Here is a 953,806-nt window from a genome sequence, read left to right on the forward strand (position 1 = left end):
TTCCTCACTGAGACCCTTCCAAAAAAGCCAATCTCCTTTACTGTGTAGAAGTACTCAAATGCCACTATTATTTTTGATTTGTTATATACCGATCTTCGCTTGACAGTGTGTATTCTTTTAAAATCTAATGACTTTATTATGGGGTAGGCGAAAACATTTGACCATTAGTGTACTTTCAAGAGGAATTGAATGATCAATCATTAATCTAGCTGAAGTCTCCGCTACTGAATTTGGTTGCCTCTAAAGCTCTTCATGTCTGTCCATAACTACTCATTGATTTTCAATATTTTGAATACATATTCTATTAGTGTGAATTGGTTGGCATAGCAGCCGTAGCAAATCAAGATTAAAATTAAAGACATTTTTCTATTAACGCCTACCCATATAATCAAGATTTTTTCTTCCTACTATATACCCAGATCGAAACGGAAATTATTCATTTACTTGAAATCACATAAATCATTTAACAGAAATGTGCGGTAAATGAGTTGAGAAAGACAGGAAAACAGAGAGAGAGAGACAGACAGAGATATAGAGACAGAGACAGACAGACAGAGGGACAGTGAGACAGAGAGACAGACAGACAAACAGGCAGAGATATAGAGAGAAAACAGACAGAGTTACGGAGAGACAGAAACACAGAGAGGCAGTGATATAGAGAGACAGAGAGAGAAATAAAGGGAAAGAGAGAGAAAGAGAGAGAGAAAAGCTTTACAGAATCATGCCAGTTTATGGTAGATTGTAGAACTCTGCCCTTTGTCGATCTCCGGAACTTATTAAATGTATTAGTCATTTTGAAAACTGATGGTAATTGAATTTTTTACCTTGTCTTCACCATGTAGAATTTAAGTAACCAAACATTTTTATGCATATGGTGCCTATTACAATTCACGTATTTTTGTATTTATTTTCATTGGCTAGTTCAGGTATCAAATAATTGTTTAGTTATATAATTTTCACAAGCTCTTTGTCGGATTATTTTGTTAACATTAGGAAATATTGTTTTTTGTATATTCTAAATCTAACTCAATTTTTAATTTATGTATATATTTGAATCTCATTCAATGGAAAAATATTAATTTACTAGTCGAAATGATCAACCAAAGTGTTTTTAAATCTTGTATAAATTTCTTTCCTAGCGGATTTTCTTTTGTATATTTTTTCTTTAATATTGTTTTATATGAGCTCATGTGTTTAAATTCTTAGTTTTGTTAATTTTTTGTACATTTTCATCATTTCTTAATATTATCTTATTTTTTAGGAATAAATATAGTTTTGTTTATTAATTGTTTTCTTTATTTTTATTTTTGTTACAGACCTACCTAACAGGAATAGTAAGAATCATTTTTTCCATTACATTTAGATTAAAACATGTAGAAATTCAGAAAATATTTTGAAGTAATTGCTGATTTTTGATTTTGATAAATAAAAATTATACAGACAAAATTGAAAACGAAGCGACTGAATTAGCACCTACAGTTTGAAGACAACAAAGAAAACTAGGACTAAATAAGTTGTTTTCACTTAATACGCCCTGTTTCTAGTTTGAATAGAGCTTAAAGAGCTTTTAACTTGAACTGTATAGTTTACACTTAAATATATCAAAATATTGTACTAGTACTTAGTTTTTCCTTTCGATAATTAAACACATTCACATTTTCTGACTCTTTATCTAAAAAGGTCTGTGAAATAACGTACCCCCAATATATCTCGTAACTTATACAGTATGTTTCAAAATTCATGCGACAAAACTCAGGATGTGATTGTTCGAATGAAATTAAGATGGCAAAATTTCCTCACCCCATCCCTTTCCGAGATATCCTCTTTAAAGGGTGGTAACTAAAATTGAGTTTTTATTTATTTTCTAAAATTTCAGTAATGCTATAAACATTGTAAATTAGCAACCCTTACTTCACTTCATATCACGAGGCTTTTTTCAAGATAAAGTTTCATGGAATAAAATTGTAACTTAAAATCCTTGTTTTATTTAAAAATATTTTGTATTCTTTAAGTTTTTCCCAGTACTAATAATTGCAGAGAAAAATCCTAATTTATATTTGTTTTTGTAATAAATTCAGTAAAAACCAGAAAATATGCAAAATGTACTACGTTTCCTAATAAATGTTTAAAAGTAAGGGTTGTTAATTTGCACCCATAGTTCTTTTTGAGTGCACGATAATTAGAGAGTTTCAAGTTTCAAAAAAAAAAATAAAATTTAATTCTGGTCATCAAGTTTAAACTGTGATGTTTCGAAAAGGGGTAAATAGACCCATCCCAATTTCATATGGGGAATCATCAAGCAATTGAAGTATTTTTTTTAATAGTAACAAAAACATCAGTAATAATTATAATTTTACAATTGGACAGTATCATTTTGTGAATACTTATTATGGCGTTTGAATTGATTATAATTTTATTATAGTATAGTAATTAGGGGTAAGGCACATGGGACACCATAAAGTGGTTCTTACTATTTTCATATAAAACTCGGACACATAGGGTATTACAACTTAATTGTAGATGTGAGAAAAAAATACCAAAATCAAAACATAAATCAACCATCACAATCATTTGTAGAAAAGGAAAGTTGAGTTAAAAATTCCGAAGAGCTTTTTTTATTGTAAAAATACTGTTAGATGAATTGTTGTTTGTGGATATTTTTCTTTTATTTTTATCAAATCACATTCCACTAAGCCTTTACGGCGCCTGATATACCCTTATGTCAATAATAACTCCAGGACTAACGATCACGATTACCCTTGTCAAGAGGTGGGTCGAAGCTAGCGTCGCCCATCCCATCCACTTCCCATTATTTGATGCGGTGTGGGATATTATTTGAAGCATTCTTGTGACGCATTTTGATGTGAATCAATTAAGAACTCCACTAAAAAATTCATTAACTTACAAATTATAACATTACCCCTTGACGCTTTATTTTTTCTGTTTTGCCATTCGTTAATATTGATCTCGAAACGCCATTCCTCGTGTGCTTAAGATTATAATGTTCTGGACCAAGTGGAACGGGGAAGATCGTGGTTGTGATAGTGATTGTCTTGAGTACTTAGTGGAATACGCCCATAAGGGTAGCAGATATGTATATTGAATGTTGTAAAAGAAGACTATGTTAAATAATCTTCTTTTGTTTATCAGTGATAATAAAAACATCATTCACACAAATTTATTAGAAGCGAATAGTATCTTCATTGTTGCTGATACATTGCTTTGACTTATATTTTCAAGAATACAAGTTATTAAACTGTATAAAGTGAAAAGTTTAATATATTCTGCAACTTATTTATTTTTAGCAGCATTTAGTAGAAGTTTGCTAAGGTTTTAATTATATAAAGGCTTCAGAAGTTGAATAAAATAAGTGAGATAACTTTAATGAAACAAATTTTTAAAATATCCCACACTTTGATATGGAAAGTACCCCAATCAATAATAAAAACCCAACATTTTTAAACTATTAGGTCGGTGACAAATAATTTCGGTGTTGTAGTATAAAATAAAACCCTTTATTTAATAAAGAATTGTTTTCAATCAATCAATTAATATCTTGCCATATTTTTTTTATTTCATGATTTCATACAATTTCTAGTCCTTAGTTTAAAAATTCAAAGAATTCTGCAAACTTCAAAATAAATGGTAATTAGATGGTGCCAGATCAGGGCTGTATGGGGGATGTGGCATCACCTCCTAACCAAGCTCCAATAGTTTTCCAGGAGTTTTCAAAGTTGTGTGAGGCTTTGCATTATCATGGTGGAACCCTAAACCTTCCCGATTTGACAATTGTGCACTTTTTTTTATTGCTTCATTCAGCTTCATTAATTGTTGACGGTAAACATCAGAATTGATCGTTTGGTTCCTTGGACCATGAGTTTTTTTGTCGTTTTTCAGTTTTCGATGTGGTTTTCGCACCATGTTACTGTACAGGATCCATTTTTCATTACCAGTGATGATTCTTTCCAAGAAAGTGTCGGTGTCATTCCTTTTAAGGTGCATATCGCAATTGTAGATTCTTTGTGTTAAATGAATTTCTTTCAATTCTTGAGGTACCCAAATATCAAGCTTCTTAACTAGCCCAAGACATTTTAAGCGTTTTTCAATTGTGTGCGATACACAAGTTTTTAAAGGTTCCGAAAAATGCCAAAAAAAATCCGCAAACATACAAAATTGTATAGAAATGCGTGCTGTGGTCTGATTAAAGCCGGTACCACACGATGCGTCCAATGCTTTCAACGTTGGACGTATGATCAGACGCATCGTGTGATCATGAGACGAATGTTTTGCTTCCAACGTTGGCATTGGAACTTTGGCCATATAAAATCGTTTTTTCTGACCCACGTGAAAGAAGTACTCAACATTGAAACGAAACTGGAACCTACACTTGTTGTACAACTACACATACTTGTCTTCTTGCGCATGAATGCTACATGTTTTGTAAGAAACAACAAAGTTTCTTTTATTTAGCTAAAGTTCCAGCCTTCATCCGATGTTCAGCCAACATTGGAAGGTGTATCGCATCGTATAGTTGCAGCACTTCATCCAGTCTCCCGTCCAATGTTCAGCCGTACGCGCTAGAACGCTAATATTTGTGCAATAGTTAAACGCATCGTGTTGTACCGGCTTAAGTTACGTTCAAATTATACAGGTACTCAATTGGTACAACTACCGTTATGGAACTAGCGGAACTGACAGCCAAAAAGGACATTTGATGGAACACTTAATGAATAAATTGGAATAGCTGCTAGTGATTTAGATTATTAGATTTAGATTATCATATCTTATAAAATTGATTTAAAATCGGAATTAGTTCAGGAAAGCGTACCCCTTCGAAGCTACCTTTTACTTCTTATTGTTTGTTATGTGTAAATCAGCACAAACCCTTAATTTTCAAATTATAAACTTGATAAAAAATGTAATTTGAATAATTGTGAACTGAGGAATCGATTTTCAAAGGTCATTATAGGCGACAGTAGATTAAAAGTCTACAGGTGGCCAATCTGTAAATCCGCCACTGCTTACATGATATGAGGGCTTGTGTCTTATCTGAATAATTGATTTGTGATATACTGAAGATCAAAAATAGTATTTACTGTTATTTCTTACATCAAAATACTGATTTATATTCTCAAAATATTGTTAATAAGAACAATGTCTTAAGTTGTAGTAAATTCTGTCTATGGTGATTTTGGAGACTGTTTCCAAATGGTATGAATGATATAAAATATAAAATGAGTCAGTTAACGACGAGGAACAGTAGGGACGTCCTCCTACCTGAAAAAAAAAGATGAAAAAGTTTGTTCAAACGGGCGATTGAATAATCGAGACCTTGAAATCTTGTAATGGTTCGTTCAGAGCATTTTACTCACCAGATTTAATAGGACGCAGATAGTAGCTATTCCGGATTGCTTGTAGTCATGGATTCAATGTGTAATACTAGCAAAAAACTAGGAAATTTATACAAATCTAATATTTTTTATCATCTGTACAAAGTTATTTTGCCACGTTCAGTTACAAAATTTGTTACACGTTGTTCGATATTTGTAAAAAGTGCAATCAAGAAATTTTTCAATTAAATTATAAATAAATATCCACATGCAACCTAAAATTTGTAAATAGGTGTGTAGAAACATGGACACGAAACTAATACCTTCCATATTTGCCAATATATTAATAGTTGTAAAAAGTGCCTTTATAAATATTATCTAATAACGAATCTATCATAACACCATGTATGGTAGGTTCTCCCATATAATTTTCCTCTAATAAATGTTGTAAGCTATTATAATTTATTTGGACATTTTGTTAATGAGCTATCAGGTATGTAATCGTATGTAATTGTGAACTAATTCAGCCTATTTTTCGGTTTATAATAATACTTTGATACATGTTTATCACAAATTATGATGTTCAGAGAAAGTAGATATTCACAACGTAAGAAGATTTTTAAGTAAATGTACTTCTAAATAAATCTATGCAAATACCCTAATTAGATTATTTTCATAAATATCTAATAACTAAGATTGCATTTCCAAATTTTTTCTTGGAGTTGATATAAAATTGGAATGAAATGTTTAGTTGTGGTGCTCAAATTTTTCACAAAAATTATCTCTGTAGTTGGTCAATACAGTTTAGCGAAAACGCAATTTCACCGAGACAACATTAGACTTCATGTAGTACGTTGCATTTTCCTAGTGCTTCCTTATTGATATGTGACTATGTTTCGAACATTCGAACAACTTTGTTGCATGAACAACGACGTCCACTGATTCGAAAAATTTCTGGAATATTTAATGGAACTTATCCCGCGCGCAACTCAGAAAATCGACCTTGTCTCTAGGTGGAACTGGCTTTTTCCGTTCTCCTTTTTCAGTCCATTATTTCAATAACTTTCTTTCGAAAATGGAATTTCTAACATCCACGGTGATTGAATGGTATAAAAATTCTCCAAAATTTTACTAAAAAACTAAGAAAGTGGTTCAAATATTTAATATAAAAAATTTTATTATAAGTTATATAAGAGATAAAGTTTTTTACTTTTTTTTTAAAATAGTCTCTGTCACACTTTACATATCTTTGCCATCATGTCTTTTTCGTAAAAATCTCTCCGTTTGTGACGGTAACCTTCCTCTCAAGTGCCTTTTTGATTAAACCAAATAAATAATGGTGACAAATCGGGTGCTTCCCAGCCTACTTCGTTCAACGTTTCCATCGTGTGCGGTCTGCATGCATGCACGTTCACACGTTTACGTTGTTCAGAAAATTAACCGCAATTCCCTCTCTCGTGTCCCAAAATACGGTACACAACACCTTCCCTGCTGACAGTATAATCTTCGTTTTAACTGGCACCTATTCGTTATCCTCCACCCCATAGAAGCGCGTTTACTTTTTGGAATATAGTGAAGTACCAAAGTCACGCCTGTGGTGAAAATTGGGTACAATAAATTTCCTCCCCTCTCTTCATATCGCTGCAAGAAACGCGTGCAATTTCCCAGCTTGTGATTTTCTGCTCAAACTTGGCACCCAACTGGCTGAAATTTTTCGGTGACTGAGCCGTTCAAGTATTATTAGCTCAATACTGCCTATGCTGACGCTCAATTTTCCAGCCATATTGTGAACAGTACTCCGTCGGTTCCCCAAAATGAGTTTTTTTTTACATCCTTCTCCTTTCTCATCGGTAAAACTTGTTCTGGGGTGCCGCGCAGATGGCAAGTTTGCAATCACTTCTCGACCTTTTCGGAAAGGGGAATTGTGTAAAGGAACTCATCCTCGAATTGCTATTTTCACGGATTTTACATTTTCTTTGACCAAAAAACGAATAATGATGCGTTGCTCAACAGACATTAGTACATCCTTCTCCTTTCTCATCGGTAAAACTTGTTCTGGGGTGCCGCGAAGATAGCAAGTTTGCAATCACTTCTCGACCTTTTGGGAAATGGGAATCGTGTAAAGGAACTCATCCTCGAATTGTTATTTTCACGGATTTTACATTTTCTTTGATCTAAAATCGAATAATGATGCGTTGCTCAACAGACATTAGTACATCCTTATCGCTCATGGTGGCTATAAGTATACTAAAAAGCGAGGTTACACGGTTCCGGCTATTCTTTACGCTTCTTACATACCAGTTTGACATCCAGTGCAGCCACTTTCATGATACTAAAATTTTTGCTTGATTGTGAGCAAACGCGGTACTAATCTTACATATAATTCACTCTAGTTCCCTCACTTTCAATCCGTAATCGTCCAGTACCATTTTGTGGGATTTTTTTTATCTTTTTCTGAGTTTTTTTTTTCAGCTCTTATATTAGTTACCTTCATCTAGGCAACAATAGTCAACATGTAGTGTGCTACATGTTAATCCAGTAGCGTAATCTATCAATGACGAACTAGTTTCCAGAAGCGAAAAACTTTCAATTAACGGAAACTTCAAGGTCAATAGTATATAGCAATATGGAAAAATTCTTTGGAATAGCGATAATAGTGTGAAGGAAAATGACTAGAAGACTTTTTGTTACCGTTGGGGCTGAGCCCGTCAAATTCATGGAAAGTAAACTATTCACAAAACGACGAAGATCAAAATGGAGATTAGACCAGTAATTATGTACTTAACTGAAAAAATGACACTAAGTAATAACGATGAAGAAAAATTGAAAAGAACGGAGAGAAAGATGATTAGAACAATAATGAGGCATGCTCCAGCTAGCTGTCCATCATAATTATTACCCTTGTTGCGCATGCGGGGCAAACCAGTCTTGATAAGATCCAGGTCCTGAAGGCGTTCCATAACTTTATTGTTGCGGCGAGGTACCGCAACCTTGATAACTTTGCGTCATGTTGTGTTACTAAATTCGTCGGCGGTCCGCCCATCTGTCCATTCGTTCCTTGCATCATACCCATAAGTGTTCGTGGGGGTTCCCGAGTTGACGTCATTTTATTTCCACTGGATCCGTAACGCCTTTCGGTTTTTTTTGATTTGGAAGTGGAAGTATACAATAAAAAATAATAAAAGAATCCTGTAATGAGTTTTTCACTGGATATTCTCTTTTCTAAAGTGTGTATATAAATTTCTGACGTAAATGAACGTTAGATGATAAACTTCCCAGGAATACTTTTGGATAACCTCAATCTTTATCAGGTTTCTGCAATGTTCTGGGATGCAAGGTTTCGGGCCAATTGTTGTTTCGTCTATTGCATGTGCAAAACTCACTTTACATCTCATCTTACAATCCTCTTGGTCTTCCTGATTCAGCGTTCTTCATAACCACACAGTCATTTACTTCTCCGTATCGAGAGAAATATCTTTGTGAGCTATCCTGGGTTGTCTTCCAGGATAATCATCCTACAAAGAGCTTGTTTCTATCGTCGTCATTAATAACTTCTTGTTTTAGTCGCACTATTTTCATGCTATGTTCCATACAGGTTTTCAAACACTATGACTCAGAGGCAAAGGAAAAAGGAAGCTTGACGAATCCTTGGGGCATATATGAAGAGAAGGAACAAAATCTATAGCATAAAATTTGATGCAATATGATCCCTGTTGTAGAAAAGTAAGAGTAAGAAGTTTTGGCGACTTACCCTAACAAGAGGCGATAATTAGAATGTAATGTGATTCCAATAACCGTTTCAATAATTTGAAGTTTCATCAAAATGTTTCATGCAATAAATGATACATTCTTATATATTTTTTTGTGGAAATTGTACATGAAAAATGATTACGTATCAATAATTATCCAAAAAACTGATTTAAACAAAAAAATAGAACCATACATAAACATATTTGCGTATCGAATTTGATAAGGTATCACCTTGTGAAACGTGAATCATGATCCGTATCAATTTTAACGTCGTATCTACAAAGTTTTCATTGATGAGATACAAAAAATATTAAAAAGTTTGTTATAATACGATTTCAAATCTGACAGTTACTCAATATGTATATAAACGCATAGATGGTAATTATATTGTAAGTTATTTTCAAGAATCAAAAATTTGAATTCTAGATAACTTTTGAAACTTGGAAAAAATGATTTCGTTTGAAATATTTTTTTTTCAATGGGATGCGCGCTCATGTAAAATACCAACCGTTAAAATGTCCATTCAATAATCTCTTGTATGTATGTTTATCCATTACCAAATATTGTTAAAATTTATGAATATTAAACGCTGATGAAAATACTGAATTTTTGTTTTATTTCAATACCTTAATCATACCCATTCATTCAACTCAACGGATGAGCAAAATCTCTTAATACCCATAAATGCCATTAAACTGTTATTTGAGAAGGACTTTTTGATTATATTTCTATTATTAGATAAGTTACTAGAAAACGTTAAATCCGTTTATCAAAATGATTACAATTAAATTAGTTACTGGAGTGGGCTGGAAGCAATCTGATTGAGTTTCATGCACCAAAGATCGAGGCTGATGTTTTTACAAAGAAGATTGGCACTGCAACTCAGAATTTGGTCCAATCTGGTTATAAAATATAACCATCATACCATAAATTCGCTTGTTGAATGTTGAGGAATGTTGAAGACAATAAGTTCCGTCAACGAATTAGCTAAGGCAGCTTCATAAAAACTTGGAGTCCTCTTTAACACCAAACAGCTATATACCATACAAGGTCCAGATTTCGCAATATTTGGAGTATTGTTCCATATTTGGAGATCGGATTCCAGGTGTACTCGATTCACTACAAAAGAAATCAATTCGACATATAGGCGACTCTGTTTCTGAGCTGTCCAGTATAATCTAACCTAGAGCAGTATCTGCAAGACCCCCTACTCGACACGCAGACGTGACTCTTGCACAGCGAGTTAACTTGCAGACGCTCAGAACTTCAATTTATCTGGACTTCTTTCTCAAGAGAAGTGCAAGTCTGTGGAATCAGATACCAAGGAATGTTCTCTGGAACACTACAACGTACAGAAGATCAAGATCGTGTTCCTTCAATAAATTTTATTACATCAACTTGTTTCGGGTTGACTAAGTTTCTTAGGTGTAAAGCTTTTAGATTACGTGGTGACTGGCATTCAGCACGTATCTGGATGTAAGATTTCTCCACCCATATAATCTTTAATGATTCTCCTCCACCAGTTTCGGGTTTCTTAAAGTATCCATAAAGGTCACAATGCACTGTTAAAGCTTCTGCCAAAAACTTTTAGTACGAATTTTTCAAGACAAAATTTCCCAGTTGTCCTTTCGCTTCTTTTTATTGTGATTATGCTCATTCCACAGAATGGTTATTGTTCCCTGAAGGGTGTTGGATAGTTCACTTTTGTCACCTTCTTCTTAGTGCCCTGGTATCTACGAAATTATATCTATGTTAATCATGTCAAGTTCGTTAGGTAAAGATGCCCAACCAATATCATTCATGCCCTACTTCTTATTTATATTGAACTATTCAAATGGAGTAAATTTCCTTTAGGAATTTTGTTGGTATTTTGATCCAAGCTTATATACTATCTCTAATTTAAAGTTAATGTGTGAAGATGTATGAAGATAATATACTTTTTTCCCATCCCTTTCTGTGGTTATATCCAGAATTATTTTGATCTAACAAAGTAGAATTATTTTTTTCTGTATAACTTCTTTCGCACTCAATTTGTGTCTTATACATTTTGATATACTTTCTACCACAATACTTAGTAGTTTGACGATCTGAATTACTTCTTTAATTGCTGTAAATTATGTTTTATTTGCTGCTATTATAAATACGTAAGGTAGCCTTTGAATATTGGTTAGTTTGTTTCTTGTTGACCATAGCTTGTTTCTGCTACCTCAAACAATAACTCAGTACAAGTTTTCTCAAGATGGTAAAGGTTTGAATACTTAAATTACAATCCTGCAACCTTTGTACGCTTTTACAGCTATTTTTATCGAATGTTATTATGGAAACTGGAATCAATATTCCATATTATTTGTTTTAGAGATGAATCCTCTAATATTGAGTAATGAAAAATGAACTAAACACTTCACACTTCATCAGTCCTACTGATTAGCAAATATTGAGCCTCTAAAAGTTATCCTGTCTGCTATTCCAAAAAAGGTTGTCAGAAATTCTTCCACTCATGAATTCTACGATTGAATAAATGCAGTAGCTGCTGGTACTTTGAAGAAAGTTGACTCATATTTTCTTCTTAATATTATTTCTTCCATAATTTGTCTATCGTATGAGACTTTTCGATATATTTCATCATTCTATTACCCTATTTCTTTTGTGGTCGACCTCTACTCCGTGTTCTAATCAGAGATTTATCCCTCGCTTCTCTTATCAGTTTTTCGTCTGGGTTATATGCTGGTTCCTTTGTTTATCTTCGTGGTCTCCAAGAGCTTTTTCGTTTTTGATGTTTCCTTTTTGTTTCTAATGTATTAAAGGTATGATTGCAGCTTTGCCTTTTTTTTCTTTATAATACGTTCTGAAGACATCTCTCTACCTTATTTGCTCTGGCTACTTGTCCTTTTACCTCGTCTTCTACGTCTCCATTACTAGTTATGTCAATTCCAAGGTACTTGAATTTCATTCCCTGTTGTATTATTTGACGTTCTAATTTTGTTTTGATTAAAATAATGGATGTTACTTTAGGAACTCAAGGTATAGCGCATCTTAGTTAAATATATTACACAATGTAACCTCATGTATGGTTTTAAATTCTGCTGATTGTAAGATCGCTTCCTAGTATGGATGAGAAATAAATTTAGGTAAAACACTACCTTGCACGGTAAAGTGCTAATATTTACATGCTTTTTATCTCAATGAAAACAACGGTGGCCTTTAAAAAGCAGACAAGGTTATCGCAAGACTGAAATTAACAGTATTGATTATATAGATCTACCCTTGAAGTCAGATTCACCTTAAAAAAAAAGGGACGTACAAATCCCCACTTATTACTTAACTTAAACAAAGTTAAGTGCGATAATATAAATTAAATATGTTTATTGCTTATGAAGTAATTCCACTCCAAATTAACGTATAAACAGGAGTAGAACATAATAGTTAGATAGTGAATAATAAAATGCTAAGACGTCTCATAATAGGTCTCGGAATATTTGTTTTGGCGACAGGAAATGTCCAGTTTAATAATTGTAAGTTATATGAATGAAATTATATTTTTAATTCCCTTTTTATTTTCGTTATCTTTTTAATAGACACTTTAGATATTTTTTTTAATTATTGCTTTGTTTCCACAAGATCTAGAATCCCTAATATTTCTTTTAATTTTACAATTTCGATCAATAAATTTATTTTTAAGACTCTTTTCTTCAGTTTAATGTCTGTTTATTAAACCCAATTATGTTATTGATTATTGTTTATACAATTTGACACACTTTTCTTTATTCAAATATTGGAATTAATGTTAAATACGTATATGAAAGGTATAACAGCATCGTATTTTGAAAATTTTGAAAAAAGCCGCTAATTAAATAATTTAATTCACAGCTTTGGAAAAACTATTTATTAACATAAAATAGGAATAAATTTACTATTATATCTGGTCTCTATTTTGGTTTATTCTCTCTCAAATACTGACTCTATTGTATACAAAGGTAATAATTAATTATATTTATGGTCGTCACGTCACATTAAGAAAATAAGTAATTTGGTAAGTAAACGGAACTTCAAGTGTCTTACAACACAAAACGAATAGTAAGTAGGTAGATTTATGATTCTTTACAATCACAGTAATATAAGACAGAAATTAGTTAAATGGAGCATAAAATAAGAGACATATTGTATAACTTAATTATGGTTAACAGGTCTTAAATGGTTTCCATCAGGAGTGGTGAGGTTCCAAGTATACAAACTTTAATATAGTTGATGAGTAGGTATACATATTCTAGGTTTGATTGGTAAACATAATCCAGATAATAATTGTATGTTTGAAACAAAACATTGACAAGTAGAATGAAGAATTTTCTATATATAGTCTCTTTTCTTTGCAAGCACGTTAAACGTCTTCAAAAAATTTGCGCGGGTTTGTTGGCCCACGTACACGTGCTTTTGAATTTATCGGCGTCTGATTGAACCTCTTAGATTATCGAATCCGACCTGACCCCTCTCTAGATCTGTGCCTCATGCACAATCATTTGTATGTACAACAATTTTTTTTAGTAATTTTAATAGAAATATGTGGATAAAACTTAATTTCTCCGAATGTTTGAAAACCCACCAGAATCACGTTCATTGTTGTACTGAAACTGATTGAATTAATCGGGTCGTCGCGTGTCTGGAAGTATTCCATGTGAAGAAATCATGAAAATATTGTTCGAAAGATTCGAAAACACTTTTTAGCAATTGGACATTTCTGTCTGGACGTGTCGACAACTAAATCTAGAAGTTGAAAAAGCTCTTATGAAATGTAATTAAACAGCAGAAACTATTAGAGTTCAGATTTGTATGAGTTAGATCTATATACGTTCATATTTTTGTGAATTTTTATATGATTTTTTGTCGTACATTCAAGTTATACCAATAAAGCATTCCAAAGACTTATAATGTTTCAAAGCATCAGTTGTAGTTAAAATTATGGAACAAATTAATATAAACCATCACTCCACTGCAACTACTTTTTGTGATTTTTCTAAGGCTTTGGAATTTAGACATCAGTGGTAAAATATGTCTATTTGCAGACGATACTAGTTTTTCTTGGAGCAGCCCTTTGATAAAACTGAAGTTTTATCAAATAAAAAACAGATTTCTGCACTTTTTATCAATCAATCAATTCTCAGGGCTTGTTGTGGACAATTCCTTGAAATCCTCTTGCTTTGTGCCGAGACCAGTTTCTAAAGAACCGAACTTATCCACCTCCTTAACAGTTTATTATTTATTAATTAATTTATTTAAAAATTCCAACCCTTCTTTCTTATTCATCTCTGAATCTGTTTGCCTAATTCGTAAACAAGCTTCCCCAATTTCAGAAAAGTCGTTCCACGTTCAGAATTAATTAGGGGCTCAATATTTTACAATGAAAATAAATGCACAATCACTTGCCAATTGAAATCAAATCGATATCATCTTTTCCTATATTTCGCAATAATTTGAGGGCATATTTAGTGAAAAGTGCCTTCTACTTTGTAAACGACTTCTAATAATAATATTTGATTCTGGTCTTGCTGCCTACTGGTTTAATTTTGTTATTATATACTAATTATTACCTATTACAATTACCTATAATTTTGTTACTCATTGAGGTTTTCTTCTGTATATTGTGATTTCATTTTCTTTGTATCTTTATTTAGTTATTTTCATGTTTGTTTTTTCAGTATCTACATGCTTTTGTCTACAAATTATAACAAAGCATTTCTCTCTGTTATCAGTTGTAGCAGAAATTATGAAGCAAATTAATGTCTGTTGGTCGATGTGCCACATAATCACTTTTTCTTTCAAGCTTTGATCCAATTCAGTTCAGGATATCGTAGATCAATTGCTTGTAAATCATCTTTAGGTCAAATCAATCACATATCTACTATTTAGAGAATGACTAACTGAAGTTTCCGATGGGTTCATTGAAGACTGCGTTTTTCTTCAAACATTTTTCTCTTTCAAATTTCGTTCAGGCATAAACTTTACTTTGGAAAACATAAGCACTTATTGAGACCTTTCCTTAGGCAATGGTTGCATGATAACGCCGTTTCGAATCAATAAAATGCAGGAATATTATCTTTGGATAATAGTTAATCAAGTTTTGGTAACGTTGAAGGAGCATTAATAACTGAAAAACAACAAACTAGGAATCGTATAATGAAATCACTAAAACCTTAAAATCTCTAAATAATAATTATGAAAAAATCGACGATTATGCCTGAAGAAACCATCGCATGATACGTATACGTTTTTCCTTCATTATCTTGGATAAAATTGCTTGTGTGGCAATAATTCTTGAAGACCCAAACGAATGAAAAATGTACATTTGGTGTCGAGGATTTCTCATTGGTATATTCCCAGATCATATAAATATTCAGAATATAAACATAAACTAGTTTAATATGTTTCCGGAACTGATGGCGATATTTTTCTACATCTAAGGCAGAACTTGAATACTTTGTTCAAGTTCATTACCAGCATTGTAAGTTTTGTTGCTGGTATAAGTTCAAGTTTATTCCTAGCAACCAGCATAATTCTATAATCGATGGCTGTCGATTATGAATGACTAATCGTAAAAAGGTTCGGAACTATGAAGGTACTATTATAATATGTAATTGTAGTTCCGCGAAATGATGAATGTATTGAAATATTTAAGGAATGAACTGTTTGTTATCCTGTGATGAATGTCTAACAATCGCAATTTGAATTTCAAAAACCTCATATGTCATGTTTTAATGTATTTATGTTACATAGTCATAATCTCCATCATTCTCTTCAGGATTATCTTTAACATTTGCAGTTGTTTCAAATTGTCTATTATCTTTCTATTAATGGACACTTTCAAATCATAGGCTTACTGATGAATATTTGATAAATTCATCAATATTTTCCTCGGCTATGATACTTCGAAGGTGAGAATGACTTTTTCTGATCCTTTGGGACTTTTCTTCCATAAAAATCAATTGACAAACATGTTTTTTTGTACGAATTTGGCCACCATTTCTAAAATTCTAAAACATCTTCAGTTTTTAGCTCTATGACTGTAAATGTTCAGCTGGATTTCGAAACCAAATCAATGTACTCTCCTGGGACGTAGATACGATCATACTTTCGAAATATTTTTCTTATAACAACAAAATCACGGTCATTTGGTAAAAGACCACGTATGGGAAAATATTGATAAACTTTTTCAAATCTTTTAGAGTCAGTAAAAGCAAACATAAATCTCAACAAAGATCGTTGCACGGCTATCCACTTAAGAACGCGAAGCACGATCTTCACTCGCTTACTCCACGTTTAGAATTAATTGAGGGCTCAATATTTTACAATGGAAAAAATGCACAATCACTCGCCAATTGAAATCAAATCGATATAATCTTTTCCCGCATTCCGCAATAATTTGAGGGCATATTTACTATGTTAATGTCTCCTTTGTTGCCAATGCCTTCATTTGTCTATTTTAAAATCCTCAATGCTAAAAAAGTGAGGCACAGTATTTGCTTTCGAGTGGTAACCTCTGTTATCTATAGGACTCTTCCCTTTATTATAAAAATTACAAAGTTTGCGAACTCTGACTTCAGTAACTCCATACAGGCTGATAAATGCTCTCATGCAGACTTTAACTTCATCAGTTTGTCTTAAAACAGAATTTAAAATTATTTTCGAGGACGCCTCTGTTTTATATGCAACTTATCAATGAGTGTTTGAAGAAATATATCCCGCTCGTTCTCTGTTGAAAGAAAGTTTAGTTTTGAAATGCAAAAGTCCATATTGCTTGCAATTTTTTATAACATTTCTTTTATATTGCAGGATTACACGTTCTCTTCTTCTTTGGTTCACCATCACTTTCATTTACAGACATTTTTCAAACTAAAAATTACTTCTCGCACAAAATAATTTAGTAAATGAAAATTGTACTTCAAATATGACATTTGCAGACAAGCAAATTTAAAACCGTCCAATTTAGTCACAAGCTTCTCCTGCCATTTAGTAATGTATGCAAAAACCTCTTAAGTTGTTGTTAATGTTAATGTTGTTTATGCAATGAACGTCTTTCATGGGTATTTTTGAAAAAGGAAAGAATATTTTGACGTACGGGGTCTTTTCCCATTCGCATACGCATCTCCATTCCATTCCAGCCAACAAAGCATTTTGGAAAAAAATTAGAGGTTTTTGAAACTGATAGAATTAAATTCTGTAATTTTTATTTATTCTATAATGACAACACTTTTTGTAGTTGCTGATACAAGTTGCGGAAAACGGAAAATCACTTCTCGGTATGGTAAAATTGTTGGAGGAGAAAATGCAATAAAAGGGGAATTTCCATGGTTGGTGTCTTTGACAAGAAGAGGAGGGCATGTTTGTGGAGGCACAGTCATTTCTAAAAAGTTTATTCTAACTGCTGGGCATTGTTTATGCACGTAAGAAATATTTTAGAAACATTATACCATAAATGCAAATAATATTTCATTTAAATAGTCAGTTTTAAGTTAACGAATGGTACATTTTTGTTATGAAATGAAATTGCTACTTTTTCCGTTTTGGTTTGGTTTGTTTTTTTTTTATTTTATTTTAAATACTGACTGTTTTTAGTCATATGTTGTTTTTGTCGTCTAAATGCGATAATTTCCTAATTAAAAATGAATTTACATTTTCTTCTCTACACTCTTCTAGACGAATAAATTACAATGATTGTATAACTAACGCGACCGGCCGTTTCGTTTTGAACGGGACTATCCCTTTTTATAATTACGAACCCTGCTGTCCCCAAAACTAACTCTAGGACGCAATAATTTGAAAAGCACACTACCTGAACTGCCACGTTTGGTGGTACACCTGGACTGGCCAGTTGTTCCTCTTGCTAATTGTACTCACACACTTTTCTGGGTGTATCACACACTATCAACGTCAGTGTAGGAATTTTCTAAATCGTTTGCAAAAGAATTAAACTCATTACTTCATTGAAATTAAGGAAACTATTGATATTCATACAACAATCTTATTCAAGGCCGTGGGAGGTCAAGTGTACTTTGAATTTAGCACAATATTCAGTTGAAGATGCCACAAGTATTTTTATTTCATTGTCATCGGAAGAATTTACTTTGGCAAAAAGGTTAAACGTGATTACGATGCAATAAGCATAGAGGCGAAATTTATATCATTTGACCCACGGTCACAGTGTCCCTACATTAGGTAATAAAAGTCATACACAGAGACGCATGATTCAAATTATTAAGAAATGATACGATTTATTAGCATTTTATTTCATCTTATGTTTATACCTTTCATATTAAGATATATTGACTTAATTATTCACGAGGTTTTGACGAGTCTATTTCTCGAGAGCTATTTGATTGAATAGTATAACTATATTAAGCCTAGAGGGATGTTATGTTGAAATGTCAGACTTTGGGTCACGTTCTTTTTGAAATTTTCAACAGACGTTTTCACTTGTTGTTGTTTTTTGATAATAAATGATGACAGAATGACAGAAATGAAAGACAGTTATGTGAAGAACAATAAATATTTCATAAATACGCACCGGCACTCATAACAAATTAAGAGAAATGAAAAATAATGTTTACTTCCCGTATCAAATAAGTAACAAATCGTGAGTCCACGTGGACTCATTATCTCCACTGTTTACCAATGAAAATTTATATTCTAATTTTTATAATTTATATTTTATATTCCAAAACAAATTATGGACTGTAGAGGACAGGAGGATTGTCTTGATAGGGGGGAAGCTGAAAAGTATCCATCTGTAAACAGCAAATTATTGTTTAAAGGCTCACCAAATTAGCGCTGATGTAGAGAGTGGAAAGGATCTGAATTTAGCTGGGTGGAGTGTACTAAGTCGAAAAATTTCACATTTTACTTGACTTATGTAGTTGGAAATTAAACAGCAATCAAAATCTCAACTACGTACGTAGTCAAAAATAATTTGGGGATTTGGGGAGTTACATTGACAGTGCTTTTCTATTAAACAACCATGTCTGAGTCATTATATTAATGCTATACTAACTAAATTTTAAAAAAATGTTGGTGTAGACGTTATTGCGTATGATAATCCATATATTAATCATTTTATGTACAATTTTCTTCCGGATTTGTAAACTAATAGTTTTCTTCAAGCTTTCAAATGAGAATTTCATTCACTATCCTACTCTAATAATTTCTGTTCCTGTTTTTAGAACCTTTCCGTTTGTTACTAAAGCGTCACCACCTCAATTTGCTTCTTTTCCACGAACACTTTTCGAATAACTGAAATGGTTCTCTTCACTTTCCACTCTCCATAAAATAAATGTTGATAAATGTGCAAACCTTCCTTAAACCTAAAAATTTTCACAGATATGACTCAAATTTTTTTTCTCAAACAAATCATTATTTTTAAACTACCGTCCATCTTAATGTTCTGCTTCCAAAATACGAAGACTTCTCCCAAATGAGACTACTTTTTTGGGATTCTTGTGTCCCATTTCCCTAGGTGTTGGTACTACTTCTTGAAGGTACTTGCGCCTTTTAGCGAAATGAGCAGGACACTCGCAGAGTAGATGTTCTGCTGTTTACATGGTTTGCTTGCAGAGCCTGCAGTGTCGTCCTTCGCCACACCCATCGTTTTCAGGTGGTATTTAAAGGGGCAGTGACCTCTCAGAAGACCTACCATCAGTTTCATGTCGTTTCTGGACATCACGGGAAGTTATTTAGACTTTTGAGCTTATACGGTTATGAATCTGTGGATTTTCTTAGTCCTGGAGTGTTTCTCCACTAAGACTTCATCCATTGATTTAGCTAATCGTTCAAAGTTAATGATGTGACATCTTATGAGGCCACAGTAGGGTTCTGGTCCAAAGTTTGGAGTCGTTTCCTCTTTTTTTTGGAAAAGCTGCCTGTTTTCTCATTTCGTAGCATACTCCGGTGGCCTGGAAGCCTCATTAGAGTCACTTTTGTTTTTGATAGCTAGTGCTTTTAGAGTTTGCTTGCATTTCTACACTAGTTTGTATCTGCACTCAATAGCTTCCAGGATCTTCAAGGCTCCCTGAGAGAATATAAATGTGCTTTTTAGAAAGGTCTCTATACAAACACTCTTAAGCACATTGTATTGCAATAGTCTCCATTTACATACAACACTCATAATAGTGAGTTTTCGTTATCCTTTTGACAATAGTTTCAGTTAGGTTTAAATTGTAATATTATTTTTCAGTGGATTGAATCAAGGCATTTTCAAGCCAGCCGCTTTGAAAGTTACCATGTCACAATACGATCTAACTATAAAAAACAGTGAGGCATACCAAATGAACGTGAAAGCCATAACTATTCATCCAGGATACGTTTGTTCTCAACCGAAGGATGATATAGCTATACTGGAACTGGAAAAAGTGATTCATTGGTCAGACAGCGTAGGTCCTGCTTGTTTACCAAGTGGAGAAGAGTCCCAAGCTGCTAGGAATTTCGTAACTGTAGCTGGTTGGGGCTGGACACATGAGGATAGTAGCAAAGGTAATATCAAGTTTTCTTTGGAGGTGTCTGTCGAGGAATGTCCAAAAATTTACTATAATTCATTGAAATTTTTTAACATTACTAAAAAAAAAAAGAATGGAAAGGTATGTATTTTGTTGAAACATGAAAGGTTTATAATTCTTTCCAAATATTTGTGGGTTTTTGTAATCACTGTCATAATTGATAACCTTCAACAGATCTTCAGAAGGACCTTGGAAATATTAATTTATTAATAATTGTGATTGAATCCAGTTTACTAGCATTGCCTTTTTTGAAATGAAGTCTTTTTGCTGGGTACTTTTGTAGTGTTTGAATTTATTGGTAAAATAAGTGGAATTATCTAGTTTCCCTTTTTAAGAAGCAAAAGAAGTTTTCCAAGCATCACGATTCTTGACAGAAAAAGATACAAGTTGAAAAAAATTAATATAAGCTATTCAGAAGTATGCTGAAATAATCTGTTCTTGATTTAAGTTATATAATACATTATTCGATTTGGAATCAAATGGAAAACTTTTTCATTATTACATTTTAGAAAAATTTTTTCTTAAAAAACAAAATGGCTGCCCTCAAACGAAGACGCAGTATGCTAAAGGGTTAAACTTATTCAATAAATTATTGTTTGTAGTGAATTCAAAGCGTTTTTTTGTTCATTAATAAAGACTATGATTCATATAATTCAGGACAGCGAGCCACCATTCTGCAAAAAGCAAAATTGAGCTTAATCAATATGAGAGATTGTCGAGAATGGTACGCATCGCAAGGAAAAGATATAAAAATTCAAGACAGTCATATTTGCGCAGGTTACAAACAAGGTGAAATCGATGCTTGTTGGGTGAGTAAATATCGAATATAATCAACAGAATCGCTTCTAAAAAATTATTTAATAACCAGTTTTTATTAAAATTTAATAAGTTTTCAACATTTAATAAATACTTTTTTGTACCAAGGAAACCTCAACTTTCCCAAAAAGTATTAATTAACTATAATTATTCAATAGGGAGATAGTGGTGGCCCTTTGATGTCAAACATCGATAAGAATGGAAACCAAACCATCGTAATTGGAGTGGTATCAACTGGAATAGGATGCGCAAGGCCTTATCTTCCTGGATTGTATACCAGAATTTCTGACTATATATCTTGGATCCAAAAGACAATTCAAAAATAAATTTACACTCTGTGATATTTTGTGATACATTAAGTTTTACTACACTCTAGTCCGAAATTTAAGCGACAATGGATTGAATTATCTAGAAAGGTTCAAAATTATACGAGGGTCGCTTTGTTTTCAACCTTCGATCGCTACGCAGGCAGAAGAAAGGGGGCGTCAGTCGGCGTTGTGCTACAGCCACGTAAATATGTCCGCCATTATTGATGCTCCCGTCAAGTGTGAATTGCGACATGTGATTCGTTTTCTACAAGCTGAAGACCATAATGCTGCAGATATACATCGAAAAATGAGTCGTGTGTATGGGGATAACTTCATGAGTGATGGTGTTCTGCGCGAATGGTGACAAAAGTTTGAAGAAGGCTGTAATGATGTGCATGATGACTGGTTTAACGAGTTTAAAGATTTACCATCACTGCTCTGTCTACGGAATTTCCAGATTCAAGGTATGTTTTGTTACTGAACGGTTAGGCTACATTGGCGACAACTTTTTTTGAAGAGGGTATTGAAAAGCTTGTCCACAGATTTCACAAATGTCTCAATCTCTTCGGTGATTATGTCGAAAACTAAGTGTACCAATGTTTTGGTAATAGAATTATTCTTTTATATGAACTTTTATTTATAAACTATCGGAGGTTGAAAAGAAAACGGCCGTCATATTTAGAAAGCTACAAAATTATATATTTAGGTAGCTACTTCTTGTCATCGTTATATTTATCGGTTTATCTTAATTTTTCAGAGTTTGAAAATTACTATGTGTAATCAAAAAATTTTTAGTTATTACAAGAACCATGGACAATTTATTTAGATTTCACCAATTTCTTCACTTGAAGTATTTACCAAAACATCACTGGAATTGCGATAGCAAGTCTCTTAATTTTAAATCTTCCATAAATGTTAGAATTGAAGGTAGTTATTATGAAAATATTGTCGTTTTGGAATTTTGTAGTATTGGTTGTTGTCGTCAAAGATGGACGGATGATTCACATTACTAATTTTTTATTTAATATTTCTATGGTACTCTTGAGTCAGTTTTAGCAGTTCTTGTAAATTCTTTTCTTGTAAATAATTTCCTGTGACAAGATATTTAGATTGAAGGGTCCTTTAACTTTAACTGTCCTCTTCCAATATGTGTTATTAGAATAAGAAACAGAATGAAATGTAGATTAACTGGACTAATAAGTTAATTTAAAATACTGTTGACATATCGGTAATTTATAGCAGTCAAATATTCGGAAAAATTAAAAAGTCGAAAGGATTTTCAATGCTCGTTCTGAAAATCCTAGCCCCGAATTTTCTCGTTGATTCGATAAAAAGGTATTAATTAAAACCGCGGTTGCAAATTCAGATTAGACAATATTTTTGATTTCCGGACCTTAGTGTCCTCTGGAAAAACTAAAAACACCTATCAAATATTCCTAATTCTCTCTTTTCAAAAATATTCTAAAGTCTTATGGATACCTAACAAAAAATTAACTAATTATTCAGGATTATTCATTGCGCCCAGGCTCAGGGTCGGAAATAAAAAATATTTTCTAATCTGAATTTGCACCCACGGTTTTAATTAATATCCTTTTATCGAATCAACAAGAAAATTTGGGGTTAGGATTTTCAGAACGAGCATTGAAAATCCTTTTGACTCATATATTTTTTTTAATTTTTCCGAATATTTTGCTGCTAGTTTGATGGAGAAAGAAATTCAAAAGTACAAAATATTTTTGTAGAGTATTATATTTATTACTGTTCATAATAAAACATTGTTAAATTATTGTATTGTGTTTTTTTTTCTAACCTTAAAAGTGTATTTACAAATTATAAACAAATATTAGATATGGTGAGATGTTCAGGTGTGAAGCAATGTGCTGATGACCTTGTTATAGATACGTTCATTTAATGATGAATGAAGTTGTGAAGTCGTGATATAATTATAATTGGGATTTTGAGTTGTATCGAATTAACAATGGTATAAGTTAAGAGGTTGATAGAAATCAAATTGTTTCACCAATAATATATTGCATATAATATTAGGAAATAACGTTGTTAGTCTCATAATCAACTAAAAAAACATTTAAGGATACGTTTCATTGCCTTTATTCGCGGTATATAATAATCGTATTGATCGATGGAAAGCAAAAATTAGATCGTTGTGTCAAAAATGTACCAGCAATGAAAATATACGACGATTTAGAATAAATTCGTAAGAAAAAAAATCTAGTCAGGCGACACCCCTGCAATCGAAAGTCACTGGAAAAAAACTAAACACAAAATTGTATTTTCCCCTAGAAAATCTTGAAGATAAGGGTATTGGCGTCAAAATAATATAAATATTACAACGCTTCTTGCTCTCACTGTCCAACAATGAATTAAAATCATCGATTAGAGATAACTGACTTTTATAAAAGATTATCTACTTAACCCAACACTATCAGGTAATCATCAAATGTCAACGATACAAATCTTCGTTAACAACAAACAAGAATGGATACAACAATTGATAAATCCGCTCAATCAATCGTCTGCGACAAGACCAAGGGTCAGCAAAAAGTAGCCAGTGCTTCTGTTTCCAGAGTTTACCGACGTTACCAAGAGATTGGTATCTTTCATCGAAGACCCGGTTCCAGAGGAAAAAGGTGCACATCCGATTCATTGTCAGCAAATTGTTCAAAAATCGGATTATCACTGGTGTACAATCTAACAAGAACTCAGAGATAAGCGAGGAGTGGTTGTAAATAGCTGGACGGTCAGAAGAAGCCTTAAGATAGCTAACCTCAATTCAAAAGGCCAGCTACTGGTCCCAAATTGACTCCAGCCCCGATTTGCCAGACAAAACGTTGATTGGACTAACCAACAATGAGGCAGATTATGCCTGCATGGTAGCTATAGAAGAGTACGAGTCTAGAGAATACCTGGTGAAAGATTCGCGCTGTGTTGGATAAAAGAAAACATGACTACTAGGCAGGTTCCTGGATGGTTTGGGTGGGTATGTCAATGGATGTAAAAACCATTTAGTTATAATTGAAAATGGCGGTGGAGCGCAAGGATTAACGGCAAACCGATACATAGAAGACATTTTAGGAGATCACCAGTTTCGTCGGGCGGGAACTTAATTTTAATGTAGGTCAATGCCTATCCACATACTGCAGTTTTACAGGATATCGAAATTGCTGATAAGGATTGTCCAATGCGTAGCCCGAATTAAAATTTCATCTAGCATTTATGGGATTTAATTTAAGGAAAAAGTTGAGGCTAGAAATCTTGTACCAGCAACGAAATCGCTTCTCAAAATGGTGTTGACTAAAGGATGAGTGAAGAAACTTATTCGGTCCAAGAGAAGGCAAAAGGGCAACGGGCGAAAACACTAGATATTGATAAGCTAATCATAATTAAATTATTTCGAAGAATTTGTGCTTTTATTTTTTGTACTGTTAATTATAACCACTTTTTCATTGTTTAAGATTCCTTTTCTTTGATATTTCCTCTTTCCAAAAAAAATTAATAACAACGTAGACCACACATTATAAAGCTGATAGCTTTGAGATGCTAAAATCAAAAAAATAATGGAAACTATAGATTGTTTGCTAAAGCGAATGATAAATCTATTTTATATATGGATGATTATTGGGAAAATGACAATTATACTCAAAAGTATGTAGTAAATTATTCCTAATAGTGTTCTTATATATCAAAGGACTCTGATCAAAAGGACGAATAATGGCTATTCCGAAATAGCACTATCGAGCCGTTTTTAAATTCGATTTTCCAGCTTTGATTTCAATTCATGGTCTAATTTTAGAATAAATAAAACAGTAAATTTTGAAATTTGCTTTGTTTCCATAGAATTATTTCATATGAAAGTTTCCGTATATTTTCGACCCACTTATCTACATTTTCAAATTGCAACGTACCATTTTAAGTAAACTATTCTGAATTCTCCATTTTTTGTTTACTCAATTATACGTATTGTTTTTGTCATTCAAGTATATCCATTTATGAATAAATGACTATAAAAAACGATAAAAAGCTAGTTCAAGGGTTCGAGAACATCCCATCTGTTGAGAAAAATATTTGCAGAATGTCAGTTATTAGACAGGTGATCGAATTGCAAAATATTTTTTCTATAAAGAAATTCGAAACCAATATAGCAATTGACGTTTCGATAGTTGTATATATATTTATTAAAAAATCAAATTGTCTAGCATAATTTCAGCAGTTTGATGAAAAAATATTTTTCTTCATTTCGGGGCTCCATTTTATAAAAATAAATTCAAAATAACATGTAAAAATTTGACTCACCTCCACCTTTATCAAAATATTTTCATAAAAAACGAAGTAAATCAAATGTTAATATGCTATGAACTGATTTCCATGAAATCATGAAATCATGACAAATTATCAAGAAAAACAATTAAAAAGGTTAAAGAACTGGAAAGATAATAAAAAATATTTATAATTACTATCAAATAGAATAGAGGATAGCTTTAGGAAAGAGACTAGCAGGAAAAAAGTATTTTTTCCTCAACCCTCGTAACGGGAGTCGCAAAAAGCGTAAAATGCTGACTAATATACGATTCCCATCTATATAATTTTTATTTTTCGTGAGATTTTCCATTCCGATTTTTTCCATCAAAGTTTTAGTATATTTTTTACACTGCATTTCATTGAGTTAGTGAACATAAGACACTGTTAATATCATATTTTGATAACGACTAAAAGAAGTGGAAACGTCAAATGTTATTTAAAAAATTATATAAGAAACTGATTTTAAAACACAAGAGACCTAAAATCAAGAAAATATTGAAGCATAATCATATCAAAAGCCTTAAGAAATGAGAAACTAAAGAAACAAAAATAAATGGAAGAAACTACTAGAATGCCTGCAAAGACTGTTGAGTAGTTTTATATATAAAAACTACTCAACAGTCTTTGCAGGCACAAGACTTGGAATAGTTCTACTGCTTTCTTCCATTTATTTATCTTCCTATGCTTTTATCCTTTTTTCCGTGGACGCCCTCTTTTGCTTTTCGCCCCTTCTGCACAATCCGAAAATACTTTTCAGTATTTTTCCCTCTCAAATGTTTATTTTTATTTTTCATCCATGGTTCAACACTGTCTTATAAACACGTGAAATGGAGGCTCTTGAATTCTTAGACCTCGAAACGTTTTGTTCCTTCTCTTCAGTCTTTTATCGATTTCCCTGGTTTCTTTGATACATTTGGTACGTTTTTCATTTATTTGTAGTCCATATCCTTTTGCTTTCTGTTTAAAGAATAGAAATATTTTCTCAAGATCCTTTTTGGTTCTATCACACCATCTGCGAAGCCAAGAATTTGTGTTTTGTTGTTGGGTTCGGATCATTTTCAGTAAAAGTTGAAGAGCAGTGGGTCTGATTGCTCTTATTTTTTGTATTTGTTTCCGATAGGCTTCCGTCGATAACTACCTCATTGTCGGTGGTATTTAGTGACATTTTTACAAAATCTAGTAATTTCTTGAGTATTTTGAGTGTTTCTAATACCTAAAACTAACGTTTTCTATTGATCGAATCATTCACTTGCTCGAAACCCACAAGAGAAGCTTCAGGTTAAACCCTTGGTCATAGCTATTATTCTCAGTAAGTTATTGATGATCTTGCTCAGCTTCCTTCGACATTCTTCTTTTATCTATATCTATAATTGTCGCTTCCTTTTCATTATTCTTTCAACATTCAAAAATAAAGTGAACTGAAGATTAACATCTTAATTTTTTTCGACATTGGTGAACCTGAGGTTTCAACTCTTTACCCTGCATTTTGGTATCTAAATCGTAGTCTAAATCATCAATGATTCATCTGTTGTGACTAATTTTTTAAACACATCTTCTTCATCTTATCTATATTACATTGAAATGATACTACAATTGTATTTTGAAAAGAAAAATGATGAATGACTCTTCTAGATCGTTCTTTATCTTGAAAGTAATTACTTCTATGGGTAAGATCTGTCTCCACTTAGTTTGGATCGAAGCAAATAAAAGATATATCAGAGACTATACGTCGGTAAACTATAATCAAACCCAAGAAAATGAAAGTGATTTTCTATGAGGATTATGCAAACCATCGCGCCTGAATCCATCTTCATATTTTCATTCTTCGCTAGCGTTCGGTACGAATAAAAACTCTTCAGTAATTATTAGACATTCAATGTATCTTATAACTAGTTAATTAATTGTGAAGTATCGGTCTCGTCATTGACCAAGTTATTATCGTTACGGTTAAACGTGTAGATTCAATTAAAATCTAAAGATGCGCTAGTTTTCATCTGAATGAAAACGTATCGATCATTGAGGGAGTGCTCTGTTACCTTGACGTACTTATTGTCTTAACTAAAACATACCGACTCAGAATAGAAGATAATGACCAAAAATTCCGATGGGTACTATACCATATTACCCAACAAGTCTAATTATCTTTAACGGTTAGTACCAAAGACGATCACTTCTATCTATTTTCAATGATACTCATCGTCAATTACTTTATTACTTAATATGAATTCTTATATGCCGTAATCGTACTTAAAAAAATGTTATGAGATATACGGTAGGTTAAATAAAAATTGGTGAGGGGCACAGGGGACCGGCGGAGCAGAGAGATCTTTTGCTTTAAATCGTACCAAAATATTGTTGTGAAATAGTTCTGAAAGTGCTCGGAAGTACTCGTCTATTGCTCGCCTCGATTCGCTCGTCTCGCAATATTCAGACTCGTCCAACAAAGTAGTATTTCAGCCTAGCCCAACACAACATTTTTTAGAGGACGCATAAGATCCAAAACTTTTTCAATTGCACTGAGGAAAGAAAATAAATAAAAGAGAATTATAATCATTTTATTTATTGAACAATATAATGTACTTAATGATATTTGCTATGTCAATATTAATTTATTGATGATTTTTTTCATCATCATTCATTGTTATTCATTAATGTAGACAAAACTTCTGATAAAACAAATACTTTCAGAATATTAAAAATTTAAGGTTATGCAAAATCATCGAAGTCAAAATGTCAACATTGAAGTGGCTACTCTAGAGCGTCCCGAAAGTGTTTTGCAGTACGGAACTGTCACTTTCACTACATGGAACACTCAAAACGCAAATCATTAAGGTTATGCAAAGTCAAAATGACAACTGCCAACATTGAAGTGGCTACTCTAGAGCGTCCCGAAAGTGTTTTGCAGTACGGAACTGTCACTTTCACTACATGGAACACTCAAAACGCAAATGATTAAGGTTATGCAAAGTCAAAATGTCAACTGCCAACATTGAAGTGGCTACTCTAGAGCGTCCCGAAAGTGTTTTGCAGTACGGAACTGTCACTTTCACTACATGGAACACTCAAAACGCAAATCATTAAGGTTATGCAAAGTCAAAATGTCAACTGCCAACATTGAAGTGGCTACTCTAGAGCGTCCCGAAAGTGTTTTGCAGTACGGAACTGTCACTTTCACTACATGGAACACTCAAAACGCAAATGATTAAGGTTATGCAAAGTCAAAATGTCAACTGCCAACATTGAAGTGGCTACTCTAGAGCGTCCCGAAAGTGTTTTGCAGTACGGAACTGCCACTTTCACTACATGGAACACTCAAAACGCAAATCATTAAGGTTATGCAAAGTCAAAATGTCAACTGTCAACATTGAAGTGGCTACTCTAGAGCGTCCCAAAAGTGTTTTGCAGTACGGAACTGTCACTTTCACTACATGGAACACTCAAAACGCAAATTTCGGTATGAAAATGAATACAGAACGAACAACTTTCATATGGCGTCGTCTAAAAAATAAGTTTGGAAAGAAATTGAAAAAGAGGTAATCCCGTTTCTAGGATAGATAGAAAACTGGTACATCCAATGAGATTTTTTTATAGAGGGCGCTACGGTTCGTACCAAGTAGTATTGAACATAACTTTTTCAATATTAGACTACCCATAATTATTCAACTTAGAATTTTACACGGCAATAGCCAAGGAAAACTGTCATTCATTGATAGTTATGACGTTGAGTCAATAATAATCACATTTCTGGAACCTTGTTATTTGTTAAATTAGATGTTGTTAATCAAAATGTAGTCAAATTTTGAATACACTGACATGTGAGTGGCGAGTGTTTAAGAAATTCTAGTGCAGCTGTTTCTTCGAGGAAACAAAGTAAAAATACATTTAAAGCTGTTGAACGACGTTGTCGAGAAACTGTGAAAGTGGGAACTGAAAAAATTAATTCTGGTAGGCCAAGAACAACAAAAATCATTAATAAAAGAGATTTAATTGAACAACTCTACTCTAAGAGGCCTTGCTAGACGATCTATCTCTTTTACGTGACAAGGTATGTTTAACTCCCATAATGTACACTACTGGTGTGGTAAGAGTCCACATGTACCCACTCGTTTAAACTTAATGTTTGGGAAGCAGCTTTAGGTAACAAATCAATAGGTTAGTCACATTCCACCTAGAAATTTAAACGGTGATATGTATCTGGATTAAATGAATGAAGATCTCTATTTTCTATGCACAGTTCCACCGCACTTTGATAGAAGGTGTCGTAAATGGTTGAGCAACCATTTTAGGAATCGATGAATTGATAGAAGTCCAGAGGCTCCGATTCATTGGCAAAGTTTATGCTACTATTTTCACTGAGCAAACCCCAAATAGTTTTCAGTTTTCTATCTATCCTAGAGACGGGATCACCTTTTGTTGAAACATCCTGTATAAGAATAATTATCTTCAAAAATAATTTTGTGGTTGAACATTAAGAAGAATACTGTCTTTGGGGCACAAACAACTGGTGGATTTGGGGGTACCTAGATGGGACTGCTTCTTTTGGTTTTGTCGATTTATTAAATTTTAATGTTTTGCAGTTGATTTGTAATAATAAGAAGAAAAAGCCAAGTCCAAATTGAACCAAAACTTATGGAAAACGCAGTTTCAGCTGTAAACTCTATAGAAATGCTGGTAAATTTTGTATCCAAAAGATTTGAAATCACTAAAGCGCGCCTTTTACGAAGACTTAAAAATAATGATAAGTAGAATTGAGCAGTCAGAGATATTGCAAAGTTTTAAAAACCGCATAATGGAGGACAACATTTTGAGCATCTGCTGTAATCGCCTTTACTGTATATTTAACACAAACATTTGAATATTTGTCTTCAGTTGGTGTTGGCATTTAGCGCCATAATTTGGATAAATATTTTACTGACATTAGACCTTGTTACGAGATTTATATTTACACATAAATTATTAAAGAATATTCAAATTAAATGAGTATTCAATCGTAGCCATCTAAATGTACAATATTCATTGTAACTTTAGTGGAGATACTGTAAATGTAGCTACAACTATATGATCTGACAACAATGTAAATACCTGCAGTATCACATAACCCTTGAACACAAAAATTTATAAAAATCGTTGATTCCGAGATAATTAAGGAGTTCCATACATAAAACTCACTCTGTATATGATCACCTTATAATATTTCATTAGATACTATCGAAGTTAAATATGCAGTAAACAAAAGTGTTTGTAAATAAAATATAAGTTTATATTTTTTACATAATTATGTTCTTCGAGTATTTAATAATAATTATTGACAGGTTTCTATTTAGTTTTATTGATATTACCGTTTTGTAAACTCTAACTAACTAACATCACATTCTGCTTATCTCCTACATTTCTCAAAATAACGATGCTGTTACCTAATTTACACACAATAAAAGTATTTCTCCTTTAGTGCACAAGCATGTGTATCATCAAAGGCAAGTTGTAAAATTGCAATTTCAAATTTCATTATGTGTTTGACTGCATCCTTGTCCCAATAGTGAATGTAGATAAATAGAAATTTGATATTATTATACTTTTTGACCTTTTTTGATGCATCTCGCAAGTGTACAAATAATGACTTTATTGCAGATGTTGTCTTAAAGAGCAATTTCCATTTTAGAAAAGAATTACACTCAGATTGTAAGATAATTTTATGAGGAATTTATATAGTTTGAAATGATTATATCAATGATTTTGAGCAAGATGCTCGGACACTTTGTTATTTTATTATAATATTTATATAACTATTATACACAGCGATGCTAAAACGAATTAGGATTATTCTTTGGTTGAAATAGAGTAGAAACTGAAATGATAAAATGTGTTACCTCATACTTCATTAGGACACGACAGTACAGAATCATCTATTATTATGAGTAGTTTAACTTTCCAATTCAGTGGATCTTCTAGAGTAAAAATATATTATAGTATACCGTGTTTGAAATAAGTAATTTAAGAATAATGATAGTAGACTATTATTTTTGAATTAAAAGATAAATTTTGCTGTATTTTCAAAAATTTTAGTGGGAAAATTGAATTTATGGAATTTAAATATATTTTTTCGTTTTTTCGAGAGATTCCAGATCTCACACATCATTTTTTTACTCCTCTACTCTAAGTAATTTTTTAAAATATGTATTATTATCAATTCAATGATATTCGTAAAAATACAGATTGTTCATTGAAGTACAAATAGGAATGCAGCATTCGATAATATTTTATTAATCTTGACAAATTATAACAAAAGTTTACAGATTCAAGTTCAATTTGTGCTTTTTGAAAGAAAAATCTTTGAAAATGTGAATTAATTTCCACCGAATGATAAAGAAAAGGTCACAAGAGACGTAAATAATTTATTGTTAGTAAAATCAGTCAAATTATGCAAAAAAATTTATTCTCAATTTATGAAAGGACAAAAATAAGGGTAGCAGCTTTTTAGAAAGCCTGGTATTTGTTTATTTTAATAGGTTATATAAAAAATTGAATTCCCCAAAGTTTACGAACAAATTTTTTAATTTTAAAATCCATAAATTACATGTTTTACTTGAAAGAAACTCTGTAGGGTATGAGCCTAATAAGCTGAAACGTTTCATACCAAAAAAGTAAATCCTAGTTTTTAACGAAACGTAAATATGAATATAAAACAATTTCAATATAAGTTTAATAAGTTTTGAAAATAAAGTGATTGTTTATCATTATTATGATCAACCGTAGAAACAATGATGTACACAACTCGCAATTTATGGCTAATAAGATACTCGTATTCATTATGGCATTTGTCAAAGGTTCTGTTTTAACTTTTATACATCGTGTCTTAATAGCATTTATTAAATCGTGTTGCAGAATACAATATTTCATTATTTAGTCCGGTCAATTTAGACATAAAAATTGTGGTCAAAGTGAAATATTCGTAGAGAGACACCATTACAAATAAAGTTTTAAAAGTTCCCATCGATCCTATGTGTGCTACAAAATTTATTTGGGGTCAAAAGTAAAAACTTGAGGATTTTTCTCGAAAACGGTTTTACTGAAAAAAAACCAATTTTCAAAACATTTATTCAAAAGATAGTCAGTCCCTAATTGAATCACCTCTACCCACGTGGCCTTGAAAAACATTGGCTATTCTATTGTCCAAAGGCATCGTTTTTTTACCAGTTTAAGTGAATACCCGTTTCTACCATTTGGTTATTTGCGCGATTTTATAACTCAAAAAAATGTCTCAGTTTGTCAGTAATGTACAGAAGGGGCAATACGTCAGTATTCAAATTATTCGAAAAATCAGATTTGACTGATTTCGCTTAAGTATTTACAGAAATTTACCTCAAATAATAATTACGAAAGGAATCCGATTTCTTCTTGGGGTTTATGGAACTCCGGAAAAAATACTTGCTTTGATAAATACTGATACTTAACTTAACAGAAGAATTATCCTGAAATTGTCATGACTGTTAGTGGAGTAGGCCTACAGGGGAAACCACGTAGAAATTTGTACAAACGCGATATCTCAGAATGGTAACATTTAGAGAAAATATCATAGAAACTAATTTTGTAGAGGATATTAAGACCTACAACTTTGGATTAAGATTTTTTTTTTGATTAAACTTACCGTTTTTCAGATAAATCTAAAAACTTTCACCTTTGACCCCGAATAACTTTGGTAGCATACATAAGATCGATGTGGATTTTTTAAAACTTCATTTGTAATATTAAACCCCAGCAATATTTGACTTTCCGGGAATTTTTGTTACTTTTAACAACTATATTGACCGGACTAATATGGCAACTTTTCGGTAATATAAAGTGTGCAATATCCCATGCATTCAAAACGTTTTTTTCTTAACAGCCCTACGTATATTGATCTACAGCACGCATAAACTTCTTTTTGAAAATCATTTTATCTGCAAATTGTTTTTGATATGATTTAATAAAATATAATAATGAGGTTTGTTAATTTTTGTCATCATCATTACTCAAATCAATAAAAAAATTATTTGAGGTTATGTTGTAAGGATCTTGATAATCTATAACTGAGTCAATAATATATTACCAATTCGAATTTACGAGTCTCTTTACTATATTAATCAATCTAAGACATCGCAAAGTTATTACCGTAATAAAAATTTCTCAACTAAGGAACATATTCCATATTTGTGAGAAAAATTTACTCGTAACCTTGCTCTAATTATGAGTGTGTAGAAGATGTGAGTTAGAAACAGGATTTTTGTAAATGAAATATTTCACAATGCCTCTTAAGGCACGAACTAGACGCAACAACGATACAGAAGCGTTCATCCCACTCCAGAATAGAAGGCTCCAACAATATTACGGGCCTTTTCACTTTTTCCCATATATAACATTATTATTAGATGTATCCGAGTTTGATATTCATTAAAATCATAATTAAGCATCAATTTATATGATAAAATGGAAAATATGAATTCATTATTGCATTAAAATGGTTTTCAATTGATTTAGTTTCTCCTCTCTACTAAAATATGTTCTATAATGAAACATAAGATGAATAACTGTGTTCAAAATTATCCCATGTCAAAATGGAAAATTTATTATTCAATATATTTGATAAATAAATTAAATTCTTCTTCTATATTATTGGAAATTGTTTTAATTTTTTTAGTTTACTTATGTACACTATAGCTAAGCTGCTGAATTTATTTTGTGTTTGAACTAAATAATTAAACTTTTGGGTACACAAAATTCGAAATGCTTCCATTGATTATTACTAAAAACTAAATTGCTGTCCAGCAATATTTAGATAGATTGCAGAAATTGAAACCATTTTTTACAGAAAAAGTCTCACTGTAGTAGTCACTGGATTTAATGCAAAAAAATTTATCTAATTAAAATTAATCCTAAATATAAGCGTCAAATGTAAAATGCTTAAAATCAAGAAAATATGTATTTGTGCTAAAAATACTGATTTTAATGTGAAAATTATAATGCTCACTTTAATCAATTATTGTGGCTAAATTGAGGTTTTTCACGTGAAATAATAAATTAGAAATAAATATTTAAATACTTGGTTTAAGTTTTAAAGGGTTTTGATATATTTAAGTACCTCAATATTTAAATCAAATCATTGTAAGAAGGTTGTTTGAATTTATATTAATATATATCAAAATGGAAACTATAAAAAGAATCATCTCTCGGTTCTTTTGTGGCCTTTTTAATATCGGAACTGTACTGATGTTAATGGACAGCAAGGTTTTTGGCAGCCAAAAGCTCGTGAAAAAAAGCGATTCGTGTCATGTGACATTGTCATGATAAAAAAGAATGTCGTTGGTCTATTTTACTGGTATCTTACGTGGCACAGTTTTTTTGCTAATGTCCTCAGAATCGAAAAGAGCAATGGGAAAAGCGGAGCACGACCTTTACCTATCTACTTCACGTTCAGAATTAGTTAAGGGCTTAATACTTTACAATGGAAAATAAATGCACAATCACTTGCCAATTGAAATCAAATCGATATCATCTTTTCCTGTATTTCGCAATAATTTAAAGGCATATTTACTGGAAAGTGCCTTCAACTCTATAAACTACTTCTATTCTAATAATTTTTGCTTGAGACTCATATGCTAATTTTTACCTATTACTATTACCTATAATTTTGTTATCAATTATTGTTTTCTTCTTTGTAGCTGTATTTAGTTATTTTTTCAGTTTTTGCAAGCTTTTATCTACAAATTGTAAAAATTTTTTGACTAAAAAGTATTTCTCTCTCTAATACTCAACTTTAATTGACAAATCGCTCTGAAAACTCCGATTTTTATCCCGGCATCATCATTTTCATCTCCTGTATCAATGATATTCGGATCTATTGGAAAATCATATTCCAATTCAATTCTAATTGAATCACGAGTTTAGTTTTGTTGATCACTCAACATGTTTGGTATTATCTTCTCGTATGCTAATATCAAATTAAAAATCAAAATATTTTACCCGAATTTTACCCGAATTCGTGCCAAATTGTGATTTATTTACTTTGATTAATCATGTACTCGTTCGCCCAGATCGCTCCTCATCCTTAACTAACTTGTAAATAGTCTTACAACTCACTTTATTATCACTACATATATATTTTAACATTTCTTTAGTTTATTTGGCTTTTTATTCAAATTAAATCACTTAAATGTTAATAAAGTCATCATCAATTTTAAATAAACTAATTATCCACGCTCACCAGTTTCGTTTTATTCAGAATTTCCTAGCTATTCGATTTTTCAAAGTCTTTGCTGCTAATGGTACTAATAGTACTAGTCGACTTATATACAAAATCACGGTGTTCCCCCAAGGGTCCGTTCTAACCCCCATTCTATTTAGTCTAGCTATTGAAGATCTCTGCTCTGGTCTCCTTTCTTCTATTAAAAATGCTTTATGTACAGACGATCTAATAATTTTTAGGATCTTCCATCTCAACTAGTACTAGTCTAATTCAGTAGATACTCAAAAAAAATTCAAGTCTCTTAGAACTAACTCTATTCGTAACAAAATCCGAAATTCAACTTTCGCCTTAGTTGGAAATAGCATATCATAGAAATCAAAGGCAAATGCTACAAAATATTAAATATCAAAATCCTCTCATATTACCATTGGGGAGCTGACGAAAATCCTTCTTCTTCTTCTTCCTCTTTCAATAGGACCAGGTCCTGTTCAATCCTGTACGTTTAATCCTCTTCTTGGATCTTCCTGAGAAGCTGATTTCCAGCTTCTCAGGAAGTAGACGCAGACCTGTAGGCAGATCACCTCTTTGGTGTTCTGCGTGTGTTCGGTCTCTGAGTTTTAGCCCAATATGTCCATCTGTCTTCTGGAATTCTTCCTACGTTATCCCTTCATCATCTTTTTCATGCCCTGACCCATTTCACCACATCCTGTACGCCCAATTCTTCTCTTATATCATCACTCCTTATTCGGTCCCTGAGGGTGACTCCCTTGATGGTTCGCAGTATTTTCATCTCTGCGGTTTTGTTGATGTCTCGGCCCTGGTTTCTGAGGCATTTGTGAGAATAGGTCTCACATACGAAAATACCTCGTCTCAAAATATACAGAGCCCCAATTCGCTCAAAATTAAATTATGGTTGCCTCCAAATCTAACATTGATCTTTCAAACTCTGTGCATAATACAGATTTACGTCTTTGTCTAGGTGATTTTCGATTTAGCCCTATAGAAAACCTTAACTATGAAGCTAATCAGCCTCCACTTTGAATCAGACGACAGCAACTACTTCTTTCTTCTATCATCTAACCTCTTCAGCCCTGTCTACTTTCTATTCATAACAACCACTAAAAATGTATACCAATCATCAATGATTCCTTCTCGACGGTATAGACCTCTCACAAACAAGCCGTTTTCCTACTCCCACTACTTCACCTTCCCAAATTCAATAAATTCCTTACGAGATACTACAAACACTCAACACCAAAACATGGAATCGATAAATAATACTTTCAAAGAAGTAACAACTAGTAGCAGCTGATCTACGGATGCTTCCAAGAATTAAACAGGAGTAGGCTGCGCAGTTACAACGTCGCAATTTCCAATCAAATCATCTCTAATTCCATCAACTTGCAACGTTCATATTTAGCATTCTACAAACCAGCAATTTTATCTCCTTCTTATGAGCAGATTGCAATATGTACAGACTTCACTCGCTTCAATTTCATCTATCAAAATTATATACAATGACTCATATTTATCACCCACATGCCAAAAATGACAGTTACTATCATCTGGTTACCTTCCCATATTAGAATAGTAAAAAGGGACGTGGCATTAAAACTTCTTTACACTCTATACATCATTCTTTACCAGGTAACTTCGCGGGCCTCTCCACACAAGGCTTAACCATTGGAAAAAGGATAAGAGTTGGTCACTCAAGACTCACCCATGATTATCTAGTGTCTTCTAGCGCCAGATTCATTTGCGCCAGCTGTAGCTCTAATTTGACAATGAAACACACTTCAAAGATAGCAGTTCCAGTTCAAGACCAATTACAAAGACATCTTTAATCACTTGGAGCAAATCTTTTTGGTGATTCAATTACTAACAATTATATATTGATAAGTGGTCATAGTAGCCAAACACTTTGGAAATGATTGAAAAATTTGATTCTCTATTTCTGCAAATAATCTAATGAATAGTTATAAAAGGTAGTCCAACTATAATACACGATGTTAAATATGAGTCGCACCTTAACGTCAAGTTTTTTGCCCTACTTAATTTGTTATTTCTTTGTTTCAGTGTTTGACAAATTCAACCATGGAGAGATAAACAATTAAGTAGAGCGTTAAGATTGTTGAAGCCTTTTGCGAAAATGGGCGTTCAAATCAAAATGTATTTCGTGCATTTCGTGATTTTTTTGGTCAGCATAATCGACCAAATGTGTCCACAATCGGGAGAATTGTGCGCAAATTTCAGCAAACCGTGTCTGTAGGAAATGTGAAAACACCTGTGCATGCTCGCCCCGTTCGTTCTGCGGAAAACATTGCTGTTGTTCGCGATAGTATGGCAGAAGAGCCTCCAACCTCGACTCGTCGTCGTACCCGACAATTAAACATCTCACGGACATCACTAATGCGAATTTTGGATAAAAATTTGAATTTACACGGTTACAAGGTTCAATTTACTCAAGAGCTGAACCCTGCCGACCATTTCAAGCGTCGTTAATACGCCGAATGATTGGTTGAACATACTTTACAAAGAAAATCATCTTCATCAGCGACGAGGTACACTTTCACCTCCGTGGATTCGTTAACAAGTAGAATTGTCGCTTTTGGGCAGATGAGAATCCACGAGTGATTGTTGAAAAGTCGATGCATCTACAAAGTGTGACTGTTTGGTGCGGTTTATGGGCTGGCGGCGTCATCGGACCGTACTTCTTCGAAAATGAGGACGTCCAAGCAATTACCGTGAATAGTGTTCGCTATCGCGAGTTGATAACGGACTTCTTGTGGCCAGAAACTGAGGATATGAACCTGGACGATATGTGGTTCCAACAGGATGGTGCCACTTGCCACACAGCCAACGAAATAATGGCTCTTTTGTGCGAGAAATTCAATGGTCGTGTTATCTCACGTCGTGGCGATGTTAATTGGCCGCTACGATAACGTGATTTGACACCGTTGGACTTGTTTCTTTGGGGATATTTGAAAGAAAAATGTACTTCAATAAGCCAAGAACAATTCAAGAGCTAAAGGATGAGATAATTCGGCACATTGACGACATTGAACCTCAATTATGTCTCAGAGTTATTGAAAATATGGACCAATGGATAGAGGTATGCCACCGAAGCCATGGCGAGCATTTGGCCGATATTTTGTTTCATACATAATTGTCATAGATCCTTCTATCATCATAAAAAATGTCAAGATAATTCTCTGAAAACTTTTTGTTTTATTTACAATTAACATCGTGCATTTTGGTGCACCCATTATTAAGTTACTTCTAGTATTAAGTATCGAAATATATTCTGAATAAGGAGTAGATCTACATATAAAACTATCAATTTATTCCAGATTTATCACATAATTCATCTTAAAATAACAATGATACTTTGTTATAAAATGTCAATTAACTTGACACAAAATTATACAAAGCATTATAACCAACGCTATGGAAAGTTTAATTCTAATAAATAAGAATTTGGAGAAATGGAAACGCTCCGTAACAAGTCTCGAATGTTCGATCCAACGCATCCACAAATCCATATAATGCAACTTGAATTTGAAAAGAAGATACACTTTTGTCAATAGCTGAATAAATAATCTATTTGTACATGTGAAAGTTACTTTTGAGTATCTCTGTGACATTACGGTCGTCTCATCTAGATCCCAGAGGGACACAAAACTTGATTCCCCCATCGAAAATACGATTAGCGTATAAAAATTATTGCAAAAAAATCGAATACGGTGACTGCACTAAATACATGATTCTGAATCACGATTCAATGAGTATATAAACAGAGTCTTCTTCAAATTCATTCATTCACAGTTTGGATACATCCTTCGGGGTTTAGTTGGTTTTTGTTACGTATGGTTAGAGGTTAACGAATTTGAAAATTCTCTTTGATTTTAATAGAAAAGAAAATGGACAAGGTAAGTGTGAATTATTTTCGCTCCAAATATATATTCGCAAAATTGATTATAAGACTACGGTCCAAACAAGAGAAAATTCTACTGGTTAGATATACCTTTAACTAGGGAAACATTTACCAAAATTAGATTATAAATAATTAATTGTCATTTGACGAGAAGTTGTGAGACTATATTTCAAGCAAATTCTGATCTATATTTTTGAAGATTTTCTAGTAACTGAAATTAGATTCAATATAGTTTTTCCTAGAGACGATTTTCAAAAAATTGATTTACACAGATCTCTATAATCTAATGCGAAACTTGGTCGCTTCTATAACTTTGTGATGTCCTTTTCAGGTAAGCTCAGTGCCTATCTTTTTAAACCTCGTTGAACGCTTGTCTTCATTTATTATTATCCATAACCGCCATTTTTTCTCCAATCCCTCACCCCTGTCTTTTCCAAATCTATATCTGCTTAATCGATCCATCGCGATCTTGCTCTTTCACTTTCCGTTCACTCTATCATCATTTTTATCTCTGATTCCGGTCCAACTCTCCATATATATCTCACTAAACTTACTTTTGTTCTTTTATTATCCTATTTCTTTATTTTCTTTTTCAATAACATCTGTATCTTTCTTTGTATCCGCAGCATAAGTCATGTTGGGTTTTATTATTGTTTCATATACATATTACTGACCATCAGCATTTTCTATTCGTGTAAAGTACTGCTTTTATCTTCTCGCTTAGTTCTTCTGTTTTATCTCGGCGTTTCATTATTATTATATCTGGATACTTTTCCCTAACAGTTCAAACTCATATCTTGTATAAACTTTACCTTTTCTTTCTTCTCTTTAATTCTCATACCCAGTTTTCCATTAATTCCTCCAAGATCTCTTTCATAACATTTTTATTCTTAGCTACTAATGCTATATCGTCAGCGTACGCAATTACTCGCCCCCTTTATCCCTTATTTAAGTCTTTTTTGTGATTTTTCTGTGGCAAGTGTGTGGAGGGTATTGAGACAACGTATTTAATAATACTGATTCTCAATTATCTCAATCTCAATTATCAAGTATGAAGAGTTGGCTAGCAACATACTTCTTCAACAACGATACGGATCTTAGCTTGTTGTAACCAGAAGAAATTTCAAACTTGACTACTATCATGATAGTCTTACGTGGTTTAATTACCACTCGTATGTGTAAAAGTAGAATTTTCGTTCTGAACTTTCTAAACAGATCTCGTACAACATTTGGGAATAACTCGATGTATTTCACTTTACAGGTGCTAGCATTTACCATCTTGTTAACAAGTACAGCAGTCAAAACAGAACCACCAGTCAATTCATATTTACCACCACAAAGTAAGTACCAACAGACGTTAGAAGTACCAAATTACAGACATTGCTATTAATATATTTTTCAAAATAATTGTATCAAAGAAAATCTCCTATTTTATTTTGATAAGTATATATAGTATTGAAGATCCATAATTTTAAGTCAGAAGGTTGATATGATTCCTTCTCATTGATTGATTGATTTTAAGAAAATAGCACGATAATGAACTTTCCTAGATACTTCAGAATGTACGGCATTAACTCTTTCTATCATGATTTGAACATAATCAGATCATAGAAACAGAGAGAAAGAAAATGATTTCGAGATCTTCTATAGTCGAGAAAAACTTACTTCATATTAAAATGCTGGATTTGTGACAATAATCAGTTTCTCTTTAAACTTAGTCTACAGTCTTCAGTCTCTGAAGACGATAACTTGGTTATCAAAACGCACGTCATACAGTGGAAATGTGAGTGTTGATATAGTGGTGGTGTAAACACTGTATTCAGTATGACTGTTCCAGAAATTCCAACTTAATACAACCGAAACTCATTATTTTTTCTTCAGATGGCAACGGTAATCCAAGCTCAGTTTACGGACCACCTGGATACCAGCCTGGGATTCCAATAGGCCCTGGCAATGGTAACGGAAATGGAAACAGAAACGGCGATAGAAATGGTGGAAATGGTAATGGTAACGGATACCCTTCTCCAGGAATAGTATATGGACCACCATCAAATGGAAATGGCAACGGTAATGGTAATGATGAATCTTATCATAATCTTAATATAATATAATATAATATTATTAATACTTCCAGGGTACAACAACTATGATTTAGATAGCGATCAACTACCAGGAACTAGCTATCTTCCACCAAACGGAAATGGAAATGGCAACGGATATAGTAATGGTAATGGTAACGGAAACGGCCATGGAAATGGAAACGGTCATGGAAATGGTAATGGATATAGCAACGGAAATGGTAATGGATATAGCAATGGTAATGGTAATGGTAACGGCAATGGAAAACCAAACGGTCTTTATGGTGCACCAAGAAGCGGGAATGGTAATGGTAACGGATATAGCAATGGTAATGGATACAGCAATGGTAATAGCAACGGCAATGGTAATGGTAATGGCAATGGAAAACCTAACGGCCTTTATGGACCACCTAGAAACGGAAATGGTAATGGTAACGGATATAGTAACGGTAATGGTTATAGCAATGGTAATGGTAACGGCAATGGCAAACCAAACGGCATTTATGGACCACCTAGAAACGGAAATGGTAATGGTAACGGATATAGTAACGGTAATGGATATAGCAATGGTAATGGTAACGGCAATGGCAAACCAAACGGCATTTATGGACCACCTAGGAACGGAAATGGAAGAAACGGCAATGGTAATGGTAATGGATATAGCAACGGTAATGGTAATGGAAATAACAATGGCAATGGCAATGGTAAACCGAACGGCCTTTATGGTGCACCCAAAAACGGAAATGGTAATGGTAACGGATATAGTAACGGTAATGGTTATAGCAATGGTAATGGTAACGGCAATGGCAAGCCAATCGGCCTTTATGGACCACCGAGAAACGGAAATGGAAGAAACGGCAATGGTAACGGTAACGGAAATGGAGCGCCCAATGGTCTTTATGGACCACCAAAAAATGGTAATGGTAATGGAAACGGCAATGGTAACGGTAATGGAAACGGCAATGGTAACGGTAATGGAAACGGCAATGGTAACGGTAAGCCTAGTGCTACATATGGGCCTCCCTCTACTACCTATGGTGTTCCTGTAAACGGAAACGGTAATGGCAACGGTTACAAGAATGGTAATGGAAATGGGTATACAAATGGAAATGGTAATGGATATCCCAGTGGTGGTCCTAATGGAAATGGTAATGGTGAATCTGATGTGAGTATGTTTGTCCATCTTCGATATGATAAAAGCCAATTCCAATGAGATTTTCAATTTATTTTATTTCCATAAGCAATTTTCAATAATTAAATGTATACAATTTCAATCAATTTGTATTAGTCATAGGATTATATGTTTTTGTTGATAAATCTTTCTGCATTTAGTTACAAAGACTTTTTTAAACAGAAAATTTTGACCTACCAAAATATTTGGTAAACAAGCCGAAACATCAAAGTTATTTTTATTGAAAAAAGCCTTTGTAAATAGAAAAGACAACTAAAACATATAAAAGAGGTCTAAGAAGCGAAAAGTGAAAAGAGATTTATTTAATTATAACATATCATGTTTAATGTAGGAGCCAGCAAAATATGAGTTTGAATACTCAGTCAAAGATCCAGAAAGCGGTAATGATTTTGGACACAAAGAACAACGAGATGGAGATTTGGCAACAGGTGAATATTATGTCTTACTTCCAGATGGAAAACGACAAATTGTTACGTACGAAGCTGACACTGATGGTTATAAACCGACAATCAACTATGAAGGTAAAATAAATGTTTGAGGTTAAGATATATATCTTAAAAAATATTTTAATATGAAAGTTTATCTTATAAAACAATCCAATACACACTTTTCATTCATTCAAAATATATTAAACATTGTCATTTTGTAAATACGTTTATTAACGACTTAATTTCTTAATCGTTTCTGGAAAAAGATGATTTTTTACTAGTTAATCTATAAATAGAGCGGTATTAACATGAATGGGAAAGAGCAGAGCTGAAATAAATATAAAAAGATTGTCTTATGAAAATTAAAATATTTGTAGCTCAAACCAGAATTTTGTGAGAAAATTGAAGTATCGAGACAAGGAAGAATAGGTTTGAAAAAGGAAGATCGTCTAGCGATCAAATTTTTGTGTAAAAAACAATAGCCATGAGCAGGGATTAAATTTGAAGCTATCATTTATCGACTTCAAACAGACATATGATATCAATATTAAGAAAACGCTTGTACCAAGCTTTAGCCAAACAGGGAATACCTAAGGAATTAATACGATTGGTGAAAATCACACTGAACAAAATCGAAAACGTATAAAAAAGGCTTAAAAAAGGGGACCCGTTATAAACACTAGAGGTGATCCTCGGGGATAGTAGATTACGAACCCAAGGAATGATTCATAATAGCGAAAGGCAGGTACTAGCAAATGCAGATGATGAACAGTACAAAACAGGAACTACAAAAATTTTTTCTACTATTTAAAAAGACAGCAAAAAGATATGGCCTACATATCAACGAACATATACCAAGTTTATGGTAGCGATACAAGAGTTTGAATTCCTGGAAGTGACTGTAACAAGTGAAGAAGACGAAATAGAAGAATTCGACAAGAGATTGGCAAGAAGCAATTAAATATTTGTAGCTCAAGGAAACCTATTAAGCTCCAAAGATATTTACCAAGGGTAACGAAGCTTAGAATTTACAGGACAGTTATACAATCTACGGTGTGAAAAAAGCCTTAACAAGGCGTAAAAAAAGAAGTAGAAAGTTGCTAGATGCATGTAAGGAAGGCTTAAAGAAATTAGGGATAATGAACTTGCGCAGTACAGCCGTGAACAGAAAGAGTTGGAGAAAACCAGTACAGAAACTCCAAGCCATAAGTCTATAAGGCCTGCTGTGCTGTTTTATTTACTTATGTTTATAATTGGCAACAGTGCTAAATATATGGCTTAGGGAAAAGGTTTGACAGTAGTAAAATAATCAATCCGTAAACAAAGAAAATAAATCAACGATATCATTTAAGAAATTAAAAAATAAATATTTTCTTTCCAAATGATTATCGTATTTGCAATTCAAGAAATTGTAGCAGTTGAAATAATTTTATTTTTGTAGATGAAGGTACAGCTAATGGTAACGGAAACGGATATGTAAACGGCGGTTATCCAAGTAACGGCAATGGCAATGGAAACGGCAATGGAAACGGCAATGGTAACGGATATGTAAACGGCGGTTATCCAAGCAACGGTAATGGTAACGGAAACGGTAATGGAAATGGCAACGGTAATGGTAATGGTAACGGAAGCGGTAATGGAAATGGTAATGGTGGATACGCGAGTAATGGTAATGGGGGTTATCCTAGAAATGGCAATGGTAATGGAGGGAGTAACGGAAATGGAGGATACAAGTACTAATTGTAGTTACTTACAATTATTTTCAGGCTACTTGTCGAATTTAATTAACTTATCTGGTCTATGCTAGTATTTTATTTATTCAAATCTTCTTAATTAGAACAATTTTTATTTCTATATCGAAAATCAAGAAAGTATTGCAGTTATGGCATTACATATATCTATTCCTAATTATTTTATTTTAGTAAATTAATTTATGTAATGTAATGTAGCTGGTGTATATTATGTACAAAATAATAGGATGTCTAAGTCAATGACGCTTAATCAAATTGTATATAAAACCTTGCCGATAATTAGTTACCGTAGATATAAGTATCCATTTTTTTACTTACTTCATCCATTTCAAGATTAATCACTTCTATTAACGACGACTGCAAAGACAAAAGGCATTGATATTTTGAAATAATGTTAGATATAAGTTTATAAATAAAGAATTTCTTTGATCACTCACGATTTTTATTTTAGCAAACCATTATTCCGTTTAAAGATATTTGTAGGGACCATCATTGTTTCTAGATTGATTTACATAAGTTCCAATAATTTCTTACTAGGAAGATTGAATTGAAGAATATCTTCAAAAAATTGACTGATCTAACCACAATTTATTCAAATTTGTTCATTTTATATCGTAATATACATAAATTTGACATATAGAAGTATTTTGAACAAAACAACATAAAAAAAAGATAACGTTTTAAAAATAACAATATTTACCTAGAGGATTAAGTAGACTCATGGCTCCTTTTTCAATTTCATCTTCGTCGTTATCTTCTAAATCAACTTTAGAGTTCTGTTTCTCCAATTCATTCAACATTACAAGTAGATCGAAATTTGTTTCGTCCTTAATTAATTTCGCTATCAAAATAATCAACGCCATTGTCCATTCAAATTTACTGTACAGTTTCCAAAATAATGGTCCCAGAAATACCTGGTGTGACCTAGAGATGGTGGTAGTTACTTGAAAAATAATACCGTATTAGAAAGTACACAATCTATATGTTCCAAGTTTGAAAAAAGACCACGTTATTTAGTATTTGTTTGGCAGCCATCAATATTGAACGTTTTCAGTATATAAATAAAAGCTGAACTAGATTCTACTGTGGGTGAGATTGCTTCTTCGATATCATAAGTAAAATCTTGGGTAGCAGAGATTAAACGAGGCTTTACGACCTTCAAAGACCAGCATCTCAGTAGTCGTCCAAATGAGTTGACGACTCCAGAAATATTGAAGACAATCCATAAAGCGGTATTAGATGATAGTCGATTGAAAGTGCGCGAGCTAGCAGAGGTAGTAGGCATTCCAAAAAGGCAGTACACAGCATATTAACAATGAGAATTTGACCATGAGAAAACTTTACTGAAGATGGGTGCCGCGTTTGCTCATATTGGAATAAAAACAGCGTCGTGAAGATGTTTCCATCGAGTGTTTGGCAATGTTTGCGCGAAGAAATCAAGCCAAATAGCCACACGTGGCCAAGAAGAAAGTGTTGTTCCATCAAGATAATGCACCAGCTCACACATCATTTATTACAATGCCCAAAATTAATAAATTAAAGCTTTAATTGCTACCCCATACACCCTATTCGCCAGATTTAGCCACGCGGAGTATTTTTGTTTCCCAGACTTGGAAAATTGGCTCGAAGGTCGAAGATTTTCCAACAATAAGCTATTTTGAGAAGCTTCACGATTCTTATTATGAACATCGCTCGGAAAAGTGTGTGAAGCTAGAAGAAATGTACGTTGGAAAATAAATATATTATTCCAAATACTAACTCGTGAATACAAACAATTGAGAGAACGTAGAAAATAAAATGATTTGACCGTCCAATATTATTGATTAATGCATATTTTCATCTGCTAACCATACCATTTCATCGATCGCCATTCAACTAAAAGAAGAATAAAACATTTGGGACACAGACTTTCCTCTGTATTCCCCAATCAACTCTTCTTGTTATTTACCAATTAAGTTATAATTTTTGGAACCTGTTAGTGATTTAGTCAAACTAAATATTCTGTTTTCGCTACCATAACAATTATGTTTCTAGCTTGCATTTTCAAAACTAATTTGAAGGACTCAAAGTCAGTGAGTTGAGAAACACTTCTTGGGATATTGTTTGTAACATGCCGTTCGGCTTTTTCTTCAAACATTTTGAATATTCCTTTGTTCACGTATTGCGGCACGTATAAATTGATTCAAATTCTCTCTCTACTTATCTACACTTCAAGAAGAAGTAAATTTTATTAAATTTGTGGTAGTTTTATTCATTATAGTCGCAGTTCTACAGTTGCCAGGTTGGGGGTTTCCACAACAATCACCAGACTATAAACTCAACCTCAACTCCAGCAACTGGGAATTCAGTTGAGGGCTGCAACCATCCCGGATTTCCATAGATAAGTCCTAGTTTCATCTTCATTATATAGACAAGTCTGAGAGCGAATTTATTATTTTTGCAATAAATTTATTTTTTGCTGAAACTTTTTCTATTGTAATTAACAATAAATTTAATTTGGATAATCGTATCCGGGGATAGATTTAGATTGTTTTGAGGAGTTACCAGTTTTTTCGCCTTTTTAAAATAAGTTTTAACGTCCTTCGTTATAAAGCTGGTAGCGTCCAATTCAATATTAATTGTTCACCCCATCTGAGTACCAGTTTTTATATACTTCCTGAGGAAGAGTATCCTGCAGGGGATTCAAGATAAAATGTTTAACTTGATATTAAATAATTCCAAATGTCCCAGTAATTGAAAATCCTGAAAATGTTATCATTATCTATTCGTGACAAAATAAGCTGGATAAGTATTTCATTTTTTTATCAGATAAACTTTGAATATTTTACTTTAAACAGCTCTGGGTGAACTAATATTTTACAGATTATCAAGAATAATAATTAAAATTCTAGATTACGTTAGTCAATGTTGAGATTAGGCTTGTATCGATTAAGATTTTTGTTTTGTTTGTATAAATATTTATAATATCGTTAACAAGTTTATTGGATTTCTCATTGTATGCGATACCCCATAAACCACTTACATGAAGGAAATGCCAATCAAATGGAATAATGGTGAAGAATTAATTTTTATTAAATATCTCCTACACTCTCTAGATTTGATTTGGAAACATTGACAAGATTTACCGGTAGTCGAGTAGAAACAACAAGGAAATCTTTAACAAATTGACAGCTCTTTGTGAAACAGCGTCGAATAATGTCCATTCTGAATAGTTTATTACGCCATCCCATCGCTTAATCTCTCATCGAGGCATTAATCGTAACCACCTGAAATGTACTAACACGGCACGCGAATCAAGTTGCTTTCGAGGAACAATAATTGGAGGACGAAACACGATTTATTCAAATAAATTTTCATGAAATGTGAAAATTGCATCTCACACGACGTACTAAAAGAAAACTATATTTTTCGTTGATTCAAGGAAAATGAAAATAACGAAATGATTAACGAAACTCGATACAAATTAACATTCAGAGCGCTTACCAAGAATATATAAGGTGCTTTTAAATTTTCGACTTAAAATTGATACTATACTTGGTAAAAACATTTCTTAATCTGAAGCTTTTTGTTAAAATCAATAAATGTTACGTAAAATACCTCAATAGTAGAGTAGTATCAGTTTGGTACATTTGATCAGCATCTTAAATTAACAAACTGAATTTCACTTGTCAATTTGTACTACTACTTATTGATTTATCTGTTTTCTTTTATTTTAATTAACGTGTCTCGACAATTAGATCATTCACAGTTATAATACAATCATTCTTTATACCTGACACTTTGATATTAACATTAACAAACTGTTTGGATTACATATATCAAATATTATATTACGTTATTTAAACTTTCTTGGATCGTACTTCCTAGCTACGGTGCTTATTGTAATATTGTGGACAACTTGTTAGTATGTGGTTGACTATCTGTGCTATTCTGCTGTGCTGACATTTGGATCAGAAACGGCCATTAAACGTCCGTGAGTCAGTCTCATATGCCCGATGTGTTGCGTACAATAACTGAGTCCTTACGACTCATGAAAGATAGGTTTCTGAAGTCGAAGTACCGTTGATTTCATGTAGCTTAGGGTTGCAGCTTGCTCAGTAGATTTAGCTCTTATGCTATCTATGACATCATTGTGGATTTGTATCTAGTAGAGGTTAGCCGTCGAAGCTTCTTTTGCAGCTTCATCTGCAAGTTCATTACCATGTATACCAGAGTGAGACGGTACCCATATTAAAGTAATGGTATCACCAGACACTGTACTGCAATATACAGCTTCTCCTAGGACAAGACACCATAAGCGGTCACATCATAGATCCCACAGGAATTAAATACTGAACCAGTCAAAAAAATTAAATTTCCTTCAACTTTTTCTCCTAAGAGATTTATATTATCAAGCTTTTTTAGCTTTATCTGTATGTGGGCTTATGATCTTGTGGATTTGTGAGCTGGTAAGTTTGTTTGTAACTCTTCTTTGTGGCTTATCACTGTTAGTATATCCCACCACTTTAGTTGCGTTCGTTAGCCAGATGCGCTAAGGAAAATATGTTTTTTCGGTAAATTTTTTTCAGAAATTATCGCTGTAATTTTCTATAATTTTTAATTTTGAGTTTGACGTGCTCAAAAAGCGTGTTTTTTAGTTTGTTCTGCTGTAGCTTATTTGGGGAGGAAATTGAAGCTCGACAACTCAGCTACAAAATATATACTTCAATTTTCTCATTATTTTGCGAAAATGGCTGCTATTTAACAATAAAAAAGTAACCAAACTTGTCAACTATGAAAAAATCTAACATTAGTAAAAGTATTTTTTTTCCCATCACAGAGTGAGCTCGAATTTATAATTGGTGTCATTTTAAAGGTAATCGTCTAATTAACGACCTCAAGCAAGGGTTCGCTGCTGGGTGTGTCACAGACATATGTGTTTTAAGTTTACCCAGGCAACTAGCAGAAAACAATCCCGTTCGTGTTGTTTTCCAAGAAAATTTTAGTCTGAATGTTTTTGCAGATGCAGTTGAAAAATAGAGACTCTAACGAGTAAAATACACTTTCTTTCTTCCCGAAATGTTGAGTTTTCGAGGAGATACAGCAGTTTCTTTCAGTCTTTCAGTCGGGGACATAATTTCCCTCAGACTCTTTGTGGCACGAAAACTTTTTAGTAAGATGCGACCTCGAAGTTTGAGCGCATTTTACTAAGAAATGAGAGCTCTTACGAAAAAATTACAACAAAACTTTTTTGTAGAAAATTTCTTAAGCTACATTTTTTGTTCTTTCACTTTTTCCGAAATATTGCATAGATTTCGAGTTATTTGCAAAGAATCCTGAGAATTACTTAGATCCAGAAAATCAGGCACATAACTAATTTTCGTGGGTAAGAAACTGTGATCACTGGTCTATTGTTCGTATTCTTATTTTCTGCCTGGTGAAATTATTGAAGATATTCACAAGAAAACAGAAGAAAAGCCGATGGAAAGAGAAGCCACTCCGTGTTTCTCGAAAGGAGTTATGTCTACATCGTTATAAAAAAAACCCTGCGAATAAATCAAAATACATTTATGTCCTCTCATTAAAAATGTATTCATTCTAATCATTCCTTTCCTTAATTGTAGTTTTACTCATAAATCGAATTAAATTGTTTTTTCAATAACTTTATTTCTAATAGAAAATATCAAATTCACTATTGCTAATTTAATAAAACCGATTATCAATTACTCACTTATCGGTGATTATTCATCTGAATAATTGTTTGTAGACTTAAAATATTTTAATTTTGATATTAACGAATGATTTTTTCTTTAACCAACCTAAATCCTTTTCACAATATTTTTGATTCGTCTTAAAAGATAATAACTACTTATAGAGTTTTAAACTAAGGTCAGAAAACTTATTCAGTTACGAAATTCAGGAATAGAATCATATATATAAGAAATAATTTCAATTTTTCCAATCATTTCCCCAATATATGTAAAATAAATTGAAAAACCAACGTATCACAATACCTTTTTCTAGCTTTACGCACAATCACCCAACAACTACAAAAACAGAAACACAAGGAAAATCTGTTACTACCTAATCCTATTCCAATATCGATTAAATATTTTTTTATTTGGGCAGTTAGTGACAAAACTCTTGATATAAAAGGTTGAAAAGTAATTTCATTTGATAAACTCCAATTAAATAGATTTAATCAGTCATTATTGGACCAATATGTGTTCATTCGATTTCCAATTGAGAGATAATAACTCCAAAGATGTCGATCATGAAATATATAATTGCATCGGAAGTTTTGATCAATGTATATCGATATTTCAATTCATCGATGATTACTTGTTACACAATTTAATAAAAATTGCTTTTTGTTCAACATAAACCTGTAAATGTTCATAATTGGCACCGATCAAAAGAAAATATTCGCATCTATAAAAAAGATTTTACGGTAAATTTCATTTAGATATCAAGGATTACAAGAAAATATTCATAATTCTCATTTTAATAAAGAATATATGTACAAGAAATTAGATTTTTAATATACTAAGTGATCCCGTCTCTAGGATAGATAGAAAACTGAAAAATATTTGGGGTTTGATCTGTAAATAATTTTCATAACGCCAATCAAGATAAAGAGCGTTGAAGAAAAATCGTTTTTTATGATTTTGCCGTAATTACTGGCAACATTGAATTGAATTAAAGAAGAAGGATAATAACAAATAATAGAATTCAATTAGAGTAGGTGTTCAAAATATCCTCCGACTACACAATTTCATCCTTTTTTCTAAAAAATCCATTAATCTGGGAGTCAGCTATAAGGTCATTAAAATGATGTTGAATTCTGTCTTTCAGTTCTTGAGGGGCATTTACCTCCTTAGCATAAACTTATTTTTAATATCCGACTAACCAAGAGATTAAAATCGCATAATCGAGGAGACCAATGAATCGGCGCTTCCGCACCTCTACTAATCCGTAGATTCCTAAAATAGTTACTCAACCAATCACGACATCTATCAAAGTGCGGTGAAGCTCCATCGTGCATAAAAAATAGAGATCTTTGTTTAAAAAATCCAGGTACATATTGACCACCATTTAAATCTCCAGGTAGAATGTGATCACCTATTGATTTGTTACCTAAAGTTACTGGTAATGTGACCTTCAACAGGTTTTGGCTCTTCACCTTCAGATTCTTGCTCTGATGAAAGAATCATATCTAATCAGAGGTTTTTACTTTCGGGTTTATTTGGTGTCGAAGTTAAAAGATGTGGTTTTCTCCTCTTAGGTATAGTCTCACGAGATGTTGATGACTGTGGCTCTTCTTTAAAATCTTGATCTGATTGGATCACCTCCTAGTAAACGCCGAGGAAAGTGAAGAGTATCTCCCTCCAGCTCACTGTCAGAATTGTCGGAGGCCTCATCATAAGGAACATTTTTTCCCTTGTCTGATAGACAAATTATTATATTGATGAGAAGTCCAGATTATTTTTTTTTCCTCAAGATTGCTGATACGTTCAATAAATATTTTTTTTCCAGTTTTTTCTGAAAAAAGTGAAAAAAATTAGTTCACTCAAGTGTCCAGAGGCAAAATTTGAACATGCAATTTTCATACGTTAAATTTTGTTGTTTGATTTTATTTCTTCGCCATAGTAAAATGAAAGCTTAACACTTTTCTCGATGAAGTTAAGCAGGTAACCAGCAGAAAAGGGAGTTATCCAAAACAACCCGCTTTATTTATGAGTCACATAGTTTTGTCAACTAAACCACATGTTCATTCTTTACCTAATAGATCCCTTTGGACATTATAATTCTTCCAATATCAATTAAAATTTATGAAAAACAAATTTTTGTTTGATCTACCATAAGCGTAGATACCTCATTTTATAAAAAAAGGCCCACAAATCATTATAAATGCACTTAGTCTCACTTGGTACTTATTATACCTCGTTAACCTGCTACAACTAAATATTAAATTTAATAATTCTACGTAAATAGACGTAAATGTAGCTGCCTGTAAGGGAGTTTGGTTTAAACAGGGTACCAGACATGAACTGAGTCCTTTTTGTAACCAATTCGTTTATTAGAACATCGGTTATTGCCATCCGTTTATTCAGTTTTTTGTGTTCAAAACCACATGCGGACAAAACTTGACACAATGTATCTAAATTGGTATAATTGTATTCTGGATAATCTGCTACCTTTTGCTGTATTACTTCTAATGTCGCAACCCTATTCTGTAAATGATCCACAGCAACCCTTTTCGTGACAACTCGATAAACGGATAATTTATTTACTCTAGTTAATTCAGTAATTCTTGTTATGATTTCATTATCAGATTGCTGAAAATTTTCCTTCTTCAAACATTCGAATATATTTTGAACAACTTGCTGTGTTTGTATATCTAAATCTTTATTATTAAATTCATACCTGTCTTTATTTCCACAATTACATTGTCTTCATTCGTCCATTGTCTAATGAACGCCAAATTTCTATTTATTCAAAGACATTTTTAAATTAAATAAATCTGACCAGGCCACGGCACTGCTTATTGCAGACTGTCTAGCAGGAATATTTCAAATAAATTATGTACATACGCTTTCTGACAGTTTCGTCCAATTGAAATGCATTTATGTTTACGATTCGATTTTTTCATTGGTAAACAGTGGAAATGATGAGTCCACGTGGACTGACGGTTTTATAGATGTTTACCGAATTTAATACGGGGAGTAAATATCATTTGTCATTCATTAGTGCGTATTTATGAAATATTGATTGTTCCTCGCATAACTGTTTTCTGCAATTGATATTGGAAGAACTATAAAAGTAACTCTAATAGCTAAAACTTGAATTTTTTATTCCCAAAGGCCGCTTGATATGATTCAATAGAGATTAGGAATTTTATTTTTACTGTTTACAGAGACTTGGATGCAATGTCTTGCAAGTTTTATTGCCTTAAAAAAATTTATCGTGCAACTTTAGTTGCGGCTGGTCACTAATCGGTTAACATTCTTGAAACTTCTGGTATTTTCTAGTATATTTTGGCAGCCACTTTTAAAAAAGAACGTGACTCTCAATTAACATTTAATTAAAATAAAGTTAGGCGAAAAGTTCAAGATCACATTGTCCGTTTTGGAAATGAGCTTTTGTGCTATTTTATCAACAAAATGTTCGAAATAAGGCACGCACGATGTGTTAATATTTGTTACATATAAAAGAGCAAGCCAATCTATGCTACATAATTTAAAATTATATACGATAATTAACGATTAGATATTATTATGAAAATATCAATAAAGTTCATTAAAAGAAAGCGCGTTCAAATATTTCGAGAAATATTGTAAGAGAAATAAAATATTAGTTGGGTTATTAATTATAACTTTCAGTTTGTTGAAATAATAATTTAATAACACAAAGTAATATCATATCTATGTTTCTAATTGAATTCAGGACGTCATAAATAACAAATGCTTTCCTATTATTTCGAATATCAGAAGTGGGAATAATATACAGTTATACACACTTTTCAGATTCTCTGCCATTATAAAACTATGATGCATCTTTAGAGTCAAAATGTTCGTGATATTCATACTGAACACACTGTTTACATTACCACTATACCATCACTCACAATTACACTGTCTGACGCTCGTTTCGACAACCAAGTTATCGTCTTCAGAGACACAATTTACCTTCAGTCTCTGAAGACGATAATTTGGTTGTCGAAACGAGCGTCAGACAGTGTAATTGTGAGTGTTGGTATAATGTTAATGTAAACTATGTGTTCAGTGCGGAAAATGACGTTAAATCTTCTACCTCTTAACTCGACCTTCAACTTTGCAAACAAAAAGTAGTCTGGTGGGGTCAGATCAGGGCTATATGGACAACGACGCAATGTGGACTGGAGCAGAGACATTTTTGCTAATTTTTCGACGCAACGTAAGTCAGAGTAATAAGATGCGTTTTATTTGATTTCTCAAGGTGAATCAAAATGATACCATCGCAATCACTATTGTAGCCATCACTTTTTTGGTGTTTTTCGTGACCATTGCTTCGTTTGGCACAGTCTCTCCTTTTAATTGCCACTCCATGGAATAGTTTCATCACCAACAATTTATCGGACTACAGTTTCTAGGTCCTCACGGCAAAGCTCTAAAAATCCCTCACAACATTCTACTCGATATTGAGACTTCGAGGCACCCGCTTTGCACTATTTTTTGTCATATTTAAATGCTCATGTAAAATCCTTATTTTGGATTTGCTGGTCTGTTGTTTTTTGTTTTTAGCCTCCGTAAACAGCCTGAGTTCTGTTTTTGATTTGTGTTGGTGTTAATCGTTCTGAAGTCAGAAATTTTATAACAACAAAGAACTTAATTTAAGATATTTGTTCTACTTTATTTATACGATTTCTATTCGTGGGGTGAATTAATAGTTTATTTAAGCACTATACTAACTAATAATTCCCTTATCACTATCACTTAATGAACTTAAATAATTTATTTAAATTCTTCGATTACTTTGCTGATTCGTTCTGTTCACTACGACTATTTATTATAAACTGAACTAAACCGCGCTACAGAAACTCCTTATATATGTGGTAAAATAATTATAAAAGTTCTAGATAATAAATAAACGAAACAAGTCAATAAATAAACAATCTGCAAAAATGTTATAATAAAAAGCTAAATAGAAAACAAACGACGCGTTCGCAGAATTTTAGAATTCTACCGAATCCAGACAGGGCCGGCTCCAAGGCGGAGACGCGCTCTTAAGAGAATTAACGTGTTGATACTTTGTGTAAATCTTGTGGAAAATTTTCACTGATTTATGCATAAAGATTTTTGCTAACGCACTCTACTCACTATATAAGGTTATAGTAACGTTTGAGAATCATGTGGTATAAAACAGCGTGTGAAAACATTGCATAGAAATGGGCTCGAAATTCTGGAAAGATTCTTGCATGATGTAATCTGAGATTTTTTTGCATGTTATGGCACCAGGTTTCAATCGGCAAAAGAGCTGGGTTACGAAACGTCCACTAGTACTTTCACGATGTCCCTCACTTCACTAGCTGACGTGAATTCCGAAATCATAATAGAAGCTAGCTCTTTAAGATAGTCATCCTTAAAAAAATTTTATTTAGAACTTTCATATCTAACTTTATAACTCCAAATAATGAGTTAGGGAAGGTTAATTTCTGTTCTTTGCCCACATCAATTCATTTTTCTTCCAAATATTTGTCTATGAAATACTGATGTATCCACGTGCATGATATTATAATCTTTTCTCAAAATTTGCTCAATTTTTTTCATGAAATATTATATATAATAATTTTTTAAGATTAATATGATTTTTTGTGTAGCTCATTTTAAAATCAAAAATCAAATTTATTTTTTTAATTTATTTATTTGCTCCTTGAAACCATTCGTACATAACAGGACATGAGTTTAAATTTTACTGATGCGATATGACACAGTCGTTACATCATGCTTGATATAGAAGCCAACAACACGACCTTGGACAGTGTTACATTTCTAGATACATTTCAGTTCCCCAGGTGATTACAGAGCCGGCTTACAAGATCTTTCAAATGATGTATGATTATCAAAATCAATTTTAAGTATATAATTGCAGAAAGATATATTTCATATTAATTATTCCTTTGCAAATAATATCCTCAACTCCTATCCAATAAATTTCTTTGAGTTTTAAGTGTACTCTAAGTAGTACATACGAGGATGGTTCCAGAAGTACCTGGCCCAACAAAGAAAACAAAAAATTTGGGAAAAATCGTCAATTTTGGCTATTACGATAACAGATTTGTGAGCTGGTGGATTGCCTTGATGAAAAAACACTTTCTTCTGAGCCAAATGCGGTCGTTTCTTCTCTCAAACGTTACAATAAGTTCGCATACTAATATCCGTTGATAGTTTTCCCTTTATCAAGATAGTCAATGCAAATTATCCCCTAAACACCCCAAAAAACCTTGCCTGCAGATGGAACGGTCTTTGCCTTCTTTGGAGCCTGTACTCTCTTTCCAGTCCATTGTTTTGGTTATCCTTTTGTTTCGGATGTGAAGTGATGGACCCACGTTTCATCCATTGTTATGAAACGGCGCCAAACACTCGATGGAAGCATCTTCACGACGCAAACGCGGCATCCATCATGCGCACAGCTTTCTCATGACCAAATTTACAGTTAACATACGTTGTATTGGACTTTTTGAAATGCCTACCATGTCTGCTAACTCGTGCTATTTCAGTCGACGATCATCATTTTCTTTAACATTTCCGGAGTCGTCACCTCATTAGTTCCACCACTGTGATGCTGGTCCTCGCAGGTCGTACGGCCTCGTCCAAACTCAAAAATGCTTTATTTGATAGACAAATAGATATATAGACAAAAAGATGGAAAATATCCTATAACAAAGCATGACCCAAATAAATAACCACATCAAACATTATCTAGAAAATAATTTGAACTTGTTTCTAATTGAATAATAGTTTACAGTTCATATTTCTTACCTCAAATTATGCGCCTACAACATTTAGATGTTCGTTGGAATGGAATTTGATTCCTAAGTATCCATTTATGAAAATAAATACTAAGTGTAAATATTTAAAACACACAGAACCAGTTTTTTTTCTGTCTTGAATTATAACGTATTTAATTTTGCTTTTCAATTGATTAATTTTTTCATACATTTCCAAATACGTCACTGTATCTCATAAATCTATAAACAACGATGTGAAGTGAGAGTAATTTCACAATATTCTTCGATCAGAGACGGATTAAGTATATATGTTACTAATAAGGAGAAATTAATTGCTTTTTCAACGCACACATACTGTATTTTTTCACTTAAAAATTTTTCTTTTGATTGTATTTACAGTTATATTCATATTTCATCATAAAAAGAAAAATAATCTCAATCAGGCAAGTTTTTCCAGCTTATAGTAGTGCCAACCTGGAGGGCTAAATAATTAAAAAAGGCCAAGCTACTTCTTCGGGAGCAATGGGAGACGTTTGAGCTGAAGTGGAAACTGGTGATGGCTTCAAAATCAGCTCCTTTGGGTACCAAATTACTTGTGCAACAAAGGCAACAACTGGACTGGTGGTCCCAGAATCCAATATTGGTGTAGTCAAAAGTGTATATTACTAGGAGTTATGATGCTCTCAAGACGATGTAACTTGAAAAGGTCTGTTGGTTTTTAAGAATTCTAAAGTCTATACAAAGTTTGTATCATCAAAAGTCAGGATATTGGAAATTGACGATTCTGTTTATAGTTCCAAATCATTCAATACCTACGCTTGAAAGCAGGTTTCTCATGTGATCAATTCTGTAATATTAATCTGATTTCGACCAATTTTCAATACAATTGAGGCTCTAAACAATTTTTAAATTACTTTTGAATTCATGAAAATATATATTTTTGAAATATTATATACACGGCAATACTTTCAAGATTGTTAATGATCCCATTAAACTCACAAAAAATTCATTCGCTTATATTTCATCTTCTACCCAAAAATTCTGAGTAGTAAGATTAAAAATTATGTTTTTTACTTGAATAAATGTTAGATAGAAATTTTAAATATATTTTTGGAGAGTAATTACACATTTGATTGCCATTTATCGGTGGGTTTGATCAAATTACTAAATGCGAATATACATTTTACTTTTAAAGCCAATACATTTGAAAGAAAGTTTTTTTTGCACTATATATTTCTTTATATTCTTTGGTGTGTGTAGAATATTGAGAAATTATCAAAATTTCTCTCTTCTATGTTTCAACATTAGTTCACGGACCGTGACTGTACAAGTAATTTATTTAGTCTTCACATTCCTAAATATGGACTTCTCGGATGTGTTAATATTTTTTATAATGCTTCACTTCAACTTTTACGTTTAATAAAAATACCTCATTGAGTAATTTTATGAAAAAAATATCTAAATTTGATTTTTTTATGAGGCCGTCATAAGATTTTTGCTTTTTTTTCAATTACTTCTTTAACCACAAACCTAAAACTTTTGACTGTTATACTGAAAACTCCTAATCTAGTTCAGAAACTTTCACTTTCCCTTTTTCGTTGTAAAAATAGAATGTTACAACATTTTTTTTAGGATACTATTAACTAATTCAGAAACATTTTAGACTATAATTTCACTCTACAACAATTAGGAACCACTCCAGGCCCAAAATGATGGCTTATTATAATTAGAATCGATACATACTTAAAAATCAGCGAAAAACCTATAGAAATTACGAGGAGCTACGATTAATTCCGCATCCTAATGCACAAAAAGGATCAGACTCCTTTCCTAAATATGGAATCCGATAAATGAAACTTTGAGCAACAACTCAAAACGGACATTTGGAGCTGAATTGATTATGAACATCAGCTTAATCGTCATGAAGAATGCAAGGTTGGTTTTCGTAATTTCTTGTGTTGCTTTATAATCAGAGCTCATATAAATGATAACAGATTCTATAATTCTTGTTCGATCCATACATAACCGTGAAATAAATTGCGCAAAAGTGTCTTTTGCTTCCCATTTTTACAATTTGTTTTAGACTCGAGAAGTGGTCTCATTCCTTCGATGATGAGGTTCAGTTTCTGTACTATTTCTTTGATGATATGTATCAAGGTCTGGTAAAAATGCTTCACAATTTCGGCTATATGATCTCTTCAATTTTTTTAGCAATTTATACTGGGTTGTTCATTGGTGGTCACATATAGTAACCAGTTAGAGCCCTTGGGTTATTTCTCCAGATGATGGCCTCTAGAAAGCATGAAGCGTGAACACCAAAGCTAGTTATGGTAGCTCGGCGACAGAAAAAATTTCGAGGAATTCTTGGAGCGGATTTTTTATAATGTCTATTAATTATTATTCCTATTTTTAAACACAAGTACTGCCACAAATGTCCCAGCTTTTGATATAACGGTAGAGGATTTACCGAAGGATCTAAATGTACAAAATCTCTTCAACCTCTAGAGAGAAACCTTTTCTCAAAAGGTTAACACTCATATTAATATTATTTTGGATTCGTTAATTTGTAATAACCAACTAACAAATTTTATTTTTTGAATCTTAGAATCCAAGTTTACTACGAAGATTTTAGAGAAATTGACCAAATCTAACAAACTTAGAAAATGTCATCAAAGTACAATAAGAAAACGAAGACAGATCAATTTATATATGATATGATCTGAAGAGTTGTTAATGTTAAAGGTGTAGTTTTCTCTTAAATTTTGAGCATAGGTTTGTGAGTTGTCCATATGATTTTGGTTATTAGAATATTTTATTTATCACCAATGATTACAAAAATTCGAAATTCCAAACTCTGAATATATTTCACCAAAGCAACTATTTAGTATCTTATCAAAACCAAAAGAAGGGAAAGACTAGGAGTTTTCGAAAACTATTACCCGAGTACAGGCGGATCACCTTCTAGCTGATCGAGGATCCTATGCCAGAAAGACTTAGATCACAGTTTTTGAACGTCAAGTTTAATTTTTGTTGGAAATTTTAAATCTAAAACATAATTTGTAGGAACTTTTGATTTTCATTATTTTTTTTTGTTCGTTAATTCTTCTATGATATTTAAATTCTGGAAGTTTCATATTTGATAATTGAGCAGTTATCAAATATTTATCCCCTCTCACGAATTTTGCGCTAAAGTTTATTAAGAGGAATAAATAACTTTCAAAGTTCAAAAAACCATGGACAAATGAGACAATCCTTCAGTTGATCGCCATTTCCCTACCGGGCTACTAAGGTAGAAAGGATCATATAAGTTCAACCCGATTTACTCGATCAATTTCCGATTGCCAAAAATTAACGATAAGGATCTTTGGCTTGTAAACTTGAGCTGTTCTATTACCTAAATACGGTTCTGTACCACTCGAGGAATACTTTAAAAATGTAAAGTATAGACATAGCGACGCGAATAGAGGATTTTGCATGAAGAAATTGCTGTGAATTTGTGATATTTTCACCAATATTCAATTCATGGTGGTCTGTCGGAGAATGCCCTTAGGTCGATTAAAGCAACATTATTAATCTTCGGATATTATGACTGTCACTACTGCGCATTATGAATACAATAAATCTACAAGTCAAAGAAAAGAATCGTATTGGTAAAACTGCCGGAAGGTACATCACGAAATCAACTAATCATAGCGCATTATCGAACAAGTACATATTCGAAAACTCATTAGAACAACATATTCAGAATTCATACCGATGAATTTTGAAATTGTAGCACATATGAAAAAATATGATTGAAATCCGTTGGTAGCTGAGGGATCTTTATTGTTAATAATAAATCGAATGGTAATAGCAAGGCCATATAAATTACAGATAATTGTAGGAGCTATATATTTTTTCGTAGTATAATCATTTCTGATGTATCTAATCATAAACTCATAGAGTTTTTAACCAAAATTCAATCATGTACTTACCTATGAAGAAAAGATATTTCTCTTTTTATTTTATGAGCTTCGATCGCTTAGGGTCATTAGCACTTACAAAGGTATGTTATTTTATTGTAAATCACATATGAGGGCTGCACTGAAACATTTTTGATCAAACAATCAAATTTTGATTGTCGTGGTTTCAAATGATTCGTCTTCTGTGATTGGTTTCCCTGATTTTTTCGAACACTTCTGGCAAACAAATACTGGTATACCATTCAGAATAGATCGTTCTATCTGGCTTCAGTTGAACGGTGGCGATATGTCCAACAAAACAGGCGACCATTTGCTGCGAAGTGCTTCGAGCGCGAGCAACTTTTGTTGGATTTGGCTCGTCTTGAAAGACCCATACAGTATACAGTCAATAGTTTCGGATTCATATGCATACATCCATGATTCGTTGTCTGCCACGATCTAATACAGATTTTTTGAAGCACCGCGATTAATTTTTCTCGGCATTTGTTTGCACCAATCGAGACGAAGTTTTCTTTGAGCGATTGTCAAATTATGCGGTTTCCAACGCGAACAAATATTTTTGACAATCAAATGTTGATGCAATATTCAATCTATGCGAATGGAATTAATGCCCAAGTATGTCTCAATCTCATGGGATGTCACTTGGTGATCTTGCAATATCAGTTTCCTCCTGTAGCCAAGGGCGGATCCGGGGTATTCACAAGAGGGTGGTCATTAGTATTAGGAGGAGCCCTCCGCCAAAGATATGGCATTTTAATCCTTTTATCCGCAAAATATAAGTTAATTACGTTGTTTTTGACAAAAATTTTTACTTTAAACCTTAATTCCTCATCGACTTTGAAACAAAAAACCAAGTAGCAAATGTAGTATGAAGTGAAAGCATGAAAATTAGCACTTTTTTCGAAATATTCTGAATGTTGTAAGATTAACAAATATAGAATTAGAACGAAAATCTTGAATAATATCCAATTTGGAGTTGTCTTCATTATAAATATGACACAGTCTTTGTACCAATTTCTTTCGCTAATTTGGAATATAACTTTGACAAATTTGGTAACCCAATCGAATCAATTAAAAAATTAGAAACAAAATTCGTTTACGTACATTTACAAAAACTTTCTGAAGGAGTAGTCGAGGAATACTCCTGATCTTTTCTCCAATATTGTACCTTAAATCTGTCAAATTTCGTGGATTATTCTCCTAGACCACGCTCTTAAGATAACCTCAGAAGAAAAAGTCAGGTGGGGTCAAGTTGGGCCTTCGAGGTGGCCATTCAATATCAACTCTTTGTGGAATCACCTTTTCTGGGAACAACTCGTGCAAATGCAGCTAATGAGGTGTTCGAAAAATGCGTATCGTGTCGTCATAGCGTAAAGAAGTTACAGTCACTATTATCTTCATAAAAGAAGGGCACAATAATGCAGTTTGGCTATGAAACGAGCGTTTATGCAAGTTCTGTGGATACTTTTCTCACTAAAAACGACAATTTTGGCGATTTAGGTATCCATCCAAAAGAAAAGGTGCCTCATCGCTGAAGAACATGTTGTTGAAATAGTTAAATCTGTTATTGCATTCACAAAATTCAATCTTATAACGTAATCTTTCATATAGAGCTTGCACAATGTGAATTTTATAAGCCTTTAGGTGTAAATCAGATCGCATTATGCGGGGGATTATCCCTCTTGATAATCCCAATTGAGACTGACGCTTTCCGACGCTGAATCGACGCTACTACTGACTTAAATATTACCAGGTGTTTTTGATGTCCTTGGACGACCGTGACGAATTTCGCCAATAGTGTTTCGAGTAGTATTGCGCACGCAAAACGAGCGTCGCACTCCCGCGTACTGCTTGATGGCAACTAAAAATTTAAGGAACGGTTGGATCGTTCTGAGACACTCTATATAAATTATTTTTATGATATACTTTATTAGCTACGGTTGAACCCAACCTTTTCTTTTAATATTTCCTGTCAATTACTCGCAGCCTCGCTGTTTTTCAAATTAATACATACATCACATGTTAATAAATTTGAGGTAATTAGAAACATTCATTGAATCATTGTAGGTATATATGATTGGTAAGGAGATAACATTACCGTTATAAAGATGTTCTCAAGGTAAATACGTCGCCAACGAAGAAGCAATTAAAAGATTATTGTAATTAGTTTATAGATCATCACGATCTGTAGCACGCCAATCATTATTAAAGAGTGTTCATTTAATATTTTCCTATATAATCTTATGCAATTTGCTATTAGATTCTGCCAAGTGTATCATTAATTTTGTGGAACGGTTTTATTCATTGCGAGTCGATTCTGAATTAGATCATTATTCATATAATATGTCTAAAGTACCTGATTATACAAATAATCGACTATTTTTTCACAAGTTCTACTTGAGATGGAATATTATTTTCAGATAAAACTTCTCCGCAATTTATAACCTATGTCGTATTAAGCACAAAATTAAAAAGTTTGAAAATAGGTTGCTATATTATATAATCTCAAAATGGCTTCGTAAATAAAAAATTAGTAGAATAAATAATTTTGTTGATTATCTAGATTAGGTTACACTCCTCCGATTTCGTTAAAATTTTAGTATGTTATAAAGAAAATTAGGTTAGGTTTCAACGATTAATTTAAATATTACAATCACTGAAAAATCATTACAATTATTTGATTCTTTAAATGCAAGAAAGTTGCATCAGTTGCACTAAAATATCTCATAAGTTGGAAATCAGAGAAAGCATTTACAATTTGGTTGGACAGATCCCTAAGCCTAAAATAGTTCGTTTCTTCTTCTTGTTTGTCTTTTCTAAAGACTTGTTTTTTCTAGGATTCAACATCCTGAGAAGTAGATGTCCTGGTTTCGTACCATCTCTTGGGATGTACATCGATCATCCATCATTGTTATGACGTGATCTCGATCTCGTGGATCCTGAATTTTCAGATCTCCTCTTATAGTTTCACTTCTTATGATATCTCTCTCAGAAAATTTGACAAGAGAAAGCTGTTCGTAAGCACAATAAAACAAAAACAGTGTCGTGAAGATGTTTCCATTGAGTGTTAGGCAACAATGGATAAAACTAGGGTCTATCTCTTCACATCAAATACAAAAGAACAATCAAAACAAAGGATTGGAAGAGGAGAACCGGTTTCAAAGAAGGCAAAGACCATTCCATGTGCAGGCGAGGTCATGGTGTCGGTTTTTGGAATGCGCGTGGGAAACTTTTATTAATTTTCTTGAAAACGGAAAACTAATAACCGCGAGTATTATGGGAACTTATTGTAAAGTTTGAGCGAAGAAATCAAGCTAAAAATGCCGCATTTCACTAAGAAGAAAGTGTTGTTTCATCAAGAAAATGCACCAGCTCACACATCCGTTATTGCAAAGGCCAAAATTGATGAATTAAAGTTTGAATTTGTCAAATTAAGTCCTCTCGGATTATTTTCTGTTCCCAGACTTATATAGCTCGGCGGCCAAAGATTTGCCAACAATGAAGATGTGACAAGTAGAAACTACGACATTAATGAAAATGGAACGACACACGCTTCAACAACGCATTCGAATTATTGAAATTCACTATAAAAATGCTAAAAGTTTGGCAGAGACGGTTCGTAAAACTAAAACATTTTTGGGTCGACGTGAAGCACCTTCTCGGACGGCAATACAGAAATTGGTGGAAAAATTTGAGCTGTTGGGACAAGTTAGTGATGTGAAGAATAAAATCCGTGCACGTCGCTCAAGAACAACTGAGAATATTGCTGCTGTAGCCCAAAGTGTTGAAGAAAACCCAGGTTTGTCCATTCCTCGTCGTTCTTTGGAATTAGCCATTCCACAAACGTCATTACACCGTATTTTGCATAAAGACTTGGGTCTTATATACCTCGGCGGCCAAAGATTTGCCAACAATGAAGAGGTGTATGGACCTAAAAGGAGATAACGTTAAAAAATAAATACATATTTTACCAAAATTTCTGTTCTAGTTCTCTTAGACCCCTGTCTCTCCACTTGTTTTGTTAGTTTTCTGCTACAGGTAATATTAAAGTCCTTGAAGCTGATTTACTGTCTGGCAGTAAAGGGATTTCCTACAACTTTTAGAAGTATCAAGTCGAGTTAGAATTTTTGATATCCACTGCAACTCATTCTCATCTGTAAGATCAGCATCGTCTAATAATTTTAAGAAGTTGGTGGCCTCTAGAGGAAACTCTACTTGACTGAAACTGTCTTATACTACTGCTACTGTTAGTTCCTATGAAAATTTGTTGACCAATCTCTTTAGAGATTTTAGAACGTCTTTCAGTCGAACTCACTGAGATTTAAAATACACAAAAGCAGGTTTTTTATGATTTTTATCATCAATTCCAGGATAGTACTTATGAAAAGTATGCAACGGTAGTTTTTGGAGTTCGATTCAGTTTTGGATCGTCTTTCTTTAGAATTTATACGAAAAGAACATAATAATTAGTAGGAAATTAATGAATAAAAATAATATATTATTGCAACTATCATATCGATTGATATTAGGCACAAGTTTTTACTAATTTTTATTTATAAATCCTTCTTCTAATCTTGAAAAAATATATAGTCTGCATTCCTCGATGTAGTAATAGATATTATATCATGTAACATAAACAAATTAAGTCGACGCTTCATAAATAGGAAAAAAATGTTTCATAAACTTAATGATATACATTAATATTAATTGCAAAAGAATCTAGATATAATCATACCGAATACTTTAATGTTCTGTATAAATATTTTCACATATTTCAAGGATGATTTTTATTAGTTATTTGGTACTAAAATATAAGTAATCCAGTCAAAATGGACATTTGACCCGGCCAAAATTTGTATAAAATTGAAAATTTTACCAAAAAAAAAAAAAAAAATAAAAAAAATCTTAACCTCTTCTGAGAGATTCTTTATAAGGACATGATTAGGGACACCTGATGGAAAATTAATTTATATTATATAGATTTATCCTGATGAGCTCCAAGCGTGGACATCGTCAGATCTGCCCTAATGAGGTCCAGTTTGTTTCAACCTGATCAGGTTATTTTGATGAAAGAAATGAGGAAAAAATTCAGTGCCTCAAAACATTTCTTTTAATTGGTTTACTAACATTATTGATGTCACATGTAATTTGCACTTTTCGTCAAGTTAGTAATTAATGACTGCATATATGGATATCTGAAACTAGAAGATTAATATGGACAAATAGATATTGAATATAATTATTTTTCCATATTCAAGTACATTTCTAAGGAATATCAAACAAAACGCGCAATGCCATATAGGTTTTAATTCATAGTTTTTTTTTCAATTTATATCGTAATAGCATTTCGTTTAATTGATTACTTGTAATTAAATTTGAGGACGTGTTGAGTGTCCATTTTTGCATTGCATACGTACCGGTAAACATCAATGGAGTGTAAAAATATTTATATAATTAATATTACTTCTATTGAAATTGGTGGGAACGTTGATATGACAAGTTTATAAGAAGATGAAGTGAGCTTTCAAGGTGGACCATATTATATTCCAATAATAGAAGAAAATCAGTGCACCATCACGAAATACAATGTACAAGCCTTGAAATGCAATGTGTAGTAATACAGCAAAGTCAGATTCGTAGCCACTGAAGTGCAAGATAATTGATTTTAATGAGTAGCGCTTAAAAATATTTTATTTTAATTAATATCGTAGATACTTCTTTTCGATGACTTCATTATCGGTTTGGGTTTAATCCGGTATGACATTGAAAAAATTATCATGCATAATTTCTCCAGTTTTTTTCGGAGAATATTTTTTATGGAAAAAATGAAATTTCAACTGATATTCTTCATTAATGGGATTTCCAATAAGAGGTGTTATTTTGAACAGCCCGCTATTTCGGTAAATGTCACTTTTGAAGATGTCATTTTTTGACATTTGACAAGTAGAAACTACGCCATTAATGTAAATGGAACGATACACGTTTCAACAACGCATTGAAATTATTAAAATTCACTATAAAAACTATAGAAACGGTTCGTAAAACTAAAACATTTTTGGGTCGACGTGAAGCACCTTCTCGGACCGCAATACAGAAATTGGTGGAAAAATTTGAGCTGTTGGGACAAGTTAGTGATGTGAAGAATAAAACCCGTGCACGTCGGTCAAGAACAACTGAGAATATAGCTGCTGTAGCCCAAAGTGTTGAAGAAAACCCAGGTTTGTCCATTTCTCGTCGTTCTTTGGAATTAGCCATTCCACAAACGTTATTACACCGTATTTTGCATAAAGACTTGGGTCTTAAGGCCTATAAAGTTCAGTTAACACGGCCGATCATAAACAACGTCGTGTCTTTGCTGATTGGGTCCTTGTAATGCATGAAAATGATCCAGAATTTCATCGAAAAATCATCTTAACTGATGAGGCCCATTTCCACCTTTGTGGTTACGTCAATAAACAAAATTGCCGAATCTGGGGCTCGAAAAACCCAAGAGTTATTGTTGAAAATCCTCTCCATCCTCAACGTGTGATTGTTTGGTGCGGTTTATGGTCTGGCGGTGTCATTTGACCTTACTTTTTCGAAAATGAGGCTGGAGCAACAATTACGGTGAATGGATTGCGCTATCGAGAGATGATTAATGATTTTTATGGCCGGAATTGGATGGTATTGATTTGGACAACGTTTACTTCCAACAAGACGGCGGTACGTGCCACATAAGCAACGAAACCATCGATCTTTTACGGGAAAAATTTCCGGACCGTGTTCTCTCTGGAAGAGATGATCACAATTGGCCACCGAGATCTTGTGATTTAACACCTTGCGACTTTTTCCTTTGAGGCCACGTGAAAGATAAGGTCTACGCCAACAGTCCAGCATCGATTCAAGACCTTAAAGATGGAATTCGTGAGGCTACCGAGGACATAGGGCAGCCTCTTTGCAATTTGGTTAAGGAAAATTTCATGAAAAGGATATGGTCCTATAAGCGCAGTCGTGGCGGCCATTTGGCTGATGTTGTGTTCCATTATTAACGGCATACCTTCCTCTTTATAACGAAATAAATATCCGATCATTTATCTCAAAAAATGGCATTTTTCTTTGAATATCAAAATAACACCTCTTATTGGAAAACCCGCTACTATCACCAAGTGAATAAGTGTGGAGATTTACACACTATTCCAAAATTGTAGAAAACATTTTAAATAAAAATGCTTCAACATTTTTTTCAAGAAACGACAATCTTTTAAACTAATTTTTGATAGTTTATTTTGAACTATTTTCACAATGGTTTATCTGATTTTTAGTGGTTTTTTTACTAGATTTTTGTCCGGCCGTCTATTTGTAGCAGCCGTATCTTCTCACAAGAAGCATGTAGCAAACTCTGGTTTTTCAGATTCTATTTCTGCATACCTGTTTATTATCCAAATAGATAGAAATTTTGGTCATTATCGAAAAAGAAGTAATTAAATTACCAAAATGTGATCATGTTGATCTATTAGACGTCAGTTTGCTTTTATGGACGTTAATTCATCTCATTTAATCGTTTTCGTTAATATTTACTAATTGCTAACAGTAAAAAATGTGTTTCATGTACCTTATATTTTCTTTCGCCTTCTGTGTTACCGGCAGTTGCTTGAAATTATAAGTCAGTGTTCTTAGATATACATTGTTACCTGTATTCACGTAGATTGTTATTTTGTCTAAGCCAATCGATAGAATTTTACCGATTTGTGCAGCCATTTTATTTTTATTTTTACTGTTGTCATTGTAAAACTTGATCGGTTACCAGGTGCGACCTTATTCAGTTGATTATAACTTAAATCTCTCATATTTTCCAATTCCTATTTTACTTTTAGAACATTTGTATTATTATGACGTATAACAAATGATGCATTTAACAATCATTCTATACTCTTTTCTGTATTGTTCGAAAAATGTTTTCCTTACTCGTAGTGCTAAAATTTACCCTTCCAATTACCAATCACCAGAGTACTTTTGTTACATCTCCTCTAGCTATGATTATTTTTGCAGTGAGAAACCAAAAAGTTTGGACAGTGAGTATTCATAGCAGGACCCGAATAAACTGCACTATATCCACCATCCTGCACACCGCAATTAATTATTGTCAAACTCAAGTTGATTTAATTTCTTTCTTCGTATGCCTCAACAAATATCCATGATTCAATATTTCATACACACAGTATTTTCATTTATTTCCATAAATTTTATTGACGTGAATACTTTTGACATATTTTGCAAATTTAAATCAATTTTATGTCAGATTGACAAGAATAATCATTAATCTTTGTCCATTTAATCAACATATGAATACTAAGATATTAGTGGCCCTAAAATTCACTGCTCATTTTTTTGAAAAAAGTAGTTAAATAGTTCAGGAACCAGCTGTATCATTGTGTTTTTTTTTTAGATTTATTAGTCAGTGTGATTCTGGCCCAGGGCGCAAAAAAACTTTGTGAAAAGCTTAATAATCCTGAAATGGAACTTGTTTGTATGCGTGGTTCTGTAGACAAAGATCGAGTCATGTCCCAATTTCCTGAAATGAAATTTTATCTGCTAAAGCATATACCGAAACATATGGAAATGATAATTTTAGAGATAGCAGGAGCTGGATTTGTATCTTTCGAAAAAGGCATAGTCTGCGTGCTTTAAAGGTGTCCGGCGAAAAACCATCTAATGATTAAAGTGTCGTCAATCCTTTCTTGACTAGATTTAAAGAGAAGATGAGACAATTAAATTTTGTGGCTACTCAAATATACAACGCAGACGAATCGGTCTTTTACTGAAAAATGTTGCTGGAAAAACGCTGACTCGTTCTCAAGAGAAGACCGCACCGGGTCGAAAAATAAGCAAAGAACGGGTAAAATTATTAGCTTGTTGCAATGCAGATGGGTCACATAAACTAAATATGCTAGTGATAGGTAAGGCGAAAAATCCACAAGCATTTAAAAGCGCAGACATTCCTGTTGAATACAAATGCTAATGCATGGATGACTACAAAGATTTTTATAGATTGGTTTCATCAATCATTTATACCTCAGGCTAGGAGGCATTTAAGAAGACATAAATCGCCTGAAAAAACGCTGTTAATCGTAGATAATGCTTCAAGTCATGGAACTGTAGAAGAGTAACTAGTGAAGATGGAAGACTTACAATATTATTCCTCCCACCAAATTGTACAGCACTTTTGCAGCCTATGGATCAAAATGCTATCAGATTAATAAAATTATTTTACCGAAAAAGCCTTTTAGCTCACATTTTATCAAGTAACGAACACAGCGTTGTTACGTTATGCTATGCAATGCTTAGGAAAAGGTCTCTTCTGAAGTCTTGCAGGAGTGATGGGACAAAATTATGTCCGATAACGATGAAGACATGAATATGACGCTGAAGATCTCAGTGAATTACGCCTTAATCTGCTTTCTTTGGATGGAGATATGGGAGGTAAACAAAAATGTTTGTTGTTGTTTGTTATTTGTTTTTATTTAACTATATTTTTTAGATGTTGCTGGAATGCTTAATATTTTGGCAGAACCAAATCTAACAAACGTGGAAGTACGTAATTGGGTTGAAAATGATGAAGATCTGTTACCGCTGGTATAAGCAGATGGAAATGAACCTGAAGTTAGCGAGCATGAGGGCTCGGAAGTAGATACTAATCAAAACAAAACTGTTGAGAACGCTGAAGCAGCTAAAAGTTTTAACCTGTGTTTAAAATTGACCGAAGAAAATGATATTTCTCTAAATGATATACTTGTACTTCAAAGATTAGAAAAAACGGTCTTTATGAATAATCAAAGATGCAAGCGAAAATTACAAATTTTAGTGTTACTTATTCGTAATTCGTAATAAAGATTTTGATGAGAAACAACTGCTTCTGTAATTCGAATTATTTGTTAATCCGAATCGCCTTGGTTTTTATTAGTTCAGATTATCGAGTCTGCACAATATAATTGTAATCAATTATTGTGTTTAATTTGAATAAACATCTCTGTAAAAAATATATTTTTTTTAAAAACATTCCATAGTTTTTGACATTCAGCGATTTTTGCTTCTTTTCTTAAACAATTTTTCCAAATTTTTATTTTGTTTCAAACTAATCGTAAGTGTATTTACTAAGCAATATAAAAAAATTCCGAGTAGTCAGATCAGTTCAATAGGGCTTAGTTCACGATTATATAGTGGAGGTACAGCCACGGTTTTCTACAAGATCTAATTTTTGAATTTATCTTTAGCCGTGTAAATTTATAATTGGTGCCCTTTCTCTTGAACTTCTACGGAGAAAAAAGAATCTTACTAAATGGAATGAATCAAAATTTGCTTGACTTAACTTACGATCTGCAAACTTTTCTAACAACGAAATGTGTAGGAAGAGCTCTCTGGTTATTTCCTAACACAAATCATAAACGAGAAAATTTTGAAACTACGACCTTTGAATAATACTTATGTCATTTAAAATTGATAAATATTTTCATATACATACATTTTTTCGTTTCAGAATTTGATTTATGGAAATAATTGATTGTTCATTTATTTTTGTTGTAGGAGAACAATGCAAAGGCTTTACAATCTCAAAATCTCGTAAGAAATTCAACAATTAGGTTCTTTGTGCAATATAATGAACAATAATTTAGAAGTACTCTCATAACATCGATTAAATTCCAATTAAAACGTGTTCATCCTTGATCGTGGGTGGCTGATTCGAACTGGGTTGAATGTTTTTATGATATATATATATATATATATATATATATATATATATATATATATATATACATACCGAACTTCTTATTTTGATGACTCGTTTACAAAGAACTCATGATATTAGAATCCTTTTTTTGATGAAATAAAATAATCTGGTTTCGTAATTTGTCAGTCGACGACGCAATTGCCAATAGCACTGGCCCACGTAAAATAAACAGTTATTTTCCTATTGCTAATACTTTCCAAATTATAGGAAAAATATTCACGAAGCTTTTTGTACGTACCACTTCAATATGAACGGAAAATGAATATTTGTCTATGAAAAATATTGAAAAATAGTTCAAATGTATCAAAAATAAGTGTTTCGCCCACTGAAGCTTCGAAAAGTATATACAATGATCGAAAACCAATTCTTTGTCTATGGAAAAGGGTAGAAAACTTGCGCTTTACCCCGAAAATATCGAAAATTATATAAACCGAAAGATAAATGAATGTTTTTCTATGAAAAGAGGTCCAAAAGTAGTTCAAATATAACAAGAACAATTATTTCTTTATAAAAAGAACGAAAACTATCCTACTTAAGTTTTGAACAATTGTTGGTTAATGGAAAAGGGTGGACAACTTATGTTCTACCGCGAAAATGATATGAACTGAACGAGAAATGTATCTTTGTCTATGGCGAAAGGTCTAGAATAAGTACAAATGTAACAAAACTATTTATTTATCTATGAAAAATAATGAAAAATAGTTCAAATGTATCAAAAATAAGTGTTTCGCCCACTGAAGCTTCGAAAAGTATATACAATGATCGAAAACCAATTTTTTGTCTATGGAAAAGGGTAGAAAACTTGCGCTTTACCCCGAAAATATCGAAAATTATATAAACCGAAAGATAAATGAATGTTTTTCTATGAAAAGAGGTCCAAAAGTAGTTCAAATATAACAAGAACAATTATTTCTTTATAAAAAGAACGAAAACTATCCTACTTAAGTTTTGAACAATTGTTGGTTAATGGAAAAGGGTGGACAACTTATGTTCTACCGCGAAAATGATATGAACTGAACGAGAAATGTATCTTTGTCTATGGCGAAAGGTCTAGAATAAGTACAAATGTAACAAAACTATTTATTTATCTATGAAAAATAATGAAAAATAGTTCAAATGTATCAAAAATAAGTGTTTCGCCCACTGAAGCTTCGAAAAGTATATACAATGATCGAAAACCAATTCTTTGTCTATGGAAAAGGGTAGAAAACTTGCGCTTTACCCCGAAAATATCGAAAATTATATAAACCGAAAGATAAATGAATGTTTTTCTATGAAAAGAGGTCCAAAAGTAGTTAAAATATAACAAGAACAATTATTTCTTTATAAATAGAACGAAAACTATCCCACTTAAGTTCCGAAAAATTGTTGGTTAATGGAAAAGGGTGGACAACTTATGTTCTACCGCGAAAATGATATGAACTGAACGAGAAATGTATATTTGTCTATGGCGAAAGGTCTAGAATAAGTACAAATGTAACAAAACTATTTATTTATCTATGAAAAATAATGAAAAATAGTTCAAATGTATCAAAAATAAATGTTTCGCCCACTGAAGCTTCGAAAAGTATATACAATGATCGAAAACCAATTCTTTGTCTATGGAAAAGGGTAGAAAACTTGCGCTTTACCCCGAAAATATCGAAAATTATATAAACCGAAAGATAAATGAATGTTTTTCTATGAAAAGAGGTCCAAAAGTAGTTAAAATATAACAAGAACAATTATTTCTTTATAAATAGAACGAAAACTATCCCACTTAAGTTCCGAAAAATTGTTGGTTAATGGAAAAGGGTGGACAACTTATGTTCTACCGCGAAAATGATATGAACTGAACGAGAAATGTATATTTGTCTATGGCGAAAGGTCTAGAATAAGTACAAATGTAACAAAACTATTTATTTATCTATGAAAAATAATGAAAAATAGTTCAAATGTATCAAAAATAAGTGTTTCGCCCACTGAAGCTTCGAAAAGTATATACAATGATCGAAAACCAATTCTTTGTCTATGGAAAAGGGTAGAAAAAACTTGCGCTTTACCCCGAAAATATCGAAAATTATATAAACCGAAAGATAAATGAATGTTTTTCTATGAAAAGAGGTCCAAAAGTAGTTAAAATATAACAAGAACAATTATTTCTTTATAAATAGAACGAAAACTATCCCACTTAAGTTCCGAAAAATTGTTGGTTAATGGAAAAGGGTGGACAACTTATGTTCTACCGCGAAAATGATATGAACTGAACGAGAAATGTATATTTGTCTATGGCGAAAGGTCTAGAATAAGTACAAATGTAACAAAACTATTTATTTATCTATGAAAAATAATGAAAAATAGTTCAAATGTATCAAAAATAAATGTTTCGCCCACTGAAGCTTCGAAAAGTATATACAATGATCGAAAACCAATTCTTTGTCTATGGAAAAGGGTAGAAAACTTGCGCTTTACCCCGAAAATATCGAAAATTATATAAACCGAAAGATAAATGAATGTTTTTCTATGAAAAGAGGTCCAAAAGTAGTTAAAATATAACAAGAACAATTATTTCTTTATAAATAGAACGAAAACTATCCCACTTAAGTTCCGAAAAATTGTTGGTTAATGGAAAAGGGTGGACAACTTATGTTCTACCGCGAAAATGATTTGAACTGAACGAGAAATGTATATTTGTCTATGGCGAAAGGTCTAGAATAAGTACAAATGTAACAAAACTATTTATTTATCTATGAAAAATAATGAAAAATAGTTCAAATGTATCAAAAATAAGTGTTTCGCCCACTGAAGCTTCGAAAAGTATATACAATGATCGAAAACCAATTCTTTGTCTATGGAAAAGGGTAGAAAAAACTTGCGCTTTACCCCGAAAATATCGAAAATTATATAAACCGAAAGATAAATGAATGTTTTTCTATGAAAAGAGGTCCAAAAGTAGTTCAAATATAACAAGAACAATTATTTCTTTATAAAAAGAACGAAAACTATCCTACTTAAGTTTCGAACAATTGTTGGTTTATGGAAAAGGGTGGACAACTTATGTTCTACCGCGAAAATGATATGAACTGAACGAGAAATGTATATTTGTCTATGGCGAAAGGTCTAGAATAAGTACAAATGTAACAAAACTATTTATTTATCTATGAAAAATAATGAAAAATAGTTCAAATGTATCAAAAATAAGTGTTTCGCCCACTGAAGCTTCGAAAAGTATATACAATGATCGAAAACCAATTCTTTGTCTATGGAAAAGGGTAGAAAACTTGCGCTTTACCCCGAAAATATCGAAAATTATATAAACCGAAAGATAAATGAATGTTTTTCTATGAAAAGAGGTCCAAAAGTAGTTAAAATATAACAAGAACAATTATTTCTTTATAAATAGAACGAAAACTATCCCACTTAAGTTCCGAAAAATTGTTGGTTAATGGAAAAGGGTGGACAACTTATGTTCTACCGCGAAAATGATATGAACTGAACGAGAAATGTATATTTGTCTATGGCGAAAGGTCTAGAATAAGTACAAATGTAACAAAACTATTTATTTATCTATGAAAAATAATGAAAAATAGTTCAAATGTATCAAAAATAAATGTTTCGCCCACTGAAGCTTCGAAAAGTATATACAATGATCGAAAACCAATTCTTTGTCTATGGAAAAGGGTAGAAAACTTGCGCTTTACCCCGAAAATATCGAAAATTATATAAACCGAAAGATAAATGAATGTTTTTCTATGAAAAGAGGTCCAAAAGTAGTTAAAATATAACAAGAACAATTATTTCTTTATAAATAGAACGAAAACTATCCCACTTAAGTTCCGAAAAATTGTTGGTTAATGGAAAAGGGTGGACAACTTATGTTCTACCGCGAAAATGATATGAACTGAACGAGAAATGTATATTTGTCTATGGCGAAAGGTCTAGAATAAGTACAAATGTAACAAAACTATTTATTTATCTATGAAAAATAATGAAAAATAGTTCAAATGTATCAAAAATAAATGTTTCGCCCACTGAAGCTTCGAAAAGTATATACAATGATCGAAAACCAATTCTTTGTCTATGGAAAAGGGTAGAAAACTTGCGCTTTACCCCGAAAATATCGAAAATTATATAAACCGAAAGATAAATGAATGTTTTTCTATGAAAAGAGGTCCAAAAGTAGTTAAAATATAACAAGAACAATTATTTCTTTATAAATAGAACGAAAACTATCCCACTTAAGTTCCGAAAAATTGTTGGTTAATGGAAAAGGGTGGACAACTTATGTTCTACCGCGAAAATGATTTGAACTGAACGAGAAATGTATATTTGTCTATGGCGAAAGGTCTAGAATAAGTACAAATGTAACAAAACTATTTATTTATCTATGAAAAATAATGAAAAATAGTTCAAATGTATCAAAAATAAGTGTTTCGCCCACTGAAGCTTCGAAAAGTATATACAATGATCGAAAACCAATTCTTTGTCTATGGAAAAGGGTAGAAAAAACTTGCGCTTTACCCCGAAAATATCGAAAATTATATAAACCGAAAGATAAATGAATGTTTTTCTATGAAAAGAGGTCCAAAAGTAGTTCAAATATAACAAGAACAATTATTTCTTTATAAAAAGAACGAAAACTATCCTACTTAAGTTTCGAACAATTGTTGGTTTATGGAAAAGGGTGGACAACTTATGTTCTACCGCGAAAATGATATGAACTGAACGAGAAATGTATATTTGTCTATGGCGAAAGGTCTAGAATAAGTACAAATGTAACAAAACTATTTATTTATCTATGAAAAATAATGAAAAATAGTTCAAATGTATCAAAAATAAGTGTTTCGCCCACTGAAGCTTCGAAAAGTATATACAATGATCGAAAACCAATTCTTTGTCTATGGAAAAGGGTAGAAAACTTGCGCTTTACCCCGAAAATATCGAAAATTATATAAACCGAAAGATAAATGAATGTTTTTCTATGAAAAGAGGTCCAAAAGAACGAAAACTATCCCACTTAAGTTCCGACCAATTGTTGGTTTATGGAAAAGGGTGAACAACTTCTGTTCTACCCAGAAAATGATATGAACTGAACGAAAACTGAATATTTGTCTATGGCGAAAGTTCTAAAATAAGTACAAATGTAACAAAACTAATCATTTTTCTATGAAAAATATTAAAAAATAGTTCAAATGTACCAAAAGCTTCTTTGTTCAAAGCGGAATGTGACAGGTGATGAAAACAAACCTTAACCAAACCTAAGTTAACTTAAGCTAACCACATATGTGGGCTATATATGGCTAGCGCTTGGGGCACCTACATTTTCCTTTATTGGGATGAATTACTCCCCTTGTTTTTTTGTTACATTTCTTATTGGTTCTAGCTTCATTAGTCAGCTTTCTCCATTCTGTTTCTGCATATGGCTTTCCAGTCTACTATTTCTAGGATTCTAGTATCTTCTTCAATTTGGTTTCTCCAAGTATTTCTTGGTCTTTTCTCCATAGAGGTATCCATTGAGTTAACCTCCTCACCATTTCTGTAGCTTTCCTTCTCATGTCCTCTCCAATTTATTCTTTGTGCTTCGACATACCTTATTATATATTCTCCTCCCAGTTCTTCTTCTTTTTCTTTATTTTTTTTTCAATCTTCTCTCTCCATCTCCTGTAATATTTGGTATACTAATTCTCAGTATTTTTCTCTAGATTATCTTCAGATCTTCTTCTTCCTTTTAACAGTGATATGGGGATGAAAGTTGTAATTTATCAATGATTTTTGGGCGAAAGTTGTCGATAAAGCGAAACAATTAGTTTTTCATGGTAAAACACATCTTCAATCAATTAAATTCATGTCTTCAGACTGCGACGAGTTAGTTAAAAGAATAAAAAATTTTTTTGAAAAAAGTTGTAAAGCTTTTGTAAATGGCAAATATCTCTCAATAGTTTTCTGATACACTGGCTGGCACTGGAGCTTAGGATTTGGTTATCATCATCACCGCAAATTCTCTTGTTGAGAGTTGACGTTGGGAGCGATATATTCTGGCATATGTGGCCGAATTAGCTAAGGTAATAGCTCCACAATAACTTGGAGCTCTCTTTAAGACCAGAAAGCTGCAGCTGCTTCTAATCTTCTACCAGGTCCAGATTTGGAATACTGTTCGTACATTTGGATCTCGGCTTCCAAGCGTATTCTGAAGATGCTCGACTCGATACAAAAGAGAACAGTTCTACTTATAGGTGATCCAGAGTTGACCAAGGACCATAGAAGAAAGATAACCGATATTACCTCGGTAACTTCTGTTTCAAATTGTGCGCCTAGAGTAGTTTTTGCAACACCTACTCGACAGGCAGATGTGGCTTATAAACGTTCAGAATTCCAATTTATCGGGACTCATTTCATTGGAGAAGTCCAAGTCTGTGGAATCGGCTACCAATGCGAGTTCTTTCTGAGTACTACAACCTACAGAAGTTCAAGCTCAATATCTACAGGCGGGGCCCTGGAATTACTCGAGTGGAAACCATCTTATGATTACTTTTCACATAAAAAATAACAATTTGTGAATTAACTTGTAGGCTATTGAGGAGCTTATTAACAGTGATACGTAACAATGTGACAAACAATTATTGCAATACCTCAAGTTCCGCACATGACTCATTTATGTTATATCCTTTTGAACTTCGTTTTTTTTTCTTGATTTATAAAGGTATTCAAGCGAAGCCTCTTCAATTTATTATCGACGACTTTAGCTCCGCATTCAATGTTCTTGTCTTACAATAAACTTTTGTTTTGCAATAGTTAGTGCCAATGGTAACGTCTATTCACACGTACCTACATATATAATTGTTGCATTACTAAATAATCCATATAAAATAAAATATTTTTCTTCTTTAAAAACTGACAGAATCGTGATAGAATCTTTTTATGTGCATTTATCATTCAGAGCGTTGAATGTACATAATTTTCCACGCTTTGCTCGACTAACTGATGGGTATCCAAGATAAGTAATTGATATTTGATATTCGTTGCAGTTGTAATTTACAAAGGAGTATCAGGTTTTGTAACTGAAAACTATTTCACCACAAAATGGTCAAGTTATGAGTCCAATATACTAATTAATAGGCTTCGTGAAATATGATATGGAAACTGCTTAAATTTATTGAGTCAACTATGTCAAGTAGTACGAGATTACATCATACTACAGCCCGGTTTAAAATTATAACTCAAGAGAAGGAAGACACTGCTGGGATTGTAGATTTGGTACCGGTGTATTTGCTTAAATAATTAAATAATCTAATACTTGAAAGATTAAATCATAAATCATATATTTTGAGAGAAAAGAAGAAAAAAGCCACCCTCACAAAGTTCAGTTAATTCAGGAGTTAAATGAAGATGATCTTGATAAAAGGCTATAATTCTGTGAATTGATGATGGACAGAACGAACGAAGATTTGCAGTTCATAAACGAAATAGTTTGTTTCTGATTCAATCTCAACATTTAACAAACAAAACTGTAGATACTGAGGGAAAAATATAATATCTTGAAAGAGTTACGATAAACTTTACATGAGTTGTCTAAAAAACAGAAGAAAAGAGTAAAATACGAATGGATAGTTGATTTATAGTAAGAACCAAATGTTAAAAAAATCAGCTCCAAATAAAACGCTTCCAGGTTCTAGATTTACAAACCAAACAAAATTAATTGCAGGTTTTCGAAAACCCAGAAGAGAACAGCAAACTAATAGTTCCGTATCTCCAGACACGCGAGTCGAGAAATCGAGAAATTGTATTTAGAAAATGTCAAAATTAGGTGCTTTTTAGGTGCCAAGTTCAAAAATTAGGTCCTTTTTAGGCGCCAAGTTCAAAAATTAGGTGCTTTTTAGGTGCCAAATTCAAAAATTAGGTGCTTTTTAGGCGTCAATTTCAAAAATTAGGTGCTTTTTAGGTGCCAAATTCAAAAATTAAGTGCTTTTTAGGTACCAAGTTCAAAAATTAGGTGCTTTTTAGGTGCCAAGTTCAAAAATTAGGTCTTTTTTAGGCGCCAAGTTCAAAAATTAGGTGCTTTTTAGGCGCCAAGTTCAAAAATTAGGTGCTTTTTAGGTGCCAAATTCAAAAATTAGGTGCTTTTTAGGCGCCAAATTCAAAAATTAGGTGCTTTTTAGGTACCAAGTTCAAAAATTAGGTGCTTTTTAGGTGCCAAGTTCAAAAATTAGGTCCTTTTTAGGCGCCAAGTTCAAAAATTAGGTGCTTTTTAGGCGCCAAATTCAAAAATTAGGTGCTTTTTAGGTGCCTAATTCAAAAATTAGGTGCTTTTTAGGCGCCAAGTTCAAAAATTAGGTGCTTTTTAGGTACCAAGTTCAAAAATTAGGTGCTTTTTAGGTGCCAAATTCAAAAATTAGGTGCTTTTTAGGTACCAAGTTCAAAAATTAGGTGCTTTTTAGGCGCCAAGTTCAAAAATTAGTTGCTTTTTAGGTACCAAGTTCAAAAATTAGGTGCTCTGTAGCTTTCACAGCAACGGAATACTCAAAATAATTAAGGTGCTCATTTTTCTAAGATCTGTCGAGTGAAATTGATAGTCAAACTATTTGCAAAAGGATAATTATTCTCGTCAATCTAAAAACAGGCACTTACAGTTGAAAAACCAGTTTCAAAAAATAAGTCGTGATTACTTTTAAATCAGTGATCCTCTTAGGAAATATTATAGCTGATGATTGAGTGACCACTTATTTGGCACCTTCATCCTATGGTAGTTTTTCAAGATAAAAAAATTTTACCAGGACTTAGTACATCAGGCATGGTGGTTTTAAGGTTTTAATGTCGCCAAACACTGCAGAAATGATATTTCTCGACTGTCTCCTGATTTTTTAGTGAGTATTCGATTAGCACCTAATTTTTTGTCAGTTTTCAAAATGGAAAAATCCTACAAGGACTTAATACGTACATAATTAACACCTAATGTTCCTGCTTCGTTGATACCTGATTTTAGATTCGTTGTCGCGCGGAAATTAACTCGTTTATTAATTATTTGGGTTCTTTCACGATATCGACTCTCCAGAATTTGATAAGCATCTTATTTTATTACCTCAACAGGTAGCATCACATTCAATTTTTGAACTTGGCACCTAACTAGCACCTGAAAAGCACCTAACGTTGGCATTTTATAAATGCAATTTCTCGATTTTGTTGCTGGCGAGACGAAGTTCAAACTAATAACTAGCAGATACAGATCCCTTGAGCGATTTACTGCATCCTCGTTAATAATATTATAACTTGTTCAATACGATGGTTGTTACTGAAGTTTGGTGATACAAATACAAACAAATATTTATAAGTATTCGAAGTATTCTCTATTAAATCCAATAAGCCATTAAATCTATTTTTCCAGCGTATCCAACATGATTTGCATCACAAATTGTCAAGGTTTCTATACCATTCTTCGTATTCTTCCGTATGAGTACATTTTTACTTTTCTCTTACTTCACAACTCTTACAATCAGTCGATTTTACGATTTTATCGATAATTTTCTTACTATATTTACCCGCAAGAGTTATAACACCGAAACGTGAAGTGGGGCCGCATTTTTTCCATGTTCTATCTCCAGAAACTGTTAAACAACAATCCATACCTTCTTTTACTTTTTTTTCGATTATGGCTTTCTGTATACTCCATTTTTAAATGGTTTCAGCAGCTTGAGTTACATTTTTAAAGCATCCAACGAAAGTATTATTACTAAATTTCGCTAGGACATCCATCAAGCTACAAAATAGATTTAGTCCATTGATACCGAGCATTATCATCAATTGTAGGTCCAAAATTCATATACGATATACCGTTGGTGTTTTTTTTTTGCAATTTTTCCAAATAACCAAAGCACTGAAAGCTGAGAAAAACTCGATAGAAGAGTATCGAGTTTTTCTCAGTTTTGTTCAACGACAATTTTGTTATTTCCAGTGTGTAAAGGCCTTATCACACTAGCGGATTGCGAGCGTCTTCAAAGCGGAGCGTGCGCGCAACGATCACGCCACGCACGCGCTTAACGAGACACGGATGTGAAAGGACGTATCATCACTCGTATCGTCATTGGAGATTTTGATTTATTTATAAGTGAAATTCAAAATCGTTATGTAATAAGCCTAACCAAAAAAGCAGAAAAATTAGTGATAATAATTAAAACAAAAGGCATCGGAAGAGGATAAAATTATTACAAAGTTAATGCAAAGAATGGACGAGAAGATAAATAAAAACAGCGTTTTATCCGGTTGAAGATTTAAAATGTAGATCATGGGAGTTTTGAAAAAATACAAGCATATTTCTAACAGCTATGCTCCAAACTATCCAGGATATTTTACAAGCCCAGAGCCATCCCGGAATAATTCATTGTAGCCAATTAATTCTTCAGTATTTATGACGAGAACAGTAACGCTGAAGATAGAACTTATAATGAGTTTTTTCTGCCACGAGTCCGCGGTTCAACCGCGGCGTGTTCGCGAGGCATTCGTTGCACGCTCGCTCCGCTCCGAAGCAGCTCGCAAACCGCTCGTATGATTTAACTGTACTAGTATTTGCGGTTGACTGTTCATATGTGAAACGATTTCCCGAAAATTTTTTCTCTCTACACATCTATCTAGATAAAGGATTATCGTGAGAGCCTTTTTGGACTCGTTTTCGTTACTGAAAAGACGTCTAACAGCTCCAAAATATATTTTCAACGGAAATCTACTAATTTCAACGATCGTATACATCTATATAGGCCCCCTATATTACCTATTTTCTGTTTACAATGGGACAGATTCTAGTGTTTGCTCGCTAACGCCCATAGGCAGATGGAGCGGTTTATATCTGCGATTGGTCGCTCTTTAGAACGCTGCTATTCAAAAACTATTTAAAATACGACCTTACCGCTTGCACAGGATATTTTTGAAGATATTAACTATCGAAAAAGGCAAAATTTTTTGAAAGTATCACACTGGATCAATTGTCAGAGCAATATTTTCCATTTTGTATAAGTATAAGATATCGCAACTTTAAAGGCGAAAAGTCCTATGAGAATTTTTTTATGTCATAGCATTATCTTAATCTATTCACTCTGGAATTTTTCGTATCAAGTCCCTGAATACCCCGGATGGTGTTCAAATTTTTAATCAGTTAAATTATCTCGGTCCGTAAATCTACGTGAATTATTTAGTTTAAAGACCAACTTATACGTGTCCAATAAAATACTCCCGTGTTGTAATAAACATGTAACACGCACTTAAAATAGTATTCTAAAAATGGTTCGGTAATCGAAAAACGTGCTTTATCTATAAAACAAACTGAAATTGTTTCATAGCCTATCGAAGCTTACCGATGCAATTGTATGCGACGTAGTGACTATTCAGCGACGTAAGTGGTGCCGTCTAACGTGCAATTTAGATTTATTTGACTCAAATTGCTGTGTATAACTTGGTCTTCAGTAAAAGCTATTCTTTAGAAAATTGAAACAAACATTTATTGAATTATAAAGATGAATTACAAAACATGAATATCGAATGATGCCAATATAATGTGATATGCAGTCAAGTTGGGTATTAAATTTTTTTGCGCTCATGAATGAACGTGACAGAGTTGTTACCATAGGATGTGCTCTTTTCAGATGAATAAAGCAACATATAGAAAAAAGAAAAAAAATTCTCTTACTGTATCTTCCCAGGCTTGTTACCCTGTGTATTTTGGGGGTAGTAAATCCGGCGAGATAGCAAAGATGAACTTTTAGTGTGCCGAATTCGGCTAGAAAAATTTGGCATGCAATATTTTTACATGTAAATTTGGCTTTATTATAAAGGGGCAGTTTAAAACAGAAAAAAACTAACCCCAAACGGTTAAAAGCTATTGCGATGATTACGATTATCCAAGAATGTTGTTTCGTCTATACTATACTATACTTATATATACTTTTAATCCACTTATTAAATAAATGCAAATCTAAATTAGAGAGTACTGATTTAGTGAAAACCATTGCTCCTTCTCCGTTTTCGGGTACCTCCCTGTCTCCTGTACCCGTGACAGCTTTTGGCTGAATTCACTAGTGAATTCAAAACGATCTTTGTGAAATTCTAGGTCAGGTAATTAATTTGGCGGAACTGTGGTACTTGTACCTTCAACTGCTACTCAGGCTCAGCTTTTCTGTCTATGTTGGGAAACTGTTCTAGATATTTCAATGTTTGGAAGTTATTCGGCAATTTTCTATTAGTTAGCATCTTTCATATATAGAATAGACTTAACCAAAATTGTCCAGATGTCCAGATGGTACCAAGCAGTAAGTGAGACCACATAAGGAAGAACTTGCTTTCAAAAGAGGCAATTTTATATTTTGCAGCAGATCAATTTTTGTAGGGTTTCTCACATTCTTTTCTTCATTTTGTTTCAAGTTTGTTTGTGAGTGAATTCTGCGAATTGCGACTCAATTTTGATTTAAATTCTGAGATACATAAACACCACAAATCCAATTTTTAAACAGTTATATAAAGAGTACATATTTTTGGTTCCTAACAATCAATTTTGATTAAAAAAGATCATATTATACACAATGAGTAATTGAAATAAGCCACTATAAGTTCCTCGTAGAAATGACTCAATATAATTTCACTTAGATACCTTTGTTTCCACTGAATTCAATTAGACCCGTGGCTCGAAGGATCTCTACTGATTTTCTCTAGCTCTTTATGTTCACAACTAACTTCTGTACGTCGTCTTTATATGCATCTATCCATTTTGTACGTGGACGCCCTTTTCTTATCTTTGCGCCTTCTCCACTTATTGCCACCCACCCTCTTATCTTGTTCCACTCGTTTCCCTCCAAAAATTTCTCCTTTTCTCCGTAGGATGTATAAATAAGTTTCCTGGAGCTTCAACTGTTTTATTGCCTCTTGCCAATCTCTTGTCGAATTCCTCAATTTCGTCCCCTTTATAAAATAGTAAAAACATCACGCAATAAACAATAATGGCATACAATGAAGTTTTAGCATCTCTGATTGCCAAAAATACTATCAGTTTTTGTTACCAACCGAAAGTACTGGAGGTACTTTGCCTAAATGCTCCTGCAGGCATCAATAACGAAGCAACCTGATAATTTTTATATGTAATTGCTTACTTATTACCTGATATTACAGTTATAAAACATAAATTCCTTGAATAGTTATTCTATTGTCTGATAATTTATTAGAAACAAATGGATCGGGTACTGCAGATAACGTCGAAATCAGGCTTTTAGACTTTTTTTTTTTTCAAATATTTAGAATGTCTTGAAATTATGTTTTAATTTGGTTTCAAAATATGAGAATTCGAATGAATTGAAATAACTCTGAATGCAATAAAATGATTGTTTGATTATAATATGTGAAACATAACTTAACCAGATAATATCTAACAAAGAATATTATATTACAAAATTGGGTGATGACCGCGGAGATTTTCCTAAAGAAGCAACATGTACGATTATCACACTCATTCTGTTTTATTGTTTTCTTTGAATGTTAAACTTTACTAAGATTTTAGCTTAAGAGAAACAATGATATCCATATCTAGCAGCTATATATGAAATTTATTATTTAACATCAAAGTATATTCACAATATGGGACCATAAGACTGCCGATAAAAACGCTAAAAATGCATAAAACTTATTTTATTCTACTTTGAAATTTCCAATCTAATAACCAATATATTGGCTGTAAAAAACAAGCATAAGAGTGCAATTCGAGTGGTGACTTCTGCAGGGTGTAGTGTTCAGGAAAGATGTGCCTTGGTAGCTGATTCCAGAGATTTGTACCAATGGAATGATCCCGATAAATTGACATCCTGAGTGTCTTTAAGCGAACTCACTTGTAAGCTTGTCGAAAAGGTCGTGCAGAACCTGCTGTAGGTAAAATTATGCTGCACAAACTTCTGGTCAACTCTAGATTACTCTATGTATTGAGTCGAGCATCCTCAAGGTTGCTTGGGGGCCGAGCTTCAAATGTGCAAGCAATATTCCAAAGATAAACGAATCTGGGATGCCCAACAAGCGGATTGCGTTGATGGTAATATTTTATGTGCAGACAGGACCAAATTCTGAGTTGCCTAACCAGCCTTCTTACTAAAAACAGCAACCTGGGTTATTGCTGCATTTAACTCAATCGGATCGCTTCCATTACACTCCAAATTGTTCTCAAGATCAGAATTGATGGTGGCGATCAGTTGGTGTCACCAATGAGCTATCGTCGTCGAAGCTACAGATCGGGTTTGCTGTTTTGTCGAGTAGATCTTTGATATAGAGGAGAAAGAGAGTAGGTGACTAAATGCATCCCTGGAGAACATCAGCGTTGACCCCACACTTTCTGAAGTGTATCCATCGATAGTAACCTGGATGGATCGGTCTTTGCGAAATATACTAAGCCAGTCGACAAGATAGGATGACAAACCGTACGATCTAAATTTATTTAGAAGTTTGCCAAGACAAACTCAGTCAAAAGCATTTAATATATCCATTGCGATTGCACCGGATTCCATGTATTTTTCAGCTCCAGTCCATATATATTGTGTCAATCAACCATTCAAAAATAATCTGTAAAAAGTTGACTATTGTACTAAAAAGTAATGTAACATTCAATTAACGCCACGTTTTATTCCATTGGAGTAGAAAACTATCAATTTTCGTTCTAAAGTATTTTGAAACACCTTTACTGTTTATCTCTATCACTAATCAGCTACATATATACATTCTCTGTTGTCTCTGTTGTCATTTTCTGCAGCTAAATTTTTAAAAATAGTATTTAGTAGTTGAAATAGCTGCCGCTCAATACTTTCCTCATCCACTTCATTATTATTGACTGCAAGCGAAAAGTTTCTCTTTAGATCATCGGCCATTCCATTGCTTTTCTATTTATTGTACTCCAACAAAATCATAAAAGGGCATGATTAAATTATTTACTGCTTGATCTTTACAAGAATTCGCAAGGTCCAAAACCACATCTTTCAAGTTTGTTTCTTTCAATCACTGCCTTTTTGGCGAAATTTGTAAAGGAAAGTTCAAGATTGGTTTCAAAAATGAAACACGGAAGTTTTTACTTTTTAGTTCGTCTTCTGTTTTTCCATATTTGGTCAGTTTTAGTCACTTGCTTCGGCACGGTGAACAGATAACTTTGTAGACAAAAATTAGTGCAACAAGGAACTTTCTTCGGCATTGTAAACTTGTTTAAGAGCTAGAGCTAGTTCCTCAAAGTTTCGAGTACGAGTTATCTACAGCAGCATCACAACTTTTTCGCCGTAATCTTACCTAAAATATATTTGCTTTTTTTTAAAGCTAATCCTGATATTGGTGCTTGCATGTTTCTCTTGAACAGGCCAAACATACGTTATAAGCAATTTTCAACCTAAAGAAACTTTTTTAAAGTTTTTCTGACCACTTATATTCATTATTTCCAAAGAAATATTCATTTGGTGGGTTCCGCAATGAACGGGAAGATTTCGTAAATAATTTTATTGTTGAAAAAGAAAACTAAATCTGTTAGATGTCGTCCGTTGATCCATTCATGAAGTCGAGCCAGAAAGTTCTGCATAACTCTTCGCTGCAATCTCGTCACATATTTGTTGTTTGATGACCGGGATTGTCCTGGATGGATCAGTTACAAACACTTTCGTTTTTAGATAACCCCATAAAAGGAAGTCCCCGTTTCGAAAAACGACACGCCTTGAGAAAAAAACTTTCAACGCATACATTTAAATTCTTGCAGTGTGGCTTGTTGCAACGTCTTGTTGAAAAAGTGTGTTTTCATTAACTGGAAAGCGGTGAAGCTCCGAATCATTGCAACGTATTAACGGTAAAGGAATTTTTAGATTAATCCTCAAAAAACTACGAAGCGATGATTCCATTTGCCGATATTGCACATCATATTGTCACTTTCTGAGCATGAAGGTGTTTCATGAAGCAAAAAAGGGTTCTCCTCCACCCAGTACCTGAATTTTTGTTTGTTTACAAAACCGGCGTGCGTCATCACTCATCCACAAGTTGTTAATTTCTTCATTTCTTCCAACCTCACAAAATCTGAGACGCTGTTAATAATCACCCGGGTAAAGAGGTTGAATAATCTGTATTTTATACGGGTGATATCGAGGATATTGATGGATTATCCTTCTCACGAAGTTGGTGCCAAAAGATCACAAAGAGACCCGATTTGAGTCGTTGGAAGCGGTAAAGCAAAAAACGGCAGAGCTTCTGAAGGCACTCACCGAAGAAGACTGCTTCAATCAATGGAAAAAAAGTATGGAAAGTTGTGTGGCGAGGGGAGGGGAGTATATTGAAGAGGAGCGTTCGAATTTTCGTAACCAGTCTCGTTATTTAATATCCCAAAACGATAACAAATCAGAGTTGCTGACTATCCTGTTTATATTTATTAGCAGTGTTCCTCTTATTTGTGATATCTTTTATAAATCGTTTTGGTTCATAAACGTTGAATATTTCTTTGAGCGATTACATAATAATACTAGTTAAAAAACATTAACTTCCTCCTAAACTTTTGACAGTAATCTTTTGTTTACGTTTACTTTGAAGAAAACAAAAACAATTTGAATTTTGATGGATAGATTTGACATGTGAATTAACCGTTAAAACAATGATATTTGTTGGGATTTCCTGCAGATTTCAGCATTTCCATAACGCATATGTGACCTAGTTTCATTAAACGATATGAAAAAAAGTAAATTTTTGATGTAAAAGAAATATTAAAGCGATATTGGATGGATAATAAATAATACATTTTTAGCCGTATATATTCATAAATTCACTATACTTTTATGAAAATTCTACTAGAGAATATGTCTATTGAAAAAATGGTTACAGAAATATTAATTTATTTTTATATCGATGATATATTTCATATCATCAAGAAAAGAATTGAAGGTTTATAAATTTTTTTGCAAAAAACGATTAATATATATAGTATAGTATATAGTTAACTTACGAACTTAAAAGAACCCATAGAAATATAATGAAAACTATAACATGACACAGGAGGGAGCCAAGACAAACGATAAACTAAAAAGAAAACAAAAATAGAAAACCTTTTTAAAGCTCTAAAAGCGATAGCCATAATCCGAAGGATTGAAAGGCTTGATCACGATGATGATGATGATGATGATGATGATGATAGTTAACTATTCCATAAGCTGATGTCAACGATTATGGAGCTGATACAAACAGATATTATGTATTAATCTATATCAGGGGCAAGAAAGAGTTTTTGTATTTAAATTTTTCATGTGTTTTTTAATCAGGTGGAAGTTAAATATAATTTGTCAAGAATGTCAAGCATTTAAACCTCCACCCAAGTGAAACACACTTTTCACACTACCGCTACACTAACACTCAAAATTACACAGTACGACGCGTGTTTCGATAACCAAGTTATCGTCTTCAGAGGCTAACGCAGTTCAGTTCTCAATATTTCATAATACCATAAGACCTTTCGAGCGTTGGTAACAAAATAATAAATTTTGGAGCTCAAATGCAAAAACAAAATAAAGACCAACCGACATACGAGATCGGGCTTCACTTGATCCACCATAGTTTTTTTATTTGATAATTTTGGAGGTGTTATTTTTAACTTTGATGTCAGTTTCTTTAATTATTTATGCAAAAGTATCCATTTTTCCATTTGATTCCAGCTTGATATAATTTATTGGTATAACTTTCCTTGATTCAATTGATAATTGTAGAGCTCAAGCGTGTATTTTGAAATGTATTCATTTTGTTTCGGCATAGGATAACAGGAAAAATTAATTCTTAGAAACCTTCAAGTTTTATTATTTCTATGTAGAAGTATAAAATGTCTTACATATGCCAAAGTACTACATTAACATCTTCAACCTCATTTGAAATTGTATTGATTTTGATTAAGTTCATACAGCTAAATAGAAAGAAGGAAAACAATTTTTTGATCGGGAAAAATCTCCCAATAATTTCTTGTATTTCAAAAAGTTGTTACCAACCTGTAGCACGTCTAGCATTTTTAAGAATTGAAAATTTGGCGTTTTCAAATAAATTTCTAGCCCTTCCATACTGTCACTTTAATTATGCAAACCAGCAATTTAATCAACGTTTTTCCTCACCCTGTATTGACATCAAAAAAATTATCAAAAAAGTATTGATTACCCTTAAATTCTTGGGTGGTTACAATTAATGCCAGATGAAGCATATATCTCTTTCTTAATATTCATTAAGTTTCAATTAACAATATACGAAAATCTTAAATTTTTCATATCAACAAGAAAGTCAAAGTTAAGAAAATTTCGATGGGTGTTTTCTCATTTGTCCCAGTTTGTATGAAATGAGCTGAGTCCATAATTTCTCTACTAACCAAGCTTTCTATTGTTCTTGCAGTACTGCAGAAGACTTTTGGTTCGTTATATTCTATGAAATTTCATTTGCAAGTTCTTTTTTATTGTTGACACTCTCCGCTACATAGCTTTCCGAAGTAGATACAGATTCCAATCTGCCATGTCCCTTGAAACCTAAGACATCAACTTTAACTATTACAGTAACCGTCAATCTTTTAAAGGAGGGTACAGAATACTCCTTGAAGTTCTCATGGTTCAGAAATTCTGTAATCTTACTTGCAATTGAAGAAATCGAGTTTTTGCCTCAGACAGACTGCGTTTCCTTTGGCTGTTATACAAATTAATAATTTCAATCTTTCTTTCATAATGAAAATTGATAAAAATCTAAGGATAACTTCCTCGAAAAGAAGACAAAATCTCATATTCATCACGGGATGTAATTATATTTAGATCGAATACACACAGATCAATTCGAAAGAAACTCATTTCTGACGCACCTCACTAAGCAGTTTCAGTAACAACCTTTGTATTTGAATGGGGAACTACAGATGGAGCAACTGATTGCCAACCCCAATTCGACCTGTTGATTCGCTAGCAGCTTGAATCACCCGCCTCTCAAAAGGTTTCAATGGACGAAGGTTAATTTGTGCTCAATCTGATCACGACAACACGAGTTTTTCACTTCAATAGGTCTTCATTTATTTATATTTTTTTTCTTGGAACTATATTATTTTTTTTTAAAAAGCAAGCACAAATGATTAAACACTTTTCCAAGAAATTCGAGTGATGCCTGTCGTGTGGAGAGACATGTGATTAATCCTTCTGTAGGCTGTAGTGCTCGAGAAAGACTTGCCTTGGTTGCTAAATCCACAAGTTGGGACTTCAAAGAAATGAGTCCCGATAAATTGATGTTCTGGGCGTCTGTAGAAACTCGATGTTGCCACGTCTGTCTATCGAGTATCGGTACAACAGGCAAGTCAACGACCTTTTTTCTATGCTATAAGCTGTCTAATTTTCTGGTTAACTCTTGCTTGGGGGCCCAGCTCCAAGCGATCATTATTCAAAAGACTTGAAAAGGGGATGTAACATATCTCCTGTCACTTTGTTAGAATAAGTAAATAAATATGTTGTTCCAATACAATTATTTATTTGAAAAAAATCTGGAAAGCTCAAAATTGTTGAAAATTTTAATTACTTACTGTTTATTTTTGAGTCAGTCAGGTTTAAGTCTGTGTATTGGGCCTAACTATTCTCGAACCTCATTGCCAGCCTTTGTTAAGGTAAAGACTCTAAATCGTCTCGACTATACTCCATTCGGAAAGAGTGTAGAGTAATTAATCAAACCCTCTCCTGGCCACCATAGCCGTAGTCACATATAAGGACAATGTATTATTTTATTTTATTAAACCTTAGCAAATGAATCCAACATTCAAATTTCCAACTAGGTTTACTTATCGACCAAAACAATTCCTTTGAGGTTTTTTATAATTAAATAAAAATAACTGTATATATTAAAAAGCAATAAGCTTATCTACTTTTGGGGAGATTCAGAGGTTGGTGTGAAAGTATTAAAATAGAGAGAGAAATAAAGATATCATTCAATGTTGGAAAGAAAAAGATTATCTAGGTAACCGCTTACATTTTAGTACGGTCAATTATGGGGAAAATATATCTCTATCCAGTTACGGTAAAGTACCGTACTAAAAATTTCAGGGTTTTGCATTTATGATGAGCATTTATTACTCTACGCTCTTTCCAAATAGAGTACAATAAATATTACTTAAAATCCTTATAGTATAAATAATGATTGATATGAAACTAATAATATCTGACATGATTAAATATTTTTTTAACACATTTTTGATGATGTGTAGATACAAACTTTTCTTCTTTCTAAAATATATAAATACTCAACAATATAATGAGTCGTTATTTCAATTTAGCTTCTCGGTCTCCCTCACTATAACGGATAATAAAGAAAAATCGAACTCCATGTACTGGTCATAGATGTAAATAAAGAAAAAAAAAATAAATTCTAGAGCTAATTTAATGCCAATTAACGGTAAATTAACTTAAGCTTGATTTGGTAAATCGATCCGTTTGAAGATGACGAATCGACATTGGTTCAATTTAAATAACTTTGAAACTGGTTCCTGTTAAATGATGTCAATCCTTTCTTGGAATATGCGCAATCAAATAACGCAAATCAGATTCTTTTGTTAGAAAGAAAAACAAGTAGTTATGGTATTTTTATCAGAGCATATAAAATTTTTTCTTCAATAATTTTGAGAAGGAAATAATACATATTTCATCATTACAAACTGTAGAAAAAAATACGATTAGCTTTTGAACCATAACTTTTTCAATTTTGATGCTATAACAATTTATAAAAAACGATTTTGAAGGTAATTAAAAAAGCTTCAGCTTTTTTCAGTACAGTATATAGTGAAAAACCTTTTATTTTAAAACTGTGAAGGGTCGAAGGGCTCGAGAAGATTGTGATAGCGCTGCCGCGCGCTCTTTAAACAGTCATATATTCGATAATTTTTGTGTAACAGAAAAAAAACCAAATTTTTTGTTGTTTTTAGAAAAAGACCTACATTTTTCGTAGTCATACTTTTTTACGTATCTTTCATCATTTTTGAGATATTATGAAAAGAAGTGGTTTTTTTACAAATTCGAATTTTTTTTCTTAAAATCGTGTTTTTTTGAAAAATATGTGTTCTAAAGCAATCAACCTGCTGGAATCCATCAAACTCTCTATATTAAAGTTAATTCTAGACGGAATAGGATTAATTTTGATTTTGGTGGAAATGCCACTTGGTGGAAACTCATTGATTTAAAAGAAAAAACCATTAGATGTTCCTCTTATTTGCCTCTCAGCTCACTCATTTTACGTGCAAAAGACTTTTAGCAGTACTCATTTTGAAGCTTATTTCAAGCACAACAAAACCTTATTTCAGTAGAATGCATAAAATGTAATTGTTCGCCGCTACGTGGCATTGAATACATCGATTAAATTTCAGAGATAATAAAAAACGGCTTAAATTTTCAATATCTTGCTTAATATTGCACTTAAAACGCTATATAAGAAACCGATTTGCTCAGTTTTTCACCTACTACAATTTTTTCATAATAAAATTTTTGTTAAAATACATATTTTTGAGATATTGTCAAAAATACGATGAAAAACGTGAAAAAATTCCGAATTTTCAATTACCAATAACTTGATAAGTATTGGGTTTTTTGGAAAACTTTATAGAACAATTTTTTTCTCAAAATTATGTCTTCTACCGCCATCTCAGGTTATTTTGAAAAAGTTCATTTTCACTTTTGAAGTTAAAATTTCATACAAATCGGTTCACACACTATTATCGCTTTTTGACTTTTGCGGTATTAACAGCGATTATCCTCTACAAGATTGAAAATCAATTTATTACTTATTTTCAAGGGAAATTCAAATAGTAGCAAATATTCTGGCATAACTTGATTTCAAATGACAGAATAAGAATTAATTTTCGATTTTTCCAGTTTATTTCACAACGAAAGTTATACTTATGTAACAATCTCATATTTTTTGTAAAATTAATATCAATATTTACGATATTCATGTAAAAATAGCAATAAAAGAGAGAGCATGAAATATTCGTTGATAAGTAGACTTTACAACAATTGTTTTATATTATAATACGAGGGGTACTACTTGAGTTTTGAGATATGGCAACACTGATTTAAATATGTCAAATCTGATATTTGACATTTTTTAAGAATCAATCGTATTCATTGGTGCGCACAAATGCTGAAAAATTTCGTGACAGGCGACGAATCATGGATCTATGTATATGAATCCGAAACTATCGACTGTATACTGTATGAATCTTCCGAGACGAGCCAAATCCAACAAAACAACAAAAGTTATTTGCGCACAATGCACTTCGAAGCCTGTTTATTTGGAATAACTGGAGATGTTTCCACCGTTTATTGTTATCTTAAGAATCAAAAAATCCAAAATCAGAGGACGACTGCACACATCAGTTCAAACAAAAACGTTTCTGATCGGTCAAAACATCGAATTGCGAATGAATAGCGAGGTCAACGTTTTTCTACACCTAAAGAAGCGGTGGATAACTTCAAATTAAATGTATTGATCCTAATAGAGAATATTTTAAAAACGCCACATCCAATTATGAATAATTGTTTCTATTTGTCTTCACAAACTTCAAAATTTCTCACTATTGTCTGGTACTGGCAATGACAATGATGGACCAAGAATGAAGCAGTTCATATACTTTTCTTCGTAATTTAATAAAAATAAATGAAGAAATGAATTTCTCAAATGTATGTTATGTGATTTTATTGAGTTAGTACCGACAAGATGTACTTAGACACGTCCGCGTCCTCAAATCAAACGCTTCAGCTAATTAAGTTAAACTAGATACGATTCGCCATAAAAATTACAACAAAACTATACATTACTGCTCACATTTACTAATTGAGTAAATTTCTTAGATACGTGGATAAATAACTACTAATTTTCAGAATCGCGCAATTGGGCATGAGGACGAACGCTTACAATGTTAAACTAAGTAATTATTTGATATTAGTAGGTTCGATATAATCGATTGAATTCCTCTTTAATGCCGTATCTTCTAGATATCTAATAATCTAATAATATTTATATATATGTAATATTTATATATATCAACGTCAATTTGAATATTGAATTTTGATTAATTATTTCCCAGACGATGAATACATAAACATTCGAAAGCTTGGAAAATATATTAAAGTTAGTCCACTTTGATGTTTCATTGCCACGTTCCCCATAAGAAATCGCTCATAATATAGCTGGCAAAGACTTCTTTAATTTTCACATACAAATATGGGATACTTTCAAACCATCTCAAAAATCAATATTTCAATCAAGTTCAATTTGAATATTGAATTTTCAAACCTATGAATTTTAAAATTTCTTACAAGATTACGATTGAAAACCACCGAAAATCTTGATTAATTATTTCCCATACGATGAATACATAAACATTCGAAAGCTTGGAAAATATATTAAAGTTAGTCCACTTTGATGTTTCATTGCCCCGTTCCCCATAAGAAATCGCTCATAATATAGCTGGCAAAGACTTCTTTAATTTTCACATACAAATATGGGATACTTTCAAACCATCTCAAAAATCAATATTTCAATCAAGTTCAATTTGAATATTGAATTTTCAAACCTGTGAATTTTAAAATTTCTTACAAGATTACGATTCAAAACCACCGAAAATCTTGATTAATTATTTCCCATACGATGAATACATAAACATTCGAAAGCTTGGAAAATATATTAAAGTTAGTCCACTTTGATGTTTCATTGCCACGTTCCCCATAAGAAATCGCTCATAATATAGCTGGCAAAGACTTCTTTAATTTTCACATACAAATATGGGATACTTTCAAACCATCTCAAAAATCAATATTTCAATCAAGTTCAATTTGAATATTGAATTTTCAAACCTGTGAATTTTAAAATTTCTTACAAGATTACGATTCAAAACCACCGAAAATCTTGATTAATTATTTCCCATACGATGAATACATAAACATTCGAAAGCTTGGAAAATATATTAAAGTTAGTCCACTTTGATGTTTCATTGCCACGTTCCCCATAAGAAATCGCTCATAATATAGCTGGCAAAGACTTCTTTAATTTTCACATACAAATATGGGATACTTTCAAACCATCTCAAAAATCAATATTTCAATCAAGTTCAATTTGAATATTGAATTTTCAAACCTATGAATTTTAAAATTTCTTACAAGATTACGATTCAAAACCACCGAAAATCTTGATTAATTATTTCCCATACGATGAATACATAAACATTCGAAAGCTTGGAAAATATATTAAAGTTAGTCCACTTTGATGTTTCATTGCCACGTTCCCCATAAGAAATCGCTCATAATATAGCTGGCAAAGACTTCTTTAATTTTCACATACAAATATGGGATACTTTCAAACCATCTCAAAAATCAATATTTCAATCAAGTTCAATTTGAATATTGAATTTTCAAACCTATGAATTTTAAAATTTCTTACAAGATTACGATTCAAAACCACCGAAAATCTTGATTAATTATTTCCCAGACGATGAATACATAAATAACTAAAAGCTCGGAAAAGATATTAAAGTTAGTTCACTTTGGTGTTTCATTGCCACATTCCCAAAAAGACATCGCTCATAATATTCAATGACAAGCCATTTAAAAGTGAAAATACGTGAATAACTGAAAGTTAGGTAACTATGTGAGGTATATGAGTTGTCATGGAGTGGTACTCATGGAAAATATCCACAGCTTGTTATACTACAAAAAAAAAATAAAATAAAAACGAGGAAGAGAGAAGAACGCGGCAAAAACTTGGTTGTTAAAATCGACCATTTTTACCTAGTATGTAAAGGTCGTAGAACCATCGATAATTCTAGAAGTACAGAATGTCCAAACGAGATTTTTACACCAAAAAAATCATAAAATTCAAATAAATATCAAAAAACAGCTAGTTTACCAATGAATACTGTATTTCCCCAAAATGGAATAAAGACAAAAATTGATAGTACTTTTTGGACCTGCTAAATAAAAATTGAAATTCATTTTTTACATGAAAATGTGACCTGAATAAAAAATGGTAAATTGAAATTGAAGAAGCGTGCTTACGAATTAGGCAAACGAATTCAAAGATGAATAAAGAAGGAAGAGTAAAAATTTTTAATCTTTTCAAACAGTCGCTGCAGTAGCTCTGCTGTTTATTCCGACTAATTATCTAACAGTTCCCTTTTGTATTTTGAAGATTGAAAGGCATATCGGAGATGCGACTCAATAAGTGCATAATAAACTGTTAAGGGGGTGGATAAATTCAGGTCTTTGCAAACTGATTTCAGCGAAAAGCATGAGGAACCTAATTGTCTTAGATAAGGCGACTCCTATTTTAAGGAATCGTCCACGACAAGTGCTAAGAATTTTATAGATTCAATGACGTCAAATTCGAAGCGTACATCACCAGAGAGCGTGTTTTAGTCAGTTGTTTGACAACGGTGTTTGAAGTTTCGAAAAATTTTTTCCGAAACGATACGGCATTATTTGCGAGAATCATTTTTAGTATTGAATGCTACCAAAAATTTTGTTTCATGCTCGGAGAGACTCGAAAGACAGTTAGTACAGTCATTCAAGCTTAAAATCGACCGACTTCTTCTTTTTGAAAATTTGGAATTATGTTCATCTTACCCTCCCCTTCAAACCTGACTTGGTAACAAAGTATGCTTTTTATTTTTAATGGGTGAAAATCACCCCTGACTCCAATAAATTGAAAACTGATGAATTAAAGCGGTAATGGACTATAGTTATGTTCAAATATAATAAATGTTGATAGTTTTGTAACATAACTTTATTATTTTGATATTTTACAGCTCACCTACCCTTAAAAGCAGCCCCTTATACAACGATTATTAAAAAAATGTGATGAAAAACAAGAATAAATACTCCAAAAAGATCAAAACTTAGATGATTTTTTCATGATTTTCCAGCATTGTCTCTTGAAACATGTATTCGGTTTTTTAATAATAACTCGGCTTCCCTTTAAGCTTTTTCATTCATCCATACATCATTTCGTAGGGAATTTCATAAGCTACAAAATCATGATTTTCAAGCTACGTAAGTTTTGAAAAAAGGAAAATGTTCAGTGAAATAAAAGCTAAAATTTAAATTACAAAAAAATTTATTCGTTCATCCAATAGTTTTCGAGATATTTTGAAAAATATACGTGTTTCAAACCATCCAAACTTTTTAAACGTGTTGTTAGGGCTTGAACAAAGGTAATTTTACATGAGCTGCGATTAAATTTAATTTTGCCGCACATGGTATCAAATTTACCGACATTTTTTTTCTCAAATTCGAGTTACTTTATTTTCGTCACAGCTCGCTTAATTTTCATGTTAGACAGTTTTATAAGAGCTCATTTTAAAGGCTCGAAAAAGTAATTTAAAAATGTTTATAACAATTTTTTATGAAAAATTGATAGTTTTTCCGTTATTTGAGCTCAAACCTCTGCATAAATTTACTAAAAAGAAAAAATTGTCTTTCAGTGACTCATAAGGTGCTGAATATTATTTGAAAAATTTAATTGAAACTCACTAATTTCTTTGTTTTTTCATAAGCTTCAATTTTGATAAGACTATTTTTTCCAAAAAATGCGCAATTTTCGAGTTTTTCGTGAAAAAATGTTGTAAAACGTGTTTTTTTCTTTTAATTTTCAATCGCGAATAACTCAGAAATTATTGAGTTAAATAAAAAACTTTATTCTACATTTTCTTTATAAAATTCAATTCTCTATCTATTTACGGTGTTATTTTGAAATTTTATGGATAAGGAATTTGATGGTAATAAGAAATATCATGAAAAAATTAGTTTCTTAATGAATAATGTCATCAATAATATTTCATAACTCTTCACGTTTACAAAAATCTATAAACGAATAAAGTAAATATTAATTGTTATAAAGAAATAGTTTTGTTTACTCCTGATGTTCATATTTGTATAATTACCAATTTTGATAATCACCTTCACTAAACTCATTTATGTAAATTTACATTTGCCTAATTAGCCCTACAGAAAACCACATTTTAAAATTTGAAAATTGACTGGTCTAAGCACAGTTATAATCTCAATATCTCAATAATAATTGAACTATTTCAAGGCAAGTATAGATCTTCGACGAGAAGAAGGCGCCAAAATGGAAAATAGAAGGGGGGCCGCCTCTCTGGTCCTCCCTGTGGATGTCAAAGCGTATCGAGAAGAACTGGTAGGGTGAAATAAGTTTTTCAAGTGAAGGTTTTGGGAGGAAAGTGAAATATTTTGTGTAAGTTCACCCACTATACGCAGATTTTATAGTATAAAAGCTTCTGTGGTAGCTATTTTAATCAGATCACTTTCATTCTTCAAACAGATACAAAGTCATCAATTTATTTTTTAGAATATATTGTGTGGAACGTGTAGTGTATCTTCCAATCAATTTCAACAAAAATATAATAGTAAATATGAAGGTACAGTATTAAATTTTTCATTTTTTCGGGAAACTATTCTTAACAGAAATCGACTATTGATCCTTGAAAAATATTTTTATTCTTTTATACCCTTTTCTAACATCGCAAAGTATGTTCATAATATTATATCATTCGATTTCAAATATTAATGTTTTAGTTTTTGTTATTAATGATTCAATTTGATTTAACTCAGTATTATATATGCTTACGACTGAATAGATTAAATTAAAGTTTAAATGAAATATTTCGCTCGAAAAAGTACTAAAAACAAACTTCAAAAGACTCTGGTTTGACGAAAAGACATATCGCAAATAATTTGCAATATTATGAAATTGCAATAAATTAGAAACTAAACTTGTGTATTTTTGAAAAATCTGCAGTGGTAAAACCAAATCAGTTTAAAAGTTAATACAACAGAAATAAATTTTAATTCTCTTAAATCTCGACAAAAACCCTCAATTGTTGTTAATTCGACTAAATGGATAACATTAAAAGACTATCATTGCACAAGAAGTTTGTAGCTCAGACTTTCAATATCTTGAGGTTAACTATGAAATGCTAAAGAAAAATACATCGAGATTAAGGAATTGATAGATCTATAGATAACATTGTAAATATCTGCAAAGGGTTTACACTCATTTTATATCTCTATTTGGAGGTGAAAAGTGGAAATTTAGAGAAGAAATTGGAAACTAGGCATGTTCAAAAATGGTTTTGAAGTAATTATAGTGCAAAACAATTTACTTATAGCATATTTTTTATCAATTTCACTTAATAAACAGAGGAAAGAAATGTGTTCCAAGAAATTATGGAACTATATTAAAAATAATGCGTGATTTTTCAAAATTCAAATTTACCTATCGGGACCAATTTTTTTTCGTTATTTGCTCTACTTTTACTTGGTATTCTCAGAGTTAGCTTTGATTAGGAACTGGAAATCCGGAAAAACTAAAAAATTTTTTAGAAACCCGATCTTTAATTTGCGTGAGTTTTGGGTATGTTTTCCAGGAACCCCTGATCTACCTATTTGCTAAACGATGGTTAACTGAAATGTCCCGTTCGGAAATTACGGGCCCGCAAAGAAAATGTCGGTTTTGACCTATAATGGCGGCCGTTTGAAATGAGTGCACCATTTGAAATTCTTAAATAACGTTTTCACAACATGGCGTCTTAGTGCTTAAGAAAAGTTTTTCGGGAAAATGAAAGTGGCCATCGATTTTTTTTGTTGCGGGAATCCATTTAGAACGGGCCATAAATGGTAAAACTGTAAAACCGATTCAGACCAGCGACTTAAGCCGAACTTTTCCGTCATCGAACGAATTCAAATTTATTTGTTTTTCTGGGACGTTTCTGTTGAATTCGAATGAAACCATTTTATGCGAAACGATAAAACAACGAGCCTGAAATCCTGAGATCCATTCAAAATATAGTAAAACGTTTCTCCATCTATTGTACGCAAAAAACATTTCGGATTAATACAGTAATTGTGGAAAAGCGTAAGATATTAATCAAATCTCTATCTGTAATGATAAATTCCACTCATAACACTTTTAGTACTAAGCAAGTTTCTATCAACAAATAGGTTTGTACATTCATAAGATTAGACACTTCATATTGTGAAGCAATATATAGAATATTTAGCCGCGTGGTATGCTACCTATTTCGTGATTTCCACCGAAAACGATTATAAGGGTTTTTCCAATAAGAGGTGTTATTTTGATATTCAAAGAAAAATGCCATTTTTTGAGATAAATGATCGGATATTTATTTCGTTATAAAGAGGAAGGTATGCCGTTAATAATGGAACACAACATCAGCCAAATGGACGCCACGACTGCGCTTACAGGACCATATCCTTTTCATGAAATTTTCCGTAACCAAATTGCAAAGCGGCTGCCCTATGTCCTCGATAGCCTCACGAATTCCATCTTTGAGGTTTTGAATCGATGCTGGACTGTTGGCGTAGACCTTATCTTTCACGTGGCCCCAAAGGAAAAAGTCGCAAGGTGTTAAATCACAAGATCTCCGTCGCCAATTGTGATAGCACGGTCCGGAAATTTTTCCCGTAAAAGATCGATGGTTTCGTTGCTTATGTGGCACGTAGCGCCGTCTTGTTGAAAGTAAACGATGTCCAAATCAATACCATCCAATTCCGGCCATAAAAAACCATTAATCATCTCTCGATAGCGCTATCCATTCAGCGTAACTGTTGCTCCAGCCTCATTTTCGAAAAAGTAAGGTCAAATAACACCGCCAGACCATAAACCGCACCAAACAATCACGCGTTGAGGATGGAGAGGATTTTCAACAATAACTCTTGGGTTTTCCGAGCCCCAGATTCGGCAATTTTGTTTATTGACGTAACCACCAAGGTGGAAATGGGCCTCATCAGTTAAGATGATTTTTCGATGAAATTCCGGATCATTTTCATGCATTTCAAGGACCCAATCAGCAAAGACACGACGTTGTTGATGATCGGCCGGCTTGAGTTCTTGTGTTAACTGAACTTTATAGGCATTAAGACCCAAGTCTTTATGCAAAATACGGTGTAATGACGTTTGTGGAATGGCTAATTCCAAAGAACGACGAGGAATGGACAAACCTGGGTTTTCTTTAACACTTTGGGCTATATCAGCAATATTCTCAGTTGTTTTTGAGCGACGTGTACGGATTTTATTCTTCACATCACTAACTTGTCCCAACAGCTCAAATTTTTCCACCAATTTTTGTATTGCGGTCCGAGAAGGTGCTTCACGTCGACCTAAAAATGTTTTAGTTTTACGAACCGTCTCTGCCAAACATTCACCATTTTTATAGTGAATTTTAATAATTTCAATGCGTTGTTGAAGCATGTATCGTTCCATTTTCATTAATGGCGTAGTTTTTACTTGTCAAATGTCAAAAAATGACAGCTTCAAAAGTGACATTTACCGAAATAGCGGGCTGTTCAAAATAACACCTCTTATTGGATATATAGATCATCATTATCGATTTATCACTTTCGGCCGTACACGTCTAAAATTAAATTCTACTGAAAACGATGTCACTCTGACCGAGACCTAGATGTAAACCTTCTAATCTTCTAAATTAAAAACACAATCGTCTGCATTTAATAGTTCAATTTGAAATTAAATTAAAATTGAAGTAGTAGGTTTTTGTCATAAATTGTGTTGAAATGTCATAAATTATTCTTCGTCATTAGTGATATTTATTGTAAAATAAAAATTTAATCATGTTCACCCAACATGAAAGAATTCTCATGATGAGAATTTACGGTTATTTCAGAAAAAAGTCATATAATGATACGTATCCAAATCGCTGCCAAATTTTTGTAACTCCAGTCAAAGACCGTATCAAAATCTTTATAACATGTTGTTGGAGTAAAATAGTATCCGGTTGCAACAACACTATTATAAAGTGAAGCTAGAACATGAATATTTGGAGATAATTATGACTGATTTGGAGATAATCATGACTGATTGGAATGTTTTCAAAAAATAGTCCAAAAAATGGATGCAGATCATCAATTTACAAGTTAAATAATCTTTTCTGGTGAAGCCCATTTTATTTAAAATAGTATAGTCAATCTTAACAGTTGTAGATAGTGCAGTGACTCGAAACTTGAATGGATGCGGGGATTTAGAACACAGAAATGCCTTAGAAAGTTGATGTTTGCGCAGGTATTTTGGGCTATTATTCTTTGTAGAAGGCATTCAGAAATATACGGTCTTGGCAATTATAAATACAATATATACAACTATGTGAAAAAATATATAACTTTAATTTACTGAGAAACTATTACTCATTAAGTTTTCGGTTATAGATATTCCTAAGCTTGATTATAATCTATTTATATGAATCAGAGAGTAATAAAATGATGAAGCATTCGTATTCCATAGGTGTATCACTTCTTTAAGTAGACAGTTGAAATATTTTTTCGAGTATACCCCGAGTATTTTCATACATATAATGAATATATCGAATGTACAATTATATTTATATATATTAACTGAATTTTCTCAGTTTTAACATTGTTTTTAAGCCTCCAAAAACAAGTTTAACATCACTCATTTCAATCGGGTTTAGTTCCCAATGATTTAATCGTCATTCCACAATTTTCTGTAATGTCATCGATTTAAAATGTTTCGCAATGCAAATAATACTATTTTCTCAAAAAACTGGAATGGAATATTTTTCTTTAAATCTTTTTTTAACCACCGAATACTGGGAAAGTCTCGAGAGATAGCTTAAGATTAATCATTTTTTCGAACCATTCTTTAAAAGCATTAGCATTCATGTCCTCATGGAATTTACCGGAACGAGTAGATTCAAAAGTCGATATACCTTTCAAAAAATGATTTGAACTACGGATACAATTATCAGTTTATCAGTAGATAAATTATTTGTAAGAACTTATCTTCGATTTATAACAGTTTCATCTTGCCAAAATTTATTTGATGTATATCCGACATTGATCCATGTTTCAACTAAGTAAAATATATTTCTTCTATGGTCTCTCATTTTGTGTATTTCTGAGGTTATTTCTTCTTCATACTACAATATCATTTCTTTTTATTAAAATAGATTTTCTGAAATGACCTTTGCAACGAAAACCCATTTGTTGTAAGAGTTTTTATTTCGACTCAGTTCAGGGTAATTCTTGATCATCATGAACCACTCCATCAATTGTCGGAAATTGTTTTATAAAGAAGAACGCATCTACTTTTCTTTGAAGTCTAAATTATTTTCAATTTGAAACTTTGGTTTTTCAAGAGCCCTACGTATTGTTTAAAACTGATTCCATTTCTCTGAACTAAACAATTTCTAACTTAATACACAGGGCTTTGGACCAGTCCAAACCTCTCTCTATCGATATAAAGGCCTCTGGGTTTTCCTTCTTTTTGTAGGGTTCCTTCAGGTGCGATATTGAAATTACTGCGATTTTTCTTCTTAGGTTACAGGTTTCCGATGTATTTATACATCTTTGTCGTTCAAAGATGTTTTTCAAATGATTTTGGGCGCTATGGCGTATTTTTTCCTCCTCTTTCTGGGTGTCCTGGGTTTTTATTCCAGTATTTTTGGTTTAACTCCCTTTTTTCCAATGGCAGGTGTTTTTCCTGCAGCTGGTTTATTGCCCCCCGCCTCCCAGAATCCGTGGGGCAGAAATAAACTAAGAGAGTCTAGTATTGAATTACAAATTGATAAATGCTAGTTATTAATAATAATAAATAGCATTTCTTGCCAAATTGTAATGCCAGGAGGTGTAAAACTAAGCCTAGATAAAATTCTGGCAATACAAAAATTTGCTATACCAAAAATTTCAAAAGAATTAAAAGGATTTCTCGTATTTTTTGGTTATTTTCGAAAATGGAGGGATGGAATTATTAATATAAAATTCCGATTGTGTCGAATGCTTTGAAAAGTGTGGGAATCTGTTAATTAATGAACCAATACTTCAATATCCAAATTCTATTAAACTTTTCAACTTAACCACAGATATAAGTAATATTGCTTTAGATGCAATACTAAGACAATTAAAAATAGGATCTGACCTACCTGTTGCTTATGCCAGCAGTACCCTAAATGACGAAAAAGAACTTCTTGCAATGGTCTGGTCCTTAAGTTTTTGGAAGAAAGTTTAAAGTACTTAGCGCTCTAATGGTTATTCTCACACAAAGATCCAAGTTCCAGACTTGGCGCTTGGAACTTGAAAAACATGACTACAATATTAAAATACAAAAAAGGAGCTTCAAATACTAACAGTGTTTGTTCATCCCGAACTCAAATAAATATTAACGAAGCAGCTTTATAGATATAAAAGAATTAAAAACGGGAAAGCTCCTTCATAAGAATTTCTGGAAGTATTTAGATTATTGTCTTGGCCTAACACAAAAATTTTGTAAGAAAATATATATATTTATAGATTCGATACCCTTTTTATAATCAGAATCATCCATGTCCTCAAAATACCCTTTAACTGCCGACGTAACCTCTTCAAATCTTTGACCATCGAGCTATTTCAAGCCTGGGAACAGAAAATAATTCGAGGGGAGTAAATCCAGTGAATAGGTTGCATGAGATAGCAATTCAAACTAGATGTATCAGCTGCTGTATTGTCTTGATGAAACAACACTTTCTTCTTAGCCAAATGCATCCGTTTTTGCTGCAGATGGGACGGTCTTTGCCTACTTTTTAATACAGTGGTATTTTTCAAGGAACCACCACCATCTCTCAGTCAAGTCAGATCAAATTCTTCTGAGACCATCTTCGTATAAAAATACGCTATAGAAACATCAATGTGACATAAATGAATATTTTTATCAATGTATCAAATAAGGAAATAATTCCATGTTCGATTTTACACGTTTTGAAGTATCCAATACACATAAAGTTTTAAATACGGAGAAGTGAAAAGTATTTGAGACCATAATTCACATTTATGAGATAAGCAACTACTAAAAAAACCGTTTTAATTAAAATATAGAATTTGTTTCATATTTTCTAATTCATGTTACATGCAGTTACATAATCGTCATCCAACTTTCAAGCATTTCAACTAATAAAGAATCTGAATGTCACTTATTCGAACTACTTTTTATTTATTTATCTATACATTAGGTCATCGTAACCTTAATATATGCACTAAATAAATAGAAATTAATATAATACTTATTCGGCATTATGCTCGAGATTATAAAATAATTGCACATCTTCACGAGTTATTAAATTAACGTTGATCTCGTTTAGACGCCCATGTTTGGAGGCAGTTATGCAAAATTGAACACGATGGTTGAGTGCAGGTAGTGTTATGTAATTTCAAATCAATTAGGTTATTAATGTTAGAAAATCTGACTCAATAGAAACAAACATTGATTAATGTTACTTTGTTTTCAGAAGTTGAAAGAAAGGAAAAAATATACATATATTAACAACAAGTTGAGCTGCTCAAAACTGCACAACAGTATATCAAATACGTATATTTGGAACGTTGATTCAAATAGCTGATATTTTATAAATTTGCTGGAGAGGAACCTGGAAATCATCTGATACTCACTTAATAAGCCGTGTATTTATCAATGTAATCTCCTTCAAGAGCACTACAATCATTCCAACGCCGTGCTTGTAGAAAGATTTGTCTTTTGCTTCAAAATAGACTTCAGTTTCAGTAATTGCTTCTTCATTTGAGCTGAATTTCCTCCAGGTGACCATTTTTTTGAGATCAGCGAATACCCAGTAGCCACTAGGTACAAATCTGGACTATATGGTGGATGAGGAAGCAATTCGAATAGTAATTCGTTCAATTTAACCATCGTTGCTATCGACTTGTGAATCGGTGGTTTGTCTTCGACATTGAGTCCGTATTCGTTTGATTTTTGCATTCAAACGTTCCAAAAACTATATGTATTATTTGCTATTGATTGTCCCTCCCTCTTGGTGATAGTTGATGAACAATATTCCAAGCACATACCAAAATACCGAAGCTATAACCTTCTCAGCTGACTGTTGCGCGTTTGGACGCTTCGGACGTGGTTCATCGGTTGCAGTTCACTCAAATGATGATCGTTTTGATTCTGGAGTGAAGTTATCAATCCATGTTTCATCCATTATCATATATCGGTGCAAAAAGTCAAACACTGCTCTGAATCATCAACATGTTGGTGTTCTTGATCCATTGTGAGTAAACGCTTTCTATGATCAAACCTCTATGCATAATTGTGAGCACACTGCCTTCTGATATCTTCAAGGTCTCAGCTATCTTACGCAATTTCAATTTACGGTTAGTTATAACCATTTCTTGGACTTTCTTTATGTTGTCTGTTGGTTAACCAAAACGTTTACCATCATCGGTGTCGAACGACCGCGTTTAAATTCAGCAAATGAATAACAAATGGTTCTTTTCGATGGAGCAAAATCCAAAAAACACTTTTGAGCTTGTTTATCAAGAAGCAATGACAAATTAACATATAAAATTGTTTTGAATTGGTACTTCATGAACGTCATATGGATTGCTATCAATATATTGGGCTTCTATTATATTGACTTAAAGTTATAGTTTCAGTGCCAAAAAAGCTAGACGACCTAGATAATAATAAAGAATCGTTTATCGTGGATTTTGTACATGAATCGCACTAATTCACCTATCAAGAAAGCGAGATTTCTATTGATCCACATTCTTCTATAATATAGGAAAATGCTCCAATGAGTGAGAGTTTCAGAAAAGAAGGAATAAACTGAGAACACCCTGAAGGTATTTTCTTGATTCGGATACCTCTAAAAACTTATATCGGAATTATAATGATATTAGATTAGAAAGATCTTACTGCACAAAGCTCACAGAGAATTTCCGTGCCAGGTAGTACCTGAGGTTTAGCAGAAACGAACGTTTGTTGATGTGGAGTAAGATGTAGATGAAAAAAGATACATTTGCGTATCTAGTAGGAGTGGAGATCTAGCCTTCCTGAAGCCAGAGTAGATACTGGAGTTGATTAATAAACTGGAGTCGTAAATGTTGGAATCAGGTCTATTGAGGACACAATAAACCTCAATCTAATCACTCTACATCTTTATTTACATCAGTTATATGCAGAAAGACTACACACCTTCATTGATATGGTGAAAAGAGATTTTTTTAGAACATATAAAAGAATTGATGAAAGATATATCCTCTAATTTCTAGTTTGACGTTATTTTTTATAATTGCCCTTATTGTTGAGTGTGGAAGCAATAAAATAGCTCAAAACCCTTTTCCAACTGTCCTTTTGTCTTACCAGTGCATTGTAACTTCTTTTTTTAGTGAATATTAACCATTGGAGGAAATTAAAACATATATAATTCTGGACTGAAATAACACTAAAAGTTACATTTGGTTTCAGATTGCTTTGATAACTTTGTTCGCATTCGCTTTGGTATTAGCTGAACCCCCAGTGCCAAGCAACCAATACATTCCTGCCAATACTTATTTAGGACCAAAATTATCAACGCCAGCTAGTACTTACGGAGCACCTGCTCAAACAGAAGCTATTCTTAAACCCAGTAGCAGTTACGGTCCACCCACTAATACTTATATCCCACCTAGCAACTCGTACGGTCCACCTAGCAACACCTATGGACCTCCTAGCAACACCTATGGACCACCCAGCAACACCTATGGACCACCCAGCAACACCTATGGACCACCCAGCAATACCTATGGACCACCAGGATACGGTGGACGAGATGAAGAAGAATCGGTAAGATATTTTAAATCTGTTTAATAATTCGTAGAAAACACCCAAATGTATTCACGAATGTCAATAATTTGATTGGAATAATTGATGGAAATCAAAATTTTTGTGATGATACATCGATAACATTTAAATCCATAATATGATTTATGAAATTGCTACCACTATAGGTAAAAATTAAACCTGGTAGACATAACAAAAATTGGAAACGATCTTTTGATTCAATCATAGAAATTGACTTTGTTAAATAGATTCTGTTGGAAATTATACATACTCGTGTCAGAATTTCAAAAGTTCTAAAGAAAACAACCAAATTATTTAACATGAAAGCTACAATTGTCCTTGCTTGTTGATAATCCAATTTGTTTCAATTATATCAATGAGGCAAATCTTGTAGCCATGTCTTAGAGCTTGGTGAGACTCTAAAGAATTCTATCAATGCGTATAAAATCGTTTTATTCACTATCTCCTTATAATTGGAGATTTACCCATACTTATGTACCGTACAATGCATCATATTATTCAATATTGGAATGATGTATACTAGGGGAAAAATGAAAAATACAATTTTCATTATATTTTACGTATTTATTGTTAATATTAACAACAAAACAAGTTTTGTAATTGCACTACTTGGTCGCTTGGTATGGAGCGATATAACATGCAAGAAATTACGAAAATCTTGTGGTTTTTTGACATTATGAGCCTTTTTATAGTACATAGGCAACATAGGTTTATAGTACATTAATACTAGCAATGAAAATAACGATGGACAGGAAATTTATCACAAAAGGCGAGAAGGTTAGTTTCAGGAAAGTATATCAATCAATCAGCTGAGCAGACAACTGGCACCAAACCAATACAGTTGCAAATGCGAACTCTTGCACAATTGATCAGCTGTGCTCTATCTTTGCATTCATTTCATCAAGATACATTGGTTCCTGCATTGTATTAACTCTTCGATTGAAGCACTTTTATAAAATTGACTTAAATCTAATCCTCTGGTTGCTTCGTGTTGTTGGCGATTATTTTCTTTACTTTCAATTTAGGAATGTTGGCAGCTACAAAGAAGAGAAGTTTTGGTTTGTGGTAACCATAATATACACTATAAGAAGCGGACATGGTTAAAAGTTTCAACATATTTCCACTTTCGTCACAGTTATACAGTTTAGAATTTGCAGGGTTGATGCAGAGATAAATTTATGATGAATCTTTGGTTGAGCAGGTGATTAAAAGTCGTATTATTTATTTCAGGAGCCCGCTAACTATCAATTCTCTTATCACGTAGAAGATGCCGCTTCAGGAAACGACTTCGGTCACGAAGAAGAAAGACAAGGAGACGTAGCTAAAGGAAAATACTTCGTTCTTCTTCCCGATGGTCGTCGTCAAACGGTTGAATATACCGCCGATTTGGATGGTTACAAACCCAAAGTAACTTATGAACAAGTTGGAGGTTATCCTTCTGGAGGTCCAAATGGATATCCAGCTTCCAACGGTGGTTACCAATATTAAAATTTAACTACTTAGGTGAAATATTTTCGAATTACTTCCGATCTTGGTATACGTAGTTTATAGTTGAATTAAAACAGTATCGAATTGAAATTTTTTTAAGAATTTTGAAATATCACAAATATTTTCATGAATTTTGAACAATTTCAGCATTCATTCTTCATTTTCATTATTTGAATCGAATTATTAGCGTGTACATACTTCTATTCATGCAATATCTCGCACCTTCCTAGGGTGCAGTTGAATATTATATTGTTTAAACAGCAAAAAAAACAAAAATTATCTACACACCCAATAAATACGAAAAGGTACATGTTTGGAGAATTTCATCATCTTTATAAACAATTAAAGGAACACCCTACAAAATTTATGGATGAAAATAGAAACCTTTGAAAATTCTATTCGAAGAAGAAACCTATTGTGGCGATTTTTATATTTTTGGTCCCCCGAAGGGGCTCCAACAAATATTTCACCGACTAAACTATCGATATCAGTGCCAACCAACCACATAGTTGTTTTATTAAATTATTTAACTGATATATATATATTGATGATAAAATTACTTCTCTCTTCCTTTTTATGTATATATGTCAAAATTATGTAAGAAATATCAAAAATCATTAAAATTTGAATGCAAATTGTTTTCTATATGTATGAGAAACTATATTTTAAAAATTGCAATTCCGTAGTTGTTTCAATTTCAATTTATATGAACTAGAAGTTACCAATTGTATTTATACGTAATGTAATTATCTTTTTTATTTCTTATTACTTATAATGTAAAAACAGGTCAGTGTAGAATATAAAAAGGCTTCCAATAAATGACTTCGAGTTTGTGTAGGATCATCATTGATTACTACACAAATATTTGTACTTCAAATATATATTCATTTTTGCCATATTTAATAAGTAGTTTATAGAAGATGAAATATATTTTTATAATAAAACAATAAAAACGTATTGCAAGATACTTTTGTTTTTTTGTAATCCCTTACATTTTATCTTATATAAAGTAGGAAACAACTAAAAGAAATGGTATCAATAATTGATCGTTGTTTATCTCATTTCAACAAATCTTTCAGATCGACGTTGGAGTGTTCTAAACCATTTAAACCAGTATTTTTTCGTTAATATATACGAGAGATCCTACTATAATTTTGAAATATGACAACACTGTCAACTCGATTAAACTTTTGGTGATAAAGCACCATCTCGAACTACCCTAAATCGTATTCGAATTCAATCGTAGTCGCACTTAGTTACAAATCGCCTGTTGTACCAAAAAACTTCGATGCTGTGCTTAAACTGATATTGGAAGATCGTTATGTGACATACCGTAAGATTAAGGCATACCTGGGCGTTAGTTTCACTAGCATACCTTCAATATTACATAAACGTTTGACTGTCAAATGGATTTGTTCGCGTTGGATACCGCATAATTTGACAATCGTTCAAAACAATCTCGGGTCGATTGGTGCAAAGAAATTCTGAACAAATTGAAGCGCGGTGCTTCAAGAGACGTGACAGCCGACGAATCATGGATACATGCATATGAATCCGGAAATAAACAACAATCGACACTGTTTGAGTCCCTCAAAATTAGGCAAATCTATAAAAATTTGTTCGCACAGGAAGCACTTGTAAACGAATGTACGCATGTTTTTTTGTAATAACCGCCACCGTTCCATTAGACGTAGAATGGTCAATTCTGAATGGTACACCAGCATTTGTTTACCAAAAGTGTTCAAAAAAGTCAGAGAAACCAATCGCATGAGACGATTCAGTCATCAGCTGAACAAAAATGTTTTTGAACAGTTAAAACATCCAGTTGATGGATCATCCGGCGTACAGTCCTTGTTTGACACTCAATGATTTCTTCTTATTCACAAATATAAAGAAAATTGCGAGGTCAACGTGTTTCTACACCTGAAGAAGCGGTTGAATCGATCCAATAACATGCTTTGGAGGTGCCTCAACAGGAATAGAGAAAATGCTTCGATAATTAGTTCGAACGCATGTAAGATTTGTTGAAAAACAATAAAGCCATATCTAATTAAATATATTTTTTAATCTTGAAACTTCAGTACCAACCCTCGTATTTGAATAAAAGATTTTGTAGCATTTTATTGATACTATGAAAAGTTAATAACCAAATTGTATTCTTCCCCGGCATTGTCCCTTGCAAGTTCCATTTCTTCACAATTTTTTTATCAGATCTTCATCTATTATCTCATTTCCAATATATGTTTCTCATCCCAGAGTTAATGGTCCTCTACGTCTTCTTCTTTAAGGCTTCCATTATGGTATCTGCTTTGACCCCCAGTAGCATTCTTTAGTCGTTACCATACCATTGGAGTGTTATGTTTTCTAGTTTATTTCATCGATTTTTTAAACACATTCTCATATAATCCAATACGACGATTCTTCTGACCTATTCAATATATTTTTCCATTGCATCATCTCTTTAAATGCCTTTGATCTTTTTGGCATTAATTCCTCGTTTTTAGTCTATGCTCTAAATCCAGGAGGAGTACAACCACTCAAATCGATTTTTAGCAATTTTGAGCAACATTGAAAGATTATAAACTGTATGTTTTGTATTCGACCGAAATATAGATAATTTGATTTAGACAAGACAATTTCAAAATCCCCATCGATTTTTATTGGTTTTAAAAACTAATTCTGTCTCGGAAATAGAATGCCAGTGGTTAGGCTAGTGGCTACATTGGCCACGACAAAAAAGTATATTAATGTCTATTATCCATTAAATATCTTAAAGATTTGCTTTTCAGTCTTCAATGAAACTCGATATTAATAATTCACTTACTTATTTATCTTGGCGCATAATTACTATATTCCCTTTGGCAGATGTTTTGAATATTTGGTATCAGAATAACCTAACCTAACTAATAACCTAGACCAAGAAAGAAAAAAGTGTTTTCAATAGAAAATGAAACCTGGCACTTCCACCATTCTCAAAATTATTCATATCTTTTATATTATTATGAATATGACAATAATTTGTATTGAAATAAAATATATTAGGAATTCTGTGGAATTTCAGAATTGTAGATCATTATTAACTTCAATAACGTACAATGAATTATAGAATATTTCGTCGTAATATTTGGCTTGTAAACATCTAATTATTTGGATGGAAAACATAAATTATGTTATAGGCAACACTCACTACATTGTACAAAGCTATTCAAAATCGTATATAGTCTTGGTTGCATATCTACTAGTTGATATAATAAATATTGGATGATACCTATTTTTAGAGAAATTTTTACTTGAAAATGATTAAAAAAAATGTAGTATGGAAAATAAATGATAGTTACCTGATTAAAACTGATTAATCATAGTAAATGCATTTATTTTCACATAGTGTCCTCTTTTGTTGAGAGGTATATTCAAGGTCTATCCTTATAAAGAAATCTGTAGTTATTTTGACAATGACAATTTGAAACAATGACGGAAATGACAGTGAAAGAACTTGGGGAACTTGGCTAATTTGTTTCCGTCATAAGTTATAAATAAATTGTTATTCTGTTGATATTTACTGTAGTTGTTGTGCCAAAATGCGTAATTAAGTGATATATATCGTAAGGTACGTTATTGCATGGTAAAATCAATTCCGAAGTGGCCTGTAACCCTTGTCACTCTATTGAATGACCCTAGTGTCAAAAGAATGATGGAAGGTTAATAGTTTCTGGAGTCAAAGTTCTCCAAATAACGCATTACGCTTCGACTGATTATCGAAATTGGCTTGATACAATCAAATTTATCATAGGACATAAACATTTGCTAGCAGAATTATTTTAACATAAAGAACGACATGTTATTTATTAAGTTTGATAAGACTGATAACTCCGTCCTGTTTGTTTTGCTCAGCATGCTTGTTCCCTTTAATATTAACAGTTTGCAACCGCATGCCTAGTGTAGAGTTTCCATTATTTAGTGTACTAAGTGCTTCAAAATTATTGTCAACATGCAGTCTTGTACTGGAGTAGATGCCTCAAGTATGGGCTCTGTTTGGAAGAGACTGCAAAGGGTCAACAAAAGAGCCGCCAAGTTTCAATTTACCGTCTCCTACCATCAACTCGCAGTGGAATTTACTCCTAAATGGTAAGATTTATTCAATTAATTAAACTGTCAACTAGTATCATGTAGGGTTTTACAGAATTTAATGAAGGTGAACAACTATAAAATATATTAACATAGAGACAGCCTTCATATGAATGGAAGCAATAATAGTTAATTACATATAAACAACAACAATGCCCAGGTACTTATAGTGAACCCAAAAATTGTCATTAAACATTGTTTTATTCTTATATCTTTACACTTTTATGATGCAAAATTAATATTGATATTCTATATTATCTCTTCAATTAATCAAATGAACAGCTCTTTATATCACAATTAAAAACTTATCCAATACTCGTTAGTCTAAAAATATGAAAATATATATAAGATAAGTAACAACTGAGATTGCTATTTATTTAACTATTTAGAAGATAAAAATAATGAAAATAATCAAAATCTATTCTTTTATTTGAACTTATAAGACCTTTGTTTAATAAATATAATTCTGCAATTGGAAAAACAAGTACCGGGATTATTGTCAATTTTATTGATCTACATACTGTATATTCCTTTTCACCATTTGATTGATTTTTTTTAAAATATCCCTTCGATTTCATTACTTCCGTGAGTGTGGGAATTAAAAATATATGATTCAATGTAAATATAAGTGATACAATTTCTTTTAATACACTTTGTACCAATTCCATGAGCCTTGGCCTCATCCACCACAATTCTCCAGTCATCACAGTCCAACTCTCGGTGTCTCCACCTCCTCTTCAAACCTGGCTCCCGAAGATCTTCTTCAACATTATCCATTCATCGTTTGCGCAGTCGCCGGTTTTCGGGGTTCTGCCGAGACGCTTTGCTCCTCAGGAATACGCTCCTAGCATTTGAGTCTAACCCTCTTGACTTCTGTCGCCAGGTTGACCAGGTCACTAGTGATCCCAAATACATAGAGGCCTATTTCGAAAGTCCCCTGGGCATTACTTTGCTTTGGACTTGTTTTACAAGATTCCTCCTCCACCTGCTCAAATCTTTTCTTCCTATTTACATATTTATTGATAAAGTAATGGGTCAAGAAGATGCACAGGAGTTTCTTGATTATTTAAACACACATTCCCTCAAGTTAAAGTTGGTGCCCAGAAAATTTTAATTGAAAAATGTAACAGGAGCCTACTTCAAGTCAAATTTCTTCGCAATAACGTGATGGTGGAAATAGTTTTGATTGGTCCAGCAATTGGTCATTCTTCGCATCCCAATGATTCCAAATGATTGTTAAAAAATTCAATTTTTCGTTAAGTTATCTTCTGTTGTAACAATAAATCACAGTATACTCTTTTGTCACATGAAAATCAAACTAACATCGTCATTTACACAAAAAATATATTCTTTTAAAAAATTCTTTATCGCTATCATAATAACAGAAATTGATGATGTCGTGGGCTACAGAAGTAATGATAAAATTAATAGGTAATTTGAAAAGTAAAGATAAGAAATACAGGAATGTATGAAAAAAATGATAAATTGAATTCAACTGTAAAGGTCTGACAAAAATTAAATTAAACATCAACGTTTTCCACATCCTTATTAAAAGAAAGCTTTTGGAAATATTATATAGTTTGAGCACAATATTCCCAAATATAAATAAAAACCATTCATATAAATTAGAAATTCAGGATGTGACTAGAGGACAGATGATAATAGTTTTATAAATATACAGGAAGTAGAAGAGAAGCATACGGGGAATTATATGTGTTCATATCAATAGGAAGTTCATTTTTGTTTTGCTTTGCTGACTGTAAAAAAAAACAATGACTTGTTTGATAAATTACGTATTTTTTAGTTATATTCCAACACATTGAACTTGATATTTAACGAGTGGATCGCTAGATATATAAAAATCGCATAAATGTTTATATTTTACCACAAATAAAAATGCTTGAGCTGTGAATCATTGTAATTTTAAATAGTTAATTTACATATATAGTTGCTGGATTTTAAGGTAATATCTCAGATTACCTATATTAAGATGCATCACGACAATATTATGGCTTGTATACACTGCAACGATAAAACTGCACAGTTCATTTGCATCACGACAATGCTTTGGCCTGTATAGTACACGGCAACGACAAAACTGCACAAACGAACTGCATAATTCATTTGCGCAGTTTTATTGTTGCCGTGTATACTGGACATAATATCGTCTTGATTGGTTTTACCTTTTTTTAAAACTGAAGTTGAGGGAACGAAAACATTTAGTACCTATACGAACTTCGCAAAAAGATGTCTTAGTCCAAAAAGTATAAATCACAGTAAGTTTTTTCGTTTCACAGTGCTAATTGGGACTAATCTACAATCATAAACACCAAAGAAATAATTCACAGTTAAAGAGTAATAAACAAATTAGCTAACTTGTAGCATTCACCACATAATATACGACAATGGTCCCAGGAGTACGTTGCTCAACAAAGTAAATACAAAAATTTTGAAAAAAAAATATATATTTATCGAAAAAATCTCATTTCAGCTTCATATAATTTTCCAAGTGATGTTCAATAAACTCGAAACCCTTTTTATAATAAGAATCTTCAAAATTTTAGACCACTAAGCCATTTTTTAAAGTCTGGGAACAGAAAATCATCTGAGGGAGCTAAATCTGGCGAATAGGGTGCGTGAGGTATCAATTCAAACTGTAATTCATTAATTTTGGACATTGCAATAACGGATGTGTGAACTGGTGCATTGTCTGAAACAACACTTTCTTCTCATCCAAATTTATCCGTTTTTGCTTAATTTTTTCGCTCAAACGTTGTAATAAGTTCGCATAATACTCGCCGTTTTTATTTTCTTAAGATAGTCAATGCAAATTATCTTTAAAGGTCTCCAAATACTAAACAACGCGGCGTCTTTAAACTTCAAACATATGCTGTTTAGATGCAACTACCGTTATCACTAGGTCAGGTCAGGTACTTCTGGAACCATCCTCGTAAACAAGTAAATAAAGGACAATATTAATGTGGGGTCTGTAAGAGTCCGTTTCCACCTTTACTTGAGTATATAAAAGAGAAATTTGTTGAAAGGTATTCTTTTGAAATTTAATGAATGGATTATGGGATGGGCAAAAACTTTTGACTGGTGTAAGAGTTTTAAAGTATTATTTAATCTTGTTTTTGAACTTTGAAAAGTCTTCAAAAACTAATCTAATATATTTATACGACAATAATAATTGTAAAAATTACTAAAGTGCTTCAGTTCCCTCATTCTTATAAACAACAGTTGCCCAATTTCATGTTTTTCTTATGCTTATCTATCTATCTACAAGTACATATTATACAGGGTTTGTCCGGAAAGTAATAGGACTGAGTCGATTTAAAAAAATTTATTGCGCCAATCGTTACAATTCTTTGAAAACTTTCAAAATAGGCTCCTTCTGCGTCGATACAGCGCTGCCAGCGCGATTTCCAAGCATTGAAGGCGTCACGGAAGGCATTCTCCGGAATAGCCTTGAGAGCCGCGGTGCATGCTGCTTGGATCCCCTCTGTCGTCTCGAAATGCTTGCCTTTCATCGGCCTTTTCAGGCGAGGAAACAAAAAAAATCCGGGGGGCCACATCTGGACTGTAGGGCGGCTGCGGAAGCGTTGGAATGCCGGCCTTAGTCAGGTAGCTGTTCACAAGAAAGGCGGTGTGAGCCGGGGGGTTGTCGTGGTGCAACTTCCAGTCTGCTGCGATGTCTTGTCGGACCCGATTGACCCTTCGTTTGAATTTCTTGAGCACTTCGACACAGTTGACGGTCTGTGTTCAAAACTTTGCGCACACGAGTCACATTGTCGGTGTTTGTCGAAGTCGAAGGTCTTCCAGCACGGTTTTCATCGGCGACCTCTTCCCGGCCCTCAAGGCCTGGTGCCACCGAAACACACCACTTCTTGCTAAAGCAACATCTGGGTAAGCCTGCTTGATCATATCAAACATCTCGCAGATTTACCGAGTTTCACACAGAATTTAATCGCGTACCTCTGCCCTAACGAACGCTGCATTTTCGGCTTGCACAACTCACAGAAACACGTCGCGCGAAAATCCTGTCCTGACACTCTCCAGGTGCTCGGAGACAGCTGACCAGCCGCTCGTTTGTTAGTTAGGAACGCCCTCTACCGAATCCAGTCGGTGCGCGCACGCTCTGAAGTACAATCGCGGCGGAAGAAAATCAGTCCTATTACTTTCCGGACAAATCCTGTATACTGGTCCGATTTGTCTAATTTTGGTCTTTAATTATTTGTGGAAGTCCAGAGAAGGTTTAAAAGGTGGAATATATATGGAAATGCTCGAAATTAAATAGAAACAACAATTTTGTTTTTCCTTGATGTTTTGTTGTCACAAATTAAATTTCTGAGCGCAACCAACTAATATGTCGATCCATCCTCAATGTCGATCGATACCTCAGATACCGTCTATCTTTATGAGTGATAATCACCGCTACGTGCGCGAGAACTTTTTTTACTTCGGTGATCCTTTGTGATAGTGACATTTCAAGTTATGTGCTCTTTTTTTTGTTGATCTTTTGTGTTAGTGACACTAAGTGCGCGGGAACTTTTTTCACTTTGATTGATTTTAATTTACGATGCCGAGGAGTCACAATCATTAAAATGTGCGAAGAGCTACCGCACTAATGACCAGATAGAGACAAATCAAGAAAATAGTCGTATTAGTATGTCAGAATTGCGAAGAAACATAAAGGGAAAACACAAAGGAGATATTAAACGTTTACAATTTCCGGTACGTCTGGCCTTTGCGATGACTATAAATAAATCGCAAGGCCAGTCGTTGGAAGTTCGCAGAAACAACTTGGAGTTTCCCTGTATCGCGCATGGACAATTATACGTCGCGTATTCGCGCGTCAACAAACTCATTTTTGTTTATTTACGCATTTATTTACAAAACACAACAAAAAATATAGTTTATCAGAAAGCTTTAAATTGATTAAGAGACTATATCATAACTGTGTGTGTATCAATATCAAATTGAAAACTTAAATAGCCAGTATTTCACGAAAACTCTGTTTTAAGCAACATAATTTGTGATTAATCGAAAATAATAATAAAACTTTGCTTTTTTTTGTTATAAGTTTATTTTATACAAAAGTTTAGGTCTTTTTTTATCGATTTAGGCAGTAAGAATTCTGCCGGGTCAGCTATTTGACCATTTTGTATTAATATTTTTCATTGGTTGACATTTTTAGACTTAGCTGTATTAAAATTTACCACCATATCATTCGGTGATCAGTTGAAATAAAATTTAATTTCAAACAAATCAGATCATAATTGACATCTTCGGATCCCTTGCCTTGGAGCACGACATCTTCCAATTTCAAAAATTTCAATTGCGATCGTTTGCGACATAAAGCGACGTTCACAGATCATTTTGCGGTACCGCCTTTTACGATAATGATGACGTGCTCCAAGTTAACTTAACCTAACCTAGCGATTCGGTACAGAGCCGTTATTTCCTACCCATTTTCCAAAATTTAATAGATTTATACTAATTTGGGAATATACTTCATGCTAAATTTCTGATTCTTATGTATATACTAGAGAATTTCATCTGTTATTAACAATTTGACACATTTGCATTAATTAATGTCAATATGTAATGAAGGGAACCACACAAAATACTGGTAGTATGGTCGAGACGATCGAGAAGGGTAACTTCGGTACCTATGGAATGGGAAAGAACTCTGCAAAGCCCTTATAAAGGGTTGGTAGTATGGCCTGTTCCTGAAAATCATCAAGTAGCAGTTACATTATTTAAAGATCCTAGAACAAATGAACTTGAGGATAAAGATTGGTCTTTTATCATTGAAGATGTAAGTACTTCAAACTTTATAAATCCACATTTAGGCATTCCCAATTACTTGCTATTATTTTCTAACATAAATTTTAAAACAACTGAAACTTAAAAGATTCTTGACCAGTACAAATTAGAACTTAAAAAAAGAAGAATCAATGATTGATATATTAAGGTAAAAGCACCAATTGTTGACACTTCAACTTCAAAATGTAAAAATAAGGTATTGAGGCACTGTAGGTACTCGAAATTGGCGTCATTCTTCTGATAAGAATATAGTTATTGAGTTACAACTAGTTATAACATGCGATACAAATCATCTAGCTGATATTGAAGCCGATAACAGCTGTAGCAGATACTGCCTTGCATATTGGTGAGGTAAATCAACTTTTTAAGTGAAATATTGTGAGTAAAAATTACCATTTCACATCCTCTGCTCTATGAATAACATAAGGAAGAATGCGTAAAGCATTAATGCCCTAATTATTAGATCTCACGAAATAGTTTAGTTGATTTGGTAATATTTGGAAGTGGAACCATAAGTTGACATCGTCTGGTCCCAATCTTGACATCTGGTTCCTAAAGTTGACATCATTATTTTACTTGCATAGATAACTTTATTTCATCAAAAACATTAGTGATGAAGCTCTTCTAAATGGTCATCCACATGCTCAAAGTACACTGTCAAGTCCTTTCAAGAACTCTTTACTTTGGCCGGAGGGGAAAAACTGTCACCAACAGTCGAAACAACGGCAGCAGAAAAAGGACCAAGCGTTGTAACATCGTATAGTTTTTCACGACAGAAAAAGATGGAAGCGGAAGCTACCAAGATTGAAAAATCTGGAACGTATTAAGAAGAAAGAAGAAAGGGCCCAACAACTCCAGAAAAAAAAAGAGACGATACAAAAAAAAATAAAAGAGATGAAGCGCCAGAAACAAGAAATGAAGAAGAAAAAAGAAGGACTAAAAGTTAAGAAGTCGCGGCCGCTCAAGAAAAGTAGAGAGAGCGTAGGTTACTCATCACCATCAGATAGTTCAAGTGAATTAAAGTAGTGGCACCGAGGACGCTGCAGGTCTGAAAGGAATCGCTGCAAGAAGATGAGCCGATACCATTACGAGCAGGGAGCAGCAAACAAAGCATACCTTCAAACATTATATTCGACCAGGCAAAATAAAGTCTACAGCTCTGTGTTGCTGAGAAAACCGCCACCCTGGAAGAAATAGAACGTTGCGTCGTGACAAGGAAGAAGTTGGACTAATTAATGAAGGAGACATGGTTGTGGCTGTGTTGCCTAACAAAAAAAGTGAACCGAAATGTGTTTGCTTGGTTGTCAAAATTGATTTTGGAGATAAAGCTGAAGTAACACCACTTCTTCCCCGCAACACTTTGAGGAAGGTTTTTAAGCCTTCGAGCAAAGGGAATCGTCTCCTATCGGTCAGGGGGGATCCCTATAAATTTGTGTTCCCTATGTCTGTGTCTGTTCCTCTTTAATTTAATTTAATTAGGTAGTTATGCTAAAAATTCACTTACCTCCCTTTCTGAACCCGTCTTGAAATATATTTTAACATGTTCTGAATATATTTTGGTCATTTAGGTCTTTAGGAAAGCGAAGGGTCAATATTTAAATTGGTGTCAACGTTAGGAACTGCACAATTTATAATAATTACTTATAAGTTTTATTTTCTTGAACACTTTCGTAGAAAGCGAAAGTGAATGATGTATGTTTCTTATAGTTTCAACAATTGGTGCTTTTACATTAAAGGTTTTCATATAAAAGCTGCTTAAAAATGAACTATACAATAGGGTCCTTGCTTCGTAATTTGGTCGGTAATTTGGGTATTTAACATATTTAAAAATTAATATATCACTTCTTATTTATGAACTCAGTTTGAATTATATTATAACTTGAAATATTATAAATCGCAAATATAAATTGATGATCATTTGAGTAATAACACGTGACAGAAAACGTGTTTCTATGTGGTTGTGACGTAGAAAGTAAGTAAATACTGAAACGTGGTCGCCTTTCAAACGCCATTCTGTTATTGTGAATGGAGATAATTAGTTGTTTGGTGCGATTTGTGTTCTTGTAAGAGTTTCAAATACTATACTAATTGAAATGATGTCCGAAATAGGATTTATCGAAGCAAGATCGGACAATCTATCTTTGCTGCTTTGCAGCAGTTTTTTTACATTTTTTTTTTGCATTGAAATGGTCTTCACATTGGTTTGACGCTCGTATAATCCCTTTCCTTTCGAAGGACTTTCACGAAAACTTTATTTGGTGTTTTTATACTAGTGTTTGTACATTCTGGTACAATACATCAACGATACGTCATCTTGTATTCTTCAAAATTGAATACTCACAGCGGTGCGAGTGTTTTTTTTTTTAAAGAATCCCGACAACTCTGTTCAAACTATATTTACTTCTAACCTCACTTAAGTCTGTTTACTTACTTTCTACGTCACACTCCCTCATGTGATAACAAATGCGTTTTGGCGCGTCATTTAGGGATTTAAATTTATTTATTTTTATACGATATACTAAACTTAGTTAAGTATGTATGCAAGTACCCTATTTGCTATATAAAAATCTGATCCTTGCACGTTACATTTCACAATAAATTTGTCTGTGATGACAAAACAGCGGATACTACGTCACCATTATCTGACGACTTGATCAGTGATTATTTCTAATTGCAGAATATTCCTTACTCGTTCAGTTTAAGTCTGAGACAAATTTGAATTAATGAAAAAGTAAGCGAAGGAATTGTTAATATGCTTATAAGTTTTGTTGGTGATTATTGATGATTGTTTATTTGATTGAAGGTGCCTCTAGCGGGAAAGAGGAGACAACTTGCCGTAGCGCACGTCAACATGCGAAAATATGCAAGTATAGAATCAACGCAAACTGAACTTCAGATAAATTTCAAACCGACTACCAAAAAAATTTCCAGTGCCAAATTAGACTGTACTCTATCATGCGTGTTCCTTAGAGAAGGAAAAGCAACGTATGTTTCATCACTTTTTGTTTATTTAAATATTTTTCACTAGCATTGTATCATCTATCACCTCCAATCTCATATTATGTGGTCTAATCAAGTCGTTCATGTTTTTTTTTTTTTCATTTATAAAGTGGGAGTTGTATGCGTTTGACTTTTTATTAGTGCGATCAGCATATTTTTCAATGCACTCTTTTTATTGTCTCATGTTTTTCTCTGAGTTTATGCAGCTTCTAAAAATCCTTGTTTGTTTCCATACTTGTCATAATGACTTATGGTTGTATTCTCCCATGATTTAAATGATTCATTTTGTGAAACAGGGTTTAAATAAAACTTTCAAAGCACTCAACAAAACCCATATCGTTTCAAAAACTGCATCTCAAAACTCATATATGTAGATGTAGATGGTTTGAGGAGTCGTTTTGGTCACTCTGCACCGATACCTAGAAGATATTTTGTACAAGACTACACCTCATTATTCTATTTCCACAATGCGCCGACTCCTCCCATAGGAAGATATTTTTTGGGGGTTTTTACCTCCCATTTCTCAAGGTATTAATACTACTCCTTTTACTTAAGCCTTTTAGGGAAATGGGCGGGACATTCGTAGAGTAAAAGCTCTGTTGTTCCTATGGCATGCTCGCAGAATGTCCAGTTGCCGTCCTCTGATTTACGGTCTTAAGGTGGTATTTGACGAAGCAGAAGACCTACCACGAGTTTAATATCATTTCTGTTCATCACAGCATGCTCTGCTCTTCAGACTTTTTAGCTGATAGTTAGAAATTTTTTGGATTGTCTTAAGCCTCGAGTAAGACTTCATCTGATACTTCAGCCTTCCATTCAGTTCGTTATTGATGTGGCCACAGTAGGGCTCTGGTCCTTGGAATGTAGTGGTTGTTTCTTTTTTGCTTCCTCATTGCCTGGCATATCCTAGTGACTTATTAACCACATTAGGGTTACTTTTGTTTTTGTTATCCAGTGCTTTTAGAGTTTGTTTACACTTCCGTGCTGGTTTGGAAGTACTTTCAGGCCCTTTAAGGCCGCTTGGATATCTGAGAGAATGTGAAGGTACTTTTTAACATTCTTGGAACACATTCGTTATTACTAGCAACTCTCCATCCAGCTCCTTCGAACCGTCTATTACCGGAGATATATATTTCGAGCTAGCGGAAAATTTTTATTGATCCATGATTAGTAGGCGTTAATTACCACTTCTATTAGGATATCATCATTGTCCATTTGGCCCATTGGCTTGTAACTGCTTTCTAGTTTGTGAAGTAGCCAGTGGACGTCACTTTTTTGATTATAAGGTGAAGAAGAGGTTAGATTTAGTAGCTGGTGTGGAGCAGAATGTCCTGTAATACCCAGATAGATCAGCCTTTCAATTTTGTTCAGCTTTTTTTTAAGCTGTTTGTTCAGATTTTCCAATGTGATCATGTTTTATGACTGCTATAAGCACTAAAGCATTTTAGCATTCAGTGACTGTTGAAATTATCTTGTCTAGGTGATTGTTGCAAGTAAGTGTTCCATCCAGGATGGTTAGATCTTTTGCTTGATTGGAAAGTATTAATTTAGTTCCATTAGGTACCGTCTTTGTTCTTATAAATGTTGTTTTATTGAGAATTGCTCTTCACCTCTCCAGTTTATGTCTTCATTCCTTGCCTCTCACTACCACTACTAGATCATCCGAACTGTAAATCCAGCGCTGCTAAGTCTAGTGAGTATTTTGTCCACTACCAATGACCACAGAGGAATAACCGGACTCCTCCCTTTGTTCCATTTTCATTCCACCTTCTTCTAACAAAGTTTGTCATTACATTATATTTCAATATTGTAGGGATGAAGATATGCAGTCTATGGCTTCTTTAATGTCTGTAAATAACAACAGTGATGATATTGCTGCTTTAGAAGACATTGAAGATGAAGATTTTTCGACAAGCGATAATGCTATGAAGAATAGCATACATGAGGTTACACAACATCTTCAACTGATGACGAACAGTTTATCTGGATCAGATTTTGCAAGTACTCCAATTAGTGGTAAGTATGAAACTGTAGATATTGAGGAATTGATTTATTTATGAATATTTAACTGATTTTTTTATCTACCCTGAATTGAGCTTTCAACAACACAGTAACCCTTTTCCTGAGTTATTGAAAATAATGTATCCTTATGTGGCTGCTTACTTCGGATAACACTTGTTGTAGAATAAGTTCTAGTACAGTAAGCTTCTTGTTCTTTTCTTCTGTTTTTTATTGAAATAATTTTCATTTATTTCCCTCGCCGATTCAAATAGTTTTTCGCTCTAAATTTTACTGAACAAATCCGCAGAAGAATCAAAATATTGATATTCAATAATTTTCTTGAAAACCAATAGTAAAATAACTTTTCGCTTGAACTTGAATATTTGTTTTGTTTGATTTTAGTTGCAAGTATTGTCTTAGACGACAAAACACCTACGGCCGAAACATTTTCACCTTCTAACGAAACAGGTAAACCAGCTCGACCACTTTCAGTACCACCCCCGAAAGAAAGCGATTTCGTTGTGAATGAAAAAGATATATACTCGGAACAGTGTACAGAAACTTTGGATAATTTGGAATTGATTGCCGAAGAAGGAGACTCGAGTGATCCTGTTCTAAAATCGACAGTGGAAAATGAGAAACCTAAAATAGTAGACGTTGACATGAAGAAGAACGTTAATTTGCATTTGCAATTGTTAGAATTGAAAGAACAAATCGAAACGCCTAAAAATCAACAAAAACTTAGTACCCCAGGTAATACATTCATTTTTCGTTAAGATGAATTGTAAGTATTTGTTAACTTTACATTTTTCAGTATCTTTTAACAAATATTTTTAACCCAATCTCAGTATATCCTCTTTTTAAAGAATTGTTTATATAGGACAGACATCCAATATCCAGGAAAATAGAATAAAAAGTCAACAATGCAAAAAAAATTACAAATCAAGAAATAGCAAACACATTTGATTATAAAAATTTGGAAATTCTCGAAACAGTATCAAATATAAAGGAACAAGGATCTTTCAAAATACAACAAGGATTAAGACAAGGCGACCCCCTATCAACGGTACTATTTAATCTAGCTTTGGAATGCATAATAAGAAGTAATATCAACAGAATGAGCATGATATTTAACAAAAGTTATCAATGCTTAGTTTATGCTGATGATGTGACGTTGAAGAAGTAGAAGAAAGCTTGAAGAAACCACAAAACAACTAATAACACCAGCAGAACAAGAGACAGGCCTACACTTCAATAATTACAAAACGAAGTTTACTGAAATAAAGAATAAATGTGGAAGCAAAAAAGAAAACAATTTCGAGGTACATAAACATGATGGGACGTTAATAGAATTTGAGGAAGTAAAAAAATTCAATGTATTTGGGTGTACTACTAGGTAATAAATGCCAAGAAGAAAAGAGAATCGAATGAAGAATTACCAAAAATAACAGTATTAGAAGAATATTAATATCTAAAGAGGTATTCAGATCTACGAAAGAAATTATAAGACAATTTTGAGACCACCCTGGTATACGCATGTGAAACTGCACAGAAATTGGAAATCTGGGAGAGAAAAGAATTTTTGGAGGAAAGCAGACAAAATTAGGACGGGAGAGAAGATCAAACCATGAAATTTACACACTTTTTAATGAGGCACCAATTATATTATAAAGACAAAAAGGTTGCAATGGCTACATCCAGAACTATATATTAAAAACAAAACTGGGACTAATATATGGAAATCAGGTATGGTTGCAGCCCCCAACTGAATTCCCAGTATTCCCAGTTGTTGGAGTCGAGTTAAAACTGCGGGAAAAAAATAAAATATGGAAGGAAACGGGAACACAGATGGAAATTACTGAAGAAGGAATGAGTAGATAGAACAGATTTGCATCTTTTATTGTATCTATTGATCCCAAATACATCAAATTCTAGCCTATAAAAATGGTAATTAGGAAACAAAGAGCAGATGAAAAATTGCAATATGTAATATACAAATTTGAAAAAACAAAAATTGATACTGCCAGAATATTTGTAATGCGAGCTTTTTCAAAAAAGCAACAGTGACTTCTATGAACTATCCTAATGTATATTTAAAATATAATAATTTCAAAATGTACTGTAGCTTTTGTCGTTCTAATTTAAAAAAATTATTAATCGATCCATAGGTCAAGATTTATTGGAATGGTGTAAGGAAATGACAAAAAATTACACAGGTGTTAAAGTGACAAATTTGACTACGAGTTGGAGAAACGGAATGGCATTTTGTGCTTTGATACATCACTTTGAACCAGATTTAATGTAAGTATTTCCAGTGACGGATTCAGGCTTCTGCCCTAGGCCCCGTTCGATGCACCGCCTTTTTTCATAAAATGTTTAGATATAGTAAAGAAATTGTCAAGTTCTTGTAAAGTAGAGAAGGAGTCGATTGCTTCTGTTATATGGATTCAACTACACAAGATCATAACTAAATTCAATGAATTGGCGGCACAACGAACATAAAGGATTAATTGTTTTGATTCTTGTCTGCATATATTGCTCACCTTATTATACAATTCACCACGACAGTTCATTATATATATATCAAAATCATTATGTTCTAGATATTCCCACAAAAAATTTGAGAAGTTAGGTTAGGTTAGGAAAGCATCTTAAATTTGGGAAATTTGGTAATTTCGAAACGCTTTATCCAATAACTTTACTCGATAAAGACTATAATTGATTTATCGAAAAATGAACATCTTACTCACAAATTAAGAATTATAATACACTGAAAAAACTGTTAACTTCATTCAAGTAAAAAATCCTGAAAACATAAAAACTATTTTCTAAAAGAAAAAATTTACACCAACCAAAAAACGTTTCTTGGTGCAAATTTTCTTCAAGGTAACTGATTTTTCAGTTTATATTGTTATATATGATATATTGTATATAAATGATTATCTTCACTTATTCCGTCTCTAAAATTCTGGTATTATAAAAATTTTACAGTCCTTCAAATTATTAATCACTGAGCACTTCACAATTATTCCGATTGTTATTTTCTCATTTAGCAACAGTTTAATAAATTTGAATCGAAAAATTTATTCGGTTTTAAATATTTTTTAATACTTCCAGTGATTTTGATTCATTATCACCACATGATGTTAAAGGAAATTGTAAGACAGCGTTTGACGCCGGAGATAAACTCGGAATACCAAGAGTGATTGAACCCACAGATATGCATATGTTGGCGGGTAGGCGTATATCTTTTGATTGCAATTTATAGTTTTATCAAAATTTTTTTTTATTTATTTCAGTTCCTGATAAACTGGCTGTTATGACATACCTCCATCAACTTCGTGCTCACTTTACGGGACATCAATTGGAAGTGCAACAAATCGGCAAAACAGCAGAAGAATCCAATTACGTTATAGGAAAGTTCAATACTGACAAAGATACAGATATCACTAAGCAAGTTTTTGGTCAAGAAATAATGAATCTTCGAAAATCTAAACAATTTAAAAAACAGGATAATAATAAAGAAGTGGAAATGAATCTTGCCAATAAGATAGATCAAAAAGGGGATGCTTCAAAATTGAGATTACCGTTAAAAATGACTACTGAGCCGGAACCTGTTAAAGATAATAAACAAAAATCTCCTACTATCGTCAAGGATGTTAAAAATATTATTAATAAGGTACTGCTACCTTTGTTCTAGGGTTGGTATCCAGATTTCAGAGATTGCTACATCTTCCTGATGGGATCAAAGTTGTTATTTACTTCTTTCACTTTTATTTAGGTCGTTTGTCTTAGTTTCCCAAAAAAACATGAAAAAAAATCGATTTATGCTAGTCCTGTATCTTTTATTTTAACCTTTTCACTGCTTCATGAGGTGGAGCCGATTGTGCCTTTCCCACATAAACTGAGTATTTCTACATCTGTTAGGCTTAGATTTATATTCAAACAACCATTGTTTCTACTATAATTCACATTTATTGTAAATAATTTCATTTAGCGTTAATTTAATTGAAAAATATTTTGAATCAAATTACGAAAGTTTGAAAATTTTAAGAAAGAAAATGTAATATAACCAATTGCGACTTTTAGTGAGGATTTCTATAATTATTAAAGGGCCGACCAAAGAAAATTTAGCGGGTAGCAGCAGTTCTACTTTGAAAATCTTGTGCTCAACTTTAGACATGGTCCGCATCACGGAACATTCGTTCGTAGCATGCTGGTAAAGCCTTACTGGATCGACTATAGGAGGGCCTCGCAGTGAAAAGGTTAAAGAACAAACACTTTTCAGCTTATTTCAAACTAACTAAAGAAGAAATTCAATTCGTTCCATTTTGAATTAGTAGAAATTGCTTTATTTTATATTTGCATATTTATGAACTATTTTGTAATCCCTAGAAATCTACTAGCATTCAATTACTATCTGTGAATAATTTGCTAGCGCGCTGGTGTCCCGTATCAGACCGATATTAATAATGATAGAACCTTTGGCGATAGAACCTAATGTCGTTAAAGACGGTAATGAAGAGGAAGGAAGTTGAAATTCTGCAGCAGAGAGACGATGAAGAAGAGAATTGAAATTAGATATTTTTATTAATTTTGACAATAATAAATCCATTAAATAACTCGTTTGATAAAAACATTAATAAAAAATTTATTTCTTCTATTAAATAAATTGACGATGAATTCAATCTAAAAGTTAATGAAAACCTTAATATAACGAGTTTTTGATCGCGACTACCAGTTAACCTCAGATAATTCTCTGACCGCTCGCTCTAAGCCATCTATCTTAGAAAGAGTTCAAGGTATAACAAAATGTTAAATACAAAAGTTGTAGAGAATTAAATTCTCTACAATATTGATAAAGATTACAAATAGCGTACAACCCATAAAAAGCGAGATATTTACAAAAAATGTGAAAAAAAGTCTATTTTTGTTACTTTTGACCCCTGGCTTTAAAACTTGCGACCATCCAATTATATGTGAATTTTGAAAATATTTTTAGGATGCCATAATAGTTTAAATATTCATTTTGTGTTTTATCAAAGGTGATTCCATCTCCTGTTAAAGATAAACAGGAGATGAAGAAAGAAGAAAAGAAACAAGAAGAGAAAAAGGAAGAATCGAAGAAACCCATACTAATGACGAGAAGGGAATTAACTGATCCCTTCGGTTCTGACGACGAAGATACCTCCCCGGTGCAAAACTGTGTTACAGATAGTAAAATTGTAGAAGCAAATGGTGATATTAACAATAAATTAGATGTAGGTGATAACAGAGATAGCGATAAAAAGGACGATCTGTTTACAGATTTGCCAAAACCAAATCCAGTAAGTGACTACTTTTTTGTTACTTTTATGCTACAGTACATGCTTATTAATTATTTATTGTCAATATCAAGTTCATTTTCAATTTTGTATGCTAATTTTTTATTACTTCCATTTATTTTGGTTCGTGGCTGCTTCACGTCATTTCTTCTTAGATCTTCTCTACATGCTTCTGTCCATTTTTTCCGTGGACGCTTTCTTTTCAGTTTCGCTCCATGTCTCCTTAATAAGGATCTTTCCACCCAACTATCTTCGTTCTTTCTGTCTATCTGCTCCATCCAACGTAGTCTTTTCGTTCTGAGCAGATATCCCATCACTGCGTTCGTTTTTCTCTTCCACTAGTTTCGTTCCTGCTCTACTCCGAAAATTCTTAGTAACTTTCCCTCCAATATGTTTATTTTGTTTTCTTCTTTTTTATTCATGATCGAACACTTGCTGCCATACGGCACTGTTGGTTGTATAATTGTCTTGTAAATGCTCAATTTGACGGCTCTTGAAATATCTTTTGATTTAAATAGTCCTCCTAGGGCTCAAAACGTTTTGTTTTTTGTGAATATTTTGTTGCTTTTCCTGGCTTTGCCTCCTTCTTTTGTCACTGTCATTCTCAAGTATTTGAACTCCTGGACTTTATCGAATTTATACTCCCAGTTTTGTTTCGTCACTTTTAATTGGTTTTTAAATTCGTTCAATTTATGTACTGGAAGTAGTTCTACAGTCCTTGGAGTAAATGCATTTAATTCATTCGATTTATGTACTGGAAGTAGTGCTACAGTACTTGGAGTAAATTCGTTTAATTCATTCAATTTATGTACTGGATGTAGTGCTACAGTACTTGGAGTAATGCATTTAATTCATTCAATTTATGTACTGGATGTAGTGCTACAGTACTTGGAGTAAATGCATTTAATTCATTCGATTTATGTACTGGATGTAGTGCTACAGTACTTGGAGTACATTTATTTACTTTGCGTAATTAAAATACTTAAAAAAATAGTTACTTTGTATTGGGTACTTGAATTGTTAGTTTCAAGTAAAGTTACTTATTGCTCCAAATAATTTTTTTAAAAGTACTTGTACTCATTACTTGGGGAAAATAATTTATAAGGCTATTTGCACTGGTTACTGGGAGTATTTTTTTTGGTACTTATGACAACAACTCTGTTTTAAATCAATAAAAAATCTACCGAATTATTACCAGATTTTTATAATTGAAAATTTAATATATGCGTACGTCAAAGATCTAAAAGGGCATACACTTGAAAAGTTGATATGATTTTAAAATTTATATATTTGGTGTAAAGGTTTGGCTTGCAATTAAAAATATTTTGACGCGTCTACAGCAAATACTCATGAGGCATTCAGAACAAAGAGAAAGGGCTCGGATTTTGCTTGAGAAAGTGAATAAAGAAGGATCAAATCCAACTTCACCTTCAAGGGTATGTATATAAAATAAAAAACTATCAACAAAGGAATTACTATTTTCGGTATTGGATAGTTGTGTGATTTTGTAGAATTTTTTTTAGAAATGACATGAAATTATTTTTACTTTTGTACTAATAGACCAGGGGAGAAACTTTTAGAAATTATAAAAAGTGGAAAAAAAGTATAGTGGGATTAAACACATTGGAAAAGGAGGAGAATATAATAAAAATGAAAGGAAAAATAATTTAGTGGGGATCTGAGGGAGGAAAGAGGTAGGGGTGAGTTTTTAAGGGTAAAAAGTCCAATGGAAAATAGTTAAATAGTCAAGTTGTAGGTAATAAGAAGATTTACAACTTTTGTATCCACACTTTTTTCACATAACCTCAAAAATCTTGTGAAAAATTGTAGAGACCAAGCTTTGGTTTTTTATTTTTTATATTTAACAAAAAAACACTTTTTTTTTCATTAAATTTGATGAAAACTTACTTTTTCATATCCCAAATACATTGTAATTTATTCGATCTGAAATATATATTTTTTAACCTTATTTTGACTTAATATCAAAAAAGCTACCTAATTTTCAATAAAAAATTCTTCCGTCAAAATATCAACTTTTTTAAAAAGTCGATGAATTTTTATTCCTTGAAATCTACTTTCTGATGCTATAAATAAAATATCACCATCGCCACGGTAAATTTTCTCAAAAAGGCAAAAATTTCATTCGATCGATGATTTGAAATATTTATTTTTTCATTGTGTTTTTTGTGCGTTGAAAAAAGTGTAAAAAGAATATTACCATCACCATGGTAAATTTTCTCACGAAAAGCAAAAAAATCACATCCAAAATTTTTTCAAATAATTTGTAAAATTTTCAGATATTTATTAAAATTTTACACTCTAGTTATTTATGTTTATCGGTGTAACTCACATTTTTCATATTATTGAAGTATTAAATTTTAATAAACAATCAAAAATTGTACAAATGACTTTTTTTCGTTTTTTCTTGCCTTTGCTGAGAAAATTTACTATGGCGTTGGTTACACCATCAAACAATAGAGATTTCAAGGAACAAAAAACTCAACGACTTTTTAATAAAATCTAATATTTCGATGGGAGAATTTGCGATTGGAAATACAGTAGAACATAAAAACATAGAACATAAAAAGGTAAGTTTCCATCAAATTTCGTGACAACAAATGTTTTTTCTAAAAAGATAAAAATAAAAAAACGAAAAACTTCTTTTTTGAAATTTTTATATAAATTTTGAGGTTATATGAAAAAAGTGTAGATACAAAAGTTGTAGATCTCTTTATTATCTACAACTTTACTATATAAATATATTCCAGAAAACGAAATAAACCGTTTATTACCCTTAAAAAAATCACCCCCCTTTCCTTTGTTATTATATTATCCTCCTTTCCGAATGGGTTTCATGGTTTATGTTTCAAAAATTGTCGACTCTGAACTACAATTATTTTTTCAGTTGTTGTAATAAAATATTCGAAAATAGTAATTCTTCAAATTTTTTTGATAATCGGTTCCATTTTAAATAAATGTAATGTCTAAAAAATAAAACACGATAAATAAATTTATAGCTGAGCTTTTAAATATTCCCAGTTCCATGGAGAATCGTTCAGTCTCATTATTTCCTGTGCGAAAAATATGCGTGGAGTAGATGTAAAAAAATGCAATATGGGTAATTAGTCCTTGGTACTATTCTTTACACTTCTTTCCATCAATCTAGGCTTTTAAAAGACTAAAAAAAAGGAATTTGGCATAGTGTTAAATAGCAATTAATATACATTTTCTGGTCTGTCAAACTATTTATCTGTCCTATGAATACAGTTCACTATAGCGCAGTACACCATCTTTCAGTAGTTCTTTAAAAGAATTGTAAGACAAATATATGGTGCTATGGTGACCGCTAGATGGCGCTCGTGTCACAAGGACAAAAGAATGTAACCCGTGAACCCCAAGAATAAATCGATGGAGTGAACATTTGAAGTTTTAAAGAGTTTTAAATCTGAGCTGATTTTACTTTTCCTTATTGTATTAGAGCATAGATGATTTACAAATTATTTTTATTGATCTGAAGGCATTTGTTGGTTCCTTTTTTAATTTATGTGTCAGATACCATTACAGAAATTAAAATTGGAAATTATTAATAATATTTTATTGTTTTGTTACTATTTTAAACTAGATCATAAAACATTTTAGTTAGATGTGTATATAACTAAACTTGAATCTATCCTTTAGTCTGAAGAAGATAGGCAAGCAATCCTTCGCGAAAGGGCGAAGAAACTCATTGCCGAAGCAAGAAGAGGATCTGGTTCCACTATGGAAATAATCAAAATTAGTCCAGATTCTTTAAGAACGTACGTAGAAACCGATGAAAAATTAAAAAAATTGGATAACGATATCCAAATAGAACGACAGAATAGTACAGGTAAATTAATTTGAAACGATAATGTTGTTGTTAATTAAATTCTCATGTGTTGCAGGTTCTGAAAAGAACGGTAATATATACTCAAGTAATGTAAATAATTTAGAGGATTCCTCTGTGAAATCTAGTCCAATCGAAAACGGCAAAGAGAGAATTACTCCTGATAGGTTACCAGATGCATTAGGTTTGAAAGAGGTACGTCTTGAATTATCACTTAATATGATAGAATCCTAAGAATTATATCGGTCACAACTTCAATACAAGGAAAGGATGTTTTAATCGATTGACTAAATAATTGAAGCAGGATGATGGAGTTTCTCCTAACGAATTAGGATTTGTCATAATCATAAATGAAATTGGGTCGGATGGTGATGGGACTGGTCATAAGTGTGAATGAATTTGCGATAAATGGAGTGGAAGAAACTGTTTTGGCATCAAAAAAATGACAGAGAAGAGCTCTCCTCCACTTCCATCGTGAATTGTATACAGGGATGTACGCCATAGAGATTTCGTGGAATTCTAACCCCTCTCTCTTGGTAATTGGTTCAAAGTGGAAGCGGAATCGTTGACAGATCTATAATAATCAAGCAAAACGTAGGCTAGGCTATTAATGAATAACAGTTGTTATATTATCATTTATACAACTAATTTCTGTAATAGGAAGCTGTAGTTTTAAATATTAATTTTTTCACGGAAGAACAAACAGTTATAATTTGGGTGTTAGGTGAAAATATGTAGAACTCCCGAAATATAAAATACATCAATACAAGATTTTTTAGCAACATTCCATGAAAATAGAGCTTGAGGACAGGTATAATTCAATATTTAAAAATAATCAGTTTTACTTCACAAGCCACCTGGACATTAAAAGAAAATATGGATATTAGGGTGGTATCGTTAGAATCAGGTATTACTTTGACGATCGCAGAAACGGCGATGGAAATCCTAACGTATTTCAAAATGATATCCACAACCTCTTCTACCATAAATGTAGATACGATATTTCTTCCCCTTTTGGTTCTGTTATTTGCTTTCTGTTGAATCTATCTCCAAGTGGTGTATGGTTATGTTGAAGAATAACGCTGTACGTTTTATGCCCCACAATCAGGAATATAAGATGGAAAATAACGACATCTTCTAGATCACTGACAATATAATTATTAGGTCAAAAAAAATTATTTGCAGTTGCAGAGGATAGATATTGTAGGGTCCTCTTCGATTTCACAGGATCAACAGCAGTTGAATTGTTCCAAGCTTGGCAAGGTGATCGGTAATTTTATTGCCCTTGAGTCCTTTATGTCCAGGGAAAAAACCATTTTATATACATCAAAAAGATAAATGATTGGCATAGAACAAGAGGGAATAAGAAAAAAAAGAAGGCCAAAGAAAATTTGGTACGCGGAGGGGATTGAAGATTTATGATAGAAAGGAATTTAGGACTGGAAAACGAAAACGTAAAATAGGAAAAAGTAGAAGGGTCTAAAAGGCTTGCATGAAGCACCTATATACATCATTTATTTATTTGAAACTTGTGAGCTATCGATTTAATAATTTTTATTGAATTTATTTTTATAGATGGGTATAGATGTACATTCGTGGATAGATAAAGAAATGGAAGACCTTGAAAGAGAACAAAGAGCTATAGATGAACAAGCTGCCATTTTGGAAAAACAACTCCGAGACGTAATGGAATCGAGGGAAAATAACGTCGAAGAGGAAGAAGCGCTCATGGCAAAATGGTTTATGTTTGTCAATAAAAAGAACGCTTTGCTAAGGCGGCAGATGCAACTTAATATTTTGTAAGTGGGATTTTTCACCTCTACATTTACATACAAAAAACATTTTTTTTATTGTATTTTCTCCATATCATCAGGCTTGTTAATTCGAAATTTTTGTTAGAAACATAAAAGTTTTGAGTGTCCAAAAACATTTTAAATGAAAAAATGGAATTTTCAGTCCTTATTCTTTATTTATGCTTGGTTCTGAAGCTTCTCTTAATTGTTTGACTCGTTTTAGAGAAAAAGAAGCCGATCTTGAAACGCGGTATAAGATGTTAAATGAAGAACTACAAAAAATTGCGTCGATTGAAGATTGGAGGAAAACTGAAGAGCAACGTAACAGAGAACAAGTTTTACTTGACGAATTAGTTCAAATAGTTAACAAGAGGGATGAACTAGTGCATCATTTAGATAGTCAAGAAAAAGCGTAAGTATTTTAATTCAAGACAAAATGGAAAATTTGGTCTGATTTTTGTCAATTTATTCACCCTGTTAAATATTTTTTTCTACTTCTGTCAGTTTCGTCACCTATTCCTAATTTATAATGTCAACTAAAAAAATGAGAAACGAGTTTCGACACGATAAAAATCTGCGTTTATATGTATATCCCGATCATTTAATATTAACGAATCAACTGTACCATCGACAAAATAATCCCAAAGTAAAATAAGGTCGTTTATAGCGTCAACTTTACTGTCAGCGAAAATTGTTCGTGATCCAGCATTAGAAAAAATGAAAGTTAGGGATCCTCAACCAAAAAAGGATGTTTCAATAGTCCGGGGGAAAGACAAAGCTACGTTTATTTTAAAGCACCTGATGGTAGGTGTAGTCGAGGATTTCAACCATCGGAAGCTTGTTTCAATAGATTTAAGTTGTGACAGTTATTGCATAACATTAAAATCGTTGGAGAAGCAGATACTACTGCAGCAGAAAGATATCCAGAAGAATTTGCAAACCTAGTAGCTGATGGAGTATACAAAACTGATCAAGTTGAATACTCTGGATTTAAAAAATCAAAACAAAGACGATCTACTAGGGTTTCGGAGTGCGAATAAGAAAGCGTTGGTTAAAGCCGCTATTTTTTATGACTGTTTCTGTTGTTCTGCTCCCCAATCCAGTCCAATTTCTAATGTTTCGTAGCTACGATAACTTTTTAAGACATATCTATCTTCTACCCTCAATGTCTCACCAAATAATTGATCTTTCTTGTTTTTTTTATATTAATTTTTGATTATTAATTTTTCAGAATTGAGGATGACGAGATAATCGAAAAGGATCTATCCCACATCGAGTTACCAGCAAAACAAAACTGTGTGATATCCTAATTTACTTTTGTATACTAATTAATTTCAGGGAAAGCATAAAGAATAGGAAGATGTTTGGTATGATTTAAATTTTTTGTTTATACGAAAAGAAATCATTGGTGCTTCATGTGATATAATATTAATTAACTTTCTTTTTAAATATTTTTGTGGGATGGTTTTCGAATGAGTCTAATAAATAAAATTAATACACAATTTATATCTAAATCTTTTCAAACTAGGATTATTTCGAGAAACAATTGCAGTTTTTTCTTTTTTTAAATTGTACCAGACATTGAATATAGCTGATGGCATGAAACTCTCCGTTATGATAGTTCTGTTATATGTAATCTGAAAAGGATATTGTCCGGTTTTTAGCAGGATTTAGCAGAGTGTCTTAAAACACATATTTTTGTAGACAAACTAATAAGGAACTACTGATATTTTCAAGACATGCCTTAATAATTATTTTATGGTTAGTGTTACATGCTCATTATGGTTTTTTTATGGCGTTATTTTTTCTTAAATATATCGAAATTATTGTTGGAAATGATGAAAAAAAATCTTGTGAAAGCCATAGCTCTTAATATTAATATTAAGATATCCCGCGTGATAAATTTCAATTTCCCCTTTGGTTTACATGGAAAAACTTGATTTTTTGAGTTTAAAATTTTATTTAATAATTCTTCAATGGTTCATAAAAAAAAATGGACAAAATCATTCTTTTATATATATAATTGAACGCTCTACAAAAAAAGTTCTCTTATAATTTTTCGGTAAAGTGACATGTTTCGAAGTTATTCAATAAAATATCATCTATAAAAATTCGCAATTTTTTAAAACGATCAATAAATCTTTTTTTGATTTCTAATACCATTGTATCTTAATTTTCCAAAAAATTAAAATTTATATATAGAAAAAATTCCCCTTCAGTCCAGATTAAATTTCAAAATTTGTATGCAAACTAATCACAGTCACAAATCATTTGTAGCCCATTTTTTTTTTTCGGTTTAAGGAGGTCGAAGAACAGAGCTGATTTTTTCTTCTTTGGCTTAATTTCAAAGACAAAAGAAGAAGAAGGCTTGCAGCATTTTGGAGTCACCACCGTGCCCATTTTAAAAAGTTTAGATGCCAATTCTGCCCTCCTAAGAAAGAAGGCAGTATCCCCTTGTTATTTTTGAGATAAAGCAGATTTTAATAAACAAAGCTGGGCCACCATAAAAATATTTATCGATTCTGGAATTTTTTAACTGTGTTGTAGTTCTTTTGCTTATCATTGAATGAGTTTATATTATTATAAAATATTTAATTAAAATCTAGCATACAGTGACATGATATAGAAAATGAGCCTTGAGCTATTCCCTATCTTTCATGAAAATTTCAAGTAAATACAGGCGAGTCAAAATGCTTCTTTTCCTGGATTAAGTATGAAATTTTATTATTTAAAGTGCATCTAAAAAATTTTTTTCAAATTTTAATTTCTTACTTTTTACAATAATGCAAATCAGTTTGATGGACCTTCTGGGGAATTTTGTGCTCTTCGAACTCGCTCTAGAGTTTTTTGTGTAACTCCAACTAATTCACAAATAGGAGAAATAACTTTTTTTCAAAAACTGCTCCAATTGGTGAAGGTCCATCAAACTAAATTGTATTATTGTAAAAAGTAAGTATTAAGAATTTGAAAAAAACTTTTTTTTGAAAGTACTTAAAGTTGATATTAAGAGCTCAAACTTTGTTAGAATTTTTTTTCTATATGTAGATTAATATTTTGCTTTACCCCCGAAAAAAAAATTTGTTTTCAGAAACGAATTCCCCTACTACCTTTGTTTAGTCATATATATATATATATATATATATATATATATATATATATATATATATATATATATATATATATATATATATATATATATATATATATATATATATATATATATATATATATAGAGAGAGAGAGAGAGAGAGAGAGAGAGAGAGATATTTATGATAATTTAAATAATGTGATGTAATTATTTATTTATACATTTATTTTGCCATGGCTTAGATGTAAATTCATAGCAATGGAGTTAATAAAGGAAAAAAATGACTGTAAATAAGATCCATCCACTCCAGTAATTCAATACAATTATAAATTTTTTATAATGTTCAACATTTGATAAAATTGTTTAAAAAGTTCAAGGAAAGTTTATTTAATAAGTAACTCGCTACATGATTATTACAATTTTTTCAGAAACTTTGCATAATGATAGTTTGAAGCAAGCCGATTAAAAGTCTCAATGGACACGAAACTACCCTTGGAGAGTTCAAATACTATAAGAAGAGGGATTTCGGTCAGTTTTTCTAAAACTACCCCTGAAGAGTCCAAGGGTACCATAAGAGGAGAAGTTTGAACAAGTTTTTATGAAACTTGGCAAAAAAATAGTTAAAAAACTGATCAATATTCTGGATGAACACGAAACCCCAAAACTACCCCTGGAGAGTTCAAATACCGTAAAGAGCGGGCTTTCCGTTAGTTTTCCTGAAATTTAGCACAATGATAGTTCAAAGAAAGCTGATTAATACTCTCAATAGGCACGAACCTCCAAAACTACCCCTGAAGAGTCCAAGGGTACCATAAGAGAAGGGGTTTGGACCAATTTTTATGAAACTTTTCATAATAATGTTTCAAAGAAAACTGATTAATAGTCTCGATGGACACTAAACCCTAAAACTACCCCTGGAGAGTTCAAGTACCATAAAGAGCGGGCTTTCCGTTAGTTTTTCTGAAATTTAGCACAACGATAGTTCAAAGAAAGCTGATTAATACTCTCAATAGGCACGAACCTCCAAAACTACCCCTGAAGAGTCCAAGGGTACCATAAGAGAAGGGGTTTGGACAAATTTTTATGAAACTTTTCATAATAATGGATCAAAGAAAACTGATTAATAGTCTCGATGGACACGAAACCCTAAAACTACCGCTGGAAAGTTTAAATACCATAAGGAGCGGCTTTTTCGTCAGTTTTTCTAAAATTTGGCACAAAGATCTAGACTTAATTCACTGATTCAAGTTACTTATGTAACTTACCTACCCCATTGACGACCCTGTGAGATTTCAATCAGACTGTTCAAACTATCGTTGTGCTAAGTTTCAGAAAAAACTGGTCGAAATCCCTTCTCTTATGATACTTAACAGGGGTAATTTTGGGGAACTTAAGAGGTATTTGCGGAATCTCTAGCTTATTGAGACTCTAAATCGGCTTTCTTCGAAACTACTCTTCAGGAGCAGTTTTGGGGATTCGTGCCCATTGAGACTTTTAATCAGCTTGCTTTGAACTATCATTGTGTTTCAGAAAAAAATTGACCGAAATCCAATTTCCATAGGGATTGAGCGGGATCTTTTTTGTAAATGCAGTATACAATTCGTTTATAATGTGGCACTAAATTGAAAATGATTGTAATGTTCAAAAAAATCATATCTATAACTCAAAAAATCTGACATGTATAACAATTTAGAGCTATTATGGAACTTCAAAAACTATTTATACATTTGTGGATTCTGTTGCAATGTACTATATTGTTGTAACGAAACTAATTTGAATTTTAATATAGGTTTTCAACATCATCTAGTCAAAACAAATGGAATTATTTTATTTATTTAAACTGTTATTAAAAGTGCGGTGATTTTATACACATTGTCTCTACTTACTCATTTACACTAAAAACACTAAACTATTCACTAATTTATCCACTCAGATTTAACTATTCACTAATTTATTTAAATTCGTTGTTCACTTTTTACCATTACTTGCTAATAAACAAACGCCTTTATATACACAACGGATTTTTAGATTATTCGGATTCTAGAATGTAAACTAATAGAAAGCATTCTTAAAAATAATTTCTATAAAAACGACCACAACATCTTGTAAATAAATTATAAAAAAATAAAAAGAAATTGTCCCCGTATATAAAAAAATATAAAACATCCTTCTGGAATTTGTCCACTGCAAACTTTAGGTTCTATTAACATAATAGAACAGCACCGTCTTCACGATTTACGTCAATAGATTCCAAAAGTATGTAGTAATAATTTTTTCTTACACAAATACAAAACTACTTCCTTCAAATTTCGTCGAATCCTTAAGACCTTTAGTCTATTAACAGTGAAAAACAGCGGGAAGGATCCATATACGTGGCTCGGTTGGGGACCACGTTTTTTGGGTTCGTATAGTTAGACCGTTGATGGAACCGAACAGGTGTAAAGTCGTTCCGATTCACTGGAATTTAGTCGAGAACGAGTGAAATTTTTATTTTCTCATTCTAGAATATTTTCCATCTTTGTCGATATCGCTTGAAACGCCAATGAAAACTGATAATTCCAAATTTTAGAATTCTTCGTTGTTACTTTGAGCTTTCGTTCAAACAGGTGCAAAGTTGTTTCCATCCACAGATTCACATTGTTGTGAACGAATGAAATTTTTAATGAAATATATTTTTTTTTTTTCGAGAATAAGGTGGTCATTGTCGATTTGAAGATCTTGCCACATATTACACATTTCACTTGTTAATAAGCTAAGCTTAAGGTCGTTTTTTAGATGCGTTTTCGTCAGAACTTGGACGAATAATTTCGTTATACTTCACAATAGTTGTATCGTCGACTGAACAAGCTTATCTTAATCAGTGGGTTTTGGGAAACTGTCTGCTAAATAATGGATGAATATTTTTTGGAAAATGATCTTTTTTACTCTATTTCACAATTTAAAAAATGATGACGTGCAAGACTGACGACGCCAGGTCCAAGCTATTGCCCTTAGCAAGTGTACAAATTTCTAACTTTACAGGAAGACCGGTTACTCGGAGGGTTCACCAGCTCTTGGACTACTAGGTTGTACAACATATGCACGTTGAATGCGAATACTATTTATACTTTTAATTGGTTTACAAATCCAAAGCAAATTTTTTTTTACTTTTGATCTTAGAATATGGTACTTTGCAAGGGAATCAAGTAATCAATAAATTTCCTTACTATGTGTGAATAGACGTACATTTATAAAAAAAGTTGTAATTATTTTTCTCCCGTTAACATAGAGCTTATGGTTGTAAGCTTGAGTGGTTGTATGTATATGTAATGTACAATTTTTTATGTCGTTTATTTTAATATGTAAATAAATTCACTTAACAATCTGCAGTTTTATTAATTGTTCCTCTTTACTAAGGGAAAGAATTTTGTTATTTTACCTATTCTTAACTGACGAACCAGAAGATGAAATTACATTTCCAGTAAAAAACTAACAGAAGCTTTAAGAGTAACTTGACCAATTTTAAATGGAAAAATTCGATATTTTATAAAGAAAATTCAATTTCGGCTATCGATACAAATTTCTATATTTCTTTAAATACACCAGTTCGACCTATTCCTTCCAGAATTCGTTTTATTCCAATGGTGAGAAGTCCTGGTTGTAATCTTCTACCAAGCAGTGTTATGTATTTTATCTATTGCTTGTGTACAAAATTTATCATTAACAATTTTAACTTTGAAGGTTATTGTTCATTCTTATAAAATAAAATATAAACGCAAATATGAAAAAACTAATTTAATACTTAATCACAAACTAAGACATACATCTAAATACAGTCTTTCTCTCAATATTTGAACAATTTCATTAATTATGAATAATTCAGTCAAAGGGTCAAGTGCTTCTAAAATGGCAGTCTCATCTAAAGAACCAATACCTGTATTTTTCTTCAAAATATTGCCAACAGCACTTGCTAATTCAATTTTTTGGGATGTTGATAAACTCTTGATAACATCATCAATTGCTTTAATATGTCTATTTCGATTTAAAGATTTTATTACAGTGTACCCTAAAAAATGAAATGTAATCAATCATATATCAAAAAAAACACTAATTCTGCTTATAACTATTTCTATCAGTATTCCGAGAATTTCATTCAAATCACATACAAGTATGATAGCCATCGCACATGCGAATCTGCACATTATTCAGAAGCGCCATTTTTGTCTTTGGATAGCCTCGCACTTACAGAGGAGGTGTTCTGTGGTTTCCTTTGCTTTCTTACAGAAACGACAAGAGTTTCTTCGATGTTCTTCAGATGGTAGATCACAAGTCAATGTCCAGTGAGCATACCAGTAACTCGGCTTAGATCAACTTTATTCAATTAAAGGGCCTTCTGACACCACTTGGAAGAAAATCTTTTCTATTGTTTCAAACCTGAGATTTCTTTTCGTTTTCCAACTTTTTTTTGACTTTGACTTGATGGCTTTTTGGGAAACCTATGAAAGGTTGTGGTCCTATGAAAGGAATTGTACTGCCCTTTTTCGCCAAATGATTGTTTAGTGCTGTGTACTACAGTGTGGCTAGGAACCCACATAAAAGTAATTTTACGGAGTTCAAAGTTTCGATGCAGTCCCATACTAGTTTTGACTCAATAGCTTTCGAATTTTCATTATAATTTTATAGATTTTGGTAGAACATAGTTGGAAAGACAGATCATATCTATGGGTATTTTCCATTCCTTTAGAATGCTGGGATACCTAGTCAAGTCGCCGGGCTTCATGTTCTGTTCCTTGCATGCCTTTATTGCTTCACTTTTTATGAAGGTCCTCAAAAGTGGATAGTCTAAAATGACTTGTAGTACTGCCGTAGGATATGACCGAATCGTGCCTGTTATCTAGATTTGTTTCAATTTTGGTGTTTGTTTTTGGGGCCTCCATGTGAAAGCTTCATAGCTTATCATAGATCGCACATTGAATTTGTAAATTCAGTTCATCATTTTGGGTTTCAAGCCCCATGCTTCTTCGACCATTCTGCATAAGTTGTACAAAGCAATTCATGCCTTATGGCTTAAATAGTACACTCTGATCGAAGGTCTCCTTGAGATATCCATTGTCTGACTTAACAGCAAGTTAGACCCCGTTAAATCTGAGGGTTTTTCTTTCTCCTAGTGGATGGAACTAACGTGGTCTTTAAGAGGTTTATGCTCAGACCTTCATTAACAAACCTTCTCTAAGCTATTATTGGGGCAAATTGCATTTGATTCCATACGATACCATCAGCTAATACCTCAATTATCGCTAAGTCATCTGCGTACCAGCAGACTCCATATCCAAATAAGTACAGATAATTTAAAACTTGAATTAGAATTTAAAAAATAATTACAGGGTTTCATATTGATAAATTCCAAACTGGAAGCTAGATTCTCTTGTATGAATAAAGTAATTAATTTTGAATAATTTTCTTGAAATCAACAACTGTTTTTAATTCAAACATTTTTTTTGTACTTAATAGAAAAATCTGGAGGGAGAGGGTCATTATTTGATTATATTATTTATGAGATCAGATATATCACTATCAATTATAATTATGTTATATATTTATTTCGTTTAGCATATTAAAGAGTAAAAAGTATACGGAAAAAATTTAAATTAAGAAAATATGATAAAATATAATATTATTTTTACATTAATCTCAAAATTATGTTTACTTATATGATATTGAATCAAACGTTTTGGTTAACTTATTCAATTATTCTGAATACTTACTTAATTTGATTATTGTAACTTTTTGTTAAATTCAAAATAATTTTTTAACATACTTCGTAGATATTTGTGGATTGGCTCAGCACAAAATAATTTCTGACACCATTCATACCATATATGTAATACTCCTATATGGACAGTTGTTATAGGAAAAAACGTTCCTAAGTTACGGTGCCGACAATATTGATTTTCTCTCTCTCATTCGAGACACTTTATCTATACTGCGCATGCTTAAGAATTCGCAGAACCAAGATGAAACCTCGGAGGATAGAGAAATCGTTGTCATTCTGTCTTCCTTAGTCGGAAAGGCTTCCTCTTATAGAAACTGTTCATATAGAACTATGTATGATTCATACTTAAATACTTATATGCAGTTATTTTATTATATCAGGTAATTACCTATGAATCCAACAACTGGTACAGCTAAACCAAATCTTCTAGGTAACAAACCTATTCTATTCGCCAATAGACCTCCTCCAAATAAAATAACCATTCCTCCAAAATGTTTCGCTCGTGGTTTAAATTTGTTATAGGGTATTTCTGCATTGAGGTTATGTTTTTTTGCTAATTTTTCACAAACACTTAATATTATTTTCACAGAGTCACTCATTTTTGAATCTATGTACACAAAATGTAATAATGTTCAATGTGGAAGTTACAAACTATATATAAATCCATTCTGATTTCACATTTTTTTATCAGTAATTCTGAAAAGTCTACAGCTGGCTAACATAGGCGGGTACAAATTTTTTTTCAGATATATATAGTTGAAGAAAAACTTATGGAAAATATTAATTAATGCTGGTTAATGTAGACAAGTGAAAATATGTTGCAGAATTCGTTAACAATGATTTTAAATAAATTATAATTATAAAAATAATCTTAGATCCATTACTTCTTGTTAAAAATGTTTCTCAAGTATAAATTATCATACAAAGGGTGTTATGTGATGAGTTTTTTTAAGTATTCCTGAGTATATTATTATTTTATTGTAATACTGATATTAATGTGGAATTCTCGAAATATTTTCTATATTTCTAAATTATATTGTATAATGATTCGAAATATTGGGCTTGTACCAACTACATCTACAAGAGGCTTTATCCAAGATATGAAAATTTACATTCCCATATAAAACTTTTACGCTAAAATTATTTTTGAAGACTTTAGACATTATGTACATCTATTTGGCGCCCAGGGCAATGCCATTGGTTAGATTCGAATTCAAAACCAATCACAGTTCGAGTGCGAAATGTTTATACAGAATGTCACAGACGCGATGGCGTTACTGTTTATTTATATAGGTCCAGGAAAGTGTAGGGCCTAACCTAACCTAACCTAACCTAACCTAACCTAACCTAACCTAACCTAACCTAACCTAACCTAACCTAACCTAATCTAACCTAACCTAACCATTTTCTCGCGTTTTCGCTAGCATTTAGGTGGCCTAGCAGCATATCTGCGTGCGGCAAACTGTGACGACATTCCTTACGCGCATTTGGCACCGATTTACATTCTGTATACACATTACTCGAACTGTGAATAGTTTTGAATTCAAATCTGACTAGTGGAATTGCCCAGGGTGCCAAATAGATGTACATAATGTCTAAATGCGTATCGAAAAAGGTTTTTCAATAATAAATTTAAATTCTATGTATCACCCGCTACTGCAGGTGACCTAGAAATATATGTGACTCATATAAAGTCATAGGATTCCAAAGCGAGACACGATTTCATAGTATTATATTAACTTGCATCATCCTAAAATTAACGTAGCCATGAACTTGGAGAACATTGATTTGTATTAATCACAGTTAGGGTCATTAGATTTATTATTAATTTCACATATATCTATATTATACGAGGGCTGCTACTCAAGTTTTGAGATAGACAAATAAACATAAATATTTATTATTGGATACGGCTTTATTGTTTTACAAAATATTCTCCATTAACCTTCAGTCGGGCGCATTTAATCTATAAAATGAGTGATATGTCTTTTGGCGTATCAAGTTTCTGTGTTTCACAAACAGAGAGCAGAGCTTCCAGCTTTCTATGAGTTAGAGACTTGTAGTCACAGAGGTAGCTGAATTCAAGAAATTCATCGGATTACTTTACTTGATTGAGGTACTAAGGAGTGATTGGCAATTCTACGAAGAGTTGAGAGATTATTAAAGAATCTAATTTCTTTTCATAAGAACTCGATTTTATAATATTAACATCAGATAAGCTCAAGAAAAAATATTATTGTAGACAACTAGATATTCCCTATTATGTGGATCTGGCAATGTCGCAATTAGAAGCATTGCCACATGAAGATATTCTCAATATTGCGCAGCTGTTAAATTTCCACGAAAGAAATAAGAACCAACGAACCTTTCCCTAACATAGTTTTTTTCTGGGCACTGGGTATGTTTTGATTGTTTCCAGTGGGGCTTTCCCCAAGTCCAATAGCTAGAATTGTGTCGATTCACTGTACCACTTACACAAAACGTTGCCTTGTCTAAAAATACAATTTCTCCCCTAAAATTTCTTGAACAGGTTGAACTTTGTGTGGGTATAGTTGTTCATTTTGTTGTTGGCCAATTACTGTTATAGTTGCGTGACGATCGTTTCTAATGACAGCAAAATATCTAACTTTGTATCGTCGCTTAGTCCTGTTCTTCCAGATTTTGGAGCATCCTCACCCACAAGAATTCTGCTTACTGAGTAGTCTTATATTAAGCATATATTTCTTTATAACTTCAAATTCGAATTTGTACCCTTTCTCTTTCGGATAAGATAATAATAAATGTACTTTCAGTCCCAGATGAATTGTGTCCGACCAGGATACGAATCATAATGCGCCTATCAGAGGGTTAAGATGCATGCGTTTAATTCAATTGTCGAAGCATTTTTTTCAAAGCATGTGATTTGAATATATCAACCACTTCTTCGGTTGTAGAAAAACGTTGACCTCGAAAATTATTTTCAAATATGCGAGAATAAAAAAAAATCATTGGGTGCCAAACAATGTATGGTGGATGACCCATCAATGTTTTGACTGTTCAAAAACGTTTTTGTTTTACTGATGTGTGAGAGCTCGTATTGTCGATGTGATGAATGATTTGTCTTTTACGATTGGTTCTTCTTTGATTGATATATTTAAAATTTCGAGTTTTTATTTGCGCGTTTGTCAAAATTTTGCACATTATTAACATTTTATTTGAGAATAGGGTAAACTGCTCAATAGCGAATCAAGAAAATATTGACAATAACACGAACGACAAATCTCTCGGTGGATTTGCTTTTTTATATGTCGAGTGATGAAATATATCCATTGAAACTTCAAGTACTTATATGGCGAATATACTTCTTCATCTCGCAACGTTTTCGAAAATTTCCAGTCCACATTTATGTTAACTTACCCGAGTAGAAAATAAAGATCTTAACTACCATTATGCATTTTGATTTTTTGAAAACAATGTAGTTTTCCAAGAGTTAGAGCACTTTCCATATGTGCCTGGAACGTAACTTGGCTTGAATTCGTTCTGGCGGGAATTCGCGAACGGATGCTCCGGCTTTCGGCGTTGAAGGAGAAATAATGACTCCAACAAAAAAATAACTCAAGACTTCTTTGCGCTCTACATTTTTTGTTTGGTTCTTTTTTCGAATTTATTGTAGTTTTCGAGTTACTCGCGATTCAAAATATTTTTGAGTGCATAAACCCATTTTATATTGAAAATTTTGAGGTTAGGAACAAATACCTAATAAACGTTTTTGTAGAAAATTTTGTGCTCTACATTTTTTGTCCTAGCAGTTTTTTTCGAATTCATTGTAGTTTTCGAGTTACTCGCGATTCAAATTATTTTTGAGTTCATAAACCCATTTTATATTGAAAATTTTGAGGTTAGGAACAAATACCTAATAAACGTTTTTGTAGAAAATTTTGTGCTCTACATTTTTTGTCCTAGCAGTTTTTGTCGAATTCATTGTAGTTTTCGAGTTACTCGCGATTCAAAATATTTTTGAGTTCATAAACCCATTTTATGTTGAAAATTTTGAGGTTAGGAACAAATACCTAATAAACGTTTTTGTAGAAAATTTCGTGCTCTACATTTTTTGTCCTAGCAGTTTTTTTCGAATTTATTGTAGTTTTCGAGTTAGTCGCGATTCAAAATATTTTTGAGTGCATAAACCCATTTTATATTGAAAATTTTGAGGTTAGGAACAAATACCTAATAAACTTTTTTGTAGAAAATTTTATGCTCTACATTTTTTGTCCTAGCAGTTTTTTTCGAATTTATAGTAGTTTTCGAGTTATTCGCGATTCAAAATATTTTTGAGTGCATAAACCCATTTTATATTGAAAATTTTGAGGTTAGGAACAAATATCTAATAAACTTTTTTGTAGAAAATTTTATGCTCTACATTTTTTGTCCTAGCAGTTTTTTTCGAATTTATTGTAGTTTTCGAGTTACTCGCGATTCAAAATATTTTTGAGTGCATAAACCCATTTTATATTGAAAATTTTGAGGTTAGGAACAAATATCTAATAAACTTTTTTGTAGAAAATTTTGTGCTCTACATTTTTTGTCCTAGCAGTTTTTTTCGAATTTATTGTAGTTTTCGAGTTATTCGCGTTTCAAAATTTGTTTGAGTTACAAGTTTAAAAATTTCGAAAACCTATTCCCGTAAAAACCTCTGAGAAGCTAGAAAATCATAAGCGCATCGGTTAATTAGATATTCGAAAGCATTTCTAATACTAAAGTCAAATTTGGTGTGAATGTTTCCTAGTTTGAAATAAATCATATCTGGAAAGGAACGTTTTTGAAACATACTAGTATTGAGACGTTAGGTATACAAAACGCGCTGAGGAGACAACTGTAAATAATGAGGAAAATATTTTAAATGTATTTATTAATAACATGTATAACACTATTATTTTTACATTTAAATTAATATACTACAAAAAACCATACTTATTTTAACAAATATCTATTTTTCCTTTATAAAATATATTATCCAACAAAATATATGACACAAGAGTTATTTAAATTTAATTCGCGATAAATATTTTGATTTTATTACTCCTAATAATGATAATAATAATATAATTTTTACATTTAAAGCCTATAGTAGCACATCTCTTTTATATCAATAGTCATAATTTATTGTAACATCACATATATTGGAGGATATCTAATATTTTACAATCCTGTCAAAGGGGACTGTTTCAGTCGATAAAGTCTAAGGAGAAAACCACTCGCTGATGCCTCAATTTTCTGTAAATCTGTATAACTCATGAACAATTGACTTTATATAAAAAAATTATTGAGAAAATGTAAAGATTCTTTTTATAAAAATGACAAGGGAGGTTGATATAGATTACGAATATTTTCTCACGAAAAATCCGGTTGTTTAATAAGTAAGTTGAAATTTGTCTTATTTCTTTGAATTTTCTCATTTTCTTTAGGCTAATTTTTCGTAATGAAATGCCTTAATAGTTTGTAAAACCCAAAAAAATATCATTGTTAAAGTTTGAACATTGCTGAATCTATAATATAAAATGAAACGCTGAATGTATTGCTAAACGCAAATGTCGAGAACAGCGGAACCGATTTTGCTATTTTTTCTTTATAATATTCCTTCAGTATCTGAACGCGTTTGCCAAAGCGTTGATCAAAACGCAGGGAATGCTCTGTTCTTGGATGCACCTGGGGGAACAGTGGAAACTTTTCTTACAAAAATCACCTGGCAGATGTGCGAACACAAGGAAAAATAGCTCTCGCGGTTGCTTCATCTGACTTGCTACCAGGAGGAAAAACAGTACACACAATGTTTCACACAAATTAGGACAGTAGAGTGGACATTAAAAGATATACGACAAAGTGAGGAATTCATGGGTGGTGTCACATTTCTTTTTTGTGGAGATTTTAGGCAGTTGTGCCTCGAAGAACAAGAGGGGATAGAATAAAAGCATGTTTAAGAAGTTCCTGTGGCTACAAATTGGCGAGGTCAGATACCACGGTAAAATCGTTTTGCGTGATAGTTTATGCCGTAGGGTTGAGTGGTTGACCAGACCTCATTTCCGTTGTTTATGGCAATGAAATTGAAATTTCTCACGCAAGCTCTTGGCTTTACGAAAGAACCATATGACTCCTCAAAACGATCGAGCTGCCGATGTAAACTGACAGATACTACACAAAATTGAAGGAGATTCTGTTGAGTATGTCTCCATAAACCGAGTTATGGAGCAAGACGACTCGACGAATTACCCAGTGGAATTTTTAAATTCTTTGTGCGCGCCTCATTTGAAAAAAGAAGTTCCAATCATATTATTGCGGAACTTAAGCCCACCCAAACTTTGTAATGGTACAAGACTTAAAATATAGTCACTTGAGCGTAACCTGGCAATAAATCGAAGAAGTGATTAGTAAAGAAGACCCAAATTTCTTAATTTTTTGGAAAAACCAATATCCCCTTTATTATAACACAGGTAAATGTTATCGTTAATTTTGAATTTTTTTTTGTGTGTTTAAAGCTATAATTTCATAGTTTCTGTTTGAATTTCAATATGGAATCTTCGACGTCAGGTATGTAGCAACATTTTAATAAAATTATATCTGCAGAAAAGTTTATGTTATTATTTTTGTCTGTGTATCGATGAAATAAGATAGTGTAAGAATGTTTTTATTTTATCATTATTTTATTTCAAGAACGAAATCAAACACTATGTTTATTTCAAGTAAAGAACTTTTTAATATTCTCAGAATTTCAAATAAAAATGCAAGTGATGAACAATGTGATTATTTAAAAGGTTAAATAATGCAGCAAACGAAATGTGAAAGTGAGGAGCTTTTAAAGCGCTCAAATAAAACTTTATCATTTTTCAAACCACATCTTAAATCACGCTGGATGAAAGCATTCAAGATAGAAAAAAAGTTTCTCAAAAATAATGCTTAGTGGCTTGATACATCAACTTCATTTACAATAAGAGAAGATGTAGACACTCCTAAAAGGAAAAAAATTCGCCCAGAAATTCCATTTGAATGTAGTTCCGAGCGAACGAAACGACTAAAAACAAAATAATTTAGAGAATGTACATCAATAAAAATATTAAATTATGCCACTCAAATGAGTTTAAGAGCTACTGGACAAACGCAATCTTCAAAAGGGTTAGATGATAGAGACTCCTAAAAGGAAAAAAATTCGCCAAGAAATTCCATTTGAATGTAGTTCCGAGCGAACGAAACGACTAAAAACAAAATAATTTAGAGAATGTACATCAATAAAAATATTAAATTATGCCACTCAAATGAGTTTAAGAGCTACTGGACAAACGCAATCTTCAAAAGGGTTAGATGATAGAGACTCCTAAAAGGAAAAAAATTCGCCAGGAAATTCCATTTGAATGTAGTTCCGAGCGAACGAAACGACTAAAAACAAAATAATTCACAGAATCTACATCAATAAAAATATTAAATCATGCCACTCAAATGAGTTTAAGAGCTACTGGACAAACGCAATCTTCAAAAGTGTTAGATGATAGAGATTCCTAAAAGGAAAAAAATTCGCCCAGAAATTCCATTTGAATGTAGTTTCGAGCGAACGAAACGACTAAAAACAAAATAATTCACAGAATCTACATCAATAAAAATATTAAATCATGCCACTCAAATGAGTTTAAGAGCTACTGGACAAACGCAATCTTCAAAAGTGTTAGATGATAGAGATTCCTAAAAGGAAAAAATTCGCCCAGAAATTCCATTTGAATGTAGTTTCGAGCGAACGAAACGACTAAAAACAAAATAATTCACAGAATCTACATCAATAAAAATATTAAATCATGCCACTCAAATGAGTTTAAGAGCTACTGGACAAACGCAATCTTCAAAAGTGTTAGATGATGATAATATCTCTCCGAAAGTATTTGAGAAGTAGGTTGAGAAACAAATTATGTCAGGTGAAGTAGTTTTAGTGGACGCGAAGTTATCTTGACACCAGTATGACATAATCAGGATGAGTGCTCCAGGAAAATTTCTGTATATAATAGCTGTATCTTTTTGAATTAAAATAAAACTCAAAATGTTAACTATGAGATTTATTTGTAGTAAGAACACATCCTATTAATAATAATCAACTTTGGCATATATTTACCGATTTATTGCCAGGTATAGGACCTTTTTGCCCAAGTGTGCGGCGAGCGGGTGTTTGGATGTGACTATCAACAAAGCACAGGGGCAGACTCTACGCGTTTCAGGGGCGGACCTTGGTGTAAACTGCTTCTCACTCCCGAGCGAGTGAAGCGAATAAATTATTTGTATACATCCCGACAAACAAAACGTCCAACGTTGTATATAAAGAGGCATTGTAAATACTTATTATTTGTATATATATTATGTTTTGAGATTTTTAAGTTAAGTGCTTAATATATTGAACTGTTTATATCAAACATTGTTTCTATTTAACCTTGGTAATGGTAATCTATAATAAGAGTTTATGAAATAAACCCTTATTTACGTGAAAGAAGACGTGGGTACAGCTAGTTTAGAATAGTTTGGTAATGTTTTCAATTTCTTATTTCTTATGCCTTTTGATATGTTTATGTTTCTAAATCTCCTTGATATTTTAGGTCTTTCCTATTTCAAAATTGATAGTTTTTAAAAGAAAGATAAAATTTGACGTTTTGACTCTTTAAAGGAAAGTCGAAACGTCAAATTTCATCTATCTTTTAAACATTATTAGAAAAAACTAATTTTGAGACCTAAAATCAAGAAGATTTAGAAACATAATTTGTTAATTTGTAATCAATAAGTCTAAAGTAACGTCTTTAATGATATTTTTAATGAATCTATTACTCATTCTACTTCAGTTGATCAATAATTACATTCATTGTTCATATTTATTTCAAAATTTGTTGCCGTTTTTTGCCACTGTTTATTAATATATCTAGTGAAAATGCTACAAATTCCAAACTCATTTTTCATTTAATTTCATGAGTATCGTATTGATGTTGCTTTTTGGTTTTTTCTTATTCAATTTTCGAGTCTATGATAATTGTTGATTCTATTCATTTGTATAGATATGTTTCAAAGAAATGGATTGATTCTAATAATGCTAAGCGAGTTCAATACAGAATAATGATGCAAAATTGTATATCAGAGTGTCATTTCTTTGATTGTTTGGCATTTTTATGATAGAAGTTTTTTGTTTAAAGACAATCTCGATATACAGATATCCAGAGAGATATTCTCCTTAACTTGGCTATAATATTCTACCCCGAGTGACTGGACTATAAGACTAGTCGACATAATTCAAAGATATTGTGCCAAACAGAATTTTCGTCTCAAACCCAACTACATATTTATGTAGATGCGTTTCAGAAAAATACGTTAATTCACAGAAAACTGAATTTATTATTATTATCAATTTATTCACAATGACATTATTTTTGAAAGATATAAGAGAGAAATGATTTTAAATGAAATAATGATATTTGACACATTATATTTAAATTTCTAGTCAAATTAAAGTTAGTTTTTTATTCTATGATAAAAGTATTAAGTGTTTTAAACTAAATAAATATATAGTGGTATAATATTCTTAGATCGGGTTTTTTTAACAAAATTTAAAAGCTAGATGAAGTGGTGAGGCAATAGTTAAGAACAATATTAAACATTTTTATGTGATTTCTCCAAATAAAGTAGTCATATTGTTGTAAACAGAAATTTGAAATAATTATAAGACAATTTTCATCATTGTTAATGTTAGAGTTGAAAGTAATGATATATTTCAAATTTCTTGATATAAAATAATTATTAGTATTAAGAAAACATCAAAATGTTGAATCATAAGAACAATTTTTTTTATTCTATTATCTTTGAACTGTTAAAAAGTCATTAAATTTTTCGTATCTTTAAATTCCTTCAACTGTCAATTCTACAAATACACGTTGAGGATAAAGTACCACGGATAAACACTAAAAAATGTAAATTAACTGAAGCTATACGATCTCTAATAACTTCCCCAAACTATAAAAATTTGTAATGTATTCCTGCCAATAGGTACTTAAATAGAAAAGTTCCATACAATAACTTCACATTGTGAAACTTATAATTTTCAATTCCAGAGTAAAAACGCGGTTTGCCGAAAAATATTTAAATGTAATAAAAGTGGTTAGAATATTTTTGAATTTCAATTATTCAATTTGGGGTTACAAATATATAATCTAGTTTTTTTCATAAAATGGCGAGCACCTCAATTCAAATGCCTACGTGAAATGTGAATGTGTGAATGAATGAGTGAAAAAATGTGAAATATCGATGAGGCATATTGCAAACAATAAAGAAATAAAGATATAGGAAAATACATTCATAGCTCATGAACTAGATTGAAATTTATTCTGATGTTTCATAAGGAAGTTTAACTCACTTCAGTATCCTAGAATTTTCAACCTCGGATAGGCTTTAAATAAAAGACAATTTCATATGAAACAATATTTTATCACTAAAAGATTGGTACAATTACGGTTATTTTTCGACATGGTCACCGAAGAGATTGAGACATTTGTCATAACTGTGGACAAGTTTTTCAATACCCTCTTCAAATGAAAGTTGCAGTAACAATAAAGTACAAAACAGACCTTGAAACTTCTAGAAATTCCGCAGTCAAAGCAGTAATGGTGAAACTGCGGTTTTCTTTAACCATTCTGTTGAATCGTTGAACCAGGTCATCTGAAACGACACATCATCACGGTCTTCCTTAAACTTTCGACACCATTCACGCACAACATCATCACTCATGAAGTATTCCCCATACACACGACTCATTCTTCCATGGATTTCTGTAGCACTATGACCTTCAGCCTGCAGAAAACGAATCACACTTGGCAGGAGCATCAATAATGGCGGACATGTTTACGTGGCTGTAGCACAACGCCAACTGACACCTGAATGTCAACAATGGCGGAGTGTGTAGTGCGAAAGCCTCGCAATCGTCTACAGTGCATGCCCACTTTCTTTTCCCCGTCTGCACAGAGCGATCGGAGGTTGAGAAAAAACGGCAGTATTTATCTTTCTCTATTTATCTTTTATCTATAGTATAATAATTTTTTCAGCCTACAAATGTTTCGGTGAATTAAATTTATTTTTTACACTTGAAGACGAATGCAAATTATTAAAATACTTCAGAAAGGATTTTTCGGAAACTATGATCGATTTTGATCTGAGTGTTCGTAAAGTAACCAGGATCACGTTCACTGTTGTTTGGAAACTGATCGAATTAATCGGGTCCTAATCATATAATAGGGACCTTTCTACCCTGATAGACTTATGAGTAAATTCTGACGGGTTCAGCATAAAAACAGTCTATTGGTATTATTTTTTGGTACAAAATGTAGGTAATTCGTTCAATACCAATTATTAAACATCTAGAATCTATCTTACAGCTTACTGAATAACATGAAAATATTAAAGCACTGAAAGATGATACAAACTAATGGTTTTTTAGATAAAAATTGAACACGACATTCGAAAACTGTGATCAAAATCTCGTTCTGGATTAGGATTCACAATCAGCTATCTAATCCAAGGTAGTAGTATCCGAAAGTTTGTGATTGTGGAATTTGTGTTGGGAAATAACCGATTGGTTGTTGATTTTTTATATCATTATTACTAATATTTTTTTTAACATTTGAAAAGAAGCTTCTTAAAAAATGTGTGATTTTGAATTAACTGACGAATCGAAAAAGTCCGAGTGTTTTGAGCCAGACGCAAATTGTGACTTAGACTTTTTTGATATAATTACAAGGAGTAGGCACAGATCATAAGGTCACTAATAAATAAAAGCAAAACAGTTCATCAAATGTTCATGTATTGGTTCGACGAGTTCAAGCTAAAATGATGTAAATACCAATTCCAAATTACCGTGAGCTACAATACTGAAAATATTGAGTATGGTATGAAACCATTTTCTGTGTAATGCTCAAATAGCATCTTTTTAGTTTAATCCAGAGGTGTCAAACGTAATTTTGCAGAGCCAGATTGGAAATTTAAAAAAAAATGAACTGAATCCTTATAACATTTTATCTATTAAATTATATAAATATATAATATACGGTTGTTAAAAATCATACCAAAGTTATGAAAGAAAGCTCTAAAAAACATTTTCTTTCTAAGAGACATTGGCCCAGGGGCCAGAAGCGGCCCGCGGGCCGTATATTTGACATGACAGGTTTAAACAAATAGAGATACAAAAAAGTTGCTACGATTGAGCGGAACTGTACTAATGAAGCTTTTATAAGGGCATTATTTTATCGAAGCCGACTTTATTTGCTTTCGCTTTTGATAAAGTCGACTTTAGAAATACAGTTATCCTAGTATTGTCGCATTTGACACATAGCTGCTATTTTGTCTTTTTTATAAAGTAGTGGTATGGTAGTTAATTTTAATTTTTTTCTACTCGATACACACAATTTTCTTTCTTCTTTCTAAAAATCAATATCGTCTTCATAGTGAAAACGAAATCGTGTGTGTTTGGACATCGTATCTAAATAAAAAAGGAAAAAAAACTATACAATAAACACCGAGAATTTGATTACCTATGTATTAAAACCAATATTTTTTTTTGTCTTTATTTTGAAACCATGAAGCTGACGGCACTAATTTGATTATAAACACTTTGTGCGCGTGCGTATCCGTCAAATATGTCACATATAAAGTCGATTTTACTAAAATCGTCGTTTCCATAATTTCCTGTTAACCGCAAACATTTTACCTAAAATTGTGAGCAAAATTTCGAACTATTTGAGGTAATTAAGAGTATAATTCAAGGATGCTGGTAATAAAAATAAGTTTTACGAGTTTGTAATCAATTACTTGGCTTATAAGTTATATTTTTTAAAAGTTTCTGTTTTTATTATTAAATATTACTCGCCGTAGTTACTATTCTAATTAGGTACAGTCTTCTTCTTCGTTATAAACCTATTCGCCATACACCTAAAAATAATTTAACTACTAAAATAAATAATTGAAGATGAAATGTAAACAAAACATGTTAAATGATTATAACATTTTGATTTTCTCTCAACAATTGATAAAGTTATAGATTATATTATTAAAAAATAATTGTTATTGTTTACAATCTTTTCTCTATTCAATATTATTACCTATATTTGGAGAAAATCACCTTTACATGCATTTTCGAAATTATTACACAATAATATTTACAATGTACAATCTATTTACACTCAGAATTTTCAAGATTATAAATTTCTATTATAGTACCAGAATTGAATGTTTTTTATTCAAATTACACTCGTCCTACAAGCGTTTACAGAATTTTGAAAACTATAAAGTACGATTTTTACAAATTATTAATTTACAAATAGGTTTCAAAACTTTTTATCTGCCGCCAGAATCAATATTCCAATACGATATATCAAGCTATAAACTCGTATAAACTTGTGTTTTGATATCCTAAAACTGTTCTTAAAATTCAGATTTGATTCAATGTGAGCGACTTTATGATTCGTAGGTTACAAAATTTTATTTTATTTTATTCTATTTGTATTTATGATCAATATTAAACTGATTAAAAATCTACACAATTTTTGTTTAAAAATCAGAGAGAGCGGGCGACTAGAATAAAATTTGGAGTCAACTGGTAGTCCCGATCGAAAAAAACTTGAAATTGAGTTTATTAACTATTGCTAAATCTATAATTTTGGATAATTTGCTTATTTTAAACTATTAACTATGATTTTTGTGACCTCCAAATGTCACAACGAATCATATGAGAATTTTGCGTCTAGTTTTAAGATGTCAAAAAGTATACATGAGTTTAAAGCTAGGGATCGGAAATTCTCTCTTAAAATGACTGCACTAGCAGTCCTACATCAGGATGGAACCTATTGCGTGTGTCATCAGCTCATAAAGCTTAATTCATAGCAACCTTCTTCTTGGAATTATCAATTTTTGAAACGCATGCTTCTTCTCACGATTTTCATTCTTGCGAATGCTGCCTCTTTGACATATCGGCGTTTTAGAAGTATCTTTATTTTTTTGACTCAATCTTAATTAAATTAAATTTCATTGCTCAATAAATCTAATCTTTTTTTTTTTCATAAAAAAGGCTTCATCAAGAACAAGTGCAACTGTAAGAACCACAAATACTAAGGAATATTCTAGGTGTTTCTTAGTATATTTTGAGGAATCAAGAAACATGTGGAAGGGTCCATAAAAACCTCATTGTTGTCTTCAATTATAGTTGTAGTATTGTAGTATATACGTTTTGTAGAAGAATTTGTATAAATTGAAAACAGTTATTTTTGAAATATATCAGAATTCATTAAAAACAAACAAACCCCAAAATATCGTGAAACATAGTTTTTTCTATTACAGTGTTGAAAGTTGTTCAAAATTAAGAAACTAACTATAATATTTTTATACTTCCAACTAATTTCCTCTCTATATCAAAGTTTCAGATTAATTTTTTTGTTAAAATTAAAAATGAAAAAGCATTTCATAGCAGAGACAACGATTGTTTGTAATTTTGTTATTGTACGTACTGCTACGGTTTTAATATTTGAAATTTTATTGTCTTCACTTTACATAAAATATAAATTCTTTTGAAAACTCTGAGTCGAACATCAAAAGCACAGTTTTTGGATGGATTTCTTTTCATTAACTTTTTCGATGTTGTAACGAAACTTCATAAATCGGTTTTAATACATTTGATTTATATATTTCCAGTTAAAAAAACTTCTTAACATTGAGTCTTAAGAGTTGAAAAGGGATTGTACCATTTCATAAGTGAAAAAAAACTGGAGAGTATTCAGATTTAGATTGGTACTTCTGGTATTACTAAATTTCCTTCATTCTTCAAAATATTTAAACAATTTGTAATGACAGACATATTTAGTTTTGTGATACAGTATTTCGTGTTTTTTCTTCGATGTCTAAAATACGATTTTTAAATGTTTCTAGACCAGTTATTTTTACTACTACTTCCACAATTATCAGCATATCATCAAAATTCACTTTTGTACAATATCCTCATTCAATTTTCTTCCTTTTCATATTTTAGGACTTACTGTCTTTTCTTTAAGGGTTTCGTATAGTGCGATAATTTTTTTATTTAAGACCACATCGGTAAAATTCTTTGTATTTGTCATGTATGGTACTAAACACATTGTTCACACTACCACTACACGTTTCGTTACTTACCAAGTTAACGGTAGTTCACCTTCAGTCTCTGAAGACGATAACTTGGTTATCGAAACCTCAGACAAAGTAATTGTTAATTTTGATGTAGTGGTGGTGAAAACAGTGTATTCAGACTGAATATTACCAACTTACCCATCCGTGTTAGTTATCCCAAACATACAAGGGGGGAGAGGATTAATAAGTTGGTGATACGTGTTTTACTTAAGCTCCAGGTAGAAAAATGATTAACCAGAATCCAAAATTCAAATATCGATAAGCCTTGGAAGTATAATTAGTTTACAGAAGTATTTCTTGGAAGGGACGAAATTCATATACGACCCTTACGGTAACCCGGATTAAAATTTGAACGCGAGTCGCAACTCGTATGCAACCTTGTTATTTGGGTGGAGTCGGATAAATTTCGGGGTTGGCTCATTATGGTAGTGGGTCGTTTAGCTGTCAAGTCGTCACGAAGTATCAAAAAAAATGTATGACCTGATTGGTAATTTTGTTTATCATATAATTAGCGAATAAAATCGTCGGATAAAAATAATGGTTTATTTGACGTTTCTATATGCATTACACGTGTAAAGAAATAGTACAAATTCAAAAGAACAACTTCTCGATTCCAATTCTCGATACTACCGATTCTTGGACATTGGTATCGGTATCGAGAATCGATCGCAAAAAATCGATACCGATACCATTAAATGGACGGAAACATAATTTTTTAATCCAGTTTATATTGTTATGAAAACGAAATTATCATATTTTGAAAAATCATTTGTAAAATATTAGTCATTGTTTAAACAACAGGCTGCCTTGATATATTAGGTGTCGAGTGTAGAAAAATCCCGATTTTAAAATAACTTGGATAATGATTTTGATTTTTGATATAATAATCAAAAAACCAAAAAGCTTAACGTAGACCTTGTGTTTCCCTTTATTAAGGATTGATCCAATTTAATTTCAGAATAAATGGTTTTATTCAACCATTATTTGTTTTTTATTTGCGAAATTCCCTCATTTATCCTCGAATAGGCATAGATACTTTAATATTGGTTTTGTAGGTTGTTCAAACAAATTATGAATATATTTCTAATAACAGAATTCTTTTTACAAGGGGGGAGAATCCAGAATCGGGAATCGAGAATCGGGAATCGAGAATCGGGAATCGAGAATCGAAAAATTTTGGTATCGACACATCTCGAGATAAAAGATTTACAGGAAATTGACAATCGACTGCGTAAAAATTGCCCAACAAGGTTTCCATGTTATAGTAAAAATTTTTATGGTGGATTCTGTTAAAATTAGTCATATGATGATTTTTTTTATAAATTTAACATATTTGGCGTATCCTACACGTCAAGTGACCTATTACTTTTTCTCAACACATTTTTTCACTTTGATTTTCACTACTGATTGGAATAAAATTCAAAATGTGGTTATGAAGTTTTTTTTTTTTATAAAATTGACAATTTTGTGACGGTTTGCCACCCAAGTAACAGATACAAAGCGTTTCAATGGTGTGATTACAAATAAAAACTTGTAGCTGGGCCCAAGTACTATTGGCAAAATTGTTATTATGAAGATTACCTTAAAAATTATCGTTCAAGCTGTTGAGGAATTTTTTTTCACTTTTATTTCCACTATTGATTGGAATAAAATTAAAAATGTGATTATGAAGTTTTTTTTAATAAAATTGACAAACGCACCGATACCATAATGTACACAAGTCCACCCAAATAACAGAACCATATCTTTCTTTATCGTTTGAGTCAATCTCATTTATTTATTCTAAAGTTTCGTGTTTAATATTCATATTACGAGTCAGGTTTTTACCTAGTACCATTTTGAATTGAAAAAGCGCATTAAATTTCAAATGTAAGACTGCACTTCAATCTACTTTCCAACGTTACTTCGACTAATATTGAAGCACTTGTCATATTGTCCAATTAGTTTTTGTATTTGATCTTCAAAGAATTCTGTCACTTGTTTTAACATAGTCCATGTAATCTTTAATATCGTCGTCGTCATCGAAACGCTCACCGCTCGAGTGTTTCTTAAAATTCTCCGATGAAATCTTGGATTTATTACAGCATTATCATGAAGTGAAATTGTACCATTATGCCATTTTGTTTTAAATAGCACAGCGAAGTTTTTGCCATCAAAATGTTCACCAGAAACTCTTCTTTCAGTTCCAAAGAACAATACTCATGATTTATAAGACTGACGATGTTTTTTAAACTGTCACTATCTAGCTCAATACATCATAGATGCTGATAGTTTCTCCTGTAGTGGAATTTCTCTACTAAAGAGTCACTGATCACAGAAAGGCGACTATCGCTTTCCTTATTATGCACATTGCTGGTGTTTTAATCGTTCTCTGCACTGCCTTTACGTCGACAATCGATTGTTTTTAAGTCTCTAGGACAAACAAACCAGATCACAGATCACAGACTCTGAAGTCGGTGGAACTATTGATTAACAGACGCAATTTAAAGTGTAAACAACCGTTTTTGCAGCTATGCGTTTGCTGTAGAAATCATAACCTCAATATTTTATATCTATTCATCTCATCACTATTAACCAAAGATTATTTTTCTTCTTCTCATGTCGTCTTCTTATTGAAGTTTGTCGACTACGTTTTTAAATGCGTCTCTGTCCCTTGCAACATGAAGCAATGCTCTGAAGCTGAGATTTGTTCATTGCTTTATGTTACGAAGCCAGGATCTCTTCTTCCTGTCGATGCTTTTCTTTCCCTCTACTTTGCTCTGCATCATGTTCTGTAGTATTTGTCGTTGCACAAAATATGTCCTATGTAAGATGTTTTTCTTATCTTAATCACTGCTAACAGCTTTCTTTTGCGACTAAAAAGCGTCTTAGTACTTCGTCGTTGTTGATTTTGTCAGTCCAGGGTACCTTCAGATGCGTCTATAGAGCCAATTCTCAAATGCTCAAAGTTTTTCGATCATTTGAGCTTTCAAGATCCAGGTTTCTAGTTTAATTGTAGAGGTTTATATTTCTGTTTGCAAACGTTGAAGAGTACTTGACAAATGCCTTTTGATCCATTCGAATTCTGATGTTGATTTTTTCGTCTGCATCAATTTGAGCGTTTATGACTGAACCAAGATACTAACATTAATATAATTAAATTCATTATTTCTGTACCTTAATTGTTTAAACTGAATATGAAATTATTCTATTGTGAAGTCGATAAGAACCAGTTTTTTCACATTATTCCTGGTAGTATAAAAAATCATAATTTATTGCTAGATTTTTTTAGATTTATGATAATAAAACGTAAGTATTCGATCCAAAAACTGTGTTCATGTTTTATAATCAATACCTATTTACAATTCAGCATGTTCTAAACTATTGGGTTGATAGAAGAAATCAGTGCCTATTCTATCATCCCTCTTTGGAAAAACATGGTCGTAATATTTTTCATGTTCATACTGCAAAGGTTTTGGTCTAGCCTTATCTTTTTTGTTATATTTTTTGTTACTTCTAACATATTTGTTATCGTTTGGCAGTGAATATCTGTGAGTATTGAAACCAGCTGATGTACCATACGACCAATTGTCTTTTGATATTGAGTTTGTGTATCTATTAAAGCTATAATATTTGTTTTGTCGGCAATTATCGGTATCGTTATCAGATTCGAAGAAGTCGGTCGACAAGATACGAGTGTTTGTTCTGTCTGTATGTGTATCCATCAGACTAGAATAGAAGTTTTCTGCCTTTTGTTTCGACTCTCCTAAGCTACTTCTACCATTGAATGTAAGTGTAGTGGGTTGTTGATGCTATATGTACAGCAGTATGTTAGATTTGTTAGTATAAACCTGGCGGCTGAAACGGACGATCTGATTTCAAAAACATAATTAACACACATATTTCAAATAATCTATTAATACCCTTTTATTCATGAGTACTTTTTAAACAACATTTTTTAATTTTCATAGTTTCCGAACGAAAACAACTTTTTACTTATTATCGGTCAATTTAGACATTCGTTACATAACTTTACAACTAGCTAGAAATTGGTAGAATCGTTCAAAATATTATTATAAAGATTCTACAAATTTTCTCTATATGGAAAATTTTTTTAATCAATGTTAAATGTTACAAGAATGAGTTTTTCGTGATTTTCAGCCAAATGGTGAGTTTTATCATAAAAATACTCCAGACAAAAATTGTAGAACATAAAATTATCTACAAAAAATGTGTTGATAATTTTTTTCATACGAGCAACTGTTTCCGAGATATAACGATTCAAAAAGCTGGAATCGTCATTAAAATTTTTTTTTACTTGGTTTTTCCAATTAGTCCGGGAGCGGTCAATGTTGCCATGTGCAATCATATATCCAAGGATAAAACAGTTGTATTCTTATGTATTTTGAGCAGCTGAATCCAAATATATCCGGTGTTTTTGCGAAAAACTGATACGTTTTATTTAAATCGCAATTGTTTAAACAAATTATGAACAAATAGTTTTTTCGTTTCGGATAATTTTTTTATGCATATATGGCCCATTTCAAAAAGATAAGGTCTCTTGTCTTTTTACCTTATAATGTATACGAGTATTTAAAAATTTATGAATCAACGATTTTCACCATCTTTCGATGTTAATAAGTCTTAACCAACTAAACATTTTTAAAAATTAAAAAATCGTACTTATTCTTTGAACCTTGGTTTACAAATTGGTATACTTCGATATTAATGCAGGTCCGACGTTTGGCACTTATCGTAATTGACAATTAAACGCTTTATCAACGTTGTAGATCGTGGCGACAAGCCTCGATCACCGCGAGCCGACCGCGAGCAGCTCTGTTCTGGTGAGCATTTTATATTGCGCGGTGTGCAGATTTTTTTGTACTGACATTCTCTCGAAGTTCAGAGTACTGAAACTGGGAGCGTATGAAGACGAAGATCTCTGGCAACTACAGCAATCCCATATGTAGCGTCTAGGTTGTGCGACTTTGCTTAGTTTCGTCTAATAAGGGCCTAAGCATAATAAAATATTTAAAACTGATCCTTTGATTTTTTTGATGGTTCCATTTTTATATAGTCAACAACCAGGATTATTTTCGGCTCAGAATTATAAAGAATTAGTCACCAATTTATAATTTTTGGTTACTTTCGGAAAATCTGCTGCACCTGGGTTTTAAAAACAGTTAACTGAAAGTTTTTAATAACTTTTGGTTGGTATAAGATCGAATTTATGATTAGATATTAGATTAGACAAAATGTCAAGGATTGAGTAGCGGATTTGTTTGAAAAATGATGATTTCTGGGCCAACTGGAGATATTTACATCCATATGTAGATACAAATTTATATATGCCTGTTAATGTATATTCCAGAGGGTAATTTGATAACTAAGTTGCTCGAAATTTAGCATCCAGCCTCATTGAATACATATAAATCATCCATTTGAATAATCAGTCTATCACGATCCGGGAACATATTCAAATTTGAAGAGCCGTTTATTCATTAAGTGTGAAAGTGTGAAAAATAGAAATTACTCATTTTATTTTATATACTTTGAATTTCTCCTTCTCAATTCATGGTATTTTCATGTTATTAGTTAATTAGATTATAATTTGAAGTTGCTTTTCTAAAAAAGTTAATTTTTTATCAAAGAAAATTTTATGTTATATGTATATTAAATGTCAAGTCGGTCTATGAAATTTTGATTTTATATTGGAAACTATGATTTAAGGAAAGAAAATCATATTTTATTGTATAATATTCGTATCGGTTTTAATAATATCGAATTCATAGTAAAATTTGGAAGCAATTACGTATTTATAGAATAATATTATTTGTTTTCGAAAAAGCATTTATTCTACCTATATAAAAATAGATAAGTATATATACAATCAATAATATTTTTCTACTTTAGGTACCTATAACATAATTCTGAGCATCCCTATTATAATCCGAAAACCCTTCATGGCATCTCCATTATCCATTTAGGAAGGTTTGAATCCTCGTAGGAGGGTTTTGACCCTAGTAGGAAGCTCGATTACAAAGTAATGTGATAGGTCCTAAGTTGAAGTGACAAGTTATGAATGATTCTAAATTTCTATTCACGAATTTATTCATTTTATTTTTATTATCAATTTTACCTAACTTAGTATTTCAGATCGTTCGTTTCCATTGTCGCCAAGTTCGAGATATACAAGTAGTGTGATAATGATAAAAAATCTAAACTAAAGTTACAAATTTTACCCTCAAGTGCCGAATGGTATTAGAAGTAGCGATAAAAACAATTAACGCAAAATAGTAAATTGAAAAAAAAAATGTGTGAATGCGATGTGATCGGGCTGATACTGCTGATTCCTCGGCGGCTCAGATCATTTAAAATCAAGTAAGATGGTTTGAGAATGTGCTCAGGACAGGAGTCTGCAGAGTGTTTAAAAGAGTGTCAGTGTATGAATACGGTGTATGTACATAGTAAAAATTATTGTGGATCAAGAAAACTCAGCAGTGATAAAATATTTTACTAGAAATCAAAAATATTCCATGTAAACTAAATTTAAGCCGATACGTTGAATTATATTTTTCTAGAATACACTTTTTAAATTAAAATATCCCAAATATCAAAAGTTTAAAGGACTGTAACGAGATGGGTAGTCCTTGCTGACCAATTTGAGCTGCAACCAAAGATATATTGAAGGTTGCAGTAAATTGGAAATGGAAACTGTTTTGTAAACATCTAATCCAAGTTTTCGTAACAGTTTCTTCTATGATCAGAAATAAAGAACAATACCTGTCTTGTGATGATTTTGTAGCTTTGTAAATACAAAAATTAGTGAGGTAAGTGTTGAGGACATTTTCATCATATTATTAGCATATTTGCTGCTGTTATAAACTTAAGAGTGGTGTTGTTTGAAGCCAAAGTACAGTTGCGATTTTTGAGACATTTTAGAACAGCAAAGTTGGTTTTTTTGACTTATAATGGTGTTGAACTGTGTTGAATATAATTGCAATAATGTGCATGACACAAACAAGGCTCTTTCTTTTCAAACGTAAGTCTGTTTTCGATATTTCTTGCCACAAATATTTCTAACCTTAAAAATGTTTTTGTAGTTTCCCTTTTAATCGTACAGAAATTTTTAAATTTTAGATAAGACCCTTATGCAGATTGGAATCTGTCGAGAACAAGTAGATTATTCGGGAACATTCCCTACCATCAGATTAGCAAGATTTAACTGGTAATAAACGAAAAGTGTTAAAACTTGATGTCGTTTCGAATGTGTTAAATTTTTCAAAACATCTCAAAGACGTCACGGAATCTCGAAAAGAACCAGCACGACTAGTAAATTTTGAACGATATTCAGAACCAATGGAACTAGATCCTAATTTGAAATGTAGAATGCACCGTTATTCCAAATTGTGGAATAATGAAATTCATGGAAAATGACGGAACTAATTTTAATCAAAAATTGCTAAAATGTTTTAACGTTAATGAGGTTTTAAGGTTAATTTAAGCAGTAATTGGGGTTTTAGATAGATTAGACTGAAGTTTCAGTTGTATATGTATTTTTTATTTGAAATATAATGCTTTTATTTCTTAACACCTTGTATAGTCATACTTTGACTTTGTATACTTGATAATATTACGTTATTTTTCCCAAATATACGTTTAGAAATTCCAAAATGTAGATTTTATTATAGTAGCGACGTAAAATCAGGAAGTCCATTTTATTGAATCAACTATTGAGTGAATCATATCATTCGGCCCCACTTTTGCAGCGGTACGTACCCGTTCCATTAATTTATCGAGCTCTATGATTACCATAAACCAAACCATAGACAACTGACAATTAAAATAGAGAGCAGAAATTTCCTATTGTTCTAAGTCGATGGTTCAAATTCAATCAATCAATTCAAGTAATCAACTTGTGGCTGAGGCTCATGTTGAGAGGATAGCTGATATTTTTCACAAGACCCTCTACAAATCGTTGACGATTGAGAAAAGAAAGAGAAATTTTCAAATGATCAGTTGATCTTTGAAGATGAAATTGAAAAAAAAACTAGATGATAGGAAAAAGTTTTCCAAAAACTTTGGATTCGTTGTTTAAAGGAAAGTACTCATTTCCAATTTGCTGTAAACTATATACTATATGCTATTGATAATAATGAAAAAAATGTTCTTAGATCGTTTTTCATACATCACGCATCGTCTTTATTAAAGTATGAATATTCTGAAATAAATGTTTTAGGCTTTGGAGTGTTTTTTAGAAATTACTTCGATTTTACACATAATTTTTGATTTTTTCGCTAAACTGTGTTGATCAAAATAGGTTTGAGCAATAAACCATTCAGAAATATTATAATTGATGTTGAACATTAGCTAATTCAATAACGATTTTAACCAATTTTTTAACTGTCAAATTATGAACATCCAACCAATTTTATATAAACACTAGCTTTTACCCGCGGCTTCGCTCCCATAGAATCTATTAAATAAGTATCAGAAATCATTATAATAGAAAAGAACGAACTCTGTAGCTATATTAGAACCTGAGATATAAATCTTTGAATTTAGAAAAATTGCCAAAAACCTACAAAAATCCATAACTCCACATTGAATGTCCGCGCCTAACTCCTCTCCAACTCAACCGATTTAAGTGTTCAAAAACTCAAAAGAAAGAGGGTATTTCGTTGAGTGTTCTTAAACTAAAACGAACTGCGTAGCTATATTAGAACCTGAGATATAGATCTTTGAATGTAGAAAAATTGCCAAAAACCTACAAAAATCCATAACTCCACATTGAATGTCCGCGCCTAGCTCCTCTCCAACTCAACCGATTTAAGTGTTCAAAAACTCAAAAGAAAGAGGGTATTTCATCGAGTGTTCTTAAACTAAAACGAACTGCGTAGCTATATTAGAACCTGAGATATAGATCTTTGAATGTAGAAAAATTGCCAAAAACCTACAAAAATCCATAACTCCATAGTGAATGTCCTCGCCTAGCTCCTCTCCAACTTAACCGATTTAAGTGTTCAAAAACTCAAAAGAAAGAGGGTATTTCGTTGAGTGTTCTTAAACTAAAACGAACTGCGTAGCTATATTAGAACCTGAGATATAGATCTTTGAATGTAGAAAAATTGCCAAAAACCTACAAAAATCCATAACTCCACATTGATTGTCCGCGCCTAGCTCCTCTCCAACTCAACCGATTTAAGTGTTCAAAAACTCAAAAGAAAGAGGGTATTTCATCGAGTGTTCTTAAACTAAAACGAACTGCGTAGCTATATTAGAACCTGAGATATAGATCTTTGAATGTAGAAAAATTGCCAAAAACCTACAAAAATCCATAACTCCATAGTGAATGTCCTCGCCTAGCTCCTCTCCAACTTAACCGATTTAAGTGTTCAAAAACTCAAAAGAAAGAAGGTGTTTCAGCGAGTGTTCTTAAGCTAAAACAAACTCTGTAGCTACATTAGAACCTGAGATATAGATCTTTGAATGTAGAAAAATTGCCAAAAACCTATAAAAATCCATAACCCCACATTGAATGTCGGCCTAGCTCCTCTCCAACTCAACCGATTTAAGTGTTCAAAAACTCAAAAGAAAGAAGTTGTTTCAGCGTGTCTCTATCTTGAATAGAACCTGAGATATTGAGGATAGAACTTGAGAATGGTGAAAATTAGATGAAATCCGATGGTTGATGGCTGATCTGTGCATCAATACCTTTCATTGAAAAAAAAAATTAAGCAAATCGGTTGGGTAGAACGCCTGAACGGACTCGGAATGAAAATCATCATTTTTTTAATGTATAAGATGGCCTTAACTGATAAAACCTAATAAAGCTAGCTTATAGTAGAAGATCGAATTCGAGAGAGCTATATATCACTATCAAATCGAATCCTGTTGAACTACGTGTATTCGAAATAGCTGATATCAATGAACATTCATAAAGATACGTTGAGGGAATTTACATCTTCTTCTACTACGATGCCATTACGAGGCTGTCGATCCAAATGGCTATTATCGCACGAGAAACCGCAACTCTGAAAATTTCTGTAGACGTCTATCCGAGCCATCTGCGCAAGTCTTTCAGCCATTAATTTTGTCTATGGCCAACCGATTGTTTTCCTTCGATCTTCCCTTCTATTATAATGCGGTACTGCAAACTTACTCTCCTTCATTGTCGTGAGAAGTTACCCATTTGCTGTAAGACCTCTATGTTTGTCTTATGTTCCATCCGAGATATCAGCAGGATTCGTCTGTAGACGTACATTTCGAACGCATCAATTTTTTTCTCCGTGGTCCAGCTTTTGCATCCGTGCAGAAGAAAAGTGAAGCATTCTGGTCGGGAGTTCCAGGCTGAGTTTGCAGTTTGCCAGAAGCGTTCTCATGTTGTTCAGAGTTTTCCGCGCTTGCTCAATTCTTAATATGATTTCGAGTTTTGAGTCGCAATTGGTGTATGAAGAGCGTGCCCAGACATCTAATAGATGACACTTGTTCAATGATCTCTCCATGGAGTCTTAGGGTGGCGTTTCTTGGTATTTTTGAGAATACCAATAGTTTGGTCTTAGACGTATTCATATAAAGACCTACATCATTATAGAAAAATGCGATAGAACATGTAGGTGGAGCCCAACCACCACTGAACACAAAAATTTAAATAAAGTCCACGAATTCGTGTTGCAAGTTCGCCAAATAGTTGACGATTCACAAGTTGATGGAAACGATCGTCAAATTAAACGAATTATTCTTCGAATTGCTTCATAATCCATCGTATAACCCAGATCTGGCCTCCAGTGACTACTGGCTATTTACTGATCTCAAAAAAATGCTCGTCGGTATGGAATTCAGCTGAAATGAAGAAGCAATTGCTGAAACTGAAGCCTATTTTGAGGCAGAAGACAAATCCTTCTACAAGCACGACTTCTACACGAGAAGTAAGAGATTGTATTGTTCTTAAAGAAGATAAAATTGATTTTTGGCAAGGAAAATGTGTTTTCTTAGTTAGTCATACGACTTATTGAGTGATGTGTTCAAAATTTGGTTCCAAATTAGATGTTTAACTGTTTGGGATTAAAAAAAAAGGTTAAAATCGATAAACTTCTACGTGAGCCTTCCAGTCTTAATTTATATTATAAAGTTGTAATCAATATCTGTTGAGTAATTAAATCACTAACAGGAATATTAGAATTACTTGCAATATTATAAAAATTTTTGGAACTTTGAAGATTTTGCCAAGATTGATTCACAAAGTTGTTTCAAACTTATATAATCAATTAATTCAATTTCAATTTAAATAGAATTTGTTCATATGCTGGAAATCTTTTTTTTTTATAAAGAATCATTTTTATATTCAAAAATATATATAATATTGCCACACCCACATTAATTTTGTGTATATTTGGATAAATTTAATATGAATTTCATTATAAAAGTCGAAGGGGTTTTTGTCATTTGACCGAAGTTGCTGCAAATTGTTATACCAAATGGAAGACTTGTTATTTTGAATGTGTTCAATTGGAAATTTCCTTTTTGATAAACTGAGTATTTTCATAAGAAAGTTTATAAAAAATTAATGATTTTTAGAAGAATTTTCTTGTTCTATTCCTTGTGATATTTTTATAAAGACTGTGTAGGAAATGCGATAAAAAACCTTGAAGTTGAAACAGTGATAAAATTTTTCCAAGATCTCCATGGAAGATTTTCACTATTTAATGATTTTCTTATATATTTCTTTAATGGCTTTATAATATTAATCCAAAAATTCTTAAGAATACGTATGAATCAATTAGGATTCGAGATCATTGTTTTTCTTGATAAAATAGTAGGTGGAATGGAAACTCATAATAAATGGATAACGAATTGAAGTGAAGTTAATTCGATATACTAGGTACTACTAGTATAGTACCTAGCTAGTAGACATAGTAGACATTTCAACAAATGCGTTACACCGAATATTAACTGAAAATTTGGACATGAAAAAGCTGTGCGCGTTTGCTCTTAATGGAATAAAAACAGCGCCGTGAAGATGTTGTCATCGAGTGTTTGGCCGTGTCTCACAGAAATAAAGGCGTTTGATAACCATGGATGGAACGAGGGTCCATCACTTCACAACCAAAACAATGGACTCAAAAGAGAGAACCGGTCCCGAAGAAGGCAAAGACCGTTCCATATGGAGGCGTCGGTTTTTTAGGATGCGCGTGGGATAATGTTCATTTAATATCATGAAAAAGGCAAAACTATTAATGACGAGAATTATGCCAATATATTGCAAATTTTGGGCAAATAAATAAAGCAGAAACGGCCGCATTTGCCTAAGAAGAAAGTGTTGCTTCGTTAAGACAATGCACCAGCTTACACATCAATTATTGCAATGGTCAAATTGATAAATTATAGTTTTAATTGCTACCTATTTGCCAGATTTAGTCCCCTCGGAGTATTTTCTGTTCCAAGATTTTGAAAAATGGCTCGTTAGTTAAAGTTTAGCCAGCAGGTGATATCGGCAGTTGATGGCAAATTTGGGGAGCTTGACGATTCTTTCTACTTTTGGTACCATCCTCGTAGAAGCTTATTTTATTGTATCTTTGCCATTCTTGCAGGAACAGACGGCTTTTTATATAGTCTCACAAGAGAAAAAAAGCATCTCAATGTTTGAGGTGGCCTGCAGTTGGTTCTCCTTTGCCTCATAAGGGCATTGTAATAAACTGAAGCACCATAATGTGAAAATTTTTGATACGTAATCAAAATGGAGGAAATGCTTCACAAAACATTCAGATTCATAATAAAAAGAATCCGTTTTTGATTATTTTACAATTAATTTAAACATTAGATAATATCCTCCGACTTACTACTTGAAATAAATAACTAAACTTATTTTTAAGTACAACGACAATTTCATTTGCAATATCACCAAAACTATAGTGGAAATTTGTTTCATTCTTTAATGTATTCATTCGAAAATTTTTCAATTAATTAAAATTTGAAAATGGATTGATCATTCACAAAACATACTACGATTTTATGTAGTTTGGATTGAAGCGGTAATTTAACTTTCCATTTGATAGAACAATTTTCACAATCTACAAAATAACATGTAGTAACCATTTTAGAAAAATATCACTTTTATTCTCTTGAACCACAATTCTTTCAACTTTTTTCATATACCAATAAGAAAATTAATTTAAATTTCATTGTATTAGCAGAGTTATTTTCATGTTAGTAAAAGTACCAAGATACATATTCAACTTTTAAAATTGACACACCGATACTTATTAACGATATACATTCAATAATTCGATTTTAATAAAATATTGTTGCCATTCATGTGGTAATTGTTGAATTATTCGACAGAATTTTGCAACTGATTATCAAATATTCAATTCGTCGATCATGTAAATTAACGAAGAGCTTATTAAAATATTTTCATTCAATTGCGCACCACTGAAAGCTTCACGAATTTTCATTGTAGCGTTATTCCCAAATCATTTAATGATGACGTTATCAATCAAAAGTATTCCTACAGTTTTTTGGTTTTCTATCCACATTATAATGGTAGGAATGTCGCAAAGAATGAATTCATTGCGATTTTAATGATCACCAAGAAAATTATTATACAAAATTGTTGTAGAGAAAATTGATTTCCTTCTCGAGTTTTTCCATGATTCTTTGTAGTAATTGACAATACTGTATACCATTAAAAAAATTTAACTGAAACGAATAACCGAGTACAGGTCATAATTTCTGAATCGATATATGTTAATGTTAATACTGGGGTAGCACAAGCAGGGATTTAGAGATTGAGTCGTCGCAGATGGATATACAAGGGAATACCTTGTACCTAGTTAATTTTCAACTAAAAATACAGTTGAGTACGAAAACTTATTTTGAACGTTCTGAGCAAATCCTGTAATTCCATAAAATTGTTTAGTGCTGTTTTCCTAGTATACCATATTCTTTAAGTCCAAAAAGCAATATTTTTAAGCACCAAAGTGCTTTTTACCGGTTCTTTCATATCGAATAATACAAATAGATTGCGTTGTTTGCTGTAGATAAACCTTTCAAAATATTTTAATTTGCATGTAATTATCCAACTGGAAAAATTACGGGTATATGCCGCAAGAATCATGTAATAGAACTCAATCTTTTTTGGTATAATAAATAACTTATAGATAACTAATCAAAGGCTGAACAGACAAAAGTCACACTTCCAGAATGATTTCTCGATAGTTTACTCAGATTAAAATGAGTAGGTATGCAGATGTCCTTATGCAAGTCTTAAAAAAAAGTCGAAACGTCAAATTTTATCTTTCTTTTGGAAATTATTAAAAAAAATAAATTTACGTCTTAAAAAAAAGTCGAAACATCAAATTTTATCTTTCTTTTGAAAATTATTCAAAAAAATAAACTTAGGTCTTAAAATAAAGTCGAAACGTCAAATTTTATCTTTCTTTTGGAAATTATTAAAAAAAAATAAATTTACGTCTTAAAAAAAAGTCGAAACGTCAAATTTTATCTTTCTTTTGAAAATTATTCAAAAAAATAAACTTAGGTCTTAAAACAAAGTCGAAACGTCAAATTTTATCTTTCTTTTGAAAATTATTAAAAAAAATAAACTTAGGTCTTAAAAAAAAGTCGAAACGTCAAATTTTACCTTTCTTTCAAAAATTTAAAAAAAAAAATAAACTTAGGTCTTAAAACAAAGTCGAAACGTCAAATTTTATCTTTCTTTCAAAAATTATTAAAAAAAAAATAAACTTAGGTCTTAAAACAAAGTCAAAACGTCAAATTTTATCTTTCTTTTAAAAATTATTAAAAAAAATAAACTTATGTCTTAAAAAAAGTCGAAACGTCAAATTTTATCTTTCTTTCAAAAATTTAAAAGAAAAAAATAAACTTAGGTCTTAAAAAAAAGTCGAAACGTCAAATTTTATCTTTCTTTTAAAAATTATTAAAAAAAAAAAATAAATTTACGTCTTAAAAAAAGTCGAAACGTCAAATTTTATCTTTCTTTCAAAAATTATTAAAAAAAAAAATAAACTTAGGTCTTAAAACAAAGTCGAAACGTCAAATTTTATCTTTCTTTCAAAAGTTATTAAAAAAAAATAAACTTAGGTCTTAAAACAAAGTCGAAACGTCAAATTTTATCTTTCTTTTAAAAATTATTAAAAAAAATAAACTTAGGTCTTAAAACAAAGTCGAAACGTCAAATTTTATCTTTCTTTCAAAAATTATAAAAAAAAATACGTCTTAAAAAAAGTCGAAACGAAAATAAAATTATTAAAAATAAACTGATTTCAAATCAGAAGAGACCTAAAATCAAGAACATTTAGATCATTGAAATGAATAAATATATAATATATTTTATAAGGAAACAATAAAGGCGTCGAACGAAAAATTAAGCTCATTTTATGCTAGTAGGAAAGATATTGTATGCAATTCGTGTGTAAAGGCGAAAATAGAGCTTTACACACTTGTTACATTACATAGATAACTATTTGATTGGGTGTTCGGGTTTTGATATCAAAGATTTTTATTAATATAACAATCGATTTTGAAAACAGTTTCCTTACTGCTTTTGGGTAAATATAGCTTCATTTTTAGGGAGCTAAGATTTGCTATGTCTCCGATTGAAACGACATTAAGCAAAAATAGTCCCTCATATACAAAATTTGAAATTTCATTAACCACATATTAATTAAAAAAAAAAACATTGTGTAGGTACGTGTGTCAATTTAAAAAGTTAATTATGTTATTATTTTCACAAATTTGGGTGCAATTTAGAAATCCCATGGGAATAATTGAACTGAATATGTCTGATCAAGCTACCGTGTTCGATGTGCATGTGCATTATATACAGGGTGCATTCAGAGTGCTGTTAGTGTTCACATAATACATCATCATTCTCTAATATGTACAATTGTCTACATTTTGTTCTCCATTTTTTCTTAAGTTGATCTTAAGGACAAAGTTAATAATGTGATCAAACATAAAAAAGAGATTTCTTACCCTGTATACGAAAATTTATTGTCCATACATGAAATCGATAAGAGAATTTATTTACAATAATAGTTAAAAGAAACCTCCTTTTTCGGTGAAACACTATGTTATGAAAATGAAAATTTAATAACTGAAAATCAAATAAAAACATCAAAATATTCAACTACTCATTAATAGGTACAAAATTCGATTTTTTAATAACAATGCTACACTTACTAACGAATATTACTTTTCTAAATTCTTATGAAAACATTTTGAATCATAAGCTACGAAGCCAACACTAATCTGAAATTCAAGTCTTACCAACATAACTCTAAAAATAATATAAAAATATTTATGAAAATGTTATGAATTTTTTCAGCGTCAGATTTATATGATGTGATCACAAAATATAAAATTTAGTTCTCCAAATTTATATATTTATAAGAAATTTATGGTAATTTTATAGTTTCGTGGACCTCTCATTTTTTAGCTCTAGAAAATCGAAAAATTATCCGATTTAGATAATTTTTTTCACAAAATCTTCGTGTCTACGGTTGATTTACGAAAAAAATTATGAAAATAAAAAAATGGAAACATATATTGGTTTCAGGGCTTTAAATGATCATGAAAATGCACTAATTCACGTATAATTGTTGATTACTTTTTTCCAGATAATCAAATGAAGTTGTTATATTTTTTTTCATAATTTACACAAAAAAAAACAAATAAAAAAAATTGTACAAAAATGTTGATTTATCAGGTTTTTACAATTAAAAATAATAACAATTCCTCTTAAACTGACCTTTTCTCACATATAATCGTTTGTACTTTTTTTATTAACTAATCATTCAAGATATATGAACAAAAACATTCTTGAAATCACTTATTCTGATGAAGTGTACAAAATCAAAAGTTAATTTTGAAAAATTGAAAATTTCCACCATTGAAATAATGGTATCTTACTAAGGTTGACTGTTAAAGAGAATTTAAAGTCTTAAAACGATATAAAATCTTCAAGTGAGATATTTTCTATATATTTTCACATAAATTCGCCGTGAAAAAGATTTTTGGAAAAAATTCATCGAAATCGGAAGATTTTTTGATTTTCTAGAGCCAAAAAACTAGGGGACCGCGAAAGTATGAAATTACCATCAAAACTTATTATCAGGGTGTAAGAATAGAATTTATTTCTTTGAATCCTAGAAGTTGAGCAAAAATAAAAGATATTAAAAATTGACGAGGAAATTACTACTAGTCGATATTAAAAATATTGGAAAAAAGGTAATTATTTCCAATTGGGGCTCCAAGCAAAAATCGCTTCAAAAATTCTTTCCCCACCTGGAAACTCTTTTGAGTTTTTATGGGATTTCATCGAAACAAAAAAAAAACGATTTCAAGGTATACTATTGATCTTATTACTTATACTATTTAGTATATTAGTGACAAGGATGATGTGGGGGACTAAATAATTTTGTAATTAATAAAAATATTTATGTCCTTGTCAGTTTATTTTTTAAGCTATACCTATACCTAAAAATCATGTTTATTTCGATAAAACCCCATAAAACACATCTTCCTCCATTTATATATCTAATTATCTACCAATTTTTGTCAAAAGTTTCAATTCTAAATAATTTGCAAAAATAGGAATAATACTCTGAATAAACAGCAAAGATAAGATTGTACAAAAGTGATTACGCCGATCGTACCTCATGGATGTGAGTCCTGGGTGCTAACCCAGAAGAGTCCTGAAGAAATAGTACGATAGATAATGAGGGCTTGAGAATCAAAAACGAGTTATGGTAAAAAAGAACAACTGCTGGGCTAAAAGAAATATATAAAGAGCTTAGGAGTTACACAAGTAGTTAGAACCCAAGAATTCAGGTGGTTGGGATATGTGGACAAAATGAATGCAAACAGAATTCCCAAAAAAGCACAGACGTAGCGCGAGGAAATCAGGAGAAGAAGAGATAGACCAAAGAAGAAATGAATGGGAGAGGTAATATCACATTTGAGAAGAGAAGGAAGGACATAAACGAATGGAGAGGTAAAGTAAAGAGAATTAAGGAAAAAGAACACAACAGAGCTTAAAGAGTTTCATTATAAACAGATTCCAATATATATTTTCTTGATTATCTACGATTTTGATATATTTGATTTCGTATACATCATCGATTTGATTTTTACCTGACTAGTAGTTCACATTTGGAAGTGAACTGGGGAATGTTCAAGTACACGAATCAAATAGCAGCGCTGGCTGGTAACGAGAGATGCTACTCTGATGAGACGCAAGAATGTCAAAACTAGACAGCGTTTACAAATCTTTCCTTGTAATTGCGATCCATTAAGGATGTTGATATCGACAAAAAGGTCAAGGAACATCACGATCTTCAACGGAAATTCAGATTATTTTTTCGAAGTGATAAGTAGCAATCATATATATACACTAAATTGTATATAAATGAATGGAATATCGTTGGATTTGAATTAAATATTAATGGAATGAGAGGTTTTACATAGGTAATTCAAAAGTAGAGCAAGGTGTTGATATTGGGAATCCTAATTGAAAAAATGAGAATGGAAGGACTGTATGTAATTTATATGATTTTAGAAGTGATACAAGTCATGATGATTTCGTAGTCTTCAATAAGAGCTGCTCAGAAAAATACCTGAGGAGATGGACATGGGCTGGGATAATTAATTAATACCAATTTATTAAGGGAATAGAAGAAAAAAACAGGTGAATGTAGGGAAATTACTATAAGAAAACAGTAAAAAGCAACTGTAAAATTGAATGCAGTTCTATTCTTTCAACATAATATTATACAAATCAACAATAATGTTGATTTTCCAAAATTTATTCAATTTATAGGACAAAAAAGGGATCGTGAAATGATTATACACTATTAGAATATACAAATTTTAGTGCGTAAAATTCAATAATTTTCCAGTTATATTGGTTTGACTTATAGCAAAATATTACTAATAAAAAAAACCACAAACATCTATTTGGTTAGAAAAATGAAGATGAATTTTTTCCGTAAAATTTTATGAGATGAGTGTGTGCGCACAGTGCCCAAAAAAACAGTTCAATCGGCAGTAACAAAGGTCTATCATCGTTCTGAAACGTTTCGTTGTCTCGAAAAAAATCTTGTTTCTATAATATATTTCGTAATAATAGAAACGTCAACAACAACTTTACATTGTTATCATGTTTTTGAACCAAACTGCTATTCCCGAATTTAAATAGAATCGATTAAAATAATAATAATTAAATATATTAATTTCACACTTCGATGTAGTAAGCTAGGCAATTGAGTTTCACTAGTTAAAAATGATTAGAGATTAACGAAGCTTTTTCTTGAAAATACATGTTACATATAATATTCATGTATATAATAACTTCTAGAGCAAAAAACAGCATCCAAAGTTCATATTTTGGTCAGAAGTTGCTGTCACTATTAAACTTTATTCAAAGTAAGTTGAAGAGAGCCCCATGTATGGAGATTTTTTATTTTTGTTATTTTAACTAATGTTTACAAAATAATAAACATCGAAAAGACCTAAAATATTTATTTTGTCGATATTTAGCTACGAGGGCCGTTTTTTTTAGGCTATAAATAGAAGACAAGTTCATATAAAACAATAATTTTAGTATCAAAAGATTGATACACTTTCCAACATAATCAACGAGGAGATTGAGACGTTTGTCATATCTGTGGGCAAAGTTTACCGCCAATGTAGTCTAACCGTTCAGTAACAATAAAGTACGAAACAGACCTTGACACTCCTGGAAATTCCGTAGACAAAGTAGTAATGTTGAATCTGCGGTTTTCTTCAACTATTCTGTCAACTCGTTGAACCAGGTAATCTGAAACGTCCTTGGCCCCCTTCATTATGAACATCATTACGACCATTTTTCAATTTTCGTCACCATTCTCGTATAACACCATCATTCATGAAGTTTTCCCCATACACACGACTCATTCTCCGATAGATGGCCTTCAGCCTGTAGAAAACGAATCACACTTCGCAATTCACACTTGGCGGGAGCATAAATAATGGCGGACATGTTTACGTGGCTGTAGCACTACGCCGACTGACGCCTGAATATCAACAACATCTATTGAGGAACAAACAGCTCTCGTATTAAATGAAGTCATTACTCAATTCTTTTGTTTTCAAATGAAATACTTGTTTTATAAACGACACAAAATAATATCGATAAAGAGCGAATCATTTCAGCTCATAAACCAGAAGAACAAACTTAGTTCTTGAGATTAGCGCAGGTTCCAAATAAAAATACCGGCCTATTTTCCCGAAAGAAAAAAATTGGCGGAAAAACTTCATGTAGTACGCGCGTCAAACGTTTCATAACTTTGTTTGAACGTCAAATAAAAACGCTGTAATAGCGTAAGTAGTTTTTCAAGCCGGAAAACTCTCGCAAGAATTTATCGAAAGTGTCTGCAAATTCATGCGTTAAGTTCGGACCTCGAATAAGGGCGCTGCAATAGTGTAAGAAGTTTCGCAAGTCAAAATACCGTCGCAAGAAGTAATTGAAAGTGCCGGATCGAATTTTTTAAAACAGCACTGGAAAATCCTACGAAAATCACTGATTATTTTGGAAATAATTGTAGTCCATACACGTTTTCTATTCAGTAAAATATATTTGATAGAATTAGATTAAAAAAATATTTCTTAAAACTACTTTGGAAGCAATCGATACATTCTACGATAAATTGTGTGTTTTCTGCGAATTTGTGTCAAAAACACCCTTGCCTGTTAACTCATATGCCCCACGATTAAATCATTATTTATATACCTACATGACAAGTTTGTTTGTAACGTGAGGGAAGTACATGTATGTAATTACTTTCGGTAAGTAAATATCTTTTAAATCGCGTGGCTTGTGTTATTACATTATTTTAATAAGTGTTGCCTTTTGATTCATTTATATCATACAACATATGCAAACGTGTTGTATTTATTTACATACTTTCTCTTGCTTATAAATATCACTCATTTCACTAATTCGTCCTTTTTTCACTACGACTATTTATTCAAAACAAACTTACTGCATTTACACAAATCATTTATATATCAAAATAAAACTCTACAAAGTTCTAGAATAAAAAGAAGCAAAAGAATTAAGTGAATAGACGTTTCTAGGAAATATTTAAAAGAAATAATGTAAATAAACCGCCTGGTATTATAAATAGTTCTAAAAGGAAAAGAAAAGAGTCTTACGCAATTCATATAAAGTAAACGACGCCGCGCGAATTCGCTGAATCTTTAACATTACAATTAAAATACACTGCGGTTTTTGTTTGATTTCAAAAAAAAATTTAATCAAAAAACAGACAAAGTGATATATGAAAACGGTCAACATCTGAAAAAGCCTATGCAGATGATTCCGTATTAATAGTTAAAGTCACAAACTGGAAAGTAAAATAAGTTTTAGGAACATTAACATAAAGATTAACGAAAAGAAAACAAAGAAAATGATTATATTCAAAGACGGAAAGGTACATGAAATATATTGAGATGAAACGAAACTAGAACCGGTGAATCATAACTTTAAATAACTAGAATCGAAAATAACGGAAGACTCTAGTATCAAGGATGGTATAAAGTGGCGGCATAAAGACAGAAGTACCAAAAAAGCCTTTCTTGCAATGTAAGAGATACCAAAATGAAGAAAAATACAAAATTTTTGTAGAGTAGCCACTCCTATACTGACAGGGCTAAAACATGGCTACAAAAATAGAGAACAGGGAGCAGGAGATGATATATCTATGGAAAATATAAGGTAAAACAATCAGACAGGATTTATACAAACAGGAAACATCTAAGATGGTTTGAATATGTTACAAGAATGAGAAAATCTAAAATGGTTAGAAGAATGTACCCAATAAAAGCAGCAAATAAGAAAAAAGTATGACCAAGATAAATATGGAATGAGGAAGTAATAGACAGGAAAGATTTGAGGATACTTTGGAGGAGCTGTACACCCACTAGACATGTTTAAGATCAAGTAGTGATATAGTACTAGAGAATGGAACTAATCAATATACATTTGATTTCAATATCAAAATGAAGAGATACATCGACTGATCTCAATCAACATCTTGTAAACACCGCAATTCACTGATAGGTTGAGAAGTGATTGTTGCTGATACAGAGGAAATTTGTGTTTCTTGTGGATCTAAATTTTTCATTTATAGATTCCAAAGGTCAGTGGTTCGAGTCAAGATTAATGGCAATCATGAAATCATACGTAATAAAATGAAGTTTTGGCGATACCGTATGGATAAGTTGGCAGTGGTCACATATAATTTCGGTGACAAATTTCACGTGTATCTATAGAATCGTAGCTTTAATAAGTTTTACTCTACATTTCCACATCTGTATTTATATTGTTTATCGTTGTGAATTAGTTAAAAGCGATTCTAAATATACATACGGCTATCTGTTGGTGAATTTCCTCAATTTCGAATCGGAAAGTCTGAAAGTGAACGTCGAAACGAGAAAATAATATTATTATTGATGATATTATTTTTGCCACCAACTACCTTTTATCTTGGAAAAATCCCTAAGGGTTAGCATCCTTCAATATAACCAAGCATGTGTTGGGACGTTTTTCAAAGGTACTAAAGTAAATGTTCGAAGGGTCGGATTAGTTTGTCTGTCCAAATAAGGTAAACAACTTTCCTGGAAATTTTAAGCTACATTTACTTAAGGAATAAGGGCTTTGCGCAAAATTCAACATTCTAGGGCAGGGACAAAAAAATAGATAAGAGGATTTTCAAACAAACCCCTATTATAGTGACGTTCTTTTTTATTTTTGAATAAATTGAATAGATATGGAAGTGAGGAAAGTACATTTGATAAATACTTTTTCATTTTATTTACTTTGATATAATTATATTCAATATACAGTGTGTTTCCAACATAAAATGGAATATTATTGTGAGCGAGTCCTAATTAAATTTCAAGATTATAAGGCTGCAGAATCTGATTTTCAATAGGACTTATTTCGATTATAATAATACACTAGTTAAAACTAAGCTCAAAAAATACTAAAATGGTTATAAAAAATGAATGAGCATTAAAATAATACTTCAAACTATCATTAGAGGTGACTCATGAAAAAAAATTGAGTCAGTTAGAGATTTTACTTTTGAAAATACTTTTTAAAACAACTTTATTGTTACAAAAATTATAATTTACAATTTTGTAATTTTACAAGCGAATGATCTTAATTAATTACACGATTGATTTAAGCAGTTTCATCATTTTATTATTTACCACAATCTTATTTATAATAAAATAAATGCTGATAGTTGTTCATGTAATTTACTTTCGCGTAATTTGCCACATTCATATAATTGTTTCAGACTTTTAACAATCCTCAAACTATATTATGACTGTTTTGAATTGAGATTTGGATCACTTTGAAATGTAATAATGATTCCGTGTATTCACCGATTAGTACTTTTGTCTGCGAAAGCTGGATACTAACGTACGTAAGGTCTTGGAACGTACCAAAATAGACAAGAAGCTAGAAGATAGAAAAATTGATTATACGGCTACCTGAGATGAAGAATGAGGAAAAGGTCTAGGAAGTTACAAAGCCAAGAAGACAAAATATGAAGATCAGAAAAAGACACCAACCACATGGAATCGTTTATTACTGATGACAAGGAGTTAATGACACAGATGCGATCGTAGCAATGGATAGAAGAAAAAGAACAAAAAATTATGCTTTTCTTTTCCGATTTATATATCTTTCTTAAGAACGTTCATTTTTCAATAAAGATTAAGCTTCAAATGAAGATTCAACTTCGTTAATCCGTAATTTCACAGTTTGTAAGTACAAAGTTAGAATAGTTTGTCGAGATTGTAATTAAATACTCTCAATTTTTAGTAGTGACTCTGATGGTTTTCGAAGATAATGATAGAGAACATTCCGAATTGATAAACACTATTCATCACATAACTTTTGGTGTTTTACCAGTTATGGTTTCATTTTGGAATCTCTATTAAGTTATTTCGTTAAATCAAGTACGACTATGTGAATGAGAATAAGGTTCTGGCAACTATTTATCCTCCATAGGTTAATTGGGGATCTTCTACAAGGAAATTTTAAACGTACTTAATATTGTTACGAACAACTCTACGACATAAGCCGTGGAGCCGCTCCTGTCCGGTTATAATGAAGCATTAAAATTTGGTGAAAGTGGCGGCGCTTTTAATATGCTTTTTCTATAAACATCGGCGAGTTGTGTATGTTATTTTTTAAGAACTGATTTCTAGAAAGTTCTTTTTATTCATTTGTTTCGTTTTTTTTTGTTTCCCAGAATTTTTGAGTATACAAAGTAGTTTGTTAAGCGGAGTGAGTCAGTTTATAACTAAAAGTCATAATGATCGAAACGAAATAGAAAAGAATTTGAATAAATTAGTAGTTAGTTAAATTTAGTGTGAGTGTTCAAATAAATTGAGTGCGTAAGAGACAGTGTTTATAAATTTACCTCACCGATGGATAGATAATAAAATATTACATTATGTGAGCTTTTTATTTTTATGTACACTGCTAATAATTTCTATAAAATCCACCAATAATACTAATTTTGCTGTTACCGGTCCCTTTTCATCAAATATTATATTGTGAAATTACTGCTCAGATTTTACTAAAAGCTTGAATCCAAAAGTATAATCCGTAATATTATAGGTTAGTTAGGTATGTTCAGTTCCAAATTTGGAAAAAGTAGAAATCAAATCCTCACATTTGAAGCTACAATATGAAAACTATATTTCACTAATTAACTAATTTTCTTATTCAAAGTTAATCATTTCCCACGTACATTTTATGTTTATAATGACTCAATCAGTACATATTTACAATACAAATTCAATAGATTGTCTTCAGAGAAGTGAGACATTGAAATTGAATAACATAATTATCAATCTGAAACCGAGCGTTGTGTCCAACAGTGATTTAGTGACAATCCACACAAGCTGAATACCAACCTTGTTAGAGGTCATGTTTATTAATGCTGGACATGTGTGATAACACGTTCTGCCAACAATCAAATACTATTTGTTTATTGGCTGGAAAATGTTCGAATACAGTGTTTAGGAAACACCGATAATGTTCCTTTATAGGTAATATCTATATGAGGGAACTACATTAATTGATCATATATGTTTATTGGATTGTTTTTCGAATAAATATTATGAACTGGACTTATTTAAATTACATAGAAAACAGTTTCACTGTGAAATTTCACAAAATGCAAAGTATTTTTCAATTTTAAAAAAATAGGAAACCAAAACAATGATCAGTGCGTGATCAGCACGTGAACGTAACGAGCGAAACGCGGCTTTGCATCGTGTCTGCCGCGTCGCTTAAGAAGCCGTTGGATCAGGTGGATTACAAGGCATCGAACTGCATTATTTATATTTGTCTGTTGCATAATTTGTGATGACCTGAAACATTCAACTATCGAAGAATTACATTTGATAAGTGAAAAAAGTGTATACAACATGTCCAGGAAAAGGTTGAAACTAAAATGTTGAAGACAGTGGAACTTCAATTGTGTCTGATGGAAATAAGGATACGAGGTCTGGTTATTAAATAACGAGACGCTGGGTATCTAGATATCGTCCCAAAACACGTTTTCGTTGATATTAATCTTAAATTTCTCTATAATTGGAAAAAAATCCGACTGAGTGCTATAAATCATTGCAAGAGACCTACGGGGACAATTCTCTATCTAGTGCGCGTGTTTTTGAGTGGTGTAAGCGCTTTATTGAGGGCCGAGAGAGCACTGAAGATGACCAGCGTCCAGGTCGCTTTGTGACTGATTCAACTCCGGTAATAGTGACCAAAATCAACCGAATTGTGCGTGCAGATCGTCGAATGAGCATCCGGATGATTGCCGAAGCTGTAAACACCGATAAGGAAAAAGTTTGTGCGATGTGACTGAAATTGATATCAAAAAGGAGCCCAAACATCAAACTTTTTATTTAGTTTATTGCTTATTGACTATTGTCTGTTTCCAAGGAACAAGCTTACGAAATCGATGAGATTTCATGAAAAACTACATTTTGATTTCAGAAGTAGATAGGTTTCCTAAATACCTGTATTTGCATTTATTGGCAAAACAACGAAATTTTCGAGGTGCTTGTATAAAAAGTGCATGAATCAATAAACAAAACGTGTTCCTCAGTTAATATCTACACTTCAATTTTATCATAATGTATAGGGTGAAAGTAAAAATTAGAACATTTAACTGGGAAATAACACCATGAAAATGTATAGTATTTGAATTAGTGAAATGGAAACATTGTAATACAGAAAAATTTTTTTTTTGTAATTATTCACAGCGAGTTTTGAAATATCAAGTCTGAACTTTTGACAAACATAATACAAAATTTTTCCTTTAATGTGGAAATTGGGAAAAAAATTTCACTAATTCTGATGAATTTCTGAAAAATTACATTGTTGATTTCAAAAATTATATGATACATATTTCACTTCATAATTTTTCTATAAAAAATTCTATAGTTTTGAAACTATATGAAATATTGATGGCTTTACCTCATTATGCAATAGATAAAACGTGTTTCTTATTTAATATTCAGATTTCATATCTCCGATTTCTACTCAGTCAACGTGTTAATGTTCAAGGACCGAAATAACTGAAGTAATAATAAAAATAAACCACATGGAGTTTGTTTTCGCTTTCAAATGATTCAAACCTGAAATATTTTCGAAAATAAGATACAAAATCTACTTTTCGAAAGAAAAATGAAGAACTAGAAACACTCAGTCAACATGTTAATGTCCAAGAACCGAAATAGTTGAAGTGATTTTACTAAAATGGAGAAGAAACAAATTAAAATACACGAGATGAGGTTTGCTTATGCTTTCAAACGTTCCAAATCTGCAATATTCTCCAAAATAAGGTATAAAACCTACTTTTCAAAGGAAAAAAGGAAAACGAAAAACATTAATTCAACGTGTTAATGTCCAAGAACCAAAATAGTTGAAGTGATTTTATTAAATTAAATAAAAAAACAGATAAAAATAAACCACATGGAGTTTGTTTTTGCTTTCAAACGATTCAAACCTGAAATATTTTCGAAAATAAGGTACAAAACCTACTTCTACAAAGAAGAAAAAAAACAAGAGACACTCATTTAACGTTTTAATGTCCAAGAATCAAAATAGTTGGAGTAATTTTACTTAAATGAAAAAAAACAAATAAAAATATCGTTCAATCAATCGTTCCAAATCTGAAATATTCTCCAAAATAAGGTATAAAAACTACTTTTCCAAGGAAAAAAGAAAAACTAAGATTACTCATTTAACGTGTTAATGTCCAAGAACCAAAATAATTGAGGTAATTTTACTAAAATGAAGAAAAAACAAATGTAAATACACGGGATGAGGTTTGTTTTTGCTTTCAAACGTTCCAAATCTGAAATATTCTCCGAAATAAGGTATAAAAACTACTTTTCCAAGGAAAAAAGAAAAACTAAAATTACTCATTTAACGTGTTAATGTCCAAGAACCAAAATAATTGAAGTAATTTTACTAAAATGAAGAAAAAACAAATGTAAATACACGGGATGAGGCTTGTTTTTGCTTTCAAACGTTCCAAATCTGAAATATTCTCCAAAATAAGGTACAAAACCTACTTTTCGAAAGAAAAATGAAGAACGAGAAACACTCAGTCAACATGTTAATGTCCAAGAACCGAAATAATTGAAGTAATTTTACTAAAATGAAGAAAAAACAAATGAAAATACACGGGATGAGGTTTGTTTTTGCTTTCAAACGTTCCAAATCTGGAATATTCTCCAAAATAAGGTACAAAACCTACTTTTCGAAAGAAAAATGAAGAACGAGAAACACTCAGTCAACATGTTAATGTCCAAGAACCGAAATAATTGAAGTAATTTTACTAAAATGAAGAAAAAACAAATGAAAATACACGGGATGAGGTTTGTTTTTGCTTTCAAACGTTCCAAATCTGGAATATTCTCAAAAATAAGGTACAAAACCTAATTTTCGACAGAAAAATTAAGAACGAAAAACATTCATTCAACGTGTTAATGTCCAAGAACCAAAATAGTTGAAGTAGTTTTACTAAAATGAAGAAAAAACAAATGAAAATACACGAGATGAGGTTTGTTTTTGCTTTCAAACGATTTAAACCTGAAATATTTTCGAAAATAAGGTACAAAACCTACTTCTACAAAGAAGAAAGAAAAACGAGAGACACTAATTTAACGTGTTAATGTCCAAGAACCAAGACAGTTGAAGTGATTTCATTAAATTAAATAAAAAAACAAATAAAAATACAGGACATGAAGTTTGTTTCTGTTTTCAAACGTTCTAAACCTGAAATATTTTCGAAAATAAGGTACAAAACCTACTTTTCGAAAGAAAAATTAAGAACGAGAAACACTCAGTCAACATGTTAATGTCCAAGAACCGACATAGTTGAAGTAATTTCACTAAATGGAATTTTTTCGAACAATTATCAATATCCGCAAGTTGATACTACTGAATATTTAATCCTATTACCACCGAGTGAAGCGTGAAATATTTTTTTTTCAGATTATTGAAGTTTTTGAAGCTTCTCATCCACTGTTAATATTTACTAGGCAAGGAACATTCGTTATCTGATATCTCACATTAATTTAGATTTCCTATGCACTTTTCAGAGTTAATATTTCTCTAATTCTGGGAAACCATCAAGTTGTTGTTAGCACGTATCAATAGCTCATCTGTTTATCAAGATGTCAGATAACCAAGAAAAAATAAACTTTTTTGTCAAGGTATAAACAGAAAGTTGTTGAAAAAGTTATTGGAAGTGTGCTAGAAAAAATTATAATATAATCCGGATTTAGATGAACCGAAGGTGGTGTATGGATCTGTTATTACTTCCATGTTTCTGAATTTGCAGCTTATTCGTGCTTCATTTAAGAAGTAATACGCTTCGTAAATAAATTTTTTTATTGCATCTCAATTTTAGACACCAAATATTTATTCGGTGTGATCTTTCATTTAATATTATCCTGAGATTTACCAAATTTCTCCAACTGATTTGTACGACATGTATTTTTAAGAAAAAACTGTTTTTCATCATTGAAAATTTTTTCTAGTCTATTAGGTAAACGTATAAGGAAATGAGTGAAGTGTGAACATCAAGTTCAAGTAAGTAGAATAACATATTTTCGCGCAGATTCTCCGAGAAAAACTAACAAGATTCAAGTACGTGATATATCAATATCAAAAAATAAATGGACCGGAATTAATTTTGAAAAAGCAAAATAACCAAGATATTCGATCAAATTATTCGTAGAATTTGAGGCAATAATTTGATCAAATTTACGATATGCAAATTGCTAATTTTGAACAAAAAAATTGATCTAAGGTATCCGAATGATTTCAAAAACACAATAACAATTCATGGAACTGAATACTCCATTTCAATATTACTGTAATCAATGTCTACCACAAATTCCTTGAACGAAAATAAGCCGATACATCAGTTCCAAGTCGTAATTGATCTGGAAACGTTGGTGATATTCTAACTGAACACACTGCTTACAAAACAAGACACAATTACACTAAACCAGTCTCTGAAGGTGATAACTTCGTTGTAGAAACGCAGGTCAGACAGTGTAATGGTGATTGTTAGTGTAGTGGTAGTGAAAACAGTGTGTTCAGTAATTTATTATCACTCGGTTACTCACCATGCGGCTTTGAAGTGAACACCAGGAAACTATCAGATTTTTTACTGTTTATAGTAGAGATCATTAGTGGAATGAAGAGTTCTTATTTACTGGAAAATAACACATATAATATGTCTTAAAAACTATTGGAAGTCATCCGTTTACACGTTTTCAAAGATTTGTAAGAAGTAAAAAAATGTGGTGAAGCTCTGAAACAGACTGTACACGTTACTACTATACCAATACTCACAATTACATTGTATGAACTGTTTACCCACAGCTCCGAAGGTGATAACTTGGTTTGGTGGTAGTGTGAGCAGTGTGTTCGGCATGAATATCACCAAATTTCAACTTAGAGGTAGAATTTCATCATATATCTTTGAAATTGTAGACAACAACAAAAATAATGCCGAAATGAAAATTACGCGTTGGAATTATTGATCTCTATGGCGAGTTTCAATCCATTAATTCTGTTATGGTTACGAAAATAAAATAAACAGTCGTTTTGTAGAACAAACTTTATCTATAAAAAATAGTTTTCCCAAAGTTTTAATCTGATTCTCACTGGCGGAGTCATAGTATAAAAAATCTTGTAGTGCTATTTTCTGATCTATTTCTAATTGTCTAGTTGTAGAAATATTTATCCATTGTTGTTTTGAAATGTTCTCTAAAATTTCTTTGTGAACTATATGAACTATAAAAGCATGTGCAAGAGGAAGGAACAGATATACTAAAGTCGTCACCCGCTGGGTGACTTGATTGATTCACCGATTTGGAAACTAAGGAAAAAATAAATTTCTATTTTTATTTTGATATTCATGATGTTGGTGATCTATCGATTAACATAAGTAATCAAGTTGTCAGTGCCAAAATAATATTTTGATGGAGATAGTCGAAACGTAAAAATTTTTATCTATCTTTCAAAAATTATAAAAAAACGAGACCTAAAATCAAGACGATTTGAAAACAGTTTGTGTAAGTTTTAGGTATAGAGAATATTATGTAAAAATTAATTAGTATTTCCTAAGGATTTTCAAAAATATATAGGGTGATCTATTGTTATTTTCAGTGGGTTTGGGTTCTTTGTTGAGAAATGTTGAAGTTGACAAAATGTTCAGTTCAGAAGAGTTACAAGAGGTACACAAAAATCAGTATCTAACCTTTTAATAAAAAAAAATATTCAGGACTTTCTTTAAAATTCTTACAATTCTATGAAAGAAAATTAATGAACAAAGTTTTGGCATTTGATACGAAATAAACTTGCATTTTGAATCGTTTGATGATACTTGTTTCAATTAACAAAACTCTTGCTAAATAATTATCGGATTGTTGCTCAATACTTAACCATTCTTGAGATTAGAAATTGGAGCATGTTTGATTGTCGCCATTTCATTTCACTTTTTTCGCTGTCACGTGAACACATCAAAAGTGCTTATCACTTGCCAACTTGAGTAAATTAAAAAATAACATGGTTACCAGCTTTAAAGTAAGGATAGGGTCAAGGTCTGGATAGGTCGGGTTAGCTGTCAATTTGTTTAATAAATAACAAAGTTAATAATTTTTTAGGAGAAAAAGAAAGATCTGACAACGATGTAAATACCACAATAACTCTGGCGGCATCACAAGACAAAAATTTATGAAAATCGTACAAGCCGTTTCCAAGATAATTGAGGCGTTCTATACATGAGAATCACTTTTAGCCGTTTCCAAGATAATTGAGGCGTTCTACACATGAGAATCACTTTTAGCCGTTTCCAAGATAATTGAGGCGTTCTACACATGAGAATCACTTTTAGCCGTTTCCAAGATAATTGAGGCGTTCTATACATGAGAATCACTTTTAGCCGTTTCCAAGATAATTGAGGCGTTCTATACATGAGAATCACTTTTAGCCGTTTCCAAGATATTTGAGGCGTTCTATACATGAGAATCACTTTTAGCCGTTTCCAAGATATTTGAGGCGTTCTATACATGAGAATCACTTTTAGCCGTTTCCAAGATAATTGAGGCGTTCTATACATGAGAATCACTTTTAGCCGTTTCCAAGATAATTGAGGCGTTCTATACATGATAATCACTTTTGTGATCACATGTTTTTAGGTCTCTTCCGTTTTAAAATTGGTTTTTCTCAATAATTTTTGAAAGATAGATAAAAATTTTGAAGTTTCGACTACTTTCAGTCTTAATCAAAATTGGCAAAGTGATTGGAACAGATCCCAATTGATATAAAAACTGTAAAATCATCCTTCAACAATGGAAAACAGTTTTAAAAATCGTACGGACCAAATAAAAATCGATTTTTTAAGTCTAGAGTACATAATCGAATCTATTTAACCGAGGAAGCGTACGAATACTTAACAATAATTGTAATAACACAAACTTAATGAAATATAAAAAAAGACACTCAAATATATCACAAATTGTGAACACACATGTCACTAATAACGAAGGTGATGCCACAAATTTATGAAAAAAATATATTTTTCCAAATATTTCTCGAAACAAAAAATACGGAAATTTTGCTACTGATATAATTTGGTACTTTTCAAATACTCTCCTACAGGCAGTAAAAAATCGTATCAACTTTCTAAACATGACAAAAATGTTGTTAAAGTTTCCTCAAAACCTACGTTTAATAATACTAACGGACCAAACCAAATTTTATTGAAATATTTATAAGGAAATTGGACTCAATTTCTCTTAAATAGGGTGATTTTGTTCAAGGAATGTGTGAAGAACTTTTACATACGTATTGTATAAGTATTGGAGTCCTAGTTCGTTTCTACTATCATAGTTTTTCTTACTAAAACATTATATTTAGTGAATGGGATTCTGAATGTCGAGAATAACTGATGAAAAGTGTCAAAACAGGCATAGGAAAATATGCGATTACTATATTTTTCACAGAACAGATGCATTATTCGTTACTTTACCATGACACACTTGAAATTCATGTAGGTATTGAATGTATATCAATTTAAAATACGTTTCAGAACGATAATCAACACTTGTACTCGATGACCGCCGCAGGTCGACCGCTACCAAGTACAGGCAAGGTGACACGGGGCAGTCCGAGCGTGCAGTGCTACACTCTAGTGGGAGGTTGCACCACCATAGCGGCGAGACGTACCTTCATAGCTTCGGGGCTTGAACCGTGGTGATTCGGAGGAAGGTTACCGGTCCCGTTCCCGCTTCGTGGTGTTGTCGTGTAGATAGCGTCGGCGGGAATGCCTCCTGGACCAGTGGCAGTTTTTTCAATATCAATTTTCTGCCTAAAACAGAATTCTATTATTAGCAATTTTTAAAAAGAATATTCATTTCAATAATGTAGCATCAAACAAAATCATTTCGACAATAATTTTTCGTTCAACCATTACCAAATGTTTTGTCCAATTTTTTCAGAAAACACAATAAAGAACAATCTCACATTGATGAAGGGTGTTCAATTTTTGAGCAAGAAATTATGTTAAATACTGCATTTCCATTAACTATAATAAAAAGGACTTAAAATTCGAAAGAGACCCCGTTGTTCGGGTATTTAGAAATCATCTCAAACACTTTATTAAGAAAATGCGAATTATATTACTCAAGACGGTATGTCTTTAAATTAATTCAGCGGCACTCGCGGCCCTTATCACCGACAACGTTGAGGAAATTTAAATGTCAATTTATTTTACGTTCTTTTCACTTTTTCCTTGTTAATTTTTAGATACTGGGACGCTAAACGGAATCCTAGTAGAGGTGTAACATGAAAAGTAATATATTATAAATCATTGATAGAAATTTCTGATTTAAAATTCAAAATACAGTTCCATCATTAATGAAAAATTTCATTATGTTGATTATACTAAATACGTAGTGCAGTTCATGAGTTCTTGGACTCGCAAAAATCTTCATACACACACAGTCGGTGACAGTGATCTATTTCTTCGAACAAGTTATTTTGAAGAGGTCTCGAATTGAGTTTCGAGGTTTCATGCAAGGATTAACACCAACACAAATAAAGAAAAGAATGGTGGCTGCTTACGTTGACTCGTGACCATTATTTTTAACAACTACAAATTGATCTGAGTTGTTTCGCTGGGAACGAGAATCAATAGAAGATGATCTGCGTACAGAAAATCCTGTGACCGTGACTGTGACCGTATTCCTCAAAACATTAAATTAGTTAAAGAAATTATTGTTGATGGCACCTAAAAATTTAGTGCAAGATGGGTGTCTCGATATCTCAGCGCAGTTTGAAGTCAGTGTCGAATAGAATTTTGTGACCGATTTTTATAGCCGTGTCGTGAGGATCAAGAAAGTGTGAGGAACTTGTGGTGTTTCACCATGATCCGACATCCAGAACAAATGGATTTCAAAGAATTGAATACAACTGTAAACGCATTGTATTACCCTGACTTACTAAGGCAGTTGCATCAAATAAATTATCAGAAAAAGAAACGGAAAAATCAACTAAGGTGTGCGTTAAAGTCCATGACAATGCTACTGAGCTTTCCAAGAATTGAAAACTTTTTGCTGAAGCTAAAGACCGAGTGAGACATTTAACAGCGACGATGTATTTAAACAGGAGGTAAACCAGCATTTAGTATATTAATAGGGGTATTGGGCATAGAAGCTTCAGTGAGACGTTCTGAAAAATGTATGGAAATAACGAGAGAATATATTGGAAAATACTCGAAGTACATTTTAGAATTGCTCAATAGAATTTGAAAACAATCATCCGCTCAATTAGTGACATAACTGAAACAATTGGAAATTCATCGTCTAAAAAGTGGAAAATAAAGTATATTATAAGGTAGATTCAATGTTTAAGAAAATTGTTACATATTCAGTTCAATTTCATTATATTTTGGAAAGTTTCACTTGAAAATCGAGTTTATAATACCGGCTTTACTGAAATATTTCAATTAAACATTTTTTCGTACCGTATAGCGGTCGAATCATTTGTACATATTGAGAAACGTGAACGGTAATGATATGCTAATATATTGAATTCAAATTTATTATTAATTCATCTCATGCATCTCAATACATTTCTGGGAACTCTTCGTTTACAGCCATTATTTGATAATTTCATTACCCTGGTTTCTTTCAGGTGAAAATATATTTTAGAAAATGGTTATTCGACCTAACTTTCACTTTTTTCTAAGCCCCACTCTATCTTTAAATAGAAACATAGTAACTTGGAGTCAGTCTTGAAGACACAGTTAGTCTTCGTCAACATTGAATGCAGGTAACCACTAGCAAGATCGCATCCCGTCGAAAAACTAAATATTGATTCATTTAGTTAATTTCGTCGACTTAATTTCAAATTTGAAATAAGTTGGTGAATGAAAATATTCAATACGAACACAAAATTTAGATTTCCTTCGTTGTTATGTGATCTTTCCAAGATTTTATTGTTGTCATCAACTTATGTTTTATCTTATCCCAATGGGTAATCATTGTTTAACACCTATAATATTGTACTACAAATCTATCACAGTTTTATTATTATTTTCAAGGAATCGTACGTGTTTTTAGTATAAATTGACTCTTATATTCAGACACTGAACTAAACTTCTTCAGTCTCTGAAGACGATAACTTGGTTATAGAAACGCACGTCAACCAGTGTAATTGTGGGCGTAAATATCACCAACGATTCCAAAAATTCCAAGTTAAATCTGTATATTATCTTAAACGTAGTATATATTATTGATATGAAGTATAATCAATACGAACATTATTCCACAAACCCTTTTTTTCACATACCTCCTGAAAGGGGAATATGAGAAATTTATGTTGCATCGTTCATATAGATTTTTTTCCCTATGTTGTGGTAATGAAGAACTCCCTTAGAGAGATGTAAATAACGTGTCGTTATATAACAGGCACCAGGAAACTCTAAATTATCCTTGTCGAAACATTTTCCGTGTTGGTAAATAATGAATTTTCATGGGCATGTGAATAGTTAAAAATTTGATTTACTCCTGACGATGTGATAAAGCCACGAAATGTGTATATGGAAGAGAAATAAAGTTCATGAAGTGGAGTATTTATGTTTCCCGAAATACGGCGATAAGGCAGATGTTTTTGGAGGCGATGGTTCGTTATCTGTTGAAATGTATCCACTAAGATATAAAATTTGTTGCGTCCAATACCTCAACTCCCAATTTAAGATGATTGATTGATGCCAGAAGGGTAGTTCCGTCCAGAAGATGTACTTGATTTTCTATTATTTCCATGGTCATAGTTATATGGTGTGGAACAGTGGAATGGAATAAATAGTCTAATTTAGTGTTAATGTTATATATACTTGTACTCGATAATCTGTCAGTTTGTATCTATATTTTAGAATATTTTGTAACGAAAAATGAACTATTTAACCTAATGCCAGGAAAAAGTGAAGATATAAGAGGCTAGCAATCTTCCAATACAATAAATATTGAAATATTGATTGGAATTTCTATTGCAAAACATGAGATATTCGATGATATCACAAATTTATTCATAAAAGCACATCTAGTAAATACGACGTTGCTTTACTATATTTCATTTTTAGAACGAAACTTATTTCAAATCTAGAGATTAGTAGAACTTCCCAGAAGCTTGAACATCAATAAAACCACTTGCCCCGATGAAATACCACCAATTTTATTATAGAATTGCGCAGCTGTAATAACAAGTCAGCTATACAAATTCTTTTCCCTATCATATAGAAGAGGTTTCTCCCCTTTAGCTTCGTGATTTGCTTTGATTCAACACATACCTTATAAAGGGTAGTAGACAATTCCCATAGCTATCCATCCAATTGCTTTAGTTCCAGCTCTTGGTGAAATCATGGAGAAACTCGTTAACCAGCAAATCTCAACATATCTTTTGTATTCTAACATCTTCAGCGACCATCAATTCGGCGTAGATAAACTGGGGATCTCCTGATATGTGTATGGACTGAAGCTATAAAGAAATGTAGGGAATCACAAGCAATCGTCCTGAAGTCGAAGGGTTTTAACAGACTTGAGCATGCTAACCTTCTAAAGAAATTAAGATCAATTATCGACTGGCTTAGTAGCTTCCTCAATGACTGATTTACCCAGATCGCTATCGATAGATATGTCTTAGAAAGGTTTTAGAATCTTGTCACTGACTGTTAGAGGTGCTTCTTCGGGATAAAATATTAACTTCGCAGTACTTCGCGGTTATTCATTTGAAGAAAATCACTGATACAATGATCAAGAGATCTAAAAACAGTTGAGTATGGTACCGTCGAAGTTTGGTTTGCTTTGTCCTCTTTGGACAGATCATGGGAGGCAGCAAGTGAGTCCTCTTGAATATTCAACCAAGATCGGTTGAGGGTTTCTCGTTCTTCTGCAATTAGCGTGTCGATATCTAGTGCTGTTGGTTTGCCAGACGAAAATACAGGGTCTAGTATTTATAAACATCTAATGCACTCTGGTTTTTGGTCACAATTGATGCATTGCCACCATTGCGAAGCTCATAAAGCTCATAATACCGAATATGCTCTTTTAGGATTCATTTACTTAGACGTGGACAAGTCACAACAACCGCAAAATGTCTTTGACATGCCCTCTAAGTATGTAATGAGCTAACAAATTACATAAATACACAAAGCCATTCGTAATATATAAATATACTTTGATTTCCACGAATAAGTAACTAAAACAATGTTATTTATTTTATAGAAACTATTTGGAGCCGTTGAGGTGGCAATTTTATCTGAAAATAGTTTTTTGTTCTTCTCGTATATTATTACTTCAAAGATGAGTTTGATGAATGATTATTTCAACGAAAACAAGATTATTAAAATTCAGACGTTCATTTTTATTGATAGAAAATATTTTCCACGGTGTTTCTAGCCACTTAAGAACAAAATTCTTCACTGCATGTTTGTACGAATGAGAGTTTCCAAGCAATTTGCACGTTCATCTGGCCATCCTGTACAATTTTCTCATTTTTCCGAACAAGAGGTTTCGAAAGGATGAAAAGAACTTGGAGTCGTAGAAAAATGAGATGTTCTTTTTGAAACTTCTTTTTGCGGTACTTCAGGTATTTTATGCACATACTTCTAACACTGTAAGAAACGTACAATGACACTCATTAAAGTTAAATAGCGTAATTTGAAGTGCACTTAAATCCTTCAAAGCGGGAATAAAGCTCTCAAAATAGTAGGCATCAGCTGTTTTGCATTACATTATACTGGAAAACGAACAATAAATGGAAGAGTGAAAGTCTCGAAGAAAGCTCAAACAAACGAGATCCGAATAAATATGGATGCCTTTCCTTGCCTCTTATGCTTTTTCGGTGAACAGGAAAATCTTTACAGATGTTTCAGGACTCGGAGAGCGTACAGGCTTTACAAAAAGGACTTCGCACCTGTTAGAAAATTTACATTTTAAATGTTACACTCTAAAAAGCTTTTAATTCAATTTAGGAACTTAAAAAGACGAGCAGTGAAACATACAAGTCTCAAATATATGATACAATTTGATATTAGGAAAATTTCGAAAATCAAATCGTTACACGACGGTCGCTACTTGAGTTTTCATGGATATGTCAAATCTGACATTATCTTCATAAAATTAGACATTTTTAATGGTAAAAGTATTTGTTACATAAGTGCCATTTGAGTTGTTTACAGATATTTGAGACAATCAATTTCGTCAAATTATTTTCTATGACTTTCGACGTGGATTAAACCAACAGCAGAGTGCCCATCAACTCTCTTCGTTTTTTGGTGATAATGCATCATCCTCAACCACCGTGTTTCGCTGGTTTTCCGAATTCAGTCATGGTCGAACTTCGCTATAGGATGAATTCCTGCTCAGTACAACAGGAGCCGCAGCTTCCGACATTTGGTAGACAAAGAAGCCGTGGGATTATGCTTGAACACCTCTAAGGCCGTATCCTCCCTAGTCAAAGGTGGCAACGATATATCTTGGAGTTCCGAGAGTCGAAAAGCTGAAAACTTTGTTGCAGTCATCGCACGAGCCCTATATCTATTCAAAGATGATTTGTTGGAGGTGGCATCAATGTTTGTTATGTACGACGGGATCTTTTAATAGACACTTATGGGTAAGACAATCATTTCGATGTTTGCACTCGGAATTTTCTGTAAACGGAATCGGTTCCACTCCCATATATTCAATATTGCATGAACATTTGGCTGTCAAAAGGATTTATTCGCGGTGAATACAGTATAATTTGACAATCGCTCAAAAAAAGATCGTGTCTATTGGTGTAAAGAAAAAGTTAAATCGCATGGTTAAATCATGCATTTATGCACATGAATCCGAAACTAAACAACAATTGACTGTATGGGTCTTTCAATACGACCTAATGATTTTTATTTTTCCAGAAAATCACAAATAAATTTCGAGTTCGACGTTTTTCTACACCCAAAGAAGCTGAATTATTTTCTATATGCATTCAAAGATTTCTCCACGACTATATTTGGAAACGAATTTTAATATTAATACCTCTCTGAACGCGCCACGAGATCATCGATTATGAACTGTATTGGGATGATTTACTGGAAATAATATTTCGACCATATGGACCCCACTTTGTTTTCATCATGTCAGCATTCTTAGTTATTCATTAAAAAATATTTTCCTATGATATATTTTGGTTTCTGTTACCTGATATCAACACGAAGAGCTACAACCGATCAGATTGAAAAAACATCATACTTCATGAAATGTAAACATTGGTCTCAAAAGTGTTAAGCGTTAGTATTCATTCTTTTGGTGGATTTATTAGGGTTCTCGGATTAAAATTACGTCGCCACCAATTATTTACTGATTGTGACAAACTTCAATTCGATTCAAGAAAATAAACAAACAAAAAGGCTTCATCTATAAAAATAATAACAACACGATGTAAACATTCTATAAGAACTATACGAAGGATGCCGCTCTATAATTGTACCCGGCGCGTCCACCAATCTTAGTGTCAACAATTCAAGGGTTCAAGGGGACTGTTCTTTTCAATAGACGAGTTTGTGTTAATACATTTTTGTGATTTTAATTCTTTAAAAGTGAACAAAACTCTCATTTTTTCAATAAAAAGTATCATAACATATTATTTTAGGAAATAATATGTTACATGACTAAGTCCTGTATTTTCATCAAGGGTTTGCCAGGAGTAGTTGGGATGCTGAGGACCAGCACCTTATAGGTGGTCGTCCAGGATGTCGAGTTGTGTCTGGTTTCTTTTCCTTTGCAATTTTTGCTAACCGTTCATTTGATAGATATGATATTTGTTAATAATAAATCTGGTCTTGCTTCGTTAATTACTAGATATGAGGCGGAAGTATAAAGTAATTTGTCACTCACTTAGTCTAACAAAGAAAAATAAATGAAATTAGTTGTGTGAAACAAGTTAGTTAGCCAACGAATTCGGGATTTCAACAGTTGGTCATGTATTGAACAAAATTCCCACTAACTTGAAAAACGTAACAAAGTTTTCATTACAATGACTTTTCCAAGAAAAAGTTTTAACGGTTTTCATGTTTCTGTTAGCAAACATGTAATAGACTTATCGATCTACTATATAAAAAGAACATAAAACGGAATTTCTGGGAAAGGTTAACGTCGGAAATAACGTATACGGAGCACAACGAGGAGTAAGAGGTAACTCAAAATTGATGAAATATACTCTGAAACTTATTTTTTTTATTTAAATTCTCTCAATCCTTGAAATAATTAGAAATAAAAAATCAATTAACATCAATAACTAGACTTTTATTCTCATTTTTGAATGCTAACAGTAATAGTGCAGCTTCTGTTATCACAAACATTTATTGTAGGAATTACTGGATGTATTTCACGCCCTTGATTCATTTTTTTCGCTTTCGACGGATTCTTTCACATATTTTTCACCCACTGATGAACTCTTCTATCCCATCAATCAATACGAACCTTTAACTGAGTACCGGTATTCTCTATATCGTCTATTTCTAAATAATGAATGTTTTCCCTTCGACGACCTTTTAGTATTATTTTGATTTTCATTTTAAACCGAAAACAGTATGAAAAAAATATATTACGATATACGTACGTGAAGCTATTATTTCGGTACTCGATTAGATATTCTTGAATCGGCTCTACATCTATGTAGTACTAAATCACTTCCTGGATTTATAACTTGAATAACTATTGAATAACAAGATGCAAATATATCTCCGAAGAAAAAAACGACGAAGAGATCAAAGGAATTTATAAAATAATATGAAATAATGAAAAAGCACCAAGTTTGAAAATATACCAAATGTATTGTTGAAATATTAGGAACACCGACTAATGGTGAAGATTATTCAGCTCTTGAAGAAAATATTAACAACCAAACGAATTCCCAGTGATTATGATAAATCATGCAAGGATACAGGAAATCAGAGAAACTTCTTATAAAGATTTTCGGTGCTAGTATTAATTTATCAAGAACTTCTGAAATTCATTAGAATGCGTTCATGGCACTTTTTTAATCAGTTGCAGTAGCGAAATGTTGAAAATCTTGCGCCAGATTCTAGGGATGGTACTTTCGTCTAGACCAGGGGTCTCCAAGCTACGGCCCGAGGGCCACATCCGGCCCGCGGACAGATTTTGTCCGGCCCGCGGAGAGCTAGCATACTTGAAAATCCCTTTTTATGTTGAATAATTATTATTATGACATCTACATTGATATGGTCATGGGCTAACTACTCATAACATTGTTGTAGGCTTATTGTTATTGTTTTTGTGATAAGTAGGATAAAGAAACACAGAATTGTAATGACTAAAGACATGTATAATATGCAGAAAATTTAACTTCGGTATATAATAACTAACAAATTATTATTAAAATGAATCCAACTGACATTTTATACATTTTAAATGAAAACATAATTTAAAACAAACATAATGACATATGAAATACTAATGAGATTTATGTAATTGAGATTTTCCACTGACAATAGTATTTAATTGTGGACTAATTTTACTAGTACCAATTATTAAACGAGATTCAAGATGCTCATCAGTTACTTTAGATCTGTAAACATTTTTTGTGTACTTCATTTTGGAGAAGGTCTTCTCACACAAATAAGTAGTACCATAAACAAAAAACAGCCCACGAGCAAATTATCAAATTGTGTTAGTGGAAGACTTATAAAATTCCAACAAAGATGAATTTTGATATTTGTTCTTAATTATATCACTGCACTGTAGATCAATCATTTCCATTTGAAGTTCCGGGGCTAAGGTTTCAATGTCAGTATCAAAAGGATTCTGAAAAATCTTATTTTGATTCGCAATGGCATCAAAGTCCGAGAAACGAGTATCAAAATTTATTTTCAAACCACTCAAAGTTTCGATTGCAAAATCGATAGGAAACTTAGTCTCAGTGGTGTGGCTGAATATTTCACATGTTTTACATTTACTTCGAAGTTATGATTGAAACAGTATCAATTTCTTTCGGAATGATTTGATATTAGTGTATAAATCAGGAAGATGCTGGTTTTCTCCTTGCAATCTCAAATTTAGTTCGTTCACATGTTTTGCCAAATCAACATAGAAAGCTAACTTCCACAGCCATGAGTTGTTTTGTAATTCAGTAAGAGGGCGATGCTTTTCATTCAAAAAAATTTCTATCACTGCTCGAAATTCAAAAAAGCGCTGAAGGACTTTTCCACAACTAACCCAACTTACGGCAGTATGATAAAGTAAGTCATTTTCTCCAATCTCCTCAATAAATTGTCGGAATTGTCGGTAATTCAGTCCAAAAGATCTGATAGAATTAACAGTTGATATGACTGGTTTAAGAACTTCAGACATATCCAAACATTTTCCGCACAAAGACTGTTGATGAATGATACAATGTAAGACTAATGGTTTTGGACCACCGTCATTTTCTACAGCCTTTGAAACAAGAGCGATCACTCCTTTATCTTTCCCACTCATGTTTCTGCCTCCATCAGTTGTAATACATTTCAAGTTTTTCCATCGAAGGTTCTTTTGATCAATAGCCATTTCAACTCTTATAAAAATATCTGTACCAGTAGTTGTGCCATGAATACTATACATATCAAGAAGTTCTTCATGCACTTTTATCTACTCCTCGAATATAAATCAACACCTGAGCAGTATCTGAAACATCCGTTGACCCATCCAAGGCAAAAGAAAACCACTCGACATGTCCATTTTTGTCAAACAGTTTTCTACCCTCGAGCAACAGTGTTTGCCGACATACTGACAGTTTTTAATAAATTTCTCCATCGATGAATGGTTTTCCACGTTTTGCAATTTCGAGAGCCACACGAAAGCTGGCACGAGTTGCAGCCTCTTGTTCAGTTTTGAGTTTTGTAAATGAGGATTGCTGCGATTTCAATCCGCGCTTCGAATTTTTCTGTCTGCAAACTTCCTGTATATTTTGAGTAATTTCGAAAATGTTTTGTTTCCTAATGACGTTTAATGTTATATTCTTTGAGAATAGCTATGCTTTCATTGCAAACCAAACATAGCGCCTAGTTACTGGACTCAATTACGAAATACTGAATGTTCCACTGGTCTTTGAATTTCCTCATTCACTATCAATTTTTCGCTTCTTTTCCATACTACAAAATCACACACAAAAGCAACAATTTAAATCAAAATACTGTGACAAAGATGTCTTAAACTTAAACACGCACAAACACGTTTTAAGGAGGTACGCACTATTTTATTTCACAACAGTGTCATAGGAACTGACTTGTGGTTGCGCCACTAGCCTTCTTATATATTCCAATTACTGCCATCTAGAAGTGAGTGGAAGACACCAGAACTTTCTCGAACGAACAAGATTTTTCTGTACGTGCTATTAGCGCCATCTGTTAGCGATAGAAGGTACTACCTATTTCCGCTTGTGTCCACCAGATGTCATGTCACGTTATTACTCATGGTTCGTACTCTACGACTAATCTCGAAATTACAGATAATGACAAGAAAATTAATAATAGGCAGTGTTGCCCTTTTGCGGACTTTAGTCCGATTGGCAGCCTTTTTTAAACGTTGCGTAGTTTTTCGGACTTTTTTTTTCATCAGTGGACTATTTCACTTTTTACAAGCGGCAACAATGATAATATGGTTTCGGCCCTCGAAGCTTACTGAAGTAATCAGTATGGCCCTGAGGCTGGAAAGTTTGGAGACCCCTGGTCTAGACCTACTAAAATGGAGCAAAGCCGGTAAAGCTTCATTAGCACCGCAGTAAAAAGGTTAAAAACAGTATTGGGCTAAATTGTCAATTTGATAAAAAAACACAAACATTCAAGAAGAATCAGGCAACCACATATACCTCAAATCTTGAGACGATTGAGCCATAATACATCTACTCAACAGTCAATCAATCAAAATGTGACACAATAAACACATCTTTCCATCATAATAATGTGGAGGCCAAAGATACAATGAGTTAAGTCGTTTGATTCCCTGGGGAAACGAATATTCTCAATTCAAAATTGAAATGATAAATCAAGTGAATTGATTGAAGCTTACAACGTAATGTTCGATACGGCAATACTAAAATGACACAAGTTAGAAGGCCGACAGTTGCATCGAGTGTGAGTTTGAACTTGATTTGATATGCTGTGAATAGTCATTGTTTTTGTAATTTAGAACAACGATGTGCTTTGATGGTATACAAAACTGTTAACTATTAAAAATACTACCATAACATCATCGTTGTTGTCGCTAGAAATAGTTAAAAGAAATGTTGAAATTTAAGTATTTTATAAAAGGTGATTGGCAATGAGTTCAGGTAGAATCAACTACATTTGTAAAATAAGCAAGTTCAATGTTGAATTTGCGGTATTTTTGTGTAATCACTCAAGAGTAGTGAGAATTTAGAATTAAACGTGTGTGTTTGATTTGAGTAGAATCGAACCTACGCCCAATTTACATCACAATAAAACGAGGAATCTTACAAAACTTTAGCAGACCAGGCTGTTTCGGTGATTTGAGGCATTGTCAGAATGACGAGAATAATAAAAATTCCATTCATACCGCCGATTGAAAATCAGACTGATAAATGAAAAAGTGAAATTTGAGTGTACTGTCAAATTAATGAGGTTTTGAGGTAAATTGGACGTCATTTTGGAATATTCAAATGACTATCTGATATCAGTAAACGAGTTGCAATACTACGATGAAGAACTGAAGAGCTCTAACTAGCTTCTAAATGAAATAACATTCAACTAGTTACTTTGATAACTTGAGTAATTAGACGCATAGTTTGATAAAAGATCTAGGAATAATTGGAAACGACATACATTCTTCCAGCAATTGAAAGGAAACTGATTGGAAACATCTACAGTTTAAGACACAATAGAAAAAATAAGGGCGTGGGGACAGTACAAATTTTTGGTTTCGATTTAATAATTTTCACAAGACTTCATGAAACAATGGATATTATACTATAATTACACATTTGATACAATTAGAATAGCACCCAGTCGGTTCGTTTTCCTAATTTTTGTTTTTGAATGTTGCTTCAAATTATGAAATACTGATACTGGCTTTTGCTGGAGTTTGATCCAAGTTTTTTTTTCATTTCGGCAAAAACGTTCAATTGTCCAAATTGAGGTGAATTAAGAACATTTTTGGTCTCTAGAAAAACAGAATATCCAAGCCTGAAACAAATCCCGAAGCGTCTTTTGTATAATAATAAATTGTCATATTTGGCAAAATATCTTTACGAACTGCTTCATTCTAGATCTTAACACACTCTTTTTCATAAATTTTGGTGGTTACAGATTTTTCAGAAGAGCAAATGTATGCTGATGAGCATCCACCAAAAGATATCGCTAATCATATCACCGCTCTCGAGTTGAAGTTTCTGTGTCTTTCAAAATACACTTCTGAATTCTCTTCCTCGCTTTTTAGACAATATTAATTGTTATTATTCGCCTTTTCGATACGATTCATCGTCGATAGTAATTCCCAAACCTTCAGCGAGCGAATACTTACTGTGACTGAGACTTCTAAGTTTTGATTTTTGTTCCATATTTTGTTGCTTCTGAGAATATTCGGGTGTCGATTTCCTTCATTTTTGAACAACATTCTATTTATTTAGAATGTTGATCACATATTTCTGATCGATTTTATGACCAATTTTCGCAAACCAACTCCCAGTTTTCCGTGAGCCGCTCTAATCAACGCTTTTATTTTTTTTTTTGACATTTTTTTGCTTTTCTGCCTGATCATTTTATCGAGCCGTCTAAACACATCTACAGATATCATAAAATGTTTGTTCGGCTTTTCTCATTATTACAAAGTGATTAAACGTAAGCGATTTCGTCCAATCTTGATTTTGTTCATCAAATTCGACAATTATCGTTCGTTTCTTTTAGATTTTCCATACTTGAAACTAAACTTATAACAGAGACGTGATGTTTTTACTTGCGATATTTGGCAACTGTCAAATTACGAGAAACAAACAACAAATAGTTGCTAACCCATCAAAAAATGTATAGGGTTTTTCGCCCCCACACCCTTATTTTTCAAAAATGTGGTCACAAATTATCCTGTACTTTTCTCTATTAAGATATTGTAGTCAATTAAATTGACACCAATTCTGTATACATTTATTCAGTAAGCGCTTTTGAGGATTGCGAAGAACTGTAGACGATCGTGTTTTAACCAACAACGTGACGGTGTTGATGGTTTTGAAACATGACAGGAAGTCATAAATACTAGCGCAATTTCGGAAGTAATTAGTAAATCACAGCGATCGACCGTAATTAGCAGTAATCATTTATCGATTGCCGCAGTGGTCCGACGATGCCATTACTAATCATTTATGTAATTATAGAGGGTTTATAATAAAATTGAGTGGCATCGGGAGGTTAGAGGTATGGACTGAATAAGTGGATTTGATTCATATATGAAGATTATTCTAATTGACAAATAAATATTGAGAAAATAAAGTGATTAAAATATGAATTCATGAAAATAGAATATTCTCAAGTTCATCGCGAATTATATTTCCTTTGTTAACTGTAGGGTATTCGTTGCTTATTTTAGTAGTCTTACAATTGGTTTATCACCATTGATTTGTTATCTACATAATCTGGTCAAACTTATTCTTCTTACGTGTCTACGTGTTCAGTCCATCTCTTCTTCCTTAACTTCTTTTTCAACTAGCTTTAGTGATGTATATTACTCGCGTATACTGTCTCGTAATTGCCACACGCAGGCTTTTTAGGTCCTTAGCTTGGAAGTCATTCCCTTCCACTCTTTCCTATTTATTACATTTGTTTTTCAGTTCATTCTCTCGCTTAAATCTTCCATCACTACTATGTAACATGTTTTTCTCGATCTTTCTTTTCTCGTTCCTTCTTGTTCTATATCAATAACCAAATTATTTCGGTTATTTCTGTTTCTCCAAATGAATACCGTTTTTCGTTGTTTGTCCTCACTTCTTACCTCGCTTTTACTCCCTAGTATTCTAAGTATTTTCATATATTTAACTTCTCTTTCCATGCTTTGTTAATCCACGTTTCTCTTTAGTAGCTCACTATTGGTCTTATTATTGTTTTGTACAGATATAGTTTAGCCTTTCTGGTGATTTTTTTGAAACTTATCATCACATCTAGTGATCCAAATTATTTACTTCCCGTTGTGATCGCTGCTTCCAGATTTTTTCCCGTTCACGTCCTCCTTGATAACCACCCCAAGATTGTTCTAAGTATTTTCTTATTTCTTCATTCAGTTGCATTGAAAAAATTTTCATTGCGTCTTTTCTTCATGGTATTGTCATTATTATGACTTTGATTTATCTTTGGTTTGCCTTTATATTTTTGATTTATAAGCTTTTTTGGAATGTTGAGAACGTTTAAAATGCTGTACACCTGGTGTCTGTTCTTAGTATCGTGAGATTTCGGAAAATCAACGGAAACTGAGTAAATTGGCAGATAATCAAGAATATAAAATATCTCTTAAAACCATTTTTCTCTTATTCTATTCATTCATATATGAATGAAGAACATTATTTGAGCAGGATGTTTTGAAAGATGTATTCACATATCTATGGAAGAGTTTCGAAAGGAACAGTTCGATGTTCAAATATTCCTGGAAGCTGTAGGTTTAAATATATTTGATCTATGAAATGACCAAAGAAAAAAATAACTTAGCTAATTGAAAAACGTGTAGAGATGGTTTACATAAACATTTTGTGATGTTGAAAATTTATTTTATAGAAATTAAAGATATTTCTGGAGTTATTTAGAAATCTAGAATTCCTAATCAAAGATCTAGCTAGTGGTGCAGCAACTCCACCAAAATTGAAAGTAACAACTTTCTAATGAAGATGGATTCCTATTTTGAAAGTATTTGTACACGATGTTCTGGAAGATAGATTAAAAAATCTATGGAAGAGTGGAAGCTGCAGGTATAAATATCTATCAAATGACCGGAGATAAAATAATGAAAAAGACTAAAGATATTCCTATAATTATTCGGAAATCGAAAATTCCTAATCAAAGAGCAAGTTTGTAGACGAGTTTGGATGTAATTAAATATATCTTGAAAAGGGAACTGTCCACGTTTTTACTCCTTGTTTTTAGTACAAATAATGGTGCACACGCCAGCAACTCCACCAAAACTGAAAGTAACAACTTTCTAATGAAGATGGATTCCTATTTTGAAAGTATTTGTACACGATGTTCTGGAAGATAGATCAAAAAATCTATGGAAGAGTGGAAGCTGCAGGTATAAATATCTATCAAATGACCAGAGAAAGAATAAGGAAAAAGACTAAAGATATTTCTATAACTATTCGGAAATCGAAAATTCCTAATCAAAGAGCAAGTTTGAAGACGAGTTTGGATGTAATTAAATATATCTTGAAAAGGGATCTGTCTACGTTTTTACTCCTTGTTTTTAGTACAAATAATGGTGCACACGCCAGCAACTCCACCAAAACTGAAAGTAACAACTTTCTAATGAAGATGGATTTCTATTTTGAGAGTATTTGTACACGATGTTCTGGAAGATAGATAAAAAAATCTATGAAAGAGTGGAAGCTGCAGGTATAAATATCTATCAAATGACCAGAGAAAAAATAAGGAAAAAGACTAAAGATATTTCTATAATTATTCGGAAATCGAAAATTCCTAATCAAAGAGCAAGTTTGAAGACGAGTTTGGATGTAATTGAATATATCTTGAAAAGGGATCTGTCTACGTTTTTACTCCTTGTTTTTAGTACAAATAATGGTGCACACGCCAGCAACTCCACCAAAACTGAAAGTAACAACTTTCTAATGAAGATGGATTCCTATTTTGAAAGTATTTGTACACGATGTTCTGGAAGATAGATTAAAAAATCTATGGAAGAGTGGAAGCTGCAGGTATAAATATCTATCAAATGACCAGAGAAAAAATAAGGAAAAAGACTAAAGATATTTCTATAATTATTCGGAAATCGAAAATTCCTAATCAAAGAGCAAGTTTGAAGACGAGTTTGGATGTAATTGAATATATCTTGAAAAGGGATCTGTCTACGTTTTTACTCCTTGTTTTTAGTACAAATAATGGTGCACACGCCAGCAACTCCACCAAAACTGAAAGTAACAACTTTCTAATGAAGATGGATTCCTATTTTGAAAGTATTTGTACACGATGTTCTGGAAGATAGATTAAAAAATCTATGGAAGAGTGGAAGCTGCAGGTATAAATATCTATCAAATGACCGGAGATAAAATAATGAAAAAGACTAAAGATATTTCTATAATTATTCGGAAATCGAAAATTCCTAATCAAAGAGCAAGTTTGAAGACGAGTTTGGATGTAATTGAATATATCTTGAAAAGGGATCTGTCTACGTTTTTACTCCTTGTTTTTAGTACAAATAATGGTGCACACGCCAGCAACTCCACCAAAACTGAAAGTAACAACTTTCTAATGAAGATGGATTCCTATTTTGAAAGTATTTGTACACGATGTTCTGGAAGATAGATTAAAAAATCTATGGAAGAGTGGAAGCTGCAGGTATAAATATCTATCAAATGAACAGAGAAAGAATAAGGAAAAAGACTAAAGATATTTCTATAACTATTCGGAAATCGAAAATTCCTAATCAAAGAGCAAGTTTGAAGACGAGTTTGGATGTAATTAAATATATCTTGAAAAGGGATCTGTCTACGTTTTTACTCCTTGTTTTTAGTACAAATAATGGTGCACACGCCAGCAACTCCACCAAAACTGAAAGTAACAACTTTCTAATGAAGATGGATTCCTATTTTGAAAGTATTTGTACACGATGTTCTGGAAGATAGATTAAAAAATCTATGGAAGAGTGGAAGCTGCAGGTATAAATATCTATCAAATGACCGGAGATAAAATAATGAAAAAGACTAAAGATATTTCTATAATTATTCGGAAATCGAAAATTCCTAATCAAAGAGCAAGTTTGAAGACGAGTTTGGATGTAATTGAATATATCTTGAAAAGGGATCTGTCTACGTTTTTACTCCTTGTTTTTAGTACAAATAATGGTGCACACGCCAGCAACTCCACCAAAACTGAAAGTAACAACTTTCTAATGAAGATGGATTCCTATTTTGAAAGTATTTGTACACGATGTTCTGGAAGATAGATTAAAAAATCTATGGAAGAGTGGAAGCTGCAGGTATAAATATCTATCAAATGACCGGAGATAAAATAATGAAAAAGACTAAAGATATTTCTATAATTATTCGGAAATCGAAAATTCCTAATCAAAGAGCAAGTTTGTAGACGAGTTTGGATGTAATTAAATATATCTTGAAAAGGGATCTGTCCACGTTTCTACTCCTTGTTTTTAGTACAAATAATGGTGCACACGCCAGCAACTCCACCAAAATTGAAAGTAACAACTTTCTAATGAAGATGGATTCCTATTTTGAAAGTATTTGTACACGATGTTCTGGAAGATAGATTAAAAAATCTATGGAAGAGTGGAAGCTGCAGGTATAAATATCTATCAAATGAACAGAGAAAGAATAAGGAAAAAGACTAAAGATATTTCTATAACTATTCGGAAATCGAAAATTCCTAATCAAAGAGCAAGTTTGAAGACGAGTTTGGATGTAATTAAATATATCTTGAAAAGGGATCTGTCTACGTTTTTACTCCTTGTTTTTAGTACAAATAATGGTGCACACGCCAGCAACTCCACCAAAACTGAAAGTAACAACTTTCTAATGAAGATGGATTTCTATTTTGAGAGTATTTGTACACGATGTTCTGGAAGATAGATAAAAGAATCTATGAAAGAGTGGAAGCTGCAGGTATAAATATCTATCAAATGACCAGAGAAAAAATAAGGAAAAAGACTAAAGATATTTCTATAACTATTCGGAAATCGAAAATTCCTAATCAAAGAGCAAGTTTGAAGACGAGTTTGGATGTAATTAAATATATCTTGAAAAGGGATCTGTCTACGTTTTTACTCCTTGTTTTTAGTACAAATAATGGTGCACACGCCAGCAACTCCACCAAAACTGAAAGTAACAACTTTCTAATGAAGATGGATTTCTATTTTGAGAGTATTTGTACACGATGTTCTAGAAGATAGATAAAAAAATCTATGGAAGAGTGGAAGCTGCAGGTATAAATATCTATCAAATGACCAGAGAAAAAATAAGGAAAAAGACTAAAGATATTTCTATAACTATTCGGAAATCGAAAATTCCTAATCAAAGAGCAAGTTTGTAGACGAGTTTGGATGTAATTAAATATATCTTGAAAAGGGATCTGTCCACGTTTTTACTCCTTGTTTTTAGTACAAATAATGGTGCACACGCCAGCAACTCCACCAAAACTGAAAGTAACAACTTTCTAATGAAGATGGATTTCTATTTTGAGAGTATTTGTACACGATGTTCTAGAAGATAGATAAAAAAATCTATGGAAGAGTGGAAGCTGCAGGTATAAATATCTATCAAATGACCAGAGAAAAAATAAGGAAAAAGACTAAAGATATTTCTATAACTATTCGGAAATCGAAAATTCCTAATCAAAGAGCAAGTTTGTAGACGAGTTTGGATGTAATTAAATATATCTTGAAAAGGGATCTGTCCACGTTTTTACTCCTTGTTTTTAGTACAAATAATGGTGCACACGCCAGCAACTCCACCAAAACTGAAAGTAACAACTTTCTAATGAAGATGGATTTCTATTTTGAGAGTATTTGTACACGATGTTCTAGAAGATAGATAAAAAAATCTATGGAAGAGTGGAAGCTGCAGGTATAAATATCTATCAAATGACCAGAGAAAAAATAAGGAAAAAGACTAAAGATATTTCTATAACTATTCGGAAATCGAAAATTCCTAATCAAAGAGCAAGTTTGTAGACGAGTTTGGATGTAATTAAATATATCTTGAAAAGGGATCTGTCCACGTTTTTACTCCTTGTTTTTAGTACAAATAATGGTGCACACGCCAGCAACTCCACCAAAACTGAAAGTAACAACTTTCTAATGAAGATGGATTTCTATTTTGAGAGTATTTGTACACGATGTTCTGGAAGATAGATAAAAAAATCTATGAAAGAGTGGAAGCTGCAGGTATAAATATCTATCAAATGACCAGAGAAAAAATAAGGAAAAAGACTAAAGATATTTCTATAACTATTCGGAAATCGAAAATTCCTAATCAAAGAGCAAGTTTGTAGACGAGTTTGGATGTAATTAAATATATCTTGAAAAGGGATCTGTCCACGTTTTTACTCCTTGTTTTTAGTACAAATAATGGTGCACACGCCAGCAACTCCACCAAAACTGAAAGTAACAACTTTCTAATGAAGATGGATTTCTATTTTGAGAGTATTTGTACACGATGTTCTAGAAGATAGATAAAAAAATCTATGGAAGAGTGGAAGCTGCAGGTATAAATATCTATCAAATGACCAGAGAAAAAATAAGGAAAAAGACTAAAGATATTTCTATAACTATTCGGAAATCGAAAATTCCTAATCAAAGAGCAAGTTTGTAGACGAGTTTGGATGTAATTAAATATATCTTGAAAAGGGATCTGTCCACGTTTTTACTCCTTGTTTTTAGTACAAATAATGGTGCACACGCCAGCAACTCCACCAAAACTGAAAGTAACAACTTTCTAATGAAGATGGATTTCTATTTTGAGAGTATTTGTACACGATGTTCTGGAAGATAGATAAAAAAATCTATGGAAGAGTGGAAGCTGCAGGTATAAATATCTATCAAATGACCAGAGAAAAAATAAGGAAAAAGACTAAAGATATTTCTATAACTATTCGGAAATCGAAAATTCCTAATCAAAGAGCAAGTTTGTAGACGAGTTTGGATGTAATTAAATATATCTTGAAAAGGGATCTGTCCACGTTTTTACTCCTTGTTTTTAGTACAAATAATGGTGCACACGCCAGCAACTCCACCAAAACTGAAAGTAACAACTTTCTAATGAAGATGGATTTCTATTTTGAGAGTATTTGTACACGATGTTCTGGAAGATAGATAAAAAAATCTATGAAAGAGTGGAAGCTGCAGGTATAAATATCTATCAAATGACCAGAGAAAAAATAAGGAAAAAGACTAAAGATATTTCTATAACTATTCGGAAATCGAAAATTCCTAATCAAAGAGCAAGTTTGAAGACGAGTTTGGATGTAATTAAATATATCTTGAAAAGGGATCTGTCCACGTTTTTACTCCTTGTTTTTAGTACAAATAATGGTGCACACGCCAGCAACTCCACCAAAACTGAATGTAACAACTTTCTAATGAAGATGGATTCCTATTTTGAAAGTATTTGTACACGATGTTCTGGAAGATAGATAAGAAAATCTATGAAAGAGTGGAAGCTGCAGGTATAAATATCTATCAAATGACCGGAGATAAAATAATGAAAAAGACTAAAGATATTTCTATAACTATTCGGAAATCGAAAATTCCTAATCAAAGAGCAAGTTTGAAGACGAGTTTGGATGTAATTAAATATATCTTGAAAAGGGATCTGTCCACGTTTTTACTCCTTGTTTATAGTACAAATAATGGTGCACACGCCATCAACTCCTCCAAAATTGAAAGTAACAACTTTCTAATGAAGATGGATTCCTATTTTGAAAGTATTTGTACACGATGTTCTGGAAGATAGATAAGAAAATCTATGAAAGAGTGGAAGCTGCAGGTATAAATATCTATCAAATGACCGGAGATAAAATAATGAAAAAGACTAAAGATATTTCTATAACTATTCGGAAATCGAAAATTCCTAATCAAAGAGCAAGTTTGAAGACGAGTTTGGATGTAATTAAATATATCTTGAAAAGGGATCTGTCCACGTTTTTACTCCTTGTTTATAGTACAAATAATGGTGCACACGCCATCAACTCCTCCAAAATTGAAAGTAACAACTTTCTAATGAAGATGGATTCCTATTTTGAAAGTATTTGTACACGATGTTCTGGAAGATAGATAAGAAAATCTATGAAAGAATGGAAGCTGCAGGTATAAATATCTATCAAATGACCGGAGATAAAATAATGAAAAAGACTAAAGATATTTCTATAACTATTCGGAAATCGAAAATTCCTAATCAAAGAGCAAGTTTGAAGACGAGTTTGGATGTAATTAAATATATCTTGAAAAGGGATCTGTCCACGTTTTTACTCCTTGTTTTTAGTACAAATAAAGGTGCACACGCCAGCAACTCCACCAAAACTGAAAGTAACAACTTTCTAATGAAGATGGATTTCTATTTTGAGAGTATTTGTACACGATGTTCTGGAAGATAGATAAAAAAATCTATGAAAGAGTGGAAGCTGCAGGTATAAATATCTATCAAATGACCGGAGATAAAATAATGAAAAAGACTAAAGATATTTCTATAACTATTCGGAAATCGAAAATTCCTAATCAAAGAGCAAGTTTGAAGACGAGTTTGGATGTAATTAAATATATCTTGAAAAGGGATCTGTCCACGTTTTTACTCCTTGTTTATAGTACAAATAATGGTGCACACGCCATCAACTCCTCCAAAATTGAAAGTAACAACTTTCTAATGAAGATGGATTTCTATTTTGAGAGTATTTGTACACGATGTTCTGGAAGATAGATAAAAAAATCTATGAAAGAGTGGAAGCTGCAGGTATAAATATCTATCAAATGACCGGAGATAAAATAATGAAAAAGACTAAAGATATTTCTATAACTATTCGGAAATCGAAAATTCCTAATCAAAGAGCAAGTTTGAAGACGAGTTTGGATGTAATTAAATATATCTTGAAAAGGGATCTGTCCACGTTTTTACTCCTTGTTTATAGTACAAATAATGGTGCACACGCCATCAACTCCTCCAAAATTGAAAGTAACAACTTTCTAATGAAGATGGATTCCTATTTTGAAAGTAAATGTACACGATGTTCTGGAAGATAGATAAGAAAATCTATGAAAGAGTGGAAGCTGCAGGTATAAATATCTATCAAATGACCGGAGATAAAATAATGAAAAAGACTAAAGATATTTCTATAACTATTCGGAAATCGAAAATTCCTAATCAAAGAGCAAGTTTGAAGACGAGTTTGGATGTAATTAAATATATCTTGAAAAGGGAACTGTCTACGTTTTTACTCCTTGTTTTTAGTACAAATAATGGTGCACACGCCAGCAACTCCACCAAAACTGAAAGTAACAACTTTCTAATGAAGATGGATTTCTATTTTGAGAGTATTTGTACACGATGTTCTGGAAGATAGATTAAAAAATCTATGGAAGAGTGGAAGCTGAAGATATAAATATCTAACCTGAGAAAAAAATAGGAAAAAAGACAGATACTTCTATAGCTTCTCGGATCCGTCCACATTATATTTCCCTGTTTTTTAGTACAATTAATGGCTCGTACGTCAGCAAGTCCACCAAAAGTAATAGTAACAACTTTCTAAAAAGGTGAATTCCTATTTTGAAAGTATTTGTACTATAAAGTGAGTGTGGTAGGTTTGATGCGAGAGAAATAGGTCACTCTCTCGCATATATTATATTTTATTTTGTTCACGTATGTCTTTGAGAATTAAAATGCATAAAACATATTATATTAACTCATGTCAAGTTATATTTTGAAGAATAAGTCCTGTTAGATTCTTCCGGCACAACACATTGTTACAATAGAAAAATTAGCCGATGGGACCATTGAAGTTGATGGGAAAGCGTCTAGGGTTTTTACACTTTTGTGGTATTCAGCTAGAAGATGATTAGATCCTACTACGCTTTTTCATATTTTCATTTTGTTTTTAACAAAGTTATCGATAACAACTATATTCTATTTATAGCCCCAATCAAGAGTTGAAAAATCAATAACTAAAACTGTTATACTTTTTACCAAATTTGATTTATTTCTACTGTTTTCTACGTTTCCTATTTTATGATTCAATAAAAACGTGTCTGGTCTATACATAGTAGTAGCTTTGTATATGGCAATTTCTTTCAAATATCCGAGTCAAAATATTCTTAAATTTCTCAAACATACTTTCGTTTTATCAGGTGCACAATTCATAAAGTTACTCAAAGCGATTTCACATTCTTTTGTCGTGATGTATTGATATTCTCCAATGAAAAATCGTCAGTGCCATTAGAAAAGACTTGGTTTATCATAATGACAGTTAAAAATTGAGGATACTTTCGATTGTACAAGATATTTTCTGTTTTGGTAACATCAATATACTGTATTTCTTTATGTAAATTGAATTTCATTTTATATACGGCACTGGTGACTAAAACGACAGAATCAATCCTATTTATCTAACGAGACTAGGTGAATAACGATGTAGGATTATCAAAATGACATTAGAGGTACTTACCCATCTATCTCTGTTGGTTTGAAGTCGCCCTTTCCTGAAAATCGACCAGCATGAGTATAGATTCGAACTAATGATCTAATTTCTAATAAAATATTGGATAGGATGCAGTCAATTTACGGGATTGTGATTGCGGTCGGTTCGTAACGATTGATCTACATAATGAATTTCACAAAATATACCGTGGGAGTAGATACTTTCGACTTAAATGACACGCGGTGAATGTTAATTGTACATAATTGAAATAATTCATTTCAAACTCTGAAATCGCTTTTTAGATCAAATCGTGATGACATTTCGCCACAGGATGAATTCCGTGAAATTCGTTCAAAATAGGCCAGGAAACATCAATGCTGTGCGTGAACATTGGGCTGTCAAAAATATTCTTTCGCTTTATTTGACAATCGCTCAAAAAAAACTCGTGTCGTAAGGTGTGAACAAATGTTGCAAAAATCAATCGTACTGCTTCAAAAGATGTTCATAAGATCGTAACAGGCGACGAATCATGGATCTCTTTATATAAAACCGAAACTAAATAACGATCGACGACTGTATAGGTTATTCAAGACGAGTTAAATCCTACGAAAGCTGGAAAGCACTTTCGTTTCTTTTTTTGGACTAACAGGACATATCTCCATCGTTCCATTGAAGTACCGGCATTTGTTTGCCAGAAGTGTTGGACAAAATCAGGAAAAGCAATCGCATTGCAGAAGACGAATCAAAAACGTTTTTGAACAGTCCAAACATTGAACTGATGGGTCATTTGCCGTATAGTCCTTGTTTGGCATCCAATGATTCCTTCTTGTTCCTACAAATCGAAAATGAAATGCGGGATCAACATTTTCTTAAACTTAAAGGAGTGGTTAATGCGGTCTAATCACATGTTTTGTAAATACCTAAATCAGAATGGAAAGCATGATTGGACAATTGGTTCAAAGACATGCATAAGTGTATTGATCTTAATAAAGAATATTTTGGAAAATAATAAAACCATATTCAATTATAAATATTTCTTCTTATTTGTCTATTTCGAAACATAAGTAGTATTGATAATTTTTTGTCCTATAACTTTCACATTTAAGGTAATAAAAAAATGTTATTGCAATTAATGATATATAATGAAATTCATCAAAATATTTTGATAAAGTTTTAAATATAATTCAACACGTCAATTGTTGAATTTTTTTCAAAAATTATTCGAAAAAAACCTAATTCAAAAACAGAAGACACCTAAAATCAAGAGCCTTTAGAAGCATTAATATATTAAAAGGGCTAAGAAATAAGAAATTGAAGAAATTCATCAAAATATTTTGATGAAGTCTTAAATAAAAGTAGAAACGTCAATTGTTATATTTTTTCGAAAATTATTCAAAAAAAACCTTAATTCAAAAACAGAGGACACCTAAAGTCAAAAACTTTAGAATCTTTAATATGTCAAAAGAGCTAAGAAATAAGAAAATGAAGAAATTCATCAAAATATTTTGATGAAGTCTTAAATAAAAGTAGAAACGTCAATTGTTATATTTTTTCGAAAATTATTCAAAAAAAAACCTAATTCAAAAACAGAGGACACCTAAAATCAAGAGCCTTTAGAAGCATTAATATATTAAAAGGGCTAAGAAATAAGAAATTGAAGAAATTCATCAAAATATTTTGATGAAGTCTTAAATAAAAGTAGAAACGTCAATTGTTATATTTTTTCGAAAATTATTCAAAAAAAAACTTAATTCAAAAACAGAGGACACCTAAAATCAAGAGCCTTTAGAAGCATTAATATATTAAAAGGGCTAAGAAATAAGAAATTGAAGAAATTCATCAAAATATTTTGATGAAGTCTTAAATAAAAGTAGAAACGTCAATTGTTATATTTTTTCGAAAATTATTCAAAAAAAAACTTAATTCAAAAACAGAGGACACCTAAAATCAAGAGCCTTTAGAAGCATTAATATATTAAAAGGGCTAAGAAATAAGAAATTGAAGAAATTCATCAAAATATTTTGATGAAGTCTTAAATAAAAGTAGAAACGTCAATTGTTATATTTTTTCGAAAATTATTCAAAAAAAACCTTAATTCAAAAACAGAGGACACCTAAAGTCAAAAACTTTAGAATCTTTAATATGTCAAAAGAGCTAAGAAATAAGAAAATGAAGAAATTCATCAAAATATTTTGATGAAGTCTTAAATAAAAGTAGAAACGTCAATTGTTATATTTTTTCGAAAATTATTCAAAAAAAAACCTAATTCAAAAACAGAGGACACCTAAAATCAAGAGCCTTTAGAAGCATTAATATATTAAAAGGGCTAAGAAATAAGAAATTGAAGAAATTCATCAAAATATTTTGATGAAGTCTTAAATAAAAGTAGAAACGTCAATTGTTATATTTTTTCGAAAATTATTCAAAAAAAAACTTAATTCAAAAACAGAGGACACCTAAAATCAAGAGCCTTTAGAAGCATTAATATATTAAAAGGGCTAAGAAATAAGAAATTGAAGAAATTCATCAAAATATTTTGATGAAGTCTTAAATAAAAGTAGAAACGTCAATTGTTATATTTTTTCGAAAATTATTCAAAAAAAAACTTAATTCAAAAACAGAGGACACCTAAAATCAAGAGCCTTTAGAAGCATTAATATATTAAAAGGGCTAAGAAATAAGAAATTGAAGAAATTCATCAAAATATTTTGATGAAGTCTTAAATAAAAGTAGAAACGTCAATTGTTATATATTTTCAAAAATAATTCGAAAAAAAACTTATTATAAAACATAAGACACGTGAAATCAAAACTTTAGAATCATTAATATATCAAAAGAGCTAAGAAATAAGAAAATGAAGAAATTTATCAAAATATTTTGATAAAGTTTTAAATAGAATTCAACACGTCAATTGTTGAATTTTTTTTAAAAATTATTCAAAAAAACCCAATTCTGAAACAGAAGACACCTAAAATCAAGAGCCTTTAGAAGCATTAATATATTAAAAGGGCTAAGAAATAAGAAATTGAAGAAATTCATCAAAATATTTTGATGAAGTCTTAAATAAAAGTAGAAACGTCAATTGTTATATATTTTCAAAAATTATTCGAAAAAAAACTCATTATAAAACATAAGACACGTGAAATCAAAACTTTAGAATCATTAATATATCAAAAGAGCTAAGAAATAAGAAAATGAAGAAATTTATCAAAATATTTTGATAAAGTTTTAAATAGAATTCAACACGTCAATTGTTGAATTTTTTTTAAAAATTATTCAAAAAAACCCAATTCTGAAACAGAAGACACCTAAAATCAAGAGCCTTTAGAAGCATTAATATATTAAAAGGGCTAAGAAATGAGAAATTGAAGAAATTCATCAAAATATTTTGATGAAGTCTTAAATAAAAGTAGAAACGTCAATTGTTATATTTTTTCGAAAATTATTCAAAAAAAAACTTAATTCAAAAACAGAGGACACCTAAAATCAAGAGCCTTTAGAAGCATTAATATATTAAAAGGGCTAAGAAATAAGAAATTGAAGAAATTCATCAAAATATTTTGATGAAGTCTTAAATAAAAGTAGAAACGTCAATTGTTATATATTTTCAAAAATTATTCGAAAAAAAACTCATTATAAAACATAAGACACGTAAAATCAAAACTTTAGAATCATTAATATATCAAAAGAGCTAAGAAATAAGAAAATGAAGAAATTTATCAAAATATTTTGATAAAGTTTTAAATAGAATTCAACACGTCAATTGTTGAATTTTTTTTAAAAATTATTCAAAAAAACCCAATTCTGAAACAGAAGACACCTAAAATCAAGAGCCTTTAGAAGCATTAATATATTAAAAGGGCTAAGAAATGAGAAATTGAAGAAATTCATCAAAATATTTTGATGAAGTCTTAAATAAAAGTAGAAACGTCAATTGTTATATTTTTTCGAAAATTATTCAAAAAAAAACTTAATTCAAAAACAGAGGACACCTAAAATCAAGAGCCTTTAGAAGCATTAATATATTAAAAGGGCTAAGAAATAAGAAATTGAAGAAATTCATCAAAATATTTTGATGAAGTCTTAAATAAAAGTAGAAACGTCAATTGTTATATATTTTCAAAAATAATTCGAAAAAAAACTTATTATAAAACATAAGACACGTGAAATCAAAACTTTAGAATCATTAATATATCAAAAGAGCTAAGAAATAAGAAAATGAAGAAATTTATCAAAATATTTTGATAAAGTTTTAAATAGAATTCAACACGTCAATTGTTGAATTTTTTTTAAAAATTATTCAAAAAAACCCAATTCTGAAACAGAAGACACCTAAAATCAAGAGCCTTTAGAAGCATTAATATATTAAAAGGGCTAAGAAATAAGAAATTGAAGAAATTCATCAAAATATTTTGATGAAGTCTTAAATAAAAGTAGAAACGTCAATTGTTATATATTTTCAAAAATTATTCGAAAAAAAACTCATTATAAAACATAAGACACGTGAAATCAAAACTTTAGAATCATTAATATATCAAAAGAGCTAAGAAATAAGAAAATGAAGAAATTTATCAAAATATTTTGATAAAGTTTTAAATAGAATTCAACACGTCAATTGTTGAATTTTTTTTAAAAATTATTCAAAAAAACCCAATTCTGAAACAGAAGACACCTAAAATCAAGAGCCTTTAGAAGCATTAATATATTAAAAGGGCTAAGAAATAAGAAATTGAAGAAATTCATCAAAATATTTTGATGAAGTCTTAAATAAAAGTAGAAACGTCAATTGTTATATATTTTCAAAAATTATTCGAAAAAAAACTCATTATAAAACATAAGACACGTAAAATCAAAACTTTAGAATCATTAATATATCAAAAGAGCTAAGAAATAAGAAAATGAAGAAATTTATCAAAATATTTTGATAAAGTTTTAAATAGAATTCAACACGTCAATTGTTGAATTTTTTTTAAAAATTATTCAAAAAAACCCAATTCTGAAACAGAAGACACCTAAAATCAAGAGCCTTTAGAAGCATTAATATATTAAAAGGGCTAAGAAATGAGAAATTGAAGAAATTCATCAAAATATTTTGATGAAGTCTTAAATAAAAGTAGAAACGTCAATTGTTATATTTTTTCAAAAATTATTCAAAAAAAACCTAATTCAAAAACAGAGGACACCTAAAATCAAGAGCCTTTAGAAGCATTAATATATTAAAAGGGCTAAGAAATAAGAAATTGAAGAAATTCATCAAAATATTTTGATGAAGTCTTAAATAAAAGTAGAAACGTCAATTGTTATATATTTTCAAAAATAATTCGAAAAAAAACTTATTATAAAACATAAGACACGTGAAATCAAAACTTTAGAATCATTAATATATCAAAAGAGCTAAGAAATAAGAAAATGAAGAAATTTATCAAAATATTTTGATAAAGTTTTAAATAGAATTCAACACGTCAATTGTTGAATTTTTTTTAAAAATTATTCAAAAAAACCCAATTCTGAAACAGAAGACACCTAAAATCAAGAGCCTTTAGAAGCATTAATATATTAAAAGGGCTAAGAAATAAGAAATTGAAGAAATTCATCAAAATATTTTGATGAAGTCTTAAATAAAAGTAGAAACGTCAATTGTTATATATTTTCAAAAATTATTCGAAAAAAAACTCATTATAAAACATAAGACACGTGAAATCAAAACTTTAGAATCATTAATATATCAAAAGAGCTAAGAAATAAGAAAATGAAGAAATTTATCAAAATATTTTGATAAAGTTTTAAATAGAATTCAACACGTCAATTGTTGAATTTTTTTTAAAAATTATTCAAAAAAACCCAATTCTGAAACAGAAGACACCTAAAATCAAGAGCCTTTAGAAGCATTAATATATTAAAAGGGCTAAGAAATAAGAAATTGAAGAAATTCATCAAAATATTTTGATGAAGTCTTAAATAAAAGTAGAAACGTCAATTGTTATATATTTTCAAAAATTATTCGAAAAAAAACTCATTATAAAACATAAGACACGTAAAATCAAAACTTTAGAATCATTAATATATCAAAAGAGCTAAGAAATAAGAAAATGAAGAAATTTATCAAAATATTTTGATAAAGTTTTAAATAGAATTCAACACGTCAATTGTTGAATTTTTTTTAAAAATTATTCAAAAAAACCCAATTCTGAAACAGAAGACACCTAAAATCAAGAGCCTTTAGAAGCATTAATATATTAAAAGGGCTAAGAAATGAGAAATTGAAGAAATTCATCAAAATATTTTGATGAAGTCTTAAATAAAAGTAGAAACGTCAATTGTTATATTTTTTCGAAAATTATTCAAAAAAAAACTTAATTCAAAAACAGAGGACACCTAAAATCAAGAGCCTTTAGAAGCATTAATATATTAAAAGGGCTAAGAAATAAGAAATTGAAGAAATTCATCAAAATATTTTGATGAAGTCTTAAATAAAAGTAGAAACGTCAATTGTTATATATTTTCAAAAATAATTCGAAAAAAAACTTATTATAAAACATAAGACACGTGAAATCAAAACTTTAGAATCATTAATATATCAAAAGAGCTAAGAAATAAGAAAATGAAGAAATTTATCAAAATATTTTGATAAAGTTTTAAATAGAATTCAACACGTCAATTGTTGAATTTTTTTTAAAAATTATTCAAAAAAACCCAATTCTGAAACAGAAGACACCTAAAATCAAGAGCCTTTAGAAGCATTAATATATTAAAAGGGCTAAGAAATAAGAAATTGAAGAAATTCATCAAAATATTTTGATGAAGTCTTAAATAAAAGTAGAAACGTCAATTGTTATATATTTTCAAAAATTATTCGAAAAAAAACTCATTATAAAACATAAGACACGTGAAATCAAAACTTTAGAATCATTAATATATCAAAAGAGCTAAGAAATAAGAAAATGAAGAAATTTATCAAAATATTTTGATAAAGTTTTAAATAGAATTCAACACGTCAATTGTTGAATTTTTTTTAAAAATTATTCAAAAAAACCCAATTCTGAAACAGAAGACACCTAAAATCAAGAGCCTTTAGAAGCATTAATATATTAAAAGGGCTAAGAAATAAGAAATTGAAGAAATTCATCAAAATATTTTGATGAAGTCTTAAATAAAAGTAGAAACGTCAATTGTTATATATTTTCAAAAATTATTCGAAAAAAAACTCATTATAAAACATAAGACACGTAAAATCAAAACTTTAGAATCATTAATATATCAAAAGAGCTAAGAAATAAGAAAATGAAGAAATTTATCAAAATATTTTGATAAAGTTTTAAATAGAATTCAACACGTCAATTGTTGAATTTTTTTTAAAAATTATTCAAAAAAACCCAATTCTGAAACAGAAGACACCTAAAATCAAGAGCCTTTAGAAGCATTAATATATTAAAAGGGCTAAGAAATGAGAAATTGAAGAAATTCATCAAAATATTTTGATGAAGTCTTAAATAAAAGTAGAAACGTCAATTGTTATATTTTTTCAAAAATTATTCAAAAAAAACCTAATTCAAAAACAGAGGACACCTAAAATCAAGAGCCTTTAGAAGCATTAATATATTAAAAGGGCTAAGAAATAAGAAATTGAAGAAATTCATCAAAATATTTTGATGAAGTCTTAAATAAAAGTAGAAACGTCAATTGTTATATATTTTCAAAAATAATTCGAAAAAAAACTTATTATAAAACATAAGACACGTGAAATCAAAACTTTAGAATCATTAATATATCAAAAGAGCTAAGAAATAAGAAAATGAAGAAATTTATCAAAATATTTTGATAAAGTTTTAAATAGAATTCAACACGTCAATTGTTGAATTTTTTTTAAAAATTATTCAAAAAAACCCAATTCTGAAACAGAAGACACCTAAAATCAAGAGCCTTTAGAAGCATTAATATATTAAAAGGGCTAAGAAATGAGAAATTGAAGAAATTCATCAAAATATTTTGATGAAGTCTTAAATAAAAGTAGAAACGTCAATTGTTATATTTTTTCAAAAATTATTCAAAAAAAACCTAATTCAAAAACAGAGGACACCTAAAATCAAGAGCCTTTAGAAGCATTAATATATTAAAAGGGCTAAGAAATAAGAAATTGAAGAAATTCATCAAAATATTTTGATGAAGTCTTAAATAAAAGTAGAAACGTCAATTGTTATATTTTTTCGAGAATTATTCAAAAAAAACCTAATTCAAAAACAGAGGACACCTAAAGTCAAAAACTTTAGAATCTTTAATATGTCAAAAGAGCTAAGAAATAAGAAAATGAAGAAATTCATCAAAATATTTTGATGAAGTCTTAAATAAAAGTAGAAACGTCAATTGTTATATTTTTTCGAAAATTATTCAAAAAAAAACCTAATTCAAAAACAGAGGACACCTAAAATCAAGAGCCTTTAGAAGCATTAATATATTAAAAGGGCTAAGAAATAAGAAATTGAAGAAATTCATCAAAATATTTTGATGAAGTCTTAAATAAAAGTAGAAACGTCAATTGTTGAATTTTTTTCAAAAATTATTCAAAAAAACCCAATTCTAAAACAGAAGACACCTAAAATCAAGAGCCTATAGAAGCATTAATATATTAAAAGGGCTAAGAAATTGAAGAAATTCATCAAAATAATTTGATAAAGTCTTGAATAAAAGTCGAAACGTTAATTTTTATGTTTATTTCAAAAATTATTAGAAAAAACTAATTTTAAAACAGAGAAAAAGCTTAAATCAAGAGCATTTAGAAGCATTACTATATCAAAAAGTTTAAGAAATAAGAAATGAAAAAAAATTGTCAAAATATTTTGATAAAGTCTTAAATAGAAGTCGAAATGTCAATTTTTATCTTTCTTTACGAAATTATTAAAAAAAAAAACAGAAGAGACCCACAACTAAGAACATTTAGAAGCATTAATATATCACAAGGTCTAATAAATAAGAAACTAATTATTACCCATTACTATTACCTATAATTTTGTTACTCATTATGTGTTTCTTCTGTATATTGAAATTTTCTTGTATTTGTATATTTATTTAGTTATTTTTTTGTTTATTATTCAGTTTTTACAAGCTTTAATCCACAAATTGTAACAATTTTTTGACATTAAATCATTTCTCCCCTCTCACCCTCACTTAAATATATATGTGATTTCCGATTTAAAAAAAAAATGGTGCATCTGCTACAAATACTTATGAAAGGAGTTTACGTGAAGTTGAAATGATAAATAACTTCTGCGCTTTTGTCTACTCTGTATTTATGAGAACGTTTTCATAACTAAAAGTTTTTTATCCACACCCTATATCACCACACTATGAAGTATGTCCAAACATGAATGTAACGGTGTCACACACATAATTACTCATCTACTGAATGTTAATTTGGCGATGAATCAAATTTTTTATCACAACAGAAATTAACCTCATGGCTGTGTAGATGCCAGCTTCGCATTTCGCTCGCCATTGTATCGTGCTTACAAGTTTGAATTGAAACAATGCGACCACCAAACACGTTTTGTTCATTTACGGTGTCAGAATGATGGAAAAAATATGAAAAATTTAGGTGTGCGAATGTGTTTCTGTCAACTGAAAAAATAAAAAGTGGGAGAAAAAATTCAATACATCAGGTATGAAGCCGCTGCAAAATTATGTCATGCATTTCAAAACTTGGAACCGCATTCCTTTCGAAATCTACGTGTGATATTGAAAACCAGGCTAATCGTGACAACAGCTGATATTTTGGTGATTATTTTCATATTATTAGATAGTGGATTGAAAATCGTTTTGTAGGGAAATTTATAATCTATTACACTGAATAGGTTTGGAATACATTGAACCCTTTCTATTTTTTAGAGGGAAACGTTCAAAGGGCTCCAAAACTGTACCAATCACACGCCAATTTGAAATTTCAAACTTCAATTCCTCTAAGTAACGAGAAAAACGGGGACATTGCTGCAATTTTGCCTGAAATTTTCTATGAAAACCACGTTAAAAATAAGCATTTCTAATTTTAGTCAAAAATATGCAAGTTCAATGATACTTATGTCTTGCACTTGAAACGTTTTGACCACTTTGATGATTCTAAGTATTTTTCAAATAATACACAAATCATTTCTTTCGTGATTAAACACTTTTATTTTCGAAATATTCTCAAGTTTTTGTTAATTCTGTTGATTCTGAAGTTAAAAATAAGTTAATAATAAATTAAAAAATTCAAGCTTCTTCTTGCTTAGCAGTTTTAACGTATATTTCCCATTTTCAAGTTATTTTCAATAAAATTCGAAATTTTGGAAAATTGAAAAATGCATTCTCTATTGTAACCATAATTTTTTTCAGAATCAAACTCTCTGAACCATTCAAACTTCTTCATCCTATTATTTGTATTCAATTAAAGTGATTTCCAAATTCATCAATTTTATTTCAATTAGGGCGGTAATATCAAGGGTAGAAATGACCTAACCTAACCTAACCCAACCTAACCTAACCTAACCTAACCTAACCTAACCTAACCTAACCGCACACAAATATTTGGTAAAATACAATATTTATCTATGCAATATATTGACCTTGCAGTTAATTGCATGCACTTTCTTGCATATTGTCTTGCATCATGTCAAGCGACGTGCAATATTTTGATCTTGGAGAAAATTGCGAGCAATTTCTTGCACCATGTCTCAAGTTTTTCAACAAGCAGACAGAATCATAGATTAGATCGAATCTGTTTGCTTAGCACCCTAAATATTTCCATCTCAACGCATATATTCACTCTGTTATCACTTAAATCCGCGAGAAACAATTTTTTTCAATTCCCTCCAATTTATAAAGAGTGAAAATTATCATGTAATTTGTAATTGTCATATAACTTGTGAGAGTTGGTGTGGTGGTGATGTTCAGTCCTTCGTGGTGTATCAACATCATCAATTTCATTCGAGCAGGTTCACTGATTCCATGGTTCCGGTGAAGCTTCCATTTATTTCAAAATTTACGTTTTCGTCTCGTATTATTTTGACACATTTCAATTTGCTTTCGCAACACTGGATCTTATTTTCCAACGCTTTTCAATTTACGAGAGTTTTTACGAGTATCTGGTTATGGGATCAGTATGATAAATATGGTTTTCAAGAAAATGTTGTCTATTCCGTATTCTGTATATAGTTATTCATACATGTAATTTTTTGCTCAACTATGAAATAAATTGCAAGTGGTGGTGTAATTTCTCTTATAGCTGCAGCTTTCAAAAGTCATTAAAAACGTTGATGGATATCTTTTTGATTTATGCTATAATTACACTGAGTAAAAATTGTTAATTACGTTGTTAAGGTATTAATTTTAGCAATAATCAACAAAGCAGAATACAAACAGAAGCTTTGAGAATTTATGTATACTAAGCAACTCCATGTGGGATAATAATGCATGGATAAAATACAGTATTGCTGGAAGGTGTAGTGATTCTATTTTTTTTATCAAATAGATATGAAATGTCAGATTCTTTGAATCTGCTTGTCTAAACAGTATTTAGAGTTGTTTTGTATTGTTTTTCCGTTTAATGGTACTTAGAGGTGTCCAAAGATACTTTTTAGATTTGTATCATTGAAACTAATTTAGTTGCAACTCAGTAATTTCGCAGTTTTTGTTTAATGGGTGTTTCAGTAAGGTTTCAAGCAATTTTGGGCACTTTTATCCATTTTGTGATTAAATTACGGAATGTTTTAGACATTAATTGTTGCGTTAAAGGATATAAAAAATAAGTGAAGGTTTGAAAGCTGACAAAATTTCGGTGGAATCAACTTTTCATTAGATGAAAAGAGGTTTAGTCAGAATCCTGCTCATTTTCCATATTCTTGTGTTTCAGACTTTATTCGCCACTTGCCTGCAATGAATACAACACTGCAAAGTGAAAAAACCGACAAAGCTACATTTCTAGGAGAAAATCCAATAAATAAGCTCACAAATCAGCAACTGATTTTGACTATTCATTAGATCACTTCATATGATCAAAGTGACAGGGCAAATATTCAGTCTTAATATCACAAGAATTCAAAAACTGTACGAAGATGGCCCCGAAGTACCTGACTTGGCCTATAAATGGCGTTAATTGCTTGAAAAATATATACACCATTTGTTTTGAGTTTGAAGACGCTACGTTGTTTAGAATTTGTTTGGCAGTCATTGATTATCGTTATATATTTATTTTAGGTGACGACTCACAATAATTATCACGCCAAACTTTTCCGAAATTGATGATAATGAAAGTTTATTGAATATGTTGAGTGTAAAATTGACCATATTTTTAATTTTACTTGGAAATTAATCCTCCCGGGGTACGTACATGATTGTAATTTTTACCATTATGGATTCAGTATACAGATGTTTTTTTTATTCCAGTATTCTTATTATACATTCAAGGTTTGTACAAAAATCAATTTTTTCTTCAGTATTATAATGATGACCCAGTAACAAATTGATATGGCAAGATCAAAAAGGGAGGCCAAAGTGAAGACAGTGAAGACAGATATTTTACTTTCTGTACTTGCACCAAGAGGGGATTATTCACAATATGGATAATACCAAAAAAAGGCTGACAAACCCACGTTTATTATTTCATCAAATACTACAGTAACAAATTTTAAATTCTGTATAATAATTTTGGCAAAACCACTGAGATACTGTTTGAAATTTAAACTAGTACAGTCAGCTTGTAGAACGGAAACCAATCCATTCATAACACATGTCAACACAAAATTATAGATTGAAATTACACAAAAAAAATTATATAACATAGAATAGTTTGCTTTTGTTTGCAGAAGACTGACTAAACGATATTTTTCAAAATTTGTGGTTAATTGAAGATAGATCTACACAAAAATTTTTATCCAGCTTTACAATCAAAAAACCTAACAAAAAAGTGAGAAATACTTTCAAAATGTACACTTTTACTTTTTCTTTTATGCTCATAACTGCTTTGTTTCAGTAAACCCCCATAATGTTTTCCTTGTATTAGCCTTGATAACGATGTTCAAAGTTCACAATATCCTGATGATAACGTTTTCCTTGCTCTTCTGAATACGCTCCCATATTGTTTTTAAATTTATCTAAATGGATATGGACCATATAAACTTTCAACGACATATCTTCAATTAACTTTTCGTACTTTTCAGTTTTGTTGTTTCCAGAACCAATTGCTTTAAAACTGAACTCGCTTTTGGAGTAGGATTCAGTAACTTTGGAAATTCTTCGTAGGCGAAAATTTGACTAATTTGCTAACCAACAGAAATGGCAGCTTTAACCTTTGCTTCTTATAATTTAGGGAAAAACTTTTTGTCTGTTTTGTGTTGAAGAAAATCCACAAAGCAGTACTGGACGATTGTCGACGTACTGTACGCAGGCATTCCGAAAAGTGTGCCGCATTTGGTGACAATGGAACAAAAACAGCAGCGTCGATGTTTTCATCGTGTTTTTGACAATGTTTCATAGAAATAAAGCCGTTTGATAACCAAGGATGAAATGTGAGTTCATCACTCCACATTAGAAATAAAAAACAATCAAAACAAGGTTTAATATATTAATCTGTTTATATCAAACATTGATTTTATTTATAAATAATAAGAGTTCATAAAAATAAACCCTTATTCACGTAAGTAAGTTTTCCAGTTTTGTTAACTTTTGGTGTTAATTTTTGTATTATTTCACAAATATATGAAATTGTCACTAATAACTTTCCAGTTTTCAATCTCAAACTGTTTTCTTTTTATTTCTTTCACTCTGGGTTTATTGTTCCTCATTTCAATTAAAAACAGACGGACGAGCAGGAACAAAGAAAGCTATAATATAAAAATTAATTTTGCACGTAGGGTCCTCGATTGTTTTGAGATATGGTGTATCGGACAGATTGACTAAAAAACTTTATTAAAGTCACACAAATATCCGTCGGCGTCGAGAAATACGAAACAAGGTGCTTTTCTTTTTCATACAAACAATAGAAACATGAAATGTGAAAAGATTCTGGAAGAATTGTTTCTTACAGTGACGTACTTTTCATTGAAATCATGTGGAAGCGACAACCATTAATTTCCACACACTATTTTCATTAAATTTCAAGTTTCATTTACAGTTTTCCAAGTATAATGTGAAATTTCACAAGAATCCGTTCCTCTGTTTTCAACAAACAAACAAAGACAATTGGTTTGTCTACAGACACGGTAGACATCGGATTCAAAAGATTAGGCTTGAGGCTCAACAACTGACAATCGTTGCATTCGTACTCTTTCTGTAGCAGTGTCATTATTCAATAGTCACACCTCGTACATAAGTTCCATTGAGGATTGGACGAATAGTCTTTGGCATTATTGACTTTCTTTGTGTTTCTCAACCACCTACTTGCTTCTTTATGCTTAATTGTAGACTAACTTTCTCCATAGTCGTCAAGTTTTGAAACGTGTGGAATTTTTAGTATAATATATCAATAATAAGATGAATGTCTAATTTATCTCGAATCCTATTTTTTATTATCTTGTCTCTTTTGGTTTATAGTTCAAATATCGTAATATAACTTCTAACATTGAGTTTTGAAAATATGAAACCTGTTAATAAAACCTTTAGCTCAATGGATAAGTTTTATTTTTGCTTCTTTTGAAATTACCTCACTTTATAATATGGTATGGATATAATTTGTTAGTTGTGATCTTATATATTAAAAAAATTGATGATTTCCATTCCGAGTCCATTCAGGCGTTCTACCCAACCGATTTGCTTAATTTTTTTTTTCAATGAAAGGTATTGATGCACAGATCAACCATCAACCATCGGATTTCATCTAATTTTCACCATTCTCAAGTTATACTCAAATACGATTTCCCCCTATACATTACTTATGGGAGTTTTTAACATACACACGTTCTATCCTCAATATCTCAGGTTCTATTCAAGATAGAGACTTCGTTTTTTTTAAGAACACTCGCTGAAATACCTTCTTTCATTTGAGTTTTTGAACACTTGAACCGGTTGAGTTGGAGAGGAGCTAGGCGCTGACATTTACTGTGGAGTTATGGATTTTTGTAGGTTTTTGGCAATTTTTCTACATTCAAAGATCTATATCTGAGGCTTTAAAAAAGCTACAGAGTTCGTTTTAGTTTGAGAACACTCACTGAAATATCTTCTTTTTTTTGAGTTTTTGAACACTTAAATCGGCTGAGTTGGAGAGGAGTTAGTGGCGGACATTCATGTGGAGTTATGGATTTTTGTAGGTTTTTGGCAATTTTTCTACATTCAAAGATCTATATCTCAGGCTATAATATAGCTACAGAGTTAGTTTTGGTTTAAGAACACTCGCTGAAATACCTTCTTTCTTTTGAGTTTTTGAACACTTGAATCGGTTAAGTTGGAGAGGAGCTAGGCGCGGACATTCAATGTGGAGTTATGGATTTTTGTAGGTTTTTGGCAATTTTTCTACATTCAAAGATCTATATCTCAGGTTCCAATACAGCTACAGAGTTCGTTTTGGTTTAAAAACACTTGCTGAAAGACCTTCTTTCTTTTGAGTTTTTGAACACTTGAACCGGTTGAGTTGGAGAGAAGCTAGACGCTGACATTTACTGTGGAGTTATGGATTTTTGTAGGTTTTTGGCAATTTTTCTACATTCAAAGATCTATATCTCAGGCTCTAATATAGCTACAGAGTTCGTTCTTTTCTATTATAATGATTTCTGATACTTATTTAATGGATTCGATGCGAGCGAAGCCGCGGGTAAAAGCTAGTTTTTTTAAATTGGTCTGTATTTTCAAAATTTTTTCAAATAGTGATAAAATAACAATTTAATTAGAAAAAATTCTTTATTATGAAGCCACTGGTTTAAATTTTCCTTGTTCTCTCCTCATAAAGTCTCAGTGACGATTTTATCCAGTTCAGAGACTTTGCCATTTCTTATTTGCAAGACAGTAATTTGAAATTCATATTTTTTTGTCAAGTAACTCTTTAGAATTTTATTCAGGACCTTTCTTTTACAATTTTCTTGGTGTTGTTATTCAGTTCGTTCTTAGAAATTGACATATTTGCGGTGGAAAAGCTCTACTTTTTTCAATGTTGTATACACATATCGTTCTTTCGTCCTAGTTCTATATTTAGAGGAATTGATTAGCACCAGGAACTATCCGTTTTCTTCATATCATTCATTATTTGTTCTCTTTCGGTCTTCCCCTATTTTTATTACACAAAGTTTTGAGAATAATGAAGTGAATAAATAACGAAAATTTTTTTCTCAAATGTTTCCATTTTTCTCACATGATTTTGATAAATAAAATTCTACAAACGTGTACGATTACCCGAGACCATTTGATCAACTTTTTTTCAAAGGAATCCAACAAATAAGTTCACAAAAACGTTGGGCGGAAACATTTGTTCATCCCACGGCAGTTAATTCGATTTTTGTAACCAATGAATCATCTATACATTTTTCAATCACTGAATAAGTCGACTAACAACCCCCATGTCTCTTTAGGGTTCTAATATCGCTACTTTCATCCTCCAAGCTTGTACTGATTATAGCAGATTTGATACCTCTTTTGAGACTCTCTCGATCAAAGATTTGATATACTAAGCTCAACCTAACCTTACCTAACCTCCAAAAAAAACGAATAGCAGCCAGATATTCCATTGAAATGTTCCTTCTTTCTCAATTGCTATGAATAAATGAAATTTCCAAACAAGTACGATTACCCCACACCATGGTATTTCCCTCTAACTTTTTTTGTCTCAATTGAAAACCAGAATTGTCTTTTTGATCAATTTTTTTCCAAACAAATCCAACAAATAAGTTCACAAAAACGTGGGGCGGAAACATTTGTTCATCCCACGGCAGTTAATTCGATTTTTGTAACCAATGAATCATCTATACATTTTTCAATCACTGAATAAGTCGACTAACAACCCCCATGTCTCTTTAGGGTTCTAATATCGCTACTTTCATCCTCCAAGCTTGTACTGATTATAGCAGATTTGATACCTATAACCTCCAAAAAAAGAACAGCAGCCAGATATTCCATCGAAATGTTCCTTCTTTCTCAATTGCTATGAATAAATGAAATTTCCAAACGTGTACAATTACCCCAGACCATGGTATTTGCCTCTAACTTTTGATTAACTCTTTTACAAATATTTTGCAATGGTTTTTCCCAATATAACCTATCAAAGATCTTTATATTGTTACAGATTATATCCAAAAAATATTCAAATCTAATTCAATAAACTAGTTCATAACCAAGCATTTTTTTATACTTCTTAAGCTCCCACGTGATATTCTTGATTACAAAGATAATTAACAACGAATCATGTGTTTCAATATAATGAAATGACTACCGGAATAATTCGTTACGTTCCTGATCACAACCATAAAGGAAATATCAAAAAAAGTCGTAACTTACTTGCGAAGCAGCATTTTTCGGCGCGAATTGCGTATACGCAACCACAAATAAAAAGTAGAAACGCCACCAGCAAAACTCCTGCTACGCTTACAAGCGTGCTCATCTGCAGAGGCTCTGAAACAAACAAGTAAATTGAAAACTGACTCGGGTTATTCGATATTGTTTGACAAATAAACATTTTTCATTACGTTGAACACCAATAATTCTATATTCATGCAAAACAGAGGTCAACGATATACACCGGAAATCTGAAATTAAAACTGATATGAGTATTTTTTTGATATCCTACCATTCCAAAAATATTTCTAACGAACATATTAGAATATTTTCTCCCTAATGCAGCTTCTAAATATTGTTAGTTTTTTTATAATTATTTAATTTCAAATTTGTTCCATAAATTTGCTTCCTTTTTCTATTTTTTAGCATCAAAATCCATTACAAAAAGCTGATATGGACTCCAGAACTGTTGTAGAAACACACTCCGACTAAATAAACGAACAATTGTCTTTTAAAGCTGAATACTAATATCATTTTATTCTTCTAAATGTTATTGGGTTTAGGTTTCTTAGTTTTTCTAATAATTTTTTAAAAGAAATGTAAAAATTGACGTTTTGACTTATTTCAGTCTTTTTCAAAATATTATATTGACACTGACAATTTGTTTATTTTTATAAATCAATACATCACCTATATAAAAATAATGTTTTTTTCATGGTTTCTTAATACAGTTTTACTTTTTTTATCGTATTGATAACCTTTTAGTCTATTTTCTGAATACTGAGATGTTTGCCCCATTTTTTTCCAATAATTAATTTCTTTCAAAGCAGTTTTTGCTTTTTGAATAGCTAATCATCTAAATTCAGGATCTTATCAAGTGTCTGGTACTAATTGTGACGCTCTCTGCATAGGGCAGACATCTCACTATTTACAAAATAGACTGAAAGGTCATCAATACGATGAAAAAAATAAAACTGCGAACCATAAAATATCAAAAAATATCAAGGAAATCGAGAGAATCTAAATTCAATTATAAAGATTCGAAAATTGTTGGAACGGAATCTAATACACGAAAAACACAATTACATAAAACGAAAAAGCTGTAAATGATAAAAAAGATCTAAATAATTCAAGTGAAATCTATTGGTTTATTTTTCTATTTTTATTTTATCCTAATTTTGATATTCTTGATGTGATCTATCGATTTATATAAATATACAAATAGTCAGTGTCAATATAATATTTTGAAAAAGATTGGGATAAGTCGAAAGATCAATTTTTATCTTTCTTTTAAAAAATTATTTGAAAAAACTAATTTTAAAACAGAAGAGGCCTAGAATCAAGAAAATTTAAAAGAACAATAAATAGAAGGTCTAAGAAATGAAAAATTGAAGAAATATCATTTCATATAGAGCAGAAATATGATAAATGACAACAATAATAAGAAATAGAAAAAGAACGAGTGACTATAAGGTGCCTATAAGTCACAAGGATTGACAAAAAACTGTAGAAATACAGCAACAAATGAGAGGTTCGTCACGTCTAAAAAATACCAGAACATAGATAGTCAAAACTAATACTGGAATGAGAGCCTCCAAGAAGGAGACGTAGATGATAACAACAAAAATGCTGTTTTTTGTGAAAGACACTCAAGTCCTAGTACATAAAATAGAATAAATTTTTTTGTCACGAGATATACCTACAAGCAGACATATATAACAATTGTTCAAACGGATCAAGGTCTCTAACGAAAGCAACAAGTCAAGTCAACAATTCCACTATTTTCTGAAGATGAGTCAATTGCAGTGATCGCAAAAGAAAAGGTGGACTTGTGGAGTCGCATGTTTATTTTAAATTCAACTCGCACGGAAAACTACGACTCAGCTTGCCTGGAGCTGGTTCATCGATGCCAGAAGTAGAATTTCGACACTGAGACGTGGCCAATCTTCTCAAAGGCTTCAACATCATCAAAGCCACCAGTCCTGATAGAATATCACCAATCGTATTGAAGAGAACTAACGAGTTCTCTGTGCAAAATCTTTTCTATATCAAATGAAAGAGGTCTTTTCTCTACAATTTGGAAGCTTACTCAGCTTCAAAAATGAAAAAAGACGATTCTCAATTACTACCGTCCGATTGCTTTAATCGCAGCTATTGTCAAGGTTATAAACAATAATGACGGATCCATCCAGGTCGCTATCGATGGAAACACTTCAAGATTTGAGGTCAACTTTGCGGTTCCCTAGGGATCTTTCTTTCTTCTATACCTCAACGATCTACTAGGCAAAACTACAAACCCGAACTAGCTTCGCCATTGAAATCAGCTGGCCCAATAAACGTGGTTAACTCTACCACGGCAAATGCTCTTCAAACATAATCTCGCCTAGAGCAGTTTTTGCAAGAACTGGCTCATGAGCACCGAGTTCACCTGCAAACTCCAAGACCTTCAATTTATCGGGAATGGTGAAGGAAAAAACAAATAATCCTCGTAGACTTGTGTAAATTAAAATTCATCATTAGAGTCAAATATTTCAATTCAAACCATTTGTAATAATGTTTCAGACATGCCATATTTTCTATTTGTAAAAAAGTGGGATACAGATGCAGGTTTCTACGAAATGAGTCCTTAAAGTTCCTTAAAATTTGTTTAGTAAAGCTGAATAACAGTATGGAATGTTCTCTGTGGCTCTTCAGTATTATAATATGTTTTTGTGAGCCGAAAGCAAGAGCTAGAGCCGCTATAGGTGAGATGGATGTGAAGAAATTCATCAACTTCAGAGGATTCAATGAGCTTAAATTCCAATTAAAATATAAATATGAGTTTACTTCAATTTAAATGAAATTATCAATAAGTCAGTTATTGATTATGAATTTTCACAGTTGTTTGTTGGGAGTACCTACTGGACAAAAAATTGATCACAAATTTAGAGAAGTGACATCATTTGTTGGAGTTTCTATAAGAAAGTTTTGAAAAGTTAATTATATCTTGTATCTGTGCATCGTTACTATGGTCTAATTAAAAATTGAGTCAATTGTCGAAATTGTCTATAAATGTCCTAGTCATCCGTACTAGGTTTTATTACTCAGTAAACAATGAAAATAAAGAATCGTTTTGCATTAAGGGTGAGTCATAAAATTATTATCAGTTCCATAGAATATTTAAACTCAGGGTAACAAGCAATTAGTTTAGTATAATTGAAGCACACAGTATATTGAACACAATCAATGATTTTCGATGATTGGAAACATTTCATATTGAAATTTGTGGCTCAATCAACAATTTTCACTGGTAAGCTATTTAGATGAATTCAACGTATCCATCCGGTTAATCGTATTGATGGTCGTTCAATTATCTTTATCGCCATTAGTGCTTTCGGATTGAATCCACTATAATATTCATTTCGAATCGATTTAGTGACCAAAACTAAGTTTCGTTGGTTAAACTGTGACAGCAGCTGGATATTATAAATACGTGAACGGAACTTAAATGAAATAACTTTCCAACAACTGCGTCTTCATAAAATAACGAACTTGCTAATATTTCTCTTTCTCTTAAGCTTTCAAAAATAAAATATTGAAAAAAGTTTTTAAAATGATTTAGGCCATCTGCACAAGTTGATTGTCAACATACAAAGTGTACAATTACTCCGAAATAACCTTTTGACATATAATATTTCTTCAATAATGAATCCTGTATTTATTTTGAATTTTTCATCATCTATTGTATCAAAAATACAACTTAGAAGAGAGCATAATTAAAACTACGGTTCTGAACATGATTTAGGGTAGTTCTTATGAAAAAATAATTAACAAGAACTGACAATATATCTTATTTAATTAGATCTGATAATTTGACAGTATCAAAGTGTTATTAGTTAATTCATTTTCAGTTTATCCCTATTATAAAGTTCTGTTTATTAGATATACCAAGAGAGAATAATCTGAAGGTGATAAATCGGAGTATCAGGCTGGTCACTTTATTGTGTCTCTTCTTCTAATCCATCTTTCTCGGAAAACTAAATTTAAATTTGTTTAGAAATAAACAGAGAATCGACAGATCAATTTCTACTTGGTTTAAAAAAAGTTGGTTTACTTCCAGTAAGAGATTAGCTTGATAATAAGGTTCAGTTCAAAACAGGTTGAAATTAAATGCAGATATAGTAAGGAAATCTACTTGGTGTGCTACTTTCTAAAACTTCTCTTCTACTTCTCTACTTTCTTCTCCAGGTTGTCTGCTCGAACATGTCGAAGGGAACCGCAGTTGAGCAATTAGATAAGAGGAGTCTTCATCTTACGTGATGCTCTTCATGTTGAGGTGTTGCGCTGTACCAGCCGCCAGTTATCAAGCTGGTGATTAGTACCAGAAGATATCGTTTGAATAGGATGGGAGTGTCCCACTATACCTTGGACGAGTGTTGTATGTCGGTGATGTCCAATCACCTGTTCTGCTGCGTGCAGCTTTTCTATTTATTGAACTTTTGCTGTAGCGCAACCATCTAACCATCCACACATCTATTTATCTAACACAGAATGTTTAGGAAACCACACAAATATATAGTTATCTACCACTACCATTCCGACCCGAGACTTTATTGGTTGTCGCAGCAGATATATTACGAGTTGTTACAAGAAGCTGTTTCTGCTCCTAGTTGTGCCTTTGACCCATCTGCATATCAAACGAGCCCTTATAGGAAATTGGCAGAGTCATCTTACTACCCCTACCTATCTGATGAGATAATTTCAAATTGCTTTTCAAGTTGTAGAAGCTGTCACACCCTCCTCTTCGAAACGAATAGTCCGCTGCTCTCCAGAGTCCTTATAATTGAAGCATTTTGAACATTTTTACCGCTAGATACAAATTATGAAGCTAGTGTGGTTCCCGTTGCTAGCATGAGGGTGGTTTCAATTGCCCCCGCAATTATAACTATTGCTAATCGATAGATCGAATATATCTTATCAACATTTATTTTATTTCCTAATGTAGTTCGTCCTCGTTTTTTGGAATTTTTATTTATTAGTAGACCGTTTTTTTACAAAAAGTTAACTTCTATTATCTCAAGGTAGTTCATAGTAATAACAATATTAAACGCGAAAATAAATTAGATACGAACCGTTCACGTATAATTGGACAGCATGTCGATCCGTTCCTCTGTCGTTTTCTACAGCCAAATAATACGCTCTGGAGTCTGTTGATGTGGTGTCTTTGATATGAAGCGTTGCAAGATAACAGTCTTCCCGTTCTTCTTGTGTAACATCGTCTACTCTATATTTTCCTGAAAAATAAGGAAACATTAATATCCCGTTCGCTCATATTGAAATTCAAAATATTTTTTCTATCATCTCAACTTTATACGAAATTCTCGTTATTAGGATGAATAATGGAACAGTCTCCAATTTTTCTGTTAGCTGTTAGTGATTAGATGGAGAATTTTGTGACTGGAAAGTGTTTTAGTTTTAAATATATGTGAAATAGTATAGGTACAACACTTGTTTTTCTGTGTAAACTATGTGCAAAATCAGCGAAGACTGATTCTGATATTTAAAATTAGTTTTTCTATTTTACTCTTATGGAAATATTCATTTTTTCAAAATACAATTAAAGTTAATTATGAGAAAAAACTACAACAAAATTAGTATATTTAGGAAACGTTGGTGTTGATAGTAACATTCATTGTACAATTTGAATCATTGCAGGAGTCCCTTCAGTATTTCATTCTTTGAACTAAAGATGTTAAAGCAGACAGTTCGTTTCCTGACGGAATGTAGCAGACGTCATATTTTGCAAGTGAGATGGGTGAGAGAATGTTCCTGATACTTCCATTTTTCTTTGTATCGATTCTTCTTCATATCCTTCATGATCTATGTTTTTGCAGAGTGCGCAAATCGGCGCTACTTTCCAACAACATCCTTGTCTAAGAATAGCTCAGCTTATTTTCGATATATTCTTTAGGATTTTCCAAATTTCAGGTATTTTGCAATAAGTTTTGGGACAACGCTGATGGTATGGCATCCAAAATGTTGGGTATAGCACCTACGATTTCGGCCTACAACAAATACTCTTCTGCTGTTCATATTTTAGAACGTAGAGCTGCATGTTCACGATAAAGTGCACTGGGTCCTAATATACATTCTTCATAATTTTTTCCATCTTTCAAAACACCAAATTAAAGCGCCCATTATCTTTCACATCGTTCGAACTGAATATATTAGATGTGGTTACTTCTTTTGCCGTTAATACCCTGGACTTTTTTCGTATACAGCCTACACCTTGGTAACTCAGAAAAACAACAGGTTTTGGATTTGTTGTACTGCCAGCAATTTATTGTGTAATTTTACAACTAACCTAACCTAACCTAGCCCAACCTAACCTAACCTAACCTCACATAACCTAACCTAACCTAACCCAACCTAACCTAACCTAACCTCACATAACCTAACCTAACCTAACCTAACCTTAACCAACCGTACCAAACCTAACCTAACCTAACCAGAAGAGCCTTTAGAAACTATTACAGATGATTCAAAGTAATTTTCAAGCAAGATAAGAAGTTAGAACTCTTGCTTTCAATTTTATTGATTCATTTCTATTGTCATGATTTCTGAGACTTATTTAATGGCGTCAATGCGGGCGATACCGCGTGTATAAGCTAGTAATTCTATAAAAAACATCTATCTTGAGGCTCCAGATGATTGCGACTGGGAGATTTGAATTGACTTAATAAAATGGAATATGATATTCTTCCATTTTTTATTTTAAATTTGCTTTGTTGATTGTTTTAGGAAATAACAAATGAATTTATAAATTTATTAATACATCGCCGATAGTTTGAATTTCAATTGAAAAATAAAATTCAATTTCAGTGTTTCTATTTTTTATAAATTGTTAAATAATTTAATCGCGAGTGCACTAGCTGCAATGAAGCGTTATTTCGAACAAAAAGCCAATAACAACATTACATTCTATGTATCTGAACCTGATTACATGGCGATGTGAATTTTATAAGTTTTATTATAAAAAAAAAATAGTCCTTTCGATCACGTTCAAATTGGAAATGGTTAATTGTGTTTCTGTTAGAATTTATCAGTACATAATTTCCTGTTGCAAAAACTCCTTCCTAAGAAAGGGCGGATGTTGTGGGCAAATAAAGATAAGTAGAAAAGATATCGTCCGTTAGGACGTAACTCGTGGAAGTTATAGGGGAAATTTCGAGCAGTTGTAAGTAAAAAGTATAAGATTATACCGGTACATCCTTTTACGTCCCAGTTTGTCAGCATCTCGAAGCAGTCCTCATATTTATTGGTAAGATTTAGTGTACAATCAGATATTTTTATGGTCTCTGCTATACACGATAAAACATAGGCGTCGGTAATTCACTGATTTTCAATTTTTTTCCTCGATGTTCGACAGTATACAATTTAATTACAAATGTTCGATTAAGTTTCAACACATCCTGTAAGTGTTATCAATAAATAATTACAATTTATGATAATTTTCTTCAGAATGTCTCTTTATGGTAAGCGGTTTCTCCTAAGCCGTACTTTTATCGAAATAAAAAAAGTACCTCTTTATCAAAAAATCGATTGAAAAATCCATTTTCGCTGTCTTTGGATTTTACAGGTTGTCCCTGTAAAAGTTACGAACTTCAACCATTGGACTAGAGCCGCTCCTAGCCCTTAGACAGTACTGTAGAATTCTTCATTCCAATAAAAATTTATAATGAATGAATGTATGATTTAGAAAATATATCCAAATATTAGTTCTCATTTTGCAAATTTAAATGTCCATAACTCAGGAGCCAGGATTATTTTCACATAATCTACTCACCGCATCAATTCCCGGAACACCCTGTATAGGAGAAATCTTTTTCTAATTTAGAACTGCTTTTATTCGTTTTGCTTGAATAAGTAGTTAATGAGAATTTTTTTATTTTTTTAATAAATTTATTATTTCCTGGAGACTTTCTTATTGTTCTCAGAAATAAATATTAACTTGGAGAATCGTGTCCGGAGATAGCTTTTATTAATTTAGTTCTTAAGGTGTTGCCAGCTTTTTAATATATAATACTTTATCTTCCTTCCTGAGGCAGAGTCTCCAGCTGATGTAGTAACGTTACAAGGTATTCCATTTTTTGAGGCGTCTTAGGATGTTGAGACAACAATTTCTATCTTGTACCATAATGTTTATTCACTACCGATTCAGTGCTGTAGGCAATAATATATTTAAACCCCAATAATAGAGCTGAGCTATTATTTAGAGGAATATTTAATGGAAAAACAACAATATACAAAAATGTTTGTAAATATTGCAACGTTTTTCGTACTTATTCACATTCTTTTTATTCGTGGGGCGAATTAATAAACATTATCTCTAGCTTTCTTGATTTATTTACACACTATACAATACACTTAACTCATAATAATTTACTTATGAATATCACTTAAATAATTTCTGCGATTACTTCCACTAATTCGTTTTTTCACTACTACTAATTATTCAAAACTAAATAACTGCGCTTCATTATGTACTTATATACATATTCCAAAAGAATTCTCTGGATTTATAGAAAAAAGAAGCAGAACAAATAAATAAATACACCTTCTTAGAACTTATTTGAAAGAAATACTGTAAATGTGCCCACAGCTATAATAAAAAGTTCTAGAAGGAAACAACAAAGGCACCTCCGCCATTTTTCAAAATATAAAGGGTTCCGCCCCAAAAGCACCGCGCGGATTAGTCGAATTTTCAAAATTCCATAGTAGCAGGACAGGGTCGGCCTAGGGAACTGTCGGAGGACAGTTTTAAATCTTGTAGCAAGCTCAATATTGTCCAAATGTGTTAAAAAAAATTCAATAAACTGAAATCAGATTTACCAGATAACCATGACTATCAGGGGTGACGAGTCAATAATCTTTCCACAAATTTGATGTTGATTAATTAATTTTTATTGGCAATATCATTTATTATCCATTATAATCGATTGTTAAAGTTTTTTCTGTCAATTTGATATTCTGTATTACAGTCTCAATAATTTTAATTCCAATCAATTGGTTCTTATTTCAGATGTTTTCATGATTGTCAGATGATTGTCATGTTTAAGATTCATTCCAATAAATCCTATTATGTCATAATATTCTTTCCAGATTTTCTAGTTCATAAATAAACTTTAAACTATTATTTCGATAGCTTATATTGAAGTTTTTTAATAAACCTATTCTGTATGCAGTTACTAATTTAAAAATGTTATCATCAAAGGAAAGATGTCTTCGTTTGCTTTATAGACTACCAAAAAGCGTTTGACTCCATTCGGCATGACTTACTATTTGACATCGTTAATAATGTTGATATTGATAGTAAAGACACCAGGATCATACAAGAGCTGTATACAGATCAAACAGCGTAGGGAACTAGCACCTTCAGATACTTAGGGGACTCCGTTAGGGATGCATACTCTTACCCATGATGTTTAATATATACGTAGCACGCATTTTTCGGCTGGCATGAAAAGACCATCAAGAGCTAGTCAATTCTATAAACGAAATTGGAACCAAATACGGACTCACAAAAAACGCGTTTAAAACCAAACTAATTTCTTGAATGTATATTAAATGGTATTGCGAAGAGGAAGTTAAAACTCGGATAGCAAATGCAGAAACAGCTTTTAATAAGTTCCTAATCCGCCGAGAGTCTTAGATTGAGGGTGATAAAATGTTGTAATTGGCCAATCCTTTTGTATGGTGTGAAAACATGGTTCTTGAAAGTGAGGTACTTGAACAGAATAGAAGCAATAGAAATGTATGGAAATGGAGTATCTTAATTGGGTCACATCCTGCTACGACCGATATATTCAACTCTCAAGCTCATATTGACGGAAAAGATGGACGGAAGGAGAGAACCAGGTCGTAAACAACAATTTTTCGTCGTGCAGAAGTGGGGTACCTTCAGATAATAACTTAGAAGTTTTGGACAAGGGAGCCCCTACACGCTGCTAAGTGTGCTAACCTTCTCCCTGTTTAGAGCTCTCTAGGATGAATCCCTGAACTCGTTACTGATAATGACAAAGACATTTATTCCCAGTTTTCCAGAAACTAACCATCAGATTAGTATCGATTAATTCAATTAAAATAATTCTCAAAATATATTGATTGTATTTGTTTCTTCTGGAAAATAATTAGACACGGAGTTATCAAGGTATTGATATGATTACATAGAACTGATTATGTCTAGTTCAATTTCTTTCAAAACGTCAGTAATTATGGATGATTTGGATAAAAACATGTTTCTCTGTTTTTTCTGTAGTAAAATTCCATATTATATATAGTATTGATAATGGTTTTAATGAACTTAATTGACCTATAAACTTATTTCCCATGTTTCCCATGGTAACGACTATGATTTGTCGACTTGTATCTTTAAGAAGAAGCCGTAAAAAACTCCCAAGCAAAAGACGTAAACATTTTAACGACTGAAGGGTGCTCAATTTTTGCCGTATATCTCACATATGTTTCCGCATCAGAAATCACTAAAATGTGTTGCATTTAAGAATTTGCCATCTCCTCCGAGCACGATATGTATGAAGTGAGATATTAGAAAATCATTAAATTTGAAAACTTTTCGAATCGAAGTTGTCAATATTTCATATATGTTGGATATAAGCTTTGAACTCTGAAAGGATTTGATTGGAGTGCTTATAAATAAACATGTTTTTAGAAGCTTGACATTGAAATTTCAATATAAAATGAAATTAAAGCAAGGAAATTGAATTTAATAAGGATTACGAATCCAGAGAATGGAATCTTTATTGGAGAACAACATTAGAAACAATCTGAATAACAGGAAATCAAGAATATCTCCCAGATTATTTGAAATTAATAGACAAGAGTTGCTGCTGAAGTTTTGAGATTTGCCAAAACTGATTCTCATTTTTCTGGGCATTAATTCGTATATATAATTTATGTCAAATGTTATCTTTCTCTTTACAAAAACAGGATTGAACCAATAGCTGTGTGCCGATCGCTTGGACATTTGGTGATGCAGTAATATCTGGAACTACCGTGTTTAGCTAGTTTAGGTCATCCAAAATCAGCTGTTGTACCAAAAAACCAGATGCTGTTCTTGAATTGGTATTGCAAGATCATTATGTGACACCGTGAGATTGAGGCATACTTGGACATTAGTCCCACTCGTATACATTAAATTTTGCATGGAAATTTGGAGTCAAAAAGACTTGTTCTCGTTGGAGACAACATGAACTGATAATCGTTAGAAAAAAGATATAAGATCATGACAGGCGACGCAATATGGATTTATGCATATGAAATCGAGTATATAGGTCTTATAAGACAAGCCAAATTCATTAAAAAGTGTTTGCGGACTAGGCATTTAGAGCAATTCTGAATAGTACACCAGCTTCTACTTACCCGAAGTGTTTGAAAAAATCAGGGTAACCAACCAATCGCAGAGAACGAATCATTCACCACATTTGCCTTACAGTCTCTGTTTGGCACCCACTGATTTATTTTTATTCCCGCAGATAAAAAAATTGCGAGTTCAACGTTTTTCTTCACCTGAAGAAGCGATTGATGGGTTCAGATCAATTATTTTGGAAGTACCTCAATCGGAATGAGAAGAATGCTTCGACGATTAGTTCAAACGCTTGCAAAAGTTTATTGATCTTGATACAGAATATTTTGAAAAACTATATTCAATTATGAATATTTGATTGGAAAATAATTGACTACAATTTGTACTTACCCATCTCGGTACCAGCTTCTAGCCTCAGAGAGCCCCATTCCCAAGCAACAAGCCTAGGACGCGGATCCGCGCATACAACCATACTTAAATCAGCTGATTGACCTCTTTCTACAACTACCTCGGGCATTACAGATTGTCTTAAGACTTGAGGAGCCCCTATAATAGAAAATTAATAAAAAATCTACACTTTCTAATGTACTAGCAACGAAAATATTTCATCATATTATATTTACTAGTCGTACAATGATTTTTAATTTGATGAATTTGATGATCGCTTTAAATTTTTCTCATTCAATTATATACTAGTAGATTTTGCAGTATTTCACTTATTTGTTGCCTTATTTATTTGTTAATTGAATTTGTCGTTATGCCAAGAATTTTTATCATTATTATTATAAGGATATATCATCCTAATGTAAAGGAATTGGCGCGTTACTGGGAAACACAGACGCAAACGATGTTGAATTTACTAATTTGCACGTCGATATCCAATTTTCAGAATAAAGGTACATACGGGTCGGAGAAAACCGCACCCATTGCTCGCATAAATTATCATCATCCGAGTGGGATAAAGTCAACACAGGTGTCTGTGGCTTATGGCCTGAATTACATGAATTACAATCAGGCATACGTAAAGGAGTTTAGCATAATTAACTTACTGTTTTCTTTGCTTGGTTCCACATGTCGGAAATGGATACAGCTGTATCTGCTTCAAGGAATTTTTATTTACCAGCTTAATAGAATTTATAATTTCCATATAACATCCTAGTTTTCACTAAGATATAATAACAAACGAACAATATAATAAAGTTGAGATAAAATGAAGTAGTATTGCATAAACTCCGATAGAATAGATTTGAATTTAAGAGGATGTACAGTATTTTTCACAATCTTTATTACCGAAACCTATATAAAATAGATCATTGTGCAAGGCCGCGCGCTATTATAAGAAAATAAAAGCTGCCGAAGATATTTATTATAGTAGGAAACCCGCCAATTCATTGTGAATGATCTAAGGTTTCTTCATCGAGCATAATCTTTACTTCACCTGATAACTTCAATGATTATTTTATGCCCGTAGTTTCAGCAGAACTTCGTAGTAGAATTAATGACCTCAAAAATAAATATCCATCTGGAACTGATGAACTCTTCCCACGTTATCAAAGATCGTAGAAATCAGTTTCCAAAGAACTGGACTTATTCAAATCCTTAACAGTTTATTATGCCCTCATTGAGTCGCATCTCCGATATGCCCTTTTCTTCTGGGGTACGTGTGGTGCGACTCAATTTGGGCGTACTACAAAAGAAGGCTGCTAGATATTTACTCGAACTAAACAGCAGGAATTTCTTTAAAAGATTAAATATTCTGATTTTCTCTTCCTTGTTCATCTTTGAATCTTCTCCAATATTCACTTCGAAACCGGAGCAGACCTTTACCTACCTACTACGCGTTCAGAATTAGTTAAGTGCTCAATATTTTACAATGCAAAAAAATGCACAATCACTTGGCGATTGAAATCAAATCCATATCATCTTTTTCCGCATTTCGCTATAATTTTAAGGTATATTTAGTGGAAAGTTCCTTTTATTTTCTTTTATTTGTTTTATCTTCATTCATCAATCAATTTCGCTATGGCCACTATTTTAGAAATGAATAAAAGTTTTTCCTAGGTTAAGAATTATTTATATTTGTGTACATAATCTATGTAAGTTCTCAAATTTTCTCACGTATTGAATACAGTTTCTCCAGTCCTCAACGGTAACATTTTTAACTTCCGTCTTTATAAACTCGATAACACCTGTACATTAGACTTTAATTTATGTCCTAATAACTCGATTGAATGGAGAATACAATAATATGGTATAAGCCGAATTACTTCTTTGACCTGCGTCTTTTATATTTTGGTCGCGAAATATTCCTCTAAAAAATTACAACTTTCTACAATTTCTAGCAATCGTTGAACATTATGATGTTGATTGATTCATTTTGGAACCAAAAACAGATATTCTGATTTCTATCCTTCTCACCACGCATGTAGAACTGTTGTCTTCATTAGACGCAGTTTTCTTGTACCATTTTTCTGAACTATAATCTCATCCTTCACTCGGTGTTGCTGGTCTAGGTAGATTATCGTTTAGTTTTTTGATCTAGTTGTATTTATTCTATTCTGAGTTATTGCAAGAGCTTTTACTTCATTAAAACTTGCCTTTTGTCTGTTATCTATATAGATCAAAATGAATTGCTGTTTGTTAGTCTAGCCAAACCTCGAGACCGATTTGGCTAGCTTTGGTCTTGAATTATTTGTGGAAGTCCAAAGAAGGTTTAAATGGAGAATAAATATGCAAATGCTCGGAATTAAATAATAAAAATAATTTTATTTTCCCTTGATGTCTTGTAATGAATTAAATTTCTGAACGCAACCATAATATTTGACATTTGACAACCAATTAAAGTGTGGATTCATCTTCCATGTCCTCAGACATAGAGTTCATTCTTCTATCTTTGTGAGTGATAATCATCGCTACGTGCACAACTCTCCTTACTTTGATCACATTACAGACTCAAAGGAGGAGCTTATTCAGCGAAGATGTCGAAGATCTCAATGCGAATGTTCAGAATTTTCTTCTGGAACAGTTCTTCAAATCAGTCGACAACCAGGATGACCTAGTCAACTATTCCACGGAGTTTTTAAATTCACTGGAATTGAGTGTATTACCATCTCAAAATTTGCACTTAAAAGTCATATTGTTGCGTAACATCAATCAACGTCGTCTGTGTCATAGAATGAGACTTGCTGTGAAAACGGTGATCAATAACGTCATTGAGGCAACAATTGTGAAGGGAAAATACAAAGGAGAGGATGTCTTGGTCCCTTGTATACCGATGATTCCAACGGATTCACTATTCTAAAATTTTCGGTACGTCTGGTCTTTGCGATAACCGTAAATAAATCGCAAGGCCAGGTTCCCTGTTTCGCGCATAGCGCGTCGAAAAACCGTCATTTTTGTTTATTCACGCATCACAAAACAAAACAAAGAAAATAGTTTATCAGAAAGCTTTAAATTGATAACAGACTGTGTGTGTCCATCAAAATTAAATTGAAACCTTATAAATAGCCAGTATTTCAGAAAAACAAGGTTTTGAAAATGAGAAAATAATCATGTGTGATTAATCGAAAAATAATAGAACTTCATTCATACCGAGAATTTTTCTATTTTTTTTAATAAAAACATCATTTTATACAAAAGTAAAGTTTTTTTTTATCGATTCAGGCAATTTAAAGTCTGCCGGGTCAGCTAGTTTCGGATGAAAAACCCTAAAGAGTGAAAATGATAATGGCTCGAAATGAACTGACACAGACAAAGGTGTTAGGACCGATTATAATTCGACCAAATTGAGATCTGGTATAAATAGAAGAGTGCAGTCTATTCTATTTTATCTCATATATTAATTGGAGGCTAGACACTTTAGTTTAAGTAAAAATTCTTAGGTTGAGATCTATTTGACATAAATTCCGAAGTTGGTGTATAATTTGAAGATTCACTTATGCAAAAAAATTAAAAAAAAAAGTGTTGAAGACTATTCATATGACTGAAATATCACTATATATGAAATATACCAACATTTGAAAATAAAATGAAGATTTTGTTCCATTTCCAAATAAATTTAAATGTTTGGAATAGGATGATATAATTTTTTCTCGGAAATTCTGTTTGTGTATGGATCTGAGTAGAAATAATCTACGTATATGAAGGGATACTGTTCCTTCAATGAGCACCTTTAGACAATATAAATGAAAAACAGTGGAAGACGCGAGCCACCTTTTTCTCGCGTTCTGTAATCGCCATAGATCATTGGATATCATGCACCAGGAAACCGGTACGAAACGAAGTGAAGTGACAGCAGGCGAGAGGATAGAAGCCAACCATCCACACTCTCGCAATCCCGTTCTCTGTAGCCTACTTAACAATCTGGGTTAGGCTCTAAACATCAGGGGTAAAAATAAAGCGAACAAATAAGTTTTCTTTGTAATAAATAATCTTGCTTCATGAGAGTAAACAAATGAAAATCGTCGAGCTTTTCCTTACCATGAACTTGAAGAATGATAGGCTCACTTATTTCTGTTCTTTCTTCTCCTTTAATTATGTTAGTAACTTTGCATCGATATTCACCTTGGAAATCATAAGTTACATTACTTATGTAGAGTTTGGCATCTCTGCCTCTTTCTATAACACTTTCCGAAGGAGTTGGTCTCTTTTGGATCCATTGGTAAGTCGGGGGAGGATTCCCTTCGCCTAAACATTCGAAACTTGCCGAAGAAAAGAGAGTGGCTGTTTTAACACGTTCTCTTCCTATACTTATAATTTTTGGAGGATCTGAAACAGAAAAATGATACATGAAGATGCAACCATCTCATTTTATTGAAGCCTTTTTATAGTTCAACTAATTTTAAGATATTCACTTCTAAGAACTATTTTGTATTTTTAGTTTGTTGGGACTGAGGATTTTGTAGGGAAATAAAATGAAATAGAATTTGCTAACGAAAAGTAGGAAGATATAGTATACAGAAGGTTCAATGAAGGACATACGGTAACAAAAATTTTATTCAATTGTAAACGGCAAACATCAAGTTTGATAGATCAGGTTTATTCATCATAATGTAGCTGATGTTTTTGTTTGAAGAAATTGTTGAATCTTTCAGAAGGTTTTCCTGTTTGTTCTAAGCATTTCAACGTCTAAATATCGCTCGTATATACAGGGTGTTTCAAAACGTTCGCATGCAAGTAATATCACGGCATTAAACGAAAAAATCGATTAAGAATCACCAAACATCACATGGCTATAACGCATAGATTAATCGCAAATTAACAATAAGGTTTAGCCAATCAAAGCTCGTGGAACGTTTAAATTCCTCCCTATCGAGCGGTTGAGAGAGCTAAAAAACTATTTAGCTGCTGCCGCATTTTTGAACTTTGCGTTATAGACATGTGATTGTTTGATGATTTTTGATCGATTTTTTTCACTTAATGCAGTGATATAACTAGCATGCGAACGTTTCAAGCAAAATATTAATTAAAATAGTTTAGATTAAAATTCATTGACTCTTTAAATCCGTTTGCCCAATTCGCTTTTCCAATTTTAGAAAGATCATTGCACACCTATCCATGTAGGAACACGTAGCACGATCTTTACTCACCTACTTCACGTTCAGAATTCAGTTGAGGGCTCAATACTTTACAATGGAAAATAAATGCACAATCATTTGCCAATTGAAAACAAATATGTAACATCTTTTCCAGCATTTCGCAATAATTTGAAGGTATATTTACTGGAAAGTGTTTTTTACTCTGTAAACAACTAACCGTCTAGTTAATTCTCACATGTACATTTTCAAAGTTGATTTTGTGAATAATAAGTACAACGCTGTTATACAGGGTCTTTGTTTAGTTGAGAAATGGTTTACCCGCCGAATTAATTTTTGATCAATCGATTTTTTAAAAATGTTCGATTAAATGTGAAGAAGTTTCTTGAATATTTATAGGTATTCGAAAAATTTGATTGTGGCTCCTTTATAACGAATATTAGCATATTTACATGTCGGACGCGCGTTTCGATAACCAAGTTATCGTCTCCAGTGACTGAAGTTTACCTTCGAAGCGGTTAGGTTAGGTTAGAAGTGTTGGTGTAAACCGTGGGTTCAGTATGAATATCACCAACGGTTCCATAAATTCCAACTTAATTCCTAGGGAAAACGTCTATTTATTGGGATTCACTTCGAGCTTGAATTTTTCACAGTAGGATTTTGGAATCTCAAGGTTTTTTTTGCAGCTTTATTTGATACTTTGCACATAAGGCGATATCATTGGCGAACAAAAGGATATGAATATTTCATTTTTTATCCAAAGCGTCTCTTTTGGCTCCATGATTTTGAAAGTAGGTTCCCAAATCTAAGAGTAAATTTGTTAATGACATCTTCCAAATGTCTACAATGTAACATTTCCATTTCTGACAGTTACGCGTTAATAAAAAGAAATTGAATACCATCGATGAAATCTGTACACGGTATATAACATTCAATAAGTTGATGTAATTTTTTATAAATAAATGAAAAGGAAAAATTTCACATAATTTTTGAGCATATTGCGCTTTATCTACATCGTGAAACATTCTGCTCGTACGTGAAATACGAAATTTTCTATTTACACTAGCACATGTTACTTGCTATCCCTGCAGTACATAAACTCTGCACTTTAGATGATATTAGTTGCCATACATTTTTAGATGTGAGACCCTGGAGATGTTTTAAATTTTAAATGGTTTATAGTAGGTTTGAAATATATCAATTCATTTCAGTTTTTGTTACAAATATACTGCAATTATTATGAAAAATTTTGGAAAGAATTTGATTAATAATATTTGGATAATACTAATAAATAAATACAATAAATTGATAACAGAAATATTGGAAACCTGTTTATATTTGATTCTATTTTATGGCTGGTAGCTTCAAGAGATTCTAGAACTTTGATATATTCTCAATAGTCTGTGAGTATTTGCTTGATTAACGGTCTTAGATTTGAATAATCTTCATGTATAATAACCTTCCCCCAAAGTTATAATGAAAAACAAGGAAAAATTACTCTGGAAACATCAAATTAGTCAATTCGAGGTGTTATGATCAGTCGTTTAAGATGACCAAGTACATATCAGCAGTTTTTATTGGTTTTGTGTTAAACCTAACTAAAAAATTGTTAGCATATGTTTCTACTTAAACCAGTAGTGATCTGCGAACAATCGTATTCAAATTTACACAGTACTTTAATTTAAAACATCAATTTAATCGTCTAAATGTCTCTAAATGCAAGGTTGATTGATGAAAAATCAATAATGAAGTGCAGATTTTTATTTCTTTTTGTAACATTTATAAAAAATTCTACCTTAAAAAAAGTACAGTAGTATCACCCTGTATTACCATATTTGTTTCTGCCACGGTTCTAGTGACATTTTTTCAAATTCCACTCAAATTTTATATTCATTTATTCAATTATTCCTAATTTTCATATAAGAAGAACAATTTCTGTTATTGGATAAATTTGGAGGAAAAAAATGAGTGGTAATAAAATATTATTTGTTACGTGGAACAGTCGAGGAAACAAGGAAACCGTTATTTCATTTTCTCCTGACAATGCTTCTGTCCACGGAATTATTATTCAAGTGATTCTACAATCTTAAGAGTTGCTACCTATGATGACAAACTCTAAGAAAGTCATTTACTGTAACTATTCCAGCAATTATTGGTAAAATCCGTATGCAATATTTCAAATGAAACATTACTATGAAGATGCTATCTGCAAGGTGGGTGCCGCGTTTGCCTAATGCTGATCACAAGCTCGCTCGAATTGAAAATTTGGGATCACTAATCTATAATTATACAGGATGTTCCACGATGACTTAAAACTATCTGTATATGGCAAAATACTCATTAAAATCATAAACTATCATGAACTTGTGTGTGAAAATATGTTGAAAATAACTTTTTCATTGAAAAGCGACTAGCAATCTTGGATCTCACACGAGTGTATCTGATCACAAAAAGTAACATTTATGAATGCATCCTTATCCACATTATGAGTTGAATAACATCGTATTAATACTGACACTGACACTGTTTACTTTACTTTCAGTCTCTGAAGATGATAACTTGGTTATCGAAACGAGCGTCAGACAGTGTGATTGTAAGTGTTGGTGTAGTCGTAGTGAAAAGAGTGTGTTCAGTACTTATTTTGGCAATATTATAAAATCTAGTACCTGATAAGTCTGCGTTTCTTAAGTGACAATTGACACACCATAAAACCATAATCATTTAGATTTTGATAACTAATTTTTTTGATAATTTATTGGTATAAAGGAGAGTGATAACAAATTTGAAAACATATTTTAATATCCACTGTTTCGAGTGCCGCTAATAATTAAAATCAATGAATTCAAAATAAGTCATCAGACAACGATGTTTTCTTATAGTTCGGAATTTACAAAAAAACTTCCAGCCTTGTAAATCAACTCTAATTGAAATTTCAAAATAGCTAAAGCTGAATCTCGGCACGGGATGTATGCAGAGGTCCCAGTTTGAAAACTCACTGCATAAAAGATGTACGTACACCTTTATGAACTATTTGGTCCAGTACAGAATGTTCAGATTTGCTCTTAATATGTCCCATAATCAGATAAAATAATAAATATTGATTAACTTTAGCGTATTCAAAAATAAGATGCATAATTGTAGAGATGATGGAACTATAAAAAGTTTTATACCGGACAAAAATCAAAATAAAATCAATTCTTTTCTTTTGAGAATTTTCTAATGTATAATATCTATTTTATCGCTGTCAGTGCGACATTTAAAGGTGTAGAAGAAACTGTTGTCTATCTAATAAACATATATACTAACTCTGAAAGTTGATTAATCGTTGATGCTCTATCACATTTTAGATGAATCAGATCTGCAATAAGATATCCTTGAATGAGCTAATTTGTCACTTTAGCTTGAACACTTCAACGATATTCGACTTTTCTATGAGTTTAAAGTTGCTGGTTACTCATCGATGACATAGTCTGCAATTTCTTCATATTCCCATGCATCGGGCACTAGACGATGACTCTTGGACAAAATATGAAATATATAACGACTGATCTACCCCATCCAACCCGGAGAAACAAACAATAACAATAATCCAGACATATGGCAAGACAAATAGGACAAATCAGACACTGGACGCAAATCATACGCGATCTCAAAATAATTAGAAAATCACCACCGATATTGTTGGAGGTTGATTCAACTCATTACAGGACATGAACGATTATAACAGACGTTTTAATCAAAGAGACACTAAAGGCAAATGCTACAACTTTAACGAGATTGAAGACCTTAATTATTTAATTAATAAGAGACAAACCGCTAGATATATGTTGACAAAAAGACATGACATACCCCCCAAGAATTATCGATATAACTAACACATAAAAATATTTTTCTCAGAAAAGGAACAGGGTCTTATTTTCCCGATTTTTGGGATGCTAGAATGGGAGCCGTTGACAGTTGTTTCTAAAGCTATTGGATGGAAATGCCCAAAAGTAGTTGGGCCGGATCCGGATTTGCCTACAGCTGTATGTAGCGGGGAGAAGAAACCTTTCCTTTCATGTCCTCATTGCACCATTTTCTATAGTCGAAAAATTTCTATGTTTACATACTTACCGATAAAAGAATCGAAATATTGTTTTGCGGCTAACATTAGCTTCACTGTTAATGCTGGAAAACCTCTTTTTATACCTCTTATACTTTCTCCTATAATATTTCTCCTTTTTCGTAAATGTAAAGAGTATGAACTGGTCTATTTGTAGTAGATTATTCTTTTACAGAATTCGCTCAGTTTTTACATACAGGCCTGCACTTTTAAAACGTTCCAACGTAAAGCTATTAACGTAAGTAGAGAGATGAATGTAGATTTGTTGGATACACATAAAGATCACAGCAATCCAATTACTTGTTATTGCGCTTCTGGGAATTCTTCTTGTTTCCATTTTTTTTTTGTGTATAACGTCGAATTCGAGAGTATTGCGAAATTACAATAAATCAATTCAGCTTTTATTTGAAGAGGATTTAAAATGGGAAATTATGAATTATTCAATAGTAACTAACTATAGTTGTTTGAAACAATTAGGGATTTGAACAGAATTCCACCAAATGTATATACACGATTATGGGATTACAGATATATAGTGTTATTGAAATGGAATTCTTAATTTGATTTGATAGTTCCAAGAACTGAATCAATAGTACCATTATCTCTGAAAATAAATATATTACACACGATTGGAAATTTCTTCAAAATTTGTAGTTTTCACATTGATATATCATAATTGTCCACACAAAGAGCAAAATGATATTGTTAACTAATCAACGAATTATGTTGTAAGTTCTAAGTACACTAACACCGTTAATTCTAGATCTAGAAGTTTTTTGTGAAGCTGAAAACCCGTATATTTATCTTCTCTCTCGAAAGACCCATTCAGTGGTTGTTGTTTAGTTTTAGGTTTTTTCGCATAGATCCATGAATCGCTGCCTGTCACAATCTTGAAGCATTGCTATTGAACTTTTTCAGCTTTCCCTTGCACCAATCAACACTAGGTTTTTTTTTAACTATTTTCAAATTATGTGGAGTCCAACGTGAAAAAATCTTCTTGATATCCAAATGTTTATGCAATATTTGATGTATGCGTGAAGAGCTAATGCCCAAAAATGAGACATGACGATGTTTTTTCTGGCACAGCAGCCAATTTTTGGTGACCATCACGAAATTTAGTCTATAGCGAAGTGCTCAGGATGGTGCTTCATCACCAAAAGTCGAAGCGAGCTCTTCGGCACTCTGCTAATGGTTTAATCCACGTCGAAAGTTTGTCCAAAATGAATACTTCGAGTAAACAACTTAAATAGCATTCGTATGACATGACAACTCGAAAAAATTACATTTTTCATGGTTGTAATTAAATTGTGCAGAAAAATTGAGCGTATAATGAATGAAAAATTTTCTTGTCCGAGAGGAAACGATTCTGTGAATCGCCGTATCTCAAATGGTTCTAGAATGTTCCAGAACGCGCTCAGTATTGTGAAGAAAGGATCTCTCAATCCAGGTGAATTATTTTCCGTTTTCTGTTACATTTCCTTCAGATTCTGTGTCAATTTTTTCATTATTTCAACTTCTCCGTAACATCACAACTTGAAAAACATATTATCACTAAATATTTTCAGCTTTAGGTTTCCTTAAGGAATACATGCAGTGGACTACTTTACAATCCAAGTAGAGTAATAAAGTTCAAGTTAAATTTCGATGACGAATATGTGGAACTCTCAAAAATAATTGGATTGGATTGAAAAAAAGATGTGACATTGCTAAATTCATGTTATTCCATCGAATGATAAGCCCATTAGCATTAGACTCGAAAAATATAATCATTCCCAGCTGTGGAAGGCTGTTATACCAGCATTCTTTTTATGGTGATCTTCCCCATAAGTAGAGCTCATAGTTTTTTACGCCAATGTATACCAATTGGGCTCCCAAGCCATTATTTATTATTATTATTTTTTTTAATTGTTTCAACTAACTTACAATAGTCGAGTGAAAGAAGGAAAGAAAGAAAACAATGTGATCTAATAATTTTTCAAGTTTTTGTACCTTTTCTAGTCGATCAAAATTCTTCAAAATCTAGACATTGTAAACTAGAATATTTTGTATCATTAAAAATTATTTTGAAAAAATTATAAATTTAAATTTGTATAAAGTTGTTTTCTTGAAACTTGTTCCATCACAAATTGGAATTTGCAATCTTTCCGCAATCTATTGATAATTATTATGACGAAAATCTACATTAGTAGATAATGATAATTTTTCAATTAATTAATATAAAATTTTCGTGTCACGGTGTTTGTAATTGAACTCCTCCGAAACGGCTTGACCGATTCTCATGAAATTTTATGTGCATATCGGGTAGGTCTAGGAATCAAACAACTTCTATTTTTCATCTCCCTAAATGTTAAGGGTAGTCCACTCCTGATGTTTTTTTATTTTTTAAATAATACAGCATTAAAAAATACATACAACCCTAAATTTTGAACCCTCTACGATCAACACTTATTTTTCCATCGTGATTTTGCCATTTTATCCATAGATCTACAATAGGATTGCAATATTGCAATGGAATAAAATAATTATACTCAGATAAATTCTTGTTTATAATTTCAATTTCCTTTTTGTATCGATCGTAGCAATGACTGTTATACGTATAATTTTGATTTTTCTGTGCGACTCTCATGATAATTTCACTCTAATCGTAAATTTATGATTGAGTTACAGTGTAATAATTATTTATTAATAACTGGAAAGGCAGTTTTTACTATCATGTGAATAAACACGTGTTGTGAACTCCCGCTAACAGCCATTATCGTACCTGTACATATTGTATTTAACATTTCTTGCAAATAATTTCAAATCAAGATAGAGAATAGAAGAGATCAAGAAGAGAAACGCGTAGATTCATAGTGAAGGGACGTAGAGGAGTTGACCAAGAATATCAACAAGTTCTTTGAGCATTTACATCAGATTTATTTCTTGGACTACCAATCGAGTATGAGCCTCATGTAGAATATTAGGCTCTAAGCTCATTCCAAAGTTATTATTGGACTTTTATATGTGGCATATTCTTGCCCAATTAATAGTAAAACTATAAATAGATATTTTTAATGTCTAGACAGCTAAGAAGAATTTTAATTTGAAATATATTCGTTACTTTAATGAAGAATACTTTATTAACCTGAATAAAGCATACTTCCATTGTCTATAAAACGCTTTCGATTATAAGTACATCCCTATACACTTATATTAAGTTAGTTATTTTTATTGAACTAGAAAAATATTTCTTAGATATAATTCATATGGCAGAACAACGTAGTAATAATATTCATATGAATAATAATTATTGAAATACATCAAATGAAAATGTACCCTATTAATTAGTAACAAAATAAGTGTGCCAAACTAAAAGTAAGTCATTTATAGTTGAGTTGGAAGCAAAAATACATTTTGAAACCTCGCTATTGACTTTTGCGGCGGTTTTCCTTTTCCTGGAAAGTTGCAATATGATGATTTGTCATATTCACAACCCTTGTAACAACCGACAGCAAAAAGATAAAATTTTTAGCTCCACATGTTTTAGTCTTGTCAAAAAGGGTATTTTCACAATAATTTTCCTCATTCTACTTTCCATAGATTTTCAATTTGGTCAATTAAATACCAAGAAAGTTTATAGAAATCAAACCTGTTCTATCTCATCAAAAAAATAAAAAATATTGAATTTTTCAAGGGTTTCTAGGTAATGTATATTAGAATTTTTGTGTGCTTGAAATCATTTTCAAAGTTAATTAATGAAGGACTCTGCTAGTTCCTGATGTATACGAGAGGTATTAAGAAAACCGTAAACTTGTGGATATCACGGATTAATTTAGAAAGAATTTTAATAAAATAGTGAATTTTCAATCTACGTCAACCTTTTAATAATTATATTAAAACAATGTTGCCTCTAAAATATTCCTTAATATAACGTGGTATGTCCTGAGTTGAAAAATAATGATTTTATAGAAGGGAAATTGGTTGGAATATTTCATATTAAAATAGAGGTAAGACATTTTCACGGAAATTCAAATAATGTATAATTGAGAGAGATATTAAATAGTTTCAGCTCTTAATAAAAGTTTATAAGGATATTGAGGATTTCTCCCTATAATGAGAAAAATTGCTTCCACAAGGTCATTTGGATTCAAGAAGTGAGCAATCACCGAAAACGAGTAAAACAGACGATAGTAAAATTACATCACTTCTTGAATGTCTGCAGAGTCTTTAAACTTATCTGACTCAAAAGATTAAGTTTTGAGATGAGAAAATCCTTATTTTCCACACCTCACACGAGGATACAACACAATTATTCCAATTTATTTCTAGACAGAGTCTAGAATAGCACAAAGTGCAATTCTCATCGGGTGCTCTAGAGTATCCTAGGAGCACCTAACTGACGATGATAACACGAAGAGTTAGGAGACTATTGACCAAATTCACGATTGGAGTACAACCTAGAAGATCACCAACGCAAAGGAGATCCAGGTATTATTCTTGTTAGATGTGAGGAAGATACCAGAAGACAAGGTAGGTAAAGAATCGCCTGGAACACCAAGGCAAAATATTGGGAGTCATCCCGAACCAAGTATCAACATTCAAGGATATCCGTCCACTGGTACACAACATGAATAAGGCAGTAAGATGACTGGAAGGACTCATGGGAAGATGATATAAACATATACCGCCTCTATATGGTGAGCATAGACTTGAGTTAGAATAAGATTGTTGATGATAGTACCAGTTTATTTGAAGAGTTGAGAACCCACTATAACCTCGAGCTAGTGTAGCTCGTTTACTATACCAGAAAAGACTTCACCGGGAATTCTAAGATGAGAAAACTGACTAGGAATGAAACAAAAACAATAAGAAAGACTGAAGAAATACCACTGATTGCGGGGGTTTCTAATCCTAGAAAATTTTCATAATTTTAAGAGAGGACAGTTTCAACTGAATCGTAATAAAGCTAGGAATATCCTATTACAGAGACTAAGGAAAACATATTTAAGTAGAAATGGAATTTCATATCCTCAAGTCCGCAGCTTCTTCCTCAACTGCCCAGGCTGTCTAGAATGAGAAGTCTCTGAACGAAGATTCTGCTTCAACACATCCTCAATATCTTGGCCGATGACTGATGAAGTGTCGTGCTTAAAACGGAAGCAATCGGAATCAACTGTGCCCTGATATCATTTGAGTCAAATAATAATTGATCTATCCATGCTCACGATTCATCAAGTTGTGTAATTATGAAATATGACGATGAGTTCATCGTCCATTTTCCGAGTTCAGCTTGGAATAATTCGGCAAAACCTTTTCGCCGCTAGGGGGCACTTCCCAATGCATCAGCTCTATTTGAAGCCATAAGTGAGTACAGAGGTAACTACAAATAATAGTAATTTCCTATTTTTTTGCTTTGGACCCCGCATGTTGTATTAGTCTTGCTAATACTGTGCTGACCATCACCGCTTTGTCTCTCAGCTACAAAACCTGCTGTTTGGAGTTAAGAAAAACGTCAATCCTGTCACCTAGGTAGTGAATGTAAGGCTTGGATGTTATTTCCAGCTGCTTTCTACTAGTAATAAGCATTGCTTTACATTTTTATTCAGCCAGTTACGAGCCAACCATGTCCATCCATTGGTTGATCGTGTCGAAGGCAATGTCAAATGCTAAGTAATCTCTTGTAGACGTTTTCCTACGATTATCACGGCAACATCGTCGGCGTGACATGACATTCCACAGTAGCGGAACTAGAACGGAACCTTGAGGTACCCCGTCCAGTGATCCTGGACTCTTTTGGACCGGTATTGGTGTCGTACTTCAATATTCTCAGCGGAGTAGTTTGTCACTGAACTTCTTGATTTGTGATTATAATGTTTTTGGTATTTATATTTCGAATATATCTATAAACCTCAAGATTAATCATATAAATCAGAATTGATAGCTATATCTCTTAAACGTGGCTTGAATTGGATATGCGTGTTTTTTCAAGACATTGATCACCTCCAATAATCCCCCCAGCCTTAATTCTGGGGCTTTCAACGTGACCTGCTACAGTATTTCCAAACTGTTTTAAACTTCTATTCAAAAGCTTAGAAAACATATTAATTTCTAGGAAAAATTTGATGACAACAATTTTTCACGGCTTTAATTTGATTTGATTTAAGTGCTCGAAAATAATATATATACATGCAACTATGTAGAGCGGTCTCAAATATTTGAATGAAAACTGAATGAATACTTTCCCAAATTATGAATAATAATTTGGTGAATGTTGTGGTTAGGTCACTTTATAACTATTTCAGCGATGTTGGATTTTTTTTCAAATAACTTTGTATTTGCTTGGTTCCTAGGAAGTAAAATGTTTGATGCCGCATTGCAGTCTGTTAATTACTGAAATTACTTTTTGTCATCCTTCACCTAACTTTAATAAATACTTCAGGTATGCTTTCCTACGAATTCAATTACATTTTCTGGATTCCAGTGCGTTTATTCGATTCCAATCTGTAGTTTAAAATAGCAGGTAATTTAATTGACGGTTATTCGTTTCATCCTCTCGACAAAGACATATTCCACATTCCACTTAATTGTTGGGGATGTCAAAAGTTCTTTTTGATATAACGATTTTTTCCAATAAATCACAAATGGAACGTTGCCTAATTTCAATACAAATTATATTCAAACTAGACCATTCATCGTTTCACCCTCGTTAAAGGGAGTAATTGAAAATAAAAGTCATTCCATCATATTTTTCGGATCATAGGAATGTTTGTTGAACAATTTGAACTTTGTTCCAATTTTACTACGAAGTAAACCAATCAGTATGAAAATAAAGCTGGCATACGTCGAAAACTGGGCAAAATATTTTGGAATGAGATTATTACCGTTGTCGTAAGAACAATAGATGAAATTTCGTGTGATTGTTATTTATTAATACGAGAAATGTTGCAAAAATATACTGTTTAGTTTACTTGGTATCCCAAAAATTTTGACAGGACGATATGACCGAAAAAGAGCAAGAAATCTCGACTGTTCAGGATAAAGACTTTGTGGTAGAATTACAACTTATAAATTTTGTCCCAGTCTGCCAATCTGGACCGTTGTTGGAATGGTTATTGGAAGCGTTTAATTGATATTTTCTGCGCAATCTCCTGCTATGCACGGTTCTGGTGACAGTACTTGGAGTATAAAGTAGACCGTCCAGGAAACGGTTCACAAACAATTCCTTAATCGGTTGGAGCATGAATTGTTATCATACCAAGGTCTATCTATGTGATGAATTCCTATATGGAAGAGCTGAGGAGAATGAAATTCCTTGAGTCGTTAGATTAGATCAGCTAGTGCATTGAGGCTGTAAGTCAACCATCTATTATTTAGTCCAGACTGTTTATCAGTCAGGTAGCAAAATGAACTGACTCTCTGGGGCTCACTTCTTCTGATTTCAAAAAGTGCGATTGAATGGTAGTAGCAGTAAGAGTATTAGTAACTCTCCTTAGCTCCCGTTTGCTTTATTAAAGGATCATTTGGGTCCAGTTAGTGGAATTTTCAGATTTGGAGGTTCAATCCATATTTCTAATCCCCCTCCATTTTTCCCTTTTGTTGTGATCACCACTTTATGTGAAACCTTTAAAGGTTTGTAGTCCTACAAAGGAAGTTTTCCTGCTTGTCCATCCTTATATTAGCTACAACTCAATATTGGAGTCAAGTGCTTGGGTTGCTGCTCTTTTTTTTGAATGACTTACATACCCGCCTGGAAAATAGAAGATTCTGACTTATTTTCCCATCAACATTTAGAATAGTTTGATGGTTACCCAATAGATGAAGCTACCCACCATTTGTGAGTTATGTGGATGAGTGTCTCCAACACAATTTGGGTGACGCTGTCTTCTAAGAGAAGAACAAAGCAAGCATTGCCTGCGTTTTTTTAGAAGAGGAGACTGATTACCCCGAATACAATTTTTGGTCTCTATGTTTTCCTCAAATTAGTTGAAGAAACTCAAATAAATCTTTCAAAATTCTAATTTTCGAATTTTATATAAATGATATTAAAAAATAGACATTGCTAGTATATGTAGATATACAGTTTATCAAGTTGAACATTTTCGTGTCAACTTGAGATAAATGACGAATTTCAAGATTTCTCGTGAGAATGATATAGATGACGGCTGTGACTGTCGTACATTCACAGTTAAACTAACTTATTCACTTCACAAACATCTGGCTTCATAATTAGTTGAATTAAAGTTTCTAGAAATACTTGTGTGATGTGCGCTGCTGGAACTGTTACACTATTTTGCAGGCTTCATCAAGAATTATTTTAGGAAAAAATAATGAAAATGTTTATGATAAATCTAATCTAAAATAATTTTCATTTCAAGTACTGAAAACTCTATTTGTTTCAACGTATTTAGTCACAGTGAGTGGTCAAAAATGTGAAAACATATATTTCTGTCCTTTTCTAACGCATAAGGACTTCTCAAAATTCATGGATTTGTCTAGAAAGTTCTGAAATGTGTTGAAATATTCTAATCGATTTAGAATTTTGTATAAACTTCTAGTAAGTTCCAAAATAAATGTAATTCATTATGATCGACTAGGAATGTTCGAGAATTTTTAATAAACTTCTATAATAATCTGGAGAAATCTAGAAATTTCTAGAATTATCTAGAAAGTTCCAAAATGAGTGAAGTTTATCATGATCCATTCAGAATGTTTCAGAACGTTGACAGGAATTTCCCAAATGATCTGGAAGGTTCCAAAATGAGTGCAATTTAATATGATCGATAAGGAATAGTTCGAGAAAATTCAATAAACTTCTAGAATAATTCAGAGAAATCTAGAAATTTCTAATATCATTTAGAAAATTCCAAAATGAGTGAAGTTTATGATCTTCTATTTAAAATGTTCGAGAACGTTCTAGAAATTTTCCGAATGATCTGGAAAGTTCCAAAATCAGCTCAATTCATTATCATCGATTAGGAATAGTTCGAGAATGTTTAATAAACTTCTAGAATAAACTAGAGAAATCTAGAAATTTCTAGAATCACCTAGAAAGTTACAAAATGAGTGGAGTTGATCACGATCTATTTAGAACGTTCTAGAACGTACTTGAAATTTTCCGAATAATCTGGTGAGTTCCAAAATGAGTGAAATTTATCATGATTCACTCAGAATGTTTCAGAACATTTTAGGAATTTCTCGAACGATCTGGATAGTTCGAGAATGTTCAGTAAATTAGAACAATCTGGAGAAATCTAGAAATTTCTAGAATTATCTAGAAAGTTCCAATAACAATAAAGTGTATTATGATCCATTTAGAATGTTCGAGAACATTCTAGCAATTTCCAGAATGATCTGGACATAATCAATGAAATTTAATATGATCGATTAGGAATAGTTCAAGAATGTTCAATAAACTTCTAGAATCATCTAGAAAGTTCCAAAATGAGTGAAGTTGCTCATGATCTAATTAAAATGTTCCAGACCGTTCTAGGAATTTCCCGAATGATCTGGAAAGTTCTAAAATCAGTGCAATTTATTATAAGCGATTTGAAATGTTCTAGAAATGTTTTGATTGATCTGTGATTGATTGATCCGGTGAAGAATTTGGTTGGAAGACTTTTTCCAGGTGGTATATGCATAAGTATATGAAGTGAGAATTTTGAAAATTTAGCTACTATTTCAATCTCTGGAATATTTACATTGCAGTCTATCAATATTCAGTATAGAAGGCTTGAAGAAGTCGGAATTCCTATGAATATTATTTTTTCTTCATTACTCGCTTACAGCTGATTCGATATCAAGATTTTTTTTCTGCCTATGTAGATACCTTGGATTATTAAACACACATTAACTTCGAAATGATGATCTGAAAATGATATTTTCTGATATTTAGTCGTGAACAATGTGTTTGAGTTATTCTCTTAATCAACTAATTATTTTTTTAAATAAACATTAACGTAGAAATTAGGGTCCAGCATTCTTACAAATGTTTTACAAGAGGCGTTAATTAAAGGTTCCTGCAATCTTATATGTTGTGGTGAAAGTTTCCACATTCTAAGGCAAACTTTAAGGATTAGAAACCAAGAATTTGTTTCTTGATTACATTCACTAATTTGGAGTGGACCTTTCCACCGTTTACTTAGGACAGACCCAAAGGCTAATAGCGCCTCACGGCTGATTTTTAACCTTCGTGTCTTGTTTATTTTACTACCTACTGAATCCGCTATTTTTATAAAGATTAGTTTCTATTGTCACTAGGTCGCTGGTTTTTCTCTCACTTGTGATTCGATTAAATGACTTTGTCAATAAACACGTGTAATGGAATAAGATAATTTTTTTTTAACAAACAAGTTTTGAAAAAATATGTTGTCATTTGAGATACACGAATTATATCACCCATTCTCTAGAACACGTATAGTAGAAGCTGACGACACTATTAAATTTGAAGTAAATAATTCACATTACGTATAAATCCTAATGACATATCAAGGCAGTCAGTTAGTTGACACATGATTGCGTTCAATGATTTCCCAAACAGGTCCAATCGTCCGATATTAAACCCCAAGGTTTAATATAATGATTTTGTTTTAGAAAGGTTATAGAATCTTTAGAATGTTGAACATTTTCTTGGCGGAAAATGATAAGAAGTTATTGATCATCTTGTTTTCTCTAACGGAATTTCGCATTAAATGATTTACATAATGCTTCCTAACAAACAGTGGATCCCGTTTATTATCACATCACCTTTCCCATTATTGCCATCATAGATTTTCGTACAAAATCAGAATCAGAATCAAAATTCTCAATATCAACAGAGTAGACGAAAACATTGATGGCCTGTGAGGCGGCATCCGGTTGGAATTGTATAAAAATTATATCAATGTGCACTTACCAGCTACGGCTGGTTCTGTAACCAATCGCAGTCCGCTAAGTTTCTCTTTCAATGTACCAAATGAATAATAACTGCATGGCAAAAAATCGGAACTATGATAAATTTTGCGGTAACTAAGCCGTTCATGAAATACTTGATCAATACTACTACTACGCTGAAGGTAAATTCTTCAGAATATCACGTACAGTACTGCGTCGGTAGTCTCCCAAAATGAGTTTTTGTACAGCGCTAACATTCTCATTAGTAACACTTGTTCAGAAGTCTTGGATATGCACTAATGATGTCTTGCTTAACAGATAATGATACATCCTTAAGTAGGACTCGAGGTTAAGCGATCCCAGGTGCTCTGTACGCTTTCTAATAATACAGTTTGCAGTACAGTATTTCTTGCAGAAGCACATCATCGGTTTTAGTCAAAACTACACCTATAATATTTCTGTCATCACTACGTCCTCTATCAACCTAGTGCCTATAGGTACAGGATTTAGCATTTTTTCAGCCTGTTATTGTAGGTTTTTCTCAGCACTTTGACGATTATCTTGTACTTTATATTTTTTTTAACGTAATGGACACAAAACTTCGAAATCCTTCATCGGATGATTCTTCAGCAACAGCGCAAATAGCGTGGATTGCACATCCACATTCTCTTTATGTTTGAGCCCCGCATACCCATTGCTATTTAGACAATGTACAGATTTCCTAAGAAATTTGTCTAATATAATTTATTTTACACATTTCCGAGCGATTTTAGGAATTACACACATTTCCTAACAATTGTATACAATGACGGATTACATACATTTTCAGCACCATATCTTCTTTGAGTAGTAAGTCCAAAATATAAGTTAATTGTAGTTGTATAATGTGAACGATTTATGAAAACTCTCTTTTTCGTGTATTAGATTCCAAGATTTTTGAATCTTTACAATTGAATTTGTGGTTTTTTTTATCTTTCATGGTTGGTTGATGCAGTCCTAATTTTTTTATCGTATTGATGACCTTTTAGTCTATTTTCTAAATACTGAGATGTCTGCCCTATATAGACGTCACTTAATATATACGTCTTTGTACGTATAGTGAGGAGAAATATTTTATGTTCTGATTTTTTGATTCTATTTTGTTTTTAAATTGATTATAGTATTTTTTCATTCTTTTTTTACAATATGTTATTTATCAGCTTTTCTGGATAATTATATTCTTTTAATACAAACATTAAACGATTTCCGCGGTTTATAGAAAGTATGTCAAAGGCGCCGCGTGCCCTTGCCAAATTTTAGAATTCCAATACATCTAGACAGAACCGGCTCCAGGGTGGAGACGCATTCGTAACATAAATATGAAATATAGAAGATTTCTCATTCAGAGAAAAGATTTAGAGCAGATATGAGAATTATATTAGAGTGAATGAGAGAGACAGTTGGTATAGCCAGTAACCAGAATAGCGAGGACCCAGTGGAGCAAATTGATTTTTGCAGCTAGATGATGTGGAATATCCCATTTAAAAAATTCTGATGATTCGAAACGTGACAGCATCTTGAAAAGGAAAATTTTATTTATCTCCAATAGATCTTACATGAGTGTCCCAATCTTCTGTTGGTATACGGTACATGGATGAATATTGAGTTAGTCTGAATAGGATTAAAGTCAGCAGTGGATCTATTTTATACAACTTAATCATTATAACTTCTTCCATTAATTTAATGACTCTATTTATGTCAGAGAAAATAAATGAATCCATTTAGAAATATTTTGAGCTTCAATATAAATTGTTGTTTGTTTTGGCATTTATTCAATGTAAATTTTACTACTACTATTAATAAGAGATGTCAATATTTTTTGATTTTAGCTTATTTTCATTTGTTTTCTCAAGGAATCTATATCTATGAGATAAGATAATTATTTCATCTTATATGATATGTTTCCATTAAAAATAGAGTATATTCCAGGAAAATTCAACAAATGTGGTTTAATTAGCAACACAAGATAACGATGGACAATACATCACAATCTGTATCTGTATATGACGAGACCGGTTCATTCTAGTACCATAAAATGATGAGGGTCGAATAATTAGAGTCCGAATACGTGTACACTACCCTCAATTGGTAATATTGAAATTTAGTAAATTGAATCAATTAAGCGAGAGAGAGTGTCGATGATAACGAAGGGATTGTACTGGAGTAGAAGGATGCAGGATTAGCATTCCGGGACTTATCGCTCTCCAATCAAGTTGATTGTGTCGTTTTAGGCCAGGTTTCGCCTAAGTACGCGAGTAATTGGAGAATTAGAACTGATAATTGAATAAGGTGACAGAAAATTGTGTTGTGTGGAGTAACATTCTCTTTGTTCTAAGTAATTGTTAAACTTGGAAAAAGATATAATTGAGAAATAAAATTAGTATTCATTGCAATAAGCGATATGGAAATAATTTGGAAATTTAACAGATTTTAGGTCATTCAAATTTCAAATATTTAATAAATGTACTATAAGATCTCAATCTATCTCCAAAAAAATATTTCATTCACTAAAAGTACTGCTTGTGATTTAATATGATTTGCATGAAAATTCTTGATGACATAAAATCTTCAAGACACGATTCTAGTTTTTACTTCACGCTCTTGGTCGACATTAGCATCGAATATCCTAAGGAAAGGGAGAGCGCACGTCAAATTAATTTTCGTGTTTCCAAATCTATCTACTGCACTTAGGATTATTGGTCAACGTTGTCATAAAGTCGATCGACAAATTAATCGTTAGTGAGAAAGAAATATGAGATTGAAATTCAAGTCAGTGACTTATTTGAGGATTTTGCTCGTGCAAAAGCACGAAAACTTCAATTAGGTAGGTAAATGTTATAATTTAATCTTCATTGGTGTTATTAACTTCAGAATTTCAAATTTCTAGATTTTATTTAGCAGTAAGCATTTTTAGATTTTCTTGAGCGTGTAGAAATTTTATAAATCTCAACCTAACTTAACCTAATTTAATTTAAAATAATCTCAACCAAACTTAACGTAACTTTAACCTAACCCAATATTAAACCAACATAACTTAATATCAACCTAGGTCACCTATTCTAAACCTAGCCTAACCTAATCTTAACCAAACCAACCTTCATGTAACATAATCAAATTTCAAACTAATCTAACCAAATCTTGACTTAATCTAACCTAATCTTGTCCTAAGCTAACCTAATCATTAACTGACCTAGCCAAATCTTCACCTAACCTAAGCAAATATCAAGCTAACCTAACCAAATCCTAACCGAACTCATCCAGATCTAAGCTAATCTTGATTTTATTTTATTTAATTTTGACCTAACCTAACCTAACCAAATCGTCACCTAACCTAAGCAAATCTCAAGCTAACCTAACCAAATCTTAACCGAACTCAACCAGAGCTAACCTAATTTTGATTTCACCTTATTTAATTTTGACCTAACGTAACCTAATCTTGACCTAACCTAGCCTAGCCTGACTTAATCTTGCCCTAACCTAGCCTTGACCTGAGGTTAGGTTAGATTATATTTGGTTAGTTAAGATTGGGGTGAGTTAGATTTGCGTTGTGTCATATACGTTAAGATTATGGTAGATTAGGATATGATTAGGTTAGGTTGGGGTAGGTTAAGATTAGGTTGGGTTAGTTTGAGATCACATTTGGTTAGTTAATATTGGATTAGGTTAGGTTAAGATCACGATAGGTTAGATCAGTTGAAATTCTAGCTACTGAGAAGAATCTAAGAATTCTAGCTGCTAAAAAATATCTAAAAATTCTAATAGATTAGAGATAAATATAAAATTTCTGAACGCTAAGAAAAATCTAGAAATTATAACCGACAATTTTTCAAAATTCGTACATAGTTGTATTCTGTAGTTTCTATTCACCGTTCTATCCATAAAATTCATTTTACCACTGTAAGTACGGTGAATCTTTTCAATCTTCTCAAACTTAAACTCAAATGTTTCAAATCACTGATTGATTTTGAACTCTGTGAGTTATTTTTATTTGTTTTATTTATAGTTAGACAAGAGGTCTAAGTTATAGAGAAGAAGGTTGCTTCCAAACAAATTTTTGAACTCAACTTTTGAAAATAGTCAACAAATTACAAGTTGTTTTCTACACAAAAAGTTTGTGGTGATTTCAAGTACTGTTTATTCCATGTTAACAGTCATTAGGACGCTTGCCTTTGCTCAAATGGAACAAGAAACTGTTAACTCTTAATGTTTTATTTCAAATTCACGACTAATATTGTATTAAAATATTCTTCCAGTTTTAAAGAATAACTGTTGAGCTTTGGAGTACGTGAATTCATTATTAATGTTAATCATTTATGAAAAATTAACCTTTTTTTGAAAAAGATAATTCTCAATAAACATCTAATGGCATTTAGAATTTGGAATGTATAAGATTGAATGAAGTAGTTATATCATATGAAATGCGAAAACAAAAAAATCTCCTATGAAAAACTTTTTATTTATACACATTTCTGTTTTTCATACAAAATACACCTCATTCATTATTTCACTTGTTTGTTATTTTCATTTTAATAACTATTTACGACTATGGAAATTGTTGTTTATTCTGATGATTTATCATCCAGTGCGCATACCGTTATGCAAATGAGATGTGGGATTTATCTCATACACGTTTTGTTGCATATGAAGGGTTAATTTTTAAACAAGGTTAACTACGATAAATCTATTTTTCCACCCAAAGATCCTTCTATTAGTTATTAGTTATATTCATAAAAAAAATTATTTATTTGTAAAGAGCAGGCGAAGTTACAGTAGCCTTATCAATGTTTGAGCAGGATCCACGAGGTACCAAGATCAAAGTTGTTCAATGTAATAGAGGAGGATTTGAGTAGAATGGGATCAAGCGGTGAACAGGAACTCAAGGAGAATAATTACCGAGAGAGAAGAATGAAGAAACACCTCACAAAAAGAATCTAGTAAACATCAGCACGCTCAATCCCTATATGTATAACCCTTCATAGGTTATTTGAGGGATATATTTATATTACAAACCCCTTACAATTCCATCTGACATAGATATAAATCCATAATTTTTTATAATACTCTGGAAATCATAGAAATACTTCTTTTTGTATTTGTTGTCTCGCAGAACCGTAAGTGGTGCACTTTTCCAATTTTATTACACAAAAAGAAAAAGTGAATTACGAGGCAATGTATCCTCCAAAATAGAGACTAGTTCTATATGGGTTAGGATGTTGAAAAGTTCGTTTGATATATTTTGCTGTTTATTGCCTGAAAACTCGTACGTTGAATAGCACAGAGAAAGATGCATCCGAGGGTTTGGTTTATAATCTATTAAAGTACATCGACGTATTCAAAATAAAGTTTCAGTTTGTTTTCTTCGTTACTTTTAATCATTTTTATTGATGACGTCTTTGTTTGTTACTTGAAAAAGGAAATGATGTTTGGCGTACAATAAGTATTCACTTTTCATTTATATGATTTATTTTTTTTTTGAAAGAATTTATGGGGATACACTGCCAAAATATCAGTTAAAACATATGATGCAATGTTTTAGAAAAATGAAAGTTAAATGTGACAGAAATTCTTCTATCTATTAATGAAAGTTTATGCTCACTTCTGATAATTTTATTCTGTCCCTAGTGGAATTAATTAATCCTTCTAGACAAGTCTTATCATCATCTTTTTCCCCAATCCTCCTTTTCCCTGTATATTTCCTTTTATCAATCTAGAAGCAAATGGCCCCTCTAGCTCCGAATCACATGTCCTAGTTAAGCTTTTTACCAGTTTTGTTTCTTGTTTCTGTAAATTCTCAACCACTTATATTTTATTAGAACAAGGAATTCTGAAGGAATTTTCATCAATCTCTTGGGGTTTAAATCGGTTTACCTAAATAAAAATTGATTTGAGGGGCGAAAATTAGGGTTTTACCAACAGACAAAGCTAAGCTCAACCATGTGGGGATTTCGACGAAGTCTTAACTTCTACACGCTGAGATTCGCTAGCTATCAAACACGTTTTTTAGTTATTTTCACATTGTATTGGAGTTCTTAGAAAGAAAAATATCCGAATATAATGAAATTTTAATGAATTTCTAATATAATTATTATGTCCAGCACATTCTCTTTCTAGTCTCCTCAGATTTACTGCATTAGGTTTTCTTGCCGTCCATAGAACTCAAAATTCTTTGGTAGATCATCATCTCAAATGCCTCCAATCTGTTCATGGTGTTAATTTTCAGTATCCAACCTCCCATACCATACATAGCATTTTGTGAATCCTATTTTGATGTTGAGGTTAAATTTAGAGTTCGTAAACACGTTTTTGAATCCCTTGAATAACCTCCTTGCCTTTTCTATCCGGAGGTCGATTTTTACGTCTGGTATTCACATAATTAAGTTTGCAGATACTTAAACTTTGTTACCCGTTCCATCACTTCACTATTGTATGATAATTTTACATTCTGGAACTTATCTAAATCTAACCTTTCTTCAACCCGCCCACTTCTTTCGCCTTCTTCCCATTCTTCGAAATTCTGCATAGAAATCCTTCGACCTAATTCTCTATGCGGATGCCTCCAAAGCTGAATCTGGTGTCGGTTGCGAAGTCACTACAAACCACGAACTCAGTTCTTTCCGATTACCTTCGATGTGTAGTGTTTACTATACAGTAACTGTCTCTCATCCATACAGTAAATTAAAACCATATTCACCGACCAACCAAAACATTCACGACATCTACCAAACCCTCATTGATATAATAGTCTCTCTCATCTGGCTTTAAGAAATCCTTCTGGAATTCCAGGTCAGCCAATGATCAGAAGACTACAAAAAAGTACTACAGCATTACATAATATCCACTCACATGTCCCTAAACTTTTTGAATAGGAGAGAAGCTGTCACAATAAGAAGACTTCGCCTCAATCACACAAAACTTAATCACGGCTAACCTGTTTCGCAAATTTGTCACGTTCTTGTGTCTGTTGAGCACATCCTCACATACTCTACTGCATACCAGCAGTTTGATATGAAAACCATCTTCAAGAAGACACACTGAACTACTGCCCAACAGAAATGAAGAAAATCCTAGGTAGTTCTTCTTAAAGCCACCAAGCTGTATGAGAAAATATAATTCATTTATCTATTATAATAGATTTTGTTGCAGTCCTTTATTCAACTTTTGTCTAATCATATGATCATTTTTGTGTGTCATTGACCAGCGCTGTCGAGGCACTTTAAACTGAAATAAAAAATTCAGTACGAGCATAATTTTAAAAACTTTGTTACTGGAATAGAAGCAGTGGTAGGGTTTGGAAGCTGTACATCAAATTAAAGGACAGCCTTTTAAAAAAAATCGATTTATAGATACCTAACAAAATTAAAGAAGCACGTTTCAATTGTGAAAATGACAATCACTTCAATATTTTCAATTATCAAAATTCAATTCAGAGCTACGAGAAGTCATCGTCGATTGAAAGTATATTTATATAGAATTTCGGTAGATTTTTTCATATTTTTGTAATATAAACGTATTTTCAAATCAAATTATTCGAAAAAAATACCATTATTTGAGGCGGGGTTACAACGAGATACAACACCGAAGAAAAATCCAGTTGCTGTTTTTTTATTTTTGTATGAATTGTTTCTTTTCGTATTACCTGCAGTTTTGCAAGGTAAGACATTCAACATTCAAGACCCACATTTTGTAACGAAATACTATAAATGTACGAATGAAAAATGGATTATAATTAGGATATTCAACATCCTTATAATCTTTAATAAGAAAAACTAGTAGTAACATAGCCCGTTGTTCTGTAAATTATTGCATGTGTACGTTGCAACTGAGAATATGACCAGGAAGGAAGTTAACGGAGTCCAATTGGCCCATCTGGAAGATTTGTAGCTATAAACACGTGCCAAACATGTACAACGAAGTATCCGGAACCGTTTCTTGCATAGCGCTATTTGCACGATATCATTACCAGGACCGTTACACAAAATTTAAGTTGTTATAGTTAGAAAAATCTTGATAATAACAGCGAAAACATTAATTTTTAATTTTTAATTATCATTTATCATTCATCGAGCGGTTTAATAATCGTGCCTTAAGAATAGTAATAAAGTCATATTAAACTTTCGTTACGTAGATCCCTTTGTTCAGTTGTTACCCTCCAGCTGTCATTGAGTCAGTTCTTTACATGAAAACACTCTCATTCAAGTTCTTTTGAAAGGCGGAATCTTTGTAAGAGTACCTCACGAATCCCCTTTTTTGCGACTTTTGTCAACATCATTTCGAATTTTTATACTTTTTGGTTTAATTACCTCCATTTTAAACAATATCTATATCGTCACTTATCAATCAAAATGTTGATATTAATATTAGAAGTCATTCGTTTCATATTTGTTATCAGAATATAAAAAAAAATATTTTTCTTTAGCAATTTGAATCATACCTAATGTCTCATCTGTACTACTCTATCTAATTTCTTATTTCTTAGACCTTTTTATATACTACTAAATAATTTCTGATATTTTTTGATTCGTTTTATTTCTTTTATCGTATTGGTGATCTTTTATTCTAATTTTTATATACTGAGATGTCTGCCCTATGTAGACAGCGTCATCGTATAAGGGAGTTGATATATTATATTACTTCTTTTGTTTTTTATTGTTTTAGATTCTAGGTTAGTATCGCATAATTTCAATAAATAAAATATTAGGATAATTCATAAAGGAATACGTTATCCAAATATTTCACTAAATTTAAATCTAAAACACCAAAAAACAAAAGATGTGATATTATATATCGTGTACCTTGTACTAATTGTGACGCTGGTTACATAGGACAGACATCTCAGTATTTGGAAAATAGACTAAAAGGTCATCAATTCGATAAAAAATAAAACTGCATCAACGAATCACGAAATATCAAAATAAACAAATTTATTTAATAAGAACATTCGAAAAATTCTTGGATCGGAATCTAATAAACGAAAAAGAGAATTTTTAGAGATGATTTCCATTCATAAGAATAGAAAAGTAATAAAAAATGATAAAAAAGACCTAAATAGTTTGGATGACATTTATTTGAGATCCAAAAACTGAAAAAAAATAGTCTTTTCTGTTAAAACAAATTTCTATTTAGATTTCATTCTCAATTTGATATTCATGATATAGATGGTCCATTGATTGATATAAATACGCAAATTGTCAATATCATATTTTGATAAAAAGAGTCAAAACGTCAATCTTTCATCTGTTTCCAAAAATTGATGGAAGAAACTGATTTTAAATCAGAAGAGACTTAAAATCCAAAACATTTAGAAGCATAAATGTCTCATCTCTTGAGTGGACAACATTCAGTTGCATCCACAATGGAATGATTTAGTCCAATAGACTTTTTTAGACAAGCCTTGGTTCTACCCATTGAAATCCTACTTGTGCAATTCAAGTATCTAATTCTGGAAGGAATCAAATATATTCGCACTAAACGGTTAATATATGAACTACATTCGTAAACTACAATCTGTATCATAACACAGAGATCAATAAATAAATTCTAGTAGACAACAATGTTTTTGCCTAATCTCGCTTTATTCATAGGAAATGTATAATTTTCATTCACTTGTGGTTTCCAGTATTTTTTTCTTCCTTTTAAATGAAAATATACTAAGTGTATCAGTGATTGGTGATAACCTTGGCAGGGATTGTTTGGTTTTGCTCGCTTCGGACAGCTCTCGATGAGTTCAATACACGAGGACAACTGCTGTTTTGATCCAGGTATATGTGTCTTCATACTGAATTCTAGATTGAAGTGTTTTTATTGTGCCCAAACATCTTTAAATAGAGCTCTAAGTTATCAATTCTACTCTACAGAAAAGTTACCCCAGTTAAAAACAATACTTTTTCGACACACGACGTGTTTTATTGTTCAGATAATTTTCAAAAACAGTCTATTGGATTGAAAATTTCACCGTTTTTGTTGGAAACATGATACTTTTGAGAAAAACAATAAAAATTAGATTTGTGAAAACCTTTCTCTCAGACAGAGTTCTTTTATGATGACGATGTTTTTAATATCGTACAAGTGTACCAAATAATACTCAAGAATTTATCTGTGTTTAAGTATTAAAAACGCATTGAATTTAGTAGGTTCAGAATACTAGTAAAAATTTTAGAAAATACTGTCTGAAATATTGAAAATACTTTGAAATGGCAAGATAAATCTCATAATCGTACAAACTTTCCATTATTATGAGATCTAAAGGTGGTTAAAGTTCAGTTTCCACTGGCGAACATCATACGAAGTATTTTTATCAAAGAGAGAAACGATAGAGAAATCCCCAGTTAGAGAGGAGTTTTTTTAATCCAAAAACCAGATTGGAAATGTTATATTTTGAGACATTATAATGGAATAGGAACGAAAACCTACAGTTTTGCGTTTTGAAATATATAGATAATGAATTCATTACTAAGAAAAAAAATGGAATTGTCTTCATAAACCATTTTGGTTAATGTGTTACTGGTGGATAAAAGAGAGTTTGATACGAGTTTGTTGATGTCGATCTTTTATGAACGTAATTGCATTTTTCAAAGGCTAGGTCTCGATACGGCCCTGTACTAAGACATCAGTATCAGTTAGTAAGTCAAGGAAATAGGGATTTGTTTGCGTGAACCGCATTCTTAGGACTTTTCGGCTTATTAGGGTCTAAGCCAGGAGCTCGGTTATATTTGTGAGAATGACTGCAAAAAGTAAATCGCCATACCACTAGCAAACATTTTATGAACACTTAAGCTGGACTCTTTTCGTTTAACTTTTAGTTTTTGTTGGGTCATTTTCTTTAATTGGTCATGAACTTATTAGATATTTCATCGGAGCTACAAAATAAAAACCACAATTACAGAAAGTAGTGATAGTTAATTATATCAAATATTTGAATGGAAATTAGGTAATTATCTAAAAATATCCTCCACCCCCTATCGACTTGGAGTTGTGTTAGAGGGAGGTAATTACAATATATGGAAGGTAGAATTAGCCGGTCATTGTTTTTAAGTTAGGTTAGGTTAGGTTAGGTTAGATTAGGTTAGGTTAGGTTAGGTTAGGTTAGATTAGGTTGGGATAGGTTGAGTTAGGTTAGGTTCTACTCAAGACCACTCATTTCATATTTGACGTATCATCAAATAAAACATGTAAGACTTTCAATTGTGCATCAAGTTTGTTTATCAGTATTTCCACTCAATTATAGTTACCATAGTTTGAAATTTGTTCAATTTAAATTAAAAAATGGGAGCAAATTAGAGAAAAAATTGTATTATCCTTTTTTATAAGACAATTTTGTGGCACTTATTGAAGTTTGTCCGGAAAATACGTATAAAAGTTGAGTAACAGCTTTTGCAGACATCGCCAGGCTGTACTGGTGCTGTAGATAAACCTATTAACGTTCAGCTCGAGTTAGAGGGCTCTTGATGTAAGTAGAAGTGAGTGGCATGGAGCTCTCTCTGATTAAAGAATAGAGCAGTTTCTTCCGAAGCTAGACAAGATTTTTGAGTGTTTGAAACAGGTTTACGGAGACAGTTCTCCGAAGGAACTAACCGCGAACAAGTTTTTTAAAAGGTTTCGAGAAGAAGTGAAAGGAGATTCTCGTCTAGGACGCCCGTCGACATTGACTTCGGGATTATGTTTTGCAATACTGAATAAACTGTTCACACCACCATCACCACCGCCAACTGTTCAGAGACTGGAAGTAAACAGTTTACTGGTCTTACGAATTCGATGTGGAGCTTAAATCTCAAAATAAGAAATGGAACCGAGAACAAAACAATCCAAGATCTAATGTGATTGTTTTTTTTTATTCTAGGATCATTATTCAAAAGGAATTTTCACGTTGAGGTTTGGAGATCTCGTATGGCCCTAGTTCGACAGGATTTAGCACATGGAGCAGGTGGATCCTTCATCACGACAATGCGTCTGCTCACATGTTGCTCGTTGTGAGTGAGTTTTTATCCCAAAGCTCAATCACCGCGACAGACTACCTTATTCACCCGATCAAACCCCTTGTGACTTCTCCTTTTTCACGAAAAGAAGCATGAAGCTTCGAGGGCGGCACTTGGAACGACATGGCGACTGAATAGCATCAAAACTGAAGACTCTCACCATGGGCAGAAATGTATTTTGTCACAGAAAGAGTAGTTAAGAGGAAACCATATTGTAATATCTGAATAATAATAGAAATGAAATTATTGTTCAACTTTCATTCGTATTATCGAGATTCGTTGTGTAGGAAGCTGTTTTCGAGAAAGTCATTAAAAATATGGAATATTATCCAGATCTCACTGGAATTTTCCACGTTATTTCTCAAGTTTTATTTCATGTTTGATCGTGCAAACGAAACTTTCAGTTCAGAGCTTGGATGGAAATAATAAAGCTCCAACAGTTGATCATAAAACAGTAAGTTTCGCTTCATATCCTTATAACCCTTCGGCATCTCTATATTATTGATAAAGCACGATAAAGATCGTTTCCAATGGGTTGAAAAGCCAACACGAGAGAGCTTCATTTGAAATTTTGTTCGGTACATAACTAACGTAAATAGTGTAGGGTATTCCATATTTACACAGTATCTAGAGATGAAATTAATCTTGCATAACGCAATTGATTTGATATACCAATATTTGACAATAAATCTGTCGCGTGAATATAATTTTTCTTCACAAAAAATTTATATTCGTTCTTATTTAGACAGATAGGCAAACGTTATTATGTTGATATCTACTTGTATGTATGTATGGATTTGATGCCTCTTAAGCAATGTGACCCAAAGGATCTAATCCGTCTCCCTTTCTTGCTACGGTACTGGACAACTCAATATTTACAGCTGATCCATCAAACCCAATCCTTCTAAGGAGTCTAGAATGTGGGATTGCCAGAGATCTTAATCTTGTATTCGAAGCGCTTCCTGGTGTAGTGCTCTGGAGTTCCTTCGAGTTCTACACTTCGAGAAAATGTGCTTGCTCCTGTTAGCAATCTGCAGATCTACTCTGGTTGTAGTTTCCCAGAAGAATCTTTGCCTGTCTCAGCCCCTAAAAGTTCTGGAATCCATTGTAGGGTAATTTTGTATATCTTAACTAGCTCGTTCAATTTTTGCGATAGTTCCTCTCTAGATTGAACCAAACACATTTTTGAATTGCATAAATTTCTGCTTGAAAAACACTTGGTGCGCTGCCCAGACTTTCAGAGCGTTTGGTTCTGGTCCAGTACACTCCTATTCCAATTCCGTCTGCTGTTTTTGATCCATCCGTATACCATTTATAATATATACTAAATTTTGTGATAATATCATTATATTTTTAATGATTTTGTGATACTACTCTGTATCAAAATGACCATTTCTTTATGAAGCACCTGGTACGAAACAAGAACATGCTACTTAAGCAGTTGGGATATTCTGGTAACAGAATTAATAACCTGAATTAATAATTAGTAATATTATTAACAATGATACAAATTTCTTTGAACAATTTGTTGGATAGACCTTCTTAAACCACTGTTTACTTTACTGTAACTTTACAAAAATTAATGTAAATCTAAATATCAAAAAAAATTCCTTACATTTAACGTCGATGTGAACTCTGATGGGCTGCGAATCACCTGCCTTATTTCTAGCATGACAAGTATACAACCCAGAGTGCTGTCGAATTGCTGGAGCAAATTGTAAAAGTTCTTGTAAACTAGCTGGCTGGTTTTGGCCCTCACGACGCCATACAACTGAAGCTCTTGGATTTGCAGTTACTTCACATCGAATTGCTATGGAATCTTTAAGGTCTTCGACGTCAGTCGTTGGGATACCGGTCAATCTCGTTTCTGGTACATCTGGAAAAAGATATATTCGATTATGTGACAAATAGTTTAACAGAAGGTGAGTGCAGGTAGGTTGTTGGATATGTCTACAACATCTTCTGAGGAAAAATAGTATCATCAATAGAGTCGTTAGCACTCATATTTGATAAGACCACTTCCTTGCAACTGATCAACTGAAATGACCAACTGAAAACATTCAAATCTAGCGGTGTGTCAACATTGTCCTTCTGGAAAATGTGTTTTTTCACCACATCATATTACATCAATCTGAGGCTCTAGACATGACTCTACGCCAATTATTAAAACCGCATCTCATTTATTATTTCTTGAATCTCAATCCAAAAGAGGAGTTTTTCATGCATGAGTTTCTTGAGACGTGACAGAAGCCAGAAAGTCTGGTATATTGTGTGAATGTTCAAATTTTACTCTTATCCACTGTTGTTCGCTATAGTTTTTTTATCTTTATGATATGAAAATTTTTTTTCTGCTTTCTGGTGTTAAAGCACATATCAATGAGTTGACTGATCCACGTGAAACTTCACACATGGTCAAGAAGTAGTACCACTTTGGGAAACCTGAAATGAGGGAGGTGCGGATAAGTTTTCAGATATTTTGTTTTCAAGAATAGAAAGTAAATTACTGTTCAAAGATAATATTCAAAACAGTAGATACTAATAAACTTATTTTAAGATAAAGACTTTCTTATTTTGATTAGTCTGAAATTGAATTCAGGTAATAGAAAAAGTGGCTGAATATACAATGGATAAACTAAATTCGAGTACCGAATTGAGTGGCGGATATTTATGTTACTAGTGCCGAGCTATTTTTTCAAGTCTGAGAACGGATAATAATCCCAGAGGGCTAAATTTGGCAAATAGTTTGTATGAGGTAGCAATTCAAACTTTAATTCATTAATTTTGGTCATTGCTTGATTTTTTTTGATCAAATGTTGCAATAAGTTTGCATAATACTTGCCATTGATAGTTAATGAAGATTATTTCACACCGTCTTTGTCTCATCTGGAGCCGGTTCACCCTTTTCAGTCCATGGTTTTAATTATTGTTTTGTTCTAGGTGTTAAGTGATGGACCTACGTTTCATCCATGGTTATGGAAAACATTTGGCTTTATGTCTATGAAACATCGACTTTTTGTTTCATCGTGAGCAAACTCGACTCCTATCTTGCACACAGCCTTCTCACGTTCAATTTCAGTCGAAGATCATGTAATTTTTCAAAACATTTCCGAGATCGTCACCTGATTTGGTCGACCATTGCGAGGCTGGTCTTCGCAGGTCATACAGCCTCGTTCAAACTCCGCTACCCAATATTTCACTGTTGATAAAATGCGTAGTCTCACCCAGAGTAGGATCTAGTTCAGCTTTTATATCGGTTGAGCTGAACCCTTCAAATAAAAATTTTGTATCACATAAGAATGACCAATTTTCTCCATGTTTACGAATTCACTGGAAACGTTCAATATTGATGGCTGCCAAACAAAAACTAAAGAACTTGGTGTCTTTAAACTTGAAACATATGATTTATATACTGTGTACTTTCTAATACAGTGGTATTTTTCAAACAACCACCGCCATCTTCAGTTCAGGTCAGGTACATTTAAGATCATCCTTTCAGGAGAGGATTCTCGATTCTTCCGATAATTGATGGTAATATATCACAGGGAAAATATGTCTGTGCTCCTCGCTTCACTAATTTTATTCTAACCTCAATCCACATACGATGAAGTTTCATTCCAGTATATTCTCAAGACTGCAATCATTTTACTGCTTCAGTTATAGATTTCGCATGACCCTTTCGATTCGGTTTATTGTATTATGTTCATTATGAAATATTAAAACCTTCAGTCTAATTTGTTTTCATTGTAATTGAATGAACGTTTGAACAAATAATTCGAGTAATCTACAACGCAGGTATAAAACATTACAAAATTACATTTTCGGGCTCGTCTAATCAATTATGTATAGACAGAAATTACCTGTCGATTTATGTACACTTACTTGAATTATATCCTGGATATTTTCCTAAGGGCATAAATTCCCCAAATTGAATCCTAAATCAATGCTTAATGTGTTGAATAAATCTTGTTATTTAAAGTTATATTCACTGAAGGATTTATGCCTCATTAATTGGCTATAGAGAGAATCATATTTTGACTGCAATTTACAACGTGAAAAAGGAGAAGAATGTATGTTCAAACATCTGACAATCAAGCAATATCTTAGTAATTATCAGGCATACAATAATTTTATGATATTTCTCATGTTGAATACAAAAACTTGAATTGACCATTTAAGAAACTCCTTTGAAGATATTTTATGTATAATATAAGAATGTGAAGCAAAGAATCAATTGTTATTTTTTAAATTTTACCAGTACAGTGAATTTAGAAGAGGGTGGGAATCGCTTGGGGATGAGACATGTGGGTCCAGTAAATTTAATTTGTGAGAAAGAAAATGCTACTCGAAACGATAGAAATACTAAATAACTTTCGAAACTAGTAGCAGAGGATGGAAAATACTTATCGTTCTATGATGTTCTGACCATCAGTGGAGCCAAAGATTTACCAACACTAACATGTACCCAATGAAAGCAATTGAGCACTTTAAGCAAATTGATACATCACAAAAAAATTTTATGTATCTCAAAATATATAATGTAAACAGTATGACGTTGAAAATATCAAAACAGGGTTTGTAAACTTTGACCAGTTTCGACGTTATTACGTCTCAACAGGTTGGTTTAACAACCCTCGTTCGGGCTTGAGACCCGAACTGGAGACAACGTCAAGGAGCTTAGCTATTTGATTAATGTAGTTAGAAGAACGGCATAGCATATTCTCAAAATAATAAATTTTGAATTTCGAAATACTAGGAATCGTTTGTTTTGGTATATTTCACATACCTCATTTACCATCAGAAGCTATATTATGAGTGACTACGGCACTGCAAGCTGTTGGGGATGTTGATATCGACAAAAAGGTTTCCAGAGGAGTTGTAATCCAATATTCGTCGAGGAATTAGCCAAGAAAGTAGTTGTTTTCTCCTTTGAAGAACGGTAGAATAAATTTTCGAGATTTTAAATTTCAGAAGTGAATAGCCAATGATTTGTCAACACAAATGTATACCCATTGAAAGCAATTGAGCACTTATAGCAAACTGAAACATCACAAAGAGACTTGTATCTCAAAATATATAGTATGATGTCGAAAATATTAAAGCAGAAGAAAAAGAAGATGGATGGATGGATTGATTAGATTATATTTCTCATAAATAATAAGTTCAAATATTTTATTCGCAGACCGTAATCATTTGCTTCAATTTTTGTTTGATGATGATGTTCAAAATGCCAATTGTTGTACTTTTAAATAACAAAGCACATTGGAAATATTTTCGCGAATATAAGTTATCTATATATCATTAATTATAAATCAAAACTCCTATTGGGCTCTCAATTTCGAATTCAATTGATGCTCATTCTCTATCTCATATATTGCTCAATTCATTCAGAAAATATACGAGAGTAGTAATTCTATATTGTTTCAATTCGTCCAATATTTGATAAGATTTATCTCAAGAATTTCAGGCAGCATAAATAGTTATGAAGAATCACCTAATTATCTTCACTTTTAACGTCACGTTCAAAAGAACGGTCTAATTGTGGGATTGTAGCAGATCAAACACCAAAATGTACTTATTTTAATATTTATTCCGAGCTTTCAAATACTTATGTATCCATCATCGGGTACTGAAATTATGGTCAAACTACAACATTGCCAGCATCAATTGATCGAGAGTTACAGTGTTCTTAAATTTCTCTATAAAAAAATATGAAATTATTTCAATTGCAAGATCAATATTCAAATTGACAGGTCATAAATATGGAACTTTTTGATTCTTGTCGTTATTCAATATCAATAAAAAAAACCTCCACATTTATGTCTTGTGAATTTAAATATTGTGTGTGTTTGATTTGCTACAATCCCACAACTAAAACGTTTATAAAATAATGGGCGAAGACTTCGTTCTATATATTTGTTCTCGGAAATCTGTCAATTACATTCTGAAATCTCTACGCATGTTATTATTTTTGAAAAATCGAATGGAAAAAGAAAAAATAAGTTAAGAATTTTCTGCATCGTCACATACAAAAGCAATTTATCGTGAATACGTTCCAATAAATCCTTTGGCGATAAAGGCTTAACAGCTACAGAGGAAACTGAAAAGGTATATTTGAATAATCCTATGACATATTGAAAATTACCAGAGTGGAATTGATTTTGTTTTGAAAAATTTACGATCAACGAAAACGTAGTTATCACAATTATTTTGTGATTTATTTCCTATAATAAAAAAATGGATTTACCACCAGATAAGGTATTATTTTTTATTGTACAAATATATTTGAGAGGAACTCATTCTATTTTGTAATAATGTTTTTTTCTAATGTATGTAACAAAAGTTGCCTTCAACGTAATTGTCAAATTTCAATTTAGTTATGAAGTTAGATATCAGAAAAAGTATGTACAGTTTAGTTGGACCATAGCATTAATAAACATTCCAAAAAGTGGGCAGCTTGGAGCTTTGACTAAAGCCCATACAAATAGATTGGTGGAATGTTCAAAAGACAAAGTAGGAACATCAACTCGAGGGTTTTCTCACCTATTTCGTGTTTCCCCATGATCATCAATCGAGAGCTAAGAAGAAAAGGAATTTAACATCCGAAAAGAAGGAAATGCCTAAAAAATATTGAAGATCAGTTGGACAAAAGTTCATATTATCATAATTAGAAATTGAAGGATGACATAAAAGCTTGGTCCAATGACGTGAAATAGGAATCCAAAAAGAAATTTGAAGATAAAGTTTTAGTCTGGTGTGCTATAACCGAAGCAGGCATTTCACGTCCTTATGTGAGGGGTGAAGGAAATGTCTTCCAAAATTGGTTGATTTTATCAATGCAAATCATCTCAAATAATAGTTTGCCCGTTTCTAGCTTCTTGTCAATTGGCCAGAACTACCAGAGATTAGTTAGAGGCTCACGACATACCATTTACTCCCCGACTCGCCCTGTTGAAGAGTTTTTGACGACATTGAGTGGAAAAGAGTATGATAAGGGTTAGGAAGCCGAAAATAAGCAGAAGCTTGGACGAAATTTATAATCACATCATACAGCATATGATAAAACTTGTTAAGCAAAAATTACGCAAAGTTGAAGAAAATGGCATTTTAAGTATAATTCAAATTGTGTTTTTTGTTAACTAAATATTAAGAAAGAATTTTTAACTGAATGAATTGCCAACATTATTCCGTTAACCCAAGCTTGAACTATAAATTTTTTACGTTAACTAGATCTATCAAGAAATAACATCCTGTAGAAGTACTAATAAAAAATTCCAACATATTTTCCAAATGCTGTAGATAGAAAAAAGCTGTAATAATATATTCCGGCTGCTAGTTAAATATTCCAAAATATTCCAAAGGATTTGAATTTTATCAGGAATATCAATATTTTGTGTTTCGATAATTTACATCTTTGATACCTAATTTACTGTCTTCAGGCGTAGTAATACAGATAAAAATTTCATTTTAAATATATTTATATGTATTCTCTTTTATTTTATAAGTAAGACAATCTCATTAACATGTCAAAAGTTTCATCCTCTCACCCAAACATCATGGGAAAATTATTTCGAAAAAGAGTGGATCTGACTGGATTATATTCAGTAGACTCACATGTTGAAATTAAAGGATTTTTTGCAAAAAATAACTCGCCTCTGTGATGTAGATCAGATATTTTTTCGAAAATATATTTCTGATCCTATTTTATTTCGCTAGTCAACAAAAGCCCTATCACAAAAACTGTTCCAACAGATTTGTAGGTTTTAAAAAGAAGTTTATTCACAGGAAGTGCCTTGTGAAACGGTGTAATAAGTTATGAGTAGCGCAAAACCAAAAAAGTATTGTCAGCGCTCAAAAAAGAAGACCATCCATTTCACCAGCACTTCTGATGAACTATATTGGTTCCGGTTTATAAGACAACTAAGTACTTTTGCTGAAGAAACGAACATTTTTGGCATATTTCCATTTTTTATTTCCTTGAAAGAAAGCTGCTGCGGCTCACAAAGAACTATACGAAGTTTATGGTGCTGATTGCTTGTACGGGTCCGAATTGGTATGAACAATTCCGTTCTGGAGATTTCTTCCCCAAAGATGAGCAACGTTCTGGTCAGCCTACTGGAGTTGATGATGACCAAATCAAAGTTTTATAACATGCTACATGTATAGCAAACATTGATTGAAAAACACTTAAAATGTCTTTGGATAGTTAAGCTCGAAATTTGGGTACCTCACGAATTGAAAAATTGAAAGAAATTCATTTATTTTATGATGTCAGTTCAGTGGAATTACAGAGATGTTCTGTTTTTGGACTGCTTCTCAGGAACCAAACAATCAACTCTGATGTTTACTGTTATCGATTAGTGGAACTGGATAAAACAATCAAAGATCAGAATTGTAAAATCAGAAAGATTTAGTGTTCCACCATGATAATGTAAGGCCTTAAACATCTCGTGGAAAATTTTTGAAGCTTGGCTGGGAAGTGATGCCACATCTCCTAAACAGCTTTGAGCTGGTACTATATGATTACTATTTATTTCAAAATTTGCAAAGTGAGTTTCAATCGCACCTGGTTCAGTTTTTTGATGATAAGAACCAGAAATTTTATTTGCGCGGAGTAACAAAGCTGAAAGAAAGATGGCAAAAAGGTCATTGAGCAAAATGGATAATATATAATTGATTAAAAACTATTTTTTGCTAAAAACCGAGATTACTCTGCCGCCAATAATAATAGTTGCGTTGTATTATCGGATGCAAAGTTGTCCAATTGCTATTAATTATCTACAGAGATATCACTGAATATTTAAATTTTGTTATTTTCGAGAATGATTTGTGGTGTTCAAGAGCCGCGAAATTCAAATCAACATTCTGTTGTCAGATTGCGAATTCACTATCAAACGCAATAGCAACGCAAAGTGAATGTAAATACATTGACGATAATTGATGAAATATTTCAATGTATGTGGTTTCATTGGATAACTATCACTTCAGTTCTTATTAGGTTCATATATTTTTGAGCCTACATTTACATTCAAACTTTGGATGATCGGGACAATCCAATCACTTAAATTTATCAGTTTTTTTACTTAAAGAGGATTTGAATCGTTGGAACAGACTCCACATAGAACTCTTCAGCTAAAAAACGATCCTAATCCGTCGATTTTTATGCATGACCCGGTTTTCCCGTACGTTCTCTATATAATTTAATCTTTTCATGTTTTTTTACGTTCTCATACACAAATCGACAAACGGTCAGTGCTTGTTTTCTTTGTATGAATGTACGACCGAGCCATTTTCGAAATCAGTTTTTTTATTGTTTCTAGAGACCCATAGGTTTAGTTGGTTTTGATGACTGCAAATATCGTAAATTGTTCGTTGTTTTTCGTAACGAAAATAGTATTGAATTTGTTTATTGTACCAGATTTCCTAACCATGGGATTTAGTAATAATGGTTGATCAATAATTTTGTTCTTTCAGCGACAAATCTATTGAGTTTATTAAGATATTTTATCGTTTGAACGATTAGAAAATCAATCTTTTAACAAACATTAATTACAAGAATTTATAATGAACAACAAATTTGGAAAACAAGCTGAATTCAATCAAGTAAGTACGAGGATAGTCCCAGAAGTACCCGTCCCAACAAACAAAACACAAATTTGGGAAAATATGTATTTATTTTTTAATGTAATTTCCTTTTGGCTTTTGGCACTTTTCACAGATATGTTCAATTATTTCGATACCCTTTTTATAATAAGAATCGCTAAGCTCTTCAGACTAGAAACTAACTGCTGACATCATCTCTTCATTATTGAAAAATCTTCGAACATTTAGACATTCTTTGAAAGGACAGAAACCAATCTAAGGGGGTTATATCTGGGGATTAGGGTGCTTGAGGTAGCAATTCCAAACGGATATGTCAGCCGGTGCATTGTCTTGATGAAACAACACTTTCTTCTTAGCAAAATGGAGCCGTTTTGCTTGATTTCTTCGGTCCAACGTTCATAGTTTTTCCTTTTTGGAGACATTCAATGGAAATTATCCAACGCGCATCCCGTAAAAACCGACACCATGACCTTGACTGCAGATGGAACAGACTTTGCCATATTTGGAGTCGGTTCTCCATTTTCAAGAAGTAGTCTCACCCGGAGTAGAATCTCGTTCAACTTTTATATTGGTTGAGCTAAGGTCATTCAAATAAAAGTATTGTATTACATAATGATGACCAATATTTTTCCATGTATACAAATTCACTCAAAACGTTCACTGTTGATGGCTTTCAAATAAATTGTAAACAACGTGGCGTCTTCAAATTTAAAGCATTTGCTATATAGCAATATTAAGCAACTACCGCCATCTCTAGATCAGTCCAGGTACTTTTGGGACTATACTCATACTACAACAACAACAACATACTACAACAACCTTTGCAATAGAACTTTTGAAAAGATTTTTTTCGCTTTTTTCCATAATTTCAATCTTCAGCTTAACGACTATATTTTTGTTGGAAATATCTATGTAAACTTACAATTTTTCTACTATTTCGATAAAATCAACTAATGATTGTGAGCTTTATCAGACTTACAGAATAAAAAGTTTTTAAGGAGATCTTCACGTTTATTTTACAGGTGTTTACAATCTTTGAATTTCCTCAAGGAAAACATTTCCTCGGAGCGCAAACTTCTTGCCGAGTTAACTAACTTTGAACTTTTACAGATCGTTCAAGTTGAAAAACTTTCCTCTCAGTTTGAACTATCTTCAGTCCATTAGCACTAGAAATTTGAGTTTCCATGAAAATTTCTTAAAAGCTCCTTCTCAATTAACCACATCTTACAATAAATACATGATTATCTTGAACGATTAATTAATTATTCAAATAAATATCCCGTGAATAACTTTTTCCATATTAAATTGAAACGAAATCGTTAAAAAGAGTTAACGAGTTGTGATATAGATTCTATCCAATAATCAGCAAACGAATGTGTATTACAAGGAGCTTTAGAACAAATGAATAAGCATAAGGAAATAATGTTGCAATTTAACATTGCCATCCGCCTGCTTCGAAAGCTTTAGAAGAACAGTACCATGTTTATGATAATCCTGCAGGCTCTGACACCTTCGATAGTTATAGTGGATATCAAATGTACAGAATTCACCAGATAAAGTAGATGTTAATAAACATAAATCCCTGAATCTGCACGTTAGTGAATCCTCAAATAAGGTTTTGGGGGTTACATTCATTAGCGCACAATCAATAACTTGCTGGCGTCTAGTTTATCATCAGAAGCTTTCATTGCTGCTCCAAAAAGATTCATTTCTCGAAGAGAATTACTTTTGAGACGCCGAAAACAGAAAGGAAACTATTCTAGAGATTTTTCAGCTACTAGGGAATTAAACTGGGGTGAAATCAAATAAATTCCTCTAAAAGAGTGGTTCTTAACTTTACACAAAAATCATCTCTTAATAGAGAATCATTTTTCCTATTTCTATCTCACACCCAATCATTTTTCAATTGGGGAAATCATGACTCCAGTACCTGAACTGATCTTAAAATTACCGATTATCGAATTAAAATTTGGCTACACTTGTTGGCAACAATTTGGCTTCTGATCTTCTTAACAGGTATTTGACCAAAATGAACAACTTATTGTAGAAGATGGAACCCTCCATTGTCTTGGAACTTAGCGTGTATAATTGAATTGAAACCCGGAAAAGACAAACTGGTCTGGAAGGTAGAAATTCGTAATCAAAAAGGCGGTTATTATATACCACTAGTGAAGCTATGGCTACTGCGATTCTTCATTGCTGATGGAACTTTCTAAGTAGGTGGGAAGGTTGTTGCAGCTTAAAAAAGTGCTAGTTTGGTACCTAGGCTACGTCAAAGGATATTTCGATGACTGCTTTAATAACAGGCAGCAGAGCAAGAGTAACAACCCACGAACAAATAATTGAGATGTTGAGAGATTGAATGTCTCATGGTCACATTGTCTTTGTCTATATCATAAGATTACAACGTTTCTATAACTGTTAGTCAACTGTATGAAGTTATAATTGCAATTAATTAGTTTAAATACCAGTTTTCATCGTTATACCAGTCGACATAATCGAATATAAATTGAAGGGAGGTTGAGACAATCCTAACATTTATGAAAACAGATATAAATAACATGCCTGAAGATAGGCAGGCAGGCAGAAACGTAACTGTGAAAATAATACACGGAAAACTGATAAACTGTCAGATCTACGAGGTCTGGTTATTAAATAACGAGACTGCGCGTCTAGAGGGCGCCATAGACGGGTGAGATTAAATCCGTCAGTTTCCGTCAGTATTATAGTTTTTGTACAGTAAGAGAATTCTCTATCTCGTGCGCGTGTGTTTGAGTGATGTAAGCGTTTTAATGGGGGCCGAGAGAGCACTGAAGATGACCAGCGCCCAGGTCACCCTCTGACTGTTTCAATTACGGAAACGGTGACCAAAATCAACCAAATTGTGCGTGCAGATCGCCGGATGATTGTTGAAGCTGTAAATGCCGATAAAGAAAAATTTTACACCAGAAATTACACATTACAAAAGTCTGTGTGAAGTTGGTGCCAAAAAATCTGACTACAATCTAAAAGCTCTTGCGTCAACGGGTCTGCTGAGATCTCCTTAAAAGCTAAGAAAAAGATCTGCTTTGAATGGGATCCGATTTAAGTCGATGGAAGCGGTAAAACAAAAAACGGCAGAGCTCCTAAAGGCACTTACCAAACAAGACTTCCAGCATTGCTTCGATCAATGAAAAAAATGTATGGCAAGGTGTGTGGCGAGGGGAGAGAAGTGAATTGAAAGGGAGCATTCGAATGTAGAATAATTTTTATGATAAAACCCCTTTTTCGTAACTAGACCTCGTATAATTAAAAAGTCATCTATAAGATATTTATCAATTTAATTGAGAAATGATTGAGAATAAACGATAAAAATATTGGATACTACTAAACAGAAAAACACATGCAGTTTTCATTGATTTGAAAAGCGCCTTTGATACAGTATTTAAATATGAAGTGATATAGCAAAAAACTTAGAAATAATTGAGATTTCAAAATAAATATACTGATTAATATTATTTTGATAAATTCGAGACCTAGAGTCAAATTTTTGAATGTAATACATTTAGTTTAATAATAAAATAACAGAGTAAAGGGAAGATCCGTTTCAATAAATTGGTCAAAATAGAATATATATTATTGGTATGGTCCATAATTTGCTATAATTGAACAGTTTGACTTTGATAATGAATACATTATATGGATTCATATTCATATAATCAAAATTGATTACAATTTTTTCTAGATTTCTCTCAACTAGTATTCTTCTCTTCAATATAGGATTTAAACTCTGTTCAATTTGTTCTAACAAACTGAAATAACTGAAGATGAAGCTTCGATTTAGAAATTCAAACCGAATTTCATGACAATGTAATTCATCACAATTTTTTTCTGGAAATTAGTTAATTTGTAAACTGATTGAAAAAGGTTCCAATGCGCGCGGTAATCCTGACGTTTTATCACAACAATCCTTATATCATAAAAAAAATTAACTTAAATCGTTTTGTTCCAAATCTCGCCTGAATTAATTTGAACCTTTTGGAGACAAAACCTTGAGTTGATATTCCGCCCCATAATTGTTAGCTTTTTATGAATAATCAGTGCAAATTTCAGCCTGTCGAGGCCTTTTTTTTTATAAATGTATCCTCGGTTACTGAATTTAATGGAATCCTCTCTTGAATTGGAGTATTCCAGACACTCCCTTCAGAAGTTATTTATTCGAAATTAGAATAGAGGCACAACCGACCTTCAATTACGTCATGGAATGGAAAAGTAGAATAATTAACGTCAAATACAATGAAATTTTAAACAGCAATAACATTATTTGTAATTAAATCTAAAAATTTTATTTTAATAAACTGGAATTTTGTGGTAATGAAAAAATAAACCGAAAATGCAAATATGTACACATCTACCAAGAACAATACGGAACATTCTACTAAATTTATGGCAGAATTTGAATGAGGAGAGCTAAATTATGATACAAGGGGTTGCTACTTAAATGGTGAGATATGGCAACGTGTTATCATACGAGTGCTATTTGAGTTGTTTATCTTTGTCAAAAAATGGAATTGAATCGCAAACAATCGTGTTCGCACCTCGCTACAGGATGGATTTCGTGAAGGTCGTTCATAATCGGTTAGTGTGTCAGAAAGCGTCGATGCTATGCGTAAGCTAAGATTTGATATATCGTGAAATTGAGGCATACTCAAGCACTACTTGGGCACATTTGACAGTCAAAAGATTTGTTCGCGCTAGATACCATATTATATGAAAAAAACTCAAAACAAATCTCGTGTGGATCAGTGCAAAGAAATGCAGAAAAGATTTAAACACAGTGCTTCAAAAGACGACTATAATATCATGACAAGCGATGAATCATCGATGTATATAAAACAGAAATTGAACAACGATCGATTATGTTTGAGTCTCTCATGATGAGCCAAATACAACGAAAGTTGTTCGCGCTAGAAGCACTTTGAAGCAAATGATCGCCTGTTTTTTGGGAATAACTGGACATGTCGTCACCGTTCCAGCGTAGAATGGTCAATACTAAATAGTACACTAGTATGCAACTGAGATAAACCAATTAAAAAACAATAAAATAAAAAAAAACGTTTTTCTACAGTCAAAACATCGAATTTATTGGTCGTCTTCAGTATAATCATTGCTTGGTAACTAATTATTCCTTCTTATTCTTCCCGCAGATTGGAGATGAATTGCGAGGTCAACGTTTTTATACACCCGATGAAGCGTTTCTTGCGTTCAAATTACATGTTTTGTAGTACCTCAATCGTTATGGCAAATATGCTTCGACAATTGGTTCGAACGCATGAAAAATTGAATTGTTCTTAATGATTATTTTGAAAAACAATGATGCCATATCTAATTATAAGTATTTGTTCTTAAGTAGCAACCCTCATACAAATGAATTGCAAAATGTTCGATTGATAATATGTATAATATTAATCAGATGAACCTCAAGAATATATGAAGTCCATCAAAAAAATTATAAAAATTATGAAGATATTCATAAAACTAGTGCAAAGGGCATTGCACGGCGGTGTTATGAAATCTCTCAAATATTGTAGATACTTTTAATCAAAGTTTTATTAGAAATTGGTGATCGTAATTTAATAATATTTTACTCAAAACTAGGTATTGTTTTATTAGCAATAAACAATGTTATTTAGTAAGAAATTCATGTTGTGAAACATGATATATTTTGTTAAACTAGGAAGATGAGGAACAGAATGTAGCATTTCACCAACAGAATTCAAATAAATCTACAAAGAGCACTTAGTGCTGTGAAAATTATGAGAGAAACATTTCTCCAATAACGGAAGTTGTCGACATAGTTCTCAACATCCAATATATCATTGGAAAGTTCGTAGATAATATATTGAAGCTTAATCGAGCTCAAAATCACCATGCATGTTGTAAGTATCAAGTGGATAGGTTGAGGGTATATGTTTCACACCCAGGGGTCGTTCAGGGTGACTAACTCAAAGGCAACATAGAAGGTACAGATAGGAACAAGTCTTTTGAGTTGAGTAACAGAGGAGACTGAAACTAGCTATATTAGAGTTTTAACTTGCACCTTCTAATGAATTTTAATAGAAAGACAATCAGATTGCTTAATCCCAGTAAGCTCATATATTAATTATATAAAGAAAAATGTGTTCCAAGGCGCATATACAGTTGAAACTGTCGCATATACAGTTAAAACTGTCGCATATACAGTTAAAACTATCGGATATACATTTGAAACTATTGCATAAACAGTTAAAACTATTGGATGTACATTTAAAACTGTCGCATATACAGTTAAAACGTCGCATGTACAAATAAAACTGTCGCATATACAGTTAAAACTATCGGATATACATTTGAAACTATTGCATAAACAGTTAAAACTATTGGATGTACATTTAAAACTGTCGCATATACAGTTAAAACTGTCGCATGTACAAATAAAACTGTCGCAAAAACAGTTAAAACTATCGGATATACATTTAAAACTGTCGCATATACAGTTAAAACTATCGGATATACATTTAAAACTGTTGCATAAACAGTTAAAACTATCGGATATACATTTAAAACTGTCGCATATACAGTTAAAACTGTCGCATGTACAAATAAAACTGTCGCAAAAACAGTTAAAACTATCGGATATACATTTAAAACTGTCGCGTATACAGTTAAAACTATTGGATGTACATTTAAAACTGTCGCATATACAGTTAAAACTATCGGATATACATTTAAATCTGTCGCATATACAAGTTAAAACTATCGGATATACATTTAAAACTGTCGCGTATACAGTTAAAACTATTGGATGTACATTTAAAACTGTCGCATATACAGTTAAAACTATCGGATATACATTTAAAACTGTCGCATATACAGTTAAAACTATCGGATATACATTTAAAACTGTTGCATAAACAGTTAAAACTATCGGATATACATTTAAAACTGTCGCATATACAGTTAAAACTGTCGCATGTACAAATAAAACTGTCGCATATACAGTTAAAACTATCGGATATACATTTAAAACTGTCGCATATACAGTTAAAACTATCGGATATACATTTAAAACTGTCGCGTATACAGTTAAAACTATTGGATGTACATTTAAAACTGTCGCATATACAGTTAAAACTATCGGATATACATTTAAAACTGTCGCATATACAGTTAAAACTATCGGATATACATTTAAAACTGTTGCATAAACAGTTAAAACTATCGGATATACATTTAAAACTGTCGCATATACAGTTAAAACTGTCGCATGTACAAATAAAACTGTCGCATATACAGTTAAAACTATCGGATATACATTTAAAACTGTCGCATATACAGTTAAAACTATCGGATATACATTTAAAACTGTCGCGTATACAGTTAAAACTATTGGATGTACATTTAAAACTGTCGCATATACAGTTAAAACTGTCGCATGTACAAATAAAACTGTCGCATATACAGTTAAAACTATCGGATATACATTTAAAACTGTCGCATATACAGTTAAAACTATCGGATATACATTTAAAACTGTCGCATATACAGTTAAAACTATCGGATATACATTTAAAACTGTCGCATATACAGTTAAAACTATCGGATATACATTTAAAACTGTTGCATAAACAGTTAAAACTATCGGATATACATTTAAAACTGTCGCATATACAGTTAAAACTATCGGATATACATTTAAAACTGTCGCATATACAGTTAAAACTATCGGATATACATTTAAAACTGTCGCATATACAGTTAAAACTATCGGATATACATTTAAAACTGTCGCATATACAGTTAAAACTATCGGATATACATTTAAAACTGTTGCATAAACAGTTAAAACTATCGGATATACATTTAAAACTGTCGCATATACAGTTAAAACTATCGGATATACATTTAAAACTGTCGCGTATACAGTTAAAACTATTGGATGTACATTTAAAACTGTCGCATATACAGTTAAAACTATCGGATATACATTTAAAACTGTCGCATATACAGTTAAAACTATCGGATATACATTTAAAACTGTTGCATAAACAGTTAAAACTATCGGATATACATTTAAAACTGTCGCATATACAGTTAAAACTGTCGCATGTACAAATAAAACTGTCGCATATACAGTTAAAACTATCGGATATACATTTAAAACTGTCGCATATACAGTTAAAACTATCGGATATACATTTAAAACTGTTGCATAAACAGTTAAAACTATCGGATATACATTTAAAACTGTCGCATATACAGTTAAAACTGTCGCATGTACAAATAAAACTGTCGCATATACAGTTAAAACTATCGGATATACATTTAAAACTGTCGCATATACAGTTAAAACTATCGGATATACATTTAAAACTGTCGCATATACAGTTAAAACTATCGGATATACATTTAAAACTGTCGCGTATACAGTTAAAACTATTGGATGTACATTTAAAACTGTCGCATATACAGTTAAAACTATCGGATATACATTTAAAACTGTCGCATATACAGTTAAAACTATCGGATATACATTTAAAACTGTTGCATAAACAGTTAAAACTATCGGATATACATTTAAAACTGTCGCATATACAGTTAAAACTATCGGATATACATTTAAAACTGTCGCGTATACAGTTAAAACTATTGGATGTACATTTAAAACTGTCGCATATACAGTTAAAACTATCGGATATACATTTAAAACTGTTGCATAAACAGTTAAAACTATCGGATATACATTTAAAACTGTCGCATATACAGTTAAAACTGTCGCATGTACAAATAAAACTGTCGCATATACAGTTAAAACTATCGGATATACATTTAAAACTGTCGCATATACAGTTAAAACTATCGGATATACATTTAAAACTGTTGCATAAACAGTTAAAACTATCGGATATACATTTAAAACTGTCGCATATACAGTTAAAACTGTCGCATGTACAAATAAAACTGTCGCATATACAGTTAAAACTATCGGATATACATTTAAAACTGTCGCATATACAGTTAAAACTATCGGATATACATTTAAAACTGTCGCGTATACAGTTAAAACTATTGGATGTACATTTAAAACTGTCGCATATACAGTTAAAACTATCGGATATACATTTAAAACTGTCGCATATACAGTTAAAACTATCGGATATACATTTAAAACTGTTGCATAAACAGTTAAAACTATCGGATATACATTTAAAACTGTCGCATATACAGTTAAAACTATCGGATATACATTTAAAACTGTCGCGTATACAGTTAAAACTATTGGATGTACATTTAAAACTGTCGCATATACAGTTAAAACTATCGGATATACATTTAAAACTGTCGCATATACAGTTAAAACTATCGGATATACATTTAAAACTGTTGCATAAACAGTTAAAACTATCGGATATACATTTAAAACTGTCGCATATACAGTTAAAACTATCGGATATACATTTAAAACTGTCGCGTATACAGTTAAAACTATTGGATGTACATTTAAAACTGTCGCATATACAGTTAAAACTATCGGATATACATTTAAAACTGTCGCATATACAGTTAAAACTATCGGATATACATTTAAAACTGTTGCATAAACAGTTAAAACTATCGGATATACATTTAAAACTGTCGCATATACAGTTAAAACTGTCGCATGTACAAATAAAACTGTCGCATATACAGTTAAAACTATCGGATATACATTTAAAACTGTCGCATATACAGTTAAAACTATCGGATATACATTTAAAACTGTTGCATAAACAGTTAAAACTATCGGATATACATTTAAAACTGTCGCATATACAGTTAAAACTGTCGCATGTACAAATAAAACTGTCGCATATACAGTTAAAACTATCGGATATACATTTAAAACTGTCGCATATACAGTTAAAACTATCGGATATACATTTAAAACTGTCGCGTATACAGTTAAAACTATTGGATGTACATTTAAAACTGTCGCATATACAGTTAAAACTATCGGATATACATTTAAAACTGTCGCATATACAGTTAAAACTATCGGATATACATTTAAAACTGTTGCATAAACAGTTAAAACTATCGGATATACATTTAAAACTGTCGCATATACAGTTAAAACTATCGGATATACATTTAAAACTGTCGCGTATACAGTTAAAACTATTGGATGTACATTTAAAACTGTCGCATATACAGTTAAAACTATCGGATATACATTTAAAACTGTCGCATATACAGTTAAAACTATCGGATATACATTTAAAACTGTTGCATAAACAGTTAAAACTATCGGATATACATTTAAAACTGTCGCATATACAGTTAAAACTGTCGCATGTACAAATAAAACTGTCGCATATACAGTTAAAACTATCGGATATACATTTAAAACTGTCGCATATACAGTTAAAACTATCGGATATACATTTAAAACTGTTGCATAAACAGTTAAAACTATCGGATATACATTTAAAACTGTCGCATATACAGTTAAAACTGTCGCATGTACAAATAAAACTGTCGCATATACAGTTAAAACTATCGGATATACATTTAAAACTGTCGCATATACAGTTAAAACTATCGGATATACATTTAAAACTGTCGCGTATACAGTTAAAACTATTGGATGTACATTTAAAACTGTCGCATATACAGTTAAAACTATCGGATATACATTTAAAACTGTCGCATATACAGTTAAAACTATCGGATATACATTTAAAACTGTTGCATAAACAGTTAAAACTATCGGATATACATTTAAAACTGTCGCATATACAGTTAAAACTATCGGATATACATTTAAAACTGTCGCGTATACAGTTAAAACTATTGGATGTACATTTAAAACTGTCGCATATACAGTTAAAACTATCGGATATACATTTAAAACTGTCGCATATACAGTTAAAACTATCGGATATACATTTAAAACTGTTGCATAAACAGTTAAAACTATCGGATATACATTTAAAACTGTCGCATATACAGTTAAAACTGTCGCATGTACAAATAAAACTGTCGCATATACAGTTAAAACTATCGGATATACATTTAAAACTGTCGCATATACAGTTAAAACTGTCGCATGTACAAATAAAACTGTCGCATATACAGTTAAAACTATCGGATATACATTTAAAACTGTCGCATATACAGTTAAAACTATTGGATGTACATTTAAAACTGTCGCATATACAGTTAAAACTATCGGATATACATTTAAAACTGTCGCATATACAGTTAAAACTATCGGATATACATTTAAAACTGTCGCGTATACAGTTAAAACTATTGGATGTACATTTAAAACTGTCGCATATACAGTTAAAACTATCGGATATACATTTAAAACTGTCGCATATACAGTTAAAACTATCGGATATACATTTAAAACTGTTGCATAAACAGTTAAAACTATCGGATATACATTTAAAACTGTCGCATATACAGTTAAAACTGTCGCATGTACAAATAAAACTGTCGCATATACAGTTAAAACTATCGGATATACATTTAAAACTGTCGCATATACAGTTAAAACTATCGGATATACATTTAAAACTGTTGCATAAACAGTTAAAACTATCGGATATACATTTAAAACTGTCGCATATACAGTTAAAACTGTCGCATGTACAAATAAAACTGTCGCATATACAGTTAAAACTATCGGATATACATTTAAAACTGTCGCATATACAGTTAAAACTGTCGCATGTACAAATAAAACTGTCGCATATACAGTTAAAACTATCGGATATACATTTAAAACTGTCGCATATACAGTTAAAACTATTGGATGTACATTTAAAACTGTCGCATATACAGTTAAAACTGTCGCATGTACAGTTAAAACTGTCGCAAAAACAGTTAAAACTATCGGATATACATTGCACGCATATATAGTTGAAACTGGAATTGAAATCCCATATTTATTTTATAACTTGAATCTACTTATAGCAACAATGCTACTTCGAGGTAACTGATAGCTCCTATACCAGTTCTACCTGGGAGTTTCTGAATGTAATTCTGTATCTGGGTTATGGTTTCATGATACAATATTTGTATCAAAAGTGCTTCCATCCTTCTTTAAACTTTCAGAACCTTGACTGAAATTTCGTAACGGATATTTTTTTATTATGCTAGAGAAATCTGCTTCTTGGCATGAGCTTAAGATTTGAAATAACCTCACAAAGAGAAATCTATAAGTGTTACATCGAAGCTCATGTTCCCTCTCCTAGAAATCGATTTTCCAGGAAAAATTTCACGAACCCGAAGCAAAGATCTATTGAACGTATATGAAGCTGCTCTTTTCTGCTTGAACCGTGTTTTTGGATTAGAACCATTAAAGTAATGTAGTTCAGACATCTGTTCAAAACGCTCTGGTGACATCGCAGCTTTTACAGTCCAACCAACTGAAGTTAGGATGTAAAAAGCGAAGGAATGAAGATCTACGCACGTTTAAGGTGATGGAATCATGTTTTTTTGGTTGTAACCATTAAATTAATGCAGATCAGGCACGAATAAATCGTTTAACATCTGCTCCAAACGTTCTAAATTCACTTTAACTCTGCGTTTCCTTCCATTTTCAAAACTGTAAGGTCCCGAAATTTCTCGTGGTGAAATCGCAGCCCATACGGCACTTAGCATTTTTGCAATAACGGAAATTGTCGACGACAATTACCAAATCACATATAAGAAATGAAAATTCCCTGTATCTATACGTATAATTGTTTTCCTTATTTATATTAGTTTCGCATTTCTTGAGTGTAATCTTCAACAATGTTTCTCAACATCCAATATATTATTGGAAAGTTCGTAGATAATATAATGAAGCTCAACCGAATTCCCGCTGAAGTTTTAACTTTCCAAAAGATAACCGCATCAAAAAGACCAGAGAAATGATTTTGTGTGAGGAACATTCGTGACAGTTTATATTCGCACAAATGTAGAGGCCCAGGAGGTTCACATGTAAATAAAGTTGTTTTCCAAGCCAAACAAAAGCGACAATCCTGGACATGATATATTAAAATCCTTAGGATAATATCGTGTTTCTCATCTGTTATAAGCAGTTTGTCATGGCAACGATTTTTATGAAATATATTTGATGATTGTACAACAACGTGCAATCAATGCAAAACGCAAGAAGTTCAGTGGAATGCAAGATCTTGCACTTGCAACTTTATCGGTTTGATGCCATTCTAATTGCGTTCACGTTGCAATTCTAGGAAGAAATGAGTTTCTGATCTGCTCTGATCTGATCTCATGCCAAGGATTTCTTATTGACCCCATTTTATTTTCCATAAGAGTATTTCAAATGTTTCTTCATCTACCCTCAACTGATTTTTGTATATTTTCTTGTCTAATTTTCTAGCAAAATATTAAGTTTTCCTTTGTTCTATGGAGCCAAAGCCTGGATACTCTTTTCTGTCCATTAGACTCCAAATGTAAGCTAGCAGTCGCAATAATAATAATTATTGCCAGTGATGCAATTTCTTGTTTACTTTTGATTAACGGCAACCTTGATGCAATTGCAGAAGACTTGCTTAAAGTCAAGCTACGTGCAATATTTATCCATGCAATATATTGACCTTGCATTAAATTATATGCAATTTTTTGCACGTTGTTTACTTTTCTATCGATATTTATGCGTATATAGCGAATTTGGAAATAAAAGGTGGTACAATTTAATGCTATAGTATATTATTCTGTTGTTTTGAGAAATTTTCCATGTGTTATTATGGGTCAAATGATCAAGCAATCACGTTATTTAAAAACTACAAATTTAAATATTGTACAATTTCCTGAAACTAATTCTTCCCCATCAAAACTTCTTTCTTCTTCTTTTTATGTTATTCAGTTACCAGAGTATTTATTCCTCTCGAAACATTAATCACTTGATAACGCATCAAATGAATCACTTTGGAAATTGGTTGGATAAAGTATAACTGTTCAAAAACGATATTCATAATGGAATTTATTGAGTAAATTGAGTTGAACTTACACATTACATCCAGTCGGACTTCAATGCTGCTCGATTTGGTAGAATAGGATTCGTGAACTGCAACGCATCGTAACATCCTTCCGTGGTTATCCTTCGTAATTGTCAGTTCTAAAACTGAAAGAGCTAGCCAAGTCCTCGGATTATCCAGTTCAGTTGTATTAGTTTGTTTGCGAGTTGGAGTGATTTCCGTTTGATCTGGAACAACAACAAAAATTTGGTATCAATTGCCTCAACTAGAGATTTTATGATGAAAATATATTGTTAATTATTCATGAACTGAATTATTAAACTATTCACCCTCAGTAGTAATTAAAGCATATTTATCTCCATTTCAATCAAACAGACGTTAGTTCAACTTAATTGTTACTTCAACCGAAAATAGAGCGATCGAGAATTTATGTAGCAAGTTTCTTAAAGTTAAAAGCTTTATTTTGAATCTACCAATCTTACTGTTTCTTGATGTTTTGAATTACAAACTCAATTTTATATCTAAACACTTATTCCGCTGTGATATTTTCCCAACAATTTATTTCCAGATCTCCTTTCAAATTCTGAAATTTCATTCAAGTTTCCATTGAAGAAATTACACGATGGTGTCAAAATTATGGACTGATACTGTGTCTTTTCCATTTTCAATTCAATGGTTCAAGTTAGTGGCATGAAGATTGTAATTGAGCGTCGAACATAGAGATCTTATCAGAAATTGCATTTATTCGTATATTTATTGTACAACGCAATCTCCTACTAGCTCCATAGTCTTTTTCCAGCGATGTTCAATAAGATCCATAACCTATTTATTCCGAGGGGGCTAAATTTGACGAATAGGGTCCATGAGGTAGCAATTCAAACTTCAATTTATCAATTTTTGGCCATTGCAATAACGGATATGTGAGCTGGTACAGTGTTTTGATGAAAAAACACTTTTTTCGTTTGATTTTTCCGCTCAAACGTTGCAATGAGTTCGCGTAATACTTGCAGTTGATAGTTTATTTTTTTCAACATAGTCAATGATAATCATTCCAAGCGCATCCCAAAAAAACCGATGCAATGGCATTGGAAGTGTTTTTGACTTCTTTGGAGTCGGTTCTTCCATTTCAGTCAATTGTTTTGATTGTTCTTTCGTTTAGTTTCCTCCATGGTACTGAAACGACTACATTTCTATGAAAAATCGCCAAACACTTGATGGAAACATCTTCAAGACGCTGCATTGTGAGCAAACGTGGCACCCATCTTCAGCAAAGTTTTCTCATGTCCAAATTTTCAGTTAATATGCGATGTATCGCACTTTTTGAAATACCTACTGCGCCGCGAATTCGACGCATAGAATAGTCTTCCAGATTGCTACAATGAGGTGCAGAAGCTGCTAACTATCTTCGGATCGTCATATTCCATTTCCTGGATATAATTAGAAGTAAAGTAAGAAGTCAACTAACAAATGAAAATTTATACTCTGGGCCAAATTTACTCAAACTTTCTTAAACCAAGTTATTAAAGTATCAGATAGATTATGAGTGAATATTTAATTGTTTCAACCCTCATAAGGCTAAGAGGGATACAAACGTAATCTCAATCAAAATTATTATGCCTTTTCTAGCAAAAAAACTTTCTTAGGGTCTGGTAATGTTTAGCTCAATCTATTACATACTTTTTCCAAAGATGATAATATTATATCTTTTTTCGTTAATTGTTTATGACTAAAATTTTGTTTGAGGTACTTCTGTACTCCATTCAGCCTTATTTTATTTATTGAACTGTATAGACAAATGCCCTGAAGTTTTGGAGGAGGGTATTCCCTTCGTGCATGAAGGCATAGCCTCGGTATTATTTCTTAAATGTAAAGATTTGTTTTTATAGAGTCAGTTGCTGTAACAGAAAGTCTGTTTGTTTATGCTTTGTGTCTACAATTTTTATAACTGCCTCTAAACGACAGGAATCTAAAAAATCTGAAATCTGAAAAACTAATTTATTCTTCATAGAATGACGACCCGGAGTACGAAGAATTGTTAGATTAGTGGTAACGATTAGTGGTAACGATGAAGAGGAAGAATTATTTGAAGACGAACTTGATGGTCAAAGATATATTGGACATCCGAGTAGAAGAAACAAAGAAACAAAGGCCTAGGCACTTTAAAAAAATGGAATTATGATCAAAATTGTGGTTTATATAAGTAACAGGAAAAAGCCTTTTGCTATTATTCTTATAAGAAGCAACATCGCCGTTAGATAAATATCTTGATGTGAATAAAAAGCTATGGACATTTTGTTTGATTGTAAAGGCCGAGGCATTGTAAAAATAATGGAATTGTGATCATCTAACAAATAAAAAGACTGCAAATATACGATTAATGGAAAAAAAATTTCCATAAATGAATAGAAGATAAATTTTTTCCCACAAAAATTCATTTATGTGAGTATTATTTGTTACTACCAAAAAATATTATGTGGCTTTTCACAAAACTTTCTAAGTTGTAATTTTCGAATCTCCTGACACAAAAGGTTCGATATCCAACGTTTATTGTCCGTGATTATTAAAATCGTGAAAATTGTTTCCATATAAGTTCTTGAAAAAAAATTGTTTGTAGTATCTGTTGGTTATATCCAATTTTTGTTTGGTTGCTGGTGAATTGTGAACCGTTAAAACTTTGAATAATATTTTATGCATACGACAAACTCGAAAAGCGCTAAAACAGAAAAACTGGAAGTAACTTCTTTGTAGTCTGCGATATAATTCGATACATTACGAAATTAAAGGTTACCACGATATTTCGTCGAGCGAAGCATAAAACCAAAGTTTGTACCCCTGGAAGCGAACTTCAGGTCTTAATAAATCGAATTTATGTCTGTGTTTAGTCCAATATGAAAGTAATAAACTGTGAAGAAGATGAGAAACAGTGTTCCAACTTTAGAAAGTGCCATATTCTTACTCCATAGGCAGCGGCAAAATGATGACAAATTAGAGACGTGAGCGACAGAGATGGATTAAGAAAAATACAGCGAGTTTTTGATGTTTTAAGAAACAATTTTTCATTAGATCTACGACAGTCATAAATTACTATCATTATATTCAGACGTTTCGATTTGGAAGAACATTAAACAACGACCGTAAGTGAATTTTACAACCGTAGAAAATTTTCATTGGAAAAGTATGAGTACGTCACCTCAAATTTTCACATAAAATAGTTGAAATTCTGATAAATTTTTCACGATTTTTAACTTGAAATTGTTTTTTTTATAAATAACAAGAAAAATATTTTTGTTATTATTCTTTTGAGAAGCAACATCTCCGTTAGATAAATATCTCGATGTGAATAGAAAGCTTCGGACATTTTGTTTGAATACCTCTCACAAAAATATTGATAACATTAAACAGTTAAGACATTATTCAATGATTTTTTTCCTTTCATTGCCTTATCTGTTGTGACCTTGGCTATTAATAAGGATAATCTGATATTGTTCACTGCGATTCTAAACAAATTAACAGATGACACTCCAAACCACTGACGTAGTTGGTGCAATCATAAATGCAGTTTTCTCTCTGCAAAATACGGTATTTATCATTTCTTAGTATGTGCCCAAAACACTCCAGATTCGTTTTTTTACGGTGAAGACGACTTCCTTCTGTTTCCCTACTCTCTGCCTGAGTTCTCTGTTGGTGATCCGTCTAGGATATTTAAAAATGAGATTTGTGTGCATGGGCGTTGTCCTGCAAAAACAAAACAACTTTGGATAGCTTTCCGCGTCTTTTCTCTTCAATTTTCTTACGTAGTAATGTCGAATAGTGATCTCCAGTTATTGTTCTACCCTTATCCAAAAAATCAATCATGATTACTCCATTGTAATCCCAAGAAACTGAAGCAAGATCTTTTCCTGCAGATTTTTAAACACGAAACTTCTTAGGTCTTGGGGAACCAGAGTGTCGCCATTCCATCGATTGTTGCTTTGTTTCTGGATCGTAGAAATGTATCTAAGTGTCATCCATAGTGACAATTCGGCTTAAGAAGTCTACATCATTTTCAAATCGAACGAGATGCTTCTACACTTGCACGCTTTTGGTCAACATTCAAATATTTGGGGATCCAGTTTGCAGAAATTTTTCTGATGTCCAAATTGACGTGAACCATATAATGAACGCGTTCGTGTAAATATTCAGTGTTGCAGATATCCGTTTTAGCCCAATTCGACGGTCTGATGAAATCATGTTATGAACTGCATCGATATTTTCGGGGACTGACACAGAAACTGGCCTTCCCGATCGATCATCAACTTCAATGGAAAATTTACTTCTTTTGAAGCTTGCAGTCCAATTTTTCATGGTCACATACCAAGGACATTGATCACCATAACCCTTTCAGATACAGGTTCTTGATGATGGCTCGAAACTCAAATTTTTCGATTTGCACAATTTCGGTGGACATCTTTCTTTTTAATTTATTGCTTAACTCTGGTTTACTTTTTTAACTTACAGCTTTACACTGACACTTCTAGTAAGTTATTGTTCGTTGCTATGGTAACTAAATATTTTGTTTATGCACGGAACTAGGCTAATTAGATATCAATACATCCTCGTATCTACGAAAGACTTTAGTCTCGGTTGTGGTCCAAGCCTTCACACCATAGAACAGAAAATATGTAGAACTTGAATAGTCTTTAATTAATTAATAATTAATATAGTTTCTTCATGTTGTTAAGCGCAACTCAAGCTCTTTCTATCCTTAATCATATTTCTGATGCTTGGTGCAATTTCGAGTTATTGCGTTTCTGAGATTCATATCTAATGTTGTTAATTACTTCTTCGTTTATTTTGATGCCATCTGTCAGTACTTTTCTAAATATTTCTTCGAAGTAAATGTTGACTGAAATAGGTGACAGAATGCAACCTTGTTGCACTCCCTTATTGACAGCAATCTCTGTTGTTGTTGTTGTTGGAAATCACCGATGTCATTTGAAAAAAATTATATACAGGGTGCAATAGTCGACACGAATGTCTAAATTAATGTTTCTAAAGCTGGTTCGGTAATTTCTAAGTTTAGATAGTACCAGTCGAATGCTTTATAGTAAACCTGTGTAAATACTATAGCCAATTGAAATTTGTGGGCAAATTCACAAATCACCCTGTTAATTAGTAAAAAAGTTGTTGATACTTTTCAGTAGCCTAATGGTAAGATGACAAGAATAGTAGTATTTTGTTTCTTTCATTTAGTTGTACTTTTTGACACGACTCTGAATGAATTTCCGTTAAAACAAAAGAACATTAATAATAGTTAATCCTTAAGAAAAATGGCCAAGCCAAATTGCTTAATTAAGGTTCCCCAAATTTCGGTTACTTCCATGTTCTTAAAAGTGTCTACCCGTAATCCCAACAAGCAGGATTATTTTTTAACCGCATTACGATTATGTAAAATTTAGTGAGATTAATAAAAGTCTGTGCACAGGAGTCATCTTTATGGATTAGTTGGAAAAGCGTTTTAGAAAATATCAGACGGCGGTGCTAAATTTTAGTTATAGACCTCAAGAAAAACTTTATTAAAATTTAATAAGTAGTACGGATAACAATAGAGTGTTTGAGAAGAATGTTATTGTAGTAAAATTCATGCACAAACATTGAGAAAATACTCTAAATCAAATTCCAAATTTTACATGAATATTTGGATTTGGATTAGGAGTTATCCTTTCCTATAATCTTTGACAAAAATCCACTCTATCCGGTAGATCATCTGGCAAGAACACTTGGACTTTTCAGTAATGATAAGGATCAAGATCCTTGTTTGTCTTGTAACATTCCCGACGCTATTGGGTTTTGATCAACTAAATGTAACTCATATTTTATTTATTAATGTTCCTTGTTTCTCTTGACCTACCACAATTTATTTTTTTAAGTCATTCAATGGCTGTAAATGTTTTTTTACTTGGTTAGTTTCTTCGAGGAATCTTTTTTGCATAACGCGTAACAGCTGTACCAGAACTACAATACATGATCTTCAAATTGTTATTTCCTTTAAAACTAAGGTCTCTAAAAAATCAGTGCCTTTACATATTTAACTTTGAAAAAGAATATCCTTTATTCATTAGACTGGACACGTCACAAGAAAGGTAGCCCTCGGTTGCATTTTTTTTTAAATTCATCCGTTTTAACTATTTACAAAATGCTTACTAATTAATAATAATTGATACCTTTATTAATAGTTCATACCAGCATCGGTTATTACTTCATAATTTTCAAATCAAAATATTCCGAAAACGGTACACAATATCAAGTTTTATCACGAGTAACTTTGAGGTGTGAAATTATATGATGTGAGAAATGTCTACAATTTTTTTCTTCAACGCCCCATATCTTGAATCCGGATAATGTTATAAAAAATTTTCACTGATCAAACCCCAAATATTTTTCAGTTTTCTATCATATCCTAGGGACGAGATTACCTTTTTTGAAACACCCTGTATGTATATCAGTTGATTTGATTCATATTTATCTTAGTTTATGCAACGATGATTGAAACTGAATTGAAATTAACTTTAAACTAAACTTTCTTGATTATTAGGTTTTGTTTCATGTAGTAAATTAAGGATAATCATAAATTAATTAGAAATTCCCTGTACGGATCGTTTTTGTCATACAAATATGGAAAGATCCTTAAACTATCATCAGTAGTTGTCGAACTCTCAATTTAATTTCAATTTAAATTATCTGTTAAGTTTTTGGATTAACTACAAGTAGCATTTTAGTATCTTTTAACTAATACTTTATTAGTTAAATAGTAATTTCTAATTTTCGTTTCATAAACCATCCTTAAAAATATGTTTTTGTGTCGTTTACTCAATTGCGTTAAAAATTATTAGTCCTCGTCATTTCCTTGCAGGGATATTATCATAATCAAACATTATTGTTAAATGATATTTCTAGTAATTAATTATTTCTTTAAACAATGATCAATTTACTAATGATGGGCAATTTCGAACTTACCCAAAAACCACTTGAGCACCGGAGGCGGGTTGCCATAGTGAGATACACACTTTATAACCGCTACTTCTCCGTGAAGGGTGGTGAGGTTATGCCCGGGCAACACTTGGGTACCATTGTATTCTATGCGAGGTCTCTGGGGAGGCACTGAAACGAAAACAGATAATTAGTTACTGGTAGAGGTTTGCTACTGGACTTTCCAGACGATATATTTTCGGATTAAGGGACTGAAACAACATTTTCATTATAAAGTCAGGGCGGTATCAATAAATTTTCCGTTCCGTATTTCACTGCATGAGATAGGTATTGTCAATATCCACATAAAATTTCCATGGATATTAATTGTTGATTGAGGGATAAGTGTTAACCTGATATTATGGTGATAAATTCAATTAATGTTGATACCAGTAACTACATACAGTATGTCTTATATCCTTATATACCAGAAGAAGTAGTTTGATATGTCTCCGGATAGTTACTATAACTGTTTGAATGAGATCATCTAAATACCGTTCAGTATTTGCATAGATGAATGATTTGAGAAACGGTTGAAAATTTTTATGTACATAATTATGTTCACAAAATAGTATACAAGTCTTTGTAATTTTTTAGCTGTGTAAATTTACTTGACATTTGTTATCATGTTTACCAAAGTTATCAGTTGATTATTTACAATCAGCCATCTTCCAATTTGGTGATAACGACAAGTATCTGAATGTCAGTTAACCGAGAAGGCATCAAGTACACTTTTACTTCACCTGAACTTAAATTAATCATTGAATTATTTGTCACTGACAATGGAAGTAGCATTGGGTGGGAATTTTGATTTGATCAGGAAAAATTTGAGTAAACACTTCGTCAGTGAACGGAAATGTACAAAAAATTCTCAGTTGAAACATGATAAAATCAATTTCATCAATATCCACGAGGTAACCTCTGTGAAGAGATAAGTAAATGACTTATTTTCTTTTCTCAAACATTAGGGCTGTCTGAATTTTGATTGTGTTTATCCATGATCCTCTACGTGGGATATTTAACATGGTTTCGTTTTCCAGTCCTGAATTCACCTTTCTCTCTTTCTCTCTTAGGTCTTCCAGCACCTTTGTCTACCATCTTTTCTTTGCTCTTCATTTTTTTTTGTTCTTCCCTGTTCTATGTCTATTCATTTATTTCTTATTATTTCGCTAATTTTTGCTTCTCCAAATAGATTCCTCATTTCATTCTCCTCAGTTATGATTCTATCTCCTTTTCCTAGTATCCTTCTTTCCCATTTATCCAACTTCGATTCTTCTGATTTATTGAGAATCAACTTTTCGCCTCCGTATCTCATGGTTTCAACATTGTTTTGTATAGATACAGCTTGTCCTTTCTGGAGATTATATTGGATCTTATCATCGCATTCAGCGCTTCTCCTCGTCATCTTCCTTTCCAGATTTCCTCCCTCTCCACCATCGTCCTGGATTACCACCCTCATTGCTCTTTTCCTTTGTGGTGTTGTAATTATCATGAACTTCGGTTTATCTTCGTCGACTCGTAGATTCACTGTCTCTGCTATTTCTATGAAGGCTCTGCAGGTTCCCTCAAGCTCATTAAAAGGATTATTACATCGTCTGCATATGCCAGTAGTTGCGTTGTCGAATTCACGTCCCATCCATTCTAATACTATATTGAACAGGTTTTGTTGAGTAAGGTTAAATTAGAGGAAAGGAATCAAATGATTGTTGGAGTAATAATTAGACGGCAACAACAAAAAACAAGATCTAATAGAGTTTCGTTACATCATATAGCTGTTCCGGAAGACTAATGACGAAGTATTAATGGAAATAAGTTTATGGACAACATTAAAAACATACAAATGGAAATATGGATGCAACTGTAGTTCCAGTTCTACTCAAGACAATCAAAAGGTTATGCGTCATAATCTGAATATTAACATACTTTACCTTCGTTCAATGAAACATCACGTGGTTGCGCTCAAAAATGACACGATATTAGTCGTGTTTCGAACCGCAGTTACTCAAATTTATGACGACAAAAATCTCTAAGTAAAATTGATGATTTGATATTTATATCACTATTTTTAGGGAACGGCGATATATAAAAACATATTTTCGATATTAAATTGAATTGATATTACTACTTTATATATATTTTGGATAAAAATTCGATCAAACTTATTTTTACATAATGTTGGATGGAGTTTATTCCATTCAACAACAATAGGATTTGTTTTCCTCTCAAATAATTTCTTACAAATACTTGGAATTAATATATCTGAAAATGTGATCCTCACAAAAAGTTTTATTGAAAGGAAGTCAAAACTTAAACCTCTTCCAAGTCATATGATAGGAAGGCTGCTTTGTAAACATAGATGATTTATTCTTCCCTGTCCTTTGTATAACTTTTCCACAAGTTTTAAAAGTGGACGTCCAAATTTCATGGGTATATTTGGAATGTTCTATACAGTGAAATTATTTAATACAAAAATAATTTGAAACAACAGATTGAATATTTTCTAGTTGAAGATATTTACATATACAATTAGAAGAATTGGATGTAAACAAGCAATGAGAATGGACGAATAGATGATAGAAATTTTGATGTAGCTGTGAAGATTGAACAGCATTTAAAGAAATTATGTACACTATCAATAAGTTGAGTACTAGGCAGCAGGACATAAAGATATTGCACTCCGAGCTCCAAATATTGGCCTTTATATATGAAGTTTCACAGTAGACCATAGGCTGGATGCTCAGAAAAAGAATAGGATTTTATTTACTATTGGCTATGCGGAAACAATCGAGCTGATTTTTAACTTTTCACACAAGTTCATAAGATTTGGTGCGTGTCTTGGTTATCTAGAAGTTTCAACATTTCGTCGAAGTCATTCTTCGTTACCTTCAGCCTTCAGACTGTTCTTATATTGAGTTCCAGGTTAAGTTTCTTATTAGAGACATACCATGGGGTGTTACCTATATTCCTTGGTATTCGTTTTTGGACTCTTTGCATTCTAGGATAGTTATTTTTACTAGTAAAATGTAATGTAAATGTAAACCAGTCCACAATGGAGTATTTGGTGAGTTACAGAAAAATGGAAAAGGCACTGGAGAAAAAAGTAGATAGGAGCTGAACCAATTACTGGGAAAACCTACAGGGACTGAGACAGTCAAAGACTTCTAACCATAACCAGAGTAGAGCTGCTGAATGTATCAACCTAGGTAAGAACAATCTAACAGATCTAACATAAGTCCTTGTGGGATACTATCGCCTTAATAAACGTTTGAAAACGCTGGACTTAGCAGATAATGCGGCGTGCAGATTTTGATGCATGGAGAACAAAGTATTTATTATTATCAAATGTTGTCAACTCTCGAATGATTTATCTAATAAATCTAATTTTGAAAAGAAGAATGTTTAACGCGTTGAGTTTCGGTGAGGTCCATAGGTCCGCAAATAAACATTCTCCATAGCCCGGAGTGGTACTATGGACCGAACGAAGAATTTTTTTCAAAACTTGCTCTACGGTCAAAGGGAATGTAGTTAAATGTGTTTTACAGTTTGTTTGGACTGTCCTGGATTGATAACTTGGACTTGATATTTTTTAATGATCTTCAACTCCGTTGTAAAATAAAAACCTTCATAGTTTTTTTCTTTTCTTCAGAATAATTCAAATATTACTTGATTAAAATTTTCAATTTGTATTACCTTGATTTCGTACAATATTTATCAAAACACATCGTACATTTTTGTACACTTCACATAAATGCATAAATCGTCGTTCAAAGGATAGAGAAGCAAAAAAGTAGTGAGTACCTTTTAAGCCGAGGGGAGAGTGAATCAATTTTGGTAGGGGCTCAAAGAATTAAACAATAATTAATACTCTCTGTGACTATCATTTGTCCATTTTTTTGGCATGCTTTCAACCTAGTAGTGAAATTTTTTGCCATTTCTACTCAATAGTTTGTAGACTTTTGTAGGAGATCCCAAGCATGATCTATGGAATTCAGATCAAGTGACCTGAGCTTGAGCAGACTATGATCAAAAACAACCGCATCTCGATGTGATCTGATACCTATTATCTATTAAATAGAATAAAGCACACTTATACATATTCTTTCCATAACAAAAGGGTAAATTTCTTCAGACAGATCGTTAATGCAACTTTATTTATTCTTTTCTTTGGTCTGAGAAGAATATATAACTAGACTCATCTAAGAAAATAGAATTCTTTGATCCACCACTCCAAGTATTGATGTTCCAGAGCTTATATCTGTTGCCTTGGCTGAGGTGTCAATTTTATCACCCTGAGAACTCGCCTGAATCATAAATTAGAAGATTAATAATATAGGAAGAGTCAGAATTTCTAATCTTTTGAAGAAATCCTTGCAGTGAGCCCTGCTGTTTAGTCCTAGTAAATATCTAACAGCTCTCTTCCGTAGTTTGGAGATTCGATCAAATTGAGTCGTACCACACGTACTCCAGAAGGGAGATGCGACTCAATAAGGGTATAAAATACTATTGAGGAGGTGGCTAAGTTCAGTTCTTTGGAAACTGATCTCAGCGCAAAGCAGAAGCAGTTCGGTTCTTTGGAAACTGATCTCAGCGCAAAACAGAAAGAGTTCAGTTCCCTGGAAACTGATCTCAGCGCAAAGCAGAAGGAGTTCAGAATTCAGAAGAATTAATTTTTTAGATACGGTGGCAATATGTAACTCCAAGTTCAAGGAATTGTCCACAAGCCCTAAGAATTTTACAGATTAAATGACGTCAGTGGTGGTGTTATTCAATAAAAAAGGCCGCAATGTATTTTTATACGATAAAATTTCAATTTCAAAAACATTGAGACAAAGAAGATTGGGATCGTGCCATGATTCCTGATGACTAGTATCGTCTGCAAATAGACTTATTTTACTACTGATGTCTAGATAGGCTTTGATGAACGGAGGAAACAAAATAGGGCCTATTACTGAGCCTTTAGGTACTTCACATTCTATTGGCTTGCAAGAAGACATCGTTGTATCAACTCTTACAAGCTGACTTTTGTTGGTAAGGTATAACTTAAACCCTGCGAGAGGTGTTCCCCTGAAATCATAGTACTGCAATTTGTTAATCAAAATATTATGATTAACACAATCGAAAGTCTTAGAAAAATCATTTTCTGTACGAATTTTTTTATAAAAATGAAAATAATCAACCCTTATCATATATTTGAACAATGAAATGAAAAAAAGCTCAAAAAGTAACACAACAATAAAATTCATCCATTTTTCATTTAGTGATGGACATTTACAATGAATAATTCCAAACAAATCGATTTAGTTCCGAATACATGGCGATTTAGAAAGTAAGTAGCGATTTTTAGCCTGTTATATTTCAAGCAAATTTGATTTCATTGTTCAATGAAAGACATATTAAACTCCTTTCTCGTCAAAGCATTCAACTTCGTAGTACCGTAGACTGCGAATGGTTCTGATTCGGTTATTGTATCCGTTAAATAATTTGTTCTCATTTCAGTATTCTAAGTAATAATTCTTGAGATTATCAGTTCATTTAAAAAGTTAACCTGAAACATTCTTTTCTATGAAAAAATAATTAAACTTTCGAAGAAGCCTTACAAGGTACAAAGAATAAAGTAAATATTGTTCTACGGAGAAGCAAACAACAATTTAATTCTTATTCTGCTGAAACTTCAGCAGATTTATTAATTAAGTTCAAGAAAAGCTCCGTCGGTATCGGTACTTAAAACCTTTAGACTTGTATATAATACGTAAACTTCGCAAAGAAACTTAAGATTAGACGAGGTACAATGTTCGTGTTATACGTGGAGCAGCGAGTGGAAAATTAAAAATGTTCTAGAAAAATGAAGGAAAAAGTTCGCGCGTGTTGGAAATTTTTACTTGAGACCGATTAGAATACTTGAAAGAGATTTGAAAAATGTTTTTTATTAAATTTCTCACGATATTCTCCCGTACTTTAGGATATTCTCAAGAATCTTACGACGTATGAATTATTACATGAAAAATATCAACTACAGCAGGTGCAACATCTCTGATCCCAAATCTACTTATCTCTGTGGTAATTTCATCTTTTAATTCCTGAATATTGGCAGGTTTTATTCCATAAACGATGTTTTCTAAATGACTCCACAGGAAATGGTCTAAAGGATTCATGTCGGGTGATCGCGGGGGCCATTCGATAAACCACGCTTTCCAGTCCATCTTCTAGGAAACACATTATTTGGGCATCGCCTCACCACACACGCATAGTGAGGTGGGGCACCATCTTGTTGTAGCCCAATATTGTCGTTTAGGTCGAAAAATTTCTAATAATGAAGTTTTGTTTGAACTTAATTGAAAATATTACCTTGGATTTGGAAATATCCGAACCAACTCAAGTTTAAATCTATATACGCCCGATTATTTAAGTTACCCTCAATGAAAAAATGACAAATCACTTATCATTTATAATTCCAACTCATACATTCAGTTTCTCGGGATATTGGGTATGGGATTCACGCATTCAACGAGGATTGTTACGTGACCAGTATGAACCAACGTTCTTTTGGACTAATTTACTAAAAGTATATCTTGTTATGGGATTTCGGTTAGGATATAAATTATTAAAGATATTACACGTTTATTGTTGACTTCTACGCCTATCACTATCCGTTCTTTTTCAGATAAATGATCCATTCTGACTAAACTTCAACAATAATAATTTACTGAAACGTCACCAAAGGGCCGGTTCCTTCACGTTCTAATGAAGTGCCAAGTAATTATTAGCCAAACTAATTTAAAAAAATTTGTCACTTTATTATGTACTCAACAAATAGTCTAGTGTTGGTAATACCATGAAATAAGCGGAAAAAAATGGACGATTTCCTATGATCTGTGGTTGTGACAACGATCTGTGCTTAATTCTATTTGCACGTGTTTTGTTAAGGTTAATGTTGAAGTAGTCGCTACTTGGAGAAAGTTGTATTGGTCTGAAAATTATAGCTTATTTTGAAAATAATTGATAGGAAAGGAAAAAGAAAACAGTGAAAAAATTTCATCCTCGAACCAAAAATTGTAATGATCAATTTAATGATGAACTGATTAAGCTGGTTCTTCTGAAATTTGCTGTATTTCCTCAATCAATTCCTCATCAAACAAATCTTCGAAATTTTGGAAAGTATCCATATCAAATATTCAATTATTGATATGACGAATACTTCCAAAAATGAACTGATCAAATGTAGGTATAATAAACAAAAAAACCACTTTGGATATACAATATTTTAGATTAAGTTTGTTTTAAATTATTTAATTGACAGTTGTGACTACCTAATAACTTATTTGGCAAATAGCTCGAGTTATTCGGAGGTTTAGAAGCTGAAGAAGTGAAGAAACCTGGCCAAAATGTATTATTTTAACTGCGGCGGAGATATCCGAGATAACTCCGAAAGCATGGCCTTTAGGTATAGGGTACCTTAGATGAAAAATGATGGGTGATCCATCCGTAAAAACAAAGTTTATTATTCTTCCAGAAAAAGGAAAGATCTGACAACAATGATTTAGACGTTTCCTTCCCCTTAATATAAACCACAAAGTAATTAGCGCATAATAGGGAAACTTTTCACTAATTATTTCCTTTGGGCAACTTGGGACGACTGACTCATATCCCAGAAATAAAATTGATTCGCTTAATTTCCCTTCCGAATCTATTAATTACCCTTTCTATTCATACATCAATATATCCGAATGAATATGTAACGATTTCAATCTCACTAATGGATGTTTGGACCCACCGACCTCTGAATAATATCACTTAATGTTTTATGGATGTTCAAAGTACGAAATAATACCAACTGCACGTATAGTTCAGTTTTTGCATAAACTGTTAGGATACATTAACGAAATTTAATAATATCTTCTAGCAATTTTACAATTTCCATCTGAAACCTAAGTAGATTGCACAACGTCTGTTTGCATGGAACCGTATATCATTATCAGCCATAAAACATAAGCGTAGCATATATTTTTTTTTATTTAATTTAGAGAAACGAGAAACTAGCGTATTTTTTACCATTAGCAATGCGTAGAAAGATCAGTACCAACTTATATTGAGTTTAACAGCTCTTAATTTGGTGACTATAGTAGACTATTGATTCTGTAGCTTCACTCATTTTTTTTACCAATAATATATTTTCAAATGTATCTAAAATCCACATAATTCTACCCTCAAAAACACCTTTCCACCCATTAAGCATTAATTAATCTGAATAGTATCTTGATATTTTGTTATCTAACAGGCTACGATTTTCTACTCTCAAAAGCAATTTTCGTTTACTCCGACTTAAGAAAATCCTATTTCAAATCCAAGGGTGTGCTACTAACCACATTAGAAATATCTGGTTTGGATAAATATCACATTATTTACCCGCAAAATTTTTATTATTCACCCTTCAACTCAATGAGTTCAAATATTTTCATTGTGGTGGCCATAGTAGACTATTTAACAATGGTACAACCCTTTTGATATACGAGGGTTGCTACTTATGTTTTGAGATAGAAACAATACAATTTTGTTTGCATTTGAACCAATTATTGAAGCATTTTTTCCATTCCGATTGAGGTACCTCCAAAACATGTGATTTGAATACATCAATCGCTTCTTCATGTGTAGAAAATAGTTGACCTCGCAATTTATTTTTGATCTGCAGGAATAAAAACATATCATTGGTTTTCAAACTGGTAATATGTTGATGGAACCTACAAATTTGATGTTTTGACTGTTTAAAAACGTTTTTGTTTGAACTCATGAGTGAGAACTGGCATTCTCGTGGTGGAGAATTATTCGTATTCTGCGATTGGTTTCCCTGATTTTTTCGAATACATCTGGTAAACAAATGCTGGTGTACCATTCAGAATTGGCCGTTCCACTTTGTTCTAATGAATCGGTGTGCAGTTATTAAAAAAAAAACAGGCAGCCTCGTGTGCAAAGAACTTTTGTTGGATTTGGCTCATCTTGATAGATGTGGTTTGAAGCACCACGATTAAGTTTTTTCAGCCAATTTCTTATTTCTTTGAACCAATTAACAAAAATGTTTTTGAGCGATTATCAAACTCGGTGGTATCCAACGCGAACAAATCTTTTTGCCACCCAAATGTTCATACCATATTGAATGTATGTTAGTTGAACCAGTGCCCAGATAAGCGGTAACGATTCCAAAAACACGTGGATTGAACCAACACACTGCTGTTGGTTCAATTCACGTCGAAAGTTAGAGAAAATTCCATTTTTTACCAAAATGAATGTTATCAGTAAATCTCAAATGTAAGTTCACCATTAAAATTGTGAAATTTCATGACGACATCTTCTTCATCGTATGTTAGGACTTAGTCCTATGTTTGCATCAATGGTTACCTAGCTGCAGCTGGGATGATGAAGACCAGGTTTCACACCATCTTGTAGGTGGTCGTCCTGGTGGTCGGGATGTATTCGGTTTAGTTTCTTTGCAATCTTTGCCAACTTGGCATATTCACATCAATGTTGCCATATCTCAAAATTTAATTAGCAGCCCTGATATTATAATATGTGTTCGAGATCTCTATCCAGCTTTTTGCTTTGATTTTACAACTTTATTGATGATTAGATATTCAAAATGTCGTTTATCTCCTTCTTTGTAAATGCATCTTGACACAATGCAATATAACGTGCAAGAAATTGCATGCAAGTCTCTGTAAGCAGTAAAAGTAAACAAATTCCTAACCTCAAATTCTTACATATTTTGTACATGGTTTAACAATGAAAAAAAGGAAGCTGATCTGCATGGTTTTGAACAAGACATGTTGCGTCTTGTATTGCATCATGTCAAGCGGCTTCAACAAACAAGTTTTCAGTGAAATTTTTAGTATAACATAGCGTCATGTGCTGCGGGTGTAATAATTCTATTCCTAATATCGTCAAAATTGTTATATCACAATTATTAGATCATTTTTCAAAATATAATGAGAATGAGCTCCATTTATCGATCTTTTAATAATTCCATTGTTTGCAAATTGCTGAACAATCAAAATTTCAAATATATGTATCGGGTAGGTTAAAGTACACGCGACCTTTCGTGCTTTTATCGAGCCTACTCCCCCAAGTTTCATTTAAATTGCTATTGTCCTTTTCAACTTTCACAAACTGACACGTTTAATAACTGATTTCAGTTTATTGAGTGAAACTTTTTGCAATACTGAAGTATGTCCAGCATTTAAATTGTCATTTTCTTTGCATCTACTAATATAATAGGTAAATGAGTTCATGTTTAATTTCAATAATTGCTTTATTCAATGGAAGTAAGATGAAAATTATTTCGTAAGAATAATGTACAGCGTGAGTAAACTGCTGACCAAAATAATTTGGAAAAAGTAATGAACAAAATAGGAAACAACAAAGTTTCAGAAAAAATAGATTAAAAACTCCATTGAATAGCTGACGTCATTGATATAATTCGGAGATACAGGGTACCAAAATGATAAGAGGTTAATATCACTAAATACCTTTGGAAAATATCCCCCTTCAATATTTAGTTCCTTATATCAGTTGTCTAACGTATGAACGCGGGATTTCTGACAGGATGGGCAAGATAATGGTACTTTGATTTGTATAAAATCAGCAGTCTATCCATTAGAATGATATATTTGTTTTACCAAAGCAAAATGTATTATATTTGGAAGTGAGTAATCGAATCTATAAACTGAATTGGAAGACGCAGAAATTGATTTTTCAGTTAGTGATTCACGTTTGTCTAAACAACGAGAAAAATGTTTAATGTCTACATTGGAAGAAATAACTTTCGGGATAACGATGGAAAGTTAATTTGTTTACACACTATTGCGATTGGATATGTTCTAACATTGGGGAGCTATTAAAATTTTGGAAAAATTATACAAATGGAAAATGATATTCATTCGTCGATGGTTCAGGAACAAATTTAAATTCTGCTAATTAGAAGACAAATTTCAAGTTAAATAATATTGATAATGATTTATTATATTGGCCAAAAGTTTTTTCTGTAAAGATATTTGTAAATTGGTTTCGTTAATGATTTGTTTGTGATTCTGCTGTAAACTTGGAATTGCTTTGTCGTATCTCTCTTCATCAACAGAATCGAGGGAGCCGAAAAGCCATTTGTTCATTTTTCCTATGACGTTATATATGAATAAGTGTTTAGAATTAATTCTTTTACAGGATCCTAGACTGGTAGGTAAAGAAACATTATTTAATTTGGTTACTTTCATATCTTCTGCGTGGCATTTCATTTGAAGAACTAGGAATATCGTTGTTATTGCTGACAACTTGATTTTGATTATTAGAAGTGTTACAGCTTCTTCCGGATTTTGGTCTCTTTCTGCATATTTTGATTTCTTCCTAGCTTCGTCCTCCACTGAAGTGTACGTTCTCAGGATCCGTGCTTGAGCGTTGAAACACATGTTTTTCTACGACCCGCACGAATCCTACTGACTGCGCCAATTACGTTTTTTCACGATGAAAAAATTTTTTTAAAAAAACAAATAACAACTTCATTAATATATTATTAACTGAACAAAAGTTATTTTAACAAAATCTCTACCAAAAATCTGCACCAAAAATCATAGTCTAAATCTAAGATACAAGTATGTATATAATAAAATATATGCTGAGTTTAGAATTGATTATTTTAGGACAGTTCAACAGTTTCCAGGTCCGTAACTTGAGTAAATGCGGCAATCTCTTTGAAAAAAGGTTCGTCATGGTCAAATGAATTAATGTTTTTTGGAGTAACCACATCAATTGGGCGACTAAAACGTTCGCCTCCATCGGTGTTTGTACGACCACGTTCAAATTCAGCAAACCAAAAACAAATGGTTCTTTTCGATGAAGCAGAGACCGATTTACACTTTGGAAGTCATTGCTGAATTTTTACAGTATTTTTTTCATCAACAAGCAATGATAAATTAACGCACTTTTTAAATCCATTGTCACTTCTTTCTGCCTAATCGAAATGTCACGTAATCTGTGTCACACTACTTATCAAGTGATGTATTAACTAATTACGTATTGAATAAATAAAAAATTGCTTTCTAATGTCATATACCTACTGGGATTTATATCTTATCAATCTGTGGTTCCAAGTCCAGTATTTCGTATACATTACTTGGTATCATACTGTTTATCAAATTACAAAATACCGTTTTCACATGACAAACCTAGTTTCTCGTTATTCTTGATCTATGATATTCCTTATAACGTTCACCTAATTTCCAATAGATAAATCAAACTGAAAGGCATTGTTCGTATACATAAAGTATAGATGTTCACTCAAACGTATACGTATAGGTTTGACTGTAACATTACGGAAATTCTCGAAGAAACTTTCGAAATCTATCAGTAACTTCTTCATGGCAACTTACAATAACTTATGTTCTATCGGTAAACGATTCTTAAGTGAATTATTCTATTACGGAGTTTGTTTTGCACCAGTTTTGGTGAAGAGAAGTTTCAACTATTTCACAAACTTTGGGAATGTATCATATCTTTGTTACGAATTCACACGATAATGCAGCATTTACCATAGAAACTCCATTCTGTGACAATTTCGAAATAGAGAAAGTCACTTCAGCTCGCATCAATAAAATTTACATTGCAAATCAAAGTTTTTATAGCTTCTCAGTCAGAATCTTTTTAAAAGTAACAGTCATTGTAATTGATCACTCTATACATACAATATATAAACATGAGCTCAAAAAATCATGAAAGGATGTTGATGATTAGTCCTCTTAAATCCTAATATAACGGAATATTCTCAATATAATATAATTAGAATCATTGGATTGGCGATATTTCAGGTGTTAACACTACTTGAAGTCGAACCACATGGCGAGTACCTCACTAGGAAAAATCTATCCCGCCTAAAAAAATCAAATTCTCTTATTCTTCTTCTTCCTTCTATAATAGGTCTAAAGCCTGTTCCTTCTCCGATATCTTTCCTCAAACTGGTTCTAAATTGTCACTCCAACCTCTACTTCAACTTCTACTCCGTGTTCCAGTTGGAGATTTATCTCTTGCTATGTTTATGTTTCCATCGTCTGTCATTCGATGTTGGTTCCATTTTTTCTTAGATCTTAATACCCATCCTCAATGTTATTTACGTTACATAATAGTCTGATGTTATCGCTTATTTCTCGATCTAATAGTGTTTTTTCCCGAGATCCACCTGAGAATTTTCATTTCTGTGATGTTGTTTCGTTTCTGATGTGTCTAATGTATAGGTGATTATTGGCCGGATTGTCGTTTTGTAGTTTCCTGTCTTTGATTCTTGTCCTAGGTATTTGCTTCGCCATATTACGTTCTTAAGACATCCCACGACCTTTTTGCTTTAGTTATTTGTCCTCTTACCTCGTCTACTACGTCTCCATAACTGATTATGTCAATTCTAAAATACTTTTATTTCATTTTCTGTTGTATTATTTGACCTTCCAGTTCTAATTTGCATCTAATGGGCTCTTTTGATGTCTGTCTGCTCTGTTGAGTAGCCTAGTGGCACTGGAGGGTTGAGAGGCGAGGTTAGTAGCCTACCCCCAGGAAACTAGCTCAGAATACCGTTAGAAGGTTTCGAAATTGTGATATTCTTTTTCAAAAAATATATCCTAGATGTATATTTTGGCACGATATGGAACGGGAGAATGATAAGAATTCATACAAAGATGAGGCAAAGCAAATGGACTGAACTGTTAAACATATAACATCATCTTGATGTCGTCTTTTGACCATTTTAGTTACAATCCTAATGTCTACAAGAACTTTTGATAAAATAGTAAATACTCTATGTTGATGATGTAGTAATCATATTTCAAGATGGACGGTATCTAAATAAACTGGAAGGTACAGGGTCCTTCATGACGAGCTGAATCGTTATGTATATTTTCCAAAATGCTCGTTTCAGCTAAAATAATTCCAGTTTTCTAAAACCTCCGGTTTTACTTGAAGTGGATCCAAACTTCATTATTTTAAACGGAATGCCATAGTTTTTATTAAATTTTTGGAATCTAAATTTCAATATAAAAATTTCTGGAAACATGCAGCCCTGCACTAAAAAAAAATATATTCCTAAGTTTAAGTGAGACAGGTCTTAAATTTTTGGGATTTGTACAAATGAGACTTACAGTTTTCAAAATATGTGAAAACCTTGATAAAAATTTATATAGGGTGTTCAGAAAATGGTGACGAATTTCGCTATCTAAAAACTTCAAAAATTTCATTTTTTAAAACGGCAACCCCCATTTTTCTCTTCACCATTGGATTCTACGATTCATATTAAGGGGACTTCGTTAGTAAATTTATATATCTCAAATTAACGGTTTTTGTAAAAACTTGTCTGGAGCAAGCAAGCAAGCAAATTTTCAGAACACTAGTCGCAGCACTTTCCCATATACATATTGATTCAGCTCGTCGTGAAGGACCCTGTACAAACCAACGAACTATTATAAGGAATATAAAGGACGAAGTTGAAGCCGAAACAGCGGGATCTTCGATACCAGGTAAATTGATGTTTGTAATTACAACAAATGAGCGTCATAAGCAATTTGATCATTTATACTGTTCAAAAAGATACTTGGGATTAGATAAGAAGAACGAAGAAAGGAATGTTGCTAAAATTTTTTCATGGATTTTATCTGAAGTGAAAAAGGATTGCTAGAGGATACCAAAACAGAATATACAACTATATGAAGAAATTATCTGATCAATGAATTATAAAATATATACTACTAAATTAGCATCAGTAAAACAGAGTGAGGTCGGCGAACTTTCTTCTATGCTCTAATTTGTCCAAGTTTCTGGTCAATTCTGGATCTCCTATAAGTGCTCCTCTTCTGTATTGAGTCGAGCATCTCCACAGTACGCTTGGAAACCGAGCCCTTGTAGAGAATTAGGAGTTGTTGCTATATAGGTTTTTGGTCTTGAAAAGGGAAAAGTTTTTGTTAAGCTGTCTTAGTCTTAGTTTAATCGACCACGTGACTATGCTAAGATATATTGCTTCTAAAATCAATTGGACCACAAAATCCCAAGCAGCAGCAATAGCCTTATTTGTAAAAAGAGAAACCTGGGTTTTTGTAGCATTGCAATATCAATTAAATTGCTTGCAGCCTACTCTAGAATGTTTTCAAGATCGGTATTGATGGTGGTGATCTGTTATTGCCTACGGATTTGGGTGTTAGCTGAGTTTATTTGGAGTGGTTGATTCGAACGACGAGAGTAGGTAACAAGATGTATCCCTGGAGAACATCAGCGTTAACCTCAAATCTTTCTGTGGTGTGTCCATCGATAAAGACCTGGATGAATTGATCTTTCAAAAAACTACTAGGCCAGTCGATAAGTGAGGACGAAAAACTGTACGATATCAATTTATTTACAAGGTTGTCATATCAAACCCTGCCAAAACGCCTTCGATATGTTCAGTGCAAAACCTCTGGATTCCCCATATTTGTGTATAGCATCAGTCCATACGTTTTTGACATCTGTCTGTGGTTGATTCAAGCCGTATTGTGGTGGCTGATGATGTTAGCAGACTTATCTCAACATTTGCTGGTTGACGACTTTCTTCGTGGCGTTAGCAATTGCTGGGAATGAAGCAATCGGACGGTAGTAGTTGGGAACCGTCTTATTTTCTACTTTTCTTTATCTATTGAGAACGAGCAAATTTTCAATCTGATAGAGTTCAGCTGAGTAACGATTGGTGGTATTCCAGCTGGACCAATCGCTTTATTGATGTTCAAATCTTTGAGAAGTTTTTCCACATTCTTAAAATATATTTCAATATTTTTTTGAAAATATACTAGAGAGAAAATCGTAAGTAAGTTTATCAAACGAGATGAGTACTAGATAGTTCAACAAATTTCCGTTCAAATTTTGTTTTTGTTATAATTTGCCAGAAAGTTTTTGAATATATCTTTGAACAATCAGAACTTCTGAAACTGTACTTTCCACTAAACTTTGTTCTTCCATATAAATATTATTATAATTATTAAATTTATACAGAAGATACATCGCTGGAAACTAAAGTTTCGAGACAGTTCATATTCAATGTGTCGAGTTTGCGCATAGTTAATTATCATTATTTATTTATTGGATTGAAAACCCGCTTCGAATAGATAATTATTTTATTCAATTCAAAGGAAATTTTTGAGCTGCTGCGAAAACTTCACAAGGCATATGATATATTAATAATACATCAGAAACCGTAATTAATTATAACATTAACACACACACTTGAATCACAAACTGATTTTTATAACTATTCCTCCGCAATGATAATCAAAAATCCTATGCTGTCGTCTGTTGACTTGAATTGTGTTGGTATTGATGTGAGGATTTCCGTTGCCACAGGGTTGTTTTTCGATACCAAATGGTTGATTGGAGTTGAATAATACAGGAGGGAAATGTTAGTCTCTATAATAGAATCCCACAATATTTTGTTTGTTAAATGGAGATTTTTAAGCCGAAATATTAATGATTTTGAAATCAAAATACGTCCAATCAAAAATTGAGTTCGCTTAAGTACAATGCGTTAAAAAATCGCGTAACAAATCATAATACAACAATAAAAAAGAAAAATGTCATTTCGTTCATTTTTCAAAAAAAAAAATTGATTGGATTTAGCTACTCAACAGTTTTTGTTCAATACAGATCTAGAGTACACATTCTGTGTTTTATTAGACATTTTCGAACTAACATTGACTGAAGAAAACAGTGAAAACAGCAATTTGAATTTTGAAAATGGAGATATTTTACTGACCTGCCACTAGCACATAATTCAATAATTGCTTGATTTCTATTGAAGTAATTATGTACTTAATGTCTTCTCAGTTAACTGAAATGCATACATATGCTATTATTCCCAAATTGGAAGATGACTGGTCTATCAAAAGACCGGCAGAGTGAAGAAACTATAAGAACAAGATAGGACCTTGCGCCCACAGATTGAATCTAAGTTGTAATTTCAGATTTGAAAAGCTGTGCAAGTGCTAGGAAAGAATCGCTTTCAAATTAGTACAATTGTTCCAGAATTGTGTTTGCACTTGATCATGTGTATGGAGATCTGGACTTTTGGTAACGATTTGTCTGCACACATTCAAGTTGTGTAATTTCCAGTAAATATTTGGGCTTAGATGACTATCAATGAGCCTGGCGTATGTTGGTATGGCTCCGAAGTTTGTCTCAATATTCTAGACAACATTATGTTACCGTCGGTAAATCGAAGTTATGATGGAAACGATTTCACTTACCAACATGATTGTCCTGTCCACTCCATAATTCAACAATGGTACTTGCAAACTAAATTGAGACTATAATGTGGCTGGTTAATACCTCCATAAATCCCATTAATAATTTATGGAGGTAGTTGGTGAAAAGAATTTACAAAAGGTATTATTTTCCCAGAAATAAAATATATAATAAAAACTTAATTCACTTCATGCCAAGAGGATTTTATTATCTAGTATCATCATTAAAAGTATTATTGTGGATTCTTCTAGTTCAGAGACGGATCTATCTGCCAAATATGCCATTTCCATATAGGATTTTACGATGGGCCCAGTATAGGCCCAGACTTGGGTCAAGTATATACAAATCTTGCCCTAGATTGGAAGTTATTGATGGCCCAGACTTGGTGGGATTCTGGGATGAAGACAATATTCCTGGCTTGGTTTGCAATCCTGGACAAGGCCTGGTTACTTAGATAAACCCTAGGACAGGCTGGTTGCTTATAAAAATAGATTTTTAATATATTGTTAATACAATTATAGTTTCATAACAAATTTCTATCATTGCACTCTACGAATTAATGTACATGAAAATATTAGTTAAATAATTGAACATAAAAAGAAATGATACTTTTGTTATTATTCTACTTTTATAATTTTTTATGCATAGAAAATTGTTACTTTTAATGTTAAGATATCTATTATGGTTAGGATATTAGAACAAATTTTCATTTAGTTATTCAGAGTTCTGCCAAGCCTGGTCAACTATAGGATGGTCGAGGTCAGGTTACCCAGAGTTTAGCCAGGCGAATATGGCACGGCGGAGGTAAGGTTACATAGAGTTCAGCCGGGCTTGGGCCATTATTGGTTTCCCAAGTCCGGGCTTCCCAGCGTTGGTTCAAGCTAAGTCTCATCGTTCAAGTCTGAGGGCTCCTACATTGGTTACCGGAGTCTTTACGGAAATCAAACTAGGATGCAACCGAATTCGTTTCAATGTTTTTATTCTGTAGTTCTCTCTGGTAATAACATCGAAAGACCTCATCGTTTTAACTTCTTTGTTCCAGTGTATATCAATATAAGAATTTTTTTAGTGCCCAAGAAACACACTTTTGAATCAGTTGTCCATATCATCTCAAAGTCTTCCAGATCAATTCAGAAAGATGGGGTTAATGGAGTATTTAGATAGAGGAGCAAACTGAGATTTTTTCAGTATTACTGAATGATGGACTGATTTTGCTTAAGTAGTCTGTAATTCTCAAGAATACCTTGTAACGGACAAATGAATTTTAATGGTAAGGATCAACCAAGTCGGCTGGACTGAGAGGATTGATAATTATGGTATAATGAAAATTCTTAAGTTTCCACAAAAGCTTGAGAAAAATTTCATATTTAAGATATTTATTAAGAAGCATGGAAACAGTGTGAATAAATATATAATGAGCAATAGATTATGAGAAGCGATTTGCTCAAAATAATGAAATTAATTTCTTAACAGAAAATTTTGAAGAGATAAACTTCAAAATAATTCAAACCCAAACATATGGAATGCAAATTTTCATCAATTTCTATATTATTTTATGGATTTTTATTTCTAGTTTTTTCGTAATATTTCTAATCTGACTAAATTCAAATCAATAATCTTTTTAATTCCAATAGCTTATGCGTAGATTTGTCAGAAAGTTGTATGACACATTGAAATTTGAGGTTTTTCTTGTCGACATTTGTATGTCGGAACAAAACTTTCAATACATTCCTAGGTTGTGGCAAGAATCGATCAATGAGGTAAACTATACTAAAAACTCAAATTAAAACCGCCGAGATTAATTAAAGAAAAATGTATTGCGGCACTCAAACTTTCTCAATTAATTTAAAATAGTACAAACTTTTTCGAATGGAAAATCGACAAAAGATGTTTCTAGTTAAGATACCAGTGGTGAGGATGTTCGAAAAAACTCTTAGTTTGAGTTAAATACTGATGTCAGTCGAGATGTGAAATTTTAATGAAACGAACTCCACAAAAACTGCAACGTTGCAAGAATTTTCCATTCGGAAAAATTCAACCGTAAAGTTGTAGCTTAACATCCCTAGAGAATAAATCTTTTTCAAGAAAAAACTATAAAGATATTTTTTCAAACATAATACACTGAATTCCAAACTTAATTAAAAGCTCTTTAATAAGAAGCAGATGATTATAAAGAACCCTTTGAAAAAAATTTGGTCAAGTTTATAAGGATGTTAAGTAAGTGAAAATTATCAATGATCATGACGAGAAGACTAAAATTTGAATATTTTTCAAATTACAATAAATATGATACGTACAGGGTGACCAGATGAAAGTTCAAATTGCTTGGAATCTATTCCATTTAAATTGTCCAAATTTTCGAAAGTATTTTTAGATGCCATGAATTTAACTATACTTTTCATGTAAATTTTCACTTTAAGTCCCCCTAGGTAAAATAAGATATATGTTTTTCGAAAACTGAACTTCATTTCATTGAATTTTGTCCAATACTTTTAATGTACTCATCAAATTGAAATGGAAGGGTGATTCGATGTTTTTCAGTGGTAGTTCCTGTTGTTTTATCAAGAAAATATTGTTGAAATAACATTTGAATGGGCTCGTGAAATCCCTAGTTTGAATAATAAGAAGCAGTATATTTAGAAAAAACTTTTGTAATTCTATATTTTTCAATGAATAAATTTTTCAAACCATTGGTAACTGTTTCAATACATCAATAAAAGCGAAATATTTCTCAAAAAGACCTCAACTCCAGCCGAAAACTTTATATCTATATGTAGAAAAGTTAGAATATGTGGAAGAAATAAACTTCCTAGGAATGATACTCGATTAAAAATTAACATGGAAACTACACATATTGATATTGAAGAAAAAATGCCAACCTACAAATAACCTACTTAGGTCAAAAGCATTCAAAAACTGGGGTAAGATTTAAATTTGACTAAGGAACGACTGGCTAAAACTCTGGTAAAAAAAACTATTCATCAGTCACTGGAAGTTATTACAGCACTACGCATCTGTTTGGGTCGCCATCGTACAAGTCCCATCCAAAGCTTATTTGAAGAAACTAGAGAGCTACCACTTTCGTACTGATGTTTCCCGTAAAGTAGGAATCTGCAATTTTCAAATAACTATGATAGATGTTATCTCTCATGGAAATAACCCTCTGTACTACAAACCTAGAACTTGCGCTCCTCAATAAATCAGAAACACCAACAATCTTAATAAAACAACTAAGAACCTTATGTAGATACGACAACTTTTATAAGGTATACAGAGATGCTTCAAAAAACCAAGACGAAATTGGAGTCGCCTTCTACTCCGAAAACCTGTCAAAATCCTTTGAATTCCCTCCAATTACATCTATCCATTATGCTGAATTGTTTGTTATTCTAAAAGCACTTGAGAAAGTTTTTTTATATATATAAAATTAATTTATTACGATCTGATCAAACTAGATCTATGAGTAATTTAATCAAACTTAATCAAGGTCTGTCTCTTTAGCAATCTTTAGGTTATGACAATTATTTACACCAATTTTATCGTGCAGTAGCTCAGAAGGTTTAGTCCTCTTAAATCTTTTGTTCAAGTTTACATTGTCTAGGAGCTGGATTACCTCAACTTTGGTGTGGTGTAGAAGTCGCTGTTCGTGGCTTCCTGCGAATCTTTTGATGGTTTCTGTAGTATCAAGGGGCGTTGACTATGCTCCTCAGCACTTTACTCTGGAATCTCTGTATTGTGTCTAAGTTGTTCTTTTTGGTACATCCCCAAAGCTGTTAGCCATATGTTCAAATTGACTTAAGTAGATGGATTACCAAAAAATTCATACAACAACGAGCAATCAATAAAGAGTAATTATATACCGATTTCATAAAATTTTTCAAAAGAAAGAAATTTGAGAAAAATGGCAAGAAATAGTAAATCAGAAACACCAAACGTGAGAAACTATTGAAAATTATCACAACTATCTAAAGTAGGCCCTAGACTTTGATCAGATTGATTGTATCAAGCGTGATTGATAGTTTAGAGACCAGTTTGAAGCTTGAAGCAAGCATTGACAGTGATTGATAAAAACCACCGTCTTTTTTTCTTTTTGTGTTTTCTCCCTTTCACAGTAACCAATGTAAAATCCAGGAAGCTCAAATCTACATTTGGCATCATTATAGGATCTACAATTCTCCACTTCTCAGCTTCGACTTCGAGAGTTTTTATCAAAATATATATAAGTGTTGATTGAAGTGCGCTTCAAGCGCCCATCAATCGGAGCCTCAAGCGTTTGATCAAGCCGCTTGATAGTGTAATGCCTCCTTAAGAATTAAACACTCGTATCACACATGACTAACTATTAGCGAGAAGTGCAATAGTGAGTTAACTGTTTAAAATATGACAAGGAAAGAAAAATTAAACTATTACCACAATCACTGGAAAAGTTACAACAAGAAGACTGAAAGAAACTTGAATGACTGCAAACTAAGTACTTAAGTAGAATCTAGATTGTAAACGTCGCCTTGCGTGGTTGATGCCGGAATGGAAAAAGAGAAAATTAAAGTAACCAATTGTTTCCAGGTGCTTCGTGCGCGAACAACTTTTGAAGCATTGCTATTTAATTTTCTTTTCATTTCTGTTCACTAATGGACATGAATTTTTTTGAGCGATTTTCAAAATATTGTCTGTCGCGAATAAATATTTTTGACGGCCAAATGTTCATGCATTATTGAATGTATGGGACTGGAACTAGAGCTCAGATATGCCCCATTCTGACAGTATGTTGCACAAAGATCTTTCAATATCAGTTTACATATAGTATCGATGTATTCTGGCGCAAAAACTGATTTTGGACGACCATCTCCACGAAATTAATCCAGTAAAGAAGTGTTACTACGATTATAAATCCAGCGAATAACTTTTGAAACATTACTATTGAATTTTTCCAGCATTTCTTCTCCTCAATGGACACGAGTTTCTTTTGAGTGATTTTCAAATTATTGTCTGTCGGGAGTGAATCATTTTGACGGCCCAATCTTCATGCAAATTGAATGAATGGGACTGGATCTAAGGCCCAGATATGTCCCAATCTCACAATTTATCACAAAAAGATCTTGAAATATCAGTTTACATATAGTATAGATATTTTCTGGCGAAACAGCCGATTTTGCACGACGAGCTTCACGAAATTCATCCTGTAGCCGAGTGCGACCACGATTGAATTCGAAAACCACCGAAACACGATAGCTCGAGGTGGTACTTCATCACCAAAAGTCGAAGCGAGTTGATCAGCATAATGCTGTTGGTTTAATCCACATCGAAAGTTATCGCACGACAAATTCCATTTTTTGAACAAGAAGAATGTTTCATCTGTGAACAACTCAAATAGAACTCGTATGAAAATATGTTCTGAGTACGTTTACCATTAAAAATGTCGATGATGGCAATGTCAGATATGACATATTCATTTCAGTGCTGCAATAACTCAATTCTCGTTTACAAATATCTTTCAGTGCTATTGATACAGTGGAAAGTGGTAGCCCGAACCAAATACCGTTAACTTAAGGCAATGAAACGTGAATTTTTTCAAAAGAACGATTCTGTACATATACATCTATCCGTTATCTTGAATAATTAGGAACAATCTCGTTCACCGCATATACGTATGTTTAATTAATGAAATGGCCATACATCATCAACGTACGGCTTTTAATGAATGAACCTTTGCCGTGTATATTCTGATTCTAACAGTCGTTATTGTCGCATTAATCATACTGTGTCTCTATATAAATTTTCAGTTCGTTAGTAAACATTTGTTGAGCATGCAAGTATGATATCGTAGGTAAAATTCGTATACTTAATTAGTTTGTACAATCGAATTTAGGACAATATTTTCAATGTACTTAGTCGAAAATACTGATAGCAGAAATTTGGGAATTTTTGGAAGAAACTATTTGTTGAAGGAGCATGCCAAAGCGTCATTGTTCAAGATAATTCAAGCGGCATTTGGAAAAGGAAGAATTCCAAAATATGCTACGGTCAAACAATCTTGTAACTTCCAGTAGATCATTAACCTAAAGCCTTAAGAATTTTGAAGAGAGCTTCGTAGCATTTCTGAGTAAAAACAGATTTCATTTGATCAGATACCTTACCATCAGTATACTCACAAACGGTTACTAATATATGGGTGAAGAACCAAATTCCCCGAATCAATTGTTGCCCTACCGTCACCTTCTAAATGAAAGTTTTAGTCAAAAGCTCTCCCAAGCACTTGAATGGAAGTCTATGCTTGAGACTGTTCTCTAAAAGTTTCTACTAGTCAAGTTTCAATCAACATACCTACTAAAATACGAATTTCAACGGACAACATGTTTGGAAAGCGAGTATGTCTCAATCTTACGGTATATCGAATGACGATTTGTCAATAGTAGTTTTCGCACAGGATCGATGGTTTTTGGCACAACAGCTGATTTTGGACGACGACTTTCACGAACTTCGTCCAGTAGCGAAGTATGACCGCGATTATATTCGGAAAACCAGCGAAATATGTGAATTCGATGTAAAAATATTGAATAATTAACGATTAAACCATATAAATAACCGTAAAAAAATTCATGCCTGCATGTGCGCACCCGCTACGTTTGTCGCGTCGCGACTGCATATTAAGATCTGAAAATCCCCACAAAACTTCTTTGAATTGTAATTTTTAATACTATGAATTCATAAAAAGGAAATTAAAAACTTCATCACTCAACTTTTGCATTAGTATGTACTTGTAAAAAGTCACAGTACCGCATGAATGATTTTCTGAAATTTCCTGTTTGGTCGGAAAATGCTTTGGGAAATTTAGACTAGTCTTTCTTCTTTCAAGTACGCTCTAATATGATGGCATTAAATTTTCATGATAATATAACGATTAGTTACAAAAATACAGCGAGTTGAACACGCGAGGTTGCAAAATATTTTTAGTGAAAAGCTCGATTTTGACCACGTAGCCCCAATTTTAGATAAAAATATATATCATATTCGGTTTTTTACTTTCTAAGCGACTTTTTAGGGGCGATCCTCTCCTCTAACGGTAGTTCAACACAACACTACACTGCTGTTAGTTTAATTCACGTTGAAAGTTATAGAAAATGTTTCAACAGTCTATAAACAACTGGAATAGCACTCGTTCTAAGTCATTCGCCATTAAAAATGTCAAATTTGACATATTCACATCAGTGTTGCCATATCTTTAAGCTAAAGTAGCAGCTCTTCCAAGATATTATCTCATTTGTTTTCAACATAAAAAACTGCCGGGGCAGTTATGAAAGTCATATCATAAATACCATAAAATCATTTTTTGAGTAAGATCATAGCTGAAATTATTGTAATTGCATGAAAAATAGAGAGTTCAAGTGAATTCATATTGTCATGTTGGGATATTGTACGTCATATCAAGATAAATTCTTAGAAATGTAATAAGTTCTCGAAATATAATTAGCAGCACCACAACTCTGTGATTTATTCGATATACTTTGGAGTGATGTTGTATGAAGACGTATTTTTAGATCCAATTGTCCACATATCATTATTAATACCAACAAATATCCAACTGTTGTTAAAGAATGTTAGTGATAGAAGACACTTTTTCATATTCATACAAAACAGCATCAAAATCATTCTTATTTTTCTCTTGTTTCCTTTTGCCCTTTGTAATGTGTCAGAAATGTATTTCTTATCCATTTACCTAGTTCTCCCAACTTTTCCTGTCCTGTCCAAGTATAATCTTTTGCTTTATTGTCTGTTGCGTTTTCTTAGTCTGCCTTTTCACCTACTTCCTATAGTTCTTGCTTTCCATATTCGTTCCGTTAGTTTATCATGTTTCACGCTTGTTAAATGCCCGAATCAGTTCAAGATTTTCTTATTTATTTTTTCTATCATTGTTTCTCATTCTATCCATCCTCTTCATTTTCATTAGGTGCTTTCTCTTGATTGTGTTCACTTCACTATCTTCTTTATTGTTAGTTTCAATTCCATCACTTCATAGATTTTTCTCATGTAATTCCATAAATATGTAGAATGTAAATATTATTTCATAAATTAGTTTTCTCGAATTGAATTCATGTACATTTTTAATTCCAAGTGAATCTATACGGATCGATTTATTTTCATCAGAAGTTTCTTTGTTTTTAATAGAAAAAATGATAGTTAAATACGTTTGAACTTAGTTCATATTTAATTGTCCTTGTTTATCCTACTAAATATCATATGTAATCTTACTAATATCCTAGCTAGCACCTAAATGTTTCTAACTCGTAATCGCAATTCCAAATAGATTCATATAAAGTTACAGCATATTTTCTAGACAGCCTATTCGAGATTTACTTAAATGTCTCTGAAAGTTCAACATTTTAATCCCCCAGAATATGGATTCTTGCTGTAAAAGCACTTCGTTAGAAGATTAAAGTGCTTTGTTCAATGTTTCAATTATAAAGTGAAATCATAAAGTTTTCGTCAGAATCAAAATATGTTGAAAGTAAACTTCAAGTTTATGTTGATGCAAACTGTGAAAAAATATTTGAAAACTTATTATTTTTTGTCGTACTTGGCATTCGATTTTCAGATATCAATAAGAAATCGATAGCTAGCTTTTTAATGTGAATAATTTCTAGTTAATTTACGTTTAATAGTATGTTTGACTCAAACAATACATTGAAGGACGTAAATATTATATTCAAGATATTTTAAAATAGAATCATAACTGTTTCAAGAGATTTGACCAAGTAGTCATTTCTAAGAAATGAATTAAGAACTTGAATATGTGATAGCTTGCATAGAATTCGCTGCTCAAGTATTTTGTTGATTGGTGTACAAACTTCATCATGATGAAACGTTGTTTACACTATCTTCTTCTTTGCTTTCTATTATTAGGTGTTAGCGATCACTAGTAACCATTTTATTCTGTCTCTGGTGGTATCAAAAGCAGATTTACGAAGATATTCTTAATACTCTTGGTGATCAATCTCCTTCGTATGTGACGGTGAAAAATTGGACTGCAAGCTTCAAAAGAGGTAAAGTTTCCATTGAATTTGATTATCGATCGGGAAGGCCAGTTTCTGTGTCAGTCCCCGATGCAGTTCATGACATGATTTTATCTAAACGGATATCCGAAGTACTGAATATTTCATACGAACGCGTTCATCATATAGTTCACATCAATTTGGACATGAGAAAAATTGCTGCAAAATGGATCCCCAAATGTTCTAGTATTGACCAAAAGCGTGCAAGGGTAGAAGCATCTCATTCGATTTGAAAATGATGTAGACTTGTTAAACAGAATTATTACTATAGATGAGACTTGGGTACATTTCTATGATCCAGAAGCAAAGCAACAATCGATGGAATGGCAACACTCTGGTTCTTCAAGATCTAAGAAGTTTCGTGTCCAAAAATCTACTGGGAAAGTTCTTGTTTCAGTTTTTTTGGGATTGCCATGGTGTAATCATGATTGATATCTTGGATAAGGGTAGAACAATAACTGGAGATCACTATTCGACATCACTGACTACAGGACAACCCCCCTGCACACAAATCTCATGTTGCCATGCAAAAAATTCGTGACTTAGGGTTTGAATTACTAGTTCACATCCCTTATTCACCAGATTTGGCTCCGTCCGACTATCATCTCTTTCCTCGACTGAAAAAAAGTTTGAAAGGTAGTAAATTTCCTTCCAACGAGGAGGTAATAAAAGCTGTGGAGGTCTGGTTTCTTCTTCATTTTTCACCCTCTTCAATTTTCTATCTTGTTATAAAACTGAGCAGAAATATCTCAACTTTGAGACATGTTCTGAATGCTTTTCTTCTGTTGTATGTGTGATATGATATTATATCTTTTTCCCAATTATAATAGTCTTTGTTTATTCCCACATCAATCTTTTGTAGTAGCTTTTGGTTCTAGCATACATCTCTAGATTATCTTCCCATTCCCCAATTTTCATCTTTGCTTATTTAGTTACCTCCTTGGTATGAGCCCGAAGAGATTCATCCATATTTGACAAGTTTATGATAGTGCAAAGTACAATGTTTTCAGCTATCTAGATCCAAATAATTCAACCGAAGAAGTCACGAAAGCTCCACGCCAAAATCATTCTATTTAATATGGTTTATAGTTTATTTGTATTTAGTAACATTCTTTGATATAAATGTTGTCTAGCAGCTGAGTTAAAAGTCTAAAGGAAGTTTGAGAATTTCCCGAAAATGTATGAAATTCAATTAAATTTAATTCCACATGTTTGCATGATGAAATGTACGTTAAAGCTAAGTATTTTCTAGATAAAGCATATACAGAATAAAATTATTCAAGTTACGATTATAACCCGTTATGCAAAGTTTCATATCAAGGTATATTTTGGTGAAAATCCTCTGGCTGTAATCATTTTTAATTTAAATAGAATTCCAGAGGCAAATGGATGAACTAATCAGGATAACGACGCCGTGGATATGGAAAAGGAATGTTATATTTAATTATGTTAAAACAACATAGCTCTTGCAGTGAAAAGGTAATTACAGCTTTCAATGAGAAATAAATTAGTCAAGAATACGTGCTTTATAACATTATGGAATTTCGGGAAACTATAACCCGAGTGCAGATAGATCATCCATCATCTGATTAGGGATTATAACCAATGAAAAGCTTAAGATCACAGTTTCCGAACGTTTCGTTCAATTTTTGGTGGAAATTTTACAAGAACTTTTGATTTTGATTACTTTCTTTTGAATTAATTCTTAGCTGATATTTGTTATTGAGTAGCTATCAAGGAATTACCCCCTCTCACGGATTTTATATTAAAGTTGAATATTCCGAACGTATAAAAACCACAAACCTCAGCAAATTAGCAGCTACTAATAGTATTAATTAGTGATTAGTAGTAGCCATTTAAAGAAAATAAATAACTTTCAAGTTTTAACAAATGAAACAACCCTTCAACCGATCACATAAACTCCTCGCTCCAGGGTAGAAAGGATCATAACATATGACCACGCCCCGATTCATATGAAATGATACAGGTTAGTTTCCGAAAATTCAGATCATGATCAGGTTAACATGATCATAGTTTCCGAAAAGCCCTAAAGTGTAAATCTTTAAGATACAAAAAAAAATCTTGTTTCTGGTACAGTATATTTGCAGATATTATTGAGCACAACAGCCCACAGTGAAAGTGCGACAATCATCACAAAGAAACCCGTTCTTTCTGTCATTTGCATCTAACTCGATTTTCTAAAGGCTCTAGTAAGCTCCAGACAACCGACAATTTAAAACTCATGAATATTTTGGTTTTTTCAAGTTTCTATAAGTACCGTTAACGAAGGCCAATTAAATTAAAGCGTAGAATCCAATGGTGAAGAGAAAAATGGGGGTTGCTACCTAAAAAAATTAAATTTTCCAGGTTTTTAGATATCGAAATTCTGCACTATTTTCTGAACACCCTATATAAATTTTAGTCAAGGTTTTCATAGATTTTGAAAACCGTGAGTGTTATTTATCCAAATAACTCAAAAATATTGGACCTGACTCACTTAAACTTAGAAATATAATTTTTTAGTGGATTGCTGCATGTGTCCAAAAATTTCGAAAATGTGAAAATTAAAAAATGGTGGACTTTAGGCATGCGATGCCTCATATAAATATATATATTGAATTTTTGCGTAGAATCCAAAAATTTAATAAAAACCATAGCATTTCGTTTGAAATAACGAAGTTTGGATCCACTTCCGGTATAACGGGAGGTTTTAGAGAACTGAAATTATCTTAGCATTTAGCATAGCATTTAGCATATTATTTGGATTTGATCACATCTTTGATGATAACGACGGTTTATTAAATGATACAGCTTTCATTTAATTTCATTATATTATATTCAGTAGTGAACTCCAGCCACGATGGCAACGAAGTGCACCTACGGCATCGTAAAACATTAAATTTTGACATAAACGACTATCTAATGCACCCTCTAGGTATATTAATGTCGAAACTCTAGTTTATGATATCACGCAGATATTCCTGAAAATTATTTCTAGTGCAATAAATCAATGTACTTCATTCTACGATGGAGTAGTCGATGAGTTTCTGATGAAAATTGAGTTTTTCCACTGTTTAATATGCAGTTGCATCCAAGGCTCCATTCAAGAAATTATCAGAATGAACTCAACTCTTCTTATATTAGATCCCGAAGATTCTAAACAATATGCATTCTACATGACCGATATGACCTCCATATTTGTAAACCTAGTGGTATAGAATTTTTCAGGATCTTAGAAAGTGACTAGCCCAGAACATATCCTAAGAAGAGATGCAAATTTAGTTGTCATTCAGTGGAAACAACATGGCGGATTGTCGATACCAGTGCCCTCTATAGTACGCTATTTTCGCGATTACGTTTAAAGGTTCCTTGTAAAATGACTGGTCTATATCAATTTATCACAGGAATAAAAAGTTGTATAGACTTTTTTTGTACATAGAAAGTTTTATCCCGTATAGTTTTGCAGTACTTTGTTTATAAACCCGATTTTTGTTTGTCAAAACTACCAGTTTCCTTTGTAACAAAAGAATTTGAAAATTCATTTGAAAACTCTTCTACAGGTAAATAACCAGATGTTAAGGCACTCGAGCTCTTCGACGATGGTATCAGTATCTAGCGGGTTTTCCAATAAGAGGTGTTATTTTGATATTCAAAGAAAAATGCTATTTTTTGAGATAAATGATCGGATATTTATTTCGTTATAAAGAGGAAGGTATGCCGTTAATAATGGAATACGACATCAGCCAAATGGCCGCCACGACTGCGCTTACAGGACCATATCCTTTTCATGAAATTTTCCGTAACCAAATTGCAAAGCGGCTGCCCTATGTCCTCAATAGCCTCACGAATTCCATCTTTGAGGTTTTGAATCGATGCTGGACTGTTGGCGTAGACCTTATCTTTCACGTGGCCCCAAAGGAAAAGATCTCGATGGCCAATTGTGATCACCTCTTCGAGAGATAACACAGTTCGGAAATTTTTCCCGTGAAAGATCGATGGTTTCGTTGCTTGTGTGGCACGTAGCGCCGTCTTGTTGAAAGTAAACGTTGTCCAAATCAATACCATCCAATTCCGGCCATAAAAAATCATTAATCATCTGTCGATAGTGAAATCATTCACCGTAACTGTTGCTCCAGCCTCATTTTCGAAAAAGTAAGGTCCAATGACACCGCCAGACCATAAACCGCACCAAACAGTCACGCGTTGAGGACGGAGAGGATTTTCAACAATAACTCTTGGGTTTTCCGAGCCCCAGATTCGACAATTTTGTTTATTGACGTAACCACCAAGGTGGAAACGGGCCTCATCAGTTAAGATGATTTTTCGATGAAATTCCGGATCATTTTCATGCATTTCAAGGACCCAATCAGCAAAGACGTTGTTGATGATCGGTCGGCTTGAGTTCTTGTGTTAACTGAACTTTATAGGCCTTAAGACTCAAGTCTTTATGCAATATACGGTGTAATGACGTTTGTGGAATGGCTAATTCCAAAGAACGACGAGGAATGGACAAACCAGGGTTTTCTTCAACACTTTGGGCTACAGCAGCAATATTCTCAGTTGTTCTTAAGCGACGTACACGGGTTTTATTCTTCACATCACTAACTTGTCCCAACAGCTCGAATTTTTCCACCAATTTCTCTATTGCGGTCCGAGAAGGTGCTTCACGTCGACCCAAAAATGTTGTAGTTTTACGAACCGTCTCTGCCAAACTTTCACCATTTTTATAGTGAATTTTAATAATTTCAATGCGTTGTTGAAGCGTGTATTGTTCCATTTTCATCAATGGCGTAGTTTCTACTTGTCAAATGTCAAAAAATGACAGTCTCAAAAGTGACATTTACCGAAATAGCGTTCTGTTCAAAATAACACCTCTTATTGGAAAACCCTATACTATACCTGTATTCACAACATATGTTCTTGGTTTACTTAACAGCCTTCATAAATTGGAGTAGATAATGAAGGTAGAATTCTTTCCATTTAGAACAAACATCAAGAGAGCGTTTTTTATCTTGACAATTGACATTGACAGTTATGACACATTTTCATCGCACTAGTGCCTCGATTGATAAGTGGCAAAACTTAATTGGTGCTGCCGACATTTACCTTCTTGTTAGATGTGATTTGTAGTGAAGAGCCTCCAGTTAGTGTATGAGATGTAATAGAATAAAAAAAATGGTTCTGCTCAGATAGAGGTTACGTATTTTTTGTTATATTTTGTTGGTTTATGATTGGTAGTAAAGTGAGCGGGTGAAGATGCGACTGCATTATTCCCTGTCATCGGCCATTTGGTTGGTGAACCGATTCACCATGTTACAGTCCATGTTTATTCCGAGCCATGAAACAAATGTCTACCAAGCAGTGCAAATATTTGCCCGTTAAGGCAAAAATGAGTGGAAAGATAGTAAAGCGAGGTCACGAAAAATACTTTTTATTGAAAGTGACTTCGTCTTTAACGAACATCCCTAATAGTGAAGTTTGGAAAATTGTGAATATTTCTATAATTCCTGAAAAAAAATCAAGAAAAAACAATGATTATTGATTTCGGTCAAAAAGATTTCATTCGCCGCAATCTTTATGGAATGTATGCAGAACAAAAAGTGCCAAAGTTATTGATACTTTCAATAGAGGCAGTTTCAGGAAATTGATGGTGTGAATAATTGTTCGATGGTTTTATTGGAACGAATATACAAACGCCAAGTTATAATAGAGTCACAGCGCTTGCAAAAACTCGAAAAAATTATCACAGTTCTCAATAAATGGCCATTTCAGCACATTTGGGTCTTATACAGTTTTATATAGGTTTCGGTGTAGATTATTGTCAAAACTGTGGAGTTCAGAAATAAAACTGATCTTAAATTCTAAAACTTACAAAGGACATAAGAAAGATTCATATTATTGGTTATTTATCATGAATTATACATAATAGCTTTGCTTTTTTTTGACAATTTATTAGATTTAGATTTCCTTTAACGTGCAGTTAGCTATAGGTAGTTGATTCACCTACAATTCTCAAACAAACGTATCTTCACCTCTAAGAGGTCTATCGTCACAAAAATTTGAGGATATTACAGGCATCCACAACTTTTATGAAGAGTATTTATCTTTAAATACTCAAAATACCAAAGTTTGTCGTAACTGGCCCAAAAAAACATCTTTTTTTTAACAATGCTATGAAAATATCATCCATGATGATAAAAAAGTAATCCCTTCATTCCGGAATCGAAACGATTATCATCTGAGTAGACTACAGCCGGTGAACCACGTCCGAAGCGTCTAAACGCACATCAGTCAGCTGGGAAGGTTCTGGCTTCACACCGTATAGTCCATATATAGCCCCTAGTGTCTACTGATGAAACTGAGGCATATTTTGAAGCAAAATACAAATAATCCTTCTACAAGCACGACTTTCAAATTATTAACTTCGAAAACACTTTTTAAAAACTTTATTTTACACAAACTAATTATAGAATTCTGATTTATCCAACTGGATTTTGAAATTGGATTCTCTGAGTCGATCAAATACACATTTTAGTCTTTCTACGTGCTCCTGCAATGAAGTTGAGAAAACGATTATATCATCAAGGTAGACAAGGCGTTTTTCGTTTTGTATACCTCGCAGTATATTGTCCATAGCCCGCTGGAAAGTAACCGGGGCATTTTTAAATCCGAATAGCATTCTGAGAAACTCCCAGGGTCCGGATTCGGTACTAAAGGCTGTTTTCTCTATGTCCTATTCGAGCTGATGGAATCCTGAGGCTAGATCTAAGGTCGTAAAATATTGGCATCTGCCTAATTTGTCTAATAAGTCTGTCATATTAGGTAGAGGGTATTTGTCAGCAATCGTTTTCTCGTTGAGGCGTCTATAGTCAACTACTAAACGAAATTTAGCTTTTTCGGAAGCGTCTTGTTCTTTCGGAACTACCCATATGGGCGCATTCCAAGCACTTGAGCTCGGTCGGATATTTTTGTGATCTAAAAATTTTTGAAATTGTTTATCCACTTCGTTTTTGTAGACAAAAGGATATCGATAGGTCTTAGCGTAAACAGGTATTTTCGTCAGAAGTTCGTATTTCATGTTTAATTTTATTTGTAAAAGTAAGTGGTGTATTTTCGTTATAAAATATGTCAGAGTATTCAGCACAAAGTTCAAGTATAGGTAATTTAATTCGAAATCTTGAAAATCATTATAATCAAATATTTCTACAGGAAGTGGTTCTGAAAAACTTAATTTTACTGGATTTGTGGTAGCATTTAAGATTGTGGTGATAACTTCTCCGTTTTTTGCGATTGATAAAGATTCTGGTATTTCACAACCGTTAAATTTTTGGGGAGGGATTATAATTTCGCCATTTTTTACATTGGCTTTTATTTTAATAACTTTTTCCGTTCTAGGTTCAATAGTAATAGTATTTATGTCCTTTAGAGTTTTGTAATAGTTTAATTTTATTTCGCTTTGTGGAGTGATTAACCATCCGCCAGAAAAGTCCAGGCTGGCTTTTAGCAATTTTGAATTATCTAGGCCAATAAGCCCTTTGAATACATAAAATTTAGGATTCAAATTATCAGAACGGTTGAAAATTTTTGAAGAAGGAATTAAAGTGCTATATTTATGGGCAGACTCTTGAAAAACTGATTTAACAATAAATGGGACATGAGTTAAATTTTCTGAAAAATAGTGAAATGCAATTTTGGGATCTATAAAGGATCTTGTTGATCCAGAATCTATTGAGAGTTTAATATTATACTCAGGGAATATTATATAGAACAACTCGCTATTATTACTTAAATTCAAAGATATCGATTCTGGTGTTTGATTTCTGAGGTGTGTCGGGAAAATTTGTAGAATTTTGATTGTTTTGTTCTTCAAATTGATATTGCTCTTCTTCAAGGAATGAGTCATCAAAATAATAATATTGTTGGGGTGCTTCGTCTTCAGTATCGGCGTTAAACAGTTCTTCTGCTTTGAAATTATTTTGTGGTCGAAAATTTCGGGAATGGTTTGGATTTGAAGGTATTGGGTGTGAGTTCCTGGAAGATGAACTCATTAGATGATTGTTCAGTGTATTTCTTGTGGAAATACTCATTCTACTACAGTTTAAAAGTTTGAGCATTCGTTGGAAACCGTTGGGGCTGTCTCGACATGATAGGACGAATGTGTAAAGGTTGAGATGGAAATGGTCTTTGTTCTCTAAAGAAATTATTGAGTTATGAGCATTGAATCGAACGGAATTATGATTATTTAAATTGTGTCGCTGTGTAAAAGGTTTAATCGAGTATAGTGGTTGCTTTATATTTGTTTTATGAGTATAATTCTGAAAATAATGTACATTGTCCTCTTTCAACACACATTGTAAAGCTTCAGCTAAACTATTTGGTTTCATACATCTAATACTAGTACCTAACGGTTCTTTTAGTCCCGATAAAAAAGTTGTCGAAGCTACATTATTATATAAATTTCTTTTTAATATTTTCGATTCATTTTCAATTTTATTCAAATTTTATGAGCATCTACATAACTACACAAAAGATTGAGAACTCTATAGAACTGTTGTGGTTTTTCATTTGATTGTTGTCTCATCATTACTAAATCTCTGTTAAGACAAGTTTCGTCTCTCTGGTCCGCGAAATTTCTGGTTAATACATTCTTTAACTCGTTCCAAGTAGATATATTTTGTATATTTAGGACTAATTTTGCGTTTCCAGTTAATTTGGATATCAGGCAGTTTAATAAATAAATATTTTGGAAACAATTTGGCGTGTCTAATCTATAAAAGGTATCAATTAATGATTTACATACACTCAGATATCTGTTAAGGTCGTTTGAATTGCCATCGAAATCGAATTATTAAGTTATTATTATCTCTACTCATTAAACTTTGACTTGAAATTTCTGAGTCAGCTGAAAGTCTTAAATTTAAACTTTGAAATATATTTGTTGGATCGTCAACTTCAGATATAAGTACAGTAATAATAGTATAAATATTTCAAATATTCCTATACACTCCAATTCACCTATTTTCGTCTTCTTCAGAAGAATATCTCTGCGAAATCGGACTATTTCGGTTCCAATTCCCTTCTACGGACTTCTTTGCACTTGAGGTCGTTTCGGTGTTCGATACAATGGGCTGAGCTGACGTTCTATGGATCGCACTAAACTTCCACTAGTACAAAATAACTGTGTCCGTAGATTCGATATTCAGTCAATCGTTAAAACGAAAATCGGCGCGTTCGATATGCGTATCAATCCCGAATATCCTACTGACTGCGCCACTTGGTTAGTCATTCGACTTATTGGGTGTTTGGTTAACCACATCTCCCCAGAAAATGGATGCTATTCACCATAAACATCCAATAAAATGATTCTATTTGTTTGATAGCATATGGAAAAGATTTATGCTGATAGATGACAATAAGACAACACAGTTTGCACAGTCTAATGAGAATACACAGAGGTTATTTTGAGTGTCGCTTAAATTACGTACAATAGTGCCTTATTATTCAAAGTATTGTTGTTGAGAAGTTTCTTTAGTGAAGTTCTAATAGTAATCACACCATAAACTTCAAAAATAGCCCCAAGTCAGTTACTTTAGTTGCAGTTGCTAAGACTTATAGTAATATTATCTATTTGCCTCACGGATTCACCTATGTGGATGTTTCTACCGAAATTTCAAATGTTATAATCTGTTTGGAAAATCGATAACAGTAACGAAAAGTTCATACTTTAGAGTATTTTGAGTGAATAGTTTAAATAAATGTGGAATACTTTTGAGGACATTTGATATTTGATAGAAACTATAAATATCATAAAACTGAGTGATTTATTTTCAGAATTTCCAGGAGTGTTTTATCGTATTTCGCCCATCAATTGTCTATGAGAAAATATACAAACATTTCATCGAAATTTGTAAAGAATCGTCTTCTTCAAGGAAGTGATAATAATTCATAATAATACAGAATACGTCTACGCAAATTTAGAGCTGCTGTTTCACACATGTTTCACTTAGCTAACCAATCCTGGAATATACAGGACGTGAGGCTTGAAAATACGAACTAAATTTACGATACAAGTAGAGATTTAAAGTTTACACTATGTTAGAAAATCATTTTTGATTGGCTATGGATCTAGATATTAAATATTTCATATAATATGGAATGAAATATCAAAAAAAAAAACTAGAAAGTTGATTAAAAAGATGTAAGATTATGAATAATGTTCAATATTTGCTGATGCATTGACAATAATTAGTATTTACTCTATGATTAAAACGTAAATTATGAAAACATTGACATTTTTTATGTATGTCTTGAGTTTGTACACAACTGTGTGAGAAATAAGCATCTACTGAGTTGTTACAACATTTTTTGCAGTTGTTGTGTTGAATTAGGAATAGAGTTTCTGATAATTCATCATGTATATTAATGATGTGTGCAATTTGAGATCTGTATGTTCTACGATATATCCGATAAATGGTATCAACACAAACTACCGAAAGTAGTTCATCATCATAAATAAAGAGGCAGAAAAAAAACTAGGATACCAAGGTCTGTCATCGAATAATAGAGAGAACTAACTTTACCACTAGTCATCAGATCCACAGGGTATGTTTCCACAGAATTTCGCGACCTGGTAAAAATCGAGCTGAGAAGATCCATCAGGTGCAGCGCATATACTACGGAAGGTGTTGTCGTGAAAAAAACCCGAAATCCTTAATAAAGTGAAGTATACTATAATTAACCACTTCCAGAGGATATACCACCCGTCCGAGACTCACTTCAACGTCCAAAGTGTAAGTGAAAATTTACTAGCAAACTGCTGAATGTGGAACAAGATAATTATCGGACGTTTTTAATAGCGTAGTATCATTTTATTAATTGTTTCATTGTTTTATCAACTTTTTTTATTTGTTTTATCAAGTATTTCACTATTTTATTGATAATTTTTATTGATATTCACCAACTATAGTATCATTTCATTGATTATTTCACTATTCTATTGACATTTTCTGAAGTATAGTATCCTTTTATTGAATATTTCGCTGTTTTATTGATTTTTCATTCAATTCATTATTTTATCAACTTTTTTCATTTGTTTTATCAAGTATTTCACTATATTATTGATTTTTTCTGATTTTATCGATTATAGTATCATTTTATCGATTATTTTACTATTTTATTGCCATTTTCTGAACTCTAGTACCATTTTATTGAATAGTTCGGTGTTTTATTGATTTTTCATTCAATTCATTATTTTATCAACATTTTTCATTTGTTTTATCAAGTATTTCACTATTTTATCGATATTCACCAACTATAATATCATTTCATTGATTATTTCACTATTTTATTGACATTTTCTGAACTATAGTATCATTTTATTGAATATATCGCTGGTTTATTGATTTTTCATTCAACTCAGTATTTTATCAACTTTTTTCATTTGTTTTATCAAGTATTTCACTATTTAATTGATTTTTTGATTGATATTCATCAACTATAATATCATTTCATTGATTATTTCACTATTTTATTTACATTTTCTGAACTATAGTATCATTTTATTGAATAGTTCGCTGTTTTATTGATTTTTCATTCAAATCATTATTTTATCAACATTTTTCATTTGTTTTATCAAGTATTTCACTATTTTATCGATATTCACCAACTATAATATCATTTCATTGATTATTTCACTATTTTATTGACATTTTCTGAACTATAGTATCATTTTATTGAATATATCGCTGGTTTATTGATTTTTCATTCAACTCAGTATTTTATCAACTTTTTTCATTTGTTTTATCAAGTATTTCACTATTTAATTGATTTTTTTATTGATATTCATCAACTATAATATCATTTCATTGATTATTTCACTATTTTATTTACATTTTCTGAACTATAGTATCATTTTATTGAATAGTTCGCTGTTTTATTGATTTTTCATTCAAATCATTATTTTATCAACATTTTTCATTTGTTTTATCAAGTATTTCACTATTTTATCGATATTCACCAACTATAATATCATTTCATTGATTATTTCACTATTTTATTGACATTTTCTGAACTATAGCATCATTTTATTGAATATATCGCTGGTTTATTGATTTTTCATTCAACTCAGTATTTTATCAACTTTTTTCATTTGTTTTATCAAGTATTTCACTATTTAATTGATTTTTTGATTGATATTCATCACCTATAATATCATTTCATTGATTATTTCACTATTTTATTTACATTTTCTGAACTATAGTATCATTTTATTGAATAGTTCGCTGTTTTATTGATTTTTCATTCAAATCATTATTTTATCAACATTTTTCATTTGTTTTATCAAGTATTTCACTATTTTATCGATATTCACCAACTATAATATCATTTCATTGATTATTTCACTATTTTATTGACATTTTCTGAACTATAGTATCATTTTATTGAATATATCGCTGGTTTATTGATTTTTCATTCAACTCAGTATTTTATCAACTTTTTTCATTTGTTTTATCAAGTATTTCACTATTTAATTGATTTTTTTATTGATATTCATCAACTATAATATCATTTCATTGATTATTTCACTATTTTATTTACATTTTCTGAACTATAGTATCATTTTATTGAATATTTCGCTGTTTTATTGATTTTTCATTCAATTCATAATTTTATCAACTTTTTTTATTTGTTTTATCAAGTATTTCACTATTTTATTGACATTTTCTGAACTATAGTTTCATTTTATTGAATATATCGCTGTTTTATTGATTTTTCATTCAATTCATTATTTTATCAACTTTTTTCATTTGTTTTATCAAGTATTTCACTATATTATTGATATTTTTCTGATTTTATCGATTATAGTATCATTTTATCGATTATTTTACTATTTTATTGCCATTTTCTGAACTCTAGTACCATTTTATTGAATATATCGCTGTTTTATTGATTTTTCATTCAATTCATTATTTTATCAACTTTTTTCATTTGTTTTATCAAGTATCTCACTATTTTATTGATTTTTCTTATTGATATTCACCAACTATAGTATCATTTCATTGATTATCTCACTATTTTATTGACATTTTCTAAACTATAGTATCATTTTATTGAATATATCGCTGTTTTATTGATTTTCATTCAATTCATTATTTTATCAACTTTTTTCATTTGTTTTATCAAGTATTTCACTATTTTATTGATTTTTCTTATTGATATTCACCAACTATAGTATCATTTCATTGATTATCTCACTATTTCATTGACATTTTCTAAACTATAGTATCATTTTATTGAATATATCGCTGTTTTATTGATTTTTCATTCAATTCATTATTTGATCAACTTTTTTCATTTGTTTCATCAAGTATTTCACTATATTATTGATATTTTTATGATTTTATCGATTATAGTATCATTTTATCGATTATTTTACTATTTTATTGCCATTTTCTGAACTATAGTAACATTTTATTGAATAGTTCGCTGTTTTATTGATTTTTCATTCAATTCATCATTTTATCAACATTTTTCATTTGTTCTATCAAGTATGTCACTATTTTATCGATTTTTTTTATCGATATTCACCAACTATAATAACATTTCATTGATTATTTCACTATTTTATTGACATTTTCTGAGCCATACTATCCTTTTATTGAATATTTCGCTGTTTTATCGATTTTTCATACAACTCATTATTTTATAAAATTTTTCATTTGTTTTATCAAGTATTTCACTATTTTATTGATATTTTTCTGATTTTATCAATTATAGTATCAATATACTATAATATCAATTATAGTATCATTCTATCACTATTTATTTATTTCACTATTTTATTGATTTTTTTCAATTTGTTCCAGCTATAGTACAATTTAATTGACTTTTTGTAATTACAACATAGTTTCATTGGATATTCCATTATTTTATTAATATTTTTTCTGATATTACCTACTATAGTATCATTTCATTGAATATCATCATTAATATTTCACAGAGCACTCAACTGTCACGTACCTACACTCTATATAAGATACTTACAGCCTGTATGACAGAATTTTTAGCTACTCAAGTTTTGACTAATAAAAACGCATATTTATAATTGGATATTGTTTTATTGCTTTTCAAAATATCCTTTATTAAAATCAATACACTTCTGCATGCGTTTGAACTTATTGCCAAAACATTTTTTCCATTCCGATTGAGCTACTTTCAAAACATGTGTTTGAACGTATCAACTACTTCTTCAGATGTACATAAACGTTGACCTAACAATTCATTTCTGATCCGCAGGAATAAAAACAAATCATTGGTTTCTCAACAGGGAATGTACTGCGGATGACCCATCAATTCTATGTTTTGACTGTTCAAAGACTGATTTTTAACTGATGAGTGAGAGCTCGATGAGTCGTCTTCTCCGAATTTGGACGACCTTCTCAAAATTCATCCTGTAGCAAAGTACGTCAGCGATTGAGTTCGGAAATTCAGCAAAACACGGTGGTTTAAGATGGTGATTCATCACCAAATGTTGGAGCAAGTTGATCGGCACACTGCTGCTGGTTCAATCCATTTCGAAAGTCATAGAAAATCATCGCACGAAAATATTGACGATCTTATTCCTTTTTTTGACCAAGTTGAATGTTTCAAGTATCTGAAAACAACTCAAATAGCACTAGTATGATAACACGTTCTGAGTACGTGATAAATTTCACTTTGAGGCGAGTTAAATTTATTTAAAAGACATTTTGAGAACTTAATTCTTCGATAAATAAATATTTGAAAATCAATAATCTCAACAGTTATTGAGGTTTCTTCATACTTGATATATATATTCGATATTCGTGCATCTATCAAAACTTTTTTGAGCTGTAGACTACAGTCTTGTAATTGAACCAAAACATGATTACTTTGAGATATTTTAGTGAAAAATTTAGTCCAGCAATTAATATAAAATGACAAAATTTCAGTGGTAACGTGTTTAAACTGAACTGAAATATTATAAGCTCCCAGCTGTACAAAGAAGTATTTAACTTTCATCAACAATGATATTATACATAGAATATATATTGTATATGAAACCAAAGTTATATCAATATTTGTTCTAATACAATGAAATATTGACTAAATCAACTATTTTGAATAAATACCGATGTCAAATATCCTTTTATTAATCCTCACGATTCATGGATTCATACATTCCGATAAACTGTACACCCTATTAATTCATTGTGGTATTCGGCACATTGATTTTATCTAATCAATAGCAATTTCTAGTTGTTGTGTACAATTATTCCACCAAATGAAAATAACTAGTTAATATTATCCACAGTTGAACTCAGTTTTTTTTTAAATACATAGAAGATTAATTGTTTTTTCACTGTCTTTAAGTTGGCTAAAATATGCACTGTTCTATATATAGATTTAGGATAATAAATCGGTCCATCACATGCAAATTACATGTGAAGAACTACAATTATCTCAAGTCCAATTTGTGGAACTCTTTTATAACAATATCCTCAATTTAGACATGCTGTGGTGGTCACTGGAGAATCAGAAGAATTACTGGTGGCCTTGTGAGTATGAATAGCACACGTTTCTCAATTAAACCAGTACATTGAAGTCATCATAGATCAGGAAAGTTCTAAGAAAATACATATTGTGAATACCTGTGAAAAAACTGAGGTATCTATGATGGACTTTAGCCACTCATTGCCAAATCTCAACCTCTTGAATACGGTCACTCACTCAATTATGTTATTTAGAGCTCCTTACTCATATTCCAAAATTACAGCGCAACATGCTTAAGAAGAATCGAAGAAAACTAGACATTAGAATTTGCAGCGCACTTCGAACAGTATCAATTGAAGCAGTAGATTGACTGACTGAGTTGATACCTATAGACTTACTGGTAAGGGAAAGAAGGTTAACATATGGTGAACATGATGTAATTAAAGTAGAGGAAAAAGAAATATACGTGGAAAGCTATCAAAGACGACGTAACTGTCGAATATGTCAGGAGAAACGTGGAGCAAATATGAAACAAATCGGTGGTTTATTGTAACCGTTGTTACATAAAATGATAGCTACCGAGGAAGTCTTGAGAATCCATCTGATATGATGATAAAAATAATAAAACAAAAAAAGAAAAATTTGATAGATGGACTAAGATGAATCCAAGCAGTATGATTCCAGCATTCAACATATATTCCAAAGATTTTTCCTTTCACAAAAAAAATCAATCTTTATCGATATTTTACAGTATTCATTTTTGATATAAGAACGGACACAAACTGTCATGTTCCAAACAAGTTCAATTTCCCCATCACTTCATTTTTTAATACGGAATATTCCATGTTTTGCTCAAAAACCTCCTGCTAGAAACAATTGAGTGAAAGAAAATTCTTTGAATCGCCTTACAAGATGCAAAAAATGGAAGAAATAGATATTTTGGCACAAGATTTTAAATAGCAGATCCTGATAATAACAAAATTGAGAGATTGTACTACAAATCCGCTTTTCAAAAAAATTGTGTGCTAATTCTAATATACATAATGTAACAGAGTTAAAAGTATTTAAAAAGGTGTGTGAAATTTTATTCCGCTCTTTTTTGAACTCAATTAAATCTAAGATTCAAGTATCAATATAGTATTCTGTTTCGTATATAATTGTTTCAATAAATATCAAGACAGTAATTAGATTAAAAATTAACGGAAATTCGATTAAGAAATTATATCGGAAAAAGCAAATTAACAAACCACAAGAGTGTTAAATAAAGTGTGGTAAAATCAAATTATAACGTCGCAATAAATTAATAATTACGTAATAAGAGTTTGCTTAACATTTTCTGTATTATTACAAAATTCGCATCAACCATATACTGGTTATTAGCAACTAATTTTTTTTAACAGTATAAGTTAAATATTGAATTTTATTAACAGATATTCGTTGAATTGAATTTTCATAGTCAATTTACGATTGTAGTCACATTAAGGTTCAGGTTTAGCATCATCTAAGCAGCTAGTGGTCTGTCGCAAATAGCAAAGTCGGAGACGCGTTGAAAGAATTTCATTTCTACGATTTTTCGGTAGCATTGACCATGATTTCGCCGACTCTTCAATTTCACGAAACTTGTATGTGGACGTTGACCATTTTTTTCCCTTTAATTGAGTACTTTACGTTTTAGAGTTGATTTTATATCGGCACTAGTTAGAAAGCTCACGCACTCCACATTAATTTTGCTTGTCCATTTGAAATTTTTATCAATCAGTTATTGAAGGTATATTCTTTTGGAGAAAAAGATTATTTTGACGTTTTTCTTTGTTTCTGTAAACGCGATATGTGTAAAAAGGAGGAGTTTATTCAATTAGGTTCATGAAGACAAGCAAGTTCATCATTCTCACTTGTTAGAACTAATTTCGCCGAACAAAGTCTGTAGGTAAGCAAAAAAATCTGCGAAAATAGTATTAGAACTAAAACAGCAAAAATACCATCGTTAAGTTATATTGAATTGGATTTAATAATAAATACAAGAAAATCTACGAATTTGGTTTTAGCAAATAACCCTTCGTAGGGTTTTGAAACACTATATATTTCATTTTCAATAGATCTATTAGATAGAGGAAATAAATGAGGATAACTAGGATTAACTATAAAATAATTGCGAGATTATTATTGACGAAATCAATGGTATAGTAAATCAACGTTACTGGGTTGACGGAGATCCTAATCATTAGTAAACCCAACCTGCAAAGCAAGCATGAGATATTTTATTTTGATATTCATCCATCTATTAGACACGTACCTCATGACGCTGGCTCCTAAGCCTTCAGAGATAATTATTATACAGTGGAAGCATAACCCGTGCAAGTTTTCGAGTGCAACAGCAGTAAACAAAAATATTTTATTTCTCAGAAAGAGCACAATGATCTAGATCTTGATTTAGATGAATCCCAAACAGGGCGCAATTGCTTGGATTTTCAAAAATTGAAAGTATCGGGATAGGCAATTTATGCTGACCATTTTTTTCGTCACTTTCGGTTAATAGAAACATGAAAAGAAAAATGAATGAGTTGTTAAATTAACCAAGTACATATTAGAATGAAGTACAACACAACTGACGTCAGAATATTGAAGGATGTCAAAACCTTTCAAAATGCAGAGCTGTAATATTTGTTTCACTTTCGCTCCGTGATCATCTCTTGTTGAAGAATTTGCCTGAGAGCCCTCTTCCAAGTGTTTACCTGGAATACTTTGCTTTGTTGTGGTGTCGTCTTTTATCGAATGACATTCTGGAGAATAGATACTGTCACTTTTCTATCGCAGAGAATTTTTCCAGTTCCTGTTACATTCCGTTTCTTTTATCTTCTGGGAATCTTGTTCTGTGCCAGATTAACACAATCTACATTTTGATATTACCTCCGACCACAAAAGGTACGTCAGTTTTTGCAGCTGATTGAGCTTCGCTGTTGATAGAATAGCAGCTCTTCGATAATTAATAATTCGATCAATTAGGTTTGGCTATTGGGAAAACTCGTTAAAACCTACTAATAAGGTCGTATGGAATATGCTTTTCGAGTCAACACTGAACTGTTGGTTGCACAATTAAGTTAGATAACAGTCTGTTTGGAAGGAGGCTTAACTTATTTTCATAAGTTATGGATAACCGCTCTAACCGTTGGCATATGGAGGTCATGCCCTGTGACAAAGTTTGGCACAAACCTTGAAGCATCTACGATGGTTCGTAGGATTGGAATCGCTCCAGAATATCAATGTTGGATTGGCTGCTGATATAATAAGACTCCGTAGATCCTTACGGGGTTGAGGATTGCTTTGTAGCTTATTTATAGTGACTTCTGGATATTTGCCTTTAGTTAAGGTTACCTGAACTGATTTAGATTCGTTAATTTGTCATTTTCCAGCCATTTTTCTATCTTGTTGAGATGAAGCTGCAATGTATTTGATGCAATTATAGGATCTCTGTGTGATGATAGTATGGCGAATGACATAGCCAAAGAAGAAACATGAACCATTTTCCAAAATACCAGAGAAAAACAAGATCATAAGAGATGATGAGACACAAAGAAAAAATAACGCCCGGTAGCAACTTATTGACTCGTAAACACATCTTTAGTACAGCTTCGAATCTCAAAATTACATAATTTTTCATAAAATACACTCTATATTTATCAATAATGTCGTTTTCCGACAATTTCCTTCAAAAAGTAATATAATACGTTGTCGACGTTTTCATATCCTCCAATTACTTCATGAACATACCTGATGATTGATCAAAATGAAACCTTCGACATATAACTTGACAGAGCACCACTTTGAGCACGTATTAAATCTGTCAAATAATAAAGTAATACATTGTAGGCTAGCAATGTATAGTGCCTTTGTATCTTGTTCGAAGAGATTGATTGTCGTCTGCAGTTGTAATGTAGTTATAGTCAGGGACTAGAACGCAATACAAAATTAGTAGATACTGAAAACTGGGTGAAAATTTGTATTTATGAACTTCATGATTTCATACACGTTTCCTAATGACTTTCTCATTGTAAGTGATAAAAGGTAGTTCAAATATTTCTTGAATGTATCGATGTACCATCAGATTTTACTGATGAAGACAAATGAAAGGCAAACGTTGAGACTCAGGGTGATTTGTTACAATATTCAAATCAATCTTATTACTATAAGTTTATTTATAACGTTTTTTTATCCAAATTCGTTCAACAGTTTAAACATAACACGTTTAAATGTTATAAAAATTTTGAAATTTAAATTTTCCTCGAGTAGAAAAATAAAAAATGGTATAAACGCGACTTGAACCTGGGACCTCTTGCATGTAAGCCTCGAACTTTAACCACTACACTACGCAGACCTTAATAATGCGTTTTTTAGGTACTACTGCTTAAAATATGTTTCTTTACGCACTAGAAAGTATGTCTAGAGTATGTACTCCACGCACGGTAGTAGAAAATATTATCGAGTGAAGAAGTAGTAGTAGAACTCTTAAAGAATACATAGAAGCTGAGAAGTACCTTGCTTCAAAACCAATTCAAACGAAAGACAAGAGATAAGATGCTTAGGAATCGCAAAATAAAAAGTATGATAATATGAATGTCCTTCAAGGAGCTGCTTCGATCCATATCAAAAAATATTTTGCTAAAGAATGGAATAGGTCGAAGAGTTAATCTTTATATGTTGTTTCAAACTGATTTTCGTAGAATTTCAAGACAAATCATCACGAAAAACATAAAAAATAGTCTAAGAAGTGAGAATTTGAAGAAATATGTTATTTATATTTATTATCACCTCCACTATATAACCCTCCTCTATCTCTACATAGCTCAATGCAAATATTCCATTGGTCGAAAAACTGCAGATAATCTTTTTATGTTAGTTCTTTCAAAGCTTCAACAGCCTCAAATCATGTTTCTTTCAATGCAGATTTGATTCCACATACGTTTTTATATTTTCTAATAAGTTTGCGAGCTTTTCGTTCATCGAATTATTCTTTTTAATGAATTATACGTTTTAGTTGCAGTTTCTCAAGGTTTCATGTGAAATTTCACAATATTCCGTTGTTATATTTTCCCGTTGACCATTTTTGAGGCTACATTGACTTATCTACAGGCACGGAAGACATCGCATTGGAGAGCGTTAGCTCCAGGTCTTGTTACTTAATAGTCACAACTCGGAATTAAAATTAGACCTACTTCAAACTATAAAAAAATTTCATCTGTGCTGGTATTGCAATTAGAGTCACACCAATTTTGTTATTATGGTTCTTTTAACCATAAGAAAACAATTGTAGAAACTCTACTGATGGAAGGTTATAGCGATAAGATGATGCATGTGATTTAGATAACGCAACACATTTCCAAAGATATCCAGTTGCTAGAATCGTACTTAGTAGATTTTTTGCAAAATGGTTAGCCTAACCTAATCAGAAATGAGCTACAATCTAAACCTAGATATTTTGCTTTAGCTGCTAATAAGTCCTACCACCCCCAAAAGATTTATGTTTGAGAACGAATTGTCAAGGAGAAATTTTTTGGTCGCGGGAGTGGTATTCTATCTATTTATGACAGTACTTCCAGACATAAATGTGACATTTTCGGATCCAATTCAAAAGGAAAGCTTGGTATTTAAAAAGTCTAGTCTCCACTTACCAACCATTTAAAATACTTAATGAAATGAATTAGACACTCGTATATCAGCTCAACCAATTCCTCTGAGAAATTGTTTTGGTTGAATAGTTTGTTTGGTTAATTTCAAAGCTTGGATCGCAGTATTTGTTTCTAACGAGATGGTGCGCCACAACAACCGGTTTGAAGGAAGGTGGATTCGAAGACGTGGATCAATTAAGTAAGCACCTAGGTGGCTTAATCTGACTCACCTTTGTTTTTTGTCTTTCAAAAGTCTAGTCTCCTATAACGAACTATTTAAAATACTTAAAGAAATGAATTAGATATGGAATAACTCGCATAGCTGTTCAACCAATTCTTGTAAGAGATTGTTTTGGCTGAATAGTTTTTTTGGTTAATTTGAAAGCTTAGATCGCAATATTTGGTTTTAATAAGATGGTGCGCCACTACTTTACTGTCAAAAGGCGCGAACTTTTTCTCAAAAATGAGCACGTTTTATGAATTTGATGTATTACTCATAGCTCTATATATAATGGTCGAATGATTGTTGAAAATCTCAAACGGATCCTGCTGAATAAATATAATATTGATAATGATTGTATTTAAATATGCATCAATGAGCTCAAATTGCTGCAACACAAAACAAAATTAATCAAAAAGCAAAATACATAATATCTATTTGTATCAGGAACAATGTATAATGGTCCACGATCCAAAAACATTCGAAAATGCCCTAACTGCACCATTTATTTGTACTAGTACGAAGCCGCTCTATCGGAACTAATTTTCATTGAGTATTTTTAATTAATTCTTTGTGTAGGCTTTTAATAAATCGGCGAAATATTACCATCGATATAACTTTTAATTAGAAGTCGTTTTGGTTTTTATTTTGGTGCGTTTAGTCATTAATTGAAACTATAAATTCCATTGATCTAGACTCTGAGTGTACATAGAGGAAATTGAAATTTGTATTATGGACGAGAATCAGCTAGAACTGCATTGTAGGTGTTTTATTTATTCAATTTTTGAATAACATCAATATATTCAGAACTTAATTGATTGACATCGAATTCTGAATTTATCGATCCGCACGACGTATTTTCACCAACTAATTCAACGTATATAGAGCAAGCGTAGCGAAAAAACAATTAATTTAATCAGAATTATGAGTACGAGTATTAATCATAGAGAAAACATTGAAGAGAGAGCGGCATCTAAATGTAAGTACTATTGGACGAGAGAGAAAAAACATCGATTTACCACTATCTATCTTCCTCTACTTTTCAATCAATTCGAAACTTCGGCGTCATCTCGATCCAATCAGAATTTAGTAGAGAGAAATGGAGAGTGATATACCGATGAATTTTCCCTCTCTGTCAACCGTTCAAGCACGAATACTTCACTATTTTATCTATGGTATTAACAGAAAATGTCTGAATACAACTATATGCAGTTCTAATGATAGGTAAATTATGAAACATACCTCTTATAAAATTAAGAAGTACTTGGTTTTTCACTATAAAGTGACACTCTCTATTCTAATGTTCTTTTCTTCTGCTAGAGTGTATTGTGTTCTTGAATTTGCCATATCTTCATCTAACTCCTGGATTTTCTCGTCCACGTTGTCATTTTACTATGAATACCCGATTTTAGTGATGATATTTTTTCTCGACTTGAGGCAATATCAATTTTCAATGATAAAATATCTGCATATGTATATATTGCTTTCCATAATCGAAGTACAGTCCTCTTTGGTCGAAATCGTCTGGTCTTTATTAGGAGAAATAATATTCTTATCAGAAATATCGTTCTTCATAGTAGATATCTCATCCATCACAGAAATCGACAATATTAAGGTGGAAGTCTTTGAGTTCTATCCCTAGTGCTTCAGCCATATTTACTTAACTATTTATTCACATTACCCCTAATCTGACACCAATGGAATGTCTTATTTATTTGGATAATCTTTATTTAGAAAACGGTGATGAAAATTTATACTCACGGTGTATGTTACTTCATATACTAATAATTTACTAGCACTTACTATCCCCACTATAATATAAAATTGCTTACTAAACTCCCAACTTCTAGAAAATCATTTTATAAATACTAGTATCATATTCTAGAATCTTCCAGTTTATTCAAATCTCTAATTTGTCGTTAACAAACAAAAAAGACTTCTTACAAATTGTCTCTATGTATACAGACCACAAAAAACATAATGTAGGTAGACATATCTTCCAAAAAATAACCGGCGCGTCTACTAAATTTAACCTGGACTACATATTGAAACAGGACCGACTTTGCTGTCTATACCAGTGGACGAGTCAATGACACTGATAACAGAAAATGACGCATAATATTTAAATCAGATTCTTGGTATACTTTTATAATAGAAAAAATCCCACATAATTCTAATCCAAATTTAATGTTGACAATAATATTTTCTACAAACATATTTTCTCGTGTAATCCGATGTTGTTTTTACATGATTGGAATAAGTTATTTCATTACAATTTGGGCATATCCAGAGCCATTTATCGTATCTCGTAACTTTCCTATTGACCTTAACTCAGAAGTTCTGCATATCGCTACATGAATAATATTCAGTTTGTGTTCCTTGGAAAACCCAAAATTTACCTAAGGATGGTGTAATGGGTCATTATAAGTATATTAACTTCCATGTTAATGGATTTCTGCGGATTTGATAGGTCCTTATCCATAATCATAATTTGGTAACGTAATAACGTCGATATCTCAACATTTATAAATATTTAATTATAGTTAGCTTGTCTTCAACATAAACTAATATGTCGAGCTATTGATATTCATTCCCTGAATCACTTTTTTTGGATCTTTTTTGGACCTCCTCGTGTATCAAATTTCTCGACTTCTTTGCGATTCAACTTACATTTGATAGAATGAGAGATGAATGGTATACAGCTACTAATTCAGTTGACAAATGAGAATTATGAGAGCCTTGAGATATGACAACGCTGATGTGAATACGTCAAATCTGACATTTTTATCGTAAAGTTTGACATTTTCAATGGCGAAGTACTCGGAACGTGATACGACTGCAATTTGAGTTGTTGCAGATACAGTTTCTAAAACTTTCCACGTGGTTTTCTAAATTCAATCGTTGTTAGTCTTCGCTACTGGATGAATTTCGTGAAGAGCGACCAAAATCGGCTGTTGCGCAAGAAAAGTCACGTGACATACCGTAAGATTGTAGCATACTTTGCATCAGTTCCAATTCGCATAAATTGCGCGAGAATTTGGCTGTCAAAAAGATTTTTTCGCGTTGGATACCGCTCAAAAAAAAGCTAGTGTCGATTGTTGCAAATAAATTCTAAAAACAATTAATTCCGGTGCTTCGAAAGACGTCTATAAGATCGAGACAGGCAACAAATTGTATGGGGCATTCAACAAAAGTTGTTCGCGCTCGAAACACTTCGAAGCAATTGGACGCCTCTTTTTTTTTGAATTAGTTGAAGATGTCCAAACTGTTCCATCGGTTAATACTGAATGAAACACCAGTATTTGTTTTCCAGGAGTGTTCGAAAAAATTAGGGAAACCAATCGTTGAAGACTTAACCATCCTCCACCACGACAATGCGAGCTCTCACACATCAGTTCAAACAAAAACTTTTTATTCCCGCATATCAAAAATAAACTGTTTGGTCAACGTTTTACAACAGCTGATGCTTCCAAATCACATGTTCTGAAGGAAATAATAAAAATAATGCGACTACCGGTTCAAATTCATGCGGAAATATATTGATATAATTATTTGGAAAAATGATGAAGCCATTTCCAATTATAAATATTTGTTTCTATTTGTCTATCTTAAAATTTGAGTACCGCCCTCGTACTTTGAATAATATAATTTGAGCTCTAGTTTTAATGCTGATAATGATCAACATTTAAGTTATAATGAATTTTGAGGAAAATTTTATTCACAGAACTTCCTGTGCCTTAGTTAAATTTTCTAAATTTCATAGAGGTTTCACCGGACAGAGAAAGCTTCTTGGCATACAAAAATTTGTGAGAATAGGGACATCTTGCGTGTCTCTATTGGTTAACAACATGAGTAAAATTATTGTGAAACATGCGACCCATTATCTGGAAAATATTTGGCTTATTTCAAACCTGGTAACAACAGTGAGATGTTTATTGCGTTATATCAAAGATAAGCGGTATATTTGATCAGATATTTTCGAAGAATTATTTGAAATTTTTTGAGAGAGTTAACTATCCACAAAAATTTCGTGTGAAATATTTAACAACTCTTGTTCTTTCTAGCCTTGATATTTATATCTCACTGTCTTGAAACTGTCTCTGAAAACCGATTTAGAACCGTAGAATGAATTTATTTGGAGCTTAATCTACTCTTGTTTGAATAAAACTAATGGTTTACACAGTGTATCAGCTTCCATAATTGATCTACGAGTAACAATCTACGGAAGTTCGTACGTTACTTGGAAATATAGCCTAGATTTATTTCCACGAACCGGTCAATTTCCGATTTTACTTGAAATCACTTTGTTAAAATCAATTTGGCACAATACGTTCAATGTTACAATGTGAAAAACGAGTCGCAGACATAGAAAAACTTCTACCATTGTGAAATACGTTGAATCAAAATAATTTCTTGATTTTATCTCTTTTTTACAACTCAATGTTTGAAAATTGTGGTGTTAGTGCAGTGATTCATAATTAAAATTAACCAAAGTTATTTGATTTCACAATTTAGAATAGTTTTCATTGAATATTTTCAAAAAATTTGCATGGTAAACATATTATCAGAAATTTTCAGATATGCCGAACAACCATATACTTTTCTCAAAACCTTCGAGAGTTTTCATCACAAAAGTTCTTCGTACTTGAAGGAATTTTATCATAAATGACTTTTGAATTATCCAGGGTGTCCCAATTCTTCAGTATCGACGTCAACTTTGGAATTTTAAATGGAATGACCCATATTTACAGAAATCGAAACTTATAGGGTAAAAAAAGACAACTAGTATGATTTTAGACTTTTAGAATTACGAAAATTTGAAGTATACTGAAGAATTGGAACACCATGTATAATCCAAAAGTAAATACTCTAAAAATTCGTTTAAATACAAAGAACTTTTGTAATTAAACTCTGGTTTTGATAAAAGTATATAGGTCACCTTATGTTTGACACCCTCTACATAAATATTGATGATGTTTTGAAGGGCTATTTTTCAAATAGATCAATAACTATTTCGATTCAAATACTAGTATAAAGTAGTAGAATTCATTCAATGAAACAGTCTACCTAAAGTTACGTAAATTATTAATGAAAATGATAGTCGCATCCAAATTTTGAGCATAAATTTTTTTATATTTCCTTATAATATTCCATTGTTTTGCAATATTGGCAAAGATAGTTCTGATCAAATTTTTAAACCTCATGAAAACTGAAAATTGAATTGTCAGGAAATTCGACCAGAAGTAACTGCTGATATAAATTTGACAAAATATTAAGAAAATCACCATGAACGACTTCCAAACTAAACGCTGTTGAAGAAACAAGGTCTGACCAATTGTGAAATTTACAAATTTGTCTATAATTCGAAGAAAAAACTTCTTGAAACTGTAATATTTAACAGCATATCGTCCTAGATAGAGTCATACCATAGATGAAACTGATAATGAGCGATTTTCATTGGGGTTTTATTCATTACTTTATGACTTTTTCCATTTTCAGCCTAAAGATCATCCATAAATCATAGAGATCAAGGGGTGGGAGAGGGTCGACGAAGTGGGAAAGGAAGTTTGACCACTGACTTTCGCGAATAAAACAACGTCGTTCTTACTTTTGGTATTTTGTGATTTTTAATGCACGAAACAATTTTAAAATGAACTGAATAATCTTTTCAGTAAACTATATTTTGCATCATACTAAGCCACTAATCAACATCATCAATTACATAAGAAGCAACAAGCTTTACCTATCGCGAAGCTTCGATCTCAAAGACTTGCTACTAGACGTGCCAGAAAACTTCTTTGTGTGGGTGATGACGAAGATGCTGTATATTTGGATAGAAAAAATATTGACATAACTAATATTACTAAAATTAACAACTCACACGAGAACGAAGTGGCTGCTGTTTCAGTTACAAATAATTTAACACGTTGAGCCCTAACCAAAAATTGATAATTCCTGGACCCAAATTTTTTTTCTGTTCTCACACTCCATATGAGGTATTTAAGTATTTAAGTACCAATAAATCATGTTTTTGTGTGCGGTTCATAGGCTATCTCTGGGTCCGAGGGTAAGTTTACCGCTAAAAGTTTCCCCAAGGCTCAGAGCATAGCATGCTGATGAAACAGTGAGCATTGACAGACGATCATCAGTTATTGTGAAGCCTCAAGCCCAGTAGACTATAAGAAAGACAAACTTCCATACATCTAACTGAGTTACTGAAAGAAGAAACTACGGATGTTGCTGACTAAGAGACGCCAAAACAAAAAAATTGTGTGTGTCAGCTCCGACGCACGACTGGAGTTTACTCCTTAAGTTCGATAGTCTAACCAGACGCAAAAAGAGTTTATTTAACCTAAAACAGATTGGTTGATTGCCAGAATATTTTGGGCTTCCTTCATTAATTTTTTTTAATCTGTACGCTCGCTGCCTCTCGGCTGGAGTTTTTGGAGGTATAGATTTTTTCCTAGTCAAAAATATAAAAAAAAATTAGAAAATTTATAAATGCATAATTATAAAAATTTTAACCGACTTTAAGAAAATTGATAAAAAAAGGTTTTTATAAACATTTTTTTAAAATTATTATAATTAATTTTTTATTTAAAATATAATATTATCTTAATAATTAACAAAAATGGTTATAAAAAGATAATTATGTCACTAAATATTTTACATACAATAATAAATAGTACATGAAAATTATTTAAATAAGCTAAAAAATAACTTTTCGAAAGGAAATTATATAAAAACATTATTATAATAAAAAAAATATTGTCGATTTTTCTGATAATATTATTGAATTATTGACTACAGTTGTTAATATTTAAAAATTATTTACAAAATAAATCATAATAACGTGGAAGAATTTATAGACATCGAATTAATTTTTGGTTAGGTTAGAAATTTTCCATTTTATGTGGATGCGCTCGATAATTCATATTGGGTTGATTATCTAATTTTATGTGTTGTTTTCAAATATATATTTATATGAACTACATCGATAATTATTAAAATATTAAATAAATATAAATTGCACATGCTCATACATATAGTACATGAATTATAACGTACCTTGCAACCACGTGTTTTTTAGATGTTCCGGCAATATAATCTACACCTCTTTCTGCCATAGTTATTTGAAAATACTTTCAGTTCACTTTAGCGGAACACAATGATAATAAAACTTCACAATGACAGCAATATGTTGACACTGACAAATTAGAAAGTTGCGCATCATAGGGTGCGCACCAAAAACGTAACGAGGTCATTCATCGATAGATTTTACTCCTCACATTTTTCTCATACCGGGCCCCTTATATATGCAAATCGATTCTTAAGGAGTAAACTCCAAAAACTCCTTGCCTATTGAAGAAAGATGATCTAAATTACAAATTGAGAAAAGATTGCGTAGGTTGAATTAACAAAAATCAAAAAAAAATTATTGTAAAATCAGTAGTGAAAAATGTGATTACTTTTTGCATTGTTTGTTTTGGATACTCACATTATTGTATTCCGCCTTTTGCGGAAAAATATTTTTTGTCGTAGTATTAATATTGTAATATTTTATTATAAAAGTTTCGCGTTTAAACATTTAATAAAAATGGGTACATGTAGTGTAAAGATAGCAGAAATTAAAAATATCCATGTTGAAGAAAACTTAAAAAATATGAAAACTAATGTTTTTCGTTTTACAATGAAATTGAAGATCACAAAAAAAATTAAGTGGACCAAATGTAGGGTAACGTTCCAAGGATCCAAGATGATCCGACCAATCTGTGAAACATATTTAACTACGGTCACTTGGGCCGTAGAGAAGGTTTGAAATAAAATAATCGTGGGGTAGTCCCACAAATGTGATTAGATGTGATTAGGACGGGGTAAAGGGCGGGTAAATCATGAAAATCGTGTGACGTAATTTATGTATGACCCTTTATTCACTGGAAAAACAATAGTTGAGTAGAATATGAAATGGTTCGAGGAGAAAATGCTGAGTAGAGTAGTTTTAGAATTATAATAAATTATATTGAGACTCCGCACCATCAATATCAATTGTTAAATATGGCTTTCATGATTTGATAGTAGCTTAAACAGCAATTTTAAAAAAAAAGGACTTATGATGTATGTAAAGCATTCCGCAAGATGGATCTTGCGATTGCGTATCGACTGCTATTATGTGATAAGTTATCATGGTGTTTGGCGACCTTCAACCTCCCTATGGACGAGATTTTGCACTGTTTGATAATCGTAGACGGGAATTGGATCCATATTAACAGCAGAGACCAACAGCAATTCGGTAAATCGGTACCAAAGAAGGCCAATGTGTGTTTACTATGACGACTACAACAAAGATATCATTTTTCTAAAAAATAACTGTTGAAATGATTCCTTTTTTCAAAATTTTGAAGAATTTTGGATATTATATAGTTCAAATGGGAAAAAGTTACAGAATAAAATGATTTGTTTCACAAAACCTTTCGTGAAAACACCGAGACTCATTGACACTCCCTAGTACGTTTAAGATCCAAGTGCTTCAAGGAGATGTTACAAAATATGATTTTATTTTACATCATGTGTAAAAGTTGGTATTTTACACTTATCAATGTTAGAAATTTGAGCAGTTGAAACTAATTGTGAATTATTTAATAGTTTCAAATGTTTGCATATGCAGAAGTAAAGACCTTCTACGCAAACATGTCTGCAAATAATCTTTCCAGAATGTTTAATATATAGTAAACAATTAATTGTGATCCATTCTCCTCACATGATATTCTACTTTTCTTAATACCCTTGTAAAAGCAGACTCATAGGAATAAATGTCATTGGAAAACCTCTCAACAATCACACAGCTAATGATTGAGAAAGAGCTCATGTATTCTCTAGGTTTCTTAGAGGTACAAATGCCTTGATAGCTTGAGAAGGCACTTTCACAACAATACCGTGAGAAAACATGCAATCATTTTTCCTTTGAGGAAAACGCTCCGCTCAAACATTTACAATACCTTGAATTTCATTTCCAGCACTGAAGCGGGTACAGAGCTGTGACGGAAAATGAAATTTCCACGAATTCGAGAACTAAATTCGGTCAAACAAATCATACCTCTTTACATGTACGAGACTGAATTTCCTCAAAAAGATATTTTCTAAAATAACTGGCAGAGTAGCTATTTATATTCGTTTATGAAAATGATTATTCCCAAAATACCGTTAAATCTGGAATTTCCTACTTTCTATTTATCTATTGAGTCGTTTGCGGTTTCGAAATTGGAATACTATACAAAGAAGTTTTAATATACTGAGTGATGCTAAAACCCACAAAGTAGATAAAATGGTAGCTTCTTTCGGTTATTTGAGTAATGATAAAGGTTTAATGGGGAAAATAGTATCATAAGCAGTATTTAACGTTTTAGATACACCAAACCTTCTTGCAATATACTCAAATTGAAATATTATTTGCACATACTTCAGTAAACAAAACTCATGATATTTGTATAACTTGCACACTTCACTTTCCACTTTTTCACTACACTTAATTAATCCAGGAAGTTTCTAAGAACAAGAAAATATTTTGTTTAGCTTTTGTTGATTCTGTTTTTCTCTGAAATCGCTTCCTATGAACGAATTGTCATTTTTTTTAAATAAATAAGATCATTTTTTCCCAAGTTCGAAGTCAAAACGTGTTTTTTTTCTCTAAATAATCAATAAAGACATTTTTATTTCTTTTCATATATTATTGCATCTAAATGTTTTTAATTTAGGTCTCTTCTGTTTTAAAATTTTGATAAATTTTGACGTTTCTACTTAAAGAAGAACATTTATATGCAATAACATGATTTTATAGGCACAAAAAACGGTTTTTGCTCCTTTGGAAGTATATTCATTGAATGAAATTCATTTTTTCGACTGCATTTTGACTTCAGGGCTCAAACATGGCATTTTTGTAAGATTTTTCATGCAAATATTGCATATACATTCCTTTGAAATGTATAATTCTCTTCTCCAACTTATTTTTTTTGTTAGGAATCGCCAAGTTTTGAAAGCACGTATTTTGTTAACCATTTTTGTAGTATGAACCCTGGATGACGGTCCGAGGTTTTCAGCATTAAAGCCGGTACCCACATGTCATATTTTACTTCGATCCGATTCCGATCCGATTGTGGCCACTCTCGCCAAACTCATTTCAATTAAAATCGCGAAGGGTTCTGTGCGCAAAAATTTCAGCAACTGAGACTTAGTCGCAGATTAAGATGAGAATTCGTTGAGTGGCCTCCACGGTCATGTGATGTCGTCCTGAGCGGCCTTCTCAAGGACCGAGTATTTGCAAAAGGACCATGCACCCTTTCCGACCTCCGAACTGCAATCGAAGAAGATTTGGAAATTCTTAGCGGACTATTTAACATGCTTTGCCAGACCTGTCTCTCCATTGAAAAACGTTGTCGTAAATGCATTGATCAAGATGGGCATTAATTTTTAATCTTGGTTATACTTTTTCAAATTCTCCTTGTAATTTTAATTCTCTTTCTCTCAATGAACATTTTTTGTCCGACTTATGTCGGCCTCTATAATAAAATGATCATAAAAACAACTCCAGCTATCTGTCCCTTATCTTTTTTATTTTGTTTGGTATCAAACATTTTTTGTAAAGAGGTTCTTTGACACAAATTCTCATATTAACTGTATACAGCAGAAAAGTAGTTGAAAGCATCGACACAACGACATCATCAGGAGTATCTACATCAAAGAGTGAACGTTGTCGGGCTATACTATTTTCCTTAAGAGAGTCGACAAAAGCAGATTTCGGTTCTTTTATTGCCTTGTTTATACTAAAAGTTCACGCATTTTATTGTTGGGCTATACAAGAGGGTTAAATTGGAAGAAATTTGATTTAAAATGTAATTTGATTGATACAATATGTTTTACAATTCGATATGTTTAAAGGAGGATGGATTTTCAATATCAATAAAATCATCGGGATCTTTTAATTGAAGGCTTTGAGGAATAGGGGATCTAAGTCACGATTTTCAGAATTTCGTATTAGGTATACAAAAAGATTTCTTTTCGTGGTTTTCACGTACCAGCGAAATTTCACACCTATCAGATTATGCATGTTTAAATCACTTTTTTCTCCATGTTAAATACTTTATAATTTTCTGTTTAATGGAGTTATAAGCGTCATCATTGTATCATGGCTACGACGTGCAATTTGAGCTTAATGGAAATAAATCATGGTAAATTTTTGTGGGTGTATATAGGGCTGCCAGCCTATCGATTTGAAATTGAAAATAAAGTATTGAATAATGGAAAAACCATGGAAATTTTTGCTGAAATAAAAATCCAATGAAATCAATTAATGAAGTCATTTGATTGAAGACAACCAATCAGTACAACATTGTATTGAAAACAGATCCCATGGGTGGTTGACATTTTATCACATTTATTTCTATTCCGACGTTTCAAATATGTAATTTTTCAAAATGTCACGATTTGATTATAACATTAATGAAATTATGGAATCAAACATACCAAAAAATACCGTTCACAGTACAAAAATTGTATGAAAAGCATTCATGGATTCTTGCAATAATAGATAGTATAAATTAGATTTGCCCTTCGTTTTGAAGGATTGGTTTGTGAATATAAGAAGAAAAGATGGTACAGAACTGTTGAGAATTGATTAAATTGACACCTGACCCGACCTATTCCAACCTTGACCCTATCCTTACCTCACACTATTTTGTTTGATATAGAGTTAAAATTGGTAACCATGTTCTTGTTAATTTTAAATTTAGTTAAGCTGGGAGGCGATAAGCACCTTTTGATATGTTCACGAGACAGCGAAAAAACAGGCGAACGTTCTCCAATTTGTAATCTCAAGAATTGTTAAATATTGAGCAACAATCCGACGATTGTTTAGCAAGAGTTTTGTTAATCAAAACAATTATTGTCAAACGATTCGAAAGGTATAGTCATTTCGTATCAAATTAAGCCTCATTTTTTTTGTATTCAAATCTTGTCGCCACATGCCAAAACTTTGTTCGTCAATTTTTTACTACAGAATTGTGAGAATTGTTAGCAAGCAAGTTGCTTTTATATAGAGTCCTGAATATTCTTCTTATCAAAATTTTAAAAGCTAGGTACTGATTTTTGTGTTCTTGACAGGTACCTTTTCAAACTCTGTTCAATAAACTGAGGTTTTGTCAACTTTGGACTCCATCATTTCTCAACAAAAAACCCAAACCCACTGAAAATAATAACAAGAAGTTAGAGAAACTACTGTCAAAGCCATGTGGGACCTAACAAGTTACATATACATATAATACAGAAATGAGGGTTATTATCGACCCATTCAAAAGTATTTTATCTTAACAAACGGGATCTGCCGCGATTTTGTATGACGAAAACTCCTATCATAAACCTGTGAAAAAAAAGAACATTCAATAGCAATAAGTTCCGTAAAAATAACGAAAATGATAAATGTATGCCCTTGAAAAATTCTATGACATACCCGCGGTAAATTGGCTTGACGAGGTGGGGAAGCTGCTGTTTGCTTTACTGACTTTATTTGTATCGAATCAAACAACGATGGTTCTGTAATAAATCGAGTTGAATATAACCCTGTATTTAGCAAGATATGCCCAGGTGGTTTAAGGATGTGTACTGAAAGCATATTTCTAATAAAAAACAAAGACAGTAACGTTTGTTCTGTTAGATTATAAAATTTAGGGGCCCAAATATTGAAATTAACAGATTTTTCTTAAGAATAAATTCTCACTGGAAATCCGCAAATGATCACGTATCACTAAATACTAAATCGACTACTGGTGTTGTTGGCTTGAAAACCAAGGAAAAAATGACTAATTACTCCAATAGATCGACTGCGGTTAGTCGATTGGCCGAAAGTGGTGTACAAAAGCAAGAGCTTATGAAAATTTCGATTCGTAGGAGACATAGTTGAATACCTGTTCAGATAATAAAAATAGAAAAGACGAAACAGTTCAATAGGTACTAATATTAAGAAGATTAGTTTGATATAAATCTCTTTTTCTTTTGTCTAGTCGCTCTAACTACTACGGTTATTAGCGACAGAAGATTCACAATTCACCACAGTATATTTCAGAAATAAGGCCCATACTTTCATTTTTTCGAACCCTGAGGCGCCATGTGGAAGTCTACGTTGTGAATACGTTGTTTCAATTGGAACACTCATTTCAAACGGACGCCATTATGACCCATATTTACCTATCAGGACCAATTTTTTTTTTAAATTTGCGTTATTCATACTTTCAGCCAGTGTTCTCATAGTTAACATTGAATCAAAATTTTTTCGAAAAATTTGGAAAAACTGTAAAACTTTTATTTCTCAAAATCCTCACATTTAATTTGGACGAATTTTGTATATGTTTTTCAGAAACCCCTGACCTATCTTTTAGCCAAACGACAGTTTCGGAAAATACGGTACCACAACCAAAACGTCGGTTTTGACTTATTCAAGCCTCACATACATTACTTATTTCTCTCTCAGCCCTTATAATGTAGATTTTATCGTAAAACTAATAACTCAATCGTATTTTACGTGAAAAAATATATTGAGAACATATATCACTGTATTTAGAAACATATTTAGTGACACTTAGCTTTTGTAAACAAATAAAAATCGTCAAACGCCACTCATTTACAAATTTCCTGATAAATCAAACATTATTTCCAAAACCTTTCATAATTTATAACTTTGCTCATTTATTTCGAAAATAAAACAGAAAATTTACATTTGGGGCGTATCCACCTTGCATAATTAGAAGTAATTTCGCCTAAATTCTTTACTTTGAGCCACTGAAGATGATAAGTTGGTTAGCGAAACGCACATCAGAAATTCATCGAAATCGGATGATTTTTCGATTTTCGAGAACCAAAAAACCGCGAAGGTATGAAATTACCATGGATTTTTTCGGGGTTTTGTAAATGATTTTTATTTGTAAAATATTTAACTTATGTAAGGCTTGGATGGGTCATGTTCGTTGCGGGGCCAACATTCACCAAAATTAAGGGTGGGGTTTTTAAGTAATAGATTTTTGCAAATTGTAATTTTTCAGTCTTAGTAACGAATTAAGGAACGCTTTAAACACTGTAACGTGATTAGTAATTTTATGACATTTGCCCCATTGAAAGGACCATACAACGCATCTGTAGACCGACAACTGATCTGCTCATAAAGGACTGTGCTGGTACCACCTTATTTTTCTTAGTTTATAATTCTCAGGATATTATTCATTTCTATCCGGGATAATAGCATCAACGAAAACTGTGTTAGCTTCTTCATCCATGATCTCAGTAATAAATACTGTTATTAATTAGATCGTCACAAATTCAAAAGATGTAAATGTGAGAAGGCTTATCAATAATTTAGTACCTCCTTCTATATTTGATATTTGTGAAAACCACTCTGCTGAAATATCTTATAATCATTTGATATTATCTTTTGCTTTATCATAAATTGTTTCTTTATCTTCACCACCATCTCCATGCCTTGATATTAATATTTTATGTAAATTTGATTTAACCGATACTATCCAGGCTCTATTTGGTCGTTATTACTATAATTATAATAAAAAAATATTTCGCTAGTGGACATATAATTGAATTTATTTCCCACGTATACAACCTAATTGATTTGAGCCTGTAATATACCGAGTATACCGAGTTTTCATGCTCTTTCCCAATTAATTATTGATGTAAACGATAACAGTGATCATTTTTTGAATAAATTTGACTATTTTTTCAATGTAGAATAACTGGATTTTTATTATTATTTATGAATTATTTATTGGTTCGATAAGACGCTTTATTACACAACTTGCATAATTAGGAATCTCTGATTGGAAATTCCCATATTAGACGAGTAGAACATTTTTCAGGCACAAAAATTCCATATATTGCGGGTTTATGGGCAATAATATCATCGTAGATCTGTCGAATAGTAGATTGATTGTCTGGTTTACCTTTTTTTTCCAAAGTATCACAACAGTCAGATGATCGAGTTTTATCTACGATATGAAATCGTGGTATTCTAACCATAGGTGTGATTTTTTATTGTGGTCTATTTGTAATAGTTCATCAAACTTCACAATGTAACAAGAAGCATACATAACAAATTTTTTAACACTGTTACATCAAGTTTCTGAAGACTATAATTCAGTCATTCATGCGTTTTAGTTTTCGCAAACAATTTGGAGTATAACATGACTTAATATGTCATGTGACTCACACACAGATGGCGCTGCCGTTGTCAAATCCATATGACGTTTATGTAGTACCAGGTTTCAAAACACTATGTGTGATGTTTCATGACATTACGATTAGTCAGAAAAAAGTGACAGCTATTTAAGTGAAGCTATTTTTGGTTTTGGTCGTCCAATTGAGGTGGTTACTCCAGAAAACATCAAAAAGTTCACAAATTCCTTATATTTGATCGTAAATTGGATATTTCTAATAATAGCTGAGGAAGAATCAACCATGAGAAAGCTTTTTTCAAAGTTGGTGCCACGTTTACTCAAAGTCGTTCAAAAACAACAACGTTTTGATGTTTTGATGGTTCAGAGTAGTGCTTCGCTATGTTTATAAGTAAAAAATCAGATTTTTTGCATCGATATGTGACAATGGATACAACATGGATTCATTACTTCACTTCGGACTCAAAATGATCATCAACTGAGTAGACTGCAGCCGGTGAACCACGTCTGAAGTGTTCAAAGGCGCAAAAGTCATCTGGAAAGGTTATGGAGTCAGTATTTTGGGATGCGCGTGGAATATTCTCCATCGACTATCTCCAAAATGGAGAGACAATCAATAGCGAATACTAGATAGAGTTGTTTGATGATTTGAATCTAAACATCAAGGAAAACGGCCCCATATATGGAAGAAAAATCACTGTTTCAACAAGTCAATGGCAACGATGGTTAATTTGAACGAATTATACCTCGAATTGCTACTTCATCCACCGTATAGTCCAGATATGGCCTCCAGTGACATAGGACTATTCGCTGATCTCAAAAAAAAGCTCGCCGGTAAGAAATTCAGCACAAATGAAGAAGCAATTGCTGAAACTGAATTCTATTTTGTAGCAAAAGACAAATCCTTCTACAAGCATGGCATCGAGAAGTTAGTGAAACATTGGAATGATTGTATTGCTCTTGAAGGAGATTAAATTGATGAATCAAATCGATTTTCAGCAAAAAAAAATGTGTTTTTCTTAGTTAGTCACACGATTTATTGACTGATGTTTTTAGCATGTTTTTCGGAAGGAATATCGATGTTTTATAAGTTTATCGATAGAAAATTTATGATATTATCAAAATATTTGAGATGTGAGAAGGTCCTCATGTTGTTTTATTGATCCCGACTCATATTTTACACAATTCCAATTAAAAACAAAATATAAAATCGACTAGAATCTTTTGGTAATGCTTAGCTGCTTAGTTTGACCTAGAAGTAAGTGTGTGGTGCTTATTTTTTCATTTATTATATAATTTAATCCAGGTCACATTGAGCTAGATTCTCTGCCCAAACCATTTCGCCTCAATCTCCTCTATCTCCATATTAGAGCATAGTTAGGTGTAAAGGACGCCTAACAATATATTCCCTTTCAAATGAAATATCGAAAAAACTTCTTTGAATGATGAATGTACAAATATTAAACGACAGAAAAAATTAGAGACATTGTATATTGTCTCTGTCCAGATTGATTTTTCTACAAGTCTATGAGGCATTACAAAAATTTATTGCTCGACTACACGCAATGTTTGCCACATAATTAATATTATTTTACATCTATGGTTAAAAAATGTAAATTATAGGTGACGATGCTGAGCGTTAATATGAAATTCAAATATTTGTGAACAAGAGAATTATTTTTGAATCGTGTGGTAGAAAAATTGCATGTTATGGATAATTTCATATCAAGAGAAGTTCGAAAGTTGAATATATTACTACTAGAATGAATTTGCCGTGATAGTATCGGTCAGACAAAAGTCTATGCTCCAAGTTGTCCAAGTTTCAGGTCAACTCTGAAGCTCTGTATTGAGTCTAACATATTCAGAGTATACTTGAGATCAGAGCACACATATCTAAGGTATCTGAAGATGACTACAGTGTAATTCTCAATATTTTTGTATTGGTAGTATTCAATGGTGTGTTCTGTATTAATAAAACCACCTTTTTGGAACCTTTAACATATTTCTGTAAAATATTTACCGGACTATTATAAATCTATAAAAAAAAACCTCACATGAATATTCTTTACAATTTTTATCAAAGTCAAAGAATTTTACTGATCCTTTCACCGAATTGTATCTTTTTTATCGATAGATTAGGTATTATATATGTATGACCAGCCGTGGCATGTTGCTTTATGTTCTATTTTCGTGCAAATTTGGGGTTTTCTTTTGAGAACGAGCTGATGGATAGAAATCACTCTCGCAAATTCACAGCACGAGAGTCAAAGGACATGTCACCTCTGTAAAGGGAATAAATCTCCCATAAGTATGTTTTGTTGTTAGTCTCGAGTCTCATATCAAAACTAAAAGTAGAAATAAATGATATATGATTGTTTGAATTACGGATAGCAATAATTTAAAATTTTTATAAAAAAAAATTTCAAGTTGAAAGAAATATTTCACGAAATGTCATCAAACTACTTATAGCACTTTTCAAAATGTTGTTTATGATTGTTCGTATTCGATAGACATCAAATTGGATGAAAAAAGTAGAAATAAGATTTGAATTCTATTAGAACTGTTATTCACATATATAATATCAAAAAAGTGTCATTCTCAACTATATAGCTCAGGGATGAGCGCAAACGGTGTATACAGTGCAATTAAAAGGTTCCGTCTCATCTTTATTTCTGGGGAATATAACCAGGAGTCCTCTCGGAGCCTTAAATGTCACCTAAAGAAGCAAGGTTTGTCAGAGAATGCAACGTGCATAAACACCCTGAACTACTACTGCACCATAACCACTTTTGCATGCGTTTTTCCTATTCAGATTGAGGTACCTCCAAACTATGTGATTTGATTTCATTAACCGCTTCTTTGGATGTAGAAAAATGTTGACCAGCAATTTATTTTTGACCTGCGGGTAAAAGAAGCATTCATTGGGTGCCAAATAGAGAATTACCCATCAATCAGATGTTTTGACTGTTTGAAAATTTTTTTGTGAATGATTCGTTTTCTACGATTGATTTCCGTGATTTTTTCGATCACTTCTGGCAAACAATTTTGATGTACTATTCAGAATTGACTGATCTACGTCGCTCTAATGGAAAGGTAACCATTTGCTGTGCGCGAATAAATTTTTCTGGATTTGGCTCGTCTTGAAAGACCCATATAATCGATTGTTGTTTTTCTTACATCTTAAAACTTAAGTAGCAACTTTCGTACATAAATTAGTCAAACTTGGAAACCGACTATTGAGGATTGAAAAGATTGTGACAAAAAATTTTAAATAGAAACATATGACAACAGGCATCAATTATAAAAGTTTTTTGAAATTGATGACAATCTATTCTAGGAGTGAAAAATCTGTTTTATACTTCTTAAATTTGTCTTCGGGAAGAGAGTTTATGGAGTGTGAAAGAAGAAGAGCATACGACCAAAGATCTACCTTTATGATTCATTATTATAGCTTTGAACTACACTTACTATATGTCGGCTGCTGAGATCAAAATTTTATGAGCTCTTGGGCGATCTAGGATCTCCTCAGAAACCAAATTGATGAAACTTACCCTTGAAAGAACATCGACGGGATTGGAAGAAGAAAAGATCACTAGATCTATTTCAAAACAAGATCTAGATCAGGGAGATCCCTTATTCACGGTTTTATTCAATTCTTAAAAGATATAAGGAAGAGTTTATGAAACTGAAAATGAAATGAATGATATTTTCAACATTCTGCGATAATAATCATAAGCATAAGTGTAAATACTGGTGGATATTTCTCATTTAAATACTATCTCCATGCACCATAATACTGTGGTGGATCACCATTATGTTGTAATGATATTTTTTTAACTATGGAATCCATCCACATAATCCAGCTTCTTGTTTCACGGAACTTGATCAAATTTGCGTCACTTCTACACCTCGTATTCTCATTCATATTTATTTCCACTTTATAGAGAATATTTTCTTCACTGAATTGTCAAGACCTATTTTTGCTGTTGCTAGCTTTTCGTGTTCTTATTCCCACAAAATTGTAGTCCATGATCAAGATCGTCATCTAAGTACTGTAGAATCATTTTTACACACACTCGTATCATGTATTTTGACTGACTTCATAAGTAAATGTTTGATTTATTACGAAATTAAAATTTAATATTAATTCTCCCAGTATCAGTTTTTTCATGAAAAATTTGTGGTCTGCCACATCGTAACTACAATCGCAGGATTCGGGACCTTCAAAGCTCATTCACCGCAATGATTATGTGGGTGGTGCCCGGATATTGATGGTTTTCTAAGGCAACCTCGTATCTCATGAATGACAAAAGACGTTTCATAATGAAATTAAAAAATTTTTTAACAATTTTTTTTATTAATTTAGGAGATAATCACTCTCTTGATGAATTTTCAAGATAAGTTCAGTATTTAAACCATTTAATCATTATTTTTTCTTTTATTTTCTGAGATACGTTTTTGCTGGAGAAGAAAAAGTTTTGTTAATTATTTCATTTTTCGAATAAATTAACTTTTTAAATTTCTCAATCGAACAAAAGTGTTAAACTTTGGAATAATAAGAATTCTTAATTACTACATTATATTACTATTTTAAATCTAGATAAATTTGTTGTCTTGATTCTAATATTAGTATTAATATCACATAGTTTCATTAATACTTTCAATCACTTTCATCGACTTTTCGGATAGAATTATAAAATCAAATAATCATAAAATATTATTTTTTTTTCATTGTCTATACAGACAATATTGTAGTTTTTCAAAAATATCATTTTCAATTTTTATTATTCACGTATTCTAAATTTTCATAAAAAGAGTGATAGTCCTTAGGTAGTAATGGTTTGAGAGATAATAAGTCCATGTATTTTTGCTTAGTTAACGGGATTTATTTGGAATATAAATCCTCAATTCAAGTATTGACAGAAATTTTCTAGTTCAAACATTGTGGAAGAATATCCCATTTATTATCAAAGGATAACTTAAACATTGTCTTGTCTTGACTATATTTTGATCATCTCAACTGTAGTACCGTTGGTGAACAAGTTTCATTTCCGGGCAGAATTGGTTTGTAGAATTTTAAATCAGAGTCATTTTTGAAAAATTTATAATCAAGATATTTTACTTTGTACTGTTTTTTAATTCCAGACTCTTCAATAATTTGTACAATGTGACACGGTGCATACAATTGGCGATCTTTTTCACGTCTTTCTATAGTTGCATGAACCGAATCACATTCCATTTTCTTGTGACGTGCGTAACAAAATATTTCAATATTATGTTTTGCACCGAATGGATATAAAGCATTAGCTATAGTGACATTGCGGTTTTGAGCACTGCAACAGTCACTGTAAAATACAATCGGCTTATCAAGCTCATCTTCGGTTTGAGAAAAATCAAGAAGACAAGACGCAAAAACGTTACCATCCATGCCACCTTCACCTTCGTGTCATACACAATACATATCCATTTGATATATTATACACTGTGAATTGATGACACTTCAATTTCTGTTTAAAGTAAAGAGCACCTGCTGGTAAATGTGGTGTCATTTGCACAGCCTGGACATCTTCAGTGAATGCCTTGATCTCTCCAGGAATAGCATTTGTTTTATCTTGTTCTTTTTCATCCCGAGCACGGTCTTTTTCTTTCACATGATTATTGTATTCTTCTATAGATATATTTTTATTTTTAAAAGCAAAACAAGTATCACACAAATCTTAGGCAACTTTTTTAAGAAGTCCTCAGCATGTGATAGCTTTCCTTTGATTTCTTTAGACTTTTTCCTAGTGCTTTTGAATTTAGTTTTTTCCAATAAGCCGCAATCACTACTTATTTACCCAGTTTAGAACTTGGGTTTCTCCTAAACTCAATGTACTCAAGAACATTTTTTTACTTACTAATAACCTTTGATTATTGATTATCAGATAATATTTAAGAGTGAAATTCCGCCGAGAGTTCCTTGAATTTTCTTTTCGAGGAATAATTTCTTTGGTAATAAGAGAGATCACGTAGGACTTCTTCTGGTCCCAATTTATGTCCTTTTTAATTTATGAATTTAGTATTTATGGCATTATAATAATTTATTTTTTCTATTATATATATATCTACATCTTGTTTCCCATTTTCGTATATTATTGTTCCAAGGTATATGTAGTGTTTAACTTGGTCCAGATTTTTTGTATTTGTATTTATATTTTGGTCCCTTCTGCTTCAATCACCATCACTTTTGTTTTGTTCTTATATCCAATGCCTATAACTGCTTTGATCCACACAATATTTTTTTCACTCAACACAGTGAATCTTTCTATAATCTCGTCCATGGATATGATGAATAGTAATTAACTTGAACCTTCTCCTTGTTTTAATCCCATATTTGTAGTGGAGCTTTTTGTTATTTCTTTTAACCGCATTTTAATTGTTCTCATGAATATTCTGTATTTTCTTTATAACTAACTTCTCTTTCGACCAGTATCTTCCATATTTTTTCTCCAGGTACTCTATCAAAGGCTTTTTCAAAATCTAAGAAGGCCACGTATAATTTTTTCTTTTCTCGTATTGCTCCATATATTTCATAGTATTGGATGCTCCTTTTCATTTGAAATCCACTCCGAGATTCTTCAAGTGTATCTTCTATTGTTAATATAAATTTTTTCTCTCTAACTATTGTATAATCTTTATGATTACATTTATTCCTTCTAGATACTTCTGGACATTGTTTTCATTTCGTAGTTTGTGAGTTTTTATAGATTCAAATGATATGTATCCTTTTTTGTAGATTTACTAATGTAGCTTCTTCTTTCTTCTTCTTCATTACAACTAATTTCTTCTATAGTGGATTCATGGATATATTCACGCCATAAGAATGTTATCGATATTATCAACTTGTTTATTAGATAGAAATTCATCATTATCATCCATAGTTTTCAATGACTGTTTCATTTTATATTCTTTATCTTCTAGGCTTATCCTGCCATTAGAATCTCCTATTTTATGCAATCTTTCCTTTGATTCTGTTTATCCCAGAATATTTTTTTGTTGTTAATTTCATGATGTTAGTTTGGACCTCAATTGTGGTTATCTTTTGGTTTTGCTTCGTTTCCATTTGAATTGATCTTGATCTTCAACATCTTCTTCATACGTTTTCTCTTCTTCTGTTTCTGTTATTCCAATTATATTAACAAAGAGGTAGATGTAGATGATATTTTTTTTCTTTTAGATATTTGGAAAACGTTTCTCATATCCTAAGTAGCCTTCGTCCACTATAATTTGACTGAGGACATCATTAATGAACATGTAGTGGTCTAAAGTTTTATAATATTAGTTGTGGTTGAGTACTTCTTCTTTTTTTGAAAAATAGGCAGTTTACAATTGATTAGTTTCTTGCAATTGATATATAGTCGCTCATTCAAAATATGGAATAACATTTTTCAAGAAAAGGGTTCGATATAGAGGATTATAAGTGATGGGCCGAATAAATAATATAAATCTATAAAAAACTGATAACTTCATAGGGTCTAACAAAAAACTTTGCAGCTCGAACACCGTTAATATATTTTCTTTGTTACAACTCCTAAAATATCATCTTACTGACTACTAAACTAGACAAGACGACTTTATGGAGCATGTCCAATTTATCAGGAGTTTATCGGAACGGCTATAACTCAGATAACCTTAAAGTTATTTATTCACTTCCTGCCTCCGACACCATATCCATCGATTCAGAATTGATAAAGAAGAAAGATAAAAGAACGGGCGAAATATTTAGCGAAATCATGATTATTGTAAATATATTTTTGAATAGCGTGCTTTTCCGCTTCCCGCTCATTTCCATATTTCGCTTACGAAGAAATAATTGAAACAGCTGTCAGAATATGCTGTGTTAATTGGATAGGTGAGAAATAGTGTGGAAGACTACAAGATATAATCATCTAATTGACCGTAACTCAAAATATACCATCGATCAATCAGTCCCTAATCTGGGTTCAAATTGTTACTTCTTTCACATGACAGATCAAATTTTGAGGTCTTCGTTACTAATAGGCAATTTATTTATAATTGAATATGTTATTAACCGAAAAATAAAACTCAGTTCATGGAAGGAATAACATCTATTGATTTAAAAGAAACATTCGACTCAATAGACAAAAAATGAAATTGGATAATATGAGACGAAACAAGATCCAGATAGCTTAGGATGAAGATATGTGTAGAGCTAAGAGACAACTTCAGTCCTCTTCCATTCATTTTAGCTATTAGTCATGGATAGGATGATGAAAACAGTAAAAAACAAGAATCAGTAGCTGGAGACTATTATCAACTACAGAAAGGAAGAGCTGATAAAAAAAGATGATTTCGGAAAGGTCATAATGATAAAAGGAGAAGAAAAAATAATATTCTGGTGTTTTCTATATTCAAATATCTATCAATTGTAATTTATACATAGAATTTAGAAAACTGTCATATATTTTCCTTGTAAAACATAGTTAGTTATGAAGCCTCATGTTCAACAACAAAAATTCTTTTTAACATTATTTTTCTCATTAGCCTATTCAATTGGTTTAATTACTAAGGCAGTGACGTCAAAAATTATCGAAAAAAGGCTTGGAAAAATCAGCCCAAGTTAGTATTTGCTCCCATTCACACTGTTTTTTGTTCCCAATTCTTCTGTACACGACACGGGCTATCATTTAGATTAAACACCCGCTTTATATCCCTGATTTGTTCCCATCCGACTATTTTGTGTACTAACATTTTTAGTTTAAAGAGAGATATATTTTTATAGTGGCATAGAAGCTTTAGTCAGATGTTCTGGGGAAGATTATATTGAAAAATTGTTCTAATTATAACTTTTCTTTCTATGTTAGGCTGAGAACTTATAGATAGTATTATGTATTTCCAAGTCCTCATATAACAAGAGAGATTTTATATTCGTCTGGAACAGTCTTAGAACAATTGATATTGAGATGCTTGTTGAAGAACATTTAAATACAGTTTTGCCCCAGGTCTATTTTTCTTCCCATGACATTTTCAGTTTCTTCTATTATATTTACGATGCTACCTAAATATCAGATACTCACCTTTTGAATTTCCCCACAGTATTCCCAATCATTTTAACACAGTTTGTTAAAATCTGCATTATTATTGGCATAATGATGATTATTTGTTTATTGGAATGATTGAATGCGACTCCGGACAACGTCGTATTTCCAAAATAGACTTAACATCTGCTGTTTTAGTGTTAGCAGAAAAGTTTTAACGTATTTCGCCAGATTTTACACTCTTTAAGATAACCAAAGGCTAATTCAGAATATTCCTCAATCACGTATATTTAGTACTTATCATTTTATTATAATCAGGCTCGTCGATAACGTCTTCGAATTGATCCAATTTCTTGAAAAACTCAGAGCTACCAATTTCTCTATAGAAGCTTTAAAAAATGATTCGGAAAAGTTAATAAACCCCATAAGGAGTATATGTGTTAATGGGTATGTTGAATTTGAATTGATGAAACTCCTTTAAGATGGTATAAAAGGTTTTAAAATCTGTATCATAGATTATTCAAATGTTACCAAATATATGTAATAGTTTTTATGGATTTTTAGAAAATGATCATGAAAACAACAAAAGCACAGAAATGTTTTATTGCATCTCTCGAAAACATACATTTAAATCTTTTTCTTTCCAACATAATCGGTTGCAAATGTTATCCGACTTTCTTGAACGACTTTCCTATTAATTTGAATACGATGGGATGTTAGACTTCGTGTAGTCGGCAATCAAAAAAATTATATTTGAGATCGATTCAAGGTTCAAAGTTTCTGGTATGAAGACATGATAATTGATGAGCTGGGAATCTAACATATACGCTTCTAGTGGTTCAAATGGAATCACTGCTTTTACTTACAAATTTAAAAGAATAATATAAAGACATTAGACCACTGTTTTACCAAATATACAAGATAATACTTTGAAAGGAGTCCATGGCGAACACATCTAAGATTTATGAAAGCTGCACTCTCTGGCATAAATGAGATTGTGGAGAATCATTTAATAAAATATCCCATAACAACTTTTTCTTAAAAGATTTAGGATACCATTGAAATCTTCATCTCCAAAACATGTGGTTTCATTCAGATGATTCATCAATTCGATATTTCGATTATTCAAGAACGTTTTTGTTTGAATTCATGTGTGAGAACCCGCATTTTCGTGATTCGTCTACTGCGATTGGTTTTCCTGATTTTATTGAACACTTTGGCAAAGAAATGCTGGTATACTTTTCCGAATTGACCGTTCTACCTGGAAAAGGTGATGAAATATTCAGTTATTCCAAAAAACAGACGATCATTTACTTCGGAGTGCTTCATGCGCGAACAACTTTTGTTGGATTTAACTCGTCTTCAAAGGCACATACAGTCGATTGTATTTCACTTTAGAGCTTACCTCCATGGACTCATGATTCGTAGTCGTTCCTCATCAAACGACAAGAGCGATTGTCAAATTATGCGGTATCCAATGCGAACGAATTTTTCTCACAGCCAAATGTTTATGCAAAATTGAGTGTATGCACAAAACTGTTCTTGATTTGTTTCCTTTCCAAGATTTTCCATATAATATAAGTTAGCTTATATTTCATTATGGGATCATCATTTTAATACAATACTGAATCTGTACTCGTTGAGTATCTTTAATAACCCCTTAAAATCTCATTCTCACAATTACATTCACAATATTAAAGCGTACTCACTTATTCATACATTTCCCAGTTTCAGTATTGAGTTTCTCTATATTGCTTCGCGGTAGTCCTCAAATAACCAAATGCTAGAAATGCGAAATTGGAGTTGAAACAGCTCGCTAACATTCTAATTTACTTTGAGTGAAATTAAACACAATACAATACTATTTTGGCCGAAATAATTAAAACCCCGTTAAGTTCTATTATGCTTTAAATCCAGCATATTTAGCATTCAGACGGAGTTCAAAGAAAATTTTATGAAAGCCCGGCCCAGACGTAATTAGATAGCTGAAGAATTCGAGGATTAGCTTGTTTTGTAGCTACCATAATTAACAGATAGATTAAACACTGTTGTAGTGAAAACAACGGCGGAACTAACAGGTTTACGTTCACCACACTCTGATAGAAGGAAGGGTCATTAAAATCGGCTCATCAATAAATTATATCCTTCAATAAGTATAATAGGTATGCCAGTAGATGCTCTAGGTGAGTACGGGGACGGAAGTGACGTTTACGGTCTACGTCGTAGTATCCTTATCGCCACGTCTAACTGCAGCATCGAAATACGGACTGCGTTAAGAAAACGTTAAAATTGAAATAGTGGGTATGTTAAAAAGAGGTAACGGAGGCGTGTTTTGCAAGGTGATAACGGCCTACGGGGATATGTTGAAAAAAAGCGTGGCAAAAACGGTGGGACGTACGTGTTGTGTTAATAATGATGGGATATACATCAATAGCTATTAAATTCAAGAGGTGTGTTTAAATAAACTTGGTAGAACAAGTTAAATACCTAAGTTCAAATAAGTCTTCAGTAGAGTAAATGAGTAGATTTGAAGAATTTGTTGTGAAAATCAGCAAATTGAATAGAGAAGTTGTTTTTTATCAATACAAACGTACGGTTATAAAACAACTCAAAAACCTTTGTTTTGTTCATTCATCGAACATCGAAATAACGCAGTTTAATTACAAAATCAATTGGACACCTGAAGAATTGGAGTAGTAGCATTCCCAGTTACCTCAAACAACAAGAAATGAAGTCAAACAAAGAGTATAACTGAAGTTTTAGAAATCGTACTTTTGGAGTAATTTCAAGAAAAATCTTGCAGTACCCGAGGTACAACAATTTTTTGTTTGAAATTTCATGAAGTCCCCCGTACTTAAGGGGGACTTCAAAGCGGGATAATTCTTGGTTATTTATAACTCGTACTTTCTGATTTTATTACTTAATTTTTCAATAAAAAAGTTTCAAGTTTCCTTTATTGGCTTAATTTTCTAATTGGAATAAACTTGTGACTTCAAGATTGAGAACGTTTATCAATACTTTTTACTGTGATGCGAAAGATACAAATTTGGCCAAAAGGCAAAGGGGAATTTGATATAATGCTGCCTAAAACCAAGTGTGATTCTGATGACACATCGGTTAATCATATTACCAACTTCCAGAGGTACATTATTGACATATTAGACCCGAAAGTTATGATTTGAGCTTCTCTTGCAGGTGAAAATTTTTTTTGCAAAAGAATGTTTCACACATCTCAAAAACATCCAAAATGATCTTGAAAAACTCGAAATTCGATGGTATAACCCACCAATAGGTGTTTTTAAGTAAAATTGGATTTTGTTTCAAACTCTTTTCTGTCAAATCTTCGTACTTTCTACATTAGAAATTAAAATTCTTTTATGTGTATTTATGATGTTTCAATACAACTTCAATATACAATTTTATATTAAAATTTATTGTACTATTTTTCCAAATTAAAACTTTGAAATTGTTCATGGGAAGTGTATTTTTGTAATTCGTTTCTGTACATAATCTCACTTTACTTCAATAATTTCTCTTTATTTTTCAACATTGAAAGTTCGACAAACTTTTCCTATTTTTTCCAATATAAATTTTTATTTCTTCAATTTCTTATTTCTTTAAATATATTAATGCATCTAAATGTTCTTGATTTTAGGTCTCTTCTGTTTTAAAATTAGTTGCTTTTTTTGATAATTGATTTAAAGAAAAGTCCAAACGTCAAAATTTATCTTTCTTCTAAAAATTATCAAAAAAATCGAATTTCAAAAAAGGGGACACCAAAAATCTGAAATCAAGAACATTTAGATGCGTTAATAAATTTTTATCTGATACCTGATAATTTTAGAACTAATTATTTATATTTCGATAATCAATGAGAATAATATCGAATGTCTTGAACTGAACTAACAACATTCATGAAGTTTTTAAAAGGAAAATAATGCAAATAATGTAATGCTCACGAAAATTCAAGATCCGAAAATGTTTGTTGTTATTTCTAAACCATTTTTGAGCAAAGGAATTTCAATCTTTGGTGCCACCTCGACTTTAAATCAATAAAGATTTTATTCTGATCCACATCCTAGCATACCTAGCATACTAAGTAAATCGGTTATGTTTTATTCGATATCTAATAATTTTTATACTAAACATAAATAATTCGATAATCAATATGAATAATATCAAATGTCCTGCGCTAAACCTAACAACAATCATGAAGAAACCAATTGAGAAAAATATCCAATTATATGAGATGAAGGTTGCCCAAATAAGAAATTTTTATTAAATATTTTAAATATGCAAAAAAATGAAATGGATCAGATGTTTCAAGGACCCAGAAAGGTCCAACCAAACTTTAGAGCATATTTAAATACCGTGGAGAAAGTTTGGAATAAAATACGTCGTACAGTCTTTAGGACAACTCCAGATTGTGAGGAAAATTCACTTAATTATGGACTTCACCGAGGCTCAACGTATTAAACTGATAATTTCCAAACTAGTCTGGTCAGGTGAGCTGAACTAACAAAAATTATGAAGTTTTAAGAATTTAATAAAGAAATAATGTCAATGCTTATGCAAATCCAAAATCTAAAAGGAAGGAAATTGCAAATTTGGCGCCTGCACATCCACCACCTCTACTTTGATTCAATTAAGATTTTATTCTGATCCACATCCTAGCATACTGAGTAAAGTGGTTACATAAATCAGACTATAAAATATAAGCAGTAGTATGGGCTGTCTGTTCTAATAAACTTTGTCCTAAGCTTATGCAGGGCAAAATAATGCATTAAGAAATCCAAGAATAAGGCCGTCGGAATGAGATCGTTCATCAGAGTTTATGTGAAAACCGACTGGAATAACTTGAACTCTAAGTGGATGCGCAATTTTCATACACTCGCATACATTTCAAAATTACCTCTAAAAGTAGAATACCACAGAATATGAAAAATTATTATCGTACCATAATGTACGGCAAAGAATCCGTAATGAGTTTTACAAGATGTCATAACTACGAATGCAAATATACTCCATCTAAAAGAGCATTTTGTCTTTGAAAGGATACTGGCATACAAAAAATCAGGATGAGAGTATCACCCATATGTTGAAATATTTGTTACCTAGTTTAGTAGCAGTTTGATCATTAAAATTACACTGGCCGACAAGATTTTCGTAATACAGGCGAGACTTTTATTTTTAAAATTGAAATATCCGTCAAATAATAGAAAAAACATCTATTGAACACTAACACGTACCACTTTTCAATAGCTTAATTATCCCTGTTTACATTAGCAGGTAGGTAATTTTATAAAAGTAATAAAATGCAATGTTTAATGCAGTTGAAGCAAAATCAATCGAATTTTCTGCTTAATAAAAACAAACATATCAGGCATACAATCTACCGATTGCTGTTATATTCCATCGAATTAAGGATAGAAAGAATGTTGTTACCATCATTAAAGACACCATACCATTTTAGATCAACTTTCATGGTTACTTACCATTGGAGTTTCATGGCATGACACCCAAATTTTCCATCCAAAAAGCCTTTGGAGGAAGTTAGAAAGGATTCACGTGAACCATTCGTTGTATACGGTTTTTATCATAAGTTCAAGGAGCAAGTTCTGCAGATTTCATTGAATGATCCAACTGAAGCTAACTTACTATTTAATACAGACGAAAGTGGATTTAATAGTAACCCTTGTAGGGTACGATCAATCGGTGGAAAGGCAAAAACATTATCTAGAGTACAAGAAGGCTCGGTTAGAGAATATATCAAAGTTCTATCTTGCATAGCAGTAGATTTCATTAATTCTCTTCAAATGATGTGATGTGCAAGCTCGTTGTCTATCAGAAAACAGATTTCTAGGCACGCTGAGTACACCATATTCAAAACCACTTGTATTTTATTTCTACGTCAAACAAAATTTTCACATTTCCCCTATAATATGATTAATTTCGATTTTTGTACAAATTTTTAACTGTATATACATGAAAACACCCACAGGAGAAAGCTCGTTGAAATTTTTAATGCATCATTACTTTCAAAAATATACTTCTTTAAAATATTTTTTCTAGCAATAGTTTACAATCACCCCAACTAACCCTGATTTCTCGTTAAATTTAAATCATTCTCTAATATTCCGTTCCACCTTTTGCCTTGTCCTGTATCCGTAAGACCTCGGAATATTTCCAAGGTTTCATCGACAAAAGGTTTATTATAATTATCCGGGAAAAAAGCTAGCCAATCAAAAACATTTGATGAAAAGGGAGAATTCTCGTTACTAAAAATATCACAGAATCCATAAATTCCGTTCCGACGCAATATAAACTGACCACTCAGCGAGTCTTTCATCCAAATCGAAGATAAATAACGAAATGAATCATCGATAAAACTCACAAAAGTGCTAGTAGTCCATCATCCTAATTATAGTAGTAATATTTTATACAATAAAATAAAATATATGGGTACATTTATTTTTTCTTGGTAGTTTATCTGAAACGAACGACTTCTTGAAACGGGCAGCTCGACATCTTTCATATAGAGAGAGTTTAAATAAAACAAATAATGGTTTGACACAAAATTCCCGAAATTTCCAGTTTCCATGCAGTAAAATTAGATAATCTGCTCATTTTCAAAAATAAATATGGAGGTCTCTCAGCTCTACAACTTGTTTTAATCGACGAATATATTACTAGTCAACTTTTAGGCTTTTCTTATAACAAATACAAAACATATTGTGACGTTTTTTTTATTAATTTCTACACCCTGTCTCTAACTTATTTTGTTTATTCAAACATTTATCCTAGACTTAACTAATTCATTTGATACAATCTTCGGCTTAGGCCTAATATTTATAGACATGTTAACAGAGCCCTCCATCTTGTTTCTTCTGTTCCTAATCGATTACAGAAAGAATTCTAGACATTTTTAGACATTTCTAGACATTTCTAGACATTTCTAGACATTTCTAGACATTTCTAGACATTTCTAGACATTTCTAGACATTTCTAGACATTTCTAGACATTTCTAGACATATCTAGACATTTCCATACATTTCTAGACATTTCCAGACATTTCTAGACATTTCTAGACATTTCTAGACATTTCTAGACATTTCTAGACATTTCTAGACATTTCTAAACATTTCTAGACATTTCTAGACATTTCTAGACATTTATAGACATTTCTAAACATTTCTAGACATTTCTAGACATTTCTAGACATTTCTAGACATTTCTAGACATTTCTAAACATTTCTAGACATTTCTAGACATTTCTAGACATTCCTAGACATTTCTAAACATTTCTAGACATTTCTAGACATTTCTAGACATTCCTAGACATTTCTAAACATTTCTAGACATTTCTAGACATTTCTAGACATTTCTAAACATTTCTAGACATTTCTAGACATTTCTAGACATTTCTAAACATTTCTAGACATTTCTAGACATTTCTAGACATTCCTAGACATTTCTAGACAGTCCATATTCGATGATCTTGCCGACCAGTGAATTTTTGTTATCATCTTAGAGGGAGTGATTCACGCCAATACTTCTGATGACTTATTAACAATAAACACAGAACATTCCATTCTCAATTCAATTTACAGGGTGAACCAAGAGGTATCAACTTGAAAATTTCGACAATTTCAACTGAAGAGATAAACTATATCGAATTGCAATGAGGACTAATACCAAACAATGAAAAAAAGTAATTAATGAAAATAACGAGCAACAATTTTGAAACAATGACTAAAATTGTGAAGAATAAATGCAAAAAAGAATGATAATAATTTGAAATACATTCTTGAAACAAAACCCAGCAGCCTTTATAAATGTTTGTTGCCGAATTGTTGATATTGAATTACATATACTCCAATTGTCGATTATCAATATTATCTCTGTGAGCAAGTTGTTTCAATCGTCCTCAAATATGATAATTAACAGAAGTGAAGTCGGAGGATCCTGAAGGCCACGAAATAGGACCTTCACGTCCCATCGACCTGTTGCAATAAACATTAAAAAGTGAGGAACTGTTCCATCGCACTGAAAATAAATACATTTCATGGATAACAACGTTTACGTTGACAAGAAATTTCGGCAAAATATTCCTGCCCTCTTAAGGGAACATCAAAAAAGTAAGGAACTACTAATTGGTCATTTATGACACCAATCCACGCACGATAATCGAAAATTTAAGCTAGAAACGACATTATGGAGATATATAGGATTTTTCTTCTGCTGACACTTGTGACATATGGGTATTATTCAATCCATCTTGTAAACTGTGCTTCATATATAAATAGTGTCCTGTACAGTTTTCGTCGATGATTATAAATCCATCTACAGAATTTCAACCGAATGGATTTTATCTTCAGAATGTAGTAAATGAAATATAAAACAGCACAGTAGACCTTATAAGCCCATGGCTTGAGGTTAGTAGATTGGTCTTTTTTATTTGCATCTAGCTATTTTCTACGTGGAATACCTCTTCTTCTTTTTGAACCTTCTCCATTTGTTAAGGCCCTTTCCACCCAACTGCTTTCTTCCATTGTGGCTATATACCTCAACAAACGCAATATTTTTGCCGATCTCTACTACTATATGTTGTCCTGTAAATTCTAAATTTTTCTATGATTTCTAAATTGATTGAATACTAGACTTACTTGTTTGGTGCTCATTTTAGGGTTATCCTCCTATATTCCATTTAAATATTGTTGTGTTTTTCCATTAGGAATATTGCCATTTTCTTGCAATCGATCCAAATGCTGGATGACTGGGTGTTTTACGATCAGGAAATCTCAAGCAGTGGTTCTAACATTACCATTACAGAACCCATAAAGGAAAATTATGTCGACATATAAAAGCTCTATTAAAGCTAACGAAATATGCGTAACATAGATACACACATCTAAACAACGGTTCATATGTCAATAAAACATCAATTTCCAGTTGATACAATGTATTATTATATGACATAAATTTTTAATCATAACACGTACACTTGTCTCCGGTAACTAAGGATATGGGAGTATTGGGGATCTGGTATATTTATCCGAAGGAAAGTTGTTGGTAACATCAGCTTCAATCCTATTTCTTGTCATTTATTTTCTAATATAGAGTGAGGTATAGTTGGGCTAACATTTGATATAATTAGTCGCTCGAAAGGACAATGGTATGCCCATGTTTACTCAGAAACAGATCGACTATTTCTGGACTTGATAGGTACACGTACACTCTGTTGTTGGATATTCTTGAGCAGAAGATGACATTTTTGGGGCCGATAAGTGAACCAATATCTAGAATATATTCGTGAATTTTTGTTTCATTCATAGCATTGAATATTATGGCTTGGCTTTTTTCTGGAAAAGTTGTTGTGGCTGGTTGGTTTAATACTGCTCAGTATTGCTTTTTCATATTTTGATTGAGATTATGTGTCTGTGGATGCTGCGATTGGTGAGAGCTAGTCAGAAACCCTCTCGTTTGAGGTAAACATTGCTATGGATTAAGACAAAATATAAGTTGTCCTGAATGCGATCCTGTCTTCATTTGTTTTGGCGTTTTGACCTCATATCAGTTTCTGTTCGTATCAGATTTAATTGATGAATTTAACAATTGTTAACTGATGTAAACAAATTTTCCACTTACTACTTTTGGGTTTGGATTGTCTCGTCTTTTACCTCTCTAAAGGTACAAACTTCAACAATAACTTTTGTTTCGGTACTAACTTTTGACGTCAATAATACGGAGCTGAAAGAACAGTGTGAATCACTTATACGTCCAGAGCCGGACTCAATATTTGTCGTTTTGTTTTGTTTATTTGAGTAGTTTAGAAACAACACCTTGCATATAGAAACAAATATTCAATAAGAATCCAAAAATTGATTTGACCATAGCCAATCCTCTAAGTTTCACAAGCTTTGTGAACATAATAACCAATTGAAAGGTACGTTCAATTTCAAAAATAACCCCGTACATAAATAAAGAAGAATTGATATATTTTAGTAGCTTTATGATATTCTCCTTGAGGAACTACAAGTAGTAGTAAATCATTGAGATAGAGGGAGAGAGGGCTTGAATTAATTGATGATCTTATTGAATTCCATATTTCATTCCCTATTACCACATTTCTAATACAGGGTCATTCACGGGAACCGGATGTTTTTAAAGTGGGTTGTACAAAGGCGCTCGTAGTGGGAGGGGTACGTGACTGGTATCTAACGTTTCCTTTGTTCATAGCATTTCATTTCAGTCATTGAAATGGAGCTGTGGACGCTAGACCAACGCTTGTACTCGTATGGTAGTTTTGTGCGAAATGATGAATCCGCAATTGCTGTCCACCGGGTCCCCAACAAACTACTAGCACTCCGGAAAACATTGAACGAGTAAGAGGGGGCTTTGTCAGAAGCCTACGCTGCTCTATTAAGAGGCATAAAGCAGCACTTCAAATGAACACAAGTACAGTAAAACGAATTCTGCATACAGATCTAAATTTCCTTCCTTCTGGAGCAGTTGAAAGAGCAAGATTCCCAACAGCGATTACAATTTTGTCGACAAATGCTTACCATTTTTGAAGAAAATGAAAATTTCATACTATACATACTGTGGAGGACGTAAAGGCTACAACAATGTATTGCCGGACATAATTTTTCGTAAGTGAGTGAATGCTGTGATTTAACAAGTGTTTCTGTACCAATAAAACTTTTTTAAAGTAAACATTCAATTTTGATTATTTTAAAAACATCCGTTCGCTTGAATTACCCTGTATGAGCTTATTGCCACATATAATTATGGATAATTAATTAAATAATGTACAAAAGGCTTATTTATTAGTATTATGTGTATAAGGATCCACATCTACATATTATTTACGGTATAACGGCGCGTAACTGACATAGTTAAACCCCTGGCAGTCATCTCGTTTACCATTTAGTGCAGGTGTATGATATATTGTGGGGATTTTAAATATTGTACCTAGAGCGAATATAACGCTACAAAGAGTGTGATTAATAGAGATATAATTCAACCTCTCTATGACACATCAGTTTGAAAATGGGTTTTGTATTACAAGTGTTTTATCTGTAAGGCATTTATAAAATCACATTATATTCATAATTCACATTTTTAGTGTGATGAAAATCCAAATAAAAGTCATTTGGGTTGCGTATTATGGCTCAATAAAAAAATTAATTTGGTAATGGTGTTTACTGAAGTATATTTTCAGAAATAGCCGCCGTTCACAAAATAAAAAGTTTTCTTATTTCGATCAAATACAGTGAAGACTAAATTTAATGTTTCAAGGGTTGCCTCGGTTCTAAAAAAACAATCAATTATGTAGATAACGACGACAGAATCGCTTTTATGACGCACATTCTTAAAAAATAATTTGAATTTACTGTTTGAGTTACTTTTGCTAATATTCAAACTGTAACTCTATAACAATCAGAACCACTCATCAGCTGTTTTCATCTATTACTACCTCTAACCGTTTACGCAGTTTCTTGCAATTCGTTTTATATCATCACTTATAACTTTTACATATATATCCCAATATTTTCAATATATTTTGTTTCACTATCTTCATCATTTTCCACTTATTTTTAAATAAGAGTATATATTGAAAAATTCTCAGCCTACTATAGAACCTAACAAAATTTCAATGTCAAAATATTTTTTTACTCCACATATTCTTCTCTTAATTGGATACATTTAACAGCGAACCTGCAACGTCTCTTGATCTTTCAAAAAAATGTTTCTTCTTGATCTACAAACCAGACCTCCTCGTTGGAAGAAAATTTACGACTTTAAAACTTTTTTTCAGTTGAGGAAAGAGATGATAGTCGGACGGAGCCAAATCTGGCGAATAAGGGGGTGTTCTAGTAATTGAGACACTAACTCACGAATTTTTTGCATAACAACATGAAATTTGTTTGCAGGGGCGTTGTCCTACAAAAACAGAACATCTTTGGATAGCTTTCCGCGTATTTTCTCTCCATTTTTTTCCCGTAGAGTGGTAAGTAATGTCGAATAGTAATCTCCAGTTATTGTTCTACCCTTATTCAAAAAATCAATCATAATTACTCTATGGTAATGTTAAAAAACTAAAACAGGAACGTTTCCGGCAGATTTTTGAACAAAAAACTTCTTATGTCTTAAAAAAAAAGAGTGTCGCTATTCCATCGATTGTTGCTTTGGTTCTGAATCGTAGAAATGTATCCAAGTCTCATGCGTAGTAACAATTCGGTTTAAGAAGTCTGCATCGTTTTCAAATCGAGCACAGGTCGAACGCGATACTTCTACCCTTGCACGCTTTTGTTCAACAATCAAACAATTGGGCATCCATTTTGCAGCAATTTTTCTCATGTCCAAATTGACGTGAACTATATAATGAACACGTTGGTATAAAATATCTGGCTTAGCCCAATTCGACGGTCTGATGAAATCATGTCATGAACTGCATCGATATTTTCGGGGACTGACACAGAAACTGGCCTTCCAGATCGGTCATCATCTTCAATGGAAAATTTATTTCTTTTGAAGCCTGCAGTCCAATTTTCCACGGTCGCATACGAAGTACATTGATCACCAAGGGTATTAAGCATATCTTCGTAAATCTGCTTACCTCTTAACCCTTTTAAATACAGGTAGTTGATGATGGCTCGATACTCCAATTTTTCGATTTTCACAATTTCGGTGGACATCGTTTTTCTTTTAATTTATTACGTAACTCTGGTTCACTTTTTTGTAGTCAAACTTTACACTTACACTTCTAATAAGTTATTGTTCGCTGCTATGGTAACTGAATATTTTGTTTATGCATGGAACTGGTCTAGGCTAAATAGATATCAATACATCCTTATTTTGATAATGTAATTGAACGTTTGATGATGGTCCCAGAAGTATTTGGCTCAACAAAGAAAATGTATTTTCCAACGTCTAGTCTCCTAATCATCCAAAAACTTTAATTTCAGTCGGAGCTGCAATAGTTATTTGTAACATATGTAAAGTAAGCTCTAGTATCTAGATCTATACCAACTGAAACTATTTGATGAACTCATGCAATGTTTCCTTGTGTCAATGTGTCAATGAGAACTTAACCCAAATCCTGGGAAAATGAAAATATAAACTAAAGAATCAAATTAAATGTTAGTATAAGATTGGATCACCTCTTCCAGCAGGGTCAAAAAAAGATTAGTTCAAATAGTGATAGTTTTCTTATTTCGATCAAATAAATTGAAGCCCAAATTGTATTTCAAGAGTTGCTAACGATGAAGCGGTGCTTTGTTGTAAAAAAAAACTATCAATTACTCAGATAACGACAACAGAATCGTTTTTGTGACGTCTAACGCTATGAGAAATTAGCCCAAATCCTGGAGGAATGAAAATATGAACCTCCAGACGTCTAAAGAAACAAAATAAGTGTTGGTATAAAATTGGGTCACCTCCTCCAGCAGGGTCAAAAAAAGGTTGGTTTTCAAACTACAAAATCAATATAGCAATGGAGTTGAAGCGGCTGCGTTTATATTATATTTTCAAACACACGGTTTGACGAATTTTGTTATAATAGTAAATAATTTTAGCACAATTAGACGTTAAACAAACAAAAGAGCTTTTCCTTTGTACTACTTTTATGAAAAGTTTTCAAAAAATGTTGAATTTGGTAATAAATATCCTAAAAATAACATTCTACTATTGAGATTTATACATCATTCATTCACATAGAGAAAGCAAATGTTGAAAAATAAATGAACATTGATGGAATAACGGATATGTCATTTTCATGATTCATAACATCAACAAATTATTTATATTTAATTAATTGTCAGATACACCATTATTTTTTTATTTATGTTTTGGACATTTTGTATTCATTGATCATAGAATATTTACAGAATTTCTATTGAAATTTGTGAGGAATTCTACTGGAACATTGAGTTTTTGGACATAATTCAATAATTTCATCATGAATCAGTGAATAAACCGAAATCAAAAGTTTGGAAATTTCGAAAAATTATCAATCAGTTTTAATTACACGAGAGTTTCCGTATGTATCAAATTCCAAACAGCTATAACTGTATACATATATGGGAACTATAAAAAACAGATATTATTGGTTCTAAATAGTTTTTCAAAACAATAAATTACTTGCTCTATACAGTATGTTCCGTGACTTGATGCAAACAATGCGAGAGTGAAAATAATGCTGTGACACGGAAAAAGTTTCTCATACGACCCCTCGTTTTTTAATGGATAATTACGTACGACCACGTAGAATATTTGACGAAATAAATAATTCCACACTACTATTTGAAAGATAGAGACGGCTCATGCTAAAGGTTAACAATCAGTAACTTTTATAGGCACAATCCGTACAACTTAAAGATATCAAACCTGAATTTTTCAATCGATGTCTTAACGAAAATGTACTTTTTGTTTAACTTCATAAAACTTATGAGGTTTTTAGATAGTTGTACATGCCTTAACCGTTCGCATAAACTTTCTGAATAAAGCTAACATAAATTGTCATTATTCATTGAAAATACTTTAGATTGGAACACAATGAAACATTTCTTGGAGACCTAATTAATGTATAAATAACAACAAAGCGAACTCCAGCTTTAAATGTTTCAGATGCAGTTAAAGGCGGGTTTACACGGAGTCGTGAACTAGGCGAGAATACTACTCGTTATGCGCATGTCTCACGACTGTTCGAATCTCCAGTTCACACGAATTAGTGTCTGAAACGAACCACCGCTAAGATCTAGTTGTTCATGGTACGTTTTTTATTTATTCGTGTTTTTATTGTGTTTAATCATGGCTAAACATGAAAGTTCAAACACTGTATGTGAACTTTCAATTAATGACTTACAATGTTTGCAAAATGTTAAGAAAAAGTAACAAATGTGAGTCCGTGATTTGATAAAAAAGAGATTTGTCGATTACTATCTTAGAATGATCAAAGTGGCTACAGAATATTTTTTAGAATCAATGTAAGTATACATTCTTATTTGCTCAGTATTTAGAAGTAGCGATTCAAAAAGAAAACTCCAATATGAGACTGGCGATTCCAGCAGAATCTAAACTCAATATCATCTTAAGATTTTTAGCGACCGGTGGTTCAATCTTCAGTTTATTTATTTAAAATACCAAAAAACACTATAAGTACATTTATTCCTGAGGTATTAGACGCGATTTAGAGTGCTTTGTTGGACTTTTTGAAGGTAAGTTCATTGAAAACATTAATAGTGAGAAAAACAAAACAATTATACGTTAGCAAATTATCCTTTTTTCACATTTTTAGGCACGATTTCATTTTTTATAAGCATTTTAACTTTAACTAATATTTGGTAGGTGGGTAAGGTCCGATCTATTTTTGGTCGTCGACGACATCCACTACCACGACTACCAGGTCTCACCAAGTAGTGATCATGACTAAGTAACAACGCTGAAGCGGTGAGCGTCGAGCGATGCCGCTTTTGCTATGTCCTGTTCAAATTGGTTAATCGTCGTTTTAGTTATTTTCTAGCTTTCGACGTAGTGAATTTGGTATCCAAACGATTATTACTTATAGAAAGTACACCACTGCGAAGGCTGATTTCAAAGAAAAGCAAAAAAAGGCCTTCATGAACTTAATAGAAATAGACATTCCAAAAGGGTGGCCCGGTTTCAATTTCCGATATTAATAACTCACGATCAACAACGTCATTTTGCGACATCATTTTATTAAAACGTATAGATTGGTCGCACTTCGACTCCATACTGAATAAAAATTTAAACATGAGCGCACCACAAAGGTGATATAGCTCAAAAAAATGAACAAGATCGAAGCTCGATGCGATGCGTAGCATCGCGGCACCTTGAGCGGTGGTCTTTAGCAACGTGAACACATTTATTTAAAGTCTATAGCCAGAAAGATGTTTTAACACCGCTCGACGTTCACCGCCTGAGCGGTGCCAATGTGAATGCACACTAACTTCCCTAATAGTAATATTCTCGCCCAGTTTACGACTATGTGTGAATCCGCCTTAATGCTGATCCCACAACTAGTGTACTCAAAATGTCACTACAAATCCAGAAAGTGCATGCTATGGAAGTTGAGGATTATCCAGCAAGACTGGTCTTCCCTCGTTTGTTTCAAGATAAAGCTGATAACACAATTGTTGGAAAAGTCTAATGATAAAATTGATGACACAAAACATGGTTGTATCAATTTTCAAAATGAACATTTATGTGCTGATAAAAATAGATAATAATAAAGTAGATCTATATTTTTTGAAAAAAACCTGAATAACATTCTCAGAGACATGTGGTTCATGCACGATGGAGCTTCTCTGCCCTTACTGAATGATGTGAAAACTCATCTTAATAACATAATAGGTGTATTGGTCTGGGAAGTCCACCACGATATCCTAAATTAAGTACAATGGATTCCTTTTTTGAGGATATCTTAAAAGCTTGATATATGCAACACCGGTAAACACTAGAAACCAAATGATCAAAAAAATAAACTTCTATTTCGACTTTATAAGGCACAATCTTGAAATATGAAATGAAATAAACAAGAAATACAAGAAATTTTTGTTATCTTTAGATTGTATAGGTTGTCCCTGCGAAAGTTACGGATTGTTAACCATTAGGCATGAGCCGCTCCTGGCCTTCAAATAGTAGTAAAGAATTATTTATTCTGTCGAAGACACTACATGGACATACGTGATCATCCAATGAAAACTTCAAAAGCCTGTAAATCAGAAACGAGGGGTCGTCCTATAGCATGGAAACTTACTTTTCAAATCGGCAAAATTTTCAAAATGGTGAACAATGGGACATGGTGTATACTTTCGTAATTTGTGAAACTACTTTATCCACATCTAAGGCCATACTACATTGACATATAAAAACATAAGAAGAATAAAATATCAACATTTCATCAAAATCATCATGGATTTTGGACAACTTATCTATTTCCATTTCCAAATATGATTCTATAAGTTCTCCGTCATGAAATAGTAATTTTTTGTAGATTTTTCCTCAATAACGCCTTGAATGTTAATTTCGAGTAACTTATCATTCAAAATTTATCACTCCCATGAATAAAAAATGCATTATCTCCACAAAAGGATACTATAACTTATTTAAAGACCTTCCCATGAAAATCGTTATTTGCAGTTCACCAAGGAAGAAGAAAAAAAGAATTATTGCCCGTTAATGTTGAACTACCTGACCCTACCCTAGTAACTCTAAAAAACTGACTCACTGCGATTCTCTTAGTCCAGTCAAAATAGACATTTGATTAAACCGAACTTTGCATACAGCTGAAAATTGGCAGAGAACATCATTATAAATGAAATGTCAAAAATCTCTTTCGATCTTAGTTCTGCAAAAAATTTTATTCAATATCAAAAGTACAACGTCTTACGTCTCACCATTCGTGAGGTATCGCGGTTTTAATCATTAGAAAATACATATTTTACATAATATGCATACATTTCCATCTATGTGGTAATGTACTTGGTGCATTTTTTTAACGTAATTTTCCCAGTAGGTATTCTCCCCAAATTATTGTAATGAAGAAAGTTTGATCATATCGTATGCTTTTGATTGAAAGAATGTTAATATTGCTAATAATCAAAGTGGTATAGGTTGTTTTCTTCTACATGTTATTATATTAGATAATTGTCTAATTCTACTACGACAATTATTTCTTCGTCTTCATTTTATTCTTCTTGCAGAATTTGTGTTCGCTGTTCTAATGAATTCTAATAAATTGTCTCTCCATTAAAATTATAAATATCTTCATCTGTATTATTTGTTTTAATATTGGAACAGGTCTGACCCTGGCAATTGATACATGATGGCGAAAAAAATAATCTCACTTTTTGACAATTTCCAACCCCATCATATCTTTTAGCTCATTGCCTAACCACACTTGGAGGCAGTGTTTCATTGTTCCTTAAAGATTCTAGAAATCTCAAATATGTATATTTGTCTATGGAATCAATTTTTTTTGAGCACAATACTGCTACGTCTTTTTAAAAATTGCCGATGTAGTATCGCAACCAGTTATTTCATTTAAAAATAAAATATGAGCTTGACATTTCTGATATACAATTAGCCTTTGTGGTGAATATATTGTTGATTGTATTTGAGCTTTCCCAGGTTTCAAAATGTGAATAATTATATCATTTGGAGTCCGTGCTATATAAACAAATCAATATCTTCATCAACAACGACAGTTGTATTTGAAATTTTGAAATTTTCCTCAATTCTATTCCGGTTTCAATTATAAGGACAGCAGCAACATTATCAGCTTGTTTTATTGGAATACCAGCAGCTGTATTGAGTATTTGTTGGTTTGTTATAACTTTCATAGATCGATTAAAAACGATATCAACAGATAAAGATGCTTTTGTATTCTGATGACGTTGTTCGGAAGCTATAATATTTTTCGTATGGTAGGTATAACCATCAAATACAATCGTACTGTTATCACCAAAATGTCTTGGTACATACAGAAGATATTTTTCAAAAATAATATGAAATGTTTCTTAAGGTTACTGACGAAGGGAATTAGTATTTTATACTCATTCAATTTATGGTGTAATTACCAAAATCCAATAGTTTCTTAGTTTTGTTTATATTGAACGTCCGATGACGTATATTTTAGTGTTTATTATGTAAAGCAGGGGTGTGCAACTTGCACGGTACCAAGGGCCAAAACTAAAACCTTTGATGTGGTTGCGGGCCATATAATAATTTTGTTAAAGTAATAAGGTATAGAAATAATTAAAACAAAAAAAGAGTATTATCTCTTTTGTTGCTCATCGAGTACGTTTTTGTAAATGAATGGAAAATTTATACATATTTTTTTTGAGAGCTAAGAGAAACATTGCAATAATAATAAAAATTTATATCTAATGTGAAGACTGTGGTCGATCGGCTTCATCCACCAATGAGGAAATGTCCACCTCCAGTTCAGTTGTAGACAGTCTCACGAGATGACGTAAGGAAGAATCGGTGAGCTGGCTTCTGTTTTGGTTTTTAATGTACTTCATGGAGGAAAAGGCACTTTCACGTGTATATGTGCTTCCGAACATTGATGTAATCTTCAGTCCAAAATCTCGCAGATTTGGAAATTTCTCTTTAGACAGTAATTTGAAAAATTCAGGTCCTTTTCTTGTCTGGTGATTATAGGAACATGTCAGCTTGAAGGTCTCATAACTCAATTTGTAAGTCGGATGGTTGCTCCAAAAGGATTATTATAAAGCAGTAAACTGCTTTTGAGACTTTCGATTTCTTCAAATCTTGTGCTGAATTCATCAATAACTTGTTGAATTTGTGAACTGCAGCATGAAAACTCAATATTTTCCTCACTATTGAATTCTTCTGCTAGTTGTAGACAGCTAGGGAAGTATGTCAGGTTGTTCTTTTCCAAAGCATGTTGAAACACGCTCAGCTTATTCCGAAATCTGTTTATTTTTCCGATTAAATCTCCATACTCAGCCTCTGTTTTCACTAAAAACTGCCTAAGTTGCCTGAATAGAAGGGATCGATTTCCACCTCTAATCTTATTTATAATCTTACTCACTGTTTGAAAAACTTGATTTTGCTTGACTGATTCTCCACATAAAGCTCCCTGATGTATAATACAATGGATTGCAGGACGAGTAACACCATTCTCTCGAAGCAGACCCACTAATCCAGTTTTTTTACCTGTCATTGATAGGGGCCCGTCTGTTGCTATTGCTTATCGAAACCTCCAATTCTATCAACTGTTTTCTTCACAGCCTCATAGATGTCTTTTCCTTTAGTCGTTCCATAGAGAGGGCAGATATCAAATAACTCCTCTTTACTGGTAAAATCGTCAAAAGTAGTACGCACAAATATTAGGATCTGACTAACATCTGATTGATAAGTGCTTTCTACCAGACAAAGTGAGAAATATTAACTTTTTTTAACTAGGCTAAGCATAGACTTTTCTACTTGCTCACCCATAGCAACTATCCTTCTTTGTATGGTTTGATGTGAAAGTGGCACTGATTGAAATTTCTCCGCCATTTTAGAATCTTCAAAAGCTTTGGGCATTTCAACGGCACACTTTTTAATTAAATTGCCATCAGTAAAAGGTTTTTTTGCCGTTGCTAGCTCAAGCGACACGGCATTTTAATGTTGTAAGGTATGTAAGGATGAAGAAAATATAATCCTCTCCGTAAAACATTTCGTGGGCCACAACGAATGGCATGGCGGGCCGTATCCGGCCCGCGGGCTGCCAGTTGGACAACGCTGATGTAAAGTATGAAAATTTTAAAACCGTGATATCTCACGAATATTGAGTCGTAAGACAAAAAGAGACTTGACTATTTTTGTGGAAAATTGTATGATCTAAAACTTTTGTCTCGCCTATTTTAACGATGATACTCACCGTTTTTTGACCTTGACTTGACCTAGAATTCTTTGCAGAAGTAGAATCGGAGGGGATTTTTGAAATTTCATTTATAATGATGATTTCTGTGACTTATTTTTGTCTATTTCGACTGGATAATCTATGAGATTTCCGTCAAGAAGTTAGACCGGTCCCTTAAGAGAATCTTGCTACAGAGTATTATATATTTAAAGGAAATTGTTTCTTTTCTCGTGGACGGTTCTTCCTTGAAATTTCCTGAATTCCACGGATAACTTAGGAAAGTAGTTTATTACCACGATACAGCGAATTTATTAGAATAGTATGTAATATATGATAGTAATATAATAACAAGAAAAATCTAATTCTAGTGCCCCTTTTCTATTGTAGGTTATAATATGATTGATTATCATATTTCAATCCCGTGTTTAAGAATTCTTCAAGAAAAACTCTAAATTATGTGAATATTTACTAAAAATCAACGTTACTTACAGTGTGTTTCTATTCAAGAGGTGATTGCTCATAAGAAATTAAGATGAGTCGCTTACCCCTTTCCAAGATATCACCCTTGGACTGAGATGACTAAAATTGAGTTTTTATTTTTGTTTCAGGAAAGTTTCAGTACAGCTACAAACTTTGAATTTTGTAATTCTCGTAAACTCACAAAGGACTAACCACGGATAGATTTTCAATATTTCTGTTACATTATACGGGGGTGAAACATCAACCCTTACTTTATTTTACTCTATTTCGTATCAAAACTGTTTTCAAGATAAAGTTTTATGAAATAAAATTATAATTTAAAATCTTTGTTTCATTTAAAAATGTTGTTAATTCTTAAATTACTCTCACAAAGCCGAGAAAAAAAAATAAACACCATAATTTCTGATTTTTTGATAAATTGAGTGGAAATCAATGAAGATGTGAAATATACGATTTATTATAATTGCTGAGAATGTCACAGAATTCAGAAATTGGTTATTCCTTTGGGAGTGCAGGAATTTCGAGTTTCTAACTTAATTAAAATTTTAGAAAAAGAAATAAAAATTCAGTTTTAGTCACCACCTTTTGATGGTGATCTCTCAGCAAGAGATGGATTGAGAAAATTTTAGTGAGGACCCATCTTAGTTTCGTACCAGCAATCATCTTCTGAATTTTATCGCCTAGATTTAGAAACACTAGATTTTGAAATATCAAAAATTGTTAATGAAAAAATAAAAGATTTGTTTAAAGTCGAATTATACAGAGTGTTTCGTAATTCTGTTATAAAGCAAACATATGTGTTTTTAAACGAAGTCCCTGTTATATCGATATAAGATTTTATATAATATACAGAGCCATTCGGGAAGTATATATTTCAATCAATCCAACAATTTTTTTCATCATTTTTCATATCCTGGTTGTACGGAAAGTCAAACCTTCCTTTTTCTTGTTCCAAATGCAGGACCCAGAAGTATTTATTGAGCCCTAAGTTTAATTTCGAAATATCTATTGTAATACATAATCTACAACAATTTCAATCTGGAAATTTTTGACCCTTTGGTGACACGCGTTTCTATAACCAAGTTTTCGTCTTCGGAGACTGGAAGTAATTTGAGTGTTGGTGTCGTATTAGTGTTAACAGTGTGTTAAGTAAAAATTTCACATGAAATTCACTCGTTTATGTTTGTATATCATTTTGTAATCTTCGAAGCAGCATTAATCGTCGCTTGCATTCTATAGTTGTCTTTTATATAGTAAGGAATATCTAGGAATAAGAGTGGTAAGTTGTCTTGTCAAAAAAATCTTATTTTTTGTTTGTACCGGAGTTTTACAATACTGTTTATAGTTTAATATGATTTCAAAATATAGAACTTAAAGATATCTATCATTTTTTTCGATAAAATTTTATGAAATTCCATAAAATATGCCATATTCCGAAGTTTGTTTTGAGATTGGTACACTCTGTATGAATAGAAATCAAAATTTGTTTATTCTATCCATAAATTCCATTTTTTTTGATGGTTCGGAATTTGCATGTCGACGGATTTTCAATGAATCGCCCTCCACCTCTAATCGTTTATCTAAAAATTTTTTAGTGATGTTGATATTTGCATTTTTTATAGAATTTACATCTCGCTATACAGGGTGTCCCACGACGAGTTAAGACCATCTGTATATGGCAAAATACATATAGTAGAATCATGGAAATTTCTAGTTTTGGGTTTTCAGATATGATCTTTTTAACTTAAATATTTTCAAATATGGCCGACTTCCGTTTCTACCGGAAGATGACTGTCACTTTGTTATTTTAAATAGAACGCCCTGTATATTAATACATTTTTGAAACTTACGTGAAATTTAAGTATGCTTTTGTTCGAAAATTTTTTTCAAAAATGCATACTTTTTGAGTTATTAATTTTTTTCGTTGCAGACCCTTATAAATTATTTTTTATGAAGTTACACTTATAGATATGAAAACGGTTTCTATTTGGTTGTGTTTGGCAAGGTCAGACGTATTCGAATACATGCAGAAAATTTTTTTATTCTATACAGGGTGTGTATAAAAAGTGTTCAAACTTTAACTTCATAAATATCAAATTTCTTCATTTTTTTAATAGAACCACCCGGTTTTTCTATTTGAATGCATTCAGGGGTGAAAACTAAGGAACATCCGTATAGACTTTCTTATACCTAAACCTCACTGTTATCCAGATATTGAATTTTTAGAAATGCAGGTGTAGTCTAAATTTTATTTTGACCCTTTTATACAAACACTAAGGAATAAAAAAGTATTTTTTTTATCTTGTCAAGGTCTGTGAATAAAATCAAATTGTATTTACTAATCCCATTCCAACTTTTAGTCATTTCCGAGATATTTGAGGTTTAAATTATTATTGTATTTTTTAACACGTTTTAATTTTTTATCGATACTTTTAGTGGGCTTTATAATAAATGACACTTATATAACTGTCATTACGTAGATTTCAAGAAAGTATCAATATACAGGGTGATCTATTTAAAATAATAAAGTTACCATTACCATCTTTGAAAATATTTTAGTTAAAAACATCGTCTCCGAAAACTAAAATTCCTATTATTTCACTATAAGTATTTTACCATATACAGATAGTTTAAACTCGTCGTGGGATACCTTCTACAATAATTTCAATTAAATTTCATCCCCACAATTAGTATTCTTTTTGATTCACGATGAATCTATTTTCTCCTTTATTATGTAGAACTGAAATGAATTTTATGCAGTTATAAATTCAAAGTCGGTTCTGTCCATTGAAATATTTTTTCTTCATATTCAAACTTCAAAGGAAATGAGGCTCCTTTCTACTGTCACTTTTCTGTTGTAGAATTCTGGCTTTCAAATAACTTCAGGCTAATCGAATTATATTGAGATAATAAAAATTTCTGTACAAACGGCATTCACAAACTTGGGAGTAGAAAATATTTCTGAAAATTATATTAAATATGAATGAGACTTTTGAGAGAAAATAATATCAAAATATTCGGTCCAATATTCTGCTTTTTTTGGTAAATATGTATCAATTTCCAAGTCTGTTTGTCTGTAGAAAATTTTCTACCCAAAGTTTCTTGTACTTCGAGATACAATTTATTTTGTGTCAAAATACAATGTCTTCATTCAAGATTAACCAAAATTTCTTTGAACGTAGTCAATCTAAGAATTCAAATCAAAATAATTTTGTCGTTATCTTTTATAATAAATTTTACTCGACTAAATTTTTCGTGTCTTCGTAAAGCTCGTTTAAAAGAGTTACGCTATTCGTTCTCTATATTTTTTATTTCTGATAAACAGGAAAAACTTTTTCGTCTATTAATATTTTTATGTTAATGAAAAAAATCAACACACAAAGTTCTTCATTTGAAATAACAAGTTAAGTACCAATCCGATCTATCCCAAATTAATTTCGAGAGTACCAAATGCTACGTGCTCGTGTCATTGTTTGTTGTAACACAAGATGCGGTTCCAGTAGTTTGCGGTTTAAAGTCAATTGAAGCAACGTTTCGTATTATTTAATTACAAAGGTAACATTATGTTCAACCAAGAGTATATCAATTAGCAGCCATCCTCACTTAACAGACATCTGTTCGTTCCATGGAAAATGAACACTGACATCACTCCTGAGTTAGTTGTGTTATATTTCTCGGTAGAAGATGATAATATGATCCTTGTTAGTTTAAATTAGTTTCCATATTTTTTCAACGAAGGGACGGTAGCTTTGATCAAAACTTTAGTAGTAGTAGTAGTAGTCCGCAATATCCGTTGCTGTTTAATAATGTTTGGTTTGATTCAATTTTGAATATAATTCAACGATTCTTGTCTATAAATTTGGATTATCGATAAAGTTATTTAGTTCAGACAGTTCATACATCACCAATATAATTCAAATACTTGAAAAACATTTGTGAGACAGAGAAATACATTGTTCCGTTTAAGGAGCTGTAACAATCAATCAAAACATATTTAATTTTCAATTCTTATGGAGAAAAATGTCTATAGGAATCAGAGTTTATCAATTTTGATGATTATTGGTTGTCGGAGCAAAAAATTTGGCAAAAACATCATCACCATAAATTCGTTTGTTGAGTGTTTAGGTAGAAAGCAATGTGTCCCTTGTATAATTACGTGGACGAATTAGCTAAGGCTGCTTCACAAAAACTTGGAATCCTCTTTGAAACTGAAAAGCTTTAGCAACAGCTTCTAACCCTCTGCAAAGGCCAGTTTCGTCCACCTTTGGAGTATTGCTCGCAGATTTAAGGCTCGAGTATTCGACTTATAACTGATCTAGGGTTGATCAGAAACTTTGACAGCTAGAGAATAGAAGAAAGGTTTCTTAGCTGATTTTGTTTCACCACATAATACCACCTAGAGCAGTATTTATAAAACCTACTGGACATGCAGAAGCATAGAACATCAACTCTTTGCAAATCCTTTCGTCGGAGAAGTGCAAGCTGAAATCATTATTAACCATCGGATTATTCAATTTTCATCATCGAATTCATCTTCATTTTCTCCTAATAGTACTCTGTTTTGTTCATTCCTCAATTTTCAGCCTCTTCTTAACTTCTTTTTAACACGATGATTTCCAGCTTTCATACTATCTTTTTCGTGTCTAAAAATTCTGATTTGACCCCTTTTTATGTATAAACCAAGTACTTGTATGGAGATACCTGTGGATATTCATCCTGAACTTTTGTAGGTTGTAGTATTTTAGGAAGACGTGTCTTGGTAGCTGATTCCTTAGGTTTGCACTTCTCCAAAGAAAGGAGTCCCGATAAATTGATGTTCTGGGCGTCTGCAAGCAAACTTTGTGTTCATGAGCCACGTTTTTCTGTCGAGTGAGTCTTGCAAATAGGTGAGAATATGTTGGACAGCTCAGAAGAGCACCAGCCTTGATATTATCGGTAAAACAAAGACAAGTCGACTATCTTTCTTCTATACTCTAAACCGTACAAGTTACTGGTCAACTCTGGGCCGCCTATAACTCGAATCGCTCTTTTTTTCATTGAGTCGAGCATCTTCAAGGTTTGCTTGGGAGCCGAGTACCAAATGCGAGGCAATGCTCCAAAGTTTGACGTATCTGGGTCTTGTAAAAGAGTAGAAATTGTTGCGGGATATATAGCTTTCTGATCTTAAGGAGAGCTCCAAGTTATTGTGGAGCTAACTTAGCTAATTCGGCCACATATGCCAGAATATATCGCTCCCAACGTCAACTTCCAACAACAAGCGAATTTGCCTAGTGGTGATATATACAGACAGGACCAAATGCTGATTTGTAGCGTCAACTTTCTTTTCTAAAACATCTAGGATGATGTTTTGAACTTGCTAAGGATTATTCAATGAATTTATGAAATCACCACACTATAATTCAATTTCACCTATGTTGCTGTGTACACAGCTCTCAATATTTATTTTTATTGAAGGTAAAGTCATTATATGGTATAAATAATTATGAAGCCATCACCTGTTATTGATATTACATAAAAAATGTGTTCATACGTCGAATTGTATTATTAAAAACGATAGTAGCGGTATTGCTACTTTCTTCTTCTTCTCCTTGCAAAGAAAATCAGCTACCAATGCACGTCTTTCTCGAGTACTACAAATTAGAGAAATTGAAAATTAATAGGGCATTTTCACACTTAGTGAGAAACTAAAAATAATGATCTGCTCTCTACTTCACCACAACTACTGCTGAATAACTGTTGTCGCTTTTTGACCAATAAAACAACTTTTTTCCATTCGTGCCAATGTTTAGTGCGAACGAGCATTCGATTAGCATTAAGCAATCGCGATACACACCTTGCCAATAGTAGATCAAATTTTGATGATGAGAAAACATGAGAGGAACTTAAAATCTAATCACGTAGCTAATGCATCGTCCATCAGAAAGTTATTTTTTCTCCAAACCACCCCCGTGAACTCTGTTTTGTCAACTTTATCTGCGGGAAAAACTATAACAATTCTAAGAAAAACCCTGAATATGCATATAAGTAAACTTAGACATGGATGATGGAAATTAGCTCATAATATGATTGAAATAATAGGTTAAAGTGAAAAATTCAAGGTCTCTAGTGTACAAGAACTGTTTAAAAAGAACCGTAAAAAATATATTGAAAATAAGTAGGGGATAATAGAATAAATATTCCAAGTAGCATACAGAGAACTGTACGTCAAAAATTGTTGCTGCAACCTAAAGATATGTTTCATTGAACCCTTTTTAGGAAGCAGTCCATTGTAACATTTCACTGTATTTATAAATGTCTCCATGTTTATTCAGTTTTTTCACTTTCGTGATATTCATATTCTATAAACGTCCATCAAACTTTTCATCTTGTCTTTGGTGTTATTGCTTTGTATACAACTGGTTTGAACTATGTTATATTTCTCAGTTTATCATCTTCAGTTCTTCTGTGAACTTATCCTTACAATGTCATAAATCTTCTCATTTATTCTATTCATGTTTACACAAGGCCATGAATTTTCCTGAAAACTGTTATTCCAACTCCTAAATTTACTTTTTTTATTAAATTCGATATGTGAGTGTAATCATTACTACATATATTTATTTTGTTTCATTCATTTTCAGCAGTTATCATTTGCATTTAGGAAAAGTTCACTATCTTGACTATATTTCTAATCAATTTCTAATGTTCTTCTGTTATGTCTTCTAAAGAAGATACTTTCATACTTCCATTTTCGTTTTATTTCAATTTTTCTTAGTTGCTTCGTTTTGGAAAACAATTTTTTCTCTATTCATCTTCATCTAACCCTTCTCAACATGTTTTATTAATTTCAAAGAGGTGTCCCTCGGTTCTTCCATAGATATTTACATATTAAGCTTATTATTATCTGTATAAATATTCTGTTGGGTTAATTATTATTCTCCATTTCAAACCAGTAGATCCATGGCTTCATCTAAAGCGATATTGAAAACTGTTTTCGACAAATTGGAATTCATTTGTTAGTAATTCTGTTATTTTTTGCAGTCATCTGCTCCCCAATGTTTCCATGACAAAACTGTTCATTATCTATGAATAGGGTATTTTAATCATTTGTTTCTGTTGAGATTTTGGATCCATGGTCGAATTCCATTTTTTAGTCAGTTGTTTTTAGTCTCTTATCTTCCTTTCTATCTGCCTTTCAAATTTGTTTTCTAATTTTGTAGGCTGAGTTTAAAAGAATGGTAATTAATCTATAGTTGGTTAGGTTAGGTTAGGTTAGGTTAGGTGAGGTTAGGTGAGGTTAGGTTGGTTAAATCAAAAAAACTAACAGTCAAAGTCAAATTGAAAAAAAAGTTCTCAAAAGATTAAGAAACTAAACCATTTGTTAGTTTGAAGGCTTAAAATGGAGTGAAACAAATCAAAGGAATCAATTTTATGGAACCAAATATCAATAGGTAACAACTTTAGGTATTAGATTCAAAAAAATTGTTTATATTACTCATGTTTCACGTCCTAATCTAGAAAGTTCGAAAATATATAACATTCAATTAATAAAGATGTGTGGAGATGTTGAAAACCTGATCTAGATATTAAATTATCCATTAAAACATCTCAATATTCAACTATTGAAATATTCAGGTTTTCTAATACAACTAGTTCAACGTACTTTTATTCCAATTGGTTAGTATCCAATTAAAACATTGGAGCTCAAAGTTTTTTTCTAAAAGTATTTGCCGCGAGTCTCTTTTAAATTGGACGAAGTTTGTTGAAAACTCTAAAATTAGTTTCAATGTTATTAAAGTATCAGCATTAGATTAAATCTAGATACAAGTTTGTATGGTTCCTTCTAATCAAATTATCTTGGATTGAATATCAAATTAACAAACTTGGAAACATAACTAATATTCTGATTGAGATTGTCTTGATAATATATTTCTTCAATTTGAATTTATTATTAATTCTGTGACTAGGAAACAAAATAAGTAAGAAAGCAGAAACGGAAATGGTAATAAGGGCAAGGTGAATAAATACATGGTGTAAACGTGAAGAAAATTGATTTTTAAAAATGTTGAATCGTAATAAGTTTTGTTAGAAATAGTTGTCATCGACATCGACATTATTAAGCACATCTGGAGTCAATAAGGATTATTTGAAGTAAATTCTGGTAATATTTCTGATTATTAAGAGAAAACAATCAGGTCACTGTTCACTATTGTCCCAATTCATCAATCTGAAAACAAAAATGAGGCGGCGTCATATTATTTTGTGTTCCAATAAATTATTGCTGTCTCCAGAAATATGGTTAATCATTGGATCGATATAATTTCCAAAGGACATAATCAACGATATCTATAGGTTACTAGGAATAACGAATGATTCGATAAGCAGTCCCCAAACTGTGTATGACCTCCAATAAATGAACGTCGAATAGTTTGAATCTATTACTTGCGATTGCTTCTATTGACTTCATCATCCAACTACTTCGCAGTGTATTAGAAGTCTGAGTTTCGTTTACTTATTGAGTATTATCCGAAAACAGTCAACTTCCAACTGAACTTCTAAATTCTTGATCTTGATTGAGATTAGTATTGTCTGTTATAAAGTGCATTGAATGGAAGTTAATACCCGCGACAAACTATTATGTTTATTCATCACTACACAACCAAACGCAAATCATAATGTGATTTATTACTCCTTCTATTCGTGGAGTGAATTGATAAACACTATATCACACTTTCTTAATTTATTTACACACTATACAATGCTCTTAACTCATAATAATTTATTTACAAACAACAATCAAATAATTTCTGCGATTACTTCCACAAATTCAATCTTTTCACTACGAATTTTCATTTAAAACTAACTAACTGCATTTACACAAATAATTTATATATCTAAATGGAACTATACAAAGTTCTAGGACAAAAAGAAATGAATGAATAGCCTTTCTTAGGAATTATTTGGAAGAAATACTGTGAATGAACCACCCGATAGTGAAAAAATTATATACAAATAAACATCAAACGAGTTCCGTCATTTATAAAAAAATGTGCACCACTCGAAAAGCACCGTGCGAATTCGCCAAATTTATAAAATTCCATAGTACCTAGACAAGGTCAGCCTAGGAAACCATTTCGTGAACTTGTTCGTAACGACAAGTTTTTTAACAAAAAATCCTAATCTAATCAGTTGGTTTATTTGGGTGATTTCAATTTCATATTTTTTCCCAAAGAAATGAATGGGAGATGAATTAACTAAAATCGTGATATATACATATTTTATGAGTTCAAAAGTTTCCGGTTTGAAATCGAGGCTGCTTTCTACAGCAATTTTTTTGGAAAGTTATTCCCAATGCAGTTATTTAGAACAAGTTGTCTTCGTTTCGACACAGTATGTAACTATTTGTCTCAATTTCCTATTAATAACAATAAAAACTTTGACATCCCCATAAAAGACGGTAACAGCAGAAATTGTAAAATCCTTATTAAACCCACTGTTAACAACAGTACTTAAGTCTGAGAAATGATTCTTCCGGAAAACGGTATCGAATTAATTTCATACTAACATAAACTGTTTACTTGGAAGAAATCTCACCATAAGAAATACGGTTTTAGTTTTATATGTCATATTAGAGTAGTATAACCGACGTCTTAATTGCTGTTCTGGAGACACAACACGACAATAAAAAACAAAGTAATGAAAACTAACGAAAATCTCTCTGGTCTGGATGTTTAAGAAGCCCGACGCAAAATACTTCACAGGATGATCCATTCTCCTGGTATTAAACAAGTCATTTCACCTTTGTAGCAACTAGAAACTTGAGTAATTATATTTCCACTCTCCTCTTCTTTTCCTCATACGCTTGAGTTGAAAGTTTAGGTATTTAGGTCAATTGTTGAAACTAACATTTCCTAAAACGAATTCTGTTCGTTCATCGTTCAAACACTCTCGAAGAGGACGACACGTTTCCATCTAACTCAGGTACTCTACCGATAATTAATAGAAACTTTAGTCTTGTGTATTTGGAGGAAACGTGTCAGGGATTGATTGTAGATTAACATCAGCATTTAAAATTGAATTGATTGAACGAATGAATGCGAAACAGTTTCGATAAAATATAAAAAAGTGAAAATACAACATATGCCTTTCAGATTGAATGAAATATTTGTGTATCTGTTGCGCAACACGTAATTGTTCGTTTTTTGATCGAAGATAATAATATATAAATTGTTGCAAGAGTCCAATGGGGACGATTCTCTATCTCGTGCGCGTGTTTTTGAGTGATGTAAGCGCTTTAGTGAGGACCGAGAGAGCACTGAAGATGAATAATGTCTAGGTCGCACTCTGACTGTTTCAACTCCGGAAACAGTGACCAAAATCAACCAAATTTTACGTATAGATCTTTGAAAGAGCATCCGGATGATTGCCAAGGCTGTAAAACGCCGGTAAAAAACTGAAAAAAATTTTACACGAGGAATTACACAAGAAAAAAGTCTGTACGAAGTTGGTGCCAAAAAATCTGATTCTCTTGCGTCAACGGGTCTGCTCAGACGTCCTCGGAAGGTTAGAAAGGTTAGAAAAAGATCTGCTCTTTGAAAGAGAGCCGATTTGAGTCGATGAAAGCGGTAAAACAAACAACGGCATAGCTCCTAAAGGCACTCACCGAAGAAGATTTCCAGCACTGCTTCGATCAATGGAAAAAACCTACACATTTTCGCAACCAGTCTCGTTATTTAATATTCAGACCTCGTATAACTAGTTTGTTGATTGCATTTGATTCTTTGAAACCCTCTTCGTTCTTTCGACTGGATAGTTTACATCCTGTTTAAAACCGTTCTTTGTGAGGTGTATACCGCATCTTTGATTAAAAGATGAAATGGAAATTATTCGGCGGCTGAAAAAAGGTGAATAGGAAATAGGAATAAAAAATAATTTCGATTCAATCACCCTATTATATATATTGAACATGAATACATTGAAAATAAATAAAATTCTTGATAATCCGAACCACCTCTGACATTAATTAGGTCGTATAAACGACGCTCTACTGTATGCATATATAAATCAGATCTAAAATCAATTAACGTCTTCGATTTGATAAATATGATATCAATTATATCAAAATTGTTCCTTCAGCTTCCATATTTTTTGTGTTTTGCTAAAAAGCTCGTGATAAAATGCAGTAGGAGACGATTCATAACATGAAATATAAAGTGCAATTGCAGTTTACAAAAAAGAACTATAAAGAATATTTTATTATTCCCCGAGAAAGTAATAAAATTACGAGGATGTTCACATGGGACTAAAATATATACTTGTGAACAAAAAATTCAATTTCGAAACAGAGTAGTTGAATATTAGGAAGGGAATCTCACAATGATGGCAGACTGAAGAATGTTATTACATTTTGTATGATGTTTTTAACCCTAATTTTCATTCTGATATTTACGATTTGGATTTTAATCAACTTTAGAACAAAGACTGATGTTTATTTTCAATAGTCAGAATCAAATTACATTCAGATATTTTGCATAAATTTATACGAATTCCTGTCCACAGTGGTGTATGAGAAACTTGTGTAACGCAGGAATTGTCAATACAATTCGTTACAATTAACATGGAAAAAATATTAAAAAAACCATAATACGTAACTTTTATCTATTCTTTGATTTGATTTACCTTTAAGAACAATTTAATTCACGAATTTCGACGTTGTGAGTGAATATCAAGACAATCAGTAGGTAGACCCCCTATAATAGTCCAGGCAATCTATCCAAAAATTTACTAAAACCGGACTTTGTAACCAAAAGTAATGATTTTTGGCACACAAATAGTTTTTGAAGAATGTTCTGCACGCGAACGGCAATGGAAAATGGAGAAAACCACCGGAAAATTAAAAAAATTGGTCAATAACGTAGAAGGGATTATAAAATTCCGATACAATGTATAGAAACAAGTATTTAGAGTGTGACCATCCTTACAAAAAGCAAAATATTGTGAATTTTGGAGATACCTTGCCCTAAAGTGTGTGTTTTTCAGTAATGAACCCCTGGTGAAAAAGTTAATTTAGCTCTAACGTTATTTTAATAGACTGAAATCAGATTCTCATAATAATTGTTATATAATTGATTTGCCAGTTATATACAATTGATATTTGTTAATTCAATTCTGAAAATAGCATTCACAGTTATTTTTCTTTCAATGCATATTCAATAATAGATGTGGATAGATATGGATTGAGAGTTATATATCCTGTAGTCCTGTCCACTGCCTGATTTTTCGCAGCCAAGATATTTTCTTCTCGGGCAAGATATTGACAGTTCGTCGAAATATTTCTGACCTAACAGTATTCCAAAAAAGGTTTATGAGAAATTGGAATTTTCCGACTGGAATAAGTGAGAATGTAAAACAAAAATTAGTAGTACAAATTAGAATGACTAAAGATGTGTTCATTAATTAATTTTTTAAATGATTTTGAGTAATCATCCGAAGTACATCATTGTAATTCAATTATTCAAATATCAACATTATCTTCATCGTCACTAGCCTGAGATTACCAAGAAAATAAAGAAAGTCACCGCGAGAAAAAGCAGGTTCCGAAATACGAACTCTCAAGAATTTCCATGTGTAGAAAAAAGAATTAAAACTCTGTTATCGCACGTTCTTAGGCACATATCAGGGTCTTGGAATTAGAATGACATGTTCCTTTTATCAACAATCTGCTCTCCATCTGGCAAAGAACGCGATCCGAGAAAATGAGCAAACTAAAAAACAACGTATCTTGGAACAGACTCTGCTTGTCGAAGTAATCGAGTCAATAAATATAAAAAACTAGTAAAATTCTACTGTATATTTATTAAACAAAATTATTTCACCTCTGGATAAGAAATTTTGACGGGTCTTGCCAGATGTATATATCAATTGCTCAGAGATTTTCTTTCAAAATTTTCACGCAAAATGATGGGAGTTATAGAGATTTTAGTCGAACGTCACGGCAAGTCTTGAAGTATTCCGAATTGAACTCATATTATCAATTATAGCTCATTACCTCGTGAAGCATTTTCAAAATATGTACGGACTTTTTTGTACAGATTCTTACGTTCTACAAGATTAATCATATACATCGTATTGAGATTTACATGTTATTGAAAAAATACCAATTTTCTGGGGTCATTTGGGAGTTCTTTCCAGTTTCCCTAGCCACTTGCGTGCGGATCAATTGTTTTTATTGAGAACCGCTTGTATACCAAAAATAATCTGTACTGTTTTTGTTATCAGGTTAGAACGCTTAGTTACTAAACTATATGTGATCAAATACCTAAATTTGCAATCTACCATAACACCTGTTCCTTACAATGTAGCCGTACCTGTCCCGAACGTTTGTCAACACCAACTTATAAATAAATAAATTCAAAAACTACCGTATATATATGCCGTTTTTTGCCGTTCAATTCCTATAAAATGCCGTTGATTAAATGAAAAAATGATGAGGTGGGTCACTAACGTGCCACCCTCTAAAATATAGCTCTCCTTTACATAATAACTAAAATTGATTAAAAAGATAATTGATGCTTGGTTTGCAGTTTGAGAAAATATCGTTGCTGACATCGGGGGCTGTCTGCATCCGGGGCAAAACGGCAGGAATAATTTCTACATGTGAAGTCTGGAATGCTTTGATAGTGAGAAATAGCTTTTTCTTCATACCTCGACCGGCTATGAAGAAAAATCGTATACACTACACGGGCCAAAAGTTAAATTTTCGGTCATTGCAATGTAATATACTAATCTCAACTATTGTAAAAACAAGAATTCTATTCTAGGGGGTGGTGCACACAATTTTCATACTCAAGTTTGCGAGTTACCCCATTATGTTTGAAAAGAATTGGAGGCAAATTGGCCGTTTTGAAGCTTGACAGACTTCCGTATTGTATTGTATTAGATAGTATAGGTTCTTTGAGAAGATCAAAGGAACAGTGTACTTAGCTCACATTCATTCTTGCTTCCAGATTCAGCAATCCAAATTTGATTGTTCAAACAAAGTTGAATGAATTAGTACGTGATTTGTAGTTGTCAACACAGCAATCAGAACTTCTTGTTTCCTATCATAAGCAGTGGAACTTACTTGCCAAACAAACGAAAATTACAGATTCTAGAAAACGCAATATAGATAATTGATGCTTGGTTTGCAAAGAGAAATAGCTTTTCCTCGTTTGACCCTTGACGCCGAGGAGCCCCGGGGATTACCAATGATATTTTCTTGAACGACAAATCAAATATCTGAAAAGGAGAACCATATTCTAGGGGATGGTCCACATTATCTTCATACTCAAGTTAGCGAGCCATCCCATCATTTTTGAGAAGAATTGGAGGCAAATTCTGGAACTATCATAGCAAAAATCCGCCGTTTTGGAGCTTCACAGATTTTACTGACGACGCTTTTGGATTTGCAAGCTATTGTATTAGATAATATAGTTTCTTTGAGAAGGAACAATATAATACAAAGTTGAATGAATCAGTATGTAATTTGTTGTTGTCAACACAGCAGTCAGAACTTCTTGGTTTCTATCAAAGCAGTAGAACTTAGTAGCGAAACGAAAATTACAGATTCTAGAAAACGCAATATAGATAATTGATGCTTGGTTTGCAAAGAGAAATAGCTTTTCCTCGTTTGACCCTCGACGCCGAGGAGCCCCGGGGATTACCAATGATATTTTCTTGAACGACAAATCAAATATCTGAAAAGGAGAACCATATTCTAGGGGATGGTCCACATTATCTTCATACTCAAGTTAGCGAGCCATCCCATCATTTTTAAGAAGAATTGGAGGCAAATTCTGGAACTATCATAGCAAAAATCCGCCGTTTTGGAGCTTCACAGATTTTACTGACGACGCTTTTGGATTTGCAAGCTATTGTACTAGATAATATAGTTTCTTTGAGAAGGAACAATATAATACAAAGTTGAATGAATCAGTATGTAATTTGTTGTTGTCAACACAGCAGTCAGAACTTCTTGGTTTCTATCAAAGCAGTAGAACTTACTAGCGAAACGAAAATTACAGATTCTAGAAAACGCAATATAGATAATTGATGCTTGGTTTGCAAAGAGAAATAGCTTTTCCTCGTTTGACCCTCGACGCCGAGGAGCCCCGGGGATTACCAATGATATTTTCTTGAACGACAAATCAAATATCTGAAAAGGAGAACCATATTCTAGGGGATGGTCCACATTATCTTCATACTCAAGTTAGCGAGCCACTCCATCATTTTTAAAAAGAATTGGAGGCAAATTCTGGAACTATTATAGCAAAAATCCGCCGTTTTGGAGCTTCACAGATTTTACTGACGACGCTTTTGGATTTGCAAGCTATTGTACTAGATAATATAGTTTCTTTGAGAAGGAACAATATAATACAAAGTTGAATGAATCAGTATGTAATTTGTTGTTGTCAACACAGCAGTCAGAACTTCTTGGTTTCTATCAAAGCAGTAGAACTTACTAGCGAAACGAAAATTACAGATTCTAGAAAACGCAATATAGATAATTGATGCTTGGTTTGCAAAGAGAAATAGCTTTTCCTCGTTTGACCCTTGACGCCGAGGAGCCCCGGGGATTACCAATGATATTTTCTTGAACGACAAATCAAATATCTGAAAAGGAGAACCATATTCTAGGGGATGGTCCACATTATCTTCATACTCAAGTTAGCGAGCCATCCCATCATTTTTAAGAAGAATTGGAGGCAAATTCTGGAACTATCATAGCAAAAATCCGCCGTTTTGGAGCTTCACAGATTTTACTGACGACGCTTTTGGATTTGCAAGCTATTGTATTAGATAATATAGTTTCTTTGAGAAGGAACAATATAATACAAAGTTGAATGAATCAGTATGTAATTTGTTGTTGTCAACACAGCAGTCAGAACTTCTTGGTTTCTATCAAAGCAGTAGAACTTAGTAGCGAAACGAAAATTACAGATTCTAGAAAACGCAATATAGATAATTGATGCTTGGTTTGCAAAGAGAAATAGCTTTTCCTCGTTTGACCCTCGACGCCGAGGAGCCCCGGGGATTACCAATGATATTTTCTTGAACGACAAATCAAATATCTGAAAAGGAGAACCATATTCTAGGGGATGGTCCACATTATCTTCATACTCAAGTTAGCGAGCCATCCCATCATTTTTAAGAAGAATTGGAGGCAAATTCTGGAACTATCATAGCAAAAATCCGCCGTTTTGGAGCTTCACAGATTTTACTGACGACGCTTTTGGATTTGCAAGCTATTGTACTAGATAATATAGTTTCTTTGAGAAGGAACAATATAATACAAAGTTGAATGAATCAGTATGTAATTTGTTGTTGTCAACACAGCAGTCAGAACTTCTTGGTTTCTATCAAAGCAGTAGAACTTACTAGCGAAACGAAAATTACAGATTCTAGAAAACGCAATATAGATAATTGATGCTTGGTTTGCAAAGAGAAATAGCTTTTCCTCGTTTGACCCTCGACGCCGAGGAGCCCCGGGGATTACCAATGATATTTTCTTGAACGACAAATGAAATATCTGAAAAGGAGAACCATATTCTAGGGGATGGTCCACATTATCTTCATACTCAAGTTAGCGAGCCATCCCATCATTTTTAAGAAGAATTGGAGGCAAATTCTGGAACTATCATAGCAAAAATCCGCCGTTTTGGAGCTTCACAGATTTTACTGACGACGCTTTTGGATTTGCAAGCTATTGTACTAGATAATATAGTTTCTTTGAGAAGGAACAATATAATACAAAGTTGAATGAATCAGTATGTAATTTGTTGTTGTCAACACAGCAGTCAGAACTTCTTGGTTTCTATCAAAGCAGTAGAACTTACTAGCGAAACGAAAATTACAGATTCTAGAAAACGCAATATAGATAATTGATGCTTGGTTTGCAAAGAGAAATAGCTTTTCCTCGTTTGACCCTCGACGCCGAGGAGCCCCGGGGATTACCAATGATATTTTCTTGAACGACAAATGAAATATCTGAAAAGGAGAACCATATTCTAGGGGATGGTCCACATTATCTTCATACTCAAGTTAGCGAGCCACTCCATCATTTTTAAAAAGAATTGGAGGCAAATTCTGGAACTATTATAGCAAAAATCCGCCGTTTTGGAGCTTCACAGATTTTACTGACGACGCTTTTGGATTTGCAAGCTATTGTACTAGATAATATAGTTTCTTTGAGAAGGAACAATATAATACAAAGTTGAATGAATCAGTATGTAATTTGTTGTTGTCAACACAGCAGTCAGAACTTCTTGGTTTCTATCAAAGCAGTAGAACTTACTAGCGAAACGAAAATTACAGATTCTAGAAAACGCAATATAGATAATTGATGCTTGGTTTGCAAAGAGAAATAGCTTTTCCTCGTTTGACCCTCGACGCCGAGGAGCCCCGGGGATTACCAATGATATTTTCTTGAACGACAAATCAAATATCTGAAAAGAAGAACCATATTCTAGGGGATGGTCCACATTATCTTCATACTCAAGTTAGCGAGCCATCCCATCATTTTTAAGAAGAATTGGAGGCAAATTCTGGAACTATTATAGCAAAAATCCGCCGTTTTGGAGCTTTACAGATTTCGTACTGACGACGCTTTTGGATTTGCAAGCTATTGTATTAGATAATATAGTTTCTTTGAGAAGGAACAATATAATACAAAGTTGAATGAATCAGTATGTAATTTGTTGTTGTCAACACAGCAGTCAGAACTTCTTGGTTTCTATCAAAGCAGTAGAACTTAGTAGCGAAACGAAAATTACAGATTCTAGAAAACGCAATATAGATAATTGATGCTTGGTTTGCAAAGAGAAATAGCTTTTCCTCGTTTGACCCTCGACGCCGAGGAGCCCCGGGGATTACCAATGATATTTTCTTGAACGACAAATGAAATATCTGAAAAGGAGAACCATATTCTAGGGGATGGTCCACATTATCTTCATACTCAAGTTAGCGAGCCATCCCATCATTTTTAAGAAAAATTGGAGGCAAATTCTGGAACTATCATAGCAAAAATCCGCCGTTTTGGAGCTTTACAGATTTCGTACTGACGACGCTTTTGGATTTGCAAGCTATTGTATTAGATAATATAGTTTCTTTGAGAAGGAACAATATAATACAAAGTTGAATGAATCAGTATGTAATTTGTTGTTGTCAACACAGCAGTCAGAACTTCTTGGTTTCTATCAAAGCAGTAGAACTTAGTAGCGAAACGAAAATTACAGATTCTAGAAAACGCAATATAGATAATTGATGCTTGGTTTGCAAAGAGAAATAGCTTTTCCTCGTTTGACCCTCGACGCCGAGGAGCCCCGGGAATTACCAATGATATTTTCTTGAACGACAAATGAAATATCTGAAAAGGAGAACCATATTCTAGGGGATGGTCCACATTATCTTCATACTCAAGTTAGCGAGCCATCCCATCATTTTTAAGAAAAATTGGAGGCAAATTCTGGAACTATCATAGCAAAAATCCGCCGTTTTGGAGCTTTACAGATTTCGTACTGACGACGCTTTTGGATTTGCAAGCTATTGTATTAGATAATATAGTTTCTTTGAGAAGGAACAATATAATACAAAGTTGAATGAATCAGTATGTAATTTGTTGTTGTCAACACAGCAGTCAGAACTTCTTGGTTTCTATCAAAGCAGTAGAACTTAGTAGCGAAACGAAAATTACAGATTCTAGAAAACGCAATATAGATAATTGATGCTTGGTTTGCAAAGAGAAATAGCTTTTCCTCGTTTGACCCTCGACGCCGAGGAGCCCCGGGGATTACCAATGATATTTTCTTGAACGACAAATGAAATATCTGAAAAGGAGAACCATATTCTAGGGGATGGTCCACATTATCTTCATACTCAAGTTAGCGAGCCATCCCATCATTTTTAAGAAAAATTGGAGGCAAATTCTGGAACTATCATAGCAAAAATCCGCCGTTTTGGAGCTTTACAGATTTCGTACTGACGACGCTTTTGGATTTGCAAGCTATTGTACTAGATAATTTAGTTTCTTTGAGAAGGAACAATATAATACAAAGTTGAATGAATCAGTATGTAATTTGTTGTTGTCAACACAGCAGTCAGAACTTCTTGGTTTCTATCAAAGCAGTAGAACTTACTAGCGAAACGAAAATTACAGATTCTAGAAAACGCAATATAGATAATTGATGCTTGGTTTGCAAAGAGAAATAGCTTTTCCTCGTTTGACCCTCGACGCCGAGGAGCCCCGGGGATTACCAATGATATTTTCTTGAACGACAAATCAAATATCTGAAAAGGAGAACCATATTCTAGGGGATGGTCCACATTATCTTCATACTCAAGTTAGCGAGCCATCCCATCATTTTTAAGAAGAATTGGAGGCAAATTCTGGAACTATCATAGCAAAAATCCGCCGTTTTGGAGCTTCACAGATTTTACTGACGACGCTTTTGGATTTGTCAGCTATTGTATTAGATAATATAGTTTCTTTGAGAAGGAACAATATAATACAAAGTTGGATGAATCAGTATGTAATTTGTTGTTGACAATACAGCAGTCAGAACTTCTTGGTTTCTATCAAAGCAGTAGAACTTACTAGTGAACCGAAAGTTACAGATTCTAGATAAAGCAAGGCCGTGTTTTCCACATTTTATAACAATTTCTGAAAGCTGTGAATAACGAAGGAAAAGGATTTAAATACCTTAGACCAACTGGGCGATATTAATTCTATTGGAAGGAATTCCTAAGTAGTCGCGATTGTTCAAGCACTTTTTGAAATTTTTATCTTCGTATTATAATACCCCAGCGCAACTTGAATAGAAAATACCTAATTCTGATACATTTTAAGGGGAAACTATCAATCAATATTTCGAACCAGATTTCAATTTATCAGTAAAAGTAATGAAATTGATTGCTATTACCACAATTTATATTCTTAGCGAGATATTGGAATCCTCCTGATTTAATAAATTAGATGGTTTTCATGAATAATTTGTTAGATCAAAATCGCTATTTACCAACGTTGGAGCATAGCGTATTCAAATCCTCCCTTATAAATTTACACTAGCTTAAATATATACGAGCAAAGTAGTAACTCAGCTTGGGAAAACGAATTCTGAGGCACATTGTGAAGAACGTTGTTTTGAGATATATACCCTGAAGCTTCGAACTTAATAAAAAATGGACTAACAAAACGTATATTTGTGTTGAGGGCACAAAGCGATGTTTATGTGAAAAAAACCGGGGTTGAGTAAACATATATACGCCCAAGGCGATTATGACGGAATGTAAGTAACTTTTCACATCAAATAAAACGGAACAACTGAATAACTGAATTTTTTCATCGTCCTATTTGAAAAATAGAATTTCATGATGTATGAGAAGGAATTTTTCAAATAATGTATACATAGATTACTAATCATTTTACAATGTATTGAAAATTAAAGGGTACAGATATAAGATGAAAATACAAATCTATCAAAAATCATAATCAATAAACTAGATTGGAAATTGGTTATCAAGAAACGAAAGAATGGTTAAGCAAGACTATATATTATTTGACCTTTTGCCACTTTGTTTCCCTTATGTTTGTAATCAACGAGACTGCACTGAAGATACAGGAGAGAGTGAAAGTTGATGCTGAAATCCCACCTACTCAGCAGACGCACAAAAGAGAAAATCTTCGGTGCATCTACAGCCCAATCCAAGACCAAGAACCAAGAAGAACAGCGTATTCGGTCTAACGCTGAGTATGGAGAGCCCAACCTGGTAGCAGAGATCAAGAATGCAAGACTAAGATGTCTTGGTCACGTCACACAGATGCCAGAGGGGCGAAGGTCAAACTTACATACCGACAAAAGTCGGAAGACTACCAGGACGATCTTGCCAGATTCGGCTGATTAATACGTTTTAAGACGTCTTTTTGTGAAGTTCGTTTGGGTAAATGTTTTCGTTTTCGTAAATTCGGACTGTAAGTTTTAAAATTGGTAAAACTAAGGAACTATCCGTTGAAAATCGTGCATTAATAGCGAGTCTTCATAAGGTAATAATAACCGTACCGTTGTCGCCGAATTAACAAAATCCCGACGTACCATGGACTACAATGTGAAAAGCTATGCTTCTACTACAAGTTTTGGCGATAGAAAACATTTTGGGCGACCTCGAAGAACCACAACTGCTGAAGATAAACGTATTGTACTAATTGACTCACGGTCCTAGAGATAGCAGCTCAGATCAATGGTTGATTTATGGTTTGATGAGTGGAAGGTCGAGGTCGTTATCCAGCAGAGCCAGATTCTTCAAGGCCCTTAGCACCAATTGGTAAGGTATGTGTTTATATTTTGTCCGTATCGGTGCTGATTCAATTATTATTGCTTAATTTTTCTTAAATGTTTATGATTATAGTTTAGTCCTAGTTTGGCCTATAAGACACAAAAACCTGTGGTGATTAATACTTTTTTAACCAAGACATCTTTTTGTGAAGTTCGTATGGGTGAGAAATGTTTTAGTCCTCGTGAATTCGGACTTGTGAGTTTTAAAATTTATTAAACTAAGAAACTATGGGTTGCGAATCGTACTTTAATCGCGATTTTTGGAAATCTAGGCATAAGTAATCGAACTGTTGCCACCGAAATGGAAATACTTTGACCTATCGCGGACTAAAAAAATAAAATTATGCATCTGGTTGTAGAAAACATTGAATGAACAATGAATGTTTTATGGAGTGATGAGTCAAAAGTTGATTTTTATATGGTCTATTAAAACAGTGTTTGTGCGGTTGAAGATTTGATGAAAATTGAAGGAATCTTGGAAGGAAGAAGCTATAAAAATATCAAAGGGAAATATTTTACGTTCTAGCCAGTGCCTGATCCGAAGAAAATTCATTTTAAATTAACACAAGCATATCTCAAACATTTCTCGAAGCAAAGCAAAGAGTATTTGAAAGAACTGGAAAGGACGAAGGTACTGAAAGTAATTATTTAGACGTTACTGTCGCTCGACCTCGAACCGATTGAGTTGTGGGATTGGGAAGTTAGAAAACAATGTCTTACCAAATAATCATGACTAATATATCTTTAAATATATATATTTTCTTCAAAATATAAGTATCAAAATTAATTATATTGTTTTTATTTCTTGTATATCACGCAAACTATAGAGTGTGCAATAACTTCACACCAGTGGTGTAGAAATGACAGAAGTTTGGATAATTTATACCCATTATTCATGAACTTTGGAAATATTGAAAAACAGCATTATGAATAAAATCTAATATTTCACATACAGAAAGTGATAAGATGAACCCAGTCAAAAACTTGGAAACACAGTGGTAAAGAGTAATCAGAATCAAACATGTTGCGAAAGAAAACATAATAATCTGCAGCAAATATTTGACATTTGTATAAAGAATATAGGAGAAAAAATAGGAAGGGAAACGTAGCATGAGAAATCATAAGATCCCTTGTCGAAGGAATCTGGTGGAAGAGGTCACATATCTTGTTGAAACAACTACAAAAAAAGTTTGTCAACAACCGCCCAGGGAAAGGAAATTTAAGAAGAAAATTCAACAATAATAAAGAATATTCAACAGTAATAATATCACTGTACTCGTCTATTCATTATGAACCATTTTGTTTGTCCAATATTAAAATCTAAAAATTTCAACCTCACGTGTATAATCAAACATGTGTCGGGGTGGAATGACACTATATATCCTGCTGGAATGGTACATTGTGAAACTTGCAATTGGATTTCAGCTCGTTACATGAAACGCTGCCAGCTATACTCCAAAATGAGGTATAATAAGAATTGTTGATTCAAGACAAATTAAATTAGACGTCTATTTTACCGACGAAGGCAGAAGCTTTGTTTAGAAAGACTCAACAGCAGTATATGTTTCTAGAGGAGACGAAAAAAAAAAATGATGATTGGTGCATGACTTCTCTATGAGGTGATATAATAACTAGAGTTCCTCGTGATGATGAGAAAGATCAAAAATATTTTTCGTTCGATAACTAACAGTATATTATCTTATGATGTTTTACTTTTAATGTACTTGTTTGATTGATGTTTCAATTTATGGATTCCATCTCTGAAATAAATTAAAAAACCGAGAAATGCCAAGAAATAGCACGGAGGTTTTATTCAATTATTCGAATGGAGTGGAAGGTACATAATAAGTTAATTTCTTAAAAATTTCATAAGTTGTAGGCTAACCAACTAAATTTAACCACATTTTCTATTTTTTCTTTATCTAATCATAAACCATGTTCGATATTTGATTGTGTTTCAATACGTATTTCCAATAAATAACTACAATTTAAGATAATTTTGCAAGAATGTCTCTTTATGGCATGTACAACGATCTAAAAATCTACATATCTTCTAAACCATAAATTTCATCGAGTTAAACAAAGAGTGGGTACTTTTTTGTTGAAAAATCGATTGAAAAAGCTTATTTCCACATTTATAAACGAGTGATCGTATGGAATTCGAATTTTTTTGCATCGAGTCTATGTAGAATCAAGATTACCCGAAGGCCTATATAACGTTTTTCTGGTATCATGCATCTTCAGATATTCTCCACATCCATGGAAAATGGTACATTCTAAAATGTGCATATTTATGGAAGTTTCATGTTTTTTACCAGTGTAGAAAAAAATTGAAGAATCATCTACAGCGTTAATTACTACAGTTTCCACACTTTATGCATATATACATTATAAATGTACTCTAAATTGAGCGTACAGCACGATTTAATAAAAAAGCTTCGATGGAACGTTGCTATTGGTATTTGTGCTGGCTCAATAAATTTTGTTAGGGTTCGATGCAGAGCACCGATTTCCAAACACAATTCGTAACAAGCAATAATCATAGTTGTAACCAGAGACGCATCCCTGCAATTAACAATATTTGTTGAGTGGATTTTCCGAAACAATTCATGGAAGGATGGAAATAGTTTCCTGATAAGCATGACAGCTGTGTAGAAAATTATATTTTATATTGAGAAACTTTGTATTTTTGATACAAATTTCGATATATCTCTCTATATAAGTTAACAGGAAACGAAATTATTTTCCATCTTTAAGAACAGATTTTTTTTCATTGTAAACACACACAACTTTACGTAGGATGAAATTAAATCTTCATAATAACCATAATTCATTTTTTGACAATAAGGCGAGTCGATTTTCGACTAGATTTTGGAACTCTCGTACATTATTATAACTTTGAAATTAGCAATATTGTCTGGTCTATTAAAATATACTTTAGATTTTGAATAATTAGAAAGTAATCGAGAGGAGTCTAATCGGAGGATCTAGCCGGCCATTCGATCGTTACACGTCTTCCAATCCACGTTTTGAGAAAACTCTCGTTTAAATAATTTCTTGCTGTACGTGCAAAATGCAGTGAAGCTCCGTCTTGTTGATAATAAATCTATCAATCTATCCCATTTTGTCAAGTCTCAAGGTATGTCATCAGAATATTTGCTAGAAAGAGTCATAAAATATTTGTAATTGACTCAATTCATGTATAGAATTAATATTTGTTTAATTTTTATATGTAGTAACCACGTAAGCATCTAGCTACTTCATTGTCCAAATTCCAGTGATATATAGTGCCACTGTGTGACTAACCACGAACCGATTTCGAAACAAAATTTTCAACGAACATCAACAATAGTTGAAATAATCAGGAAGTAGGTGATTTATGAGCGAGTACAGGATGTGTGACAGGAGGCAGTTCGCTAACACATTTCATAGAAGCGGTGACGTTTAATGGCACGAAAAACTCGTTTTAAATTTCTGTGTGTTTTCAATTTATTTGGACACCGAGAAATAATTCAAATATAAAAGACATGCAATATATTACATTACATAATAATACCATTCAACTCCATTTTATATTTGTTTGTAGTCATGTGTTAGTGACTATTAAATCAGTTCTTCTACAGTAAAAAGTGAGATCCCTATTTAAAGGACCTTCTGTCTTAAGTTATTATGAAATCACCAACTCAGCTAACAATTTCATGTTCTATAAAAATCGTTTTCAAAGCAAATTTTATAGACCACTGTTGTTCTAAGAATATTTTCAAAACGTTCTTACAACACTAATTATTCTTCAGCAAGGCATTTTGTTTTGTGGTACAAGTTTGTATTGCATTATGTTCTGTTTAGAGAACTTTGGAATCGTTTAATTGTATTTATTGAAAACACAATGTTGTATCGCATTATAGAGTGCTCTGCTCATGTCGGAAGTTATATGGAACTAGAACCAAAATCTAATCAACCTGCGTAAGAGTACTCAAACCATTACGAATTGCTTGTTTGGTTTTGTATAGAGTTTATCTCGAAGCAGTAAGTTTTGTTGCGGAAAAATTTATTATAATTATCGTGAAATATGTGATACATAATAGTTGTTTGTTTACCAAGAACTGAAAGTGCTACTTTGTTGGACGAGTCTGAACATCGCGAGACAAGCGAAGCGAGGCGAGCAGCAGACGAGTCCAACAAAGTAGCACTTTCAGACGCGGCGAAAACAACATTTTTTAGACGACGCTTAACATCCAAAACTTTTTTAATTACACTGAGGAAAGAAAATAAATAATAGAGAATTATAAACATTTTATTTATAGAAGAATGTTATGTACTTAATGATATTTGCAATGTGTTTGTGTCTTCGAATTCGTTGATTAATTCGTATTTGTGGTACAATAAAGTTATGCAAAATCATCGAAGTGAAACTGTCAACTGTCAACATTGAAGTGGCTACTCCAGAACGCCCCGAAAGTGTTTTGCAGTACGGAACTGTCACTTTCACTACATGGAACACTCAAAACGCAACTTTCGGTTTGTAAATATATACAGAACGAACAACTTTCAGATGGCGTCGTCTGAAAATGGTAATTTTTTGACGTGTTGTCCGTGTACCTCAAATTACCCATGATGTTAGAAATTTTCAATATTTATATTTTTTCTTCAATTTAATAATATTTAGCAACCAACTGTATATAAAAATAGTGGAAAAGTGAATATAATTCATATTATTGATATCACCTATACATTTATATTGTATTTATTTTTGAAAATATTTTTTTTCTTCCTTCACAATATGGCGTAAGAAAGAAAAATTTTATCATGTACTTCCAATATGAATTCCTCTATTTTTGTATCAATTGCAGCAATTATAGAGAACATATAATAATAATAATAATAATAATAATAATAATAATAATAATAATAATAATAATAATAATAATAATAATAATAATAATAATAATGATATTAATAATAATAATGATAATGATAATAAATATAAACCAAGGGTCAGATTTATATGCTTCGTAAGCCGCTACATCTATGCCATTTAATATTCACAGTGTTGTCAAATTGTAAGAAATTTCCTGGACCAAATAAGGTTGTCTACAATATTCGATTTTTTAAATTTATATTATTTCACAAATATATTGAAAATATAAGCCTTTCGACGATTTTCACTGTTTATGCTTTGATACATCAAACAAATTTCCTTATATCATATTTTTAGATTATAATCTAAAAAAATTTTATAGTTACACCATTAATATTGAAATCTTCTATGTGTGAACAAAATAGGTTGACTTGTCAATTGCATGGAAGTTTAAAGCTCGAACTCTAGAAATTCCAGCTATATCCATGTTATCAATTTCATATATTTAGTATAACAAATCGATTATTCCATTCAGCAAGGCTTTCACTGAAATATAGTTATAATCACAGGGCTGTTGTGTTTTTTTTAAATGTAGGCTTTCTAGGTTTTTTCATAGCTTCTCTTCATTAAACTTTTTTTTATGAAATATTCGAAACTTTTCACTTGTTCCCACTGTATTCCAACTATTTCTATTTTTTGGTCTTCTCTGTCTTCTCTATATTGATATTATTGTTCCTCGAATTATTCCCATATTAATAAATGGATAACAACAAATTTACAAATTCCAACCATTCACAAGTTTCTGTATCCTACTTTTATCTGTTTCACTTCTTTCAATACATCTTTTATTATTATTTTCATGAATAGCGTCGGACGCTTTAGTACTTTCTGTCTTAATTCTTCTTTTGTTGTAGAATTCTCTGATTGATTATTAGTTTTCCCCGCCTAATTCATTGTTATTTCATAAACCTTGGAAATTGTTTCTAAATTTGGCTCCAATTCCCCTTTGTTGTAAATTATTCCAAATTTGCTGTCTCCGAGTGTCAAGTCGTTTTTGAATATACTTCATGATTTATTTTGAGTTCTTTCTCTATCATCAGCCACAATGTAAATACATGATATTTGTTCTTTCCTAAAACTGCTTTCCGATTCGTCTATTTGGTAAATCGGTAGATTTTCCGTAGTAGAAAAATTGAAATTATGAGTTCGATTCGAGTTAATCCGATCGAAGACATTTTCATATAATTTTCTTTCTCATTATCATTATCATTATCATTAATTATCTTGTTTCTTATAACATATATACATACAATAATGTGATGCTATTAAACTGAAAATACCCTTATAATTTACCTGCACAAGCTGTCTTCAAAAACACCTATAAAATTTCCTGATAACATCGATTCACATTGTACACATAATCCCACTTATTCCATTCAATTTGCTGCGCAATTGTCTTGGTGCTTTAATGCTTGAGGATTCTCATTTTCAACTACAGCATATTGAAAATTACAATGCCGTGTAGCAATACCGATACTTACATTCCGACATACCGGTTCTTTCAAGTCGACAAAACTGGGGCAATACAAATTGTACACTACGAAAAGTTAGTTGCCGAAAGCGACGAAAATCAACATCGACTGCATATTTAAAACAAAGTTTCTTTTTATTAGAGATCTGCTCTAATTTTTTTGAGAATTGCTCAGTGTAAAAATTTCTAGATCACTGTATAGGAAACAAAATAATGAGTCCTCATCGATTTTGCATATTTATAACAAGGTCTATTATATTTTATAAACCATGGCCTTCCAGAATTTATTTTTTTTAAGTCTGACATTCCCAGTTTCTTGACAACGTCGTTCTATGGCTCTAAATGTATTTTTACTTGGTAAATTTCTTCAAGAAAACTTTTCCTGTATGTAATTTAATTATTATTGACTCAAAGTTATCAATGAATGACAGTTTTCCTTGACAAAATGCTGTTGCCGTGTAAAGTATAAGTCAAATAATTATGAGTAATCAGCTATTGAGGGCCTTAGTATGAAACAAACTACAGTTTGAATCCCAGAACCGCAATACACGATAATCAAATTATTGTTTGTTTCATACTAAGACCTCCAATAGTTCATTGCCGATCTTATTTACCTTAGACTGGATTTTTGTGAAACGTTACAAGAAACGAAAGCCCTCAGTCCTATTTTTTTTTAATACTGAAGTTTATTTTATTTCCCATATACATTTTTCTCTAAGCTCGACTAAGATAAAACTATTTCCAAGCTTAGACACTTAAAACATCACGCTTATTTGCTTATCCTACTCTCGGCCTTCAGACTATGTATTCCCTCTAACTAAAGTTATTGATTGTCTTCCCGAATTTCACGTCTCTTTATTATCACTTAATTCCTTGCAAATTCTTGATTGAAGTGTGGGTTTAATGAGTCACACATTCGAAATAAACATACAAGTGTGGGAACTCAAAGATTTCGTTCACTTCTCCTTTACTAGATATATCTCGCTAACAAGAAGTCATCCCAAGAACCAGCGTAATCGTCTTTCTCTGATGTTTCAATATACAAGGTGATTGATTAGTTTGAAAGAGTTTTGTCTTTGAGATAATAATTTGAAAATTTGAGGGATTTTAGCTATTATTAGACCTCAAAATTATTTACAATGTTAGAAGGTATCCCAAAATGCTGTGCCATATCAAAGTTACATTTTTTTAAATAAAAAATCCTTTATTTTATGGTATATTTGGAATCGCAATAATATTGAGTTGTGATATGTTCTAGAATTTTTAAAAAAGTTATAACCAAGTTTCCATAAAGATCCTAATAAGTTTAATACACTGTACAATTGAAAAGAATTTCAAAAATGAAGATCCGTCGTAGTCAAAGTATTCGAATAGTAGTAAAAATTCTGGTAAAGTGATAATTTCGTTAATATTATTTCTGGTACAAGGTGAATATGAATCAAAACACTAATAAAATATTCTTTCGCTTTTTTCAAATTAACCCTGTATTTTATTTGAGTACTGAAAATTACACCCAATATACTTTTGTCAAGTATTTCGAATACCTAAAATTTCAAACGCCTAGAGCTCAGAAATTAGGAGTCTTATGAGAAAATTTTTCATGCCATCTAGTCATTTCCGAATTTTTCGCATCAAGACCCTGTATTTAATGTTTTTGTCTTGGTTATTTTCAAATTTGCAAACGACAAGTTTTAACAATTTCTTTGTGTTCACTAAAAGTCTCCAGCTGTCTTATAAAAGGGAACTTTATCCTTGAAGGCTAATGTATCCGCTCATTTCATCATTATTTCTTTTGAACTGTTCTTATATTTAACTATCTCAAAGCTTTCAAATGCATCAAACAAATTATCAGTGAATACATTTTTCATTATTCATATTTATTTCGTGATAACGGCAGCGTGATCGGTAATACCTAGTCGATTTCTCATATTTAAAATGAGCTATGTGCTCCTTAAACCGTACATTAGTGGATCTCTTAGTTTGTCCCACATACTTCCAGTCACAATCATTGCAGCTCATTTCATAGATACACAAAAAATGTGAAGATAAAGAGTGTTATCTATGAATTTATCTGCAACGATCGTGACGGGAAGTATGTTGGACAAACTAAGAGATCCATCAATGTCCGGTTTGAAGAGCACACAGTTTATTTCAATTATGGAGGTACTGAAATATCAAGTATTGCCGATTGTTTCCCGTCCATTGTTGAGAAAATTTAGTGAATAGGTAGGTCGAGTTAATAGGTTTTAGTTCGTTATCGAAACAGATCTCAAACAATGTAATTGCGAGTACTGATTTAATGGTAATGTAAACAGCGGTCTTCAAGCTGTAGTCATGGAATTATCTCTTCGTTTTTATCATTTATATTTTCTAATATATTTCAAATGTTTGTTAACGTTTTTGGTGAGCTCGTGAGATGTAATAACATGATCAGAAACTACGGAAGCTTCCAGGAAAGTTCCTTTTTATTCAAGATCTGCTTTAATTTTTTTGATAAGCCTCGATCTGCTTAGTGTAAAAATTTCTAGATCACGGTATAAGAAACAAAATTATGAGTTCTCATCGATTTGGCATATTTATAACAAGGTCTATCATATTTTATATACCATGGCCTTCCAGAATTTATTTTTTTTTAATTCTGACATTCCCAGTTTCTTGACAACGTCGTTCTATGGCTCTAAATGTATTTTTACTTGGAAAGTTTCTTAAACATAACTATCAATGACTGACAGTGTTCCTTGGCAAACTTAGAGAAAATGTTGCCGTGTACAATCAAAGTCAAATAATTATGAGTACTCAGCTATTGGAGGCATTGGTATGAAGCAAACAACTGTTTGAGTCCCAGAACCGCAATACACGATCATCAAATTGTTGTTTGTTTCATACTAAGACCTCCAATATTTTAGTGCCCATACTTATTCAACTTTTTGTGAAACGCTACAAGGAACGGAAGCCCTCAGACCCAATTTTTCTAATATTGAAAAGTATTTTCTTTTAAATATAAGTTTTTCTCTAGATTGTTCATACTCGACTCCGATTTTCCATAAAAATCCTAACAAGATTAATACACTGTACAATTAAGAAGAATTTCAAAAATGAAGATCTGTTGTAGTCAAAGCATTGTAATAGTAGTAAAAATTCTGGAAAATTATTGATTTCGTTGAGAAACATTCTGATACAGGGTGAATTTAAATCAAAATACTAATACAAAATTGCCTAGATCACTGTATAGGAAACAAAACTATGAACTTTCGTCATTTCTGCGAGAATCCATGATAATTTGTATTCTGTGTTTGCATCCACTTGAAATTTGTATTCGCAAATATTGCAGTTTTATTTTTATTATGTTGTCACCCACTAATTTATCCTCTCTCGTTCGATTATCCACTTCTGTATCCATAACAGGATATTTTCAATGGCTACTCGACTACGACATAACTCATTCAATCTATTTTTACTTATTTCAATGCGATGACTTCGTTTCAAATTTGAATATAATAAAATCTAACACACCCGTCGCTCTCTGTAGATATCCAAAACGTGAGAGAAGCGACATTCTGGAAATATTTTTCAATGTGAAAGGAACGGAATTATTTCCGATACACAAATTTCTAAAGAAGCTCATTAATATTTGATGAAGCAATCCCGAGGAGAAAAATACCGTAATATTTTTGAAGGTACTGAAAGGAATGCCCCATATATTTTTTAAAGAATATCCTGTCGATCGAATTTTGTACGAGGAAAATTTCGAAAACTTCTAGACGTAAAGAATTTATCATTTTAACATGGGGAACTGGAAAATATTTAGTCTAAAATAGTGTTTTTCATTTCATTGCTAGTGATATTAGTTAAACACGTATATTTTTTATACTATTTGAATTTTGTAACAAACATTCACATCACCATAGTAAATAAAAGTTTGAATCAAAGCTGCTGAACAGTTTGATAGAGATGTTTTGAAGACAATATAATCGATTTAATTGACGTAAGACGATAAAGTCACATCATGTAGCTTGAAGTCAGGTTTCATCCTGGATCGACTTGGTTAGCAGTCAGTTTCTTCCAATTTTGCTAAACTTGTGTATCTCAGATCTGTGTATACAAACAAAAGTGTACTGATACAAGTAAGTACACCAAGTGTCGCCTGACTAATGGCATATTGTTGTGTCTAAAACACCCAACCCCGTGTCTAGAATATACCACAATGGGGGACTTCAAAAGCAAACTTTTCAAGACCAAACCTGTGAGTGTTGATAATTTCCTGTTTTCGCCCCATTATTATATAGTATAGTAGGTAAACAAGGGGCGAATTTAATGGTTAATTAGATTTACAAATCTTTTTTTATGGTTGACTTGAGAAGCAAAGTTTTCAAGACCTCAAAGTGCTAATTCTCAATATTTCAAAATGGGTGGGAATTATAATAAAGGACGTACGTATTCAGGATAGTATCAATGGGCGGCATTATGAGACGGTGCTTAATTGAAATGATAAAATTTGATTATTTGATCCCTCTTGTAAATATATTATATTATTTAATTGATGGTAAATATGATAAATGCTGTTCTATACATTCCACAACACATTTGTAACATGTTTTTCTTCAAGCGTTTTGAATCCTTTGTTCACGTATTGTGACACAGTAGTCACTTTTGATTTATTATAAGACTTTGGAATGTATTCTAAATCGCCCTCTCCCTATCTACACTTTAAATAGAAGTGAATTTCAGTAAATTTGTGGAGATGGTATTTTCCATATTTGCTGGTAAGTTTCTCTATGCTTTTTTTGTACGCACAAAAATTCCAGTTAACTTTATGGATTTCCTCTTGTTTTAGGCAAACTTCATTTGATACTTTTCATATAAATTCTTATTTTATCTTTATTTGGAGAACATAACGCATAGAATAAAACAGATTCCTGTTTGGCACTTTTTATTCAAACCTGTTCTATCTACTCGTTCCTTCTTCAGTTATTTCCATTTGTGCTCTCGTTTTCCTCCTTATTTTATTTGGTAACCGCAGTTCTACAGCTGCCAGATTAAAATTCTCAACCACAAAGGATCCAAGGATTTAACTCACTCCAACATCTGGGAACCCAGTTGAGGGCTGCAACCATCCCGGATTTCCATAGATAAGTCCGAGTATTGTCTTTAATATATAGAAATCTGAGTTGTTTTTAATTTATAACTGCCTTTTTTCGTCGTGCTCTTTTTGATAAACTGTTACTGCGAATTTATTACTTTTTATTAATTAAATATTAACGTCGTTCGTTTAAACGCTGGTGGCGTCCAATTTAATATTCAGTCTGCTGCCGATGAATTTAAGGTTTTATACTATAAAATTAACCATAAAAATAATTATTGACTAAATTATATGACTTAATTCATATAAAAAAATGTGATTGATTCCAATTTCCACTCACATTATGTCTAATAAACTTTCTGAAACGATTTACTGGTAGGCTTACACAATTTTTGCCGTCGAAAAAATGTTGAAAATTCCAGCACGTTTATATTGTAAATTATTTACCGTCTTGAGCACATGATTCCCAAAACAGCAATAAAAAAGTGAACTGACTAACAGACTATAACTAATTAACACTGCACCAGGAAAACGAGTACAAACAGCAAAATGAAGTTGATTTGTTACTTCTTTCATCTTATATTCATAGAAATTCAGGAAACAGCTGAACTCAAGATGATATAAATAACATGATAAGATGAAAATTTCACTTCTACCTTAAACCCCACGAAATAATGGTTGTAGCGGTAGAATTTTGGAATTCTGATCTTTATTCCTTTTGATAAATGTATAACATATTGTTTGTATCATTGTATTTGAGTAATACTTCGAAAAAGTTCATCTATAATGATGTAGTTTTTTGGTATTTCAGGTTTTTCCTCGTGATTCAATCTAACTAATATATTTTGGTATGTTCATAAACTTCATATGAAAATATTCAGAGTCGGATTTGTATAAGGGCATGAATATGCACTAACTGGTTCTCATTTCCACCCTAGAGCCAGTTCTGCTTGGATATAGTAGAATTCTAATATTCGCTAATGCGCTGCCATTGATGAAATACCCGAACTCATTTGATCTTTGTTTTTATATCAGTTTTTCATAGCAAGCGGTTTATTCACATAGTTGCTTTTAAATAATTTCTATTCATTCATTTGTTTTGTTTCTTCATTTTTATAGAACTTTTGGAATTCTTTTGAGATATATAAGGAGTTTGTGAAGCGCAGTTTAGTTCAGTTCATACTAGAATAGAAATAGAATGTGATAGAAAAATTTCAAATAAATTACTTAAGTTAGTTAAGTGTTATTGATAAGTGAATTATTATAAGTTAGTGTAGTGTATAGTGTTTGAATAAATTGAGAATGTGAGGGACAGTGTCTATTGATTCACCTCACGAATAGGAAGATTGTAAATAACATTACAGTATCAATCTGAGCTCAACAGTAATTAAATGATAGGATCAATAATGAAAATCAACACAAAAATGAAAAATTCGATCTACAACTCAATCAAGAAGATAGTATACAGGTTATCTCGAGACTTGATGCCAAAAATGAGTAGATGACGTGGAAATAATTATGTGGCAAGAAAAACTTTTTCTAATAGGACCTCTCGTTTTTGTGACCTCAAAGCTGCAAAACATTAATGGTTATATCCCAAAACCAGCACTAAGGAACAGCCTCACATACGTCCAGAAGATTTTTACCACGAGTTCGTGAAAGTTTTCCTGGAAAATTGTTCTCCTGTAGAGGTGACCTCCGCGCAGTCCTGATTTCACACTTATGGACTTTTCCAGTGGGTTTATATCAAATATGAAGTTTACGCTAACGAACCAATGTTCCTGATACAATTAAAAAAAAATATCCCTCAGGAAATGGCAGCCATCACTGTAAATAACTGCCGAGCCGTCACAGACATCGGTTTACTTTTGGATGATGTTATTTGCAAGAAATAAATTTTCAAGTAATAGGAATTTCAATTTTACAAACTCATCTACGACATGGACAGTGAAGCTGCACGACATGGACAGTGAAGCTGGTCCTGTTTTGTTATACTAGAAGCTTAAAATTTGTTTTTTTAACATAGCGGTCATTTGTTCGCATTTTTTGTAAATCCTCGTCCTTTTTAGTAGAAATATCACTCTCCATTTCAGAAATTAACCAAAATGAAATGAAAGACTTGTCTTTGAACAAAAGTTTTTCTGCATCAATGCCGTCACTTACCAATTCAACTTTGAATCTTTTTTCTGATTCACTTTCCCTATAGAACGCTTCCAATTCGCAATTCTCCAGTTCTGCATTTAGTTTCGTCAATTTCAGGTCACCAAGTCTCTTCGCCATGTTTATGTCACTATTTAATTTTTGTCTTAATTTCCGATTTATTTAAAATGTATCTAAACTCTCACTATAGACTTGAGTAATTTAAATAATAATCATTATCCACTACTTATATAATCAACTATCCACTACTTTTATAACTTCTCTAATTTATTTATAATCACCGGTTACTTTTTTATCGTTTTTTTTTTCGTTCATTAACTCTCGCTGCTAGCCAGCTCGAATGTATATCAGAAAACAGAAGGAATATCTAGGATTGTGGAAAGTGAACGGACAAACGAATAATTGAAGAGGTCTTCTTAGAAATAACATGAAAAAAAAACAATACAAATAAATGTAGGCTATGAGGAAGAACATAAAAAACATCAGACGAAACGGCGTATTCGACAAATTTTAGATTTCCATTATTATAGAAAGGACCGGCTGCACGGTAAAGTTCGTGGACGAGTTGGTAACATAACAAATATTTTCCATACTTTTCTTGAAATTGTTTTTTCTGATGTAAAATTCTTTTGAGGCATTTAAGATATAACAAAGAATTCAATATTAACCATATACCTCATAATAAATCAAAAACATTAATGTTTTCTACTCTATCCTGGCAACTTCCTGAAATTCCATTCTTGTCTGTACGATACAAAAACAGGCTGAAACTTCTAATGCTTTGGTTGGCTGTAACTTTGAGGCCATATATACGAGAAAACTAGATTAACGTTTCGAAGAGAAATCGCCAGGCAAATATGATAGATTGAATTCTAATTAATGTCGCCCTAGGGGCATGTATGGAGAAATAACATTCGATCCGACTAAATTAGTCGACGAAAACAGGACGGGAGATAGGTGATTCTAGCGATATGGCGTTGTAATGTCTTTGTAAATCACCGAAATCCTTTGTTGAAATGTGTAAGTGGGTCGAAGACGTTGCTTCAACAAAACTTTAACGATATCTCACAAGTTCTAGAGAATCCACGAAACAGACTAAACAGGTTATTGTTTCTCAAATTCAATTATTGTTTTATATTTTCAGTCGGGTGGGTATATCAACAAAGCTTCATATAATACGAACCAGTCATGTGTGAATATTAAATTTCGTGAAATATATTACTCATATCATCCCTTGTAAATAGTTAGTACGAAAGTTGAAATTTTCAGCTCTAGATATGATTTTAGGAAAAATTTTTTATGCTCAATCGAATGAGATTAAATCAGAATGAAAGCCAATAATCAACAACTAGAGCCACAGATATAGACCGAAATTAGATAGTTTCACCTTAGGTATGGATAGAAATTGGGGAAAATTGCTTGGAAATTTGCCATAGAGTTAATAATAAAAATAGAGAAAGCTTTAGTATGAGAGCTTGTTCATTGATCCTGAACTACTGATAGAGACGAAATAATATTGAGAATTCTCTATCTCTCTATTGTAAAGAAATCAGAAGCGAGTAGAGAGCGTTAGATATTGGTGAACCGATGTTCTACCTCTCTCTTCCAATAGTACAATTCCACCTCTATATTCATTATTGTCTCTATGTAACATACCCGTGTTAGACAAATTTTTGTCAGTATTATTTGATGAGAAAAAATTTCCTTCCTTATCAATATTTCATTACTTAAGATCACAAAATTTAGGTAATTTTGAAAGTCAAAACTTTCTATGTATGTATATATCATGTTTTTGGTAGTTGAAAATACACTACAGGTGAAAAGTTTTTGATCACCCTATAGTTTGCGTGATAGATAACAAATAAAAACAATATGATCGATTTTGATATTGACATTTATAGATAAAAATTTCTGTAATTGCTACATATTTAAATTCATCGATCTAACTTTCTTTTGCTTTTATTATATTGGTAAACAATTTTGGGATTCTTTGTAATAATTTCGACAAAAATCGTCGTTTATTTGGTTCCAATAGTTTCCCAGGATATTTTAAAGATGGCATTAAAGTGGAATTAGGACACTGCTTTCTGACTTCCATATCCCGGTATCTCACAACAACTCAATCGGCCAAATCACTACTTTCAGTACATTTTTCCGTTCCAATCCTTTCAAATACTTTCTTCACAGCTTCGACTGATACTTGGGATTGTTGTCATACTGGAAAATAAATTTTGTGCCAATCAGGTGCTGGCCGTACTCCATTCTCTGGTAATATTTTCATAGCCACCGTTTTTTGAAACCCTTTCAATTTTCACTGCGTCTTCAGTCGTCCTTCCTCCAAAACAACCTCAAACCATCACCGATCCTCCACCGTATCTCATAGTCTGGATTACAATGGATCTAATATTCTTTGACCTGCACATAAACATCAAACTTTGATTTATCACTCCATAAAACTCCCGACCACTCTTCGTGCGTTCGATATTCAGCCCACTGCAACCTTTTAATTTCATTTTGACGTCTTCATTAGTGCCAACTTTTCAAAAAAGCCAATATCAATATCCTTTTCATTGCAGAAATACTGAGAAACAATCCTAGAATCATTGGTTTGAGCTCCTATCTTTGAGTCCACGGTTGTGGTTTTTTGGGGCCTCTCTGAAAGTTTTCTACTTCCGAAGAATATTTTTTTAACGCTGTAATTCAAGTCGAGGGTTTTTAAATTCGACGGCAATGGTAAGCTATGAAGACTTGTGATGAATGCATGAGTTTCAACTGATAGTATGTTGGTTCTACTCATTTCAAAAGTCATAAGTTCGAATTTGCGAGAGTGAAAACAATTTGTAAACGAACCTTACAAAAGGATGTTTTGATTCAAAAAGTATAAATTTTGTGTCTTACTGGGCTAATAGGCTTGAAAATATCACAGAAACTAATGACAGAAAGTATAAATTCAATTCAAAAAATGCACCACAACAATGATCAAATAATGGAAAGTATCCTGAAGATGTTAAACTTACCTCTAACTACCAACCGAACGGGATGACTGGTGAGAGCATCTTGAGTGTGAAAGTCGCTGGCTGTAACTTGACATTCCCAGCTTCCATCGTCAAACTCCAATTGAGCTGCTCTAACCCATATAGAGCAGTCGCCATTTTCTTGATTTGGACTAGCCCATTCGTATTTGTGTGGATACATTCCCATCGGCTGAAACAAGAGATATCATGAACTGATCTAACTCTATCGATTCCAATATTGACGTATCGAAACAAAAAAATAGAAGCAGACAAAAAGAAATAAGTCAAGTTATAGGTCAAGCAGTCATTTCCGTATGTATGGAAAAAAATCCGATTGTATAGGAATTCAACATCTAATGTATGTTGTTTTTTCTTCTGTAAAACGTGGAAGGATATTATTGAGATAGCAGAAATAATATTAATCGCCAAATAACCTTTTTAATGCATGACAAATCATTCTATTCGGAATTTTACTTAAAATGGAGCGTCTTATAAAACAATACCAGCTCTCACAAAAGTGATAAAAGCAAACAACAGAATACTTTTCATTGTTTGGCTACGGATCCTTTTAAAGAAAGTTACCTTGCGTTGAAACGCTTCCAATGTTATATTCTAAAGTTTAAATACATAACAGGTAATAATTCAAAAATTTTGTGAAAGCTCACACCTCTAAAATGAATTTTGAAGGAAAGGAAAGAGCCCTAGAACTGAGTTTTCATTAGGAATAAATCATTTAGATACACTGGAAATTTCGTATAAAAGGACCATTTTACTTGATAAAACTCATCAAGTTTAACTCTTGCTTTAAAATAATATCCTTCTGAAATCGTTACAATAGCCAATTTCGTGATGAGAGCTCACAAAGTTTAGTTTTAAAAAACTTAGTCGAAACCGGTTTTAAATTTTAATAAGTAATGAGAAGGGTCTAAAGACTAAACTACCGTTATATTACGAGGATGATCCCAGAAGAACCAGGCTTCACCTATGGATGACGGTAATTGCTTGAAAAATATCACTATATTGGAATGTCCACAATCTATACATCAGGCAGCCATCAATTGTGGACGTTTTCAGTTGGGAAAATTGGTCATCGTTAGACCAGCATTGCAGTGGTCGACCAAATGAGGTGACAACTCCAGAAATGTTAAAGAGAATCCATAGAGTGGCACTGGATGATCATCGATTGAAAGTACGCAAGCTAGTAGACTTGGTGGCATTCAAAAAGTGAAGAACATCACATATTAACTGAAAATATGGACATGAGAAAGCTGTGCGCAAGAAGGATCTGCGTTTGCTCACAATGGATCACAAACAGAGTTTCCATAATACGGATGAAACGTGGGTCCATCATTTCACACCCGAAACAAAAGAACAATCAAAACAGTGGACTGAAAGGGGAGAACCGGTTCCAAAGTTGAAGACAGTTCCATTCGCAGGCAAGGTTATGGCGTCGGTTTTTTGGAACTTGAAAAAATGGGTCGATATTCGAAGATTCGTGGAAGCAGAACTAGATTCTAGTCTGAGTGAGACTGCTCCTTCCTTATCAATAGTAAAATATTAGCTTGTAGAGCTGAAGCCAAGCCATACGCATTTCGAAGACGTGCAGCGCTGAAGTAAATCTAAAAAGTGATATTGGATGATCGTCGACTTGAAGTGCATGAGCTGATATCACCATGTTATTGGTGGAAAAACAAAGCGATGAGCAAGACCAGAATCTATAAAACTATGAGATCTGTTCTCATATGCCTCAGAAACCAGAGTCGAGACATCAACAGCAAAAAAAAATAATGAGAACCACAGAGAGTGATGACATAAGAGAAGAATTGGGCGTACAGGATGTGGTGGGATCGCGTAGAAAGAATGCCAGAAGACAGATGGGCAAAGTGGGCTAAAACTTTAAGACCGAACACACGCAGACCTGTAGGCAGATCACCAAAGAGGTGGTACGAGAGCTGGAGTTCAGCTTCTCAGGAAGATCCAAGAAGAGAGCCAAACGTACAGGATTGGTCCTATTGAAAGAGGAAGAAGAAGAAGGCCATGTTATTGGCATCACAAACAATTCGAAATATATCTAGTGCATAAAAAAGAAAAAAATCATGGACCACTTCATCACAGAGTGCCCAGAGTTGACACTTGAAGTTTAAACACAAAGATAAGACCAATATTTCGCAAATTGACGATAAAAGATTCAACCAAAGTGCCTGACCAACTTTTCTTAGGACATCGAGGTTGGTAGATACGAAAAACTTCCCAGAAAGCTTATATGCGCAACGGTCCTTGACCACTAAGTAACTGGACTCGAACTATATACTTTACTGTATCCAGAGTTTATTGAAATTGGTACCAATTCGACGATAGAATGTGAATTATCAATATCAATTACCAAAGTTATAAATAATGGATGAAAATATAGAAAATCAGAGAACAAATTGTACTAAATCTTCAAGTTGTAATTTCGTGTTTAATCTTTTGTAAGCTATGTTCTGTATTTCTTGTAGTATTCCAACTTATAGGTAACTGATATTGTCGGGCTCATTACCCTTCAGGTATGTCGATTTGGAAATGTTTTGTCTAAAAACCGCACTTCTATTGTGAAATGTGGTCGGGCTCATCATTGCGGTCTATACTATTGGTTAATTGAATATCAGGAAAAAACTGAACTAAATTACTTTGTAGTTGATTCGGATGAAATAATTCTATTAATTGTGTTTACCCCAATACCGTTTGGCATTATTGTGTGCAATTTGGCTTTTCAACCTAACCAATATAAAGTATTTGTCAGTGAAATCACCCGTTGACTATGAGCGAAGTAGTAATCAAACTAGTTTATGACATTATTCTTCATAATAAGCATGTAAACAAAATAATTATGTTATCATACAGGTTGTGTCTAAATTCTACTACCAACGTTCTAGAGGAAATTCCTTTGGTCAAATTATGCTTATTGGTATACTTATGTCCGCAAATGTTGAAGTTTGAAAAATAAAATGTTTTTTGTCGATAAATTCCAAATAATGTGATCGAATAATAGTTAAATCACTTGCTCTAACATGAATAGATGATTCCTAGTTTTTTCCAGAGGCGTGTAGCAGTGCTAAGGACCCTTTTTCCACCCCTGAATTCTCCGCCGATGGATAAAATTTGTTTTTTCTATTTCTCAATTCTATTATCATTCCCCAATAAGAAAGTAGTGACATTTTTATACGCTAAAACTAACCGTTTTCGAGAAAAATATTTGTTATCGCTCTTATTTAGAAACAGTTTTTTCCGAAACAACTTACATCGATTGGTCAATTATATCCTAAAAACGATATTTGTTCGTTAAACTACACGTTTTATTCGAAAAAAATTTCCAAAAATTCAAAAACTGATAAACAGTTAATCCAGTGGCGGTGAATTTAGAAGTGAAAGCCTTGACCCCTGCTGCACGCCTCTGGAAGACAAAAAATCGTTTTATTATTCAAACTTCAACACCCTGTATCTTGTAAAGCATGCTTCCCTATACCGATATGTATAATTTGACCCAAGAAATATCCCCTATAACCCTGGCAGTCGATTTCAAGGACACCCTGTAACATTAAATTATTTAACATAGAATAAATTTCCAAATTGTATTTTCATTCATCATATTTTTGAAGTTGATAGAATCTATCAATAAATTAGCGTTTATTGATATGAAAAATTCAGACTGTTAGATGAAAACAGAATTTTTCATAACACGATCTGATCAAAATGCAATTTATTTCCAAACTCCCATGGGGATTTCAAACTGGTGCTGATTTATTCATACATATTTATATTTGGAGTGCATTGAAGTTTGAAAAATGAAGATTGCATTCATCGTGTTTCACGTAAAAGTAATAACGAAATCAATCTGGTTTTTCTAATACGAATAAGAAGTCATCGAATCAATCCGCATTTTCATTGAATTTGTATGAAATCACGATGATTTAGTGTACCACCAAATCGAAATCGCATCGACAGAAAATGTTATTAGTAATGGGAGAAATTGAATCAACATTATTCCGAACGAATTTTAAAGATGGAAAGAATTTTATGATAACGGTTTGAATTATCGGAAAACATTTATATTACTTAGTAGTTCTCAGCTTTAGTGATTCACTGTAAGAATATTTTTTGTAACTACTGAATTTTAGTCTAACATTAAGGTAGTTAATTCTCTAGGAGACGAGAAGATATATGTCATCTGAAAATCTGAGTTATGTCACTAGCTATTTTATAAACCCATGAAATTTTTCGTTTATTCTAGTGCCATGCAACCTTAAAACAGTAATTTAACATAACAAAACAGGAAAGTACAGTTTTTTTCGGGGGATTATACAAGATTCTAGGGCGAGTCGCAGGCGAGTCAAAACAGTTTTCGGTCAAGATAAGTACATTATTTTTTCAGAAACCTTTAGGATTTGATTAATTGGTTATAATCAACGGGATCGATTTATTTGGTATACTATATAATAATGCTTGTTATTCTCAGAAGATATAAAGAAGTGAAGTATCCGAATCATATTGATTGTATTCATGAAAGAAATTTTGTATGCTCTTAGATTTTGATTTTGTTTGCATGTGAATTGCCTATATATCTTTTGGCGACATTGTCAGATCTAACCAAGTATCTTTTTTAATTTGTGATACTCCTACAATCATCAGCAAATGATGTCGTTGAAGTTCGACAAAGGCAATGACCTTTTGTTATTTCTTCTGCAAACTTGAGCTCCAAATTTCCATAACTGTGAATACCAACAGGATGAATCGAACATTCTTCTTATAATATATAAATAATCTGTTAAGTGGAGTATGGAATACCGTAATAACAAATATTTCTTATGTAATATCAAATTTTCGTTTCCAATCACAAATATTCATTCCATGTGTTCTTTCGACTCTGGTATTTTATCAGCGTGTCGTTTATCAATAATTGTTGCTACCTGAGAGTAGAAACAAATTATCCTGACACTTTTTTATTACAATTGTTGTGATTTGCTATCAAATTAACTTTAGCATTAGAGGTAGTAAAGTAGATTTTCCACAGAATAGAAAGTTAACGCCGTTTGGCCTGATGCAAGACAATGATGCAATTTCTTGCAAGATCAAAATAGTCGGCGGGATAAGCCCTAGCACTGGATAAGAAAACGATTTTTTCGCACTAAATATATCAATTAAACATCTGTATGTCCAAGCTAATGAAACTCATTAACTTAAACTCATTAAACTATTTCAAACTGAAGAAATTGTTTCATTAATAGTTATGAAAGAAATGGGAAAAAATCATTGACAACTACTTGGTGAATTCGATGATTTATTAGATTCTCTTATCAACGTTAATCTCCATGATGTACCTAAGACTTGAAAACATTCAGTGAAACCAACTATAAACGCGAAATGAGCAGACAATTATGGTAAATATCGACTGTTAAGTAGCCAACGCCATTTATGTTAATGTCTGCTCACGACACAAAAGTTTCTTTTCCAAGATTCGATACGTCGTGCAGAAAATTTATGCAAATGGAAGCAATGTTTTAGTGCAAGCCTCAGTTTACAATCCTTGCTAATGCTTTTCCTCCTAGAACTACGAAACTTTTTCGGAGAGTTACAAATTACTGCCAAGATTATTCGAATATTGAAAATGTTGCCAGTTGAAATTGGCAGCGCAAATAGCATAGATTACCTCAGTCAAAGGATGCATTAGCTAGACCTCAACATCAATAATACGTGGAATATTGAATGCAGCCGAAAACTTTTTTTTTAATTTGAACAACTCCGGTCATTTTATTTTAGTTTATAGTATTAATCCACTTTTTGTATGAAATATTTTTTCAGTCACTTACGAGTTTCAGCCATATGGATCAAAAACAAATGAAACTTAAGTATTCTGTTTTCGTGGAATTTAAAGGAAGACTGAATAAATAATTTCCTTCATACTTTTCTTAGCAATGTTCAATAAGTTCGATAACTTTTTTATAATTAGGAACATCAAGATCCCCAAAATAGCCATTAACTGCCATCACCTTTTCATTTTTGGAAAATCCTTGACCATCGAACAATTTTTTCAAACCTGGGACAGAAAACTATACGAAGGACCTAACTGTGGTGAATAGATAGCAATTCAAACTTTAGTTCATTGATTTTGGCCATTACAATAATGGATTTTTGAGCTTGTAAATTGTGTTGAAGAAACAAAACTTTCCTCTTACTTAAATGTTCGATTTTTTAGCTCAAACGATGCAATAATACTCGCAGTTGATAGTTTTTTCCTTTTTCAAGATAGTTAATCGAGATGATCCCACGCGTATCCCCAAAAACCGACGCCATGACTTTGCCTCCAGATGGAACGGTCTTTATCTTCTCTCTCTTTTTTCAGTCCATTCTTTTGATTATTTTTTTGCTTCAGGTGTAAAGTTATGGATTCATGTTCTATCCATGATTATGAAACAGCGTAAAAATCCAGATTTATTACTATGAAACATTGCCAAACACTCGAAGGAAACATCTTCACGATGATGTTTCTGTCCATGTCCAAATTTTCAGTTAATATGCAATGTACCGCACTTTTTTAAATGTAGTAGTGTAGAATCCAGTTCTAGTTTTATATTTTTCAGTCTCAGGCCTTCCAATTGAAAGTATTAATTCACATAAGGTCGACCAATTTGACATTCACTGAAAACGATCACTATCGATTTCTGCCAAGTATTTTGCCAGTCATACGAACGAGTTACATTCCATGAGAAATGAAGACAGAAGATTACAATGAAGCTCAATATACCTTTCACCCAAACAAAGACATCGATGTGGTTTACCGTGCCAGGTAAACTTTACGAAACTTCTTCAGACCACCTAATGCACTCGACTTTGTTTATGCCACCATACAAAAATTTAAAATAACTAAGCTAGATGGTATAGTATGCTTCTGAATGTGGAGATCCTGAATTTTCAAAAACCACTAAATTCAGTGATTATCAGTGGCAATTTGGGCTACCGGAGTAGTGATATCAGATGTTGAAAATCAGTCGTAGTTGCCGAAGGTTCCATTGACTATAACATGATAAAACGACAAAGAAAAATAGTCATACCTGAACCCAACTTGGTAAGAAAATTATTTTGGGGTTTTATATTTTTGTCATGGTTGTTTAGGTAGTTAAGTGAGTAGCAGCATTTAGTTTTCAAGAAGTTACATCATTTGGAAATTAAAATTAACTAATTCCATTGAAAACCTTTTTCGTGGGTCGATCATCAGCGTAAGCCCTAAAAGCAGATGAAGTAGTGCTTCAAAACAACTACTAACTTTCCAACCGTCATACGTAAGAATAATTTTGAGAGTTGTTATAGTACTATTTCAATTATTATCTTCATCAAATGTTCAGAATTATTAGATGATGGCTTACGGGAATATGTAACATAGAAATTTGAAAATTTTTCCGTTCAAAGAAAGAGAGCTCCAGACGAGATAATCACCTCAAACTAAAACAAAATGAATGAGCAGGCAGCTATGAGTAAAGGGACTGTTAACAGAAAGAAATGCCTCTAAGAGCTTTATACCAAGTCAAGAACTGAAACAGGGAATTCTTCATAGTGTTAATTCAATTTGTTGCTGGAGGATTCACACTAAATAATTCTAGAGCTCGTCCACTGACGTAAATCGTGAAGCCGTGAACCTGAGGGTTCAATAGGACTTCCAATCTCCATCGCTACAACAAAACTTATTACAGAAAAAATATTCTCTAATATGGGTTGGAACTTCAGCGGATGGAGTACTGTATTTGAATTTGGATGTCTGGGCATATTTTTATTTATAAGTAGAAGCACACACAACAAAGAATGCAACTGATTTTGAAAAAGAAGTAGTTTTACTTAAGCCTCTATTCCATTTTTATGTGGGATTGAGAGCTTGTGTGTTTGTTTATAATTCTTATTTGGGCTTAGTGCAAGTAACTCATTTAATATACAAAATCTTCAGATATAGAATTCGAACCTCCAGTCTCCTTGTTGGAAATTAAGCACTTCCACAACCTTACCAGCTACATCGTTATGGCTCGATACAAGATTCGACGAGATGTAGTTACATAAGCAGAAAAATATTTTTTAAACAAATGTGTACTGTATTTAACATTCATTATTATTTTAAGCTTATTTAATATGTGGGAATTATCCATTTTTTTTTAGATGGAAGTGATTTAAAAGAGTGTTTTTTAGTTCTTCAGAATTATATTTATTTCTTTTAAATTAATTACCGACTCTTCTCCTTATAAGCACTTAATTGAATGCATTAAGAAAGAGTCGATTCAGTACACTTTAAAATAGAGTTGATGTAATATGAATCACCCTGTAATATATCCGAGAAGAATTATGGTGGCATTACGTGAAATTTCAATATGTTCTAAAGAAATATCGTTTTCCATCGTATCTGCTATACACTGTATAAAATATTATAGGAAATAAATTACATTGCGAATCCTGAATAACTCGAAATGTCAATAAATAATAGCTTTTAAGAATTGCTTTTTTAAAAAATGGTTTCAGTTGAATTTGTCTGTAAAGTGTGGGATAAAATATATTTTTTGATAGATTGATTGCTTCCGTCTACAATACATAATAGGCGGGATTTACGATGAGTTATTTCATAATATTGCAATAATTCTTCGATTATATATATTTGGGGTCTTTCTCATCACATCGTACTTTTATTTTGGAATGAATTGGGGATGTAGAATGAGTTTCAGATGAATTATTACGAGGGATGAATACAATGATAAAAATTTGCAGTCTACAAAACATAGTTTCCCCAGAGTGGAGATAGATTGCACTACTTGTTATACAGCTGTTCTGCGGATAGTTTGTATTCCTAGACAGGTAGGGATTAGAAAATCAGAAATTCTTGGAAATCAAGTAACATAAAGTAACATGTCACAGCTACTTTACATCAATCACATCATTACAAAAGATAAAACTGGAATTTTGTCATTAAATACAACACGTTGACTATCGATAAATAATATCCTGATATTACCAAAGGATTTTAAGACGGCATTTCAATGATGACATGCAGGAATTGTATAAGAATCAGTTGATCTGAAACTGGAAATTTGATTTGAGAATGTCCGACATAAACTAGCTACAAGGAACTCATTAGTATGATAACAATTTGGTTTTGCGTTTTAATAATAAAGTTTTCCTTTTGTAAAAATTCGATTTGTTTCTTTTATGTATCCAATTAATCATAGAGGAGAGTAGCATTTCCGTGACGCCGCGGATTTGGCTTAAATAGGCCAAAATAAATCGAAAATGAATAATGAAATTTTTTGATATCTCGCTTCGTTTTCGAGATATAGATACTTAAAGTTATAATCGAACGTTAGTTCAAAATTCGCTTTATTTAACAGATGGCGTTCAATACTTCGTTTCAAATGAATATTTTATCAATTCAAATTCAATATGAATTTTGTAATTCAATGAACGGAAGATTTTTTATTCAATTTTTATATTATTTACCCTGATACTTCAAAATTATATTGAAAAATTAGTTTTTTATAGCAAATTGAGCCATTTTTGATAACTTACATCACTCTGTGATGAATTAAACTTAACATACGATAAATACATAAATAATTTGATGTTGAAATGTCGGTTGTTTTTTATTATTTATAAAATAAAAAAAATATTTAATGATAGTTTGAAGATTTAATTAGTAATTTAATATAAAAATATCTATCTTTGGTGCAAAAAGTACTTAAATAAATAAGAAAAATTGTGTTTAAATGTCTTAGAAATGTACACATGGCGTAGGTGCAGCTGGGCCGTATATAAATAGACTAGACCTCTCACAAACGAACTAGACAGTTCATTAAAACACAAGTTTTTACACATACAGACTAATATCCTTAGTCCTCCTCTATACGGACTAGTCCTTTTAAATATGGTCTATTTTTCATAAACGGGCTGTAACACATAAATTCAAGTTTCCATATCTCGAAAACGAAGCTGGATATCGAAAAATTTCATTCTTCATTTTCGACTCATTTTGGATCGATTTACAAAATGGCAGGCGCCTCGGAAATATATTTCTTCTGAGACCTGATTCACGAACCTTTCAATCCAGAATAACATTTTATTGATTACTGGACATTAGGGTGGGCCAAATATTTTTTTCATTACTTAGCTTGAAATATCGTTCAAGATGATGGGATCAAAACGTTGTAAAACTTTGAGCTCTTAATATTAATATTAACATAAGAATATTTCGAAATTTCCATTCCCCATCCAAATGTCGAGAGAAAAGTTCAGTTTAGAATATATTTACTCAACAACTAAGCTTCGAATTGTTGAGAGCATTGAAAATGTTATTGTTGCAAATACTAACAACGAGCACTCAAAAATTTTTGGATATAAAGTAGAAGAACTCATTTACACAATGCAGTAGAAGGTTACTCATAATGTTAGTTGTTTTTTTTGTCGCAGGTCATCGCAGTCAAAGATCAAAAAATCTGTGTTTTTATAAATGGCAGACGCGCCTTTGATGAACTTTCTATTATAGAAGACGGTTTATTACAGTATTTCTTCTAAATCATTTCTAGAAAAGTCTATTCATTCATTTCTTGTGTTTATTTTTGTTCTAGAACTTTGCAGAATTCTATTTGTGTTATACGAATATAAATTTATGTAGCGCAGTTAGTTTTAAACAAATAGTTGTAGTGAAAAGATCGAATTAAGAAAAGTAATTATATGAGTAGAATATTATAAGTTAAGTGTACTGTATAGTATGTGAAAAAATTAAGAACGTAAGGGATAGTGTTTATTAATTCACCCCATGAATAGAGATCGTAAATAAATATGAAAACCGAAGAACATACTTTTGAATTCATTTTTGAAAAGGCAACTAGTCATCCATTTAAAAATAGAAGTTAACGACAAGTTAATGACTTCTTTTATTACACGATGGTACTGACTTTATTAAAAACCAGATAAGTCACAAATATAATGGATTTTACTCAAATTGCCGTACCCAAAAATATCTCAAATTTTTACAGAATTTATTTTTCATCGTTTTGAATAATTTTTTTGATGTAAATAATAGAAAAAGTCCACTTATTTGGTTTCCTCCTACTGGACATTGTACTGTTGTCACAAGAAGTGCCCTTCTATGACGCAAAAAAGACTTTAAATACCGAGAGAGCATGCGCGTAGGAAGCACATTGTTATAATGTGAATAAAAAATATGGAAAAACAAAATTTTTCAAATCTATTTATGTCATTCTGCTTAATCCTTCCAGCCCTGGATACTAGAAACCAAAATTAAGCTCCAGGACCTGGATTCTTGTTTTTGATAATTTTATGATTTTATTCTATCACAAAGGGTTGCAAATTCACCTTAATTAATTTGTCACAGAGCACAAATTTCAAGAAAATGAGTGATGTCAAGCACGTGTCAAAAATACTATAATTCTCAAGCTCCAAAAATTTATTACTGGCCAATTTTTTTGATTACAAAGTGCGACTCATGATGTTATATCACTTTTTCAAAAAATAATTAGTGTTATATTTTTATTTGATTTTTTTTATTCAAAAAATTCAAAATTGTAGCATTTCGTTTTTTTAGGTATATTATTTAATTCAAAAAAAATTTCGGCGATTCTCAATTTTAAAAAATTCATAACAATTAATGGGTTGGATATACGATAATGAGTGTTGCGACTTTTTTATTCGAAATATTGTAAAGAATATGAAACAAAAATAATTGTTTGCAAAAAATGCATCTGTTCTATTTTGTTCAGTTTAGGATAATCTCTACACGCCTCTGTTGAAGACTCCAATGTTAAAATTAAGTGCTTGTGCTTTTAGGAATTTTTTTCGGTACTTACAACAAGATTCGACGTTGGGACTCAACAAAAAAATAGTTAAAAAAGCACCCTTTTGTGCATATCAAAACAAAAAACAAAAAAAGGCGCCAAATTATATTCAGAGATTTTTGTATAAATTCAAGTACTCACAGCTAGACAAAATAATTCTTTGATTACATGAATGGGCGTTTATTACGTATTTAATTCAATTTAAATCACATATTAGTTTGTTCTTTACTAATTCCGTAGAATCCCAGGTGCACAAAAACCAATTTTCAATTTACATTTGGAATGAAAATGGCGAATTTAATCCAATAGTGGCCTGTAAATTTCAATACATAGGGTATTATCCAGGATTAAACAGAAAAGGGGTCATTCAGATTATCAAAAATACGAAGGGATTCGCTCAAAGCCCAGGAAAATGATAATAAATTGATTACCGTCTCTATCAATATCAATTTCAATAAATTAACTTTCTACAATGAATTACAGAAGTAATCGTAGATTAAACTCAAGTTATAACAATCATAAAAGGTGTAAAAGTATTATATTGCTGAATTATCAATTGTAATATATTCAACATTTTCATTTTCTTCATTTGAACTGAATATCTGATATGAAGATTATATGAACCATAAGATGATCTAATTCGAAGATTGTGACTCAATTGAATGAGATTGACCAAATTTCAGCATTCATAACTGTTATATTGCAGAAAGACTGGCACAACTCAAACATTGCTGCTTTTAAGTGGAAACATTTAAAATCTTTCAGTATATTAGACAAGAGTGACTGCTTTTTCAGAAAAAAAAAAATATTTTTGCGCAAATATTTGAGGTTATAAAAGTTCCATATACTGGAAAATATTCATTAGTCATTGTCTTAGTGAATATACAAAACAAACATTCTGTATCACAATTCTCGAGATCTATTTTCCTGATGAATCTACTTTCGCCATTCTAATCACAGACAATAATATAATCGATTTTATATAAATAATCATTTGGTCTGATCCAACTGGTCGTTGTAAATCACTGATAGTTCAAATTTCACCAGCAAAATTGTACATAAATCATTTTTCCAAAATACATTCTAGGATTCTCAACATCTGCTTTTTTATTTTCAATATTGTCAAATAATTTTTCAATATTCTACACTGCATCAACGTTATGATATTCAAAATTTGTCTTCATTATTAACGAGTTTCTGGGTTATGTGTTTTGAATTTTTTCGCTGGGTGGTCAACTAACTTAAGTATACGTATTTCTGGACCTGCATAATTTTTAGTCAAGATGTAACATTGTTGGAATATTCCATGGAACGACAAAAAAGGTTGAAATAAGCATCAATTATATAAAATTTGAATAATAACTCAATTTTTATAAATTGCAGGCGCCACCAGCTGGTGTAGCCAATCCCACCAATGCTCGGCTAGAGTCAGAGCTCTCTGCGTGTAAGTGTGAGTGAGCAGCTAGTTTCTGGAAGTTATCCTTCTGCACCTATCGTCACCAAAGAGCTCTGTCCAATTAAAAGACAGCAGCATCAAGTTTATAACAAAGCTAGGCAAGAATAGCTATGAGATTTTAGAGTGTTTTAAATTGAAGCAAACTGGGAACAAGTGGTTGAAAAGTCGAGAAGAAACTCTCGCCTAGGACGCCTTTTGATCACGAATTATGATGAAAATGTTGAACGGATTCGTGCTTGTATTCTTAAAGACAGATTGACAGCTAGAATGATAGCTTACGAGCTGTCAATCCCAGAAGCAATCGCTCTGACACAAAAAGATGATATGAAAAAATTCTTTGCGAAAGTCGTACCGAAGCTCTTGGCTACAGAACAGAAAGTGAAGAAGGTTGAGTGCTGTGTTGGAAGCAGAGGATGTGCAGCTCAAATCTCAAAGCTTGAAGACAATGTTGATTGTTTTCTCCGATTATAGTGGCATTGTTCATAAGGAATTTGACCCTCCAGGTCAAATAGGAAACTCAGAGGTCTCAGAGCTCGTATGGTCTGAGTTCGATCAGATTTGGTACAAGTTGTTCGTTGTGTGTGAATTTTGGTGCAATGCTTAATCATCGTGACGTATTCACCAGATTTAACCTCTTGTGACTTCTTATTTCCGAAACGCAAAATAGTGTTACGGGGGCGGCATTTGAGAGATGTGGAAGGCAGAAACGATATGGCAACTGAACAGCATTATAAATGAAGATTTTCTGCAATGTTATCAATAGTAGAAACGGCATCTTGTCTCAGGGGGAGTACTTTGAAAGAGACCATATTATAATACCTGAAAAATTGTATATATCCTTCGTATATCAAAAAGTCACTATTCTACTTAAATTAATCGAGTGAATAATTCTTATATTTACTTTAACAAGAGGTACAACTTGAATTGGATTGAATTTTTTGAAATTATAGTGTGAAATTTTCAAAAAACAGATAGAGCACTTTTGTTTTGTGACAAGATATAAGATTTGGTGATATTTCGTGACAGTGGCGCAGAGCGGTTGTTATTTATATCAAAGTTGTACCAATTTTTCTGGTAATAAAGAAGAATATTCTATATTGAATGCCACAGAAAACTGGAAAAAGTATTTTTCCGACTTGTTTCGGTCTTTTTGGAAAATAGCGATGTATAATTCTCATTCGTCTGATATCGTCAATAAGAAGAAAACCGTAAACCATGGCTGTCATTCAAATATTGTTTTTTTCAATCAAGATACTGCTGGCAGCCCTTTATTACGCTGTTTAGACTAAGTTTGTATTAAGAAGATTGGTATTTGTGAGGCTTCTCGTCAGTTTGGTGGTGAGAATGGAGCTGGTGGTGGTTATGATTGTTAAACATAAGGGTTATTAGTAGGGTACTTGACAAAATTCTCAACTCTTATCGTCTCAAATGTTTCTTTTTGATATAAAAAAATCCTCACCAAAGATGAGCCTAGTAGCTCACATCTAAGGGATTGCTATTTTCATTTTAGTCCCCCATTTGATTAACACGAGTAAAGTTCCTTTGTTACTGAAATTGAATTTACAAAGTTCATGCAATAAACTACAAAAAACCATTTCACATTTTCAGTTGAGTCTTCGAACTATTAAGAAAATAAAAAATAATGTAAGATTTCCATGTCATGAAGACTAGTTGATGCCATTGAGAAAATTAGTAAATTTGGAGAAATATTTTATATTTTTTATTGCATAATTTCCTAAGATTTTCACTCAAATTGGTAGTTAGTATTATATTTTTATGGATTATAAATTTCAAAAATGTTCTAATCCAATAAGAAACTGAAATAAAAACAGCGACATTTTAGAGTTGATTCTTGAAATGCAAAATGGTATTTCGGGGCGGTATGCGAGTTTAGTGAATGGAGCTCTATCGTGTTGAAAATGCAACTTGTCAAGTCCTATTTTGAATCAATTTAATAGAAGACTTAACGGCTTTGTTTATGTTTCTTTTTCTATATTTTATGTTGATTTTATTGTTATTTCACTATTGAAAATCAATCAAATTTTGATTAGGTTAGGTTAAGTTTGTTTAGGACTGTGGACCAAACAATCAATTTCTATTCAGCCTATTTGCACACACATCGTGTTTTTACTGGTCAAACAATCTATTGCTTTATTGTAGTAGGGGGAGTAAAGTCACCAAAACTTCCACCCGTAACTTGGTATAATTTTTCTTTCACCCGGTATTCGGACGGTTTATAAACCGTGTATAAGGATTGGAAGTGGGTCTTCTAATCCGTAGGAATGCAATAAAACAAAATTTTGAAAATCATCGATAAATTTAGTATCTTCTACTTTATAATTTGAATAAGCTCATAAGAAATAATCGAGAGGAGTCAAATTAGGGGATCTAGCCGGCCATTCGATTGTTCCACGACTTCCAATCCACCTATTGGGAAAACTTTCGAATAATTTTTCAATTTACGTATCAAATGCGGTAAAACTTCATCTCGTTGGTAGTAAATAGATCGATCTATCTCATTTGGACGATTAACATCATGGAAAAGCCTTTGTAAGTTCCCAAAAAATCTAGATAAACCTCACCAATAAATTATTTTATTGTTTATGATACCAGCTGAAACGCTCACTTTTTTAGGATATTAAGTATGAGCCTCACACATCAGTTTGTTAACCGTTCCGTTTAAATGAAACGTCGCTTCATGAGAAAAAACTGTTCTGTAAATTTGCGTTCATTCTGTCCATCATCAATTCACAGAATTCTTGTCTTCTATCAGGATGATCTGCATTTAACTCCTGAACTAACTGAAAAATATTTTTTACAAGACCAGTTTCACGAAACTTTTTCCAATTTTGCTAGCAGTAGACTGCGAAACTTGTTGACCAGCGAATTTATTATCAAAAATTTCACAAACCTCCTTTTGAGTTCTTGTTTCAAAATTGAAATGTCTGTTTATTTTAGAATGTGAATTATCCAATTTATTCCGTGTAATAAATATTTAATGTCAAATCAAACGGTTTTTTTATATTTTAGTATCGATAAATTCAATTCGCTAGTATTTGAAATAAATCGTGTCCAGCTGAACTTTATACCGACCCTTGTTTACAAAACATTATTTGTGTCGTTTTTAGAGTAAATAGTAATTCGTTTATCCATCAGTAAACGATAACATCAATTAATATATTATATAAACAAATCAATTTTTTACTACAAAGCTGGGACGAATTTAAATGATACATCAAATCCAATTAATTATGGAGTTGTTTAATTTTCATACTTGCTGTTAAATAATTTTGAGTCGCTTTTCGAATAAGAAAGATGAAAGGAAATCATAATCAAACGATTAAAGATTTTATTAATTTGCTTTGGAGTTATATGAAAACATGAATATTAATAAGTTTTACGGAAAGCGAATCAATTTATAAATTTGTATTATGAATGATTGGAATTGAAAAATCTACTCAAAAAAATTTTATGAAAAAATATGTTATTTTTTTCGAATAATTTGGATTTCTGCACCTGCTGGCAGCTGTATTAGCATTCGAGATGGGTAAAAAGTATAACAACCAGCGATACCATCGAAAGATTTATCTAATCTAATGGTACATTCAGAGCGCCTGAAATGTTACTTATGACCTCATGATTAACGCTCACAAAGACCTATATCAAGTGGGTCGAAGTGAGCTCAAAGCAACATAGACTGTAAATAAGAATCTATCTCATTATTTGCTACGATGAGGGATATTATAAGTACTTTAGAAGCATTCTTGTGACCAAATCTGTTACTATAGCCGCAGAAGACATTTTGATTTCACTCCAATGTATATTAGTTGAATATTCCAGAAAATTCATTGAATTACAAATTGTAACATAACCTCTAACCATTTTATAGTATTTATCCCAAAGCTTGAAAAGCTTCATAATCCATTTAGCACGAGTCCACGATTATAACACTCTGGACTAAGTGGAAAAAACTAACTAGAGAGAAGATGATCGTGAACGTGGAATGTAATAGCTCAGGATGACCGTCATATTGAGGTTATAAAGAAAAAGTAGGCTAACCACATATCAATAAAATACAATAGAAGATTTTTGGCAGCAATTTTCAACCTTACTTCAATCAGCTCCTACCCTGTTCCTCTCTAAAGTAAGAAAACAAGTTTGACTGTGTGTCTAATCTGAAAGCAATTCGTGGGAAGAGAAAAGATTGTCCAGTATATATTTTCCCAATAAAACGAGAATATTGAGAGAAAAATGAGGAGAAATATATAAGGAACATTTTCTGGGGTATTATTACGAACTCTTCCACTACATGAATCGTGAAGCCGCTCCTGTCCGTATAATGGAAGTCTAAAATTTGGCAAATACTCCGATTTACAGCGTCTTCGATATTTTATTTTTTATAAACAGCAGCAAGTTGTATAATATGTTTTTAATATCTATAGAGGTATTTTTTGTATTTTTTCACTTTCTAGAATGTTAGAAATGTCCATTTTGATATATATTCGAGCTTGTTTAGCGACTACTATAGTTTATAATTAGAGAAATTGACGAGACGCGGAACTCGTTGAGGTGCGTTAAATTCAGAAATGAATACTAAAATAGAAGAAGACGTTATGGACACACTTGAAGGAATGTTAACAGTTGAAAGAGAGTTTCAGGAGCATGGAAGAAAAAATATCATATATATTTGATAAAAATTGAAATAAGAAAATCAAAGCTGCATCTAATGATAGCCTAATACGAATATTCAAACAGAAAAATAAGACGCAATAATATGGTAATTTAAGAAATTAAAGATGGGAAAAATGAGAGCCAAAAGAAATAAAGGAAAGTTCCAAATAATATTGGAAAAAATAGAGGTGGAAGTAGACAATGAAGCTGATTCAGTTAAATGCAACGGAATAAGAGTATTTAGAAGAAACAAAACATGATGAATTCTAGTAAAAACGAAAAATTAAGAATTATGAAACAAGTTGAGGAACTGAAAGGTACCAATACATGGATTAATGAAGAGAAGGAAGAATTGAAAATTGGAAGTAACCACATTTGAAATTGCCAAAATAAAAACGCTCAAATTCAATGAGTTAATTTTAGATAATAAATTTATTGACACAGGCATTTATGGAGCGAAAAAAGGAAGAAAAAGATGACAAGGAACGTGCAGCTAGTGATCTTTACCAAGAAAATGGAGAGAGGAGTAAAAAGAAGAATTCAAAAAACTAGTGATGGAAGAAAAGAACATAGATTATGATGAAATTAGAACAGAACGGTAGGATATAGTGAGAATGACAGTAAGAGTCGAAAATACTGTGATGGAATTAGGAATATATAAACAACAGATGTAATGTCAGAGGATAATAATTAGTGAAGTTTATAGACCAGTGAAAGCTGAAATAATGAGTATAGCGATGTTATGAACTATTAAATTGAGAATATATTGGAGAATGATGACATAGTAGACACCATTAGAGAAAAAAATGACTAAAGCACAATAAAAGAATGAAAAAAAGACAGAGGATAAGGAAAATTACAGAACCAGAAAGTATTGCCAAGTAGGACTTGCGCCAGCTCTTGATTTTAATACCAGTTATAAAATTTTAATCACTGTTACAATTTGCCAATTCGTGATCGTGGGTATCATGAAGATTAGCCAACTCGTGATTGAAGATTATGCAGCTCGGAATTTTAATTATGAAATGGAACAAAAAATAAAATATATACCTAATTACAATGTATTTAATAGAATTCTTACATTCTAAATCATTTACAAGAAACCTTACCATGAGTAGTGACATAGTTACAATAACAAACTCCACAAGAAGTTTTCTAATCGTTACAGTTCACTTCCTGAATGTTGCTGATGCGAGTCTCAACTGCTGTTGTCTCACTGCCAATTATATGACAGGGATAAAATATTTTTTCGAGTATTTTTTTAGGTATTAATATATATTACATCAAGTGTGCTTACTATTACTATACTGTTACTTTTCAGGGACATACAGGAGAATATATTGAAGATTGTTTTGAAAATATAATGAGCGAGTTTTCTATTGATAAATCGCAAATTGTAAATTTCTCAACCGACAGTGGTAGTTGCTGCTGTAAACTTATTTTTGGGAGCAAAGAAGAGGATTCCTTGTTTTGCGCACACCATAAATTTGATCATAGATGGGGTTTTAAAGAAAAATGAAAGTTTTTTAAACTTAGCTGATCAAATAAAATCTATTGTGACCTATTTTAAACACTCAGTTAGTGCTTCTGATCAATTAAGATCTGAGCAACTAGCAGAAGGAAAGAAAGAAGGCCAAATATTGCTGCTCATTCAAGCAGTTAGTACTCGCTGGAATTCTTGTCTGGACATGATGGAAAGATTCCTAAAATTGTCTTCGTTTGTCGCAAAAGTATTAGCATCTACATAGAACTGATATGGTAGCTACTTCGCAATTAACGATTTTGCGCGATTTAGTAGCGCTTCTTAATCCATTTAAAACAGTAACAGGAGATCTGAGTGTCGAGAAATATGTCACAGCTGGTTTAGTTGTACCACTAACGAATTTATTAAAACAAGAAATCGAACAAACTAAAACATCAACTGCTATTGGAGCGTCAGTACAAAATGATTTATTAAATGGTATTCAAAGTAGATTAGTGCCTTTACAAGATAATACTTTTTTGGTCAAAGCAACTGTCTTAGATACCCGTTTCAAAAAATTACATTTCATGTCAGCATTGGCTAGTGCTAATGCATTATTCGATCTATCAAAAGAAATAATTGCAGAGCACAAAATAAGAGGAAATCGTTCACCTTCAGTAGGCGCTTCTACACACGGAGAGAGAGAAATAACTTCATCATTATGGGATCGACATGAAGAAATCCTCTTGATAAATATGGCCAATGCCAATAAAGTTTCTGGCAGAAGTTTTGGTACAATGCCTACTGAATTAAAGCAGTATTTCGATCAGCCAAATATTTCAAGGTCATCAAACGCCCTGAAATTTTGTATTAATAGTATGCATTTTACTACCATCCTATCAGAAATACCACTTGAATATTTAATTTCTTCTGCTACATATGTAGCATCTGAACGAGTTTCTTCTACAATCAATCTTTTAGTGCCTAACAATCGTAGTAGCCAAACAGCTGAACATATAAAACAAAGAGTATTTTTAAAACCTCTTACTGAAAAATATTGATATACATAATTGTCTTATTTATATTTAAAAAATAATTACTAAGAACTATAACCTAATACTTATGTACATTCATAATTTGATTTGTTCAATAAATCTACTGGACTATAAATTGTGTAATCATTTTTGAGCTGACTTACGATTCTTTTTAAATAAACCGATATATCGAATTATCGATATTTTTTTTTTTTTCGATATATCGCACTCCGATATTGATATATTTAAAAATATCGATATATCGAAAATCCGATATTTTAAAAAATATCAACAGTTCTATTATAAATACAAAAAAAAAGTTACATTCTTTATCTAAAGGAGACCTTTTACAGAAATTGTAATTACTGACTAATTGTAACTACTGACTAGTTTTGACGTTATTACGTCTCATCAGAGCAGTTTAACATCCCTCGTTCGGGCGACTACGCTAGATTTCTACCTGATCAGTGATTCGCGGAGTTGAGGATGGTTACAGTTAGCGTTCGCTGGGGAATGTTTAACTACATGAACCAAATAGCGACGTTGTCTCAATGAATCCGTCACGGTTTGTATAATGTACTCGGACTACCTTTTCATTTACCTGAAATATCCTCGTCCCCTCATTACAACGGGTTAAAAATCGTGAAGAGCTGCAGCGCACCCGCCAGCTGGACCAAAAAATAGATGGGAAGATCAGATTGTACAAGAAATGCAATGTATAAGAGTACATGACTGGATCAAACAAATATAGGACAGACAGAAATGACGATGCTGAAAAAACATGCATAAAGCTAAAATAAAACGTGAGCTAACCCCCACATAATACATGATCAAAAAAGCTCAATTGGAGCAGATATTATTCTAATTATAATGCAGAACCCTGTATATAATGTACTTATATTGTATTACAAACGAAAGTAGGTATCATATAATTTATTATGGATAGCAATTTCAAATAGTTTTGTTTGTAGAGAACGCATTTAATATGCTTGTAGTACCATTAGACATGACATCCAAATAACAAATGATTGACTGCACTTGCTTATTCCATTAGTTCTTTTTTTCTCGTTTATTTAGTGAGAGAGCACATTTCTGAACAACTTTAACATGTAACCTTTCAGAGACCCGTAGAAAATGATTATTCCTCCCAGCTTTTAGCAAAATTTCAACGAGGGCGGGTATATATGTAGAACTGAAAGCAATAACGAACTAGGTACATTAAATATTCCGAAGTTGGCGAATAAAGCTTAACCAGTAGTATGAGTATGTACTACTAGCATTACAGCTAAAGGTCATTAGTATTCCTTTCTGGTCCCTTTCGAATCCGGTGAGCGATTTTTGTTGCCGCACTAGTCTTGCCTCACAAACCGCCCATTTCGGACTTGGAGAAAATTTCATTCTAGTTATTATTTCCACTTTACTCCTCATCAAAATGAAAGATAGTCATTATTATTGGGAGAAAATTCGCAGGCTGTCTTAAAATATTGTTTCATATTTTAGAAGTTCGTTTAAGATGAGGTCTGTTCCGGCGGCTTTTCTGTTTTTGAGTTTTTCTATTTTTATTATAACCTCTTCTTCGTTAAGTGATATTTGATTATTTGTCGTGTAGTTTTCTATGCTTATGGCTTATGGTGTTATAAAGTATTTTTCCCATACGTCTTAGGTGACTCCTTTTGTTTGCACAAATTCGTTTGATGACTTTTTCCTGTTCTTGAGTATCTTCCACACTCTCTTCTGTGCTCCATGTAGGTTATGGATCCATGTCGCTTGTAAATTTTGGCCATTAATCTCCTTTTTATGGCTCTAATTCTGGCATTGATTCTATTTCTCTCTTCTGTATATTAGGAGTGATTCTCTGGTGTTGGTGAGCTCCTGGATATGATGATTTCTTTTTCTGTTGTGAAAGTTCTTTAACTTCGCAACAGAACTAGGGTTTTTGCTGTTGTCCTATATATTCCAGATTTTTAGATGTCTTCTCTTTATAAACAACATCACAATCATTACATGAAATTTTATCTATAATATCACCTCTTATAATTTCTTTAACATTTTGTTTTGAACCTCCTGAGATATGTTGATGCTAAGTACATAAAAATTATATCCATACATCTAATACAGACTACTCTAGATCCAACAAGAGGAAGTTATACTACAAAACATACTGAATAAAGACAAAAATACCCCAAAGGAGCGTTTTTGATCTGATACTCGATCTGTTATATACCTGTGATGTATAAAAATCAGAACAAACCACCTCGATACCTTCGTAGATGATAGGAAAATCCTAGAAACAAAACTGAACATCCTCAAGAAAACTTCAAATACATTGTGACACACTATATGAATAAATCTTCATATCAAATATTGGAAAAATAGGTAAGACTCTTCAATCGTCACGGCAGAAATTATCACTCATTCTATAGAATCCTCAGAGTCATACAAGTATCTGGAAAGAAATAATCTGCCCATTTCTTTCCGAAAAGATCCGCTTATACTTATGAAGAGGCTTATACATCTCTTTCTATGTTCTAGAGAGACGTATTAGAGTTAACTTCATCCCCAAATCAGGAAAGACCCAGTTCCTATCGTCATTCCAATCCATATCCTTTTCTTTTGATGGGAGGAATTATGGATTCCTACATTAGAATGGAACTGTATACAAAGATCCCACTACACAACCATCAATTTGCAAACCAAAATGGTAAATCGACTGAGAAGTCGAACTAAACTTGGTGGCTTAGATTATTGCAATCCTGGATAGTTGCATTGTCAATATCAATCAAAGGGATAAAGCAAAAATTGCAAAACCTGAGGGCGAATGTCCAAAGTGGCTGCCTATCGCCAGTACCATGGTCAAAAGTAGTTGATCATCTGATTTTAATTCCACCCAATGCATGTTATGGAGTCTGCGGATACGTCGATGACCTGGCGATAAGCATGAGGAATAATCATGATGATATCGAGTGAGCATAAACGCCCCAAAGAAGACTCATATTCCATATACCAGGAGGAATAAATACATTGCAAAAACCTTTAGAATGAAGTGATCGAACTAGCCTATAAGGAAATAACAATCTGGAGGTGACTTTAGAGACCGATATGGAGACAATGCTTTCAAGCAGTAAGCCATAAGGCACGGATTACTGTAAACAACTGAATGGTCAGAGAAATATGGGGCTTGGAGCCCAAAATGATGAACTGGATGTACAAATCCAAACCATAAGCTATGCAGCTTCTATATGGTGGCAAAGAGCAAAAACAAAAATTGGGGAAACAACTCTAGATAAGTTGGAACGAACAGTCTACCATTTTAAACCTTTTTTGAAGAAACTTATGCAATTAAGTAGGAAATAGAGGCATACAAGGTACATAACCTGAAGCCTGGTACTTCAGCATCCTAAGGTACACTTAAGCTTTTACCTGAGTGGTTTACAGTCCAGAGTACACAACAGATCAATAGATCAGAGCATTATCGAGATAGATTGACGACCTTCATCCCATAGCTCATCTAATCAAGATGAAATCCTCTAGATTCTTTTTCTGTTGATAACCATATAATCAGGATTATGGAATCATTGGTTCATATATCCAGCAAGCTACCATGTGGGTTACAACGTAAGTAATTTGGACATTGGTTTAGATGCGTATCGGTAAAAGTTCATAAGGAAATATGTTAATGTATCAATTAGAAGATCTAGTTTCAACGAGAGAACGTAATTTTTTTAGATAAATACAGTCCTTCTCATAAAAAAATACGGGCTTCGTTTTATTATTATTATCATCACTCAAACACAACCGATTTTGGATCTTTAAAACCTCAATGTATATTTCACAACATTGTTTTGTTTTAGTTTCACTTTATGTGAAGTGAAAGGATGGATTTGAAACTACTAGTTTCTATTTTTCAAAATAAAAATTCATGTCCAGTTTATTCATTTGTTTCACAGAAAGTAGTTGGAATGCTCATACCATCATTTTAACCTTTAAATTATGAAAATGGTTTTGCTCCTGCCTAAACCACGATTCCAAGTAATACAAATGTTCGGAGCCGAATAAAACTACAAAAGGTTCCATGATACAAATAAAAGGAAGTGGCTCCCTAGCAATAAATTTTGATTTCGACAGAAAGAACGAGCTCGTGTGTGTCCATTAGTGGTTAACTTTACTGTTTCACGATGAAAACAACATAAATATCAGTTGCAAAGTAATGTGTCACTAACGGCCATATAGTAAACTGTAAAACTTATCGATTTCAGTTTCTTAAATCCCTCCAAACACAAGATTTATCGAATAATCAAGTTATCATCTATATCTAGAGGTTTAACGGCAACCACTACATGTAATTTTATATTTAGATATTGTAGTTTGATAAAAAACCGTTCTTAAGATTAAACTATTTTGAAATATTTATATTGTCATCTTTCTATCGTCATCCTTATTTATAATTCCTCATACCGGAAAACCACAATGCCCAGAATGGACAATACAATAAATGGATATTTTCCTTGAATCTCCTTGTATATGCAGATGAATTTACGGTATTAGTTTTGTATTATTTCTGCAATTGCTTTGATGAAATATTAATCCTCAAATTCCATAACTAGACCAGCATTTTTACTATCTTTGACCTAGTTGAGTTTTTCGGCCTAAACTTATAATGTGGCAATCAATTCAGATACTTTTAATAGCAGACTTTATACCGATTTTTTCAAAAATCGCCGTTAAACTAGGCCATTATTTTTTATTTTCTCCATTTTCCAATAATAATCAAGTCTTGGAAGTTTGGATAAAGTTATATAAGTGGACAAAACTTATAGAGAGAACTGATATAACAGTTCAATAGAACTCAAATTTGCTATTCGAAAAACAAACAGCTGTATAATCTACGGAAAAAAAATTTGAAATATTCCACCTTTCACACAAATACTCTCGTGGAGTCGAAAGAGATACCGGCGGTCAAGGTGCGTTCGGCCATTATTATGGTAAATGATCCTACCAACTCAAATTTCAAAAGAAGTATTAGACCAGATGAAATTGAAGATGACATATTTTTCACAGCACAACTAGAAAGTCGAGTGGGATTAACCAGAGTATACATTTGCACCTTATTGAGTCCAAGCTAGATATACTTCACAGGATACCTCCAATTGGGACTATAAGATAACCTCATTCGAAAATCTCAAACGAGAAAAAAATCTAGCATGATGAGGTTTTTCTTAATTGAGATCCCAGTCAACCTCAAGAGGAAAAACCTAACCTAAATGAGAAATCATAGCCTCAATTGGGTCTCGTGTAGGTATTGATTGGAATTTTCCTCCGATTGGGCCCCATAAGAGCCCCAAGTGAAAAAACCAAACGAAAAAATGACAAACTTTGTTAGTTTTTTCCATTGTGATATTTTTGAGAATTGATAGCAATTACTTCAGTCTCATAATTTGTCATAAATAAATGCTAAATAGATATTTCCAAATTTGGACTAGATAGTGATTATTTTCAGGGTAAAAATCGTTCCAAAAACAAATTTTGGTTACGCACTTTTCGGTTTAAAGAGTCCTGCTTTCTTTAAAAAACTAATTTAGATAATTTGCGTGATTTCTCAGTACGCTGTTTCTGAAAGGAAACAAAGCAGGAAATCCCAACCACAATCTCTAGTCGAGTGATTCTGAGAATTAAAAATCGAAATGAGATGCAGCAGATACTATTCTAGTGATTATTTTTATTGTAAAAATCGTTTCAAGAATAAATAACAAAGTTTGTTTATGCACCTTCTCGGTTTAAATTATCCTACACTTTGAACTATAAGGGCCTTTTTGTTTTCAGCCTGTAATCGCTTCGTGCAGACGCATGCGCTGTAAGCAATTGCGAAGCTCTTGCACTATACACTCTGCAATTTTTGACATTCAGGCGTCAGTCGGCGTTGCGCTACAGCCACGTAAACATGCCCGCCATTATTGAGACACCCGCCAGGTTTGAATTGCGAAGTGCGATTCGTTTTCTACAGGATAAAGGCTGGAAGTGTCGAAAGTTTAAAGATGATCATGATTTTTCACACATCTTGATGAGATCTAGCGAACAAAGTTATCCATGGTTCGATATCTGTTAGCCTTTCTGAGATAATGGCCACTTCCGGTATCTCCTGAAGTAAAATTTTTCTAGTAAAATTTGAATAGAATATTTTTTGAAAAAGTAGAACTTGGAAGACTGAAATATAATGCTGCGCCTTCCAAGATTCTACCAATAAATCCTGTTCATTTCTCAAGTTCACATTTTCTAGAGCAACTAGTAGAGTAGGAGCCAAATATGGGGATATTCCCAATTCAAAAAAATGACTTAAGAAGTGTCAACACCTTGTGAAAATAGATTTGAGTTAAGAGATGATGCAGGCCACAGTTAAAGATATTTTAATCTGCAAGTGAGCACATCGATAGTTTTGACATTATAGAAACTAATAACTAGTGATGACAATGATCACAGAACTCACCTGGAAATAAAAGATTAAGTAAATGATGAATGAAAACAAAAATGAGCACAAAACACAAGTCATATTCTACTAAATTGCCTAGACTATGTAGTTAATCATATTTTCAATGCAGAAGGATGAGGAGCTTCAGATTATTTGAATCTAATGATACAAAATTATATCAAAATTTTTTAGCAAGTTCCGATCACTTTTATAGTGAATAATTATATACTTCCATTTTTTAATATTTTGAAGTAGGACGCTTTTCTTAATTTTTCAATTCAATATTCCTTCTTGTTAGTCCTTAATTCCCATGAGTACTATTTCAGGGTCCTACAAAACTCATTCATTCATGTTAACGTCAGTCAGAAAGTTATCGACCAAGGAGTAATTGACTTTATTGTATTTTTCGCAGGATGATTAATAAGTGTGGATCGGTTGGAAATGACAAGAAGCCAACTTTTAATTTCAGAATTGATTATTAATAGATGGTACGTCAAAAGCGTACATTTATCATCATGGTTTAGAGAAAAACAAAATAATTCTTAGCAAAGATCAATCTGCCAGGATGTATTGCATAAAAAACATGGATCTGGTGGAAATTGGTTTAGTTAATAGTTGTTAATATTCTACTACAATGAAGCTTTATCATATATATACGACGAGGACCATATAGTTCATATAAAACAATCATTTCATTACCAAAACATTTGTACTTGTGGTAACTTTTCGACATAATCACCGAAGAGATTGAGACATTTGTCGTATCTTTGGAAAAGCTTTCCAATACCCTGTTTAAAGAAAGTTGCCACCAGTAGAGTACAAAACACACCTTGAAACTTCCGTAGACGAAGCAGTAATGGTGAATCGGCGGTTTTCTTTAACCATTCTTGTTCAACCATGTCATCTGAAACGACAAATTTGCGTATTTCACCTACTTCATCATGCATATCATCTATCTTTGCACTTTCGACACCATTCACGCACAACACCATCACTCATGAAGTTTTCCCCATACAAACGACTCATTCTCCGATGGATTTCTGCATCATTATGGCCTTTAACCTGTAGAAAACGATTCACACTTTGCAATTCACACTTGGCGCATGCATTAATAATAGCGAACATATTTTCGTGGCTATAGCACAACGCCGACTGACGCTTAAATGTCAACATTGGCGGAGTACGCTAGAACTAGAACAAGAGCCTCGCAGTCGTAGACGGAGCGATCGAGGTTGGAAATAGAAACGGTCTTCGTATAATTATTATTATTCAAATTAATATGAGCCTAAAGATGTATGAGATGGATGAGATAAGAATAGAAAACATGACAGCAAATTAACCTAATTTGAAATAACAGAATTCTTTGTTGTTTAATGAATTTCAGCAACAACTTCCGAACTTGCCGCTAGCAAATCGTTCAACAGTGTAGACGACGTATCAGAAAAACGGGCTCTGTTGCCGACGCGCCTCGTTCTGGAGTACTGGTATCTCTAACAACTAAAGAAAATATGGAAATAGTGGCGCTGGTGTTAGTTGAGCAGCCGAACCAATCTGCAGTGCGGCTATAAAAAGAACTCCAACTATCTGATCCTTCTTTATGACTAATGGGGAAACGCATGCACTATCGAGGTATTAAATGAACACCCGAAGACGCTAGAATTAACAAATAAAGCGGCGTGCGTATGAAATAGAAGACGAAGAAGATCTCTACAGCCATTCCATATTCTAAACTTTCTAGAACCAGTGGGATCAATAGATAAGCTGTAAACACTAGATTACCCAAGAAAGTGAATTTCACAGTGTCTATTCTAATGTTTTTCATATTAATTTACAATCTTTCCATTCGTGGGGTGAATTAATAAACACTGCGCTACATAAATTTATTTATATAACAGGAATACAACTCTCCAAAGTTTTAGAACAAAAAGAAACACTAGAAATAAATTAGTAGACTTTCCTAGAAATTATTTGAATTCATTCATATTTAAATTTCATCAACGGCGCGTCTGGTATTTATAAAAATTAAATCAAAAGTGCCGCGCGAATTTGCCGAATTTTAAAATTCCATTGTAGCTGGACAGTGCTAGAAAAAAAATCCATTTATCGAGCTTGTTCGAAACCGTATTAAACTCCAATATCTACATACATATATGCATTCATCGGTTGGATTAAATTCATTTTAGTGTTATGAATGATAGTGGATATAAATTCTTGAACCTATTAGTTTCTTTTACCACTCGATTAAAATTTTTCTGTGTTCGTTTCTGATGTTTCTCTTGTCCCTAGGTCTCTAGGTTCCTTCAAGCTTTTATTGTTCTTTCACAAATAATTTTTGAAGTTAAATTCATGATAATACCATCAGAAATATAGAAATATACTATTTCCAAGAATTGAAGTTTCAAATATTATAGTGGATTACATTTTTGATAATTGAGGTTTACTTTTATAATGAGGTCAAATAAACTGAAGAATTCACACTAATTAACATAACTAACGTGTAGAGTCCCTTATACAAGTGCTGTTTAGAATGCTTTCCGTCGAAATCAATAAATAGGAATGCGGAATTGTTCACGGCACGTTAACCTTAAAATATATGAAGCGATTCCATGGTAAACAGCCAATTAACTAGCTTAAAGTTTCTCTCTATTCAAGCACATTAATATGGAATCTTAATATGTTCTGTTCACAACTATAATGTTGTGAACGTACCATAGTCTAACAAACTACAAATGAAATTAGACGGCTGCAATATCGAACACAAAAACATCCATCTAACTAATCTAAGATGAATGTTTTTGTGTACGGATTTTGCAACCGTCTAGCTTCCATTGTAGTTTGTTATACTATGGTAAGATGAACACGTTCACAACAGATAGAGTTAGATCAAAAGACGTCCAACAAAGTAGCACTTTCAGTCCTTGGTATACAACTATTCTGACAGTGGGAGCAATATTTAGTTTTAAAATTGAGATAGTTATGAGAAATACGTCGCTTTTCATAGCAGTTGTAGAGAAAAATATTTCCAATTCAAAGTTTTCATTTTCCCTGTTTTTAATGATTAATTTTAACTATTTTCAATATAATAGATGATGACATGCGTAATCGTAATGGTAACGAAGAGATATACATTAAACACAACACTATACGTGCTGCAGAATACATTCCTAATACTACAGCTATTTCATCATTACCAGATCGGATTTCAAAGTTTCCAGCAGACATAAAATATATGTCTACAGCGAAGTTGCTATATGATCGACAGTATCTAATTGAAGTGAAGAGCGAAATTCATTGGATACTAGTTGATAGCGAATCAGACCTCATTCCTAGTTCGAAGTAATTATATTGACAGCTCACCAGAAGCTACATAACATACGAATTTGTGCATAACTAATCAAGGAAATTGCCAATCAACAAATATTGAATATTGCAGAGTATCATTAAATCATTTAGAACATTCTATTTACAAATTTCAATGATGGGATTAATTAGACCATTTATTTGTATTCAGAGAAAAGATATACGAGTTGTTATCACATAATACGGGAAAATATTTTATTAAAGCAAAAATTTGTATTTGAATTACTAGCAGTAGTCCTATTGTGAACTAGTTGGTGTGAGTAATTATAATTAAATTTCATTTTCGAGTAAAACTAAAGATGGCAAGGTTGTGAAACCGATAAAATGGACGAATAAGGATTAAATTTTAACGTTTATAAATTCGAGTATCAGAAACAACACAGTTATGATTTAGAAGAAAACCTACATACTTTCCATTAATCACGTGGAGAATTTGGCACTCACATTGTTCCTTTTGGAATTATGCTATCAATCTGAGAAGTCAAGGAGCAGAAATTTTTATACCACTTATAAACATAAATTTAAATTACTTTGTATATTATTATAGTGAATAGATCTTAATATTTCATGAGCTGTTTAGTAGATTCGCGTCGATGTCAGCCGTTTTCTTAAGTCAAAATTGAACCAGTTGTTGACAAAGTAAAAAGCACTTAAAGCACTTTCCAGTAAATATGCTCCCAAATGATATAAATTTGATTTCAAATGGCAAGTGATTGTGCGTTTTTTGTGCATCGTGAAATATTGAGCCCTCAACTAATTCTGAACGTTCTGAAATATCTAACAGCCCTCTTTTGTAGTTCAAAGATAGACTGTCGAGGAGGTGGATAAGTTCAGTTATTTGGAAACTGATCTTAGCGCAGAACAGGAGGAACTCAATTAGTATTATATGTAACTGCAATTTCAAAGAATTGTCCACAACATACCCTAAGAATTTTACAAATTCAACGACGTTAATGGTGTTGTTATTCACTACAAAAGGCAGTACTGTATTTTTTAGATGAAAAATTTTAGTTATAGAACCGTGTTTAGAGAAAATTAGTGTCGCATCATGACTTAAGGGTGATTAGGTCACTAGATATGGTCATATGTGAAATTAGGGTTGCATTAAACTATAAAAAAGAGCTGCTAGATATTTACTTGGACTAAACAGCAGAGACTTCTTGAAAAGATTCAAAATTCTGAATCTTTTCTCCTTAATCATCTTAGAATCCGTTTGCCTAATTTGTATTCTTAGAAAGAGTGTTGCACGGCTATAAATTTAGGAACGCTGAACCCGACCTTTAATTACCTACTCCACGTTCAGAATTAGTTAAGGGCTCAATATTTTACAATGCAAAAAATGCACAATCAGTCGCCAATTGAAATCAAATTGATATAATTTTCTCCCACATTTCGCACTAATTTGAGGGAATATTTACTGGAAAGTTCCTTCTACTCTGTGAACGACTTTTATTCTAAAAATACTATTCAATTCCGGGCATAATGCATACTGGTTTAAAATTTTTCTATTCACTTCTATACGACTTCTATATACTAATTATTACCTGATACTATTACCTATAATTTTGTTACTAATTCTGGTTTTCTTTGACAATAAATCATTGTCAAACTATGCGGTATCCAACGCGAGAAATATTTTTGACAACTAGATGTTCATACAATATGCAATGAAGGCGAGTGGAACTACTGCCTCAATCTCGCGGTATGTCTTATCTTATCTTTGGACCACCTTCACGAAATTTATCTTGTAGCGAAGTACGACCAAGATTGAATTCGGAAAACCAGTGGAACACGGTTGCTCGAGATAGTGCTTCATCACCAAAATGTTCACGAGTTAATTCCATTTTTTGACCAAGATGAATGTTTCAAATAAACAACTCAAATAGCACGTTCTAAGTACGTTTAAACATATCAAACCCCATGATGACAATGTCAGATTTAACAAATTAGCAACCCTCGTATAAGATATCTCATTCTGAACCAGACCAGACCAAACCATGAATTATGATAAAGTTAATTTGGTTGATTGACTGTATTTGTGTTTGTTTCTTCGATTGATATTCATTTATGCATTTCTAAATGCAGAACTTCAACTTTTTAATCGAAATCGTTATCAAAAAATAACCTGATGAAATACGCAAAGATTACAGGTATACAGCAGGTGTTACTTGGAATTATATATCATACAAAATCAAATTGAAATTATATAAAATAAACTCAACTTACATTATATCGTTGGCTGTTACCACTCGTAATAAACTACGGTGAAATGATTGAAATAATCTTGCAGTTGCTTCATCAAAATAATTATTTACTTAGTATCTTTCGACCTAGCATCACATTTTCTTCATTCTTGTTATTTTTACCAAATAATAAAACAAAGGTTCAAATAGAAATTCGGACAAATTAAAACAACCTTCCCCTGAATCATGTGGACTGTTACAAAATATTACTGGAAAAATATTTAGGTAATGATATAATTTATAGAGTACTTAGTTTCCTCTACAGTCAGAACTCTTTTTGATTTTTTCTCTTCTTGGTTGAAACCTGCTTCCAGCTCACCAAAATACAAGTTTCTGTGTTATCAGAAACAACTCACTCGAAATATAGTGTCTAGAGATGATTTAACTTTTGCCGGAATCGAAATAGTTATTGTCAATTAGTAGGGATCTTTTCATCTAAATTAAACACTCACAAAAATCAATCTCAGCTCTAATTCAATGTTACCAGTGGGTGAGTTTTCAAACTATAATTCACGTTAACATCAAGAGTGTTTTGAGTGTGTCAGATATTCTTCTAATAGCCACCAGGATCAGAACTTCTTCGTTATAATAGTAAATTTTTCGGACGATTTCACGAGAATAACTTTCTGTCGCACAAAACATAAAAAGATTATTAATAATTCATTTTGTTTGGAAAGTTAGACAACAAAAAAATAAGCGTGTTAATAATAGCATTTTTGTGATGCGATGCTCCAAAAAGCGGAACTATATTATACTGAAAATAGTCTCTGCACATGAAAAATATCACAAATCTGCTTCACTTCGTCTGTTTCTCTTTCCGTACTCTGGGAAATAAAAGGAATAACGTAGTTGTTTTTTCCTCGAGGAGTTAATATCACCCTATTAAATGGTAATATTTCACAAACGGAGATATAGTTGGAGTTTGCCAATATCACTTGAAAAAAAAACTGTAGAATGAATTTGATATTGAGTACTTATCAAAAAATTGCTTATTTATATAGGCATAGCTTTTTGTTTCAATTGTATTAACTTATAAGCTCATAATTTCCTGTTAAAATGATTCTAGCATGGTGATACCTAGATAGTTATGAAATTTTTTCATCGATTTTCAATTTTATCTGGTACTTTTCAAGTTTGAGACGAATTTATATATTTGTTGCTACGATTATGTCGACAATAAAAGTCTTGATTCATATATTCGACTTGCATAATATTAATTACATTCGTTCACTGCAAAATTCTCCCACAAACAAAAAGAAAACGTGAATATTTTTTTAATACCATTGAAATCGCGATAACAACAAATTACCACATACCATGATTGTGCCAGAAGTATCTAGCTCAACAGAGGTAACACAAAAAGTTTGGAAAAATAATCTCCAAACATTTTTACCTGCGATGTTCAATAAGTTCGATACCCTTCTTGTATTAATTGTATCAAGGATCGTCAAGTTTCTCAAAATAGCCATTGACTGGCAACATCATCTCTCTTCGTCAAGTCTGGAAACAGAAATTGATCTGAGGGTGCTAAATCTGGCGAAAATTTTGGCCATTTGTTTCTTCGCTCAAACTTTCCAATAAGGTCGCATAATACTCGTCGTTGATAGTCTTTCGTTTTTAAAGATATTCAACGAAAATTGTCGCACGTGGGTTCCAAAAAACCGACGCCATGACCTTGTCTGCATATGGAGAGGACTTTGCCTTCTTTGGAGACAGTTCTCTCATTGTTTTGATTTTTCTTTTGTTTCTGGTAAGAAGTAATCGTCTGTTTCTTTCAGGGTTATGAATCGGAGCAAAAATTTGGCTTTATTTCTGTAAAAAATTACCAAACACTAGAGGAAAAATCTCCACGACGTTGTTTTTTAGTTCATGTGCGATATACTGCCTATCCGAACCTTTCACCGCCCTAACCAGTATTCCACAAGGCTCTTTCCTAGCCCCATTTTCATATATAATCTATACATATGATACCCCAGTTTCTCATGACTCATCAGTAAAGGTCCAATTGTATGCGGACAATACCGCACTCATCGCTTCCAGTGAAAATCTACTGATCCAATTTCGGATTGGTGCAGGCAATGGAAGCGACCCTCAATTACCAAAAGACTCAAGCCATCGTCCTCAAACATCCGATTGCATGCGCAAACATCCTCAACCACAAAACTTCCTTTTGAGACTTTGAAATAGGCTCAAAATCCGCAGAGAAGCCGTCTTTCTGGCAGTAAAATTCACTCAAACTCTCAATTGGGCGGCTAATGTGAACAATACCCGAAACAGAGTATAGACGCGAGTCTGTAGCATCAAAGCGTTCGGAAGAAAATTTGGATGATCCTTACTTCATACGTACAAATAAATTCTAACCTGCGAGGAGTCCATTCTCAAGTAGTGCCGATATAGATGTTGCTTCAGCCCCAGTAACACAGTTTATGTCAATACAGATATAAAGTCATTTAGACTAAGCCTTCTAAATGACCTTCTAGCCTGCTGGTTCTCCAATATGCGTCCAAACCAAAAAGAACAGTTTTTTACTTACTCTAGCTCTCTCTTTTGGTTTTTTTTTCAGCCAAACCCCGCGCAACATTCATAATCCCAGCCCTGCAGAGGAGCAGGTCAAGGCCAACTTCAACAACTTTCCTCCTATAACAAATTTCACTTATCCTTATCTAAAAGTTTTTCAACGAATCTTCCTAACTTTTTTCATGTACTACACTTTTTGGAATGCCTTGTGTGTCTGCTAGCTCGCGCAATTTTAGTCGACGATCGTCCAGTGATCTGCTGAATAGATAGTTGTACTTTGACAAGGAATTTTCACTCTTCAAGACCGAAACCAAGAAGTTCTGACTGATTCTTTGGTAACCCTAAATTACGTACTGAATTATCTATGTCGTTTTGAGCATTCAAATGTGGCTGGCACCAAAACAATATCTTGTCGCACAAAAATAGCAATAATCAAAATGATTGGTGGGCTCTCACCATACCATTGGAACTGCAAACCGCTTTCCTTATCGTTCCACTGAATGAATGACACGCTATAGCTGTTAGAGGGTGCTTACTACATATCTTCATCTTTAGAAAGTGCTCTTGCTTCTGAGTTCATCTTCAACTCTCCACTAAACTTTTTAGAAGAAATTATGCAACTGCGGCGCGTATGAGTTGCCATTTATAACTTTAAAATCATTTCTCAACTTCACAAATTAATTCAATTCAAATGTACATTGTATAAAATATCAAATAAATCATTTTATAAAATATTTTATTTATAAAATTTACTACCTGAAGAACATAATGAAATCTTAATGACTACTTTCGCTAAACACACTGTTTATTTATGACTACTATTAGAAAATATACATAACTGCTCTAAATCTAAATAATTTTTTGTAGTTTCTGTAATATTCCATTAGAGAGTTTTCAATTTCTTATTAGACTCCATTAGAGTTATATGAAGAAACGGAATGTTTACTACGACATGGCAATTACAAATGAAAGCATGTGAAATATAAGGAACGATTGTAAGTTTTGAATGAAGGATAATTAGAGAACAATTATCTGTTACAAACGTCCTTTTTGTGAAACTTGACAAAGCCTCTGTAGTTATGTGGAACTGTTGAATTTTGAATGCTATTTTCATTATCAAAACAACACTACTGAGAATTTCAAAGACGTTAATGGTCTATTTGGAAGAAGTTGGATTCTACTCTAGATTATAGATGTTTCAAAAATTGAAAAGTAAGTTTATTTATATGAAATGGTCATGATCTTACTGAATAATATAGTAACATGATTAAGCGTTGCTTCTTAACTAAGATCAATCTTATTTTTACTTCAATAAAAATAATATTTAATCAGAAACGAATTTGGTTACTTCAAGATATAATCACAAATAAAAATGGTTCGGATTTCCTTGAAATGTATTGAGTTGCGATTGAGATATGAATGACAAGGTTACATGTCTTCTTCTTCTTTCTAAAAATGGATGCAAGATTTTCTTGGAATACAAAGTTCAGTATTCTCGCCATCACTTAAACGTGTGGTCTTCATTCTTCTGGGTTGTTTATTTTTGAGCTCTTCCATTCTTTTTGTGTGTTTGCTCCAGAATTTTCATCTCTATCTTACCCACCTTCTTATGTCTTGTATTCTACTTTGCTGTTTGATATCTTCTTCAATAAATGGAAGTTATGTTCATCACGACAGCAACTGTATATGTAACAAACAATCCAAAATATACAAGAAATCAAAAAAGTGATGTTTAAATAATTACATTGTCGATGATGAGGTAGATAGTAAAAAAAGTCCGTTATTAGATATTTACATATATAACTTATATTACCTTTTTCTGTAAATCAAAGATCATTCTAATGTCACCTGTAGTGAGCTCAATTTGTTCATTTACAACCACAACAGTTCTAAGGAACTGCTTGATGTATTCTTGACTAAAGTTTTTCCAGAATGATTGTCATTGAACCTCCCTGTCGTAGCCTAAAGCTGTGTTCACACTATATCGATCGAGAATGCTCGTTCGACTTTGATCCGGAACTAATTTGGGTTTGGTTCGACTTGACATGATATGGATGGACAAAGTTGGTCTACACGTCCACAATCTTTCTACAAAGTCGAATGATGTCTAATGATGACTAATTACCCTCTTCCTCCAAGCCCCTTAAATCTTCGTGATGGCATATTTAGGTATAAGATAATTCTTTGGCTATTAATTCATCATCAAATGATGTAATCAGTTTAATTTTTTCATGAAAACTTTATATTACCATGAAAACTGATATTATTCTTTCCAATCCATCAAACTCACGTTTGATTAAAAACACTTTTTGGCTCTTCATTCGCTTTGTATTTCGAGATTAAATAATTCATATATAAATATGTTTTTAATCACAATTCTAACTGTTATGTAAACTGGAAAATGCAATTATGCTAAATTCTATTGCACAATATATTTACGTTTAGGATTAATTCAAAATTTATGTGCGATATTCTAAATTTATTTAAGAGTATACGAGGATGGTTCCAGAAGTACCTGGCCTAGACTAGAGATGGCGAAAGATGCTTGAAAAGTACCATTGTATCAAAAAGTACAGTAGAATTTGTTTACTAGCCATCAACAGTGAACGTTTTTCAAATTATACTCTGGGTGAGACTACTGATTGGTACTGAATGATCGTCGCCTGGAAGTGCGAGAGCTAGCTGACATAATAAGCATTTCAAGAAGTACGGTATATCGTACATCAACTGAAAATTTGAACAAGGGAAAGCTGTGCTTAAGATGGATACTACGTTTGCTCACAATAGAGCGAAAACAGCATCGTGAAGATGTTTCCATCGAGTGCAATATGGGTCCATGACCTCACACAACAATCAAAACGATGGACTTAAAAGAAAGCTCCAAAGAAAGCAAAGACCTTACTTCTGCAGTCTTGTCATGGCGTCAGTATTTTGTGATGCGCGTGGAATAATTTTCATTGACTATCTTCAAAAGGAAAAAACTATCAACAGCGAGTATTATGAAAATTTATTGCAGAGTTTGATCGAAGAAATCAAGCAAAACGGCCCCATTTTGCTAAGAAGAAAGTGTTGTTCCATCAAGACAATACAGCAGATCACACATCCGTTATTGCAATGACAAAAATTAATGACTCAAAGTTTGAATTGCTACTTAATGCACCCTAATCGATCAATTCAATCCCCTCGGATCATTTTCTATTTCCACACTTGAAAAAATGGTTTGGTGGTCAAAGATTTTCCAACAATGAAGAGGTGATGTTGGTAGTTGATAGCAATTTTCAGGAGCTTTACGATTCTTATTATAAAGGGTATCGAATTCCTTTAACATCGCTGGGAGAAGTGTATGAAGCTCAAATGAGATTACCTTGTAAAACGGGAATATATTTTATCCAAAATTTTTGTACCAGGACAGGTACTTCTGGGACCATCCTCGAAAAGTTATTTTGAATTGATATATGATACTCTGGAAATAGAGTATACGCTACATAGAAACTCCTGTCACACGTAAGCAGGAGAATGAAGTTAATTAACCTCTCTCAAAGGAGCTACCGCTCTTTGAAATCAATGCTATTAAGGGAGTTTCAAAAAACCCTACCTATAAACTGGGTACATTATAATAACCTGCAGTGATAAGTTAAGAGTATAGAATTACATAATTATTTAGTATAATGGTTGCCTCTTTCATTTCATTCCAAGCATTGAACGAGGAGATTCATCCAATTGGTCTGCAAAATTGTTGGCTTCTAATTAATGCCATTCTTATTTCAAAAAATTGAAGAAAAGCTATCCTAACTTGAAAATAACGAACAATCAATAGTAAAAGAGTGAATACCATTGATAACATGGTAAAGGATAGGATAAAAACAGATGTACTCTATTGTAAGGTAGTGATTTAGAAAGGATCTGAGATTACCGCTACAAAAAGATGAAGTTGAATGTTCATAAGGAAGTTCTTAGGTCAAGTAAAATGTACAGAAGGTGAAGAAACACAGAATAACATAGTAATAATTCTCAAGAATCATTATGTTGTCATCCTATACGAAACAAATAAACATTAAACAGGAAAAATTATTTCAAGAAGATAGTTTATTAATGGTAATTTGGTTACATTGCTTGCATCCTTACTCTAACGATCAACCAAATGCGACCAAATTATTTTTTGTCAAGAATCCATGCAATTTTGTTCCTTAGTTTGTTGCTGAAATGAACTGTTAACAACTTATCACTTTGTTGGAAGAAATAAGATCTGTTTTGGATCAAAAAGTAAAAATTACCACAACATAGAACTGAACATGAAGCTGTGGAAGGAACTGCTCTTCTGATATCATTTATTTTTATAAATTACGAGGATATTTTCAAAAGTACCTGGCCTAACTAATAAAACACAAAAAGTTTGGAAAAAAAGAATATCTATTTTTCTTTCAGCTTCATATACTTTTCACAATAAGAATCTTCATTTTTGTAAAATTAAACTTGAACTTAAAAAACCACCGGAACATTTCTTTAAGTGTAGGGACAGAGAACAATCTGAATGGGCTGAATCTGGTGAGTAAGGTGGAGGTAGCAATTCAAAATTTTATTCATCAATTTTGTTGGCTATTGTATAAACGTATGTGTTAACTGGTGCATTGTCTTGATGAAATAAGCCTTTTTCTCAGCTAAATTCTATCGTTTTTGCTTGATAACTTCGCTGAAATTTATTCTTTCTCAATATAGTGAACGAAAATGATTCAAAAAAAACCAACGCCATGACCTTGTTTGCAGATAGAAATTTGAAGCCGGTTCTGCCTTCTCACTCCATTGTTTTTGATGTTCTTTTTTGTTTCGACGCAAATATTTGGACTTATTTTTGTGAAACATTCCCAAACATTCCATGGAAACATCTTCACGATGCTATTTTTGTTCCATCTTGCGCACGGCTTTGACATGTCCATATTTTCAGTTAATATGCGTGGTACCGCACTTTTTGAAATGCCTACTAAGGCTGCTATCTCTTGTACTTTCAGTCTACGTTTATTTGGTACCACTTTCTGGATTTTTTCCTCGTTACCTCATTTGATCGACCACTGCACTCGATGTTCACAAAGTAACTACCGCAATCTCTAGGTCAGACCGGTTACTTCTGTGACCATCCTCATTTATTACCAAATATTTTTCATAATATAAATATAATTTGATTTTCTTGAAGATGGTTTTACTTACCTTAATGTTACAGTCAATTTTGGTTGTAAATTTATACACTATCGAAAAGTTTGAGTGTTTTTGAAGTTCCATTTTAACAGATTTAAATATATAAACAAATGTAGAAGGTGGAATACGTGTATATTCAAAAAAGTTCTTGTCTCTAAGCTCTTCATTTGATCTCTCAAATTCCTGTTTTCACTTCTAGATGCGAAATACTTGAGAACAAATACTTTTTTATTCAAATTTTCCAATAATATAAACTTCATGACAGGTGTGTTTAATATAGAAAGTCGTGAACAGACAAGTTCGCAATCAATTCATGTGAATTAATTATCTTATCCAATGTAAACGCAGCCTAACGTATCCAAACTTTGCATGTCTTATTCCTGAATTATACCCTAAACTGATACAACATCAAAATCAAAATTTAACTGTATTAATGTTTTAAATATAAATGAAGATCAATTTGTTGTACAAATCGTATCGCGTTCTCGTATCATCGTAGCATTTCGTTTGACGTGTTCAGACCGAACTCAATCGAGTATTGTGCTAATCTGTAAACATGCTTCAATAATTCACTCCTATCTGTATTCGGAATGAGATTCAATTGTGATTCAATTACATATCCGAAATATATATGGCTTCAGCCGATGTCTGGATGTTCGATGAAATGTGTTTTCGATTCACATTTTGTGATGATAGATAAAAAATAGCAAAAAACATCAAAATTATATTGTACATTCGAGAAAAAATAATCATCATGATAATCTGAAGCAACACTGTAATGTTTTTCATATTTGTTCACACTTTTTTATTTGTGGGATGAATTAATACAAAGCAATACTGTAAATAAGCCGCCTGCTATAATAAAAAGGTTCAAAAGGAAGCATCAAAGTCACCAATTATAAAAAGCAGATGACGAGCGCCGCGCGAATTCGCCTCCTTTGATATAAGTTCCTCCTGTGACTCATGGATAGCCGAGACTGCTTAAATCGGACTTTCAGGTCATATAGATATAACAGAGGGTCTTTATTGAGTTCTGATGATAGGGTGGATAGCCAAAATGTATATGTGCACCTCAGTATCCTGAAATATCACATCTACCATGTTCTTGATGACCAGGCAGTTACTTGCTATATTGGTTATAGCCAGTTTCTTTTTGGTTTTCAACACAAGGTCGCGGAGGCTTCGATGCGATTCCCACACATCGCGATAGGTGGATTGATCTTGAAATTAATTTTTGATTACCAGATAAAAGATGTACAACGAATCGTATTTGATTTTCAGCGTCTTGCCTATGGCTGGGATCTACTCTTCAAGTTTCATTATGTTTAATGTGTTCTTTAGATCCCTTTTCGTTAGCTCACTTAAAATGAATGGATTTGCGTGATTAATTACAATGTTTTAACGATAAATATGACAAGTTTCACGCGGGGCACTTTATGGAGATTTCATAGTTATGACACATGCCTGACAATTTTCCAAAATGTCCCTAAGTGCTGTGTGCCCTAAATGCTAGTGCAGTGTGGGGAAGGGGAGAGGAAAAATACTTCAAAAAATGCACATCAAATATCACTTTTTGAAGGATTTATTTCCAATAGAGTGAATTATTAATTGGTTAAACATAATTAATGGGAAAAAATTATTTATTGTAATAATAATTTATAGTAAAGTTGAGGAAGAGTAAGTCTCACAAAATATCCCGAAGATATTTCTTCTAGAGTTGATCCCACAATTTCATCAGATAATTTTTTTGTAGAAGATGTACAATCCAATATATTGCTGGGAATCTCACTTTTTGGACTGATGAACAACAAGCATCAATTACTTCAAGATGTATTGAGAGTATATATTTTTAATCTATGTAAATTCACAATCACAGTTGTACAAAAAATGTTGTTTATATTTCGTGTCTTCATGGCAAATTCGAGAGAATCTTTATCCTTGAGCTACGAATTTTGTGTTATACAGCCATAATGTGTAATTTCTGCTGGTTTTTGAAAAGTAGGAAAGGAAGAAACGAAATTAAGAACAAATTAATATTTTTAATTTGTTAATTTCATCTCAATCATACGAATAAAGTCGATAAATTACATTCAAAAACTAGTCATTTTCTAAATAAATGTGAGACATGAACGTTCTGTATATGTTTCAATCGATGTATCAAAAATACATTACGTGTTACAGATTTTTGCTGGCGTTTTACGCAATGAGGTTCATATTGCATCCCAAAGTATGGTATTCAACTATATGTTACTAAAAGAAACATTTTTTTGTCTACTAGTATAATCAACAATCAACTGCAAATTATTAACACTATTCCTACCGATACTTCTCGAATATTTATTCCTACTGAGGTCGGTTATTTCACAATTTATATTTCCAATATATATTCCATCTTCGAGATTTAGATACGCCAAATTTGGTGCACTTATAGGTCCGTTCCAACCCATCATCCACCCACCGTCCTCGGTACGGTGACGATGCTTGGTTGATAACAAGTACTGTTTCAAGAATCGTGCTTAGCCGGAGATTGCGCAGAAAATATCATTTAAACGCTTCCAATAGCTGTTCAAGAACAGTGCAGACTAGCAGGTTGGAACAAACTTATTGAAAATAAACCAAATATTGCGCAGAAAATATCATTTAAACGCTTCCAATAGCTGTTCAAGAACGGTGCAGACTAGCAGGTTGGAACAAACTTATTGAAAATAAACCAAAGATTGCGCAGAAAATATCATTTAAACGCTTCAAATAGCTGTTCGAGAACGGTGCAGACTAGCAGGTTGGAACAAACTTATTGAAAATAAACCAAATATTGCGCAGAAAATATCATTTAAACGCTTCCAATAGCTGTTCAAGAACGGTGCAGACTAGCAGGTTGGAACAAACTTATTGAAAATAAACCAAATATTGCGCAGAAAATATCATTTAAACGCTTCCAATAGCTGTTCAAGAACGGTGCAGACTAGCAGGTTGGAACAAACTTATTGAAAATAAACCAAAGATTGCGCAGAAAATATCATTTAAACGCTTCAAATAGCTGTTCGAGAACGGTGCAGACTAGCAGGTTGGAACAAACTTATTGAAAATAAACCAAATATTGCGCAGAAAATATCATTTAAACGCTTCAAATAGCTGTTCGAGAACGGTGCAGACTAGCAGGTTGGAACAAACTTATTGAAAATAAACCAAATATTGCGCAGAAAATATCATTTAAACGCTTCAAATAGCTGTTCGAGAACGGTGCAGACTAGCAGGTTGGAACAAACTTATTGAAAATAAACCAAAGATTGCGCAGAAAATATCATTTAAACGCTTCAAATAGCTGTTCAAGAACGGTGCAGATTAGCAGGTTGGAACAAACTTATTGAAAATAAACCAAATATTGCGCAGAAAATATCATTTAAACGCTTCAAATAGCTGTTCGAGAACGGTGCAGACTAGCAGATTGGAACAAACTTATTGAAAATAAACCAAATATTGCGCAGAAAATATCATTTAAACGCTTCAAATAGCTGTTCGAGAACGGTGCAGACTAGCAGGTTGGAACAAACTTATTGAAAATAAACCAAATATTGCGCAGAAAATATCATTTAAACGCTTCCAATAGCTGTTCAAGAACGGTGCAGACTAGCAGGTTGGAACAAACTTATTGAAAATAAACCAAAGATTGCGCAGAAAATATCATTTAAACGCTTCAAATAGCTGTTCAAGAACGGTGCAGATTAGCAGGTTGGAACAAACTTATTGAAAATAAACCAAATATTGCGCAGAAAATATCATTTAAACGCTTCAAATAGCTGTTCGAGAACGGTGCAGACTAGCAGGTTGGAACAAACTTATTGAAAATAAACCAAATATTGCGCAGAAAATATCATTTAAACGCTTCAAATAGCTGTTCGAGAACGGTGCAGACTAGCAGGTTGGAACAAACTTATTGAAAATAAACCAAATATTGCGCAGAAAATATCATTTAAACGCTTCAAATAGCTGTTCGAGAACGGTGCAGACTAGCAGGTTGGAACAAACTTATTGAAAATAAACCAAATATTGCGCAGAAAATATCATTTAAACGCTTCAAATAGCTGTTCGAGAACGGTGCAGACTAGCAGGTTGGAACAAACTTATTGAAAATAAACCAAATATTGCGCAGAAAATATCATTTAAACGCTTCAAATAGCTGTTCGAGAACGGTGCAGACTAGCAGGTTGGAACAAACTTATTGAAAATAAACCAAATATTGCGCAGAAAATATCATTTAAACGCTTCAAATAGCTGTTCGAGAACGGTGCAGACTAGCAGGTTGGAACAAACTTATTGAAAATAAACCAAATATTGCGCAGAAAATATCATTTAAACGCTTCAAATAGCTGTTCGAGAACGGTGCAGACTAGCAGGTTGGAACAAACTTATTGAAAATAAACCAAATATTGCGCAGAAAATATCATTTAAACGCTTCCAATAGCTGTTCAAGAACGGTGCAGACTAGCAGGTTGGAACAAACTTATTGAAAATAAACCAAAGATTGCGCAGAAAATATCATTTAAACGCTTCAAATAGCTGTTCGAGAACGGTGCAGACTAGCAGGTTGGAACAAACTTATTGAAAATAAACCAAAGATTGCGCAGAAAATATCATTTAAACGCTTCAAATAGCTGTTCGAGAACGGTGCAGACTAGCAGGTTGGAACAAACTTATTGAAAATAAACCAAAGATTGCGCAGAAAATATCATTTAAACGCTTCAAATAGCTGTTCGAGAACGGTGCAGACTAGCAGGTTGGAACAAACTTATTGAAAATAAACCAAAGATTGCGCAGAAAATATCATTTAAACGCTTCAAATAGCTGTTCGAGAACGGTGCAGACTAGCAGGTTGGAACAAACTTATTGAAAATAAACCAAAGATTGCGCAGAAAATATCATTTAAACGCTTCAAATAGCTGTTCGAGAACGGTGCAGACTAGCAGATTGGAACAAACTTATTGAAAATAAACCAAATATTGCGCAGAAAATATCATTTAAACGCTTCAAATAGCTGTTCGAGAACGGTGCAGACTAGCAGGTTGGAACAAACTTATTGAAAATAAACCAAATATTGCGCAGAAAATATCATTTAAACGCTTCCAATAGCTGTTCAAGAACGGTGCAGACTAGCAGGTTGGAACAAACTTATTGAAAATAAACCAAAGATTGCGCAGAAAATATCATTTAAACGCTTCAAATAGCTGTTCAAGAACGGTGCAGATTAGCAGGTTGGAACAAACTTATTGAAAATAAACCAAATATTGCGCAGAAAATATCATTTAAACGCTTCAAATAGCTGTTCGAGAACGGTGCAGACTAGCAGGTTGGAACAAACTTATTGAAAATAAACCAAATATTGCGCAGAAAATATCATTTAAACGCTTCAAATAGCTGTTCGAGAACGGTGCAGACTAGCAGGTTGGAACAAACTTATTGAAAATAAACCAAATATTGCGCAGAAAATATCATTTAAACGCTTCAAATAGCTGTTCGAGAACGGTGCAGACTAGCAGGTTGGAACAAACTTATTGAAAATAAACCAAATATTGCGCAGAAAATATCATTTAAACGCTTCAAATAGCTGTTCGAGAACGGTGCAGACTAGCAGGTTGGAACAAACTTATTGAAAATAAACCAAATATTGCGCAGAAAATATCATTTAAACGCTTCAAATAGCTGTTCGAGAACGGTGCAGACTAGCAGGTTGGAACAAACTTATTGAAAATAAACCAAATATTGCGCAGAAAATATCATTTAAACGCTTCAAATAGCTGTTCGAGAACGGTGCAGACTAGCAGGTTGGAACAAACTTATTGAAAATAAACCAAATATTGCGCAGAAAATATCATTTAAACGCTTCAAATAGCTGTTCGAGAACGGTGCAGACTAGCAGGTTGGAACAAACTTATTGAAAATAAACCAAATATTGCGCAGAAAATATCATTTAAACGCTTCAAATAGCTGTTCGAGAACGGTGCAGACTAGCAGGTTGGAACAAACTTATTGAAAATAAACCAAATATTGCGCAGAAAATATCATTTAAACGCTTCAAATAGCTGTTCGAGAACGGTGCAGACTAGCAGGTTGGAACAAACTTATTGAAAATAAACCAAATATTGCGCAGAAAATATCATTTAAACGCTTCAAATAGCTGTTCGAGAACGGTGCAGACTAGCAGGTTGGAACAAACTTATTGAAAATAAACCAAATATTGCGCAGAAAATATCATTTAAACGCTTCAAATAGCTGTTCGAGAACGGTGCAGACTAGCAGGTTGGAACAAACTTATTGAAAATAAACCAAATATTGCGCAGAAAATATCATTTAAACGCTTCCAATAGCTGTTCAAGAACGGTGCAGACTAGCAGGTTGGAACAAACTTATTGAAAATAAACCAAAGATTGCGCAGAAAATATCATTTAAACGCTTCAAATAGCTGTTCGAGAACGGTGCAGACTAGCAGGTTGGAACAAACTTATTGAAAATAAACCAAATATTGCGCAGAAAATATCATTTGAACGCTTCAAATAGCTGTTCAAGAACGGTGCAGATTAGCAGGTTGGAACAAACTTATTGAAAATAAACCAAATATTGCGCAGAAAATATCATTTAAACGCTTCAAATAGCTGTTCGAGAACGGTGCAGACTAGCAGATTGGAACAAACTTATTGAAAATAAACCAAATATTGCGCAGAAAATATCATTTAAACGCTTCAAATAGCTGTTCGAGAACGGTGCAGACTAGCAGATTGGAACAAACTTATTGAAAATAAACCAAATATTGCGCAGAAAATATCATTTAAACGCTTCAAATAGCTGTTCGAGAACGGTGCAGACTAGCAGATTGGAACAAACTTATTGAAAATAAACCAAATATTGCGCAGAAAATATCATTTAAACGCTTCAAATAGCTGTTCGAGAACGGTGCAGACTAGCAGATTGGAACAAACTTATTGAAAATAAACCAAATATTGCGCAGAAAATATCATTTAAACGCTTCAAATAGCTGTTCGAGAACGGTGCAGACTAGCAGGTTGGAACAAACTTATTGAAAATAAACCAAATATTGCGCAGAAAATATCATTTAAACGCTTCAAATAGCTGTTCGAGAACGGTGCAGACTAGCAGGTTGGAACAAACTTATTGAAAATAAACCAAATATTGCGCAGAAAATATCATTTAAACGCTTCAAATAGCTGTTCGAGAACGGTGCAGACTAGCAGGTTGGAACAAACTTATTGAAAATAAACCAAATATTGCGCAGAAAATATCATTTAAACGCTTCAAATAGCTGTTCGAGAACGGTGCAGACTAGCAGGTTGGAACAAACTTATTGAAAATAAACCAAATATTGCGCAGAAAATATCATTTAAACGCTTCAAATAGCTGTTCGAGAACGGTGCAGACTAGCAGGTTGGAACAAACTTATTGAAAATAAACCAAATATTGCGCAGAAAATATCATTTAAACGCTTCAAATAGCTGTTCGAGAACGGTGCAGACTAGCAGGTTGGAACAAACTTATTGAAAATAAACCAAATATTGCGCAGAAAATATCATTTAAACGCTTCAAATAGCTGTTCGAGAACGGTGCAGACTAGCAGGTTGGAACAAACTTATTGAAAATAAACCAAATATTGCGCAGAAAATATCATTTAAACGCTTCAAATAGCTGTTCGAGAACGGTGCAGACTAGCAGGTTGGAACAAACTTATTGAAAATAAACCAAATATTGCGCAGAAAATATCATTTAAACGCTTCAAATAGCTGTTCGAGAACGGTGCAGACTAGCAGGTTGGAACAAACTTATTGAAAATAAACCAAATATTGCGCAGAAAATATCATTTAAACGCTTCAAATAGCTGTTCGAGAACGGTGCAGACTAGCAGGTTGGAACAAACTTATTGAAAATAAACCAAATATTGCGCAGAAAATATCATTTAAACGCTTCAAATAGCTGTTCGAGAACGGTGCAGACTAGCAGATTGGAACAAACTTATTGAAAATAAACCAAATATTGCGCAGAAAATATCATTTAAACGCTTCCAATAGCTGTTCAAGAACGGTGCAGACTAGCAGGTTGGAACAAACTTATTGAAAATAAACCAAATATTGCGCAGAAAATATCATTTAAACGCTTCAAATAGCTGTTCGAGAACGGTGCAGACTAGCAGGTTGGAACAAACTTATTGAAAATAAACCAAATATTGCGCAGAAAATATCATTTAAACGCTTCAAATAGCTGTTCGAGAACGGTGCAGACTAGCAGGTTGGAACAAACTTATTTAAAATAAACCAAATATTGCGCAGAAAATATCATTTAAACGCTTCAAATAGCTGTTCGAGAACGGTGCAGACTAGCAGGTTGGAACAAACTTATTTAAAATAAACCAAATATTGCGCAGAAAATATCATTTAAACGCTTCAAATAGCTGTTCGAGAACGGTGCAGACTAGCAGGTTGGAACAAACTTATTGAAAATAAACCAAATATTGCGCAGAAAATATCATTTAAACGCTTCAAATAGCTGTTCGAGAACGGTGCAGACTAGCAGGTTGGAACAAACTTATTGAAAATAAACCAAATATTGCGCAGAAAATATCATTTAAACGCTTCAAATAGCTGTTCGAGAACGGTGCAGACTAGCAGGTTGGAACAAACTTATTGAAAATAAACCAAATATTGCGCAGAAAATATCATTTAAACGCTTCAAATAGCTGTTCGAGAACGGTGCAGACTAGCAGGTTGGAACAAACTTATTGAAAATAAACCAAATATTGCGCAGAAAATATCATTTAAACGCTTCAAATAGCTGTTCGAGAACGGTGCAGACTAGCAGGTTGGAACAAACTTATTGAAAATAAACCAAATATTGCGCAGAAAATATCATTTAAACGCTTCAAATAGCTGTTCGAGAACGGTGCAGACTAGCAGGTTGGAACAAACTTATTGAAAATAAACCAAATATTGCGCAGAAAATATCATTTAAACGCTTCAAATAGCTGTTCGAGAACGGTGCAGACTAGCAGGTTGGAACAAACTTATTGAAAATAAACCAAATATTGCGCAGAAAATATCATTTAAACGCTTCAAATAGCTGTTCGAGAACGGTGCAGACTAGCAGGTTGGAACAAACTTATTGAAAATAAACCAAATATTGCGCAGAAAATATCATTTAAACGCTTCAAATAGCTGTTCGAGAACGGTGCAGACTAGCAGGTTGGAACAAACTTATTGAAAATAAACCAAATATTGCGCAGAAAATATCATTTAAACGCTTCAAATAGCTGTTCGAGAACGGTGCAGACTAGCAGGTTGGAACAAACTTATTGAAAATAAACCAAATATTGCGCAGAAAATATCATTTAAACGCTTCAAATAGCTGTTCGAGAACGGTGCAGACTAGCAGGTTGGAACAAACTTATTGAAAATAAACCAAATATTGCGCAGAAAATATCATTTAAACGCTTCAAATAGCTGTTCGAGAACGGTGCAGACTAGCAGGTTGGAACAAACTTATTGAAAATAAACCAAATATTGCGCAGAAAATATCATTTAAACGCTTCAAATAGCTGTTCGAGAACGGTGCAGATTAGCAGGTTGGAACAAACTTATTGAAAATAAACCAAAGATTGCGCAGAAAATATCATTTAAAACGCTTCAAATAGCTGTTCGAGAACGGTGCAGATTAGCAGGTTGGAACAAACTTATTGAAAATAAACCAAAGATTGCGCAGAAAATATCATTTAAACGCTTCAAATAGCTGTTCGAGAACGGTGCAGATTAGCAGGTTGGAACAAACTTATTGAAAATAAACCAAAGATTGCGCAGAAAATATCATTTAAACGCTTCAAATAGCTGTTCGAGAACGGTGCAGATTAGCAGGTTGGAACAAACTTATTGAAAATAAACCAAATATTGCGCAGAAAATATCATTTAAACGCTTCAAATAGCTGTTCGAGAACGGTGCAGATTAGCAGGTTGGAACAAACTTATTGAAAATAAACCAAATATTGCGCAGAAAATATCATTTAAACGCTTCAAATAGCTGTTCGAGAACGGTGCAGATTAGCAGGTTGGAACAAACTTATTGAAAATAAACCAAATATTGCGCAGAAAATATCATTTAAACGCTTCAAATAGCTGTTCGAGAACGGTGCAGATTAGCAGGTTGGAACAAACTTATTGAAAATAAACCAAATATTGCGCAGAAAATATCATTTAAACGCTTCAAATAGCTGTTCGAGAACGGTGCAGATTAGCAGGTTGGAACAAACTTATTGAAAATAAACCAAATATTGCGCAGAAAATATCATTTAAACGCTTCAAATAGCTGTTCGAGAACGGTGCAGATTAGCAGGTTGGAACAAACTTATTGAAAATAAACCAAATATTGCGCAGAAAATATCATTTAAACGCTTCAAATAGCTGTTCGAGAACGGTGCAGATTAGCAGGTTGGAACAAACTTATTGAAAATAAACCAAATATTGCGCAGAAAATATCATTTAAACGCTTCAAATAGCTGTTCGAGAACGGTGCAGATTAGCAGGTTGGAACAAACTTATTGAAAATAAACCAAATATTGCGCAGAAAATATCATTTAAACGCTTCAAATAGCTGTTCGAGAACGGTGCAGACTAGCAGGTTGGAACAAACTTATTGAAAATAAACCAAATATTGCGCAGAAAATATCATTTAAACGCTTCAAATAGCTGTTCGAGAACGGTGCAGACTAGCAGGTTGGAACAAACTTATTGAAAATAAACCAAATATTGCGCAGAAAATATCATTTAAACGCTTCAAATAGCTGTTCGAGAACGGTGCAGACTAGCAGGTTGGAACAAACTTATTGAAAATAAACCAAATATTGCGCAGAAAATATCATTTAAACGCTTCAAATAGCTGTTCAAGAACGGTGCAGACTAGCAGGTTGGAACAAACTTATTGAAAATAAACCAAAGATTGCGCAGAAAATATCATTTAAACGCTTCAAATAGCTGTTCAAGAACGGTGCAGATTAGCAGGTTGGAACAAACTTATTGAAAATAAACCAAATATTGCGCAGAAAATATCATTTAAACGCTTCAAATAGCTGTTCAAGAACGGTGCAGACTAGCAGGTTGGAACAAACTTATTGAAAATAAACCAAATATTGCGCAGAAAATATCATTTAAACGCTTCAAATAGCTGTTCAAGAACGGTGCAGACTAGCAGGTTGGAACAAACTTATTGAAAATAAACCAAATATTGCGCAGAAAATATCATTTAAACGCTTCAAATAGCTGTTCAAGAACGGTGCAGACTAGCAGGTTGGAACAAACTTATTGAAAATAAACCAAATATTGCGCAGAAAATATCATTTAAACGCTTCAAATAGCTGTTCAAGAACGGTGCAGACTAGCAGGTTGGAACAAACTTATTGAAAATAAACCAAATATTGCGCAGAAAATATCATTTAAACGCTTCAAATAGCTGTTCAAGAACGGTGCAGACTAGCAGGTTGGAACAAACTTATTGAAAATAAACCAAAGATTGCGCAGAAAATATCATTTAAACGCTTCAAATAGCTGTTCAAGAACGGTGCAGACTAGCAGGTTGGAACAAACTTATTGAAAATAAACCAAAGATTGCGCAGAAAATATCATTTAAACGCTTCAAATAGCTGTTCAAGAACGGTGCAGACTAGCAGGTTGGAACAAACTTATTGAAAATAAACCAAAGATTGCGCAGAAAATATCATTTAAACGCTTCAAATAGCTGTTCAAGAACGGTGCAGACTAGCAGGTTGGAACAAACTTATTGAAAATAAACCAAAGATTGCGCAGAAAATATCATTTAAACGCTTCAAATAGCTGTTCAAGAACGGTGCAGACTAGCAGGTTGGAACAAACTTATTGAAAATAAACCAAAGATTGCGCAGAAAATATCATTTAAACGCTTCAAATAGCTGTTCAAGAACGGTGCAGACTAGCAGGTTGGAACAAACTTATTGAAAATAAACCAAAGATTGCGCAGAAAATATCATTTAAACGCTTCAAATAGCTGTTCAAGAACGGTGCAGACTAGCAGGTTGGAACAAACTTATTGAAAATAAACCAAAGATTGCGCAGAAAATATCATTTAAACGCTTCAAATAGCTGTTCAAGAACGGTGCAGACTAGCAGGTTGGAACAAACTTATTGAAAATAAACCAAAGATTGCGCAGAAAATATCATTTAAACGCTTCAAATAGCTGTTCAAGAACGGTGCAGACTAGCAGGTTGGAACAAACTTATTGAAAATAAACCAAAGATTGCGCAGAAAATATCATTTAAACGCTTCAAATAGCTGTTCAAGAACGGTGCAGACTAGCAGGTTGGAACAAACTTATTGAAAATAAACCAAAGATTGCGCAGAAAATATCATTTAAACGCTTCAAATAGCTGTTCAAGAACGGTGCAGACTAGCAGGTTGGAACAAACTTATTGAAAATAAACCAAAGATTGCGCAGAAAATATCATTTAAACGCTTCAAATAGCTGTTCAAGAACGGTGCAGACTAGCAGGTTGGAACAAACTTATTGAAAATAAACCAAAGATTGCGCAGAAAATATCATTTAAACGCTTCAAATAGCTGTTCAAGAACGGTGCAGACTAGCAGGTTGGAACAAACTTATTGAAAATAAACCAAAGATTGCGCAGAAAATATCATTTAAACGCTTCAAATAGCTGTTCAAGAACGGTGCAGACTAGCAGGTTGGAACAAACTTATTGAAAATAAACCAAAGATTGCGCAGAAAATATCATTTAAACGCTTCAAATAGCTGTTCAAGAACGGTGCAGACTAGCAGGTTGGAACAAACCTTATACAATTGAACAATCTCCTGTGTTAAGGTGTCTTCAATTTGTACAGAGTAGTGTATTGAAATGAGGATTAGGAACTTAGTTCCTGATGTGACATTGTTAGCTTTCAACATACAATTATATGAGCGATTGAGTTTGATCGAGAAAAGTGTCATTTTTGTCCTTTTTTAGTTTCGCCAGTCCTGGTAACTCTTTTCTATTGGCTCTAATTGTCCCAGCAATCGGAGTTCTTCTAAAAGTTTGGTTGCTAAATGTTGGCGCATGAAAAAGTTGTCCGTGGCATTTTTCCACATCCTACATACGGTTTTACTATTTTCTTATTGACAAACTCTTCAAATGGTGCTTAAGGTTTTCTACTTTAATATTTTCCAAAGATGGAAAGTCGTTTATTATATATTTGCTACGTGCATGAGATATTAATCAAAATTTTATTCCAAATTTGTCTGGTTCTGGAATGAATGGTTCCAGTTTATTGTGTGAAACTTCGGAAATAATACCGAATTTATCGGTTTGTAATCATTGACTTCGTTGATTTATGTCGTGAAAACTGATAAATCTCATAATTTCCTCAAGTCATCTCTGTAGATGGTATTTGAGAAAAAAACGGGCCTCACTTATTATTCCATAGAAGTGCTATATTCATATTCTTAGCCTCATATAAGCCGCGCGCATATGCAATTGCCAAAAATGCATATAACTTTGCAGTATATAGCTGCAGTTCATATCCCAAAACTCTAAATGCCTCTTTCTCTGTGCACTTTCTTATAAGTTGGATTGAAGTCTTCTTAATCATTAGAGATAATGCCGTCCTAACTATAAAATATAGATAAGCAGTAATCTAACCATTTTCTGGAAAGCACTTTCCACCTTTCGTTTTGGCATTGAGTCATAGAGATAAACTATTGGGGAAATGTATAAATCGTACTACCGATCCTACTAGGTAATGCAAACTATAGATTTTTCTCAGAAAATAAACAATAAAAAATAATCATACATATATATGAGAAAAAGTTTCACAGCGCAGCGAATCACTAAAATTGAATGTAGGAAATTCCAAATGATAATTTAAAAACGGACGTTTTGACGGGTCCTGGTAGGAAAGGTATTCAAATGAGATTATGTCCATAAATTGAATGAAATGGACGCCTACTACCACTACTACTATACTTGAATAAATCGATAGTAAGCATTTTTATTTTCCCCGGAATTTGATGATAACGAAATTCAAATCAATGTGAAACGCGGCGATAATTTATACAAACTCAACCGAAACACAAAATTCATATGAAGTAACTCCGAGTTTCTGAAGTCAATTCTCGAGCAGATGTTACAGGATTTTTTTCCGGATAAATCCCTGAATGAAATATGCGATTCGAGAAAATTTAGAGTCCTTTTCGTGATTTTCCTGACCACGCACTTTACCTTGCAAAAGTAATATTTATGCCACAGGCCGACATATGCAGAAAATGAACGAATTTCATTTTTATGGGATTAGTGATTTATATATAGGAGTATTTGTGATTGTGTATGTGTAAACTTTTCTGCAATAGGTTATTTAACCAAAATAAACCCTGGTCCACTAGAGGTTTACGTATATCTGCAAAGAACACGCGATCTTTATCTCACTTAAGGAAATTCTCTGATATTGTCTTATTCAAATCAAAAATCACGTGAAACTATACAGAAAAATTTATCATAAGACAATAGAAGTTGCCAAAGATATTTATTATAAAAAGAGATTTGCCCATTCTCGTAATGTTTCTAAAGAAACACGCTTCATCAATAATTGATGATAAACACAATTGAAAGGCTCAGAAAAATGACGAAAAGTTGTTGCAGTGGAGTCAAGGCTATTTAGGCTAAAAAGGAAATTTTAGTATATCAAAAAAATACAGGAAAGAAGTTGTCATGATAAAAAATAAGACTCTATGATCAATTTTTACATCTCTTTCTTCTTAATTATGGTATAAACTGCTTCTTGTGTCCCAAAATGCATAAAAACAGTCCCAATTAGAGCCCTTTCAGACCTAACAATACAATTCGAAGCCATGGACACAGATTATCCTCAACGAATTGCAATATGAACCGACTGACCATGCAAAAATCTAAACGCAAACGAAAATCTTATCGTTTTGATGGGCAGTGAACAAATAGTACCTTAAATCGTTAATAATAAGGGCTTATGGGAAGCATCAGGTACAAACAATTGACAGAAGACTTTAAGCTCCACCACCACAATTTGGTACATGGATCAAAAAGGTGAAACACCCAACCAATTTCCAAGCTATAATGGAATGTTAACTTGATTGATGCCATATAATGGATAATAGAGCTGCTGGAATGGAACCGTTGGTGGTCTAACTAATTTGGATACTTGGTGGAGGAAGAACCATCCGATCATGTCATCTGTGAGTGCACTATGAGCATTATAGTTTGCCTAGTGACGCTGAAAGGTTGAAGACAAGCTGTCTGGTGATTTGTTTAAAAGATGACGGTTTGATGGTTTTAAATTGGTACCAAAGGCTTATCTTCTTTTTGACCAATCTTTCTACGATCCTAGATAACGTGGAGGATTGCAATTGGGCAATAATTCGATGCTTGATTTTTATCTCCTCCTTTATGCAGAGATATATTTATAGCCGTCTCAAGACAATTGGGAGAAGTGCCATTTTGAAACGATAATAAAAATACTGAGGTGATTTAATGTGCAATTGGGCAGACTCGAAAATAACTTTAATGTGCGCACATCAGTTCCAGATGAGTATTTATATTTGATGTTAATTATACTATGAAGCTCTGCTAAAACTACGGACATAAAGAAGAAACTGGTGATTTAATATTAGCATCAGGAAAATATGAAAGCGGATCATGAGGAGTTGTAACATTTGATAAATTTTTGGCTACATTTACAAAGTAATTATTGAGGTTATCAGGTGAACTAGAGAGTCTGCTCGATGTTCTCACTAAGTGAAGTTGTTGAAAAAAAGCAAATAATTATGGAAAAAACTAATTCTGTCTCGACTCGCCTTCCTCAAAAAATTGAATATATGGAATAAATAGCAACCGTTTTCTAATTATTGATGGTGACGAATAAGAAAAATAATTTGAAAAATGTATATTTAACATAACACTTGCCGCGGTAGAACTGCTATCTGAAAATATCAGCATGACCCATCCATGAATGAGGTAAGTAGGACGTGCCTAGGGCGAATAGAGAAATGGAAATAATGGAAAAAGTCTCGTATTCAGCGCTGATGCGAAAATTGATTTTTTTGTATTTCACAAAATCTGTGTAATGGAGAATTTGTGTCACATACTGTACTTGTTAGGTATTCGCGGAGGAGTGTGATGCAAATAAGAGAATAGAGTTTAGGGAGATCTACTCAAAAGATACTGACAAAGGGATTTCGAATGAGATGAGATGCTTACGTGTTTGGTTAAATTTGACAAAAACTGAACGTATTAAATTGACGTCTGCTCAAGATTTACTATCAGTAAATATATAAATTGTAGTTAAGTACATTTTATTATTTGCTCATTGAGACTCAACATTCCTTAATTTCAGAATCCTCAAGTAAATTGGATAGAGATTCGTACATGAGAAAACGTGAAAAAAAATGTATCCATCAGGAGTTTTGGCGACAGAAAATATTCTGGGTGGCCTAGAAAAACTACAACTGCTGAAGTTAAACTTATTTTATTGATCTACGACTCACGGTGCCAGAGGTAGCAGCTCTGTTCAATTAATCTAGAAATCTGCCTTTGAGAATCTCTTGAAGGGAAACGAGATTAGTAGAAGCTGGCTTTTTTGGAATAGTGACTCTTTCAAGACTTCAAAATGAAGAGTATTTGTGTGAAGGTCAAAGGAAGAACGGATGATAGATCCATGTGTATTCCTGATTGTATGACACGGCAGAGACTCGGTAATGATTTGAGTGATTTTAAAGAAAGATGGCTACATATAATGTACATAGTCTGTTTTGAGTTTTCCAGCATATCAGCGATCTCAAAATAAACAAAATTTCAAAACTCTTTAGGTAATGATTGGATTGGTTTTTCCCACGATATTAACTCCAAATTTTCTGACTTTATCGAGGAAATTATCAGCTGCTACAATTAGCATTTCCTTTCTGCCGCGGTGAAATCACGGTCTGCGGAAGGAAATCGTAGATAGAAACTTGATCTGTTTTCAATGAGAAACAAAACGCGTTCAACTAACACTATTGATCTCGACCAAGACGCACTTGACAATTATTCCGTGACCCTTAGTGAGAATATCACCTCTAACATATCCCCATGTCGTGATGATCTTCCTTTTCTAATTCCTTCTAGAAAAATAATTGACTGTCTCTTCCTTACACCTGTAAACAAGACTGCGGCATCGATTGGTTATCAGCTAAATTATTTTTGAATTTTCCAGAAGTGATGATTAACGTCTAATGTTTTCGAATCAACTAATTCTTTGAAAAGGGGCTTTTTCCGAGCTGTCTAAAAACAGCTAAGCACAAGATTGGTGTAAAAAATAACACTAACAGTCTACAACCCTTTTTTTAAAATAAAATTTCGATTGCTCAACAATTTGGTTTCTCACCTAATGAATGTTTCAATGACGCTTTGTTTTCTGTTCTCAACGACATATATTCCTCACTTACCAATTAATTTTATACGAGTTTCCTTCAGAGTTCAGTTTTGTGTCCATTTCTTTTTTTTTGTATTCATTTATGATGTCACAGACTTATGAATTAATGGTAAATTCACTTCATTTGCAGATGACACCAGTGTAACCTGGAGTGGTCCAGATATACAAGCTTTACCTTCCACCATAAGTAAAAATCTCATTTCTGTTAAGTCCTGGTCTGACGCGAACAGTCTCTGTTTGAACAACGAGAAGTTTTATCGTATGAAGGAGCTTTACCATCTCTAAGACTCAACAGCGACTTAATACGATCCTCAAATCCGATCAAATTTATTGGTCTACATATGGACGGTGCTCTTCAATTCGAAACAAACTTACTGATCGTTGTTCGTTATATTTTGGGTTTGAGTGATAGAATAGATTGTGAATATTATTTTAAAACTCTTTTCAATTTAGAATCTGTTTGTTTGGTTTGCAAATACTTTCACAATTCAACTTATAGACCCAATCATGCCAACTCTACTGGAAGAAAGAGTTTGGACATTTACTCAACTATAACCACTTCGGATCTGGTGAAAAATTTGATCATCTTCAGCTTCAAAAAATTATTCAATCAGCTACCTTCGAAATTGGAAATGGCAAATACATTTAAGAAGTTCCGAAGATTGACAAAGACATTTTCTTCTTGGTAGACCTTATTGGGGCCACAGGGCCCATCTTTAGAGCATTGATTAAGTACATCGAGATCTCGGTTTTCACTTAATAAGAAACCTTTTGGTCAAATTATCTGAGCAACAAATTATGGGAATTTGATTTATAGAAACATATTTTGAAGATTTTTTAATTCTCTACAATATTGCCCAAAGATCGAGTCTTGCATAGGTTCAGCGAAAAACGCAAAAAACAAAATTTGTACCGATTTTTTTCATGTTTTTATTGTTTAACTTTTATTTAACCCCTAGAACACGATGGGGTTTTTTTCTATTACTAATTTTGTCACGTAATTTCGTAAATGCCTTGGCCTAGAATAGATTTGGGCATCACAACATAAATAGTTTTCCAATCCGAAGGAATTTTCAAATCTTATGGTGTAGAGTATTATCTAGTTAATAGAATAATTCGTCACGTTTTCCATTAAATTTTGATCTTCCACATATAGTTCTTCTTTCATACATTCTCGTCCAATTTATTCCTAGAATTATTATCTCATCGGAATAAATACGCGAGTCACCATCTATAACACAAATTGTTCCATATTAAATAGAGCAAAGTAATGGGCGAGTGAATTAAAATTTACTCTTGTAATCACGTTAGTAAGATATCCGGAAATTAAATTTCAAAGTGTAATCTCGCACATATGTGCATCTCACGGATGCTCACAATTTCATTAGACAGCGTCTCAATTAGTCACTAATAGGTGTTCCTGCTCGAGTTACCAAAGCAGCTGCTTCCATATGATTCCAAAGACAACTAATAAACCTTTAACTCATAGTTAATTGATATTCCAGTTTCTACGATGCACATTTCTATTTAAATAGCCCAATTAAATATTAATTTTCATTTATTAGGGGTATATAATTCATTTTAACCAACCAAAATTCTTGCTTTGGGTGCGGATTCAAAATTTTAATTCCTATATTGATTCTATATTCATATATTCGCTACGTGAATGAATGGTCAGTTTGTACTTCTTGCAAAACCCAAAATTTACCTAATGCTGGTGTTATTAGTCATCATATAGATGTTAATTCTCCAAGGAAATGGATTTTCGCTCATTTAGTAGGTCCTTATCCAAAATAAAAATCTGGGAACGGAGGTTACTTAGTATTTGGTGTACTAAATTATGTCTCGTGTATCCAGTGCCCAACGCAAATGCTAAGGTTATTGTAAAGTCTGTAGAAAACAAAGTTTTTCTTTGTTTTTGGTGTTTCACAGATATTTTCGCAGTATAAAGTGCGATTTTTTTTGTTATGAACCTGGTAATCCTCCTCAAGCAAATGACACAGAGGAAACAAATAAGATTATAAGGCAGCTCTAAAGAGTTCCAGGTTTTGTTCGAAACGTTTCGTTAAGTGGAGATTTTCACGGTGCAATGTCTCAAAATGCGATTAGACAATACACACAATTGATTAATGATGTTCAAACCTTGCTTGAAATGGTGATAGATCATTTCTAATGTATCTTCAGATTGTTTCAATGTGATTCTGTCTCTATGATCGATAGAAAATTTGTGTTATAGATGGTAACTCAGGTATTGATTCCCATGAGGTGATAATTCTAGAAATAAATTGAGAAGAGAATCTATGAAAGAAGAACTATATGTGGAAGATCAAAATTTAATGAAGAACTTGACGGATTATTCGATTAACTATATAAACCATAAAAAATAAAAATTTCTTCGAATTGGGAAACTATTTTTGTTGTGAGGCTCAAACCTATCCTGTTTCAATGGTGAATAAATATTTTTTAATGTTTCATAATCTGAAAAAATGTCAAAAATGTCAGCCACATACACTACGGTTTGAAAGTTTGCGTGATACATAACAAAATAAAAATAATACGATCGATTTTGATATTTACATTTTTGATAACATTTATAGATGAGAATATAGTTATAATGAAACTACAGTCGTCTATTTTGCTCCATTGATTTTTCAGGATATTCCAGAAATGTGAAGTGGTAGTGAGAGACTGCTTTCTGACTTCCTTCTCATACCTGTCAATACTAATTTGTCCTACAACAATTCCGTCCGGTTGATGACGGTCAAATTATTAGTTTCAGTACATTCTTCCTTTCCAATTTTTTCGAATACTCTTTGCACAGCTTCCAGGAATGCTTGACAGAGAGAGAGACATAAACTTTATTGTCATTGTAAAATTTTATAATTTTTAGACAGAGCGATACAATTTTATACTTTCATAATATAAAAATATTAAGAATATAAAATAATAATTTCACTTCATATAATAATTATAATATCTTATTTCACACTAAAGTGAATTGTGCTATTGTATTGAGTCTATGGTAAATTGTAGAATTCTCCCATACCATAATCAGGTGTTCCAAGCAGAAATGTCTTTGTCAATCTTCGGAACTTTTTAAATGTATTTAAACGATGATCGAATTTTCTACCAGATCCGAAGTGGTTATAGTTATAAAGTCCAAATTCTTTCTTTTAGTAGAGTAGACGTGACTGGGTCTATCAGTTGAGTTGTGAAAGTTTTTGCGAACCAAACAAACAGATTCTAAAATGAGCTGGGAGATTTAGAACTTTGTGTTTTTTTTCAAATTAAATTTATAATCTGTTTTATCACTCAAACCCCAAATATAACGAGTAGCTCTTTTTTGTAATTTGAAGATAGATTCGAAGAGGTACAATTTACAAGACCCCCAGGAAGGCCAACCATAGCGAAGAAAACCATTGAAGAGCATCGTCAATATTTGGGGTTTGCTCACTGAAAAATTTTCGTAATTTTATCCATAATCAAGATAACGTTGTACGTTAACTGTTGGATTTTGATTAACTAATTTCAAAATCATATTTTCTTGTTCTTGGCCTATCAGAATTTATTGTTTCTTGACGACGTCGTTCAATGGCTCTAAATATATTTTTACTTGGTAAGTTTCTTCGAGGAAACATACAAAGTGAACAGCTGCATTAGATTTTCTTAAACACTTGCCTAAGGTTGATAACATGTCAGAGTATTAAAAATTTGAGTATAATGTCTAATTTAACAAATAACAAAGTTTCAAAAATTCATTTAATCAGAAAATTAATTCAATATACCGGCTTCCGAACATATTCGTATAAAATTTCAATACATTGTTGCCGCAAAATCGTGAAAAATACGTATATATTTTTTTCTATCCCCTTTATCTTGAATACGGTTGGCGTTACAAAAATTTTTACTTAGTAAACTTCAAATATTTTCCAGATTTCTATCTATACTAAAGGTGTACAAGAAGTGGAACTAAAAACAAATTTTAACTGATCAATGTCTGAAGCGACAAAGCAATACTCAATGTAAATTCATATGAAGTTTGAGAAAACGGCATATTTATTACTTCAAAATACTTTTTTAAATAAACTGGAACATACATTGAATGTAGCAAGTGAACGAAAATAATTTTGCACAAAAACGAACATTTTCATTGAATAAATTCCGAATTTCACTCAAGCATGACATTGATATCATAATTAATGAAAGTTTTTATTGAAAACCGAAATGATGACATAAAATTTTGAGCTTTTCATTACGATAGAAACCGTAGCGCATGGTCACTGATTTATTCATCTTCTGAACAAATACTCTGAAATCAAGAGTTCAATGATACGTGTTTAGTTAATTTGATGGATTGATCAAAAAATAGTTACTTATATCAAAATTGAGTATTTGATTCTATAAGCTCTGAAAATTATGTGATTTTCTTCAAGTTTTTTAAATAAACTGAAACATACATTGATTGTAGCGAATGAACGAAAATAATTTTGTACAAAAACGAACTTTTTCATTGAATAAATTCCGAATTTCACTCAAGCATGACATTGATATCATAATTAATGAAAGTTTTTATTGAAAACCGAAATGATGACATAAAATTTTGAGCTTTTCATTACGATAGAAACCGTAGCGCATGGTCACTGATTTATTCATCTTCTGAACAAATACTCTGAAATGAAGAGTTCAATGATACGTGTTTAGTTAATTTGATGGATTGATCAAAAAATAGTTACTTATATCAAAATTGAGTATTTGATTCTATAAGCTCTAACAATCATGTGAATTTCTTCAAGTTTTTTAAATAAACTGAAACATACATTGATTGTAGCGAATGAACGAAAATAATTTTGTACAAAAACGAACTTTTTCATTGAATAAATTCCGAATTTCACTCAAGCATGACATTGATATCATAATTAATGAAAGTTTTTATTGAAAACCGAAATGATGACATAAAATTTTGAGCTTTTCATTACGATAGAAACCGTAGCGCATGGTCACTGATTTATTCATCTTCTGAACAAATACTCTGAAATCAAGAGTTCAATGATACGTGTTTAGTTAATTTGATGGATTGATCAAAAAATAGTTACTTATATCAAAATTGAGTATTTGATTCTATAAGCTCTGAAAATTATGTGATTTTCTTCAAGTTTTTTAAATAAACTGAAACATACATTGATTGTAGCGAATGAACGAAAATAATTTTGTACAAAAACGAACTTTTTCATTGAATAAATTCCGAATTTCACTCAAGCATGACATTGATATCATAATTAATGAAAGTTTTTATTGAAAACCGAAATGATGACATAAAATTTTGAGCTTTTCATTACGATAGAAACCGTAGCGCATGGTCACTGATTTATTCATCTTCTGAACAAATACTCTGAAAACAAGAGTTCAATGATACGTGTTTGGTTAATTTGATGGATTGATCAAAAAATAGTTACTTATATCAAAATTGAGTATTTGATTCTATAAGCTCTGAAAATTATGTGATTTTCTTCAAGTTTTTTAAATAAACTGAAACATACATTGATTGTAGCGAATGAACGAAAATAATTTTGTACAAAAACGAACTTTTTCATTGAATAAATTCCGAATTTCACTCAAGCATGACATTGATATCATAATTAATGAAAGTTTTTATTGAAAACCGAAATGATGACATAAAATTTTGAGCTTTTCATTACGATAGAAACCGTAGCGCATGGTCACTGATTTATTCATCTTCTGAACAAATACTCTGAAATCAAGAGTTCAATGATACGTGTTTAGTTAATTTGATGGATTGATCAAAAAATAGTTACTTATATCAAAATTGAGTATTTGATTCTATAAGCTCTGAAAATTATGTGATTTTCTTCAAGTTTTTTAAATAAACTGAAACATACATTGATTGTAGCGAATGAACGAAAATAATTTTGTACAAAAACGAACTTTTTCATTGAATAAATTCCGAATTTCACTCAAGCATGACATTGATATCATAATTAATGAAAGTTTTTATTGAAAACCGAAATGATGACATAAAATTTTGAGCTTTTCATTACGATAGAAACCGTAGCGCATGGTCACTGATTTATTCATCTTCTGAACAAATACTCTGAAATGAAGAGTTCAATGATACGTGTTTAGTTAATTTGATGGATTGATCAAAAAATAGTTACTTATATCAAAATTGAGTATTTGATTCTATAAGCTCTAACAATCATGTGAATTTCTTCAAGTTTTTTAAATAAACTGAAACATACATTGATTGTAGCGAATGAACGAAAATAATTTTGTACAAAAACGAACTTTTTCATTGAATAAATTCCGAATTTCACTCAAGCATGACATTGATATCATAATTAATGAAAGTTTTTATTGAAAACCGAAATGATGACATAAAATTTTGAGCTTTTCATTACGATAGAAACCGTAGCGCATGGTCACTGATTTATTCATCTTCTGAACAAATACTCTGAAATCAAGAGTTCAATGATACGTGTTTAGTTAATTTGATGGATTGATCAAAAAATAGTTACTTATATCAAAATTGAGTATTTGATTCTATAAGCTCTGAAAATTATGTGATTTTCTTCAAGTTTTTTAAATAAACTGAAACATACATTGATTGTAGCGAATGAACGAAAATAATTTTGTACAAAAACGAACTTTTTCATTGAATAAATTCCGAATTTCACTCAAGCATGACATTGATATCATAATTAATGAAAGTTTTTATTGAAAACCGAAATGATGACATAAAATTTTGAGCTTTTCATTACGATAGAAACCGTAGCGCATGGTCACTGATTTATTCATCTTCTGAACAAATACTCTGAAAACAAGAGTTCAATGATACGTGTTTGGTTAATTTGATGGATTGATCAAAAAATAGTTACTTATATCAAAATTGAGTATTTGATTCTATAAGCTCTGAAAATTATGTGATTTTCTTCAAGTTTTTTAAATAAACTGAAACATACATTGATTGTAGCGAATGAACGAAAATAATTTTGTACAAAAACGAACTTTTTCATTAAATAAATTCCGAATTTCACTCAAGCATGACATTGATATCATAATTAATGAAAGTTTTTATTGAAAACCGAAATTATGACATAAAATTTTGAGCTTTTCATTACGATAGAAACCGTAGCGCATGGTCACTGATTTATTCATCTTCTGAACAAATACTCTGAAATCAAGAGTTCAATGATACGTGTTTAGTTAATTTGATGGATTAATCAAAAAATTGTTACTTATATCAAAATTGAGTATTTGATTCTATAAGCTCTGAAAATTATGTGATTTTCTTCAAGTTTTTTAAATAAACTGAAACATACATTGATTGTAGCGAATGAACGAAAATAATTTTATACAAAAACGAACTTTTTCATTGAATAAATTCCGAATTTCACTCAAGCATGACATTGATATCATAATTAATGAAAGTTTTTATTGAAAACCGAAATGATGACATAAAATTTTGAGCTTTTCATTACGATAGAAACCGTTGCGCATGGTCACTGATTTATTCATCTTTGGAATAAAATATTTGAAAAAATAATGAAAAATCACAATTTTTAATTAACGATTGTAACGAAATCCTAAACAAATACTCTGAAATGAAGAGTTCAATGATACGTGTTTGGTTAATTTGATGGATTGATCAAAAAATAGTTACTTATACCAAAATTGAGTATTTGATTCTATAATATCTAAAAAATCATGTAAATTTCTTTAAATTCTTATTCCTCAGACCTTTTGATATGTTTATATTTCCAAATAGTCTGAATTTTAGGTCTCTTCTGATTCAAAATCAGTTATCCCAATAATTTGGTTGAAACGTCAAATTTTCATCTGTCTCTGAAAAATTATCAGAAGAAACCTAGAATCAAAACGATTAAGAAACATAAAGAATCATATAATCACATTTCTTGGTTTTTAAATAATCTGTTTGTTCACACTATTGTTGTACTTTATACTATTTCCATGTAACAAGCTCTTAAGTCTGTTTGGATGAATATCCGTATCGGATTACCCAGTGCGTGGCTGAGATAATCCCTATTTAGAGGGGTGTGTTAATGTGAATCGCGATTTATTCATGAGAAGTGAAAATAATGTTTAGTATTGAAATGGCTATAAACGTTATCATTTAATTGCAATATTCGCAGAAATTCCCATTATAATATGAACTATTTCCATAACAGGTATTTGATCTCTATCGTTACTGCGATACTCGAATTTTTCAATTTAATTGCCTTGTTTTGTACGAAAACTCAAGCGGTAACAGCGTTGTTAATTTTCAAGATCTAAAGATGTTATTTTGCTTGCTATTTCGCCTGGTTTCAAGGTTATTTACATATGCAAACACCTAATAATATTTTCGCTGTTAGAATGTTAGTTTTGATTTAACATTGCACTGTTGCTGAATTAAAAGCTGTAGCGAATAGTTTCACTGAATAAACTCATTAACTAGAAACCTAATATTATCTTACTTACCACGCAGTAATATTATTGCATGGGTTTAGGGAAAGGGGTGTAAGTTTTGTTCTAAAATGGTCGCACACAAAGTACATGTGATCAGAGCTGAAAACGCCAAAGCCGAGCGTGTAACAGGACGACACTTAAGAAATAATTTGCGATTGTGAAGTTTGGAATGGATACAAAGTGAAGGGCCAAATTATGGAACACGTTCTTTTGAAAATTTGAAAACATTTGAATAAAATCTTCATTTTGTACCTCAATAAACACCTATCCCTATACATTGAGCTTCTACTGTGGTCATCGTTCATTATAAGGGGCTCAACTTGCAAATCAAAGACAATGTCTATACTCCACATTTTGGTTTCAACTTTTTCCTGGAAATTTGGATAAACTTTTTCCATTTATCAATAGCTTTATGAAAAATATTCTTAATGCCAGAAAATTTCAATGTTTTATTTTTTTTTATTATTTATTTACATAAATATCGATATGAAACATACAAATGTTCGAAATGGAGACTTCGACAAGAGGCGGATCATAGATAGAAGTATAAAAGTGCGTACCGATTCGACAATCGACTGATATTTGCAAGCTCTAGAGCTTAGTGCACATTTTGTCTTGCTACCTTCCATATGCCGTGTCGAACTGGAAACTTAGAGCTGGAAAATAGTTGAAAGAATAAAGAGGAAGATTAGATGGATGAATTGGCTGCGCAGAGGCTGCACAAAAGCTTCACAGTTACAGAGAATACAAGGCTCGGTAGGGTATGAATTATTTTCTTTTGATTTTGGTTCATTTCATCAATAATTTTGAAGTTATACTTATTTCTATGCCCTTTGATAATTTGTATGCCAGTTGAGACAGAAATAGGAAGATCGTGTTCCATTTAACACATCCTCAAAATCAATTATTTAAGCTCTGAAATACTGTAACCTCAAATAATTTTTGTGATTTCAAGTGGTTTGAGAAAAAAATGTTTTGGATAGTCTATATACAACTTTTATTATATTTTTTTTTCTCTGATCAATATTTATATTAAAAAAATTATAAAAAATTCAAAAATTTTGTAGGTAGTTTGAACATTTCAGTGAGGCTACCATAATGCATGATATTATAGATATGAAATGAACACACAATAAACGATAGTTTCGGTTATTATAGAATAAACGTTTATATTAAACTCTGATTAATCTGAAAAATGGTATTTAAATCGTGTTTTGAGCCAGGATGTGAAAACACCACAACTAAAACACCTTATAAAGCTTTTTTTATGATGCCAAGAAATTCGAATAATTAAATCAACTTATTTTAATATCTTATGGTGATTTAGTTTATCACGCTTCCAATTTTTAAGGTGATTATGAACTAATGTGAGAATTTAACCTATGAAAGGTTTAATCACTTTATTTTTATATATAGAAAAATGTTTTGTTTATAATATAATATAATAGATAAAAACTGTACTATAAGAGCACACGCCTTGTTCCCGGCAACGATAACCTCGTAATCATCAAATAAACAACTGCTAAATGTTTTCATTAATCCCATGACGTCACAACTAAAATCCAATGAGAATCGTTTTCTTATGTAGTTAAAAATTTCAAATTTTTGCGATTTTCAATGGATTATTTGGATATTATTCACTTTCTGATATTATTTCATATCAAGAACTTATGAAATAAACGAATAAATGAATAAACGTGTCTCATTAATTCGGTTTTCGAGTGGGTTTAATAATGTATTATTCAATAGAAACTATCTTTTCAATTTTTCAAAAAGTCATGAACCGCCTTAATTCTTAATCGAATCGCTCCGAAATAGTTTCAAATTTTAAAACAATGGAATTTTCAAGACCTATCAATACGTTGAAAGAGAAAAAATGTGATCATAAGCAGTTTTCGGTATTCTATGAAAAGCGAGAATTTATTGTATAAACACATCGAATACCACTGATTCACGTTCTGGTGATTTTTGCGAATTACGTTTCGCTATTCATAAAATAATCTATTAGTTACCTAGTTTCATGTGCTACTATAAATCAATAAATTCATTAATATTCATAAACATTAATCATCGGAAATTCGGCCTCTTGACTAAATTCAATCATTTCTTAATTTGTTCCAGGAAATATCCACTGAAATTTCACCTTTTTTTTTGTGAAACGTCTAATCCAATCATATATTTTGAGAGTTAACGAGGATACGAACGTTAAAAAGAGAGAAAGGAGCTATTTGGGTCAATGAGAACAAGAAATTCAGTCATTAACATTTTCAAAGTCGAGCGAAGTGGTTACAAAAAAGGTCTCGAGTTAAGTTATGCAATCGGATATGTACTAGAATCAAATTATTTCACAACACAGTCACAGTCACTGTCTATATACGTTCACGGTGAAAACACTGTTTCAAATGAACATAAGATTTGAAATTATTTTCCACAAAACTATCTGTGTTTTAGAAAATATCTATATATCATCAAGAAAGTAAAATAATATTCATTTTATTAATTGGAAATAAATTATTATTCTGAGGCTCTCAAAACATAATTAAAATGTAATTATCCCGAACCTCTAACGATATCGATTTAATAATATTCAGGTGAGTGAAACAGATTAGAAAGAGATTAGGACATGAGGACTTGTGAAGATATAACCCATCGACGGGAAAGAAAGTTTCAATATCTCAGTTTTGGAGAACCATAATGAGTATAAAACAAATATTATTTTGCACACTCCCTCAATTAAAAAATTTAGTATTTGATTAATTTCCACATGGAAAGACAAAAATTTAAGAAAAACGATTCCCCCTACTATGTTTCTGTAAATACTTTTTGAAACCATTCTTCTTGATATCGCAACTATCACAATAGTTCTTGTCTTCCCTTGATTCTTCTTCAAAATCAGTTGTTCCAAAACATTCAACTTTTTTTGTGGTGTTTTATCCAAGTTTCTTTTGATTAGATTGCTGTTAATCTTATTGTTGTTCTAAGTCTTATGATTCTCAGAATTTATTTTGACTAGGATTTGATGTAGCCTAGGAGGAAAGGCGATCTGTACTTTTCTCTCTTTTTTAGCTCAAAAATCTCATTAACTTTTTCCTTAATGTTTATTCAGGCCTATTATTTATGCTACTTTTATTAATCTTACTAATTTCTCTGCTATTATTTTGAGTCTTCCTCTTTCCTTACTATGATATTGTTTGTGAAAGTCAATCACTTGTGATTTTGCTTGTAGACTGCTTTAAGGCACAATACATTTTCTAGTCTCTCGATTAACATTATTAGGCTAAAAAAATGCTCATGTGCATAATTTTTGTTAATTTTGTTTTTTTTTTGATTTCTGTTCAGAAATATATTACACGAAGATGGTCGCAGAAGTACCCGAACTTACCTAGAGTTAGTTATTTCAAAAATGCCACTGTACAAGAAATTACACAGTCTATACAGTAGGTGTTTCAAGTTTGGAGACGCCACATTGTGCAGTAATTGTTTGGCAGCCATCGATAGTGAAGGTTTCCAGTGAATTTGTAAACATGGAAAAGGTGGTCATCCTTATGTGGTATATTGGTTTATTTTGAAAGTATTAGCCAAACCAATCCAAAAGGTGAACTTGATTCTACTCTTGGTGATACTGCTCCTTCATTATCAACAGTAAAATATATATTTTGAAAGAGACCGTATAACCTACGAAGACCAGTATCCGAGTGGTCGACCAAGTGAGGTGACGACTCCAAAAATGCTGAAGAAAATCAACAAAACGGTACTGAATAATCGTCAACTGAAAGCCAGCGAGCTAGGAGACATAGTAGGTATTTCAAAAAGTACAAAACATCGCGTATTAACTGAAAATTTGGACATGAAAAAGCAATGCGCAAGATGGACATGGACAATGGAACAAAAATTACGTCGTGAAGATGTTTCCATCGAGTGTTTCCTAATGTTTCACAAATTTTTCCGAACCATGGTTGAAGCATGGGTCCGTAGCTTCACACCAGAAACAGAAAATTAATAAAAAAATGGACTAAAAAGTGAGGAGTGGCTTCAAAGAAGACAAAGACCGTTCTATCAGTAGGCAAGGACATGGCGTCGGTTTTTTGAAATGCTCGTGCTATAATTTCTATTATTAACCTGAAAAAGCGAAAACTACCATTAGAAAGTATTGTGCGAACTTATTGCACCGTGTGAGCGAAGAAATCAAGCAAACACTGCTGCCTTTGGCTAAGAAGAAAGTGTTTTTGCATAAACACAATGCACCAAGTCACACATTATTGACAATAGCCAAAATTATCGACTTGAAGTTTGAATTGCTACCCCGTGCACCCTATTTGCCAGATTCAGTACACTCGGATTGTTTTCGTTGTTCAAAGACTTTCTAATAATGAAGAGGTGGCTATTTTGGGGAGATTGTAATGTATAGAGCTGAAAAGAGATTACGTTAAAAATATAGTTTTTCCCAAAATTTTCTCTTTTCTTTATTGGGCCGTTACTTCTGGGACCATCCTCGTAAATAGTTGAAAAATAATTGTTGTCTCTGCTCAATGTGATTATCTACTCTGTTCCTCACATCACGTTTTGCTCAGAAAATTAGATTGCGCTTTAACAAAACGAAATTCCATATTTGTTATCTGATCCTCACGCGGAACAATTTAGTGTTGGACATTGTTTTTAGTAATCTTGGAAAATATTATTTTGGAACTACCTCGAGGTCGTAACAACTGTTTAACCAAGCCAACCATAAAACGTTACACCCCTGCAGGTTTCGTATATTGCAACACATTTACTTTTATTAGTTTCTGACTAAAAGTTCAACTTATATAGGAAGTCGAATAAATTCACCTCATATCTCACACTCAACAAAAATCCTAAACAGTTTAATTTTTTTTTTGAACCCATTATAGTCCGGTCAAATTAGACCAAAAAATAAAATTGCTTAAAATACAATTTAAAATAGAATTAGAACGTTTTTCATCATTTCCGTGTATGCAAAATTTTTATTCAAGGTCAAAGGTGAAAAAAATGAGTTTTTCAGCAAAAAGGTGAGTTTTATCATGAAAATACTTGAGACAAAAATTGTAGATCATAAAATTATCTACAAAAAACGTGTGAATTCTTTTTCCCCACGAGCTACCGTTTCTGAGAAATTCAAAAAATTGTAATGTTTCAGATTTACTGTCTTATTTACTGGCTATAATGGTTGTACGAGAAATATCAAAACTGTAGAACAACATCGTCGAACTTTAGCAACATCTTCGTCAATTGATAATTTATTTGATGAACTTTGACATTTCCAACCAATCAACAGAAATTTCTTACAAATATTGACAAGTCTCTGTTCATATCAATGTTGTAAGAAAAGTTTACGGCTGAAAATATATTAGTGACACCATCAAATACGACAACTATTACAAATTTTTAGATCATTATATCTCAAAGAACAGTGGCTTGTAAGAAAAAACTGTTGATACGTTTTTTGTAGTAAATTTTATGATCTACAATTTTTGTCTGAGGTATTTTCATGATAAAACTCACCGTTTTGCTGAAAATTGCGAAAAATTCATTTTTTTGACCTTTGACCTTTAATAAAATGTTTTCCATACACAGAAATGATAAGGAACATTAAAATTTTATTTTCAATTGTATTTTAAACAATTTTACGGTTATTCAGCTTAATGGGAATTTTATGTAACGAATGTATAAATTGACCGGATTATTAAGTACCTGTATCATATGAAAAGGACAGCTAATATAGATTTTTTTTTTTGAAGAACTCACTTTGATATTTAAAAATATGGGTTTCTATCAAAGCTTTGATTTTCTGAAACCTGCAAGTTATTACACAATATCAGTTCTACGCCATTAACAGATTCTTCACTTTTATATTACTCCATAACTATTTCATTTATTTGAATTTTCATAAATCATATTTCCTTTTATAAAACTAGATGTCATACAGTCAGAACATAAGGATGCTTCATCAGTTGATAGCTTAAGTTAAGTTTAAAAAATAAAATGTAAAAAGTTTCTTGATGACCTGTATCATGATGTAGATAATGACGATAAAGAAAGTATTTCCGAACTAGAAGCTGAATTTGAATGAGATAAGTTTTGGTACAAAATTGAAAATAACGATTCCATAGACGTGGTTGTAGTTCCACAAGAATCTGATTCTTTTATTGAAGCAGATAAAGGCGACGATGATGTTCTAGATCTGATGGATGCTTATGATACACCTGGTACGTACATTATCAAGAAACAGATGAAGCTGAAGCTGGGGAAACTATAAAGCTGTCGAAAAGGTTCCAGATAGTACTAATAGTGATAGAAAAACAGAAAAAAAAAGAAGAAAATCAAGATTAGTGGTATCAAAATGGATAAAGGAGAATCCTGTTTGTGAAAACGTGTTTCAAACTATTGAGTCTGAGCAAACTGAGATAGAATATATGTATGAAGAACTTGCTAAGCTTACACCGCTTAAAATATTCTTGAACGACGATTTTCATCAACGTGTTCTCTCTGAATCTATTCGCTATGCAAAAAGAGTGAAGAACAATTTTCCTATCGAAATTGACGATCTAAAAGTTTTGTTGGCATATTATTATTTACGAGGAATCATACTCTGCCATCTAAGAAATTATATTGGTCATATGATGAAGTACTAGGCAATTGTGCAAAAACAATGTCAAGAAATACCTAGGTACTTGAAAATAAAATCAGTACATTTTGTCGATACCGATCAAATAGGCTCTGAAGATAAAAGTTTCGAAGTGCATCGTCTAATTCAAATGATCAAGAAGGAATAGCGGTGGTGGATAGTGAGTCCAGTGCAAAAAATCGAACAACAACAATATGGATAGGCAGAGCCAGAAGGAGAAGGAATGTAAAAAGGAGAGTACTTCACTGGAGACGAGCTAAACAGGAAGCGGATAAGTAAGTAAGTGAGAATATTGTTAATATAGGTCATTCCTGTAAATAGAAACGAAAATTTTGTAGAATAGAATCCAACAATATTTGTTTCTCATCATAATATCATCATAAGGAGTCCAATTTTTGGTAGTTCCTATTCTAATTTATCAAAACGTAGCACGAAATCAAATCAGTGAAATTGAATGCAAACCGACAGAAATTTATGGGGCCATTTTTATCATGAAATTTTTATTAAGAATCATGGAGTTATTAGAGACGCGATTTGTCTCACCGAAGGTCATAAAAAGCCAATAAGAACTGAGTTGAACCGACACGAGGACAAGTTTAATTACAACCAAAATTGTGTTCATAATATTGTTAAACATCTAAAAGGTAGTTATTGTACATTTAGGAATTCATGTAGATATCAATAATTGAACCATACTATAAGTCTCAGATAAGGACCATGTGATGAAAATATAAATAGATTCTGGTACAATTTTGAATATAGTTGAATAGTTGTATACAGTAGTATATAGTATACAGGAGTGTATAGAATTGTGTTTAATTGTACATAGAAGGAATGTAGATAGAAATTGCATTTAGTGTGATTATAAACCCACCCTCTATTTTGTGGGTAAGTCTTCATTTACATTAACCAGAGTTGGCATAATGATGGTATACCTTTAGTAGAGCTCTGATCTAATACCTTCATAAATAGTTCCGTAGACAATGGACAGAAAAATGCTGCAGTGGTTTAAATAAAATAAAAGTAGATTCGAATAGACATTCTCAAATTTTCTGAGTATCAACTTTAAAATCTGATTCATTTAAACGTCAAATTCAATTAATTTCCATTCGATCACAATAAATTACAATTTTCGTAAAATTTGTGACAAAAAAAGTGAACGATGTGTTGTTTCCTAGAATATAATAAATATTAATAAAAATGGGAGTGCATTTTTTTGAAAAATGATAAAATTATGAAGTGATTGATTCGAAATATGGAAAAAATGTTCTGGTATTCATATATATTCCATTTCTATCCGTTAATAAAAAATCTGCGGCATTTATAATGTTTTTTCAGCTTCAAAATAACTATATGTAATCAAAATGCGAACGAAATTTCACTTTAAATCTCTTCCGACTCATTTGCAGTATCTTGTTCAACTTTGTTCCAAGATACTTGATTTAAAGATGCGAATGTTGAAACTAAAATCAAAAAGCTAATATAACAAATACTTCAATGATTCATTTCGATGACATTCGGATTGAAGAACGAAAAATTTCACAGAAAAAGCTACTTTTTCGAAGATAAAACGTTGATATTATAAGTTTTTCATTCGGAAGTGATCTCTGTTCCATATAACTCATTTTTTGTTCGAGATAGATGGCCATGTCAGACCCCCATTAGACTTGATAGGAATTGGTCATTCTTTAGAACGAAAAACACACATTTCAAATAGTCAGAGCAATATTATATACGCGATAGCTCTCTATTTTGGTTGTCATGTTATAACGACACTCGTATTTCATGCTTAGTGTTTCACTGTTCCAGATATGAATGAGATTTGTAAATATTTTGTACGTTATGTTTATATTAGTGTTCTATAAACTAACAAAGCTAGTGAAGTGGTTTTTCTTTTTTGCTTCATCCTTTCTCTTATCGAGTATAATGAGCTTTCTAGCGGTCTATTCAAGATTATCAACAGCAAAAAGGGTCATAGCCATTCTTGAAATGATAACGGTTTTTAAAGTGATTTTTTATGCAACATCTTAATCCGGCATTAGGACTGGTTTATTACATCAATTTTCCGAGTAATCAAATTTATGGGCTACGTCATATAAATAAATTTTCATCAAGATATCATAGTAGGTTGCCGGATCTCTTATCTTACATCAGTTGTTTATTAACACGTTGACTGCCAAGGCAATTTCCACAATTCCATTTAATCCCATTAAATTATTAAAAATGATGAAAATTGATCACTGAAAAGTGTAGAAAACGTAGAATTTCAAAAGAACTTTCATTTCTTAGTTGAATTATACAAAAAAACTTAGGGGAGGTGAATTATGAGTTATTTTGTAGTTGGCAGTCAACGTGTTAATCTCATCTTGGGATTTATCGGCATGGCGTTCAAGGACTTCCCAAATCAATCAATCTCATAAATTCTGAGCAGAAAGTGTTTAGCAGATTCCATGATTATGCTTATAAGAAAATTGTGTGCAATCAAAATATTAAAAGTGTAATACAACAATTTTAATTTCAAATTTAACAATTTTTATCATCAATTTCAATTCAAACACATGAAGAAACTCTTATTTGTAGGATAAATACAGTGTACTACACGTTTGTGTATGTGATCCAATTCAGTGGTTTCAACCTGCCTATTCCAAGTAATGAATTTTGGTTGATTCTAAGGCAACAATCTTTGTACTCCTTGGAATTTCACCAAGAAAATAAAACATAAACATAAAAAAATATATAAAAAGGGTGGAGATAGATGCAAACGATAATGCTTTTACCTTCAAGAACACAATCACTACTGATCTTGATCCAACTAGTGATCTAGCTGTCTAAACTTTGTTAATATGAGGTATCTATTATAGCCTTTGCTCATAGCACCATATATGAGCATTAACCCGGCTTAAGGAGACCCAGAGCTATCGTCTCTGACCTCACTTAGGCAAATCCCAGCAGGCGCGTCCAAGTCGCGGGGGTGGGCCCGACTCAAAAGAGTCGGTGGCTAAGTTCTACTGAGGACCCAATGTTGCGGGGTATAACGCAATCCCCTACCCAGGGATACGGGTGAAGACCACACCGGCGGAGAAGGCGAAGAAGAAGAACTTCAGCTCGGTGGATCCGGCGCAAGTGGCAACCCTTGCTTCTAGGGTTAATAAAAGAGGAAAGTGGGTAGATAAAACTCATTAGCTGCAGAGAAAGCAATTTATCTAGGAGAAGGCACTCCGATTTAAAACCCTGGTCTTCCAGGTTGGGGGTTGAGGCGTCGGGCCAACCCCTCGTAAAAACAAATGAAGGTTAAAAATCCCAGTCAAAAGCCTCGGAATCGGGAAAGTAGAAAATTAAGACGACCAAAGTAACGGAAACGGAAAATGAATTTAGGAACATGGAACGTACAAGGCCTCTCCACCAAAATCAAGGAAGTTCTACGAGAAATAAGACAACTAAATATGGATATAGTGGTGCTAACGGAAACAAAGAAGAAAGGACAAGGTTCAGAAAATTTGGGTCATTATGATCACTTCTATTCGGGAATATCTAAGGACAAACGAGCTCAGAAAGGAGTATCTATATTAATTAAGAAAAGTTTAAGAAAATACGTGTCATCGTGGGAAGCAGTCAATCAACGAATTATCAAAATAAATATATCTATTTGCGGAAACAAAACGACAGTCATAGGAACATATGGGGTAAATGAAGACGACACAGTAAATAACAAAGATGACTATTTTGAATGTTTGTCCGAAGAAATTTCTAAAGTAGGCACCTCAAGAGAGGTAATTATCCTAGGAGACCTAAATGCAAGAACAGGCAAGAAAATAGACGATCAGATAGTAGGAAGATTCGGGGAAGAAGTAACAAATGATAATGGAAACAGACTTATTACATTATGCCAACAAAATACATTAAAAATACTGAATGGCTTCTTCCAACACAAAATGATACATAAATACACATGGGTACAGCATACACGGGACTTAAGATCTATTATAGACTATATAATAATGAGACAAAACACAAAAATTAGAATACAGGATGTTAAAGTACAAAGAGGGGCAAAATGTGGCAGCGACCACTTCTTGCTTAGAACAAAAAATTTACCTTTCATGCAGATAAATAAAATAGAAAAACAGCAACAAGAAAAAGCATTTGAAATAAAAATTAATAGATTCAATCTAAATAGCTTACAAGAGGAAAGTGTAAAGAACTTATATCAAAAACGTCTACATGGAAAACTGGTACAGGAAAATTTTGACAATACGGAACAACACTACAGCTTTATCAAAAGAAGCATGATTGCTGCAGCGGAAGAAGCCATGGGAAGATCCGATAACACTAGAAGACCAAGAACGTACTGGTGGGACAAGGAAATTGAGGATCTCATAAACGATAAGAAAGTAAAGTTCTCCAAGTCTCTATGCACGAAAAATGAAAATGATAAAAGAAATTTTAAAGAAGCACAGACAAAAGTAAGAAAAGCTACAATAAAAAAGAAAAACGAGACATGGGAAAAGACCTACATTCAAATAAACACCTACCTAGGAGGCAGCAGAAACACAGAAAGTTGGAAAACCTTAAAATCTCTTCGAGAAGATAGATCAAATAATCTTATATCGCCAATAACATCAGAAAAATGGGATGAGTACTTCTCTAAATTGTTTACAGAAACAAGACCAGAGTTCAAAAATCAAAAACAGGACAATATAAACATCATCACATCTCCGCTTAGAATTACAATTAAAGAAGAAGAAGACGTTTGTCAGTCACTAAAGAATCGAAAATCTCCAGGCCCGGGTCAAATAGCACCAGAGTTAATTAAAAATGGCACTGAAAAACTTTTTTCTCATCTGCAAATGCTTTTCCAGAAGTGTATAAATGGTGAAGCGCTACCCCAAGAGTGGAAAACATCTTATATGACTACCGTATATAAAAAAGGGGACAGAGAAAATTGCGACAACTACCGGGGACTTACAGTGATGTGTACAATATCCAGAATTTATGGAAAAATCATAAAAAATAAAATCGAACAGGAATATTGCAACATGGAGGCAGAAGAACAGGCAGGCTTCAGAGCGGGGAGGTCGACTATTGATCATTTATTTACGATTTCGCAAATAATTGATAAGAAAACCGCCAAAAATCAAGAACTCCACCTTTTGTTTGTTGACCTTAAAAAAGCATATGACAGCGTACCGCAAACAAAACTATGGGATGCCTTGGAAAGAACAAATATAAATGCGGCCCTAATAAAAGCAGTACAAAAGCTTTATGAAAACAGTAAATCACAAGTAAAAATAGGAAACAAGGTCTCAAAAGGATTCTCCACCAATAAGGGGTTAAAACAAGGATGCTCTCTGTCGCCCACACTCTTCAAGATATACCTGGAACACGCACTAGCACACTGGAAAAGGAAATGTAAGAACATGGGCATTCCACTAATCGATTCCACACTATATACCCTGTGTTTTGCAGATGACCAAATAATCTTGGCACAGGACTACGAAGACTTAGAATATATGACAAGAAAGCTAGTAGAGGAATACAGGAAATGGGGTCTAGAAGTAAATTTTAGTAAAACGGAATATATGTCTATTGGAGGAGAACAACAAAATTTAATACTTGAAGAAACACAATAAAAAATAAGTCATTGTACAAAATACAAATACCTAGGCATGATCATCACTAATTATGGAAGATTAGATGAAGCAATAGCACAAAGAAATAACCAAGGAAGACAAGCAAAAAGACAACTAAATAATGTATTGTGGGACAAACAAATATCCAAGGAAAACAAACATCGAATATACAATAGCATAATAAAAAGTATAACAACATATAGTAGCGAAGTCTGGCCTCTAAAAGAAAAAACAGTCAAAATGCTTGAAGCCACAGAAATGGATTATTGGAGACGCGCGGCAGGAATATCAAGACTGGAAAAAATAAGAAACGACAGAATCAGGGAGATCATGAAGGTGCAACACACGATTACGGAAGACATTAGGGTGAATCAGTTAAGATGGTACGGACATGTCCAAAGAATGCCTGAAGACCGCATACCCAAACAAATTTTAAATTGGGCACCACAAGGAAGAAGAAAGAGAGGAAGACCAAGATTAAGTTGGAGAGAAGGTATCGAGAAGGATATTCGAGAGAGAGGATTGGAAGAAGATCTTTGGGAAGATCGAGAAAAATGGAAATTGGGAATCGTAAGACGGCAAAGAACGTTTTAACCCGATTAATAAAAAAAAATCTATTAGAGAATTTTTTCTTTTTGTGTATGGGAAGTATATTATTGACGAAATGAGTGTCTTCTTGAAGAGCTTTTGGAAAAAAATGGCACAGGAACAGACCAAAGTGACATCGGAAAGAGGTAGATGAAGAAGATGTTTCCTAGTTGAAGGTAATCTCTGCTTGTATTTAGAGAGATTGTGTGTCCGGTAGAAAGGTTAGATGAAATATCGGAATTGATGACAGACAACGATTGTTCTTTTGCACTAACGGAAATATTGAGGCCATGGAGTCAACCAAAAAGAGGTGATTCGTCACGTTGAGTAGGCATATTGAGACAAAGTCCCTCCTCTGTCGAAGTGAGAACTGAAATATCTAGAATATTCAATAGTCACATAAAATATTTGCACAAAGTCGTAACCTATCAAAGATTCCGTTGATAATATATCAAAATATTTTTGCATATTCCAATCCCTGTTCAAAATTCAATTCATAACGGGCTTTGTACAGTGTTTACTTAATTGTATGTGTAAGTGAAAAATGCCAGTCCATTACCATGCTCTACCAAAACCAAAATACTTTTTCTTTTCACTTATACGGTTAGGGCAGAATGTCACTTGGTAGTTATTACAAAATAACTTCAAAGAAATTAGGTTTTAATATGTAAAGATGACATTAATTATGACAATACTATTTCGTACATATGTTGCAATGAATATATCGAGCAACAAGTGGGGAAGGTTCAACGTTTCTCCCGAATGTGGGTTTACGTAGAGCGAGCCTCGATGACAAATTCCACAAAAACAAGAGTGAGAAAGGTACTTTCCTTTCCTCAAATGTTCCATATTTTACTTTTTCTATGAGTGCACAAATTTGTATAATACAAATAAAGTTATACAAAGGTTGCTATTCAAGTTTTGAGATAGATAAATAAAAACAAAACTTAATAATTTAATATGACTTCATTGTTTTTCATAATATACATACAAGCACACTTCTGGATGCGTTTGAGCCAATTGTCGATGCATTTTGTCCATTACGATTGAGGTACCTCCATAACATGTGAATAAGATGAAATCATTGGGCGAATGACCCATCAATTCGATGTTTTGACTGTTTCAAAACAGTGGAACAGTAACAAAATGTGCAGTTATTCCGAAAACATAGGCAGCCTTTTGTTGTTTTATTGTTTAGTTTTTAATTCATATTCATAAATCCATGATTTCTGTCACGATGTGTTTTGAAGCACCGTGATTGGATTTTTTTAGCATTTCTAACAGCTAAAGTGAGTGGAACTAATGTCCAAGTATGCCTCAATCTCACAGTGCCTCACATGACGATCTTGCAATATCAATTTAGGCACAGCAGCGATGTTTTCTGGTACAACAGACGATTTTTGACGACTTCTAACGAAATCCATTCTGTAGCAAAATGCGACCAATAATAAATTCGGAGAACCCACGGAAAATAAATTGATTACCACATTGCACGAAAATTTTCGTGATTTAATATCTTCTTTCAACAAAATTGGTGTTTCACTTTCCAAGTATATGTAAACAACTCAAATAGCTCACGTTCTGAGTACGTTCATGATTAAAAATGACAAACATCTTCACATCAGTGTTGCCATATGTCAAAACTTTGATAGCAAACCTCGTATAACGATACTATTTACCATATATAAATCAACTCCACAATAATTTCTTAAAAACAACTTCTAGAATTTGGCAGATATATTAAATAAAACTTGAAGAAGGCTTTTTATTACAGCAAGAGTTCTAAATTTGGACACGCATAGCGCAAGTAGCCGATGGAACAAATACTGGAATGACTTTCCTCTATTTACCTCATATATTTATAGAAAAACTGTTGAAAATACACATTAAAGAAATTACACCATAACGTAAGTGATCGGTTGGTAGCACTGATTCATGCTTGACAGTTAAATTTAAAAGTTATTAACTTCAAAGTTAGATCTTTCCAAGAAACTTCTTTACTGTAAATTTATATGTTTTGTCCATATTTCATGACTTTATCAACTTTGTCAAAAAACTATTCATAACTCATTGTAAATAGTATCTTGAAATTCAAATAACCTCACACCGCCTTCATACATGACCGAATAATGCTCCGTTCAGTCAACTGTCAAAATGAAACTTTTAATCAGGTTTACCAACCCACCACAGAAAATATAGGTTTGCTACTTAGTAATAATGATATAAAGATATAGGAGAAGTATTTGTCTATGTACATGGAAAAATTAGTTTGAAATGATTTTGTAAAGACATAAATTGTTTCGATCCACTCGGCTACCAAGTTTTTTACGACATTTGCATTCGTCTGAAATCAATATAATCAATATAATAATCCCTATAATTATTCAATACAATAACTGAAATCTGCAATAATTAAATGAGGTTTTTATAGCACCTTTGTGAAGAAGAAATCCATTCTTAAGCCATTCTGTTACTTCTCATATTTTTACGCCGTTGGCGAATATCTGATCGGTAGTAATTTGAAACCCTTGTATTCCACATTTCGATACTCCTAATCGTGCCAGTAAGGATCTTTTCCACATTTAAACGATAATAATTGAATATATAAATATCCTTTTCAACCCTTTGGCTTATGAGAATTGGAGACATTAATAATGGACATCGAACGTCTCTAAATAAATAAAGGTAGTTGTATATCTTCTTATTTAAAATTCAAATTTACGATTTCCCTCGAATTAAATGCACCATTCCGATTTAATACAGATTTATGGTATTGAATTTTCGCTCAACCAAAAAGGAAATATTTTATCGTTATCCAACACAATACAAGATAAATAGCTTCAACTCACAAAGTTAATGTAAACCCAGTAGAAAGAAAAAATATAACCCATTATCAAGTAAGCATCTTCTCAAGAATATGATCCGGCGAATGCATTTGTATTGACATTTAGTATAGTACGTGTAAATACAAGGATCATTTCAAAAGTGCAATGCACAGATTTTCATGGTTTATCATAAAATTCTGATGAATAAACCGATGAATAAAAATTGGAAAATAGACTTTTTCTAAAATATAAACCTCTATAAGTGAAGTCCAGTAGAACACGAAAGAAATTTATTGAGATAAGTTGAGGATATCGGAGTAAAAATATATACAAGGGCCGTTTTCTTTTCAGCCTCCGATAGGCCATAAATAGAAGACAAGTTCATATAAAACAATAATTTCATTACCAAAACATTGGTACATTTAGTTTTCGATATAATCACCGAGGAGATTGAGACATTTGCCATATCTGTGGACAAGCTTCTCAATACCCTCTTCAAAAAAAGTTGCCGCCAATGTAGCCTAACCGTTCAGTAGCAATAAGGTACAAAACAGACCTTGAAACTTCTATGAATTCCATAGACAAAGCAGTAATAATGAATCTGGGGTTCTATTTAACAATTCTGTCAATTCGTTGAACCAAGTCATATGAAACGACAGATTCAAGAGTACAAAATAGACCTTGAAACTTCTGGAAACTTCGTAGATAAAGCAAAAATGATGGATCTGCGGTTTTCTTTAACCAATCTGTCAACTCGTTGAACCAGGTCATCTGAAACGACATATTTGCGTCTTTGGACCCCTCCATCATTCACAGCATTACAGCCTTCTTGAAACTTTCGACACCATTCACGCACAACACCATCACTAATGAAGTTTTCCCCATACTCACGACTCATTGTCCGATGAATTTCTGTAGCACTATAGCCTGTAGAAAACGAATCACACTTTGCAATTCACACTTGGTAGGAGCATTAATAATGCCGAACATGTTTACGTGGCGGTAGCACGACGCCGACTGACCCCTAAATGTCAACAATGCGTGTATTGTTTTACAGAAACTGCTCTTGTTCTTTAGCCCTCAACTTCTCAAGCTATTGATAAAGTACCTGAGCTTCCAGTACGACTATCGAAAAGTAAAACAAGTTAAATATTACAATAAATATATTCAGTTATGTGAAAAATATTGAAAGATTTTTGAAAGGTGTAGATGAAAGATTAAAAGATGGCGATCTTTTGTTTAAAATGGCATAGAAAATAATAATACAAAAATAACCGGTATAGTGGTAGTTTCATGATAATTATTTATGTCTCTGTAGCCTCGATGGATATCTTGAGATGCTAGATTTAGCACAAAATGCAGCATGTACATACTAGATCATACTAGATACATGTCCTAATAGTCCCAATAGATGTGTCGCGGTGTATATGATACGTACGTACATATATTTATCTAAATATTTATGGTTCTTCTTGAATTTAATAAAAAACTGTCGTTTGACTTATTTTTTTTTCTTCTTTCTCCCCATAATTGGAAATGAGAGTATCTATAAGATCACGATCGTATCGGTTGGTACAATTCCAATGAATTACTTCGAAAAATAGTTGGAGGAATGATTAGAATTTGGAATATACCGCAAAAAGTAAGAAGGAAACTGTTGTTTTCATGTATGTTTAGTACTACTAATGAATCAAGAGATGGCAGTGGAACGGTAACTCGAATTAGTTATCACAGACACGCCAACTCAATCCATATGCATGCTGCTGGATCTATCTTTGTTTAGTAGCACGAAAAATGTAAGTAATTTCTTACTTTCCTTGGTATCTATGGAATCAGACATGGTCATTAACAGATAATTTGTTTATACAACTTTATAATTATTATTATAATCATTTGAGTTTTGGGTTTGTCTTAACTTTGCAGGAAAATTTATTATGATTAATCAGAATTAATTAAACGAAATATTTATTTTGATCTATCGCTTTTCCTAATTGGCATATCGTTAATTTGATTTTTTCTTGTTCAAACTCCCTGTATCCATAAAAGCTCCTAAAACGATGCAACGTATTTCTGTGAGATTAGACTATAATAACATAAACCAACAAAACACCATCCGCATAATATGTTGCCGTCAACCGGTATACCTAATCTCCTTAATTGGTAATCTCCTTCCGAACAGAATATTTAGTTTGAAAATTAAACCATTTTATTGGATTTAGTTCCATTATTTATAAATTAGTGATACATGGGTAAAAAACATATTTTGTTGTGTGCGGATAAAATTTCCTCGACTATAGCCTATTATAGAAATTAACTTATTCATAAAACGGAGAATATTGACCAGCTTTTGACCTGTGATAATAGTTTTGTGATAGTGATAATAAGGAATTGTTATTGATAATATATAATAAACTCACCTTGTTGTCCTTTTGCCAGGAACAGGATCCGCGCTTGTTGAAAACTTTGCAGACAATAAGCGCATCTTGTCCAGGATTAACTTCCGTATACGTAGGTTGTTGTTCAAATCTTTGAACACCGACCGTTCCTGTAATAAAAGAGTGAATTGATAACGTATCGTACAGTTGATTATAATCAATATTTTGCTTATGTTTTCCATCACAAAATGGTGGCCATCAAGTTACAACCCAAAGGGTGACTAGTCGACATCATGGAAGAACAGTCTTTTTCTGTTTACCTAAATATTGTAGAGTTACTTAGTTTTCTCTGCTATTTTTGCTATAACCATCTCTTATTATATTATTCTCCTTTGAATTGATTATCATGATCATACGAGGAGCGGTTATCAAGTAAGGAGACCGGCTCTACTACAGAAAAAGTATCAAATATTGCAGTATCAAATAACCTCTCAGCTTTACTGCTTAAGATACTAGCCTCACAAGGGTTTGCCATATCAATGATTTAACCAAACCTATGTAAAGCCTTGTCCATGAACGGACGACACATTAGAACATTAAATTGACAAAAAAAAAACAAACTGTGTAAATGAATGATTATGCACCATGGCAAGAGATATAACTAAATTTCATTAACCCAGAGTTATATATAAGCTACCTATTTTTTTAAAGGTCATCTTTTAACTTGAAGCACATCTTGAAAAGTTGGAAAAACTTCCAAAAATAACCTTAAAACAATAAAGAACAAAAAATACTAGTGAAAGTATAGCGCAAAGTGCTCCAGGCTGTGAAGCTTATTTAAAAAAATATTTCCAAATTCTCAGTTCCATGTGCTTTAAAAGCTTGTTTCTCAGTTTTCGTAACCATATTCCTTTTTCAATTTTTAGTTCCATATGTCGTTACAGGAATGATGGTTTGCTGTATAATATACTAATTGTAAATTTCCTAAAAAAGAGATACACGGAACAAATTCTAATTAAAAAGCCATTCAACAACCTTACCAATTATACGGCTCGGTACAAGTTTCGACGAGATGTATCAATTAAAAAAACAACGCTAGATGATAGAGATTCAACAATTCTTCCAAATCAAAAAATACGGTCGAAACGGGACTAATGACTTGCAGACAAACACGATTTTTATATTTCTTGTAAGTCTTCGGAAGCTACTTCTTGTACGATCACTATTCATCACCGGAAATTCAACAATAACTGGATGCTATTTAGAATAAATATGTGCGCCTTTTTGCTACGTCCCGTATAAAATATTTTTCCGTGTCGCGAGTTCGCAACGTCATTTTCTCTATGGCCCATTTGACAATAATTACACCCCGCGTTTTTTATTGATACATCTCGTCGAAACTTATACCGAGCTCTATAGTTGGTAAGTTCATAGAAGTGCTTAATTTCCAACACGGGGATCGAAGGTTCGAAATTTTCATCAAATAAACCACTTAGTTCAAAAGACAGTTATAAAAACAAACCCACATACAGGTGAAGCGTGTGAGATTTGACTGATTTTTATTATATGATGGAATATTAGGCTCTTCTTTACCAATTTACTAATTTAGATTACTCAAAATAATAATAGTATTGAATAGTAAATTGAATATTGATAAGTGTATACTGAGTGATATAATTCATCCCCCACATAACGGTATGATGGTTGGAAATCTAGCAATACTGTCCTCTAAGTTGGAATATTTGAAATTATTGGTGATATTCATATTAAACACACTATTCACACTAACACTTCACTAACTTGGTTATCGAAGGTAGTGTAATTGGGAGTGTTGGTTTGGTGGTTACCTATTTTTGGGCTCAAAAGAAAAACTCATTCTTTTGACTTGTACAAAATACAATTATTGTTTATAATATCCCAAACGTTGCTGTTGCAATACTTATTAAAATAGTTGACACAAATTATTGCTGTTTGCTGTGTATCGTTTGATATTGAGTCGGTGTGTCAAAATAATTGGTCACAAATAACATATTGTATTATTTAGTTACTGTATAATAATTATTAGTATTCTGGAACCCCCTCGCTTTAGTACTTGAAGTGTGTATGCTGCTCATAACGAAATTCCATGTAAATAGAGGCGACTATGAAACTGGTAATCCTTCAGCGGGCGCAATAATCTAAGCCCATGTTTCGATAACAATAATGGTATGTTTGCTCACACTAATCTCGGATATCAACGAACTGAAGCTCAACATCGTTTCACGTGTAAATTTAGGGGAAAATTCTGTAACAAGTCTCGCCTTTTGTTTTCTTCGAATATAAATTTACAAACTCAACTCCTCGCTTGCATGAAATTTTAGGCTAGAAGCTTACCAGCACTGGCGAATTTCCAGATTTGTTTGAATATGTAAATTTCGGGAATATTTTTGGTAAAAAACTCACTCTGATAAATTTCTCGAATGATTTGAGCGAAAAATGATACAGTGTTTATTATAATTTGTGAGAAAAATCTCGATGTAATACTGAAAATAGAGTATAAGGTTAGTGCAGTCCATATCTCAGGAACGGATTATCTTAGAGCTTCGGGGGAAAAAATAACAATAAAATTAGCCCAGAGTGAAAAATAAATATAGTTTTAGGAGGTAATCTGATTTAAAAGCCTAAATTTTAGGCATTTTTGTTATTTACGTAAAAAAATTTCTAGCATCCATTTTGTTATTTGATATTTATTGAGTCAGAATTTCAATAAATTAAAGGCGGGTGAAGTGGGGGCTACGGTGTACCCTAGTTTGACATGATTCCAGCTCTTGTAGTGATCTGGAACAAAAAAAAATTGAAAATTCTTTATTTGTAAAGATATCGCTATCGCATTGACCTTAGCAAAAAAAATTACAAAATGGAGTCGACATGGAATATTACAAATTCGGCGATTTACCAGAGACTTTCGATTTGCCCACACTTTTGCACACAGCGTCGAGTGAATTTAGAAGATTCTCGTAGAAAATGAATATTTGGTTGATAAATACAAATTATATATAAATTCTAAGCAATCAAATTGTATTGTTTAATATATTTCAGACATTGTGATTTCTCTCAGCAAAAATTAGACCTTAACTAACCTAATCATTTCTGGTGACATATTTTTATATATATAAATTTAAATACAGTAGAGTGTCGATTATCCCAACTAATGTTGTAAGAGGTAGTTAGAATAGTTAAAATCTTTATTTATTTTCCATCTATTTCTATCTGTTATCAAAATTAAAGCTGTGGTATGAAGAATGTCTTAATAGTTGTCTGCTTCAATGTCGACTTTCTCTAAATAACAACTAGATCTCTAATTCTCTTCAGTTGTAATAACCGCCTCACCATGAGATGGTTCCGAGTCATCTTCTTTCGGTTCCTCATTTCAATTTGCCGTATCCTATGTCGTAATTTGAAATTTTTCAATCAAAAAGAACTTGGGATGAAATTTGGGTCACCTCCAGGCTTCATGTTTAGTTCTAGTGCTTTTTAATACAAAATGGACCCCGATATGGGCATCCCAGAAGACCGTTTCTGCAAAAACCAAGTGTATGCAGCATTTTTCACAACTTTTTCACTTTTCCCTTTTTCCGTCGTTTCACGATTTTATCTGGTTTGCCTTACTGTCAAGATTATGCGTACTTAGTGATTGGTATTTAAAGCTAATTTCATATTAATTTTCCGTGGAAAATATTTTTCCTGCGGAAAAATGTGTTATAACATTTTTTCGTAAAATTCTGTCACCTTAATTTTCCTACAAAAGAATTTTTCTATATTTTGCCCCTTTAACAAGACAATAGATGAAAAACTGGAAAAAACGTTGTTTCTGAACTAATTATTTGGCTTTTCTGTAAACAATTGCGATGAAAACATTATTTCATCTTCAATTACCCCTTTTGAAGTTTCCTTAACAATAATTAGAATATCATGGAGGTACTTGGCACTTGGTAATTCTATACTTCCTTTCTAGAACTAGAAGTGAATAAAAGAATGATTTCTTCAGATGTTAGGTTAGGTTAGGTTAGGTTAACAATAGAATATGCAGATGTAATTTGTTTTTCATCAATCTCATGGGGTTTCGTTACAATAAATAGATAGTTTAGTTGTTTTGGCAGAGGACATTATACCGAATTGACATAATGGCGATACAAGACACTAAGCAGAAAGAGGAAAAGGTAATACCAATTGAGGATTATACCTTCTTCAGTAGCGGGGGACTAAATAGGCGTCTAGAAACAGGATTTATAATGAATAGAAAGATCCAGGACTTGCTATAAGTATGTGAAAAACAAGGAGTATAGATTTGATAATGTCCAGGAGTTCGAATAGCTGGGAATGACAATGACAAACGAAGGAGTTGATATCAGGGAAATCTGCAAAAAGAGTCGTTTGGAGCCTTGGAGGACTATTGAGATATTTCAAAAGACACCAAGTTACGCATTACAAGACAGTTATACAACCAACGGTGGTACTGTATGGTAGTGAGTGCTGGATCATGAACAAAAAATATGAAAACAAAATAAACATATGGAAGAGAAAAGTACTAAGGAGGATTTTCGGAGGAGTTGGGAAGAAGAACAACGAACACAGAGATCAAAAAACTGTATAGCCAAGTTGAGATGGAATAGATGAAAATAGCTGGGTTAAAAATCTTTGTTAAGGGAAAAGAGAGCGAAAAAGGAAAGATTTGGAAAGAATAGGCAAAAAGAACTTGCGTTAAGCAGCCACGAACAAAAATAGATGGAGGAAAGCAGTAGAGCGACTCTAAGCCTTGTGCCTCTAAGGCCTGTTGAGCTATTTATATGTATAATGTTGTCTTAAGCTATTGACCGGCAGTGTATTGTATGTACCTAAAAATATGAGAACTTTTAATCACGTTGGTATTAGAAATATTATATTGTATTTGCTCTACGCGTGAGCTTTCATTTGAAATTGATATCTCACACGAAATAATAACATTAATATTCATCCAGCGAACAACTTCATAAATAGTAAGCGTCATGCCAATGTTAAAATATTTCTTGAAGAATAGAGTTCAATCTAAACTTCACGAAAAGCTGTGGAAGTTTACTAATTAACAAGAAAAATAGTTTAGTTGGTAAGTTAACTGAATTAAATGGAATTTCACGTAAATGAAGTTTATTTTGAAATTTCAATAATATCGGTATAATTCAGAAATTTGTCACTCAAAATTAATTGAAGGAATACGTATTGAAACATTTAGGGGTGGATCATGAAAACTCAATGTGGAGGAAGCAGCTTTAGAATTGATTAAAAATCGAATAATAGAAACCACTAGGATGGTTTAGATACAGTTCTTGAATAAACGTTGCAAAATCATTAGAATAATTTGGGAATGAGTGCTTCTTCAAAACTCTAATCTATGAATGATGTTCCACTTTTCGAAAAGGCCAAGAAGTGGTAGTAAACTCGCAATACTGCTTTGTTTTCATACAATCAGCTTGTCTTCTATTACATTCTTTTCTCCACCCTTCTTCATTGTTGATTGCGAGTGAATCCAAAATTTTGATTGGAATTTTGAGGTACTCAAATATTTTTTTCAAACCCAAACACTGAAAAAAGCTTCATTCGGCCCCAATTATGAATTGAAATAAACACTATAACTTTCACGTGGAAGTAAATACTCTTTGCACAAATACGTATATTTAAAATTTGATATTGACACTCAACACACAATTTATAGTATATCTAGAGCATTAATCTAAATTTGAAACGAATGAAATTCATTCAACTCACGTATTTAAGGAAAAATATGGTTGAGAATTCATTTTCATGTTGTATTATAGTTGTAGTTGCGTTCTACATCGTGTTAATATCAAATACAACACGTTGTATAAACCTAGGAAAATGATATATAAATCAGAATCAAATATCAAACAAAAATTATGACGAATTCACAACAGACAAATCTTACTTATAAATAAAAGAGGAAAACACACATCTTGAAATAAGGCTACACTTAGAGAATGATCCCAGTACGTAATCTCCTTTTAGCTCCACACTCGTTTCCAAGCGTTGTTCAATAAGCTCTATACTTTTTTTTAATAAGAATCGTCAAGCTTCTCAAAATAGCCATTAACTGCTGACACCACATCTTCATTTTTGAAAAAGCTTTTTCGTAGGTGTTGACGAATGTTCTGTGCTTGCGGATCAGATTTGACTGCTGCAACTGCTAAAAATAGTCTCGTAAACTTATTATAATGGATTTCAGAAATTATCGATAAAATAGAAAATAATATTAGCAGTGAAAAAGACACCACTTTTTTCTCGGCCAAATGCGGTAGTTTTGATTAATTTTTCTGCTCAAGCGCTGCAATAAGTTCACATAATGATATTTTTTGGAAGTTGTTTCTTTTTCAAAATAGCTAATGCTAATTACCCCAAGCACATCTCAAAAGATCGATGCCATGACCTTGCCTGAAGATGAAACAATCTTTGCCTTCTTTGAAGCCGGTTCTCTTTTCTCAGTCAATTGTTTTGATCCATGGTTATGAAACTCTGCAAAAATTCGACTTTATTTCTGTGAAAAATTACCAAACAAATGGAAACGTATTCATGACGCTTTTTTTGTCCAATTGCGACTTAACGCGGCACCCATCTTGCGCAGAGCTTCCTCTAGTCCAAATTTTCAGTTGATTTGCAATGTATCGCACTTTTTGAAATCATCTCCAATGTTTCTGAAGTCGTCACCTCATTTGGCCGACCACTGCGATGATGATCTTCGCAAGGTCTAAGAAGCAGTTTCACCTAGAGTAGAATCTGTAACATAACGATTACCAATATTTACAAATTCAATGGAAACATTGACTGTTGATGGCTGACAAACAAATACTAAGCACCGTGAAGTCTTCAAACTTGAAACATATACAAGTAACATCTCTAGGTCAGGCCAGGTATCGCTGAGATCATGTTCGTACAATCTCATCTGAATGCACCTGCAGGTGTTATATCTTCAGATTATAATTTGAAAAATTGGTAATTTTTATTCTAACAAAAGTACTAAATAGTCACATTCATTTCGACACATTGTGTATGCTGAACACACAGGGAAATATTGTCTATAATTCATGAAAAGTCAATCGATATCAATGGATTTTTCAAAGAGGCCTCAGCTTATAAATATAAGGCCTTGTCAAATAAATATTACGATGTTCTTGAACTAAATATGGGCAAACAAGTACAATTGTGATTGCTACGCTTTGAAAAATATTTCGGATTTCAATCTCAAATGTTGAAAAAGGAAATTTCAACCTTTTCATACCGTCGAACTGATATGCCGTATTGAAAGTATTTGACGCGGGGATTTGTATTTCATTCTTTTGGCTTTAAGAATATGACAGTTCTAGCGGGAAAAAAACGCTTCTGAATCATGAAAAGGGATGTTTATGCCAGTTTCAATACAAATACGACGTTTCAAATGCAAATGGAAATTATCGATTCTCCTTATTTCTATTTTAATGAATAAGTCTTTTCGTATAAATCGAAACCGATTTGAAATATTGAAAAATTTTCTACAACAAGATTGATTGTATTCTTCTGGTGATACTAATTACGTATGATAACATTATTTTCATCACAAATCCCATGGATAATGAATAATATATTAAGAATTACTTGCGTTTTCAAGGTGATAAAATGACAGTTTTTCATTTTCTTTTCTTTTGGGCTCACCAATATCAGAGTATGAAGACATTTTTTTTGGGGTGAATGCTTCACTTGATTGTTGATTTATTGAACGAGGGTTGCTACTTTTGAGATATTTGTTCGCGTGGATACCGTATAATTGGACGATCGCTCAAAAAAAGCTTGTGTCGATTGGTGTGAAGAAATACTGAAAAAATCAATCGCAGTGCTCCAAAAAACGTCAATTTTCCAGTAGATATTTTAAATGCTAATATCTCATTTATTTTACAAGTAAAAAAAAATTAAATAAAAAACAAAATTCTTCAATTTTGGTGTTCTTTCACTAATCATATATTGCTTTGTGAATCATTTTATAAAAAAAGATTCTCTATACCATAATTTTGTTTTCTGCACTATTTTCGAGAAGATGCGTGGTTTTAGAGTTATCGCGAAAAATACTTTGAAGACGTGGTTTTCTTCAATCAAAATTCCAACTTTCCAATCGTGAATATCTAAAAATCTAACTTCCCTAGAAATTTTACTTCATAAATCTAATATTGGAAAAGTTCAATACTCCTTGGTAAGAACCGTGTAAAATTTTTTTCTGAGCAAACCCCAAATATTTATCAGTTTTCTTTCTATTCCAGAGACGGGATTTCCTTTTTTGAAACAACCCGTATAATTGTGATCATAGGCATTTGAGTAGAAAATTCATTATTCATTAATCAACTCATTCTCTACTGTATTATCAATTTTCAAATGAAATGCCACATTAATCGTATTCTAAATCTACCATAAATGGAATGAGCTAGTTCTAAACTAGAACAAAACTAATGTGTTGATAATTATCTCATATTTTCCAAGGAGGAAACATCCTCATTAGTAATAATTATAAAGTAACACTCCAATTATATGTTCAAACAAACACAATTACTCAAAAACGACCGGAATAAAGTCGGAGACACATAGCGTGTTGGTTGACCATTTATTTTATGTTGTGTGGCGAGTACGAGTTGGAAAGAAGGTCTTTCCTATATATAGTCCAGGAAAATTATCACGTTTTGTTCCTTATTTCACTTGTATATGGCAGAGTTCCGATATGCAATCTCTAAGCCGTAATAAATAAAATAGAATCCACCCAAAAAAAAATTGGTAATTGATTTTCGAAACAATTAGATTCTGATGACAAGACTATAAAATTTCAACAATTGAGGAAAATGAAAAAACGTTTTAATATATTGAGGTTTAAACTTCAAAGAACAATTTAAAAAACAACAATGAACAATATTTGTCTCACTGTTTCAAATGACCAAAGTAAAGTAACTAATCAAAACTTTATTCACAAAAAAGAAACAGTTTTTTAATATTGAACCGTGATCTTAAGGATGTGGAATGAATTCGGGTGAACAGACAGAGGACGAATGAGGAATAAACAAGATTCATGTGAATGGGATATTTTCTTAGAAGCTCTATAAAATTCAGGAATAAATATAACGGTTATGAAAAATTATCTCCATAAAAAAACCATTGCTTCGGAAGGAAATTAGTTCATCAAACTTAATTTAGCGAAATAATAAGTTATCTGGAGGGTATACGGTGATAATGCTGCGACTAATTGTACCGTTGTGGAAATTTAGTTGTGGACTATTTGCTTCACGCTGGTTGATTTCCCTCTAAAAACGCCCACCAAATATTGCAGCTGATTTGATCTATAATGCGGTGAGCTCAACCATCAAATGAATGTCTTAAGAAACACATTTCTGTGCTCAATCAGTACTTAACATTCAAAATTCAATGAAATGTAGTTACTTTTCGAAACGGTTACGGATAAACAACGAGAAACTGATAAAATATAAGAGTATTAAATACAAAAACGATAAAATACGAAGCCCTGTTAGACATTCCGTGAAGTGAAACTGTGTGTATTTTTTTATGACTTATGAATATCCTTCAGAAAAAAATAAACATCTCACAGTCTGAGAGAAATAGTTCATTCAAATAAAGACTTCGTATAAAAATTAGTCAATAAGTCGTATGACTGACACAGTCTAACTTTTAAAATTTCACGACATTTCGAATAATCAGTGACAACTATCCAAGTGAAACTACTTTCAAAATAATGAATTCAAAACAATTCAGTGTGTTATCATTGCTTCTTGATGGGAAAAATATTATACAAGTTCAGCAATAGCTTCAAAAGTTTTACCCAGACTGCTTCATCGAACAGTACCATTGGTTATTGGTTTGCTGAAGTTAAACGTGGTCATACAGACCGTAAATTAAATTTGTGTGAAATATTTGGATGGAACATGGATGTATCACTTCATTTTGGAATCAGAACGATCAGTAAGCTGGAAAAGTTATGATTTCAGTATTTTCAGATCATTATCTCTAAAATAGCGAGTTTTGGGATCGTTTGAATGCAAAAATTAAGCAGAAACGACCGCATTTGGCTAAGAAAAAAGTCTTCTATCACCAAGACAATGCACTTATTCACAAGTCCATGGCAACGATGGTTTATTTGAACTTAAATTCAACTCAAATGAAGAAGCAATTACTGAAACTGAAGCCTATTTTGAGGCAATAGACAAATCCTCCTACAAGCATACTTTTAAAGGAAATTATATTGATGAATTAAATCTAGTTTTTCTCTTAAATATTTATTTGACTAATTGAGTGTTTTATAATGAGTAAATCCATACGATTTAAACGGTTGAATCCAACGTCACTGCTATTTTGTACTTAAGTCTTTGTTGCTGCCACTCTCAATAAAATTAACGGTTTTTATGTTGGTTTCAAATTTTTTAAGGAACTAAGTAAGTACCTTCGATATTTGTGTGGTTTTATTTCTGCGAGATCCGTCTATATTCAACTGAAAAATTTATTTTTGAATCATAACTCTAAAACTTTTGATGAAAATTAGACGATTTAATACAACTCTACATATAAAACTGACTTACTAAGTAAGTGCAAGGATTTAGAGTTTTAAAAATGAACAATTTCTCATACTAAGATCTATACCCATAATATTTGTTTGTAGTAAATCACGTTTTGTTATAAATTCAATCATAAAAATTGTTGATGATCATTATCTCTAATGGCATGGTATATTCTTCATTTAATAATACTTTTCGTCCATATAACAAATATTTTAAAATCTAATGGACTGTTTTCTGGAAAACTGTACCTTCTTTATTTACAGAATACTTTCTGTGAGGATTTTTGTGTCCTATCCTTTCAAATGACCTATTTCATTTCTTCATTTCATGTATCCACGTATATATAGAGCAAAATTATCAATATTGGTTTCATGTACACCTTTCTACTTTATTTAATTACTATGAGGTTGGAATAGTTCGTAATTTCGTGTTTGCCTTTGACCTCAGTAATAGATCTCAGTTGATCTTGCGGTTTCTCAGCATCGACCCTCAGTTTGCTATCCTGTCCCTGGGAAATTTGAATTATCTGCAGGTGGCATACCTGAAATGTTCTTGTTCTACCAGCTTGCCGCTAAGACAAATAGAAACTTATCGATTCACCATTAGTTTCTAATGGCGATGTGTTGGCAACGTTCATACCTTAAGTTGATTTATAATTATTATCAGTTCTGTCGCTCAAATTATTCAATTCACTTTCTCGTGAAAGACAATAAATCTAATAGTAGTTTCACTACTTTGTGATTGTTGACTCAAACTCCATTCTATACGAGGGCGGTTTGACGAACGGTTTACTTGACATTACCGCTGAAGTAATCACTAAGTCTTTGATGTAATCTGATGAAGTTCTACATAAATAAAATATCATTCTTGTAGTTATTGATATTTTTCAGGTGAAAAAATTGAAGAAACCGAAGGAATTCGTTAAAATCATGACATAATTTGTACGGGGTCCTCTGTTTTTGAATGTGGATATAGATAAAAAGGATGTTGATCGTCTAGAATCGTGATCTACTGTTACTAACATAACTGATAATAAAATCTTGTATCTTGTAGCAATCGTCCAACGAAAGCTGATGGTATTCTCAAATTATGCACGATAAATAACTCAAATGGAATGACAGAAATATTTTTAAAAAATATTTGAATTATATTCAATTCAAAATTGAAAATTTCGACAAAAATAACGTTCAATTTCCACCGGCCAAGGTTTCAAAGGTTATAGAAAGGTGATTCGTATGCCCAAGAAGTCCAGATCGCAAATCCAGATAATCCTATGGACGCTGCCACTCCTTATTATGCTTGGAGCATGCAATGCTAAGATTTGAAAATTATCTTAATTCAGAGAAAGAATAATGACTTGCATGGAACCCTCAAATATATTTATGAATTTTTTTTCTTCTTCCTTGTGTTGGACTTTTGTTTTTTAAACATTTTTTAGGACTAGAATATTTATTTTTGAGTATTTTTTGTGTTATTTTGATTTCGAGATGATTGCTCAAGAATATAAAAGTATAACATACTGGAAAATTTGTCAAAAGAAACGTTAAAATTTGGAAAATGAGATTTCACCGACCCCACGTAGTTACTGGTGTGAGAATTTTCTGCCTAAGTAACGCCGGGTTACGATGTGCAAATTAAAGTATTCTTCTTGATTTACAAATACTCAGTCAACATTTGAGCAACAAATATCTCCCAATAAATGACTTAATAGTGAAATTATTGATTGGTACACCAAATCGTTTAATACAAAAAAATATTTGGCATGCGTAATGTATTTCCAAAGTGGCGAGCAAGATCATTTGGGTCGGCCATCCCTGCATTAGAAAATATGTGATCAGAAAGAAACATAGAGTTGATAGAGTGACGGAGAAATTATCTCAGAACGTATTCTATACAAGAGGATGCCGATTAAATGTTGTTTAGAAATAAAATTGAATCAGTATCTGTATCAGAAAAATTCGATAACTGTATAAAAAAACAAACAGTGAAGTTAATTCAAAGTTAGTGCTTTGTCGTCATTTGTATTGCTTGAAGTCTGAGTTGTTGACTATGATAAATAATTTGATGTAATATTACTTTGCTTTATTTGATTATATATATGGAAATTTTTTTAAACAACTGGAAACAGTCTATATCTTTCCACAATTACAATCTATCGACATTTTTGTATGCAGATATTTTCAACCGGAGATAGAAGCTTGAAATAGAAATTGTTTGTTTTTTTTATGAATGTTTTCAATAAAACAAATTAGCAAGTATATCTCAGACAATTCAATAATAGTTTCAGTATTTAGGGCTCAAAAACTCTGACCTTAAGCATTTTATTATCATAAGAGGACACAATCATCGATTTACGGTAATCAATGGAAATTCATAACGTTAGCGTTTCGAACTTTCCAAATACTACTCTTCAATTGATTTGATAATCTTTATAGCACATCCCCAACGGATGTAATAATGTGCAATCCGATTTAGAGATAACAACTCATTACTAGGAAATTATCGGCGCCGTGGAATAGTTTGTACGTGGATTAATCCCTCCGTTTCTATACAAATGGTATCGATTCTCTGTCAGATAATCCTTTGAAATACGAATGGCAGACTAGAGATAAAACCAATGCAGGATACATAATACTCAAATAATGATTGTAATTCATTCAAGTTATTGCAGTTTTCACTTTATCCTATGGAAAAATTATTATTTATACGGGAAAATTAGGGAGGTATGAGAATATTTGTTATTCTATCAACACATTCAGACTCATTTTTTGTGAATCACCTCAAATATACCCTCACGTTTGATTTTTTCTAGTTGCAAAAATAATTTTTCTCGTAATTCCATATTACTTCCCTAACAATATAGAACTTATCACATTGGAGTTTCAGGAACCGTTGGAGCTATTCACACTGAGCACACTGTTAACACCAACGCGCGTTTCGATAACTAAGTTATCGTCTTCAGAGACTGAAGGTGAACTTTTAACTCTGAAGACGATAATTTGTTTATCGAAACGCGCCTCAGACAGTGTAATTGTGAGTGTCTGTGTGAATGTGAACCTATTAACAATACATTGTGATATTATTATTTCTTACAATGTCGAAACAATTAATGTTTTCGCACGTGCCTGCTCAGTTTTTTCCGTTGGTGACTGAAAGGCCCAATATCACATCGAACATTTGGTTGGTTAAAAAGTTTTATTCTATATTCAAGTGCCCTTTGCAATAGAAACCTTGACAAAACATTGGTATCTCAATTTCTAAACAAACGATGTACTTTTTGGATTTTCGTGTCATGAAATATGTACAAAAACACATTCATAAAATTTTGTTCATCCACTTAATCTTCATTTTTTGACAGTAAATTTATGTAGCCTATTATAATGTCAGTATATTGTTACGAACAAGTTCACTAAATGATTTCCTAAGCCGGCCCTGTCCGACTATAATCGAAATTCTAAGATTTGGCGAAGGCGCCAACTAGTGATTGTTATTGTAAATTTCGGTAGACGCGCCTTCTTCGATGTTTGTAACAATTTTTCATAGCAAGCGGTTTATTTACATTGTTTCTTTTATAATACTTTCTGAGAAGGTCTATTTATTCATTTGTTTTGTCTCTCTATTTTTCTAGATCTAGAAAATTCTTTAGGTATATAACAAATTTATGTAGAACAGTTAGGTCAGTTTATAATAGTCGTAGTGAACAGAACGAATTAGCAAAGTGATCGAAGAATTCAAATAAATTATTTGAGTTAGTTAAGTGATAGTGATAAGTGAATAATTGTTAGATAGTTAAGTGTAAATAGTGTTCACAGTTTACAAGCCAGAATCTACCATCAATGTGAAGCGAATCAAAGCGATACCCAATTCCGATTTCGCAAAGGTCTAGGAACATGGTAAGCACTAGCCAGCTTATTAATACTCTTCCAGAAATGTCGATACATGAGGAAAGATGTCTATAGCCTGTTCCATAGACTACTAGAAAGTCTTCAATCGAGTTAATCATACCGTCCTTTTGACATTACTACAGAAAAAAGGGTTAGACAAACAAGACATCGAGTTTATTATAAATCTTTATTGGAACAAGAAGCGACGGTTAGATATGGACAAACGACATCAGAACCTGATTATTCTGCGTGCATATTTAACCAAACAATAGGCATTAAAGGAGATGGAATGAAAATTGAAGGCATGACATTAAATATCATAAGTTATGCAGACGACACGGTTATCATTGCAGACTATCCAGAAACCTTTCAACGCCTAATCAACAAAGTTGTAGGCGTGGGAGATCAACTAGATATGAAAATTTATCTAACAAAAATAAAAGTAATGTCCAGAAGAAGACTTTCAAACCAACAACTGAACATTAAAATCTATGACACCGCAATAGAGAAAGTTGAGAAATTCAATTATCTTGGTAGCTGCATAACGAAAAATGTAGACCCTAACGTCGAAGTGAAATCACACATAGAACAAGCTAGAGCCAAATGCCTAAAGGTGAAAATCCTATTATGTAACGCAACCTTGAACTTGAACTTAGGATAAAGTTTTGTAAAGACGTACGTGCACTCGGTTCTCTTGTATGGTCATTAAAAGTGGATACCATGAACAGACCCGAAGGTTTTGAAATGTGGATCTTCCTTAGACTATAAAAATATCATGGACTCAACATATACCTAACCATCAAGTGTTCAGACGTTTGAGAAAGGAAAGAGAGTTACTTACAAAGAAAGACCGCTTATCTGTGCCGCATATACCGTATACTGAAATTAATAAAAGAAGGAAATATCAAAGGAAAACGTGGACTTGGTCGCAGACAACATTGAATAACATACGCGATTGGACTGGTATGAACACATCATCTTTATTTCGCACCATTCAGGACCGAAATAAGTAAAAGGAGATGGCAGCTGAAAAGATGTTAGTGCTTAAATAAATCAACAACGTGATATACAGTGATCATTAATTCACCCCACGAATTGAAATAGTAGAAATAAATACGAAAAACCTTACAATCTGTATCCACCTATATTATTAGCTTATGATTTGTATAGTTTTGTATACAACTTCATGATTTCTCTACAGGTAATTGAGCAGAATCAAATGCCAAAGGACTTGAGGAAAAAATTACCTCCAATTGTTATCAACGACCATTGAAAAATAAAACCATGCAAAGAGAATATGTCGTTGAACATAAAATTTTTTTTGTAGAGAAGAAAAGGTATTAATTGAGGTGTTCTTGCTTGTACTATTTCAAAAATAATAATTGCCTCAATATATGGATTGTTAAACTCAAAATATCAACATTTCGGCATTTTATCATGAAAATTTTCATACTCAACGTTAATTTACTATTATCAATATGTAAATATCCAATTTCGAATTAGCTCTTCTTAACAGAATAACCAATAGTATTTTAGTCTGTTCGAATCTTCAGCAACAATATTGCTTGGAGCGGAACATCAATCATACGTCTTAAAATAAATATTGAATCTCTGTATTCATTATTCTAAGTGATAAATTTTCCCCAAAAACTCATTCTAACCAACAATAACTCATGTTAATTGAAAAACAATGACCGTACTCAATGACAGCGCCCGTCATGGAATTTATATGGAAATATGAAGTTTATCCAGGAATTTCATTGGTAGGTTGCGTTCAGGGAAACGGAAAACTCCCCGAATTCAGAATCGCCGATCGTTCCTTTCATTTTATTAATTGGAGTTGTTGAGTCGCTCCGGAAAGGATGTTAATTAGAAAACTTTGATAATTGTACAAAGCGCCGTGTTAATAAAACTAAAATTATTGATTTGAGCGATATAATATGAGAAAGAAAATATTTTTTATTCGAAACAAGAGAGAATACAATTTTTTGTACATTTTGGGAAAAACATATCTATATTACTATTTGTTTAAGGTTCTAAATGATCGTTATTTTATAAAAAATTATAAAAGAAGCTAATTTTAGAACAGAGACCCAAAATCGAAAACATTTAAAGAAATTTAATACATTTGATAACACTTTATAAAAGTTATGAGCTGGAATTTTTGAAACTGTTGGCGATATTCACACTGAAAACATTATTTACACTACCACTACACTATACTGGAACTCTCGACTGAATTGCTTTTCAAAATGACTCCATTTTATAAAATTTGTCACTAAAAAACTCTTTGGTTTGATTGATAGGTTTTCGAACTGCTTCTTCTGGGAATATGGTCTGGTCTATCAGAATATTCTTTAGATTTTGAATAACCTCATAAGAAATAACCGAGAGGAGTCAAATAAGGGGATCTAGCTGGCCATACGATCGCTCCACGTTTTCCAATCTACCTATAGGGAAAAACCTCGTTTAAATAATTTCTAACAGTACGTGCAAAATGCGGTAGAACTCCGTCTTGTTGGTAGTAAATATATTGATCTATCTCATTCGGATTATAAACAGCAGGAAAATGCATTTGTAATGTAGGCACTAAAAAGTTGATCAAAAAATCTAGATAAACCTCACCATTAATTGTGATCTCAAAAAAATGAGGACCAATTTTTCTATTGTTAATGACACCAGCCCAAACGTTCACTTTTTCAGGATATTGAGTGTGAGCCTCACGCATCCAATGAAGATTTTTTCTGCTCCAATACCCACAGTTCTGTTTCTTAATGTTCCGTTCAAATGAAACGTCGCTTCATCAGAAAAAACTATTTTATTTATGAACTAATAATCTGCGTTCATTTTGTCCATCATCAATTCACAGAATTCTTGTCTTCTATCAGGATCATCTTCATTTAACTCCTGAACCAACTAAACTTTGTAAGGGTGGTGTTTTTCTTTTTGCAAAACTTTCAAAATAAATGATTTATTCATATAATTGTCGACGGCAATTTCTCCCTGGTTTTTCAATGTTTTTTACATGTCCAGTTCCACGAAACTTCTGCTAACTGTAGACTGCGAAACATGGTGACCAAGGAATTATTATTAAGGACTAAAATCCCTTTCCAACAAGGTGCCATGGGACTCCCTGTCTTATTTAAAACTTTCGAGAGTGTGCTGAAGGGAGATGATATTTTCATATTGTAAATTGACAATTTAAGAATAAAAATCGAGCTGTTTCAGATTTTTTCCACATAGTATTTTCACTGTAGTTTTCAATTCAAAACTTTGATTCGCTCTTCCCAATTCATTAATTAGCTGAAAACTTTCAAATTTCGATCTGCTCTCCTTGATTCAGAATATTTTAATGAAGATCTTCTCCTTAGTTCACAAAGGACACATGAGTTTCTTCCATCTATTTTTTTATAGTTGCAAAAAGTTTTCAGAAATGAACGGTTAGCAAAAATTGCAAAGGAAGAGAAACCAGACACAACTCGACCTCCTGGGCGACCAACTAGAAGGTGCTGGTCCTCAGCATCCCAACTACTCCTGGCAAACCTTTGATGAAAATACAGGACCTAGTCCTAACTAAAGAAGAAGAAGAAGAGAAGAAAGTTTCAATAATCACATTCAATGTTCAAATTGAAGCTTCGATATGTTTTCAAAATTAGTATTAAGTCATTGTTGATATTCTTTTAGTCTCATCTGATCGTTTCAGTTGATACTAATCTGCCTGATAAACATTAAAACTAAAACCAATATTATTCATCTGCTTCTGCAGTCGGAGATAAACACAAAATGAATTCTTACAATTTTTTTCGTAGTTATATACGTTTAAATTCATTATCACTTGCGGAAAACCTTTTGTTGTTGAATGTTAACTCCAATGGTTGAGAATTTGGAAGAGCTGGAAAAAACCCATAGAATCATCAAATTAGAACACTCCATATTTCATGAAATCAAAAAACTCTTTTATTTTCACTGTTTCTAAACAATAAGAGGAACTTATATCGAGAGATTGATTAATTTATTTCAGTTAGAATCTAGTTGAAACCTTTCGTGACATACAATTCGTTTTCATCGATCTTTGAAACTTTTCTTAAAAGTGTTTCTCAATAGTCTATCGATATCATGTTGTGTCCGTCATGGATTTATACATTTTCATGAAATATTAAATTTTATCTCAGAGAAATACATCCCGATTTCGATTTAGCAGGATTTGTAGAACGAACAATATAAATTGTTATATTCTCCCTATATATGACTAGTATTTCAGAAATTCCTATCTTTTCATAGCTCTGGAATAAAATAAATAAGTTTTGCTTGAAGACTTGCTCATTCTATTTACATATTTTCAACATATCAGAGGTACAAGAATAAAGAGGGTAGTCCTATCGCAAGAAAAAAATTCTATTCGCCAAAACAGTGAAGGAGAAATAACTTTTTTGTAAGTTTGAGATTCGAAGTTTGAATAGATTCAGTTTGTGGGTGGCTAGTTTTATACAATTTAACATAATGCGTCCAAAATGATTATGGTTTGTTTCAAATTGAAAAGTCGTATTCTGAATTTTGAATAGAATATAATTAACATTAATTATACAAAAAAAAAAAAGAAATTGTTTGTACAATACGAACGTGAAAACTTCTCAATACTGTGAATGTAAAATGAGTAATTGAGCCAACGAATGCTGGAATAGCATGATAAATATACAGGACAGAAAATTAATGAGTTTTAATTATCCAACTATAAACTTCAATAAACGAAAGCATACGGAATCGCCATGTAAGGAACTAAGAAGATACCTCATAGCATATTTGATTATCAATTAATAACAAAGCTTTGAGTCACCTTTTCTTGGATTAACTGTTACAAAACTTAATTACACCAACCACAAAAGTAGGGATAACTTTCCCTCTATGTCATGCTGGGTGAACGTATTAGAGTCATGGAAGCAGCAAGTAAGAACATAGAAAATTCTAAGAAAATGGCCACAAAAACTGTGTCAATGGCGGAACCATTCTGCGACGTTATTAAATCATAACTCACCAATAGAAGTCAGCTTATAAGGGTTGATATAACGATGTCTTCTTGCAAGCCAATAATAGAATGTTGAGCAAACCTGATCTCACGGTACTTCATTAGAATCATATCTAGTGACCTAATCACCCTCAAATCATGATGTGATTCTAATATTCTTTGTCTCAATGTTTCTAAACCCAATGTTTTATTATCTAAAAATATATTGGTGCATTTTTTATTAAATAGAACAAAAGCATTGACGTCGTTGAATCTGTAAAATTCTTAGTGTTGTTGTGGCCAATTTCTTCAAAAGGTAGTTACGTATAATACGAATTATGTTTTTCCTGTTTAGCTCTAAGATTAGTTTCCAAAGAACTGAAGTTATTCACCTCCTTAACAGTTTATTATCCACTTCCCTTCTATGGTCGGTTTGAGCGAATCTCTAAACTGATAGATATCTACTCGGACTAAACAGCAGGGACTTCTTTGAAAGATTAAAGATTCTGACTCTTTCTTCCTTATTCATCTTTGAATCCGTTTGTTCAATTCGTAAGCTTAAGAACGCCGAGCACGACCTTTACTTATCTACTCCACGTTCAGAATTAGTTAAGGGCTCAATATTTTACAATGCAAATAAATGCACAATCACTTGCCAATTGAAATCAGATCGATACCTTCTTTTGATGAAGTGTTAAGTCCCAATGGTACCTGCTCAAGACGGGAGTTGAAGTTACCGTGTACCGTAAAATTTACAGCTCATACGTTGATTTATTTTCTGAAGATAACGACGTAGTAAACTGTGATGACATTGTGGGCTTGATCTTGAAACTAAGATATGAACATACGTCAGGGGAATGGAGACTCTTCGATGATTCCATGAAGTCTAAAGGCTGTACTTCTCCATAACGGAAATAAATTTAAGAGAAACATTTTAAACATTCCGGACTTCGAATATAGGAGACGTGTGGAACGGAAAATGTTTTTTAGTGCTAATAATGAAACTGGAGTTCCATTTACAAGGATTTTTGAGAAAAATAGATTTATTTCTCACGAAAATATGACAAAACTCAATTTTTTTCACCTTTCTGAGTGATTTTTTCTGTAAGAATTACAATTCATATATATCATATCTCATCCACGTTTGATTCCCAAAGAAAATTTTTGGGTAATTTTTTCATCTTATAATAATTATTCCTCATTTTATACATAAATTGCGGTACATGTCATGCCACTGGTATTTTTTTCTCACACCCCTCAAGGAATATATATATATATCGTTTGTTCTGATCTTCATACATTCAGTTTTGTATCTGACATTGCTGGGTGTAAGTTATTCGTGACGTGCTTAGGAATAGTTGAATATATTCAGATTTTTTCAGAAATAATATTCTGTTGAAGTAGTAGTAGTTGTAGTCCTCGGGGAAAGTGTTTTATCACAATTTGCATTCTCTGATACCAGTTTTTTTTTCAAAATATGTGACCTTATCGCGGCAATACAAATCAACTCAAACGTGAATGGAAATTTAATATCTTGGAATGTTTTCTCATCAAATATCGAGATTTTATCCAACTCTATCGATTTCTTGGATTGTTTTCTTCTAACAAATATTATCATATGATCTCAGAGATATGAGGCTTATGAAAATTTATCAATTATAAAAATCATGAAACTACTGATGATGAAAATTTTTTTCTGGATAAACATTTCAACTAATTTATATCATTCACGTACAGAACTAATTAGATTAATTCAAATTAATACTGAACTGAATTTTCTTGGTGGTAATTTTTTGGTTTATGCAGTAAATTAAGAATAATTATGAATTAATCAGGATGTATCGATGTTGGAAACAAACTAATACCACCAGACTAACCTAACTAACATATTTTGTGCTCATAACCTTACAAAATTAAGGAATTTAACTAAGAAATTAAAAGCTGGCGAACTTTTAATAGTCCGGTCAGGTTTTAGGTATCCCCATTGATTCTAGGTGAGCCACAAAAGTTATTCGAGGTCAAAGGTGGAAATTTTGAGTTTGAGGAGAACATGATACTTGTACTTGTTTCTTGTTTAGCGTATTTTTACAAAACTGAAGTATCGGTGTTACTGCAAGAAGAAAGCGAATTCCTTCCTTAATTTTTGATATGTGGCTTATACGTGGCTTATGAGAAGGGTACAGGAAAAAAGCAGACATGTCACAAACTAAGTAAACACCAATTTAATGTGGAAAAGGAAATATTTTTATTCTAAATTTAGAAATAATTGGAATGTTTCCAGAAAACCGAAATTACATTATAGCAAAATTTTATGATTATAGTACTAAAGTTTTGAAAATTCTTTTAACGACTTTGTTGTCAAGACAACAAACGAAGTTCTTGTTTTTCAGGGACGAAAGCAGCTACGTCCTCTAAAACAAACAAGAATCACTTTTGTCACAATTATATTTATAACAGAAAATATAGGAACAAGTAGTTTTTTTGAAAATTATTTGTTTATTTTCGAACTTTATTGCTTGTTAGTTATGTGTTGGGTTTTTGAAAAATGTCACCGCTCTTGGACTACAAACGGCATGAGGCTCATCATGTGTGCAAACTTGAGATTTGTAAGCGGTACAATAACGGAAGATTTGGAAATTTCTGAATTTATCTCTGTAAATCTGATCACACACCATCGTATACAAGAGGAAACAGCATAAACTCCCCATTTTTCAAACCTATGTTTGTGTCAAAATGTTTTTCATTATTCCAGGTAGGACATGTCCGTTGTAGGTGGAACGGTAGTAAATAAGACGGTATATTGTATATTGAGTTTACAATTCAAACAAAAGGTTTCTGACACACTCACTACGATGAAAGGCGATGGTTTGAAGAGGGAATTTTCAATAACTTCGTCATATCAAAAAACTTATCAAATTCCCACATTTTTGTCATATTCCAAATAGGAGTGTCTCTTACAAGAAAGTAATTTTAGCTTCTCTTATGCCATGAATTTTATTGTTAACAATAAAATGGATAAATCGAAATATGACAGAATTTTTATTTTGTCCTCCTGTTGGAGGAGAAACCACTTCATTTGATGCTTTTTTGGCGGTTCCCTCGTTAATAAATCTAGTGACCAAAAGAAAGAAAATGAACGTTAAAAGCATACATAGATCACTGCCATTTATAATATACATCATTTGTAGCAATTTTTGGGATGAAAATATTTTTTTGCAAAATCAATGCAGATGGATTAGTTTTTGTAAGTTTTTTTGCAGCTCTTTATGTGTTTCTCTTATGTAGATCATTCATTATAGTTAATTTTCCAGTATCATCTGTATCTTTTTCAGCTAAAATACTTATCTGAAATTCGTCACGTGTTGCACAAGTATCAGTTAGGGATTATCCAAATGCTATATTAAACTCGTTGTTAAAAATAGTTCTGTTTGTTTCATACGAGACTTTAGCATTATTTGGATGCTTTTGATCAAAGAGGTTGAACATTTTTATAATTGTAAGTTCTTTGGGTAAATAGGTTCTTTTTTCTGCATCATGGAAAATAGCAGTGGATTAATTTTGACGCGGCCTTCTTTGTTTGACACAGGAGTTTCTTTGCCCATTGTCAATCACAATAGGTCCAGGTTCATGTCTCTTTCTTTTATTTTGTGTCAATAATTTTGTATTTAATTGACTCATCTGACTCACTGCTAGCCATAACAGTTAGCTGTGAAAACGAACAACAACCCAAACGTTCACCGAACATTAGTAATGCGTTATTCTATTTGACATCGCTCGTTTTTTACCTGAACACTTGGATAAATCTGTTTCTTTTCCTGTACGTTATAGATTGAATATTAATCATCTCACGTCTAGGTTGATTTATTCACTTTTTGACTGTTCTAAATTAAGTATTTTTAACCGGGAATTTAATGGCGTCTATACCTAAATTTTGAATAACAAGTGACATGTGTGATTTTTTCCCTGTACCCTGTACATATCATGTGTAATGTGACTCTTAGAATCGCGAAATCTCAGGAACGATAACTCTTGGAAAAAAATTATAGTGATCACTTTTATAGAAAATTCTATAATCTTCAAATTTAATTTGAAGTTTTTTGTGATTAAACTTACCGTTTACGTGAAAAATTCCAAAAAACCTCCAATTTTGTCCTTTGACTTCGAATAATTTTTGAAGCACACGTAGTATGAATGTCTAAATTGACCGGACTATAGTTTATAATTTCAATTTAAATTTACCGTTAATTGTCTGCATGAACTGCAAGTACCATTTTATTGTTTTTTAGCTAGTAAGTTAGTTTAATGGTCATTTTTAATTTTTGCCTCATAAACCAAGTTTTAGTGATAGCTAATATCCGTTAAGTCTACTTTGAAAAAGGTCTATTATTAATACACCGTTGCGAGCCTTTGAACATTTTAATATCTAAAATTCCTATTGCCATAACAAATACAAAGTTCTGGGTTGGGCTACTACAATGGAGCTTCAATATTATTATGTCATGTTAATAAATGAGTAATTTTAATATCCCATAATACTGTAATTTTTTTATAGCGTGTACAGAACAGGTTCAAAATAATAGTGTTGTGAAAATACAAAGACACATTTTAATTACACCTCTTCTTTGTAGTTGATTTGTTAAAATAATTATTTTCAAATTAAGTTTGTAGCTACACGATTATTTGATAGATACCTACTTCGTTAAAACTTTATTATGAATACATTTTCATTATAGACGGTTAAATACTATCGAATACGAAATCATATCAAGATTACGAGCAGAATGAGAATAATAAGAAACATTCCAACAATATTATTATTCAGATTTTCTCAATAATACTATGCTGAAAAGGATTAGGGAAGGAGAAACTGGGTATGCGATTAATTAATATTAATCAAGAAACAACTAAATTTGTTATACGAGGTATTCCTTTTTCTATTTTAATATCCTAGGGACAAAACTTACGAGCGACCTCTGTTAGTTATGGGCTTCACCAAGTTTTTACGAACCTTGATGTGCGCTGTTTGTCGTAATAACAAAATTTGCTTTCATACTGGAGAAACATCAAGGTTATTACTAATATCTTGATGATGGATCATTGGTTTTAGGTGTTAGATCAAAAGAAACTTATCAAAGATGGAAAATTGCTTTATTACGACAATGCGCCAATGCCAAACATTCAAAAAAGCATTATGTCATACACATTGCTATCTTTTATAGCCTCGAAGTAGTTTCCTGTTTTTTATTAAATTAAAAATGTTATTAGTTTCGATGACAAACGTTTGAAACTCAAGCGTCGAATTCACTGAACAGGGAAGCTGACTTCTGAGATCGCCTAAGGAAGTGGAAACATCACTGGAAACACTTTAAATGGAGGTAGGTATAGCTCTTCCAATATCAAATGCAGAAGACGGTTTTGCGAGGAACAATAAATATCTCGTAAATACGCACGCACTCATACCAAATTAAGAAATGAAAAATAATGTTTAATCCCCGGTAAACATATAGCAAACCGTCAGTCCACGTGGACTCATAGTCTCCTGGAAATTTTCCTGCTCGAAGGTCTGCGACAAGCTTAGTGATTTCAATTTAATTCATAAGTTTTTTTGAATAAATAGATTTAGACACTTATCTAGATGAAACATGGTTTGACAGTCACCCTATAGAGTTAATATGGGCAAAGAAAGTTCTAGCAGCAGAACGTCAAAAGCTTTGGAAAAACTGTATTGAACATATTATCAAAGTAGGAGATGAGAATGTGGTATCACCCTCTTCAGAACTCTTCATAATTTAATCAAATGGCTACTATTTTTATTTATAATGATACTTTGAATTGAAATCTTTTTTTCTTCTGTTTCATTTGCAAAGAATTTATTTGCCTTTATGCCTAAAACTTCTCATTTTATATAGGGTGTGTATAAAAAGTGTTTAAATTAATAAATATCAATTTTTTTTATTTTCTTAAATAGAACCACCCGGTTTTTTCTATTTTAATTCATTCAGTGGTAAAAAATAAGGCAAATTGATGTATACTTTCCTATATCTAAGCCTTACCTATATCCGTATATTAAAAGTTTTCTGTAAATTTTTAGAGATACAGGTGAGGTCTAAATTTCATTTTGACCCGTTGATACAAGCACTAAGAAATAAAAAAGTATTTTTTAACTTGTCAAGGTCTGTCAAAAAATCAAATGAAATTGTCTACTAATTCTATTCCAAGTTTTAGTCGTTTTCGAGATATTTCAGGTTTTAAATTATTATTGTATTTTTTAACAAAATTTAATTTTATATGTATACTTTTAGTAGGCTTGTAAGTAGTTTTAGTGAGCAAGTATATATGAATTTGCCATGTTTTTTATCTCTGTATGCATTAAAATAGAAAAATCCGGGTGGTTCTATTTAAATAAAATAATAATTTAAAAAAAATTGAAAAACCCGCCTGCATGGATAACTACAATCAAAATTCAATTATAAGGTATTTTAAAAATATAATGATTAGGTACTTAAAACCAGAAACATAAATCGAAACAGTACCAAATCAATGTACCTGCATATTGTACACTTAGAAATATCAGCGCGTTAGTTTTTTCACTTTTTTGCAACATTATAAACAGAATTACATTCGGAGGCATGCACAAAGAGATAATAATTTATCATAGCATTCAATTTCATGCCTCCGACTGCAATTCTGTTTATAATATTGAAAAAAAGTGAAAAAACTACCGCGCTGATATTTCTAAGTGTACAATATGCAGGTACATTGATTTGGTACTGTTTCGATTTATGTTTCTGGTTTTAAGTACCTAATCATTGAATTTTCATCTTGTTTCAGTCTTTTCAGTTGATTTTTAATTGTAGTTATCCATGCAGGCGGGTTTTTTGTTTTTTTTTTAATTATTATTTTATTTATGTCTTTTCAGTTAAGATTACGTAACCGGATTAATTCCTTGAATGAGTTTATGTCATGTGATTGATTAAGCAATTTGTTAGGGCCAAGAGAAATAATAGCAAGTCCGGAGAGAGTCTTCACTCTGCTCAAAACAACGTAAGCTCGACCTTTTGCAAATAAGTTTCTACTTAAATCTACAACTGCTCGGTCTAAAGTTGTGCCCTGTAATTTATGCACCGCCACTGCCCAGCATAAAATTAAGGGAAGCATTCGTCGCTCGATCTTGCCTTTACCACGTAGAGCATCAAATTCTGTAGCACAAGGCTCCAATACCAGGTCGGTTCCCTGTTATATTTGGGTCATCGAACTCCACAAATACTGCTTGTGGCGGTTCTCCCGGCTCCAACTGCTCTCTGCGTAGTGCTGGCCAATCTATTCGTCGGATAACACCCATAGCACCGTTAACCAGCCCATTGTTAACATTGATGTTCCATCTTAGAAGAAGTCATAACGATACCGCTTTTTAAAAACCTAGTGGGGCCATGTATCCGCACAGGTCTGAATTATTTTGATTAGCTATTTTTTATCGTTCCATTTAATATTAAAACTGCAAGTTATATACATATTTACAATCAGTGTTTAAAATCCTTCATTTTGATAACCAACTCGTTATGCTTGATAGTAAAAAAAATTTTTTTACCTCGCAAGTGGCATCCAAAATCCGCCATTTTGGTTTTTTTTAAATGCCTCGTATCTAAGAACACTTGGGCTAATGAAACGAATCTAACGATACCTCAAATGTGAAAATCCGTTTAGCGGCAGTCGGGTGAAAAATAAAGAAATTTGATATTTATGAAGTTAAGTTTTGAACATTTTCTATACACACCCTGTATAAAATGAGAAATTTCTGAATATACATTCAAATACGTTTGACTTTGCTAGAAGCAACGGAATTTTCATATCTGGTATGCAACTGTCAAATTTTTTACAAAATAATTAATAATCCAAAAAGTATGCATTTTTTGAAAAAAATTTCTAGACAAAACTATACAAAGATTTCACGTAGATTTCAAAAATGTGATAATATACAGGGTGTTTCATTCAAAATAACAAAGTTACAGTCATCTTTCATATTCGAAAACCCAAACGTAAAATTTTTCATGATTTTACTTTAAGTGTTTTGCCACATACAGATAGTTTCAACTTAATTTTTTTACTGAATAATCAATTGCATTAATGAGAGTTTTTGAACCGTAGTAACTCTCAAAAAATCATCTGCTGTTTAAGAGATATTGGAAACCCTTTTTCAATGTATTTAAACTCTCAATTCGACATTGTCGACAAGGAGAAAAAAATATATAAGGGTGGAAAAGCAAGACGTTATTTTTGCACGTTGCAAATTCATCACGATGACTTATATTGCACCTGTAATGCCCCCATTGCTATCTTACAGGCTTAAAAGCACGCCTCATCAGGATTCGGTCGGGAAGGACCATTCGTCTTGTTCTTGACAGACTACCGTTACGCCATTCTTTTTTATACATCCGAGATTTTTTAGCGAGGACGTGCAGGAATGAAAGTTGACGAAGGAGACAGAACGAAAGGATTTACGTTTGGAGAGTGAAAGTAGGCGATTTTTCACAATAGTGTAAATTCGAAATATCATTTATTCGTTGAACGTTATTTGGTTACAAAAAAATTCTATTTGGATTTTGTACAAGGTCGACCATTATTCATGACTATATATGAACATTACTCAAAAATTCGCGTATAAAATTAAGAATAAACATTATTTTTTACGCAAGGCGTTTTCATTTCACGAAACATAATTTGAATTCATTAATATTTTGTGAATAAAGTGCTACTGGGATAAATGAAACTTTATTCCAAAAGTCAATTTTCAATTACTTGACACGATTTATAAACAAAAAGCATCATCAGAGAATGAACAGTTTTTCAACTCCAACAATTTCTGTTATTAACCCAAAGAGTAATGTTTGAATGCGTAGTTATCAATATATTAAATAACTTGAGTTACAAATATATCTGGTTCTCAACTTTCTTCATTCAAGTACCCTCATCTTAATTTTCAAGAAATCATGAGAGGTAATCCTTCTTCCATTATCCGGTATTTCAATCTACAGGCATGTCATAAGATCTAGGATCGAAATACCTTTCATTGAAAGCACTTTTGGTAGGCTACAGACATTGCTTCAGAAGGACTTTGTCAAAGCTGTTAGCCAACGCTGGGGATGATATCAATGTTTTAAATGACATTTTGTATGGAAGAGTTTATTAGTGATTGAAAGATATGTAAGAATCCGTCGAAAGCAAAAAGAATACGATACGAGGGGTTGAAATTTTTATGCTATTGTTGAACCAAACTACGCATCTTCCAGCATTATTGAACATAAAAAAGTACGTCCAGTAACTCCTACAATAAATATTTCTGGTAACAGGAGCTGCACCATTACTGTTAACATTCGAAAATTAGAATGAAAATTCAGTTATTGATGTTAATTTATTTATAAATTATTTCAAACTGGATTTAAGAATTTTATAAAGTACATGGATTCTGTGAAGTGCCATTTTCGGAACTCAAATCAGTAGTAGTAATAAGAATATGGTGGATGGAAGTCTACGAGGGTAGCCGAGGACTCTGTTGATCACTTCATTGTTAACAGAAAACAGAAAAAATTCTCCCATCCTCTAACTACTCAGCAAATTTCGGAACGTCATAATTCAATTTATACTAGTTACCATGGTACTGCGATTCTAGTAACTTCTTCCTAACATCCCGAGACATTTGTTCAAGTTGTCAATTAATATGCATGCATAAGCAATGATAATAATAAATATTGATAAGACGAATTTATCACTATAGTAACAGAGATAAAAATTAAGATTTGCGTATTCAAAGAGAAATTTGGATCGTTCCTAATTAAATGTAATGAAAAATTCAACAACAGCATCTATATACATTTGAGTTTAACCTTCATCAGAGTGACAAGATATCTCCATAAAGTTTGTATGTAATGTTAGAATTCCAGATTTGTTCCTATTTTGAATACTTTCATTATTACACAAATTAATTTCGGTGTTGTAGTATTTTAAATTCAAATATCTGGTCCTTATCCGCCAAAAACTGAACCAGGTACGATTTAAAATCATTCTCATTTGTGAAAGTTTGACCAGTCAAAGAATTCTCTAGACTTCGAAATAAATGATCAGATGGTGCTAGATCAGGGCTGCATGAGGAATGTTGGTAGTAAATATCAAAATTGATCGATTGGTTCCTTTGGAAATAGCTTAAAAAACACAACACCTTTGGTTTCCCACCAAACTTCCAGCATGAGGTTTTTTTGTTGTTTTTCAGCTTTCGATGTGGTTTGTACTGGTTCAACGTGTTTGCTTCATGATCTTTTTCGAACTGTATTACTGCACAGGACCCATTTTTTCATTACTTTTCATCATTTCGTGAAGTAACAAAATATCAAGTTCTTTTTAGTGTTGTGAAAAAACTGTATTTTGTGAAAATATGTTTTGGTTTTTACGAAACATTGGCAAAAGTTTATTGTGTCATTCAATATTAAAAAAATATAATTGATAAATAGTTAAAAAGTTTTTAGAAATCACAGCTACCTACAGAGAACAAAACATACTTTCCTTTGGATTTGGAAGTTCTGAAGGTACCCTCATAAGGGTTAAATCAAAATGGAAAAACAACAGATACAACAAAATTTAGGACACCGGTTTTAGAATGAAAATTGGTAATTTTATACTTTCGTGGTCCCATCGTTTTTTTGGTTGTAGAAAATCGATAAATCATCCGATTTCGATGTATTAAATCTTCGTTTCTACGGTGAATTCACGAAAAACATTATGAGAAAAAAATGAAAAGTTATATTGGTTTCAGGGCTTCAAATGTTCATGAAAATGAACTCGTTCACGTATAATTGTTAAAAACTTTTTTATACAAAAAACAGAACAAATTTATAGAAAATTTATACAAAAATATTGATTAATCATGTTTTTACATTAAGAAATAGTTATTATGTATTATTTTTCCTTCCATTTTCATTATACTATCTCTTTTTTTCAATAAGTTTTTACCTGGTATTATTTCCTATCATTTTTGACCATTTTCAAAGGCTCCAGCCTTGGTCTATACCAAACACGTCGAACTATGATTCCATTTGAGACGTTATTTTAATATCAAATCTCATTTAAATAACATCTGGATGCAGATACAATGACTAATTGAAGAGATCAATATCAGAGTAACTTTCAATTTCCAGTAATCTATGTTTAATTTTAACTTTCAATCATTTTTTAATCTAGTAGCTTCGTCCAACGTGACGGTACATTTAGCAATTATTCAACGATTTTTCATTCGATGGCCAAGTGATTAATAAGTGAAATTCGAAAATCGATTGTAATAATGGAATTTGAGGAGACGAGCTCGTTTAATTCCAGTTAAGTTGGTGTTATTTATTCTAAGAAAAGTTAATCGGTTTTGTATAAACTCCAGCGAACATAACGAAGATTGTCGCAGTCTTGATTGCTTCTTTATCTTCTAGGTTATCGAGTTTTTGTCTCCGAAGAGATATATGTCTGTTTCTTATATTGCAATGATCAATTTTTGAAAATTGATCATCACTATATATTCTAGACAATTGTGCATATTGAACTTAGATTAATAAGCAAAATATTTATTTACATTCTTTGAGCTGGCGTGTGCTGAATAATCCAACTTTATGAGGTTCACATTCAGTGGTGTATCTCAATCCTTTCGCGTTTCTTAGTCTTAACAACTCCTATAGTAGTGGATTTTGGGTGAGCTGATATAGTTTTGCGATGTTTGATTATTCTTTCTTGGACAACTTCTTGTACGGTGGGCATTGCCCGGTCCACGTGAATTCACCATAGAGCATCTACTAGTTGATGCAGAATAATATTTATATCAGATTTGGAAGCGTAACCCCTCAGCTCAATTCCATATGTCAAAATAGGCATGATATAAAAAGTTCGAACTTTTCCTCGATAACTTTTCTAGTGAAGCTTCTGGTAATTAGTTAAGATTTCAGAAGTGGGTATTAGTTTGAGGGAGAATTCGTTTAGTTTTATGTAGCAAACCTTGATGCCACCTTTTGTCAGGTGTTTGTCAACAAAGCAGCAGTATACTTTGTTCTTAAGGGCTTGGTTTATTTTCTGGGTTTCGGTGTACTTGTTACACTTTAAAATGTTTGTAACTGATTCCTAATTGATGGCAAGTTATTCATTCCTTTAGAGGTAGGTATTCAGTTATGCTATGTACGAGAAGTTTATTAACAAGTCTGTATGTTGTTGTTAGCAATCTTGTTAGTGCAGGTATTCGAGCTCAAAATGGTGTCAAACCTCCGAATTCTTTAATACAGCTCCGATTTTCCTGAAAATTTGGAATTGAGCCTACCTTACCCGCCATATCAAGATTTATATGGTTGCAAGGTGTGCAAATTGTTTTTAAGGGGTGAAAACCGCCCCTTATCGACAAATACCAATATTATTTGAACGATTTAAAACATTGCAATTCCATTTTTACTGTTCAAGCAGTTTAATAAATTTTAATTCCTTATCAATGTTTATTATTCAACCCTTGAACACTACCTCTTTGCAGAGAATGATAAAATAAATCTAATGACTGCCAACTTTTAAATTTTGTATTCTTCTGTCTCTACTTGATGTAATTTCTAATTTTCTATACCCTGTCAACCCTTGAATACCACCCTTCTGATAAAAAATAAAAAAAATTTTTCAATGACTGGTATTGTTCTGATTTTGAAATCTTTCGGTATTCGAGTGTATTTTCCAAACACGAAGTGATTTTCCATTCTCTACATCTTGACACCCCTTAAGTTTATAAGTATAGCATCTCTTGGTATTCCGAAATGTACCTACAGACAACTAAGCATCAACAGAAAAAATCCGTGCTTCAAAACTTGAGACTTTCTCATATCCTATAATTCACGAAAAGGATTTCAAATTATTATTTTTTATGTAACCCCATTAATTTTGAAGCAATCACATCCTCTAAGGAACCATTTTAAAGGTAATTTTAAAGGATACAAGCCTATGTTTGTTAGAAGGGCTTGAGACCTTCCACATTTTATTAATAAAAGGTCAAAGGGCTGAGGATATGCAATTCTCGCACTATAGTGACAGATTAATTTGGTTATAACTACAATTTTTATGCTATAAAAAAAATAGAGAAGCAAAATAATTGTTATCAAAAACGATTGAATTTGACTGATCATTTGTTTTTGTGTCTCTTATAGTTATGGAGAAAAAATGAACAAAAAAAATTTTTTCAAAAATCAAAACAAATTACTATTTAATACTCATTTTTTTCAAAATTATGCATTTCTGATCAGCCAAATTTCAAGATATCATGAATAACCCAAATAAAGTATTTGGTACAAGGAATAAGTTTATTATTAATTTTCAATTAAATGGCATTAAGTTTGGTACAATTTTTTTCTCAGCTTCAACTATTTTACATCATATCTCACTGAAATTCCAGTCGAAACCACTTTTATCAGTAGTCATTTGGAAGGTCTTTTTAAGCTCTTTAAAAAGTAATACATGACTTTCTGTTGAAAAATGTACCCTTTTCCCGTTATTTGAGGTTACATTCTCAATTATGTAAAAAAAAGTATCTATAACTTGCTTTAGGTAGAACATTGAGATCTCAAAATATAACTCAATTTCTTATTTTTTTATAAGCTTCATTTTTGTTCACTACAGTTTTTTTGATGAAACGCATCATTTCAAAGTTATACGTAAAAAACTATTGAGAAATGCGTTTTTTTGACGAAAAATCGTACTTTTCAATTGCGAATAACTCAAAAACTATTGATCTGGCGAAAAAACTTTATACGAAATTTTCTACTCTAAATTGGACATTTTATACTCGGGAAAAGGAGTGGCATCCCCCCCAGGGTTGCACACTTCGACTTCATGTAGATTTCGCTTTTTGGATACACAACTATCAAAATTTCAAATAAATCGGTGCTGAATTAAAGAATTCAGAGGGAAAATGCTTGAATACCTGGCCTAAATTGGATAGTGAAATGACAAGTTGGTTGGATTATACCAATCAATATGATTCTGGCCAGTACGGAGTCTTGAGATTTTTTAGCATGACCACCGCTTATGTGGTAATTATCTCAGCACTTCGTCGCTTCTAGCCCGTCATTCCTGCTCGTTTTCTCGTACTGATTGGGCCGTTATCTCAGACTTTTTTGAATTTTTTCATTGACCTCCGGATGTAATTATCTGTTTTCTATAATTTAGACAAATAGTGCATCCCTTAATTCATTAAGTTTTTTCTTTAATTTATAACACGATTTTTGTCTGGTGGAGTCTGGCTCCTTCACCATCTTGCCTGACTCTGTCTCTTTTAAGTCACTCTATTTCGAGTAGGACTAACTTTGTTTTCTTTTTTCTGTTTCATGTTTGATGTAGCAGTTTGAGCTGCTAGCTGAAGTTATGAGCTAAATAGTTCTATTGCCCTGTCGATATCTCCTGGTATTTCAAGCCTAATCTTCAAATCGTTCCATTGAATCGTTTTCTATATACAGCGAGGACTCAGCAGTCTATGCCACTGTAGTAAATTGGAATAATGAAGTCAAACGTAGCCGATGTTCTATCCAGAACTAAATCCGTGAAGGTTGTTCAAAAATAATTATCGTACGGTTCTATGCTTGGACTAATTGAATGAAATCATCAATACTCCAATCGATTGGTTCACAAAATTCGTATCGAAGGCTCTGTATTATTGTATGGAACTTTTGAGACGACAAAAATCCAATAAAATGAAGGTGCACATCGAAGTTAATGATTTCCTTTTTTGTCCAATTAACAATGAAGTGAAATATACTTCGGTTCACTTTGAACAGTGCACAATCACTTGTTTGATAGATCTAATCAAAGAAATTCATGATGACAATGAAATCATACCAGTACTTGATCAATTTTGGAACAGCCAAGAGGTCAAGGTGATAGGTAGAAGTCAAACGTTGCAAGATCTGGTGAATAAGTTGAGTGGTGAAGGCATGGCTGATGAAATGTTTTTGTAAAATTTGCAGAACAGTCTTCAACATCTTCTCAGTCATATTGGAAACATTTAAACTAATAAATTAACTCGTGGATGCGACAAACATTCATTGCCATATATTTTTTTAAATAAATGATAAGTTTTAGTTGCAGTTCTTACCAGTTTCATGTAAAATCTCACAACTATTTGATGGTTTGTTTTTACGTCGATCATTTTTACGGCTAATCAAAAAAAATATACAAACGAAGACCACGCTTACCCTGGTTTGCCTGCAGACACGGTAGAAATTGTATTTGAAAGAGTAGGCCTTAGGCTAAACAGATTACAGTCGCTAACATTTGGAGACACCTCAGTCCTTCAGTTGGAGGTTCAAACGTATGAAAAATATATTGAGTTTTGATCATACATTTTCTCTTTATTACTAGACCAGAAATATGAATGAAAATTCTTTGTTATATCTACTTGAAGATTGAATTATTTTAATGAAACAGTTGCTTACAATTTAAATAGCTTTCTTTCTAATTATTTCTCACCTTTATAGAGCTACAGAAGCGACAAAAGATATTACAACCCTTAATAAGTATATATTTTTTTCTAAAATTCATTTAAAGACGTATTTCGTTCGAAGCAATACTATTGATAGCATTTCCGAGTTACTTTCAAGTATCTTTTTGATGATATTTATGAAAGCCGGGATAAAAGTCAAAATTTCCATTGTAAATTCAACTTATTCCCAATATCTTGTTAGAATCTTTGAACAAATCGATACCTTTGATGAGAAATGTCTCTTTCGTTCCGCATAACGAAAACGAAAAGTTTGGAATTAATTCAGGTAGTTTAATGATTCGTGAAAATTCCTCAGTTTGACATCCAAGAAATTGCTTCGGATGTCGGAATAGTCGTTTTATAATATTCGCAATTACATTTCCACGAAATCAATTACAGTATTTGATAGATCTCGAACATTCTTTTAGTTTCTTCAATTTATGATACTTTCGGCGAGAACATTTTAGGCGTAAAGGAGGAAGAAAATAATTAAAAAGTGACATTTCCAGGTTCAACTCTAATGTTCTCTGGAATCAATTTATACTGACTTCTGTGTAAATTTTAAATCGCCTACAAGTAAGTTATGAATATTGAAACGTAGAACCTGATTTAACCTTATTAATTTTCCTTTTTAAAGGAATATTAATAATGCGATTTAAGCTTGAGATTCAACTCCTTCATATAGGCTGAAAATTGTATTGTTTGTAGAAATAATTGATGTTCCAGGTCGAAGATGTTAGCATTAGTTGTCTATTTGTGAATGAATTCACTATAAGTATGTCATGTTGAGAAAGAAAACAGAAAAAGTAAAATTGAAAGTTGAATTTTGAGAACATTAATGAGGTCCAAATGTAAATTGAGAAGACAGACACGTCAACTTAAGTTACGACTTTAGGACTACTGTGTATTTCATCATGGAGTACTTATATCTACCATAGATGTTATCATTTCTGATTATTATCAGTTTCAATGAAAAAATGATTTCATTGAATTTTGTTTATACCGAAATGTAATTTTGTGTATAGGACAACGCAGCATGATTTGCAACTTATTATGTATGTTGAGTATCGATTGTGAAAAACTAAATATCAAATCTCAAAAATACTTATTTCTGTAAAAAATATGCAATTTCAGATGTAATTTCTAGCACTTGAATAAATTGATAATTGTAACTTAAGTAATCTTTTCAATCTTTCCTTTTCTTTTTCTCTAGAACCTCTGAATGCACTAATAACATCAGAGTATTAGGTTTGTTTTCAGTTTTCAAACTTGTTTTATCTATTTCTTCCACTTTTTCAGTCCCTTACTATTCCATTCACTTGCCCTTTCTTCTCCCTTCATGTGCAACTTGGTCTAATCAAGTTTTCTTTTGTTTTTCTTTTTTTGTTTTCTGATTTACCTAATTTCTCACCCTATCCATCGTTGTTTTTCTAGTTATTGTCTGTCTCTGTGTCTTTCTGTGTCTTATTCTCATTATAGCTTTTAATATTGTGGTCTATAACTTAATTCGTGCGTTTTTTTTACAAAATTTGAATGTTTATTTAAGAAAAACATGTACAATAGTATTATTCAAAGTATTGCCCATCTGAAGCTATTAACTTTTCCCATCTTTCTGGCAATTTGTGGATCCCATCCCAACAGAACTGCGCCGGCTTGGCTGCAAAGAATGAATCAAGCCAGTTTTTGATATCTTGCTCTGATGTAAAAGGTTTTCCAGTGAGGGGATCCTGCATCGACCGGAACAAATGGTAGTCAGAAGGGGCAAGGTCTGGGCTATAAGACGGGTGAGGTAAAACTTCCCATCCACTGTTTTCCAAGTAGCTCTTAACCGGAATAGCAACGGGGGGGCGAGCGTTGTCATGATGGAAAATTATTGTCTCGTGTCTGGTCGCACATTTCGGGTATTTTTCGGCTATTGCTTCCTTCAAACGGATTATTTGTACAGTAGCGTTCTCCATTGATGGTTTCACCCGGATTTAGCAGCTCATAATACAGCACACCCTTATAATCCCACCAAATAGAGAGCATTGCTCTGTGGATATTCGGCTTTGCCGTTTAATTGGCTGGGGCTTGGGATTGTCGTAATGGATCCATTTTTCATCATCAGTAACAATCCGATACAAAAATGATTCCCTTCTCTGGCGTTCCAGCAGCATTTCGGATATGCAAAACCGCCATTTGACGTCTCTCGGCTTGAGTTCATGTGAAAACCAATTTCCCTTCTTTTGAATATATCCAGCTGCTTTGAAACGTTTTGAAATGACTGCTTGAGTGACACCCAAATATTCTGCGAGCTCTTCTTGTGTTTGGCAACAATCTTCATCGAGTAATGCTTCCAGCTCTTCATCTTCAAACTTCTCTAGCTGACCAGGACGTTCATCGTCTTCCAAGCCAAAATCACCACTTGTAAATGGTGCAAACCACTTTTGACACGTTCGCTCAGCTAGAGCACGTTCACCATAAACTTCCACCAAAATACGACGACTTTCGGCAGCATTTTTCTTCATATTAAAGTAATAAAGGAGAATCCCCTGCAAAAACACTTTTTCAGGAAAAAAGTTCGACATATTTGAGCGAAAAAAAAATTATTATTGTTAACGCTTCAAATATATGACAAATATAGAAAAGACGTACAATAACATCAAAGACAATCATTATAATGACAATTGTAAATATATATGAGTGAAGTAATTCAATATGACTATAGATACTCTCACGGCACAACTATTGCTGCTTAATTTAAAACATTTTTTTGATCATCCAACATCAACAGTTTTTTCGAAATTGAACAATTTTGCATGGAAAACTATTCCAATGTCCATATTATGTTTTCCAGTGAATCATAAAAATGTTATTTGAAGATTGAATTCTATACACATCCTCCTTATTGAATTTTCAAAATAGCATGAAGCTACAACTGCAATTTATTTGGTGTTTATATGACTTCTCTTGTTGTTCCATGGTGAATTTATGTTCCTCCGGCGTCATACGCGACATCTAGCTGCAATCTCATAAACAGAGACAAAGCTTCGGCGATACCTTCGGTAATCAAGGAGAAAGATATGCCGATTACTTTTGCGCTTTTCCGAAAATAATAACATCAATCTTACTTTCCATTTTATGTAGGATAAAGCATAAACTATAAGTTATTCCATAGGATTCTCCAATTTCCTTAAACGAATGATTTGTTTCTTTAAAAATACTTTGTGACTCGCTGTCTCAATAAATATATTTTCACAATCAGTAGTCTCATTAACACGCTAAAAAATAATAGTTATTTCAATGGAATTCTTTCACTATTTTTATTTGAAATAATAGAATTTGTTAGTTTGAATATCATCTGATGAATAACATACATTAAAGTATCCATTCCATTCAATAAAACGTTTTCCCCCTTCTGAAGAAATCCTGCAATTCACTTTTAGGAATAAGCCTGTACTGAATTACGTCACGTTGGTTTTAACCTCCATTTTGTTATCTTTAAAGTACTTTTGAAATGAGAAAAAGTGATAAGAGTCACCAGGAAATACATCGGGACTGTACAGAGGCTGATAAAGCTGTGTAACTTACCAGCTTTATTGAATATAGTGTGGATGATGATGAATTTAATGACGCATATGTCGAGGTAGTATTCTTCAGTGATCGTGTAATTTTTCGGAGCATATACATGGTAATGAATATCTTCATAATCAAAGAAAAGCGAAAGAATTGACATCGGACTATAACTTGTTATAAAAAAAGGTGAATACAGTAGAATAAACATCTTGATGAATGTTCAAAATGTATATCAAAGAATTCTTTTCCAGAAATATTAAAAAAAAAACGGTTTTACTCTTTTACTATTAGTCAATTTATTGATAACTTTCAACCGAATTGAATGTGTTTTATTTAAAATACCTATTAACGTTTATTTCTGTACGCTAGAAAATCTGTTTCAGCTGATAACGTTAAACACCTTTCGTATACAATAGGACAAAAAGTTTAATACGTTGATAACGCTAATAATCCCGAAATGATTCTCATTCCCGCGTAGTTTGTCTTTCATAGAATACACCAGAAGATCGAACAGATATATTTAGCTAGTGTATTCATACATGAAGCGAAGTATACACAATGTATTTAAAGCGAGTGCATTGTTGAAGAAACTATGTACAAATCTATATCAAAGTTGATTAAACCTACCATTAGTCCAGGAGGTGGAGTTGCAAACAAGGTAGTGGTTCAACAGTGATTACTTGAAATATTTTTCGATGTATTTCTAATTCCTTATGAGAGAATCAAGCGTCATCTAACGCACCGTGACACAGATCTAAGAAATCCTCATCTGTATTTTGAATTTAAAAATAAAACACGGATGAATTTCTACTTTTATAATTAGAAATACCAGAACAATGGATAGTTGCTTGTGTAGTGGTGGAAGGACCGTCAAAGAATGTAGTGAAAATATGGGTCATGAGGAATATTAAGGCAATAGACAGTATCTTCCAAGATCCAGCTAGAAAACTCCTTTGTCCGCTCCACTGTTCGGCAATCGTAATTGTTCAACTACCAATTTCGCGCGCGTGGGAAAGACTGTTCATCCCCGAATAAATCCGCGGTTGAATGCCAAAGAGAACATCCATCGCTTCCTGTCATTACGACAGGACCTTGTCTTTTTCACGTCGCAGTTTCGCATTCGACTCCTTCCCCTCCTCTTAGTTCTATGGGACTTTCTGAGGAGTCTCATCTGTGTTTGTTTCTGCTGCCTCAGATAAACCCTTTTCAGCTCGGCACTTGCTTATGAAGTGAGGATTACCGTGTCGGAGGATGTCCTCTTGTGGGTTGTCTCGGGAAACCTTTTTTTATGTGTTTTTTATTTTCTTTGGAAAAATTTATGTACCTATCTTAACCTAATAATCTTGTTGTCCTCTGTTTAAACCCTAAAACGACCAAGGTTTGACACTTACTGTTTTTACCACGTGAACATAAACTGCGTAGTATAACGTCGTACTTTTTCAATTAAACTCAAAATCGGTTGGCTAAAAACTGCCAAGCCTCAGTCCAACACGCTCCATCGCAAAGTCGTCAGCTGATTTTTGTTTTCGTAAGTTTTGTTCACTTTTCTACTTGAAATCCGCCCGTGTGTGTTGCTGACTCATTTTTTGGTAAAAAATTTGCAAATAATAGTAATAATAGTTTGTTTTTTGTACAAAAGTGTTCAAAGTAAATCCTTCGACAACTAGCTTCCTTTTTTTCTCCTCGTGTGAATTTTTGTCGTCAATTCTTAAATGCGTTATGACCTCGTTAATTCTCCTTCAAAATCTGGGCACCTCCCACAATATTAATCATGAATTTGATTACATTCACACCACAGGAATCAAAATGGCGTTTGTTGGCGGCTTAAAAATGTTTGTTTGGTTGAGAATAATGAGAAAGCAATTTCAAGCGGATCTCAATGTTCAAACGCAAATTATGTCCAAAACACCTACATTTGTGAGTTATCCAGACCTTCAGGCGTTTCTGAAAAAGAAAATTTTACCGGTCAAGTATATTTGCTACTCTAGTTTTGAGACGAAACATGTGGTTTGAATGCATCAACCGCTTTTCAAGTGTAGACAAATGTTAACCTCACATTTTTTTGATATGTGGAAATAAGAGGAAATCATTGGATGCTGTACGGCGATGTTTTGATTGTTCGAAAACGATTACATCGCATTATCCTGGTGGAGTGTAATTCGATTGGTTTCCCTGATTTTCGGCTAACAAATGCTGGTATTCCATTCAGAATTCACTACTCTACGTTTCTATAAAGGAACGGTGGTTACGTGTTCAGTTATTCCTGAAAAACAGACGATCATTTGCTTCGAAGTGCTCGAGAGCGACCAATTTTTTTTGGATTTGGCTCGTCTTGAAAGACCCATACAATCGATTATGCATTGATCCATGATTCGTCGCTTGTCACGATCTTATAGATGTCTTTTGAGGTACCGCGATTTACTTTTCTCAGCACTTCTTGGTACCAATCGCCACGAGCTTTTTTTGAGTGAAATTATGCGAACAAATCTCTTAGATAGTCAAATGTTCATGTAATATTGAACATACTCAAGTGGAACTGATACCGATTTATGCCTCAACCTCACGGTACATTACATAACGATCTTGCAATATTAGTTTTAATACAGTGTATCCCTAAAGTCTAATAGAGAATAAGCAAATATCTCTGCTGCATATTTTTTCTATATTTTCTACTACTATCATGGAAACAACGTATTCAAATGGACTCCATGCTGAGTGGAATTACATGAAACAAATTTTCCGACTTGGAGTTATAATCAATAGTTTGAACATTATAGGAGTTGAAATTATTCCAGTACAATGAACATTCGAGTTTACGTTTTAATAACAATTTCAAAATGAAAATTAGATTGTACTAGCATCTCAAGTTTTCCAAATTATTATTTAACATGTCATGAAGTATCCATTCAACGATGTGACATGACTTATACTATTTTCAAATTTACTCTGATGAGATTCATGAGAATCTTTTCGCAAATTGTGTGCAGAAATTTAAACGTTTTGCTCCAAGGGATGTAATATTTAAGATTCACGTTCTCAGTACCTTTGTACTAAGTTAAAATTCATTTTAGAGTCACAAGAACTAATAAGACACCTATCAAATTATTGTCTTTGTCATCTCGGTATTTATTTGCATTAGTTTGCTTTAAATTTTTGGAATCAGCTTAGCAAAAGAAAACTGCGAATTGAAATAAGAAAGGGAATTGTCACGGTAATCTAAATCGAAAGAGAATTTACATAGTTAACAAAGGAAATCTTAATAAAAAAATTTATTAATTCTTTAGGTGCGTAAATGTATATTCACAACACAATAACATTGATATTCGAGTATAAATTCCATAACAAAATAGATATTGAGGTGTTATTGAAAATTTGTGGACGGGTAGATAAAACAAGGGTCTATATGGGGAGAATCCTTGGGGATGGACGTTTGAAGTCCTGCGGGAGGATCAAACAGGCTTTCGACAAATGTTCAGTCCTACTCAGCGAATTGTGAGGGATAAACTATTTAGTTACAAGGGCAAATGGGTTTCGTATCCCCAATAATTATACAAGGACTTGTTCGTATAACTGAAGATATGAGATCAATGGGTTTACAGTTGGGGAAGTTTTCACATGGAAACAACAATTATCAATTAACAGTATCAATAACAATTAAGAAATTATTGCATAAATATTTGCAATTAGTACTTTAACTTGATACAAATACAACAATTTGATGCAAATGTTCAAACCACGTAAGTTTAAAGAAAGACAAATAAAATCAAATATTTTAATATTTGATTTAAATATTATTTGGATATATTGGTTTCCAAAATATTTTCGATTAAGATCAATAAACTTTTGCATGCGTTTGAAACAATTGTGGAAACATTCTTTCCATCCTGCTTAAGGTGTTTAAAACACGTGATTTGAACGCATTAGGTTCAGACCTAGTAATTTTTTTTTCGATTTGAGTGAATAAGAAGAAATCATTGATCATCAATGTTTCGTCTGCTCAAAAACGTAGGCCAGGTATTGAAGCTTTTCCCCTCCGAATTCTTTAATGCAGCACCAACTTATTTGAAATTTTGACAGATGTTTGGTATCTAAAAAGCGAGATCTATGTGGTGCCGAAATTCAAAAAGAATAGAAAAGCATAAATGAACCACAACTGGTGGAAGTTAGCTCTAATAAATGTTTTGCCACTTTTCTTTTGCTGAAGAGAATGGGAGAGTTACCAGTCCATATAACTTATAGTCTGGCAGAGGCCAATCGGTACAACGTTGCCACATTTTCATACGTCTCATATATAGAACAATGACAATAAATGTTTGATTCCAGATTAGTGGTCTATTCGTATACTTGATGACCAATTTCAATTAATAAATTCTAAAAAATAGTTCGCAGTGTTAATTTTCAAATTTGGTTTGAGACTTGAATAACTTTCTACTTCCTCACGCGTTTATTGAAAATATCCTTGAACTATTTTATGTCTAACCACTGCATACTGATTTGAATAAAACTGACAAAAAAATTGATAGTAACTCCCAAGGACTTGAATTTAAGCATTTCCGGCAAGGGTGGGCCCCATAAATATCCATTAATTTCTTTTTTTAAAACAATGGTGCGTGTTCCTTGTGTAAAATATTTTATTTGGATGTTATTCACGATATCTAAAAGTTTGACTGTTTAGAAATGCAAAATTTTGGGAAAAAATGACTATTAAATAGATCTTTTTTTGATTTTTCAAAAAAATGATCAAATTGAATCGTTTTTTATGACGATTATTTTGCTTATTGTATTTTTTTAGCATGAAAATTGACGGAATTATAACCATATTAATCTCTCACTATAGTCTGAGGCTTATCCACAGCCCTTTGACCCTTTATTAATAAAATGTGGAGGGTCTCAAGCCCTTCTAGCATACATAGACTTGTAGCCCTGAAAATTATCTTTAAAATGGTTTTTTGTAGGATGTGATAGCTTCAAAATTAAAGGAGTTACATATATAAAAAAAGAATTTGAAATTTTTTTTCTGTATTATAGGATATGGAAAAGTTTCAAATTTTGGCGCACGGATTTTTTCTGTTGATGTTAAGTTGCCTGTAATTACCAAGAAACGAGATTTTTAAACAGTGGTGATCTCGAAGAACATCTGTTAACCATCTTTCCGTGTATATGAATACATTTGTAAGTGAAAGCTGCTGTTTCAGTGGTGATTCTTAAGGGTTGACAGGGTATAGATAATAAAAAATTACTTCACATAGAGACAAGAGACTTTAATACCACCAAAAAAACGCAAAATTTGGAAAGTGGCAGTTATTAGATTTATTTTTATTTCATTCTCTACAAAAGGGTAGTTTTTACAGGTTCAATAATAAAAATTAATAATCAATCAAATTTTATTAAAATGCTATGAATTTTTCACAGTAAAAATGATATTGCAATGTTTTAAATCGTTGAAAGATTTTTTTCTATATTATTTTCATCGGGAGGGTAGTTTTTAAAGATTTTCGAGGGTTGTTACTTCAAAATATATAAATTTCCTATTATACAATATGTTAAGATATGGTAGAGATTGACATGGAGGGTAAGATGGACTTAATTCTAAATTCGCACTAATGTGTGATAGCTCGCATCGTCGTGTTGAAGAATGATTCTTCTCCAGCTTTTTTGAGCGATTTTCAAATTATGCTCATGCAATATTGATTATGTGCGAGTGGAACTGATGCCGAAGTATGCCTCCATTTCGTCACATGACGATTTCGCAATATCAGTTTTGAACGATCCTCAAGAAATTCATCCTGAAGCTCAGCACTCCCATGACAATACATCAAACGTGTCAAATTTCATTATGGCGATGTCAGATTTGATTGTAAAAATGACGGAAATAATTCCTTCCACAGGAATATTGTTTGTTACCTCTTTTGCGATCAGTAGTTGACATTTTAGTTCCAAACGATTCAGGACTTTTCGTACAAATGTAACATTGACTCGCTTCATACCCACAACATGAGCAAAATATGTTGATTCGGTCTATAAGAGATGTCGAGACCCTCTGCTATCTTTCGGATACCGAAACGACAATTTTCGAACACCATTTCTTCAGTTTTTTTTTTTAATTATGAGCTTTAGTATAGGTGGATGGGCGACTCATTAGAGGCAAGTTTTCGATGATTCCAAGACCTTCACTGGATGCTTCGTGTCATTCAAATAAAGTAGATATATCCAAACGTTTCCGGAATATTTTCAACGTTTACTTCACTGTAATTCCATTATAATATCGTCTGATAAATAGACTGAATATGTACAAAAACCAGAATGTTACCATAAGTTATAGTGATGTCTTGAATATGCAAGTTTTGTATATTTTCATTGGACGTTTGCCCGGTGGTGGATTAGTTAGAATTTCCGTCAATTTTTCTCTATCAAACTTATTCGCAATTACGAAAGTATAAACCTTTAATTTTATAAGTGTTACCACACTTGTTTTATTAATAACGTGCTTCAAACTGAACCAGTAAATAAATCTATATTGATGGAAACCGATTTATAAACACGCTTTCATCCTCCTCCACGCATTTTCTTCAGAATTTAGTCAATTTTAGAAAGTTCTAGAATGCCTATTGAGATTTTCTTATGAATAAATTCGATGACACAGCATCGTTGGAATTTTCTGTTGATCTTTCTATAAATTCTCCGATATCTTGAATCACAATACGGGGTATTCCACGAATGAACCAAAATATTTTTCCTATACAAAATTTCAATCAATAATTAAAACGAAATAATGTTCATATTTGATATGGATCTAATATTGAGACAAAGAGCAATACAATATTTCACTTTCTTCCATCTAATCTCATTTAAACGTGATTTGTGCATTAACTATTCCGTTAGAGCCAGAAAATCCACAATATTTGTCATTGTAAATAACAGTGAAAAAATTTGAATCGCTTAAGAGAATATTTCTGAATAAAAGTCTTCATTTACAATATCTTCCTCTAATGCAATCCATTAATTGAGGTTTGCGATTTTTTATTATTTTTCTATACCTCGTGGCGTTTAAATCGCCCATAGGCTTGTCCAATATCATTTTGACATTTTCCATCTTCCAATCCCACTCCGGCCCTCGATTTTGTCCTAAATCAACAGTTGCAGGAATTGATACTTCTTATTTCGAATTACGTGCTTTAAGTAAGTTAATCTTAATCATAGATCAGATCGAAGTCTCATAAATGCCTGTCGGACATATTCGATGCGGCATTTTGTTTCTTCGTCTGATGTCCAGTCTTCAGAAAGCCATATGCCCAAATACTTGAATTTATTTACTCTTTCTATGAGACATTAAAATGTAGTGCTGAAATTTTGTGTTTATATATAAACCCATTGTTTTGCTTCGTTCTCCTACATTTGGCAGTCAAATTTTCACGTCCTCCAGAACCTCTAGATATAAATTAAAGAGTAGAGACGGTACACATGCTAATTCCTATTAATTTTTATGATATTGGACATATTGTTACTTATTTGTACTTGTACTGTTCGGTTCCAATCTAAGTTTCCAATGCATCCGATATCCTTCTGATCTATGTTGAGTCTTTTGAGGAGCTGTTTCAGTTTGTGGTTTCGTACACTATCGAATGCCTTCTATGAAGCATAGATCTACAACTATTTGGTCATGGTAGTTCTGGACTAATACTTGCGTGGTGACTATCTCGCTTCTCCTTGTCTTAACCCAAATTGTGAGTTGCTCTATATACCTCTATTGCATTTTTGGTTCTGTGGTTTATGATTTCAAGGAATATGAGTGTTGACTCATAAGGCTAATGAAACTGTGATCTGAGCACTTTTTTGCTTTGTTCTTCTCAGTTCTGGTACATCCCTTTCATCTAGAAGTTTCTGTATTTCTGAGAGAGACTGCATTTGAGCCAAGTACTTTATCATTTTTTCAATCTTGTCTTTAGGTATTAGTCGTAGTATTAGTAGAAAGATCTTTAAATTCTTTAGGTTCCCTCTTCACAGTTCATAGTTTTGATTGTTCTTTTGTTTCGGGTGTGAAGTGATGGACTCACGTTCCATGGAAACATCTTCATGATGCTGTTTTTGTTCCATTGTGAGCAAACGCTGCACCCATCTTGCGCACTGCTTTCTGATGTCCAAATTTTCACTTAATATGCGATGTACCGCACTTTTTGAAATGACTACTTTGACCTTCAAGGCCTCTTGGCTAACTGAGAGAATTTATTTGTTTATTGCTAGCAAATCTACCTTGAAAATGGTGAGCGATGTTCCTAAAATTATGGAGAGCTTATATTTTGATGCAAAAATTTCCAGTCCAACTCCTCGCGCTAGCTTCGAAACTATCTGAGTACCAGAGAGATACATTTTGAGCTTGCGGAAGATTTTTGTTTATCCATGATTGACGGTCGTTATTCACTATTTCGAATAAAGTATCTGCCTCCAACATGCATTTGATCCATTGTTTACTCATGGCTTTTCAGCTTTATTAGCTCCAGAAGCCTTTGGTGACCTTTCAGCGTCCTGGGAGCGTCTCTAAATGCATTTTTCTTTCCTATGAGGAGACGCCACCGAACCTAGTAGCGTCTCTAAGGCTGTAGTAGAACAGGTAGACATACTAGCCTTTTAATCTTGTTTAGTTTGTTCTGTGCTGTTGTTCGTTCAATTTTCGACGACCAAACAAGAGCATCATACTCGTATGTAATCATGGGTTTTATGACTATTTGATATATCCAGAATACGATGTTTTGTCGACAAGATTGCGTAGTAGGACTAACATGGATGAACTTGTTTCAAACTGTAATTGTGTGTGTTGAGGTGGTTATGGAGATAATGAAGGATGAAGATTTCAATCAAAACTACTCGGAAATCGAAGATTGTAGTAGCAGTCGAACCATCAGAAATTATAAAATTCTACACTTTAAAAAGTCATCACAAACAAATAGTTCTAAGTTTTTCATATTCAATACTTTGCAAAGAAAAAAATTGTGATTATGAATAAATCACTCCCTTAAGGAGAATTTCGGTGGAAAATTGGTAATATAATAATATATTAAATGAATTATGACAATAATAAAAACTGGATAAGATAAATCCTACGATGAAAGAACCAGAAATTAACGAACTCAACGTACTAATCTGTTTAGATGTTTCCTTGGCACATAATTTATTTTTCTTAAAATGTAATAACTTTGGAAAAGTTGTCACGTTCCATTCAAATTAATGAAGGGACGAGAGAAAGTTCGTCATTATTACAGTTTGTGCTCTCCTCGACTGACTTTGATGGAAGATGTGACGCTGTTTACTGATTAAATACGAATATGCGACGGAAAGGCGTATTGAAATAAAACTTAATTATTTTTCACTTGATATACAGTTTATGTTCGTCTCATTGAAGCAAAAGCGAAAATGATACTTACTCAGATTCAATTTGTTATCAGCTTCTCGATTTGAAATAGAGAAATGACTAATTATCTGAACAAAGTGATAAATAACGTATTTAAAAGAACGATAAACAAATTCTATAATCGATAAAGCAACAAAAAAGTTCCTAAAACTTGAAAATTTAAACCTTCTGTTACCATATGTATAAAGACTTACCCAACAACTTTCAAATTTTATTGAAAAATGATTCTGGAGAAGTCATAAAAAGAATTTGAATACCGTTAATTCTCTGATCAGAGATTTTATGTCTATAGAGAATACGATCACGAAGAAAAGTTGCCAAGTCAAAGCCAAGTGACATTATGCACATTTAATTACTTTATACAAGGAGCAGGGTGAATATATTGAGCAGGATCCAGACACAAATATCAATATCGATACTTATTTGGCCAAGGGAGAGAATGTGTGATAATAAAATTAACCAAATTAGTGGAATCAACTTCAATTGAACAATGTTCTTAACAAAGAATTAGACATTTGATTTACTAATCACATTAAACATTAACACACTACATCATCCTTCTCTGAAATTTGAAACAAGAGTTGGTTTAGCGTCATTACACAATAATATATGAAATTAGAATGACATTGTACCAAATGATCAAATGTTCTTCTCATATATTTAATACACCTGGAATGGAAAAAAGGTCTCTACGTTACGGTGCTGACAATATTCATGTTCTCCCTCGTTGGAGTCACTTTATCTTTACTGCGCATGCTTCATGCGCGCAAGGTTCTTCTATTATGAACGTTGCTATTTAAGTTTTGAAATATGGCAACACTGATGTGGATATGTCGAATCTGACATTGTCAAGATAAAGTTTGACAGTTTTCATGATGAACGTTTTGTCGTACGAGGGCTATTTGAGATGTTTACAGATACTTGAAACATTCAGCTTGGTCGTGTGTCGATCCACAACTTTTCGTACTACCTAACCATGTTTCGCTAGGAAGAATTTCGTGAAGTTCGTCCAAAATCGGTGGTTTTCCAAAAAAAAAAACATCAATGCTCAAGGAGTTCAAGGAGGCTCAAGGAGTTCGCGCACGAAGCACTTCGATGTCTGTTTTTTCGGAATAACTGGACATGTCACCTTTTATAGTATCGTAGAATAGTTAATTCAGAATGGTACAACAGCATTTGTTTGCAGAATTGAGCTACAAAATCGGAGAAGCCAATTGCAAAAGACGAATCATTTTTCATTCACGACAATGCGAGCTCTCACACATCAATTCAACCAAAAACGTTTTTGAACAGTCAAAACGTCCGCCGTACAGTCCTTGTTTAGCACTTAATGATTTCTTTTTTTCTTATTATCAATAATAACTTACAAGGTAAACGTTTTTATACACCTGAAGAAGCAGTTGATTGATATATTTAAATCACATGTTTTGGTGGTAGCTCAATCGGAATGGAAAAAATGCTTCGACAATTTGTTCAACCGCATACAAAATCTATTGATCTTATTTATAGATATAAGTTTTGTATTTTGCCATAATTAGGATAATTTCCATATTATCTATCTATCTATGTTACGTTCAACTAAATGAACATGTTTTAATCATAAAATAAAACTAGGCTTCATCCTTCTCCCACGTGAAGGATACAAATCCTGGGAAATATAACCAGACGTATCTGACAAGGTGCAAAGTTTAAACTAATTCGATTACTCAAAGTATGGCAGATTTGAGTCCAAAATAATTTAAAAACATACAAGAATACAAACATAGGGGTGAAATTAATAAACTCATGTTACGAATCGTACCAAACAAAAAAAGTTCTGACTCATATCGTGATATTGACATGACGGCGACCGAGAAGATGAAAATCATTTCCAAAGGAGCCCCCATTCTTTGTGATTTCCACGTTCGAAGAAGTGCTTTGCTAGCCACAGTCAGAAGATTAATTTCAATTTGATGTTATGAAATCGAAATATTTAACTAATAACGTTGCTTTTCGTATGCATCCTTTGTGAAACTGTACGTAATCCAGACTCAGACACTTCTTGAATCTACGAGAGAATTGACATTATAAAATTCAATTATCTCCAATACTAATTTTAGAATCATGAAACTCCGTTATAGTAATTGCGTTATATATCTCAATCTGTGATGAGTATGGAAGAAAATAGAAACAAGTACGTTGTAGGGTAAGTTATTTCTATAAAAAAGATCCCCTACACTATTTTTGTAAAAGCTATAGTTTTTTCGAAAAAAAATCTAGAAAGTGAACATACGGAATATTGAAACCGTGCATTCTTAAGCTGGAAATCAGAACTTTTCTATACATGTATTTATTTTTTTAATCGGCTTAAATATTGAATAAATAATTGTACATTGATAACGATTTTCAATTTTCTTTCAATTCTTGAATGTTCATTAAAATATACATAAGTATGCATAACTTTGCTCAAACTTGATCGATTCGAATGATTTTTTTTCACATGTTGAGAAAATGAAATACTTTAAGAAAATATGAGTGTAAGATTCAGGTCTGCTACAACATATACAAGGGGGCTTAGAGAGTAGAATGTGAGGATCGTACAGGTAAGAAAGTATCCAGGTACCAAATACAATGAGCCCGAATGTTAGTATAAAATTCAGTGGGGACGTTGTGACGATGAATCTGAGAGTGAAAAAACATATTCCGTTATCGAAATTGATGAAAATATAGATTATAGATAATTTTTATATATTTTAATTAAAATATTATATAATAAAAACAAATCTTAATATGTATTGATTTTTTCCATATTGCGTAGAATGATTTAAAAAAAATTACAAAATTTTCGACTGTTTGCTTAAAAAAACAGAGGAATTAATTTCTACAAAAATGATTTTATGAATGATTCAATGGAAACTGATAATTTTGGCGTCTTTAGGGGGTATTTAGAAGCTTGATTACCTTAGAAAAACAACTTGATGAATTTACGAATTTTTTCCGGGAAATCACTAGCTTTCACAAAAAAGTGAATGGGACCGATCTTATCGAGAAAAAATTACTGTTCAACGTGCTATTTTTTATTACCTTCTATCTTAATCACAGTCTGGAATAATGTGAAATTTTGAAAATCACTCGAAATATTTTTTGACTTTGGGAAAGTTTTTCTTGAATCAATTAATATACTTTGAAGTACATCAACCTTGTTGCTAACAACTTATTCTTCAGATGAAAAATTGCTTTCACCGACTGAGCTATTTTAGTAGGTGTGAATATCGAAACAGAAATAAGATTACGAAATAACGAACTCAAGTTTTGTTGGAAATTAAGCATGGAGAACGACTATAAACCTTCAGTTTATTGCCAACTATTGTTCAGAAGAGCCAGGGGCTGAAACATCCACAAAAGTTACTCGACTCATAATTATTGTAGGAACCTCAGATTCCGTTGCTTTGATATATTTCCATTTCCTTTCTTGCGGCTAAATTATCGTTTCATGCCATTTCCACGTTTCAGATGAGTATAATTATTCCCTAATTCTTCTAGAATTATTTTCCGTTATCACCAGCTTTCATTCAGTATAATAGCCTCCATTATTTTTTTGATAAAATGGAATTAAATGATAATAATTATTTGATAGTACTTATATGTGATGTAATTTTGTACTGTTGATAGATAAAAACCGATTTCATTACAGTCAATAGCACAATTGAACCAGAATGTAGCATGTCCGGAATTGATCAATTTTTATCAGAATAGAAGTCGTTTACAGAGTAAGAAACACTTTCCAGTAAATATGCCTTTAAATTATTGAAAAATGCGAGAAAAGATTATATCGATTTGATTTCAATTGGCAAGTGATTGTGCATTTTTTTGCATTGTAAAGTATTGAGCTTTTAAGCAATTCTGAACGTAGACTAGGTAGGTGAAGATCGTGCGTCGCGTTCCTTAGTGAATAGCTGTGCAATGATCTTTCTAAAATAGGACAGGTTTGCCAACGGATTCAAAAACTAATAAGGAAGGAAGGGTCAGAATCTCTTAAAGAATTCCCAGCAGTGAGCCCTGCTGTTTAGTCCGAGGGAATATCTAACAGCTCTCTTTTGTAGTGTGAATATTCGATCAAATTCTGTCAAACCATACGTACCATAGAAGGGAAGTGCATAATAAATTGTTAAGGAGGAGGAAACTGCGCGAAGTAGGAGGAACTATTTTAGATAAGGCGGTAATATGTATTTCAATAATTGTACACAACGAGTCCTAAGAGTTTTACTGACTTTGATAAAACTTTGGTTTTAAAAATGTTGAAAGAGAGAAGATTAGAATCGTACCATGATTTAACGGTGATTAGTTCACTAGATATGGTCCTATGAAGTGCCATGAATTCAGGTTTTCTCCAAGACTAGTGTCTTCTGCAAATAGACATATTTTACCACTGATATCTAGATAGGCGATATTTATAAGCAAAAGAGACAAAATAGGGCCTAGTACTGATCTAAATTCTATTGGCTTGCAAGAAAACATCGTTCTATCAAATTTTACAAGCTGACTTCTGTTTGTGAGGTATAACTTAAACCATTCGAGAGATGTTCCCCTGAAACCGTAGTACTGCAATTTGTTGATTAAAATCTCATAATCAACATAATTGGAAGGAAAATCACTCAAATTTATGATTTAATGTGCAAACATTTTTGATGTAAGTCCATCAGTTGAATATTATTGATTTTTCAGACAGTAATCGCATTTTTTATTCGAAACTCGCCAAAAATCAATCTAAGAGAAAATTCGCAATGCGTAAACTCAAAGGGAATTAGATTTTCCAGAAAAGAGCCTTATTAGTCTTCTTCTTCTTCTACTTCTTGGAGATCTGTCGATCTGTTAATTCTGAAGCTGCCTCTGCATCTTTTCCTGAGAGGTGGATTGCCAACTATCTTTCCACCTTTTAGGTGGTCTCCCGGGAGGTCTTAAGCCGGGCGGGTTGATTTATAGGACTATTTTCGGAAGTCTGTTCTCGTCCATCCGTCTAAAATGGTTATACCACTTCCTCTTAGACTGTCTTCCCCATCTCACAATGTCTTGTATCCCGCATTGCTCTTTGACATCTATATTTCTTACTCTGTTTCTTCTTGTTTTCCCCACTATTGTTCTCAGTGTTTTCCTCTCGGCCACCCTTAGCATTTGTTTCGTCTTTTTGGTGTCCTCGCGGACTTCCGTACCATACATCATTATGGGTCTGATACAAGTCTTGTAGATTCTAATTTTGCTATCTTTGCGCATGTACGAGTTGGACCAGACTATATCTCGTAGGCATCCTGATAGTGCGGATGCTTTGTTAATCTGGCTTCTTAGGTCTTTAACTGGGTCGTGGGTACTTGATATGTCTATGCCCAGATATCTGAATTGCATAACTTGTTCTATGGGATTATCCTCCACCACCAGTTTACATCTGAGCGGATACTTCGCGATTGTCATACATTTGGTTTTGCTGATAGAAATGTTCATATTGAGTTGGCGGCTTACCAAGAAGAACTGGAAGAGTTATCTCTGTAGGTCGTTTTCTGATTTGGCGATGATTGCTGCATCATCGGCGTAGCATACCATACTCTTTTGTTGCCCATTCTGTATCCGAGGTTGATACATGTTACTTTGTTTATAATTTTATCCATGAGGAGATTAAATAAGAAAGGACTTAGACTGTCACCTTGTCTAATTTCTCCCGGTGTTGGGATATTTTCAGTGAATTGATTGATATTTAGGTTATGGATTATCTTCGTTATGTTTGCTGGTGCCTTATTTTCCATCAATATATGCAAATTGTCTCCCAAGCGGACCCTATCAAACGTCGTTGTTAGGTCAATGAAACAGATATACGCTGGCATATTGTACTCTGTAGCCTTTTAAAAATAAAATAAAAAGAAAAGGCCTTTTCAGTGAATTAATTTAAACAAGTCGTTTCCTTGTAATTGTACTTTGAACATCTATTTTTCCAATTCGGTATTTCGATTTAGGATTTTTGTAACCACCAGAAATATTAATTCAAAATAGTCATAAAATTTTTTCCTATATCTCGCTTCGTTTTGGAGATATCGATACTTGAATTTGGAAAAATTTTTATTTAATACTTTTATATATCAACCCAACCTAACCTAACCTAACCTAACCTAACCTAATCTAACCTAATTTACCCTAACCTTCTCGTGGTGAACTTTGAGTGTAAAATGTTCAAAAATCGTGAATTTTTCACAACCAAAATTGTCTAAAAAAATTTTCTTCGCGTCAAAATTATTTTAATTTTATTTTATTATTATTTTTGTTTTCTTATGGGGGGCTTTGCTTACAATGTAACAAACGTAACTTAATTAAATACTATCGTTATACAGTCGCCTTACTTATTTCTTATTGAAATTTTAGAATCTCCATGTGATATCTGTCAAGCTGTTTCATTTAACAAGACCATGACTTTTTTTTACTTCTTTCTATTTGGAAAATAGAATTATCAACTCTTGAACTCGATCTTCGAGCACTTCAGAATGTTAGATTGATTCAAAATTGTGTCTAGAAGCTGGTACATTGGAATATTCCGATAAATTTGTTCTTTATCTTTACCAAGTTCACCAGAAAAACATAGAATATTCACCAGGAGCAAAGTCAGAATATATAAGACCTGTGTGGGACCAGATGCGATAGACACTAGAGCATTGAACACCATTAACAAAAAACTACTGAACGCCAGATTAATAATGGGACAAACATTATTTAACCACAAGAGAAATGATGAAATATGTGACATCCAGGATGTAGTGAGATGGGTGAGGAATCGGTGAAGAGAATGGTGAGAACACATGGACTGATTGTCAGATGACGGGTTGGCAAAGACCAAATACATCTCGACCACCAGGACGACCAACTACAAGATGATAAGATAGTCTTCATCAACCCAGCTGCAGCTAGGTAATCATTGATGTAAACACAGAACTAAGTCCTAACGTACGATATAAAAGAAGAAGTTTAAACGAGAACATATATTCAAATCTCTTTTATCAATGACTAATTTGATGATTTGGCCACATATTGCTCATAGAGATCGTCGGATTAACGATTTCCATAGATTTAAGGTCTGATAATCGTCGTGGATGAATTTCTATCTTCATAATTATTCACTGCTAGAAAATCTAGAAAACACGATTCTGAATTCTACAAAGGAATAAAATGAGTAGTGAAAACATTAATGGCATTGTTGGAAAATCTTGCAGGTTCAATATTATTGGTTAAAATTTTCTTCATAGTTTTTCATGGAAATGTAGATTCACATAAAGTAGAGAATCATCTTTCAATACTTCATAACCATAAGAAAAATAGTTATAGGAAGCGAATAACAAAAACCAAGGGACGAAAGAGGAAACGGAAATATTCAGATACAAAATCCAAAAGTTCAAATACTGTAAGGAGAGATTTTGGAATGAAGAATATGATTTGTAATCGCACCGATTACTTTTGAGAGTAATTTTTAACCTAAGAAATGCAGGGAGTGATGTCCGAACGGTAAGGAGGCTGTTGAAGCGACATGGTGATTGGTTCAATATTGTTGTACAAGTTTGGTTGAATGCGCATTGTCATGTTGCAGCAGATTTACTGAGTACTCCTTTCAAAATAACGAATTTAAGTTACTTATGTTTTGAGTAGCTTTTGGTGGGAAATTAAGAAGGTAGATTGAGAAAGCAAAATTAGGTAGGGCAGATACAACAGATATAAAAATTTTTATATAATGCTACCATCTTTTGATTGATTGATATTTTCAAATCAAAAAATGACATCGTACTTCACAGTACTAGATATATAGCTAGTTCTCAAAAAAAAGATGCAGCTCATTTGAAAGATTTTTGTCGGTTTCATTTAAAAAAGTCGGTGTCAAACGAGTCCAATCTGTCACTGGTACAGCGTTTTTGGCTAAGCGCCAAAAGCTCCCATTGAATAAACGTAATGAGTTAAAAAGTCAAAGGACTGGAAGAGTGAGCCATTAATTTTTGTAACAAGACTACAAATGTAGGGTTTAGACGGTATCCGACAATAAATCAGTAAACTGTAACTGAAGGAAAGTACGAAAGCTTAGGGTTAATTGACCGTCAGAGAGAGTTAGTGCTTGACCGGACCGTTCTAATTTCATTAAACTGTAAATCTGCTTTATTCAACGTATTATAGAGAAGAGAGGGATTGAAAATCAAGATTTATTATGTTTGTTGTTCTAAGACTGAAGCTACCGAGCATCCATGTCTAGTTAAAAGGCAATTGCAACTTTTATTAATGATCCACACGTGTCTGACACGTTCTGTTTCAGACATCGGAGAGCTATTCGAGAGCTTGCTTAGACATATATGTGTAACCTACGTTAAATTCATCAGTCTTCACTAGATGTCTATTATACGAGGTTTGTCACAAAAAAATACAGCCTAGCATCATATCTCCCTGTTGGTGTTATTATTAATCAATCAGTGAATGACATTCATGAAATAACATAGTTTTCAAATGACTGGTACGGTATGGAAGCTGTTGAAGCTGTACATGGTGCTTAGTTGAATATTACTGTACAAGCTTCGATGATTGCGCTGGCGCATGTTTGAGAGGGCATTCCAATGGAAGCAAAAGCCTAGTTGGTTTGCATGGAAGTAGGGAAAATAACAACGAACGGATACAGTGAAGAAAAACTTCATCCGATTTAGGATAACGTCCGTCTACATACTCCAAGTTTCGAATGTCGCACTTAGACCAAACTTGAATCTTATCGAGCAATTATTGACTGACTGACTTTAAATCCTGCACTAGCCATGAAATAGGTCAGAAAAAGCGATTGGAAGCTGTTATCAGGGCCATTGGAGAAAGCACTATAATAAATCACAATTTTGATAAAATATGAGCTTATATTTTCTTTACTCTTAATCATAACCCTTCTCGATTGTTTATTGGTGTATATTCGTCATTATAAAGCTAAAAAAAAAGTTATAGTTTTTTTCTTAAACACTTTTGACCGCGAGCGAGCTCGAGTCGATTTTTTTGGTCACGAATGCATAACTATGTTCATTTCCGTATATTTATCAGTCGCAAATCGTGCTCATTTTAAGCCCCTCTAATATTAATGATCGAACTAATAAATTTTGTTCATAGTGGATTTATAGAGTCAAAAAACGACAGTATAAATTCTAAGTCGATATAAAAACTTGTATTTTTTTTTATATTGGACGTTACAACAAAGCTTCTAACGGCATACAAAAGCTATAGAAAACCAAACGCGATGCCAGATTGGATCTTTTTTACACTTGAACGTCACTCATTCGTAACAAATACGGCGTTGTTTTGATTCTGTCTTTTGTCTAGAGTTCTTTGTAGATCTGAGCCATTAAAAACATACAATAGTCGGAGATGTTTTCCGTGTTTCCAGAAATACTAATGTGATCGATTTGACAATAAAAAATCTTATGAAAAATATCAGATTTTACAAAAGTGTTTGAATGGATTGTAAGAACTTAGTACGTTGGACACAGGGCATGTTACACCATGAATGTTGTTTGTGTTGTGTCTTAAATGGAAAATAAAGCTCTCAATCTTGTTGATAAGAGAATTGAGGCAAATAATCTTAAACAGTAAAGGCTGAATTATGATTTGTGTCCTTATTGGTACTTTGAATTTTACGATACTACTTCTATAGATTTGACTCAAATCCTGAAGAGAATTTATAAGATTAAAGAGGGCTAGAAATCATGTACGAATTGGAGCTCAAAAAAGCGCTCACTGAAAAATGGAATGGTATCGAATAAAAGATGGATTAAAGAAACAAATTATTTGACCAAGTACTTTCTTCACAGTTAATTATAATCCTTCAGGATTCCTTTTCGTTCGATATTTTTTCTTTATCAAAAAAATAACTCAATAACATATAGACCACTCATCATAAAGTTGAAACTGAGGGATTTAGGATGCTAAAATCAAAAGAAAAGATGAAAGCTACAGATTTTTTACTAGAGACCTTTGTTGTTTGAATTTAAACAGGTTTTGAGGAGTTTACAGAAGAAAGATGATAAATGAAATTATGCATTCTTCAGTGTCATTGAATAAAATACTTCTGAACAGTATTTAAATGTTCAATTATTTCTATTTTATAATCAGAAAGATAGAGAAAATTTTTAATTACACCTGATGTAATAATTGGAACTTAACACGGAGATATTGAATTCGGTTCTACCTCTATAAAGAATTCATAATTCCTTATTAAGTTTATTTGCTTGTGCTCAACTCCACGAAAAATTTCAAATCAAATAACAAGTGCTGAAAATAGTGAAGTCTTTTCATAAAAGATCTACTCAATTTCACAATGTTGGGTTAATAAATGTAATGAACGTGAAATGAACCGTTTAATTATTCCTTTCTTAGCTCCTCGAAAACCCATATTAATTTTTGGTTTAATAGCCAAGGGATCCATTAATTTATTGCTCATTTAAAATTCTCCTTAAACGTAAAAGTTAGTCTCTAATTGACGGAAAATTATACGTAAACTTTTTTGGAATGTGCACATTCTCTGTTCAATTTTTATAATTTTATCGAGAGTTTAGTTGGCTAATCCAATCCAATTTTATCAAAATATTAATACGTAAAATGGTAAGGTTAAGTTAGGTTAGGTTAGATTAGGTTAGGTTAGGTTAAGTTAGGTTAACTTAGGTTAGGTTAGGTTAGATTAGGTTAGGTAGTTAACACTTGTTCTCATACAAATTCTAAGGATGATCCTCGTATTATTAACCTTATCCCCCCATAAAATTTTCTCATGTTATCATTAAGATAGAAGATTGATTCCTTAGCGATATATTATGTTGTCATCTTCTAGATTTTTATGATATTGTTAATATAATTTGTATTTTTTTCATTTGAAAATAGATACGTATCGCTAGATTACGAATTGAGCTACCGGGGAAATAACTTTATGATAAATAAAAATAGGAACATCAGATATTGGTACTACCCTTTCAGAAATAGTTACTGCAAATTATGCGCTCAGTTTAACCCAATTCAAACTTTGTGACTCAAACGTTGTGATATATTTGAATTTTTCTCTGGGATGAATGCAATTTTGTTCCATGAAGCTTTTTCTGGATGCCAATACTTTTCGATTGATTTTTAGTCAAAAAAACACGTTTTAGAACGGTTTCTAGCAAAAAAAAACTTGATAAATATTTATTTATTCGGAAAATCTATTGAAAGTAAGATCATAATTTATAGAAAAATGAAAAAAATCGTGCAATTATGATATTTGCAGACCCAATACAAACAGAATTACTGCTTGTTAAAAGTTGATTGGTATTTTTAAACGCCAAATAGGAAGTTTTTACATACAGAAACCAAAAATTCCAGAAACCAGAAACAAAGTTGATTTTGTATGGTTCTAAAGGTGAAATAACAAAATTTCAATAATAATATGAATAATATAAGTATATTATGTTGTTTAAACTATCATTATTACATGTTATTTACATACAGCTTCCTCTTTATCATCACATTAACTGTCTTTTTAATTTGTTACTATTTTTTCATCACATAAATACAGAACGCAATCCACGGTCTTACATATGGGTCTTGAAACCGAAACCAATTTCTACCCAGCGACGTGGTTGCGTGGTTGTCATGTTTCAGGTTAATAATTACGTTAATCTAATTTAGAACTGTTAAGCTTTATTGCGCATGCGCTTATTATCCATCCCTCGATCACAACGCCGACCTGACGGCCATGTAGTAAGATAACTAAGCGGCTGTGGGATGAACCATCCCCGTTACCCTCGTTTTAAAACCCGTATATAAGACTATGACCCAATTGAACAGTTCTAACTGTATTAATGTTTATAATGGAATGGAATTTTCAATTATATTAAATGAATTTTATGAATCATGTACTAACCAATTTAACAATACGTTGAATATGAAATGTTTTGAGTCAATTCCACTAACCGCCAGGATTTGTTTTATATAATTCAGATAATCAATATAGATACGTCTTCCAACTCGTCTTAAAATTGTTTTTTCATCGGATAGATTATCTCATGAATCGAACAGCATTAGATCAGTACTGAGACAGTTAAAAGATAAATTTAATTGTAAAATATACACCCCGCAAAAATTATCGCATCACACATTCTATTTCAAATATTTTATTTTTATTACGAACTAAAATACGAATAGATACGCCTTTTGTAACATTTATTTTATATCAGTTTAATCTACAGAAGACAAAAAGTTTGATTTACCGAACCATACATAACATGTATACAAAAAAATGAACGGTGTTTAAACTAAAACCAGCCAATGAATTTCTAATAGCGTGTGTTGCCGCCCCTCGCTCTGATTGCAGCTTTCTTTGTTCCTGGAACGTTTCTAAGAAAGTTTTGGACGTATCCTTAAGGCATGTTTTCCCAGAAGTTAAAAAGAACATTTTGAAGATCATCTAGTGTTCTTATTGGTGCCGGATGTTGCTCAATTTGCCATCCTAGATGGTCCCAGACATACTCTATTGGGTTAAGGTCCAGGCTACGTGCAGACCTCTTCTAAGTACTGCCGAACCATTCTAGCAGCCTGTGGACGAGTATTATCGTGCATTAGTATAGAGTTGTCACCGATATGAGGCATATAGAGCACTGCATGGGGTTCTAACCACGTCGTCTATATACTGGTACACGCCTATCTGATGAATACAGACAAAATCTTGATTCATCCGTGAATAAAATATTGGACCAATCTTGAATATTCCAATTTGCGTGTTCTCGAGCAAATTCCAATCTTGCTACTCGATTTTCTCTAGTAAGATGGGGACCTCTAGCTGGCACTCTATTTGTAGGCATCTTCGGGCATTACGAACAGCCAACAGATCTCTAGCCTTCGAGCGGTGGTATGCACAATTCTTAACGACATTAATCTCAAATAACGATCGTATACTACCGAAGTTACCCTTCCGTGGCCTTTTCCGGGTCCTCTGGTTAGCTGTTCTGTTTCTTGGTAGCGAATAACAACTCTGGATATGGTGTTTTGTTGAATTCCAATTACCTCAGCGACGTATCTTTGACTGCGGCTAACTTGGTATGAGCGCGATGAATCTAGCGGCTTCTTCATTCGTCACATGTATTATTAAACGTTGAGGCACATCCATTATTAAAAAAATCAAAATTTTCACTATACAATAACACAATTTGCTTAGGAAGTTCTCGATCTCAATGCATTCTCCAAGACAGAAATGATTTACTAGAGCATTTTTGCTTCCAAAAAAATTTGTAAGAAATTGTGATATTTTTTGCCCATGATAAGAAACCAGAAGTATCTATTAAGTTGATACATATACAGATTGTCCAAAAAAAATGAAATTAAGTATTAAAAATATCCTAAACATTGCACATTGCACAAGTTTTCCTTCCGTTTTCCTCATCGTGAAAATATGCTCTAAGACTAACTTTCCAGATCTAAACTCACATGGGTAGTTTCTGATTAAGTTTTCTCCATATTCTCTAAACCGTCTTTCTATGGTTTTAGCCATTATTTTGTAGCGCTTTTCTGCATTTATCCCTTTTCCATGTATTGGTACCATGGTACCATTATTTATTTTTAGGTGAAAATATATTCATAGATAACGAAATGATTATAATTCATGAGGGGTGATTCAAATCCAGAAGCTCAATGTGTTGATGATTTTTCTTTACATATTAACTTTTATTGAATCGATAGATTATTCAAAATTAATGGTTCAAATACACAAGCGTACAAGGTAAATAGCTAATAACTTAATTAGCTTCAAAATTATCATACAAAGTTGATAGTAATGAAACTAGTTAGTAAACAATACTTATTTGCCGAGTTGCAATTTATCAAAGTTTCCTCCACACTGCTGCGAATTTTACTGTAAAGGTAAATTCACCATTAAATTTGCATTGATTATTCATTATTCACCAACTTAATGCTACAAAGTATAATAAACTGTTGGACACGTACATCCATGGAGGAGTTAATTTCTAAATAATAATATTCATAGTCGTTTTAAATGGTATTAAGAATAAATTGAAGTGAGCATTTTGTTGTATTCACGAGATCTATGTTTATATATCGGTTTCTGGCGTGATGTTTATGTTGTTTTGGAAATATGCGAATTGTATAGTGAATAAACTACAGAGCAAAATCAGAGCAAACGCTAATTTTCAGTAATAATTATAAAAATATATCTCAAGAATCAGCGTTTACCTTTATACTTTCATGTAAGTCTTTTTGTTCTGTTTTTAAATGCTATTTAAATTAATAAAAAGACTTTTTTTATTTCGATAAATGTGCTGTTTGAACATTGATTATTCTTTTGTAGGGATCAGTTTTCTTGGTCAGTATTCAATAATAACTCTGAAGTAGTCGTGCCCTGTTTTTTGTAAAGTATAGTCTCATATTGAATACATTGTTTACTATTCAAAATTGATTTTTATTCAAAATTACTCAAAAATACTATTGGACAATATTAGCCAGAGAGATTATACTTAACTAAGCTGGAAGAACCGTTGATATTATTCATAATGAAGACACTGTTTGTACCTACACTGTCAGTGCCGTCTTCTACCAAAGGTTTGCGACCATCATTTGATAGACTCTTCTCTATTTTGGAGCCATCGCTCAGGTTATTCAGCCAGGAATTACAAGCAATTCTAGATCTGACTAGTTACTCTATCAGCCCAAGGTATTCTTAAAATGCGTCTATACAGACACATTTCAAAAGCTTCTAATTTTTGGATTGCTGCTAATTATAGTGTTCACCCTTCCACACCGTAAAGCACCATGGGGAGTACGTAACATTAGTTGGCTCGCCATCGGGTACCAATGCTCAGGTTGCGGTTGCTCAAGAGGTTTCTTATTTCTATAAAAGTGGATCTTGTCATTTCAATTCTAGTCAAGTCTTAATCTCTAAATCAGGGTTCCATTCATCATTTATTGTATATCCCAAGTATTTGAAGCGATGTCCTCTCTCAACATTTTGTATTTTACTCTTACTAATCACCATAAAATTGGTTTTCTTTCTGTTTCTTCGACGTTCGACCGTTAATTTTGATGCCCTTATCACATTATTCCAGTGCCTCTATAAATATTTGCTCTGTGTACAAGTTGAACAGCAATGCAACCCTGCCTAACTCCCCTAGCAATGCCTAAATCCTGACTTTGCATGTCTCCGTATCGGATATGAGCTGTTTGATTCCAATTCTGATTTTTTGTAATCTGAATATCCTTGGTGTCGAGTCCTGAACGATATAATAGTTCTGATACTGGAAGTGAACTGAAGGTAGTATTTTTTCCTATCGAAGATGCCATGTACGGCGAATGAACCATCAATTCGTTCTTTTTACTGTTGGAAGATGGATTGGATGGATTTTTTAAACTGATGTGTGAGAGCCGCATTGTCTTGGTGAAGAAAGATTCGTCGCCTGTCATGATCTTCTAGATGTCCTCTGTTCAGAACTTCTTCGCACCAATCGAAAAGAGCTTCACAATATTGAAAGTGTGCGAGAGGAACCGTATACCTCCATCTCACGGTATATCACATGACGATCTGGCGGAATAGTCAATTTTGAAATACTTTCACGAAATTTATATGGTAGCTAAGTGCGACCACGATTGAATTCAGAAAACCAGCGAAACATGGTGGTTCGAGATGGTTATCATCACCAAAAGTTTCGATTTGTCGAAATCATAGAAAATCAACGCACGTATGTCAACACGTTCAATACGCTCACCATTGAAAATGTCAAACTTTATGATGACGATGTCAGACTTTAAGTTTCCAATACTTATGAATAAGCTGATGGAATTCACAAACTCCACACCTCTTATCGTAATTATATTTTGATACAAATATTTTGATGTTCAACAAACTAAAAATTTTAAAAAAAACTGTTGTTTGATGGTGATAATTGAAATCATAGCTTTTAAAATAATCGAATTGAGATTTTTAGATGTGGGTTAATAGAGTTAATGTCACCCTTATTTAGAATCAGTTTCAAACCCTTAGGACCTACAGTCATTACTTAAGAGTTTATTCTAATCAAGTTGAAGAATTTTAAAGTAGAATCAATTTCATCGAATCATTACTTATAAATGTTCCGAAGCGGTGTTTTCAATTAGTAGTAAGTTATTGTCAATTCCTTCTATTCATCGAGTTCGATTTGATTTATTTTCTTGTAGATTCTGCAAAATCATAGCAATTCAATGGAAAGTTTCTGATATGGAAACTGTATTTTTAGGGTTATTGAGGGCACCACAAATCATTTTCTAGCAACTTAACGCAATAATTTTCCAAACTATTCGAATTTTTATCGATAAGTACAAATCGAATTTAGACATGAACTTTGAAAACTGTTTCATCAAGAACTTCAGTCGTGGATAGTTAATAATTGAACCAAATTTCGTGATAAGACAAATTCAAGCTTGAGGGCTTTACATATCGTAAAACAAAACATACTCACTCTGTATTTTAGTATATTTTACAAAAGTTAGCATACAGAGTGAGTTTTATTTATGGAACGCCTCAATTATCTCGGAAATGACTTGTAAGGTTTTTAAAATAATACATTTGGGTGTCTTCTACTGCTACAATAACAAATTTGACGTTTCAACAAATTATTATTGTTGATTTTTATTGAAAGTCACAATGCATCGTTTATCTGAAAAAGAACGAATTTATATTCTAATGATATAAGGATATGATGTGAGGCGTGGAAGTCTACAAGAAACTTTTAATAATTTATATCCTAACCGAAAACAAGATCCACTGTCAGTGAATTAGTGATAAAGTTCAACGGAACTGATTCAGTAAGAGATTTATCCAAATCAGGGCGCAGAAAAACTACATCAACTGAAAACAAATCTTCAGATGTTTTGTGCTGTTAAATTTAATATTTCGCAAATATCCTTAATGAAACTTTTTTGTGATAATAAATTCCATCCATACAAAGTAGCGTTGGTTCAAGCGTTGTTAGATGACGATTTTGATAGAGTTTGAAGAGTTTGCAGACCTAATAATGAAAAACTGTTGGAATCAAACCCAAATTTTTTTAGTAATGTCATGTTATGGAATGAGGCCACATTTTATATTAATGGAAACGTAAATCGGCATAATTATAGCTACTGGTCACGTAACAATCCTCGTTGAATGCGTGAATCCCATACCCTATATTCCCAAAAACTAGATGTATGGTCTGGAATAATAGGCGACAAAATAATTGGTCCCTAAGGAACTTAAATGTTCCGGAGTATTTAGATTTATTGGAAAATAGTATTATATCTGATTTTGCTCGGGTACTTCCAAATTCAAGTGAGTATTTTCAATTACATTTGAAAAGAACTTCAGACAATAGCAATACACCAAACGACAGTCTTGGAATGCGTGGTTTTATCGAATGGCCTCCGTAATCATCCGACATGACTATTTCCAACAAAACCTGCCAATATTTAGGAATTAAAAGATAGGATTAACACAAAATTTGCAAAATTTATTGCAACATCTCTGAATTGCAATTTACGTCTTGAAAATCGCCTGGTACAAAATATATAGGATGATCTATTTGAAATTACAAAGTTCATAAATTTTCCGGAAAAAAAATAAAGAAGTGGAAATATTCCATGAAAAATAACAAATTATCATTATCACTACTCGTATCATGATAGAAATTTATAGAAGAGAAAAGAATTTAAGCACGGCTGGTATGCAAGACGAATCTGTATTGTGAGAGATTTTTGAACGTTGAGGATTTTCAAGGAAGCAGTTTCTTGCCTTATGAATTAGAAAATTGAAATGAAAGAGCATTTATATCGAGTTTTATTTTGATACATTGTTTTATGATTACTTCACTTCTGTCGGTTTCTTATTTTTGTATCATTACAGCAAAATGAAATTCTCTCTTTTATTACTACATCCATTTCAGGAAATATAAAATTGAATACCATATTTGCATAGCATACAAAATTCCAACAATGTTTTTATTATCGTCTGTTTTGATTCACTTCAAAAGTCAATTTTCTTCTCCAGATAATAAAATGAATGCTACGTACCAATTTATTCTATTATAATAATTCAGTTGTTCTGATATTGAGTGAATGTATGACACCAGTCATTCCAGAACAAATAATTCTATTTATTATTCTCACGCGAAACAAGAACGGTTTTAGCTTAGAAATTTCCAGTTCCAACGAACAGCTTCATAGGAAAAAAAGCACCAACAGAAAGAGATCTGTGAAAATTTAATGGATCTAACGACAATAGCGATTAAATACAAGCTCTTGCAATATATCCAATAATTTTTTATAGAGAGAAAACTACTATTGTGTTAAAACCTCAAAACGAGCGAATTTGCTTGGGTATTCTCTATTATTATTAAAAAGTAGTGTAGTCTAAAATTATAACTTGAAATCCTTGTTTCATTAATATTTTATATTTTCAGATTTTCAAAATCTATACTTTTCGTGCGCTCGGGTATATGTATTCTCTGCTTATGGCTTCTTCGACATACATTTTCACGACACCAGACCAATTTCCCAAGCGTCTTGCCATTTCAATGGTCCTGAACTGTCTGAAAACTCTGAGTACCAACCTGCTACGTGGTAAATAAGTTGTTTCAAAATGTTGCGACTTCACACACACACACACACATTTCCCTTGAGACCAGCCCGTCCCTCTAGGCATCCACCCCCGGATAAATCCACGAGTGGGTGCGAAGAAGAACATTCCAACCACCCCCTGTCACTTCCGACAGGTCCTCATCCTCTTTCACGTCGCAGTTTCGCGTGTAGAATCCCTCCTCTCCCCTTAGGTCTATGGGAGATTCTGGGATGTCTTATCTTTTTATTAAGAGATTAGCCTGTTGGCTATACACTCTTAGCTTCTTGTTCTGGACGTCTTCGTGTGTGTGTGTGTTTCGCGGCCTCGGGTAAACCTCTTCCTACCTCATGTCGATAGGAAAGGATCTAATCCGAGTGGTCCTTCGCCTTCTTTATAGCTGTCCCCGATGTATAACTCTAGATTTCCTTGTGAAATGCAGAATTACCGTGTCGGGGGGTGTCCTCTTGTGGTTTATTTTTGTTGGGCGATGAGTGTTGCTATGAGTATCTGCATATTTTGCAACATACTCAGTAGCTCCGGTGTTTTTTCTTCTGCCTTTGTTGTTTTTTTCGCAACTTGTGCGTAAGTGCGTCCTGTTTGCGTGGTGTTCCTTGCTTGGTTGTTCTCCGTCTTTTTCGGGTGTTTCGGGCACCCCTTGTAGTTTGCGGGGTGTTCTCCTCCACAGTTCTTGCAATTCGGTTTTTCCGTCTTGCTGAGCGTGCATTCCGCCGCTCTATGCGCTCCCGCGCATCTCACGCAGTGCACGTCCATGTTGCACGTGCTTTGTCCGTGATGGAATCCCTGACACCTGTAACATTGTACAGGTCCGTCGTGCCTTTTTTGTTCTACCACACTTATTTTTGTGTGGCAGAGGTATCTCAACTTCTTATAAGTTGGTTCTTCTTTCGGTTCTATTACTACCATGTATATAGGTAGTAGTTTTCGTGTGTTGTCCTGATTTCTTTGAGTACGGCTTGTCAACTGCCATACTTTCTTCGGTCTAAGTCCATTTTCCTTCAATTCCTCCTCTACCTCCGACACTGGGGTGTTAACAGCAAGTCCTTTTATGACGAGCTTCCTCTCCTTTTCTTCATTGAGTAGGTATGTATACCACTCAATTTCCTTATACTCGCTCAGGAGCATCTTCATCTTGTTAAAGTCGTCTTTCGTTGCCGTCGTTATTTTGCCCGTGTGTATTCCCATTTTACACTGGGCATCGATTTTTCTTTGCACTAGCTGTTTGCGTAGTGCTGTCCACATCAGTGGGGATTTTAGAATTATCGGAGGTGGCCTTCTCTCCGGTTTTGTCTGTTTCCTTTGTTCGTCACGTTTTATCTTCTCCAATTCTTCTTGGATTTGATTGTCCGTTGATGTTTCTTCTTCTTCATCTGAGGATTGTTTATCTGCTTTCTTCCTTTTTTTTTGTTTTTTACTTCCGTGAAGTCTCCTTCCATAGGGCAGTCTTCGATTTGTGTACATTCTTGTATTTTTTTTTTTCATGAGTTTTTATCTCATCTCTCAATTCTACAATTGTGTCTGCCAATTTGTAGTTATCGGCATTGAATTCTCTAATAGTGTCCTCTAAGGACTCAATTTGCTTGTCTTTAACGATTATCGTTTGTTCGTAATTTCTCATTCTTTCTTCGAGGGATTTGATTTGCTGTCCCATCTTCTCAACCAGCGCTTCGTAATCAGCTTTTTGCTGAAATATGATTTTGGATAATTCATTTTTCTCCCTACTTTTGGAGTTTTTAGGCTCCATGCCTGTTGCTCTCTGTCCCGGTTTTCCTATTTTGATTTGGTATCTAAAGTTACCTAAAAGAAAAGTTTAAGCCGTACTGATAAGTACGGCTGTTTCGAAAAAACGGATAATTACGCACAATCAAATTTGTGTTGATAAACACAATTCTTTCATGCAGAAATGGTTTTTAGCATTATAAATAAAAGGCTGTGTCAAGGCACAGCTACCTGCTGAAAAGAAAAAGGAAAGTTTTATCAGTGTCTCACCTGACTACCTGAGTCCGCTTTCACTTCACTTCACTGTCACACTTGTTCACTCGTCGAAGTCTCGGAGTCAACTGCTTCACTGTTGCGACTTGTAACTTCAACCCTAATATATATAGAAGTTATTTTGGAATTTCTTCATTTACTATTGGTTGGTATCACTAACCAACTAGAGGTGATATTTTTGAGGGTTATAAGGAAATTTTGTTATAAGAAGAGCCCATCATGACTGAATTTGGAAACATCCTGTATATGTTTTCTTGATTTTATTTTAGTGCAAGCAGATAAAAATGTTCATGTAAGCATATATCGTTTGAATAAACTAGAGCTGCTACAAAAAGAGTTATACTGATCCACTGAAAGTTTGACTTTCTTCTAGCTAAACATGGGGTTGTTTTATTGGTCTCCTAATAGAAATCACTGTTAAAAAAGCTTTTTTGATCGTTCAAATGAATCCTGAATTATTGAAAGCGACCGTACATAGGCCACTTTTTGTAGGCGCCGCAGCAATAAATTTGCAGATAACTAGTTCACCATGGGATATTTGATAACCATAAGAGCGTTTATGGGATGTAAACCAACATCTGTGATCCCTGCATTTGAATTTTTTAGTCAAGTAGCTAATATTTGAATCCTGCAATAATCAACAACGGTAAGTATGTGAAATGAATTGAAATGTTGCTTTTTTTCTAAAGTGAATCAATAAATCGAGGTATGAGGAATTTTTGCATATTTTCAACATTTTTGTGCATATTTTGCCTATATGATTCACATTTATATACACATATTTGGGTTTTCCATTTGAATATATGGGTTTCTTCACTTGGGTGTATAAATAAGGACCGTTTAATTGATTATTATCAATTATATTCACTAAATACATGATTATATTCGATGGTTTGAGGATAATATACAGACATAATTCTACATGCAGGATAACTTCACGATGATATACTGGTTGAGATTAATATATAATATGATCCATATTTTGGTGATTTATGGTAATTTTCGGTATTAAAGAAGACAGTACTCATTGCCAATGTCTGCAATTTTTTTCATTTCCAATGAAAATCAAGAAAACGTCGTTTATTGTTTGACAAAAACTGTTAATCAAATTTGATAATACTAATCCCACTCATGAAAATCCCATACTCTTCTTCTTTCTCTTTTATCAAGATTCAGTCTTGTTTCTTGTACTCTTCAGTCATTTTTTGTACATTTAGTCCATCGATCTTGTATCATTTTATCGTCGTGGTTTATCCAATATCGACGTCCCGATTTCGTAAATCGAACTATTTTTTTTTCTTGTTTTTCTTGTGTTTGCATATCGGTGGACATATATTTGTTTTTCCATATGAAGTCCCGCAAATAACCAAATATTCTTGAGCCCTCATTGTCTTGCGTACCTCTTGTTTTAAGTTTGTGGCTCTTGTGATCTCGACTCGACTGAGTACGAGAATGGTCCAAGAAGTACCTTGCGGAACAAAGAGAACACAACAATTTTGGGAAAAAATCAGTTTATTTCTTCTTTGTCAAACGCGCTCGTTTTTGCTTCATTTCTCCGCTCAAACCTTGTAATAAGCTCGCATAATACTAGCCGTTGATAGTTTTCCTAATTATCCCATGCGCATCCAAAAAAACCGACACTAAGACCTTGCCTGCAGATGGAACGATCTTTATCTTCCTTGGAGCCGGTTCTCCGTTTTTAATCCATTGTTTTCATTGTTCCGTTGTTTCAGGTGTGAAGTGATGGACCCATGTTTCATCAATGGTTTTGAAACGGCGCTAAAATTCAGCTTTGTTTCTGTGAAACATTGTCAAACACGTTCACGACGCTGTTTTCGTTGAGCGGCACCCATCTTAGCCCAGCTTTCTCATGTCCAAATTTTCAGTTAATATGCGATATATCGCACTTTTTGAAATATCTACTATATCTTTGTTATGCTGGTTTTCGCAGGTAGTACGGCCTCATTTGAATTCTCCCATACAATATTTTTCTGTTAATAAATAAGGAACAGTCTCATCCAGAGTTGATGTTATTGATGGGGCCAGAGCCTTTCAAATAAAAGTACTGTATCACAAAACAATGAGCAATTTTTTCAATGTTTACAAATTTGGAAAAGTTCACTATTGATGGCTACCAAATAAACATTGAACAACATGTCGTCTTCAAACTTGAAACATTTGCTGTATATATTGTGATCTTTCTAATTCTCATGTACATTGCAAACACATAATTTCTTAACTATATTTTCGTGATACCTATTACTAAGGTGATACAACCAATAGAATAAAAGTTATGAATTTATAATTTATAAGTCAAGTATTGCCTGAAGTACATATACAAGTATCAGATATTTTTCCGAAATTTTAAACATTGAATTGCTCAAGATATACCCTAATATCCCGCCCTGATGATTGCTATTAACTCGAATCTAATTAAGAAATGTAATTAAAATCCGATATACATTTTTAATTTGAACTAAGATAACATACAATTCAACAATTTCTCGAGTCACGATTACCATTTAACTTATTCCATTATTTCAACCTCGTAAAGCTCACCCAATTCAAACAGTAATTCACAATTAAGATTACTTTCAAATTAAACTGATGGTCAAAGTTAAATTGCAGTCTTACCAAGTTATGCGGCATTCAAATTTCCAGAAATCACGAAAATTATTAGCTAAATAGGTTTGAACATCGGCACCGAATCTGTTCCCGAAATTATTCATCTTCGATGATAATACCAGTATGTGTATATACTGTGTGACTCTTCAGATTTAGAACAAAATTTCATTCAATGATTCCTAAAATGATTCAAAATAAAATCAAGTGAGGTTGAAGGTATTTTTGGTGACAGTTAAGTTTTGTATCTAGGTTTTATGAACAGTGGAAAACTCTGATATTCCTAATTTTGGTGGAAAAAAATGAGAAATGATTAAATTGGAGCTAAATTATAAAAAATAATTGACTTAATATACATTTTTTACGGAAAATTGTTTTTTGAATTGAAAAACAAAATCGTTTCACTGCTTCAAATTCACTACAACAGCTTACAATGAAAAAATTCCAATATAACCTTAACATATAAGATTATGATATATGCCTATTTTTAGTAATTAGCTCTATTCCACTCTCAGATAGAGCCATGTTCATAAAACCAAAAACTAAATGCCCAACATACAAACATAAATATAATCCAGTGCTATGCTCCAACCATTGAAAAACCTGATCGAGAGGTGGAAACATTTTATAACAAAAAAAAGTAATGACATGAAAGAACTTGAAGACATAGATACACAGACAAAAGCTAAAGAACTAACAAATGAAGAATTTGTAACAATAAAGTCAACTACAACACCAGATACTAATATATAACAAATAAATAGAAAAATAAAAAAGAAAATCCGAATAGCAAAAGAAGAGTGAATGAAAGGAGATTGAATGACATCGGAATAAACAGGACAGGATATGCCACGAATATTCGACGGGAATAATGATTGTCTAGAGGCTCCAAAAATACTAAAATCAGAGATAATCAAAGCACTTAAACTGTGATGTTCGATCTTGGTATTTTATATTTCGATATTTGCACCTTCTTTGATGTTTGTAACAATTTTTCATAGCTAGCGGTTCATTCACATTGTTTCTGGTGGTATAATTTCTGGGAAGATCTATTTATTCATTTGTTTTGTCTCTCTATTTTTATAGATCCAGAGAATTTTTCCAAACTCACATCGAACATTTAAATAAACATAAAGAAACGAAAGAGTTTAAATAAGAACACAAGAGCTGCAAAACCTTTACCATTAGTTGAAAAGTTTTATTCTATATTCAAGTGTCCTTTGCAATAGAAAACTTGACAAAACATTGGTATCTCTATTTCTAAACAAACGATGTACTTTTTGGATTTTCGTGCCATAAAATATGTACAAAAACACATTTATAAAATTTTTCTCATCCACTTAATCTTCATTTTTTGACAGTAAATTTATGTAGCCTATTATAATGTCAGTTCACTAAATGATTTCCTAAGCAGGCCCTGTCCGACTACAAAACGAAATTCTAAGATTTGACGAAGGCGCCAACCAGTGATCTTGGTATTGTAAATTTCGGAAGACGCGCCTTCTTTGACGTTTGTAACAATTGTTCATAGCAAGCGGTTTATTTACATTGTTTCTTTTATAATACTTTCTGAGAAGGTCTATTTATTCATTTGTTTTGTCTCTCTATTTTTCTAGATCTAGAAAATTCTTTAGGTATATAACGAATGTATGTAGAACAGTTAGTTCAATTTATAATAGTCGTAGAACAGAACGAATTAGCAAAGTAATCGAAGAATTCAAATAAATTATTTAAGTTAGTTAAGTGATAGTGATAAGTGAATAATTATAAGATAGTTAAGTGTGTGTATAGTGTTTACACTTTACAAGCCGAAATCTACCATAAATATGAAGCCGATCAAAGCGATACCCAATTTCGATTTCGGGAAGGTCTAGGAACGAGGGAAGCACTAGCCAGCTTATTAATACTCTTCCAGAAATGTCGAGACATAAGGAAATATGTCTATGCCTGTTCCATAGACTACTAAAAAATTTTCGATCGAGTTAATCATACCGCCCTTCTGACATTACTACAGAAAAAAGGGTTAGACCCACGAGATATCGAGTTTATTAGAAATCTTTATTGGAACCAAGAAGCAACGGTTAGATATGGATGAACGATATCAGAACCGGTGTGTATAGAAAAGGAGGTACGATAAGGTTGTGTTTTGTCGCCAATACTGTTTAATATTTGTGAGTTCGCAACTGCATAACGACAAATGTAGACCCTGACGTCGAAGTAAGATCAAGTATAGAACAAGCTGGACCCGTACTCAACATATACTAACTATGAAGTGATTAGACGTTTGGGAAAGGAAAGAGAGTTATACTAACAACAATAAAGAGAAGAAGGACCGCTCATATGGGCCACATACACCGTAACAATAAGTATGATATACTGAAATTGGAAATAGAAGGAAAAATCGAAGGAAAACGTGGTCGCAGACAACATTCATGGTTGAAAAACACACGCGATTGGACTGATATCAATACATCATCTTTAATTCGCATCACTCGGCAATTGTCGCCAGCCTTCATTAAATGGAAACGACACCTGAAGAAGAAGATGCCTACTTCTTAGATCAATCTATCACCAGTTGAAGCAAATATATCTTTCCACACATTATGGTTAGTTTTAAGAGTAAATCCACCACTTCCGGTTGCGCTCGTCGTGTACTAAAAACGTTTATGACAAAAAATAGTGTTTTTTAAATATGAATGATATATAACTAATTTAAACTAGCAGAAAGAACTTCCTGTGCAGCAACGCAGTGTTTTTATTCTGCTTGTCAATATTTTACGGCTATTTCAAAATTTAATATCCATTAATCAAAATTTCTTGCCAACAATGGTTGTTCCTCATATCAGTCTGAAGTACGGATATAAATCTTCATCACTGTGAACCGTTTTATCAAAAAGATCATTTCAATGTTTTCAAAATTTAGAATTACACTACACTACACCGTATAGATATAGGGATTTTGATTAATTTTTGAGAGGTTAGGCATAAATTTAATCACAGGCACCACTAACGCTTCTACCTGACGGCAAATTCCGATATCTCCCTGATTCAATATTGACGATACGGTTACAGCGAAAACCAAATTTTATTACAGACCATGCAAACTGTTAGAACAAACAATTTTGAGAGGTAAATCCAACGTTAATTTATCGGTATAAATATACAATTCTGTTAACTAACTTTCAATAGGGTATTTAAATTTTTTAAAAAGTATTTATTACTTAACCTAACCAAATTTTTAACTACATCAGAAAACGGTTCTCATTGGTCCTAGGTTTCATAAAAACATTGAGTAGTTGTCTGCTTGAAGATCACGAGGTTATCGTTCCCGGCAACGTAGCGTGTGCTGTTTTAATACAGTTTCTATTTATTAGTTACGTATAAATAGAACATTTTTCTTCATGTAATGGAATTAATCACTGAAAAATATTAAAATGAGTTGAATATGAATCTTAGTCACATAAACATGATCCTCGGAGACAAAAATAATTACATCTCGCGGGATCGTCAGCACTTTCAAACCATTTTTGTTGTATATTCGATTTCCTTATCGGGTGTTTTAGTCGTGGTATTTTTGAATCCTGGCACAAAATACGATTTATATACAAATTTTCAGATTAATCAAAGTTTAATAATATCCATCACTTATTTTAGAATAATCGTGAGAAAAACTGTCGTATTTACTTTGTATCATATGTTCAGTATTTATTTCATACCTATGACATCACGCATTATAGGGGCCTTACTGAAATATTTAAACTACCAACAAAATTTTTGATTTTCAATATTTTTTTCTCTATAAATATTGATCAAAGAATTAGAGAAAAATTGTTATAAAAGTTGTATGGAAAGTATTTTTACTATTTTTTTCCCAAACCATGCAAGTACTTTATTATAATTCAGTGTTTTGTCAGTTTAAGTAGTGAAGACTTCCATCCATCATAATTATCTTATATCACTATATTTTCGTATGAAACTAACCCAAAATTGTAAATCATAGGATATCTTATTGTATTGGTGGTTGTTTGTATATATTGTACGTTAATGAGACGAGATTGTCTACAGGCAAGTTTTGAGATGCTCTGATGATACTCCGAACAACTTTCGGATGTTGAAGTTGAACTTGAAACTACATTCCTTCAAGACACGGAAAGATAAATTACTGTGGTTGAAGAAATGTTTCCAAATAAATTTATCTCGCGCAGAGGTGATATTCCCCAGTCTCCCTACAGCCCATATCTATCTCCAGTTGATTTTTTATTATGAGGTTTTGTTAGAAATAACAATTGGATTGAAGCAGAGCATTCGTCAAGTCAAGTAGTAACTATACATACCAAAGATATGTCTAAATAACGATATAAATTTGCAAAACTTTGGCCAAACTCTTGAAGATAATTACATCGCTATTATGTACTCCTCCCAAGATCAGATTAACACAAAAGTTTTCTATTGGAGGCAATCGTTAGATTTTATCTGTACTGAGAGAACTGTCTTTGTTTATCGTCTCTCGAGCTATTCCTCTCCTATCCACATGACTTATCAACTTCTGTATATTTTGGAGGTTATATATCCACAAGTGTTAAGATGTGTGAAGCATCCGGAGGTTTGCCCCTGGTCCTTATAACTTTTAGGGAAATTTACTATAAATTTCATGATTTTTATGCCATAAGCTCAATTGAAGCTACTTCACTGCTGATTTTTTTTGTGTCCAGGGGGGAATTAGAATTAAATTGAGAAAATTGAAGACAAAATATATAAACAGAAGTAATATATTCCGCAATGATGATAAGTCTGGATCTAGGCACATCTCTCTTTTCTTCTCTTCAAGTAACTGTTACCATTAGGTTAATCATATAGTTAAGTGATTCAAAGTGTCCCTTATTGATGCCTACTCACCACTCAAACCCCATTAAACACTCAATACATATCAACATATCGTCTCCAATTAGTCACTTATATTATATATTTATAGTTATCATTGTATACGATGAGATTTAGTATTTAAGGCATCTTGTGCACTAAAACTGGGTTGTTAATAGGTTGATCATTGACTTTCGTTCGATGCTAAAATTCTTCTTTTTTGTTATGTAAAGGTATATAATTGCGTCGTCTTTATCATAATGTTCGCTGGTAGTATCTTCTATTTCAGTTTATTGTAGTATAATTCCAAGATCTTTGAAAAAACATCCATTTTCCTCTCTAATAATAAAGAAAAGAAAACACTGACCGTGCCAAACAAAATATTAAAAACACATTTTCAAAGAAATTCCCGTGCACACAATTTTCTATTACTTCAAAACTTGTATTAATCTATGAGTTATAAGTTATGTTGAATTCATATAGAAGAAGTTATTACGGAACCCTGTATTTGTTTATTACCACAATATGAACAAAGTCTTCTGATTATATGAATATAAAACTTCAAAGCTGTATCAGGGTATATCAGTATCAGAAAGTATATTTTCTAGGTTGAAGACGTAAAACTAATTTTCAATTTATTTGCATTTTAAACAGATTTTGTCGTATCTACTTGTGTTGGTGTAGAGCGGCTTAGGGAGTATTTGCGTGTTGATTGCAGTCGAGGAAAATCTTTAAAATTATCTAGTGCTTCTTGTGGCGGTTATGTCGAAATTAAATTTCAGTAATTTGTTTCAAATTACAGTCTGAAATTGAATATTAAACGGCTTATTATTAAATTCTTCTACTGCCTGATACATCGACATGAACTAGTAATAACAAACTGACACGAATGTTTATACTTTTATCAATCCAACAATCAACATGAGGATATTATGAAAACGAAATAAAATATACAGTATGTAAGCTCATCACGTAACAAATATATGAACTGACTATTGAGATCTGTCTGGCATTGCTTCCAAACCAGTTCGATTGATTTCAAATTTGATATTGATAGAGGTTGCAGATTCAGTTCAGTACTGAACATGCGCAGTTTAAAATCGTGCGTGCAAACTTGTTCCGAATACGTCCAATGTATCCTCGAACCGTACTTTTGCATAGAAAACATTTTTAACTGCCACATAATAATAGACAATCGTAAATCGTTCATTAATGACTGGATACTTGAAACATATTCTAAACAAAGCATATATGCAATTGAAAGTTTTAGAATCATACCAAAATTTATTGGGAATGTGTTCAAAGTAAACGCTAATATTAGTAGTTAATAGATGACAAAACATTTATCTCTAAACGTATCTAACACTCTGTATATTTTCTAATTTGATTTCAATCCTCAATCTCCTTCTTTCCAATATACAATTTTACCAAATTATATAGGGTATTAAGAAAGGTGTTACGGTTTTTATATAGTTGCTGCAAAATAAACCACCTGTATATAAATAAGTAGTGAATCTTGTTACGAAAGCGTCTCTGTCATAGAGCCGGTCCTGTCTAGATGCATTGTTATTCGGTGAAAGCGCGCGGCACTGTTGACATATTTTTTTATAAACCGTTCGATGTTTGTTTTGTATAAGTTTTTATTGTATCAAACGGTTCAATCACATTGTTTCTTTTGAATAGTTTCTAGAAAGGTTTATTCATATTTTTGTTCTGTTTTTTTCTATAGAAGTTTCGAGAATTTTTTGGAGGTACATATAAGAAGTTCGTGTAACGTAGTTTAGGTTAGTTTATAATAAATAGTCGTAGTGAATAGACCGAACTAGAATTTAAATAAATTATTTGAGTTAAATAAGTGATAGTGATGCGTGAATTATATAAATTAGCTAAGTGTAGTTCACTTAAATATATTAATAACGTAAGAGATAATGTCTATTAATTAACCCCACGAATAGAAATCGTACAAATAAAGTGGAAAAACATTAAAATAAGTTACTGTTGGAGCGATGACTTAGCTAGCTGTCTAACTAGTTGGATAAACTAAAATTTTGTTTTATTTGATTTTCTTGGGACACGAAAATTCATCATTTTTGCACTAATCAGTTATTTTACTCAACTCATCTGGAATATTTTCATAAAAGACATCCAGATTTTCTTTTAGAGAAAACTCCTTAACAGTTTATTATGACCTTATTAAGTCGCATCTCCGATATGCCCTTTCCTTCTGGTGTCCGCGTGGTGCGATTCAATTTGAGCGTAACTTCAAACTACAAAAAAGAACTGTTAGATATTTTGTTTCTGACTCTTCCTTCTTTATTTATCTTTGAATCCGTTTGCCCAATTCGTATGCACACTTCTCCAATTTCAGAAAGATCGTCGCACGGCTATCCGCTTAGGAACGCGGAGCTCGACATTTAACTATCTACTCCATGTTTAGAATTAGTTGAGGGCTCAATATTTCACGATGCTAAAACATGCACAATCACTTGCCATTTGAAGTCAAATCTATATAATCTTTTCTTAACTATACTTTTGGTAATCATTGTGGTTTTCTTCTGTATATTGTAATTCTATTTTATTTGTATCTTCATTCAATTATTGTATGCTTATTTTATCTTTTATTTTAACCGATTTTTCAGATAACTATATGTTGGACCTCTTTTTCTTAGGTCTTCTATGGATTCTAGTAAAATGGAATGATGGACGGTATCGAAATCCTTCACCAAATATCCCTATTATTGGTTTATCTTCATATATGCATTCGTGAATAGTGAATAGTGGATAGTGTTAATAATAATAATAAGTAAATCTCCAATTAACTGGAACTAAAAGAAATTAGATAAAACAAATAATCGAATAGATTCCTACTGTATAATACTTTCTACCAAAATCCAATCAGTCTGATTCATACTTCACATGTATGTATATTAAATAAGCATTTCCCAAATCCAACGCATGGTGATTCATTAACTTAAAACCTTTCCTAACTACTCATAATGTTCTTGTGATTTTCGCTATTAGATACTTTTCATGAGTGCTTGCTGAGTGCCTTTCTTACTCATTACTTTCAAGCACCCTCATCATCGTTGATGGCATGGCATACTACTTTTCTTAAAGGTTAAATGAGAAGTGTCTACTCAACCGTCGTACGGTATTTTCGATGAAATAAACTACCAGATCTAATTTCCATTTTCATTGAGTAATGTTGAAAACGTAGTAGGTGAATCATCCAGGTACGTTAATTAGTTTGAGGAGAGTAGATTCCAGCATTTTTCACCAAGAAATCGATTCAATGAATTTTATTACAACTAATTTAGAGATAAAATGGAAAGAGATATCATCAAAGGCTTCTCGTCCACTGAATTTAAGAATTCCTGGTAATTCAATCGTACATCAAATGTTGCCACTTATGCCGAATCTAAGAATTCCATAATAGCCCGACAGGACCGGTTAAAGGACCCGTGTTAATATTGCTCGAACTGGTATATCCTTAAACTTCTATATCGGGAGGCTCTAGAATCATTTACATATCATCAACTTATTTCGATTTGATAGTTAATAGATACAGCAGTGGACTCTTGGTACATGCTCCATAGATGGAGCATCCTCTTCTCTTCTTCTTTAATTTCTATTTGAGTTACTCTATTCTCTTGGTTGACTGTAGCATGATTTTTACCAAAGTCAATTTGGTGAGAGGAATTATGCACAGAAATATCTTCCAAAAAAAATTTCATATAATTGGTGTATAGAATAAAAGCTGAGAGAAAACAAATTAGATTTCGTAATATTTCCACTGCTCGCATCAACAACTTTATTGAGTTTTGTTGAGAAACGCAATTTTTTCGTTATTAACCAAGGTGGAAAGATACAGAACCTGCTTGATTAGGATTAGATGTCAATTCCATTCCTAGTTTTTGAAAGTGTCTCTCCTTCTCAAGAGACCAAGGTTAATGTAAGAATCGATACAAAAACAATGGAACAAGTTGAAACATAACCAATACCTAGGAACAATAATAGACGAAATTGGAACACAAAAACCAGATCGACAGAAAAGTAAAATACTTCAGAATTATATAGAGGAAAGACAACTAGAATGGTGGAGACACTTACAACGGATGAATGAAGAAAGACCTGAAGAATATGGAAAGAGAAAACAGAACGAGAGGTTGATCAAGAAAAACGTGTTGCGCATACACAACCATCAACACTCTACACCATTAAGTGGTAGAAGGGCTTACAAATTTTACATATCAATTTATACATGCAATTTAACCCTTTCCATGAAATACCTGTGAATCTATAGCAATAGATCAACTTATTTGGCATGTGTTATAATCTCAGAACTACTACAACCACCAAAATTTATCAGTTTCATCAATCGAGACCATCATACAAAAATTATAGATTTTGAATTACATTTGACAGAAGCATGGATGATTTGTTGATAAGGAGAATTTCAAAATCCGTATTTTGATTAATTTAAAAAACTAATAATTTCAAAAATAAAATGTGAAAGAGTAGATATGACTTAGTTGTGACGGGTAGAGATTCGCACGCTATCTAGCACCGCCAGTTATATTCTAATATAATGAAAATTATAAAATATGGTGAGTGGCTCCACCTATCATCGTATAAATATGTACCATTTACTAGATATTTCCTGAAAAGAAGTTAACTGTAGTTAAGCAGAAGCTTCTAGACAAAATCTTTCAACAAAAGGGCATATAAAAGGCAGAAACTCACATTAGAACAACTATTGTTAATAACTTATGTAATAAATAATGTATTTTAATTTAATTTTACGATTTCTCGCTCTCAATTTGTTTAAATTCTTCGATTACTTTCTATTTCGGTCTGTTCACTACGACTATTCATTATACACAGAACTCAACTGCGCTACACGAACCCATTTTATGTATACCAAAAGAATTACTAGAAATTATTCGAAAGAAAAAATGTAAATAAACCGCTTGCTTTAAAAACTGATATAAAATCCAAGATCAAACAAATTCCGGGTATTTATCGAAGACGAGGCATTTACCGAATTTTATAATTCTACTATGTCCAAGCAGGATCGGCTCCAGGGCAGAAATGAGTTCGTAACATTGATGAAGTGTGAAATTAACTGGTACTATTTGAAATATACTACTATGAAATATTGAGTGACAAATTTCATTAATGGGGTTAAGTTTTTTTGTGAAATCACCCATTCAACTATGAGTTAATTCATAGCACTTATTTCCTATTTAACCAAAGTTCTTTATTAATCGGTATTATTAGGTTTTCGTAAACATGGATGTTTGTGCAGACATTTCCATTACCCGTACTGTTCGAGTTGGAATTATCCTTACAGAAGACTTTTGCTCTAATAGCTGGTAAACATAACCCTTACTGCGAGTTTTTTCCATTGGTACATATTCATATTAAAATATTACTATGTTATAGAGGGTGTCTAGAAATTCTCCTGCCAAAAGCAAACTTCAGATACTAGATGTTCGTTCAAAAAAAAGCGGAAATTTGAGTTATTTGAAGACGAAATTTGTAGATCTGTTTTTGGAACATATCTCAAAAAACTACCCATACACTTGATACATTGTATATGTATGTAACGATGAATTAGTCACTATTTAATCTAAATTTAAAGACTTTTAGATTGAAATTAACAGTGTTAATAGATCTATTATGTCAAGTAGATGCTTTTGCTATTAATATTTGAATATGGTTTCGTACGATTGGTGCGTACGTGAACTAATCTGGAGGTTAAATTTTCACACATTCTTTGTATTGCTACAAGTTATATTCCAACAAACACGCATCCACTATTTCATGAATTTATCTTAGAGTGAATTACCACATTCTAAATGAGACACAAATGTGGTAATTATGTATATATGTCACTCATCGTTCATTGAAATGTTTTGATCAACAGCATTTCTAAGAATATTACAGAGCCATATAGTTCACCAAACAATTAGTTTATTTAGGTGTAATGATGTTTGAGCCACTGTCCGTGTATATTCATCGCGCCAAATTTGTCCATTCTGTTTATTCCCATGGACAATCAATCAAATTTTGGCATCACTGCAGAGGGATTTCAAATGAAATTCTGGATCATCGATAATACTTTCTTCAGCCCATTCCGTAATGTACAATTCTAACTATTAGGGTGGGATTTGAAATCTTGCACAAGCTGAATTTTATAGACACGCAGAACCTAGATCTTTGTGTACAATTTTTCATGAAGTGGATGCACACAAGTTCACTGGTTGAGAGCCTTTTCTTTTAAAATAAATTGGAACGGTTTCAAATCGTTGCTCTAGAGCGAAGAACTTTAATCTTAGAACTCTAGAATTTTTCAAAAATTAACAGAATTTAGCCAACGCCCTCTTATTCCCGCTGAACGTTCAGGACGGGATCTTCCTCGGGATCAGCTTTTGGATGAAGATGAATCAGGCTAGATGGATATATATACTTTGCGTTTGAAGAAGATTTTATTGTTACCCTTTTTAATGTTTGGGATGAACTACTGGTCATCACTTATATTTTTAAGATACGAGGGTTCTCCGAGAAGTTTTCGTCCTCAACCTGAGGATGTTGGAAAATGGAAAAAAAAGAGTATTGAGCTACTGTTAAAGATTAGTTGTTGAAATGATGAGATTAGTTTATGAAATGATACTGGGCGTCCATCCTAGTGAAGTTACAGACGGATTCGGATGACATTTACCAGGTCTGATGTAATCTAAGCGAAATAAGTCAAATGTTTGGCGTCGTTTAATACTACAATTTTGAAACGAAACAGATCTGGCCCCCAGTGACTTCTTTTTGTTTTCTAATATGGAAATATCACTTGCAAGGTAGGTATTTTGATACGTGAACCTCTCAAAGAATAGATCAACGACCGGGTATAAGGAAAATTCCACATTGGAGACCAAAATTCAAAATATTACAAGGAAGACCAAACAATATATAGGGAGATCAGATTGTATGAGATATGCCACGTCTTGGGAACAAATAAATGCAGAAACCTCTCAGAAAATACAGAGTCACAAGAGCCTTGTATATATGTATCGAAAAATATCATGTTTCATGTTAGATCGAAAACTCTTTCTCGTATATCGTTAATAGTTTGAATATATTCGTTGCATTTCATTACTAGACACATATTCTCTCCAGAACGCGTCTGACACTGAGATAATATCTGTATGTCCATTATAAACAAATTTTGAAATTTCCTTTGTTGGTGAGTAGTCCAGTGAACTAGGGTAAAAAATGGTATCACCTCAGAATTCCATAGAGTCGCATTGATTTGCGTCATATAATATATTTACATTTTATTATATTTCTATTATGTAATCGATATTTTGTACCACTTCGAACATTCCTATGTTCATTTTATTATCTTTAGATGAGTGAAAATACTTTCGAAGTAGTTCAATCGTAGCATCTCACATTTTTATTTCACAGATGTTCGGTACACTCGACGATTTCCATTGAGAAACACAATGATATCCACTGTTCACATTTATTTTGAGACAACTGTACTAAACATATGAGAAGTGGGCGAAAATGGAAAAATATAGTGAAGCTTCCATAAATATTTTTCTACTAGTCTGTGGATGATAGGACAGAAAATGTAAATACAGAAAATATCACAAAAACTCTTTCAGTTATGAAACTTTGTAAAAGAGAATCGTAATAATAGAATTTACGAAAAGGATCACAAGTCATATTTTCGACGTCCGGAAATATGTTTTTAAAAATTTGTTAAATCCAAAATTACAATAATTTTACAAAGTCGAATGAAAAGAATTGATTTCACAAGCGAATTAACTACAATTCATTAAAAGTTGTTCACAGTAATCCTATTTTATATTAAAATAAATGCTGATACTGCTGATAATCTATATTTTAGATCTAGAAATAACGGAGGTATTTTTCAGATCTTTCCCTCTTTCTTCTGCAAGTTCATATTCTTCTTTCTTCTTTTTTTCAATTTTCTGTTTTCTTGAAAGTTTTCTTTTATATTTACGAATTAACTAAAATATTGAAATAGATACAGAAATTATTATTATTATTGAAAATTGTCCAATTGATACATAGCTCTGCGGATTTTGTATTTCGTGAATCGGTTTATTGTTTTTTATCTATTTCATAAAGTTTTTCAAAATCTATTTTATTTAAGTTTGTAGATTTGTATATTTGATTATTTAAAAATTTAAAATCTATTTTTGATTTCCCTTTTTTAACTTCCATACGATTACTACAAGTTTTTGGAATTTTAATAATTGATGGATGTTTTATTCCTAAGTAGCGGTCCGAAACACATTTAGATATATCACTTCAAATACTAAATTTGGAATCATTAAAATTTCATTATTTGTCACTTGTTCCAACATAGTTTCTTGAAGATTCACGTCACTAACGGAACAGTTTTTAGGAGAGTGGCCTTTTAACAGTACAATTGTCTTTTAATTTAAATTTGTCTTTACAATAATATTTTTCTTCCAAAACAGAGCATTCTTCTTTAATAAAATTCACTTCTTCTTGATTTCTGACCAAGTAAGGTTGAGGAGGAATAAATATTTTATGGTTTTGAGATATAAATGCAAAAATTCTCAGGTTTCATGTTTCAAAATTGGTACATTGGTAGCAAAAATGATTTTGGATTTGTAAAAAGTTACTTGTGAGCCCAGAAAGAGATAATACGTTGAAATGTTATTAAATTTTGGAATATGTCTTCTTCGTAAATAATGTTTAGATATTTCTTCATTTCTAAAATTTCTTTACTTGATATTAGTGAATTGTGAATTGTATTTAATTTAGAAAATGTTATTGCGTTTCGATATTATCAATTAGTGTAATCAAACTTTGACAATCAGATTAATTTATGAAATTGTACTATAAAATTTTTCCAAATTATTATAAAGTGTTTTCTGATTATTCCATAAAGTTTTAATTGATTTATTATGATGATCAATCTTTTTTTTATGTAATGATATTTGTAAATTAACTTCGTGAATTATCTGTTTTTGATTTTGTTGTGAAACATTCATTGCATTATTATATCTTTCTTCCTCATCTGAATCTAAAGTTCCAAAAAGCCATTTATATATTTTTCCTACAGCGTTTATTAAACCTTTTTTTGATCTTAAATGGGGATAAATATTTTCTGATTTTTTATCTAAATTGTTAATTAAAATTTCTGTTCTACTAATTTTTTTTCAGCCAAGTTATGATACGAAATAGGATTTGTTGCATTCGCTTTTATTAAACTATTTTTTAAAGTATAATAAATTGTTTCAAATTTGTTTCTTGATATCTACTAAATCTATATAATATATGAATGTATGTTTGGTATAAATAAGGTTATATAATCCTAAATTAATTGGTAATAATTGTTTATTATTAATAATTTCCGTTCTAATCCTTGTAAATTATTAGCAGTATCATTGTCCTTGTCAACTTCATGTTTAGTTTTCTGAAGTCCTGTTCCTCGATGAACGTAGATTCCGTGTTTCTGCACAAATACTTGTCGAAACTTTTGACGCACTATGCGTAAAAAATCCCCACCGTACTAATCCGAATGACTGCGCCAGTAATATTCTCGATGTCCGAAAATATGTTTTTGAAAATTTATTAAATCCAAAATTACAATAATTTTACGAATGAAAAGAATTAATTTCACAAGCGAATTAACTACTAATTAATTAATTACTAATTCATTAAAAGATGTTTACACTAATCCTATTTTATATTAAAATAAATTTTTCCTTGTAAGGCCGTACGATGAAAATATGAATCACTGCTATTTATTTATTAATAGAGAAGTAAAAACATTAAATTTCTAGAGATCTTAACAAGCACCAAACAAAAAAAAAACGTTGTAGTTTAATCCCGAATCCGCAGTTTTTCGTGGTGAATTATTTTGAGTCACTGTCTTGTACCTTCTGAAATATCAAGCGATCAAATCGGTTCTATATGATGTCATCGAAACAATACCTTGTATGTAAAGGATGGTATGGCTCAAACAAAATTTTTTTGTCAAACCAAACAATAATATATCAATGAAAACACAGATATTTCTTAACATAAAATAAACAGCTGTGATTTCGTGATTGTTTAGCTTCTGGTAGGCACCTTTCAAGTGTCCAATAGTGATCTGCTAGCATTTCTGGACCTTTTTCCCTTGATAGCCCTTTTCTATTAGAGAAATGTTGTTCCTTACTAACAGCACCCAAATTTTCGGGGAAGAAATCCAGATAAGAATGTATTTTTGAAAACATATTAGATCACAAAGCTTTATATGGAATTATAAATTCATTGATTAAAAGGATCCTATGTTTTCAAAGTCAATCCACTAGGTAACTCCACATTTCATATACAAGTGCCGAGCTATACATTGAGGACACCAGTGAAGAAGGAGAAGGACCACGCGGATTAGATGTTTTCTTGCCGAAGAAGGTTGTAAATGGTTTACACGAGGCAGCAAAAACACACACATACGCATTAAGACGTCCAGACAAGAATTTATAAACAACAGGCTAACTCTTAACAAAAAGATAAGACTTTCCAGATTCTTCTATAAAACTGTGACGCGAACGAGGATTAGGACGACCTGTAGAAATGACAGGGGGCGGTGGACAGATTTATCCGAGAAACGCACACGTGTGTATTTGCAACGTTCATATCTATTGTTATGTAGCTTGATCATCCTAATTCTGGATTGCAGCTTCAATTTAACGTATGCAAACTTCTTGCAATAGAATTAATAATTACTAACTGGTAAATATATTTTGTATCGGACTCCTAGCAGCGTAATAGAATTACAGAGTTTCGAACTTCAGTATATTTTTGAGTGATAATTCGTTGAAATTAGTTTAAGTTAATTAAAACATGGCGTATGGTATGAATTTTCCAAAATTAAATTTGATTACATCGACTTTTGACGAAGCTGTGAATGTCGTGTTCGAAATAAGCGTCAACTAGTCAACTCGCAACTCGTTTTAAGCTTGTGAGTTTCGGAATGATATAATGCTTGATGTTGACATAATGAAATGAGCCGTAACAAAGTTAAGTAGTCGTATTATTATCAAATAAATAATGTTAAATCATATTTTAACAACAAAAAATTGCTAGAAAAAATAGTGGAATACTTAGAAGAAATTGATAATATAAGAAAAAATTATCCATGATGAAATATAGTTTGAATATTTGTTGTTAACTTTCTAAATAGTTGCTCAACAACATTAAATAATAATTGTTTTCCGACGATATATGGAAAAGCTGATCTCTATAGCAATTGGACAAATTCTTGAATATTTTAAGAACCTCAGAACTACTCAATAAACCTAAAATAATTAAAAATGATTAGGGAGAGTGGTCTGAAAAGATTAAGAACTAAAAAATAATCATTTTTATCCGCGATTGAATGCGAAGAAAAATTTTCCACCACTCTCTGTCATTACGACAAGACCTTCCTCTCTCCTAAATTCTATGGAAGATTCTAAGAAATGTTATCTTTTTATTAAGAGTTAGTCTTTTGGCTATGCACTCTTGTCTTCTTATTCTGGAAGTCTTAACGTGTTTGTGTTTTCGCTGCCTTGGATAAACCCTTTCCAACCTCATCTTTCAACATAGTCTCCATTCATGTTTTTCCTCTCATTTCAACCAACGCTGTTACCTTTTTCACTCTTCCAAAAAATAATTGACTTCAACACAGTTTACGTACGAGGTAACTCTCTCGTCTGATAGAAATCTCCTTCCTTCAAGAAAATTTGTGAGTTTAGAAAACGTTGCTGATGGCCAAATCTTTCGTATACGGTGGATGGTCAAACAATCAACCAATTTGAAATACAATTCGTTAATTTGAGCTATGAAAATCAGTATGAGAATGTGCGTTGTCCTAATGGAGCAGTACTTCAAATGCGGTCGCTTTTAGCAATTTATACCGTATCAGGTGATTATGCGTATTACTCTGTTTTTGTTTCACATTTTGGTAACCCATGACTATGCAAAAAAGCTGTCTCCGGCCTATGGAACCGTCTTTATTCTAATTTTGGAATGTAGTGGTGAATCCAGGTCTCTGATTTTCCTCAGCCAATGAATAAGGTCTAGGAAATGTTCGTTCTAAAGCTATTTTGGACTAAAGTAAACAAGTAGGTTACGGATGCATATAGCAAATGTGTTCTTTTGACGAATCGATAGCCTCTTCTTTCCCTCCAACCCTAATCCGATGGTGGTTCAGTACGATTTGCTAAACTTTTTTGATGATATCACTGATTGTCGCAGTTTTTGGCTAAATCAAACACTCATTCTCTGTCAAGCTGATATAGTCACGTTCTAATTAAGCTACGGTCGTAAATGATGGTGCAGAGTCTCCGTAGACGTCATTATTTTCAAAAACAAATATCTAATGTCATCATAATAATCCTATTCTCAAACATAGACGTTCACAATGAGTATGTCTCAACGTATGCGCAAATATATTTCATCGATAAGTGCTGACATCTTCAGATTGAGGTCGTAAACTTTTTAGATAAACCTCGTATATAGTTGTTAGAAAACCAAAGACTTGTATGATCCTCAGGGTCGTCTCTAATTCAATATTAATTTTAAAAATAGAATTTGGAGCTTAACGTATTTGATGATTTTTTCACAGGTTGGATTTGTTTGATTTTGTATAGTCCAAAATGATTCGTTTCCTAAGTAGGGCTTGTGTTGGGAAACTTTAAAATGGAGTTTCGCGCATGTACATGAACGGTTTCGTTGGTCAAGTTATTTATGGGCTAAGCTGGAAATCACTCGTTCCCAATGGAGAGAAGGGCTACAGCATTTTCCATTAATTGAACATTTTATGATGTAGCTTGAATTGTGAATTATAATACATGTTCAGAAAGTAGATATTATTTGAAAAATGAGATATACCAACTCAAAATACGACTCCATACGGCTTCAAATATGAATATACATTCAAGAACTGTGAAGAAATCGTGAAAATTTCAAAATGGAGATAACTTTCAACCCCTATTTGAAACTACCATTAAATTGGTATAATTAGACTTCGTATACCTCAAAAAATAAATATTTATTTAATTGAATCCGCCCATGCTTAAAATGACATTACGTTCCTTGTTATTTCTATAAAACTAGTTAAACATCTACTCATTTCCCCTTGAACAACAAAATACTCCCAATTACCTTTTGTTTGGTTTGCACACATGGGGTTCTAGCGTAGACCGGTAAAAAACTTTTTTCGATATCAATTCCGGGTATAATGAGCCGATTGCAAGTCGACTTTTTTGTTTGCAAATGACGCTTTCTATTCGCCAATTAGACCGGGATTTGGCGGACCGTCGTAGAGCGACCGTCATTGGTTTTTTATTCGGAAAGGTCCGTTAGGTTGTGGCTTTATTTGAGTACGGCGGACACCTGCACCCTTCATTTTCACTTTATTTCATCCAAATTGCTTTTAAAATCGATATTAGATTTTTTTATTGGATATTTTGCTTGTTAATGTCTAGTTTATCCGTTAATGTTACATAAGGTACACATACAATCAAGCACCACACATAGATTTCCAATATATAATTTATTTAATTATCAAACGTCTTATCAAACAATCCTAAATTATAGTCACAAAATGAATAAATATCGGTCAGTTAACTCATTATATGGTGAGAAAATTTGAGTTATTTTGTGGTTTTTTCCATTTTCATCGTTTCTCGGAGAATTGACAAACAAATATGAGTAGCGTTTTCCAATCTACATTATATCCTGATGAAATCTTTCAGCATGTTCATCTGATACGACTCCACGAATTTCAAATCTATTCAAGTCTAAAAAATGAATCTGGAGTGACATCTTGCATCCGAAACCTTGATAAGCAGAAAGAAGCTCCCGAATTGCTTTTATTTTCCCAAGAAAATTGTGACAAACTTCCACAATAACCTCCCAAGATCTTTTTTGCTTCGCTCAACTTCAAATCAAAAGCTCATGAGCTCACGTATACGCGGACTTACAAAAATTCCGACCTATATTTTGCGTAATTTTGCTTTTAGATATCGAAAACCCCTCCCGGTCTAATAAAAGCTTGAATATGGGATTTTATCGGAAAAATATAAATTTTCAATAACCTACTGTTACAAACAAGCTGGCGAAAAGGGTCCTCAGGCCGGCCCTGCTCAGCTATGATGGAGTTTGGAAATTCGGTGAATTTGTGCGGCGCCTTTAATCTGTTTTTTATAAATTGCGGACGCACTTTTGATGATGAACTTTTCATTAAAGAAGGCACTTTATTTAGATTATTTTTTTCCAAATAATTCCAAGGAAAGACTATTTATATTTCATTTAGTCATATAAATAATTCTTGTAAACGCAGTTAGTTAATTTTAAATGAATAGTCGTAGTGAGAAGATTGAATTAGTGAAAGTAATCGCAGAAATCATTTAAGTGACATTTATAAGTAAATTATTATAAGTTAAGTGTAGTTTATAGTGTGTAAATAAATGAAAAAAACGCTTATTAATTCACCCCACAAATAGAAAGAGTGTAAATTAGTACAAAAAATTTTACAATACAGAAACTATGCCTAGCGCATTTTTATGTCGATGAAATTACCTTTTTCGGAGAAAATTCGCCCTTAATAATACACTTTCTTGAGTGTTTTTTCATTTTATTCTAATGCGCTTTAGGTCTCAAGTAAGCAATCGCGACACTCAAGATTTTGCGGCTTCTTTGAATGCAGCTTTACGAAGTTTTACGGTCGTAAATGGTAGTGCGGATTCTTCGCACGTAATGTTCAATTCCTCTTCTATTTGATATCAATTTTTTTTCAAAAAATCATCCATATGATTGTCTAACAAAAACTAAGAGTGAAAAAACTTCTAGTTTCGGGCAATTAACATCACCAGCCATACTTTCCTTACTTACACCCTGTACAGTTGAATAAATGAAGTATGAAGAAAATAATTGGGGTTCCGAAATATTTCCTCGGAAAGCAGCGTAAACCATTATTTCCTACTGAAAAAATGTTGAAACATCTTTTTATAATCCCAACAATAAATCTCTTTTCAATATTCCCCTCATATTGAGAACTGTCTACTTTTTCTCTTAAAAAATGACAGAAAATTGAAAAACGTGCCTTATCAGTTCAATATCTACTTCACCCTTTTTCTTCACTCGAATGAATATTCTATCGAAAACAGTATTTTTAATCGTTCGTCTTAATTCCAACAATTGAATTCAGTGGCGTTTCAAAATGTATTGTATAGATTATAAGTGAAATATCTTGTGTTTCTCGTCCACATTCATACTATATCCAAATTTTGGCTCCTCCCAAATTCGTCGATGCTTCCGTTTTTGTCGGTAGCGTCTTTAATTCCATTTTTGCCACGCGTCCGCTTCGTCCTCCAGCGGAGCCGTAATGTATTCGCGGCGAGTTCGCGGCGTGTTCGCGGCACATTCGTTGCGCGCCTGTTTCGCCTAGCAGTCGCTCGCAAACCGCTTGTAAGACTGTAAAACATTCAATTTCTATCAATTTTTTGTGCTATTTTTATGATGAATTGTAAATATTCGTGTTTGATACAAATGGATACGAAAGGGCGAATTTACCTCACCAACACTACGAGGTGTGGTTAGTAAGTATCGAGACTAGCACTGCTAGAGAAAAAGTACGTATGCACCAAAAGTTAACGACCTCAGCTGCTTAACTTGAAGCCTATCGAAATAAAAATAGTTCAACGGATTGTTGTGAAGTTTTGAATGAAATATGACTGCATCTTGAACTTATAATCTATTAGAACAAATGTATGGAATTGAATGATTGCCGCGACCACGTATTTTCGAATGGTTTGAGCGTTTTCAAGATGAACGATAAAATGATATATCGAAATTCAAAATACCGAAAAAGACAGAATCTCGTTCGATCTAAACGTCGATTAAATCTTCGAGAGATTGCTGAAGCTATGAGAATTGAAAAAGATTGTGCGCGGCAGATTTCCCATAAAATTTTTAGAAAACTTGTACCTAAAATCCTCAAATTTGACGACAGAAGCTAGCAAAAATATATAGCTGATATAGATTCTACTCTGGTCGAGACTAATTTCTTCGGTACTAACAGTAAAATATTAGATAGTAGAGTTTCGACGAGACCGCACGACCTGCAAAGACCAGCATCGCAGTGGTCAATCAAATGAGACGGAATTTAGGAATATTTCAAAAAGTGTAGTACATCGCATATTAACTCAAAGTTTGAAAATAAGAAGGCTGTGCACAAGACAGTAGATTGATTATTATACAGGGGGTATTAAATATATATAGGTTATTCTAATAGTGTATAAAACGGAAAAGAAATAAGAGGAGGAAAAAGAAAGTTCAAAAGCCGGGTGTTTACTGCTATGTAATGGTGAAACAAAATAAAAAAAGTGACCTACTTAAATACAAAAACTTCTCAAATCCAGATATATTATAATAGTTTTTATCAATAACTGAGAATTGCGTAGAAAAATTAATCAATATAAAACAGACTAGCCCCCAAACGAATATTTTTGTTTATTGATTAAAATTTTTGTTCCAATACCAAAATTGGGTATTACTATCTTCTTCTGAGAAATATTTCATATTCAACCCTCGTATATAGATAAAAATGTCTCGAATACATACAGGATGATATTTCATTCGATTCCTTCATATAGCAGATTGTAAATTTCTTCCAAAATCGACCGAATATGTAAAATGAAGTACTGAGAGTCCCACAACTAGATATTACGATTATAAAGTAATAATTTATCTAATTGTACAGGTGCGTATTTATTTGTATTATAGTTATTTGATAATTATTCAATTAGCTTAACTATCAAATTGAGTTTTTCTAATTTACCAGGATTCCATTTACTTTAATGGAGTTCGAAATTATGAACAATACATCAAACAATGTCGTTTATTTAAATAAAACGTTATTTGATACAACTACTGCGGAATGAACATAATAAGCTAATTGAACTGCATAATTTTGTCCATGCAATCGACAACGTTTCACTGTCAAAATAACTCAATAACTTGTACAATTGAAACTGAACATTGGAAACAAATTCGCTAATTAAACCAGATATACATAAATAATTTCTTTATCTACATGGACCCGAATTTAGAGATGGTTCGATTATAAATTTCTCTATTGAACTGGATGTAACATGATATCAGTTACAAGGTGTTTCTTAATTCTAGCGACAAAATTCAGGAAGTAATTGTTCGTATGAGTTTACACTAAACCAACACTCAGAATAACTCAACGACGTGCATCAGACAGTGTAATTTTTTCTACCCTAGCCATCAAATGGAATTTCTTACACCAGTTTTCTCAAATATGATCTATATTTGTGAACAACTTGAAGACATAGCACTCAATATCAGACTTACATACCCGATGGTGCTCCAGTACACTTTAGTCGGACCGCTAAGCAACATTTAGATGCAACCGTTGGCCTCCGCGATCTCCAGAGCTGAAACCTTGTGATTTCTCTTTATGGGGTAACCTCACTTCATTATTCTATACGACTTCCATAGTTGATATAAACTATTTGAAGAATCGTTTCGAATTAGCGAGTGACACAATAAGAAATAATACACCTCAAATCTTAGAATGTGTACGGCAATCCAAGACACGTATTAAAATAAAAATTTTTGAAAAAGACATGGAGATTCAATTTCAGTCACCACCTGTTAAGTGTAATATCACGGAAAGGGTTGAGGAAATTTTGTTATGGGAAAGACCCATCTTAATTTCATACCAGCAATAACTTCCTGAATTGTGTGGCATCAATCTAGAAACACACTGTATATGACTTGAAACTTAGTTGTATAATTTCTGATAAAAATATTTCTCCTCTATTCAATATCAATCATCCATGGTATAACTTCAGAAATTAATCAAAGTTGAATGTAAAAAGAACTTACGATCTTAATTTAATATCCACCTGAATTTTTTCACGTTTAGAAACACTCTGTATATAGTGAATTTGTCATAAGGACATAAGGACACGTAGAATAATTGATTTCTGGTGAAAGGATATATTCCTGATTATGGTTGTCGAGCGATAAATTTGCAAATGAATCCTTCTGCTCCTGCTCAAACTCAGTTTAGCAAACTCATACGTCCGATCGATTCATTTCCTTGCAGTAGATTCTCAATGTGGTTGATCATGTAGATACAAATATTACAAAGTTCACGATTAACAATTTATTACATATTTCATTAAAATTTTGCAGTTGGATGTGAGATTGATGAATAATAAATCGTACGAATAGATTAACAATTAACAAGGGGTGGTCAAACATTGAAATAAAATTTCACGTATCAATTCGAATTGTCTTTGAAACCGATGGTAGAAAATATTTGAATATTGAATATCATATGATGGAAAATATGGTTAATTTGATTTTATAGGTTGGGAATACTTTCGTTGTTATTTTCTTTCCATTTTTTTCTCGGTAGATATGAGAAAATGGAAGCTGATGATTTGAACGATTTGCATGAGTCTTAGTAGACTGACAAATGGAAAACAACGTTATATATTTTTTATTCCAAGATTATTCAATGATATTTTGGTACATGGGGCGTAAAACATTATAATATAAAGTCTCTACTAATAAAAGTATTCTTAATATATTTGTTACTCACTCTAATGGAAAATATCCAATTAGGGTATTTTTTTGATAATCACAATTTGATCATGAAGAATAATAAACAATTTCTTTAACCGCAGTTAACTAATCTGTAAATTCCTAAATACGAAGGTCCCACTCATTAGTAAGTTCAGTGGTTTTAACAACTCTATACCCCGCTTTGAACTAACAACTTCATTTGAACTAACTCGAATGTCTTGATCCTCTTAAGTTTTCTCACTTTGCATTGTCGAAGAGTTGGATAATCTCAACGTTCCAATGTTGTAGTATCAATTGCTTGGCTATAGTCTGGTTAACAATTTCTACATAAAGACCCTATGAAAATCACTATTGAAACAGTACCAAGGTGCATTAACAACGTTCCTTAATGTAGGTCAGTACTTAAATTTCTAGATCTAGCTCTTCGCGTTTTTTTTTTAATATGGACGTTCCATTATTTAAAAAAAAGCAATGGTTGAAGTTGATTACACCAGGGCAGACCATGCCGATCGGCATTTAATTTATTTCAGATCTTGAAAGCTTCCAGTTATAGATAAACCACGCCTTACTTCAATCTTGGCAGTGGAAGTGTTAACCTAGACTATATCTTATAGTCTTGGGAATCTTGGATCTAGTTGGACGATACCATTATCAAATCGTATGTCCATCGCGTCGCTAATCGTCCACTGTTTTTGTATACTTCAAACCTGGAACGTCAGTCTAGTAAACTCTACGTTCATTTATTACCTGACAATCTTGCGATATGGTCTGCCCAGTTCGTTTTAAAATCTTTCAATTGCATCTGTAACTTTTGTTCTTTCACACACAAGGCTTGTAAAGTTATTCTATTCATAGTTTTTTGTGTCAATTTTAGTGTTTCCGAGCAATAAATCAATACTGGGAGGAATAAATCAATACGGTACATCTGACATGAAGACATGACCCAGCTTGCCCAAGTCAGTCCTATCCTTTTGTTCGCAAGTTTGATTGTCTTTTCCCAGATCTCTTGTCATATTGGATGGTACAGTAAATATACCAAAAACGCTTACATCTAGCAATTGCTCTTAATGTGAGGTGTACGGATGTTAAGAGAGTTTCGGGGATAATTGGAATTTGGTTATATGTACAAGACCAAATGCCCACGAGAAAGAGTTGCGCATATTGATGTGATCAATTTATACAATTCCTGAGTTCACCTTACTCAATTTTTCCTAGTTTCCTGTCTGACTTTCCAGCAAAAACGTTATCAAGTCCGTGTTGAATTCAAATTTAGTATCCACTCAGTTTTAAATTTTTAGCATAATATTACAGGCTTTAAGGTCAATTTTGAATGTGGATGTTATCTCCAGATACCCTCAAAATTGCTTCTGATGCTGAGGATTTGTTTTTCTCTCCATCTATACCATTTCCTTAAATCTTGTATTAGATTTAGCATAATTATTGAACATATTCATGCAATTACAAATGACTATAACTTTACTTGTACTTTTTTTATCTCCGTACCCCAAAATATGTGATTTATACTAAAGAAAGTAATGAATTAAATACTCAACGTGCAATCGTTTATCCCAATGATTCGATTATAAAATGATTTTTGGGTGTATTTCTCTCTTATAATGTAATCCACCTCTTCCTATTCATTTCCACACCAGCTCCTCAATTTGATCTATAACATGATGAAGTGAGTAAAAGTTCCATTCAAATCAATTGCAGCTTGAACGTCTTCAATATGAAATATAATCAACATCGCTTCTATTCGTCTTGATTAGTGTAAATTAGTAACGTATTGTGTTGAATTTTCTCGGTAGTATATGACTCTTAATTAACAGTAAGAGACTTTGCTACCAACTGTTGATTAACAAACAGATGATTATATCTGTGCTTGGATGTATTTAACTACGAATACTACAACAAAGAAACCTTCATCGAAATTCAATATGTACGAGTATTGTAAATGAAATGGAACTAGACTTTTGAATAATTTTCTTCGTTTTATTTCCATCAATTATTATTACTTACCAGCATTATTGTTTACGTTTTCGAGCTTTCGTTTTATATGAATACCTAGTAATTGGAAAGCCTGAAATATCTCACAATGACAATTAAATCAAAGCTAATCATTATAAAACAGATAATCAATGTATCTACAACAACGACAACGTCGAAGACAAGGCTTTCTAGGATAATTCTTAATATTGGGACACCAAGGAGCAGCTGTCTGGTTGCTTTAGGTATCATGCTCTACGATGTGAAGGTCTGAAATGAGGCATTCAAAGTAAAAAAGAAATTAGAAGCGTAGTTGATGGATATTTTGGGTGCAATTCCAATCTTCTATTTAGAGGAAGCATATCTGGGATGCTGTTGAATCTTATTTAACGATTATCAATACCGAAAAAGGGATTTGAACTCTGAAAAGGATGCTGGTAATTTGAAAAAATCAGAAGTTTATCAGACTCTTTCTACGAGAGAGTAAAATTACTATCACAAATAATATCTCTCTAAACTTTTTGTCTTTTCACATCGTATGAGAGTCCTAAACGTTTCACATCGCGTTTTCTGTCCAGGCGATGTTGACGTCTTCTTTCTGTATCAACGTTGTGTTAAAATATGTATGCTCTAGCAAAATATGAGGAATAGTGCGTTGAGTGTTAATAGAGGTCATCATATTTATGCAAATGATAAACCAACACGGTATCAGTATCAGATTTGGCAATAGGATAATCACTAGTTTCGAAAGCTAATCTACAGTCAATTATTGCTATGCCAATAACTGAAGTGGGAGATGTAACTATAGGAAATATCAATATTTGATCTTGAAAATATAGTTTTCTGTATTCACACCAAAGAGGTCTTGTTCTTGAAGAAGATTGATGAAAAAAATCATTTAAAAAAATGGATTTTTCTTAGTAAAACACCCGAGGTATTGAGTGATGTGTTAACTGATGAGAAACCCCAAAACACTTTGCCTAATCCAAACTTTTCTCTGAAATTATTACATCAAATATCCCAAAAACTCGAGTTAAATTGTTATTTTGCCCGATATCAATTGTACGATGAGTATTTTGATGATCATTCACCTAACCAAATACAAAACAAAACTAATATATGGGAAGACCTTATTATTTTATCTAATCAAACTTTCTATGCTATTCCATCAACTATAAATGATACAAAATTTCCATGCTATCTCTCTACTTCAATATTTATTTTTAGTATGACCATATCTGTTGGAAAAACTATATTAAGAACTCATCCATATGCATGACATTGCAGACTCCTAACTTAAAAAATTATGTCGTTTATAACTTTCTATATTTTGCATGTGTTAGCAAACTGTGTAAGAAGTTTTACTTTGAGAAAATATCTAACTAACTTCAACGAATATTTAATAGTAATTACGCGAAGGAAAGACAAGTCAGCTGGAAGTATTCACTAATAGATGATTCAAGTCTTTTTCGAATGTTATTAATACCAGAAGCTTCTGAAATTATTCAAAATAATAGTTTTCTCGCGAGATGGCTCGATAGTTTCTGTATATACATATTGTTACGAGCTCGTCCATATATATGGGACGTGAAGCTGGTACTGTTCAATTATATTAATACAATAAACAGTTTGGTGGACCGGGTACAAATTCCTTGAACGGCTATTTTATAGTTTTTGTAGAATATTCACATCATGCTGTGACTATTTTCATAGAGACGATTCTAAGAAGGTCTTTTTGTTTGTTAACTGTAAATTCTTGAAAGTGGGATTCTGGAATATGAAGATAATATATATAAAACGAATCCCCTCAACAGCCGTAGCGTCAGTGAATAATTGAATGTTATAGTTAACAATGCGAAATACTAAAAAGTGAACCAAATGGTGAATTTAAATAAGTTAGTGCATAGTTAAGTGTTAATGGATAATTTAATCGATAGTTATTAGTTTTCTGCTTGATATTGCTGTTTACACTAAATATGTGAAACAGAAGTAGAATTTTGAGTGAATTGACATTGACTTATTTGATGATGAAATAATTGAATTTATTTTATTCCTATTATCTAAAATTGTGAGGGAATTTTCTGTTCAGAGAACTGCTTCAGATCTTCAAAATGAATAAATGGAAACAAGAAATGTCTGTTCATAGGATAGTAATTTATGGAAACCACAATTTGATGAAGAATTAAATGACTGTCATTATTAGAATAGATACATCAAAGATCAATGACCGACTCGAGAGGAACAAAATTATATGAAGAAAATGTCTTTGAAATGAATTTCAATTTAAGCGACAAAAACATATGGAAAAGTTGAGATTAAAAAGATTATTATGATGTAAGCTTTGATGGATGTTAATGAAGTTTGAGCGCTCCTCTATCTAAATGAAGTGAAATAAGAAAAAGGGAAATTTTGTTCATTATAGGGCATTATATCGTGATTATCAAAATTGTTTGTGTTTTGAAACTACTACGAGATCGTCATAATCTGTTCTAACTACTGTAAATTCAGTAGGAGATTGCACGTTTAGCGTAGGGTAATTATTCGCCCGCCACTGATAAACATTTAATAAATGATTTATGAAACTTCTGGTTCAGCACATAAATCCAGATTGATGGATTTGACCGGATATAGAAGGAGTTGGTGGGATGGTAACTTTCCGATATCGTGTGAGTAAAAGGCCAGGTGTGCCGAATTCAGCCCAATCACTGTGAAATTGCACCAGACTTTTACGAGATATATCTATTCGCTTTAAGACTCTCTTCCTATTTGTTTTTTCCCTGTTTTTTTTTGTAGACACATGTCGCTAAAGCGAATTGCGATAAATAGACATATCGTTCATGACACGTCCGGTATCTGCTGATGGAGTTCTTTCGCTAAAAATAAGATGTTGAGACATTTGTTTCTCAGGATTTTCAACCTACTTGATTGTATAGAAAACAGAATTTGATTCACGGATAATAGAACTTCATTATTAGTATGGTTCACAGAATATTTTGCTTTCAGAATTATAAAATAATAAATAATGCAATCCAATACTTTTGAAAAACATTACCGAGAAAAACGAACAAAACTTGGAGTAAATCATCATCAGCACACTTTTTAGTGAGTAAATCCAACATTTTACTTTTTCTAGCAACATAGTTTATATAGCAGTGTTTCGAATTGAAAATGGGATCATCGGAATGATTTATTAACAATATAATTAAATTCATAACTGTATCATGGATCATTGCATACATATTCCTTCTAATAGACCCGCCTTGCCTCACTTGAAACTACCAAAAGCCGATGGCATTTGAAAGGCCAGCAGGCACTTTGGTTTGAACGTTACTAGATAGACCAGCCGTAAGGAGTGTTTGAACCTCACACGTGTGAAAGTTGGACACTGACCGAAATCGTAGCCTGCAGTTCCTCCATAGATCAGTAGCATTTCAGATAGCCGTAGTTGATTAAAAAGCCAGTCACCAGTCGAATTTCGCACCTGTTTAAATAGAGTATCAGTTTAATAATCCATCTTTGTATGCTTTGGCTTGTCTCATTGTAAATGTCCCTATCAATTTCTACAGAGCCAGCTTAGCAAGCAGACTGCGGAAAGATGTAAAAGTAGAAATGGATCACAGAAAGAGGTCTACCAAATATCTGCTGTTAAGCACGCTGCCGTATGGAATACACCAACACATTCTCCATAATTTCACTGCATCTGAATTGTGAACATCGAGCAAAGAATGTCAAAACAAGTTTCCAATGCGTCTACTTCAAAAGACGTTATAGGAAAAAAATATAACTCTACATCCGGATGAAATGTACATATCACGGTACTAAGCGTTCATACCAAATATCTCCTCCCTGTAAACTTCTTTTTCTTTTTTCACTTATATTGGGGTTTATTCTATATTCTCCAATTACTGCAGTCTCTATCTTAGGATATTGGTGTCCAAGATTTAACCTTTCTTTTTGGAGGTCTGCCTGCTAATCTTCTACTGGTTAGCTACTCCTTTAATACTTTTTTCGCCAGTATCCTATCTGCCGGAGTGTGCCTTCCGCTCTTGTCTTCTCCTCTGTACCCATCTGACCACATTTCTTATATGTTTGCAGTTGCGTTTTCAATCTCAACTCTAGTTATTGATTTAGGGTTTTGATCTCTGCTATTCGAAGAAGTTGCTTTGTCCTGATTGTATCCGCTCTTCTTTCAGATGCATAGGTTGGTATGATACGTACAGCTGGAGGCAACTTGAAAGTTATTCAAACCCTACCACATCTCAAAATTACTTGCAATTGTACGTTCAAAAGTGATACAATATGAATTATCTGTTGATTTCGGTCCATTCATTATAAAATAGTAATGAATATCACCTAAGTAATGGAATATAATCGATTATTTTCCACTCTCATTATGTTATCAGTGAGCCACATCACGATAAAGAAATAATGGATACAAATTCCTCCAAATAATAGAAATACTTTTTTTATTAATATGGCAACACAGTGTATTGTCGTCCGTAAACTTTTTTATTTAATTTGAAAGTTGAAAATCGTTTCGGAAAATGATGTCGATGTTCTTATTTATGAAGTTTTGACTGTTATTGATGAAGTTGAGACACTTCATAATAAATAGAAGGAAAGTAACACAAAACACGAAAAAAGTATTACAAAACAATATAGGACTTTCTGCGATATTTATAACTGGAAAGCTGACAGAAGTTATTGAGAAGTTATTGAAAGAAATATTAAAAATTCAATCTTCCAATATCAATTGCAGAAGACAGTTATGAGAGCAACAATCAACATTTCATAAATACGCACGACACCAAATTAAGAAATGTTTAATCCCCGTATAAAATTCGGTAAAGATCTAACAAACCGTCAGTCCACGTGGACTCATCAACTCACACTGTTTACCAATGAAAACATTGAATCGTGAAGATATCGACCGAAGCTGTCGGAATGCGTATGTACATAACTTCCTGGAAATATGCCTGCTAGATAGTCTACGATAAGCAGTGACGTGGATTGGTGAGATTTAGTTAATTAATAAATTTCTTTTAATAAATAGAAATATGTAGACCATGGAATAAAGACAAGTATCAATTCAATAATAAATATTTAGATATACAAACATAACAAATTATTTTAAATATATTCGGATGTTTGAAAAGATTATCAAGAATACAAAAATACCAATTTAGAAACATTGCATCAAGTTCTAATAGACGAATGGGCTACAAAAAGTGCTCAGATCATGTCTGGTACCCTGTTTAAACCAAACTCCCTTACAATTAGGTACATTTTACTCGTCTATTTACATTTTATACTTTGATATTCAGCTGTAGCTAATTAACAAGGTTTAATAATTAATTTTTTCTAAGTTCCAAGAAGGAAAACAATTAAGTGCATCTGTCTAAATACATAAAAATGTCGGCAAGGGTTTTTATAATCTGCAATTGATATTGGACGAACTATACCTGCGTGCATAGAAATCTGTTTTAATTGGAGTTTAAATTCATAAAAACTTATTGAGCTTCTTTATTATTAACATAAATAGGATTATTGATAATTCAAAACTTTCAAATTTCAAACAGCATATTTCGTTTTGGATCTGATGAATAATTTGAAAAATAAATGAAGTCAAAAGTTTACCGTGGACCGATTTCTATGCACGCAAGTTTATAAATTGTGAGCCAATGTTAAACAAAAAATCAGTATACAGAAATAATTTCGTTATCATATTTCTGTTTGGATATTTACTCTCTACATTTCATAGCTGAACACAATATTCAGAATTTTCACTTGATTATCCACGGCTGCACTACGTTGCGCCGTGCATAAAAATTGCAACCGAAAGATTTAGGGTCGATTCGATAACCCATTCGGCTCCAGCTCTTGCTTTCCAGCACAATACAGAGCAGGAAGAGCAGATTCCAACACCCCGGCAAATTTATAACGCTATTGTTGAATCTTTGTTGTTTTTTTTCCGTTTTCCGGCCAAACTGTAACATATCGAACTCATCGACATGTCAAAAATTGAATTTGTAGCGCAATCTTGTGTGAAAATCCCACTCGCTTTGGAAATGGTAAAAAATAAGCGATGAATCATTCCAAATGATAAAATTTAACGTCCTATTTACTTTCTGTGGTTTGCTGTTTTTATGTTTCCCTCCGTGGTTGATGACCGAATCATATTTTTTGGTATCTTGATCGCGTTTCATTCAACAAATTCGTAATTTCAGTTTAGCAGCATTGGGCGCAAAAAGTTCTAACTTATATGGTTTATAATAACAGAAAAATTCTAGATACATCGAAGTAGAAACTATGTAGTTCTTCAGACACGTGACTAATAAATCAGCAGAATATTCATGTGAATGAAATCAACCGACTACTCAGTAGAAGTTATGACTAATATTCCTAAGGTCGGCCTTTAACTTAACTTTAATTTAACTTAATCAAATGTTCGTATCTTATTTATATGGTTCATATCGACATATTTACCAAAACTGTTTTGATAAAATTATCGATATACCGAGTGAATAGTGAAAATCCAGAATTAATATCAGCTAAATTGAAATTACACTTTATGAACTGATTTATTGGAACGTTTTTTTTTGGGATAGTCTGTAGGTCTCCTTATCAGCTTGAAAATCGATCTTTTGCTTGATGTATCACCTCAGGAAAACACACAAATGAAAATATCCATAACCGACGTCAGAAATAAAATACGTAGATGAACTTTTGGGAAGTTACTTCGTGAAATTCCATCGATTTCTTTTTAAAAGCTCAAACTATTTGAAAAACATTCCATACAATTTTTATGAAAGTACCAGTTTTCTAAGAATCTCAGATAGCAACTCTCAACAATTTATTTCCCTAAGGCCACAATCAAAAACCCCTCAAATTTCCGCAATTACTAGGGATTCATCCTAAAGCAATTTGATTATTTATAAAATAAGTAATTAAATATTTTCAAATGAATGATAAATCAAGAATATGAAATATCATCGATGGAATGATAAATTTCAAACAATCGATGAATAATTTCATTCAGCAACATCATTTTTGTCGAATTTTCTATTCATAAATTATCAAAAACAAGTAACAAATCAATCTGATATTATAAAATCATTCATATTGACACTAAATTTCCTAGAGCTTCTACAATTACATCTTTATTTTGCATTATTTGAAATATAATATAAATAAATATTTGAAATTATAAAAATTCCTAGATATATAACTAACACTACGACAAACATCCTATCCTACATGTTTTCCCCCTAAATTTGGGGATGAAACACCTGGTAACCCTGCAGATAGCAAAATACAAAGTCTGGCTACTAAATAACGAAACTGCGCGCCTAGAGGGCGCCCTAGACGAGTGGTTTATAAAACGAGTAGTGGGTTGGGTATGTAGATATCTTGTCTATGAATGTCCCAAAACACGTTTCCGTCACTATTATACTATTTGTGTAGAATTTCTCCTTAAATTGAAAAAAAACTCCAACTGACTGCTATAAATTGTTACAAGAGCCCTATGGGGAAAATTCTCTATCTCGTGCGCGTGTTTTTGAGTGGTGTAAGGGCTTTAGTGAGGGCCGAGAGAGCACTGAAGATGACCAGCGCCCAGGTGGCCCTGTGACTGTTTTAACACCGGAAACAGTGAAGAAATTCGTGCATGCAGATCGTCGAATGTGCATACGAATCACACATGACAAAAGTCTGGGCGAAATTGGTGCCAAAAAATCTGACTCCTGACCAAAAGCTCTTGCATTAACGATTCTGTTCAGATTTCCTTGAAAGGTTATAAAAAGATCTGCTTTGAAATGGACCCGATTTGAGTCAATGCATGCGGTAAAGCAAAAAACGGCGGAGTTGCTGAAGACACTCACCAAAAAAAAACTTCCAGCACTGCTTCGATCAATGGAAAAAACGTATGGAAAAGTGTGTGATGAAGTGAAGCATTCGAATGTAGAAAATGTAAACCCTTTTTCGTAACCTGTTTCGTTATTTAATAACCAGACCTCGTATGAGCAACCATATGCCATATTATGTGCAATCCTAATTCTTTTTATATATAGAGTATTGTATAGGGTGTTTCAAAAAAACATGATCCCGTCTCTAGGATAGATAGAAAACGATTTTGCCGCAACTATTGGCAACACTGTATTGAAATTTGACAAGAATATGTTTTGGAAGGTGATACATCCAATGAACTTGTTTTTTTTTATATCTGACTCTCATATAAGGCGCAAAAAATGGTATTCTTGATGAAACTTGGTGAAAAAGCTGTAGGTATCTTCTAAATATTTGAATTTAGTAAAAACGTATCCTCGAAAAGGATTATCCAAATTGATAAAAATTACTAGAGATGATAAAATAGATTGAGTAATAATATATTTATTGAAGAAGTTAAAGACAAAGCAGTTATACAGTAAAAAGTATTCGCATTATGTATGTCCAGTGGCGGCCTTAGGGGGTGGCGAACAAGTCAATCGCTCAGGACCTCGCTCTTGCAGTGGCCTAGCACAACAACCCAAGCAAATTTAAAAAACATGAAATTTTTTAAATATTGTTTCATATATATTGACAGACAGTTCAAAGAAGTCAGAAGACGACGTAGAAAAAGGCATTTTGATTATAAAGGGGAAGATGAAGCTCATGAATTGAATGCGGAAGAAATTTTCGAAATAAACTATTTTTATATGTCATTTTCGACAATGTGCGCGCAATCTGTTACCCTAGGTTTGAGGCTCTTAAACATCATGAAAGCATATTTGGTTCCATGTATAATATAAAAAAATTGAAGGAAATTAATGATAGTGAACTTTTAAAGCAATGCAGCGACTTGCAAATATCTATGACAGTAGGAGAATCATGTGGTATTGATGGACATGAATTGTACGAAGAACTGATTATGTTCATCCGTGTGTATGGAGGAAACGATGACATCTCGGTGCTAAAATACATAATAGAAAAAAAAAATTAACTGAAGTTTACCACACTACGAAATAGTCCTGAGAATTATTGCTACCACATCTATTACAGTTGCGTCTGCTGAAAGGAGTTCAAGGCTTAAAATTAGGAAAAGCCGCAAACATCTCTGTATTTGTTGGTTTTGTAAATATTTCAATGCAAAATATTTTAATACTCAAATTTGATGTATTTGTATAATTTTAGCATTTCTCCTCAAACATGACAAATACCTAAACCAAACAACCAGAACTACTTCCGCATCACATACTTTTCACGAAGGACAAAGGGCCTCGCAAAGACCTGCCGCCCGGAGCCTCGCAATGAGTAAGACCGCCTCTATGTATATCAGAGGTAATAAGTTCAATTCATCTGAGGAAAGTGTGGTTGTAGCCCTTAACTGTAGCCTAGGTTAGGTTAAATTAATAGCGGTGTGATAACTTGGTAATAAATCTGTATCTATTGGTGGCTTGAAAGTGATTTTGATTACTCTATGACGCTGTGGTTGATGACACCATACAGACATCTCTTAAAATATGAGATACTACTACTAGAAGGAAGGTATGGAGCGTGCGAAGGAACAGATCTGGATAATTAGGAAACCAAAATCACAGAATATAGAAGAACGAAAATTAAATGTGTATAATAAACCCGAAGACGAAAAATTTCATATTTGTTGATCACGTGAGTGCGCTGGAATTTCTATATGAGATTTTTTCGGAGCAGATGAGGTTTCAAAATCAATATCCACATCGATATAATTCATCCTCACATATACTTGGAGCTCTTATGAATTTTCTAATCTATATAATATTGATGCAACGTAGCCTTTCATCTTGTTTTAATTAGAAATAATTTGTCGTATTTCTACAGCTTATTCTAGATGATGATGAATTTACGCTCAAAAACATGTTAACTTTATTAATATGTTATGAAAATTACATATTAAAAGTTATTTTCCGAAAAACTAAAATTTGCAGTGGACTAATAATTTTTTGGCATGCATACTGGTGATGCTTTGCCAAAAGTAGACCTGGAAATTGGTTTTATCACATCGTCATATCGTTAATATAACCATATTGTTTTAATCGAATACCAACATCAAAATTGAAAGAGGGTTCAATGAATTTTTAAAAGCCTATACGGAAAATCAACTCGTACAGTAAACGCACGTATCAACTTTAATAGTTTAATGATTTTAGCAAATGTGGAATTTCGAATTATCATTATAATTATTAAGATTTTGACTTTGAAATTATAATTCAATTGAACAATGTAACTACTAACTAGAAATTGATAAATGATGAATTTTCACTAATACTTTTAAAATCCTGTCATTTTCTTGATAAAATATATTAGTTTATTAAAGTTCTAATTCTTCAGTTAATGTTTTTGTGGGCTTTTGTATTTTTGCTGTGTTCGTTCTTAACAGTTTGTCATTGTATCATTAATCTTTAAATTTAAACAAAGGCGGTGGTTAATTCCGCAGTGCTTGTGAACTTAATTTTATTATTAAACATCAACTTAACACTCTTTCTTCTCCTTTTCGTTCATTCGACGTCGCTAAGAGGCTTTTCAGTTCATGCCTATTAATATTTAGATTAAAAAAAGTTTAGAAACGAGCACAAAGCTATTATGCGGACTTCTTGTGGTACAATGAAAATAGGACATTTCATTAAAACAGCTCTCATCGTAAAAGTTCCAGAAATATGGAGCTGTAATTTGTTTTTATTTTTGTTATACTAGCTTTGTCTCCATATTGTTTGAATGCTGAACTTGTTCAACTACTCATAAAATAAGTTTTTGTTTTATTGGGCAATATGAGTGATAAATTATTTTTATTATCAGTATAAACTTTCGGTTCCAGCTCTTAGTAAATGAACAAGTTGTGTTTTTTGGAGGAGATGGGTCTCAAATTAGTGGGAATTGGTAAAACCATATCTTCGAAATCACTTATTCTATCTATTACATTTACTGAATTTCGTCAACACATCGTCGGTGAGTAAGTGGACAGAAAACGTCACTGATTATCTATATTGCAGATTCTTATATTTATACAAAATATCAATGTTATGAGATGTTATACGAGGATGGTCTCAGATGTATCTGGCCAAAAAACACAAGAGAACACAAAAGTTTTGAAAAAAAAATATTTATTTTTTAACCTCCTTATCTCCTTCTTACCTTTTTAATAATACGAATCGACAAGCTAACCAACTGCCAACATCACCTCTTTTTTGTTTCTTTCAACACCGACCAAATAATTCGAGGAAGGTGAATCTGGCAAATAGGATGGATGAGGTAGCAATCCCAGCTTGCATTCATTAATTTTGGCCTTTGCAACAACGATTGTGTGAGCTGGTGCTTTGTCTTGACGAAACAACACTTTCTTCTTAGCCAAATTTGGCCCATTTCTGCTTCATTTCTTCGCTCAAATGTTGCAATAAGTTCGGATGATATTCGCCGTTGATTGGTTTCCATTTGACTTTGACTTCTTTGGAGCTGGTTCTCCCTTTTCAGTCTATTGTTTTGACTATTCTTTTGTCTTGGATTTGATGTAATGGACCCACATTTCATCCGTAATCATGAAACGGTGAAAATATTTAACTTAATTTCGGTGAAAAATTGCCAAACACGCTGCTTCTGTTCCATTGTAAGCAATCATCTTGCGCAGAGCTCTCTCATGTTCAAATTTCCAGTCAATATGCGATATACAGCAATATTGGAATGCCTACTATGTCTGCTAGCTCGCGCACTACCAATCGATGATCATCCAGTACCACTTTGTGGAATTTCTTCAACATTTCTTGAGTCGTCACCTCAGTATTTTAGTGTTTCTAACGAAGAAGCATTCTCACCCAGTGTAAAATCTATTTCTGGTTTTATATTGGTTGAGCTAAGGCTTTTCTAATAACAGTAAATGGATTCCAAACAAATAATAAGCAACGTGACGACTTTAAACTTGAAACATATTCTGTACAGATCTCTAGGTCAGGCCTGGTAGCATCCTCGTTGATACAAGATTAGTTATAATTTCAATGTCGCGGAATCTAACGGGTACGGGACTATCAACCAAGTCGAATTTCACGTATTTTGATTTATCGTACTTTACAATCAACCTTACTATTTTTAACGACTTTTTTATTCAACAACCTTCACAAATTGAGTAGTATTTATAACAGTCTCAAGGTTTATTTTTCAAAATCTGAGTTTGAATTAAACCTAGTCAGATTGATTTCATTTAGTTAAGTCAGATAATTGATTTGGGAGAATTTACATTCCCCCTAACTAATGACAGAGTTGCTGGAATATTCTACATAGTAAGATCTTAAAATTCTAGATCAAAATTATAATGTCACTTGGTCTAGAGCCCACTCTCTTGAATTTGATCATAAATATGAGTAAAAAACAAATTTATTGAAGCTTTCAATATATCCTTAAACTTTTCACTGTTAGTATTACTCTATCAATAATTTCTAAAATCCATTATGGGACTGTTTTAGTCAGTTGCAGTAGTCAATTGTTGGAAATCTTGCGCCCGACTCTATGGATGGTCCGCAAGCACAGAAAATTCGTCTGGACCCACCAAAATGGGGTAACGCCGGGAAAGCTTCATTAGCCCAACTATAGAAGGGACTCGCAATGAAAAGGTTGAATGGAACGAAAAAAAATCCCACTGCCAAACATCAAAATACAGCAGAGAAAACTAAGAACCGCTGTGGCGCTTATTGTATTGAACAACTTTTTCCAGAGAATTTTCTCATAGTTGTCATATGAGAGATATTTTATAGTAAAATTCTTGCTTAAAATTGTAGTCATCCATTATCCAGGAACATATGTATATATGGCATGATTTCACAAATTATATTAAATTGGTTCATGACTGTAGCTTATAGGGTTTTTGTTTAGTAATTTAGATTAAATTCAATGTTTGCTTAACCAGGAAGAAAATTCTAGTTGCCTCTATACATTTTCAAGATAATAGTGTGCTGTTTTGATATTAAATCCAATTCAAGTGTTTCTAACGAACACAATTTGAATTCCAGAATTTCCAATTAACCCAGAATCACCTCATTAGCCGCCATGTTTCCAAATCATCGTTAAAATATTTAATTTTATGTAAATTGACTTCGTCTAAGATTGTTTTACCCAAATAAATGAACTGAGTAAGTGCACTTGGGTCTCTGGAGATCTTATTAAGAGAATATTCAAGGCAACTAGTTTGAGTTTTATAACTTGACATTTTTCTTTGTTATTTTTTTTGTTATAATGAAGGACTGAACATTTTATGTATAAATACGTTGGAAAACGTATTTTTATTGAAATTCGGGAGGAATGGAATATTAGAGAAGAATACAAATCAATAGATTTATGGCAACTTCTTGATAATTACGAGGATGGTTTTAGAAGTACCTGATCTGACCTAAAGATGGTTGTAGTTCCTTGAAAAATACCACTGTATTAGAAAATACACAGTTTGAAGATACCACGTCGTTTAAATATTTTGGCAGCCATCAATAATGAAAGTTTTCAGTGAGTTTGTGAAAATAAAATAAATTGGTCATCATTATGTAATACATTACTTAAGTCTTAGTTTAACCAATATAAAAGCTGAACTAGATTCCACTTTGAGGGAAACTGCCCTTTCTTTATAAATATTAGAATATTGGTTTGCAACTAGAATTTTAATACTAAAAATATGAAGGTGTATGTACAGTTTTGTCCACTGAAAAAGCATACATCACTGTCATTGTCAGTGACAAATAATTCAATAATTAATTTCAGTTCAATTGAAGTGAAAGTGTTTTCAAAGCTGACACGATGGGAACATGACTGGATTGAAAGGGTTAATAATTATGATACAATCATATGTTTTTGTAAATACTTATATACTGATTATATGATAATAAGAAAATAAAGTAAACATTGCATGTGAATTTACCCAGCTAAAAAATTGCAAATACTTATCTGCCCCAGGACTTCTAAGCTATTACAATCCAACAAAAATGTTACAAGTCCTCTAGTAGTAATCTGATTTGATGAATCATTATTTAGGCGATGAATCTACATTTTTCCTCAGACATATCGTACAGTTCTAGGAGGTCTGGCTATTGAATAACGACACAGCACACCTAGAGCTATAAATTGTTGTGAGAAGCCCATGGGGACGATTCTCTATCTCGTGCGCGAGTTTTTGAGTGGTGTAAGCGCTTTAGTGAGAGCCGAGAGAGCACTGAAGATGACCAGCGCTCAGTTGCCCTGTGACTGTTTCAATTCCGGAAACAGAAAATTCCAGAAAAATTATACACGAGGAATCACACATGACAAAAGTCTGTGCGAAATTGGTGCCAAAAAATCTGACTCCTGACCAAAAGCTCGTGTGTCAATAAGTCTGCTCAGATTTCCTTGAAAGTTTAGAAAAAGATCTGCTTTAAAAGGGACACGATTTGAGCTCCTGAAAGCACTCACCAAAGAAGACTTCGAGCACTGCTTCGACCAATGAAAAAAAAACGTATGGAAAGGTGTGTGGCGAGGAAAGGCAGACCTCGTGTATATCCCTTCATACATTCCTTCCATTTTCTGTATATCATCTTAGTTTTGCTGTTGCCAACAGAAAAAATCACTCTCCTCATATGGACACATGATATTTTAATCACAATTTGAACCAATGTAGTAATTCACCTCGTCAAGTTGTTTTACCAAACACATCTTGACGATCCGGAATGGTGATAGCACCTGCATACGAAAACACCACTTGACATACACTACAGAATATTTGGAAGTTGAGGTCCGAATGGTATTTGAAACTTTTATATTTTTAGACACGATTGTAATCCCCTGGAAACTGGAAGAATCAATTGAATTTGATAAAGCCACAATAAACATGACGAAGAATTATATTTACATTCTGTATATTCGATATATAGCCTGTAAAACTCTTTAATAAATGTTTTTATGAAATTTAAATGAATTCAAATCATTATATTTGCGAATTAATCATCGCACGCACGGATAATAGGGAATTGTGTGTTTAATATGGGTATCCAGCTAACATACATCAGTTCGTTGAAGCCTGAAGGAAATTGCGAAGCAGCCACTGCTTATGAAAATCCAAAGTTGCATAGTTCAGAATGTGTCAACGTTTCCAAACAAGAATAAGTTTAAATGGAAATGCATGACTGCTGGTGTCATGCTGATTACCACAATTCTGGAAATGAGAATCAAACAACTAACATGTATGTTTAACGGTAAGTTACGAGGGTTGATAATCCAGTAGTTTCATTTTAAATCTAAACTGTTAAGATTGAGGGTTGTATAACAACAGTGTTTCATAATTAATGGTTTTGAAATGTTCAAACGATTACAGTATGTTCATAAATCAATGTAACTTACTGATGTTTATAATTTTGATAAAGACTGAGATAGGTGGAAACATCAAATTTTACTCAATATTCAATCAAAAAAAAAAAAAAAATTTGGAACGATTTAAGAACAGAAACATTTACAAAGGTCTAAGATATGAAAAATTGAAGAAATATATAATTTCATATACAGGGTTATTCAAAAAAAGATGATCTCGCCTTTAAGATAAATAGAAAAATTTTGTGGCCTGTTCAGTAAACATTTATTACGATTTTTGCCGCAACTACTTCCAACACTGTATTGAAATTTAACAAGAATATGTTTTGGAAGCTGATGCGTCCAATGAACTTGTTGTTTTTATATCTGACTCTCATATAAGGCGCTAGCTAGACGGTTAGTACCAACATAATTTTTTCAATATTAGATTAATTAAAAAATTGAACTCAAAATTATGACGTGATAACATATGCTGGTACAAAGTATTGATAAAGTTATTAATTATTAACTAGCTTATACTCGCGGCTTCGCTCGCATCGAATCCATTAAATAAGTATCAGAAATCATTATAATAGAAATATATCAAGATGATACCTTTATTTTATTGCTTGGTTAGTATTATCGATTTTTAAAAATTACTACATACAATGAAGTTTCAAATGTATCTTTTGATTTTACTCAAAAATCGCTTGCTTTAGCTCCTCTCCAGCTCAACCGATTTAAGTGTTCAAAAAGTCAAAAGAAAGAAGGTGTTTTTAAGCCAAAACGAAGTCTCTATATTGAATAGAACCTGAGATACTGAGGATAGAACGTGTGTATGTGAAAAACTCCCATAAGTAATGTACAGGGGGAAATCGCATCATGTGAATTAAAAATTTTCTGTCCCGTAAATGAGGGCCCATCGGTAAAACGGATACATTTACAAAAAAATTGGGACTGGGGGATTTCGTTTCTTGTAACGTTTCACAAAAATGCAGTTTAATCATTTTAGGGTCTTCAAAGTTAAATACGTATGGGAAATTAGCTATTGGAGGCCTTAGAACGAAACAAATAACAATTTGCGGGTCTATGACTCAAACTGTTGTTTCATGCCAAGGCTACGCGACAATAGCATTTGCCATGGAAAACTATCATTCATTGATAGTTATGACGTTGAGTCAATAATAATTACATTTCTGAAACCTCGTTACTTGTTAAATTAGATAAAATTTTGAATACATTGACATGTTATTAACCTTAGACGAGTGTTTCTTCGAAGAAATTCACCAAGAAAAAATACATTTTGAGCCATTAAACGATATTGTTGAGAAACTATGATGAGATACCTTGAAAAATAAATTCCGGTAGGCCAAGAACAACAAGAACCATCAATAAGATTTTGAATTCAGTTGTTCAGAATCCAACAGATAACATAAGACATTTCTCATGACAATTACGTCTTCTTTAAGTATTTGGAGGATACTTAAGAAGCAACAGCTACATCCTTATCACCAGAGACAAGTCCAAGAGCTCTTGCAAGACGACCTACCAGTTAGAATGGATTTTTTCCAAACATCACAAGATTTATGATGAGAATCCACAGGTGAAAAGAGTAGGTATCACATTACCAACACTCATTTGGAATTAATATTTGAGCAGCAGCCTGGATTTTCATCAAGCAATCGCTTAATCGAGATATTAAAAGATTTAACGCTAAATATGCGAAGATCTCAAGGTGTCTTGATTGATTGATTTGACCATTTTCAAAATCGATGGATCAGTAAAGATGCAGATGCTCCGAAAACATTACACAGTATCGAGTTTCATCACAAGTACTTCTTTGGTGTAAAATTAATAATAAGTTATATTCAATACTACTTGGTACGAACCATGTAACTAGCGCCGTCCATGAGAGTCAGACATAAAATTAAAATCATTGGATGTATCAGCTTCCAAAACATATTCGTATATAATATCAATACAGTGTTGCCAGTAGTTGCGGCAAAATCGTAAAAAATGTGTATAACTTTTTTTTCTCCAAATTCTATTACAATTTGTGCTAGGTAAGTATGAAGAAATTGGAGATCCCATTGTACAACTATTCAGTTATTGATAGTAATTATCTTGGAATTGGAAATAATCGTTATATATATAAATATAGAGACATAGATAAATCTTCGTCATTATACAAACATATGATTCAATGGTAACAAAATATTTCAAATAAACACAAATTTATCACATTTTCCTGTCAAACACCACTAATATATCACCCCCAGGTTGTAATTGTGGGAGGAATTTCGTTGTAACATGTCTCGTAGTAAAACTAATTAATATTATTCACCTAGAGATAGATATAGGGAAAGAGAGAGATTTAACTGTGTGTCTTTGCGAGCAAATTCCCAGTCTAGAATAGAATAGATTAAGACACATTCTATTAAGGAAAACCCTTCGCACCGGCCACACAATACGGTTATACATTTCTGCTTTCATTCAGTGGTGGCACAACGTGATTTTCCATAAAACTTCTACTTGATTTTCCACACAACAAATTTTCCTTATAAGGATACAAATGAAATTTTAAAAAAGAAGTTGGTTGATTGATAGCCGTTCCACGGGTGGCTTTTGAAGCATTTTTGGAAAGATAATCAATTTCTGATAAAAGTTATGATCAATTGAAAACCAGTGAAGTTTATAAGAAATACGAAACGTAACGCTGACTATAATAAATTTCTTTCAGTGGATTTTTTTTGAGCTTTCAACGGCCCTATCGGGTTTTCACCAAAACCTTGCAGCTAAAAGAGATAGACACATAAGTTATAAGACATATCAGATGATCTAGGCTTCAACAATTGGAGTTACTTAGAGTGGGTTGTATTTAAAAAAACTTTATCTTTGTAACCGAATTAAGTTGATCAACCGCAATACATTTAATCTAACGCACCGACAGGTTATTTCTCAAAATATTGATAACTGGAGAGGAAAAATTAAAATAACAGTGATTAAAACGATATATCTAATGAGCAAAAAGTTCCGAGATGATACAAGGAAAACAGGAGAGAAAGGATGTGATGATTCAACTATAATTCAAAGAACAGACAGATGTAATCAAATTTTACTGGGACTTTGAGTTCATCTAAGATTATATGATGAATAAAAGATTGTTACTTAACTACCATATTATTATCATTAATTTGACAGTAATCAAACTAATGACTGAAATTTCTTGACGTGCTTATCGTTGCTTAAGATGATGATGTGATAGCTGTGATCACCGAATAATCTGCGCGGCTTAAATTGAACCAGACAATGAGACGAAACTGAACGGGACAGACGACATTGAGTCTAGATGAGATTTAAAGCATTTGGGAGTGACCTTTTATACGAAGTTGTATTTCTGGCTACAGGAAGGGGACCAAGTGAACATCATGTTTGAGCCGCTTAATGGCAACGGACTATGGTACGAGAAACGAAGACTGCTAATAGAGAAGACTCACTCATTTCTCTTATATGGAGCGAAGATCTGGTCGAACGCCCTTAGACTAAAAGAATATTGCAAAGGGATGAGGATAGTATACATACAAGGCGCGCTGAAAACAATTAGCTCATACCAGTGTCCTAATAGTGGCGGATGTAATCATCGTGGACATCCTGGCTTTCGAGCGGAAGCTAAGAGGATATACAGAAGCAACTTATATATAAGAGGAGAAGATGCGGTAACTATCGAACTCACTAGAACAATATAGAGGTGTCAATAACGCTGAACAGAAGAAAAATCGGGTGAATGGACGCGACGAGTAATAAAAGATCTTAGAGTGTGGACTAAAAGGAAGTTGTGAACTTCTACATATTCCACCTTCTGACGGTATCTCCAGAAATTAAAGAAAATATATTTAAGTGTATGTATTGTGAATACGACTAAGATGATGCCGTGTGTAACCACTGGAGGGGTTTTAAAGAGTAATTAGAGAAGACTGTCGGCAGCAGAAATCCTGACAATATCGTCCTGGTATAAGGTAGAATGGTGGCAGGTGGTTGCCACCTACAAAGAAAAAATTCTTGGTCAAAAAAATGTAAGCAGTACCTGGGATGAGGATATCATAGAAAAGAACGAACAAACGGAATAGTTATGTTGAAAGATCACTCAAACTAGAAGTAATATCGCCATAGATCCATAGATTGGACAAAGACGAAGAGAATGACGGTGGAATCTGTTACTTGAATTTTAAATCTTCTTAAACAAATTGTACCATTGATCCAGTTTTTTTGTTGATTACTGAATCAATATTCAATTCTTTAAGGTACCAAAGAAGCTTCTCTCATATTAGTAAGAGAGATGATGATGATAGAAGAGTGTAAAATCAATCAATCGATCGAATATTCAAACATGAAATATTCCCTCTTTCAATTATCGCAAATTGCTTTTACTAAATGTGATTAGAAGCTGAGTTACGACACTGGTTTCTCAGTATTCCACGGATTAATTGTAATGTTTAACAACTGCATAGGACGCCATTGTTAATTTCCGCTACTATCTATTTCCGGTTGCCTTTGTCAGCTTTAATACCTTCTTAACGCCAGCTATGTGGTTTACTTTTATTCACTGGCATCTCTTTGTTTATGCTCGGAGTTTTTGTTCTTGAATGTCGCCAAGTTTTCCACTCACATTGTTCTTCTCAGTAGCCATTTAAGTAATGCTGGCCACACGAAGTAATACGTTTTAAATAGAATAACGGTTTCTTCATTTTGTCGCGTTGTTTCAATATTGATATTTGCATGAGCAAGTGGAATTATCTTTCTCTAAAAATAATAAAACTATGGCAGAGACAATGATAACTTTAATGAGAAATATGCGCTTTGTAAACGTAGTAAATTATTATCAGAGCACCAATTGTTCCAGAACAGAATTATTTCATGAAAGAGAGAGATATAGATAGGCTTTATTGTCAAAACATTGTTAGAATTTGTAGACAAAGCTTTGCAAATACTAAAAATAACTAAATAAATATACAAATACAATAAAATGTCGATATACAGAAGAAAACAACGATGGGTAACAAAATTATATGTAATATTTAATATATCGATTTGATTCCAAATGGCAAGTGATTGTGCATTTTTTGCATTGTAAAATATTGAGCCCTCAACTAATTCTGAACGACAGAATTTTCAATCTTTCAAAGAAGTCCCTACAGTGATCTTTGCTGTTTAGTCCGAGTAAATATCTAACTTCTGTTAATTGTCACTCCACACGTACCCCAGAAGGGAAGGTGAGGATTATTCAATGAAAAAGGCAGCAATGTATTTTCATATGATAGAACTTCAGATTTAGATACGTTGAGACAGAGAAGATTAGAACCACAACATGATTTAAGGGTGATTAGGTCACTAGAAATGGTCCTATTTACCGTGAGATCAGGGTTGTTCCAAGAGAAACTAACGTCATCTGCATATTTCACCCCCGAAGTCGTTTTTAACCATAATAAACTATATAGGGCCTAGTACATTCTATTGGCTTGCAAGAAGACCTCGTTGTACCAACTCTTACAAGCTAACTTGGTAAGGTATGCCAGAGGTGTTCCCTTGGAACTGTATTACTGCAAATATTATGATTAACATAATCGAAAGCCTTAGAAAAATTTGTTGCATTGGAGTGATGGCTCTTTAGGCTAGAGTAAAAACTGAGTAAAAACCCAAATTGTTGAGTAGTGACTATTTTTAATGTAAATATAAATGATGAAAACCTCTTATTGACCAATCTTAGATAACGTGGAAAGTGCAACCGGGCGATAATTCGATGCTAGATTTTCATCTCTTTCTTTATGCAGATGTATAATCATAGTCATTTTCAGGTAACTAGAGAAAGTGTCATTTTGAAATGGTATTTTGAATAAAAGGAATTTGATATGCAATCGGGCGAACTCGAAAACATTTGTAACGTGAGTCCATCCGTTTCAGATGAGTATTTATTTTTAATGTCGTGTTTCCAATAGCAGAAATATATTTACTCTCATTTCAGAATTTTTGATTTGATAAACACTATCATCGTGTTCGCGAATCCTCAATATAAGTGGTGTAATAACAAGTCAAGTGTATGAATTTCCACATCATGTTCTCACTGTAAAGTGTAAATCAATGTTAGTCAAAGGATGATGTTTGTAGATTGATCGGTATGGGAACTGATCATAACCAAAACTTTCATTTCATAATGTGAATATACTTGGAATAAAGAGTCAACATATCATAAATTTGTTAGTTCTAAAGCTATTATGAAAATGAAGATTTAGTTCTTTCTAATAACAAAATGCTAATACTGCCTTCCATCGACATTCTTATTCCTGGATAAAGATATATGTATCGCAGTCTCCTTCTATGAGGATGATCCTAGAAGTGCTTGGGGGTTGATGCTTGTGGAAAGGCATTAGCCCGACGAATATAGAATCTGCACTAGATCATACTCTGTGTAAGACAGATCCTTCAACAATAAAATATTGGGTAGCAGGGATTAAAAGAGGCCGTACGACCTGCAAAGACTATCATCGCAGTGGTAGACCAAATGAGGTGATGACTCCAGAAATGTTGAAGAAAATCCACAAATCCATTTCAAAAAATGCACTACAAGATGGGTGCCGCGTTTTCTCACATTGGAACGAAAACAACATCTTGAAGATGTTTTCATCAAGTGTTTGGTAATGTTTTACAGGAATAAAGGCGTTTCATAACTATGGATGAAACGTAAGACCATCAATTAACACCCGAAACAAAAAAACAATCGTAGCAATGGACTAAAAAAGGAGAACCGGCTCCAAAGAAGGCAAAGATCGTTCCATCTGCAAGGTTATGGAGATACGCATTGGATAATTTTCATAAACAATCTTGAAAAAGGAAAAACTATCAAGGACGAACTTATTGCAACGTTTTAGCAAGGAAATCAAGAAAAATTGGCCGCATTTGGCCAAGAAGAATGTGTTGTTTCATAAAGACAATGCACCAGCACACATATCTGTTATTGTGCCAAAATTCAGCCCTTTCGGATTATTTTCTATTCCCGGACTTGAAAAAATGACTCGGTGGTCAAAGATTTTCCAACAATAAACAGGCGATGCTGGCAGTTATTAGCTATTTTGAGAAGCTGGACTCTTCTTATTATAAAAAGTGTATGGAACTTATTGGACATTGCTGGCGAAAGTGTATAGAGCTAAAAAGAGATTAATTTTAAAAATAAATTCATTTTTTTCCAAAATTTTTGTTTTTTCCTAGGTACTTTTGGAATCATCCTCTTAGATATCCATTTAACCCAAATATCTGTATTCGGGACATTAGCATGCACATATTTATGAAACAGTTCAATTGTGACACTAATTCTTCTTAAAATTATTTCAAATATACTTACATCAAAGAATATTGAACCTAAATACCATCATGGGCGATGAATATAGTTTTAACTTGTAGATTCACTTCGTGATTCATTAGAAAACATAATTATTTCGATACTAGAATCTTGTTAATGTCTGTATGGTCCCTGATTTGTTCAGAAAATTTCGAATTATTAGTATGATCATCGTCGAAGCATTTCTGTGAGATGATGAAAGCTTGGCTTGCTTCTTGCTTCTACATTGTAGTGATTACAAAATATTTTGCAATTAAAATTGTTATTTTCTTCTATTGGTGTGAATTTTGACAGAATTTCATTCAAAAAACCTTCAAATTGAATGGGAGGAATCCTGATCTTCGGATTGGTGAGAATTTATTATTAAGACAACAGAACGAATAACTTGAAACAGTTTTTTTGTTCATCTGGTTGCTACATTCACTAGTTCCCTTCACGCTTTTCCTATCTGTTTTATATTTGATCTCCACCTACTTGAATCTGGCTAACTATAGCTATAAACCACCAGATCGTCGCCATAACTCTAATCACTATACTATACTTGAATTAAAACATGCTAATCTTCGGATTAAATCACTTTATATTTGAGATGAACTATTGCATCGACAATTGCAAATTAACTACACTTAAATTGAGATATTAACAACTTACATCAATATTTTTTCATATTTTTGTACTTCACCCAAGCCTTTAGTTGTTCGTGTAATCAGAGTTCAATGTCAATCACCTTGGAAAATATAGATACTTCTAGTCTTACCTGCAAGAGAGAAAATAACAATTGAAAAATAAATTGTGACAAATGGTGTTTTTGTTTCTTATTCGTGAATATACAATGTATCGATAAGCTACACATTTTTTCAATTTGCAGATTTCATTCATTTTGGTATATCCTTAAAGGAATTATACTTACAGACACCGAGTAGAATGTGAAAAACTCGAGGATTTCTATCTGTTTTTTGCTCCTCATACTGGTGTTTTCTTTATTATCATATTTTATATATTACTATTGCACCAAAAGAGCTGATAATCTACTCACAATCGATACAAACTGTTTGTTCTCTCCTAAAAATAGCTGTTGGAAAATCTTCGACCACCGAGTCTCTGGGCTAAATCTCTCAAGAGAATCAATGAAAATTATCCCAAGCTCATCCCAAAAAATCGACTCCATGACCTTGCCTACAGATAGAATGGTTTTTGCTTTCTTTGTAGCTGGTTTTCTCTTTTCAGTTCATTGTTTTGATTGTTCTTTCATCTCTGGTGTGAAGTGATTTACCCACAATTAAACCATAGTTATGAAACTCCGAAAAAATTTGTGAAACATCACGAATCACTAGATGAAAACATCTCCATGACGCTGTTTATGTTCCATTGTAAGCAAACGCGGCACCCATCTTGCCCACAGCTTTCTGATATCAAAATTTTCAGTTAATATGCAATTTACTACATTTTTTGAAATGCCTAGTATGTCTGGTCGCGCACTCTCAGTCTGCTTTGTCGACCACTGTTATGCTGTTCATCGTAAGTCGTACGGCTTCGTTTAATCTCTGCTATCCAATATTTTACTGTTGATAACGAGGAAGCAGTCCACCCAGAGTAAAATCTAGTTGAGATATTATATTAGTTGGGCTAATGCCTTTCAAATAAAAGTGATGTATCACATAACGATGATTATTTTTCTCCATGTTTACAAATTCACTGAAAACGTTCACTATTGAAGGCTGCTTAACTAGTACTAAGTAATGTGATTATTTTTCAAGCGACTGCCATCTCTAGAATACTTCTTCTTACTTCTTTTAGACAAAGCTGGGAATATTAATACTGCATTGGTTATAGAATCACAATCATTTCCTCGAATTGATTATTTTTTACCGCTGATATTACCGATGTTCAATCCACGACAGTATTCACCGACTACTCGAAAGATATTTCAATTTGATTACAAAAATTGGAGTTTTTGGATAACAGCATAGAAAATAGTGTTGAAAAATTAACGTGCCATTACAACTGGATGTATTTAGAACTGAACATGAATACTTTATTGCGAATTCTGCATTTTTGAGGTAATCATGTTACCTAATGGAAGAAACTGGTGAATCGTGGAATTCTCTCTAATTTAAAATGACTGAAACTGATGTTACGTGCCCAGAATTGTACACCACATATGTGACCCTTCGGGGCAGCTTCAAATCAGATACTTCACCTAGTTGAAAACTTATTCAGTTCATATTTGAACAGGATTATTGTCTGGGGTTGTTGCGTTGTTTTAACTAGTTTGAAATAACCTTGTCAGATAAAATAAAAAGGGAAGAACTTGTACAGCAGATAAACTATAAGAATAGGATCAAAATTATTTAATCTTATCATCTGAAGATTGATTTAGACATAAACTCTAATTCATCAAACTCTAATTGTGAGAAATCCTCAAAATGCTTAAAAAAATTTAGAAATAGCCTTTTCCAAAGTATTTATTCGAAATTTTCAAATAACGATGATAAGAAGTTTAGTATACCAGGATGCTAAGAACTGTTGTTGTCTGTACGTATCATGACTTTCTCATTAGATGAAAATTTATTCAACTAATCTGAATATATGAAGCCCCCATGGTTCGAACTGATGCTCATTGTGAATTTTCCGTAAATTCCCTAAAATGAAAACAGTTATAACGTTATAGAATACAATTCGATCCCAGATTCGGCACTTGGAGGTAATTCGCAGCATACTTAGAAGAGAGACACCTAGTCGTTGAACATACACAAAAACACAATTCATCGGATTAGGAGAGTAGTTCAACAATTAGTGGCATATTCTGCTCAAAAACATCCTGTTGTATTAGAGATTCTAAATCTCAGTTTAAGAGAGATTCTGCAATTTGATCATTTGAATATGGATCGTGCAAAAATAGCAATTCCAGCGTATATACAAGAAAGACCGTAATATTCTTCTGAAACAACAGAAATTGCGCGAGCCAGCAGACATAGTAGGCATTTCAAAAGGTGTTGTACATCGGACATTAACGGAAAATTTGAAAATGAAAAAGCTGTGCGCAAGTTGGGTGCCGCGTTTGCTCACAATGGAACGAAAAAAGTGTCGCGAAGATAATGCTGGAACAGTTTCAAAGAAATGAAGCCGAATTTTTGAGTAGTTTCATGACCATGGATGAAACGTGGATAAATCACTTCACACCTGCAAGAAAACGACAATCACAACAATGGACCGAAAAGGGAGAATCGGCTTCAAAAAAGGAAAAGACTGTTCATTACATCGGTTTTTTTGGGATGCGCGTGGGATAATTTCCTTTGAGAAATTTGAAAAAGGAAAAACTATCAGCTGCGAGTGTTATGTGAACTTGTTGCAGCATTTGAACAAAAAAATCAAGAAAAAACCGATGCATTTGGCTAAGAAGTTGGGTTTCATCAATAAAATGCTTCACCTCAAAACATCCATTACTGCAATGGCCAAAATTAATGAATTAAAGTTTGAATTGCTACCATGTGCACCCTATTCGCCATATTTATCCCCCTAGGATCATTTTCTGCTAATAGAATTGAAAAATAGCTTGGTGGTCGAATATTTTCCAACAATTAAGACGGTATCGAACTTATTGAACATCGCTGGAAAAACTGTATAGAGCTAGAAGAAGATTGAGTTGAAAAATAATTTTTTTTCCCAAAATTTTGTGGTTCCTTACATACCATTCCTAAGATACATACAGTCGAAGTGTTACGAGCCGAAATTCTCAAGTTTTCGCTTCACTTTTTCATAGGGATAATTTGAAATAAAAGTTTTCATCACTATAGGGGTAAATGTTGGGAAACTGGAAATTCAAATAATAAATGACTGTCGATTAATTTCCTGCGTAAATAGAAATGTTGAAAACAAATTTCAATCACGATTAGGATGTTTACAAATAGTCATCATACGGCTATTAAATAACGAAACTGGTTACGAAAAAGGGTTTACATTTTCTACATTCAAATGCTTCACTTCATCACACACTTTTCCATACGTTTTTTCCATTGATCGAAGCAGTGCTGGTAGTCTTCTTCGGTTTTTTGTTTTACCGCTTCCATCGACTTAAATCGGAAACTTATCTTCGGAAAGAAAAAAGGCACACAGTACCAAATCTGTTGAGTATGTCGGTTATTCGAGCGCTTACTGGCCAAATACTGCTTCACAGATAGCGCGTTATGATAAGGTGCAAAATCCACGAGTTATTCTTTCACAACTCGGGCCGTTTTTTACGAACTTGTTTTCACAGTGTTGCCAAAACTGACAAATAGTAAGTCTGGTTGACAGTCTGATTATTTGAGCACTTTTTGTTTCTAGTCGTGATCGATATTTGGGAGTTATATACTACGAAAATTGAATAGAATCAACCATATTGTCATATGTCCAAAAATTGATACACTAACTGATTTTTTTCTAAAATTGAAACTGAAATTCTAATCATAACACATCATTCTTACATCCTCAAAGTCAAACCATATTAGCTTGGAGGAGAAGTTTGTTTTATTAAATATCTTCAATCTTTTTTTCAAAACAGTATAAACGATGAAAAACGTTTTCCAATATTGGAACGATATACAAAGAAAGTTACATTACTGTTATCTTTGTATTTACAAAAAATAGCGATCAAAATTACTTATCAAAAGAATAAATGATTATTCAAGATTTCTAATAGAAATTCAGAAAACTATTCTATTGTTGATTTTCTCATTTCCAGAACGATGGAATTCAAGTCATATCCCCAATGGCATAATCAACTAGTTTTCTATGGTAAACTTCTTAAATAAAAAGCAATCTCTGCTTGTATCTTTCCAAGTTTGTCGCAACATCTCGGATCTTTTAATCAACGTTTAAGATCATCTGAAACAGCCATATAATAATCTAGGTAACCATTTTCCTCGTTCCTAAAAGTCTAATTGAAAAAGTTTTTTTATTTTTATCTTCCCCTTTTAGAGAGGTTAATGGAAAGTGATTATGAATTTCGGTGACACTTTCCCATAAATCAAAAATTTTATCGAGAATTGCATTGTGTTTTGAACGTGAAATGTGTCACACATTAATGTATCAAAGATATTCTCGTAATAATAGCAAAATCGAAAATGTACCAAGGGAAAATTGAATAAAGAAAATGATATAGTTTGAGTTGTATTAATGCTTTATCATTTCGGAAAATGTTCAATTATTAGTAATTTATATTTTATATCACGAAACAATCTTGGAAACTGGTTTTATAAGATTGATAACTCTGTAATTTCTATGTATATTCAAGTTCTGATCAAATTCTATGAAGAGTTTTTGGATTATACGCATGAACTATTCAGAATATTCAATTTTTATCACATATTTTTCCCAGATATATTTTACCTACTCAAGATTAGCGCTACTACAGAAAAATTCGCATACGCCAAAGATCAGCTTTTTAACTTAAAGCATGCTCTACCGTGTCCTTGGAAAAACCAATGGCCTTCGTTTGTATAGAGTCTGTTTTTTGTTTTGGCGTTTCCAAGATATTGTAGATGATTCACGTTTGGGTCCCCCCCCCACGTCAGATCGAAAAAGTCTGTGATCAGCTAAGTATTCGTTCGATTGATGAATCTGTAGGAATTGACAGAAAGCGCGAGGCAAATCTAACATAAGAAAATTGTCCCCAAAGCTGGTGCCTCAATTCGCACTGGTTTCTGGCCAAGTAAAACATCCCAGTGGTAGACTGCCATCTTATTCGTCGAATCTTGTACCGAACGACTTCTAGCACTAGTGAAATTTCAATGAAAAGAAACAAAATTTGTGTCTTTAGAAGCTGTGAAGGAAGAACTAGCGCGCGTCCTGGAGTAACTTAGAGAAAAAGGCTTCGTAATTACATTGATGTACAACTTCTGTGATTTAATGGCCAAACAATTTGACGACAAAAGTTTCATCAAGATTCATGTGCATTGTTCTGACCAACTCCAAACAGTTCTTCTCATTTGCAATCGATAATAATATTATACTGAATCAACGTTTTGACCATATTTAAGACTTCCATATTTTATAATTTCCTACTAGTACTACTCTACATAGAACATCATTTTAAAGTCCGTCAATTCCAGCTCTGCAATCTGCATGTTATCTCATCAAGTTTCGAACACGATTGTTTGCACTCAACTTTAACATATTTCATCCATTTTTTATCAGTGATTATCAATCTCTTGAGATAATTCTTTCTAACAAAATATCCTAGATTTCGACACGTGTGATTAAATTTCATCAACTCATGCAGAAACTGATTTTTTTTTCTATATCCAGCCCTTTTACATTCATTTCCAATTAATTTTCAAGTCATCTCGAAAAATAAGCAATCAACAAACATTTGTCTCAATAAAAATATTATTATTTTCGTACCCTGAACACATATTCATGATTTGGTTGAGTATTTACGAGTTTATATTGGTACTTAGGAACTATTAACCTGCAAAATTTTGCCAGAAGCAAAAAAAGAACTATCTTCATATATCCGTGATATTTTCATTGTTTATTCATACGATTCCAATTTGTGGGGTGAAATAATAGACACTGAGTCTTACTATACACTTAACTAACTAATAATAATCCACTTATCACTATCACTTAACTAACTTGAGTAATTTATTAAAATTCTTCGATTACTTTTATAACCCATCTATTCACTTCTTCTTCTTCTCACGCCGTCTTCGAATTGAAGGTTGTCGACCACTTTTTTAAATGCGTCTCAGTCCCTCGTAACATGAAATAATTCTCCCATGCTGAGATTTGTTCATTTTCTCATGCTTCTTATGCTTTTTCTGCTCTACATGTTGTTTTCACTACGACTATTTATTATAAACTGAACTAAACTGCGCTACAGAACTCCTTATATACCACAAATATAAAACTACAAACTTCTACAACATAAAGAAACCAAACAAATGAAAAATTAGACCTTCCTAGACATTATCCAGAAGAAACAATGTAAATGAACCACTTGATATAAATAAAGACGTGAAAAAAACATTAAACGGTTTCCACGGTTTATAAAAAGTAAGTCAAAGGCGTGGCGCGCCAAATTTTAGAAAATCTATTCATCTAGGCAGGACCGGCTCTAGGGCGGAGACACGTTCCTAACAGTTCTGAGACAAAAGACTAATGTTTGATTGACTCAACAACTGGGGTCATTATTCACACGATCTTGCAAACAGAATAGTAATTTTTGGAAAGGGAAATAATTCTAACGCTTTCTTGGGATTTTTATCGCGAAAACTATTTTTAGGTACAAAGTTATATAATCAATGATCGTATGATGGAAGAGAACTACCAACAAAGCCTCTATATTTGATAAAATGTGATCTGTCTACTGTTTTGTTAATCATTAACGTTAGTCAATGTTTCCCGACCACTACTTACATAGAAATTTGACAAATTTTGAGAGAATTTCTCTACACAACAGATTATTACAACTTTAGTTGACTCATATCACAATATTATTCATAATATTCTGATAAAACAACACTAAAGTACTGTGATATTCAGGGCAGACATCGTAATTAACATGTATTTTTCATGGAGAGCTTATCAACATTTTGGTCGAAAAGATATGCCGAATACCTATGACACAAAAACTTCCAAGTTCACCCCAAAATTCGTATTCCTTAGATGAAAAATTATCGTCATTATTCCTGTTGAAAAAATTATGAGTTATTTCACAAACAGAAATATAAATATGTTGTGTTGGTGTACAACTGATTGTACAATACAGAATAATCTACTCAACAAATAGTCTGAATTATCCATCAAGACCTCCGTACATATATATAAATAGACCAGAAGCTTCAAAGACCTACAAAAACAAATATTTATACTTGGATAAGGCTGTATTGATTTTCAAAATATTCTCTTTGGATGAATTTGAACCTTTCCTATTGAGATACTTTCAAAACTTGTGATTTGAACAAATCAACCGCTTCTTTAGTTGACATCGCAATTTATTGTTGATCTGCTGGAATAAAAAGCAATCATTGGGTGCTAAACAAGAACTGTACGGCAGATGACCCACCAATTCAATGTTTTGACTGTTCAAAAACGTTTTTGATTGAGCTGATGTGTGAAATCTTGTCGTAGTCGTAGTGGAGAATGATTCGTCATCTGCGACTGGGTTTTCTGATTTTTCCGAACATTTTACTGGCAAAAAAATGCTGGTTTACAGTTTACAGTTAATAATTTAGTATTCTACCTTGTACTAATGGAACGGTTTTTCCGAATAATCGTTGTTTCGTTCTAAATCAATGTATGTATTTTCCATAATTTAATTACAACGATTCAAATTTTACAATAATTTTTTTTTTAATTTACTGTGTATAGGTTTGTTTCGGAATCAGGAATGTTCTAACACATCTAACCATGTATTGGAATCTGTTCATGGTCATATAACCATCAAACATCTAGATGCGGTTCTACAATATCCATGTGGATTCCCGTCCGTATCGGACATGTGAATTAACACACCGTAAATGCTTTGGTCATTATTCAGTCATTCCTGGTGTTTTTCATATTGAAAAAAAAAATGTTTCACAATTTTGATTACAAATTACAACCACATCAATTTCAATTCTATTTTCATCCAATTCAACACACGGAATCACATTTTTAATTACTGTAATGAATATTTGTTGTTACATGTAGTAAATAGAATCAATTTTGTCAAGTTAAGATAGATAAGTATTTTGATAAATTCCATGTTTCAGCATACAATTATGACCTTGACCTTGGAATGTGTGGTACCTGTTAAAATAACCTGTTAAATAAAAAATATACGAAAATTGAGGCCATATTTTTCACTTGACGAACATCCCGATGAAGACATGGATTTCTCAGATATGATAGAAAAAAACATCGACGAATATCCGGACGAGGAAGATCAACAAACCCTAGGGATTCACAATACCGAAGGAAGTGGAAGATTTACTTAAATTCGGATTAACAAGAAAAACTCCGGGAATAAAGGGATTTTCGACCATGATAAACCTTATGTTGAGAACGAGAAACTTCCCAACGAGATAAAAATAAGCAGACATCATCATGCTGAGAAAACACGAAAAGATCCCGCTTTCTCGCAAAACCACATACCGATAAGTTTGCTACATGCCACGAGTAAAATCGTAGAAAAAGTAATACTAAGGATTCTCAAGAAACAAACAAATACTCTGAAAGAATCCACGAGGGTTAATATTCATAGACGTAAGTAAAGCTTTCGATCGAGTCTTGTTTCACAAGATGAAAGATGCAGGACATACTAAACGCCTCATAAAACTTCTGAGCACGTACCTCAAAGACAAAAAGTTTCAGGTGAAGATAACGAGAGAACGGAGGTCGGAGAGCAGTTGGCGGGATTACCACAAAGATATATTTTCTTGTCGAAGAAGATGGAAAGGGTTTACCCGAGGTAGCGAAAACACAAACACATTAAGACGTCCAGACCAAGAAGACAAGAGTGTATAATCAACAGACTAAATATTAATCTCCCATAGAACTGAGGGGAGAGGAAGGAGTCTACGCGCGAAACTGCGACGCGAATAAGGATGAGGACCTGTCAAAATGACAGGAGGGAAGTGGAATGTTCTTCTTCGCACCCATCCGCGGATTTATCCGGGGGTAGATGCTTAGATTGCTCATATGAGCACTGGGAACGAATGAAATTAGAAATTTGATCAGTGAAACGTGGACAGTAATGCATATGTACCGAGCGATAACTAACAATTCAAGGAACAATTCATATTAAAAGAATAATCGATCAGACATATTCGAAAGAAATACTCAGAACACGTTTTAGGTTCAAGTATTCTGAAAATTAAATGAGATGAATGCCTGTAATTAATATTCTCGGATTAACACGCGCTATAAAAACATTGGAGTTTCCACAAACTCACGACTCAAATTCTCGAAATCGAGAAGACCATTAATCAATTTATTAACTTAGTTTATAAGTGAAGTGAGGTTTATTGATAGCTTCTCTGCGAAATATGCAACTCTAGACCGGGATAATCTTTCCGACATCCATGGAACAGATCAGATCAATGCGAATGGTATTGATTACGTTGAAATTGGCGGTATAAGCCCTACACATATTATCTATATCCGTAGAAGTATATTCCAAAATATTATAAATTCAACTGCACTCGAAATGGTTTCGATGTAAACTGTCTACTAAACTATCTCCAAAGATTACTTATTATCGAGGCTAGTAAATTTAGAAATAACACAATTGGTTTTTGCAGCTAAGAAACTATTTGGCTTTGATAATTTTATTCGACACTGAAAACACCATAGAGCCATATAACTACACAATTTAGTTTTTAACGGTGATTTTTGTCCATCATCATCAACAATAAATAATTTTTGCTGGAGACGCTCACCGACATGCTGGAAATTCTGGCACGGTGACTACTTCCTACAACATTAAATTAGTAACCGACGCCTTGAAAAAATTGCAGCACAGACTTGTCTTTCTAAAAAGAGTATTCTAAGGATTGGATCAAGACTATTCTTTACGTTGATCCGACAAACAAAAGAGATTCCATGGAGTGGGATTGGAAACGAAATCCCGTGCCAAAAAAGCAAATACAACTGTGAACAAACAACTTTGACTCACTGAAGCAGTTGCTTTAAAGAATTATACAAAAAAGGCGCCGCAAAATGACCTTTCCTCTTTACAAAGCTACTTTTCACGAATGTGGCTTTACAGATATTGAACACCATAATATAGCCCTGATCCATTTCATATAGAATATCTCACGCCAATGTGGGTGAACAAAAAAACATCCTGTACATAGAAATAATAGAAGTAAACGTAATGCACAAAGTTGGTAGCTTTATTATTGTCAGTTTTATTATGACAAACTCGAAAAAATCAGACAGTACAGTTTAGACTACTTGAGTTTCTTAACTACTTTTGTACCGGAGATATATCTTCTTTGGCCTCTCTGGTTTTTGATATAAATCTCTACCGGTTGATAGAGATATTTCTAGTCACTTTTAATTATATTAATGGCTTTTTCAATGGATGATATTTTTGTTGCTTCGAGCTCATTTTGGTATCATCTTATGTTGACAATTTGTATGATTATATCAATCAAATTTAAAAAGATTTCTATAGCAACAATAATCAATAACTTTAATATTTTTATCAAGTGTCAATTTGAATACTTTTTATTTTTTTATCAAAGAAACAACAAAATTTTAAACGCCGCAATTCTCAACTAATTAATGTAAATAATTTCTATTATTGTTTTAGTTTTGTACATATTTTTATTGTAGTATAATTCTAGTCCCATACAATGAGAACATAAGTATTAAAAAGCTCGGAAATATAGTAGATTTAGTACACTTTGATGTTCAATTTTGCCACAATCCCACTTCGAAATCGCTCATTATCCAGCTGGTGAAAATTTTGTTCCAATTCATCCACCACATTTATATTAGAATAAAAAAACAGCCCATCGCTTGCTCTTTCTATCATTGATAGCTTTTCACCTCTAACACTCTCATTTTATTGGTTAACTCTAACGTCCATGCCTCACATTCGTACAAAAAAAATGCTCCAAAGCGGAGTTTTCTTACCGCGTCTGGAATATGAGGTTTCTATTGAAGAAAGTTGGTGTCCATGTCATTGTTCAGCCAGCTTAAAATGGTTACCGTTATTTATTTGTCAATTTGTATATAAAAAACATACTCTCAATAATGACACATTTTATGGGACAATAAAAATCGTAGGTAAGTTTTATATATAGTTAATAATTGATAAAGTTCGGAAGCATAATTTTGATTAATATTGAAGTTTTTAGGTACTAACTTTGGTGGATTATATTTGCGATGAGTGGTATTTATGCATACTGTCCACAACCAGAAAAGCCATTCATATATTTCCGGGATTACTCCAATGCGTAATTCAAAATACTCTAATAGATATTAACAACGTTACAAACTTTCATATTAATTTAATACCTAATCAACCCTATCAATACCCATTATTTTACAAATGATTGAAGGACGGTGTATTATGATAAATAATGAAATTTGATTCCGTTAATATCCAGAATATTATGAACGATTATATGTACAAGTTGATTCAGTGTCTAATAAGTTTGAATAATGGATTGTGAGACGAAGCAAAAACAAAGTTTAATCTGTACGATTTTTATTTCCACGAACGTGAAGTTTCTTATATAATCGGTATGTGTTAAGGAATCAAATCTACTAAAATTTCATAGCAATCCAGCTGCAAATATTATCAAAAATCAGGAAAATATTTAGCAAAATGTAAAAAAAACAAGTACCATATTCGTCCTTGTCCGAGTTTCGGTTCTGTGAGCTTGTTGCTGTTTTTGTTTTACTTATGCAGGGAGCTGGCCTGACCCATGAACTCTCCTCCTTTTTCCGGGCTTGGAGCCGGCAACATAATCACAGGGTTAGTCAGTTCAACATCGATCATGCAGGTGGAGTGCGCAGGATCGCTGACAAAACACTGTTTGACTGGGAGAGAAGTGAGGATATTAGAAGATCATAAAAGATTGACAACGAAAACGAATGGATATTGGGATGGAAAAAAAAAGAATACACAGATTGAATTAATGACGACAAAATGGTCAAAATAGCTAGAGACAGTCGCCCTTAGGGCGCCGAAGCGTTGGAAGACCCCACAAGAGATGGAGCGACAAACTCTCTAATAATTAAACGGCAGAGGATTCGAGGAAAAATAAGCATTTTGCTTACATTGAATAAAGAAGAAGAAAAAGAAAAAGTACCATATTGAAAATTGATTTGAGGCAATTTTGTAAATACTGAATACAGAACTTAATATTAAACAGTGCACATTAGGACTCTGAAGACGGTAACTTGGTTATCGAAATGCTCGTCTGTTAGTTTTTACATTTTATTCTCATCTTGTTTTCCATTTATAATATCCTCTATTCTTTGTTTCCGGAAATGTTCATTCTAAGCCATGTGAAAACAATTTTTATAACTCGAAACATCTTGGACAGTTTTATTAGTAATTTCATTTTGTAGTCGTTCAAACTAAACAGCAAAAAAAAACAGACACGACTTGGTTCTAGTACCGAAGCGCGTATTTCTTTAGCATCACATCGCTCGTTCCACTAACATTCGTGCTCTCCATAGATTGTACAAATTTTGAAGTATCTTCTTCGTAACTGTAAGTAGGTTTCCGCACATTCAAACATCTTCAATCTATTCACCAAGTCTTTCCTGTCGTTAACAGACGCGTTTTTTTCATTTTGATACAGAATAATGGTTCTTCCGAATGTAGCCATAACCCGAGCTTATGCCTTGGTAAGAGAAGGTCGGAGCGTTCAATACGTTGTAGAAAATCTTGAGGTGGCGGTCTAAAATTCACGATGTACTCCGAGAGACTGGTTGCTACGATCGGAGGGCTGACAGTGGGCGATCAAGGGCAACAACAGCGGTAGACGATAGATTGATCACGCTGTCAGTATTTAGAGACGGAATTAGACCCGTGAAAAAAGCTATTTAACATTACCTGAGGTTCGAAACAGACTAGAATTGGCGTTTATTTACCGATCAGAATCCTTAGTGGATTGTAGAGCACTGTTTCAGTCACGGATTGCTCTCGATTTGGTCTATACCACTCGGAAGATCGAGACAGAGTGTGAAGACGATCAGGGAAACGATTTACTCATTTTGTGAATCACGGATCTGTTATGGTTTCAGATGGAATCAATTTCCTCGCTTGTACTGAACTAATTTTCATTGATAATGGGGCTCAGAGGTGTAAACATCGACAATTTGTTCCTAGTTATCCTTTTGCTTAATTTATTGGTAGCCAATTCGTTTTAATGTAGGATGATGGTCGTCGATATACCTCCCAAAGTGTTACCGAATACTTGGAGCAAGTGGGAATCATAGTTCTGGACTGACCTGCATGATATAGATCTTACAGAGCATTTGTGGGATAATTTAGGGAGGCGTGTTAGATATCGTCACCTCCTAGTGACTCAAATCAACTCTCACAAGTTATTCGTGAAGAATGGGATGCTATATCGGTGGAGTACTAACCAAATTTATTTTCCTCGATGCTCAACGAGGATGAAACCCTTCGTCATAGCGGAGGGAGAAATATTCGATATAAAAATAACATAGTTTTAAGAAAACGTAAAAAAAATGATAAAGTTTTCGAAAAAATGTGTTCTTCTTTTATTTTTCTCTTTATTTAGTATTTTTTTGTTAACAACCATTTTGTAGTGGCAGATTTTATGTATATTGATAATAATTTAACGTCCAAATCTGAATTTGAATTTGAATATCTCTGATTCGGTTCTTCGTTTAATTTTTATCAGTGTAGAAAATGTCGAATCTATTTTTCGTTGAAATGTTTTGATTCCATCTATCGAAACATAATTTGAGCTGGTTTGTTTGCGTTTATTGCAGGGTTCTATAACCGGAAGTAACATCCAATTACACCTTCTCGAGTTGCTGATGTAATTACAACCATTAAATCCACCAGTGGATGTGATCCGCAGGTAACTTGATTGTCTATTGACATTTAATTAATAGAGAAACTGTTGAGAGACATGAAATACTTAAAACCGGAGATGATTTAGCAGTAATGACAATGGAAATTTTAATTACATGTCTTGTGCGTTACCTCATTTCAAGGAGGGAGCACAAACGAAAAATCTCATCACAAGTTAATCGAACAGTATAGTAAAACGGACTACTACAATAAATGATTATTCTAAACCATATTCTGGAACCTACAAATGACTATAACATACATTTTCGACCATATGAAAATTCATTTCATTCAGATATGTTTTTAAAATTATTATTTTCACCTTTATTGAACTTTTTATGGAAGTAACTTCATTTGTAAAAATTATTTTGAATAGAAAACAAATTATTTATAATCCTCCTTCCAAACATAAGGACAATAGCGAATTTCTGAATCCTGGATCCTTCTACTTGTTCCCGTTAAGAGAAGACGAATGTCTATAACGAGAATAAACCCCTTCTGCTATGCAGATTTCTACTGGTTACTTCGAATTTAACAATCCGATCGCTAACCAAAAGGAATTGTTTGGATTTTTTTTTCTGAGCTGAAAGTAATTGAGGACCAGAGAAGTTTTGAATAATCTTTTATTTATGAAAGGTATTGGAGATATTTGATTTTAAATAACTACCTGAATCTATCAAATGTAAATTTAGCCGGTTTCTGCTTTTCTATTGATTTTATTTATGAATAAATTGAGAATAAAACTTTTGAATAGTGGAACATTGTCTGCAAATTAATTCAGCGGCAAAAAATTGTTAGAAACATCTTCTAACTATTCAAATTATTCTATATTTCTGTTAAATTCCATATTCGTAAAGTTGTATTAAAAGGAATAAACTGTTATAGTGTGAACTAAATAATGGAGCCATTTTTAAAAATTCATATTCATTAAAGTATAAATACTACATGAATAATTTTTATACCAATGAAAAGGGGAAGTTTCAAAGTTTTTTTTAATGTATTACAAGTGTAGGCAGCCGGTGATGGTTTCAGAAGCGGCCGCTAGAGTTCACGCGGTAATAGGGCGCCATTTTCTGTCACTGTTAGTTGTTGGTGAGTTGGCGGCTGTGGAGCACAAGGTGTTCTGTGTTATTGAGTTCGCAAGAAGTGTTGAATTTGGTATTAAGCCACCAACTAGAAAAAGCATTAGTCGTTGGGTCAATTTAAAGGGATTGGAAGTGTGTGTAAAGGAAAAAGCACAAGCCGACCGCGTGTGTCAGAAGATAACTGTACGGAAAGTTCTGAGACGGCGTTTGCTGTACAAGCCTTACCGTTTAGAACTCGTGCAGGCTTTTAACCTCAACGACAAAGAGAAGCGTCGCGAATTTTGAGGTAATGTGCTAGAAATGATGACTTTCCAGCTCATTGGAAACGTTAACAGACACAATATTCGCATATGGTGTTTGCAAAATCCACATACAACATTACAACATGGAAGAGACTCACCGAAAATAAACGTGTTACATGCCTTATCACGTTTATGAACCATTTTTTGCGGAAAGAACTGTGACCCCAAATTATGGAAGATTCTCAGGACTCAATCGATAATTTAGATAAAGAAAGATAAAATCTTCATTCGCGACCTCAGAACGTTTCGCTTTGGAAGATTTTCCATTCAAACGCAATCAAATCTGGAACCACATTTTTCTAAAATGTTCGGAATATCGGGAACATCCAAAAAGGAGTAGAATGGCATACGTCTGACGAATAAAAAGAGAAATAAATATTAAATTTTCATGGATATAAAATTAAATGACGGGATCGTTACTTTGGACATACAATTCTGCTCCCTTGGTAGTAAAAATAATTTATAGGACAGTAAAAGTTAATAGCACGTATTCAGTTATAGTCATATTTTTAAATGACCCCTTATTAATATTTGTAACGTATAGTTTCATACGTTTTTTCGTTATGATGTTGAAAATATAGGTTTGTTGTATAACAGACTTTAGATTGATACAAAAAAGGATCAATAACTTTCAACAGATCACCATGATCGTCGATTTTAAGTTGAAAGAACGTTGATCTATCCAAGAATATCGATATAAAAATTGTTTTTGTTCAGTACTCAATTCGATATAACTCAGCTTAATTACCTGAGCAGAATGGTTTTCACTTCATCGAAGAAATCGATTTTAATTATATTCTGTCTAAATGGGAAGATTTCTGAATATACAGGAAACTTGAGTTGTAATAATACAATATCAGGGTAGTTTTGTAAACAAAAAAGGTGGCAACTAAGAATTTCTACCCGAACAAAGCACAAAGACTCCTAAAAAGAGGAAAATATAGAATCAGGTTTGCCGTAAAAAAATTAGCGTGTGAAAACCATATTTCAAAGAGTAACGTTTGGCGGAAATTAGCAAAAAATGATAAAAAATAGCGAATAAAATGAGAGTGTCCAACTTGATGAAGAATAATTATGCTTAATGCGTTGTGTGCCCTAGCAATGTAAAATATCAACCCACATAAACCGTAAATTTTGACAGATATATCAACAACTCCTTCATAAAATAACCTCCCCAATTAACCCCAAATTTGTCCAATCTAATATGTTTGGTTACGTTCACTCAAGAAGTCTATAATGTAGGGTGGTAAAGCGATAATAAAGAAAAATTCTAGTGTAGAATTATAAGAAAGATACTTGATTTGGCTCAAGTTATTGACTGTGTTATTAAACTAAACAGTTAATCATGGTAAATAAGAAAATTTTCATTGAATATACTTATTACAAAAATAAATGATTGAATATTCAATAGTAATAATAATAAATATAAAATTCTGTCATCTAACAAACCGTCAGTCCACGTGGACTCATTATCTCATCATTATCTTCATAAATTTCTTCAAATAAATAGAAATATGGCGTTTTTTAGTCCATGGGCGAATTAAGACAATGAAATTGTGAGAGTAAAGACAAGTATGAATTTAATAATGAGGATTTAGATATACAAACACAGCAAGTTATTTAAAGTATATTCGAATGTTTGAAAAAGGAAAATATTCAGCTATCTGATATAATGCAATCATAATAAGAATTACTGAATTAACTAGAGTAAATAAATTATCCGTTTATCGAGTAGCCACGAAAGGAGTTGCTGTGAATCAATCACAGAATCAAACAACATGTTAAAAAAAACTGAAATCGATTGACAAAGCTTGTGACATTAGGAGTAATACATCAAAAGGTAGCAGATTATCCAGAATGGTTTTAAGTGGTATCCTGGTATAGATGGCTCAAAAAATCAATTTTTTTATGCATAAATTGAAAGAATAACGTTTCAACAAAATGCTGTTGAAATTTTGGAGTGAAATTCGGAGCGGTATTTTGTAAAGGTCACTCGAAGCGCGGAGCAGGTAGGCAGGTGCGCGCTACGACACAAAAGACCCCCGTCGAGTAGGGTCTTACAGCCGGGCAGAGCAAAAGTTTCTCGAGTCTAATGTAGCTGAAGAAAATGAAGCTTTTGACGAAGCAGATGGGATCTTTTATGCTCCAGGAATAGCCCACTAACTGAAAAAAAATATGTGACACGTAAGTATAGATTGAAAGCTTATTTTAATGTACCGCAAACTTTAAACGCGTTTTTCTCAATTTTCTCATTTTGCGCCAAGAATCATTCAGTGAGTTTTCGTCGTAAAAAAAGGAATTTTAAGGGAAATTCAATTATCTAATCCACGAATTTAAGGGATTTTGCGAAAAAAAAATTGTTTAATTATTTTTTTACAATAATAATAAAAAAATTTTTTCGAAAGTCTGCCATTTTTTTGCAAAACATTTATATAATGTGAAATTTAGTTTATGTACGAGATTTTGATGTGACAATAACAAAACAATTTGATTTTTATGTTTCAGATACGCACAGCAGCCGTAATTCATAGCGTAAATCAAGATGAAATGAATTAAAATGATTGTCTTAAACTAGTTTTAACTTTTTAATTATTTATATTATCTTTAAGAAAAAATTTTTTCCCATTTATTTGAATAATAAATGAGATTGTGTCCAAATTTCAAATTGAAATAATGAATAGTTTTTGACAAAAAAATTTCCAAATTTTCTGTCAACTTATGCCAGGATACCCCCTTAAACACATAAAACTGAATAAACGTATGGCAATAACCGAATCGTCAAGGATAGTTATAGTACAAGTATAACCCTTCATAATTAAATCAAATAATGATTCTAGTTTAGATGATTCTGACTACTAAATGTATTTTTTTTGTTTTATTTGCAAATAATTCATTGGGGTTCAGTTCACGACTGGTACCCTGTTTAAACCAAACTCCCCTACAGGCAGGTAAATTTTAGTCGTTTTATGATTCAATATTCAGCTCATAGTATTTATAAAAATAATAAATTTATAAAATCAGGTATCTACGCCTATGGTAGATAAAAAATATTGTTGACAAAAGTTTCGAATTGGTTTTTAAAATATGCAATTGATATTGGAAAAACTATACGTTATAACGTTATGTGCTTAAAACAAAGCATTTTATGAATTAAATTAATATGGATAATTAAAAAAAGGACAAATCGTATGAAAAAAATGCCCATATCCAATAAAAAGTATAAAATGGAAAATTATCTCATCATTTTATATTCCTGCAAACTCCTCAACACATAGCACTCGTTTCTTGACGAATGATCTTTCATTTTAGTATTTTTTTGGTTAGTCAAGTTGACTGGATTCTCAAGGAAAACCAATAAAAGAAATCAGCTAGAGAAAAATCTAGGCCTTGAAATCAGTTTGTTGAGAAATAATAGGTTTGAGACTTATAGAAATTTGGAAGGGAGACTTCGGAGAGAGCTTGGAAATTATAGCAACTTTTTTTCTATCTTTGAGATAGTTGTGCATTGAATAAACACTATGTGAGGCAAATTTGGTCAAAAAAGTCCAAAAGTCAACCGGGATCTCAAAATGTTTAGTAGATGTGCCTCACCCAGACCTAAAAATATCTTTTTCCCTTCGCTTTTCATTAAACTTGGACTAATCGAAAGCTTTGTGCAAAAAATTGGAGAATTTGAATACCTAAGACAAGTCTCTTCTCAGTTAAGTGACACCAAGTTTCAGGAAGACATTTTGCATGTCCGATTCAAAAGTTACTGAGCGATATTAATTTCATAAAAAATTTAGAACTCAGGACTCATCGGTAAGTATGTTATGGGTATTTTTATGAATGCAGCTCCAGCTAGCCAATCACCTAAATCCTTCCATAGATATAGTTTTCTCCTTATAATTTGGGCGCTTTCAGCGACGAGAAAGGTGTAAAGTTCGACCAAGATATCTGAACAATTGGGTACCAAATGCGATGGGCTCCAGCCATGATGGATATGACACCACATAAAAGGAAAAAATAAATTGTGGTACAACTATTTTCGTAGATTTTCTTCATTAACTTCAATGAATATTTAGTCATTCTCAAAATAAATATTGGATTAAATTAATAATTCAAACTCTTCCGTATATGGTTTTTGGAATGTGAAAACCTTACATATCACAGATTGTTTCGTTCTACCATAAATACTCTTCAGTTTTACGTTACAGAAAAAAAAATTCTGTCTACAACTGTTATACAATGTGACCGAATTCATAACTGATTGGGATGATTATGAACAATATGAAGCTTAATAAGAACCTATTCAATATTTCTTAGAGAATATATACAATATAGAGGAAAAAACAAGTTTGTCGACGTTTTATCGAGATAAAAATTTTCCACTGAAATTATCAGAAGAGATAAAACCAAAATAATTTTATGGATGAATTTATAGCAGCTTCGTTCCCGATTCGAGCTCCTTTTCTCAAATAAATGTTTCTAACTAAAGACACGGAGACATTAAAGTTTTGAACAATGATAGAGTAGCCTCTCGGGTTTCCGATACAACTAAATTCCATTTCCTTTAGTAGTCTTCGACGTGTTTGTATACACTCCCAATTAAGTTTACCACACGATCTTGAGATTTATGAGGGCACTAACGTAATGTACAGAATAAATCGAGAAAGCAAAGACGGGAGAAAGGTAAATCAAATACTTGGGTTAGGACGATTCGGACTAATTCCAAATATTTAAATCAATTACTGGTTATATAATTTTCAGAATCATTTTCTTGATTCCTACACAAAGACCTTCTTTCCCATGTAGCTTGATTTTGAAGATGTTCGATGAACAGTTTTCAAATGAAGTCTATTAGTAGCGAACAAGATGATGGATGCTTATTTATGTAGACATTCAAAATTTTGGATTTGTTCGATTTCATATGGCTCTGATATAGAATATTTTTCCTTGAAAGGCTTGGGCTTGTATGCTTATGCTTAGTTGTTTGTGTGAGCTGCCATTTCAAGTAAGTTTGAATAGATATTCACGTACCTTGAAACTCAAATCAAAATTGAGATTGCGGCTCTACTAATAAATCAATGGAAAAAAATGAAAAATGAAGAAGAGAGTTTAAAAGAAGGTATCAAAGTTATCCTACTTTTCTGGAAAGAGAGTATTTAGAGTTTAGAGCATGTTTTTTAATGAATTGACTTCTTATTTTTGAAATTCGAAAAGCAAAATTGTAAAAACTAAACACATTTTTTGGTGAGGAAGCTGTCGAATTACAATCATTCAAATTTAGAGTTACTCTTAATTTAAGCAACCATTATTCTTTTTCATCTTTAAATACCAATAATTTAAGTTTATTATTAGTATTTGTTTCGATTTCTACTACCATTCGATTCATTTTTGGCTGCCACATTTTTAATACAAATCAGATCAGTGCGATTTATAGTTAATTACGGTTTCTCAATGTATGAAATTGAAAATATCTAAAACATCTTACCAGAAAATAATATCTAGATGGAATAATTATTGGAATACAATGCTAATGAAAATTTCTTATCTAAATCCAGAATAAGTTTCTTTATAAATAATGTCCAAAAATTAAGAAAACATTTAAATTTGCCGCCATTTATTCAGTAGAGTATTGACAACATGAGGAAAAGAAGACAAATTGACAGCTGACAGTTTCAGGTTAGTGAAAATGGAGTATTACACGATGGAACACGGTGGTTTCATAATTGAATAATATTTCAAAATTATAGAAAGCTTGGCAGCGGCAGTTAGAAAATTCCATACAATATATGGTCGGAATGGTGTTCTAATTTAGTCAACTATCAAGAGATTGATTCCAGGTGATAAGATCCGTTGGAGATTTCAAATGTCAATATCGAAGCAGTTTGTGAAAGTGTCGATGACAAACTATTCGGTGCCGTGGACAATAATTAGAGAAAAAATCTCTCTGTAGGGAACACTAACTAAGGATCTACCTCTCCATGATTACAAAATCAATTAACACAACACCTGACGCTTAATGACCATGCACAGCAAAAACAGTTTGTTAAGTGAATTAATGAGCATCAATAAATTAATGCAAAATCATCCGAAATTCCCAAAATTGCCTCTTCTGGGGTTCTAACCTAACCTAACCTAACCTAACCCATGTGGTTGTCAAATAATAAGCATCCACAAAGTCTCACTGTTCGATCTGTATTTTGGACTGGAGGCATTATTAGACGATATTTTTTTGAAAATAACGCAGTGACTGTTACTTGTACTCGGATATGACGATATCATATATATCATAACATATGTGTTTTTAACATGATGATACTACATGGTATCCAGTCCAAGAAGAAAAACTTCAATCACTGCATGGGGTCGTGTTAACTGTCACCATCAGATTTCTTTTGAATTACAGGTTTACATCAACTAATCCACAATCAAGCGGGCATTAAAAGAGGTGATTCAACATTGCATCAACGAAAATCAGTCCATTGGTCCTATGAGTTATTTCATAAATTTTCAATGGAAAAATTACATTAAAAAGACTAAAAACTGTGTTTTTCATTCAATTCAAACTTTTGTTGATTTGAGCACATAAAATACTTCAATCGATCGTTTTGGGAATTAAGAAAGCTGCTGGATACAAGAGTTCATCTTATAACCAAATTCTAAATCAATGCCAGACCATTCATGATATCAACTATTAAATAAGAAATAATCCATTCAAATTAAACTTTTTTTCGTATATCTTTCTTTTTCAAATATTTTTGACAATAGTTATTTCTTAATTTGCAAGAATACACTTGGATAATGTAAAGAATCGTAAATGATTGGGCATGCCGTTACATAAATTTCGCCCACCAAGCTACAGCAACATCCACACCACGTTGTTTTGTCTTACCATTCTATCGCTTATTAGTTGTATTTTTTGTTAGAATATCGAAGTCTGGATCGACAAAGGTTCGTTATAAATATTGTATTGTACCAAAATGTACCAGCATCATTATTACTGGATCAAAATATTTTTAAATATCCGTAAGAAAGAAAAATTATGGAAAAATGGTGGGATGCAATGAAAAGGGTCAAAATAAAAGGAATACTGTTTTATCAAGTACAAGTAATCGGTTTTTCTGTTTATCAAAATTTAAAACTTATAATATACAGTACCTTGACATTTTATTGTCATGAAGTATTAGTTTTAAGGTGTTACACGTGAATTGATTTTTTCATTTCTTGCAATGGCGTGACGTCCAGACCCGTTCTGACCTAAATATTAACAAAGAAGAAAGGTGCGCTGGCGGTTTTACAGAACTAATTATTTCCCATAAATTCACGGTTAATATGGAGCAAATTTTAGCCGTAAAAAATAAAATTGGTCTGATTTTTATGACAAACTCGTCAAAAAGTGACGCAAACATATGAATTATCTTACGAAACTACATTTCTTATGTAATTTGGGTGACACCTTTTGCTACTTAGTCGTATCAGGCATGACAGGGGTGGTTTAACTTTTAGAAAACAATAGAAAACCATAAGTCCATCAAAATTGTCGTGTCAAATTAGATCCACATTAAACGAAATATATTTGAATTTCAACACAACATATTAATGCATCTAAATGTTCATGACTTAAAGAAAAGTCGAAACGTCAAAATTTATCATTCTTTTAAAAACTATCAAAAAAAACTAATTTTAAAACAGAAGGGACCTAAAATCAAGAACTTTTAGATGCATTAATATCTCATTCTATCGATCTGCCTGCTTATCTAGTGCATGTAGGGGATTATAACATCGTATACAATCGGCGCTGATGACGTAGATTTGGAACGAATCTTGACTTCTAAACTTTGTATATTTGTTAATATTAATATCCTCGACTCGGAATAAAACCATTTTATACGTCTGTTCTAATATTCACGTTTTTTTTTCATTAATTTGCATTAATACATAATGTAATTTCTGAATCCATCAAAAAGGGTAGAAAAAAGCACCGTAGCGGTCCATTCTTACACGCTTTTGCATTAAAAAAAGTGCCCTAACGTGTCGTTTCTTAACACAATTATAAAATTGTTTTATCAAAGCTGTCACACTTTCATTTCTTGATATTCTTTCAAGAAAATCCGTTTTGAAACTGCACACCAGAAGATGTTGAATTGGCATCTGCAACGACTATGAATCTTCTCCCTGAGAAATCCAGGAGACAGTATTTGAAGGAATATAATTCTTTTTAGGAGTAACGTACTAAAAAAGACGTAAACAGCTTCATAGAAAGAGTGTTCGTAGCTTAAATCCAAAATGTGGAAGTCTTCAACACTTTGGTCGACTTATGCAAAACTGTAAGTCACCCTAATGGTAAATAACAACTTAGACATTAATAAATACTCGAAAATCATCGAATTTTTGAAAAATAAATCAGTTGGCTATAGACCCAAAAAATCTAAAATATTTACCAGTGAAGAAATTAATAAGTTTCTGTTGCAAACTCCAGATGATCATTATCTCATGCATACGTTTTGATATTCGGAATCGTTGGAATATAAAATGGAATGTATCTGATACAAAAACTCATATTCAACGTCGATTTACTGTTATTGGTGAACTATTTGAATAGATTAAACTTAGTAAACATTTATAAGAAAAATATAAAAATCAACGTCCCACAAATGTTAAAACAGATTCTTTGTAGTATAGGAATAGAAAATGCAGAATCCAAGTTGTAGCTTAGAATACATTTCCAAAAATTTCATATTTGAATTTACATAATCCAAAAAAATACACTGAGCATACATTTCGACGCTCTTCGGCGTCTCTATTAGTGATATAATTCAACTAAAGAATCACGGTGGGTGGAAATCCAACCTAGTTGCGAAGGGTTACATAGACGACTCAATAAAAAACGGATTCCGCAGTTAAATTTTAACTAGTACAACATTGTAAATGTTCACGCTGCTACCAACAATCCAATAAGTACTAATACAACAAACTATAGTCGATGTTTTTTCTTTGAACTCGTCAAATGTTGCCAAATCCATGGACGTTTTTTCTCAATACTCAATTCGAAGATATTGATCCAATTTACTAATTAAAAGTAACTTCTGGTTTACAGAGTATTTGAATTCAAATCGATGTTTTATCAAAATCAATGCGAAATTTAGTTCTTCAATTTCACTTTAATGTATAAAAGAATTCCTATATTAAAACCTTTTACGTAAATCCAATTCGGTTCCAAATAAAATATATTAAGCGGTGTTTTACCGTAAGCTGCAACATTTTACAAAAAGAGAAATAAATCTCGCTTTGATTTGAACTCGTTCAGATATATACCACCGAAAAAAAACTCCCTTTCCTTTTTTTTTTCTCTTCCTTTCTCTCTAGGTACCGACTATTCTGACGTTATATTCGTGATGCGCTATTGAACTACGGAGCTGATCTAGCGTGTTTCTATCCGAAACGATGTTTACTTTCAATCTAACGCCGGCAACATTACTTCAAACGAGTGTAATTTTCAACGGTCTGTTGATAGAGTGACGGCCGTCGTCGGTGAGCCGCCAAAGCGCCAACCGAAGATCGAATTGACGACGGTGATAGATTGGTTTAGGTGGTCACTTCGGTGGAAGATGTATAGAGGGATGCTTTTTAAAAATAGGCCAGAGAAATTTTCTAATAACAACTTCAACAGTAATAAATTAATATAGCCAGAACATTAGTTCATTTCTCCTATTACATTCATCCATTTTGTTATATCACTTCAAACTTTTCGTTCGGTCATTTTAGGTAGATTTAGGCAAGAATTTCGGAAAATCGATATACCCAGCAATAAAATCATTTGAAATTGTTAATTTGACATCCTAAAACTCCTCTCAAAACTCACATATAATCCAACGTGAGCAACTTGAAAAATCGGGGATCAAAAGTAAAAAAAAAAACGATTTTTTGAAAATTTTTTGCAAATAACTCGTTTCCAATATGGGTCTTACACTATTTGTATTCATAATCAATATTGTAAAGCATCAAATTCTGGACAAAATTTGTTTCAAAATTTCTTTTATACGGTGAATCGTTTCTGAGATAGAGGGCAAAGCGCGCGCGGTTAGAATCCCGTTTGAAATCAACTGGTAGACCCGATTAAAATAATCTCTTACAAATTTAAATTTAAATATTTTTTATATATTTTTTGCTCAATTATTTATTCCCAATCAAGTATAAATTCATTAATTGGCACTTACCTGGCCGTGTAGTTTCAAAATCGTAGAGAGTAAAATTTTGACCATATTATAATTCAAATCTTATTAATAGTAACTATTTTTAAGTAAGTAAAAAATAATGGGACAGAAATGAAAATGTAATTAATGTTTATCGAAAAATGTTATTCGATACATTTATGATTGCCAAAATTAAAAAAACAAATATAAAATAATTATAAGGACAATGAGTCGTAATTTCAGTTTTCTTCTTTTTCAGCGTCGTCTTTCCGCTAAACTGGAAAGTTTTCTTCATCAAATGCTGGTGCAAGTTCATCCAAATTATTATTATTTTGATCGGGACTACCAATTGATTTCAAACGGGATTTAAACCGCGCGCGCTAAGCCCCTATCTCAGAAACGATTCACCGTATGAAAAAATTTTTAAAACAAAAGTTGTAGAGAATTCGATGCTCTACAATATTGATACGAAATACAAGTAGCGTAAAATCCGTAGGAAACGAGTTATTTGCAAAAATATACAAAAAATCGATTTTTTGAAAAATTTTTGCAAATAACTCGTTTTCTACGGATTTTCCGCTACTTGTATTCGTTATCAATAATGTAGAGCATTAAATTCTCTACAACTTTTGTCTCATAAATTTTTTCATACGGTGAATCGTTTCTGAGATAGAGGGCAAAGCGCGCGCGGTTAGAATCCCGTTTGAAATCAACTGGTAGATCCGATTAAAATAATCTCTTATAAAGTTACTTTTTATTCAAAAACACATTATATTTAAATATATTAATGGGAAAGAAATGAAAATGTAATTAATGTTTATTAAAAAATGTCATTCGTTACATTTATGAGTGCTAAAATTAAAAAAACAAATATAAAATAATTATAAGGGCAATGAGTTGTAATTCCAGTTTTCTTCTTTTTCATCGTCGTCTTTCCACTGAACTGGAAAGTTTTCTTCATCAAATGCTAGTGCAAGTTCATCCAAATTATTATTATTTTGATCAGGACTACCAATTGATTTCAAACGGGATTTAAACCGCGCGCGCTAAGCCCTCTATCTCAGAAACGATTGACCGTATAAAAAAATTTTTGAAACAAAAGTTGTAGAAAATTTATTGCTCTACAATATTGATAATAAATACAAGTAGCGTAAAATCCGTAGGAAACGAGTTATTTGCAAAAATATGCAAAAAATCGATTTTTTTAAATTTTGACCCCCGATTTTCAAAATCATTTAATAAACATTAAATTGATACAAAATTCCTATCAAAAAGCAAAATAAGTAGATCCAAAGCTAACAGATCAATGTTTACAAGTTAGGATTCATTTGAATACAGGAATAAAATGAAAAGTATGAGAGACCGGGGTTGGTTAGGTACAGGAATTACTACAATCTCAAAATTTCAAAACCTGCTCGTCTATGTGAAGCTCTCGACCGCGTATTATTTTGAAAGAAAGATCTCGATATTTTCATACTCATACCCGGAAGTTTACATTTTTTATCAATTTGGAATAATCGTAATATCATGAAAGCTTCGTTAATATAATTTCCAGAAGTAATTTTGGCATTTTTTCAATAAAAAATGACGTTGGAGATTGTTAGCCTTTTAGATTAACTCATTGTATGCGAAACTTTCAGAGAATAAGAAAACCTGACAGAGAAGTGAAAATGCAAGAAGATCAGCGGCTAGTTACTTCAGCATTCCATTCAACAATTTATGAAGATATTGCAGCAAGTTTACGCTAGACGTACAGTTGGCTACTTCAAAGATAGACAGTAAGGTAAAACATAAACTCAATAGTCTAATTGGTAGAAAAGGTTTGTCTCAGGGTATCAGAAATCTTCAAGAAATCCATTCGCAGAATACATAAAAAGCTGCAGATATTCACTACGGGCTAACGCCTAGAAAAATGAGAAAAATAGCTTCTTTATTTCTAAGTTCTTTATCGCAGACGCTCCCCGATAGCTGGAAAAGTATAACGTCGTCGTCTATTTTTTCAAAAATCACTGGAGATGTCACCTTCCATTATAGAACGGTCAATTCTGAACAGTAATCAGGGAAATCAATTGCAGAAACGAATTATTTCAAATCGACGACCATGCGAGCTCTCGCATATCAGTTCAACTATAAACGTTTTTGAATATTCAAAATATCGAATTGATGGGTCATCCACCTTATAGTCCATGTTTGGCACCCAACGATTTTTTTTTATTCTGACAGATCAAAAATAAACTGCGACTTGAACGTTTTTTACACTTGATGCGTTCAAACACATGTTTTGGAGGTACCTCCATTGGTACAAACGAATACAAAAGGATACGGATCTTAATGGAAGATTTTTTGAAAAACAATAGAGCCATATCCAATTATAAACAGTTGTTTTTATTTGTCTATCTAAGAACTCAATTAGCAACCATCGTAATAGCAACCAACGACTTCGCACATAGTTTTGGACGAAAATTTTTAGATACCACTTCGTGAAGGGCCGTGAACCGTCTTCTTTATACACGCCTCTTCACAGGCGGTCCTGTCTAGTTACAATAGAATTTTAAAATTTGGCTAAATCGCGCGTCGCCTTTTCAATTGGTTTTTATAAATGGCGGACGCGCCTTTGATGTTTCCTTTTAGAAGTTTTTATTATGGCAGGCGGTTTATTTAGAGTGTTTCTTTCAAATTATTTCTAGGAAAGTCTATTTAATTATTTGTTGTAGGATATAGGATATATGAGCACAGTTAGTAAATAGTTGTAGTGAAAATACGAATGAGTAATTATTCAAATGATAATTATAAGTGAATTATTATAAATAGATAGTGATAGATAACAGATAGTGTCAATTAATTCACCATACATATAGAAAAAGTGTAAATTAATACGAAAAACGTTACATTATCACTATAACCAAACTACAATTTAATTCTTTTTGGGTTTAAAATATTATAATGAATATTTAACTAATTCAGATCAAGCAGAATGTTAGATAATGTTATTTCCAGTTTTGTAACTTATTAACGGAAAGTTTAATACAAGTAATTTGTAGATGTATTTTGGAATGATTTAGATATTAATTATCTAGTAGTAAGTAATATCATAATACTGAATCAATTGAATAGAAATTGGACATTAAATAACTGCGATAGACATATAGCAGCGGGGAATTTAATATATTCTCTAAGCATGTACTTCTTCATTATTACATTCTTCATATTGCTTTGTTGTTTGTCTGTTGTGAGTGAATCTGCAAACAAGCCATAAAATTTCGATATGATTTTATGATCTCAAGGATTTACCAAAATTTGAAGACGTTGTTGAAATGTTTGGAGTTTCTCTTCCCAATATTCTCTTTGAAAATAATATATTTTTGGCACAAAAGTGTGATATTTAGCCTTTTCAAATTGACAATTAATATATGGCATATGTTCAGGATTGATATTGGATAAACTGGATTAATTATTTCGTAACGTACGAGAAAATATTTCACAATGAAAAAGAAAGCATACCATGAAACTTTTTGTCTGACTTTCCAAGATTCTATAATTTTTAGCTGTCAAATCAAATTTTATAGGGTAGTTTTAAATTCAACTTAATTTTCTCTTTATTTGATTACATCAGAATATATTAAAATGGAATGGACGATATCAGTTATAAAGACAATAAGTGAAATAGTGATTCAATCTATTCGACTAGAACAAACTAAATATTTCGGAGTTCAATGTTTGAATCGGATACAAAAATATGACAATTCTCCTGTACTATAATCGAGTGAAGTAGATAATACCAAAAAATCTTCTTACGAGAGGTTTTTACGAACGAAGCGGGCGGTAGAAAATTTTCGTTTCCCTTTATAACACCATTAATTGACGTGAGTTGAAAAACCGGCCCAGATTACCTCCATTTAAGAAGGTTTAATTGTGATTGTTTGAAAAACATTTAGACCTTAGCAATTACTGGAGAGTAAAAACAAATTGATTAAAAAATGGGTGATAAATCGCACCTAATAAAAATATATTGGATTATTCCGAAAATATAGTTATATATATATATACCTTTCTTGGACGATATTAATTGTTGTTTTAATTATTCAAGACACTTTCTATTTCGTCTGGTGAGTAAGAGAATTCTACCAGGAAGGTTTAAGAGCTGTAACTCCCTTTTATTAGATGAGCACTGCTAATATTCAATGAGTGGGTGTTGGATGTAGAATTTATATCGAGGTAACAGTCTTTGATTCTCTAAATCTCAAGTAAATTAATTATAATTCATTACGAAGAATAGATTTTTTGAAGTACTTCTTAAGATCGTTGCAGAACTGAATTATTCCGGTTTATAGTTTTGGTATTAATGCTTCTCTTATAGAATCAGGAAATGTGTTACCACTAGTAAGAGGACCTCGAGCAGTTATAGGTATTATCTTGATGTTTGGTACCATAAACTTCAAATAATATATCGAATATTTCCACAGTATGAACATTGTTTCGCGTTCCGAAGGATCTTCAACGTCTTACAGTAGCGATCCGCATTAAATGTTGTGTCGGTAGACAGAAATTCGTATAACAACTCTTTCTATCCCAAAAGACACTTTCCCGGTAAACAGAATTTGCTTAAACTTCTTCGGCTTCGGAGAGTTTCGATGATATTCAGTTTTTGGCGTCAGGTAGTGACCCCAGTGATAATAGAGTCCAAAAATTTCACGTTTGCGGTTTCGTAGATATATATAGAAATTTGCAGACCTCTTCCACACTTTCACACGTTGCCATTCAACAACAACAGTAAGATACTAAGCGTTAATTTCCGTACCATTTTTATATAAATGATCCGTACCGCTCAAATAACTTGACATAAAATCTTATGTCCAGAACCGATCTTTGTTAGAGCCCTTTGTGTTCTATTGTATAAATTTTTCTATTTTGGATTTCATAGCAACTTCCCTCAAACATTTTTAAGTAAGTTTGTCATGAAAAACCAAATTTATAACCTACTTAGTGTTCTCTCTTTGAAAATAGATCGGATATATGCTTTCTGACCCGATTTCTCTAATAAACACTGAAATATATTCATGTTATTCACCATAAGATCACTCCATAAATCTAAATGTTGTTATTCAGTTCATCATGAATCACTGTCGTTCATGGATCACGCCATGCCACCACATACAACGTTTTCACCCTTATTTCGTAATGTAACTGAGAAAATAAAAATGCAAAATAGAAAATTCTGCTACACTGTTAGAAACAGTATTGAATTGAATAATGTATGTGGTCTTGAAAACATATAATGGAATTAAAATTATTTACAAAAGTTGGTAATTTCATACTTTTGCGGTCCCTTCGTTTTTTGGCTCTGGAAAATCGAAGAATCATCCGATTTCGATCAATTTTTTCTCAAAATCTTCGTTTTTACGGCGGATTCATGAAAAAAAATGTGAGACATATCTCACCTGGAGATTTTATATAGTTTTATAACTTTAAACGTAACCATAAATGCAATTCTTCGTATATAATCGTTCATAACTTTTTTACAAAGCATCAAACGCAGTTTACATATTGTTTTTGTTAATCTACACAAAAAAACGAATATTGTGGAAGAAGAAAAAATTTAAAAATGTTTATTTATTCATTTTTTATCCCGCTTAAAGATTTCACATGGTTTTCTGATTTTAAATGTGATCATAAACCCTCTAGAAAATCGAAAAATCATCTGATTTCCATGAATTTCTTTAAAAAATCTTCATTTTTAAATACAGGAAATATCTCACTTTTCTCTCACAGATTTTATATGGTTTTATAACTTTAAATTCTCGTTAACAATCAACTTTAGTGAGATACCAGAGAGAATTTTTTTTCATTTTTGATTATAAAACATTATAAAACATTTTTGTGTAAATTGTATAATTTTTTTCCAATTTGTTTATTTGATTATTTGGAAAAAAAGTTATCAACAATTATACACGAATGAGTGCATTTTCTTGAGCACTTAAAGCCCTGAAACCAATATAAGATCACATTTTTTGTATCCCCATAATTTTTTTTGTGGTAATTTTATTCTTTCGCAGTTCTCTCGTTTTTTGGCTCTAGAAAATCGAAAATGGATTCACAAAAACAATCATAGGAATGAAAAAAATAGAAAATATTCGTGTCAAGGCTTTAAATGTTCATGAAAATGCACTCATTTATGTATAATTGTGGATAACTTTTTTCCAAATAATCAAATGAAGTTGTTATGTTATATAATCTACACAAAAAAACGGAAAAATTTTCACAAAAATTTTCATTTATCATGTTTCTACAATTAAAAATAATAACAATTTCTCTTAAAATTGACTTTTTCTCGCATACAATCTTTTATACCTTTTTTATTAAATAATCATTAATGTTATATGAAAAAAACATTCTTGAAATCACTTATTGTGTTCAAGTGTACAAAATTGAAAGTTGACTTTGAAAAATTGAAAATTTTCACCATTAAAAGAATGGTTAAATTAGGTTAGGTTGATTGTTAGAGATAAAAAATGGATGAACAAAAATTTTTCAATTTTTTCTTATTCCAAAATGTTCGTTTTTTGTGTAGATTAACAAAAACAATATATAAACTGCGTTTAATGCTTTTTAAAAAAGTTATGAACGATTATATACGAAGAATTGCATTTATGGTTACATTTAAAGTCAGAAAACCATAAGAAATATTCAAGTGCGATACAAAAGTTAATAAACAAAAATTTTTCAATTTTTTCTTATTCCAAAATGTTCGTTTTTTGTGTAGATTAACAAAAACAATATATAAACTGCGTTTAATGCTTTTTAAAAAAGTTATGAACGATTATATGCGGAGAATTGCGTTTATAATCACATTTAAAGTCAGAAAACCATAAGAAATATTCAAGTGCGATACAAAAGTGAATAAACAAAAATTTTTCAATTTTTTCTTATTCCAAAATGTTCGTTTTTTGTGTAGATTAACAAAAACAATATATAAACTGCGTTTAATGCTTTTTAAAAAAGTTATGAACGATTATATGCGGAGAATTGCGTTTATAATCACATTTAAAGTCAGAAAACCATAAGAAATATTCAAGTGCGATACAAAAGTGAATAAACAAAAATTTTTCAATTTTTTCTTATTCCAAAATGTTCGTTTTTTGTGTAGATTAACAAAAACAATATATAAACTGCGTTTAATGCTTTTTAAAAAAGTTATGAACGATTATATGCGGAGAAGTACGTTTATAATCACATTTAAAGTCATAAAATTATATAAAATCCCTATGTTAGATATTTCCCATAAATCCGCCGTACAAACAAAGATTTTAACAAAAAATTCATCTAAATCGAATGATTTTTCGGTATTCCGAACCAAAAAACTGGGGGACTATAAAATTACCCAAACGTTTTACATACTTAATTAAATTGGAATTTTTAGAACGGTTATCGTCTTCAGTCTGTGAAGATGATAACTCGATTATCTAAACTCGCGTCAGACAGTCAAATTCTGAGCGTTGGTATAGTAGTAGTGTGAACAGTGTAGTCAGTATACAAAGTAATGATGTTTATTTAAATAAAAAAGATTAGTTTGAATTCGACTAATTTTATAAACAATCAACATCGTTCTTTTTGTACCATAATTTTAGACTCTTTCTGCCTCATTTTTAACCATCCAGTTGTTGAGCATTGATCTGTGAGACCGGATGTCCAATTAAATTGTAACGTTTTTCAAAGTCAAAATTGAGGAGACTAAGATAGAGAACTCGTCTTTGAATAAATAAGTTTCTGGATCAAATCTGTCATTCACCAGTTCCACTTACAATTCTCCACACCTGGCAACAATGTAACGTTTTTCGTATTCATTGACACTCTTTGTAATCGTGGTATTATTATATGAGATTTATTCACTAGTGAGCTAGGAGGAGCAAGATTACATACTTAATAAATGTGAGTAAATTTCCATTACAGAATAAAATGTTTTACCAAAGGCCTCAAAAAGTTTCTGTGGTTGTATTCTCAAGAACTAGGAGTAGTTTTTTATCTAATACATGAATATTAATTACTCGATTCTAGGAAATAATTCTGGAATAGAAACGAAATATCGGTCAAATATAACGAAGTCAAATGACGTTTTCCAGAAGAATGCATAATTGATGAATGCATTCAACTACTTACTTGAAATGTTATGAACTGAATACATCGATGATTTCCAGGAAGATTTTATTATTTCATGTATATTGAATACAACCCAGTTTATAACGTAAAATCTACCATAAGAGCTAATAATAAATTATATTACGGTTACAGTCACAAGCACATGAATAATAAATAATAAGTGTATGAAATTGTCGTAAAAAATAAATGGATTTAGACGTAGTTAGCATAAAAGAAGAAAATCTGTATAAATAAAATTGAATATATAGAATAAAAGAACTGAAAAGTGAGAAAACACAATAACAATGAATCTAAAATTATACATCATACACTATTCGTGGAGGAAAGCTCATAGCAGTGTTCTGTGCGCTCTTTCCATTACCGTTTCGACGGTTCAAAACAGTGCCGTGGTTAACTGGATCAGTTCGCAGCGTTTAGTCAAATAAGTAACTTAGTGCTGTGGATAGATTCCGATTCACTATAATAGTATCTGTAGGATTTTATGCGATATTCAAGTGATTTTCGACGAAATATATACCAGGAGATTTTTTCGACATCTACTCGCAGCAAAGACATGAATTAAAAACGAATATTATGGTATTACCAATTATTATCATATAAAAAATGATTTTAAGTAAGTTAGGAAGAGAATTAATTGACTCAAGATATTTATTACCATCCTTTGGTTGTTACTGAAAAAATTCAGTCAGTTATTTTCTTTGCTTTCTTTTTTATAGCGATGATTCTGATTTGGATGAATATAATGAGGCAAACTGCAAATGTGTCAAAGTTTAGTTATATATTAATCATAGAAGCACTAGATAACAAGAGTAGAGTAACCCTTAGAAAAAGAGGGCAACGATTTCTTAGACCAGAGCCCTACTGTGGTTTCATGAGATGCCACATCAATAACCAGCTGAACGAATATATGGAGAATCAGATGCACTGCGGGCCTAAGACAATCTAGAAGATACATAACCCTATCAGCTAAGGAAGTTGAAGAGATTCTCGTAATGACCAGAAACGACTGGTGATCGCACCCTGTCCCGTCAAATACCACTTTAAGCCAATGGGTATAATTGAGCAAGACAACTGCAGATTCTGCGATTATCTACCCTGCAAATCCCCTGTCCAGGTTTAAGTTTTTTGAAGAACTAACATCTAATGAAATGAGATACAAAAACAGGACAATAAGATGTAGAGTCTCGTACAAAATATCTTCAAGGTAAAGATGCAGAGTATAAAGCCAAAACGACTTCCCAAAACAATCTATAATCATATATCAATTGTATTAAATCTAGGCTAGCATTTCAATTCGTTCTTCACATTCATGATGAAAATTTTTCAAGATATTTTTGAAAATTGAAACATTGCAATTTTTTTTTCAACAGCAATGGAAGTAGACTAGTAAATTATAGTGAAGATATGAAACCGTTAAAATGATCCATCTTTTTAGTAGAGCTGATAAAATTGATGGAAATTTCGTTATCATTTTTCTTAATTTAGATCTCTTCTCATAGAAAATCAGTTTGAAATGACATGACATGTTTTATTTTAATATTTGGTAATATATTTGGACATATTGGTAACTATTCCATTGAAATGCTCAACTCTCAATTGTAAGGAAACAAAGACTTGTTTCAGCATTAAACCATAGAAAAGTACAACAAACATTTGTAAATAACATTTCAATCAAATGGATCGATTTAATGAGGATTTAAAAAAATAAAATGATGTCGTATTCTCTTTGTATCATATGTTCAGTGTTTATGTTTAACTGAAATGTTTAAATTACCTACAAAATGTTTGAAATTTCTATAATGTCTTTGTGAATATTGATAAGAGAATTGAAAAAAAATTTAGAAAATCAGTTTAAAATGACATGACATGTTTTATTTTGACATTTCGACCTACTTTTGTCTTTATCAAAAGATTTTAGTTCGTGGCATATTGGTAACTATTCCATTGAAATGCTCAACTCTCAATTGTAAGGAAACAAAGACTTGTTTCAGCATTAAACCATAGAAAAGTACAACAAACATTTGTAAATAACATTTCAATCAAATGGATCGATTTAATGAGGATTTAAAAAAATAAAATGATGTCGTATTCTCTTTGTATCATATGTTCAGTGTTTATGTTTAACTAAAATGTTTAAATTACCTACAAAATTTTTGAAATTCCTATAATGTCTTTCTTTGTAAATATTGATAAGAGAATTGAAAAAAAATTTAGAAAATCAGTTTAAAATGACATGACATGTTTTATTTTGTTATTTCGACGTACTTTTGTCTTTATCAAATGATTTTAGTTCGTGGCATATTGGTAACTATTCCATTGAAATGTTCAACTCTCAATTGTAAGGAAACAAAGACTTGTTTCAGCATTAAACCATAGAAAAGTACAACAAACATTTGTAAATATCATTTCCACCAAATGGATCGATTTAATGAGGATTTGTAAAAACAAAATGATGTCGTATTTACTTTGTATCATATGTTCAGGGTTTATTTTATACCTAGGTAAAATGGTGGCCGCACTGAAATGTTTAAATTACCTACAAAATTTTTTAAATTTCTATAATTACTTTCTTTATAAATTTTGATAGAAGTATTGAAGAAAATTTTGAAAATCAGTTTAAAATGACATGTTATAATTTGACATTTCGATCTAATTTGGTCTTTATCAAAAGATCTTGCGTTATTGTATATTTAAATTTGTGGAACGTTCAACTCTCAATCGTAAGCGAACAGAAATTTGTAAAAACATCAAAAAGTACAACAAACAAACAATTGTGAATATCATTTCAACCCAACGGATCGATTAAATAAGAATTTAAAAAATAAAATAGCCACGTTCTGCTAATGACACTGACCCGGACAACGCACATATAGTTTTCCAGATTCAGCCCCGTGTAACTATTTGTTTACAAACCGGAAAAAATGTCTTCAAAGATGATATTTTCTCACAAATACCTTGACACAAAACTTGTTGTTGCTACGTTTGAACATTTTTGCGTTTTATTTCATTTTTAATACGAATTATCGTCGTTGAAGGGTTGGGGGGATTCAATATTCCATTAATGTCACAAATGACAGTACCGATTACTGAATACCGATCGGCGAGATTATAGAAAATTGGTAAATGGAAGATTCGTAAACTATTTGAAAATTTGAGGAAATTTTTTTCAAAGCAATGTGAATCATTATAATTATTCAATTGATACTATTTACTAAAACCTCATAATTTGTTATTACTGCTACGGTTCACCAATATAGTTTTTGGCGAAGGACTAGCAAGCGTTTACACCAAAATTTAGAGTTTAAAATTCTTAGTTGTATTAGCAAACTCTAATTTATAAAAATCTCTTTTCTGAAGACTTTAATCGGTTCCACAATGAAAATTCTATATCAACATGAATTTTTCCAATACAAAAAAAATGAAATTCTGTCCTGGATACTCGGTATCGTGAATTTGATAGCATCACAGATAAAAGGAAATCGAATACTTTAGAGAAATATACCCAATTGAGATAACTAGTATTAGAGGTTTATTCCGATTACCATTCGACCATATCGAGGAAGTTTCATTACAAATCCAATTATGAACTTGGCAGTGAAACAAAAATCAAATTAGATTACTCAAACCAGATGGTTCGATATTTTAAATACAAAAGAGACACTGAGTTTTAAGAGAACACGTAGTTACCAAACAAAACGAAAATGTGATAATGTTGAAGCGTACGTGGGTGTCTACTAAAGGAAAGTACATAAAACAATCCGCTTTCCGTTTTCGTTATACGGAATATATTTAGTAGAAAAATCAACTGGTTAACTCGTTCATAGTAGGTCGGTTTAATTTTACAATCTTCCAAGGATTGATTATTTATGATATTCAATCAAGAAATAATTACTTTGATGGAGTTGAGTATGCAAAATGTGAAGACGCATTCTGCTTAAGATTCTAAATGTTGCAAGGACTCGTATTGGTGAATTATACAATTCAAAAACTCAAATTTGAACATATGAAAGAAAAATGATACTCGTAATTAGCAATCTTTCTTATTCAGACATTGTTTATTCACGAATTTGCATGAAAAAATACAATCAATACGTAATTTCTTACAAGAGGAAGCCATTTTCTTACAATTGGATGCACATTTACATGGTTGAATTAACAATGGTTGCGTGGTTATACGTCGTGGGTACAAATTACCATCCTTTTCTTTCATAATCTGAGGTGGTGTACTCAAAAGGCTGTTGTTATATTTGGTCAGCATTAACGTATATTTGTGCTGAAATTAACTTATACCGAAGTTCATATTTCTTGTTTGTTCACCACAAATTGAAAATTTCTGATTTGTATCAAGTTTTATTTAATTCACTCTTGATGACCGACGGATACCAGAAACATTTGATCCTCTGGATGACGTGGAAGAAGGAGTATTCTCCTGCTTTAGTGAAGCTTATTCTCGACGCCTTATTTTATCTTAACTGATATAAATTGCAATAGAAGCTCGATACAAGAAAAAATCGTGTGGAGTAAAGTCTGTATCACTTTATATTTTCTTATTAATATCAAATTTTGCAATCCGATGCTTTTTGAATTCTAATAAACGTTTGTGATTTTGGATTAACCACTAAATCACCCGTTTTATCATGAAGAAACACGATAATTCGTTTATTTTACGCTTCTTTACATTCATCACTTGTAGTGACATTTCCCGAGATTGTATTTAAATAAAACAAACTAATAAAACACTTTACTGCAAAAAAAATTGAATATTGTTACTTAGATATGCAAAAATAAATCATTTTGGGCTACAAATTCTTTTCTACTGACTACTCCAAGCGCTGTGACTCAGCAACGTGCCAAGGGAGAGATAAGGGCGAGGGAAAAGGGAAAGGGACCAGCACAGCTGCTGGTAACATGTGATTTTCCATTATTCAGTCTGAGGTGGAACATTTTGAGCATAGTTGCCGATCCTCTCATTTTGCATGGATGGAGTTGATTACTCTATCCAGTACCTGGACTAATTTTTATCATAATAGTCCAATCAATGACCATTTTTCCGTGTATTTATCTCATACTGCAGAGATTTTGATAAAAATTTGGAAATCTACTTACCTTCTATCTCAAAATGGACACTGTGCAGAGGGTTGCCACCTTTTCATTGATAATAAGTACGGAAATCGATGAGTTCACTACAATTTTTGTTTTATAAAATTTTTCCTGAAAGTCAATACTTTTCGACTTATTCGCGAGTGAAATTGTTGGTTTTCAGGCCAACAAACTACGTTTTTAGATGTTTTTTATGGAAAAATATATACTCAATAGAAAAATCTGTGGAAACCAAAATTGTAGTTTATAATAAAGCAAAAAAAAATCATTCATTTACGATTTATACAGACCAAAGCCAAACAAAATTATTGTTTCTTAAAAGTTGATTAGTATTTTTAAACATCAAAATGGGAAGTTTCTACGTTCAATAACCGAAAACCAATACATTTTTCGTGGAAAACTCATGCTCTGAGCGTTTGAACCGTTCACAAAACTTATTTTTGAAAAAAATTGTGCTTGAAGTGTGGAAATTATTTTCGTAATTTAACCAAAAATAGTCTTTTCCATAAAATAACTCAATAACTATTAATAATTCGCAAAATTTTGTGAAGTAGTAAATTATTTGTTTGCCTTTTCTAAAAATTTTAACATTTTTATTTTTGTGGGATGAAAATTGAGAAAGATACGGCCCTTTTAAGTTTACGTGCGATCACGAAAAGTTCATTGAACATTCATTAACTTTTTCAAAAATAAGATATGAAAATAAATGATATTTTGATGAGCTTTTATCTCTTTGCAAAACCTACAAAATTTTATTTTCAGGGACTTGTTTTGTTGAAAATTAAGCGAGTTATGGGGAAAAACCAAAAGAAAATTTTTGTAGAAATGATTACATGTATATTAATATATTGTTGAATACACATACTGTCTATAGTTGAGGCCCAGTTGAACTTTCACAAATAATACGCTTGATATTAGTATTTCATAATTTTTTCCCAAATTGGAGTAGTTTTCATCCCTAATAAATGAAATTTAGCAACCAGAAAAAACCTTAAATTCAATTGAATAGTAGACAGAACCTATATTACGAGTAAAATCAATACTGTTGAATAAATGTTTAATGAGATGTTATTCATTATTTTTTAATGATATCTGTCAAAAGGGGTGGTTGTTAAGGGCAGAAACTAATTGATCAATGATAATTTATAATTGGCAACTGACCTTTATTTATCTAATACAAGTATTATTTGAATTTATTACACGCTTCAAGCTAATTCAAAGCGACCCCTAGGCTCGGGGTAGATTTTAAAATAGAAGGTGAATAAAAACACAGCTTAAACTTTTTTACCGTCGTTAATTGGACTATAAATACTTGAAAATATGTCAAAAATCGTTCAATATATCTCAAAACTCAAATATTTGTGTAAAAACATAAACTTTCAGCTCATATTCATAAAATGAGAAGGAAACAGTATTAGTTCAAGGTAAATTGTGATAAAATAAATTGTTTTCCCAAATGACGCACGAACAGTTTCCGTTTTCCGCTCTTTGTAGCTATACCAAAGCGCTCCCGTTGTTAATTTCTACTCTTCGCATGTTTTTGAGAATGTCCGGTAGTCGCTTTTAGAAAATATACTTTCCACTCACAATTTCCTCGTTTATCTTCTCGAAAATGTATACGTAATTAAATATTCAACCAAATCAAATCATTTTTGTTTGAAAATAGAATTTTTGACTTCTCTTTATCTTTTCTAGAAATCAGCAAACAGTTTAGGGAATCAAATTAGAACGGATCCTGGTTTAACGATTTTATGTTTCTATCGACTTATCTCCATGTAATATAATAGTTTTATTGTGATGTAAATTGGACTTAGGTTCGACTCTGCTCAGATCAACTCTAAATTGTCAAAAGACTCCAATTATCACAAAAAAATTCCACAAATTGAACATAAACATTGTTGCTTATTCTACAAATATAATTCAGAATCCACCGACTGTATTCTAATTCAGTTCAATCTGATCATGAAGCGGTATTAACAAAATTTTCGGTACAATCGAGTACTAAAAATTCTTCGCGTATATTATGCCGTATCTCTTCGGAGAAAATGTCCAAACTTCAAGTACCGTTGTCATACAACTTTCTGGAACATGTTTTTTGGTGATTTGGACTTGAATTTTCTGGATTCAGAAAAACACTTACTAGTCTGGTATCAAATTTTTTGCCTTTCGGGCGTATTAAAAATTAAGAAAGCAAAATAAATACTAAAGGTTTACGTCTATCGAGACTTTTTTTGAAGATTAAAAGTTCTGACTCATCTTTGAATCCGTTTGCTCAATTAATTATCTACCTACTACACGTACAAAATAAAACGAAAATGAATAACAAAATTTTTCGATATCTTATTTCATTTTCGAGATATCGCTACTTAAAATCACAACCAAATGTTAATGCAAGATTCGCTGATTTCAGTATAATGTTGTTGAACTGATTCGTTGTCTTCAATCAGGTAGCTTCAAATTAACTGCTTTTGCTAGATTTCTACTGGAGCATAAATTTTTCCCTTCCTCTTCTTAGCGTGTAAATTTTCGCTTAAAATTCGGTTATTTTTCTACAGCGCTGATGTTCTCATAGTTTTTGTTGTTTTATGGAACCGCGTATGTGGCAAGTTTGTCTTGGAGAATCACTGATCCTTGAATCGCTCGAGTAATTTTTAATATATTTCCGCGAATTTTACATTATCCTTGACCAAAGTACGCAGCTGCTTTTACGAGTAAGCGCGTTTATTCAAAAATTCCTATTCATATTTGAACCACTCTCGTATATTATCTTGAATTCGTCGTTTTAGTTTGCAAGAGGTAGTTGTTGTGATACAATTAATTCGGTAGCTCATCACTTTTCAGTTTTTACAGACGTAGAATTGGCGTTGGTTACTAGAATCACTATCTAAAATTGCTTGAATAATACAACATCAGCCAAATGGCCGCCACGACTGCGCTTACAGGACCATATCCTTTTCATGAAATTTTCCGTAACCAAATTGCAAACCGGCTGCCCTATGTCCTCGATAGCCTCACGAATTCCATCTTTGAGGTTTTGAATCGATGCTTAACTATTGGCGTAGATCTTATCTATCACGTGGACCCAAAAGAAAAAGTCTCAAGGTGTTAAATCACAAGATCTCGGTGGCCAATTGTGATCACCTCTTCGAGAGATAACACGGTCCGGAAATTTTTCCCGTAAAAGATCGATGGTTTAGTTGCTTGTGTGGCACGTAGCGCCGCCTTTTTGAAAGTACCATCCAATTCCGGCCATAAAAAATCATTAATCATCTCCCGATAGCGCAATCCATTCACCGTAACTGTTGCTCCAGCCTCATTTTCGAAAAAGTAAGGTCCAATGACACCGCCACAACATAAATCGCACCAAACAATCACGCGTTGAGGATGGAGAAGATTTTCAACAATAACTCTTGGGTTTTCCGAGCCCAAGATTCGACAATTTTGTTTATTGACGTAACCATTAAGATGGAAATGGGCCTCATCAGTTAAGATGATTTTTCGATGACATTCCGGATCATTTTCATGCATTTCAAGGACCCAATCAGCAAAGATACGACGTTGTTGATGATCGGCCGGCTTGAGTTCTTGTGTTAACTGAACTTTATAGGTATTAAGACCCAAGTCTTTATGCAAAATACGGTTTGTGGAATGGCTAATTCCAAAGAACGACGAGGAATGGACAAACCTGGGTTTTCTTCAGCACTTTGGGCTACAGCAGCAATATTCTCAGTTGTTCTTGAGCGACGTGCACGAGTTTTATTCTTCGCATCACTAACTTGTCCCAACAGCTCAAATTTTTCCACCAATTTCTGTATTGCGGTTCGAGAAGGTGCTTCACGTCGACCCAAAAATGTTTTAGTTTTACGAACCGTCTCTGCCAAACTTTCACCATTTTTGTAATAATGAATTTTAATAATTTCAATGCGTTGTTGAAGCGTGTATCGTTCCATTTTCATTAATGGCGTCACATGTCAAAAAATGACAGCTTCAAAAGTGACATTTACCGAAATAGCGGGCTGTTCAAAATAACACCTCTTATTGGAAAGCTCACAATAATAATAATTTTCAGAATATGATTTTCGATCTTCAGAAGTCATCAACTTATTAAACTACTCTCATCGAGATCTCAAATAGCGTCGTCTTTTGTATAGGTAGTACTAAATATTTTTGGTTTTGGCAGAATATCCTCGAGGTAAATTAACGAGGTGTTTGAGTAACAACTCTTAAAATTTATTCTGCAGAAAATTTGTGGAGTGGTAATTAAACTCGAGACCGTAAACACGTTCCAAGAAGTTCCTCTATGCATTACAATGGAAAGAAATCTTGGTTCGGAATAGTTTGGATGTGGACAATTGCACACAAAACTTTCAAATAATTCTGAATGTCTATTTTTTTTTTAATTATCTCTGGAAACAAAAAACTGATCTTTGAATAGAAAACAAGAGTTATGCCCTTTATGCCTGGTAAAAACGCCTTTACACCAAGTTGTATAGTCCGAACTTTTTAGCATCAATTAAAAATACGTTGTTAGACTTTTTGCTTATGATTACAGTAATAATTCGAAAAAAATCTAAGAGTATTTCCAGATATAAACTCACTCGGTCGTAGTTTCGAGACTTTTTCAACGCGATTAGTCTCTTGAAGTATTTCAATGGCAGACATTGACACTGGTGTCTTATGCACCGTCAGCGACTGATTTTATGTATATACCAATCTTTTAAATAATCTGACAGGGCGTTGGTTTCTATTCAAAATTTGCTTTTAGTGCACATTCCTGTACCACCTTGGCAAGTCTTGTTGAATACAGAGTTATTCAATTCGATTTGTTACAGAACAGTAAGTTTGATTCGATACAAAAGTCAGTAAGGTAAGCAGCAGCTTTCTCAACTCGCCAACACAATTCTACCGCGGCTATGTCATAGAATTTCCGTTACAGCCCTTCAGAGGTATATTCATTTCATTATTATATTACGGCTTCATAAAATAAGACAAGCAATATGAAGTATTTCAATGGCAGACATTGACATGTCCCAATCTTTTAAATAATCTGACAGCGCGTTGTTTTTTATACAAAATTTGCTTCCATTGCATATTCCTGGACCTCCTTGGCAAGTCTTGCTGAATACAGGGTTATTCAACTCGATTTATTACAGAACCATCGTTGTTTGATTCGATACAAATAAAGTCAGTAAAGCAAACAGCAGCTTCCACACCTCGCCAAGCTAATTTACCGCGGGTATGTCATAGAATTTCCGTAACAGCCCTTCAGGGGTATATTCATTTCATTATTATATTACGGCTTCATAAAATACGACAAGCAATATGAAGTATTTCAATGGCAGACATTGTGAAACTGCTGTCTTATCCAACGTCAACGACTGATTTCTTGTATGAAACATTTTGAACCTACGTGGTTACATGGTTTATTCGACGATTTATTCTCATTGTTGATAATATCAGCTTTATATTTAGATAACGTTATCTAACAGCAAACCGCAGGTCGACCAGAAATTTCCGTCCAGAATGAATTATTAATGTCCGATTGAGCGAACCAAACGTTTGAAGAACAATTATCGGCTTGTACATTTCTTAAGATATCTCGGGATAGAAAAAAGATATTGTTTCTCCCATTTTAATCTTTAATTAGTTCAATTTTCGAAAACCTTATATTGTAACTTGTCAAGAGAAATCACAATATCTAAAATATATAAAACAACGTTCTCTAGAATTCACGTTGCCAGTTGAGTTTAATTTATAGATTCTGTATTTCTGGAAAAAAAGACAAATGATGTCTTGGACAACCGAATTAACAAAAATTTTGTCATAACAAGTTTCCCACTCTCCCCCGCCTCTCATAAAGAGCCACTTAAGTGTAAAATTTTCAAGAAATTTGCTTTTTCAATTTTTTATTTTCAACTACCAAATGGTGGACCTAAAAATCTGAAAATAATTTTTACTAGTTTTTCGAGGCAACTTATTTTCATTTTTCTATAAGGGTACTTTGTACTTAGTATAAATATGCATATTGAATATACTGTCCAGTACAACTAGACTCAGATACATCATTTAACTTATATCACCTTCATATATCGTAGATCAACTTTAGTATTTTCATTGTACAATTAAAAAGTTTTTCATCTGCCTACTTAGAAAAATATTGAGAGACGAAAATACTTTATAATAAATGTCATTTGGGAAGCCATAATAAAAAGTTTTTGTCTCTTTAGAACTCTATATAAACCGCTCATCTCGTTCCGATTATTTCTTGGTAGTTTTCTTATTAGCAACCTTCACTTAGTAACTTGAAACAAATTCTAAAAAATATTAGCAATCTGTGGAGAATAGCAAAACAAAAATCTTTCGAAAACTCATAAAATTGTTTTCCCAATAAACTGATATATTTTTCTCTCATATACAACAAAAGTTCCATAATTCCGTCGAAAATACCTCACGACCTATGAAACTTTTAACCTTTATTCAATTTGGAAGTTGAACTGAATAGGTGCAGTTGTCGATAACCGAGGAAGAAAAGAACTTCCAACTCTGAATTCCCTCATGTCCGTCCGACAATGGCCAGTTTTCCGTTTTCCCATTTCTATTTGAAGGGTCTACCTCGAAGGACAAGGATTTGAGATCCTTAAGCACCGCGTTCTGTGATTAGCACAACACAATTTTCAAGTTTTATGTTTGGAGCATGGTAGAAACTTTTTGATTCACTTTTCTTAGCGTCCTGTTGGTAAGGTGGCATTTCCTAACAAAGATTTGTTGTTGTTGGAAGTTTTTCATACCTTATCCATTGATTGATTTTTCGTTGTGATGGGTCCGAAAATAGAATAAATTGCCCTGTTCATACGATATAGATACGAGTTTAAACGTTTGAAGATACTGAAAGTGTGTCTCTCGATCCAACTTAATCTGACAAGTCGAATTAATATTTTAGATGATTCATAACCTTTCAAGGTTATAGCACAGTATTAGTAACATACAAAATTGGAATACGAATATATTTATCAGCTTTCCAAAGAAGTACAAACTAGAACAGAACCAGATTTGTACGTGTCTATGTCAATTATTCAAGTTTACAGAAATGCTACTTAAATTTTGAGATATAGCAACACTGATGTGAATATGTCAAATCAGACATGGAGCTCGTGAGATTTCCTTTTTTTAATGGTGAACTCAGAAAGAGTTGTAATACGAGTGTTATTTGAGTTGTTTATGGATATTTGAAACATCCATTTTGATTAAGAAATGTAATTAACACGCAAAACTTTTCGTTTGATGATTTTCTCTGACTTTCGACGTGAATTGAATCAACAGTATTGAGCCGATCAACTCGCTTCGACTTTTGGTAATGATGCACTAGTCCAGGTGCTATAAACAAAATTTTATGTACTACAACTTGATATTAAAACCATAATTTTTGGCACACAAGTAGTTTTTAACGATTACTTCAAGAAAAAAAATTGTTCTATGCATGAATGACCTTGGAAAACGGAGAAAACCAGCGGAATAACTCTTCAATAACGTGAATGGGATTGGAAAATATATGAAAACGAGTACTTAAAGTGTGAAAATTCTCACAGAAATGGTACATGTTTTATCGAATTTGTCGTGCATGCTCAAATTAATTGGGCTGTAGCTGTGTGGATTTATGATTTAAATAAACTGAAATCAGATTCTTATGATTAAGTTGATATTTGTAAATTCACTCCCCGATTCTGAAATCAACTCTGAGAGTTCTTCCTTCACCTAGTGCCACATCAATTGAAATAAATTTCTTAAAGATGAGAGAAAGGATGAAATCATAGGGACCGAGTGAAAATTATGAGAAATTGGAATGAAAAAGAAGGGAGAAAATACTAGTACAAACCAAAATAACTGAAGATGTGTCAATTTATTGAATTATTGAATGATGTTGAGTAATCGTCCGAAGTACATCATCTTTAATCAATTATTCAAAGCGGTCCATGCCAACTTCCTTGATAACTCGTTCACCGTGTGAGAAACCAACGATTGAGATTTCGAAATAAAACTGGCCTAGATTTTCCAAAAACAATGAAGGTCATCATTGCGAAAAAGCGCAGGTTTTGAAATACGGATTATCACAGAGCTATCAGAGGAATTTTCATGTCTTTTGGAAAATTTCCGGAATTTCAGGAATCTGCACTTTGATATATTCACGTTAATCGCTAAGACATCGATAAGAGAAATGAATAAACTGAAAAACAACGGGTTTAGAATTTGTCCCTAAGACAAAATGTAGATGACAAAATGTAGATTTCCAAGTTCTACAAGTTTGGTCATGTACATTGTATTGAAATTTTCATTTGTTTCCAAGTTATTTACGAAATACCAATTTTCATGGATTTTCCAGAAATTTTCCGTATTTAGATTATTTTTTCTGAACGTAGTGTTCAAAAACTGCTCGTATATCAAATATAGTTGGTGTTTAGCTAGTTTTTTTGAATTCAATCCTGGTCGAACTTCGCTACGAGATAATTTTCGTGAAGGTCATCCCAAATCGGGGAAACAAAAAAATTTGGCTGCCAAAAAGATTTGTTCGCATTGCATACCGCTTAATTTGATAAATTCAATCGCTGCGCTTTTAAAAAACGTGCAAATACTCGTGATAGACGACGAATCAAGAATCTATACATAAGAACCCGAAACTAAATAACTATTAAGTGCATGGATCTGTTTTTTAAAAATAACGGATCACCATTCCATTGGAGCAACGTAGAACGTTAAAATTTAAATAGCACACCAGCATTTGTTTACCAGTATCGAATCAATCTCCACCACGACAATGAAATTTCTCTTACATCAGGTCAATCAGAAACGTTTTTGAACAGTCAAAACATCGACTTCATGGGTCTTCCGCCGTACATTCATTGTTTGGCATCAAATGATTTCTTCTTATTTACGCAGATCAAAAATAAATTGCGTAGTGAGATTCTTATTCAATTATCAATCAGCTGATGTGGGTAATATTTCAAATTGGATTAGCTCAGGTGTATCCGGAACGCATCAATGAAAAAGATTTACTAGTTAACGAACTTGAAAGGTGCTAATTTTCAGTATAAAAATCTATTTCAGGATGGTATAAGTAGACTTTGTTGGGATTATAATAACAAATTTTAAACTCAATCATCACCAAATTTATATGAAAACTTGCTCTTTTTCCAGTTCTGTAATTTTGTTTTTGAAAGTTCCCTTTCGACCTATATATGTTTTATATATCGTAATTGGCTCAATAATCATCCAAAGGATTTCTCGATCACAATTTAACGCTCCTGGGTTAAATCTACATCTCAATGAAATGCTTCTTCTGGGTTCAGTCCCATTTGAATATATCCATATAACTCGTCCATTATTCCTGAATATATTTTCATATCAGATCTCTATAAAGAGCAAAATAAAGGACAAATACAACCTTAAGTTTCTAATGAAAGTCGAATCGTAGAACCATTGGGTCGTGAGTCGAAGTCATCCCAACCAGGAACCTCAAAATCTGTTAAAGACAATATCAAAACTACTTCTAAATTTCTTTGTGAATCAATTCCAGTTCGGGAAATTGACAACACTGAAAAAAAACGTGCAAAACAATTAGCAAAAATACCGACTTTGAATTCAAGTATTAAAGAAAGGTAACAAAACATAGAGAAGAAAATGCCAAGCTTCGATGGTATGAAAAGAAAGCAGAATCAAGTTCTGAAGGAGAATGTAAAGATTCAGCTGGAGAAGATTACAAATATGATTGTATATTGTATATTGTATATTCTATAAAACTGAAAAAATCGAAGATTGGATTCTATTGTCTCAAATGGATGCATGAAAATTGTACTGCGTTTGAAAATACTTGAAAAAAGGCAAAGGAAAAGACTGAAGACAAGAAAAATCGAAGCAAGGGGAAAGAAATAATATGGCCATCTTCTACTACTTGCTATGACCATCTGTCAGGGATGGGTAGAATAAGATGGGCACTTATTTAGTTTAAAAAAAATTTGATTACTAAAATGTCAATTGATGGATTCTCATCAAAGTCTGTAGAAGGAAAGTTGATAATAAGAGATTCATAATATAGAACAGATTTTCATTTCGTTTTTTATTAAATTCTACTTAAAAATTGAGGCGGTATCACCCTGAATTATCCTAAGTTGAATGGGCTATAAAAATATAGGCGTCATCCAAAGGATTCCAGTACATATAAGAATGGAAAAACAAATAGACTTGCTGAAGTAGGTCCTGGATCCTTCTGTGAAGTAGGCTTCAGAAATCAGTTACTGAAGTAATTTACTGTTGTTGAGACAAATAATTTCTTCCTGGGAACCTATAACGAAAAGAAATCTATTCCACCTTAGTAAGAACAAGTGATGAATCAACAGGAGACTGATAACGTTAGGTTGACCAAAGGATGCAACGATGTGCTACGGAGAAGATGATTCCCTATCCACATTTGTTTGAAGTATAAGAGGCTCCAAAGCCTGGGAACGTATAAAATCGAAAATGAAAATCTTTGGCAGGTAGAGCTATCTATCTATTTTTTACTTGTAACCGTTGCTGATGATCTACTCTAGTGATAATTTCATACATACATAAAAGATACAAGAAGTCAAAATAGAAAATATTATTGAATATTTTGAAAAATAGCTACAATACAGTCGTTCAATTATAGTTAAGGAAATTTCCATTAATCATTTGTTACTTGAAAGAACCACATAAAGTAAATCGAAACTTAAGTTCATTTATAACCTGACTACGTACAAAATTATTTCTCCAGATATTTTTTTCGATCGAATGAAGTTTATCACACACAAAAGAAAATTCTTTCTCTATTCATTTACGAGTCGCTTCACGAATGTGTGATTTAAGTTTATTTCGTTTTTTTTTTTTGCCAAAACCCTCTTTTATATATCTTCCATCACCATTAGTTAGGAAAACTAAACAGGTTCTGATATAATTGACGAAGTGGTTCATTAAAAGAAATACAAAAGATATTTTCGTTGAGGTAATTTACTGTATCTGTAGTCGAGCTAGGAAATTGAAATAATAAGTTAAAGTGCTTGTTATAACAAGGGTAATCCTAAGGATAAAATACCAAATTTGGTAAATAATATTGGGCAGACTAAGAGATCCATTAATGATCGGTTTAAAGAGCACAAAGCTCATTTAAAAAATGGACGGACCCAAAAAATTGAGTATTGCCAATCATAATCATGAAATAAATAATTTAAAATTGTTAAAAAATGTGTAGCTTAAATAGGGACAAAAGGCCTATTCTTTACAGCCCACTCTATAGTTTGGCAGTTAAGAAATAAATGTGAAGATTACACTAAGGAGGTTTTTTCGCTGAAACTATTTTTCACGTACGTTTATTGGTAGAAAAATAAAGCATAAAACGTTGTTATCGAAATGCACGTCAGTGTAATTTTGAGTGTTGGTGTAGTGGTAGTGTAAACATTGTGTTCAGCACGAATATCACCAACGGTTTCAAAAATTCCAACTTAGTTCAACCGTGTCCAGTTTCCAATTCTCTTGCATTCGTAATTTCAATTAATAAGTCCTAAGGTCAATCAGTAGAAGTGTGTGGAATAAATCTTCAATTGCCATGTTTTGCCCAAATGGAAAAATTCAAGAATGTAGTACAAAACAATGTTTCACAATAAAATATAAATGCCTATCTTTGGTTAGTCGGGCCCCAATTTCTCCTTCTAGCTTCTCCCTATCATGGTCCCATCTTAGGTTAGATCTTCTCTTGGATTTTTTGATGACTCGTAGGTACATGCTGTAATTTTTGTGGTCTATTTATTCTCAGTCCTTCCTACCAAGTGTCTTGCCCATGAAAAAATTTACATTTACATTGAAACCGGCCTATTTTTCATGTAATATTCGAAACGTGATCACATTTTTACGTTGAAAAAATAGGTATCTATACATAGTAAGTAATTTTAAGAACATCTAGTGTTTTATATCAAACAATCAACCTCAAAATTTACCAGTATCAGTAGAGAACTTTCCTTTTTGTAGGAAAATTATAATTTTATTGTTGTCTCCCAAAAAAAGGACAGTTGTTTTTTCTTTGTGTTCCAATTGATATATTTTGGACAGCAGTTTATTGATGACACTGTTTATGAATTAGCCCATAATTCCGTGTGTAATGGGAAAATTGTTTTCAGAAAGTTGAATGAATAATAACTTGTACGAGTGATTGATTGACACGTGCCTTAATTGAATTTTTATATGGATGAAAAGTAGATTGAATTCAATTATAAGTTCTGAACACTACTAATCCTCATAATGATTTTAATCACTTAAGATATGAAATATTAACATTTAATCTAATTTATAGATTTTTAAAAAGCATATTCTTTGCTTTACTAAGTATTTTTGGTTTGTTTTTGATTCAAATAATGGTAAACGCCGAGATATCTGATATATATTCTGTAATATTATTCATATAAACTCATAGAAATATTGAAATACCTTCAAATCTTTTACAATATATTTTATTCTCCCATACACAGATAGATCTAGATCTCAATAAAGCATAAAAGACCATTCATTCTTCTACAATTTTTCCTAGCTCACACTAATACACTCAAGGGATGAATAAAAAATATATTTTTTGTCCAAAAGGAGCCTTATATTTTTGGTAAGGATCCTTATGAATTCGTTTATTGTTAATTGACTCAACTTAAGTACGTCATCTAATTTTTCCCAAGCCTAAACTTGGTATTCACTTTTTTTCAGAAAAAAAGGAAGAGATAAAGTTAAATTTCAACTCTGCTGTAAAGTCTGCTTTGGAGCAATAGAGAAAATCCTGGGAACGGAGGTGGATATGAAAAAATAAGTTAATGGTATAATCTACAATGTTGGGACAGCAAAATTCATTCTGTTTAGCAGAAAATACAAACTGCAACTGGTAGCTATAGCCATTACATATCCTGAAATATCATTTTTCCCAAGCCTTAAATTTGTATTCACTTTTCTCTGGAAATAAAAAAATAGAAAAAAGATATATTTACCACTCAACAAAATACTTTACTTTAATGTGAAGAAAGATAGAATTCCACAAAAGAATCATAACTATAATTGATAATTGATGAAATTTACGGAAAAAATCTAGTTGTTTCACGGAAACAGATCGAGTACACAATCTAAGAAGATGTATATACTTCCTATTGCAAGTCACACCAAACAAATTATGACAACAAGTTAATATTTTACGTATAGAACCAAACTTACAATCACTTACACAAATCCTTATATATCCTAAATAGAATTCTATAAACTTCTAGAAGGGAAAAACATAATAAATGAATATCTAGACTCCCTAACAATAATTTAAAAGAAATACTGTATCTAAACCGTCTGCTATAATAAAAAGTTCTAAAAGGAAACATCAAAGACGCCTCCGCCATTTATAAAAAGTAGATGAAAGGCGTTGCCGAATTTTAAAATCTCTTTATAGCTGGACAGGGAAGGTCTAAAGACCCATTTCGCGAATTTGTTCATTCCAATATATATGAGAAAAAGATCTCGAAACGTTGCTTGAGACGGTCACGAGAAATGTTCTTGCTTTAACATACAGTTGATTATTGTAACACTTTTCTCTTCAAAAAACAGCAGTTATATATATTTTCGGTTATCAAGCCATTTATATGAATCTCAAACTCATTAACTAGATATTCGTAGTTTGTATTAATATTGTTGCTAAAAAATACCCTAGCAATACTTAGGAATAAACTCAAAGCTCTACATTCTTCCGTGATAAGCTTTGCTCTGGAACAAATATCATCAATAGCCTTCTTCAACTTTTCTTGGTTTTTAAATGCTTCATCCTCTCTATTCATAGCTTATGTTAGAATTACGTGAAAATTTTGATTTTGTTTTGTTCCATTTCCCATTGTATACGTGTCTGGTATCATTACCTATATCCATTGGAAAAAATGTTTTCGTTGTTCTTCAATAACTATAAGGGTTAAATTTACTATGAATAGAATAGGGTTGTACTCAATCGGTATGAGAAAATGACATAAAGATAAAAAGAATTCATTTTCAGTTTGTTATGTCTTGACAGGAAATGCAGAACAATGTGAAGTTTGATAACTTTTGTTGTTCTGAATAGGAATTGGAAAATAACTTATTATGTAACTTCGAATTTGTTCCGAGAATTGATTATATTCTTCCATTGTGCTACGAATTTACGAGTAACTGAATTCATAGTTTCCTGATGCTACAAAAATATCGATATGCACAACCAAAATTACTTTCTGGCGCTGGTAACTCTAACGAAATAATTTTGAAATACTTAAATCTGAAAATGTTAGAGAATTCTAAAGAAAGGTGAATCTAAAAATACTATTTATTCCAAAACGATAAAATCGAGAAAAAAACTCTTTGGAAGTATTGTAAATACTCTGCTGATAAAGCAAAAGATACCGGAAGGAATAAAAACAGGCTCCTTATTTCTAATTTCAAGAATAAAAGAAGAAGATAGAATCAACGATAAAATCGATAAAACTGCTAAGCAACAAGAAAATTCTTTGGAATTATCGCAAATATTTTTCTGGTAAAGAAAGAGATACAGAAATGGATTAAAACACAAATTTTTGAAATAATAATCGCTCCAATACTCCCTTTTGGGGCAAGATTTAAATGCTTAAACTCAAAAATAAGGAATGTAATGGAATCAACGATAAAATCGATAAAACTGATAAGCAACAAGAAAATTCTTTGGAAGTATCGCAAATACTTTTCTGGTAAAGAAAGAGATACAGAAATGGATAAAAACACAAATTTTTGAAATAATAATCGCTCCAATACTCACTTTTGGGGCAAGCTTCAAATGCTTAAACTCAAAAATAAGGAATGTGATAGAATCAACGATAAAATCGATAAAACTGCTAAGCAACAAGAAAATTCTTTGGAACTATCCCAAATACTTTTCTGGTAAAGAAAGAGATAAAGAAATGGATAAAAACACAAATTTTTGAAATAATAATCGCTCCAATACTCCCTTTTGGGGCAAGATTTAAATGCTTAAACTCAAAAATAAGGAATGTAATGGAATCAACGATAAAATCGATAAAACTGCTAAGCAACAAGAAAATTCTTTGGAATTATCGCAAATATTTTTCTGGTAAAGAAAGAGATACAGAAATGGATTAAAACACAAATTTTTGAAATAATAATCGCTCCAATACTCCCTTTTGGGGCAAGATTTAAATGCTTAAACTCAAAAATAAGGAATGTAATGGAATCAACGATAAAATCGATAAAACTGATAAGCAACAAGAAAATTCTTTGGAAGTATCGCAAATACTTTTCTGGTAAAGAAAGAAACACAGAAATGGATAAAAACACAAATTTTTGAAATAATAATCGCTCCAATACTCACTTTTGGGGCAAGCTTCAAATGCTTAAACTCAAAAATAAGGAATGTGATAGAATCAACGATAAAATCGATAAAACTGCTAAGCAACAAGAAAATTCTTTGGAACTATCCCAAATACTTTTCTGGTAAAGAAAGAGATAAAGAAATGGATAAAAACACAAATTTTTGAAATAATAATCGCTCCAATACTCCCTTTTGGGGCAAGATTTAAATGCTTAAACTCAAAAATAAGGAATGTAATGGAATCAACGATAAAATCGATAAAACTGATAAGCAACAAGAAAATTCTTTGGAAGTATCGCAAATACTTTTCTGGTAAAGAAAGAAACACAGAAATGGATAAAAACACAAATTTTTGAAATAATAATCGCTCCAATACTCACTTTTGGGGCAAGTTTTAAATGCTTAAACTCAAAAATAAGGAATGTGGAAGAATCAACGATAAAATCGATAAAACTGCTAAACAACAAGAAAATTCTTTGGAAGTATCGCAAATACTTTTCTGGTAAAGAAAGAAACACAGAAATGGATAAAAACACAAATTTTTGAAATAATAATCGCTCCAATACTCACTTTTGGGGCAAGCTTTAAATACTTAAACTCAAAAATAAGATATGTGATAGAATCAACGATAAAATCGATAAAACTGCTAAGCAACAAGAAAATTCTTTGGAACTATCCCAAATACTTTTCTGGTAAAGAAAGAGATAAAGAAATGGATAAAAACACAAATTTTTGAAATATTAATCGCTCCAATACTCACTTTTGGGGCAAGCTTCAAATGCTTAAACTCAAAAATAAGGAATGTGATAGAATCAACGATAAAATCGATAAAACTGCTAAACAACAAGAAAATTCTTTGGAAGTATCGCAAATACTTTTCTGGTAAAGAAAGAAACACAGAAATGGATAAAAACACAAATTTTTGAAATAATAATCGCTCCAATACTCGCTTTTGGGGCAAGTTTTAAATGCTTAAACTCAAAAATAAGGAATGTGATAGAATCAACGATAAAATCGATAAAACTGCTAAACAACAAGAAAATTCTTTGGAAGTATCGCAAATACTTTTCTGGTAAAGAAAGAAACACAGAAATGGATAAAAACACAAATTTTTGAAATAATAATCGCTCCAATACTCACTTTTGGGGCAAGCTTCAAATGCTTAAACTCAAAAATAACGAATGTGATAGAATCAACGATAAAATCGATAAAACTGCTAAGCAACAAGAAAATTCTTTGGAAGTATCGCAAATACTTTTCTGGTAAAGAAAGAGATACAGAAAAGGATAAAAACACAAATTTTTGAAATAATAATCGCTCTAATACTCACTTTTGGGGCAAGCTTTAAATACTTAAACTCAAAAATAAGATATGTGATAGAATCAACGATAAAATCGATAAAACTGCTAAGCAACAAGAAAATTCTTTGGAACTATCGCAAATACTTTTCTGGTAAAGAAAGAGATAAAGAAATGGATAAAAACATAAATTTTTGAAATAATAATCGCTCCAATACTCACTTTTGGGGCAAGCTTTAAATACTTAAACTCAAAAATAAAAGAAGATGATAGAATCAACGATAAAATCGATAAAACTGCTAAGCAACAAGAAAATTCTTTGGAACTATCGCAAATACTTTTCTGGTAAAGAAAGAGACAAAGAAATGGATAAAAACATAAATTTTTGAAATAATAATCGCTCCAATACTCGCTTTTGGGACAAGTTTTAAATGCTTAAACTCAAAAATAAGGAATGTGATAGAATCAACGATAAAATCGATAAAACTGCTAAGCAACAAGAAAATTCTTTGGAAGTATCGCAAATACTTTTCTGGTAAAGAAAGAGATACAGAAAAGGATAAAAACACAAATTTTTGAAATAATAATCGCTCTAATACTCACTTTTGGGGCAAGCTTTAAATACTTAAACTCAAAAATAAGATATGTGATAGAATCAACGATAAAATCGATAAAACTGCTAAGCAACAAGAAAATTCTTTGGAACTATCCCAAATACTTTTCTGGTAAAGAAAGAGATAAAGAAATGGATAAAAACACAAATTTTTGAAATATTAATCGCTCCAATACTCACTTTTGGGGCAAGCTTCAAATGCTTAAACTCAAAAATAAGGAATGTGATAGAATCAACGATAAAATCGATAAAACTGCTAAACAACAAGAAAATTCTTTGGAAGTATCGCAAATACTTTTCTGGTAAAGAAAGAAACACAGAAATGGATAAAAACACAAATTTTTGAAATAATAATCGCTCTAATACTCACTTTTGGGGCAAGTTTTAAATGCTTAAACTCAAAAATGAGGAATGTGATAGAATCAACGATAAAATCGATAAAACTGCTAAACAACAAGAAAATTCTTTGGAAGTATCGCAAATACTTTTCTGGTAAAGAAAGAAACACAGAAATGGATAAAAACACAAATTTTTGAAATAATAATCGCTCTAATACTCACTTTTGGGGCAAGTTTTAAATGCTTAAACTCAAAAATGAGGAATGTGATAGAATCAACGATAAAATCGATAAAACTGTTAAACAACAAGAAAATTCTTTGGAAGTATCGCAAATACTTTCCTGGTAAAGAAAGAAACACAGAAATGGATAAAAACACAAATTTTTGAAATAATAATCGCTCCAATACTCACTTTTGGGGCAAGCTTCAAATGCTTAAACTCAAAAATATGGAATGTGATAGAATCAACGATAAAATCGATAAAACTGATAAACAACAAGAAAATTCTTTGGAAGTATCGCAAATACTTTTCTGGTGAAGAAAGAGATACAGAAATGGATTAAAACGCAAATTTTTGAAATAATAATCGCTCCAATACTCACTTTTGGGGCAAGCTTTAAATACTTAAACTCAAAAATAAAAAAAGATGATAGAATCAACGATAAAATGGAGAAGTGTGCAAGGCAGTAAGAAAATTCTTTGGAAGAATCGCAGATACTTTTCTAGTAAAGAAAGAGATACAGAAAGGAATGAGAACATAAATTTTTGAAACAATATTAGCTCCAATACTCACTTTTAGTGCAGAAACTTGTACGAAAATACAGTCAAAGTAATAAGATGTAGAATATGGAAATAAGTTATCTAAAGAAAACAGAAGATAAAAATAATTTGGACAAAACTAGAAGTGAACAATTTATTGATTCTAAGATAGTTTGGGCATGTTACAATAATGGGTAGGAACAAAATGGTTGCGAAATATAAAGTGATATGTTGATATAACAGCAGAAGGAAGAATCATTGAATGAAATGAGAAAATAGAAAAGAAGAATGTAATAAATAGAAAAGAATGAAGCACGTTTTGGCATATTTATCTATTTGAAGGAAGCATAGACTCATTCAATTAATATTCCTTTCGTTGGAACTCAATAACGACTGGTGATTTCTGCGAGACAGATCTAGATTTAATGTATTGCATTGCTATCAATTTGTTTCTTTATGATGTCCATTTTCATTTGATGGGCAGTTTGCCATATGTATTTCAAAATCGAGAGACCATAACATTGAAAACCCATTGGTCGGTTATAACAGCTTTCAACGAATTGGGTCCAACCAGATGAAGTTTCGAATTATATGTGTCTTAATTGATCTAAGTTGCATCTATAGACACAAATCGGTTCGAAAAATTATTTCTCTTCCTCCTTAACAAGCTCAAATAGTTCATTATCTACCACATCGTCTAAGCATCATCTCTACGACTCGCTCCAAAGATCCCAATTAATAAAATCACTTTTGCCATTAGATATTGTTCATCTGAAGCTTCGCATAAAAAAGTGGTTATTTGTTCTGCCGTTGACTTGGCGCTTCAAAAAAATAGTTTCCGAATATTTTGTGCTGCCAGTATTTTATTTTATAGCTAAACAACTCTTTGGAATTGAGGCCCAACTTCATAATGTAAAAGATTTCATATCCTTGTTCCTTTTTTTGACAAAATAAACTACTAGAATATCATCGCTCACAGTTTTAATTGTTTTGGGTACATTTTACGAAAGAATCGCCACGGAAAAATCCTCATTTCCTGATTCTTAATGAAGTATACCCTTCGTTATGAAATCTCTCAATAAAAAAAACACTGTTTCACCAAGACTATGCACCGATTCACAAGTCGATGGCAATGATGATTAAATTGAACAAATTACAATTCGAATTGCTTCTTAATCCACTATATAGTCCAAATCCGACTTCTAGTGACAATTCAGCTCAAATGAAGAAGCAACTGCCAAAACTGAAGCCTATTTTTAGACAAAAGACAAATCCTTCTACGAGCACGGCATCGAGAAGCGTTGGAATGATTGCATTGTTCTTGAAGGAGATTACACTAATGAAAAAAATCGATTTTTGGCAAAAACAATGTTTTTTTTTAGTTAATCACACGACTTATTGAGTGATGTGTTATCTGTTTATTTTTGATGATGCACGAAGCGAAAAGCAAATTAACAAATTGTAGTCATTAGATTCTATTATTAAGAGATATTGCACTTTTTTTCAAAGACGTTGAAAATATATTTTTTATGCTGTATCATATCTAGTATATACCCCATTTCATAAAAAAAGCTTCTAGAAGTGGAAGGGAAAGGATTGGCAAATGTTGACGAATAAAAATCGGAGTATTCCAGCATTTGTTCAATCAAATATATTAAATTCAATCTATCAATTCATACTGATAAGTATAATTTAATATACAACCAAGAAACTAATCAATTTCTAAATAAAATTCGTTGTAACATATATCCTAAGCATCTACCACTTAAGGTAACTTTTTGTCCTCAACTACGCATTCCTTAGCCGAAACAAATTCCCTAGGGTATTTCAACCCTCCCGGTGACTACTAGATAAGCATAATATTCCAGGTTTTGCGGAATCTACGCTCTGAATTTAATTGCGTTCTGTGGATTTCTGTTTGTTTTTACTTTTTCACTAAACCTCTCGCTTCCTACAGTTGGTTCGCTGTTTTACTTTCTATGATATGGATACATAATGGAGTACAAGAAACTAGATCATTGTTAATCCACAAAAAATTAACTTATAATATAATTATGAGCTCTAGTTATGAGGTAGTGAATCGCGAAACTTTCTATTAACATATCTGTTAAGATTTTTTGACAATGTCTTTTTAGTTTACACGAAATTACAATTGAAAAATTTTTACATCATTACTTTCGTACTAAAATCAACTCAAAGAAATTCGATTTGAGAACATTTTATGCATAAATAGAAAAAATCTTTTCAGTTGAATTAGATGAATAGCACTTAATGTCTACAGAATGTATTTGTATATGTATGTATAGATTTGAGGTCTCGTATACCCTGCGATCTATTGGTTCCCCCTTTTTTGCTGTGATACTGGAGAACCCAGTGTTTACAACTGATTCATAAATCCCAATCCTTTTCGAAAGTCTAGAATGCGCGATTCCTTCAAGTGCCAAAGATCTTCGTCTTCTATTTCAAGCGCATAGAAATCCAAATTGTTTCCATGCACGTTAGTACAACTAATGAACCCAGAGATGGCACAGAAACTTTGGCTATCTGAAGGAAGTGGTACATAACATATAAAAGTTGTATGAATATACCTCTCTATTCAGAATTTTTGATCTAAGTTAAAAAATAACATCAATTTTTATAAATTCTTCAATTATCGATTGAAAAAATCAACTTAGTTTTAGTAATGAGAGACAAGACAAGTTTCAGTGATTAGTGTTCAATGTCACTTGAAAGTTGTGATTTCAGGCATTGAATTGATTAAAACTCAATAGTCTCTTTATTGGTAAGAAACTACGTTTCCACAGCAATAAATTTATTTTACTACAGTTCGTTGCAAACTTTCCAGTAACGAAACATCTTTCTTATATTTAAAAGAGGCTTTGAAGAAGACACGACAACGTTTTTTTTCTGTTCCATCGTATTAGAATTCCACAATCTGGAAAGAAATACGAAACAAGATAAAACGGAGGAAATTTTTCCTCAAGTGGCACTTCTTAAATTTTGTTGTCTCATGAATTTATTCAAAGTCTTTAAAATATATTCAGGTTTTCACCAATCAAGACTTTTATGTAAGCATTTTCATAGCACAAAACGTAAAACGTCAATATTGAGTTCCACTTTAAAGAAAGATTTTTTCTATTTCATTTTATAGGTGAACGTTCATCAAATTGAGGTGGATATATATTGATCAAATATTATTTTATCGCAAAACTCCATACACTTTTTTCGATAGCATTTTTGTAATAAGAATCGTCAAACATCTCAAAATAGCCATTAACTGTAGATATCACCTCTTTATAGTTGCAAAATCGTTGACCACCGAGACATTTTTTGAAGTGTAAGAATAGAAAATAATCCAAGGGAGCTGAATTTCGCGAATATATTGCATAAGGTAGCAATTAAAACTTGTGTGAACTGGTGCATTGTCTTGATGAAACAACACCGTGGTCCTTTTTGTCAGATTTATTCGCTCAAACGTTGCAATGAGTTCGCCGTTGATAGATTTACGTTTTCCAAAATAGTCAATGAAAATTATCCCAAAAAAATCAACGCCATGACCTTGACTGCAGATGGAATGGTTTATGTCTTCTTTGACCCACGTTTCATCCATGAAAAATTTTCCAAACACTTCACGACGCTGTTTTTGAGGCAACCATCTTATTAATAGCTTTTTTATGTCAAAATTTTCAGTTTATATGAGATGTACCGCACTTTTTGAAATGTCTACTATGTCTACGAGCTCGCATACTTTCAGTCGACGATCATCAAGTACAGTTTTGTGGATTTGATTGACCTCTGCGATTCTGGTCTTTGCAGGTCGTGCGGTCTCGTCTAAACTCCACTATCTAATATTCTACTGTTGGTAACGAAGGAGCAGTCTCACCCCAAAGTAGAATCTAGATCAGCTTTAATATTTTTTGTGCTAATGCATTTCAAATAAAAGTACTTGTACTTGACTAGAAACCTCTTGACGTACAGTTACGCTGGTGAAGTCGATAAGTTTAATAATTCACTAACTTTCACGTTGTTCCAATATTATGCCTTACTAGGGACATGAAAATGCTCTGCGCGATCTTTCGATGACCTATGTTATAATCCTGGTGATTTAAAACAGTGTGATGTGATTTGACTGGAGCAATTCGATGCAATCAGTCCAGCGAAATGCATAATATACAGTGAGTTAGCTAAATACTTTGTTTTACGACTTTCCGGACTAACTATATCGATTTAAACTGAATAACAATATACTATAATAGAGTGTATTTAATTTTGTGCAGTATGAAATTTGTTTTTAACTTACTAAATACCAGGAGATTAAAGTCTTCAAGACAACCAATCAGTACATTATACTGTAAGAGTATCTGGATAAAGTTTTATATTGAGGTCAGAAAAGCAACAGTAGTTAGGTTATAACTTTTTTCTCTATGAATTGATAGTATAAATACAATTTCCTTCAAATAATTATAGGTTTTAAGACGTGAAAAGCTATGAGAAACTGCTAGACTCGGTTTCTAAAACACATATAATACTTATCTACATATTTGTAAAGGATCCTCCGTGAGCGACTTTGTCCCGCAACTGTAACTTTATTTTCCTAGTTTTACTAGCGTTTAACAACATTCTTGTGGCGCCGTAGTGTCTTTACACGAGCGTCACGTCAGCTCACATGATTCGATTACGTTCCAATATGTGCCTTGTATCAACATTTAAATCTTTAATCTTGTAAGTTCGTTACAACTGTTCCCATATGTTTGTGTGGATTTTTGCGATCAATTCCATTTTTTTATCGATCCAAATTCGAATTAAATACATTTATTTATTGTTTTGGTGATTTTCACAGTTTCAATCTGTGCATGTTAACTAAACTAGTGAGCAAAAAAATCAACTCGAGCTGCACGCTCACGGTCAAAAGTATCTAGCAAAAATCTGTAGCTTCCGCTCTTTTCCTGACTTTCGGTCACGAAAAAATATGAAACTAAAATGAAAAAAAAGGTGGTAATTCACAGTAAAGGAAATACAATCTCAAATGCATCAATATGCATTTCATTTCAAATTAATTTATCAATATTTGGTATTTCTTCACTTGGCACTAATAACAGTCCGGGCGTACGGAACCTGCAGTAAGTGGAGGGGCATTGTCTTGCATTAGGATGCAGTTTTTGCACATAAATCTGGCGTAGAAAACAACTTGATCCTCTAAAATTTCTTTCTCAGTTTTTACTTTTCTAAAATGCCCATCAAAAACATCTAGTTACTTCCCCAAAAATCCACGTTTTCTTCTATACAACACTGCGCAAATGTTTCTTCAGGTCTTCTGTATCTTCTTCTATCGCTACCACGCAGGCACTGTTTTCGTTTGAAAAAATCCACTATTCGTCAGTCCAATTAACGTGCTCGGGAGCTAGGACTTATACCTGGCCTTACATTATAAGTAGCTGCCTCAAGTTTTTTTCTGTGCAGCCATTTATTGCGTTTCTCTGAGCTGTTGACTCAATCACCGGTGAGAGCTTGATTTCTAATCGATGTGATGACACATGGTGCCCTCCTATTTGTGCCTCGAGCGACATTATCAGTCTCACACATTTTGTGGACCGCCTTTAGTCGCATTATAGTCCACGATGATGTGTAGTTTGCCCGTTTCTTCATCAATATTTTGATCATCGTGCATGCTGGATAAAAGTAAGACATGCGATACAAGGCTGCAGATGCCGCGATGTCCAAATCAGGCTCAACTTACAGTCATGATAGAGCTTATCCAGCAGCGGAATGATTGTACCAAAATTATCACATGTGGTGTTAAGATCATTGTTTAGAACATTCACTCAGAAGCAAGACTAGTTCTTAAGCTGAGTTAACAATTTTATAGGGACCTTCAGGTTGTTTTCCCACAATCTCTAAAATCTTCCAACTTTCTGTCGATTGTTACAAATAGTGACAAGCTGTAATATTTTTTGAAAGATTCTACGACCTCTTCAAACAACTCTTTAATGGGAACAAGCTTATCCACTGCTGCGCGTTCTGCACGGGTATCCTTGTCATCCGTTCCAGCTCATAGCTAGTTGAATTATTCTCGAGAAAAACCCGTCAGTTTTGAACAAATCTTTGGCATTCAGTCGATTATTTCTTTTTAATCCTGCAAAGAGTAAAAGACAACAACGCTTCAATTTCTATTGGATCAGTTTCTACTAGACCCTTTCTCGTGAAAACTCATCTTTTAAGAGGTTTATATCTTTATTTGTGCCTTGAGCAATCCGATTACTAACATCAATATGTCTAGTGGCTCTTTCGTGTGTTTAGCTTCAGGAGTTCTATTCCACCGCGTAAGCAAGTGAAAACAGTAGTTGTAAACATAAAATTCAATTCAAATCAATACAAATAAATAACGAATAAATACTTATAAACAAAAAAATGTGACTTAAGTAAAAAGTTGCGGTCACAAACCGATCAAGACGTAATAGGCCTACACGTCCTGCTCGCACGACTACGTGCCACGAACTAACCAAAAGCGGGCCCCAAATCATGCTGCGAGCAGAACGCATAAAGTCTCAAAGTTCTTATAATATAAAAAATATTTACGAAAAACTGTTTCGTCGATCTCACAGACATGTGTGCGGGTATAGGAAGTTTAATTAAGTTTTTATCGAAAAAATAATCGTAGGCGATCGTTATGTCGGAATAATGTAGATCATTTGATTATTCTCAAGACATGTTAAATTCTTTATTTAAGAATAACCTTTTACCCGCGGCTTCACTCGCATCGAATCCATTAAATAAGTATCAGAAATCATTATAATAGAAAGGAACGAGCTTTGTAGCTATATTAGAACCTGAGATATAGATCTTTGTATGTAGAAAAATTGCCAAAAACCTACAAAAATCCATAACTCCACATTGAATGTCCGTACCCAGCTCCTCTCCAACTCAACCGATTCAAGGGTTCAAAAACTCAAAAGAAAGAAGGTGTTTCAGCGAGTGCTTTTAAACCAAAACGAACTCTGTAGCTATATTAGAACCTGAGATATAGATCTTTGAATGTAGAAAAATTGCCAAAAACCTACAAAAATCCATAACTCCACAATGAATGTCCCTACCTAGCTCCTCTCCAACTTAACCGATTTAAGTGTTCAAAAACTCAAAAGAACGAAGGTGTTTCAGCGAGTGCTTTTAAACGAAAACGAACTCTGTAGCTATATTAGAACCTGAGATATAGATCTTTGAATGTAGAAAAATTGCCAAAAACCTACAAAAATCCATAACTCCACAATGAATGTCCCTACCTAGCTCCTCTCCAACTTAACCGATTTAAGTGTTCAAAAACTCAAAAGAACGAAGGTGTTTCAGCGAGTGCTTTTAAACCAAAACGAACTCTGTAGCTATATTAGAACCTGAGATATAGATCTTTGAATGTAGAAAAATTGCCAAAAACCTACAAAAATCCATAACTCCACAATGAATGTCCCTACCTAGCTCCTCTCCAACTTAACCGATTTAAGTGTTCAAAAACTCAAAAGAACGAAGGTGTTTCAGCGAGTGCTTTTAAACCAAAACGAACTCTGTAGCTATATTAGAACCTGAGATATAGATCTTTGAATGTAGAAAAATTGCCAAAAACCTACAAAAATCCATAACTCCACAATGAATGTCCCTACCTAGCTCCTCTCCAACTTAACCGATTTAAGTGTTCAAAAACTCAAAAGAACGAAGGTGTTTCAGCGAGTGCTTTTAAACCAAACTTAGATGAAATCCGTTGGTTGATGGCTAATCTGTGCATCAATACCTTTCATTGAAAAAAAAAATTAAGCAAATCGGTTGGGTAGAACGCCTGAACGAACTCGGAATGGAAATCATCAATTTTTTTAATATATAAAATGGGTTACTTGAGGTAAGAAAACGTTGATAACATCTCTACATAGGTAAATTGTGTCTCCAATTTGAACAAGTGATTCAGAATATCCTCCCATATGTACTATGAAATCTTATGTGAATTGTTTTGTGTAGGCCACTCTGAATACACTTTCATCAATTTTCAAAAATAAATATTTTTATAAATAAAAGAACATTAATTTGTATATGAAATTTATTCAGCAATATAATCTGTATAAAGAGGAAAATGAACTAACTTTGAAGTGATTATTGATGAGGAAGCATTTCGGAGGCTTTGATAGACGACACACACTATATTCATGTCAGTGGTAAACACGAATAAGTCACTCACATATCAGTATTACCCGTTAAATTAAGACATACCTGTTCATCGTGCAAATATATTGTATATAATTCAGGTTGATATATGTATGTAATTAAGTCGATATTAACGTTCTCGGTTATGTCTTATGACATGTAAACAGCTTGTATACGTTTATATTGAGTAAGTAGCGATATATCAAGCATACATGAAATTTTTGCATTAGCTGAAAATGTTTCTAACTGAAAATAATTTCAATCCTTCCGAATCAATTTACATTGATTAGACTGGTAAACACTGTTTTTTCAATGGTTTGGATCTGTTTTTATGTACCTCCATTAAAAGAAAATATTTTGTTCAAGTCACATCCAGTTTTTTTGTCACATCCATATATTGTTTTCTGGCTTCGTTTACGTGTTCAATTTAAGTGACTTTATAACGATTGCATTTAACTAAGTTACATTTGATTCATTGTAAATATGTCGCGAAAAAATCCGGACAGTTTTTGTTATGTGTGTGGAGAATTAACATTTATAACTTAGCGTTGAAAATAAATCCGAGGTTCCATATATACAGAGTGAATTTCAAGTATGGAACGCCTCAATTACATTGTTGTCAAATCTTTCCTTTTACCCTATATATTTTGTGCTTTAGAAACCCCTTAAAAATACTCATTATTTTTCATGTAATATTTTCAATACCTAAATATCAAAATTTCGCTACATTTGCAGTTCATTTAGTAAGGTTACAATAAATATTGGAAATTTAGATGCATACGATTGAATAAACTCGTAAAATTTGAATATTCTTTAATAATTTATGTACTAAAGCAAATCTCGTAACAAGGTCTAAAATCAGTGAGTTAATAAAAGTTCTGGTACGGTAAAAGATTTATTTAAATCAGGGGGCAGAAAAACTGCATCAACTGAAGACAAATCTTTAGATGTTTGTGTTCGAAGATAATCCACATTTGTGAAGTAGAAACATTACTAATTTTAGAAAACATACAGTGGAGGAGATTATAGCAGATCCTCAAAATCTTATTCATTTACTTCAATGCAACAAGCCATGCGATTTTTAAAACTTTGCAATACATTTTGCAACATCCCTGTTCAATTCTTCTTATCTCTGTGGTAATCCTATCTTTTAATCCTAAATATTGGCAGGTTTTGTTTTATAAACGATGTTTTTTGAGTGACCACACAGGAAATAGTCTAAAGGATTCATTTCGGGTGATCACGGGGGCCATTCGATAAAACCTCACCATCTTGTTGTAGCCAAATATTGTCGTTTGAGATATTATTGTTGTTTGAACATTTCTAATAATGAAGTTTTTTTTAAATGTAATTCAAAATACTTGATTGAATTTGGAAATATTCCAACGAACTCAGGTTTAATACTATTTTCTAGTAAATCTAAATACTCCGGACGATTTAAGTTCCTTTCAATGAAAAAGGGGACCAATTATTTTGTCGCCTATTATTCCAGACCATGAATCCAGTTTTTTGGAATATTGGGTATGGGATTCACTCATCCAACAAGGACTATTACGTGACAAAGGTTTATGCCGATTAAAGTTTCCATTAATACAAAAAGTGGCCTCATCACAAACCATAACATTAGATCAAAATTTTGGATCATTTTTCCATCATTAGGTCCGCAAACTCTTCACGTCTATCAAATTCGTCATCTGACAACTCTTGAACCAAAGTTACTTTGTGTGGATGAAATTTATTCACGGAAAATTTTCATTAGTTTGCAAAATATCAAGTTCCCTGGATATTTATCTAGTACTTAAATGTGGATCATCTTCTCACAAGACACAAACATTTTAATATTTATTTTCAATTGTTGCAGTTTTTCTACGCTTTGATTTCGATGAATCTTTCACTGAACCAGTTTCGTTAAACTTTTTCACTAATTTACTGACAGTAGATCTTCTTATGGGATTTCGGTTAGGATATAAATTATTAAAGATATTACACGTTTCTTGTTCACTTATCAATTCCTTCTTTTTCAGGTGATAGATAAGAATTTCATCAATTTTCAACAATAATAATTCATTGAAACGTCAAATTTGTTATTGTATAGTCACCTAAATGAATTGTTTCAACTTCAAATGTAGCTATAACTCCGAAATTAAAACATTTAGGTCCAGAGAGCATTAAATGAAAAATGATTTCTCAAGGATTTCCAAAAGCGAAAAATATCTGAAAACAATGTAAATACCATTATAATACCGGGCGTATCACAAGACTTTATACACAAAAATTTATAGAAATATTACAAGCCATTTCCGAGATAATTTAGACGTTCAATATATAAAACTCACTCTGTATATTGGGTAACGTATATGAGATTCCTATTAGGTCTAACTAAGCAAGAATCTAGTCTTGGTATATCAATGATTTGGACGAAGTAATTGTTATTTTTGTTTGATTCACAACCAAATCCAAACACACTCACCAGTACCTAATTTTGTTATCGTCCAACAGACCAATTCTACATAGAGCCAAACTGCCTGTGCCAAAGCCTCTAAAGCAAGCACAAAGTCAGGAATTTGTTCTCAGTCAACCCGATAAGTGACCCAAGTTGGATACGATTAACTTCAAAAGAACCGCATTTATTGATACAAAGCTTCTGAGATGTAGATTAAAAGACTGGAATTTACTTTCTCCTGGTGCGAAAATTTCTTATTTCCAACATCGTGAGGATGAAATTATTTTTCTGTTGCAGCTGATTTAGTCTATTATAATAATATTCTTGTATGATCCAAGTCACTGGTCAAATCATTGACTCCTCAAAAACTAGCTTGAAAGCAGTGTTGCTATATAACGGAAGCAAATGTCCTTCAGTGCCGGTTCCTCATGGTTCTGAGATGGAATTCCTTCTTGAAAAAATCAAATACAGTTTCGGAAATTTATGGAGATGTTAAAGTTATTGCTCTTTTGCTTGGGCTACAGCTTGTTTACATAAAGTATTGCTGTTTCATTTGGGAATGGAACAGCAGAGACAGATTATTTCATACCAATCAAAGAAAAAACGACCTCATTCAACAAACATTTTGTATCATCATAATAAGCTGCTGTTATTGAAAAGAAATTAGTTAAACTGCATTACGATTTATCGCCTTAACAGTCATATTCATTTGATCCGGCTCTTTTTGATTTCTTCATCTTACTTAACTTGATGGAAAGCGGTTTCGGACAAATGAGAAGTTGATGGAAAAAACTAACGCACGAAAATTATTTTTTGTTGGTTCCAAAAACTTGAAAACTCGTCCAACTGAGTCGTACTGTTTGCTTTCAAAAATTGAAATAATTGATATACAGGTGTTCCGGGATTTGTTTTTGAGATATGAGCCTTCAAATAAACTAGCTTTTACCCGCGGCTTCGCTCGCATCGAATCCATTAAATAAGTACCAGAAATCATTATAATAGAAAAGAACGAACTCTGTAGCTATATTAGAACCTGAGATGTAGATCTTTGAATGTAGAAAAATTGCCAAAAACCTACAAAAATCCATAACTCCACAGTGAATGTCCGCGCCTAGCTCCTCTGCAACTCAACCGATTCAAGTTTTCAAAAACTCAAAAGAAATAGGGTGTTTCAGCGAGTGTTCTTGAATAAAAACAAAGTCTCTATCTTGAATAGAACCTGAGATATTGAGGATAGAACGTGTGTATGTGAAAAACTCCCATAAGTAATGTACAGGGGGAAATCCATTTGAGTATAACTTGAGAATGGTGAAAATTAGATGAAATCCGATGGTTGATTCCTGATCTGTGCTTCAATACCTTTCATTGAAAAAAAAAGAATTAAGCAAATCGGCTGGGTAGAACGCCTGAACGAACTCGGAATGGAAATCATCAATTTTTTTAATATATAAGATGATTACGTATGTCCATACACATTTTACGGAATAAATAATTCTACACTACTATCTAAAGCCCAGGGGCGGCTCTTCCCCAATGGTTAACAATCCGTAACTTTTACAATCTAAAGTTATCGATTTTTCAACAAAAAAATACTCACAACTATAATAAATGTTTGAAGGATATTTCAATGTGAAGCTGGTTTCACTTGAGATGGTTCTATTAATTCTTATAATTTCCATCTATAGAAAGATGACAAACCTCATAGTACAATTGAAACAAAGAATCAAAATCGATTTTGCGTCAATGTAAAGGCACGAATAGTAGGTAATAATTTGGTAGTACAATTTTTTTTGGTAATTTCTCATGATTGATCTCCAATCTATGTTAATTGATATTCCTCCAAAAATTCGCAGAAACCTATGGTTCAGTTCATGCATGATGGAGCTTCTCACCACTCCCTAAATGATGTAAGAAATTTTCTCAATAACATTATTTCTAATAGGTCGGGAAGGTCCATTTGCATGTCCATCACTTCCCATTTTTTGGCGGATATCTCAAAAGCACAAGCAACAAAATGATCGATAGAATAAACTTCAATGTAATGTTCCTTCAAGTTACAAGAAATATCCTCCGTTGACTCCGGTAGTTTATTTTTATTTTATAAATTTTAGGCTAACAAACTTAATTTTTCTGCATTTCAATTTTCTCCTCATGTAAATAACAAGATATACGACAGTGTGTAGTTTATTTAGAAATTTTTGATTGTGTTTCAATTTAGTATTAGTAGAATGATAACAATTTATGTCAATTTTGTTCAGAATGTTTCTTTATGACGAATAATTTCCTTGGCATGTGTAACGATCTAAAAATTAATTTTTTCTATCTTTAGATTGTACATTTTATCATTATAAAAGTGTATAATTATGTATAATCCCTCGTATTTGAAAATATTTTAATTAAGAAGCTTTAGTTATGATTTGTCAGTTGAAGAGGTTATCTTGATAATTTATGGTCTCGATATATGTTACCCTAAATTAATCTTTTGCCATACAGTTCGTTATTATAAAAAAATATAATAAACTACTTTTCGAATATTAATCTGACGTTAATGAGGTATCATAGCCACGTATATAAAAACCTTATCACACTACGTGTAGTATAATCTTCGTGTAGAGCTGTGGAAAGGAAAGGTAAGTAAAGTAAAAAATCTGTATGCGTACTTACTGGAATTTCAATAACTCCATAAACACTGTAAAAATTACTAATGAAAGACTATTTTGGTAGTGTTGTGAAAAAAATGTCACTTCTAACCTTATTATAATCAATATACTTCAAAATGAGGATACTAATTCGGAATTTCTTTCATGTTCCGGTATAAATGGACCCAAAAATTTCATATTAAACTTATTTGTAGTAGACAATTTTGAGCTACTCCCACAAGTCTTGAAATATTGTACTATAATTACTAATAGTCCGGTCAAATTAGACCAAAAAATAAGAGTGAAGCTAAATAAATTCCCATCAAGCTGAAAATCTGTAAAATTGTTAAAAATACAATTGAACATAGAATTTGAATGTTCCTGATCATTTTCGTGTATGAAAAAAATTTTATTCAAGGTTGAAAGTCAAAAAATGAGTTTTTCGCGATTATCAGCAAAACGGTGAGTTTTATCATGAAAATACTTCAAACAAAAATTGTAGATTATAAAATTATTTACAAAAAACGTGAAAATACTTTTTTTTCTACGAGCCATTCTTTCTGAGATATAATGATTCAAAAAGTTAAATGTTTCAGATTTAATGGCTATAATAATTGCAAGAGAAATATCAAAGCTACAGAACAACATCGTCGAACTTAGCAACATCTTCGTTAATTTATTTGATGCATTTATGACAGTTCCAACAGAAATTTCTTACAAATACTCACAACAAGTCTCGGTTCATTTCAATATTGTAAGAAAAGTTTACAACAACTTTTACAACTTTTTGAATCATTATATCTCAGAAACAGTGGCTTTTAGAAAAAAAAGTATTGATATGTTTCTTCTAGATAATTTCATGATCTATAATTTTTGTCCTGAGTATTTTTATGATAAAACTCACCGTTTTGCTAAAAATTGCAAAAAACTCATTTTTTTTGACCTTTGACTTTGAATAATTTTTTTTCCATATACAAAAATTTCAAATTTTATTCTATTTTAGCTTGATGGGAATTTACGTAACTTCGAATGTCTAAATTGACCGGATTATAAGGTGGAAGTCAAATAATAATTTTGATAAATTGAAATTTTTAGCTGCGAGGGGATACTTTTCAAATCATAAAAGGCATTATCGCTCCTAGAAAGGGTAATTTATTTTCGAATAGTCTTATCACCATAACATATTTCTCGGAAATATATGTATGTTACTACCAATAAATTTTTTAACTTCTTACAACGATATGGACACGTTATTGCTTTTATGCTTGGAATCTCTTGCTATTAAAAAATTTATGGATGATTTTGCGAGTATTAAATGCAAATAAAAACACAATCCTTATATATACATAAAAGGTAACGCAAAATAAGGTCACTATCGTATTTGAGAATAATGTGAAGAATGCGATATGAATTTTGAAAGGTTTGGGATTCAATATTTTTGTGAATTTCATCGTATTGCTTAAATTGAATGAATAATAATTCATAACACTTCAATGAAGGGTAGAATTAATAAAAGATATCATTTTAAGATGAAAAATGTGTCCATAAATGTTAATATTTTATGTGTCCCTTTGCAGAAATACATGCAATTCGGCTTGTTATGTTTGTCTTCTGATTTATTCAAGTTTTCGAAGATATTAACTTGTAACCTCACGTTACCAGCTCGAGAATCTTCCTCAGGGAGTGATAATCGGCCTCAGTTAAAGTATATAAACAACTGGTACTTGAAAGGGGTGAACAATTAATATTGAATTAGACGACACCAGTTTTTTAACTAAAGACGTTAAGGGTGAATGAAAAAGAATGTGTTTTGTTGGTTTGTTGTTGAATCCTTTGTTGAACTCTCAACCTGGCAGCTGTAAAGCTGCGGGAAGAAAATAAAATAAGCAAAAAAACGGGAACCCAGATGAAAATTACTTAAGAAAGAACGAGTAGATAGAACAGATTTGAATAAAAAGGTGCTTATGCTATAGCATATAAAAAAGCTGAATTTATATTTTTTTAAATATAAATAAAAACAAATATATGCTATTCTTTTCGTTTCTTCCCCAAATAAATAAAAAATACGAGTTTACTATCATACAAAATTTGCTTGAAACAAAAGGAAATTATTATATATATGAGAAGCAGTAAAGAATATAACCACAAATTTAACTAAATTCACTTTGATTTGAACATTTTTAGAGTGTGTATAGATAGAGGACGATTTAGCAACGAAACTGGAGTTTCATCCAATGGAATGGGAGGTAGATAACAAATTAATTCCTTCAAAAACTTGAATGTTATAATAAATAAATCAGAAGTGACTACTGTGCCACAATAGGGGACAATTCTCTATCTCGTGCGCGTATTTTTGAGTGGTTTTAGCGCTTCAGTGTGGGCCGAGAGAGACAAGACAAAAGTCTGTGCGAAATTGGTGCCAAAAAATCTGACTCCTGACCAAAAGCTTTTGCGACAACGGGTCTGCTCAAATTTACTTGAAAGGTGATAAAATGATTTGCTTTGAAAGGGATGAAAACGGTAAATCATAAAACGGCAGATCACTTGAAGACGCTCACCAAAATCTCGTTATTTAATAGCCAGACCTCGTATAATATTAAATTGATGCTAATTACGGAATGTAAATATAAACAGATAGGAATGGGCCCATATAATTAGCGTATCTACGGTCAACATTGACATACACATAAAAAACAAAAATACAAAAAATGGTTTTCTATCTACTATCGACAATTTATTGGATTAAGTGAATATTTGTTAATTATCTTCGAAAAATATCGAATCAAATTATTTTCGTAATTCATTTACTCAAGTGGTAAGTCATTTAGAATAATTATTACGTTGTAGAAATAATGACTTTGTTGTTGAAACTAACCATATAAATATATAAAAAAATAATTCCAAGCACAAATTAATCTATGGCGTTTTTTCGAAAAAATCAATACTTTTTGACTCATTCATTTCCACAAATAACTTTAGTTAGATAAAAAAAGGCAGAGGTTAAATGTAACTTAAAAAAAAAATAAAAAGAATGTTTAATATACACCGATCAATGATTTATTGAAGGTGGAACCGAAAATTTTGAATAAATGAAAATTGAATAAATGGAAAGTCAATTTTGCAGAAAAAAGAACTTTGAAGAATCATTTAAACGAGATTTTATAAGACTGTAATACATAAAATAGAGGAGTTGTGACGAAAATAAGATAGAATCCCTTAAATTCATGAAAAAAGCGTCATTTCTAGCCTTGATATTGCACTAATTGGAATAAAATGTTAAAAATTCGTAAACTACTTTGATCGAATACAAATAATAGGATCAAGAAGTATGGTTTGGAAGCTTGATTCTGAAAAAAATTTTGAATTGAGAAAGTATTTTCAATTTTTTATAAACATTATCTTTTATTGGAAATAATCTAAAAATACGGAAAATACGTTAAAACTAATAGAGAACTAAAAATAGGGTTTTCTTCTAAAAAAATTTCCTCTCCTCAATTTTTTTCAACTTCAGTATCAACCTTGATGTAACCTTTCACTGTAGCGTATGAATGGTACCCTTTGAACGTTTTCGTTTTAAAAATAAAAGGGTCCAATCTATTCCAACCCTTCACATTAGCGTATGACTGGTACCCTTTGAACGTTTTCTTTTTAAAAATAGAAGGGTTCAATCTATTCCAACCCTTCACATTAGCGTATGACTGGTACCCTTTGAACGTTTTCTTTTTAAAAATAAAAGGGTTCAAAGTATTCCAACCCTTCATAGTAGCATATGACTGGTACCCTTTGAACGTTTCCTTTTTAAAAATAAAAGGGTCCAAAGTATTCCAACCCTTCATAGTAGCGTATGACTGGTACCCTTTGAACGTTTTCTTTTTAAAAATAAAAGGGTTCAAAGTATTCCAACCCTTCATAGTAGCGTATGACTGGTACCCTTTGAACGTTTTCTTTTTAAAAATAAAAGGGTTCAAAGTATTCCAACCCTTCATAGTAGCGTATGACTGGTACCCTTTGAACGTTTTCTTTTTAAAAATAAAAGGGTTCAATGTATTCCAACCCTTCACAGTAGCGTATAACTGGTACCCTTTGAACGTTTTCTTTTTAAAAATAAAGGGTTCAATCTATTCCAACCCTTCACAGTAGCGTATGACTGGTACCCTTCGAACGTTTTCTTTTTAAAAATAATAGGGTTCAAAGTATTCCAACCCTTCATAGTAGCATATGACTGGTACCCTTTGAACGTTTCCTTTTTAAAAATAAAAGGGTCCAAAGTATTCCAACCCTTCATAGTAGCGTATGACTGGTACCCTTTGAACGTTTTCTTTTTAAAAATAAAAGGGTTCAAAGTATTCCAACCCTTCATAGTAGCGTATGACTGGTACCCTTTGAACGTTTCCTTTTTAAAAATAAAAGGGTCCAAAGTATTCCAACCCTTCATAGTAGCGTATGACTGGTACCCTTTGAACGTTTTCTTTTTAAAAATAAAAGGGTTCAAAGTATTCCAACCCTTCATAGTAGCATATGACTGGTACCCTTTGAACGTTTCCTTTTTAAAAATAAAAGGGTTCAAAGTATTCCAACCCTTCATAGTAGCGTATGACTGGTACCCTTTGAACGTTTTCTTTTTAAAAATAAAAGGGTTCAAAGTATTCCAACCCTTCATAGTAGCGTATGACTGGTACCCTTTGAACGTTTTCTTTTTAAAAATAAAAGGGTTCAATGTATTCCAACCCTTCACAGTAGCGTATGACTGGTACCCTTTGAACGTTTTCTTTTTAAAAATAAAAGGGTTCAATCTATTCCAACCCTTCACAGTAGCGTATGACTGGTACCCTTCGAACGTTTTCTTTTTAAAAATAATAGGGGTCAAAGTATTCCAACCCTTCATAGTAGCGTATGACTGGTACCCTTTGAACGTTTTCTTTTTAAAAATAAAAGGGTTCAATCTATTCCAACCCTTCACAGTAGCGTATGACAGGTACCCTTTGAACGTTTTCTTTTTAAAAATAAAAGGGTTCAAAGTATTCCAACCCTTCATAGTAGCGTATGACTGGTACCCTTTGAACGTTTTCTTTTTAAAAATAAAAGGGTTCAAAGTATTCCAACCCTTCATAATAGCGTATGACTGGTACCCTTTGAACGTTTTCTTTTTAAAAATAAAAGGGTTCAAAGTATTCCAACCCTTCATAGTAGCGTATGACTGGTACCCTTTGAACGTTTTCTTTTTAAAAATAAAAGGGTTCAATGTATTCCAACCCTTCATAGTAGCGTATGACTGGTACCCTTTGAACGTTTTCTTTTTAAAAATAAAAGGGTTCAATGTTTTCCAACCCTTCATAGTAGCGTATAACTGGTACCCTTTGAACGTTTCCTTTTTAAAAATAAAAGGGTCCAAAGTATTCCAACCCTTCATAGTAGCGTATGACTGGTACCCTTTGACGTTTTCTTTTTAAAAATAAAAGGGTTCAAAGTATTCCAACCCTTCATAGTAGCGTATGACTGGTACCCTTTGAACGTTTTCTTTTTAAAAATAAAAGGGTTCAAAGTATTCCAACCCTTCATAGTAGCGTATGACTGGTACCCTTTGAACGTTTTCTTTTTAAAAATAAAAGGGTTCAATGTATTCCAACCCTTCATAGTAGCGTATGACTGGTACCCTTTGAACGTTTTCTTTTTAAAAATAAAAGGGTTAAAAGTATTCCAACCCTTCACAGTAGCGTATAACTGGTACCCTTTGAACGTTTTCTTTTTAAAAATAAAAGGGTTCAAAGTATTCCAACCCTTCATAGTAGCGTATGACTGGTACCCTTTGAACGTTTCCTTTTTAAAAATAAAAGGGTCCAAAGTATTCCAACCCTTCATAGTAGCGTATGACTGGTACCCTTTGACGTTTTCTTTTTAAAAATAATAGGGTTCAAAGTATTCCAACCCTTCATAGTAGCGTATGACTGGTACCCTTTGAACGTTTTCTTTTTAAAAATAAAAGGGTTCAAAGTATTCCAACCCTTCATAGTAGCGTATGACTGGTACCCTTTGAACGTTTTCTTTTTAAAAATAAAAGGGTTCAATGTATTCCAACCCTTCATAGTAGCGTATGACTGGTACCCTTTGAACGTTTTCTTTTTAAAAATAAAAGGGTTAAAAGTATTCCAACCCTTCACAGTAGCGTATAACTGGTACCCTTTGAACGTTTTCTTTTTAAAAATAAAAGGGTTCAAAGTATTCCAACCCTTCATAGTAGCGTATGACTGGTACCCTTTGAACGTTTCCTTTTTAAAAATAAAAGGGTCCAAAGTATTCCAACCCTTCATAGTAGCGTATGACTGGTACCCTTTGACGTTTTCTTTTTAAAAATAAAAGGGTTCAAAGTATTCCAACCCTTCATAGTAGCGTATGACTGGTCCCCTTTGAACGTTTTCTTTTTAAAAATAAAAGGGTTCAAAGTATTCCAACCCTTCATAGTAGCGTATGACTGGTACCCTTTGAACGTTTTCTTTTTAAAAATAAAAGGGTTCAAAGTATTCCAACCCTTCATAGTAGCGTATGACTGGTACATGACTGGTACCCTTTGAACGTTTTCTTTTTAAAAATAAAAGGGTTCAATGTATTCCAACCCTTCACAGTAGCGTATAACTGGTACCCTTTGAACGTTTTCTTTTTAAAAATAAAGGGTTCAATCTATTCCAACCCTTCACAGTAGCGTATGACTGGTACCCTTCGAACGTTTTCTTTTTAAAAATAAAAGGGTTCAAAGTATTCCAACCCTTCACAGTAGCGTATAACTGGTACCCTTTGAACGTTTTCTTTTTAAAAATAAAGGGTTCAATCTATTCCAACCCTTCACAGTAGCGTATGACTGGTACCCTTCGAACGTTTTCTTTTTAAAAATAAAAGGGTTCAATGTATTCCAACCCTTCACAGTAGCGTATAACTGGTACCCTTTGAACGTTTTCTTTTTAAAAATAAAGGGTTCAATCTATTCCAACCCTTCACAGTAGCGTATGACTGGTACCCTTCGAACGTTTTCTTTTTAAAAATAATAGGGTTCAAAGTATTCCAACCCTTCATAGTAGCGTATGACTGGTACCATTTGAACGTTTTCTTTTTAAAAATAAAAGGGTTCAAAGTATTCCAACCCTTCATAATAGCGTATGACTGGTACCCTTTGAACGTTTTCTTTTTAAAAATAAAAGGGTTCAAAGTATTCCAACCCTTCATAGTAGCGTATGACTGGTACCCTTTGAACGTTTTCTTTTTAAAAATAAAAGGGTTCAATGTATTCCAACCCTTCATAGTAGCGTATGACTGGTACCCTTTGAACGTTTTCTTTTTAAAAATAAAAGGGTTCAAAGTATTCCAACCCTTCATAGTAGCGTATGACTGGTACCCTTTGAACGTTTTCTTTTTAAAAATAAAAGGGTTCAAAGTATTCCAACCCTTCATAGTAGCGTATGACTGGTACCCTTTGAACGTTTTCTTTTTAAAAATAAAAGCGTTCAAAGTATTCCAACCCTTCATAGTAGCGTATGACTGGTACCCTTTGAACGTTTTCTTTTTAAAAATAAAAGGGTTCAAAGTATTCCAACCCTTCATAGTAGCGTATGACTGGTACCCTTTGAACGTTTTCTTTTTAAAAATAAAAGGGTTAAAAGTATTCCAACCCTTCACAGTAGCGTATAACTGGTACCCTTTGAACGTTTTCTTTTTAAAAATAAAAGGGTTCAAAGTATTCCAACCCTTCATAGTAGCGTATGACTGGTACCCTTTGAACGTTTTCTTTTTAAAAATAAAAGGGTTCAAAGTATTCCAACCCTTCATAGTAGCGTATGACTGGTCCCCTTTGAACGTTTTCTTTTTAAAAATAAAAGGGTTCAAAGTATTCCAACCCTTCATAGTAGCGTATGACTGGTACCCTTTGAACGTTTTCTTTTTAAAAATAAAAGGGTTCAAAGTATTCCAACCCTTCATAGTAGCGTATGACTGGTACCCTTTGAACGTTTTCTTTTTAAAAATAAAAGGGTTCAATGTATTCCAACCCTTCACAGTAGCGTATAACTGGTACCCTTTGAACGTTTTCTTTTTAAAAATAAAGGGTTCAATCTATTCCAACCCTTCACAGTAGCGTATGACTGGTACCCTTCGAACGTTTTCTTTTTAAAAATAAAAGGGTTCAAAGTATTCCAACCCTTCACAGTAGCGTATAACTGGTACCCTTTGAACGTTTTCTTTTTAAAAATAAAGGGTTCAATCTATTCCAACCCTTCACAGTAGCGTATGACTGGTACCCTTCGAACGTTTTCTTTTTAAAAATAAAAGGGTTCAATGTATTCCAACCCTTCACAGTAGCGTATAACTGGTACCCTTTGAACGTTTTCTTTTTAAAAATAAAGGGTTCAATCTATTCCAACCCTTCACAGTAGCGTATGACTGGTACCCTTCGAACGTTTTCTTTTTAAAAATAATAGGGTTCAAAGTATTCCAACCCTTCATAGTAGCGTATGACTGGTACCCTTTGAACGTTTTCTTTTTAAAAATAAAAGGGTTCAATGTATTCCAACCCTTCATAGTAGCGTATGACTGGTACCCTTTGAACGTTTTCTTTTTAAAAATAAAAGGGTTCAAAGTATTCCAACCCTTCACAGTAGCGTATAACTGGTACCCTTTGAACGTTTTCTTTTTAAAAATAAAAGGGTTCAAAGTATTCCAACCCTTCATAGTAGCGTATGACTGGTACCCTTTGAACGTTTTCTTTTTAAAAATAAAAGGGTTCAAAGTATTCCAACCCTTCACAGTAGCGTATAACTGGTACCCTTTGAACGTTTTCTTTTTAAAAATAAAAGGGTTCAAAGTATTCCAACCCTTCATAGTAGCGTATGACTGGTACCCTTTGAACGTTTTCTTTTTAAAAATAAAAGGGTTCAAAGTATTCCAACCCTTCATAGTAGCGTATGACTGGTCCCCTTTGAAAGTTTTCTTTTTAAAAATAAAAGGGTTCAAAGTATTCCAATCCTTCATAGTAGCGTATGACTGGTACCCTTTGAACGTTTTCTTTTTAAAAATAAAAGGGTTCAAAGTATTCCAACCCTTCATAGTAGCGTATGACTGGTACCCTTTGAACGTTTTCTTTTTAAAAATAAAAGGGTTCAATGTATTCCAACCCTTCACAGTAGCGTATAACTGGTACCCTTTGAACGTTTTCTTTTTAAAAATAAAAGGGTTCAATGTATTCCAACCCTTCACAGTAGCGTATAACTGGTACCCTTTGAACGTTTTCTTTTTAAAAATAAAAGGGTTCAATGTATTCCAACCCTTCACAGTAGCGTATAACTGGTACCCTTTGAACGTTTTCTTTTTAAAAATAAAAGGGTTCAATGTATTCCAACCCTTCACAGTAGCGTATAACTGGTACCCTTTGAACGTTTCCTTTTTAAAAATAAAAGGGTTCAATGTATTCCAACCTTTTTTATCCTAAGAGATTATAAATTTTCCTACAAAATGGATCGGAAATCATAAATAATATACTACAAAATCATGTGATCTCGATTTTAATTCTACAAAAGTTTTTCTTTACATTCTAAATGCTTTCACTTTTATTCTATGGATTTTTGACAATAAAAAGTACTTTCCACCCCTTACAATAATTTGCACATATTTGGTAGATCTTGAAGTGCTGTGTAAATAGAACTTAATTCGAAAATTACACGAAAATCCGAAAGTTGATAACATATTTTCACCGTCGTTCACTGAACTAAAAAGATCGATATTTCATCCATCAATTTATTACACCAAATAGTCAACTTTTGTTGTGTGTGTTTTTTTTATTAAATTTATCAAATTTCAGATCAATCGATACAATAGAAATTCAGATATTTCATGAAATATAATTATCCACAATGCTAGAGCCAGAATTGTGGGGTAAATCAACAAACTTTCTAGCGAATCTTCACAAGCAGCACATGTCTCATTTGGAAAAACTGATAACATGGAAGGATAACGAATCGATTTTCGAATTTGGAATTGGTGATGGTACCAATACTAAACAAACATTATTACCAATTTTGCCGCAAGACTATAAAGAATTCATTGGAAGTGATATAAGTCATGAGATGATTGAATTTGTACAGAGCAATATGTCAGATACAAGAAGTAAATTCATCAAACTGGACATATGTTCTAAGAACATACCGAATGAGTTATTAAATAGATTCGATCATATTTTCAGTTTTTGTGTGATGCATTGGTTGCAAAACACAGAGTGAGTAAACTTAATATTACGAACAAGCACATAATACGGGCCGTGAAGCCTGTCCTGTCCGGTTATAATTTAATTTCAATATTTGGTGAATTCATGACACGTTTATGCTTATATTGGTTTTTTCTCAATTAATTGCTAGGAAAGTCTTTTCATTTTCATTATTTTGTGATTTCTAGAATTTTTGAGAAATTCGTTTTGAGTATATAAACAAGTTTGTGTAACGAAGTTAATTTATAATTAAAAGTCATAATGAACGAAACGACATGGAAAAACAACCGGTCAATTTAAATTGACCCCACCTACATAAATAGCATGAATAAATAAGAAAAACATTACATTGATGTCAGTGACGTGAACATGACTAAGAAAATTAGTTATCTGAAATGGACGGATCTGAAAGGTAAACTGGAAAATCGCGTGTTGGGGGGAAATGGGCGAATTAGTAGAAAGACACCGGATTTGATCCAGAAACTTATCTATTCAAAGATATTTTCATTAAAATGGACGAGAAGATTTCAACTATCATCAACGATGCTTCCACCATGAAGGAAGATATTTCGACTACGATGAACGATATTCTATCATTAAAAACTGACTTAGCAAATGACTTCATTATAACCAGACAGGACCAGCTTCGTGGTCCAAGTCATGACTTTGTTCGTAACAATAATTTGAAGGGTTAAAATCACTACATTGGGCAAGCCCTTTACTGAACACAAATCGAATGGGTATAATTCTTGCAAATCAGATATAATTTATTTTCATTATATCTAGCTTCTGTCGTAACCTCAATTTCTCAATTCTGTTTTGTTATAAAAAATTTTATTATTAAGTTACAGTTACTGAAACTTTTGCAGTTTTTGTAGATAGTTTTCGTGACACTGATGCTTTTTCAGGAAAAATCTCTCGGTTTGTTACGCACGAGTAACTCTAAAATGTCATGGAGGAGGTAAACCAGGCAATGCTGCTGAATCCTTTGTAGATAACTTCGTGGTGAACAAAATGAGAGCTTCAAATGTGTAGTTGAATCAATTTAACTCCTGGAATTACTTTCGAAAATTGTCCAAATGTGATTATTTTAGATTAAATATCAAAATCTAGAATGTCTTCTTCTTCTTCTTCTTCTTCTAATTTTAAGACTATGTCTTGTGTTTTCAAAGAGGCAGCCTAAGCTGTGACTCCGAGAACCAGCTCTCATACCAGCGCTTTGGTGGTCTTCCAGGCGGTCTACTTGTATTGGGTCTCTCTTCCTTTGCGATTTTCGCCAGTCGATCGTCGTCCATTCTATTGACATGATCTCTCCATGCTCTTCTTCTAGTTCTGGCCCATCTCACTATATCCGAATCTAGAATGTACACAAAATATTCTTCGTCACTTGATTTGCTTCACTTATCTTTCAGAAAGAAATATGTAATTTTTATCACTTTTCATATCGATTAGTCAAAATTCACATATATTTGTGGGGTATTCAGAAACTTTTTTGGTGGCAAACATTATACTCGAAATAGTTTTTTGAAATTCTCATTATTTTTTCCAAAAAAATATTGTAGTCAATATTAATTTGTTTTTTTTGCATTATTTATCTAGGCAAGCTCTAAAAAATCTGTACGAAATGTTAAAACCAGGTGGTCAAATGATTCTAACATACGTACATGAAACATCAGCGGATGAAGTATATGATTTATTGTCTCATCACCCCAGATGGAGTGAATATAATCATAAATGTTTCACTTCACCTTACTACAAACAAAAAAACATATGCCAAGTATATAAAGCTTTGTTTTCCAAAGCTGGTTTTGTGGAAAAGTATTTCGAAGTTGATAGTAAGAGATCATATAAATTTGAGGATAAAAAAATGTTTGAAGGTGAGTATATTGTGTGTAGCTATTGAGTACAGAGACACATGAATCTTGAAAATATTGCAGCTAATTCATTCACGTACTGGTCCCCCTTCCATATTAAAAATGGATGAAAATATCGAAAAAGTCTGTAATCTTGTATGATCTACCATCGGCTAAGAATTCATAGGATTGCTGAATGTAGAGGAATTAACAAAGAACAAGAAACAAAATTATTTGTGTTGATAGGCTACCTACTTTATTTGCTTATCGTATAACTTCTATCCCTTTCCTAAGATTAAAACCACATTGTAAGGAACAAGATTTGGGCCTGCTGAAGCTGTGCCAAAAAGCACTAATTGGAATAATGGAAGATCCGCATGGAGCGACAGCAGTCTCGTATTACACAATATTAATTTCTTTTGTTCACTGGTATGAACCCCTAATTTGCTATCCCGTGAATTATACTTATTCTTCCTATGAGATCAAGATCGCAGATTCACGATTCAATTGAAATAGTAGAAACTTTTTATTAAATACGTTTAACAACCAACCAATCCCGCTTTTCCGACCATCGTGGTGCATTGACTATCGTCTAACCAAACTGGTAACAAAACTTCAAATCTATAGGAATATTCCTTTGTGTATCCTTGATGATTGATTATTAACTTTCGCAAAAGTGACTGCTATGTTTCACGTTGCTACTAAAACTCATGCAGAGTTAATTTGTATCACTAGAACAATAATTCATAAACTAGAGAGCTAGTGGTTCCGTTTAAGAGATCCTACAATGAACGACTTTGAATGCAAGCATAATATAATTGGGCGAAACTGTCCGACAATCTGTAACTTGATGTAAGTTGTTTGCTTTTGAGGAAATTGGGAGTTCGTCTAGAAACTATTTTGAGTGGTATCTGTTTGTTTAAAGTATCTCAACGTTCAAATAACGATTGTTATTTGAGCTGTTATTCAGGGTATTTAATGAGTTTATATTTCTAATAGTTTTTCATTGGGAGAGTGTCACGCAAGAACTTCCAGTCGACTCATATTAATATTCCTAATAATTATGTTTCCAGGAGTTTCATAGTAGGATTCTAAAATCTCAAGGTTTCCTTGCAGTTCTATTTGAGACTCTGCAAGTTAGATCATATCATCAGCCATATTAATATTTTTATTGTTATTAATTCATTAGTGACCAACTGCATCTAAATTTTCTGAGAATAAAAAATTTTCAGTTTATAGAGAAACTTTTAATGCTAAGAGGGTGAGGATAAAAAATAAACAGGAGGCTTAGTTGACAATATCATGTGACTTATCGTAGGAATAAGTTCTTTGAGTAACTTTCTTTTTTTTGGCCAGTTACCTGCTTGATTTAAAGTTATTTTCTTTACACAATTTCCATACTCATGATGTCATGAATATTTTTCAATAATTCACTGTTTTCTTTCAAAAAAACTGTAAAATATATTCATTCATTCAAACATTCATTTTCTTGAAAATGGAATATAAGCTGATGATGACAATAATGTCGTTTTAGTTTAAATAAATTGTATTCTAGGGACCCAAAATCTGCGAATTGATATTCCAAACAGAATCTCCATTCATATGGAAGAAATCAATTTGATCGACCAATCCATACCCACATAGAGGATTTGAACAAAGTCCAAAGTAGCTTCATTTTTTCGGACTATAAATGTTTGTATGGTCCAAGAATAAGTATTACATAGGTGGTTAGGTTGCGACACAGATCTTTCACTATTCCAGAGGAAATGTTTTCTGTACATTCCTCAGAATTATGAACCGCTAGCTTATACTGAATATATTACTAGAAAATTGCCGTTTTTATCGATTACGAAAAGGCATTCGATCGAGTACAACACGATGAATTAAGGGAAAAGTAGTTGAATCATCGAAAAATTATATTGGCGCCGAAGAGCGGGTGTTCGAATCAACGGAAAATCAACAGAAGAAAGCAAAATCTTAAGAGGAGTCAGACAAGGTTGCATACTCTAACCACTTCTGTTTAATTTGTACTCAGATAAGATCTTTAAGCAAGCTAGACACAATTTATCATGTGGAGTAAAAATTAACTTATAAATACAATTAGATACGCAGACGATACAGTTGTAGTGTGTAACGACTTGAATGGACTGCAATGTCTTTTAAACAAACATCAACTGTTCTAAAGCAAAATATATTTTATTTAGTCGTTTGCCATACCATGAGATACAGCTACAGGTAAACGGACAAACAACAAAAGAGTGTCCAGTTTCTAATATCTTGGTTATTAAATTCCTCAACAACTGGATTCCGATAAGGAAATAAAATATAGAATCGACATTTTTTAAAATAAGATCACTTTTCATTATCAAATGTTACATATGGTGTCCAAGCATGGACTTTAAAAATATCTACCATTAATTGATAATGATGGGTAAAGTTGAAGGAATTGAAAGGAAACAACCCTCTTGGTTGAAGAATATTATTTAATGGACTGGTATAAGAGAAGCAGGGCAGTTATTTAGACTAGCTCATGCTAGAGAGAGTTTTGCCATGCTGATCGCTAACTTCAAGGGGACTTGATACGGCACACACAGAAGAAGAAGCTTATACAGATGAGCTTGGGTTTGGATTGATCAAATTATCCAATTTTGAAAAGCAAGACCGAATATAAAGTTTGTGTATTATGTGAAAATCTAATAATTTATTCAAACAATGTTTCATTCTACACGCAATGTTTTTTTGGACTCCTTCAAATCTAAAATATAGATTTTTGACATTTGGAAAACTCTTTGAGGAATATATCATCAAATAAATTTGTCAATTCAGACTGAAGATTAATAATGTTGTAATAACTTTCAAGATTATAGAAATAATTTGGTGGAAGTTACTGCTTAAGTAATCAGAAACTACTTTAGTTATTTAGGACAATTTTGCAACAATATCGAGTGAAAATCATTTTAATAACAAGTTGTGGGAATTAATGGGTTTCTAGTTTAGCGCAAAGATTTTGGAAATAGGATTCCAAGTCTGTGATGAAGAAATTGAATAACAAGGGGCTAAAGGCATCTCCTTGTAGGACATCTCTACTTATTTTAATTATTCCGAAGATTTAATCATGTTATGTGATTGTTCATTATATTACCTTAAGTGTGATTATAATTCAATTTTTTTAATGAGAATAAATTCCATTTTATGTTTATAGAATTCTGCCTCAGTGTTAATCCAGTTCTGAAGAAAATTCCGAAAGAAGATTACGAAGATTACAAAGCTGAATACATAAAGATGATGACGAATAATAAATATAATTTCACGACTGTATGTTCAGAGACAGAAGATATTTGTTACAACACTTCCTTTGAGTTAAATTTGGTTGTACTGGAGAAAGTTTGACATATATAAATATGAAAAAAGGATTTCGTGATTCAAGGGACTTGGTAATTGGATAAAATAAAAAATTTAATCAATCACGCAAGTTGTATTTGTTTCTTATATTATAATTGAATAAAAAAAATATCGACCGACACTCTGTATTGTCCTGAGTTAGGATTATAATAATAACACAATATTATCAATGCTACCTCCTTGTAATTCAACATTGATTTCAAAAATAACACTGGTTATCGTTGTTACCTACACTAATTATCAAAAAATCGACTTTGGTGACACCTCTGCAATAGCTGCCAAAAAAACTGAAGAAAAGTAAATTTTATTCTTCTCAGTAGAATCTCAAAGCTAATGGCATTGGCTTGAAAGTAACAATCCAAAAATTCGAACATCAACGCCCTTTCTTATGCTTATTTACAATAGTGCAAATCAGTTAACAGCGGGAAAGAATTCCACCTGAAACTTGACACACCGAGTGATAAAGCCGCTCAAGCGATCAACCTATTGCGACAAGACCAGAATCAGCAAGAAATGGCCAGGGCGTTGAACATGAGTCATTCTGCTGTTTTCAGATTTTACCATCGTTACCAAGAGACTGGTAGCTTTCTTACAAGACGCTGCAAATCTGAGAGAAATGACCGATTTACTGTCAGCACATCGCATCGATGAGAAATCGAGCCTTTACTGATGTTCAAGTCCAACAAGAGCTCAGAGAAATGCGAGGAGTGGTTGTGAGTGGCTGGACATTCAGAGAAAGACTTAAGGCAGCTAACTATGAGCCAAAAAAGGATAACTACTGGCTCCAAATGAACCCCAGCCCTACTATTTTCCAGAGAACACGTTAATCAGACTGATGAACAAAATGGGACTCCCTTCTTTTCTTAGTTGAAAGCAAATTATACCTGCATGGTAGCAAGAGAAGAGGACGAATCTATAAAAGACCTGGAAAAAGATTCACACAGTGTTGCATGAAAGAAAGCGTGGCTATTGACAGAGGTTCTTGAATGGTTTAGGCGGGCAATTCAATGGAAGCAAAAATCGAGTTGATTTCTTTTATTTTAACTCCAGGTGAAGGAGACCGATACATAGAAGGCAATGCCCGTCCATATAGTGCAGGTTCCGTACGACAGAATAGAATGGAATCCACAGATTTTGTGCTGAAGCGTGCGACTTGGATCGATTATTTTCTTCGCGAGTGTATTTGATTAATTTTTTTTATATATATCGCTGGTCCGTTAAGAATAAGCGCTAAATAAGAGTGACACGATGTCTCTTGCCTGATTGGTTCTGAATTTACTCCCGGCATAAACTTGAAAGGATTGTTTCCACTAAGTTACTCCAAAAACTCTCTTACCCTCGTTTATATTGAAACTGTAGTTGACAGGTTTTTGAATCGATGATTTCTTGTGGCGACTCATAAAAACTTTCATTATATGTTCACTTGTACTTCAAGAGACCTTTCATAGATGGTATCACCTTAAGTATCGTCAAATGTCAGTGTTGGTTTGTCCTTTTGTAAATAGGTAGCACAAGCTCACTTGATTTAGGTCTGTTGAATAATTCATTTGAGTTTGCGCTTCTAGAACGTCATAAAAATGTTCTCTTGTAATTCAAGAGACTTTTCATAGATGGAATCATCTTCAGTATCGTCAAATATGCATGTGGATATTGTCACCTGAATTTTTATACATTTTATGTATCATCGACTTTGATATATCCCTTTTCTAGTCCTACGATACTCCATTAGAAACTTTCATTGACAGTTTTGGACATTTTTTTTTTTGTTAACTTTTCCATGACGGCATGTCGTATTTTTTAGTGTCTTGGTGTGTTGAATTCAACTAGAAACTTCTTCAAATGCGAAAGTATTGATAATTATTAATATTTTGACTATATGAAATTACACAAATCCATGAATATCATTTTCACCACTTTGATTTTGTTTTGATTAGTCGATAGACTTTTTAACTTTAGTTGAAAACGATGACAACCATAAAAAACAAGAAAAATACTAAGCATCATATGTAATTATTCTTTTCAAAATTTGTGGGTCTTTTTCAGTAGAATTCGAAGTATTAGTACAAACATTGTTTTAATCTTCTTTCTATTCAAACATGAAAATTTTAGGCAACAGTATAATTAGATTACTTTGTAATAGAAAAAGGAATATTGAGGACAATTCGTAATCTTTACATGAATATGTTTCCACTATTATCCTTTGAAATACAAGACTGTGATCGTTCTCTATTGGGTAACAATTTGGTACGAATGTTGTGGTTGATTTTTGGATACATAAGTCGTGCCAAATAATTTTATCGTGACATAAATCATTAAGATAAACGTAATAATTTGTCTCCGTTTTACGGTCAACCGATAAAAGGAATGGATGCTTTTAGTAGAATGAACTTGCCAAAATGCTTACTATCGATTTGAGTCATAAAAAGATTTCTTTAATGAGAGAGAAAACTATAAAACAAGTCCTTTGCGCCATTTTCTGGGAAAGACATGCAACTTTTCCTAGCGGTAGGTGACCATAAAAAAAACGTAAAATAAATGTCATACTAAATGGAGGCGTTTATAATTATTTTATCTCATGCGATGATTTACTGTTATTCGGATTTTTTAAATAAAAATCGGATACTTCCCAAGGAAATTTTATTAACGATAACTTCCTACGAAAATTCATATAGGGATGGTTCTGGGTACCTGGTCCAACAAAAAAAAAACAAAAAATTTGGGAAAAGAAACATCCCTTCTTCATTGTTAAAAATCTTTCACCACCGATCCATTTTTTCAAAGCTAAGGACAAAAAATGATCGAATGGTGCTAAATATAGTGAATAGGGTGATTGAGATAACTATTCAAACTTAAATTCATTAATTTTGGCCATTGCAATAAAGGATGTGTGAGCTGGAGCATTGTCTTGATGATACAACACTTTCTTCTTAGCCAAATGTGGCTGTTTTTACTTGATTTCTTTGCTCAAACATTTCAATAAGTTCGAATAATGCTCGGCGTTGATAGTTTTTTCTTTTTAATGATAGTCAATGAAAATTATCCCACGTGTATCTCAACAAACTGACGCCATGACTTTACCTGCAGATGGAACGATCTTTGCCTTCTTTGGAACCGGTTTTCCCTGTTCGGTGCATTGTTTTGATTGTTATTTTGTTTCGGTTGTGAACTGTTGGACCAACGGTTATGAAACGGCGCAAAAATCCGGTTTTATTTCTGTGAAACATTGCCAAACACTCGATGGAAACACGTTTGTTCCATTGTGAGCAAACACGACACTCATCTTGATAACAGCTTTGTCATGTCCAAATATGCGATGTACCGCACTTTTTGAGATGTCTACTATGTCAGATAGCTCGCGCAGTTTCATTCGACGATCATCCAGTACCGCTTTGTGGACTTTCTTTAACACTTCTGGAGTCGTCACCTCATTTGGTTGATCACCGCGATGCTGATCTTCGCAGGTCGTACGGCCTCGTTTAAACTATACTACCCAAGAGTTGATAACGAAGGAACACTCTCAGTTTGAGTAGATTCTAGTTCAGCTTTTATATTGGTTGGGCTAATGACTTTCAAATAAGATAAATTCAAAGTAGTTTTAGGACTTGATTATTAGCTTTTTGACCATTAATTTTTTGTCACAACTAAATTTATATTCAATAACACGATCCAGGAAAAAAGTGCCCAAAAATCTTCAACTGAACGGATCTGAGGTAAATTAGTGAAATTGATAAGAGGTATGTTATTCTGGTGTAGCCAATTTTGAGTTGCCCTTACAAGACGCAAGTTCGGCCAACATTATATCGACTATAACGTGATAATGATGTACAAAATCAACTTAGGCAGTTGTTGATTTACCTTTCTGAATCCTTATTCAGACTTCCCTTATTCGACCCACATAAGATCTGGATATACTAGATATAAAACATGGTATTCATTCGCTAAGATTCTTACGACTGTCTCCTGTTTTTACAACTCTTTGTACTTCATATTAGGTGGGAGTTCTTGGTTCTACAATCAGTAAATACTTTTGCATAAAATATTTTGTTTTTATAAAACGCAAACTATGTCAGACTTAGAGATCTGTCCAACCGAATTAAAAATCTTTCTTCTCATTCACGAGTTATAAGTTATTGGTGTAATTGACATAAATAAAGAACTTGTCGAACTAATGTCATAAAAATTTTGTGCCAAAACTATTGTGATGATATTTCACTGAATATTTGAGCTCACTTTGAACTTACAAGAAACATATTAGTTCCAATCTATTAGTCAACCTTCAATTTCAATTATTTTATTCAAAAACTTGGCAAACCCGCAACAGAAGCGAGTTCATATCGCCCATTTAGCCTACTCCCAATAATGTCAAAAGTACTAGAAAGATTACTAGAGGAAAAAGAAGGTATGTGCTGGAATATTTCTCGACATACAATCTTATATCTTCGACCGCTACTTTCAAGTCAAAGCTGAAGATGACTATTCAAATTACCATACTGAATCTGGAGTACCCCAGGGTAGCGTTCTAGGCTCGTTTCTGTATCTGATATTCAGAGCAGACGTTCCAAGTTTATACCTTCATAGCAACCTTTGCAGACCACACGATAATCGTGGCAACATATGTAGACCCAACTTGTAGCTGCAGAAAAAGTAAACTATCATCTAAATTTGTTACAAATCTAGCTCCATGAGTGGAAAATTATCGTCAATAACGAAAATATCTTTGTCCGCAAATATTCATCAATAATATTATCACTTCGATAAAACCATTGCATTTAGATTGAAAACTCACATAGAAAACATATATCAAAAACAAGAGGAAGCAGTTAGATTCTAAACTATCTACTCAACAAAAGGTCTCAACTAAGACTCTAAAATAAATTTCTCATCTACAAAACTGTATTCATACCAATTTGATCGTATAGAATAGAGCTCCAGTAAACATTCAAATACGAAAATAGAGCCTTCTGGTACGTTACTCACCAAACAATTCATAACGATCTGAACTTCTTCTTATTCTTCATCGTACGTTAGGACTGAGTCCTGTGTTTGTATCAATGGTTGCTTAGCTGCAGCTGGGATGATGAAGACCAGCTTTCATTAGTAATGGTGTTCTCTGCTCTGGTCTCTGGTCTTACCAGGTCTTGTATATTCTGACTTTGCTTCTGGTAGCCATTAAAGATGTGATTTTGAACTATTTCACAAGATACAAAATTCGATCCAATGACCAAAACAATGAATTGATAAATAATCTATTCAACGAGGAACTAGCAAAGAGAAGATTGGAGAGAATATGGTCAGAAGATCTCTCACAATAAAAACTCTCAGAGTACCGTCAATGGATGGTTCCTTTTTCACTTTAGCGACTTATAGATAATTTAGTTTTTACTCTGTTTATAGAGTATATTGTAGAACTTTGTTCTTGATTGATTATCAATTTCCAATTCAATAACAAAAACAAGTATTCAAACAATTGTTTTTGTGCCTCAAGTAATAATAATAATAATTAATTCGCAAAGTCAACAACCACTACTTTCACATTTTCCTACTGTTATTTCAGATAAAAATAACTGTACCTTACAAATTAGACTACCGCGTGTATAGTTACTTTGATTGTAGTATACAAATACGTGGTTAGTTGCCCCGTATCCATACCGTGAAGTTTACTCTACCATATATCCTTGTTCTTGTTGAAATATAAAGACCCCAAATAGTTATGTCTGTTCTATAATGAATAATCTCTTTGTCAAATCAATTGTTGACTAATTAAAAGGAAATTGATCGACATCACGTTACACAGTTTATTGAGGCTTTCAAACATAGTTAATTCCAGCTGATCAAATTTAATAACTGCCCAAATATAAATAAATGTAATAAAATAATCAAAAAATCATTACAATCCATCCAGACATGCTCCAGTAATAGAAAACTTGTATTTTTACAATAAATCAAATGAGAAATAAATTTATTTCCATTCTATACTAAAGAAAATATAATGGATGAAAAAAATATTTGGTTAATCATTAGGTGATTATTCTTGGAGAATTAATTATGATCAGGGATTAAACCTGAAGCTCCACTTTGTGGATTTCAAACAGGCGTGTGATTCATTAAGTAGAAAACATTTGTTTCAAACGCTAACAGGACTCGAAGTACCTAAAAAATGTATTTGATGAAAGTAACACCGAGAATGGAGTAGGCATTGAAGGAAGCCTATCGGAAAAGTTTGAAACCAAAAGTGGTTTAAAGCAAGGACACTCACTATCAACAGTGCTCGTATTAGGAATTATCCTGAAGAGTAGTGGCATTTGAACCCAGGGGATGATTAATTATAGAAAAAGGATGTAGAAAAAATGCTCCTGCGCATAAATGAACAAGAGTCCAAATATATGGAGATGCAACCAAATGGAAGTGACGAAATAGCAAAATTAGTAGTAAAGATTTGATAAAGTCCAGTGGGAGTGACGTGAAACCAGAGAAATCGACAAAAGACTGACGAGAGGTAACAAAACGTTTGGGGCCCTAGAAGAACTATTAAGATCAAAAGATATTTCAAGAGCCGACAAGTTACACATTTACGTTACAACTAACGATACTGTATGGGAGAGAAAGCTACTGAGAAGGATTTTCGGAGGAATGTGAGAGCAAAACTTCTCCGTTGGCATATAACGGACGAATACATTTGGGTGAAAACATCCTTGTTAAGGGGAGAAAGAGCGAAAAAAAAGAGGGCGTCCACGATAAAAATGGATATAAATATGTAGAGAAGATTAAGAAAGAATAGGAATATGGAACTGGCGTGAAGCTGCTATGAACAAAAATAAATGGAGGAAAGCAAGTAGAGCAACTCCAAACCGTGTGCATTTTGAACCTGTTGAGCTGGTTATATATAATCATTTATAATTTTTATTTTATTTTTAAATTTACTTTTATCGAAATTTTTGAAAAGTGGAATGTAAAAATGTGCTAGTCCAAAAATATATTCGCTTCTTAAGGATGAATTATAAGATTATCATTATGTAAATTTCGTAAAAATTCCACTAAAAACACGGAAGCATGGAGAAATTGGAGGTAGAAGTAATTTATCTACTCCGTAATAAAATATGTAACGTCGGTTGTATAACCGTCCTTAAAATTCGATATCCAACTTTAAATACTGTTTTAATATACATAGCATGTCTATAAATTATTTTGAGCTTTATACTTGAAAACGGGCTTTGGCTGATGACATTTTTATGCTATTTCCAATTTAATTTTACTATTCTACATGATATAAAAATTATTAGAAAACGGACAAAAAAATTGATTGCCCTTTCCAATGAAACGAAGGTACAAAACTGTTAGTCGATATTCGACAAGTGATTTCAATCATTAATAATGATTATAATCATACAGCGTGTTTATAGAATAATAAAATTCATATTTCGACGACTAATTTTATTGGAATTAATCAGTTCACTGGAAAAAGTCGGGTGGAAGTGTGCACCCTACTCCAAAATGACATTTTTTCATATATTTTCAGTTTTCCTCAATCACAGGAGTGAATAACGTTAGTTTATGCGGCTCAAGATGTTTAGAATTAAAAATAGCTTTCAAATATTCAACATTGTTCATTTACATTAAAAAAAAATTTTTTTCTACATTTTCTCTGCGATCATGTTGGAAATTTAAGTTTGCACATTAATGCATTGCATTTATTAATCATAAATTTGATCAAACAAATCTAAATAAACTTTTAAAAACAATTATCTCTTAATTTTTATCGAACACTGATAACCTTCAAGTTGCTTAATCACTAGTTTGTAACATTCTAACGATGCATTTAAATTAAGTTTGTATGCATAATGTATATAGACAGTGGAAGTTGTTCCGACTAAGGAAGATAGAAGAATGACAACGATTTCTCTATCCTCCGAGGTCCCAGCCCGGTTCTGTGCATTCTTAAGCATGCGCAGTATAGATAAAGTGTCTCGAACGAGAGAGGGTATTACATATATACAGCAATAGCAATTTATGAACGCTGTTCCCATTCGTCTTAATGGAGTGTGTGAGTTCTGAAGAAAGCGCAGAGTTAGTCGCAGTATTTCTGTTTTTCTTAAATATATTATCAACATAATATCAGCCTTATTATGTTTGTAAAGAAAAGAGACACGTAAGATCGAAGACGAGTGTCGAGTGTTTCAAGAGAACCGGAGTTAGAGGCATTATGAGACAAAACATGCTTTAAAATACAACTATTTTACTGGAAATATGAGCAATTCCAAAGTGAAAGAACTGAACCGTAAGTTGAAGTTTCAACAAAACTTTTTCCGTGAAGTTTGAGTTTGAAATAGAAGAAAAATTCAGATTCATTGTGTCCAAAATATTAATAAAAAAAAGTCGTTGAGAGAAGGGGATCTTATTAAAGAATGTATGGAAGATGTGACAAAAGTAGGGTTGCCAAGAGTCCTGTTTTCCCAGGACATGTCCTAGTTTTTGTAGTGTCCTGGGACATCCTGAATAGTTTTTAAACAGCGTCCTGGGTTTTACAATTTTAAAATTCGCGCGCCTCTTCTCAAATCTTGCATTAGACTAGAACTAGAACTATTTGTCAAATATTTTTATTAAAAAGTGTTATTTTAATTACTTGAATTCTATTTCAACTGTTTTCACTAGATATTTTTTTAACTATTCCAACTCTATCAATACGTCCTGTTTTTAAACTGAATCGTCCTAGTTTTTCTAGCTTCAAATCCTGGTTTTTCAAATTTGAGGTTGGCAACCCTAGTAAAAGATATTATTTCGAAAATTAGCCTACGTGGTATGATAGTAGCGAGGAAACTAGTAGAAAGGACGAAATTAATAAATGTAATATTTGAAAACAGTTCTATTCTATACATCTACATAGTGATACTACTAACAGAATTCTATTCAGTTCATTATACTTATATAAACTTCGAATTTCCTGTAAAATAAAATTATTTAATGTCCCAAAAGAACGTTCTAGGGTCTTTATATACGGTTGTTATGATTTGCATGTATTAACGGTTGAAATCACTCGCGTACCTAGAGGTTTTTAACCTCAAAACACCGATTTTTAACGGATGTACAATTTTATACGATGTAAAATTGAAAAAAAAATACTTTGCAAGTCTACTTTTTCATATTTAACTATAAGACAATCGATTGGTTAAGAACCGTATGTGCAAAGCCACCCTTATTAATAAGGGGGTTGGTATTTAAGCTTCGAAATATGGCAACACGGATGTGAATATGTCAAATCTAGCATTGCCAATATAAAGTTTAACATTTTTAATAGTGAACGTGAATCGTTCGATAATTTTCTATTAGTTTAGACTTGGATTAAACCAACAGCAGAGTTCCGATCAACTCTCCACGACTTTTGGTGATAAAGCACTATCGTAGTTTGGTTTTCTGAATTCAATCGTGGACGCACTTTGCTACAGGATGAATTTCATGAAAGTCGTCGATTTTTTCGCCTTGGATTCCCCATAATTAGGCAATTACACTCAAAAAATAGTTCGTGTCAATTAATGTGAAGAAATTCTCAAAAAATTCAATATCAATGCTTCGAAAGACGTCTAAAAGATCGCGACAGGTGACAAATCATGAATCTGTGCATATTAATCCAAAGCTAAACAACAATCGACTGTATGGATCTTTCAGGACGAGCAAAATCTGACAAAAGTTGTTCGCGCTCGAAGCAGTTCCATTAGAGCAACGTAGAATGGCCATTTCTGAATAGTAGACTAGTATTTGTTCGAGAAAATCATGACAATGGGAGCTTTCATGTACCAGTTTAAACAGAAACGGCGTTAAAGAGTCAAAACATCGAATTTATGGATCATCCGGGAACATTTTGGGAAACAATGAAGGTATATCCAATTATAAATATTTGTTACCATTTGTCTATTTCAAAACTTGAGTAGCAAGCCTCGTTTATAAAAAAAGTGGAAATTTCACGGATATCAAACAGCAATTTATTTCGACAAATAAATCAATCTTTATGAAATATAAGTTGCGGAAAGTTATTTCCGAAACATTGCTACTAAAAGTTTATGTGGAAGTTTAATAGCGGCAGCGAGTTTGTATCAATTATCTGTCACCTGTATAGGCGTTGTACCGTGACGCTAACTTCCTAAAATCACTCTTTTGTTCTAATATTAGACATACAAGTTGACAAAATATATTTAGGTGAGTAAATTGGGGACCGCATTAACTTCCATAATGTATTTGTAATCCAGTCATTTTAGGTAGGAAGAATTTGAGAAAATCGTGATACCCAGCTATAAACTTGTTCATTTGACATCCTAAAACTCTTCTCAAAACTCACATATAATCCAACGTGAGCAATCGGGGGTAAAAATTTAAAAAAATCGATTTTCTGCACATTTTTTGCAAATAACTCGTCTCCTATGGGTTTTACGCTATTTATATTCCCCAGTAATATTGTAGAGCATTAAATTCTCTATAACTTTTGTCTGAAAAATTTTTTCATGCGGTGGATCGTTTTTGAGATAGAGGGCAAAGTGTGAGCGTTTAGAATCCTGTTTGAATTCGACTGGTAAACCCGATCAAAATAATCTCTTATAAAGTTGATAAATTATTGCTCAATATATATTTATGAATAATTTCCATTTTTTATGAACAATTATATAATATTTGAATATTGTTTGCTTAATTGTTTATTGCCAATTAAGTTTAAAATCATTTATTGGCACTTACCTGCCCGTGTAGTTTCAAAATCGTAGAGAAAAATTTCAATCATAATTCAATTCAAATAAAAAATAATCATAAGGACAATGAGTTCTAATTTCAATTTTCTGAAAATTGAACTGATCTGGGCAGTTTTCTTCTTCAAATGCTACTGCAAGTCCATCCAATTATTATTTTGATCCGGACTACCAGTAGAATTCAAACGGTTCACCGTATGAAAGAATTTTTACAACAAAAGTTGTAGATAATTTAATACTTTATAATATTGATACTGAATATAAATAATGTAAAACCCAGGAAACGAGTTATTTGTAAAAAATGTTTAAAAAATCGATTTTTTGACTTTTGACACCTGATTTTCGAAGTTGCTCACATCGAATTATATGTGAGATTTGTGAGTAGTTTTAGGATATCAAATAAACAAGAAAAGGCACGTCGGAAATGAAAAACTGACATCAGATTTAAGCGGAATATAAATAACTGTATAGAGAGCAAGAACAGTGGACAGAAACAAACAGATATGGGTAATAAAGTGATTGATTAAATAATAAAAATTGATTGAATATTTAACACACATATTAAGTATACACCATAGAATTTTTGTAGGAATTTCTTAAAAAACACGTGAGGTATTAGGAATCCCATAATACAGATCACAATTAGACTCAACATTTTGCGTACATTATGGAAGCCTGAATTTTCATCTTTAATAAAACTGCGTTGAAATTTACATTACGAGTAATTCTATGTTTATTTTCCGTATGTACTGAAATGCTGTGAAAAAACTGAGACAAATTTTCCGGTACAATTTCATGTTCTTATAGAAACTAATACTCTAAAAAAAGTAACCGTAAGATATCGAAGCAGTTGGTTGAAAACTTGTCAAACGCATTTGACAAAAAAGTAATTAAAAAATAAAATTAAAGTATTGATATTTTCCAAAAATTACTTACAGGTAATGTGCAATACCAGCACGTTGAATGAGTACTTTGGAATTTCTAGAACCTTGGAGATATTCATGCTATTACCAAGTTATCGAAACAGCACTATGAATATCTTTTTCCAGAATTTTTAATTTTGATATCTCGTCTTTTTGGGCTACATGCAAGGTGGTAGATAATGACTTACAACAGCAAAACAAGTCAGAATTTCTCTGAATGAATTATAATTTATTGATCAACCAGGTATATAAATAATAGTTGTGGCAACTAATTTTTGTGTGGTAAAGTGTACACGCAGATAAAAGATAGCTTTGTGACAGCTAGTAGTAGCGTAGCGAAGGCTATGAAATTAATAAGTTACTTATGAGTATCATGCAAGATGGAAGTTACCTGAGGTGAGCAGTGTGCTTATATCAAAAAAGCCGTTCTCCGAGAAAGAAACGCGTTCAAATTTTACAGTGACTTAGTGGAATTTCTTGTGAGTAAAGCCCTCAACATGGGTCACTTCCATTTGAACAACACTCATCATCAACTGACCGATATATTACAAGAATGACAAGAATGGAAATGGTTGCTACAACTTATTTCCTGGTCCTCATATTCAAGTTCATTATACGACATTATTGTTTCTTGTGATCGATTTCATTTAATAAGCCTGTGATAAGTCCACTCTAAATTTTTCAAATCCATTCAAATGTTCATATCACTTCATTCAACACTACCTCTTCATCATCTTTTAAATTGATCAATCAGAGACCGATGATCAAGCGAAAACATGATAAGTATGAGTCTCACAATTACTAGGAGCACTTTTAATGCTGCTAACATGTTTAATTGTAGTATTGTGGAGATATCATAACACCAAAATTGGTCATTTTTGAATGAAACCTTCAGATAATGATCGAAAGTTAGTAGAGTTTGAATAATATTTATCAAAGTGAATTTTTTAGTTGTATGTTGCAAAAACTGTGTAAGAATAGCCTTGAACCTTCAAATAAATAAATGTTGTGTTTTGTTATGTTTCGACATAAAACAATATTTACGAGCTGTATCAGATTAGGTAATCAAATAATCAAATTATAATTCAGTACAAGAATGTAACTTATACATATTAGAATACAATACATATACATATTTTTTCATAGTTTTTCCAACAATTCCTTATTTATGAAAAAATTACTTCCAATTCACTATTTCCTATGTACACATTTTTTATTTCAAAAGCGACGTGAGTTACATTCTTCCGACGGGTGTAATTTGGGCGCCAACGATCCTTCTTTACCTGTCTGACCAAGAAGGGTAGATAATCCGACATGTATTTTCGGCGCTAAGAAGTGCAGGTAGGTCGAGTCATAAAATAATCCAAAAGAGGGAAAGTTGATAGATTTTACTTTATGCTGTAGAGTGTTACAAACATGTTGTGAGGAAACTTTATTAAGGGCAGATTTTTCATTTAAAAAAAGTGTAAACTACCCCCCTCTAACGGTAAATTTACAGACCTTAAGTGATAATAGGTCATTTCTCTTATAGGAAAATCTAAAAATACTAAAATATATCTTATTACAAATGTCGGTGATTTAATAAATAACTGTATTTCATAAATCATGTACTTCAGTCGGTTAGCGCCCAAAATACACAGGATTGAAACGACCCTTCGGTCTTAGCGCCTAGTTTACATGTTACATTAATCCTTTAGCGCCCAAATTACATCCGCCCACATTCTTCTTTCTATTGGAAAGTATTGTAATAAATTTACAGAAGAGATGATTGAAAATCTACCAATTAGCAAATGATGTATAAACACATTTTTAACGTACGTTTTTAACTTTGTGAATCAAATGCTTCGTTATACATTTCAAACATACTAAAATATTTTCTCGTAACCAAACAACGTTATCCTTTCAACTTTTTGTTCCATCCAATTGACTAATTTGAAGGGAACGAAAATACCTCTGTGACATAGTTATCATAAACCTGTCATCCTTGAAAATCCTAAATTTAGGGTTCGGGTTATAAAAAGTTACTGAAGTATGTGCGATATTCACCTAACAACCATATCAATTCGGTGCTGCTTTTACTCCCTTATTCTATACGTTTCACATCAATTAGTTTCAAAATCCATGAAACGGATAAATGAAATAAATCTCGTCATGTTTCCATTGAGACATTTTTTATTTTTTTGTTTTTTTTTATCAGTGACGGCGGGGGGTACCTCCATTTAGTGATAAATTAGTTTCAATTGTCACTAGGTTTGATATTTTTCTGCTCATTCAACTACGTGATCAGGGATTAATGGTTTGCGTTCAATCCGGTTCCAAGGATCTGCCATCTTCTCATTATACGAGGGGGTATCCAAAAATAAGCGGAATTATTTTTTAAATGCTGTATATTTACAAAACAACCTTATCCCCTTCAAAATACTCTCCATTACAAGTAATACATTCGTCCAATCGGTGCTTCCACTGTTCGAAATATTGATTGAATACTACTTTTCATGCGTGGAAACAAGAAAAAATCGCACGGACCAGGTCAGGAGAGTAAGGTGCGTGGGGCAGCGGAACCATGTTATTTTTAACCAAAACCTGGCTAACAGTGATGGCTTAGTGTGCAGGTGCGTTGTCATGGTGGAAGAACCAGTCACCTTTTTGCTGCACCGAGCTCTAAGATATTCCACCGTTTTCAGAGAGTTGATCAATTGTCTGTCGACGGTCCGTGCGCACAAGCTCTCGAATTCTTTCAACATTTTCAACGATTCGAGCAGTTGATGGAAGTCCAGAGCGAGGTTTGTCATCAATCGACATGTCGCCATTTTTAAATCGAGAAAACCACTCATACACTTGAGTTTTCCCCATAGTATCATCGTTTGTAAGCAGTTTTTACCGAGTAGAAAACAAAATTTTATAGTGGCACGTTGATCACTTAAATTTGTCATCATAAAAAAAAGCGAAGCAGCAGTGAAACTGCACCAGTAAAAACGGTCACGTGATGAACAGCACGTGGCAGATCAATGGCCCGCGCGACACTGAACTGGCGACGAGTTGCGCTAGGCAGGACCTAGCCGCAGAAATAAGTATTACAAAAGCTCCACCCATGGCAATGCTATTTCGGTTACTTTTGGGTACCGCCTCGTATATACAATTACACAGCATACAAAACAATCGCATATTTGTACATCAACTTTTTCGACACAGCGATTACACAAATTAACAATAAAACTGTTTTTTGTTCTTAATTGGATGGATATTTTCTGTTACTCTACAGAAACGGCTTTTATTACGTAGTTTTCTTCATAATTAGAAGATAACTCATACATCACGAATACTAAGGAGTAAAATCAGTTGCGAGTACGAGGATGGTCCCAGAAGTTCTTGGCGCGACAAAACTTCTGGAAAAAAATATATTTACGTTTCATCCTATTAACACCAGATACTTTTCCCTTTTCATAATAAAATATATAAAAATTTTTAAACGTAATCTCTTTTTAACTCCTCTACATCGATATGTTTAATATCCTTTTTAAAATAAGTACCGTCTGCCGACTTCGCCTTTTCATTGATGACTTTGACTACCGAACCATTCGTTTCAAGTCTGGTAACAGAAAATAATCCGAGGGGGCTAAATCTGGCGAAGAGGGTACAAGAGGTAGCAATTCAAACTTCGATTCATGAATTTTGGCTATTACAAAAACGCGTGTGTATGCTGATGTATTGTCTTGATGAAACAATACTTTCTTCTTAGCCAAATGTTGCCGTTTTTACTTGATTTCGTCGCTCAAACGTTTGAATAATAATCGTCGTTGATAGTTTTTCCTTCTTTAAAATAGTCGGGGTGAATTATTCCAAGAGCGTTCAAAAAAACTGACGCCATTATCTTATCTTCAGATGAAACGATCTTTGCTTATTTTGGAGCCAATTCTTCCTTTTTAGCCTAATGTTCTGATCAATCTTTTGTTTGGGGAGTGAAGTGATGTCTCCGTTTCATTCATGGTTATAAAACGGTACTAAATTCGGCTTTATTTCTTTGAAATATTGCCAAATACTCGATAGAAACATCTTCACGTCGCTGTTTTTGTCACTTTGTGAGCAAACGCGGCATCTTGCGCACACCTTTGATATGTCCAATGGCCATGATATGTTATAAAGCAGTAGCCTTGACTAACTCTAAATAAGAGGTTATTCGTCTCAACTTAAGTTCATTCTGAGGTATTTTTGTTTAATATTGAGAATCAAATACCAAGGTACACATGGGCCCTTAAGATCTTCAGGTTTGTATTGAATTAAACAACACAAACAACAAATAGATAGCGAATTAAGCTTTCGTCGGACGCATTTTATCTATAAAATGAGTGATATATGTTTTGGTCTACCAAGTGTCTGTATTTCACAACAGAGAGTAGATCTTTCAGCTATCGTTCCAATCGCTTTCTAAGAGTTAGAGACTCAAAGCCTACAGAGGTAGTTGAACTCAAGGAATTTGTCGGATAACTCTATCTGACTGAGAATCGGCAATCCTTGGAAGAATTGAGAGGTTAGGACTGCTATTGAGTGAACCATACGAAGTTGTTTGAAATATTGCTCAACTGTTAAATTCCCATAATGGAAATATAGACCAATAAATTTTCCAACCCAAATATAAATTGTTCGGGGCGCTGAGGGTGTTTTGATCGAATCCAGTTGGGGTTTTCCCAAGCTTGGTAGAGATAATTGCTTAGATTTACTGTACCATTTGAACAAAAACATCTTAAAATATTACGGAATATAGATAATTTGGATTTTCATCACAATGCCTCATGAATATATAACAAAATTCCTCTCCCAAGAGTTCGTGAACAAGTGGAACTTTGTACGGATACAGCTTTTATTTCTTCGAAACCTTCACTAACAACGATCGTCTGATAATGCAAGGAAATTTCTGTTGCATTGTCTTCTATTGACAGCAAATTTGCATCGTCGCTTATATCTGGTTTTCAAGATTCATTTTTCACCCATCTTCTACCCATAAAACATCCGCTGACTGAACTTCTATCCTTTTCTTTTCGGTTAAGGAAACAAAAATAATAACAGTACTTGATCCCTCAGAAGAATTGCTTATATTCAAGTTACGAATCAAAATGCACCTATCAGGGGTTGAGAAACTTACTAATTCTGATGGATTTTCAACATGAAATACGAGGATGTATTGATATCTAGTTATTCCAGACCAGTTCTATGCATAAACAAAATATTGCGTTACCATAGCAACGAACAATAACTTAGTAGAAGTGTCAGTGTAAAGTTTGACGTCAAAAAAGTGAAACAGTAAATTAAAAGAAAAAAGATGTCCACCGAAATTGTGAAAATCGAAAAATTGGAATATTATCAAGTACCTGTATGTAAAAGGATTCAGCGGTAAGCAGATTTACGAAGATATGCTTAATACCCTTGGTGATCAATGTCCCCGAAAATATCGATGCAGTTCATGACATAATTTTATCAGACGTTGAATTGGTCTAAAACGGATATCTGAAGCACTGAATATTTCATACTAATGCGTTCATCATATAGTTCACGTCAATTTGGACATGAAAAAAATTGCTGCAACATGTATCCCCAAATGTTTGATTGTTGAACAAAAGCGTGCAAGGGTAGAAGTATCGCGTTCGATCTGTGCTCGATTTGTAAACGATGAAGATTTCTTAAACCGAATTGTTACTACGCATGAGACTTGGATACATTTCTACGATCCAGAATCAAAGCAACAATCGATGGAATGGCGACACTCTGGTTCTCCAAGACCTGAGAAGTTTCGTGTCCAAAAATCTGCTGTAAAAGCTCTTGCTTCAGTTTTTTTGGATTGCCATGGAGTAATCATGATTGATATTTTAGATAATGGTAGAACAATAACTGGAGATTACTATTCGACATTACTTAGCACTCTACGAGAAAAATTAAAAAGAAAAGACGCGGGAAGCTATCCAAAGGTGTTATGTTTTTGGAGGACAACGCCCTTGCACACAAATCTCATGTTTCCATGCAAAAAATTCGTGATTTAGGGTTTCAATTACTAAAACAACCCCCTTATTCACCAGATTTGGTTCCGTCCAACTATCATCTCTCTCCTCAACTGAAAAAAAGGTCATAAATTTTCTTTCAACGAGGTAATAAAAGCTGTGGTGGTCTGGTTTGCAGAGCAAGAAGAAACATTTTTTTAAAGGTCTTGAGACGTTGCAGGTTTGCTGTAATGAATGTAGAGAAGAATATGTTGAGTAATAAAATATTTTGACGTTGAAATTTTGGTTTGGTTCTGTAGTAGGCTGAGAATTTTTCAATATATCCTCGTAGAGGTGCTATGGAATGAGATATATAGAGTGGATATTGATAAACTATTTATGAGTATCTCTAAGCGCATTAGAGAATGGGTGAAAATTGTGGAACTACAACACTCAACCTCACTCGATTCTACTGAAATTTGAAATCATATTTAGTCCATTCAACCAGGAAAAAAAAAGTATACGATTATAAAATTAGGTTTCCCGCTGAATAGTTTTATAAAAATTTCGAATTGAGCTTAATTCACCCTGTAGATCCTTCTCCAAAAGTCTTAAGCACTAGCTTTTTATTATGAAGGGGTGAAAACCACCTTCCTACGTTTATTTTGACTTAATGTTACGCGTTGATATCAATTGGTTGCTAGGACTGAAAATCTTTGGAAAAACTCCTGATTGACTGGACTAATTATGAACTCCTAAATATGTAGGTATGCCAGTTGTCACAGATAAAAATACGTGTTTTATTTATGTGATGAATTTCCCATTATTGATTATTATTTTTTCGTATCGTACTATTTTTTGGTCGAACGTTTTTTTTTTCTCACAACATGTAATCACACATTCACAAGTATAAATTTCTTTTCCATTAAAATGATTTAGCGCATAGGCCCAAAATGATTGATGATCCAAAATTATTATTTGAATTGTATGAAAATGAACTAACGCGCAATATTGTCACTAGCCATGATACTAAAGCCTTTTAACGTAACTACTTACTACATTACTAAAATTGTCACCCAAAATTCATTTTCCATTCCAGAAGGGCAATTATGAGAACCAAGTTGCTTAACAAAGAATATTTATATTTAGATAAAGAGGAAAATAGCAACAAATATTAACAGATAATTGAACAATATCAAATTATAGTCGGAAATAACATTAATTGTTAAAAATACAGCGGATGAAATCAATCGGTAACCGCATTGGAATTACAATGAAATAAATTGTGACAATCGAAGATTGACTTTTCATATCACCAAGTTTTAAATTATACACACATACAAAAGTATTAAAGAATAATTATTATTGATATTTACGAGGTCTAAAAGTTGAGAAAAAATTCAAATTTATCATAAAATTATTCCAAGATAACATGATCTTCTAAAAAATGCCCTTCCTTTCTAGTAAACCGATTTTTTCCGGCGCTGCAGCATTTCTGGAGCTCTTTAACTAGAGCCTCCGACAGCATCCTCGTCACAGTCGCTTAGATGTCCTCCATTTATTCAAAACGCGTTCCTTTTATGATTTTGGGAGAGATTCGCATCGCAGAGTGATATAATCGAGTATGGTCACATTATAATTTTTCTGGAAGCTATAAACTTCATTATACTACTATTATTTGACAGCCAAATGTTCGAGTATTATTGAAGATATGTTAATGGAGCTAATGCCCATGTAAGTATCAATTTCACGGTACGTCACATGACGTTCTCTCAATATAAATTCATGCATAGCATCGTTATTTTTTGGTACAACATCTTATTTTGGACGACCTTCACGAAATTCATTCGATAGCTATGTGCGACCACGATTGAATTTGGAAAACTCACCAAACAAAACCCAAAATCATCGCACCGAAATGTTCGGGATTCAATTAATTTCATATACTGTAACATACCGACGTGAAAGTTCACTTGAATCACAGAACAACACATCAGATCAATTTACAAATCCTTCCATAAAATGATGCTTGGTGAAACATTTGAATAACGAAAAGAAAAAATATTCTAAGAACTATTGTCGTTGAGTCAACGTAATCGTAAAGACTCCCAGCTCTTCCACGACTAAATTCCTACCTTTCCACATAAAAAACCTATCAAAGTGAGTCAAGAGCTTTCTCCTTCATCCTGACAATGTACCGTGTCAAAAATCGAGATTTATTCACAAACTTTTGATAACTAAAAACTGTCTGAGAACATCTAACTTATTCTTCAGATTCAGCACCATGTGACATAAATCTACCCTAAAATGGAAAATGTGGGATGAAGAGAATAGTTTGACACCATTCCTGATATTGTATAGGCCACAACAGAACAAATTGCATTCCATAATGGCTTTTAGTCAAATATATCGATGTTTAGAAAAGTGGAGTGCTAGCTTAGAACAATACTTTAGTGTAGAAATTCATATTGCAAAACCATGCCTCGTATTTTATAGTTACGAAATAAAAAACTGTGCATTGAATCGATTTCGCCATTGTACTTATCACAAGTAATTCAATTGACAATGTTTTTAATAAACAAATACACAAATAATGCTTTATTTTCCCTCCTAAAGAACGTCTACTCTATCTTAAACAGCCATCAATTCACACAACTTGATTTTTCTAAGGCTTTCGATTGTGTTAATCATAATATTTTGATTAACAAATTGCAGCACTACGGTTTCAGGGTAATACCTCTCTCATGGTTTGAGTCATATCATATCCAATAGAAGTCAGCTTGTGAGGGATGATACAACGATGTTTTCTTGCAAGCCAACAGAATGTGGAGTGCCCCAAGGCTCAGTACTAGGCTCTAGTTTGTTTTTTCAGGGCTCCTTCTGTATCATCTTTGAATCACACACGTTTAGAATTAAGCTCAATATTTTACAATCCAAAAAAATGCACAATCACTTGCCAATATAAATCAAATCGATATAATATTTACCCGCATTCCGCAATAATTTGTAAATTTTTGCTATATACTCGTACCTATAATTCTGATACTCATTGTGGTTTTGTCCTGTATATTGAAATTTTATGTTATTTGTATCTTTTTCAGTTAATCTCATTTTCGGCTTTCCATTAACCATAAATTTGATGGAATGGAATCGAGAATTGAAAAAAAAAATTAAGCAATTAACAAATATCTGTACTCAAAATATTTGACCAAACAACGAATTTTATATCGTAAGCGAAATGAAAAATCAAAAAATGAGGAATCTCAATGAGAACATGAACGGATGTGCCGCATGTGCTTTTTTATAAATAGAACATACGCAGCATATGAAAATCAGCCAGATGGGGTAGAAATTTGAGCTTGGATGCACTTATTTACCGAGGCACTTTTTCCCAACTGTAAGCAAAAATGATAATAAAAAGATTTTTATTCTGAAGCGTACAATGTTTTCTTGAAGTTTCTATGCCGTATAGAAAGTTAAAACAATCGTGCATAACGAAGTTATAAATTGAACGCTATATAATTAAAATTTAATTATTTTTGGAATATTCTGAATTTTATATAAAAGTCGTGTGAAGAATCAGAATCAGAAGCTGGTACTTTGGTTGGGAATAACATTTATTGACTTTCTTCACGTGATTGTCAACTTGTTGAAGAATATTTAGATCAGACAGGTTGAATGTGTTTCAAAATAGCAGACACTACAACGTAGTTAAACAAAGTACATAATTTTTATTGTTCAATCAGATTGCAGATAATAATAGTGATCGAATAAAAAAGTTAGGTTCTCTTATAGATTCTATATAGACCGTATATTAAGAGAAATGAGTGCCTAAAGTCCTCATTGATCCCAAATATACTAGAAGTTAATCGAAGTCAAAGTGTGGATTTCATGAATTTCATTCGAGAGGTGAGTTTCATAGAAAAACACCCAGACCAAAATGTAGATCATAAAATTTTCCAAAAAAAAGTTTGCATTTGTTTTCCCTCCACCTCTCATCATTTCAAAAGTTGAGGAGTTTCACTCTACATACACAGACCATGGCCTGACCTAGAGTTGACGATAGTTTCTTGAAAACACCACTGTATTAGAAAGTACACCATCTGAATAGTATTAGTTTGAAGGCGCCACGTTGTTTAGTATTAGTTTGAAAGCCATCAAAAGTGAAGGTTTTCAGTGAATTTGTAAACATGGAATCTATAGGGTCATCGTTATGTGATACAATACTTGAGACCTAAGCTCATATATTATAAAAGCTGAACTAGATTTTACTTCGAGTGAAACAACAAGTGAAATATTGGATATGGCCTGCGAAAACCAGCATCACATTGGTCAACCAAATGAGGTGACGACTCTAGAAATGTTGAAGAAAATCCACAAAATCCAGTACTGGATGATCGTCGATTGAAAGTGTGCAAGCTAGTAGACGACAATGTAGGCATTTCAAAAATTGCGTTACATCGCGTATCTACTGAAAATTTGGACATGAGAAAGCTGTGTGCAAATTTGGTGCCGCGTTTGCTCACAATGGAACTAAAACAGGTAACAAGGCAAAGACCTTACCATCTGCAGGTAAGGTCATGGCGTCGGTTTTAGTATAGGCTTAGTGTAATTGCCACTGACTACCCTGAAAAAGGAAAAACTATCAGCATCAAGAATCAATCAAAAACGGCCACACTTGGTTGAGAAGAAAGTCATTTCTTCAAGACAATGCACCAGCTCACACATCCTATTCACCAGATTTTACACCCTCGGATTGTTTTCTGTTCCTAAACTTGAAAAAATGGCTATTCTTATTATAAAAAGGGAATCGAACTTATTGAACATCGCTGGGAAAATTGTATGGAGCTAAAAGGAGATTACGTTGAAAAATAAATATATATATTCCCAAAACTTTTGTGTTTTCTTTGTTGGGTCAGGTACTTTTGAGAAGATTCTAATGTAAAACAGGCGAGGGGCAAAAGAAATCACTCAATGTTCTTTTGCTCTATTTTCTTTTGATTTAGATGAAAAACTTTAGTTTTGCTTGTGGAATGTGTCCCTATAATCCACTAGAATTTCTTCCAACAAGTTGAGAAAATTATGTTGGCGAAGAGGCCGCGGCCAAAGTTGATAACCATGTTGGTTTTTTTCTGTCTCATTCTTGCCAGAACCTCCGATGACACACTCTCGCATTCTTGGCAAATATTCTTCTTAACGGCTTCAATAATTTAATGCTTGTTGACGTGAACCCAATAATTCAAAAATTTAATACAAAGGTTGAATCGAGGGATCAGGCCCGTAGTTTAAATCATCAAAACGAGACATTAAGCTACCCAGAAATGTTTCCTTCAGAATATTTATTATAACTTGAACAATATGAACAGTTGCACTGTTGAAACTACATAATCTTTAGTCCCTATTCACACAAACGAGCTAAAAAAATTTGTTTTTTGTGGATGATACCTACACAGATTTTTCTATCGCTAAAATTGAAATCAGCTTCATGGCTTGAAATACTTTTCAATTCAAAATCATCCACCTTTTCGTTAAGATGCAAGAGTTTTCACCAAAATTCTTCGTACGTATCACCGGCTAAAGCCCAATAGTGTGGCACATCAGGTAATCGATGTTCCCACTTCAACATCTTCGGCCACATCAACGATATTGTCATCAAATCCGTATCTCTAGCGCCAGCCAGACCTGGGAGGATCTCGTGTTATCCAAATTTTCTCAATGTGAGTAGCCTGATGATGCAGTGTTTATCTAGTTGTTGCCGTAGTTTTTACATAGTCAAACACTTGATATAATGTTATAAGTAAAGATAGAAACTTGTAACCCTTGTATATTACAACCACATTATTCTGGAAATATATAATAAAAAAATTGTAATTGAACAGTTCAAAGGAATAAAGGGATTGTTGATTCATTGCATTCACTGGATGAACTCCAAACTTCAATTCATAAAATTACGTATTTGCTCAATCTGGAAAGACTCATAACCAAACAAAATTATACTTCAAAGAGTTCTTCCGCTTATCTATGTAAAACAAAACTATTAAAAATATTTTCAAAAAAATGTTTCATTGATTTTGTTAAAGTATTTAAGAAAATTAACCCTCTTCTCTTCCTCAACCGATAATTACAGAATAAAAAAATACACGGGACAACAAATAAGTAGTTTCCATAGAAATCGATAATAAACTGATTTGTACTATCCTTTTACCTGCAGCTAAACACTATTTTTTGCAATTATAAGGAAAGTTTTGTGCTAAATATGGGCATTGGAAAGTACTTGTCGTGTTTTCCAGTATATACCAATCACCAATGCCAGACTTGCTCCAATGTTCTTTTGAATTCTCTAAATAAAGGCTCGTGTAGTATCGGAGACATGATAGGAGATTAATTTTCAGTTTAGCAATTCGTAAATTTCCGGCAAGATAGTGGAAAAATAAGGAATCGAAGAAGACGTGACTGTTGAGGTTGAATTCGCGGAATATGAATTAACATTACGCATCAAATCCCAGATGAGTATATCCCTACCTAAAAATAGAAGAAAAAGAGATCCGAATAATCTTAGGAATATAACTTTGCTTTGTTCGGTTCGTTCTTAAACTTTTCACTAGTATATTGGTAAATAGAATAAGGAATAAGGTACCAACTTCCGAAGAACAACAAGGATTCAGGTCTACAGTGAATGCAATATCCATAGTTCGTTAGTTGGTGGAATAGTTCTGTTTTGTGGACTTCACCAAAGCATTTGATAGAATACGTCTGGGAGACGTGATTAGGAGTCTTGAGGAAAACAGCATATACTATAAGTACCAACGAGTCATCAAAGAACTTTATACCGGAACCAGAACAAGAATTAAAACTAAGGTGAGAATCTGTGAAGGAGTCCAAAGTAATACCGTTGTTCGGCAGGGAGATAGTCTTAGCCCAACCCTATCCAATATCATAATGGATTAAATTATCCAAAAAGTCAACAAAGTCGATGCAAGATACAGAATGGGTCACTGCTCCCTAAAGATATTGTTTTATGCAGACGATGGTATTGCTGTAGCAGAAACTGGAGACGACTTACAACGTTTACTATATAAGATGAAAATTTCTGCCGAAAAATTTATTCTGAGCATCTCAGTCAACAAAACACAAACAATGTTAATATCAAAAAATCCTTTTAGATGCAAATTGGCAGTCGATAGCGGAATAATACAGCAGGTATCAAAATTCATTTACCTGGGAGTGAATATATCTAGTGAAAGAAACCTGACAGAGAAGGCATGAACTCAAGCGATGGAAGCATCAAAAGTCATCGGCTGTCTGAGAGATATAGTGTGAAGAAACAAAGCGATGAACTCACAGAGCAAGACCAGAATTTATTAAACGTGTGTGAGACCTCAGAAACCAGAGCGGAGACATCAACAACAAAAAGAATAATGAGAACCACAGAGATGAAAATACTGCGAACCATCAAGGGAGTCACCCTCAGGGACTGAATAAGGATTGATGACATAAGAGAAGAATTGGTCGTACAGGATGTGGTGAGATGGAAAAGATTTTGAAAGGATCACGTAAAAAGAGGAGATTGATGGGCAAAATGGGCTAAAACTCAAAGACCAAACACACGCAGACCTGTAGGCAGACCACCAAAGAGGGCCAAACGTACAGGATTGAACAGGAACTGGTCCTATTGGGAGAGGACAAGGAAGAATAAGTATTAAATACAATTTTTCATAAAATTCTATCATAGTAGTAAAAGTCATTTAAAAAAAAAAGGACAAAGTACACTATTTTCTCATTGTATGAAAGTGTGCGTATCATGTAGAATGCAGCTTCGACCTTGAGACTATTTCTATGGGGATACTAAAAGACTTTAGCTTCATTGGAATTTTTGTTATTCGAAATGTTTTCTTCTATTATTCCCACTCAACATTACCAAGACTAGTTAACGTTGTTCGATCCTAAATAATCGCAATTTTTAAATAAGTACTTTCGGTATCTTGTCATCACATTTATTTTTCATATACAATTATGAGTGTCAAGTCGAAAATACTTCACCTAGTAATTTGCGAACCGACCGAGGAAGCTTTGTGGTCTTTGTGGTAGGAACGTATTCGTTGCAACGAACTAAGCGGTTAAAGATAGTCCAATGAACGCCCATCAAACTGGTCAAACTGCACAGATCGGATAAAACCGCAATCCTTAATTAGAACCAACTGGAGTTTCCATTTCCAAACTTCACACTTACACTTACAGATATTAACGTCACATGTCTAAACACAATTTGAATACATCCAGTTTAACTTTATCGGTTATTGAAAGTTTCAGTTGATGGAAAGTTAGTAAGCGAACTACTATAAAAGCTCTCGGATCAACTAATAATTAATTTTGATGTGCGAGGGATTTTAGACATCAAAACTGATGTACGATTTAATATGAAGCACTCTATATTTTTAATCTTATATCAAATTTAACCTCTCGGCATATTTTTATCACAAATGAAATCTAATCTTTCGATGCATCTCGAAACGAATTACATCGATAATAGAAATCGATAAACAATTTTCTGAGGAGCGACCAAAAATTTTATTCTGATGCAGAACTTGATATATACGAGGAATTCGATTGTGATTATATATAATATTAATCTCCCTTCCATTATGGCTTATTCTACTCTTGTTACATCAACCACAATGTATTATTGTATATGCGATCAATTAGCTGTAAATTGGACATAAGTCTATTTATGTTTCAATCGGTTTTGTATTAACGTTGATTTGGAAAATTTATGAATGTCAGTCACAAACTTCCGTAGTTTTAAACCACAGTTTCTATTCGATAATATGACAAACTTAACCGATATTTATAATCTCATAGTTTTGAACAGCTAGCTTAAAAACTGGAGGTGAAGGTCCCTGATGAGAACAATTCCCGAAAACTTGGATTTTCAGTTTAATTAAGAGTTTTCCTTTATCCAAAATTTGCTGTAGGCCCTAATATATTGGTTTTTGTTTAAACTAGTCACTGAAGACTATATACAGGGTCCTTCACGACGAGATGAATCGATATGTATATGGGAAAGTACTGCGACTAGTGTCGAAAACCTGCTCGTTTCAGATAAAATAATTTCAGTTTTCTGAAACTTCCAGTTATTATACCTTCGTTACTCTAAACGGAATGCTATGGTTTTTTTTTAAATTTTTGGAATCTATGCCTAATTTCTATATAAATTTATATGAGGCATCGTATGCCTAAACTCCGCCATTTTTAAATTATTTCACATTTCCTAAATTTGTGGACACATGCAGCCTTCCACTAAAAAAAATATATTTCTAAGTTCAAGCGAATCAGGTCTAATATTCTTGGGATTTGGACAAATAACACTTACAGCTTTCAAAAACTGCAAAAACCTTGACAAACATTTATATGGGGTGTTTAGAAGATGGTGCCGAATTTCGCTATCTAACAACTTCGAAAACTCAACTGCAGCCACAATTTTTCTCTTTACCGTTGGATTCTACGCTTCAAATTAAGGGGACTTCCTTAGTGATTTCATATAACTCAAATTAACGGTTTTTGTAGAAACTTGGAAAAACTGAAACTGGAAAACTGAACACATGATAAACACTTTTGCAGCTCTTAAACGTTAAGCTGTTTTCATTGTTTGTTTATTTGTTGATATTTCAGCTTTTTTTTTTGGTCGCTCCAGATAACCGACAATTAAAAACCGTGAAAATCTCAAAAATCCCCTTAATTTAAAGCGAAGAATCCAATGGTAAATACAAAAATGGGGGCTTCTATTTGAAAAAATTAAGCTTTAGAAATTCTTAGATAGCGAAATTCAGCACCATTTTCTAAACACCCTATATAAATTTTTGTCAAGGTTCTCACAGGTTTTGAAAGCGGTAAGTGTTATTTGTCCAAATCCCGAAAATACTAGGCGTGACTCACTCAAACTTAGAAATATAATTTTTTTAGTGGACGGCTGCATGTGTCCAAAAATTTCGAAAATGTGAAATAATAATTGAAAAACTTTAGGCATACTATGCCCTATATAAAGTTATATAAAAATTTCGTGTAGATTCCAAAAATGTAATAAAAACTATAGCATTCCGTTTAAAATAACGAAGTTTGTGTCAACTTCTGGTATAACCGGAAGTTTCAGAAAACTGAAATTATTTTACTAGAAAGGAGCATTGCAGAAAACCCTTGCAAGCAAATTTTCAGAATACTAGTGACAGTACTTTCCCATATACATATCGATTCAGCACGTCGTTAAGGACCCTGTATATATAAATTGAGCTTTGATAAAGTGATGACCGAAGATTGTCTAGTAACGTTTGACGATATCGAAAAGACTTTAGAAAATGGATCTGCAGTCGCACTAGCAATTGTTAAAAATCATCTACGTCTAAACAAATGATGTTCAAGGTGGATACCTCATTTTTTAGCCATTACCCAAAGATGGTTGATAGAAACTGAAAACTTCTTCCTGATTACGTGTAGAAACGAACAAATTTTGTTTAGAATTATCAAACGAGTCCTTTCATCGGTGATTAAAACGCTTGTCTTTATTTTCCCGCGCGGTAATTTATTCCAGGATTATTTTTAAAATTATATGATGTGAAAAATGTACAAGAAATTAATTTACTAAGATGAAAACGATTAATACCGTATTCTTGTATAGTAAGCATTCCATAAAAAGGAGATTTGTGTCACAACGGACTTTTTTGTAGATCTATAAAAGAGGATAATCCTACCATGTATTGTTTTGTTATATCTCAAAGGGATTAGGGAGCGTTTCCGATGAAAGCTTCAGGCGGTTTGACTTTTTTCGACACTTCCCACAATTATCCTCATATTTCTAGCAAGATACAAAAAACTTGACAAAGTTAATACCCAATATTTCTCTATTTATTAGTGAAAATTGCATGACAATCTGTTGAATAGGCTTCGAGTAAATCGTGTACAAACCGAGACAGACGCAGTAGATGACATTTTTATAAAATGTTGTGATATATATTAATTCAATCAAATTCATTTTGTATTAATAAACGTATGAAAATAATTTGGAAAATTAAATCAGTAAATGAAAATTTTTCTATTAAGTGATTTTTTATATGAAAATTCTGTTTTTAGATACCATGTTATGATGTCTACCGTGTAGTGCCTTTCTTATTTCTTGCGACAGTATTCTGGTGCTGGTTGTTGTTCTTGGGAATAACCTGGTGATACCTTCTAGCACTGTTTTCGTCCACATTAGGATTCCAAAAGGCGTGGCATAGCAATTGCTTGCAGTTAATTCAGACTTCATGAGTGACTCCAATCTTCTGGTGAATTGATCCTGGATTTTAGCTTCCACCCGTTTGTAGTCCAATAACTTAGCTTATTGAAATCCTAGGTATTTGCAGGTCTCCCCGTTTTCCATCGCCTGTACGATATTCCCAATTGGAGGTTGCATATTTCCGTTAAAGACATGCCTTTCTCGATCACTGAGGTTGGTACATAGAGGAGTCATTACAAGGCAGAACCACAAGTTCTGTGATGTCATAAATCATAGTTCTCAATGATTTTCGAATAAGTGGTGTCTCCTGATTCACATAATGTTGTGAATTAATTCAAAATGATTTAGGTCTGACGAAATCCATGAAACAACTCTGACTCTATCCAAGCCTTCAAGCCTTCAACTACTCATTGCATAAATTTATAACGTTATGAGGGATTTAATGTCTGAAAGGAGACTTAAAAAGGGCGAAATTTCAGGTTTAGGGATTTTCAACAGTCGACAGATATACTTACTATGAATGCTAATAACTTTTAGAAGGGATATATTTCGATAAATATATTATCAAATTAAAAGGAACAACAATAGAGAATTTTATTAAATTAATAAATAAACTCATTTCAGCAATTCATTTAGTACCAGGATTGTGTTGAAAATTTTTATACAAGCTGTAACGCTATCTAAAAAATAAAAAGAACTCGCACTTGTTACTGAAAACTCTTTATGTTCTTGATTATGTCTTAGAAGTTATATCTACGTGACTACGCTCTAAATATAATAATTTTCAAAAAGACTTTTTTTTATTTAGTTATTTAATGTCGCATCAACTACAAGGTTATTAGCGATATGACAGTGGTTCACAATTTATGATACAGTTGAGTGTCTTTTACATATTTGATTAAGTCTGCGGTATTACAATTATTGTTCAGCAGAGCGACCATGGTTAGGTTAGACTTTCGTTTTTGTACTTATGTCAGTTCAACAATAAGTCTTTCACATTTAGATTTTCGTTACAAGTTCCACATATTGGTGGGTTGTCTCGTGTAAGGAGTGTGTCATTTTGGTATGCCCCAACCTTAAACCATCGATTTTTATTTGGCCCGTACGATTTTTGAAGCTATTTTTCCATGGTTCGACGGATGGTTTTATAGATTTTAATATCGACTGCGATCTGTTCCACTCACTTTGCCACTGGGACTGTACTTTTGTTTGTCCCTATATAGTAGTTTGCTTTCTTTAAAAAAGATTTAGAACAGGATAAATCGCTTCGCAAGCAACATTAGATGAAGAAACTCGTCCTGATCAACTAAATCGTCGAGTAACCTTCGAGGAAATAGAGAAGAATTTGTATCTCATTGGATGATCGATGCTTAAAAGACATTTGTAATTGTGATTACATATATGTATAATGATTTTAACATCATTACGGATTATAAATCGTAGTTGTGTCAAAACCAAAAAGCAGTCTACCTTTAAAACTTCAAAATGGAGCTGTCTGCTGTACTGAGAAATCAAAATAAAAAGAATAGTAACTGATGGTCAGAAAATATGTACCGGATTGGTCTAGCATCATGATAAAACTAGTACAGCAGAAACTATAGATTTTTTTTTTCGTTAAAGTACTGTGCGTTGAGAAAAAGCTAGATTATCGAATGTTTAACGACAACAATGGGAGAAGGAATTGAAAAAATTCAAATAAAGTGCTGGTTATAAAGTTTTATCGAATTTGCGTATCTAAAAATGTAGAGCATCGACGTCGTAATCATCATATCTACATGTGCAGGTAAATAGTCATCCTTTAATCAAAGCTACTCTGGGAGTTTATTGATGTATTACCAATATTTTTTTTCGCGTTTTCGGGTGAATTTAATGCATGTAGCAGTACAATTTACTGAATCTAGTTTGTTAAGCAACTGGATTATTTTCCCGTCACAAATGATCGCTCAAAATTCAAGACAATCGCATTCCAACTGTCGGTTTTTCAGTAGACGTAGAAAATAGAGAAACTGTCGTTTATGTCTCACCAACGAACTTCTTCTTCTTATTCTTCTTCTTCCGTGTATTAGGCGTAGTCGCCACTTTTATCTTCGACATCCTTGCCTCCTATCCTACTTCAAGGTTGTCGCTCCACCTTCTTCTGGGTCAGCCGGTACTTCTTCGGCCCAATGGGTATTTATCGCGTGCTATCTTGACCAGTCTGTTGTTATCCATACGACTTATGTGCTAATTCCATTCTTTCTTTCTTGATAGAATCCATTCGTTGATGTCATCTAGTAGAAGTTTCCTGCATCTCTGCTGTTTCAATCATTCTTTTCGGAGTTTTGGTTGTGGTGATACACTTTGTTTTGGACGCATATATTATCATATTAAAATATTTAGCTGTGCAGTTAATCACATGTAAAAGCCTTTCGGTCCCCCATCTGGTAACCCCTTAGCTTTCTTCGGTGCTTCAACTAAAACCAGCCAATGAATTTCTAATAGCGTGTGTTGCCGCCCCTCGCTTTAAATACAGCTTCCATTTGTCTTGGGAGGTTTCTAAACAGGTTCTGGACGTATCCTTGCGGCATGTTTTCCCAGAAATTGAAAAGAACATTTCGAAGATCATCTAGTCCTCTTATTGATGCCGGATGTTGCTGAATTTGCCATCCTAGATGGTTCCAGACATGCTCTATCGGGTTAAGATCCAGCCGAACCACTCTAGCAGCGTGTGGACGAGCATTATCATGCATTAGCAGAGTTGTCACCGATATGAGGCATATAGGGCACTACATGGGGCTCTATGATATTGGTTATGTACCTGTTAGGATTTAGTCTTCCATCATTCACTGGTACTAATTCCTGGTTTGACAGGTACGACGTAGCGTTCAGGGTAAACGTTTTAGACACAGCGCAAAAATTCTGCATGACAATGCAGGACTGTGACGTTGGGAATAGGAAACATTGCAGTACCTACCTCAGTCTTCCCCTTTATGACTTTGATATAATTGACAAGATTAAGGAGCCTCTTCGTGGTAGACGGTTTGCAACCTAACGAATAAGTTCTAATGCCGATGATGTCCATAACCTCCCATTTCGTGGACAGCTTTAGGTGACAGCAGCCGAGGATTATTTTTAGCGTCTAACTTTATTGAACTGTGGAGACCATATTATTGAAGCCATTTCCACTGTTTTTCAATAGGTATATAATATACAAAAACTAATTTTTTCACTGTTTACATTTTTTTGAATAAGTTTCAAATTAGGGTTATTCGTAAAGGGGTAGATCGATTTTATTGCACACTGCGATTTTTCGTATTTTTCTAATGAATACAGCTCTTCTCATTGATTTCAGTAAATTGTATTAATTTGGAGGATCCTGGGATAACTTCATTATTTCCATTCCATTAGCGTTAATTCTTATTTATTTTTTCCAGCTTTTATACCTTTTTCTTGATTTTGGCGTCCAATTTAACATCAATTGTTCACCTCATCTAAGTATCATTTATGTATACTTCAATCGGTGCCGAAGCTTGCAACTGGTGACTTAAAATTACAAATTAATTGCGTCTATAATTGAATAATCTAAGAGCAATATCAGAAAAAGTTGAACTTGTATTACCAAAACTAAAGGGATGAAGTTATTTCAATAAATATTATAGAATTAACTCACTTGCAGCTGATGTATTTACATAAGTTATTATTTTAAGATATTAGCAACTTACTTAGAAGAAAATACTCTTATCTATAAACTTACTCATATCACCAAAGATGTTTGTGATTACCTGGAAAAAAGAACAAATTAAAAATAATTGTGGAATCAACTAAATCAGAAACACAAAATTTACATTCACAGCATTGGATATATACACGATCTGAAAAGTAATTGGTTCAACTTGGTGTTCTATCTCACACATCAGTTCAAACAAAACAGATTTTTAACAGTTGTTGAATTAATTGGTAATCCCCCGTATAGTCCTTGTTCGGCATTCAATAATTTGTTGTTATTCTTCGAAAAAAGCGGTTTTAATGCATTCAAATCATATATTTTAGAGGTAACTTAATCAGAATGTAAAAACTGCTTCGACAATTGGTTCAAACGTATGGAAAGTGTATTGATTTTAATGGAGAATATTTTATAAAACAATAAAGCCATATCCAACAATAAATATTTGGTTTTAGTTGTCTATCTCAAAGCTTAAGTAGTGAACAACTCCTCAAAAAATGACAAATATGTTTAATAAGTTCCGGAGATTGACAAAGGCATTCATGCTTGAAAAACCTAATCATTATTTGGCAAAATTCCACAATCTACCATAGGCAAATATAATATGTATCAATAATATGTATCATAATTATTATAATTAGTTTTAAGGTGTATATGTATGTATGTTTGTATTTGGTGGTTTTCACAGTCCATCAATCCCACTCCTTTTGAATAGTCTAGAATGTGGGATGGCATCAATTGCCAGAGATGTTCATCTTCTATTTGAGACATTCAGCAGATCTACTCTGGTTATAGTTTCCCAGGAGAGTATTAGCCTATCTCAGTCCCTGTAGGTTGTCCCAACAATTGGTTTTGCTCCTATCTACCTTCTCTTCCACCGCTTTTTCCATTGTTCTATAGCTGATACCACAAAAGGGTTCATGTTCCATGAAAAGCTTGTCTACCTTCGCTTTAAATAGCTTATCTGATAATTCATATCCCTGGCTCCGGTGTGTCCAGGAATCCTTTTTTTCTGGCTATCACAAACGAGTTTGATTTTTATGATATTGGAACTTAGATCTCTAATGGTTGCTGGATTATTGGCTTATCTCCTATTTGCGATAGTTCCTCTCTAGATTGAATTGTACACATAGATTTCTGCTTGACAAATTGCTTAGTACGCTGCCCGGGCTATCAAACTGTTTTGGTTCTGGACGCGTATACTCCAATTCCAATTCCGTCCGTATACCATTTAATGATATTTCTTTTCATTTATTGTATGGTGTTTTTGATGCAACGTCCTGAGGCATGTTCTGGGGTTGGTCATCATTTAAGAACGGGTTTTATTTGATTATTACGTCTCTGAACATTCCAAGTGATGTCACGCTTTCGAGTACTATGTGGGGAAATGGGAGATTTAAAATCACTTCTAGTGCAGCTGTTGGACAATATTTCATGGCGCCAGTTACACATAAATAAGCCAGTCTTTGTTCTTTTAAGAAATTGTTCCTCGAGATATTCAGACTAGTTTTACGTAAATTCAATTTATTCATCTGGTGCATTGGAAAAAAAAGAATGTAGTCCACATGAAAGTGATTAATTTTTTTAATAATTTATATCAGTAAAACCATTATTCAACAGTTTTTAGTTTGTGCCAGTTATTTTTTCTACATTTGGGACTGATTCAGTAATATATGAACTTTGAATTTCCAATTTAGTTGTGTTTAACGAGTCATTAACGTTTAATACATTTGAACTTTAAATCTACTACTTAGTTTGCAGTGTTTTAGGTAGTTTATGAGTTTCTTTGGATCGTCTTGATGTAGCTTCTCTAGTGATAGTGGTAATTGATTTATTTTTTGTTCATTTCCATATTTTTATCAGTCAATTGAGATGTGTTTTACTGTGTTTTCATAATTATTATTAATTTCAATTATTCAGGTATATGAGACTTTGATAATCAAGATTAATGATGTGAAGACAAGTATTTTTAACTCCAATACATAGCTGATTAACTACAACTCAAGTTTTTTTTCCTCACTTACCTACATCCAAGCGTTTTATTCGAATTTTTTGGAATCACTTTCAAACTCACCAAGTCTATCTCTTGTTTCAATTACGATCGATGTAATAAATCAACAGATTTAATGAGAAAATAATAGAAGTAAATAACTTCATAAACACAATATATTTTTTGAAATAGAAAAACGAAAATTCAACTCTTAATACTTTTCCAGTAATTGGTATGCAGGACGTTTCGCGGAAAGTGATTTTTCATATGTTGACAACCGAGAAACGTACTCCCAAGAAAACAAACACAGTATTTTGGAATTCCAAAGGTATAATCTTTATTGACAATTAAGAAAAAGGGGAAATGATTGATAATATAGGCAGTGAAAACTGAAACATGTAATCGGTCCTTTTGAAAACATTATAAATAATTCATTTAAAGCGGGAGTTATCCCAAAAAAAAAAATGAAATTGCCGCAATAATACCGATTTGTTTCCACCAAAAGAAAACAGAAGATCTATGTAAAATTATAGGCCGATTTTCCTTGTATCCCAAGTTGCAAAGTTAATCAATGGCAGTAATACATTCAATCATCTCTAAAAAACAATTTGGTCTACAAAAAAAGATGCTGTTCCAAAATTAACTTCAACAATTCATAGTTCGCTTAAAAAGAGCAAATCCTCACTCAATATCTTCTTTGATATCGCGAATGCCTTTGATACTGTTAGTCATTCGTAGTTGTTGGAGATAGTTGATCCCGGAAGGCGTCCTTGAGACTCCTTCATTCATACTTAATGCAACAGAATGCAAATGTAAGAAACTATGTTAGAGGAAATGGGATTGTGTTTGATGGTATCCCTCAAAGTACGGTGATTGGCTCTATTCTTTATTGAACAGTATTCTCGAAAAACAACAACTAGATAAAGAGATTTCGAGCTTTTGTGACTTTAAGGCGTTATTTTTTACAGCTGAAACTTGAGAGGAATTCAAAATATTGGCAGAAAGAAACTTTTTGAAATATTGTTCACAAAGGCAAAAAGAAACTATTAGTACCTATCTATTCAAAGAATCCAAAGTTTCAGTTAGATAAAAGATAAATGTACTATATCAAAATTTGTTTAAGCTGTCACAAAAATTAATTTCCACTGAATATTCCTTATAGTCTGAATATGTATTATATGAATATAATATTGAAAAAAAATGTCAATCATGAATATTGGTCGAAGATGACTAAAAATATTCCACCATCTGTCATTCAACTTAAAAAAAGATTAATTGAGAATAAAATCCTATTAATAAAATTCAAAAAAAACATTATAAACATTTCTCTTTAGTCTCCCTCGGCAGGATATATTTAGATTGGCAAATATTTTCTTGTATATGTACTGAATCAATTTTATTATTATTCAATTCATAAGTTAATAATTGCAATGTAATAATTTGTAGTTGCAAGGTATTGAGTTATCTGTGCTTGTATAACGGGTCACAAAAATTACAGTTTCCGTCTTAAGGAAAATGAAATGTTATGGGAATATATCTTTTGTAATTCTAGTCTTGGAAATATATAAATAATCGTTATATACTGAAATACTTTGGAACCGAGTTCCAGAAAACCAACATTTATTGAAGCAAAGAGTTTACTTTTAATACGACAATGCCGCTGCTCATTCGCCCGCTATTGTTAGTTAAAATGTGTTATGATTTATTCCTTGATCCACCTTATCCACTGATCTCGCTCCCTTCGATTACTTTTTGTGCCCAAATTTGGATAAAATAGTTTGTTAGATACCGATACCATACAAATGAAGAGGCAAATACTTATTTTGCGAAACTATTCTTTGGACGGCTTTTAGTCAAGTATGCAAAGTAACTGTCAAGTAAGCATTGAAAGAAAACTTTCTTTTTCATAGTAAACTTCACTTCAAAGCAGATTATCAACGGTTTTGTTGACATTATAATACTCTACAATATCAAACAAATCGTACGTATCTTTCGAAAGCTCCCGGAGCTTGAAATTCACGGCGACGAAAAAAGTTGCCGGTCATCGCAAAGTAACGCAAAAACTCTCTGAACCGCAAAACGAACATAATACGCTAAAGTTTAGCCGTGTTTCGAGTTACAGATACCAAGAAAAACTGAAATCCCTCATAATCCTTTTATCAAATACATATAAAGTAGGTTTTTGCCAGTGTTGCGGAAACTGACCGCGCTCCAATGAAAACGTAGCGACCGACGATGAAAAAAACTAAGTTGAGAAAAGAGATTTCTAAAGATCCGAATTGTTGCGGTCCGCCTGTTTTCTACATTAAGGCACTTAGTCAAATATTTGAAGGCATTTGGAATGGATAAAAGTTTATTTTCACATTGTTAAAAAAATATCAGAATATATAATAAACTTTAAAAAACTTCCTATCCATTCTACATTGAGTTCACAACTACAACAAAGAAAATTCATTCTTCAAATTTATATCTAATCGAAACTCAGTCACTTATAAAAGAGTTTAACAATCCCAGTAGTTTTCACACAATCTAAAAACATCCTCAGGAATTAGATGAGACCTTAAATATAAGGTTGGCAATGCGATGAACCAGCACAAACCACATCGAAAAATGAAAAACAACAAAAAAACCTCTTGCCGTCAGTTTCGTAGAATTACAAAAATGTTGTGTTTTATTAGCTGCTTTCAAGGAACCAAACGATCAATTCTGATGTTTACTAACAATGAATGATGAAACTGAATTAAGGAATCAGAAAAAACGGCCAGAATTGGCAGAAATGACAGCCAGAATAATGCAAGGCATGACACATCTTTGGCTACTCGTGGGAAACTATTGGAGCTTAGCTGGAAGGTGATGCCACATCCACCATACAGTCATGATCTGGCAACATCTGATTACAATTTATTTTGCAGAATTATTTGAATGGACAAACTTTCACAAATGACGATGATCTTCAATCGCACCTGGTTCAGTTTTTTTATGGTAAGGACCAGAAATTTTATAAGCGCGAAATCATGAGGGATAATCACCAAATTCATTGAAAGATTTTGAACTATTCTTTGTTCTAGATTATACTACAAAACCGAAACTACTTCCTCTCCAACCAATAATATATTTTTTTCTATTTTACACCTATAACATAGTCAGTACTTATCGCAAAAAAGTTCATGCTGTCATTACAAAGATGTTGTGTTTTATTAGCTGCTTTCAAGCAACCAAACGATCAATTCTGATGTTTACTAACAACAATTGATGAATTAAGGAATCAAAAAAAAAAGGACCAGAATTGTTAAATCGAAAAGGTATAGTGCAACAAGGCATAACACATCTTTGGCAACTCGTGGGAAATTATTGGAGCTTAGCTGGGAAGTGTCGCCACATCCCCCATACAACCCTGATCTGGCACCATCTGATTACCATTTATTTTGAAGTTTGCAGAATTCTTTGAATTGTCAAACCTTCAGTTGAATGACGATGACCTTCAATCGCACCTGGTTCAGTTTAGAAATTTTATGATTGCGGAATCATGAAGCTGAAAGAAAAGTGGCAAAAGGTCATTGAGCAAAATAGAAGGTATATAATTGACTGTGAACTATTTTTTGTTCTAGTTTATACTACAAAACCGAAATTACTTCGTCTCCAACCAATAATATATTTTTTCTATTTTACAGCTATAACATAGTCAGTACTATACGCAAGCGGGTGTCCAGTACCCTACCTAGAATTTGATGGTATAATATATTAAAAAACTTCTTTCTTGATGATTTCGTCAACTGAGAGGGTTTATCACCAAATTCATTAAAAGTATAATGGTTTTAACAGAAATAGGTAGGCAGTCACAACGAGTCAAAGAGTATCGAAAGTTGGAAGCTTTGAACATAACCTCAAAATTTCAACTGTGATTCATCGATCTATTGAAAGTTATAGATCTGCCTCATCTATCTTTTCACTAGTAATCCGAGATGCCAATATTAGAATGAGAGGGTGTACAATATAAACAGGATTATCAGGAAAAGTGTTCAAATACTTGGACTAAAATGAAACATTTTTGTAAATTTTAGATTTATTACTAATTAATACTTAATATTTGGTGTACCAAATGAGTTTACGACTTTAAAAATGTTGAATGAACTGGTTGAACGTCGACTGTAAGTGCACGAGCTAGCAGATATAGTAGGCAAATTAACTCAAAATTTGGACATGAGAATGCAGTGCGCAGGATGAGTGCCTCGTTGTTATAAAAATAAAGATATTATTCTGTTTTTTTGTCAGGTCAGTTACATCTGGGACCATCCTCATACTACTAATCTGGAGTACACAAATAATTCCAAGAGAGAGAAAAGTAACAATAATAGTACCCATATACAAAAATTTTAGAGCGATATTAGTACTACACGTAGGTTATATTTGGAGATAGAATAATACACTATAGGAGGTAAACAACAAAATAAAAGACATAGCCAGCATTTAGATCCAACAAATCAACGCCAGATTGAATATTCAGTCTGAGACAATTTATTCATGGTGTGAACCTCAACTTCCTTGGTAATTCACCTCAAAACTGGTCTGCTCTTCACCAATATTCTCACATTTATTGTTTGTATGTCTTTGTGAACTGGATCCGTTACGGGATCTGCCCCTTATTCCACTGCTTTATATTTTGGTATTAATCTCTTAGGCATCCGCTTATCCTCCATTCTTCGAATATGGCCAAACCTTTCCAGCATCTGTGCTTTGATGAATCGGACCTTGCTTTCGATTTCTTCATTATTGCTGTTTTCCCAGTCTGCTTTGTTCATTCTAATTCATGCATATATTCTTCTGATAATTTTCCTCCCAAATATTCTTGGTCTTGGTCACCAAACCCAAGATTCACTGCCATGAATTACGATTAGTGCAGTCCTGTAGATTTTTAACTTCGTTGTTTCTGTTATTAGCTTGTTTTTCAATAGCTTCAGGTTTGCATAATAAGCTAATTCTTTCTTATAAAGCGGTTCTTTGTTTGCTTTCGTTGTTTCTATTTCCTTCAAGATATTTAAATCTATCGACACTTTCAAAGTTTTTTTAACTATTATATATTAATTTTTTCACTCACCTACAATCGTCTAATGAAGACATTTTGATAAATACAATTTTCGATCCATTAATAGCTGGGCCTAACTTTTTACATCTTTGGAAAGTTCTATCAGTCATTCTTTATTCCTGGCTATCAATATCATCTAGATATCCCCAAATTTGGATCGATTTATTAAGTACAGAAACTTTGACCTATTTACTTAATCGCTTTTTGCACTATAAAGAGTGTACTTGAAAGACTATTTCCTTGTTCAACATCAGATGTGATATCAAAAGAAGACTGAGATAAATAACAGACAATAAAAGACAAAAATAATGAGATTTTGTTGTAGCAATTGAATCAAAATATGGGAAATGATAGGGAAAAGAAAACTTGGTTGACAATCGATGGAAAAACTGTTTGACGAGGTGGTGAATATCTGCGATAAATCGTATGGTAATTGAATCAAATTTGCATTAAACCAAAGTACATATACAATAATATTTATTTTATTTACTTACCACCATCTAATCATCAGTCTATAACGATAAAGTTTATAATCAAATGATAGGGAATAGAAAACTTGGTTGACAATCTATGAAAAAACTGTTTTGACGAGGTGGTGAATATCTGCGATAAATCGTATGGTAATTGAATCAAATTTGCATTAAACCAAAGTACATATACAATAATATTTATTTTATTTACTTACCACCATCTAATCATCAGTCTATAACGATAAAGTTTATAATCAAATGATAGGGAATAGAAAACTTGGTTGACAATCTATGAAAAAACTGTTTTGACGAGGTGGTGAATATCTGCGATAAATCGTATGGTAATTGAATCAAATTTGCATTAAACCAAAGTACATATACAATAATATTTATTTTATTTACTTACCACCATCTAATCATCAGTCTATAACGATAAAGTTTATAATCAAATGATAGGGAATAGAAAACTTGGTTGACAATCTATGAAAAAACTGTTTTGACGAGGTGGTGAATATCTGCGATAAATCGTATGGTAATTGAATCAAATTTGCATTAAACCAAAGTACATATACAATAATATTTATTTTATTTACTTACCACCATCTAATCATCAGTCTATAACGATAAAGTTTATAATCAAATGATAGGGAATAGAAAACTTGGTTGACAATCTATGAAAAAACTGTTTTGACGAGGTGGTGAATATCTGCGATAAATCGTATGGTAATTGAATCAAATTTGCATTAAACCAAAGTACATATACAATAATATTTATTTTATTTACTTACCACCATCTAATCATCAGTCTATAACGATAAAGTTTATAATCAAATGATAGGGAATAGAAAACTTGGTTGACAATCTATGAAAAAACTGTTTTGACGAGGTGGTGAATATCTGCGATAAATCGTATGGTAATTGAATCAAATTTGCATTAAACCAAAGTACATATACAATAATATTTATTTTATTTACTTACCACCATCTAATCATCAGTCTATAACGATAAAGTTTATAATCAAATGATAGGGAATAGAAAACTTGGTTGACAATCTATGAAAAAACTGTTTTGACGAGGTGGTGAATATCTGCGATAAATCGTATGGTAATTGAATCAAATTTGCATTAAACCAAAGTACATATACAATAATATTTATTTTATTTACTTACCACCATCTAATCATCAGTCTATAACGATAAAGTTTATAATCAAATGATAGGGAATAGAAAACTTGGTTGACAATCTATGGAAAAACTGTTTGACGAGGTGGTGAATATCTGCGATAAATCGTATGGTAATTGAATCAAATTTGCATTAAACCAAAGTACATATACAATAATATTTATTTTATTTACTTACCACCATCTAATCATCAGTCTATAACGATAAAGTTTATAATCAAATGATAGGGAATAGAAAACTTGGTTGACAATCTATGAAAAAACTGTTTTGACGAGGTGGTGAATATCTGCGATAAATCGTATGGTAATTGAATCAAATTTGCATTAAACCAAAGTACATATACAATAATATTTATTTTATTTACTTACCACCATCTAATCATCAGTCTATAACGATAAAGTTTATAATCAAATGATAGGGAATAGAAAACTTGGTTGACAATCTATGGAAAAACTGTTTGACGAGGTGGTGAATATCTGCGATAAATCGTATGGTAATTGAATCAAATTTGCATTAAACCAAAGTACATATACAATAATATTTATTTTATTTACTTACCACCATCTAATCATCAGTCTATAACGATAAAGTTTATAATCAAATGATAGGGAATAGAAAACTTGGTTGACAATCTATGAAAAAACTGTTTTGACGAGGTGGTGAATATCTGCGATAAATCGTATGGTAATTAAATCAAATTTGCATTAAACCAAAGTACATATACAATAATATTTATTTTATTTACTTACCACCATCTAATTATCAGTCTATAACGATAAAGTTTATAATCAAAATAAATTATAGCTCAAACGGAATTTGGGAGAAATGATTTCAAAGAGTAAATTATAAAATTTGTTATTATCAATGAGTGGTGCTAAATATTTTCGTAACGATCCGAACAAAAAAAAAACTACCACAAACTGTGAAACTAAATTTATACCAAAAGTTCCAGCAGCCAGACAACGATTTAAATATATTATATTTGTAAGTCAAAACGGACATTTTGGAAGTTCAAGATCACATTCGCTTTGCCAGAAATACGACGGCGTTCATAGAAGTTATTTTTAACTTTCAAAGTCGTTCTTGATTTAAATTCTCTCTCTGGCATATAATAAGAATGTTAAAGGTATTTGTGAACTGAATTCTGAAGATTGAGGTAGATATTAGAATATAAGCGTGTATTTCATGTAGATCAAAGTCAACTTTTACTATTAAAAATTATTTACACCATTTCCATCTTATTGTACATTATTCTGATAAAATTATGTTAAATTAGAGAAAAAAATGATTCATTGTCAAAAGAATTATTACAATTTGTAGACAAAAGCTTGTAAAACTAAAAAACAAACATAACAATAACTAAAGATACAAAGAAAATGAAATACACACAATAAGTAACAAAATTATAGGTAAGGTACTTTCCAGTAAATATTATCTCAAATTTATGCGGAATGCGGGAAAAGATGATTTCAATTGTCAAGTGATTGTGCATTTTTTGCTTTGTAAAATATTGAGCTCTTAACTAATTCTGAACGTGCAGTAGGTAGGTGAGTAATAGAATGAACAAATTATCAACAACATTATTTCTAAGAAACATGAACAAGAAGGAAACATAGCACAGACTTAAATATGTTTTTATATAAAGCAACATTTTGTTAAAAATTTCACACATTTTCAGTGCGATACTTATTCTTCTTTTCTTTTTCTGATTCAATTATTGTTACCTGTGATTTACACACGCCACTGATTTTTCTGTTATTAGCTAGTTTCGAAGTAGATTTAAAATGATTTTTGTATAGGAAAAAACTGGCTCGCACAATTAGTACGAGTCGAATGCTGAAAGTAGTGCAAATGTCAATTTTTTTAAGGCAAATAAATGTATCTGGTAAACTAACCCAACCATTCAGTATTTCTTTCGATTTAACCTGACGATAACCTTTTCAAATTCTTTTTAGTACCACAAATTTTGTCTTCCACAACTTTAGAGCAATATGAGAATGATTAAAAGGAATGGTAATAAAATCTATCGAGTCGACTCTGTGCAGCAAATTCTTATTTCGGTGAAGACATGTAGTTTAACGTTGTCTCAATAAATGCAACATTAACGCCGTTAAATATTAATTCACTGAGATTCTTCGTTAACTAGTTTTGATAAACTTGGACTTAATTTTTTGCAGAAAAATGATCTTATCCCTTTCAAACTTTCCACAAGTCTAGAAAGCACTTTACCGTGGAAACCAACGTGGCCAATAAAATGTCTGAATATGCACTTTCCCAGTGTGCCATCTGTAGTTTCGAAAAACAAAATTGGCACTTTTGTCGCCCAGGTAGGAAGGGATCTCAAAGTTATAGCAAGTCCCGATAAGCATTTTTGATATGGTGATCGAAATTTTGAATCAAAATAAATTTCCACTTCTTTTATCTTGTTCCTAACCTAACCTTTTCCATTGAGTTCTTCTCGAGAAAATATTGGAAATCAATTACATATCGTTTTCTAACGAAAGTAATCGCGTAGAATTTATTCAAATTTATAAAAAGAAAGGTTCTATTTGACAATAAGCAACGAGTCTATTCAAATCACTTTGTATCGATCAAACATCTTTACCATTACTAATTTTCAGGTTATGTTGCACATTTACAAAATTTGAAACAATCAAATACGAGGTCTAGCTATTGGATAACGAGAATTTGCATGCCTAGTGGGCGCCCTAGACGGGTGTCTTTAAGATTATTAATTAATGAATACCAAAAAAGTAATTAGACCTTAGGTACACCACTCTCAATTGGTAAATTATTCGAAACCTCACCATTAGCTCGTATCAGTTGCTTCCACATTCAAACATTTTAAAGGAACCATTTTGTCGCAATACTCTTTTGTTAATCAGAATTCAATGATCAACACAATCGAAGATCTTAGCGAAATCACAAAAAACCGAAGCTATATAATATTAATTATTAAATGAGGTGTATAGTTCATTAAAAACAGAAAAAAATAGCGTCATTAGTACATTTATTATAGTCCAGGAGACAATCTAAAAAAGTCTTCTTATTCCGTTCATGTTTTTTTTTCATGAAAATTGATAGTTCAAAACTATAGGAGTTGAAAATGCGTGGTTTGCGTGGATTTGCAAAGCCAGAAATATGTTTAAAAAATCAATAAATGTTTCTCTTTCATGGTATGAAATGATTTGCCTAAAGTGTATTCCATAGGAAATTTCATTCTCTTTAAAAAAAATTCACACAAACCAATTTTCTTTTGGCCTGGAGAGTCAGACAAGCTTTTTTTAAAGTGCGTTAAGAGGGAGGAAATTTCTTTCTCATTACGTAACATGATTTTTTCATTTTGTTGATTTGCGGGCTCAGAAACGGAAATATGCATCAAACCAGCTAAGAATCCATTGATTCCGAATTAATTTTCGATTTATAGAATTATAGACGATAAATATACGAGGACTGGCTATTAAATAACGAGACTGCGTGCCTAGAGGGCGCTCTATACTATGCACGTCTCAATACACGTTTCCGTCACTATCATAGTATTTGTGCAGGAGCGGTTTAAAACGAACAAGCCGAAAACCAAACAAGGGCAACGTATCAATCTCAAATTTCTCGTAAAATTGACCAAAAACTCCGATTGAGTGCTATAAATTGTTGCAAGAGACCTATGGGGACAATTCTCTATATCGTGCGTGTGTTTTTGAGTGGTGTGAGCGCTTAAGTAAGGGCCGAGAGAGCATTGTAGATGACCAGCGCCCAGGTCGCCCTATGATTATTTCAGCCCCAGAAACAGTTAACAAAATAAATCAAATTGTGCGTGCAGATCGTCGAATGAGCATCCGGATGATTGCCGAGTCTATAAATGCCGATAAAGAAACGATTAGAAAAATATTACCCAAGGAATTACACATGACAAAAGTTTGTGCTAAGTTGGTGCCAAAAAATCTGACTCCTGACTAAAAGCTCTTACATCAACGGGTCTACTCAGTTTTCCTTGAAAGGTTAGAAGAAGATCTGCTTTGAAAGGGACCCGATTTGAGTCGATGAAAACGGTAAAGCAAAAAACGACAGAGCTACTAAAGGCACTCACCAAAGAAGACTTCCAGCACTGCTTCGATCAATAGAAAAAAGTATGGAAAGGTGTGTGGCAAGGGAAGGGGGGTATATTGAAGAAAAACATTCGAATGTTGAATAATTTTTATAATAAAACCCTTTTTCGTAACAAGTTCCGTTATTTGATAGCTAGAACTACGATAGTTTCAATACTTTCTGTAGTTTTTATAATTGTACTAAATATTTCTACTCAATTCTTACAACTTATTAAAAATACAGTATGGAGTGTTTTATGTGTAATGCAGGAAGTAAGGAGAAGTTTACACCGTTTTTTTTTCACAAAAGAAACAATTAAAAAAATTTGAATATGCGAATTTGAGTGTAAACATTTAGTGATAGTGGGTATGATCTTTCGTGCTACAAAAAATTTATACCTATACCTGTTAATCACCGAGAAGAATAATAGTCGTGGTCGCAAATCGTAAGTGAAAATTATAATTATTATGGAACAATAGTATGTCCACAGAGAAACATTTATTGTAGATTATATTCATTGACTTTACGAGTAATTGTATTTATCGAAAATTAGTTCGGAATCAATGGATTCTAAACTGGTTTGCTGGATATTTCCGGCCGTTTCTGAGCCCGCAAACAAATATAATTTTATTCAAAAACATCGCAAATTTATTTTACAAGTTTTTAAGAGTTATGTGATAATTAAGAATCGTTTGTCTTAGCCGCTTTTTTTCCAAGCGGTCCAGTAATATTTTGGTTTTTCTGCCAGGTCTTTTCTTTTGTGGGGTTAACAATGAATTTACTTTTCTATCCACCATTTTACTTTCTTTAGATATAAAACAAAATTTTTATGTTTTTGTAAAACTTCTTGAATGCATGCGAAAAAAATTGTTTCAACAAGGATCTAGATATATTAGCCTTAAGCCCCAAGTCTTAAATAGGATAAGCAGTTTTTAAAATTTTAAACACATTTATACTTTATTTCTATACGGCCCTTTTGTCAATTGCATCACCAGGAGTTGTTATCAAAATTGTTATAAATAGAGATATGTAGAAAATAATCTAATCTAATTTTCAGGACAACTTCTGACGATACAAGAATTACATTAATGAAACAAACCTTAGAAAGAAATATAATAACTTCCTTCCTTGTCGCTTCCTCTTTCAAGAATTTTAGGAGATTACTTACTAGCTCCCGATTCTGACCACACAAAACTTTTTTTTAAATTTGCTTCTAAACTCTATGTTGGATAAAATGTATAAGAGTACAATAAAAATGAATAATTTCACGCCGAAATTTTTGCTACGGCATTGGAATAGCTGCGAGAGCTTACTGGCACAAAATGACATATTCCGACATGCATGACGACCGCGCATCCAAAACTCAAGTGTCAAGCTACACTGGTCGAGTTATAGACATCAAAACGAACAAAATAAAAAAAAACATGTTACGTAATGAGGGAGAAATTTCCTCCCTCATCACATCCTTTTAAAAAAGGCTTGCCTGACTTTAAAGGCCAACTAAATTGGTTTGCATAATTTTTTTCTGAAAGAGTTCGAAATTTTCTATTTTTCCGGCTTTGCAAATCCACGCAAACTTCGTGTTTCCATTTCCTAGTCTTGAACTATCTGGACTATTAGATAGAAAACAAAATTGTTGAGCTATCAAGACTTTATGTTTAAAAAGAAAAAGTAATAGACGGTTTTTCATTTAGTCTTTCAATTACATAGTCACTAGTGTTATTTTTTCGCCACCATTGTGCAAGGGAATAATTTTAGGTGTTTTTAGACAGCTAGATAAAAGCGCCTTTTCAAAGAATTCGACTCATCAATGCCGCGGGAAATCTTGTTGAGTACGGCGAGCTTAGAGTCGAATATTTTTGGATATATGAGAAGATTGTTTCAATTGTAGTATCAAATCTTTGTATTAAATGGTAACAAATCCCAAATACTGAGTACAGATCATTTTTATACCGACATTACGAATAATAAATGAATTTATTCAATTTAGTTGCAGCACGCTGTACAACTTTTTTTATCTATTTAATTAAATCCAACAAAACGTTATAAAAAGCAATTAACAGTCTTGTAGTATCTTTAAAATAAAAAGTAGCTAAAGTGGTACGGTTTTTTGACAAGCATCGCGTAATATACAAAGGCAATAAGGGTCTTAATTTAAAAAAGGGGTAAAGCTCACTCATTTGACTAATGAGGAAAGTTGGTTGAAATATAAAAGTCGAAGAAGAAGGAAGGAAAAAACATGAAAATTACTTCATTCCCATCTTATGCAGATTTTAGCCGTGAGCTTTAATTACATCAAAAATTTTAGACTATTGTCGGGTTGAAAAAAAAATGATCTTAACTTACGTTACTCAGTTTTAAAGCCATTTCTCGGAGGTTTATGGAGGTTTTGATTTCCTTTTCAATTAGGTTCTAAGAAGCTATGAGTGAAAATTAATGTTAATGGAGGGAAATTAAAATGGATTTAAAATAGAAGTATTTATCCACAACAAAAATAGACTTACTTTATTTTACTCTCAACTTCTTTGTTATTAACTATAGCAATTACATTTACAGGATTCAGAACACTTAGTGACTTGATAAGATGATCCACGAAATGGACGACCTGTGTAAAGTTCAAGATCCTTCCCATACCGATTTGTTTGCCTATAGAGGCAACTTATAATTCCAACTTTTTGTATGGTGCATTTCCAATCTGGTAATTTGAAAATACAGAGATTGATGTAGCATTAAATACTTACAGTGAAAGATATTTCCTCAAAATGTTGTAAAATTCATCACGATCACAATCTAGATGTCTTTGTTTTAGTGACAAGTATATTGAATATAAAAATTTCCTTGAAATCTTCTATTTATTATAAACTAACTAAACTACGCTACAGAAACTCTTTAACCAAAAAAATTCTCTAGAAATTGAAGGAACAAAACAAAAAAAACAATGTAAATAAACCGCTTGCAATAAAAATTGATACAAAAGCAAAGGGGAAACGAATTTGGTTATGTCGCCTTCGCGGGATTAAAAAATTCTACTATATCAAAGCAGGACCATCTACACGGTGGACATTAGTTCGTAACAGAATGTAAGTTTTTCTTGTAGTTAGTTTCCCATTAAACCCATGATTAATGCAACCTGTTCGAAATAGAATTAAAATATCTATTAAAATTCCATTTTATATGCTTTGGTCAAAACAAATGGAAGATCTGGTACTTCTTTAAGAAATTAACTTGAAATTGGCAACCAAGAAGTAAGTTTCAGCTGGGATCTCAAAATGTTAAGTTTATACCCCTTGTAGATACTAAAAATGTGCTTCTGGCCCCCCTTCACATTAAAGTTGGATTAATAAAAACTTTGTTAAGGCTATTGATGAAGAGGTTGATGGATTCAAAGAAGGTATTTTTATTGGGCCACAAAGAAGAGAAAATTGCTGGACAATGACAATTTTGCAAAAAAGCTCACCAGACAGAAACTTATAGTATGGAAGGGCATTTGTTTGTGTGGTGAGGATTTTGTTGGGCAACAATATGGATCCAAGCTACCAATTAGTTGATGAACTTCTAAACGCCTATAAATCTCTTGGTGCTCGAATGTCATTGAAAATTCCTCAATTCCCATCTGACATTTTTTCCCGAAAATTTGGGAGCTCTCAGTGATGAGCAGGGTGGAAGGTTCCACCAGGATATTAGAACAATGGAAATTCGGTATCGGGACGATGGAATTCGACCATGATGGGTGATTACTGTTGTACTGAAAAAGAGAAACCCCTCATAAAAGGAATAAGTGAAGCTAATTGTTATTTTAACGGGTTTTTTCTTAAGGTTTTTGTTTTTAATAGATGTGAGGCATGTTTATTAGATGTGAATTATGAATATTGTCAATATGCACGATTTATAAAACGTGAAATTAGTTTTTTAATATATAATAAATATTTTACCAATGAATATGGTTCTATAAACGTAACTTAAAAACTTCACGTGTTCACATTTATTTTTTTCATATTTTCATATTTATACAGGTCCATTTTATCGCATTTTTTTATGGACTAGTGATAATTTGAAAGGAATTCTTTTTTACGCCTCTTTCGAGATAAATATTAAACACCAAGAACGTTTAATAAAAGGCATAAAATGTGAACAATATTGTTTGTTGGTGAGTTTATTCGATATCATGTAAACTGATCTGTTTTCAGTGAATTCAATAGTTATTATTGTTAAAATATCAACAACTATTTAGTTTATCAAAGATCAGAAACTATCTAAAAAAAGAAAGCTTTACTTTTCACACTTATACCACCAGTCGAATGTTTTTGCCCACCCCATAATCTATTCATTAAATTTGAAAATAATAGACAAATTTCTCTGTCATATTGTCATGAAAATTCGAAACTATGTCTTACAAACCAAAAATGATTCCGTGTACGTTATTTGTTCATTTTATACACATATTTTCGTCAATAAGTTCGACAATAAAAACTTGCAAAAACCAGCTGATTTAATTATTATTCTTTAAATGTAATTAAAATTGTTTTCGTTGCCGCAAATTATATTCAATTCAAAGAACTATCGTACAAAACTTGTCCATTAATCGCAAGTCTTCAGAGTCCAGGCAAAACGTAGCGGGGACTACAACCACCAGAAGTTTTGGTGATACAAAACGTTCAGGGCAGTCTCAGAGAACCACAACTGCTGAGCTGCTGAAGATAAACGTATTGTATTGATCAGTAAACGTGTTTAACAAGTAAATTTCCAAGAGATAGCAGCTCGAATCAATGAATCTAGAGAACTGCCTTTAAGTGCGTCTGCAGTGAAAAGGAAATCGAGAAAGTGGGCCTTTTGGGAAGAGTGTACGTGGAGAAACCTCTTTCAAGACGTCGAAATGAAATTGAAGGATAGCAGTGAGCCTAAGAACATAAAAGTCTAATAAAAGAGTGTTTATGCGCAGTCCAAAGCAAGAGCGGATGTTAGATCCATGTGTAACCCCGACTGTGAAACACGGCCAAGTCTCGGTGATGTAGAAAGGGCAATTGGAGACCTGGTAAAAATTGAAGAGATTTTGGAGAAGAAACTATAGGAAAATGTTATACGTTCTGACCAGCACCTCTTTGACAGAAAATTTATTTTTCAGCATGATAAGGATCTCAAACATTGTTGTGGGAGAAAGAAGTCAGAAAACAATGTTCTACTTTCACTCCACATCTTTGGAATGATCTGAAAAACGAATGGAGCTACCAAATCATGAAATATAAGGGAGATGAATCAAAAATTCAAATATGGAATATTCACATAGTGTGGTTTATCTATTACTATATTCTTATCTGTAAATTTCTTTAATTTCTCATTTCTTAGACATGATTGATGCTTCTAAATGTTCTTCATTTTAGGCCTCTTCTGTTTCAAAATTAGTTTTTTTCTCTAATTGATGAAAAATTGACGTTTCGACTAATTTTAAGTCTTTTGACCGGTAGTGTATATCAAAATAGCTATTGCAGCGTCAGTTTCGTCATTCAATAACTCTATAACCTATGAAGGAAAGTTAGTTAAATTGCAAATCTGAGGTGCCTGCAATGTAATCGAAATTACATAAAAAAATATTGTTATTATCACACAAATTTTCACTGCCGATTGAAAGTCAGTTTTACTTAATTGTTTAATGGAATCTGATGCTCGCGAAAAGCCGTTCATTACGCACTCTACATCCCAATAATACGATTTCCCATGTTTCCATTCATCATCCGTCTAAAAAACACAACATCATGAGGGAACAGTGATCCTCCATTACCTCTTTTTCATCCTAATGACAAAATCGGACGTGTGATCCAAATAGAACACAAAAACCGCGGAAAAACAAACAGCGATAGATATTCTTTCATACATCATTGTCATCGGTTCGCTTTTGTCCTCCAAAACTGTGTATTTGTACAGAAAAGGATTGCGGACGTTAAACTCTTTTTTTAAATTGTTTTTTCACACCTTATATCAGATAAAATCCAGTTACAAAGTCAATTATTTCATCGCAAATTCCTATCACCGAAAAAGGTTCTAAGAAACTGATTTCTGTATATTTGTATCAGAAATTTTATTATGATTTATGCGTTAAAAATTGAAATTCAGAAAATTTAGATGAATATACGACATATACGACAAATCAGTGAAGAAGAATGTTGAAGATACATGGAATTTGTGCCCTTAGCTATTAGAGAACGTCTGATAAAATAAATAGGGTAAGTCCGGGACAGATGGCCCAACGTGTAAGATGACCCATTCCAATATTTCCGCAAATTTTAACTTTACGTTTAGCGTTACTTTAGCCACCTTCTAATATTCATGTCGTGCATACCGTGCTCCATTTTTGAATAAATTTAGTGAGTTTTTGGGTAAGTTATTACAAAAATTTTATTTTGCATGCCTTAAAAATAATTAAGGTCCGTTTTAAGAATAATTGTTAACTCCAACATAGTTTTTTTCGGACTTATTTATGGCAAAGTTTGGGATTGTTTGAGGTTATGTTAAGATGACGAAAGTTTCTTTATATCCTAGCAAATGCGAGATATAAAGTGAGCCATCACTCCCATGCATTTGGGACAGATGGCCCAATGGACATTCGGGTTAGTTGGCTCACGGGCCATCTATCCCGAAGTGTGTAGGTACTTATTACAGTGCTTATAATTTATTGCAGATTTTAGAATCATGCCAACAAAATATATTAGAAAAGGGTCAGTGCAAAGGGGAAAATGGACTGAAGCCGACCTACTCCGGGCTGCAGAAGCAGTTAAAAACGGTGTGATGGGCTTGAGAGAAGCATGCCGCACTTTCAACAACATTCCTCCTCCAACACTTAGAAGGCGACTTAAAAATAATGACTTTATCAAAAGAACTTTTGGACCGCCTTGTATCCTTGGCATCCAGAATGAATTAAAAATTAGATTTCATATACAAAAGCTACAAAAACACGGATTTGCGCCAACTCGTGAAAATGTCAGAGCAATGGCGTTTCACCTGGCAGATCAGCTTAAAATTAAACACCCTTTTAATAGAGACAGTAAACTTGCTGGTTATGACTGGTTACATATGTTTTTACAACGATATCCAGACTTGAGTGTTAGAAAAGCTGAGGGTGTATCACTAGCTCGATGCAACGGTATGAATAAAGAAAAGGTCTCGGCGTACTTTAATCTGTTAGAAACAACATTAATGGAGGCCGGTTTAGTAAACAAGCCTGGTCATATATTTAATATGGATGAGACGGGTCTCCAACTTAATAATAAGCCAGGTTATGTTATTGCTCAGAAAGGCTCAAAAAACGTTGCCGCAATAACATCATCAGAAAAGGGAGAAACAATTACAATAATCTCATGTTGTAATGCAGAAGGTTTTTACATACCACCAGCTTGCATTTTTAAGGGCAAAAATAAAAAAACCGAGTTTGAGGATGGTATGCCTCCGGGTTCTGTCGTTTACATGAACGAAAAATCCGCTTATATTAATACGGATGTTTACCTGGTTAAAAGAACATTTTGTTCCACAAACCAGACGGAAAAATTCTACTTTTACTGGATGGTCATGCCAGTCATTGTAATTCGGTAGAAATGCTGGAATATGCCGATGAACATAATGTTATTCTGTTTTGTCTACCTGGTCATACTCAGTTCCTTCAACCCTTGGACAGGTGTTTCTTTAAAAGCCTGAAAGCCTTTTGGTATAAAGCTTGCAATACATTTGTAAAAGCAAATCCTGGTAGGAAAATTTCTCATATGCAATTTGGTCAATTGTTGTCGGAGGCGTGGTCAAAAGCAGCAACTGTTGACAACGCTGTGTCGGCTTTTAAATCTACAGGAATCTGCCCATTTAATCCTGGTGCTATGCCTACTCGGATTCTGAAGATGAAAAATTAGATCCCAATACTTCTGCAGGTTAGTGTAAATTTAGAGACCTCTCTTTAAACTAATTTTTTACCTTTTAGTTTACGCTACTGAATCTAATAATACCACTCAAACAAAAGACGATAAAATGCCCTCTACTTCAGCCTTAGAGTCAGAACCTTAACCGGAGCTGATAAATACCGATAAAAACACTCCCGAAACACTTCTTAACAAATTCTTTCCGGTGCCCAGCTCCTCATCAGCTAGCATTCAGAAAGTACGAAAGAAGGCAGAGCAAGTGGCAGCCGTTTTAACATCCCCAAGTCACATTGAAAAAAAAGATCTGCTTTTAAACAGAAGAAAGAAGAAGATCAGAGAAAAACATCAAAGAGGAAGGCTCTGCATGAAAAAAAAAGAATAAAAGAAAAAATTGAAGATGAATCAACAGACGATGATACTGATGCATTAGATGGGTTAGTGACTCAGTCTGATGATAACCCGGACGAAGATGATGCAACAGAATGCCTTGGATGTGGTGAAAAATATAATGTGACCACGAAAGCCGATGATTGGATTCAATATCTACACTGCCAGAGATGGTTTCACGAAAGTTGTTCGAAATATTTGAACCTATGTGACCTTTGTGGTAAAAACTTATCAAAGAAAAGGAAGTAGAAATACACATTTCTGTTGGGTCAACTCACCCTATATCCTTGGGCCAACTAGCCCATAGTATGTGGGAGAGTTGGCCCAGACAGTATTAAAGAGAAAAATTTTTTTTTTCATTACCTGTTTGCCTTTTCTTTAAAACTAGTTTATAATCTTATGTTTTATTGGTTCTTATATGTAATACATATTTTGCGTTTAAATATTCGTTTTGATTTTGATATTATCTCATTTTAAAAAAATCGCAGCCAGCTCTCCCGGACTTACCCTAATTATGCAGATCGATCTAAGCTTTCAGATGGGTGAAGTTTGCAGATAAAAGTCTACCAAATGCATTTCAACTTCACGACCTTTTGTAGTGATATATGTTTATAGTTATTTATGCTGTAGCAGCCTAAATTTCTTGGACGAAACGTTAGAGCTATTGCTGTGAGCTGAGACGAGGAGGAAAAACTTCTGTTGAAATTACTAATCAAAGTTTGATAAACTATATGTTTTTTTACTATATTACCATAAAAATTACTCCAATAGTTTCAGGGTTCAGTCTCAATCTCAGCTATAAAACTGTCTGTATTGAATGGTTCCATTTTTTGAAATGTGTAAGCAAAGCAAGTATGAAAAGAGTAGAGGTTTATATATATAGGATGTCCCACGACGAGTTAAAACAAGCTGTATATGTCAAAATAACTTTGTTATTTTAAATAAAACACACTGTATATTAATACATTTTTGAAATCTCCGTAAAATTTTACTATACTTTTGTCTGAAAACTTTTTTCGAAAAATGCATATTTTTTGAGTTATTTTTTTATAAAAAATTTGACCGTTACAGACCCATATAAATTATTTTTTTACGAGGATACCCTTAAAGATATGAAAATGATTTCCATTCGGTTGCTTTAAGCAAAATCAGAGGCATTTGAATCTATTATCAAAAATTTTTCGTTCTATACAGGGTGTGTATAAGAAGTGTTCAAAGTTTAACTTCATAAATATCAAATTTCTTTATTTTTTTAAATAGAAACACTCATTTTTTTTCTATTTTAATACATCCAGGGCCAACAAATAAGGCAAATTCATGTTTACTTTCCTATACCTAAACCTTACGGTTAATATTAAATGTTTCCTGTAAATTTTTAGAGATACAGGTGTGGTCTAAATTTCATTTTGACCCGTTGATACAATCACTAAGACATAAAAAAAGTATTTTTCTTTATCTTGTATAGGAAAGTAAACGTGCGTTTGCCTTATTTCTCACCCCTGAATGCATTAAAATGGAAGAAACGAGTGATTCTATTTAAAAAAATAAAGAAATTTGATATTTATGAAGTTAAACATTGAACACTTTTTATACACACCCTGTATGAAACGAAAAAAATTTCAACATAGATTCGAATACTTCTGACCTTGCTTAAAGCAACCGATCAGAAATCATTTTCATATCTTTAAGGGTAAAAAAATAATTTATAAGGGTATGCAACGGTCAAATATTTTACGAACTCAAAAAGTATGCATTTTTTGAAAAGGTTCTGGAACTAAATTTCACTAAAATTTTACGTATATTTCAAAAATGTATTAATATACATGGTGTTTTATTTAAAATAACAAAGTTACAGCTGACTTCCGGTATAAAAAGATCGTATCCGAAAACTCGGAAACATGTAGAAGTTTTCATTATTTTACTATAAGTATTTTGCCATTTACAGATAGTTTTAGGACACCCCGTATATATAAACCTCTACTCCCACTTGTTCTTTTCATATTTGCTTTGTTAACATAGTTCAAAAAATGGAACCGTTCTATAAAGACAGTTTTATAGCTGAAATTAACTGTATATTCACCCACAGGAGAATGAAATTCCTTACGTGGAACTTAAGAGCTTTTTCAAGCTTTTCAAAGACCTTTTCATTGAAGGCTCAATTCTTGTCTTTTCACACCTTCAGCTTATTTACGAACCATCTTCGTTTCTACCTGTTCATAGTGTCTTGTTTGTAGTTTCTCTCCTCCATCGACTTCTACTTTTTCATTTCACTCTAACATTATTCGTACCCCAGTTTAATCTATTTATTTATTTGTTCTTATATACATCTTCATTTTTTTTAATCCCATTATAATATACATAATATTTCTTTTTATTAGCAGCATCATTTGGATCTCTTTGTTTGTCTCTGCAGCATAAGAACTTATTTTGATATATTTTCTCTTCAACCTTTTTGTATTTGTACCAACAGCTCTATTCGTTGCTTGCATCTTGTCACTTCTTCTGTTCTATATATATATATATATATATATATATATCATTAATTATTATTACAATAAGATACTTGAGCTTTTTCACCACTTCAAAATCACATCTTCCAATTTTCACCACATCTCTTCTTTATCCTTCGGCTTTTACTTTTTTACTTCTGTTCTTGAGTCATCGATGGACATTTTTTAAGTTTTTTCTTGTAACAAGCAAGCTGCTATTACACTCGAGTAGCTGGAGTGATACCTACAATGTGGTTATCCAGTGGACATTGGACTTGAGCTGTTCAAAATTGTAATATTTAGAAAAGACGTGCCTTTGCAGCTGATTCCATAGAATTGCATGTCATGAACTATTCTGGGCCTTGTAAAGGATTAGAAGCTGTTGCGGAGTATATACAGTGAGATGGCGGAGTAGATTATAGATTTTGAATTATTTGGAGAGTCGTTTTGGATTTACAACCATTCTGTACCTAAACGTAGAATATATTTTGTAGAAAACCACATCTTATATTTCTGCTTCCAAATTACATAAACTTATTCCAAAAGGGGCTATTCTTTTGGGTGTAAGTACTGCTACTTCAAGATAGTGAGTGAAATAATTTGCTTACAAAATCCGCAGTTGTCATACTCTGACATGTCCAGCTTAAAATTGTAAATCCAGCGCTGCGCTGCTAAATCTAGTTAGGATTTTGTCCTCTAATAATGACGACAGTAGATGTGATAGAACTCGGTTTGCTGGTGGACCCTCACTTTAGTAACAGTGGAAGTGTTTCCATTTATTTCCATCGTTACTGCACGATATTGTAGTATCGCCTCGGTTAATTCTAGAATAGGGATTTGCACTTCTTTTACCGCCTTTTTAATGTGAAGTATTGTTAATAGCTTCTTGTATATAGATGAAGGCTGTTAGAGCAATATCTTACCTGTCAAGGTCCTCTTCTAACTAGGCAATATAGTGCACTGGTGGTGGCCTTTTTAATAAGCAAATTGTTTCGTGTGAAGTGGTTTTCTTGCGTGAGCCGTGCTTCTAATCTTATACTTCTGATCTCCATAATTTTTAAAGAAAAAGAGGTGGAGATCGGGTGACAAAAATTTGGTTTATCTTCTAGTCTTCTGTCCGTTTTTGGTGTAAACACTATTCTTGCCTTTGGTCATCTTTTGGATATATCGTAGGTCAATAGACAAGTTGGGATTTTAGCTAATATCCCAGGACAATAGGGAGTTGGCTGATGTCGCGCCACACATGCCTATTCTATTATTATTATATAGTAGTATATAATATTAGCTAAATTCCGGGAGATTATTCGTCGAAAAATTACCAAGCGTTTGACTATTCTCCTGGGACTGTAGATAAAATTCGGATAATAGAATATCTATTGAAAAACGCCAAATTGTTTGATAGTCAGAAAGGTAATCGCGGTATACGGGATAAAGAACAGTTAGACAAAGTAAAGTAAATTTTACTCGCTGGTCCTCCAGATAGAGAAGCTGGACCCAAAGCTTACAATACTTACTATCATTATGTGAAAAGCTATGAACTATTGCAAATCGAAAAAGAATGTCACGTAATCGTTAAAAGAAAGAAAAAAATTTTAGAAGCTTATACTCAGACTGGTTAGGTTAGGTTAGGTTAGGTAAGTTTAGGTGAGGTTAGGTTAGGTTAGGTTAGGTAAGTTTAGGTGAGGTTAGGTTAGGTTAGGTTAGGTTAGGTTGCACAATGTCACCAAGCCTCCACGTGCTGCTATAAATGTTTGATTGACATGCAAAAAATAAATAAATAAGACTTCCTTCATCCTATTTTTCTTATTCAGTAAACCCAATAGTCTTTTATTTGAATTTTAGCTGAAGTTCCAGGAGAAAAGACAAGCACTTGATCATTTTTCGACGAATAATCTATTGTCCGGAATTTAGCTAATACTCCGGGAGAATAGGCATGCGTGGCGCGACATCAGCCAGCTTTCTATTATCCTGGGATATCAGTTAGAATCCCAACTTGTCTATTGACCCACTACAGATATATAACCTAAAATCAGGTTCTCTTCAAAAAGCTTGTGAATATATTTCTTAATTACAGACTTTTTGTAGCATGGCTGGGAAAATGCCGTTTTTACTAAGTGATATATAGGGCTTGTCGCTCTACTTGATACTGTTTATTGAATTTTACTTTTCCCTTTGCTTCTTCTTCTTTCTTTCTTCTCAGCATTTTCAATGACTTTTAAGCCTGGAAAGTGAGTATTTCTAAACTTTCTTGCTCATTGTTGCCGTATTATTCGTTTGGCATTTAAAATAATCCAATTTCTTTAGAATGGGCTTTGGCTAAGACTTTTTGGAGTAAAATACAACTTCGATTCCAAAGCTCCAGGTCTATTATCGATCTAACAGATATTCGACTGTTCCAAATATATCTTTCAATTAGGATTTTTTGCAATCTTTCAAAATTTTTAACGTTCAAATCGTCTTTTGTTGTCGGTTTCAACGATCATTCTTCATAAAACGTCGAACCGCATCTTGCCTCAACGAACGGGGTGAAATTCGACAATTCGGAAAAATTAATTAAAAACCCCCTCTTCCAATTCTCGTTTCAATCAATCTTAAGTGTCATCTGAATTCCCTTAACGCCGCAGAAATTAGTACAAACGCGCTGAGAAAAAAAACGTATAAGAAACTTTCGGAAGAAGTTTGTGAAAGTTTTAATAATGAGTGACCCTATTATATGAACGGTATAAATCCTGAAATATGCCACGATTTGCATTAAAAGTTCTATCATTGTGGCGTAAAATATTAAATTGCAGCAGTAATTTCATGTTTTTGATTTTATACTTTCAAGTTTTTATCGATAAACTTTTTATTTTTTTTCGTTAGCTGTAACCGTTTTTAGTCTATTTTATGTTAAACAGCTTCCAAAATTTGATATTTCTCAGCTTCCACTTTGAAATAATTATCAAAAGAAGGGATCAGGTGGTTATTCGTTAGATTACGTTATATATAAATTAGAAGTAGTTGAATATGCTTATCATCACTAATAGTCTGAACCTTTGTATACCTAGGGACCCAAAGGAGGGTTTTGTCTTTTCAGTGCACGTGGAAAATGAGTTATTGAAGTTCTAGAGGAAAAATTATTATTATTTGGACACTGCTCATATTGAATTAGATTCAGATAACATCGAAAATGGGTAGTTGAAGTTGTTTCTAGGTTGGTGGTAATTTCTGGCCAACTATTTGCACACTTTTCTATCTTCTTAACTTATTCTTAAACGTAAGATCTTTGTTTTATGCTATTAATGATGATCTCCGAATAAATAATGTATTTTTATGGAAAATAATTTTAACATTTCTACTCAATAACGATCTTTATTTAAATATAATTTGATATTAAGAACTTGCAATATATCAGTTGGATATCAAAACAAAATCTTCGTCGATAATTTCTGTTACATTTAAGACATTAACAATAAGAAGCAATCATTTATTCACTAGTTATTCATTTACTTCTTGAAATACAAATTAACGTTAATGTTGCTTCTTACATATGTTTGGATTATTTTGAATATTTCAAAATGAGATTAAAGTGCCAATAATAGGCTGGGAAATAACTCAAGACAAGAGACGTTGGAGGTTAAATTTTAACTGATACTAGTAGTGCAAATTCCATTTGTAACCCAAGTTGACGGACGTTTGGATCATCTTGTATAACATAGTTTAGTTAGTATTAACATTTAAGCGGAGTTTATCTCAGATTATTGATGTGTGAATGAGAACTAGGATTATAGATTGTTTGGGAAGTTGTTTTTACTTTTCAGCCAATCTGCACGTATAACTAGAAGACGTTTTATGTAAGATTGTAAATCTAACACGTAGTCTTTCCAAGTAGACTTTTCTCTGCAGATTTCATGTCCCACTTTCCAAGGTGTTATGACTACTTGTACAGGAGATTCCTGATTACGTTATTTTTTAGTTCATTTGTAATGGCAAATAAAACACTAAATTTTCTTCTTATTCACCTTTACTACATCATTAAGCCATAAACCAATAAGTAGTGGACTGTATTTACTGTTTAACTAAATTGTACATTGAAACTAAAACATTTATACACTCTTGCTAATTGACATTAACCAAAATACATATTATATGAATATATTATAAGATAGTAGCGCGATAATAATCACACGCACACTACCAAGGCCAAAAAGCAAGTGTTACATTTCTTTTTCTATTTATCTTTTGGCCCAGCGTTAACCGACTAGACAAGCAAAAAAAAGGTCTAAGAATAAAAACCACAATACAGCTTGTTGCCACGGTAACAAAATTCAGTATATACGGCGAACAGATTCATAACACGGAAGAAATATACATATATACGAAGTGCGTTCACAACACTACTCCTTCGAGGTACCTTGGCCTAAGATGAAATGGGCAAGACATCGGCAACCTAGATGACCTGCTGTTTCTATGGCTTGCTTACAAAATCCCCAGTTCTATGCCTATCGTTTTAATGTGCTATTTGACCTGTCAGAAGACCATCAGGCAGTTTAATATGGTTTTTGGACATCAAGAGAAGTTCTTTAGACTTTTTATCTGATATGGTCATGAATCTTATTAATTATTAAGCCAGAAATGTAGTAAGAGACCAACCGGCTATTTATACGTTCATTTAGTTCGTTGTGTAATGTGACATCTCATGAGGCTAAAATAGAAGTAGATTCCAAAATATGTCGTTACCCCAGTTTTAATAAACTTGATCCTATTCAGTTGATCTTTATTACTGACTTTCCCATATTACCATTTGAGTTGTTTTATTCTTAAATTCAACCCGATGTAACCTTGGGCCAATTATATATCTATATTGTAATAAGATACAGCTTCTACCCATGGCTTCGCTCGTATCGAATCCATTAAATAAGTATCAGAAATCATTATAATAGAGAAGAATGAACTCTGTAGCTATATTAGAATCTGAGATATAGATTTTTGAATGTAGAAAAATTATCAAAAACCTACAAAAATCCATAACTCCACATTGAATGTCCGCGCCTAGCTCCTCTTCAACTTAACCGATTTAAGTGTTAAAAAACTCAAAAGAAAGAAGGTGTTTTAGCGAGTGCTTTCAAACCAAAACGAACTCTGTAGCTATATTAGAACCTGAAATATAGATCTTTTAAAGTAGAAAAATTGCCAAAAATCCATAATTCCACATTGAATGTCCGCGCCTAGCTCCTCTCCAACACAACCGATTTAAGTGTTAAAAAACTCAAAAGAAATAAGGTGTTTCAGCGAGTGTTTTTAAACCAAAACGAACTCTGTAGCTATATTAGAACCTGAGATATAGATCTTTGAAAGTAGAAAAATTGCTAAAAACCTACAAAAATCCATAACTCCACATTGAATGTCCACTCCTAGCTCCTCTCCAACTCAACCGATTCAAGTGTTCAAAAACTCAAAAGAACGAAGGTGTTTCAGCGAGTGTTCTTAGACCAAAACGAACTCTGTAGCTATATTAGAACCTGAGATGTAGATCTGTGAATGTAGAAAAATTGCCAAAAACCTACAAAAATCCATAACTCCACATTGAATGTCCGCGCCTAGCTCCTCTCCAACACAACCGATTTAAGTGTTAAAAAACTCAAAAGAAAGAAGGTGTTTCAGCGAGTGTTTTTAAACCAAAACGAACTCTGTAGCTATATTAGAACCTGAGATATAGATCTTTGAAAGTAGAAAAATTGCTAAAAACCTACAAAAATCCATAACTCCACATTGAATGTCCACTCCTAGCTCCTCTCCAACTCAACCGATTCAAGTGTTCAAAAACTCAAAAGAACGAAGGTGTTTCAGCGAGTGTTCTTAGACCAAAACGAACTCTGTAGCTATATTAGAACCTGAGATATAGATCTGTGAATGTAGAAAAATTGCCAAAAACCTACAAAAATCCATAAGTCCACATTGAATGTCCGCGCCTAGCTCCTCTCCAACTCAACTGATTCAAGTGTTCAAAAACTCAAAAGAACGAAGGTGTTTCAGCGAGTGTTCATAAACCAGAACGAATTCTGTAGCTATATTAGAACCTGAGATATAGATCTTTGAATGTAGAAAAATTTCCAAAAACCTACAAAAATCCATAACTCCACATTGAATATCCGCGCCTAGCTCCTCTCCATCTCAACCGATTTAAGTGTTAAAAAACTCAAAAGAAAGAAGGTGTTACAGCGAGTGTTTTTAAACCAAAACGAAGTCTCTATCTTGAATAGAACTTGAGATATTGAGGATAGAACGTGTGTATGTGAAAAACTCCCATAAGTAATGTACAGGGGGAAATCGCATTTGAGTATAACTTGAGAATGGTGAAAATTAGATGAAATCCGATGGTTGATGACTGATCTGTGCATCAATACATTTCATTGAAAAAAAAAATTAAGCAAATCGGTTGGGTAGAACGCCTGAACGGACTCGGAATGGAAATCATCAAGTTTTTTAAAATATAAGATTATTCTGTTCAATCACTACGACTAATTCAGGATAATTTTTAGATATTTTCTATATAAAAAGAAACCACAGTAGTAAACAGTAAATTACAAGTCATATCATCTTATATATCGATACTTTACAACGAATTCCGATAAACTTTTCGACAAATTTTAAACTCTATATTCAAAACATGATTTCAACTTCCATCTGATATCATTCAAAGGGAATGGTCTAACATTTCAGTTCCCAATCTTCGGAAACGAGTATCGCTGACCCATTTCTTTCGAATCTCTATTAAACATTTCAGTCGTCAAACAAATAAGACATATTGCAAAATTGACACGTGTTATACATACAGTTTTGTTTCAAAATTACCAATTTTAGCTTCCTTTTTATAGCTATTTTGATCAATTTCTTTTATAACAGACCAAAAGTAATCATCTAACATGTTTTCATCTCAAAATCCTAGATGTAGTTTTCCAAAAACCTCTATATCTTGGTAAAAACGTTTCCTCTGTTCCTCATTCATACTTCTTAAGTTTTCAGTGAAAAAACTCAGATGCGAGTGCAGAAAATGAATCAATAATGACATATTAAGTCTCTTATAAAATTTTTTAATAAATCAGTAACAATTTCCACCATTTTAAATCATTCCCCAGCAGATTTTTCATTGACATATAAAAGGCTTACAAACAGAGAATCTTTTATAATTTTACGAATTGATTCGTGGGCCAACGAATAAACCCTCTTTCAGTTTTCCCTCTGCGTCACCGTTTTCATAAAGCGCCTTCAGAATATTTCTTTGCCGTATAAGAAAATTAATTTTTATGAAATAGTGTAATCAATTGAAATGTGGCGATAATTTTTTGCTGAACTGATTTCATCTCGATCAAACGTTTCACCACAAGTAATATATCAAGAGTTCGTTGAGTATAATATTAGGCAGCCCGCATAAATTTCATTCGTATTTGCTATGTGATAGATCAGCTGGTTAACTAAAGGGCGTATATACATCTCGTAAAACGACGACCTTCCACCAAAGGGCACGTGATAAAGGTGTATTTACTAATGTATTGCTGTTTAAAGTTGTAATGTAATTCAAAATGATTTAGTGTTTCTAAAAAGAACAGTTTATTCAGGGAGGGTATAACTACGGGGGCCGTTTTATTTCCAACCTCCGATAGGCTATAAATAAAAGACAAGTTCATATAAGAAAATAATTTTATTACTAAAAGATTGGTACACCTACAGTTACAGATTCTAGAGTACAAAACAGACCTCGAAACGACAGTTTCTAGAGTACAAAACAGACCTTGAAACTTCTGAAAATTCCGTAGACTAAGCAGTAATGGTGAATCTGCATTTTAATCAACCATTCTGTTAATTCCTTGAACCAGGTCATACGAAACGACAGATTCTAGAGTACAAAACAGACCTTGAAGCTTCTGGAAGCTCCGTAAACAAAGCAGTAATTGTGAATCTGCATTTTAATCAACCATTCTGTTAATTCCTTGAACCAAGTCATACAAAACGACAGATTCTAGAGTACAAAACAGACCTTGAAGCTTCTGGAAACTCCGTAAACAAAGCAGTAATTGTGAATCTGCATTTTAATCAACCATTCTGTTAATTCCTTGAACCAGGTCATACAAAAGGACAGATTCTAGAGTACAAAACAGACCTTGAAGCTCCTGGAAGCTCCGTAAACAAAGCAGTAATTGTGAATCTGCATTTTATTTCACCATTCTGTTAATTCCTTGAACCAGGTCATACAAAACGACAGATTCTAGAGTACAAAACAGAACTTGAAGCTTCTGGAAGCTCCGTAAACAAAGCAGTAATTGTGAATCTGCATTTTATTTAACCATTCTGTTAATTCCTTGAACCAGGTCATACAAAAGGACAGATTCTAGAGTACAAAACAGACCTTGAAGCTCCTGGAAGCTCCGTAAACAAAGCAGTAATAGTGAATCTGCATTTTATTTCACCATTCTGTTAATTCCTTGAACCAGGTCATACAAAACGACAGATTCTAGAGTACAAAACAGACCTTGAAGCTTCTGGAAGCTCCGTAAACAAAGCAGTAATTGTGAATCTGCATTTTAATCAACCATTCTGTTAATTCCTTGAACCAAGTCATACAAAACGACAGATTCTAGAGTACAAAACAGACCTTGAAGCTTCTGGAAACTCCGTAAACAAAGCAGTAATTGTGAATCTGCATTTTAATCAACCATTCTGTTAATTCCTTGAACCAGGTCATACAAAAGGACAGATTCTAGAGTACAAAACAGACCTTGAAGCTCCTGGAAGCTCCGTAAACAAAGCAGTAATTGTGAATCTGCATTTTATTTCACCATTCTGTTAATTCCTTGAACCAGGTCATACAAAACGACAGATTCTAGAGTACAAAACAGAACTTGAAGCTTCTGGAAGCTCCGTAAACAAAGCAGTAATTGTGAATCTGCATTTTATTTAACCATTCTGTTAATTCCTTGAACCAGGTCATACAAAAGGACAGATTCTAGAGTACAAAACAGACCTTGAAGCTCCTGGAAGCTCCGTAAACAAAGCAGTAATTGTGAATCTGCATTTTATTTCACCATTCTGTTAATTCCTTGAACCAGGTCATACAAAACGACAGATTCTAGAGTACAAAACAGACCTTGAAGCTTCTGGAAGCTCCGTAAACAAAGCAGTAATTGTGAATCTGCATTTTAATCAACCATTCTGTTAATTCCTTGAACCAAGTCATACAAAACGACAGATTCTAGAGTACAAAACAGACCTTGAAGCTTCTGGAAACTCCGTAAACAAAGCATTAATTGTGAATCTGCATTTTAATCAACCATTCTGTTAATTCCTTGAACCAGGTCATACAAAAGGACAGATTCTAGAGTACAAAACAGACCTTGAAGCTCCTGGAAGCTCCGTAAACAAAGCAGTAATTGTGAATCTGCATTTTATTTCACCATTCTGTTAATTCCTTGAACCAGGTCATACAAAACGACAGATTCTAGAGTACAAAACAGAACTTGAAGCTTCTGGAAGCTCCGTAAACAAAGCAGTAATTGTGAATCTGCATTTTATTTAACCATTCTGTTAATTCCTTGAACCAGGTCATACAAAAGGACAGATTCTAGAGTACAAAACAGACCTTGAAGCTCCTGGAAGCTCCGTAAACAAAGCAGTAATAGTGAATCTGCATTTTATTTCACCATTCTGTTAATTCCTTGAACCAGGTCATACAAAACGACAGATTCTAGAGTACAAAACAGACCTTGAAGCTTCTGGAAGCTCCGTAAACAAAGCAGTAATTGTGAATCTGCATTTTAATCAACCATTCTGTTAATTCCTTGAACCAAGTCATACAAAACGACAGATTCTAGAGTACAAAACAGACCTTGAAGCTTCTGGAAACTCCGTAAACAAAGCAGTAATTGTGAATCTGCATTTTAATCAACCATTCTGTTAATTCCTTGAACCAGGTCATACAAAAGGACAGATTCTAGAGTACAAAACAGACCTTGAAGCTCCTGGAAGCTCCGTAAACAAAGCAGTAATTGTGAATCTGCATTTTATTTCACCATTCTGTTAATTCCTTGAACCAGGTCATACAAAACGACAGATTCTAGAGTACAAAACAGAACTTGAAGCTTCTGGAAGCTCCGTAAACAAAGCAGTAATTGTGAATCTGCATTTTATTTAACCATTCTGTTAATTCCTTGAACCAGGTCATACAAAAGGACAGATTCTAGAGTACAAAACAGACCTTGAAGCTCCTGGAAGCTCCGTAAACAAAGCAGTAATTGTGAATCTGCATTTTATTTCACCATTCTGTTAATTCCTTGAACCAGGTCATACAAAACGACAGATTCTAGAGTACAAAACAGAACTTGAAGCTTCTGGAAGCTCCGTAAACAAAGCAGTAATTGTGAATCTGCATTTTAATCAACCATTCTGTTAATTCCTTGAACCAGGTCATACAAATCGACAGATTCTAGACTACAAAACAGACCTTGAAGCTTCTGGAAGCTCCGTAAACAAAGCAGTAATTGTGAATCTGCATTTTAATCAACCATTCTGTTAATTCCTTGAACCAAGTCATACAAAACGACAGATTCTAGAGTACAAAACAGACCTTGAAGCTTCTGGAAACTCCGTAAACAAAGCAGTAATTGTGAATCTGCATTTTAATCAACCATTCTGTTAATTCCTTGAACCAAGTCATACAAAACGACAGATTCTAGAGTACAAAACAGACCTTGAAGCTTCTGGAAACTCCGTAAACAAAGCAGTAATTGTGAATCTGCATTTTAATCAACCATTCTGTTAATTCCTTGAACAAGGTCATACAAAAGGACAGATTCTAGAGTACAAAACAGACCTTGAAGCTCCTGGAAGCTCCGTAAACAAAGCAGTAATTGTGAATCTGCATTTTATTTCACCATTCTGTTAATTCCTTGAACCAGGTCATACAAAACGACAGATTCTAGAGTACAAAACAGAACTTGAAGCTTCTGGAAGCTCCGTAAACAAAGCAGTAATTGTGAATCTGCATTTTATTTCACCATTCTGTTAATTCCTTGAACCAGGTCATATAAAACGACAGATTCTAGAGTACAAAACAGACCTTGAAGCTTCTGGAAGCTCCGTAAACAAAGCAGTAATTGTGAATCTGCATTTTATTTAACCATTCTGTTAATTCCTTGAACCAGGTCATACAAAAGGACAGATTCTAGAGTACAAAACAGACCTTGAAGCTCCTGGAAGCTCCGTAAACAAAGCAGTAATTGTGAATCTGCATTTTATTTCACCATTCTGTTAATTCCTTGAACCAGGTCATACAAAATGACAGATTCTAGAGTACAAAACAGAACTTGAAGCTTCTGGAAGCTCCGTAAACAAAGCAGTAATTGTGAATCTGCATTTTAATCAACCATTCTGTTAATTCCTTGAACCAGGTCATACAAATCGACAGATTCTAGACTACAAAACAGACCTTGAAGCTTCTGGAAGCTCCGTAAACAAAGCAGTAATTGTGAATCTGCATTTTATTTAACCATTCTGTTAATTCCTTGAACCAGGTCATACAAAACGACAGATTCTAGAGTACAAAACAGACCTTGAAGCTTCTGGAAGCTCCGTAAACAAAGCAGTAATTGTGAATCTGCATTTTAATCAACCATTCTGTTAATTCCTTGAACCAGGTCATACGAAACGACAAATTCTAGAGTAAAAAACAGACCTTGAAGGTTCTGGAAGCTCCGTAAACAAAGCAGTAGTTGTGATTCTGCATTTTAATCAACCATTCTGTTAATTCCTTGAACCAGGTCATACGAAACGACAAATTCTAGAGTAAAAAACAGACCTTGAAGGTTCTGGAAGCTCCGTAAACAAAGCAGTAGTTGTGATTCTGCATTTTAATCAACCATTCTGTTAATTCCTTGAACCAGGTCATATAAAACGACAGATTCTAGAGTACAAAACAGACCTTGAAGCTTCTGGAAGCTCCGTAAACAAAGCAGTAATTGTGAATCTACATTTTATTTAACCTTTTGTGCACAGCATAGACTTTTATTAAATTTCAAACCTACTAGGAAACTGAATCCAGTGATGCCCTGAGAGTTACTCAGGCTCTGAGAGCCTCCAAGGAATAAGGCTAGGACTACCAAGGGGGCTTGTAAGAGTCGGGCAATTAAGAACGGGCTCCAATTCTTATTATTAATAAAACTCTATCTGATTCCAATTGAATATATACTTCACTTGGAGAATTTCAAGAAAATATTACCGAAAATTAGGTTACAACAAATGACTTTACAATACCTATCAAGAAAAACGAAAAAATAGAGAAAGAGCTGGAGGAGGAAAATATAATGAAATATATAAAAGCATAAAGACTCAGCATTGAGAAGAAAACCAATTGAAATGATCAAAAGCATAATGCTTGTGGTCAAGGAGAAGAGGCAGGCTGAGAAAGGACTAGAGGGCAAAATGGTGGAACCGAAAGGGATGGAAAATAATAACAAAAGCAGCGAAGATAAACGATAAACTATGAGGATAACAAATATAGAAAACTATGAGTAATCCACCTCAAAAAAGGATTTTAAAGCGTTAAAGCGATAGCCATAATCCAAAGGATTGAAAGGCTTGATGATGATGATGATGAACTTTATCACTGCAACTACAACCTACGAGTGTTTTATGAAAAGTTTGATTAGATATAGTAACAATAAAAGTGAGGTTATAATATATTGTTCCGAGGATCAATGGGTCAATACTGAGACTACCTTTTGCTAAGAAAATATTTTCAATTAATTATAATCTACTAAAAACATTCCTTACATTTTAATTGAAATTTCTAATGTAACTTTTATATATAAATTATTGTTCTTCTGCTTGGTAATTATCTCTACTAACTAGTGATTTCGTTTAGCTACAAGTGGTTGTTATAACCCTAGACTTTTCACATCGGACGATTCGGTGAGTTCATTATCTGGATTAAGCTCATTGTACAGTTTTCAAGTTCATTTATACGATCTCACTTTATCACCTTGTTCTTTCGAATCACGATTAGCGCTGTTTCTAAAAAATCAATCGAATTGAATCATTCCCCTGTTTTGTTTAAATAAAATAACAAACTTCATGTCAGTCAAATTTATGAGTGAGGCAAACGGAACGTTAGATATATAAATTAAAATATTAATTACATTGCGAAAATTAATTTTATTAATTTCAATCAACTTAATCGGATCATTTATTCAAATTTTTGTGATGGGATGTGATTGATATATTTCTATAAAATAATATTTAACTAAACGAAAATATTGGCATTCATATCTAGAAATATTTTTATGCTTTATAGCATATAATAATATAAATTGAGACAAACTATGTCATTTTTCAAAATTTCTCGTAACTATATAAAAATCAATTACGGCTTCCATCTGAAATTATTTCCATCCCAACAAGATGTCCTCAGAGTGGTTAAACATAAATTTTTTCAATATTTGCTCACATTTTTCAATTCTACATGAAACTTTTAATGCAATTTTATGTATTTAGGTTTGTGAAATGAAGTGTTGGCGTAGAAGCTTGATTCCGATTAATTTATTTGATTTGGACAAGACAAGACTATGGTAATACAGGAAACATTGATTTATCAGTTGTGATATGTTTTGTTCAAATATTGTAGATCACTTTGACCAAATTCAAATACTTTATGACTTCTAATGGGACACCTCAAGTTTCCAGAAATGCAATCGTGAAGTACAAATACTTGGTCTAAAAATGAAATCGAATCGCGAACATTCTCGTGCGATTATTTTCTATGACTTTTTTTCGTTTCGCTGGTTATCCGGATTCAATCGTAGTCGCACGAATTTCGTGAAGATCCTCCGAAATTGACGGCGTGCCAGGAAACATCGATCGATATAGGTCTTTTGACACGAGCCAAATCCTCCAGAAGTTGTTGCGCTTCAAATCAAATTGTCGCCTGTCTTTTCGAAATAACTGGACATTAGAGCAAAGTAAAACCAACAAATCTTAATGGTACACCAGCGTTTATTTGCCAGAAGTGTTCGAAAAAATCAGGGAAACATATCGCAGAAGACTAATCATTCTCCATAGAGCTCTCACGCAATCAAAAACATTTTTGAACAGTCAAAACATCGAATTGATTGGTCATCCGCCGTACAGTTCTTTTTTGGCAGCCAATGATTTCTTCTTATTCCCGCAGATCAAAAATAAACGTTTTTCTACACCTGAAGAAGCGGTTGATGGACTGAAATCACTTGTTTTGGAGGTACCTCAATCGAAATGGAAGAAATGCTTCGACAATTGGTTCAAACGCATCCAAAATTGTTTTGAAATTAATTGAGAAAACGTGAATTTTTTCCAATTTAACTCCCCCACAATTTTGGAGAATTTTATTATGCCAAAAAGAATATCTTAACCATGTCTGGGATATTTAAGAGCGATAAATTAAAACTATGAATTTTTTCAATTCAACTCCTTCGCAACCCCCCTTTCCTACCAAATTCTACCAAATTTCAAGTCAATCGGTCGTATGGTTCCGGAGATATTGTGGTTAGTACAAAAATGAAATGAAACGCCCAAGTGAACTAACTTTAATATATTTTCCTAGCTTCCGAATACTTATGTATTCATCGATTCAAAGTGACGTTGATAGAAATATTTCTATCCGGTTGAACCGCGTTGGAATTTCAAAAATTCTCAACGTTTCGGCTCCCACTATGGAGCCATTATCAAAAAAAGAGTGGGGATAGGGTGATTATTCGTTCATTGGTAAGAAATGATCCGATTCCGTGGTGTCAATCTTCCTACTCCACGTAACGAATCACCCCTTTTTCTTGGTTGATTCCAAGGCCTCAATCTGTCTACTTCTTGGAACTTTATCCAGGAAACACTAACACACACTTACAGCTGGTCAAGCTAGCTCATGACCAGCAGTGAGTGTGTTAGTGACAACAGTGTTCTTGTAAGCATATTATTTTAAGTTTTTATTTTAATCATTTTATATTTTTTTGCTTCAGCTTTTCATTTCGTCGGTAAAGGAGTAGGCAGATTGAGGCCTTGGAATCAACCACCAGGAAAAAGGGATGATTCGTTGCGTGGAGTAGGGAAATTGAGACCACGGAATCTTACCAATGAACGAATAACCACCCTATCCCCACCCTTTTCTAGATAATGGCTCCAAAGTGGGAACAGAAACGTCGAAGCTTTATAAAAAAAAACTAGTATTTGCCGTCTTTTTTACTTTTGACCATATATCTGAACAGGCCTAAAAGAACTAATATCTAATTAGTGAAAAATTAAATATATGATCGCAAAACCTTCACCTGGGGAATGAAAGTGAATGTATAATCGACAAAATTTGTAAATGAGCAAATATATGTTCGCTAGTCTTGAGTTGAATTACTCTATGTAGGTAGAATACCAATTTCGCCTCGTATAATTACAGGAACCACGCTCAGCTGATAGGGGCCCGTAGTCGGGTCTGTGAAATACCTTCGTAGCGTTTAGCTCGTGTCGTGGTAAATGTGGTATAAGTCATTTCAAAGTCTCGAATCGTGCTATTACTAACAATTTATAACAGAACCGACTTCATTGCTACAGACCGTGAAGTTAAAATTATAGATACCTAAAAGAGACTAATAAAAAAAGAATAGATATATTTTGATTTCAATATAAAGGATGTTTCAGAAAAAAAGTTACCTCGTCTCTAGGATAGCTAGAAAAGTGAAAATTTGAACACAATTCATCACTGTAATATAATGTATTGATCTGCACAGAAGTGGAAAATTTTACTGAGGCTGTGAGAATGATAGTTCTAATGGAATGTTTTAATGATTTAGAATAGATTTTGGGCATTGACGTGTAAAGTAATCAATTCTAATACGTTGCAAAGTGGTGCTAGAGTACCGTTGAATGCCACCAATCACATTCCAAAAACCCATCTCTTAGATATTGATTTCTTCGTTTTCCGAGATACCGTAAAGTCAACTGATACTTTTTAAGAAATTGCAAGTTCTGGAGTTTAGTTTTGGTGTGTTGTGCCAGTTGTTTGATCAACCGGCACAATGTTAAACCAACAAACATGAATACTGAAACTTCCGACCTAGAGCAAGAACAATATGCATTGGTTGCTTGGAAGAAATTGTACTATTAGATAAGCCACTTTTCTGTTCAGATCCGCCAGTTAAATTAACTAACAACTAGCTTTTACCCGCGGCTTCGCTCACATCGAATCCATTAAATAAGTATCAGAAATCATTATAATGGAAAAGAACCAACTCTGTAGCTATATTAGAACCTGAGATATAGATCTTTGAATGTAGAAAAATTGCTAAAAACCTACAAAAATCCATAAGTCCACATTGAATGTCCGCGCCTAGCTCCTCTCCAACTCAACTAATTCAAGTGTTCAAAAACTCAAAAGAAAGAAGGTGTTTCAGCGAGTGTTCTTAAACCAAAACGAACTCTGTAGCTATATTAGAACCTGAGATATAGATCTTTGAATGTAGAAAAATTGCCAAAAACCTACAAAAATCCATAACTCCACATTGAATGTCCGCGCCTAGCTCCTCTCCAACTCAACCCATTTAAGTATTCAAAAACTCAAAAGAAAGAAGGTGTTACAGCGAGTGTTCTTAAACCAAAACGAACTCTGTAGCTATATTAGAACCTGAGATATAGATCTTTGAATGTAGAAAAATTGCCAAAAACCTACAAAAATCCATAATTCCACATTGAATGTCCGCGCCTAGCTCCTCTCCAACTCAACTGATTCAAGTGTTCAAAAACTCAAAAGAAAGAAGGTGTTTCAGCAAGTGTTCCTAAATCAAAACGAAGTCTCTATCTTGAATAGAATCTGAGACATTGAGGATAGAACGTGTGTATGTGGAAAACTCCCATAAGTAATGTACAGGGGGAAATCGCATTTTAGTATAACTTGAGAATGGTGAAAATTAGATGAAATCCGATGGTTGATGGCTGATCTGTGCATCAATACCTTTCATTGAAAAAAAAATTAAGCAAATCGGTTGGGTAGAACGCCTGGACGGACTCGGAATGGAAATCATCAATTTTTTTAATATATAAGATTGGAATATTATATTTTTTCTACTTTATTGAGAAACTGAGGCTTTTATTTCAAGAGGTAAAACTGGTTTAGAGGGTTATATAAGATATTACATGAAATAAGATAAATACTGTTTTTATAATGTCCATAATAACTTCTTTGAAGTAGAGCGAACAGAATTATACTGTATTTGATTACAATAAAAAAGAACCTACAGAAGTAAACGTAAATTTCATTCATAAATGTAACAAACGATATAAAAGATCAAGCAAAAGAACTCAAACAACTAGTCCTCAATCGTCCTACTTTCATTCACAGTCTTGTGAATCATCATCACATTCGGAAAGCAAAATTTCACTTGTTGCCAATTTTCATCGTAAAGTAACAGCAACGTAAGGAAACCATTGACCTCATTTTACAATTCCTTGGAACGGGTTTTTTTGTTTGCCAAATTTTTGCCTCTTTTAGTAATCAATCAACTATCGTCATGTCAATATTTTGGCTCCTTGTTCTTTCTAAAAATTATCCGCTTCATGTCTTTTATACCCATAAACTTTTCCAAATTTTATCCAGTGCTTTGTGATCTTGAATTAACCAATCTTCTCCATGTTGTTTCTTTGTACCAATCGCATTCATACTACATACTTCGTTACCTTTTTTTGAAGATCCTATCAGCTGACAAAAATGAGTGCCCTCAGACTGGTAAGGTTACTCTTATTTCTTGAAGAGGTTAGGGGCATCATTCGTCAGCCAAAGAGCTAATGATACCTTACGTAAGAATTATTCATCAACGTTACAATCGTTGGTAAATAAACGAAGAAATCTACAGCCAGGATTTATATTACTTCCTAGAATATCAACCATTTGCACCCCTTCCTGTTTGAGTTTCATTCCAAGTGGAAAAAATGGAAAGTGAGTTGTGCAGAAAATATGAAAAAGTAATTGTCTTAAGTAATAAAACTCACCAATTGGAAAGATTCAGCACTTGTTGGAGATCGAAACGAAACACCTGTGAATCTTCTCGTTTCATCAATATTTTGCTACCTGGAACGATTTTGTCTGGTGCTGGAAGAACCCTTTGTCGTGCTGCAATAATGTCTTGGTTGGGAAGTTTCACATAGTCAACGCTCCTTGGTACTTAAGAAATAGTAATATTCATAGGTACTCCAGCAAGAATTCATAAACAAAGACAACATCAATGCGTACAGCTCCTGGACAACAATCATTTAGTGAGAAAACTCAAAAAGAAGAAGACCTTTGAGTTAGTGTAAGTGAAAGTGAAAGAAAAAAACGGAGTATAGTGCTAAGTAGTTGAGTGTAAAACGTAATAAGAACCTAAGTCAAACTAGTGAGTAGATTCTAGCTATCCAAGTCTCTCATTATTAATTCAGGTTACACAAAAATTGATCTTAGACTGAGACTTGTGCGGTGCTACGTTTGGTCAGTGCTTCTTTACGGGATGTAGGGTTGGACCCTTAAGGTGAAAAACATCAATAAGTTAGAGGCATTCGAAATGTGGGTATATCGTAGAATCCTGAAGATACCATGGACTGCCAAAGTGAGGAATGAAGATATTCTCAGGCGTATCAATAAAGACCGTGAACTCTTTAACATCGTGAAGAAACGAAAGATTGCATATCTTGGCCATATAATGCGAGGCCATAAATATCAATTCCTTCAGCTGATAGTCGAAGATTGAAGGTAAGAGAGGATTGGGACGGAAGAGGATGTCGTGGCTGCGGAGCGTGAGGCAGTGGACGGGTATACAAGATATTCAGACATTGATCCATATCGCTAGGGATAGACAAGCCATGAAAAAAGTGGTCGCGAACATCCATTAATGGATAAGCATTAAAAGAAGAAGAAGACACAAAAATTAGTCATTGATCGAATTATATGATCAAATTGTAATAATAATAAATGCACTGTAAAGGCATTTTGATAAAAAAATCTTAGTTTGCAATAGGAAATCTATGTAATGTTCCTACTTGGTTTGTTCTGGCTCAACCACGACCATTTCGCGACATTACAACGCAAGTAAGGAGATTAGACGATAAAAGGCTATAAAAAGCCTAAACGAAGAGTCAGAGATAATAAAGGGAAATCGGGATAATCGGGAAAAGATTGGTAGCGCAGGACGAATTATTAATATACACTAAATATTCTGGGAGCTTATACATCCCATGAATTGGTTTTGATACCAATTAACACAGAAGATGCTAGTAGCACGGTTCGTGTCAAGTAGAATTGAGCATAACTCTAGATTTATCGATCAAAATCTATACTTGTTATATTATCAAGTTCAAATATGGCTGGGCAATCAACTGAACTCAAAAAACTGGGGCTGGAAATTGATAGATAATACTCTGGAACAAATTAAAACTCTGCTCCCGCCTGCTACAGAAAACTGCTCAACACTATTTTTTGCAATTGCAATAAAGTTTGTAGTGCCAAATGTGGCTGTAAAAAAGTCCAGTTGATGTGCTCTCCAGAGTGTACCAATTGCCAAGATCAGTCTTGCACAGATGTCTAGTTGAGTTCAATAGAGGAAGATTTCTGTGATTTCAATGAAGAGACCAATGACTCACACATATTTGAACAATTTATGAACATCCAGCAAGAGGAAAAGGAAGAAAAAGAAATCGAAGAGGACATGACTGTTGAAGTAGACTTCCAAGAGTATGAATCTCATCAAAACAAAAGTTAACCCAATAATCAATAGTAATATCTAGAACTTGACGGGTATTATTCCTTTAAATTATCCTTAAATTGTCATGACAGTTAGTGGAGTAGGCCATCAGGAAAAACTACGTTTGCAAATCATTATAATGTGACTCTTAGAATGGCAATATCTCAGGAATGGTAACTCTTGAAGAGAATTACAAGATATAAAGCTTTGGTTTGAAATTTCTTATGATAAAACTTACCATTTTCGAGAAATGTAAGTATAAATAAGTTTTGTATTGGTTGTTACCTAACGACCTTTAAAAATGACCCAATTTTTGGCAGACCCGCTTTGTTATTCTGCATTGATGAATTTTTGTAAGAGAGACAGTGATTTGTTGTAAAATAAAGGAAATTTTTTTCTAGGAAGGTTTGTTGGAGCTGGCCATGATATAGGAGTTGCTTCTGGGGTTGTGAAGAATCCCGAATAACTTTTGTAGCATACAAAGAATCGATAAGAATTTTTAAAACTCTATTTTTAGCAGTAAACCACAGCTCTCTACCAATATTTGACTTTCCGGGAATCTTTGTTATTTTAAATATCTATATTGACCGGACTATTAAGTGAAATGAAAATTCATTTCACGTAAATAAGACCTCATCGATAAATCGATATAGTAGGGGTTCTCATTTCTTGTATAAACTTTTTTCGAAGTTTACCAAGGAAAACTATCGTTTATTAAAAGTTATGACGATAAGTCAGTAATCAAATTGTTGAACTTCAACGTCCTTTATCTTGATCACGGATAATGTAACGAAAAATTTTTATTAAGCAAACCTTAATATTTATCAGTTTTCAACCTATCTTAAAGACGGTATTAACTTTTTTTAAAAATCCTGTATGACAAAAAGGCGATGCCGTTTGTTAGTCACATCCACGTTTTTTTAACAATCTGATTACAAAAACAATTCTAACAAAGAAAGTTTTCGAAACAAACTGTAATAATTCAAAGTTTCGATTGCGTAGAAACAAAGGAGTACAACACAGATAGTATTGAAAAGTCGCCATGTCTCTGCGGGAATATTATTGTGAAAAATAAGTTGAACTCTTTTCTAAAAAGATTCCTCAAATTTTCCCGAGCAAGAGATTATTTTCTAAGATACCATCAAAATACTGAGAACTCATTTGGTGAAAACAGCAGACTCCAATTTACTTGTATTATATGGAAAATGCAAAGCTATTATGAAAATACTGATTAAGATTGAGCAACCCCTTCAGTTTATATGCATAATTCTAATGTTAGATAATAATATATGAAGAAGTCACAAACAATTGGGAAAAGTTCGGTGTTAAACACTTGAAAGTCATGTTGAACTCATACATGAAATTGTATTTAAATTCTACAAGTCTTTTATCTATTATGTAATCCCAATATTTTGAAAGGGCACAACGAAAATCACATAATGGAGACCGAGCAAGAAAAGTTTGTCTGGTAGACCAAGAAATAGATGGGAAGATCAGATTGTGCAAGATATGGAAAATCTTGGAGTACGTGACTGGAACAAACAGATGCAGGACAGAGAAAAATGGAGAACAATAGTCGAGGCTGCAAAAATATGTGATAAGCTGTAATTATTTAGGGTAAAATGTGGGCTGACCACCCACAAAAATACAGGGTCAAAAGAGCTCAATATTGAGCGGCCACAATTCTCAATAGAATGTATAGTCTTGTATATATATTTTAAAAGTGAGGTTAGGTCATCGTCATTTGTGAAAGTTTGACCATTCTGCAAACTGCAAATCGATGAAAGCCATGATACTTCGTATTTTTTTAGCAGACTCTAATTTTTTTGTGTTGTAAGGAAAATGCAAAACTATTATGAAAATACTGATTAAGATTGAGCAACCTCTTTGTTTAGTTTATATGCATAATTTTAATGTTAGATAATAATATATCAAACACGGTCGATAATGACAAAAAATTGGGAAAAGTTCGATGTTAAACACTTGAAAGTCATACATGAAATTGTATTTTAATTCTACAAGTCTTTTATCTATTATGTAATCCCAATATTTTGAAAGTGAGGTTAGATCATCGACAATTGTGAAAGTTTGGCCATTTAAAGAATTCTGCAAACTGCAAATCGATAAAAATCATGACTTGTGGTACTTCAAATTTTTTTATTCGACTCATAACTTCTCTCAACATTTATATATGACTAGCATCAGGCTCAATGGTCTATAGTTGTTAATGCCTTCTTTGCTACCTTTGAGCATTAGAATTATGTTGACGCATCCCAGTCTTTTAGTATTCGTTTATATAGTAAGCAGCTAGGACTTTCCACATGTTTTTATTTTCATTTTTCATTTTTTTTAACGCCTTCCCTACTTCTTGCACGAGAATTTCTGGGACGTTACCTTCTGGTAAAGGAGATGTTTCATATGCAAGGGTTTGTGAAGCCCTGTATAAATTGCTATGGAACTTGGTTCCTAATTTGTACGGTTTCAATTCTATCTGTTGTTTTTGTGTTTCTTATGGCTATTATTTGTTCTTCTTGGAGTTTTTTGTGTTGTTTAAATTGTTTAGAACCACCTAATTCTTTAACGTACATACGTCCATGAGCTGTTTTGTTTTTTTCTTCTTGACCTTGGAACCTACCATCTATTAGTTGTTCGTTTTTACTGGAGTTCTCTATTAGTTTCGTATTATCAACTCCAGCTACCACCATTTTCCTGTCTAGTTTCAGTGGTTCCATAGAAAAGTTTTGTTCTGATTAGTCTGTGGTGACTACTTGTCCGAAACTTGTTTAGAACGCTTACATACCTGATTGCATCTATTCTGTTGGTGAGATTGAAGACTATTTCATTTCCAAATCTTTCATTAGATCATTGTCACGTCCATTTTCTACTAGGATTTTTCTTGAAATATGTTTCTCTCCTGTTCCATTGCGTTCGCCAAATCCAAAGTTTCCCAGTTGTTGTTTATCTAGTCTCGATTTAAGAAGTACTCACAATTATTTTTTCTCCAAACAACTCTCCTTATAAGAGTATCAGAACTGACCAATATAAGAACCATTATATACAATAGAATTATTCACTTCGAATATTACACATTTTTTATTTGTTACCCACCAGAAATTGAGTAATGAACCAAGAGAAAGATACAATGGAATGGGAAAGGAAAACTTAAAACTTCATTCAGCTTTGAATAAAAATCGTGAGACCCCACAGTTCCTTGAATCCTCCGGTAACATTACATTTCAGTTCCAATGTAGTTCTTTCAAAATCTTCAGAAGGAAGATGAGGGTAACGAGGAAAACGTCTTAAATGTTTTGAGCTTCCTGAATAAAACGCTTCGTGACAACTTTCCCGGAGATACCGCCAGGCGGTATATCAGATGAATGGCTTTGTTATTTTGATAAATCATTTGATATGTTATGTGAATTAGTGATACAGTTTAATGTGAATTTAGGTTGAGAAGTGAGGGTAGAAAAAACGACGAAAACAGAATGTGTATGAATCCTTTGAGCTCAATTTAACTTGAAACTAATTCACTAAACTATTAAATTTATTCCGAGCTTTCATAAATTTTTTATCTCATTTTATCCTGTTAATATTTATATTAACATACGTTTCAATTAAAAGCTTTTTGAAATACTAATTTAGCTTCCGTAATCGTATAGGTATCTAAAAGTTTTAAACTCGTTTAAAATACACTGGAGTATTAAGCATAATCTGAAGTTACATGATGGTATGTTCAAAATGTAATATTCCGGTAACCGTGAAGCATAATTTTTAATTCCGGAAAGTTTCCCTTCTTTTGGCTTTAATGGAATAAAAGCTGGATTTTCGCAATATCAAGCTTTTCAATATGTACCTACAAAAAGTTTATTTTATGAATCACTTAAGAGAAAACGATGTTTTGATTAGTATTTTTAACAATAGAAAGGGCTATTCGGAAACTATGATCGGGTTAACAAAATCATGTTCTGAATGTGAACAAAGATTTGTGTACGAAACCTTTACCCTGTATCTAGTCCCAAACAAGGTACTAAAAAGTCGGTTTAACTGCTATTATGTTTTTAACATCAAATATCTGGTATCGAAGGCTTGAAGGTAGATACCTGAATGAAATTGGAATCTCAAAAACATCCCGAACAACGAAACTCGAAACTGTAAATTATAGAAAAAAACTCATCCCAATCTTGCAATTACTCCATCTCACTGTATAAATAAATTTCACATATTTTGTTAATATTCAAAAAAATTAAGTCAAATAGCAAATAAATATAACAGATAAAGTTTTATCTGGAAAAAATAAAGATGTAGTTGATGTAATTAACACCATAATAGTTTGTTCTCACAGCAATGCAGGAAGTATACATCTGGTTTCGAATATATTTTTAGTCCAGACACACATGGGGTTAAACTACCATTTATTTTTGTTTTAACTGAATCTTTCACCAATTACTCTATACAGTGTGGTTGGAAAATGAAGTAAATTCCAAAAACTCGTTGAAATATAAAAATCAAAATCGTCAGTATAGTTTTTATTTGTTATGTATGACGCAAACTATAGGGTAGGCGAAATCTTTTGACTGGTAGTGTATACCATGTATACCACTACGTCAAAGTAATCAAACGATGAGTAAATCTGCCACTCGGAGAGCGATCGAAAGCTATTGTAGAAAACTAATACTTCTGCAAGTTCTAATGTGACTTTGTACGTAAAAAATCGATTTTTAATTGAACAAATAAATATTTAGACCTTCCTAGAAACAATGTAAATAAACCGCCTGCTATAATAAAAAGTTATATAGAAAACAAACATTTTATAATTCCACTAAATCCAAACAGGGCCGGTTCCGGGGCGAAGACGCGTTTAACATATTTATTAATTGAAAATAAACAATATAAATAGTAAGTTCTTATATAATCCACTCAAATTAAAGTTTTCCAACAATTAAATTGAATACAGTGAATAGATAAATAAAAAAAATAGAAATCCGTAGGCAACCGTAAGCATTTGGATAATATTCGACTCCTAACCTTTGTTAATATGACGCCGGCTTTCGAGTTTAATCTCTGTGCTGGAACCGAAGAAGTTGGTAACTTACACGACAACTGTATGGGTTGGGATAAGCTCCCTCATAGCTTCTCCAGGATTCTATTAAAGGCGCAGCTATATACAAGATAATTCAAATGTCTGACCGTGACTTTGACGGTTCCTCATAGTTCCCAACAACAGCTGTGGGTTTCCCAAATATCATAATTATCAACATCTTCAGCAGCATAAGTTACTGACAGTTGGCAATGCTCAGGTTCTCGGTTTTCTTCAATGTATTGTCCAATGTAGCTTATAAATCTTGCATCTCCATCTTCAAGGTGTAATTTTTTATAACGAGTATCTAAAAATGTTGCAATATTTTCCTTGTTTATTATTGAATTCTTTAATTGAAAAGCCAAAAACTGTTTCAGGAACCTTATAATGTGAATAGCTTTGCTTGCGACGACATATTTTTCAGTGCACATCTCCTCAATTAATTTTTCAAACGGTTTTCAACAAAATTCCGCCCATCGTTCGACTCATAGCTATAAACCTTACAAGCATTTGCAATTGTGAATTCCAAAATTTCTGGATTGGTCTGCACCAAATACGCTCTAATGGAGCAATTTACAAAATTTATCAATGAATATTTATATGAGTGAATTTTGCACAAGTTTTATGTCTGAGATATGTAACGAAATGGTTTTGCTCTACCAATTGCTAATTCAATGGCCTTTACTATATTTGTATCAATGTCGATAGTAACTACCACAATTTTATCATCGGGTATTCTCTATTTTTCACATATATTTTTAATGGTGGTTGACAAATATTCGGCGGTGTGACTCTCCGAAAGCAGCTACATTTGAAATTGTTGATACTATGAATAGTTTCTCCCACATGGATCTTCATTTGTACATCCTTCAATTCGTTAATTGTTACATATATATTGGTAATGGTATGAATTGTAACTTTTTGATTATAATTCCTCGTCTTTTCCATTTATGATACGAGTTGTCGTTTTGCGACTTGGGGTTTTATATAATGGTGCAAGTAATTTGATAACTTTCCTAAACTCTTCGATCACGCTGAACGTTATTTGTTTTTTTGAACCTCTTGATCCTAAATAGCCGATCCGGGTTATCACGCATACACACGTTCGGTTTTTTCTATCATTTAATACCATAAACTTAAAAACCTGAAACAATCTATCAAGAGCCCTTTGGCCGAATTTCATACAGTCCACGCGCTAGCTTAATCTGGTATTGCCAATTCAAATAGCCAATTTCTAATGAGTGAACAATTCTATAAATCTTATCTCAGTTTTAAGCAATCCCTTATACTTAATAATAAGTCTTTCTTCGCATATTATTGAACAATATGTGGGATAAATTCAATTTCAGCGTTTTTATGTACTATGGGAAAAAACAGAACGATATTTATTCTTGAATTGACAATTTATAGTATGAAAATATTATCATCCTCCAGTACCCTCTCTGAATTATAAGCATCTCCTCGAAAATTTTTAATAAGGAAGGGGGTCGTGTTGAAAAGGGATTTCATTTCCCTTTTCAGCAATACGAAGAAAACTAATTTTTAAAATGTAAAATTTTGATTGATTTGATTGACTGGTTGATAATAACCGAGACGATTTTGGAATTCTCGTACATTTTGCACGACCTGGGGGTTATTTTGCTCATTTTTTCCGTCATCTTGTAAATCAGGAATAAACTTTAGATTTTAAATGAACTGACCTTCGATAATAGCGATGATGGATAATCCCAAGAAAATTCCACGAATAGCCATAATTTAAACAATCGATTGTACAAAAATCTAAAGAAACAACAATTTTTCAACACATTCCATCACAAAATCGCGCACAAAAAAAACAAGCAGTTCTTCATTTAAACTTTAAAAAAATTCCGCTCCACAAATCACTTTGATCAAGTCTTACAACCGTCAAATTTTTCCCTCTACCAGTATTGAGACGTTTAAAGAAGTTTCAAGAACTTTACGTGATCGCGAAGTTATTCGAAAATCGGGGATAAATCTACCCTCTCTTCGTGAATGCTAACGCGCAACTAAATTCTCCGAAAACAGTTCGCGAGTAGGATAACGCCGCAAGTCTTCAATTGTTTAAGTTATTCGGCTTGCGTCGTCGAATTGGTGCATGTTTACGTTCAGTGAAACCACCCGGTTAGGATTTTTATCAAATAACAGTATGTTCATGCTCTAATGATCTCAAATTTGTTTAAGTGAAATATCATTTCAAATTAAAAGGATATGCGCAAAAAGTGGCAACTTTAGACACGATTCCTTTGTATAGAATGGATATCTATAATAACTCGATGGACCTTACCTTAATATACAGGTTGTTCCGGAACTTGGTGCAAAGAAATTGGGAGTAGTTAACGTGAAAATAATGCTGCTTCTAAGTTATAGACTTTAATGTTAACAATCCGTAACTTTTAAAGGGACAACCTGTACAATTTAAAAATAGCAAAAATGCATTTTTCAACGATCTTTTAACTCGAATAAATTTATGGCTTAGGAGATTTTTAAATCTTTGTATTTGCCAAGGGAACCGTTCGCCATAAAGAGACATTCTGAATAAAATCATCATACATTTCAATTATTTATTGAAAGTACTTAGAGGAGGTATTAAAACACAATCAAACATTTCCATTTGAACTGCTTACTATCGAACATCGTCTTACTTACATGGTTAGCCTACAATTTATCAAATAAAAACAAAAAAAAAACTACTTTCAAGTTTCAATGTGGTGAATGTGCATTTGATGTATGGTTTGGCTTCTGGTAACTCGTCAGAAGGTTGTATATTAAAAGCTTACAGAGCAAAATTATACCCGAATCGGGTTGGGTTGGTTGGGTTGATTGCAGCTGCTTACAAGAAACAGATTTGCCTACATAAATTAAGTAAACAGTAAACTAGTTTCCATTATTTTACAGGAAATGATGTTTTAGGAAATGTCCTACCAACAAAAGATAACGAAGGTAAAAAACGAACTATACGAACACCAACTTTAGAGCAAAATGCATTAAATACTTTTGATGCTGATGTCACAACTAGCGTTCGCAAAATGTCACTGAAATTTAACAGATCAACAACAACTATCCACAGTATTCTCCAGGAGTAACTTCTTTACCCCTTTCCCATCCAGAAAGTGCATCCCAATAGAAGATTATCCAGCAAGACTGGCCTGTACCCGTTGGTTTCTATATAAATAACGAGTTGATGATGTATTTGTTGTGAAAGTACTGTTTATTCATGAAGCAGGTTTCACACGAGACGGTTTTATCAATTCCCATAATTTCCTATCCATGTTATATGATATTCCTCTGAGCATTCGTAGAGGCATGTGGTTCATACACGATGGAACCTCTCCTCACTTCCTAGATGACCTAAAAAATCAGCTTAATAACATTTTTACAACTAAATTTCTCCACATTTTAATTTTTTCTTCATGTAAGTACTACGATACTCGACAGTAAGTAGTTCAATTAGAAACGTTTGATTGTGTTTTTATACCTCCTGTAAGTACTTTCTGGTAATTTTCTTCAGAATGTCTCTTTATAGCGAACGGCTTCCCTGGCATGTAGGTACAACGATTTAAAAATCTACTTATCTCCTAAATCAAGAATTCCATCGAGTTAAGTCAAAATATATAATTTAGATAATATACTTGAATAAAAATTCTTATTTCTCAACTTTAAAGGCTTATAACTAAGAGACGGGGGATCGTATAAGAAAGTTTTTTCACGTCCCAGCATTATTTTCACGTCGACTACTCACTACCAAATTTTTTTGTTTCAAGTCTTGGAACACCATGTATAAACTAAGGGCAAAAGTTCACAGACCCTTACTCAAAACGAATCTGACTAAAAGACCATCGAATAACTATGGGGAAACAAAGAAAAACTTAGGAAGAGAAATAAGGAAGTGCTGCAAGCACTTAGAGTGGATGCAAAGGAGCAAGAGGAACAGTTGAAGGGAATTAAAATTGACAAGGACCTATAGAGCTAATAGAGCTAACAAAAAAAACAGGGATACAAAAACAAATAAGAATAAAGGTTAGAAAAGAGAAGTGAAATGAGATACAAGAACATTTATATAGAAAAATGAGAGTGGAGCTAAATTTAAAATAATGCAGGCTGAAGGAGGTTGACTGACGAAACTACCAATGTTCAAACATGTGGGGTTCTCAATATTAATCTTTTGCCGTAAAAACCACCCCAAATTATTTTCTCTTGCCTCTTTAGTGATTCGTAGTATTGTGTAGTTCTCGAACAAACTAGATCGTAAGAACGCTCCCACAGGTAAACTATTCGAACTAATTCCCTTCATAATTGTTCATAGTTCATTGGCTCATGACCGAATGAGCGAGAGTGGCATAAACCGAACGTATATTGTCGTTACGAACGAGACGGCACTAGAATACTACAGCTCGTTCACTGCATATGCGCGTTTCGTTTAGTCCTTCGGTTTATCAGTCAGTGGAGGTATATACTCTATGGTCTTGGTCATTGAGTGGCAAGACGAATAAAAGATAATATTTAGCGCGCAAAAATAAATATTAATTTTGCCATCAAGTAACTTATATTTTTAATGTATAATAGTAATGATTAATTGAGAGGGTCTTTGTTAGAAAAAGGCATGGAATATCGTTTTAAAGATATAGCTAAGAATATATTACAATGCAATTGGTTCAAAGAGATATTTCAGAAGATCCTACTTCCAGCGACGGATTCTAAAATTTTTCAAAAAATTGATTGGCGCAGTCAACAGGATCAGGATAAATCAGTTATATTAGATATAATATTAATATTTATTGGAATTTTAATTAAAAATTAACCAAAACACAAAATTATTCACTTCTAAATTCATTCAAACAGTGTAGAATTGATTTTCTATATATAAGGCACCCAATCTCTCAGTGCTAGAAATTGAAATGGCGCAGTCAGTAGGAAAAGTCTTGAAACTATAATATTCACGCAGAACTTTTCATTTAAATAAATAACATCTAGTGATAAAAATAGCAGCAAATGGGATGAATACGACCAAGAAATAAAAAAAATTACTAGGGTAGAAAACCAGATTGCTGCTGGCGCTCGCGAACTAGATAAATAACTAAATGAAGAGTATCTAAGTCGTAAAAAAGATCCGCCTCAATGGTTGCATGAGCGTCGTCTAATATATCCTCACGCTTACGCGTATGTATTGAAAAGATTTTGTGAGCACTATCATCAACAAAAAAGTTGTCAAATTAATATTTTCACATTGTAATACAGTGGAGTCCCGACAATCCGAAATTCTGCTCAATAAAACCGAAATAAAGATATTTTTAAGAAAGAAAAAACCAAGAAAGAAAAAAAATATGTGTATTAATAAAAGTTACAGAATCTTTCGACTACAGTGAAGTGTAATAAAAAAAAATAGAACAGACGAAACATCTCCGCTCACTGTCATCGTCAGATTCACCTTCACACTCATCTGACACGTTGTCTGGTTCTTTAAGAACCATATCAACAATCTGATGATCAATTAAAATTCCATGATCGTTATCGTCAGCTTGTAGCCACTCTTCCAGATCATTTTCATTAGCGTCCTCGCAGCCAGAAATATTTTGTAAAAGCCCCTTGGGGTATCTTCAAAAGTTAGACCAAAGTTTTTTGCAGGATTTTTACAACAGGTTTCCATTTACAGATTTCCATGATTACATCTTTGTTGTTTACTATCATCTTGAGCTTTTAAAATAATGAGTGTCTACATCTTCAAGTATTCGTCTCAATAACTTTTTCTGGTACGAGAACTTAAGATGCTGCAGTATATGTTGATCCATGGGCTGGATCAAAGGAATCACGTTGAGTGGCAGGAAAACGGTCTTTATATCTCCACAAACTAACTCGTTATACGAGACATTGTCAAGATAAAGTAATGCGCGAATATGGAAGCCATTTTCTCTACAAAATCGAGTAGCTTGGAAAACAAATTTTCTATCAAACCAATTCTTAAATAGCTCTGAGGTTATCCATACATTTTTTGAGTTTTTGTAGCCGACATGTGGGGCATTTACATTCAGGTTCTTGAACGCAAGAAGTTTATAATTTCCTGCAGCATTACGGCAGACTAAAACCGTTAATCTTTCCTTGCTTATTTTGAAATCTGGTGCAGTTTGTTCTTTTTTAGCAGCCACACTGTTTTTGGCAATGCCTTAAAGTATTATATAAGGGGTTTTCCAATAAGGACTTTTTTACAAAATAAAATAAAAACCATTTGAGATATTTCAAAAACTTTATTATCGGGTTATTATCAAAAAAATTATGAATTGAACTCGACTTCGCGGGCGCGTTTGCAGTGGTGGATTCGTTGAATTCAATTTTCCATGACTCGTCCACAGATTTCGGCCGAAACGGCTGCTATTTCGCAGCATTATATATTTGCTGCGGTGAATAGTTTCCTGCAGTAATCAGATCAGCAGATGTATTTAAATATTCAGTAGCAGTAGCAGAAAAAGACTCTATTCCATTCATTCATTGATTCAATTGTAGAGGTTTGTCTTTAGTAATGGGCCTACTAATCGGGATACAATTAGTCGTTGAAGAAATACAAAAATACTATTTTTGATCGGTCTTCCTTCCAGTCAGCGGTTGGGGAATACCTCACTCCAAACACAGAGTCAAAAACTAAAAAAACATTAGAAAAAAACAACTCACATTGACACAGATCGTAGACGGAATGCAGGAAATATCGCGCCAGCGGAATGTAGACTTTTTGTACAGTCAGGTGATTCCCCGTCCAACTTAATGCGAAGAAAACCCTTTCAGAATTGTCAAACAAACGATAATGCAACTTATTAGTCTCATATTATTCATAATACAAATCGTATCATAAGTTTGTCAACTAGAAAAGTGTTTTATTAAATTAAATATACTTGGAAATTTGTGGAAAATATTCTAATATACGATTCTGGTATGTACTGTACTGTATTTTCAATGGGATACCCTAAAAGTAGGAAAATCCTTTTAATTTCACAGTAGATTCAAATTGGAAGACTGATTTAAGTAGATCAAAGTGTTAAGAATAAAAATGTACTATGAAATACGATCTCATATAAATAAGTTATTATGTTTAATTGTTAGGTAACAAATGTAAGAAATTTATTTTATAAAAAAAATTAATCGTTTCTGTTTTCTTTTTGCTTCATATGTTATTTTGACAACGAATGTCTTTGTATAAGTTAAGTTATCAATAATAACTTATAGATACATATTCGAGAAAGGCGAAATTTATAAAAGGTTATTATAATTACTACTGCTTTAAATTCGCGGATTTTTGAAGTACAAAATTTGTATCACATTTATCCAAAGCTCAATCAAATCGAGCGAACGATCTGCCTGCTTTCACTAGGAGCTGACGAACTAGAACTACTACGCCAAAGACTAAGTGATTGTATTCTTACTTTAAATGAAAAAGCGTGTTTCCAAATTGTTTATAATTCATTTTATATCAAGTGGAAAAGCTCAGTTCAATACATATTCATCCTTATTACTATATTTCCAGTTGGCAATAATATTTTTGCGTTAAGCAAATTTTAAAATAACTATTCGTTCAAATTTAACATTATTTTTCTTATAAATAACAAAACGATATCTAATGTACCAGGAAATACCCTTGATGAAGCGTGGTAAATCTTGACAGTTAGGTTTACACGCTTCAAACAAAGTTCAACTCAATTTGATTCAATTTGTTTAATTCAATCAAACTTTGGTTGAGCTACTAAAAAGTTGATCAATTATGTTGAACCTAACTTTCCCACGGATATTTTGATTCAACTTTCGTTCCAAATCGATTTTGAAATTCGGCCGGTGAGATTTTAAATATGGGGCGCTTCAATTATTTCCAAATTCTAGATATTGGAAAACAAATCAGTTAGATAGTACATCGCAATATCAAATAATTTTACGAATAGAAAATTTATTTCATTTATTCTTTTTAATTATCATTAGATTTATATCACATTCCAATAAAACATTAACTAAGGATAACCGGTTATCAATTATTTTCAGTACGAGGTCTGGTTATTGAATAACGAGACTGCGCGCCCAGAGGGGGCCCTAGACGGGTGGGGTATCTAGATATCTTGTCTATGCACGTCCCAAAACAAGTTTCCGACACTATTATAGTTTTTTGCAGTAGTGGTTTTCGTATGGACCTCGTTAGTGAAGTAACTTTATTTTCACTCGTAGGAATTGCCGTAAAACCGTCCTACTCGTGAAAACAATATTACTTTACTCACTTGCATAAATAACTATTAGTTTTTTTCTATGAAAATCAGTTTAAAATCGCGTGGAGACGTTTCTAATATTTTTTCCAATAAACTGTGATCATACAATGCGTATAGTAAATTGTTTTGTAACATTAAATTTCCATGGTGTATCCGCTTTCTGACAATAACTTTCTCGATGTGACTAAGACTTATTTTCAGTACGAGGTCTGGTTATTGAATAACGAGACTGCGCGCCCAAAGGGGGCCCTAGACGGGTGGGGTATCTAGATATCTTGTCTATGCACGTCCCAAAACAAGTTTCCGACACTATTATAGTTTTTTTGCAGTAGTGGTTTTCGTATGGACCTCGTTAGTGAAGTAACTTTATTTTCACTCGTAGGAATTGCCGTAAAACCGTCCTACTCGTGAAAACAATATTACTTTACTCACTTGCATAAATAACTATTAGTTTTTTTCTATGAAAATCAGTTTAAAATCGCGTGGAGACGTTTCTAATATTTTTTCCAATAAACTGTGATCATACAATGCGCATAGTAAATTGTTTTGTAACATTAAATTTCCATGGTGTATCCGCTTTCTGACAATAACTTTCTCGATGTGACTAAGACTTATTTTCAGTACGAGGTCTGGTTATTGAATAACGAGACTGCGCGCCCAAAGGGGGCCCTAGACGGGTGGGGTATCTAGATATCTTGTCTATGCACGTCCCAAAACAAGTTTCCGACACTATTATAGTTTTTTTGCAGTAGTGGTTTTCGTATGGACCTCGTTAGTGAAGTAACTTTATTTTCACTCGTAGGAATTGCCGTAAAACCGTCCTACTCGTGAAAACAATATTACTTTACTCACTTGCATAAATAACTATTAGTTTTTTTCTATGAAAATCAGTTTAAAATCGCGTGGAGACGTTTCTAATATTTTTTCCAATAAACTGTGATCACACAATGCTCATAGTAAATTGTTTTGTAACATTAAATTTCCATGGTGTATCCGCTTTCTGACAATAACTTTCTCGATGTGACTAAGACTTATTTTCAGTACGAGGTCTGGTTATTGAATAACGAGACTGCGCGCCCAAAGGGGGCCCTAGACGGGTGGGGTATCTAGATATCTTGTCTATGCACGTCCCAAAACAAGTTTCCGACACTATTATAGTTTTTTTGCAGTAGTGGTTTTCGTATGGACCTCGTTAGTGAAGTAACTTTATTTTCACTCGTAGGAATTGCCGTAAAACCGTCCTACTCGTGAAAACAATATTACTTTACTCACTTGCATAAATAACTATTAGTTTTTTTCTATGAAAATCAGTTTAAAATCGCGTGGAGACGTTTCTAATATTTTTTCCAATAAACTGTGATCACACAATGCTCATAGTAAATTGTTTTGTAACATTAAATTTCCATGGTGTATCCGCTTTCTGACAATAACTTTCTCGATGTGACTAAGACTTATTTTCAGTACGAGGTCTGGTTATTGAATAACGAGACTGCGCGCCCAAAGGGGGCCCTAGACGGGTGGGGTATCTAGATATCTTGTCTATGCACGTCCCAAAACAAGTTTCCGACACTATTATAGTTTTTTGCAGTAGTGGTTTTCGTATGGACCTCGTTAGTGAAGTAACTTTATTTTCACTCGTAGGAATTGCCGTAAAACCGTCCTACTCGTGAAAACAATATTACTTTACTCACTTGCATAAATAACTATTAGTTTTTTTCTATGAAAATCAGTTTAAAATCGCGTGGAGACGTTTCTAATATTTTTTCCAATAAACTGTGATCATACAATGCGTATAGTAAATTGTTTTGTAACATTAAATTTCCATGGTGTATCCGCTTTCTGACAATAACTTTCTCGATGTGACTAAGACTTATTTTCAGTACGAGGTCTGGTTATTGAATAACGAGACTGCGCGCCCAAAGGGGGCCCTAGACGGGTGGGGTATCTAGATATCTTGTCTATGCACGTCCCAAAACAAGTTTCCGACACTATTATAGTTTTTTTGCAGTAGTGGTTTTCGTATGGACCTCGTTAGTGAAGTAACTTTATTTTCACTCGTAGGAATTGCCGTAAAACCGTCCTACTCGTGAAAACAATATTACTTTACTCACTTGCATAAATAACTATTAGTTTTTTTCTATGAAAATCAGTTTAAAATCGCGTGGAGACGTTTCTAATATTTTTTCCAATAAACTGTGATCACACAATGCTCATAGTAAATTGTTTTGTAACATTAAATTTCCATGGTGTATCCGCTTTCTGACAATAACTTTCTCGATGTGACTAAGACTTATTTTCAGTACGAGGTCTGGTTATTGAATAACGAGACTGCGCGCCCAAAGGGGGCCCTAGACGGGTGGGGTATCTAGATATCTTGTCTATGCACGTCCCAAAACAAGTTTCCGACACTATTATAGTTTTTTTGCAGTAGTGGTTTTCGTATGGACCTCGTTAGTGAAGTAACTTTATTTTCACTCGTAGGAATTGCCGTAAAACCGTCCTACTCGTGAAAACAATATTACTTTACTCACTTGCATAAATAACTATTAGTTTTTTTCTATGAAAATCAGTTTAAAATCGCGTGGAGACGTTTCTAATATTTTTTCCAATAAACTGTGATCACACAATGCTCATAGTAAATTGTTTTGTAACATTAAATTTCCATGGTGTATCCGCTTTCTGACAATAACTTTCTCGATGTGACTAAGACGGAAAACGAGCGTAAAAAATTACCAAAAAACGCAAGCTATTCAAAACTAAATTGATCGTTGGAAACGATTGAACTTTAGCCCTCTTACAACTTTGACGAATTTCCACCTGGCTTGCACGCGACTATGAAAAATGACAAAACTTGCGAACAAAAAAAAACAGAAAGAATATACTCTACTGAATCGTGCGTTATAGTCTTTTGAATAAAAGCCCCAATCATTTTATTCAGGTAGCAGGCTTCTATTATAACATTGTAAACGTGTCTACAGTTAAGCCCATATACATTTTCGAGCAAAAAAGATTTTGATGAGCATTCTTCTTTGTATAGAAACGTATAATAAAACATTCTTTAAGGTTATTACATTTCAATATATAATTAAATTGGAAGATTTGTATGAACTAAAGCTCAAAATATAAACTAAGATTCGATATATTAGCATGAAAACACAGAATATTTGAAAAGTCATCAAAAAATCTGATATAAAAAAACATATATAATTTGATATGGCTTTATTATTTTTCAAAATATTTTCCATTTAGATCAATACACTTCGCATTTCTTTCCCTCCAATTGAGGTACCTCCAAAACATGTGATTTAAACGCATCAATTGTTTCTTCAGGTGTAGAATGTTCGATGTTTTGACTGTTGGAGAATGATTCGTCTTCTGCGATTGGTTTCCCTGATTTTTCCAAACACTTCTGGTAAACAAATGCAGGTGTACCATTCAAAATGCACCATTCTACGTTACTCTAATGGAAGGGCTCCGACATGTCCAGTTATTCCTAAAAAATAGGCGACTTTTTGCTTCGAAGTGCTTCAAGCACCAGCAATATTAGTTTGGTTCGTCTTAACAAAAACCTATACAGCCGATTGTTGTTTAATTTCCGATTCATATGCATAGATCCATGATTTGTTACCTGTCACGATCATTATAGACGTCTGAAGCACCGCGATTGAATTTTTTATCATTTCTTTGCAATATTCGACCTGGGCCTTCTTGAGGGATTTCTAAATTATGAGGTATCCAACACGAACACATCTTTTTGATAGACAAAGATCTTGCAATATCAGTTTACACGCAGCATCGATGTTTTCTGGCACAAGAACCGATTTTGGACGACTTTCACGAAAATCATTCTGTAGCTAAGTGCGACCACGATCGAATTCGGAAAACCAGCGAAATACGATGGCTAGAGATGGTTCTTCATCACCAAGAGTCGAAGCAACTTGATCGGCACATCGCTGTGGGTTTAATCCAAATCTAAAGTACGCAATATATTCGTTTTTATCTTCACCATCACTTCTTCATTTTTTTGAAATCTGGATCCACCAAAGTTCTTTAATTTTTAGACACACGTTCCTCAGATAAAGCCCACTGTATTTTTGTTTCTGAAGAATTATTGTGTTTCATCTAGTGTGGCATTCACTTGGATTACGTTACGAAGAACACGGATTCTATTCATGATTTGTGGAGTACAACAGCTCCTGTTGTGATTGAGATCAGTTTCAAAAGAACTGAACGTATCCACCTCCTTAACAATCTACTAAGCCCTTATTGGATCGCTTTTCCGATATATCTTTCCTTTCTGGGGTACGTGTGGTGCGACTGAAGCGAATCCTCAAACAAACAAACTCAAACAAACAAAAGAGAGATGCTAGATATTTACTCGGACTAAACCGGAGGAATCACTGCAGGGACTTATTTAATAGATTAAAAATTCTGAATCTCCATCTCTGAATCCATTTGCCTAAATGTTCAGATTTAGTTAAGGATTCAATAATTTACAATGCAAAAAAAGCACAATCATTTGCCAATTGAAATCAAATCGATATCATCTTTTCCCACATTCAGACAAAACACTTCAAGAATAATATCCACATTAACTTTTCGTCAGTTTCTGAAACATGGCTGAAAGTAGTAATAAGACCGTATATAGCGAAACTCTCTGAAAAGTCATTTTTTTATCAGTCCGCCTTAGTCTGTTTGTTAGTATATGGCAACAATGCAAACGAAATGCGCGTAACAGTAATATTTTAGCTCGAGGTGAAATTAATCCACGAAACAGGATAACTGAGGACTGCTAGAACTCTCTAAGGACCTCGTTGTTCCTTACTTGTCACACCGCGCAACCACTCCTCCCCATTGTTCTCCATTTGGACCATTCGTGAAGCTGAAGTGGAAGATGAACAAAAACAATGACTATTTTTGTTTCTCTTGTCGAGACACTGCAGAATGGAATTGAAATAGAGAGAGAGAGAGAGAAAAGTATATTAGCAGTATGTAAAATTAGATTAATAAGTATAATTAAAAACAGACGCTTCGTAGTTCGAAATGAAGAAATTCTTTTCGAATTCAAGTAGCTATAATTGAAAATAATATAGTCAATAAACAACATATTATTTACAGGTTTCGTTTGGACTATTCTAGACAATCTAAATTCAATTAACGAAATATTTTTGTAAATTATAAATTGATTGGATTTGATAATTGAAGAATTTTTTTTCTGTAGATATGAACTTTCGAGAGAGAATAGAGATCTAGTAATGAAATATGTATTCACAAAAAGTTATACAGTATTGAAACAAATTATTGCAACTAACTTCCAAACTACCAAGTCTCAAATGGATAGAACTTTATCATATAATTGAAGAGCTTAGTGGATGAAGATGTTATGAGACAAATAAGTGGATTCGAGATAATCAGCTTTAAAGTTTTTAACTTGTTCTTTTTCTCTACATAACACAATCCGCAGTTTTTTTGCATGTTGTTGTAGTTTCATTATTCAAAATATTTGTGCCTTATTGACTTAGTTGTGACTTTTCAAATAAAAGAGAATTTTCAAAATTTATAGCACATGACATCTTCTTTCACCTACATATTTCCAAGACATGAATACGTATTAGTTGAAAAACTTGTTATGTCCATGTTCAACATCAACATTAAACTAAATAATTTACATTTAAGGAATAGGAATAGATTTATTGAAATCAAACAAATATAAGAAAAATATTTATTGAACAGATCTGTAAAAACATGACAAAAAAATTAATGCAAAATTATAATCATGGTAAGAGATTTTTTTCATTTTCCTTATTGATCACCGATTCGTAAAAATATTTATATTCATTTTTGATGTAAGGAAGTTGCTGTTGTAAGTTTTGAATTTTTTCTGAAGTCAAACTAGCTCCGGTTTCAGTGGTCCTTTCCAGGTCAACTTCTTCAACTTGGACGGGTTTCGTCGCACAACGATTCTGTTTCGACAAGTTGACTTTCTTGAAAAGAGTATACGGATCATAGCAATCCTTGTATAGGTATGAGCCAAATTCTTCAACTCTTATCCATTTTACCTCATCTCTGAAAGCTACTTTTTCAGTGAGAATGTTCTTTTTTCGATTGATGAGCTTCAGTTTTTTCGGGAGGTCTTTAAAATTTCTGAAGTGAGAAGTCATATCAGTAACATGGTTGTTTCTTCTACTGTTCTGTATAATATCTAATACTCTCAAACAAGCCGACAAGTGTTGTTGTCTGGAAGCTCCCCTATATTCCTATGTTCCTCAAAAGAAAACGTTGAAAAAGTACCTTCTACGTTATCTTGCGGGAATCCGATATCGGCAAAAGAACAATACCAAAAATTATTCTCTAAAAAATGTTTCTATCTAATTAAATAAGATAATCTTACACTATTTTAAGTAGTTGTTTTGTTAGAACTAAAACACTTTTCATAAAAACTTCATTTGTAAACTAATGTTATTTTAATTTACGTTACCGGTAATCCGACTGTAAACCGATTGATTGATATTACTAATTAGGAAAATCGAGGATGTACTCTATTATTAACTAATAAACACAAAGTATAACCTGTTGCATACAATTTCATATATTTAATTTTGTTTATCAAATTTAATTTGTTTGCACTTACCGCTTGAGTTCCTGTTGTCACAAGAATCACTTTTCAATCTTTTAAGAGCTTCTCTAACCATACGTTTTCCTCTTGATTCCATTGTAGTTATTAAAACTATTTTCTGAATATTATTTTTTGAGAAAGAAACTATCAAGAAACACGTTACACATTAGAGAAGATATTTATAAACTACCTAGAGGTTATCCATACAACTAAGACCTCATGTTCGTTAGTGGAAGAACATGCCATGATACTCAAGGTCGTAACTTTTAAAGTGGAAGAAGATGTCTTGTACCCATAGCATGTTCTTTCATTACCAACTTGGCATCGACCTGTGCACATAACAACTTCATCCACTGAAAATAGCTTTAGTGGAAGGGTTAGCGAAAAGGGGAAACATGCTATGTTTAAAGGAGAGAATAACATGTTCATCCACATGAAAATCTCGATTTCCTCAAAAATGTCACTTAACATGTTCATCTACTAAGCTCTTCAATTATGAGAAAACAAAACCAAAACGATATATTTTATGTATTAGAGTACTTACTCCAGAGGTCACTCTGGATCCAAAACTGCTCTGATACGAACACGTAGACACCAAAAAGCTGTTTGCGCGCTCTAGGCATGCCCAATGCCGATCAGTTGCGCATGAGGATTCGATATACACTTCACTGGTCAAATCTTACGTATGGAACCAACGTGTAGTGGCCCTGCATGAAGAAAGTCAAAAACTAGAGTGTAACTGGGATCCATGCTCCAACCAGAGCCCTCGAATCCAACTTTTCACCCAACAATACAATACGAAACCATGATAACGGCATATAGGCTGCTGAATATACTGTTTACACCACCACTATATCAGCATACACAATTATCGTCTTCAGAGACAAACTTTGTTATGGAAACTTAGCCTAGAGGCTGAATGTCCTCAACACGCAAGCATGCGAATAAGTGTCCGTTCATTTTGATTGTCAGTGTCCAAATGGCGTCTGCGACCGCTAATAATCTGGGTTGTGAGGCACACATCAATGACAGAGGACTGTAAGGTCTCTGACCACCCACAATCCAACTATCGTAAACATAATCCATCCACGGTAAGGTGTTGGTCTGAAAGGACTGAAAGTTAAAACCTGATCACTCCTGACTGACTTATTGTCCTGGAAACTCATTATTTAATCAGAAACTTGAAAGACTACATTATAGATTCTGCCTAGACTAATAGAAATTTTGAGAGGAAAGTATAATCTGAAACTTCTACAAAAGCAAATTTTTCTTACAGTTGAAAATGAGAAAATTTGGTTCCAATAAAACGGTTGTCCTGCATACAATAAACGTCATATTCAATTATTTAGAAAGTATTTCTGATACTAGGGTAATTCCTTCACGTAGTACGCTAGAAAGGCCTCCCAAGACAAAATAACTACCGCCAAATAATTTTGATGGGGTTGATCGAAACAAAATATTCATCGACATGGCTTTGGAAGAGCCTCAAATCGAATTAAATGGAATGCAATTGAGTTTTGTGCTAGAAACTTAAACCCAAACGGTTTAAACATGAAACCATATCTTTAAAATGAATCTGGATACTGTTCAGCTGGAAGTGAATGGTACCCAAGGTCATTCACAACTCATCATGTCTGCTTAAAACAGTGAATGGATCCAGTATTCAATTTGATCTCATCCTCGTCACTTCTTCATAAAAAGAATCAAGAACCAGCGTAAAAGTGTTGTGGCTGGGCAATCAAAGCCTTTCTGATTGGCACGTCGAGCTCCAATTGATTATCAAAGGCCGATGTTCATGATATCTTCAGGCAAGCTCTGAGGCTTGCTCAAATGTTTGAACCGCGCTTCTGGAAGTGCTCAGCTTAATAGCAATACTTTTGGCTACACAAAAATGGCTTCTAGATTCATTGGTTGATTTGTCGATTAAAATATGACAAACTATTCCACTTCGTTGTAGCTCTGCTGTCTGAACATATTAAGATTACTGTATTTCTATGGAGTCAATTGAGTATCGCGCGTCCACATTCCATCACAGAGAAAACTTCGACTTGAAAGACGGTAGCTTCTTCCACAAGCAAGAAAAATTCGTGCAGAAGCCTGGTACTATTATTCAGTATAGCAGGATCAGATTTATCAATCTACTGCTCTTTATCAATGATTTGAACCTCCAAGAACTTATTATAAACGTAATTTGATCGCTGTTTATCAAATTTATTAGACGTTCACCTGGGGTTGCGTTCAGATTTTAGCATGATCCGTTGGTCTAACCTGTTGTTCTTGGAAGTCAATCAGTCTTCATGGCATCAAACTGTATAGTTAGATCCAAAGGTGGAAGACACAGCAGGACTTCAAAGGCACTCTTATTTTTGCTTCCTCCATACAGAGCCATCACTCGATGACCCCGTACGTGAAAATAAGTTTGATCATTGATGATCTTAAGAAAAAGACCTTAAGATCATCAAGGAAAAGACATTTTTGCATGTCCAGGGGCATAGATGGTGTTTTTTATTTCGGTATCCACGTGTTCGTTCCAGAGTTACCCCCAGATGTTTTGCAGCTCTAAAGTATATATGGGTCACACCTGGGGCTGATAAAAAGAAGGAGCTATGTTTTTTAAAGATATCTTTAGCCCTTAGGACACGCACTACCTGTTCGCAGGGTCTTGCGAGGCGTTGGCGTCTTTGTCTAAGCAAAGAATTATAGAGTCATCAACATAAGCTTGCTTCAACTATCAAGATATCAACGACCACAAGGTTGGAGACAAAACCTCACTCTGCGGCGGTCACTCAGTGTTGAGAACGCTATTCATCTTATAAGACACGTCTCTCGAGTGCCCGAAAAAGTACCTATATCAAAAGGAATATTGTCAAATGCTTCTTCAATATCAAGTAATGTTACCAGATGGTGTAGAGCTAGGTCCGTAAACTTACCAGTCTGGTAGATATATTGTTGGGCATGTAATGGTCTATTTATTAACTCGTTTTCTTATAATACCGATCCAACTGCCTCTCCATTGTACATATTTCGATCTATAATATAATATCCGTATAAGCCTGTTGAGATTTGGGTTTTTTAACTATAGCAGGATAACTAAATGTCGATTGTAGGCATTAATCCTTTTTTTTTTGACAGGCGAAAATGCAAAAAACCGATATTTCACTTATATCATAATTTTAATCTTGTTTAAAGACTTCCAATTACTTCCCGCTCTATAGAATATAACTAATTCCATATGAGATCATTCATGCTTATAAATATGCACCCCTCATTATAATTAAGTACTTTGGTACACAAACTTGAAATTCTTCATATTTAAATAACGAAGCTGGGTTCATCTTAAATTCTGCGGTTGTTGGGACATTATAAGTAGACATTCATTTAGGATTATAGAAAATGGATAATGATAATTGTTTGTACACATATAATCTTTTATTTATTTTTTCTTGGCTTCCGTAAAGCCCGGATTGGATGCAACAATTATGAACCTCTAACATTTCATCATTCTATTTCCAATGAAAGGTACAGCTACTAATTTTAAATACGAGAAGTATTATCAATCAAACCTAACCTTTAAACCTGAAGACGCTCAAAACAATTTATTAGGACTCCTTTCTTTATAGAAGTGCAAGCCTATGCCTATGGAATCAGCTACCAAGGCACGTCTTTCTCGAGCACTACAGAAGTTCACGATCAATATCCATGTGCTTGCTTTTTATAGGCATAAAAAAATATAAAAACTATTCTGATGAACTGGAATATCACATCGTAGAATATTCATTCTGGCGCAATTAAAGAGATATAATCACTATTCGGTTGAGCTCATAGTGGTAGGGAGTGAGACGTAGTACAGTTTTATTTGTCTTGCACACAAAAATAAATCCTATAATTTTAAATAAAAAATTAGTATTCTTATTTATTATTGATTGAAAAATCAGTAGTTTTAATGTATTATGTATCACATTTAAAATTGAATACATAGAATAATTGACAGTTGACAGTGAATCTAAGTATAACAATCTATGAACTATAATTTCTCTATACGTATAGCTACAAATATTTGATTTCATTTTAAGTCACTATAACCAATACTCTTACGCAAAAAAAATAAATCCTATAATTTGAAATAAAAAATGAGTATTCTTATTCATTATTTATTGGAAAATCAGTAGTTTTAATATATCATGTTATGTATTAAATTTAAAATTGAATACATAGAATAATTGACAGTTGACAGTGAATCTAAGTATAACAATCTATGAACTATAATTTCTCTATACGTATAGCTACAAATATTTGATTTCATTTTAAGTCACTATAACCAATACTCTTACGCAAAAAAAATAAATCCTATAATTTGAAATAAAAAATGAGTATTCTTATTCATTATTTATTGGAAAATCAGTAGTTTTAATATATCATGTTATGTATTAAATTTAAAATTGAATACATAGAATAATTGACAGTTGACAGTGAATCTAATATAACAATCTATGAACTATAATTTCTCTATACGTATAGCTACAAATATTTGATTTCATTTTAAGTCACTATAACCAATACTCTTACGCAAAAAAAATAAATCCTATAATTTGAAATAAAAAATGAGTATTCTTATTCATTATTTATTGGAAAATCAGTAGTTTTAATATATCATGTTATGTATTAAATTTAAAATTGAATACATAGAATAATTGACAGTTGACAGTGAATCTAATATAACAATCTATGAACTATAATTTCTCTATACGTATAGCTACAAATATTTGATTTCATTTTAAGTCACTATAACCAATACTCCTACGCAAAAAAACTAAATCCTATAATTTGAAATATAAAATGAGCATTCTTATTTATTATTGATTGAAAAATCAGTAGTTTTAATATATCATGTTATGTATTAAATTTAAAATTGAATACATAGAATAATTGACAGTTGACAGTGAATCTAAGTATAACAATCTATGAACTATAATTTCTCTATACGTATAGCTACAAATATTTGATTTCATTTTAAGTCACTATAACCAATACTCTTACGCAAAAAAAATAAATCCTATAATTTGAAATAAAAAATGAGTATTCTTATTCATTATTTATTGGAAAATCAGTAGTTTTAATATATCATGTTATGTATTAAATTTAAAATTGAATACATAGAATAATTGACAGTTGACAGTGAATCTAATATAACAATCTATGAACTATAATTTCTCTATACGTATAGCTACAAATATTTGATTTCATTTTAAGTCACTATAACCAATACTCCTACGCAAAAAAACTAAATCCTATAATTTGAAATAAAAAAATGAGCATTCTTATTCATTATTTATTGGAAAATCAGTAGTTTCAATATATCATGTTATGTATTAAATTTAAAATTGAATACATACAACAATTGACAGTTGACAGTGAATCTAAATCTAACAATCTAACCTCACGTTCAACTTTGAAAATCATTAAAAAATTATTTTGCACGTGTTTGTTTGTAACAAACATTTTGTATGAAATAAATAAAGTATGCCCTTTGGGAAGTGGGCAAAGATTGGAGTTGGCTGGTAAATCATTTTCTTATATCAAATTCCCTGAAACGTCAAGTAAATGAAGTTATAAAATAATAGTTTTATTGCAGGTCTATAGTTGTAGTTGCTGGTATATATTCCTTTTATCTTGCTAAAACAAGTGTAGAAAGCAGGCGATATGAGAATATGAAAATTAGAGAACGTATGCGTGAATCAAACGTGGGAGAATATACGCCAAGTTACAGAAAGTTTTCTACTGTTAAAACCAGTGAATCTTAAGCATTTATAAATTAGTGTAGTTGATTGGTCATCCAAAACGAAGTCTGCAATGGCCCAATCTCAGAAAGAAGTGCAAAACATGCAGCTAATTCAAGAACTAGAAATAGAAATGATGGCTGATATGTACAACCGTTTAACTGCCGCTTGTCATAAAAAATGCATTTCGCCAGTTTATGGTGATGCGGAAATTGCGAAAGGAGAAGCAGTTTGTATAGACAGATGTGTTGCTAAATTCCTAGATATTCATGAAAGAATAGGAAAAAAATTAGGACAAATGTCAGGGCAAGACGAAGCATTATTAAAAAAGTAGTAATTCCTATTACTTTCAGTAGTTGTTACATTTTATTATGTTACTTTAGTTCCTACTCAAATATATAGTCAATATAATTTCATATTAGATTTGCCTTATCCCTTTATTTATAAGTAATTAGGTGAAATTCATCATTGTAAATGATGGGTAGGTAGGTAGATAAAATTATTGAAAGCTCAAATTTCTCAAACTAATTAAACTCAATTACGATTTCTATGGCTTCTGAGTTTGATCTTGGATTGTATTAAAACTGACTTTTCTGATAACATTTGAAGCTTTATATGAATGATTAAAATGTCATTCCACATCAATTTAAACAAAAAAGAATAATTTTTTCACGATACACTTTGAATTCTTATGAAACTTTATACATTTGTTATATTTAGAGATGTATAACACCACCAAATTTTGTTGTTACTCAATTTCCAAGCCTTGGATAGTGCTGACTAAAACTTATATTAGAATGTTAAAAAATTCTCATTCACTTATTGGACACCCAATCTTGGTGAAATTTTTAAGGTTAGTTCTAATAAGCATAAGGAATTGAAGAAAAATTGATATATACTGCAAAACAGAATGGGATGGTATAGGAAGAACTGTTAAAAGGTGTAAAGAAATTTGAAAGTCTTCAAACGCCTCTTCAAGACCAAATACTGACTACAACTCCCTTTAAAAACTTTTGTAAATCAAACATTTCAAAAATAAATTTCCACTCTATTTCTAAAGAATCAGCAATAACAGTTGCGGACAACTTGAAACATGTTTTGAAAACCTGAATACTCTTCCAGGTACAAGAGATTTTCACAACTTCAGACCCTTGGAATCTTCTGCGACATTAGAAGCAAAGTGAATCAATACTTGACTTTAAATGTAAAAGAAAGTTTGTACCCCTATCACTATATTGCTTGTAAATATGAGAGTCTCTAGTTCTTTGGAACAATAACAAATGCTGCCGAAGAATATAGAGACGTAACAGTAAAATTTCTTTATCCTGCCGGACCATCCCCCTCATTTTACAGGTCAAAACAAGATGACATATGTAATGTGTAAATTCCGCACATACTTGCAGTGGTTGAGCCTCCTCACAACTCGACACGAAGAACATATCAATCAGTGCATAAAATTAATTGAAAATGGATCATCAGCTTTCAAAGCCTTTAATTAAAGTAAATATTGAACTTTCACATTGCTTGTAATTAATTTATCGAAACTTGCAATTGCCTTAATACTTAGAAGAAATAAAATACACTAAAATTTTATTAAATTGAAGCTCATTTCATGCAGATAATTTAAGTATTGATTCTCTTATTCCCTTTTTGTGATATTTAACTTTACGTTGAGCCATGATTGTGTTTTTAAGATTTAAAAAAGTCCAAAATATGATTTTTTTATAATATTTTATGTTCAACTTAGGGTTCTGATATATATATTTATTTTCGATTCCTAATACCTACCTTAAAAAATTTACCAAGATTGGGTGTCTAATAAGTAAATATTTTTTCCATTCTAAGTTTTACTCGGCACTATCCAAGACTTGGAAATTGAGATCCAACAAAACTTTAAAATGCCATAACTCAAAAGATATATATGTGAGATATAAACTCAAAATTTGGTGGTGTTATTTATCTCTATATATAGAACAAATGCACCGCCTTTCAACATACTTAGAGGGTTGTCAGTTCTATCAAAAGAAAACTTTTTCTTTCTGCAAATTCCTATTTTATTTACTCGGAATTTATATAATAGGAATGAATAAAAAAAAATTATTGTAAAATATTTGTATAATTTACAAATTATTCCATGTTGAAAACACTTTTCTTTGATTTCTTAGTCTCCACTTCTGGATTGAAATGACTAGCTGTTCTTTTTCTAATTTCATCTACTCCTTCTTCCGTAGCAGCCCATTCAAGTACCAAACGTCTTCCATACAAATGAGTACTTTGGGAAAGAGCTTCAAATGCAGCCTATCAAAAAAATTACATCATGATAATTGCATTTTATTTGTGTTAACCTAATTAACTGCCTTACAAATTGGTTACAGGATGTATTCATTATATTTAATCAAGGTAATGTTGATGTAAGGCATCGCTTTTCAATTGGACAGTTGAAATCCAAAGTTTTAATCTCATTTATATAGAAACAATAATATTTTTATTAACTAACCACCAAGAGAGGTATTAATAGTGGGGGAAAAGTATCAAAAGATCACTTACATAGGTGGTAACATGAGTCACAAGACATACAATGGAGGCATACCTTCTAGTTATTATGGATAGTGATCACTTTGAACCTCAGGACGTATATAATGTCGATGAAACCAGCGTTACAGCAGTGCAAAAAACTGATGAGTTACAAGACATGGTACTAAGCAGGTGGGTGTGATTACTTCGTGTCTTACAATTGGTTACAGGATGTATTAATTAGGTTTAATCAACGTAAGGTTCATGCAAGGCACTGCTTTTCAATTGGACAGTGGAAATCCAAGTTATAACCTCATTTTTATAGAAACAATAATATTTTTATAACCTAACCACTGGGTTGTATGTTTCAGGATTAAAAAATAAGTAATGGAATGTGACTTAAAAGAGGTATTAATAGTCGGGGAAAAGTATCAAAAGATCACTTATATAGGCGGTAACGTGAGTCACAAGGCATACAATGGAGGCATACCTTCTAGTTGTTATGGATAGCAACCACTTTGAATCTGAGGACATATTTAATGTCGATGAAACCAGCGTGCAAAAGCCTGATAGGGTTGTTGTAAGACATGATACTAGGCAAGTGGGTGTGATTACTTTGAAAGAAGCTGTCTGTCTGACATTTTCTGTTTTGTTTCAAAGTTTACATTTCTAGTGAACTGTTACATCTTCCATCTAACTTAAATCTTTATCATGAAGGTTTAATATGAAATTGATAGTCCGATAACTGGCTTATTAACTACAATACATAAAAAAAATTATATGGTTTTAAACATCCCGACATCCACATTAATGATGATCTAACCTTTGCATCTGATGATGTTGTGTAATCGATGAAGGCAAATCCTCTGTGACTATCCGATCCAGCAGCCATTTTTTTAGGTAATCTTAACGCACGAATTTCTCCAAATGTACTAAAAAAGAATTTCAATTTCTATTATTTGTAGATTTTTTCGATTGGTCGAAAATAAATGTTAAATATGACAAACTTACCTGAATAATTCTTCTATTTCCTTTTTTTTAGCTTGGAAAGGAACATTTCTGACTAATATTTTTGAGCCCGTCTGCTTTGTCGCCTTATTTACTTTTCTTGTTGTTTGTACTTCATTTCTATAACAAAAAATTGAACAAATTGTGTTTTAAAACGGACAAAAGTACTAATTTATTTAATGAAAGACTGAATTAAGATACTAATTTCATGTTATGATCAATTTAAGAGTACATAAACCACCATTGAATATTCCGAAAGTGTGAAAGAGACATAAGAGACTCACAATTTGGATTTAGGCACAAGAGAGGCAATAGTCGCAACACTAGTGCTTGTTCAGAACTGCTATGACTGGAGAAAGGACGTTTGCCTCTGTTTCATAGATTATGAAAAGGCATTCGATCGCGTACAGCACCACATACTAATGCAGCTCCTCAAAAGGCTCGATATGGGTCAAAAAAACATCCGATGCACTGAAAACCTATGCTGGAACCAAACAATATGTCAGACAACAAACAGATAAAAATGGGGGTGCGACAAAGAAGGGTGCTGTCTCTACTCTTATTCAATTTATATTCCGAAGCAATTTTCCAAGAGACCCTAGAGGATATAGAAATGGGAATCAAAGTGGATACCGTCCTAATCACTGATAATATGCATGACCTACAACAACTGACCATGACCTACGACATGGAGACGACTACGATTAACAAGTTGGAGACTTCTGAGATGTGGCTGCACTGCAGAATCCTTAAGGAGCCTTGGAGGGCTAATTTGCAAAACGAAAACATTCTGAGACGCATTGGCAAACAACGTGAAGGGCACTAATATCAATTTTTGCACCTACTGGTCGAAGGTAAAATTGAAGTAAAGAGAGGGATCGGAATGAAGAGACAGTGGACAGGACTACACGATATACAATCCTTAGAACATACCGCAGGAAATAGTGAAGCGATGGAAAATGTTATCGCAAACATCTATTACTTGATATGCATTGAAAGAAGAAGAAGAAACCAGCAAAATGGTGGATACCGTGTGGTTGATTAGAATTGATTTGTTCCTTTTTGTTAATTTTTTGATGGAGCATTGCAAGTATGTATAAGTTTCAAATTCTGATTGTTTCAATTTAATATGAAAATACTTATCAATGGTTTGGAATGAAAATATTTAATTAAAAACTAAACAACGAATTTTCTGAAACATAAAAGAAACAAAAAAAATAACGAACGCAAGAGTGAAAATTTTCCAAAAACCAGAAACTGTTACATTCTAGGAGACATAGATCAGGTATTAAAAACGCGTTTTTTTTAATTTCAAAAGAGCATTCGACTAAACTAACCATTGGATATTACACAAATTTACTAAATTTTGAGTTACTACAAAAGAATCTGTTATTGTACCACTCACAATTATACAGGGAACTTACTTAAATGTCCTCTCGGATCTTTTCAATTCCAATGATTTTCCGTCCAACACGCTCTGTTGTAGGGTTTTTAAAGCCTTATCTGCACTAGCCTTATGTACAAACCGAATAAAACCGTAACCCATCGATAACGTCTTATTAGGATCTTTGGGATCCTTCTTTGAGGCAACATTAGCATAATGAATTTTACCACAAGCCACAAAATGCTGAAAAAAAACAAGATATTTCTACAATAACAAAGAACTTAACCAAAAATCACGAAAATTTATTCAATTTTTTACTATATATCAGGGGAGTATAAAATATCCGGCCAGTGCCGTTAATCTGGCCCGTGACAACCAATGTTTTATTGCTGTTATTATTGGTGTGATAAGTTGAATGGAAGAGAATGAAAACACATAACGATAATCATGTTTTATTTACGTGTAAGGTGAAATTTTGATGACGCGGGAAACTCAACCAATGTATGTAATATTTATAACAAACAAATATGAAATTAATCCCAACTAATAAAGCAATAACACAACAAAAATTTGGAGTTCCAAGACAATACAATCTTGCCAATCACTATCACACGTTCCCTCGGTGTCGCTTTTATATGAGAAGGAAATACAAGGTTAGAAGCGAGGAAATTGTGAGCTTCGAAACTCTTGTAATTCTTACAGCTTCTTTGGCTGTAAAGTTCGTGCGGAAAACTAGGTACTTAAGCCTGTCTAATTCGTCACTAGTCCGTATCTTCGTACCATAGTTCAAACGAGTCACTACCACACTTCTGAACTTTCTTCTGTTCAATTTCTGACTGTATCCCCTCAAATAAGTCATATTTCATCAAACAATAATCACTACAATGCTCCGGTATGTCCTCTATCCTCGAAACTATGGAGAGTAGAGGTAAGGAGAACCATCTCTGTGCTACAGAAAGTGTCCATCAAATCCTTTACGTTAGGGAGGCGCTACTACAGCATGAGTTTAAAGAAAGATAATGTCTTCGGCGTACTACTTGAGTTACTTTTCATTTTACGTCCACTCGGACAACTTTTCACTGAGAAATTTTTTTTGTCATTATGATTCTATCGCGTATTAAAGTTTTGTGATAATGGACTTTATAATTACTTGCGAAAATTGCAAATTCACAATAATTAACCAAAATTCAGCGTTTATTAAATTTTCTAACACTGCATACTTCACTCTATCTAAAATAACTAAGTTCATATAATATCTCGTCCGACAAGAGCGCCATTCTGGTCAAATTTTGAATTATAATTTACCGTCTACAAGTGGACAGTTTTTATCTTACCTCTACCCTCCATACTAGAAACGCATCAACAGCATGGTCGACGCCTTGATGTCATACCTGCTCAATAGATGGCGCATAAGTATCTGGGAGGTGCAATCAATCCGAAAAAATTTTGTTGTAGACTGTTGTTGTACCGATTATTGGAATTTGCACAAAGGAAAATTAAATTTACTACAAAATAAGTATGAAATGCCATTCGCATAAAAAAATATTCTCAGAACTAAATAGATAATTGTCATGACTGCTCGATAGATGACGCTCACGTCGCCCTGCCGGGACCTCGTGCACCCCAAGGATTAGTGTAGGACTTGAGTGTCAACATATAATTGAATATACGAGTAAGAGACACTGACACATATCTGAGGAACGAAAAAAATTTTTTCCTGTCTCAGATAATTCCTAATAAGTAACATAAAAAAAAGATATTTCTTCCAATCCTAGATACGGCAGTTTAGTTTTGGTATTAATTATGTGAGATCATGAAAACAGTAGAGGGGATACTATTCACTATCAAAACTTGAGAAATCTCAAATTTGACCTTACTTGTTTCAGTTGTTCATCTGTAGTTTTAAAATTCAAATTTTTCACAAAAAGCGTCGTATCTGGTTCAGGTTCCTCTTCTTCTTCTTCCACTTCTCTTATGTCTCCCTCAATTTCTTTTTCCTTAGTGAGTTCTTGCACGCCTGCTCCATTTGTTGATTCCACTTTTTGATTAGTTTTGGGGTCTGTCAAACTATTATCAGGAGCCCATTCAAGGTACAAAGGCATATTCTTAAATTTCGTGTAAGCCAATTTGCTAAAAGCTTTTTTGGCTTCAGATGGTTCCAAAAATTCAACAATTGCTAAAACAGAAATAATATAAAACAATAAACCAAATTTGATTAATTTTTCATGTAATTTGTTGTGGGCACTAACTTCTTACCTGTAATGCCACTAGGTGGTAAAATAACCCTTCCTACGTCTCCATGCTTTTCGAAAATTTCACGAATTTCTTTAACTTCGGTCTTCGATGGTAAATTCTTTAATAATATCAGAGTTTTTGATCTTTTTACTACTGCCTAAAATATTAATTATTGTTATAAATTGATAAACATATACCACTAAAGGAATCACACTATTCAATTTGTAACGATTGGCACTACCTAATTGAGAATCGTCATTTACATGCCTCGGAAAGTTATCGTGACAAAAACAGCTATAGTCCCAAAATAATTAATTTAAATAAGTTGGTTTGCAAAAACAATCAAGGATTTCCGCTCAACGCGCTTAACTCTACCCCACCCCCTCAAAAAATAACCAGAAAAACGACCTTTTTCCTAATTATCTGCAAAAATGTAAGCCACACCTACTCCAAAATAATTCAGGTTTCTATTAAATTATACCTCCTTCCGATGCCCGTGGAAAGCCTTACAATAGGTCCTCTAAGACTCCAGATGAAGTTCTAGGCCTTATACGACAACACATTAAATCTTTCAGGGCCAGGCAGTTTAATTACTCTAGATAATCCTGACAAAGTGTTTTACCTCAGGATCTGAGTGTTAAGAATCCAAATTTTGGTGTTGATTATAATGTTTATAAAGACGACTATAGCATTTTGTTTGGTATGCTAAGAACAGACACTTGTTTACATTGTGATGAAAATAATTTTGAAAATAGAATGATAAGGTCATTGAAAATCAGTTATAAGAAAAAGAGGTGCACTTAGGAAGAATCATTAAATTTACGGAATTAAAAATATATAAACTAGAAGCAAGAGCAGGCAGATGTATGGCCATATTGTTCAACCATTACCAGTAAGAACTAGCGAAGGTGTTTTTCAAATACCAACTTTGGTACTATGTAGTTGGGATTCCCTACATGAAGAATGATTCAGCATCTTAATCATGAAGATCTTTCTAATAATTATTAGTTATCTTCAGTGATGAATATACTGGCCAGAATAAAAAACATTTCCACTAAATGCTGATGCATTGTTATAAAGAAACTAACCCACATATCTCCCATTAGAAGCCATTCTGTTCTTCTGAATAACCAAGACATTGCCCTGATTCAGAAAAATAATCTGTAGCCCAGAATTGACAGAAGACTGGGATCAACTAATACCTGAATAAAGAGACAACCCATCTCCATTTATGTTAGTTAATATGACTCAAAAAAACTTTTTTCGATAAAAAGCATGTATCTAATATTTTGTGAAGAACCTAAGATCCAGTTTAGGACCAAGGGAAACTCGTGTTATTTGTAAGATCTTCATTTGTTAAAACTCGCAGTACATATTTTAGCATCGGGCAATATGATGAAGTTACATAAATTATAAACATACTGTGATTTCTTTTATAAAATACTTGTAGTAAAATGTTTCTATTTGTATTTCTGTCAAAACAGCCCACGTCAAAGTTTTTTTTTAATTATTTTTCCACCCAGTTTGTTGAAAAATATATTTCTGTACATATTCTTATGAACTACATGTACACAAATATTATCAGCTTATCGATTCCTTGAATTTGACTGTTTTCGAACTGAAAAACCGCATAAGTAAAAAGTTTTGTTACATACATTATTAAATGCATCTAAGATAACCCCTTGTTGTTCCAAATACTTTCTAGTTTGAGCAACAATTTGGGTTTCCCCAAGGGCAAGTCGTACGGCGGCACTTCCTTTACCATCTGGTCCAATAACGTCTTCTTTAGTAGTACCAAAACTATCTGCAATTACTTCGGCTACTGCATCGTGTCCCAAAAATAACGAGTTCCAATTGTGAGATGAACCTGCTTGCGCTTTAAGTTTTGCCGATTTTTTCTTTTTATAGTTGTTTGTATCTAAAAATGATTTTACAAGAAAATTTCAGCGAAAATAAAAATGGTACCAATGTAAAAAAAGCCGTTTAATTACAATTACCTTCCAAATCTTCATCATTCGTGTCTTTATTTTTACCAGGAAGAAGATGAAGCATTCTTCCATGTAAGATGTAACCGTCTAATTGTGAATAGGCTTTAACTGCATGTTCTGGCAGTAAATATGTTACAGTACCAAAACCTTTCATTTGTTTTGTACTGGCATCTACAGGTAAATTTACTTCAGTCAATGGACCTTGAATAAATAGGACATATTTAAAACTAGGACAAAATAATGAATTTATGTACAATTTTCACTAAAAATATCACTTTTAATGACAGTCTACAGTGTTAACATTCTACTGGTATGAAGACCTCGAACATTGTATTAAAACCTACTGTGATTTTAAGAATGAAAAATCCATTTGAACATAAATATGGATGAAATCCTCATCTACAAAAGTAGCAAGAATGAATTTTGACCACATTTATAGTAGTTATTCAAAAATGAAACCAATGCCTATCAGAGTTTTTCAAAGTGCAAGCAAACCATCAATCATTTGAACTGTTTTCAAACCCATATGTTGAGATATTAAAAAAAATATCCTGAGATGGTATTCAGTTGGAAATAGAGGCTTAATTAATATTCGTCGTTTTATAGTAGAATCTCCCTCAATGGAGTTCATGAAAGGTAAGTTAATAAATTATACAATTAATGTCCGAGAAACAATGTAAACAAATCGCCCGCTATAATAAAAATATATATAAAAACAAACATCAAACGAATTTTGCCGTATTTCAAACGCGACTTCGCCAAATTTTAGAATTCTATTATAACCGGACAGGACCGGCTTCACGACCTATGTCTTCGATCTGTTTGTAACAGTATTGTCACCTAATATTTTAAGAAGACACACTTCGCGTTTTACAATTTTTTTTATCAATTTATTTGCTACAAACTTGTAAATATGTAATATTTTCAGCATAAACGAATGTTATCTTTCCCCGTCCTGTTCGTTTGTGTATGGTGGTTGCTTGTTTTCTTTTCGTTATTTTTCATCTGGATTACTAACCAAATCTCAAAAATTTGGCGATTATATCGATCACACATTGTCTTTGTTATAAAGTAGAAAGTTTACCAAAAAATCAATAATTTCTTATGATTGGTCTTTTCGTGACAGTTGTTTTCCACTTTTCCTAAAATTTCTTGAGATGGATTTTGATTATATGGGCCTCAGATCTATTATTTTACTATTTAGACTAAAATTTCAAGTAACACTTTCTATTGTTTATAAAACAACAAAACTAGTTCGCATTCTGGCTTTATTGTTCACCTCTATTGAAGTTTGAAAGAAAATCAACAGATGCCACCCACTTCGTAGTTTTCGCGAATGTAACGTGACATAAATATCCTCATAAAGAAGAAGAATATAGCAACATTACTGAAGCTTCTTAAAAATGTATTATTTTAAAAACATGGAATTAAGTAATTTACGACAAAAAAATTATAGTTGGAAGTGGCATCAAAAGTGGTTGAAACAGGGTTGAAAAATAATTGAAGAATATAGTAATTTAAAGTATTAGTGCTCAACAATAAAGTGAAAGTAGGAATCAATACAGTTGAGATAAATATGTAAAAAACCACTTGAAATTTACCAAATTCTGAAAACAGTTTTTCTATGTCTTCCTCAGTGGTAGTATATGCTAAATTCCTAATAAAAATTCTTCCGGATTCCCCAATGTTTTCCTCATTTTTGATAGCTTCCTCTTGTGTTTGCCATTTATTTTTAGAAATATTCCGAAGTGTATTATCACTTTGAGATTTTTCTTCGCTAGTTGTATATTTTGCCACTGATACTTGTTTTCCACCTAAAAGAATACAATTCAGTGCTGTAGAATTTGTATAATATTTGAACTAATAAACTCACTTATAAAACTCCTATTTTTGACTAGTGCTTTATTCAATTCTTTTTCAGTTTTAAACCCCACAAATGCTATGCCATGTATATTCCTAGGTACCCTTATGCTATAACATGAAACTGGTTTGAAAAATTGTTTTATATCTCTCTTCTTTATATTGTAAGGTAAATCACGAAGCTGAAACCAAAACATCAACGTGCAATATTGAAAAACACTATAAACGAGAAAAAAATAACAATCAATTCAATTTTGAATGGTGTTGTGGGTTGAGAACTCAATATAAAACTGTTTACGAGTTTTTTTTTAATACCAACGTTTCGATCCTTTATTTATCTCCGTCGTTCGAATTATAATGCACTATATATTTCTAGCCTTGATACAGATCAAATAAAGAATCAAAACGTTGACATTTAAAAAAAAAACTTAGTTTTATTTTGAGTCCTCAATCCACAACACTATTCGAAACTTCATACTAGAAATGACAATAATGAAATCAATTTAAGTTACGAACTCGTCCATGACATTGAACGTGAAGCAAGTCCTGTTCGATTATGTTAATTTGTTTGAATTATTTCTATAGCTTTACAGCATGTTATGGCCGATTTTTTAGAATCAATTTCTAAGACAGCCTTTTTTTTGTTTACACTCTGAAACCGAATGATCGAAAAATCCGTTTTTAATAAATGTGCACTTGTTTAACATCAAGGAAGTAATTAAATAATTAGATATCATCCTGAACACATCAAAATATGTTAAGAATTAGATAAGTGTTTAGAAATATATCTTAGTGTATACTTTAGAGAATAGAAAATAGTTTAGTGTACTTAGTGTTAGTGTATAAATAAATTAAGTAAATAAGATACGTCGTGCGTATGAATCTACTCCACTGTTAAAAAACAGGTTCAGTTAGCATATTAAGTTTCTATTCACTCTATCTATTGGATGGAGATTAAGTACATTAGATGAGGTTAGGTTGGATTAGGTTAGTTATTAAGTTTTTAATCACTTTATATAGGGATTAAATAGATTTTTAGTTCACAGCAAACAAACAAACTTTGCACATATCGTGATGATTTCTCAAAAAATACTTTCTTTTAATAACAATTTAGTAAATTCAACTTGTTTTGGAACAACAAATGAATAAAAATATTCAAAATTTAAAAAATCAAATCATTCAATTCTAATTTTTTAATAATAATCCTGTTGTTAAATACCTTCACAGTGAACAATTTTATTTTTTCCTTTATCTTTTTCTTCATTTTTTCTCTTGGTTTTTTCTCGGTACCACCTGCTATAAGTTTTTTCATATATTCTAAATCAGATATTTGCTTATTTGCAATTTTATCTGCACTACAATCGTTTTCACTGTTGGATACTTCATTCTCTTCATTTAAATTGTTTTCAGTTTCGTTTTCACATTCATCTTTACGAATTTGTTTCAATTTTTGAAATTTCTCAATTTCCTTTGGATGACTAACTTGTAAATACTCTTCAAATAATGGATCGTCTTTATACTGAAAATGAAAGAACATATATTGAACACACTTTAATTCACTTATATCCCTACGGATGAATTACCTTTTCCAACAACTGTTCAGTTGCGTCGACTTTCTTTTCCTTTTTTGGTTTAACTTTTTTCTGTTCAGGAATGTCTTCTTTGATAGTAGTTTTGTTATTTTTCTTGAATTCTTTACTATCAGGCGCATATTTACTCCAAGATCTTGGTTTATTCTTATCCCCTAGAATAGTAGTTTCTAATTTTAGTACATTCATCTTTAAAATACTATTCCTGTAATTAACTCCTCGCTTCATGGGGAAAGCCAACTGTGCCATGTGTCAGTCATTGTGGGATCCTGGGCTCGTCCCCACTTCTAGTCCTACCCTACAGGACTCACATATGACCCGCCCTTTACCCCCTACTCAACTGTCCCAAAACCAAAACAATAATAAAAATCTAATTGTAGAAAAGTGCCGGTTATGCTGATACTGATAAGCCAATTTTGTTGTCATACATAGTGCTGAATACAGGACCAAGATCAAGCTCCCATCTACATTTAAGAATATTGAAACTGCATTAACATATATGTGCTTTAAAATAGCGAGACCTCCGTGATTCGATGGGTCGCCATAAGTATGATGCCTTAATATTGTAAACTATTATTACCTATTATAAATTTAGTGAACATTTTTATAGAGAATCTGATGACCCTTAACTTTAACTATATAATAATAACAATTTAGATAATGTAACTAATAATACTGATTGTACATTATCGAGGACTTGGGTAGCCCTTACAGCATCTAATGATGGGGGCCCTATTACCATAAATAATATTTGGATTTAGACAAAATTTTTGTGAGAAATCTGACGACAAAATCAAACAAGTATGAAAACTTGTTGAAACCAAATAAAAAAGTTTTTTCCTTGTCCGTGGAGGCCATTCATGGGGCCTAGTGCGGCTGCCCCGGATGCTCCTGCCCTAAGTACTGCCTCTCCCACTTAGATTTTCCTCCTGTGTTGTAGATTTTGGTAAATAATTTTAATTAAAGTAAATTCAATTAAAAAATGTTCAAATTTTCATAAAAGAAAATGTTATGTTGAGACCGAAGTGATTTTCAGCTTTTAGTGAGGATTTCTAAGATTATTAAAGGATGAATTTGTAAAGAAATGCATTATAGGTCTATTTTAGTAGACAGCAGTTCAATATAGCGTTCAACTTTGTGGATGGCCCGCATCACGAAAAATTCGTTTAGACCTACTAAAGTAGGGGGTAGAACGCCAGGAAAGCCTTATTGGCTCAACTATAGGAGGATGTCGCAGTGAAAATATTAAATACTTATAAATTCATATGATTGTATGTTTTGACTATTCCCTTCACATACATTACAGAAAATTATTGTAATGGGGGCGTATAAAAATTAGATACTTATTTACCATGTCATAAAATATAAAAATACCTAATGTGCTACAGGTTTCCACTGTTATTTTACTTGTGTTGATATAAGTGTTATGAAAAGATTTTATTGCTTCCTCGGCCTCGGATTCTTTTTGATATCCCACAAAACCAAACTTTCTAAATTTACCATCCGAGGTGTATTTTAATTGAATATCAGTGATGGTTCCCTTTTGACTAAATAACTGTTTTACAGATTGTTCAGTTGCCTAAAACATAATAAAAATGCAATTAATTTGAACTTGAATTTATTTCTATTTCATTACATTTTTGGGAAGATTTTTCACTATCAAACGGGACATGATGTAGATTTCTATTACTTTAGTTTAAAAATAGGTTATGTTTATATTTTTCACATGCCAGAGTTTTAAATCTTATATCAAGAATCTTCTTCTAGAAGTATATTATTCACAAGACCTAACCTCTAGTGTTCACAGTTCGGCTAAGAGGCAAGGTATTATAATTAAATTATTCAAATTAATAATAATTGAAAAGTTCAAGTTTCAAATAAGTATTAATTAAATAGTATTAAATCGAAACATAAATAAATCATTCAATATTTGAATGTCTTTCTATAAACATTGACATTTGTAATACTGGTTGCCGCATAACAGACAAATATTCCTGAATAAATTCAGTAAGTATCACTTTCAATTCAGACTTTCCCTGTGAAATTTAATTGATTCGGTATTATTATTATATAAATGTAATTTCTCATTGTAACGCCGCATTTTAATATAAAATAACATAAAAAAAATTGATTTGATTATGTATTTCCTTAATACTTTAACGCCCCTAATTTGGATTTAACAGAACTAATTACATTTCAATTTTTTGTGTTAAGTTGATTACTTTCGGCAGTATGTAGCGTATGATTTTCTTTTAAAAATACCATACTATATTGATATTAAATTGGCGAATGAAATACAAAATATATTTCAACTTTAAATGTGGTTTGAAATAATATACTAACGCCAAATAAAATCGAATCAGAACTAATGATTCAAAGGGTTACATTGAGTTTTAGAAATAGTAACAGCCGGAGGTAACAAGATAAATATTCCTTTGTATTACGATGAGTAATTGGTTTCATTGGATTTGTAGAAAATTAAATAAATACGAGAGTGGTTCAAATATGAATTAAATTTTTTTAATAGAAAGAGGCTGCACCTGATATTGGACTAGTCTGGATAGATATAATAAACTTTTACGTTTATACGTAGATTATTCAAAATGCCTTATAAACTACAATGACTACTAATTTTTCCAACGATGATCTGTATTAAAAAAACAACATTTTTTTTGAGAAGAATCTAAAAAATAATATATTTTGTGATGCAAAAATACCTAATCACATGAAAATATTGAGACCTGGCAACGCAGTGCTGCTGGAGATTGTAAGATGTGTGGGAAACTTCGTATTGTTTTGGTTCATATTGAACTGTTGATATCAATTCTACCGTACATTCGCCCAACTAGTTTTTATACAAAAGTTAACATAAAATAACCGATCCGCTACACGGTCTATTGGAATGAGAGTTAGAGAATTAGTCCGTGGAATAATTTCCATGTTCCACTGGTTGGGGTATTTAAATTCCAACAATTTGATTTCTCAGTCTCCAACTTCTATGTGAAGCGTTAGCAGGTCGATATAAGTAGAAGTTGAAAGACCGAGCGTGCGTCAGATAAACGTAAACATTATAATGATTATTGTTGTTATGCTTCAATAAAAGTAAATTATATGATTGTCATATTTTAAGTGGATAAATTCTTTATACCCGTTGTTCAGAATTCGTGTGGTGATTGTGTCAAGGGTTGGAGCCGACAGTCAAAAGGTAATGATTATATTTTTTAACTAATTTAATAAAGTAGGTACTTAATATTTAGGTAAAACTCCTTCTAATTAGTAAGATTCCCTCGGAAAGCACGTAATATATTATGCATACTATTTTTTTAAAAGTTAACTCACAAAACCAGCGTGTAGGTGTGTTAGCTTATTATTTTTTAATCATTTGAAGTATGTATACATCTGTAATTATAGTATTAAATATTAAGTATTAAAATATTTGAATATTTTACTTTATATATTAACGTCTACATAAGATTAAAAATTATTTAACTGCAATTTTGGTTTTGGTAATTATTCTAACAATTTTTGTTGTGATACTGATAGTGTTTTTTTCTTTTTTAAATTACAAAATGCCTACAAAAATAAATTTGTATTGAAATAGATGGATGACATAATAACCGTAAATTGATAGAGTGCTTAAATGGACACTAAGGGATCTATGGTAGATTTGAACAAGGATCTTAAGCAAACTATAGTTAAATCCGTTCCAGGACCGTAGCGATACGAGTCCGGTGGTAATTTAATCGGATGGGACACTTTCCCTCGCAATTTAAAAAAGGGGAGAGTACAATTACCTTGACGCCGCGATTTAACATGTTAATTAGGCCAAAATAAATCGAAAATGAAGTATAAAATTTTTTGATATCTCGCTTCGTTTTCGAGATATCGATTCTTGAAGTTTTAATCAAACGTTTGTTCAAAATTCGCTGTATTGATCAGGTGGCGTTCAATACTTCGTTTCAACTGAATATTTTATTACTTTAAATTGAATATGAATCTTGTAATTCAATAAACAAATAATTTTTTGGTTTAATTTGTATGTTATTTACCCTGATAATCACAAATTACGAGTATATTGAAAAAAACAAATTTTTATAACAAAATGAGCCATTTTTGATAACTTTCATCTCTCTGTGATGAATATAACTAGAAATACGATAAGGGATAGCCCCCCATAAGAAAATTGACATACGATAAGGGGTAGCCCCCCATAAGAAAAAAATAATAAAATAAATCTAAAATGATTTTCACGTGAAGAAAATTTTTTTATACAATTTTGGCTGTAAAAAATTCACGATTTTTGAACGTTCTACACTCAAAGTGCACCACGAGAAGGTTAAGTTAAATGAGGTTAGGTTGATATATACAAATATTGACTAAAAATAAATTTTTCCAACTTCAAGAATCGATATCTCGAAAGCGAAGCGAGATATCGAAAAGTTTTATTCTTCATTTTCGACTTATTTTGGGTCGATTACAAAATATTCAAATCCAGACGCCACGGAAATCGTACTTGTGTCTTAAAAAAGCGATAAAGTTTTTTTTTTTATTTCATAATAGATCACTACATAATTGAGGTATATACAACGCTATTATAATTATTGATTTTTTAGTAATTTTTAGTTTAAAGAGCGTACTCGATTGAAATCACAATTTTTTGGGATTCTGTTGAGCAAAAGTGATAATGATATCATCAAATTTCAAATTACGAGGTATGGAATGTTCACCTGTAACCTTTCTTGTACCACATCATTTCTTAAATAAGTTTTTATCAATTTCAGTTTTAAAAATAATCGCTCGGCACTGGTTAAAAATAACAGAAAGCAGTGCGCACTTCAGGAAAGTTTGAAGAAATAAAACAACTCTTTTTGATTAATAAATCAGCTCCTACAGAGGATGTGGTTTTTATTTTGTGTCTAAAAGTGGATCTAAAAACTGATATCTTTTTTATATATAAATATAAACCAACAAATAGGTATAAATCCAATATCGATGCAGATTATAAAAACCCCTTTCGTGATTACTCGATAAATGGAAAAATATTTACTCTATAGTCTATTTCAGAAATGTATAGAGCAATAAAATGGGAAATTCCCTCCAGTTCGGCTCAATTTGAAATATTGTGTAGGGATTACTTAGGTAGTAGATTATACAGTTACGTTTTGCGTTTAACAGATACCGTTTAACCTTCTATTAGTGCCCCTGCCTAATTCCAAACCTTCAGGTTAATTAAGGGAAAAGACTAATAATCGTCTATATTGGAAGCGAAGAGGGATTTTTAAAAGAAGGTTTACTCACCTTTCAGTCGTGCCATACGGGAGATTACCACGAGGACGTGGATTCGGTTGTTTTTGAAGACTATTTTGGTGAAATGATAAAATATCTTCCGGCTGATTCAGAAGTAGTAATGGATAACGCGTAGGTTATCATTCTCGACGCATAGAGAAGACTCCAACTTCATCTTGGAGATGCACGCCTTTGGCACAATATTTTATAATGGATAACAATGAGCTAAACCCATATATTGACCCCAACCCGGATGGTACCACCTGCACTTGATAAAAAAAATGAAATGAATACCAAACTAAGAAAGTGGCTTGAATATTCGTTGGGTTACTCTGTGGTCCCTTTGCATACCTAATGAGATTTTATTGCTCTATACCTTTCTGAAATAAACTATAGTTAATTCAGCAATTCTTATTATGATTGCATTATCAAATTGCCGAATATTGCTGAATATTTGTTTGTTTGTATATCTACCTGTTCATACCTGTCTATATTCTCACTACATTGTGCAATTTTATTGTCTTCGTTCGCACTTGGTCTAAAGAACGCCGAATTTCTATTTATTTGAAGAAATTAAATGAATCTCACAAAGCCCCGAGCGCAGACTGTCTGGCAGGATTATTTCGAAGAAATTATGTACATACGCCTTCCGACAGATTTGAAACTCAAAACTCTATAACTTCTTATGTTTCTGTATTTACGGCATAAACAACGCCATATATTGAAGCGCCCAGAACGAAATTTAGAAGAATAAAGAAATACGCCCATTCGTACAGCAACAGCGCTGCTTTTAAACGTGGGAGGTTTTTATTATCTACCGCCCCTACAAGATACGTTCTAAAACTGACTTTTTCCAAAAAATTCATTGAAATTTCGATAAATTTGTGTTTAACTCATGGGTAACTTAAATTCATTAAAGATAAAACTAATAAATTTTACTGGAGGTTTTAATAATAAATTAATAGGATCCTCCTGTGCCTGCCACCTTTTTGTTACACCTCTGATCTGCTCTTCACATTTTTACAAGTAATATAGTAGAAAAGCAGCCCATGGAAGCCATCCATGAAGTTCGAAACGTTTTTTTCGAATCGAAAATAAAAAAAATTACTTACTTTGGACTTAATCGGTTGAAAAGTAGATACAAATACCATTGATGATGTATATAGCAATAACGAAAAGATTAGGGATAAAAAAACCCTAAAGTCACCTTTGGAATGCAACCCCTATAATTTATATCGACCGAAAATGGAAAAAAACCGAATATCACTCCTCAGGAATGACCAAAGAGGTCATAAAAAATGTAAAAAAGAAAATATTAAGGCCATACCACTCAGGGAACATCCCCTAATCATCCCAGCTGGTCGACCGATCTGAATGATAGTCTAGACATACGGAGGCGAGTTAAGGGACCCGGAGGGAAATTCGGACGAACCCACGCCTTCACCATTCTCAGGTATTGTCTATACAAGTGCCGATTCAGCACCAGTAACATCGTTTATGTTAATACTGACATAACTTCAATTCCAAGCCGTCCAAATGACCTTCAAGAAACTGTTATAACCCCCTGGCTCGACAATAGACGGCTCCTCATCTCCAAATTCCGAGAGAAAACTTCCCGAGAACTACCGTAACTTTTTAGATAATTCTCCGTTAACCTTAAGATAAAACCATAAGTTTCACACCTCTTTGATCGACGGTGTAGCAGGTTTTCTGCGGTTTTTCCCATAACCTGTTGAACCTGTTCACCAACAAAATGGCCGACGATAGGGAATAATGCACCCGAGGCCCCTATTATCCATATCCATATCCACAACAAAGAAAAATAAAAAAGAGAAAAACAAAAAAAACTTAACATAATACATCCCAAACATGGAAAGAGCCGTTCGTTTTATTAGGGTGGATCTTTCATCTTTTTTCTTTCTATACAAACCCAGCCTGGTCGTTTTTTTCTTTTATCAGCCTGAAGGAGTGCAATCACAAACAAAAACCACAACCCTAGCTCTGCAGAGGAGCAAGTCCTGTATGGGCTAATTCCAATTAACCTTTTTCTTTCCTACCAAAATATATCCAACGATCGAGGCTAGTTACTTTCTTATATATCCAAGATCCTAGGTTTTCCGAGTCAACCCACAAGAAGACGAAGGACTAGATTAGATCTTCTCTTGCCGAAGAGGGTTCTCGGGTTCTCCCGAGGTATCGAAAACACACACATACATTAACTGGCTAACTCTTAACAAAAAGATAAGACTTTCCAGACTCTCCCATAGAACTCAGAGGAGAGGAACGTCCGAAACTGTGATGCGAATGAGGATGAGGACCTGTCGAAATGACAGGAAGTGGTGGAATGTTCTTCGAACCCATCCGCGGATTTATACGGGGGTGTAAGCTTATAGGGAAGGGATTTCCAGCGCGCACGTGTGTGTGTGTTTCCTAGATAGTGAAAAATGTTCGATTTACAATTTTATCATCAGTTAAATGTTATTTCTATTGTATGCAGGTGTTAATTCTATAGAGAAATCAGGTCACTTTTTGATTAACTAACAAACAAATGTAAGATCAGTTGGTTGAATCATCTAATTTTTTTGCTAACCTTGTTGGTTAGTGATTTTCGTTGTTGATATTTATTTACTTTTTTACAATTTTGAAGAATTGATACCCACAAAGAAAAGAAGTTAGTTTTAGTTAGTGGCAGCTGGCAAAAGCCTTGAATACTATTAAACAAAGTGCAATCTATATCATTGCAAAAAAATTACATACAAGCCTTCAGAGACGCGATAATTTTTCCCAGAACAACGCATCTTATTGTTTTAAAAATTATACTTAAACTTAGTTAAAAAATTCAATTCCATGGTATATTCTAAGAGTTTGTGGTTTGTGTTCATTTGTTAATATAAAGTTTCAAATGTGAAATATGACCATAAAACTTTTATCCGTTATGTGGTAATGAAACTACCAGTTAATTATGTAAATTAGAGCTACACAGTTAGCTCATAAACAGTTAAACTATAATTTACTCCTCCAAACTTTTATTTAACATGCATACCATTATTATTATCTCTTTAATCAATGGACCCGATAATTTTTCACTAAAATATTCAATTCGAAATTTATGTAAGAAGACCAGTCTTCTCAGAATTGTTTCCAGAAGAAAATGTTTAATTTGCTTATTATACAAACGCAGTTATTTGGAGAAATTTCTTGTATAAATTAGCTGGTATTTCAAAAGAAATCAATAGTAACCCAGCGAGGCATTTCAAGTATTTTACGCAGCCTTTTAACTGCATGTTTTGGTATATCATAAAGGAAATCCTAGTCAAAATAAATCAACTTTCAAAACGCCACAGATGTGCCTGTGGTGTTAATCATATTTGTGGAAAATACGCTTAAGACTTATTGGTGAGGTTATTGAATTTACAAAGTGAGCTGTAAATTTTTGCACTTGAAATTGGCATGAAAATATGACACCAAAATCTGTCCGCTAGAAAGGAAGTTTCCAGAGATTGATCCAATGCAAAGTGATGTACTTCTGAAAGAAGTATCCTTTTTAATTAACTTCATTTGAAGGCATAGAGTTAATATTAAAAATAGAGAGTGACACGTAAATGGAAGATAAAGAAAGAGCAAGAGGTTTGTAACTATCTATCTCTATATACTTTCCATTAAAATCAAAACTTGTTAATCTCCTCTTATGCGGTTCCCACCACTTGAAACTCCGACATCAGGGCGATCCAATTAAAATAGAGTAAATAGAGATAGTGAGAGATTAACTCTATCTTTCAATAATATAAGCAACAACGTGTTTGGGTGCATACCAGATGGGTTTCAGTGTGGTTTAGTAAAATGGAAGCTCGTTGTTGATTTTTAGTTGGGACTTTCGACCTATTAACCAGTTTCATGCCCAATTGCTTTTTCTTGGTTAGCTTGTGTGTTCTCCAGATGAATTCCAACGGTTTTTCTGTGTTGGAAAGCCCTACAAAATCTGGTAAGTGATAGCAGCAAGGGCAACAATGAAGAGGATTCACTCGCAAGACTGGAATCGGGAAACGCGCCCGAATTCAATCTTGGTGTTGCTAAAAGTGTTGCTGTCGCGTCTTTAAACAGTTTGCTTGCAAGGCGGGCTCGGTGGAGATGGATAGAGACACCTGGTATATATGAGACAAGGGAAGGTACACATATGGGCACCCTAATGTTCTCTTACCAAATAACAGCTCCAACTAAATAGGCGCGAAATCCTTACTTTGAACCGGACATGGTCATCTAAGACCCTCACCATGGGTATTACGTATGAACCGGAGTGTCGTTGGGGGCGTGGAGGAGGATAAGACTGCAGACCACGTTATCTGCGAGTGCTCAGCACTCACACGAGCACGGTTCAAATACTTAGACAAATCTCACAGCTTGCAAATGTCAAGTGAGGAACGACGGGCTTATCGGAAGGACTATGTGCTTAACCCTACGGTACTATGAATTTTGTTTAGTTGTGTTGATTTTATGTTTCAAATTGTGTATATTTTTGTGAAAAATACTGTCAATTAGTCGATACATTATTGTTTATTTCGTGAAATACTCCATATCCAAACAGTATTACCAACATAGTAGCCTTCTAGCTATAATATGGACGGAATAACGTACTGTTGCCAGTTATGACTAAATTTCTGAAACTTAATTACCTCGTATAATATACTAGAGGTAAATTTGTTTATCTTCACATAAAAATAAATGGTGTAGTTGATGGTTGGTGAGTTTCCTTCAATATTTTGATGTACATAAAAGTTAAGTATTCCGGAATGTGCTGAGATATTGATAGTCATAAATAACCATCCATTTTATGGATGGTGTATGGAATTTTTTAGTGAAAAAGGGTTTAGTCCCGCAAAATTTGATGAAAAAAAATTACAAAATATTTTGGAAAGGCTCACTGAAAATTAATCAATGTTGTGGAGACAAACTTTAGATAAATATTGACATCAATCCTGTTGTATATATAATTAAAGGGAGGGGGAACATGAGAACATGGCCGTTGAGGCAATGAATCGCTAATTTTTTGCAACAATAGCGGACGTGCTAGCAGGAGTATATTTGTGATGGAACAAAAATTTTCTTGGACACATTCTCAAGTTCAGTATCAAATCGTGTAAGCAGATCTACATAAAATTGGCCCAAAATACTGTTCCCATGACCTTATTGGCTAGAAAAAGATTTCGTTTCCTTGGGAGCACCTTATAAGGATGAAACAAAACTTTACTTTTCTTGGAAGCCCGTTACTCCGATGATGTCCATTATTTCGAATCTATTTTTGTTTCTGAGTGTAATGGTTTACCTAAGTTTCATCTACTGTGAAATATCGACTAGAAAATTAACTGGTATTACATTTGAAAATAGCCCATAATTCGTCTGCATTTTTAATGCGAACGTGAGCAATCGCGGCATCCATCTTTTTCATACGTAAACTTTCATTCGTCATTAACTATCTCATGTTCAGCATCATCTGTGTTATGGCCACTTTTTTCAAAAGCAGTGCACAGTATTTACGAACCTTTTTCTCGATATCTTTAATTGTTTTTCCACTCTTCAATAACAAACAATTTATTTACTAGTTATTTATATACATAGTGTTTATTTTGTAGCGATTTCTTACATCTTGATATGTGTTTATATAAATCTATATAACAATATTTACATCCAATATATCAAAATATATAATCTCGGATAGTACGTCGAATTTCAAAAAATGGAGAATTTTTTCCACCTTTCGGGAAACGAGAAAACATCTACTTTTTCGGTTAATATCGCAACGAATATTGAATCCGAATAACGTGTTGTTTGCCAAATTTCTGCTGATTAGTTTTGATGTTATAGCGTCTCATCAGAAGAGTGCAACAACCTCTAGTTCGGAGTCTTCCATCCCAACCGAAGACAACAGCGAGCGCTGCTATTTGGTGCGTGTAGGTTTTAATTTTTAGGTATGCCCATAAACTATTTCTTACATCTTGATATGTGTATATATAAATCTGTAAAAAAAAACAAATTTTAGATCCAATATATCCAATTATATAATGTCTACTTTCTATCTCGGATAGTATTTCTAATTTTAAAAAATGGAGAATTTTTTCTACCTTTCCGGAAAAGAAAAAACATCTACTTTTTCGGCTAATATTGAATTACATCTAATCCGAGGAACGTGTTGTCTATCGAGGTATTATTGCTGATTGGTTTTGACGTTATTGCGTCTCATCAGAGGGGTGCAACAACCTCTCTTTCGTAGTCTTTATTACCAACAGAAGACAACAGCGAGCGCTGCTATTTGGTGCGATTTTTTCATCAAATTTTTTTCTTCTTTTCTATAAATCTTCTTCTAAGTTTTCTACCGTAATACCACATATTTTCGATTAAAAAAAGAAGCCCTTTTACATTGTAAACCAAATATTGGAACTTATGCCTTCTTAATATAACTTTTTTTTTTTCGTTTTGATTTGTCTTTTAGGACCTAAAAACATATAAAAGGGTCTTAGAAGTAAAAAGTTGAATAAAATGAAATTTTTTAAGAAACAGTGTGTAGTGCCATCTAGTATAACTTTACGTACCTTAGAAATAACATTTTACATACAACCACTGTTTATGCCTTTTCAAGCATCAAATTGTTTCCACTCTCCTTATATCCGTTTCCATTCTTTCCCTTCTTTGTTATTCCTTAATTTATCATATAGTTTTTACCTTTCTTCTTCATTTCTGTACTAATTGTAGCCAAGCATAAACAGGTCTTTTTGTCCCTTTAAAGCTTTGTGGTATTCTTCGCTTTACATGTTCTTACCAGTTTGGAACAAAAACAGCGTCGTGAAGATGAATCCATTGAGTGTTTGGGAATCTTTCACAGAAATAAAGCCGTTTTATGACCATGGATGAAACGTGGGTTCATCGCTTCACACCCGAAGCAAAAGAACAATCAAAACAATGGACTGAAAAGGGAATTCCAACTCCAAAAAAGGCAAAGACCGTTTTATCTGCAGGCAAGGTCATGGCGTCGGTTTTTTGATATGCACATTTTCATTGATTATCTTGAAAAAAATAAGAGCTATCAGCGGCTAGTATTATGTGAACTTTTTGCAACATTTGAGCCAAAAAAATGAAGCAAAAACGGTTTTATTTGGCTAAGAAGAAAGTGTCGTTTCATCAAGATAACGCGTATGGTTCTGACCACATTTTTCATCCTGTACTGTAATCGAAAGAATAATTGAAATTTTAACGTTGACAGATTTCATTTTGTAATTTGGAAATGACATTCTTCGGAATTTTTTTATTAATAATTTATTCCACTTGACAGTTTTACACCGTAAATTTCCATAATAAGCGACGAGCCGTCAATGCACGAAGGTATTTGCATCATCAATATAAGTCACAATAACTCTCTCTGATGTCGAGGTCATTATAGGTATACCGCAACGCTGCTAAATTCAATTTAAGGTGGAAATGCTTGCCATACCATTTCCTTATGAAATAATATATGTATGCCATCACCATTGACTTTCAAATAACATAGAAACGCGCATAAAAAGAGGCGAGGTATGAGGTTTGCTCTAACTGATAATTTCAAGCTATAGATCAAGTTTTATATACAGAGAACCAAATGTCAATAAGTTCAACATTTATTGGAATAAATTCTACATCAAAATTGGTTGTTTGTAGTAAATTTCATGAAAATTAATCAATTTTTACAAATGTCTAACAAGATTTTACATTGAATTTATCTTTATGTGCCCTCAAATTCGGCAATCGTTCGACCATTCTCTCAAAAGAGTCTTCTGCATTGCAACCTCAAATTAAAAAGAAACTTAGGTTTTGCCGTGACAAAGGTCAACTGCAAAATCGTGAAACATTTAGTTTTCTTTATTTTTTTCGAACAATTAGATTCAAATCTTCAAATCTAAGTTAACCAAATCGAAGGAGCAGTTTTGAGACTTGGGATGAAGAAGTATAATTGAACAAAATCAGCTCAAATTTCCCCGATGATATTTATTTAGCATGACTATATATTCCGTTTCTATTCTATTTATTAAAAGGAATATAAGGCAAAATGTTAAATTTCCAACGAAATAGAAAAAAGGTGATGTAATTATACCGAACCCCGTAATAAGTTGAAAATCTCAGTATCCCCAATAGTGTTTCAAGTACCCAATACTTGAGGGAACAAATTATACTATGAAATTAAAAAATAACAAAGTCATAATATACAATAATGTTATATTAGAATTTTCACATTAAATCTATGTAGATTCAATTTTCCAAAAAAATTTTGTCCACAACGCGGTCATAAAGAGATGAAATGAGGATACGAGGATGGTCCCAGAAGTACCTGGCTTGATCTAGAGATGACGGTAGTTACTTGAAACATAACCCTGTATTAGAACCAGTTCCAAAGAAGGCAAAGATCGTTCCATCTGCAGGCGTCGGTTTTTTTGGAATGTGCGTGGGATAAACTTCATTGATTATCTATCAGCGGCGAGTATTATGCGAACTTATTGCAAAATTTGAGCGAATAAATCAAGCAAAAACGGCCGCATTTGGCTAATAAGAGAATGTTTCATCAAGACAAAGCACCTGGTCTCACTTTCCTCATTGCAATAGCCAAAACTAATGAATTAAAGTTTCAATTGCTTCCTCATGTACCCTATTCGCCAGATTTAGTCTCCCTCGGATTATTTTCTGTTTCCAGACTTGGAAAAATTGGATAGGTGCCAAAAGTACAAATTGGTGAAAATTTTCTTCTTTTCACATCCATTTAGTGAAAAATTTGTTAAGAACTGATTTGTCCAACTATAATTTGGTCTCAAATTCAATTTTTTCATTTCAAATTTGGTCTGAAATTGGTTTTCTTAAGCTTTTCTGAGCTTAAATAAGTGAAAAATTGACTTTCAGAGTACAAGTTGGTGAAAATTTGCTTTTTGTGAGTTCCAGTTTGTGAAGAATTGGTTTGTCCAATCATAATTTTGCCTGCAATTTGATTTTTTCATTTTAATTTGGTCTGAAATTGGTTTTCTTAAGCTTTTCTGAACTTAAATAAGTGAAAAATTGACTTTCAGAGTACAAGTTGGTGAAAATTTGCTTTTTTTGAGTTCCAGTTTGTGAAGAATTGGTTTGTTCAATCATAATTTTGCCTGCAATTTGATTTTTTCATTTTAATTTGGTCTGAAATTGGTTTTCTTAAGCTTTTCTGAACTTAAATAAGTGAAAAATTGACTTTCAGAGTACAAGTTGGTGAAAATTTGCTTTTTTTGAGTTCCAGTTTGTGAAGAATTGGTTTGTTCAATCATAATTTTGCCTGCAATTTGATTTTTTTATTTTAATTTGGTCTGAAATTGGTTTTCTTAAGCTTTTCTGAACTTAAATAAGTGAAAAATTGACTTTCAGAGTACAAGTTGGTGAAAATTTGCTTTTTTTGAGTTCCAGTTTGTGAAGAATTGGTTTGTCCAATCATAATTTTGCCTGCAATTTGATTTTTTCATTTTAATTTGGTCTGAAATTGGTTTTCTTAAGCTTTTCTGAACTAAAATCAGTGAAAAATTAACTTTCAGAGTACAAGTTGGTAAAAATTCGCTTTTTTTGAGTTCCATTTTGTGAAGAATTGGTTTGTCCAATTATAATTTGGCCTGCAATTCGATTTTTGTATTTTTATTTGGTCAGAAATTAGTTTTCTTAAGCTTTTCTGAACTTAAATAAGTGAAAAATTGACTTTCAGAGTACAAGTTGGTAAAAATTTGCTTTTTTTGAGTTCCATTTTGTGAAGAATTGGTTTGTCCAATTATAATTTGGCCTGCAATTCGATTTTTGTATTTTAATTTGGTCAGAAATCAGTTTTCTTAAGCTTTTCTGAACTTAAATAAGTGAAAAATTGCTTTCAGAGTACAAGTTGGTGAAAATTTGCTTTTTTTAAGTTCCAGTTTGTGAAGAATTGGTTTGTCCAATCATAATTTTGCCTGCAATTTGATTTTTTCATTTTAATTTGGTCTGAAATTGGTTTTCTTAAGCTTTTCTGAACTTAAATAAGTGAAAAATTGACTTTCAGAGTACAAGTTGGTGAAAATTTGCTTTTTTTGAGTTCCAGTTTGTGAAGAATTGGTTTGTCCAATTATAATTTGGCCTGCAATTCGATTTTTGTATTTCAATTTGGTCTGAAATTGGTTTTCTTCAGCTTTTCTGAACTTAATTAACTTCCAGACAAATTCCTCCAAAAATACGATTTTAAATTTTTCCATATAATAAAGAGGTCCAAATATTCTTGACAGTTAATTTTAGTTGGAACTTGCAAGTTGCAATCTATTGTGAATTCTAGTGTGATTATAGAAAATTTAAATGAATCGCGTAAACGCCGAAAAATTGGTACAGTAATGAAAAATCATTTACAGACAAACATTTATATGAAAGTGTCGATGTAACAGTTGATTTATTTGATGTGGGAAATCTACTATTTACAAAAGAAAAATGTGGCGAGTTTAAAACAGCCAAAATAACCAAAATTTCATATTCTTTTCATGTGTTCGTACTAGTTTAAACGTTTTTGTTTTTTATTGGTTTCTATTTAAGCTTTTTGATGACTACTCCACCTTGTCCTTCATTGTTTTTCGTGTTATTTTTGCTAGTTGTTTCATCTCTGGTGATATTAATCTAGTCTGTATCTTTTTGTTCATTACCCCTAGGTATTTAAATATGATTATTTTATCCCTTCATTATTCATCTCTTTGCATTTTTAAGTGGGTCAGGGAATCAGCAAAAGGATCATACCTCATACGTCGTAGGTAGTATATTTTTGATTCAATTTAACATATATTGTATGATTATTTCAGACAATAATTTCAGTTCTTTATTCCAATTAGGATTAAATAATCATTATAGTGATAATTGTCAATATAAATAATCCTCATACTTCTAAATATGTATGTATAAACAAATCATTAAAACGCCATACCGATCCTTCAAGGTTATTATTTAGTACGTTCAATAATTATTTCACGTATTTATGGGAAAGATTCTGAAATAAATTTGTTTTATTATTAAGGAAGCGAATTTCAAAAACGTGCCCATATTCATGAGAATAATTTCATTTCAGATAACTGAATATTTTCCTTTTAAATATTCGAATATATTTAAAAAAACTTGCTGTGTTTGTACATCTAAATCTTTATTATTAAATTCGTACCTGTCTTTATTCTTCCTAAGCCCATGGTCTATTTTTTTAAGAAATCTATCAATTCAATGAATCTCACTAAGCGACGCCACTGCTTATCGCAGTTTTTCTGGCAGGAATATCTCGAAGAAATTGTGTACATATGCCTTCCGACAGCTGCGGCCAATAGAAATGCATTCATGTTTACAAATCGATGTTTTCATTGGTAAACAGTGGAGATAATGAGTCCTCGTGAACTGACGGTTTTCATTTCTCAATTTGATATGAGTGCCTGTCTTCTGTCATTGATATTGGAAGAACTATACTAATAATTGTTGTAGTAGAGGATACTATGCTTATGGATTTCTTCTGTGATGTACGGTATGTCAAGATCTTTGTGGGGAGTAGCATTCGATGCTTACCAAGGTTCATTCACTATTGCATGTAGTATTTTGGATTGAAACCTCTAGATGATAGCAATATTTGCTTTACTGACACAACCCTAAAGTTAATATTAGTTTGATCACAGTCTTATAAAAGTTAATTCAGATTATCTTCCCGATAATTTATGTAACTCTTTGAAGCGCAAATCAATTTGTTTCCTCTTTTTGACCATGTGTTCTTTCCAGTTTAGCTTTGAATCTGACACTGATGGACATTGTTTCTTTCTCAAGGTTCAAGTGGTGTTTGAGCTGAGCTGTCGCAGTTGTTGGATCTTCGTGGCTGGACTGGAATAGCTCATAATGCTGCCCTGTGGTATCCCAGACTCAATCAGTGATGTGTCTGAGATTTCTTATTTGATTTTGATTGTTAAGACTTGAATAATTGAAGTGAGATGGAAGGTAATGTTTCATTTTGAAAAAAAGGTCTTCGTGCCGCTCCTTTTCAAATGTTTGATTTATGTCAAGGAATACTGATGACCAATATTTTTTTCCTCGAAGGATCTGTTGATCGTATGTACAATTCTGTGGCATTGTTGGATGGTAGAGTGTGAATATCAGAAACCAAATTGGTGATTCGGAATTTCATTAAAGTCGAACTTATTCTGTGTCAAGAAGTTTTGATGTGATTGAAAAAACGCTAATAACTCGAAAACTATTCGAAAAAAACTTTCGTAACAAACAATGTAGGTTAAAAATTCTACACAAAAAAGTATCCCGCGTATTTGTTTCTAACCTAAAAATTTTCACCTTAAAATGGTTTAATACCCTCAAAAATATTTTGTATCGCGAATAACTCGAAATCCATGAGGATTTTGACAACACTGCCAGGACAAAATATTTAGAGCACAAAATTTTGTACAATAGAGTTTTATATTTTTTTCTAACCTTAAAATTTACATTATAAAATGGGTTTGAACGCTCAAAAATATGTTGAATCGCTAATAACTCGAAAACTACGTAGAATTCGATATAAAATACTACAGAAAAACCTGTAGAGCACAAAATTCTGCATAAATTGGTTCCGAATCATATTTTCCTAGCCTCAAAATTTTCACCGTAATATGCGTTCAAGTACTCAAAAATATTTTGAATTGCGAATAACTCGAAAACTAAGTAGAATTCGATCAAAAATGCCGGAGAAAAACCTGTAGAGCACAAAATTACCCATAAATTGGTCAAAGGCATTTTTTCCTAGCTTCAAAATTTTTACCGTGATATGCGCTTAAGTACTCAAAAACATTTCGAATCGCGAGTAACTCGAAATCCATGGGGATTTCGAAAATACTGCCAGGACAAAAAATTTAGAGCACAAAATTCTGTACAAAAGAGGTTTATATTTTTTTTAACTTTAAAATTTCCTCTATAAAATGAGTTTGAACGCTCAAAAATATGTTGCATCGCTAATAACTCTCCAAAAAAAAAAAAAAATATCCCACATATTTGTTTCTAACCTAAAAATTTTTACCTTGAAATGGTTTTATACACTCAAAAATATTTTGAATCCTGAATAAATCGAAAACTACGAGAAATTCGAAAAAAAGTGCTGGAGCAAAAAATGTACAGCACAAAATTCTCTACAGATTGGTCTTCAAGCATTTTTTCCTGACTTCAAAATTTTCACAGTATTATGGTTTCATTTTGAATCGCTAATAACTCAAAAACTACGTAAAATTGGAAAACAAATGGCGGAGACAAACCTATAAAGCACAAAATTCTCCATAAATTGGTTCCCAGGCACCGTAAAATGGGTTCATGTACTCAAAAACATTTTGAATCGCGAATAACTCGAAATCCCAGAGGATTTGGACGATACTGCCAAACAAAAAAATTAGGGCATCAATTCTGTACAAAAGAGGTTTATATTTTTTTCTAACCTTAAAATTTCCATTATAAAATGGGTTTGAACGCTCAAAATATTTTGGTTCCAAGGCATTTTTTTCTAACCTATAAATTTACACCGTGAAATGGGGTCTCGAAAAGTACCACCTAGTTATTCAAGCTTAATATCCATACGTATCTGAATCTACAGGGTGTTCCGGGACTTTATGCAAAAAATTCGGAAGTGAGTAGATAACGTGAAAATGATGCTGTGACATAAAAAAATCTCATACGATCCCTCGTTTCTGAGTTATATGCGAAATCAGAACTGAATTTTTGATTGATGATTTCGTAGCTTTTACAGAGACAATCTGTACAGTCTAAAGACAAGAAAAATTAATCTACTGAGTCTACAATTTTTTTTCATTCAGTTCTAAATTTCTTTCGATCTTCACGTTTCCTAGTCATTGCAGCAACTCTGGTATGACTTGAGAGGTTATGGGTTCTTAAAACATTATTATTCAAAACAACCTTTAAGAAAATTATTTTTTTTTCAGAAATGAAAGGAGAACAAGAGGAATCCCATTCACCAACCAGTTCGCCAAGTACTAAAAAAGGAAGTATCAGTGACGGGCTGCTGATAGTTCCAAATAATGTGAGATGCTTATCAAAAACGGTTACAGAGCATAGAAGAATGGGTTCCACAGGTTAAGTGTCATGTTTTTGATAGTTTTCCAACAATTTGAATCGTTTGATTTCCATAGAATTTATTTGCGAAAACTAAACTGCATTAATAAATCTAGAGAAGTCTTTTCCATAAATTTGATATCTTAAACCTTTCTTTTGGTTATACAAGAGTCTACGAACAAAGAATTAATACAATATTCTATGATTATTATCTAAAAACAATACAAACTTAACTAAGGAAAACACATTTTCTTTGCCAAAAATCAATTTATGCCGTGCTTGTAGAAGGATTTGTCTTTTTCCTCAAAATATGTTTCAGTTTCTGCAATTGCTACTTAATTAGAGTTAAACTGCTTACCGGCGAGCATTTTTTTGGGATCAACAAAAAGCCAGTAGTCACTAGAAACCAGATCTGTATTATATGGTGGATAAAGAAGCAATTCGTAATGTAATTCAGTCAATTTAACCATCGTTGCCATCGACTTATGAATCGGTGCAATGTCTTGGTAAAACAGACATATGAAGCTGTTTTGTCTTAATTTTTGCATTCAACAACTCTATGTAATATTTGCTTTTGATTGTCTCTCCCTTTTGGAGATAGTCGATGAACAATACTCAATGCCCATCCTAAAATTCTGAATCCATAACCTTCCCAACTGACTGTTGTGCCTTTGGATGCTTCGGACGTGGTGCACCGGCTGCAGTACACTCAGATGATGATCGTTTTGATTCCGGAGTGAAGTAATGGATCCATTCATTGTCTGATCTGATTTAATGCGTGTAAACATGTCCAAACACTGCTCTGAATCATCAATACGTTGTTGTTTTTGATCAACTGTGAGTAAACGCGGTACCAACTTTGAAAAAAGCTTTCGATTAGAATATCAGCAATTTGTAGACTTAATGTGCTCTGGAGTAACCACCTCAATTGGGCGACCATCATCGATGTAAGACTACATTTAATCCAACAACAAAAGGTTCTTTTCGATGGAGAAGAGTCCGGATAACATTTTGGAATCCATTGCTGAGGTTGTACAGTAATTTGTTCTTGTCAAGAGGCAATGATTAATTATGAAATTATTTTGAAATTAACACATACAAATTCCTTAAGAATTTATGGCTAAATCCGTCATATGCCTCTTGCTGATTTGCTAATTCCGATATGAAACAATTCAAAATGTGTAATCGACCTTTGTTCAATTTAAGTATGTTTTTCTATTTATCGAGAATTGTTTCCTTATCTCAAATCATAATACTCGGGCATGGAAAGGAAATTATAATCTAATTAAACCAGTATTTATAGTTTCTTTAACGAAACCATTAGGTGTGCTATTTTTTTCGACTTTAAAAAGACAATAAAAAAAGCATTTACTTTTTATATTGTATTTTCGTATCCGCTCAAATAAAATCGTGTCGCTGCATAATACTTTAAAGAGACAATCCTTTACTTGTCCTTGATTTTTTTCAGGTACCACAGGCGATGAATCTTACACAACAGACGACGAAGATGACGTCGACGAACCTGATATCACAATCAAAGATCACGTGACCCGTAAATTGTTCAATAATCATGACCCCGGGACATTTGGTTGTTTTTCTGATATATCCACAATAACCGATAAAGTCAGACACTTAAGTGTGATGCATAGAAATAGTTCGGACAGTTCGGTATATAGTGACAAATACGCCGAAGAATTATGTTTGGATGACAAGAATCACGATAGTGTCGCTAGTAGTAATTGTAGTTGTGCGAATGCCTCGAACGAATCAAAAGAACAATCTTTTGAAAGATTACGAAGCGAATTGAAGGAAGCTAATCAAGTACTGAAGTTACGAGATCAAGAATTGAGTCGATTGAGTAGAATACGACAAGATGTCGAATCGGAATTGGAGGATTTGACAGCCAGTTTATTTCAGGTGAGTTGATATGTAGCTGCCACAAAATCTTGTAAAAAATGAAGAAACAAAAACACAAATAAACAAACAACTAAATAAAGTCACAAATAAAATCTACATACACTTAAGAAAACTACATTGAAAAGGTGGTACTGTTTTGAATTAGTCTTAGAATATGGACGAAAGAATTTTCGGAACCGAGATTTCAACTTTCGTTTGAAATTTGCTCCCTATAATCTCGGTTTTGTGCGTTATGACGGCCTCGGCTTCTTCTCGGGAATCATGACCCGCAAGTCCGAGATTTTACTTTTGGATCCGTGTAGTATATACTATTTTTAAACATTCTTTTATATCAATACGTTAAATAAATTCGTTTTAAAGTAAAATTGAATCTAAACATATGATATACACCAAGTAGTATCAGATGTAGTACGAGGTCTGACTATTAAATAAAGAGACTGCTTACGAAAAATGGTTTTATTATAAAAATTATTCTAAATTCGAATGCTCCCCTTCAATATACTCCCCTCTCGTCACCACACACCTTTCCATACGTTTCTTCCATTGATCGAAGCAGTGCTGGAAGTCTTCTTTAGTTAGCGTCTTCAGCGTTTTTTGCTTTACCGTTTCCATCGACTCAAATCGGATCCCTTTCAAAGCGGATCTTTTTTAACCTTTTTGTCAGGATTCAGATCGCACTACTCGTTGTTTACCACACTCGTCTAGAGTGTCCTCTACTCTCGCAGTCTTGTTATTTAGTAACCAGACCTCAGACAAGGTTCAAACATCAAGAGTGTTTCCACTTATCCAATATGAGGATTGTTTTTTTTAATAGTGAAGCACTTATAATAGTTATTATAACTTATGGGAGATCTAGAAAAAAGTTCAGAAAATTAAATATAAACGTTGTTTGGAGTAACTCCTGCTCAAAATTGGTTTAAAGCAGTAGAAGATTAAGCAGTTTAAGACAAACAGATGACAGAAGTATATTCTCGGAACTCTATAGACGCTGATTAGGCCAGCAAAATGGTGGTTGAAGTGGGTTTTTAACTTTAAAGTAAGTGGAGTAACTACAAATAGAAAAAGGAAACTACAAATATCTTGGCACAAATATAAATTGTCAAGGGAATCACTCTGTGGACAAAAAATCTAGCATGGAGAAGGCTGAAGCAATGAATAATGTTATTAGAAGCGATAGCGACGAAAATAAATGGTTGCACTGATTAAATGGAGACGAATCATGGACAACGAAGAAACTGGAAGCTTTTGAGATGTGATATTATGGATATGATTACCAATTCCGTGCTACAAAAATATATGAGATCAATAATAATAACAAACCAAGCAAATTAGAATATTTGTGTCACATAACAATTCCTCGCGTAAAATTTTTCTAACCGTTTCTTTATCGGCGTTTACAGCTTCGGCAATCATCCGGATGCTCATTCGACGATATGTACGCACAATTTGGTTGATTTTGGTCACTGTTTCCGGAGTTAAAACAGTCACTGGGAGATCTGGGCGCTGGTCATCTTTAGTACTCTCTCGGCACTCACTAAAGCGTTTATACTACTCAAAACCACGCGCACGAGATAGAGAATTGTCCGGAAAGGCCTCTTGCAACGTTTATAACACGAAGTCGGAGTTTTTTTTTCAATTTAACGAGAAATTTGAGTTTGATACGCTGCTCCTGTTTTTCGTCACAGAAAAACTGTTAAACTTTTATAAAATAATCAATTTTAAATTGAGCATTTATTTTATTATATATACTTGTATTTTAAATTTAGAATAAGATTTTTGGTGTAGATTTTTAGATATCTTTTGTTCAGTTAATATTGTATCAATAAAGTTGTTATTTATTTTCAAAAAAAAGTTTTTCATCGTGAAAAAACGCAATTTTCGGTTCAAACAGCTACTTCACAAATACTATAATAGTGACGGAAACGTGTTTTGGGACGTGCATAGACAAGATTTCTAGATACCCCAACCGTCTAGGGCCCCCCCTAGGCGCGCAGTCTCGTTATTTAATAGACAGACCTCGTATAACATGCCAGAATATTGACATGAATCCCAATCTTACAACTTTGTTGTAAAGTCCACTAGATAATATTCATAGATAGTAGGAATCACGTAATATTGATTTTAAAAAGTAATTTTATGGTTTCAAAACATTCGAGTGGAAATTAGAGAGATCAAAAAGTTATTTTGAATCGATCTAATCACTACCGTATTATAACTGCAACGTAATTTCGTTGGTGGCAGATACTGGTGGCCATTACGTTTTTGTCTTTGGAAAAAAGTGTTGAATTAAAAATTTGAATATGTAATAATTACAGACTGTCCTTCAATTATCACTATATTCTTATCCGTATAAATATCAAAAACTTTTGTCCGGTAGTGTATATACCAACAATATATATTTCGCCATCTCAGATCTACCCAGATATTATACTTGCATTTTTAATAAATCTAATTAATTGAAATCTTCGCCACATGATAAGAAATGACTGTAAATTAATGGAATAGTCCATACTAATTATCTACGAAAGATCATAAATAAAATCACAAAGTAATTACTTAGAAGCATCAAATTTCCTTTTAAATTCCAATATTACATTACTCTTTATTGCATAATATATCCTGTTTGATGAGTATTAAACAGTATTTGTGGAAAATTGAAAAAAAAACAGTTTTAATTAATAGTTTGAAGCTAGATCGTGTCAGTATATTTTATTTATTCCATAAAATTACACCCATTTGGGATATTATTTTTATACATAAATATGATTAGTAGAAACGATAAACTTGTTCTCTCATACATAATAATAAGTTTCAACATGCTATTTTCGTTTGAACATGATATATTATATCGTATTCTATACACGAAACTAACAATATAGAAAATTATAGAACCCATCGTAATTTACGGTAGAAAGCTACTACATTTTCTCCGAAATTCCTGCTAATAAGGTCTGGGTCACACCGTCCGGGTAAACAACCGACTCGCTTCCAAGAGAAATTCCCAGTTTTGGACACACGATTCGAGTGAACGCCATGATTGTACCAGATTTTCATTTTAGATAAATAGTCATTCAATCTTTTCGAAAGTATGGGATTGTCGAAGTATAAGATACTAACTGTTCTTCAATACCGAAGCTAAAACGCTTTAGAACTATTTAGTTTAGTATTAGCTTGAGAAACTATATTGCAACTATCCCTGGTTTTGTTTTTTTCCTTATAAATATCTAATATTCCATCCCAAAGTTCAGGCTATTTTTATACAAGACCCACCTATAAATCTATTGCCATGATTAAGCACAACTATACACGGACACTGTTATTCAAACGACACCAAATAATAAAAGTTGTTTCGAAACCCAATATGTGAGGGTTAAAAACGACGATCGATTGTCCAGATCCATCGTCCGCAAATCCTTCGTAGGACCTGAACTATTTTATGGTATCCTCTACAGAACAATATTGACAGTATTGGAGAAGATAGTTACTGGGACAATCTACAGGGGTTGAGGCAGGAAAAGACACTCTTGGAAAGCTATAACCAGCTGAATGTATCAACCAAAGTAAAAACAATCTACGTATACTAACAGAAGTCTTGTCGTGGCACTGTCGTCTCAATGGACATCTGAAGACTCTAGACTTAGCCTATTCTGTTGCGCAGATGACGAAACCTCTATCCACTACATCTGGGATGGTATGAAACAGAAGACGAAGATTTCTCGCAGAGCCTTCCCACATTTTGAATATTCTAAGGCATTAATAGATCAGCTGTAAACACTGAATATATACCTGTCTTGGTCCGGACGAGTAGGAAATACCCGGGTGGGATTCTGTTGGTGGGAGAAGTACAGAAGCTCGTTGTGCTTTGTTATTTGGGGGGATAGGGATACAGGAGAAATTTTCCTGCTCAGAACTGGAGTTGGGATAATTTTCTGGTGAATGGAAGGTTTCTTTAGAGTTATCGCTCGCTGTATGTGTGTGAGTGTGATATTTATCGTGTGCGGAACTATTTTTATAATTTAGAATGAGCACAGTATAGGAGCTTGTTCAAGTGGACCCGAACTGCTGATAGAGAAAGAAATAATATAGGTTTACCTCTCTCTATCTTCCTCTACTCTATTCTGATTGGTACGCCAGTTTTGAAAGGTTTTGAGATGTAGCATTGACAAATGAAGAGAATAGGTTAGGTTGGTACGGACCAAATCGATTTCTATTAGTCGTGGTTCACTCGAACACTAGAGGATCCATTTTGTTACCATTTATTCTCAACGATTTCGAAACTTAGGTTACCAGCTAACCACCCTCTCCCTTTTATAGCTTATTTTTGAGCATTTTCAACCCCTCCTATTTATAAATCTGTAATTTTTTCGAGGCAATCTATCTTCCAGCATTTGACGTCGAGTCTTCGTCAAGGCAGAGCAGTTGCAGAGTAGACGCTCGATCGCCTCTTCTTCTCGGTTATGATATTTGCAATAGTTGACCGTTGTCCCTCTCCATTTATCGAGTCTTGTAATCACTCCAATGGTCTTCTGGATCGAATGTTTCGTGGATCTTATTATCTCTTTTTATTCTCTTCATCCAAATCGTTCCGGATATTTTGCAATCACTTCTGTTCGATCAAAAAAATACGGTTCCTAACAACTAACGTCTGATTGTTTTAGTCCCAATCATTGCCAAAATCATGGAGAAAGTCGTTAACGAAAAAATCGTCAGCATTCGTCAACATAGATCAACTGGAGATCTCCTGTCTACATCCCTCAACGTATAGACATACATATACAATATACATACATATACAATTAAAAAAATATATATATAGTCGCCCTTTCCAAGTCACGTGTATATTTCCATTAAATATTAAACCCAAAATCATCATGTAACCAATTCTAAAATTGCCACTAGATTGTTTTGGTTGTTTTGAAATCTACGGATTTGAATAAATATTTTAAACCTTAAAAAGTTTAAACATTCGATCGTATTAATGACCATAATTCATTGTTATTTATTAATTTAGGCAAAAATAAAACAAGTAGTTTCAGAAAATTAAAAATTTAAGGTTATGCAAAATCATCGAAATGAAACTGTCAACTGTCAACATTGAAGTGGCTACTCCAGAACGTCCCGAAAGTGTTTTGCAGTACGGAACTGTCACTTTCACCACACGGAACACTCAAAACGCGACTTTCGATGTGTAAATGAATATAGAACGAACAACTTTCAGATGGCGTCGTCTAAAAATATTATTGAATAGTATAGAGAATATCGAATTCGAACAAACCTAGCACTAGAAGGAATATATTACAAACTTAGTTTAATTAACTAAATAAAAGTTCCAAGACATGTTCTGAGAGCCCTGAACAAACACAGAAAGAGAATCACTAAGAGGCCACTAGACAGGTCCAGGCTCGGATAAGAGCATTCGAATTCAGGCGATTAGAGACTTTGATTATTTACTTAATAGTAATACAAAAAGCAGAGATCTGAAAAGGTGAAAAATATTGAATATCATGAAGTTTCTAATAAAGTAGATAATGAATGTTGACGTTGAGAAACGGCGTTATGGAAAAACTATTAACAAATATTTTTGAAATTTCTAGAAACTTGGTGAATCATCCGATTTGAATGTGTGATTAACTGATGACAAATAAATATACTTCCTTACAGTTTTAATAGTTTTTATATTAAATAGTCAATGAACCTATTTTATAAATTCAATTCAAAACGATATTCATCATCAGTTCCGAAATTACAGGAAGAAAAATTTAGATTTTACTGTCTAGCAGTTGTTTCGATTCCAACAATGCTTGCTTCAATCAAAATAATTAGTTACGTGATTTAAAAAAATATTAGCCGCTTCTTTCATGTATGTATGCCACTTCCGTTTTTATAACAAATATTATAAAAAAGTGTGTATTAGGTCAGTTTATGTAATATGAAAATAGTCAAATATCACGTTCATAAAATTCTTTGTTTATAAAAACTGCTAACAGCGATTCATAATTTTATCGATTGCCAGTACTACATTGAATCACGAATATTTATCATTTCCTGGTATATGCAATATTATTAGTAAACTATTATTAACCTCAAACTAGTATTATCTACATTTTGTTCAGTTAACTATTTAGTATTATCATTAGGATAGGAGAGGCCTCGTTGTTTCTTATTGCCTTGGTAATCCCTTCGATCGTCCTCGTCCCAACCTTTGGAGGCTTTCTAGAATGGTATAGCTGCAGTAATAAATAACAGAACTAGCAGTCTAGATTGTGTTATATCTTTGATAAGCGGCTTCCGTGTGCACTATAATTAGGTTTAACAGTGTCTTTGTCTACCATCTACTTACCTACAGTATTCCCGTCCTCCAGTATGATATTTTATCAAAGTTTTGGCAATCTACTTTGCTTTTCTCGATTTTCCATAGCTTGAAAGGATTCTTAATCCACTGCAGGTTCGGGTCCCGTTGTAATGATGTTGAGTATGATCCTCAACAAATCCCATAAGGATCATCTTTCTTAAATAGGCAAAGTACCTAAATCCTGGAAAATGTTAAAAATTGCAGTCAGCGATGAGGATCATTTTCGCTGATTTTCTGATGTTGATATATGCCAGTGTCCTCTGATATTTTGCATGAAATATTTAGAGGATGATCTTCGAGACTGTTGATCGGGTAATAGATCTGTCTGGTTACTTCGAATTAACCTCCCGTGACCCACCTGGGGCTTAATAACCCTGGACGAACCATAATATAAATAATTTTCAATGTCTACGGAGAAACTTCGAAACCTCATGTAGCTGGAGTTACGAATAATGATTTGATAAAAGCAACACAGACACAAAATACTGGCCGCTGACTTTATTTTTATCATTGCTCAACCATGTTGGAATTGAAGATGTAATTTTATACAGGGTATTTACAAATTGAAGCGAAAAAATTCAGGAGGTGATTGCTCATAATTAATTAAGCCCACCCCTTTCCAAGATATCACCTTTAAAACGTGGTGACTAAAATTAAATTCTTATTTTGTTTTCTAAAAAAATGGTTTTAACATTTTCCAAAATATTCTCCATTAAGATCAATACACTTCTAAATGTGTTTGAACCAATTGTGGAAACATTCTTCCCATTCCGATTGGAGTAAGTCCAAAACATGTGATTTGAACGCATCAACTGCTCCTTCAGACGTAGGAAAACATTGACCTTACAATTTATTTTCGATCTGGGGGTATAAGAAGAATAATTGGATGCCAAAATAAGGATTGTACGACATCATCTTGATGTTTTGTCTGTCAAAAACGTTTTTGTTTGAAATGATGTGTGAGAGCTCGCATTGTCATGAATCATCTTCTCCGATTGGTTTCCCTGACTTTCTCAAACACTCCTAATGTTGGTTTATCATTCAGAATTGACCGTTCCACATTGCTCTAATGAAACATGTCCAGTTATAAGCGTCCATTTTCTTCGTGCGCGAACAACTTTTGTTGGATTGGGCTTGTCTTGAAAGACCCAAACAGTTGATTGCTGTTCAATTTTGTGTTCATAGGCATAGATCCATGATTAGTCACCTGTAACGATCTTAAAGACATCTTTTGAAGCACAACGATTGGATTTTTTCAACATTTATTTGCACCAATCGACACAAGCAAACCAAAAGATCCTGCAATATTGAATGTATGTGAGGATGAATGTCCAAGGATGTCTGAAACTCATGGTATGTCACATGACGATCTTGCAATATCAGTTTTGAACAGCATCAATTTTTTTTGATACAACAGCCGATTTTGGACGGACGAATTGACATTAAAAATGTCAATTCTTATGATAGCATTGTCAGATTTGACATATTAACATCACTATTACTATATCTCAAAACTTTAGTAGCCACCCCCGTATATCTATAGCTAAGTTCTGGTTTTATCGCCAAATCATATTATAATCCTTGACTTTAATTAATTAATAGTAATTTGATAATCGAATATTAATTGCGGTTTTACTTTTTGTGTATTTCTTTGCGTTTTCTTTGTTAAATACCGGATGAATTATCCACACCTGTTTATTGTTAATTCTTAACAGTGTTCTTGGTTGCATGCATCCACTTCTAATACTATAAAAGTAACGACGTTTCTTATGTATTTACTTTTCCTTGGAACAGAAGTAGCACACTAAATAACTAATTAATAAAAATGGAAAGTGAGCCCGATTATCTATATCCTCTCATATCAGAAAATACATTGAAAGTATTTGAAAGTAAATGTCATCATCATCATTATCTATATTAAAATCATAAAATTGTTGAAGTCATTTAAATAAAAAAAAATCGATGTTATCGCGACACAAATTAATAAGATATAATTAGAGATGGGATGTATTGAATGTTAAGCGAGGAACAATCAATATTTCATAAATATCCACAGCATTCATACCAAATTAAGAAAAGAAAAATAATCTAACAAACCGTCAGTCCACGTGGACTCATCAACTCACACTGTTTACCAATGAAAACATCGAATCGTAAACATAAATGCATTTCAATTGGCCGAAACTGTCGGAAAGCGTATGTATATCATTACTTCAAAATATTCCTGCGATAAGCAGTGGCGTCGCTTAGTGAGATTCATTGAATTGATAGATTTCTTCAAATAAATAAGAATATGGCGTTCTTTAGACCATTGGCGAATTAAGACAATGAAATTGTGCGAATATAGACGGGTATGAATTTAATAACGAAGATTAAGATATACGAACAGCAAGTTATTTTAAATATATTCGAATATATTCAGCAAAAGGATCCAGTTCACGTCTGGTGTCCTGTTTAAACCAAACAGGCAAATACATTTTACTCGTCTGTTTACGTTTTATAATTTAATATTCAGTTTTAGCAAGTTAACGCTATTTAAAAATGATTTTTTTCTAAGTTTCAAGTAGGACTACAATTATGTGCATCCGTCTAAACAACGGCGTATAATGCTGTCCAATTTATAATGATTCCATGGCCTTTTTCATAAAATGATGTATCTACGCTTATGGTAGATGAAACAAAATTGTCGGCAAGGGTTTTTACAATCTGCAATTGATATTAATATAATAACAACAGTGACATAATGTGTTTCACTGTCAAAGGTGACTAATTTGATTATATTGAAATAAAACAAAAAAAAAACTTCATGACACGCTCCTGGAAAGTTACCGTTGAAAGATTATAAGGTCTCTTCTCGGACTCTAAATAAATTGATAGATTAAACTTGTTCTCAGTATAACTTCTCCTTCTCACTTCGCCCCTAAGACATTCCATTCCATCTGCATTTACTAGGTCGATAAACTCTTGAAAGCAGTGGCGACGTTAGACAAATATATAGGAGAGTGCGATAATTACTGATGTGTGTATATACATAGTATAATATTTAAAATATAACGGCAACGACGAGATTAAAAATGATATCGACGAAACAAAAAAATAACATATAATTACATACAGTAATAAGTACAAGAAATATTAATACATAATGGGTAAATCGTATGTTTAAATATGAGTTTTTCATCTCAGCAAGAGTTTCAAATTCACATTATTTATTTATAGATGGATTGTTAAAAATATACTTTAGGGAAATTATTTAAATTTGAATTTAAAGTTAGGTAATTCATCTTAAGTTTAGATCTTTCCAAGAACTTTCTTCACTTTGTCTAAAAACTGATTATTTGTTGTAAATAGTATCTTAAAACTAAATTACAGTCACACTACCTGAAGGATGCGTCGATCTGTCAGCTGTCAAAATGAAACTGTCATTCAGAGGCACCAACCCACCACAGAAAATTACCAAAAATCGTTTAGGAATGGATTTAATTCTCATACGAAAATGAGTGCGAACTATTTCTAATTTTCTAATATGTTTAAAAAAGGAAGAACAGACTGCATAAAAAAAAGAAACAAACAATAGATAATATTGTCATATTTAGAAATATAATGGAAAGACGTCACGAAAAATGAGGACTCAACGTTCATAGATCTGAGAACAGCATTCGACTCAATCCAAATAAACAACGTGTGGAAGATATTAAATAAATTAGAAATACAAAAAAATAATAATAACTATCACAAGAAGCGTATATAAAAGAGTAAAAGGGAAAGTATGACAGAATGGACAAAGATCAAAAGGCTTTATGATGAAAAAAGAAATAAAACAAAATAACAGTTCAAACCCACTATTGTTCATACTAATAATGGATAAAATACTAAAAATGTAAAGAAACGAAAAAGACACTTGCTAACGAATAAACGGTACCTCAACATAATCACAATAAGGCTTACTATACAGGATGTCCCACGACAAGTTAAAACTATCTGTATATGGCAAAATACTTTTGTCTAAAAATTTTTTTCGACAAATGCATACTTTTTGAGTTATTAATTCTTCTGTAAAAAATTTGGCCGTAGCAGATCCGTATAAATTATTTTTTTACTAGGATACCCTTAAAGATACGAAAATGTTTTCTATTCTGTTACTTTTAGCAAGGTCAGACGTATTTGAATCTATGTTGAAAAATTTCTGATTTTATACAGGGTGTGTATAAAAATGTTCAAATTTTAACTTCATAAATATCAAATTTCTATATTTTTTAAAATAGAACCACCCGGTTTTTTTCTATTTTAATTAAAAAATAAGGCAAATTCATATATATTTTCCTATACCTAAACCTTACCATTATCCAGATATTAAATGTAAAACCGAAAGTCGGCCAACTTTGAAAATATTTTAGGAATTTGAGCATCATTTACTTCAGAAGTTCCCAAACTTTTCTACTTCGAAATATTACTGGTTTCGAGAGACCCCCTGCTGAAATATTTCTGCCATATTTTCAAAATTCGTCAAACAATATGAAGATGAGTTCTAAAGAAGGAAATTTACGCAGACCCCTTATGAGCTCATCGTGTACCCTTGGGGATTCACCTGGACTACTTTGGAAAACACTGGTTATTGTTACTAGGATAATTTAGCTCCGTTTGTTCATGAAGTAAACATGAGTAGATTTGCTTTTGTTCAACTTGATACGCCACATATTAGTCCATGTGTTAATCTAGTATATGCATGTGTGTAATTTCATATTAGCTTCCTCGTGGTCTTCTTCAATGGTCAAAAAATGTTGTGTTTCCAAAATTGGGTATATCTTTGGTATACAATATAGTACAGGACCTAGTACAATGTCCTCAGCTACTAACACACTCAAATTTTACTGGTCGCATACTAAACTTATAATTTAGACCCTTATGAAGTTGATCTGAAAAAAAAATGTTCAGTTGTGACAATAAAGTAAAAAGTTCCCATTAATTTTCAACAACTTATTGCCCATGGTACCATTCCAGTAGTCCCAACGTTAAATCTATGACTACAAGAATTGTGGAAGACTTTTAGCTCACATTGTTTCGTAATATTATGTTTGAAGCATTTCTTTTATGGGGAAGAACCAGAAATTGCGTGGTACTGAATCTGGTAAGTGAGGTGGATGTGGACTGTCGTGAAGAAGTCAGACAATCGCGATGGAAGTGACACGGGGCTTTTTGCAGACATTCCATTATCACAATTGCCTATTTGAAGAAAAACAAAAGTTTTTACTTTTGAATCTGATTTAAAGACTTTGAAGTCACCACATTGCCTTCACGCGCTGTTTAAGATTGATGTTTACGATACAGTATAGACGAGTTATCACTGAAGCGGCTCTACTAGCCGAAACAGGTTCAAACTTTTCAAATAAATAAAAAGTTTTGATTAGACATGATTTTAGACCAACGATATCATCAGTAATTTTACATAATATAATCACTCTCAGTCCTGGAAAAGTGAGAATCAATACAATTTTCTATATTTAGTGTGGTTTCACGGGTTGTTACATGTAAGAATTATTTAAATTTCTATTATTGTGTTTTCTCTAAGACCTTTTTATATTTTTGTCTCTTTTTTTTGTTTATAATCTTTTTCAATAGATACTATCTTTGAAATTTCGACATAATTCCGCACTTTATGAAAATATTTTGAGAAAACCAACTTTCTAAGGTCACCTAGTAATTTAATATCCACAAATGTGATAATTCTTGTAGGCGGGTCACAAATACCATCGTAAAGGATATTCACATCCGTTTAAGCGAATACATTCCACAATAAAATAACTCAGATTATAATTGGACGCCCATTGTAAACCAACAAGTGTATAAATTAAAAGAAAAAAAACTACATTGGTGGGAATTATTTTCCCCACTTGTGTTAATATAGATTTCTACGTTCTGGTAGTCAGTTTACATTTTCATTCTATTAACCAGCTTTCATTCATGCCTCGGAGAATCCTTGGTTAGAAATAATGTATAATTATACTATTAATTTGTTTTTAGAGGACGTTAGTCAAGAAATTTCACTTATAAACATATTGAGAGAAAGTTAGTTATCTTGTTTTTCTCAATAAATGACAATAAATTTTTGTCTATAAATCTGAAACCATTTATTAAAAACGACCCCTTCAGTTTCAACCAAACGCTCACTTGGAGCTTACATATTGAAGCTGTGATCAGTATGAGCCAAACAGCTGTCTTCGCATACTTATTACTTGTGGACTTGAAAAGAAATTAAGCAACAGACTCTTTAAATCCATAGCGGGGTCAATTCCAACCGCCGCCATGAAGAGTACTCTGGATCTGCCTCCGTTAGATCCGTTTTTAGAATGTAGAGTAGCACGCTGGATCTTCAAGGTGGCAATAGAGCAAAACCAGACAACTCTCACCTACACGGTTACCTTCTTGTTATGAATGAATATAAGGAACTTTTAAATGTGGTCACATAGATTCCAAAAAAACTATAAGAACTTTACAAGTCACGATCAATGGACTAATTTCAAAATAATTCGACGGCAAGAACGATCGAAGCTGGAAGAAAGATAAAGTTAGTCTGGGAATGTCGCAACTGGTCATTATCAAGTGCTTTATCTTAACTTGTCATATCAGCAGAAAAAAAATAAAGCTATAACCACCGTCATTGGATCAGAGATATTATATGGTTTCCTATCCAGCCACAGAGTGATGGTGGTTGAGGGAAATAAGATTTTGATGAATGACCACTGGATAAAGACATCAGCTACGAGATAAACCAAAAAAGCTTCAGCATACAGTGAATTAGAAATGAATGGAAGACATGAGAAAGTTTCTGGATGATACAGCTGAACACTTGATTTGTTTTTGTGGAGCTGTACATAAGAAAAAGCTCGGTCAACTTGACTCGTGTAGTCGATACAACACCTAGGAACATAGTGTTTACCAGGTTCAATACCTCTTCCTCTCATTTAATATATTCTGCAGATCAGAATAATAATTTTCAATCACTATTTTCTAAGAGGACGGCGAGTATCATTTGACAAAGAAGAAAATGTTGTTTCCTGAGACAATGCACCAACTCACAAATTTTTGGAGGACGAATAATGAGGAACCGAACAGCTCTTATTACTAAATATGTTTACAGACAAAATTATATTATATTGATTGGAAAGAACATATTTTTCACTGTTTTCTTTGTTGGTTACTTCTGGTTCCAATATCGTATAAAGTAAAGGGTTTTACAATAGAGACATGACAATTTTAAATTTAGTTTGTGAACGCACCTTTCCACTTAACCTCCGAACTGTCACTGTCAGTTTTGCACTATAGACTTGACAGTTTTGAATTTAGTTTGTGAATGCACCTTTCCACTTAACCTCCGAACTGTCACTGTCAGTTTTGCAATAGAGACTTGACAGTTTTGAATTTAGTTTGTGAACGCACCTTTCCACTTAACCTTCGAACTGTCACTGTCAGTTTTGCACTATAGACTTGACAATTTTGAATTTAGTTTGTGAACGCACCTTTCCACTTAACCTTCGAACTGTCACTGTCAGTTTTGCAATAGAGACTTGACAGTTTTGAATTTAGTTTGTGAACGCACCTTTCCACTTAACCTTCGAACTGTCACTGTCAGTTTTGCAATAGAGACTTGACAGTTTTGAATTTAGTTTGTGAATGCACCTTTCCACTTAACCTCCGAACTGTCACTGTCAGTTTTGCAATAGAGACTTGACAGTTTTGAATTTAGTTTGTGAACGCACCGTTTCCCTTGACATCGAACTGTCACTGTCAGTTTATTCAGTAGACATAACCTTTTCATCATGATGAAGTACACGATCGAACAACGTTTGCAAAAATTTACTACAGAAATTCGGAGTCGGTGGCCGCTACCTTAAGAGCGTTAACCGATCTTCGGTCTTAATTCTCGACCTAGTATTCAGACAGCAACAAGTTTAGTGAAAAAGTTTGAGTCTACGTATTCGTGGTGTGATGTTGCCGTGCCAGTAAGACTACGAGTTGGTCGAAGTGTCGAAAATATCGCTGCCGTTGAAACGTCCGTAGCAAATGATCCAAAGCAGTCAATTCCACGGCGTGGGTCTCGCCAAGACCACTTTGTGGCGAATTTTGCGTAAGGATCTTACTTTACACCCATACAAGATCAGGCTCACTCAAGAATTGAAGCGGATGGACCATTCGAAGCGACGTACGTTCTCCGATTGAGCCAAGATGATCAATTTCATCGCAAAATCATCCTCAGTGACGAAGCTCATTTTTGGCTGAATGGGTTTGCAATAAGTAAAAAAAAATCCACTATTGGGTGGGTGAAAATCCACATGTGCTTAATGAAAAACTACTTCGTCCACAAAAGATAACTGTTTGGTCCGGTTTGCATGCCGGCGGCGTCATAGGACCATATTTTCTCGTCGACGATAGTGTTCGCCACGATACTGAGAATGGTGATCATTATCACGCCATGATTATCAATTATTTTTGGCCCGAATTGAAATATATGAACTTGGACAGCATGTGGTTTTAACAGGACGGCGCCACAAGCCACACAGCAAACGTTACAATCGATTTATTGAAGAACAAGTTTGATCTCAAAATCTCAAAAAATAGACCAGTCGATTGGCCGCCTCGTTCGTGCGATTTAACGCCTCTAGTTTTTTTTCTTTGGGGCTACGTCAAGTCATTGGTCTATGCTGATAAGCCAACGAAGTTGGAAGAGCTCAAAGCCAACATTGAACACGAAATAGTAGCCGTTTCGTCCGAAATGTGTAGCCGAGTCATGGAAAATTGGGTCCAACGAATCAACCGCTGCAAACGGGCCCACGGTGGCCTTATGAGCGAAGTCGAGTTCCATTCATAAATGTTTTGAATGTACTTCAACCCGATAATAAAGTTTTCGAAATATCTCAAATGGTTTTAATTTTATTTTGAAAAAAAGTTGTCAAGTCTTTATTGGAAAACTCCTCATTTCCTTCTCTAAGAAAAATTAATGTATTAATATTTTTTCATTGGAGTTATAGGCAGAGATTCTGCTATAAAATCTCTTCTGATTATCTGGTCGAAAAACGATCCGATGACGTCGCTTTCTATCGCAAACATTCGTAATTAAAATTTTTGAAATTGGAAGATGTCGTGCTCTAAAGTAATGCCAAATTTTACTTTCTAGCAATTCGGTTTATATCAAATATAATTTCACTTATTCAAATCAAAGATGAATGTTGTCGAGTCCATCAATTTTTCGCAAGTATACTGTCACGTTTTCGCAACATTTTCTGTTATATAACGACATAGATGATTTACTATTCTTTCATTCAGTCACGACCTCCAACTTCAGTCCTTCGTTGTACAAGTTGAACGCAGTATTAAATGGCTATTTAAATATTTATATAAAAGTTTTTCTCATTCATAGGAAAATAAACATAAAACTAAGGTTATTACTTAGTATTTGTAAACAGTTTAAATGGTTAAAGGGGTTTTATCACTGCCTCATCTAAAAATGTAAACAGTAGATTGTTTGGTATTTCAAAAATGTAAATGAATTAGTATGCAACAATTCTGGTTTTGCATTTAATATGAAGATGTATGTTTATTAATTTCTAATTATAAAGATTCTGTTAATGGAAAATAGACATAACATCACTTAATGATAAATTAACACACGGAATTATTTTGAATCCATTGTTTTAAAAATATCAATAAGCTTCATTTACACAGCTGTTACTTTTTTCTGAATAAACGAAATGTCATGACATTTGACACAGTCTTTTGAAAGTTGGTACTTCATAAACGTCATACTGATTTGACAATGGCAGCGCCATCTGTGTGTCAGTCACACGAGTTATTGAGTGATGTAATATTATCAAGCAACTCACCTATACACAAATTATGACATAATGACAACAGTGTACTGCTAGAAGATAAAAGTACAACGTCGAAAAATCGTCCGATTTCGAGGATTTTTTTTACATCTTCGTTTGTACGGCGGATTCACGAAAAAATTATGGGAATGAAGAAAAATGAAAAGTTATATTGGTTTCATGGCTTTAAATGTTCATGAAAATGTACTCATTCTCGTATAATTGTTGATAAATAATCAAATGAAGTTGTTACATTTTTTTCCATAATCTACACAAAAATAGACAAAAAATTATACAAAAATGTGGATTTATTATTTTTTTTTACAATTAAAAATATTAACAATTTCTCTTAAAATTGACCTTTTTTCGCATACAATCTTTTATATCTTTTTTATCAAGTAACCTTTGCAGATATATGGACAAAAACATTCTTGAAATCACTCATTGTAATCAGTGTACAATATTAAAAGTAAACTTTGAAAAATTGGAAATTTTCACCATTAAAAAAATGGTATCTTAGTAAGATTGACTGTTAAAGAGAATTTAAAGTCAGAAAACCATAAAAAATAGTGAGATAAAAATGAATAAACAAACATTTTTCAATTTTTTTCCCAAAATGTTCGTTTTTTTGTCTGAATTAACTAACAAAAATATATGAACTGCGTTTGATGCTTTGTAAAAAAGTTATGAACGATTATACACGAATAAGTGCATTTATGATCACATTTAAAGTCATAAAACTATATGAAATCTCCAGGTAAGATATTTTCCATATTTTATTTTCATAAATCCGCTGAAAAAACGAAGATTTTCAAAAAAAATTCATTGAAATCGGATAATTTTTCGATTTTCTAGAGCCAAAAAACGAGGGAACTGCGAAAGTATAAAATGTCTCTTGTGAAGATCTTAATTAAGTAACATCTTCATTTCATATTAAATGATCAAGTACGAGCGTATTTAAAAATAATCGTTAATTCAAAAACCATATTTTTATTGTGATTAAAACTCCTCAAAAAGTTATCGTTTACTATCAATCGATAATCTGAATTTAAATATAATCTACCTGTACAAAAGTTATCTATTATAAAGCAAGCAAATTCATTACACTCAATTAAATTTGTCATTGGTACTAAAACGTGGTGTCCTCCATTGACTAGGTACCGACCGGTACCATGCCGTCGATAGTGCGACTTCAAAGATTGGACTTTCACGAGAACAAAATGTACAAGAAGGTGAAACCTCAGTGAAATATTTATGAATGCCATTGATCGCAATAGTTGTGTTGATGTTTCGTACGTCTTGAACACGTGCGTGGAATATGACAGGGAGCGTTATGTAACGTGAACAAATTAAAATATTTTTTGTCGATTCTGTTGAATATTCTAGATCCTATTGGAAGTCCTTATTAGAAAAATTTGATTTGAAATGATAAAGTTAAGTAATTACTATGAACTCTAACATCATCAAGTTTATCATTACTATAAATTGTCTGTATTTCATATTTCTGTCAGTTTTATAGATTGTCAACTTCGTTAAGGTATCATCTTCAATTATTTATTATTAATGTGACTATAATGAACCATAAATATATTTATCTAATTTTATAATTATTATTTTATAAGATAAGAACTAATATATAAACTGTAACTAATACTTTGATTATTTAATTTGATATTCGTCTAGTACGCCAGTCAGATTAATGTAACCAATTGTAATTTTAAATTATTATTAAATCGTCAGTTTGCTAAATTTTTTTAAGAAAGGAACTATAGGACTAAAATTTAGTATGAATCTAGATTTTCAGGTTTAACAGGTGTAAATTTAATCAGGAATTTTAATTTTAATAAAACGAACTTCATTTGTAACATATTTGACAACTAGGCACGCGCGTAAGGCGGCATTAATAAAGTGCTTTCAATAAAGTTAATGCCGTTTTTGAACAAAGAAAAGAAGGCATTAATTTTATTTAAATCGGCTTTATAATTTCACTTTTTTATACTGTTTTCAGAAATTAAGAAATTGGTTTTAATGCATACCCATATTCCCGGTGTTTGCTGTATAATTTTTTTCATCTAAACCAAAAAAATTTCGTTTTCGCTATGACGACAATAATAAAAATCGTATACCCTATAACTACCACTACAAAAGACAAAATTTCAAGTTAGAAATACCAGCTATGTATCGAATGCGATCAGTTTGAATAGGCTGAAGTCTACGGCAGCAAATTGTGTTACTTTCGATTACTTTGCTAATTCGGTCTGTTCACCATGACTATTTATTATAAACTAACTTTAACTGCGCTACACAAACTTCTTGTATATATGTGAATAAAGGAACAAAACAGATAAAAAAATGGACCTTCCTAGAAATTATTCAAAAGAAACAATGTAAATAAACCCCCTACTCTAATAAAAACTTATTATATGAATCTTAAATAGTATCCTTCTTACTTTTAAATTAGTGCATGCTTGAAATTTTCTTTGTTCAAAATAATGTCTTTTAACCATTCTTTACGTGAAAATACCCAAGGATCTTATAGTTTTTAAATAATTGTGAGCTAATTTAAGAGGTCTATGATGATGAATAGTCTACAGACGGCATATTTGTAAATCCGCAACTAATAATAATTTATAAAATACTTTAGGAAGAATGTAGTATGGTTAGTTTCATACAGTGTATCTCTACTCAATTCTCACATGTAGTTCTTAAGTTCTTCTCCAGTTAATCAGCTTTACAATGAAGAACAACCTTATTCTTCCACATCGTACGTTAGGACCCAGTCCTCAATGGTTGACTAGCTTCAGCTGGGATGATGAATGCCAGCTTTCATACCATCTTGTAAGTGGTCGTCCTGGTGGTCGGGATGTATTCGGTTTTTCTTCCTTTACAGTTTTTGCCAACTTGTCATCTGACATTCTGTCCACGTGGTCTCTTCATTCCCTTCACCGATGTCTTGTCAATCTTACTACATCCTGGATATCACATCTGTCGCGTATGTCATTACTGGTCACACACAGGCAATACATATCTCAAGTACCTTGATATTAATGACGCCTTTGTTGTTTGAGCTTTGAGCTATTTGAATGACATTACTTGTTCTACACTCTTATCGTGTATATTGCGAGTTTATATCGGTTTCCTGGTTATTGTAAAAGAAGAGTCACTTGAAGATAGAAACATTGGGATCAAAGTCAATGGAGTCTGGGTCAACAACATACGTTACGCCGATGACACAGTGCTGATTACTGATAATATAGATGATCTACAACAACTAATTAATATAGTAGGCGGACATAGCCAAAACATGGGATTAAACATCAACATCAAAAAAACTAAATTCATGATTATCACTAGGGAAGCGAATACGTTTAGAAAATCTAGAGTAACATATAACGGAAAACCTGGCTCTATGAAGAATGGTCGTCGGACGGTGAAATAAAATGCCGAATTGAACAAGCTCGAAGTACAATTTAAAAATCTATTTACATGTACCGACTTTGATCTTGATCTTAGAGACTTGTGGGTTGCTACGTTTGGTCAGTGCTTCTTTACGGAATGGAGGGTTGGACCCTTAAAGTCAAAAAAATCAACAAATTAGAGGCATTCGAAATGTGGGTATATCGTAGAATCATGAAGATACCATGGACTGCCAAAGTGAGGAATGAGGATATTCTCAGGCGTATCAATAAAGACCGTGAACTCTTTAACATCGTGAAGAAACGAAAGATTGCGTATCTTGGCCATATAAAGCGAGGCCATAAATATCAATTCCTTCAGCTGATAGTCGAAGATTGAAGGTAAGAGAGGATTGGGACGGAAGAGGATGTCGTGGTTGCGGAACGTGAGGCAGTGGACGGGTATACAAGATATTCAGACATTGATCCATACCGCTAGAGATAGAGAAGCCATGAAAAATGTGATCGCGAACATCCATTAATAGATAAGCATTAAAAGAAGAAGTAAAAGAAGAAAGAAGCCCAATCTGTTAAGAAACATTTGACTGTATTTAAAATGTAAATCATTCTTGTAGTAATTTGATCGACGTTATTTTTTGTTGTATTTTACATCAATAAAAAATATGCTATGATCTAATCGTTAGAATATGTAATTATTACTCATCTGATAATTGATTTATTTCACGGCTGAGCTAATACACTGGATGGTTGTTAGTCCAGACGTAATCTTGAAAAAATATAAACAACATAGTATATTCCATCAGGAATTTGGAAAAAGGTTTTTCCCCGCGCGAATGGCAAATTAACGAAGGTGAACACGGAAAGTTATGCAAGCACGGAAAAATTCATTTTTGAACGTGTAATAAACGATACTTTTTATTATACTTATATGAAAACAACGCAAATACGTTCGAAATGTCAAATTTTTCATGGAAACTTTTATAAATTAAGATTTTTGTTAATATCTATTGATTGTTAACGGTGAAAAAAAGCGCTACATTCTCGCGCCGAGAGTGCGAACTACTTTTTTAGTTGTTTTCTACAAGCTGATGATTAATTTCACATTTTTTTATGCGTGAGAAAAAGGGCTCCTTGGCTAGATATTTTTAATTTTGATTTGATTTCTTTTGACTGACCCTGCAAGTTTTGGGTTGGAATGCTTCTCAATGTGGTTATTTCACTTGTCTGTGCGGGCTGGTTATTTGCATGAGTTTCTTGAAAAACGCTTGAAAACTAGACAAAATCTTATGCAGAAGCATTAAGGTAGAGCTGCTGCTGCATTATTTCTTGTCAACTATGTTAAATTTAAACCATAGAAAACTTGCAAATGCAACGAACTCTTTTATGTTTGTGGCGACCACACCATGCACGCAGGCATTTAAATATACATATATAAATATATGTACACATTTCTTCCTAAATAAAACGATAATCCGTCCACCACTGACTGATACCTGACCCAGGAAATTCCAAATAACCTTCTTAATGTCCCAATCCTCTCCGACATATCTGATACAGTCTTTGGGGAAAACCAATACCTTCAACCTGCTCATTGTTCCATACTTACACGGGCGAGGCGCTTGGAATCGAGGAGAGATACATTCTGTCTCGAAATAGAGAAGCGATCAGATCTCAGCGAAATTGCGCTGTTTCAAGAGATTTAGCTCGCGCGACGTACTTTAATCTTTCAATGTTATATATTTTGTGTATATAGTTTTGTTAATATACAATCTACCGAACTTTGTTTATTGTACTAACTCTCTACTACCCTCGACACTAAGGGTTATTATTGGCCAAATAACTTTTGAAGGAACTTTCAATTGTCCAATAAATGTTTACTGTTTCCTCGCCCTAGTTGGTTTGAATCCAAAGTAACTAATATTGAAAATAATGGATACTAAAGAAAAATGAAAACAGTGAAAAAATTTGTTAAGTTCTGAAAATAGCAATCTCATGGTGGAATTTATCAAAATATTAGAAGATAAAGTTATATTTAGAGGAGAAGCAAATTTCAGAAAGGCAGAGGGCAGAAAAACATAAAAAAAGATGCTTTTATATGAAAAACAAATAGAACTTGTAAAGTTAGAACTATAAATTTAAAAAAAAATCAACACGAACCATAATAATATTTTTTGCATATTTCTAAGTGTTTTCTTCAATTCATTAAGAATTTCATGATTCTCTTGGATCATTTCACGGTTTTCCTCTTCAATATCTGGAATATCGTTTCCCTCATATACATCATTATACCTTTGACATATATAGTGTAAAATGTCCATCAATTTTCCCACTCTACACGTGGATAATGGAGTTAAAAGATAAGGGCGAAGGGGATATCCACTATCTCAAAGCAGTATACCTGCACCCATTTCACTAGCTTCAAACTCATTTCGATTTGTGGCTATTGTGAGTGAAGCTTGGCCATCTTGCCAAAATACTTAATTTTTTAAGCTTAGCATCACAGATAATTATACAATTCTATTCTATATAATTATTCAATAGTTTTTCTTTCTTATGCGTTAGTTGAAGTTGAAAAAAATTTAATGAAAACAAAAAAAAAACGTACATAGAAAGATTTATCAGGATAGCAACTCACCGATTTGAATGAACTCTCTTTTGATCCTAATACAGGATGTCTTAAAACGATCCAACTATTTCGATAGTGAGTGAAAAGCAAACAACAAGTCGACAGTCTCGACTCAGCGTCAGAAAGCGTGAGTTTCAACTGGGATTATCAAGAGGGACAATTCACATCTCAATGAAATCTGATTTACACTTAGAGGCCTATAAAATTGAGATTGTGCAAGCTCTACATGAAAATGATTACGTTATAAGATTGAAATTTGTGAATGCAATGTTAGAAAGTTCATTCTTTCGGATGGATACGTAAATCACCAAAATTCTCGTTTTTGGTGAGAGAAGAAGCCACAGACTTTACATAAACACCCGTTGCATAGCCCAAAAGTCATCGTGTAGGTCGCTATGTCATCGAACTGCATTATTGGGCCCTACTTGTATGAAGATAGCACAGACATTGCACACGACTAACAACTCTTTAGCTGCATTGCACGGAATGTTCCCAGAAAAGATGATTTCACGAAGAGATGTTATTGAAAGGCCACCTCGGAGCCCTGACTTGACCCCACCTGATTTTTTCTTGTGGGGCTATCTTAAGAGCGTGATCTAAGAGAATAATCCACGAAATTTGACAGATTTAAGAAACAATATTGAAGAAAAGATCGGAAGTATTCCGCGATCAATTCTTCTAAAAGTTTTTGAAAATGTACGCAAATGGTTTGAGGAGGAATCCAATAAGTACTAATACAACTATAGACGAAGTTATTTCTTTGACCTCGTTAAATGTTGCCAATTCAAGTATCAATAGTAATGTAACTCCTTTTTCACTTCAAATTAATAATACTCACAGTTGTACTTTTAATATTACTATTACAAAATGAAAATTGATAAAAGTCTTATCGGAGAAAAAGTTTTGTATGTAATTCGTGAGTAAAGTAACATTTTTTTCACTCGTAGAAATTGTCAAAAAGTATTACTTCACTCCCTTGTTGCATAAATAACTATTTTTCTACTAAACTCTTTAATTGACACTTCAAAAAACCGAATTTTTAGTTATTCGGTAAATAATAGTAGGAACGAATGAGATTTGAATAAAAATAATGATTAAAATCTTCAGTTAATGGTTAGGTTGGAATGTCGCATCTTTTTATACATGTAATTATTTTTTAAATAGAAATTATTTTTACTTGTGAAGAAGACGGATTGTGACATTATATATTTCTCAAGAGCCATTAGTAGAACCATTGAAATGCGGTATTGCAAGTGTTTTTGAAATTGAAAAAATTAATCGTATATTTAAAATAATCGTGGAAATAGGTTGCAGCACACATAATGATAAATATTTTTCAAGCAGAAAATGTTTGCAACACATAATTTCAAACTATTAAGGTAACTTTATTTATAACTATTATTTTATTTGGTTAGAATTGGTTAACGTATTTGGGTTTAATATAATTGGAGTTTACTCCTTAAGAATCGATTTGCATATATAAGGGGCCCGGTATGAGAAAAATGTGAGGAGTAAAATCTATCGATGAATGACCTCGTTACGTTTTTGGTGCGCACCCTATGATACGCAACTTTCTAATTTGTCAGTGTCAACATATTGCTGTCATTGTGAAGTTTTATTATCATTGTGTTCCGCTAAAGTGAACTGAAAGTATTTTCAAATAACTATGGCAGAAATAGGTGTAGATGAAATTGCCGGAACATCTAACAAACACGTGGTTGCAAGGTACGTTATAATTCATGTATTATATGTATGAGCATGTGCATTTTGTATTTATTAAATATTTTAATAATTATCGATGTAGTTCATAAAAATATATATTTGAAAACAACACATAAAATTAGATAATCAACCCAATATGAATTATCGAGCGCATCCACATAAAATAGAAAATTTTTAACTTAACCAAACATTAATTTTTTTGTCGATGTATATAAATTCTTCCACGTTATTATGATTTATATTATAAATAATTTTTAAATATTAACAACTGTAGTCAATAATTCGATAATATTATCAGAAAAATCGACAATATTTTCTCATTATAATAATGTTTTTATATAATTTTCTTTGGAAAAGTTATTTTTTAGCTTATTTAAATAATTTTCATGTACTATTTATTATTGTATGTAAAAGATTTAGTGACATAATTATCTTTTTATAACCATTTTTGTTAATTATTAAGATAATATTATATTTTAAATAAAAAATTAATTATAATAATTTAAAAAAAATGTTTATAAAAACCTTTTTTATCAATTTTCTTAAAGTCGGTTAAAATTTTTATAATTATGCATTTATAAATTTTCTAATGTTTTTTTATATTTTTTGACTAGGAAAAAATCTAAACCTCCAAAAACTCCAGCCGAGAGATAGCGAGCTTACAGATTAAAGAAAAAATTAATGAACGAAGCCCAAAATATTCTGGCAATGAACCAATCTTTTTTAAGTTAAATAAACTCTTTTTGCGTCTGGTTAGACTATCGAACTTAAGGAGTAAACTCCAGTCGTACGTCGGAGCTGACACACACAATTTTTTTTTATAAAGAATATCAATCATTTTCAAACGGAAACTTTTTAATGCGAAGATATACACAACGAAAACTAAAACACGTGTCATGAAGGTTGCACTTGAAACAACTCAGAAATTCTTAATAGTCTTTTGATGTATAAACCACCAACAAAAGTCTTTTTTTCTATTCAACTTCCATAAGTTATGGTTGTAGCTCAAGAGAAGAAAATTTGGATTGTTTCTAACCATTTGGCACACAAATCGATTCCTTTATTCAGGTGTGAACATTTGCTCTGAATTTTTTTTAAATGCTCCTAATTCCAAATATGTTTTTTGTAAAACTTACTTGCTAGACGGACAAGTAGTCGTGTGGAAAACAGGGAAAATATCTGGCACTCATACAAGATAGGAACAAACATGAAAAAGAAATAATCATCAAAACCACAAAAGCTCTGATGGATAATGACCAAACCTGGGATATGTTGCAGGACGTTGTATGGAAAATGTTAAGCTTTGAGGAAAGTTCCACTTCAATAATAAACTGTAAAAGCAAATGGGATCAAAATGATATACGAACGGAATTGGAATAGGAGTGTACGGGTCCAGAACCAAATACTTTGAGCTCCGATTTCTTAAAATCCAAACTCGTTTGGAATTGCCTAGAAAAATTACACGAACTAGGCAAGAAAAGTAAAATTACCTTCTTTTTCTGTGGTATCAGCTACAGAACAATGGAAAAAGCGATGGAAGAGAAGGTAGATGGGAGCAAAACCAATTATTGGGACAACCTACAGATACTGAGGCAGACAAAAACTCTTCTGGGAAACTATAACCAGAATAGATCTCCTGAATGTTTCAACCTAAGTAAGAACAATCTACGAATACTAACAAAAGTCCTATCGGGGCACTGCCGTGTGAAACACTAAGGAATTCCAGAACACTACAGCTGGGTGCGTCTGAAATAGAAGACGAAGATCTCTGACGATTAAAGCCATCCCACATTCTAGACTTTTTAACAGGAGTGGGATTGATAAATCAGCTATAACACTATCTTGTCCAGTATCAATCTGTTACTATTTAAATCGAACTAAATTTATCAAACTAATAATATTTTGCTACTAAATTCTGTTAAATATAAAATTTAATATATAAATAGATTTAAGTCTTTTATTATTTATTTCATTTACAACACAAAAACATATATATACAGATGTCCTAATCAGCTTTCGTTGAACGACATCTAGATATAAAATTTGAAAGAAAAAGCTTTAGATTTTTTACGGGAATTTAATTTTTCAACTTTAACAAACTGGATCTCTTTAACTGAGTATTTTCGGTCGATTAACGGAATATTATAAAAGCCGTGAGCAGCAGAGCTCCATCACGAAAGTCGAATTTTTCTTCGAATGAAGAATTTAACTAATACACAAAAAAATCTTTCCATAAAATGAATTTCTTGGAAATGATATCAATTCTCAATCTTATTTCTTTATATGGAAAATTTGCTATTCATCAATAACTTTTCATTTCACAAGTTAACTCTCTCTCTCGAATGAAAATTCATAATTTCAATAGACCCGGTCGTTTCGAACCCTCTTGTTCAATTCCAATTGACAACAAAGAAAAAATTGTCATAACGACAAGAAATTTCGAAAATGGGAAGTAAAAAAAATCACCCTAGCAACGATCATTATTCATTAAATAGAAGGCGATCCAGTTCAACAATTACAACGATCAAAATGATCTCGGGCGTTTTGTGCTAGAAAAACTGAAGAAGAAAACTTTGAACTTGAGAAAGACAATTCTTCAACATTTCAACATCACCCCTACTTGCATGTTCGAACCCTCTAGTTAAACTTTTTCTGGCCAAAAAATAAGAAAATATAACAAAAATGACCATAAAATGGAGAGGGGTGGAGATGGAAAGTTTCGACCTTAGACAGGAAATCATCTCGCAACTAATTGAACCTACATGGGAAATTTCATTTTTCAGTCGCTTTTCGTTTGACCTGCAGAGGTGAGCAAAGGTCAAAAACCACTTTTTTGCACTGCGACCCCTCGAAATATTCATTTGTTTCCAACCAAACTCTAATAACATCAATTCGCCGCCAAAAAAGCCACGTATGCTAATTTTGAACCAAATCGGACCCATAGCAATTGCTCGAGAGGCGAAAATAAACTACAGACATTCGAAAAACCATCATAATCGTGTTCAGGAGGTCTCAAAACATGGGAAAAATTCGACTAATTAGCATAACTAATAGTTAATCTAAAGTTATGTTTCAAATGTATGATGTGCTCATTATTCCCAATAATTTATTTAAAAAATGAATATCGTTTCTTATAGAAAGCTGCAATGTCGATTAGTTATTCGATTCTACTTCAGACACTTTTACCAATGGTAGCATTTTTATAATCGCACGAAATTAATTGCGTCGCGTGCTACAATATTTATGGATGACTTGTCGTGGAAAGTATAAAAAGAGAAGATGAAAATCGATTTCTTTTAAAAATAGTGACAATTTCTATGGCATTGAAAACTCGTATGTGATATTTATCATGAAGTAAACTACATAATATTGATCTACAAGGAAATTAGAGGAATTGAACAGATAAATAATTTATCAGAGAAAATTTTAGAGAAATCGTTCAAATAATACTAGTACGATGACAGTCTATCAGTTCATGATTTGATTATAAAATTAGTTATTATATTCGATGTAGGAAATTGATTAAGATCAATACATTTTCGCATGCATTGTCGAAGCAATTTTTCAATTCCCATTTAGGTACATTCAAAACATGTGATTTGAATGCATCAACCGCTTCATCAAATGTGAAAAAACGTTGATTCGAAATTTATCTTTGATCTGCGCTAATAAGAAGAAATCATTCGGTACCAAACAAAGACTGTACGGCGGATGACCCATCAACTCAATGTTTTGACTGTTCAAAAACGTTTTTGTTTGAACTGATATCATCAACCGCTTCTTCAAATGTGAAAAAACGTTGATTCGAAATTTATCTGTGATCTGCGCTAATAAGAAGAAATCATTCGGTACCAAACAAAGACTGTACGCCGGATGACCCATCAACTCAATGTTTTGACTGTTCAAAAACGTTTTTGTTTGAACTGATGTCATCAACCGCTTCTTCAAATGAGAAAAAACGTTGATTCGAAATTTATCTGTGATCTGCGCTAATAAGAAGAAATTATTCGGTACCGAACAAAGACTGTACGGCGGATGACCCATCAACTCAATGTTTTGACTGTTCAAAAACGTTTTTGTTTGAACTGATGTCATCAACCGCTTCTTCAAATGTGAAAAAACGTTGATTCGAAATTTATCTTTGATCTGCGCTAATAAGAAGAAATCATTCGGTACCAAACAAAGACTGTACGGCGGATGACCCATCAACTCAATGTTTTGACTGTTCAAAAACGTTTTTGTTTGAACTGATGTCATCAACCGCTTCTTCAAATGTGAAAAAACGTTGATTCGAAATTTATCTGTGATCTGCGCTAATAAGAAGAAATGATTTGGTACCGAACAAAGACTGTACGGCGGATGACCCATCAACTCAATGTTTTGACTATTCAAAAACGTTTTTGTTTGAACTGATATCATCAACTGCTTCTTCAAATGTGAAAAAACGTTGATTCGAAATTTATCTGTGATCTGCGCTAATAAGAAGAAATCATTTGGTTCCAAACAAAGACTGTACGGCAGGTGACCCATCAACTCAATGTTTTGACTGTTCAAAAACGTTTTTGTTTGAACTGATGTCATCAACCGCTTCTTCAAATGTGAAAAAACGTTGTTTCGAAATTTATCTGTGATCTGCGCCAATAAGAAGAAATCATTTGGTACCGAACAAAGACTCTACGGCGGATGACCCATCAACTCAATGTTTTGACTGTTCAAAAACGTTTTTGTTTGAACTGATGTCATCAACCGCTTCTTCAAATGTGAAAAAACATTGATTCGAAATTTATCTGTGATCTGCGCTAATAAGAAGAAGAAATTATTCGGTACCAAACAAAGACTGTACGGCGGATGACCCATCAACTCAATGTTTTGACTGTTCAAAAACGTTTTTGTTTGAACTGATGTCATCAACCGCTTCTTCAAATGTGAAAAAACATTGATTCGAAATTTATCTGTGATCTGCGCTAATAAGAAGAAATCATTTGGTTCCAAACAAAGACTGTACGGCGGGTGACCCATCAACTCAATGTTTTGACTATTCAAAAACGTTTTTGTTTGAACTGATATCATCAAACGCTTCTCCAAATGTGAAAAAACATTGATTCGAAATTTATCTGTGATCTGCGCTAATAAGAAGAAATCATTTGGTTCCAAACAAAGACTGTACGGCGGGTGACCCATCAACTCAATGTTTTGACTGTTCAAAAACGTTTTTGTTTGAACTGATGTCATCAACCGCTTCTTCAAATGTGAAAAAACATTGATTCGAAATTTATCTGTGATCTGCGCTAATAAGAAGAAGAAATTATTCGGTACCAAACAAAGACTGTACGGCGGATGACCCATCAACTCAATGTTTTGACTGTTCAAAAACGTTTTTGTTTGAACTGATGTCATCAACCTCTTCTTCAAATGTGAAAAAACGTTGATTCGAAATTTATCTGTGATCTGCGCCAATAAGAAGAAATCATTTGGTACCGAACAAAGGCTGTACGGCGGATGACGCATCAACTCAATGTTTTGACTATTCAAAAACGTTTTTGTTTGAACTGATATCATCAAACGCTTCTCCAAATGTGAAAAAACATTGATTCGAAATTTATCTGTGATCTGCGCTAATAAGAAGAAATCATTTGGTTCCAAACAAAGACTGTACGGCGGGTGACCCATCAACTCAATGTTTTGACTGTTCAAAAACGTTTTTGTTTGAACTGATGTCATCAACTGCTTCTTCAAATGTGAAAAAACGTTGATTCGAAATTTATCTTTGATCTGCGCTAATAAGAAGAAATCATTTGGTTCCAAACAAAGACTGTACGGTGGGTGACCCATCAACTCAATGTTTTGACTGTTCAAAAACGTTTTTGTTTGAACTGATGTCATCAACCGCTTTTTCAAATGTGAAAAAACGTTGATTCGAAATTTATCTGTGATCTGCGCTAATAAGAAGAAATTATTCGGTACCAAACAAAGACTGTACGGCGGATGACCCATCAACTCAATGTTTTGACTGTTCAAAAACGTTTTTGTTTGAACTGATGTCATCAACCTCTTCTTCAAATGTGAAAAAACGTTGATTCGAAATTTATCTGTGATCTGCGCCAATAAGAAGAAATCATTTGGTACCGAACAAAGGCTGTACGGCGGATGACGCATCAACTCAATGTTTTGACTATTCAAAAACGTTTTTGTTTGAACTGATATCATCAAACGCTTCTCCAAATGTGAAAAAACATTGATTCGAAATTTATCTGTGATCTGCGCTAATAAGAAGAAATCATTTGGTTCCAAACAAAGACTGTACGGCGGGTGACCCATCAACTCAATGTTTTGACTGTTCAAAAACGTTTTTGTTTGAACTGATGTCATCAACTGCTTCTTCAAATGTGAAAAAACGTTGATTCGAAATTTATCTGTGATCTGCGCCAATAAGAAGAAATCATTTGGTACCGAACAAAGGCTGTACGGCGGATGACGCATCAACTCAATGTTTTGACTATTCAAAAACGTTTTTGTTTGAACTGATATCATCAAACGCTTCTCCAAATGTGAAAAAACATTGATTCGAAATTTATCTGTGATCTGCGCTAATAAGAAGAAATCATTTGGTTCCAAACAAAGACTGTACGGCGGGTGACCCATCAACTCAATGTTTTGACTGTTCAAAAACGTTTTTGTTTGAACTGATGTCATCAACTGCTTCTTCAAATGTGAAAAAACGTTGATTCGAAATTTATCTTTGATCTGCGCTAATAAGAAGAAATCATTTGGTTCCAAACAAAGACTGTACGGTGGGTGACCCATCAACTCAATGTTTTGACTGTTCAAAAACGTTTTTGTTTGAACTGATGTCATCAACCGCTTTTTCAAATGTGAAAAAACGTTGATTCGAAATTTATCTGTGATCTGCGCTAATAAGAAGAAATTATTCGGTACCAAACAAAGACTGTACGGCGGATGACCCATCAACTCAATGTTTTGACTGTTCAAAAACGTTTTTGTTTGAACTGATGTCATCAACCGCTTCTTCAAATGAGAAAAAACGTTGATTCGAAATTTATCTGTGATCTGCGCTAATAAGAAGAAATTATTCGGTACCGAACAAAGACTGTACGGCGGATGACCCATCAACTCAATGTTTTGACTGTTCAAAAACGTTTTTGTGTGACCTGATGTCTTCTGTGATTGGTTACCTTGATTTTTTTGAACACTTCTGTGTTCCACGTTTATCTAATGAATCGGTGACGACATGTCCAGTTATTTCGAAAAAACAAGTGACAATTTTCATGCTAAATTGAAAGTATGCGAGTGGATTTAATGCACAGGAATACCTCAAAAGCTTCCATGCTTTCTAGTACAACAGTCGAAATTCATTCTATATCGGAGCGCGACTGCGATTGAATTCGGAAAAGCAGCGAAACCCAGTGGCCGAAGAGGGTGCTTCATCTTCAAAAGTCAAAGCGTGTTGATCAGCTCACTGCTGTTGGTTTAATCCACGTCGAATATCTAGCGCTATTTATTTCTCAATAATTGACTCTTTATCCAACTAGAATTCGAGGTTGCGTTTATAAGAACCGTTCTGTAATATAGTAGGAGATATTTTAACTATGAACACGTTTGTCAAGTCGTGGCACTAGCTTTTAAATCCCATTATCAAAAAACTCCGCTATCTGACCGTAAAACCAATCAGTAATAGTTTCTTTCAACTTCTCATCATGCTCCAGGTGTAGAAATGAGATAAATTACTGATGAAGAAGCACCTGTTCAGAGAAATTCGTCATGAACTTTCTATTTGAAGTCTTCATTTATGATATTAGACCATCTAGATGGTTCTTCATCATGAACATTTGTCGTTTCTTTGTTAGAAAGCCCCTCTTATAGTCTTTATAGTGATTTTCTAATTATTTTCCAAATTGGTTCCATGTTTTCTTCTCTGCTTCTATAATTTCTTCCTTAACTTTGTTATTTATAATTTTGTATGCTTCCTTATTTTCTTCACTTCTATTTTCAATATAATTCTTCCTTGTCTTACTTTTTTCTGCTTAACAATTTATCTTATTTCTTTTATCCACCATCCGTTTTTGTGTTACTTTTTACAGAGTATTTTCTATGGAAAATGTTTCAAGTTGCTATCAAAAAGTAAAGGACATTTCAGATAAAGGTAAATTAGGTTAGATGAGACTGTATCACGTGCATCCTAGTGGCGGTAAACAAATTAATTCATGATTATTATAATGTTATTCATAGTTATCTTTATTAGGCTGTTTGAACATATGAACACAAGCCTGTCCTGGCAAAATAAACAGCGCTTTTATTTACAATATAACATTGTGGTTTCATTTCCTTCAATATATAAATCATTTTAGTTTAAATTGGATTATCTACCTTAATGCCACGTTAATATATTTCAACATTCGTTATAATGAACGAACGACGTTCTAAAAAACAATTAACGAAAGGCCTGAGTTTCAGCCTCCAAGAATTACAACTGGAACTAGAAAAGTTCACTTCAGATAACGATTATGTAAGTTTAAACCTCTCTATACATATTAATATCTATTAACTAACTTAAATTTAAATATAATACATCAGCATTATATGTTTTTCAAGTGGTATTGAATTTATATTTTATATCACTTTCTAAATTGATTAAGTGCTTACGGATTCACCTGATAATATGGAAAATATTCTAATTTCTAATCCCCAAGAAATTTTATTATCAATTCCCAACAATTGTTCTCACAAGGATAACGAAAACAGTTTTTCTGTATTGTCCTTTTTTTTTAAATTATTATGACTTGCTTATGAGACTTCATATTTAAATACTTATTGTCTGTTTTTTTTTTAATTTTTTTTTGAAAATTTTATGAGATATTAAAGGTCAAAGCTAACAAAAAATGGTTTTTCCTGAATATCTGGATACGAATTGAATATTTTTTTCATTATAACAATGGCAAGGTCATATTCGCTAATAAATATGTATAAAGTTAATCAAAAAAAGAAACATAATAAAATTTGTTGTATCATTACGAAACAAATCAGAAATGATGTTTATATTTTGATCATTGAAATTGATATCGCAAATCAGAACATCTTGGAACTAATTGTTTGAGAAGATACATAGACTTTTAGCAATAATGTTCAATAAGTTCGATACCCTTTTTATAATAAGAATCGTCAAGCTCTTCAAATTATCCGACATCACTTCGTCATTGTTGGAAAATATTTGACCGAGCCATTTTTTAAAGTCTAGGTACAGAAAATAATCCGAGGGGGTTAAATCTGGCGAATAGGGTGTATGAGGTAACAATTCATACTTTAAGTCATTAATTTTGGCCATTGCAATAACGGATGTGTGAGCTGGTGCATTGTCTTGATGAAATAGTAGTTTCTTCTTAGCCAAATGCGGCCGGTGTTTGCTTGATTTCTTCGCTCAAACGTTGTAATAAGCTGAAATAATACTCGTTGTTGATAGTTGTCTCTTTTTCAAGATAGTCAATGAAAATTATTCCACGCGCATCCCAAAAAACCGACGCAACTACCTTGTCCGCAAATGGAACGGTCTTTGCCTTCTTTGGAGCCAATTCTCCCTTTTGAGTCCATTGTTTTGATTGTTCTGTTTTTGATGGACCCACGTTTCACTCATGGTTATGAAATTGCACAAAAATTCCGCTTCATTTCTGTGAAACATTACCAAATACTCGATGAAAATATGACCAATTTTTCCAAGTTTATTATTGATGGCTGCCAAACAAATACTAAACAACGTTGTGTCTTCAAACTTGAAGCGTTTGTTGTAGAGAATGTGTACTTTTAAAAAAACTACCGCAATCTCTAGGTTAGACCAAGCTCTAGGACCATCCTTGTATTTTTTTCTGCGGGCTCATAGAATTTTGAACCCAACTTTGAACGAAATTAAGTTTTGTAAACTATAATTTAAAAATAGCTTTCATAAAATGATGTCTAGGCTACCTTAATAAATATTTTGTCCTTGTAATAAAACGTTGTTCGTTGATTCTTATTCTTAAACTACTACGGGGGTTGCTACTTTAGTTTTGAAACATTTATCTTGATCAAAAACGAAGTCAAATACTTTCAATCGTTGATTTTCTGATTTTCTATGGTTTTTATCGCGGATTAAACCAATATCAGTGAGCCGATCAATTCGCTTCGACTTTTTGGTAATAAAGTACCACCAAAATTAGCGCAATCTCTAGATTAGACCAGATACTTCTAGGATTATCCTCGAATTTTTTTTGGAGACTCCTAAAATCATATCAGTTCATCGGTCGGAGGTACGGTTTTCCAATTTTCATTATTTTTCCTTATATTAATTTCCATTATACAGATATCTTGTTTGAGATTCTCATCATCATCAAAATCATATTATTTTCATGCTTCATTAATGTTCAAGTAAGACACTCATTGTGTCTTTCGTTTTTATCCATCTAGTCCTATAATTTTATCTTCCACGGCATTGGCAAACTGGCATATATTGAAATAAATTGTAGAAGAAATTATTTTTCAAAAAAGTTGATTTTTTTGTTGTCATTCTTCGCAATTGTGTTTTCCAAGGTTTTGGAACGATAACTGAAATCTTCTTCGACAAACACCGTTTTAAACTATCCAACCAGTTTATCAAAATTTTCAGCAACACAACAAATATTTACATTGTTTGGAAATCGAGATCAAAGGGATTTGAGGAATAATTTGTTCGTGTACAGGACCCTCAACACATCAATGAGAAAATGTCTGCAAAAGTTTCATTGGGTTGAGGTTGATCGAAGTGAGCGTTAAGAAAATTGGCGGAATTTTCAAAACACAGATTGTAACCATGAAAATCAATATCATTATTTGATGCGGTATGGGATATTATAATTACTTTTGAAGCATTCTTGTGACGATCCACAAAATATTTTACTATCGCCACAGAAGATTTTTTACTTCGTTGTAAATTTATCTACTCCATTAAAAATTCCATGATTTACAAATTATAACACAACCTCCTGAAGCCTTCGCTTTATTTTTTCTGTTTTGCCATTCGTTAATATTTATCTCAACGCTCAAAACGCCTCTAAATCCGTTATGATTCTAACGCTCTGGACGAAGTGGAACGGGAAAAATCGTGGTAATGAACGTGATTGTCGTGAGTGCTTACTGAAATAAGCCCTTAGTAATACTTTTTAACTAATTCTATTGAAAAAACGAAATTTACTAAATTTTCTTCCTCTAGTTTCAAAGTGGTGTTCATTTTTCTATTAATGTAGAAAAGTAATAGATCAAAAAAATAAAAAAAAAAAATAGAAAATCAAAAGTTATTGCTTTTGTATGACCTATAAAAGGCATTAGTCAATGGTTTCCAAATATCAATTAAAGTCTTTCTAAATGTATTAACAATTGCGTGAGTTTATGTAAATCTGTTATTTCGATTAAAGAAAGTTACTTAATTAATTGATTCCAATATTTATAATCACTTTCAACTATTATCATAGAATATACCAGAAAACTATATTTTTACCCAGTCTTCATAACATTTTATGTTGTTAAAATACCAAAAATTTCAATTAATGTATGTGGTCCAAGTGTTTGTCCATTATTTATTAATGGAAAACATGTGTTTTGGCACGAAATACATCATGGAATTCTACATTTAACATAATATAGTTGTACAACGTTTTTTTATATCATTTTGAACCCAGCTTTGAACGAAATTAAGTTTTGTAAACTATAATTTAAAAATAGCTTTCATAAAATGATGTCTAGGCTACCTTAATAAATATTTTTGTCCTTGTAATAAAACGTTGTACGTTGATTCTTATTCTTAAACTACTACGAGCGTTTCTAATTAAGTTTTGAAACATTTATCTTGATCAAAAAATGGAGCTAAATATTTTCGAACGCTGATTTTCTATGGCCTTCATCGTGGATTAAACCAATAGCAATGTGCCGATCAATTTGCTTCTACTTTTTGGTAATGAAACACCATCTCGAACGAATCGTGGTCGCATTTCGCTACAGGATGAATTGAATTAAAGGTAAAGGCAAAATAAGTGAGTGATTAATTCGGGACAATAACTGGCAGACGGTTGGAGCAAAAAGGAAGAGATAGAATCCTGTATTGAAAAATAAATCGCCCGTTTCCAAAATATTCATCGTACCACCCTCGTATATACACCCATCAATGGAAACCTGTTATTGTTATGACTAAAAACAAATGTGTTACCAAAGTTTGCGAACGTATTCATGAGCATTCACCTCAATTAGTATTCTGTGCATAAAATTGTTTAGTATGCAGACTAAATCTGAACTTTCTTGTGTATAATAGAATCAACGCCTTTGTTTACACATTTTCTATTATCTCTAGACTATAGATTTTATCGGATATTACAAACAAAATATTATGAAAGGGAAAGTGATCTTGAATATAAGTGGAAATATTTTTTCCACGAGAAAGAAACAATTGATTAAACAATACATTTCAGACAAGTTTTTGTGTGTTAACTCACTGTGTTATTACATAAAACAATACTTTGAATTACAGAGAAACAGTGCAAGTTGAAAAATCGTCGTATTAACACGCCTTTAATAATTTTTCCTATTTGTTTGTATCTATTTGTATAACGAAATCTTTGATCTCGATTTTCCTTCCAAGATAATTTGTCCTTGCCAGCTTCACTAGAAGAATTCGTAATGGAGTATTTTAGACTGAAATTTTGTCTACTTAATGATCAGTAACATTAAAATTCACATACTTGTTAATGACTAAGAAAATGTACTGATTTAATATTTTGTTAGAGAAGCAAAAAATCAAAAATTAATTACTAATCACTACGATTAGATCAAATTAGTAGAAAATGTATGGATTGAAAAATTGTCAATTAACATCGACAGTCCACAAGATTGGTTACGAAAAAAGATTTTATTATAAAAATTTATTATACATTCGAATGTTCCCCTTGAATATCCATACGTTTTTTCCATTGATCGAAGCAGTGCTGGAAGTCTTCTTTGGTGAGTGCCTTTAGGATCTCTGCCGTTTTTTGCTTTACCGCTTCCATCGACTCAAATCGAATCCCTTTCAAAGCAGATCTTTTTCTAACCTTTCATGGAAACCTGAGCAGACTTATTGACGCAAGAGCTTTTGGTCAGGAGTCAACTTCCCACAGACTTTTGTCATGTGTAAAATTTTTCCAACTGTTCCTTTATTGGCATTTAGAGCCTCGGCAATAGTCCAGATGCTCATTCGACTATCTCTACGCACAATTTGGTTGATTTTGGTCACTGTTTCCGTTGTTGTTGAGTTGAAACAGTCACAGGGCGACCTATATTTATTGGTTCATATTCTCCGTGGGATTAATTCACACTTAACATGTTGGAAGGACCAGGATTGAAGAGAATACAAAATTAAAGACTTAATTCTTCAATAAACTCATTTAGATCACATTCTAACAATACCTGACGAAAATAAAGGATGGCAAAATAAACACTTTAATACACACATCAAAAAAATTAAAAGAAACTCAAAAAATATTTGGAAAAAATGGAAAACTTCTCTGCTTGCTGTGGAGTATCTGCTTTGAGAACAATGTCTGTGCGTTTAATGCTCGGTTCATCTAAAATTCCAGTGAATCTGAATGTTTTCCCTTGTCAGATGTTCGCAAGAATAAAATTTCTATGTCCCCATCAATACGAAAAGTATTTTTGCCATTTAATATACAGATAGTCTACAGTCTTTTTCTTCATGGTTCGTCCCATGTTGTATCGAGGAAAGACCAGAGTCATGCACAGAATATTCGTCCTCGTCTTCACTAGTACATTTCCTTCCAATATCACGCTTTCTTTTCTGAGCTTCAGAAGTGCTTGATGTTGTCAAACATTTTGTTCAATTTTTAATGTAGATAGAATGGTTATAATAAGACTAATAATTTTCGTAGGTAAAATTAGCATTCCAATATTCAAAAATTGTAATTTAATAGAGATTAAACAGGAAAACTAGGTAGGCAAAGGAATCCTGGTTTTCTAGTGAAGTGCGAGGTGATTTTACCCACAAGAATTTTTAATTTCAATTAAACGAATTCAACAAAAACAAGAACAGCTGTTTGGAATGACAAGAAATTCCTAGACCGCCAAAAACTCAGTGGTGCCAGTGGTAAATCTGGGAAGATTGCTTTAAGTACATTAGGCGCCTCTGGGTAACTTGGATCAACCATTTTCAGAGTAAACAGCTGTTTGGAATGATAAGAAATTCCTAGACCGCCAAAAACTCAGTGGTGCCAGTGGTAAATCTGGGAAGATTGCTTTAAGCACATTAGGCGTCTCTAGGTAACTTGGATCAACCATTTTTAGAGTAAACAGCTGTTTGGAATGATAAGAAATTTCTAGACCGCCAAAAACTCAGTGGTAAATCTGGGAAGATTGCTTTAAGTACATTAGGTGCCTCTGGGTAACTTGGATCAACCGTTTTCAGAGTAAACAGCTGTTTGGAATGATAAGAAATTCCTAGACCGCTAAAAACTCAGTGGTAAATCTGGGAAGATTGCTTTAAGTACATTAGGTGCCTCTGGGTAACTTGGATCAACCATTTTCAGAGTAAACAGCTGTTTGGAATGATAAGAAATTCCTAGACCGCCAAAAACTCAGTGGTGCCAGTGGTAAATCTGGGAAGATTGCTTTAAGCACATTAGGCGTCTCTAGGTAACTTGGATCAACCATTTTTAGAGTAAACAGCTGTTTGGAATGATAAGAAATTTCTAGACCGCCAAAAACTCAGTGGTAAATCTGGGAAGATTGCTTTAAGTACATTAGGTGCCTCTGGGTAACTTGGATCAACCGTTTTCAGAGTAAACAGCTGTTTGGAATGATAAGAAATTCCTAGACCGCTAAAAACTCAGTGGTAAATCTGGGAAGATTGCTTTAAGTACATTAGGTGCCTCTGGGTAACTTGGATCAACCATTTTCAGAGTAAACAGCTGTTTGGAATGATAAGAAATTCCTAGACCGCCAAAAACTCAGTGGTGCCAGTGGTAAATCTGGGAAGATTGCTTTAAGCACATTAGGCGTCTCTAGGTAACTTGGATCAACCATTTTTAGAGTAAACAGCTGTTTGGAATGATAAGAAATTTCTAGACCGCCAAAAACTCAGTGGTAAATCTGGGAAGATTGCTTTAAGTACATTAGGTGCCTCTGGGTAACTTGGATCAACCGTTTTCAGAGTAAACAGCTGTTTGGAATGATAAGAAATTCCTAGACCGCTAAAAACTCAGTGGTAAATCTGGGAAGATTGCTTTAAGTACATTAGGTGCCTCTGGGTAACTTGGATCAACCATTTTCAGAGTAAACAGCTGTTTGGAATGATAAGAAATTCCTAGACCGCCAAAAACTCAGTGGTGCCAGTGGTAAATCTGGGAAGATTGCTTTAAGCACATTAGGCGTCTCTAGGTAACTTGGATCAACCATTTTTAGAGTAAACAGCTGTTTGGAATGATAAGAAATTTCTAGACCGCCAAAAACTCAGTGGTAAATCTGGGAAGATTGCTTTAAGTACATTAGGTGCCTCTGGGTAACTTGGATCAACCGTTTTCAGAGTAAACAGCTGTTTGGAATGATAAGAAATTCCTAGACCGCTAAAAACTCAGTGGTAAATCTGGGAAGATTGCTTTAAGTACATTAGGTGCCTCTGGGTAACTTGGATCAACCATTTTCAGAGTAAACAGCTGTTTGGAATGATAAGAAATTCCTAGACCGCTAAAAACTCAGTGGTAAATCTGGGAAGATTGCTTTAAGTACATTAGGTGCCTGTGGGTAACTTGGATCAACCATTTTCAGAGTAAACAGCTGTTTGGAATGATAAGAAATTCCTAGACCGCCAAAAACTCAGTGGTAAATCTGGGAAGGTTGCTTTAAGTACATTAGGCGTCTCTAGGTAACTTGGATCAACCATTTTTAGAGAAAACAGCTTTTTGGAATGATAAGAAATTCCTAGACCGCTAAAAACTCAGTGGTAAATCTGGGAAGGTTGCTTTAAGTACATTAGGCGTCTCTAGGTAACTTGGATCAACCATTTTTAGAGAAAACAGCTTTTTGGAATGATAAGAAATTCCTAGACCGCTAAAAACTCAGTGGTAAATCTGGGAAGGTTGCTTTAAGTACATTAGGCGTCTCTAGGTAACTTGGATCAACCATTTTTAGAGAAAACAGCTTTTTGGAATGATAAGAAATTCCTAGACCGCTAAAAACTCAGTGGTAAATCTGGGAAGGTTGATTTAAGTACATTAGGCGCCTCTAGGTAACTTGGATCAACCATTCTTAGAGAAAACAGCTGTTTGGAATGATAAGAAATTCCTAGACCGCTAAAAACTCAGTGGTAAATCTGGGAAGGTTGCTTTAAGTACATTAGGCGTCTCTAGGTAACTTGGATCAACCATTTTTAGAGAAAACAGCTTTTTGGAATGATAAGAAATTCCTAGACCGCTAAAAACTCAGTGGTAAATCTGGGAAGGTTGATTTAAGTACTTTAGGCGGCTCTAGGTAACTTGGATCAACCATTTTTAGAGAAAACAGCTTTTTGGAATGATAAGAAATTCCTAGACCGCTAAAAACTCAGTGGTAAATCTGGGAAGGTTGCTTTAAGTACATTAGGCGTCTCTAGGTAACTTGGATCAACCATTTTTAGAGAAAACAGCTTTTTGGAATGATAAGAAATTCCTAGACCGCTAAAAACTTAGTGGTAAATCTGGAAAGGTTGATTTAAGTACATTAGGCGCCTCTAGGTAACTTGGATCAACCATTCTTAGAGAAAACAGCTGTTTGGAATGATAAGAAATTCCTAGACCGCTAAAAACTCAGTGGTAAATCTGGGAAGGTTGCTTTAAGTACATTAGGCGTCTCTAGGTAACTTGGATCAACCAATTTTAGAGAAAACAGCTGTTTGGAATGATAAGAAATTCCTAGACCGCTAAAAACTCAGTGGTAAATCTGGGAAGGTTGATTTAAGTACATTAGGCGTCTCTAGGTAACTTGGATCAACCAATTTTAGAGAAAACAGCTGTTTGGAATGATAAGAAATTCCTAGACCGCTAAAAACTCAGTGGTAAATCTGGGAAGGTTGCTTTAAGTACATTAGGCGTCTCTAGGTAACTTGGATCAACCAATTTTAGAGAAAACAGCTGTTTGGAATGATAAGAAATTCCTAGACCGCTAAAAACTCAGTGGTAAATCTGGGAAGGTTGCTTTAAGTACATTAGGCGTCTCTAGGTAACTTGGATCAACCAATTTTAGAGAAAACAGCTGTTTGGAATGATAAGAAATTCCTAGACCGCTAAAAACTCAGTGGTAAATCTGGGAAGGTTGCTTTAAGTACATTAGGCGTCTCTAGGTAACTTGGATCAACCAATTTTAGAGAAAACAGCTGTTTGGAATGATAAGAAATTCCTAGACCGCTAAAAACTCAGTGGTAAATCTGGGAAGATTGCTTTAAGTACATTAGGCGTCTCTAGGTAACTTGGATCAACCATTTTTAGAGTAAACAGCTGTTTGGAATGATAAGAAATTCCTAGACCGCTAAAAACTCAGTGGTAAATCTGGGAAGATTGCTTTAAGTACATTAGGCGTCTCTAGGTAACTTGGATCAACCATTTTTAGAGAAAACAGCTTTTTGGAATGATAAGAAATTCCTAGACCGCTAAAAACTCAGTGGTAAATCTGGGAAGGTTGATTTAAGTACATTAGGCGCCTCTAGGTAACTTGGATCAACCATTCTTAGAGAAAACAGCTGTTTGGAATGATAAGAAATTCCTAGACCGCTAAAAACTCAGTGGTAAATCTGGGAAGGTTGATTTAAGTACATTAGGCGCCTCTAGGTAACTTGGATCAACCATTCTTAGAGAAAACAGCTGTTTGGAATGATAAGAAATTCCTAGACCGCTAAAAACTCAGTGGTAAATCTGGGAAGGTTGCTTTAAGTACATTAGGCGTCTCTAGGTAACTTGGATCAACCATTTTTAGAGAAAACAGCTTTTTGGAATGATAAGAAATTCCTAGACCGCTAAAAACTCAGTGGTAAATCTGGGAAGGTTGATTTAAGTACATTAGGCGCCTCTAGGTAACTTGGATCAACCATTCTTAGAGAAAACAGCTTTTTGGAATGATAAGAAATTCCTAGACCGCTAAAAACTCAGTGGTAAATCTGGGAAGGTTGATTTAAGTACTTTAGGCGGCTCTAGGTAACTTGGATCAACCATTTTTAGAGAAAACAGCTTTTTGGAATGATAAGAAATTCCTAGACCGCTAAAAACTCAGTGGTAAATCTGGGAAGGTTGCTTTAAGTACATTAGGCGTCTCTAGGTAACTTGGATCAACCATTTTTAGAGTAAACAGCTGTTTGGAATGATAAGAAATTCCCAGACCGCTAAAAACTCAGTGGTAAATCTGGGAAGGTCGATTTAAGTATATTAGGCGCCTCTGGGTAACTTGGATCAACCAATTTTAGAGAAAACAGCTGTTTGGAATGATAAGAAATTCCTAGACCGCTAAAAACTCAGTGGTAAATCTGGGAAGGTTGATTTAAGTACATTAGGCGTCTCTAGGTAACTTGGATCAACCATTTTTAGAGAAAACAGCTTTTTGGAATGATAAGAAATTCCTAGACCGCTAAAAACTCAGTGGTAAATCTGGGAAGGTTGCTTTAAGTACATTAGGCGTCTCTAGGTAACTTGGATCAACCATTCTTAGAGAAAACAGCTGTTTGGAATGATAAGAAATTCCTAGACCGCTAAAAACTCAGTGGTAAATCTGGGAAGGTTGATTTAAGTACATTAGGCGCCTCTAGGTAACTTGGATCAACCATTCTTAGAGAAAACAGCTGTTTGGAATGATAAGAAATTCCTAGACCGCTAAAAACTCAGTGGTAAATCTGGGAAGGTTGATTTAAGTACATTAGGCGCCTCTAGGTAACTTGGATCAACCATTCTTAGAGAAAACAGCTGTTTGGAATGATAAGAAATTCCTTGACCGCTAAAAACTCAGTGGTAAATCTGGGAAGGTTGATTTAAGTACATTAGGGGTCTCTAGGTAACTTGGATCAACCATTTTTAGAGAAAACAGCTGTTTGGAATGATAAGAAATTCCTAAACCGCTAAAAACTCAGTGGTGCCAATGGGCAAAGATACCCCGAGCGTCAAAGTCACCCCAATTGACTGTACATCTGTATTTAATTTAGTTCGCCGACAGACCTTCAGATTCATTATTGATATATTGCGTTTAAGCCTAATAAAATAAGAAACGATGATTTTATTGGTTGCAACCTTTGACCTTATATAAATAACAAAATTTTAGTTATAGTTAAATGAAAATGTCAATAGCATTGAAAATCCAAAGATAAAGGTATAATTTCTATATTTCCTTTCATTCAAGATCAGTGCTGGAAATGTACTAGGTCGATTTAAATAGTTGTCCATTGTTTGAATATTTTTTTTTGGTAACGGAGGTTTTTCAATCGCAGAAACAAATTATACCGGATGACACCATTTTTTTTAATTTAATCGATTATCATAGTCCAATTTTATTAATAAAATGATCAAGCATTCGTAACCCTAGACTTCTGTTATGAAATAAATATAATGAATATACCGAGTGTACACTTATTTTTTCACATAATTAACCTTCTCATAACAGCTAAAGATAAAAATTTTTTCAAAAATGTTCCATTTTTCACATATGGTGTAAAAAAATTTGTGTCATACTGTTTATATAGGCATAAGGGCTTAAACTTTCATTTCCAAACAACTTTACGTTCTTAAAAAATGAATTTAATATAAAAATTCACCAATATAAGTAGAGCTAGTTCTTACAAATCCAAATCAGCATCAATAATATGGTCCAATGTCCATTTTTCTCTTCTTCTTTAACACTAGGAGTCCGAATGGGAGTCAGTTGACCCTTGCCCATTTTTTATGCAGCTGAATTGTGGGAAAATAAGTTTCTCAAAAATTTCACTTTGAAAATTTGTTATTTCTTGTCAAAATCGCTTATACACCCATAACTTTTGTAGTTTAAGTTAGGTCATGGCATTAACTTTATTTGCATGTATGTGTCGCGTAAACGGCATCCCATAGAGACCTAAAACATATTTGTGTGACTATTCTTTACAAAAAAGAAACTATCGAGTACTGAAATGAGACTAAACGCCTGTACACACTTGTCCCAACGAACGGATCGGCGCGGGAAAGCTTCAGGGTTCGGCTCGATACATTCGCCACTCTTGCAAATCCGGAATCAAGGTTCTTTACTCAAAATGGTTATAATTATCAGCAACTTAATTTATTAATGGTGGCATGTATCTTGCAGGATTTCATTCGAAAAAGGTAACGAAGTTCTCATCTTCAGAACTCTCCTCGTCGCCGCGGAGGCGGTCCGACTATATAATCGTAGATATGATAGGTGTGCCCCGGCCTTAAGACTGTTTGAGTAAACAGTAATTACCGACCAGAACCGGTGAAACAAAATAAAACTAAAAATTTGTTGTAATAGCACGTAGAACAAGAATGTATGCAAGCACCTGATAGAAAAATAGTTTAGACATGAATAAACTTAAATTAATAAATAGAAATCCAATTATCTCGGGTTGTTATCCTTGAAACATTTGACCAACGAGTAACTAATATTTTTTTTTGTTTCAGGAAGCACATACGATGGTTCGAGAAGCCAACGAAAAACAAGCTGCCGCGGAAAAAGCTCTCAAAGAAAGTCAGATGAAAGTCGACGTTTTGACTGCCGAAGTAGCTGCTCTAAAAACTCTAGTCTTAACATCAACCCCTAGTTCACCAAATCCTCATTTACATCCTCAAATAGGTAACGGAAAAGACGAAGCTGGTAAGTTTTTGCAAAAAAAAATCAATGTAAGTTTAAATCAAGAATAGATATGATTATTGAATAATTTATGTTTTGAATAATTGGTAATAAAAATAAAAAAAAATTATTTCAAATTTCGCTAAAGTCATAAGTCAGTGTGAAACAGCTAAATGGAATAAATTCACGTCAATGTCCAATTGGTGTGACAACTTTTCTAAATTTCTAAATTTGACAGTCATCAGGTGTTTACTGGAATCCCTAAATTTCCAAATTGAAACATTAGCAGTAGCATTTGAAAGTTCTTTTTGTCTGAAAAAATTATTTTAGTCCCATAAAAAATTTCATTACAATACAGGGTGATTCATTAGGAATGTCCAATCTCTGAACTGTAGATTCTAGACCTCAAAATATTCTGTACATTCTGCTCAACATGCCTTATGCAAATATTGCTAGTTGCCGAGATACGGGGTGTTTAAAGTTTAAATTTTGATTTTCGCAATTGGCAATTTACGTTTTTTGTTATGAGGAATCATAATTTGCACTCTAATTTAACATTGCTAATAGAGGGCGCTAGTTACACTTGTTTGCGTTAATTAAATCAAAGTAAACTTTTTTTGGGCTAAGCTTACAACTAAAATAATAAAAAAATATTATGCTATGAGGGAAACACATTTTCAGCACGAGTTTAAGGTTAACATTTGGTGTGGTGTAATATGTGGGTATTTTGAACTGTCAACCAATTTAAATGGACTTCTTTATTTAGATTTTCTTCAAGAACATTTACACGAATTACTAGAGGATATACCTCTCGCTTTAAGACAAAATATGTGGTTTTTGCACGACGGAGCACCGCCACATTATTCTTTACAAGTTCGTCAATACTTACGAACAGTTTCCGCATCGATGGATCGGTCGTGGAAGTGAGTTTGTTTGGCCACCAAGAGGCCCTGATTCAAATCCTTTGGATTTTTCAATTTGTTCGCAAACGAAGGCATTAGTTTACAAAAAAAAATTACTTCTCTTCCATAACTGCGACGGAAAATAGAAGAAGCCGCGGATGTAATTAAAAATAATAGGCAAGGATTATTTGATATTAACAGATCTTTACGAAAGCGGATCACAAAGTGTATTGAAGTAAATGGTGGGCATTTTGAGCATTTGCTTTGAAGTTTTTTATTTATGTTTACAAATTTGTTATTGTTACATATTTAAGGAATAATAAAATTTTTTTATGAAAAAATAAAAATTTATTGAATTTTTTAGAAGCAAATAACTCGATAACCGATTGAGTTACACAAATCAAAGAGAAGTAACTTTTTTTGTAGAATTATCGCTTTTTAATATTTTTTTATTATTTTAGCTGTAAGTTTAGCCCCAAAAAAGTTTACTTTGATTTACTTAACACAAATAAGTGTAACTAGCGCCCTTTATTAGCGATGTTAAATTAGAGTGCAAATTATGATTCCTCATGCCAAATAACGTAAAAAGTATTGCGAAAATCAAAATTAAAACTTTGAATACCCCGTATCTTGGAAACCAGCAATATTTGCATAAGGTTGCATGTTGAGCAGAATCATCATATTTTGAGGTCTAGAATCTACAGACATTGGACATTCTTAATAAATCACCCTGTATAATAAAAAAAATTATATCTGTTTATAAATTTTGGGTCGCAAATTTTTGAAAATTATTTAGAATTAATGCCTTTTAATTTCCTTACAAAATAATAAAAAGTTATTATCAGAAACATGCAATTTTTTCTCGACAATCTAATTAGTCCAGTCATTCAAGGTAGTTCACCTAGGAAAATCGAAATACCCAGCATTTAAACTTGCTAATTTTACATCCTAAAACTCCTCTCAAAACTCACATACAATTCGATGTGAGCAACTCGAAAAATCGGGGATCAAAAGTCAAATAAATCGATGTTTTGCACATTTTTTGCAAATAACTCGTTTCCTACGGGTTTTACGCTATTTGTATTTATAATATATATTGTAGAGCATTGAATTCTCTACAAATTTTGTTTTAAAACATTTTTTCATACGGTGAATCGTTTCTGAGATAAAGGGCAGCGCGCTCGCGGTTAGAATCCCGTTTGAAATCAACTGGTAGTCCCGATAAAAATAATAATTTGGATGAACTTGCAGCAGCATTTGAAGAAGAAAACTGTCCAGTTCAGAGGGAAGACGACGAAGATGAAGAAGAAGAAAATTGAAATTAGAACTCATTATCCTTGTAATTATTTTTTATTTATTTTTTTTAATTTTAACCATCACAAATGTATCGAATGACATTTTTTAATAAACATTAATTACATTTTTATTTCTTTCCCATTATTTTTTATTTACTTAAAAATAATTACTATAAATAAGATTTGAATTATAATATGACTAAAATTTTACTCTCTACGATTTTGAAACTACACGGGCAGCTAAGAGCTATGAAATGAATTTATACTTGATTAAAAATAAATAATTAAGCAAAAAATATTTAAATACAATGTGATTGTTGATAAAAAATGAAAATTATTTATAATTATATATTTAGCAATAATTTATAAACTTTATAAGAGATTATTTTGATCGGGACTACCAGTTGATTTCAAACGGGATTCTAACCGCCCTTTATCTCAGAAACGATTCACCGTATGAAAAATTGTTTTAAAACAAAATTTGTAGATAATTTAATGTTCTACAATATTGATTATAAATACAAATAGCGTAAAACCCATAGGAAACGAGTTATTTGCACAAAATCGATTTTTTTCACTTTTGACCCTCGATTTTTAAAGTTGCTGACATCGAATTATATGTGAGTTTTGAGAGGAGTTTTAGGAAGTCAAATAAGAAGCTTAAACGACTTTATGGGTATATCGATTTTCCGAAATTCTCAGGACTAAATGACACAAAAAAAACGAACAAAGAAACAAACCTGAGCTAATGCAAGTTTTTGGGCTTTTAATTTGTCTTTTATAATAATAGAAAATAAGTTTTAACTGTCAAAATTACGAATCGTTCATCATTTTATCACTCTCCATTCATAAAAGTAGACTATAATAAAGTATCACAAGTACAAGGTGTCATTTTAATGTATCAAGATTTCATTAGAATTATACATTTTCTAGAAAACTACATAACTATGAATCTATTTCGTTTTAATATGTAATTTTTCACTAAAAACACCACAAAAATTTGATCTAAAATTTTTTTCGCAGGAGTGGTGATGTTTGCTAAAAAACATCGACGTTCCCCATCCCATTTCAATCTCAAATATGGTAGAGAAAATTCTCCGCCAGATTCTCCGGTAAAGGAGGTCGTTCATATTTGTTCGGAGATAGAAAGTAAAGATGGTTTAGAGGTAAGTAGGATTGGAAATTATACACACACTTTTTTAGATTTTCCTAACAATTCAACCTCCATTTTAAGTATACCCCAAATCTTTCAACTCTTAAACTTCGATATGATTCCAATAATTTTATAATATATACTTGAAACAGGTTCCATAGAGATGATTGTCTATTACTGATTGCAATGAATAATAATTAGTGAAGAGCAGAGAAATTTAATAACTATCTAACTGTTTTTTTAATTGGTAAACTATAAAAATTATAATAGATAGACATACTACTATTATCTAATACAAGTAGAACAGAATAAGTGATTTATAAATCGAACCGCATCATTAACAGTAATCAGTGTAACATCATTTTCAATATAATTCTAGTAATTTAATTTCAAGTTATATGGGGGAGTGCACCAATACCCGCCACAAAATTTTGGTTACAATGTGCGTGATCGCGGTTGTCATGAAGATTAGACCACTGGTGACGGAAAATTATGCAGCTCGTGATTTTAATGAATAAAACAAACCTAACCATCCCTCAAACCATTCTTCGTCTTAAAGTGTCATCTTCAGACGAAGGTTCCCCATTCCGTACAGAAAGATTTTTCAATTCTTTATTCAAGTTTTAATATCGAAAGAAGTTTTCCATTTTTTTCCACTGCGAGCAATTTCAAATCTCACTTTTATCTCTACAGTGCTGTCATTTCTTGAATTAATCCAAGTCCCCAGGTATTTGTATTTCTGTATTTTTTTGTTTTTTTCCCCATGATTTGGCATAAAATCTACTACTAATGCAATTTTAACTTGTCACAAACACCCACAACACGTTATATATTTGAAGAATGAAAAACGGAGTAACGAATTTATTAATTTCATTTGACAAAGGGTGGTGGCAATAATAGGGGTAGAATTTTAACCAATTGCAAATGTGTATTATTATGTTATATGAAATTGAAGAAATTACGACTTCTGCAAATTTTAAATTTGTATATTGTTCAGTACGTACCTAATTTTAAAGTACAGTTTAAATGATTTAGAAATTCTACGTTTCATTTTTGGATTTTCCAACTTTACAAAGTAGTGTTAGATACTAAATTCCAGGTAATACATTTAATGAATCCATCACGAGTATTATATACACTTAATGAGTCCGTCATGAGTTGTATTATGTACTCGAACTACCTTTTCATTTACCTGAAATATCCCCGTTCCGAGTTGGCGCATCCTTATCTCAACAGATTAAAAATCGTCACGAGTTGTAGCGTACCCATATGAGGAAATAAGTCTCTAAGTATGTAAAATTTTTCGTTGTATGTTATTTGATTTTTGTAAAATTGTTATAACATTCATACAGTGGCGTGTCAAGGTCTTGTGGCACCCGGGGAGGGAGGAAAAACAGTTCAAATTCCTTCCAAAAATAATTCTTTCATAAATAAATGGACACTATTCCTGGTGGCTTGATTTAAATTTTTGAATAAACTAAAAATTAATTTTCTAAAAAGATCGAAAACATAAAAATTTTAAGAAATTGCTCAAATTTTTCAAAAATTCTCTACAAATATCAGAATATCAAACTCAAATTTCCCAAAAATCATTCGAATTTCGAGAATTCTCTAAAATTTATGTGAAATTTCAAGAAATTGCTTCCATTTTCCACAAAGTTATTCCATTTCCAACAATTCTCAAAAAAATTCGGACTCGTTATCATTATTTGAAGAAATTTTTCGAGAATTATCTAAAACTTGCATATAGATTTCCAGAAACTACTTCGATTTGCCTAAAAGTTGATTGATTTCCAAGAATTTCCAAAAAGATCGAACACATGAAGATTTGAAGAAATTGCTCGAATTTTCCAAAAATTCTCTACAAATATCAGAATATCAAACTCAAATTTCCCAAAAATCATTCGAATTTCGAGAATTCTCTAAAATTTATGTGAAATTTCAAGAAATTGCTTCCATTTTCCACAAAGTTATTCCATTTCCAACAATTCCCAAAAAAATTCGGACTCGTTATCATTATTTGAAGAAATTTTTCGAGAATTATCTAAAACTTGTATATAGATTTCCAGAAACTAATTCGATTTGCCTAAAAGTTGATTGATTTTCAAGAATTTTCCAAAAAGAACGAAAACATAAAAATTTGAGAAATTGCTCAAATTTTCCAAAAATTCTCTACAAATATCAGAATATCAAACTCAAATTTCCAAAAACTCATACGTATTTCGAAAATTCTCTAAAATTTATATGAAATTTCAAAAAATTGCTTCCATTTTCAACAAAGTTATTCCATTTCCAACAATTCTCTGAAAAAATCGGACTCGTTATCATTATTTGAAAAATTTTTCGAGAATTCTCTAAAACTTGCATATAGATTTCCAGAAACTATTTCGATTTGCCTAAAAGTTGATTGATTTCCAAGAATTTCCAAAAACATCGAACACATGAAAATTTGAAGAAATTGCTCGAATTTTTCAAAAATTCTCTACAAATATCAGAATATCAAACTCAAATTTCCAAAAACTCATACGTATTTCGAAAATTCTCAAAAATTTATATGAAATTTCAAAAAATTGCTTCCATTTTCAACAAAGTTATTCCATTTCCAACAATTCTCTGAAAAAATCGGAATCGTTATCATTATTTGAAAAATTTTTCGAGAATTCTCTAAAACTTGCATATAGATTTCCAGAAACTATTTCGATTTGCCTAAAAGTTGATTGATTTCCAAGAATTTCCAAAAACATCGAACACATGAAAATTTGAAGAAATTGCTCGAATTTTTCAAAAATTCTCTACAAATATCAGAATATCAAACTCAAATTTCCAAAAACTCATACGTATTTCGAAAATTCTCAAAAATTTATATGAAATTTCAAAAAATTGCTTCCATTTTCAACAAAGTTATTCCATTTCCAACAATTCTCTGAAAAAATCGGAATCGTTATCATTATTTGAAAAATTTTTCGAGAATTCTCTAAAACTTGCATATAGATTTCCAGAAACTACTTCGATTTGCCTAAAAGTTGATTGATTTCCAAGTATTTCAAAAAGATCGAAAATTTGAAGAAATTGCTCAAATTTTCCAAAAATTCTCTACAAATATCAGAATATCAAACTCAAATTTCCCAAAAATCATTCGAATTTCGAAAATTCTCTAAAATTTATATGAAATTTTAAAAAATTGTTTCCATTTTCCATAAAGTTATTCCATTTCCAACAATTCTCTAAAAAAATCGGACTCATCATTATTTGAAGACATTTTTCGAGAATTCACTAAAACTTGCATTTAGATTTCTAGAAATTATTTCGATTTGCCTAAAAGTTGATTGATTTCCAAGAATTTTCAAAAAAATTCGAAGAAATTGCTTGAATTTTCCAAAAATTCTCTAAAAATATCAGAATATCAAATTCAAATTTCCACTTGCACATGTGGCAAGATAAAAATTACCTTATTCTGATGAACTGTTTCATTTGTTAATTCTAATTATTTTCTATTTATACAGTTTTCCATTTTCAATAGCTGTGAATTTAAATTCAGGATCCGATATTTAGATATTGAGGACAAAATTAATTTCTCCACAAAAATAAGATGTAAAAATCACGAAATTCTATCAAATCACTTCTAGCGTCTTTTATTCAAAAAACACCAAGGAGGTGAATGCAGTAATGAAATACAAAGCTACCTTTTCAACAAATTTCGTAACACATAATCAGATTTTTCGTACAAGTATGTAATATTTATAAGAACTTCTATTACTGATCAAAATACATGGATCTCGATGTTGATATACAAGTTAAAACTGTCCAAAAAATTGTTTACCGATCAATGAATTATCGAGATACCGTTGAGGATTTAGTCTTATTAGAATCCGCCATATTCTTTAAAAACTCATCTTCATTTTCATAAGTGATAACTCCAACTATTGGTATTTAGTTATAAAGATACGCCTCGTAGATAGTATACACTTCCTAATGAACGTTACGCAATTATAAACAGGTCGATCCAGTGATTCATAAAGAATTCCTCGCTTGGCGACAGAAACCAGTTGTCGATAAAGGCGATCCATTCATTCGACGAATTTACGACGAAGACATAAATTTATGTTTACATTTCAACAACGAGGAACTATCCAGCCGTGTTGGTCGAGCTGTCGAGTCCGGTACGATCCTCATCGAGGCTGTCAGCGACAAAACCAAGGCGATGTTTCCAAAGTAAGTTATTTATAATTCTCAAATTATTTTGTTGATAAAAAAATACAGTGCTGAGTTTTTTATTTCATAAAATCTCAAAGCTATTTTTTCTTACTCTCCCAGTCCAACAGTTTTGATCGGTACCACCCTTTTGATCCTCGTTTACAATAGTGCTAATTAGGGGTAACTGACCCTTATAAAAAGTTCTCTATCAGTTAGACATCAACAGATACACATTCAACAACAAATAAGAATTCTACCTGAAAATGGACATAATTGTTAAAGCTGTTCAAGCGAGGAAATCCTGGCTATAAGTGGCTGGACAGTCAGAGAAAGAATAACCTTGAGCCAAAAAGGCAAGCTTCTAGCCCCAAATTAACTCTAGCCCACCGGGTAACCCGTCTACGATTAGGTAGAAAACTCTTTCCAGACGAAAGTAGGGTATGCCTGCGATTGAAGATGACGAGACTGCAGAAGATCTGGAGAAAGATTCGCGTAGGTGGTTCCTCATGGCTTGGGCCGACAGTCACAGAAAGACTAACCTTGAGCCAAAAAAGCAAGCTTCTAGCCCCAAATTGACTCTATCCCACCGGGTAACCCGTCTACGATTAGGTAGAAAACTCTTTCCAGACGAAAGTAGGGTATGCCTGCGATTAAAGATGACGAGACTGCAGCAGATCTGGAGAAAGATTCGCGTAGATGGTTCCTCATGGCTTGGGCGGACAGTGAGAGAAAGACTAACCTTGAGCCAAAAAAGCAAGCTTCTAGCCTCAAATTGACTCTATCCTACCGGGTAACCCGTCTACGATTATCTAGAAAACTCTTTCCAGACGAAAGTAGGGTATGCCTGCGATAGAACAAGACGAGACTGCAGAAGATCTGGAGAAAGATTCGCGTAGGTGGTTCCTCATGGCTTGGGCCGACAGTCACAGAAAGACTAACCTTGAGCCAAAAAAGCAAGCTTCTAGCCCCAAATTGACTCTATCCCACCGGGTAACCCGTCTACGATTAGGTAGAAAACTCTTTCCAGACGAAAGTAGGGTATGCCTGCGATTGAAGATGACGAGACTGCAGAAGATCTGGAGAAAGATTCGCGTAAGTGGTTCCTCATGGCTTGGGCGGACAGTCAGAGAAAGACTAACCTTGAGCCAAAAAAGCAAGCTTCTAGCCCCAAATTAACTCTAGCCCACCGGGTAACCCGTCTACGATTATCTAGAAAACTCTTTCCAGACGAAAGTAGGGTATGCCTGCGATTAAAGATGACGAGACTGCAGCAGATCTGGAGAAAGATTCGCGTAGATGGTTCCTCATGGCTTGGGCGGACAGTGAGAGAAAGACTAACCTTGAGCCAAAAAAGCAAGCTTCTAGCCTCAAATTGACTCTATCCTACCGGGTAACCCGTCTACGATTATCTAGAAAACTCTTTCCAGACGAAAGTAGGGTATGCCTGCGATAGAACAAGACGAGACTGCAGAAGATCTGGAGAAAGATTCGCGTAGGTGGTTCCTCATGGCTTGGGCCGACAGTCACAGAAAGACTAACCTTGAGCCAAAAAAGCAAGCTTCTAGCCCCAAATTGACTCTATCCCACCGGGTAACCCGTCTACGATTAGGTAGAAAACTCTTTCCAGACGAAAGTAGGGTATGCCTGCGATTGAAGATGACGAGACTGCAGAAGATCTGGAGAAAGATTCGCGTAGGTGGTTCCTCATGGCTTGGGCGGACAGTCAGAGAAAGACTAACCTTGAGCCAAAAAAGCAAGCTTCTAGCCCCAAATTCACTCTATCCCACCGGGTAACCCGTCTACGATTAGGTAGAAAACTCTTTCCAGACCAAAGTAGGGTATGCCTGCGATAGAAGATGACGAGACTGCAGAAGATCTGGGGAAAGATTCGCGTAGGTGGTTCCTCATGGCTTGGGCGGACATTTCAATGAAAGAAAAATCGAGTAAAAAAACTTTTCGAATTCAAGCGTATGTTTTATTAACTGTTAATTATATCTCTGATTCATTTTTTAAAGATTTTCAAAAAAAAATTCAATAACAATATAGATCACTCATTATAAAGCTAAGACTAATGACTTTGAGTTGCATAATCAGAAAAAAAAAGATTTTTTAGAATATACAAACTGAAAATATAAAAAAATATATAACAAACGTAAAATCAATCATTAAAAGTCGCGCGTGCCGAATCGTTAGAAGCAACGTAGCTCCGCTGAGATCTATGCTTTCGAGATTTGCTCGCTTTGCTGTCCCAATAAAAAATGAGTTCAATCCAATTTTCTTATCTAGGTTTGTGTTCTAGGAGGTGGTGCCATGACACCATGTGAAAGGTAGAAGTATGTTGATTTTTCCTAAAACGTGTACCAAGAATATCGGAGAGGACTATTAGGTAATTTCCTGAGTCAGATGTCGGAGGATTATTGTTTTATCGAAGGAGTTGTTCGTGGAAACGGTCAGAGCAAAAATATGAGTGAAAATGTATCTGTTCTATGTTTTTTTAAATATGAAGGCCGCCACAGCTTCATCTAATAGTCAAACTTTAATTCAGGCGATATTATTTGTTGTTTTTTTTGTTCGATCACTATTGTCTTGAAGAGCTAAAAAGTAAGCGACATTTCAAATCAAACAGTTAAAAGTTATTGAAAATTAGATTAGAAATTTCATCTCAACAAACAGACAAACTAACACTGTAAGTTGAATAATGTGCGATAAAAATCGAAACTAACGATGAATATCCAGGTAATTTATATTCATAATCACAATCACATCAAATACTTAAATAATTATTCTTATACTTAATAATTGCAATAATTGACATTATTGACGTACATCATAGATGTAATTAAGGTATATGTAAATACCTGATCAATTTATGTTATGAAACCAGTTTAACATGAAAAATTAACAACTTTCACCAATTAAGGGAAATTATTATTGATATTAAGCGGGCCACACACGATACTGCGGCGTCGTACGTTTTGACCGCAGAGAGATCTGACAATTGGATGGATTTTCTATCAACTAACCGGACCATTCTTTTTGAAATAATGAATATTGCTTTTTGTCGTGTGTATAATTATGGTGAAAAATGACTATAAAGAGAATTTTTTGAATTGTACAGAGAACAAGAGTGATTTTAAAAAGTAAAGAGTTATGTATATCATAACCTCAACCTCCGAAAAACATTTCTGTTGAAACATTTCAAGACAAAATTAATAATTATCGAAAGTGGTATAAACAGGGACTAAAACTAGTAACAAATTCAATTAAATCTCGAACACGAACTGATAATATTGATAAACCAAAGTTATGGTATTTTGAATTGCTGTCATTCCTGAATTCATTCAAGCTGTACCCCGGGCAAGTGTTTCTAACCTCATTACCCACAAAGCGAGAGACGCTAATAAAATTATATTTTGGTCAGTCATGACTGACAGTGTACTGTCGTACGACGCGCAGTATCGTGAGGGTCCTCCTTAAAACCTTCGCAACCTTAAAAATTTTTAGTAATCAAACCAAAATGTTCGTCACTAGTTAGATGGTTATTATGTTTTGCTGGTCAATTATATTGTTTAATGATGGGTAATTGTACAGAACTGCTATGACCAAAGAAAAAATGTTTGTCTATGCTTCATAGACTACGAAAAAGCTTTCGATAAAGTTCAACATCACAAACTTATACGGCTCCTTAAAAAATTGGATTTGGACGAAAAGGACATTCGTTGTATCGAAAATCTGTATTGGCACCAAAAAGCGCAAGTCAAAATAAATCATGGTCGAACTGAGCAAGTTTGGATTCGCAGAGGAGTACGTCAATGTCGTATATTGTCGCCGTTCCTGTTTAATATATACTCTGAAGCCATCTTTCGAGAGTCACTTGAAGATAGAGACATTGGGATCAAAGTCAATGGAGTCTGGGTCAACAATATACGTTACGCCGATGACACAGTGCTGATTATATATAATATAGATGACCTACAACAACTAATTAATATAGTATGAAGTATGAAGAATGGTCGTCGGATGGTGAAATAAAATGCCGAATTGAACAAGCTCGAAGTACATTCATAAAATTTAAAAATCTATTTACATGTACCGACTTTGATCTTGATCTTAGAGACTTGTGCGGTGCTACGTTTGGTCAGTGCTTCTTTACGGGATGGAGGGTTGGACCGTTAAGGTAAAAAACATCAACAAATTAGAAGCATTCGAAATGTGGGTAAATCGTAGAATCCTGAAGATACCATGGACTGCCAAAGTGAGGAATGAGGATATTCTCAGACGTATCAATAAAGACCGTGAACTCTTCAACATCGTGAAGAAACGAAAGATTGCATATCTCGGCCATTTAATGCGAGGCCATAAATATCAATTCCTTCAGCTGATAGTCGAGGGCAAGACTAAAGGTAAGAGAGGATGTCATGGTTGCGGAACGTGAGGCAGTGGACGGGTATACAAGATATTCAGACATTGATCCATACCGCTAGAGATAGAGAAACCATGAAAAATGTGGTCGCGAACATCCATTAATGGATAAGCATTAAAAGAAGAAGAGATGGGTAATTCTACGTTCTTAGAACACGGTCATACAATTTCTCGATACCTAAATTGATTGTTGTTGAGTGGATTTTATGCGATATACAAGCACAAAAACATCATGATAACGAGATTATATTTATAAATACTTAAATAAAACCAAATATGTTCTGTTAAAAAAAGTAATATAAAATAAAAGAATTAATAACGTCCTTATTGATAAAAACAGTGAATTTTTGCTGTTCTTTAAATTTGATACATAACTGAGGATAATACATCGAAAAAGTTCAACTTTGAGAAAAAATTTACCTCAATACTAAGCTGTAGAAATAAATGGAATCTTAACACCATACAATAAATGAACAGAATTAGTATACGGACGGATCTGGAATAGAAGTGAACGGACTCAGAGCCAAATACTCTGTAAGCCTACGCAACACACCCAGCAGAAATTTATGGAATTGAAAAATGAGTTCAGTTCAATTAAAAGAGGAACTATCGGAAACAGGAGATCATTATCCTGTCCGATAATCAAGCAGCCATTAGAGCTTTAAGCTCCAATATCATAAAATCCAAACTCGGCGGCAACGCAACTTCTCACACTGACTAAAATTCACGAATTACACTTCGAATTGGTTGACTACCCACCGTATTCACCAGATCTATCCTCCAGCGACTTTTTCCTGTTTCTCAACCTCATAGTTTCACTTGCGGAAGAGAAAGTTTCATAAGACGGAGACGTTATCGCTCAGGTAAACGCCTATTTTGAGGAGAGAGACAGCATCTATTATTTGGAAGTGTTAAAGAAGACTTTAAAGGAGACGAAGACTATGTTGGAAAATGAAAATAACAAAAAAAATTGCTGCTTCATCGAAAAGAACCGTTTGTTGTTGGTTTGCTGAATTTAAACGTGACCTTATAACCGATAATGGTGAGCATTCTGGTGGTTACTACAGAAAACATCAAAAAAGTCCACAAATTGATTATATCTACCAGAAGGCAGTGTGTTTACAATTATGCATGAACATTTTTCCATGACAAAGCTTTTTTCAAAGTGGGTGCCGCGTTTACTCACAGTCGATCAAAAACAACAACCTATCGATGATTCAGAACAGTGCTTGGTCATGTCAAGTTTATGGCTTCAGTATTTTGTGATGGGAATGGAATATTGTTCATCGCATATGTCCAAAAGGAAGAAGCAATCAATAGCAAATACTACATAGAGTTGTTGGATCGTTTGAATGCATAAATCGAGGAAAGACGGCCTGATGTGTCGAAGAAAAAAACCATTGTTTCACTAAGACAATGCACCCATTGTTGTCAATGATGGTTACATTGAACGAATTGCTTCATCATCCACCGTATAGTCCATATCTAGCCTCCCTTTTACAAGTACGGCATCGAGAAGTTAGAAAAGCGTTGCAATGATTATATTGCTCTTGTAGGAGATTGCATTGATGAATCAAATCGATTTTTAGCAAAAAAATTTGTTTTTCTTAGTTAGTCACACGATTTATTGCGTGATGTGTTATTATATTTTAATATTTGACAACAGAATAATACCAAATTATACGATGATATATATATATATATATTATTTTTATTTTCAGAAAGTGCGCGTTACTGGAAGTTCCAAGGTTATGTTTTTATAGAATGAATATAGGAGAAACTGACGACTGGTACAACATATCTCAAATATGCCGGAATAGGGTAAGGCATAATCATTATTATTTCAATAAAGATAAAAATACATTGATCTTTGTTTATTTTTAGATAATTGCAGTCTGTGATTTTTTAAATTATCTCAAATATATAGAAGGAGGTTTAGTGAAAAGTTCTGGTAAGATTTTTATTATTTATTATGTAAATATATAGCAAATTCAAAGTCGAGTAGAGAAATCGAGTTATAAAATATAACTTATAATAATTCACTTATCACTATCACTTAACTAACTTGAATAATTTATTTAAATTCTTTGATTACTTTCTATTTCGGTCTGTTCACTACGACTATTTATTATAAACTAACTAAACTGCGTTAAACAAACTCTTTATATATCCGAAAAGAATTCTCAAAACTTTTATAAAATAGAGAAACAAACAACAAAAGAAACAATGTAAATAAACCGGCTGCTGTAATAAGAACTTATACAGAACAAACATCAAACGGATTCCGCGGTTTATAAAAAGTATGTCAAAGGCGCAGCGCGTGTTCGTCGAATTTTAGAATTCCAATTCATCTAGGCAGGACCGGATTCAAGGCGGTGACGCCTTCGTAACAATATTATATAAATATTAAATAGTTTTCATATTTTAAAATTAGTAGATGACTGAAATTTTCTTTGATTGAAATAACGTCTATTGACCATTTTTTACGTAAACATACCCAAGGATCTTATCAAATTATAAAGTTGAAATTTTATTGATAACAAATGTAATTTAAATACCTGTGAGCTAATTTTAGAGGTCAATAGGGGCGAGAAAAGATGAATAGCCTACAGGTGGTAAATCTATAAATCTGCCAAGTGAAAGTAATCTATCCTTATTTTAATTAATGGTTTGTTTATTTCAGCGCACGACATCTATTGGGAGATCGTACGATTAAGGAAGAATATGTGTCTCGCACGACTAGGTCTCGTTTTATCATGAAATCCTCGTTGTTGCTAGTACTCCGAAGACGTGCCAAATTATTTTTATAGTTTGTTGTAGATCTGATAATTTTATCTAAACCAAAGATTATCGTTAGTTGATAAAAACAAGCAACTATTTCAGGTAGAGCTAGTAAACAGTTTAATAATAAAATAATGTTTCAGTTCAGTTTTTTAATGTTAGCTGTTTGAAATGTACCATTAATACTTAGAAGATGGTAACTTTGAATGCAGCAAAATGGATAATCTGACATAGAGTTTCTCAAACTGTTTTCCTAGTAAACCACTTGTAGTGATGTCAGTGAAAGATGAAAATTTACAAGGACCCCTGTCAAATCTTCCCTTGATCCCAAGGGGTTCTTCTAGACCATTTCGGGATCACTAATCTAATGTGACAGTAAAAAAGGAGATTGATAAATAAATTATACATTATTTTATTGGAGTACAGACAATTTATTCATAATTCCCATGGTTGGTTTATAATTATTGTCATTAACAAGAAACCTTTTTTTAGAAATTTTTTTCACAATAAACAATTGTCTGGGAATTTTTTCTTATATTCAGAACGATTTTTATCAGTATGATGAAGTAGTTGCTAGTTTATAAACGAAAAATAATTAATATCATTTTAATTTAGGCTTTCAAAAAAGATGTGGATTGTTGTAGAATAAATGATATTTTAAAACAGTATCTATTTTTTCACCTTACCCGCCTCCCAAAAACCCTATAATACACACATCTCCAAAAGTCTTGCCCCCCCCCTGGAAACTTTCAAGTTTGTTTGTATAGAGCTCATTTTTTGTTCCTCCATTTTGGGGCACCTTAATAAATCATATTTCAGAAGAGCAATGACGTAACTGAAAACAGACTTTGTTTCAATGGTGAGGGGTCATAACCCCCAAAACTGTCTTACTTTTAGAAAAAAATTTTTATAAGCGTCAAAGCTTTGACAGTTTGAGCAAAGTGCTTAAATTAAAGGAAGATCACTAAGCAGTCGGCACTTATCACAGAAAAGTGATACCATACAAAAAATAAAGCTTCCTGCATTCTTATTTCATCTATTTGTGGAAAACTGGTAATTTGAACGAAACAAATCTATCACTTTCCTGCAAAATAATTCAAGTCACAATTTTTTACAAATGGAAGAAAAAGGGAAGCACTGAATTATTGAAAAACTTATAATTAGTTGTATGTTTTGCTACAGTTAGAGTTAAATCAAATACGGCAGACAATATAGAATTATTTTTATTTACAAATACCAGAGAAAAAAATATTAGGTAATTATCTAGATTAGGTTACACCCTCCACCTATATATTAGTCTATTGAAATATATAAAAGAAGTCGAAACGCCAAATTTTCATGTTTTGAAAAAATTATAAAAAAACAAATTTTAAATCTGAGGAGATCTGAAATCGAGAAAATTTAGGCACAAAAATATATCAAAAGGTGTGAGAAATTTAAGAAATAATTTTTTAGTTATTCCAAATATTGTAACCCTCCTTTCAAGAACAATGAAGGGATGATGGACAAACCTACATCTGTAAATCAGTCCAAACTCCATCAGTACCAATGAAATAAGACCCTTTACCCTAAGGAAATGCTGAATAGAGATATTAATTTTTTAATGAATAAATAGAAACACTATAATCACATATATTACTGATTTCCACTTAATCTACATCAAGAAACCTAACTTCACTTATCATCTTCAAAATCAGCAGGATTCTTCAACATTAACCTATGATGTTCTTTCTCTACTTGATCATAAACTAGGTATCCTATTCCAAGTGCTAAAAATATGTAATTATTATTAAATTGAATGAAAAAGTTCTTTTGTTGAGTATTATTTGAACCAACTATTGCAAATCTCATACTCAAATAAATTATTCGGATTATTTATACAACATTCATAACACGATATTGTCAATCTTATGAAATTATATTGAAAATAAAAACTAATATCAGTAGATCAGTATTTTTTAAACTTACGAGGAACAACATATATGATTTGGTCTAAAATTCTTCTGATGGTATTTGGAATTCCATGTGATATCCATCCCGCAAAAGATTTTTGCTCAAAATGGGAAATTTTATAAGTAACAATTCCTCTAAGTTTAAACAATTCTCCAAATCCATGACCCATGGTTTTTCTAAAAAGATGTAAAGTTATGTAACAACCATTAATAAATATATGAGTTACAATTATATTTTATTCAAGTATCTACTATAGTGAAACAATGATTATTAATAATACTGGTGTAAAACTTACCCGTATTAAAAGAACTTTAATTATTACTGGGATAATAATGGACTTTAATGACACTTAACCACCAAATATACCATACAATTATTATAGTTGCGTTCGGTAATGCTGTCAGCCGAATAGAGGGAGTACAGAGCGATTTATATCACGTGATCATAGGTTGTATAGATTGATGGTGATAACTGCCGAACCGTAAACGAATAAGCAACAAAACTCAACCCAAGATTGGGTTGGTCATAACCTAGGACACTTCCACAAGGACTACTTTCATTAACCCCACACAATCCACGTCACAAATTACAGAAAGTGTACAGCCATCATATGAAAGCTTTCACCTTGGTTATATCGTCAAGAACAATGGTCATATTAAGTACAAGTCATATTTTTTCTAGTCTTTTGAGTTGATATATTGCTAAGCTTTAGAGTGCGTTTCTATAGAGCAATTGGTAAGCATTGAAATGTCAAACGAAACGTCAAAAGTAAAAACAAATTTAAGAGCTCTCTTTCAAGATTCGGAGCAAAGAGATCTTATTCAGTTTGCTCAAAAATGTATATAATCGAACCGAAATCGACATAAAGTGGATGGTCTAACAATATCTAACAAGCAAAGTACTCAGTTGTAGGTAGCCGAACGCAGTATATACTGATCATTAATCATAGATCAGTCGGATCACCGAAAGAAAGTATTGACTTCAGCGCCTCATTATGTTACCGTTTGTTCATAGAACTTAAATACTAGGTTGATATCAAGTAGCGTAAAGGACCAAAACAAAAGGTAGAAGATTTTGGCAATCTAACCTTATTTTGGTTAAGTGACATGTGAATGTATACAATCTTTGTGAATGTATCTGTATGAGGAAACTGATAGTTTGATTATTTTTTTCTGTTCGTAATTAAAATTAACTATACTTTTGAACAAAAAAGGGAATAAGTACCCTATCTAAACAACATACCAAAAATGTCCTGCTGCAACTATTCATATATTAAGAGAAAAGTATAAAATAGGAGAGAAAACATAAATTTCATTATGATACTTCTAAATAATCATAGAATTTCTAACAGAATTGTTGCATCACACAAAATGTACTTACCTATAGTAAAAAGACAGATTCACAAAGAATATTTTCCGTCTGCAAAGAAAAGAGTGTTTTTACCTAATCCACAAAAACAAAAACAGACCATTACAATTAAAAAGACCCACTCCCCTCGGGTAGAAACAGTTTGCGCTTTCCGTAAAAATAAACTAAACATTCAAATGTTGTCAAAACCAATTTATGACCAAGTTTTCATTGAGGGGTATAAAGACAGTAGTATATCGAAAATCATTCAAAGTTGCCAAGAAGACCTGAAGAAACGTCAAATGGTAAATAGTGATAGTGATTTTCAACGAGACGTTGATTATAAAATCCCCCCTTTAAATGGAAAGAATATAATTGAACATTTTCAAAATATTGGGGAGGAACAAGCAAAACCCTACAGAGATTTAATTCTATCATTGCTTGAGTATACTCCACTTCCTCCAGATCAGTGGAAAATGCAATCAGGATGGACTAGGTATGTGCCTGAGTGTGAACCACAAGCAGTACATTACCCATTAGAAGAAGCTTTAGTATTTGATGTTGAGGTATCATTTTTTTCTTCATATCTAACTATATTATAGTTTTTATCACATTGTGGGTTCACAGGTTTGTATGATGGCGGGAAAATTACCTACCCTAGCAACAGCAGTTAGCAGCAAAGCTTGGTATGGTTGGGTCAACCCAGCTGTAATTGATGGTATAACTAGACCTACGACTTCCCATCAATACACAATAGAATCTCTCCTGCCTTTAGAAAGTGAATCTCATGATACAGGTTTAAAATTGACAGATCATCAAATGAAACCAAAAGTTGTAATTGGTCATAATGTTTCATTCGATAGAGCTAGAATTAAGGAGCAGTATTGGTTGAATAAAACAGGTACTAGATTTGTAGATACCATGAGTCTTCATATATGTGTAGGGGGATTAACCAGTTATCAAAGAACAGTGAGTATTATTCTAATGTTTTTCTCAATCACATAAACTGTTTTTAATGGTGGGGTGAATTTATACACACTTACTTAATTTATTTATATACTAAACTATGCTTATAACTAAACTATTCACTAAGTTATCGTAAATTGTAAAACCACATAAAGCCAAAAATTTCAAATTTTTGCTATTGGAACAATTGATTCAAGTCACATTTATGTTTAAAATCACGTAACTCCTATAAAATTAGTTTTAGAATAAAAAGAAAATTACAAATTACCTAACTCTTAGGAGGAAATATTTCTTTTTGCAAACCTTCTATCTCCAGAGGCTTCATTAGTCCACGTGGTTTGTGAGAAGCAGCAGGTGATTTTGTTTTATCTGAAAATAAATAATAAAAATGTGAAAGTTTGTAGAAAAACATTTCTCATTAATATGATTTAAAGGGTTGGACTACTAACCAATAGCTCAAGGAAAAAACAGACAATATTTGAAAACGAATTTTTCTCGATAATTCGGATTCTACAATATAAACAAACAAAAAAGTCTGCTTAGAAATCGATTCTGAAAAAACAGTCACAACAAGCAGTTTATGAGAAACAAGTGCCTCTTTATAACTGTTCTTGGAAATTTATAACCAACGCGTCCACAAAATTTTAGATTCTAGTAACATAATCGAACAGGACAGGCTTCTCGTTCCATGTCGAGGACGAGCTCGTATCATTTTGAATGTTTTCAGTTTATGTAAATTGAATAGAAATTTGGTCATTGTAATACTGAACTGCATTTGATTAAATAATGTGTAGTGATATAAACAATGATTATCAAATATAAATAGTTTTGAGTCAATTACATTTTGCATTAATTAAATTTTTAAATAAATATCTCAATAATTGTGTTATTAGGTATTGAAATCACAAAAATTTACAGAAGAAGATGACAATTGGAAACATTTGAGCTCTCTGAATAATTTAGTGGATGTGTACAAATTATATTGTGGTAAAACTATTAAAAAAGAATCAAGGGATTTATTTGTGGAAGGAACTATGTCAAACATTAGAGATAATTTTCAAAAAGTTATGGATTACTGTTCGAAAGATGTAATAGCCACTTATGAAATTTTAGCGAAATTATTTCCTCTATTCTTGGAAAGATTTCCACATCCGGTTACATTTGCAGGTAAAATTTTATTACTCTTTTCAATATTTATGAGACTATACTTTCGAAACTATGAAGATTTGAACATTTCAATGGTATAATTTTATTTATATATATTTATCAAAGACAGTTGCAACATGGGAGAAAACTTAGAAACAAAGTTACCTCAAGAAAGCAAACGGGTAGGAACAATAAACAACAGACATACAGTCATCAGACCAACAGTATTTTATACAAACAAAGCTTGGATGTTAAATGAAATAAATTGGATATATGGAAATTACTTAGGAGGATATTAGGAAGGAAAAAGGAGGTAGATATATGGAGAAGAAGGACAAACTAGGAAATGAAGAACTGAACCAAATGACTTGGATGGCTGGGACAATTGGAAAGAATGCTGCAAAGAAAATTACTGATATAAATATGGTAGGAACACGATAAAGTAAATGACATCCAAAAAGAGATGAATTGAAGAGGCACAAGAAAATCTAATGAAGGAAGGAGTGGAGAGCTGGAAAGCCACGTTAAAAAATAGAAAAGAAAGGAAAAAATTATTAACATATTATGGAACTAGATGGAGAGTGTGGAGCACGATATATATGGTTTGAATATGGTATAGTTTGGAATTCATTATGTTTAAGTTACTGGTTTTCTTTGAATCAAAAATATGTGCCACAACTGAATGATTTATTCAACCTTTAATGTTTATCAATTCATTGTTGATTTTTTGCAGTCTCATTCATTATAAATTTTCAGTATGAATATATTTTTATCAATCTACATGATATGATCTTTACAATACTCTTCCTTCAGTCAAAATCAACTATAGTCTCAAAATGTAATTCCAGTTTTCCAATTAGTTCCAATTTACAAGTTCAAGTTTCGGTAAATTTGTTGGTTATGTTGAAAAATTTAGGAATATATTTATTGGCAATAAATGTTGATTTCTTGAAGAACTGAACAATTTTTTTACTTATTTGGAAGATTGCCTCAGTTCCTCTAGAATTACAAAAGTTATTTTGTGGTACTACAGTAATTAATTATATTCAAAAATTTTTGAACGACTTGTTGATTTGAAAAAATGGAAGGAAAAAGAAAATAATAAATTGTTCGTTATGAATTGAGTTTTTGTAACTACTTTATCATTAAATTTTTCAATTTCAGTACCAATTTTTTATGTTTTCTTTAACCCTTTACTACCGTTGTGCGGTCACCTTGATGGTAGTTGAGGGTTAAAGAAAACTCAAAAAATTGGTACTGAAATTGAAAAATTGAATGAGATAGTAGTTTAGTAGGAAATTCAATATATAACCATCAATTCATTATGTTCTCATCATCATCAACTATATGGATGACGCCCAGTTGTCGTTTCTGACCGCTAGATGGCGCTCGCGTCACAGGGGGCAAAAAATGCAACCCGCATGACTCGAGAGCCGCCCCAATAATTATCCAACACATTTAGTGAAAATGTTGATTAGATTAGTTTTGTTGGACCTATAAATGAATTCATTTTCAGGTATGCTAGAGCTGAGTGTAGCTTACCTTCCCGTAAATTCTAATTGGCCCAGATACATAGAGGAATCAGAACAAGCCTACGAAGATCTAGAACATGAAGGGAAAATTCTACTTGCCAATCGAGCTAATCAAGCCTGTCAGCTATTACATAATGACAAATATAAAGAAGATCTATGGATGTGGGATCAAGATTGGACAGTGAAAGATATCAAAATGAGAAATATTACAAAAAAGAAGAAATTAAAGAAAGCAGTGGAAGAAGAGAATAAATTAATAAAAAATAATGAGGATGATGAGGAAGAAGACGCTTTGGAAGTTAAATTTCAAGAATTAAGCAGTACCAAAGAAAATCTATCAACTGTTAAAACATTGTTGCCAGGTTATCCAAATTGGTACAGAAAATTATGTCAAAAACCTGATGCCCATTGGATTCCAGGACCAAATTTGATAAGTACTTCAATGCAGATAACCCCAAAATTATTATGTTTAACTTGGGAAGGATATCCTCTACATTACTTGAGAGATAAAGGATGGGGATTTTTAGTACCGTTCACTGATGACATTGAAATTGAAAGGAAACTACCTTTGAAACAATTATTAGAAAAATGTTCTTTATTGACGGATAAAGGTGGTACGAGTAGTCCAGAAATTCAAAATTTGTGCCAACAAGTACAGGAAAACTTATCAAAAAGGCAATACTACAACAGACTTAAAAAAGATAAAACCGATGGATTGTATAAAGGAGCCGGAATATGGTGTAATACAGAAGTAGAAGACTGTTGTTGGTTTTTCAAATTACCCCATAAAGATGGACCGGCTTACAACGTGGGCAATCCATTAGCTAAAGATTTTTTGAATAAATTTTCAGAAAACGTGTTAGTAGGTGATAATGAAAGCGCCGAAAAAGTATTGGAAATAGCCAAGAAGTTGTCTTATTGGAGAAATAATAGAAACCGAATATTAGATCAGATGGTTGTTTGGTTAAGTGAAGATAGTTTACCCAAATCGTTAAGGACCAAAGGTGAGTCTAAGAATTGCTTAAAATAATAAAAAAAAAATTTTTAGTGCTCTATCCTGCGTATCTAGATGGTCATACAACATACACAGCTTCATGCTTTGTTTGCTTACCACTACCTGTAACAAAACCCGAACATCGTTATTCAATCAGTAAGGCTGAACTACCAAAACGATCCTTCAAAGAGTGGCCTTGCTCTGGATCTTCATCAGAGAGATCTTTACCTATAAAACTTTAACCAAAATGTAATCACTGGAAATAACACTGTTATAGTGTCTTAACTGGAGCTTAGGCAACTGTCAATTCTCAATTTGCCACACAATGTCCTGCACGGTCGCCAAAATGAGAGAATTCACTATCGAATTAATTGAGACTAAATGACAGAAACGAAACAAAACATTTTTGTGAAACTGTTTTTAAAGTGATATATATATATATATATATATATATATATATATATATATATATATATATATATATATATATATATATGATATATAACAATGTATATTGTCGATACGTCAAGGTGACACACTTAAATTAATAGCTGTTTACTTATTTAATAACCCGGTTCCCAACTACCCCCATAACCTTAATCATTCTTTTCTCGACAAAAGTGCTTGAAGATCATTTTTTGCGAGAGCTGCTACTTAAGATTTGAGACATGGCAACACTGACGCGATTATGTCAAATTTGACATTGCCATCATAAAATTTGACGTTTTTAATGTCAAGGGACATAACGTGAAATTAAGGCATACTTAGGCATCACTTCCACTCGCATATATTCAATATTACTTGAAAATTTGGTTGTCAAAAAGATTTGTTCGCGTCAAGGGCGGATCTAGGGTCTTGACAAAGGGGGGGTCATTAGTATTAGGACGAGTCCTCCCCCAAAGACATGGCATTTTAAGCCTTTGCCCATAAAATATAAGTTAATTACGTTGTTTTTGACATTCATATTAATTAGTTTCTCTCAGATTCTTCAACTTCTTAGTCTTGAATTTCCTGAGCATTTTAATTTTGTTTTATTAGGTATTGTTTTGATATTCGAAATATTTGGGGGTATCGGCTTCTTTTATCCATGGTGTAAAATAATTCGTACTTTTACATATTCCTACTTACGCCCTTTTATAAGAAACAAAAAACGAGTTAATTATTCAGGGTTCAGGGTGGGTGTAATGACCCCAACGTCCTCCCCCCTGGATCCGCGATTGGTTCGCGTTGGATATAATGAGAATCGTTGAAAAAAGCTCAAAGTGCCTCAAAAGGATCATGGATTTGTGCATATGAAACAAAAACCGACTGTATGGATCTTGCCAAATCCAACACGAAGCACTTTGCCTGTTTTTTTGGAATAACTGGACAAGTCGCCACCTAACCTAACCAGCATTTATTTCCCAGAAGTGTTAGAAGAAATCTAGAAATTTATCGCAGGAGACGATTCATTCTCTACCAACACAATGTGAGCTGTCACACAGTCAAAACATCGAATTGATTGAACATCCACCGTACACTCTTTGTTCGGTACCTAATGCTCTCTTTTTATTCCCGCAGATTAAAAATAAATCATCTTCAGTAACTTTTTTTCTACACCTAAAATGGTTGTTTAATTTTTTCAATTATACATTTGTTTCAGGTTACGTTTTGGGGGCGATTCTTCCACAAGTTGTAGTATGTGGTACCTTAACTCGAAGAGCTGTCGAACCTACATGGATGACAGCATCTAATGCTCAATCCGAAAGAATAGGATCCGAATTACGAGCTATGGTACAAGCGCCTCCCGGTTATAATATTGTAGGTGCCGATGTAGATTCGCAAGAACTTTGGATAGCGTCAGTAATCGGAGACGCGCATTACGCAAAGATGCACGGCGCGACGCCTTTCGGTTGGATGACTTTAAGCGGAAATAAATCAGCTGGTACCGATATGCATAGCGTTACAGCTAAAGCTATAGGAATAAGCAGAGATCACGCTAAAGTTATCAATTATGCTAGAATATACGGAGCAGGACAAAATTTCGCCGAGCGATTATTGAAACAATTTAATCCAACTATGTCAGATAGTGAAGCGAGAAATAAAGCACAGAAAATGTTCGCACTGACGAAGGGAAAGAAACTCTATTATTTGAAACCCGAATACGTACTGGACTTCGCCGATCAGCCGTATTCGAAATGGGAAGCGTTCGAGGTAGCTAAAGTTTGTGGTAAAACGGTAGATAAGATGTTTCATAAATCCAAATGGATCGGGGGTACAGAATCGGCGATGTTCAATCGATTGGAAGAAATAGCTAATAACGACCAGCCTGCTACCCCGTTCTTACACGGCAGATTGAGCCGGGCGCTCGAGCCTAGACCATCGTCGGAAGATGCTTATTTACCTACTCGTGTAAACTGGGTGGTGCAAAGCGGAGCAGCGGATTTTTTACATCTCATGCTAGTCTGCATGAGATGGATAACCGGAGACAAAACACGATTCTGTTTAAGTTTCCATGATGAAATAAGATATCTAGTACCAGAAGAGTACAAATACCAAACAGCTCTAGCTTTACACACCACAAATTTATTAACGAGATCTTTTTGTTCTGTACAACTTGGTTTGCACGATTTACCTCAATCCGTCGCTTTTTTTTCGTCAGTCGAAGTTGACAAAGTTCTGAGAAAGGAATCAAAACAGGATTGTGTAACTCCCTCTAATCCTCACGGCTTAAGTAAAGGTTACGGCATACCGAATGGGGTAGCTTTGGATATTTATGAAACTATAGACAGAGCCGGTGGAAGATTCTCGAGTTGGTATAGTAGATTTAAAAAGGGTTAATGTGTACTAAAAATTTCACCAACAAATCTGTGATAACGTTACTTTATGTTGAAATATAAAACATTTAAGTTGAAAAATTGTTTTTAGTTTATTCCATTCAATGAGAGATTGTGCAGTATCACCCTCATTTTGGATTATGCTATTGTACGAACTTGTCCACGACATTGACCGTGAGGCTGGTATTGTTCGGTTATAATGGAAAACTAAAATTTGGCGAATACGTCGGTTAGCGGCGATTTATTTATATTGTTAGAAATATCGTTTTTCAAAGTTGAAATTAGGTCCTCATTGTCGAAATCTTCTCGTCCATTATAGTAGAAATCGACGAGTTCAAGGTGTAAGATACGTCTTTGATTTCTGTCACTTTCCAGTGCCACTTTGAGTCTTTATACTGATTCACTTTTCTTACCGGACGTTTCCAACTGGCGATTCTCTAGTTCTGCTTTTATTCCATTATTTTCAGGTCACTAAGTCTCTTAGCCATGTTTATGTCACTATTTAATTACAATAATTCTCACCTGATTCAAACGTAATGTTTTTCTTTTGTATTTAAAGCGTTTTTTTAACGGTGGGGTGAATTTATTCACACTATCTCTTACTCACTTAATTTATTTAAACACTTACACTATACTCAACTAATTTATTTAAATTCATCGGTTACTTTTTACTTTTTCGTTCCGTTTACTATGACTTTGAATTATCAACTAACTCTCGCCACTAAACAAGCACGAATAGTCTATATTGTTACAAATATCGTTTTTCAAAAGTTGAAATTAGGTCCTTTACGGTCCAAACTAAGTTTCTGCATCACATTCGTTATTTACCAGTGCCACTTAGAGTGTTTCTACTAATTCACTCTTCTTACCTGACGTTTCCAACTCGCGATTCTTCAGTTCTTTATTTCCACTTTCAGGTCACTATGCCTCTTAGTGAATTTGTACTTATTTATTTACTAAATTTTTTTAAACATACTAAACCCAACTAATTTACATAATTTTTTTAAAATCACCGGTTACTTTTCTGTTTCGTTTCGTTCACCAACTTTCGCTGCTAAACAAGCACGAATTTATATCAAAAGGGAATTTCTAGAATTCTAGAACGTGAACAAACAAACAAACTCTTTATATTTAAATAAGTAACTGCATACAGGTGTATAGCTAGTTTAAATCTGAAAAAAATATTGTAATCAATAAAAAAAAATAGCCCCAATAGCCCTCAGGTCCCAATATTCATACTCACTGGTTCTTTTGCTGTCCATTGTACCGCTGTACCAATTATGATTGGGATGACTCTTTATTTGACTAATAATACAAATTGTTATCAATAAATACAGAGAAACAAGATATTTAAATACATGTACTGGTACAAATTTACCAATTAGTTGCATAACAAAACCACGTACAATAATGTCGTTAGGACTATCAAAATAATCAGTGAATTAAGAAAAAAAGAACAAAATACATTCGTGACTTTGTTATAATAATTTTCCAAGTAACAATGACTCAAAATACATTTAAGTCTTTGTTGCTTCAAAATACTATTTAAATTTACTCCAAGACCAAACATCGTTGGCGCCATTTCTACAAAGACCTAGATGCCATGTGCCGGTACATTTTCTCTCCAGACAGTTTAAACGTTTTACATATTTTTAAAGTTTGAAGTCATTGTTTCTCCGGAGGTGCAATATGTGTAAAATGTTGGACAGTTGGAACTAACCCTCAAGCAAAACCCAGTGAAAATAGACACAAATTCACTGCTAAAACTGTATGCTCTAAATTTGCGCAAAAGAATGTGAGAGAGTTCTACAAGAGCTGGTGAGTGATATCTGCAAGGTCCAGCTCGTTTCGATCCAGGTCACTCACCAGATTGGGATCAGTAAATCCACCAATGGAATTAAACTCATTATTCATATTTCTATTACGTCACTCAACAGTCTGAGATTTGTTCTTGGTAAGTGAACTGGACCAGTGCAGGTCAGTTCTTAGATTTGTTCTTGGTAGCTGCATTGGAACTGTACTGAACTGGACCAGTGCAGGCCAGTTCATATATTTGTTCTTGGTAGCTGCACTGGAACTGTACTGGTGCAGGCCAATTCATAGATTTGCTCTTGGTAGCTGCACTGGAACTGTACCGGTGCAGGCCAGTTCATAGATTTGTTCTTCTTCATAGAATTAGTAGAAATTAGTGACGAAGATGGAGAGCCACCGTTTCCAGATTAAACTTATTGTACTGCACAGGCTGAACTGACTCTAGACATAGGGTTTGTTCTTGGCAGCTGCATTGGCAAAACTAGTGTACACTAAAGCGTTCTTTGTAGCAGAACCAGCGCTTTAGTGTATACTTCCTGAACTAGCTCTGCTAGTGCAGCTACCAAGAACAAACCTCTGGTCACAAAGTGGGCTCTGTGGAGATGACATGAGACAAGGTAAGTCACACAGAGAGATTCGTTGGAAAATTTTTTAGGTAGGATAAAGGAAATTTGTTATAGAAGGGAGTTGTTGTTGGAGTTTGTATTGATATAGGAGTTACTCCTCTGCCATAAGTCTAAGTCATACATAAACTATTATTCCACTTTAACAAGCGCTGAATTCGACTAGTGACTTTCCTTTTAGCCGGGCATCTAGGACGTCATCTTCCACTATGTAAAGATGTTAAATATTGAAAGAGGAAGAAATCGTACCATTTGAAAGGCAAGTGTCCATCACTTATACGTGCGAGGTTGCCAAAGTGATATCAATAAAAAAACGAACCAAAATGCTTGATTCACTTTTCAAAAGGCATCAACTTTGGGTAATTTCAATTGTGGCAATTTCAATTATGCCGTATAGATTGTGTACTTTCTAATACAGCGGTATTTTTGAAGCAACTACCACCATCTCTATGTCAGGCTAGGTACTTCGTTATTTTTGCAATGTTTGAAGAAATTTCACATCCAGATAGTTGATCGCTAACATTAATTACTTTTGTATAGTTATATTTCTATGTTAGCGACTAAATTTCAAAAAAAATTATCTAAAATTTTAGTTTATAATCTTTATTTTTTAATCTGTGTTATGCAAACTTGGCAACAATGTGACATATCTATCATATGTTTTTAAAAACTTAGCGTAAAAGCCATTTAGTACCTTTACATTAACATTCATAATTACACCGTTGACGCGCGTTTCGATAACCAAGTTATCGCCTTCAGAGACCGAACCCGAACTGAAACTTATCTAATTCATCATACACTTAAACTAAATTTCCTGAACCAGGAACTTATCTCGGGCGAAAGAATTCTAGTGGGAAAATCCACTTCAGCGGGATAATTTTACATTTAAATCATCTAATAAACTATTAAGTTGATTGTAAAAGGTGGTCAATAATTTTAAAAGAATCCACAAATTTCTTTTTTTCCGATTTATGTTGTACCATTCTAATTGCGTCTCACAAGATAAATTGTTCTTAAACCACTTTTCAAGTCATACAAATTACAATCAGTAGCTGGGGAGCACAAATGGAGAATATGACAGATGTCGTCTAAGCTATTGCGGCTGTTGCATTGACGTACCTGTGTATTAGGCACCTGTGATTATGAATGGACGGTCGGATGAAAACTTAAAGCAGTTAACCTCGAGCCAAAAAGGCCGGCTATGGTCCTAAATCAACCCAAGCCCATCGAATCTGTCTGGATGATTTGGGCGGACATTTCAATGGATGCAAAAACCGAGTTGGTTTTTATTGAAACTGGTGGTAGAGCCAATACATAGTTCCCTACCCCCAATGCAGCACAATGCCAGTCCACATACTGCAGATTGTTCGACTTATTTTATCGAATTGAAATAAAACTAAAAGTTGCCACATCGACAGTTTTGAAGGGATACTTCCGCCGGTATCTTCACAAAATGAAGAAAGTAAAAACACCTGAGTATACGTATTGTGGAAACGACTCAGATGACGGCGAACGCACGTTCTTCGTGTGTAACCACTGGAGGGGTTTAAGAGAGGAGGTAGAGGAGAATGTCGGCAGCATAAATCCGATAATATCATCCAGGTGATGCTGCACAAGGTAGAATGTTGGCTACTGATTGCTACCTATGCGGATATTCAAAATAGAGTTGCCATATCGAACTACATAATTTACCCGAATCGGCAACTTATATTTGAATAAATACTTTTAATGTTTATAATTTGATAACATAAAATATTTCGAAAATTTGTTCAGTTTTTCTAAATAATATTCTTTGGAAATCCTGCACCAGACACGAAATCACACCTCGAAACGACGTTCATTGTGGTCAAGGAGAAGAGGCAGACCGAGAAATACTTGAAGAAAGGAAATAGAGGAGGACATAAGAGCATTTAATATAGAGAACTGGAGAGCAAAATGCCGGAACCGAAAGGAATGGAAAATAATAACAAAAACAGCCAAGAAGAACGATAATTGTAAAGAAAACAAAAAAAAGAAAGCTAGGAGTAATTCAACTCAAAAAAAAAAAGATTTTAAAGCGCTATAAGCGATAGCCATTGAAAGGCCTGATAATGATAATGATGATGAATCTATACGACGAAATTCAAGCTCCACTTAAGAATAAAATATATGCTAAGAGCTATTTTGTAAATCAAATCTGTGGTATCTGAAGCTTTTCACATTTCACTTAGAATTCTATGACTTGTGCACTTTGATACTCTTGTTGAGTTAGTCCTTCCGCAAATGGAAATGTCTTTCTTGATTATTCATAAATGTTCTAATTCGAGTTCTAATCGTTTCACACCACATTTCACAAGATTTTTATTATCGCTACTACTAAGTTGAATTTTTTCGATCTTCAAGTCGAAAACTTCTTGTTGATGCCATTATCTTATCTAGAATTAGTGATTTCTGATTAGTTTAATGTTGGTATTTGTATTCTCAACAGTTAAATGAATCAATTGATTTGTATTAAATTCATTCATATATAAGAAATTCATTAAAATATATCTGTTGAATAATAAAACATATATTGAGTAAACATAAATTTGAAAAGTTTCTTCAAACTACCAAGATGCAAGGAAATTAATTCATTGACGAATGAGGGCTATTTTCTCGGTGTCTTAACATTCTTATAATATTTTCACCCTGATTAATATCGTTAAAAAGTGCTGTACGATCAAAGTTTCTGAATTCCTGCTTATCTCCTAGCACGGCTTGAGCAGGCAACTTTTCAGTACCTAACCAAACTAATCCGTGTTGGAAAAAAGTTAATATAAATTCTGAAAATTCTTCTAATGTTTTAATCCAGGCCTCCAGACATGGAGTAAATTCAAAACTAAAGTTCGTTTGATTCATTTCGTTTTTGTAAAGTATTATAAAGTCACTGAATCTCTCCACGAATTTATTCATGTCGGTTTCTTTCATCCATAAGAATATATCTATGACATTAGCCACGTAAGTTAAATTATGATAATCGTCATTCTCTTTGGTATGATCCTTTATGATGCCAATCTGCTTTGCAATCGGTTCTAGAAAAATGTCTTCCTCTTGTGCATGTATAGGCTTTTTGTATTTTTGCAGTATTTGCATTAAGTTGACTTCTAGTTTCAACAAAATATTCACTAAAGAGCTCTGATCTTTTAAAACACCACCGATTGAATTGGAAGTTGATAGATAATCGGCGAATGGTCCTTTATAAATATTTCGTAAATAATCAGTCACGTTCATAATTTTGTATGACATTCAATCTAACAACTTGTCAGTTTCAAACATATATCATTGTCGGTATTTTGGAAAAACTTTGATTCATGTCAATCAAAATTTTCACTAGAGCTACATCACTTTGAAGATAAGTTACATTAAAAATACATCTAATTTTATCAATTCTGGTTCAATCCTTAACTGATATTGTAATTTATAATAACAATAACGATATGGGAGGGTTAAAATTTTCCTATCTATTCCTCATAATACAGGGTGTTTCAAAAAAGTCGATCTCGTCTCTAGGATAGATAGGAAACTATCCGTTTTATCGATGGGGTCTCATTTACGCGACAAAAAATTCTCAATTCACATAATATTTAGTAATCAATAATAATAATAATAATAATAAATAAATTTATCAATACTTCATACCAACATCGGTTATTTATCACTAATTTTCAAATCAAAATATTCCGAAAACATTACACAGTGTTTGGTGTGAAATTAAATGATGTTTAAGTTGACTTGACATTTTCGTTAAGAAATTTAATATTGCAAAAGTTATGTTCAATACTAGTTGGTACGAACGTTGTATCTAGAGCCCTCTATGAGAATCATATATAAAAATAAATTCATTCTGAGCAAACCCCAAATATTTTTAAGTTTTCTATCTATCCTAGAGAGGGAATCACCTTTTTTTGGAACACCCTGTAGAAAAATCACAACGTTTAATGAAACTTACGTATTGAATTGAATTGTTACAATAACAAAATTGGTTTTAAGTATGACTTATAGATGATGGAACACAAGAGGTCCACTTTTTTTGAGTTTCTAAAAACAATATAAAAAAAATTGAGTTTGTATAATTGAAAAAATCGAGACGTGAATATGATTATGTTCCGTGATTTATAAGTGATTCAAAACTGGCCACTTAAATCCGTAGTTTTGTACTTAAAAATCTCCAAATAAATGTACATGGGATAGTTAATGGATAATTTTTTATGAAAAGTCTAGCTGCAAGTAAGTGCAGCTATTACTTAATGTAATATGTGTCAGTAGATAAAACTTGGATGCATATTTATTATTCATATACAAAAATACAGCTGAAATAATGGATTCCATCCAAGGAATCTGCTACCAAGAGAGTTCTTGTAAAACCACAGGTCTAGATTATGTTAGGTTGGTATGGGAACCTTGAAAAATTAGAAACTCGCCGGGCTAAGTAAAAGTGAATATATAAAAATATATTATATTGGAAAATAAAATATTTATTTCACAGTTTATCATTAAAAAGTGACTTTCTCATCAAATCACTTTCATACAAGGATAGTCCCAGTAGTACTTGACCTGATCTAGAGATGGCGGTAGTTACTTGAAAAAATATCACTGTATTAGAAAGTACACAATCTATACAGTATCAGATTCAAGTTTATAGACACAACCTTGTTTAGTATTTGTTTGGCAGCCATCAATAGTTAACGTTTTCAGTGAATTAGTAAACGTTGAAAAAATTTGGTCATCGTTATACTATACTTTTATTTATTAGGCATTATCCCAACTAATATAAAAGCTGAACAAAATTCCGCTCTAGGTGAGACTGCTCCTTTGGTTTTAAAAGTAAATTATTGAGTCGTTTAGTATAAACGACCTGCGAAGACCAGCATTGCAGTGGTCGACCAAATGAGGTGACGACTGTAGAAATTTTGAAGAAAATCCACAAAGCGGTACTGAATGATCGTCGGCTGATAGCAGACATAGTAGGTACGTTGAATAGTGCGATACATCGCATATTAACTGGAAATTAGAACAGATTAGAATTAGATGTACGTTGTTTGCTCACAATGGAACAAAACCAGTGTCGTTTCCATCGATTGTGTAGGATGAATAAAGAAGGCAAAGACTAATGAAGGATAATGAAGAGGTGATGTCGAACCTATTGAACATCGTTGGGTAATGTGTATGGAGCTAGACCAGGGATGGGGAAACTACGGCCCGCGGGCCATCTCCGACCCGCAAAGCGTTGAAATCCGGCCCGAGGCCATCAAACAAAAATCAAGTACAGCTTTCGTATTATCATAAATTACATCCTCATCAATTAGCTCAGAAATTACATTCTCATCAATTGGCAGTAATGGCAGTATATTTTAATTTTAATTTTATAAGTCCTTATCTAGAACACAATACCCAAATATAGTTGCCCACGCCCAGAGAATAATGGCTATGTTTGGTACAAGCTATTTGTGCGGACAAACGTTTTCAATAATGAAACTAAGAAAAAATTTTCTTCGTAATAGGCTTTCGGATGATCTCCTTTTTCCATTGTTAACAATTCAGCATCATGCCTAACCTAACCGGCTTATGATGAAGTCATGCAGAAACAAAAACAGTTCCACATGTCACATGTTCCCACAAAGACCAGTGTTCCTCAACCTTTTACTCCGCAGCTAACTTGAGTTCAATTAATTGCAATTGTAAAAAGGTTATTTTTTAATATTGCACAATAAATTAGTGTTTCAGAAAAATTAAAGTTATACATTTATTTTAGTAAATAATGTAATGCTACAACTTGGCCCGCTATATATTTCGTTAACAAAAATTGAGACGCGAGAAAAAAGTTTCCCCATCCCTGAGCTAGACGAAGATTGCATTGAAAAATTAATATATTTTTTGCCAAAATTCTTGTGTTGGGCCAACTACTTCTAGGACCATCTTCGAAGAAGGCAATGGTATCACTAGTAGTTCAAAAGTCAAATGTTTTAAAATTTGAAACAAACTTAAATGGCGAATGGAAATCGTGATAGCAGTAGTTCAAATGTACCATCCCTTAAAACGTCAATTAATCGAAGGAAAAGGGAAATTTGTTTTCTATAAACTGTAGATAATAAAACAAGTGGAAACAGTAAGAGTAGTTCAAATGTACCACCCCTTAAAACGCAATTAATCGAAAGAAAAGGAATATTCGTTTTCCATAAACTGTATAGAATAAATCAAGTGGAAACAGTAAGAGTAAATCAAATGTACTACTTCTTAAAACGCAATTAATCGAAAGAAAAGGGAAATTCGTTTTCCATAAACTGTAGAGAATAAAACAAATGAAAACAATTAGAGTAGTTCAAATGTACCACCCCTTGAAACGCAATTAATCGAAAGAAAAGGGAGATTTGTTTTCTATAAACTGTAGAGAATAAAGCAAGTGGAAACAGTAAGAGTAGTTCAAATGTACTACCCCTTAAAACGCAATTAATCGAAAGAAAAGGGAAATTCGTTTTCCATAAACTGTAGAGAATAAAACAAATGAAAACAATTAGAGTAGTTCAAATGTACCACCCCTTGAAACGCAATTAATCGAAAGAAAAGGGAGATTTGTTTTCTATAAACTGTAGAGAATAAAGCAAGTGGAAACAGTAAGAGTAGTTCAAATGTACTACCCCTTAAAACGCAATTAATCGAAAGAAAAGGGAAATTTGTTTTCTATAAACTGTAGAGAATAAAGCAAGTGGAAACAGTAAGAGTAGTTCAAATGTACCACCCCTTAAAACGCAATTAATCGAAAGAAAAGGGAAATTCGTTTTCCATAAACTGTATAGAATAAATCAAGTGGAAACAGTAAGAGTAGTTCAAATGTACAACCCCTTAAAACGCAATCAATAGAAGGAAAAGGGAAATTTGTTTTCCATAAACTGTAGAGAATAAAACAAGTGGAAACAGTAAAAGTAGTTCAAATGTACCACTCCATAAAACGCAATCAATCGAAGGAAATGGGAAATTTGTTTTCTATAAACTGTAGAGAATAAAACAAGTGGAAACAGTAATAGTAGTTCAAATGTACCACCCCATAAAACGCAATTAATCGAAGGAAAAGGGAAATTTGTTTTCTATAAACTGTAGAGAATAAAACAAGTGGAAACAGTAATAGTAGTTCAAATGTACCAACCCATAAAACGCAATTAATCGAAAGAAAAGGGAGATTTGTTTTCTATAAACTGTATAGAATAAAACAAGCGGAAACAGTAAAAGTAGTTCAAATGTTCCACTCCATAAAACGCAATCAATCGAAGGAAAAGGGAAATTTGTTTTCTATAAACTGTAGAGAATAAAACAAGTGGAAACAGTAAGAGTAGTTCAAATGTACTACCCCTTAAAACGCAATTAATCGAAAGAAAAGGAAGATTTGTTTTCTATAAACTGTAGAGAATAAAGCAAGTGGAAACAGTAATAGTAGTTCAAATGTACCACCCCATAAAACGCAATCAATCGAAGGAAATGGGAAATTTGTTTTCTATAAACTGTAGAGAATAAAACAAGTGGAAACAGTAATAGTAGTTCAAATATACCACTCCATAAAACGCAATCAATCGAAGGAAAAGGGAAATTTGTTTTCTATAAACTGTAGAGAATAAAACAAGTGGAAACAGTAAGAGTAGTTCAAATGTACTACCCCTTAAAACGCAATTAATTGAAAGAAAAGGGAGATTTGTTTTCTATAAACTGTAGAGAATAAAGCAAGTGGAAACAGTAATAGTAGTTCAAATGTACCACCCCATAAAACGCAATCAATCGAAGGAAAAGGGAAATTCGTTTTCCATAAAGTGTTGAGAATAAAACAAGTGGGCACAGTAAGAGTAGTTCAAATGTACCATACCTCTAAGCATCGGTTATTTAAAAGAAAACAAAATTTGCATGGGATTTCAAACAAACTTTAATGGCGAATGGAAATGGTGCATGCTCCAGGAGCATGACACTATATTAGTCGCACATTTCCTACAGGGGGCTAATGATATCGTTTTTTCTGATTCTGGTAGTACTATCAGTTCCATTCCATTAGTTCCACTTCTAAGTCAGAATTTCTGTCCGCAATCTCGGTCTTGTACTTTGTTTCGGTATCTAGAATATCTCAAATTGCCTTTTCCCATCACTTATATGTAATAATACAAAACCACAATTTTATAATTGTTAGTTTGATTGTTTTATTCAAGGAAATGGTGTTGGTTTTCATTGATTGTCATTCACATGTCGGGAGCATGGCAGATTTTCAATAAAAAATTAGATCGCTACGAGTACAAACCATGGAAAAACATGACATGGAAATTATTTCTGTGCGAACAGCAGCCCCCATTGTATCGTGATAGAATTAGAGTTTTCATAAAATAAATGTCAATAACCGCCGGTATTAATAACATGAAACTTAATTCGAAATGAATTGTTAGTTTACGAACCAAAGAGGTCAAATATTCTATAGCCACTATCCATTCAATTAATCACAAGATCTCTCATCTTAATTTAAATTTGCATCAGGTGGTGAAATTTTAGTTTATTAGTAATCAGCAGAACTTCGGATTCTTCGAATCTATTAACGGTTGCTATTGGTATAGTATATTTTAATGGTCTAATACGAGGATGGTTCCAGAAGTAGCTGACCCAACAAATATTTTCAAAAAAATATATTTATTCTTCAAAGTACTCTTCTTGTAACTCCATAATAAGAATCGTCAAGCTCCTCAAAATAGCCATCAACTGCCGACATCACTTCTTCGTTGTTGGAAAATCTTTGCCAAAAAGTCCGAGAGAGCTAAATCTGGCGAATAAGGTGCATGAGGTAACAAATTTTGGCCGGATGTATGAGCTTGATGAAGCAACTCCTTCTTCTTAAACAAATACGGCCGTTTTTATTTGATTTCTTCACTTAAACGTTGCAATAAGTTCGCATAATACTGTTTATAGTTTATATAGAAAATAATCCCACACATATCCCAAAAAAACCGACGCCATGACCTTGCCTGCAGATGGAATGGTATTTGCCTTCTTTGGAGTTGGTTCTCCCTTTTCAGTCCATTGTTTTGTTCTTCTCTTCATTCGAGTGTAAGGTGATGGACCCACAATTAATCCATGGTTATGAAACTGCTCTAAAATTCCGTTTCATTTCTGTGAAACATAACCACTCGATGAAAATATGTTCACGACGGTATTTCTGGTCTTCGCATGTCGGAACAGTCTCACCCAGAGTAGAATCTGGTTCATATATTGGATGGGCTAAGTCCATATAAATAAAATTTTTGTATCACATAACGATAACCAATTTTTTCTTTGTTCACAAATTCATTAAAAACGTTCACTATTGATGGCTACCAAACGTATACTAAACAACGTCGTGACGTCTTCAAACTTGAAGCATATACTGTATAGATTATGTATTTTTGAAGCAACTATCGCCATCTCTATGTCAGGTCAGGTACTTTTGCGACCATCCTTGTATAGACAATACTAATTTTATCAGGACTTCATGGAAAGTTATTATTATCATTCAATCAACTTAACTCCATCGAGAGTGTCTTCAAACTGTTTGGTTTAAGAAAAGGTTTCTATGGGGAGAAAACAGAATTGATAATTTACATCTGATAGAAATAAAATGAATATCAATATTTGTTATTCGATGTTTTATTAGAAAAGATATCAGAAGCATTGTATTTTCTTTTATTATCCGTAATTTATAATTAATGTGACGATGTTTCTTGTTATTTCGTCTAATTATTCCAAGTACTAAGAGTGCGGCAGCAGGCAATCTCAAAAAACCCGTGACCGCGGAATTGCAAAAATTTTTTATATAAATCTACAGTTATTAATTAGAGGAACAAAATGCACTCGGTAAGCGTCGACTTATTTGACGGAAAGTATGATAAAAAAAAATTATTTAAAAAAAAGGAAAAACGTATGAAAAAAAATGGGCTTACCAATTTTTTCCAGCCGTAAGAGTCCGGCTTACCTATTTAAAGGGTGAGATTTGGGGATAAAACTTCCTCATCATTCCGAAAAACTTTTTTTTCTTTAATTTGGCTATTTAATTTAAAAATATCGTGGTATGCGTGCCGAAAAACGGCAGTAAATACGGCACATACCTGTTTTATTGTATACGGACTCTGTACTAAATATTTTCTGGAAAAATATTGTCATATCATATCATTACTCTTAATTATAATGTCTTTGCAAGATTTGAATTATTTTTGAAGGTCTTTGCAAGTACAAGTGACAAAGAAGAATTTTATAAAGTCATGATGAATTTTGATTCTAGTAACATTCCACCGTGCTGGAAAATTTTACGCACAATATTCATAAATAAAATGTGGCAGAATGTTACGGAACCAAAATGCATTTCATGTGATCCAACCGAATGTGGATGGTAATTCACGAAAAATCATAAACTCGAACCATTATGGTACGGCACCAATAAAAGTTGAATAGTCAACATGAAGAATGTGACGAATCAGAGGATGAAAAACATTATAATTGTGATGATGTAGCTTAGATGAATGATAATAATAGTATAAACAATTGTTTATTGTATTATCATAAATTAATAAATTGATACGATATTTTAATGAACTGAGATAAAAATGAACTAGAAAAACATTCCTATATCTCCTTCGATTCTGTTTATCCTTTTACAACTTTAAATTTTTAAATTAAATAAGCAAATTAAAGGAAAAAAAGTTTTTTCCGAATGATGGGGAAATTTTATCCCCAAATCACACCCTTTGATTAGGTAATCCGGGCCCTTCCGGTTGGAAAAAATTGTTAAGCCGATTTTTTTTCATTAATTCACAAAATTTCCTATTGAATAGACGGGTTTTCATCGAAATCCGCGATGACGGGAAAACATTTTTTTTTATCGTACTTTCGACCAAATAAATCGACGCTTACCGAGTGCATTTTGTACCTCTAATTAATAGCTGACGATTTATATAAAAAAAATTTCAATTCCGCGAACACGGGTCTTTTGAGATTGCCGGCTCCCGGACTATAACATTTTACATAAATCTGATAAATTTATTTCAATACTCGTATAAAAAAATGTTTCCATTGTTGAGTAAATATAGGGAAAATTATATTTAGTGTTTATTAAATATTATTTGAGGGAAAGGCTTTGTCTTGGTAGTGTTGCTTTTGTCATTTTGTGAACAACCGTACCTGTTCTTTCCTTTCTATACATGTTATAACCGTCTATTCAACATCCATTTCGTCCTTACCTCTATTATTAGTCACTCATTTTAGCTCGATGTCCTAGATGCCCTTCTTATTGCGTGTAGCATACATTAACGTGCTTTTGGTCGTGGTTTCATATATTCTCATTTTACTTTTTTTGCCCATCCCTGTATTCCATAGAATTCCATTAAGTGCTTTTATTATCTGTTTTGTCTTTTTCGGCGGCATCCGTCTCTTTTTTATTGAAATTTACGCCCTAATATCTACAGTTAGTTACGTAAATAATATTCCGAATGTCTTCTATCTGACGCCATGACATATTAGAGGCTCTTTGCTCTAAAAGTAGCTAAATGAACACGGATGATATTGAACGTTCGAAACTCATTTATTATAACTATTCAAGAAACGATTAATCCAATCCAGAGGTTCCAAACTCTTTTTTTTATAGACCACTATCAAAATTTGCGTTGTTGTCGAACTTCAACCACGAACTAATAGTTTTCGACGAACAAAGATAAGAATTGATAGCTTCATATAGTCCCAGAGGTGGCTACATAAAACAGCAATCAGTACATAATCAAATAGCATTTCTCGCACTCTGTACAGGTCGGATATGAAAATGCCGGCAGGTTTTTCCAGACGAAAAAATGGGCTGGAAAACCTCATATGGTACACGAGTGAAAACTTTTGGATCGTGGGGTCCCAGCCTCAAATAAGAATGCTGTAATAACGCCAGAAGTTTCACAGGTCGGAAAACCTCCGAAAAAAAGGAAAATCGACGTACTTGTGAAAATGAAGATTTTTCGGTTTCGGCTCAAATGAAAATTATTTTTGTTGGCTTCATTCATTTACAGCGATAATTATTAACAGATTTTCATGACCTTTTTTTCAAAATGTCTGGGAACAATTGTATATCTTTGGAAAATTCTTTCATTAATGTTTATCGGCTCATTGTGCCCCAAGAAACTTTCAGCACTTTCGGTTACTTCTTGCGAAGCTTTTCCGACCTCCAAGACTTACTGGCGTTGTAACAGCGTTCTTATTTGAGGTTTGGACCCCACGATCCAAGAGTTTTCACTCGTGTACTACATGAGGTTTTCCAGCCCGGGAAAACCGGCTGGAACTTTCATATCGAACCTATACAGAATGCCAGAAATGCCCTTTGGTGATGTACTAATTACGAGCCCCCCGTTTCCAATCTCACTATTCTGTTATAATCAATCTTCTTCTAAGAGCACTAAAACTTTTTGCGACAAGACATGATGAAGGAAACGCAATTTTCCACAGTCCAGGGTATTTCTACCAGTGGTCAAAATATTTGATATCATCTTTTAAATATGAGTTTAAGCTCCCCATTAGTGCTAAAAGGTCGATTAACTCCTCTTGTAATGTCATATTTTCCTCTTATATTTCATTATATAGATTGATGAACCTTGATGGTATTTCCATCGACAGATCTGATTTCAAAATCCTCATGTAGAGTAATCATATCTTGCGTCAATGTCAATATGAAGGCATTCTACCTGCGACAATGCGTTTAGTCAATATTTTAGTTCTTCACTATGCAATCCAAATAATACGAATCATTGACCCCCATTTTATATCACGTTAACGCACACCCCCGTCACGTCTCCCGTGTACCCTGGGGGTCTACCTGGACCACTTTGGGAATCACTGATCTAATCCATGTTCTTTTGCTATCCTCAAGGTGGGAGATGCGATTGTGTAATGTTAATAAAAAGCTCACCAGCTTTGAAAATTTGAAAATTCGAAGAAATACTTTTAGATATTATCAAATATAATCCAAGTGAATTTTCTGTTGGTATCTTACAAGTAGATGAACGTACTAATAAAAAGGAAAAACCGTTTGAACGGTCAATAATTTCATCGCTATAGTATTTTGAAAAAGAAATAACCATTTATTATTATAATAAATAGAATAAAATCTAAATATAAAAAAGTATACACACGAAAAATATGTATATTTTACATTGTGAGAATTTTTTATGTTATATGTACCGCAATCCTAAAATATATGGTAATTTGTATTCAAAATCACTATTAGAATTAATAGAATGTGTAGAATACTCAGAAATAAATATTACTATCAGAATACAAGTCGTTCACATCGTAGAAAGAAAGCACTTTCCAGTAAATTCCCATTCTTGCGAAATGTGGGAACAGATGTTATAGATTTAATTTCAATTGGCAAATGATTGTGCATTTTTCTCGCTTTGTACACTAATGAGCCCTAATTCTGAACGTGGAGTAGTTAGATAAAATCGTGTTTCGCGTTCCCAAGTTGATAGCTATGCAATGATCTTTTTAAAATAGGAGAGGCTTGCTAAAGGATTCAACTTTGAATAAGGAAGTGTCAGTATTTTGAATCTTCTAAAAAAATCCCTGCAGTGCGTCCTACTGTTTAGTCTTAGTAATTATCTAACAGCTTTTCCTGTAGTATGAAGATTCGCTCAACACGTACCCCAGAAGAGAAGGGCATATCGGAGATGCGACTTGGAAAAGGGCATTACAAGCATGTAAGTTCAGTTCCTGGGAATCGGGTAAAACTTTTTAGATAAAGCATCAACTCTCAGTTTGGGGATTATAATTTATCTTTATCTATATATCTATAAAAGAGAATGTCCTGACTGACTGACTGATTCATTCACTCATCAACGTCCAGCCAAGGCTATTAAAGATAGAGACATGAAATCATGTTTGTATCGGTGTGTAGAGGTGCGCTAAGAAAGGATTTTGCGAAATTTTGATTTGAAAGGGGTAAATTTCGATTTCAAAGGGGTAAAACAGGGTATGTTTGAAAATTCGATTTTTTCGTTTTTCTCGGCGGCTAATTGAGATATCGACTCCGTTTTTGCACTAAAATATTCTCCGTATAAATACCTAAAAACCAGTTTCTAATTTCCGCGATTTTCAAAATTCGACTTGGTTTCGAAGAGTTTAAAGAGTTGGACAAAAATTTTTATTACGGAATCATATATTTAGCAATTCTTCATGACGAAATGAGATATCAAAGCGGTTCTTTTTTACAAATGGGTCCCGTGAGAATATCTAAAAATTATCTCCGTTTTTGGAAATTTATTTTTGATTTCTTCAATAAGGGTTAAATTCATTCGATGGAGAATGCATGGAGTTTCGATCTATGGATTCTGTGCTACAATTTGATAATGCTGAGCAATACCCATCAGAGTTCATAAACACACTCAATCCTCTAGGTTTCCCGTCACATAGACTTATTCTAAAGGTTGGAACGCCGATAATGTTTTCACGAAATCCTTTTAAACTTTGAAACGGTATGACGTGTAAACGCTCTTCAGAAAAACGTAATCGAGGCTACAATTATAATCAAAATGTGCCAGAGGGGATTCAGTCTTTATATCACGCATACCCCTTATACCTTCAGACTACCCTTTTGCAATTTAAAAGAATACAATTCCCTATTAGAGTCTGTTTTGCTATGATAATTAGTAAATCACAAGGTCAATTTTGAAAAGTGGCAGGAATCGATTTGATCTTTTCTTTATGACACTTGACAAATTGAATCAATGCATAGAATACAAAAGTCATTTCTCATTGAATTATCTCTATTCAGCAATAAACCGTGGGCGAAGCCGCAACGGGTATTGCTAGTTTTACATATAAATCAAAGAGTCGACGAAATTTTTGTTAAAAATTCTACTGATGATACTCGATTTGTAACCAGTAGACTTAACGAGCAATTAGTCTAGTCTGTAGGTGACATTTCTCTCATGACTAATGGCTGTATTTCGTATCCCCATTAATTAAGATCATCAGTGTTGTTGGAGTATTCTCATTAAACAAATTTTGTT

At 32.7% G+C, this 953,806-nt stretch overlaps 13 protein-coding genes and 1 long non-coding RNA gene across 16 annotated transcripts; 9 read left to right on the top strand and 5 right to left on the bottom strand.

Annotated features, from left to right (window-relative positions):
- Positions 1-12,522: 12,522 nt before the first annotated feature.
- On the top strand, positions 12,523-23,435 carry LOC130441032 (serine protease 30-like). Its single transcript, XM_056774506.1, has 5 exons — positions 12,523-12,592; positions 17,329-17,512; positions 20,296-20,591; positions 21,272-21,423; positions 21,589-23,435. Exons 1-5 carry the CDS (start codon positions 12,523-12,525, stop codon positions 21,754-21,756), a joined length of 870 nt encoding a protein of 289 aa, XP_056630484.1. The 3' UTR covers positions 21,757-23,435.
- Positions 23,436-40,194: 16,759 nt separating this feature from the next.
- On the top strand, positions 40,195-111,969 carry LOC130441034 (pro-resilin-like). Its single transcript, XM_056774509.1, has 7 exons — positions 40,195-40,203; positions 41,470-41,548; positions 42,090-42,281; positions 42,343-43,381; positions 45,403-45,639; positions 109,408-109,498; positions 110,747-111,969. The coding sequence occupies exons 1-7, from the start codon at positions 40,195-40,197 to the stop codon at positions 111,002-111,004; spliced, it is 1,905 nt and encodes a 634-aa protein (XP_056630487.1). The 3' UTR covers positions 111,005-111,969.
- A 2,483-nt stretch (positions 111,970-114,452) lies between these two features.
- On the top strand, positions 114,453-139,052 carry LOC130440953 (EH domain-binding protein 1). 2 transcript variants are annotated; one of them, XM_056774361.1, is made up of 16 exons: positions 114,456-114,611; positions 114,999-115,129; positions 120,743-120,950; positions 123,762-123,943; positions 125,772-125,974; positions 126,362-126,712; positions 128,128-128,260; positions 129,077-129,195; positions 129,259-129,638; positions 131,005-131,286; positions 132,624-132,719; positions 134,962-135,151; positions 135,207-135,343; positions 136,724-136,947; positions 137,165-137,353; positions 138,173-139,052. In XM_056774361.1, exons 2-16 carry the CDS (start codon positions 115,026-115,028, stop codon positions 138,249-138,251), a joined length of 2,877 nt encoding a protein of 958 aa, XP_056630339.1. In that variant the 5' UTR covers positions 114,456-114,611; positions 114,999-115,025; the 3' UTR covers positions 138,252-139,052. The 2 variants fall into 2 exon arrangements, with proteins under 2 accessions (XP_056630338.1, XP_056630339.1); XM_056774360.1 differs by having other exon boundaries at positions 114,453-115,129.
- A 1,145-nt stretch (positions 139,053-140,197) lies between these two features.
- LOC130441880 (uncharacterized) lies at positions 140,198-146,490 on the bottom strand. The gene is made up of 2 exons (XM_056775705.1): positions 146,170-146,490; positions 140,198-144,074 (listed from the first exon to the last, which is right to left on the bottom strand). Exons 1-2 carry the CDS (start codon positions 146,378-146,380, stop codon positions 143,815-143,817), a joined length of 471 nt encoding a protein of 156 aa, XP_056631683.1. The 5' UTR covers positions 146,381-146,490; the 3' UTR covers positions 140,198-143,814.
- A 17,487-nt stretch (positions 146,491-163,977) lies between these two features.
- Positions 163,978-813,494, bottom strand: LOC130441239 (kin of IRRE-like protein 2). The gene is made up of 13 exons (XM_056774824.1): positions 813,166-813,494; positions 524,555-524,682; positions 440,215-440,401; positions 309,355-309,498; positions 302,391-302,585; positions 280,380-280,640; positions 250,749-251,036; positions 246,660-246,815; positions 240,019-240,180; positions 234,911-235,024; positions 217,496-217,529; positions 193,801-193,942; positions 163,978-164,761 (listed from the first exon to the last, which is right to left on the bottom strand). The coding sequence occupies exons 1-13, from the start codon at positions 813,215-813,217 to the stop codon at positions 164,309-164,311; spliced, it is 2,316 nt and encodes a 771-aa protein (XP_056630802.1). The 5' UTR covers positions 813,218-813,494; the 3' UTR covers positions 163,978-164,308.
- Positions 717,620-730,583, top strand: LOC130441240 (juvenile hormone acid O-methyltransferase-like). Of its 2 annotated transcripts, none has more exons than XM_056774825.1 (4): positions 717,620-717,786; positions 724,810-725,223; positions 726,811-727,088; positions 730,267-730,583. In XM_056774825.1, the coding sequence occupies exons 2-4, from the start codon at positions 724,862-724,864 to the stop codon at positions 730,452-730,454; spliced, it is 828 nt and encodes a 275-aa protein (XP_056630803.1). In that variant the 5' UTR covers positions 717,620-717,786; positions 724,810-724,861; the 3' UTR covers positions 730,455-730,583. The 2 variants fall into 2 exon arrangements, with proteins under 2 accessions (XP_056630803.1, XP_056630804.1); XM_056774826.1 differs by having other exon boundaries at positions 724,905-725,223.
- An 18,255-nt stretch (positions 813,495-831,749) lies between the features above and the next one.
- Positions 831,750-832,134, top strand: LOC130441801 (uncharacterized). Its single transcript, XM_056775597.1, has 2 exons — positions 831,750-831,891; positions 831,966-832,134. Exons 1-2 carry the CDS (start codon positions 831,854-831,856, stop codon positions 832,132-832,134), a joined length of 207 nt encoding a protein of 68 aa, XP_056631575.1. The 5' UTR covers positions 831,750-831,853.
- A 49-nt stretch (positions 832,135-832,183) lies between these two features.
- Positions 832,184-832,533, top strand: LOC130441800 (mitochondrial import inner membrane translocase subunit Tim10). The gene has a single exon (XM_056775596.1). It carries the CDS (start codon positions 832,184-832,186, stop codon positions 832,442-832,444), a length of 261 nt encoding a protein of 86 aa, XP_056631574.1. The 3' UTR covers positions 832,445-832,533.
- Positions 832,534-832,684: 151 nt separating this feature from the next.
- Positions 832,685-846,439, bottom strand: LOC130441799 (probable RNA-binding protein 19). Its single transcript, XM_056775595.1, has 14 exons — positions 846,325-846,439; positions 846,063-846,267; positions 844,683-844,843; positions 844,319-844,618; positions 843,113-843,281; positions 842,841-843,053; positions 841,249-841,440; positions 840,907-841,169; positions 839,273-839,408; positions 838,894-839,192; positions 837,057-837,259; positions 835,636-835,752; positions 835,448-835,556; positions 832,685-834,408 (listed from the first exon to the last, which is right to left on the bottom strand). The coding sequence occupies exons 1-14, from the start codon at positions 846,358-846,360 to the stop codon at positions 834,238-834,240; spliced, it is 2,574 nt and encodes an 857-aa protein (XP_056631573.1). The 5' UTR covers positions 846,361-846,439; the 3' UTR covers positions 832,685-834,237.
- On the top strand, positions 833,519-835,630 carry LOC130441802 (uncharacterized). Its single transcript, XR_008909634.1, has 2 exons — positions 833,519-834,816; positions 834,996-835,630. It is a non-coding gene; the product is annotated as an uncharacterized LOC130441802 (long non-coding RNA).
- A 1,037-nt stretch (positions 846,440-847,476) lies between the features above and the next one.
- On the top strand, positions 847,477-926,230 carry LOC130441167 (guanine nucleotide exchange factor for Rab-3A-like). The gene is made up of 9 exons (XM_056774729.1): positions 847,477-847,893; positions 863,951-864,100; positions 865,549-865,997; positions 910,652-910,844; positions 914,041-914,183; positions 918,168-918,382; positions 924,508-924,607; positions 924,671-924,737; positions 925,470-926,230. The coding sequence occupies exons 2-9, from the start codon at positions 863,953-863,955 to the stop codon at positions 925,544-925,546; spliced, it is 1,392 nt and encodes a 463-aa protein (XP_056630707.1). The 5' UTR covers positions 847,477-847,893; positions 863,951-863,952; the 3' UTR covers positions 925,547-926,230.
- A 550-nt stretch (positions 926,231-926,780) lies between these two features.
- On the bottom strand, positions 926,781-927,946 carry LOC130441168 (cytochrome b-c1 complex subunit 8). The gene is made up of 3 exons (XM_056774730.1): positions 927,816-927,946; positions 927,536-927,696; positions 926,781-927,336 (listed from the first exon to the last, which is right to left on the bottom strand). The coding sequence occupies exons 2-3, from the start codon at positions 927,687-927,689 to the stop codon at positions 927,242-927,244; spliced, it is 249 nt and encodes an 82-aa protein (XP_056630708.1). The 5' UTR covers positions 927,690-927,696; positions 927,816-927,946; the 3' UTR covers positions 926,781-927,241.
- A 584-nt stretch (positions 927,947-928,530) lies between these two features.
- Positions 928,531-936,402, top strand: LOC130441794 (DNA polymerase subunit gamma-1, mitochondrial). The gene is made up of 5 exons (XM_056775584.1): positions 928,531-929,433; positions 929,495-929,836; positions 930,727-931,000; positions 932,496-933,515; positions 935,148-936,402. Exons 1-5 carry the CDS (start codon positions 928,837-928,839, stop codon positions 936,323-936,325), a joined length of 3,411 nt encoding a protein of 1,136 aa, XP_056631562.1. The 5' UTR covers positions 928,531-928,836; the 3' UTR covers positions 936,326-936,402.
- Positions 936,403-941,360: 4,958 nt separating this feature from the next.
- On the bottom strand, positions 941,361-942,005 carry LOC130441036 (uncharacterized). Its single transcript, XM_056774516.1, has one exon. The coding sequence runs from the start codon at positions 942,003-942,005 to the stop codon at positions 941,361-941,363; it is 645 nt and encodes a 214-aa protein (XP_056630494.1).
- Positions 942,006-953,806: the final 11,801 nt, after the last annotated feature.

This window comes from Diorhabda sublineata, chromosome 3 (genome assembly GCF_026230105.1).
Source record: "Diorhabda sublineata isolate icDioSubl1.1 chromosome 3, icDioSubl1.1, whole genome shotgun sequence".
Classification (NCBI taxonomy): domain Eukaryota; kingdom Metazoa; phylum Arthropoda; class Insecta; order Coleoptera; family Chrysomelidae; genus Diorhabda; species Diorhabda sublineata.

What these genes read in the sequence shown, in the direction of transcription:
- LOC130441032 (XM_056774506.1), top strand. Translation starts at nt 12,523, where the DNA reads ATGCTAAGACGTCTCATAATAGGTCTCGGAATATTTGTTTTGGCGACA. An exon ending in AAATGTCCAGTTTAATAATT is followed by an intron (nt 12,593 to 17,328) that starts GTAAGTTATATG and finishes CACTTTTTGTAG; the next exon opens with TTGCTGATACAAGTTGCGGA. An exon ending in ACATGAGGATAGTAGCAAAG is followed by an intron (nt 20,592 to 21,271) that starts GTAATATCAAGT and finishes CATATAATTCAG; the next exon opens with GACAGCGAGCCACCATTCTG.
- LOC130441034 (XM_056774509.1), top strand. An exon ending in TGGAAATGGCAACGGTAATG is followed by an intron (nt 42,282 to 42,342) that starts GTAATGATGAAT and finishes TAATACTTCCAG; the next exon opens with GGTACAACAACTATGATTTA. An exon ending in AAGAATGGTAATGGAAATGG is followed by an intron (nt 43,382 to 45,402) that starts GTATACAAATGG and finishes CGGTTATCCAAG; the next exon opens with TAACGGCAATGGCAATGGAA.
- LOC130440953 (XM_056774360.1), top strand. Translation starts at nt 114,993, where the DNA reads ATGCAGTCTTGTACTGGAGTAGATGCCTCAAGTATGGGCTCTGTTTGG. An exon ending in ATCCAACTTCACCTTCAAGG is followed by an intron (nt 132,720 to 134,961) that starts GTATGTATATAA and finishes TCTATCCTTTAG; the next exon opens with TCTGAAGAAGATAGGCAAGC. An exon ending in TTAGATAGTCAAGAAAAAGC is followed by an intron (nt 137,354 to 138,172) that starts GTAAGTATTTTA and finishes TTAATTTTTCAG; the next exon opens with AATTGAGGATGACGAGATAA.
- LOC130441880 (XM_056775705.1), bottom strand. Translation starts at nt 146,380, where the DNA reads ATGAGTGACTCTGTGAAAATAATATTAAGTGTTTGTGAAAAATTAGCA. An exon ending in ACCAGTTGTTGGATTCATAG is followed by an intron (nt 144,075 to 146,169) that starts GTAATTACCTGA and finishes TTCATTTTTTAG; the next exon opens with GGTACACTGTAATAAAATCT.
- LOC130441240 (XM_056774825.1), top strand. Translation starts at nt 724,862, where the DNA reads ATGCTAGAGCCAGAATTGTGGGGTAAATCAACAAACTTTCTAGCGAAT. An exon ending in CATTGGTTGCAAAACACAGA is followed by an intron (nt 725,224 to 726,810) that starts GTGAGTAAACTT and finishes TTATTTATCTAG; the next exon opens with GCAAGCTCTAAAAAATCTGT. An exon ending in GGATAAAAAAATGTTTGAAG is followed by an intron (nt 727,089 to 730,266) that starts GTGAGTATATTG and finishes TTATGTTTATAG; the next exon opens with AATTCTGCCTCAGTGTTAAT.
- LOC130441239 (XM_056774824.1), bottom strand. Translation starts at nt 813,217, where the DNA reads ATGGCTATTCGTGGAATTTTCTTGGGATTATCCATCATCGCTATTATC. An exon ending in CCTGGCAAAAGGACAACAAG is followed by an intron (nt 440,402 to 524,554) that starts GTGAGTTTATTA and finishes CTCTTGTTTCAG; the next exon opens with CCGATGGGAATGTATCCACA. An exon ending in CGTTCGGTTGGTAGTTAGAG is followed by an intron (nt 309,499 to 440,214) that starts GTAAGTTTAACA and finishes TTTTCGTTTCAG; the next exon opens with TGCCTCCCCAGAGACCTCGC.
- LOC130441801 (XM_056775597.1), top strand. Translation starts at nt 831,854, where the DNA reads ATGCCCTTTGGGAAGTGGGCAAAGATTGGAGTTGGCTG. An exon ending in GCAAAGATTGGAGTTGGCTG is followed by an intron (nt 831,892 to 831,965) that starts GTAAATCATTTT and finishes GTTTTATTGCAG; the next exon opens with GTCTATAGTTGTAGTTGCTG.
- LOC130441800 (XM_056775596.1), top strand. Translation starts at nt 832,184, where the DNA reads ATGGCCCAATCTCAGAAAGAAGTGCAAAACATGCAGCTAATTCAAGAA.
- LOC130441799 (XM_056775595.1), bottom strand. Translation starts at nt 846,360, where the DNA reads ATGTCCCGTTTGATAGTGAAAAATCTTCCCAAAAAT. An exon ending in ACCACCTAGTGGCATTACAG is followed by an intron (nt 839,193 to 839,272) that starts GTAAGAAGTTAG and finishes TTTCTGTTTTAG; the next exon opens with CAATTGTTGAATTTTTGGAA. An exon ending in CAACATCATCAGATGCAAAG is followed by an intron (nt 834,409 to 835,447) that starts GTTAGATCATCA and finishes TTTTTTTGATAG; the next exon opens with GCTGCATTTGAAGCTCTTTC.
- LOC130441167 (XM_056774729.1), top strand. Translation starts at nt 863,953, where the DNA reads ATGAAAGGAGAACAAGAGGAATCCCATTCACCAACCAGTTCGCCAAGT. An exon ending in TAACGGAAAAGACGAAGCTG is followed by an intron (nt 910,845 to 914,040) that starts GTAAGTTTTTGC and finishes TTTTTTTCGCAG; the next exon opens with GAGTGGTGATGTTTGCTAAA. An exon ending in CTCAAATATGCCGGAATAGG is followed by an intron (nt 924,608 to 924,670) that starts GTAAGGCATAAT and finishes GTTTATTTTTAG; the next exon opens with ATAATTGCAGTCTGTGATTT.
- LOC130441168 (XM_056774730.1), bottom strand. Translation starts at nt 927,689, where the DNA reads ATGGGTCATGGATTTGGAGAATTGTTTAAACTTAGAGGAATTGTTACT. An exon ending in AATCATATATGTTGTTCCTC is followed by an intron (nt 927,337 to 927,535) that starts GTAAGTTTAAAA and finishes ACATATTTTTAG; the next exon opens with CACTTGGAATAGGATACCTA.
- LOC130441794 (XM_056775584.1), top strand. Translation starts at nt 928,837, where the DNA reads ATGATACTTCTAAATAATCATAGAATTTCTAACAGAATTGTTGCATCA. An exon ending in CTTTAGTATTTGATGTTGAG is followed by an intron (nt 929,434 to 929,494) that starts GTATCATTTTTT and finishes GTGGGTTCACAG; the next exon opens with GTTTGTATGATGGCGGGAAA. An exon ending in CAAATCGTTAAGGACCAAAG is followed by an intron (nt 933,516 to 935,147) that starts GTGAGTCTAAGA and finishes CATTTGTTTCAG; the next exon opens with GTTACGTTTTGGGGGCGATT.
- LOC130441036 (XM_056774516.1), bottom strand. Translation starts at nt 942,005, where the DNA reads ATGAACGTGACTGATTATTTACGAAATATTTATAAAGGACCATTCGCC.